Raw genomic sequence first — 1153433 nt, forward strand, 5'->3', positions numbered from 1 at the left:
ACAAAGCAGAAACCAGGAAAATATTTTTGTTTGTTTGTTTTTTGTTTCATTTTGTACTATTGTTATTGTTTATTTTTATCACTTTTTATTTATTTTTTCTTTTTTTAAAAAATTAATATATCTTTTATTTTTCTACTTTTATTTTAATTTCTTGTTCTGTGGTTTTTTTGTCTTTGTTTTATGTTTTGTATTATTTGTTTTTATCTTTTTTGTGTGTTTGTTTTATATTTTCTTTGCTTTTTTTAGTTTGCTTTCTGTTTTTGTTAGTTTTGTTTTTATTGTTTGTTTTTGTTTTGGGGTTCTTCTGTTTCTTTGGCTGTTTTCTTTTTTTTTTTGTTTTCCTTGGGGGTTTTCTTTGTGTGTTTTCTTTGTTGTTGTTTTTGTTTGGTTGGTTTTGTTTTTACCATTTATCTTGGGTTTTGTTTGTCTGTTTTCTTTTTTTGGTGTTGTTTGTTTTTCCTATTTGTTTTGGGTTTTGTTTCTCTGTTTGTTTTACTTTTTTTTTTTTTTTTTTTGGCTCACAGAGTCTCGGTTCCCAGCCAGGGGTCAGGCCTGAGCCCCCCAGGGTGGGAGCGCTGAATCCAGGATGCTGGACTTCCAGAGAATTCCTGGCCTCAGGGAATATTAATCTGCGTGAGCTCTCCTGGAGGTCTCCATCTCGACTCCAAGACACAGCTCCACCCAATAAACAGACAAACTAACAAAAATTAAATACAAAACAAAAATATTAAATGCAACAAGGAAAAAGCAACAAATAGTATACAAGGGAATCCCCATAAGGTTATCAGCTGATTTTTCAGCAGAAACTGTGCAGGCCAGAAGGGAATGGCAGGATATATTTCAAGTGATGAAGGGAAAAAACATACAACCAAGATTACTCTAGCCAGCAAGTCTCTCATTCAGAGTCGACCAGGAAATCAAAAACTTTACAGACAAGCAAAAGCCAAGAGAATTCAGCACCAACAAACAAGCTTTACAACAAATGCTAAAGGAACTTCTCTAAGCAGGAAACACAACAGAGGAAAATGACCTACACAAACAAACCCAAAACAATTAAGAAAATGGCAATAAGAACATACATATCAATAATTACCTTAAATGTAAATGGATTAAATGCTCCCACCAAAAGACACAGGCTGGCTGAATGGATACAAAAACAAGACCCATATATATGCTGTCTACAAGAGACCCACTTCAGACCTAGAGACACATACAGACTGAAAGTGAGGGGATGGAAAAAGATATTCCATGCAAATGGAAATCAAAAGAAAGCTGTAGTAGCAATACTCATATCAGACAAAATGGACTTTAAAATAAAGACTATTATAAGAGACAAGAAATGACACTACATAATGATCAAGGGATCAATCCAAGAAGAAGATATAACAATTGTAAGTATTTATGCACCCAAAATAGGTGCATCTCAATACATAAGGCAAATGTTAGCAGCCATAGAAGGGAAAATCAACAGTAACACCATAATAGTGGGGGACTTAAACACCTCACTTACACCAATGCACATATAATCCAGACAGAAAATAACTAAGGAAACACAAGCCTTAAATGACACATTAGACCAGATAGACTTAATTGATATTTATAGGACATTCCATCTGAAAGCAGCAGAATACACTTTCTTCTCAAGTGCACATGGAACATTCTCCAGGATGGATCACATCTTGAGTCACAAATCAAACCTCAATAAATTTTAAAAAATGGAAATCGTATCAAACATCTTTTCTGACCACATGCTATGAGATCAGAAATCTATTACAGGAAAAAAAATGTAAAGAACACAAACACATGAAGGCTAAAGAGTATATACCTAGAAACAAATGACAATGAAAACACTATGACCCAAAACCTATAGGATGAATCAAAAGCAGTTCTAAGAGGGAAGTTTATAGCAATACAATCCTACCTCAAGAAAGAAGAAAAGTCTCAAATAAACAACCTAACCTTACACCTAAAGAAACTAGAGAAAGAGGAACAAACAAAACCCAAAGTTAGTAAAAGGAAAGAAATCATAAATATCACAACAGAAATAAATGAAATAGAAATGAAGAAAACAATAGCAAAGATCAATGAAACTAAAAGCTGTTTTTTTTGAGAAGATAAACAAAATTGATAAACCTTTAGCCAGACTCATCAAGAAAAAGAGGGAGAGGACTCAAATCAATAAAATTAGAAATGAAAAAGGAGACATTATAACTGACACCACAGAAATACAAAGGATCATAAGAGACTACTACAAGCAACTATATGCCAGTAAAATGGACAACCTGGAAGAAATGGACAAGTTCTTAGAAAGGTACAACCTTCCAAGACTGAACCAGGAAGAAATAGAAAATATGGACAGACCAATCACAAGTAATGAAATTGAAACTATGATTAAAACTTCCAACAGACAAAAATCCAGGACCAGATGACTTCACAGGCAAATTCTATCAAACATTTAGAGTTAACATCCATCCCTCTCAAATTCTTCCAAAAATAATTGCAGAGAGAGGAACACTCCCAGGCTCATTCTACAAGGACAATATCACCCTGATACCAAAACCAGACAAAGATATCACAAAAAAAGTAAATTACTGGCCAATATCACTGATGACCATAGACCAAAAATCCTCAACAAAATACTAGCAAACAGAATCCAACAACACCTTAAAGGTTCATACACCATGATCAAGTGGGGTTTATCCCCGGGATGCAAGGATTCTTCAATATACACAAATCAATCAGTGTGATACACAATATTAACAAATTGAAGAACAAAAACCATATGATCACCTCAATAGATGTGGCAAAAGCTTTTGACAAATTTCTACACCAATTTATGATAAAAACTCTCCAGAAAGTGGGCATAGAGGGAACTACCATATGACCCAGCAATCCCACTACTAGGCATATACCCAGAGAAAACCATAATTCAAAAAGATACATGCACTCCAATGTTCATTGCCACACTATTTACAATAGAAAGGACATGGAAGCAACCTAAATGTCCATCAGCAGAGGAATGGATAAAGAAGATGTGGTACATATATACAATGGAATATTACTCAGCCATAAAAAGGAATGAAATTGTGCCATTTGCAGAGGTATGGATGGACTTAGAGATTGTGATACAGAGTGAAATAAGTTAGAAAGAGAAAAACAAATATTGTATAACATCACTTACATGTGGAATCTGGAAAAATGGTACAGATGAACTTATTTGCAAAGCAGAGATAGAGACACAGATATAGAGAACAAACCTATGGATACCAAAGGGGGAAGGGAGGAGTGGGATTGACATATACACACTATTATGTATAAAATAGATAACTAATGAGAACCTACTGTATAGCACAGGGAACTCTACTCAGTGCCCTGTGGTTACCTAAATGGGAAGGAAATCCATAAAAGAGGGGATATATGTATATATATATATATATAGCTGATTCACTTTGCTGCACAGCAGAAACTAACATAACATTGTAAAGCAATTAAGTTCCAATAAAAATTAATTTTTAAAAAGTACAATTGGAAAACTACAGAAAGCATGAAATATATAATGGCCAAAGTTATATTTCTACAATAAATTTTTTTCTTCTTCTTGGGGAAAAAAAAAAGATTTCTAACAAGGCTTATTCTGATTTCTGCTGACTATGAGCCTCTGAAGTGTTATTATGAAAAAGGTAAAGGAAGCTGAGAAATAAGGATTGGGTAAAGAACTAGGTGTAATATTGTATACTGACGTGTGTGTGTGTGTGTGTGTGTGTTTAAATTATATGCATGTATGCATTTATTTTAAGGCAAAAATAAAACACCTTAAGTTAAAGCTAGTATAAAATTATTTAAATGAATTTACAGTTCTTAGACACTGTTGACAAATTCAGAAAAATAATTTTCTAATTTTCCCTTTCTCTTTATTTCTGTCACACACAAGAAAAAATAAAATTTCTAAACATATGTATTAGAAAACAAACTCTGATTACAAAACTAAAAATCTATATCTATTTTCTCCCTGAATTAAAATTAAAACTAAATTTTGATTGATCCAAACCAGCTGACTAGGTTCATTAGAGTTTCAGATAAAGGAGTTTAAATGTCACCAAAGTATTCTTTGTTATTCTGAATAATACCACTGAATGTTGCAAAATCACAACTCAGGTATAATCCCAGAGTAATGGAACTGTTATAGAGTGCTTATATAATGTGAATTTCAAAACAAACTATCAAAGGCTCTTCCCATTCCCAAGTTTAATATATTTAGGGACGCAATCAAACAGAAAACATAAATTGTTAGTCACCATATTTATATAGCGTTTTTTTGTGTTCTAGACACCATATGAAATGAGGTCCATTATCATAAAAATGCACTGATTTAACCTATATATTTTCTTCCGAAATTGTATTGCATGAAGTAGCCACATTTTTTCATTTCGACATTTCTCTCAGGACATGTAAAAGACTAAACAAATATAGAGAATTTTAAATTTCTCCTTAATTCATTGATAATGCAATATTGTCAGTGCAATATTGTAGATTGTCACTTATTGGTTGTTGGCTACAGCAAGCGTGCACTGAAAATCATTTTTCAGCTAAGTTAAACAAAAATAAAAATTTAAAGATAAAGCAACTATTTCATATATGAGTCATATTATTTTAAATGATTTGAAAAAAGTTAGCTAAAGTAATCTAATCTGTTTCTCTCCAGTATGGAATATATTTTTTTTCCCAAATGTCTTCCTCTGGTGTTTAACAGACATATCCTGACCTCTTACTATTCGCAAAATGCCATACTACATATCTGGGAAAACTTCAATATGTATTTCCCAAAATTCTTCTTTCAGTCATATCTTCACTTCAGGAAGCTTCACTTTGCACATGATTCAAAATTGGTGCAGGTGAATCATCACAGAGAGATTGCTAAAGATTGTGATATTGCCTAAAGTTTATTGGTGTATTAGTTAGGAGTCAGGTGGCTAGTATCAGAAATAAAAGAAGAATAATGTAAACACTAAAGGGGAGGAGTTGTATACCTCATTCAATTTAAAAAATGGTCAGGTAGTCACAACTGAGGCCAAAGAAAGCTCAGACACACAATATATAAGTGCTCCTAAGACTATCGTTTTTCTTCTCTGTATTAATCATTTCCCAAGCTTTATACTCTCTAAAAGCAGAGAAGCTTTATTCACCTAATAGGCAACAGACCTGCCAATAATTGCTTTCTAACATTAGACCTTCATCTATCATAAAAAGAGTGAAATAATTTTACTCAAGATGATTCCTAGAGAATAATACAGGGGTACCAGTGCCACTCCAGGTCACCCACCAGGTAGGGAGGGGTGGGAGCTGTTTTGGAGGGGTATAGTGCCAGTCAGGGTTATTGCTAGGTGTGGCAGTGTGGGAACAACTTTGGAGGATCTAGCCTGGCAGGTGGGTTGGGCCGGACAGGCCCTTAGGGGAATGCCAAGGCAGAGTATACAGTGTTAGTTAGGTTGATGGAGAATAATAGACTAATGTCCACCAGCACTGGGCCAACTGGGTGAAAGGAGAGTGAAAAAAGGCACCTGCAAGTGCTTCCATCCATAAAGAAACTTTCACTAGATCCCTGCCCTTCCAGCACTTGCTCTAAAATTGGTCAGTGAATCTCTTCATGTGACCCAGGTTCTTTTCAAGCTGCTGCCTCTGTGCTGGGACTCAGAGTGAGTAAGTTTGCGCATTAGCCCTTCAAGAGCAGAGTCTCAGTTTCCCACAGCCCTCGGGCTCTTCCAGACATAATCCCTGCTGGTTTTCAAATATTTCAGACATTACGGGGACTGTCTTCCCAATGCAGGCCCTGCCTGGGGAGCTCAATGCGGGGCTTGGACCCTTCACTCCTCATGGGGGACCCCTATGGTTGTGATATCCCTCTCGCTTGTAGGTTGCCACACTGGGGAGTGTGGGCTCTGACTAGACCACTTCTCTGCCCCTCCTACCCATCTTGATGTGACCTTTCCTTTATATTCTTAGTTGTGGAAAAATCTGTTCTGTTCATCCTCAGGTTGTTATCAGAGTAGTTGTTTTATATGTGTTTATAGTTTTGGTGTGTCCATGGGAGGAGGTGAGCTCAGGATCTTTGTACAACTCCTCAGTTTCTCACTTTTGTAGGTGGGATATGGGGATGCAACTCAATTCCGTCCAACTAGACCCTGGAAATTTCTGGAAATGATTGTCTCCCTGACTGAAGGAGATGCATAGGGAGAAATGACCTTTCCCTTAGATCGTGCTGATTGAGAAAGGATGCCCAGGGCTGTATGAGACATCTTCTGAAAAGAGCCCATGTCAAACTGTAGACAAGCCAGCAGGGTAAATGTGGAAAAGAGAAAGACGGGGAAAAAAAATGTATCACTTTGATTCAGGCATCATATTAACTAATTCTGGAAATGCTTACCTACAAAAACAACTTCCAAAGTGAAGGATCTGGGACTAAAACTAATTCTGCTCCTGGAACCCAGGCCCACACAGCAGCATACTTGCAATAGTCATATCTGGACCTCACAGACATCTGAGCCAGGGACCAGCCCTTCACATCATTGTGCCCACAAAAGTCATGGTTGGACCTCTATGCCAGCCAGACTGGGGGCCAACCACCAACATACCCACAGCAGTCACAGCCAAGACTTATACACAACCAGGCTGCGTCAGTCTCTCACACCAATGTCCCCCCAGGAATCACAGCCCAACCACAGCAGGAGGTTGCACACAGCCTATACAGGGGTTGCACATAGAACACCTAGCTCCGATGACCAGACGGATTGTGTCTCTGGGCCCCACAGAACACTTTCTACATAAGACCACTCTTTGAAGACCAGGATATATAGATCATATATTCAATACAAGGAAGCAAACACAGAGAGTTAGGCCAAAGGAGGAGACAAAGGAATACCTTCCAAACAAACAAACTAAAAAAAAGACAAAACCTCAGAAAAAGAACTAAGTGAAATGGAGATAAGCAATTCAGATAAAGGGTTTAAACATGGGTAATCATAAACATGATTACCAAACTTAGGAGAAGAATAGTTGAAGTCAGTGAGAACATCAACAAATAGATAGAAAATATAAAATGAATCAGAACTGAAGAATATAAAAATTGAAATAAAAAATACACTAGAGGGAATAAACAGTCGAATACAGGATGCAGAAGAACAGATCAGCAATCTGGAAGACAAGGTAGTGAAAATCACCCAGTTGGAACAGAAAAAAGAAAAAAAAAAAAAAGAAAGAATAGTTTAAGGACATCTAGGGCAAAAGCAAGCATACTAACATTTGCATTATAAGGGTCCCAGAAGAAGACACAGAGAGAGAAAAGGATATAAAATCTATTTGAAGATATAATGGCTGGAACTTTCTTAACCTGGCAAAGGAAATAGATATCCAAGTCCAGGAAGAACAGACAGTCCCAAACAAGATGAACCCAAAGAGATCTACACCAAGATAATTCACAACTAAAATGTCAAAACTAAAGATAGAGAATCTTAAAAGCAGCAAGAGAAAAACAACTAGTTATGTACAAGGAAACTCTCATAAGACTATAAGCTGATTTTTCAAGAACTTTTTAGGCGAGAAAGGAGTGAAATGATATAGTCAAAGTGCTGACAGAAAAAACTTCCAACCAAAAATACTCTACCTGGCAAGATATTCATTGGTATGAAAGGGGAGTTGAAGAATTTCCCACCACTAAATCAACCCTGTTTAAATGGAAAAGAAATGGACAAAACTAAGAAAAAGAATATTATGAAAGAAAAAAATCTCACTGATAAAGGCAAACATATAGTAAAAATTGTGGGTCAATCATCTATAAAGCTAGGAGGAAGTTTAAAGACAAAGGTAGTAAAATCATCTCTACCTAAAATAATAACTTAAGCAGTATGCAAAATAAAAAGATGCAAAGGATGACATAAAAACCTAAAACGGGTGGGGGGAAATGTAGTGCTTTTAGAATACACTCAAACTTGACAATCAACTTAAAATAGATTGCTGTACACATAGTTATATATGAACTCCATGGTAACCAAAAATCAAAAACCTATTACAGATACACAAAAAATAAAATAAAGAGAAAGGAATACAAATATAACACTAAAGAAAGTCATCAAATCACAAGGGAAGAGAAGAAAGGAAAAGAGAACCAGAAAACAAACAGAAAACAATTAACAAAATGCCAGAAAGTACATGACTTTTAATAATTACTTTAAATGTAAAAGGACTAATTGCTCCAATCAAAGGACCTAGAACAGATGATTGGATTATATATATATATATATATATATATATATATATATATATATATATATATATATATATATATATATATATATATATATATATGCCACCTACAAGAGACTCACTTTGGATCCAAAGACACACAGACTGAAAGTGATGGGATGGAAAGAGATATTCCATTCAAACGGTAATGAAAAAAAAAAATCTAGGGTGGCAATAATTATATCAGATATATAGACTTTAAAACCAAGACTGTAACAGACAAAAAAGGAGTATGTAACGATAAAGTGATTAATGGAACAAGAGGAAAAAACACTTGTAAATATCTATGTACCCAACATAGGAACACCTAAATATAAGAAGGAAATATTAAGAGACCCAAAGGGATAAATTGACAATAATACAAAAATAATAGTTAATTTTAACACCTCATTTACATGAATGGATAGATCATCCAGACAGAAAAGCTATAAGGAAACATTGGCCCTAAACAACATGTTAAAATAGATGGACTTATTAGATAGATATAAAACATTCCACCCCAAAACAGCAGGTTACACATTCTTTTCAAATGTATATGGAACGTTCTCCCGGATGGATCACATGCTAGGCCAAAAAAAAAAAAAAAAACCTCAATAAATTTAAGAAGACTGAAATTATATTGAGCATCTTTTTCAACCACAGTGGAATGAAACTAGAAATCAATTGAAGAAAAAAACTAAAAATCAAACATGTGTAGACTAAAAACCATGCTTCTAAACAAGCAATGGGTCACTGAATAAATCAAAAGCAAAAACTGCCTGAAAACAAATGAAAATGGAAACACATGATCTTAATCTAATCTAATCTTACACGTAATGGAACTAGGAAAAATGAACAAACAAAACCTAAAATTAGTAGAAGAAGGAAATAATAAAGATCAGAGCAGAAATAAGTTAAATAAAGACTAAAAAAACAATAGAAAAGATCAATAAAACTAAGAGCTGGATCTTTGAAAAGAAACATCAAGTAAAAAAGCAGAAGTGGCAAGTAAAAAAAAAGGGGAGGGGGTCCAAATAAATAAAATTTCTAATGAAAAAGAAGTTATACCAACACCACAGAAATACAAAGAATGATAAGAGATTACTATGAACAGTTATATGCCAACAAATTGGACAACTGGGAAGAAATGGATAATTTCCTAGAAACATGTAATCTTCCAAGACTGAATCAGAAAGGAATAGAAAATCTGAACAGACTAATCATTTGCAATGAAATTGAATCTGTAATCAAAAACTCCCAACAAACAAAACTCCAGGAGCAGACTGCTTAACAAGTGAATTCTACAAAACATTTAAAGAGTTAATATGTATCCTTCTTAACTAGTGGAAAAAAAAAAAAAAATGAAAGAATGCTACAAACTAATTTTATTTGGCCAGAATTACCCTGGTACCAAAACCAGACAAAGACCCACAAAAATAGAAAATTACAGGCAAATAGCCCTGATGAACATAGATGCACAAATCCTCAACAAAATATTAGTAAACTGAATTCAAAATGCATTAAAAGGATCAAAAAATATCATCAAGTGGAATTTATTCCAGGGATGCAAGGATGGTTCAATAACCACAAAATCAGTCAATGTGATACAGCACAATAACAAAACTATGGATAAAAATCATATGATCTTCTCAATAGAGGCAGAAAAAAGCATTTGACAAAAACTCAACATCCATTTCTGAAAAACCTCTCCACACAGTATCTATAGAGGGAACATACCTCAACATAATAAAGGCCATATATTACAAACCTATAGTCAAAATTATACTCAATGGTGGAAAGCTGACAGCATTTTGTCAAAAAATCAGGAACAAGACAAGAATACCCACTACCAGCATTTTTATTCAACATAATATTGGAAGTCTTAGTCACAATGAGACAAGAAAAAGAAATTGTAAAAGTTCAAATTGGAAAGAAAGAAATAAAACTGTTTCTGTTTACAGATTACATGATACTAATAGAAAACCCTAAGACTCCATCAAAAAACCATTGAATTAATAAATGAATTCAATAAAGTAGCAGGATACAAAATCAACGTACAGAAATCAGTTACATTTCTACACACTAATAACTATCAGAAAGAGAAATTAAGGAAACAATTCCATTTATAACTGCATTAAAAATAATAAAATACCTAGGAGTAAATTTAACCAAATAGGTGAAAGATCTGTAGTCTGACAACTATAAGACAATGATGAAAGAAATTAAAGATGACACAAATGGAAAGATATCCTGTGTTCACAAATTGGAAGAATATTGTTAAAATATTCATACTACCCAAAGTTGTCTACAGATTCGATGCAATCCCTATCAAAATACCAACGGTATTTTTTCACAGACCTGGAACAAATAATAGTAAAATTTGTGTGTAAGCACAAAAGACTCCAAGTAGCCTAAACAATCTTAAAAAAGAAAACTAATGCTATAGGTATCATTCTACTTGATTTCAAAATATACTACAAAGCTATATTAATCAAAACAGTATGGTACTGGTACAAAAGCAGATACATAGATAAATGGAACAGAATAGGGAGCCAAGAAATAAACCTGCATTTACTTGGTGAATTAATTTATGACAACAGAGGCAAGAATATACAATGGGAAAAGACAGTCTCGTCAATATATGATGTTGGGAAAACTGAACAGATACATGCAAAAAAATAAAACTGGACCACTATCTTATAACATACACAAAAAATCAAAATGGATTAAAAACTTGAATATAAGACTCAAAACCATAAAACTCTTAGAAGAAAAAACAGGCAGTATCCTCTTTAACATCTACTTTAGCAATATTTGTTTTTGGCCATGACTCTTCAGGCAAGGGGATCAAAACAAAACTCAACAAATGGTACTACATCAAACTAAAAAGTTTTGCATAGCAAAGGAATCGTTAACTAACACAAAGCAACCTACTGAATGTGAGAAGATATTTACAAATCATATATTCAATAAGGGTTTAATTCCAAAAAATATAAAGCATGTATACAACTTAATATCAAAAAAAAACAACCTGATTATTAAATGGAAAGAGGACCTGGATAGACATTTTTCCAAAAAAATATACACAGATGTTAACAGGCACCTGAAAATTTGTTCAACATCACTAATCATCAGGGAAATACAAATCATAACCACAATGAGATATCACCTCACACTTGTCAGATAAATAATATCAGAAAAACAACAGTAACAAGTGTTGATGGATATGTGGAGAAAAGGGTACCCTCATGCACTCTTTTGGAAATGTCAATTGGTGAAATGAAACCACTATGGAGAAAAACTTTAATGTCTCCCAAAAAATTAAAAATAGAACTATCATATGATACAGCAAATCCATTTCTGGGTATTTTTTCTGAAGAAAACAAAAACATTAACTCAAAAAGATGTATGTACTTCTATGTTCATTGTAGCATTATTTACAGTTGCCAAGATATGAATGCAACCTAAGTATTCATTGATAAATGAATAGATAAAGAAGATATGGTGTATATATGATAGATTATTACTCATCCAAAAAAAAAAGAACAAAATCTTGGTTTCTGTGACAACATAGATGGACCTAGAGGGTATTACGCTAAGCGAAATAAGTCAGACAGAGAAAGACAAATATCATATGATTTCACTTACATTTTGAATCTAAACAACCAAATAAATGAACAAACAAAACTAAACATAGTGTTGTTTGGCTTGAGGCGTCCCAGCCCTGTTGCCTGCGGGCTGTTGGGTGGTGCCAGGTCTCAGAGCAAATGAGCCAAGGTATTAGCTTCCAGCAGCAGTGTTCCTGTGGCTGAATGTTCCTCAATGTATCTGCCACCAATGTTCACGTCCCCAGGGTGAGCCACAGCTGTGCGCCCCCATCCGCCACCCCCTCTGCTCTCCCGGAGACTCTCCAAGACCAGCAGATAGCCTCAACCACCAGAGGGCAGACAGCAGAAGCAAGAAAAACTACAATCCTGCAGCCTGTGGACCAAAAACCACAGTTACAGAAAGATAGACAAGATGAAAAGGCAGAGAGCTATGTACCAGATGAAGGAACAAGAAAAAACCCCAGAAAAACAACTAAATGAAGTGGAGATAGGCAACCTTCCAGAAAAAGAATTCAGAATAATGATAGTGAAGATGATCCAGGACCTCGGAATAAGAATGGAGGCAAAGATTGAGAAGATGCAAGAAATGATTAACAAAGACCTAGAAGAATTAAAGAACAAACAAACAGAGATGAACAATGCAATAACTGAAATGAAAACTACACTAGAAGGAATCAATAGCAGAATAACTGAGGCAGAAGAACGGATAAGTGACCTGGAAGACAGAATGGTGGAATTCACTGCTGTGGAACAGAATAAAGAAAAAAAAATGAAAAGAAATGAAGACAGCCTAAGAGACCTCTGGGACAACATTAAAGGCAACAACATTCGCATTATAGGGGTCCCAGAAGGAGAAGAGAGAGAGAAAGGACCAGAGAAAATATTTGAAGAGATTATAGTCGAAAACTTCCCTAACATGGGAAAGGAAATAGCCACCCAAGTCCAGGAAGTGCAGAGAGTCCCATACAGGATAAACCCAAGGAGAAACATGCCGAGACACGTAGTAATCAAAGTGGCAAAAATTAAAGACAAAGAAAAATTATTGAAAGCAGCAAGGGAAAAACAACAAATAACATACAAGGGAACTCCCATAAGGTTAACAGCTGATTTCTCAGCAGAAACTCTGCAAGCCAGAAGGCAGTGGCATGATATACTTAAAGTGATGAAAGGGAAGAACCTACAACCAAGATTACTGTACCCGGCAAGGATCTCATTTAGATTTGATGGCGAAATCAAAAGCTTTACAGACAAGCAAAAGCTAAGAGAATTCAGCACCACCAAACCAGCTCTACAACAAATGCTAAAGGAACTTCTCTAAGTGGGAAACACAAGAGAAAAAAAGGACCTACAAAAACAAACCCAAAACAATTAAGAAAATGGTCATAGGAACATACATATCAATAATTACCTTAAACGTGAATGGATTAAATGCCCCAACCAAAAGACATAGACTGGCTGAATGGATACAAAAACAATACCCATATATATGCCGTCTACAAGAGACCCACTTTAGAACTAGGGACACATACAGCCTGAAAGTGAGGGGATGGAAAAAGATATTCCATGCAAATGGAAATCAAAAGAAAGCTGGAGTAGCTATACTCATATCAGATAAAATAGACTTTAAAATAAAGAATGTTACAAGAGACAAGGACACTACATAATGATCAAGGGATCAATCCAAGAAGATATAACAATTATAAATATATATGCACCCAACAGAGGAGCACCTCAATACATAAGGCAACTGCTAACAGCTATAAAAGAGGAAATTGACAGTAACACAATCATAGTGGGGGACTTTAACACCTCACTTACTCCAACGGACAGATCATCCAAAATGAAAATAAATAAGGAAACAGAAGTTTTAAATGACACAATAGACCAGATAGATTTAATTGATATATATAGGACATTCCATCCAAAAACAGCAGATTACACGTTCTTCTCAAGTGCGCACGGAACATTCTCCAGGATAGATCACATCTTGGGTCACAAATCAAGCCTCAGTAAATTTAAGAAAATTGAAATCATATCAAGCATCTTTTCTGACCACAACACTATGAGATTAGAAATGAATTACAGGGAAAAAAACGTAAAAAGGACAAACACATGGAGGCTAAACAATACGTTACTAAATAACCAAGAGATCACTGAAGAAATCAAAGAGGAAATCAAAAAATACCTAGAGACAAATGACAATGAAAACACGAGGACCCAAAACCTATGGGATGCAGCGAAAACAGTTCTAAGAGGGAAGTTTATAGCTATACAAGCCTACCTAAAGAAACAAGAAAAATCTCAAGTAAACAATCTAAACTTACACCTAAAGAAACTAGAGAAAGAAGAACAAACAAAACCCAAAGTTAGCAGAAGGAAAGGATCATAAAGATCAGAGTGGAAATAAGTGAAATAGAAACAAAGAAAACAATAGCAAAGATCAATAAAACTAAAAGCTGGTTCTTTGAGAAGATAAACAAAATTGATAAGCCATTAGCCAGACTCATCAAGAAAAAGAGGGAGAGGACTCAAATCAATAAAATCAGAAATGAAACAGGAGAAGTTACAACAGACACCGCAGAAATACAAAGCATCCTAAGAGACTACTACAAGCAACTTTATGCCAATAAAATGGACAACCTGGAAAATGGACAAATTTTTAGAAAGGTACAACCTTCCAAGACTGAACCAGGAAGAAACAGAAAATATGAACAGACCAATCACAAGTAATGAAATTGAAACTGTGATTAAAAATCTTCCAACAAACAAAAGTCCAGGACCAGATGGCTTCACAAATGAATTCTATCAAATATTTAGAGAAGAGCTAACACCTATCCTTCTCAAACTCTTCCAAAAAATTGCAGAGGAAGGAACACTCCCAAACTCATCCTATGAGGCCACCATCACCCTGATACCAAAACCGGACAAAGACACTACAAAGAAAGAAAATTACAGACCGATATCACTGATGAATATAGATGCAAAAATCCTCAACAAAATACTGGCAAACAGAATCCAACAACACATTAAAAGGATCATACACCATGATCAAGTGGGATTTATCCCAGGGATGCAAGGATTCTTCAATATACGCAAATCAATCAATGTGATACACCATATTAACAAACTGAAGAAGAAAAACCATATGATCCTCTCAATAGATGCAGAAAAAGCTTTTGACAAAATTCAACACCCATTTATGATAAAAACTCTCCAGAAAGTGGGCATAGAGGGAACCTACCTCAACATAATAAAGGCCATATATGACAAACCCACAGCAAACATCATTCTCAATGGTGAAAAACTGAAAGCATTTCCTCTAAGATCAGGAACGAGACAAGGATGTCCACTCTCACCACTATTATTCAACATAGTTCTGGAAGTCTTAGCCACGGCAATGAGAGAAGAAAAAGAAATAAAAGGAATACAAATTGGAAAAGAAGAAGTAAAACTGTCACTGTTTGCGGATGACATGATATTATACATAGAGAATCCTAAAACTGCCACCAGAAAACTGCTAGAGCTAATTAATGAATATGGTAAAGTTGCAGGATACAAAATTAATGCACAGAAATCCCTTGCATTCCTATACACTAATGATGAAAAATCTGAAAGAGAAATTATGGAAACACTCCCATTTACCATTGCAACAAAAAGCATAAAATACCTAGGAATAAACCTACCTAGGGAGACAAAAGACCTGTATGCAGAAAACTATAAGACACTGATGAAAGAAATTAAAGATGATACCAACAGATGGAGAGATATACCATGTTCTTGGATTGGAAGAATCAACATTGTGAAAATGAGTATACTACCCAAAGCAATCTACAGATTCAATGCAATCCCTATCAAATTACCAATGGCATTTTTTACGGAGCTAGAACAAATCATCTTAAAATTTGTATGGAGACACAAAAGACCCCGAATAGCCAAAGCAGTCTTGAGGGAAAAAAATGGAGCTGGAGGAATCAGACTCCCTGACTTCAGACTATACTACAAAGCTACAGTAATCAAGACAATATGGTACTGGCACAAAAACAGAAACATAGATCAATGGAACAAGATAGAAAGCCCTGAGATTAACCCACACACCTATGGTCAACTAATCTATGACAAAGGAGGCAAAGATATACAATGGAGAAAAGACAGTCTCTTCAATAAGTGGTGCTGGGAAAACTGGACAGCTACATGTAAAAGAATGAAATTAGAATACTCCCTAACACCATACACAAAAATAAACTCAAAATGGATTAGAGACCTAAATATAAGACTGGACACTATAAAACTCTTAGAGGAAAACATAGGAAGAACACTCTTTGACATAAATCACAGCAAGATCTTTTTTGATCCACCTCCTAGAGTAATGGAAATAAAAACAAAAATAAACAAATGGGACCTAATGAAACTTCAAAGCTTTTGCACAGCAAAGGAAACCATAAACAAGACGAAAAGACAACCCTCAGAATGGGAGAAAATATTTGCAAACGAGTCAACGGACAAAGGATTAATCTCCAAAATATATAAACAGCTCATGCAGCTCAATATTAAAGAAACAAACACCCCATTCCAAAAATGGGCAGAAGACCTCAATAGACATTTCTCCAAAGAAGACATAGAGACGGCCGCGAAGCACATGAAAAGATGTTCAACATCACTAATTATTAGAGAAATGCAAATCAAAACTACAATGAGGTATCACCTCACACCAGTTAGAATGGGCATCATCAGAAAATCTACAAACAACAAATGCTGGAGAGGGTGTGGAGAAAAGGGAACCCTCTTGCACTGTTGGTGGGAATGTAAATTGATACAGCCACTATGGAGAACAATATGGAGGTTCCTTAAAAAAGTAAAAATAGAATTACCATATGACCCAGCAATCCCACTACTGGGCATATACCCAGAGAAAACCGTAATTCAAAAAGACACATGCACCCGAATGTTCATTGCAGCACTATTTACAATAGCCAGGTCATGGAAGCAACCTAAATGCCCATCAACAGACGAATGGATAAAGAAGCTGTGGTACATATATACAATGGAATATTACTCAGCCATAAAAAGGAACGAAATTGAGTCATTTGTTGAGAAGTGGATGGATCTAGAGACTGTCATACAGAGTGAAGTAAGTCAGAAAGAGAAAAGCAAATATCGTATATTAATGCATGTATGTGGAACCTAGAAAAATGGTACAGATGAGCCGGTTTGCAGGGCAGAAGTTGAGACACAGATGTAGAGAATGGACATATGGACACCAAGGGGGGAAAACTGTGGTGGGGTTGGGATGGTGGTGTGCTGAATTGGGCGATTGGGATTGACATGTATACACTGATGTGTATAAAATTGATGCCTAATAAGAACCTGCAGTATAAAAAAACAAACAAACAAAACAACTAATACTAAACTTTCATTGGGTTATTTGTATGGAAATATGTTAATATAAATGTTTCAGACATTACATGAAATTTCTAAAAATCTTAAAAAAAAAAAAAAACTAAACATAAACAGACTCATAGGTACAAAGAATAAACTGGAGGTCACCAGAGGGGAAGAGCACGGGGGTTAGGTGAATTGTCGAAGGAGATTAAGAGGTACAGACTTCCAGTTATAAAATGAGTAAATCATTGTGATGTAATGTATGCCATGAGGAATATAGTCAGTAATATTTTAGTAGCTTTGTATGGTGACAGAGAGTTAATAGACTTAACGTGGTGATCACTTTGTAATATATATAAAGGTTGAATCGCTATTTGGACACCTGAAACTACAATAATATTGTATGTCACTATAGTTAAATAAAAAAAGGAATAAAATTTTAATGTTGCTATAAACTTTTTTTAGTGAGAAAGGAGTTTTGTCATTTCTAGTCCTCCATAAGTGGAAGCAGTTTCTGCTAGTGAGCAATAAGGATGTTGAATATGTTTTAATAGGGAACAGTATATACTAACTCTTTTTGATTTCCAATTCCGACAAGAGAGAGCAGGCTTATGGTCACACTTGGACCTTTGGTGAGAGACGTGTATTTTGAGAAGAACATGGTAGCTCTCTAGGGATGGGATGCATTGGAGAACGGAAGTGTCCAGGAGAAAAGTTTGTCCATGCGTAGAGGTAATACCACAAATTTCTTTTACAGTTACCTCCTTGGCTTCTCAATATATTATTCCCGAATACACAATTTAAAAACGTCTCCCCTTTCCCCAGAATATATTTTAGGTATATTATTTTGGACATATCACATTAAATTGTGAATACCTTCACTCCTGTTACAATAGAAAATAAACCAAACTCATAACTAACAGCTTCATCCAGTTCCAGGTTTGGTACCTCTGGCTGTTATTCATTCCTTTCCGTCTTTGAATGTGGCTTTTAAAAAAAATAGATTTTATCTTTTTAGAGTAGTTTTGAGTTCACAGAAAAATTGAGCTGAAAGTAGAGAGAGTTTCCAAATGAATATAGTTTTTTATGGTCAAGCAATACATGGGGTAAATGATAAATGTATCATTCACCAACATATCTAATATGCTGAAATAGATATTAAAAATAAAAACTACCATCAGGATTAGAGAGGAAGGGGACTGACATGGGTTTCAACTGATCCTAGAGGTTCCATCTCATGGTTTTGAGTTTCAGGTTGTCCGTCCTCTCCCCAACTTCACATCCATCTTCTCTTGTACTCTACCTTTTCTGAGGCTTTCAGCTCCAACTTCATATGAGAAGATAAGTTCTTCACAAAGAATGCTTAACCAGTTCCCATAATTACACAAGTTCAAATCCCTGTAGCTATATATGTAATACACACACATGTATTATATGTGTGTGTATATAGATATTGTATAAAATATGCATACATATATATCTCCATCTTAGTTGTTCTGCTTCTCTGATGGAATCTTCTGGATACCAATAAATAGACAAATACACAATTGTAATTGTTGTTGGAATATTTAACACTCTTCTCAGCAATTTGTAGAATAAGTAGAAAATCAGTAAGAATGTAGAATATTTGAGCAGCACTATCAACCAACTTGACCAAACAAACAGTAGAATATACATGTTTTTCAAGGGCACATGGCACATTTATCAAGAAAAATAATAGGCTGGGCCATAAAAGAAGTCTCCATGAATTTAAAATGAATGAAATCAGTGTTAAATAAAAATCTTTAAATATTTAGAAACTAATACCCATGGATTAAAGAATAAATCACAAGAGAAATTACAAAATATTTTTATATGAAGGATAAGAAACATAAACCAAATCAAATTCTGTGTAGTAAATCCTAAGCAAGTTTTCAAGGCAAATGTAAGCTTCAAATATTTATATCTGAAAATCAAAAAGGCCTAAAATCAAAGATCTAAGATACCATTTTATGATTCTAGATGAAGAATAGTAAAATGAATCCAAAATAAGTAGAAGGTGGGAAATAATAAAAATAAAGAACTGAAATCAATGGAGTAGAAAACACAAACAATTCAAAAAATCAATGAAACCAAAACTGTTTTTCTAAAAAGATTGATAAAAGTGATAAATCTCTAGCTAGACTAACCCAGACAAAAAGAGAGAAGAAACAAATTGGCAATATCAGAAGTGAAAAATGATATATCCACAGAAAATACAGACAATAAAAACATAATAAATAAATATATTTTAAAACTATTTAAGCCAATATATTTAATTACTACGATTAAATGGACAATTTTTTTGAATCTCAAACGTTACCAAAGCCAAATGAAGGAAGAATATCAATATGAATAGCCCTATATCTGTAAAAGTAATTAAATTCTTAGTTAGGAACCTTCCCATGAAGAAAACTACAGACCAAGAAGTCTTCACTGGTGAATTCTATCACACAATTAAGAAAGCAATCAATCTTAATTAGCAAAAACCCTCTCAGAATAAGAGAGGATCAAATCCCAACTAATTTTGAAAGCTCCCTCCTCACCAAGACCCTAATAAGCAAAACCTTACAAAAACATTACAAAAATAAAATGAAATTACAGAATCCCACCAAAGATTCTGATCACAAGAAGACAAAACTGCAGAGTAATATGCCTTATGAATGTAGATACAAAAATCCCTAATGGAATACTGACAAAGCCAACCCTGCAATTTATATAAAGAATAATCCAGCACGACCAGGTATGTTATATCCTGGTAATTCAAGTTGGGTTAATATTTGACAATCAATATAATTCAACATATTCACAGAATAAGAGATAAAAGCCATTTTCAATTTGTGTAAAAAAAAAAAATGACAAGATGTACTATCCAATATGAATTAAAAAAAAAACAAAACTCTCAACAAACTAGTAATAGAAGAAAACTTTCCCAATGTGATAAAGGGAATCTATGGAAAATGTATAACTAATATTACGCTTGAGTAAAATATTGAATTCTTTCCTATTAAGGCTAGGACAACCACTACCATTACTTGTTATTAATTTAGTACTGAGGGTTCTAGCCAGTGCAATAATGTAGGTAAATGAATATAAATTATAGAGGGCTAAAAGGAAGAAAACACATGTGACATGTATAAGACAGGCACACAGAAAACTACAACACGATGAAAAAGTCTAAAGATCTCAGTAAATGGAGAGTTGTATCATGTTTGTAGATTGACAGGTTCAATATTCTTAAAATATTAACTTTTCTCAATAGTTCTATCCAAAACAATGAGAATTTAAATCTCTGGGGGCTTTTTATTAGAAATAGACAAAACTGATATGGAAATTCAAGGAGTCCAGAAGAGTTAACCCAAATTTGTAAAAGAAGAGCAAGAATTACTGTAAAGATAGAGTTATCAAGAGAGCGTGATAGAGCTTCCCTGGTTTTGCAGTGGTTGAGAATCTGCCTGCTAATGCAGGGGACACGGGTTCGAGCCCTGGTCTGGGAAGATCCCACATGCCGCGGAGCAACTAGGCCCGTGAGCCACAACTACTGAGCCTGCGCGTCTGGAGCTTGTGCTCCGCAACAAGAGAGGCCACGACAGTGAGAGGCCCGCACACCGCGATGAAGAGTGGCCCCCGCTTGCCGCAACTAGAGAAAGCCCTCGCACAGAAATGAAGACCCAACATAGTAATCAATCAATCAATCAATCAATAAATCTTTAAAAAAAAAAAGAAGACAGCGTGATACTTGCATTAGTATAGTGTACCTATATGTTCAAATAAACTGCAACAAAAGTAACCAAGAAATTCCATAGAAAAAGATAGTCTTATCAACAAATGATTGAACGTAATTGTCTATCCATGGAGGTGGGGGGAAAGGAACACAGCCCTTATCTTATAATATGCACAAATATTAATTCCAAATATATCACAAGCCTAAAAAAGAAAAATAAGACAGTAAACATTTTGAATAAAAGATAAGAAAATATCTTTGTGACCTTTGGTGAAGCAAAATTTCTTGGACATGAAACCAAAATCATAACCCATAAAAGAACACATTGATAAATTTGACTGTACCAGCATAAGGAACTCTGCTTCTTGAATAACACACTGTTGAGAGAATGAAAAAATAAGTCATACACGGAGAGAATTTATTTGCAAACTCATAATTTATTAAAGGATTATATCCAGAATACACAAAGAATTCCCAGAACTCAGCAAGGAAAACATTCAATAAGAATGATTAATTATGTGAACAATCTGAAAATAAAACTTTCAAAATACATTTTCAATAGTCATCATAAACAGTAATATAACTACACAAAATTTTAGCAAAGAAAGTACAATATTAGCACACTGAAAACCTCAAATTATTGATGAGAGACTATAAGAAGACCTAATTGAGAGATATAACATGCTTATGAATTAGAAGACAATAATTTGAGGAATTCCCAAATTAAGCTGTAGGTTCAAAGCAATCTCAACTATAATTCCAGGATGAATCTCAAACACATTAGCCTGTGCAAAGGAAGCTGGACTCAAAAGGTACCACATGATTCTATTTATGGAAAATTCTAGGACAGGCAAAAACTAATTAATAATGACAAAACAGGTCAGTTTTTCCCTGGGGCTAGGGCTAGTGGAATTTAACTACAAAGGACTGCAGGAAACTTTGGGGAATAATGGAAATATCCTATATCTTGATTGTTGTAGTGATGTGTATATCTGTCAAAATTCATTGAACTACACACTTAAATGGGCAAATTTGTAATATGTAAGTTATACCTCATAAAGTTGATATGAGAGAACTCTACACATTTGTGCTGATGTTCTACATAACTTTTCAGATGGTATTGTAAGTGGTTTCAATCTTTTAACCCTTTATTGAAGGCTACAACAACTCCCCATTTGTTGATATTTTCTCAGGTCTCCTGAAGCCAACTATTTCTTGAAGCTCCAGCCACATGCTCAGTATGTGATTTAACCAGGTACTTTGCTCCTTTATAACAAGGACTGCTGGCTTTGCAGTCCAGCTCATGGGGTACTCACTGCCCCTCCCAAACCCTGCCGCGCTCAGATACTTTTTATCAGATGCAAGTGACATAGACTCAAACAAAAGAGGAAACGTTTTGACTTATGAGACACTAAGAAGTTTAAATAAGGAAGCCCTGTGAAGGACAGAGATGCGCCCTGCACTTAGGAATGCATAGAACTAAGTTATATTTCTAGAACACTTTCCCCATCTCCTTTTTTTTTTTTTTTTTTTTGGCAGCGGGTGATTGATGTGTTGGTTAATTTTTTTCTATCTTTCTTTCTGAATTTGGAGTACATCCTCACACTGCAGACTGACTATTTCACTTTTTAAGACACATGGCTACTAAATTTGCCAAATTCTAAATCCCATGGCTTCTCTAACTGGTGAGAGTTAGTACTGATGCTCTCTTTAGTCCTAATTGCAAAAGCCCTAGGGACCTCTTCAACCTAGCTTAGTTCACATAACCACGCATTGACCAAGGCCAGGGAACCAGTGGATATGGGGTCATGACATATATGGCATCTCCAGTGACAGCTTTGAGGATGTCAATGTTGAAAAATTAAGAAGGACATGTTACAAAAGAAGTGTAAAATACTGGGAAAATAATTTCATATAGACTCATGGTAATAGGCACATTACCATGTATTAAACATTACTCCAACTATTTATTTGTCCAAGACACAAAGATGGGCCCTTTATTCATTTTTTTTTTTGCCAAAATAATATGTAAAATATTTCTAAATCATTTCTGAGAAACTGATAGGCCTAATAATGAAATAATATTTAAATATATTTTACATGTTTTATAAAAAATAAATATTTCTAAATAAAATTTTTAAATAAAAATGCATATTTTAGTCATCTTAGTGATGAATGAATGAACACTTTACAATAATATAAAATTAACAATGTGGGGAAGGAAAAATTTTATATAGGTAGAAGTAATTAAAGGAAATGTTCCAGTACGAACGTTGGACTCTGAATAATTAAGAGAATCAGGATCTAGTTTTAGTTCAACAATTGATTACTGGTTCTTCCATGCTATTAACCTCTGGCAATCAGCCTCATATCCCACAAAATAAAGAATTTGGAATGGATGACTTCCAGCATCTGTATCGTTGAGATGCTGTGGGCTATCCACCTGTCCCATCATCCTTTCCTCACATAATTAATGTTAGAAGGTAGAATGCACTCAGGGTCATTTCTAATGGCTCCTTCTAATGTGCTAAAAAAGGATGAAAACTTAGAATATAAAAGAATTATATATTCTCTGATAAACAGAAAGATGATGGAGATCACATTTCCATTCTAAAATACTGCTATTATTTTAAACATTGTCCCTGTCTTCAAAAAAGGGAAATATTAACAAAAGGGATTAAAAAGATACATTCTTGTCAGTTTTGATTTTTATTTGACTCCTTGAGGCATCTCTATAAAAACATAAATAATCCAAAGAAATTTAAAACGAGTGTATTTTTTAACAACAATATGCTTTTTTGAGGTATATTACATATTCATATTATTTTTGGAATGTAAGATGATGTGGTAAATATATGTTAACTATATAAAAATCATATATTTTGGCATTTATGGAAAAGTAACTTCTTTTCTAAATATATAATATACAAAATATTTTCTGATTCTAATGTAAACAATAGAATTCCCATAGTTTTAAATAACTGCCGTGGGCTTCCCTGGTGGCACAGTGGTTAAGGATCCGCCTGCCAATGCAGGGGGCACGGGTTAGAGCCCTGGTCCGGGAAGATCCCACATGCTGCGGAGCAACTAAGCCCGTGTGCCACAGCTACTGAGCCTGCACTCCAGAGCCCAGGAGCCACAACTCCTGAAACCCGGGAACCTAGAGCCCATACTCTGCAACAAGAGAAGACAGCGCAATGAAGAGTAACCCCCGCTCACCGCAACTAGAGAAAGCTCACACGCAGCAACGAAAGAACCAACGCAGCCAAAAACAAATAAATTAAATAAATAATTTTTTTTTAAAAATACCTTTAAGTAACTGCCGTGTGAGTCATTATTTCCATCATTCTTTCCAGTCTTGACCTACACCCACTAAAATAAAGTTTCAACTGTACTTTTAAAACATATTAAAGTATAATGTTCTAGGACTTTAAAATCTTGCATCAACTGCATGAATGAAAGTTCTATTTTGTATATCTAATTCTACATTAAATTCAGGTCAAGCAGAGAGCAAATTGTTAACTTTAATATTCATTAATTTATTCTCCTTCACCCCGAATTGGTTTTTATCCTTCATATATCTTTACCCAATCATTTCAAACAGAATTCTCCCAAGTTAAGCATTTTTACAAAGAAGTAATAACAATTTTAAAAATAATCAATATTGAAAATACTAGTAGTTCACACTTAACAGATCATTGTAGTAGATATCAATTTTTCAATATGCTTCCCCTAAATTCCCCCAGCATGACACAGTATTTTGAAAAATATTTCAGTGAAAAATGAATAGGTCAGCAACTTTTGTCCATGAACAACTCCCCAGTAAGAAATTCATAAACAGGAAAACACAATACCCTTTAAATGAATGACTGAAAGCAGTGTTTCTAACCTGTTTCAGTGCTACTTTGGGGCCAGACTCTTCCTAGTGCTACAAGTCAGCAAACATGACTCATTTCCTCACAGTTGAAAGGAAAACCCTTGAATTGTACAGCAAATTTCCTTGGCAACATTTTACACTGTTTATGGATGGTACTTTTAACATTTAATTTTAAATGTTCTGATTACCCAGAAATTACTACCACCTAGAAAAGACAAAGTACATCAAAATTCATGTAAAGAGTTAGACGCTTGGATCAGTGTTCTACAAGGCAGGGGTTTAGTGCACAGCTCCCTAGTGACAAACGTTAGTGTTGCAATCAGTGAAAATCCAGGACGCTTTCATCGTCCAATAAGCAATAATTTGCATAGAAATTTACATAGCTACATTGTGAAAATCTTCTTTGAGGTTGGTAACTATATACCTGGACAAAATTGTGTTTCCTTGTTTATTATACCCAATTTTACCAGTTAGAAATGACTGCATATAGTTAAAAAAAAAAAAAAGTACAGTAGTGAATTAAAGATAGTTTACCTCTCTCTTTTATATAAAGGAAACCTAGAAGGAGGAAGTCCAAGGAAGGCTCTATGGGACTATCAGTGACTAAGGTAATTATCTTTCTACTCCATTGCCAAGGGCATGCTTCATTCTAAAAATCACCACATAATCCAAGATGGATACTGAGGCTCCAGCCATCACATGAAAAGTCTGCAGGCCAGAAAAAAAGAGCAAAGATGCAAATGGCAATCTTCTCAGTTGAGTTAGCTCCTTAAGCAACTTTCCTGGAAATTTCCCATAACACTCCTTTAATCTCTGGTTTAAAATTGGCTGCTCTAGACTAAATTCTTCTCTTGTAGAACTTGGTTGAAGCCAGCAAAACGTTGCCCATATGTGATTAAATGATGACCTACAATATCCCTTAGTACCACAGAATTGATTCTCATATGTCTGGGGATTGTTTTCTTTGCAGTGATATAAAAAAACAACTTTTTAAGGTATCAAACATAACTTGACTCATTATCTTCTAATGTTTATATTACAGACTAAAATCTAAAGTCATTCCTTCCTTCATTGGTAAAATGTATTATTTTTCTGCCTGGTGATTTACCATTATAAAACAAATGTCCACAATATGACTAATTCTTAGCTGGCGTGTCATGAGTCATTTTGAGCTGTAATTTCAAGACTTCCTACAGTTCTCATATTTTGTTGTCTTTTGTAAATTATAATATGTAGTTTATGTTGTGTTTGTGTGTCTTACTTGGTCTTGATAAACAAAGATTGTTGATTTTGAACTTTCTTGAATCAGTGAAATTCAGTTCAATTTCTGTAGCATTGAATTCAGTTCAAGTGCAGAGCTTTCCATCTGTTTACCATCATCATTTCTATCATCTATAATTTCCATCTATTTCTGTCATCTACAGTACATTTATTGCTCCTCATAAGATCCATGATGCAATTCCGACAGAATTGTTTCTATTTACCTAACATGACACCATACTTCTCTTGTAAGAAAGAGAATTTCTAAAATTTCCCTCTTTACTATGCTTAAATTTTGTTCTATGTACCCTCAATTTGTCAGAAATCTGGAAATTTGGGCATTTAAATTGGGTTCTTTCTTTGTTTATGATGATATTACAGGGATTCTATTTTTATGTTTTAAAAGTCTTTTCAGATAGGATATCAAAGGGAGAAATTTAAACACTTGTGCTTAAGTTTTTATCATGTTGGAAAGGGTAAACCTGCATTTAGTACACATTTCATATAAAACAAGAGTGGATTTCCCTTAAGTTTTATTACACTGATATGTTTACTAACATAACCTCAAAATATGCAAAAACCTACACTACCTTGTTTTTACTTATTTTATTATGATATATGTGGGTCTATTTCTGGACTCTAATTACTCTTCAATTGATCTATTTTTCTATGCTTGTACAAAAAACCATACTTAAATTGACTACAATAGCTTTTAGTAAATCTTGACAAGTAATATAAATAATTAAAATTTTTTTATGTTTTTAAGTGTTTTGGCTATTCTAGATATTTTGCATTCTTATATAAATTTAAAAATTATCTTGTCAATTTCTATCAAAAAATCTTGCTAGGATTTTGATTATGATTATTTTATTATATCTATAGATCCTTTTAGGGATAATTAACAATGTAAAATATTAAACATCCCAATCTATGAACATGGTGTTTCTCTCCACTTAAGTGGGTTTTAAATTTTTCTTTGTGATATTTTCTATATTTCAACATAGCCTCTTGCCTATATTGATTAAATTTTTCTGTATGTATTATAGTTTGTATGCTTTTGTAAAGATATTATAATTTTATTTTTCCATTTGTTAAATTGCTAACATAAGAATAAAAAGTTGACATTTATATTAAATATGTATTTTTCAAAGGTGTTAAATTCATTTATTAATCATATTATTTAAAAATTCTTTATATACATATACTATGTTTTGTGTGAATAAAAAACAGTTTTAAGGTTTTCTTTTCAAATATTATTCATTCTGTTTGATTGTATTTCTTTCTCTTGCCTTATTGCACAGGCTAGGATCTGTAGTACAATGTTGAATAGAAAACATGAAAGCAGGCATTTTTGCCTTAGTCCTGATCTTGTGGGAAAGCAATCAATATATCAGCTTTAAGTACATGGTTACATGTGGGATTTTAGTACCCTTTATCAGATTGCAAAAATTCTCTTTTATATATATTTTTGAGAATATATTTTTTCAATAATGGGTGTTAAGTTTTGTAAAATGTTTACTTCTATGTCTATTAAGGTGGCTATGTGGTTTCCCTCATTATTTTAATGTGGTGAATTATATTGTTTGAGCAGCCTTTCATACATTGGATAAACCACACTTGGTTATGATGCTTTATTTTGTATGTATATTTCTGGAATCAGTTTGTTTATTTTATTAAGATGTTTATGTATATGCTCATGAGAAATATTTGCCACTTCATTCTTTTGTAATCTCCTTGTTAGTTTTGAGGAGCAAAATTATACAGGCATCATAAAATACTCAGAAAGTGTTCTCTTTTCCTCTATTTTTCAAAGTAAGATTGTTATTATATTGTTATTTTTCTTCTTTAAGTGTAAGACAGAATTTACCAATGAAACAGTCTGGTGCTGGAGTCTTCTCTGTGGAAGGAGATATGATATTAAATATTGAAATAATTATAAATTCACAAAAAGCAGCAAAAATAATAGAGAGGTCCCATGTACCCTTTACCCAATTTCCCCAATAAATAAATAACTAACAAAACTATAGTACAATATAAAAACCAGGAAAATGACATTGGCACAATGTAGGTGTTAAGTTCTGTGCCATTTTATCACATCTGTATATTTATATAATGCCCACCACAATCAAGACACAAACCTATTTCATTACCACAACAATCTTCCTCATGCTAATCCTTTGTTATTACACCCACTCAATTGCCCCCATACTATTCCTAACCTGAGAAGCCACTGATCTTTCTTCCATCTCTACAATTTTGTTATTTCAAGAGAGTTATATAAAGAGAATCATATAGCATGTGACCTTTTGAGATTGACTTTTTTTTTGATTCAGCATCATGCCCTTGAGATTCATCCAAATTATTGCATGTATCAATAGTTTGTTCTGTATGTTTTTGAGCAGTATTCCATTGAAGAGAATAAAACAAGGTGAGCCCTTGATTTCCCCAGATATTTCCCAGAGTCAAATTTCAAGCTGCAATGTAGAGAGTAGAAACCCAAACAGAGCCTGGAGTCTAAGTAGAGAATACATATATTGGATTTCAGAGAGTCTGAGGCGGCTAGAATTTTCAGAGAGTTCAAAATCAGCAGAGTCATGTCTACTCTCTGGGTGAATGATGTCTACTATAAGTCTGCATGCCTAGCTTAACACTCCCCATGTTTGATGAAGTAAATAGGCTAAAAAGTTCCAAGTGCTCACATATCTTTAAGAATACTTTGTCCCTTTAGATGGAATGGAGAGATGTCATGATAGAGGATAATACATTAAGTTCTAAAGGGCCACACCTTAGTAATGAGGCTAAATTAGATCCTGACCAATAGTCAATCTAGACTCAGAATAACAAGCAAACAAAGCTTAAAATCAAGCTTTAAAAAGAAAAAAAAACAATGATTCCCAAATAACTTAACTGCCTGCCAGAATAAAATCCAAACATCTTTAAGGGATACCCAAAAAAAAAAAAAAAATCCAGTTTTAAGCCATAAAAAATTAACAAAGTTAGAGGACTCAAGTAAATAAAGTTAGAAATGAAAGAGGAGACATTACAACTGATACCAGAGAAATATAAAGAATCATGAGACTACTACAAACAAATATATGCCAACAAATTTGAAAACCTAAAAGAAATAGATAAATTTTTAGAAACATAAAATCTACCAACACTGTATCATGAGAAAATAAAAAAATATGAAGAGACTGAATTCTAGTAAGGATATTGAAACAGTAATCAAAAACTTCCCAACAACCAAAAGTCCAGGGCCAAAGAGCTTCACTGGTGAAGTCTACCAAACATTCAAAGAAGAATAATATCAATCCTTCTTAAACTCTTCCAAAAAATAGAAAAGGAGGGAACACTTCTAAACTCATTTTTTAAGTTTAACATTATTCTGACCAAAACCTGACAAGAACACCACAAGAAAAGAAAAGCACAAACCAATATCCCTGATGAGCATAGATACAAAATTCCTCAACAAAATATAAGCAATACATTTAAAGGATCATACACCACGATCAAGTGGGATTTAATTTATTCCAGGGGTGGAAAGATTGTTCAATATCAGCAAACTAATCCATGTGATGCACCATATTAACACAATGAAGAAAAAAAAAATGATATGGTCATTTCAATAGATACAGAAAAAGATTTTGACATAATTCAACATTCATTTATGATTAAAAAAAAAAAAAAAACTCTCAACAAAGTGGGTATAGAGGGCACTTACCTCAACTTAAAAAAGGATATATATGACAAACCCATAGTCAACATCATACTCACTGGTGAAAAGCTGAAAACCTTCCTGAAAGCAGGAACAAGACAAAGATAACTACTCTTGCTACTTTTATTTGACAAAATATTGGAAGTCTTAGCCACGGCAATCTGACCAGAAAAGGAAATACAAGGAATCCAAATTGGAAAGGAAGGAGTAAAATTGTCATTGTTTGCAGATGACATGATATTATATGTATAGAGAGATAGAAAACCTTAAAGACACTACCAAAAAACTACTACCAATAATAAATAAATTCAGTCAAGTTGCAGGATGTAAAATTAACATACAGAAATCTGTTGCATTTCTATACACTAATAATGAACTATCAGAAAGAGAAATTAAGAAAACAATCCCATTTACAATTGTATCAAAAGAATAAAATACTTATGAATAAATCTAACCAAAGAGGCAAAATACTTGTACTATAAGACACTGATGAAAGAAATTGAAGATGACAAAAATAAATATGAAGACATACCATGTTTATGGATTGGGAGAATTAATGTTGTTGAAGTGACCATATTTCTCAAGGCAATCTACAGCAATCCCTATCAAAATAACAAAGGCATTTTTCACAGAACTGGAAAAAAATAATACTAAAATTTGTACGGAAACACAAAAGACCCCAAATACTTCAAGTAATATTGAGATAGAACAAAGCTGGAGGTATCATGCTTCCAGATTTCAAACTATACTACAAAACACTATGGGGGACTTCCCTGCTGGTCCAGTGGTTAAGATTCTGAGCTTCCACTGCAGGGGGCATGGGTTTGATCCCTGGTCAGGGAACTAAGATCCCGCCTGCTGTGCAGCATGACCAAAAATTTAAAAAAACAAACAAAAAAAGGAAACAAAACAGAACAAAAAACACTATGGTACTGGCACAAAAACAGGTACATATATCAATCATAATGCATAGATATAAGCCCACACTTATATGGTCAGGTGATCTTTGACAAAGGAGGCAAGAATATACAATAGAGAAAAAGACAGCCTCCTCAATAAATGATGTTGGGAAAACTAGACAGCTACATACAAAAGAATCAAACTGGACTACTGTCTTACACCATATTAAAAAATAAACACAAAATGGATTCAAGACTTGAATGTAAGACCTGAAACCATAAAACTCCTGGAAGAAAACAGACAGTACGCATTTTGATGTTGGTCTTAACAATACTTTTTTTGGATCTTTCTCAGGTGAGAGAAACGAAAGCAAAAAACAACAAGTGGGACTACATCAAGCTAAAATGTTTTTGCATGGTAAAGATAACAAAATGAAAAAGCAGCCTACCAAATGGGATAAGATGTTTGCAAATGATATATAAGGGTTAATATCCAAAATATACAAAAAGTTATATGACTCAACCTCAAAAAATACAACCTAATGAGAAAATAGGCAGAGGACCTGAATAGACATTTTTCCAAAGAAGACATACAGATGGCCAACAGACACATAAAAAGATGCTCAACATCACTAATGAGTAAGGAAGTGCAAATCAAAATCCAATGAGATACCACCTCAGAATGGCTATTATCAAAACAAACAAACAAAAAAAAGTGTTGGTGAAGACGTAGAGAAAGGGGAACACTTGTACACTCTTGGTGGGAATATAAATTGGTATAGCAACTATGGAAAACAGTATGGAGATTCCTCAAACAATTAAAAATAGAGCTACCATATGATCCAGCTTATCTACTTCTGGGTATTTACCCAAAGAAAACAAAACAGTAGTTCCAATGACAGATGAATGGATAAAAAACTGTGGTATATACATACAATGGAATATTACTCATCCATAAAAAATGACATCTTGCCATTTGCAACAATGGATGGATCTAGAGGGTATTATGATAAGTGAAATAAGTCAGACTTCGAAAGACAAATGCTGTATGATCTCACTTGTGTATGGAATCTAAAAAATACAAAACCAAACGAAAACAGACTAATAGGTAATGAGAACAAATGAAAGGATGCTTGAAGGTGGGGTGGGGAGGGGGCAAAATAGGTGAAGTGTATTAAGAGCTACAAACCTCCAGTTATAAAATAAATAAGCCAAGTGTATGTAATATACAGTATAAAGAATATGGTCAATAATATTGTAATAATTTTGTATGTGGACAGACTGATTGTGGTCATCATTTCATAATATATGCAAATGTCAAACTATGTAGTACACCTGAAACTAACATAATATTGTATGTCAACTGTATTTCAATTAAAAAAAGATTTTTTGCAAAAAAAGGAAAGTAGACATTTTAATTTTGTGGCTCTAGCAGCCACATGTGTCATCAAGGAATCCATGTTCCCTGTAGGTGAACTGATTCAAGTAAGCATATGCTTCTCTGAATAGCCCTGCCAGGGAAATCTGGGTCTGCTACTAAAATAGGATTGCAATTTAGAGCAGGTGGATTCTGCTATTGTTTTAGCCTCCTTCTTTCCTTCCCCAACACCTTTCAGGAATAAAAATTTAGGTGAGACCAATATACCTTCCTTATTCAGATGTCTCAATTCTTCCTTGATGGCCTTTGACCATGTAAGACAAAGCATCCTGATATGTGGTCATTTCCTCGACATAAGTTTCCTTAATCTGTGCATTCTTAAGGAACTGAAAACATCTGTTAAAATAACTAGCCACAGCTGAGCTAGAAACTGAACTAGAACCTTCACAGACAGAACACATCTTTAAACTCTATTTTTACTTTTAGAACAAACTTCCTCATTCTTTCTCAAGAAGATGTAGTAATGTAGATAACTAAGTAGAAAAGCTTTGGCTTTTTGTATAGTATTTGTCAGTGGCCCCTTTGTTGATCACTGTGGATTCATTCAGCCACATGGCTCCAGACAACCCCATTGATTTCAGGTGTTTTTGTTATATTGAGGACCAACTTCAGACAAAATTGTAAAGTGGAATATTTATTTTTAGCCCACGTGCACATCAGGGCTTCCCTCTTCACTTCAGTCATTCCTGAAGATTTCTCTATTCCTTTACTAGATAAGGCTTATGCTGTTATCCCTTTCAGAGTGCATTTGTTACTTTGTAACATGTAAGTAAAATACTTTTTAAGACTAAAGCATATTTCTTTCAAATGTCTAAAAGCAACATTTTCCATATAAAATTCTGAGGTTTGAGGAAACAATTTTGGCACAAGAACATTCTCAGTGTGCAGAAAACCAAGCGCCATATTTCATCTATTCAGAAGTCAAGTCCTAAATATAGACTTCTCTCTAGATCTCCAAACAGGATTTATACAGCTAAAGAACAAAAACCCCCAAATTCAGAGGATATGATATCTCCTAAATGATAAGCATCTTAGGAAATAGATATCTTTGTGGACAAATTATTTCCATGGCAAGGGCCAGGGATTTATATTCAGGAATATAGATCTCACATAACTTGGGCTAGAGGAGGAGATTAGGGAAACTCAGAGACTGAGATAACATAACTAGGTTCATGAGTTAATGCAAGAAGAATTGTTACCAGGAAGATGGCATACATCAGGAAAGTTTAAGAAGGCATATTGTTTTCAGAGCATTCTGGAAGGGGTTAGCAAGACTTACTGAGAGAAATGAAAAAAACATAGTCTAGCATCATGAGTAAGATCAAAAGCAGTACTCTTATCTCTGAAATATCTGGAATACCAATTAGGAACTCTGGCCTGAGGGAATATAAGTAAAAACTAGTTGAAGGATGAGGCAGGGGCTTGATCAAAGGAAATAAAGAAAAAGCGAAATAGTAAGAACTTTGGTCAGAATCAATATGTTCTGAATTTCCACTCCTAGTCATGATATAGTAGGCAACCAGATTTACATTTCAGGCTTAAGCAATAATAAACTGGCCAAAACATATGAAGCAACAGCTTTCAGATGTTGGACAAGTAGCACAGGAAAATGATCCTTGAGAGAAGGGAAACAAACAAGATGAGACTTATGGTTCCCCTAGCCTACCACTACCTGGAAAGAGTATGTCTTGATGTCTCAGGATTCACTCATCTCTATTTCTTTCTTTCTGTCTTTTTTATATTTGTCTTTTATTTTTAACAGTTTCTTGGTATGTTTCCAAACATAATTCTATTTATTTAAAATTCTAGAAAATTCAAAGTAATATATAATGACATAACGCAAATCATTGTTTAGTTTGAGCATTGTTTAGATAAGAGACAGATTACACAGGGGTACAACAAACTTTTCTAGGTGGTGCAAATATTTATTACCTTGATGGTGGTAATGTTTTCATTAATGTCAAAACTCATCAAACAGTACACAATATATAAACCATTTGTTATCTATCAGTTATACCTCCATAAAGATATAAACAATAAAAGAGGCAATGAATGCTCATTATTTGGCTCATGTCTATCTACATTCCTTCCCTTGGTGATTGTAGTGAACTGAATAACACCCACAAGATACCAGGTCCTGATCCTTGGAACCTGAGAACATTACCTTATTTGGAAAAAAAGGTCTCTGCAGATATGATTAAGTACCTTGACATGGGAAGTTTAGCCCGAATTACCCTTGTGGGTCCTAAATGCAATCACGTACACTCATAAATGAGGGAGACAAAGGGAGATTTGACAGAGAGAGAAGTGGATGAGGCAGTGTGGCCACGGAGGTCGAGATTAGAGAGACGGAGCTCAAGCCAAGAAATGAGAAGCTGAAGGAAGCAAGGAGCAACACACTACTATATCTAAGATAGATAACCAACAAGGACCTGCTGTAGAGCACAGGGAACTCTACTCAATACTCTGTGATGGCCTCAATTGATGACCTCAATACTCTGTGATGGGAAAAAAATCTAAAAAAGAATGAATATACGTATATGTATAACTGAATCACCGTGCTATACACCTGAAACTAACACCACATTGTAAATCAACTCTACTCCAATAAAATTAAAATAAAAAAAAAAAAAAAAAAAAGAAGCAAGGAGCAGAACATCCAGTAGCCTCCAAAGGGAGAGCAGCCTGACAACACCCTGGCTTCGTCTCAGAGAAACTGATTTTGGACTTCTGGTCTACAGAACAGTGAGAACGGTTTTCTGTAATTTTAAGCCATCAAGGCTGTGACCATTTGTTACAGCAGCCACAGGAAATGCATATAATTATCTTGTCCGTTCCCAAGGATTTAAATATACTTTATATTCAGAAATGATTTATCTGTTTCTGGTACTGTTATGTCAGTGCTGTTTTTAAATCCCCTTTCTAGTCCTCTCTTCTGAATTTAAATCATGAAATTCAGTTTTCAACTTGATATCTTCCCTTGGAAAATTACAATATTTCCAAAGTTGAACATCTTTTCCTCAAAACCTGCTCTCTGTCCAGCTTTTCCATCTCAGTTGATACCAAATTTGTTCCTTCCAATTGGCAAAAGTCTTATCGGCATCATAAACTCTTCTCTGCTCCCCACCGCAACACCCACTGTGTAGGAGAATTACGTGAGCTCTACCTTCAGAATATCCAGAATCTGACCACTTATTATTGCATCTACCATGACTATTAATTTGGTTCAAGTCACCACTATCTCTCACTAGGATTAGAGAACTATCCCACAGCTTTCCCCTTCTACTCTTGCTCTTCCCGTGTCACCGGTTAACACATGAATAAGATCAAGTCACTCATCTGCTTAGAATGACTCTCCAGTGAACTCAGAGTAAATGTAATGTGTCTAGATGGCCTACCTAGCAGGCCCTACTCCATCTGGCTCTCCCATCACTTTTCTAATATCCTCTCCACCTTTCTATCCCTCGCCCACTACATCCCAGTCACACTGGTATGACCTCAGATACACTGCCATGGAGTCTTTGCTCTAACTCTTTCTTTCACCTGGATGCTTTTCTCCTAGATGGAGTTCCAAGTCTGTGCTCAGATTTCAAGCTCAATGCAGTCTGTCCATGTGATTCTATTTAATAAAATAAACACCTCCACAGCTGTCATGCTTGGTTCCCTTTACCCTATTCCATTTTTTCTTTTTGCAAAACACTTATAACCTTTTAAAAAACTATATAATTTTACTTATTTATTATATTTATTTGTCTCACTGATACCAGAATATAAGCTCCTTGAATATAAAAATGTTTTTCTCTTTTTTCACTGATGTGTCCCAAGTGTACAGAACAATGCCTGCCCTTAACAAACACTTACTGAATGACTAACAATAAATAAATGAATTAACATTAAAGTTAATCCCTGTTCTCTCTAATTTATTCTCACTTGAATTAAGTAATATGACAAATGTAGCACTGGCAATGTTTTATTGCCTATGAACTTGTAAGAAATTAATATTGCTATTGTTCTGGTTAGCTTACATACAAAATACACTGCTCAACACAATGTCATTCATATGGAAGCCACCTCACATTGTGTAGGTAGAGGAAAATAAATTCACCTCTATGTTGTCCAATCATTTAGAGCCCAATTCTCTTTAAACTTTTCTTAAAAATTGCCACATTTTCAAAATGGTTAATTCTTTCAAGTTAAAGGAAGCAAGAACTTGCTAAACAGCAGTCTGAACACCTGGAAAACCAATAAACTTCCAAAATAGGTTTCATTAAGTTGAAGAAGTAGCCTAAAATATAAGAAAATTTGCTGACCTCTTAAACAATTGTATGAGCACTTAGTCCATACAAATACTCTGCTGAAGCCTATATTCCCTTAGCAAGAACTATTGGGAAATAAGTGTGTTTTCATGACAGTGAGAAATTGTTCTTTGTTCTGACAAGTACATTAGGAACCAAGAAAGACAGCAGAACAGAGTACAATTCCCCTAAAATTCTCTATTAGTTCAATATGAAATTATTAGACATCTATAAATATTGTTCTGCTTTTGAACACCAGACATAATTAAAAGTTGTAAGATTGAATGACATTCTGTTTTCCACTGTCTTTTCATAATTTAGGTTTTTTTATATGCAACTATTAAAATTGTTTTGTAAGTCAAAGGACTATGGAGGTATTACCATTCCTTCATAATTTAGGTTGGTATCACTGCAGATTCTAGGATACAGAAGTTTCCTCAAGGTTTTGGACTAGAAATAAAAACCATATTTGTACTTATCTCTGTACTGCATGGTACCTCCATGGAGCTATATACGTAGTTGATATTTAATAAATAGTTATTAAATAATGTTGGTATAATGATAGTTACCTTGAGATACACCTGAATTTCTTAATAATACCTCACATAAATACTTGAATAATTAGATTTTTTTCAAATATCTGCTTATAAGTACCTATTGCTTTAGGCTGTTCTTCTTCAGCTTCTATTCCCATCAGTGTACTGATTAATCCCATCAACACTTCTTCCATTTTTCTGCCCAAATTTTATTTCTGTTTTATCAAATATTTAAAGGAAATTTCAGTAAATGGCTCCATTCATTTATATCAGTAATTTTACATGCTGTTCAGCCCATATTGAATAAGGTACCACCTCAATATTATTTCAATAAATTTTAGTATACATAGACTTACTGTAACTTAAAACTTGAAGTGAAATTTCTTAACATTTAATCACATGGTCTTCAATTCAAGGTCTTTTTTCCAGTGATGAAAGTTATAAAAAGATGATAAACATTCTTAGTGTACTGGGTTGAATAGTATCCACACAAAAAAATTTATGTCTTTCCTAGAAACTCAGGATTAGACTTTATTTGAAAATAAAGTCATGGCAGCTGTAATTAATTCAGTTAATACAAGTTTATACTGGAGTAGGGTAGTTACCTAATACATTCTATAAGAAGAGAAGAAGAGAGAGACAGAGAGATACACAGGGAAGACGGGCCTGTGAAGCTGAAGACAGAGTTTGGAGTGATGAAGCTACAAGCCAAGGGAAGAGCAAGAATTGTCTGCAACCACCAGAAGCTAGGACAAGGCAAAACTCTGCCCCTTAAAGCCTCAGTGCAAGCATGGTCCTGCCAACACCGTCATTTCAGGCTTCCAGCATTCAGAACCAAGAGAGAATAAACGTCTATAGTTTTAAGCTACCCAGTTTGTGGCTCTTTGTTATGGCAGCCACAGGGAACTAATACACTTAGTTTTTGCTTAATCAATGTATGTGCAATATGAAAATCTATAATTTACATTGTCACCTCACCACCTTTCCCAACTCCCCTGAGTGAAAAACTGGATGTTTTAATAGCTTTCTGTTATGAGAAATATAACAAAAATTTTGGATATGACTATGGCTACATTTCAGTGATTGTGTCTAGTCATTTCAAATCTGAGACACTGAGGACATTTATTTTATTTAAAAAACATGCTTATATATAAACGATTGCATATATACATATTCATATGAAAATAGTTCTAATTCAAATTGAAAAGCAGAAATACTTGAAAATTAAACCCTTCCTTTTAAGGATTTATTACTCACAGAGACTGAGACTCTCTGAACGTGATCCATTAACAATAAAACAGCTTAAAAATGGGAAACTCTAATTTTGGATCTAGGGTTTTAATGCAGTGTTTTGCACAACAAATTGGTTTTCACATTAAGAAATTAACTTACTGTACACTATTTTCATATTTTTCAATGGTAATTTATTTCACCTTCCCAAATAATGCAATCTCCCCACATCTGAGTCTCCTCTCCCCATACACACCTAAAGCTCTATTTTCAGCCTAGAAAACTAACTTTAAAAAAGATGAGCAAAATATGTTGTAGACATATCTCGGCCATGCAAATGTCTTCTCTATACACTCACTCCACGAGAAATAATACAAGGAAAAGGAATTCTACTCTAATAAGATAAATGGATATATGTTTTGTTGTTTTTAAGAAACATTGAACAAAAGCATTTGTTCTCTGCTCTAAGAAGACCAGAAACATTGATTTTTCCATCACTCCATCCACAAGAGCACCCTGCTGGAGAATTTACAGGCCATGGAGGAGAAGCTGGATGATTACATCTATGGTTACTATTTGCATCATTTTATTAGCTGGTAATTACTAATTTCTTTCAAAGTTATCTCTAGTTATGCAGGACATAGTGTTTTGCTGTCCTTCCTTGTCCAATAACTAGATATTTTGAATTGCTCTGTGATTTATATACTAAACAGCATTTGTGTGTGTGAGTGTCTGTGTGTATCTTCACCTTAGCAGATTGCACATCTCTACGGCTTCTCTGAAGTCTGGAAAAAGAAGTGTTGGGATGGGATGTCCTAAAAAGTGTGATGAGAGAGTGAATTGGCTGAGACCTACTGGACTAAAGCACCTGGTAGGCGTAAAGAGGAAAGATATCAAGGCTGTAATTCTATATCATGATCATTTTTCTTTGTTATTTTCACCCATGGAGAGCATTCATTGAATATTCCAAAATGATTTTTTAACCTGTCAACACTATGATCCATTAGTTATATGAGCATCTTTTGTCCTTACCCTCATCATTTCTTAAGTGATTTTAAGATAAGTTGAATATCAAGGTGTATTTGGCCATGTCTTTTGTTGCCCGTATTTGACAGATTGACGTGTAATGACATGTAATGAAGAACTCACAGTCACATAATTCATGCTTTTCTGGTTTCCCTCTGATTATTTATAACTTTCTCTTTTCTTATATTTCTTTAAAAATAATCCTCAAATGAAACTAACACTGTGTACAATTCCTTCCCTTAGGATGTCTTCCAAAGCCAGAACAAAAAAAGATCACACTGAATTAAGCTTTTATTTCAGTTACAAATTTGAATATAGATATAAGTTAAATGAAGGCATATATGTGAAAGTGCATTGTGTACTCTAAGGTACTATTAAAAAAAAAGCTGGTTGTAATCATTACAAATAGTTATAAAGTATATTAAAACTGGGCTTTAAGAAAAAGAGTCTTTGTGACGTTACTTTATTATCAGTAATTTTAAGTATTTTGATGTTCATAACCATTAATTAATGAGTGAATTGACATACATTATGATTGTCAAATTAATTTAAAAACTGGTCTATTAAAATATGTGTGGGCTTTATTTTAGTTGATGCAAAGCATTTGATACTACCTTTGCTTGTTAAAGGTCTGAAGCAATTCTTTCTACAGAAATGTTTTTTGTTTTAAATCTTGAACCACTCTCTCTCTTATGCAATAGAATTTTAAGTCTTTAGGTAGTAGACAGGAAATTTGGAAAATTTTGGATATAACATTTTGTATTTTCAAACTCTTTTGCTATACGTAACTTACATTTGCCTTAAGTGTTCTTTTCTTTTATGCTGGAAGTATAGAATAAGTATCATAGGTTAAAGTTTTTATCTAGAGAAAATTACGTTTATCACAATATGATTGTCTTGCTATATATGTATATTGTGCATGTGTACATCAGTCTAGGAGTTTTAAAAATCTGTGACTTAGTGGCAATAAATATATGTATGGCAAATATTTATGTAACTATTTCCAGCTGCTCATAACTTCAGAATACAAAAGGATGTTTTTGAAGAAACATTCAACTATGTTGTATTGGAGGCCCTAAACACGTTATTTACTTACCCATGTGATGTTATTTTAAATGTAGTAAATATGCTTCAACCCGCTGTGTTCAGCACTTGAGTATCCTTGAGAAGTTTGAATATACCATTGTAAGTAAGGAACCACTAGTGGGTGTTTAAGGAGATAAAGTCTCTGTGTTTAGCCACTGAAGGAGATATGACCCCTGTTGGAAAGGATAACACATATAGTGCTTTGTAAGATGTACAATAAAATTTCTCTCCATTAAATAACTCCCTTTTTGCCCCAAGCAGCCCCTGGGTTAACTCTTCTAGAATACTCACCATGTTGATTTAGGTACAATAACAATTGATAGTTATTCTTTGGCAATGATAAACATATAGCAAGCAATTATTATAAAGTGAAAAATTCCAGGACATAGTTTTACAATTTTGAGAGAAATATACTCATATAAATTTGACTTCTAAAGAACATGCTTTAAATACATATAAATGTTTAATCGATATCATAGTATTTAGGACTTCATTAGTACATGATTGGATTTACCTTGAATTGCAGGCTTATTTGATGGAAACCATAGTGTTGTAAACTTTTTATATTTCACAAACTAGGAGAGATTTGGCTATTTTTTAAGAAGTTGGGATTCCTCCAAGGGAAAAGTAGTGTCTAGAACAAGCCCATTTTTATACATTAGTCTCTAGTCATTAATCTCTTACAAAGCTGACTTTAGCAGTTCTTGTTAGATTTCTTCCCTATTCAATGGATATGATGATTTGCAAAGGTTAAGTTAAATCAAAGGCCCTGGCTGACAGAGTCTCATCAGATTCTGCTCCTTTACTGTCATAACAGTGCCTTCCCCAACTAATTAGGTCTCTACTGTGCTTCCTATTTTTAAAGTGTGGATAATATCCAGCCTTGCCTTGGTGAGTTATACCTCTTTCCCTTGATCCATGTCTTCCCTCCTCCTTCTAGCTAGAGTTATATTACCTCCACTGGCTGACCCAGATTTGTCCCTGCTCCCCTGACCTCCTGGTGTCAACCCTGTTTAGACATAGAGATACTATACACTATAGTATACATGCTCTTACTCTATATTTTAAATGGCAGTACTTACACATCAATCTGAACTTGCATGCCATTGAGCTAATGACATCCCCACCTAATGTCTATTTACCAGGGCATGTCCAATTTAGTTCCATCATATGACCTGCAAAATCCTAAATCAGAGGCTATACCTAGAACTGACTATAAGTTGCTATAACTTTAAATTTAACTGCCATTAAAGTGTGGACCATACACCAACTCTACCTACTGTATCATAAACTTTGACTGGGAAACAACAGCTTTTTAATAATATTGTGTTCCCAGAAATGCCTACTACATGGATTACAAACTCTCACACCAACAAAATATACAAAGTGACTACTGTGTATTAGGTGTCTGGACAATTGTTCTATGGAGTGAGACTACTGGGTAAACAAGTGACTATTAAATTGTGAAGCTTCTTAATCACATATTGACAAGAAGCTATAGGGAATTATATAAGGTTTTTAAACAGATGAATAATGTGGCAGAATTTAGGATTTAGAAAGTTTCCATAGAGAATTGAATGAGAACAGAAGAATGGAGTAGGAGAAACTCTTGGAAAAGAGCCTGGAAAAATCTAGGAAGATGGACAAAAATAGATACCCACTTCTATGGGTGAGATAACACAGAGGGTTTAGTAGAAAATCTTAGGTAAAGGGATGATATGCCACCAGATCCCAGATTTGAGAGAGTAACTTACTTTGAACTTCCCAAATAGGTTTCTGAGGCTATTGACAGTTTCCTTGCCTTAATCAGAACTAGTTTACAAAGACGCATGTGGCAAAATCCACATCTGGAAGAAGCAGACAGTAGACCCAGGTCTAACAAGAGAGAGAGGCCTGGTTAGGGAAAAGGAAACAGGCAGAGGCTGCCAAATTTCATCATTAAATGCAGGAGGAATTAAAGGAGGAGCAGGTGTAAGTTGAGGAGTAAGGATGGGAGCAGGTCATCACAGAGTCATTTTGGGATTACGTTGAGTTTTAAGTATTGTGGGGCTTTCAGGTAAAGAGCTGGTGCAAAATTGATAACTAATATGCAAACCTGGAAAAAAGTGTGGATTAGAAGCAATGTGTTACTAAATGTAAGAGAGTAGAATATCAAGAAGAGAGAGGCAGCATTATCTCATGATTTGGAAAGGTTAAATAAAATGAATGCTGAAAATACACCACTGATTTAGCAATACATATTTTGATAATGTGATGGGGTAGATTGCATTGAATGTTGAGAAGTGAATGTAGTTGACTCATTCAAGTATTTTGGCAATGAATACAAAGAAAATAGTTTTCTAACTGGTTGCCCAAGAAGGAGAATTTACAGGTTTTTCTAAAACTTTCTTTTAGGCTTGGGAAACACAAGAAAGACGCCAATTAAAAAAATAAGTGGAAAGGCTGTCTGGTTTCACATGTAAGGAGCTCAGAAGTTGCCACTTCATCCTAAGAACAAGTCAAAAGCCAAACAGACTGAAAAACAAACAGCTTCTCGTGCATTCATAAGACAGGGGGTGGGGGTAGGGACAAGATTGGAGAGACAGACAGGCAAATACAGAAAGTCATAGCGTACCAAGGCAGAGACTCACGAGCAGAAACCGCTGTGGAAACCAGTGCTGGGGCAGGAAAACCAGAACTGTAATGGACAAATCCCAGTCATGGCATGGGGGTGGGGCGGTTTGGCCAAAAACTCGTGAGATTTACCTCCAGGAGCTCGGCCAGGTTTCCACAGTAAATATCAGAGAAATATCCCCTCCTACTTCCAGCAGGAGGAAGGAAATACCCAGAGCATTCTATTCTTCTTAACAAGGCTGCTGTCAGGGGAAACTAACTAACCGGAGCCTAGCCTGCTGGGGTACTATTGGAGCTTAACTAGGGAAGGGAAATACCCAACTTTAGCCAGCTCTAGCCTTCTTGTCCCACCTAAGAGGGGAGAAAAGAAACTGAGAAACACTTGTGAAGTTTACAGACTATTGATAAAAGGCTGATGCTGTAACACAGGACTAAAGAACACTTTACCTCCCCTCATATCTCACCACCACCTCACTAAAGGCCTATTTACAGCAGATCCTTTCACTTAGCATATCATGTCTGGCCATCAAGGAAAAATCCACAAGGCAAACCAAAAAAAAAAAAAAATATTAAAAAGACAGTACAAGCATTAGAACCAGACATGGCAGGGATTTTGGAATTATCATCCCAGGAATGTAAAACAGCTATGACTTATGGATAAGGTAGACAGCATGTGAGAACAGATGGTCAATGTAAGCAGAAAAAAAAAAAAATGCTAGAGATAAAAGAAAAAATGCTAGAGATAAAAAAACACTGTAACAGAAATGAAAATGCCTTTGATGGACTCATTAGACTGGACACAAATGAGGAAAGCACCTCTGAGCTAGAGAACATATCAATAGAATCCTTAAAAACCATAAAGCAAAGAGAACAAAGATTAAGAAATAAAAAAAAAAAACAAAACAGAACAGAATATCCATGGGCTGTGGGATAACAAAAGTTGTAACATGCATGTAATGGAAATGCCAGAGGAAAAGATAGAGAGAAAGGAACAGAAGAAATATTTGAAGCAATGATAACTGAGAATATCCCCCAAATTAATGTCAGACAACAAAACCCAGACTCAGGAAGAAAACCCCAGAACACCAAGCAGGATAAATAGAAAAACACTACACTTATGCACCTCATCTTCAAGCTACAGAAACTCAAAAATAAAGAAAAAATCCTGAAAGAAGCCAGAGGTTGGGGAAATACCTTAACTATAAAGGAACAAAGATAAGAATTACAGCTAACAGATCATTTTTTCAAAATGATAAAAATAAAATAAAAATGAAAAAAATTAAATCCTTCAAAATAATAACAACTTTTTAATTATGTATGCTTATGTGTGTATATTACATATAATTGAAATGAATGACCATGACCCAAGAGATAAAAGGAAGAAATTAGAATTATTTTGTAACTATAAGGTATTCACACTACAATGAAGTTATTTTAAAAAATGGACTTAGATCAGTTGTAAATGAATATTGAAAATTCTAGGGCAAACACTTTAAAAAGTTAAAAAAAAAGTAAAACGGATATGCGAACAATGCTAAGAAAGGAGAGAAGATGGAATTATAAAAAATGCTCAATTAAAACCACAAAAGGCAGAAAAATAGTGGAAGACAAAAATAGCAACAAAAAACAAAGGCAACAAATAGAAAACAGTAACAAATATGGTTTATATTAACCCAACTATATCAATAATCATTTTGAATGTCAATGGTCTAAATGCACGAATTAAGAGATTATAAGAGTGGATCAAAAATACCAAACCATGTGTTGCTTACAAGAAACCCACTTTAAATATAAAAACACATATAAATTAAAAGTAAATGGGTGGGGACTTCCCTGGTGACGCAGTGGTTAAGAATCCGCCTGCCAATGCATGGGACATGGGTTCGAGCCCTGGTCCAGGAACATCCCACATGCTGCAGAGCAACTAAGCCCGTGTGCCACAACTACTGAGCCTGTGTTCTAGAGCCTGCGAGCCACAACTACTAAAGCCCACCTGCCAAAACTACTGAAGCTCATGTGCCTAGAGATCGTGCTCTGCAACAAGAGAAGCCACAGCAATGAGAAGCTCACACACCACAATGAAGAATAGCCCCTGCTCACCACAGCTAGAGAAAGCCCGCGCTTAGCAACAAAGACCCAATGCAGCCAATAAATAAATAAATAAATAAATTCACTAATTATTTTTTAAAAGTAAATGGATGGAGAAAAATTATATTATACTAACACTAATCAAAGGGAAACAGGGAGTAGCTATATTAATTCCAGATAAAACAAGCTTCAAAGTAAGAAAAGATGTCAGGGATAAAGCAGGGCATTACAAAATTATAAAGGAGTGAATTCTCCAAGAAGATATAACAATTCTTAACATGTATATGCCTAACATCAGAGTGTCAAATTATGTGAAGCAAAAACTGATATAACTACAAAGAAAAATAGATGAATCCACTATCATAGTTGGAGACTTCAACACACCTCTGTCAGAACTGGACAGACTCAGCAGGCAAAAAATCAGTAAGGACATAACTGAACTCAACATCATCATCAATTAAATCAATATAATTGACATTTTTATAGACTACTTTATCAAACAACATCAGAATACACATTCTTCTCAAGTTTACATGAAATATTCACCAAAATAGCCCAAACTCTTGGCTATAAAACACTCCTTACCAAATTTAAAATAATAAAAATTATACAATGTCTGACCTCAGACCACAGTAGAATTAAACTAAGAATTGCTAACAGAAAGATAAATGAAAAATCCCCAATGAAGTGAACATTAAACAACATACTTCTAAATAACACATGGGTCAAAGAAGAAAACTCAAGAGAAATAAAATATTTTGAAAAAAATGAAAATGAAATCACAACATACTGAAATGTGTGGGATGCAGTAAATGCAGTGATTAGAGGTATATTTATACCATTGAATGCATATATTAGAAAAGAAAATCTAAAATCAATCATGTGGATTGGTTCAAGATGGAGGAATAGAAGGACATGTGCCCACTCCTTCTTGCAAGAACACCGGAATCACAACTAACTGCTGAACAATCATCAATAGGAAGACACTGGAACTCACTAAAAAAGATACATCCAAAGACAAAGGAGAAGCTGCAATTAGATGGTAAGAGGGGTGCAATCACAATAAAATCAAATCCCACAACCACTGGTAGGCAACTCACAAACTGGAGAACAATTATACCACAGAAGTTCACCCACTAGAGTGAAGGTTCTGAGCCCCATGTCAGGCTTCCCAACCTGGGGGTCTGGCAACAGGAGGAGGAATCCCCAGAGAATCAGGCTTTGAAGGCCAGTGGGATTTGATTGTAGGACTTAGGCAGGACTCAGGGAAACAGAGACTCCACTCATGGAGGGCACACACCAAGTCTTGTGCACACCAGGACCCAGGGGGAAGGAGAAGTGACCCCATAGGAGACTGACCAGACCTACCTACTAATGTTGGAGGGTGTCCTGCAGAGGCAGGGGGCAGCTATGGCTCACCATGGTGACAAGGACACTGGCAGCAGAAGTTCTGGGAAGTACTCATTGGCGTGAGCCCTCCTGGAGTCCACCATTAGCCCCACCAAAGAGACTGTAGGCTCCAATGCTGGGTCATCTCAAGCCAAACAACCAACAGGGAGGGAACACAACCCCACCTATCAGCAGACAAGCAGATTAAAGTTTTACTGAGCTCTGCCCACCAGAGCAACAGCCAGCTCTACACACCACCAGTCCCTCCCATCAGGAAGCTTGCACAGACCTCTTAGGTAGCCTCATCCACTAGAGGGCAGAGAGCAGAGCAAGAAGAACTACAATCCTGCAGCCTGCAGAATGAAAACGACAATCAAAGAAAGATAGACAAAATGAAAAGGCAGAGAATTATATCCCAGATGAAGGAACCAGATAAAACCCCAGAAAAACAACTAAATGAAGTGGAGATAGGAAACCTTCCACAAAAAGAATTCAGAATAATGATAGTGAAGATGATCCAGGACCTCAGAAAAAGAATGGAGGTGAGGATCGAGAGATACAAGAAATGTTTAACAGAGACCTAGAAGAAGTAAAGAACAAACAGAGATGAACAATAGAGTAACTGAAATGAAAAATACACTAGAAGGAATCAATAGCAGAATAACTGAGGCAGAAGAATGGAGAAGGGGCCTGGAAGACAGAATAGTGGAAATCACTGCCATGGAACAGAATAAAGAAAAAAGAATGAAAAGAAATGAAGACAGCCTAAGAGACCTCTGGGACAACATAAAATGCACCAACATTCGCATTATAGAGGTCCCAGAAGGAGAAGAGAGAGAGAAAGACCCGAGAAAATATTTGAATAGATTATAGTCGAAAACTTCCCTAACATGGGAAAGGAAATAGCCACCCAAGTCCAGGAAGTGCAGAGAGTCCCAGGCAGGATAAATCCAAGGAGAATCACACCAAGACACATAGTAATCAAATTGACAAAAATTAAAGACAAAGAAAAGTTATTAAAAGCAACAAGGGAAAAATGACAAATAACATACAAGGGAACTCCCATAAAGTTAAAAGCTGATTTCTCAGCAGAAACTCTGCAAGCCAGAAGGGAGTGGCATGATATATTTAAAGTGATGAAAGGGAAGAACCTACAACCAAGAATACTCTACCCAGCAAGGCTCTCATTCAGATTTGATGGAAAAATCAAAAGTTTTACAGAGAAGCAAAAGCTAAGCAAATTCAGCACCACTAGACCAGCTTTGCAACAAATGCTAAAGGAACTCCTCTAGGTGGGAAAGAGACTAGCAACTTAAAACAACCTGTACATATATAGACTGCTATATCAAAACCTCATGGGAACAGCAAACCAAAAAACTACAATAGATACACACACAAAAAAGAAAAACCAACCCAAACACAACACTAAAGATGGTCATCAAACCACAAGAGAAGAGAAGAAAAGAGGAAAGAAAGAAAAAAGACCTACAAAAACAAACCCAAAACAATTAAGAAAATGGCAATAGGAACACACATATCGATAATTACCATAAATGTAAATGGATTAAATGCTCCAACCAAAAGACATAGACTGGCTGAATGGATATGAAAACAAAACCCATATATATGCTGTCTACAAGAGACCCACCTCAGACCTAGGGACACGTACAAACTGAAAGTGATGGGATGGAAGAAGGTATTCCATGCAAATGAAAATCAAAAGAAAGCTCAAGTAACAATACTCTTATCAGACAAAATAGACTTAAAAATACTGTTATAAAAGACAGAGAAGGACACTACATAACAATCAAGGGAGCAATCCAAGAAGAAGATATAACCATTGCAAACATATATGCACTCATCATAGGAGCACCTCACTATATAAGGCAAATACTAATAGTCATAAAGGGAGAAATTGACAGTAAAACAATAATAGTGTGGGACTTTAACACCCCACTTTCATAAATGGACAGATCATCCAGACAGAAAATCAATAAAGAAACACAGACCTTAAATGACACATTAGAGTAGATGGACTTAATTGATATTTATACAGCACTCCATCCAAAAGCAGAAGAATACACCTTCTTCTCAAGTGCACACAGAATATTCTCCAAGATTGACTACATCTTGGGCCATGAAGTGAGCCTTGGTAAATTTAAGGAAATTGAAATCATACCAAGCATCTTTTCCAACCACAACACTATGAGATTAGAAATAAACTACAAACAAAAAACAAAAAACACAAACATGAGGAGGCTAAACAATATGCTACTAAACAACAAATGGATCACTGAAGAAATCAAAGAGGAAATCAAAAAATACCTAGAGACAAATGAAAATGAAAGCACAATGATCCAAAGCCTATGGGATGCAGCAAAAGCAATTCTAACAGGAAAGTTTATAGCAATACAATCTTACCTCACGAAACATGAAAAATCTCAAATAAGCTATCTAAACTTACACCTAAAGCCACTAGAGAAAGAAGAACAAACAAAACTGAAAGTTAGTAGAAGGAAAGAAATCATAAACATCTGAGCAGAAATAAACAAAATAGAGACAAATAAGACAATAGCAAAGATCAACGAAACTAAAAGCTTGTTCTTTGAAGGATAAACAAAATTGATAAACATTTAGCCAGACTCATTAAGAAAAAAAGGGAGAGGACTCAAATCAATAAAATTAGAAATGAAAAAGGAGAAGTTACAACTGACACCACAGAAGTACAAAGGATCATAAGAGACTACTATATGCAACTGTAGGCCAATAAAATGGACAACCTGGAAGAAATGGACAAATTCATAGAAAGGTATAGTCTCCTAAGACTAAACCAGGAAGAATTAGAAAATATGAACAGACCAGTCACAGGCACTGAAATTGAAACTGTAATTTAAAAACTCCCAACAAACAGAAGTCCAGGACCTGATGGTTTCATAGGCGAATTCTATCAAACATTTAGAGAAGAGCTAACACTTACCCTTCTGAAACTGTTCCAAAAAATTGCAGAGGAAGGAAAGCTTACAAACTCATTCTATGAAGCCAATATCACCCGGATACAAAACCAGACAAAGATACCACTAAAAAAGAAAATTACAGGCCAATAAAACTGATTATCATAGATGCAAAAATCCTCAACACAATATTAGCAATTTGAATCCAGCAATACATTAAAAAGATCATACACCATGATCAAGTGGGATTTATCCCAGGGATGCAAGGATTTTTCAATATCCACAAATTAATCAGTGTGATACACCGCATTGACAAATTGAAGAATAAAAACCATGTGATCATCTCAATAGATGCAGAAAAAGCTTTTGACAAAATTCAGCAAATGTTTATGATAAAAACTCTCCAGAAAGTGGGCATAGAGGGAACCTACCTCAATATAACAAAAGCCATATACGACAAACCTAGAGCTAGCATCATACTCAACAGTGAAAAGCTGAAAACATTTCCTCTAAGATCAGGAACAATACAAGGATGCCTACTCTCACCACTTTTATTCAACATAGTTTTGGAAGTCCTAACCACGGCCATCAGAGAAGAAAAAGAAATAAAAGGAATCCAGCCTGGAAAAGAAGAAGTTAAACTGTCACTGTTTGCAGATGACATGATACTATACATAGAAAATCCTAAAGACACTACCAGAAAACTACTAGAGCTCATCAGTGAATTTGGTAAAGTTGCAGGCTACAAAATTAATGCACAGAAATCTGTTGCATTTTATACACTAACAATGTAAGATCAGAAAGAGAAATTCAAGAAACAATCCATTTACCATTGCATTAAAAAGAATAACACAACTAGGAATACACCTACCTAAGGAGACAAAAGATCTATACTCCAGAAACTATAAGATGCTGATGAAAGAAACCAGACACAAAAAGGAAAGATATACTATGTTCTTGGATTGGAAGAATAAATATTGTCAAAATGACTATACTACCCAAGGCAATCTACAGATTCAGTGCAATTCTTATCAAATAACCAATGGCATTTTTCACAGAAGTAGAGCAAAAAATCTTAAAATTTGTATGGAGACACAGAAGACACTGAATTACCAAAGCAATCTTGAGAAAGAAAAATTGAGCTTGAGGAATCAGGCTCCCTGACATCAGACTATACTACAAAGCTATATTCATCAAAAATTATGGTACTGACATAAAAATAGAACAATAGATCAGTGGAACAGAATAGAAAGCCTAGAAATAAACCCACACACCTATGGTCAATTAATCTATGACAGAGGAGGCAAGACTATACAATGGTGGAAAGACAGTCTCTTCAACAAATGGTGCTGGGAAAACTGGACAGCTACATGTAAAAAAATATTAGATCATTCTTTAACACCATACACAAAAATAAGCTCCAAATGGATTAAAGACCTAAATGTGAGACCGGACACTGTAAAAACTCTTAGAGGAAAGCATAGGCAGAACACTCTCTGACATAAATTACAGCAATATCTTTTCTGATCTGTCTCCCAGAGTAATGGAAATAAAAACAAAAATAAACAAATGAGGCCTAATTAAACTCAAAAGCTTTTGCACAGCAAAGGAAACCATAAACAAAACAAAAAGACAACCCACAGATAGGGAGAAAATATTTGCAAATTATGTGACTGACAAGGGATTAGTCTACAAAATTTACACACAGCTTAATATCATCAAAACAAACAACCTGATCATAAAATGGGCATAAGACCTAAATAGACATTTTTCCAAGGAAGACATATGAATGGCCAAGAAGCACATGAAAAGATGTTCAACATCGCTAATGATTACAGAAATGCAAATCAAAACTACAATGAGATATCACCTCACACCAGTTAAAATGGCTATCATCAAAAAATCCACAAACAATAAATACTGGCGAGGGTGTGGAGAGAAGGGAACCCTCCTACACTGTTGGTGGGAATGTAAATTGGTACAGCCACTGTGGAGAACAGCACGGAGATTCCTTAAGAAACTAAAAATAGAGCTACCATATGACCCTACAATCCCACTCCTGGGCATATATCCGGGAAAAAACATGGTCAGAAAGGATACATGCACTCCAATGTTCATTGAAGCATTGTTTACAATAGCCAAGACATGGAATGTCCATCGACAGAGGAATGGATTAAGAAGATGTGGTACATATAAACAGTGCACTATACTCAACCGTAAAAAAGAATGAGATTATGCCACTTACAGCAACATGGATGGATCTAGAGATTGTCATACTGAGTGAAGTAAGTCAGACAGAAAAAGAGAAATATTGTATGATATCACTTATATGCTGAATCTAAAAAGAAATGATACAAATTAATGTATTTACAAAACAGAAACAGACTCACGGACTTAGCGAATGAGTTTATGGTTACCGGGGGGGAAGGATGGAGAGAAGGAATAGTTATGGATTTGGGGATTGACATGTACACACTGTTATGTTTTAAAAGGATAACCAACAAGGACCTACTGTATAGCACAAGGAACTCTGCTCAATGTTATATGGCAGTCTGGATGGGAGGTGAGTCTGGGGGAGAATGGATACATGTATATGTATGGCTGAGTCACTTTGCTGTGCATCTGAAACTATCACAACATTGTTAATCAGCTATACTCCAATATAAAATTTAAAAGTTTAAAAAAATAAAATAAAATCAATCATGTAAGTTACCACATTAGGAAACTAGAAAAAAGGGGCAAATTAGATCCAAAATGAGCAAAAAAAAAAAAAAAAAAAAAAAAAAATCATAAGAAATAGGACAGAAATCAATGAAACTGAAAATAGGAAATCAATTGAGAAAAATCAACAGAACCAAAAGCTGGTTCTTTGAAAAAAAATCAATAAAAAAAAGAGAGAGAGAGCAATGGCATAAATTAGTAATATCAGAAATGAAAGAGAAGACAACTACAGATTCCATGGAAATTAGGAGAATAATAAAGTAATACTATAAACAACTCTATGCCCACAAATTTGATAACCTAGATTAAATGGACCAATTTCTTTAAAGACAACCCTGCCATTTCACAGAAGAAGAAATAGATGATCTGAATAAGCCTATATCTACTAAACAAAATGAATCAATAGATAAGAACCTTCCAAAACAGAAAGTAGCATGCCCAGATGGATTCATTGGAGAACTCTACCAAACATTAAAGGAAGAAATTGTACCAATTATTTATAATCTCTATTGGAGGGTAGAAGCTGCGGGGATGCTTCTTAAGTCATTCTATGAGGCCAGCATTACCCTACTATCAAAACCAGAAAAAGACATTACAAGATTAAAAAAATAAAAGTATCTCTCATGATCATAGGTGCAAAAATTTCAACAAAACATTAGCATATCAAACCCAAAAATGTATAAAAACAATTATACACCACAACTAGGTGAGATTTACTGCAAGTATGTAAGACTAGTTTAATACTAAAAATAAATTAATGTAAATCATCAACAGACTAAAAAAGAAAAATCACATGATCATATCAATAAATGCAGAAATGGCATTGACAAAATCCAGTGCCCATTCATGATATTAAAAACAAAAACCTCTCAGGAAATAGGAATTGAAAGGAACTCTTTTCAATTTGGAAAGAATAGCTACAGAAGAAAAAAAAAAAAAAAAAAAGAAACCTACACCTAACATCACACTTAATGGTGAGAAACTTGAAGCTTTTGCAGTAAGATCAGGAAGAAGGCAAGAATGTCCCCTCGCACCATTCCTTTTCAACATCATACTGGAAGTCCTTGATCATGCAAGGAAGCAAGAAACATAAAGTATAAAATTGGGAAGAATGACATAAAACTGACTTTGTTCACAGATAACATGATTATCTATATAGAAATCTGAAAGAATAAAAAAAAAAAAAAAAACTCCTGGAACTAATAAGCAATTATAGCAAGATTTTAGGAAACAATGTTAATATACGAAAGTCAGTTGCAAAGGGAGGTGGTTCAAGATGACAGAGTAGGAAGAGCCTAAGCTTACCTCTTTCCATGGACACAACAAGTATGCAGCTGCATATGGATTAATTCCCTCTGAAAAGAACCTGAGAACTAGCTGTACATCTATTTCACAGCAAAGAATAAAAAGGACCACACTGAGATGATTAAGAGAGGCAGTGAGACAGTCTGGCCAAAAATCTCAGCCCTGGTGGGGTAAAACACAATAGGGAGAGATTTCACGTAGTAGGTGCTTCTCCAAGAGAGCACACACATCAGGCACCCTGTCCCTGGAACCTACACCAGAGAGGTGAGGTCCTAAAATGTCTGACTTAGAAAACCAATGAGGCTGACATCCAAGGGTCCCAAAGTGCTATAGGAAACAGAGACTGTCCTCTTCAAAGGTCCATGTGGGGTTTCCCTCACCACAAGACCTAGCAAAATAACAGCAGTTTGAAAAGTGCCAAGACTATAAGTGAAGGAGAGTCATTTACAAATCTAAAAGCATAGCTGGAGGAACAGGGAAGGGTTCAAATGTTCCCTGGAGATGAAGACACTGGTGGATGCCATTGTTCTAATCCCCACCTAACCTACTAACATAGGTGGGCAAGCTTAGATAAGGGAGCAAGCAATCATGACACTATCCCACTACCTGCTGAAGCTGGAGATGTCCAGTGGCTGCAGCACTCCCCTGCTCCTTGGTTGTGGCAGGTGAGCATGAAACTTTGCAGCATTCTGCACTCTAGCTAAAGTCTGCAAGCGCAGGTAGCTGTGACACTCCCCTGCCCCCTGGCTGGGGCTGGTGGGTGACAGTCACAGTATTTGCCCACTCCTGGCCTGTAGTTGATGCATGCACACAGAAAAGTCACTCCTTGTTGCACTGCTGAAACCGACAGGTGCATGTATCATGTCATTTTGCCTTTTTGAAGCAAGAGAGCAAGCCCTCTCCAGTTGCCTATCTAAAGCCAGTAGGTATGCACAATCCACACTGGAGATACCCTTTCATCACCAAGAGAGCTGGAGTTTCTGAACTTGGTGGGACTCTAACAATCAGAAAAACCGTTCTTATCACTGCACAGATGCCAACTGAACCACAACCCTAGTTTTCCTGTGAAAGGAACCTCTTTACTTAACCTGGAGCTTCACCCTGAGGGACAGGCTTCAGGCATAACACATTTCTAGAGGCTCAGGAGGAGCTCCCAGGGAACATAAGCAGGGGGATACCATTCCTACACACCTCTTTGGCTCATTACAGCTTGATTAGGCCTCTAAGAAAGGAGAATTTACACTCATCTGAAGGCGTGAATTCTACAACTGTGCTCTCCAGATCTCCTAGACTGGCAGTAGCTAGGTAGTATCATTGTTGCCCTATGAGACTGTATATATTTGCATACTTTAGCTGCAGCCTGAGAGTCTGGCTTCAATCAGGCTGAAACTAGGTGCTAAATGAGATTCCTCCACTTGGAACACTAACAGATCTTGACACACTCTCAACAAGAGGGGCATATTAAGAATAAACCAGAGGTATAGACAACCACAAAAATTCGAGACAACAAAGAGATAGGGCAGGGTTAAATGAGAAGGATCATCACCTACACAAGGCTACTCCTTCAAGACTGAGAGAGGCACTAGTTTTGCCTAATACATAGAAGCAAAAAATGAACAAACAAACAAACAAACAAACAAACACAGAGAGCCAAGAAAATGAGTAAACAGAGAAATACGTTCCAAACAAAAGAACAAGGGAAAACCTCAGAAAAAGACCCTACTGATATGGAGATAAGTAATCACCTGATAAAAAATTCAAAGGAATAGTAATAAAGTTGCTCAAGTAACATGATAGAAGAAAGAATGAACACAGTGAGAACTTCCACAATGAGTTACAAAATATAGTAAAGAACCAATCAGTGCTAACAAACACAATAACAAAGAAAAATACACTAGAGGGAACCAACACCAGATTGGGTGATATAGGAGAATGGATCGGTGATCTGGAAGACAGAGTACTAGAAATCATCCTATCAGAACAGCAAAAAGAAAAAAGAATCTTTAAAAATGAGACTAATTTAAGGAACCTCTGAGACAACATCAAGTATACTAACAAACATTTGCATTCTTAGGGCCCCATAAGGAGAAGAAAGAGAGAAAGGGGCAGAAAATCTATTTGAAGAAATAATAGGTGAAAACTTCCCTAACCTAGGGAAGGAAACAGATTTCCATGTGGAGGAAGCACAGAGAATCCTAAACAAGATGAACCCAAAGAGATCCACACGAAGACACATTATAATTAAAAAGTCAAAGATAAAGAGATAATTTTTAAGGCAGAAAGAGGAAAAAAAATTAGTTATGTATAAAGAAACCTACTTAAGACTATAAATGGATTTTTTGGCAGAAAATTCACAGGCCAAAAGGGAGTGTCATGCTATATTCAAAGTTCTGAAAAGAAAAACTTACAACCAAGAATACTCTACCCAGCAAGGTTATCATTCAGATATGAAGGAGAGATAAAGAATTTCCCAGACAAGAAAAAACTAAAGGAGTTCATAACCACTGAACTGGACTTACAAGAAATGTTTACATGGAAAAGAAAAAGGTTTTACTAGAAATAAGAAATAATATGAAAGAAAAGACTCATTGGTAAGAGCAAATATATAGGAAAGGTAGTGGATCAGCCACTTATAAAGCAACATGAAGATTAAAAGACAAAAGTACAATCACCTAGCACTACAATAAGTAGTTAAGGGATTCACAAAATAAAAAGATGTAAAATATGATGTAAAAATAAAACGTGGGGGAAGTAGTAAAAATGTAGTGCTTTTACAGTGTGTTTACACTTATGTGACTATCAACTTAAAATAGGCTGCTTTATATATCAATTGTTATATATAAACCTCATGGTAACCACAAACCAAAAACCTATTATAGATACAAAAAAATTAAAGAGAAACATATCCAAATATAACGCTAAAGAAAATCATCAGACCAGAAGAAAAAAGAACAAGAGAAGAAGAAGGGAACAGAGAAGAATTACAAAAATAACCTGGAAACAATGAACAAAATGAAATAAGTATGAACCTATCAATAACTGCTTTAAATGTAAATGGACTAATTGCTCCAATCAAAAGGCATAGGGTATTCTGAATGAATTAAAAAACCAAGGGACATATATATGCTGCCTACAAGGATTTGATTCAGATTGAAGACACACTTAGACTGAAAAGGAAGAGATGGAAAAAGATATTCCATAAAAATGGAAATGACAAGAAAACTGAGGTGGTAATACTTATATCAGATAAAATATAGTTAAAAACAAAGCTTGTAATAAAAGATAAAGAATATTACTTAATGTTAAAGGGGACAGTCCAATAATAGGATATAGCATTTGTAAATATTTATGCACCCAATATATGAGCACCTAAATATATGAAGTAAATATTAACAGACATAAAGGGAAAAATTGACAGTAATACAATAAGAGTTCAAGGCCTCACTTTACATCAATGGATACATCATCCAGAGAAAATCAATAAGGAAACACTGGCCTTAAACAACACATTAGACCAGATAGACTTAAGAGACATATATATAGAACATTCCATCCAAAATCAGCAGAACACACATTCTTTTCCAGTGCATATGGAATGTTCTCCAGGAAATCACATCTGAAACAAAAATACAAGTATCAAATGTAAGAAGATTGAAATCATATCAAGCATCTTTTCCTCAAAAAACTAAAAATAGAGTTGTCATATGATCCAGCAATCCCACTCCTGGGCATATATCTGGAGAAAACTACAATTGGAACATATACATACACCCCAATATTAATAGCAGCACTATTTACAATACCCAAGACATGGAAACAACCTAAATGTCCATGGATGGAAGGACATTTCATGTGATATATATATACAATGGAATATTACTCAGCCATAAAAAATAAATAATGCAGTTTGCAGCAACATGGATGGATGTAGAGATTATCATACTAAGTGAAGTAAGTCAGGAAGAGAAAGACAAATACCATATGATATTGCTTACATGTGGAATCTAAAATATGACGCAAAAAGAACTTATTTAAGAAACAGGAACAGATTCACAGACATAGAAAACAAACTTATGGTTACCAAAGAGGAAAGAGGGTGGGGGAGGAATAATTTAGGAGTCTGGGATTAGCAGATACACAATACTATGTATAAAATAGACAAACAAGGCTCTGCTGTACAGCACAGGGAACTATATTTAATATTCTATAATAAACCATAATGGAAAAGCATATAATATATATATTGTTATATATATAATATATTATAATGTATATAACATATTATAATGTATATAATATATATTATATAATATATACAATATAATATATAATTATATTATATATTAAATATATTATAATATAATAATATGTTATAAGATATAATATACATTATAACAATAATAATATTATATATTATTATAACATATTACTATAATAAAATATACTAGTATGTTGTAATACTATATAACAATATATATCTTATAGCATATTATTATATAATAATTATTATATTATAATTATATTATTATAATAATATTATATAACTATTATATAATATAACAACATGTAATAATACATAATATAATATATTATAATAGAAATATAAAATATACATTACATAATATATTATATAATATATAATTATATGCCATAATAATATATAATATACAATAATATATAATGATATGCTATAATAATATATAATTATATAATAAGATATAATTATATGTAATATATAATAATATATAATATATACTATAATATAATAATAAAACAAAACCTAATAATATAATACAATATGAAATATGTATAATTATATAATATATATTATATATTTATTATTATATAATGTATAAGATGTATGTTACATGATATATCATATATAATACATAAAACATATATAATTATATTTTATATTTATATAATATGATATATAATATATAATGCATATATTACAAATTACATAGTATATAAATATATACATATATTATAAAATAATATAATATAATAAAATAATAATAATATATAAATATATTGTACATTATATACATTCATATATATGTATATGATATATATAAATTAGTATGTTTATCACATACATAATATATATAATATATAATTCAAAATATTTATATTTATATTTTAATATAATATATTTATACTATTTATATTATATACTTATATATATTCATATTTATATATTTTTATATATTTACATATTTTTATATAGCTATAATATATAATAATATAGGATTTTATTATATTATATATAATATATATAATATTGCATATAATATATACAATACAATATATTCATATATGTATATATTTGAATTATATCATATATGATATATAGATAATATATAATACATATATTTTAATAATTTATAATATATTATTATACATAATATATGTTTTAGATAATATATATAATATATAAGATACATATTATTATAATATATGTATTGTATATTATCTATATTATATTATATATAATATATGTATTATATATTCATAAAATAATATATATTATATATACATATATAATATATATGTAATATATAATACATATATATCTATATGTATTATATATATTATATATTATCATAATATATAATATATAATATAATAATATATTATTTATATATGATATGAATATATAATATATATATCACTTTGCTTTACACCAGAAACTAAAACAACATTGTAAGTCAACTATACATCAATAAAAAAAATTAAAATTAAAATAATTCTCAGTTACATTAGAAAAATATAATACTTAGGACTAAATTTCACTAAGTAGGTGAAAGACCTATACTGTGAAAGCTATAAGACACTGATGAAAGAAACTGAAGAAGACACAAATAAATGGAAAGATAAACCATGCTAATGGATTAGAAGCATTAAAATTGTTAAAATGTCTATACAACCCAAAGCAACCTACAGATTCAATACAATCCCTATCAAAATATCAACGGAATTTTTCACAGAAGTAGAACAAAAATCCTAAAATGTGTATAGGACCATAAAAACCCCAAATAGCCAGAACAATCTTCAGAAAGAAGAAAAAATATGGACATTTATGACTCCTGATTTTACTACAAGCTATATTAATCAAAACAGTGGGATACTGGCATGAAAAGTGATGCATACATTAATGAAGCATAGTAGAGGGTCCAGAAATAAACCCACACACTTAAAACCAATTAATATATGACAAAGGAGGCAATAATATACAATGGAGAAAAGACTGTTTCTTCAATAAATGGTATTGGGAAACCTGGACAAATACTTGCAAATGAATGAAACTGTATCACTATTTTACACCATTTACAAAAATAAATACAAAATGGATTAAAGACTTGAATGTAAGACCTGAAACCATAAAACTCATAGAAAAAAACAAAGGCAATATCCTCTTTGACATTTTTGTTTTGGCCTTGCCTTCTCAGGAAAGGGCAATAAAAGCACATGACCAACAAATGGGACTACATGAAAACAAAAAGTTTTTGCACAGCAAAGGAAACCACTAACAAAACAAGACAGCAACCTACTTAATGTGAAAAGGTATTTGCAAATCATATTTTCAATAAGAGGTTAATATCCAAAATATACGAAGACACCTACAACTTAATAACAAAAAATGAATAAACAACCTGATTTTTAAAAATGGGCAGAGAACATGATAGATATTTTTCCAAAAATGGAGACAGCTGGCCAATAGGCACATGAAAACATGCTCAACATCACTAATCATCAGGGAAATGCAAATCAAAACCACAATGAGATATCACCTCACACCTGTCAGAATGGCTGTTATCAAAAAGACAGGAAATATCAAGTGTTGGCAAGAATGTGTAGATAAGGGAACAGTTGTTTACTGTTGGCGGGATCGTAAATTTCATAAATTGGTGCAGGCACTAGGGAAAACTTTATGAAGTTTCCTCAAAAAGTAAAAGTAGAAGTACCATATGACCCAGCATTTCCAGATATGGGTATTTATCTGAACAAAAAAAAAAAAAACACTAATGTGAAAAAATATATGCACTCCAATGTTCATTGTAGCTTTATTCACAATAGCTAAGGTACAGAAGCAACCTACAAGGAAGGATATTAATAGATGAATGGATAAAGAACATATGGTGTGTGTGTGTGTGTATATATATATATGTATATGTATATATGTATATATACATATACATATATATATGAAATGGAATATTATTCAGCCATAAAAAAGAATGAAATCCTGCCATTTGCAACAACATGGATGGACCTAGATTATATTATGATAAGTGAAATAAGTCAGACAGAGAAAGACAATTACAGAATAATTTCACTTATATGTGGAATCTATAAAACAAAACAAACAAAAAAAAAAGAGAAACAGACTCATAGATATAGAAAACAAACTGGTGGTTGCCAGAGGGAAGGGGTATTGGGGAGGTAGGTGAAATATGTGAAGAGGTTAAAGAGGTACAGACTTCCAGTTATAAAAATAAATGTCATGGGGAGGTAATATACAGTCCATGGGGAACATAGTCAATAATATTGTAGTAACTTTGTATGGTAACTGATGGTAACTAGACTTATTATGAGGAACATTTCAATTTTATATAAATATTGAATCACTGTGATGTACACCTGAAACAAATATGATATTGTATGTCAATTACATGTTAATAGAAAGAAAGAAAGAAGGAAGGAAGGAAGGAAGGAAGGAAGGAAGGAAGGAAGGAAGGAAGGAAGGAAGAAAGGAAGGAAGGAAAGAAGGAAGGAAAGGTAAGAATAGGAAAGAAAAGAAACATTTATTCAGAGAAAAGAAAATCTATGGTCCTTTGAGACTATAACTTCTGAAGAACTGTATGTACTTTGGCTCTGAGAGGGTTATGCTATAGAAGTGCTTTCTGTTTAAATCAGGAAAAGGGACTATAAGAGAGAATTTTTGCATATCCTTAGATATTGGGCAGCTTTATGGATGCCCTCTTAAACTTGTGTGTTTTCTCCTCTTTCTCCTCTTTTTGCCTCTTGTAATATTTCCCCACATTTGACAGGTTATGAGACGTGACTCTTTTAAGTCAGGTGAAAGGAGATTCAAAGTTTTATCAATATAGATTTAGCTGGCTTTAGGGGAAACTATGAATAACAGCATTTCTTACCACCAAATCACTGTGATGACTTCTCTGGGCAGAATTGCAAACATCACCATCTTTCATAAATTATTAAAATATAATCTTAGAAATATTCCCAATTGTATAATCTCTTTTACAGACTTTGAGTATATATCAGGCAAAATATTTAAAAACCATGTTTGAGTGACATTTGAAATAGTGGCAAATAAACAAATGTACAATTATTTTTTTATTACTATGTCAAAAGAAAAAAGTGACATTTAGAACTATCTTACCTGAATGCTTTTCCATTCTCTCTAAACAGAATTTGAAGTTTTCAATTTACTGTACCTGAATTCTGTCTAAAGAAAAATAATTCATTTTGCATCCAAGGAGATATTTTCAAATACCACATAATGAACCTCTTTAAAGGAAATAGATATGAGATGATATTTATTTTCTTCTTTGTCTTTTCCCACATTTTCCAAACTTTTTACAATAAATATGTGCAGCTTTTATATGAGAAAAATAATTTAATGGGATAACAGATAAAATTATACTAAGGCCAGGTCTCCTCCGGGACAAAATGAGTGTTGATGCACACCAAGGGAGTTTGGTGTGTATAGAAGCGGGTGTGGGAGGAACTACAGAATTTTCCCCATTCTCTTGCAACCCGTTAACCTGAATTATACTGCTAGTTGCATTTGTGTAAATCTCACTTAAGTATTAAAACATGTAACAAGATCTGAAAGACAGAATTATCACTCTTTCTGTGCTCTGACACCACTACAGTAAACTAAAAAGAAGAGTAACTCAGCATCCAGAAAATAATTTAAGGAATTGATTTTACTATCATCTTAGGTGGGCAAGAAGGGACAGGAACCTGTGGAGAAAGACTCTGACCGACTTTCCCCAGAAGTACAAAACCTACTTTTGCCCCAAGTGTAGTAGACAGAGTGATCCAAAATACATAAGAGGAGAGGAGCTTCAAGATGGTGGAAGAGTAAGATGCAGAGATCACCTTCCTCCCCACAAATACATCAGAAATACATCTACATGTGGAACAACTCCTACAGAACACCTACTGAATGCTGGCAGAAGACCTCAGACCTCCCAAAAGGCAAGAAACTCCCCACGTACCTGGGTGGGGCAAAAGAAAAAAGAAAAAAACAGAGACAAAAGAATAGGGACGGGACCTGCACCAGTGGGAGGGAGCTGTGAAGGAGGAAAGGTTTCCACACACTAGGAAGCCCCTTCACGGGCGGAGACTGCGGGTGGCAGAGGGGGGCAGCTTCGGAGCCACGGAGGAGAGCGCAGCAACAGGGGTGCGGAGGGTACAGCGGAGAGATTCCCGCACAGAGGATCAGTGCCGACCAGCATTCACCAGCCCAAGAGGCTTGTCTGCTCACCCGCCGGGGCGGGCGTGGCTGGGAGCTGAGGATCGGGCTTCAGTCAGATCCCAGGGAGAGGACTGGGGTTGGCGGTGTGAACACAGCCTGAAGGGGTTAGTGCACCACAGCTAGCCGGGAGGGAGTCCGGGAAAAACTCTGCAGCTGCCGAAGAGGCAAGAGACTTTTTCTTGCCTCTTTGTTTCCTGGTGCGTGAGGAGAGGGGATTCAGAGAGCCGCCTAAACGAGCTCCAGAGACGGGCGCGAGCAGCGGCTAACAGCACGGACCCCAGAGACAGGTGCGAGCCGTGGCTATCAGCGCGGGCCCCAGAGATGGGCGAGAGACGCTAAGGCTGCTGCTGCAGCACCAAGAAGCCTGTGTGTGAGCACAGGTCACTCTCCACACCGCCCCTCCCGGGAGCCTGTGCAGCCCGCCACGGCCAGGGTCCTGTGATCCGGGGACAACTTCCCCGGGAGAATGCACTGTGCGCCTCGGGCTGCTGTAACATCACACCGGCCTCTGCCGCCGCAGGCTCGCCCCGCCTCCTCCGTACCCCTCCCTCCCCCTGGCCTGAGTGAGCCAGAGCCCCCGAAGCAGCTGCTCCTTTAACCCCGTTCTGTCTGGGTGGGGAACAGACGCCCTCAGGCGACCTACACGCAGAGGCAGGGCCAAATCCAAAGCTGAACCCCGGGAGCTGTGCGAACAAAGAAGAGAAAGGGAAATTTCTCCCAGCAGCCTCAGGAGCAGCCGATTAAAGCTCCACAAACAACTTGATGTGCCTGCATCTGTTGAATACCTGAATAGACAACGATTCATCCCAAATTCAGGAGGTGGACATTGGGAGCAGGATATATTAATTTTTCTCCTTTTCCTTTTTTTGTGAGTGTATATGTGTATGCTTCTGGGTGAGATTTTGTCTGTATAGCTTTGATTTCACCATTTGCCCTAGGGTTCGGTCCATCCGTTTTTTTTTTTGTTTTTTTTCCTTTTTTTATACTTAAAAAAACTTTTTTTCTTATAAGTGTTTTCTTAATAATTTTTTCCTTATTTTCTATTTTTAAAAATTAAAAAAAAATTTCCAAGTTTTTTCATATTTTTTTATTTTAAAAAAGTAAAAATTTATTTTTCTTAATAATTTTTTTCATATTTTTATTATAAAAAATTAATAAATTTACTTTTAAAAATTAAAAAAAAATTTATTCTTAATAATTTTTTTTCTTATTTTTTATTATAATAGCTTTAATTTATTTTATTTTATTTTATTTTATTTTATTTTATTCTCTTTCTTTCTTTCTATTTTTTCTCCCTTGTATTCTGAGCCATGTGGATGAAAGGCTCTTGGTGCTCCAGCCAGGCATCAGGGCTCTGCCTCTGAGGAGGGAGAGCCAACTTCAGGACACTGGTCCACAAGAGACCTCCCAGCTCCACGTAATACCAAACGGTGAAAATCTCTCAGAGATCTCCATCTCAACATCAAGACCCAGCTTCACTCAACGACCAGCAAGCTACAGTGCTGGAAACCCTATGCCAAACAACTAGCAAGACAGGAACACAGCCCCATCCATTAGCAGAGAGGCTGCCTAAAATCATAATAAGGCCACAGACACCCCAAAACACACCACCAGACGTGGCCTGCCCACCAGAAAGACAAGATCCAGCCTCATCCACCAGAACACAGGCACTAGTCCCCTCCACCAGGAAGCCTACACAACCCAGTGAACCAACCTTAGCCACTGGGGACAGATACCAAAAACAACGGGAACTACGAACCTGCAGCCTGTGAAAAGGAGACCCCAAACACAGTAAGGTAAGCAAAATGAGAAGACAGAAAAACACACAGCAGATGAAGGAGCAGGGTCAAAACACACCAGACCTAACAAATGAAGAGGAAATAGGCAGTCTACCTGAAAAAGAATTCAGAATAATGATAGTAAAGATGATCCAAAATCTTGGAAATAGAATAGACAAAATGCAGTAAACATTTAACAAGGATGTAGAAGAACTAAAGAGGAATCAAGCAATGATGAAAAACACAAAAAATGAAATTAAAAATACTCTAGACGGGATCAATAGCAGAATAACTGAGGCAGAAGAAAGGATAAGTGACCTGGAAGATAAAATGGTGGAAATAACTACTACAGAGCAGGATAAAGAAAAAAGAATGAAAAGAACTGAGGACAGTCTCAGAGACCTCTGGAACAACATTAAACGCACCAACATTCAAATTATAGCGGTCCCAGAAGAAGAAGAGAAAAAGAAAGGGACTGAGAAAATATTTGAAGAGATTATAGTTGAAAACTTCCCTAATATGGGAAAGGAAATAGTTAATCAAGTCCTGGAAGCACAGAGAGTCCAATACAGGCTAAATCCAAGAAGAAACACGCCAAGACACATATTAATCAAACTATCAAAAATTAAATAAAAAGAAAACATATTAAAAGCAGCAAGGGAAAAACAAATAACACACAATGGAATCCCCATAAGGTTAACAGCTGATCTTTCAGCAGAAACTCTGCATGCCAGAAGGGAGTGGCAGGATATACTTAAAGTGATGAAGGAGAAAAACCTACAACCAAGATTATTCTACCCAGTAAGGATCTCATTCAGATGTGATGGAGAAATTAAAACCTTTACAGACAAGCAAAAGCTGAGAGAGTTCAGCACCACCAAACCAGCTTTACAATAAATGCTAAAGGAACTTCTCTAGGCAAGAAACACAAGAGAAGGAAAACACCTACAATAACAAACCCAAAACATTTAAGAAAATGGGAATAGGAACATACATATCCATAATTACCTTAAATGTAAATGGATTAAATGCTCCCACCAAAAGACACAGACTGGCTGAATGGATACAAAAACAAGACCCATATATATGCTGTCTACAAGAGACCCACTTCAGACTTAGAGACACATACAGACTGAAAGTGAAGGGATGGAAAAAGATATTCCATGCAAATGGAAGTCGAAAGAAAGCTGGAGTAGCAATTCTCATATCAGACAAAATAGACTTTAAAATAAAGACTATTACAAGAGACAAAGAAGGACACTATATAATGATCAAGGGATCGATCCTAGAGGAAGGTATAACAATTGTAAATATTTATGCATCCAACATGGGAGCACCTCAATACATAAGACAAATACTAACAGCTGTAAAAGGGGAAATTGACAGTAACACAATCATAGTAGGGGACTTTAACACCTCACTTTCACCAATGCACAGATCACCCAAAATGAAAATAAATAAGGAAACACAAGCTTTAAATGATACATTAAACAAGATGGACTTAATTGATATTTATAGCACATTCCACCCAAAAACAACAGAATACACATTTTTCTCAAGTGCTCATGGAACATTCTCCAGGATAGATCATATCTTGGGTCACAAATCAAGCCTTGCTAAATTTAAGAAAATTGAAATCATATCAAGTATCTTTTCCGACCACAACGCTATGAGACTAGATATCAATTACAGAAAAAGATCTGTAAGAAATACAAACACATGGAGGCTACACAATACACTACTTAATAACGAAGTGATCACTGAAGAAATCAAAGGAGAAATAAAAAAATACCTAGAAACAAATGACAATGGAGACACGACGACCCAAAACCTATGGCATGCAGCAAAAGCAGTTCTAAGAGGGAAGTTTATAGCAATACAAGCCTACCTCAAGAAACAGGAAACATCTCGAATAAACAACCTAACCTTGCAACTAAAGCAATTAGAGAAAGAAGAACAAAAAAACCCCAAAGCTAGCAGAAGGAAAGAAATCATAAAGATCAGATCAGAAATAAATGAAAAAGAAAAGAAGGAGACAATAGCAAAGATCAATAAAACTAAAAGCTGGTTCTTTGAGAAGATAAAAAAAATTGATAAACCATTAGCCAGACTCATCAAGAGAAAAAGGGAGAAGACTCAATTCAATAGAATTAGAAATGAAAAAGGAGAAGTAACCACTAACACTGCAGAAATACAAACGATCATGAGAGTTTACTACAAGCAACTCTATGCCAATAAAATGGACAACCTGGAAGAAATGGACAGATTCTTAGAAATGCACAACCTGCCGAGACTGAACCAGGAAGAAATAGACAATATGAACAGACCAATCACAAGCACTGAAATTGAAACTGTGATTAAAAACCTTCCAACAAACAAAAGCCCAGGACCAGATGGCTTCACAGGCGAATTCTATCAAACATTTAGAGAAGAGCTAACACCTATCCTTCTCAAACTCTTCCAAAATATTGCAGAGGGAGTAATACTCCCTAACTCATTCCACGAGGCCACCATCACCCTGATGCCAAAACTAGACAAAGATGTCACAAAAAAAGAAAACTACAGGCCAATATCACTGATGAACATAGATGAAAAAATCCTCAACAAAATACTAGCAAACAGAATCCAACAGCACATTAAAAGGATCATACACCATGATCAAGTGGGGTTTATTCCAGGAATGCAAGGATTCTTCATTATACGCAAATCAATCAACGTGATACATCATATTAACAAATTGAAGGAGAAAAACCATATGATCATCTCAATAGATGCAGAGAAAGCTTTTGACAAAATTCAACACCCATTTATGATAAAAGCCCTGCAGAAAGTAGGCATAGAGGGAACTTTCCTCAACATAACATAATAAAGGCCATAAATGACAAACCCACAGCCAACATTGTCCTCAATGGTGAAAAACTGAAACCATTTCCACTAATATCAGGAACAAGACAAGGTTGCCCACTCTCACCACTATTATTCAACATAGTTTCGGAAGTGTTAGCCACAGCAATCAGAGAAGAAAAAGAAATAAAAGAATCCAAATTGGAAAAGAAGAAGTAAAGCTGTCACTGTTTGCAGATGACATGATACTATACATAGAGAATCCTAAAGGTGCTACCAGAAAACTACTAGAGCTAATCAATGAATTTGGTAAACTTGCAGAATACAAAATTAATGCACAGAAATCTCTTGCATTCCTATACACTAATGATGAAAAATCTGAAAGTGAAATTAAGAAAACACTCCCGTTTACCATTGCAACAAAAAGAATAAAATATCTAGGAATAAACCTATCTAAGGAGACAAAAGACCTGTATGCAGAAAATTATAGGACACTGATGAAAGAAATTAAAGATGATACAAATAGATGGAGAGATATACCATGTTCTTGGATTGGAAGAATCAACATTGTGAAAATGACTCTACTACCCAAAGCAATCTACAGATTCAATGCAATCCCTATCAAACTACCACTGGCATTTTTCACAGAACTAGAACAAAAAAATTCACAATTTGTATGGAAACACAAAAGACCCCGAATAGCCAAAGCAATCTTGAGAACGAAAAATGGAGCTGGAGGAATCAGGCTCCCTGACTTCAGACTATATTACAAAGCTTCAGTAATCAAGACAGTTTGGTACTGGCACAAAAACAGAAATATAGATCAATGGAACAGGATAGAAAGCCCAGAGATAAACCCATGCACATATGGTCACCTTATCTTTGATAAAGGAGGCAAGCATATACAGTGGAGAAAAGACAGCCTCTTCAATAAGTGGTGCTGGGAAAACTGGACAGATACATGTAAAAGTATGAAATTAGAACACTCCCTGACACCATACACAAAAATAAACTCAAAATGGATTAAAGACCTAAGTGTAAGGCCAGACACCATCAAACTCTTAGAGGAAAACATAGGCAGAACACTCTATGACATAAATCACAGCAAGATCCTTTTTGACCCAGTTTCTAGAGAAATGGAAATAACACAAATAAACAAATGGGACCTAATGAAACTTAAAAGCTTTTGCACAGCAAGGGAAACCATAAAGAAGACCAAAAGACAACCCTCAGAATGGGAGAAAGTATTTGCAAATGAAGGAACTGACAAAGGATTAATCTCCAAGATTTACAAGCAGCTCATGCAGCTCAATAACAAAAAAACAAACAACCCAATCCAAAAATGGACAGAAGACCTAAATAGACATTTCTCGAAAGAAGATATACAGATGGCCAACAGACACATGAAAGAATGCTCAACATCTTTAATCATTAGAGAAATGCAAATCAAAACTACAATGAGATATCATCTCACACCGGTCAGAATGGCCATCATCAAAAAATCTAGAAACAATAAATGCTGGAGAGGGTGTGGAGAAAAGGGAACACTCTTGCACTGTTGGTGGGAATGTAAATTGATACAGCCACTATGGAGAACAGTATGGAGGTTCCTTAAAAAACTAAAAATAGAACTCCCTTACGACCCAGCAATCCCACTACTGGGCATATACCCTAAGAAAACCATAATTCAAAAAGAGTCATGTACCAAAATGTTCATTGCAGCTCTATTTACAATAGCCAGGACATGGAAGCAACCTAAGTGTGCATCATCGGATGAATGGATAAAGAAGATGTGGCACATATATACAATGGAATATTACTCAGCCATAAAAAGAAATGAAATGGAGGTATTTGTAGTGAGGTGGATGGAGTTAGAGTCTGTCATACAGATTGAAGTAAGTCAGAAAGAGAAAACAAATACAGTATGCTAACACATATATATGGAATCTAAGGGATAAAAAAAAAGGTCATGAGGAACCTAGTGGCAAGATGGGAATAAAGGCACAGACCTACTAGAGAATGGACTTGAGGATATGGGGAGGGGGAGGGGTAAGATGTGACAGGGTGAGAGAGTGGCATGGACATATATACACTACCAAATGTAAAATAGATAGCTAGTGGGAAGCAGCCGCATAGCACAGGGAGATCAGCTCCGTGCTTTGTGACCACCTAGAGGGGTGGGATTGGGAGGGTGGGACGGAGGGAGATGCAAGAGGGAAGAGATATGGGAACATATGTATATGTATAACTGATTCACTTTGTTATAAAGCAGAAACTAACACACCATTGTAAAGAAATTATACTCCAATAAAGATGTTTTTAAAAAAAAAAATACAAACCCCATTCTCCAAGAAAATATTTGCCAAAAACGCATCTAATAAAGGACTATTATTCAAAATATAAAAAGAACACTTAAAAGTCAGCAATAAGAAGACAAATGACCCAATTAAAAAATGACCCCCAAACCTTAACAGACACTTTACCAAAGACGACAAATAGATGGCAAATAAGTACATGAAAAGACGTTCTGCATCATTTTCATTGAGGGAAACACAAGCTAAAACAACGCAATACCTCTACACACTTAGTAGAACAGGCAAAATCCAGAATGGTGACAACACCAAATACTGGTGAGGATGCGGAGCAACAGGAATTCTCCTATATAGCTGGTGGAGATGCAAAATGGTGCACCCACTTTGGAAGACATTTTGGCTGTTTCTTACAAAATTAAACATACTCTTACCATAAAATCCAGGTCATGTTCCTTGGTATTTACCCAAAGGAGCTGAAAAATTATGTCCACACAGAAACCTGCCTGAGGATGTTTATAGCAGCTTTGTTCATAATTGCCAAAACTTGGAAGTAAACAACATGTCCTTCAGTAGATGAATGGATAAGTAGCACATCCAGACAATGGAATATTATTCAGAGCTATAAAGAAATGAGCTATCAAGCCATAAAAATACAGGTGGAAGCTTCGATTCATATTCTCAATTGAAAGAAGCCAATCTGACAAGGTTACATACTGTATGATTCCAACTATATGACATTCTGAAAAAGGTAAACCATAGAGACAGTAAGAAAATCAGTGGTTGCCCCGTTTTTAGGGCAGAGAAAATACTCTTTATGATAATATAACGATGGCTATATATCATTATACATTTGTACAAACCCATAGTATATGCAATACTAAGAGTGAACCCTAAGGAAAACTATGAACTTTGGGTGATTATGATGTGCAAAGGTAGGTTCATGTTTAAAATAAATGCACCATTGTGGTGAGTGATGCTGATAAAGCAGGGAGACTGCATGTGTGGTTGTAGACGGTATAGGGGAAATCCTTGTACCTCCCTCAGAATTTTCATGTAAGCCTAAAATCGCTCTTATAAATAAAGTCTTAAAATTAAAAAAAATAATAAGTGAAAAAGTAAGACTAAAGAAAAGAGAACTATGATAGGCAAGGTTTTAAAATGTACACAGAGAGAAAATCAATAGTGCAGAGGTACCTACACAGCATTGGTGGGAGTATAAATATGTGTAATTTTTCAAGGAAGAACTTGTCAATATTTTTAAGAAATAGAAATATGTTCTTATCCTATGTAGAAACAATTTAATTGATGTGGTTCTATACTAAATAACCTTCACATTATATAACCTCTGTGATTCTCTCCTAAATATATAATCAAATATGGTAAAAGAAATATATACAAGCATGTATCTATAATTAGTTTGTAAAGGTTAATAGATTGGAAACAACTTAAGGTTGTCATAGTTTAATAATTAAATAAGTATATATGAAGATTCTGCAATGTTATGGGACCATTAATCCTCTGCTTTGGGAAAATATGTACTAACATGGAATAAATTATCAGTACATAGTGGTATATTTAAAAGTAGGATATGAATTTCTTTAGAGGGTTATTTCTACAATTTTGTAAAATTGAAATACTTAGAATAATCATAATCATGCACATAATTTACAAATACAAAAATGAATGAAAAACAGTGTATCAGAATTATTACACTGGATCAGTCTGGGTGTGGTGAGTAAATAAGATGTGCTTTTTGATTTGAAAAGATTATTTTGGGTGCAGCCTAGATAGAGCTTAAGGAGTATAAAATTGCACACATAGAAAACAGTGAAGAAGCTATTACACAAATATTGGAGGCTGCTGGGACTAGCATGCTGGTCATGGCAATGGGGAAGAGTGGAAAGATTTTCAAAATATTTGGAAATTAAATCAGTAGGATTTGATGAAGTGGGGGTTGAGTGAGACAGGGCTGTCAATTATGACTCATAAGTTTCTTTCTCCCTTGAATAACAAGAAAGACATTGGAGCCAGTAGTGATTGCTTATTGCTATACCCAACAATTTTTTTCATGCTTCTTATACCTGAATTGTGTGCAATGCTCTCTTCTATTCTGTATTCTGTGCTATTTTATTTCATTTTTTTTTAAAATGAAGTTTTAGTCCTTCTAAATTTATTCATGACCCACAAAGAGATCTTTGCCCGTAATTTGAAATCACCATTTGAGTTGTTCTTATCTACTACAACGACTTCAGTATTATCTCTAAGGTAATAAAACACAAATTTTAAATCTTTGTAAAAATACATTTTCAAAATTCAAAACCATAAATTCTTCTATTTTTAGCTCCCTTAGAGCAAATTACAGACATTTCAAATTCAAAGTGACTGAACTTGGGCCTATGGTATTTCCCTCCAAAACTGCTTCCACCTCCAGAAATCCACATCTCTGCAAACACAGTGGCATCTACACATTTCACAAGCCAGGAATTGGTGTTCATTTTTGAAGCATCTTTCTCATTCTTCTCTAGGTCCAACGAATATCCAGGTCCTGTCTCTTCTATTTAATATTTCTTGATGGCATGCTCTTCTCTTGATCCCATTAATAACATATTTGACCCCTATAAATTTTCTCTGGGTTACTGCTAAAAATGATATCTCGGCTTCTGGACAAGATCAGAGCAATTTTTTTACCATACTGCATCCAGATGGTTTTTTGGAAAAACAAAATATTTGTAGTATTTTCCATCTTTAAAAGTCTTGAATAGTTCCATGTTGCTAGTAGTAGAAGTTCATTAATAGGATAATACTCTTCATGATCATATGTAGATTTGTTTCTCTTTCCAAAAATATTGGCACCTAAGTTTTTTTGCCCTTAGATTCTGCCTCCATCCATACAGAATTTTACAGATTTCAGTAACTCTCACTTGAGATGCTATTCCTCTCCAATCCTCAAATATTGATCCTTCAGGTTTAGGGTAAAGGCATCTCCTACAAGAAGACTTTCCCATTCCCTGTAGACAGGGTGAAATATCATTCCATATGGCCCCATTTTGGGGGCTTCCCTGGTGGCGCAGTGGTTAAAAATCCACCTGCCAATGCAGGGGACACGGGTTCAAGCCCTGGTCCAGGAAGATCCCACATGCCACAGAGCAACTAAGCCCGTGCACCACAACTACTGAGCCTGCGCTCTAGAGCCTGCGAGCCACAACTACTGAAGCCCGCCCGCCTAGAGCCCATGCTCCGCAACAAGAAGCCACCACAGCTAGAGAAAGCCCACGCGCAGTAACAAAGACCCAACGCAACCAAAAATAAATAAATAACTAAATAAAAATTTATAGAAAAAAAGGCCACATTTTGCATTAATTTCTAACATAAAACTACGCTGATTTTTAATTGTCTGTTTACTTAACCATTTCCCCTTCAGTACATATGCTCCTTGAGGGAAGGTATATTTTCTTGTTTATCACTGAAACTTCAGTATGTGACAATGAATTACTGGCACACAGAGAGGGAAACAATCTTTAAGAGTTAGATGATAGGATGAATTATCAAAAGTATCTCAAGTGATGTCATTCAAATTTAAGATGTAGATTCAATCAGTGCCTGTTTTTCCTTCAAATTTTTCATTAAAATACACATGAAGGATCTATTCATTATAAGGCCTAGCTGAAATCTTATTTACATGCCCACTGACACAATCGAAAGATGAGAGAAACAGGGACATATCTACACGTTAGGTATGGGAAGTGAGATGCATAGATAGGTAGATAGAAACATAGATAGATATAGACACATACATAATAAAGTCGATCAATTAATGTAAAATATAATGCGATGGTCTCAGTTGAAATGTATTTTTAAAAATAATAATAATAAACCACCTGGAGTCAACTCACAAAACACTGCATGTATGAGAATAAACCAGAATTTACCATAACCCCAGAACATTTACCAAACTGAAAGGGCATGTGTTGGAGAAAAGATCAAGGGTCCACATTAAAGATAACATGTTATCTCTTTTCTTAAGTTTGGTTATTGTATTTCTTGGTTATAGAATTTCTATTTGGTTTTTATTATACTTTCCAAGTATCTGCTGAAAATTTCGATGCTGCTTCTATTTTATTGTGCCTATTAAGCATGATTATTTTAATGTCATTTTCTGGCAACTCCATTATCTGGATCCCCCATGATTTGTTTCAGCTATCTATTGTTTGTCATGGTTTAGAATCACATTGTTTTATCTCCTGATGTGTCTGCTTAGTTTTGATTGAGTGGTGGATATTGTATATAAAAATCATAGAAATAATTTCAGGCCCAGGATAATGTTATTTTCCTCCACAGAGAATTTCCTTTGCATTTGCCAGGTGCCTGGGGAGAATCATTCTGAGAGAACTACAATCCGATTCAGGCATTGAGATCATCTGAAGCTAGCTACAGTCTCTGTTAGTTTATTTGTATCAATACTTCTGGCTCATTCTTATCCTAGGGTGCAGCCCCTCCATCTCAATTCATGCTCAGAAAGCATGGTCATTAGCTTATACCACTTGGCAAGTCCTTGATGTCACACATCCTTGATGATCTTTAGCCCTATGGGATTGTCAAAACTGCTCCCCAACTTCTCAGATCATCAATCCCCTTCAAGATAGACCAGGGTCTCCAGAGTAAAAAGAGACCCAAAGGCTGGCCTCTTGTCTCTGGAGCTCTAGCCTCTCCTAGATCTTGCCCCACCTTTCTTCACAATCTCGGTAACTCCCCACACCTTGGTGCAAGTTTATCTGCAGCATTATCCACCTAGGACTAGGTCTAGATCTATATTTATCCCACTTTCCCATTTGTTCTGGGCCAGAGGATTAGTCTGGTTAGCACAATTCACCAACACTGGAGGAAGAAATCCCTGAGTTAATCTTAAACAAAATTCCTCTGTGGAAATCCTCCAAGAATTGAGTAGACTCTGCTTTCCTTTAGAACATCTTCACATTTGCTTTTATCAGGTGCTTCTCAGCTTGGGGTGTAGTCTCATCTTAACTTCTCAACTTGTTGCTTTCTGGCCCACACAGAGAGCATGCATTTGAAATCCAAACATATTGGGGATTTAGGCTCTTGTTTACAAATTCACAGTTAAGATATTTTTTCTGACCTAGAGTCTAAATAGAAATATAGAAAAGTCTTGCTCTGTTGGCAGTGGTGGATGGAATCCTAGTGTTTCAGGGGTTTGGTTCCCTCCCATTACCTTTTGTAAATACATCCAAGCAAGGTCTTGTCTTGTCTCCCTAGGAAGTTGTTAATAACCAAGCCCCTTAGCTATCAACTGGAACCCCTCCAGGATGGCCTTAGAGTCAGTGCAGGCAGTTAGATTTTGGTTTCACCTTTATTTTAGATTCTTAGCTTTTTCCTTAGTTTCTTGAATGATCAAGTGGTCATTTAAAAATATATTTGATAAAACTTTATCCAGAATTTATCCATATTTTATAACAGCAGCTTTTTCAGATGAATTTGTCTGATACATTGCTAGAACTAGAAGTCTATTAAAAATGATGTATACTATTACTTTCAGAATAAAATAGCAGTTAATAGGAATAGCCATGAAAACTCACAAAAAGTCACAAAAATTATAACGGCAGTGAAATGCAACAGTATGAGTTAAAGTTTCAAAGAGAAATCCTATTGAGAAATTATCAGTGATCAATGGATGCTTTGATTGATATACTCAATTAACAGGTTCGAACACAAAGCCTGTTAGATTTAGATTGAACCCAGCTCTCTAAAGATTAGGTACTACAGAATCTCAGAGTTTATCAATTCAGAAACTTAATATTCATGCTTTACTCTGTGGGAATCTATCTCTGAGAGCAGTCTACTCTGCAACCCCTTCATCACACGCTGATTCTGCCACTTCTCACAACGACCCGATCATCATAGATACCTTTCTCCCTCCATCCATTTAGAGGCCAATGTTGTACTAAATCATCATCTAAGCCCAGGAGACCAGGGAGGTGTTCTTTTTCTTCTGTTTCTCAGAATCAAAAGCGGGTATTAGAAGTGAAATCTGAGAGGGTCCTGGGTACAGTTTACTTTAATTGTGTCTTTACATATTCCTTTCTGTCAAAAAAGTACAAATTGCCTTTTATTATACAGGAATACATTCTTCTCCACAGGGATAACTAATCAATAGGATCAAGAAACATTCCTTATTTAGGCATTAAAGCCATTTTAGGCAAATGCTACAAGGTCATGGGAATTTGTTGAGGGTGTGTATATGTCTAGACTATATACTTTGAAACCAAGAAGAAGGACTCTGTCCATGACCAGTGAACACTAATGTGTATGAAAAAGAATTCATGTCTTCTCTGTTGGCAAACTTCAGCCCAAACACAGGACTATCCTACTTTCACATGAGTAAATCATTAGCAACAGCAGAGAAAAGGAGAGAAAATTCTGCAATTAAGGCAAAGGGAGAGTTTCCCTAAAGCTTGATAAATTGTACATTTTTTAAATTTTTTTTTTTTTTTCTAGCAGACAAAATAAATATTTGGAAAGCATCTACTTTGCACAGCTGTAAAACCAATACAAGATGTGGCTACTGTGAAAGATGAGATTAAATATTAGGTTAAAAGACAATAGACTGAGTGGCTCAGGGAATCGAAATAAAAAGGGATTCAAAAAAGGATAGAACAAGAATGAAAAGTACCTAAAATGAAATATCGGAATTAAGTTCCCCAGGAAGAGTCCATTAAAAGGAGAATCAACACTGCAGAGAAATGACCGAGTGACAAAATGAAAAAGCTTCCTATGAATTCAGGGAAAATGAAATACAGATGAAAGTGAAATAGATGATAAATAAGGAGGGCAGAGAGTGGGGACCCAACCTATGAGTTATACGTGCTGCTGAAGAAAAAATGAGAACAAACAAAGTAGAAGGAATGATAAAAGTATAATCATTGTAATAAAAACTGTCCATGTGGAAGAAAATCTGTCTGTAGATCTTTCTGCTCATAATGCTATGTGAGAAGAAACAGAATTAACCCATGCCTATGTTTATATAGAAGTAGATATGCTTTCTTTTTAGCTTAACATAAACCACTAGTACATTTTTAATACATAGATGGATAGATAGATAGATAGATAGAATTCTCCCTCACAGAAAATATAAAGAAATCCTAGTTCATTAAAAAGGAAAATTAAAAGAAAACAAAAACATTGGTTAAGGTGTATATTCACTGAGGTGGCTCACCATTTTCTAAGCACTTAACATATCCTCTCAATTCTTATTAAAATTACATATAATCTGAATTCTCACAGGAACCCTAGGGTGTAGGTATCGCCAATCCCCTTACTGTGCAGAAGTGGATTAGCTGATTGTCCATCTTCACACAGCCAGGAAGTGTCCAAGACAGAATTTGACACTGGTCAAGATGTTTGCAGAAACTGTGCACTTAACCACTGTGGCATATCATCTAAAATCATTGTAAATACACTGAGAGATAGTTAAATAAACTATGATAAGATATTTATCAAAATATATTTGATTAAAAAGTAAATATAAAGTGATTTTAATTTCCCAATAATAAACAGACACTCAGATTGAGATAAAAAGTATACAATTGTATATTTCCATTGTAGTCAGGACTCTTGGCTTACAGTCACAGAAACCTAACTTGACGTATGCAATTTCTTGGCATATGTAATTGCAAAGCACAAGTGGCATGACTGGTTTCAGATGTGAGAGGATGCAGTGGTTCAAAAGCAGCTGCGACTCCATGGCTTTCCATCTTTGACCTTCATTTCCCGGTGTTAACTTCCTTCACGGGAAAACTCTCTCCATCTGGTGTAAACAAACCACAGCTACGGATTTAAACATTCCAAATCATGAGTGATTCACAGAGTAAGAAAAGCCTCTGATCAGCTCAACCAGGGCTACAAATCCTTTTCTGAGCCAACCACCATGGCCAGGTGTGTGGGACTCACAGAGCAAAGGTGGAGTACGTCATACCCCGCAAGCAGAGGATGAAGAAGCATTCACAGAAGGGAGAGATGAAGAGCAAACAGTGACAGACATCCACTACCACCGCTCACAAGTAGACCAACAAGATACAAAAATGTTTAAACAAAAATGATGCACAAGGGGACTTCCCTGGTGGCGCAGTGTTTAAGAACCCACCTGCTAATGCAGGGGACACGGGTTCGAGCCCTGGTCTGGGAAGATCCCATATGCAGTGGAGCAACTAAGCCCATGAGCCACAACTACTGAGCTCACGCACCACAACTACTGAAGCCCAAGTACCTAGAGCCCATGCTCCACAACAAGAGAAGCCACCATAATGAGAATCTCACACACCACAATGAAGAGTAGCCCCCGCTCGCCACAACTAGAGAAAGCCCGCGTGCAGCAACGAAGACCCAACACAGCCAAAAATAAATTAAAAATAAATAAATTTATTAAAGAAAACACGATGCACAAAGTTTACAAAGAATAAAAAGTAAAATTGGATTAGTCCATCAAGAAAAGAGTTCAAATAAAAAGCAGGTATGTAACAAATATTTATACTGATGAGAGCTCAATGAATAATGAACACATAAGATGGACTGACCTCTATTAATTGAATAATATAGCAAGAAAATATATTAGGAAACGGAAAAAATAATAAATTAAAACTTAATATAATATAATTAGTGTATGGAAACTAAAAACACAGTAATCATTCTATGACAGATCTAGTAGAAATATGAAGACAAGGAGGACGGTACAACATAACAAATAAGGAAAAATGTTGATATGTATATTTTGAACTTCTCAAATAGAAAATGTCTTTAATTTTCCCACAAAACTTTTTCAGAAATTGATTATAAACTGGAACACAAATTAAAAGTCTCAAATTTCCAAAACTTACATTATACTTTTTAGAATTAGACACTAAAAACAAATCTTTACAGTTTAAAAATTCAAACACTTGAAAATTTTAAAATCCTCCTGAATTATAGGGCTAAATAAGAAGATTCTTTTTAATTTCAAGTTTCTAGGGTTTGATGAGTTGAAAAATACTCACATGAGTATATTAAGTTAATGATCCCCATTTTTTAAAATAAATTTATTTATTTTTTATCTTATTTATTTTGGGCTGTGTTGGGTCTTCATTGCTGCGTGCAGGCTTTCTCTAGTTGCAGCGAGCTGGGGCTTCTCTTCATTGCAGTGCACGGGCTTCTCATTGCAGTGGCTTCTCTTGTTGTGGAGCATGGGCTCTAGGCACGCAGGCTTCAGCAGTTGTGGCGCACGGGCTTAGCTGTTCCGCAACATGTGGGGTGTTCCCAGACCACGGCTCTAACTCGTGTCCCCTGCGTTGGCACGTGGATTCTTAACCACTGCACCACCAGGGAAGCCCGTCATTATTTTTAAATTAAGTGAAAGCATTGTTTATTCATGTTTAAAATTAATGACCAATTCAATAAAGATGTTAAATACATATTTTGAACTTAATAAAATCTACTTTAATCAGCTTAATTGTGTATTTTTAAAGCCCCAACTCGTTTTATTCTATACCATATTTTCCAATACATGAAATAACCTATTTCTTCATATTTAACTCTTTTCAAAAAAGTGATATTAATTAGAGGGTATCACACGTGATGAAAAGGTGAATAAAGCTTGATGAAAAGGATGAAGCCAATAAGACTATATTCTAATTGAATTTTATATTAATGCTTACCTCACATGAAGACAGTAGAAAAAAATTATCTAGAGTTATCTCCAACTCTAACACATTTAATTTTTACTCAGATACCGATGTTATTTTTCTCTCAGATAGCTCTAAATTCCTACATACAATCAATTTCTTAAATGAACTTGGCAAGCCCTGTAACTACTAGAGGGCAGTAAAGTCTTGTTATGTGCCCAGGAGGATGGCCAGTACAATCAGTCCCTTGCAAAACCCACATGGGGTGACTGTATGATGCAACTTTCAGCTTTATTTCCTGCCAAGTAGTAAAGTGTGAGAGATCAGTGTGATTCTAATATTAGCACCTTAAACAAACCCAATCAGGTGATCCATCTCGATCAATAAACCCTAATTAGCAAGCCAACCTTTGTAATTAGTTTAGAAATCAGTTAAAGTGGTCTGTTCCTTTTAAGTATCAGATATTAACACTTTTCCTATAAGACTCTCTACTCAAATTGTTGTAGAACTTTCTTTTAAAATGGTCATTCTAAATTTAAACAATTGCCTCATTTAAGATATCATGACAAATATTTACTATAAAATCATGTATCGAGCCAACTTTTCAACATTTAATTATTCATTGGAAAGAAATAGCCAAAATAGAATTTTGGTGCTCTGAGGAATGTATGTAAAAATGATACAGTTGCCTAGCAACACCCCCCAAAAGAGATGAGAAGCATTGTATACTGTTTAGCCATTTTTTAAAAATGCTATTCCTGTCGTGCAGCGTATTAGATCAGCCTGCCTTGTGAACAGGATTTTAACAGTCTAGAGATGTGACTGTATTTAAGATTCTTTTCTCCAGTCACTAGTTCATTGTCAGCGGCAGCTACAGAGCAGCTTTATGTGCATTCAGAGACCGCCAGGAAATTAGTTCTGCATGACTGAGTCAGCACTGTAGCTCAGAGAACCAGGAACGCCCATTTCCTTACACAATTGTTTATTCCTTGTTGTGATAATAATATTAAATATTATAATTCTGGTGTACAAAATAGTCACGCCGTCCTATTTCATGTAAAAATTTAGCCACCACTAAAAGGGTGACCCACACTATAGACTTCACTCAAGTATAAATGTAACATGCTGAGCTTTTCTTTGCTTTCTGTTGCATTCCAAAGTACTGGATGGCTGTTGATAGCTGATTTAGTGTCTTCAGACCTTCTCCTAAACTCTGTGAGGCCGTGAAGTAAAATGTCAGTGAAATGAATTCAGGGAAAATGAACATGTAAAACTAGAGACGGCTAAAATTAAACTGATCTTTAAAATTAAGGCAAATGTTTTTGTTTCTATGGTTTTCAAGGAAAAAAATATCATGGCATTAAGATTTTCCTATCTGGACTAATTAGTCTGTAGGCTGCATCCCAAAGTAAATGTACACTGTTCCAATGTGCTACACAGCTGCCCATTCCTATCCATGTGATCCCTTGCAAGCCCATCATACAAATTACTCTTCATCTCTGTTCTTTCTGTAACAAAGCAATATAAAATATTCCTAGACCCACTCCTATAGATGTGGCACTATTTCCTAATTAAGTTCTAAGTTGTTTCTCTAAATAAGGCTTTAGCATATTCTTTAAGATTGAGAAGGAATTTTTTCACGATTACTATACACTATACATGCCTATGCCGGCCTGCAAGTAGTCTCTGTTATTTTTTGGTACATTTCCTAATCATATATCATTATATATGGTATATAATCTCAAAATATTATACACACCGACAGGCACACACACATTCACACAAAACTTTGAGTTTGGGCAAATTATCCTTGCCTGAAAGCACAGTATAACCCATTCAGAATTTTCTAGGTATTTTAAGGAAGGATTCCTATTTTATGTTCTTCATTGTACACTATATATATATATGTATATATATATATATATACATATATATATATATATATATATATATATATATATATATATATATATATATATACACACACCCCTCTTTTTAGGATTTCAATAAAATTACTAGCAGTCACTTTTTACACCTGGGAAACTGATATGAAACTATAATCTAGGACATGGAAAAGAAATTCAATTCAACAGAAATTTATTAGGCACTACTCTATAGCTTGAACTTTGCAATGGTGAATACAGAAGTACACAACACAGTTCTGATCTTCGTTCCTTTAACAACATGAAAGATACTAATTTACTCATCTGTCATAATTTTTGGTTGAAAATATAAGAACATGTCAAGTAAATTCAGTTTGTAGAATTTTGTAATAGTAAGAATAGAACAGAACTTTTTCATAATATTTATGCAAAATATGATATTTATCAATCTTTCAAATTGATCAAATTCCATTTTATGATGGAATGACAGGCTTGCTAACTCAGGAGAATCAAGAGATGTCATATGTTGATTCTACCTGGTCACCAGTACTAGCAAAATATGGGGAATCTGGTTTACTTGGAAATGTTTGCTCTGCTGTTAGAAATGGGGTAGTCTCAGGAATAAATGTTAACACATTATCCCAAGGAGGACAGAAAAGTATTTCATTAAAATCAGTTGTTTAATCTGAGCTTGATAAATGGCAAAGTAGCATGGAGCTATTCTGTAGCAATCATGAGACAAGTTGCAGCAAATACCAAACTAAGAAACTGAGAGAGACTAGTATGCAACAATCAAAATCAGACAAGGAGATCAGGGTGCAAGAAAAGAGTAAAATCAAAGCCAATAGGTTTTAGCAATGTGTGCTACTTTCTAAAGAGCTGATTCCTAATTTTTGGTTCTTGTTCTGAGAGTATCTTAAAGCCTCTCCCCCAAACCTCCAAGTGAAGTTAAATTTTGAAGAACTAAAGGGCATCACAATTCACTTAGAAAAAAATATGAAATTTGTTCAAAAATATTAGGGCTACCAGTCCACAAAAGAAAACAATTTAGAAAAATACCTGACAGGTTGAATTACTCAGGCTTGTGAGGATAGTGTTAGGCTGTGTAAAAAAGAAATGATTACCATCAATATCATTCCACATGTTACCTAGAATATCTGCAGGTGAATATAAAGCTGGAAAATGCAGGTAGAAGGGGACTAATTCTGATGTTCTTTAACTCCTAAGACATTCATAGGTGATCGACAAATATCATCAGGGATGCCTTCGACTGGTAAGCATTAACGTCCTGCCCAAGGACTAGTCTGAGAAAATGACTGTGGACTGAAGTCCACCCTCACTCTGCTCTTGAAGGCATTGGTCCTAGCCTGGGGCTGTGTTTGCCTGGGAAGGACACCTTTTTATACATATTTTGTTCAACTCTCTGATGAGTCAGTGGATGCACAAGCCTTTGTTCACACATGGAAAACATTCTCTGTTCATTTGTGTTTTCTTGACCCGTCCTGCCATTATGTAATAAAAAGATATCAGGACTTTGTCCTAAGAAATATTTTTACATGTGTTGCTGGCATTTATTATAAGAGGAGGAGGCATTGATACTTCATGGCAATCATAAGTTTTTGTCTTTTTATAATTTGTTTAGTTATTGTATTCTTTTCACACTGAAATTATTTTTTAAATTGTAAAGCAAAATTTTTAGTTATCTCAGCTCTAACACAAATTTAAAAAAAAAGAATTGTATCTTTCTAACAATAAAGAGTTGGTTCTATTTCATATCTTTTAATAGATATGAAAATATTTTACTTTGATCTTTGCCTCTTTTAAGATAATATTTTTACTTTGTAAAAAAAAAAAAAGCTGGTCAAGTTGTATGAATGAAGATATTCATATTAGCTACAAGGTTTTATTTTCTGGGTGAGAGTTACATAATTCTTGGAAAAAGGAAAGAAAAATATCAATTAATGCATGCAGTTAACATATCACCAGCCAGCTGATACACTGAACACAAAGCATTATGCTAAGAACTGTTCAAAATTTAAACCTTAAAGTAGCTCTAAGCCCATTAGACGCTGACAATCTGTCATCACAAGTAATCTCTACGAGGCAAATGTGTGACAAGACTTGCAAACATATATTGACTTTCTAAAAACATAATCCCAATTATAAGATTTTAGAGCTCTGCAGAGGATGTAAAGTTTCTAAGGATAAGAAGATGGGTATTTTATTGAGAGAAAGGAAAAAGAAATGGTACAGATAGTCTGCACAGCTGGGGGTAAATGATTAAGCTTTGGGATTCTTAAAGAGAGAAGAGAAAATAAAAGATGGAAAAATAAAGAAGAGAAAATTAATCTTCACCTACACGAGTAGACCAAAAAGAAAAAAAGAACTGTCCTCTTTCTCAGTTGATTGTCATTCTAACTTAATTGTGTGTCGTCTCCCATCATTCCTCTCCACGAACATCTGTTACAGGAAGGATCTGCAGGTAGGGCTGATTGCCAGTTTGCCCTGATCCTTTACTGTGCTTTGATTGAGGCTTGCACACAAACAGGACCAGGGCTCAGGGACTCATTCCTGTAACTCTTGTTTCTCTAGGAGCGAGAACAATCTATTGCTCGGTGTTATTTCCTGATTCCTTCCATGGTCATTCCAGCCTTCAGATGACTTTCTTCAGAGGGTAGGATCAGGAAGTCCACAAAAAGTTGTTCATGAAAACTCACAGTGACCAAACTCACATGGGCTGAGATCTCTAGGAAATTTACTATTTGTCAGAGCCTTGTCTCTTGGCTCAGAACCATTCCTCTGGACATTTGAGCCTGTTACAATATCGCACAATGCAGGATCCGCTATGTAGTACCATGATGCATATTTTACACCTTCCTTTACAACAAGGAAAACATACACAAAACACAAGTAGAAAATGAACACAATACTGAAACGCTATGAAAATAAAGAGATGCCTTGATCACTGCTAACTCAAAAAAAAACAAAAAAAAACTAGAGAGTATATCAATGTCACGTACTTATTCATAAAAGGAGTAACTAACTAAATGGACAACTGTCATTTGAGGTATGTTGAAAGTGTATGCAAGTGTCATTTGAATTTGGTCAAACAGGAATTAGAGGATTCAATTATAGAATTTACATGTCTATAAATTAAGCTTTTGATAGATAAGTTATGTATCTGTGCTTCATGGACAGATATTTACTTTCTTGATATAAATTTGTAAACGTCTACTATTACTTCAAATTGGAATTTTGGATTTATAGATCTATAACAACAGTAGAGGCCAATAAAATAATATTACAATATAAAGTGAGACTTGTAACAGATCTTCAAGTGTGTAAGACTCTTAAATGTTTTAGTAACATCTCCATCTTGACAGACCATAAATCATATAGTTTATTCATATTTCCTAGAACTAGAGACCCTAACAGTACCGTAAGTTACCCAGTTATTTTTTTTTCCCTCCTTTAGGTTTTCTAAATACCCAAAACTAAAACTTTGTTCTTTCCCCAGCAGAGCCTTGATATTCCATCTGGAAATTCCTGTGAGTTTTCATCCATTGCCTGAATGAACTGTGGAAATAATTCCTTGTTTTGTCTTTGGTAAGTGCACTAATGGACGTGTGATAGACTCATAACCCTTCAAGGTAATGGTGTGAAACTGCTCCAAATGGGCTAGAGAAATAGAGATCCCATTTCAGCCCTGATCTCTTGATGGTTGCAAATTATATACTTTTTCTATTAGAGAGTAAAACAGTCCCTCAAAGAATATTCCTTAGTTTTCACACAAAAGAAACAAAGAATTTTGAAATTTTATATTAAAAAAAACTTTTCAACCAAATAAATAAATACTTTATATGCAGAACTATTCAAATCTAAATGTCGGGTGATCATAAATAAATCAGTGTTTACTCCAGTCATAAAACTTTCAGATAATGATTATAATAGCACTAGTTTATCTAATACATAAAAAAGTCTTGCTAGCACTATGCAATATGTTTTATATATATATTTCAGTGCCCCCCAAACAAGCCAGCAAGGTTGGCGTCTCTATTGCATCTCTATTTTAGATATTGTATAAAATTAGGAGCATCTTGCTCCAGACTGAGTCAGAGTATGTGCCTCATCTTGATGAAATCTTATTTTGAATTGCATAATGACTTTTTTTTTTTTTTTTTTTTTTTTGCCTTCATTGTGATTTTATTCTACTTGAAGCAAGTCTGATCACTAGCATGGACTAATTCCTTATAGAACAATAAATTGCCACTTTTTAATATTACAAAATTCTTTGACTTATGCGTGTTGAATCATTTCTCCTGTATGAGAGGTTAGTTGAAGAGAACTTATATGACAAATTCCACAGTGGATGTTTTCCACTTATCCAGGGAATATCTGATTTCTTTCTCACCTTAGCAATTATAATTTAATTCTTTATTCTAAAATTACTGTATCCAATAACTGCTATATTTCTGCTTGTTTTCAAACAGCCACATATTGTTTTTAATCATTTCTTATCTAAGGGCTATGCAGGGAGTTATAATATCTGTGATCAAACTACTCTTTCACTCTCCCATGAGGTGGATTGAGGGAACACGTTGCATCTATCAAAAAACTTCAGACTAGTAGAAGAACACAACAGATAGTATTTCTTTATGATCCAGAACGATTCCAAGTGAGTGGGGATATTATAGTACAACTCTGTTTTCATAGAGCCCCTATCACTTATCCTCATAACACTAACTTTTGCAGAGATAAAAGAATAGAAAGGCATTGAAAAGGCTTGGAATAAATGATAAATGACCGGTTGAAAAATGAAAGCCCTTGGATGAAACAAAACCTTGTACTGTGACTTAGAAGAAAAAGAAAGAAGAAAGAATGAATTAAAACTGGGAGGGGAGGGAGTGAATAAGTCTACAGAAGAATAGGTGAAAGAAAAAAAGATAAAGACTTTGGAAAGTGGATAAATTATTAGCAGGAGCATTCATACTATATTCCCAACCCTACATCAAGATCCCCCCCCAAAAAAAAGTGTAGATAAAAAGTCATGAGAGTTTGTTGGAGTGTCTAAGGAGTCTTTGTATGAAGCCTGTATTTTTCAGCTATTAATTCTTGCTATGTCAAGAGAATAAGCAACTCAAATATTTGGATCAGAAATATTTGGAAAGTCAGTTATATAATAATGATAATCATGTATTTGAGTGGGACAAATCTGGGTTTGAAATGTTGATAACACTATCTCTTAAATTACTGAAGCTTTCTGAACCCAGTTTTCTTATCTTAAAATGGAGACGATAATATTCACCTCTAGAATGATGTTGTGGATTGAATAATTATATAGAAAATGTCAAGGAAAGTATAGAACAAGGAATAATGAAGTCAACCTAGGCTCCCTCACCATCTTGCTCCCTGTGACACAGCCAATCCATCCTCTGTTGAAGATTTTTCACCCTTGCTTACATCCCCTTTAATAAGACATCAACTTTGATTCACTCTGCCCTCTCATGGGAGTTTAGCCACTATCCACTCATCTGCATGAAATAAATAAGAGGAAGGAGTGGAGAGGTGTCAATAGTAAGTCTACCTGCTACACTTGAGTCACTGGAAGCTATTAGGGAGCCAGGGAGACCTCCGAACATGACTAAGTAATACGTGAGGATTATGCAACAGGTGACCAGGTGCAGTGCAGACGGTGATGCCAAGCAGGAGGTTTGAGATGCTGCACAGTGGACGACTTGGAGAAAAGTTGAAGATTAGGAGTATAGGCAGAACAGGAAGGATGGCCACAGGTAGCCTGGGCTCTTGGAAACAAAGTCAGGAATGAGTGTTTTATTGTTATTCTTAAATATGTAGCAACACTACAATTATAAAGTCATATGTAACACTACTCCCTCCAAAAATGGATATTGTTTCCTGTGGTGGACAAACATCCATCATTGCTCCCAGGCCAAAAGCCAAAACGTGTGCAGTAATGAACTATTTCTACACTGAAAACAAGGTCATCCATATCTATAGTTACCAGACACTAGAGCATAAAAAAAAAAAAAAAAAAAAAAAGACAAGAAAAGGCAGAAATGAAAAATGGATACAGGAGAATGCATTTTAAATGATCACTTTAAAGGAGAAAGCAAAAGTCAAAACGTAGAAATTCTGCTTTAAAACTAAAGTGATTATTTGCGAGGCTGAGTGACCCATTGTTTCTATAATATTTGAATAAAGATTAATTTTTTATCTCAGCAACACAACCTAGGAACTCTTTATCCTGTTTTAGCCTATGCAGAATTGTGAAGTAGCCAAAGAGACTTTCCTCTCAAATTTTTACTCTTAACCTTCATCTGAGCAATCGGTTCTCCTTTTTACTTCCAACCAAAGTTTGGTTTTATGATCAATAATAATAAGTTACTGAAAAACACCAAAAATGTCACTCCTTAAGTAGCTTTGAGTTAAATAACAGGGCTCAGGGTCTGTTTTAGGTCGAGTCCCTCGAAGGAGAGCCTGAGATTGAGATTGTTATGCCTACGATGGATGTATCAAGGGTGTGGCCTCAAGAGAAGCCTATGAGAGCCTGAATGAGGCTGCATCAGGAAAGGGGAGAAGGGAAGTGAGGGTGTGGTTTCAGGGACCCTGCTCAGCCCGATCCCCCCGTCGAGCTCTGGAGCATGCATTTCACTACAGAGACCATCTCCCTGAAGGAAGGGCCTTTGCAACCCAGCACAGTCAGGCATTGTCTGGCCTCCTAGTGAGTGAGGCAGCTCCAAAAGCCAAAAGGGAGAGGTCCAGGGAAGTTTTCAGAAAGTTGAGCCCTTAGCAGCCCCTGAAGCTGCAGTTAAAGGGGATCCTGGAGAATCTGGGTGAGACACCAACAGTGTCAGCGAGACCCATTATCAAAATCATCTAAAAATTACCAAAAGAGATTCTTATATAAATCTCTAAAAAATTAAAGTGAAATAAGTTTTGAGTGACTTGGAAAGTGGGGGAGGGCATGGGAGAGGGAGAAGAAGCATTTTTCCTGTATCCCTGTAGGCATTTTTTCCAGGTTTTAAACCTGATTCCTCAGTAATATGACTTAACAGTATTTGCTGAACACTTAGTGCTCCACACAAAAGGTCAACAGATGCATCTGCGTGGAGTACTTTTCAGTACATATCTGCAAGCAGGCACAGATAGTATATCTTAAAAAAACACGAGTATTATTCTTGAATCTTCTAATGATCCTGAGAAGTAAGTGGAGCAAGTATTTATTATCGTTTCATAAACAGGCAAACCAAGATCTAGAAAAAACACAGACTAATGCTGCTCACTCAACTCTTTTTTTTTTTTTTTCACTTGTAAACAAGGTTATATATTCACTGGTTGACAAAAATGTTGTGACCAGAGGCTCACAGGAAACCCCTAGGAACCGTGGTTCAGGATTCACTAATTTAGTATTCTCAGTGACTTTATAGAACACAACTACTTTGAACAACAAGAATCAACTGTACCTTCATACTCCCTTGTCCCTGGAAACAGCCAAGTGCTTCGTCATACTCTAAATATGACAAATGAACTTGATCAGATTTTGAATGAGGAAATGGGATGGAAAATAAAAGCAGATATACCTCCATTTTGACATGTCCCTAAACACATTCCAGTGCTAAATATGACCACCTCCATTATTTTGACCTTGAAAATCTTTGTGTTCCCCATTAATAAGAACTTTAGGATGATTTAAGAAAGTTTAGATTGTAGGTAGTAGTATTTATCATCTTAGAACTGAAAATTAAGTATTCTGGCTGACCACAAAATAGCTATTTTAACCTCAGGTGTTTTAGGTAGGTCCTCTGGTTATGATCCTTACATATTTTTTGTTAGACCAATAGCCATTTACCCTGAAATGTCATTTAAATATATCAGTGTATGAATTCTCGAGTCCTTAGTTATATTTTGATAACGGAGAGCTTTTCAGTTTCACTAATTGTGTTTTAACAAATGTGAAACTTGATTATGTAAAACAATAACCAATTAAAGTAGTTTATAAATGGTCAGTCTCTTTTAAGGGGTTAGCCAAATAAAATGTACATACTTTCTTGATTAAAAACAAGACTTGTATTCTCAAATCTTTATCATACTGTTACAGATTTAATGTATGAAATCTGAAACAATTCAGATTTATCACTGACAAAGTGATAAATACATACCTAGATCAATTTCTTAGGTTAAGTTGTGGCTAAATTCACTTTTAAGTTCAAGGTTCTAAGTGGTTGGGGGAGTCCTCTGTACCTTGAACAGCCGCCTGTCTTAATGAGATGAGCCCCTACTATAACAACCTGTGCTAATTCCATCATATTTATTACACTGTATTTTAATTATTTTCACATTGTATTTTAATTATCAGTTTATCAGTCTCCCATCAGACTGGGGATTCCTTCAGGGAGAGACTATCTTTTTCACCTTGTCTTGAAATAGGTACCAAATTATTTGACAAATGAGTAATGAACATTTCAAATGGCTTGCATTTATCCATAATTATTGAGTATTAACCTACAAATATTCTATAATCCGATTTTAAATCCTCAAATTTATACCAAGGCTTTCATTTAGCTTATGCTAATTTTTAAAATGTGTAGCTTTGAGGCATTTTATTATAAAAAGCTGGTAGTCATCTACATAAATGAGTAAGAACTTAAAATTCATCATACATTTACTTCATTTTTTAGCTTGACCTTCTAGTAAATCTTTAGCTTCATTGATTTTGACTGCTATATAAGGAGACCCTCCCTTTTCTGGGTGATTTAAAAGCATAATTCATCGATGAGCATCTCTTATTTTTTCCTTATTGGCAGTAGGGCTTACACCTAGTATTAATGCTGCTTCCCGTTTTGTCATTTTGGGTTCAAACCCACCTCTGTAATAGCCACCACTGAAGGCAGATTTTGGTAGACTTTGAAAAACTTGTTTTACTTGAGGCTCCATATGCTTCATGGCTTGCAAAGCGTAACGGCCTGCAAATCCTGCAGCAGCAATGGTGAGTCCAACTGCTACCACTGTACTGGCCATGGTTCCCGCTCTGCTCCTCTGCTTCCACTGGGAGCGTGGTTCATCCCACCCCACCAACTCTACGCCTCTACCACAAAGCGACTGCTCACTCAACTCTTAAGTGTTGTTTTCAAAACCTGACCCCACAATGCTGCAACTTCCATTTCAAAGCATGTTTCAACTTCCCAAACCATTTTTTAAAAAAAGTCCTCTTCTCTAAACATGTCAAAGTTCATCCTTCCAGATAACACTTTGCAATAACTCTAGTGAAATAAAGAGGCAAAGCACTTAGAATCAAAGGAACAATATTCAAGATCTATATCTGACACTTATTATCTGTATGACAATAGACAATTCATGCTGAACTTTAGTTTTTTCCACTGAGAAATTACAGGTAGAAATAATACCTTTGCCCCGAGTTTCGTTGGGCTTTAGCTCCAAGAGATACAATGTTTGAATATTGTAAAATACTGTAAGGTGTTATTATTATCATCAACATCATATGGAAAAGACCAGATAATCTCTTGTCGGGGACAATTATTTCCAGGTGACCATTACCCCAAGCCTTTACAGCTTCTATCATTCAGAAGGTTTTAAGATTCAAAAATAGTAGGACTCCAGACCTAGGTTTATATCAGACAATATCTTGCTCAACCTAATGATAGCAAAACTCTATTCTTTTTTTAATCTCCTGGGGCTTAATGTCACTTTAATGCCAGATACCCACTGAGGCCCAAAGCTTGTGCTGAACTTTCTTGATGATTTTTCCTCCCTCTTTTTGAGGTAAGTACATCATTTCCTGCCTAAGTAACGTCGTTTAGTGGTGCCATTTAACTCTATTTTTCTGAAGAAAATCTTCACATTCTACTGTTTCAATTTCTGGTGACCTCAATTAAAATTGCAAATGGAATTCATAGTCACAGGTTTTGTTCATAAAATATGGATACAGATAAGAGTTTTTCTTCGAAGGTAAAAGAATACAGTCTGAGGTTTCAGAATGAATAAAACTAGCATCTTTAGAGTGCATGCCTAGTATAAATTGCCTCATGACAATGAATTACAGACTTCAAAAACCAAATTAGATAGTGCAACAGTGCCCTGATTAATCTTTTCATCAGAAGATTAAATTCTAGTTATCTTGCAACTGAAAGTTTGTATCTTTTGACTATCTACATCCAATTCCCCATCCCCCCTACCCTGACCTCTGGTAACCACAGATATGATCTCTTTTTCTAGGAGTTTGTTTCTTGAAGTATAATTGACCTATAACATTGTGTTAGTTCCTGGTGCACGACATAGTGATTCTATATTTTTATACATTACAAAATGATCACCACAATAAGTCTAGTTACCGTCCGTCACCACAGAAAGATATTACATTATTATTGACTATATTCCCCACGATGTTGAAATTGTCACATTCATAAGATATTTGAATTCAAACACAGTGTTCTATTAAAAAGCAATCTAAAGCAATGTATCTCAATTATTTTGTCAAAGTAAAATGTATGTTTTGGCTTAAAGAAGTAACAAAAGTAGTCAAATATCTGAATATAATACAGCTGGTAGTAGAAGAAAATATTTTTCCCACACACGCATAGCAACTGGCACTTGAAGAACACGTAATTTCCTTATTGTTTCCCTGTTTGTCTGAATTGAACCCAGCAGTGGGTGGCTGTGTGATAATGCAAATGATGAAATATATCCTAAGTGCCTGCCATCTTATGTTTTATGGTTATGAGTCAAATTGCAGTACAACACACAACTCAGCTTTAATGAGAAAAGAAAGAAAGAAAGAAAGAAAGAAAGAAAGAAAGAAAGAAAGAAAGAAAGAAAGAAAGAAAGAAAGAAAGAAAGAAAGGAAGGAAGAAAGAAATTGATCAAGAGACAGAGAAAGAAAGAAAGAGGGAGGGAAGGAGGGAGGAAGGAAAGAGAGAGAGAGAGAAAGAAAGGGAGGAAGTGTGGGAGATTTTCAATAAGATCAAATAATCATTTTGTCACAACATTTTAATTGGTTGAATTCCCACTGGAGAAATGTCAAATATTGCAACAAACGGACTAATTCTGTGGAAGATAATAATTCTACAAAGACTTTAAAATATTTAAAGGCTGATATTACATTTTCAAAGAAAAGACTTTTCTAAATCAAGCATTTCTTAAAAATAAACAAACACGTATCTCTGATGGGAAGCACTTGTTTTACTAACTCTCAGAATTTAACTTTTTTCTGCTCTCCTCATCCATACTTGAGAGGGAAGATTTAAGAGTGCAGTTACATTCGTTTGTTAAATCCTAAGGACAGCACAAAGATACTCTGGTGATCTTAAAATCTCTTTTTCTGCTACTAGCTTTCCAGACCTCCATGTTCATCCTAGCTTGAGGGGAGAATAGCACTGCCCATCAGCCTAAACCCAGTCCTTTGGTTTAGTTTGAAATCAGCAAGCACAAAACAACAGGAATTCTGTATGAAATTGGGCTTATACTGGTATAGTAGTATTTTTTAAAGTATCATGTCCAACTATGAGATAGAAAAATAGTACATTAGGTCAAACAGAGAATATTCATCTCTGTGCAATTAGTTTCAGCACAGGTTCTTATCTACCTATGGACACAGACTTGGGTAATTACTCTTTTTTTTTTTTTTTTTTTTTTCTATCATGCTATGGTCACATTATTGAGTGTATTTTGGCCTTGCTAAAGTCCAAACTGACTCTTAATAAGGACAGTGTACTGGAACAACTGTTTAATGATGTAGTTTTTTGCATCACCAAGAGACATTTTAAACCTAAGAAATGTCTAATGGATGTTGCTAATTGGTTGGCAGTTCTGAAATAAATATCATTATATATCTGGATTATTTCCATAAATCAGTAGGAAAAAAGTTTCAAATGAGGTAACAACTATTAACTCCTTCAGTTGCCTGGATAAAACGACAAAAGTATGAATTGTTCTAAACTGAGTATAACAGCATCCATGGTGGAGTACCTAGACAAGAAGACACAAGCTTCTTGGTACTCTGTGGTGAAAGCTGGATGATTTTTTCTGTATCCAAGAAATTATTAATGACATTGGCCCTTCACGTTCTCTTTTAAACAGTACGCATTGCTGAAGAAAGGCAAATTCGCATATCTATTAGTGGATATTGCCTACCCGTGGAGGTCGCCCCCCCTTTACTTAAATAATAATACTGTCATTCATTCAAGTGGCACATGAAAATTTTTAAAGTATTTTACCTACAGAATGCTCAACATAGACGTATCAGTCCACTTGGGTCAGGCTTCTTTTGGGGGAAATATAATTTAATACTAATCACAAATCTGTGCTCTAACTTCCTATTAGAGACCAATTCAAAACCTACACTCAGTAACTATCTCTCAATTGGCTTCTTTGTAGTACATTCTCCAGCATATAAAGTTCAGAAATTTATGTTCCATATATGGGATTTTTAGTGATTTTAGAGCACAAAAACATAGATTACATGCAAATGTTTTTGACAGATTGTGGCTTGTTTAACAATTCTACCAAGCAGAATAATTCTTAATTCCCCATATTTTTAAAAGTCCTCATATTTAAAGACCCATTCTATTTTATAAAAGCTATCACATAGTCACCTATTCACAGACATTTAATTTAGGGATTGTGGTCATGCTACGTTTTGTTACTGTAACAACAAAGGAGCTATTTCTTATTTGGTGGTTGTGGATAAATCATTAAGGTTCAGTGTAGAGCACGCAGTTTGTATGCAGGGAGGGGGTGTGATTGTACCATCTTTCTTATTTGATTTGTTGATTCCCTTCTATCCCTTTCTCTTCCTCAACCTCTCTGCCTGAGCAACCATTTAATCTTATGTCTGCCTGTGATTTTTCAACATGTATATTATCATTTTGTATGCCTGTATTTTTAACTTTCATAAAGGCTTATATTGTATAGCTAAATCACTTTTTCAGCTTTTTCACTAAGAATTGTCACTTCAGATCTGCCCTTATTGTCATGTGGACTTCAAATCAGTTGCATCTAACTACAGTACAACATGGCGTGCATCAAGCACATTTTACTTATTTACTCCCTTGAAATGGAGATGCAAAATGCTTCCAACTGCTCACTTCCACAACCAACATGCTGCAAGGAATGTAGACATACACAATCCCCTATGGGACTGTATAAAAATTACACTGGGACTTATGTTCAGGAAGGTAATTGATAGTTAAGCAGTAGCACACTTTTCTCAAACACAGCCACACCAATCTACAACCTCACTAGAGAATTTCCAAGTCCAACACAGACATTGATGCTTTTCACTTTGGGTTAGGCTGAGAGAGCTATAGTGAAATCACAAGATTGTTTTAATTTGCATTTATATGATTACAATAACATTAAAATCTCTTCATATACTGGTGAAATTTGGGGTTTACTTTTCTGGTCATTGCTTTTTCATAATCATTTGCTCATTTTCTACTTTGGATGTTTTCTTCATTTTAGTACAGGAATCACTTGTACATTCAAGATATACAACACAGACATTCACAGAAAGATAGACAAGATGAAAAGGCAGAGGGCTATGTACCAGATGAAGGAACAAGATAAAACCACAGAAAAACAACTAAATGAAGTGGAGATAGGCAACCTTCCAGAAAAAGAATTCAGAATAATGATAGTGAAGATGATCCAGGACCTTGGAAAAAGAATGGAGGCAAAGATTGAGAAGATGCAAGAAATGTTTAACAAAGACCTAGAAGAATTAAAGAACAAACAAACAGAGATGAACAATACAGTAACTGAAATTAAAACTACACTAGAAGGAATCAATAGCAGAATAACTGAGGCAGAAGAATGGAAAAGTGACCTGGAAGACAGAATGGTGGAATTCACTGCTGCAGAACAGAATAAAGAAAAAAGAATGAAAAGAAATGAAGACAGCCTAAGAGACCTCTGGGACAACATTAAAGGCAACAACGTTCACATTATAGGGGTCACAGAGGAGAAAAGAGAGAGAAAGGACCCGAGAAAATATTTGAAGAGATTATAGTCGAAAACTTCCCTAACGTGGGAAAGGAAATAGCCACCCGAGTCCAGGAAGTGCAGAGAGTCCCATACAGGATACACCCAAGGAGAAACACACCAAGACACATAGTAATTAAATCAGCAAAAATTAAAGACAAAGAAAAATTATTGAAAGCAGCAAGGGAAAAATGAAAAATAACATACAAGGGAACTCCCGTAAGGTTAACAGCTGATTTCTCAGCAGAATCTCTACAAGCCAGAAAAGAGTGGCTAGATATACTTAAAGTGATGGAAGGGAACAACCTACAACCAAGATTACTCTACCTGGCAAGGATCTCATTGAGATTCGATGGAGAAATCAAATGCTTTACAGACAAGCAAAAGCTAAGAGAATTCAGCACCACCAAACCAGCTCTACAACTAATGTTAAAGGAACTTCTCTAAGTGGGAAACACAAGAGAAGAGAAGGACCTACAAAAAAAGAAACCCAAAACAATTAAGAAAAAGGTCATAGGAACATGCATATTGATAATTACCTTAAACGTGAATGGACTAAATGCTCCAACTAAAAGACACAGGCTTGCTGAATGGATACAAAAACAAGACCCATATATATGCTGTCTACAAGAGACCCACCTCAGGCCTAGGGACACAAACAGACTGAGAGTGAGGGGATGGAAAAATATATTCCATGCAAAAGGAAATCAAAAGAAAGCTGGAGTAGCAATACTCATATCAGATAAAATAGACTTTAAAATAAAGAATGTTACAAGAGACAAGGAAGGACACTACATAATGATCAAGGGATCGATACAAGAAGAAGATATAACAATTATAAACATATATGCAGCCAACAGAGGAGCACCTCAATACATAAGGCAACTGCTAACAGCTCTAAAAGAGGAAATCAACAATAACACAATAATAGTGGGAGACTTTAACACCTCACTTACACCAATGGACAGATCATCCAAAATGAAACTAAATAAGGAAACAGAAGCTTTAAATGACACAATAGACCAGATAGTTTTAATTGATATTTATAGGACATTCCATCCAAAAACAGCAGATTACACTTTCTTCTCAAGTGTGCACGGAATATTCTCCAGGACAGATCACATCTTGGGTCACAAATCAAGCCTCAGTAAATTTAAGAAAGTTGAAATCATATCAAGCATCTTTTCTGACCACAACACTATGAGATTAGAAATGAATTACCAGGGAAAAATGTAAAAAACACAAACACATGGAGACTAAACAATACGTTACTAAATACCCAAGAGATCACTGAAGAAATCAAAGAGGAAATCAAAAAATACCTAGAGACAAATGACAATGAAAACACGATGATCCAAAACCTATGGGATGCAGCAGAAGCAGTTCTAAGAAGGAAGTTTATAGCTATACAAGCCTACCTCAAGAAACAAGAAAAACCGCAAATAAACAATCTAACCTTACACCTAAATGAACTAGAGAAAGAAGAACAAACAAAACCCAAAGTTAGCGGAAGGAAAGAAATCATAAAGAACAAGCAGAAATAAATGAAATAGAAACAAAGAAAACAATAGCAAAGATCAATAAAACTAAAAGCTGCTTCTTTGAGAGGATAAACAAAATTGATAAACCATTAGCCAGACTCAGCAAGAAAAAGAGGGAGAGGACTCAAATCAATAAAATTAGAAATGAAAAAGAAGTTACAACAGACACTGCAGAAATACAAAACATCCTAAAAGACTACTACAAGCCACTCTATGCCACTAAAATGGACAACCTGGAAGAACCGGACAAATTCTTAGAAATGTATAACCTTCCAAGACTGAACCAGGGAGAAAGAGAAAATATGAACAGACCAATCACAAGTAATGAAATTGAAACTGTGATTAAAACTCTTCCAACAAACAAAAGTCCAGGACCAGATGGCTTCACAGGTGAATTCTATCAAACATTTAGAGAAGAGCAAACACCTATCCTTCTCAAACTCTTCCAAAAAATTGCAGAGAAAGGAGCACTCCCAAACTCATTCTATGAGGCCACCATCACCCTGATACCAAAACCAGACAAAGATACTAAAAAAAAGAAAATCACAGACCAATATCACTCATGAATATAGATGCAAAAATCCTCAACAAAATACTAGTAAACAGAATCCAACAGCACATTAAAAAGATCATACACCATGATCAAGGGGGATTTATCCCAGGAATGCAAGGATTCTTCAATAACGCAAATCAATCAATGTGATATACCATATTAACAAATTGAAGAATAAAAACCAGATGATCATCTCAATAGATGCAGAAAAAGCTTTTGACAAAATTCAACACCGATTTACGACAAAAACTCTCCAGAATGTGGGCATAGAGGGAACCTACCTCAACATAATAAAGGCCATATAAAGGAAACGCACAGCAAATATCATTCTCAATGGTGAAAAACTGAAAGCATTTCCTCTAAGATCAGGAATAAGACAAGGATGTCCACTCTCACCACTATTATTCAACAAAGCTTTGTAAGTCCTAGCCACTGCAATCAGAGAAGAAAAAGAAATAAAAGGAATACAAATTGGAAAAGAAGTAAAACTGACACTGTTTGCAGATGACATGATACTATACATAGAGTATCCTAAAGATGCCACCAGAAAACTACTAGAGCTAATCAATGAATTTGGTAAAGTTGCAGGATACAAAATTAATGCACAGAAATCTCTTGCTTTCCTATACACTAACGATGAAAACTCTGAAAGAGAAATTAAGGAAACACTCCCATTTAGCAGTGCAACAAAAAGAATAAAATACCTAGGAATAAACCTACCTAGGGAGACAAAAGAACTGTATGCAGAAAACTATAAGACACTGATGAAAGAAATCAAAGATGACACAAACAGATGGAGATATATACCATATTCTTGGATTGGAAGAATCAATATTGTGAAAACGACTATACTACCCAAAGCAATATACAGATTCAATGCAATCCCTATCAAATTACCAATGGCATTTTTTACGGAACTAGAACAAAAAATCTTAAAATTTGTATGAAGACACAGAAGACTCCGAATAGCCAAAGCAGTCTTGAGGGAAAAAAAATGGAGCTGGAGGAATCAGACTCCCTGACTTCAGACTATATTACAAAGCTACAGTAATCAAGACAATATGGTACTGGCACAAAAACATAAATACAGCTCAATGGAACAGGATAGAAAGTGCAGAGATAAACCCACACACCTATGGTCAACTAATCTATGACAAAGGAGGCAAGGATATACAATGGAGAAAAGGCAGTCTCTTCAATAAGTGGTGCTGGGAAAACTGGACAGCTACATGTAAAAGAATGAAATTAGAACACTCCCTAACATCATACACAAAAATAAACTCAAAATGGATTCGAGACCTAAATGTAAGACCGGACACTATAAAACTCTTAGAGGAAAATATAGGAAGAACACTCTTTGACATAAATCACAGCAAGATCTTTTTTGATCCACCTCCTAGAGGAATGGAAATAAAAACAAAAATAAACAAATGGGACCTAATGAAACTTAAAAGCTTTTGCACAGCAAAGGAAACCATAAACAAGACGAAAAGACAACCCTCAGAATGGGAGAAAATATTTGCAAACGAATCAACGGACAAAGGATTAATCTCCAAAATATATAAACAGCTCATGCAGCTCAATATTAAAAAAACAACCCAATTCAAAAATGGGCAGAAGACCTAAATAGACATTTCTCCAAAGAAGACATACAGATGGCCAAGAAGCACATGAAAAGATGCTCAATATCATTAATTATTAGAGAAAAGCAAATCAAAACTACAGTGAGTTGTCACATCACACCAGTTAGAATGGGCATCATCAGAAAATCTACAAACTACAAATACTGGAGAGGGTGTGGAGGAAAGGGAACACTCTTGCACTGCTGGTCGGAATATAAATTGATACAGCCACTATGGAGAACATTATGGATGTTCCTTGAAAAACTAAAAATAGAACTACCATATGATCCAGCAACCCCGCTACTGGGCATATACCCAGAGAAAACCCAATTCAAAAAGACACATGCACCCCAATGTTCATTGCGGCACTATTTGCAATAGCCAGCTCATGGAAGCAACTTAAATGCCCATCAACCGGTGAATGGATAAAGAAGATGTGGTGCATATATACAATGGAATATTACTCAGCCATAAAAAGGAAAGAAATTGGGTCATTTGTTGAGATGTGGATGGATCTAGAGACTGTCATACAGAGTGAAGTAAGTCAGAAGGAGAAAAACAAATATCGTATATTAACGCATATATGTGGGGCCTGGAAAAATGGTACAGATTAACCGGTTTGCAGGGCAGAAATTGAGACACAGGTGTAGAGAACAAACGTTTGGACAACAAGGGGGAAAGCTGTGGGGGGTGGGGGGTGGTGTGATGAATTGGGCGATTGGGATTGACATGTATACGCTGATGTGTATAAAACTGATGTGTATAAAATTGAACCTGCTGTATAAAAAAATAAATAAAGTTAAATTTAAAATTTTTAAAAAAGGTATACAACACAATGTTATGTTGTGTATAACAATAACGTTGTGTTTTGTTATGACAATGTCTTCTCCCCATTCTGTGATTTGTGGTCTCTTTCATGTCACAGAAATCCTCAATTTTTACATAATTCCAGTGGTCTAAAATTTTCCCTTATAATGTGTGCTTCTGAAGATTCTTTAATATTTCCGCATACACTGGCCACAAAGATATTGCACATATAGATCTTTAAACTATCTAGTCTTCCTTTCTATGAATAATTTTTTTTTCCTATAACGTAGAGTGCGTACAATTGTCTCAAAAGAGTGGACAGGTATAAAAGTGGGAATGCAACATTAAGAAAGTGACTGCCGGGGCTTCCCTGGTGGCTCTGCCTGCCAATGCAGGGGACACGGGTTCGAGCCCTGGTCTGGGAAGATCCCACATGCCGCGGAGCGGCTGGGCCCGTGAGGCACGACCGCTGAGCCTGCGCGTCTGGAGCCCGTGCTCCGCAACGAGAGAGGCCGCGACAGTGAGAGGCCCGCGCACCGCGATGAAGAGTGGCCCCCGCACGCCGCAACTAGAGAGAAAGCTCTCGCACAGAAACGAAGACCCAACGCAGCCATAAATAAATAAATAAGTAAATAAACCCAAAAGTTAAAAAAAAAAAAGAAAAAAAAAAAAAAAGAAAAAGAAAGTGACTGCCAAGAAAATATATTCATGATGGGAAAAACAAGCTGGTGAGAGAATTATTTTTAACAAATTCACCTTCTAAAGTAAGTTTATTTTCAGATTTTTGCAGATGTATTCTAAAACAAACACAAAGTTAAAGACACTTTGCAGAGAACTACATGTGAATTCGAACAGATTTCAACCGCTATCGTGGTGACAATACTCCACAGAAAGCTGACTCTTCATTAAAGTCACATGTATCTTTCTTGGTACGAACAAGGAACTCAAACTCTATGCTTTCCCCCTCCAGCAGGCTTTCCTACCTCACTTTTCACTGACACGCACACTTAGTATGAATGAGAAATTAATAATACTGTATATAATTCTCTTATGGCAATTTGCTTTCTAAGCATCCCTCCTAATAGTGAAATAAAATAGATTTTAAAGAAATGTTAAGCGTGTTGACCTGAAACAAAGAGACTGCCGGATATTTCTCCAGCAGAGATGGGTTTATTCAGGATCCATGGAGAATCACAATTCGGGGCCTGTCACCACGGTCAGCCACATGCCAGCCCCAGCAAAAATAGAGAAGAGAAGGCTTTTATAGAGGGGAAAGGAAGGTGGGAGGGCTGGAGTAAACAAAGAGTCCGTGGCTTTTCATTGGCTGAGTCCTTGCCAGGAAAGAAGAGGAGTCTTCTTCCTTCCTGCTGGGCTCTGATATCATCACAGGGTGTGAGAGAGCCCCCTGCTGGTCTCCCCACTCTAATTTAGGTTTCTGTTTATTACTTTTTATAAGTACCATCTCTAAGTCATTATTTAAGGCTTGAAATAATAGGTGAATATCAGTTTATCTTGACAGGCAATTACGTATTTCATCGTATCAAGCTTTCAACACTGATACCTATAAACAAGTTAAATTGCTTCAAAATAAAAGGATAGGGACTTCCCTGGTGGTGCAGTGGTTAAGAATCCGCCTGCCAATGCAGGGGACATGGGTTCAATCCCTGGTCCAGGAGGATCCCACATGCCGCGGAGTAACTGAGCCTGTGCACCACAACTACTGAGCCGGCGCTCTAGAGCCCGTGAGCCACAGCTGCTGCGCCTGTGTGCCACAGCTACTGAAGCCCGTGCTCTACAACAAGGGAAACCACAGAAATGAGAAGCCCCGGCACCACAACGAAGAGTAGCCTGCGCTCGCTGCATAGAGAAAGCTCGCATGAAGCAACGAAGACGCGATGCTGCAGAAAAATAAATAAATCAATAAATTAATTAATTAATTAAAATAAAAGGATGTATTATCAGGGAGTATTGCTACGTATACAACCACAAAATCTTGATGGCATACGAAAGCAGGCATTTATTTCTCATACATTTGAGGATCTATTTTAAGCTGTGATTCCAAATAAGTTGGCTCCTCACGGCTTACTGATGTCTCTTCCACTTAATATATTTTCATTCAGAGGCCTGGGATGAAGGGGGAGCAACTAGCCAGGGGTGCTCTTCTCATAGCAGTGGTGGAAAAACAAGATGCAGTCCCACTGTGAAACCACATTCCAAATATTGCTTGCATCATGACTACTATAATCCATTGGTCATAGCAAGTCATAAGGCCATACCCAGAGTCAAGGGGTACATTCAGCCCACCATGAGGCCAAAAAAGCTCACGGCCAAATCCAATACATACTGAGACAGGAAGTACATTCCACCCAAAGGAGGGGCCAGTATATTCTGAACAATAATCCAAACCATTACAGATATCTTTAAAGTATAGCTGATGTACTTTATGAGTAAACTTCATGAGTTTCATGTGTACAGCATAGTGATTCACGATTTTTAAAGGTTATATTCCATTTACAGTTACAACAAAATACTGGCTATATTCCGTGAGTTGTACGATACACACTTGTAGCTTATTTATTTTATAACTATTACAGATATTTTTGAAACAAGTACTCAGAGACATGATTCTTATGTATATTACTAAGGACAGGAAAAAGAAAGCACATATTTATTACTGGGAATATATAACATGCAACATGATTCTTTAACATAAGATAAAGAGCATGGTAATTATGCAAAAGGTCCTTGTTTTAATTTGCTCAGGCTGCCATGGAAAAATACCATAAACTGGGTGGCTTAAACAACAGAAATTCATTTTCTTGAAGTTCTCAAGGATGGAAGTCTGAGATTATAACCCAGCAGAGTCGGGTTCTGGTGAGAGCCCTCACCCTGGCTTGGGGATGGCTGCTTTCTCACTCTGTCCTCACATGAATGGGAGGAAGCAAGCTCTGGTCTCTTTCTCTTCTTGTAAGGACACTAATCCCATCATGACTTCGAAATCCCCAAGATCATGACTTCATCTAAACCTAATTACCTCCTAAAGGCCCCACCTCCAAATACCATCACTTTGGCTTTGGACTCGGAAATATCAAAATGAACACATGACTTTCCCAGCTCTGATCCCTGAAAGGGCCTCGAAGCAGTGATATCTCCATAGCAATACACATATCCAGTGCTCATATTTGCTTACTAAATGCCTCTCAGCAGAAAAGGGGGTGGGGAAGGATTACTGGAGAAATGGCAGATTCCAGGACTGAAGTGTAAACAGTGCAAGGTAAAATAATCCCAGAATATCTTGTTGCTATACTGAGAGTAAGAGGATATATCATAAGACAAAAGCCAGCTTGAAAGAGTTTCTATCGGGAATACTCTTGCGCATCACAAATTATAATGATGGTAACGAAGTATCACACATTGAATGTGTGTGTATGTCAACTGAGTCATTAGTGGTACTCAAAAATACAATGGAGAGAGTAAGGGAAGCTGTTTTTTGTTTTGTTTTGTTCTGTTTTTTTTTAACAGAAGAATGAAAAATCATTATTATAGAAGGGAAAACATTGAAAATTACCTTTAGAAACCACTAAAATAATAAATGATATAGAAACGAATCATCAGTTGATACTAAAACCATTAAGTGAATGACTGGGAATAGGATATTCACATACGCTCAAAGATTTCATATTAATACATTACTTATTAATTAGAAAGAGAAAAGGGCACCTCAGTAATGGAAAAACCTGTCAGGCACATCAATCGAGACTTCAAAATTAAAGACTTCCAATATGAAACACCCAGACCTTGTGTTCCTCTTGCTGTGATACACTGAGAAGGACACATTACCAATTTAATGTTATTTCCAAAACAATATTTAATCCAAATGCCATCATAAGGTACTAATCAGACAAATTCAAGTCGAGGGACATTCTATAAAACAACTAGCCTGAAATGTTTTGTTTTTTTTTTTTTTTTTGGAATGTCAACATCATGAAAGGCACAAAAAGAAGGGAATAGCTCTTCTAGATAAAAGGAGATTTTACAACTAAAGGCAATGCTTTCAATTTCATTGGATTCTGGGTATTTTTTGGGGGAGGGGGGTTATATTTGTTTTACTATGTAGTGTTAGTTTCTCCTGTAACACGAAGTGGAGTTGCCTGTGCTATACCACAGGTTCTCATTAGTTATCTATTTTATACATATGAGTGTATGTATGTCAATCTAAATATCCCAATTCATCTCAACCCCCCTTTCCCCCCTTGGTGTCCATACATTTGTTCTCTACATCTGTATCTCTATTTCTGCCTTGCAAACTGGTTCATCTGTACCATTTTTCTAGATTCCACACATATGCGTTAATATACAATATTTGCTGACTTACTCCACTCTGTATGACAGTCTCTACATCCATCCATGTCTCTACAAATGACCCAATTTCATTCCATTCTATGGCTGAGTAATACTCCATTGTATATATGTACCACATCTTCTTTATCCATTCATCTGTCGATTGGCATTTAGGTTGTTTCCATGACCTGGCTATTGTAAATAGTGCTACAATGAATATTGGGGTGCATGAGTCTTTTTGAATTATGATTTCCTCTGGATATATGCCCAGTAGGGATTGCTGGGTCACATATTAATTTTATTTTTAGATTTTTGAGGACCCTCAATACTGTTCTCCATAGTGGCTGTATCAATTTACATCCCCACCAACAGTGCAAGAGGGTTCCCTTTTCTCCACACCCTCTCCAGCATTTAATGTTTGTAGATTTTCTGATCATACCCGCTCTGATGGGTGTGAGGTGATACCTCATTGTAGTTTTGGTTTGCATTTCTCTAGTAATTGGTGATGTTGAGCAGATTTCATGTGCCTCTTCTTTGGAGAAATGGCCATCTGTATCTCTTCTTTGGAGAAATGTCTATTTAGGTCTTCCACCCATTTTTTGACAGGGTCGTTTATTTTTTTGCTATTGAGCTGCATGAGCTGTTTGTATATTTTGGAGATTAGTCCTTTGTCCATTGATTCATTTGCAAATATTTTCTCTCATTCTGAGGGTTGCCTTTTCGTATTGTTTATGGTTTCCTTTGCTGTGCAAAAGCTTTTAAGTTTCATTAGGTCCCATTTGTTTATTTTTGTTTTAATTTCCGTTACTCTAGGGGGTGGGTCAGTACAGATCTTGCTGTGATTTATGTCAAAGACTGTTCTTCCTATGTTTTCCTCTAAGAGTTTTATAGTGTCAGGCCTCACATTTAGGTCTTTAATCCATTTTGAGTTTATTTTTGTGTATGGTGTTAGGGAGTGTTCTAATTTCATTCTTTTACCTGTAACTGTCCAGTTTTTCCAGTGCCACTTATTGAAGAGACTGCCTTTTCTCCATGGTATATCCCTGCAACCTTGTCACACATTAGTTGACCATAGGTGCATGGGTTTATCTCTGGGCTTTCCATCCTGTTCCTTTGATCTATATTTCTGTTTTTGTGCCAGTACCATATTGTCTTGATTACTGTAGCTTTGTAGTATAGTCTGAAGTCAGGGAGTCTGATTCCTCCAGCTCTGTGTTTTGTTTGTTTGTTTGTCTTTTTCTCAAGATTGCTTTGGCTATTCGGGGTCATTTGTGTCTCCATACAAATTTTAAGATTTCTTGTTCCAGTTCTGTGAAAAATGCCATTGGTTATTTAATAGGGATTGTATTGAACCTGTAGATTGCTTTGGGTAGGATAGGCTTTTCCACAATATTGATTCTTCCAATCCAAGAACATGGTATATCTCTCCATCTGTTTGTGTCATCTTTGATTTCTTTCATCAGTGTCTTATAATTTTCTGAGTACAGGTCTTTTACCTCCCTAGGTAGGTTTATTCCTAGGTATTTTATTATTTTTGTTGCAATGGTGAATGGGATAGTTTCCTTAATTTCTCTTTCTGATCTTTTGTTTTTAGTCTATAGGAATGCAGGAGATTTCTGTGCATTAATTTTGTATCCTGCAACTTTACCAAATTCATTGAATAGCTCTGGGAGTTTCCTGGTGGTATCTTTAGGATTTCCTATGTAGAGTATCATGTCATCTGCAAACAGTGACAGTTTTACTTCTTCTTTCCCAATTCGTATTCCTCTTATTTTTTTTTTTTTTTCTTCTTCTCTGATTGCCATGGTTCGGACTTCCAAAACTATGTTGTATAATAGTGGCAACAGTGGACATCCTTGTCTTGTTCCTGATCTTAGAGGAAATGCTTTCAGGTTTTCCACCATTGACAATGCTGTTTGCTGTGGGTTTGTCATATATGGCCTTAATTAGGTTGATGTAGGTTCTCACTATGCCCACATTCTGGAGAGTTTTTATCATAAATGTGTGTTGAATTTTGTCAAAAGCTTTTTCTGCATCCATTGAGATGATCATATGGTTTTTATTCTTCAGTTTGTTAATATGGTGTATCACATTGATTGATTTGCATATATTGAAGAATCCTTGTATCCCTGGGATAAATCCCACTTGATCATGGTGTATGATGACTTTTAATGTGTTGTTGGATCCTGTTTGCTAGTATCTTGTTGAGGATTTTTGCATCTCTATTCAACTGTGATATTGGTCTGTAATCTTCCTTTTTTTTTGTAATATCTTTGTCTGGTTTTGGTATCAGGGTGAAGGTGGCCTGTTAGAATGCGTTTGGGAGTGTTCCTTCCTCTGCAATGTTTTGGAAGAATTTGAGAATGAGAGGTGTTAGCTCTTCTCTAAATGTTTGGTAGAATTCACCTGTGAAGCCCTCTGGTTCTGGACTTCTGTTTGTTGGAAGTTTTTTTTTTTTTTTTTTTTTTAACATCTTTATTGGAGTATAATTGCTTTACAGTGGTGTGTTAATTTCTGCTGTATAACAAAGTGTATCAGCTATACATATACATATATCCCCATATCTCCTCCCTCTTGCTTCTCCCTCCCACCCTCCTTATCCCACCCCTCTAGGCGGACACAAAGCACTGAGTTGATCTCCCTGTGCTATGTGACTGCTTCCCACGAGCTATATATTTTACATTTGGTAGTGTATATGTGTCCACGCCACTCTCTCACTTCGTACCAGCTTACCCCTCTCCCTCCCCGTGTCCTCAAGTCCATTCTCTACGCCTGCGTCTTTATTCCTGTCCTGCCCCTGGTTCTTCAGAACCATTCTTTTTTTCTTTTTAGATTCCATATATATGTGTTAGCATATGGTATTTGTTTTTCTCTTTCTGACTTACTTCACTCTGTATGACAGTCTCTAGGTCCATCCACCTGACTACAAATAACTCACTTTTGTTTCTTTTCATGGCTGAGTAATATTCCATTGTAAATATGTGCCACATCTTCTTTATAGTTGCAATTTCATTACTTGTGATTGGTCTATTCATATTTTCTATTTCTTCACCGTTCAGTCTTGGAAGGTTATACCTTTCTAAGAATTTGTCCATTTCTTCCAGATTGTCCATTTTATTGGCATAGAGTTGCTTGTAGTAGTCTTCTAGGATGCTTTGTATTTCTACGGTGTCTGTTGTAACTTTTCCTTTTTCATTTCTAATTTTATTGATTTGAGTCCTCTCCCTCTTTTTCTTGATGAGTCTGGCTAGTGGTTTATCAATTTTGTTTAGCTTCTCAAAGAACCAGCTTTTAGTTTTATTGATCTTTGCTATTGTTTTCTGGGTATTTTTTGAAGCTAAAAGTATATTGTTAGAAAAATGAAAGATTTTCAAAATTAATTTTATGTTAGATTACTGTGTCAATGTTAAATATTTCTTTTGGTTATTGTGGTGGTTATATGACTACAATTCCCATCATTACCAAAAATTGTATATTAAATATAATAAAAGGTTTATGAATTATAGACATCTTGGCAATTTCTGAATGTGATCAGTAAGAAGCATTTATTATAGCCTATTATATATGAAGTCAACAATTGCCACAAGGGGATTCAAAGGCATGTGACAATCTCTGTGCTTGACAGTTAAGAGATTAACTAGTTAAGGAACAATAAACAATAACATAGATGATATACCCCCCAAATATCAAATTGCATGGTATAATCCATTGCTTCTTAAATTTTTTATGTACCTATGAATTACCAAGGATTTTCTATTAGACAGCCTTTGATTTGATAAATCTGTTGTAGGGCCTGAGATTCTGCATTTCTAGTAAACTCTGGCCCTTGGATCACAATTTAAATTGTGGGTGTAGACTGTAAGAGCTATAGAAGGAAGGAATTATTAAGAATAAGGGTAAGTAAAGAAGGCTTTGGGGAGAAAATGCATCTTGATACCTTAACCCTTTTTCAAAAATGAAGGGGCAAAGGGAAAGGTAGAAAGGTGTTTATAATAGCTCTATTCATTTATTCATTCCTCATCTTGTACATCTTCTCAGTATCCAGCATGTAAAAGACTCTGTGTGCAGCAGTGAAGGCAGTATTTGAATTCATTTTAGCTTTTCTCAGAGTGTCTTATATAGAGGAGGAGCTCAGTGAATATATTTATCAAACTCAATTTAATTTATGGCTAGGAAATAACCGGAAAAAAGAATTGGAGAGAGAAATTATCATAATGCCGTTATGGGCTGGTAAAATAAATAGTCTGACTCAAGAGAAATAAAATTGTGCCTGGGAGCATAGGATGAAGAAGGATTATGAACAACTTAAAGGTGTAGCAGAGAAGTGTACATTTAATAGAGTTAAACTTTTTAAAATTGGGAAATAACATTCTAAAAATAATGCTTGAGAACAGTTTGGCAAGCAATGTTCTTGATTGGAGGGGGATATGATGGAGGTCAGTTGGAAGCTATTGCATAATCCAGAAAACCAACTCTCCTAATTTATCAATCTCCTCCTGGCCCCAAGCATTTCCTTTGTCATTTTCTCTTTTCTCTGTATCAGAGGTTGGGTGACTGAGTGACTGAGTTATTCAAATTCCAGGACACTAGGTCGCTGGTAAAGGTGAAACCCTGGTCAGCATTTCCTTTACCCATGTCAAAGTTCTAATATTCACAACTGATTTTTTCTTAACTTTTTACAAAAGTTTTTAAAGTTGCTTTTAAAGGAACTTGATATCAAAGATAAGGCACCATGCTAATCATTTTAATCAGGTTCTTTCTTGAATCATTGATAAAGTTCAATTAGCTAGGCAATTATTGATGTTAGCTTGTTAGTACAAATATGTAAAAGCCTCTCTATCTTACACTTACTTCTGTTAGTAAATACTATTCACATGTATATTGTGAATAATTTTTCCCTGTCCATGGCTTGCGTTTTCATTTTCTTAATGCTATCATTTGATAAACAAAATGTATTAATTATTAATAATAATTGCCAAGTGAGCAAGATGGCGGAGGAGTAAGAGGTGGAGATCACCTTGCTCCACACAAATACATCAAAAATACATCTACATATGGAACAACTCCTACAGAACACCGACTGAATGCTGGCAGAAGACCTCAAACTTCCAAAAAGGCAAGAAAAGCTCCACATAACTGGGGTCCTGTTGCTTTGGCCAGGGCTCAGGCCTAAGCCTCCGAGGTGGGAGAGCTGAGTCCAGGAGGTTGGACCACCAGAGAATTCCTAGCCCCATAGGATATTTTTTTTTTTTTAAACATCTTTATTGAAGTATAATTGCCTTACAATGGTGTGTTAAATTCTGCTTTATAACAAAGTGAATCAGTTATACATATACAATATGTTCCCATTTCTCTTCCCTCTTGCATCTCCCTCCCTCCCACCCTCCCCATCCCACCCCTCTAGGTGGTCACAAAGCACCGAGCTGATCTCCCTGTGCTATGCGGCTGCTTCCCACTAGTTATCTATTTTACATTTGGTAGTGTATATAGGTCCATGACACTCTCTTACCCTGTCACATCTCACCCCACCCCCTCCCCATATCCTCAAGTCCATTCTCTAGTAGGTCTGTGTCTTTATTCCCGTCTTGCCACTAGGTTCTTCATGGCCTTTTTTTTTTTTTTTCCCTTAGATTCCGTATATATGTGTTAGCATACTGTATTTGTTTTTCTCTTTCTGACTTACTTCACTCTGTATGACAGACTCTAACTCCATCCACCTCATTACAAATACCTCCATTTCATTTCTTTTTATGGCTGAGTAATATTCCATTGTATATATGTGCCACATCTTCTTTATCCATTCATCTGTCGATGGACATTTAGGTTGCTTCCATGTCCTGGCTATTGTAAATAGAGCTGCAATGAACATTTTGGTACATGACTCTTTTTGACCTATGGTTTTCTCAGGGTATATGCTCAGTATTGGGATTGCTGGGTCGTATGGTAGTTCTATTTGTAGTTTTTTCAGGAACCTCCATACTGTTCTCCATAGTGGCTGTATCAATTTGCATTCCCACCAGCAGTGCAAGAGTGTTCCCTTTCCTCCACACCCTCTCCAGCATTTATTGTTTGTAGATTTTTTGATGATGGCCATTCTGACCGGTGTGAGATGATATCTCATTGTAGTTTTGATTTGCATTTCTCTAATGATTAATGATGTTGAGCATTCTTTCATGTGTCTGTAGGCCATCTGTATATCTTCTTTGGAGAAATGTCTATTTAGGTCTTCTGCCCATTTTTGGATTGGGTTGTTGGTTTTTTTGTTATTGAGCTGCATGAGCTGCTTGTAAATCTTGGAGATTAATCCTTTGTCAGTTGCTTCATTTGCAAATATTTTCTCCCATTCTGATGGTTGTCTTTTGGTCTTGTTTATGGTTTCCTTTGCTGTGCAAAAGCTTTTAAGTTTCATTAGGTCCCATTTGTTTATTTGTGTTCTTATTTCCATTTCTCTGGGAGCTGGGTCAAAAAGAATCTTGCTGTGATGTATGTCATAGAGTGTTCTGCCTATGTTTTCCTCTAAGAGTTTGATAGTGTCTGCCCTTACACTTAGGTCTTTAATCCATTTTGAGTTTATTTTTGTGCATGGTGTCAGGGAGTGTTCTAATTTCATACTTTTACATGTACCTGTCCAATTTTCCCAGCACCACTTATTGAAGAGGCTGTCTTTTCTCCACTGTATATTCTTGCCACCTTTATCAAAGATAAGATGACCATATGTGTGTGGGTTTATCTCCGGGCTTTCTATCCTGTTCCATTGATCTATATTTCTGTTTTTGTGCCAGTACCAAACTGTCTTGATTACTGAAGCTTTGTAATAGAGTCTGAAGTCAGGGAGCCTGATTCCCCCAGCTCCATTTTTCGTTCTCAAGATTGCTTTGGCTATTCGGGGTCTTCTGTGTTTCCATACAAATTGTGAAATTTTTTGTTCTAGTTCTGTGAAAAATGCCAGTGGTAGTTTGATAGGGATTGCATTGAATCTGTAGATTGCTTTGGGTAGTAGAGTCATTTTCACAATGTTGATTCTTCCAATCCAGGAACATGGTATATCTCTCCATCTATTTGTATCATCTTTAATTTCTTTCATCAGTGTCTTATAATTTTCTGCATACAGGTCTTTTGTCTCCTTAGGCAGGTTTATTCCTAGATATTTTATTCTTTTTGTTGCAATGGTAAATGGGAGTGTTTTCTTAATTTCACTTTCAGATTTTTCGTCATTAGTGTATAGAAATGCAAGAGATTTCTGTGCATTTATTTTGTATCCTGCTACTTTACCAAATTCATTGATTAGCTCTAGGAGTTTTCTGGTAGCATCTTTAGGATTCTCTATGTATAGTATCATGTCATCTGCAAATAGTGACAGCTTTACTTCTTCTTTTCCGATTTGGATTCCTTTTATTTCTTTGTCTTCTCTGATTGCTGTGGCTAACACTTCCAAAACTATGTTGAATAATAGTGGTGAGAGTGGGCAACCTTGTCTTGTTCCTGATCTTAGTGGAAATGGTTTCAGTTTTTCACCATTGAGGACAATGTTGGCTGTGGGTTTGTCATATATGGCCTTTATTATGTTGAGGAAAGTTCCCTCTATGCCTACTTTCTGCAGGGCTTTTATCATAAATGGGTGTTGAATTTTGTCGAAAGCTTTCTCTGCATCTATTGAGATGATCATATGGTTTTTCTCCTTCAATTTGTTAATATGGTGTATCACATTGATTGATTTGCGTATGTTGAAGAATCCTTGCATTCCTGGGATAAACCCCACTTGATCATGGTGTATGATCCTTTTAATGTGCTGTTGGATTCTGTTTGCTAGTATTTTGTTGAGGATTTTTGCATCTATGTTCATCAGTGATATTGGCCTGTAGTTTTCTTTCTTTGTGACATCTTTGTCTGGTTTTGGTATCAGGGTGATGGTGGCCTCATAGAATGAGTTTGGGAGTGTTCCTCCCTCTGCAATATTTTGGAAGAGTTTGAGAAGGATAGGTGTTACCTCGTCTCTAAATGTTTCATAGAATTCACCTGTGAAACCATCTGGTCCTGGGCTTTTGTTTGTTGGAAGGTTTTTAATCACAGTTTCAATTTCAGTGCTTGTGATTGGTCTGTTCATATTTTCTATTTCTTCCTGGTTCAGTCTCGGCAGTTTGTGCATTTCTAAGAATCTGTCCATTTCTTCCAGGTTGTCCATTTTATTGGCATAGAGTTGCTTGTAGTAATCTCTCATGATCTTTTGTATTTCTGCAGTGTCAGTGGTTACTTCTCCTTTTTCATTTCTAATTCTATTGATCTGAGTCTTCTCCCTTTTTCTCTTGATGAGTCTGGCTAATGGTTTATCAATTTTGTTTATCTTCTCAAAGAACCAGCTTTTAGTTTCATTGATTTTTGCTATTGTTTCCTTCATTTCTTTTTCATTTATTTCTGACCTGATCTTTATAATTTCTTTCCTTCTGCTGGCTTTGGGGTTTTTTTGTTCTTCTTTCTCTAATTGCTTCAGGTGCAAGGTTAGGTTGTTTATTCGAGATGTTTCCTGTTTCTTGAGGTAGGCTTGTATTGCTATAAACTTCCCTCTTAGCACTGCTTTTGCTGCGTCCCATAGGTTTTGGGTCGTCGTATCTCCATTGTCGTTTGTTTCTAGGTATTTTTTGATTTCCCCTTTGATTTCTTCAGTAATCACTTCGTTATTAAGTAGTGTATTGTGTAGCCTCCATGTGTTTGTATTTTTTACAGATCTTTTCCTGTAATTGATATCTAGTCTCATAGCGTTGTGGTCGGAAAAGATACTTGATACGATTTCAATTTTCTTAAATTTACCAAGGCTTGATTTATGACCCAAGATATGATCTATCCTGGAGAATGTTCCATGAGCACTTGAGAAAAATGTGTATTCTGTTGTTTTTGGGTAGAATGTCCTATAAATATCAATTAAGTCCATCTTGTTTAATGTATCATTTAAAGCTTGTGTTTCCTTATTTATTTTCATTTTGGATGATCTGTCCATTGGTGAAAGTGGGGTGTTAAAGTCCCCTACTATGATTGTGTTGCTGTCGATTTCCCCTTTTATGGCTGTTAGTATTTGCCTTATGTATTGAGGTGCTCCTATGTTGGGTGCATAAATATTTACAATTGTTATAGCTTCCTCTTGGATCGATCCCTTGATCATTATATAGTGTCCTTCTTTGTCTCTTGTAATAGTCTTTATTTTAAAGTCTATTTTGTCTGATATGAGAATTGCTACTCCAGCTTTCTTTTGATTTCCATTTGCATGGAATATCTTTTTCCATCCCCTCACTTTCAGTCTGTATGTGTCTCTAGGTCTGAAGTGGGTCTCTTGTAGACAGCATATATATGGGTCTTGTTTTTGTATCCATTCAGCCAGCCTGTGTCTTTTGGTGGGAGCATTTAATCCATTTACTTTCAAGGTAATTATCGATATGTATGTTACTATTCCCATTTTCTTAAATGTTTTGGGTTTGTTATTGTAGGTGTTTTCCTTCTCTTGTGTTTCTTGCCTAGAGAAGTTCCTTTAGCATTTGTTGTAAAGCTGGTTTGGTGGTGCTGAACTCTCTCAGCTTTTGCTTGTCTGTAAAGGTTTTAATTTCTCCATCGAATCTGAATGAGATCCTTGCTGGGTAGAGTAATCTTGGTTGTAGGTTTTTCTCCTTCATCACTTTAAGTATATCCTGCCACTCCCTTCTGGCTTGCAGAGTTTCTGCTGAAAGATCAGATGTTAACCTTATGGGGATTCCCTTGTGTGTTATTTGTTTTTTTTCCCTTGCTGCCTTTAATATGTTTTCCTTATATTTAATTTTTGACAGTTTGATTAATATGTGTCTTGGCGTGTTTCTCCTTGGGTTTATCCTGTATGGGACTCTCTGTGCTTCCAGGACTTGATTAACTATTTCCTTTCCCATATTAGGGAAGTTTTCAACTATAATCTCTTCAAATATTTTCTCAGTCCCTTTCTTTTTCTCTTCTTCTTCTGGGACCCCTATAATTCGAATGTTGGTGCGTTTAATGTTGTCCCAGAGGTCTCTGAGACTGTCCTCAGTTCTTTTCATTCTTTTTTCTTTATCCTGCTCTGTAGTAGTTATTTCCACCATTTTATCTTCCAGGTCACTTATCCTTTCTTCTGCCTCAGTTATTCTGCTATTGATCCCATCTAGAGTATTTTTAATTTCATTTATTGTGTTTTTCATCATTGCTTGGTTCCTCTTTAGTTCTTCTACGTCCTTGTTAAATGTTTCTTGCATTTTGTCTATTCTATTTCCAAGATTTTGGATCATCCTTACTATCATTATTCTGAATTCTTTTTCAGGTAGACTACCTATTTCCTCTTCATTTGTTAAGTCTAGTGTGCTTTGACCCTGCTCCTTCATCTGCTGTGTGTTTTTCTGTCGTCTCATTTTGCTTATCTTACTGTGTTTGGGGTCTCCTTTTCACAGACTGCAGGTTTGTAGTTCCCGTTGTTTTTGGTATCTGTCCCCAGTGGCTAAGGTTGGTTCAGTGGGTTGTGTAGGCTTCCTGGTGTAGGGAACTAGTGCCTGAGCTCTGGTGGATGAGGCTGGATCTTGTCTTTCTGGTGGGCACATCCACGTCTGGTGGTGTATTTTGGGGTGTCTGTGGCCTTATTATGATTTTAGGCAGCCTCTCTGCTAATGGATGGGGCTGTGTTCCTGTCTTGCTAGTTGTTTGGCATAGGGTGTTCAGCACTGTAGCTTGCTGGTCATTGAGTGATGCTGGGTCTTGATGTTGAGATGGAGATCTCTGAGAGATTTTTACCGTTTGGTATTACGTGGAGCTGGGAGGTCTCTTGTGGACCAGTGTCCTGAAGTTGGCTGTCCCACCTCAGAGGCACGGCCCTGATGCCTGGCTGGAGCACCAAGAGCCTTTCGTCCACACGGCTCAGAGTAAAAGGGAGAAAAAATAGAAAGAAAGAAAGAAAGAAAGAAAGAAAGAAAGAAAGAAAGAAAGAAAGAAAGAAAGAAAGAAAGAAAGAAAGAAAGAAGGAAGGAAGGAAGGAAAGAAAGAAAGAAAGAAAGAAAGAAAGAAAGAAAGAAAGAAAGAAAGAAAGAAAGAAAGAGGCTATAGTATAGTAAGCAAAATAAAGCTATTGTAAAGCAAAGCTATACAGACAAAATCTCACCCAGAAGCATATACATATACACTCACAAAAAAAAAGGAACAGGGGAAAAATTAATATATCCTGCTCCCAAAGTCCACCTCCTGAATTTGGGATGATTCGTTGTCTATTCAGGTATTCAACAGATGCAGGCACATCAAGTTGTTTGTGGAGTTTTAATCCGCTGCTTCTGAGGCTGCTGGGAGAGATTTCCCCTTCTCCTCCCTGTTCACACAGCTCCTGGGGTTCAGCTTTGGATTTGGACCCGCCTCTGCGTGTAGGTCGCCTGAGGGCGTCTATTCCCCGCCCAGACAGAAAGGGGTTAAAGGAGCAGCTGCTTCGGGGGCGCTGGCTCACTCAGGCCGTGGGGAGGGAGGGGTACGGAGGAGGCGGGGCGAGCCTGTGGCAGCAGAGGCCGGCGTGACGTTGCACCAGCCTGACGTTGCACCAGCCGGCGTGACGTTGCACCAGACGGCGCACAGTGCGTTCTCCTGGGGAATTTGTCCGGGGATCACGGGACCCTGGCAGTGGCGGGCTGCACCGGCTCCCGGGAGGGGCGGTGTGGAGAGTGACCTGTGCTCACACACAGGCTTTTTGGAGGCGGCAGCAGCAGCCCCAGCGTCTCACGCCTGTCTCTGGGGTCCGCGCTGATCGCCGCGGCTCGCGCCTTTCTCTGGAGTTCGTTTAGGCGGCGCTCTGAATCCCCTCTCCTTGCGCGCAGTGAAACAAAGAGGCAAGAAAAAGCCTCTTGCCTCTTCGGCAGCTGCAGACCTTTTCCCGGTCTCCCTCCCAGTCAGCTGTGGTGCGCTAAGCCCTTCAGGCTGTGTTCACGCCGCCAGCCCCAGTCCTCTCCCTGTGATCCAACCGAAGCCCGAGCCTCAGCTCCCAGCCCCGCCCGCCCCGGCGGGGGAGCAGAGAAGCCTCTCGGGCTGGAGAGTGCTGGTCAGCACCGCTCCTCCGTGCGGGAACCTCTACGCTTTGCCCTCCGCACCCCTGTGGCTGCGCTCTCCTCCGTGGCTCCGAAGCTTCCCCCCTCTGCCACCCGCAGTCTCTGCCCGCGAAGGGGCTTCCTAGTGCGTGGAAATCTTTCCTCCTTCACAGCTCCCTCCCACTGGTGCAGGTGCCGTCCCTATTCTTTTGTCTCTGTTATTTCTTGTTTCTTTTGCCCTACCCAAGTACGGGGGGAGTTTCTTGCCTTTTTGGAGGTCGGACGTTTTCTGCCAGCGTTCAGTGGGTGTTCTGTAGGAGCAGTTCCACGTGTAGATGTATTTCTACTGTATCTTCATGATGTGATTCTGGTGTTTCGAAGGAAATAATCCTAGAAGTGGTGTGCAAGTGAATATTGTATAGAAGGGGAAAAAAATGGCTTGCATAATATTGTCACACCTAAATTTCTCTTCTTAAATCAGTTGGCTAGGCAGCAGGTAGCAGGAATCCAATGCAACTCAGAAGATCTGTCAGGTTTATTCCTTAACCAAATTGGAGTTTTCTGTAGTCTACTCCACCTCAAGGGCCGATAATATTCAGAGGTGGTGAGAATTCTAATTCTTCATATTCTCTTTTCTTCCTGTGGACTTCTTTTTTTTTCCTTTGTGTGTAGTCTAGCTTCACTTGCTCACAGGCTGCCGCGTTCACAGGCCTCACAACAGCCCTTCAGACCCGAGTTCCTAATCCCCATAGGATATTAATGAGTGCGAGCTCGCCGAGAGATCTCCATCTCAACACTACACCCAACTGCCAGCAAGCTCCACTGCTGGACGCCTCATGCCAAACAACTAGCAAGACAGGAACAACACCCCACCCATTAGCAGACAGGCTGCCTAAAGTCATACTAAGCTCACAGATAACCCAAAACACAGCACCGGAAGTGGCCTTGCCCAACAGAGGGACAAGATCCAGCTCCACCCACCAGAACACAGGCAACAGTCTCCCCCACCAGGAATCCTACACAAGCCACTGGGCCATCCTCACCAACTGGTGGCAGATACCAGAAGTAAGAGGAACTATGACTGAGCAGCATACAAATAGGAGACCCCAAACACAGTGAGTTAAACAAAATGAGGAGACAAAGAAATATGCAGCAGATAAAGGAGCAAGGTAAAAACCCAAAAGACTAAACAAATGAAGAGGAAATAGACAGTCTACCTGAAAAATAATTCAGAGTAATGTTACTAAAGATGACCCAAAATCTCAGAAATAGAATGGAGAAAATACAAGAAACGTTTAACAAGAACTTAGAAGAACTAAAGAGCAAACAAACAGTGATGAACAACATAATTACTGAAATTAAAAATACTTTAGAAGGAATCAATAGCAGAATAAATGAGGCAGAAGAACGGATAAGTGAGCTGGAAAATAGAATGGTGGAAGTAACTGCCACGGAGCAGAATAAAGAGAAAAGAATGAGAAGAATTGAGGACAGTCTCAGAGACCTCTGGACAACATTAAATGCACCAACATTCAAATTATAGAGGTCCCAGAAGAAGAAGAGAAAAAGAAAGGGTCTGAGAAAATATTTGAAGAGATTATAGTCGAAAATTTCCCCAACATGGGAAAGGAAATGCTCAATCAAGTACAGGAAGTGCAGAGAGTCCCATCCAGGGTAAACCCAAGGAGAAACCCGCCAAGACACATGTTATGCAAACTATCAAAAATTAAATACAAAGAAAAAATATTAAAAGCAGCAAGGGAAAAGCAACAAATAACATATAAAGGAATCCCCATAAGGTTACCAGCTCATTTTTCAGCAGAAACTCTGCAGGCCAAAAGGAAGTAGCAGGATATATTTACAATGATGAAAGGGAAAAACCTCTACCTAAGATTACTCTACCCAGCAAGGAACTCATCCAGATTTGATGGAGAAATCAAAAGGTTTACAGAAAAGCAAAAGCTAAGAGAATTCAGCACCACCAAACCAGCTCAAGAAATGCTAAAGGAACTTCTCTAAGTGGGAAACACAAGAGAAGAAAAGGACCTACAAAAACAAGCCCAAAACAATTAAGAAAATGGTAATAGGAACATACATATCGATAACTACCTTAAATGTGAATGGATTAAATCCTCCAACCAAAAGACACAGACTGAATGGATACAAAAACAAGACCCATATATATGCTGTCTACAAGAGACCCACTTCAGACCTAGGGACACAAACAGACTGAAAGTGAGGGGATGGAAAAAGATATTCCATGCAAATGGAAATCAAAAGAAAGCTGCAATAACGATACTCATAACAGATAAAATAGATTTTAAAATAAAGAATGTTACAAGAGACAAAGAAAGACAGTACATAATGATCAAGGGATCAATCCAAGAGGAGATGTAACAATTATAAATACATATGCACCTAACATAGGAGCACCTCAATACATAAGGCGAATGCTACACCTATAAAAGGAGAAATCAACAGTAACACAGTAATAATAGGGGAATTTAAAACCTCACTTACACCAGATCATCCAGACAGAAAATTAATAAGGAAACACAAGCTTTAAATGGCACAATAGACCAGATAGATGTAATTAATATTTATAGGACATTCCATCCAAAAACAGCAGATTACACTTTCTTCTCAAATGCACATGGAACATTCTCCAGGATAGATCACATCTTAGGTCACAAATCAAGCCTCAGTAAATTTAAGAAAGTTGAACTCGTATCAAGCATCATTTCCAGCCCTAACGCTATGAGATTAGAAATCAACTACAGGAAAAAAAAAACTGTAAAAAACACAAACACATGGAGGCTAAACAATATGCTACTAAATAACCAAGAGATCACTGAAGAAATCAAAGAGGAAATCAAAAAATACCTAGAGACACGGGACTTTCCTGGTGGTACAGTGGTTAAGAATCTGCCTGCCAATGCAGGGGGCACAGGTTTGAGCCCTGGTCCAGGAAGATACCACATGCCACGGAGCAACTAAGCCCATTTGCCACAACTGCTGAGTCTGCACTCTAGAGCCACAACTACTGAGCCCACGTGCCACTACTACTGAAGCCCACATACCTAAGGCTTGTTCTCCACAACAAAAGAAGCCATTGCAATAAGAAGCCTGCACACCACAACGAAGAGTAACCCCCACTCACCACAAATAGAGAAAGCCTGTGTGCAGCAATGAAGACCCAACGCAGCCAAAAATAAATAAATAAATAAATATATTAAAAAAAAAATAACTAGAGACAAATGACAATGCAAACACAATGACCCAAAACCTATTGGATGCAGCAAAAGCAATTCTAAGAAAGAAGTTTATAGCAATAAAATCGTACCTCAAGAAACAAGAAAAATCTCAAATACAATCTAACTTTACATCTAAAGGAACTAGAGAAAGAAGAACAAAAAAACCCCCAAAGATAGTAGAAGGAAAGATATCATAAAGATCAGAGCAGAAATAAATGAAACGGAAACAAAGAATACAATAGCAAAGATTGATAAAACTAAAAGCTGGTTCTTTGAGAAGATAAACAAAATTCATAAACCACTAGCCAGACTCATCAAGAAAAAGAGGGAGAGGACTCAAATCAATAAAATTAGAAATGAAAAAGGAGAAGTTACAACAGACACCGTAGAAATACAAAGCATCCTAGGAGACTACTACAAGCAACTCTATGCCAATAAAATGGACAACCTGGAAGAAATGGACAAATTCTTAGAAAGGTGTAACCTTCCAAGACTGAACGATGAAGAAATAGAAAATGTGAATAGACAAATCACAAGTAATGAAATTGAAACTATAAAGAAGATGTGGCACATATTTACAATGGAATATTACTCAGCCATAAAAAGAAACAAAGGTGAGTTATTTGTAGTCAGGTGGATGGACCTAGAGACTGTCATACAGAGTGAAGTAAGTCAGAAAGAGAAAAACAAATACCATATGCTAACACATATATATGGAATCTAAAAAGAAAAAAAGAATGGTTCTGAAGAACCAGGGGCAGGACAGGAATAAAGATGCAGGTGTAGAGAATGGACTTGAGGACACGGGGAGGGGGAAGGGTAAGCTGGTACGAAGTGAGAGAGTGGCATGGATACATATACACTACCAAATGTAAAATATATAGCTCGTGGGAAGCAGTCACATAGCACAGGGAGATCAGCTCAGTGCTTTGTGTCCACTTAGAGGGGTGGGATAAGGAGGGTGGGAGGGAGAAGCAAGAGGGAGGAGATATGGGGATATATGTATATGTATAGCTGATACACTTTGTTATACAGCAGAAATTAACACACCACTGTAAAGCAATTATACTCCAATAAAGATGTTAAAAAAGAAAAAAATTCCAACAAACAGAAGTCCAGGACCAGAGGGCTTCACAGGTGAATTCTACCAAACATTTAGAGAAGAGCTAACACCCTCATTCTCAAATTCTTCCAAAACATTGCAGAGGAAGGAACACTCCCAAACGCATTCTAACAGGCCACCTTCACCCTGATACCAAAACCAGACAAAGATATTACCAAAAAAAAAAAGAAAATTACAGACCAATATCACTGATGAGTAGAGATGCAAAAATCCTCCACAAGATACTAGCAAACAGGATACAACAACACGTTAAAAGTCAACATACACCATGATCAAGTGGGATATATCCCAGGGTTGCAAGGATTCTTCAATATATGCAAATCAATCAATGTGATACACCATATTAACAAACTGAAGAATAAAAACCATATGATCATCTCAATGGATGCAGACAAAGCTTTTGACAAAATTCAACACACGTTTATGATTAAAACTCTCAGAAAGTGGGCATAGTGGGAAGCTACATCAACCTAATTAAGGCCATATATGACAAACCCACAGCAAACATCACTGTCAGTGGTGGAAAACCTGAAAACATTTCCTCTAAGATCAGGAACAAGACAAGGATGTCCTCTGTTGCCACTATTATTCAACATAGTTTTGGAAGTCCGAACCATGGCAATCAGAGAAGAAGAAAAAAAAAAAAATAAGAGGAATACGAATTGGGAAAGAAGAAGTAAAACTGTCACTGTTTGCAGATGACATGATACTCTACATAGGAAATCCTAAAGATGCCACCAGGAAACTCCCAGAGCTATTCAATGAATTTGGTAAAGTTGAAGGATACAAAATTAATGCACAGAAATCTCCTGCATTCCTATAGACTAACAACAGAAGATCAGAAAGAGAAATCAAGGAAACTATCCCATTCACCATTGCAACAAAAATAAAAAATACCTAGGTGTAAACCTACCTAGGGAGGTAAAAGACCTGTACTCAGAAAATCATAAGACACTGATGAAAGAAATCAAAGACGACACAAACAGATGGAGAGATATACCATGATCTTGGATTGGAAGAATCAATATTGTGGAAATGCCTATCCTACCCAAAGCAATCTACAGGTTCAATACAATCCCTATTAAATAACCAATGGCATTTTTCACAGAACTGGAACAAGAAATCTTAAAATTTGTATGGAGACACAAATGACCCCGAATAGCCAAAGCAATCTTGAGAAAAAGACAAACAAACAAACAAAACACAGAGCTGGAGGAATCAGACTCCCTGACTTCAGACTATACTACAAAGCTACAGTAATCAAGACAATATGGTACTGGCACAAAAACAGAAATATAGATCAAAGGAACAGGATGGAAAGCCCAGAGATAAACCCATGCACCTATGGTCAACTAATGTGTGACAAGGTTGCAGGGATATACCATGGAGAAAAGGCAGTCTCTTCAATAAGTGGCACTGGAAAAACTGGACAGTTACAGGTAAAAGAATGAAATTAGAACACTCCCTAACACCATACACAAAAATAAACTCAAAATGGATTAAAGACCTAAATGTGAGGCCTGACACTATAAAACTCTTAGAGGAAAACATAGGAAGAACAGTCTTTGACATAAATCACAGCAAGATCTGTACTGACCCACCCCCTAGAGTAATGGAAATTAAAACAAAAATAAACAAATGGGACCTAATGAAACTTAAAAGCTTTTGCACAGCAAAGGAAACCATAAACAATACGAAAAGGCAACCCTCAGAATGAGAGAAAATATTTGCAAATGAATCAATGGACAAAGGACTAATCTCCAAAATATACAAACAGCTCATGCAGCTCAATAGCAAAAAAATAAACGACCCAATCAAAAAATGGGTGGAAGACCTAAATAGACATTTCTCCAAAGAAGAGATACAGATGGCCATTTCTCCAAAGAAGAGGCACATGAAAAGCTGCTCAACATTACCAATTACTAGAGAAATGCAAATCAAAACTACAATGAGGTATCACCTCACACCCGTTAGAGTGGGTATCATCAGAAAATCTACAAACAATAATTGCTGGAGAGGGTGTGGAGAAAAGGGAACCCTCTTGCACTGTTGGTAGGGATGTAAATTGATACAGCCACTATGGAGAACAGTATGGATGGTCCTTAAAAAACTAAAAATAATGTTACCATATGACCCAGCAATCCCACTACTGGGCATATACCCAGAGAAAACCGTATGGAACTTATAGAGACCCTAAATACCCAAAACAATCTTGAGAAAGAATGACAAAGCTGGAGGCATCACATGTAGTGATTTCAAATTATATTACAAAGCTATAGTAATCAAAACAGTATGGTACTAGGATAAAAACAGAATGATATACAGTTGACTCTTGAACAATGTGGGCATCAAATGTTATGGCCCTCTGTGCAGTTAAGAATCCAAGTATAATTTTTCATCAGCACTCCAAATACATAGTTTCTCCATATCCACAGATTTAACCAATTGTGAATCGTGTAGTATAGTATTTACTATTGAAAAAAATCACTGTATAAGTGAACTTACACAGTTCAAGTCCTTGTTCAAGGGCCAACTATAGTCAGATTTAACAAATGTTAAATCTTTGCAATATGTCCCACTGATTATTTTATAAAGAAATAAAACTTAGATACAGTTTTAAAACCCTCTTATCACTATCCTTTTCTTTCCCTCTTATCCAGAGTCAACCCTTATCTGGAAACTGTTATGTTTGTTTCCTGACTGTGTTGTTACCCTTATTATTTTGTGTGCCATATATAGATGATTTTGAAATTTTACACAAATGGCTTTATATTGTAATACTAGTTTTTCCACTTTACTTCTTTGAAATTTGAAAATTATAATATATGTCTTTACATCATTCACTTTATTAAGGTATTTCAAAATTATTTTTAATTAAAAATATGTTACAAAACATTATACACAGGATGACACAATTGTGCATACGTACTTAAATGTACTTATGCATAGGCAACAATGTAGATGATTATAAATAGAAATCTTACCATGTTTAGTTCTGAATATATTCTTCCTCAAACTGGTCACATTCTTAATGAACATATGTTCCTTATTAAATTATATATATTATTTGTATATGCAACTTTTAAGAATCACATCCATAACTCAGTTAACATATGCAAATTGAGGGACTTATTCATCTGTTAGTATTATGTGGCTGGGAGTGGGGCCCAAAACTTGTAGTTTTTGCAAAGGGTTTAATTTACAAGCCAAAATGATTTAACTGAAATCTGTATTGACATATATTAAATCCTAATTCACTTGGAGCAAAAAATTAAAAATAGAGCATATTATTCCACTAGAGAAATAGAGTTATAAAGAGAAAGAAAATATTTGAATATATATAAGGAAGCAATGGGCTAACATAAAGTGTAACCTATATTCAAGAAAAATGACTTTAAAAAAACCTAAGCTTTATTAATGTTAGTAAAATTGTTTGAAATTGTCAAGCCATGCACAGCGATTGGAATAAGAAAGTAAATGTGTTTAATCATCATGGTATTTGTTGAGATGAGAGTGAGTTCTATGGTAAAAACCCAGATAGCTATTATTAGTACAGTAAAATCTATCACAATAACCAGAGGAGAGCCTCCAGGAGCTCAAGGAGTCTAAAAAGCTGCTGTTACAGCAGATGGCACAGCAGTGCCCTGGAATCCAGGATATTTTTGTTTGTTTGTTTGGAACTTCAGCGTTGGTCCTCAGAGTTCCCTCTGACTTCATCTTCCATCAATAACCCCTCTCACTCAAGCTTCCTTCCGTTTGGGTACCACTTTCCTGAGTTTGGGCTTCTGCAAAGTTGCATCCCTCTATGGCAAAGATTGCATAGCCTCGTACTGCCGGCTCCTACGCACTGATACACCGGCTACGGAATGTGATTTCTGATGCCTCAGATTTCACCCCTCTCATCGTTTTTATTCCTTGTAGAGTCCAGATAATTAAGTAGTTGTACACTGAAGTGACATTTATGCAATCATATCAAATAAAAATGGATTGTTAGGTTTTTCACTGTTGAGACAGGAGTTTTTGGCTAATATTCATACTATATTAAGGTGAAAATAAACCTGGACTTGGATTCAGAAGAGTTGGATTTGCATTTGAGTGATTGCACATGTGCATTAGATTAGATATATAAATATGTAACATTAGTCAAACTTTGAATTTCATTTTAGGCACTTATAACAAAGTTGGACAAACTTTTTGTGTGATGGATCAGATAGTAAATATTTTAGGTTTTGTGGGTTATACTTCTCTGTCATGACTATTTAACTCCGCCTTTGTAGCTCCAAAGCAGCCATAAAAAATACGTACATGATTGAACATGGCTGTGATCCAATAAAACTTTTTTTACACAAACAAGTGGCTGGCCAGATTTAGCCCACAGACCACAGTATGGCAACTCCTGATGTATGAAATGGGAATAATAATGCCAGTCCCAGCTCTTTGACAGGGTTGATGTAAATGACAAAATACATAGGAATGGACTCCCGCATAAAATGTAAGTTTCTGTACCCTTGCATGATGTTATCGTTAATGATTTCATAAGCTTAGAATTCATTCTATGAGATACTTTTATGTTGAAACACCATAATATGATTCTTCAGTCTATAGCAAATCACTTTACTCACTTCCACAAAAAACTCGATTCTAAAATCTGCACTACAATATTGAAACACAAAAACCCTGGATTTTTAAATATATCTTTAAGTGTAAAATTTTGATGTTTCACCTATGAAGAGTATATGGCATAAACACGTGGCTGTATATTATTTGGTTGATGAACATCGACACAAATGGAGGATTAAGTTATAAAGGGGAATCAAATTGATAGCATAAAATTAAGGATCTATAATATAACCCACACTTTTACTGAGCTACCTTAAAGAGGATGTTCTGAAATGGATCTTGATCAGGGTAGTAAGAGGTAATGCTATCCATTTAAATGGATTTTAATTCATTCTAAATTATAATTGAAATACAAAGCACATGAGGTGACCACATTAAAGAGTCATTGTTGAGCAAGACGGAACTGGATGGTAGTTTTGCTGTCTGCTTGAGAATGAATGCTGAACAGAGACAATGGCACTTCTGCTAGGAAATCTGGGAGAGCACAATTTATGGACATCTCTGAGGAGCAATTAAACTAACCGAATTCAATTAAAAATTGGCTGGAAACCAGGAGGATATGAACTTAGCCAGGAGAATAGAGTTATGTGCTAAAATTTTTTTTTTTTCTTTTTAAACCCTAGACTTGGAGGAAAGAGGTGGAGCGTTGTATTGATTCTTTCGGGTGCTATCTAGAATGAGATTGTGTTATTGCTATAATAGCAAGTCATTTTAATAAGCAAGAAACTTTATGAATTATTTCTAGGTCTCTACTTCAAAAGCTAAACTAAGCAACTGAGTATGAACCTAGCCAAAGGATTTAGTTAGAAATCTCTTTTATACCACTTGAGTTATTCTCCTTCCTGATGACAATTTGTTTAACAGATGTTAGATGTGCCTGAATCTTCCTACGTGATACATTTAAAACCGCCTATACTTTCCTAAATTAATCATTTTGATCTAGTTTATTATCATGATTTATGTATTTTTTCTATTTTACTTCTCCCCTTATTACCCTTAACACATACATATACGTACATACATAAGAAATAGTAACCTATGAAGACTATACCCAGAATATTGTCATTCTACTATAAATATTTAAATGAGTAGATAATGAGGATCACAGATTATCTTTTATCTTAATGTGAAATTTACTACTAAATAATGGCTAGGACATTAAGGACTGTGAAATGGAGAGTCTGTATTTCTTCCTAGGTATTTTACATTGTCTATTAAATACATGCTAATGTTTGAGTTTGAATTTGTGGATCCAGTAGAATGACTTGCTTTTACGGTGGACAGTAATAAACTATCTAATTTAATATTATGTATAAAAGTATTATTAAAATAAGATAAGTAATGAACAGTTATTGTTATTAATTTCTGGGTATATGAAATTTATAGTGTGAATAGAAAAGTGACATTGAGTTATCACTAATAGCAATAGCAGTAAAATATATTGCTCACTACTGTACCCTGTGCTACTTACTGTGCTAAGTGTTTTAGTTGAAATTTTTTCATTCATACCTCACAATAACTTTATGAAGCAGGTACTATTATTATCTCCATTTTAGATTTGAGGAAACTGAGTACCTTTGATACACTGAGAATAGTAGTCAGTAGTTAATACTCCTTAGCATTAAACCTACAACAACTCTATAAGATGAGCATTAGTCTCCCCATGTTACTGTTGAAGAAATTGGGATTCAGGAGATGTTAAGAAACTCAAATAAGTGGTAGAACTACAAATTAGACCCAGTATTCTCTTTTTCAGAATTCACCCTCTTAGCCAGTACAATGTGCAAAATATAAATAGCAATATCAATACCAATGTTCATATTGACTTAACTGTATAGTATAAGATTGAAACTATCTTTATAGCTGGTACCACAACTTTACTCAGGGAGGAAATATATCTTTATTTGGAAAATTACATTGGTGAGCTGCTTGGAGGTAAGACTTGAATACAGGGGTACAGAGACATGATTGAGAATAAGAATTTTTTGGTCATTGTTTCTGCAGGGGAAGAAAAGAAAGATGGAAGAGGAGAGAAAAACAGCTATATAATTAAAGAGAATTTTAGGAATATGAATGTATAATGCGTAATGTCACATTGTGTGTTGGGTGGTTTGTGATATAGTCACTCCGCAGATGTGAAACTGGGATTGGGTTTTTAAAGCATTCTTTTAAGATCTCAGGAGACATAGAAGACTCCTAATGACAGCTGATTGATCTATCTAGCATCTGTCTATTTATCTATCTATCTGTCTATCATCTATCCATGTATCTATGTATCTATGTATAATTTATCACCTATCTCTCATCTATCTATCAATTTATGTATCCATCTATCTGGTAGAGGCTATGGTAACAAAACTCCAGCTAACTTACTTACCAGATTACCTAAGCTGACTTGCTCATTCTCATTACTAGGGGATTTATTCAAATATGTCCTTCTCATACATAGGTTTCAAATGCTCTTTTAACCTTATCTGGTAACTATATCTCTTATATAAATTTATAACTAAAACAAGTTGAGAAAAGGTGGAAATGAAATACCTGTGTTAAAAAGAAAGAATAAGTTAGGGGCTTCCCTGGTGGCGCAGTGGTTAAGAATCCGCCTGCCAATGCAGGGGACACGGGTTCGAGCCCTAGTCCAGGGAAATACCACATGCCGCGGAGCAACTAAACCCATGCACCACAACTACTGAGCCGGCCCTCTAGAGCCCGTGAGCCACAGCTGCTGAGCCTGTGTGCCACAACTACTGAAGCCTGTGTGCCTAGAGCCCATGCTCGCAACAAGAGAAGCCACCACAATGAGAAGCTCACACACGGCAAGGAAGAGTAGGTCCCACCGCAGTCAAAAAAAAAAAACCAAAACAAATCTTTAAAAAAAAAAAAGAAAGAATAAATTAAAATATTGAAAGTATCAAACAGATGTTATAGGAATTTGATCAAAATTGAGGTTTGTTCATCCTGAAATCTGGCTCCATTCCACATTCCACATTCCTAACAGACATGAGGAGATTATACAAAGAGGAATGAAATGTCTTCTTGTATAGTATACTAGATCCGAAATGCTGTTCAGATCTCAACATTCATTTTCTTTATGTAACAAGGGAGATAATTTGATTCTAAAATTCCTATTGAATTTCAATGGAATTCTGAAGTTTTATGAACTCCATGGGCAATGATGTACGAATCTGGTGTCTTGGTTACTAAGTGATTATTTCCGGAGATTTAAAAGAGAGTAAGAAGAATTTGTCTGACAATTTGTAAAAATTATTTTCAAAAGTTTCCATGAGTCTTTTTCTCTTTTTGTATTAAAATAATTGATACATTTAGCAATTTTTATAAAATGAAAATATTGGTGGTTGTATCAAATTGACTCTTATACCTAGCAATTGCTTGAAAAGAGTGTCACTATTTAGTAACACATAACAATGATCCCAGAACATCTAACACCATTTAACATCTTCTAAAAGTCATACCTAAAAAGAGCTAGAGTTTAATCTTAAATTCTAATTCATATTAACTAAATTTTCAACGATTATTAGAACCTACTTTTTACTGTAAGCACACTACAGAAAATTAATTTTCCAATTACTTGGGTTTTATTATGGAAGCACTCAATTATACTGCCAAAGTCATATTCTCTGAGTGTTTTTCAGGAGGTTATGAATAGTTTGACATTAGCTGGCAATGTTCATCTCAGAATAAAACTTTACATTCAAAGCCTCTTTCAGCAAACTTTTCAATAACATGGATTGAAAAAAACATGAAAATTGTTAGTTAGCATATGTCTTGAATTTATTCTTATGCAATCCTTGAAAATTAAGATTATCGCTATTAAATAATCAGAAATGAAAAGTAGGTTTAAAGATCCCAGTATCATTTTCTTACAAGTAGAAGAATTTTAATAGATATTTTGATATTTTATTTCTCTTATTTTCACAGAAATAAAACTAAATTTAAGTTTAAAACACTAATATTGTTTCTGAATCATAGACTCATTATTCATTACCCAAGTCTGATTATATAAAATTATTCAATATAAATAGGAATGTATCTGAATGCTGGTTTTATATACCACTAATAATAAATGCTGGGACTTCCCTGGTGGTGCAGTGGTTAAGAATCCACCTGCTAATGCAGGGGACAAAGGTTCAAGCCTTAGTCCGGGAAGATCCCACATGCCGTGAAGCAACTAAGCCTGTGTGTCACAACTACTGAGCCTGCGCTCTAGAGCCCGCGAGCCACAACTACTGAAGCCTACGTGCCACAACTACTGAAGCCTGTGGGCCTAGAGCCCGTGGTCTGTAACAGGAGAAGCCACCGCAAGGAGAAGCCCGTGCACTGCAACGAAGAGTAGCTCCCACCCGCCGAAACTAGAGAAAGCCCGCGCACAGCAACAAAGACCCAACGCAGCCAAAAATAAATAAATAAATAAATAAATTTACAAAAATAACAAATGCTATATCCACGTATGAAGACAGATTTATATTTAAGTATGTAAAACTATGAATACATAATTCATACCCTATCATACAAGTAACATTTTTTGAAAAGAAATTAAACATGTTTAGGCTTTACTGATAATCATTCAGATGCCAAAGTTTATGACCTGAATGTTACCATCTCTAGAAAACTAATTCAAATATTTTTTCTATATCTGGATTTTATTTTGCTTTTCAAGGAAAAAAATATATATAGCCAAATAAGCTTAAACAATTATATTTTAACAGTTAAACCATAACACAAAATGTGTATTATGTTAGCTCATTTTAACCGTCTCTGTCAAGTGCTTGGAATATTTGATACAACAAGCAGTCTCTAGTCTAAACTATATATGTAATATAAGTGGGCAAAGTTCCGGGTCTAACCTCTCCTTGACCTTGAAAACAGGAAACTCTTGTTCTCATCCTCATATCACCACTGCTTGACTCAGCATATGTGAGTCAATATATATGACTCAGAGTCAAACAATATGTTTGTAAATAGTGTTAACAGTTACCATTTATTATAATGGTAATTTATCATAATTATATAAGTCATAAGAGTTATGTATTTTTATAAATGAGGTCCTTTTCATTTCTTCCACCATATTTAGCACTTCCCATGTCATCCCTAATCTTCATGACAATGATGTGAAATAAGTTGTATTGCCTTAATAACTGATTTTTTAAAATACTGAGACTCAGATGTAAAGTGACTTGCCTGTGTCTACACAGTCACTAGGAAGCCAAGTCAGAATTCAAGCTTTAGTCTGCCTCAAAACCTATACTACATCACTAACACGTTTTGGTTATCTTTGCACTGTAGGCCATGATGATCTTTTTGAATTTTTTCAAATACAGTATGTGTATTGCAGAAACAAAGGCACAATAAACATTCTTCTTAAATGGATGCATTAATAAAAGTTTATTAGTTTTAAGAATAGCCCTCTTTTACTTCCATGGATTTCATCCACAATTTTAATTAATTAATTTCAAAGTGCACCCATCAAAGCTCTCAGTGGTTACAAGAAATTTAAGCAGCTCTCTCTCCAGGCCCGGTTAAGAGGGGTCACCAGATGACTTCCCATCATGTGAAGGTTGAGCAGCTATAATGCAGGTATATTGCAGGTCCCAGTGCAGAAAGATAAGCAATGCCTATGTCTTACCATCAAGTAAGAGAAAATAATTCAGTATATTTTTTGTTCAAATAAGCTCATATAATAATAAAAACATCTACTCAGGAGAACTGGACAAATAATCGTCTTTCAGGAATCGAGATAAAAACATCAAAATAGAAATGATTTTGGAAATGGGAAAGAGCAACAGGCCATGAAAACCTAGCTTCCCATCTCAGCTCTGTCATCACCCAGCTAGGCAATATTGGATGGTTCACTGCTGAAGCCTACGTCTCCTTTTCCTTATCTGTAAATGAGGACCTTGAGCTACACCGTTATTTCCCAAACTCATCTGATCATAAGAATCACTTAGGGTCAAGGTTAAAAATATTACTCTGGAAAGCCTAGAGAATCAGAATCCTTGAAGAAAGGTCTTGGGAATGTGTATTTTAATAAAGATCCTTGTTGACACTGATGATGGGGCAAGTTTCAGAAACACAGGAGTAAACTGCTTCTAGTATTGCTTACGGTTACGAAAATTCATAATCTATCTTATAACTCTGCAAACTTCTCTGTAGAAAAATGGAGAGTGGATAAACCGAATGATTTATCATTGCCAATACTTGCGCTTAATCTAGGTTTTTCTTTCCAGTTTGTAAGTTACTTCCTTGAAGAAAATAAAATTTAGCCTCCGTATATATTCTGCTGTTACTGGAGGTCCTGACACGAGGACAGCATGAAGAATGAAATTTTGAGTAAAACAAAATAGAGTTGCATGTGTGAAGCATGAAATTCTTTCTGTGTTTAACATGTTCAGTAATTCAGAAGGTAATATTTATTTGATAAGGAGACTTTCTTTTTAGTCTATTGGGAAACTGAATACGTTGATATGAATCTGCATTTTTATATGGCAGATTAACTTGAAGTTTTTACTAGTTCTAATTTTGTGTGATTCAAGAGAGGCACAGAGGGAAAAGATTAATAAAATCTATATTGAATCCCCTCCTCTTTCCTAAAAAGAAAATATGAGGATGCATCTTGATGACTGGCATCACATCAGCAGTTTGTCCTTCTTTTTTAAGTCACTGAATAATTTCTTTATGGTTAGTGCTCTATGGATTAGCATGTCTGCTGGGTGCTCTGCCTGCAATCTGGGCAGCAAACTCCGCAGCAGCCCTGAGCAGGCTCTGGGAGATACAGACATTCTTCCAGATGTTGACACCGAAGGCATCAGTTAGGGAGGTCAGGTGCCCTTCAAAAAGGGAACTTTGTAAGGAGTTGTTTACCAATGTTTCCCTTAGCAGAGCAGCTAAGACCATAGAGAGACAGTGTTGACACAGAAGTGGCAGGTTTGCCTGAGATTTCATCTCCAAAAGCAAAATCAAAAATAGCCTATTTATAGGTTATGCAACTTAGAGAGAAATGCCCTCTCTACAAGTTGGACTGTCAAATTCTCCATAGTATTAAAATTCAGGATATTTACAAGAGGTTTCAGTAAACAAATTTCCCTCCAAAAGACTCTGAAATTTTCGAGAGATCATTTTAAATTCAAGTAAAAATATCTTAAAAGTATTAAGAAAGTTCCAACAAGGACTTACTGTGTAGCACAGGGAACTCTACTCAATATTTTATAGTAACCTATAAGGGAAAAGAATCTGAAAAGGACTCTATGTATAACTGAACCACTGTGCTGTACACCTGAAACTAACATGATATTGTAAATCAAATATACTTCAATATAAAAAAGTATTAAGAAAATAAATCGCCTCAAATGGATAATCTACATAATTCCTGTTCAGTAAGGCCAAAATTACATGAGTAAGTCAGTTGCATCACTAGGGTAAAATAACTTTGAAAAAAATTTGTAAGAATATTAAAAAGAAAGATGACCACATAAAGAAAGATAAAAGAAACAAAAACGTTCAAATGTGTAATAATAACAGAAAGTCTGAAGAAGATCCTGCCTTCACAGCCCAGAATGTTTAATGACAATAGAAGACAGGAAAAGCAGCATTATTCAATTCCTACTTTGATTTTATCTTCCACTAAAAAGAGAATGATCTTTCACCTTGAAAGTATGGTCCAACAATGTCTGAGTGAAATGATACTCAAGAAGTCAAGAAAATATTAAATGGACCCTTAAATCCTTTATATTGATTCAAATGCCCTAGTCTAGAAAAACTGCATCACAGTATAAAGAAAGTATAAATGTTTTTATGAAAGCATTTTCAATGATGTTTGAAAAATCCTGGAATGTAAGTAGGCACAGGAAATATACGTCATTAAATGGTAGATATTGACTCTGTTTCAAAAGGGAGAGAGAACTAATTTCTAGAAAATCACAGTTTAACAAATTCAATATTGATCCCTGGAAAAATTACAGAATAAATTATTGAATAGGTAGTTTGTGAATATATAGATAGCAAAATGGTGACAAAGAGGAACCACCTTGGACATATTAAGAAACAATATTGTTGATCTAATGGTTACTTCTAGAGATGTTACAAGAGAGGAATGTTATAAGGATAATGCTTATGCTTCTGATTACAAGGTATTTAGCATAATCTGGCATATTCCTGGAGAAAGGAAAGAAAAGCATGGTCTGTTTGATTAAAATGCATTCTATAACAACTAAAAGAATGTCAGTTAGTGGGTTAGCCAACAAATATTCATCTGGTGAATGCCATGGCATAAGACAATATCCCTGCTTTCCAGCAATTTATATTCTAATGGAGAGAAGGTCCTAGTGGTATCTTATTGGACACTCTATTTGAACCTGATCTATTTAACATGGTCCATTGACTTGGATAAGCACATCAGATGTACAGATGCCATTGACTAAGGAATGTTTTGAATAATATTATCCACCAATAAGATGTCCATAAACAAAGTGGGCACCATGTATCACACATTCATTAACACTCCTTCCATGGAGAGGTGATTACATCAAGATGTCCCCCCCACTTCCACAGGTACCTTGAGTCTGGGCAGGCTTAGCGACTGCTCTGACTGGTAGAATAATGCTGGATGTGATGCTGTACCGACTTCCAGACATAGGCCTTCAGATACTGGCAGCCTTCTTTTCCTGACCCATGGGAGACAGCTGCAGTGCTGCGTGGAAAGTGGAGCAGCCCTGGGGAGGCCAATGGGAAGGGGCACTGACAAATTCTGCCAACAGCCAACACCAAATGCCAGTCACTGAGTGCGCCATCTTGGAAGCCGATTCTCGGATGCAGTCGAACAATCTATCCCAGCTGACATTGTAGGGCACAGAGGCAAACCTTTCTGCCAGCAGAGCCTTCCTTAGACTGCATATTTATGAGAAAAATAGATGATTGTTATTAAGCCACCATGTTCTTGGGATGTGGTTTCCCTCTTTCTCCCTCCCTCTCTCTCTCTCTCTCTCTCTCTCTCTCTCTCACACACACACACACACACACACAGGATAAAATACTCAATTGTATAAATAAATAAGTACATAAATACATTGATCAAAGTACTAAAACTGACTGTTACTTCAATATGAACCAGCAGAATGCAGATTCACTAACAGACGCCCTTATCTAAATCCAGTCATTCTTGCTATATGTAACCATTGACAAATTCTATTGATTTTACCTCCAAATGTCTCTTGAATACTCCTTCTTCTCTCCATCTCCACTGACACCACTGTGGTCACTTACACAGTAGCCTCCTAAGTTGTTTCTTCACGTCCATTCTTACCTCCCTCAAATCACTCTTCACACTGAAGTGAGAATGGACTGTTAAAAACATAAATCTCAATGAGTTACTTTTCTGTTCACGATCCTTCAATCACTATTGTTATTAGGATAAAGACCTATTGATTTTTATCCTAATCTTTATCAAAAACATCAATTGCCATGACCCCTTCGTTGTTTTTTTTCATTCCCCTCACCTTTATTTTCTTTTTCTAGGATGTGTTCTGCTCCCAGCTGCCTCAATCTCCTTGTGCTCTCTGTTCCCCTTGCCTGGGATGATTAGTAATCTCTTACTGTCCTTCGGATCTCTGATCAAATACCACTGCTTCAGGAAAATGTTCTTTGTCCTCCCGTACCTGGTCATACACACTCCTTCCCCCACCACATACACCTTTCAGAATGCCATAGCTTTGTCCTCTGAGACATTTGACACATTTGCAATTTATAACTAAGAAGTGGCTAGTTGTTCATTAGTTACCTCTGCCAACAGAGACAATCATCACGATGGCAGGGACTATTCCTAACACCTCCGTTTCCCAAACATCTTACAACATGCCTTATATGGAGTATGTGCTTAGTAATTATGTGTTAAATACATCAATGACTGGTTTATTTCAGGGGCTTTAAAGCCCTCTTCTCTGCAAATAGAAGACAATGAGATTTTCATCCTTGTAACTACAGAGTTTGGCTAAGTAGATGCTCAGTAAATGTTTATTCATTTAAACTGAATACACTAAATAGGATTATTTTACATACATGGGAAAGTTAAAAGAAGGAGTCATTTTAAAAATTAGGGCATCCAACAACTGTGACAAACAGAAATAAATTCAATTGAAAGCAGCCATAAAGGTGGAAAGTTTGGAGACAAGGCACATGAGAAATGACTAAAGGAAATAAAGTCCGGGGAAGAGAGAACTCTAGCTGAGCTGTGATACAAGTATATGTTATACAGATATTAAAACAGAAAATACCCCAGTGGGCCCAACTAATACCAATGTATGGAATTTATCATGTTGCAAATTCCAACCAACTCATTCACTTAATACCTAATAATCCCTTACTGTGTGCCTTGCACTGTGTTAGGGAAGAGTATATTATCATGGAGCTTGTAGGCTAAGGTGGAAAAGAAATAAAGAACAATTAAATAATTAAAAATTAGCAAATACTAAAAAACAGACACATAAGTATCTTGAAAAGAATATAAGGAGAGAGACCATAGATTGGGTGGTTTAAAAAAGCCTCTCTGAAGAGAGGATTTTCAAGGTGAAACCTGAGGGATGAGAAAAAGGCAGGCCAATGAAATTTATCCCAACAGCGAGAGAAGGGAAGTCCATTCCTTCTACAAGAAGGCTGTAAGGAAAGGAAACATTTTGGTGTCTTTGAGACACAGAAAGTTTAAGTAGCGTGGGCATCGTAAGTAAGCAGAAAAGCGGTGCAGGATGAAAGGGAAACAGGAGTCACATGATGTGAGGCCCTGTTGTCTGTGATTAAGGGTTTGGATTCATTATATGTGCCATGAGAAGTAACTAGGGTTAAAAAAAAGAAAAAAGATTCTCAATCTTTTTTTAAAAGAGCACATTTTTGTCTTGAGCATAATTGATTGAAGGTAGATTAATGAAGAATATTTGACACTAGGTAGAAGTTTACTACAGTTCACTTGGCACAAACTACATGCTTTGGAAAATAAAGATGTAAGTGAAAAGGGAAAGAATTAGTTAGATTTGAGATATGTGTGTTTGAGATGTGTTATGGGTTGAATAGTGTCCCCTCAAAGTTCATATGTTGAATCTCTAACCCTCAGTACCTCAGAATGTGACTGTATTTGGGGACAGGGTCTTTAAAGAGGTGATTAATTTAAGATAAGGTCACTAAGGTGGGCCCTCATCTAATCTGCCTGATGGCCTTATAAAAAAAGGATATTAGGACTTACAGACACCAGAGGAACCAAGCATAGAGGGACCATCCCGTGAAGAAACAGCAAGAGGGTGTCCATCTGCAAGCCAAGGAGAGAGACCTCAGAGGAAATCAACACTGTCAGCACCTTGATCTTGGACTCATAGCCTCCAGAGCCATGAGAAAATATATTTCTGTTGTTCAAGCCACCCAGTCTGTGATATTTTGTTGTGTAGCCCTAGCAAATGGATACAAAGTGGAACAGACAGCACTTATCAAGAGATTGGATTTGAGAGTGATAGAAAGTGAGGCCACAAGCATAATTCTGACGTTTGCAGGTTGAATCACTGGGTGCATAGTGGTGCCATTTCCTGAGATGGAAAGACTGAGGGAGAATACATTTCTTTGGGGAAACCAGGAGTTTTGTTTGGTTACTTAAGTCTGAGATGTCTGTGAGCCATCTTTAGTAGAGATATCAATTAGACAATTGACTATATAAAAATCTAGGACTCAGAAGAGAGTTCCTGGTTAAAGAAATATATATGTGTGTGCCTGTGCATTTGTATGTAAGTATGTGTGTATATATGTTTGTATGTACGTGTGCATACATTTTTACAGTGATATTTGATATCAGGGAATGTATTAGATCACCAAGGAAGACATGGTAGAGAAATGGAGGGAAGTAGACTCAAGATTTACCTCTAAGGAAGTGGCATTTCAAGGTCATGGAGAAGAAGAACCAGCAAAAGAGACACAATGCATTAGTTATCTATTGTTACATAACAAGTTATCCCCAAACTTAGCAATCAGAAACAGCAAACACTTGGTATCTTGTAGTTTCTGCAGGTCAGGAAACTGGGAACAACTTAGCTGAGTATTTCTGATTCAAGGTCTCTCACAAGGCTCCTACTGAGATGTTGGTATGGCTAGACTTGACTGGGGAAACGTTCCCTTCTGACTCACTCACATGGCTGAGGACAGGCCTCAGAAGATCTGCTCCTAGTCAAACACACACGAGACTCCCGACAGGGCTGTCTCTCACCTTGGCGACTGTCTGACCTCAGAGCCAGTAAAAAGAGAAAGAGCTCCTAAGATGGAAGACACAGCCATTCTATACCCCAACCTAGGAAGTGACATCCTATTACTACTGCCATATTCTATTCATCAGAAGCAAATTTCTAACTCTAGCCCACAGGCCAGGGGGGATGATTACACAAGGGCATGAATGACAGGAAGTAGAGATTATTGGGGGCCAGGTTAGGGGCTGTCTACCACAGGGTATAAGGAGGGAGAAGAAATTGGCGTGGTCAATGGATTAAAGATCTAAATTTTATGGAAGACTTGGTTCTATGTGGTTATTGAGCAGGTGAGTATACAAGTGTAGAAGGTTGTAATTAGAGACTGAAACATTAAATTTGAAATACTGAAGATGGTGCGGTCATTGGTTTATGACCTCTTTAGTTGAAGACCAGAGAAACATGTTGTTGAGTGTGTAGGAAGGAAAATACAGAAATGGAACTGAGAAGTTGTTGTGCCATACAAGCCATCGACAAGGATGTTGGAAGCATGAGAAGGAAGACTGGAACTTGGATGGAGAAGCTGTGAGCCAGCAGCTAAAGGACTGCATGAACAAAAAGCAAAACGTTGCAAGTCAGAAGATGATATAGCAAGGAGCAAGAGGTGAAGCTGGTGAAGGGGAAAGAGGTGTAAAAGGCAGATGAGGAGTGAAGATTTGAAACCAGCAATGGACAGCAAGGAAAATGATCCCATCTCCCCACAGACCCTAGTTAATCAGGATGTAGAAGAGGCACGCAAATAGGAGACGTCATTTCATCACGAAGGAGCAGTTTTCAGTCAACAGAGGGTACAGAGGTTACTGTCCTGCAAAAGATGTGTTGGCATCAAACAGCAAGGAGCTCTTAGAAGGCAACGTGGGAGAATCTGGCAGAAATCTGGCAGAAACAGGATGGGTGGTTCAGGATTGGTAAGGAACCAGGCTGGAAATGTACAAGAGTTCAGAAATAATGGGTGATTAATAGACCTCAATCTCTGGTGCTGATGAAGGTCAACAGACATGCTGGTCCTCACAGCTTTGGTTCTTGTCGTCATTACTGGTAGTGTGGGAACTCAATCTTAGGAAAGAAGTGATCACAGTGAGGGAAGAATAAGAAGGTAAAGGGCTGTCTTTACATTAGCAGGTGACGAATTAGCAAGGAAGAAAGGCCAAAGCTGGTAAAACTATGGAGGTTTTAAAAATTATGATAGAGGAGTTTCCAGTGCTTGAATGGAACAACTGTGATACTTCCTAGTCTATAACTTTGTTGCATTTTTCTCTCATTGCTGCCACTTCTTGTGAGATACCTTCTTTTAGTTAGAAGATATCAGGAAAAACCTTAAGAAATTATTTCCTCAAACTCTTTCCTGGGAAGAAGCTAAAGCCCAGAGAGTCCACAGCATTTCATCCATGACCAGGTATAAAAACAGTGTCAGGTTCAGGGATAAAAATGAAGAATCTTGATTTTTCGTCCATTTGAAATTCTGGGGATAAAATATAGTGGCATAAAAACTTTATACAAAAAAAGTAGACAAACAAAATAGCTGACAAGGGAAGGATTTTGGGGTGAATTCATATTTAACTGAAAACATATATTCTGAGCTTTTAAAGTCATTTCCCATGATGCTTTGACAACACACAAATGTGACATTATGTGTTACCTACCCATGGCATTTCCTGAGACTCAAATGAATTCTTGGGAATTGATGGCTAAAACTTTTTACCAGTTTAAATTCCGTACATGCGTCACTGTAGAGGGACACAAAGACAAAAATAGAAACATGATGTAGTTGGGCTTTTCCAACTAGAAGTAACTCTGGCTGTGTCTGGCATGGGGCAAGTTGGACTAACCAACCAGGATAACGACCATGTCACATAGTCCTTTACTCTATCCTTCTACTTTTTAGTACTTTTGTCATGTACTTTCTATTCTGGGATGTCTAAGTGAAAACAGCCAACTTGTTTTTAGAGACTGAAGAGGATCAGCTAAGTTCCTAAGAAACTTCAATATTTAACGATAATAAGGAAGAAGAAGGGGAGAAGGAGGAGGAGGAAGAGAAAGAGGAGTTGTTTAGGTTCATAGTAAATATGCTTATTTTAAGCATAAGGGAAGTACTCATAACAATTTAATCATGTAATATTTTGATCATCTTATTAACAGAACATATATAAGCATTAGTTGATTATAGTAAATAATAAGGTAGTTAAGGTTCATATCTCTGAAGTTATTACATTAATTCTTTTTTCAATTTATTTTTTATTGGAGTATAGTTGCTTTACAATGTTGTGTTAGTTTCCGCTGTAAAGCAAAGTGAATCAGTTACACATATACATATATCCACTCTTTTTTAGATTTCCTTCCCATTTAGGTCACCACAGAGCACTGAGTAGAGTTCCCTGTGCTATAAAGTAGGTTCTCATTAGTTATCTACTTTATACCAAAAAAGACTTTTGGCAACTACTATAACTTCATTGCATTAATTGTTTAAAAGGAGTTAGTAGTTTCCAAAAGTCCTTTTTGGTGTATACTGGAGACATTAAGTGTTGAAAAATTAGAGCATACTGAACAAGGAATACGCTACAAACTTATTTGTCCCTCTTAAAGCCTTACTGAAGAAAAGTTATAAAATTTAGAACATGGTAATATAGTAATACCAGAAAGACTATGAGAGAAAAGGGTGAGGAGAGAGAAAACACTTTCTAAAATTGAGTAAACATATTCAAAACACACTTTTTGAGTCTGAAAATTGTGTAGGTTATACTGAATTTTAAGCAATGATTTTAGAAGACGAGGTGATTTTCAAAGGCAGAAGGATCAGCCTTAGCAAGAAAAAAAAGGCAATAGAAGAAAAGGCAAGCGATAAATTACACAGAAATCTCATTTTTCTGTAGTAATCTTAATAAAACCATCAATAATAGGAGAAAGAAATTTGAAAGATTTTAACTTTACAAACCTGGGCCAATTTAAAATACAATACTATATTTTGATGTGTTAACACTGGTTTCCCAGTAGTCCTTTTGAAAGTTGGGAAAGGACACTTAAATGAAAATTAGTTTATACAATTAATCTGGCAGTGTAGGGGTTAGAGTAAATTACCAAAGAGAAATATACAACAATGCAGGGAAATCATCCTCCCAAACAAATACATGTGTAACAACTGAAACACATATGTACGTATCATATATTTATGTGTGTGTACACTTACGTATAACGTGTGCATATGTGCACACATGTATGTATCACACGTGTGTATGTAAAACATGTGTGTGCACATGTTTATGTACAGACACATACATGGACTTGTGAAAGAGGCCAAGGAGAGCTGATGATAATAATTTGAAACGGTGAATTTAAAACGCATGAAAGCATGAAACAGACCAATCTCAAAAGGGAGGAAAGGACACAGAGAGCCGACAGCATGTCAACTGTTGTGTTCCTTTTGGGGGGGAGGGTAAATGTGCCAGCAGTGCCTTCACGTGGAACACTGTAGACGGGGCAGGGTGATTCTCCCTCGGTGTGCCTCAGGAGCGTGCTGTCGCCAGGGGCCCGAGACCAGATTCTCCACGTAAGGGTCTTTTTGTGATTCTTGATTCTGACTCCCTGAGCAAGTCAGACCAGCCTGGGGGTACTGGAGCCCGCGTCTTGCCCTGCAGATTTATCAACCACAAATCATCTGCTATAAATATACCCCAGCCGGATGTATCATCAGGCCGGCTCCCTAGCCTGCAATTTATGAAGGTTATAGGAAACAGTGTGAAGGGTGAAGTGCTTTATTAAGGGTGGCTTTCTCCCTAACCCAGTCCTGCATTCCTCTTGAATATAAATGACCCTGAGAGTGAGTGCTCCTTTCCCTGCAGGATTAAGGCTTTTTAAATTGTCCCTTTTGGCTGTTATTCTTATGGCACTGTCATGAGACACACAAGATTTTTAAAGAAGCATCTAAATCAGTGTTCAAAGATAATGTGAGGAACCCCTAGATGCAAAGTAGAAGTATTTCTAAACCTCACACTCGTTCTTTTTTATGTACAAATCATGCAAACCATTCTCCTTTTCTCCATTTTTTTTTTTTTTGCATGTCATTAGTCTCTTTATTTTTGCTTCTGGCAAAAATAACAGAATTGACCAAAATGTCTTGCAAATATCATAATCACAATCTCTGTGGAAGTTGAAATAAATGAAATGTGTTTCTTCTTTCTGTTGCTGAATGTTGTTTGTTTGTTTTTTTTTTTTAAAAAAAGTGTTTGCTGAAGACACAATGTTTTGGATTATGCCCTGGACATAAACCTTATTTTCCTTTCGCATTCTCTTAAATGAATAAAAAATATTGTAATGAACCAAAAACGACACAAAACCAAAACGCCACCCAGGCGGCTCTCTCAGCAGTGAATTTTTCCTGCAACATGGTTAAAGCCTGCTGAATGGGGAATGCTTAACTGTTTCCCTTACAGAGTGTTATTCTGAACACCTGTCCCAGAAGAAAAAGACTTAAAGAGGGTCACCCTATTAATATGTATTGAGCAGTAAAGGGCCAATTTTAATATTTCAAACAACTCCTGTGAATAGATCACTGTAGAGCACCTCCCTGTTTGCACTACAATCCTCTTTTTAAACGATGTTCTTGGCTATCCCATCGCCCCAGGGGCGAGGAACAACAAGAAGAAGAAAAAAATGCAGAAAAAGTACGGAGAGAAAATGGTGGGAATTTGTTTTATTCAACTTCACCTGTCGCTCAAGCAACTCGCCCATAGGAAGACGCGACACTTTATATGAATTACCCAGTGTGGTCTCTTCCCACCACTTCAACGCACTATTTTAGCACCTGTTTTGCAAACCACCAACTGCGTTTACAAGTAGAGGCATAATCGGTAGGAGAATGACCTTTTGCAGCACGTACTGTAATCTAGTTCATCAAATACCTGTCAGCCAACTGTCCAGAAGGCAAGAATATCGAGGTGGGGAGTGGTGGAAATGTATCCCCCTTTCCCTGCTAAATCGAGAATCTGGTCATGTCTCCTCCTCCTTTCCCTCCTTCCTTCCCATCCGCGTCCCCAAACTGTTACTAGGGAAACTCGAAAAAGAATCGGAAACGTTAGGAAAACAAAAGTTTAGACCCCATAGCCACGATCCCATTGCCATGCAGAAAGCAACGCAGACGCCCACCCTCGGTCGCCGCTATCAGCCAGAGCAAGTAAGATGTTAATTGCAGCCTCGCTGAGAAAAACTAGGATTGTTCCACCCGGGAACGCGAGCAGTTCGGAGGCCGAGACCTGCCCCCTCCGCGGTGGGCAATCCATCCCTCCGAATCCCGATGCGGAAAAGAGAGCTGCGACAGGTCGGCGCTGAAAGAAAGAGAAAGACGATCAAGTGCGGCATTTACTCCCCAGCCCCGGGAGTCGCCTTTCCGTCCTCCGCACCCCCCCTGGCCTCGCCTCCCCGGGAGTTTCTCTGACGGCCGGTCGCCGCCGGCAGCTGCGCTGGGAACTGAGGAGGCACAGACCTCCCAGGCGCAGAAAGCGCCGCTCCCGGGACGCGCTGGGCTCGGAGCAGCCGTGACGTGCAGGCGCACCGCGGCCCGGCCTGGAGCCCCTCCCGCCGCCCTCCCGCGCCGCTCCCTCCGCGCCCCGCCAGGGCCCAGGCGGAGCTCCGCCAGGCGCCGCGTCCGCGCTGCGCTCGCGGACCCCGGGCGGCCGCCGGGCGCACCGCGCTGCACGCGCGCGCCCACGAGCACGCGGGGCCCGGCGCGCGCCTCGGGGCCGCGCGCCCCCTCCCTCGCGCGCCCGGGGAGAGCGAGCGCCGCGCGCCGCGCGCCGCGCGCACACCCGAGACAGAGCTTTACTATCTCGCTCCCTCCCGCACCTCCCTCCTCGCCCGGCGTTCAAACAGCTTTCCGACATCACCAGCCGCGGATTTTTTTCCCCCTCTCCTTAGTCGCCGTCAGTCCATCAGTACCTGCGGTGGGGGGCAGGGGGGAGGAGGAGGAGGAGGAGGCGGCGGGAGGAGAGCGGAAAGAGGAGAAAGCATGAGCTCCAGCCTCCCGAGGCGACCACGAACACTCCCGTAATAAACCCACCGCCCCCAACAAATCTGCCTTAGCAGCCGCCGCCGCTTCTCGTCTCAGCGCTTTCTCGGCTTCTTGGCTGACCGGTTTACTGGGGGGTAGATTTGGAAAAACAAATCCTCGCTCTTAAGCCACTTGCATTTTTTTTTTTTTTTTTTTTTGATTCCTTAGTGTCTGTCTTCGGGGGGCTCCCCCCGCCCCCGCCTGGGTTGGAGGTTGGATTCACTCGGCTACGGCTTAGGCTCCGGGGTCTTGGGGGCTTTTTTCTCCCACCCCTCCACTCTTTGATTTTTTCCTCCCCCCCGCCCCCCCCCCCCCATTCTTTTGCTTCTCTTATGAGTGCGTTAGAAAAAAATCAATCCTGATTTTTGAAGCTCAGCCGGGGAAAATGGGCAACGGTGCTTGGGACCGAAGGGGAGTCTCTCCGTCACTGTTGCTGGGACGCGTGCCTGTGCTGGTGTCTTAGAGCAAGAGCCTCCCTGAGCTTTCGGAGTGGAAGGTAAGGACGGGGGTCCAGGGGTCACCTTCCCTCTGCCGGGGGCGCCACCGAGGAGCTTTCCGCCGGGTGTTTGCGGAGGGAAGACCTGCAAAGGCCAGGCTGTTGCTGGCGGATGGAGAGGCTGCGAGCAAACCCGACTGTCTGCATTTACTTAAACGCCGCAGTTGAAAAGTTAGGGAAGTCTGGTTTTCCAGAGATGTGCTGGGTCGGAAGGAATCGGCAGGGAGACCTAGAAAACCTGACGGTTGTGTGTGATTAGGGTAATTTGATGGGGGGAAATTTCAGGTTAAAAAGAAGTTAAGATAAGGAGAGGCTGTGGGTCTTCTATTGAGGGAAAAAAAATCAGTGGAGTGATGGCGCCGTCTATGTTCGACTAAAAAGTGTCATCCAGAAAATCAGTTTTGAGGAGAGCAAAACTAAACGCCGCTTTGCCTCTCAGCAGGAAACAAGCAAATAAATAAATAAATGCCACATCCTTGAAACCTCGGGGGCCGGGCCCTTCAACACCCGCACCCTCGTCTTTCTTTCTTAAAGGGAGAAATGCAGCTGTTTGAAGTGGCCCTGCAGGCGGGGGCTGGCGAGGGCTGGGGGTGGTGGCAGCGACAGTTCAGTGATTCATTTGTGATTAGTTAGAATAAAAGGAGACTCCGTACACCAAGGCTGAATGATTAAAATAAAGAGCATTACGTTGAGGGGGCTTTCTTGAGCCGGCTTGAAAGTGAAATCAGAGCCATTTCCTCACTCTTTCTAATCCTTGTTGAGTACAGCAATGCAGACTTGCACCGTCAAATAGATGGAAGCAAAAGTACCGGATTTCATTAGGAAAAGAAATACGACCCCTTTTTGAGTTGGCGATTATAAAATGAAGCCCCCTTTCATGGATGGAATTCCTAATTTAGACACTTATTGTCACATTGGCTCTCAACGCCTACACTCTATCCTGAAGAACACTGCGCAGACCTGCATTGCCTGCAAAGTGCTACAGCAAAAAAAAAAAAAAAAAAAAGAAAGAAAAAAGAAAAGGAAAATTACTTCCAGAATTTCCTATAACTTTCCCTATTTTTTAACCTTTACATGCTCATTGGCTTTATTTTCTCAAGGAGAAAATGCATTATTCATTGAACTGTATGTTTGAATTAGGAAAACACTGTTTTGATAGTCCCCGCAATTCTGGTGTTATTTTAAACTGCTGCTATATGGAGATTTAGAGTTGGGGTTGTTTTTGCTTACATCAAAACTTAGAATTTGTATTATGATCTGGGGACTGCAGATCTGTCTTCAGGGACTTCAGTCACTGGATTTTGTGTGCATGCGTTGGTGTGTGTTATGCAACAGGAAGGAAGAGGGTTTATATCCTTTGGTTCAGAGAGGACCCAGGCAAAGACATGAAAACTCTTAATTATCTATATGTCTGTGTGTCTGTCTCTGTTTACAGAACAGTGGAAGAGACTGCAGCCTAAAGACTTTTAAAATTAACTTGGCATCACTTAGCTCAAAGGCTAAGCAAAAAAAAAAAAAAAAAAAAAAAAGCAGTGCCATTTATTCTAAGAAATAACTTCTTAAAGGTTACAGCTGAAAAATATTCAAGTTACTTTTGGATGACAACTTACAGAGGTAAATAAAACCAAGGATTACTGTATTATGCAAGGCCAGGTTAAAAAAATAGAGAAGAAAAGGAGCTTTGAAGCTGTTGTTGGAGAGGGAACAATTCAATAATTGAAATCGGCTAGGAAAGACAATGCTAATATCTTTTATGTACCATGTGTACATCTTAAATTACAGTAGATAACTCTAGATAAAATAGCTCTATTAAAAAAAAATAAAGCTGAAACCAGCTCAGTTACTGTGGTTCTGGGATTTTTCACTGACATCACCTTTGGATACAGATATTAATATAGTGGTCTACTTTATGTATCCCAAGAGGGCATGTCACATTGATATGACTGCCTTAAATCCTGGTTCTCAATGATAATGTCCAAAAGCAGTTCTTCCCTATGTATCTGCACTTTCTTGGATGCTGGTTTACAAATTCTGTTAATCCACACGAATACCTGTATTTTTGCACAGGAATTTCCCACCAGTTCACCCAGTGGCCCCTGCAAAGGCTAGCAGGAGCATTTGGGTGATGTTTCAGCTGCAACAAATTATCATTTGTGCTTTTAAAATTGAGGCTATCATTGATCATAATTGCTTTTCACATTTAAAAGAAAAGAAATATGACAACAGCTGTTCTCAGATTATCAGATTAGATTTTGTGTGATGTTGTTTACTGCAGGCAGAGGGCTGAGGGGGAGAAAAGGTTTGTAAAGGTTGCTTAAAAATATCTCAAAAATTAACATTTAGGCTGTTACATTTAAAAAGCAAAAATTTCCTCTTCTTTCAAGAGAATCACCATGCACTTGAAGGAAATCTTGGTAGATAAATTAAGAGCATTCCTATTAATAATCTATTGAATATTATTCTTAGATTGAATGTAGGGAATTTGGCCACTGTGAATGACCACGTGAGGGCGCTGTTCACACAGCAACAGATAATTTTCGTGCGTTATCAAATAAAAATTACCTGCCCTTCTTTTAAAAAGGGTTTTTTACTGAAATCTTGAAAACAGCTGGCTGTGATATTGAAAGGAGTTTCTTTTTTTCAATGCGCGTAGACTCCTACTTGCATTTTTCTTTCATTGCCATTTTTACAGGCCAAATGACATAGGATGAAGGCTGTTCGTAACCTGCTGATTTATATATTTTCCACCTATCTCCTGGTTATGTTTGGATTTAATGCTGCCCAAGACTTCTGGTGTTCAACTTTGGTGAAAGGAGTCATTTATGGATCGTATTCTGTAAGTGAAATGTTTCCCAAAAACTTTACAAACTGCACTTGGACGCTGGAAAATCCAGATCCAACCAAATATAGCATTTACCTGAAATTTTCCAAAAAGGACCTTAGCTGCTCTAACTTTTCCCTCCTGGCTTATCAGTTTGATCATTTTTCCCATGAAAAAATCAAGGATCTTTTAAGAAAGAATCATTCTATAATGCAACTCTGCGAATCCAAGAATGCTTTCGTTTTTCTACAGTATGATAAAAATTTTATTCAAATACGTCGGGTCTTTCCAACCGATTTCCCAGGATTACAGAAAAAAGGGGAAGAAGATCAGAAATCTTTTTTTGAGTTTTTGGTATTGAACAAGGTGAGCCCAAGCCAGTTTGGTTGCCACGTATTATGCACTTGGTTGGAGAGCTGCTTGAAATCAGAAAATGTGAGAACAGAGACCTGCGGGATCATGTATACAAAATGCACCTGCCCTCAACACTTGGGAGAGTGGGGAATCGACGACCAGTCGCTGGTTTTGTTAAATAACGTGGTGTTACCCCTGAATGAGCAGACCGAGGGCTGCCTGACCCAAGAGCTGCAGACCACCCAGGTCTGTAATCTTACCAGGGAGGCCAAGCGACCGCCCAAAGAAGGTAAGCGCCGGCCGAGAGGGGGAGCTGGGCGGGGAGTGGTACTGGGGGATGGAGTTAAAACGTGCTGTGTCACACACCGGCCCAACCCTTACCCCTTTCCTCTGTCACCTTTGGATTGATTTGACTTGTGATCTTCCTAAAGCTAGTTTTACGTTTCAAGATTTGAGAGATGGGATAGCGCTCAGCATACCTGACGCCCGGTGCGAGTGGCATGTTCAGGATAAATGAGATGCTAAAACGTGGAGCCGGTTTGCGCTGGAGGTCGGTGAGGAGGGAGGGGTGGGGGGGCGCTTTATTAGGCTGCGGCCCCTCCGGGAGACGGACGCACACACACGCACACACACCTGTGAATGGATCTGTAGACTTCTCCCTTCGCCTCCGGCCCACCCTCTCATCCATGACCCCTTTCCAGGTTGGAACTTGGGGCTTCGCGACCGAAAGGTGACACGAACTCAGTGGCAAGCCTGTGTGGACCAAATGACTTGGCGACACAGGAGGGCGAGGGTGCCCCTCCTCCCCAGGCCTGGGAAGGAGCCTGCGTGCCGGGTCTTTCGTCCAGGGAAGCCCATTGGGGGTGCAGACTCGGGTCTCCGGGCAGTGAAGTCACGTGGCAGGGGGAGGGGGCGGAATTAACACAGGCGGGTCCTGCAAGACCCGGTATCCCATTCGCGGGATTTTTTACTCTTAGCTTCTCGGTACCCTGTTGATACCCACGAGGAGCGGGAGCTTGTCAGGGCCGATGCAAAACAGTACAACGGAAATGCAGAGGAAGGAGAGAAAGTACAGGAGTGATTTATAGCTTTCACCCAGACGCTAGAGGGGGAGCTGCCCCGGGATCTGAGACAGTGGATTATGTTTAATAAGGCAAAAAAGCTGACACATTTTGAGAACAAATGACTCTCCGGTTTGGAAGGTTAGGGGATGCGTTCCGTTCGTTTGAGGGCACTGCTGGTACCTAGTCGCTCCTTCTCCCCAGCCCTGCACCCAGAGAGTGTGTTGAATTTTTATGCAGGAAGTGTTTTCCGATCGCCACAAAGATCCCTGTCTGTGGAAAGGCACAGCCAAGCTCCAGCCCCTCTTTCCTCCCCTCTCCCAACAGAAGTTGTCTTTGTGGCCAATGTAAAATTGACACGTTGTTGGAGAATTTTCTTTAAGGGTAGCCAAGGTTTTGTAAGGGGCGGGGGTGGGGAAAGAGAGAGAAAAGGGCTTAACCAGCGAAAAGCGATGACTTTTCTTCTGAAAGCATTTTGGGGGATGGGAGTTACGGAAGAGCCATGGCACAAGGGGCAAAGAAGCCTTAGAAAATAAATGCAGACTAATGGCACTGGGAAAGGGGTGAAAAACCTTTAAGATTTCTACAGGTCAGTGTCTCCCTAACAGCTGTGACTGAAGAAAGCAAAGTGGTTTTAAATTACAGGAGTTCTTTTCTCTAGTAAAAATCCCAGAGAAGCACTTGCAACTGCAGGGATGGTATTTAACACCATTTAAAACCAATTAATGTCCCCTAGAATAAGAAGCTACAGTACGCCAGGAAAGTGTGATGTTACAAGCTGGCTAATAAGACAATTAACACCAGAAACTAGTTTTTGCTCGTTTGTTTTATTGCTGTTCTAATAAAATTGAGAAAATCTGTATCTTCAGTAAAGTTTTATCATCAAATTGACTGCTGATGACAGTGGAAAGAGAATCCAGGTGTACAACCCTTTTTTGTGAATGGTGACAAGTGACAAAAAACAAAGTCGTGTGCACACTAAGCATGATTTTCAGAGATTTTCCTGGTCATGATCATGAGATATGGGTTAGGACAATGCTGGAATTTATAGAATTTGGACTAGATGGCCATTCGTTTTAGTGTAGGACGAAGAATAAGAGTGATTTTAGACACTAGATGTTTAAATCATCGGGGAGAATGTACATTTCTTTTGGCTAATTAGCTGGCGAAATGAGAACGAAATACCTCCACAGACCATTCAAAGATTGTATTAAAATTGTTAGCATGTTAATAGAACTGACAAGGAAAAGTTTATATAATAGGGGAAGAATATATGCTGTATCGGTAAAATTGCACAGCCTGTAGTCTCTAAATTTGTATTCTAAATTTGTGCTCTTGAATTGTTTAGGTGTTCTGAGTCAGAAAGGTAACGAACGATAAGTAATTCCTGATGACATAATTGTAGCGGATGCATTTGTAAGTAAGTTATAAAATATGTGTATAGCACTCCTTACCTCATTCAAAGAAGACTTTTTAGGCTAAGCTGCATTGTAGGAAAGGACTGTGAAAATCTGCAGATGCGTAATTTAGTCAAACTTATGCAAAGTACATTAAATCTTCAATAGTTGATATAAATGATATGTAAAATCTTATGAAAGAATTATTTAATACTATTTCAAGTAAACTACCATGTAATGATATTCACAGGGCTTGAGGGCTATATGTAATAATCACATATAGTTGTGCTACTCATATCTAATTTTATTCCAAAATGTCTTCACTTTATTTGGTTAACATGCGATCCCAACTTCTAAAATGGGGTTTTAAAAATTCCACTTATATTTTATATTACTTTATAATTTCTATTTTCTATGAAAAATAAACCATCCTGCAAATCATCAGGGGAATATATACAAGATTATTCTCCATGGTTTTTGACTCCCATTTTATTCACTGTAATAAGTACTGACTCAGAAGCCTTGAGTAGGAATATTTTGATGTTTATTATATCATAGAGGTGGCACAAATTTGACAGAAGGCTCTTTACACTCAGTAAATGCAGTTTCAGAATTTTTTTTATGTGATGCTGATAGTGATGGCAAAGGTATACTAAATACTGAATATTTTGGAATATGTGTCCACTGGAATTATCATATTTAGTTAGTATTAGAGGAAACTATGGGCTCCCAGCAATGGGATATTGATAGGATTTCTACTAAGATATTTGTTAATAATACATTCATGTACTTAAGAATTTCATAGCCAGAAAATAATAAGATGACTGTCACTGTTTGAAGTGACAACACCAACAATTACACATTTTATCTTGAATACATTATAAATTATTAAATGATCATTAAAGTGTGAGATTTTAGTGCATTTCAGTATCTTCCTATTTAAGATTGTATTTGACATATTTGAGGGTGCCATGTGATTACAGAAACTTTGTTGTCATTTCCCAATTTTTACGTGAAGTTTTGAAAACCAAGTAAATGAACAAAATGAAGCCTTTTAAAAATAATGTTGTCTTATTTCAGGCAGTTGTTTTAAAAAGCTGTCTACGTACAGTGTATATAACTATTTTTAAAAGAAAACTCCAATAACGTTGCTGTTTACCTGGTTTTCAGATATGAGTATGGGGCAAGACTGACATTGATTCATGAGGTCTTTAATATGTTTTATAGGACTCTTTTACCAAAGATGATTCTGGACTATATAGCTAAAATATAAAAGGTGGTGTATGATCTTATTTCTTACTCTTTCACTTGAAATAAGTAACTTAAACAGTTTGGAGAGAAAAATTCCACACCAGCGTATCTAAAGCACATAAGAAGCCTTAATGGAACCTTTGTTTCCTGCTTACATCAATGGAGCTACTTATGTGAAGGGAGATTGGGATCCCTGTATAGATTCCAGGAAATCTGAACACACACACTTATTTGTCTTTTCATTCTGCCTCTGCTAATCCTTGATAATCAACTGCCCAAGGGAAGTCTCACCATGTTCCCGTGTAAAATCTAGCCTGTGTTTGTGTGTGCATTTGCATGTCTAGAGCAATTTGTGTGTTTCATTTTAAGTGTTTTCATTTCTTTCTACCTTTTCTCTTTTTGCCCTCATTAGGGCTTCAGCCACCTTTCCCCTTCCTCTTTACACTCTTTTAATCTTACTTCCTTTGTAAATGCCGTGATCCCACACTCTATCAGAATGTAGAAGATTTGTAAATGCCGTGATCCCACACTCTATCAGAATGTAGAAGACCTACTGAGTATGTTGTACCTGACAGTTTGCCCTGCCCCTTGGCTGGACCCACAGCCCTTTGCACATACTGTACTTCTGTTCTAGCACATATTTCCATTTCTTTTTCCATCTTCCTCTACTAGTCTTGCGAGTTCTTCAAGTGTGCAGACTTGGTCTTCCAATAGTCTAGCACAGTCTAAACAGACCTTCAATAAATATTGGTTGAAATGAATGTTAAATGAACAAAACAAAACAACTCAATAGGAAAGATAGCAATAAATTGAGACAGCTGCCATTTATAGCATTTCCAGTTCCATTAATGTATTATTTATATAACAATACCTTATCTCAAGGTATTGTTTAATAACATTTTTAAAAGAACAAGAAGAATGGAGTCATTGAGAAATAGTCTTAATTCCATATGTGTTTATTTTAATAGATTAGATTAATGATAAATAAAACTTTCTATACACAGCTGTCTGCAAAAACAGGGGTAAGAAAATTTGCCAATTTCTATCTGTTTAATTGCCTTCATTTCTATCTACGTTTCTTTCTTCTGGCTCTAGCATTACTTCTCCAGACATGACATTTCCCAAATCTTTTCTTCCACAGTTTGAAGAGAAACGTATGCAAACTCTTTCCAAGAAAGAGGAAGAATATTTGCAGGTCAAGCTCAGTGCTTCTGTTACCTACTTCTTACTTATGTTGCAATCTATACATATAGTAATAGTATAATATTACTAAAATTGTAGGCCTGGCCAAGTAAGATGCCCTAATTTTTACTTTTGCCACCGTAGAATTTTGTCAAACAGTTTAGGAAGTGACTCAGATATATAATATTCATGAAAACTCCATCGTATGGCAACATTTTTTTCGTAGACAGTAAATTAAAATATTAACAAGAAAATGTTTGTGTATGCACGTGTGTCAGGCAGGTTTTGTTACTGAGTCCAAGCTCGCTCTGCTTGCCGCACGACAGGGCAATAAATCGGAGACGAGGTGTTGAGACAAGGAATACGACTTTATTCGGAAAGCCGGCAGACCCAGAAGATGGCAGACTAAAGTCTCAAAATAACCACCTTATTGGGGTTTGGATGCTAGTTTCTTTTATAGCAGAGACTGGGAGGAGATGAGGAAATAAAGTAAAAAGACCATAAGTTCTGCAAATATCACCTGGAATGGCCAACCTCAGGGAGGGGATGTGTTAATTTCTTCTTTCTTGCCACCATCCCCAGGTGGACAGGGTCAGGATGCTTCCCTGAACATAGGCACTTTGGTTTAACATTCAGGCAGAGGGGCAGGGTTCCCTGAGGCAGGCCATTGTATATAGATGGTATCCTTTTAGTGAACAAAAGCAGCGGAAAGCAAAGGTTAAAGTAAAAGGAACAGATCCAGCCTGTAGTCCGATTTGGCTCTTCCCTGATTACAGTTTTAGTGTTGGATGCAGATAAATATGCCGTAGATTGGTTTTCTTCAAAATTGATATGGGAGTTTTACTTTACTTAGAATCTAGCTTCATGCATTCCTATACTTCATTTCCTAATAGAAGTGATTTTATTGTTAAACGGAATACTTTTATAAAATATAGGTTTCTTTAGAGTCACTTTGATATATATTACCTGTAAAAGTCATCTGGCCCTTGGATCAGAAATCAACGTTTTTTCAAAAATCAGCCTTTCTTACTTTTTCAAAATACCGTGAGCTGGGTTTAAAGATTCTGAACAGAGAGAACCAGGTTTAAATCTGTACGTTCACCTCAGAACTGTGTTCTTCTGTGTCAACTACTTCCCTTCTTGGGTTGCTAGGAATGCTTATTCCTCAGGGTACAGGAGAACAGGTTATGACATTATGTAGTAAAAAAACAGAAAAAACAAAAAACGAATGAAATTAATGGCTTGGAATATTTTAGTTCCTGTCAGCCCTGTGGAAATTTCTTACTAATTCAGTTAACTAGTACAAATCAGAGAGGTGTTCAGTTTTTCTAACTGTGGTCACTTCATTGAAATGAAAGGTGTATTTTGGTGTAAGATGCACTTGGGCCCAGAGAGTGACCCAGCCACCTTGTAGCATCTTTGACAAGGGACTGTGCTTATTGAGCTTGACTCAGCAATCTATACTGTAGTGGCGTGTTGTATTAAACGAGATTGCACACGAAAGACACTTAGTCAAAGGCTCAAGTTATATTAGGCCCTCAATTCAGTTTTTGAAACCTCTTTTTTATTATCTTTTAGCTATAAATGATGGAGGATTGATAATATAATGAAGTAGGTTGCCATTTAATGATCTGAACTTGTTTAGGAATTTAGGGCATTTAACAAAGGGTCATTAAGCATCTTGAAGTTATGTCTGTTTCGTGTTATATAAAGAAAAGGTCCCATCTCAATACCTTTGTGCTGATGGTGGCATGACTAATACATCAAATAGATCAAGCTAGTGCTGTGAGTCATCCCAGGGCTGGGAAGCTGTCCTTTGAATATCATTGCTGATCCTTTGTAAAGTCTGTAAAATTTAAATGTAAATTAAACAGTTTCCAAGTATTTTACTCTGTTGCATTATGCAAAGTTAAGTTCATGTTTTGAGATCTGTTTTGAAAAGGAATTATCTTGAAACATTAAGTCTATATTAAATCATTTGGAAAAAAGTAGAAATTTTTTGGAATTTTTTTTTCACTGAATTATGATCAGTTATTATAGGCCAATGAGCCCTAAGAGTCCCCCAAAGACTTGCATATTCAGGTATTGAAAAGAAAATTTAAAAATTTTGTTACTACTCATTTGCAGCTTCTGATATTTTCTTAAAGCAGAATTACAGAATGCCATCTATAAGACTCCATAAAATGCTAACTGTTCTATGTTCGATTAAACGCTAAGTGCTCTATGTTCGATTATCTTTCTACTGTCATTCAGGAATTTTGCTCACATGCAGAGAATGACCAGCTACATATCTGTTAAAGGTTAATAATAATTAACCTTTATAATAATAAAGTAATATATTTATTATATTATTATTATAAATATATTTATAATAATATATTATAAATATAAAAGTAATATATTTATTATTTATTATATTATTATCTATTATTATAAATATATATTTATATTAAATAAATAAATAATAATAAGTAATATATTTCTAGTTTGCAAAGAAAGTGCAATTAAGTAACAAATGCATAGTAAATACATTAGTATGGAGCTATTTCTCTCAAAACTAATTCCCTGAATAGGTGTCTTTTCTGAAATCGGACATGTGTGCTGATGTCCATTTTCGCATTTTCCTCATAACCAGCCCCTTGCGACAGCGGTCCCCAACCTTGTTGGCACCAGGGACAGGTTTCCTGGCAGACAGTCTTTCCACGGTCGGGGCTGGGGGAAGGTATGGTTGAGGCAGTAATGCAAGCGATGCGGTTCGCTCGCTGGCCTGCCACTCACCTCCTGCCGTGCGGCCCGGTTCCTAACAGGCCTCTGACCGGCACCGGTCTTCGGTCCAGGGGTTGGGGACCCCTGCCTTACAACACATTCCTTATGATTGGAACATGTTGTAAAATACGAAGGCCAAATGGTTACTCTTTGGTTTCTGCCATGTTAAGTGAACTAATTTAGCTGCTAATTTAGTCTCGGCTATTATATTCTCAAGTTATTTCTTCTAGATAACCAGTTTCTTTGGAGACTGAGAGTTGTTTGGGAAAGCTGAGCAAATAGGTTCATGGAAAAGACGTTGGAACACTGATGGAACCAGATTACAATGTTGAGAATGCAATTTACACGCATTTAGACATAATCCAAAGCATTAAAACAGTTGTGGAATCAACCAGAGAAAGTTACCTTGGTGAATTACTTTTTAGCAATAAATATGTTAAGGTGATAGAAATGTCACAGAAATATTTGCTCTCCTGGGTAATTCATCTTGGGTGAATGGTTTTAGAGTATTTATTTCATGACATTTCTACTGGTGTTCCTCCATTTGAAAATAATGTTTAAAAATTTGATAAAATTTAAAAATTTATTAAAAAATTAATATCTATGCTTGCATATATAAATAAGGATAATTTTTCTCTAATAAACTATTTTTAAAGGGAAGCTTCATCTACATGTCACTCTTGAGAAAATAAAGATGTAAAGTGGTTTAGTAAACATTTTATAAATTAAAAGAATATAATGAAACCTGACGTTGAGAAAGTGCTTTCCAGTTTACAAAGGTCTGTGGCACAAATTGTTTTACTTGGGCAGTAACTGTGTGAGACACCTGTTATCAACATGGGCTGGTTATACCCTGAAGACCGACCATGGCTTTCCTTTCTTTAAAAATTTTAATACAAATTGGTTCAAATGAAAAACTACAGAATTTCAAAGCTGTGAGTTTTCTCACTGTTTCTGGAACACTTGAATCTGAATCACAAATTCTCAGATTCATAAGGGGCTTTAGGCATTAGCTTAGTCCAAATCTTACCTAATTAAAGGAATCCCAATCTGCAGATGTATCATGGGAATATTATTTCAGCTGAACGTTAAGTGTTCTTGGAGTTTATATTTAATGCCATTTCTATAATGTAAAAGAGACACAGTCATTTAGGATGGTGGGATAGTTCTAACTATTTTAAAAAAAAATTACCTGGTATCCAGCCAATAATAACAATAATCAGAGTATACTTTGCTAGACTACTGAATACAGACTAGTCTCTACAAATCAGAGCTTTCATTCATTAGATTTTTTTTATTTGTCCTGTATTATTTAAACAAATGCGATGCAGGTCTCAAAAAACTATTGATTTTCAGCCTAAGCTCATTAAATTTAAAGAGCAACGTGTTTCAAGTGCAGAGTCTGTCCAGATTTAGGAAAATGATTTATCAAGGTCTGTCTTGGATTTTCATTTCATTATTTCTCTAGGGCAATCTGTGTTTTAAAGAAATAACATGTCACATTTTTTAGTTATCCCATGGTGCACTGAGAAATACTGCTGTAGGTTGGGGCAGTGAGGTCAGGGTCCCCTCCCTGTACTGAAGGTCACGGCTCCTGTGGGGTGGCCTTCCCCTGGGCTTTCTGGAGACCCCTCTCTCCTCTCACTCCTGAGGCCTGCCGGCCCCCTGATTCTCACCCCAGGACTGTACTCTTGTCTCCTTGGTTTCTCCAGCCTCTATCCATGCCTTATGCTCTTCTCAAATTACTGAACTTGAGGACACCGTCTGTTTCTTACTAGGACCCTGACTGATACAGGGGTGTATGATTTTGGTGGTGAGGTGATTTCTAATTACTTTGGGATTGGTCTGAAATCCGCATTTTAAGTTTTGATCTTTTGATCCTTCCTTTTAAGGTGCTAAAGATCTTATGTAATGATTAGCCCTTTTGGAGATTGGCATATGGGCCAGCTCTATTAAATAAAGAAATAAATAATAATAATTTAAAGAATTGAGTTAATGAAAGTGAAAACCAGTTGGCCATTTCTTAAAGCTCAGTTGATGTGGTATTTTTTATACTTGGTCCTAACTCAGGATCAATATGTGTTCGTCTTCATAACTCCATTGAGTTTAGGCCCTCCTCCAAGAGTTTTTCTATATTTACCTGTTGGTTCGTTGATTACTTAGCTTGTTTTAAAATCACGTAACGTGTATACATTCATATACATCTTCCATACAATTTTTCAGTGTTGATGTGACTGCAGAACATTTAAACTGGCCTGGGTATTCAAAGAAAGTTTTGTAAGTTGGTAATTTCAAGGCTCGCATATAAAACGTAAAAAATCCTAACAGATTACTATTTAGTTCTAATTTTATATGATTATAATAATGGAAATATAAAATGAAAACAGAATTTCAGTTGCTAATATAAGTATCATTTTGCCTGTTGATTTCACTATACCTCTGAAAGCAAAGACAACAACAATGAAAAACCCAACAAGACTCACACAAAGCATTTTTTTCTTTCGTTTCATTGCAAAAAAGAAACCAAGGCAGTTAAGTTTGCCCTTATAATTTCATTAAGAAAATTACAGTTTTTAACTCTTAACTGTGTTGGTCTTGAGGTTGCCCTTCACATCAAGGAAGTGTCCTGAGAAAAGAAAAGAGAAAAGAGAAGAAAAGTAACTTCAAAAAAACAAAGGGGCTAACCCTTTGTTGTTTTTTTTTTTTTTTTCTGACCTTCTGTTTTCCGAATAGGTGGTACATAACAAATATTTATTATACAGTGGATGCTTTTGGAAATATTCCTTCTAATGTTGGCTCATAATAATTGTAATGTGGAAAAGAGGGCACCTTGGGAAGACAGAAATCTGTTTACTTTATATAATCTTTCCACATAAATATGGAAAATTTTCAAAGATCTGTTTCTGCACTGCAGGCTGAGAAATTCCAGTTTATTTTGGATTCCCAGAGAGGTCAGCTTCCTTTACAGAAATGTCAGCCTGTGGTCAGCTCTCTGACTGGCCTTGGTTTTTGTAACTTCAGAGGGCAAACAATATATATTTTTTAAGTGGTGCCTGAGAAATTAACCAAGTGCAGCTCTTCCATCTGAAGTAAATGCCACAAAGCACTATTGTTCAATTTGTACAGCATAGAACTTTAATGCCTTCCTTAGCTTGTAATATATTAACAATCCGTTTTCTTAAAAATAGGTGGCTTCTTTCTGTTTAGTGGTTTTCCTGGAATTTTCTGATGACCCTATTTTGGTGTTCGGTTGGTGATAAAGGGCATAAATGAGTTCTAGGCAATAATGAATGTTACATGTCCTTGCCACTGGTCTCTGCATCCTTAGGGCAGAGAAACCACAGAGGTGGAGCAGACTAGAAGTTAATCCACTAAGTGGCAAGAACTGATTAATGCAAAAGAAATAAGTACGTGTAGGATGTGAATTAATACAGCTTTTTTTTTTTTTCCTTAGCAGTGGAAACTCTTTTTCTAAATAAAAGACAGTATATAAAAAAAAAGATTTTTAAAAATAAAGCTGCTTTCGTTGAGGTGGACGGGAGGCTCAGAGCCTAGCCTCAAGCGTCTCCAGAGGTGAGACCACCCCCCACTCCCGCCTTCTCCTTTCTGTCCCACTTGTGGAATGAGAGACCTGCTCATGACCCATCCCTAGTGCCAGTCCTGTGAACACTTCCCTCATGGTCTCTCTGGAGTCAGTTCGTCCTGGGGCTGCATGTAGGATTTCAGGATGAACACCCCAGTTCTCCATCCTTCTGCCTCGTCATCTGTATTCCAAACTTCTCCCACCCGGAGTTCCCAAACCTGCAAATATGCTTATTCCAATCATACCTCTTGCTCACAGACTAGAGTTTGCCCAGATAAAAATGAATACTGTTTAAAATCCTTTTGGATCTTTAACTTTAGTTGATAAACAGTTAGAAGCCCTAACGTTAAATCTTTATAAATGTGCTATATCTTGGTGGTGTTCATTCTGGCTCTCTTCCTCAATGTTTTGTTAATCCCCAAACAGTTCAGTTGCAAATGGTCAAACTTCTTGGAATCAACTAAAGTTATTAGGGCATGAGATTTATTGAGTTCCTTTGATTGTTCGCACGTAATGGATATCCACAACTGAAGCAGGTTATTAAAACAACAACCGAAAGCGTATTAGCGTTGCCATTCCATAGACATGAGTGGATAGTTGAGGTGTTATTAATGCTCTTCCAGTAGTTCCAGCCTTCCACCATTCTGGGCACAGGTAGGGATTGTTTTCTGGATCAGTTGTGGTTGGATGGGGTCATGTGACTGGCTCTGGCCAATGAGTTGTGAACAGCAGTGGCACACCTCCCTTCTGAGCTGGGTCATTTCATTGCTGGAGTCAGACCACCGAGGTCTCTTGACCTCTGGCAGGGAGGCCTGTGCCAGAGAGAAGGGCCTCCTGTGTCAGCCTGCGTCCTTGAATGTGTAAAAGGAGAGGAGCCCCCTCCCCATGCCCTTGCTGATCTGTGATGGTCCTGAAGACTGAGCCAGGAAGGACCTTTTCTGTTTTGAGACACTGGGGATTTGGAGTTTGTCTTTGTTCCTGCAGCCTAACCTGGCATATTCTAGCTGATACAGTGTCTAGTTAGGGAGGATTGGGGCACAGTGGTGCTAATGAGGGTGCTGAAAGGTGATGAGTTACATTGGCGGTGTGTTCTGTAATTGAGCTGTGATGATGTGGTGACCAGACAGGTCTGTGATGTTTTGTGGGGAGGAACTCACCTACCTGCATTTTCTACAATGTACTCTGGGGTAGCTGAATTTGTACTTATTGTTAGCAACACTCTGGACCTCATTTTAGGTAGTATTTATCAGTATTTAATTGTTTTAGCCTAATGAAAATTAATACCAAATTAACTGCAATCACTGTATGTTTAGATTACAAGAGACCGTTCTTTTGACATATATTTAAAGTTATTGGGTTTTTCTGTATTTTCAACTCACCCAGATTAGAGAGGGTATCATGGTCTTCTGCCGAGTCATGATTGTCAAAGAACTAAGTAAGAAGCATTCATTTTGGCATGGCAGTTCTTGCTGGACGGTAAAAACATGTTCTGTTCCCTGTTCTTTATCCTTCCTTCTTTTCGTTATCTTAATTCTTCCTTCCCTCCCTCCCCCTCCTTCCCCTCTTCCTCTTCCTCCTTTCTTACTTGTTTTTTTTCAGATACATAGGCTATGATTTATATGTGTTCACCTAGATCTCATATTGCAATAATTTGCACAGAATCTGTTATCAATATACATGTAGGTGTTTGTGGTAAACAGTTATTTCTAGGGTAGTTCAAGGGGAGCTTATAATCACTGCTTCATTAATCTTAACAATTTTCTATAGCGAGGTTAATTATGTAGTAATAATTAACCTCCCGTATGAGTAGGTGGGCTTTTGCCACATTGAGAAGCCTTGTTCCTTTCCAGGAGAGGTGGGAGGGAACAGTGAGCTGCTGTGAACTTTGAACACGCCTCTGAGCGTTCCTTAGCAGGAGTGAATGTTGGTGGTACACGGGCAAGTTTTGTTACACTGGGCTGAGCCTTGTATTATTTCCCTGCCTCTCCTGTTCTCAAGTTTGGATTATAATATGCTCATTAATTATAAGAGACACACTTCAGGATTCCAACAGGGCTATACAGAACATTGAGCAACTGAGAAATTAAAACAAAAATGAACACAAACACTTTCTCTTTTTTTTTTTTCATTTTATATCATGTTCTGAAGAAAATCCAGGTATGCAATGAATTGTCAGTTTCCTTCCCACGTGTTTTATATCTGATCTGTGGAACACACACATACCCAGTCACTTATGCATGAATCTGTGGCATTAAATGCTCACGGGTATTACATGCAATATGATTTGAAAAGATGAACGTTTTTCAATAGTTTGAGAATATATTCCCCGCTAAACTGCATTAATTAACTAAATATTTACTAAATATAAATCTACCTAGAGTGATTTATGAGGAGATCACAGGAATGATGAAGAATAAAGATACCGTTTGCAAGGGAAGCTTTAACATTTATATTGATATGTTTAAAAATGCTCTTGGAGTCCTTTTAACAAATACATTCAGAACAGTATTCTGTGGATCTTCTTGGATATCAGAAATTAAAGTTTTACTTAGGATATAAGAGTAAATCATTTGCCAAGCAAGTTTCTAAAAGTTGAAAATAAATGTCAGTTCAAAAAAGTGAATAATTTAACTTTTCCATTTCTGAAAAATTCATATATATTATGTCATAACAAATTAACACTCTTTCAAATTCTTTTTGATCGTTGATTATTTTCTTCCTTTGGAACTTGTTACCTACTAGATCCCACACATCCCACAGCCATTAATCCAGTTTCAGACTTTAGATATTTCCTCATAGAACTTAATTTTAATGTAAAACAAAAATTGCTGCAAGAGTCAACATTTCATAATGGTTAGGAGTCAGGCCTCCTGGATTCAAATCTCATTTTCTCCACTTCTAACAGAGAATATTATGCATCTCTCTAAACCTCAGTTTCTTGTCAGGGAAGAGGTGATTATTGTAGTGAGGTAATTGAGAGATTGAATGAGGTCATTAATGTAAAAAGTTAACATGATTCTTGGACTGTGTAATACAGGCTCAATAAATGTCACCTTTCAGTAATTGGATGATTCTGGAACCCTTTACTGCATGAGATTTCTTTAGGCAACAAATAAAATTTTGATTTGTAATAAAAAAGTAATCAATTTATTTAATTGACCTCAAAGAAAGTAAACTGCCTCCTGGGTCGTGTAGTCTGGAGAAATGCACTGTATCTTTCATCCTTTCTTCCCTCTGAGTCCTCACATTCCTGAGAAAAACAGTCTGAGTTAAGGTGCCATATCTGTTCCCCTTTCCTCCTCATTTCAGAAGTGAATCACTCTATTCCCAGAATCATCGTTTTTCTCTTAAAACAGACTAACCAGTGATATTCACAGATGGTTTGACAAAGGGTGATTGCCCCAAATGATGTTCTCCCGAAGACCTGGGACCACTCTAATCAGAAAGTGTTGTTGATTGTATTTTGTCCACCTAATCAACTTCATCTTGTGGGTATTTTCCTGAAAATATTTATGTCCCTTTGGGCTAGTCGTTTCTCCATAACATTATGGTTTAAATGGATTCACATTTTATTGGTTAAGACAAGTTAAAATCTATATCCTGATTTCTTAGGATTGGTATGCATGTTAAAATGAAGCAAACTGTTAACTTACATCTTGGCCTGCAACGAATCCCTTTTTCCTTCTGAGCAGAGTCAGATCTCCTGGAAAAATATCTTGCTTGCTGCCTGCTTGGTAACATTTATTCTAAGGCTTACTGTAAGAAAATATCAATCAAATATAAATCCATACAATATTTTTCAAAAGATCATACTTTTTTACTTTGGCTTTTCTGAAACTTTTACTTTTGCCATTATAAACAAGAGAATTGGCAACATGGCTTTAGATTTTCTTTAACTCTCTAGAGTCCTTTGTATTTGGAAGAACACTTAGAAGACTGAATAGCTGCCTTCTGGATGAGATTTGCCATGACTTCAGGCAGGTCACATTATCTCTCAGAGAGAGTTTCAGTTAGCTCAGTTACAAAAATAAAATTGGGCATCTGACGCTCATAGGATTCTATGGCAAGTAAAACTGTATTATATATGAAAGCCATTAAGAAAATGAAGAGGGGCATCCAAATATGTTGTTATTATTGTCATTGACAATAGTAACTTGTAAATTTGGTTAAGTCTTTTAGTTTAGTTCATTGGCAAGTGTGTATGTGAAATAATGGTCCTGTCCTGGGTTCATAAATATCACAGATTGTTGGATGGATTGTTGGACTTGGTGTTTTTAGGTAAGACTGATCTGTCCCTAGGAAAACACTGTTCCCTTGGTTTTTTCTTTTTTCTTTTTCCTGCGTCAGCAGAAGCTGTGACAGTTTGAGGTGCACATTCAAACCTTTTAGTTGGATTCCTAGCCCTGCCTTCTGCCAACTTTGTGACCTTCGGCAATTTGCTTCATGTCTGTGAATCACATTTTCTTCGTCTGTAAAAGAGAGATCATCTCTATGCCATTGCTTTTTTTTTTTTTTTTAATGTAGTCTGTACAAAAAACAATATTAAGATTAATACATGAGAAATGCAGAAGTGGTCAGTCCTCTTAATGCAGTTTTTAAGTAATGGAACACTTTAAGTTTTTGGCTGCCCATAGTGAATTAAAGTATGACTTCAATTGTGTTCAACTCTAGCTTTCCTCATCTGTAGATGAAGACCAGAAGTACAATGAATCACTCCGTAATAAGCTTCCACTTCATGTCGGTCAGAGAAGCAGTTTGAAAATAAACACATCCTTTCTTCCCTTTTGTGTCTTGGGAAAGTCAAGACCTAGCATTGGAGGAGAATGAGTAGATGAACTCTTGCCCGAAAACTTATCCCAAGTGCCAAAAAACTGTGTGGGAGAAATTGTAATTTTACAGAACTACTTGTTTTCTCTAGGGGACAAAGGCTACATGTAAATAAGCAAGGGTTTCTGTACCCCATATCAAGTGATTAAAAATTTAATATATTAATCTTTAAGGAATACAAATTAGGTAAATTTTGCATCAGGGTAAATTTTGAAACAGACTAAAATATGGATACATGTGGATAGAGCTTCATAATTTCATGGAGTGTTTTTGTATCAGTCCTGAAAAGACTGCAGTTTGGAATCTGTTCTTCTCTATAGGTCATAGGTGGGAATATTTCCGAGGCCAAATGTGATGTAGTAGCCAGACATGTAGTTGTTCTGATGGGATTATCCATCAAATTTAGTAGATAAAATGCGTGTCCGTTACTTTCTACTTAAAATAATTAAAGAGTTTTGGCAAACCTAATACTTGGTAAACAGTTTTTAAAAACACTCAGTTTTGTGCTTTTGAACAAGTGTAGCAAACTTAATCGGTGAAGCTATATTCAGATTTTTAAAACAAACCTTCCATAATTCAGGTTTAAGCCTAAGTATTTTGACTTCCAGCTTCCTACACCTTGGCATTGTACAACTTAACCCCCTAACGTCGTAAACTTTTCTGTTAGCCTGACATCAGTGGGGAACGGATACTTTAGAGATCCATTAATAGAAATGTACCACGCATAATGGATATTTTGAAGAGAATCCAAATGGAACAAAACAGACTACCAAGCTTATACTTTTTAAATGTATTTTTTGTAAATGTGTTTATTTGTGTTTATTTTCTAATCACAGTACTAATGAATACCTAACTGTGTGTCAGGTACAATTTTATTTTATTTTATTTTATTTATTTATTTGTTTTTTAATTTTTGGCTGTGTTGGGTCTTCATTGCTGTGCGTGGGCTTTCTCTAGTTGCGGCGAGCGGGGGCTACTCTTCATTGCAGTGAGCGGACTTCTCATTGTCGTGGCTTCTCTTGTTGCAGAGCACTGGCTGTAGGCATGCAGGCTCAGTACTTGTGGCTCGCGGGCTTTAGAACGCAGGCTCAGTAGTTGTGGCATGCGGGCTCAGTAGTTGTGGCTTGCGGGCTCTAGAGCGCAGGTGTAGTAGTCGTGGCGCACAGGCTTAGTTGCTCCACAGCATGTGGGATCTTCCCGGACCAGGGCTCGAACCCGTGTCCCCTGCATTGGCAGGCAGATTCTTAACCACTGCGCCACCAGGGAAGCCCCAGGTACAATTTTAGATATCAACTCTTTTAATGTTGTAAGACTCCTCTGAGATGTTATTGTTATTATTTCCAGTTGAGGTGTCTCGGACACAGCAGGGCTGAGTGACCTGCCAGGATGACACTGAGAAGGGGCAGAACTGAAATTGAATTCTTCTCTTAATCCGTGCAGTATGCCTCTACTCTGTACACATGAATACTGTCTAATATTTTGAATAATTGCAAAGGTGCTTAACTCTTGCAATCCTGTGGAACTATAAGATGTTTTAAAAGAGTGTAGCGTTTTATTTTAATCCCTCCGAAGTCCATTTCCTCCTGTGTTTGTTGTAGCCTCTGATCTGTTAATGCTCCTTCAGCCTTCAGTCTTACCCAAGCTGTAGCCTGTGTTAGAGCCTCACTAATAAAGGATCTTTCTTCTTTAACCAAGTCCATTATTCATAGAACTCTTCAATCTCATCTCTCCCAGGAAACCTCAACTGATGAAAATAAGAGTATTGATTTTGACCTGCTCTGAGGCACGCAATGCTTATGAAGTCCTTTTTACTCTTACATATACATTTTTGAATTTTTATATTTGCAATTAATGTAAATGTTCATTGAGATATAAGTACAGTCTGTTTTAATAGTTTTCTATAAAATATGAATTTCTTAGGTTTCAAGAGTAAGGTTGGTAAAGGCTATGGTTTAATTGCTTGAACTTTACTTAGTACCATATTAACACAATGAGGTGCTTAATCTTTTCTATAATTATGATGGTAGAAGATCAAAATAAAATTAGAATGACAATTATCTTTTCTTGTATAAGTTAATGATTTTAAGTTGGGAAGATGCCATTTATATTAGACAAAAATAGGTTACAGTTAGATTAAGCGTCTTGAATACTAGAAAATACAGGATACTTATAAAAAGAAACAAAGTTGAAAAGTTCATTCCCTAGCTCAGAGAATATTTGATTTAATCCTTGTCTTTAAATTAATTTTGATGTTCTTTTTAAATTCTCAACTTTTATATGCTTGGGCATTGAAAATGAATATTGTCTTACTGGGAAAAAGAATAAATCATGATCCACTCTGAATAAAATCATTCTTTGTGGAATTTTCTTAACTGTGATAACATTCAAATACTGAAAATCAAGCTCATGCCAACTTTTCCTTCTGAATGATAGTGATTAAGTGTTTTGGGGCTGTAAGAGTTTCTTGAGAGGGAGTAATCAAAATAAAATTATTTTTCTTCATAAAAAGAACAGCTATTCCATTTATTCTAAGAAGGGGAATTCAGAGACTTTATGTAGGTAAATGTCATAAAGCAAAAAGAGGAAAAGATAACTGAAAAATAATTTTCTGAAAAGTTCAGGTACCTCAGAAGATTTAAGGTTTATTTCCATTTTCTCTTCATTTATTTTATGTTTTCTTGAATTTCTTTCACATTTATATGAGCTAGGAAAACATATTCCCCAATAACTTTTTATTCTGTGTTTCTTATTGAATTTTATAGATCTTACATTTTAATCAACATAAATATATCTTATATCCTGTCAGCCCCAATACTAATTATTTTTATACTTCATTATTTCAAAAGGTATTGTATTTGAATTACTCCCAAATTCTTATATCATGCTAATTTTGTAGCAGGACTTTAGGTACATGATTAAAAATATTCTAGCATTTGCATAATTTAGCAGATTAAGAAAAATAATTTAGAAAAACATTTCGGTAATTTACTTGTTTTGAACATCTGGTTAACAGCTGGAGTAATGAGAGTTAAGGCAGCAGTAACCATCTTTTACACTGATTCCCGATGCACTCCCAAACACTAGGAAGGATTAACTACTATTAATTCTTGCTTTCTCTTGCTATAGGGATTTACTTAAAAAGGGAAAAGAAGAATTGAGAATTCCAAACTGTAGAATGTCAGCTGAAATTTATATGAAAAATGGGAATAACACTGATTAAAATCAGATTCCAAATTCATTATCATAAACTGTAAAAACAAAGCTAACTCTTGATCGTCTATACAGATAGTTAAGATAGTTAGAATTTCCTTGCAATGCAAATCAGCATACTTTAGGCAATAAGCCACATTGCAGTAACAGCCCTGTCACATTTAGCAGAACCTTAATGTCGAATTGGTTCGTAGATAAGGATTGAGCACACACCTTTTAAGATGTTTAATATATTTGTTAGGTTATAAATGTTGTATGTACAATATGTGTAATATATAATAAGTACAGTATGTTTTAATACTGTAAGTTTTTACCTTTTCAAATAAATCTACTTTTGTATTAAAATCTATTTTCATTTAGTATGTTGATAACTTTGGGATGCTTTCAGTTAGAAATGTTAAACGATCTTGATCCCATGCTCAGATCCCAGTGAAAAATGGTTAATTTTCTGATTCAATTTAAAAAATAATCATTATACTCTTAGTTATTAGAAAACACCAGAAGTTGGTAGAATGAATTGTCCTTTAAATTTACTCAAAATCCCACAAACTGATACCCCTCCCTTTAAAAATTTTAATCCTGTATATCTAAATTTCTAGGCATAGTTAATAGAGTGAAAACAATTAGAGATAAAGTTGAAATTCTTATAAAGTAAACCGTAATGGATTTCTTTTAAAATGTCTCATCTCTAGCTAAATGCTTCAGTAGCACAGCAATAATTCCAGTTTTTGAGCTCTTGTCAAGGAATAGGATTTAGTTTTGCCATGTTCTTCCTCTCTTTAGCAAAAGGTTTATTTAGTTCATGCCATGTTACAATGGTTGTAAATGGCATATATATATATATATATATTTCATATGAGGTAAGCTGAATAGTTGACTGAAAGAAAATCACGATTCTTCGTGTTTTCCTTCCCTGAGACCATTTTTGAAAAATAAAATTATATGAAGTTTATATATATGATAGTTCAAAATATGTAATTACTGGCATATACATAGTATCTCAGGGTGATGTAGTCAGCTGAATTGAATTATCTTATATACAAAATATTTCTTTTGGAACTTTGCTTTCTAAGAAGTGTCTCTAGGTATGGTATCATCAGTGATGAACCAGTAATGGCAAACAGGTATTAATTGCATATATTATGTTCTTGGCCTTGAAATCAGAGCCATGTAATAGAAATAGGGAATGCATTTAATACATATCCCAAATGAGAAGAGTATTTAAGATTTTTGCCATTATTGAAAAGAAGCAAACACTATAGAAGGTCAAAAAGAAAAGATCAATATGGCTCATGGCCATTGAGAATTAGATTGGATGTTCAAAGATTGTCAAGAATGTAATTGAGGTGAAGGAAACCGCTTTAACAGAGATCACACCAGGAGATGTTTATGCACTACTCTTCAGTAGTGTAGGGATTGGATTATAAGAGGTATGGGCACAGATAGCCTTAGGTGGGGCAGGTCAGAGGGTTCTTTATTTAGGCTAGGCACCTAATCTGAAGGGATTTCATGATGAGTGTGTGGGAGGCTGGCAAGAAGGTAGAGATTGAATGCAGTCTAAACTAGCAGAGTTAGACTATCTGGGAAGGGATGTAGGGCATCAGACGCCTTGCGGGGACTAGTGACGGGGCTTCCGCAATAATCCAAACAAAGCGTGACTAAACAGTAATAATTGAAAAGCTGTGGTGAAGACCTATGTGATCCATTTGAGATGTTTAAAATGGCATGAGGTGACACATTTTTCAAATGAAGTACCAGAGGGAAAGAAAAGGTCTGAGTTTTGATGATTGTGGCATTTGGGACAGCTTAGCAACTTGCAAAGGGGAGCTGGTTCAAGTTCAGTCAAGTATGGTTCATAAATGATGAATCTGAGGTTTTGGCAGATAATTAAATTAGCTGTGTCCTGTGAAAAAGCAAACGGTCTTTCATATTATAGCTCTGTCACTTAATAGCTATGGGACTCACCACAGAAATCAATTAATCAATTAATCTAAGGCGCTTAGAGGAGTTCTTTGCATGTAATTGGTGCTTAATAATTTTGGTGAAAATAGTAAATAATTGGAGAAAGTACTCTAAGTTAATTTTCAGAGGAATAATTTTTTTCATATGATCAAAGTTGACAATAACGTAAGGTAGAGAATTGGGGTCAAGTCCGGAGTCTAGGGCGACATCATTGGGAGTCCTCAAGAGTAGCCAAGTGGTGAGAGGTAAAAACAGGATCCGAAGGCTTAAGTAAAGAATTTTTGGTGAGGATTTTAAAGCTGTTGTCATAGGACATGCATTTCAGGAGTTGTATTTTTTCCCAAAGCATTGTAAAGTCTAATGTTTAAAATCAAAATGGTGCTTGGCAAGGCAAAAAGAGAGCCGAGATTAGTCAAAATATAAAACTATTTCTTCTTTCAGTATTTCTTAAACACTGTCTTTTAGGGGTCATTGAGTTAAGTTAAAGGTTTTATTCTTGTGACTCTGTAGATAGAAATGGCAAAAGTACTTTTAAAATAATGTTAGAATATAAAATCCACTCATTATAGAAAGTTTATACCACAATGTGTCATATATAAAAATATCATTTTTAGTCTTGTTAAAAATCTCTTATGCATATACATTAATTTTATTACAAGGGAATCATGAAAATAGTGCTTGTTGCCTTTCTTCATCAGCACTATTTCACAAAATATAAAAATCACTAATCTATAGAAGTACTAGTCCCTTAAAGGGGAAAAATGAAAAGAGAAAATAACACCTGAGATTTTAAGAATTTATGTTATTTATCTCATGAAAAAAATGTTGCTATAAGTTCCTTCCCAGATATTATATAATCTGGTTTGTCAAATAAACAATAAATTTTTATTATATTCATTTTATCAGCTTTCAACAAGTTATTCAAAATAATAAGAATTAAAATAGGTAAGACAAAATTTTAAATAACTTATATTTTCTTTTCTCTGTTATTCGAATTCAGTTTTCTGAAGGTTCATAAATAAATATGAAGTAGACTATCTAGATTCTAAGAAAGAATTTTAATGGTATTTTGTATACAGTAAATTATAGTTTGTGTTCATTGTATAATTTCTACATAGAACTGTACCATTTCCCCATCAGTTCTATTTTGAAAGCTGTTGAAAGTAGTTCTTGACTTTGGAATAACATGTTTTTTCTCTTAGAATTAAAAAAAATGTATGATTACCAAAAACTTGTACAATAAATTATGCATAAACATATCACATTTTAGTATTTGAAAAAATCTTTATATAATATTTTAGGGATTTTCAATTTGAGATTAATAGGATTAAATTATTCATCCAAACCCATGCAGCCAATTTTATGCTTATTAAATTGCCTGTATTTGCTGAAATCTGCCATTAATATCTGTATGTGTTCTGTGTACAGTGCACTGTAGGAATTCAGAGTTACTCTGAAAGACACATTTTGCCTTTAAAGAAGATAGGATTCAGAGTTGCCGGCTTGAAATGTTCCCTGTCTTTCTTTGGAAGTTGTTAATAGCTTTGAATAAAAATAATTTTAAAATAGAAATTCCCAGCTATCAATGAGCACATTGCCTTGATTTCAACAGGAATTAAATACAAAGAGCTGAACAGAGTACTTGGCCTTCCAAGTACTACATAAGAGAAGGCCAAATGATTCAAGTATTTTAGTATACCACAGATTGCAATCTTTAGAGTTACATTATCTATAAATTACAAGTAGCCCAACTGAAACATCTGCAGTGTGGCACTTTCTGTGCAATTTAATTTTCACTAAAAGCATGAGAGTCAATAGGAAAATCACCCTGTCAGCAAAAGTTGAACATAGAAGTTCCATTCATGGGATAAAAGGATTATTTGTAAATGGAGCAAAATATGCTGAGTGATATTTGTCATTTTGTTAATGATCAATGTTCGCATTTGCCCTAATTTATTTTATCTCCTCTAGTGTGTTCTACATTTGTAAAATAGAATAAATAATCTTAATCACATTTTTTTCTATTTTACAATACTATCACTGCATAAACCTGCTGGGCCATCATCCTCAAAACTGTATTTTTTTTTGAGCAATGTGAAAATTTCCGAGATATGTTTGATGTTTAGGATGAAATATCTTGTCATCCTAGTGTGCTCATGTGCTCTGGCCCAGATGAGGAAGTTGAGGGCCGGGGGTTACGTGTAATTATTGCTGGAGGACTCACAGGGCAGGACGCTGGTCTGCACCGAGGCCGTCAGTCCCCAGAGCCCATGCCCTTCACCACCGCTCCGCGCTTCACTGCGCCCACATATTTGCTGAAAAATTACATAGGAGGGGGGCAAGTGAGCGAGTTTGGGGGGGGCGGAGAGAGTGCGGTTGCAAGTGAGTATGTTGGAGCGACTTCCGTTAGAGTTTATAGTCTTAAACATTCTTAGTAAATCTTTTTTTTTTTAAATTCCTTTTTGGTGGTTGGTTGAGGGCCTGTCTCTCAGTTTTCTGTGTTCAGATGCCTAGTGTGTGGATCAGATTAGGTCATTCAAGTCACAGGATCTCACCCCCTTCACCTTCACCAGGCATCAGCTTCAGCCCTCTGTACCCGGCAGGATGCTCTAGGGAACTCCGTATCGTGCTGGAGGGGTGAGGAGGGAGGTACCACTCTTCATCAACACTCCCCACTTCATGGTATTTGTAGGTTCTCTGTGGCTGGTGTTTGAAAGGTTAGGGTGGTTTCATTTCTTTAATGAAAATGAAGTCAGTCTTGCCCTCTATGTATGTTTCATTGGGCCCATTGGGTTGGAGAGTTTGTCTTTCTCTTTATGTTTGTTTTATTGTGCCTGTTGGGTTTCAGGGATTGAGAAGAGGTTTAGCAAGATACAGATCCTTTGCAGGCTTTAACTGTAGACCAAAATATTTTTCTCAGAAGAATTTTATCTAAATTAAAATTATAATATTTAGTACAACATGTATGCCTCTGGACGAAAAAAAAACTACAGTGGTAGCCAAGTATCATATACTGTAATAATTACACAGTAATGTTTAGCTGTCATCAACATCATCATCAGCATCATCATGGTTGGGGCTTTTGGGGGCTAATATATGTATGTTTTGTTTGGATTTCACTTTAAATTCTGAATTAATTCAAATCAGTGACTCTACAAATACTTTATTTTGAATGTAATAATTGATGAAATAAAATAATTTTGATAATTCTTTTGCGAAGTGGAATTTAATGTCAGTGGATACATGAAATGAGCTTTGACATTATTATAAGCTGCAGCCATACTGATGTAAATCTATATCACATAAGCATCAATATATTAGTGTCTAATTTCTGTATTCCCAAGTTTAGTGATTCAGTATGATCTCTTTAAATTTGTTTATCTAACATCAACTGATAAATAGATGTATTCTGAGGTTTAATATAGTATCTTTTAATTATTTATATGTGTATCCCAGCTAGAATATATTAATAGGCTTTATTTACCCTGACCTTACATGAGACACTTCTGTTCTGTGAGTCTCATGGTCTTTAGTATTGAAATATCTCATAGATGAGTTCTAGAATCATAGACTAGCAGACCTGAATCTGCCTGGAGAAATATTTTGATGTATCAGCACAGAGTTCAAAGCATTGTTTAATTTAAATGCCTCAGTCAGGGTCAAGTTCTTTTCAGACTCTACAGCTTATGTACCACTGCTTTATACACTCAGGTTAAGTGTGTGACCACGGATGGAATTGAGGTTTTGACTCCTGGACCTGTATCTAGGAGGTTGCTTCCCACTTAAAAGGTTTTGCATATCCATATGTCTGTTCCTCTCTGCTAGAGAGGTGAACACATTGGTCTTTATTTGCACCCACCTGCCCCATCCGTTAATGCCCTTTGGTGAATACGTGTAACTCTCATATTCTACTTGGGAAGAATGGCTATTTCTGTTTTGGTCGTGGGTCCCAGAAAATAATATATTACGATTTTTGTAAGTGCTCATTATTTTGCAGTCTATAAAAGTATTTCAAGGAGAAAATGTATTATTAATTCACTATAAAAATAGCAAATTTAGATTCTGTCTTAACATTAATCAATTTTGTCATTGGCTATTTTCATTTTTCTCTTAAAATAATGTTTGAAGACTTGTAAATGTCAAAACTGTAACTTATTTTGAATTCCATAAGCATAGTTAGATGACTACCCCCAAAAAAGTCATGGCAAATGACCTTGCTATAATAGTCATGGGATTTCAGTAGGCTAAAGGTCAAGATAATGAGGTAATTTAAAGGGAAGTGGTTTGTACCCTTTGAAAAAAAAGCTATCATATCCAAATTAATGATTATTTCTAGTATTTTATAAATATGAAGTTGACCCACTGCTGTCAGGAGTACTACCTGGAAAATTAAGAGTTTTCGTTCAGTGGTTCTAGCGGATTATTTTTATAGGCAAACTGCCTTATAACCAATGACAGTCTTCCATATAGAACTGATGGATTTTGTGTGTTTTTTTTTTTTTTTTTTTTTACTTTGGGGGAAATATAACTAAAATATGAATATCAAACTTGGTTTCGTTAGCTGAGATCAAGTTATAATTTGAGTTATAATTCTAAAGTGACTAAGAAGACATTACTTAAACGGGGGCTTTGATAAGGTTTTAAAATGATTATTTTCTCATAGTATGATGAAAATAAACATTTAATATTACAAATTTAAGCAGAACACATCAAACTGCTTGGTGGTTTCACACTTCCACTGAAACTGGATTTGAATGTGAAAATGCTAATTCATAGGTCCTTCTCTGCTCAAAGCCAGCAGTGGTACTCCTCTGTTTAACTTAAGGCAATAGACTCATAAAATAAGCTTTAGGAACTCTGACAGTATGAATTTTGTATCTATAGAACCTTAGAGAGCCAAACAATTCTTAGAATTAATATGTATTCCAAATAAATTTTTAAAAGAAATCAATATGATAAAGAGTCCATTCACAATAGCAGCAATAGCAAAATTTCATAACTGTAACTACAGACAACCTTAATAAAAGTTTATTGGGAATATTTGAAGAAAACGTACAACACTTTGGTAAAGAACATAATTTTAAAATGGAGAAATAGGGTATTTTCTTAGATGATAAATCTAAGAATTATGAAAATGTTAATTTTTCCAAAGTCAAATTATCACTCTAGTGGATTTTTCAAATGGAAAGTTTTGCAAATGTTATTCTAATAGCATTTTTTTTTTAATTGAAAGAGCTCTGAGGGGAACTCAATTATCAAGTAATTATGAAGTTGTAAGTAAAGAGTATCAGTATTTAGCCAACACTAACATATATCAGTGAGGTTATATAAAGCCCTAACAACCCTACTATAAATGAGAACTTAATATTCAGTAAGAGAAGCATCACTAACAAATACAAGTGGAATCAAGGATTCAACCCATAGCATTGGAGGGCTATTTGGAAAACTACAATTCAAGTTTAAAATCTCCCCTCAAATCTTATGCTGAAAGGTTAAAAATCTGGATGGGTTAAAAATCTTCACATCTGTGTTAAATGTAAGAATGTAGTTTCAAAATTTGAAAGAAAATATTGATACTTAACTAATCTCAGGGTATTTAACAGAAAAAAATGGAAGAAAATACAAAAGAAAATTTTGATAAAATTGACCATCAAAAAAAAAAAAAAAAAGGAAAAGAAAACTAATACATAGCAGAAAATGTTATAATCAAACTTAAAAGCCAAATTTCCAAATAGGCAAGATATTTAAAAAAATATTTCATATAATAGGTTGATGTCCTTACTGCATAAATAGCTCTTATAAATCAAATTTCTGCTTTCCACTGGGCTTGGAAAGCATTATTATTTTAAATTAATAAAGAAGCAGAAAATACTGTAATGAAAGAATAGAGGATATGAATGGAATAGACAAAAAAGTAAATCCAAATGTACAGTAAATATATTAGGATACCAAACATCACTAGTAATGAAACATGACTGAAACAGCAATTAGGATGCCATTTAGGATATCAATTTTTCAATCTATCAAATCAGAAAATGTTAAAGAAGATAATAGTGATAATAGTGAAATCATAGGTGCCTTTTCTTAGACTACTATTGATAAAAACTATATAAAAAGAAATTGGCAATATATACTAAGAGCTTTAAACCAGTAATTCTTCATTCTAAGAATATAACTGAATTTTCTGAGAAATCTTTATATGTTTTTGTGTAATTTTTATATTTGTAAGTAACTGGAAAAATTCATGTGCCCAATAATAAATAAATGATTAATTCAGTTATGATATATTTTTTATGATGAAATAATATGAGTATTCAAATTCATGGTTTTGAAAATATAATGACATAGAAAAATGACCATGATATAATGTTAAGTGAAAAAAGATAGAAAAGTTGTGATTATGAAGCCAAAGTTTGGTTTTAAATTACATCTATATGTATAGACTATATAGAAACACACCTAAATGTTAGTTGTCTTACTTCTAGTAGGATTATGGGTTGGTTTCATTTGCTTCTTCATGTTTCTAATTTCTTTTTGTCAAGTGAGTGCAAGGAGCATAGAAGGAAGTACTGAATAGTAATGTTAAAACTTGCCAATCCCAGAAGATACACTTTATTGCTGCAATACATATATATTATGATAAAAATTGCAGTAAGTTCAGTTAAATTACTCTAGCTATTTAAGCACAAAGGGCTTGAGAAGGTTAGATGTTTACACAGATAAAGGGAACAACAGCTCTCCTCTGATGTCCTGATGGGGCCGGAGTAGCTAAGGTGGCTTTACACACATCAGCTGGTATCTTGGCTCTCCCCCATGTCCTGAGTCTCTAGTAGATTAGATTGCATTTCTTCACAGCATGCTTCTCCGAGTCCTGAAAGGACAACAGCAGAAACTGAAGCCAAGTCCAGCCTCTCTACCTGGACACCAAGTTAAAACTCGGAGACAGAGTTTTGGGTGAAGGATTAGAAAAAAATCGTTTCATTGCTTTGCCAGCCAAAGGGGGCCACAGCGGGCTAGTGCCCTCAAAACTGTCCCAACCTGGAGTGGGTAGTGAGGAGTGTTATAGTAAAGGTCCAAAGAGGGCGTGGTCAGCTCGTGGACGTTCTTCTGATTGGTTGGTGAGGAGGTAAGTGGGAGTCAACACTGTCAACCTGATTCCAACCCGTCTGGGGTCTATGTGCTGTGCTTGTGGGCAGCATACAATTAACTTCTCCCACCTGATGGGGGTTTCGGAATCTGCAGAAGAGCTCAAAGTCATTGTTACGTGTATCCCTTGAGGGGGGACCAGGACCCTGCCCCAAGGCTGCTCTATTGTTTCCTGACTGCTCCTCCCTTGTCTCCACATCCCCTCCGTTCCCTGATTAGCATCTGTTTAAACCTGATTGTTGGAACTCAGGGAACCTCCTGGAGGCCAAATGAAGCCTATTTCCTGTAATCAAGAAATGGGGGACACAGAAAGGCTTGTGTGCCCAGGGCATCTTTGTGCCTAGGATTCCAAGCAGCACGTTGTTATTTCTACCACATTTTATTTGTCAAAATAAGTATCAGGGGCAGCCCAGATTCATGAGGTGAGGAAATAGATGTTGGATCGGAGAAGCTGCAAAATATGGTTGCCATTTTCAATCACCTGTACTGTGTGATTTGCTTTGGCCAATGGGGATTGAAAGATGCTTGCAATGAGAGCTAGCCTTCTGGAAAGTGAGAGACCACAGGAGAGAGGATCCAGCCATGCTAGGGATCCCATGTGTACCCAGCTGTCCCCGCCATCCCCACCATGGACACAGATGTGTGACCATCCAGCTGGAGCTGGGACTGCCTGAGGCTCAGAAGAACCACACATATGATCTGAATAATCTTGAGAAATGATAAATGTTTGTGGTTTTAAGCTGCTAAATACTGTACAGCATAAGCTAACTCATGATAATCCCCTTTGGTACGAGTCAGCGAACAGGAAGTTACCAGGTCAGATATTGGCTCAAAACTGTGCAGCAATTGCCAGAGCCATAGACTAAAGCCCGGGGTTGTCTTTCAGCAGCGGTCATTAAGGGACCACTGCCCTGAAGACAGATGCTTTCAAGGGCAACCTTATGGCAGAGAGCACCTCTCTTTCAAATAGTGTACAGTGCTGTCTAATAAGCTGCAACTTAATTAGGTCAAAAACCCTGCATACAGGAAAGTCTGAGAAATGCAGATTCTAGTACTCCAAAATCAATAGTGCAGGAAGTCATATCAGGAAGGTGTGATATTGTGATTTATAATAAGAAATATTTGTTTGTTCTTAGACTCAGTTCCTGGCACAGAGCTCCTAAAACCCTTAGAATGTCCTGTGATTAGAGCAATAAAGGTGTCTTTTGTTATGTTAATAAGGCGACTCTGAAGTAACCTAAGGCCGGGGGAGCTGGTTGGCAGGAGAAGGTGTGACTACAGGATTGGAAGTTCCAGTAGCCAGCCTCCCCCAACCCCCAGCCTCCTCCAGCAGGGGAGATGAATCTATCGCCAAAGGCAAGTGATTAATTAATCGTGACTCTGAAGCCTCCATAAAAACCGAAGAGGATCAGGGGTTTGGAGAAAATCTGGTTTGGTGGACATGTGGAAGTGCTGGGAGAGTGGGGCTCCTAGAGAGCCTGGAAGCCCGGAGCCCTTCCCCATACCTTGCCCTACACATCTCTTCATCTGGCTGTTCCCGAGTTACATCTGTTTTTTTTTTTTAATTAAAATAAAATTTTTTTTAATTTAAAAAAAATTTATTTTGGTGCATAGTTGATTAACAATGTTGTGTTAGTTTCAGGTGTACAGCAAAGTGATTCAGTTATACATATACATGTATGTATTCTTTTTCAAATTCTTTTCCCATTTAGATTGTTACATTTTATTGAGCAGAGTTCCCTGTGCTATACAGTAGGTCCTTGTTATATCTTTTTATACTAAATCGGTAACCCAGTTAGTAAAATGTTTCTCTGAGTTCTGTGAGCCACTCTAGCAAATTAATGGGATGCATGAAGGGGGTTGTTAGGAACCCTGATGTGTACCCTGTGCAAGGGGACAGAGATCCAATAACAGGAGGGGGAAGGGAACCACTTTCACTGGAGCCCAAGTGGAAGGAGTGGCTCGGGTGAGTCATTTCCCAGAGCGCCAGACCAGTTGAGAAAAGAAGCAACATTAAAAGTCAAGTGTTTCTAGGTCCAAATCTTCTATTTTTCTAAAACTGTCCTGGGCAAGCAGAGGAGCATTCTCGGGGTTCATAGATTAGTTAGGTTTTGCCTGGACAGAGGGTGTGGACTAAAGTAAGAGATATGATAGGAAAGTTAGTTTTAAGTTAAGATTTTGGACTCTGTTTCAGAGAATGCCCTCATTCTGGCTAACTCTGCAAATACTGGAATTTATTATATACCAGTCCTAACTTTAATGCAGTTTAGTTGTGCCAACTGGAAAAAAAAAAAAAAATGCACGTGAGAGTTGTGAGTTAAGTTTTATTGGGGTCAAGATGAGGACTCTAGCCCGGGAGACAGCCTCTCAGGTAGCTCTGAGGAACTGCTCCAGAGAGGTGGGGAAGGTCGGTGTATATGTGATTTGAGTGCAGTCAGACACACATTTTGGTAGAGGCTGGCTTCTAGTCACGAGGAACAGATGCCACTGTTAATGATTTTAGTGATATTCTAGATGTGAGAAGATGCAAGAAGTTGGGCTCATAATATCTTCTCTGGAAGAAGATACCTACCTATCTGAAGGCCTGTTCTGTCAGTTTGTCGCAGAGCACAGAGGGCCTCACTCCTGATCTCCACCCTGAACTCCTTTCAGGGGGTGTTGAAGGTCAGTGGCTGCAGTGGCCAGTGACTTTATTCCTCTAGAACCAGATGGTAAGCAACAGTTTTTAGTTGGCAGTCGTAAACAATTGGTATTGTCAGGGAAAATTTAACATTTTCTTCTGAACCCATGGTTAAAAGTGCAGGGTAGTTGGGAGTTAGATAACCTCCATTCTCCTTAGTCTGATATATTGACATTCTTCTAAGCTTGGCATCTTTCTGGTCGTCAGTTCAAAGAAGAGAAAATGAAGGGGGTAAATAATAAGTTATTGCTGTGACATTTAAATTCAGGCTTAAAACTAGTAACCAGAATAAAATGTAGTGAAAGAAACAGGTACACAGAAGATTTAAGATAGGAGATATAAAGGATCAAAAGCAAGGAGAAAAAGGAAAATGATTACGAATGGGCTTAAAATCTAAAAATAGTATTTAGACTGAGAAATAAATTTGAGTGAAAGAAATGTTAGAATAGAAAGAAAAATTGAAACCAAAGTGAAGTAAGAGGCTAAGACCTGCATATAAGGTGGAGAGAGTAAAAGCCCTGGGTGAGGGAGCCCCTCATCACCCAGGTGGGTTTCCCCATATCTCCCTCAAAGGGGAGCTTTTAGATAAGGTCCTCAATCACTTTTTTATTTGGAATCTTCTCTAATCACCCAAAGCCCACATAAGTAGTAATTGACACACCCGTTGTTTATAAATGTCAATTCTGCTCTTTGATGATTTTCTTTATTTTTATTTTTCTCTGATTAGATTTATCATAATTTAAAATTTTTATACAATTATAGAAAGGTCTGTTCTCTTTGCCAGCTCGCAATTTTGTTTTCCACTCACCCCAAAAATGCTTTATTTTCTTTGTCCCATTTTATCATTCATATAAAAAGAAATAGCTTGTACATATTTATTCAAAATGTTTTGACCTACATAGTATTCTCCTTTAAAATTGTCTGCCAACATTTTGTTGTTTGTTTCCTAAATGAAATTGTGTCATTTTTATGGATGGTGTTGTCTTTCTAGAATGCTAATGTAATAACGAAACTGTAATAAAGCTAACTCACAGCCAAAGAACGGCTGTTTAAGCACCTACCTATGATGTGAATCTTTTTCAAGCTGCATTATTAGGCACTTGCTTTCGTTTTCTAATATTTCTGTGGTCTTCTCTTTCCAGCCAGACTGTAAAATCCCCCAGGACAAGGACAGCATCTTACTGCTTTTATGTTCTCCTTAGCTCTTGGTATCGTGCTGAGTACAATGTGCTGTTTAATGTATGTTAGTTGAATTAATGATACAGTTCTTCTGTGCATATAAGGAGTCAGGTAACGTATCTATGTAACCAAGGATTTCCAGTCTAATAAACCTGCATTTAAATGGAAATAGCTTCCTTAAAAGGACATGTTTTAAAAAATTCTGAGACTCCCTAATTCAATTTGCAAAAAATTATGATGCAGTTATTCAGGACCCAGCCATTTCAGAATATTGTTTGTTCTAATTACATTTTGCTGTTTGATTCTAGAACTCTTAAATCCTATTTAGTGCTCATCTTGTCTTTTTTGGCAAAGAGTACACATAAAGAGTAAGTACTCCATATGTTAATTTTTGGCAAGAATATTTGCTTTATATGGCAAGTTTCTGTCCTTTCTTTTATTCAGACATTTGTATTTTTTAAAAGGCTCACAACAGACCAAAACAATATGTACATTGTGTAAAACTGAAAGTCTATTTTTTTGTGCTGCATATAGATTTCTTAAATAGTAAAAGATTTGCTGTCCTCAGTGCATTTCTACTGGCTTTGATTCAATACAAATATTTGATAACTCTCAGTTTTCTGAAGAATTATTTTCTTGAGTTATTTTCTTCTTGTCACTACAGATGCTATCTCAGAATTTTTTATGGGATGTCACTACTTTTCCCTTTTGTGTTTTTTTTTTTTTTTCCCCACCTGAATGTTTCAAGGGAACATTCAGAATTTATTGATATAAATGGAATCATAGGAATTTAAAATGTAATTTCAAGTAATAATAGAGGGGGCTACACAAAAAAATGCATCCAAATTTCTTTTTCTTTATTCACTTACATGAAAAAAAATGTGATGGCATCAGGTATAATCGTGAAAAAAATAACAGTATTGATAATCTATCATTAATAAAAGCATCATAGAAAATGCCATCTTGTCTCTTTAGGTCATGCTAAATCAAAAGAGAGGCCAAAGTATCATTGCTCCTGAATGCTCGTTGCTTTTCATTTTCTTCATCAATTTAGAATACACCCTCAGTTGTTCACAGATAGGTAGAATCTTTAGAACACAGGTCAGGGCTGTGTCCACCATGTATTTTGGTTGCTTCCCAGTGTCTCAGAAGTTAAGTTAATTTCACATGCAGCTCTGGATTGTTAATTTTTCTGAAAAAAATCAGAGGATTCAGAATCACTAGACTGACATGTCCACAAGGCATTGTTTGGAGCCTGGCATCTGCTCCCTGTAGAGGGGGCATTGCCTCCCCCATTTCCTCACAAGCTCACCACTGCCGAGGAAGTATAACCTGCAGGCCTGGGCCACGGCCCCATCCCCTTTAAGCTTTTCGATTTTTGATCTCTGCTGTAGAACAGATAAGTGACAGGTATATAGAATGAAAAACAGTGGTTTAAAAAAAAAAGGTTGAATTCTTTTGGAGTTGGAATGCTGGTGCGATCAGAGGAAAATTAAGTGGACTGAAAGATAAAATTGGAGAGTACATCCTGGTTCGGATCTTTATTTTCAGGATTCCTCCCTGTTGGGTCTAATAGCCAGTTTTGCATCTGTCACTTTTAGAATTTCTCATACTCATTAACTTTATTATAATTTTTAATATTCAAGTTTGTCAGTAGTATAAAAATCTTAACACTCCATTAATTCCAGGATTCATAAAGTCTAGGATATGTAAATTAAAATCTAATAACAAAATCAAAGGAACGTTATAATAATAATAAAAAAAATTCAAAAGGATATTATTTCAAGCTCTCCAGTGACTTACCTGACAGATGTTTTGGTGTTATGCACACAAATACAAGTGAATGGCTTTTCTTAACTCCTTTTCTTTTAAATTTTATCCCAATTTATTCATTGTTTAGGTTTTTACATTTTTTACATTTTTTTAATGAATCCTCTCTTGAACATTTATGATGGGACTTCAACCTTCAAATTGTATAGGAGGCACTTGCATAAAATTAAATAGTTGTTGATTACTATGAAAATATTCAAGACCAGACCCAAAAAAAAAAAAAAAAAAATCACTGAGATTTATAGTGTGATAGTATGTTAATTTGTAACAAGCTCCAAAATTTTAGTGGCTGAGTACAGTAGAATTTTATTTCTTGCTCATGTAACAGTTCAATGAAGGTGTTCCTGGTTTGTGGGCGGCTTTCCTTTATGGGGTGATAGTAGGATTCAGATTCTTTTTTTTTTTATATTTAATTATTTGGTTGCATTGGGTCTTAGCTGTAGCAGGTGGGCTCCTTAGTTGCAGCTCTCAGGCTCCTTAGTTGCCTCTTGCTGGCTCCTTAGTTGTAGCATGCTAACTCTTAGTTGCAGCATGCATGTGGGATCTAGTTCCTGGACCAGGGATCGAACCGGGACCTTCTGGATTGGGAGTGCGGTGTCTTAACCACTGCGCCACCAGGAATGTCCCAGGATTCAGATTCTTTGCTTGTGGCTCTTCACCCCTTAGGGACATGGAGATTCTTGTACCCAAGTAGAGAAAAGGGAAAGCTTGTAAACAAGGCACACCTGCTTCTTATGGACTAGAAGAGCCACTTCTGCTCACATTTTTATTGGCAAAAATTAGTCAATCCTACGTTCCATCATTAATGAATCCTACCATTTGAAACCTCATTCTATACTGATCACAGTGGCTTTGATGAGTAAAGAGGTCAGCATCATTTTCCAAGGAGAAACAAGTAAACAAAAAACAACTTGAGGACACATTCAAAAGAAAGATATCATCGAAAGAAAAAAAAAAAAACAAAAAACTGAGTTCAGTTATTTTTTCCTATAGAGAAAAAATTGAGAACAGTAAATGTAAATTTTTATTTTTCATAGTATACTGCTGTCAGATGATTATAGGAGGAGGAAAAAACGATGCAACAAAAGGAAAAATCTTTTCATATACTGATAGGCATTTGTCTGTTTTCTTTTTAGAAAAGTCTATTCTGGTCCTAAGCCCATTTTTTAATCAGGTTATTATAATTATTTTTTTTGCTATTGAGTTATCTGAGTTACGTATTTTGCTTATTGACTCCTTATCAGGTGTATAGTTTGCAACTATTTTCTCCCATTCCATAGGTTGCTTTCTCATTCTGTTGGTTGTTTCCTTTGCTGTGCAGAAGATTTTTAGTTTGATGCAATCCCACTTGTCTATTTTTGCTTTTGCTGCCTGTGCTTTTGCTGCCTGTCATAACTAAAAATATCATTGCCTGCTCCAACGTCAAGAAGCTTTTTCCCTATATTTTTTCTATTCGTTTTACAGTTACAGGTCTTATATATGTCTTATTCCATTATGAGTCGATTTTTGTATATGGTGTGAGATAAGGGTACAGTTTCACTCTTTTGTAGGTAGCTATGTAGTTTTCCCAACCCTAGTTATCGAAGAGACTGTTCTTTCCCCATTGTTTATTCTTGGCACCTGTCTAAGAACAGTTGACTGTAGATGTGTGTTATTATTTCTGGGCTCTGTATTCTGTTCCCTTTGTCTCTGGGTCTGTCTTTATGCCAGTACCATGCTGGTTTGATTACTGTAGCTTTGTAATATATTTTGTATCATGCCTCCAGCTCTGTTGTTCCTCAAGGTTGCTTTGGCTATTCTGGGTCTTTTGTGGTTCCATATGAATTTGAAGACCGTTTTTTTCTGTTTCTGTAAAGATTGTCATTGGGATTTTGATAACGGTTGCATTGAATCTTTAGACCACTATATGTAGTATGGACATTTTAACAGTATTAATTTTTCAATCCATGAACATGGAATGTCTTTACATTTATCTGTGACTTTAATTCTTTCATCCATGTTTTATAATTTTCAGTGTACTAGTCTTTCAACTCTTTGGCTAAGTTTATTCCTAAGTACTTTATACATTTTGTTAGCTACTATCAGGACTGTTTTTTAATCTCCTTTTTTAGATAGTTTGTTGGCAAGGATGCAGAGAAAAGGGAACCCTTTTACACTGTTAGTGGGAGTGTACATTGGTATAACCATTATGGAAAACAGTACAGAGGTTCCTCAAAAAGTTAAAAATGGAACTACCATATAATCCAGCAATCCCAATTCTGGGTATCTATCCAAAAGAAATGAAATTAGTGTCTTGAAGAGATATCTGCACCGGCATGTTAATTGCAGCAATGTTCACAATATCCAAGATATGGAAACCACCTAAATGTTTGTTGACAGATGAATAGATAAGAAAATGTGAGAGATATATATGTATATATTCAGCCTTAAAAAAGAAGGAAATCTGTAACAACATGGATGAACCTGGAGGACATTATGCTAAATGAAATAAGCTAGATAGAGAGAAGCAGATATTATACTTCATGATCTCACGTGTGAAATGCAATAACGTGGAACTTCTAAAAGCAGAGAGTGGAATGATGGTTGCCAGGTTGTGACAGGTGGGGGAGATGGGGAGATGTTGGGCAGGAGGTACAATGTTTTAGTTACGTAGTATGAATAAATTCTGAAGCTCTACTGTACAGCATTGTAGCTGCAGTTAATAATACCGTGTTATATACTTGAAATTTTCTAACAGACTTAATCTTATGTGTTCTCACCACACACAAAGAAACTCTAACCACGAGAGGCGAAGCATATGTTAGTTATCGTGACTGTGGCAATCATTTTGCAACGTATACATATATGAAACATGATGTTTCCCTTAAATATATACAATTTTTATTTATCAATTGTACCACAATAAAGCTGGAAAAAAAGCAAGAAACAATAAGCTAGGAAAAAGAAAAAAAAGAACAAAAGGGGAAAGGTAGAGGCAGTAAAAATTGACATATACAAACCAAGCAGAGAGGGAGACTGACAGTGGACATGGACTAAGAAGGGAAGTTTTGAAGTGTGTGCCTGAGACAGGCTCAGCTATGCACTTTAGTAACAGGCTGTGGAGCATTCTGGACTCTTAGTGTGTCTGAAATGTGACAGAGTGCTTCATCTACTTTAATCCTGAAGTCTTTAGGCTACTCTGAATGGAGTAACTGGAACAACCCAGCAACATAGAAATTAATTTCTAAGCCTAGGGATCAGGAACCAGAAGAACTAAACGGAATCAGTTGAAAGTGGTCTCATAGTTAGTTTACCCGTCCTTTGAGGTGTACATTCAGATACCTATTAAGAGGTTACTAACAACAATAAAATACGAGTATTTTTATATACATATAAATTATATATATTTTGTGTGAATTTATAAAATTCATATTTATAAAAATACAAATACATATAAATAAATAAAACTTGTAGGGACTTCCCTGGTGTTCCAGTGGTAAAGAATCCACCTTCCAATGCAGGGGATGCAGGTTCCATCCCTGGTCAGTGAACTAATATCCCACATGCCGCGGGGCAAGTAAGCCCGTGTGCATAACTGGAGAGAAGCCCGCATGCCACAACGAAGAGCCGGCATGCTGCAACTAAGACCTGATGCAGCCAAAAAAAAATAATGAAAAAAATAACTTGGAAATTAAACTATGTATTGCCAAATTTATTTTCTATTTCAGAATTGCGGGATTGTAGGGTTACCATCAGAAGACTCAGAGCTCTTATCCCATAAATTACATAGTATGTAGGAGATCAGTTTGTCAGTAATATGGGGACATAGCATAGAGGGTAAGGATGATTTCAACAGGATGCTTTAAAATCATCCAAAAAGGAAAGAGATTCTAGTTATAATGGGATAAATGCACCTGTCTTCTTATTCATTACCTTTGCATCTTTTCTTGCTTACCTGTAATACTTAAAATGAGTTACATAGACTTTGAAATCTCTAAACTATCCCATGGAATAATGCTATTTCAATCTCTATTACTTTCTTACTCTATTATCTAATTAAAGTTAACTTCTGCTCAAATTCTGTGACATTATTATTTTATCAGAAATTAAATGTACATTACCTGGGTGATGAAGTTGGAAACATATTAGGACATTTTTAAAGCTACACTTTTTTGTTTTGTTTTTTTCCTCTAAAACAAAATCTCTTTAGTGAATTGTGTCATTATTCTAAAACATCAAACTTTTCCAAAATCTGTTGAGATACAATAGAGTTAATATCTTTAATAAATTAGTTAAAATGAAATTAGTTAATAAAGTTAATATCTTTTAATGAGGTTGAATTTATAACCATTCAGCCCTTTTAATACCTGGATATTTAGATGAAGGAAACAAAGTTTCTGATCAGGCTGATATGATAGTCATAATGGTTGCTACTAAAGACTCCTCAGTTTATCAGAGGATATTTTCAAGATGTTTTGAGGATTGATTAACTTAATTTATAAAAATTCTAATAATATTGGTGATCTGAGATAATAAAAAACTGTGAGGCTAATAATGCCATGTAATGTGGCAGACATTGTCTATATAGTATCTAAAATGTTCTAATCACCCTACAGTTTAGGGCTAATTCTATTTTCATAATTCTGAAGGGAAAGTGAGCCATTCCTGAAGTGAGTGACTTCCTAAATCCCACAGGTGGATCTGGACTTAGAACCAAGAATTGTCTGCACCCAGAACCTAAACTCTTCTGATGACACCTTTCTATTCCCTAGTCTGAGAACAATGGTCACATTACAATTCAGTTCTTTACTAGGTGGGCAAAATGCTGACATGAAGTAAGTTAGAGATATCTATGATATAGTTGGTAGGCACAGTTTTAAAAATGAAGAAATGCATTTCCAAAGGACTTTGTGGAGAAAATATTTCAAGTTAAATGCAATCTGTTGACACTTAAATGAGAAAACTCCAATTTATTGGGACATTTATATCAATGAAAAAGCACATTTCATGACTGCTACATTTACATCAGCACAATCAAGGACTCTTTCAGAAAAACAATTATACATTTTCTTTCAGTATTTTTTTTTTAATTTTCATGTTGAGTTATTTTTTACTCTGTATTAGCATGGGTTCTCCAGAGAAACAGAACCATTAGTGTTTGTTCATTCATTCTATTATATCAGTGTATATTCATATATTCATTCATTCTGTTATATACATTAATTCATATATATATGGAATTGGCTCATGGGGTTTAGGAGGTTACGTCCCAGGACGAGCGGTCCACCAGCAGGATCAGCTGATGGTCTAAGTTCCAGTACCAGTCTGAGTCCTAGGGCAGGAGAAGACTGTTCCAGTTTGGAGACAGTCAGGCAGAGAGAAAAAAATTTCTTTTACTCTGCCTTTTTTTCTATGCAGGCTTTCAATGGATTGGGTGCAGCCCACCAACACTGGACAGGGCCTTGGCTTTACTGGGTCTGTCCATTCAGATGTTCCTCTCATCCAGAAACACCTTCACAGACACACCCAGAATGATGTTTAGCCAAATATCTGGGCACCCTGTGGCCTAGTCAAGGTCACATAAAATTAACCATCCGAAATTTCTAGGAAAATTTTCATCAATTTTTGAGTCCTTATTAATCTAACTATAGGACAGTATGAAGCACTCAACGTATAAATATACTTAACTACCTAGTTTTCAAAGAAAAGATGGATTGATGTATATCTCTCATGGCTTTTAATTAAAAATGACTTTCTTTCTCAAGATGTATTGTTTCTCTTTCTTTTTTACTTTTTAAATCTGAGATCAGAATATTCACTATAGAACTACGCTAGGTACACACTGGCCTCTAGGCAAGTAAATAATAATCATTATAACGAGAGCAATCAGGCTGTGGTCCTCGCGAACTAGGCACTAGGTTAGAGCGCTTAGAACTTATTTCCATTTAATCCAGGAGAGATTCTATAGCTATATAGGTCAAATTTCGATATTGGCAGGGACCGTATTCTTGAACTTGTCCTAGGAACCTCTGCATTTACTCTAGTGTGACGTTGGATTGAAGTGCTGGGTCAAGGTGAGGAGTAGACAAGGTCCAATAGTGTGAAGAAGAAGTGTTGGAGACAGGCAGGTCACGTGCAAGCAGGCACCTGGGAGATTCTGCCAGCCCAGCAAGGGCAGTTCCCTGATCAAGGCTGACCATGAAACCAAGGGTCCAAGGAAGAAACCACTGGGCACTGTGCTTGGGGAACCAGTGCAGATGGCTGTCCTTCTACTCAGCCCTTAACAGCTGAAGCTCTCCTGCCTGAACCCAGTTGTGGGTCAAGTATTCCCTACCGCCTTTTGACCATCTTTTACAAGAATCTCTTAAAAGTGGTACTTCAGGGGCTTCCCTGGTGGCTCACTGGTTAAGAATCTGCCTGCCAGTGCAGGGGACACAGATTTGAGCTCTGGTCCGGGAAGATCCCACATGCCGCGGAGCACCTAAGCTCGTGCTCCACAACTGCTGAGCCTGTGCTCAAGAGCCTGTGAGCCACAACTATTGAGCCTGCACGCCACAACTACTGAAGCCCACGTGCCTAGAGCCCGTGCTCCGCAACAAGAGAAGCCACTGCAATGAGAAGCCCGCACACCACACAAAGAGTAGCCCCCGCTCGCCGCAACTAGAGAAAGCCCGCATGCAGCAAAGAAGACCCAACGCAGCCAAAAAAAAAATTAATGCTGTTTTACTCAAAGTCATCTTATTTTGTTTTACCCCAAAATCGGGAATACCCTTGAAGACAAAACCTATTACATAAGTGAAGATAACAATCAGGGTAGCCCGAAGCTGGAAATTAAACCTAAGAAAATAAATTCAGAACAATAAATTACTTTAATATTTTTATTTACATTGATAACTTTCAATTGTGCGATGCACTCTAAATTTAATTGGCAGAAAAAAATGTTAGTTTAGAAACTCCCTGTCATATGGCCAACAGGCACGTGAAAAGCTGCTCAACATCACTAATTATTAGAGAAATGCAAATGAAAACTACAATGAGGTGTCACCTCACATCAGTTAGAATGGGCATCATCAGAAAATCTGCCAACAGCAAATGCTGGAGAGGGTGTGGAGAAAAGGGAACGCTCATGCACCGTTGGTGGGAATGTAAATTGATACAGCCACTACGGAGAACAGTATGGAGGGTCCTCAAAAAACTAAAAATAGAACTACCATATGACCCAGCAATCCTACTACTGGGCATATACCCTGAGAAAACCATAATTCAAAAAGACACATGCACCCCAATGTTCATTGCAGTAGTATTTACAATAACCAGGTCATGGAAGCAACCTAAATGCCCATCGACAGACGAATGGATAAAGAAGATGTGGTACATGTATACAATGGAGTATTAGCCCTAAAAAGGAATGAAACTGGGTCATTTGTAGAGACGTGGATGAACCTAGAGACTGTCATACAGAGTGAAGTAAGTCAGAAAGAGAAAAACAAATATCGTTTATTAACGCATACATGTGGAATCTAGAAAAATGGTACAGATGAACCGGTTTGCAAGGCAGAAACAGACACAGATGTAGAGAACAAACGTATGGACACCAGGGGCCGAAAGCGGGGGGCGGGTGGAGGGGGTATGATGAATTTGGTGACTGGGATTGACATGTATACACTAATATATATAGAATAGATAACTAATAAGAACCTGCTGTATAAAAAAAATAAATAAAACTTTAAAAAAATTTAAAAAAAGAAACTTCCCATCATACACCAAATAAGGTTTCAGAAATATTAATAAATTGTTTCAAAAAGAACAAATAAACAGTTGTAATTCTTAAAGAAATTTATTGACTATCTGGTCTTCATGGCAGTGGGAGATTTATCATAAGAAGGAAAGGAAGAAACCATTAACAAAATAGTTAAGTATATTTGACTCCTCAAGATAAAAAATTTTTGGCATATACCAACCACCATAAAGTAAATGACAAATGACACATGAGTAGTTGATTCAATGATTTCTAAAAACCAAATAAATATTTTAAAATAAAAATAACCAACACTGGTTAGATTAAGGCTTAAGATACACACTGCTAGAATCATGTAAGTTGGTTTACCTGTATAGTTTTAAATAAATTGGTTCATAACTCTTCTTCCCATTATTTATCTGCAAAAATAATCTGAGGTGTTAATAAATATATTTATGATGGTAGTATTTATAATCCAGTATATTAGAAACAAAGTACCCAAACATAACATGAGGTAATATGACACAGTCATAAAACAAAGATTATTTCAAAAATTTTTTATTGACATGGTAAATTTGTTTGCACAATTACTATTATTAAATTTTAACAAGCAAGTTAACAAAAAGATATGTGTATTAAAAACAAACATTGAAGTGACCTAAATGTGCATCGACAGAGGAATGCATAAGAAGATGTGGTACATATATGCAAAGGAATATTACTCAGCCATAAAAAGGAACAAAATAGTGCCATTTGCAGAGATGTGGGTGGACCTAGAGATGGTCATACAGAGTGAAGTAAGTCAGAAAGAGAAAAACAAATATCGGATAATATTGCTTATATGTGGAATCTAGAAAAACGGTACAGATGAACTTACTTGCAAAACAGAAATAGAGTCACTAATGTAGAGAACAAACTTATGGTTACCAAGGGGGGACTTTGGGCGGGGGGGTGGGATGAATTGGGAGATTGGCACTGACATATACACACTATTATGTATAAAATAGATAACTAATGAGAACCTACTGTGTAGCACAGGCAACTCTACTCAGTGCTCTGTGGTGACCTAAATTGAAAGGAAATCTAAAAAAGAGTGAATATATGTATACGTATAACTGATCCACTTTGCTGCACAGCAGAAACTAACACAACATTGTAAAGCAACTATACTCCAATAAAAATTAATTAAAATAAAACCCAGTAACATGATCTGTACATAGCAGCTGGAAAAAAAACCCCAAACAAACAGCATAGTGATTATTTTAGACTACGGAATTATGAGTATTTTTTTTTCTTTACGTATTTCATATTTTTAAAGTTTTCTATAATGAGTATGCATTTCTTTATATTAGGTAAATATTCACATTACAAATAATGGGTTGGTCGCTGGAATCATGATTAATTTTGTGGCCTGGCAGCTGGGGTTGTGTTGATATTGTAGGGCCTTTGGCTTCCATTTGGAGTGAGACATGGGACCCATGGAGGGTTGTGAGCAGAGGAGTGATATCAGCTGACTTAGGTTTATAAATACCTGCTAACACTTTCCTGCACTTAACCTTTAAGGTGCTGTTCTTCTGTCTGTACTAGTGCCTCATACAAGGCACAGCAAATGCAAGGGCATTTTTGTGCCAGGCAGGTACAGAGCTGGTTGAAGCATGTCAGGGGTGAGTACATAGGCAATGCCTGAGCTGTGTGAGTGGTGAGGACACCAGTAAACAGTCTGGAGGGGAACCTGCTTCCTAGCGCCAAGTGACGGCTGTCATTGGAAATGGGGGCAAGTGTAACTTGATCTAACATTATCAATAAGAATTGAAACTGTAGATTTTCATATGAATTTAAACTTTTACGATGTGAGGCAACACAGATGTGGGCTAAATCTAGCTCTGGAATGTTCGCTCGCAGGCTTTGTCTTGTTCTCATTCCTAGTGTCTTAGGATAATTTGTACCGTTCCAGTAGTTTCTTGAGAGCTCTCCTGACTGTCCTCCAGTTTTCTCCGTCACTCTGGATTTAATGTAGTTGGTTTATCTACCCATCTGTCTTCTTTATTAATCTGGTTTGTTCTTGAGCCTATGCAATGCCTTTCCTGGCCATTTTATTCTTCGTATTAATTCCACTGCATTGTACAGTTCATACTAAGTCAGTTAGGAAAAAAAAAAGCTCAGTCTGCTCTTTTTATAACAATCTTTTTAACTCAGGGACAAAAAAGGTACAAAAGATGTATTTTTTAGGCCCTCAACACTTAAGAAATGCAGAATATGGTCATTTCTTAAGATTTAATCCTACATTTTATAATGGGGTCATTGAAATCTGAATTGAGATGTCTGGCCTACTTTTAATGAGGCCCCACTCTTTTAATATAGCCTTTATTAAGAGGGACTTGATTTCCATTGGGAGGAAAATGAGAGCAATATGATATAAATTGCAATTATGAAAGATTCTAATATGAATATAGGGACAATTTTCCAGAAAAAAATTGAGGATGTGTTTATAAGAGACAGTAGACTAGCTACACATAAATAGATTATCTTTTGGAGTGGAACTAATGCCATATACCATAGCCACATATGGCTATAATTTAATTGTATGTTAATTTTTGTCATTAAAATCATCATAAAATGCTCTTTTTGAAAATAATCACTCTTTTAAAATAGGAACCTATGCTTTTGTGTATGTTAAAAATACACAAATATGGAACCAGAGAGTGTTTGGACTTGGCTCTCACAGTCATAGGGGGGTGGGGTGATGTGCTGGACAAAACGGGGGTGAAAATATGTCAAGAAAGAGACCATGCTTTACTCCCGTACTCCATGAGAGCCCAGATACTCAAACCCTTACAGCCTCCAGGGAAAGACTCAACAGAAACTGAACCAACTCAGACAAAAGACCTTCACACACTTGAACACTGACCCTCACCTTTTTCTGGTGGAAAAGCTCTATTTGCATCTGTGAACTCCCTTGATTGGACATAACCTGCAGTGACAGGCCACTTATTCAGTGCTTTACTCTTAAGTAAATTAAGGAAAACCTCTAATATTACGAATGCAAATAAAAAGGGTGAACAAGGAACACAGGAAATGAAGACTTTCAGAGAGCAAAAGAAAACTTCAAAAAAGCTATAAATTATTATCTTGAGAGAAATAGAATATATTGTATCTCTAAAACAAAATAAAAAAAGAAATCAACAAACATGAAAGAATCTCAGAAATTAAAAATATTAGAAGCAAAATAAAAATTCAGTATATGAGGTTGAAATATAAAATTAAGGATAATAGAAAGTAAAAGTACAAAGATGTGTAGTGAGAACTGAAAGAATTAAAAAGGAATAGAATCAGTCTATAAGACACAATGGCTGATAGGAATTCCAAAAATAGAAAAATATCATGGGCAGAAATTAAATAAGAATATGTAATTGATTATTAAGTTTTTCAGAAATAAAGAATAAAGGACATGGTATCCAGATTTGGGCCCAGTTTCCCAGGACAGTGATTTGGAGGGTATGGGTGCAGGCATAGCATTCGTTATTAATTTCTCAACATTGGGAATAAAGGCAAGATCTTTAAAGTTTCCAGAAAAGCAAAACAACAAAAACAAAACAGAGAAACAGGTGGCACAAAAACAGTAGAGATAATAGGGAGTTAAAATGTCATTTCATTTTTAGTTTTTTAAGATATGATCCAGCAATCCCACTTCTGAGCATATATCCAGAGAAAACCATAATTCGAAAAGATACATGCACCCCAGCGTTCATAGTAGCACTATTTACAATAGCCAAGACATGGGAGCAACCTAAATGTCAATCAACAGATGAATGGATAAAGAAGATGTGGTATTTATAGACAATGGAATATTGCTTAACCATAAAAAAAAAAAGAATGAAATAATGCCATTTACAGCAACGTGGATGGACCTAGAGATTATCATACTAAGTGAAGGAAGTCAGAGAAAGACAAATATCATATGAGATCACTTTATATGTGGAATCTAAAAAAAAAAAAAAAAAATGATACAAATGAACTTAACAGAAACAGATCCACAGACATAGAAAACAAACTTATGGTTACCAAAGGGGATGGGGCAGGGAGAGAGAAATCAAAAGTTTGGGATTAACATATACACACTACTATATATAAAGCAGAAAACCAACAAGGACCTACTAAATAACACAGGGAACTATACTCAATATTTTGTAATAACCTATAAGGCAAAAGAATCTGAAAAAAATAGAAATGTATGTATGTATAACGAATCACTTTGCTGTACACCTGAAATTAACAAAACATTGTAAATCAACTATATTTCAATAAAAAATAAGTAAATTTTTAAAAAAGATTTAAAGAAAAAATAAATTCAAACAAACAAAAAGTCTATGTTATCAAGTGAATAAAAAAAAGAATGTCATTTCATGGAGACATTCTAAACTAGATAATAAGATAAATTCCTTCAAATTTTTCAAGTAAAATGATTTTCCACCAAGAACTCTATACCTAACTAAATAATCAATCCAGCATAAAGGTTGACTATAGACACTCTAAGACCAAAAAATTGCAAAAAATTGCTTCCCAGTATTCTTTCTCAGGAAGCTTGGTATACAGCAAAATGATATGTAAACCAAGAAAGAGGAAGATATGGGATCCGTAAAACAGGAAATTCAGGGAGGGGTGAAGGGATTTTGCAGATTAATGACAAAGGGAAGTGCTCCCTGGTAATCTGTACACAAGCCCAGCAAGCAGCCAGTACAGAAGGTGGCTCACAGAGAAGAGGGTATCCTCAGATATGTGGACATACCTAAAACTGTGCAGAATTCCAACTTAAAATTTTAAGATGCAGCTCTGATTTCTCAGAAATCAGAGAGAAATCTGTGACAGAAGTCATCATGTAGGGCTGCGCCTACAGGACTGCTGGGCCACACCCAGCACAAACGCCCTGCTCCAGCCCCAGGGGCGCATGCTGGTAAACGGATGCCCTAAACTGGAGACAACTATCAGGCCCAACTGGTCCCTGTCCAGGAAGCCTTGGACCTGCCGTTTCCTTCCCACTACCAGCGCTTCAGCATTTCCACCTGCAGTCTCGTGGACTCAGTGACAAAGCAGGCACTCAAGGGACCGGCGTATCTGCACTGCAGTGCATCGGTCTGCCAGCCTGCTGGGGCCCATCCTGTACGATAGCCTGTCCTGCCAGACGAGAAGAAGCCCTGACATCCATTTTAAGAACAGCACTGCTAACATTTCTAGGCAGCGTCCCGTGATTCTACTCGAAGCCACTCAGGACTCTTCAGAAAAGCTCCGTAAGTGCTCAAGGTCTCCTGTAGACTCCCCGGCTCTGTGGGTGGCTGGCCTTTCTGGAACCTTAATCATCGGAGCCTTGTTAGTGCCCTACCTGTCTGTCAGGAAACGGAGATGCGTTCCTCAGACCAAATGTGTTAATAAAACCAGATTGGGGGCTTCCCTGGTGGCGCAGTGGTTGAGAATCTGCCTGCCAATGCAGGGGACACGGGTTCGAGCCCTGGTCTGGGAATGATCCCACATGCCGCGGAGCAGCTAGGCCCAGTGAGCCACAGTTGCTGAGCCTGCGCGTCTGGAGCCTGTGCTCTGCAACAAGAGAGGCCGCGATGGTGAGAGGCCCCGCGCACCGCGATGAAGAGTGGCCCCCGCTTGCCGCAACTAGAGAAAGCCCTCGCACAGAAACGAAGACCCAACACAGCCAAAAATAAATAAATAAATAAATAAATAAATAAATAAATAAATAAATAAATAAAAATAAGAAACAACAACAAAAAAACCCAGATTGCACTCCAAAAAAAAAAAAAAATTTTTCTTTCTGATTTCTCTCTGATTTTCTCCAATCCAGAAGCAGATTAATGATCCCTCATCATTTCCAAGTATTTACCAATTCATTCTTTGTTGCCTTTAGGGCACTCAGTGGCCTTAAGGTGCTTCTTGGCAGTGTATATCTAACCTACTAGCTTGCAAGCCCCTAGAGGCTTTATCTTATTGATGCATACACCTGCAGTGCCTCTTGGAGAGATCATGGCATGGTAGGGCTTTAAAATATGGCTACATGTGTTTGGAAAGTCTTTGGCTGTTACTTCAACTTCAGAAAAAATTTTGCTCTGGAACATTATTTTATGTTCATGAAACAAATTAGAATAGCAAACTCTATGTAATTATGGTATTGACTCAAAATTGAGAATGTTAATAGTTTTCATGTACCAATATAATATGTTCATTATATAGGGGTGTGTGTGTATAAAAGTTTCAAAAGAAAAATAATATGTAATGTGAAATTTAAATGTCTTTCTCCATGTAACACTAATAAGGGAATCTTGTTTTTCCCTGACTCAAGGCTGTTATTTAGGAATTTTTTTCCATATATTCAGACCATTAGAAATTTTGCCACACACAAAATGGATATTTTCCTGATAGAATGCAACTGTTGCCATGTATAAATATATATAACCCCAAACTACTAAAAATCACTAAATGCACCTAATGTTTCAGAAAGCATATATTTTTTAAAAATCACTTTTTAATTTATAGTGATCACTTTTTAGATGATCAAGTTATATCTTCCTGAGAATTAGACTTTTTTTAATGAGAGGATATAGTACCTGTAGTTCTTCTGCAAGCTACAACGAATTCATGAAAATTGGAACGGAATAAAGAAACTTAGAGTGTGCTAAGTGCAAGTTTATGGGTCACTTAGAGAGTAGAAGAATCCAGATGTAATTAAAGATAACAGTAGGGTTAGAGGAGGATAAGAGTAAAGCAGTTATTCGGATAGGTGAGAATCCTTGTGTACACGTGGAAATCTAACGTTTCTGTACCCAAAATCACAAAGATAAAGAATTTTTTAAAGACATTTTTGATGGAAAAGATTACTGTGGAAGATTGCACAATTGCTGTTTTTGCAGGTCTTTGAATATAACATACATTTTCAACCATCCATGTCTGTAAAAACACATATTGTATATTTATTATATACCACTGACCATGAATCTTAACCTTTCAGAGATGTTGAATATGTAACTTACACGAATAGTATACAACTAGCAATTTTGATAGGTTCTGTGAGAGAGTGCTATGAGAATGCAAATGTTCTTTAATATGCTTAATTTTCTTATGTAAAGTACCTGAAAGCCTCCAAGCATATTTTCCCCTGAAAACTAGCATTTATAAAGTGACCTTTCTGAGGTACATTATTCACTAAGGCACACTAAGTTTTAGTGTAAGAACAATGTACTTTTTCACCATTCCTGTCAAATACATTTAGAAAGACAGAATGATATTGTTATCTATATTTGGCCCTTGGGGAAGTTGATTCACAGGGAGATTGAGTAACTTGTCAAAGAAATTTAAGTCAGGAAAGCTGGGGCTCTTTAGATCCAGGCACCAGTCATAGGACCGAGTTGTCAGGCTTGGCTTGTTGTTAGAGAAAGGACCTAAGAAATTCAACTCCAGCCCCATCATTTTACACATGATAAAATTTAGGTCAAGGAACTTTCCTAGCGTCAGAAAAATGTGGGAGCTGAATAGGTATGCAGGTGACTTGATCTTAAGGCTTCTGTTCTCTTTCCTCCCTGACCTTATGCCATGATCAATGAGGTTAATTTTAGATTCCATCAAAGTTTCAAAGATTCTAATTTCTCTTTAAATTTAAATATTCCATTCTGTAAGAGATTATAATTTTCCCTTCACCTACTTATACTTAATTGGGTATGACACTTGGTATTCACCCGAGCCTGAAAGATTCAGTAAAGGTGCAATCCCTGAGATACCTAGTCTGAGTCATGATTTTATCTGTTTCCTCCTGCTGGAATTTCTGTTAGAAGGAGGGCACCAACCTCACTTATTCCGGTTTGTTCTTTCCCAAATCCTGGGCTATTTCATACTCACTTAGGTTCACAGCTTATATTGTTCTTTCCACTGATTTTTGTGCAATCACAGGCTTCACTGTAAGATTATAGAAATATGTCTTGTGCTTCTGTCTTGGTTTTCTATGAAAGGCCTGTCATAAATTTATGTCCCTACTAACTCCCAACAAACATAAACTATATGGTGAGTGTTAAATAGAAGGGGTACACCGAATATAAGCAATCCATGTTTAATTCTGTGGAATTTTTTAACTTCATTTTTCTCTCCTGGGTATTATATATTCATTCTTAAATTTTTTAAAACATAAACATTATTACTGATCTGAATTCTGCATTCCTTTATTAACAGACACTAGTGCAAGGAAATATGTACTTCCTCTTAATAAAAATACATGTAGATTTTAATATTAGGGATAATGTTTATCTAGTTGGTGATCTTTGCTTGACCATGTCAGGGAGAAACAAGAAACAAAGCAAAAGAGGTTTTGTGGTCTCTGCATCCTTAATCTATTTTGAAGTCTCTTTAAAGAAAGAATACAAAACTATAAGACAAGGAAACAAATTCATAAGAAAATGCAAATTTAAAAAACTGATAAATGCCACAAATGTCATGAAATTCAGAACAATACCTTAATAATTTCAGTAGTTAAGTGACTGAGATACCTTTTTAAAACATTTTTCCTAAATTTTTGACTGCCTACTTTTTTAATCTCCTCTTCATAAGACATTGATTTTATATTTGTTCCCCCTGAGAAAAATAGGAAGTTAATTCAGTCTTCCCCTAGCATGTATTTTATTATTGATAGCTGAAGTGAATAATACATGCAGCTTTGCACAACGGCCGACGTGCTGTTTATAGTACTACTCCAGGTTTGTGTTCTGAAAACCCAAGGGTCATGATAAATTCTATTTCATACAATTCCCATCCATAAGAGAGAAAGTATGGTTGTTTATAGAGAGAACTTCTATTTTGACTAGGCATTGATGAGAACCAAATTCTCCACTTAGAGTTTTATAGCCCTGATGATTGGAATAATTTTCTACTGAACTCACATCATGCTCTGTATATTTGCAAATCTTTTTTCTCTTCCGCTACCCACATACTTCCACTACTGGGCACAGTAGGAGATGCTTTTATTGTGATAAAACCTTCGTGTCACAATGCCTGGAAAGTAACCAGCCAGGAGGGTTCCAGGAATCCATTCCTCCCTTGGGAAGGACAGCAATGATACACTGATTACTCTGACTACGTACGTAGATCTCACAAGACCCAAACTAAATGGATCCTTTAGTTACCTTCACCGTAGCTGGATCTCAGATTGCCCGTGGCCATTGTATTATCACCCCGTGTGATAGAGGCAAAACTGTCTTAGAAAGAGACAATGGTCTTCACTGATTGCAATTGAAATATCTTATTTATGCAAATTTGACAAAATAAATTACCATATAAGCATATTGCTAGGTTCCCTCCCAGGGTCTTAAGAAGATCCCTGCAGGTCCCTGTTGTTTACCCGTTATATATATAGTAGTGTGTATATGTTAATCCCAAACTCCTAATTTACAATCAGGACCTGCTGTGTAGCACAGGGAACTATACTCAGTATCTTGTAATAACCTATAATGGAAAAGAATTTGAAAAAGAATAGATGTATCTCTCTCCTGTGTGTATATACATATATATGTAACTGAATCACTTCGCTGTACACTTGAAACTAACTCAGCATTGTAGATTAACTAGACTTCAATTTAAAAATAATGAAAAAAAAAAAGGATCCCTGCAAGCAAGGGGCCCTAAAGCTGAAGCTTCATTGAGTTCACAGGACATGAGCCTCTGGTCTCTGAAAGCTTGGAATCAGATTTGCAACCTACCTTGATCAATGAACTGTAGTACCTGATTGGAATATGTTTCTGAAGTCTAGGCTTTTCTCCGGGATTGTTTAATCCTTCCATGGATGATTTCCCATTGTTTTAACTGTTGCTATGTCATTGTCATATTGTGTACAGACACAAAAGTCACCCTCAGAGTTTTTCCCTGATGCAGTTTAAGGAAGGCCTGTTTACAGAGGTGTGGCTAGGGTTCACGTGAAGTGCCCAGAGACTGGCTCAGTGGGAAGTTGTCAGCAACTACCCCAGGCCTGGCAGGGCCAATGGCGGAAGTGCTAGCGCTGGAGCCTGGGAGGCCTGAGGCCCCTAGGGGGAGGGATGGCGGACTCAACTGGAATTAGAACCGGGGCTTTAGGCAGAGCACTCAGCAGCGGCCCCAGCCCGACCTCCTCAGTTCTCCTGCTGGTACCTCCCAACTGGCTGCTACCAGGGGTCCGCCAGAGGCTCAGGGACCCTGGGTGCTGCAGTTCATAGGGTACAAAGCAGAGCCGAGAAAGGCAGACAATGAATATGGTGGGGGAACAAACCAGAATTAACCAGCACAGGTCCCAAGTACCCTTGAAACAAAGCCTTGAATAATGCAGATTACTATTTGATTACCTGGGTACATGTCTATATGAATTTCTAGCATTACCACTAATTAAACTGTCTTTACCACTAACTGAAACTCCGTGAACAAGAAAGCAACACTGCTGTAGTTTTTGTTTGGTTTGTTTTGTTGCCTGTTCTGCTTTTTCGATGATAGAGGCTAAAAGAAACAAAACAATTCAAAAAAGTCCATAATGGGCTGTTGTTACCCCACCGAAACTGGGTCCACTTGCCCACGTGTGCAGTAAAGCTAATCTACTGACACCAGGTTGTGGTGAAGGGAAGTGCAGCATTTATTGTACTTCTGGTACCAGACAAGCAGAGTGGGGCAGCTAAAGCTCAAAAAACTCCAAACTCTTGGATGGATTTCAGGGAAGCATTTTTAAAGCCCAGGTGAGGGAGGGTGGTTGGAAGTTATATGATCAGCTCATGCACAGTTCTCTGATTGGTTGATGGTGAGGTAACAGGGTGGTGTCACAGGGGTTAACGTTATCAATCCTTAGGCTCCAGTAGGTCTGGGGGCTACATGCTCAAGGTCATCAAGTAGTTAACTTCTTCCATTGGGTGGTGGTCTTAGCATCTGTAAAACAACCCAGGAAATGTGCATCACATACTGTTATCTAGGTACTTCAGGGAGGAACTAAAGATTCTGTGACTGCCACCTGGCTGATTTCCTGTTTAAGTTGTTACCGTTTCTCCTGGTCCAGCTGCTGCTTTTGTCACTACATGTTCACATCCTTTCAATCATTCATTCTTGAGTCAGGCCTTTGTGACTCAGTGGGGGCGTGGGAGACTTCAGCTTTTCCACAAACAAGAGGCAGGCAGAGGACATGGGGGGAGGGTTCTGTCCCGGGAAAGCCCCATGGCATCCTGCTCGGTTACAGTGTGAAATCATAAAATCATGTAATACTGAGGGATTTATTGCTAAATATGTTTGTGAAGAGTACATATTATCAAAGGAGGGTGAGTTGTAGTTTAAGCACACAATACATTCCCCTGTGAACACAGAACAGCTTCCTGGCCCCTGACATCCGCCAGCCTGCCGACAGCATCTTGACTGTCTCTTCTCATGTCTTTTGCCGTTCCTGATCCTTATACGTACAGCTCCTGCACCAGCAACTTCCTAGAAAGCACTATGTCCCGAGTCTTCTGGGCACAATCCTTGTCCCGCGTGTGGGTGGTGACAGGCTTACGTGGGGGTGACAGTAAAGCCCTTCTCAGCCAGGGAGGGGCGGCCTTGCCTTTCCTCCCTGTCTGAGTTCCTGGGTCCTGAAATCCGAGAAGAAGCGAGTAATTGATGTGGGTGCAAATCTTAGCCTTTATATGCTACTGAGCTGCCAGGAACAACGTGTGGGGCTAACTGCAACTCTAGTGTGTGTGGGAGGTTTGTCCCCAAAAGATTTGAAAATATTATAATGCCCCTTTGTTACTTTGTGTGTTTTGAGGCATGGAAACACAGCTTAACATATATTTAGGGGCTACAAGTTTCCTCCTCTCAGAATTTAAATCTTGAAAGGAATAACTCCTTTTTGGGTGATATAATAATAGGTTTGCTGCCATCAGAATGAATGTTTCTGCCCACTGGTATGTTCTCCATTAACAGGATCAAATTCCTTTATATTTTAAATATATAGAAAAACTAAGAAGAAAAGTTTGCATTTCTAACCCCTGAATAATGTTAAATCATCAGTTCTCTTGGGGTAATGGATGAATGTAGATTTTTGATTTAGAAAAGCTTCAGTTTGATTCACTTTACTTGTTTTCTGAGATTGAGCTTGACTTCCAAGCCCAACTTTCATAATATGAGCTTGGATAACAGCTACCTTGTGTAAGGACTAAATATATTTACACAGGTTAAACTAATTCTATTTGGTTTCTAGCATATGGTCGGCACCCTGAATATAAGTTCCCTTTTTTTCATCTTTTCTCCATGCTTTGTTATTTTATGTCTGTTTTCCTATTCATTTCATAGAGAAGCCACTCTGGGTCATCCTTCCCTCCCCTCCCCTCCCCTCCCCTCCCCTCCCCTCCCCTCCCCTCCCCTCTCCTTCCCTCTCCTTTCCTTTCCTCTCCTCTCCTCTCCTTTCCTTTCCTCTCCTTTCTTCCTTCCTCCCCCTCCCCCTCCCTCCCCTGCCCCTCCCCCTCCCCTCCCCCTCCCCCCTCCCCCTCCCCTCCCCGGTTATGTGGTGATCTTTCTTGCAGCTTTGGTTGTATGAGATCCCCTGCCAGCACTCAGCGGGTATTCTGTGAGAATTGTCCACATGTATGAGTATTTTTGATGTATTTGTGGGAGGAGGTGAGCTGCATGTCCTTCTATTCCACCATCTTGGTCTCTGCCTCTGGGTTATACTTTTCTCAAGGAAAGGAATAAATTATTCAAAGAATTTAAAAAGAATACCAGTAATCATTTTATAAAATGACTATAATATTTTTTTCTAGACAACTGGGTGCTTTATCCAACAATGCCACCTTATTCTACATATTTTAAGGACTTGATAAATATTTGCCCAAAAGTCTTTTCACTGATTTTAATTCACTTGTTATTGCTGTAGACTTTAGGATGAAGTAGATTAAAATACCCATAGGTTTAGATGTAATCATGTGCCCATTTTAGTTGTAGGGGCACCAGTTGAGTTTTTGAATGGATCTTAACAAAATGGAATGTGTTGTATAGAGGACATGACTTTTTTTCTTAATTAAACGCCTGAATTGTAGTAGGCATTGGGATGGGTTTCTCATCATGTTTGTTCTCTTCTCGCTGAAAACAGCTGCTGACTTTGTAAGAGTCTAAGGCTCAGCTGCAGGAACCTTCCAGAGCCTTGGAACAAGGAACTTGCATTTGGTCAATTGATAGATGAATGTGCAGTATCTGAGTTTTATCCCTCTTGGGGAAATTTTAAAATTTATGTGTCTGTGACTTGCAGCAGCTTATATACACTGGTGGAAATTTCTTTATTGCCCAGTATCTCAGTAAGTGAACTCCCCAGACTGAAGACCATGTATTTAAATTTAATATATTTTATATATACACCCACCCAAGTGTAATGGATTTTAAATGCATTGGTTCTTTAATTGCCACTTTCTTCTTTTTTTTTGGCCGCATTACACGGCATTTGGGACCTTAGTTCCCTGACCAGGTATCAAACCCACACCCCCTGCATTGCAAGCACAGGGTCTTAACAACTGGACCGCCAGGGAGTTCCCCAATTGCCACTTTCTTACCCAACAATCTTAGGTATGATGGCAGTCACTGGAAAGACATTAATATAGTCGTCTTAAATTCATATTTCACATCATTAAAATAAATTCATAACTATCCATTTCAGATCACAGATTATTTCAGTACATAGATGGCTACAATAGAGGCTAATGTTGACCATGAAATAATAATAGTAAGCACTTATTAAAGTGCCAATTTCTATTTCTACTCTGCCTGAGACTGAGTACTATTCTAAGCCTTAATTAAAAGGACCACAATTTATAAATATCTAAGTAAAATTAGCCCCCATTTAAATATATATATATATCTGGATTGCTTATAAATTTCAAATGCATTATATTTTCCTAACAGATACTAATGAATTCAACGAAAGAAGCTAGATCTTAATTCACAAATAAATGCTAGCATATAAAGGATTGACAAAAGAATTGCCATATGTACACAATTACACAGCTGTGTACATACACATTCATATATACAAAATCTATGATGGATTAATTCCAATATTTAGACTACTGTATAATTATAAAAGGAGGATTTTAATATTTATTCCTAAAATAATTTTAAATATATTCCCTAGGAAACTTGAAATAGGGTAAACATTTTCTAATGTTTGAAGTAACTATGCAAAATCTCTTGAAATCAGTTTTTAGAGTCCATTAACTTTGATGTCATTTAAAATGCTGTTTACATATGGAATAACTACTTTGATTATTCCCTAGGAAGTTAATTTGGTGTTTAAAGTAATGAAATCTGCTTTCTTCCACATTTAAAATTACAGAGAAAAAAAAAGGTAAAGAATAGCAAGACTGTAAGCTAGGATACTGGAAAAATGTAATTCATGCTGTTCAAATTTTGTTTATGCTTCTAAGCTCCAAGGTTTTTTTTTTCTTTCTAATTTTAAGAAGTGAGGCATTACATTGAAATATTCCATGTTACACCATTTCTGCACCTTGGTTAGAAAAAACCTGAAGTATACCAGAGGTTACTTAAACCTATACTGTAGCTACCCAAAAACCCATGAAATACACATTCACCATCAATGGTCCTTAACTAATGCTGAAATCAAACCAGCAAGGGAAGCCTTAGGGATATTCTGAAGTGGTTGTTTGAGACCAGTATTGTCTATTGGAGGTTATCATACATTTCATGGATGTGTGTGTTACTAGAAGTTTGAAGCGGATAGAATTTCGAAACTCAATATTGTTTAAAAAAGTTTGCCTTTTGACTTTCACTCCTATTTTGAGATGTTGGAAAATGATTTTTCCTACTGCAGAGGGGGCTGTAAAGAGAAATGAAAGTGGTAGCTACTCGTGCAGACAGAGTTGCCTCCTTAAAAATGTCAACAATGAAATAATGTTTTCAAAAGGACTCTTAAGATCACACACTTAAAACCACATACTGAAAAAAAAAAAAAAACAACAAGTTGTTGCTTGGTGCTCATATGACTACTCAGCTCCATGGAATCAATTTAAGGAAATTTAGAAGCTTCAAACAGACAGCATGTTCAATTTTAAAGGTAACTGAATTTAAGGAAGGAAATAATAGTGGGAAATTGCTTGAGGTCAGATTTTTCTTGATAAAAATCTCCACTCTTTTGTGAGTTCAATGGGTGATATAGTTCATTGACCACATTTTTCCTCATACGTCCCTATAATTCCAACTCTGGGATTTAGGCTTATGAAAATGAATTGAACAACAAAGAGAGTAAATGAAATGAATTGCTAGTCTTGGGGTTTGGCCATCTATTGAAACATACCCAGTGTGAGAAGAGCATTGCAATATTTTAGAGATGGTCTTCAACATTTAAGAAATTTAAAATTATTAAAAAGATATTGCTAGAACCTTCCATATTTTATAATATAAATCAGTTAACTAGAATATGGCATATCATTTTCCCCTGATTCCTTAGGAACGGTTTTGGATTTGCTTAAAATTAAGTACTGCATGATACCATATACTCTTGTGTTTTTTTCCAATGATGTATATTGGTCTTTGATTTTCATGTATGTTTATGCCTATGAGTTAGCAAAATACGATATCAGCAGGAGTGGGTGTTCTATACTAATCGACAAATTAGGTGCACATTAATCACCGTGAACACATGGCATCTACCTTCAAATTTGGAAAGCACTCAAAAGTATCATTTGTGAATTTGGCACTGTTGACAAAATGGGCATTTTTTTTTTTTTTTTTTTGCACAAGGCATAATGCCAGGGGCCTGGTGAATTGATATATTGAACCCTATTTGTAAGAAAGCGTGAAGAATATGAGTATCATTTCTCAACTTGGGTGGTAAGGCATATAGACCCATTTGGAATCACCATCCATTAGGATGGCAGAAAGTTAATTTCAGTGAGTTTCTGAGCCGACCCTTCCCCCTCAGTTCCCTGAGATTTATCCAAGTTTGGGGTAACTGGTATCAAGGTATTGTCGTGGAAGTGGGGTGGAGGGAAGGTGCGGCGGTGGCTAATCCATCCGGTTTCCAGGTCCTCTGCCTACACACGCAGAGGTCTGCTGAGATGGCCGTCATCCCATATGGCCCTCAATTATTGTTCCTATAGGTTACCTCAGAGACATGCTGTGTTCCTGTCAGATCAACCTCTTAAGGTCTGGTGCCCTCTCACTTTCCAAAGTTGGCAACATTTGATTGTTTCCAGGCTATGTTAGGGAAAGGAAGTACGTACTCTGTGCTTTTCAAAAGCCCGGCAACTGCCTACTTCTGCTGCATCTCTGGATTCTATCCCATAATCACCACATCCTTGCTCCCCAGACCAGGGTTCCCATCTTTAGAGAAAGCTTCAGTCTCCTTAACCCCCTTCTCCTAAACATTGTGGGTATGCCTTGGACTTCTCTGTGTGTCCCTATGGGTTCAGGCTTTCAGAAATTAAAGTCAGGAGTACGCCTTTCTTCTCTGTGTTGGGCTATTTTGTATGTCCTGTTAGAAGGCAGCAGGCACAGTATAGTCTGCTGTCTGTGCTGTCCATAAAACTTGTGGTGATGATGGAAATATTCTTTATCAGAGCCATCCAGTATGGTAGCCAGTAGCTACATGTGGCTCTGAAACCTTGAAATGCGGCCAGTGTGACTGAGAAACTGAAGTTTTAAATTTATTGAGTTTTATTTGATTTACATTTTAATTGCCACATGTGGCTAGTGGCTGCTATGTTGGCTAGCACAGGTAACTGCTTGAATGTGGGGAAAGGACAAAGGGGAGACTTATGAGGCTTTTAAAGAAATGGCTATAATGACTAAATATCTGGCAGTCCTAAACTCACATCTGGGAAGTGCTATATAGCATGTTAAATACGAATTTGACTCATTGCAACTCAGATTGCCTGCAAGAAAAACTTGTCCCTCTTTCTGAATAGATTCTACTTGTGCTCCTCTGTCACCAATGGGTGCAGGTGAGTAGCAGGGAGAGCAGATGGGAAATCTAAACTTTCAGTGGAAGATCTCTTCTGACTAAATCCTCCATCTTTCATGAGAATTCTTTCCTTCACTTTCCAAGATGGCATCAGGATGTGAAATAAAGCCTATGGCTATGTCTTCTGGGGATGGGAAGGGGCCCCCTGGATTGCATGCCATTATCTAGGTCTCTTTCGGTCTCCTAAAGACTGGGGCTGGAGAGGTCTGGTGTCTGGGCATGGCTCACCCCCTGCTGCCAAAGTCCACAGCAGCTAGGACTCCTGGTCAGTTCTTGGTGGCTCTTGCTATTGGTCACCTCCACTAGTCCGACCAGTGTTGATGGGATCAGACTGCTGGCTCTCTAGGATAGCATAGGTGAAGGTCTCTGAAAGTCCAGACAGTTTCTGCATCATTTCCCAGTGTTTTGGATCCTACAGAGGCAAAAGAACAGCCTGTGTGACATTCAGTGTGGTGGGGAAGGACCTACATGCTCAGATGTTCTTCATCTGCACCTCTGGAATTTCTGTTGTGGATTCTCTCAGCCCCTACCCATATCTGGCTGAGGCCCAAGTGGTAGTTGCTTTACAGAGTCTGTTAACTGACCCCCCTCCTCTCCTCTGAAGGCTTTCCCTTCCTCTTCCTGCTTGGGCAGAACTTGTCTTACATCCTGTTATCAATGGTTAGTAGTAAGCTTTCACAAACTGAATTAGCCAAGCTTGAGTCTTTAATATTTAAAGGGAACTTTTAGAATTTCTCATTGTCTCTTTAGGCAAAGCCTGGCTTTTTCATAATTATTGTGTCACTGTGGAATCAATTGTCTCTTTTTGAAATTAAAAGTGAATATTGTTTTTTTTCCTGCATTAAAAATACAAAGGACCTATACAATGATATTAATAATGCAGTCTATGAATTGGGGGTTTTAAATTTTTTATACTTTGCAGTGTTTTTGAAAACTGACATTTGTCACTGTTGTATCCTAAAAAATAAAGAGAAAATCTAAAAGGGAAAATTATGAAATTTTGCACAGCCTCATTTAAAAGTAAAATACAAACCACAACTGAATTAATAAGACTGTTTCGATAAAGAAAGCCCCGGAATTTCATATCTTATTGTTTGGACGAAAAGCAAATCTCCTCCTCAGCTTCATTTTAAAATGTTTAACGAGAATCAGATGTTTCACATTATATGAAAAATTCTGAATCCTAAACACTTATGTAATTTTTGTCCTAATGATTATAAGTAATTAAGGGGCAGTTTCCAATCTGGCTCCAAAGAGTTGAACATTAAACGGTTTTAGAGATCATAAAGTATATACGTCCCTTAGTCAAGAAAAGTAGCCATTTATTTGTATATTATAGAATATCAATGTGGAGCAAATTTAGCAAAGTTGTAGTTAACTTTGCTCGAGCATTTGCTTTAAAGAACGTCTAGAAAGCCCCAGATTGTTTTGATTAATTAAAGGACAGTTCATTCTCCTGTAAATTGATGCCATCATAGTGTGGTGCTTCTTATTCCTGGAGAATTATCACCTGTTAGCTCAGTCAGTGGGAAAATAATAAAAAGACCTCAGGTGATGTAAAGGATCCTATGAAGGTATTCTCTGAGGGACTGAGTGTGGGATGGATCAAACCTGAGATCAAAATGTTTAGCCATGATTTTATGTTAAATACAGCTTTTAATACTTCTACCTAAAAATTAACACCATTCTTTTTGGTGGAACATCATTTTTACATTTATATTGACACAGGTAAATTTCATAAAATTGCTGTTTCATTTTAATTAACCAGTTGTTTCATGGTTCATTTCAGAATGAACCTCTGAAAATAAGGATTCTGTTATTTTTAAAGTTAGAAATTTTTTTTTACAGTCTGCTTTTGGCCATCTTTATTGATATTCTTGCTTATATTAGTCCAAGTGGCAAATGACTGACTTTTCCGCTCTGAGCTTGTAAACTAGTGTTTATTTACATTATTTGCTCTTATAAAAACACATGAAATACTTTTCTGTGCACGTATTCTTTTTTCACTCATTTATCTTTATTTTAGGAGGCTAAGTCCCTCATAATAACCTTCTTTGTTATTGACCCATCTGTTGTTGTTGTTTTTTTTTTCATTTTTTAAGACTTTTATTTTTAGAGCAGTTTTATGTTTACAACAAAATAGAGAGGTATGGAAATTTCCTATATCCCCACTGCCCTAATATACACATAACCCCCTTATCAGCATCCCACACCAGAGGGGCATATTGGTTACAATTGATGAGCCCTACTTTGACGCATCACATTCGCCCGAAGTCCATAGTTTACATTACAGTTCACTCATGGTGGTGTGCATTTTTGGGGTTTAAACAAATGTGTAATGACATGTATCTATCATTACGGTATCATAGAGATTATTTTTACTGCCCTCAAAATCCTCTGTGCTCTGCCTGTTCAAGCCTGCCCTGGCCAACCCTGGAAAGTGCTGTTTTTTTTTTTTTTTTTTTTACTGTCTCTGTAGTTTTTCCTTTTCCAGAGTGTCATATAGTTGGAATTATATAGTCTGTCGCCTTTTCTGATTGGCTTCCTTCACTTAGTGTGCATTTACGTTTCCTCCATGTCTTTTTCATGACTTGGTAGCTCATTTATTTTTAGCACTGGATAATATTCCAGTGTCTGGATGCACCACACTTTGTTTATCTGTTCATCTGCTGGAGGACATCTCGGGTGCTTCCAGGTTTTGGCAATTAAGAATAAAGCTGCCATAAACATCTGCGTGCAAGTCTTTGCGTGGGCATATGTGTTTAGCTCCTTTGGGTAAATACCAAGAAGCACGCTTGTTGGATAGCATGGTGAGAGTGTATTTAGTTTTGTAGGAAACAGGCAAACTGTCTTCCACAGTGGCTGCACCCTTTTGCATCGCCACCAGCAATGAATGAGAGTTCCTGTTGCTCCACATCCTCACCAGCATTTGGTGGTGTCAGTGTTCTGGATTTTGGCCATTCTAATAGGTGATGCTGATTATTTTATTAATAATTTCAATCATCCTAGTGGAATGACATAGCTACTTGTTTCGGAATAATGGTGATCCCTGTTTAGAAAGCAAGGATTCAGCCATCCTCTGCCTTCCTTGTCTTCTGTTCAGTGCAAAATACTGGACAAGCAGTGTTACTGCTGGTGGGTGACACAGTGCTGGTCACCTGTCATTTAATCATTAACGTTTGGTAAAACAAACACCTTTGAGCATTTTCCGTATTGCCCTGATTCCCAGACACATGACTAGTTCTTTGCTCTTGAATATTTTCAACTTCATATAATTTGTAATCAGAAGAACTTGAGGTTGAATTCTGGCTCCACCAATTAATATTCAGATAATATTGTGCATGTTATTTGTAAGATAAACTAGAGTTTCTTCATCTGTAAAATTGGAATAATACCTACTGTTTAGGGTTACTGTAAGCATCAAATGGATGTATAGATTGACAGATATATGTAGAAATTGATATAGATTACTAAGCACAAAATATTATAACTATTACAGTTACATTATAGTATAAGATAATGATTACATGATTATCATTTGTGTTGGATTTGTAACTAACCAATGGAATACTAATTATATTTTAATTTTCCTCAATTGCCTTCCAATTTAGAACAGTTTTGAATTGAACGCTTTTTATCTGGTTGGTGGTGAGCAAACCTAGGAAAGGTCATCAAAACAGAAAAAAGCAAGTCTTATACAAAGTATAAATGAGACAGTAATCATTTAAGAATGTGAATGATTATAACATAAAGGATAGATATTAATGAGGAAAGACCAAATTGTAAAGAACTTAAATTATACCATGGTGAATTGAAATGAATTTTCCACGATAAATAGAAAACTTTGATTCATAGATAATATTATCTATTAATTGCTCTATTTTGTTGGTTTATCTAATCATCTAAGATCACTTGTTTTGTTTATTTTATTCATTCTTTTCAGTCTTTATTTCAACTGATATCATTGAATATCTTACCATGTGATAGACAAAAAGCATCATTGTACCTTTCTGAGTGTTAGTGATGGGCATAGGGGCACTAAAACTGGTAATATGGAGAGAATATGGTTATTAATAATGGCATAAATTATGCTGGAGAGAGAGGGTGGTAGGAAAGCTAATAGCAGTGGTATTTATTCCAATCTGTGGGTTCGGGGAAGGTCCATGGAAGAGATCGTTTTGTGATCAGCCTTGTGACTTACAGGTAAAACAAAGCAAGAAGGACACAGATAACTGGCACAGTATAATAGCAGGACCTGTTGAGCTAAAATCTAGAATAGGTATATCTGGGCACATGTATTATTAGTGCAAAGCTTCCGAGGTAATTCCCATGTGATTCTGATGCCTATCTACTGCTCTTTTTATTTCAACATAGAAGTCTCTAACTTTTCTGTAGTTTTTTTCTCCAGAAAAACTAATTAACAAAATGCATATTAAAAATACCACTTTAAAAGGAAGGATTTATTTATGATGAAATCATTTCCTTGCACACTACATATTTTGGACCACAAATCCTGAAAAGTCGAGTTCCGTAATACGAATGGACATAAATTCTTCCCCATTTAACAGCAGCTGGGGAAACTTGTTCTTTGAATAAACACTGTACAATTTGCAGATACTTCAGGCTAATCTTAGATTGGTGTATCTATTTGTGTAAATTACTGCTATTGAGAAAAAAAAGCCACATAAATGAGGTAATTCTAAAGAGTAAATCCAACTAACGTCCCTAGAAATGTTCAGAGTTCAATATTTCAAAAACTTTTTTAAAACCAAAGAGATATTCTTGGGATGTAGTGGTTTATTTTGAATACTGGCAAAAGGGGACAAATCTTCACAGTTTGACTGATAAACATTTTAATATTTTAGGATAAATTTGGGTGAAATTGAAAATGTATCATGTGCAGCAGCTGGTGGTGTTAGATCGATCACATTTTCTTCTGTTCATACAGGCTCTTCCTTTAACGTTCCATAGTTTCCTTTGATTTAAGTGAGCATCTCTCATTTGGAGAACCAAATCAGACCTGCTAGCCTGGGCACACGGTCACACACAAAATACAGACCCTCAGAACTGTGTATTAGCTTGAAAAACAAGAGGCAGAAGGTGACTGTGTATCACCACCCAGAGCAGGTGAGCATATGAGAGATGTGCTCCTGGGACCCCCTGCCCCGTGCCCAGCTCTAAGTGGTCATCCCAGGGCTGGCGGACAAACAAGAGACACCTGAGTCCCAGGGGCAGTTAGTGATTCCAGCAGAGGACAGTCTTCAACACTTAACACTTGCCTACGTGTGGTCCCTCCTGTTCTCAAAGGCATCTCCACCCCCTACCCCTGTGACTCAGATCCTTCTTTCACCACTTAATGGTGAAGATGTCCACTAGCCATCATTAGGAAGTCTGTACAACACACAAATGCACACATACACTAAGAAACCAGAGACTAGAGGAGACAAAGGCATCAAAGAAAAAGTAAATGGACAAGGTTTGATCTTTAATGCAGAGTCAGATATTTACATAAATAATGCAGAAGCACGTACAGGTGTGTGGGTCAGGAAGCAGGGAGAAAGCCTGGTGCTGAATGAGGACTGTCATGTGGAGACAGGGCAAAAGGTCCAAATTCAGAAAGGTTGTACCCATAGCAGATTTTCAAGTAGGCATCTCATAAATACACCACCAAATATTTACACTCTTTAAAGTCATATAAAACACATTTTTGTTCAAAATAGATCTATTTTATTTTCAAAACATTTTTTTCACTTACTGCATTCACTACAAGAAGAGATTAAAAAGAAAATCTATGCTGAGTGAGTTGGATTCAATTTAGTATTTCCCAATCATAGGAGAGTATAAAAGGGATCTGGTGTTATTTTTCTCCTCTAACTCCTGCCATTAAAACAAATACAAACTATATGCAGTGTTACTTTATTTTTTTTTAGTGTGTTTTTTTTTTTTTTTTTTTTACCCATCCACCAACATCTAAACAGTTTGAGTATAAGAAAAACAGAAAACACTTTGATATATCAGTTGTTCGCTATCATGGGATTAAGGAACATTTGAGCCTTTTTCTTATTTGTAACTAGGATAAATAATTTATAACTTTTTTAGATTTAGTCCAGGAATTCTATAGAACACATGAAAGCCTTAAGATATCCTAATTGGTATCTTTGATACTATACTGAAACACCATGAAAAGCATTCTGAAATGATCTGAATAATCAATGAAACTTGACATTATGAAACTGTCATTTATTTTTGTCAGCAAGCAAATGGCCTCTGAAAAAATCATATAGTGTTGAAAAGGGTACAATATTAAAACCAAGAAATCAATTATATTACCTGGATATTTCATAGCCAACAACTATACAGTAATTTCAAATTAATGCTTGGGCCAAGGTTGACAAATAAACATGAATCTCTGCTAGCTCCCTCTCTCTTTCCAGCAGTAGCCATCAACCACTACTCAGGCATTCTTCCCACCCGGCGCAAATTAGGATGCACAGTCACACTGGAGAGAGGGGAGAGGGCCCCAGGCTGTCACTACCGGTTGATCAGAACTGGCACAAAAGATGAACCCTATTCACCCTCCCCATATTAGTGTGAATGTTATATATATATATATATATATATATATATATATATATATATATATATATATATATATATATATATATATATTTTTTAGACTGGGATAATGTTTTCATTAATGATAATATTCATACTGCATTTCTAAGATTTACATCCAAAAGAGCATATTGTATGTACATGCAATGGCCAGTCCAGGATAACAAATTCAGACCACAGCTCCATTAAGACTATGGCTTGTCCAAATTAAATTAAATACATAATACTCTTACCTCCTCCTTTCAACATGTACAATAAAAGTCCACTCTTCCTCCTTTTAAGGGATATAAAATTGCATTGGTAACTGCACGGATTAGAGGGAGAAAAATTCCCTCCTGGTGGTCCAGTGGCTAGGACTCTGTGATTCCACTGCGGGGCCACAGGTTCGATCCCTGCTCAGGGAACTAAGATCCTGCCAGCTGTGCTGTGCAGCCAAAATAAAAAAACAACATTCAAAGCTTGTTTTGCAAGGTGTTTGTGGCTATGATTATAGCTCTGCCTCATCTCAAATTAACAGAACGTCTTCTTGAAAACTTGCTTCTTTTATTTAATGATCTCTCTTTCTTTTTTTTAACCACGTCTTGGTTCAGGGTTCTTGATTGGCAGCTTGCAAAACAAAAAAGTCATTCTTCTCCTGTGCTTTGAAAGCCATTTAAATTGGCTGTTCATTATTTTGCTGCCTCACAAAAGGAAATCAGAAGTTTCCCAGATCAAACGCTGCAGACACATGAGGCCAGGAAAATCCTCCTTTTCCACATTCACCCGTTGTCCTAATCACTTTTTAAAGATGGAAATGGTGTTCATAAACACCTGAGGTTTTCAGTTTGTGTTAGTTTTTTCCCCAGACTAGGGGAAGCAAAAGAGACTGGGGATGGTTTATTCTGGTTTCGAAGGATTGATAAGTTGTCTTAGAATCTGCAAACTTTATATATAAATCTTTGAGTGCATTTATGCAATTCATCAAATTATTTTTTAACTCCTTAATGACTTGAGTGTCAGTGTACAGAGGCAGCCTGTTGGTGGGGGAGTCAATCCTTCCTGCCCACCCCCCCCAGAGTAGAGCAGGAGTGGGCTAGGGAAGAATCTGAGGCCAAAAGGGCACAACAGTGAACTCCTTTAGGGTTCAATGTTAGAGCCTCTTAATATTTCAGGCCCATTAATAACAATGTGTATGAAGCTGAGAGACTCTAATCAGCCAAGATAAAAGTATCATAAATTTCTCATGGTAAATTTTGGTTTTTTGGAACTACTCAGAGTGGTTTCTGTTTTCCTAATTGGAAACTGGCCAATGCACTTGGATGAAATATAAAATATGTAGGATTTACTCTTATTTTCTGGATACATTTATGTGTGGTTAGAAGTGGCATACCATTTGTGTCCCTTTTGACGATTATTTCACAGAGTATTTAAGATAGATCTATGATTTTTAAAAATATTTATTTTAAAATACATCAAAATGATATGGTTTGATGGTTGTCGGGAAAGACTAATAGTGGCTTGATATTAATAAAATAAGTATAGTAATAGTAGAGTCAAGGTAGTGGGTCCACAGCTGTTTATTGCAAAAATCTTTCAAATTTGCTGTATGTTTGAAAATATTCATAATAAAATTTTGGAAAAAAAATCAAATTTTGTAGATTCCAAAACGATTTCTTTTTTTGACACTCAGAATCAATGATTTACAGGAAATCCAAAAAAGAGGGGATATATGTACACTTACAGCTGATTCACTTTGCTGTACAGCAGAAACTAACACAACATTGTAAAACAACAATACTCCAATAAAAATTTATTTAAAAATTAAAAAAAAAGAATCAGTGATTTAGTTCATAATCAATATTTTTTGTTCTCCTAATTAGCTAAAAATTAATAAGAAAAGCATGCTTAAATACAATTTAAACAGTCTTTTTTATACACTACTACTATTTTGTTGGTCACCAAAGGACTTCGAAATTTTGGGAACATTGTCATATACTCATAAAGGCCAGACTCATAATTGAAATGTAAGAAATTAACATTGTTATTCATTTCACATAATTTCTAAGAGAAATTATGGTTAAAACTGAGGACCTTTCCTGTTTCAAGGATTTACTTGACACTTTTGCATAATGCCTAAAATATTAAATACAAGAAGCCTCACTGAAATTAATATATCACCCTATTGCATTTAAAGGAGGCCTTTGTATGAAGCTTATAAAAACAGTGTTGTTGATATGTAAGTCCCTAATACATGTTGATAACCTATTTGGTTATTTATATTTTACCATGAAGCACTGTCTGCATTTAATTTTTTAATTGAGATAATTCACATATAATATTGTGTAAATCTAAGGTGTACAACATATTGATTTGATACATTGTAGCATTAGCTAACACCTCTATTGGGTCACATAATTATCATTTTTTTCTAGTGATGGGAAAGATCTAGTCACTTAGCAAGTGTAATGTTTAAAACACAGTTTTGTTGTCTATAATCACTGTATTGTGTATTAGATCTCCAGGACTTATTTATCTACTGCTTGCACGTTTGTACCCTTAAACCACATCTCTACCATTCCCCTACCCCCGAGCCCATGGTGCCCACTACTCCATTTTCTATTTTTTTGAGTTATTTTTTTTTTTTTCATTCCACATGTAAGGGATATCCTACAGAATTTGTCTCTCTCTGTCTGACTTATTTCACTTAGCATAATGTCCTCAAGGCCCATCCTGTCATAAATGGCAGGATTTCCTTTTTTCTCATGGCTGAATAGTATTCCATCATATATATATATATATATATAAATACTATTAATCATATATAATATATATATTATATAAATAATCATATATAATATAGACTATATATATGATATATATATATACACACCTTATATTTTTATCCATTCATCTGTTGGTGGACACTTGGGTTGTTTCCATATCTTGGCTATTGTGAATGATGCTGTAATTAACATGGGGGTGCAGATATCTATCTTCAATATCCTGTTTCCATTTCCTTTGAATATACCCAGAAATGGGATTGCTGGATGATATGGTAGTTCTATTTTTTGTGTGTGTGGATTTTAAAGTTATTAACAAAAATCAATCTCCAATTTTCTACATGAAATGTTTTAAAATTGCTTGAGTTCTTGAAATATTTTACAATATGCATGTGATACATTTTACAATATATAAGTTTTGTAATCAGAGAAAGTTACGATAGTAAAAGTAAAAGTGATAAGCACATACTAGAGACAATTTAAAAATTAGAGGGGAAAAATGGTAGTTCTATTTTTAATTTTTTGAGGAATCGCCATACTGTTTTCCACATGTCTACATTTAATTTACAGGTAGTCCAAGTTTTTTTTTTTTTTTTTTTAATAAAGTATAAGAAAGAGAGCCTCTGGAATACTGAGGTAAGCATGGTATTATTGAAGCATCAAGGCTTATTAACCTCACGTATTATATATCTTTGTTGTTGTAAAAGTTTTGCTCTGTTTTTAGATTTGGGGCATTTAGGGAATAATGCCAACCTGATTAACATTCTCAAGTGAGCTTTCAAGAGTTCATTAAAAGTTAAGAAGAGGACAGCATGCTCTAGGAAGCAGCTATTTTTAACAGAACCAAATTTGAATTCACCTACTTTAAAGCTTTTCACTTTTTAGAAAATATTTCCGTCAATACTTTTTAGATTATAAGTCTGTTGAGGTTGCAGTTTATAGACCCATCTTGCAATGATCTGACATTTTTGCCTCTGAGAACCAAATTCTTTCACTTCAAGAGCAGTCCAAATAAAGAAGCAGAGGATACAGGTTTGCTTTAAAAAACAAAGAAGCAAACAACCAAAGTCTCAAAGTGTTCAGTTTAATTGGGAGTCCTCAAATATATATACGTGTGCTTTGATTTGATAAATGGCTGCAAAATATTTTGCCATATGGAGACCTCACTTTATGACAAAGGTCTCCTTTTAAAAGTGAGAATTTTAAATTCCGTTAAAAATAAAATCCTATAATGTGAGGTATACTTTTGTCTTGGATTTAAACAAAAAAATAAAAACCAGTCCTTGAAAGCTGTAACATCTTCTTAGTAATTTAGCTACATAATAAACAATATATTTCAAATGTACTTACAAGTATGTTAGTATAGAGTTATTTGAAGAAATACTAGAAAAATAGTTTTGAGATCACAAATGCATTTAGGAATAGTTACTGGACAAAGGAATGCTATATTTTTGAAATATCATGCCTGGAACAGATCGCAGATCTCTAGGCTATGGTTCCCTTTATCTGGAATGTGCGTGCTTCTCTTTCACTTGTTCAGCTACCCTTTGCTCTTTGGTACCAGCTTAGAGTTACTTTCTCTTGCTCTGTTTCCCTGTACCTGAAAACTGGCTCATCTATGTTGTTCTTTTCTCCCAAATATGGCACCCTGTAGTGCTTAATACTGTGTTGACTTGTGTATCTCCTCCCATAGGATCTAAGCTCAAATTGGGCAGGGATTGTTTTCTCCAGTGCCCATTTGTTGCTGCTTGTAGCCCCTCTGGAGCAAAGTAAGTGCTCAGTGAATTGGAACCTTTGACTTATCCTCTGAAGCCTGCCGTCTCTCAGGGCCATTCTAATGCCAATCAGCATTTCAGCGGTCTTGAAAGAGAGCAAAATGATTTCAGGGTCCTCCCTTTTCTTTCCCATAGTATGTGTGTTTCTTTGAATTGTCCTGGTAGAGTCAGTCTAGGTTGATGATTCTAGGTCTCTCTGGGTCAGTCAGTGGCCTCTAGGAAGCAGATGCATGGTTTCATTGAAGAAAGTTTAATGAAGGGCCATTTAGAGGTGTGGGCAGGCTTAAGTTGACCAACCCGAGATAGGAAGCACTCAAGGACTCGTGTTGAAGAAAAAAAAATTGGACAGGACTTGAAGCAGCAAAACCAGATTTTATTCAGGAACTGCTGAAATAGAGGAAGAGAGTCCTCGATACAAAACTGGACTTGATTCTGAATACAGCATGGACAGTGGAGATTTATAGCCCAGGAGCAGGGTTGGGTCAGTGGATGGAACTCTACTAAGTGGCGGAAGGGGGGTGTTTGTCTAAACCGATGCAACAAGATTCTTAAGAAGGTAGGCTAGTGTGATCAGGTGTCACCTGGGGGATCCAGAGGACCGTCGCCTTGGTCAGATATCAATGTGATCAGATATTGAGGGTGCGGGATTCTCTGTAAACTGACTTAGCAGAATTTTTGCTAAAATTGTGCTAAAATTGGGCAATGCAATGATGGACACAGAAGTTCAAAAGTCGAGGCATGGTTGAGAAGAGGGTTCAAAGGAGCCTGGCTAGAGGGAAGCTGTTACCACCTCTAGCCCTGTGGGGCAGAGGGAAAGACACTGCAGGAGCTGGGGCTTGCAGGAGGCCGCTGCTAAAATTCTGACCCAGTACAAAACGGAGCGGGGCGTGGGGAGGATTGGGGAGTGAAGAATAAATACCCCAGTTGGCCAACCCAACAGGGGGCCAGGCAGCAAGGGAGCTCATGTATAGAGGTCATTCTCCTGAGCAAAGAGCCAGGCAGAAGAGGGCACAAGAGACGGGAGGGGTCACCGGGGACTAATCACGCATACTCTCACTGGCTGGTGCCTTTAGACAAATTGTTCATTCCCTTGAAAGCTATTTTCTCATCAGTAAAATGTGAACAGTAAGACCTAATTTGTAATCATAAGATTGAAAGAAAGAAAAATATGTAAGTCACTTAGCATACATCAGTCCCTATAATTTCCTTGTTCTTGGTGTTCTGAGCATAGACACAATTTAAATCTCTCAGGTTCCTGACCTTTGAACTTTCTTCTGATTTGAGAGTTACCTTCTAAGTCGAATATATCAAGAATGGGCTGAGGAAACTAAAGATACAGCAATGTTATTAAAGCGGAAAAACAATTTAATTTGGTGAACGTAAATTTTGCCTTACCTAGCCTGTGAGAAAGTGAAGCTGGTTGTGAATAAGGAGGGGACTGTGTGTGTACAGCGCGGATGTACATCTGTGTGTCTGTGTGGCCGCGGTGTTTGAGCACACGCCCTGAGCCAAGCTGGCGGTGTTCATATCCTGGCTCCGCCACTTACTACCTCTGTGACCTTCAGCAAGTTACTGAATATCTCTGTGTGTTCATTTCCACATCTGTGTAAATGGGGATAACAGTTTTGTTGTGGAATAAGATGAGATATACAATTTGTGAGAACAAGTCCTGGGATGTATTAAAGATTTATTCGATATTAGTATTACTCCATGGATATGTAATAATTTTTAATGCATACATATTATTATATATCCATCCATAAGTAATTCAATTATAATTAAGTTTGTTTTGACTAAAGGATTTTGCTGACAATGACTCTACCAGTGACAAAAAGGTCTTCTTTTCGTTTTTGTATAGCCTATTTGAACTGATCATCTGATGGATTATATTGACATTGGCCTTGAAACAAAGCTGAAATAGAGTTTAAATCACATCTTCTTGGATTAATTGTGCTCTGTAGATATTTTCCTTCCTAACACCACATCTGCATTGTGTATCCAAATACCTTAAGAAACTCGTTTGGTTAAATATTTTCTGTTAAAGTGAGGTAAGATCATTTGTGTATTTATGCACGTGTGTGTGTATGTATGTGTGTGTGAAGAGACAGTTTTCAAGTATAAACAATTTATTATTATAAACAATCATACTCTGAAAAAAGACCAAATGGGTTTATTTTTACCCATGTGTCAGTTGTTTCTAGTTTACATGTTTACATGTTCAATTGCTATAATCCAAACAGATGGGCTAAAGATTAAAATATAATTTCATGTCAGTATGAGATGAAGTAATTACACTTATAAATTATTGAGAAATAATCTTTGTTCTTATTCAAAATAAATTCATCAAATCATTATAATCGCATTAACTGGTAAATGGAAGAGTGAAGTTGGGTGAGTTAGTTTTAGGAGGAAGTCTAGCAGTGTAGGGGCAGTAAGAGATTAATTATTCTGACCTGCACCTCCAGCCCCCCCCCCCCCCAGATCAGAGTGATACCAACCAGGATTCTCAACCTTCCCCAATCAAGAGAAATTGATCAGTGGCCAGACAAGAAATTCAGGCAAGGTTATACTGGGGCCCCTGCTGCAGCAGGGAGGAGCGAAAACAAGTAACAGGTTCCCTTGCTGGCTCCCCAAGGTGGGGCGAGCTGGTTCCATTATATGGCGTGAGGTTAGGGGTGTGTACAGGGGTCAGGCTAAGGGGTGGCTTAGGTGGTCTGCCCACCCCTTTGGTGGTGGTGAGTGCAGGGGGCATGCGCAGGACCCTGCTTTTGCCCATGACACTGTTTTTGTCCCTGCTCTTCATAAGTGACGGTCGGGTTTTTTTTTTTTTTTTGTACTTTTGGTATCTTCTTGTCCATAATTTGCTCCAACTGCGCATGCGTGCAGTTATTTTTAGTCCCTTGTGGTTTCTTTGTATCTGTGCCTTGAGGAGAGGTTTGTCCAGGTGCAGCAAAGGGTCCCAGGTCCCAGCTTGTCTCAAGAGCAGTGGCCTGCTGCCCTACCTAAGAAAAGGGCATTTCTCCACCAAGATTTCTGGAGGGCTCAGTTCACGGACACATACATTCCATAAAAATAGCAGAAGTTTGGATCATCGCACGTTAGATATTTAATACACAAAAACTAAAGATACTTCTAATGAAAGATGTCTACCTTTAGAAAGATCTTAACCACTGACATCTATCCTGAATATTTAAAAAAAACATTTTGAATTATTTCAGGAATACCTAGTTAAGAACAAGATAATGACTGACTCTTGATACATATCAGGTTTGAAGCTTCACTTGATTTCATTTTTAAAATAGTTTTATCTTACCAAAAAATTAAGCACATGTTTCATACTTGCAAATGGTGTCTTATGAACTTCTGAAAGTGAGCTTCTTTTTAAAGAGCTTGATTCACATCAATGCCTATTATCAACCTGTACCTAATATGATTTTCTTATTGAATAGCATTGAAATCAGAAAAAAACCTTTCTGCCTCACTCAGGGCCACAGACACTGGGGCTAGGATGGGAGGAAATGCATTTCCCAGGCACTCCTTCAGTGAGGATTCCTTTAAAATGTTGGTGGTTCTTCTTTAAAGCTCAATGCTCTGGACATTTTGAACCTTTGCGCATTCTTTCTAAAATACCTTTCAATTTAAAACAGGAGATAATTGTAATACCTTAAAGCAAATTAGATGCTATTGCAATAATTAAATCCAAAATGAGATGCAGATACATTAGCCTCACTGCTGTGTCCGCCTGTTAATAGTGACGTTCCCACTGGTCACACCGATTTCTTTCTTTTCCAGTTGAGGTGAAGTACTGCATAGTAATTGTATTCTAATGCCTTTTACAAGAGGTAAAATGTGCATTAAGCTCTATCACACCATTTTAAATTAATCTAACTTTGCAAAAATTATAATAATTATATGACGTTGCTTTCCTCCCATGCAAATATGTATCAGATTTAAGAAAATAATTTTACATAGCAATAACATTACTTGAATACTAAGTGCATGCTTTTCCACTAATGAATCTGTTAGTAGAATCAGGGGGCTTTTTCTTAGCTCTCTCAAGCTTCAGAAACTTTTCAGTGTTTAAAATGTGCCTCAGCGTTATAGCTGGGGGTGCAGAGCCTGTGGATTGGGAGGGTATACGGTTGGCTATGCCAAGAGGAGAAAGCATCTATTTTCTCCAAATAGTGTGATTTTTTTAGAGGGGGGCGGATATCATTTTCATCAAGGACACAGCTAGCTCCTATATTAAAATATTAAACTGGGGTACGTTATTTGTGTCACACTCCATAGGAGTGTTTCTGTTTATAGACTTGACCTAAATGTACGAATTCTCTTGAAGAACTACTTCAGGTCGATGTGTTTTTCTTTTGGTGTAGATTATTATGCTCTGGTTCCTAAGAAGCTGAAACGCACTATGTTTTTCCTGCTCCTCATTTTAATCCTTGCTTATCTCTTCCTTTTGTCTTAAATCTTATTGCTGTTTTCTTCCTTTTATCTTAATCTTACATTAATAAAAATACAAATAATAATAAAAAAAGAATAACTGACACATTAACACTTATTGTACACTTACTGGGTGATGGACTCTGGTTATTGCTTTGAAAGATTATCGCCCTTAATCCTCACAATAAACATATAAAATGGATGTTCTTACTATCTATATTTTATAAGCAAAAACTCCACTGGTGGTGGAATCATTTACCTGATGTCCTACAGCAAATGTCCCCATAAGTGGTCTGGCTCCAGGTTTCATCCTGTCAACTTCTCCATCATCCTGAGGTTACAGGGGCTTGTGGGTGGATGCTGGGAGGAGAGTAAAATCAAAGATGTAGGCTGTGTTGTTTTCAAAAGTGTTTCAAATATAACCTTTAACCTGTGCTCGTCTCAGAAGAATCAGCGAAACCTCATTCCCTGAAAGCCCCTTTCGTCCCCTGATTCTTTTTGTATGTTGTTAAATCCACTTCAGAGCTGGTGCTATGAGTTTCTGTTTTCTTGCCCCCTGGCTCACCGTGTCCAACCTGTTCTGCAGCAGCTTTTACCCTGGGTGGTTCTCAGTCTTCTGTTCCTGCTCTTGTTGCTAACATTTGTATTGAGTGTGGCATTTCTAGCAATTAGTGCCATCTGTTATTTGGGTTTATCTGGCTTCCAGTGGCAGATGCACTTTTGCTTTTGTTTAAAGAAGAACCAGCTTCCATTTCCTACATGTACGCCATTGTTAGGATGTTACTAGTTTAAGGCAGAACCTTCTCTCTTGCTGCCGCAAGGAAGTTGAGGGGATGGTCTGGGAACAGTGCTGGTGTACCACCCCAGCCCCTGAGGGTGCATCTCTACTGAGCTTGCTGCGGGCCATTCCTTTTGCAGAAGCCACTAATGATCAGAGGGCAGCCGCAACTTCTACCCTAGTTTCAGAGCCTTAGACTAGGGGATGGCTCTGCCCAGGGTTCCCATCATTCCCTTACTGTAGGTTCAGCTGGCTGGTCTTCATGGAAATTGAACTCCCCCCAGACGTGTGCATTGATATTTTTAAATCTCCCTGAGGGCTTCCCGCCCCCCTGCACAGTAGTTTTCTTTCTGGGACCCCTTGTCTTTTCTCCTTCCCTTCCATTTATTGAAATAAATGAAAGACTTTGGTGGGAAAGTTAACTACCCTAATTTCCACTCTCCCTTCTCACCCCTCAGACTGCTGTGAATTTAACCCCTGTGAGTCTCCATCTGTGTCTATACATCCTTTGTTTTCCACCCAGGCCAGGTCTCTTCATCCTTATGGAATGAGGACAACTGATGCTATCTTTATCTTTCTAGATCCCAGATCCATAATTTAAGACTTTATTTCTTTCCTCCTGCCAAGGCTGTGAACTGCTTGCATTTCTCTCTCTCTCACTTTTGCACCTCTTCTAACATTTTCTTTGTCTTGGACTCCTTTCCCCTCCAAAAGACTGGTAAACTGTTTATAATTTCGAATCCCTCTTTCACCATGCAGTTTTTATAAACAGCACATAAAATGATTTCTATTTTGTATGAGTTCTTATGGTTAGTTCATAGGAAAGCAAATGGAATTTACAAAATTAGCAAATAATGAGAATCATGGAAATGCAAACCCTCTGAAGGCTTAATTCAAATTGAAATAGGAACTAAGTGTGCTTTCTAATATTCCCCACAGCTGCCCCTTGACTTTCTGCACAGGTGCCCCCTGCCAGCCTCTGGTTTTTGTCTTGGGCTCAGCCTGCCCAGCAAAGCCAATGAGATTTTAGCTCCAGGAGAATGAGGCTGACCTGGCTGCTGGGTCAGCTGTTAGCCTGTCCTGTCCAGACTGCTTGCTGGCCCACTGCTGCTTCCATTCTCTGCAGCCACTCTGATTAATTCACCCCCATGACCACTGATCAACTTATGTCTGCACAGGGACTCATCACATCACCCAGAGAAACATGGTTCTTGCCCCTTAGTACATTAAACCTAATTAGCATGAACATTTTTTGTAAACTAAACACTGTGAAAATACCTTACTTAATGAGATAGGGTTGGAAGGAGTGGCTTTTAGGGGAACATGATTTGTTGGGAAGGCATATTTTGTTTGTTTTGGTTTTATTTTATTTTTTTTTAAGGAAGTATAGTTGACTTACAATGTTATATTAGTGTGGAAAGGCATAGTTTTTTATTTATTGGAGTATAGTTGATTTACAATGTGGTATTAGTTTCTGCTGTACAGCAAAGTGAATCAGTTATACATATATGTATATCCACTCTTTTTTAAATTCTTTTCCCATATAGGCCATTACAGAGTATTGAGTGGAGTTCCCTGTGCTATACAGTAGGTCCTTATTAGTTATCTGTTTTATATATGGTAGTGTGTGTATGTCAATCCTAATCTTCCAATTTATCCATACTTTTAATGTGACTATATCTTAAAGATTCTGTCTGTTCTTGGCTTGAAATATTATGCTATGGAGACAAAAGATAACTCTGGGATGAATGTCCTTGAAAAGTATGAATTAAAGTTCCAAAAATAATGACTGAGGCCAAAATATTATTAATACATTTATTGACTTCCAAAGTGCACTAAAATTTTTTATGGAATGGAAGTCGAGCAGAGGCTTAATTTATGTGTGGAACATCATTATTTTGCAACTTGTCTGAGTTCAGCAGAAATAAAAGACCTTTTATAAATAAAGAGGCAGGGCTTCCCTGGTGGTACAGTGGTTGGGAATCCACCTGCCAATGCAGGGGACACAGGTTCGAGCCCTGGTCTGGGAAGACCTCATGTGCCGTGGAGCAACTAAGCCCGTGCGCCACAACTACTGAGCCTGTGCTCTAGAGCCTGCGAGCCACAACTACTGAGCCCACGTGCCACAACTACTGAAGCCTGCACTCCTGGAGCCTGTGCTCAGCAACAAGAGAAGCCACCACAATGAGAAGCCCATGTACTGCAATGAAGAGCAGCCCCCGCTAGCCTCAACTAGAGAAAGCCCGCACGCAGCAACAAAGACCCAATGCAGCCAAAAATAAATAAATAAAATTAGTAAAGAGGCAGCAATTTCTGGTGACTATAACCGAGAGGGCAAAGAGTGTTACTGAACTGGACTTGGGTATGCTCGCCCGCAGTGCAGTAAAGCCCATCTACTGACACTGCATTGTGGTGAAGGAAAGTCCAGCATTTATTGCAGGTGCCAAGCAAGGAGAAGGGGCAGCCAATGCTCAAAAAACCTGAACTCTCCAATGGCTTTCAGGGAAGGGTTTTTAAAGGCAAGATTTGGGATGAGAGTTGCAGCTCATGGACTTTATTTTAAAAAAAATTTTTAAATTAAATTATAGTTAACTTACAATGTGTTAGTTTTAAGTGTACAGCAAAGTGATTCAATTATGTATACATATATATAAAATATATATTCTTTTCTAGATTCTTTTTCATTATAGGTGATTACAAGATGTTGAGTATAGTTCCCTGTGCTATACAGTAGGTCCTTGTTGTTTACCTATTTTATATATAGTAGTGTATATCTGTTAATTTATCCCAGACTCCTAATTTATCCCCCTCACCTCTGGCCGCTATCCCCTTTGGTAACAATAACTTGGTTGGTTGGTGGTGAGGTAATAGGGTGATGTTGTTTCTGGAATCTTAGTCATCAACCTTCTGGTTTCGGTCAGTCTGGGGTCTACGTGCCTGTGGTCAACATATAGCCACCATCCCCCACCTGGGTGAGGGTCTTGGTTTCTGCATAGTGGCGACTCAAAGATTTGTCATTGTCAAGGCCTCCCAGGGTCCTGCTGAGTTTCAAGGGCACAGCTATATTAGTGATTTTGGTCTTGACCTTCACCATAGGCATTTCAATAGCTACTATTTAAAATTCATTTTAAACTCCTATTTTTTGCATTTTAATAGCTTTGCTTCTAACACTAGAATGCCAAATGTGAATTTTTGCCTCTAGCGTATTTGATTCTTTACCTGGTCAAAATCACTAGGAATCTATATTCTTATACTAGTACCCTGCATGTCTCAGAAATCAGGAGGAGAAAGAATGTAGGGGTAAAAATGAGAGGGTATGAAAAGGAATGTTGTGAAAAGGAGGATGGATGGAGACAAAGAGGTAGAAATATAGGAGGAAGTATTAGGGGAAAAGGACACCTTGGACAGACAAGGAAAAACAGAGAAAAACATGAAAGAGAAGTTAGGTAAATTATGACTTTGGATGTTTAGACCAGTTGAATGGATTTTGCTTTTTCCTATCTACTTGGATAATAGCCATTCTCAACTTTTATCACTGTTATTTGGAATTGTCCGTCTATAATAGTTAAGAACACCCCTTTCTTCCTTGGAAGCAGCTTGCCAGCTTTAATTTTCAGGGTTCAAAGTTTTGATGTTTTTAAAATAAATCTTATTGAATACTGATGGTTTTGCTGAAGGATGAAAGAATTTTTTTTATAAATTTGTTTTGGGACTTACTGATTTTGGTTAGTTTATTGTATGGGCGTAAACACCTCAAACACTGGCAGAAAATCTTTTTTGTTTGTTTGTTTTTGTTTTTGGATTATTAAGGCTACCTTGTACCCAAAATAGCTGAAGGTTATATTTTGAATCAGCAGATATTTTGTACTGCTCAGCCGTTTCTTTCAAATCAAATTCAGCTTTATGGTCTAATTAGGGAAAACATATGGTGTGAACAATAACAAAATGACACCTTGATGGAAACGAAAAGGCTCAGAGGTAAATGGATTAGGCACTTTAACACAATTTTCAATTTTTGTGAGCACTCATTCAGAGAATGTTGTTCTGAGTCATAAAACCAGAGCCCCCGACATTTGACTACCTGCTCCCACTGCAAACACTCCGTGCACTCATACCTGGAAGATTCCAGTTCCCTTTCCACTGTACCCTGGAGTTATGTTTTAACTCTGAGGCATAATTTGTATGATAGCAAAATCATTCCCAGATCGACCACTGGAGGCATTTCACCCAGTGTCACTGCTCTGTTTCTGCATCTCTGTGTGTGCTGGGTCTCTGTCTCTGACCATCCATTGTTTTCTGAATTAAATGGAAATTTCTTAATTCTACCCTAACATCTGCTTTGCCAACTTAACTTCTACTTTTTTTTTTTTTTAATAAATTAATTTATTTATTTTTGGCTGGTTTGGGTGTTCATTGCTGCATACGGGCTTTCTCTAGTTGCGGCGAGCGGGGGCTACTCTTCATTGCAGTGTGCGGGCTTCTCATTGCAGTGGCTTCTCTTGTTGCGGAGCACGGGCCCTAGAGCATGTGGGCTTCAGTAGTTGTGGCTCACGGGCTCAGTAATTGTGGCTCATGGGCTCTAGAGCTCAGGCTCAGTAGTTGTGGTGCATGGGCTCAGTGACTCCACAGCATGTGGGATCTTCCCAGACCAGGGCTTGAACCCGTATCCCCTGCATTGGCAGGCAGATTCTTAACCACTGCACCACCAGGGAAGTCCCCTAACTTCTACTTTCGTGACCCGTTGTGGGTCTTCCGTTGCCACCCTTCTTGTTAACAGATTGTCTTCTTTTGACCCCTGTGCTATAACCTCCCATCAGGTATCATCTCTTTAGTTGGAACACTCCAAGGCTAACAAAGGGCAACTGCTTTCCTTTCAGGTATTCACACGTGTATCTTAAGTCCAAGTGAAAATTTTACTTTTACACCTAGAAAGTTGAATTTAATATCTCTTATCCCAAGATAATTCATCTATATCTATTTAATAAGTTAAAACACTTATTTTTTATATATGCATTTAAAATATAAATAACATTTTACATGGAAGGAACATTATGGAGTAATTTCTGTTCATTAGAAGGGCAGTAAATACTTGCTAACAGATGTTTTAAAAAAGTATTCTTTGGTTGCATACAGTCTAAACACTTTGTACCTATGTTCTTACCTATATACTGTAGACAGTTGTTTGGCAACTTCTGTAAAATATTTGGTGCCTTGCTGGTTTTAATCTGGACTTAAGGCTCTGATTTCTGAAATAGTCTTTTGAATTTGAAAAAATATTGTTAATCGTACATTATTTTCAAAACATTTTGAGCATTCATCAGTGTAGTCTAAGCAACTTTTTTTTTAATTCCCAAAGATAAGAAGATGTGAGAGGACATATCCAAAACAATAAGTAGATTTTCAGTTATGGAAAGAGCTTTTTGTCTAAAGGTTATTGCACACATGGTATTTTTCATTCTGTTCAAGTCACGTGACACTATTGTCAGTGTTTACACAAGTTTTATCACCATATGGTGGTAGTGAGATGGTGATGCACAGGTGTGCACAAGCAACACTTAGGTTCATGGATTTATTTTACCTGGTAGACAGTCTGGAAAATAATGATGAAAAATGCTGATCAGGTAGCAAAACACAGCTGGATGGAATGTTCTGTGTACCACAATATAATTGGCATGTTGAAATATTGTTTTGAGGGTGTTTTGATTTAAAATGTACAGGCAGTCAGGGTAAAGGTGAAAATACTGTGTTTTTTCCAATGACCACACCACCATTCTTCCATAAAAATGCCTTGGGAACACCTGGAGTTGATGTATTCATCTGCTTCCATTAAACTGTAGGGTAAATTTTCATTGCTCATTTTATATGAATATACTTATGTATACTCATATACATAAATATATTCATATGGACTATATGTGTAAGTACAATGTAGTTTAGTTGATTTGAAATATTATTATCCTACTTGATCAACTGCTTGAGCAACTTAGTATGTCCATGCTCATGAAAGAACCCTGGAAGTATTAAACATCTCCTAAAGTTGTGGACCCATGTTTTACTGGTCTTGTAATATGGACTCTATTTTCTATTTTTATTTGGACATGCTAAAATTTGTATCACAGCTTCATTTTGGTTTCTTTTCTAGAGGTGTAGTAGAGCCAACTCATACAAGCTCACAGAGCTGGCATTCCTTCCTCACTCCACATTCAGTGACCTCACATTGGTGGCTTGAAATTGCCCACTAGGAGTATTTCTACCACAGAAATTGGCAGACACTGCAAATCAGAGCTTCCTCCTTCCTCACATCCCAGGAAAACCAGTTGTTAAACTTTTTCAAGCTCATTACTGCTTTTAACTCTTCTGCTGGGAAGTCTGCTGAAGTATTTGGGAGGTTTGTGAAGAGTCTGCATCTAAGGAAAATAATTTACCCTCCTGTTCCCTAGAGATAAGCTCTGACTTTTGGAAGTGATTTATTTTCTCTGAGCCTGTAAACTTAAGATTCAAAGATTTTTCTTTATTGTAGGATTAATTTTCTCATGTTCTTTATTTCCATGAAAAGACCTGGTGATAGGCTTTCTTCACTTCTCACTTAGGTGCTTATCTCTCTACATGGGATATTCAGCAGTTTTCAAGTTCTACTCAAGAATGTTTTGTTTGAAAAGGGCCTTCTTTTTCAAAAAGTGCCACTATATTTTATAACATATTTGTAAGTAAATTGCTTCAATTTGCCTGAACCACCTTTCAATAAAGGACCATCATTAAGGGAAATTTTTATTTCTGCTATATCAACAGTTTTAAATGTTACGTATGCATAGCTCTTAAGAAGGTCCATATAGCAATAGATCTAAATATAATTTGCTGTATTTTATAATAATTCCAAATTTAGAGCTCCAGTTACAGATGTTAATTTCTCCAATTCAAATGAAAGCCTTGGCATTAAAAATGATAGATTTTAGAATGTCAAATCATAACAAATTCTGGTCTACAAATGTCTTAGGTGTTCAAAATAATGAAAATAAAAATTATTTTATAGAAAGTCTTCCTGAATGGGTAAGATAAAAATGAGTTTTAGTGTAGAAGAGTTCAAGGTAATGCTTTTAGGGAAAAGTGATTCTACTTGGAAGTCACTTGGGTCCAAGACAGCTCTTGTACCAAGAAAGGGCTGGAAACAGCCTTTCTTTTTTTAAGAATTTGATGGACTTTTATTTATTAGAGAGGTCTTCACATCACTAGCCATATTTAATGAGGATATAAAATTTACCTACATTTTTCTTATGATTTTGTGAATAAATAAAACATAGTGTGTTTCTGCCATGTTACATAAAATTCATTAGTATGTCTCAAGAATGTGTTATGGAGAAATTCCATTGGACAAATGATTTGATCAGGAAATTGTGAGGCAGGGGGTGTGAGTGAGAATCATTTTAAGGAGTTGTATATTTCAGTCCAGAAAACAGGCCTGGAAAAGGGAATAACTAAAGTATAAAAATTCATCAGTGGAATGATACGGTGAACACAGGCTCGTGCAGTGAATTGAAATGAGTTAGAATGAGGAGGAACTTCTTGAAACCACTTAAACAGTGAGGAGTAAATTAACTTTTACTTAGAGGGAGGATGAAGGATGGAAACGGGCTCAATAATAATTCTAAGACTGTTCAACCTTTATTCAATGTTTAGCTCGTTTTACATGTTCAAACTATTCAGTTTGTGTTAAATGATTAAGGAATTGTATTTAGAGATGTTTTAACTAACCATGTATGTCAGTGGTTCTCATGTGTTAAAAATGTGCCTCAGAATCACAGCAATGTTTGCTCAGAATGGACGTTTTCTAAGCACTACCACAAATCCACTGAATTGGAATTTCTGGGGGCTGGGGCCCATGACTCTAAACTTTAACAAACACCAGAGATGATGCAGCTGAGCCATGGACCACTTAGAGAGATCCTGCTTCCTGTTGATGTTAGGAAAGAACATCCTGGCATATTCTTAGAAAGCATGGTGCCCTCCTACTAATATGTCCAGGTGCCTATGTCAGCTCCAGTTACAGGGATCTGCCCCCAGCTCACTGAGCAAGTCCTATGCTGTTAAGCCTTTTGTCTTTCTTCAGGTTGTTTCCTGTCACTGAAATTCCCTTCTTTTCATATTTACTCACTGAGGTCATGTTTATCTTTCAAGACCCATTTCGTATCTCCCCTCCCCTGGGAAATCTCCAGTTCACTCAGTCAAAATCTATCTTTCAACTTTGTTTCCCTAAGATATTGAACATGCGATAGCATTTATCACAGTGTATCTTGCATATATATAGAATTCTTTACCTATTAGGTAAGTGCTTACCCATCAACTAGAGAAGGGGTTGGCAAATTGTGGTCTGTGGGCAATCGAGCCCATGCCTGTTTCGTAAATAATGTCTTACGGCAACACAGCCGTGCCCATTTGACAGCACATCATTTAAGACAGCAGCGTTGAGTAGTGTCAACAGGGACCAATGGTCCTCCAAGTCAGATATTTACCACCTGGGTCCTTAGAGTTTGCCAACCCAGAGCTGGAATATGTGCTGTATTATATACTAATTATGTATTAGTGTTTAATAGAATGTGTTGTAGAGATTTGGTACCCTGTAAGTTATATAAAATAATTGGTGAAAGAATGAAGAAATAGTTGGGAAATATGTTTATTATGTCAAAAAGGGAAATATAAACTTAAACTCTTTTCCCATTCCTGCCTCAGTTTGTTTTTGAGCCCTTGTCCTTGGTGTCATTCAGTGCTGCCATAGAACTTTCTGTGATGATGGATAGTGTTCTCTATCTGTGCTTCGAATTCACAGGCTCATGTGGCTTTTGAGTACTTGACACGTGATTAGTATAAATGAATAGCTGAATTTTAACTTAATTTAATTTAAATTAATATAAAATTAATATATGGTAGCTAGTCAAACCATATTGGACCATGCAGATAGAGGAAAAAACAGACGGGTTTATAAATAGTTCTACCTAAAGATGAACTGCATGCAGTGAGAGGGAGAGAGAGAGAAGAATTAATAAAGTCTACAAGATAGCTCTAATCCCTCTGTTGTGATCCCTTGTTGTATTTTGGCTAGTACTCTAAGGTTTGGATGTAAAACAAGAAACCAATTTCAAAAGTTAGGCCAAAACTCTTAGAGATATAAAGTCTTATTCCTAAGTTTCCATTTTTTTCTAGGGTCCTTCAGCATTTGCACTGATGAACTGGCATCTTTTCAAAGATGAAATATGCCAAGATAAACATGAAAGAAGGAAATTAGAAACACCTAAAGATTCACACATAGATTCTACGTGTGAGTGTGTGTGCTTGTGCTGAGGTTGGATGCCGAGTAACCATAGGGAAAGAGAAAAGCAGGGAGGGTGAGGCTGGCCCAGGGCTTGGATGCATTGTCATTGGTGGTAGAGAAAGGGGGCTCTTACGTTTCCCCAGCTTACTTGTGTAGTCATCATCTCTGCACTTGTGTTTACTGAAATTGAGTTAAACTTCCTTGTGCATGAACATAGTTGATGAGAATCCTATGGGTGTGGAAAAGTGCAAGTTCAAGGAGATGATTTTTTAAGCACAGACAACTGTTTAGGCACAGAGGCTAGAGCCCTATCTAGCACGTGATGAAAAGGAGCAGGGTGGAAGGGAGGCCGTTTCTGATGTCACCTTGCAGAGTAAGGAGAGCAGTCAAACATCCTTTGGATATTTTGTTTCACAGAATATTTTGTTTCTTAGAATTGTCCTGTCAATCAGTGTAGACAGAGCTCGGATTAGCAAGATAATAATGCTGCTTTCCTTTGTAGCCGTCATTTTCATGTCTTAAATAGTCATTATATTGATGATATGGTGTTCAAGCTTTCTGAGAACTTTCCATTCTTCAGAAAAGTGAGGCATCCACCTAAATTATCACCTCAGTCTCAGTAGGTATCTATAGATGTAGATACATCCATATATAGATATTTTATTTATGTATATATATTTATCTGTAGGTATCTATCACTATCATTTGATATGTATATTTAAATATATTTATGTATATATGTAAAATAAATTGCTCTGGTCTCCTCTAAATCGTCCAAGCAAAGCAGAAGAAGAGAAGGCCATACTTTAAATTGATCTATGAGCCCAAAGAGGTGGCAACCCGTAATATTAGGTAAATTCTCCTTTTCCATTGTGAGGATCTTTCAGAGAGGAGGACAAACTTAAATGAACTTTTACATGTAGATTAAGCATCTCTTTAGCTGATCATGTTTAATTTATTAATGTTAACTATGCAATAAAATTTTATTAAACATTTTTCACTCACATTTTATGAAATAATTTTCTTCATTCTTTTCATATGCATTTTGTACAGAGCTGTGTCTACATCATCACCAGGATTATTTTTTGAGTTATGTAATGCAGATTGACAATATCATTGCTTCCTACCAAATTATTTGAAATGCAGCACTTTTTAAATCCGTGTATAATTTTATTGCAAGCCATAAATATTTATTTGCATAATGTGAGGATTTAAAAAATTGATCCTGAGGTGTATGTTCATAGGTGCCACAGAATGCTTTTGCTATTAAAAGATGAAGTTATACTGCCTTGAATAATGACTTGTGTTAAACTTTTTCCCCTCTTGTTTTAGTTGCTTTTATCAGGTTCCTTCGGTATCTCAAACCATCATTGCTTGAGGTCATTTCAGGCTGATGTGCATTCCCACCAGTAGCACTTTATTTTGAAAAATAAAGTGATTAGAAATTGTTCCATAATATGAGACACTGTGTGAAGTCTCAAATATAAATCAACTCTTTCTTTCCTAAAAGATAATTTTAGGGAGTGACCCCATGTTATCTACATTTAATTATTGCATTTGGTGATGTTCATTTAGAAATAAGACCAAGAAAACAAGCAAACAAATGAAAAAGGCAAGGAAAAAATATCTTAGAAGTTCCAAGGAGGAAATTACAGGCCGCAAAAGGCCCCCGAGGGCACAGTGCTCTCGGAGGGCAACCCTGGGGTGTCCTGAGGGCTTTGTGTGGTGATATTCATTTGGTGAATTTTTGCCTGCGGACAAGGCTGTACGCAAATAACAGTGTTTGCAGATATTAAACGTTCTGTTATATAACCAACTTCTTTTGTTCTGATTTTATGCTCAACAAGGAAACTTCTGATGATTTGGCTTCCCTTGTAGTTTGCTTGTAAAAAGATGTGACTTGCAAAAGGTAACACGCTACATGGCCTCAGTCCCCGGATTGCCCAGACCCCATGTTTGCCTTCATGACTTTTTTTCCAGCTTGAGCAGCTCTCTCTTAACTGGCATCTTCCATCTTCAGATGTTAATACATTCAGTGAAGTTACAGCCAAGGTCTGCCAATCTTGGAGACATTTGACCCCTTTAAGATGACTTTTTATGACTTCTGTCTTATCTGCTAAGTGATGGTTTGACAGCTTAACTCTCAGAAGGCAGTGTTATTTCCCACTTGCACTATGAGCCTGTAATCTCTGAAGAGGAATGATGGTCAATTGTGTTCCCCTTCACATAGAATATTGTGCAACTTACTTACACATAGGGAAGTCACATGCTGTTGGTTTTGTACGTTTTCCCAGGAGTGGTGGGAGTTGCTGATCTTTCATCAGTACTTATGGACTGGATGTACCTTGGGACTAATACATATGTAATTGTAGGATTGCTGAGTTAGAGTATGGCATACAGTCTTAAATATAATTATCACTTATTAATTTATTCCAGGAAATATTTATTGAATACCTATTATGTGCTGGATGAGGTGCTATGTGGTGACTATATAAAGAAAGTATTAGCCATTTTGCTCGCCATCTAAAGCAATGATTCTCAACTGGAGAGTATTTTGCTGCCTAGGGGACATTTGGAGACATGTTTGGGCGTCACACCTGGGGGGCAGTACTGACATCTAGTGTCATCTAGTGCCACTGAGGGATGTGCTAACTACTGTACAATGCACAGGACAGTCCTCCACATCAAAGACATATCCAGCCCAGCAGTGCCAGGTTTGAGAAACCTTGACCTGATGTTAAAACAAGTGGAGATAAATTTCTCCATGACTTGGTAGTATATGTAAAGTATTAAGGAAATAGCCTCCGTGGAAATGTTGTTTTTATCCGGCTGTTTATTTTATAATTTGCTTATTATGTACTGGTCCAGGAAATGTTGAAGTCTTGACAGATAGTTTCAAGAATCATATAGATGTCATGGTATCACATTCAGAAGTTCAGATTTCAGACATTGATTCTTTTTAGCTTGTATTGCATGGATTCAAATTTCTAGTCCAAATTCCTGACTAGAAACAGATTTTAACTGCAAAATGGGGAATATGATATTAAATTAGAGGTTCAGTGGACTTTTATTGACTTTTGGGCATGGCCAAAATATCGGTCAACTGTAGGTCAGGTCTCTAAATCTCAATGGTTTATTGTCCTGGGAAGAAGTATTTAATTTAATAATTCTGGCTCATGGTGAAAACAAGCTTTTCTACTTCCTGGATACCAACATCTTTAAACACACACACACACACACACACAAACTCTCACAAAATTTTGTATTAGAGGTAAGCGAAATAAATACATAAATAACCATAAAATTTTAATTTGAACTCTTAGATGCCAAAAGAAGAGAACTGATTACTGACTTTGTGTGTCCCTTTGTTTTCTGGATTTATGATCCTGGCAGATCCAAGCTAGAGCATACAACAGACAAGCACAGATTTTAAAAAACTGAATTGTCTGTAAAAACTCACATTTCTTTATGAGTTCTTATGAAGAGTCTTTCCCATTCATCTCTATTTTTTTTTTTAATAAATTTATTTATTTATTTATTTTTGGCTGCCTTGGGTCTTCGTTGCTGAGCACGGGCTTTCATATTTTTTAGTTGCAGCGAGCGGGGTCTACTCTTTGTTGTGGTGTGCAAGCCTCTCATTGTGGTGGCTTCTCTTGTTGTGGAGCAGGGCTCTAGGTGCATGGGCTTCAGCAGTTGTGGCACACGGGCTCAGTAGTTGTGGAGCACGGGCTCTAGAGTGCAGGCTCAGTAGTTGTGGCACGTGGGCTCAGTAGTTGTGGAGCACGGGCTCTAGAGCGCAGGCTCAGTAGTTGTGGCACACGGGCTTAGTTGCTCCGCGGCATGTGGGATCTTCCCGTACCAGGGCTCGAACCTGTGTCCCCTGTACTGGCAGGCGGATTCTTAACCACTGCGCCACCAAGGAAGCCCATCATCTCTACTTTTTAACTTTTGTCATTGGGAAAAACTATCCAAGAACCATTTACTTTAATTCATGGAGGAGATGCATAAGCAGTTTGTTAGTCACTAGGAATATAAACCAGAGCAAGACATGGTCTGTGCTCTTGATAGAAATATAGTTACAACTGCTGTAACAAAGGCGTGTGTACGGCCACCATACATCCCAGTATTTCTAATGCTGTCTTAATGTTTAGTAATCTAACCTATAGTTTCCATGAATATATTTGTATTTGTCAGATCTCCTGGCTATGCTACCGGTAGTCAGAGAATTGTGCTGTCAGTTTCCTTGAGGAGCTTAAGAAAGCTTCATAGATTAGGAAGGGGTTGGGATTTCTGGGCAGAAGGGATGTGACGTTCAAGGGCACTGTAATAGAAGCTTGCATCACAAATTTCAAAAAGAGGAAACCTATGCCCCTCCACCCACTGGGGGAGCAGGAGAAGGCACAACAGTGGCTCAGTCTAGAATTTGAAGGATGATGTAGGATGCACTGAGAATTTTAGGATTTATTTCATGGAATTTAGATTCCTGAATTTTTAAGGCAGTGGGAAGGGCATGATTAGATTTTTGTTTTAGAAAGATAATTCAGGAGTTCAGCTGATAGATTAGACAGAAGGAAAACTAGAATGACAGAAGTTATTTAGGAGGTTGTGGTAGCCGTCCACATGCCAAAGATAGGAACGAAGCCAGAAGACAGTGCCCAGAAAGGGGTGTTTTTCAACAACGTTTTCATCACAAATTGAAAGGAATTGATGACCAATTAGATGCCAGAAGTAATAAACAACAACTTAAGAATGATGCCATAGTTTTAGCTTGGGTAACATGGAGGATGTGGACCAAAGACCTGTTTTGAGATGAAGGGTTTTTAGTTGGCTGTGCAGCGTTTAGGGAGCAGTTGGGAAGATCCCTTGGGAGAGAGGATGGAGTGAGAGATTAGGATTTGAGAATCATGAGTAACTACAGTTGGTAGTTCTGATGCCAAGGGGGGGTGAGTCTGTAACCGGCACAGAGTGAGAATGGGCATAGTTGACAGAAGTGTGAGGAGAGGGTTGACGAAAAGAAGCCAAGACTCTGAAACTAAATTCAATTAAGGAAATACAGGTTCAAGGAGTGTTGTCACAGTAATCAAGATGGAAATAGAGGAAAGCTGGAGGATGAACAACAGTGTCAAATGTTGCAGAAAGTCTAAGAAAGGTAAAGGCTACGACAGAGGCCTATGGATTTGGCAGCTAGGAAGCTATTACTGTTATTGACTATAAATTTTTCCATCATGTTTGTGGGTAAAAGCCAGAAATGTTGGAGGGGTGCTATCTAGATTAGATTAGTTTTGGTGAGGATTATTTGTCAAACATTATTTGCTGGAAATTTTTCTTCCGTGATTTTTTCTGTTATCATCTGAGTGAATGTTTTTCACCCAAAAGTATGTACACCCATGCAGAAATAACAGAGGGATACAGAAAAGGGCTTTATAGATTACCTTTTCCACCTACTCAATTTAGAGAAAAGGAAATTAGAATCAAAAAGGTTAAGTGTTTTGCCCAGTATGTGCACACAGTCAGTTGTAAAACCAAATCTCGGATTGGCCTCTTGATTCGTGGTCTGGTATATTATCCATTACTCCGTGAACAGAAAGATAGAGGTCATTTCTATGGAGAGAAAAACAAATGAGCTGTGTCATTGCAGAGATGTTCTGCATGGTTTGCTGCCATCTGTCTTGAAGCTCAGTCTGGACTCCTAGGAATTGAGACTGCTGAGCTGCATTTAGATGGACCATGTGAACAGGGCATGTAAAATCTTTTACTTGGGGGGTTTGGTTATTTCCAGATTTGGAATATGGAAGATGCAAAATATTTATGAGAAAATTCCTAGAGCTGTGGGGTTTTTGAGGACTGACTTTGATTTCCTGTTTTGTATGATTCCAGACCTCTGTGTCTTCTCATTAGACCTGCTGTATTTTGTACATGTTAAAATGTTAAAATGGAGCAGAATACATTGCTTTTAGAGGGAGAAAAGGGTGAAGTAGACAGAGCATTGGGGTGGAAATCAGGGAAATTAGATTCTGACCCCAAGTGTGCTACTTTGTGCTTTGGACACTTCGCACTCTATGGGCCTCAGTTTCCTTATTGGACTAGGCAAGGGTTCGAAACTGGAGGTCTTTTGAAGTCCATTGAAGGCTTGTTTGGTCGCGCTCACACAACTGTTGGAATTTTAATGTCTTCAACCTTTAATGTCTTTAATGTCTTCAAATGCTTTCCCTAGGATACCTTAGGTCCTCTTGTCAGGTATTCAGGTCATGGCCTCTGAAGGCACTGGGCTTGTGAATCCTGATGTCCAGTCCGCTTTCAGCTTGGGTATTCCATGATTCTACAATAGAAGGATTCAGAGTCAGTAGCTCTGTGGAGCCAAGTGTTCTAAGTATTAATTTACTATGTTGAAACTGTCAAAGCAAATGCACTTAAACTGTATCTATACAACAGAAAAACAAATATAAACCCAGAACTATAAATAATAAGTCCAGGCTTATTATTTGTTGCCCATAATGACATAGTTGCAAACTCCTGGAAAACTTATTTAAAACTAGAAATTAAAAATCCTGAAAAAGAATAGATACGTGTATACATGTATAACTGAATCAATTTGCTGTACACCTGAAAGTAACACAACATTATAAATCAACTATACTACAATATAAAATAAAAATTTTAAAAAAATCCTTTAGGTTAAAAAATATATATATCATTTAATGTAATCATTAAATATTATCAGAACATTAAAGGTTATCAGAAGAATTACACCAAGACATATTTAGTAGGATGCTCTTTCTTGGTTGATTGTTTTTAAACAGTCTTTCCAAATTGCTTTCAGTACTATTCCATAAAATTTGAGAAAAAACAAAAGAGGTATACACAGAAATCTGTGGTGGTACATTGTAATTTAACCCCCTTTTTCCAGAAGTCACTTTTTAGACTAAGGCATGGTTGTCATTGTAAGGAGTCACTACAATTCTATATTTTCTTTCATTGGGACTTTTTCAGTTTACTTTTAAAGGGTCATAAGATTTGTCTTACATTAGGACTTTACGTTCTATAGCCATTGCTTGGAAATCCAAATGTCACGTGAAAAACTAGAAAATTGATGCTAGGAATTGTTTGTGTGAATTCTCTTAAGCGTACTGCATCCAACTTGTTGACAGCATGTCCTTCTCGGTGATAAAATGGTTGTCATTTCAATCAGGTGACAAAAAACAATTCTCAGAGTCCAGCTGAACTTCTTCACCAAGAGGACTGTTGAACTTTTAATAGTTTCTGAGAATGAAATAATCAGGCATTTATTTGTCAGAAGCTTAATATAAATTTATTTTGTTTGATTTGATCTGGGCATTTTTATTGAATTTTACTTGATTTGATTTTTCCGACTCTTCTGTGAGAATGGCCTTTTGCTTGTAGTTTCACTCAAATTGACATTTTGATGGTTTAACACATTAATGAAATTTCTAGAAGATAGGCTGTGTTCTTTGAAAAATAAAATATTGACAGAGTACACCCAAGGGACATTTTAAGGTACATTTTGATTTCCTTTGCAGCTTGATGACATATTTGCTGCTGTTTGGTAGCTCCCCAAGCCATACTTTCCCCTCCAAGTCCAGATGATATTTGACAATGTTGCAGTACATCTTTCTGTATCTAGATTTATGTAAGCAAATTGAGTGCTTGGCAATCTATGAATACCACAAAACCCTTATCTCCCAGTCTAGGGATATGGAACCAGAAAACAAACAAACAAACAAAAAAACTTTCTGAAACCACGAAGAAATCTTTTTTTCCACAGTCACTGAATTTCCAGACCAGATAAAGGGTCTAATTTTCTTTACAAAATATTTTATTTTGCAAAAACACACAGATATATACATGTAAATGCTTTCATAGCAATGAGTGCCGGGCATTCTTCTAAATTATATATGTAATTCATGTCATTTGTTCTCGATAGCATCCCTATGATAGAAGAACTGTTGTTAGCCTGTTTCACAGGTGAGGAAACTGAGGCACAAGGTGAGACAGCCAGCAAGAGGCAGCAGAGCTGTGTTCAACAAGACAGCTTGATCCCTGGGTCCCTGAACCTACCCAATAAACAGTGCTGTGCAGCTCTGACTGAAAATACGACGTGGAGTGCAGCTCCCAGTGAGACGAAAGAACTATCAGAAGTTCTTCTTATGGCTGAGCAGTATTCCATTGTATATACATGCCACATCTTCTTTTTTTTTTTTATCTTTTTTTTATAAATTTATTTATTTATTTATTTTTGGCTGTGTTGGGTCTTCGTTTCTGTGCGAGGGCTTTCTCCAGTTGCGGCGAGCGGGGGCCACTCTTCATCGCTGTGCGCGGGCCTCTCACTATCGCGGCCTCTCTTGTTGCGGAGCACAGGCTCCAGACGCGCAGGCTCAGTAGCTGTGGCTCACGGGCCTAGTTGCTCCGCGGCATGTGGGATCTTCCCAGACCAGGGCTCGAACCCGTGTTCCCTGCATTGGAAGGCAGATTTCAACCACTGCGCCACCAGGGAAGCCCATGCCACATCTTCTTTATCCATTCCTCTGTCGATGGACATTTAGGTTGCTTTCATGTCTTGGCTATTGTGAATAGTGCCACTGTGAACATGGGGGTGCATGTATCTTTTCAAATTATGGTTTTCTCCGGATATATGCCCAGGAGTGGGATTGCAGGATCATATGGTAGCTCTATTTTTAATTTTTTAACATGGATGGACCTAGAGATTATCCTACTAAGTGAAAGACAAAGAAAGACAGAGAAAGACGAATATCATATGATCCCTCTTATATGTGGAATCTAAGAAAATGATACAAATGAACTTATTTACGAAACAGAAACAGACAGACTCACAGAGGTAGAAAACAAACTTACTGTTACCGAACGGGAAAGGGGGGTAAGGGAGAAAGGGGGTGGGAGAGTGATAGAGAAGGAGTATGGGATTAACATGTACATACTACTATATATAAAATAGATAACCAACAAGGACCTACTGTATAGCACAGGGAGAGCTCTACTCAATATTCTGTAATAATCTACAAGGAAAAAGAATCTGAAAAGGTATATATCTATATATTCATCTATCTATCTATCTATCTATCTATCTGACTTACTGTGCTGTATACCTGAAACTATACTACAGGATATTGTAAATCAACTATACTTCAAATAAAAGATTTTAAAAAAGAAGTTCTTACTCAAGCCAGAATTCTACACTGTACTATTTTTTTTTCCATTAAGAGACATTCATGAACCTTTTCACTTTCCTCTAGTGAGTAACAAACTCAAATAAGCCACTCTGATGTAGGCAAGAAGTTTTGAGGATGTAGGGGTAGAATAATCCAAACATTCAAAGAGTAAGTAAATTTTAGAAGAGTTTTGCTTTGTAATCAAGTTTTTCCAAACAGCATTAACAGGCAGTACTGGTGTACCCACAGGAATTCTTGTCCCTCTGCCCAGTTGCCCTGCTCTGGCAACTCCCTTGGATGGCAGAGCTGCCCTGAAAGCTCCCCTTGTTAGCCTTGTTGGTATTGCTGCTTCTCCTTCTAGAGGTCAGAACCCGGGGCTTTCTTGGATAAGTCATCAGGAAAATATAAAGTCCCTTTGGAAGGTGTAATCCTGGGATTAAAATCCTTTCTAAATGCTCAGTTCGCCATAAAAATCAGTATCGAGGTATCAGCAAGCCTCTCATGTGTTTTGTGAAGTCTCTGTTTATCTCAGTAAGCTTGATTATTTTAAGGAAATGCATGCCATCTGATTTCTCAACCAAGTAACCCCAAATTCAGAGTGCCCCATCTAGTGCTAGAGAGCGTGATGGACACTGCAGATCAAAGGCCGGAGCAGGACGATCTGAATGACCATCAGGGAGCAGAGCCTGGAGGGATGTCTCTGGTTCCTGGAGATCCAGAGCCTGGATTTTTGTGGGGCTCTTGTGCTCCAGGGCAGGCAGTGAAGGGCCCTGGGCCAGGCTGGGATCATAGAAGAATACCTGAGAATCTCTTTCCCACGCTAACTGTTATATTTACAGAATCAGGGCCAAAGTTTCAATTATTGCTCAATTGTAGTTTTTGCAACTAATGTTGCTGTTACAGTAGCACTTTTCAGAGCAGTTAACATCAGTGCTGTGCTGAGGGGAGCATAGTCCGATAATGGCTTTGCTCCTTGCTTTATTGATTCTCCATTTATAAATGCACACTTTTTTCCCTATATTCTTATAGTATGGCTCCCACTTCTAGAAGCCAGAAATCTACTGTGCCAAGCTATACACTGGTAAAAGCAGTCTCTTCAGCTCTGGGAACACAAAGATGAATAAGAAACCGACTTTACCTTAGAGAAGTTTACTATCTAGTAGCAAAAGGATGCTTGAAAAATAAGGCAGTTGGTATTTGGAAATAAGATGATATCCTATTCCATTTGTTTAGTTGTCTGCTTCTATGATTAAGCAGTGAAATTTTGGGAAAGAGGGTCAGTTTCTTATTTATCTTTATAAATGTCTGGCACTTAGAAATCTTTTCAAAGCTGAATCAGGTAAATACCTAAATTCTTATATTCAATTAAATGTGAAGTTATACTTAAACTTTTAGTAGCTTTTAGCCATAGAAAATGAATCACGTGATCTTGTACAAGTCCTTCCCACTCTAAACTTCTAGAATGACCCATCATAGAGTTTTGATGAAGCTTCTCAAGAGAAAATGAAATTAATCCCATAAGAGGAGTAACGTTTCATTTCTGTGTATATGTCTGCACTGCTGTGTAGAATGTAAACACCATAACATCTCTTTCCTTTAGCAGTTTGCATTTTAAGATGGAATTATGACACACATCTAGCAAACGTCCAACACAGATGATGACTCAGGCGCTGTGGAGCCAGAGGAAGAATTAGAAACGTGGGCACGTCCGTGTTGAAATGGCCCCCGTGGAGGAAAGCCGCACGCTGTTGTTGCCTCTTGGCTGTTGAAGGGCCGTGGCTGTAGAGTCCTCCCTCGTTCTCCCCAGTTTGCTCCCTGCTTTTGGTCATTATTGGGCTCTCACCCTTCTAGCAGGTGAGCTGGAAAGAAGGAGGTAACGCTCGAAGGTAGATTCCATAATTTTCAACAACTCGGTTACAAAGGGAAGTAGTAGTGGAAGATGTGAAAACTAATGGTTTAAATGGGGCTTTTTATTTTTTTTTAAGTTTATTTATTTATTTATTTTTGGCTACGTTGGGTCTTCGTTGCTGCGCGCAGGCTTTCTCTAGTTGCGGCAAGCGGGGGCTACCCTTCGTTGCGGTGCGCAGGCTTCTCATTGTGGTGGCTTCTCTTGTTGCGGAGCATGGGCTCTAGGTGCATGGGCTTCAGTAGTTGTGGCACGCGGGCTCAGTAGTTGTGGCTCGCGGGCTCTAGAGTGCAGACTCAGTAGTTGTGGCTCACGGGCTCAGTTGCTCCGCGGCATGTGGAATCTTCCCGGACCAGGTGTCTAACCTGTGTCCCTTGCATTGGCAGGCGGATTCTTAACCCCTGCGCCACCAGGGAAGTCCCAGGCTTTTTAATTATACGTAGCTTTCCTTGATGCATGAGTGTCCTTGTTTTCATTAGTCATGAGGCCGAGTTAGCTTTTGTTCCAGATGTTCATCTGCAGATTGAGACAGTGCACTGCTTTGATGTGAATCACAGACCTGCAGGGTAATGTTCAGAAAGGAAGAAGAAAAATCTTAATTATTCACAGAGGCAGGGAAAAAAAAAAAAAAAAAAAAAAAAACTTCTTTAGGGAGAAAACAAGAAGGAATTAATGAGTTGTCTGGATTACAGCCAAGCAACAAGGAAATCAAATGTGTAGTTTGAGCGAGTTGAAGAAAGTATTATAAGAAAGAGTCACAAAAGATGTATAAGCCCTTCCTTCCAAGTCTGCTGAAGATGAAAGAGACTTGAAAATAAAAGTGACAATGAGACAGATACGTAAATGAATATTTGATCAATAATCTCATGGATAATCTTTTTCTCTCAAAAGAGTATTTGCCCATAGATATCTTAATCCTCATGATACTGATTTACTATAGGTCAATTATATATATATTTTTTTTTTCAAAAAGAAAAAAAGAAACATAACTCCACTAGGGTTTGACTTAAGTTATTTCTATTTGAGTCTTTTACAAGGAATATGCATATCTTTGATGCAATAACATAAACTATATTTTACTTATAATTTAATGCATAGCTTAAGCTGCATTTCATGATGTCAAGATGAGTACAAACCAGTCACACAAAAAGAGCTACTGAAAAAAACAAAAGCCTGAAATTTCAACTATGACATGAAAATATGATCTACAATGCTGATTCTTTTATTAAAAAGCTTCAAGTTCAGAACCTAAATGTTTTTTTTTAAATGATATTCTTCAAATCTTTTGCACTTTCTAATAATATGATGTGTCACTGGTGATCAGACTCATAATTTGTATACACTTTTTGGATTGCTCAAGCTTTAGTCACAGGCATAGTTTATAGAATACACTGACATATGCCTAAATCAAATTATTTTCATTTATAGTAAAACAATAGTATAAGTTTAGTCACTTTTACAATGTAAAATTATATTTAATTTCAAGGATGAAAAAGAAATGAGATCTTTTTTAGATATTACTAATTTATAGACATGTGGATCACATTATCACTATATAGAAAAATTGATCACTGTTTATAAAAGTAATAGACTTGAATAAATAATAGTTATTAACAATTTAAAGATATATATCTTCATTTATGGGCATATATACAGATGTATCTGTTCCGTGCTTTCGGGTTGTTTTCTAAGATTTTATTGTTCCTTAATAGAGTGAAAAAGCATACAGTAATACCTTCGTGGGTATAGTTAGCTTATCTACTCATAAATGTATTTTTATAAATCAATTAACTTTAGTATTACTCCTTATAACAGTGAAATAATTCTTTATTACGTAGTTAGTGATTTAAAAATGTAATTTACTAGTTTAAAAATTTCGTTCAATTGTTTTAAACTATTTAAATATTGAACTATTTTTAAAGGAGAGTTATTTCTAGTTATAAAAGCTATAACAATTTGAAATTCAGACATGGATGAAGAAGATATGAGCCCATGCTGTCCTATCACAGGACCATTGCTCAGACTGTGGTGTGGACCTGGAGAGATGGTGGGTGACAGGGAGACTGGGAAGAGGTCTGGGGAACTGGGGGACAGAAAGTCCAGGATGATTTGCAGAGTGTTCCTCTGAGGACAGGAGTCGGATCGAAGTGCAGGAGATCTGTGCAGGGGGTGAAGGAAATATAGACTCCACCCTCACCGTGTATCAGAGTCTTGGTAAAACCTGGGGCTGCTGCCATATTGGGATTCGCATGGTCTGTGGTGAGTCCTAGGCAAGGGTCTTATTGAAAAGATCCCACGTAGTTTTAAAGTGCTGTCATGGTTAAGGAAAATTATTCATGGTTTTCAAACTTTGGAGAGTATCAAGATCACCTGGAGGGTTGTTAAAGCGCAAGTTACTGGACCCCAATCCAGTGTTTCTGATTCAGGTGGGCTGGGGCAGGACAGAATTTATATTTCTGATACCATCTCAGAAATACATGAATTGCTGTCAGCCTGGGACCATACTCTGAGAACCACTGCTTACCATCCTTATGAGAATTTTAGTTTGAAGATGCAAGAGTGCTAATCAATAATTAGAGAGGGGACTTTCTCAAATTCTTCATGGAAGAAATGGTATCACAAATAGATATATAAGCAGAAACTTGAAAATAAAGTGAGGTTCATAGAAATATTTGGTACTAGAAAATAAGTAAAATTGTAGGGTGTGCGGAAGTTTCTCATATGACTTGAGAAGGGAAGAACGATTAATGATGACATACATCAGAGGAATATAGACTACAGGTGGAAGGGAGTAAAGATATCTTCCCCTCTTCCCTCAGAGTGGCTTTGAACGTTTGATTTTTGAACATTTCTTTTCCATTTTTCCTTTCTGAGCTCTGTGAACCTATAGATTATCTTCTGTCAGGCTCTTACTACCTATTCATAGGTAGGCATTCTCACTGAAAAATGAACATCTTTCCCCTTTATCTTGACTGGAGATTATCCATGCTGGGGATACCTTTGGCAAAAGTAATTCTTAGAGGTACTTTTATCAAGAAGATTAAAGAGGCTAGTGAAATGGAGTTCTGAGGTTTTTGAAAATTCAGCGGGCGAAAGATCAAAATGTTCTGGTGAGTGACATGAAGTTCTGCCTGTTATCCTGAGGATGTGGTTGAAGTCTTGGGCATGTGCAGAAGGAATAAATACAAGAAGACACTGAAGTTGACATCATGAAACTTTGAAAGAGCCATTCCATATGGATATTTAAAGGTATATCCAGGGTGATGGTAATGTAGAAGAAAAACATGGATTCTGTAAGAACATTCTGTAAGAAAGTTGAGAAGTATCCCAGATGCTGGAGGATGGTAATGAAAATGGGAACAGGTGGATATGAACAGGATATGAAGGACATTCAAGGGCAAGGAGGCTACCTGGCAGTCCAACCAGGGGACGTATTTGCCACCGACAAAAAACAAGGAGGAATGAGGAGGATGCTGGATTGGCTTTTTTTTTTTTAACTTATTTATTTTTGGCTGTGTTGGGTCTTCGTTTCTGTGCGAGGGCTTTCTCTAGTTGCAGCGAGTGGGGGCCACTCTTCATCGTGGTGCGCAGGCCTCTCACTATCGCGGCCTCTCTTGTTGCGGAGCACAGACTCCAGACACGCAGGCTCAGTAGTTGTGGCTCACGGGCCCAGTTGCTCCGCGGCATGTGGGATCTTCCCAGACCAGGGCTCGAACCCGTGTCCCCTGCATTGGCAGGCAGATTCTCAACCACTGCGCCACCAGGGTGGATTCGCTTTTAATGAAACATTTGGAAGAATAGTCAACTATTTTATAGGAACATGGTATGGGAGGAGGGAGAGTCCAGGTTTTGGTTCAGATTAGGTCTGTTGGTCAGGCCACCTGAAAGGCCTCCTACTTCTTACCCTTTTGATAGAGTCTAACCTGGGCTTCTGGGAAGTCCATTACTTGAATGAGTAAAGTGAAATAGTAAATTACAGAGATCACACAAGGTCAGCAGTACCATGAAAATGACTAATACTGATGCAGAGGTTCAAGAAAAACTTCAAACATTGTGATCATTTTATCACTGCCCATGTCACTCCTAATTTACTCTTCTTAGTTTCCCATTGCAAGTAAAAACTAAAAATAAAAAAAGAATAATAAATCTGTACATCTCCATCCTCATTTTGTTCAGCTGTCTCCCCCGTTCAGTGTAATGTCCTCAAGCCATCTGGGACTCAATTCAGGTACTAAAAATTCACCTTGATCTTTTCTGCCTCATGGTCTTTGCTGTTCTCTCTGCTTTGAATACTGTTGACTTCACCTCCTCCTGAACTTAGTGTATCTAATAGGGTCTCTGGTTATGAGCTCCATAACCATCTTTATAACGCTCACCATACCTGGGAATATTTCCTCCATTTTTTTCCCTTCTAGCTTGCCATCTCCTGGAAACAATCTATTCTATCTGATTCACTGCTATTACGTGCCATGTTTAGTACATACATAGCATGTGATAAAAAATGTTATTTGAAATAATGAATAATCAAGTTCTAGAATCAAATTCTAGAATTATGGTTATTAATTAAACTATAAAATATAGATAACTGAATCTAAGTTATGAACCTGAATCTAAGATATGTCTGACATGAAAAAAAAAAAAAAAAAGGCTTACCCCAGTTTCTAAAAGCCTGTTTAGTGCTCAGAATATTTAACACATTTTTACTTTTCTATGATGGAGGACACAGTGATGACTTGTTAGCATCTAAGAATAATTAGACTGCATTACAATTATAGGCTGTGTAAATGTATATGATAGAGAAGAAAACAGGTGAACATAGTGTTACAAATTAAAGATAGAAATACATCTATTAATTTACTGGGCATTTATTTGGAAAGTACTAAGGAGGTTATGATGATTGAACAATATGATTTTGCCCATATTAAAATATATTGGAAACTAAAGTTTTGCCTAATTAAATTGATTACACATTTTGGAGCTTTTTAACATGCTTAGCTTTGGAATTATAACAAAATTAGGAGGGAAAAATTCCATCTTCAAACTTATTCTCTGGAAAGGCTTCTAACCTGGATACTGCGGGTTATCCTATCACCATGCCTTGCTTGAAACAGTTATTCAGTGAAGGCTTAAGGCATTAGACTGGATTTAATTTATAGAGGAAAAAACCCAGATATTGCATAATCCCATATTAGGGGCAAACTCTGGAAACCTATTTTTTCCCATCTGTCTTAAAATAGATGAATGCTTCAGTTTTGGTGAAAGGTTTTGAGTGAAAAGATTTTACAATTTTTATAACACAACAGCCACTGAATTCTCCTTTTCTCCTAAAGATATTTTATTATAATTATTGGCTTTGAATTATTCATTATGGGTGGAGAATTGTATGGCTTTATCAATGTTTTATGACAAAATGGAACTAATTAAATTTGAAATAATAATAATAATAATAATAATAATAATAATAATAATAATTACAAGAGTGATTATTGTCCTTATCAGAGTAACAGGAAGTTGAAAAATAATTCTTAAAAAAATTTACCATATAAATAATAATAATATTCATGGAATATCTCCATGAAAATAAAAAAACATATTAAACTGTATTCATTTGAACTCCACTTATCTGCAAACAAACAACAAGGTTTGTTTTCCCACAGTTTGAGTGTCTCTACCAATTGGTCTTAAATGCAGGTATATTGTTCTGTGTAAATGCTGATAGGGTTTAATTGAAGACTCTACGATAAAGACCTCTGGATGGATAAGTAACAGAGAGGGGTGGGGGTGGGGGGGAAGACTTGACAAGTCCTGGGGACTTAGAGTCCTTTAGAGGACTCGTGCACTTTTGACTGAAGGAGAATGAAGATTTAGTTTTGTGAAAATAAAAGGCTAGATATCAAATAATTTCTGTTGTTAAATTAATTCAACGTCTTTGAATTTATTCTACATTATCCTACAGTCCTAAAGGAAGTAGGCAAACTTTTAAAAAAATATATTTACTTTTTTTTTTTTTTTTTAATTAAGAAAAGTAGTCCCAACACCCAGAGTCACTCACTGCTAATAGTTGCTGTACTTTCTGTCATTCCATCTTTTTGTAACATACTTGAGTCATGCTTAGCATTTTAATGTCCCATACCTTTCAATAAGAATATTTCCCTCAGTAAGACATAATGAGCATTCTCCTGTGTAACAGGAAATATTGTATATGGTTATGATATACTCTAGTCTGTGAACACATCATAATTTTTTTAACTTATAAAAATTTGGTGATTTTTTCCAACATTTCTTTATAATGTGACAATGAGTATTTTTATGCTCAAATCTTCATGTGAACCTCAGGTTATTAATGTTCATAACTGGAATTACTGTATTAGGAGTTATGAATGAAGTAGAAGGGTTGTATCAAATAATCTTCCTTCAGCCAGGAGCCAGCTTCCCACATCTTTCATAGCACTGAGTATTTTGTAACTTGTTATTTACTAGGAAAAATGATATCAATACTATTTTCATCTATTTCATTACTAGTGATGTTGCACATTTTCCCCATCTTTAAAAGTCACTTGTATATTTTTTCATCAGAAAGAGAAAGTATAAAAAAAAAAATCCTACCTAAAATAACATTGAAAAAATGCCTAGGAATAAACTTAACCAAGGAGGTGAAAGACGTATACACTGAAAACTATAAAATATTGATGAAGGAAATTGAAGATGATTCAAAGAAATGGAAAGATAACCCATACTCTTTTATTGGAAGAATTAATATTGTTAAAATGGCCATACTACCCAAAGCAATTTACAGATTTAATGTGATCTCTATCAAAATACCCATGACATTTTTCACAGATCTAGAACAAATAATACTAAAATTTGTAACCACAAAAGACCCAGAATTGCCAAAGCAATCCTGAGAAAACAGAACAAAGCTGGAGGCATAACCCTCCTGGACTTCAGACAATACTACAAAGCTACAGTAATCAAAAGAGTGTGGCACAAAAACAGACAAATGGAGCAGTGGAACAGAATAGAGAACCCAGAAATAAACCCACACACCTATGGTCAATTAATCTTCAACAAAGGAGGCAAGAATATACAGTGGAGAAAAGACAGTCTCTTCAGCAAGTAGTGCTGGGAAAGCTGGTCAGCTACTTGTAAATAAATGAAGTTAAAACACTCCCTCACACCATACACAGAAGCAAACTCGAAATGGCCTAGAGACCTAAATAGAAGACATGAAACCATGAAACTTTTAGCAGAGAACATAGGCAAAACATTTCCAGACATACATTGTAGCAGTACTTTCTTAGCTCAGTCTCCCAAAGCAATAGAAATAAAAGCAAAAATAAACAAATGGGACCTAATCAAACTTAAAAGCTTTTGCACAGTAAAGGAAATTATAAACAAAATGAAAAGACAACCTGTGGACTGGGAGAAAATATTTTGCAAGCAATGGGATTGACAAGGGGTTCATATCCAAAATATGCAAACAGTTCATGCAACTCAATATCAAAAAACAAACAACCCAATCAAAAAAGTGGCAGAAGACCTAAATAGGCATTTTTTTCGAAGAAGACATACATATGGCCAACAGGCAAGTGAAAAGATGCTCAACATCATTTTTTGTTAGAGAAAAATAAAAACTAGGAGATATCACCTCATACTTGTCAGAATGGCCATCATCAAAATGTCTACAAATAATAAATGCTGGAGAGGGTGCAGAGAAAAGGGAACCCTTCTACACTTTTGGTGGGAATGTAAATTGGTGCAGCCACTATGGAAAGCAGTATGAAGGTTCCTTAAAAAACTAAAAATAGAGCTACCATATGATCCGGCAATTCCACTCCTGTGTATATATCTGGAAAAAATGAAAACACTAATTCAAAGAGATACATGTACCCCAATGTTCATTGCAGCACTATTTATAATAGCCAAGACATGGAAACAACCTAGATGCCCATCACAGATGATTGGTTCAAGAAGATGTGATACATATATATATATATATATATATATATATATATATATAGAGAGAGAGAGAGAGAGAGAGAGAGAGAAAGATAAATATTATATGACATCACTTATATGTGGAATCTAAAAAATAGTACAAATGAATCTATATACAAAACAGAAACAGACTCACAGACATAGAAAACAAACTTATAGTTTCCAAAAGGGAAAGGGGAGGGGAAGGGTTAAATTAGGATTATGGGTTTAACAGATACACACCACTATATATAAAAAAAGATAAGTAACAGGGATTTACTGTATAGTACAAGGGATTATATTTAATATCTTGTAATAACCTATAATTGGAAATAGTCTGAAAAAAAATTTATGTATAACTGAATCACTTTGCTGTACAGCTGAAACTAACACAGTATTGTAAATCAACTATACCCCAATTTAAAAAAAAATGTTTAAAGGAAAGGCTCGTATATTTTTCAATTTTTTGTTATTATGTGTTATTACTTTACTACTTTATAAATCTCCATTTAAAATATAAGGACATTGTTTTTAATAATAAGTCTTTTATCTCCTTAAGGCTGGCATCAGGATTTGAATTAGGGTATTCAGGCTCCAAAAATGCCAGTTTTTGCCACTTGCCCCATCTGCAATCAGGATGTTATTATCAGGCACTGGATGGAAGGCAGGACGTGGCAGGACTGTAGAGATATAAGCTAGGAAACTGAGGCCAGGGAACCTGAGGGCCCTGAAATAAAAGGGGGTTTTCCTGGGGGTTCCCTGGGTGTTCTAGCAATCACCTCATTCTCAGTGGCCAGAAATCAGCTCAGCTTCCTATACAAGACTGTTTCAAATTAAAGCCAAAAAAATGTGAAACTGCAAGTCACCGACAATAAATATTTATTAAAAGCTACCTATGAGCTAGGGGGGACTTTAGGGGCCAAGGGTAGAATAGTACAAATGTAGACAAGGCATATCTGCCTATGGGAGTTCATATTTTAGTGGAGAGGGCTTACAGTAAATACATTCAATTATAAATATATAATCTGCCAGGTGGTGATAGGGCTATGGAGAAAAATAAGAGAGAAAAGGAACAGCCTTGCTGGGGAGAGTGGAATACAAGTTTTAATAAGAAAGTGATCTGTGAGCAAAGATATGAAAGGAAGAAGGGGGTGAGCCATGCTGATATTTTGAGGTAAATGGTTATGAAACGGCAAATGTAGAGACATAAAACAAGAGCATTGCTAGCGATTTGGAGGATAGTCTGGATGTCCTCTGTGGCTTGTATGACCGGAGTAGGGGAGGGAGTTGTCGCAGATGGAGTCTGAGTGATGGGGAGAAGACAGGACTTGTATCATCTTGCAGGTCCTCACAACGGGCGGTGGGATGGGGAATCCTCAGAGGATTTTGTGTAGAGGAGTGACGTGATCTGACAAATGTTTTAAGTGCATCATGTTGGCCCCTGAGCTGAGAACAGTTGTGGGACCACAGTGGAAGCAGGGAGACCCATTAGGAGGCTATTCACATGAGCCAGGACAGAACATGACGATGGACTGAATGAGGGCAGTAACTGTGGTGATAGGGAGAAAGTGGTGGAGATGGTGGGAAATTATTCGAGTCTGGCTATACTTAGAGGGTTTCCTGGATGATGAGTATAGAACATGAAGTTAAGAGGGTCATCAGCGAGGATGGCCCTGAGGGTTTTGGTCTGAGCAGCTGTAAGAATGGAGCTGCTGTTTACCGAGATAAGGAAGCCCATGGGAGAAGCAAGTTTTGCAGGAAGATAACCAGTTTGGTTTAGGTCATGATAAACCTGAGAAACATTTCACATTCAGTAGAGACCATTATATATACTAACCTGGAGTTTCACAGAGCTCCAAGTAGAGATAAAAATATGGAAGTCGTCAGTGGATACTAAACAAATAAAATTTAAAATGAAATTTTATGATCTTAGCAAGAAAGTGACTCTAAATAGAGAAGAGGTGTGAGAACTATATCTGGCTCAATCCAACATTAATATTTGGAGACATGAAGAGGGTACAGCCAAGGAGACTGAGGGGTACTTGTCCTAAGATAGAAAACTAAGAGTGTAGTGTCTTGTACTCAAGTTGAGATGGGGGAAGGGGTGTAATGTACATTGTGATTAATACCATTAACGCTATGGTATGTTGTGTATGAAAGTTTTTAAGAGAGTAAATCCTAAGAGATCTCATCAGAAGGAGAAATATTCTTTTTTCTTTTTCTTTAGTTTTGTATATTTATGAGATGGTGGGTGTTCACTAAACTTATTGGGATAATCATTTCATGATATATTTAAGTCAAATCATTATGCACTACACCTTAAATTTATAGTGTTGTACTTCAATTATATCTTAATAAAACTAGAAGAAAAAAAATACTAAAAAAAATTACTTGAGCAGCATTAAACCCTCCATGGGTGCTATAGGTTCTGAGGAAATGGTGACGGACAAGACAGATAAATTATTGACAATAAACACACTGTGCCTCTGAGTGGGCGGGGGGAAGAGAAGAAAGAAAGGGGAATGGGCGTGAGGTAACGTTGCATGTTCGGCTGTTGGTCAGTAAACTGAGGACAGATCCCTGACTACTGACTTAGGAATATGGTGGTCAGTGATGACCACACTAAGAGTTCTTCACTTCTGTGCAGTTTTACCAGACAGAAATCTGCATAACCCAAGTGGATTAGGTTCAAGGGTGAATAGGAAGACAGTGGTCGGAAGCAACAAATAAAGCAACTCCTTCTGGGAACTTTGGTGGGAAGGGGCACAGAGCTGGATATTGGCAAGTTATGTGTAGTCAAGCAGAAGTTTTGTTGTGATTTGCTTTTTTAAGGTGGGAAAATGTTCAGGATGCTTTAATATGCTGATGAGAATTATTCTGAGGAGAACAATTTGATGACATAAGGAACTGAGAGGATGAAAACTTGCCCTTAAATAGGTGAGAGGGAGATGGATCCTGGTGCACAATTGGGGGGCGCTTCTTCAGATGGGAGCCTGGAGGAGACGAAAGAACCAGAGTCTGTAGGTACAGATGCAGGTGGATGGTAGATACGCAAGTGAGAGTCCTTGGAAACTCTTTTCTACTTGTTTATAATTTGTGATTATAAACTCAGCCGCAAGTGAGGATGGGAGGTGGTGAAAGTCTAGAAAGAAAAAAAATATTTGGAATAGTTGGCCGGGAAAGTGAATTGTCCTTTCTTAACTCTGACTTATTTTTCAAAAATCATAGTACTAAATACATTCCACGTGTTTACATATTCAAATTGTAGGTTAATTATTAATAGATCTCACGCCATCTCTTGTTATTTGTGGAGAGTTTAAACTATCAGTGGTCATTTTGTTTCATTATCTCATCTGCTTGGTTTTAAGTACAGTAAGTCCCCTACCTACGAACCTTCAAGTTGCGAACTTTCAAAGATGTGAATGTGCATTCACATGTTCAATCACGTAAGTTAGTTCATGTGTCTGGCGTACATTGTCTCGTGTGCATCCTCTACAAGTGGTTGTGCTTTTGTGTACTTAACTGTACAGTACTGTATAGAGTACAGTAGTAGAGTATTTTTATTTCAAGCCCAGGATGTCTGGAAGCAAGCATAAAAGCAGCAGTGATGTAGCTGGTACTGCTAAGTATTGCCAAGTGATAACGATGGAAACAAAAGTGAAAATAATCAAGAGAGTGGAGCGAGGCAAAAAGATGGTTGACATCTCTCATTCTTATAACATGAATCTTTCAACCATTGGCATGATTCTAAAGAACAAGGACAAGATTATGGAACATGTGAAGCCTGCTGTGCCGATGATGTCGGCAATAATATCGAAGAAGCATGGAAAAGTGATGGAGGAGATGGAGAAACTGCTCATTGTGTGGATGCAGGACCAGTATCAGCATCGAGTCCCACTCAGCTTAATGCTGATTCAAGAGAAAGCTAAAAGCCTTTATGAAGACTTGAAGAAGAAACACGGCTAAGAATCAGGGGGCACATCTTTTAATGTCAGCCATGGCTAGTTTCATCCTTTGAAGGCTAGAGCCAAACTTCACAACGTAAGAGTATGTGGTGAGGCAGCAACTGCAGATATGGTAGCTGCCTGGGAATTTCCTGAAATGCTTCGAGAAATTATTGATGAAGGCGTGTATTTACCTGAGCAGGTTTTTAATGTGGATGAGACAGGACTGTACTGGAAGAGGATGCCAGACCAAAGGTACATCAGTAAGGAGGAAAAGTTGATGCCAGGCTATAAAGCAGCAAAGAATAGGATAACTCTGTTGTTTGCTGGCAATGCTTTCAGAGAAACGAAGCTGAAGCCTCTCTTAGTTTATCATTCAGGGAACCCAAGAACCCTTAAAAACATAGCCAAAGGCTCTCTTCCTGTTGTGTGGAAGAGTAACCCCAAAGCCTGGGTTACACAAGCCATTTTCCAGGACCGGTTTTTCTACCACTTTATCCCGGAGGTAGAGAAATATTTCTTGGAGAAGGATGTCCCATTCAATATTCTTTTGCTGCTTGACAGTGCTCTGGGCCACCCCCCATTCAAGGACATCTTTCATCCCAACCTCAAAGTAGCACATCTGCCACCGAATACTACATCACACATCCAACCTATGGATCAGGGAGCTATAGCGACTTCCAAGAACTATTATTTATGTCACACTTTTCATCAGGCAGTAGAGGCGAGTGAGGAATCAGAAACAACCTTGCGACAATTTTGGAAGGACTATAACATCTACAAGGCCGTAGAAAACATTGTCTTTGCTTGGCGTGAGGTTACAGCCGTCACCATGAATGGGGGTTGGAAGAACCTTTGCCCACAGTTTGTTCATGATTTTCGTGGATTTGAGAAGGCGGATGAGGAGTCCAAAGAGGTCTTCAGCAACTTAGTGACCCTCAGTAAGAAGCTGGAGCTAGATCTGCAAGAGGACGACTTCATGGAACTCCTTGCTGTGCAACACGAGGAGCTTACTAATGAAGACCTGATGGAATTGGAGGCCCAGAGAAAGGATGAAGAGAGACAAGAGGAAGAAGTAGCTGAAGAACTGAAGAGATTCCTGACGCAGGAAATGGCAAGGGGATTTTCTTTATTTGAGGAGGCACTGTTAGTTTTTGAGGCAGAGAACCTGAATGGAGAACGGTACATGAAGGTTGCAGCAGCCGTTCAGAATGCAATCCAGTGCTACCGTGTCATCTGTGATGAGAAAAGAGCTACTACCCAGACATCACTGGATCATTTTTTCAAGAGGGTAGATAGAATTGAATGCAGCAAGGAAGCAGAGCCTGTGCCACCAACGTCAGGCGTGAGTGAAATTGCATCTTGCCCTCTGTCTCCTATTGTTGACGATCCTTCAGCTCTACCATCTCCCACCTCCTCTCCCTCCTCCAGTCAGTAACTCTTCTTGCCTGTTCACTCGATGCCAGCCCCTGTTTGCCAGCTGTTATACTGTACTACTGTACTTTTCAAGGGACTGTACTGTAAGATTAAAAATTTTTATTTTTTGTTTGTTTTTTATGTATTATTTGTGTGAAAAGTATTATGAACCTATTACAGTATAGTATTGTGTAGCCGATTGTGTTAGTTGGGTACCTAGGCTAACTTTGTTGGACTTATGAACAAATTAGACTTAGGAACACGCTCTCAGAATGGAACTCGTTTGTACGTAGGGGGCTTATGGTAATTTTCTTTGCTTTTATTCAACTTTCTGGACTACTGGTAGCAAAATTTTGTAGCTTGTTAAGGGAGACGTTGATTTAGCATTTTCGAGTGAACAACAATATTCATCAACACAGGTACAACCACAGGAGACTAATTCCAATTATTCAGAAGTAGGAGATCCTCACAAAGCTTGCTGGCATCTCCATTTTATCAGATATTGTACACTTGATTGGGCACATATAATGGTTTCTGCTTCTACTGCTTTCTGCTGATCGATAAAAAATTCCTTTCAAAACAAATCTCAGCATATATTTTAGTGAGTGGGAGTCTGTACTACTTATAATCATATACAGTGTTGTATGTTTGGCAAGCTTTTCAAAGAGTTCTTGTTACAAAAATCCATAAAGTGATAAGTGGAAAACAAATATCAACAACAAACAAACAAAAAACATTCTTATGATAGTTAGATAATTAAAACACCTTAAAAAATCAACTTGTATATATTAATCCCAAACTCCTAATATATACACACTATTATATATATAAACTAGGTAACCATGGAGGGCCTACTGTAGAACATAGGGAACTCTACTCAATGTTTTGTACAATAATAACCTATAAGGGAAAAGAATATGAAAAAAATTGATATATATGTATAACTGAATCACTTTGCTGTACACCTGAAACTAGTACATTAAAAATCAAGTATACTTCAATAAAAAAAAAGAACGAACAAACAAACAAAAACAAAAAAAAAGAGAAAATATCTTTTGAAGAAAGATGATCCAAGGTAAACTAAAGGTGACCTAAAATATAATAATAAAATCTATAAAAAAAATCAACTTGTATCATTAACCTCAGGTGAGAATATGGCAGAAGAGTAGGTTTAGAATTCACTACACTGTTTCAGAAACATTCAAGTTTGCTAGTGAGAGTGAACCATGGACTCTGTAGGAACCTTGGCCTTATATGGACCACAATGTCAGTGTTCATTTTTACATGAGCTTTTGTTTTAAAAACGTGTATGCAGTGTTGCATGTAAACATGTTGCAGCATTATCCGTTCTTCCTGTGTCAGTAAGACATAATAATTACTTGTATCCATACATTTGGAAAACTAGCTTCAGTGTATTTGTAGAAGGACAGCAGTAATATTTTTTTTTAATAAAATTTAAATTGGGACACACCTTGTGTTCCATTTGTCTTACACTCTTAACAAAGATTAAGTGAGTTTGTAGAAACTGAAGCATAGTTAGGGGGATGTTGGTAGGTGTCCTTCGTATGACCCAGCCCTGCCCCTATACTCTCATACAGACAGTGATCTGAAGGTTAGCTGAGGGAATTGGGGAGCTGAGCTGAATTGTCACCAAAAATGAACTATTTTGGCTATTTTTATCTACGTGATGCAGATTTTGAAACCGAGGTAGAGGAGATAAAGGAACCTTCCTAAGGTCACACAGCTAGCACGAGGTGGTGCTGGCATTTGACCACAAGCAGCCTGGCCTTCTTACCCACCAGATCATGTCACCTTTTCCATCCTACACAGAGAAGGGTGATCACAGCAAACTGGCTTCTTGAGGGAGCATTGTGGATTCGTGTTGTTAATTCCTTAGAGACTGAATATATTTGCTTCTGATGAAATTTTCTTTAAAATATCTTTCCCGTCTTTTTTACATTCTTTTTCTTACAATATTTTAGCTAAGTGTGTAAATTCTCTCATCGCCATTCACAAGTGACTATATTGCTTTGGAAAGAAGAGCAACCTGAAAAAGCTCATAAAGATTTTGAACAAATTCCTTTGTTGAAAGTTCAATGAAAGGGCTGAATATGCATGTATCGTGTATGAAGAATTTCACCTAAAAATGAAGAAAATAACACAGGGACACTTTCTCTGAAATAAGAGCTACGAGTCAGTGACGTCTTTCACTACTATTGCCTTGCAACTGACTTATGGAGAAATCCTAGAAAATAGGTTGCTTGTGTTTTTTTTTTTTTTTTTTTTCCCAGTCTTATCACAAATCATTGCTAATGAGTAGCTTCTTCATGATGTAGAACAGTTTCAAATTCAGTGTACATTGTGGATTCTCAAGTGTTAATTAAGCACACTGTTTATATAGTATATCTCAACATAAATGTCTGAATGAAGATTCAAGCCTTTCCAGTGACAGATGATGTACATTTAACAACGAATCTGACAGATTTCCTACTTCCTCTGGGACTTGACTCTGAGAGAGGGAGGAGAGAAAATAAAAACACTGTCTATAATCTTCATTCTCAGAAAAGGTTCATTGTTTGAAAATTGAGTTGGTATAATTGAAAGAGGATGGGAAAAGGGGAGCTGTGGTTTAATGGGTATAGAATTTCAGATCTGCAAGATGAAAAATTCTAGAGATATTTCACAACAATGTGAATATACTTAACACTACTGAACTGTACACTTAAAAACAGGATGGTAAATTTTGTGTTACGAGTTTCTTAACTACAATAAAGAAACTCTGCTCAATACTCTGTAATAACCTAAATGGGAAAAGAATTTGAAAAAGAATAGATACATGTATATGTATAACTGAATCACTTTGCTGTACACCTGAAACTAACACAATAGTGTTAATCAACTCTACTCCAATATAAAATAAAATTTTTAAAAAAGACATCTTGGTTGCTTCCAAGTTTTGGTGATTATGAATAAAGCTGTTATAAATATCAAAAAATAAATAAATAAAATATTTTTATAAACTTGAAAAAAAAAGAAAATTTAAAAATCAGTATGTATCCTTCCATCCTTCCACAGGATTTTTGTGAATCACATACATATATGTCATTTATGTGTACATGTATAAATGTATGTATACATTTATATACACACATATATATATCTATATATACACCTATACATTATGTCTTATACCTATATCTATATATATATTTAGAAATTAATTTAGAACATACCTATAAATATAATATAAATGTATATACATATATAAATATATATATATATATATATACACACATACATATATATAGTTACTGTTTTCTCCCAAGCAAGAGCTTATTATTTCTTTGGTGCTGCAGCTGGCCTTTGGCACTTGTCAGTATAACACAGCTGTCCTTCTGTGTCTGTTCAGTACAGTCTGTAAGGAAGATGCTGCTGATGATAATGATGTCACAGTTTTTGACAGCGCAACACTTGTCAGTCATTCTTCTATTGATGGGCATATTTATTGTAGAAAGTGCTGCAGTCAACCACTCTGTACAAATTTTCTTACAGATGCATTCCTATAAGGGGAATTCTCAATCAAGGATATTTATATTTACGCTTTTGTTCTTTTTTAAATTGGTACTGCAAATTAACCTCCACAAAAGTGAGAATGTCTGATATAACCTTGCCAATATTGGGTAATATCAATTTAAATAGTTTATCTAGAGACATAACAGTGTTTGCTAATGTAATTTTTAATGTACCACATGATTTGTTTGTTTTCTGGATACCTCTTGTTCATATCCTTAGCCAGCTTCTGCCTTTTTATTATGATTGTTGCTGTCTCCTTATTAATTTACAGGAACCCATTCTGCAACTTTGTTTAGAAAGAATCTCAATATAGAAATACTTATAGTCTTTATATAATCAACTAAATTGGAGTTTATTTAATAGGACATGCGATACTAAATTGTGATTAGAATCCTACTTCTCGTGTCTAAATAAAGCTCATCCCACAGGGCCTTGTGACATGGATGTTGTCTCAGTGGCCTTTTAGCCCTCTCTTTCTTTGGTTGTGAAAATGGTTTCCTTTTTCACCCTTTCTAGTAGAGCATTTTATTATTTATCCTTGGGCTTTCTTTCTTCTATTTTTTTCTTCTGTAGGTATTTCCAGACTCTCCAAAAACATTCATTTGATTTCTTAAGTAATTTTTTGACTCTCTCTAATCCTTTTAAACTAACATTTTAATTTTATTTAATACTCTTTGAAGATAATTTGGTTTTCACATCCTCTAATATTTCACTCTATGCTGTCAGTCCCATAGTCCGTTTGTTTTCCCCTGCGGATTGCTGGACTTGCTCTGTCATTGGGCTCTTGTGTCTTTTGGATAGAATCTATTGGTCATAAAAGCAGCACGGGGGACTTCCCTGGTGGCGCAGTTGTTAAGAGTCCACCTGCCAATGCAGGGGACACGGGTTCGATCCCTGGTCTGGGAAGATCCCACATGCTGCGGAGCAAGTAAGCCTGTGCGCCACAACTACTGAGCCCGTGTGCCACAACTACTGAAGCCTGCGCGCAGCAACGAAGACCCAATGCAGCCCAAAATAAATAAATAAATAATAATAATAATAAAAACAAATGGGCTCAGAGTCAGCTCATAGTTCCCATAAGTCACTACCTTGTTATGGCAGCGTGTACTAGGGTGTCTTACACAGGGCTCGCGTGGGCAGGGCAAGAGACAGGGAGGCCCATGGAAATAAGAACTTAAATTATCCAATGCCACGTAATGCATGAATTTATTTATGTATTAATATATATTTATATATCTGAAAAAATACTTTTGGTGTAACGTAGCCTATCTGAATGAAGAGTCTGGATATGTGGCCAGAAAAATAGGCTCCTGTGAATGTGAGCCTGTGTGTTGCTTCACAGGGCAATGAATCATCCACTCCTGCGTGGTGAGCAGCGAAAGTAGTGAAGTCACTCAAAGACAAACATTTCTGTAACATTCGTATTCAGGGCAGAGTTTGTGGTAATGGAGCAATTGATTAAGGACTCTTTTTTACAGTCTGATGACATGCTTTTTTAATCAATTATACTTTTTATCCATTTGAACCTATGCATTTTCAAGCAACAGAATGAATCTCCTAGAATCGACTTAGAAACTGATACACCATTGCCATACACTTTAATGTAATCCATCTAAGTACTGTACATGGAACCATTTCAGCCAATTGCATTTGCACATTTGGCACTAGTCATAGAGTAGGGAAGAAGGTTGATAAGAAAGTGCGAAATGGAAGAATCTTTGAATACTTCATGGGAGATTGTGAAACATAGAAATCGTCAGAATTATCTAGTTGAGAGATTTTTGGCAACAAAATGCCCACAGTATTCATACTGTCACTTGGTAAAAATTGTCGTTAGCAGTATTAGCATTTCACTGGCCATATTGCATGTAAATTAGTCTAGTATTGTAACGTTGAATAAAAGTGGTTTCAGATACCTACATCATGATTAAGTTTCATGTCTCTGTGAATCTGTCCAGTAACACTGTCTGTCAGGAAAAAAAAATGTTACAAAATTTCATAAGTCACCATGGTTGAATCACAGAAATTACCTAATCTAACATTTTGCAGCAGTAATCGCTGCATAGTTGCAGGATATGTAAAAAAGAATTCTGGCATTCTAAGTCAAGGATTGTGACTAAGGAAAAATGTCACAGTAGTCAAACTTAGGGTAAAGTCTTCGGTACCTGGTGTGAAGGCAGCATTTCTAAATATCTGTAAGGATATTGATAAACATATATGCCTCCATAGTAATACAAGCTCCTGAAGCACAGTCATTTTTTATAAAAAATGAAACTTTTTAAAAATTGAGGAATTGACTATTTTAGTGTGCTGTATTTCTGGGGTAATTGGTAACCCACGTAAAACATCGCTATGGTAACCAGAATATTTGACTGAGTTTCCATTTTATGCCATAGTGGATAATTGAAAAAAATTTACATTAAAATTTCAGCATCTGAATTATGAAACTGGTTTATTGAAATTCACCAGTTAACATTGCTGCTATAAACATCAGTATACAAATATTTTGTGATAAGAATAAAAAGTATTGTTCTAAAAGGAAGTAGGGAGTTTCAGAATACTTTATATTTAAGCTAGTATTAAATCAAGGGTCTTTCATTAAGCACTGAGTCTTGTTGTGATCACTGAATTGCCATAAAAGCTTTTATATGTTTCTGAACTATACAGTATTGAGTACACAGTTTCTGCCTATGTGACTGAGGGTAGGAGGAATGTGTGGAAGAGGGTCATTCAAAATAGGGCATATGTGTTATCTACTGCCACAAGAAGAGTGTTTTTGTATTTCCATTGTTTAGAGCCTATAAATAAATGAACGCATAGAGTACGTCGTTAGCCTTTATTTTTCCATGTTATCAAATGTAGTTCTTCTGTGTATTTGCACTGAAGCAAATATGTATGAACAAATAACTTGTCAATTAATCTTTAATTTTATCTTAAACTTTGTCCATGACATTTTTTTCTTTCTGGTATTTTACAAGTTTCTTTATTCTGCGACACTTCCATTCACCTCTGCCTTACTTTTAACAACCTGTTTTGCTGTTTTGTTTGGACCCATATTTAGAGAACTCTTGGAGTGTGCTTGCCTTGAAATATTTATAATGGATAATATTCAGATCCTGCTATCAGAGTGCTGTATGATATCTGTAACTAAATGAAGATAATGATTCATTCAATGTTTCTTTCAACATATTTTCTTACCTATCATTGACCAGGGGAGAGACTGGGGGTGTAGGAGCTGGCTGAGAGGAGGTACGGGTTGGTGGAAGATGTGTGTAATATAAGCCAGAAAAGTGTACAGTTTTAAAGCAATTAATTGCACGTTGCAGCCTTCAGCCTTTAATGCCCAAACCGCCATTGTCTAAATTGCAGCAGGCCTGGCTGCAGGAAGCCTGTCCTTTACCAGGCTCCTGTTCTCATGTGTTTCTGAGAGTCGAAACTCTTCGCTTTCTCACCCGTCTGCCCTGGGTTGACTGAGATCTTACCCACTCTTGCTGTCTTCTGCACCTCATGTGCAGTATCCCTCTCCCAGGATGGCTCTTCCTCTCCTGGACGGCTGTTCCTCTCCTGGACAGCTGTTCCAACAAGCCTGTCACTCAGAGCATAGCTGGGTCCAAGCTCTGCTCAGAGTATTTACAGAAAATGTCAGATGGGCAAGAATGACTCCGACTCCGTGCTAGATATAACTGCTCTCAGGCTGCACAGGACAAGACTTGGTCCCTCGCTGGGCGCTCACTACTTTGTCTTCTTCTGTGTTTTGGAGGCCAGTTCACCTCCCCTCCTTTACCAGCTCACCCCCAGTTTGTGCCCACCTACTCCCCTCCCCGCCGCACTGCCCTTCATCTGCTAAGGCTCAGCAGAGTTTCGAAAACAAGTCTCCACTTCCCCTCCCTTTGCCCAGTCACAGCTCAGCCTTCAAGTTAAATAAAATAAAATGGTAAAACGGCAGACATGTAAATTCATGGAGAAAGGAAGAAACCTGTTTAAAATATATTATTATGCAAAATGCTTGTCTCCTAGGTATTATAACACATTTACATAACCAAAAGGCTTATTAAAATTTTCCCCGTATCAAGGAAGCATTTTGCACTCAAATAATTTAAAATGCAACTTGCAGAGAACTAAGAAAAGCTGATGGTTTAAAAAGAAAAAGACAGATATATCCTGTCCTCACTCCTCCATCTGTTTGCAGCCGTTGTCAAAATTGGAGTCCATTCACAGCTAGAAAATTCTGTTTCATATGCAGAGAGAAGATAAATGGAGAAGACATATTGCAATTATTTTACTATTAAGTATATATTATATTTTATTATGAAGTATTATTAAGTATATACTAAGTATATTAAGTATATATTGTTAAGTATATATATATAAGTATATATTTATTGAGTACAAACTTTGTGTGTGACGCCACTGTAAATCCTCTGTCTATATAACATACAGGCCCTTAAGGATATGATGTAGTGATACGAATAATTGGGTACTAATTATGTATTTCCTGTAATTCTGTGTTAATTCAATTACCATTAGCTGACTATTCATCTCACACCAACCCATGCCAAATACTGTAGAAAATACAAGGACATTTACAACACAGGTTCTAGCTTTTAGGAACCTATGATGTAATTGGGTAAAAATGTGTGCGTGAAAAGTTGACGTGATTTGTAAGTAACATATAAGCAAATTGCAAGATAACACAGTATAAATATTAAAAGAAATTAAAGTTGGGATAGGGAATTAGCTTACTAAAGAAGTATAAGAATTGGCTTAGCTCAAAAAAGGTAATGGCTTTTCAGTTATAGTAGAATATTCCTGGAATATGAAGGTATCCTTGAACAAGTCTCAGAATATAGAGATTAAATAAACAGAAGTATGTGAAGCGAGAAGATGGGTCCAGTTGATGGGCACTCATGGGAGTCACACTGAGCTTCTGGGGTAACATTCAAGAGGCAGCATTGACGTTCTTGCCCCGGAGAATCAGGCACATACAGTACGTGTGTGATTAACTGGTTTCGATTGATAAAGTCATATTTTAATGAGTAGATCTGGTACAGACCTGCAAAATGTTTTAGTGATGGGAGAAATAGGAAGTAAGTTAACACCAAAGATTCAGGCAGGCCTTGGGCCATAAGAAAATGCAGTTAACTTTGAAAATCATTGAGAAGCTGCTGATGAGAAGTGAAGGCTGTGTTGTTTTCACAGAGATGGTGTTGGAAGAGGTACATGTGGAAGGTGTTAACAGCCTGAGGCTGAAGAGATGACAACACATCGTCAGCATTTTCATCAAGAATAAGGAGAGTTACTGTGGAAAAGGCACCACCCTAGGAGACAAGGATAGAGTGTGGTATTAATGCTCCATCCAGGATTTACGAGGAGAACAGAATTCATACACAAAATATATCAGTGACAACGTAAGGCTTCACCTGCCAGGAAAATGTCAAAATTGGGCATGTGTTCAACAAAGGGGATTGGTTAGAAAGTTCTTTGGACAGAATGAGACTTGAGCTGAGCCTTTCAGGAAGAGTAGGAGAGAAAATGGAAAAAAGGCATGAGAGGAAATCAGCCGAGTCTTCCCAGTGTCTGCAGGTTCAGTGATGGGCATCAGATCGGCAAGGTAGGCAAAGAGTAATTTGGAACTCATCTTTCCTTTCTGGCAAAGGATGCCCATGGAAGATTTTTAAATATAAGGCTGCTGCGAAAACATTTGTTTAGGGGAGTTATGAATAAGGATGCATTATTTGATCTGAGGGTAGAAGCGAAGGCTAGCAGAGCAGTTGCTGCTTAATTATAATAGTCCAGGTAAAGTCCTCCTCCATAGTGAGGGGAGAATACAGTAGGGCCCTCTGTATGCCTGGGTTGTACATCCGCGGATATGGAGGGCTCACTGTACTACTTCCTTTTGTATAAGGAACTTGGACATCCACGGATTTTGGTATCCGTGAAAGGTCTTGGAACCAATTCTTCAGAGATACTGAGGGCCAACTGTAATGGAAAAACAAAGAACAGGACCGATTAAGAAACATTGTAAACAATAATCTCAGTAACTGACTGAGAGTAGGAAAGTGAATGTAAAGAAAAGTCATTTTTCCTAACTTGGTGTGTTTCTAAGATGATATGTCATTTACAAAAGTAAAGCAGCCTGGCGCTGATTAGAGGGGCTGGTGTATCCCTAAGACAACGTGAAAAATTTGGTTTGAGATTTGGAAGAGTACCAAATTGGAAATTTTGGCTAGACTGTCAGAGATGTAATTTTTTAAAAACACCAGGTCATTTTAAAATGAGATTTAGAAATTAAATCACTTTCAATAGAAGGACTTTGGTATCCAGAGAAGGTATATTATTTGAGGTAACAGCTGAAAATATAAAATGAATATAAATCCAGAGGAGGTGTGAGTTCTGTAAAAGAGCAAGTCCCTGGGGGGAAAGTTTAGTGTCACACTGTGGTTTGGGTGACTTAGGAAGCAAGCTTTACTTTCCTCTGGAAGTCAGAGATTAAAACTAAGGATAAAACATTTACAAACTGCTTTCAAGTGCACTGCATATTTGATCTTCACGTCAATCATGAGTGAGGCAGAACAGACAGTGTTATCCCCATGTTGGATTAGGAAAGGCAGGCGTGTGTTCATCTCTCCTGCCAGCCCTCTGGTTAGAGGAAGAGAATCTTAAAGACCAAGAAGTCGCGGGGGAGGGCAGGGAGTCTGGATAAGAGTGATGATGGAGGGCGGCTCAGAACTGAGAAGGTAGGAGTGAGGGCTTCCCCTCCTGTTCCCTCTCATGGAAGGCTATGCACATGTCTGCTCTACCATCCCCGGTGCTGCATCCGTGCTGGGGGACTCACCAAGCATGCACTGTTTCATTTGTTTCATTTGTCTTCTCTTCTTGGCACTTGACATCGTACCAGATAGGTGGCCTCCAAATTTTTATTGAGGGCACACTATTGTTACCGAGTCCAAGCCTGTACTGCTCTCTGTACGACAGGCCAATAAATCAAGAGACAAGTTGTTGGGGCAAAGAATAGCAACTTTACTTGGAGACCAGCAGACCGAGAAGACGGTGGACTAGTGTCCCAAAGAACCATCTTGGGGTTTGGATAGGGTTTGGATGCTAGTTTCTTTTAGAGAACAAAGAGGGGGGAAGTGAAGAGGCAAATAAAATAAGGCAATAAGTTGTTGCAAATATCTCCTGGTTTCCACCAGACTCTGGAGGGGATGTGTTAATTTCTTCTTTCCTGTAGCCATTCACAGGTGGGCCTGGTCAGGATGTTTCCTGTGAGCTAAACAAAGGTATTTTAGCTTAACACTCATTGCATGGGAGGAGGGGTTCCTAGAGATGGGCAATTATGTATACTTTACACTATAGACAGCACCCCTTTAGTGATAAACTTGTAACAAAAGCAATAGAACACAAATGTTAAAACAAAAGGAACGGACCCAATATGGAGTCAGATTTGTTCTTCCCTATTACAATTTCTGCAAAGGGAATCGAGGAATAAGAAGTGTATAGAATAGGAAATATGGGTCCTGAGCTCCAGTAACTCATAAAGAAATCTAGATGAGACTCTCGTTTAAGAGAGAGCTTACCTGTGCAATGTTACGTGTTGTGTGCGCAGCATGAGGAGGGCAATTTGACAAACCACAACTTGGGAAGTTGCAGACGTGATCGCGGACACACTCACTGCGGGCGCAGAGGGCTTAGGAGCTGAGTAATGTTCCTGAGGGAAGGGCTGGGGGCAGGGGAGAGAGACGTGTGCTGACATCACGAGCAAGGACCGCCAGTCAAACAGATGAGGCATTGAAGGTGCCGGAGGACACAGGACAAGTTGATGTGACAGCGTCAAAGGGAGAGTCCCCAGAACAAGGGCTGTGCGTGTCAGCAGGATTCTGTGTGTGTGGTGTGACTGCAAGTGCTTGTGGTGGAGCCAGCCCTGTGAGCTCCTTTGCATCCGGCACAAAGGAGTGGGTGCAGAGCCGGTTTGCAGGCACTAATGAGAGTGGAACTAAGGGTCCTGAGTGGAGCTGAGGGCCATGTGAGTGAACAGCAGGGTCAAGCACATTGTGAGGGCGGAGGGTGAGCTTTCCTCAGGTTATTTGTGGATACAGTTATGTTTAAAGATGTACAAACAAACAAACAAAGATGTACAAACAAACATGGTTACCAAAGGGAAAGAAGGGGGCCAGAAGGGATAAATTAGGAGTTTGGCATTAACATATACACACTACTATATATAAAATAGATAACCAATGAGGACCTACTGTATAGTAGAGGAACTATACTCAATGTTTTGTAATAACCCATAAGGGAAAAGAATCTGAAAAAGAATATATATATGTATATATACATATACACATATACACACACACACTTGTATATATATATAACTGACTCATTTTGCTGTACACCTGAAACTAACACCAATTGTAAATCAACTATACTTCAATAAAATAAAATAAAAAGTAAATAGCTGCATATTATGAGAAAAAGATATAAAGGAAAGATAGCAAGACAATTAAGACAGCAGATATGCTGCCTTTGATGAGGTTGCCTGAAAAATCACCTGGGGAGGGAGGTGTGGGCTGGTTGTGTGGGCAGCTCGGGCCCCGCTAAGCAGGATGGGGTATCTTTCATTTTTGACCTTGGAGAGAAGGATGAGAGACATTAGGGTCACTGATTGAAGTGGAGGGAACTCTAGGCATGAGCTCATGATAGATGCAATGGTCTGTCTGGTCTTTCTTGGAGAATTAGATGGTAAGGTCACCTACCCACGATGGGGCTGACTTAGACCTGAAAGAGGAAAGAAAGGTCAGTAGGGAGCCCTGTGGGAGGGGATCAGTGGAAGATGAATAAAGATGGCGGGAGTTTGAAGGGAACAGAGATCAGCCCAGGGAAAACTGAGCACTCAGGATTTGAAGGAAGGAGGAAAGAAACCACAAGGGAGGAGAACGATTCAAAATATTAATGATAGAAGAGAGAAGAGTAGGAGCTGAGTTCTTTGGTTCCGGAAGAGGGAAGGTCGCAGACACAGAGGAAATAGTTTTCTGAAGCGTTAACTGAGGACATTTACTTTGGAACATTGCACCTAAGACATCCTATTTTCTGATACAGGGTGTTTTGTAGCTTTGTGTCAGCCTTCTGCTGTAGACATGGTCCCTTTGTTTAAATTTCCACTAAAATAAAATGCTTGTCCAACAGGAGCACATTAAAGGAAGGTCATTCTCAGGTAAAGTAAAAACCCCTCTGCTTGTTTCCAGGCCCTGTTAGAAAGAGCCTTTAGAAAACATTGATAGATGTGTCCTCTAAGTCTAGAATTCTGGTTGATGGACATGCTGGCTAACTTAGCTCTGGAAAATCTCTGCAGGTCAAATTAAGGGTAGAGGACAGAGTACCCCTGCCCCAGGAGACGGCTGTATATAACTTCCATTTAAATGCCACCAATAAAAAAATTGCCCTGGTATAATTTAAAGCGTTTGGTTAAGGAGAGAGTTACTTTATAATTAAATAATACTGCTTCCTTCCTATCTACCCCATGGCTTTGAGAGTTAAGAACTAAAACAATTTAATAAGGTAATATTTCAAGAGTGGACAGAGCACCTTCAATCCGAGGGGAATAGTGGGCACAGAGACAGCAGAGAAAGCTGGGCTTGCGGAAGCAGGCGATTGCTCAGCTACAAGCACAAAGAGGCGAATCAAAGCACCGGCTCCTTGTTTAGGAAATCCGTTTGCTAGGATGGCGGTGGGTTACATATTTACAAAACAGAAATAGACTCACAGACATAGGTTACCAAATGGGAAAGGGGGCAAGGAGGGATAAATCAGGAGTTTGGGATTAACAGATACACACTACTATATATAAAATAGATAAACAACAAGGACCTACTGTAGAGCACAGGGAACTCTACTCAATACCTTGTAATATCTATCATGGAAAATAATCTAAAAAAGAATATTATATATATTCATATATATATATATATATATATACATATATATATATATATATATATATATACATATATATATATATATATATATATAAAACTGAATCACTTTGCTGTACACCTGAAACTAACACAACGTTGTAAATCAACTATATTTCAATAAAATTTTTTAAAAACGCCTTTAAAAAAAAGGAAACCTGTTCGCTAGGATGGCGGTGGGCTGTTGTCCTGTGGTGCAGGTGTTTGCTTTCCTGCAGGCCATATTCAATACCAAAAAAGTCTCTCCGTGTCCATGCAGGGGACCAGATGAGAGCTCAGGGCCAGTTTGTTTCTCACATGTTTGTTTTTTTTATTTTTTAATTAATTAATTAATTAATTTATGGCTGTGTTGGGTCTTCGTTTCTGTGTGAGGGCTTTCTCCAGTTGCGGCGAGCGGGGGCCACTCTTCATCGCGGTGCGCGGGCCTCTCACTGTCGCGGCCTCTCTTGTTGTGGAGCACAGGCTCCAGACGCGCAGGCTCAGTAGTTGTGGCTCACACGGGCCTAGTTGCTCCGTGGCATGTGGGATCTTCCCGGACCAGGGCTCGAACCCGTGTCCCCTGCATTGGCAGGCAGATTCTCAACCACTGCGCCACTAGGGAAGCCCCCACATGTTTGTTTTTAATGTTGGAAGAAGGTGCCTCAAGGATCAGAGACTGTTTATTCCAAAACCCTCGGTCTTCTAATAGCTGCAGACACACTGCTTCTGCGCAGAGCACATTTTTACATTCAGGAGTGATTATAATTTGGGTACGGTGTTTCTCACAGTGTGGTAATGGACATTGAATCCCAGAACATGTGCTTTCCTTTTGTAAACTATTGTGAGGCGTTCGGCTGAGCTCGCCGTGCTGTCTTCAGCTCCATCTCTCACGTCTGAGGCTCTCGTTCTCTCCCCAGAACGGCTGCTACACACGTCCTGGCTCTTCTCATAGTGTCACACCTTCTTCTCCACACTCCCGGATCCCTGCTTCTCTGAGCAGTTAGAAACAGCAGTGTGTAGAGAATCACATCAGCTTCCCTCCAGTTTGGTCATAGATTACTGTATAGTCATCCTTCCCCGTCTTTCTGTTCTTTATCAGAAGGAGTGCACAGCCCCTTCCAGAGGAGAATCTCTCTTAACCAGGACCCCGAGATGAATTTAAGGGCCTATTTCTCCATCTGTGATGCCAAATCCGGCCTCTGTATCCCGGTACCAAATCAAATCTCGGAGACAGAGTTTTGGGTGAAGTAGAAAAGAGTAGCTTTATTGCTTTGCCAGGCAAAGGGGGCCACAGCAGGCTAATGCCCTCAAAACTGTATGTCCCAACCTGGAGGGGGTAGTGAGGAGTCTTATAGTAATGGTTCAAAGAGGGCGTGATCAGCTCGTGGACCTTCTTCTGATTGGTTGGTGGGGAGGTAAGTGGGAGTCAGCATCATCAACCTTCTGGCTCCAACCCCTCTGGGGTCTATGTGCTTGTGGTCAGCAGACAGTAAACTTCTCCCACCTGATGGGGGTTTCCGAATCCACAGAAGAGCTGAAAGTCATTGTTATGTGTATCCCTTGAGGGGGGTGACCAGGACCCTGCCCCGAGGCTGCACTATTGTTTCCTTACTGCTCCTCCCTTGTCTCTGCATCCCCTCCCTTTCCTGATTAGCATCTGTTTGAACCTGCTTGTTAGACCTCAGGGAAGGTCCTGGAGGCTGAAGCCTATTTCCTGTAATCAAGAAATGGGAATGGGAGACACAGAAAGGCTTTTGTGCCCAGAAGCCCCACAGGGTCCTGCTTGGTTTCACCTGTCCAGATGTGTGAGTATTATCTCTCCTGATTTCCCTTTCACTGTGGTCACCTCCCTCAACTTTATGTGCACTCTCCATCTGCCTGTACTTTGAAAAACAGATTTCATCCTTGGGCACTACCTTTTTGCTAAGCAGAAATCCTGATGTTAGTGCCTGAATCTGGGCAGTTTTCTTATCTCCATCTCATTGGTCTGACTGATGCTTAGTCTAAGATTTCTTCTCTACCTGGCCATTGATTTGAGAATAAAATGCCTGTAGGCTCTAAATCCTTGGCTTTGGCCAACTTATCTACCAGTGCTTTTAATCACATGCAGTTTCATTTCTCCAGTGCTGTGCCCCTTCATTTCCCCATACGCTCCTGAAATTTCCTCCTTGCCTTTTACAGCTCTTTTTCTGCAATCCCTAAAGATGCTTGAGAATTTCCTATTGCAATAAGCAAAACAACAACAAAAAAATAAATAACCTTCTTTTAGTCTTGCTTTCCTCCCTCAAAATAACAACCTATATCCTTATCTCCCTGAAAAACTACTGGAAGCTTACCACCATTTTAGTCATTTACAGTCGGTTTCCATGGTTACTACTTATGGAAATGTTCTCAAGCATTACCATGGACCTCTAAAATGACTGATTTTGGTATTTGTTTGCAATATTTATGCTACTTGTTGCTTGATTCCACTTGCAGCTTTGATGAGAAACTCCTCATTCCATCTTCTTGGTTTTTAGAATACGTGTCCTTTTCCTTTCACTGATGGGAAGCATCCTGGTGAAAGTCTACATATGTGGGCTGTGGAGCCTTACAGACCCGTCTTTTCATTCAGGTCTCTGATAATACATGTGAGCCCCTAAGAGAGCTGTTTACTTCTTCTTAGGCTCATGTATTCATCTGTGGGAGATAAATTGACCTTGCAGAATTTCTATTAAGTTTAGAGGTAATGGGTATTAACTTTTAGCAAGTTCTTGATACATATGAAGAACTCAGTAAGTGGTCCCTGCTATGTGGATTCCTAACATCACTAATTACAACCATCACCATCACCAGCATCATCCCAGCATCACTGCCATCACCATCACCATCATTATCCCAGTATCCCAGCATCACCATAACCACTATCATCACCATCAGCATTATCATCACCTTAGTTATTGGAGCACCAGGTTTCTATCTCGTGATGCTTTCATTCATTATCCCTTACTTGCTGATTTGCTTCCACTCACAGTAACACAACTGTAACACAGTATTGAAAAAGAGAGTTTCATTGTGTCACTTTTGTTGTAAAAAACTTCCAGTTGTAACCCATTTCCTCATAATATCATTTATGTCATCTATGATTTCGTCTTATAACGTGTTCTTCCATACATCTCGAGTTTGAACAACAGGGTTTCACATACTTTCCATTTCCTGCACCTTAGTGTTTGTTGTCTTATCAGCCAAAAAGGTTATTTACCTGTGCCTTTTTACACATACAGTCCAGCTGAATTAGCATCTCTTTCTTAAAGCAAATTTTACAGCCCCTAGTTGGAAATGAATGATTAAATATTCCTCCCATTATGTGTATTCAGAACTTTTTAGAGCTTTAAGGCATATATGTTATTTTGCTTGTAGTATAATGAGTTACTTATTTGTCTATTTGACCACCCTTCTCCTAATCCTAAAAGCTGCCTAGGATAACTACATGGATTCATTCCTTTTTGAGTTACAACCAGCTTTGTACCTCAACTGGGTGATTTCTGAGACTGACAGTTTTACATATACAGGCCTGCAAACGCACATTATTTCAAAGGTGTTTAAATATAGTAGGTACCCAGAATATGAAATTCTAGGCCATGAACTCTTGTGGCTTGAAAACCCAGAAAAATAATTCCATTGGAAGAGGCTACTCATGATACTGTATAAAACAAGCAAACTACCTTGTTTGCTTACCTGCTGAGAAAAGAATAGATTCCGAGCTACAGAAGATCTGGGTAATTTAAATATGTGTTTTTTTGATGGCTTGTGGCCTGTTTATTATTATTTATTATTATATAGAGTATATAGCTATTCAATAAAAAGCATTTATTTTTCCTTATATTGAGGCAAAATGAAAAGAAAATATAATCAATATATTCCAAAATATTTAAATTAATTTACTATTCATTTATGAGTAAAAAAGATTTATATATTACTCTGAACTGTTTATAGTTCTTTTATTCAGTTCTTAAAAGATAATTCACCTATTCTCACCTAACAAAATGTGTGCTCCTCATTAACTAACATTCTTGGCAAGTCCTTTTTTTCCGTTGTCTGTATTAATTCCAATCCCGGCTTCTTTTTATTTTTAATATAGTTACTGTGTGTGTAATATTTGGCCACTGCTTTCCTTATTCCAGAACTACCTTTACATTTACATTCTGACATGGCCTAATGTTATATAAAATGGTGCTCATGAAGTCTTTAGATCAAATTGATTCTTTTGTGTACAAGATATTCCCCAAATGTATATCCAATATTTCTTAAACTCAGATACAGTTTAAACGTAGATTAGTTCTTGTGTTAATGAAAATTTTCTCAATATGTGAAAAGTAACTTTTCTTTCCAGAAAAGCCAAAGAAACTAGGTCAATTGAGGTAAAAATTAAGGGCTATAGTTGAAGAAAATGGATGTTAATAGCACAAATCATTTCATTAGATCATCATATATTATAAAATTTAACCTAAGAAAATCCCATGCATTTTTGCTTATTAACTAAAGTAATGTCTTAATTGTTTGAAATTATTCCTTTTGCTGTACTGTATATGCCATTGGTTTCCTTTTAGTCAATGTCTTCTTAACTTGGAAAATTCTATTTAATTATGTAATGATTAGCTAGTTAGGTCCATTATTTTCTATTAAATCTTGATTAAAAGCATAAGATATAAACAGAAGCAAGCAATTCAGCTTATCTGAGCATCATGTAATTTATGTTATACTCAGTATTTCATAATAAAAGTCATTCATTAGTTGCAAATGATGCTGGCTCCATATGCCATCAAAGTTGAAGGGAAAAATTAGGCATTTTAGTTATTTCTGAGAATGACTGTCTCTCTGTCTCTCTCACTCTCTCTCTCTCTCACACCACACACGCGCGCGCACGCACACACACACACACACACCCTCAAGGACATTTCTCCCCTAGGGATGGTTGTCATATGCTTCAGTAATGGAGATTAAATTCCTAGTAGTTAGTTGGATAGATCTTTTCCTAACAGAGACGCTAAAATTCATTAAAAACTAATTAGGAATGTATAGGAGGTTAATTTTCCATCTTAAGCCTTATTAAAATGAGATAAGTAATTCATAAAATATCAAAGGATTGCTTTGGAGAGAACTAAATAAAATGACACTACCAAGTATGGTTTCCTAAAAAATAATAGAAACTATGAAAGCAAGTCAAGGCAAAAGTTCCAGTCCAACTCATCTTGCTTTGTGTCAGAAGGAAAACCACAAACATAATATGCCCACAACTCTATTAGATAGTGGCTGCTGGAGAAGAATCTGTGAAGTAGCAGGTGCCATGCAGGTGGGCAGTGACCCTTTTAGTATTCCAGATAGAGAAAACCCTGGCATTTGCCAGGATAGATTTCCCCTCAGCAAAACATAACTGGGGATGAAATCTATAGCTGGATTCGGTGTCCGATTGCTGAGCCTACTCTCGGACGCTATAAGTGCAGCACGTTCAGTTCTCTGAATAAATTTGCCAGCTGCAGTTTAGATATATGACATAGAGTGGAAGCAAGGGAAAATATTCAAATCCTATCATTTTTCTTTTTGCCAAACTTAGAATTTTAAAAATATATTAGCATCCTTTTGCACCTTGCCTTCTAGCTAAATAGCTTGGGTTGTTTCCATGTTGGGGAAAAAACAAAGTCGATTCCCTAGGTCTCCGTTCCAGCAACCTCCTCCAGTGGGTGTTCCGACTCATCCTCGGTGGTCCTAAGGGACAGGCTGCTCAGAGCAGCAAATACTGGTTTGATTCCTGCAGCCCAGCTCAGCCCCATGCCCTGTCAGGGCAAGGAGTTCCCCACTTCCCAGTCCCCAGAGGCAGCAGGGAGACAAGTAGAAGGTAGGCAGTACCCTAAATGGTCTCACACTAGCGTGCTTGGATTTATGGCTATATACAGATAGCCTAAACCTCCTTATTTGGTTCCCTCATTTGAATCAACCAGGTTTTAGTTGGTACTGGATGTGGTCAGGTTCTGTCTTGCCCCGTTAGTCTCTGGGGTGGGCTCCCTTGGGCCTGAATCAGGCTCTACCTCTACTGGTATATCTTACTATACACCCAGGGCAGCCTGGGCCATCCTTCAGTATCCTTGGCAGCCTCTTGGAGTACCTGTGTGGGCCTTGCTTGGTTTTCTTTTTTTGTTTCTTTTTCTAAATTTTTATTAGGGTATAGTTGATTTGCAATGTTGTGTTAGTTTCTGCTGTACAGCAAAGTGATTCAGTTATCCATATACATATATGCATTTGTTTTCAGATTCTTTTCCCATATAGGTTATTACAGAACGTTGAGTAGGTTTTCTTCAAGGAGTCCACAATGTTACTATGTTCCTATGATCCACATTGTGTATGATCCAACCATGTGTTTTCTATTTTCTGTTTTATCATATAGACTGTAGTTGATGTTAAGTGGCCTGTTTATTTTTTTCCTTATCTTTGTTTAGGTTCTGCTTTATGGGGGGTGGTCCAACTTGTTTTTCCTCAGATTAAGTCTAAGTTTTTTAAACATGAAACTGCTAATCTATTTTACTGTCAGATTTTCTCATCATTATACTTGCGTGTCTTCCAAAATAGTAATTGAAAAATAGAAAATGTTCTTATGAGACCAATTATATAATACGTAGGTCAAGTTTGGGCCTACTTGAGAGGTATTGTATATGAACGTTTTATTGCCTAATATTTTTGTATAAGAATGACAGATTTTATTTTTTTAATTTATTTTATTGAAGTATAGTTGATTTGCAATATTGTATAATTTCTACTGTACAGCAAAGTGACTCTTATACACATATATACATTCTTTTTCATATTCTTTTCCATTACGGTTTATCGCAGGATATTGAATATAGTTCCCTGTGCTAATCAGTAGGACCTTGTTGTTTATCCATTCTACATATAATAGCTTGCATCTGCTAATCCCAAACTCCCAATCCGTCCCTCCCCCACCTCATTTTGGCAACCACAAGTCTGTTCTCTATGTCTCTGAGTCTGTTTCTTTTTTTTTTTTTTTGGCCATGCCATGCTGTTTGTGGGATCTTAGTTCCCTGACCGGGGGTTGAATCTGGGCCTCCGACAGTGAAAGCCCAGAATCCTAACCACTGGACTGCCAGGGAATTCCCTGTGAGTCTGTGTCTGTTTCGTAGATAAGTTCATTTGTGTCATATTTTAGATTCCACATATAAGTGATATCGTATGGTATTTGAAGAATGACAGATTTTCATTCTCATCATTCATATAATGATTTAAGCCATGACCCCACATTTAAAGTCTACTTTGATCTAAAATGTCCACCTAGTAAGTATATAAATAGATTTAAATATCGTAGAGAGATTTACCATGTCCCTTGCTGGTCAAACTGAGTAATGTGCAAATATCACTGTTTTCCAAACTACGCTACGTATTACTGCAGCCTTTTTAGTCTTGCCCTCTTCCCCGTTCTCCCTCTTCTTTTTCTGCTCGACCTTCTCTTTTCTTTTTCCTCCTTCTACTTTTCCTCTTTTTTTCTGATCCATTTTTTTAAGGGCTTGTGAAAGTAATCCTGGAGTTTATATGGAAGAGTAAACAGGTGAGAAATACGTATATGTTTTGTTAAAAAAAATGAGTAATAATGAGCAGCTTGATTTCCATGCTAAACCTTACTGTAAACTCACAATAATTAAATTAGTATTGTATAGATAAAGCATAAGATTCAGCCAAAATAAATCCACCCCCTCGTAAGACCAAGTATGGATAAATATACAATGAGTAATAGATGTGACCCCCAAATTAATGAATCAAAGAATTGTTCAATAAGTAGGACTGGTAAATTAATTACCTGAAATGTAAAAGAAAGTAAAAAAGGAAAGATTGCATTCTAACCTTTCACCTAAACAAGAAAGCAATGAAATAAATCATAAACATATTTGCATAAATTTTAAATGCTATAATTAAAGTTAAATAATATTATCATATGATCACTGATAATTGGAACCCAAATACAATTATCAAAGAATATGACTTACAGATTTAAATAATAAAATAAGAATTATAGTAATAATAATACCACCTATCCTTCTTTGAAACCTTACATCGTGTCAGGAACTCTGATAAGTGGTTTACTTACAATACCATGTTTAATCCTCTGTGAATCTCACATTATAATCTCTGTGATCTTCAGGAGTGGAACACAGGTCTTAGATTTCAAGTAACTCACTAAACTCTGTCATAACTTAAACTGTAGTCTGACTTTTTATAATCACTTAAAACACTCCTGTGTGTAGTTATTTAGGTTGCTTTACTTTATTAATATTATAACACTCAGATGAACTTTTTGATGTACACACACATGTTGAAGAGAGAACTCTGCTTTTAACTGTTACATTTTAATGAATCAAAAGAATGGACTACTCATTTTATTCATTTATGTCATATTGGTGGACATTTATATTGCTTGTTGATGCTCCCTATTACAAATGAACATTTTCATGTACCCACCTTTTTGCACCTATTGAAGGATTTCTTCCTTCTACTAAAATTACTGGATGATGGGATGCACAGTTTAAATGTTAAGGAGAATTTGTTAGAAGTGTCAGCAGAGATTCATGTCTTATTTCTGATTTTAATGGAAATGCATCTGAGGATTGATCATTAAGGATTATTTCATGTTATTTGCTTGTTTTTGAAAAAAAGTTATTTTTCCTTAATTGTTTCTATTCCTTTTTTAAAAACAATATTTTTAGACACAAACAGGGATTGGGCTTTATAAAATTTTTGTGCACAATTGTTCTCTCAGTAAGTAGTAATGTTCTTGCAAAAGTAGTTACAATCAGCAGTTAATGTCCTTGCAAAAGTTTACTTGCAAAAAACCTTCTAGTTTTATTGAATAAAGTTCTAGAGCAAGTAAAAGTTAGAACATGTCAGAGTTTTAGAGAAAATCACGATTCAGTTAGAAAAAAGAGGTAAAGAATATGGTGACTGAGCTGTAACATCATAGGATACCAAACAGATTATGACCATGATTCAAAAGGAGAATGAAAACAATAAAGAAGTATATATGACTCCTGTCAGAACCAGAATCAGAAATGAAGGTGAGATTACCAAACTAAGAGGAACCAAAACAGCAGCACTGGATAAAGTAAATGTAATCTTGCACACTTCCTCAAGGAAGAGTTAAGAGGGAAGATGCTGGAGATGGAGTCCCTTTAAAAACGTCCTTTGAAATTATGTTCCATTCTTTGCTTTAATAACATTATCCTTGTATCAGAAAAAAATGTTCTCCAAATAATTCCTGGTGGAATTTTGATTAGAATTGAGTTCATTGATTAATTCATCTTTAAATATTTCAACATGTTACATTTATTTGTGTCTTCTTTTATGTTCTTCAATAATAATATATAATTTCATCTGTAAAACGTTTCACATTTTGGTAAACTTTATCCCATTGTATTTTAGAAAATTTTACTCCTCAACATTTTTCTACTAAAATTTCTATTTGGTGACTGCCGGTTTAATGGAATGTTACTAAATTTAGCATGTTGACCTGATATCCAGCAATTTTTTGACCTTTCTTATTAATTCTGAGAGTTTGTAGATTCTCTGGGCTTATATGAAGATCATAAATGTCCATTTTCTGCAGAATGTGTCAGTTTTGACTCTTGCTTTATGATTCTCATACCTTTCCTTTCACTATCATTTTGTCCTGGGGGGGCCTCTAGGACAATGTTGAACAGCAGAAGTAATACCAGATACTCATGCGTTGATTTTTATGGACTGCTTGTAAAGTTACACCAATCAGAGATGATATTTACTTTACATTTGTCTGAGGAAGAGGGATAACTATTTTTAATAGACTAAGGAAGTAACTTTCCCCGAGTTTTTCATGATGCTTTTAGTCATGAATAGACATTAAGGTTTATCAAATACATTTTCTGCATCTATTAAATTTGATCATATCCTTTATGTGATGAAATAACGTTGGTAGATTTTCTAAATGTGGAGCATCATTGAAAAAACCTTTCTTGTCTATTATATATAAATATTTTAAATAGCCAACTGCAGCAGAAGGTTGGGTTAATTATACTGCATAGTTCACAGTGTGTTATTATCGATTCCTGCAAGGTTCTCGTCTTTTTTAATTCTTCTTTATTTATAAGTTCGACAAGCTTATAATTTTCTTTACATATGATGCCTTAAGATCAAGGTTATACTAGTTTCGTAAAATTGGATGATTCTGGATTTTTTTCTGTACTATGCAACAATGTGTATAAGGATTATCTATTAGTTGAAATTTTAGAAAAAAATCTCTGCAAATGCTCCTGGATGAGACACCTATTTTTATTCTTTGGTCAATTTTGGTAACTTGTATATTTCTAAATATTAACAAATTTCTAGGAACATATTGTTTCACTTATGTTTTCAAATTTAGTGACATATTTTAATGATAAATTATGTATTTTAATATCACAAATTTATGTGAAGATATATCTATTTTACATTTTTTATATTATGTGAGCTATTATTTTATTTTTGTTTAATCTTGTCAGATATTTTTTGGGTTCTTTTTCAAAACACAGGAAATTATTTTTACTGACCATATCAACTGTGTTTTTTTGTTCTTAGTTTCTATTTTATTTAATTACTTTTTCCCTCAATTGTTTCTTTTCCTTACATTTCTTGTATTAATTCTGTCTTTCTTTTTTAGCTTATTCCACTGAATGCTCAGATTATTTATTTTCAGTTTTTCATATTTTCTATTAAATGAGTTTTTGGCTAAACATTTTCCTGGAGGTACTGTACTAGCTGCTTCCTATGTAGTAGGAACTTTTTAAAGTATTGACCATTGTTTTACAGTCTGTGCCAATTTATACACACAATAGCTCTACGTGTGAAAGTGCATTGTTTTTCAGAACCACGTTATTCCCAGATCTAGAATTATAGATCTTAAAGGCAATTTGCAACTTAATGAACAAAAATAACATATTATTTTTGCTTTAATGCAATTGCTGATGCTTCTTAGATAAGGCTATTTTGAACATAATTTTATATTTACTTGATTTATGTTTTCTTGATTGTTTTAATAAACCATTTACCTTACAGATTATTGTTAACAAGTCCATGAAAGGATCCAGTCAGTAGTCATTTTAAAAATGTTTTTATTATTTCTTGTCCAACTCCTCTTTAGACGCTTCACAACCACTACTCCCACTAGAACAATCTCCAAAAGAGATATATTCATAGAAGATTCTCTACAGAAAAAAAGTTATAGTTTATCCATGATGCAAGTATACAGTCTCTGTTAATGATAAATACATAAATCAACTCCTGATGCAGAGATCAACTTGGTGAAATCTGATTAAGGAGCAATAGTTCATTTGTAACACACAGGTTTGTAATCCATGGTTCCCAAGATAAATCGTATCAGCACACCCTTCTTAGGGTTTCTCATATACATTCTGATCCTACATAGTCATATTTACTAATGCCAGGTGAACTGCATTCTCTCTGTATTGTCTGTATTCTCTGTAACTCTAGACTTTCTTTAAAATAAAAGTGCTTTTTTAAAGGTTATTTATTTTTAGCTCCTTAATTGTATGTTTCTAGAGGCATAAATTATTTGTCTTAGCATCTCCACATCACTGATGTAGAAATGATCAGAGTATATTGGCCCATCTTTTAAGTTTTATAAATTAGAGTAAATAACATTACAATACTGATTTAACTACAATTTGGGAAGTTGTAGTTTAAAAGATTCCAGGGGCAAAGTTGTACATAATCTCTCCCTTTAAAATCATAGTGTAATATAACTCTTGGCTGAAAAAATCTGCAGTTCTTTAAACTTAAAAAAATTAAAGTTAAAAATTGGTACTAGCTGCATATATGATAAAAATCATGGCTGTTATATTTTATATGTCAAAATATTCTAGGTGTTGACAATAAAGAAAAGAAAATTGTAAAGGATTAGTAGATACAGCAGTTCCACCATGAAGGTTGTGTGTGTGTGAGTGTGTGTGTGTGTGTGTGTGTGTGTGTGTGTGTGTAGCAGATTTCCTCTATACTTCTGAGGTCCTTTCGCTGGTATAATAAACAGATTGACATAACATGGATTAACAGGAGAAAAACAAATTTAATTTTGTAAGTACGGAGGCCCCTATAGGGAACTAAGAAGTGACTGAAGCAGGTTGTTGATATACCTTTTTAGACAAAGAATCAAATATGTGTGAAGATTTGATGAAACAAAGGGGTTTTGCTTGGGGTAGCAGATTAATGAAGAAGTAGCACAGTTTGTTTAGACAGCTTTCTTGGCCTTGAATTCCCTGTCTCTGGCAATAGGATGCCCTCCATCCCCCTGCCATAAGGAGGATACCTCCCCATTGGAGCTTTGTTTCCTGCTTTCACGGGGACAGAGGAGGCCAGAGTTTTCTTTTTGTTCCAGCTGTCTCTCTATTAACTTTACTTTAAAATAATCAATATGCCACCTTGGCATATTTGGGGGCAGCCTGCCCTGAGCCACAGGACATGTAACATTGGACAGGAGAATCTGTATTAAACTATCATGCTTGTTATATTTTAGAATCTCTGCCTCACAGTAAAATTCCTTTTTCTAGAGATAAAACTGAATTTATTCTACAAGACAGGCAAACCCTGTTTCATTGCACTTTTCAGATAATATGTTTTTTACAAATTAAAGGTTTGTGGCAACCCCACTTGAAGCAAGTCTGTGGGCGCCATTTTTCCAATAACATTAGCTCACTTTGCGTCTTGGTTACATATTGGTAATTCTCATAGTACTTCGAATGTTTTCATTATTGTGTTTGTTACAGTGATCTGTGATTAGTGATCTTTGATGTTGCTGTGGTAATTGTTTTGGGGCACCAGGAACCATGCCCATATAAGATGGCAAACTTAATTGATAAATGCGTGTGTTCTGGCTGTTCCCTGTCTCTCTCCCTCTGCTTGGGACATAGCAATATTTTATTAGGACAATTAATGACCCTACAAGGAGACACAGCAGTATTTGTATTAGGACAATTCATCACCCTACAAGTGTTCAATTGAAAGTAAGAGTCACATGTCTCTCACTTTAAATCAAAAGCTAGAAATGATTAAGCTTAGTGAGGAAGGTATGTTGAAAGCCAAGACTGGGCAAAAAACTAGGCCTCTGTGCCAGACAGGTAGACAAGTTGTGAATCTTGAAGGAAATTAATAAAAGTGCTACCCTAGTGAACACATGAATGATAAGAAAGCAGAACAGCCTTATTGCTGATATGGAGATAGTTTTAGTGGTCTGAGTAGAATATCAAACCAGCCACAATGTACACTTAAGCCAAAGCCTAATCCAGAGGAAGGCGTCCACTCTCTTCAATTTTTTGAAGGCTGAGAGATGTGAAGAATCTGCAGAAGGAAAAGTTTGAAGTAGCAGAGGTTGGTTCATGAGGTTTAAGGAAAGAAGCCATCCTCGTAACATAAAAGTGCAAGGTGAAGCAGCAAGTGCTGATGTAGAAGCTGCAGCAAGTTATCCAGAAGATCTGGCTAAGATAATGAAGGCAGCTATACTAAACAATAGACTTTCAATGTAGTTGAAACAGCCTCAAATTGGAAGATGATACCATCTAGGACTTTCATAGCTAAAGAGGAGAAGTCAATGCCTGGCTTCAGATCTTCAAAGCTTCAAAGGACAGGCTGACTCTCTTGTTAGGGGCTAATGAAGCTGGTGACTTCAAGTTGAAGCCAGTGCTCATTTACCATCTGAAAATCCTAGGGCCTTTAAGAATTATGCTAAACCTACTCTGCCTGTGCTCTATTAATGTAACAACAGAGCCTGCACGACAGCATGTCTGTTTACAACACTGTTTACTGAATATTTTAAGCTCATTGCTGAGACCTACTGCTCAGAAAAAAAAAAAGATTCCTTTCAAAATATTACTGCTCATTTACAATGCACCTGGTCACCCAAGATCTCTGATGGAGATGGACAGTGGGATTCCTGTTGTTTTCATGCCTGGTAACACAACATCCATTCTGCAGCCCATGGATCAAGGAGTCATTTTGACTTTCAAATTTTATTAAATAAGAAATACATTTTGTAAGGCTATAGCTGCCTCAGATAGTGATTCCTCTGATGGATCTGGGCAAAGTCAACTGAAAACCTTCTGGAAAGGATTCATCAGTCTAGATGCCATTAAGAACATTTGTGATTCATGGGAAGAGGTCCAACTATCAACATTAAAAGGGAGTTTAGATCGATTTCAACCCTCGAGGGTGACTATGAGGAGTTCAAGACTTCAGTGGAGGAAGTCACTGCAGATGTGGTGGAAATAGCAAGAGAACTAGAATTAGAAGTGGAGCCTGAGATGTGACTGAATTGCTGCAATCTCATGGTAAAACTTGAATGGATGAGGAGTTGCTTCTGATGGATAAGCAGGGAAAGTGGTCTCTTGACATGGAACCTACCGTTGGTGAAGATGCCGTGAAGACTGTTGAAATGACAACAAAGGATTTAGAATATGACATCAATTTAGTTGACAAAGCAGGGACAGGGTTTGAGAGGATTGACTCCAATGTCAAAAAAGTTCTACTGTGGTTAAAATGCTGTCGAACAGCATTGCAGGCTACAGAGAAATCGCTCGTGAAAGGAAGAGATGCAGCAAACGTCACTGCTGTCTCATTTTGAGAAACTGCCGCAGTCACCCCAGCCTCAGCAGCCAGCACCCTGATCAGTCAGCAGTCACCAGCATTAGGGCAAGACCCTCCACCAGCACAACGATTGCAACTTGCTCAAGGCTCAGATAATGGTTAGAAGTTATTAGCAATAAAATATTTTAAAATTAGGGTATTGATACATTGTTTTTTCAACATAATGCTATTGCACCTGAATAGACTACACAGTATAGTGTAAGCATAATGTTTATATGTCCCGGGAAACCAAAAATTGCGTGTGACTTGCATTATTGCAATATTCACTTTATCGCAGTGGTCTGGAACCGAACTCACAATATCTCTGAGGTGTGCCTGTATAGAAGAATGAGTAAAACTTTACCAGGTAGACAAGAAAAGACAGACATTCCAAAAGAACTTGCTTTATTTTGATATTCACTTCATTGTTGTCAGGAACTGAACCTGCAATATCTCTGAGGTGTGCCTGTATTTCAGTTTCTTAGTGACAGTATGCAATCTCCTTTAGGTTAAAGAAGATGAAAAACAAAGACGTGTATTCATTGTCAAAACTTAAAAAACATTTATCTAATTCAACTAAAAAGATACACAAAACACAAATGCCAATTTTTTTCCCCATTCTTATTGCAAGCCTTTATTTGTAAAACAAATTCATTTGATATATGGCATAATTAAACTTATAGAAGACATTTCAATCTATATTAAGTACTCTAGCATAGTGGTTCATAATGCATTTGTAATATATTGATAGGAATTTTGGATCTAGCATAATCTCAGGATTATTGTTCTTGAAAATATTAAATATTCAAAATTAAGTTCTAAATTGTATGAAAACAAATGGGACATGTAACAATATTTTCTCTTGTGCTTAGGAAATGAAGTTCTGATAAAAATGTTTGAAATAATTTTTATTAAAGAAGTTTAAAAGTATAGCTATCAATCAGGTAAGAACTAATTTCTGAACGCTTTGTCCTCTTAGTCTAGACGGGGAAAGCTGAGAATTGACCCCTGAGAGAATGCCTTAAATTTTTAATGACTTCCTATTGAAATTAACTGAAGCTCAATCATTAAAAACATGACATGGCATATCTTTATTCATTCAGTGTTCCAGATTACTCTGGCTGTCTTCATTTTGAACTGACAAACACTGTCTTTATCATTCTAATAGAATGAGAGAAAGAAATCTGCATACTTTGTTTTCTGCTGTTTTATACACAAACCTCAGTAAATGGATTCTGAGACTTCATTCTCATTTTTGTGCCAGGGCTCTTATTGATTCTTTAGCCAGTAACACAGGCACTCTGGAAGGAATACATGAAGGGAACAACAACACTGTCTGATAAGTGGTTGCCAGAATCACTGATGTCGTAATTTTGGTAATGCACGTCTCTGTCTCAGGTTATAAGGTTGGAGATATATAGACCCTCTTTTCATCACTTTATGCATTATCTGTTGCCTTTTTTGCCTCTCATTAGCATCTGCTTGGTCCGTGAATGCTGAGTGAAAGTTCTTTTACACTGAACAAGTGAAGAGTGCAGCCATAAGTGGATCATAGTGAATTATCTTAATATTTAATTTCTACTTTTACTATGTAAACTTTTATCTTAATTATGGAAATGTTTCACTTTCCACATGTCAGATTTTTTTTTTTTTTATAAATTTATTTATTTATTTATTTATTTATTTATTTTTGGCTGTGTTGGGTCTTCGTTTCTGTGCGAGGGCTTTCTCTAGTTGTGGCGAGCGGGGGCCACTCTTCATCGCGGTGCGCGGGCCTCTCACGATCGCGGCCTCTCTTGTTGTGGAGCATAGGCTCCAGACGCGCAGGCTCAGTAGTTGTGGCTCCCGGGCCTAGTTGCTCCACGGCATGTGGGATCTTCCCAGACCAGGGCTCGAACCCATGTCTCCTGCATTGGCAGACAGATTCTCAACCACTGCGCCACCAGGGAAGCCCCACATGTCAGATTTTGGTGACTTCAAAAACAGAATGATTGGAACGTGTAAAGTTTCTGTTCCTTAAGAGGTTGAAAAGTGAGCAGTAATAAAAATCAAATACCCAAGGTATGCATATGATACGATTTGATTCACCACTTACTGAACACCTATAATGTGTCAAGACCATGCTGGGTGCTGAAAGGGATATAAACAAGAGCTGTGCCCATGCTCCTACGTAGATTACATTCTAATAGAAGAGGTTTAAATGTAGGCAGCTATTGTATTTTAATGCCTAATGTGATAACAGCCATATTCATCCATTCATCCAGTAAGTATTGTTTGAGTGCTCATTCTTGAGTCCAGGTTCCGAGGATACAACAGTGAATGAAACAAGGTCCCTGTGCTCAGGGAACTTACGTTCTCACAAGGAGAGACAGATAACGTACAAGCAAACAAGCAAGTTATTAATATCATGTAGTGTCAGGTGCCACGAAGAAAACTACAGCAGCATAAGGAGAGGGACAGTGGTGTGCTCTTGATGTGCTTGGCTGGATCAGATGTGTAGAGGAGAGTTCTCTGATCCCCTTGGCATCTGACTGGCAGGGGAGGGAGAGGTTGCAGCACAGAAAACATAAGTTGAACTTGAGGGAGAAGAGGTTGTTTTCCAGACACTGTGGATCGGAATGCATGGGGTCCTGCGTGAGTGCTTGGGGACGGAGTGTGGCCTCTTGAGGGCGTGGGAAACCTTTTAACAGCTCTGCTTATGCTTGCTTCTATTTATAAGCAGAGGACGCCTGTGAGGAGAGCTGCACTTAGAAGTGGAATAGAGTTCCACTTCACTTTGTGGGAGGAATTAGAACAGTAAGATCCCACTGAGGTGGATTAGTTAAGAAGGCGTAGGAACTCCCCAGGCCAGCGAGTAGTGGATGGTCATGGAGCGGACTGGCCTGAAGCACTGCAGATGCAGAGCTGAAAAGGCTTGCAGCTGGATGTGTGCAGTGGGGAGGGAGGAAGGATCGGGATATTGGAGGGGCTTCTGAAGGTTTCCTGAACCTGAGTCCAGGAAGGGATGGTGAAACCATGAAGGGAGTTATGGAAGATGGATACGGGAGCAGGTTTCTGGAGCTGTGACAGGTAATTTCCGATGGGGACTTTTGAGGTAATGATAGGGCTCTTGATTTGAGGTATCCAGGAATCTCATGCAACTATGGGCCGGATTTTGGAAGAAAGTGTGAAATTCAAGATGCATATTTGGAAGTAAAGATGTTCAGCATAAAAAAAGGAATAGCTGGGACATGCGATTAAAAAAAAAAAAAAAAGAACAAAACTGTCAGTAATGAATTACCATACCGGTAACCAATTTTGAGAGATGTTACTCTGTCAGTTACTCCAATGTGAAAAGTCAAGACATTTGAAATGGAATAAAACTAAGGCAGCTCGGGGTAGTGTAGGCAAAGATAGCCCTATATTAGTTAGGAATAGTAATTACAGACATGACACAAGTAGCTATTTATAGCTTGTTAAAAAATTTGCATACATTGTCTCATTCTTTCCACGACAACAACCTGTGGGTTCACTCTGACTATTCTGATTTAACAGAGAAGGAAGTTAAGGTTTAAAGAAACTGACCAATTTCCCAAAGTTGCCCAAGTCATATGTGGCAGAGTTAGGACTCAAGGCCAGCTCCTCATGCTGGAAAGAATACAGATTCCTTCTTCTGTCTTGTACTGTACTCACAGCACTGATATCATCCTAAACACTGCCAACTCCCTAAATTAGGACACATCAGTGAAACCAATACCAACCTGTTGTTCAGTTCACAGACCTTGATAGAACCCAGTTAAGTTAGTTCGTATTAGTGCATAGTGGTCATTTGTGTTCGTTCATTCAACACACATCTACTGATTTCTATGCGTTGGGCAGTGTCCTCACTTGAGAGGATTAAAAATGCATGAGGTAGAAATTAATCCAAAGGCACAGAGGAATAAACAGGCAGTTATAAGGACCGTGTGGTTAGCTCTGTCCCGGGAAGTGTGTGATGCCGTGACAACCCAGGAGTAACGTGGAGCCCAGATTCAGAGGGTCAGGGAAGACTTCGCATGGGAGGTGACACTGTTACAGAACCAAACTTGGGTCCTCTTGCCCGAGTGCTCAGTAAAGTCCATCTGCTGACACCCGGTTGTGGTGAAGGAAAGTGCAGCAGTTACTGCAGATGCCAAGCAAGGAGGACGGGCAGCTAGTGCTCAAAACACCCAAACTCCCCCATGGGTTTCAGGGAAGCATTTTTTTTTTTTTTAACATCTTTATTGGCGTATAATTGCTTTACAATGGTGTGTTAGTTTCTGCTTTATAACAAAGTGAATCAGTTATACATATACATATGTTCCCATATCTCCTCCCTCTTGCATCTCCCTCCCTCCCACCCTCCCTATCCCACCCCTCTAGGTGGGCACAAAGCACCGAGCTGATCTCCCTGTGCTATGTGGCTGCTTCCCACTAGCTGCAGCTGCTTCCCACTAGCTTCAGGGAAGCATTTTCACAGGCCAGGTGAGGGAGAAGCATCCCAGGGTGTGTGACCAGCTCGGTCACAGTTCTCTGGTTGGTTGATGGTGAGGTAACCAGGCGGTGTCACAGGGCTTAACGTCATCAGTCCTCAGGCTCCAGTAGGTCTGGGGGCTACATGCTCATGGTCATCAGATAGTTAACTTCTTCCATTGGTGGGCGTTTAGCATGTGTAATGCAGCTCAGGAATGTGTACCAGACACGATCATCTTGGTACCTCAGGGAGGGGCTAAAGCCGAAGATATGGGGGAGGGGTCCATCCCAGGAAGGCCCCATAGGGTCCTACTGGTTACAGTATCTAAGCTGAAACCAGAAGTGTGATGTGATGAGTTGGGTTTATTAAAGAGGCAGCAAGACGTGAAGATGAGAAGGCCTAAGCGGGAACGGTGTTGTTGGAGCATAGAGGGTCGGGTGGCGGGGCGTCCACATGCAAACTCGAAGAGGTAAGAGGCAGAAGGCAAAGTGGGGCCTTGACACCTAAATTACAAGTAAATTTGTAAAACTATATGTGACGGATTCTCTCTATAAAGAGGACAGAGTAATGTCTAATACATTTCAGGTTTCTATCAAGATTTTATTTTAAGTTTGTAATGCCTACTGTTAAATTTTAATTTTTCTGGGAAATGGCTTTGTGTGAACTAAGGTATCCCTGAATAAGTGAAGTATCCTTGTGATTCTTTATATTATTGTCTGTTAAGTCATTGGTCCTAAGAAAGAAGAGGGAGTTTAGGAAGCAGGACGAGAACTGGATTCAGAATTCTAATAATCTATTTTGTGCATTTTAATGCCTTTTTTAGACAGAATAATGCTGACTCTTCCACTTTGCCTCCTTTCCTTTTTGGGGGGGGTATGGAATCACTGAAGTTTTGATTGAACTTTCTTAGTATTGGTATCCTCAAGATCGCTTTCAGAAATATGTGAATTTAGCTCTAACAGACTCAGAATGAAACTAGATTAATTTCCCCCAATTTTGCTTTTGTAGTTACACAGGTTTTTAAATACTTTTAATTCCAGGAAAAGGATTATGGACACTGGGCATGCGGTGGCATGTGGCCTTCTTATGTTTATTGCTATTTTCTTTTCCAGTGATACTTCTGTTCAGGAAAAGGTCGTGCTTCAGGGATACATTTGTTTCTCAGAAACATTTCTGAAGATGCGAAATACAATAGGAGGCCTGGGACTCTATCCCAGTTGGCTCCCCAAATAGGTTATTTTGAAACATTGTTCACCCACGTGAAAGTTACAACAGTAACATTTTATCAACAAGTGTATTTATCATAGCAGTAAACACATTTCCAGCAAAAAACCTGTTCAGGATTCAACAAATATATTCCAGCCCCTAAGCAAAATCCTACTCTATAAATATGCCCATATCTTGTAAGGTTTTGGGAAGAGGAGTTCTGGAAGAGAGCATTTTCTTTTCTTTTTTTTTTTTTTTTCATAGGCAAGAGACATTTCAGTTTGTTAAGAGAGTAATTGGGCAGGAGACAGGGAGGTCTGGGGAATGGGGAGAGAAAGGCTCATGACTAATACAGCCTCACCTGTAAAGCAGGGATAAGAGCCTTTCTCGTGAGGATTAAATGAGATAAGTTCCACAAACCCTTACTTCCATGCCTCTCACAAGCTAATTGCTCAGAAAAAAAAAAAAAAAAAAAAAGTGTTCGTTTTCCTTCCTTCATCCATTTGAACCACAGTCTGCATTTCGTCGTGGCTCCTGGCATGGGGCAGGGATGGGGATGGGGAGTGAACAATAAGAGTCAAAAAGAGTGAGGCCCAGGCAGGGGAGTTAGTGCCTTTTTGCTTTTCTTTGACCTGAGGAGACACTGCCACTGGTCCAGGGGCACAGAACATGGCTGCCTCTGTACATGATGTAACGTTTATGGGCCCTTGGCTGCTGCAGTTCCCTGGAGACGGCCACAGGGAGTGCAGGCCAGACATTGCCTTCTTTAGGGAGAAGACAGTAAGATTAAGGCAGGAACTTCAATCCTCCGTGCAGACAGCAGCCGGAGGCCCCCAAGCCTCATTCTTAGCCTCGATGCCCAAGATTAAATGAGTTCATGTTTCTAAAGCACTCAGAGCAGTGGCTGCCAAAGCATGGAACTGTTTCAGATAAAATAAAAGTCAGCAACCAAGACTTCTCCCAGATTCCATACATGACAGATAAAGAGAGTAAGATTCCTTTTTGGGGCCTCTCGTCTCCTTTTATCCACTCTGGTCACAGATTTCTCTTCTTTAGCCACCACTAATTATGACCTAACCTTGGGAAGAAGCTTCCTTTTCTGTTCCTCAGTTCATTTTGAATCCGGGCAGCCTGGCTGCCCAAAGAATTTCTTTTTTTTTCTTTTTCTTTTCTTTCTTTCTCTTAAAATAAACACCTAGGGCTTCCCTGGTGGCGCAGTGGTTGAGAATCTGCCTGCCAATGCAGGGGACACGGGTTCGAGCCCTGGTCTGGGAAGATCCCACATGCCGCGGAGCAGCTAAGCCCGTGCACCACAACTAGTGAGCCTGCGCATCTGGAGCCTGTGCTCCGCAACAAGAGAGGCCACGACAGTGAGAGGCCCGCGCACCGCGATGAAGAGTGGCCCCCGCTCGCCGCAACTAGAGAAAGCCCTCGCACAGAAACGAAGACCCAACACAGCCATAAATAAATAAATAAACAAATACTTAAAATAAATAAATAAATAAATAAATAAAATGTCAACTCCAAACTTAGTGGTTCAAAACAACACCATTTAAAAAAAACAAGCAAACAAAAAACACCTAGCTGATTTATTATAAAAACATTTTATTCGTATAGCATTTATTCAGTAATAGACTTGACTTTTGTTGTTTTCAGTGGTGTGATAAATAAGGATTTGGAGGTCAAGGTTCCCACCTTGTGCTGTGTCACTCCAGCGTAGGTTAACGTGGCTAAGTATTTTCCTTACGTGCTGTAGTACCTAGAGAGCACATGTTCAGTCATGATCCAGAGGTTGGGACAAACACAGACTCTGTTACCTCGATAGCTTCTGCTTATCACACACCCCCCCCACTTAATGGCCATTTCACTGTTCATAGTACCTCAATTTTAATTGGATACAAAAAATAAGGAGGTAAGGGACTAAGAATGGACACTTTATTCCTGGTCAGAACATCTAATAAAAGCCTTAGTGCAAAAAAGTTGTGATATTAAAAAAAAAATGCTTTGGAAAATTAAGTCATTGCTGCTCTTCTTAACCCTCTACCATAGATAACTGAGAAGGGGTTACATGTAATGATCTTTAAAAGTAAGCTATAGTTTCACCTGCCCGGAGTGATGGACAAATAGATGCAGGACTGGAAAGCGGGCATGGATGGAGTGGTTGACCTCTCTGGCATCCTTCAAGTCCCCTGATTCCATGGTTTGAATGCATAATTTCACATGCATTTATTCAGAGTTATGTGCGCCCAGACTACTTTCTGCTAAATGCAGACTCCCACTCTTAAACATTGGAGACAGAAAGAAGAGCCTGTTAAACTGACATTTGCAATTTCAGGATGGCACCGTGTGGGAGAGGGAACTGCCAATCATTTCTGCCAACATCACTCTCCAGGGGAGTCTGAACGAAGCTGGCTTGGTCCAATTAAAAGAAGCAATTATGAGTAATGGAAAGTAAACAAATCTAAGAAAAATGATACTGCCAATTATAATGCCTCCTCACAGTGAAAGGCTGTAGTCTGTTGAGTATTACCTTTGTTTCTAAAGCTATTAATCTACTTTGATTCTATTGAAGATTTTCATAGGAAATAATCAAAACGAAATCATTAACCTTCATTTCATAAGTAAATAAAATTCACAGTAGTGGAAAAATTAAAATCTCTCTTTTTTTTTAAGATCTTTATTGGAGTATAATTGCTCTACAATGGTGTGTTAGTTTCTGCTTTATAACAAAGTGAATCAGCTTTATGTATACATATATCCCCATATCCCCTCCCTTTTGCGTCTCCCTCCCGCTCTCCCTATCCCACCCCTCTAAGTGGACAGAAAGCGCCAAGCTGATCTCCCTGGGCTGTTTGGCTGCTTCCCACTAGCTATCTATTTTACATTTGGTAGAGATTCACACAATTATTTTTCTAGACATTTTGTTAACAGTCTCCTGAATACCTTGAGAATCACCATTGATGAGATATTTTTTTTTTTTTTTGTCTCATAATAGGTTGCAAAATGTTTAAAGCCATTTTTACAGCCATTCTAATGTGTGTGATATAATTTATATTTAAATACTTACAGTTCATTCCTTTCTTTCATTGGTAAATATGATACTGGTGTTTCTTGTAATAATTATAAGAGCTATAATATAAAACATTTAAAAACAATGGTGAAACTCTAACTTTTTCTTTTAACATCTTTATTGCAGTATAATTGCTTTACAATGGTGTGTTAGTTTCTGCTGTATAACAAAGTGAATCAGCTATACATATACATATATCCCAATATCCTCTCCCTCTCGCGTCTCCCTCCCACCCTCCCTATCCCACCCCTCTAGGTGGTCACAAAGCACGGAGCTGAACTCCCTGTGCTATGCAGCTGCTTCCCACTAGCTATCTATTTTACATTTGGTAGTGTATATAAGTCCATGCCACTCTCTCACTTCATCCCAGCTTCCCCTTCCCCCTCCCTGTGTCCTCAAGTCCATTCTCTACTTCTGCGTGTTTATTCCTGTCCTGCGCCTAGGTTCTTCAGAACCATTTTTTTTTTTTTTTAGATTCCATATATATGTGTTAGCATATGGTATTTGTTTTTCTCTTTCTGACTTACTTCACTCCATATGACAGACTCTAGGTCCCTCCACCTCACTAAAAATAACTCAATTTCATTTGTTTTCATGGCTGAGTAATATTCCATTGTACATATGTGCCACATCTTCTTTATCCATTCATCTGTCGATGGACACTTAGGTTGCTTCCGTGTCCTGACTGTTGTAAATTGGGCGGCAATGAACATTGTGGTACATGACTCTTTTTGAATTATGGTTTTCTCAGGGTATAGAAAAAAGCACCTAGCAAGCACATTACTACCGGACACTCTTCTAGCCACGTAATTTCTCTTTGCAGGAAAATACCATTTGAACCGTGATGTCAGCTGAGAAGTACTTTAATTAGGTCAATTTTCTACAGGGCCTTTGGGTTAGGAAAAATATATAAAGTATTACATTGTGACCCATTTAGCTATTTGATTATAGAAAATATTGCAAAACAGCCTAGCAGACCTACTTTTTTTTTGCGGTTGAATCTATAATATGTGATAATTACTTTTGTGATGTAATGCAATTCAATTGCCGTAAAATGCAGACTTTTGACAAGCTCCATTTTTATGCCTTCCCTTATGTGCAGGGGAAATTGAACCATGCATTGTAATGGTACATAAGTGTGTATGTTATCTCCAAAAGCATAGTGGTATTTTTACCATTGCTGACAAACTTTGTGCTAAATTAATTGGTTTTAGTTCACTTGCACAATGATGCAATTAACACACATCTGTAGACATCAACATTTTGGTTGTAATACCTGAACAAAAAAATATGCCTGACCCAAAATTCTGGAAGTAATGTAGAAATTTTTTTTCCAAATAATTTTCCTTCTCTAAATCTCTCTATACTTGGATCATACAAGATAAATATATATTAGGTAAGCAAAGCACAAACTCATATTACCTACCAGTGATAATCAGAATAAGTAAGTAATCTGTGATAAAAGGCACAGGATCTAGGGGAAAAAATGTCTTTGGACACATGAAAAAAATGGTGGCAAATTCCTAAAAGAGAAACACAGCTTCTTTAATACTGGAAAACTGCTAATGGGACCAAAGGGCATAGCAATTAATCGATCTCTCCAGGAACTAAGAAAACTACTAAAGATAATCATGATATGCTAACATCTAGCCACAGAAAAGATTTTGAACCATCCGTCAAAGGGGTTTACAGATGACTTCCAACTAAGAGGAGATGAAGGTCCAGAAGACCCATGCACAGAAATGTACAACAGTTTGTTTCAAAAATACAAAATTGAAAGCTGAAGCTAAATGTTGATTTAGGTGATGTGCAGAGCATGCTAAAAAATGTTACCTTGATAAGCAAGGTAAAGCCAGATCATCCTGATCTAGTTAGCTTAGCACATCCTAAAAGCAACGCACCCACAAAGCAATAGAGGCCAACGTCACATTCAGTTTCTGTAGGTAAAAGGCTACAAGCATGAGTCTGCCCATTCTTATCTATGGAGCTTGCCCTTTAGCCCTTCACAGACATCACATCAGGCATCCTGAAGTAGATGCTATTTCATTAGCATCACTTACTGCCAGAGAATGACATGGTCTTGAAGTAGAGCCAAGCCACTGGCATGAAAGATGTGTTAGATTCCGGACTGGATTTCCCAGGAATGGTTGAGAGCTATCTAGCCTGGTCCTTGCTAAAGGCTGCTGTGAGAGAGAGAGACAGATAGAAAGGTTTCATACACCCCATGTTGCTGGGCAAAACTAGATTTTAAAAAAGCCCTTTATCACCACAGAAAGTCAATTCCTTGAAGCTTGCTCACTACATGTGCCCATGTTCTAACTTAGTTCTATGGCAATATGTCGTCAGGACATATTCACTTTCCAAATGAAAAAGTTGAGGCAATTTTTAACTTTGAAGCAGAGGTGTATTTAGAATACTAACCAAATCCAGATAGTGACTGTAACCACATACTTGAACACATTCTATGTTTTGTAAGTTTGTTTTCAACTCTCAGTGTCAGATAGCAGAAGCTTAGGTTAGTCATCAAAATATTTTTAATTTGTGCAGTTCCAATTGTTTGCTTTTGTATTTTTGCAGAACACTTGTGAGGAGTTTGTACAAAACACCTACACTTCGTTTCTTATGGAATCAACCTGTATATTTGTCAGTATTTCCCATCACAGAAAATACCAGCATTACATACTTCTATATCCAAAATATTACCACCAACTCCCTCCCACTCCCCTTTACTTTTCTGGTCCTGATGCGGGGCTGCCATCTGGTGGAACAGGGAAGGCACTTCTGGTTTGGACCTCATCAAAACTGGGTGACCAGGGTTTCTCAGGCTTCCAAAGCGTGAGTATAACAAATGGGAACCCACCAATGGAGATGAATCTACAGTGAAGAAAGAAGACAATGTTAAGAATCGCCGCAGCTGAGACCATCACTGAGGGCTGCACTGGTTATGATGGGGGTGAACTGGTGAGAAGAGATCGCTCTCCCAATTTTATCGTCAAGATATTTTTAAAAATTATATATATTTATTCACACACAATACATATACACACACACACACACGTTATATGTACGTGTGTGTGTGTGTGTGTGTGTGTGTGTGTGTTAGACAAGGTAAAGAACATCCCAGTGGAAACGAAGTGCATTTAAAGCTAGAGCAGATACAGCAAAGTTACCTCCCCACTTCCCCCTCCCCACAAACATACACCCCCCCCCCGCAAGGCCCCCTCCCTAGAGTCCCTAACAGGGTCCCAAAGTGGCCATATGATGCTGCCGGGGCAATATGGGGTCTGTGAAGCCCTGGAGGGTTCAGTTCTTGCTGTGCATCCTTGTGACCCTTAGGGATAACGTGGACATTGCAGAAGAATTGCACATTGTGGAGGACTAGAGGAGGGAATCTTCGTCAACACTTGGCGCCCCTGATCTTGAACTAAAATCAGTATCAGTCATCAGTGGGAAGAGAGCAGAGTCAGTGCCCAGCTATTTCAGAATAATAGGTCTACCTCTGACTTCCTAGCTTTCAGGAAGCAAAGAGCTTCTTGTGAGCCAAGCACTGTGCCAAATTCTTCCAAGCTAATCACAGACGTCAAACATGCGGTGGTACTTTATAGGAGGCACAGAAAGGCTAAGAACCTTCCCAGCCAGACAGCAGCATTGATACTGTATGTGGTGCACCCCTAGCAGCTCTTTACATCTGAGGGAGGGGATGAGAGGGAGCCTGCTGACTTCTTACTTTCCCTGCTTCTCGCCCGAGCTACACCTGTGTGTCGAAGTAACATTCTGGAAGGAGATAAAGCCCAAGGACAGATACTTTCATATCCTATAGAGCAGTTTCCCTAAGAGTATGTTTGTTTCTTTGAAAGTAACGTCTTTGAGGTTGAAGAATTCCATTGAGCCCAAGAAAAGGATGCCTGTATGTTTTTTCATCTGGAGGAAGGTCAGGATGGCTGTCAGAATTTACATAATCATGTTCCCTGTCAGTGCCGGGCTCGAGGCATCCTTCTGAGTAACTGCCGGCATCACTAGACTCTGGGAGGAACCCATCCCTAAGCGTCCATCCCCAAACATCTACATGGTTAAGAATGGAACTGTGCTATTTGTCCAGATGTTTTCCTAGTCCTCAAACAAGCCTTACATGTCAACCAAGAGGTAAATATCAATGGGAAGTGGTCAGAGCCTCACGTTTGATAGGAATGCGGTCTGTTTGAAATTTTGAAAAGTGAGTTGTGGGTATTTGGTGACCAGTTGTCCTTGAATGTTCCTGAGGAGTGAGTAAACTTCAAGCAGAGGAGTTTAAATTGCTTGAAACCCATGGCCAAGTGAAGGATGGTTCAGAAAAGACTGCAGAACATCTTCCAAATGGTAAAAGGCCTGAGGAGGAAAATGTGGTAACATATGAGTGCATAATGTCTTGATGGTGCATGTTTGTGGAGTGATTCAAAAATGCGTAAGTAGCTTGGTCATGTAGCAGAGCAAGAACTGCATTTCTAATTTCATCCAGACCTTTTTTTAAATTTATTTTTTTATTTTTGGCTGCATTGGGTCTTCGTTGCTGCATGCGGGCTTTCTCTAGTTGCGGCGAGCGGGGTCTACTCTTCATTGCAGTGCGAGGGCTTCTCGTTGCGGTGGCTTCTCTTGTTGCGGAGCACGGGCTGTAGGCCCACAGGCTTCAGTAGTTGTGGCACGCGGGTTCAATAGTTGTGGCGCACAGGCTTAGTTCTTCCGCGGCATGTGGAATCTTCCCAGACCAGGGATCGAACCCATGTCCGCTGCATTGGTAGGCAGATTCTTAACCACTGTGCCGCCAGGGAAGTCCCAGACAGTCCTTTTAAGAGAACAAAGTCTGCACTTCAAATTTTAATGGATTTTTTCCTGTATACATCCCCTTGGCATACGAAATACTGTCTTTTTTTTTAGCTTTTTATTTTGAATTAAATAGTTTTGGTTTTATAAGAAGATGCAAAAATAGTACAGAGTTCCTAGCTTCTCCAGTGATGACATCTTACATAACCAGAATATATTATCAAAACAAGGACATTGACATTTGTACACTACCACTAACTATAGAATTTATTTGAATTTCACAATTATGCATTTTAGAAAAAACACATTATTTATCATGTCTTAATGATTGTTTTTATTGTTTTAAAATTATTGTGTTTCAGATAGCTGCTTTGTAATATGTCTTAATTCATAACTCAAAAATTTACTTGAAAATTGGATTTCCTAAGCAAAGCTTTCCTATCTGCATTTATGTTTTGCTTTTGTTTTTGTGTTGTTCTCAAATAGGCAGATATTATAACCTGCCGTTGCATGAATTCTTGTGGAGTTTGATGTGATTGCTCATCTGCAAAATTAAGACTTGGAGAACGTCTAAGGTGGCTGTCTTCCAAGTGGTTCCTCGTCTTCCGTAAAATCATAATTTTCACTGTTTCTATCAGTGTCTTTTGACTTATGAGCTCATAGGAGTTCTGCAATGCCGAGCTCGGTTATCTCTTGGACTTTTATTCAACTGTGCAAATTACAGGCATGATGTCATTGGAAGACATCGGTATCATTTGGAACATTGCTGCCATAGATCAGTGAAGCTAAGTTGTTCCTTTGCAACTGAAAATGCTAAGAGCAAAATGTTACATTTGTGCAACCATTTATAGTTTCAGAATATTTTCATGGGCAGAATTTTCCTGGATCCCACACAACTACCCTGTGAAATAGGCAGAGCAAATGTTTTATTATCTCCACTTAAGCTTTGTGGGCCCCTGCGACTAAACATCAGACCCATTGAGAAAAAAGCTGGGTGAAGCCGGGAAGGCATATTTGTACCAGATAAATCAATAGAGGATATTTATTTATTTATTCATTTATAACATCTTTATTGGAGTATATTTGCTTTACAATGGTGTGTTAGTTTCTGCTGCATAACAAAGTGAATCAGCTATACATATACATATATCCCCATATCTCCTCCCTCTTGCGTCTCCCTGCTACCCTCCCTATCCCACCGCTCTAGGTGGTCACAAAGCACCAAGCTGATCTCCCTGTGCTATGCGGCTGCTTCCCACTAGCTATCTATTTTACATTTGGCAATGTATATATGTCCATGCCACTATCTCACTTTAATATGGAGCATTTAAAATAGGTTGGTTAGAGTTAGATGGAAGAGCTACAAGAATAACCATGGGAAAGTGAAGCAAGCAGGTTGACAAGTACCAGAAGCTGTCTGCCTTCGCTGGAGAAGCAAAGAGCAGAGATGGGGTGACTGGGTCCCAGGAAGCAGAGGTACCTTGTTAAACCAGTGCCACCCACCATCCAAACTTAGCCAAAGCCTAATGTCTGGGCAGGGGGGGAAACATAGTTTCACACCCACATGTATTCCAAGCAGAAGAAAGGAAGAGTGGGGAACGGATCTGAGAGCAAAAGTGCCAAATAGTGTTGGACCAGGTGTACTTCTCATTTTTAACAGAAATACCACCTGATGGCTTGTTGCTGAGCACAAAGGTCAGGGATGAAGTGCACATTATCTCTGCTGGGAAGAAATCAGTTTTGTAGGAAGAGGCCATCATATAAACAAGAACGACTATCCTTATTGCTGCTGCCAACTCGTATTTACTACCCAGTTACATTCATTGAGTGCTACGTAGGTGCCAGGAATGATAATAAATGATTTAAATGTAGTTCCTCATTTAACCCTTTGAGTTGTGTTTATTATTCCCATTTTACAGATGATGAAATCGAGGCTTTCAGGGGTCAGGTGTACTGCCGAGGGTCACAAGGCTGCATAGCCAAGATTCTGACCTAGACCATCTGAATCTAAAATCCATGCTCCTTGCCCTATGCTATACGGCCTCCCTACATATGATAAAGTGTTTGAGGTTCTAGGATGTTTTCTGTGTCCAGGGTATAGGGTAGGTACAAAAGAATAAGTGACCAGTTTGTCCCGGGGGCAGGGGAGACTTCAGAGGAGACAGTACAGTCAAGTTGAACTTGGAATAGGAGTGAGGGTTTCTCCAGGGGAACCAAAAGGCAGGGGCGGTCAGAGCAGATAACAGCAGTGTCAGCCCTGAATAACATTTCTGAGAGCCTGGAAAACTTGGCTACGAGCAGGTAACACAAGGCTGTTGGAGCCCAGCGTGGGAAGAGGACTCGTGGTAAGAGAAAAGGTGAGGAAGCCAGGAGCCACGTGAGAACCGTGTCATATTCAAGAGACACTTCATCCAGGAGAAAGTGGGAAACTGTTGATGATTGTATGCTGTGGAGAGTCCTGGCCAGTTTTGCTTTAGAAGATCTCCCCTGCTTGCAGTTAGGCGACAATTATGACATGTTCATATAATACTTAATTATTGTTCTGGGACTGGGTGGATGTCAGAAGATGTCCTGAAAAAAACAGACTGGAGCTTAAGTCTTATGCTAGTCAAGTAGAAATGCCACCAACTTCATCTGACCACTGACCGTTCTTTCTTAACTTCATCATTGTAAATCGATGTTATTGAAAAGAGGTTGGTGATATTTGAATAGGCTTCTGCTATAAGTGCTTGATTGAGCTCTTTATTAACTTGGTTCAAAATTATCTCTCATTATTCTGTTATAATTATGTCATGTATTTATTTAAAGAAATTAAATTTCCATATAATTCCCCCAATTTTTCTGTGAATTGTGTTTTCCTTTTGTATCCGCATGCACATTTATAACTTCTCAGTAATGGACTTGTGATGGATTTAATTTTATTTCCTTTGGCAATCGTCTACATCTCAGAAATGTCACTTGTCAAGGATATCAATTTCTTCAGTATATAGAAAGCTATTGAATGCTTTTATATGAGCTTTAAACTTAGCTTTACCTCGTTTCCATTATGTTGCAAGGTGCTTTAGAGGTAGAAATGCATTTTTGGTCTGCTCACTAGCAGGTGAGAAATGGTTTTCCTGCCTTCTTTGATTTATTTACTTTCTTTTAGGAACTCATTTGAGTTATACATCATCTGTGTTAAAATGGAGGTAGCTTTGTATCAGCAAAGCAGATTCAATCAGCAAAGAATTCTTAATATTGAAATAGTCCATGTTATTTTCTTATTTTCTTTTTCATCACAGAGTTTAATAGTGTTCATTTTATTTATTTGAATGTCAAAATTCTCTAGGGAGCTGCCACATGTTGTGTTTAAAGCAATTTAAGTGAGTGGAGAAGAGAAGTGGCTGGATTTACTTATGGTCAATAACCAGAGTATGAAGGGATGCAAGACATTCTGATTCTCGCAGACCTTGATCACCGCTACTTATTTAGAAAAATAATTCAGTATTAATGAGCCTATATTGGAATTGATTTATCTATACCTGGTAAAAGAAAAAAAATCTTAGATTTTTAAATGACAACTTATATCTCTGCTTTCTGAGTTTCCTTGGTAATATCGTCTTCTGACTTGTTAACAGGCATTACTCAGAGGAAAGATTTAAAATTGTCAGTGTCATGATTCTAAAATGAACATTCATTTATGTTTTTTCCACACTGTGCTCATGTGCACATATATTCACAGAGTGATTCATGACTGTGCAGGTGACAATTAGAAAGCATTGCTTTTAAAAAGAGTAAAAAAAAATTTGTGTGTATATAAATTATAAATATATGCAGTATAAGTATGATGAATATATACAATATAAAATACGGAGAAAATTAGATTATGATTTTTATTCCTTTTTTTACTCCTTTGTTTGATGTTGTATCTATGGAAATTGACTATCTAGGGGAATTCAGTTTCCTACTGGGAAAGACCGAATGCTGTGTAGCGTGTAGACACTGCAGATTCTCTGAGTTAGAGAACGAGCTGGCTGACTTTGAATGAGGAAACTGTACCTCGTTTTCCACATAAGCAACCTGAAATGGTTTTTTTGAAAATAAATATAATTTTTTTTATATTTAACAAATATGAGACTTTGATGAACAAAGTATTCAAATTACATTTTGGAAATGATTTTTAATGTTTCCATCAGGTCAATTAGAAGTCAGTTAAATGTGACAATACAAGCCAAGGGTATTATCATAATGTTTGTGGGTAAATCCAAGTTATGGTTTGGAAGCCCCAGAAAGACAAGTTCTAGGAATGAAATCAGAGTTCAAAATCTCTGGTCAATGCAGTTGGACAGGTGTTGCACTAGAGCAGGGATAGCATAACCTGTAGCTCGGCCAGAGGAAGAATCTTTGTTAAGAAAGAATTTGGTAGAAAGATGAGCATTGTTTTACTCGTTTACCGCTTCTAGGCACTAGAATCTTGATTAGAAGTGTTACAGGGGGTGTTCCGGAGTCAGGTATCCCTAAAGATTATTTTACTCAAAAAATGTTTTTGAGGTAAGCGTGTTTGTGAGAATAACGGACACCTGAGTGCAGGTAATTGGTTGTGAATCTGCCTTTCCTCCTCTCCTCCTTACGGGGGCGCCAGCATAGGCGCTACCTGACAGCAGGGAGTGGAATTTGGCTTCCTTCATAGCCCTTACAGTGGCCGGCGTGGCTCCTGTGCTGGGAGCTACGCTGCCCAGTCTTGTTTCAGGGCCCTTGTTGCTTAGTTACGGTACAGTGCTTAGTCTCTTGTTTGGTGGTCTTTGAATTCTGAGTAACGCCTTGCTTTTCCTCCTGTGTAAACGACCAAGTGACGCTGTCCGTGGTGCTGAAGCCCTCCATCTCTCCAACCTGAATTCTTCCGTGTCTGTATCTGTGATGTCCTGGCAGCTTCATGTGTTCTGCACAATCAACCTTTGCTCTCACTGTCAAGAGCCCTGGCATTTTAACCCCCTTGGCAGAAGCAGTTTGCTGTAGGTATGGCTCATGTTGAGCAGAAACAAGGCTAATCGGATGACACTTAGGCTATATTCTGTCAACAATAAAGTACCCCTCCTCCACACTCCCGCCCCTCACCCTGGCATAGCTGAGATGCGTCACAGGTGAAGCGTCTTTGCTCCCTGCTCTGCTATATGCCTCTTGTCATTTGGGACGACAGGTCGGATGGCCAAATGGGCTACACAAAGCTACAAGACCGCTAGTGCCAGGAGGAGGGAAGCTGACGGAAGAAATCTCACCATATAGTCCATTATGGGCACCCCCCTTATGCTTGGGCGACGCCTACCGTCCTGCTCCTGGTACAGTTTTCATTCATCGACCTTAATAGATAGAGTACTTAGCACCCCGACCGAAGTGTTTGCATTCAGATACCTGAGCAAACGCCTGGGCTTCCCCGCTGGATGAGTTCACTACCCACAAGCCAAGGAGACCCAGGAAAGGAGCCCTTGGCCAATGCAGCTGTTTATCTCCAGGGAACGCATTTCTGGTCATTTTAGGTAGTGGCTGCTTTTCTTTTGTTTTTATTTTAACATCTTTATTGGAGTATAATTGCTTTACAATGGTGTGTTAGTTTCTGCTGTATAACAAAGTGAATCAGCTATACCTATACATATATCCCCATAGCACCTCCCTCTTGCATCTCCCTCCCTCCCACCCTCCCTATCCCACCCCTCTAGGTGGACACAAAGCACTGAGCTGATCTCCCTGTGCTATGGGGCTGCTTCCCACTAGTTATCTATTTTACATGTGGTAGTGTATATATGTCCATGCCACTATCTCACTTCGTCTCAGCTTACCCTTCTCCCTCCCCGTGTCCTCAAGTCCATTCTCTACGTCTGCGTCTTTATTCCTGTCCTGCCCCTAGGTTCTTCAGAACCATTTTTTTCTCTTTTTTTTTTTTAGATTCCATATATATGTGTTAGCATATGGTATTTGTTTTTCTCTTTCTGACTTACTTCACTCTGTATGACAGTTTTTCCCCTCATTTCTCTTATCAAGCATTTGGAATTATTTGGAATTATTTCTGGTAACTTTTTCCATGAAAAGGATTTGGCTTTATGATTCAATTCAATTTAGGATCCTGGATAAACCTAAGAGAAGACTTCAGGGGCACACAGTTCTGACAGAGCAGAGGCAGGTGGCTGGGAGCCTGCCCAGTGGGTCTTCCAGGCTCTTAACCCCCTGCTGGCCTCCTACCCCTGTGGGAGGATAGCTGGGTGTTGATCTTTAAAATTTCCTGCTTGTTATTATAATTCCAGCAGCCCACAGTGTCTCACCAAGTGAAACTAGTCTGTATCTTTTGTATTCTTTGTGTGTGTGTAATTTATATACACTACAGGTGACCCCTGAACAGTGTGGGTTTGGACTACTTGGGTCCACTTATGAGTGGATTTGTTCAATAGCAGACACTGCAGTGCTACACGGGATTGGTTGAGAGCTGGCGTGTGTAACTGGGGATACGAAGGAGCCGCGTATATGGCGGGCTGACTATATTTATACTCAGATTCTCCACTGCATGGAGGATGGACATCACTAACCCCTGTGTTGCTCAAGGGTCAACTGTATTTACATCCAGAGGTTGTCCCTTAATCTACATAGTCCAGTGTGAATTGCTTTCTTAGTTCTATGCATGAATTTGTTCTTAGGGCAGTTATAATTTTCTTCAAATTTATACTCTGTCCTTTAAAATTTTAACTGGCTACAATTATCACCCTTTTTACCGACTAGTTTATATTAGTTACACTCTCGCTCAACATTGAAAACAATCCTTCATATTTAAATCTGGAAACTATATGCAGGTAGTGTGTTATTTACTACCCTTACATTCAGGACAGAGTGAATTCTTCCGCTGCTGCTTTCTCAAGATGCATGTAAACCTGTCTCATTAGAACTCTAAGTGTTAAAAATCGCCTGCACAGTTTGGGAATTGTATGTGAGAAGCAGTATTTCAGCTCAAATATCCTGTTTCTTTCTTTCTACAATATAACCAAACCGAGGCTGGAGCTCCTAGATGGTAAAATTGCTTATGTATATTAGCAAATTTTATGTATCATTTAAATATGGAAATGATTCAAAGTTCTAGCCAGAGCAAATAGGTGAATCAAAATATAGTCCCTTAAGGGAGAGCCGTGTGATATTAACCCATCTTATGTTTTGATACTGTATGTGTGTATTTATACTAATATATAAACATAGATCAATGAAATATAAGAACTATTAAAGCTGTGCAATCAGTTTGAAATGCAAGGATTTATGTGCTACTCTTCTGCAAAATGAGATGCTACCTGGGGAAGAAATCGATGCTATGACAATAGCTCCAGCGTATTGAGCACAGATCATGCACCACACTATATGCTCGTCTATTTAATATTCACAACAACCCTATAAAGCAAGTACCATGATTATTCCCACTTTACATATAAGGGTGAGCCCTAAAGAAATTAAGTAGTTTACCCAAGAGGCGGCAGTTAGCATATCTACAATCCGGTGGTCTATTTTAGTGGCTTTATTTACTTTGCAGTTTTGAAGGAAATGAGAGCTACAGTGATGAACCATATGCCTGTTAGGAATACAAGTCAGTAAGAGGCTGAGTCAGGGATTGGAAGTCCTTCCCCGATAGATAATCCTCCCTGAGAGGTCTGTGTGTAGAAAGGATCACAGGGGTGTTGGAGTCCCATCACTTAAATCCAGCTTAATCTTGTCCTGTACTTGACTGTTAAGTGTGCTCAGATAATTTAAAAGTTTAATACCAGGCACTGTTGGAGTCCTACGACGGCAGAATGTTATATATCTTCCTTCAGTTCACGTAGATCAACCAGAACGTTCTCAGTTGATTTCCTGGGGAAGGTCTATGAAAAATGTCATAAACTTTATTATTCTTAACCATCATTATTTTTTGCCAATTTTGAGATTATGTAAAATATTGACTAAAGCCAGAAATACCCAGGTGGAACCAAGTGATGGGGATTTTTAGTAACATTTCCGTGAACGTGAAAGTGAACATGTGTGTAGCATTTAGATCTTCAGCCCCTGGACCATCAGGTGAGTTCAGGGATGTTAGCTGTTACCTGGGCTTTCATGCATATGCCATTGGAAACTCATAATTTCAACAATCATACATCTTAAGACTTGTAATCAGCCCGTGGAATTTTTGAAAGAAGGGAGATAAAAACAAGAAGTTATTAAGGTTATCTTTGATAAACTACAGGTAAATTAAATAATCCTGAAGGAAAAAAATATATCTTGAAATAAAACAAAGTATATAGTATAGAAAGGCACAGAACTCTAAGACAAATGAGATATATTCTTTTAAAATAAAGATTGACACGACATTCAAGAAGCTGGAGGCTGCTCTGATAATACAGGAGCAGTTTTATATTTCTTCTTAAAATAATCAGATGCAAGTATACAGTGATAGAAATGCAAATCTTAAGGTGCTCTTAGCTAGCTAGAGGTTAAATCAATGTTTTTTTCTCAAATCAAAACGTCAGAATTTTTCCTCAGTCAAGTTTTAATTTTTAAAGGTTGAATATTTATGAGGAATCTAAAAGCTGAAATTGTTGGAAGTCCTTGGAAGAAGGTTAAGCTAAGTAATAAGTAAACACCAAACGGTCCTGAGTGAGCTTGAAGGTCTCCAAGAACACCTTGAATTAAAATGCAAAACATCCGAAGAGAAAGTCTGTATCTTTCATCAGATTTCCAAGAGTCCAAAAACTCTTAATATTTATTTCCTTAGAACAGTATTTTTTTTCTTTTTCTTTTTAACCTGTCCGTGAACTGGACTGGCTTGGAGACTTCACACCTAATGTGTGTTAATGGCTTTGTATAATGTTGTAGAATCATAGGCTCCTAGAATTCCAGGTTCCATCTCTGTGAATCTCTTCTGTTTTTGCTGCCAAGTGAAGACAAGCCTGTGCTTAAGAATCACTCCTGTGAAAGGAGAAAAAAGAAGCTTTTGATGAGCCAGGTAGAATTTGTGTTCAGAGCTTTCCCTGATACTTGGTCACATTTCATAAGTTTTAGAACCTCATCGTTCCTTACTTGTAATAATGGTGATTATGTAGCATAAGGTTGTAATGGATTAAATGAAAAAAAAAAATATATATATATATATTTGCATACCAGATAGAACTCCACTTTAGTCCAAGATACTCCATTCTGTGTTTCACCATTTTATTAGAATATTCTTTTATATACTCTACTGACTGGAATCTGCCAAGATGTAACTTTCCTCTAATTTTTTTTTTTTTTTTTTTGAAGCATTGCACTCATATATTACAAGTCTAAACCCTCTTCTGCCTGACAACTCCTCCAGTCTTTCCTACTACTCTGGGGTTACAAGTGTTCCTATTATCTTTACCCTTCTTTTGAAGTGTCATATGTTTATGTCAGAGTATCTGTAGTCATTCTGCCACCAGTCTTTCCAAGTGATTTCTGAGAATTTCCTGTTTTCTCCGAAAGCCTCAGTTAAGCACTTTCTGACTGCGGATCTTCTGGGAATATGCTTGGCCCGTCTTGGGGGTTCACTGCATCAGTCTCTGCTGTCTTGGTGACAGTCCTACTATTATGACCCAAATTCAGAGAACTGTGAAATGAAATGTTTGCTTCTATAACTTCTGATACAATCAGTCCAGGGAAGACCTTTGTCCACTTATAACAACTTAGGCACAATTCTTTCTGGAAATGAAATAAAATAGAACGGTTTTGCCAGACCACTGGGTGCAGTTTCTTAGGTGCTTATGTATAGGTAGCCTCTGTGGGGAAAAATAGTGTAGGAGAACAAAACATATATGTTTATGTATACTTGTATCTGTGCTTTGCATCCGCCTTTGGAAAATGAGAGAAAAGACTCTGACAGGTGATGATAAAAGCTATTTGAAAATATTTTCAGAGACATGAGGAGTATTTGTTTTCCTAATTTCTGAGGGTTTTTAGGGAAAATATGTCCACTTGTCCTCATCTGAAGGCCTGTCTGGCAGCTGAAGTGAGCCACTCCCAGAAACGAAGGAGCCATGATGATGGTCCCTTGTACCTGTCATTCCCGAATCCGTTCATTCCACACACGTGGGTTGGGTGTCTAGCATCTTCGAACGCTGAGAGATAAGCTTCTGGTTACAGGGAAGAGGAGGACAGTGAGAGGAGACAGACATGTAAACAAGCACATTGTGGAAAACAATGTAGGGAAACATTCCATCCTTCCTGAAGCTGTAAGGGGAAGCTTTCTGAAGATATTTTCCATTTGAGTCTCAGCAAGTGGAGAGCGGGACCATTTTCAGCAGAAGGATGGAAGGGATACTTGCACCCCTTGAAACCTGGAAGCCATCCACCCGCTGGAGGGAGGGCGCTGGGTCCCCCTGCAACACTCCTAGGAGTCACTTTTCCATTTGACAGAAGTGTGGGTAGAGTTTCTGAGTGGTTAAGGGCTTGGCCTGGAGGCTTCTGTTTACTGAGTTAAGTCATTGACCTTGAGCTGTAGGCTTCCAGCGAGGGCTGGTCAAGGATGCTCCTCACATTTGTATTTGGATTTCTCTTCAATCATGATATTTTCACCTCTGTTGGGCCGTAGGCCTTAAACAGAAAGCTGAAAGCATGTAATAACATTTGCTTTATTAGTAAACCACTGAAAAGCATCTTGGTTGGTTGGGTTGTAACCTGTCACCGATGGATGTACCTCTGTGCCTTTCTACCCTCAGGTTCCTTCCATCCCCTTGTCCTTTCTCAGTGTGACATTTCCATTATTCCCTTTCTAGTTGGAAGCAATTCTCTCTAAGATGCGCTTTTAAAATTAAAGAACTTCTTCCTGCTACCCCTTCCTCAGCAACAGACTTATTTTGCAAGTCAAGGGCTGAAAGTTTTAAATAAAATTGAAAATACACTCATTAAAATGGATGGTTTATTGAAAAACAACGAACCTATACATGACATCAATTTATGGAAGTGTATTTTAATTGAGTTTGGCAAATATGCATGTGTTCACAAGGCTTCTATTCTGGATTCTGTTCTCCATCTTCACGTGGAAGATTAGAAGATGAATAAAGCATTGGCCCCAGCCTCGAAGAGTTCTAAGACTGGTAGGGAAGCCAAATATTTAAGCTAATGAATTGGAACACTGACTACAGAGTGCAGCAGTGGGAGCACTTTTAAAATACAGAGAGGATGCTGATGAGAGGGTGACTCAGCCTGGAGAAGAAGGAGAAGCTTCCTGTAGAAAGGAACCTCAAATTGTGCTTTCAAAACAGCAAAGGAGTTTTCTAGGAGGAGCAAGTTATTGGGCGCAGGATCTTTCCAGTAGAAAGAATGTTCTGTGTGAAGATGTTGATGGGTGACGACAGAAGAATGGATAAAGAAGATGTGGTACGATGGAATACTACTCAGCCATAAAAAAGAATGAAATTTTGCTGTTTGCAGCAACATAGATGGACCTAGAGAATATCATACTAAGTGAAGTAAGTCAGACAGAGAAAGACAAATACCATATGATATCACTTATATGCAGAATCTTATATGTGGACCGATCAAAAATTAAAGTAAGAAATATATATTGGATATTTAAATTTTATAGACCATATTATTATGTATTGATCTGATACATAATGTAAGCTTTTTTAAAGGAGATAAATACAATAGGACTAATTAAACAGGTATCACCATGGATGGATCTAGAAAGTATCATACTGTGTCAGACAGAGAAAGACAAGTATTATATGATCTCACTTATAATATGTGGAATCTAAAAAATAATACAAATGAATCTATATACAAAACAGAAACAGACTCACAGACACAGAAACCAAACTTATAGTTATGAAAGGGGAAAGGGAGGGGGAAGGGATAAAGTAGGATATCTTAGGGGGAAATGGGATTAATAGATACAAATTACTATACATAAAATAGATAAGCACCAAGAATTTACTGTACAACACAGGAAATAACATTTAGTATCTTGTAATAACCTATATTGGGAAATAATCTGAAATATATATATATATATATATATAAATAAAACTGAATCATTTTGCCATACACCTGAAACTAACAAAACATTGTAAATCAACTATACTTCAATTAAAAAAAAAAAAAAAAAGATGTTGATGGGTGAAATGCCATGAATTGCTCAGGAATGGTTAAGTGCACCAGCCTTAAACTTCAAGTGTGGAAGGACAGCAGGAAGAGGTAGGGTCCCCGCAGGGCTGGGTGAAATGTCTTATATACCCACCTGACTGATTCGACTTTACCCTCTGGGCTGTGGGAAGACAGGAGGGTTTAAGGCAAGAAAGATAATTGAACAGACTTACATAATAGAAAAAATAAATACTTTTTCAGTTTAAAGAATATGTTGGTGGGTAAAAGAAGGTGAAAAGAGTACAAGTTTAGATAAGGGAGAGTAGTTAGGAAATGGTTACAAAATCCCAAAACAGATAATAAAATATCGAAACCCAAATACACATAAAGTCACAGCATAGCCACCATTCCAGTAAGGCAGTGCCACGGAGAAGGGAGGAGAAAGGTATTTAGGAGGGAGAATCCCCAGAAACTAGTGGCTCATTGGATTTAAATAGTGAGGAAGACAGAGCCCAAGATGACTTCCAGGTTTCAGGCCTTGGAGGAAGAACAGGAAGTGGTACCACCTACCTAGACAGGGGATGGGATGTTTTGGAGGGAGCAGTCATCCATTAATTTAACAAATATCATCAAGTGTTTGCTAGATGCCAGCATTGCTCTAAGTGCTGTACATATAAAAAACAAACCAGACAAATCTCCTGTTCTTAGCTCACAGTCTGTAGAGAGAACAGATAATGTGCAAAAAAGAGTATATAATAGAATTCCACGTGGTGGTTTGTGCTCTAGAGAAGACTAAAGCAGATAAGCCAGTAGGGGCAGTAGGCTGGGAAGCCTGTTAGAGACAAGACGGTTAGAAAATATCTAAATATCTTCTCTCTGAGAAGGTGACATTTAATTGGAGAAATGAATGAAGCAGACAACCACATGAAGATCTGGAAGAGAGAACAGGAAACAGGAGTAATTTTGGCATCGAGTGGGAGTGGAGAGAGCCAAGGTGGGAAATGGGGTAGGAAGTGAGTTTCAGAGAGAGAGGAAGTGGCCTTGCCTTAGAGAAGAGTTGGGATTTTATGGCAGAATAGTTTAGCCATCAGAGTGGCAAGATCCGATTTATGTCTTTAGAAGATCATGATGGCTGTGGAGCATAGAAAATTGATTGTCGGAAGGTAACATAGATGCAGAGAGATGAGTTAGAATGCGTTTTCAGCAGTTCAAGAGGATATCATGGCGTCTTGGACTAAGGAGATGGTGAGGATTTGAGGAGTGTTTAGGATCAATATGTATTGTGATATATGGCTGTATGGATGGATGAGTCCCAAGGTGAGGAAAAGGAACAGTCAGGGAGGAATGCTACGTGTTTGGCCTGAGCCGTTAAAGTGTGGAAAGAGCACAGTTTGGGGGGAATATGGAAGATGGGGAGATTAAGAGTGCAGTTTTGGACATTTTAAGCTTGGGATGCCTTTGGACATTCACGAAGAGATGTCGGGTCCATGGTTGGACCGTGATGTCAGGAGTTATGAGAGAGTTCCCGCTGGAGCTCTAAACTTGGGAGTCATAAGTGTGGATGTGAATGGGATCTTCTGGACTGGAGGACAGTGGATGAAAGAGGGCAGAGGGGCAGTGAGCCTGGAGACATGCAGAAATCAGGATGAGAAGGGCGCTGGCAAATAGGGTGAGAAGAAACACTGAGAGATTTGGGGCATCTTATCTATGAATTTTACTGATAAAAATATCACCAGAAGGAGAGTATGGATCAATTATGTCAATTGCTACTGACAGGTCAGATAATTAAACCTTGAGTTACTGCAGAGTTTTAAAAATTCACAGGATTCTGCCTTTGAATGATCTAGCTGAAAAATTAGGAATTAAGATAACATATACACACTACTATATATAAAATAGGTAAACAACAAGGACCTTCTGTATAGCACAGGGAACCATACCCAATGTCTTGTAATAGCCTATAATGAAAAAGAATCTAAAAAAGAATATATATATATATATATATATATATATATATATATATATATATATATATATATATATTCTGACTACTGTACACTTGAAACTAACACAACATTGTAAATTAACTATACTTGATAAGTTAATTTAAAAAAGAAGGAATTTGGCTCTTACCCAAGAATATTTGGGAGAGAAGTTCCCTTGCTTCCTGTGTGCTTACTAAAGACATTTTGTTTTTTGTTTTCCTTTTTCAGTTTAGAAGTTCCCTTATAAAAAATTATTACAGAAAATGTTAAAAATGAAAAAAAAATAGTAATTAAGACCAGTACATATAAAACTATTGTACAAAAAGGAGAGTATCATTGCTCAAGACAGGTACAAACAACTGTGGTGGGAGCACAGGGAAGAGGGAATCGTGTCTAAAACGCAGACGGCGGATGAGAAAGCACAAGCAGCCGACTGCAGAGCCCAGAGCACCTGGGACCAAGGAGGCCTGCTTCCTCCTGACAAACTGTTTCGTGCAGAAACTTGATTCTGAGACAGAAGGGAAAGGGACTCAGTGCTGCTGCTGAGATAATAACCAAATTTCCTTTCAGTTTTCTCCAGCTCCGTTGGCCTGTGTGTTTAGGCTTAATTAATACTTATTCATTTAATTATTTTACTTGCTTGTTGCCCATGTGCATGGTGGGAAATCTCAGTCTCCTTTGCCCTGTGTTATTTCTAGGAGTTTGCAGAACGTGGGTTCATCAGATGCTCTCTTCTTAACAGAAAGGTTTCTCTCCCCTGCTCAGCGTCATGATTTATTCCTCGAGGCTGTTCGTATCACTCTCCTCCAGTTTGGGGCTTCAGACAGGCTTCACACTCAACAGAAAGAGTGTCTCTATCCTGTCCTTATCGTGTTTGATCTCCCCAATACCTCTCAACCAAGAGCACAAAGCTTGCCCCTTCCTTCTTAAGCCAAGACAGATATTCACGTGGAGTGGATAAATGCACTCTTCTCCAGTCTGTCCCACTAGCCTGACAAATATGCCCAGACATGTCTGAACTACAGCAGAGGACATAGCCTAAGATTAAGCTGAACTCGGCTACATAGATTCTAGGATTTAGAAGAGATTGAAAGCACACAATAATGAAGCAGACATAAAAAATGAATCTTAGATCCTTAGGCAAGAAAAGGAAATAATCTAACTTTATTTTTCACTTGAAGAAATTGAAATCCAATAAATTTAACGGATGCATCTAAAGACACAAAACTGAATTTTGTAGAACTCAGACATGTACCCAAGTTTCCAAACCTTAGACTATTTCTTTTTCCAATAAGGTAAAAACGCACACATACACACAGAAATGCCACGGAACTGAATTTTCAATACAGTCTAATTCTTTCCATTGAGTAGGTGGATTAATTTTACTGTACTCCTGGAAACAAGAGAACTGTTTGGGAAAAAAACATGGTAATATGTGGATGCATCATACTACAGATGCAGAAAGAGAAGTACAGTAATGCTTGGCTAATTTCTCTTTGTGTTTCAAGCTTCAAATTGTATTCACTTGTAATGGAGAAGCAATAGTTTTGACTAGATCTGCTTAGAGGATGGGGAACTTAATAAATATTGACAAAGAGTATAAAATCTTAATACTTAATTTCTGAAGTTCATGAATCTTGTGTAAAATAGCAGACTATAACAAAATAATCATAGTGATGTGTGTTTACAGAAACAACTGGTCAGTTGAAATACAAATATAATTGAACTAATACTTGATTAGTGAATCAACTTAATCAGTTAAACCAATGGCCTTGTGTAGATAATGAATAAAAGTTTTTAAAATTTATTTGTGTAAATAGCTGGGAATTAGATTTTCCAGGTAGGTGGTTAGATAAATACAACTCCAGCAATCCAATCTGGGTTCCACATTCCTACCAGTGTTACCTTTTTAAAACCCTCCGTTTAATTCAATCCCCTTATTTAAAATCTTTTTCCCTGTTTCCATCAGAATGAATGTCAAACTTCTTTATATGGCAGTCAGGGTCCTCTCCATCTACCTTGACTTACCTTTCCAGTGGTGTCACTGGTCCCTGTTCCTCAATCTCTTTTCCAGCCAAACTCTTTTTTTTTTTCTTTCTTTCTTTTTAATTTTCTACTATATACCTTTTATTGAACAACTGCCTCCTAATTATTTTGCCTGTATACACCACACACTCACCTCTGGCCTCTATTTTTATCTGTCTTATTGGAATGCCCTTCTGATCCTTCTTTACTGGTTGAAAGCCTATGACTTCTTCAAAGACCCCCATCAAATGTCAACTTATTTCAGACTCCAATAACTGCTTCTGGACTCCGTTATAATTCGGAATCTCATATTCACAGGACCCTCCAGGCTACTCAGCTATCCCTTTCCCTACCCAGAGTTGCATTCTTTTTTCATTCTCCAGAATGGCCAGTTCAAATCTACCACTATTTTCAACTCTCCAGTCCTCCTGCCCTAACTGGTTATTCAGCTGACTCACTGAGAAACCAGCTGGTAGGTGTGAACTCGACCAAACTGTACCCTCAGCTTCCAGTAGATCCATCCATGCCTTCACTCTGGCTTCCCTGCCCCCCACGTAGCAGTGTGTCCCCTTCCAGATTGCCCACCTGTGCTCTCCGTTGTGGCCCTTCCCTTGTCTCGGATGATGACCTATTTCTTGTACCTTTGATATCTTCTTTTCCACTACCTCCTTTCTGTCAACCTACACTCTACTTGTTTTTAATTTTGTTCATTTTGGTTCATTTTAAACAACAGTGTTTTCCAGTATCTCTGCTTTTTTCTCCAGCATCTGCCACGTTGCTCATTGCTTGCTTTTTATTTGATGACAACTGTGTGGAAATGCTAGTGGACACCTACGACTTCACTTCAATTCTATTTATTCCTCAATTCCCTGCTCTCAGGTGTTAAGTCACCCTGCACTACTGACGTGGTTCTGAAGTCCAAATCCATGCTCTTTCCATCTTTGTTCTCATTCTCCAACATTCTTTCATGAAATACTGCCCACTTCTGGTTTGAAGAATATGGATTTTCCAGTATTTGCTCCTACTTTTCTGACTCTTTTCCTGTTAGTTAGGAGCTGAAAGCCTAGTTGGACATGTCTTTCCTCAACTATCATCAGTGGCTCCCCATTACCTACATAATAAACCTCCTGGCCTGTCACATTTTAATACAATCTAACTTTTGCACAACCTTTTAGAGCCACACCAGAAGGCCTCCAAAATATCATGCACACTCATACCTCCAGGCCTTGGGTAACACTGTTGCTCTCTGTCTAGAGCGCTCTTTCACACTTTTCAACTTGAGAGAGTCATGCTTATCTTGCAAATTTTCCACCAAATGTCACTCCCACTGGACCACCTGCTTTCTCTAATTATTACGTGGAGAATTAGCAACTGCCTCTGTTGCTTTCCCATGTTTTATGTGTATTACAAACTTTCAGTAATAGTTCATGTCATATATTGAAAGTATTTTTAAAACTTTCTCTTTCCCATTACACTATTTCCTCAGTTAGGTTAGGGTCTGTATTCATCTCTACATTCACAGTGCTTACCACAGTGTAAGTGGTCACTAAGTATTGATTTATTTGATAATAGTTTGTCCTCAATCAGAGCTCTTTGGTGAGGGCAATTCTATAATATTCCTCCATATCACATATCTCTATAAAATAAGTTGATGAAAGAGATTGAATAAAAAAATATCTTTTCTACAATTTAAATGGTGAATTTGCAGTCAGGGAGAAAGTGTTTGCTGTAATGGCTACAACAGATTTCAATATTTTATTTTATTTTTTTATAAATTTATTTATTTATTTTTGTCTAAGTTGGGTCTCCGTTGCTGCGCATGGGATTCCTCTAGTTGCGGCGAGCGGGGGCTACTTCAGTGCGTGGGCTGCTCATTGCGGTGGCTTCTCTTGTTGCAGAGCATGGGCTCTAGGCATGTGGGCTTCAGTAGTTGTGGCACGCAGGCTCAGTAATTGTGGCTCACGGGCTTAGTTGCTCCGTGGCATGTAGGATCTTCCCGGACCAGGGCTTGAACCCGTGTCCCTTGCATTGGCAGGCAGATTCTTAACCACTGCACCACCAGGGAAGTCCCCAGAGTTCAATATTTTAAATTAATATTTTAAAATATAATTTCTCAATTTTTTGTTTACATATCTGATCATTCAAATTCAATTAGATTAGTACTAACTGTAGCTCTTATTTTTCATCTTTCATGATTTCTTATCTCTGACTTTTCTCTGATTTCTCATGTTCTATTAAAATGTGTAGACTGTGGTTCTAAAAAAATGTCAGCTTAAAATGAGTTTATACTCTGACTGTGTACTCTACAGAACAGAATGTGAACATTTTACAAACTCTTAGTTAATCTCCCTCCAATATTGATCACTCACTTGATAGCTGTTTCTTTTCTCAGTCTAATTTTATTGGATTTACTTAATTGAACTCCGTCTTGCTAATGAGTATAATTGAATGGTTAAGAAAGCCTAATATGGGGCAAGTTCTGTCTTATTAAACCCATGAAAGAAAGAAACTCCCATCCTTCAGGGGACATTCTGGAATTGTTTTCATCCTCTGAAGGCCTTGAGACCAGAAATAAAAGTTCAGAATGGGACTTCCCTGGTGGCACAGTGGTTGGGAATCCGCCTGTCAGTGCAGGGGACACGGGTTCGATCCCCGGTCCGGGAAGATCCCACATGCTGCGGAGCAACTAAGCCCATGAGCCACAATTACTGAGCCCGCGTGCTGCAACTACTGAAACCCGCCTGCCTAGAGCTTGTGCTCTGCAACAAAGAGAAGCCACTGCAATGAGAAGCCCGTGCACCGCAACAAAGAGTAGCCCCCGCGCACTGCAGCTAGAGAAAGCCCATGTGCAGTAACAAAGACCCAATGCGACCAAAAAATAAAGAAAAAAAAAAAGTTCAGAGTATCTATAGCTCTTGAACTGTGGGAGGAGGTGTTTGGCACCTGCCTTCACCAACTGGCTCACATCTCAATTGCAGGAACCAAATCTTAGGTGACTGCATAAGGCACTTATGTGCCAGAGCTCAGCGAGGGGCTGTGATTACAGATGTGCATGAATGAATGACCATGGTAATTATTTTACACACTTAAATTCATTACATTATCTTTCCTGTGTAGTTTTAGGATTATAAGTGTTTGCAAAATCGATGTTCAAGATTTGACGAAATTAAAGTACTAAAGTTAAGATGGATTATTTTTTAACTCCTGGGGATTGGCTTTTGTCCTTTAAAAAAAATATACAGACATCATGGCATTGCCTGTAAGCATACTAGAGAATGGACTTGAGGATATGGGGAAGGGTAAGGGTAAGCTGGGACGAAGTGAGAGAGTGGCATGGACATATATACACTACCAAACGTAAAATAGATAGCTAGTGGGAAGCAGCAGCATAGCACAGGGAGATCAGCTCGGTGCTTTGTGTCCACCTAGAGGAGTGAGATAGGGAGGGTGGGAGGGAGACGCAAGAGGGAGGGGATATAGAGATATATGTATATGTATAACTGATTCACTTTGTTATAAAGCAGGAACTAACACACCATCGTAAAGCAATTATACTCCAATAAAGATGTTAAAAAATAAATTAAAAAAAATAAAATAAACTGTCCTTATGATTATACTTGTTAACTTTTTTTTTTAAGTTTTTTATTTACTTATTTATTTAATTTATTGATTTTTGGCTGCATTGGGTCTTCGTTGCTGCGCACGGGCTTTCTCTACTTGTGGTGAGCAGGGGCTACTCTTCGTTGTGGTGCACAGGCTTCTTATTGCGGTGTCTTCCCTTGTTGCAGAGCACGGGCTCTAAGCACGTGGGCTTCAGTAGTTGTGGCTTGTGGGCTCAGTAGTTGTGGCTTGTGGGCTCAGTAGTTGTGGCTCACGGGCTCTAGAGCGCAGGCTCCATAGTTGTGACGCATGGGCTTAGTTGCTCCGCGACATGTGGGATCTTCCCGGACCAGGGCTCGAACCCATGTCCCCTGCATTGGCCGGCAGATTCTTAACGACTGTACCACCAGGGAAGCCCTATACTTGTTAACTTTTAATATGAACACTTTGGTTTATATAATCACAGCCCACATTCTTCTTTTGCAGTCACTAAGGACCTTACCCAGTTACCAGAGGTTCAGAAATAAGTAGGTACTCAGAGTCTGAACTTCAGGATAGGTGCTTCATATTTGTAGATTACAACTTTGGATCTAAGCACCTGAGTTCAGATTTTTTTAAAAACTATAACACTATTAACATTTAAAATGTTAAAAAAAGAAAAAGCCCTCATAATTTCAGAACCTAGCAAATCATTGGCATTACCTTTCTGTGTTCCATTCCAGATAACTTTTATGACACTAAGTTGGAATCTTAGCATATATACAGTTTTGTGTTCTGTGTATTCACATATTGCCAAACAGAATTGTCTGTGTTGTTAAAATCTTTTATATTATTATTCTAATGGTTGCATAGTAGTCTAGAGATCTGATATTATAAAATTTACATAATACTCTCATTACTATTTACTTACAAAATATTCAAGTTTATTGTATAGACTTATTAAGTCAGCAAGCAGCCTGAATTAAAAAGAAAAAGTACTTATAATTTCACTTCCCAGAAACAATGACAATTAATATATTAGAATATATCTTGAATATTATAAATATCTAGCTATCTTCTTCAGTTTTTATATAAGCAGGCATATAAATATATATGTGTATATTTTAAAATGTGACCATATAATATATAATAAAAATATACAAATTATAATCAGAAATCTTATTAATAGCATATTATGACCAATTTTTACATTTATAAATCAGAGTTATCTGCATAGTATTTCCTTTCTGGAATATAGCATAATTCTAAAGTGGTCCATATTATTGCACATTTAGAATATACTTAATTTGTTGCAATGCTATGGAAAGCATCCATATCATTATGCAGTTGTCTTATTAGTTACTTAAAATAAATTCCTAATGTAGAGTTAAAGGTATGCACATTTTTAAGACTTTGTTACCTGTGCACTAGACAGCATCAAGAAAAGTTTATGTGAAGTTACATTCCTAACAGCAACGATGTAACACAACTTAGCCTTTTTGAACATTTAAAAATAACTCTCTTAACATGAATTGCTGAATTCGCATGTTACAAAATATCTCAAATAAAACCCAATTTTATTATAGATAAGGTGAGATAATGGTGACATTGGACTTGTTCTTTTCTTATCCCACCGAAATAGCTGTTAATTTCTGTTAACATGACAGTGATTAGTGATGTGTTCTCTGCTTGCCATTTGACCATAAATTCCAAAATAAAAATAGAGACAGTATGGTAATGATGCACAGACAGTAGCATCTCAATTATCAGTGGACTGTAGACAGAGTTCTTTGAAATTAATTTAAAAAATGTTTATGTGTATTTCACTTAAGCAAGGGCTCAGAAATCTGTGAAACCTTAAAAAAAAAAAACAACTAGATTTTTTTGTCTAGGATACTGTGTGGAACCACTTACAACAGCTCAGTTACTTAAATGTATCATTAGTTAATAGTTGAAAGAATTTCAGGGACCGAGAGTGAGGAAAACATTTAAGTATGCAAATTTTCATTTGCATTTCCTTTAATACCTAGTCACGATAACTTTGTTGTGCCTTAAGAAAGCTCTAAAATATTTGTAAAGTTAGTTCAATAAGCATATTTCAAGGTCAGATGGATCTGATTTCTTTTTTATCTCTGAAAAAATAAAGCCAAAATAAAATTAAATCAGGCTTCCAGGGATTCCAGTGTGGTAGTTTCTGACCTGGCATTTAGTGGTGTCAAAAGTCCAGTCAAAGGGAGGGGTGCTTGTTTTGGTGACATCATCCATCACCTTGTCAGCTGGACACCAAGTCCAGATTTGGCTTCTGTTTCAGATAATGTCTCTGGAACTGTTCTCAGTCCCACAGGCTTGCTATCTATATAAGTCTGGCAAAAATACCTAACTTCTCAAAACCTTTCTTTTGCTATCCTTAAGTATGCATTTGCTACACTTAAGATTTTTTTTTTTCAAATCTAATCCCTTTTCAATACTATGCAGATGGTATCTTTTTTTTTCCCCTCCCGAACAGTTCTTTTTGTCCCCAAAGTAATATATGCTAGGAATGGGTAAAGTGAATGCATCAAGTTAGACTCCAGATATAATACTTGTGTATTTCATAATACACCTCAGAATGTACTAACATCCATGAGATACTATAAAGATAACTCACAAAAAGTACATTTTGTATCCATTCAAGGGTGGATATCATCAGGAAGGAAGAGGAGACAGGAAAGGATGAAAAGGAGCAGAGGGAGAGGAGAGAAGGGGGAGAAAGGAATAAAATGAATGCCGAATGAATAAAAGAAGGTCCTTGCATAGGCAGCTGTCATCAGAGAATCAGCTACAGCAGTATTTTTCCAAGTGTGGTCAGAGGACCACCTGTAAAAGCATTAACATTGGACTTGTTAGAAGCAGAGCTTCCTGCGTGCGGCTCCATATCTGCTAAGTCAGATTCTCTTGGGACAGGACTCAGGGATCTGTATTTTTCAGGAGCACCGAAGATGATCTTATGCCCACTGAAGTTTGAAATCTACTGATTTCAAAGTGTAAAGTTAACTGAAAATTCTGACCCATAGCCTGATTTAAAAAGATTGTGTTGGCTTAGAAAATCTACTCATGTATTTTGACTTGTTCTCAAGCATTAAGAACAGTATAAGTGCACAGAACCCTATAAGAAAATAAACTTTCCATGGAGAACGCATTGGAAAGCAGAAACTGATGAGGACTTATTCACTTACCGCTCACTCCTGTTGGAAGTCTCGTCCTTGAAATGCAAGCAGGGACATATTAAGATAGAATGACTATTTACCTACAGAGTGTTTTTCTTTCATGAGAACCTAAATGATGAGTGTAATTAATGTTTAAGTAACACAATAATTAAGCTGTGTAGGTATAGCCTCTCTCTGAATTGCTGAAGCATACAAATTATTTTAAGAATTTGAATACCAAATGTTGTTTGTATGCCAACATATTTACTATAAATCTATTGATGTTGGAACATATTTTGCCCAGGCAAATAATATAAATACCACCTAAATAACAGATAATGGTAGTTGATCCTTGCTAATAAAAGGGGTTCTTTTTTTTTTTTTAATAAGAGTTTTGATGTACTTTAAAAAAATTTTTTTTTAATTTTATTATTTAATTTAATTTAATTTAATTTAATTTTATTTTATTTTATTTTATTTATTTATGGCTGTGTTGGATCTTCTGTGTGAGGGCCTTCTCTAGTTGCGGCGAGCGGGGGCCGCTCTTCATCGCGGTGCGCGGGGCCTCTCACCATCGCGGCCTCTCTTGTTGCGGAGCACAGGCTCCAGACGCGCAAGCTCAGCAATTGTGGCTCACGGGCCTAGTTGCTCCGCGGCATGTGGGATCTTCCCAGACCAGGGCTCGAACCCGTGTCCCCTGCATTGGCAGGCAGATTCTCAACCACTGCGCCACCAGGGAAGCCCCAAAGGGTTATTTTTAATTAAAAAAATACATTTGGGAGCATATTTATTATGACTTCTGAGAGTATAAGACTATTTCTCTATTTATATAATTCAAATAAATTTTCTCATCTGAGAAAAAAAAAAAAATAGCATAAAAAAACCAAGAAATGAATTCACAGCCCCAAAGGTCAAATGCTAATTTTGGATTTCCTTCATTTAAAAAAAAATTACCAATATCAGTGTCAAAACTATTGATTATTAATGAAAAATACATTTCCTGTGGCACTCTTTTTGACTTGTACATTTTAATCTCTGTTAAAAACATATTAATCTCTGCGTCTTTTCCCTCCAATGTTTGAAGTTGAATCACAACACAAGGATATGCAAATCAAGACATTTCTTTCCACAGCTCTGAAAATTTAATGTCAAAAAATACATATTTTAGCATACATTATTTAGTGAAAAGTTCATTTTTATTTTTTATGCAAAAATGCTCTGAGCTTTGTAGTAAGAGAATTTTGTGGGTTCCTGGTTTTACCACATGATTGAGGAGTTTTAACTTCCTCATGGGTGTCCAAAGATGTTAATATTTGACTTTTTTCTGGCATTGGACTAATTTCCTTTTCATTCTGTTTTTGTTGTTATTGTTATTATTACCTTATGTAGGAGCATAAATGGAAAATCATTCAAAGGATCAGTGACCGATGACAAACACATAACTCCTGGCCAATAATGTAGGCTGTGTTGGGCGGCTGTGATTCCGGGGAGGATTGGGGCATGTCAGGTCCTTAGGGTAGAATGGAGTAATGTTGTCTGTAACTCAAAATGTCCCATAAATGCTTCTGAAAACAGTCACGCTGTCAAAAACACCAGCCCATTGAGAATCACTGCCCTGGACACAACCTGCAATGACAACAACTTTAGTTGTTTATTTATATAATAATAATTAAGGATAAGAACATTTTAATTCCGAGGCACTTGCATTTTCTGTGTATTGGAAACTTGCTGAGTTTTCTACATCTATATATAAACAAACCAGTGTACCGAAGTTTATATATGGCATAAACCATATGGATCTGACTAGGATTTGTATTTCATGAGTTTTCTTTTTCTTTTTTTTTTTTTTTTTGATGACTTAGTGTTAGATCTCTCTATCATGCCAAATCAATTAATTTTTTTTACCAGTTACTTATAGAACATCAGAATGGACCAGGCACTTTTCAAGATGCCATGGGAGAAATGTGATATGCTAGAGATATAGAGACAGATGATGATGGCAGATAGACAGACATACACATACACAGAACTGATCTGCTGTTAAACATATGAATAGCTTTGAGTGACTGAGTCAGTGAATACTCTAAGAATTGAGGGAGGAAGAATTCATTTTCAGTTGTAGTAAAGAAATGATTGTAATGGCAAAATTAGAATTATTTGGCCACTGTCAAACCTGGGGTTTGAACAGGTGTCAAGAGGTGCAGAGGCCACAGCATGAAGAAAAATATGAGTCTGCAAAAGTCAAGTGGTTTTGGGAGACACAAATAGATTAGTAGACGGACCTGGCTATCGCAGGGACCTCATGTGAGGACTGGTATATGTGTTTGGGACCCACTTGTAAAGAGCCTTAAATGCCAGGCTAGTAGACTTTAAAATTTATCCTGTGGGCAGCAGAAAGCTTAGGGATAATAGAAATATTTACATGATTAAATTTGCTGAGGGTAGATTAATCTACCTTAATTCTTATTTCTGAATGACTGTACCAGTTAGTGGCCTGTGTAGGACATTAAGGCTTATTCTCATCACGAAGTGTCATTTATCAGATGCTTAACTGTGAATGTTTTTCCCACCGGCCATGTACAAAGATCGCTACTTAGAGGTTCTTCAAGAATTGAGTCCAGGGAATCTAAACGCCCTTAGCATCCTCAATACAACACACTACTTTTGTACCCACTGGGCTAAATTGTGCTTGGTAGTGTCAGCTAAATGTGTTAAGTAGTGACACTTACAAGCTGGCTTCCAAAAATACCAGATAGTGGACCTAATATTACCTTGTAGCAGGTATGTAGGCCCACATTAACTTAGCACAGGCAGTAACCAGCTGGTGAAAAGAGTTTGACTTTGCATGAATAATGTAATGCTTTGTTTCACACCCATTAGCCAATCCTTCAGAGAGCCCTTGCTCGGATGCTTTAAGTGTTCAATACGGAGTTTAAGTTAGAACTTACCTTTCAGTTCTTACTCTCTTCCTTTATTTATGGTCTTCACAAACTAAATACCGAGTCTCAAAAGACGGGCCTTATGTAGTTTGAATCTTTGTATAAGTTAATTATAGCATTGGCATTATTAGCCAACTGGCTAAATTTATCAGAGTCAACTGAAGTAGTCTAATTTTTATGAAAAAGTAAAACAACAGCATTCTGTCTAATGTTATTGAGTTAGGAGACCCTTCTTATTAACTTCCCAAAGGGAATATTTATTTTCTTAGTGTACTTTTTGTTGTTCCACAAATACTTTCAGTACTGAATATTCAACTTTCATGATACCCACATGACTGATTTGATTATCAAGAATATTTATGTATGTGTGAGAATATGTGTATGTGTCGTCCATGCCTCAGATAATAGTTCCCTGAAAACTCTTGCTGAATTATGAAACTCAGCCAAAGAAAAAAATCACTGGCCTTAAGCATATTTTGCATATATAATTGCACAAAATAGACATATGTTAAAGATACACAGCCAAAAATCCTTCCTCCACAGAACTTTAATATTTGCATTGCTTTACATATTTCCAAAAAGAATGTAATAATTTGGTTGGTATATGTTATGCTATATTTAATACTTCTTTAAAAAGTCATAATATTATACATATTTTTCATACTCACATTGATAGATTTATTTACCAGACTCAAAATCATTTAATATAGTTTCTTCTCACGCAATATTAAGCTTTCAGCTGCAAATTATTACCCTCCTCAGACTAAAGAAATTCTAAAATCTTTTGCAGTTTCTCTGAAATTTTAATGGCACAATATGTCGTAATTTTAGACTATAAAAATACTTTGGGACAAAAATATGTCAAAAATAAAATATGGTAACAGGAGACAATTGCCTTTGGACATTACAATTTATCTAAAAACGTTAGAAAACCTTTCAAATAGTATCTATTCATGGTATTTCAGCTTTCTTTCCTATTTGTTGGAGCGTATATGCTTTTGGTTTAAAACTGGTTGTGATAAAACTGTATATCTTGAAAGAAAACCGTCAATCGTGTAGGCAGACAGGGGGAAGGTGTCTTCCAACATCCTTTCTTCTATTTTTAGCTTTGAAAGTTCCTGAAGGACAAGGATCCGTCCCTGGAAGAAGAACAGAATAAAGTCAAAGACTGAATAAAATTAAATGCAGTGGGCAAAAGGTTCTATATGAAAGTATAAAAATTAGTTGATATAGGAAAATAAATGCTATTTAATTGATTTTAAATTAGCAAACTAAGTTAAATTGACTTTGAATAAGTAATTTAGGCACTCTTGATTATATTGAGATGTATTTAAATCTGAAATAAACCTAGAAGTATTTAGTTTGGAACAAGCAGCCAATGCTTATTGGAATAAAAGTTATGATTATTTATTACTGTGAAAATGATTAAGAATCTGTGCTGAGTTATGAGACTGTTAAATGGAGAGTTATTAGAAAACATAACAGAGAGTATTAATATCTAATTATATAAAATTGATTTGTATTTAGCTCTTCAGGAGTGCAGAAATAATTCCTGCAGTATTAATGACAATCAGATTAAAGAGGAAAGCTTTCTTCCCTCTTGTTGGTTTGCAAATTCTTATTGATGAAACAAATATATTATTTATTTTTCTCTAAATGCTTATGGCTCCCAACCTCCCTTTTCTACTGCATGAAAGTTTCAGTTGTTTCTGAATCACACAAAGGCTACAACAAATGAGAAAAAGAAAAGAAAAAAAAAAACCAAACAGACCCAACCCTAAACAAATTAATATTTGTAAATTATTTGTAGATGTTGTTGGCACGCCCTTTATTCCCTTCAATTATGTGTTTCAATCCCCTTCCATGTAAGCAGCCTTCAGGGGCTACATCAGCACCAGGTCCCCGTGCACGCAGCCAGCCCTCCTCAGCCCAGGCCTGGGCTTTGTTTTGTTTTTTTGAATAAATAAACAAATAATAGTTTATTTATACAATATAATACACCACACAACAAAGATAAATAATGAACTATTGCTACATACATGATGGATTCATATCAAAAACACAAGATTGATCAAAGAAGCCACCTACACAGGAAACATATACTGTGTGATTTCATTTAAATAGCGTTTGAAAACAAGCAAAACTAATCTATGGTGACAGAAGTAAGGATAGACGTTACATTTGAGGAGAAGGGAAGGAACAGATTGTCATGGGACATGACGGGGCTTTTAGGTTAGGGTAATATTCTATTTCTGGACCTGTGTAGTGGTTAACCGAGTGTGTGCACTTTGTGATATGATCTATTGAACTATACCCTGGAATCTGTGTGTTTTTTTCCATGTAAGTTGGACTTTGATAAAAGATGCCTATTAAAACAAAAAAGATGTTTAGGCCCAGGAGAGGGAATCCTGATAAAAGAAAAAGTCATTTTAAGTGTAGTATAATTATGGATGAAGTTTTTTTTTTTTAAATTTTTATTGGAGTATAGTTGCTTTACAATGTTGTGTTAGTTTCTGCTGTACAGCAAAGTGAATCAGCTATATGTATACATATATCTCCTCTTTCCCTCCTGTTTAGGTCACCACAGAGCACTGAGTTCCCTGTGCTATACAGTAGGTTCTCATTAGTTATCTATTTTATACATAGTAGTGTATATATGTTAATCCCAATCTCCCAATTCATCCCACCCCCCCTTTTGCCCCGCCCCCCAGTAGCCATACGACCATTCTCGATGTCTGTGGCACTATTTCATTCCTTTTTATAGCTGAGTGATATTCCACTGTATATATGTACCACATCTTCTTTATCCATTCCTCTGTTTAGGGGCATTTAGGTTGGCTTCTCATGACTCCCATTGCCCCATCAAAACTCAAAACTCTGTTGAATACCATCCCGTAGTGGCCTTCCAAATTTCTTGTTGGCAGCTCACTAGTCCAGTATGAATCCACCAATTGTTATTCTCTCAAATATTATTTGGGAAATACGTGGAGACTATCTCCTAACCCAAAGAGACTGGCTGAAATCTTCACAACGTATTTTTTGTGATATCTTTTATAAAATATACTTGTCTTCCATACATTTCTCCCCTGCTAGACTAAAATTTCTGAACAGTAAACACCTGTTTTACTCACCTCTCTGTTTCTCAGAGGCTAACACCACAGCAGCACCAGGCACTTGGCCACTATGGATATTTTGTAAATATTTGTTGGATAAATGAGTAGAAGAAAGACTCAGTACGTAGCTTGATGTAAATGCCAAAGATCGAGGGTTTATTTAATCAATTATGAGGTAATAAATGGTGAAAGTTTATTTATTCTTTCTACTTGTCCTTATATGTATAAAATCTGTGACTCTGTATTTCACATTTGTTCCCTTTAAGGCATTAGCTTTATTCTTCTAACTAGTTTTTTCTCCCTACGTCTGAATACTCTTTTCCAGCTGGTACCACTGTATAGTATAAAAAGGCTGTTGAATGTGGTATGCTGCTAGAATGCTAAGAGGACTGTTAAGTTAAAGCATACAAGTCCTGTGTATAGGAAAGAGCTAGCTAAACATTCAGCAACACACAAAATGCCTCTGTAAAATGGGTCTTCTAATAATCCTTAAGATGGTTGCAAGTTTTAGTAAAAATGTTTTTAAAAAGTATCTAGGATAGTGCCTGGCATCTGTGGTAAGCCTTCAATAAATTGTCACTATGGTCGTATTTCATGCTGATTTTCAAGCCAAATGCATTTGTGAGTAGCCGAGAGGCAATTAAAAAGAGCGGTTATGCTACTACACACGGGAAAGTTGTATGGTAGAACTCTGAGAAAAAAAGAATTAATGATCTGGTTTCACCATTTGTGTTGCCATCTACCTGCTCATTACCGTAAAATGACTGTTGTGCTTGTGCTTCAAGTGTTTAGTGTCACGTTTTGTATATTTGGCTGGAGGTGAAAGGAGTTAGGAAAGAAAGTAACTGAGTTACTCTCTCTTTCTCTCTTTTTTTTTTTAAAGGAGCCAAAGCCCAGGGAAGAGAGGAGCTTTTTGTTCTAGTAACTGGGACCCATTCCTTCTGCTTTGCTAAGTTAGGTGAGAAGCTCACAGACCAAAGGCTTCAGAGGAGGAAGAATGCAAATCACAGGCACGGTTCTCTGGGCCCTCAGCCTCTCCATCTGCACTGCTCCTGCAGTGTGAGTGGAAATCAGCACACATAGTTTACTGGCTTCACGCCTTTTATGTCACCACTCCGTCACGTATAATCGGAAGCCGGGTGCCCACCTCCACTGGTGAGGAGTGAAGGAGCATCCGGCATGGCACAGGGCAAGTCCTCAAGTTTTTCTCCCTCCTCTTTCCTCTTCCTGACCCTCCGCCCAAACAGTTGTGTTGTGTGAAAACAGTATTGGAGAAATGAAACAGCTTGGTTTGGTGGGGAAAGCTAAGAGAAGGAAATTTTGATTTATAGTCAGTTGTGTAACTAGCGTGAAACCTTTCTTGGAAAGGAGAAAAGGCTTTCTCCCACTAGCCGTATAATCTTGGTCCCTGGGAACGTTGAGGACCTCATTTTTCTCCCATACAATGTAGGTTTAGTTATTTATTACTTGCAGCTCGAATTATCTACGGTTCCAGAAAGAACTAGCAAGTCTTCTTATCCACAGACAGATGGACCCGAAGAAATGGTATGATATTTTGCCAATACAAAAATTTGAAAGATGGAAAATTCAAGGATGAGAAAGCCTCTCCATTCTTTATTTAATCTTCCAGACTTTCTCTCTTTCAAATTCTTAAAGAAAACCAACTCTATGAGGAAAGATAAATTTCAAAGAAATCAACAGTGTTTCTATAAAAGATTTATAAGTACACATTTCAGTGTATAAAACATTTGACTTAAAAGGAACAAAGCACATGGCAGATGCTTCTTTATTCTGAAATTTCACAGCTGTCATCTGTTACAGCAGTGATGGTTGAATGAGTGGAGTATTGTTTATTCCACTAAAGAAATTATCCAGCTTTCAGTATATCCAGCCTTCTTTCATTTTTCTCACCTTTCTATCTGAAAGCAATGGGACACACCTATCTTCATCTGTAACTAGCTGCTTATTGCCAATTACATGTGCATGTCCGTGACACTCACCCACCCCTTTAAAATCTGGCTTTCACCAGCTTCACTCCATTAAAACTGCTCATTCCCATTTCAACAACCCTCTAGCTGCCTGGATGCTTTTTCTCTCCTCCTCAATATCTCTGCCCTGCGTGGCCCCTTCTACCATACACGCTTTCTCCTCTGCCCCGCCGTGCATTTCCCCTCCATTCCTTGTCTCCTTTGTTAGCCTGCCTTCCTCCTGTCTGCAACCAGGTTGCATCCTCAGGTGACTGCTCTCTGTATAACTCTCCTTCTTGGTGTATTCGTTCACGCCCACAAGTTGAGTTTAGTTAGTACCTCTAGCGCCGTGACTCCCAAGTCTCTACATGTGGTCCTGACATCTCGCATGTATATCCCCCTGCTCCTGGGTATCTCTGCCAACAAGAGGCACCACTGGGCACCTCAACGCCCAAAGTCCCAAGGCAAAACTCACTGCTTCCCTCATGGGGATTTATTTCTCCTTCCTTTCTTACCCTGGTAGTACATATCAGCTTTGAAATTACAAAGAAAACTTAACTTTCTCATTCCCTGTCCCTTCTTGTTTGCTTTGTGCTATGGAATTTTCCTCCATAGTGGAAAGTGAGTAGCGACTTGGTTTCAAAGTCACTACTTCTTTTTCCCACCAGAATTACCATCCATCTTTTGTTACCTTCAGCCTGAGCTACTGTAATAAATACCCTTATAATTGGTTCCGCATCATCTCTTTTCCTATCCGGATCCATCCCACATCTCTGCTAGGCTAGACTTATTGATTGTACAAGTTTCCTTCAAAGTAGCTTCCATGGCCTTCTGCTTTGACTGGCATTCAAGGCCCTACACAGAAAGTTGATCTACCTTGTACCCAGTACTTGCCTTCATGTTAATTTAATTTAACCCGATTAGTTTTACTGTAGCTGTACATATCTCTCTACTTTGCTCATGTTTTCTCTTTTTAAAATACTCCCTCCAAGCACCTTAAAAAGAGGTTATAGTGAATGCTCTATAAATATTAATCAAACAAATAAATAATTGAAGCTCCTAGTTATTTGCTTTTACCTTGTCTTATAGCATTCGTATTACAGTGCTTTATGCTATGCTGATTTGTATATTTATTTTATCCTCCCTTCAGTCTGTAAGCACCAAAAAGGCAGGGGCTTCATTTTACTTATATTTCTAACCCTGCAATGGTTAGCCCAGTGTACCATACAGGTGTACTCTCAAATATTTATTAAATTGAATAAGCAATATTCATTCAAATCTATGTTAATTACTTAGATACTTAGATACAAATATTATTACTCATTACTTAGATACAAATATTAGTCAATACTGTGGTATTGGGAGTGGTCTCATTTTGCTGCTTGATAATATATTTTCAATGGCATGACTTAATGACCTCAACTGTTTATTTGTTTCTATAAAAATTGTAAGTGTTGATTGAAATGGACCATATATATAATCTGCCTCTTATATTTTAAATCTTGACAAAATCTAGTATAGTGTTGTATAAACTGAGAAAGCTTAGGAAAAGACTGATAATTTTAGTAAACTCAATTGATAGCAAAGCTGCCTTGTTTTATTTAAACTTTTGTTGCATTAGAGACATTATTTATAACTTTCCGACATGTATCTTATTAAGAAACAAAGTAATTTAGTTCCACGGTTCAATTGGATAATTGGAAAACTATCGATAATACTAGTTAAAATGAGGATTGTACTTAGTGTGTCTCACGCTCTTCCTAAGACAGATATTAACCCATTTAATATTTTACAACCACCAAAGAAGCTCAGCACTGTTATTATTCAGGTTTGCAGATGGAGAACATGAAGCACCCAGAGTTCATGTAAATTGTCCAGCAGTAGAAGGCTCGGGGATCAACAAAGCCTGACTTCAGATTCTGTGCCCTTAGGAATGTTGCTTTCCTGGCTCTCCCTAGGGATGTATGTGCCTGTGAGATGAGAAAAAGGAACACTGATGCCATAAAGGAAATAAAGAGCTGAGAGGCTGATCTCAAGTGTGTTCCTAATATATCCGGCACAATTTAACAGACAGCTTTTTATGTAACCAGTTCCATCATCTCCAAATTGATGAATAATAAATTTAAGGAGAAGGCACAAAAAGAGAAGTTAGGGGAAAAAGCAATAATTATTTGTAATTTGAGGCATACAATTCCAAAATTTATCAGAACACAGGGATCAGAAGCAGCCAGGTGAGATCTTTTTTTTTTTTTTTTTTAATTATTTTAAATTTATTTATTTTATTTTTGGCTGTGTTGGGTCTTCGTTTCTGTGCGAGGGCTTTCTCTAGTTGCGGCGAGCGGGGGTCACTCTTCATCGCGGTGCGCGGGCCTCTCACTATCGTGGCCTCTCTTGTTGCGGAGCACAGGCTCCAGACGCGCAGGCTTAGTAGTTGTGGCTCACGGGCCTAGTTGCTCCGCGGCATGTGGGATCTTCCCACACCAGGGCTCGAATCTGTGTCCCCTGCATTGTCAGGCAGATTCTCAACCGCTGCGCCACCAGGGAAGCCCAGAGATCTTTTTGATATTAGAGAATCTGTCTCCTTTTTGACTACTTCCTTCTTTTCCCACATTTTGTTCCGTTTGAAATACCTATTATTTGATATATTTGAGATGCATTGTCAAATAAGAATAGTTTAAAAGCTTTCTTCAGATAGAGTTATTGTGTCCTCTGAAAGCTAATGGTCCTATTGTTTAGCAGTGTTTCTTATTAAAATTCAAAAGCTGCCATTCAAGGTCCATCTGATCTTGATTTGAACTACCAGATCTCCAAAGGATGAACCAAAGGAAAAGCTCATCATGCAGATTAAAAAAAAAAAAAAAAAAAAATGTTTCCGTGTAAAGTTTCAGTTTTAGAGCCTTGGACTATACCTTGAGAAATTCTATAAGAGATCTTGAGAAATAGAAATGGTCATCCAAGCATTTTATGAGGCATTTCATTTTAGACTCTGAATTAAATGACTTTCTGGTCATTAGACATAGTGACAGTTTCTTAAAGAGGTTGTGTTGCCACTAAGTTAAGAATCTTTGGAAGCATCATTTCCTTTTACATCGACAAGAAAGCTGTATTGGTTCCCGAGCTAAAGAATAAGTCATTCCACTTCTAGGAATCTAACTGGAAGAAATAAACATAAAGCACAAAATGTTTTAGGCGCCAAGATGATGGCTACTCTCAGATAATTCACAGCAGCTGAAGAGGCTCTCACGGGGCAGAGGCAGGCAGGTTTCAAACCTTCGTCTGTTTGGTGGAATAGTATGGAGCCATTAAAAGGCGCTATTAATGTTCATTGAAATGTTTAGAGCACAAAATTCAATATGATCATGATTCTAAAAAATGGGGCATAAAGAAAAATGGAGGAAGTCAAGTATAGATACTTTTCATACTTCAGGTGTTTTTACACTTTGAATGAGAAATTATTACTTTTATGATGGAAAAAAATGAGTTTACCTCAAAAATGTTATAGCAAGTTCTCCTTACTCTTTATTCTATGATTTATTTAAACAGTGGGGATACTCACTAAGGTAATGCAGAAGAAAATATCTTTACCTTTCTATGTTCTTGTTCTTGGTTTTTTAAGATCTTCACAATAAATAATGAGGAACATTTTTTTTCCAGTCATGGATATTATTTCCAGTTGTTTATGGTATGATTTTTATAAGAACTACTCATATTTTGGTTAATAATCATGTCAGTGACCAGCAGTCTTCATGTAAAGACATTCATGCTTGATGTGCCCTGTTAGATGATGTGAGAAGTTTGAAAAGATGTTTTGACTATGGGGTCATGTCATAAAACAGGAAATGAAATTCAGTTGCTTTCCTACACTAAGTAATCATTGCTTCTTTCTATCATGTTAGAAGTTCCAAGTGAGTTTCTGTTACTGGTAAACTTTCTCGGGTTTTATATTTAAAAAGTCATAATAATTCCCGTATTCTTGTATGATAATTTAGTTGGCTATTTAATTTTGTTATTTTCTCTGAAAAATGAAGATTTTACTGCACTATCCTCTGATTTCTGTTGTTTCTTTCTTGTCTAATAGTTATTCCTTCATAGAAGTCTTTCTTTGACAGCTTGTAGTATTTTTCTCATTGTCCTACTGTGCTGAAGTTTTAGTGCTAGGTCCCTAGCTGTGGAATTCTTTATAATTGACTTGCTGTGGACTCTTCTTCCTACATTTGAGGTTTCATGTCTTTCAGCTTTTATGAGACTATTTTATCCATTTTCACTTTGATTTATGTCCCATCTTTCACTGTATTGTGAAAGTAATATTAGAGCCAGGAGAGACTTACCCTGTGCTCCACGTCTCCTAACCTCTCTTTATATTTCCATTTCTTTAGATTTCTATGAAGAATTCTGAGTCACATCTTTACCTTCATCTTCTAAGTCACTACTTTTCATATCATGAGTAACCTACTGCTAACACCATTCTCTGCATCTTTATTTCAATGACTATTTTCTCTTTCTGTAACTTTCTTCAAAATTACCTTTACTGAGGTATAATTTACATAAAATAAAATGAACTTTACTGATTTCAAGTGTATAACTGTATATTTATATGTGTGTGTATATAAATAGAATAATGGTGGAAAACTTTTTTTTTTTTAACATCTTTATTGGAGTATAATTGCTTTACAATGGTCTGTTAGTTTCTGCTTTATAACAAAGTGAATCAGCTATACATATACATATACCCCCATCTGTCCTCCCTCTTGCCTCTCCCTCCCACCCTCCCTATCCCACCCCTCTAGGTGGTCACAAAGCACTGAACTGATCTCCCTGTGCTATGCGGCTGCTTCCCACTAGCTATCTATTTTACATTTGGTAGTATATATAAGTCTATGCCACTCTCTCACTTCGTCCCAGCTTACCCTTCCCCCTCCCCGTGTCCTCAAGTCCATTCTCTATGTCTGTGTCTTTATTCCTGTCTTCCCCCTAGGTTCTTCATAACCATTTTCTTTTTAATTGCATATGTATGTGTTAGCATACGGTATTTGTTTTTCTATTTCTAACTTACTTCACTCTGTATGATAGACTCTAGGACCATCCACCTCACTAAAAATAACTCAATTTCGTTTCTTTTCATGGCTGAGTAATATTCCGTTGTATATACGTGCCACATCTTCTTTATCCATTCATCTCTCGATGGACACTTAGGTTGCTTCCATGTCCTGGCTGTTGTAAATAGAGCTGCAATGAACATTGTGGTACACAACACTTTTTGAATTATGCTTTTCTCAGGGTATATGCCCAGTAGTGGGATTGCTGAGTCGTATGGTAGTTCTGTTTTTAGTTTTTTAAGGAACCTCCATATTGTTCTCCATAGTGGCTGTATCAATTTACATTCCCACCAACAGTGCAAGAGGGTTCCATTTCTCCACACCCTCTCCAGCATTTATTGTTTGTAGATTTTTTGATGACGGCCATTCTGAACGTTGTGAGGTGATACCTCATTGTAGTTTTGATTTACATTTCTCTAATGATCAGTAATGTTGAGCATTCTTTCATGTGTTTGTTGGCAATCTGTTTATCTTCTTTAGAGAATTGTCTGTTTAGGTCTTCTGCCCATTTTTGGATTGGGTTATTTGCTGTTTTGATATTGAGCTGCATGAGCTGCTTGTAAATTTTGGAGATTAATCCTTTGTCAGTTGTTTCATTTGCAAATATTTTCTCCCATTCTGAGGGTTGTCTTTTTCTCTCGTTTATGGTTTCCTTTGCTGTGCAAAAGCTTTTAAGTTTCATTAGGTCCCATTTGTTTATTTTTGCTTTTATTTCCATTTCTGTAGGAGGTGGGTCAAAAAGGATCTTGCTGTGATGTATGTCATAGAGTGTCCTGCCAGTGTTTTCCTCTAAGAGTTTTATAGTGTCTGGTCTTACATTTAGGTCTTTAATCCATTTTGAGTTTATTTTTGTGTATGGTGTTAAGGAGTGTTCTAATTTCATTCTTTTACATGTAGCTGTCCAGTTTTCCCAGCACCACTTATTGAAGAGGCTGTCTTTTGTCCATTGTATATTCTTGCCTCCTTTATCAAAGATAAGGTGACCATATGTGTGTGGCTTTATCTCTGGGCTTTCTATCCTGTTCTATTGATCTATATTCCTGTTTTTGTGCCAGTACCATACTGTCTTGATTACTGTAGCTTTGTAGTATAGTCTGAAGTCAGGGAGCCTGATTCCTCCAGCTCCATTTTTCTTTCTCAAGATTGCTTTGGCTATTCAGGGTCTTTTGTGTTACCATACAAATTGTGAAATTTTTGTTCTAGTTCTGTGAAAAATGCCATTGGTAGTTTGATAGGGATTGCATTGAATCTGTAGATTGCTTTGGGTATTATAGTCATTTTCACAGTGTTAATTTTTCCAATCCAAGAACATGGTATATCTCTCCATCTGTTTGTATCATCTTTAAATTCTTTCATCAGTGTCTTATAGTTTTCTGCATACAGAAAAATTTTTGTTTTGTCTTTTGTCTCCTTACGTAGGTTTATTCCTAGGTATTTTATTCTTTTTGTTACAATGGTAAATGGAAGTGTTTCCTTAATTTCTCTTTCAGATTTTTCATCATTAGTATATAGGAATGCAAGAGATTTCTGTGCATTAATTTTGTATCCTGCTACTTCACCAAATTCATTGATTAGCTCTAGTAGTTTTCTGGTAGCATCTTTAGGATTCTCTATGTATAGTATCATGTCATCTGCAAACAGTGATAGCTTTACTTCTTTTCTGATGTGGATTCCTTCTATTTGTTTTCTTCTCTGATTGCTGTGGCTAAAACTTCCAGAACTATGTTGAATAATAGAGGTAAGAGGGGGCAACCTTGTCTTATTCCTGATCTTAGTGGAAATGGTTTCATTTTTTCACCATTGAGAATGATGTCAGCTGTGGGTTTGTCATATATGACCTTTATGATGTTGAGGTAAGTTCCCTCTATACCTACTTTCTGGAGGGTTTTTATCATAAATGGGTGTTGAATTTTGTCTAAAGCTTTTTCTGCATCTATCGAGATGATCATATGGTTTTTAATCTTCAATTTGTTAATATGGTGTATCACATTGATTGATTTGTGTATATTGAAAAATCCTTGCATTCCTGGGATAAACCCCACTTGACTGGCGTTAAGAATGAGTTTGGGAGTGTTCCTCCCTCTGCTATATTTTGGAAGAGTTTGAGAAGGATAGGTGTTAGCTCTTCTCTAAATGTTTGATAGAATTCACCTGTGAAGCCATCTGGTCCTTGGCTTTTGTTTGTTGAAGATTTTAAATCACAGTTTCAATTCCAGTGCTTGTGATTGGTCTGTTTATATTTTCTCTTTCTTCCGGGTTCAGGCCCGGATGGTTGTGCTTTTCTAAGAATTTGTCCATTTCTTCCAGGTTGTCGATTTTATTGGCATATAGTTGCTGATAGTAATCTCTCATGATCCTTTGTATTTCTGCAGTGTCAGTTGTTACTTCTTTTTCATCTCTATTTCTATTGATTTGAGTCTTCTCCCTTTTTTCTTGATGAGTCTGGCTAATGGTTTATCAATTTTGTTTATCTTCTCAAAGAACCGCCTTTTATTGATCTTTGCTATTGTTTCCTTCATTTCTTTTTCATTTATTTCTGATCTGATCTTTATGATTTGTTTCCTTCTGCTAACTTTGGGGTTTTGGGGTTTTTCTTTCTCTGATTGCTTTAGGTGTAAGGTTAGGTTGTTTATTTGAGATGTTTCTTGTTACTTGAGGTAGGATTGTATTGCTATAAACTTCCCTCTTAGAACTGCTTTTGCTGCATCCCATAGGTTTTGGATCGTTCTGTTTTCATTGTCATTTGTATCTGGGTATTTTTTGATTTCCTCTTTGATTTCTTCAGCGATCTCTTGCTTATTAAGTAGTGTATTGTTTAGCCTCTAACTGTATTTTTTTACAGATATTTTCCTGTAATTGACACCTAGTCTCATAGCATTGTGGTCGGAAAAGATGCTTGATACAATTTCAATTTTCTTAAATTTACCAAGGCTTGATTTGTGACCCAAGATATGATCTATCCTGGAGAATGTTCCATGAGCACTTGAGAAGAAAGTGTATTCTGTTGTTTTTGGATGGAATGTCCTGTAAATATTAATTAAGTCCATCTTGTTTAATGTATCATTTAAAGCTTGTGTTTCCTTATTTAGTTTCATTTTGGATGATCTGTCCATTGGTGAAAGTAGGGTGTTAAAATCCCCTACTATGATTGTGTTACTGTTGATTTCCCCTTTTATGACTGTTAGCATTTGCCTTATGTGTTGAGGTGCTCCTATGTTGGGTGCATAGATATTTACAATTGTTATATAATCTTCTTTGATTGATCCCTTGATCATTATGTAGTGTCCTTCTTTGTCTCTTGTAATAGTCTTTATTTTAAAGTCTACTTTGTCTTATATGAGAATTGCTACTCCAGCTTTCTTTTGATTTCCATTTGCATGGAATATCTTTTGCCATCCCCTCACTTTCAGTCTGTATGTGTTCCTAGGTCTCAAGTGGGTCTCTTTTGGCCAACATATATACGGGTCTTGTGTTTGTGTCCATTCAACCAGTCTATGTCTTTTGGTTGGAGCATTTAATCCATTTACATTTAAGGTAATTATTAATATGTATGTTCCTATTACCATTTTCTTAATTATTTTGTGTTTGTTATTGTAGGTCTTTTGCTTCTCTTTTGTTTCCTGCCTAGAGAAGTTCCTTTAGCATTTGTTGTAAAGCTGGTTTGGTGCTGCTGAATTCTCTTAGCTTTTGCTTGTCTGTAAAGATTTAAATTTCTCTGCCAAAGCTGAATGAGATCCTTGCTGGGTAGAGTAATCTTGGTTGTAGGTTTTTCTCTTTCATCACTTCAAATACGTCCTGCCACTCCCTTCTGGTTTGCAGAGTTTCTGCTGAAAGATCAGCTGTTAACCTTATGGGGATTCCCTTGTATGTTATTTGTTGTTTTTCCCTTGCTGCTTTTAATATTTTTTCTTTGTATTTAATTTTTGATAGTTTGATTAATATGTGTCTTGGTGTGTTTCTCCTTGGATTATTCTGTTTGGGACTCTCTGTGCTTCCTGAACTTGATTAACTATTTCCTTTCCCATATTAGGGAAGTTTTCAACTATAATCTCTTCAAGTATTTTCTCAGTCCCTTTCTTTTTCTCTTCTTCTTCTGGGACCCTTATAATTCGAATGTTGGTGCATTTAATGTTGTCCCAGAGGTCTCTGAGACTGTCCTCAATTCTTTTCATTCTTTTTTCTTTATTCTGCTCTGAAGTAGTTATTTCCACTATTTTATCTTTCAGGTCACTTTTCCGTTCTTCTGCCTCAGTTATTCTGTTATTGATTCCTTCTAGAGAATTTTTAATTTCATTCATTTTGTTCCTCATCATTGTTTGTTTGCTCTTTAGTTCTTCTAGATCTTTGTTAAACATTTCTTGTCTTTTCTCCATTCTATTTCCAAGATTTTGGATCATCTTTACTATCATTATTCTGAATTCTTTTTCAGGTAGACTGCCTATTTCCTCTTCATTTGTTAGGTCTGGTGGGTTTTTACCTTGCTGCTTCATCTGCTGTGTGTTTTTCTGTCTTCTCATTTTGCTTAACTTACTGTGTTTGGGGTCTCGTTTTCGCAGGCTGCATGTTCGTCATTCCCGTTGTTTTTGGCGTCTGTCCCCAGTGGCTAAGGTTGGTTCAGTGGGTTGTGTAGGCTTCCTGGTGGAGGAGACTGGTGCCTGTGTTTTGGTGGATGAGGCTGGATCTTGTCTTTCTGGTGGGCAGTACCACGTCTGGTGGTGTGTTTTGGGGTGTCTGTGAACTTAGTATGATTTTAGGCAGCCTCTCTGCTAATGGGTGGGGTTGTGTTCATGTCTTGCTAGTTGTTTGCCATAGGGTGTCCAGCACTGTAGCTTGCTCTTCGTTGAGTGAAGCTTGGTCTTAGCATTGAGATGGAGATCTCTGGGAGAGCTCTCACCGATTGATATTACATGGGACTGGGAGGTCTCTGGTAGACCAATGTCCTGAACTTGGCTCACCCACCTCCGAGGCTCAGGCCTGACATCCGGCTGGAGCACCAAAACCCTGTCAGCCACATGGCTCAGAAGAAAAGGGAGAAAGAAAGAATGAAAGAAAGAAAGAAAGAGAGAGAGAGAGAGGAGGGTTGGAGGGAGGGAGGAAGGAAAAAAGAAAGGAAAGAAAGAGAAAATAAAATAAAGTTATTAAAATAGAAAATAATTATTAAAAATAAAAATTTAAAAAGTAATAAAAAAGAGAAAGAAAGAAGACAGCAACCAAACCAAAAAACAAATCCACCAATGATAACAAGTGCTAAAAACTATACTAAATATATATATATACATATAGACAGAACCCTAGGACATATGTAAAAGCAAAGTTATACAGACAAAATCACACAAAGAAGCATACACATACACAATCACAAAAAGAGAAAAAGGAAAAATATATGTATATCTTTGCTCCCAAAGTCCAACGCCTGAGTTTTGGGCTGATTCATTATCTATTCGGGTATTCCACAGGTGCAGGTACATCAAGTTGATTGTGGAGATTTAATCCGCTGCTCCTGAGGCTGCTGGGAGAGATTTCCCTTTCTCTTCTTTGTTTGTACAGCTCCGGGGGGGGGGGGGTTAGCTTTGGAGTTTGCCCCGCCTCTGCATGTAGGTCACCTTAGGGCATCTGTTCTTTGCTCAGACAGGGCGGGGTTAAAGGAGCAGCTGCTTCGGGGCCTCTGGCTCACTCAGGACGGGGGGAGGGAAGGGTACGGATGTGGGGCGAGCCTGCGGCGGCAGAGGCAGCATGACGTTGCACCAGCCTGAGGCACGCCGTGCGTTCTCCCGGGGAAGTTGTCCCCGGATCACGGGACCCTGGCCGTGGCGGGCTGCACAGGCTCCCGGGAGGGGCGGTGCGGAGAGTGACCTGGGCTCGCACACAGGCTTCTTGGTGGTGGCACAGCAGCCTTAGTGTCTCATGCCTGTCTCTGGGGTCCGCGCTGATGGCCGTGGCTCACGCCCGTCTCTGGAGCTCGTTTAGGCGGCGCTCTGAATCCCCTCTCTTCACGCACCAGGAAACAAAGAGTCAAGAAAAAGTCTCTTGTCTCTTCGGCAGCTCCAGACTTTTTCCCGGACTCCCTCCCGGCTAGCTGTGGCACAGTAGCCCCTTCAGGCTGTGTTCACACCGCCAACCCCAGTCCTATCCCTGCGATCCGACTGAAGCCGGAGCCTCAGCTCCCAGCCCCTGCCCGCCCCGGCGGGTGAGCAGACAAGCCTCTTGGGCTGGTGAGTGCTGGTCGGAGCCGATCCTCTGTGCGGGAATCTCTCCGCTTTGCCCTCCGCACCCCTGTGGCTGCGCTCTCCTCCGCGGCTCTGAAGCTTCCCCCCTCCGCCACCTGCAGTCTCTGCCCGCGAAGGGGCTCCTAGTGTGTGGAAACCTTTCCTCCTTCACAGCTCCCTCCCACTGGTGCAGGTCCCATCCATATTCTTTTGTCTCTGTTTTTTCTTTTTTCTTTTGCCCTACCCAGGTACGTGGGGAGTTTCTTGCCTTTTGGGAAGTCTGAGGTCTTCTGCCAGCGTTCAGTAGGTGTTCTGTAGGAGTTGTTCCACATGTAGATGTATTTCTGATGTATTTGTGGGGAGGAAGGTGATCTCCGCCACTTACTCTTCTGCCATCTTGAAGGTCTCCCCAGAAGGCATTTATATTAGTTATTTTTCCTAACATTTCTCATATTTTTTGATAGTATCTTATTGCCTTCACATATTTTCATTCATTATTTGTGTCTTTAGCTTTTCAATGTGTTTGTTTTATGATGGGCATCCAGTTAGTTCTATAATTTGAATCTCTTATGGTCTAATTTTGGTCGGATTTTTGTTTCAGTTTGTTTTTGATGCATTATGCTCATGGTTGCTTTGCTCCTTGTGTGTTTTGTAAATGTGCCCTGTGAGCACATATTTTTGCACATTTTCATCTGACAGTTCTGCCTGACCTTTAATTTAGTGTGGAAATTCTCTTCAAGGGAGAATTTGCATTTGTTTCTTTCTAGGTGCTCCACAGGTATCCAAGATCACTTTAAACTTTTCATTGTGTAATACATCACATATAAACAGGCTTTTCATATATATAAGGGAATACATACGTAAGTAATATATATATATAAATCCATGTAAATAAAAAAGAATAATGAAATTAATACATTTTTCACTCCCCATGGACTAAGACGCAGAACTCTAAATGACCACCATTTACAGTAACTTTTCAGGACTAACCATCCACGCTGGTGTTCAGCTTCCTCCCTAGGTTTGTGCCAGGCGTTTTTCTCTTATATGGAATTCATTCACCTATTTATGTATTCAGCAGATAGTTACTGAATGTCCACTGTGTTTCAGATATGATTCTACTTGCTGCAAACACAGAAATGATCAAAACAGACAAAATCCTCTGCCTTTAGAGAGTTTATATTGTAGTTGGGATGAGGCAATACTTAGAATGAGTAAGTAACATACGGAGTATGTCCAATGGGATAAATGTTACAGAGGAGAGTATAGGAGAATAGTATAGAGAGAGTGTTCATGGGGGCAGAAATTAGACTTTGAAAGTTATAGTCAGGGAAGGAGAGCCTCGCTGAGAAGAGAGGCTTGAAGAGAGTGAGGGAGTGAGTAGGGAAGTTATGTGGGAGGATAGTTGAGACAAAGGGAACAGTAAAAATAACACAACAGCCCATAGGTGGTTTAGGACAAGGAAGAGTATGGGAGCTTGGCTGGAGCAGAGTGATTACAGAGAGGCTCAGTAGCTGATGAACTCAGAGCCAGAACAGGGCCAGACTGTGCAGACATTGGAAAAAGTTTGGCTTCAACTCCAGGTGTAGCTGGGAGCTTTTGGAGGGTTTTGAGGACAGAAATGGTGTCATCTGATTTGTTTGAAGGGATCTACCTGGTTGCCGTGTTGAGATACACTGGGATTGGTCAAAGATAAAGCAGGAAGATCTGCCAGGGGGCCATCTTAGGGGCCCAGATCGCAGATGGTGGTGGTTTTACCAGAGTGACAGCAGTGGAGGTGGTGAGAAGGGAGTCAGATTCTGGAGGTATTTATAAGGCACAGCCCTACAGGATTTGTCCATGGATTGGTTGTGGTGTGTGAAAGAGTAGAGTCCAGAGTGACCACATTGTTTTTGGTCTGAACAGCTATAAGGATGGATTCACCACCAGCAGAGATGGGGAAGGGAATAGGATACCTACCGTCTGGTGGGGAAGGTCAGCTTGGGAGGCGTTAGGTTGGCGATGCCAACTAAACATTCCAGTGGAGACTTCAAAGAGAACGGGAGTTCAGGGGACAGGGCAGGACCGGAGACATAAATTAGGAGGGCATCAATATATAGATTTGAAGCCCTGACACTGGATGAGCTCCCCAAAGTAGTAAGGATAGAAAAGAGGTGAATTCTAGGGCTTTAGTCTTGGGAGCTCTACGTTGTGAGGTCTGGAGTTGAAGAGAAACCAGAAAAGTGGATTGAAATTGAGCAGGCCCCATGTTAGAAGGGGGACCAGGAGTGTGGCGTCCTGGAAGTGAGGCCAGCAATACAGTGACAAGTGGGCGAGCAATGCTGACAGCGTGGAGAGGAGGACTGTGGTTTGACCTTAGCTTTGTAGTCTGGAGGGGAGGTTTCAGGCTGATTGGAGTGCGTTCAAGAGAGCATGAGAAGGAAGGAAATGATTCTTTCTTTTAACAAAGCAAGAAAATGGGGCCATAGCTGGAGAGGGAAGTGGGGCTGAAAGAGGGTATTATTTGGATGGTGAAAAGAACATGTTTGTAGAGGGAAAAAAATTGAAGAGAGAGAAAAATTGATGATGCAGGAGAGAGAAGGGAGACTCCTGGAACTTCGCTCTGGAATAGATGGGAAGGCATGGATGCAGCGCAGCATGAGTGGAGGCAAGGCCCGGGGTTTAAAAGGGTGTTTGTTCTAAGGTGTTTCATGGATGGGTTTTTTGCTCATATAATCTACAAGATTGTCAGAAATGGCCAGATAGTTTGACAGACGTAATGCATCCTCTTTTGTAGTGCAGCATCAAACATCCTGCGTACTCCAGTCTCTCTCTGTGGTCCAGCCACAATGACCTTCGGTCCCTGGAAGCTCCCTGCTCACCACAGAACCTTTGCATAGCAGTTACATCTGCCTCCAAGGGTACCTACCCGTGGCTTCATTCAGACCTTTGTAACACTTTCCAAGGATGTAACTCCATTCAATTATGGGATCATCTGCTGAAAGCCAGTCTTTACCACTAGGCTTTAATCACATGAGGCTGGACCACATCTCTTAAAATGTATAAAAAGCACAGAGTATACTGAGTAGCAAACAGTGACATTCACTATTGACTGATTGATTGGCAAGCATGGTATGAACGAGATACATTTTTGTTTTAAACAAAATGTACTTAATTTATAGTTTATATTTTTAATTTATAGGATACAAAGTACATAAGGCAGGTGCTTCCTGCTATTCAGTTTGGCTGCCTAGGTGGTATACAGATTAAGTAGATTACATTCATAATTGTAGTTAGTTCTCTGCTGCCTGGATAACATATTTTAACGAGTAAAATATAATCTCAATAAGCCAGCAGGTCGCTTTACATTGGAAGAAGATGTTTTGCCACTTTGTTCAAAAGAAGAAAATGCATGCACACAGCAAATGTTACTCAGATATCCAAAACTAAGCTTCAATTTAAGAACCTTTAATTTTGCTTCTACAATTTAGAGATAGCACTGCCTCAAATATGTAAAATATTTTCCTACTGAAATAAAGCATTCAGCGGTCTGGGAAAAGCATGTCTTTCGTGGAGCATGTTGAGGCTGAAGTGTGAGCAGGCCTATGGGAGCAGGGGGTTGGAAATCAAAATTTAAACAAAATAAAATTAAATCAGTGGCTCCATGTTGATTCAAATGATATACAGACAACAAAATGAGGAATAAAACAGTGTGGCTAAAATATCTTGCTGGTATCCAAAAATCAGGAGAATTTCAACAATATCTAAAACCTAGCAGGAGTCAAGTACAAGTAAGTCCCATAAATATGAACAAGGTCCATTGTGAGAGCGTGTTCATAAGTCCAACGAAGTTAGCCTAGGTACCCAACTAACACAATTGGCTATGTAGTACTGTACTGTAATATGTTTATAATACTTTTCACACAAATAATACATAAAAAACAAACATGAAAATAAAGAAAACATTTTTAATCTTACAGTACAGTCCCTGGAAAAGTACAATAGTCCAGTACACTAGCTGGCACACAGGGGCTGGCATCCAGTGAACAGGAAAGAAGAGTTACTGACTGCAGGAGGGAGAGGAGGTGGGAGATGGTAGAGCTGAAGGATCGCCAGCCATAGGAGATGGAAGTCAAGCTGCACTTTCCCTCACGCCTTACATGGATGGAACGCACGTGCGCATCTTTGAAAGTTCGCAGCGTGAAGGTTCGTTGGCAGGGGACTTACTGTAAAACAGTGCTTGGTCCTGATGCTTGCTGCTTTTGTGGTTATCAGGAGAGTGCTAGAGTGTACAGACCTAATTCCACACCTGAGGGGCAGGGGCCTCACTGTCCCTCTGCATGTGCCCGCTGTGTGACCAGAGTCTACAAGGTAGAAATGGCAGTTAACAGTATGCGTGCCACAGAAAGAGACTGCTGCATAATTAAAAGAAAAATAAAGGAAACCGTGGACAAACTGAAAAGACAACCTACTGAATGGGGGAAGATATTTGCAAATGATATGACTGGTAAGGGATTAATGTCCACCATATATAAACAGCTCAGACAACTCAATATCAAAAAAACCTCATAAACAATCCAATTAAAAAATGGGCAGAAGAACTGAATAGATACTTTTCCAAAGAGGAAATGCAGATGGCCAGCGGGCACATGAAAAGATGCTCAACATGGCTAATCATTAGGGAAATGGAAATCTTAACCACAGTGAGACATCACCTCACACCTGTCAGAATGACTATTATCAAAAAGAACACAAATAAAATGTTGGCTTTGTGGATGTGGAGAAAAAGGACCCCTATACACTGTTGGTGGGCATGTAAATTGGTGCAGGCACTGCGGAAGACAGTACATAGGTTTCTCAAAAAACTAAAAATAGAACTACCATATGACCTAGCAATCAATCCCACTCCTGGGCATATATCTGAATAAAAGAAATACACTAAGTTGAAAGATACATGCACCCCAATGTTCATAGTAGCACTATTTACAATTGTCAAGGTATGGAAACAGTCTAAGTTTCCATCAGCAGATGAATGCATAAAGAAGATGTGGTATATATAGAATGGTATGCTACTCAGCCATAAAAACGAATGGAACAACAACATGGATGGACTTGGAAGGCATTATGCTTAGTGAAATGAGTCAGACAGTGAAAGACAAATACTGTATGACATCATTTATATGTAGAATCTAAAAAACTACAACAAACTAGGGAATAAAACAAAAAAAGAAGCAGACTCACAGATATAAAGAACAAACTAGTGGTTACCAGTGGGGAGAGGGAAGAGAAGAGGGGGAATAGAGAGGTAAGGGATAAAAAAAAGAAAATGGTTATTATGGAATTATATGAAATAATGTGTGTGAAACTTTTGAAAATTGCAAAGCACTGCTTAATTTAAAGAATCTTTCATTCACTTTAAAAGAAGTGTTCCATCCCAAAAGTACAACCTCAAGGTCCATATTATCCCTTTAATTGATGTCTCATTTAGTCCATATCTCAGGTAGAACAGGCAAGGTTTAATCCGTGTACCTTTCAAATAACTGCTATAATGTCATAGCTGCAGTGCCAAAGCAAAAGTCAGTCCTAACAGTTCATGGCGTAAAAATGAGTAGAGAAATTTATGACACAAAGCCAAGGGAATGAAGGAATTAAGGTGGGGTGAGGTGTTATATAAAATTACTTGGATCTTTAGGGCAATACTCTGTATTATTTTAGCATTAATGGAGGCAGGGGAGGAAAAATTTGTAATCTCCTTAATATAGAATTAATTTAATCTTTTAGAAAGAATTCATCTTTTTTCAAAGATGTATTAACTTCGGTAAGTTGAGTGTTGTGGTGCGCATGCGCTGGTTTGATTCTTTGACTTGTGTTGATTCAAAGACACAGACCTACTAGAGAATGGACTTGAGGATATGGGGAGGGGCAAGGGTAAGCTGGGATAAAGTGAGAGAGTGGCATGGACATATATACACTACCAAACGTAAAATAGATAGCTAGTGGGAAGCAGCCACATAGCACAGGGAGATCAGCTTGGTGCTTTGTGACCACCTACAGGGGTGGGATAGGGAGGGTGGGAGGGAGGGAGATGCAAGAGGGAAGAGATATGGGAACATATGTATATGTATAACTGATTCACTTTGTTATAAAACAGAAACTAACACACCATTGTAAAGCAATTATACTCCAATAAAGATGTTAAAAACAAACAAACAAACAAAGTGAATAACGTTCCAAAATCACCATGCTTAGCAGCGCCTTCTTGTTAGAAGGAGTTAATAAGCTGTGATAAAGAGAAAATATTAATTATTCAGCATGCTTTTAATAGAACTGTTTTAACACCTAATGTCCTGTTTTTGATGAATATAAAACAGGAAACATTTTTATTGACAAATACATTAGGCACCTTCAGGTACTTCTTTCTTGGGATCTGCTTTTGAATTGAAATATAATCAAAAGAGCTCACTTAGAAGTCAGATTATTCAAGTTAATTGTTATTAATTTTCCCACATTCATATTTAAATGACTATCACAAAACAAGAGTACTGTTTTGCACGTTGAGTAAAATAGAATATGTTCTGAATGGAATTTACTATTATTAGAAGACGAAGTAAAATAATCTCGTATGAGATAGAACATAATGAAAAGAATGAGTATTTGAAATAGATAGCTACATCTGCTCTTCAGACATACTGAATTTACAAAATGATCATCAGCGAGTAGAATTATACCTTGTTTAAGAAGAGCAGTAAACAACTAAGATCTTACTGTCACAGCAGATGTAGTCCGAGCTGTCTAAACTTTCACCTTAGAGCAGAATAGTGATAGATGAGGCTGGTTTTAAGAAACATTTGGATTTCTTGTGACTCATAATCAGAGCCGGTTAACAGTCTCCATTAGAAAGTGTTATTTTTGACATTTTAAGATCTATGATGGTATCAAAACTGGAAATACCTTGCCCTTTACTGTCATATGGACAATAAAATGCTAGATAAAGGAGGGAAAAGGAGAAAATTCAAAGGAAGCAAAGGTTCATATTCAGATTTGGAATTTATAATGTCAAGCAACTTTTTCTGTCACCTACATCTCTCAATTCCAACCACAGATGCAGTGTTCAAAAGCAATATATAGAACTTGGAATTTCTGTCCGAGTTCTCACATCTACATGTTATTTGCTTGAAGAGACAACAATAACGTCTTTTCAGTTTAAATTAAACCAACTGTATATAAAAATTTAGAAAAGCAAAGTGAATTCCTTTCCTGAACTTAATTCATTGACAATTTTTGTACCTAGGTGGCCAGAAATTATATGCTTAAAAATACCATAGACCTGAAAATGTCAGTAATTGACTGCCCAAAAGAAAAGGAGTATAGAGAAGGGACACACTTGGAAAAGTTGTAGAGTCACAATAGGAACCTTGGTGATGAACCAGCTGTGAGTGTAAAAGAGCAAAGATGGCACAGTGTCCCCAAGGCTTCTTTTTCATTGAGGCAAATGATGAATGATAAAGTGGAGAAGATAGAAGGAAAGCCTCGTTTTAACGATTTTGGATGTGTTGATTTTTGTGGACTATTTAGGTGGAAGGTCATTCAGGAGTTGAGAAAATGAGGGTAGAACCCAAGAGAAAAGACTGAGTTGTATTTATCAGATTACTTAGAAGTGATTTCCTGTCTATGAGACACACCGGTCTATCTTGTTAAGGTTTCAGAGTCATTGAATAGGGTAGTGAATGAGATCTCCTGGAGAGAGCCTGTGGGCTGTGGGGAGAAGATGGTCAAGTGTGGATCCCTGGGAAAGCCATTAGCTGAGGAGGTCATCGGGAGGTGGGAAGAGGACCAGGAGAGAAAAAGGTCTGGGAAGTCAAGGGGGGATAGTGTTAAGAAGAGGGAAATGGTCAAAAGGATCAGATTCTGCAGAAAGTCAAATGAAATGACAAAATAAGTTGTGCTTCAAAGATTGGGGAAAACAGTTATCCTAATTATATCCTAAATTATGTCCCCTGCCCCAAAGGGTATTTCCAGCCAGCCATCATTAGAATGCCAAACCCTCTTGCAGATCACTTGACTGTTCTTACTATGATCTGAGCCCAGATGGACTTACAGAGTCAATGATGACATTGCTACCAGGATCATGGGCAGTGATTGAATTATGAACCTGGTGGCTACCTTTTCTTGTTGGTGTCCCAATATTAAGGAGTTTAAATCACAGCCTTTCATTTTAATTATCTATGTGTATTTTAAAGTGTATGTTCTAAATTGGACTTTGTATCCAAAGTATACAGAACCTAGTAGGATTGAATAGAATTAACATTAAGATCCTTAAGGTTATATGACATAACCATATTTGTAAAAACAGACTCAAGACATTCAGAAAGTATTTAACTCAATTATTAAAATAACTATTTATGCTTCTATGAATAAAGTGTAAATAAAGTATAATGCTGATTAAGTTACCATTTATTAAAACATCTATATCATTATAGTCTTAGAGATAAATCATTTTTTTAATCTTTGTTTTGTAATTATTTAGGTATTTCACCTCTTCAACTAAACTCTTAATTTCCCTGGTGAGAGGACTCTTCTGACTCATCTCTGAGTTTCCCACATTACTTTGCCTCCAGACCCAAAGTCTAAAATTAGAGATAAAGTGAAATGTTTCTCAATATATCAGCAAAATATCAACAAATATCATTTATCCGGTTTGATGAGATAAAATTTTGCTCCTGCCTCAATGAAAACAAATCACATTGTGTGTTTCACAGTTTTTCAAATTAGCTTCTTTAATTTTCTTGTTACAGCTTTGACTAGTGATTAGATTGGTTAGAGTGTGTTACTAATATGATCAACCTAGGGTTTGAGTTCTTTGTGGGGCTTTTAGCTCTTTTTCTCAGAGCCACAGATTCAGTCTTAACCTTGGCCACATTTGCAGCTGTGGAATATTGGTTAAAAATAAAGGGGCAGTGGGTAGACAGAAGTGGAAAAACTATTTACAAATCCATTTACATACCTGGAAAGTGAGTTCAAAGAACATATCTATTCGGTCTGGATCAGTAGCATGTTTGCTCTTAAGTCACAGCACATTTTTTTGTGTGCTGCCTGAGACCTGAATCCCCTGTATTGATGATCCTCCAATATTGACCTGTTAGCATCTGCTCGCTGTGTACCTTCCTGCATGCTGTTACCAGCAGGGTGCTCAGAAATACAGTCAGCCCACACTTAAGGAATATAAGGCTGTCTCATGTTTTAAACCATGACTTTTAAAAAGACATGTTTATTTCAAAGGCTTATGCCTTTAAACCAAAATAGTCATCTCCATTCTGTATGGGAAAGAGCATATATAGGCAATCTAAAAATCCAAGATACTGTAATGTTTCTTGATTCGGTTACAAATAACTTTTCATGCTCAATTATTTTAAGAAAATTATTTTATAAATGAAACAAATTAATAGGTAGAATGCAAAATTTTTTCATTAAAAATAATGTTAAGGTAGTGTATATAAACTAACTAAAAAATTGAATAAGTATGGGAATACAGAGATTGAACATATTATAGTTACTCAGTTTGTTATATTATTGGTACTATGAAGGCCTTTTACTATCAAAGGAAGACAATATATCAAGTCATTCAGGTTGTGGCTTTAGTCAAATCTAAAAGTTGAAATCTAACCACTGAACTAAAGTTTTATTGTATTTATATTTGCAAGTAGTTAGAAGAAAAAAAAAATAATTATTTTAACTAGTTAAGCATCCTTACTTTAAAGGATGAAAAATTATTTGAAGTCAGAATCTTTATTATCTTCCTATTTTCCTGAAATCAGTGTATCAACTTGCTAAATATTATTAAACTTACTAAAACAATAGAAGTTAATTAATATTACTGCAAATGTATTTAAAATGGAAAAAAAATAACTATTTTCTTGACAATTACTCTGCTAAAAAGGTTCATAACTTACACATGATTTAGTTCTAGTATTGCTGGAAAAACATTTGTAGTTATTACTTCAAAAAAATTAAAACAAACGTATTTTCTGGAATTAGAAAAGATAAAAAAAAGGGAAAAGAAAATGTTAATTTGTTTGATATTATAACCAGTCAAGAGGAAATCGTTTTCCTTTGCACTAGAGTGTAAGCTTCATGTCTGCTTTGATCTCTGCATTACCATCTGCACCAAGAGCAGTGCTTATGTACAAGTAATTAATAAGGATTGGTAAATGAATGAAAATGAATCTGATAATCTGGGAACAATATCGTATTTATAAATCAACATAATTGTGCCACACAAAGAAAAGGAACATGTAAACCGAGACTAATAAACTCTTTGACATTGTTCTGATCAGCTCTGGTCCCTTTTCCAGTCTGTACAATAACCAAAGCCGCGTGCCCTCACAGCACGGTCTTGAGGTCCCCATGCTCTCCTCCCTTTCATTGTTAATGTACAGGGGTCAAATTTCAACCAAGGGAAGGTGTGTGTAGATCAACACAAAGATAATAACCAACCGTGTATGAATAATTACTTGTAAGAATAATTACTTGAACTTCAAGTTCTCCTGAGTGTGAGAACAATATCCTTCGGGAACAATAAGATATTGTTAAAATAATAATGGGACTGTGCCTAAGATTTTGTATATATCTACGTATAAAGTTTACTTTTAAAAATCAAAAATATAAAAGGTTTAAGGTAGTCTGATGGTTCCATTCTGTAACTAGTTGATCTGAATTCAAAAGTTATAAAACAAAGCAACTTAAAAAATAGCCACCTTGTGTGGAGGACTAGAAATCAAGAAGACTGCAGCCAAGATGAACTCCTTCAGGAGAATACTTCAGCTGATGTTTCCGCAGTTTTTTATATTCTGAGTTAGATTTGCTGCATTTATTCATGGATACTCCATCTGTTCAGTGTGGAGGGAGCCTGGAAGAATATATTTATGGGTGGCCTCTCGCTCTGATCCGACAAGTCACTGAAGCAGGAAAATACTAAGATCCTGCCCAAATTCAGAAGGGCTTGTGAGATACTGTTTACAAAATCAAGTTCAAGATTCTGTTTTCAAGAACCTGGGTCAAGCCTTTAAGTTTTGGACAAATCAGGCATAAATATTTTTTTTTTTTCTCAAACTAAACATTATGACTTGGTTAGATGCAAAATATTTCAGTTGAGAAAACCAATATCTAGGCCATTTAAAAACTTTTAAAATGTATTTATTTATGTCATGTCAACCTTAAAATATTTGGCACACTGTATTAGGGGAAAATTTTAAAAGAAAGTTCAGGAGTTTTTGTCAACACTAGTTACAGAATGGAATCATCAGACCACCTTAATAAGTAGATATACATAAAATACTATGAGCTTATACAGTGGGACTTCAAGATAAGACGCTCGGCATTAGGTCTGCTAAAGTAAGGAGACATATTCGATGCTTTCCATGTACTCACCTGCTGCTTTCTGGGGGCAGGAGGGGTCTTGACAGGCGGCACAGAGGAGTTAGGTGGTCTGACTTGCCATCATTGCCGACACTAATTTTCTGATTCAGCTTGAATCGATATCACTGCAATCAATTTAAGTAGTTGTTCAGTGATTTGAAGTGATTGATCTTCCCATGGAGTTTATATTTAGACAAAATGTATGCAAATGATGTGTGGTGCTTCCTTGTTCTCTTATTTTCATAAGAAAGAAGTGTGTGTTATGTTTCTTTTTCAATTATCTTAGGAAAAAATAACTATCCTAAATGTAAATGAAAATTATCTAGATGAGTCATTAAGGAAACAAATTACATCCCACATAAACATGAGGCATAATTCTATTACCATTGTTTTTCTTTTTCATTTATATTCTGGCTCTTCCAGCTCAAATTTCATCTCCTGTTTTTGTTTTGTTTTTTACATTTTGAGCCCTTACATGCATTTAGAGAGTTCATGTATTAGAGAGGTCATAACTTCTGCAATTTCTTAGGTTTCAAGGAGCATTTTATAGTTTTTTGTCTATTTTACAGCATAGTTTTTCAGCTATAGATTCTTGATCTGCCTTTAGCTTTTCATGTCATTTTCTCTCTTTTTCTTGTGGCACTTTTTGGACTTGAGTTTGCTTAAAATTGGTTTTCTTCCAGAATCGTACTCACTGTTTAGTGGAGGTGATCACTTTTCCCTGGCCCAGCAGTTTTGTAATTTTGGCGTGGGGAGGTGAGCTTTTGGTGTATTAGCTGGTTTATGCTGGTGCTGCACCTCTCCAGCAGCCCCCCACTCCACCCTGCAGGGAGACCGCCTCTGCTCTTGGCTAGCAGGGCTGCGGGTAGGCTCCCAGCGATTCATTACATGTCATCAGTCCTGGGCATCGCACTTGCTTTACTCTAATACACCAAAGCACAGGCGCAGAGGTGATTTTTCTCCTCCATGTGACAAATCAAAAGCCTGCCTTGTGTTGGAGATGCCACAGATGTGTGTTTTCCCATCGGCTGCCCTGGGATGAGGAGCTCAGGGATTTCCTGCGTATCTGCCCTCACAGGTCCATCTCGTCTTTCTAGATGAGGGACACTGGCCTGGCACTGTGAGCCATTTGCTGCCTGAGAGCTGCAGGGCAGGGAGGCCCTCTATACTCCTTCCCTGGACCAGGACCAGTTTTTACTGCTCTTCGCTGCCCATCTTCCTAGATCCTTCGTCAGGATTGTGGCCATTTTCTAGTTTCACCAAGACAAGTTCTTGTTTCCCGTATTTGTATTCTTGTTGGTTAGTTTCAGAAAGAAGAACCAGACAAGGCAACCTTATTTCTGGATCTTTAACTGTTATTTTAAAGAATAACAATGCATAATTTCTTCTTTCATCTCCATGCACCTTATTTTAAGAGTAAAATGTCTGTGAAAGAGGATGTGTGGAGGGAGGGTGGAAACAACATGAAGGTACAGTGCTTATGACTTCAACATTCATTTTCATTTGATTGTGAACTCAGGGTGTTAAAAGTCCATATGTCTCAAAAAAAGGAAGCTCCCTTGTGAGGATCCTAATTTAGAGAAATTGAGGGCTTCCCTGGTGGCACAGTGGTTAAGAATCCTGCTGCCAATACAGGGGACACAGGTTTGATCCCTGGTCCGGGAAGATCCCACATGCCGCGGAGCAACTAGCCCGTGTTCCACAACTACTGAACCTACGCTCTAGAGCCCACGAACCACAACTACTGAGCCCACTTGCTGCAACTACTGAAGCTTGTGGACCTAGAGCCCTTGCTCTGCAACAAGAGAAGGCACCACAATGAGAAGCCCGCTCACCGCAATGAAGAGTAATCCCCGCTCACCGCAACTAGAGAAACCCACGTGCAGCAACGAAGACTCAACGCAGCCAAAAAAAAAAAAAAAGTTTAGAGAAATTGAAAAACTGTTTGGCTTTCCCCACTGCAGCCCTGCACTCACCAGTCCAACCACTGACCCTGCTGCTTCACCATCTCTTTCCTACTCAAACCCTTGGACAAGAAGAAATGCATTACTTCCTAGAATGATGCACACCAGAAACCAGGAACTCGATGAAAACACAACACAACTAAAGAGTTTTGTTCTATAACTAACTTGCTGGCTATGAAGCTTTCCTGAGGTGCAGGAATTAATTAACAATCTTGATTCGTAAGGCCAGTCCTTTTGTTACTTGTTACACCATAAGATGCATGACAATATAAGAATGAATACAGATGCTAATAATTCAAACTAGAAAAATAAGCACAAAATGTGTAAAAGTCTTACAGTTGATATATTTTTGCCTTAAATTAACTCTTATATAATATATTCACTTTATATAGAGCATAACTATGTTATTTGCTCAACTATTTAAATATTTTTATAAATAATATGGTAAAATTAATCTGTAATTTGTATAGTCTAAGGTAGATAAATGCAAGAATTTCTTTTAAGTGCATGTCCTTTAAACAAAAAGGGATATCAATAAAAAGTTTCATTTGCTCTTTCTGAAGACTTGAAATAGGCTAAAAACTGAGTTGTGTCGTTCAGGGATAGTTTATGGTCCTAGCCCAAAAAATAGATATGGGTTTAAAGAAACCTTCCAAGATGGGAGTATAGTCTTTATCATTTGAAAAATTGGTTTATTGACCTGGGGTCTCTTGCATGGCTTCTGAAGGCCAAGCTACGTCTGAGTGGATTTATCATTTAGAGCCACCCTTGTACTTGGACTCCCACTCACGCTCTTTAAGGAGGATGCTGCTGTCTGAGGGTTTAACCAGGTTCAAAATCTATTTGTAGTAGCAACCACCGAACAGTATCTCAAGCTGAGCTTTAGTATCTCCCATCAAGGTTAACTTCCATGCCTATTCTGATGGCCATTGCCTTCATTCCAGATCTTGAATTTTCAACTCCTACATTTTCACTTTCATGTGAAAAAAATAATCAGAGGGAAAAAGCAGAATTCAGAAAAAGAAAAAAATATGTATATAGGGAAATACCAGCCTGGAATATGATAGTTAAAGGGATGCCAGGAACTCTGCAGACTGTTACCAGGATGATGGCTTCAGAAACCAGTCAGTAGATGTTGCAGTAAACATAGCTTTCCAGAACCTTCATGTGTTACTGGGCCCATTTCTCAAAGTCTCTTCAAAACTGAGGAATTAACATTAGCTCTGTCATGATAATGTCCTGTCCGAACAATCAGCCTGCTCTAACACTGGTCCCCTTGCCCGCTGCAGCTCAACTGTTTACTACAACACTTGCAGAAATGTAGCTCCTGGAGCATAGGCAGCAATTTGCCTCACTTTGTTTTTTTGCTCTTAACAAAGTATTAATGGAAACAAACGATAACAACAACACACTTTTATTCCTGAACAGAACTGGATTTACTTCTTTGTCCTCTTTTCTTATTCCACAGTTACCTTATTTGCAAATACTACCAATCCAGATTGGATATAACAGCAAGCAACAGTATATTCCTTTTATTTGGTAGACTCTTCTGTTAGTAAAATTAAAATTTGTAACATAGCCAAATGAGATATTGAAAAGAACATTGGTTTAAATAGGACTCGGGTCCTAAGTTTAGAGTTCTAGATCTGTTACTTATATACTGACTTGGTTTATATAAATGGCTTCACCTCTCCACGCCTTATATGCTGATAAGCAAAGTGAACGAGATGCTTCAAATAATTTAAAGGGTTGTTTGATGACTATTTCATGTGTCTGTGTGTGTTTGATTTTTTAACTCCTCTTTATTCCAAAATCTGTTTGAAGTGGCTTAGAGAGACGTGTAGAATATGAGCAGATAACTGGAACGAAATTAAGTCAAGGCAAAGACTAGACCAAAAGTGGGACTAAAGCAGCTCTCGGTTCCTGGAAGTCAACACAGAAGGGAAGGTAAATGGGCACATGATCTGAGAGTCTCTCTCTCTCACTCCCTTGCTGAGTAGTCGTGAACAGAGTGGTACAAATTAGAAATATGATCTTCATTTACATCCTATGATAGAAATACAAGGACCTCTTCTGTCATTTTCTCATAGGAGTTTGTCACCATCTACCTTCTCAGGAAGGTCAGGTGAAGTTGTATATATTATTCTGCCATCATTCTACTCCAGCGTTGTAGCACATATAGTCAACTTTTATCTGAAACCATGAACTTCAGAATGTACAACTTCCTTTTTTTTTAATTAATTAATTTATTTATTTTTGGCTCTGGTGAGCGGGGGCTACTCTTTGTTGCGGTGCTTGGGCTTCTCATTGTGGTGGCTTCTCTTGTTGCAGAGCATGGGCTGTAGGTGCACGTGCTTCTGTAGTTGTGGCACGTGAGCTCAGTAGTTGTGGCTTGCAGGCTCTAGGGCGCAGGCTCAGTAGTTGTGACTCACGGGCTTAGTTGCTCTGTGGCACATGGGATCTTCCCAGATTAGGGCTTGAACCCATGTCCCCTGCATTGGGAGGCAGATTTGTAAGCACTGCACCACGAGGGAAGTCCCTGTACAGCTTCTTATATGATGATTTGATTATGTAGAATGTCAAAGACAGCACCATTCTAAAAGGTCAAGTTTACCATTTCTATGTGAACAGTACTTACTGTCCTGGGGATGTTTACTCTTCCATTTTTCCAAGTACCCAGGAATATGACTTTTTGATGAGCTAATTATAGACAGATGCTACCTGCTAGGAAGAAAGTTCGAACCTCCTGTTGGTGGTGTTGACTTTGTCTAGTCATAACCTTGCAATCCTGTTCCCCATTGGCCACTGTTAAGCGTATGAAATCAAAAGGCGTAACTAAAGTATAAAAGCCATGTTCAAAAGGAACCAGGAGAGGATGACATTTGCAAAAGAAAAGAATAAAGAAAAAAAAGAAAGAGGTATTAACAAAGTGAAAGTTTAAGAACTTGTATAATATGACTGAGAAATTAAGTCCAAAAAAGATATCAATGTAAAATACTTTTTAAAAACCTCAGAGACTTACTTAAATATGAGGAAGCACTAAAATTTATTAAGCATACTGTAAAAGTAAATAACAAGTTATTAAATAAAAATGAAAAAAGTTTATGAATTAAAAAGGACTAGAATATTTAAAACAGAGAACAACACAGTGGTAACTAATTAAAAAACAACATTTAAAAAAAAGCAATTAGGAGCTCTACAACAAATGCTAAAGGAACTTCTCTAAGTGGAAAACACAGGAGGAGAAAAGAACCTACAAAAACAAACCCAAAACAATTAAGAAAATGGTAATAGGAACATACATATCGATATTACCTTAAACATGAATGGATTAAATGCTCCAACCAGAAGACACAAGCTTGCTGAATGGATACAAAAACAAGACCCATATATATGCTGTCTACCAGAGACCCACTTCAGACCTAGGGACACATACAGACTGAAAGTGAGGGGATGGAAAAAGATATTCCATGCAAAAGGAAAGCAAAAGAAAGCTGGAGTAGCAATACTCATATCAGATAAAATAGACTTTAAAACAAAGAATGTTACAAAAGACAAGGAAGGACACTACATAATGATCAAGTGATCAATCCAAAAGAAGATATAAGAATTATAAATATATATGCACCCAACATAGGAGCACCTCAACACATAAGGCAAGTGCTAACAGCTATAAAAGAGGAAATCGACAGTAACACAATAATGGTGGGGGAATTTAAAACCTCACTTACACCAATGGACAGATCATCCAAACAGAAAATTACTAAGGAAACACAAGCTTTAAATGACACAATAGACCAGATAGATTTAATTGATGTTTATAGGACATTCCATCACAAAACAGCAGATTGCACTTTCTTCTCAAGTGCGCACGGAACATTCTCCAGGATAGATCGTATCTTGGGTGACAAATCAAGCCTCAGTGAATTTAAGAAATTTGAAATCATATCAAGCATGTTTTCTGACCACAACGCTATGAGATTAAAAATCAGTTACAGGGAAAAAAACGTAAACAACACAAACACATGGAGGCTACACAATACGTTACTAAATAACCAAGAGATCACTGAAGAAATCAAAGAGGAAATCAAAAAATACCTAGAGACAAATGACAATGAAAACACGGTGATCCAAAACCTATGGGATGCAGCAAAAGCAGTTCTAAGAGGGAAGTTTATAGCAATACAAGCCAACCTCAGGAAACCACAAACATCTCAAATAAACAACCTAACCTTACACCTAAAGGAACTAGAGAAAAAAGAACAAACAATACACAAAGTTAGTAGAAGGAAAAATCATAAAGATCAGAGCAGAAATAAATGAAATAGAAACAAAGAAGACAGTAGCAAAGATCAATAAAACTAAAAGCTGGTTCTTTGAGAAGCTAAACAAGATTAATAAACCATTAGCCAGACTCATCAAGAAAAAGAGAGAGAGGACTCAAATCAACAAAATTAGAAATGAAAAAGGAGAAGTTACAACAGACACCGCAGAAATACAAAGCATCCTAAGAGACTACTACAAGCAACTCTGTGGCAATAAAATGGACAACCTGGAAGAAATGGACAAATTCTTAGAAAGGTATAACCTTCCAAGACTGAACCAGGGAGAAATAGAAAATATGAACAGACCAATCACAAGTAATGAAATTGAAACTCTGATTAAAAATCTTCCAACAAACAAAAGTCCAGGACCAGATGGCTTCACAGGTGAATTCTATCAAACATTTAGAGAAGAGCTAACACCCATCCTTCTCAAACTCTTCCAAAAAACTGCAGAGGAAAGAACACTCCCAAACTCATTCTTTGAGGCCACCATCACCCTGATACCAAAACCAGACAAAGATACTACAAAAAAAGAAAATTACAAACCAATATCACTGATGAATAGATGCAAAAATCCTCAAAAAAATACTAGCAAACAGAATCCAACAACACATTAAAAGGATCATACACCATGATCAAGTGGGATTTATCCCAGGGATGCAAGGATTCTTCAATATATGCACATCAATGTGATACACCATATTAACAAACTGAAGAAGAAAAACCATATGATCATCTCAATAGGTTCAGAAAAATCTTTTGACAAAATTCAACACCCATTTATGATTAAAACTCTCCAGAAAGTGGTCATAGAGCGAACCTACCTCAATATAAAAAAGACCATATACAACAAACCCAGAGCAAACATCATTCTCAATGGTGAAAAATTGAAAGCATTTCCTCTAAGATCAGGAACAAGACAAGCATGTGCACTCTCACCCTTATTATTCAACATAGTTTTGGAAGTCCTAGCCACAGGAATCAGAGAAGAAAAAGAAATAAAAGGAATACAAATCGCAAAAGAAGAAGTAAAACTGTCACTGTTTGCAGATGACATGATACTATACATTGAGAATCCTAAAGATGCCACCAGAAAACTACTAGAGCTAATCAATGAATTTGGTAAAGTTGCAGGATACAAAATTAATGCACAGAAATCTCTTGCATTCCTATTCACTATTGATGAAAATTCTGAAAGAGAAATTAAGGAAACACTCCCATTTACCATTGCAACAGAAAGAATAAAATACCTAGGAATAAACCTGCCTAGGGAGACAAAAGACCTGTATGCAGAAAACTATAAGACACTGCTGAAAGAAATTAAAGATGATGCAAATAGATAGAGAGATATACCATGTTCTTGGATTGGAAGAATCAATATTGTGAAAATGACTATACTACCCAAAGGAATCTACAAATTCAATGCAATCCATATCAAATTACCAACAGCATTTTTTACAGAACTAGAACAAAAAATCTTAAAATTTGTATGGAGACACAAAAGACGCTGAATAGCCAAAGTGGTCTTGAGGGAAAAAAACGGAGCTGGAAGAATCAGATTCCCTGACTTCAGACTATACTACAAAACTACAGTAATCAAGAAAATATGGTACTGGCACAAAAACAGAAATATAGATCAATTGAACAGGATAGAAAACCCAGAGGTAAACCCACGCACCTATGGTCAACTAATGTACGACAAAGGAGGCGAGGATATATGATGGAGAAAAGACAGTCTCTTCAATAAGTTGTGCTGGGAAAACTGGACAGCTACATGTAAAAAAATGAAATTAGAACACTCCCTAACACCATACACAAAAATAAACTCAAAATGGACTAGAGACCTAAATGTAAGACCAGACACTATAAAACTCTAAGAGGAAAACATAGGAAGAACACTCTGACATAAATCACAGCAAGATCTTTTTTGATCCACCTCCTAGAGTAATGGAAATGAAAACAAAAATAAACAAACGGGACCTAATGAAACTTAAAAGCTTTTGCACAGCAAATGAAACTACAAACAAGACGTAAAGACAACCCTCAGAATGGGAGAAAATATTTGCAAACGAATCAACAAAGGATTAATCTCCAAAATATATAAACAGCTCATGCAGCTTAGTATTAAAAACACAAACAACCCAATCCAAAAACGGGCAGAAGACCTAAATAGAGATTTCTCAAAAGAAGACATACAGATGGCCAAGAAACACATGAAAATCTGCTCAACATCACTAATTGAGAAATGCATATCAAAGCTACAACGAGGTATCACCTCACACCAGTTAGAATGGGCATCATCAGAAAATCTACAAACAACAAATCCTGGAGAGGGTGTGGAGAAAAGGGAACCCTCTTGCAGTGTTGGTGGGAATGTAAATTAATACAGCCACTATGGAGAACAGTATGGAAGTTCCTTAAAAAACTAAAAATAGAATTACCATATGACCCAGCAATCCCACTACTGGGCATATACCCAGAGAAAAACATAATTCAAAAAGACACATGCACCCCAATGTTCATTGCAGCACTATTTACAATAGCCAGGACATGGAAACAACCTAAATGCCCATCGGCAGACGAATGGATAAAGAAGATGTGGTACATATATACAATGGAATATTACTCAGCTGTAAAAAGGAACGAAATTGAGTCATTTGTAGAGACGTGGATGGATCTAGAGACTGTCATACAGAGTGAAGTAAGTCAGAAAGAGAAAAACAAATATCGTATATTAATGCATATATGTGGAACCCAGAAAAATGGTACAGATGAACCGGTTTGTAGGGCAGAAATAGAGACACAGGTGTAGAGAACAAACGTATGGACACCAAGGGGGGAAGGTGGCGGGGGTGGTGGTGTGATGAATTGGGAGATTGGGATTGACATATATACACTAATATGTATAAAATAGATAACTAATAAGAACCTGCTGTGTAAAAAAATAAATAATTGTTTTTTGTTTTTTGTTTTTTTTTTTAAGTTTAAGAGAGGTGAAAGCAAAAGCATAAATCTTCCACATTGTATATTAAGTCCCAGGGTCTCTTTACTTCATCTTGCACTTTGGTAAATACTGTATAAATAAAAGACACTTTATTATTCCCATTGACAACAACAATAAAGACTTTCATCTAAAGAGCTGAAGGAAAAATGCTAATCTTCACTGTTAACAAATACTAACTAGGAATACAGGTGGAAACTCAAGTTTTGAATGTTTTCATTTAATATTAGGTTTTCCTATAAATATATTGACTCTTAAGAGTAAAAAATCATAGAAACAACATAATGGCTGTTGTTTTGCATTGATCTAAGGCACTAGCTGCCAAATATCCCATATATATATATATATATTTTTTTTAAATTGGGGTGTAATTGTTTTACAATGTTATGTTAGTTTCTACTGTACAGTGAAATGGAGTTCCCGGTGCTATACAGCAGGTTCTCATTACTTATCTATTTTATACATATTAGTGTGTATATTTGTCAATCCCAATCACCCAGTTCATCCTACCCCCCCACTTTCACCCCTTTTTGTCCATGTGTTTGTTCTCTACATCTGTGTGTCTATTTCTGCCTTGCAAACCGGTTCATCTGTACCAGTTTTCTAGATTCCATTTATATTTTTAAAAGGTCTTTTCTTTCTTAGACTCATAACATTTATTTCTACCATGTTTTACACAATTCTACTAAAATATGCTTATTGTATTTTTCTATATGGATTACAGACTCACAATTTCAAGATCAACAGGGAAAAGGAAAATTCTAACAGGTACAAAATAATGTAAAAGTGCTTTTGTTCATTTGTTTTGCTGAAATTTATTTCACCCTAGAAGTTATTATTCTTTCATTGATCAATGCTACCAAAATTTAATAAAACAATAATTATTACACATATACTAACATTAAAAATCTTTTTCTGAGGTGATATTAGCATTATGTGAATTGTCTGTTGAATTTTGGACGTTGACAGTTCAAAGACTAACCCAATTTTTGATGTTTCTTCCCAGTAAATAAGAAGGCCATAACCTCACTTAAATTTTTTAGAGGAAAGACAGAAGATTGCTCTCTAAGGCTGATTAACTTTTTTAAAAGTGTTAACACTCACTCACACTTGTGGTGAATGAAATATTTGAGTTGTTTATCAGGAAGCTTTGAAAAGGAATGATATTTGCTTTGATGTTTTTTAGGTGAAAAATGGTTCTTGAATCATGAAACACAGCTTTTGGAAAACATGAATGTCCTTAAAGTAAATCTTTCCCAGTGGAGGTACTTTATGACATATTTTTACTAATATCATTTTAGAATCTGTGTCTGGAGATTTTGCAGGAGAGTCTAAGGAAAGACCAGAATGCCGGCACTGTCATCTAAGTTGCGCAGTTAAGTTAAATTCAGATTTACAATTTTTAAAAAGGTTTGATAAAATTTAAAATGATCTCTTAAGAGAGGAAATATCGAGGGATGAGTAGCTAAACTGTATACACATTAAGTGTTAAATACCCAGAGTATCCAAATCAAACCTGTCATTAATCTTCCATTAGGAGTCAGCTACTGAAAATTTGAATAGTATGCCATTTTTACACATTTGCTTCCAGTTTTTAAAGAAAAAAATATTTCATTTTGGGAGGCATAATTATACATGCTTAAAGAATACAAGTAATACTGAAAATTAAAGATGAAAAATTAAATTCTACCACTCTAAAATAATAACTTTTAATGTGAGCTGGACACCAGCCCATCTTTCAATGCACCAGCTTCCTTCTCTCTGTGCAGAAATACAGCTAAATATCTGGGTGCATGGGTGGCTGGATGGATGAAAACACGGAAATAATTTATAATATGGGAACTGTAGTACAGACGTATCTTTAAGTAAAACCCTCAACTTTAGTTTCATCTGAATTTCATAGAAGAAAAATAAACTGATACGAAAATGAAAAATTTTAGTGTCAAACAAATGATTCTTCACTACAACTTAGTACTTCTTAAAATATGCCTCTAAGGTTAAAGAGACTGGCATAGAGAGTGGGGAAGAGGTCAGGAAAGGAGGAAAAAGGCAAAGGAAGACAGGAGAGGATGGAGAAGGAAGTATACATTTTTTAAAAGTAGAGTCATTTTCCCCAAACTATCTACTTCAATTTTAACTCTATCACCTCTCTGTTTAAAAAAGAATATATTATGACTCATTTGAACAAGGCATATTATTGTTTTTACATTTCCCATGTCCAATATGACATTCAGATTTTGTTCCATAACCCGAGAACCCGTGGGGTGTTATTAATATTTCTGTGTGTAAATGGATAAATGTGCCTAACCAGTACTTTTACCATAGGTTGTTAATTCCTCAGTGTTTATTTCCATTTATCTCTTAATTGGACATATTAATGGTCTACCTGTATTTGTTTGTTTCTTTTTTTCTCAGGAAGGGCTTCTGGGCATTGCATTATCTCATTTTTTTCCTGCTTAAGCATAGTATCCGCCTATTGCCTTTTTACATAAATAACATCTTGACTGGTTATAGAATTCTTGGGTTACACTTTTGTTACCCTAGAACGTTGTAGACATTGCTTTATTACCTCTTACATTGATAGTTGGAAATACCTGCTGCTAGCCTGATGTTTATTAAGGAATTTTTAAAGGGAGACTAGGGGACTCTGTAGAGTCAGTAGGTTGACCAGGCCATGCCTTGGCATTGACTATTCTGTATTAAATTTGTTTGAAACACAGTGTATTCTTTAATGCGTAGATTCAGTTCTTCATTGAGGGAGTTATATTAGAGATATAAAATGCATCTTCTTTTGTATTTGTGGGCATCTCTACTTCATGAACATAAATTATCTTTATGCTGGATTCCCTTTGTCTTGCTTCTATATTTGTTTTACTTTAATCATTTTAATCCCTTACATTAAAAAAAAATCAGCATTCACTATATAAACCTCAGTGTTTCCTCAAATCACTTATTTGATCTTTTTTTTAATTTGTTTTTTTAATTAGTTTTTATTGGAGTGTGGTTGCTTTACACTCTTATGTTAGCCTCCACTGCACAACAAAATGAATCAGCCATACACATACAGATATCCCCTCTTTTTTGGACTTCCCTCCCATTTAGGTTACCACAGTGCATTAGGTAGAGTTCCATGTACTATACAGTATGTTACCATTAGTTGTCTAGTTTATACATATTATCAATAATGTATATGTGTCAATCCCAGTCTCCCAATTCCTCCCACCCCACCCCTTTCCCCCTTGGTACCCATACATTTGCTCTCTATGTCTGTGTCTCTATTTCTACTATGCAAATAAGATAACCTATACCATTTTTCTAGATTCCACATATATGCATTATTATATGATATTTGCTTTTCTCTTTCTGACTTACTTCTCTGTATGACACTCTCTAGGTCTATCCACCTCTCTACAAATGACCCAGTTTCATTCCTTTTTATGGCTGAGTAATATTCCATTGTATATATGTGCCACATCTTCTTTATCCATTTATCTGTTGATGGACCCTTAGGTTGATTCCACGTCCCGGCTATTGTAAATAGTGCTGCAATGAACATTGGGGTGCATGTGTCTTTTTGAATTATGGTTTTCTCTGGGTATATGCCCAGTAGTGGGATTGTTGGGTCATATGGTAGTTGTTTTTTAGCTTTTTAAGGAACCTCCATACTGTTTTCCATAGTGGCTGTATCAATCTACATTCCCACCAGAAGTGTATGAGGGTTCCCTTTTTTCCACACCCTCTCCAGCATTTATTGTTTGTAGATCTTTTGATGAAGGCCATTCTAACTCGTGTGAGGTGATACCTCATTGTAGTTTTGATTTGCATTTCTCTAATAATTAGTGATATTGAGCATCTTTTCATGTGTTTGTTGGCCATCTGTATGTCTGCTTTGGAGAAATGTACATTTAGGTCTTCCTTCCATTTTTGATTGGGTTGTTTGTTTTTTTTTTGATACTGAGCTGTATGAGCTGCTTGTATATATTGGAGATTAATCCTTTGTCAGTTGCTTCATTTTCAAATATTTTCTCCCATTCTGAGGGTTGTGTTTTTGTCTTCTTTATGGTTTCCTTTGCTGTGCAAAAGCTTTTAAGTTTCATTAAGTCCCATTTGTTTATTTTTGTTTTAATTTTTCTTACTCCAGGAGGTGGGTCAAAAAAGATCTTGCTGTGATTTTTGTCAAAGAGTCTTCTTCCTATGTTTTCCTCTAAGAGTTTTATAGTGTCTGGCCTTACATTTAGGTCTTTAATCCATTTTGAGTTTATTTTTGTGTATGATGTTAGGGAGTGTTCTAATTTCATTCTTTTACATGTAGCTGTCCAGTTTTCCCAGCACCACTTATTGAAGAGGCTATCTTTTCTCCATTGTATATTTTTTCCCCTTTGTCATAGACTAGGTGACCATAGGTGTGTGGGTTAATCTCTGGGCTTTCTATCCTGTTCCATTGATCTATATTTCTGTTTTTGTGCCGGTACCATACTGTCTTGATTACTATAGCTTTGTAGTATAGTCTGAAGTCAGGGAACCTGATTCCTCCAGCTCCGTTTTTCTTTCTCAGGATTGCTTTGGCTGTTGGGGTCTTTTGTGTTTCCATACATATTGTAAAATTTTTTGTTCTAGTTCTGTGAAAAATGCCATTGGTAATTTGATAGGGATTGCATTGAATCTGTAGATTGCTTTGGGTAGTATAGTCATTTTCACAATATAGATTCTTCCAATCCAAGAGCATGGTATACCTCTCCATCTGTTTGTGTCATCTTTGATTTCTTTCAAGAGCGTCTTATAGTTTTCTGTGTACAGTTCTTTTGCCTCCTTAGGTAGGTTTATTCCTAGGTATTTTATTCTTTTTGTTGCAATGGTAAATGGGATTGTTTCCTTAATTTTTCTTTCTGCCCTTTCATTGTTAGTGTAGAGGAATGCAAGAGATTTCTGTGTATTAATTTTGTATCCTGCAACTTTACCAAATTCATTGATTAGCTCTAGTAGTTTTCTGGTGGCATCTTTAGGATTTTCTATGTATAGTATCATGTCATCTGCAAACAGTGACAGTTTTACGTCTTCTTTTCTGATTTGTATTCCTTTTATTTCTTTTTCTTCTCTGATTCCTGTGGCTAGGACTTCCAAAACTATGTTGAATGATAGTGGCAAGAGTGAACACCCTTGTCTTGTTCCTGATCTTAGAGGAAATGCTTTCAGTTTTTCACCATTGAGAATAATGTTTGCTGTGGGGTTGTCATATATGGACTTTATTATGTTGAGGTAGGTTCCCTCTATGCTCACTTTCTGGAAAGTTTTTATCATAAATGTGTGTTGAATTTTGTCTAAAGCTTCTTCTGCATCTATTGAGATGATTGTATGTTTTTTATTCTTTTGTTTATTAATATAGTGTACCACATTGATTGATTTGCATATATTGAAGAATCCTTGCATCCTGGAATAAATCCCACTTGATCATGGTGTATGATCCTTTTAATGTGCTGTTGGATTCTGTTTGCTAGTGTTTTATTGAGGATTTTTGTGTCTATGTTCATCAGTGATATTGGCCTGTAATTTTCTTTTTTGGTGATATCTTTGTCTGGTTTTGGTATCAGGGTGATGGTAGCCTTGTACAATGAGTTTGGGAGTGTTCTATTCTGTGCAATATTTTGGAAAAGTTTGAGAAGGATGGGTGTTAGCTCTTCTCTAAATGTTTGGTAGAATTCACCTGTAAAGTGATCTGGTCCTGGACTTTTGTTTGTTTGGAAGATTTTTAGTCACAGTTTCAGTTTCATTACTTGGATATCACTTATTTGATCTTTAATCAATTTTGTTTCTACTGTTTCTATATTATGTACTGTTATGTAATGTTGGAATTGTGATCCTTGATTTGTGTTCTCAAGTTTGTGATAACCATTTTATCTCATGTAGTCGTTTCAGCTCATCTTTGAGCTCATTTTTGCAGAATTCACATTCTCAATGTTATTTTATATCATGAAATAATTGTGAGGAGTTCCATTTTGTTCCATTAGTTATTTTTCTTCGATGTTAGAAACTTGGTATTTCTGCCTTTGGTTGCTCGTATTGGGAATTCTACAGAGATCTTATCTTTTCTGATAAAATATGGTTGACATGTTTACTCTCTTCCCACTATATCCAACACCAGTTAAATATTCTTTTGGAGCTTCAGATTGAGGGCTGTGCATTTGGTTTTCTTATCCTTTTTTTTTTTTTTTTTTTGGTTGAATGTATCTAAATTTATTTTAAAAATTTTATACAATTTTTAAGGTTACTTTCCTTGTACAGTTATTACAAAATATTAGCTATATTCCCTGTGTTGTACAGTTCATCCTTGAGCTCACCTTACACACAATAGCTTGTGCTTCCCACTCCCCCACTAATATACTGTGGTAACCACTGGTAATCCACTGGTAACCACTACTAGTTTGTTCTCTATATCTGTGAGTCTGCTTCTTTTTTATTTTATTCATTAGTTTGTTGTATTTTTTAGATTCCACATGTAAGTGATATCATACAGTGTTTGTCTTTCTCTGTCTGACTTATTTCTCTTAGCAAAATATCCTCCAAGTCCATCTATGTTGCTGCAAATGGCAATGTTTCATTCTTTCTTATTGCTGAGTATTCCCTTGTATATATATATATATATATATCACTTCTTCTTTATCCATTCATCTTTTGATGGACACTTAGGTTGTTTCCATACCTTCACAATTTTAAGTAATGCTGCTATGAACATCGGCGTGCATGTATTTTTTCAAATTAATGTTTTGGGGTTTTTTTGGGGGGTTTTTGGTGGGGGGTATATATAACCAGTAGTGGAATTGCTGGGTCATATTTTTATTTCCATTTTTAGCTTTTTGAGAAAACTCCATACTGTTTTCCCCAGTGGCTGCACTAATTTACATTCCCACCAATAATGTAGGAAAGTTCCCTTTTCTCCACATCCTTGCCAAGATTTGTTTTTTTTTTATGATAGCCATTCTGACAGGTGTGAGGTGATATTTCATTGTAGTTTTGATTTGCATTTCCCTGATGATTAGCAATGTTGAGTATCTCATGTGCCTGTTGGCCATCTTCACTTCCTGTTTGGAAAAATGTCTATTCAGTTCTTCTGCCCATTTTCTATGGGATTGTTTGGTTTTTTTGATGTTGAGTTGTGTGAGCTGTTTATAAATTTTGGATATCAACCCCTTATCAACCATATCATTTGCAAATATTTTCTCCCATCCAGTAGGTTGTCTTTTTGTTTCGTTGATGGTTTCCTTTGCTGTGCATAAGCTTTTAAGTTTAATTAGGTTTCGTTTTTTTACTTTTGCTTTTATTTCCTTTACTGTAGGAGACAGATCCAAAAAATTTTTGCTGTGATTTATGTCAAAGTGTGTTCTGCCTATGTTTTCCTTTAAGAGTTTTATAGTGTCTGGTGTTACATTTAGGCCTTTAATTCATTTTGAGTTTATTGTTGTATATGGTGTTAGAGAATATTCTAATTTCACTTCTACATGTAGCTGTCCAGTTTTCCCAGCACCACTTATTGAATCGACTGTCTTTTCTCCATTGTATATTTTTGCCTCCTTTGTCATAGGTTAATTTTTTTTAATTATTTTTTTTTAATTGCAATATTCTTGCTTTACAATGTTGTGTTAGTTTCTGCTGTAGAATGAAGTGACTCAGCTATATGTACACCTATATCCCCTCCCTCTTGGGCCTCGCTCCCACCCCCCCATCCCACCCATCTAGGTTGTCACAGAGCACCGAGCTGAGCTTGCTGTGCTTTATAGCATGACAGAGTGAGTGGAAGTAGGAGGGTGAGCTGAGGTGGTGCACAGTGTTTGTTAGAGTTTCTCTCCATCTGAAATTTTGTCAAATATTCAATTCTGGATTCACTTCATCTGATTTAGGAGTGAAGATATATATGATTTTCAAAGGGTTAAGCCTTGGACTTTGGATCAGCCCTCCAATTCATTTCATATCTTCCAGACTCTTCACTTCTACTGCACTTTACTAATAAGGACGCCCATTCAGATTTACTTCCCTACAGGTTAAGCACCCTTACTGAGGGTTATCAAGGGTGTGACTCAGTAGTATAGAGGCAGAGAAAGGTGCCAACAAGGGCTGACCTCAGCAGCCCCACCCCAGAGAGCATGTCCCTGGCTTGTCTTCCCCCTCTCTCTCTCTTCTCTCTTTTTCTCTCTTTCTTCCTCTTTTTCTTCATCTAAGTCTTCTCTCTCTCCCTGTCTTGCTTGCTAGTTTTTGAAGATCATTGAATTATGTTAGCCTAGTTTCTTGTCTGGATACTGTTGGTTATTTTGTGTGTGTGTGTGACCCTTTTTTGTTCATGATTAGGTATCAGTGGAGAAAATGCTAATACTCTGAAGATATTTTAGTCATCTTAACCCAGAAGTCCCTTTTTAATCTTAAAATTCTGCACATACATTGTCAAATGATTTTCCCAACACCACATATAATTTTTATGATCATTATATTTCTGAGACAATTATGCTACATGAACTGTGGCATTTAAAAATATCTTGCATTTTTAAAATAGCCCTTAGTTAACAACAGAAAGTTTATCATAATGTATGTGGATGGTCCTTAAATGTATCTCTGAATTTTTTTCCTCTGATTGGTAGGTAAAATGACTTTGAAGAGCTTCAGCATAGTAAATAGAAGCTGCATTAAACATATGATTTTCACAGAGCCAGTTTATCCTCTGATATTGTTGACTGATTTGTAAAAATATAAGCTATTTATTTGCACAATACAATGAGCACATTTTCTTTTCTTACATGCGCAAGGCACAAGCACATATTTAAAATCTCTATTGACTATTCATTTCAACATTGATTATTATAATCTATCATAGTAGATATTTAAGTCCTTATGCTTTAATCCAGTTGTTACTATTCTACTTTTTAAATAAACTGGTAATTTATATTTCTTCTTTTTTTAAAAAACGATATTAAAAATCATATATCAAAGACCAGGTACTTACAAATATGTTCTAATCATGAGTGTCTAGATTTATCAGCTATTTTGTAACAGCCTTGAATTTGAAGTTGAATTCAATTTGAATTTGAATTACAACCTCTGTATTTGAAAATTCATATTTGTACTTAATGCCTTTTATATTTAATTAGTAAGGTCTCCACAGATAAAAGCATCTTTGTAAAGGGTATAGGTGTCTTTAAAGCTAGGTTAGTATATGTTGGATACACTAAGTTAGCCTAATATAGAAAAATAAAAGAATTATGGTAATGGATCTCTGATTAAAATGCTCAAATTATTTTATACAATTAATAGAAAACTGTGTCAGTATATACCCAATAACTTGTGTATCTTTAAATACTGTGGATAAACACAAGTTATTGATAAAAAGCTCATAAAGGCCATCTGAAATTGTTTTGTTTCAGAGGTAAATAAATGCATTTTGGCATCATTAAACATTTTCACCTAAAACAAAGAAAAAAAAAGATCCACCTTTTAGGATTTATGTCAGCATCATTAGTGGCATCTTTTTAATGGTGTCTCTCTGCAAAAAATGCTACGTGAGCATAATCTGTGTCTTTTAAGTTCTAAACCTATTTTTTTTTTTTAAATAAAGCCCTGTTGCTTTCAATCCTACACACAGGGGCAACGCAGGCTGTCAAAGACAGGAGAACTAATTTAACTGGAAATGAATTAATACTATCCTCCTCTCACGTTAATTTTGTTAGAATTGTGTCTCAAGTAGAAAATGTTGGCTCTGAGTATGGAATAATGAGTTACTTCTTTAGGCTCAATTGAGTAAAATGCCACGAATGGAAACCGTGTCACCTTTGTGACTGGAATATTAAATGATAAGCTGTGTGTATCGTTCAGCAACAAAAATGTCCTCAGTGCAGATGGGATCAATTTGACCAGAATCAGTGTTTAAATTCATCCCTGAAATTATGTCTCGTTTGGTTTGAGTATATTCTAGAGACCAGACGTTTTTTTCTTCTGCAACTCTTATTCATTAGTGTATATAATTTATTTTTACCCATGGGTAAACTTTTAATCTTTTCTGCAATCATGACAAGCCAAAGCAGAACAAAGTATGATATATCTTTGTACAATAATATCTGACAGAAATCACCCAGAGTAAGTAAAAAGAAAAATGCATTTGGGAAAAAAGCAATTAACTTATGTTATAATTGAGTGGAGATTTCATAACCTGTATTGTTTTCAAAAGATTTTGAAGTCCCATATTTAATAACCATAAGTTTGAAAAAAACGAGTGGTTTCACTCAACTGTTGGCAAAACATTTAATAATGTTTTTCATTCTATAGTGATCCTAATCTTTCTAAGTAAAAATACAACCCAGATTTTGTTATTGGAAGAAATATGAAATCAAAAATGTTATTACACAGAGAAACAACATGTGGGCAGTGGGGAAAACAACTAAAATCTGAAATGTTTCTGTTAATATTTTGAGTAAAAAACATAATTAAACATAGCTCTGTGAAGGGTGCAGCACTGCTATCTGCTGCGTCTGGGAATATTCTCAATATCTGTGAACCTGGGATCTGTTTTATGTCTTCATTTAACACTAAGTGAAGAGGTTGTTCGAACTTGGACTTGCAAAATACAAGGTAAATGATGTGAGAATGACTGAGATCACACATGGAACATAATGTATACAGTTTATTAGAAAGTTCACTGAGACATGAATAAAAATAGCATAGATTACAAATACTGGAGCTGTGATGTTTACTTTCAGTCTTGCAGAACCAGGGAAGTGCTGGATTCCTTAACCACGCGTGTGCAAAGGGAATTTTCTTCAACCCTGTCCTCTACAGACCTTTTATTATTCATCTTGATTCTTAATTCTGCACCATCTGCTTGTTTCTTGCTGTGTTTGTTTTGTAGTGATCTGTATAAGGACTGCTGCTTCTTCCTATCAAGACTCATTCTAAAGGTTTTCTGTCTTGGCTTGATCAAAGATTCTGTGGGCCCAGACTCTATCAACTGTCCCTCTATAGCACTTATTGTTTCCTTCTCTTGGGCAGTCTCTGCAGATCTCTGCCCATGGCTGCTAGTTTTCTGGAAATAGTTTTTTCTCTATTTAGTTTGCATCTTTGCAAGTTCAAGAGTTCAGCTTTTAGAGATGGGCTGGGTGGTACAGAGAGGTGACCAGCCCATCAGGAATTTTCTCATCCTGGCAAAGTGTTTGGCTACGAAGAAAAATAATGTCCTGTCTGTGCCAAGGTTTCGCAGATATAGAGTCTCAACTGCCAGATGTTAACCACTGCGTATTCAACTTTGTTCTCTCCAACTCTGAAGCTAGGGCACATTCCTTTCTGATCTGAACTTGACCCAGTTTCTGCCCTCCACACTGTCCCCACGGCTGCAGACCCCAGGCTCTCCCCCATCTGTCTTCATTTCTCCTTCAGGGCAGGGTATCCATGGAGGGCATCCTGGCTCTTGCTGGACCTGCTCTGAGACCCCCTCCCTGTACCCTCCTCCTGCGTGTAGCTTCTCACTTCTCCTGTCTCTGCCTAAGGAGCTAGACCCAAGCAGGACAGCTTTGGTCAGGAAGGAGCCTGCTTCCAAACTTATTTTGACATAAAAGAGCTCCCCTTGAGCCCCATGTCTTTTGCTGTGTGCTGTATTATTATTTCCTTTATGAAAGTTCAGTTTTCTGTTTAACTCTTTGATGCCTGCCTCTTAGCAGATAATAAACTCTAAACATCTTCAAATATCTACAACCAAGGTGATTGTGAGCTAGGCTTTTTAAAGACAGCAAGAACTCTAATTTTAAATATTTGTAAATAGCAGATACAGCTTTACTTTATACTGTCTTCAAATAGTTTCATGTCTACTATCTGAATGAGAGTCTACTGGAACGTAAGCTTTGTGATTCATAAAATTAAAATTTCAATACTTAAGTAAAACAAAACAACAAAAACTCCTCAAAACTAAAAGCATCTGTAATTTCTAGTTCGAAACCTTTATGTTATTAGTGATTTCTTAAAATAAATATATTGTGCTAAAAGTGTATCTTTTTTTCCTCAGGTATTATAGATTTCTTTTCTATTTGAGATGATCAGACATTTGTATTCTCCAATATGCACCATTATTAAACAGAATAATTTTGAAACAGGGTGTTGGATGATGATAAACTTTACTCTGCAAAGAGCAATGGAAAAATGATAACATTATAGGCTTCATTGTTTTGCTAAATATTAAGAATGTACTGGATTAGTAACAATTCCACAATGTTTATGCAACTGAATAACATAGGCATTCAGAACTAGTACATTATTACATAGTAGAATGACTATTTTTTTTTAAGTTGCAATGAGAAATAAACTTTGAAAAGATTTTTTAAAAAACTATACCTATTACTGACCAAATTAAGGGACAAGGTATTTGTATTTATTGGGCCAATTTTTCTCAAGCATTTTACACTCAGAACTACTTTACATGCTTAAAAATTATTGAGGAGCTCCCCAAATTTTTGTTTATATGGGTTATATCTATTAATTGAAATTAAACTGGGAAAAATTTAAAGTATGTGTTAGTTCATTTAGAATAAAATAATAAATCTAGGGCATATTAGTAGCAATATAATCTTTTATGAAAAATAACTGTATTTTTCAAAGTAATGGGAAGAGTGGCATCATTTTATGTTTCTGCAAATATCTTTAACGTCTGGGTATATGGAAGACAGTTGGATTTTGGTATCTGCTTCTGCATTGAGTGTGTATGTTTTGCTCTTAGACTATGTATATGCTGATATGCTATTTTGACTATGTGTAAGAAGAAAATCAAGCCTCACACAGATAGGTGGTTCAGAAAGGGAGGATTCTTTAATATACTTTTCAAATAGCTATGGGTATTATTTGGTGCTACCCTAAAACTCAATAAGTGGTATTTTCTTTAAAGTTAGTTAAATGTAAACTTGGAAGCCATATCAATAATACACATTGCACACCCATTACATCAAAGTCTGTTGGTTTGTTGTGAACTTCAAGTGGATCTTTTACCTGTTCATGATTTTGACCTTGTGGACCCCAAAAGTGTCTTGGGTGCCCCAAGGGGTTCCTGGACCACACTTTGAGAACTACTGTGCTAGTCATTGCTTTTGAAAAACAAAAGACCATATGAAATAAATCCTATTACCCTCTGTTTGCAGGTTATGAATCTGACTCTAGTTGAGTGGACGATGCCTGGACTTTATATTCCAGCTGGCCTGGTTTGCAGTCCAGCTCCACCACTCACCAGCTGTCTAACTGGAACATTTTATGCACTCTTCAGTATACCACAGTTACGCAAACGTGCAAATGTGGCATATTTCATTGTCGAAGAGACCATGTCAAAATTAAGTCCCCTCAGTTTCTTTTTGGCAAGGTACTCAATTTTAGTTGAATCTCATCTTCAGTGATAATTAGCCTAGCATAATTTTTAGACACAAGGATTCTAGGAGCCAAATTTTTTCTGTTCAAACCCAGATTCCACCATTTTCTATCTATGGCAACTTCAGAGTCCTCATGCCCTTTAGGAAGCTGTAAGAATTAAATAAGGTGATACTGTACCTGTTAAGTGCTTAGTGTCTGGCATATTGTAAGGGCTAGATGAATGCATGCTGTTATTTACTACTACTACTGTTGTTATTCTTATCTTATGCTGCTGCCCTTGGCCACTCTTGCTTTCCCAGAAGTGAGTCAGGCACTGTCCTGCCCTGGCTCCCAACCACAGGGAACTTATTTCCAGATGTCCGACTTATCTTACAGAAATGCCCTCACTCTAGGGTTAAGAAGAAGAGCAGACCTAGACTCCAGCAACAATTTCTTATAGGAGGAGGGGATCTACTATGACTCTTTCCAAATAAATGTCTTCACAAACCCCTCGTCTTCACGTTCTGACCACCTTCGATATTCTTGATCCGCATCAAAAAAAAACAAACAACCCAATCGAAAAATGGTCAGAAGACCTAGATGGACATTTCTCTAAAGAAGACCTACAGATGGCCACCAGGCACATGAAAAGATATTCCACATTACTAATCATTAGAGACATGTAAAGCAAAACTACCATGAGGTATCACTTCACACCAGTAAGAATGGCCATCATCAAAAAATCTATAAATAATATATGCTGGAGAGGGTGTGGAGAAAAATAGAGTTACCGTATGATCCAGCAATCCCACTCCTGGGCATATATCCAGATAAAACTAATTCAAAAAGATACATGCACCCCAGTGTTCATTGCAGGACTGTTTACAATAGCCAAGACATGGAAGCAACCTAAATGTCCATCAAGAGATGAATGGATAAAGAAGATGTGGTATATATACACAATGGAATATTACTCAACTATAAAAAGGAAGGAAATAATGCCATTTTCAGCAATATGGATGGACATAGAGATTATCATACTAAGTGAAGTAAGTCAGACAAAGACAGATATCATATGATATCACTTATATGTGGAATCTAAAAAAAGGTGATACAGATGAATTTATTTACAAAACAGAAATAGACTCACAGACATAGAAAACAAACTTATGGTTACCAAAAGGGGAAAGTGGTGGGAGGAGATAAATTAAGAGTTTGGGATTAACATATAAACACAACTATGTACAAAATAGATAACAAACAGGGACCTACTGTATAGCACAGGGAACTAATACTCATTAATGTCTTGTAGTAACCAATAATGGAAAAGAATGCCCACTACTGGGCATATACCCTGAGAAAAATCATAATTCAAAGAGACACATGCACCCCAATGTTCACTGCAGCAATATTTACAATAGCCAGGACATGGAAGCAACCTAAATGTCCATCAACAGAAGAATGGATAAAAAAGATGTGGTACATATACACAATAGAATATTACTCAGCCATTTAAAGGAATGAAATGGGGTCATTTGTAGAGATGTGGCTGGACCTAGAGACTATTGTACAGAGAGCAGTAAGTCAGAAAGAGAAAAACAAATATAACTAGTGAGAACCTGCTGTATAGCACAGGGAACTCTACTAAGTGCTCTGTGGTGACCTAAATGGGAAGGGAATCCAAAAAAGAGGGGATATATGTATACATATAGCTGATTCACTTTGCTGTACAGCAGAAACTAGCACAACCTTGTGAAGCAACTATACTCCAATAAAAAAGAAAATAATATATAGGAATCACTTTGCCATACACCTGAAATCAACTATATTTCAATAAAAATTAAATTGTAAATCAACAACATTTCAATAAAAATTTTAAAAACTACAAAATTTATGACATTGGTTTTCAACTATTCCTTCCTTAAATTCTATGGGGTATGTCTCTCTCATTTTTGTGTCTGCTATTTAGCCTATAGACACCATGGATGAAATGGGAACAGTCAGTGTTCCATCCTAGTGTTTTTTTTTTTTGTTTTTTTTTTAACATCTTTATTGGAGTATAATTGCTTTACAATGGTGTGTTAGTTTATGCTTTATAACAAAGTGAATCAATTATACATATACATATGTCCCCATATCTCTTCCCTCTTGTATCTCCCTCCCTCCCACCCTCCCTATCGCACCCCTCTAGGTGGTCACAAAGCACCGAGCTGATCTCCCTGTGCTATGCGGCTGCTTCCCACTAGCTATCTGTTTTACATTTGGTAGTGTATATATGTCCATGCCACTCTCTCACTTTGTCACATCTTACCCTTCCCCCTCCCCATATCCTCAAGTCCATTCTCTAGTAGGTCTGTGTCTTTATTCCCGTCTTGCCACTAGGTTCTTCATGACCTCTTTTTTTTTTTCCTTAGACATCCTAGTGTTTTATTACACAATAATAACAACTCAGGAGAGAGCAGAAGGGGACTAAGCAAGACCCTGTGTACTTAACCATATGCGGTGTTAACTCTTTACCAACATAATCTTTAGTCTTTACGGTGATTCCGTGAAGAAGGTATTATCCTATTTTGCAGCAATGGGGTTAGGAGCACCCATGCTTAAGAGAGATTGAGTAACTTGCTGCAAATCACAGAAAGCATCAGCATGTGACAGTGTCTGCCCCAGCTGCCTTAGCCAAGCTTGCCTGGCTTCTATATACTAAATTTCCCTCCCCCCACTTTGTCTACTTTTGTTCTTACTTTTAGTTTAAAAGATCAAAAATATAAATAAAAGATTGTTCATAAAATAAGAATCCTTGTACTCTTCCTCTTACTGTTGAAGCCACCACTTCTTGGATGATCCATTCAGCGTTCACCTTCAAGTCTCGGCAGGATATGTTTGTACTGCTTCCTCTTGATTTGCAGTTTTAGAAATGATTTCTTAAATTTTCACTACAGAAGATCAGAATTGGTGGCTCTCTTTCTTTCCCTGCTCTGTCACACATGTGCACCCTTGAAAGATTCTTCATAGGACTGGGTCATAATTTTGGTGTAGATTAGTGTCAAATATTTACATTATTATGATGATATAGATGCTATTCACAGCTATGATTACTTTTCCTTTTATTCACTACTTTTTGTCTTCCCCGAAGTTAATAATTATCTTTTATTTTCATTTTATTACAATTTTCATATTGTAAGTTTTGTGCATACTTACCACCATTTTAATCCCCAAATGTTTGCCAGTTATCTGCATTTTCACAAGACATTCTATAAGGGACGTGCAAATAAAAGAGTCATTTCCTTTTCATTAATTGACACGTTCTATTTGCCACCTATTTGGATTTTCAGAGATATTTTAAATACTCATAAATCCAGTTTTATCCATACAGATGAGAAGAAATAGTCAGATGTATTCATCTAAGAGAAATATATTAATAGAAATTCTCATTTAATTTAGTATTAAAAGTTAATTATTAAAATTACCTTATATTTATAAAACAAGACAGTCTATAGTGTTTCTCATTGCACATTGACTGGGACAAGTTTAAGGTAATTTGGAATACTTTAGCAATTAGGACAAGTTATAATGTTGTTTTGGGGTAAAATGAATATATCTATTAGAATGATTATGGACCCTAGTTACTGATATTCAATAAAATTTATAATCCTCCTTATGTGTAATGCAATCAATTTACAATCTCACACATTTCAAAAATCTGTATGTCCAAAAACATAAAAGCTGTTTATCGACAAACACACTTAAGAATGCACACAGGGACACATTAAAGTGAAACTCTCAGATATCTGGCTTATATGGAGAATGGATTTTTCTGAATAACTGAGTCTTTGAAATGCCTGGTGATTATTGTCTGTAAGCACAGAAAACAGCTTAACTGAGCCACTCCAAAACTGCATTACATTCAACCCTGCCTTTCTTAAAAGAGCCCAGCCTTTTCTGAAAGCTCATAATGAACCTCGGTTATTATTCCAGGGATACTTGTAGGGTAAAATAATGAGTGAACGGTATATTCCTTATACTAAATATTCTAGATCTCTGTGCTGTTTGAGTTGTGTCTTTTTCTTAGTTACATTTGCTTTTGGGCTACCAGAGCTCATTATAATCTGGTATTTCTTCCTTTTTCATCTCCTGTCCTTTCTTATAACTGGTTGCTTCTCTTGAACTGTGGGCTTTGTACCATATAATCAAAATTATTTGATCAGGGTAAAAACTAATAGTGTGGATATAAGGGCTCTTGTGTGAATAAAGCTTAGTGCATGGGTTTGTAAATACTTATTTGGACTGTCCAGAATATACGATTAGTTAATTCCTAGATATGACTTTATCTATGTCTAGTTAAGCTTGTCGTAAAAGTGACATATGTGTTAGTAACTGCTGGTTGCTAGTTGGCCCCTATACACTCCTTCTACTGTAGTAGAACTTTCACCTTCAGTTGGGCCCCAGCAGCCAGGAAGGAGCAGCCTTGTGTCTTAGTTCTGGACAAAGAGATGGAGGGAAAGCGTACCATTTTCAGGACACAGCCTTAAAGGAAGCCGTGTGCTTTTCTGCCTCTCTCTATCCAACTGCTTAGAACTCACAGCCCTCCCTTGGTGAGGAGAGGATGAGAGTCACACCCTAAGGATGATGAAGTGGAAAGCTGAAAAAGAGACCCCCAAATTAAGGGCAAAGTAAATGACTTCTCTTTTATTTAAGCCACCATTATTTGGAGTCTTTTTGTGCTTCTGTTCATTAATCCTAATTAGTATAAATGAAGAGTTAACTCTGTGAAGACAGCGTCTTCTCTGCTCAAGATACTGGCCGGTTCATTTGCTCTTGGCTTCAGTTAAAAACCTCAGTAGATTTTATTTCAGTCTCGTCTACTCAGGCCCTGAGGTTTGAAACACTAGTTTTCTGGAGATAGTTTGTTGTTGTTAGGTTATTAATTCGCTAGATGATAAATAAAGCCAGTGCTGCCTGAATGAGGTGTTGATTAGAGCAGGACTATTTTTCTTAGTCTTCTTAGGCTCTGACTCCAATTGAAAAACTAAACAATATACCCTAAGTTTTTATTATCTTTGGCTTCTTGAAGGATTTGAAGGAATGATGAACTTGCCTGCCACCTATAAATCTTGGTCTGCAGAGTTATTTGTACCTCTAGTTTCAGCTACCTCTTCTCCAAATGTAGATTCAAAGAATAGAATAGAATAAAGACCAAAAGTAACCTGAGTCTTGCTGAAACCCCAGTTTATTGAGGTGTTTAACTCAGGGGGAAGTTTAATCTAAAATAGGTGTTTTTTTTTTTTTCTTTGATCTTACAATTGTCCTCGGACCCTTTCCTATCCCCTAACAACGTTTTGGATATTTTGCTAATTTTTCTTGGGAATTTGGTTATTAAAAGCCCAGTTCAGTTCTCAAACTTGCTTAATATTTCATTTTCTCTTCTTTTCCAAGCACAAACTTGGCCCTGGCTGAGGGGCCTGGAGTGGTAAGGGAAGAGAAGGGTCTGCCTTTTCTCACCCCATCTCACTCTTAGGGTTCACCTTCTCTGTGATGCTAGGACAAAATGCTGGTGTCTCGTGGGTGGGGGGGCGTCCTGCAGGGCCCTTCCTGCGGCTCAGTTCCCTAGTGTGGGAGTGGGGGATCCTTCTGGAACTGACCCTGCAGCCCTCTTAGCCCTCACCCCTCGTGGAGTACGGACACCCTCCAGCCGCAGGGGTCCCTTCATTGAGGGGATGAAGGCTCGTCCTGCGTGGGCTGCCAGCGGAAGGATTCAAGTCCTCGTCCTCCTCTGTGTCCCCACGGTCCGTGGACATCTTCCTCTACCAAAGGTGTATATGTGGCATGTAGGGGCCACTCCTTCCCCCTCCATCCACCCTCCCTGCTGTCTCTCTCCAGTTCTCTTTTGACCAAAGGGCCCGAGTCACGGGAGTACATCTGTTCCCCCAGCAGATGTCCGGCCAGGCAACAGCATGGGAGTCCTCCCCCTTTTCACCATGACCTCCTAGCGGTAACATCAAATTTTCACAAGATGTAACCACTTTCATGCCACCTGTGCTCTTCCCCCATCTATTTACTAGATAGGGATAAGGAGGGGTTCTGTAATCTCTTGATCCTTAGAGACCCACGGAGAAGAGATCTGGCTCCAACTGCCAGGCACCTCTCTTCAGAAAGAAGAGTTGCTTAAAAATTCTTTGTGTCCAATTTTGGCACTAGTCCCACTTTACATGCCGTTACGTCTAGGATGATGTCCCTGGTGGGGACCACGTATCATTTTATACAGAATGATCTAATTTGTAAATGAAAGCCACAAAATTTGGCTTAAGCAATTGTACAGTAGTTTCACAACGCACATGTAAAATAAACATTTATTTTCCCTTGCTCCCCAAATGCCTGTTTTTAAGTGAGTATCAAACGCTGCTATTTTTAGATTTATTTTGGAAAATCTAGTTAAGGAATTGTCATAACCTTGATAACTATTATTATCATTCTCTGAGATGTTTTGAATAAATATTATAATACACATTTGTGCAATATTTCTGTGTAGGCATATGCCAGATGTGTGATGGCATGCAGCTTTGCAATCCAATAATACAAACTCCTGGAAGACTAGTAACGAGAAGTATTTTATACACTGAATATAACTCTGGAGACAAGACTGGCAGATAGTGGTGTGTGTGTGTGTGTGTGTGTGTGTGTGTGTGTGTGTGTGTGAACTTCATCTCAGCATCCCATCCAGCTCTAAAACTTTATGCTTTGGTTTTGCTGATGCCTCTCAAGGCAAAATGAATCCTTTGCAGAAGATTCCAATGAAACTAATGTGTTTAACCTCAAACATTTTATCCTTCTCAGCAGTCAACTGGAAGCTAAAGTTCATCAGAGAGAAACTAATTACAAGATGCTTGCATTTCAGTTATTATGCATTTATCATTGCAATTACTAATTCCCTCTATCGTTCACTTGCTAAATAAACGAATAGGAAAAATAACCCCAAATTCATAGTCCTTTCAGAAATGTGAATAGCTTATAGTTGACATACATAGTTCTTTATATATTTATAATTTTAACTATGACTAAAACCACAGAGAGATTTCAGAGAGATTTTTCTGCAATAGAAAATTTAAGGAATATCTTTAGTTGTTTTGAGTATGCCATATGCATGCTTCAAATTTAGGTTGATAATTATATCTATAGAAGCTTAAATTTTCTAGACTGGAAACAAGGAGAGAAATCATGCAGGAAAATCAAAGATCAAATTGAGCGTTTATGATGCAAAGAATAAAAGCTGACAGTAAAACTTAGTAAACAATATTTGTATAGTCAAGTCAACTAGATCATTCCATTTATGAATACAATGTAAAAGCAAAAGTAATATTCCCAATATAAAGAAAATAAGGAAAAGTATCTAAGTTTTCAATTGATTTAGAGTTCTGAAATCACTCTCACATAAGGAAAATCATAAAGAGCTATTTTAAAATCCAACTTTATGTAAGGGACACACACACACACACACAGGGCTTTAAAAAGCAACAATATTCTTGTGCAGTGTAATACAAACTCATCTTTCTTGATGTAGTAGCCACAGGATTTTCAGTGTGTCCAAAACCAGTGACATCATTGCCTTGAGTTTCCCATTAGAAATCACCACTAAACACATTGCCATATGGGTATTGTCGGGGAGTTTTAGGGCACTGGCTCTGGAAAAAACCAACTGGTGACTCATAGGCAGCTTTCAACCACAGTTGTGCTTGGCGTCCTTAATATTTTAAATATTTGGAAATTTCACATTGACATCTTGATTCTCAGCTTGTTTTGAAAAATCGAAATCAGCTTGAAAATACACTGGGCTTGTCTGGCCATCAGATGAAGCTGAGTCTACACCTGGTCCCTGTAGAGGGGTGTGTCTCCTCCAGGTTTCCACAGACCCCCTCATCCCTGTGGCCTTGCAAACAGTACATTTCACAACTTAGTATCTGCATAACATCCAAAGATACTTGAGGTTTTGACCCCTGATCTAGCCCGTCTTTCACAGGTGAAAACATTGAGGTGTCATCCATGAAGGAAAAATTTTGTCTTCAACAGATATCTATTAGACATATGTCATACTCATCAAAATGTGGGACCCCCATTACCCTCTTGTCAAATTAAATTTGTTTTTATCACCCTAAAATCTACATAAAAAGCGAGAGAGAACATTTTTATGGAGTAAATTGTATTTCACTAGAGTTAATCTATTTCTTCTTTTGACAGGATCTTTGCCTTCCTAAGATCATCTCTGATGCTTAAACTTGTGCTAAGATTTTATATAACAAATTAAATTATTTTCAATGATTATAAATAATTTTATGATTTTAATTACATTTTATAAATTAATTTTCTGTTGTACTTTTCATATAAATAAAGGTGTATAAATAAAGGGAGATAAATTAGGAATTGGATATTAACATATACACACTACTATGTGTAAAATAGATTAACAATAAGGACCTACCATATAGCACAGGAAACTATATTCAATGTCTGGTAATAACCTATAATGGAAAAGAATCTGAAAAAGAATATATATATGTATATATATGTATATACATGTATATACATATATATACATATATATATATATATATATATATAACTGAATCACTGTGCTGTACACCTGAAACTAACACAACGTTGTAAATTAACTAGACTTCAATAAAACAGTGTTTTTTTTTTTAAAGGTATAAATATCCATATGTGTGAGGCTCTGACACTTGGACAGCTGTTAGAAAGCTTACTATAATTCAGTTAAGGCAATATTTACAGAATTTGTAGCAGCCAATGACTCCTGTCAGGTTGCAGGAAATGAGAGGCTCTTTGAAGATAAGTGTATACCAGCCTTAAACAGCATTTGTTTGCCTGTAGCGATACTGTGTGCTGACTTAGCAACCTGTTGTTTATTTTAAAAAATGCAATAGCTAAGTTGCTACCGATAGGAAAAAAGAAAGTAGGGAGAAGGTGAAAACAATTGTCAGGAAGGTATGATTTGAACAGAAGAAACAACTAGGAAAGGGATTTTTAAAAAAGAAATATATGAGAAGAGAAAGCAAGAAATAGAAGAACAACTCGTTGGATTGAAAGTCTGTGTCAAATTTTTTAAGCTTCATTTTTCTTTAATTCTCCTACATATAGAATTTTTAAAGTCTCTAGATTAGGCTTTGTCAGTGTTTACTATTTGGTATGTCATATACATCAAAAATATTGGTCAAATGCTTTTGAGAATGAGTTCTTTATTAATCCTGGGATTTATTTTACCTTATCATTGAATTAAGGATCTACTTCTTGCAATAACAAACCCATGAAAACTGTAATCAAGTTACAGTTTATGTTGCTATATTTGCTCATAAGTGTAACCTGGAATATAAGTTTAAAAGGGCTTCCTCGTGCTTAGCTGCTCTGAACAGAAAAGACACAGTGGTTCTGTATTGGTGACCCATTTGGAGGTACTTTGACAAGTTCTAGGACCATAGTTAGAATTTTAATGTATTTTATTGTTGGTTGAGGAAGCTCAAACATTCTAGGATCATTTCACACACATACACACACACAAAATATATGTAAATATAAATAAATACTTATAAATAAATATTAATTATATATATATTCCTAAAGAACAGGAGTTTGGAGAGAAATGTATTGAATATTTGGGTGTTTGGACTCATAAATGCACTTACCTAATGGCTACAGACTGATCCTTCTCCAGTTTCCACAAACCCTCAACTGCATGTGTTTCTCTATGGCCTTAGATCCTGGAAGACGTGCTGATTTTTGGAAAACGGCATTGCTAGAAATCAAAAGAACTGAGCTAGCCACTTATAAATGAAGAGTTTGCAATGACTAAAATTGTGACAAATCCTTCAAGATGTGTTAAAATATGTAGCATAAATATATAGTATGATTGGGACCTCCCTGGCTGTCCAGTGGTTAAGACTTCACCTTCCAATGCAGGGGGTGTGGGTTCGATCCCTGGTCGGGGAGCTAAGATCCCACATGCCTTGCGGCCAAAAAACCAAAAAAACATAAAACAGAAGCAATATTGTAACAAATTCAATAAAGGCTTTAAAAATGGTCTGCATCAAAAAGTCTTTAAAAAAAATGTAGTATGGTAAATGCAGTAGCTTTGTGTAATTCTGAATCAGTCTCAGCAAAGAAAATGGATGAAAATCATTTCTAAACAGCAGGTGAATCATTTCTGATCATTTCTGGTTTTAGGTTTGGCTACTCTTTGTAAGATTGTAGTTTGGATTACAGCTATATTTCATGTATTTTCCTCTCTGAAAGCTAATGAAAATCCTCTGGATGTAATGCCATTAATCCCTGGAGAAGAAATAACTGGGGCAACATTTAGGATAACAGATGTGGGTGCTGTAAGTGCCAGTGGTAAAACAGGAGCCATTGCATCAGCTGTAAGGATTAAATTGGGAAAGTTGAGAAAGGGGGGCAGGGGGACAAGGTTCTGTGTGCCCTGAGGGAAGTGTCGTGATATACCAATGCCTTCATTTGCTGTTTTCAATAACATTGAAGTAATAATGTGTAAGATTCAGCCTTAGATTATTGACTGAATTCCAACAGTGAAAAGTACAAGATCTTACAAGATCCAAGTTTCTTCACCAAAGAAGCAACATTAATAAAATACTCATTCTTAGTGAGGGGAGTATGAAGGAATGATAACTTCATTATACTCGGGAAGTGTATTAAATATTCAAAATGCTTACATTACATTTCTCTAAAGGTAATTCGGTATGTTTCGAAGGACATTTTTATTTTATAAAAATTTAGCGTATATTCTCTCTTCATTCCAAATTAGTTAACATAACTCAGAAAATCCTAATTACTAAATGAAAGCTCTAAAATTATATTGGTTGTTAAATAGTATAAATCTAATGATTCCAGACTGAAGATATCTAGATGCTATTATCCCACGCATCACAGTAGGTACCGACTCTGAGATTTGACTTTCAGAAATGCTGCCTGTGCATATTTTTTATGCCGTGTGACATTGTTGATAATGTTGGGGTTTTCTGATAGATGGGATAATATTCTCGATAATAAATGCTTCTGTTTTTAAAGGTGCTTTCGGCAAATATAAAAATGTATGAATTCACATAAGTATTGCTACTGTAACTGTTTTCTTAAAACATGACCTTCTGGGAAATAACATGTTGTACCTTCATAATTTATTATTACACTTCCAGGTAACACTCAAGTTTCGAAGCTTGACTCTTATGACTATAAATTTTTCAAAACTATGAATTATGAATAATGGATTATGAATTATTAACCATAAACTCTTAAATATACCTTTTAAAATTCCTACCTCAAGCAGCATTTAGTCTGGATTACACCCCAGCCTCTTAGAAAGTTAATAATAAATAAAAATTTCCCTATGCCCTGAATTAGCTTTCTATGCATCAGTATGTTAAGCTTCATATTTAGGCAAACTTGAAAATGCTCTTTATGTACCTTAAACAAAAACCATATGATTTTAGGAAAATTGAGAAGGCCAGTATTAATATTTTAGTAATTCATATGTATAGAGCCAGATCCTAGTGGAATTCCATACTTGAAATTCAAATAAAGTCACTGTCCATTAATTATTAACATTCATGACCATGTATTAAATAACTATTAGTGACTTTCATGGAATTTGCAATTAAATTGTTCAGTTAATCTGTCCATCCATGAATGTGTCTCATGACTTTGTGATCATGATACACATAGTACATTTGCTCTTCATAAATCTGATTTAAGGAGTCATGAGTAAAGTATGTTGATGACTGAATATTATATTAAGTGGAGCAAAGGTATATGCTGGGAGCAAGCTTGGTCCCACGATGCCTCATGTTGCAAGTGAAAGCCTGGGTGTTAACGGTAACTGGTCCTGATGCAGACAGCAGTGCCTTGATGACAACTCACCGCAAGCATCAGTGTGGGTACAAATGTTTTCTTTCCTTCTTTCTTTTTTCTCCAAAGCAAAACTGTAAAACAAAACAAAACAAAACATTGGGTCTTAGCTCTTTTTCTTATCAATACTTGCCTAAATCAGCTGACACTGTTGTTAGGGTTAAATGGGAAGCTTGAAAGCAAGCCATTGCGCATAAAACAAATGGTTTCCCCCAGCTGATGACATGGTCCTAGGACCACATCTAGCAACAAGGGCACATGTCCACTTAGAACTAGGGCACATGTCCACTTAGAACTATGAGAAAGAGCTCGAGTCAATTATCAGATGTTCTTCCTCTTCCTGATGCATGCCTATCATTTATTCAGATTTTCTTTTGTTTCATTATGCTGACACAACATTCCTATGTGTTTACAAGTATTATTATTGCCATTTTAAGGTTTAAGGAAATCGAGTATTTTGTTGAAGTAGCAGAAAGGTGGTGGGATTTGAGTCTCTGCTTTCTGAGTTCCAAAGTGTTAACATATTTTAAGTATTAACTCTGTTGATACTACTTTAATCACATTTAAAAATACAACCAAATTACCTTATTTCAAGTAAATGATTTTAGTGTTAATAAGTGAAAATTTTTCTGAGAATATTTTGTTAGACAAGCAGTTTTAATTTTTTTAAAAAATTTCAAATGGGAAGCTTACTAATGTGTACCATGTTTGCCCAAGAAAATTACAAGCACTCTTACTGTCCATACACTGTGTGTTGAAATTAATTTATCAACGTTTTCTATTCAGTGCTAATGCATAAGCTAGAATGAAGCTTCATTTTGGATATGAATTTGTAACATTTTATATTTGAAACTTATTTCCATTCATATCAGATTTAATAAACAACTGTATACATTTTAGTTTTAAATATAAACAATGCATTTATTCATTCAATCAGTAAATATGTATTGACTATCCCAGAGCTTAGAGGTCGAATGAACCAAATGGAGAGTCTCTGCCTTCAAGGACCTTCCTGTCTTGAGATGACTATACACAGACACACGATGAATCACAGCTAAAAAGACATCTGACAGAAAGGTGACCTGCTGTTTGTGTAGGACTCCCTCCATGAACTGTGTCTTTCTTGGTGGAGTCTGCAGAGCCTTCTTTGTGGCTTCTGAAGCCAAACTGTATCATTCTACCAGGAGATGATCAATCCTTGATAAATAGACCCGTCTTAACTAAATTCATAAGAGAGAGGTATAAAAGCCAAAGCAATATTTTATTGATTTCTAAAGGTGACACTATGTAATGCCTTCATAGCAAGTGCCTGGGACTTGAAAGTATTGAAGAAGATTTCGATAAATATATAATCATACCAAAGGGTTTTCGATGGTGTCAACAGGTGGATGATTTATTTTTCTTCCAGGGAATTATCTCCAATCTATTCCTAGAATACCTTTTTGCTGGCCAGAATTTTCCAGATAATGTTAATCTTTATGGGAAGTAATGAATAAACACTGCAAAATGTTTATTTTGCTTTGTTCTTTATTTTTTGTTTATGTTTAATATAATTGTAAATTTACATAATTTAATTTTTTCCAGCTTTTATCGAGATGTAATTGACATATAATATTGCGTAATTTTAAGAATACTGTGTTGTATTGTGTATTCTTCTTGTGGGTTACCAAAAGCACCATTATAAAATCATTAGGTAGGTTAACAGTTACATTTAAGTATTGTCTTTCCTGGATATACCGTAGTCATCTGGATTTGACCTGGGCATTTGCCTTCTGCAAAATATTTTCAGACCAAGTGTGTTCAGTATTTTTACGTATGGCCAAGGTTGCTTTTTATTGGTGGTTTTAACTAGTTTGCATGATGGATTTTACTGACCTTTTCTCAAAATTAGAAATATCAATTTATAACCAGCCAATAATGCATTGACAAAAATGGGTCTCATCTAGCTATATTGTAATCTTAAATGTTTAATCAGAAAAAATACTTCAAACATTTTAATTTGTAAAATGACCCATAAAACATCTTTTTAATTTTCAGTAGTAGTAGAAGTAGTAGTAGTAGTGTTTTGGTACATATTTAAGTCATTCTTGATTCTTTTACCTTTTTTATTTGGTAAGGTCATTGATAAAATATTCATTAAATATTTAATAGTTTACTTCTATATTTCTCTTCAAAACATTCAGGTAGATAAGTCTATATGTAAATTAACACTTGAATATAATGAGATGATTGGATTTCTGTGAATCTTCAGGTTCTGTACTTTTTTGGTTTCTAGACATTATTAGGCTGTGCCCAACTTTAAACTTTAGGTGGCAGCGTATGAGAACAGTTATACATACACATAGAAAGTTGCCACCATTTAGAAAAATATGGTGAAGAATAATACATAAGTTTAAAAGAAACGATTAGGGATTTATTATACTTTGTATTTAGATTCAAGACAATCCTTAAACAAACCATAGAACATTCTCATAATTTGGAATGATAAAAAAATATTTCCTGTCCACATAAGACTACTTTATCCCCATAAAAAGCCCATCATCTTTTTTTACTGATACTTCTTCACTTATCATGCTTTCATTGAAGTGGGGGGGAGGTCTTCCAAATGGATATTCCTAACGGGGCTTTGTTCCCAGCACATCCCCAATTTTAATGAGTCTTAGCTAATTAGACATATCCGAATATTCTTTCTGAAGTATTGAAGATTAGAAGATATTTCCTTCCTCGCAATTCATTTGTTAAAAAGTACTTTACATTGATGTATAGTAAGAGATGAAACAGGAAAATACAGTTTAAAAATAATGTATAGCAACACTTCTGGTTAGTAGACCATCTTAGTTGCTAACTAGAATAATCATCATAAAAGGTAAATTTTGTTGCAAAGTTGACAGCTCAATCTTGTTCCCTGTTTTAAAACTTGGGGTCAAGTAATTTTATTTCACTCTTCAAGTGCCTAATCAAGATCAGGCCATATATGACCAACTTCATTAGGAAATAAAGATATGACTAGAATCTATGATACTTAGCGGAATTTGAGTGTTTAATTTTCACATAGGATCATGTCAGCTTTTCCACAATGACTATAATTCTTGTTGCTATAACTTTTCATTATATTAAAGCTCAAAATTTCTCTCTTTTATTTTACTCCATTTAGATTTTAATATATTCAAGAAAATCTTTTAGAGTAACTTTTAAAATAATGGTTTATATTATTTGATCCTTGTGCTTATTGGAAAACATTCCATTATTTTTATCCTGATTTAAGTTCACAAGGTTTTAAGTGCTTATTCTGTTATTATAAGAGAGAGATAAAATTTCGAGGAACTTAATTAAAACCATGTTTATATATAGCTACCTGGTCCAGAAGATTGGTTTATTTTGCCTGTTTAAAAAATTTAATCATTTTGCTGAGGGTGAAGTGTTTGCAATAACTTCGATGGATTGTTGGCAAAATTGTAAAAAATAATTCTCATTACCCAGTAATCATCTAAAAAATTATAGACATAATCCAAACCATAGAAAACCCTTCACAATTTAGATGTTCATTTCTGTGCTGTTTATATTAATGAAAGTTTGGAAGGTACCTAAAGATCCAAATATGGGATAATGGATAATCCTTTAATTTCTCCAGCATACAAAAGTATGTGTATTCTGTGACCACTTCAGTTTTTGTCAGGATTCTTTCATTTGCATGAGTTATTTAAAATAGCTTAAGGAAGAGAAAGGATTTGTTTATTGACTGGACCCAGGTGCTCAGAAATCTGACTTCCATCTCTCCATCTCTCTTCTCTGCTTTCCTTTTGGTTGGTTTCATTCTCAGTGACTCTCTTCCAGTTGGTGGCAAAGCAGGTTTCCACCACTCCTGGCTGGCACCCCTGGCAGAAAAAGCCTAAGGGTGCATCTTTCCAGTGACATCAGTGGAAGTTCCAGGGGGGGCTTTCATTGTCTCAGCCTGAGTTACATCCCCACCCCTGAGCTTGTCATCACTAGGAAGTAGGCCCTGATGGATAGGCCCGGGTCTCAGGCCTCCATCCTCCTCACCCCAGCACCTTCCAGGAGGACAGAGCTAGCATCAGCCTTGTCCAAACCACATGTCGAAAGCAGAAGTAAATGTGGTTCCCCAGAGGAAATAGAATTTTCACTTGGAGAATAAGTATATAGGAGTAAATATATGCCAGAGAACCAAAATTATGGATGTGTACCATCGTACCTGTAAAATGAAATCATAGACTGTTTTATACTGAGAGAGAGAGAGAGAGAGGGAAAGATAGAGGGAGAGAGAGAGCACCAGAGAGAGAATGACAGAAATAAAAATGAATGGATTAACTGTTCTAAAGCTCATTATGATCACATAGCCAGTACATAAATCAAATATTGATGACTAAAGCCAGTTGCAAAAGCAAGCCAATTAACTTAAATCAAGCATAAGTAGAGTACAATGCATATTTTTGTATAAAATGCTATATTACTAAAAATTCTAAAGTTCTCCTATCCTTATAGTAGTCTTATGATGAGACCTTTGTAACAATTTTTAACTCTATATATTGGCATAATAAAAGTTCAGATTATTATTTTAAAAGCTGTATCATCTAAGAATTCTATGCAAGTATGATTGTTGTAAAAGGGACATGATTGCAGAGGCAAATATCCTCAAAATTGGGGCAATTTAAGGTCCAGTATTCAAATTTGCTCTCATCTACTTTAACTGTAATTGCTATAGAGCTACAATGTTTGGATTAAAACTCAGTTTCCTATTCAGCAAGATGGGATGCAATAATACAATAATGCATTAATAAGGATTAAATGAGTTCACAAAAACTTACACACTGACCATTGCCCTTAATGGAAGTGACAGACTTAACAGTTTTGTGATAAAGATTATTAAAAATTATTATTAAAGATTATTAAAATTATTAACTTCACCTTCTAATAGTTTAAATCACTTAAAAAACTAAATTATATATATGTATACACATATACTTAAGAAAAGTAAGTTACATCCAGATTTTGTGTACGCAGGTCTGTGATTATGATAATCCATTCATAATTGCTTGTGTGAAATCTATGAATCCTTTTTCATATACTATTGTATCCTCCTAAGTGTTGATAAACTAGATCTATTAACAATCTTTAATGTTCTCTTAAAGGTTATTTCACTTTGACTTAGAAATGTTACATTCCCATTAATTTCATAAATATTCCTCTAATGCTGTTTCTAAACCTGGGGCAGAATGTGGATCTTATTCTGCAGAAAATTATGGGTATTATCAGTAATTGCTCTATTACCACAAGGAAAAAATATATTTAGATTGTAGAGTCCTGATGTATTTCAAAAAAATCTTTTGAAGTAGTGATTCAATATTGGTAATGTGTGTAGTTTGCATGCAAATAATAGTTATTATTCTTTCACGTGTAACATTTAAGCCACAGGATATGAAGTTCTCATTTCCTGTTGGGAGTTTTCCATGTAAATGTAGTACTGGTCTTCCATTTGAAGAGCTATAGATTTCCATTTTATTGTATTAAACGTACAATAAAATGATGATGCTTTGTTGTGATGTTTAAAAAATAGATTATAGTCTTAAAGAATGCTATGCTTCCTTCACGTTGTATCACCTTATTCTATTTTATGATAATATCCTTTATATTCTCTCTCTGAATTGAATCTACTCTGTGGATGGGATCACCCCCTTTCTTTTTAATGGTCTGTAGGTGCCTCCCTTATCCTGTGACATAAGAAACCTCAACTATGCTAGTTTACACAAATTATGTGAGTTGTTTTCTGTGGCAATATAGATTTCCTCCTCTTCCCTGCTTTTACTATAGGCACCTTTATACACCATCTAAAAAGACTTTTTGAGATAATGTAATACCAAAGAGGCCCCTAATGTTCATTGCCCTGGAGGATCTGTTCCGTAAGAATACAGTTCCATTAGCTGCCACTTCCATAACTGGTTTTGTAATTCAGGTGTGAGGAACCAGCCTTCCGAGCAAGAAAATGTTCAGGATGGCAAATTTGTCTTTCTGAGATGCTCTGTGAAACTGTTCCTATAGAAAGGCATTTGAAAGGAATTAATTTTCTTAAGTATTTCATTACCCTTAATTCTTAACTGACCATGTTATAATGTTTATCTTTCTTTTAGGTAAATGATTAAAAGAAAGATCAAACCTCTTCTTCTCCAAGTACCAAAGTGATAAAAAAATTAGATATTTTATAGTCTGTTCTTCTGATAGGCTCCCCAAGCTGCTTTTGTGAAGAATCACCATACTATACAGATGGGAATACTGAGGCGAGATACCTTTAAAACTGTAGACATTTCATGTATTTGATTACAGTTAGAATTAATGAGGCTTGAAGTCAAACAAGAAGTTAAGCATACTGCTTAGATTGGTGTTCTGTCAATGGATATTTGTTCAGTGATATATTATGAATAAGAGTGGCAGAATTCAAAGAGAATTTGACTAGAAATCCACTTGCTGGGTTTGAGTCCCTGCCTCGTCTCTCACTAAATGTGGTTTTCATGATCTCCAAAGTTCATCTAAGTCCAAAATAGATTTAATTTTGGGAATCAAAATCGTCTTTGCTGTACTCTGAGTACTTCCCTCATGCTGGGCACCTTGCTGGGCAGAGGGATGAAGCAGTGACAGGCACAGCTTCTGTGCTGTGGGACCTGGGTCCAGGAGGAGACACACAGCACATCATCACAGAAATCAGTAGCCACCTAGAAATTGTGACCAGTGCAGCAAGGATGTCGTGGAGACAATAGCGGGATGAACCTGACCTAGAGTGGGAGTTGGGACTTTCTCTGACAGAGTGAGAGTGTTGAGCTGAAATCTGAGGAGTGAGACGTAGCAGCGGTGGAGTGAAGCAGAACTGGCTCCGGGCAGAGGCATGAAATCTCCCAGAGGTCCAGGACGGGGTCTGTGTCTGAGATGAGGCTGCAGAGAGAGGACAGAAAGTACATCATGGGAGGCTTGAGGCCAGCTTAGGGCTTTCATTAAATATGGGAACAGTCTGAAAGGGACAGAGATGGAAAGAGAGGTGGTTCGCATTATGAAGATGTGCCTTTTTTGAAAAGGCTGGGTTCTCAAGGAAATCATTTCAGGCCAGAGTCCATGTGGAATTTAAGCATCTGAAGATGTTCCTTCAAAGGCTTCATTTCCCTCCTGGGAGTACTCATACCCAACTTGAGTACCTCTGTGCCTCATCTCAGAGAGTTTGTAATCTCGTTGGATAGAAAAGACGTGAACTTAGGAAATGATAATTAATCATAACAAATTTAAATCATAGTTCAGGAAGAAATCAAAAAACTATAACCAGCAAGCCATGTATAATAGCTTAATCAGTTGAGCAGACAGTGACATGTCAGAGGTCCACAGTGGTCAGGGACTTCTTTTGGGAATCTTGAAAAGCTGAGAGTATTTGAATGACCTGAGAGGAGGGTTTATGACATCTCAGGACCAATAGTAGTAGAGATTATAGAAGGGGAAATCAGAAGATGTTTTGGGGTCACTATAATTTGGTGACATAATCAGAAGTCAGGAAGTTTGATTGCAAATCATACCGAACACCAGCCTTCAGAATGTGTATTTCATGATATGGGTCACAGAGACCCCCTGCAGACTTTGGAGCAGGGAAATGCTGGAATCAAATAGGTCAAAAGTATCCAGTGAAAGCCTTAACAAAGGGATTGGAAAGAAGAAATGGTCATCACATTTAGAAGCCTGGAGTCAGAATCCTGGCCTGAGTCAATAAAGAGTGGAGTGATGGATATGCAAATGGAAAGTAAGGAGTATTTTTGAGAGATCAAACAAAAGTAAGGAAACAAGATGAGACAAGACTCGGTAATTGTTTGGATATGGAACTCAAGGAAAAGTGAGGAGTCCTAGAAAGCAGAAATGTGTACCTCATACATTTGGGGAATAGTTTTTGTCACTATTTAATCAATTGGAATGTTGGATTCATTCTAATTCAGTAAATTAGTAACAGCAATATTTTCCAGTAAGATATACAGCTTACACATCAACTAGAAATGTGGTCTAGTCTCAGCCTACACTGTCACCTGCTTGTTAGGATAGTAGGTGAAAGCACTTGTATTGCTACTGCTGTCAAATCCTGGGGTTTAGACTTGCTAGTATTAACGGGCTGGTGTTTACCTATTTGACATTATTTACTTACCTCTCTCTAACTAATATTTTTCATAAACCGAAAGGACAATACTCATTACTTAGTGACTGTACTTTGTTTACATAACCCTCCGTGTGGCTTTCTTCTACCAGGCGTAGCTGGGGCAATGATGACCCTTAAGAGCTATAACTTTTCTCTTCCTGGAGAGTAAAAGTGGACCACTGGTCAGAAATATGGACTGTTTCACATATACTCCCTTTTTCTCCTTCTTCAAGAATAGCTTTCCAAAATCATTCTTGGACCTATCCACAGTTCCTTTCCAAACAATGAGTCATAACTCGTTGTTTAATAAACTTTCTCCAACCAAAATATCTTGTATATTTTTTAGACAAGTTTTCAAAATGCCTTCAAAGTTATTTTTAAAAATTCATCCAAATTAAGAAAACTGAACTAGAAAAAAGAAACAGAATTGAAATCAGCCATCATCATACCATCCAGAGATAACCACTGATTTATGTGAGCTTATTTCCTCTGCATACACGTAAAATATCTTTTATTACAGAAATGTGATCATATTTTATGTACTGAAAATGTGATCATTCTGTACCTACTGTTATGTGACCTATTTTTCTCAAATCATAATTAGCTGTGAATGTCTTTTCAGTGAATAATTATAAACAGCATCATCCCTATAACCTTTATTAAATTTTATTTCAGTAACTTTCTAGTAGGTTTAGATGGTTCCTAATATATTCTACTATAAATACTGTTATCATAAAATATTTGCCTACTCACACATATAGAGATATACACATATATACCTGCATGTATGTGCATGTGTGCATGTATTCACACATTTGTCTGATTATTTCTTTGGAGTAAATTTCTAAACACGATGTTAGTTCAAAGTTGTACAATTTTATGTCTTATCGTACATATTTTCAAATTGTCGTATAGAAGTGGATAACCCCCTAGGTAGAATATGTAAATAGTCATTTCCTCACTCTTTCAACAATAAAACAATGAGCAGTCTAGTAACTAGAAAATATATCTCAGGGTTTTAATTTGTGTTTGTGAGTTACTTGTAGGTGAACATTATATTCTTCCGTTCATAGGTCATTTGTATTTTTCCTTTTTGAACTATCTGTTCTTATTCTTTGCCCATTTCCCACAAGTGTTCAAACGAATTTCTTAAATATTTTTATGACCATCAACTAACACAACTAGCTTTAAAAGATTATTGAAATAATTAGATTTGTTATGTCTGTTCTTTTATTGCAAAACAATTTTTTGTGCTGTGGCAAAAAATCCACGTACTGAACACCTGGTATTCTTTAACATCAGTAGTGTTCATTTTACTAAACTCTTTATTCAATGTTTGTTTTAATGAAAATGAATAAAAGTGGTGACATTTACCAACATTATCTTATGTAATTTATTTTACCATTCTCTTATGGGGATTATCTTCATAAAAATACCTAAAATATGTCAAAAGAGATATTTCTTGTAAAAGTCAAAATTTTAGTGGTAACCCTGTACTGCCACTGAAGGCAAAACTTATATTCACCAGTATCTGAGCAGGCAGCATAACGTGGAAGATTTCTAAGTTAGTTAGCATGAGTTATCATAAAAATTGAAATCTCTGCTTGCATACCTGGTGGGTGACAAGAGCTGAGTTTTCACTCTTCTCACTGGCAGCCCTTTCCAAATGCTGTGCTTACTGCATGCCAAAACAATGCCTTTCAGTTTCTTACACAAAATCGTAGTTACTTAGAGAAAATGTATCCTTCTCAAAATTAGAAACTTAGGTGGAAATTTGTGGGTAGAGGAACAATTTGAGATTGACAGTGGGAAATCAGAATTTGATGGGGTTCAGGGACCAATCCGGTGAGAACAGAGGAGACAGGAGAGGGTAAGAAGAAAATGCTTCTGCAGAGTATGTGTAACCACCCTTCTCAAGTATTTACAGGAGATCAATAACAAAAGTGGGCTTATTAATGCAATTTAATAATTGTTTCCATGTATAAGAGATACGGTAATAGTACAAAACGATTTACTCCCTGAGTAAATCAAGTCTGAGGGAACAGCACATGGGGAGTCCCCGAAACAGGAGTGTGCTTGATTCTTAGCACATTCAGGGATTATTCTGGAAACTTTATACTACTTCCTCAATTTCTTATTGAATTACTGTTTCACGTTTAACTTCAAATCTATTAATTGGCCCAAATGAATAGAAAGTAGGGTATATAAAGTTTATGTTCATTAATGTATTTTCTTTTAGGCACACTTTTTTTTAAATGTTAGAAATGTCTAAAGACAGAGGCTGATAGAGGTAGATGTCAGGGGAAAGATAAGCTGAATTAGGGTAGGTAGGATAGTGGGACAAAAGTAGAATTTGTTAGTGTATAAATTTTAAACAAAAATGTTTTAGTGGGGCTTCCCTGGCGGGGCAGTTGTTGAGAATCCACCTACCAATGCAGGGGACACGGATTTGAGCCCTGGTCCAGGAAGATCCCACATACTGCGGAGCAACTAAGCCCGTGAGCCACAACTACTGAGCCTGTGCTCTAGAGCCCGTGAGCCACAACTACTGAAGCCTGCATGCCTAGAGCCCGTGCTCTGCAACAAGAGAAGCCACCTCAATGAGAAGCCCGCACACCACAGCAAAGAGTAGACCCCGCTCGCCGCAACTAGAGAAAAGCCTGTGCGCAGCAACGAAAACCCAATGCAGCCAAAAATAAATAAATAAATAAATAAATAAATTTATTAAAAAAAAAAAATGTTTTAGTGGTGTGACTAATGACCTCTAATGACTAAAGAATTCAACATTGTTCTTATCCAAATATTGAATTCGAGACTTCCTTTTAGCTCAGCATCTTGATTTCCATACATGATTTAAGTTATGGTAACAACAACAACAACAAAAAGTAGCATCTTAGGACAATGAGTCTTACAAAAGTTACATCAACTTTTGGGTCCTGGATTTTGATTGATGGCTAATTGACCTGAGACAATGAGTTTATCCAGCCGCACTAATGGAACCAGGTATATGATATCTATCTTTTAGGCTATCCTGTTTGGTGCTCCAGCTGACATCAAATAAATATCCCCGACATCTAAATGAGCAGCAGTTATGGCATTAATAGAGTTTGCAAGATTAATCCAACATTATGGAGTAAAATTTCCATATTCTTTTGAATCTATCTATCTATATATACCATTATATATAGGGCTATATGTAGATATAAATAATAAGTACTGTTGTAAAACTCTATACATGACCATCAAATAATTATGAATTTCAAAAAATTTCAAGTGATTTCTCCAAAGGAATATGCAAATAATAAAAATTCAATGATATTTTCTGTACATATTCTAATTTTTAAATGATAAAGATATTTTTTTCTTGAAATCTTTCTTTCTATAAAGTCCTAAGGGAACACTAAAGCACTTAGTTCATTAAGATGTCAGCATATCTGTCCTTCACAGTATGTGCCACCGATCGAGAAAACTGTGCTCAGTATCCAAGAGCAGATCATGACTTTTACATTCTCAGGAATTCAACTTGGGCTTAAGAATCTGAGAATTGATATCTTTGCAGAGGTTGACTTACAGGTAAGTACTATCACTTGAGAATTTCACATAGGATGTTCAATTTATCCTTAGCAAATACTTTTGCCCTGACAAAACAGAATATTGTATGCTTCTTTTCACAGGTAAGAGCAGTCCATCTAAAGTGATTCCAAAGTGATGGAAGACTTCAGTTCTCACTCCCAAACTTTTTAAACGTTGTTACACTATACTTGAGCAATCTTTACAAGGACATCAGACTTTTTTGATACATAGATAAATCTAAGCAGGGTATTCCTTGAGAGCTACAATGAAATCTGTAATGAATGTGGAGATGTTTGTATATTCTACTTAATTCAATTAAATAAATGTGTTAGATGCTGCCTTGGATATAAGTACATGCACACTATTTTTGATCTTAGAGATTATTAGGTATAAGAAATTAATAAACTCTGTACTGAACGGTGAAAAATTTTAAACTCAAGAAAAAAAAAAGACTTTAAAAACCTAAAAGTGGTCATGAAGAACCTAGGGGCAAGATGGGAATAATGACACAGACCTACTAGAGAATGGACTTGAGGATACGGGGAGGGGGAAGTGTAAGCTGGGACAAAGTGAGAGACTGGCATGGACATATATACACTACCAAATGTAAAGCAGGTAGCTAGTGGGAAGCAGCCACATAGACCAGGGAGATGTGCTTTGTGACCACCTAGAGAGGTGCGACAGGGAGGGTGGGAGGGAGGGAGATGCAAGAGGGAAGATATATGTGAACGTATGTATATGTATAACTGATTCACTTTGTTATAAAGCAGAAACTAACACACCATTGTAAAGCAATTATACTCCAATAAAGATGTTAAAAAAAAAAACCAAAAACAACTTTTACTGGGAATTAACAAGAGAAAATAGCAAGTTTTGAATCTAAAGAGCAAATTCAGAGAGCAAGTAGCATTTATGATGGATCATAAAGAGAGTTTGGATAGTCATAAGTGGATGCGAGATGTTTCGTGGATGGAAAGGGAATTGCATAAATAAAGTTTTAGGGTGAAATGCACAGGATAGGTTCCTGCAACAGCAAACAAGCTATGTAAAATCGGAAATCCAACATTATTTTCACAGCAGTACTGTACTGGGAAAAGAGTATATATCTTTGATCAGGAGTATCTTTGAAGACATGGGTTTAAACTTTAATTCAAGAAGATGTATCTACCAATGCTGATTTGGAATGAATTTTATTGGGGAAATTATAAAATTAGCCCAGGCAAGAATTAATTAGGTAACATTGGAAGTAAGAAGTATGTAAGAGACATTAAGAAAGTAGATTATGTATGATTGAATGGCTGCCTGGGAAAGGAGTGCAGGGCGCTTCCATCTGGTGACTAAGACATTGGTAGTGCCATTAATAAAAAATAGAGGGGTCAGGAGGAGTTCATGGTCACAGGGAAAAATAATACAATTATGGGCATCTTGAATTTACACTGCCATCGTAGTTGTTCTAGGAAGATGTGCAACAGGCTGCTGGAAAGCTGTGTCTAGAACAGAGAAAGGGGAAAGAAAAGTTTTGATAGGGCAGGAGGCATAGAAATGGGCATAAAAGTGGAAGAGCCAGGGAAAATGAGGAGTGAGGATGAGAAGCTGAGAGGGATCTTATAGCTGGCAGGTTCCGTGGGAAGGTGAGGAGGTAAGGATGGAGCCCAAGAAGATGTGGATGGTGTCCCAGAGCATCACTGCCTGTAGAAAGTCCTGCACTGATGGGAATGTTCTCCATCTTTGCGGTCCAGGTTGGTGGTCAGCAGCCGCATGGGACTAGTGAGGACCTGAGTTGTAAATCTTGTTTAATTTTAACTAGTTTCAACTTCAAATAGCCACATAGCTACTTCATTGATAAATGCGTTACAGAGAGGATTAACACAGTCTGTCTCACTGCGATCGCGTTTCCACTCAGCCACCAAGTGACACCCCTACAATATCAATTGGAACATGTCCTTTCCCTTCTTAAAATTCCCCAGTGGCTCTTCAGTGCCTGGAATAAGGTCCAAGCTACTGCATCACGGCTCTGAGGAGGCATCTCCAATCTCACCCTCTCAGCCAAAGCCCCGGCCACATCAGCCTTCCCGAGAAGGCCGATCCTTTCCAGGCCAGGCCTTCGTCCTCCTTTCTCTAATGTCCCTCCCTCATTTCCCCCTGCTCTTTCTAGTGTCCCTTCTTCTTAGTCTTTCAGGTTTCCGTGTAAGTATCCTTCCTCAGAGGGGTCTCCCTTTAGCCCTTTATCTAAAATAGCCAGATGGCCCTCGTATTCTCCAACTCTACAATTTATTTCTTTTATGCCATGGATCATAATTTGTACTCAATTATCTATATATTACCCTCAGCCTCCCTTACTGGACTATAAACTCCCTGAGGGCAGGGATCATGTGTGTCTTCTATTTCTCAAACCTCTCAGAGTGCCTGGTATATGGTGTGTGCTCAATAAATATTGGTTGAGTGTTGATCAAGTACCAACAAAGACTGCCTGACAAAGACTATGTAACTACAAACAAGTTTCCATAAATAATCTCTTGTTGCTGTGAAATGAGTCTGTTTTCAGCAAATAAATGCTCAGAGGAACTTATACAAACAGATTTGTAAAATATATACCTGGAAAAGTCTTTTAAAACAGAAGAAACTAAAATAATATGTGTTGAAAGACACAATTTGGGTAGTACTTCATGTGGAATAAAGTTGTGTAACTTTTGTACTTTGTAGAGCCTCAAGTCTGGAATTCCCAGCCTCTCTAGCTCCACTCAGCTTCTTCCTGCACCAGAGGAAGATTTTATTTCTTAGCTACCCCCCAGTGCCTATCTCTGATATATTCTTTAGGTTTCTACGACCCTTGAAAGCACTACAACACTTTTGCTCAGGGTATTTTCTGGAATTCTCAATAATAATGGAAGGTAGACACTACTATTATTACCATTCATTTTAATTTTAAAAATTTTATTTATTTATTTATTTTTATTTATTTATTTTTTTTGCTGTGTTGGTCTTTGTTGCTGCGCGAGGACTTTTTCTGGTTGCGGCGAGCGGGGGCTATTCTTTGTTGCGGTGCGCGGGCTTCTCGTTGAGGTGGCCTCTCTTTGTTGTGGAACATGGGCTCTAGGCGTGTGGGCTTCAGTAGTTGTGGCACGTGGGCTCAGTAGTTGTGGCTCGTGGGCTCTAGAGCACTGGCTCAGTAGTTGTGGCGCATGGGCTTAGTTGCTCTGCAGCATGTGGGATCTTCCCCGATCAGGGCTTCAACCCTTGTCCTCTGCATTGGCAGGTGTAGTCTTAACTACTGCACCACTAGGGAAGCCTCATTATTACCATTTAGAAAACAAAATAAAATAAAACATTTGGTTCTCATATTGACAGTGTATTACAGAAAGTGAAAGGATCTGTTTTCACTTGGAAATGCATGAGAAATTAGGACCAATTTAGCACTCAGAAAAATAGTTGTTTACTTTCATTATATGAGTGAAATAAAGCAGCTGGCCTGTTGAACTGCTTCCATTACTTAAGTAACCAGAGAATGATACTTTTAATAAAATTTTATTTCACTAGGAATGAAATTGATGGTGCATCATTTTTAAGTTTTTAAAAGACCTTTGTCTTTTAAAAGTTATGTATAAAGAAATTACATATATAAAGCCAGTGTTTTTCCTTAGTATTTAAAATGAGGATTCATATCTACTGATTAAAATGGTATCTCCAGGACAAGCAGCTCTTTCCCCTTGCCCCCAGTGTTATGCTTCCTGTTCCACTACTATGAATGTTTTAAAAATACAAAAGGAAAAGGACAGTGATGGAAGAAGGAAATAAAGGGAAAAAAAGAAATAAAGTATAACTGAATATGCTAGTATGAAGCAGGCACATTTTATCTCAAAAATATGAGTTTACTAAATTCTAATTTTATTTCCATATCTAAATTAAAAATAAATTCCATGTATTTAATTTTTTATGCTGATGTATAGTTTTTACCAAGGGTCTGGGAAATAAAGTTGGATTTAAAAAACAGCTTCTAATTCTAACTTTAACTCTATTCAAATACTTATATATCTTCCTTCATCTGAAATTTAGACCCATATCCAAATGGATGACTCCAGAAATCTGTTTGAAAAGCATAAACTTTCTTAGATGGGTATAGATTATATAAGTATAGATAACATATGTGATTTTTTTTGGGGGGGAGGGGCAATGAACATATGTGATTTTTAACAATATATTTTAGTAATATAAAATTAAGCCTTAAGTATAAAAAATAGTCCAATAAAGTTGTCCCCAAATTGAAGATAATCTTATGAATAATACTGTAAAATAACCTCTCTTTTGAAATCTTTTTCTAATTCCTTCATTTTCCTGTTGAATTTGATGTAGTTACTCCATGACCCATTACTTAGCACGTGGTGCCTATTAATTAGATAATCATGAAACTTCCCTACATGGGAATACAGTACAGTCGGCTAATGTCCTACATTAAAGACTGAAAGCAAAATGGGTCTCTGTTTTAGTATTCTGAATGATAACTTGGGACGTAAAAATGGGACATATTTTATGAGCTCTGTAAGGTTTTTCTGATATAACTGTTGAACTTCTAGAATGTCTATTCTGGAGAAGGAGTCTCTGTACTACGTGAGTTACAAATTTTGTATCATTAATTTGTTGCTGGACTATGCCTCCTTAGGTAGAGAATTTGAGAAAATAAAAGGCAGATGAGTCTCAAGTGGTGAAAATTACAACATGAGTCCTCGAAAGACTATGTCTTTCCTTTATCTTCCTCTGTTGCCCAAAGGAGCATGTTAGAAAGTAGATAATTACCTTGTGAGCTCATGTTGTATACACAGATGGATTGGTTAGTATGAAAACAAAATTGCAGATGAGGTAATTACTTAGATAGCTCTGTCAAAACACTAACTCATTCTGATCTCAAAAATTTAAATGAGTCTGAGGAACATGTGGTGTGCCCCAGTCATTTTGGCATACACATTTCACTTCAAATCATAAGAGTTAAGACACAAGCTAAATTTGTTACTTCAAATAACTATTAATCCAATTGCTATGTGAATTAACATATTTTTTTAATTTCAGTGTTCTAGTGTGTATATAATTAGATGGGATTCCATTGTCATTTGGTGATTCCTAATGGACTGCATTTTTAAGTTATCAAAAAGCATATTTTGAAAAAAAGAAAACACTGTTGTCAAAATCTAGATCTCATAGGTAAAGGGAGTGAGTGGGAAAAATAATTGAAGTGGTATTAAGTGCATTTTTTAAACACAAGAAACAAAAAGTCTAGAAGGCATTCCCCTCTGAAACAGAGCATAATTATTAACATAATAATCCTTTCCCAGACATAACTCTACTTTGGCATACCCTTTTTCCTTAATTCAGAAATATTCCATTGACTTCACAAGCTGATGATTCTTCTGAGACTGATTTTTTTTTTTTTCCTAAGTTCAATGTGTGCAGACTACACTTCCTGACTAAATGTTTGAAATAAGTCACACTGACTTGAAATACAATGTCTTTTGCACTCTCATTTTTCTTTTATTTTTGCAAGTCTTGTGGAATGTGTATTTAGGGTCCAGGATTTGCAAATTTTTGTGATGCTTAAGAGGGCATCTTTCTGGGTCTGGGGTTCTAGAATGTACCAAGAGGGTGGAATTAAACAAATCTGTCTGTATTCTATGCCATAGATCTGCCATGTGTTCTATAGGAGGGGAGGGGTATTTGTTGTATGCAAGCATTTAAGAGGATTAAACTGAATTTCTCATACATGAAAATATTCCATGTCTCAAAACATTAGTATATAAATGTTATGTCTTGCTGTCTCAAAATTTGACATTGGTAGAGGATGAATGTATTACACAGTATGTCAGTTATTCATATCAGTGTTTCCCAGTGTTTCCTGATGAGTAAAGTCACCAAGAAACTGGTTACAAACACAGAATATCCAAGGCCCACAGTAGGTAAATGAAATGTGAACATGTAGGGGGTGGGGAGGTGGCCAGGAATGTTAAGGGATGTCATTTCTTTGCTGAATGGTCATCAGTGTATATATTCTTGAAGAAACAGTTTATAACAAAAATGAACTACATTAGCAGACAAAAAAACTTTATAAAGAATCAAAGTAATAGTTTTTAAAAACAAACTATTTCATTTGTTATTAAAGGAAGTTATGGAGTTGAGGGCAAAAGTGAAATGAAAACAGTGGTAAATCTTTGTGTGAGCAACAATTTCGTGTGGGGAACTTAAAGTTCTGGAAAAGGACAAGAGTCAGAAACAAGGTTAGCACAGCCTTTCTTTGGATTGAAAAGATTAATGGAACTGGAAGCTTCTTTTAAGGGGAACATAAACACTTAATGATGGATAAGAGAAGGAGAAGGATAGGGATTCAGGTACAAGTAATCCCTGAAAGCTATAATTCCCTTGGAACTTGTTGACCTGGCAGCTAATAATCACATAGGGTTTTGAAAAATATATAAAAGAACTGGAGAATTTGTAATAGTTTCTTAAAGTACTTTATGTCCTGATACACACTTACATAGAGAGGAGACCAGATGAAAAATCCACATTACCTTGGAACCATGGTCAGAGATTGACATGATATGATACAGAAGATTTCTCTATTCAAAAGATAGTCCTGGGCGCTGTGCCTAGTGATACATCTGAAGGGTCAGGTGAATGTGCTGTAAAGAATCTTGGAGGAGGGATTGGTTCAAGATGGCAGGGTAGGAGGACGTGCTCTCACTCCCTCTTGCAAGAGCACTGGAAGCACAACTAACTGCTGAACAATCATCAACAGGAAGACACTGGAACTCACCAAAAGGATACCCCACATCCAAAGACAAAGGAGAAGCCACAATGTGATGGTAGCAGAGGCACAATCACAATAAAATCAAATCCCATAACTGCTGGGTGGGTGACTCACAAACTGGAGAACACTTATACCACAGAAGTCCACCCACCGGAGTGAAGGTTCTGAGCCTCATGTCAGGCTTCCCAACCTGGGGGTCCGGCAACGGGAGGAGGAATTCCTAGAGAATCTAGACTTTGAAGCCTAGCAGGATTTGATTGCAGGACTTTGACAGGAATGGGGGAAACAGAGACTCCACTCTTGGAGGGCACACACAAAGTAGTGTGCACATTGGAACCCAGGGGAAGGAGAAGTGACCCCATAGAAGACTGAACCAGACCTACCTGCTAGTGTTGGGGGATCTTCTGCAGAGGCAGGGGGTGGATCTGTCTCAATGTGAGGACAAGGACACTGGCAGCAGAAATTCTGGGAAGTACTCCTTGGCGTGAGCCATCCCAGAGTCTGCCATTAGCCCCACCAAAGAGCCTGGCTAGGCTCCAGTGTTGGGTTGCCTCAGGCCAAACAACCAACAGGGAGGGAACCCAGCCCCACCCATCAGCAGTCAGTGGATTAAAGTTTTACTGAGCTCTGCTCACCAGAGTAACAGCCAGCTCTACCCACCACCAGTCCCTCCCATCAGGAAACTTGCACAAGCCTCTTAGATAGCCTCACCCACCAGAGGGCAGACAGAAGAAGCAAGAAGAATTACAATCCTGCAGCCTGTGGAACAACAACCACATTCACAGAAAGAGAGACAAGTTGAAAAGGCAGAGGACTATGTACCAAATGAAAGAACAAGATAAAACCCCAGAAAAATAAGCAAACGAAGTGGAGCTAGGCAACCTTCCAGAAAAAGAATTCGGAATAATGATAGTGAAGATGATCCAGGACCTTGGGAAAAAAATGGAGGCAAAAATTGAGAAGATGCAAGAAATATTTAACAAAGACCTAGAAGAATTAATGAACAAACAGAGATGAACAATACAATAACTGAAATGAAAACTACACTAGAAGGAATCAATAGCAGAATAACTGAGGCAGAAGAACGGATAAGTGACCTGGAAGACAGAATGGTGGAATTCACTGCTGCAGAACAGAATAAAGAAAAAAGAATGAAAAGAAATGAAGACAGCCTAAGAGACCTCTGGAACAACATTAAACATAACAACATTCGCATTACAGGGGTCCCAGAAGGAGAAGAGAGAGAGAAAGGACTTGAGAAAATATTTGAAGAGATTATAGTCAAAAACTTTCCTAACATGGGAAAGGAAATAGCCACCCAAGTCCAGGAAGCACAGAGAGTCCCATACAGGATAAACCCAAGGAGAAACATGCCGAGACACATAGTAATCAAAATGGCAAAAATTAAAGACAAAGAAAAATTATTGAAAGCAGCAAGGGAAAAATGACAAATAACATACAAGGAAACTCCCATAAGGTTAACAGCTGATTTCTCAGCAGAAACTCTACAAGCCAGAAGGGAGTGGCATGACATATTTAAGGTGATGAAAGGGAAGAACCTACAACCATGATTACTCTACCCAACAAGAATCTCATTCATATTCGATGGAGAAATCAAAAGCTTTACAGACAAGCAAAAGCTAAGAGAATTCAGCACCAAAAAACCAGCTCTACAACAAATGCTAAAGGAACTTCTCTAAGCGGGAAACACAAGAGAAGAAAAGGACCTACAAAAACAAACCCAAAACAATTAAGAAAATGGTAATAGGAACATACATATCAATAATTACCTTAAATGTGAATGGATTAAATGCTCCAACCAAAAGACACAGGCTTGCTGAATGGATACAAAAACAAGACCCATATATATGCTGTCTACAAGAGACCCACTTCAGACCTAGGGACACATACAGAATGAAAGTGAGGGGATGTAAAAAGATATTCCATGCAAATGGAAATCAAAAGAAAGCTGGAGTACCAATACTCATATCAGAAAAAATAGACTTTAAAATAAAGAATGTTACAAAAGACAAGGAAGGACACTACATAATGATCAAGGGATCAATCCAAGAAGAAGATATAACAATTATAAATATATATGCTCCCAACATAGGAGAACCTCAAAACATAAGGCAACTGCTAACAGCTATAAAAGAGGAAATCGACAGTAACACAGTAATAGTGGGGGATTTTAACACCTCACTTACACCAATGGACAGATCATCCAAAATGAAAATTAATAAGGAAACACAAGCTTTAAATGACACAGTAGACCAGATAGATTTAATTGATATTTATAGGACATTCCATCCAAAAACAGCAGATTACACTTTCTTCTCAAGTGTGCATGGAACATTCTCCAGGATAGATCACATCTTGGTTCACAAATCAAGCCTCAGTAAATTTAAGAAAGTTGAAATCATAGCAAGCATCTTTTCTGACCACAACGCTATGAGATTAGAAATCAGTTACAGGGAAAAAAACGTAAATAACACAAACGCATGGAGGCTAAACAATATGTTACTAAATAACCAAGAGATCACTGAAGAAATCAAAGACGAAATCAAGAAGTACCTAGAGACAAATGACAATGAAAACAGGACGATCCAAAACCTATGGGATGCAACAAAAGCTGTTCTAAGAGGGAAGTTTATAGCCATACAAGCCTACCTCAAGAAACAAGAAAAATCTCAAATAAACAATCGAACCTTACACCTAAAGGAGAAAGAAGAGAAAGAAGAACAAACAAAACCCAAAATTAGTAGAAGGAAAGAAATCATAAAGATCAGAGCAGAAATAAATGAAATAGAAATGAAGAAAACAATAGTAAAGATCAATAAATTTAAAAGCTGGTTCTTTGAGAAGATAAACAAAATTGATAAACCATTAACCAGACTCATCAAGAAAAAGAGGGAGAGAACTCAAATCAATAAAATTAGAAATGAAAAAGGAGAAGTTACAACAGACACTGCAGAAATACAAAGCATCCTAAGACACTACTACAAGCAAATCTATGCTAATAAAATGGACAACCTGGAAGAAATGGACAAATTCTTAGAAAGGTATAACCTTCCAAGACTGAACCAGGAAGAAGTAGAAAATATGAACAGACCAATCACAAGTAATGAAATTGAAAGTGTGATTAAAAATCTTCCAACAAACGAAAGTCCAGGACCAGATGGCTTCACAGGTGAATTCTATCAAACATTCAGAAAGAGCTAACACCCATCCTTCTCAAACTCTTCCAAAAAATTGCAGAGGAAGAAACACTCCCAAACTCATTCTATGAGGCCACCATCATCCTGATACCAAAACCAGACAAAGATACTACAAAAAAAGAAAATTACAGACAAATATCACTGATGAATAAATGCAAAAATCCTCAACAAAATACTAGCAAACAGAATTCAACAACACATTAAAAGGATCATACACCATGATCAAGTGGGATTTATCCCAGGGATGCAAGGATTCTTCAGTATATGAAATTCAATCAATGTGATACACCATATTAACGAATTGAAGAATAAAAACCATATGATCATCTCAATAGATGCAGAAAAAGCTTTTGACAAAATTCAACACCCATTTATTATAAAAACTCCCCAGAAAGTGGGCATAGAGGGAACCTACCTCAACATAATAAAGGTCATATATGACAAACACACAGCAAACATCATTCTCAATGGTGAAAAACCGAAAGCATTTCCTGTGAGATTAGGAAAAAGATAAGGATGTCCACTCTCACCACTATTATTCAAATAGTTTTGGAAGTCCTAGCCATGGCAATCAGAGAAGAAAAAGAAGTAAAAGGAATACAAATTGGAAAAGAAGAAGTATAACTGTCACTGTTTGCAGATGATATGATACTATACAGAGAATCCTAAAGATGCCACCAGAAAACTACTAGAGCTAATCAATGAATTTGGTAAAGTAGCAGGATAAAAAATTAATGCACAGAAATCTCTTGCGTTCCGATACACTAATAATGAAAAATCTGAAAGAGAAATTAAGGAAACACTCCCATTTACCATTGCAACAAAAAGAATAAAATACCTAGGAATAAACCTACCTAGGGAGACAAAAGACCTGTATGCAGAAAAGTATAAGACACTGATTAAAGAAATTAAAGATGATAGAAACAGATAGAGAGATATACCATGTTCTTGGATTGGAAGAATCAACATTGTGATTCCATTGTGTACTACCCAAAGGAATCTACAGATTCAATGCAATCCGTATCAACTTATCAATGGCATTTCTTACAGAACTAGAACAAAAAATCTTAAGATTTGTATGGAGACACAAAAGACCCCGAATAGCCAAAGCAGTCTTGATGGAAAAAAATGGAGCTGGAGGAATCAGACTCCCTGACTTCAGACTATACTACAAAGCTACAGTAATCAAGACAATATGGTACCGGCACAAAAACAGGGATATAGATCAATGGATCAGGATAGAAAGCCCAGAGATAAACCCACGCACCTATGGTCAACTAATCTATGACAAAGGAGGCAAGGCTATACAATGGAGAAAAGACAGTCTCTTCAATAATTGGTGCTGGGAAAACTGGACAGCTTCATGTAAAAGAATGCATTTAGAACACTCCCTAACACCATACACAAAAATAAACTCAAAATGGATTAGAGACCTAAATGTAAGACCGGACACTATAAAACTCTTAGAGAAAACATAAGAAGAACCCTCTCTGACATAAATCACAGCAAGATCTTTTTTGATCCACCTCCTAGAGTAATGGAAATAAAAACAAAAATTAATGAATGGGACATAATGAAACTTAAAACCTTCTGCAAAGCAAAGGAAACTACAAACAAGATGAAAAGACAACCCTCAGAATGATAGAGAATATTTGCAAATGAATCAATGGACAAAGGATTAATTTCCAAAATATATAAACAGCTCATGCAGCTCAATATCAAAAAAACAACCCAATCCAATAATGGGCAGAAGACCTAAATAGAGATTTCTCGAAAGAAGGCATACAGATGGCCAAGAAGCACATGAAAAGCTGCTCAACATTACTAATTATTAGAGAAATGCAAATCAAAACTACAATGAGGTATAACCTCACACCAGTTAGAATGGGCATCATCAGAAAATCTACAAACAACAAATGCTGGAGAGGGTGTGGAGAAAAGGGAACCCTCTTGCAGTGTTGGTGGAATGTAAATTGATACAGCCACTATGGAGAACAATATGGAAGTTCCTTAAAAAAGTAAAAACAGAATTACTGTATGACCCAGCAATGCCATTACTGGTCATATACCCAGAGAAAACCATAATTCGAAAAGACACATGCACCCCAATGTTCATTGCAGCACTATTTACAATAGCCATGCCATGGAAGCAACCTAAATGTCCATCGACAGACGAATGGATAAAGAAGATGTGGTACATATATACAATGGAATATTAGCCATTAAAAACGAACGAAATTGGGTCATTTGTAGAGACGTGGATGAATCTAGAGACTGTCATACAGAGTGAAGTAAGTCAGAAAGAGAAAAACAAATATCGTATATTAACACATATATGTGGAACCTAGAAAAATGGTACAGATGAACCGGTTTGCAGGGCAGAAATTGAGACACAGATGTAGAGAACAAACGTATGGACACCAAAGGGGGAAAGTGGGGGGAGGGGTGGTGGTGGGATGAATTGGGAGATTGAGATTGACATATATACACTAATATGTATAAAATGGATAACTAATAAGAACCTGCTGTAGAAAACAATAAAATAAAATTAAAAAAAAATGATAGTCCTTAGCTCTTAGAGAGAAAGAGAGAGAGAAATTAATTTTTAAAGTTACAAGTCTAAAGTTATGGAGCAAGCAGAAAATTATGAGAAGAATTTTCCTTTAGTTCAGCACCAGTTTTTCTCTTTTTAATTGACTGTGACCTCTCCCAACTGTCACCTTCCTGCCTTAATTAATCCTACTAGAAAAAGGTAAAGTCTCGTAGGTGTGTAAGTTTCACAGAACACAAACCTATTTCTTGCTTGGGAAGAACAAGATATGTGGGGAAAGGAGAGAATCAGTAAAGGGAATGAGAATGGAGATGGGGATTGAACATCTGATGTTTCGTTAAGAATTTTAAAGAAAACTAATATTCTAAATTTTCACCTGATCCCACCCGATCATCAGAGATAAAAGTGCCTGTCTGCTGGGCTAGGCACCTTGATTCTCTTGCTTCCCCGGTAATAAGAAAGCTGGTTTCTAACACATGATTTGTAGAATCAGAGCCTATAGCTTTAAATAAACAAACAAACAAAGCAAAAAACTAATTCTCTTATCTGTAAGTCAATAAATCTCTTGGTCCTCTGACCACACCCAGCTGCCAGTCTAGGTACCTCACCTGGGTTACAAGATCAACCTTAGACTTAATTTTTTCTCCCGGCTTCACTGAGGTATTAGACTTTAACCTCAGCCGTGCATTTTCCAGGCTAGAACAGACTTAGCAATAAATCCACCAACTGATCTAAACTGGTGTATGTGTAGCTGGTGGGAGGGTGGTTAGATATTGAAAAAATAAAAGGATTGCAGAAGGAAGAGGAAATGAAGATAATTTTATTGTAAAACATCAACACTTCAGATTTAATATGTCTACTACAAGAAATGCAGACAAACACATTATATATAGCAAAGCTATAGAGTATTTGTTTTGAGAGAAAATTTACTTTTGACACTTATTTTTAAAAGAGTGGAGATAGAGCATGACACCCCAGCCCTTAGGTGTGGACGGCACACAGTGATTTTCTTTCAAAGACTGCGGTATGGAAAGAGGGGGGATAATAACTTCACAGTGGACATGAGAAACCAGTGAACACTACCCCAGCCAGGTGACCAAGGTGAGCATCAGTAGTGATCAGTCATCTTCATGGCATGTACCCTAGATATAATGTGATGAGAATGGTACCTTACCTCTGTGACCTTCCTCCCCAAGCCCCATAACTTCAGTCTAATCATAAGAAAAATATCAGGCAAATGCCAGTTGAGAAATATTCTATAAAATACCTGACCAGAATTCTTCAGAACTGTTAATGTTATCAAAAACCAGGAAAGTCTGGGAAGCTATCATAACCAAGAGGACCCTTAGGAGACTTGACAACTAAATCTAATGTGGTGTCCTGGCTGGGATCTTGGAACAGAAAAAAAGACATTAAAATCTAAGGAGATCTGAAAAATGTGGACTTTAGTTACTAAAAATGTAACAATATTGGTTTATGAGTAGTGACAAATGTACCATAGTAATGGAAGATTTTAACAATAGAGCAAACTCGGTATATGGTGGCAGGAACTCTGTGTACTATCTTCCAAACTTTTCTGTACATCTAAGACTAATCTAAAAGAGTTAATTTAAAAAATTAGTTTACAGCTACCTACAACTTAATATTAAAAGGCTTTTGGAAAAAAATTGTGTGCGATAAAACTATTCCTTAGATAAATGCTTCTGCCATTCTTACATCATTATGATAATATCTATATAACAAACTGTAAGCCAAATGGACTAAAATGTTAAATATAAAAAACTAAATATAGCAATAATAGGACCAAATATGTCTCAGAAAAGTATTTTTCTAAGGTTTAATGTGTTAGAAAGAAAGAGTTACAAAAGATTAGTATATACATATTTGTAAACCTCTGCCTAAACAATGTGAAGCATATATAACACTATTAAAAGTTTAAAATATACTATTTAAAGACTCCAGTAAATTAATATTTTTAAATTAAGTGTTCAACAGATGACTAAGAACAAAACGTGAACACTATGATGAGGGTAAACGCAAAATATGGAACTTGACATTTTTCCTTGAAGGTGATAAAATAAGACATTAAACACAGTGCCTGGCACACAGTAGTTAAATCACGAATTTAAAAAAATATATAATAATTAACAGTAAGATAGCAGTCAAATGAACATACTCTCATATTGTTTGGTAGCAGTGAAAAAATTTAATGGTAGTGGGAAAATAATAACTCAAAATCATTAAAATTACTATTACCTTTGATCCTGTACTCCCATTTCTAAGAATGTTCTTAAGTGTATTTGTTACCTACTGCTGCATAACCAGAAGTACAGGTCTACAGAGATTCACAGATCGTGGCTAAATGCTTGGATAGATTGTCAGGGATTCAGGAGGAACGTGCTTGGAAAATTGGTCACAAGGAAGTCTGGGGAGGAGGTACATGGATAGACCTCTCCAAGTAGGCAAACTAGTTTGAAGATATGTGTATCTCATTGGAAGGCTCACTAAAGGGTGACCTCAGCAGAGAAGAATTTTAATTAATAAGTAGATAAGATGACCCATTTTGCGAATTTCAGTCAATCTCCTTCCCCAGGCATTCTTCTCATCGCCTAAGGGGCTAGTGACCAAAGTGGCCGTGGTGACAAGGAAGGAGGTTGTGCACGGGCTCAGCAACACGGGCCTCCACATACCGACAGCAGTCCACTTCCAGTGTGCATGCCCAGGCTGCCAGCAGTGGAGACCAACACTGAGGCCATGATGTGCCAGGATTCCCCACGAGGTCAACCAGTGGGACCACTTCCATCATGGAAGGGGCAACATCTACTAAAACAGACACTCTTCTTCCCCCACACCGCTTCTGCCAGCACTGTCATCTGTGGGTTTATAGAAGGTCTTATCCACTGTTGTGACATTCCAAAGAGCAGCTCTTCTAACATAGGAATTCATTTCCCAGTAAATGAAACATGATGGTTTTCCCATGCTTGTGGCATTATTGTTCTTTCAATGTCCCCTACATCTGTTCCCCAAGTCTGTATTAGTAATATGTTTCTGGATAACATATTACCCTAAAGCTTAGCAACTTAAGGTAACAAACATTTATTATATCCCACTTTCTGTGAGTCTGGAATATGGCTCCCAGCTTAGCTGGGTGCCCTTGGCTTAAAGCCTCTCATGAAGTTGCTGTTGGCTAGAATGCAGCTCACCTGAAGATTCACCTGGTGATGGTTGTGGGGCTGGTGCTTCTGCTTCCAGACTCATTCCTGTGGTTATCTGCAGACCTCAGCTCATCACGTGCACCTCTCCACAAAGCCTCCCACGCTGGTAGCTGGCTTCCTCCAGGACAGTGATGCAGGAGAAAGTGAGGGCGCACTCCAGACAGAAGAATTCAGTCTTTTTATAACCCAGTCTTGGAAGTGATGTCCTATCACCTCTGCTGACCTGTGTTAGGTCTATGTGATCACTGAATCTAGGGGGACCACACGAGGGGGTGAATGCTAGGAGGTGGGGGTCATTAGGAGACATCTTACACACTGCTTACTGCACTAAGTAAATAAAAATGTTTTCAAGGAGTAAATCTCATGGTAAATGTTCTCATAACAATAAAAAATAACAAAAGAACAAAAAATAAAAAGTATGAAAATGTTCCTTTTATCACTACTTATAATACTATTGTGAAATTGTAACAACTTCCATCCCAAACAATAGGGAAAAACTCATATATGAAAATGCAAATAAAAAACACTTGAGATAGTTATGTATACTGCATTGTATAATGGAAAATTATTATAAAATAATCTGAAACAGAAAAGCAGAAAACAAAATTATCCAAATATACATATAAGTACAAAGCTTGGAAGGGAAGTAACAAAAAGCACAACAATGTCTTGAATTAGAGTGACAGTATTATGGTTAAAAAAATTCATTAAATATTCAAAAATATTAAATATTGTTAAAAATAGATCTATATTTTTTTAGAATGATAGAAATGGTACCGTATTGATGATATTTAATGTTAATTTATATGTCTTAACAGTAAGAAACATATTATTCTTTTTTTTTTTTATAAATTTATTTATTTATTTATTTTTGCTGTGTTGGGTCTTCGTTTCTGTGCGAGGACTTTCTCTAGTTGCGGCGAGCGGGGGCCACTCTTCATCGCGATGCACGGGCCTCTCACTATCGTGGCCTCTGTTGTTGCGGAGCACAGGCTCCAGACGCGCAGGCTCAGTAGTTGTGGCTCATGGGCCCAGTTGCTCCGTGGCATGTGGGATCCTCCCAGACCAGGGCTCGAACCCGTGTCCCCTGCATTGGCAGGCAGATTCTCAACCACTGTGCCACCAGGGAAGCCCCAAGAAACATATTATTCTTAATACATGAATTCAGCTTAAGAACTGTCATAAAGTGGACATGACTAAGAGTAGGGATGACTCCCTGCAAACCTTCTATCACTCATGGCATCAGGTTTTTAGTAACGTCATCCTGGTGTGTAGAGAATCCACAATTTTGTACCACGTGTTTTCTTATCTGTATTCTGAAACCAGTCTACAAGTAATTAGGATACTGTTAGTTGAGATTTCAACACCAAATTGTGATTAATATACTTGGTTGTATGTTATGTTGTATATATCATACATATATATATATATACATATATATGATAATCTTGAAAAAAAGCTATGAAAGAGTCTACAATCTTGTTTAGATAAGGTGTTGGAGGGACTAACTATATTATTTGCTATAAATGTGAAAAAATTTCATTTTCCAAATATAATCATATGCTCCTTTTCCCATTTGGCTGATAAACTGAAAAAAAGTCCTACCTAATGATCTTGGCACTAGAACTCTCAACTTAACCTCTGTGTGATGGAGTAGAATGAAGGACTTAGACAATGTGATTTCAAAGTCTCTCTAACCTCATGTAATAATATGCTTTTGATGTATTTTTAAATTGTTTTATATCAGGGAGTACCCCTTTGCAAGGTCTCTGCTGCCTGTGAAGGCTGAGTATGAAATATAGAAACAAATATCAATCCACATGTTCTGATATGTAAGAATGTATTTATGGGTATAGAATTTTTTAATTGGACTCCTCTAGAAATCTAGGACATATAATTTAATCTGGGACAAAGATTAAAAAACTAATTGGCCCATAAATTCCATTTCTGAATTGAGCTCACTATCAATAGGCCCAGTGATCTAACCATGAAAGAAGTCTTTTGTGAAAAGGAGATAAATTGTCTGGGGAGACAAGAGCAACTTTCTAAGTAATGGTCAATGATAAATGATGACAGTATATAATGGATTTGACAGTCTGAAGTTAAACAGCTTCAGGATAATAATAATGATGATGATGATGATGTTAAACAGTATTGTGTCTCTAAATCTCTTACTACTTAAAATCGAGAAGTAGCCAAAATGATCTATCTTGTAATGAAAAGCCACCATGAAAGTACTGAGTACATATCTCTTAATGATCGAACAAGATTACAAATTTGATGATGAGATTTCAAAAACATTATAACCTATCCAACACATATTTATTTGCTTCAGTATGTATTTATTATTCTAGGGATCAGACTTTTAATCATGAAAGAGCTAACCAGCCAATATCCTATTAGTGTTCTTTAATAGAAAGTCCTACCTAATTAGGATGCCTACAATTGAATTACTGCTATTTGAAACTTGATAAAATGACAATACTGCCTGTAATACTGATAACACTTGTAATACTTATAACACCCTACGAGCAATAACTAAATCTCACTCACTTACTCAATCTGAAGAAATTCTAGTCATCTCTAAAGGCCCTTTTGATGAATCAAACCAAATAATTTAGTTAGACCTTTCAGCACACAGTGGCATATATAAGGGGTCCTCTACCAAGTTCAGTCTGAAAGTCAGACATTAGGTTTGAGATATGAGATGGAATAGCCAGATTATATGTAGGTGTGAGAAATTCCAAAGTTTGGAGTTGTTAACAGGTAGAATTTTTAAAATTTATTTTATTGAAGTATAGTTGTTTTGCAATGTTGTGTTAATTTCTGCTTACAGCAAAGTGATTTATATATATATATATATGTGTATATATATATATATATATATATATATTTTTTTTTTTTTATATTCTTTTCCATTATGGTTTATCCCAGGATATTGAATATAGTTCCCTGTGCTATACAGTAGGGCTTTGTTTTTTATCCATCTTATATATAATAGTTTGAATCTGCTAATCCCAAATTCCCAATCCATCCCTCCCCCACTCCCTCCCCCTTGGCAACCACAAGTCCTAACAGGTAAAATTAATTACTGAAACTGGTAAGAAAGGTATTTAGGAACTCATGGAGATACGAGGGACTGGAGAAGGCCTATCTAGTCCAAAGAATTTTTTTCCATAGAAGAAGGCTGGCCTTAATTGCTAGATCTTCAGACATTTAAATAGAAGTCAGAAATATAGATTTCCTGTGAAATTCTTAAGGCATGTTTTAAGCCAAACCAAACATTTTTGTAGACAGTTTGTGGTGGTTGATAAATGTTTTTGAGGAGGGGTGATTATTAGGAAGTGAAGATGGACTGCAGAATCACCAGGTACTATTTACAAATCCCTGTTCCTGGGGCTCCCCACCATAAATTATGATTCAATGGGTCTGAATTAGGCACTGACATATATTTAAAAAACTATAACAGGTATTTCCTAGGCAATCTAAACTTTTTAAAACATGGTCTAAATTTATTTCTTCTAAAAATTTGAAAATGAAAGGAGATAGAGCAAAATTTAAGTGGCAGGACCTTTTAGGCAGGCTTGATGGGAGTATAACATTCTTCTGTGTGACCTCAGGTTTCTAGTTTAGTAATTTCAGCATCACATGCTCTCTGAGAAAGCACGCCTCAGCCTCGTCTAATTATTAGCATTAAGAAAAGTGCCAACAGGGAACTCTACTCAATACTCTGTAATGGCCTATACGGGAAAGAATCTAAAAAAGAGTGGATATATGTATACGTATAACTGATTCACTTTGCTGTATACCTGAAACTAACACAATATTGTAAATCAACTATACTTCAATAAAAATTTTTTAAAAAAGAGAAAAGTGCCTAAATAGGCATGAAAGTATTCATTTTGAGAATCATATTTCGAAAAGACTTGTGTGAGAATGTCCCTGCAAGTACAACTATGGTAGAAACAAAATAATGCAAACGACCGTGCCTGTGGAATTGACCCAGAGCTCAGTGGGATCTGCATTTCATTGCATTTTGACTGCAGAACTGAGTTAGTTGTGACTTGAAAGAGATACCCACATCATTGCCCAAACCAGGGGAGTGTCATAGTGATGAAGAGTGAATTTGCACTGTGGTCTCCTACTGAGAGAACCTCTCTCTTCAGTTACATTCCCTAAAGCTCAGCTTTTAGATAATGTTTCCTGCATGTGCCTGAAGTCCAGAGCCACCTCCAGCTTACAATTGCCTGTGAGGTATACAATCTCCTATTCATTTATGTAGATTTACAAGGATTAGGACCTTTCTGAGTTTTCGTGTACTTGACTTACTTGACTTTTTTTGGTAATCTGTAGGCTTTTAAGAAAACTGTTCAGTGCCAATTTTAAAATTATTATCCTAGTTAACATGAATATTAATATTTATTGTAAAATTTGTATTGTAATATTTATTGTAAAAACCCCAAACAGTACAAGAGTATACTGACCACATACCTTCATACTTCCCCATCTGACCTTGATACAAAGAGGTCACCGATGTTAACAGCTGGCGTGATTCTTTGGAGACATTTGTACATGCATGCAAGCACACACAGGAGCCCACTCATATTTTAGTGAAGGTCTGAATAAATGGAATCAGATGTAAGTTATGTGACACTTTATTCACTTCACAACGTACCTTTGGAGGTTCTTCCAAGTCTATACACACACGTCTGCTTCATCTTTCATTGCTTGCAAAATAGTCTGTATTTTTGGCTGTATCCTAATTTCATTCTTGCTTATTGATAGATATTTAGGATGTTTCCATGGACATACTTCCAACCATGGGCATCCAAGAACCCTCTGTTGTGACTTTCTGTTTTGCATGTTTCTCTCATGATCCTGTTTCAAATACTGAAACTAATCGCCAAAGCCATTTCTTCCCCAAACACCCAATCTAATGAAGCTCTATTGTGATTCAGTGATTTCAGTGATGTCAGGACCATTAAGAATGTAAATCTTCCTTTTCTTGTAATTTAAAGTAAGGCATGTTCATACAATTGATGCTGTTTCCTGAGAATTGAATTTTACTCCGCTTATAAAGAGGGACATGACCACTGTGTGTAGCTGCCAACTTTGGCTCATACTGGATGACATCATAATGAAGAAAATGTATGTTTAGGTTGATGGAGCTCTCTCCTTTGTATTACATTATCTGACCAGTGTATAGCATCATTATACCTTATAATCATATCTTTAGTAATAGTCCCAAATAATAGGTCCAAAACCATGTCGAGCTTTTAAAGCTCTATTCCTAAAGATGAACAACATATGATTTAGGATACATATATAAGAGCCCTCTAATTCATCCTCAGGTTTATGTTGTCAGTGCTACTCTTATCCTTTCTGCAGCTGACATAAACTCCACAAAGCCTCTTCCCGAGCCTCTGACATTAAGAATAACTAATAATAAGTTCATCCTGTTTCTTACTCTGTGAGATCTCATAATTTACTGTCCATAAGGATTGAGGAAAAACACTTCCTTTATTATGGACTAAAGCTGCAGGGCTACTTGGGAATAGATATATTTTGTAGCAAAATATGCAGTGATCTCTTTTAATCGCTAAGCAATGAGGCCTCTAGCAGGCTTCCCTTTCTGCTTCGTTGGCCAAGCAGATAATTACAGGTGTCCCACTTCAGAGACACCTGCTGCAGGCTGGTCCATGACCTCCATCCTCCGCCTCATCACTGCCCAGCACTGAGCACGGCGCCTTGCTTCACAGCAGTTCTTTGATTGTCTCCAAACTGTAAATGAGTTTTACAAATTAGATTAAAAAGTTTCCCAAGTTTTCAAACTCTTTTCTTCCCTCTAGCTGTTGTCCCAGTTTCCTCCTCTCTCTTCACAGTTACAGAACGGACGAACTTGACCACGGTCTCTATTTTCTCACCACCTACTCTCCTTAAATACATGAATTTAGTTTCCCTCCCTATATTCTAGAGGAACTGTGCTGAAAACAAATTTTTTCAAATGCTCCCGTCCTGACTTTTAGAAATAACGTATAATCATTGTGGATAACTTGGAAAAGACAACGAATTATAGAGACACACAAAAATTGTTTATGTCACAGAGGTAAATACTGTGGGCCTATATTTTGTCTTTTGGGTTTCTTTTTGAGTTGTTTGCTTGTTTGTTTGGTTGGTTTTTTTTTACTGTGCTTATAAATATAGCAAGAACATTTTCCTTTGCCATTAAAATTTCTTGGGAATGGTTTTTTTAAGTGCTGCATTCATCTCATTAATTCCTAGTTCCTTAGTTTCTGATTATTTGCTATTAGAAACTAACAAACATTTGATCATACATGTTTGACCATATCTCCAGTATTTTTAATCAGATATTAATATATTCAGGAAAGTAGAATTGCCCAGTCAATACACAATATTGACAGTTTTAAAGTTCCTGGTAAAAATCGCCCTGTTGCTAAAGACAAAGGTTGAGATAGTTTCGGATTCCAGGAACATTCTTTGAGCATTCACTTTGTGAAATGAGCTCTTAAAAGGATTGTCTCACTTTGAACTTTTGCTACTCTAATACATTAAAATAATTTTTTGTTCTTGCAGTTTATCGTATCTGCTTTGCTAGTGGAGTCAGCGTGTGTATTAGTTATCATTTTTGTCTGTGAATTGTGTATTCATGTAACAGTACCACAGGATCTTTGCCGGTTTGCTGTTAAACCTTAGCTTATATTTATGATGTTTCTGATAAACCAAATCTTTACTGTGTAGAGAAAGTCTTTGACAGTAAAATCTCTTATGTCTGTGACTATTAGCCTGTGTAATCGCCATTTTCTCTTTTTCCTCCCTTTTTCTTGCCCTCCTGTTCTCTTCCTCCTGCCACTTAACTGTGAGACATTAGGCAAGGCTACTCATCTTCATAAACCTCAAAACAACGTTATACATATACGAAGGGTAATTGTACGTCGTACTGTGAAGCACTGTGTCTGGCACACTCTATAATTCTGGCTGAGGTTTGTAGTTTTGCTTCAGAAAGCTTTTGCATATTTATTGCTAAATTAATACTTGTGTTATAATTTTAGTATACTTTAAGAAAATATTTATAATTTATTATTTTTGATTATAGTCAGGCTATTAATTTGGATATTTTATCACATATGCAGACATAATGACATCTTATTAATTCTACCGGTTTTTCAGTTGGTCTGTCTAGGTAAATAATTTTGTCTGCAAATAAAGACAATTGGTTTCTTTTCCCACTATGTGTGTTGTATAAATTCTTTGAGTCTAATTGTGTTGGTTCTACTTCCAAACCAATGTGAAGCAATCATTGTTATTATGAGCATCCTTGTTTTGTGCTTTTCACTTACGAGCATGTCTCTAGAGTTTTGTTTCTAAGTATGATAAGGCTATTGATTTGATACTTCTGTGGTTGTTTTCCCTAATCAGATTGAGGATTCTGAGTGCTGGTTGAAAAAGCAAAACAAAACAAAACCACACAGTGTGAGAGCTGTGAGTTTTAATTCTATTCAGGGACCTTACTGAGGAGGAGTAATCTAGCCCAGGAGACAGCCTGTCAGTAACTCTGAGGAACTACTCCTCTGAGGAGGTAAAGGGAGAGGCCAGTGTATGTATGATTTTGGCGAAGAGGGTGCATGCAGCCAAGCATATTTCTGGGTGAAAGATTACTGCTAGTCGTGAAGAATGGGCTCTCAGTTAATGGTTTCGGTGCTTTTCTATGTATGGGAAGATCCGAGAACATGGGCTCACTAAAGTTTTTTCCTGAGACATGCATCCTAACTATCTAAGGGGCCTGTTTTTCCAAAGTACAGAGCGCTTTATCCTGTTTTTCATCCTGAACTCCTTTCAGGTGCACTGTGTCAGTGACTGCAGTGGCTAATGACTTGACTCTTGTAGAACTGGAGGGTGGGCAACAGTTTTCGTTTTACACTAGTTTTTTTTTTTTTTTTTTTTTTTAACAATAGGGATATTTGTTCTTATTATTATTTTCTGATCTCTTGAGAGCTTAGTTCTTTTTTTTTTTTAAACTTTGTGTTTATTTATTTATTTATGTATGGCTGTGTTGGGTCTTCGTTTCTGTGCGAGGGCTTTCTCTAGTTGTGGCAAGTGGGGGCCACTCTTCATCGCGGTGCGCGGGCCTCTCACTGCCGCGGCCTCTCTTGTTGCGGAGCACAAGCTCCAGACACGCAGGCTCAGTAGTTGTGGCTCACGGGTCCAGCTGCGCCGCGGCACGTGGGATCCTCCCAGGCCAGGGCTCAAACCCGTGTCCCCTGCGTTGGCAGGCAGATTCTCAACCACTGTGCCACCAGGGAAGCCCTTACACTAGTTTTAAAAGAATTTTAATTAAGAAAAGTTGATGAATTTCAGGCTTTTCCAGATCTCTCTAAAGTATAATTTTTATCAAAGATTTCCCAATATTGATACATAATTCTGTGAACGGACCTTACCCAGTTGTGAGAGACCTTTTCCTCTCATGCACTATTAATTTCATGCTAGTATTTTATTTAGGATTTTCACATAAATTATTTTACTTTATGCTTTTTATTTTTAACCATTTTGTTTGTTATATTTTGCTATCTTTGATATCCTAATTTTATAAAACAAATTAGGTAGTTTTTCATCTTTTGCAAGTTCTATAACGTTTTGTATATATCAGGAAATAACTTTGTTATAAAAGTTTAAAAGTCAGCCTCTCCCAAGGTATATGAAACTGGTCCTTATTTGCATATAGTTCTTTAACAACATTTTCTGTCCTCTTTGTTTATTGGACAATTAAGTATTTTTCCTGCTTCTTGAATTACTATTGCTAATTTTTTCTGAAAATTATTAATTTCAATAAAATCTTAATATTTACAAATATAATATTCTCCTTAATATTAAAATCAATAAGTTATGTAGTTATCTCTTCCTCTTTTAATTTTATGCGTATTTTATTGCTTCATTGCGTTTCTTAGAATCTCAAAAAGACACATCTGTTGGCTTTATCAATGTTCAATTCTCATTTTTCTGTTTCTAATCAAGTTATTTCTCTTTCATCTTTTTGAAAATTATTTGATTCTTGAGGGTCACCATTGATTACCTAATCTCCAAATCCAGTAACCTTCTAAACTCCCTTTTATTCATTGAATGCTGGGCTTCCCTGGTGAAATACTCTCCTAGGTTTTCTGTCTGCTTTCACTATTTCTCTCAATCTTACTTCAGAGTTCCACTTTCCTCTTCCAATCCCAAATGTGAGCTTTCTCTCAAAGCAGCTTCTGTTCCTTCTTTGTTTTGTAGACCTCACCCAACCTTTATCACAGGAAAAAGTCAATAAGCTTTAAAATGAGGAAGCTTAAGAAACCAAGATGACTACTTTATTTTCTCTTTTTAAAGAATTAAATTAATAATGGTTTGCTCTTGGAGAGAGATCTTTGGGAAATTTTCAAATGCACTTTCTCGCCTGGGCAAGCTATTAACCAGAGAGGAAAGTCCTTTTTCACGCACATTCACCAATCTCTAATTTCTTTCCTCCGATGTCACCCTGTACTTTCCATGCCTCAGGCAAGTCTGGGTTATCTTCAACCAACTGATCAAGCCATAAGTATTTATTTGTTAAAAACTTAGTCTGTACCTAGCACTGTAAATAGAAAAAGAGTAACATCTCTATGTGAAAATATGTAGGGGTGAAAATTACTTACTGGAAATATATTGATCTGACTTTTTACAAAAACAAAACCCTTTTCCTTGGCCAGTTAAAAGTGCTTCCTGCAAAAAAAAAAAAAAAAAAAAAATATATATATATATACACATATATATGTGTATATATATATATATATATACACATATATATGTGTGTATATATATATATATATACACATATATATGTGTATATATATATCTCTCCTCATATTGACTTTCTTAGTCCATCTGCCTACATTTTCACTAAGAAGTTTCACTCTCATCTTAAACTGAAAGTGAAGTCATAAAATTCTCAAAAGTAATTCCATGTTGTGACTTCCTGATTGCCGATAGAAGGTATCACTTCCATTCCTTCAAAATCTTTTTATCTTTAAACCCTGAAGTTATCCAGATCCTCATCCCCCTCCCTCACCTGCAGAAACTAAGCCACTCTTGTATTTTTAGTTGACGTGGTCTCGTGGAAGCATCTCCCACTGGTGCTTTCTCCTCTTTATGTGACAACACACGGCTGACAAGCAAGTCTGATGATTTCAGTGAATGTCCAACCAGGAAATGTTTTCGTCTCCCCTAAATATATCAGTGATTCTCCAGAGACCTCTTTTTCTTCTTTTGGGAAAAACACCATCAATACCCTTACCTTGGGATGACTTTCAATGGTAAAAGCTGTTCTTGTGTCCATGGCAGATGCTGGAGATTTAATTCAGTAAATTTGTTCTCAACAGTGAAATCTTTGCACTATAATGTCACCCCTGTACAAGTTCTAAAGGAAACCTCATAACATCTTATGACATATGCCTCCCCCCAAAAGAAAGTTTAAAACTTGGAAGATAATGGTAGTAAGAAATTTTTGGCGGTACTAAGAAATTTTTGGAATAGGGATAACATAATATTTTTTTCTGGCATCTTTATTTTCCATAATGAACTTGAATTACTTTTACTCAGGGGATGGATGCTGTCCCTTTGTGCATTTACTTTAATATTGTAGAGCAATGAATGTAGGCCTTGAAAACAGACATACCTAATTTTGAATGTCAGCGCTTTAATGTATAGTATAAGTGACACTATTATTAGTAGGTTCTCATTAGTTATCTATTTTATACATAGTAGTGTATATATGTCAATCCCAATCTCCCAGTTCATCCCACCGCCCTTACCCCCTTGGTATCCATAAGTTTGTTCTCTACATCTGTGTCTCTATTTCTGCTTTGCAAATAAGTTCATCTGTACCATTTTTCTAGATTCCAAATATAAGCAATATTATACAATATTTGTTTTTCTCTTTCCGACTTACTTCACTCTGTATGATAGTCTCTAGGTCCATCCACGGCTCTGCAAAATGGCACTATTTCATTCCCTTTTATGGCTGAGTAATATTCCATTATATATATATGTACCACATCTTCTTTATCCATTCCTCTGTTGATGGACATTTAGGTTGCTTCCATGTCCTGGCTATTGTAAATAGTGCTGCAGTGAACACTGGGGTGCGTGTATCTTTTTGAATTATAGTTTTCTCCAGGTGTATGCATATAATCATTTTATGGTAACTTTGTTAACATATTTGCTGATATCACTTACTGGCTGGTCTCAGGGTAAAACCAAAATACTTCTAACCACCCTTTTCCAGACAACCTGCTCCAGGAAGACTGGAGATTGCTTTTTATAGAATCAGAGTGAGATTTCAAGGGCAAAACCTGAGGTCAAGGCAGCAAACCATGAACCTCCTTTAAATTTGCAAGTCACTAAATTCAGTGAGACTGTCTGGATACCAGCATAAGATGCTCTCCATCTTTAGAGGAGGCTGCAAGAGAAGGCAGTTTAGCAAAAAGAAAATGTTCATTCAGTAAAGTTACCAAAACCAATTCAGCAGTGCTACAAAAGTGACATGAGAATTGATGGAGCATTTCTTCTTAATCTGGGCATTTAACTTCACTAATTTTAGTGGTGTTTGCAAAAAAAAAAAAAAAAGGTTTATGGCTAGCAATTACTTTTTTAGCTGGTGATGTCTTTTCATTTGCAAATGTGTTTCTGGGAAAGTTTGAATGTTGGCTTTTTGGAAAATGACTTTATTTGCTGCACAAAGGTCATTCTTAAATGTCAAACATCATTTGGTATTTGTTCATGTTTCATGTTTTTAATGTCTGGAAGAATATTTTTTCCAGACTTGTTTTTGAGATCAAGCTAGCGTTTTGAGGTAGTGGGAAATTCTGATCCTCTAAAACCATAGGGTATGAGAAAAACAGAGCACTGTCACACAGAAAAATTAAGTTCTTGTGTGGCTCAGTTGTGACCTTTATGAATGATTAACGGATTGCTTGTCTGGTAAAGGAGTTCAGTTCTTTTTTGGCCATTTACTAAGAAGAATTGAGTACTGTTGTAAGATTTTATTCTTTTATTAAAATTGAAGTCAGAAAACCTTTACAGTCTGTATAGGACACCAAAATTAATGTCTTTTCAGTCTCAGTAACTTAAATATTGAATATATAAATTTCTCTGATTTTTTATGTGCCTCTTCCCGAATGAATGTAATGTGGCCTAGTACTCACACTTTTAAATTCTTTATTGAAAATATAAATGTATCTTCTTATTTATGCTCAGTAAAGAAAATTTTGGTAGAGGCAAGTTAAAAAGGCATCTATTGCCAAGGGTGAAAACATTAGGGAAGGAGCAGTATGATACATTACTCACCATTAAAATATTTCCATTATATTCAACCTCATGCTAATGACACTATAAGATTACACTTTTTTAGGGCATCTTAATATTAATTCACATTGTGAAACTCTTAATTTAGCATATTTGCCTTCCCATGGAGTATCACGGAAAACCTACAAAGCAATTGGAAGTGATCTGCAGCTGAGATTATTAAAAACTCTGAGCAAACACTAGCCTGATTATATATTCCATCATGATTAACACCATGAAACCACATATTCCAATGTAGGGAAATAAACCATGCAAAGTGCAAGGATATAAAATTAATTTTGAAGTTGAAAAGCGTTTTATTAATTATATGGCCTTATACTCGAAAGCCTGGCTTGGGCATCAATTATATGTGATCTTTTCGAATCCCAAGCCCAAAACACTGTATAATGATGGACAAGTAATGTAGCCTCTTGAAATGTCATCATCTCCATGTCTAAAATGGGAATAATAATAGAACCTAACTCATGATGAAGATAGCACTTAAACACAATACCTATCTTTTGGAAAGGATTCGAACAATATGGCAGAATGAGTGATGTGGGTGGACCCCAGCCCTGATAAAAACTCATAGAAATGCTGGATAAAATGTTAGGACAACAAAAGTGAGCCACACTGAAAATAAAAGGAGATTTATAGGTGTCCATAAAATACAACAGCAACAATAAAAAGACAAAAGACAAAGTATTAGTTGTAAGCTGGGGGCTTTTAAATGTTTTGGATAGTTATAAGCTGTAAATGGTTAAGAATTAGGATTTCATTGTTGCTATGTGGAGAGAAGAATGTCCTCAACCTGTGTAGGTTTGGAGAACTAAAATCAATTCAACTACGTAAAGCCTGGGGCCTCACAGAATTACCCTTTCTGTCAAAGGAAGTTTAGAGAAATTTTATTTGTTGGCCCCAGGAAACAGTGAGAAAGAAGCTCACCTTCTTTCAAGAGCCTTGGTGGGGAGAAAAAAGGCACCCCCCCAACAAAAGAAACAAATAGTAGCACATGCCATGCAGGTATATGATAGAAATTGATGCTTTTGTGATATAGCAACGTAGAGCCAAGAAATTTACTGCTGTGAAAGGATGTTTTTACAGTGAGGATTATAGGAGTTTCATAGGGGAGAAAATGCTGTGCAAGATGAACACTCAATAAAATAATACAAAATAAAACAAAATAAAATAAAATATAGGAGAAAACAAAAGCCATGCAGGGGAATCAACAGATGTAATGCAAGGAGCACACTCTGAAATAGAAAACAAACAAACAAAATCCTTAAATAAACCATAAAAGAGATATGTTTAAAGTGATTTTTAAAAAAGAATAGAAATAATAAAGAAATAATAAATACAGAACAACATAACAGAAAATAGATTTGGAAAAAATAGAACTACCAAAAATAAAACATATAGTCACTGAAGTTAAAAATTCAGTAGATGGGTTACATACTAATTTGACACTGTCAAGGGGAATGTTTGTGAATTAGAAGGTAGATCTGAGGAAGTCACCCAGAGTGCAGTAAGTAAGATTAAGATCATGATATTATTCAATAATAATAAAGTTCTTCCCCTTTTTTTCCTCTGTTTTTCCTCTCTCTCTCCATTCCAAAGTACTTTTCAGTCACTTACAAGGCACAAGATATGGTGATGGACAAGATAGACAAGACTCCTAGTCTTATGAAGCTCATATTTTAGTGTGTTGATGGATACAGTTATTAAACAAATACATAAAAACAAACACAACACAGATATTGATAAGTTCTGTAGAGAATTAAATTCAGGTCTTAGAGAATGACTGTATTTGTATTTGGTGGTCAGGGACCACCTCTGGAAGGAGTGAGATTTTAGCTTTGATAAGAATGACAAGAATGAATCAACCATGCTAAGATCAGAAGAGCTTTCCAGTGAAAGAAATCAATGTATGTTTAGGGAGCTAAAAGAAGGCCAGTGTGGCTGGAACACAGTTAGTCATGGGGAGAAGGATGTGAAATGGTTTTTGAAATGTAGGCTGGGCAGATTACACAGGGCTCTTAATAAGACCCAGAGTAAGGAGTTTAGATTTTATTCTAAGAGTTGGGAAGACATGAAAGGAATTTAAGAAGAAGATTTACAGTATCTGTCTTATCTTTTAAAAGGTCTGCCTTTCTGCTATGTGGATACTGGATTGTAAGCAGAAGTCATGGCAGGGGTGGGGGGCAGTTAGGAGGTCATTTCAATGATCCCAGTGCTGGGGGCTAGTGGGGTGTGGACCTGAGTGGTGGTGGTGGAGCTGAAGAGACCTTGACAGATTTGGAACATGCTTTGGATGGAGACATGACAGTGGAAAATTGATAGACTATGGGGTTGGGGGAACAGGAAGAATCACAGATTCTAGGAATCAGAGATACATCCATGTAGGAATTAGGGTTGGGGGACAGTTAGGAGGTCATTGCAATGATCCCAGTGCTGGAGGCTAGTGGGGTGTGGACCTGAGTGGTGGTGGTGGAGCTGAAGAGACCTTGACAGATTTGGGACATGCTTTGGATGGAGACATGACAGTGGAAAATTGATAGACTATGGGGTTGGGGGAACAGGAAGAATCACAGATTCTAGGAATCAGAGATACATCCATGTAGGAATTATTGCTACAATACTCATTAGGCGCACAGCCACTGCTTAAGTACTTCCACTGAGTAACAGCTTGGTATTTCATATGGCCACTCACTCTGTTTTATGGACCCCAAATTGTTAGAAATTTCTTCCTATGGATTTGACCCTTCCCCTTAGTTCTTTCTTAATAAACAACATAGTTAATTTATTTGTAATCCTTCTGCTACTTGAGGTTTCCAGATATCCAAAGAAAATTATCATTTCTTCCTGAGTTTTTTTCCAAGCTAAACATACCCAGTGTTTGATTCTAATAAGAATCTATTTTTGTGGTACTTATAGAGCTTATAATTCTAAACTGAGGTTTGATTCTTTAAGTTCTCCCTAGCTTTTCTACTAGATTCTTTTCCCTGAAGCGCTTATCCATTGGGCACTCAAAATTTACTCCCAAAATAAGCCTGATACTAAACTATAATTTTTGAGACAGCCCTCACTCCATTTCTCACTCTTTTACCATTCTGAGCACTATTCTTTCCACATATTTATCAATATTCCTCTGTAAAACACTAATGACCACAACTAAATGCTAAGTAGAACAAAAGTCCTGAATTCCACGCTTTAAAAAATGCAACTAAAGTATTTCTTAATCATCTTTTTTAAAAAAAATTATTTTATATTGGAGTAGGGTTGATTAACAATATTGTGTTATTTTCAGCAAAGTGATTCAGTTCTACATACACATGTACCTATTCTTTTTCAAATTATTTTCCCATTTAAGTTGTTACATAATATTGAGCAGAGTTCCCTGTGCTATACAGTAGGTCCTTGTTGGTTATCTGTTTTAAATATAGCAGTGCGTACATGCCAATCCCAAACTCAAAAGTTTCTATTGAGTTTTGGTACAGCTATTTTACAGTGTTGACTCATCAAACTTTAGTCATCAAAAACCCAATATATTCACTTTAAGATAACTTGTTATGCCAGGTATATCCCAGCCTAGAAGACATACCCTGACATATACTCTGGCAAAGGAATAATAATATACAGAATACATAGATTTGAAGAGATATTATAATTAAGGAAAACATTAAAAAATTAAAACTACAACACAAAGAAGACATTGTTTTTCCTTCAGAAAAGCAAAACTTTAATTACGTCTACCACTTAAGTCTTGGTGAAACAGTTCACAATGGTTGGGTAGTCAAAGCTAGTGTCTCCTGTGAAGGTTGGGGTGAGGGAAGAAGAAGAAGCCCTAAACCGAAATAGGGAAGGATTTAGCACATAAGAGATGTCATCTTTAACCCCCTCTGCCAATCCTTGGGCACTTGGCCACCAATCCTGTAGAACCCAGTTAGGTGATGACTAGTAAACAACTTAGGACTCCTTGGTAGATTAGGTTAGAGTTTGCATATGGTTCAGAAAGTACAAAATTAGCTGAGGGACCATGTTTAATATATATTACAGTATGAGCTACCCAGAGCCCAGTACAAGAATGTCCAGTTGTAACCCTACAGTTATCATTGATGTGCTCCCAAATTCTCCAGCCTTTGGAAGACTATCTTTACCTCAGTAGAATTTTTAAACAAACACTTGGCTTGATCTGCCACATAATTTAGAATGATAAATTCAATATACTCCCAATATCTCTAAGGATTTTTTGAGGGAGGAATTATGTGTTCCTGCCCATCCACTCTTACATGTATTTTAGCTATATCCTCAATCGTTGCTTTGTATTTTGTGTCTGGGGCTATTCTCTTTATTCTGTCCCTTGCCAACCTCAATGTGAAATCAATCTTTCTTTTCTTTAATCACCTCTTTGTAAATATTTCTAATACAGGGTATAGGCTTTTAATAGAAGTTGGTTGTAGTGTGGAGGGATTTTATTTCACCCCAGCACAGTATATATACATTTATACTTAAGTACCAGTGTTCTTAACATTGCTCCTGATGTTCCTTCCACATGGAATCTCACACTTTTCTCCTCTGGTCTCAACTTTCCACCATTTTTCTGGACGTTCTCTCCTTACTCCTTAAGCCTCTCCTTTTAACCTCACCTCCTTCCTCTATTTTCCCCAGGAAGCCTCACCTTGTCTCCCTGGCAGCCTCAGTAAATTTCAAATTACTACTCTGTTATTATGTAAAATAGTATCTCTCTATCACCTTCAGTTTTCCAGATTTAGTGCCAAGGCCCATCTTTACATAACCAAACTGGTCCATCAGGATATTTTTGATAAATCTAAGAAAATTTTCTGCATTATTTCTGGTTAACTTTTATTTTGCTCTTTATTCACAAACGATTTATCTTGAGCACCGTATGTTTATTAAAACTAAATTTGAAATGCACATCTAGGTCCAGCTCACGTAAAGGCAGTGATTAGCTTGTTTTCGTAGATACTAAGTTTGTGTCACAGTATCTAGGGGGCACTGTAGTGTAGGTGGTCTGGAGATAGTTCAGCCTAGAGAAGTGGGAGACTGATGGTTACTTGCCCAAGAGCGGTACCTGAGCCTGTAGGAATGGGTGGAATTTCTCAGGGAGAGAGTATTGAGATGAATCCCGAGGGGAAAACTTAGCTTTTAGAGAATGAAGAGCCACTAAAGCAATGGAAGAGACGGAAGGCAGTCAGGAAGAGGAAGAAAATCAAATCGTCAGCTTTGAAAACCAAGGGAGGTGAACATTTTAGGAAAAGTTGTGGGACGGGGGAGCGCGGGAGGGTGTCAAATGCTGAAGGAATCAGGATGAATGTGACAGTTTCTAAGAGGCAACTGACTTCCCAGAGAGCAGTTTCATTCCGGGAAGGAGGCTTGAAGTCAGATAGCCTGACATTATTGGGCGAGGGGAAAGTGAGCAATTAGAGGATATGCTTTTGAAAGGCTTATGTAAGTAGGAAAGAGAACTGTTCAGAGAACGCCATGGAAAGTCATATGGTTTGCACTTACCCTTTACTAGTCAGAAATCAGAGGTTGATTTTTCTCAGAGGAAGTTCTTAGTGGATGCAGAGGGGCTGGGATGGAAGCAGAGGGCAGCTTGCAGTAACTCCGAACCTCCACACCCCGATATGGAAGGAAACCAACAAAAGAGGAAGTTGGAGAAGAGCCCTCAGTGTGCTCAGCTAAAGGTTTGGTCTTTGTATGGAAAGGGAACAGAGTAGCAAGTAAGCTGAGTGAGAAAGACTGATGTCTAGACATCCATTGGTAAAATTTCCAAGGATGAAAGGAAAAATCCAAAAAAAGCCTTCCAGAAAGAAAAGCGGATTCTCTTACCAGAAGACATCTCACAGGCAACACTGGATACTGGCATTCAGGGTCCAAGTAATCATCAAAGTTCAGTATGAAAAAACAAACTTCTCGACCTTGGAAATTCCCTGGCGGTCCAGAGGTTAGGACTCGTTGCTTTCACTGCTGGGGTCCCAGGTTCAAACCCTGGTCAGGGAACTAAGATAAAACTTCTTGACCTTAAATTTCTAGGTCTAGCCAAACTAGCATTCAAGTGTGAAGGCAAGATGAGTCAATTTTAGACCCTTCTCTGTTAAAGAATGTACTTGAGCAAAATTAAACAAATCTAAGAAAGATCAACAGAGAAATTAATACTGATAGTTAGATTAATAGCTGAGACTAATAGTTAAGTCTAATTATTGCAGCACAATATACAATCATTTGGAAATGAATGATATGTGAGTATGAAGACAGTGAGACGTGGATAGCACACTCAAATTCTTGTCTTGGTTTGGGAAAGAGTACGGATACTGATTCACTATAGATATTGATAGATTTAAAAATTTACTTAAGTACATGTGATAAAATTAGTGTACAGCACTTGGAATAATTGAAGAAGGATAACTGGAGAAAAAAATGTAACCGAAAATTCCTATTGATCCAAAAAAATTGAAATAGGGGAAAAATGAAGAAACAGCAAGAAAATATGCTAAAGAGAAATCCTAATATAAGATAGAAGAAATAAGTCCAACCTTATAATAAATATAATGAATGTCAATGGATTTAATTTCCTACTAAAAGGAAGAGGATCAGATGGGATTTTTAAAATACAACTATACATGTTTTATGTAAGATATATGCTTAAAGCAAAATGACACTGAAGAGTAGAAGGCATATGGAAAAAAAATGTAGCAAAGGCGTTAACAAAGCAGCAATAACAGTATTAATATCAAGCAAAATTGGACAAGAAAAAGCACTAATTAGGATGAAGAGGGGTGTTGTACGTTGACAGAAAATAGACCAAAAAAATCTAACATTTTCCCTCCCTTCACTATTTGTTGTGAAGTATATTTGGAATGGGAGATGACATCACACTGAAAACCATTTCTAGGAATCTTTCCTCTGGAGGCAAACCTCTGAAGGCAACACAGATGTAAATATCTGGCCCCAGGAAAATAGAGAGGCATGGTATAATGAAAGCATATTTATGTCTTCTTGGGTAGTTTACAAAAATAAAAAGATATAAAAGATATAATATGACAATAGTGAATGGAATGAGAAAGAACAAACATTTTCTTATGGGGTATAAAGAGATTAGATCAGTGTATAACAAAATCAATTAAAATTGAAAGGAAAGAAAACTCTGAAGATAATAGAAGAGAAACCAATGAGACCACAGCATTGTTTTGGGTATGGTGACCTGGCTTTTGAGTCAACCGTTTTCATCTAAGTGGTCCTCTTAACCAATTTCTGTTGAATGATATGGATGAGACATGCAGTTAAATCAGTTTTATCTGAAGCAGTTTGTGAATGAAAGAATGAAATTAAAAGTTATTAATCTGACATATATATATTTGACTGCTTATAATGAAACTTTCCAAGGGCTGGCTAGTAAATTTAATATTTGTGAAAGATTTTATAAGCCTTGCCTATCAGACTAGGAATAACTATAAAATTTTCTCTCACAAAAACAAATTTTGGGGGCTTCCCTGGTGGCGCAGTGGTTGAGAATCTGCCTGCCAATGCAGGGGACATGGGTTCAAGCCCTAGACTGGGAAGATCCCACATGCCGCGGAGCAACTGGGCCCGTGAGCCACAATTACTGAGCCTGCGCATCTGGAGCCTGTGCTCCGCAACAAGAGAGGCCACGATAGCGAGAGGCCCGTGCGCCACGATGAAGAGTGGCCCCCGCTTGCCGCAACTGGAGAAAGCCCTCGTGCAGAAACGAAGACCCAACACAGCCATAAATAAACAAAATAAATAAAATAAATAAATAAATAAATAAAAATTAAAAAACAAAAAAAAAGAGAAAAAAACAAAAACAAACACAAATTTTTGTCAACTCTGTTCACGGCTATATCGCCAGTGCCTAGAATCCTGTCTGGAATATAGTAATTGCTCATTTAATGTTTGTTGAATGAATGGGCTCTATTCATGCTCAATGCCTTTGAAAGCATATTGTCTTCTAAAAAAAATCCCTCTCCAGCATGGATGCTGGCTAAGGTGTTTTAATAAGTACTGTGCAATCTTGAGACCTCCCATGCAAAGTAAACCTTGCTTTGGTGCTTAGACATGCATCCAGGGAACTGTTCCACACTGAGTGACTTAAGAAAAGGTTTGGAAGCAACTACAACTCTGTGTTTTACTTAGACTCGGGTGCCTCTGTGTCTCTGCACGCCCCAGTCAACCTTGGTCAGAGCCTCTAGGCCTCCAGGTCTGCTGAGAGACGGCCTGTGTGTTATGTTCACGTGCCAACTTCTGACCTGAGAAAATAATGCAATTTTAGAGCTTCAGAAGACCTCGGAGACCCTGTTCCCAGAATCCCCTTTTGCAACAGGAAGAAACAGGTTCAGAGAACTTCAGGTGTGATGCTCAAAACAGGAGATGCATATGCTGGTCTTCACTTTGTTTGTCCACCCTGACAATTCAGCTGTAGCTCACATCTTAGTTTAATGCTCTTCCTTGTCTCTAGGTATTTGAAACACTGCTTTGAAACGGCTAATCAATTTTAGTTCTCTCTATAGAATGCCCCTTGGGCTTCAATACTGATAATGATAAATGATGGAAACAAGTTTGAATATATGTTAATAGATTATAAGGATAATTTATAGACTAGAAAAATACTGAAACTATTATCCACATGTATTCATGTGTCCCTGAAAAATAAGTTACAGTATTGAGAAGATAGTTAAGATGGTATTATAGTTATTTTTAGAAATTGCTGTAAACACTATATGTATGTCTTAGTGGAATCATTTTCATTAAAAACTCAGTTTTGATATTTCTTTCAGTAAACATGTATACAATGATACTGCTGTAAACTAAAACATTATGTGATTAGACACAAAAAATATAGCAATAAATGGTAAAACATGAGTAGAACTATTTATTTTGATATTTATAGATTCTCTAAAAAAGAAATTCTGTGGGAACAAAATGGATGAGTTAAAAAGTGTAAATGACAGAGGAACTTCTCCTTTCTTACCTCTAGGTACAACCTTGAGATCATCTGAGTCATGTGAAGGTGGTTTAAGTGCAGTAAATATGTTTCAGAACTATCCAGATACCAGTGCCTTATGAAAAAACATGAAAAATCTACTTCATGGCTTACCCACTGTGTATATATGTTAAGATGTTTGGGTTAAACAAACATTTATCTAATCTTTTAACTTTCAGTTGGAGTGTAGAATGTACTAATTATTCTCACGAGGTATCTTGTTAAATTATTTCTTTCAGTAAATATGCGTTCAGTGATATTGCTTTAAGTTAAATTATTCTGAGCTGTACTGTTATAGGAAATGAGATTGAACTTCAGCAAGTGGAAAAGTCCCATATGGATATGAGCCTTAATTAAAAAATCATAGAGGAATCATTTTTCTTAAACATTCTAAATGAATGCATAATATAATGCATATAATACAATATGCATAATATAATATATATACAAAGGTAACATCTCTCAAAAATACCATACTAAAAGTGTCACTTTTTTCAAGTATAAGCTTTCTTATAAAACACTTCGCTGAGGATAGATCTCATGTTAATCATTTTACAAAAAAAAGAAAGAAGAAAAAGAGAAACATTTCCACAAATAATGAACACTTTGGAAGTGATAGATATGCTTAATATCTTGATTGTGGGGATGATATCATGGGTGTATGGTGTATGCTTATGTCCAAACTCATCAAGATGTATGCATTAAATGTGTGAATTTTTTTGGTATATCAATTACACCTCAATAAAGCCAAAATAAAAAAACAAAAAACAAAAAAACAAAAAACAACACTTCCCTGTAAACTTTTGGGGCACTGGCAATTGCTCTAGTTGCCAACAATTTGGACCCAATGGTCCAAAGATGTACTCAACCTGCAGTAAGCTGGGACTTCTGATTCTTATCTAATGGGGGTACCCCATCCATTTGCTCCCCCAGGCTTAAGAGTTGCTGGTGACCCATCCATCAAACCCGACCCCCTACCCAATCACAAATAGTTGTATATGGACAATTGCAGTAGCTCTCCATAGTTTATGTTGCCTCTAATTTTGTTCCCCTAGACTCTGCTCTCCATTCTTCAATTACAGTAATCTATCTACAATTCAAATCAAACCATGATTTCTCACTCATTGCCTCTTAAACCCCTACAAAAATTTCACATTTAATCGGATAGAGATACTTTCCAGGGTCCTTAATAAGGCCTAAAAGAAGATTTCTGTGGGCCTGATTCCCTCTGCATGTCACAGAGCTTGGCAGGAAAGCAAGCCAGCCCTGTTCTTGTTAGGAAAATATAGAAATGCTTCATCCAGGGACAACTCAGTTTACTTTCTTGTAATTCACATTCCCTAAGATCTTATTGGGCCACTTTAGCAATAAGATTATTCACGTCTTATAGTGTGAGGGTTTTAGTTCCCTACAAAAGGTGCTGGAACTCACAGCATCTTATTTTGCCACTGATGTACTAAAATGCTAAATTAAATTCTGATACAGGTCAACAAGAAAAGATGAATCCTACTAGTTTACTATTGGAAGTAGAATTGCTTTTATTATTTATGTGCTTCTACATTTATTTTACTTATCACCAACAGATAAAGTGTCTTTCAAGCAAACCATTACTGATAGTTTATAAAAATCCAAAAGTTATCTCAAAAAGAGATGAGATCATAAAATGCAATTGGATAATATATAAGAAATATTAACAAATAATTCCTACATGATTTCACACATTGATGATTTCTTACATGGAACGGTGCATCCAGTTTACTAACATTTCCCAGAAGTAAGACAGAGTAAGTGTAAAAATGATGATTTAAGGGTTTACACCCCAAATGTCCTGGAACCGGTTATTCTAGATAAGATGTTTTATAATATAATTTTTGAATACATGTTTGAAAAGATCTAAAAGAAATCTATCATTATATGTAATTATTTCAAAGCTTCTATTTGGAAATAAAATGAATTAGAATATATCATCATTGACTAAGAGTATAGACACTAAATATATTTGACAATCGCTTCTATAAAATATTTTGGGTTTCATAATTTAACAACTTAATTGAAAACAACTGATCATTTAAAATTTTTCTATAAACATACTAGCAGTATATCGTTTCATTATACTATGTTTTGTCCATTTTAGAACTGCCATAAAGTCACCAATTTACTTAACAGAGTCATGGCCAACTATCTAATAAAATCATTTCTGTGGGAGTATTTTGAAAAGCAAGATTCTGTTTTATTATTGTAATAAATAGCATCTTCATGCCTATAACCAGGTATCTAATTATGGCCATGGAACCAAGAAATAATTTGAAGGAAAGAATATCAATTAACCTTTCAAATTTTAATGATAGATTTCTCAAATTTCTAATATTTTTTAACATGTATTAATTTATTTTAAATATTTCTTAATATTAATTTTTGATTTTCTCAAAATTTATTTAAATATTTCCTGATATTTATTATATAATTGTCATTAATTTGAATTAATTCTTTGGAAATTGTCTTTCATCCACTTATTCTATTCCTGTTTGGTTCTTTGGGAAAATGAAATTAGTGTATGTATAATTAACAGTAAAAAGTATTTCTTAAACAGAGTTCTTCAGAATTTCAGCTAATGGTGTTTAATTTTAAAATTCCTTGTTTCCAATAGTTCATGCCAGTTCTAGAAATATCTTTGATGATGTAGACTCCAAAAGATAATAGTCTTTTTCCCAATCAGCTCTATCTTTTCATAAAGCACCTGACTATATAGGCACTCAACAAAGAGTTGTTGAGGGAGAGAAAACAATTTTTACGTCTAATCATATTGCAAAAAAATATTTTAAATAATCTCAGAAAACAGAATAATATCATAATAACTGATGATCTGGTCTCCTCTTCACTACCTAAATATCTCCAGGCCATCTTATGCACACAAAAAATCTGCATGCAAAATAATTGTGCCAACTCTGTTTCCAATAAGTGTAAAAATAAATGAACGAATTTAGTAACATACAAGTGCAGCTTAATGTTTTGATTAAGGTAAATAATTTTATGTATTTGAAAGGATCAGGCCATGTTTAGTGGGTTTTCTTGGGTGTGAGAATATCAGAGACTATTTTTTACTTATGTTTGTAATTTTAATACCTAAAACAGTGAGTAATTGATAAATGTTTATTGACAAAAATTAAGCATTGTTTTAGGGCATTAAGCTTTGCTTTGGGACAGTGAGATTTAAGTTCTAAATAAAGTAATATTTCAATTATTTAAATAATAATCAATATATTTATCGACACAATAGCAACAATAGTTAACTCTGTTGACAAAAGAAATGTTGACCATCATAATCATACATAATTAACTTTTAAGTACTTCACTAAGAATTTTATTTTTTCCCCATTGAACTGTTCACCAAACAAGTTAAAGAAATGGTTCTAGGCATCTAGAAATTTGCCTTTTGGAGAAGCAATTCTTAGCATGAAATTTATTTATAGAATAAATATTGAACCCCAGTTATATGAAAAGCAGGAGGTGCTTTTAAAACTCATAAGACATACTTCCTTTCCATATAAGTTTATAATCCAGTTCGGGGAATAAGGCACAATCTAATAAGTAAAAGTCCATTATTGATACAAAGCAGAACAGAAGTTAGGGCAGACAGAGGCTGATTCTGATTGGTTGGTTAGTTCATGGAGGTGGTGCCATTGGAGGTGGACTTGGAGAAGGCTTTATTGCAGGCATGGCTGGAGGAGCAGGTGTTTCAGGTGGAGGAAAATAAGAGAAAGGTGGTGTTGGCTTGACCATTTCCATGACAAAAAGTAGTGCAATTTGGCTGTAGATTAAAAGTAGGGCATAACTCTGAGAGTTTCTTGAGAAGCAACAGTGGGCTAGAATAGTTTCTGTAGAAATGCGAAGGAAAGCTAGCTAACAATGTGAAGTTAATATTTATATTGCAAGATAGTTTGCAGTAATAACTGTTATCAACTGATTTGCTGTTCTACTTGTCCATACATTGAAAAATAAACACATGGTAAAATAACAAATGGATATGTGTGTGTTTTAGCTTTTTGATGACTTCACATTATTATAACCCTTGATTTCCAGACAGAAACTTCATGACTGACAATTGACTACCAAGAGTCAGTTTTCAACTGTATTTGTTTCTTAACGATCTACTTCTAATATTTCTGGATGGGGGAAGAAAAGACATAAAACTATACCTAAAGCAACAGATTTTCAAAACCTTTTTTTCATGTGACTTTGATTGTATCGTACTTCCAGAGACTACTGCTTTTTATCGAGAAGCACAGTGAAAGAGTGTATATGAGAAAATGTGCCTAAACATGGAAAGCCATATGAGTTTTATATATGAATGCAGTTATTTATCCACCACTTCATCGATACCATCAACATAAAGATATAGGAAATAACCCTGTATTTTCATAAGCCATGTACCATATGTACATATACAATATTATGCTGTACATGACTTCATTTGATTTCATAACTTGCTTTTCATTGCTTTCACCAAAGCAGATCATCTTTTTATTTGGCTATGCTGTTTTTCTCGTGTAACTAATGTAGTATATGATCTTTGCCACCTCAGAATCATTTGAATATAAATCAACAACCATGAAGAACTTATATTATTCAGAAAGCATAACACACTAAAGGTTTACCTCAACCCATATTCACTAAATAAGAGAATAATAGCAAAAATAATCGCTTTTTCTCCCTAAGTTTAGATGATCCAATTGGCCTTTATATTCATGAGAAATCAAGAAGATGATATCATCTTGAAAGAGAGCACAAATATTTTGAAAGTATTCCCTTGTGAGAAATGGATGGAGCCATAGCATTTGTTGTTAAATTTTACCATTGATAACAACCCTTAAACAAAGAAGTTATTTTTCAAACACTTGGCACATAAATATTGGCAAAAGAAACTCACTTAATTAGATAAGAGTTTACGTGTTTCACTTACAAATTAGGATTGTTTTAGGTCTGAAACAATCCGTCTAGCACATTAAAAAAAATACTACCATAGTGTTGCTTTTCCATCTGAGAAAAAGAAGTAAATTGTTAGCATGTCTTCTATCTTATAGGGAATTTAGTTATATCAAGACCTCATATTATTGAATAGTTTTAATTTTTAAAGTAATTTTTAATATAAATTATATTGATAGCAATAATCAGAAAATTTATTTTAAACTTTCAATTATGTAAAACTAAAGTAATCAAGTCCACAGATGACTGAAGAATTTCTTAAATGCTGTGACCCATGATAAGGCATTAGCACTAATGCTAATATAACATTGATTATTAGTAAGTAGAAGGGACTAGAGTGAAGAGTATAGAAATTTAATTTGTAATATAAAATTTGTAATTTGTATTTGAGAAGCTTCAATTGCATTCCAGCTAATAATGTGAAATAGTTCACTGAAATACTAATGCCTATTTAAAAAAAAAAAATAGTACTTTACTCGTGTTTAAATTTCGGAAATCATTAAAAATTGAATATGACACTTTTAAAATGATCTCAGAGCCAACCTATATCCTTAGACCCCTAGATTTCAAGATCATAGTTCCTGTAAACTATTTTTCCTTAGAAAACAAATTGCAGGCTATTATCATGCTGCCACCGAGTTGAAGAATTGCGTTCTACTAGAACAGGTAATAAAGTTACCTTGTAGTTAGGAAGTTGTAGGCATGGGATACTTTCTTTGGTGTCCTTTGCTCTCCAGGTGCCAAAACTACCTTAGTGTAAGCATCAGAGCCCCCAGATTACTTATGTGAACATGTGCTCTGACTCAGATGCCCTAAATGATAGACACACACGTACACAATTTAAATGATAAATTCAAGAGGACAGAAGGTTAATCATACTGTTAATAAAAATTACTATTAAATTTCTTTTGCTATTTTCAGATCCAGAGAAATTTCATTTATATATAATATTTCAAAATATTGGATAGTGCAGGAGTCTAGATATAAATTTTCTACGTGGTCACTTTCCAAAATCATTAAATGATAGGTGATTAGATACTTCTCAGTAGCAGAATGAAGCATGGTTTAGGCAGCACATAACGTACACATAAATGAATGGAATGAAAGGATGTTGGCAGTAATAGAAAACAGTGATGGATTTTAGGAGATTAAACCAACTGACATTTTATGAAAATTTCCATTTCCTGCCTTGGATTTTATCTAAACTGACAGAAACAAACACACATTTAGATTTCTCAGATTTCTCATGGGATGTTCTCTTGGGTAGAATATCTGGAAAGAATTTCTGACAAATCAATCTGTCAGGAGCCATACTTTAATATTTATGAGGAAATCTGCCAGGCTGGACAAAAACACATGCTAGTCTTTTCTCCTTGCATAAAAGATCAGAGTTTGCATAAAAAATACACTGCTTAATCGTACAAGGTACATTGTAATATTTTAGCAGAAGATGATTTAAAGATGGATGGGAAACGCCAAAACAATAAGCTGGTGAAATTATCCATTCCCAAATGTTGACATTATTAGGTCTAGCAATCTATTTGCACTATCATTAGAACATATTTTACCCAGTCATGTGTGTCATGTATGAAAGACCTCGTGTTAAAGACCCAAAACTTTTCTTGGAACATTGAGCACCACTGACCCCTGCCCCTCAGCAATGCTCTTCCCCCACCTACAGTCCTGTGAGCCAGAACTAACCACTCCATTCATCAGGCTTTGGTTTTATTCAAATTATTTTACAGTAACAGTGAAATAAGCATGGAATGCTTACAGAGTTCTAAGCATATAGATTAAAAAATATATGCTATGTGGAATCTATTATTTTGTTCAGCTTATTTTTTCTCTCCTCCATCTGTCTCTGAGTTAGGCCCAGATTATTTTCCTTTCCTAGGAGGTATATGTTGAAAGGATTAAATAACAGAAACCTGGAGTCATTCTCTCTCTTAAACATAACTTTTACAAGAGAAAACACCCTCTTCCAAGTGGTTAGAAAAGGGATGAAGAATTATGTGGGCACAAGGCAGGAGAGAATGAGAGTTATCTAAGCCACCATTTTCTATAAGCTTTGGAGGACCCTAAGGGCAACTTTGTCTTTGGGAAAATAGTCCATCAAGTGAATGTTTGCCTTAGGTAAACTAGGTTACAGGATTACTCACTCCTTAAGGAAGTGCTGAAAAAACTTGTCGGGGTGATGATTCTTCAGCAAAGCAGCAGCTGGTTTGCATCAGGATTCTATCTCTGAAAAACAAGTTAGCTCTGTGGTTGTATTTTTGCTCATGTATTGCTTCAAAACACGATCAGAAAAGAGTACACTATTTCTGTTACTTCAGCTGGCTTAAAACCTGATGTGTCATTTCACTGGCTGTTATCATTGTTTCTTGAAACCTTGTTCTTGTTTATAGATTTTTTTTTTGACTTGAGTTTAGAAATGTTCCAAGCAGATCAGCCTAAAAAATTTAGAATCGTGGATTTAATCAGTAACTTCTAGGTCTGTGTAGGGACATATTGCATGAGACAGTGATGTAATTTGTGAGAAATGTCTACACACAAGCTTTCATATACCTTTATTCTGTCTTTAGAATTTGGAATGATGGGAGATCATACAATTAAAAGTCAGCGACCTCGATCTGTTCATGAAAAAAGGGTCCCTCAGGAACAAGCTGATGCTGCTAAATTTATGGCACAAACTGGTAATACGTTAGTTACATTTTTCTATTTATTGTTGTTAATTTAATGAAACCACTGCATGCTTTCATAATCTTTTGCTGCACATTTGTCAGTTTTTGGAGCTGATATTTTTTTAAGCCATTTTTTTTTTTGTCACCAGTTAAAGTCCATAAATGAAGTAGCTGTGAACTGAAAAGTGCACAAAAAATGTGTAAGATTTATTTTGCTTTCATTGTGGGACATTTAGGATTTACATATTATTATTTACTTATGTTAATTAACTACTTAAAATGTATCATTAAACTTCTAAAGAAACTCAGCAAACTTATTTCATCAATAATTGATTATTTTAGGACTTTTCAGAATTAATATTTTAAGTAGGACTTTAGATGATGAAATTTAATATTTAATATGTTGAATATTTTTTCAGTTGTCATGTATCATATAAATATTAATTGATTGTTAAAGTGTATAGCAATTAGTTAGAAACTTTTTTTAGAATTTAATATCTTTAATTTGAAAAGAGTTTTGTTATATAAGCTAAATAATAAAAAGTTGACAGTCTTTATTAGTAAGGTATAATACACTCCAAATAATTAACTATCAACAAAAATGATTTTTTGTTTTATAACATTTTTAATCCTAAATAAATTAGATTACTTTAAAATACATCACTCCAAATATATATATATAAACAAATAGATGCATTCCTCTTTGGGCTCATCATAATAAATGGGCTATAATTCCCCCTCTTTACTTTGAATGTAGAACGTTCTTAGATGAAAACATGATTAATCTGTGTTATAAACATTTTCATCTGTCAGTTTTATTGCAGGAAATTGCAAACTAACAGTTTTATCTATGTCTTCATAAAGTCTTATACATTCCAATCTAGATCATGTATTTTACTATTAATACAGAAGTTTCAAGTACATGACCAGCTTTTTGACATGACATTCAGACTGATTTTGATGAAATTCCCTTGAAGAATGAATATTTCCTTTAGTTCATGTGATCTTAGGATAATACTTATTCAGAACACTAGATTTGAATCTATAACTCAAAAATGCAAATATTCTTAATGAATTGTGCTCTTGGTAATGGGTGAATAGTAGACTTGAATACATTAGTGGCAAGTAGGTCAAAGAACTCTCAGAAAAGGAAGAACATTTAGAATAAATTCTACATTAAGGACATATTTTTAGCTTTTTAAAAATATATGGTGCAGCCAAATCCAGAAATGAAGAAAACTTGCTTATCTGGATTGCTTTTTGTGCACCTTCTTATTTAAGAAAAGGTGATTTATATTTTTACTATTTGATTGAACAAGTCCAAAAGTGCACGACCAGGTTCAGGCAAAATTTTAAATTTCTAAATGTATGTTTCTCCCTTACAAGGATCAAAAAGTCTCAACTACTGACCAGAGATTAGGGGATGATTGACTCTAAGTAAAGACACAGGGCATGGACTGACTACTCAGCCTCCTTCTTGTGCCATTTCATGGGGCATTTCTGTAAGATTAGAGGTGTCCTGACATTTTTCAAAAGAAGTGGCAGACATTGGTTTACTGAAATTCCTTAAAATTGGGGTCACCTATTAATGAAATGGTGAACCATAGTTTAAATTTCCAATAATGTAGCAAAATTAGTTTATGCATAAATATTATGCAATTTGGCCAGGAGTTTTTATATAAATTCAGTTTTTGGATTTGCCTGTGACACATACCAAGAAAATTCAGAGTTTTTAGCCAGAAACCTTTTTGCAAATTCAAATCACAAGGAACATTATATTTTCTTAGTGAGGAATTACTAGTTTCCATTTTAATTTACTCACTATTTTCCAGGCATTGTTTTGTATCTAATATATAGGGACACATGATTTGGTAAAATAAATGAAATGCTTATTAAATAGATCCATGAGGAGCTTTAAAACTATTTCCCCATGTTGTTATCAATAAGTCAGAAAAGTCAATGAACTTCAGAATTAAAGTCCTGAAAATATTGATTGCATGCTTTAACTAATGAATAACATATAGTTATTATTTCATTTTAAACCAAATATAGTATAGGTAAATATAAATACAGGTATAAGACATTTTAAATTTACATTTCTATGATACTGATTAAAGACTGGAAAACTGCATTATTTAACATCGTTTTTAAAATACATAATTTGACACAAGGCAATTGTAAAGCTGAAAACAGCAGGTTTTTTGTTTTTTTGTTTTTTCCCTTAAATATTTTCTGAGATTGTACTTTCTCCAGATGTTAAGGTAGTCTGAATAAATACAGCTCAGTATCACACAATAAAATTCTACAAAAGTTAAGTTTTATTTATACTTTTCTATTTGTCTTTCAAACCAAGAAATTTGTGTTGCATGTAAATAATGATGAGTAATTGCTAGCATTAATTTGAGAACAAAGAATAATGCAATAGGGGTAAAACTGAATAATAAAACACACTATATTTTTATGTTAGTCATGAGGAAAAACAAAGCAAGAGCTATCAGACCGTATAACTTAAGAATTACTTCTCAAAATGAGTAACCTGGCCTCTTCAGTCATTATGATCAGTCAACCCAATATTTAAAAACAAACTTTCTATAAAGTAATAATGTGACTGACAATGTTTCTAGAAGAATAATATTTAGTAAAGTCACATTACTTTATCAAAATAACTTGACCATTTTGGTCAGTTTGGTAACTGAGATAGGCTAGTTTGGACATAATTGTACAATGCTCAAATAGTCTAGGACACGGCTGTATTTATAGTCGATGGAAGTGAAATGCCATGATAAGATATAGATATTTAATATAGACATCTAAATTAAATACCAACAAGATGGCTTAAGACATCTTAATTACACATACTGATGCTTTTTAACATCATAGTTATCAAATGATCTTATAAACATGTTTAGGAAAGTAGTCTTTTATTCCAGTGGGGAAAATAGTATGTCACATGTTATCTAAAACAGAAAAATAAAATTGTGTGTTTCTAATTTCATGATTTTAACATACTAGCAACATTTTTTGTTAGTATTCTGTTTACAGTTTAAAATGCACTCCCATACCTTACCTCATTTAATCCTCACAAATAGGTTTTGAGGTAGATGTATTACTCATTTTATTGAGAGGTTCAGAGAAATAAAGTGACTTTCTCAAGGTCACAGAGCTAATATGCAGTAGCTTTCCATCAACGACAGATCTTCTGACTTTAATAGCAGTGCTTTTTCAGTTTCCTTTCATGTTTCGTGTCAGAATAAAGAGCCTTAATAGTACCTTAGATACTGAATCCTTCTACATAATGTGTAATATGCCTTAAGTTACAAGTTAAGGAACCAAATTAGTTTGTGCTATCTCCAAAGACATATATATTGAGAATAGTATACTTTGTGTTATCCTTTACTGTCTTAATGTCAGTGAATTTTTTACAGAATATCTTTGCTCTAAAGTATTTCTCACAAAGCCCCAATGTGCTTGACTAGAACAGCCTTCATGCCTTTTGGGATGAGGCTGTGGCAGCATGGAAATCATAACTATTTCATGGAAATGTCACTTGAAATTATAGATTGAGATATAATGGGGTCATTTTGGTAGGTGGGCCAGTATTTCAACGGCAAGATTTGATTCAGAATTTGAAAGCCCATATATATCTTATTCATTTATTTGTTTTGGTTTTGATCCACAAAACGAACCACCGGTTTGAGGGGGAGTGAATAATGCCAATTCTGAGCACTAATTATCAATCCCTCGTGACCCAGGCATCATTATCTAGCTTGTTCAACATCATTGTAGCTTCATACATTCAGAAGCAACCCAAAATTTTAAAAATTTTACAGAAATGCACATAAAAATAGTTCTTGATCCTGATTCATTGCTCAGTTTAATTAAACCTTCTTTTGCTGCCATCATAACAATGCAATGCTCTTGTGGAAAAATAGCACTAATTGTATTCATAACCTTTATCATTTTACTTATTATAGAATTCACAATGTTCAAGGTTTTCTGGCTTTTAATTAATCACATTCAACCATAGTATTTCTACTTCACTTAATCTCATCACAAACACAGGTTGAAATATCACAAGAAAAAAATTTGCATTAGATTTTCCCCAACGTTAAGCTTAAATTTTTTTCACTGCTAAATATATATGTGCATGTATACATATATGGGTAGATATTTTTTAACCATTGTCATATTATAGGGTTTCTAAAATAATTATTTTTAACCTTGATAGAGTATTCATTCATGTAAAAGAACAAACTATGAGGCACAGCTTTAAATATTATTCAAATGGTCATTGAATAACATTTTTATAGATTAGTTATATATAAATTGGTAAAGGCTAAAAATACTGAAATAATCAACGGTGACGTATAGAGCATGACCAGGACAAACTCTGATCACAACACTGAAAAGATGTCCTATTTAATATAATATGTCATCTCAGTTACCACTGTGCCCTTATGATATATATCCAGTTATAAATGCATTATATTATTTACACCTCTGGGTGCATACTGCAGACCAGTATAAGAGCAAATGCTTCCGAACAGTGCTACTCAAAGTGTGCTTGTCTGTGACCTAGTTGTCATGGGCCCTCGAGGAGGTAAGAAGCTTACACCAGAATGTCACTTGAACGACTTTATCAAACACATGCTTTATTTCATCTGACTCTGTTTTTTGGAAAAATAACTTCTCAGTGATCAGCAAGTTGAGTTACATTCTGGTCCAAACTTCATCTGTCCTAGAGTCCCAGCCCATGGACCAGATGCCTTGAGTTGCACTGCAAGTCATTTCTAAGTCATGTATTAACCTTTCCAAAAAAGGTGGAAAATGGATCATCATACTCTATCAGTTGAATTCTCTTCCAAAGGCAAATCAAATTCTAAACAGAATCTGTAAAATATAAATTGCTCCTTGATTTATATAATCAGTGATGGAGCATTTTCAGAAACATTTCACCAAGTGAAGCAAAAGTAGTCTTTTTCAACAAAGTCTAAATTTAATTTAACTAATTCCTGCCAGCAGGTAAATGGCCCAATTTTGTATTTGTAGAAAAGCAACTGCAAGTTTTCAAATTAGTGTTAAAAATCTATCCTGAACACCATTCTAGAATAAAATTAGAAGCCCGTTGAGATGGTCTTAGAAATTCTTGACTTTAAGTCTCCTTGGGACATGACTTTGGATCGTAATAGAACTGAGACGTAGTCTCAGGGTGATGCCTACTCCAAGAAAGTTAATGAATTCAGACATTCAGTGACTTTTAAAGCCCTATTTTTTTTAGTAAGTTTTAGTTCCAGATTAAATTAATAGAAATCATAGAGGAACTTTCCTTCATTTCAAGTAAAACTTACTTCTCTACTGTAGATCATCATGGGGAAAATTGTGAGTAGAATGTTTTTGAACAAATTATGACAAAATAAATGCTGTCATAGGATGAAAAAGTAGGAATTGCACAAAGAATAAATTATAAACAAGTGTGAGTGTTCAACACAATGAAAATTAGATATGCCCAAACTCCCAGAGCCCTACCTCATCCAGCATTAGAAAGGAGATTATGGAACAAACGACTGGGGAAGGATACATCAATATATTCCTACTCACCAAAGCCAGAGTACGTTTAGCAATACATTTTGTTTCCTCTTCCATCAAAGGACAAAGCTTTAGATTGGCTTGAAGAGAATCGCTCCAACAATCATTCTTGAAAAATGCTGACTTGTCCCTTCATAGCATCCATGGCCCAGTGGATTTGTGAAGTGGAGTCTTGCTAACAAGGTTATAGCTAACTTGGATCTTGCGTCAGTGTAATAGTATCTCTAAGTTTCTTTTTCTCTGAAATGTTTTTGTGTATCTTTGATGTACTGTCATGTTCTTACATTGAAATTATTCTTGCATGTCATAATGTCAGTTTGGTATAATGCTTACTAGATGAATATTCAATACAGTATTTCATGTTTATTTGTTGTCTTGCACACAGGTGAATCTGGCGTGGAAGAGTGGTCCCAGTGGAGCACATGCTCAGTTACTTGTGGTCAGGGGTCGCAGGTGCGAACCAGAACTTGTGTATCACCTTACGGGACACACTGCAGCGGCCCATTAAGAGAATCAAGGGTTTGCAATAACACTGCCCTCTGTCCAGGTAGTGTTAGCAGCAACTATAACTGTGGATGTTATTGAATTGTGTCATGTTACGCATTTGGAACGATGTGTTATTTTCATATGAACCTGGTAGAGGCATTTTAATTAGAGTGGATAAGTGTAATTTGTATTCAACTGTGAAATTTTATTATGTATATGATTCTTTCCGCTTTCAGAGCAGCCAAGAAATTACAAAAGTAACTCCCTACCCACTGCACCTATAAGCTTGAAATTCTGTATCTGTTTCTAATGGTATTTAAGGTTCCAAGTCTTTACTTATTTTAGATGGTGAAAATGTCCAGTTGAATGTTGGAGGAATAGTGAAATTTGCCAGCATCCTGGAAATGTGATCAGTACCCAGTGTTTAAGGCAGTGGTTGATACAGCCTTTAAGGCAGTCAGCTATTTTCCTACCACTTATTTGACCCCATCGGGGAGAATAGTGCCCTGGGCCAAAGGACTTTCTGTTAGTTTATTTCATTCAAGTGACTACCCTCATCAGAGCCATCCTCTGCCTGTAAACTTAAAGTCACTAATGAAAAAAAAAAAAAAAAAAAAAACATGTTAAATGGAGCATAACGTAATAGCTTACCCACTTAGGATCAGATTTTCCATGTTACATCAACATTTTTTTTTGTCCATCGGTGCATACATGCATATTATAAGCGTTTCTTCTTCTCAGACCACTGACTTTCATGTAAAAGTAAGTACTAAAAGGATTCTGGGCTTTCTTTCAAGAAGTCCGAAGCACGTAATCCTGTGAATCTCTAGGTCTGTGTTTCTGCTCAGCCATTTGGTGGATGGGTGATGCCGACTCAGACCACTGCAGTTGACAATGGACTTGCATTCACGCCCTTCCAGAGGCCTCTGGAGTGAGGTGGGCGCAAAGAAAGGGCCTGGCACTACAGCCGCCTTTCATCTGAAGTGTGCTTAAGTCTTCTGGCAAGCTCCGTTTCCAGAGAAGCCTAATTCTGCAGTTGCTAAAAGCAAGAGTACAGAGTGGGTGGCATGGGGGAGGGGCAGGGACAATGCCAATTTCCCAGAAGAACGGGCGAGGGCAACTCATTCAAAAACAATTTGGAGGTGGAGATGTTTAACAGGTACAGAGTTTGGATTTGCAGAATGAAAAATTTCTGGGGACCTGTTTCCCAACACCATGAATATACTTAACACTGCTGAACTGTACACTTAAAAAGGATTAGATGATAAAAGAAAAGGCAAGCTGGAAAAACTAAAAGGGGAAGGAAGTGGTGGGCAGTCGTGGAGGAGGAATGCTGCAGTGAGATGGGAGATCCCTTTGCTACGGGCTTGGGAGGCACAAAGCAGTAGACAAAAGTAGAATTAAAAGATAAATTGGGAAGAATAAAAAGAAAAAAATATATATATATATATACATACACACATAACGGAATCACTTTGATGTATACCTGAAACACTGTAGATCAACCATTCTTCAATTAAAAAAAAAAGATAAACAGGGCAGAAAGGTATGAGGGAGGGAAGACAGAATTAGTAGGAAAAGAGCAATGGTTCCACTGAAAATAAGAAAAGTCAGTGAGAATCAGAGGGAATCAGACTAGATGAGAAAGAACATCAAATGAAACATAAAAAGATAACAGAGGGGGGAAAATGCTTAAGGAGATCATGGGTGGGGAAGACAGTGAAAAAAAGATGACAATAGGGGTCACAGAGCAAACATACTCAAGTACATTAGGCAAGAGAAGGGAAACAAGAGCAGTAAGGAGATGGGCAATTTAGAAATTGTAATGTGTCTACATTTTATAGGTAAAAGGACCTCATGAGGAAATGCTAGTGGATTTTCAGGTGGGTGTGGGTTAAGTGCATTGTCTGGACGAGTACTTAAAGCTGGACCCTATTTACAGTATTTATGTTAAGGGTTCCACGATCAAGTGCCCTGTACTTGGCAATGAGAAAAGTGTCAACAGAGAGTTAAGCTGTACTTGATATATACATTTAGGTTGTCAGTATCCTTTTGAAGAGTCAAGATCCTTTTAACATACAGGGATAGACTCTAATGGCAAACAGATCCCCAAATGGAAGTCTGAGTGGGTGCTAAAGTGTTCTCCACAGTTCTCCATTCAGAGCTTACTTTCCAAACACTCGTTATGAACACTCACCTGGCTGACATATGGAAATCTCCATCCTTCTGCCCGAGGCTGCTGACCCATCCCCTCACTGGGCGTGGAGACCATGTATAGTGGGACCAGTGTGTACTCCCTTTCACTCTGCATCTCATGTCCAGAAAACTGAATAATATTCTATGATTATAAAGCTTTTCCTCAGTTTCTTAAACCTTCTACTATTATGCCTACTGAAGTACATACTAATTACTGGTTTCTCTTCACCTTCGTATATGTATAGGTTTACCTTTTAAATTTGCTTAAATAGTACTGATGATAAGAAATACGTATCTTTTAATCATTGTTATAGTTCAGATGTTGAATTAAAGACAATGAAAAGCATTTTGTTGATTTCTTTTTAATTTTCCAAACATGAAGAATAATTTAGCAACTTTATTATTTTAAAAATGTAAAATAAGTATCCCACTACAGGAAATTGTGATACCTTTCAGATGGTGATTGTGCTTGCTATGAAATATTTTGTGTTTGATATTTTGTTCAGTTATTTGTCATGCTGGTAAATATGTATGTTTTTACACAATATATAATGAAAACAGTGACAAGAAGTGAATTTAAAACCTAACATAGTACGCTGAACAGTGTAAATATCTTTCTGAAATACTTTATTCCCAAGAAGAAGATTATCTCAGAAATAACCTACTTGTCACACTGTGAATAAGCAAGGCTATTTGCTATTTAATTAATGAAAATGACACAAGGACAAACTGAATATTAATGTCACTTCACAGAATATGTGGGATGATAGAACTAGAGCTTATATTATTTGTACTCTTAAAGGCTAATGAATAGTATTATAAATTAGTAACCTTTCACCCACATTATTCACATTTAAAGAGTTTTAAATTGCATAATAATGTGTTATTTCTAATATGAATCCTAAGATATCCAGCCTTTTACAAAATTGTTGCTCTGACGTCATAGTGTCTTCAGCAACCCTTATTGCTCAGGGCAGAAAATGATCGGGATAAACAGAAAGTAAATTGAGAAAAAGAGAGAGCTACATGAAATTCTGTATTTACTGCCCTGGTTTCTGACTTACAGTTTCATGAACTCTTGCAGGGTTTCTCAACCTTGGTACCACTGGCATTTCGATATGGATAAATCTTTGTTGTGGGGCTGACCTGAGGATTTGGGGGTGTCTGGCAGCATCCCTGGCCTCTACTCATTAGATACCAGTAGCCCCATTTCTTCCCCTGAGCCGTGACAACCAAAAATGTCTCCGATGTTGCCAAATGTCCCCTGGGAAGGGGAGGTCATTATTGCCCCTGGTTGAGAACCACTAGTCTACTCTATATTCCAGTCTTTTAGAAAAAAGCTGATTTAGGCTAAGGAATGGTTTTGATTTTTTTTTTTTTTTTAATGTCACAGTTTTCACATCCATTTATTTCCCTAAGAAAAAAAGCTTTCACTTAAAGGACTTATTTTATACATCTCAATCTGAATCACAAGATACTTTGTATGCTTATTTCAGAAACCTGGTAGTAATATAATTTGTGTATTGTGTATTCCTCATTTCTTCTCTAGATAAATCAGAGACATGATATTATAGCTAGTGTCTAAAGAAGAAAACTATAAAAATGGATCAATCTGATTTTAGTTTCTAGGTACATTTTTCAAATGGACTAGATCATTTACAGATTTTCATACTTTACTGAAAATAAAGTAGTTTATACAACAAATTTCCATTAAAATAAAAATATTTAATCTTTATCATAAATCTTTATGAAAAGGATTCATAAAATTACAAGATTTGTACTACAATTTCCTACTAATTCAATAGTATCAAGTATCAAAAGTAACAAATTATTAATAATTGTATGTCTTTTTCAAATGAAAAAACATATTTTTGCTTTTTAAAATTGATGTGGAGAAGTCATGAAATTTCACCATGGAGCAATAAAGACTGTTAAGAAGTAGTGAGTAAGAACCTGCTGTGTAAAAAATAAGTAAATAAAATTTTAAAAAAATAAATTAAAAAAAAATATTAGTTTTCAGAGGATTCTAGCTCCATAGTTTAACTAAATCATCAAGATTAATGAACATTTCTTTGAGATTTTAGAGAAAAATCTGCCAATTTAGCAGCTTTTTCTTCTGGGATTGTTCACTGCATGTGCAACAATGTGATTTGATAGAAGACAACAGAACCAGAACAGAACAGAACCAGAAATAAAAATACTATATAGTCTATTAGCATTTTATACAGAAAATTGGGGAGAAAAGGTGGTTTTTAAGTGGAGAACATTTGGTAACTAGAAATAAATGCAAAAATTGCTTACAGGTGTACAGTTTACATAACAAAGTAGATTCATATATGTTACTTTTAAACTATTTTGCTGTAATTGATCATATATACCTATATGTAAATATAGGTATATGTGTAGTGTTTTCCTTAGACTTAAATACAGACTTACTATTTATTCTTATACCAAATTGGATACAAATTGTCTTTGGTGTTCCCAAACTTAAATGGGAAAAATGCAAACATCTTAATTTCTCTCACTTTTTCTATGTAGTATTTTTGAAATATACTTTCAAGCAAGTTTCACAGAATCTTAAAGAATTTTTCATGGAATATTACCTAAATTTGGCTAATTTTTCCAATATTTGAACATATTTTCACAAGTTGGGCAACTAAATAGTATAAATAGAAGAGAACGGGCTGCCTCATAATTAAGGATGTCATATCTGTGTTTTTAAAGTAACAACTTGGTCAGCAGATAACATGCAAAATATTCTAGATGTACTATATTTACTGGCATGTCTCCTCTGACACTTCTGCTTACCCCGACCAATGTTGAAGAGAAAATGAGCATCTTTGTCATGTTTTGTGATAAATTTCTACTCCCCCTACTCATGTCAGTGGGTGTTCTATCAAACATGTGCTGAGGAACTTTTAAGAGTAAGACAGAGGTTCAACATCAAGACAGGAATTTTGAACTGAAAAGCACATTTTGCCTGGCTTCTTTTGATTTGTATTATCCATGGAGTACAACTGCTTACTGTGTCCCAAATGTTAAGAATTGGGATGGGGTTGGTGATTTGACAGTGCAAGAAAGTGACCTAAACTTTGAACCTTAATGGACTTTCTGCAAAAGATGTCAACATTTATTTGCAGCGGTTATTATGGAGGAACACAAATTATGTTAATATTTCCGGTCAAGTGTGAATTCATCGTAATGGTGTATTTGAAGTACTGGTGTACTGATAGTTATATAAGACATAACTTAATTAGATCATATGTTTTTTCTAGAATTTTTATTAATTAGGAGGATTTCCAGTGCTATCCAGTCACTGGAAGAGGAGAGGTATCTTCTGTTTTTCTGGCTATTAGAAAGAGGTCTTCATATTTGCCCCTCATTTTAAAACTGGGGAGAGAGGAGGCTATTATGCAAGTAGATAGAGTTTTTGAAATTTCCCTCTTATTCAAAAGACAGTGACTTTAAACACCCACATTTTTTAAATGGCAAAAATATGTTTTCTAAAATGTGAGGTCAAAAAGCTGTTTAAAATATGTACCATCAATTTTCAGATTTTTTTCATTCTCTGACATCATAAAATTTATTAATCCTGAAACTTTGTAAATGTTGGAAGAATAAAATTGACCCTTATCTATTTAAATGCAATTTTAACTCCAGAAGATCACTCTAAGAAATTTAGTTGATGTTACTTTTACATAGAAGTAACTCATGACTATTTTACTATGAGGGAGAGAGGTGCATTTCCATTAAAAAAAAACAAAAAACTTTTAAAGTTTATAATATAATTGTTCAAATAAAAAAGAGGTACATGCAATTTTCCATTATTTAAATGATTGCTGACTTAACTTACATTTTGTGACAAATAAGAGTAATTCAATTGAATTTTTAAAATATCTTCATACTTGTCTATTTGATGAGTTTTTTTTCTTAATTATAAAGAAAAATAATCTTTGACTTCGCCTCTCTGATTCTGTTGTTGAAGCTTCTTTGCTTTATTACAGTCCATGGAGTCTGGGAGGAATGGTCTCCGTGGAGTTTGTGTTCATTCACGTGTGGTCGAGGCCAAAGAACAAGAACACGGGCATGCACTCCGCCCCAGTATGGGGGAAGGCCATGTGAAGGACCCGAGACTCATCATAAGCCTTGTAATATCGCTCTCTGCCCAGGTAAGCCTGTTCTGGATTTGGGGAGCTTGGCATTTATGTCCCTGTATATGGTCCCTAGGATACCTAGGAGATATTAAGAGTACAACCTTCATTCAGTCACACTGGAAAATGTGTCCTTTGCTTATTGATTCTTGCTTAAATAAAACTGGGTACCTTCCTTGATTCTATCATATGTAATTGTGTATAATATTTCCTTGAGTGAGTACCAATGAATGCTCACCTTTATTGGATTTCTATAAATAGGTATATTAATGATTCCCACTAAGATTTTATCTTTACTTGGATTTCCCTCCTGGAAAAATTATAAGCCATCCCAAAGACCTGAATTGACTGTTGCATCCACATTGTAACTAGAGAGACCAGTGTGGAGGCAATCCTTCTGATGTTATTCTCTCACACTCACTCAGCTAAGGAGTGGGAGCTAAGGAGCTAAGGAGCTAAGGAGCTCACACGTGTGAGCATGGTAGACATTTGCTAGGAAATCAGACTTTCTAGATTCACTGCTAGATGCATGAAATGGTTAGATCATAAATGACATACAGTATTTATGTGATTATGAAGACTGTATAGTCTGTTCTTAGAGTGTATTTATGTTATTTAAATTTTTTTTCCTTTAAAATATTTCAATTCTGTTTTACCCGACTTTGCTAATTCCACCCATTACTCCAGAGAGAAGTCTTCGTAATGCTTTTATTTAGGTTGCTGAAACATTCACACATAAAACAGATACCTACAAAATGAAAAAGACTCATCTCCAGCTTGAAGGGGCTTGCAATTTATGAGAGAAAATAAAAACAAACAAATGATAGAATCTCCCCAGGAAAAGCAAAGGCACTTCTAGGGGAAGACACAGACAGGAGTGGCAAATGGCAGAGGCTAACAAAAATGGCAATGGGACCATTATAAATAAGCATCATCTTCTCTTTGGGAGAGTTTCTCACCTGTCCATGCAGTCACATGTTCTACATGCAAGCAACAGAGCTGGGATGCCAGTAGTGAGCTCCAGACACATTATTCAACTCACACTGAGTCCCATTTGCCCTCTAAATTCCCCAAGTCAATATCCTATATTATAAGGCAGTGATTCAAAGTTCTTCTGGAAATTTTAAGAATCTAAAACATCTGAAGACTGAAAAACATCCAAAAATGTAGAGAAGCAACAGTCATCTAACAAGCTTAATCGTTCTCTTTAACTGGCTTGCTACACTTAGGAATATACATGTAAATATGTAGTAGTTGTATTGAGTAATATCATTAGTTTTAGAATGTTATGAATTCTACAAATGATGAATATAACTCGTATGATTCAGTATTCAAGTATTATGAATATTGGGGAGTCAATAATCATGATTCCTTATTTGCAAATCACTCTCAGAAAATCTATTTATGTTCTGTCTTATTTCTATCTCTCTGTAAACATACACATAGGCACACAGACGCACACATATATATTTATGCTCTGCCTTTTTTCCAAAGATTTGAGTAAATTTATACAAATTTTAGAATTTTTTTTAACTGCTGAGCTGTGATATTTACGGGGAGTCAGAGTTCACGCTTATTTTTCTGTGGAGTGTGAAAAAATAGATAACACTGGGAAATAAAAAAATCATAGCTAACTATAGACTCTCTTTTAATATATTAGTTTCTAATTAATTCTTTTACCTCAGTTGATCCGCATAAGTACAAAGATAAAATAGCACTGATCAGTAAAATGTTGTCAACCAGGTTTTTCATAGTACACTTTCCATGAATTTTTTCTAGCAGGAAAAGGCTTGGATGAGTGCACAGAGAGGCTGAGTTGTTACAATTTAGATAAGAGAACTCATTTCTAAGTTGATGTAGTTTTTGCTTTATCACTCAAGTAGTAACCATGTGTGTTTTACCTGTATTATACTATCACTGGAGCCACTCTAAGACCCTTAAATTTGGTTGGCTTTCTTTTGTTAGGTCTTTAATTTTGGGGAGTTACGATTATACTAATTGTAAATCTGGCCTAGCTCATATTTTCTCATAAAGTGAGCATTATGGATCTATCTTGAATACTTAATATTGTTTCTGTGTTGTTTCTGACTTCTGTTATTTCCATTCTTGGATTTAGTTACATCGTAAAAGATAAAATTCTTACCATATTTCATCCCAATTTCCTTGCTATCTGAAAGGGAATTCTTATAACTATGATTTAAAAAAATATATTTTTATACTCCGCTCAAAATTTTGGCATTATGTTTTTAAATTATATAAGATATGTTTGGTACAAATGTTTCAAATTCTTCCTAGATATTAAGAGAATTAGAACTAATTTCTTATAGCTAATCTCAGGCACCTTCACTGAATATAAAGCATTATTAAGTGTCAACTAGATGTAAGACACTACTGAGAAGAATACATAGTCCTTGATCTCAAGAAATTTGTAATATCTTCTGAGGATTTAGAAATAAGCATGTGAAAAATTAAATGCAATTCTGAAAAACATATACAAATACTCTAGTCTCAATGATATGTGGTAATTTGAATAGTAAGTGGTTTCAACCTCCATTTCTTGTAGCCATCCTACCTGAGAACCCTAAGACCACCTCTTAAGGGAAAACCTATAATGGGAAAATTGCCAGTGATGAAGAAGTGGGCAAAGACCCACACTTGGTTCTCCTTGGTTAGGCTGATTGTGGAGTGAAGAACAGAAGAGAGCAGATGAAACATTCAAAACAACAAACTGGGTCTCTGCTCACCACCTTTGCAAGATTTGACCATGCAGGTTGTGGTCATGGGCAGTGACGTTTTAGTGTGGGATCATGTCAGAGCAGCGTCCCAGCTTCTGCTTTTAGGAAGCACATATCACCCCCATAACAAAGTGGATACTATGTAGGGATGATGAATATTGCTCACATTAAATAATGAAATGGTTCTATTTATGCAAATTCTGATGTCTACTGCTAAGTAGATGGCATCCTATTTTTTATCTGATACTTTCCTTAGTCAATGTCCAACTTTCTCCCAACTTCTTTAGAGATGAAAGTAAACCACTTGCCTGAGATCCATATAAGGAGAGAAGAAAGGAAGGAAAGGGTAGATCTGATCTGATATTTCCTAGTTTGAGTTACTAGTTACCGACTTGTGTACTGTGTCTGAGAACAGTGACTGGTGTTGGTTGGGGGGAGATGGGCCAGAGGTATACAGAGCAACGAAAGGGTTTCACTGTGATTCATTCACTGGCTCATAAACGTGATGGGACTTCGTTTTCCTCCTTTTCTCATCTGTAGTAATAATTACGTGTGGTACTATGGAAGGATGTGTGTATGTATGTGTGTGTTCAGGGGTCTTTGGGATATGTTTCTCTTATCACCAAACTCAGAACTTCTGGCAGTCCAACCTATGTTTTCTGTTTTCTCTGAATTTTCATTGCAGTCACTAATTGAGCATCAAGTTCATAATTGATATATTTGAGGACAAGGAAATGCTTTTTTATTTCCTATTTATCTCTCCATGCAACTTTGTACCTGGTGATATGCACTAGATGACTATTGATTGGATTTTCTTGACATGTACGAATTTCTAATACTCATCCAAATTTTTCTAGGACACTTTCTGTGCCTACTTAATAATACATTAATGTGTTGTAGGGGAAAGATCTTGGACTTTTGCAAGAGAACACATATTTAAATTTAGATATCATCTTTTCATATCTATGTTGCCCCTCTGATCCTTAGTTTCTTCAGCTGTACAATGAGGACAATAAAGTAACACCCTCTTCATGAGAGGACCATGGTAGGTAGCAAACGAGCAAACACTCTCTAGTACTAGTATTATTATCATGTCAGTGTCCTCCAGTGAGAGAGTCCATCAGGATGACACTTGTAGTTGAACAAGTTGGGTTTGTTACTCTTGGCAGTGAGGGGAAATCAACATAGGGAATTGCAGGGCGTCTTAGTAAGGGGGTGTTAGGAAAGACTTATCAAGGGTTTGGGCTTGCGTTGGGTGATTTCACAGAAGGTTTAAAAAAGTGGGGCTTTGCTCCAGATTTGATGGTGTCAGGGAGGGGGGACAATGCTATGATTGGGTATCTTAGTAAATTATCTAGGACGAGGGAAGACCAGATGCAGTTGGTGAAGAAGTGAGTCACTCATCTTAGCTGAGAGAGGAGAATGCTTGGAACATTGTGGGTTCCACGGGGACCTTGTCTTTGTCTATGAAGTGACCTTGTTTTACCTCATTTTTATCACAGTCTCAGAGTGACCTTGTCTGGTTCTTAATGTGTTTTCTGATGATTTTAGGTCCAACAGGGGATAACACAGCCTCGCTGTGACACCAAGGAAGTAGCCAACAGTACTGAGGTCTGGCTAAGTGTCAGACCTGAGCCTGGGTGTCACCTTGGTGGTGACTCCTCCTCCAGGGTGATTTGATCACTTTATATGCTTCTGTTTTTAATGATTTTGATTTTGATTAATATTCAGCTGGAGAAAAGTGACAGACATATGGAATGTTTACATTTTCTAGGTAGGCCCTCCATTAAAATTATATAGATGTATATCTGCAAAAAAAAATTGATATTGTCTTTTCCAAAATTAAATTATTTTGGGAAAATGAAAGCTTAAGTTTTTAGTTCAAAGCCTCAAGCTCTATGGTAATTTTCTTCGTAGTATTTTACTTTATAGTAATAATTTTTTTTCCCTCTGTCAGTAGCTGAAGACTGGAAGAACCAATGATTTAAGTTTGGCCCTCTTTGTGTCAGTTTTGACAATTCTCTTTCTGATATATATTTATGAAGTAGAGTACAAGTAACATAGAGGATAGGTAGGGATAAATAAGTGAGTGACAGATTGAAGACTGAAATAAAGAACTATTGACAAGTTTTCATTTATATATGGGGCTATGTATAAATGCATATAATTATATGATTCAGTGGTCTGGAGTTCACAGACATGGATTAAGGTTTAGTTCCAATCCTTAATTTTATTTATTTATTTATGTATGTATGCATTTATTTATTTTCCAATCCTTAATTTTAAATATTTACTTAGGCAACTTCTTCCTCTTTTCTATTCCTCACTTCTTTCATTTTTAAAATAGAGCTGGTATTCATTACCCTTCTATATCATAGGAATGTTAATGTGATTAAAATTAGGTGGAAGAATCTTGAAAACTATAAAACAATATAAAGTCGAGGATCATGATTTATATGGGAATATTACTTTAAAAGCTAGGGATTTGGTGAAGTAAACTCAGGATATTATGACAGTTTCTGAGCTTTATTTCTTATGGACAGCCTTCATAAGACACTCAAAGGGATTCTTTGGCCAGGATTGTTCTAGGGAGAAGTAGCTGCATAAGGGCCCATTTCCGTCTGTGGGGCTGAGCAGTCCTGCGTTTGAGAAATTCATTCCTGAGAATCCAGAACCATTCCAGACAGATCCCATTAGGTTGTAGTTTCCAGATATATTTGCAGACTCATAAACTCTAAGAAGAAGGAAAGAACCACCCAACTATAGGTCCTGAGGAACACAGCTGGAACCAAACATCTGTTACCTAGAGCAAGAGGCTTCCGTCTCCTGTGGTCCTAGTATTTTGATCCTTCAGCATTTGTGAGAGGGTGACCTCCCCACAGTCCCTCTGCAGGGAGCATTCCTGTGAGGACAGAGAGTGGAAAGATCCTGAGCCTTTGCCCTACCTTGGTTCAAAGGTCCCTGATTGTCTCAACATGAGGATGTTATAATTTAAAACACAAATGCTGCCTCGTTAACCTGGTCTTTAATTAAAATTTGCATTTCATCATCTTAACCTTCTAGTCTATTATGTGGCAATTGTATTCATTTTGTGTCATTTCAGATTTTCAGCATTATTCTGGTGATCTTTCAGTGCTTAGTTTATGAGAGTTTTAAAAAATTGTGTCTTTCTTAATCCTGGCTTGCTCTCTTTTACTATTTAATATTTTTCTCATTTAAACTTTGTCTTAATTTACTTACCAACCTTTTTTTTTTAATCCTTCTTAGCCCTTACCACGATAACTTGCTTCTATTCTTAATTCTAATTTTTTTTTTTTTTTGGTTTTCTATATTTGTTTTATTTTCATCTATTTCATTTATTTCTGCTCTGACTTTATACGTTTCTATACTCTGTTTACTTTGGGTATTTACAAAATAGCTTCTATGATTCTCCCTAAGGTTTTTTTTTTTTTTTTTTAATATCTTTATTGAAGTATAATTGCCTTACAATGGTGTGTTAGCTTCTGCTTTATAACAAAGTGGATCAGTTATACATATACAATATGTTCTCATTTCTCTTCCCTCTTGCATCTCCCTCCCTCCCACCCTCCCCATCCCACCCCTCTAGGTGGTCACAAAGCACCAAGCTGATCTCCCTGTGCTATGCGGCTGCTTCCCACAAGTTATCTATTTTACATTTGGTAGTGTATATATGTCCATGACACTCTCTTACCCTGTCACATCTCACCCCACCCTCTCCCCATATCCTCAAGTCCATTCTCTAGTAGGTCTGTGTCTTTATTCCCGTCTTGCCACTAGGTTCTTCATGGCCTTTTTTTTTTTTTTTTCCCTTAGATTCCTTATATATGTGTTAGCATACTGTATTTGTTTTTCTCTTTCTGACTTACTTCACTCTGTATGACAGACTCTAACTCCATCCACCTCATTACAAATACCTCCATTTCATTTCTTTTTATGGCTGAGTAATATTCCATTGTATATATGTGCCACATCTTCTTTATCCATTCATCTGTCGATGGACATTTAGGTTGCTTCCATGTCCTGGCTATTGTAAATAGAGCTGCAATGAACATTTTGGTACATGACTCTTTTTGACCTATGGTTTTCTCAGGGTATATGCCCAGTAGTGGGATTGCTGGGTCGTATGGTAGTTCTATTTGTAGTTTTTTAAGGAACCTCCATACTGTTCTCCATAGTGGCTGTATCAATTTACATTCCCACCAACAGTGCAAGAGTGTTCCCTTTCCTCCACACCCTCTCCAGCATTTATTGTTTCTAGATTTTTTGATGAAGGCCATTCTGACCGGTGTGAGATGATATCTCATTGTAGTTTTGATTTGCATTTCTCTAATGATTAATGATGTTGAGCATTCTTTCATGTGTCTGTAGGCCATCTGTATATCTTCTTTGGAGAAATGTCTATTTAGGTCTTCTGCCCATTTTTGGATTGGGTTGTTGGTTTTTTTGTTATTGAGCTGCATGAGCTGCTTGTAAATCTTGGAGATTAATCCTTTGTCAGTTGCTTCATTTGCAAATACTTTCTCCCATTCTGATGGTTGTCTTTTGGTCTTGTTTATGGTTTCCTTTGCTGTGCAAAAGCTTTTAAGTTTCATTAGGTCCCATTTGTTTATTTGTGTTCTTATTTCCATTTCTCTGGGAGCTGGGTCAAAAAGAATCTTGCTGTGATGTATGTCATAGAGTGTTCTGCCTATGTTTTCCTCTAAGAGTTTGATAGTGTCTGCCCTTACACTTAGGTCTTTAATCCATTTTGAGTTTATTTTTGTGCATGGTGTCAGGGAGTGTTCTAATTTCATACTTTTACATGTAGCTGTCCAATTTTCCCAGCACCACTTATTGAAGAGGCTGTCTTTTCTCCACTGTATATGCTTGCCTCCTTTATCAAAGATAAGGTGACCATATGTGTGTGGCTTTATCTCTGGGCTTTCTATCCTGTTCCATTGATCTATATTTCTGTTTTTGTGCCAGTACCAAACTGTCTTGATTACTGAAGCTTTGTAATATAGTCTGAAGTCAGGGAGCCTGATTCCCCCAGCTCCATTTTTCGTTCTCAAGATTGCTTTGGCTGTTCGGGGTCTTTTGTGTTTCCATACAAATTGTGAAATTTTTTGTTCTAGTTCTGTGAAAAATGCCAGTGGTAGTTTGATAGGGATTGCATTGAATCTGTAGATTGCTTTGGGTAGTAGAGTCATTTTCACAATGTTGATTCTTCCAATCCAGGAACATGGTATATCTCTCCATCTATTTGTATCATCTTTAATTTCTTTCATCAGTGTCTTATAATTTTCTGCATACAGGTCTTTTGTCTCCTTAGGTAGGTTTATTCCTAGATATTTTATTCTTTTTGTTGCAATGGTAAATGGGAGTGTTTTCTTAATTTCACTTTCAGATTTTTCATCATTAGTCTATAGAAATGCAAGAGATTTCTGTGCATTTATTTTGTATCCTGCTACTTTACCAAATTCATTGATTAGCTCTAGGAGTTTTCTGGTAGCATCTTTAGGATTCTCTATGTATAGTATCATGTCATCTGCAAATAGTGACAGCTTTACTTCTTCTTTTCCGATTTGGATTCCTTTTATTTCTTTGTCTTCTCTGATTGCTGTGGCTAACACTTCCAAAACTATGTTGAATAATAGTGGTGAGAGTGGGCAACCTTGTCTTGTTCCTGATCTTAGTGGAAATGGTTTCAGTTTTTCACCATTGAGGACAATGTTGGCTGTGGGTTTGTCATATATGGCCTTTATTATGTTGAGGAAAGTTCCCTCTATGCCTACTTTCTGCAGGGCTTTTATCATAAATGGGTGTTGAATTTTGTCGAAAGTTTTCTCTGCATCTATTGAGATGATCATATGGTTTTTCTCCTTCAATTTGTTAATATGGTGTATCACATTGATTGATTTGCGTATATTGAAGAATCCTTGCATTCCTGGGATAAACCCCACTTGATCATGGTGTATGATCCTTTTAATGTGCTGTTGGATTCTGTTTGCTAGTATTTTGTTGAGGATTTTTGCATCTATGTTCATCAGTGATATTGGCCTGTAGTTTTCTTTCTTTGTGACATCTTTGTCTGGTTTTGGTATCAGGGTGATGGTGGCCTCGTAGAATGAGTTTGGGAGTGTTCCTCCCTCTGCAATATTTTGGAAGAGTTTGAGAAGGATAGGTGTTAGCTCGTCTCTAAATGTTTGATAGAATTCACCTGTGAAGCCATCTGGTCCTGGGCTTTTGTTTGTTGGAAGGTTTTTAATCACAGTTTCAATTTCAGGGCTTGTGATTGGTCTGTTCATATTTTCTATTTCTTCCTGGTTCAGTCTCAGCAGTTTGTGCATTTCTAAGAATCTGTCCATTTCTTCCAGGTTGTCCATTTTATTGGCATAGAGTTGCTTGTAGTAATCTCTCATGATCTTTTGTATTTCTGCAGTGTCAGTGGTTACTTCTCCTTTTTCATTTCTAATTCTATTGATCTGAGTCTTCTCCCTTTTTCTCTTATGAGTCTGGCTAATGGTTTATCAATTTTGTTTATCTTCTCAAAGAACCAGCTTTTAGTTTCATTGATTTTTGCTATTGTTTCCTTCATTTCTTTTTCATTTATTTCTGACCTGATCTTTATAATTTCTTTCCTTCTGCTGGCTTTGGGGTTTTTTTGTTCTTCTTTCTCTAATTGCTTCAGGTGCAAGGTTAGGTTGTTTATTCGAGATGTTTCCTGTTTCTTGAGGTAGGCTTGTATTGCTATAAACTTCCCTCTTAGCACTGCTTTTGCTGCGTCCCATAGGTTTTGGGTCGTCGTATCTCCATTGTCATTTGTTTCTAGGTATTTTTTGATTTCCCCTTTGATTTCTTCAGTAATCACTTCGTTATTAAGTAATGTATTGTGTAGACTCCATGTGTTTGTATTTTTTACAGATCTTTTCCTGTAATTGGTATCTAGTCTCATAGCGTTGTGGTCGGAAAAGATACTTGATACGATTTCAATTTTCTTAAATTTACCAAGGCTTGCTTTGTGACCCAAGATATGATCTATCCTGGAGAATGTTCCATGAGCACTTGAGAAAAATGTGTATTCTGTTGTTTTTGGGTGGAATGTCCTATAAATATCAATTAAGTCCATCTTGTTTAATGTATCATTTAAAGCTTGTGTTTCCTTATTTATTTTCATTTTGGATGATCTGTCCATTGGTGAAAGTGGGGTGTTAAAGTCCCCTACTATGATTGTGTTGTTGTAGCTTTCCCCTTTTATGGCTGTTAGTATTTGCCTTATGTATTGAGGTGCTCCTATGTTGGGTGCATAAATATTTACAATTGTTATAGCTTCCTCTTGGATCGATCCCTTGATCATTATATAGTGTCCTTCTTTGTCTCTTGTAATAGTCTTTATTTTAAAGTCTATTTTGTCTGATATGAGAATTGCTACTCCAGCTTTCTTTTGATTTCCATTTGCATGGAATATCTTTTTCCATCCCCTCACTTTCAGTCTGTATGTGTCCCTAGGTCTGAAGTGGGTCTCTTGTAGACAGCATATATATGGGTCCTGTTTTTGTATCCATTCAGCCAGCCTGTGTCTTTTGGTGGGAGCATTTAATCCATTTACATTCAAGGTAATTATCGATATGTATGTTCCTATTCCCATTTTCTTAAATGTTTTGGGTTTGTTATTGTAGGTGTTTTCCTTCTCTTGTGTTTCTGGCCTAGAGAAGTTCCTTTAGCATTTGTTGTAAAGCTGGTTTGGTGGTGCTGAACTCTCAGCTTTTGCTTGTCTGTAAAAGTTTTAATTTCTCCATCGAATCTGAATGAGATCCTTGCTGGGTAGAGTAATCTTGGTTGTAGGTTTTTCTCCTTCATCACTTTAAGTATATCCTGCCACTCCCTTCTGGCTTGCAGAGTTTCTGCTGAAAGATCAGATGTTAACCTTATGGGGATTCCCTTGTGTGTTATTTGTTTTTTTTCCCTTGCTGCCTTTAATATGTTTTCCTTATATTTAATTTTTGACAGTTTGATTAATATGTGTCTTGGCGTGTTTCTCCTTGGGTTTATCCTGTATGGGACTCTCTGTGCTTCCAGGACTTGGTTAACTATTTCCTTTCCCATATTAGGGAAGTTTTCAACTATAATCTCTTCAAATATTTTCTCAGTCCCTTTCTTTTTCTCTTCTTCTTCTGGGACCCCTATAATTCGAATGTTGGTGCGTTTAATGTTGTCCCAGAGGTCTCTGAGACTGTCCTCAGTTCTTTTCATTCTTTTTTCTTTATCCTGCTCTGTAGTAGTTATTTCCACCATTTTATCTTCCAGGTCACTTATCCTTTCTTCTGCCTCAGTTATTCTGCTATTGATCCCATCTAGAGTATTTTTAATTTCATTTATTGTGTTTTTCATCATTGCTTGGTTCCTCTTTAGTTCTTCTACGTCCTTGTTAAATGTTTCTTGCATATTGTCTATTCTATTTCCAAGATTTTGGATCATCCTTACTATCATTATTCTGATTTCTTTTTCAGGTAGACTACCTATTTCCTCTTCATTTGTTAATTCTGGTGTGCTTTGACCCTGCTCCTTCATCTGCTGTGTGTTTTTCTGTCGTCTCATTTTGCTTATCTTACTGTGTTTGGGGTCTCCTTTTCACAGACTGCAGGTTTGTAGTTCCCGTTGTTTTTGGTATCTGTCCCCAGTGGCTAAGGTTGGTTCAGTGGGTTGTGTAGGCTTCCTGGTGTAGGGAACTAGTGCCTGAGCTCTGGTGGATGAGGCTGGATCTTGTCTTTCTGGTGGGCTCATCCACGTCTGGTGGTGTATTTTGGGGTGTCTGTGGCCTTATTATGATTTTAGGCAGCCTCTCTGCTAATGGGTGGGGCTGTGTTCCTGTCTTGCTAGTTGTTTGGCATAGGGTGTTCAGCACTGTAGGTTGCCGGTCATTGAGTGATGCTGGTTCTTGATGTTGAGATGGAGATCTCTGAGAGATTTTTGCCGTTTGGTATTACGTGGAGCTGGGAGGTCTCTTGTGGACCAGTGTCCTGAAGTTGGCTCTCCCACCTCAGAGGCATGGCCCTGATGCCTGGCTGGAGCACCAAGAGCCTTTCGTCCACACGGCTCAGAGTAAAAGGGAAAAAAAATAGAAAGAAAGAAAGAAAGAAAGAGGCTATAATATAGTGAAGTAAAATAAAGCTATTGTAAAGCAAAGCTATACAGACAAAATCTCACCCAGAAGCATATACATGTACACTCACAAAAAAAAAAAAGGAAAAGGGGAAAAATTAATATATCCTGCTCCCAAAGTCCACCTCCTGAATTTGGGATGATTCGTTGTCTATTCAGTTATTCAACAGATGCAGGCACATCAAGTTGTTTGTGGAGTTTTAATCCGCTGCTTCTGAGGCTGCTGGGAGAGATTTCCCCTTCTCTTCCCTGTTCGCACAGCTCCTGGGGTTCAGCTTTGGATTTGGACCCGCCTCTGCGTGTAGGTCGCCTGAGGGCGTCTATTCCCCGCCCAGACAGAACGGGGTTAAAGGAGCCGCTGCTTCGGGGGCGCTGGCTCACTCAGGCCGCGGGGAGGGAGGGCTACAGAGGAGGCGGGGCGAGCCTGCGGCGTCAGAGGCCGGCGTGACGTTGCACCAGCCTGAGGCGCGCAGTGCGTTCTCCCGGGGAAGTTGTCCCCGGATCACGGGACCCTGGCAGTGGCGGGCTGCACAGGCTCCCGGGAGGGGCGGTGTGGAGAGTGACCTGTGCTCACACACAGGCTTTTTGGAGGCGGCAGCAGCAGCCCCAGCATCTCACGCCCGTCTCTGGGGTCCGCGCTGATCGCCGCGAGCGTTTAGGCGGCGCTCTGAATCCCCTCTCCTTGCGCGCAGCGAAACAAAGAGGCAAGAAAAAGTCTCTTGCCTCTTCGGCAGCTGCAGACTTTTTCCCGGTCTCCCTCCCAGCCAGCTGTGGTGCGCTAACCCCTTCAGGCTGTGTTCACGCCGCCAGCCCCCAGTCCTCTCCCTGCGATCCGACCGAAGCCCAAGGCTCAGCTCCCAGCCCCGCCCGCCCCGGCGGGGGAGCAGACAAGCCTCTCGGGCTGGTGAGCGCTGCTCGGCACCGAGCCTCTGTGCGGGAGTCTCTCCGCTTTTTCCTCTGCGCCCCTGTTGCTGTGGGATCCGCGCTGTTAGCTGCGGCTCGCGCCCGTCTCTGAAGTTCGTTTAGGCGGCGCTCTGAATCCCCTCTCCTCGCGCACCAGGAAACAAAGAGGGAAGAAAAAGTCTCTTGCCTCTTCGGCAGCTGCAGACTTTTTCCCGGACTCCCTCCCGGCTAGCTGTGGTGCACTAACCCCTTCAGGCTGTGTTCACGCCGCCAACCCCAGTCCTCTCCCTGCGATCCGACGGAAGCCCGAGCCTCAGCTCCCAGCCCCGCCCGCCCCGGGGGCGGGGAGCAGAGAAGCCTCTCGGGCTGGAGAGTGCTGGTCGGCACCGCTCCTCCGTGCGGGAACCTCTCCGCTTTGCCCTCCGCACCCCTGTGGCTGCGCTCTCCTCCATGGCTCCGAAGCTTCCCCCCTCTGCCACCCGCAGTCTCTGCCCGCGAAGGGGCTTCCTAGTGCGTGGAAATCTTTCCTCCTTCACAGCTCCCTCCCACTGGTGCAGGTGCCGTCCCTATTCTTTTGTCTCTGTTATTTCTTTTTTCTTTTGCCCTACCCAAGTATGGGGGGAGTTTCTTGCCTTTTTGGAGGTCGGACGTTTTCTGCCAGCGTTCAGTGGGTGTTCTGTAGGAGCAGTTCCACGTGTAGATGTATTTCTACTGTATCTGTGGGAAGCAAGGTGATCTCCGCGTCTTACTCTTCCGCCATCTTCTCTCCTCCCTTAATTCTAATTTTTAAAAATGATATTTCATTTTGATTTTCCTCTTTTGTCATTTATTTTAAAATGACAAATAGGAAACATAGGTTTTTGCTCTTCAGCATATGACTCTTCTACATTTCAGTCTTGTATCCCAAAGGAGTCTTTCCCATTCCCTGGGTAACTCCCAATTCAGTAAAAATCAGAGCTTTCCAACTTTGGCATACCTAAATCAGATAGCCTCAAAGTCAGGGGCCAGAACTCTTCTCCCCCGATTCCTCCCTACAGGTAACTTAATCAGTCATCAGCAATCAACCCAGAACAGTTTTTGAAATGATGGTTTTAGTGTTCAAAATATTCATGACTTTAACTTGTGGTTATTGTTATCCAACCTATACTATCGTGTCACCAGTTATTGGTCAAGATGAGAAAATAGACTGAAACATAGTATTTTCATTAAAATGTATCATAGTCACAGGGAACTATATTCAATATCCTTGGATAAACCATAATGGACAAGAATATAAAAACAAATGTATATATGTGTATAAATGAATCACTTTGCTATACAGAAGAAATTAACACAACATTGTAAATCAACTATAACATTTTTTTTTAAATAATAAAATAAGATAAAATGTATCGTAGGAATTGTTCCCTGCACATCGGAGACAGGTTTTTCTTCCAGGTGAACACAATTGCAGAAGGAAGTTTCTTTAACACAGCAAACCCCAGGAATCTAATGTTTTAGCCATTGCAATTTTAATTCTTCTGGGTCCAGAAAATCTGGTCATGTGTCACATTGCTGTAAAAAAACTTTGTGTCCCCAGAGTGACACTGTTGTATAAGGAAGCACATTACATGAAGGTAGGACAGACTGATCTCAGCATCCTCCCAGCTTCAAAATACAGCCTCGTGTTCTCTATTCTTAGTCACCTTTGTGGGATGGTTCGTTAAGAAATAGGCATTTGGAGTTTTTAAATTGAAAAATAGCACTGGAAAAATTCAACTGCAAATGCTTATGATGGAAATGAAAAGAAAGTAAAAAGCCTAAGAAAATGCTGATTCTTAACCTGGCTGCCTATCATGGAAGAAATTATGCCCTCTAATGCGATGTTTACCAAATGGTGTCCCATGAAAAGGAAGAAAAAGGGAAAGAAGGGAGGGAGGATTGATTTTTAAATAAACTTGGGAGATACAGCTTTAAACAAAGTCTATTCAGAGTAGGGCTCCCTGCATTAGGTCTACAATGGCATCACACATTCAACGCGTTCCAAATAGACATTCTTATTTCCGGACTGTGTATCCGCGGACCTGTTTGAAACCTACTCTAACCCAGTTCAGTAAAAGGGTCTACCATTTACCCATGTCTGGGCTACACTCTAGTCCCCAACATCTCCCATACCCACTGTTGTCTCTGTGCAATCCAATCTACACACAACCGCAAAATGAAGGGTTAAAACGTCACATCTCTTCCCTACTTTAAAGTCCTCTCGTGGTGCCTCACCTTGTTGGCCCCATGCCTGCCGGGCCCTCCAGGATCGGACATCTGCTCACCCTCCAAACCCACCTCCTGCCGCGTCCCCCTTTTCATGATCCCCACGAGCCCCAGGCTTGTCTCTTTCCCCGAATACACAAAGCTTTCTAGACCTCAAGACCTCCCTTGGGTAGAGCTTTCCACAGAGCTTTATGTTTCTGGCTTCTTTTAGTGATGGGGACTAAGCTCTCCTGTGGTCACACTGCTTTCAGAACACTTCCAGCTGTGACTCTCTTGTTCACTCATTTGTTCACTTGTTTATCATCATCTGTCTCCACCCCAGCCCCTCAGACCACACGTTCCAGGAGAGCAGAGCTTGGTGGGTCTTTATCAGCACAGTTTCCCCTGAGTCTAACAGAACAAGACTGGTCACAGTGCGGATGCTGTGTGCATCGTTTCTCAGGAGTACAGAGGAGCCAGTTTGGGAATGTTTACATTTCCCCAAATCATCGGGAACACTTTTCTGACAAAATGACAAGGTGCTAATTAGCCTTCAGTAGGAACACAGTTCTAGAAAGAAAGCTTTGAGGTGTTTTCAAGCTCGTGGTTTTGCAGTGAGTCTGGGGGTTCTCCCTGTAAGTGTGGAAGGCAGTCGTATATGGGTGGGTGGTAGGGTGGGGAGGGCCTTGGTGGTCTCTTGCCTCCGTACTCACCCAGGTGGAGAGCAAACCTGAATGCAGCTGAAGGAGAAGCAGCTTCTGCACCACTCTGGATCCCAGTTAAGCATCAGATAAAAAGAAAAAAGTCTCTTCATGTCTTGTGTGGTACCTAGACAAGAGGTTATGAAATAGAAATCTTAGGTGTATCATATGATAATTGGTTTTTATTTTTAAATATCTCAACATTTAATCCCTGAAGTATAATGCATATATCAGACTAGGAAATGCTTAAATGCCCATAACAGAACTCTTAATTTCCACCTCTCAAAAACCTCTACTTTTTCCTATTCAGTAAAATGACACTACCATTTCCTGAAAGATCTTTTTAATTTTTTTTTGGTTTAGGTGATTTCAGTGATATTGTGGTATTGTTTTTTATTTTAATTTTTTTATTGACATATAGTTGGTTTACAGTGTTGTGTTAGTTTCAGGTGTACAGCAAAGTAATTCAATTATATATGCATATATATCTTTTTTTTCAGATTATTTTCCCTTTTAAGTTATTACAAGATACTGAGTATAGTTCCCAGTGCTATACAGTAGGTCCTTGTTGTTTACCTATTTTATATATATTAGTGTATATATATTAATCTCAAACTCCTAATTTATCCCTCCCCCCCAGAACATAATTAATGATTTTTTTTGTTTTAAATTCTAGGATGAGAAACAAACAAAAAACCTAAAATAAAACAACGTTCCACATTTGGCACTAAAGAAACTCTTTCATGTACATATAAGTCAGTTGTCTAATCTTTTAAATTAAATTCACATACCCCTCTCTTTCTAACCTCTCAATTTTCCATTTTCACAGTGGAAATGGAACTTTGCCTTACCACACTCTATAACACACTAAAGGAATATTGGGTTTTTGCTCTTTTTTAAAAATATCCGATCAGTTACTTTGTCAAGTCCATTCTTTCATACTGGTGCAGTGAATGTTCAGGAAAAGAAACTTCTAGTTCTCAGTGTAAAATAAGAAGTCAAAAACATCCACTTGATACATCTTCAATTTCATTGTTATTTATTTTCTGTAACTGATTTATAAACAAAACTGTTCATATCTAAAATATATGTTTTGTTGATGTTTATGGTGGTGTTGAACCTCAAAAGTTCCCTCAAATGTCTAATTTAACTCATTCTTGAACTTTAGCCAAAACAGAACATGTGTACTTTGGCAGAAAGGACTGAACTAATATTACAAATGTATGGATTTAAAATGTTTAAAAAATTTTAACAATGGTGATGCAAAGTCTTCTTTCAAAAAAAGCCCTCTGAGCAAAACACTTCACAAATATTTTTCCTAATCTCTCTTAGGTAAGGTCTTTCCTCATTCCTCGTCCATAATACAGCCCCCTGCCCAATTATCTTCTCTGATTCCACCTCTGACTCAGTCATTACCACGTGCACATCTTCCTAGCCGGAGACACTAATCCTCTGTTCTTTGCAGTGAGTGTGTAGCTATTACATTCATTAACAAAAAAAAAGCTAAAAATTTACCTCAAACCAGAATTCTTAAGGACAAGAGATATTCTTTTATTCTACTCACTGAGCACTAAACTGATTGGCATCTCTTAATTCGTCTTTGTTTATGTGTTGCTTTCTGAATGTTCTCAAAAATTTGAATACCTGTATATTCTTTTGCCAAATAGATGGTACATATGCTGCAGGCATGAATGTTTTTTTTTAACCATTCTTCTTGAAAGCAAACTTAATAAGTGTTATCTTTGAAAAGCAAAATTCTGACATGAAAATAGTTTATATCAGCCTATTGATTCACTAGACTTTTTAGTCTGGGAAATGGATTACGTAGCTAATAAGATTGTGTCAGATACTTTTAATAAAGTGAGATGCTAAAATTACATGAATGGGATGATTAAATTGGCATTTTGTGATTTTTCATCTCACAAAGTGTTTATTAAATACAGCTAGACACATATTAAACAGGCTTCTTTTTAACAGCTACCAGCAAGACCTGAAATTAGGTTGAAAGTACTCACTCTTATTCTGCCAGGCTTTCTCGTTTAGGTGGGTTTTCACAGCAGCATTAGTTTATGTTGGAACTTTGGATTTATGGTGAACTCTCTTTTGCTGTAATGAAATCGACCAAGACCCATGGAATGATATTGGAAAAAGTAGAGAGTCATATCCTAGTGCATTTATAACACTTATATGTTAGTTTATGCCTTCTAAATTAGGTAAATATTTTTGCCTGATTCCTTTGCTCCCTTGTAGTTTGTGGCCTGTGGGATTATACCTTCATGAATGCTGTCTCCTTTGTCTAAATTATCCAAATCATAATTACCCCCCAAGTAGGTGTGATCTGTTCTCTGAAAGTCTTCATTGCTGTGTTAAGATGTATTGCTCTTAATTTTTCATTTACTTATTTGTATGTGTAGAGTACTTCTTTTACTGTTATCATATTTTTGAGGTTGGAATTTAAAATCTTGTATTTCTTGTTAATACCTACCACAGAGTCTGATGACTAAGAGATTCTTAACAGTCATTCGAATGAGTGAATAAATAAATGCATCTCAATTTGAACTTCCAAAGACAAATTCAATCATCCATATTCCATTCCGGTCACCAGACACCTGGACGTCGTTTTGGTCCTCTCTCCACTCACGGTCCTTCCCGTGTGGCCCTGATCTCCCAGGATGCACAATTGGTACCTTCTCCTCATCCCAGTTCAGACCCTTCTCACCGTCTCCCGTGATTCTTTCTCTTCCCTGCACTACATATGATCAGAGAATCCTATTGAAATTCTTCAATGGCTTCTTTTTTTTTTTTTCCTATTTTTCCTTTTCTTTTTTTTTCCTTCTTTTTCTTTGTTTTCTTCTTCTTTTTTTCTTTATTCTTTTTTCCAATGGCTTCTTAATGATCTGTGAAAATAGGCAAAATCCATAACACAGTTGACAAAAAGTTTGCAAAATCTGCCCTCTATCTTCTTCACGAACTCCTCTGCGTAGTTATTCACCTGGCTTTCTGGATGCTGTTCACAATGCCTTCCATTCAGTCCTGCCCAGGATCTTTGTGTATCTTCAGGGAACATGCCCTTTCCCAAGGGATTTCCTATTATCGTGCAAGCATACTTGAAACCTCACTTTGTCCGGGAAGACTCCCCAGGCTCTGTAAACTCTTATCTCACAGTGTCTTGAAATCATCCTTTGCAGCAATGCTATAGAATTAATTTATTTAGCATGGAATTAATTAGTTAACTCATTCTAGGGGTTCCTTTTCTAAAATATGAGCTCTGTGAGTTACTGGTCATTACTTATTGTATTAATTGGTCCCTGTACCCATCTCCAAGATCAATGTCTTGGCTTGTTGAGTGATCAATAAATACTTTTGAAGAAATAAGTCAATAAGAAGAGATACCAGACACATAAAGTAAATAGAAGTGCAGAATGAGGTAATAGTTGTTTGGGGGTTAATAAAATCTAACTGCATTCATTTAGAGTCTCTTGGTCGGGACTCATCTTCAAGGTTAGTTTTACCTTGTACAGGCACCTCAGAGATATCACAGGTTCAGTTCCAGATCACCTCAATAAGGTGAATATCACAGTAAAGTGAGTCACACCAATTTTTGGATCCTCAGTACATATAAAAATTCTGTTTACATTAGACTGTAGTCTCTTAAGAGTGCAATAGCATTGTGTCTTTAAAACAACCTACAAACCTTAACTTTAAAATATGTATTGCTAAAACATGCTGACCATCATCTGAGCCTTCCGCAAGTTGTAATCTTTTTGCTGGTGGAGCGTTTTCCTCCATGCTGGTGGCTGCTGACCGATCAGGGTGATGGCTGCTGAAGGTTGGGGCAGCTGGGGCAGTTTCTAAAATAAGACCACAGTGACGTTTCCCACATGGATTGACTCTTTCTTTCATGAACGATTTCTCTGTAGCATGCAGTGCCGTTTGATAGCATTTTACCCACAGCAGAACTACTTTCAAAATTGGAGTCAGTCCTCTCAAATGTTTGTGCTGCTTTATCAACTAAGTTTATGTCATATTCTAAGTCCTTTGCTGTCATTTCAACAATCCTCACAGCATCTTCACCAGGAGTAGATTCCACCTCAAGAAACCACATTCTCTGCTCGTCCATAAGAGGCAACTCCTTATCCCTTCAAGTTTTATCATGAGATTGCAGCAATTCAGTCACATTTTCAGGCTCCACTTCTTTTTTTTTTTTTTTTTCATGTTCCCTTATTTTTTATTATTTTTAATTAATTAATTAATTAATTAATTTTTGGCTGTGTTGGGTCTTCGTTTCTGTGTGAGGGCTTTCTCTAGTTGTGGCGAGCGGGGGCCACTCTTCATCGTGGTGTGCGGGCCTCTCACTATCACGGCCTCTCTTGTTGCGGAGCACAGGCTCCAGACGCGCAGGCTTAGTAGTTGTGGCTCACGGGCCCAGTTGCTCCGTGGCATGTGGGATCCTCCCAGACCAGGGCTGGAACCCGTGTCCCCTGCGTCGGCAGGCACACTCTCAACCACTGCGCCACCAGGGAAGCCCCCTTATTTTTTTTTAATGTTACTTTTTTTTTTAAATTTATTTATTTATTTAGGCTGTAACGGGTCTTAGTTTCAGCATGCGGGATCTTTAGTTGTGGCATGTGAACTCTTAGTTGTGGCATGCATGCAGGATCTAGTTCCCCAATCGGGGATCAAGCCTGGGCCCCCTGCATTGGGAGCACGGAGTCTTACCCACTGGACTGCCAGGGAAGTCCCGATGTTCCCTTACTTTTATTTTTACTTAATTTTTACTTTTTATTTTGTATTGGAGTCTAGTTGATTAACAATGTTGTGTTAGTTTCAGGTGTACAACAAAGTGATTCAGTTATGCATATACATGTATCTATTCTTTTTCAAATTCCTTTCCCATATAGGCTGTTACATAATATTAAGAAGAGTTCCCCAAGCTTCACTTCTAATTCTAGTTTTCTTGCTATATCCACCACATCTGCAGTCACTTCCTTCACTGAAGTCTTGATCCCCTCAAAGTCATCCATGGGGGTTGGAATCAGTTTCTTCTAAATTTCTATTAATGTTGCTATTTGGACCTCTTCCCATGAATCATGAATGTTCTTAATGACATCTAGAATGCTGAATCCTTTCCAGAAGGTTTACTATTGACTTTGTCCAGGTCCATCAGAGGAATCACTATCTATGGTGGCTATAGCCTTACAAAATGTATTTCTTAATAAGACTTGAAAGTCAAAATGACTAGCAGGCATGAAAAACAACATTAATCTCATTGTCCATCTCCATCAGCGCTCTTGGGGGACCAGGTACCTTGTTGATGAACAGTTATATTTTGAAAGGAATCTTTTTTTCTGAGTAGTAGGTCTCAGCAGTGGGCTTAAAATATTGAGTAAACCACGTTGTAAACAGATGTGCGTCATGGCTGCTTCTTTGTTGTTCCATTCATAGAGCAGAGGCAAAGGAGATTCAGCATAATTTTTAAAGGCCCTTGGATTTTCAGATGATAAATGAGCATTGGCTTCAACTTAAAGTCACCAGTTGCGTTAACCCCTAGGAAGAGAGTCATCCTGTCCTTTGAAGCTTTGAAGCCAGGCATTGACTTCTCTCCAGCTATGAAAGTCCTAGGTGGTGTCCTCTTCCAATAGAAGGCTGTTTTGTCTGCATTGAAAATCTGTTGTTTAGAGTAGTCACCTTCATGAATTATCTTACCACTACAGCTTTCTTCATATTAGCAATAACGCTGTTTCACTTTCTTCATTCGTGTGTTCACTGGAGCAGCACTTTTAATTTCCTTCAGGAACTTGTTCTTTGCTTTCACAACTTGGCTACCTGTTTGGCACAAGAAACCCAGCTGTTGGGCTATCTCAGCTTTCAACATGACTTCCTCACTAAAGCTTAACCATTTCTGGCTTTTGATTTAAAGTGAGAGACGCATGACTCTTCCTTTCCCATGAACACTTAGAGGCCATTGTACGGTTATTAATTGGCCTCATTTCATTATTGTTGTGTCAGGGAGGCCTGAGGAGAGCGAAGGAGATGGGAGAACAGCCAATGGGTGGGGCAGTCAGAGCACACACAGCATTTCTCTGTTAAGTTCCCTGTCTTATATGTGCCTGGTTCCCCAAGGCAATGACAATATTAACCTCAAAGATCACTGATCACAGATCACCAAAACAAATATAATAAGCAAGAGAAATTTCGAATTATTGCCAGAATTACCAAAATGTGACGCAAAGACTCAAAGTGAACAAATGCTGTTGGAAAAATGACACCTGTAGGCTTGCTCCAGGCAGGTCACCACAGAACTTCAATTTGTAAAAAATGCATTATCTGTACAGTGCAGTAAAGGCATGCGTGTACTCTGCGTACAGCCTTCTCTCCTAGAAGACCTCCTCACGCTGTCTCTGCTTCTGCTTTGGCAGTTGATGGACAGTGGCAGGAGTGGAGCTTCTGGAGCCGGTGCTCCGTGACCTGCTCGAACGGGACCCAGCAGAGGAGTCGGCAGTGTACTGCAGCCGCCCATGGGGGCTCCGAATGCAGAGGGCCCTGGGCAGAAAGCAGAGAGTGCTACAACCCCGAGTGCACAGGTGAGGCCTGATGACCGCATTCGAAGGATGCCTGCACTTTAGATAATGTGACAGGATCATGCCAGACGGTCGTGGAATCGTCAGGTAATTATACATTTCTAGTCAATGAAGCCAGTTGTACCAGAGCTCATCCTACTGTATGTTACATGAATAAAGCAACAAGATTCAATAGATTCTTAAATTAGATGAAATTAATGAGATTAGATTAAATTTTGATGAAATTGATGAAGTCTAGCATGGAGCTCGTGTTCTTTACAAGTAAAGGTCAATGTCCATTTGCAGCTTCTGACAAACTTACGGAAACTTCTGTTCATCACAATGCTCTACATTTGACCAGCAAGTTAAATATTTGTGTTCATTTAATTCATGGTGGCAGATTAATAAAAATTGAACAGACAGTCATGGGCCTCAGATTTTCGAATCCCTAAAGCAGTGTGCACTGGACGACTGCCATTGACCTTGACGTATTTCTTTCAGCCAATGGTCAGTGGAATCAGTGGGGTCATTGGAGTGGGTGCTCCAAGTCCTGTGACGGCGGCTGGGAGAGGCGAATGAGGACCTGCCAGGGTGTGGCAGTGACCGGGCAGCCGTGTGAAGGGACAGGTGAGGAAGTGAGAAGATGCAGCGAGCAGCGATGTCCTGGTGAGTGAGCTCAGATCGTCCCCAGGGAAACACTTTGGTACCTGGGGAAAAAAAGGATTAAAAACATTGTCATTGGTTAAAGGACGTATTTCCTCAATGGAAGTATTGCTAATAATAAGTGGCAATTTACTTCTTTCCATAATGTATGAGGTTTTGTCTGTTTATGTGTCATAGGCTGTGCCTTCTATACATTTTTCAATTATTTGCTGAAAAATGACATTGAAAAATGTAATAACACCAAAGTAGGCATATTGAACAATAACACGGCTAGAAATTTTTGAAATTAAGTTAGGGTACTGTTTTTTTTTTTACTCTCTTTATGAAATATTTGTTTACTGAGAACACAAAACAAGTTGCCTTAGATTATTTTACTAGAAATATAGAGACAGCAGTGTGAGGTAGATTAGTAAGGAAATAAAGAGACGAGGTTGAAACTCAGAAACTTGTAAATTCTGCTGTTAATCCATCCTGATGTGTGACCTTGGACACCCCAGTTTACTAGCCCTTGCCCCATTCCCACTGTGAAAGGAAATTCCTGTGAGGAACTCACTTTAAAATAACAGCATCACGCCTTAATTCATAGTGAAAAAATGGAAGTATTGTTACATTGGAGGATTTTACATATGAGCATAGAAAAAGAGAAGGTCAGAAATTGCCCAGATTATAAATCATATTATATTATAGGTCATATATTTTAAAAGCTCATTTAGAACAAAGACTCCTTCCTAAGTGTGTGTACATTTCATAAAATACTATCGGCACACTCAAGATTCAATAAATAAGTGAAAATTCAAATTTTAGAATGATACCATTGGCAAAGTTTTATAAACATGCTGGAAAAGCTAATAGCATGGAATTTAAAAACTTCATAGCTGGGTATAAAGTTCTGAACTTAGAGAATTTGAAGACCCAGTTAGAGCCCTTGCTGCCACAAGTAACTCTTGTGGGCAAGCTCGCAGATCTTGGGCTATCTAGTCCTAGTGGGTGTGGTGACTTCAGCTGTTTGAGATTCCTTTTCAGTTCAGGGAACTATGGATTTCTGTCTCTATGTAACATGACTACTGGGATTTAGAAAAACCAAGGAATTCTAAGAGCTATCCAGGGATCAAAACTTTTTATTTCTCCATATTTAGAATTCTAAAGACTTTTCATGGTTCAATATTAATAGCAACAGAAACTGGACTCTAAGGGTAACAGTATATCAGTAGTATTTTTTTAGTTCTTAAAAAAGATCTAAAATTAGTTTTGTTAATTCTTAAGGCCATATGAATCCAGAATGATAAGAAGTAACCAGCACGCAGGACTCTGTTTAGAAGGATACCTATACAGATTAGCATCATGAAATTTCTGCTGTGCTGCATAAGAATTAAGAAGCATTAAACAAAAACATTTCTTTTGCCCAGGGAGAAATTTCACTGGAACAGTAGGCATGACTAAATAAGACCCTTTTCATATCTAAAGTTATCTGAACTAGTCTGAGCGTGCCAAGGTTCTTAACTGGTCCTTTAAAACTGACTTTTATCTGCATATATAGCGGTAAGATGGTGGTGCTTGCAATCAGCTTTATAAAGATTGCCACCTGCTGTTTGGAAAACATTTTACATCTCTATTTACAAAAAAGATATTATACATTATTTGCTAGGTTTATTTGCTGGCTTTCGTGCTTTCAGGGAGACTGAAAAATTATCATATAAAACTGTAAGCACTTTTTAGATTATATAATATATATAATTATTTTGGTATTAACCGTAACATTTTCATTTTTCTCTTTTCAAAAATATGATTTGAAATCCCCTCAAGTATGTAAATAACATTTTTGAATTAAAATGAATTATTGAATCAGCTAAACAATTCACAAATTAGTGCTTATACAGGGGTAAAAAAATAAATATATGTACCAAGCTTTTGAAAATATATCCTAATCTTGCACCTTCATACAAATCACATTATCCATTAAAAATTATATGTGACTATTAATTTCAACAATGCTTTCTGCCTCTGTATAGAAATTTTATCAAAATAAAGGAGGTTTTTTTACTTTTAATATTTATCCTTTAACTTTTCAATGCACAGCCACGTCATCCCCAGATTATTTTATCAAGAAAGCGGGATTTATAAATAACTCAGTTTTCCACGGTGGACTTGATTTATATATTGGCTTTTCAACTCTGCACAATTGTTTCTCTGTAGTTAATGTATATTCCTTTATGATTAGAGCATACGTTTCCTAATTTCTGCCATTAGATTGCTCCAAATTTACACATTGACAATATAAATTGAGAAAACTTTCAAAGTATCTTAACAGTTGCTAAGGCATTTTTTCTCGTTTTGTCAGTGATAAAGCCTGAACAAATGTCTCTTTTGAAACAATGTTTTTTTCAGGTATTATTTTTAGTACTGTTCTCTCTTAATTTTTCTTCCTCTTGCTGGAAGCAAATAAACTAGTATTTATTTTTATGCTTCACTTAATTTGGATACAAAACAAATTAATCAAGTTTTCCAAGAGACCCTCAGTTGTCAGGAAGGAGAAATGTAATATATGCAGATGTTTGTCTGGATAATTAATAAAAATAATGATTAATCATCTGGGTTTAATCAAAAGCTGTTATGACATCTACTAAAAATGGAAAATAAAAAATATTTTCCCATCAAGATTAGGATATTTCTTTCCTGGTAAATAGATAAAATGAAAGTATTAAAAAGGGCATCAATGATGCCCCTGTCTTCATAAGAAAAGAGAATTAGAGGGATTAAAAAATTATATTATTAGTTTTTAAAAATACTGCTAGTTAAGGAATAGAGTAGCTACAAGGGAGATAATTAAGTTGCCCAATTTTTAAATTGGTCAACCTCACCAAATAATGATTTCATTGATCTCAATCTTATTGTACACCCAGACTTTGAGGGTTAAAATAGTAGAAAGTTAATAGCTCCCCTAATTATGTTATGTTGCTACAGTGTGAAAAAATACTATTTTTAATCTTTCGTTTGGTTGGTTTTTTCCCCCAATATTCCCCTGGTTAATATCATTCAGAAAGCAGAGTTACTGGTGATTGGCCTACATTAGCCCAGGCTTCCCAGGGCCTCCCTGCTCTGCTCCCAGGGCAGGGCTTGCTCTTTCCAGAGCCCAATTGTAGGATGTATGACTCTTTAGTCATTAGTTGCTAAATTGGAACCTGCCATTCACAGGGAGACATTACACTTAATTTATACATAAAATGTCCTTTTTGGAGTCACCATTGCTTTGTCTGCAAGTGGTAAGTGAAGCCTGCAGGTTAAATGTTCTGAGAAAAACTTTGAAGTAAGGGTGCCATACCATAAATGTGCATGGTAACAGCAACTTAGACCAGAGATGGAGCAATTACTGGGATACTGAACTCTAGATATTCATCCCAAGGGAAGTCAGCAGTGACGCTGTGGGCTCAGACTTGTCTTGCACATTGTGATGCATTTGTGTTGGAACTTGGCCCCCTGTAATGTGCTGACTATAAGCCCTCAACAGCCCCCCACCCCTCTGGAGTGACTGTCTCTGCAAGATTGCTCCGCAACAGAATTTATGTCTTCTTTGGAGACCAAGAGAGTCATTCATTTCGTTTCTGAGTAATTTTCCTTCAGTAGGAAGAAAGCATCACCATGCTTGCTTCCTTTGGGCTCCTACCTTCTCTGAGTGCCTCTCTGCATTGCCCAAGCTGTGCTTCTCAAACTTTAGTGGACGAATCCCTTTTAAAATCGCATCAAAAAAAAAAAAAAATGTTTAGGAATAAACCTGACCAAGGAGGTGACTTATATGCTGAAAACCATAAAACATTAATAAAGGAAATTGAAGATGATTCAAAGAAATGGAAAGATATCCCATGCTCTTGGATTGGAAGAATCAATATTGGTAAAATGGCCATACTACCCAAAGCAATCTACAGTTTAATGCAATCCCTGTCAAATTACCCATGACATTTTTCACAGAACTAGAACAAATAATCCTAAAATTCATATGGGACCATAAAAGACCCACACTTGCCAAAGCAATCCTGCGGAAGAAGAACAAAGCAGGAGGCATAACCCTCCCAGATGTCAGACAATACTACTATAGTCAGACAAAACCTACTATAATCAAAATAGCGTGGTATTGGCACAAAAACAGACATATGGATCAATGGAACAGAATAGAGAGTCCAGAAATAAACCTGCACACCTACAGTCAATTAATCTACAATGAAGGAGGCAAGAATACACAATGGAGAAAAGACAATCTCTTCAACAAGTGGTGTTGGGAAAGCTGGACAGCTGACTGTAAATCAGTGAAGTTAGAACACACCCTCACACCATACACAAAAATAAACTCAAAATGGCTTAAAGACTTATTATAAGACATGACACCATAAAACTCCTAGAAGACAACATAGGCAAAACATTCTCTGATATAAGTCATACCAGTGTTTTCTTAGGTCTGTCTCCCAAGGCAATAGAAATAAAAGCAGAAATAAACAAATGGGACCTAATCAAACTTACAAGCTTTTTCATAGCAAACCATAAACAAAACAAAAAGACAACCTGCAGACTGGGAGAAAATATTTGTTAATGATGAGACCAACAAGGGCTTAATTTCCAAAATATTCAAACAGCTCATACAACTCAATAACAACAACAAAAAAATACAACCCAATTGAAAAATGGGCAGAAGACCTAAATAAACATTTCTCCAAAGAAGACATACAGATGGCCAATAGGCACATGAAAATATGCTCAACATCTCTAATTATTAAAGAAATGCAAATCAAAACTACAGTGAGGTACCACCTCACACCAGTCAGAATGGGCATCATCAGAAAATCTACAGACAGCAAACGCTGGAGAGGGTGTGGAGAAAAGGGAACCCTCTTACACTGTTGGTGGAAATGTCGATTGGTGCAGCCACTATGGAGAACAGTATGGAGTTTCCTTAAAAAACTAAAAATAGAGCTACCATATGATTCAGCAACCCCACTCCTGGGCATATATCCAGACAAATCTATAATTCAAAAAGATACATGCACCCCAAACTTTAGAGGACAAAAGAGTCACCCAGAGGGCTTGTTTCTTTTTTTTGTTATTTTTTAATATTTATTTTACTTATTTATTTGGCTGCACCTGCTCTTAGTTGCGGCATGCGGGATCTAGTTCCCCGACTAGGGATCAAACCCGGGCCCCCTGCATTGGGAGCGTGGAGCCTTAACCACTGGACCACCAGGGATGCCCCCAGAGGACTTGTTAAGATGGAGATTCGTGAGCCAACGTCCTCTGCCCCAAGGTTCTGATTCAGTAGGTCTGGTCCAGGCCTGGGAATCTGCATTCTAACAAGCTCCCAGATGATGGCGATGATGCTGCAGATTACCTCTTGGGTTGCACCAGCCTCGAGTATAAGTAAGTAAGTAACTAACTAACTAAATAAATATCAGTGATAAAACTCACAAAGAGTGGAAAACAGTTCTCCACCTCAGCTCCACTGTTGAAAGTTGAGATATCACCTGAATAAGGCTGCAGAATTTTGTCTTACCCACACTTCTTCATAAATAAGGAGGGATTGTTTCTGGAATCAGTTCATAATGAAAATACAGACAATGCATGTCAAGTCTCCCTACCCAACTCTTGTTTCAACCCAAATAAAACAGAAAAATAGGGCAATTAACTAGCCGCGGTAGACGAAGTAGGATGGTTTAGGCAGAGCTGCTCGGTTGTACAGCGCTAGTGTTCCTGTTTTGTGGGCAGCAGGAGGGGTGTCACTGGGACCTGTCTGATGTGAGGCTCTGCCCCACCAGGACACAGATCTTCTGTAGCAGGAGTGAGCTTTCACTGCTCCGTCCCCCAAGGCTCTGAGCTACTATACACACACAGGTGGATAATATCTGGGCTGGGTGTCAGGGAGGAGGATGGGGTCTGAGCTCACATCGACTTAAAGTTCTCCTCAGTTCCCAGTTGGAGGAGTGGGGAATTAATTAATCACTATCAATTCAAATATTTTGTCTCTGTTAGAGACAACTTAAAAAGTTAGACTTCTAAATTGTGTGGACCAAGGTATTTTAGGGTTAAACGTCATCATTCTTGGAAACCCAAATATGTAAGTGTAAAATTTACATATTTTAAAGAGAAAAAAAAGCATACTTGGCTTTCCTGGTGGCACAGTGGTTAAGAATCTGCCTGCCAGCGCAGGGGACACGTGTTTGAGCCCTAGTCCGGGAAGATCCCACATGCCGCGTAGCAACTAATCCCGTGTGCCACGACTACTGAGCCTGCACTCTAGAGCCCGCGAGCCACAACTGCTGAGCCTGTGTGCCACAACTGCTGAAGCCCGAGCTCCTAGAGCCTGTGCTCTGCAACTAAGAGAAGCCACCGCAATGAGATGCCCGTGTACCACCACAAAGAGTAGCCCCCGCTCAGCACAACTAGAGAAAGCCTGCGCGCAGCAACAAAGACACAGCACGGCCATAAATAAATCAATAAATTTATTTTTTCAAAAAACACACAGTATACTAGTCTCTATTGAAATTTTCACATACAAGTTGGCACCTGCTTTACCTTTTTGATTCCAGACCACAAGACTAACACTACTAGTGCTTTAAAAAAGCTCCTATTTCATTAGAATTGCTATTATTTTTGCTGTTGGATGTTATGTGTATACCCTGTAAGGAACTATATTATTACCTGTTCAGTTTCAAAAGGTTAAGGCAAGTGTTTCACTGCATATTTTTGGACATGGCAAGTAATGTCACACCCACACAGTTCATACCAGCCGTTCACCTGAAACCAACCACTGAGTCCAGTGGTGGCAGTACGTGGCACTAGGGACTGACTTTTCTCCTCTGCAGTGTCCTATCTTTTCTTGCTAAGTCACCTCAGATACATTCTAAAAAGTAGGGAAATAAATTAGAACTTGAAGGTACCCCATAGGGAGAGAAGGTACCCCACCTGGTGTTTAACCAATCTCCAGGGAAGCGTCCCGTCCTCCCGAAAAGCTGGGGTTTCCTGACCTGCTGCAGTCCGAGACTCTACGGCAAATCAATTCAGCGTTAGAGGCAGAATTAAGGGAGAACCACTGGGCTCTGACATAATCAGTATATATGCCAGATAGTACTCTAGGCCTGCTAGTCAAACCCTTTGCTATGGAAATAATTATTATCATAATTCGCCTTATCAGATTGCTCATCAGATGAAGCTTGGAGAAAACTCGCACAGCTTCTGCACAGCAGAAACTTAACACGCAGTTTGTTGTAATCCTGTATGACTCTACCTTGACCAGTTTAGAAATATTTGGCTACATGCTGATCATTCGCAAATGGAAACAGAAAATTTAAGCAGCACGTTTTACCTTTTTTATTTCTTCCTTTCAGTCCACATTGTTTTGAGAGTAAAAATAAGCATATTTTAAGAGCCACTTAATGTGTTGTTGTTTTTTTTTTTTTAATTTTATTTATGGCTGTGTTGGGTCTTCGTTTCTCTGCGAGGGCTTTCTCTAGTTGTGGCAAGCGGGGGCCACTCCTCATCGCGTTGCGCGGGCCTCTCACTATGGCGGCCTCTCTTGTTGCGGAGCACAGGCTCCAGACGCGCAGGCTCAGTAATTGTGGCTCACGGGCCCAGCCGCTCCGCGGCATGTGGGATCTTCCCAGACCAGGGCTCGAACCCCCATCCCCTGCACTGGCAGGCAGATTCTCAACCACTGCGCCACCAGGGAAGCCCCCCACTTAATGTTTTTTAGTGAATAAAACGAACATTAATGCAATTCGTAAACTTCTTTTTGGGTTTAAGGTTTCCCAAGACACTAAACCTGAACGTTAGCCCTTGGCATTTCTCATCCCCACTTATTTTCCTCCCCTCACACATCCTGACCCATGAATGGCCCTGAGATCCTGCCCCTGGGCTTTGGTTGCTTCCTGTCTCTCTCCAGCTGTCACCTGAGTGAGAACTGTCACCTAACAGACCTTTCCAACTGGGGTATCAAATCAGACCCTTATGCCCCCAGGGGAGCTTTTCTGTCTGAAGTTCTCCCTCCTTCTTTCCAACCTCTTTCCTAGTGGGGAAGTCCACCTGGGTCAAGTCTCTCCTCCTGGGGCCCTGCTTTCTCCTGCCCCGGCCACTGCCTTCCAGCGGAAAGAGTCTGGGGAGTGTGGTCAAACCAAGGTTGGCTTGGGCCTCATTGTCCTGATACATTAAATGGGATAATGATACAGGCCCAGGGGATTGTTTCAAGGATGCAGTGATAGAACACTCTAGACTAGAGTGATTAAAGTGCAGTCCAGGTCTTCTATGTCCATTACCCATATCATGACATCAACCCCACTTTCTAATCTCTTCCACACAGGTTCTTATCTGATGATTCTCCCCTATTCATGGCCTTAAGTCATGTGACTCGCTCATTAAAAAACTTCCGTGGCTTCTGGTTCCCTGCCCGATTCCGTGCATACTGAGATCCCGGGAATAGTAGTGTCCCCATCAGTGGCTCATTTATACATACGGCAAATCTCTGTATGTAAAGCAACCAAGCAGAGGCAGTCTCTGGTTCCTGGATCGAGAGGCACGTATTCTGTCCTTTCTCTGTTTCTTGCCCTCCTATTCACCTGTACTCCCCTAAGTGTCCTGGGCCCTCATCTTCACCTACTGAAATAGGAGCATCTTGGGAGCCCAAGCCATTAGAAGCTGTCTTCTCACTTAAGCATTCTTTCTCCCACAACTTCATGGGTGCTCTTTCTTTTTTGAACGCTTATAAACTTGATTTCTGCTTCCCTCATGATATATTGCTATTATATTTTATTTTATATATATATATATTTATATACCTCTTAGCTAGAATTCCAGCTTATTGCAAATGAGCTATATATTTTCACCTTCCAGATCCCCTTCTCTGCATTGACTGTAGCAGATCCTTAGATATATGCCCTTTTGAATGTATTTATTCCATATCATAAAATCTATAACTGGACTAATGAAATCATCTGTGTAAAAGCATGTGAATACACTTCAAAATGACTATAATAGTAATACATTTTATAATCTTACTTTACTCTTTCAAAATGCTGTTAGATTACTTAATTAGAATTTGAATGGACATTTTTAGTGCATCTACTATTTTTATTTTGTAGTTAGAATTTGTGGCACGATCCTTCCTTCTTTAGAAATAAATCATCGAGATGTTGGGGGCAAAAAAAAAAAAAATATGTAAGTTTCTATAACAAGTTACTCAGTTTCCCCAAATCTCAGCCCAGCTTATTCTTTTAGGCCAGAGCTCCTCAAGGTGGTCTCGGAGCCATTCTGTCGGGCTAGCATGGGTCCCAAGTTTACCCAAATAGGGATTCTTAAGGCCTTAGGGCAGCTCACAAGACAGGAGGCCGTGGCCCGCGGCCTTGAGCCTGAAGCAGCCTTGCCCATCACCCTAATGTGCCTCCAAATGTTATCACTTGCTCCATCTGCCGTGACCTGGGGAAGGCTGTGGAGTGCTGTTATCTTCAGCAGTTCCTAAAATGATGTAAGAAGGCAAGTAAGCACAGCACAGACCTCACAGGTACTCCAGTATAAAACTTTGTCTCATGAAAAGATAGTTACTTAAGAGCTATTCCCCACAGTTAAAGTTATCTATCTTTTTAATTATTATTTAACTTTGCTAACAAGTTGGAAGTAGGGTGACCTTGTCTAAGTTGAAATATAGAATTTAAAAAATACTAATTCAGAATTTTGGGGTGTGTGTTATGTATAACACATTGTCAGACCAAGTACTCAAACAGGCAACCTGAAATGCACACTGTTCGCTAGGGAATTCAGAGTTCGTGGTTTGCTGACTTCCAGACTTGGAAACACATTTTTGCAAAATACTTATGTACTTATTTTAGGGCAACAAATGCTTAGAGATGGTGTAACATTCTCTGAAAATGGGCTGAGAGAGCTGTTTGATGGACTGAGGTCCACCACCTCCTCACTGAGTGATTTCTGTCTGCCTTGTTTTGCCCATGTTTACAGGGATGACAATAATTGCATCCACTTTAAAGGTTATGACAATTATTTGAATGAAAATATTTAATGTGCTTAGAAGATTGCCTAATTCACAGTATGTGTAAATACTGCTGTTGTAATGGTGTACCAACCTGAGACTAATAACGATCATTCTCTATAGAAGGAAGGCTATTATGAAACACATCTGATAAACACCCCTCTTTTTCCCTTCAGCCTTATTAGTAGCACCATGAAGTCTTCACATGTGTAGGGTCCACTGCTGAATTAGAGCTGTAAACTGTGTGAGCACAGAGGCTGAATCTGTCTTATTTACCTCTGTACCCCCCAGCACAGGGGGTTCCCAAAACATAAGAATTAATGAATTGCCAGCAAGTGAAATTTGAAATACGGGGTCATGCATCGTGCATATTTTTTTCTTTTCTTTTTCTGCCTGCAGCTCTACAGTTTAGAATTAATTTCTCTTTAATGCTGAAATTCTAGCATAAGTGGTAAAAACTAATTTTCCACATCAAATTAATTTAAGCCCTGTATAATTTTTGCTATTTTTAAGAGACAGAAAATCAGTTTGAATAGACAGATTAACAGCTAATCACTAGGTAATTGCCACCTTGTTTTAAGGGTGCATGCTAACTACGTACTTGTGCCTTCAACTACAGTTGTATCTTACAGATGGGTTTTTATAACTTTGCACTAGTGAGAGCGAACCGTGGGATCTTTCCGCTGATGAACAGCGTCGTGGTTCCATTTTGCTGAGGCATAAAAAAGCAAGTGCTTCATATTGCTACACAATAATATGTTTTTACTTTGAGCACAGCCGCGTGGCCTGAGCTAATCATACATTTTCTAATTTACAAAGTGCACGCAGGTAGCATTAAACAGAAAACAAAACAAAACAAAACAACACAAAACAACATTAACACAAATCTCTATCTCCAGCTTTTGCTTCTCTCCTGCACTTTCGTGCCATACACCAGCCAGCTTTTTGCTACCAGGATGCGCTCAGATAGCTCACACTAAGAACTGTTTTCAGCATCTTCTCTCCCAAGTCATATCCTCCCCGTGTGCTGTCGCTCAGGGTAGAGCACACCAGACTCTCTCCCTGGATACCTGAATTTCATCTTTACTCCCTCTCTCGTCCTCACCGCCTACACCTGCCCTGGAGCTGAGCCCATCCCTCCTCCTAAACACATTTGGAATCCACCCACTTCCTGCAGCCACTTCCTGTGATTCCACAGCCCTTCTTCCCCAGTTACACCCTTTCGATTGTCACAGGCCTCCTTGACGTCAGTCTCACTCGCCTGCAACCCACTCTCCAAACTGCCGGGACAGCATTCAAAACATGACATCTATTTCCCTCGCCCTTAAGTTCACACCTCTAGTTTACATCGTCATCCTCACCCCCTCCTCCTCCTGCAGTGACCCACCTCTGTCCGGCCTCAGCTCTCCCAGGGGAGATGTTCCCAGTGCCTTGGATGGATCAGGCTCTCCTTGCCCCGGGTCTTGCCACGTGTGGTTCCCGAGGCACAGTTGCCCATCCTTGTCGGTTGACTCCTCCTTGTCCTTCAGTCTCAACTTGGACATCCTTCTGGAAATCCTCTGCTGGCCTGATCGCCCCTAAAGTACCCCTAGAGCAACCGGGACTCCTCTGGTCATAGTGGGAGCCTGACGGCACTGTAATGTCTCTACTTCTGTGGCCCTCGACATCTTGGAGTTGAGAGGCTCTGTCTATTCCTTTTTTGTGCAGTACTTCCCAAGGAGACTGGGACATGATAGGTGCCCAAGTATTTGTAGAATGAATGAGTTCCATTCCTGCCACTGAGAAGACCCCAGGAAGCTTCTCACCCCTGGGGACTTCATAAACCTAAGATGGAAGAAAATAAATTGTCATTTTAATATCTAGGCTGTTTTGCTTTGGGTATGAGCAGAAATAGACCTATTTTCTGAACTAAATTTTTTTTTTAAGATTTAATCTTCAAAGATGCCAAATCACCTTTGATGAAATATTTAAAGCAGCTGCAGGATTTGATATTCCTTCTAAAAAGCTGAAAATCCTGAACCGATTTGCAACTTTGAATCTCTGATTCCTCTGTCATCTTCCCTTCTTATCATTTGTGTACTGAGTTTCTATCTACAAGAAGCACGATGAATCCAAAGTTTCATGCATTTACAGAGGAGAAAACAAAGTTTGCTGACTTCTCTAGGTTTAAAACAATTACTGTGATTTTTTTTTTTTTTTTTTTGGTCTGGTTAAAGTACCTCACATTGATTGTCACCAGGTAAATGGGAATTAATACTTACTTGAGTGGTGTGGTTGGAAGAGTAACTGCTGAATCAGCTTCTTCCTTGACCGGTCAGGATGTATGCAGTTCATACCAGGGGCTTCTGAACAGGGTCTCCTGGACCCTTACCAAGTCAGGCACAGCCCTACAAGGTCAACTTTTGTAAATATCCAGTACCATGGAAACCCATTTTGGCTAATTTTTAGGAAACCTATGGTAGCTAACTTCTCTCTCTTATTGCCCTTAAATGAAAATGACTACCTACTGCTGGCCTATTTCACACACACACACACACACACACACTCACACACACACACACACACACGAGTCCTCAGTACTTTGCAAAATCATCCTCATTCTCTGTCATCTTAAGCACTGGAGTCCTGGAAAAATAGATCTTCTGAACGTATTTGGTAGTTTTGGGTTAAAAGCACATGTGTGTCTATAGTTCCCACTGTCATTTACCAGGACCTGTAAGTGCTATGTGCCGTTACGAACGAAGCAAAACAGAAAAAGCCCTATCTTCCTGGCGCTCACATTCTAGCAGGAGCAGGCTAATAATAATACGACTAATAAATAAGGAAGGACACCGGGTAGCAGTGTACGGTGAGGGGTGTCTTGGAGAGCAGCTGGGGCAGAGGAAGGGCTGGGGTGAGAAGGCGGGATTCCAGAAGAGCCTGAGGGCAGCGGAGAGGAGCCGTGAGGAGGTGTAGGGAGGGAAGGGGGAGGCGTGTCCTGGGCAGAAAGAACAGGTGCACAGGCTGTGGGGTGAGGGTCCTCCTGGAGTGGGAGAAGCCCCTGGGGGGCAGTGAGAGTGGACTGGGGGAGCTGAGGAAGGGGCCGGACTGAGGGGCCTTGTAACTGACGCTCCTTTCACGGCTCAGCGTTGTACTTACACGGAAAGAAGAACCCTCCCCCCGACGTGGTACACCCTTAAAAAACAGTGGAGCGCTCACCCCTATCCTGCCTTGATTTTGAACCTTGAAATCAGTTTCAGGTGGGGTCCTGGTAAACTGCTCGCCCTGTTGGCTCACCCGTGCCATCTAGTGGTGAACGCTTGCAATTACCAGATTTTCTGACCCTAAGGTGGGCGGGGGCAGGGTGCTCTTGTGGGAATAACAGTACGTGTCCAAGGGGGAGGGGGGTGATGAATTGGGAGACTGGGATCGCCATGTATACGCTAATATGTATAAAATGGATAACTAATAAGAACCCGCTGTATAAAAAAATAAATAAAATAAAATTCAAAAATTCAAAAAAAAAAAAGAATTCAAAAAAACCCCACAAAAACAGATGAATGGATAAAGAAAAAAAACCAAAACAATACGTGTGGAAAGCTTTCTGAAAACATACAGGGAAATGAAGACCTCCGGGTGCAAATTTCTCCTTCATTGGCTTATGTCAAGCCTGAATCAGAAAAAAAAAACCCTGAAAGCTATAGCAACAAGTTTTACGAAATGTACTTCAACATCAGTGGAACTGAAGAAATTGTTTGAAAACAGAAAAAAAAGTACAAGTGAAGTGAAAGATTACAAAGGAAGAGTGAATGAGGAAAACATTGAGCAGAAGTTGGATATAGATAAACAAAAAGAATACTCGTGTGATAGTAATATCAGGTTAATTAATTAATTCTATAGAATGATATCAAATTAATTAATTTTATAGAATTCAACTATAGAATAAACTACGCATGATGCATTTTGTGAGTTTTAACATGTATTATAAGTTTCCTTTTCATATTCTGTAGTAATTTTGGTTGGCATTTACAGAAACACAATTATCATCTGTTCCAGTGTTGTCCAGTGGGGTAGCTTTTAAAATTTAAACTTACATTAATTCAAATAGATATATTTAAAACTCAGTTCTCAGTCTTGCTTGCCACATTTCAAGTGCTCGATAGCCACATTGACTAGATGTCACCGTACTGGACAGTGAAATTCCCACTTCCATCACTGCAGAAAGTTCTACTGGATGGGCTAGTCTATTATATTGTTTCCTCAGTAAAACTGATGTACTCAACAAACATGTTCCGAACACCTACTATGTGCTAGACAGCTTAGCAGTTCCTTACAACAGATTAAAGAGAAATAAAGTAAAGCATAATTAGTCTCCTAAAGGGCAAAATTTAGGAATTGAGGAGTTTCACACTGTAACCAGATGCTTTCCATCCATTGTGAGAAGAGATATAATACTTGTATATTCAATGACTGAGGTACCGAGGAAGGCCCCCCAGAGAACACACCATTTAAGATGTGTTTTAAAGATATACAGGAATATTACCAAAAACAAACAAACAAACAAACAGAAAAACAAGGAGGGGAGAGAGTATCTTAAGTAGCGGATATAGCTTTTGCAAAGTTAGGGAAGTGTAAATTGGTGTGGGGTATCTGGAGGGTGACAGTTAATTCTGTGTGGCTGGTCCATGGGACAATAAATGTGAATCATAATTGGAGGGCGAGGTTAGAGCTTGCTGGAAGGGCCCTTTCATCGCAGCAAGCACAGTCCTCTTTAACCCGTCAGATAACTGGAGAACCATGGAAATTTTTATGCAGCAAGTTATCGGATTACTCTTCATTTTAGAGATTACTTTTTTGATGTGGCATAAAAGAAGGAAGTTGCTGGAGAACTGTAGCACTTTACACCCTGCATCCCACATGTAATTAAAAAATATATATTTGGAATCCGAAAAAAAATATCAATTCACCTCTCTGTGCCTGCCTGTTTTCCCTTTTGATAAATGGGGCTAATAGTGTCTGGCTTATAAAGTTGTTGGGGAAAATTAGATGAGCCCATTCATGTAAGACTGTTAATAAGGGCTCAATGCTATTACTGTTATTAAGGGTTTGAAATTATCTAAGGAAAGCATTTAACATAAGGAAAAGGTAAGGGGTGGATGATTCTGCAAAGGATGCGGGGAATGAGACAGGGAGAAAGAATGGTCCAAGTGCTTGGTGGAGGCCTGAGAGAGAAGAGCTTTCTAAGACCCTAAAGAAAGGATTTCCAAGGAGGAGAGGGAAGTCAATATAAAAAGTACTGCAGGGAAGGTTTAGTGAGTGATGACCGAGGTGAGCGTATTGGGTTTGGCCAGTAGGAGATCACTGGTGGGTGAGGAGGGGACATTTATGAAGACGGGCCTGGTGAAGGTTGGATCAACTGCTAATCCACCCACTGAGCAAAGATTCCATGACTCGGAGACAGGAGCCTATGGGTTTTACTGAGAACCTAGATTTATATCCATATATAAATGTAAACTCAGCGTGAGGGAGATTATCTTGAAGAATCCAAGGTAGCAAAGAGGGTGTGCAGGAGTCAGGGTTCTAGAATCCAGTTCTGCTGATACCTCCACCAGCTCCATTGCCTTAGACGAGCCTATTCTTTGGGGGCCCTGGTGCCCCCATCTGTAAAGAAGAAGTAAGTGGATTAGGTGATCTTCAGTGCCACTCTCAGTTCTGAATGCCCACGAGTTTCAACCACTCATCTTATTTCAGGTAATTATAAAGTGAATATTATTTCAAGATGGCAATGTCTCAAGCTGCATTCTTCACCTACTAACAACTGTAATGGGTCCTAATGAGGTCATACATTCTGAAGTAGAATTAGTATCGGTAGAATTAGATTAGCATGGGTTCAATAGTATATTGTTCCCAAAGGAAGAAATTGCTCCCTGGACATCACACTCCTGTATATATTAGATACTTGTTATTTTGTAGGTCCTTGTTTACTTACTAAAGGTATTTCTATAGCCATATCGTCATTCATGTATTCACTCAACTTTGAACAACTTCTGTGTGCCAGACACACCTTTAAGTGCAAGATACAGAGATGAGAGGACCCAACTTATCCCAGGCAAGTTGTGAGGACAAATATCAGAACATATAAACGGCAATTCTGTGTGAAAGCACAGCAGGAGTTCTGTCTGGAGAAAGGACTGATGTGTTCTTTCAGGTTTAATACAACATAGACAGACCTTCTTCTTTCACAAATTCTTTGGCTTTCCATGAACATATTTCTGGTGTGCATCTGTTATTCTTGAAATTCCCTTTAACTTGCTTACCTCAGTAACCAAATGGAGCTTTTGAAAAGCATAAGGCTAAAAGATAAAATCTGTTAATTTTTATATAATGTAGTATGATTGGCATCATATTTATATGAAGAAATAAAAAGTTACGTGTTTTTGCCCTTTATGTTTATTTACTCGTATCACCTACAGTTAATAATTCTGATATGGCTTTCAGTTTATTAGAAATCACTTTATTGTATGACATCCCCAAACTTTATGAATATAGGTGAATACTGGAAAGATTTTTATGTATATGCTTGAATATAATGTTCAATTTATAGGCAAATCCAAATGACCTTTTTAAAAAGCCTGCACAGTAAACACTTTCCAAAGAAAGTACATTTCTGTGAGGATTTTGTAGATAATGAAATGAAAGCTAGTGGTGTTTTGTTTCTGAAGACATCTCTGACATTTCAGTAAACAACACACTTTTAAGAAATGAAAGCTCTCTGCAGTCACAGAGGTGCGTTTCAGAATTGCTTATTGCCAACATTTAAAAAATAAACACCACCGGCATTCAAGTCCCTCTGTTCTAAATTGCAGCACCTTATGAAATATGCCCAGAGGATTATCTGATGTCTATGGTGTGGAAAAGGACCCCAGCAGGAGACTTGGCCTTCAATCAATGCCCACTGAATGCCACAGGTAATGTAGGCTGACCCTCCAAAGTTGACCACACACTAATAACAACATGCTGTGTTCCTCACCATGCTTTGTCCTATGTCCAAAAATAAATCTGTCCAATAAGCAGTTAATAAAACAATTTTAGTAAAGGGCTTCCTAAGTGGAGCCAATGAAGAGACCTGGAAAATCTTGATGATGCAGTGGTTTCTCAGTGTGACTAATATGCATTGTAAAAATAATCAAAGTAACAATTTCACATGCATGTTTGTTAAAAGCGCGAAAATGTACGAACCCAGGTTTTCAGCCTGCCTCCCAGTTCTGTGTCACCTCCCAGCCTCCCTGTCATAAAGCTCTCTGTTTTTGTGACTCGCAGGCACCGCTAGCAGACGCTGCTCGCTCAGTCTTCACGGAGTGGCCTTCTGGGAACAGCCGAGCTTTGCAAGATGCATATCAAATGAGTACAGACACTTGCAGCATTCAGTAGGTGCAAAAGCCAGCTTTAGTACTTGCTCTGTTTATTTTTTGCTAATGATCGCTGTGTGAGAATTTAATCTTCTGCTATACAATCAAATCAGTAAAATCTCTGAAAAAAAAATGCCTGAAGGAAAAAAGTCTGTGCTAGAAAGCTAATTTTTATGTCAGTGCTAAACTGTTTTGTTCCTAGGGTTTGGGTTTTTATGGATCCTGCTTGGATCCTGCTATTTAAATGAATGGATTCCTTGTCCAATGAGGGAAAGGCGTGAATAAAATCTGCTACTCAGGCTTATCTATAAGAGTTAAACTATGTATTATGATTGGCACAAATCTGTGTTACATAGTACATAAGACTTATTTCAAAATACCGTACATTTTAAAATTAAATTCTTTAGTACTTTAGTGGATGGGAAATGATAAAGCTGTGTCATGTAGGTATCAAATTTCTCACTGCATTTTGACATTAAGACACCAAAAAAAAAAAAAAAAAAAGACAGCGTTATTGTATCAGAGAAAATTAGCTGTTTGCAAAAGATTATATGGGACAAATTTTCAAAAATAGCCCCTCTTCTCCCACACATCATTGAATTATTCACAGAGTATGCTGTATGAATATTTTGAGCACAGTTAAGTGTCACTTGGTATTTTACGAGTGCAAGTCATTGTCATTTTCGGAGACTGTTGTCATTCATCCTGACAGTCCAAAGAGCTTCCTGCGTGAACAAACATCGCGGGGCTCAGAGCAAAATACGAGCCGGAGCCGCTGGAGAGGCCAACGTTGGCAGGGACGCTGTTCAGTTAAGAGCCTTGAAGTTTTGTTGTGCTTATGTTTTCTTTCCATCTTCTTACAGTTGCTCACAAATAAGCCTTATTCTTAAAAAAAAAAATCCTAAAGAACATTCTTGTTTGTGGATGGAGAAGTAGCTTGTACAATAAGAACGCTTCTTAGTGAAGTAAATGTATTTGATTATCAGAAAAACAAAAAGCACATTTTAAAAACATCTGAAAACCAAATGCTGTCTAATATGCTTACTGACCAAATCAGTCAGTAAACTGATGATTATTTGGCTACACAGACCCTTATTTCTATTGTTGTGTGTATGTACATTCATATATATACATACATGTTATTGTATATATATATATATATATATACATAAATACTGATTACACACAAATACATATGTTTAATAATATATATTTACGTGCATATCAGTATTTGGTGATATTTGGCTTCACTGAGTCTTATTTCTGTCAAAATTGAAATATTTCAGAATTAAGTATATATATATATATATATAGAACCAAGACTTTCTTATGAATTTAATTTTTAATGAATTTTATTTTCCCCTAATTTTAGACATTCGACTCTGTTTACTTAATCTTAATAATATGCATATTTAGTTCTTGTTTATTCATGGTAATAAATATGAGAATAATTGCATGGATTAAGTAAACCATAGGTCAATTCTTACAAATTTGTTAAGCATGAATAATATCACTTGTTAGCAGAAAATTTTTCCTTCCTAAATTCAGTGTTTTGCACAGTAGTGTTTAAATGAGTCTGCGTTCTGCGAGTACAGGTCATCTGATAATGGAGAGAAACAGAAACGCTCAGTGAAACAGGAGAGATGGTCTCGGATTGTGAGTCGCATAGAAATCACGCAGTCAGTGCTAGGATAGCCGATGTGTCCTTGCCCGTGCTGACTTGCAGACAGAAATCAAGTGCGTGATTTTGTAGAAAAAGGAGCAGCCTCAGGGCATTCAGCTTCCACAGAGGACCAAGCACTCAGCTGGGCACTTTCACAAATTAACTTCAGTCCCCACCACAACCTGTAAGTGGGCATCCCTGCCCCAGGTTGAAGCTCTGCTGGGGAGCAGTCCAGTTACCTGCGGCAAGGGTGAAATCTGCATCCCAGGTACAACTGTTCCAAAACGTAACCTCCTTTCTGGAGGCCTTACTCCCTCCTGAGCCTTTGATTTGAAATCCTCTGCCCTAGATTCTGGTGCTGGGGACACCTTCTTCTGGTGGTGTGTCCTTCGGAAAAGTCATGTGATCTCACTCAAGTCTTGGCTTGCTATTTGCAACTGAAATCGGTAGCCTCATCTTAGCATCTCTGGAGGTTTTGAGGAAAAGTAGATGAGATACCGTATGTGAGATGTTTGCAAAGCAAAGAGGTTTGTAACTCTGAGGTATTAATATCTACAGGTAAAGAAAATGGGTTGTGTTAAAAATTATCTCCATAAGAGTCAAATTTTAGAACTCAACAAGTTATTAACTTGAACTCTTCATGTGGAAAAATACAGATAGATATAGAAGAATGGATAGATAGGTAGGTAGGCAGGTGGATAATTGAATGGATGGATGGATGGATGGATGGATAGGATTGATGTCACATGTATTTTTTTTTTTAAATCAAGTGAGGTTTTTAAAAAATAAATTTGTTTATTTATTTATTTATTTTGGCTGTGTTGGGTCTTCATTGTTGGGTCTTCATTGCTGCGTGCAGGCTTTCTCTAGTTGCGGTGAACGGGGGCTACTCTTCACTGAGGTGTGTGGGCTTCTCCTTGCGGTGACTTCTCTTATTGTGGAGCACAGGCTCTAGGGCCTGCAGGCTTCAGTAGTTGTGGCATGTGGGCTCAGCAGTCGTGACTCACAGGCTCTAGAGCGCAGGCTCAGTAGTTGTGGAGCACTGGCTTAGTTGCTCCGCGGCATGTGAGATCTTCCCAGACCAGGGCTCGAACCCGTGTCCCCTGCATTGGCAGGTGATTCTTAACCACTGCACCACCAGGGAAGTCCCAAATGTCACATGTATTTTTGCTCATGAATTCTGTTTATATACACATATAGAAATATATACATACTTATACATCCATACATACATGCCTCTAGTACTTGCCTAGGGACCATGGTCTTCTCTTTTACAAGTTCAGAGAAGTATAGGACTAATTTATGCCTTAAAGAATGGTTATCTAGTACATCGAGCTCATCATGTGTACTCTGAAAAGTCAGTTGGAGGTGGAAATTAAATCCCCGTCCTTGCATGCTTGTACTCTTGTGGCTTTACATACTTTGCCTGAGTAACAAAGCTAGGTAGTGCTTACGATGTAGAGTAGTTCTGTCTCCCACAAATTCTTAAATTACCTTGAAGACTGCCTCTTCTCTAGTAGAGTTTGTCATTTCACAATTTAATATTCTATTTTCTTTGGGGGATTCCATTTCTTGCCACTCTATATTCACAAAACTCATTAAATGTTAATTGTCACCCACTGCAGATAATTATTTAAAATAAGTAGATCTGTGTTTTCCACATAGATTACAATATATGTACATACCCACATAGATTACAATATTTTGTATGCCCATTTTATAAAATTATATGAAGACTAAGTTTGAAATGACATTTTATCATCAACAAACATTAGTTGAGTGTGTCCTATGAACTCTCATACTTATAAACCAATTGAGATAGACAGAAAGGTGTCATTAATCAGTTTAATATATAAAATCACTAATCTGTCATATTGAACATTTATTGAATTCCTTGAGGACAGAAACCATTTCTTTTAATCTTCATTTCTCTAGTGCCCAGCACAATGCTAAGCATATTCTAGATATTCCATAGATGCTTGTGTAAAGAATGACTCTGCCACTTTTCGTATCAGGAGGGGGATGCTGGCAGCTGGAGAGTTCTAAGAAGGTTAGGTACCAGACTTAATGTTCGTGAATTTTAACCACATGAAATTAATAAGTATTATCCCTCACGTGCAATTTTCCTAACCCAAAAATATCAAGAAATGTGGAGTGATTTATGACGTTACTTCATGAACTTACTTGGCCATTGAAGAAGAATTTCAGTAAGCTAAAATTCATGAAGTCTCTTGGAAACTTTGTAAGATACAAAATTAAACACTATGATCCAACTGCTGTTTATAAAAAAAAAAAGTCACAAATAAATGCACACAGTTTAAAAAAGTGAGGCTAGAGGAATAAAGTGATTAATGTAGTGGGATTCTTGGAGATTTCATGTGTTTTTTCCATATGTTAATATTTCATTTCATATTCTGGGATATTTTTTGAATTTTGTACCAAGCAAGGTAGAAATAATTTCTGAACCTATGGAGAAATAGGCACAGAGTTCAGGCACATTAAGAATAGTGTCTCTTTTACTTATAAAAATATTTGGAGAAAATGGGTGAATATTGTGGACCAAGGGGGCCAGTCCCACCCCTCCCCAAATTAAACAAACAGACTGCTTTGTCTCTGGTGCACCTGGACAATCAGGGTACCTCTCTCTCTCTCTCTTCCCCCCCCCCCACCCTGTCCTCTCTCTCACTCATTCTCTCCCTCTCTCTCTCTCTCTTTTATTCACATACAAATACATGCCTACACACACACACCGGAAGTGACAGATGACATAGAACTAGCAGAACGGATGCCCTCTGCAGGTAGACAGTTTCAGAACAAGGTCACAGATATTCCCCTAGCAGAAGTCCCTCCACATGGAAATTTGAAGAATTGGTATAAATGTTTCCTTTGAGGTCACTGTCCTTTATAACCTCTGTTTCTATTTTTGAAGACGTCATTTAACAAATGAATAGATACAGAAGTTGGAGCAATGATCTGTCTAGTCATGGAAAGGTTGATTTTGTGGGAAGGGATGTCAAGGAGCTTGAATTGTGGTTTAAGGACTTGTTTCTCCAGTTTTCCTCTACTTTTATGAGTGTTAATTAGAGAGAGAGAGAGAACGATAGAGAGAGATGGGGTGGAAGGTTAGGGTGAGTGAGAGAGAGACAGAGACAGAGAGAGGCTGGGGTGGAGAATGCACTTGCTGCTCCTTGCAGGGCCCAGCGGGAGGGCAGGTGACAATCAAAGGATTGGAGGTACACCACAGAGTGAGTGAATCACTCAGCTTATTACACACAATAAGCACTCAACACAGAGTTGTGAAAATAGAAGAGGGAGTAACAAACCCTTCCTGGAAAAGTCCAGGAAGGAGGCAGTGATCTCTGGTCTGGCAACAGGTCTTGGACAAGCGTGAGTGGGGAGTTGCCATCCACTCCAATGGGAACGGCTCTCAGCTGCGTGGTGTCGGGTCCTCCAGGGAAGAGTCTTCACGTCACTCAGCTTAGTGGTCTCTTTTTAAGGAGTAACAGTTATCCCAGGAAAGGGGGTCTTGACTTTACTCATTCTCCCTCTGTTCCAGTGAAGTACATCGCCCATCAACGTTCTTGTCTAAAGTAACACTCTTAGTTTATCTCTCCAAAACACTCATAGTTCTACAGGGGATGTTTCAAAACAACTAGCGTGGAAGTTCATACTGGCCACTGTGACTCATTTTGAGCTATTCATCGTGTCTTAAGGTAGCTTGAATCCTGTAGGGTTCACACTAGTTGAGTAGGAATCATAATACCAAAGAAATCACATCATAGCATATGCTTTATATTAACCCATATTCCCTACCTTCCAGGTGAATTTTGCTCCATTGCAACAAAACTTCTCACACATCACACTTTGTTGGCCACCACCTCGTTGCACAAATGCCAAACACATTGCCTAAAAGAGGCTAATACATTTGATGACTGCAGCTTATTTAGAGGAAAGGAAGAAAACAATGGCCACCATAGTTTTGTTTACACCAAATATATTTTGAGCCAGAAAAGTGGACAAGTCTTACTGTTTTTTAATGAGTAATTGCAACACAAAGAACTGAGTGCTATGGTCCAGCCAACCAGGGGAACTAGCAGATGATTTTAATATTTGAATATTCATCACTTAAGTAAAGGTAAGTGAGCCTGAGAGAACAAGAGTTATTTGTTCTGCCCATTTTTTGCAGTATAATGTGAGTGTTTATTAGGAGAGAGAGAGAGAGAGAGAACAGTAGAACGTTGGAACACAGCAAGTGAGAGGGAAATCGGGAAGAAGAAACTAGATCAGTAGATTTTTAATCCTGGCTGAACATAATAACCGTGTGGGAGTTCTTTAAAAAATACCAATTTGGGAAGTTCACCCAAGGCCAGTTAAGTGGAGTTGTTACTAGCCTATAGTGCACATTCAATAAATGTGAACTATTATTGTTATTAATTACAACATTAATTTGGCATTCATATACATGTATTTCTACTTACTTGGCCCTCTCATGGAAGAATGTGGACATCCTCCTTTTAAGTACTCAAGGCACAGCACGTGGCTGCCTTCTTATTTCTGTTGCCAAGTTTCAGGTTTGTCAGAGTCCTCACTCCCAGAGCTCAAATAATTTTTGCAGAATCCAACAATGCCAAGGAAACGTTGAAAAACATTACTTCCTTTAAAATGGACAGAAGGCTCTTAATTTATTCAAGGCCACGTGTTAAGGTTTTGGCGTGTGAGTTCAACTTCACAGTCCCAAAGTTTCCAACGTGAGGTCCTGAATAAAATGACGAGCTTACTGAGTGTTCATATAGCTCACATTATTGAATGCTATCTACCCTGAAGGAGCTGATTGAAAAAAAATTTGGAAGGAAGATGTTAATTAAATCTTGATATTTTAAGCAATTCATATGTCAAAGTTTACAATGTATTTCAAGGACAAGATAGAGAATATTTTAGACTTTATATTCCATATGGTGTCTGTTCTAAATACTCAACTCTGGTGTTGTAACACAAGAGGAACTATAGACAATTAGTGAACATGGCTGTGTTCCCATAAAACTTTTACAAAAACAGGCAATGGGCTGAATTTGGCCCACGGGCTGTAGTTCACTAACTCCTGGTCTATAGTATACATTTTATTTTAAGTTGGTTTCTTTTTTTTAACATTTCAACTCTATTAGAATTCTCCATCAGAGAATGGACAAATTTTATTTTGTTCTTCTCTTCTCTGTTTTCTTGAACATTTTAACCAGTCATTTAAAATTTCTTTTCAAGAAAATCTAAGATGGATAATCTGTGAAGGGCTTGTTTTGTTTTCTTTCATCAGTCACATCATCTGACATATGTAGTAAATTTTTTAAAATAAATTTATTTATTTATTTTTGGCTGTGTTGGGTCTTTGTTGCTGCACGCGGGCTTTCTCTAGTTGCGGCGAGCAGGGGCTACTCTTCGTTGCGGTGCGCAGGATTCACATTGCAGTGGATTCTCTTGTGGAGCACGGGCTCTAGGTGTGTGGGCTGCAGTAGTTGTGGCATGCAGGCTCAGTAGTTGTGGTTCGCGGACTCTAGAGCACAGGCTTATTAGTTGTGGTGTATGGGCTTAGCTGCTCTGCGGCATGTGGGATCTTCCCGGACCAGGGCTCGAACCTGTGACTGCTGCATTGGCAGGCAGATTCTTAACCACTGCTCCACCAGGGAAGCCCTAGTAATTTTTAATTAAATCTCAGTCATTGTGTAAAACAAATGTAGGATTTTGGGACAGTGTTGATATCCACCAAAAAGCCTTCCCACTTTTCAGACATAATGAGGAGCAGAAACTTTAAAGCAGCCAAGGATTCACCTGGGTCAAGATGTTTTGCAGTTTTCATCAGACTACCACATCCCCTTAGTCTCCCTTTCTCCACCGTGTGTCTTATACGCTTTGGATAGAGAACTCATGTGTGCCCATCCTATCAGCCCTGAGAAACTGTAGAAGATTCAGCTCTGCCCTTCAGAGGGTCCAGGCTTTCTGCCCAGGCAACTTCAAATACATCAAATGTCTTGAGTGGGAGACAGCTGGTTACTTAAAGCTGGACTCCTCCCTCACTAGGCGTTTGTTTCTAAATGCCTACTTACAAGGGTGGAGAAAACTGCACTCTGCTTTTTACAAGTGTTTATCCTAACTCTTCAGCTTCCTACACATTCCAAAAATCCAGCAAATGTCTCATGGAGAAATATCCCAGTAAGATATTTAGGGACCCTACAATTTCCATTATAGTTCTTCAGCCCTGAGCAACCAAAGAACATTAGTTTCTCTTTCTACCCTAGAAGTCCTCTGCCTTAGCCACACCTTCCCCTCACTTTTTGCCAAAATTTAGCAAACATTCCTAAGGGGAAAAAAAACAACTGGCTGAAATTGTTTGCCTATCTCAGAAAGGATCTCTTCTTTCTGGAAACTTAGTTCATCTCATCCGTAGCTCACTGAAGCTCTAAAGAATATGATTTTCGTAATTTATATGTTTTTTTCTAGTTGTAGTGGCAAACACATGGGCCTTACAGGAATTACTACACTTTACTAAACTGATAAATTTTCACTGTATTATAAAATATAAAAAAATCTTTAGGCACATATGACAGTGTTTCCCAGGGAATTTTAAGGGAGTCTATTACAAAGCTGTATAATGAAATACTTCTAAAATTATACTTTATTTCCTCTTTTTTAAAAATGCACAGCATATTACTGATTATATCTATAAATCCCAGAAGATTTTTAAGCTTCTCCCTTATTATGGATTTATTGTGTCTTGGTGAAGAAATGTTAGAATTAGTTTTAGGCATTGAAATCCACTGACTTGAAACTTATTCATGGGATGATTTAATGGAATATACTTGTACAGATAATTATGTTTAGGCTAATGCCAAAGGAAAAATATTATAAAGCAAAGTGTACTCTATTATTTAATCATTCATCCATCCATTCAACTACCCATTGGTTATTCTACAAATATCTGCTGGGCTTTAACTAGGTGCAACACAGTGTAAGGACCCAAGGATGCAACTTGAATATGACACACACAACAAATACAAAATAAAGTAGACAGGAAAAGAGACAAAATAATTCCAAACTGTGATATGTTGGAGGAGCTTAACAAAGTGCCAACATAGGGAATAAAGTTTGGGGACTACTTTACATAAGAAAGTCAGTGAGATATCGAAGAGGAAATGACATTATAAGAGTGGCCTGAAAGATGAGATAGATGTAGACATGCAAAGAGTGGAGAGAATGAGTTTTTCAGGGCATGAGTGTACATTCTACTGGGGAGAATAGCGTGTGAGAAAACCATGAGGTGTTTAAACCATGAGGTGTTTAATCATGAGGTGATCCAGTGGTCAGAGGTATTGAGCAAGAAGAGAGTGTCATGAGATGTAGTTGGAGAACTAGGTAGGGAAAATATTATTCTGTGCCTTAAAGACCTTTGCTAAGAGTTTGGATTTTATTCTAAGGGGAATGGGAAGCCATTGACAGTAAGGAGTGATATGATTCAATATAATGAAAGAGGGTCAGAGGGCTGTTCTATAGGGAATAGACTGTAGGGGGCAGGATGGGAAGCTGTGGAGCACACTGCAGAATCCAGAGGAGAGATGATGGAACCCTTTATTAAGGTTGAGCGAGAACATGCGGCTGATGTGATATTATTTTCTGAAGTGAGAAGGCAAGACGATGAAGATTAACTTGAAGCAGGTGGCTTAGGGGTTGCCAAAGGTTGCATGGTATAAAAGTGTGACATAAAGAACTTAGAGTAGAACTAGCCAGTGTAGATGTGACTTGTCTCCAGGAAAGTTGAGCTACTTGGATGCAGGTGCAGAGAATGCATTTGGTAGAGCCAAGATGTTTTCTGAAGACCAAAAGTAGAAGCAGCACCTGGGAGCTTGTTAGAAATATAGAACCTGTCCCAGACCTGCACTTTGAAAAGTAACATTTGTGATTCATATACATATTACAATTTAAGAAGTACTGTGGTAGAGTTTCTCTAGGGTTGAAGTTTTGCTGAATGAATGCAAAGAATTTAAATGAGTGCTGGCCAGTTCCGTACCATTGAAAGGCATAGTATGTTAAATGATACCTAGTTTCTCTCTCCTAGCAAATGGGAGGATCGTGCTTCTTCACCCCTTGAAGTTCCAGCCAATTGTTTGTGTATGGAAGTTACCTTTCTTATTTCAGGCTTGGGAATGTCCTTGCCAGTGCAAAATCCTTCATACTCTGTCATCCCAAGCCCCTGAGTGAACATGAACTAGCATGAACCCAGCCTCCCTGACGACCTGGGTTGCATATGTAAAGTGAGTGAGAGATACATCTTTTGTTTTTAGGTACTGAGATTTGGGAATTGTTTGTTGTCACAGCATAACCTATCCCATTCTGACTGATGCGGTATCTCTAGAACTAGGAAACCAAGTAACAGAAACAGAATTGAAAAAGCCTCAGAGAAGGAGGGTTGCTTACTGCTCTGCCTCCCATTGGGCAGGTGCCTGAAAATTTGGGTCCTGATCTGGAACCACCATACTACTTTGAGCTCATGCATATGCTCTAGTGCTGTCCTCTGGGTCAGAATATTAATAATCATTCTAGATTTGTTTGGTGTTAAGAAAAGAAATTCCACCTACCTATGGCCTGTGCTTGGGAATTGTACTTTTTAATTTTGACTAGAAATTAAAGCTATTTCTAGTTTTTTTGCGGGGAGGTACGTTTACTGTGCTCTCATTCTTAGTTTGGAACTTTCCAGGTTTTACAAGGAAATATGCACAGTGTATACCTGGCTCAGTTTTCTTCATGACTCAGTTTATTCTCATAACAATACCTTGCAATCCTCAAATCCATGGCGTCTTCTCTCTCACTTCAGGAATTCCTGGGGCAAGAAATTGGGATACTCAATGCGCCTATGGCCAAATGCTTTTCATCCTGGGTCCTGGGCAATAATATATAATTTATGCAGGGGAATATTTAACTAAATCTCCCTATCACATTGTCTCTAGACAAGAATTGTCTTTTCATATTTGAAGTCCTAGCCCTAAGATGAATGTATGTTTTTTTTTAATATCAAATATAGGGAAAATTGAGAAGTATTCATGTACTAGAACAAAAGATATACTTTCTTTTTCATAAAGAATGATATCTGTCTTTCCTGGAGACACCAGATAAACCTGTAAATAACTTAAAACCATCATCTAGTGAGTGACTTTTGTCTTAGAAAATGACAGTTATTAACTGAAGCAAAAGATGTATATTTAGATCATTGCTTTATGAAAAGAAGTTTCTTGTATAATTATCTTTTAATTGAAGCCACTTAGAGCTGTGAGAACCTTTAATATACCTTACAGATGGACTGTAGGAGTTGAAGCTGAAAATAATATATGAATATACGATGTTCAAAGGGTGTCATTTGCACAGAGTGACTACGATAAAACTTTTTTTAGGATTCACACAATAGAGGCAACTGTGGCTGGCAGTGGGAGGCATAAAGTGAAAAAAGTAAGGTTATTTCAGAAACACACCTACTCTTTAAACCATGACCCTAACCACATCTCTCTATATAAAGAGCAAGGAGGCTTAATCCAGAAGTATAAAAAGCAACTATTTTTAGACTTCTTTTTTTTTTTTTTTTTTTTGCCTTTCACTGTTGATCTTGTCAACAGTATTAAATGTGAATGACACAGAAACTTTTAAAGCTTGTCCTTTGGAGAAAAAATGCTCACAGAGTACAACAATGTGAGCAGATATAATCACTGACAATTATAATTTTACAGGAAATATTAAAATTATAAATCTTTCTGAACTACTTCAGTGACTAAAATAAAAGAATTAAAAAAATAAAGCCCAAGGGAAACAGAAACCTTGATGTATCCATGGGGGCTTTTCTCTCCACTTAAATAAAGCTACCTACAAAATCTTTTATAGATATTGGTAAATGGCTTTCGGAACATTTCCGCATTGTGTTAAAAAATACCGACCACTACTCAAATAATTGACAGCACCTCAACAGCCTGGAAAGTTGCCCTTCAAGCCTCTTGATTTTTATATTCTTTCTACATATGAAAAAGATTTAGTGTCTCTTTAAAACAAACGTGGTTGAGGATGACTTCTAAATATTTAAACATTTTGATAGTTTCTAACAACAGTGCTGTATAAAACTTGAGTTAAGTGTGTGGTGTTAAGAGCATGGACCCTGGAATCCAACTGCCTGAGCTCAAATCTTGGTACAATTTAGGAGCTAGGCAATCCTGGGGAACTCATGTCACCACACTGTGTCTCTACATCTTCATCTGTTAAATGTGGATAATTATGGCACCTCCAATGGTCGTTTTAAAACTCAGATGAGATAATTCACGTAAAAAATAGTCCCATGCTTGCCATAAAATAGGCATTTAATAAATGCTATATTTTGTTGTAATTGTCATTATTTTTTAAAAGGTAGCAATTCTGTAACTATAACTGTAGAAATTTAAAATTTCTGAAATCATTTGCCTATTTATATTAATTGGATATCAGTTAAAAGGCAATTCTGTCAGGGAATGTAAATGTTCTCTAATTATTACATACTTCTTTGTTTTGAATAATTGTGGACAGCTATGTTTTTACCTTGTTGACTGTTGAGGATTATAGTTACAGAAGGAAAAAGAAAATTCTTCTGTGGTTTCAGTTTAATTTAACAAGCACTTTGAGAAGATACCTCTGTGTGTCAGACAATGTGCTGGATATTACAGGGTAAACAAATTGAAAAAAGAAACTACAGGCCCTTTAGGAGTTTATGGTCTAATAGAATGGATAAGATAAGAACACAAACACTATAATAATATAAGATAGAGCAAGATTACTTATATGAGGTTTGAAAGTAGAGATCATATCATGATTGCAGTTATCTGAAAAGAATTCAGGAAGGAGAAAAGAAAACAATTTAACAAAAGGATTTGTGGAAAGCATTTAAAGTTATAGAAGTGCATAAGTCAGGAAGTAAGAACAAGATCCATGGGCTTTCTTTGGGAAATGGTGAGTAGTTCATTCTGGCTGGTATTAGGGACCTGCAGCAGGAGAGGAACAGTGGGATGGACCAAGCTAGTACTTCACAGATCATACTGAGGTTCTGCATAAACTACAGCAAGAATATATTTTCAAATAGTATGTTATAGCTGAGCTCAAAAGAAAGACAGAGAAATACTTAGACAGAGAAATACATCAGAAATGAGGGGAAAAAAGTGAAAACCAGAGTGATAGGGGAAAGCTGATGCTTCAGCAGCCTGGGAGAGTTTCAGATTATATGTGAGTCCTAGGTACTGGATGCTGAGATTCTAAAACTGTCTTGCGTTTGCTGACAAGAGCCCTTTCCACACAAGTCGTGATACTATACCTAGCTCCCTGCAACAAGCTGGCACTATCTTGATTGCTCTGGCTTCATGGGCAAGAAAAACTCTGTAGGTCTAGGATATGTCGAAGAAATTTAAATTTATACAAGGTTTTGGGAGGAAGAGGAAAGAAATGACCTCTCAGAAACTGAAACTCTTAGCTGAACCATAAACAGAAGGAATTAACATGGAAATTAATGTAAAATGATCCAGTATCATTGAACTGCCTGAGGCCCTCATCCTCAGAGAAACACACTCAAAGCTAGTCTTTAAGAACTCTTTCACAGAACAACAACATGCGGGTCCCAAAGGATAAACACACCTTAATGAATATGAGTTGGCAATAATTACAAATATCATGAGGGAGAATTATCAAACGCAAGAATCAAGAAAATTAGCAATGCAAGAAGTAGAAATATTAGAAAATATGAAAGAAATTATAACATTTGTTTAAAATAATTTGAGCGATAAAAGAAAGAACAGAAAGCACAGTTAAGAAATGAAAGACTGTGAAAAAGATGAACTAGAACTTCTATAAGTGGAAAATATCGTCATTGAAATTAATGAACAGAATAAAGAGCCAATTAGACACAATTGAAGAAGGAATTAGTGATCAGAAGTTAGGTTGGGAAAAAGATCACTCAGAAGCCAGAATAGATAAAGAAATGAAAATCATAAAAGAGAACTTAGAAAATGAAGAGTAAAAAGAGAAAGGTTAGTATATAGTTAATAGAAATGTATATAATATAATGGAAATGTATTCCAGAAAGAGACTACATAGAGATTGTAGGAGAAGCAACATTCTATGAGTTAGTGCTTAAGAATTTTCCAGAGTGAAGACAGATAATATATTCAGATTAAAAAGAATCATGAATAAATACATGAAAATCCACATAAACTTAATCCTCATTGTACTAAAAACACAAAGAAAAACACTAAAAGCTACCACAAAGAAAAGACTGGTAATTTACAGAATATCAGCTGTCTACTTTGCAACAATAGAGGCACTAAGTCATATTATGAAAATGCAAAGGGAAAAATAAACACTCCCATGAAAAAGATCAACTGAAAGTGAGCATAACTTTAAAAAAAGTAAGTCAAAGACTGAAAGAGTTACCATTCACAGAACCTTACTAAAACAACTACTAAAAGGTTAGAAGAAAGGAAACTATGCTCGGAAAGAAGAAGAGAATGTAAGAAGCAGTGGTTGAAAAGCAATAGTGAATAAATAGATTGGATTAAAATTATTACAACTGACCAAGCTGAGGTGTCGGCACAGCCATTTCTCACTAGGCACTCTGATCTGAAGTGCAGGGTGCGAGGCCTCTGCATGAAGCACCCTGTGAACAAGTGAAATTAAATGAAGCACAAAGGAAAAGAAAAAAAAAGCAAGCTGCAAACCCTCTGAAAATATGCTTCTGCACCTCTAGCTCTTGCAGAGGTTGGCATCATCAGTGGAGTCTACTATTGCAGGGGGACCGTCAAGATGGTGGAGGAGTAAGATGTCGAGATCACCTTCCTTCCCACAGATACATCAAAAATACATCTACATGTAGAACAACTCCTACAGAACACCTACTGAACGCTAGCAGAAGACCTCAGACTTCTCAAAAGGCGAGAAAATCCCCACATACCTGGCCATGTCACTGACAGGGTCTTGTTGATCTGGCCTGGTGTCAGGCCTGAGCCTCTGAGGTGGGAGAGCTGAGTTCAGGACATCGGACCATGAGAGACCTCCCGGCCCCACATAAAGTCAGTTGGCGAAATCTCACCCAGAGATCTCTGTCTCAATGCTAAGACCCAGCTACACCCAATGGCTAGCAAGCTCCAGTGCTGGACGCCCCATGCCAAACAACTAGAAAGACAGGAACACAACCGCACCCATTAGCAGAGAGGCTGCCTAAAATCATACTATGTTCACAGACACCACAAAACACACTGCCAGACACAACACTGCCCACAAGAAAGACAAGATCCAGCCTCATCCACCAGAACACAGGCACCAGTCCCCTCCACCAGGAAGCCTACACAAGCCACTGAACCAACCTCACCCACTGGGGGCAGACAACAAAAACAACAGAAACTACGAACCTGCAGCCTGCAAAAAGGAGACTCCAAACACAGTAAGTTAAACAAAATGAGAAGACAGAAAAATATGCAGCAGATGAAGGAGCAAGGTAAAAACCCAATAGACCAAACTAATGAAAAGGAAATAGGCAGTCTACCTGAAAAAGAATTCAGAGAAATGATAGTAAAGATGATCCAAAATCTTGGCAATAGAATGGAGAAAATACAAGAAACATTTAACAAGGACCTAGAAGAACTAAAGGGCAGTAACACAATAATACTAGGGGACTTTAACAGCCCAATTACACCAATGGACAGATCATCAAAACAGAAAATAAATAAGGAAACACAAGCTTTAAATGACACAATAGACCAGATACATTTAACTGATATTTATAGAACATTCCACCCGAAAGTGGCAGAATACACTTTCTTCTCAAGTGCTCATGGAACATTCTGCAGGATAGATCATATCTTGGGTCACAAATCAAGCCTTGGTAAATTTAAGAAAATTGAAATCATATCAAATATCTTTTCCAACCACAACGTTATGAGAGTAGATATCAATTACAGGAAAAATACTGTAAAAAGTACAAACACATGGAGGCTAAACAATACACTACTTAATAACCAAGAGATCACTGAAGAAATCAAAGAGGAAATTAAAAAGTACCTAAAAATGAATGACAATGAAAACACGATGACCCAAAACCTATGAGATGCAGCAAAAACAGTTCTAAGAGGGAAGTTTATAGCCATACAATCCTACCTCAAGAAAAAAGAAAAATCTCAAATGAACAACCTAACCTTACACCTAAAGCAATTAGAGAAAGAACAACAGAAAAACACCCAAGTTAGCAGAAGGAAAGAAATCATAAAGATCAGATCAGAAATAAATGAAAAAGAAATGAAGGAAACAATTGCAAAGATCAATGCAACTAAAAGCTGGTTCTTTGAGAAGATAAACAAAATTGATAAGCCATTAGCCAGACTCATCAAGAAAAAAAGGGAGAAAACTCAAATCAATAGAATTAGAAGTGAAAAAGGAGAAGTAACAACTGACACTGCAGATATACGAAGGATCATGAGAGATTACTACAAGCAACTATATGCCAATAAAATGGACAAATGGGAAGAAATGGACAGATTCTAAGAAAAGCACAACCTTCCAAGACTGAACCAGGAAGAAATAGAAAATATAAACAGACCAATCACAAGCACTGAAATTGAAACTTTGATTAAAACTCTTTCAAAAAACAGAAGCCCAAGACCAGATGGCTTCACAGGTGAATTCTATCAAACATTTAGAGAAAAGCTAACACCTATCCTTCTCAAACTCTTCTAAAATATAGCAGAGGGAGGAACACTCCCAAACTCATTCTACGAGGCCAGCATCACCCTGATACCAAAACCAGACAAAGATGTCACAAAAAAAGAAAACTACAGGCCAATATCACTGATGAACATGGATGCAAAAATCCTCAACAAAATACTAGCAAAGAGAATCCAACAGCACATTAAAATGATCATACACTGTGATCAAGTGGGATTTTTCCCAGGAATGCAAGAATTCTTCATTATACGCAAATCAATCAATGTGATTAAACCATATTAACAAATTGAAGGATAAAAACCATATGATCATCTCAATAGATGCAGAAAAAGCTTTTGAAAAAATTCAACACCCAATTATGATAAAAACTCTCCAGAAAGTGAGCATAGAGAGAACCTACCTCAACATAGTAAAGGCCATATCTGACAACCCCACAGCCAACATCATTCTCCATGGTGAAAAACTGAAACCATTTCCTCTAAGATCAGGAAGAAGACAAGGTTGACCACTATTACCACTATTATTCAACATAGTTTTGGAAGTTTTAGCCACAGCAATCAGAGAAGAAAAAGAAATAACAGGAAGCCAAATCAGAAAAGAAGAAGTAAAGCCGTCACTGTTTGCAGATGACATGATACTATACATAGAGAATCCTAAAGATGCTACCAGAAAATTACTAGAGCTAATCAATGAATTTGGTAAAGTAGCAGGATACAAAATTAATGCACAGAAATCTCTTGCATTCCTGTACACTAAAGATGAAAAATCTGAAAGAGAAATTAAGGAAACACTCCCATTTACCTTTGCAACAAAAAGAATAAAATACCTAGGAATAAACCTACGTAAGGAGACAAAAGACCTGTATGCAGAAAACTATCAGACACTGATGAAAGAAATTAAAAATGATACAAATAGATGGAGAGATATACCATGTTCTTAGATTCGAAGAATCAACATTGTGAAAATGACTATACTACCCAAAGCAATCTACAGATTCAATGCAATCCCTATCAAACTAGCAATGGCATTTTTCACAGAAGTAGAACAAAAAATTTCACAATGTGTATGGAAACACAAAAGATCCTGAATAGCCAAAGCAATCTTGAGAAAGAAAAATGGAGGTGGAGGAATCAGGCTCCCTGACGTCAGACTATACTACAAAGCTACAGTAATCTAGACAGTATGGTACTGGCACAAAAACAGAAATATAGATCAAAGGAACAGGATAGAAAGCCCAGAGATAAACCCACATACATATGGTCACTTTATCTTTGATAAAGGAGGCAAGAATATACATTAGAGAAAAGACAGGCTCTTCAATAGGTGGTGCTGGGAAAACTGGACAGCTACATGTAAAAGAATGAAATTAGAACACTTCCTAACACCATACACAAAAATAAACTCAAAATGGATTGAAGACCTAAATGTAAGGCCAGACACTATAAAACTCTTAGAGGAAAACATAGGCAGAACACTCTATGACATAAATCACAAGGTCCTTTCTGATTCACCTCCTAGAGAAATGGAAATAAAAACAAACAAATGAGACCTATTGAAACTTAAAAGCTTTTGCACAGCAGAGGAAACCATAAACAAGGTGAAAAGACAACCCTCAGAATGGGAGAAAATATTTGCAAGCGAAGCAACTGACAAAGGCTTAATCTCCCAAATACGCAAGCAGCTCATGCAGCTCAATATCAAAAACAAAAAACAAAAAACAACCCAATCCAAAAATGAGCAGAAGACCTAAACAGACATTTTTCCAAAGAAGACATACAGATTTCCAACAAACACATGAGAGGATGCTCAACATCAATAATCATTAGAGAAATGCAAATCAAAACTACAATGAGGTGTCACCTCACACCTGTCAAAATGGCCATCATCAAAAAATCTACAAACAATAAATGCTGGAGAGGGTGTGGAGAAAAGGGAACCCTCATGCACTGGTGGTGGGGATGTAAATTGACACAGCCACTATGGAGAACAGTATGGAGGTTACTTAAAAAACTAAAACTAGATCTACCATATGACCCAGCAATCCCACTACTGGGCATAGACCATGAGAAAACCATAATTCAAAAAGAGACATATACCACAATATTCATTACAGCAATATTTACAATAGCCAGGACAAGACATGGAAGAAACCTACATGTCCATCGACAGATGAATGGATAAAGAAGATGTGGCACATATATACAATGGAATATTACTCAGCCATGAAAAGAAACGAAATTGAATTATTTGTAGTGAGGTGGATGGACCTAGAGTCTGTCATACAGAGTGAAGTAAGTCAGAAAGAGAACAACAAATACCATATGCTAATACATATATATGGAATTAAAAAAAAAAAAAAAGTTCTGATGAACCTAGGGGCAAGACAGGAATAAAGACACAGACATAGTAAATGGACTTGAGGACACAGATAGGGGGAAGGTAAGCTGGGACAAAGAGGGAGAGTAGCTTTGACATATATACACTACCAAATATAAAATAGAAAGCTAGTGGGAAGCAGCTGCATAGCACAGGGAGATTAGCTTGGTGCTTTATGACCACATAGAGGGGTGGGATAAGGAGGGTGGGAGGGATATGCAAGAGGGAGGGGATGGGGGATATATGTATGCATATAGCTGATTCACTTTGTTATACAGCAGAAACTAACACAATTTTAAAGCAATTATACTCCAAAAAAAGATGTTAAAAAAATTATTACCATTTATTGTAGTTTATTTCTAATCTCATAGTGCTGTGGTCAGAAAAGATGGTTGATATGATTTCAATATTCTTAAATTTACCAAGGCTAGCTTTGTGGCCCAGGATGTGGTCAATCCTGGAGAATGTTCCATGTGCACTTGAGAAGAATGTGTATTCTTCTGCTTTTGGATTGAGTGCTCTATAAATGTTAGTTAAGTCCATCTGGTCTAATGTGTCATTTAAAGCTTGCATTTCCTTACTGATTTTCTGTCTGGATGATCTGCCCATTGATCAAAGTGGGATGTTAAAGTTCCCCACTATTATTGTGTTACTTTCGATTTCTCCCCTTATGGCTCTTAGTATTTGCCTTATATATTGAGGTCCTCCTATTTTGGGTGCATATATGTTTACAATTGTTATATCTTCTTTTTGGTTTGATCCCTTGGTTGTTATGTAAGTGTCCTTCTTTGTCTCTTATGGCAGTCTTTATTTTTAAGACTATTTTGCCTGATATGAGTATTGCTACTCCAGCTTTCTTTTGATTTCCATTTGCATGGAATACTTTCTTCCATCCCATCACTTTCAGTCTGTATGTATTCCTAGGTCTGAGGTGGGTCTCTTGTAGACAGCATATATACAGGTCTTGTTTTCATATCCATTCAGCCAGTCTGTGTCTTTTGGTTGGCACATTTAATCCATTTACATTTAAGGTAATTATTGTTATGTGTGTTCCTATTGCCATTTTCTTAATTGTTTTGGGTTTGTTTTTGTAGGTCTTTTTTCTTTCCTTCCTCTTTTGTTCTCTTCTCTTGTGGTTTGATGACCATCTCTGGTGTTGTCTTTGGGTTGATTTTTCTTTTTTGTGTGTGTATGTACTGTAGTTTTGGGGTTTGCTGTTACCTTGAGGTTTCGATATAGCAGTCTATATATGTACAAGGCTGTTTTAAGTTGCTAGTCTCTTTCCCACCTAGAGGAGTTCCTTTAGCATTTGTTGCAAAGCTGTTCTGGTGGTGCTGAATTCTCTTAGCTTTTGCTTGTCTGTAAAGCTTTTGATTTCTCCGTCAAATCTGAATGAGAGCCTTGCTGGGTAGAGTATTCTTGGTTGTAGGTTCTTCCCTTTCATCTCTTTAAGTATATTATGCCACTCCCTTCTGGCTTGCAGAGTTTCTGCTGAGAAATCAGCTGTTAACGTTTTGGGATTTCCCTTGTATGTTATTTGTCGTTTATCCCTTGTTGATTTTCATAAGTTTTCTTTGTCTTTAATTTTTGTCAGTTTGATTACAATGTGTCTCAGCATGTTTCTCCTTGGTTTTATCCTAACTGGGACTCTCTGTGCTTCCTGGACTTGGGTGGCTATTTCCTTTCCCATGTTAGGGAAGTTTTGGACTATAATCTCTTGAAATATTTTCTCGGGTCCTTTCTCTCTCTCTCCTCCTTCTGGGACTCCTATAATGTGATTACTGGTGCATTTAGTGTTGTCCCAAAGGTCTCTTAGGCTGTCTTCATTTCTTTTCATTCTTTTTTCATTATTCTGTTCTGTGGCAGTGATTTCCACTATTCTGTCTTCCAGGCACTTATCCATTCTTCTGCCTCAGTTATTCTGCTATTGACTCCTTCTAGTGTATTTTTCATTTCAGTTATTGTATTGTTCATCTCTGTTTGTTCTTTAATTCTTCTAGGTCTTTGTTAAACATTTCTTGCATCTTCTCGATCTTTGCCTCCATTCTTTTTCCAAAATCCTTGATCATCTTCACTATCATTATTCTGAATTCTTTTTCTGGAAGATTGCCTATCTCCACTTCATTTAGTTGTTTTTCTATGGTTTTACCTGATTCCTTCATCTGGGACATAATCCTCTGCCTTTTCATTTTTTCTCTCTTTCTGTGACTGTGGTTTTCATTCCACAGGCTGCAGGATTGTAGTTCTTCTTGCTTCTGCTCTCTTCCCTCTGGTGGATGAGGCTATCTAAGAGGCTTTGCAAGCTTCCTGATGGGAGGGACTGCTGGTGGGTAGAGCTGGGTGTTGCTCTGGTGGACAGAGCTCAGTTAAACTTTAATCCACTTGTCTGTTGATGGGTGGGGCTGGGTTCCCTCCCTGTTTGTTGTTTGGCCTGAGGTGACTGAGTGCTGGAGCCTACAGGCTCTTTGGTGAGGCTAAGGGCTCACACCATTGAGTCCTTCCCAGAACTTCTGCTGCCAGTGTCCTTATCCCCACAGTGAGCCACAGCCACCCACTGCCTCTGCTGGAGACCCCCCAACAGTAGCAGGTAGTTCTGGTTCAATCTCCTGTGGGGTCCCTACTCCTTCCCCCATGTCCTGGTGCACACAAGACTTTGTGTGTGCTCTCCAAAGTGGAGTCCCTGTTTCCCCCAGTCCTTTCGAAATCCTGCAATCAAATCCCACTGGCCTTCAATGTCTGATTCTCTGGGGATTCCTCCTCCTATTGCCAGACCCACAGGTTGGGAAGCCTGACGTGGGGCTTAGAACCTTCACTCCAGTGGGTGGACTTCTGTGGTATAATTGTTCTCCAGTTTGTGAGTTGCCCACCCAGCGGTTATAGGGTTTGATTTTATTGTGATTGTGCCCCTGCTACTGTCTTATTGCAGCTTCTCCTTTGTCTTTGGATGTGGGGTATCTTTTTTGGTGAGCTCCAGTGTCTTCCTGTTGATGATTGTTCAGCAGTTAGTTGTGATTCTAGTGCTCTCGTAAGAAGGAGTGAGCACACATCTTTCTACTCCACCATCTTGAACCAATCTCCTATTACCAGTTTGAAAAATCCAAAAATAATAATAGTAAAGACTACTGTGAGGAATTCAGAAGCAAAGCGATTGAATTATTAAGTAGCCATAAAGATGGAAATGTAGTACTGAAATAATCACTAACAGAATAGAAATAATGGGAGAATAGGGTTGGGTGGATAAAATGAGATAGAGAAAAGATTGGAATTGTTGGTTAAGGTTATATTTGTTTTGGCCTCATGAGTCAAACAATGGAGGGTATATTTGATTTAATATGAAAATGGATGGATTTTATGATGGACTTTTTTTCTTTTCTTTTTTTTTTAGCAGAGAAGTGATATGTTCAGACATGTGAAAGGTAGGATAGTTTAGCTTGGGGAAAGACTCAGTAGAACCAGTTAGGAGACTATTTAAAAGAGTGTGATGATAGGTATTGAAGACCTGCTCCAGGCTCCATCTTGCCCAGAGGTAAAAAGGATAGATATGAGCAACATTACATAGCTAGTATTTAGAGGAACTGGAAATTGAAGATGAAAAGATAAGGAGGGGAAACAGTCACTGTGTCCACTTTTAATCTCTATCTTTGCAGTAACCCATCATAGCAACATTCTAATGATATTTGCTATTTTTTACAGACAAATCAAATGATTCTAGGAAAGATCTTTCCAGTGTTCCTAAGTAATAAATATTAGAACTACATTTAAATCCAGGTTTTATGTCTCCAACTGTTCTTTAAACATAATATACTATTAAGATTTCCAGAGAGAATGCTTAGTAGGTAATTACTGAGTTTAATTTGCAACGTAAAGGGTTGTGGGTTTCAAATCAGATTTCGTACCTCAGATTTTGATTTTGAAGAGAAACAAAGAAGACTAGTTGAAAGGAAATAGCAACATGAGGTGTTGGTATTTAAATAAGATACCCAACTTCAGGTCATATTTTTGAGAGAGGGAAAGATTGAAGAAGAATGAAGATTGAAGAAGAGGTGGGATTCAAAATCATAGAGGTTAACCATAGGGTTAAATCATGGAGATGAAAATTAAGGATGCAAATAAAGGAACAGTATGAAAATAGAGAAAGATGAGGTGAGCAAACCCAATCTGAACTCTATTTCTTCATGATCCATAAAAATCCAGCAGATAAACATGGATTTGTCATTCTAGAAAAAGGTAGCAAAAGGGTAGGCACAAGTTAAGGACTCTTCTGATATGGGAGGAAGATCAAGAGACTGGAATTGTTTTCCACCTGAATATGTTCTGTATCTGTCTTATCTGAACACCCTTTATATCCTTCATAAATGCTACCAGTAGCCTATGCTAGTGTGTACGAACATTACAAAGTATTGTTATGCCTTGGCTGGGTGCCTTCCACTGACAATGCCAGGAAGGATGCTAATTAGTGCCAATTGTGAGAGCTGGTGTTGTGATCTGGGCACATCTGTCTCCAAAAAGCAGTACTGAGAACAGTTCATTCCAGCTGTCAGATGGCAGTGATGTTTATTAATTTACTACTGACTGGGCCACATTTGGTGCTGACCCAGACGTGAAAGACTGCCTTTCCTAGCTCTGATTAGCTGAGCCATCCAAAGCCTTCTGTGCTATTTTTACTGCAAACAGAAAACATGTCTGAATGTTGTATTCCTCAAGGTTCAAGTCAATGTTGTGATGCTTTTGTTTGTGGGGAAAGATGAATTTTGTCTACGTGAGTTAGACCCTCACAGACATAGGTAGGTGTTGCCAAAATAACAGGTAGGGAGCTGAGTTGAGTAGTCAGACAAAGTTTACCTTGGCGACCGTTGCTGCACCACACCCCTAGTGGAGAAACGTCTAAGTACTCTTTGGTTTTGAGCATCTCAGCTGTGGTTTGCATTGCCAGCACCAAACTGAACACTGAATTCTATGACATTTTTTAAGGTAGACCTTATTAATTTCATTTCTCTTCAACATTTCACACTCCACCTGCTGAAGCAGACACTTCTGAGCCCAGGAGCTGCACTGTCTCTGTAGGTCAGGTAGTTGATTTATCTCATGCTGTTTGATACCAGTGTTTTCTATGGACTATATTGATGAACAGTTTAGGGCGACTTCCAAGTGTGCCTAACTTAATCCCATGACCTTACATGGGCTTAGAAGGACTCATTCAATCATTCGTTCATTAATTCTTTTGTCCAAAATATTGAGTAAGTCTTCTAGGTACTGGAATGTAACAGTAAATAAAATACACAGAATCTCTTCTTTCACAAGTTCTAATGGGGGAAGCAGAAAAACAAATAAGCCAAAAGATAGATGCACAATGGTAGGTAAGGTTGAGCACTAAGAAGAAAGGTGAGATATTTTTTTAAAAAGGTGAGATACATAAATTAATACCTAAATAAATAGAAGGGTAAGATCATTGAGAATGACAAGGATACCATTTTAGATAAGAAGTCAGATAAGACCTCTCTGAGGAAATGACAAAAAGCATTTGGATCTCTGTGGGAAGACTGTTCCAGGCAAAAGGAAAAGCACATGCAAAGGCCCTGAGACAGGCCTGTACAAAATGTTGTTGAGGAAGATCAAAAAGACCAGAGTGACCAGAGCACAGTGAATCAGGGGGAAAGTGTTAGCAGTCTCCAGGAACCAGATCATGTAGGGCACACAGACCATGATGAAGCAGGGAGCTTTCCCATGTGCAGTAGCTGTGCTGACTATGGTAGGCTTGTGTGAGTTCATTTGAATTTTTTTAAATGATTTTAAAAACTTTTAACCATATAGGCATATTTTTCAAGGCTTAGAAGATACATGAAAAAATGAGTCTCTGATGGCTTTAATTACATAAATAATAAGTTGAAAAGTTTAAATAAAAACCTAGGCAGGCCTGGCTCCAAAGCCCATTCCATCATATTCTGTCATAAAGCTCTAGTTAGAATATCGTAACTGAATTCACCCTACCAAACTTTTACAGTGCTGTGTTCTAAGGCTGTGAGGAAGGCAAGGAACCTACCCTCAAGGTTCGGAAAGACCACCCACAGAAGACATATAAGCAAATGATTATATTTAATTCAGTGTGATAGAGTGGTTGATGTATATATGAATTAAGAGACAGCACAGACAGGAGGTGATTAACTCTGTTTAGATATTTAGAAGAACCAGGACTATTTGAGTGGTGTATAAACATGAGACAACGTAAGGGAGGAGGTTAGCATATCCAGTGCAAAAATAGGATGTTATGGCACACATGACCTGAACAGGAAATTGCAAAGAGTTATCACTAGATTAGAGGCAGGACTGAAGGTCAACCTGGTAGCACACATCATCGTGGTACACTAGCTGGCATCTACTGGAGGTCAGCATCCTTTCTGATTGGCCAACACAGTGTCTGCATCTTGATTAAGATGAGCATTGAGACCACAGACATAAGCAAGAATTAGATCACTGAAGTCTCACCCATCCTCTGGCTTTAGTCAGGGCTTGATGGCTGCCACTGAGGGGAGACAGGAGAGAAATGAAATAAGAAAATGGCAAGAAACAAACTCCCTATATATGTTATGTTTTTTTAACGTAACACGATGGGAACAGAGAAAGTCTCTGAAGATTTTTATTTTCCCAAAATATTTTTAGACAGAGCTTTAGAGACTAGAGAAAACTTAAATATCTGAAGTGTCAAGATAGCCCTTTTTAAAATCCATTTTAAAGAAAATTCCTAACTTTAGGATTCGCTCAGATTGACTGCCATACTTCAAAGGATTTGCTGGCACTTTTCTTAATGGGAAATTGATGATTATATTTATTACACTTTAACCTTTCTAGTCCAGTCTTTCTCTGGTGTGTTAGTTCTTGGATATTTCATGATCCTTTGATAAGTCGTTGTTATCATAAATTTAACAATGCGATGACAAAGACTAACCTTCTAGTAAACAAGTAAACATTTAACAGATCCGTGCTATCACTTTACCTTCTCTTTCCTTAACATTCTTCCACATGATAAGTTGCTTTACTTCCCTTGGGCTGGAGGATAAGCAAATATGAAAACTGACAGCATGTTTCCCTGGCCATCAAACTAATTTAAGCTTGCATCTCAATAGTTCATTCTGCTGCTGAAGACCTAGCTGAGAGGTTTTTGTTTTTGTTGTTGTTGTTGTTTTTAAATAAAGCCAAAATAATCTAGCTTTCAGTCATGTCTGTCATAGTAGTCCTTTAAAGTTTAACTAAATGTCTTTCTTAAGCTAAATGTCCTCGTGAAAACTCTTTTTTATTTTTGCTGCTGTATAAAGATGTCTTTATTTTAAGAGGTAAGGCAAAAATTATTAACCTCAGCTTGTTAATATAAAAGGATACTTTGAAGTGTTTATAATCTCCCATCTCTGCTCACACCTCACTGAACAATCTCCCCTGTTTACCACGTGCAAAACTTTTTTATTTTTATTTCAATTAAAAACATAAATTAACACATGCTTTCTGCGAAGTGTTAAATTATGTTTTCTGGAAACTAGAAAAGGCAAGTCCGTCAAGTCAGCCAAAGTGTGGACATGGGTGCAGAGGTCTATCCATGTGAGTTTGGGGTACACACAACTTAGTTCTGAAATCCTCCCAGGTCTTTCAGTGCTATCGGAATGTTGTCCCTGCAGTTTTCAATACATTCGTTTGATGAAGATATGTGAAGAAACAGTAATGAAGATTCTGATGTTTATTCCATTCTTCTGACCATCACAGATCAAAGAACACCTTGCGAAAGGGCAGAGAATGCTGGCAGGTGATGGGATGTCCCAGGTCACCAAGACACTGCTGGATTTAACTCAGAGGAAAAACTTCTACGCAGGTGATCTTCTGATGTCCGTGGACATCCTCAGGAATGTGACAGACACGTTTAAAAGGGCAAGTTACATCCCTGCATCTGATGGCGTCCAGGTAAGGGAGGTGATTCCATGAAGGAAAAGCAAGTGAGCTTGGGATCCGTTGTGGTCCTGAGAAGCCAGTGCAGCCACCATGGGGGCTCCCTGGCCTGGAGGGGAGGTTGCTCACTCCTGCTGGGGAAGGCATCCAGGCCGTGCTCAGCTGAGCTCTGGAAATGACCTCAGCTCCTTAGTCATTCTATATACCTCGGTGTCATCAACCGTAAAACGCACGTAATGCACCTCCAGGAGATAGGGAGTGAGAATGTGTGTGAAGTGATTTGAGTCCTCAGCAGAAGGGCACTATAGCAAATTCCAGGTCGTAGCGTGGCTATTTTATTCCCACATTTAATATCACCATCTTGCCATAGGAAACTATTAAAAGTACATTAAGCATAATGAAGGCACATTGACTATAGCATGCAGAGAAGACACAGTTTAAGTTTTGTTTGGGGTTTTGCTATTAGAAGGGGGAAGGCCATGTTTAATTCTGTGGAACCATTGCCTGAAAATATCAGGCGAGTAGAGAACTGTTCTGGGTAGGAAAATAAGGAATTCAGTAACTCCTCACAGCATATTTTTTCTTGTCATGGAAGACTTCTAGAACAGCATCATTTATTTCCATAGTAAAGTTTAAGTACTCATCCAGTTTTAGAATTGCCTTTACCATTAAGACAAAGCTTGTTGAATGGCAAAAAAAGCATATTTAATACAACTCTAGTTTGCATTTCAGATAAACTCTTCTTGCGCCTAGGCTGAAATGTACGCCTGCCAAGAACGTTGAGTTGGCTTTTGCATTTCCAGCATAATGTTCTTCCTGTATCTTGGCATGAAGTTCATTAAATAAAGTTTTGGCAAAACTCCCACATCAGGTAGTCTTCTTTCAGCCCACTCTTCCTTTGGGAGTTATATTTGCATTTCACTTGGAGAATTCAGAGGGTGGGTTTTTTGTTTTGTTCTTTGTTTTTCTTTTGTTTTGATCAGGGAAAGAGGAATAGAAGGCTTTTTGGAACCATGGAATTATTCATAAATAATATTAAATGCCCTCATTTCTATAGAGGTGCATATGGTATTTAAATTATATGCATATACTGCTGAAAGTAGCTGCAATGAGAGTTAGTGGACTGAATTCTATATTATATCACCAGCGTCCAGGAATACATTTTTAATTGTAAAACTACATTGTAGGGAGGGGAGGTGGAAAATTACTGTCATTTGAGCATTTCAGAGATGTATTTGTGAGGTTTTTTTGTTTTCATTTATTTATTTTTGGCCACACTGCATGGCTTGCCGGATCTTAGTTCCCCGACCAGGGATGGAACCGGGCCCCTGACAGTGAAACAGCCAAGTCCTAACCACTTGACCACCAGGGAATCCCGAAGATGCTTTTGTTTCTTTACAAACAATGAAAGAGTTTTCCAGTTTTAAAAATGTACTAAGTAAGCCAAGTACAACCTTTCCCTGTAGTTCTGAGATACTTCTATCCATTGGCATTTACATTGAAAAATAGCATCTGAAGCCCTTGACATAAAATACAAGCTGTAATTTTGAAAAGCCTCAGATCCTTGTGTTCACGGTTGAAACATCAGGCAGAAGCGTGCACACAGTGAGCTCTCAGGCCTCTTCGAACCCTCATGAGTGTAGGGCTTTAAGATTTTTAGGTGCTGAAATTCAGGAAACTAAGATTCCCAGGTTGTATTGGGGACATATTATGATTGAGCTTCTCATTGTAGTGCATGGACTCCATGAACAATTAGTGTAACCACAGGCTTCGGCATGGACATCAGCTGGCTTGACTTAAATAGAGTAACGTGGCTGATGGTGGTGGTGTCCTTGTGGCACGGTCAGAAATACCTTCCTCCGTTTCTGTCCTACTCTCTCATTAGTCCTCCACATGCGCACAGAATTCTCAGCAGGCTGGCGTCCTAGTCATTCACAAACGGGAGCTGTGTTTTTCTCTTTCACTGTCTTTATTAGTGTCTTTGCGGGCACCTGGAAACCTTCCTCTTCTGGAAGTCCTTCTTCCGTCTCTGCCCGTCAAACTCCTGGCACAGCTCCAGCAAGTCTTTCTGATTGCCAGACCTGCAAGCCCCAAACTCCATCTGAAAATGACCTTTCTCGTCTCTGAAATTCTGGAGGACTTTGTACCACTTTTATTCTACTTTCCATAAAAAATTTTATACAAATCTTTTGGATGTATTTGTTGTCTCTGCTTGATTACAGCCTTACTGCGACTTCAGTCCTCCACTTTCAAGGGCTCTGGGCACTTCTGATCGGCTAGCACCTCAGGCTTCATATGGAGTAAGCTAAACTCATCTCGAGTGCCACGTTTTCTTTTATTTTCTACTTTGCCTTGTAGAATTAGTGGTCCGTAGGCTGGAACTGTAATGTCATCTTGACTTTTCCTTTCTCATCCTTTCCTGTTGGGTCAACCTACACGGTGCCTCTTCCATCCGTCTTTCCTCTCTCTTCCCACTGCTGTTTCCCTCTCTTGGCCTCCAGTTACCGCAGCCTCCATTATTTCCATGGCCTCTTTCCTTTCGTCCTCCCTCAGATCCTTACCAACATCCCTACTCATCTTGTACACCATGGTCCTATTGGCTGCCCTAGGACAGCCCTGATCCTGTCACTCCTCAGTTAGAAATCTTCAGTGGGGCTCCAAGGCCTCCTCAAAGACAACCCGAAGCCTGTGTCTTGGTTTCTAGTACGCCCGCTGTAAGTAGATCACCTGCCTTTCCAGTTGTGCGCAGGGACTATTCTTTCCCTTCACAGACTTGGAGCCAAGTGAACTACTTCCTGCTTCCTGGATGCACTGTGTGTTCTTAGCTCCGGGCCTTTGCTTCCTCTATGCTTTCAGACTGGCTTGTCTGTCTCCATCTCCTAAATCAGTCTCTTGGTACAGACTCTGGGCCTCTGAATTCCAGCAGCACTTTTCCTCCTGCATCTCTTTATGTCTTGAGTTATTAGTACTTATCTGCAAATCTTTGAAAAAGAAGAACTATCCCTGATCCATCTTTGGATACTAGCCGAGCTCCAGGTCCTCCTGCCCCCAAACAGGAGTCTTGACTATAGAAGCTGCTCAACAAATATTTGTTGAATTAATTAACAACAAAATTCATAACTACATAGATACCACTGAGCTTTATTTATCCTTTTTTTTTTTTTTAAACTGGGAAAAGAGCAAAGACCAAAGAGAGATTAAGGAAAACTATTTAAAGAGAATACATTCTTTTAAATGTAGTTATGTGCAAGACATTTTATGTAAAATGCCTGGTGATGCTGGATTCAGTAAACAGTTGACTTGATACATTGATGACAGTGAGATAGTATAGCTACAACCTGTTAAAATTGGGGGAAAAAATAAAGTGTACTTTTATGTCTTGGAAGGATAAAACATAGTAATAGTTTTATTTTGGGAAACTGGTAGAAAATTACTCCAAAAGTCCCTTCCCTTCAGGCATATTCTTTCCAAACCTTGGGGCTTGGTCTTATGTCCAAACCTCTGCTCGTATTGGTCCTCTATGTAATTAATTCTTCCCATTTCCAATCTGATGCAAAAGTCCTTCAAGATCCAGCTCAAAAATTATTCCTACTCAAAAGTCTTCTCTTCAGGTCTCAGGCAGAATTCAGTGTTTTCCTAATTGTCTGGTCTTTTTGAAACCTTGTAAATATCCCTACTAGAGCAGGTCTCTCACATAACATTGCAGTTATTTGTTTTCAGGCCTCCCTTCAGCAGCAAATGTTAAGCTTGTGGAGAGACAATTAGGTCCCTGGGGCTTAGCTTGGCACTTGGAACATAGTAGACATGAAAATATTTGTTCAAGTAATTAGTGAATATGAGTAATGTAGTAATATTTGAGGAATTTACTTCACAAAAAACTAAGAAAAGTACTCTGAAAATCCAATTAAGAGAAAGGAAGAAAAGGAGAGGAAAACTTGTCTTTTTTTCCACCCCTGGGAAAATTCATACTGAGGCTCATTCTATCAGCGGAGGATGAACTCACAACACCCACATGAGGAAATTGACAAAGTTGAATCAGACATGCAAGTTGAAATTCCAGTTTGTCCAATAAGTATCTTGATGTCTTCAGACACATTACTTAATCTTTCTCTACCTTATTTCTTCATATCTAAAGAAGAAATAGTAGTACAGTCTATTCTCTTTAGTCACGGTAGTTATATTCTATAAAATGAAAGAATACTGAATCATTTACTCATAGGGAAACTACAGGATGGGTTCCTTCAAGAATCTGTCATATAATTTTCATCGACCAATTAATAGATGACCTGTTTTATGTGTGTTTCCATTATTGTTATACATATAACAATATATATGTTATTATTATATATACATTGTATATATATATATATATATATATATAACTCATGCCTGAACAAACCTTATCTAACGCACATATTTTCTCTATAAGGCATAACACAGCCTTCTTGGGTTTAGGAATACTAGATGGACCTCCAGCATTATGATGATGGCCGTTCTCAACAGTGAAATTACCAACAAAAACTATGGGAAGAAACCTGGGCATTAAATAGACCATGAAAAGGGCATGTTTACAGTATATGAGCTGAAACCAAAACTCAGAGCATGGCTATGTGACCTGAGCTGGGTGCTTGTGCATGGGGTGACTCAAATTCACCACTGTGCGTGTCCTTGAAGCTAGGAGCTTTGATTTGGGGGTTACAAATAAATTTTAGTGAGGAGTTGAATTTGCAAATACGGAATCCATGAGTAATGAAGTTCGATGGTAACTAGTTTCCAGTGTTGTTGTGAGGCTTAGAAGTAATTCAGGTTAAATACGTAACAACCCATACATGATGGTATTTGTGAGTCGTCCAGCAGAGAGTAGGTGCTCTGTAATGCCCTTAGTTCTGGCGTTGTAACTCTTAACATAAAAGTAAAAGATGGGCCTTGCTCTCAAGCTGCTTACAACGTCATTGAAGGAAAAGATAACTCATGAATGAGGCTAGACCGGTAATGAGGAAGAGAGATATGAGTTCAGTGTCTCACTTCCAGGAAGTCTCAAAACATAGAATCTGAACTGCAGCAATAAGAAAAGAATTCATGGGAGCCTTAGGCCTTGAGATAGAATTTGGAGAAACAAGCTGGGTGCAGAAACAATAATCAAACTCCAGTCAAAGCCACAGAAATGGTATGAGTGTGGCACATTCAAAAGACCACAGTTGGTAAAAAATGGGATTCACGCTGGAAAATGTCGATCGTGAAGGCAGGAGAATCAAAGCTAGAGGAGAGTTTGGATGCTATTCTCTATAAGCAAAGTTACTAACTGTGAGTGCTGTTTTTGGAAAGATGGTCTGGCCGAGGTGGATAAGGGCGATTAGTGAGTAACGGAAGACTGGGGGAAAGAAACCCATGAAAAGGCTACAGCAATGACCTAGAGGTTGGAAAAAAGAAAGCATGTTTCAGTGACAGTGGACCAGAAAAGCAGGCATGATCCACTTAATGGAATGAAAGACAGGCCCCTGAGACAGCTTATATTTGGGGGTAAAGAAAGAAAAATTGGAAAGAATACATACATGGAGTATCCACAGAGACTCCTTGTTTAAAGTTGCCCTCAAACTTCCTGGATGCAAGGATTTGTCTCTTTTCAGGCATCCTTTTGTTCCCTGACAAAACTTCTGTTGGTCTAACTCAGTGTTTTCCTAATGTTTTTAATTATGACCCACAGTAAGGCACACAGTTTACGTCAACATATAATTGAAAACTAGACTTTTACAAAATAATATTTCCCTCTTCTGTGGGTAATGCACTCTTGTATTTTCTAGGCGTTCCTATTTGGTTATGAAAAGTCGATCATGACCCTCAAACAGGTCGCCACTCAATGTTTGAAAATCACTTGTTTGTCTAATATGTTCTCTAGGCTTGAAAATTCATTTCCCAATGATTAAGATTAAATAGGAAGCTCAAAACTCAGCTTCCAATTTCTTTCTTAAAGGCAAACTACATTCTAAATAAAATTCTCAGAGTTAGGTGATCAAGAAATTAAACCGAAAGCAGAGTTGGTGATTTCGGATAAGCCAAGCATCTTCTTTGCTAAAACACTTGACGGGCAAGCATGTATGTTGGATCTTTCTCATGCTACACATCAAGCACTAGGTGAGGATCCTTGAGTATTATTTCTCTGATGCTTTCAGTGAGAGATGCTTTTACGCTTTGTATACAAAAGAGTGGTCTGATAAATGGGGACGCAATTATGGCTATGACAGTCCAAAGCCATCATGTAATGCTGAAACTAATTCTCTTGACTAAGTAAGATCTAGTACGGGCCCTTTAGGTTTGGAATTGTAGTATAACTCTAGCCTACAAGACAGTACCTTATGGCTTGAGATCCTCTGCTTAAAGAACATTGTGCAGCAGAAGATTAATAATTTCCTGGAACATAAGTAGGAGAGGTAGGGAAGGAAAGCGTGATGACTCAGAGTGCCTGCTCATGGTCAAAATCCCGAGCTTCTGGTCAGGGCTCTGCTACTTGTTAACTATCTGATGCTGGCCAGGTGACCGGACCTCCCTGTGTTGCCATTTCTCTTCCACTGTATTGGATGCTGGTACCCATGCACTGTGCTGACGTGAGGGTTGAGTTACTGTGTAAAACTTATACAGCACATGGCACACAGTAAAAGCTCAAGGAACATGGTGACGACCCTTATGATCTGGGAAGGTGAGATTCTGGTGGAGCAAACACCTGAAGCATCTCCGGACCACAGGTGTCTGCTGCCAGGGCAGACGTGTATTTTGCTATCGCTCCTGGGAACAAAGGAAGGTCAAATATTCTTCATGGCACCACCTATGCAAGAATGGGCCACTGCTTTTTTCCCACTCTTTTTTTCCCCCACTCTTAGTAGAGGAGAAGGGCAAGGAATGTATCAAGGAGAATGGAAGTCAGAAAAGAAGTGTTAGTCCTTAAGGCCAGTACCACAAAGCCATTTCAAAGTTAGCCAGCAAGTGGATGAGAGGATGGCTTGAATCAATAGCCAGCATTCCTGGATCTGTGGGAACCAAGTTGAGCCCAGGATGGCAACTCCCAGCTGACAATCGCTCCAAGTCACAAACGGCAGCCATTTCAATGCTTCCAGCCTGAGACGGTTCCCTATTCTTTCTCTGTGGTAGAGAGAACGTGTACAACTAAAAGCTCTTTCTAGGTAGTGTTGAGAATGTGCCCTTATTATAAGATGGAAAGAAGAAATTCAACACCAAATACCTGCCTTAAATGGGTGAGATATTAATAAACACATTTTGCTTCACCCACCAACGTGAGTAAATCCTACCATGAACAAAATTTGGAAGATGGCTGCAGGCTGAGAGGAACAGAATGTCCGTAGGTAAATACAGAGTATTCACAAAGATGGGGGAAAAAAGAAGGGCGACTAAGAAGGTTAGGTGTTTGTGGAATGAAGCCTATCAACTGGTACATGCCATGTGATGTACATGAATGACTTGGGTGGAGCTTAAGAAAAATATGATAAAGTGTCTGATAGGTAGTTTTGCCGTTTCAGAATCCCTCATTATTTCCATCAGAGTCAAGAAAATGTTAAGATTTGCACGTGCACAGTGTACAGGTCGTCTTCTATTGTGATTCCATTTATTATTAAATTTTTCTTTTAAAAAATTAGGGGGAAATGTATCAGTTTGCAGGGCTGCCATAATAAATACCACAGACTGGGTGGTTTAAACAACAGAAGTGTACTGTCTCCCAGTTCTGGAGGCTGGAGGTCCAAAATCAAGGCGTGGGCAGGTCTGCAGGCAGCTGCCTTCTCCCTGTGGCCTCACATGGCCCTTTTCTCTGTGTGTGTCACCCTGATGATTTTGTGTGTCCAAAATGCCTCTTCTTACAGGAACACCTGTCAAATTGGATTAGGACCCAGCCTCATTTTAACTTAATTACCTCTTCAAAGGCCCTGTCTTCAAATACAATCACATTCTGAGGTACTGAGGGTTAAGGGCTTCCGCATATGGATCAGGGGCAGACACAATTCAGCACACAATAGGGGATCTTGAAGGAACTGTGAGAATTTCCCTTTAGCCAAGGAAGGTATGTGCCAGGCATCTTCCCAGGGACAGGACCGCTATGGCTCTGCTTTCAGCATCCCAGGGGTGAACCTGTGATGTGTGTGTGTTTCCTGCCCAGGTGGCCCTTCGGTGTATCAGCCAGGCCTGCCCAAATGTGGTGATCCCTTCTTACCTCATGCCTTGTCTGGATTTGAGGAAGATTTTGCCACACTTGTTATGATGTTTTTATGATTAGCTGCTCTGCAGGGCTCCCTCTTGGGAATAATTGATGATCATATTTAATCATATTAGCATCACTAACTGTTTTACCCTTCATCTGTAAAGCAGCACCAAGCTTGGACCCCTAAGCGCTGACAATAGACGCTGCTTCTCTCCACTCCCCCATCCCAGTTGTCACCTGCACCTCAAAGCAGACCCACTCTCTGCTTGCTCTCTCTGGAGCCCTCCATCTTACACTTGCCCTGGAAAGACTCGTAGCATTGTGTAGAAAGTTGCCCATCCAAGCAGCTCCAAAACTCCACAGGTGGAGCTGTCTTCCATCTCGGCAGAGCAGTGAGATTAGTGGGAAAGGCAGCCTGAGATTCCTGGACCCCTGTTCCATGTTGTTTCCAAAATGAGTCAGAGCTTCTGTGATATCTGTGACTAAAACGAGAAGAAAAAACAAAGATGTCCTTAAAGACTCTGGGTTTTTTTCTCCTAAACTAGTGAACGTTAGGGAATATATGCTTCAATAATCTGCTCTCACACCCTCTGGATCTGGCCTATGACACTGGTCTGTCTGGGACAGCCCCGCCCTGCTGGCAGGAGCCCTCGGACCACAGCCTTCCAGGCTGGTGACCCAGCCTGCTGGGGACCCCATGGCTGACCTTCTGACCCTGATACCCCAATCCCTTTGTCCCCCCATTGATCCTCTGGTTTTCCAGTGCATCAGCTTCTTGTCTCTGAATCATATTCTCCATATATCTTGGTCTCTGATGCCTTCCAGGGGACGTCCTTAACTATCACCTGCTGCTTCCTGAATCCTTGAGGGTTTCTCATTGCCAATGGCCAGTTGATGTGCTTCTAGGATAGGTATTCTAGACAAAAGATTAAACCAGAGTGACGTGACTTTTTGTCCTGATCCGTTGAGAGACCACCTATTAAAAAAAATAGGCAAAGCACTCTTTAGGGATTATTTAGCTTTAAAAAATACAGTAGAACAAGCCTAAGATTATTTGTGTAATAATATTCCTCTTACTCAATTTTATTTCTGTACACTTTCTTGACTGGGAGGCTAAGAAGTAGAGTCATAGGCCAATCACAGGGATCGGACATCAGTCATCCAGGCCCTAATCTGTAACCTGGGTGTGTTCCTGGTTTTGCATATCTCACGTGCAAGTGTCATCACCCAAATGCATGGAGGCTAAAAAAATACAGGAGACCAAGGCATTGTATCTTGGACTCTCTTTGGGTTTTCACCTTGCTGCGGACTTGGTCCATCTCATCTGACTTAACCTCCCCACTTCAGAGTCCTTCCGCCCCGCTTCCTACTTCCTTATCCCTAAGCCCTCATCTCCCTCACCTGGCCCTCTTCCTGTCTATTTTATCACCAGTGTTTTAACTTTGAGTTCATCCCATTCAGCTCTGTTCCTGGTCATTTTAGTTTTCCCCCCAAAGGCTCCAGGTTTCAACTAGGATTAAGGATTCACAAGTTTTGACCTTTTGAGCTTCAGGCTTGTAGGGACAGCGGCAGCGGGGCGTCTGCTCTCAGCTCTATCCCAGGCCCCTCACGCTCGGCCGGAACAGAGCTGAGCCCACCGTGCCTGGGCACACGCGGCTCTGCTGTGTCTTCTGCGTGTTCAGCAGAGTTGTGTGTCCTCTAGGAACCAGGACCTGGTCCCGGTTCTGCCCTCTCCCTCCATCACCACGACACCTTGTTCCCTAATCAAGCCAGCAGACAACACGGGCTCCTTTCTGACCTCCCCATTTTCACTCTCACTCTCCTGTACTCTGTTTTCCACTCAGCAGCCAACGTTAGATTTTTATTTTTCCTGAAACTCGTGTCACATAACTATGGTGGGATCCAGGCCCCTCTCCATCTGAGCCCCTGCCCTCTTTTTCATCCTGTATTAATATTCTCCCCCGCCCCCTCTCTAGCCCCCTGCTCAAGGCCATGCCAGCTGCATTGCTTCCTCTCTGTTTGTGTTCCTTCACCCCACTGTTGTTCTGGGGCTCTCTTCCTCGGGCCTGCACATGACTGCCGCCTTCATCACTCTGTCCTCAGCTCAGATGTCACCTCCTCAGAAAGGTCTTTCCTGCTGACTGTTCCTCCTGAAGCAGCCTTGTGCACACACACACACGCACATACACACACCCACATGCACACGTCCACATAGTCACACACACACACGTGCACAATTACACATACAAACACACATACACATATATACACATAAACACATACACACAAACACACATACACACATCCACACAGATACCCACATATACACATACACACGCACATACACACATACACACACCCACATGCACACGTCCACACAGTTACACACACACACACACATATACACATACAAATGCATACACACATATACACACGTGCACAATTACACATACAAACACGCATACACATATATACACATACACACGTCCACACAGATACCCACATATGCACATACACACGCACATACACACACCCACATGCACACGTCCACACAGATACCCACATATACACACACACAAACACATACACACACATACACATATACACATGTGCATACATACACATACAAACACACATACACATATATACACGTAAACACATACAAACACACATACACATGTCCACACAGATACCCACATATACATACACACACCCACATACACATGCCCACACAGGTGCACACACACACACACAGCCCTCCCCTGCCCCGTCCCTCCTGGCCCCATACACTATTTTATTTTTGATTCATCACCTTAAGTCATGTTTTAAATTATTACTTATTATTAAATGTCCTTTCTTTACACACCACAGTGTAAGCTCCGTGAGGGCAGGAACCCTCGTGTGTCTTGCTCACTGTTGCGTTCCCTGCACTCAGAAAAGGGCCAAGTACACAGTAGGTGCTCAGGAAATATTCCTGAAGGAGTGAGTGCCTTTCTGCCTCTCAAGTATCCCCTGGGTCTTTCCTCACCTCCACCCTCACGCCCACTTCTGTCCTCACTGTCTCTCACTCGGGCTCTTGGTGAACTCTCCCCGGGATGTTCCCTTCCCCAGCCTTCTTCCTCCCCAAAGCCCCCAGCTTTGCTGCCTGGAGTGTATTTTTCTCTCTCCCCCGATGCCCTCTGCTGCTGAACAAGGTAGCCCTCGCTCCATCAGGGATGGGGTCCACTGTGTTTGGCAAAGAACGAGCTGTGTGTGGAAGAGGAGATCCCTTCCTTGGGAGAGGACCAGGGCCTAACATCCTCCACTGTGTCCTCTACTTGTGAGGCCCTACAGTTTCTCAAAAGTGGGTGTCTGGGACCAGGATGGCCTTGAGACTTCAAAATGCCATTCAAATAGGGAGAGTTCGATCCCGTATTTAATCAGGATAACCAGCTTTCTGATCTGTAAAAATAAGCACCCTATCTCCTTCCCTGGACCTACAAGAACCCTGGCTATAGAGCAGAGGAAGGTGTTGAAAGGAGGCCACACGTTAGGTGGGGACCGTGTATCCATGATTTTTAATTCCCACAGTGCTTATCCCATGGTCTTCTACACAGTAGGCATGCAGTCAGTCAACTTGAAATATTTGAGTATTTACATTTTCCTATGCCTCGTGCTGTACCCTGGGGGCATGGGAGTGAACAAAATGGAAACAATCCCAACTAAATTATAAGCTGGTAGAAAAAAAGCCCTAAACTGATCATCATACAAACACATTGTAATTAGGAATTGTGATATACTTCAAAAGAAATCTACACAGTGCAACTGCAACTCCGCATGTTTGCTGCCCTGTGAGTGGCTCCCTTACAGTTGGCTGCTGCCTGCATTACATTAGGGTGAAGGAGCACTTATTCGTCCTTGGATGAGTGCACAGTAGTTTTGCTGGATTGCTCATGCATGGATGTAGAGGCCGGGAGAGTCAGAGACCATCGTACTAATAATTCCCCAGGTACTGGGGAAAGCTGACTCTCAGAACAGAGAACAAGGGTCCCTTCTGGTCAATAGAACTTCTTCCTTCATGTCTTATTCTTTTAGGTGATTACTTCCAGGAATGGGCTGTTTCTTTTTTCCATGGATTTTTGGCAAAGCATGAATGATGACAGTATTGGTAAATGAAAAATAAAAATTTTCACTACTCAAAATCAGAAACATAAAGAGACTGTGCAGACTTTGTATACTTACAGGGTGGCGATGTGAGAGAGCCTTTCTGGGGAAATGGCATGTAAATCTAGATGTGGAGGACAAAAAAAGGGTTATTCAAGTGAAGAACAGGAAGTAAAGCGGTTGAAGAAAGGGAGCAGCATTATATAGGTCTGGAGACTGGGCAAAAACAGGTTTGGGACGCATGGAGAAGTCTGCTGAGCCTGGAGTAGAGAGAGTGGGAGACAGGATCACTCAAGAGAGAGTGGAGAGACAGGAAGGGGCTGGATCACGCTTGACCTGCAGCCGTCAACTGCTCTCTTGATTGGGGATGCATGACTGTCCTGGGCTGTGCCATTTTAATCCTAATGGTGTGTCCCTGCTTCCTTGCTTAGCCTTTAAGCCTCTCTTATGATCCCTCTATATTTCAAGTCGGGACCACCACCATTCCTGAAAGCTTTCAGTTCTCCTTATTAACTCTGTTCCTTGGGGCCTGTCTTTGCCTCTCGGTGCCCAGGCATTTGCTGCTGGGTTAGGAGGAGGAGAACACGTTTCTTGTGGCTTAGATATCTCAGATCATGAGCCTAATCTACAATTCTCTTTCAATGAGGAATTCAGCAAAAGTACATGCTAAGATGTGCTTCAATATATTTATAGAAAATTGTATACAGTCCTTGAGAAATTTGTCAAGTGGAAGCCAACCAGATATAGAACGAAGAGCTACATACTTACTGCTTTTCATAAAATTGAGTGTCCTGACTGGTGTGAGGTGATACCTCATTGTAGTTTTGATTTGCATTTCTCTAATGATTAGTGATGTTGAGCATTTCTTCATGTGCCTCTTGGCCATCTGTATGTCTTCTTTGGAGAAATGTCTATTTCGGTCTTCCGCCCATTTTTTGATTGGGTTGTGTGGTGTTTTTGTTTTTTTTTTTTTTTTTTGATATTGAGCTCCATGAGCTGTTTGTATATTTTGGAGATTAATCCTTTGTCCATTGCTTCATTTGTAAATATTTTCTCCCATTCTGAGGGTTGTCTTTTGTCTTGTTTATGGTTTCCTTTGCTGTGCAAAAACTTTTAAGTTTAATTAGGTCCCATTTGTTTATTTTTGTTTTTATTTTCATTACTCTAGGAGATCTGTCATACAGAGTGAAGTAAGTCAGAAAGAGAAAAACAAATATTGTATATTAACACATGTATGTGGAATCTAGAAAAACGGTACAGATGAACCTATTTCCAGGGCAGGAATAGAGACGTAGACGTAGAGAACAGACTTGTATAGACATATATACACTACCAGGTGTAAAATAGCTAGCTAGTGGGAACCTGCTGTATAGCACAGGGAGCTCAGCTCCATGCTTGGTGATGACCTAGAGGGGTGGGAGGGTGGGAGGGAGGTCCAAGAGGGAGAGGATATATGTACACATATAGCTGATTCACTTCGTTCTACAGCAGAAACTAACACAACATCGTAAAGCAATTATACTCCAATAAGAAAGAAAATCGAGTGTCCTTTTAGTCTCACGTGGCCAAATCTAGGACTTGCACTTTGAATGGGGCAGAGGCAGCGATGTTTCTCTTTACGACATGCATTCGCTGTGCTGATTTTCATAATACTTCCTGCCGAGGAAAACCAGAGTCCTGCTTCCTGCCCGTGGTGTCCCACAGCCGTTTGCCCAGGGTCTCCCACGTGGTGACTGTCTCATCATCACAACACTGAAACCCCTCCCAGCAGAGGACGTTCTTAGGAAGGAGAGCTTTCTGCTGAACAAATCACAGGCCATAATGTGGCTATAAATACAAATCATGCAGCCAGTCGTGAAAAGATAACACAAAGGGAATAAAATCATAAAGCTGCCATATATTGAGCACTTAGCGTGTGTCGGATACTGTGCTGAAAATTAGCTCTGAGCTTCACAGCTGCTCTGCCCTGCAGGTGTTAACATCTCTGCCTTACAGGCTAGATAGAGAACGTAGGCGGAGGTGGGCAACGTTAGCCCCAGTACCACACAGGTTATAAATGTCGGGGGAATTTTTAAAGCAGGTCTGCCTAGTTCAAGCTCCAAACTCAGACTCTGCCAAGGACACTCAATTTTTCAAATCAGTCTAGGCCGTAGAGATCAGGACTTGATCAAAACAAAACAGAAACCTGTCAGATGCAATTCAGGGGCTAAGGGGCTTGATCCACAAATCATCAAAAGAGAGATCTGACCATAGGTAGCAGAGCTCTTGAAAAACTCTAGAAGTTGTGCATCTGCTGCCGTGGAAGTTGCTTTATACTTTTCTCAAAAATTCAGTCAAATGGCCTGAAAGGTTATGAGTCCCCTCTTCAAAATGCTGTTCTGTTTGGTTCTGCTTTGTTCCGTCTGTCAGTCTGATATTTGAGCAAATGTATAAGTGAATCGATATATCGAAGTACATTTTTTTCAATGTGTGTGAGACAGATTAGAGCAGGGTCAACTCAGAGGAATGATGCTTGAGTCTTGTTGGAGAAACCGAGGTGTACTGGCTTTGTGATTTCATTGTTTCCTTTAAGTTAGGACTTTATTAACCACCTGCTGTGGGCAAGGCATTGCATGCGATGAGGATACACTGAGGAACAAGCAAAGCTCGGTATCCCCGAAAATGCCCCTCCCCCTCCCCCATCTGGGACGTTGAGGCTTAGCCCCTGTCCCCCTACACGAACCCACAACTGACCATTTCCAAATTCAATCCACAGCGAGACAGAAGGAGAGCTTTATTCTGTGCGGCGTTCCCATGCTCATTTAGTCAAGTATGATTTATTGGCCTTGGAAAATAGTACAATCGCCTTTCTTAGACTCTCTGCTTACTAGAATGTATATTTTAATCATATGTGGTTTTTTATGTATGCCCTCTGGTGATTTTGAAATACCGAACTCTGAATTTATCGTTTTGATCAAGGAATCGCGTGTGCTCACTGGCCTTGACGTACAGCGCAGAGCTGCTGACCCGCTGTCAGTAAAACACGCTTTGTGCAATGTTTTCCCAGAAAAGGCGATGCATTGGCACAAATTGCTTCCCATTCTTGCGGTACCCTTGTTAGGAGCAGCATGCATTTTGCATGAGAGCAGGCAGGGGCTAGGACGCAGGCGCGGTTGTGGACCTCAGCAAGGCTGACGGCGTGAAAGGGGATGAAATCTGCTACTTTTCTCTCACTAGCACCACGTCCCCTACTGAGTTCACCAGCCACAGGCAATCGGAGAACTCTGAAGGTTAATTCTTTCTGCCCATACGTAGAGTTACGGCTCAGTGGACAAAGCCCTTGAAATGTTATCACCCCAGCCAGGACATTTTAAGTGGAAAAAATGGCTGGTAGTACAAAAAGGTTAAACGAATTAGAAAACGGGTCTCAAACAGATTTGCCGGTTGTTTTTTTTTTTCAAGAGTTGCCTAAAATATTCTGTAACTTTTATAGAGGTTGTGACTCGAAACATGTTTCAGCTGTATGATTGCTGGGAACTATTAAAATGAATAGCACAAATAGGGCAATTAAATATAGATGCGAACAGATTCAAACCCCAAGAGAAAATGAAGCTGCTTTGGTTTTTCTTCTAAAAACACGCAGGTGGATTTCTTTGGAATTGGAGTAAAGGCCTATTTTGAAAAGCTGGCTGGATAGGGAAGAAGGCTGAGGAGGCTAAACAGTTGTGACTACCTGGGCCTCAACTCCTGAAGGGAGACCTGTCCTAAGCGAAGGTATCAGCATAAGGCGGTGCTTCCGCTCATAACATACAGACCAGCTAGAAGAGATGGGCTCTGAGGATAAAAGCAAGGGACCGCCATCCGTGTAGCTTCAGACAGATGCCAAGGCTTCACTTTACACTTCTTAGGTCTCCTGTGACCCCATGTCCCTGGCACCCTGGTTTTCCTCTCCTGGCTCACAGCGAGTGTGAGAGGATAGGAAGGTCTCTCTTTGGTGCAGATCCCTCGTGTGTGAAGTGCGTACTAACACAGACGACACGGATGTGTGGGAAACAAAAAGCGGACATTGAGAGGTGCCTGTCTGCCTGGAAAGGGAAAACCGAAACTCATCGCAGGCACTGCTGGAACATGTTAAAGCCGATGTGTTTCCGACAGTTAGTTAGGGGCAAGGGGGATGACAAGGATTTGGACATCCCTGCATTTTGGCTTGCTGCAAAAGGCAGGGGAATTAAGAATGATAATTTGAAAATAGCCAAGACTTATGGAGCACTTACTATGCAGGGACTTGAAAAATTTCATGTCGTCTTTACAATAAGTAGTGGTAAATGTTAAAGTAAAAGATCCAGGAAGGGCAGAGCCAGGATCCAACAGAGGAAGCCTTCACTGGCCTCAGCTTTGCCCGTGGCCTGTGCCTTCACTGTGATGCCCTTCGACCCAGCAGTGTGAGTAGCAATCATTCCTCACAGGGAACTGGACGACTTTAATAAGACAAACACAGGGCACTTTCTTACAGGAGCTTACAAAGAGAGTTTCTTTGTAAGGAATAATTATACGGTGGCGTGACAGAGTAGAATGCAGAGCATATAACTGTGATGGAAAGTAACTGTTGTGCCTATTTATTCTGATGTCTTCTGAATATGTGACGTTCTCTAGAAATCCCAGAATCATGTTGCTGAGAGAGGGTCCTCAGAGATCTTCTAGAATAGCATGTTAGGGTCATCAAGCAGTATTGCAGAGTGTTTATACCTTCAGCACAGGATCAGTTCAAACAGATGTTGTTGGAAAGGATATTCCCTCATGTAACATTAAACCTTTTATCTAATTTAATTTACAGAACTTCTTTCAAATAGTTAGCAACCTTCTAGATGAAGACAACAAGGAAAAATGGGAAGATGCACAACAGGTAAAGCTGGAGTTATTTCAGAACTTAAAATGAAGTTGGTTAAATAAGGTTTCATAATATGTGAAAAAAGTAATGGCTTGCTATTCCAAGAACATAAAAGGAAAAATTTTAAAGTCATTCTAGGTTATCTCATACTAATTTTAGAGAAAACAAGTGACCTCCTTTATCATAACAATCTATGGAATCCATGATATTTAAAATGTGAAAAAACAGAGCAGGTTTAAGTAATGTTTACCTTTAAGGTATTAATACATAATGACTCTATGCCTTACCCATCGTTTTCTTTCCAGTCTACAGACTGTAGGAAAAACAGCTAATCTAAAAGGACACATTGCAAACTAAACTGTGGGAGTACTAACTAGTAAAATCATTTGTATTTACTCTGTTATGTGTAATCTGAATTATGTATACAGATGTGCATTTTGATTCAAAGCCAAGAGTTGTAAAAATGAGTTCTCATTAAAAGAAATGTATTCTGCTTTTTTTCTCTTTCTGCTAAGCATGGTAACTGTAGCAAGTAGCCTTATTGGTTTAGTTATTGTTTTAAAAATGCCTGGCCTTGCCATTTGTGCTAAACTCACTGACACATGGTTAATACTATTTTTTTCTAAATCACAGAAAAAGTGAGTTAGAAGTTAAGAAAGGGAGAATAAGCATGTTTTTAAAAATCCTGTGGAAATTTAATTTAAAAGTTTTCTACTTGACCCTTGTTAAAAATTCCGCGAGAACAATGCAATATTGAAAATGAATATTTATTGAGGTTCAAGTGGACCCTCTGTCTCCCTTTCCCTTTTTAATCATATTCTGGGCCTTCAGGAGTAAAGCATGCCCTTTATTTCTATTATCATAGGAACTCTATGGATAGACTCTAAAAATAGTCCAGTGTGGGACCACCTCATTATCAGGTACAAGTGCTGTGCTTCTGGCCATAGCAAGAAAAAAAAAAGAATCACTCCTTAGGTTAAGACACTGAATCTATCTTTTCCTACTAGTTTGAGTTATGTATTTGCCCTTGGCTTCATTCTAGAGGAGAACTGCCTCCACTCACTGTGAGAAAATGGTGTCTTTCCTTAGAATACACTGCAGAGGCTAAGTAGATGTTTGTAGAGTGCTGGAGACTATTAATTATGGATATATTTAGGACAAATGTATAATACCCTATTTAAAACAAGACTGCAATCCATTAGATGGTGTTATTTACTGCAAGGTCCCAACTTGAGCAAATAATGAACAGTGGCAGCAGAACTTTTTGTCACTGGAAAATCCTGAATCCATAATCCACCTATTTACTTGTGATTTTGAGTTAACTATATTCTTATCTTTTAAATATGTTTCAGTAGTGATGATCCTTAATGCTTCTTTGAAGTAACTATTTGAAATAAAAGCAACTATTCTGTAGTGGTGTTTTCATAAATGCAGCCACGTGGTAAACGAGTCTCCAAGTTTTTGGCACAAAGGGTGAACTCTTCAGAAATAAGAGCTGTTTAAAATCTACCAAAGATAATCCTTTGTCTATTTTAGAGGAATAGTCTCAACAAAATATAATATAAAGCATAGCTCTGTGTGCATTTGGAAGACTAGCTGAGTAAAATGGTGAATATTGACGTCGGAAGGGTTTTGCCATAAGAACGCACACTTTTGGACAATAAACAGTGTCATTTCATAGTTTGTTCACTACATATAAACCCCAGTTATGAAGGATGAAACTATGTTTAGCTAAAGCATCCTACTAAAAACACAGTGTACTAAAGTGAAAAAAAAAAGGCTGCATTCTATATAGCACTGTTTTATACACCATCATTGTAGTTGGAATGGACGGTCCCTTTCAATCATGATAATTGTGATCATCAGTATCTCCTTTTTATACTGAACGCTCCTGTGTCTCTCCAGGAGTGCATGAATTGTGTGGCCACTGAGCCAGATCCAGGCTGGCACCTGTTTTGTAAATAAAGTTTGGGATCATAGCCACAGTACCTATGGCTGCTATGGTACAGCAAGGACACAGCTGAGTTGTTCAGCAGAGACCCCGTGACCCAGAAAGCCACTCTCTGACCCGTTACAGAAAAAAAAAAAAAAAAAAAAATCAGCCCCAGCTCTATGACATTTGAAAACTGTTGGGAACATATAACTACAAACAAAATCTGCTGCCGCCCTAGAAAACCTCTCCCCAAAGTAAACAGGAAAGAAAATAGTTTCATTATTGAATAGGCATTAAGCCAGAATGTGATGTGCATCACAGGCAGTTCACTAAGAGATGCAAAGACAGAGAAATCTCACCCTTTGATACAGACAAGCGGATGTTCAACTCATTACACACGTGTTCTCGAGGTAAACAGTAGCTAGTTCTCAAGTAAATGGACTTTAGGTAGTTGATCCTAAATGCACTGGGTCATTGGGGTGACCACCTTGTTAGTTCATTGGCTTTATCCAAAGGAAAAATGAGCTCTGATACCTTAATGACTGCGGGCAGTTTTGCAACTCAGAGCGAGGCACCTGCTTAAATCAGGGTCTAACCCTCACACTGCCCCTCCCACTGCACAGCAGTCTGGATGATTACTTTCCACGGAGAGACATCCCTGGGTCTTTAAGCTGGGAAGAGGCTATTTAACTTTCAAAAAGGTTTACATGCATTTCAAAGAGACAGAGAAATAATTTAACCATTACAAGTTTTCTAAAGTAAATGCTCTTAAGGGAGGGGAGCAAGGCTTTAGGGAGGGAGTCTCTTCTTTAGTTTCAACAGGGAAGATTAAGCCTCTTCTTTTTAAGTGTATTTACCCACACACTACACATACTCATAGACACACACACCTACGCAAAAATAGAAGAAAAAATACAGTAGCAGCAGGAAGTTCGGAGCTGATGGAAATTTCACACACATTTTTGGAATGGGGAGGAAACCTCACACACATTTTGGGAATGGAATAGGCAAGCAATAGCATTTGTCCCCAAATCTTCCTGAAATTTAAAAAAAAAATTACAACTATCTATGCCATACGTTTCTAACTGTAATAACCATTGTTCATGTCTTCAACCATATGTGAGTAAGTATATGATGCATTCGAGGTGTCTGATTTTTGGATGGGTGCGGCCACAAGCTCCTGTAAAATATACACACTGTGCCTGCTGGCCACCCTGCCCGACGTGTCTTTCCGCTAATCAGAGTGTCTCTCCCCCTTCTGCACAAGCCTTTGCAAATACAAAGCCATTAAAATTCTCTAATCCACTTAAATTTTTCATGGCTTGAAGCTGCAGTGGTGCTGAATGGCTAAAAGCAATGAACGTAACTTCAAAAGACTTTCTGCTTTAATCTGGTTATATAATGCAGGCTGACTTTGTCAACATGATGGGTTACACATGCTAAAATTCATCTGTCTTTTCAAATGGATCTCACATTCCAGTCACTATTAGCTATTGCCAGAATCAGGTCATCTTTAAGCAAACACTCATCTGTTTGCAGTGTATGAGGCGGATGGTGCTGGGCGTGTCTTACATGTGTACATGTGAAACACCTATACTAGAGCTGTTTTATGATCCTGCAAGTATTGCCAATGCTATTATTCATATAGCAGCTATTACAATTATTAGAAATAAATGTCTCTCCCAAGATAGTTATTTTGCAGTGAACTTAATAGTCTGTAAATATTCATGATGGCAATAATAATTATTTTTTCTCCCAGTGTTCATCGTACAGATGCTAAGTAAAAAAAAATGTAAAAAGCCCCCAAATTTCAGTGTTTGTTCTATGTTATATTTAAGTGAGGAAAGGAACCCATCAAATATAAAGACATGCTACTTCTAAGTGTACAATCTGTTACATATTTTGAGTTTTCTTGGATTTATGAAGGATTAATCACGGCATGATATCACCTCCAGAGTTCTTGCTGTCTGACATTTGATGTCATTCTCAACTGTTAGTTCAAAAAATATACAACTGTTAGATGGGTTAAAAAATAAATTAATAAATAAAAATTTAAAAATAAAATAAAATGATTAAAAATAATTTTAAAAAGTAAAAAAGAAAATATACTGCTGCTGCTAGTTGGAGAAATGTCTTCAAATAAATCAGAGCTCATTTATGGTCTCATTGTGTCTTTTTAAAATTCCAGTTATATATTCTATTATATAGATTTTTAAAATTCCATCTAACCTTTGCTTATTTTTGTAGATTTATCCTGGCTCAATAGAGTTAATGCAGGTGATTGAAGATTTTATACACATTGTTGGAATGGGGATGATGGACTTTCAGAATTCATACTTAATGACTGGAAATGTAGGTAAGAAATAGGATGTTTTCCCAAAATCTGACTGAATTTTTAAAAAAATTTGCAAGTATCTGAGTCATACATTTCTAAGTGTGGTACCCATTGTTCATATCTTTGAGTCTACATGAGTAATGTATTGTGGATATTTGGTGTCTGATTTTTCAATGGGCCAACCACATATGCACTATAGACACATACCTACACACACACATTCGCATGCATCTGAGTGTATTTGTATACATTTATTTAAGCATACTTGTATTTATCTGCACACGTATATAGCAAATGTTTATTGCTATCCAATCTCATGTTGAAAATATATAGTATATACTATGTGATTATATAAAAAAAATAAGTCTTCGTGGTCTCGCAAACACTGTTCATGAAGATGCCGAGTCACTTTCTTGCTAGGGGTCCCAAAGAACTGCTGAATCTCCATAAGGGTGGGATGCTTCAGAGACCTTTAGGGGTCATTGTCACAATGCTGCTGCTGCTGAAGTTTTCTTGAGTGACTTCCAGGACACGGTGCGTCTCTCGAGTCTCTGTAGTGGATTCTGTAATGTTAGCACACGTAAAGTGAAAACATCCTTCTTCCTTTAGCTGCCTATAACATTGTCTCTTATAGGGAGGAATTACACAGAGAAGCAAAATCCACACGGCCTCATACAGTGCTACAATTATTGTACATTCAGCCAACAGCAATTATGTGAACCAAATGGCACATTTCTTTTTGTAGTTAAAAAAACTGCAAGAACAAAGAAATATTCTTCCTAAATTGTATATGCATTGAGTTGATACAGGTTTACAGTTTTATTTCTTTACAGCTTCCTCTTGTGATGTTACTATGACTCAGATTTTCTTTCATTGTCATGTTTCAGCAATCTTCACATAAAGACTAATAACTGTAGATAAAGATGTGTTTAAATCAATATCTTACCTCACATTCTTATTCAAAGGATGTTTAAGTTTTAGTTTCTAGATCAGGAAGAGACCTAACTTTGTGGAGGGATTAACTAGGGGAGTTCACATGGTATAAAACGTAACATTTTTATGATTACAGCTTTGGTGGTTCGTTTTATACTTGATTTCTTCGGAAGGTCCTTTAGTCCTATAGCGACTCATTTGACTCTGAGATATATTCCGCCAGGGTGACCTCAACTTGTAACTGGTAATAGCTAACTACCGGTAATATTCTTCAGTTGAAGAGAACCTGTGTAATGGAGACCTCAACGGTCTGCAGACGGTTCCATGCCCACATGCCATCTTCATGCAGCTTGAGGCCTTACGAGTTAGAGTTATGCCTTAATCCACTTTCCAGAGGTGGTGGAGGGCCCAAACTTTTCCCAAGAGTAGATGTCCAGCAGCTTGCACTGGTTCAGGAATGAAGGGAGCTGTCCTTGCTATGGGCAATGAGAAGAAAAAGTGACTGAAAATAGTATCTTTATTGAAGGATGAATTCAGAAATCAGGGAAAATCCAAATTAAATGTCCATTCCAAATGTGGCTGGGCAAAGAGAGGAAAGGTAAAATCCATGGAAAAAGGGGGTAGCATGTTGGGCTATGAGTTTGGGGCACATGGAAGGAAAACCCTAGAGAGATTCTGGGGACACTGGTCATTCAGGATGGAACCACTCTTCTAAGGGCCTATGACTTTTTTTGGGAGGAAGGAACCAGGAAGGCTGCTATGCCAGATTGGACAATAGTAATTTACAAGAAAAACAGAGGGGGAAAAAGCAAAGAGCTATTGTTTTCTTGATTTTTGTTAATGTTAACACCTAATTCTAAAACACATGGCTAATTAAAAGTATTATCAGATCAAAACATGGCACTTGTTCAGAATGTGTTTGGAAAAAAACTTTAAAAACCAAAACAAATCTCAGAGTCTAGTAACTTAAATTTGAACTTAAAGTAGGCTGTTTGAGTAACAGCATACCAAATGCCCTGTAGTACTAGTATTATTTACGACAAAAATTCCATAAATATCCATAAATTGCAAATCTTTATTCCTCTTTACCTTTCTTTTGACTTACCAAAATTGTATTTTTGAAAAATTTGTGGTTTTTTTGTGTTAAAATTATGCTTTGCCTAGGTTTGCCTACTTCCTTTATCATCACTAAACTTTAAGAAGTATATTAAGCATAGTGACAAAGCAATTTAATGCTGCAAATAAAACCAATATTGTCCTATATTGTCTTCAGTCTTGTGTAAGGACAGTGTGATTGTTTGGCCCTCCAATCGCTTCACTGGTTATCCATATAGGAAAAGATTATATTCTGTGAATAAGTATCCCAAACATTATTACACCACCCAAAAGAGATTTTATTTATTTTGGTTTCTCCAAATACTAGCCCAGGGACTGACTTACTGTTGTTTGATGACCAGAAGAAGGTTATTCTCAATAATATTTAAGAATTTTCCAAAGTATATCCATATATTAGTCAGAATTCTCCAGAGAAACAGAACCAATAGGATATCTGTAGGTACATAGAAATCAATTTATTTTGGGAGATTGGTTCATGCAATTTCAGCAGCTGAGAAGTTCCAAGATCCGTTCTGTGCAAGCTGGAGGCCCAGAAAGCTGATGGTGTCATTCTAGTCCAAACCCGAAGGCTTGAGAACCAGGAAAGCCGATGGTGTTAAGTCCCACTTTGAATTCAAAGACCTAAGAATCAGGAGTGCTTGTGTCCAAGGGCAGGAGAAGATGGATGTCCAGCATAAGCAGAGAGCATATGCACCCTTCCTCTGACGTTTTGTTCTATTCAGGCTCTCAATGGATGGGACAATGCCCACCTGCATTGGTGAGCGAGAGCTTTACTCAGTCTACTGATTCAAATGCTGGTCTCTTCCAGAAATACCCTCACAGATACACCCAGAAATGTTGTTTAACCAGCCATCTGGGCATCCCTCTCCCAGTCAAGTTGACGCATAAAATTAACCATCGCAATCCACTCGTACCAAATTGGGTAATATAAATAATAATCACTTACTATTCACATTCTTCATGTTATCCAATTTGATTCTAGTATATGTAAAGCATGACTACAGTGTTGTGTCAGATATGTCCAATGTTTTTGGACAAGGACACACAGAGAGAATAATTTGCAGTGACAACTTGTAAACTGTGTGAGTTGGCATTTGTTTTATGTCCTAAGTCCAAATATTAATTATCCAACATCGAGCTTACACACACACACACACACACACACACACACACACACATACACACACATGCTTGCAGGCTCGCAGACACACATACACAAGCATGTTAGTGATAAATAGAGACTAGGTAACTAAGAAAGTTTGTTTATTGCTTATGCCCATTTTTTTTTTCCAGTGGGTTGGAATAAGACTCCTTAACGACGGGGGTGGGTGGTGGTGCGATGAATTGGGGGATTGGGATTGACATGTATACACTAATATGTATAAAATAGATAACTCATAAGAACCTGCTGTATAAAATAAATAAATAAAATTAAATTTAAAAAAAAAGACTCCTTAAAGAACTTCAAAAAATCATCATGTCTTGTAGAGACTACGAATTTTTTTTATAAAGCCTGTATGCCCAGCACCTCACTTTTCCTGAATATATATAAGCTCTTGAAGAAAGAGACAGAGTTGAATAACCACAAATAAAAGAAAGACCATACAATTTAATAAGAGAGTCTCAGAACCTTGCAGATAGCTTATTTTATTTCAACTTTAAATAGTTTTGGGCTTTCTGTTTTCTGGTTCCTGGTTTTGATAGAAAGGGTTGGGAGCAGAGATGGTGCTGGTAGAATCACATACATAGCAGATAGAATACCTGAAACAATAGAGAAAAAGAAGTTCTGAAAGAATCTGGCAGATTGGAGCCCATATGTTGGGAACAGCATTATTCATCAAGATAAAAGTTTCTGTAATCTGATTAAGATGGCAGGACAATGAGTGACATGTCTTGGAAAGATTTTCTTCCAAAATAATTCAAATGAAAAGTTTTGAAGCTTCTTTTATCTGAAAATCTGAAAAGTGTCCCTACCTGTATCAGCTTTTTTTTTTTTTTTAGAGATTAGAGTTTATTTATTTATTTATTTATTTATTTATTTATTTATTTATTTATTTATTTATTTATTTTTGGTTGTGTTGGGTCTTCATATCTGTGCGAAGGCTTTCTCTAGTTGCAGCAAGCGGGGGCCACTCTTCATCGCGGTGCACGGGCCTCTCACTATCACGGCCTCTCTTGTTGCGGAGCACAGGCTCCAGACGCGCAGGCTCAGTAGTTGTGGCTCAGGGGCCTAGTTGCTCCATGGCATGTGGGATCTTTCCAGACCAGGGATCGAACCCGTGTCCCCTGCATTGGCAAGCAGATTCTCAACCACTGCGCCACCAGGGAAGCCCTGTATCAGCTTTTTTTTTTTTTTTTGGTATTTATTTATTTGGTTGTTCCAGGTCTTAGTTGCAGCAGGCAGGCTCCTTAGTTGCAGCATGCATGTGGGATCTAGTTCCCTGGCCAGGGATCGAACCCGGGCCCCCTGCATTGGGAGCGCAGAGTCTTAACCACTGTGCCACCAGGGAAGTCCCCTTGTATCAGCTTTTGATAACTGAAATGCTCTTATATGCTAACTATGAGCAGGTTGGTATAAATGTGAGCATGTTCATTGTGGGAGGGAACAGGTCCATAGCTTTGATCAATTTCTCAAACGACATATGACCTCAAAAATTTATTAACACAAGCCTTGGAAAAAAGTATTCTATGATCAAAGAAAGATGTTAAACAAGCCAATGCATTTATAAAGTAATTGAATATTTTTCATATCACATATGAATATGACATTCAAAATAGACACATGATAAATTACAATGAATAAAATTTAGTGAGCACTTAGTAAACACTACTAAATAGCTTATATAATTACTTAATAAATGAATGAATATGAAAAATTGATGTGCTACAGAGAGATTTAAATTTTCAGTATGCCTCAGTTTATCATAGAGTTGTATTCTACATGCTCTAAATATGCTGTACAGGCAAGTGATCGTCTTCAGTGAAAAATGTGAATTTTTCAATATATTTTTAAAATATTTATTATCGATTATGTCAGGGGGACTATATCTTAATATTATTTAATGTGAGTTCAAGTTATTTTTCTTCAACAAGAATATTTCTTGAAGAGTGTTTAAACTGACTTTCTACCCTTTCTCTCCAAACATTTTCTCTTCAGTTCTTTTCAGCCCCATTCTTCTCTCATCACTTTCCTGAAATTCCCCTCAGAAAAGCCTTCTGGAAACTCCCAATTGCCAAATTAAACCCACACTGCCTCTTGAAACTGTCCATTCTTTTAACATTTGTGTATGTATTATATTATAAAATAGAATTAAGGGATAAAAATTACTCATGACTCAGAGATATTTAGAATTTTTGGAGGCAGTAACGTAAAACAAAGCAGAGTATGCACTGAAGGGGAGACAAGCACATTGTTTGAGGCCCAGCTGTTTGCAGTTCCCAAGACAGAACAGGATGTATGCGACCTCACCTGATCGGAGTGACAGGGCAAGTGCATGGATGACAGCTGCTCTAGAGCATTTGTCTAAAGTTGTGGCAGAGTGTTTTATAGTTTTTTATTATGATTTTAGTCATCTATTTTCCATAATCACTTCAAGTTGTGTATTGTGTTTGCTTTATTTATTGGTAAGAATAGCCTATTCTTTAGAAATTAAGTGTTTTAGTTTTGGACTTAAAACCTGAATTGTGTTCACCAAACTGAATTCAAGGAGGATATGTCATGTGATGAATGTTGCAGCCCACTGACTGTGTTCAATTAAAAACAAAAAGAATTTATTTCTTACTATAAGCAAAGCCTTTCCTTAGTGATTCAGGCCATTAAACGAATAAGCTTCTCATCTACAAAGAGTTTGTAATCCAGTTGTGGGCATAAAACAACTACGTAGATGAATAAAATACCAAACGCACTTTGGTGTGTGTCATGGAAACCAAATGTTAGAGATTCATTCCGAGAGATGTTGTTCCATGTAAGGAACTAGAAAATGTTCTTAAAGAAAGAATCATCTACAATCAGTGTAGATGTTGAAGGATGGCTGGATTGTTGACAGTCCAACCTGAGGCACAGTGAGTGGCAAGGAGATGGTGACATTCCAGAACATTATGTCACTAATGTTTCTAATGTTTGTCACTAATGTTTCTTTTAGCAAAAACAGTATAGAGTTGTCCAAGTTGAGATAGTGCTTAGGGGATACGTGGTCTATTTTGATAAAGACACCTATGTATGGAAGTAAAGGAAATGAAATAAACTTGGAGAGGCATGCTGAGACATGGTGTAACATGATTCCTGATTCCAAAGACAGTAGGGAGCTCCTGAGGCTTCATGGATGGGTGAGAGCTGTGCCTTGGAAAGACACAGGTTACAGCAGAGATAAAATTTGTTGAGATTGAAACATATTTTAAACACAGAGACCAGAAGGCTTTTTATAATAAACCTTGCAGGAGATAATGAAGACTTGAGTTAGCGGTAGTAAGAATAGAAACCAAAATGTAGTTATCAGTTTGAGACTCTGAGGGTAGAAATGATGGCATTCTGTAACTGAATGTGGTGTCAGAGAGAAGGGAGGAATTGGGATTATATTTATTCAATGAACATTGAGAGTGTCTTTCACATATTAATGTTTAGATGCAAATGTACCTCTCAAGTGGAAAAATAAAATGTGGTCTTGGGTTTTGGTAGAGAAGTCAAATTGATGATATACCCTTGGTAGTCAACTGCATACAAGTGATGGTTGAAGCCAGAAAAGCTTTTTCAATTATCAGGACAGTAATAAGAGGGGTAAGATGGAAGATGATGCCTATATTTAAAATGAAAAAAATCCTGACTATGTGTGGTGATGGATGTTAACCAGACTTATTGTGGCCATCGTTTCACTATATATAAAAATATTGAATCATTATGTTGTACATCTGAAACTAATGTTATATGTCAATTATATCTGTATATATGACTATGGAGAGGTCTCTAGGATATATTATTACCTGAAAAAGTATGTATAGTAATAAACCAAGTTAAGAAATATATTTTGTTTGCAAATAAAATTTACACATTATACTAGGAAGAGGTCATGTACGTTATAGAATAGAAATCAATGTTGAGGGAAAAAAAAAAACAACAACAACAACAAAGAATCGTTACAGGTATCAGAATAAGAATAGTCAGAGGTAGTAGGTATAAGGAGTTCCAGAACAGGGCAGTAGAAAATCAGTGGCATGTAATTAATAGGAGAGAGAGAACATTTCAGAACAAATACTGTAGTTAATATCAATTGCTAATAAAGTTCAGAGTAGTGGAGTTAAGAAAAATCTTATGTGATTGCTGGTGGTAAAACATAAAAGTTCTCCAGGAAAAGTGCAGACACAATGAACAAGATCTAAATTTCCAAGCTCTTTAGGTGGTTTCAATGGATTTACCCATAACATTTTGATACAATTATCTCTAAGGATTTAGTTTGCACAGATCAGTGTTGCTACATCCACTTAACACTATCTCACAACAGTTCCTTAGGAGCTCTTCAAAGTTGACAATATCAAATAAAAAAGGAATATTGTTAGGCTAAGAAAGTCTCAAGATACAGAATATTAAAGTTATTGGCTGTAAGGAATTTCAGAAGTCACCCCTATATACACCCTTAGAGATAGAATATTCTGGAAAGTATAGTTTCAGTTTTTCTCTAGTAATCCAATAAGGCCAGTGCCTTGAAAACATTAATGTTAAGACATTTTTCTCTGCCAAGCTAAATATCACTGTCTTCTTGGTTTAGAAATATGAAATGCTGGGCTTTTCAGAATGAACATTCACACTTGGTGTTTTCTGAAATCGAATCCAAATTCAATCTTAACACTTGTTTAACTTCCTTTCTTTGGAAAAAAGATGCCTGTAGTGAGTTGACACCGAGCCTGAAAAATACACCATTTAACATCTTTTTGTTGTTTATCTGTAGCACCTGACGTTGCTTCAGTCAGCTAGACTTGAGTCTGGAAGTGTCAGATTCTACCTCCTCTGCCTGGCTCGCTACACTTTTTCTTGCTAGACTTGTGAAGCAAATGGTGTGTATTTCTGTAGGTCAGAAAGAACAAACTAAAAATACCTGTGTGTGTGTGTGTGTGTGTGTGTGTGTGTGTGTTTTAATGATACTAACATACTGGTTCCCTTGAGAAAATAAATAGTTCAAGCAGCATTTTAAAACTATGGCTTGGAATAATATGCGGCATTGAGTTCTTTGATTATTTCTCACTTAATAGGAATTATCTCATTGCATTTTCTATGATACAGTTATTCCAAATGGTTGGGGTGAAGCACTCTGGGGAGGCTGCTGAGAAAGGGCCATACCAGACTCTTCTAGTGGTAGGAAAGACATAGTCCTTATGGGGATATGATGGGCTCCCTTCCACCCAACTGAGAACCCCATTTAGATGCTCCCTGGTGTTGGTGTAATAGTTTGGTAATAACTCATGGATTTAATTGGCTTTAAGAGGGTGCCAGGTTCTGTTTTAGGTTCTGGGGATTTCTCAGTGAACAAATCGAATGAAGCTCTTGCTCTCATGGAACTTGTGCTTTGTGGCAGGGACAGATGTCAGTCAAGCACCCTCTAACATGCCCAATGGTTCTAAGTGATGTGAAGACAAGTCATCAAGAAGGGGGACAGAGAGGGGAGAGTGGAGGGGAGGGATGGTCGGGAATAAGTGCTAGTTGAGTATATACCTGGATGCCTTGAGACCATGAGGCACGGTGACATGTGGGGACAGACTATCTCCATCAGAAGGAACCAGCGCAAAGGCCATGATGCGTCCACGAGCTTGGCATCGTAGAGGCCTGGAGGAGGCCGCTGATGGTGGAGTGGCTGACAGAGAGGCTGTGAGAGGTGGAAGGGGAGTAAGAACCAGACTGTGGAGGGCGTTTGACTGTAGGTCTCTGAACGAGATGCAAAACCACTCAAGGATTTGAGCAGAAAATCAACCGGATCTGGTATATGTCCTGAAAGGACCATTCTGACTATGGACTGTCGGGGGTATGAGTGCATACAGGGCGACGGGAGGGTAATTATGGCAATAGGCCAGGCGAGAGAGCTCTGTGCTTTGGACCAGATTCCAGGGGAAATAGTGGGAAGAGGCCAGATGCTGGAGGTATTTTAATGGTACGTCTGACTGGGTTTACTGATGGCTAGAAATAGGGTGTGCAAGAAAGAGATTGTCAAGGGAATGTTTCCACTACATCTCCAAGAACCCAACTACAAAAACAAGAGAGGTTAATTTCCAAATCTCTATACTATAAACAAATGTCATAAACCTCCTTTGGTGGCCGTTTAAATGTCTCTAAAATTTAGGATCCAAAGCAATCTCTTTGGTTTATTTTTTCCTTAAAGTATTTTCATCGAGATATAATTGACATATAACATTGTATCAGTTTTAGGTATACAACATAATGATTTGATATATGTATATATTGTGAAATGATTAACATAATCACTTTAGTTAACGTTCATCACCACACATAGGTACAATTTTTTTTCTTGGGTGAGAATTTTTAATATCTGCTCTCTTAGCAACTTTCAAATATATAATAGACAGTTGTTGATTATAGTCACCATGCTGTTTCTTTTTTATGTAGTCTTGTTCCTGAGTCCAACACAAATACTTGCTCTTGCAGTTTAAGCAATTCTATCCTTTGAAGCCATGAGCATTCTGTCATCATTACACCCTCTGAATCCTTGGTCAAAAGCTAGAATGAAATTGTTCATTAAAATGACTTTTTTAAAGCTGACAGATTGAGCTGCCAGTTAACACATGAAATAAATTCTACCTTTCCTACCATTTTTGTATTTTTTCTTCTATTTATAAAGTCCTGGGACCTCAAGAATGGAAGAACACTATGGATCAACTAAGTCCAGCCATAAACTTGTCAGCTTCATCTTACTTAAACTATTTTGTATTTTTTTAGTTTTTTTTGGAAAATAAATAATAAATAAAAGTTTATTATCCAAGTTGCAAAGGTCTTTGCAAAGGTCTTTGCAAACCTTTATCTCTCCAATTTAAAAAAATGTTATTTCTACTAGTAATACTTACATAATTACAACCCTGGACCTCAACATAGAAAACCCTCATCATGTCACAGTGTTTTAAATTAACAGTAGGTCTGTGTTCTTTTAGAAGGTAACTGGGGTAAAAATAGTTACAATATAGTTACATATAATAATGGTTACATAGTTACGTAATTGTTACATAGTTACATAGTTCCAGGTTTATCTATCTAATCTGCTTTATACAGCCATACTCAAGGACACAATTATTCATGGAGTCATTATTAAATAGTACTTCTTGTCCCTGAAAAAACTTGAACTAGAAAACATTGTTACTAGCTGTTCTTTCTCATTTTGAGTAACCTAGATGCCCTAAACTTTCCCTCTAGTGCCCCTGTACTCTGCCAACTGCTAGCTCTAATCCTAACTACTGCTCTGCTGTGAATCTCTCACATGGTCTCTGGATCTTGAATAGTTTTTACTTCTTTACCCTGGTTTAATTTACTGTTAAGAAAGAATAGAGTCTTTTCCATTATGGTTTATTACAGGAGGTTGAATATAATTCCCTGTGCTATACAGTAGGACCTTGTTGTTTATTCATTCTATATATGCTAGTTTACATCTGCTAATCCCAAACTCCCAATCCATCCCTCCCCTGCCCCCCAAAAATATGAAAAAGAATATATATTAAAAAAGAAATAATAGAGAGTCTACATGTTGCTACTTGGCATGCCTCCTTTCTTATAGTACCTTATGTGTACATCATCTGAGTATCCATTTAATGAAAATTCCTTAGAATCAGACAGTGACTGTTATTCTAAGAAACCCTTTTCAGAAGTGCCATTTGAGTACAATGCATAGGAAAATGTTTTTATTTGTTTGTTTCTACTTTTATTCCTCAGGCTTTCCAAGAAAAGCTTTGGTAAAGCATCCCTTGTATTATAGAGTGTTTCCCAAATTAACGCTTTCACAAATACTCAAGATACAACCTTGCTGCCAGAGCGTTAAGGACACCCACGCGATGTGTTCTCATCAGTGCTTTCCATTCAGAGTGGACGCATTTTTATCCCTTTGCATCTTAGTAATTGAAAGTTAAAGATTTGTTTCATTATCTTGCTCAGCCAACCACACGCTAACCTACTTCTGTCATATAAAGAACTTCACTGTAGCTTTTGATATGACTCTAGGGAAATCTTACTCATGTATTCTGTATTTCTGCATCAAAGTAAAATGAGGGTTAACCTTTAGATGCCTGAATGATGCTTTTTTCTGAATCTTTTATAACATATCTTGGCCAGTGAAAATTTTGTGAACTTATTTGTCATTCATTCGTTCTCCATCCCTTCAGTAACTGTCTGGGGGAGAATGCCTAGGTAAAGACCAAATCTTTGGCCTAGGCCCATCATTTCTGTTGGATTTTATATTTACAGGGAAAATGCTCATGGTCTGAAGTAACCTAATGAGGTCACACAAACCTCAGTAGGAAATGTACAACATACACTGTCACAATGATGCTCAACAGCGTAGAAGCAGGAACAGGAAAAGCAGAGGCCAAGCTGGCTTCTAGCATAGCTGTGCATATCTAAGGAGGAAGAGTTTAAAGCCTAAAGGATGACATGTGTGTTACAGAGACGGTGAAGAGGTATGTCTTAGGGCTACATCTTGGTGTATGGGACATGAATTGTGGAAGCTGTCCTGAGATAGAAAATCACAATTTCAAAAATTAAGATTTCTGGTGAGAATGCAGACAGAGGTCTTGGGTTTCACACGCGTTGACACCTAGACCTAACCACAAACATTTTGGATTTGAGTTTTAACTATTCTCAAAAACATGAGTTTCTGCAGAGAAGTTACCGTGACTTTTGTGCCCTCAGGAAGCTGTGAAGAGCTTTGCCTAAAGGAATCAGTGCTTTGCCTCAGTCCATCAGCTGGGGATCAAGAGGAGGATTCCAATCAGGGAAAGGCTTTCAGAGGTGGGATTAACACAGGGCCATGTTGGAAAGTGGATGGCTTCCTAGTTCCCTGCAGACACTGCCTCTAAAAGATGCTGGAAGGATAGGTCTTCCCAATCTGACTTCATTCTTCTGTTTGAATCAGTTCCTTCGGAATCTAATAGACTCACACTTATAGGCTAGAATAGAAACATAAAACCTAAAGCCAACTAAACACAACATTTGAATGTTATAAAATAACATGTCTGGTCTCTATTGGTTTATGCCATAAGGATTTGTAATCACTAAAATTGTCACACAGCAGGCCATCTTTCTGATTTTGCTGTTCAGCTGTATTAGAAGGATGTTGCCGTGAGTTTGTGTGAATATGAAATACAGTCCCATTTTAACTGTCTCTATGGCAATAATTGCTTATCTCTATGGCAATAGCAGTTTGCCTCTACAACAATAACCAGTGAAGAGAAAAGAAGTACTGATTCCCTTTTAACAATTTTTTCTTTTTATAGTTTCACCTTTTCAAATGTCTTATTTTATTTGGTTAGACCAAGAATTCTGTGCTAAATTGTTCCTCTTCTCCATTGTTTCCTTCACTGAATTCCAAAAAAAAAAAAAAAAAAAAAAGGTTCTCATCTGAATTTGACAGAAAACTCTGACCCAGATTAAAGTTAAAGACTGATACTCTTTTACACAGTGGAAGCGGGGATGCTGTTTTGTATCCAAGAAAACACGCTGGCTTTCGAGCCCAACTGGCTGCAAACCTTGGCTATATCACAACTAACTGACCTTCTGCAGATTATTTCATCTCTAAATCCCTCAGTGTGCTCCTTTCTAAAGTAGAGGTAATGATATCTTTCCTGAAGAGTTATTGTAAAGAGTAAAGATATACACATCATCTGGCATGTAATAGGCCCTCAGTAATTGGTAGTGGACAAATGTAGGGCCAGATGTGGGCTCTGCTACTGATAGGGTATGTGACTTTGGTCATGTCACTCCATCCCCATATTCACAGCCTGCTCCTCCAGGGAGCTTCCAAAGTTGCTACCTAAATTTAAGACCCTAAGCTTTTGGTTGTTGTCGTTATTTTTAATCTCAATAGTACACTTACTATTTATTTAACAAAGCATCCAGGATCCCAGACTTCTAGGTAGTTACTGTAACTAAATCTGGAAAACCACTGGTGCCATGCCTGTCTGTTTGGAGATAGTTTGTTATGCAGTTGTCTTCTGTAGTGTAATGACACTAATGGCCCACAAACATTTCATTGGTACTTGTACTTTGCTATCTTAAGAAGCTCCTCTCTTCCATGTATTTATTTGTCATTAGTCAAATCCTAGCTCTCCTGAATGATTTATACGGAAGAATTTTTTCGGCTTTAATTTTATAATTTCTGCCCCTTAACACGTAATCCATCACCTGCAAAATTGTACCAACTGTCTCTATAGATGCATTAAATAATTCTGTAGTGCTAAATCCTCCTGAATTCATAAATGAATTAGTTCTCTTTTGTCCTTAAATAATGTCTTTTGCATAGTCCAGAATATTTGTCTGCGTTTGTTGCCCACGTAAATTTTTCATGTGAAGAACTTTAACTTTAGAAATGTAACTAATGACTTATGTGGTTAGTTTAATGTGTTTTCTTTAATTTTATTTTCTGTTTTGGTCGGTGGCATATGAATACGAGAGAGCAGGTGTGAATGAGTGTGCCCTTGTGTATATGTCCTAAAATATTTATCAACCGAAATGCAGTTCTTTTAGATACCATTAAAATTCATACTATGGGCTTAGGGGAAAATTCGTGTTTTTTCCTTTAAAGTTACATCAGAGAATGAAGATACTTTTTAATAAAAGTTAAACTGAATTGAAAACCCAATAATAAAAGGCTGTAAAGGCCACATAACCTTATATGCTGGACAGTAATTTTATTCAAGTTGCAGCTGATAACTACAAAATAGGATGTTATAGTCGTAGCGACTGAACAGTTCTTACAGGAATGATTTACATTGGATAAAAGTTCATGTATCCAAATAAATATTCTGATATCAAATAAAGCTTGATACACTGAAATTATTAAATGGGCTCTAAAGTGCAGTAGGGATACAGGGGGATATAGTTGGGACGAAGATACTGAAACGTTTCCTTTGCCACTACAAAACGTTTTAATGGTCAACTTCAATATCCATTTGGGCTACTTTATTACTTTTTGAAGTATTAACCTTCCTCCTTTTGAAGAATCTTGTCTTCATTATTTGAGAGCCTTAATTGCCCTCTCCTTTTTTCTAGGAAGTCTCCTTTTGCTTTCCCCAAACTCATTGCCTGATTAATTCTCTTTTAACTTTCCCTAACTCCTTCAATTTTTTCTTTGCCTTCCCTAAAATGTAATAACGTTTTTACTAAAGGGGATAACCTCTATCATCTTTAAAATTTATTCCAAGAATCCATAATATTTCAAAAATATCCTAGTAGATTAGAAATATGTAATGTTTACTTCTAAAATATCAATTTCTTAAGAGCAAAGTAAGTATATTCTTGAGCAGTACAATTTAGACTACATAGGCAAAGCAAAATTGTAATTGGTTTGTGTGCCCTTTTTAATGACATATAAATTTTTGTAGTGAAATAGAGCACTCAGTCTTAGAGTGTGTGTTTTTATGTGTTTGTGCGTGCATGTGTGTAGTGAGGAAGAGTAATTGTTATTTGGGGATTATTTGGGGTTTTTTGGTTTTATGATCCAGAGACCAAAACTGTTTTCTGAGCTTGAGGGGAAAGAAATGACGTTCACAAACATAGAGCTCCTGTATTCATTTTCCTCCCAACAGTCATTCTTTTTGTTGTTGTTGGTTAGCTATCTTATGTAGAGTCGTGTGTGTGTGTTCACCCCAAGCTCATGATTTATCCCTCCCCCCCATGTTTCCACTTTGGTAACCATAAGTTTGTTTTCAATATCTGCAAGTCTGTTTCTGTTTTGTTAATAAGTTCATTTGTATCGTTTTTTAGATTCCATGTATGAGTGACATCCTACGATATTTGTCTGTCTGACTTACTTCACCGAGTACTATAATCTCTAGGTCTATCCATGTTGCTGCAAATAACATTATTTCATTCTTTTTTATGGCTGAGTAGTATTCCATTGTATAGATGTACCACATCTTCTTTATCCATTCCTCTGTCGATGGATATTTAGATTGCTTCCACGTCTTGGTGGACTCTTGGGTGGCCATCAAGGAGGAGATAAGGAGCCAAGTTTAAGTTATGTTTTGGAAGAGAAACAGTGAGCACAGTGATGAATGAGCTTCTGGCAGGTGAATATGGAGGATATCTTACTATTTAGTGTCCTGAGAAAAGGGTAGGTGGAGGTACCCTCTTAGAGATGGAAAAGGCTGCTAAGGGAAAGAATATTTTGATGAAGAGTGGGTGGAAATCAAGAGTTAAGCTCCAGAGATGCTACACTGGAGATGCCTGGAGACATACCATTGAAGAGTTGAAGTAGGCAGGTTTGGAGTTCAGAAGAAGAGTTCTTATACCCATTCGGCCCATACTGAAGATATTTGTGTTAAACAGGTGTCTCACCAGGTTGTAGTTTCTTTCTATGTAAGGATTTTTTTCTTTTTAAATTTTGGATCTTCCATGGTGTTTTATACAAGGCAGAGAATGGTTGAGGTGGCGGATAAAAGGAAATTGGCATATGTCATGTCCTACTGTGTATAAGAAATGAGCTGTTTTTGGCTTAATCCTCATGAAAGGCTATTGACATTTTACAGATGGTCAAAGTAAAACGCAATTAAATGACTTGCCAAAGATCACAAAGTAATTGGAAAACCAAGTGTCTTTGTCTTCAGACCCCAAAGATATCACATTAAACCCCAGTGCTTGCTAGTGAGCCTTTGGAAAACCTCATTCATTACAAAAAGTTACAGGGAGCTGTGTCAAACCTACTAGATGTTAGGACCCTAGTACATATCAGTAAATAGGGAAAATTCCTTTCCTTTTGGAGCTTATAGTGCAGTGTGTGAGGCTGATAATAAATCAACATAAAGCTGGCTAATATTTACCTATGAATATAGAGCCATAAAGAAAATAAACAGGTGATATAATAGAGAGGAATGAGGGAGCTGAACTTCTTTAGATTGGGCGGTTCAGACAGACCAAGCTAAGGAAAACACAATTTAGCAGACACTCGAGGATAAGAGTAGAAAAGAATATTCTAGTTGGAGAGGAAGAGCCCTATGGTGGAGAGGAAAGACCAGGGGCAGTGAGCAGGACAGTGGTTTGGCCGTGACCCACAAACAGGCAGGCGCCAGCCATGCGGAGCCTGGACGGCCCTCGTGTGGATCTGGATTTTACTCTAAAAGCACTGATGGGCCACTGAATTATTTCAAGTGAGAGAACAACATGGTGTGATTTACATTTTTAAAAGTTAACTCTGGTTTCTGAGAGAAGGACTTGAAGGAACAAGAGTGGAATCAAGGAAGCCCGTCAGGCGGCCCTTGAATTAGCTCAGGTGAGAGACATTGGAGGCTTCCAGAGGGATCTGGAAAGGAGACAGAGGGAAGAAGCATGGTGTTGACGGATGGCTGTAGGAAATTCAGGAAAACCAGGACAGCCCTTGCGTTTTTGGTTCAAACATCTGAGTCCCTGGTGGCACCTTCTAGGAAGATGGAGGAGACATGCTTTGGTGGCAGGAAATCAAGAGTTTTGCCCCCAAAAACGTTTGTTGAACTAGAGAACCACAATATTGGTCACATCAGATAATTGTTCTTCTATGATTAAATACCACATTTTCTTGCATGACCATTCAGTTATGAATTGCCTGGGGTGGCTTCCAGGTCCTCCTAGCAGACTCGGTGGCCCTCAAAGCTGAAAATATTTACTTTTTGACCCTTTATAGGAAGTTTACCAACTCTGCAGTAGAGCATGGCCAGAACCTAATTTTAGAGTATGGTTTTCCTTTTTCTAAACCAGTGGCCCTTTTCCATAATCTTTATAAAGCCTTTGACTTCTTGTAAAGCCACGCTGGCATTATTAAAATACATCTTTCTGTTTCACAGTTAGTTTACTATTGTGGTTTATCTTTTTCTCTCTCCATTTATTTTTGGTGTCTTTCCCTGATTATTTCTCTTTATCCTGTAAAAGTGAATCTCTCCTAAACTACACTTCTCAGCCCCTTTTCTGTCATCTTCTTGATGTCTGCGCAGCTCACTGTGTCTCTTCTGCAGGTGTCTGCACGGAGGCCAGCCGACCAAAGAAGCTTCCACTATTTAGTCAAGGTCCCCGACCCCACTCACCGTTCTCTAGCAGATCATTTACTGTTACTGACATTTGATCTAGCTCTGTTTGTTTGTCCCCTGTCTCTCCCCAGATACCATGCTGGTCCCATGAGGGCAGGGACTTTAACTGTTTTGTTCACTGGTGTATTTCCAGTGCCCACACCTGTGCTTGGCATGTGATAGGTACTCAATTGATATTTGTTGAATGAATGAATCTGTCCATTGTATTCTCTCTTTTGGGGGGAACTTATCCATGTCCACATTATCAACTATTACTTCTTTTTTAAAAAAATGATTTTATTCATGTATAATTGATTTACAATGTTGTGTTAATTTCTGCTGTACAGACACGTGACTCAGTGTATGTATACAACTTCTTCCATATTCTTTTCCATTGTGGTTTATCCCAGGATACTGAATATAGTTCTCTGTGCTCTACAGTAGGACCTCATTGTTTACATTGCTTCTAACTAGAAGACAACCAGTTTACATCTGTAAGTTATAAATTTAATCATGCTCCAGATCTCAGATCACTTAGCCTAAGGTGTCATTTCCAGCCCTTTGTTTGACTGCTTCTCTACCTAAACCTTCATGCTCTATTAAAAACGTTACTCTTTTTCTAGGGTGCAGTAAGTTCCCTCACCTCATACCCAGACACTGCTATTCTGATACTTCTGGAACATCACAGCCCTTTTCCAGGCTCTGGGTCTGCACAAGCTCTTTCTTCTTCCCCTAACTTATACTCAGCCGTCAAACCACAGCCCACATTCTCCCTCTTCAGAGAGGCCTTCCTTGGCCGACTGATCATGTGCCATCTCATCAGTTATTTCTTTCATGCCACCTGTCACAACCTTGAATCATCTGAATTGTTTCTTCGCTAACGAACTATGTGCATTCCCCCACTAGACTGCGAGCTCGTTAAGGGCAAAGACTTTGTGTCTCTTGCTCACTTGCTAGGTCCTCAGTGGTAAGACCCTGCTTGCAACACTCTCAGGGCTCAATAGAAGTTTGCTGGATGAGTGAATTTCCAGACAGAACTCTTGAGTCTACAGTGATCGTTCTCTTGTCAAGTCGTAGCACTTGGCATTGCTAGTACTCTTCTGGGGATGGATGATCACTATCTCGGGAAGCCCTGGGATTGTTGACTTCGGTTGTTGTTTCCTGACTACATGGGTGCTTGACTTCTCACAGGTTCCTGCCTCACTCCCCTGGTAAGGTTTGAATACCCATAGATATCAAAACAATACATCACACACACACCACACACACAGTGCTGCATACACAAACGCTCTCATTTGTTTTTACTTGGTTTATTATCATCTAAAGGTCCTTGCTCTAGGAAGGAAGGACAGGAATACTGTTCTTCATTTCACTGGTTGGGAGAAGAGGGAGAATTTACTTCCTAAAGCATTTTCTTTATTGATTTGGTTTTACCATTCAGGTATACATGCAAAATTGATTTGCATATAATTTTGTTTTGTATTTGTGTGAGGAATGAAATCATGAACTACTTGTGTAGAGAAGATGAAAATTTATAAGTGACATACCCTTTTTAAAACCTGAAAGAAAATTGGTATAATCAGGTTAAATTTCCCTCATTAAATTTTACATACCATAGAAAGAAAAAGGCCATCAGAAAGAACATGGAATAGTTAACAGAAAAAGTGCAGAAAATAAGATATTTTAGAATGTATTTCTCTTTAAAGAAAGATTGTAATATTTAAAAATACTTTCTCCGATATATGTCTGCAACATGGGTAGGCAAACCTTTTCTGTAAAGGACCAGATAGTAAATATTTCAGGGTTTGTGGACCGTACAGTCTCTGCTGTAACTGTTAAACTCTGCTCTTGTTGCCTAAAAGCAGCCCTAGGCTTCATGTGAATGAATGGTGTGTCTGTGTTCCAATAAAGCTTTATTTGCGGACACTGAGATTTGAATTTTATTTAATTTTCACATGCCAAGAAATACAATTCTTCTTTTGATGTTTTTCAACCACTTAAAAATGTGAAAACCACTTTTAGCTTGCAGACCATCCACAAACAGCTGGTAGGACAGATCTGGACCGTAGGTTGTAGTTTGCCTGTCCCTGGTTGAGAGAGTTCAGCTTGAACAAGGGTGGTGTGTCTGCCTGGGGATGTACCATGTAATCATGTAAACATGTGTGTCAGCAGGATGACATGTTGGGGAATAGGAGTGACCTGAGAAGAAGCCAAGGAGATCCTCCGTAGAGAGCACTGAAGTCTGGCCAAAAGGCCAAGAGCAGAAATAAGAAACATGCCTTGTGCTGCAGAGGCTCCCAGGCTTTGAAACAGGCTCATGGATAAAAAAACAGAATCTGAAGCTGATAATTCACAAATAATTCACAAGTTTTTCGATTTTGACGCCAGAAAGGAATACACAAAATGGTTAATTATTTAAAGTTTCACTATGTATAATATGTCATTGGAAACTAGCAAGTTGAAAAAAATCTTTGACTTGCCACATGGTTACTTTCTTGACTGCCTATCAAGTTTGTCTACTTTTTTTTTTTAAATTATTAATTATTTATTTATTTATTTTTGGCTGTGTTGCGTCTTCGTTTCTATGCGAGGGCTTTCTCTAGTTGCGGCAAGCGGGGGCCACTCTTCATCGCAGTGCACGGGCCTCTCACTATCGTGGCCTCTCTTGTTGCGGGGCACAGGCTCCAATCGCGCAGGCTCAGTAGTTGTGGCTCATGGGCCTAGTCGCTCCGCGGCATGTGGGATCTTCCCAGACCAGGGCTCGAACCCGTGTCCCCTGCATTGGCAGGCAGATTCTCAACCACTGCGCCACCAGGGAAGCCTGGTGCCTAGTTTTGATCTTCTGTTGGGCAAGAAAGATAGTTTTATTTCCTCTGATTGAGTCACTATGTCCGTCTTTTATATTTAGTGCAAAAATATTACAGTAAGGCAAAGTAAATTTGCTGTTTATGTGTTAGGCATAATCAAACTGCATCCCACAGTACAAAATCCTATACTTCTGAGTAGGCAACTGAGATTTGAATCACAATGCCACCATTTAAGTGTCCTCTTCCTCATTTAAGAAAGGAAGGTACAGATAATAACAATGAGGATACTGACAATACCAATACCTCCTAGGCTTGTTTTAAATATTAATTAAGGTATCATGTTTAAGGCATCTGGCCAAGTGCTGTGCTAGAAACAGGGCCTAGCACAGAGGAACCACATGATAAATATGTGCTGAATCAGTTAAGGAATCAGTTAATGACAGTGCCAAGGCCATGGCAAGTGTGCAATAAAATCAGCTGTGCTTCCCTTCCCTCCCAAATACCCTCAGTAGTTTACAAGCCACTCAGCATTGCCATAGGAAAACAATGGCTTCTTAAGCTGCTAAGTGCCAGGGGGGTCACACTACATAGAGGCTCTGCTCAACCCCCATGTGCTTGATATGGGTTCAAGAGCAGAACTGAGTTCCCTTTTGTTTTTTTCTTAATTATTTTATTGAGGTAGAGTTGATTTACAATGTTGTGTTAATTTCTGCTGTACAGCAAAGTGATTCCGTTATACATAGACATACATTCTTTTTCATATTCTTTTCTATTATGTTTGAGTCGCTTTCTAACACACTGATGCAATGCATCATTTCCTTCCTCCCAAGTTTTACTTACAGGATTTTGAAACTGTGCAGGTGACCATCTAGTAATATCGAGTGATGTTTTCCACAAGCAATTCCATTTTGATAACTGGCCAATTTTCTAATATTGGTGAGTCAGGACCCCGTTTGTAAGTTGTTCCCTCTGAATCGACATGAGAAATGATGCAAACCTTAAATATATGGGAAACATCAATAGAAGGAAGCAATGAGAAGGACTGCTTTTAGGGCATCCCGTAAACAGCTTCTTCTTCATCTGCCCCCGACCATGAAGGGCCTATGATTATTAGGTGTCCTCCCTTGGGAGTTCCCTCCACTCATTATAGAATGTAAGTCACTGCATTAAGCACTTAGGTCGGTGCTTACAAGTAGTGCTTTTGAAGTTCTCTGTGCAGTCTGTGGCCGTGGCTGCAACGGAAGTATTGAATTTGTCATTCACGATGCAGCCAATAGATTTTTAACCTGACTGACCTTGGATAGCCAAATAACCAGAGAAGGCACCCTCTTGCCTCTGGCAGAAGCTATCAGAGAAAAGGAAGGAAAGGAGGGAGGGGGGAGGGAGAGAGGGAAGGGATAAGTAAAAAGGAAGGCTTATTCACTCCCTAGTAGTGCATTAAAGTACTAAAGGATGATCTCTATTTATTTTAAGTGCAATTCCTGCCTTTGATCATCTGAATATAGTCAACATAAAGTTTTGACTATGTAATCCCATGCCTAAGGTCACTGAAGGACAACCAAAACAGAATGTTTATTGTAAAAGTCAAATACTTTATCATACTATGGACATACAATGAGGTAGTTCCTAAGTTCCCTTGGAAGTGATTATGAGAAAACCTACTGGAATAGCCAACACTTCCATAGGGCCACCCATGCTCCAGGTCCTAGTTAGGCACCCAACTCCCGCGTCTTGGCCTATAGTTACTTATTTCATCCTCCAGCATCCTAGTGAGGTAGATAATATTATTATTCCCATGGTACAGAGGAGGAAATTGAGACACAGAGAGGTTAGGCAATTTGCCCAGTGTCACACAACATATAAAATGAACTTGGAATTTATCTTCTAAAATGAGACTTTTGAGAGTGAAAGGGGATGCTAATTATGATTGTACAAAATATCAGAGGTGAACTGGCACCGGCCCTAAAAAACTAGGACATCATAGTTAGCCTAAACTACCAAGGACTTGAATCCAGGGCCCAGATCCAGAGTCCACACTTACCCTACTCTGGTAAACTGCCACCTACCTCTGCTGGCCCTCATTTGCCCATTCTGCTGTTTCCTACACCATTTACCTTACACTTTCACTCTGTAGCATTTTCCTTCCAGATGCCTTATTTTTTGTCATTATATCTTTTTTTAATTGAAGTATAGTTCATTTCAATGTTGTGTTAGTTTCAGGTGTACAGCAAAGTGATTCAGTGATATATATACTTATATATTCTTTTTCAGATTCTTTTCCCTTATAGGTTATTACAAAATATTGAGTAGAGTTCCCTGTGGTCCTTGTTGATTATCTATTTTTTTATATATAGCAATGTGTATATGTTAATCCCAAACTCCTAATTTATCCCTTATTTTCTTGTTCATGATGCAACTGATTCAACTGTAGTGGGCCATTCACATTACAAGGATGAAAAGGACAAGAGTCCCCATCATCCAGGACCTCAATTAATAGGGACAAAGGGCTGAAACCTCATGATTTTCCTCAGGAACAGGTTAGAAGCACCACCTGCTTTGATGAACCAAAGGAGAGCTCAGTGATTACAAAAAACAAAAGCAGAAGAACAGCTCATGTGCTTTTAGGCCCATTTGCAAAAATTCCCTTATGCTTTCTGATGAGCAAAAATCTATACCGAACATCAATCCTTTGAGAGCTTGGCCAATAACAGACACGATGCTGTCAGAGGATTTTATGCTGTATATCCAAATGCAAAATGAAAGCATTAAAAATGCAAACTGAAAGTCAGCTGGGTTTGTTCCAAGGTTTATCCATGATGAGTCACCTATTTTTATTGCATAAGAAATCAAATCTAGAGTTGTAATTAAAACACGATACAGTGAATTTAGGGTAGTTCTTGGAGCATTCAAGATGTGCCTATTTGTTCAGGGACATTGTGTGCTTTGAGATTTTTTTTTAACCACTTTAATCTTCTGTAAGAAAGACGTTTTCTCAATTTTTGAGGAAAGACGCTCTATCATCTAAACACCCACAATGATTGGTTTTAATGCAACAATTGTCACAGAAGCAAAGTACGTAGATTGTGCCCTCATACTTTGCACTGATGTCCTTTGGCAGCACTAGACACATATGTACTCTAGACATACTTTAAGGCATTCTTTTTTTTTTATTGAAGTATAGTTGATTTATAATGTATTTTTTCAGATTCTTTTCCTTATAGGTTGTTACAATATATTGAGTTTAGTTCCCTGTGCTATATAGTAGGTCCTTGTTAGTTACTATTTTATATGTAGTAGTGTGTATATGTTAATCCCAACTTCCTAGTTTATCCCTCCCCCACCCCTTCCTCTTTGGTAACCATCAGTTTGTTTTCTATGTCTGTGAATCTATTTCTGTTTTGTAAATAAGTTCATTTGTATCACTTTTTTAGATTCCACATAGAAATGATATCATAAGCTATTTTTCTTTCTCTGTCTGACTTACTTCACTTAGTATGATAATCTCTAGGTCCATCCATGTTGCTGCAAATGACATTATTTCATTCCTTTTTTATGGCTGAGTAATATTCCATTGTATATATGTACCACATCTTCTTTACCCGTTCATCTGTTGATGGACATTTAGGTTGCTTCCATGTCTTGGCTATTGTGAATAGTGCTGCTATGAACATTGGGGTGCATGTATCTTTTTGAATTATGGCTTTCTCTGGATATATGTAAGGTATTCATTTTCAATCTTACCTCTTTTGAGCTCCCTAGTTCCCTAAAGACTAACTGCATTTAAATTTTGCCTGAGGATTTTGGAGAACTTCAGTGAAGAAGGGAAGGAATTCAGGATTGGATTGGTCCAAGTGTCTGGTACAGGGACTGAAAGAAGGAGAAAATAAAAGTCATCTTTAAATCATTTTTGCTGTATGGAAATAGTTTTTCATGTTAATTAATCACTGCAGGGTCATGAAGAACCGCAGTGTCACCTTAGGCATCTTCCTAAGTAGGTTTAAGGTAAAGATGTACAATTTTAAATACTGCATATTTTAAAGAACATGTATACTGATAATTTGAAGGCTAGATTTGAAGCTTATCAGTCTGTGAAGTCATATCCCTTTTCATAATGTATTTATTGAAAATACCATCTTACTTTATGGACTACATATCTACTGAAATTAATGAATACATGTTTGTTTTTATATCCTTCTGATGCTCAATACTATGCAACTTAAAGGACTTCTTGCAGAAGTTAGTGATCCTAATTGATTTTTATATTCCTTTAGTCTAGACTCAAAGGTCGATCTAATCTATATAGTCATCATTTAATACCCAGTATACCTCCAACTGAAAAATGAATGCATTTCGTAATGTGAGATACATGCATGTATAATTATCTCATTTTTATATTTTTAAGAATAAGATATTAGACCAGCATTTATTCAGAATAAAGTGATATATAATTGATACAGAATAAGCTTCCTCCATATGTTATTTATTCCTTTTGCTTATTTATTTTTGTTTTCTATCCAATATATATAGAAACAGAGGAATTATTAGACCTCAAGATCCAACAGTTTATCTCTTGTTTGTTTTCCTTTATAATAGAAACCAGAAATCAGAAAAACCTTCATTTCTTTTCATCAGTTTTTAGAGCAGAGAGGTGAAATAAATTTCCTCTAAACACCAAGACAACCAAAGTTAGAGTCAAGGAATTTGGAAGTAGATGAACTTAGTTTTGCATATTGGATAAAGCTTGTAGGGCCCTTAAGAAAAAGCATGCTACTAATGTGCTGATCTGTCCATCTGTATGCACTGAAGGCTTTGGACCCTTTAGGACACATGAACTGGGTTATTTCTGGACAACCAAGACTATATTGTTTGAATTATTAAAGAAACTAAAAGAATTAGAGATGTTGTCCAAAAACAGCCTTTCACATCCATAATAATTTATGAGTTACCCAGCACCCTCTTTCCTTCAACATTTAGTTACAAAATCCTTTTTTAAGCTTATTATGTCAAATTACAGGCCAAATGAAATTCTATCCTATGCTGAAAATGGATGTGTATAATTGCCTGAAAGAGCTTTAATAAAATATAGTAATACATAACCAGTGTAATTTGCAACTAAGCCAGTGGTATGGTAATAGATTTATACAACTAATATTGTTAAATTCTTAATTTTCATCCTCTCTTGTTTTAATTACAAGTTTCTTTTGAATGAAATCCACTTATGAGGTGTCTAATGGTTTCTTACTTCACCTTTCTTATTGGGATAGCTTTTAGAGTTTCCTCATCATATTTCCATTTAAATCTTCCAGGGAACACCTGAAACTTTAATGTGGAACAAGTATGGACCTATGTAAAAGCTCTACAGATTACATTTCTTAATTGAAACTGTGTGCACTCAATAAGTGCTTGAGTGTTTACTATCATAGTTTGGTTATATGTAGTTACGTATAGATGTGTATGTGTGTATATATATAATATATATAATAAAATATATATTCAGGCATTACCAAACATATTATTCATTAATTTTCTCAATATATATTAAAATACTTACTGTGAGTAAAGACAGAATGCTCCATTCACATATACACATTTATTATTTTCAATTGTGGGTGTGTATTTTAAGAATCGTTTGTTATTACTGTCCTATTCGTTACACACTTCTGCATATTATATTGGCTCTGTGGTTATGGCATTTTTAGTGCTTCATTATTTGAATCCTGACAGTCTGCCTCCCAGAGCAATGTGTTTGTTTTTCATGTCTTCGTGGTATCCCATCTCATCCAGGAAATATTTGTTCCAAAGACAGTGTTCAGAGGTAGGCGCAGAAAACTTGCTCTGAAGACAAAGTTCAGAGTTAAATGAAAATGTCAGTCTGTGAATCAGGTGTGTTAATCAAAATATTTAACAAAAATACAGTAGGGGATTCTAACAATGGGAATGGAGGCCAATCATGAACAACCGGGATGGCCGCACCTGTCCGTGCTCGTGAGAATGTCCACCCAGCCACTGACCATCACTGTATGATGCCTGCTGAAAGCAACAGAAACCAAATTAATAAGGAAAAGTCAGCAGCCTAATGAATATCCTCTAATTTGAAGGAATCAGCATGTTTTATAGCTCTGATAAATACAATTAGGACTGGAAATTTTATTTTTAATATACTGCAAGGTTTAATTTGATCAATTTTGATAACACTGAAAGATTTTAGTTGACATCATTACTTCTTTCTTCACAGTGGCTAGCATTCAGAAGCTTCCCGCAGCCTCTGTTCTAACAGACATCAACTTCCCAATGAAAGGACGGAAGGGCATGGTTGACTGGGCAAGAAACTCAGAAGACAGGGTGGTCATTCCAAAGAGCATCTTTACCCCCGTATCATCAAAAGGTAAATATGTGAAATAATTTAAGCCTCGAACAAAAAATTTATAAGTTCAATTTAATAATACACTTGGCATAAATTCCCATGTATTAAGCAATTCAGGAAACAGTCTGCAATCACGACTCTAAGCTCATTTTGTAACTATAGAAAACCTAATTTGGGCTTTAAATCTGAATTTACTTGAGGAAAGGATCTATTAAAATAAAAAAATAAAAAAAAAAATACAAGTGCAAATTATAGACCCGAGCTTGTAGGGGTCAAATTTCAGTGCTGGCAGTCTCATCCCAGTGTAAAGCACTTGGCCTAAGATTTTAAGTTTAGGTATTGAAATGTGTTGGATTTTCCATTCCATGCAAAATAATTGTTTCTGCCTCACTTTTTTAAAAAAAAGTTGGTATCTAAAAACAAATCTAACAAAAAATTAAGTTTTAAGCACATCTTCAGTAGCCTCTAAAATTTAATGGCCCTTTTCAAGAGTGACATTGTGGTCTTAATTCTTACGTTGGAAATTTTGACATTTTAACTGAGAGCTCCAAAAGAGAATTGGCTCTCCCCCATATCATTGGGAATTTAAACTCCTTAGCCGTAACTACAGCCGCTTCTTGTCTCAGCCTGCAGGAAAGTTACTTCATGACACAAAACCACTGAAAGTACATCTTCTGGAGCTACAATTAATGCATGCAGTGTGTGGGCTCACTTGCCCGGCACGGTTAAGAAGGCATTTCTTATACTTGGCTTTGCATCAGCAGATACTGGAATCCCCTTGTAATTAGGAGATTAAGGTTTTATAAGACAGTATTTTTCTTGCTGTTTTGCTAATATTTTTAAATTTTATTCTTTCTAGAATTAGATGAATCATCGGTCTTTGTTCTTGGAGCAGTCCTGTACAAAAACTTAGATCTAATTTTGCCCACTCTGAGGTAAGCTACAAAGTAATAAGCTGTTGTAATCTCTGAAAATTATTCCAAATATATGAGTCTAGCTCATTCTATGAAAATAGTCAAAGTTTGGTAATACAAAGGGCTTTTTTTTCTTAAATGAAATAGAAAATACCCATTTAATGAACAGCTTATTAGCATATTGTGCATTGCAAAACAACTAGGAAAGACAATTTTGGTTCCTGATTATAGCCGTGTAATTCTTTTGTAACTAATCATGACTTGCCTTAAGACCAAGGGAAAAAAAGTAAGAAAAAGAAAACCTCAAGGCTCTATAATAGAATGGATCATTTTAAAATGAATCTGTCTTCTCCCTTTATTTGTACTTACTTGTACTGTTCATCAGCATTACATGAAATTAAAGGAGTGTCATGATGGCGGGGAGTACTTGGTTTTGTTCATCTGCACAAGATCTCAATTTGCCTCTAGATAAATATTCAATTACAGTTACATTAAGAAAAATGTTGTTGTTCAATTAGAGGATGAATTTTGGAAGAAATCCATTGATTTCTTTCCTCCCAGACATTAAAAAGAAACAATTACAGATAGTAATTCTACCGACATTAATTTATTTGCTCTGCCGTCTTAACTATTTGACCAGATTGTACAGAAAACATGATACGCATCTCTCTGGATGGTGCTGTTCTCACTCTTGGTGACCTGTTTCCTCCACCCCACCTCACTGTGGAGGACTGAGACAAAGTTGTATTTTAGTTAAATACAGCCACACGGCCGTGAGCACGTACCCACAGCCTCATGAATAAAGCTTTAAGTTTTTCAAGAGGAGAGACTGCGAATGATGTGTACAGTTATACCAGGGGCCTAACAAATGGTCTAATAAATAAAAACAATTAGAGTTCAGCCCAGCAGGAAAAGGTCTCCCAAGGAAGCAATAACAGCTGCAGTTAGTCACGATTATTTGGAGAAAATCTATGTGCGGCGAATTATTATTATAGTCTGTGAATCATCCAGAGGGATGTTTTGACCACAGAGACAACTCTGGGAAATCTAACTTTCTTTAACACCCTTCCTCTCTGGATGGAATTTGGGTTTCCTGAATTTGAATAGGTTTGTGTTTGGTTTTGTTCTACTAACAGATTTTCAAAGCTAATATATTTACTCTGAACTTTGCCATAGATTTTATTAAAACACATTGGTCTGTACGAATACTCACAGCTAAAATTGATTTATAGTTACACCAACTCTATTGCTGTGTATGTTTATTTGAGGGGAAATGTGCTAAAGTTAAAAGTATCCAGATAAGGACTTCGCTGGTGGCACAGTTGGTTAAGAATCCGCCTGCCAATGCAGGGGACACGGGTTCCATCCTTGGTCCAGGAAGATCCCACATGCCGCAGGGCAACTAAACCTGTGCACCACAACTACTGAGCCCATGTGCCACAGCTACTGAAGCCAGCGCACCTAGAGCCCATGCTCCGCAACAAGAGAAGCCACCGCGATGAGAAGCCCACGCACCGCAATGAAGAGTAGCCCCTGCTCACTGCAACTAGAGAAAGCCTGCATGCAGCAACGAAGACCCAACACGACCATAAATAAATAAATAAATAAATAAATAAATAAATAAATAAATAAATAAATAAATAATTTAAAAAATAAAAAGTACCCAGATACTCAAAGTCAGACCCTTATTTCCACTGGGAGTTCATTTGCGTAAAGCTAATCTTGCAGGAATTCTACACTAGGCACTAACTCACAATCTGATGACTTGGGTTTTAATTTCAATTTAACATAACAAGAAATTTATAAACTTGTTCAGTCACTCAGTCATCATCTGCCTTCAGTTCAACTTCAAAATAGAATCACCTTTTTATGCAACATTCATTCTGTTCACTGCAGAGGGACATAGTGAATACAAATAAAATATTCAACATGAAATGTTGTAGATTGTGAATTAGTTTCCCTGCTACATGTTTAACAGAGTTTCATTATGACTAATCTTATTTTGAATAACACTGTAGAACTCACTCACCTACACAAAGTTAGATTATTCCAAGTTTCATAAATCTATATAGTCAAGGGAATTGGAAATTTATCTAGGGATATCAGCCTTTTTGTAAAAAAAAAAGTGTTTCAACATTTTTGAAATTATTGCGGAGGTAGTGGTCACTTGTGGGTGGACTAATGACAACATTGTAGGTGGTTGAATGGGTAAACTGGGAAAAGTCCAGAACTGCACCCCCTAGTACTACCTGGGACACAGGCAGATGCAGATTAGCCTTTGGGCAAGTCACTGACTTTATAAATCGTGGGGTTGGACTGAAAGGTTCTTTTTAACTTCAAAATTTCCCTGCCTTTATTTCAGTAAAATTGTAGGGTTGTGGCATTCTGACATATTTTTTTAGCTTGAAGTTCTTAATAACCTTTGTATAAGAATTATGAATATGTATACCCACTCACACTTTCTAAGTATAATTAGGTAAATGACTATAGGAAAACAAACAACACCTTTGGATTCATTAGAAATAATGACAATAGAATGCTCAGGATGAAAAGTTTGTTTAAGCACTATTTGAAAAGTGAAATATTAGCGTTTACTTATCATTTTTTTTTATTTCATACTGTAAAATAAGGTAACCACTAAGCAATCTCGCCTTGTTTTTTTGTATTTTTTTCCTTTTCAAAAAATTGTTCCAGAAAGTTTAGTGAGTAGAATAAGCCTTTCAAAAGACAAGGGTGATGTCTTTGTTTTATAGTCACTTAACAAACATTTACTAAGCAACAACCCTCCTCACCGAACTGTCTTAATGCTTTTAAATCTCCTCTACTGTCAAAACTCCCAGAACAGTGCTTAATAAATAATACAGGTCCAAGAAATGTTTACTGGAATAACTGTCTTAACTGATAAAATATTCTATATAAGCCATTTTTTTAAATGAGATACACAGAAGTTTAGTGTTTACACTATTCAAATATTTTAGGAACAAAGAAATAAAATACATATATTCTATTGTTTTACTGTAAAATTCGACTGTGTGAATTGAACCCAATAGAAAAGGAAATATCTTCTTATTCAACATGAAAAAATATACAAATTTGCTCTATATGTTTACTTATTATTACTAAATTTTCGTGACACATTTTCTTCTGTGATCATTTTACTAATAATTATCTGTTGAATATTTTGGAGCCAAGTTTCCCAGACACAGAATAATGTTAGGCTTGCTGTTAAGTCACCAGAAATCTTATATTTTGATACAATATTTTAAAACAATACTTTGCATAATTCCCCTCATGGTGACCCAGAAGGAGAACTTGACATAATGTTTTGAATAGATATAATTTAGAAAGTTTCCTTCCTACAAAGACAGAAGTAACTTTTCATGTTGACTTTCATTTCGATATTTCTTTTTCTTCTCTTGCCCTAATATGCATTCGACTATTCTTTAATCTGCAATTTCAATTTTACTGCTGGATTGTCTTTCCTTTTACAATTAAGTGGATTCAAATTATGCCTTCGTCTGAAGGAAATGTGCTCTACTCAAGTCCAAACTAAATAAGGGCTATTCTCAGCCTCCCAACTGTATTCTTCAGAATAATGTCTTAGAGTAAAAAGCATAGAGCCAGTGTACATTAGTGCTGCAAGCCCTTTAAAGGTTATGCCGTCCAGAACTCTGATTCTACAGACAAGAGAACCTTATTGCCTCACTGACTGGCCAAAGATGATATGTCCAGTAGGTGGGTTGGTTCTAATGCATCTCAAGTCTTTGGTCCTCCAAAACCAGGACACTTCCACTGTCTTGCTGCCTCTGTGATGCTCATATCTATTCCTTTACGCAGTACAAATTTCTACATTCCTTTGAATACACATATATCTTCCACAGAAAATCTTGAAAGGCCCAGGGGGAAGTAGCTGTGTGTGGGCAGCTCAAGGTGCTTGGGGTCAACTTGGTGGCCCTAACACAGCCTATGGGCAACAAGGCCTGGACTCTTCCCACCCTTCATGATCACTTTTGGGGCTGATAGCTAAAAGCTGGCCAGCCAAGGGCAAGGGGTCCTTTGGGGGGAGCTGAGACCACCCACACAGGCCCCATTCACATTAGGGAACTGATGACTACCCACAGCATGGTGTGTTCTTACTCTGCTGGTGAGGATTTTAACTGTAGTACCTTTTAGTAGGACAATTTGGTAACTCCAGGAGGCTTTAAAAATACATTTTCATTGATCCAGCAATGCCACTTGTAAGAATGTACCTGACAGAAATTATCTCTAAGGAAAAAGAAGTATATCCAATCATACATTCAAGCCAAGGACTTCAAGAAACAGTTGTAATCAACCCATTTTCTGATTCATTTAATAAAGCCAAGTTCCAGTTCTATAGGAAGATCACGATACTTTTGAGTATGGGATCAATGTGTACTTTTCCTGGTAGGATGTATGGAAAATATAGTCCTGTTTTAAGAAAAAACAAAGAAAGAAAGAAAGAAAAAGAAACAGAAAAAAGACACATTAATGTAGCTATTAACACTCAAGATATTGTAAAGGATCTAATTAAAATTATATGCAAATTACAGTATAGTATTATAGTGCCAGGAAAAATACAGATGAACCCCCCAAAAAAGAAACCAAAAAATAAACAACAAAAAAAACCCTCAACGTTCTCATAAGCCTCTAACATGAAAACTATCTTTTAAAAAGGAAAAAAAAAGTCAATAATGCAAAATCACATAAATTGCTGTCAAGTGCACCAACCTAATAAAAGATAAATGATGCTAATTCTTTTCACATTTAGGAAATGAAACCCATTTGAGTTCCTAATATTATAGGAATTAAAGGCAAACAGGAAAAACAGTTGAACTAGAAAATATTGGAAATAATACAAAAACGAAAACATAATGACTTTTTAAAGAAATTTTTACTGGAGTATAGTTGCTGTACAATGTTGTGTTAAGTTTCTGCTGTATAGCAAAGTGAATCAGCTATATGTATACATATATCCCCTCTTTTTTGGATTTCCTTCCTCTTTAGGTCACCACAGAGCACTGAGTAGAGTTCCCTGTGCTGTACAGTAGGTTCTCAGTAGTTATCTATTTTATACACAGTAGCATATCCCCGCTTGGTGTCCATACGTTTGTTCTCTATGTTTCTATTTCTGCTTTGCAAATAGGTTAATCTGTATCATTTTTCTAGATTCTACATATATGTGATATTATTAATATAAGATTAATTAACTAATATGATTAATTAATGTGATTAAGTAATAAAACTATTAATATATGATATTTGTTTTTCTCTTTCTGACTTACTTCCCTCTGTATGACAGTCTCTAGTTAAATCACTTTTATACCAATTCATCCTTAAGGCACTGGACCTGAAGTACTGATTTCCCTCAAGAGCACCTTTTCTTCAGTTTGAGGACCAGACACTAAACCTTCCCACTTCATTCTGAATTTACAGTGAAATACTGTAGTTTTGTGATACTCTGTATCTTTTTATAATGCCCTACATTGAGAACATTAGAAATTAAAATTATCCATCGGGATAACAAATTGGCATGACTAATACTATAAAATATTGTAATATTGCCTAGTCAGTGCATTCTTTACAAAAATCTGAGTTTAATTGGGCCATACTATTTGAAAGTGTATTTAAATCCCTGATCACTTGGCTTCATTGTGGGTCTAGGTGGTGCCTCCCTCAGCAAACTTAACTTGAAATTCTCGTTAGTTTTTTTTTTATCTTTTATCTTTTTTTTTTAAGCATCTTTATTGGAGTATAATTGCTTTACAATGGTGTGTTAGTTTCTGATGTATAACAAAGTGAATCAGCTATACGTATACATATACCCCCATATCTCCTCCCTCTTGCGTCTCCCTCCCACCCTCCCTATCCCACCCTTCTAGGTGGTCACAAAGCACCGAGCTGATCTCCCTGTGCCATGCGGCTGCTTCCCACTAGCTATCTATTTTACCTTTGGTAGTGTATATATGACCATGTCACTCTCTCACTTTGTCCCGGCTTACCCTTCCGCCTCCCCATGTCCTCAAGTGCATTCTCTACGTCTGCGTCTTTATTCCTGTCTGGCCCCTAGGCCGTTTTTTTTGTTTTTTTTTTTAGATTCCATATATATGTGTCAGCATACCATATTTTTTTTTCTCTTTCTGACTTAGTTCACTCTGTATGACAGACTCTAGGTCCATCCACCTCACTACAAATAACTCAATTTTGTTTCTTTTTTATGGCTGAGTAATATTCCATTGTATATATGTGCCACATCTTCTTTATCCATTCTTCTGTTGATGGACACTTAGGTTGCTTCCATGTCCTGGCTATTGTAAATAGTGCTGCAATGAACATTGTGGTACATGACTCTTTTTTTGAATTATGGTTTTCTCAGGGTATATGCCCAGTAGTGGGATTGCTGGGTTGTATGGTAGTTCTATCTTTAGTTTTTTAAGGAACCTCCATACTGTTCTCCATAGTGGCTCTATCAATTTACATTCTCACCAACAGTGCAAGAGGGTTCTCTCTTCTTCCCACCTCCTCTGGCATTTCTTGTTTGTAGATTTTTTTATGATGGCCATTCTGACATGTGTGAGGTGATACCTCATCGTAGTTTTGATTTGCATTTCTCTACTGATTAGTGATGTTGAGCATCCTTTCCTTTGTATATCTTCTTGGGGGAAATGCCTGTTTAGGTCTTCTGCCCATTTTTGGATTCGGTTGTTTGTTTTTTTTGATATTGACCTACATGAGCTGCTTGTATATTTTGGTGATTAATCCTTTGTCAGTTACTTCGTTAGAAAATGTTCTCTCCCATTCTGTGGGTTGTCTTTTCATCTTGTTTATGGTTTCCTTTGCTGTGCAAAAGCTTTTAAGTTTCATTAGGTCCCATTTGTTTATTTTTGCTTCTTTTTCCATTATTCTAGGAGGTGGGTCAAAAAGGATCTTGCTGTGATTTATGTCATAGAGTGTTCTGCCTATGTTTTCCTCTAAGAGTTTTATAGTGTCTGGCCTTATATTTAGGTCTTTAATCCATTTTGAGTTTATTTTTATGTATGGTGTTAGGAAGTGTTCTAATTTAATTCTTTTACACGCAGCTGTCCAGTTTCCCCAGCACCACTTATTGAAGAGGCTGTCTTTTCTCCACTGTATATTCTTGCCTCCTTTTCAAAGATAAGGTGCCCATATATGCATGGGTTTACCTCTGGGCTTTCTATCCTGTTCCATTTATCTATATTTCTGTTTTTGTGCCAATACCATACTGTCTGGATTACTGTAGCTTTGTAATACAGTCTGAAGTCTGGGAGCCTGATTCCTCCAGCTCAGTCTTTCTTTCTCAAGAGTGCTTTGGCTATTCAAGATCTTTTCTGTTTCCATACAAATTGTGAAATTTTTTGTTCTATTTCTGTGAAAAATGCCATTGGTAGTTTGATAGGGATTGCATTGAATCTGTACATTGCTTTGGGTTGTATAATCATTTTCACAATGTTGATTTTTCCAATCCAAGAACATGGTATATCTCTCCATCTGTTTGTATCATCTTTAATTTCTTTCATCATTGTCTTATAGTTTTCTGCATACAGGTCTTTTGTCTCCTTAGGTAGGTTTATTCCTAGGTATTGTATTCTTTTTGTTGCAATGCTAAATGGGAGTGTTTCCTTAATTTCTTTTACAGATTTTTCATCATTAGTGTATAGGAGTGCAAGAGGTTTCTGTGCATTAATTTTGTATCCTGCTACTTTACCAAATTCATTGATTAGCTCTAGTTGTTTTCTGGCAGCATCTTTAGGATTCTCTATGTATAATATCGTGTCATCTGCGAACAGTGACAGTTTTACTTCTTTTCCAATTTTGATTACTTTTATTTCTTTTTCTTCTCTGATTGCTGTGGCTAACACTTCCAAAACTATGTTGAATACTAGTGGTGAGAGTGGGCAACCTTGTCTTGTTCCTGATCTTAGTGGAAATGGTTTCAGTTTTTCACCATTGAGGACAATGTTGGCTGTGGGTTTGTCATATATGGCCTTTATTATGTTGAGGAAAGTTCCCTCTATGCCTACTTTCTGCAGGGCTTTTATCATAAATGGGTGTTGAATTTTGTCGAAAGCTTTCTCTGCATCTATTGAGATGATCATATGGTTTTTCTCCTTCAATTTGTTAATATGGTGTATCACATTGATTGATTTGCGTATATTGAAGAATCCTTGCATTCCTGGGATAAACCCCACTCGATCATGGTGTATGATCCTTTTAATGTGCTGTTGAATTCTGTTTGCTAGTATTTTGTCGAGGATTTTTGCATCTATGTTCATCAGTGATATTGGCCTGTAGTTTTCTTTTTTGGGGACATCTTTGTTTGGTTTTGGTATCACGGTGATGGTGGCCTCATAGAATGAGGTTGGGAGTGTTCCTCCCTCTGCTATATTTTGGAAGAGTTTGAGAAGGATAGGTGTTAGCTCTTCTCTAAATGTTTGATAGAATTCGCCTGTGAAGCCACCTGGTCCTGCGCTTTTGTTTTTGGAAGATTTTTAATCATAGTTTCAATTTCAATGCTTGTGATTGGTCTCTTTATATTTTCTATTTCTTCCTGGTTCAGTCTGGGAAGGTTGTGCTTTTCTAAGAATCCATCGATTTCTTTCATATTGTCCATTTTATTGGCATATAGTTGCTTGTAGTAATCTCTCATGATCCTTTGTATTTCTGCAGTGTCAGTTGTTACTTCTCCTTTTTCATTTCTAATTCTGTTGATTTGAGTCTTCTCCCTTTTTTTTCTTGATGAGTCTGACTAGTGGTTTATCAATTTTGTTTATCTTCTCAAAGAACCAGCTTTTAGTTTTATTGATCTTTGCTATAGTTTCCTTCATTTCTTTTTCATTTATTTCTGATCTGATCTTTATGATTTCTTTCCTTCTGGTAACTTTGGGTGATTTTTGTTCTTCTTTCTCTAATTGCTTTAGGTGTAAGGTTAGGTTGTTTATTTGAGATGTTTCTTGTTTCTTGAGGTAGGATTGTATTGCTGTAAACTTCCCTCTTAGAACTGCTTTTGCTGCTCCCATAGGTTTTGGGTTGTTGTGTTTTCATTGTCATTTGTTTCTAGGTGTTTTTTGATTTCCTCTTTGATTTCTTCAGTGATCTCTTGGTTATTTAGTAGTGTATTGTTTAGCCTTCATGTGTTTGTATTTTTTACAGATTTTTCCCTGTAATTGATATCTAGTCTCATAGCATTGTGGTTGGAAAAAATACTTGATACAATTTCCATTTTCTTAAATTTACCAAGGTTTGATTTGTGACCCAAGATATGATCTGTCCTGGAGAATATTCCATGAGCACTTGTGAAGAAAGTGTATTCTGTTGTTTTTGGATGGAATGTCCTATAAATATCAATTAAGTCCATCTTGTTTAATTTAAAGCTTGTGTTTCCTTATTTATTTTCATTTTGGATGTTCTGTCCATTGGTGAAAGTGGGGTGTTAAAGTCCCCTACTATGATTGTGTTCCTGTCAGTTTCCCGTTTTTTGGCTGTTAGCATTTGCCTTATATATTGAAGTGCTCCTATGTTTTGGGCATAAATGTTTACAATTGTTATATCTTCTTCTTGGATTGATCCCTTGATCCTTATGTAGTGTCCTTCTTTGTCTCTTTAGTAGTCTTTATTTTAAAGCCTATTTTGTCTGATATGAGAATTGCTACTCCAGCTTTCTTTTGATTTCCGTTTGCATGGAATATCTTTTTCCTACCCCTCACTTTCAGTCTGTATGTGTCCCTAGGTCTGAAGTGGGTCTCTTGTAGACAGCATATATATAGGTCTTGTTTTTGTATCCATTCAACCAGTCTATGTCTTTTGGTTGGCGCATTTAATCCATTTACATTTAAGGTAGTTATCCATATGTATGTTCCTATTACCATTTTCTTAATTGTTTTGAGTTTTTTATTGTAGGTATTTTCCTTCTCTTGTCTTTCCTGCCTAGAGAAGTTCCTTGAGCATTTGTTGTAAAACTGGTTTGGTGGTGCTGAATTCTCTTAACTTTTGCTTGTCTCTAAAAGTTTAAATTTCTCCACTGAATCTGAATGAGATCCTTGCTGGGTAGAGTAATATTGGTTGTAGGTTTTTCCCTTTCATCACTTTAAATATGTCCTGCCACTCCCTTTTGGCTTGCAGAGTTTCTGCTGAAAGTTCAGCTGTTAACCTTATGGGGCTTCCATTTTATGTTATTTGTTGCTTTTCCCTTGCTGCTTTTAATATATTTTCTTTTTATTTAACTTTTTATAGTTTTATTAATATGTGTCTTGGCATGTTTCTCCTTGGATTTATCCTGTATGGGACTCTCTGCCCTTCCTGGACTTGTTTGACTATTTCCTTCCCCATGTTAGGGAAGTTTTCAACTATAATCTCTTCAAATATTTTCTCAGATCCTTTCTTTTTCTCTCCTCCTTCTGGGACCCCTATAATTCGAATGTTGGTGAGTTTAATGTTGTCCCAAAGTTCTCTGAGACTGTCCTCAATTCTTTTCATTCTTTTTTTCTTTATTCTGCTCTGCAGTAGTTATTTCCACTCTTTTATCTTCCAGGTCACTTATCCGGTCTTCTGCCTCAGCTATTCTGCTATTCATTCCTTCTAGAGAATTTTTTATTTCATTTATTGTGTTGTTCATAATTGTTTGTTTGCTCTTTATTTCTTCTAGGTCCTTGGTACACGTTTCTTGTCTTTTCTCCATTCTATTACCAAGATTTTGGATCATCTTTACTAACATTACTCTGAATTCTCTTTCAGGTAGACTGCCTATTTCCTCTTCATTTGTTTGGTCTGGTGGGTTTTTACCTTACTCCTTCATCTGCTGTGTATTTCTCTGTCTTCTCATTTTGCTTAACTTACTGTGTTTGGGGTCTCCATTTCACAGGCTGCAGATTCATAGTTCCTGTTGTTTTTGGTGTCTGCCCCCAGTGCGTAACGTTGGTTCAGTGGGTTGTGTAGGCCTCCTGGGGCAGGGGACTGGTGCCTCTGTTCTAGTGAGTGAGGCTGGATCTTGTCTTTCTGGTGGGCAGGACCACTTCTGGTGGTGTGTTTTGGGGTGTCTGTGAACTTCTTATGATTTTAGGCAGCCTCTCTGCTAATGGGTGGGGTTGTGTTCCGGTCTTGCTTGTTGTTTGGCATGGGGTGTCCAGCACTGTAGCTTGCTGGTCATTGAGTGGAGCTATGTCTTAGAATTGAGACAGAGATCTCTGGGAGACCTCTCTCCGATTGATATTACGTGGGGCCAGGTGGTCTCTGGTTGTCCAATATCCTGAACTCAGCTCTGCCACTTCAGAGGCTCAGGCCTGATGCCCTGCCAGAGCACCAAGTCCCTGTCAGCCCCACGGCTGTATTAGTCCAAGAATAAGCTTTCTTACAGGTAATTCCATTTTGCTGGCCATTGGAAAAAGAGGGCAAGGACTTTGGTGATTTTTGCCTGTGTCTGGGGAGCACCTCTGCTCTGTGTCTTTGTCACTGAAGGTCCGTGTTTTCAGCTGTGCTGTTGTCCCTGAGTCGTTCTGCAGTCAAATCTTCCTCGCTGTCTGCCGCCAGGCCACTCTCACGGAGGTGCTCAAGGCCCCCTCCTCCAAGCTCTCTGCACTTCCCCTGCCCACGCAGGAGGGACTACAGCACTCTGGGCCGCAGTGGTTGAAATTCTTGTTAGTTTTCAAAGTTCTAAGTTAGCCCAACCTTACTTGTAGCAGCCATCGGCTAATTTTAGTTTTAAAAGTAAATGTATTTAGCTCAGTGACATTGATGAAGTCCTCAGTTCAGTTTTTTTTAAGTAAATTTATTTATTTATTTATTTATTTATTTATTTATTTATTTATTTATTTATTGGCTGCATTAGGTCTTCGTTGCTGCGTGTGGGCTTTCTCTAGTTGCAGCGAGTGGGGGCTGCTCTTCGTTGCGGTGTGCAGGCTTCTCATTTCGGTGGCTTCTCTTTGTTGTGAAGCATGGGTTCTAGGCATGTGGACTTCAATAGTTGTGGCACATGGGCTCTAGAGCGCAGGCTCAGTAGTTGTGGAGCTCGGATGTAGTTGTTCCGTGACATATGGCATCTTCCCGTACTGGGGCCGAATCCGTGTCCCTTACATTAGGCAGGCAGATTCTTAACCACTGTGCCACCAGGGAAGTCCCCTCAGTTCAATTTTTTAGCATATATACCTAGGAGTGGGATTTCTAGATCATATGGTAACTATATTTTTGATTTTTTGAAGACTCTGCCTACTGTTTTCCATAGCAACTTCACCATTTTATATTCCCACCACAGTGCAGAAGCCTTCTGATATCTCCACAACATTGTCAGCACGTTATTTTCTGGTTTTTTTGATCCTGGCCATCCTAAGGGATGTGAAGGAATATTTCCTTGTGATTTTGACCTGCATTTCCATGATGATTCGTGATGTCGAGCGTTTTCTCATGTATTATTGGCCTTTTGTATATAATCTTCAGAGAGATATCTAAGTCTCTTGTCTCTTTTTTAATCTTTTAAAAATTTATCTTTAATCTTTTTAATTTGTTTGGTTTTATTGTTGAATTTTAGTATTTCTTTATATATTCTTAATATTAACCCTTTATCATATATATGGCTTATAAATATTCTGTCTTATTACGTAGATTGCCTTTTCACTCTGTCAGTTGTTTTCTTTACTGTTTTTAAGTTTGATGTTGTACCATATGTCTATTTTACCTTTTGTTGCCTGTACTTTTGGTGTCATATCAAAGAAATCATTGCTAAATTCAATGTCATGAAGCTCTTCTCTTATGTTTTATTCTAAGAGTTTTATTGTTTCAAATCTTATGTTTAGATCTTTAACCCACGTTAAGTTAATTTTGGTATATGGTGCAATGTAAATGTCCAACTTCATTCTTTTGCATGTGGATACTGAAAACATGGGATGTTTTCCCAGCAGCATGTTTTGAAGAGATTATCCTTTCCTCACTGGGTAGCCTTGGCAACCCTGTGAAAGATCATTTGACCATATATGTGAGGGTTCATTTCTGGGCTCTCTATTCTATTCCATCAGTCTCTGTCTTTATGCCAGTACCATACGGTTTTGACTTACTGTAGTTTTGTAACATGTTTTGAAATCAGGAAGTATGAGACCTCCAGCTTTCGTATTCTTTTTAAAGATCGTTTTGGCTCTTCAGTGTCCTTTCAGATTCCATATGAATTTTAGGATCTTTTTTGTCTATTCCTGGAAAAAAGTCATTAGTATTTTGATATGGATTGCATTGATCTGTAGATTGCTTTGGATATTATGGAAATTTGAACAATATTAAGTCTTCCAGTTCGTGAAGATAGGATGTCTTTCCTTTTGTTTGTGTCTTCTTTGATTTCTTTCAACAATATTTTCAGGTTTTCAGTGTGCAGTTCTTCACTTCCTTAGTTAAGTTTATTCCTAAGTATTTTATTCTCTTTAATGCTGTTGTAAGTAGAATTGTTTCCTTAATTTCCTTTTTGGATTATTCATTGTTAGTATATAGAAATGAAACTGATTTTTGTGTGTCAATGTTGTATATTGTAACTTTTCCACATTGTTTATTGGTTCTGAAAGGGTTTTTGTGGAATCTTTAGGGTTTTCTACATGTAAGATCATTCCATCTACTAAAAGAGATGATTTTGGTTTTTGCTTTCCAATTTGGTTGCCTTTTATTTCTCTCTTTTGCCTGATTGTTAGGCTACTAGGCATCCCCTAATTGTTAAGAATTCCAGGTCTATGTTGAATAGAAGTGGCAATAGATGACATCCTTGCTTTCTTCCTCATTGTACAGTAAACGCTTTCAGTTTTTCACCATTGAGTATGATGTTAGCTGTGGGTTTTTCATAGATGGCCTTTATTACATTGAGGTACATTCCTTCTATACCTAACTGTTTGAAAATTTTTATCATGAGAGAATGTTGAAAATTTTCAGATGCTTTTTCTGCATCAATTGAAATAATCATGTGGTTTTTGTTCTTCATTCTGTTAATAATGGTGTTTTACACTGATTGATTTTCTTATGTTGAATCAACCATACATCCCAGAGATAAATTCCTCTTGATCATGTATTTGATCTTTTTAATGTGTTGTTGAATTTGGTTTTGTATTTTGTTTAGAATTTTTGCATCAATATTCAATATCAATATTACACTGTGTTTTCATTTCTTGAGGCATCTTTGTCTGATACGTTTGAAAATATTCTCTCCTCTAATGTTTTGGAAGAGTTTGAGAAGAATTGGTGTTAATTCTTCTTTAAATGTTCAGTGGAATTATTCAGTGAAGCCATCTGGTCCTGGGCTTTTTTTTTTTTTTTTTTTTGTCAAGAGGTTTTTGATTACTGATTTAATGTCCTTCCTAGTTCTAGGTCTGCTTAGATTTTTAAACTTCTTCATGAATCAGTCTTGGTAGGTTGGGTGTTTATAGGAATGTATCTGCTTCTTCTAAGTTATTCAGTTTGTTGTCATATAATCGTTCATAGTAGTCTCTAATGATCCTTTTATTTCTGTGGCATCAGTTGCAATGTCCCATCTTGATTTCTGGTTTTTGTTGAGTTTTCCTTCTTATTTTAGTAGTTACTCTAGCTAAGAGTTTGTCATCTTTTTTTTTCTCAAACAACTCTTAGTTGGGTGATGTTTTCTATGTTTTCCTGTTCTCTATTTCATTTATCTCTGCTTTGATCTTTATTATTTTCTTCCTTCAGCAAACTTTGGGTTCAGTTTGTTTTTATTCTAGTTCTGTGAGGTGTAAAGTTAAGTCATTGATTTGAGATCTTTCTTATCTTTAAAAGGAGGCATTTACCCCTATATATTTTTGTTTCAGTACTGCTTTTGCTGCATCCCATAAGTTTTGTCTCAATATATTTTCTAATTTCCCTTGTGATCTATTTTTTAACCCACTAATTGTTCAAGAGTGTGTTGTTTAATTTTCACATATTTGTGAGTTTTCCAGTTTTCCTTTTGCCTTTGATTTCTAGTTTTATTCTGCTGTGTTCAGAAAAGTTACTTGGTATGATTCCAGTTGTCTTAAATTCGTTAGGACTTTTTTTTGTGCCTCACCTGTGATCTATTCTGGAAAATTCTCTGTATCCACTTGAGAAGAATGTATATTCAGCTACTGTTGCATGGAGTGTTCTGTATATCTCTGTTAGGTACAATTGGTCTATAGTGTTGTTCAAGTCCTCTGTTTCCTTATGGATCTACTATCTGATTGATCTATCCATTATTAAAGCAGGGTATTGTATTGAAATAGTTTACTATTGTTGTGTTACTGTCTATTTCTCCCTTCAGTTCTGCCAGTGTTTGCTTCATATTTTTGGGTGTTCTGCTGTTAGCTACATATATTTATAATTGTTATATCTTCCTGGTGAATTGACCCTTTTATCATTATATAATGTTTCTCTTTATCTTTTATTACAGTTTTTACTTAAAGTCTATTTTGTCTGATACAAATATGTCCATCCCTGCTCTCTTTTGGTTACCATTTGTATGGAGTATCATTTTAGATCTTTCACTTTCAGCCTATGAATGGCCCTATACCTAAAGTGAGTCTCTTGTAAACAGTTGCATTGCATTTTATAGTCACTTTTTTACTCTCTTTAAGATATGATTCATGTACCCTAAGCACCTTAAGCCTTTGTAAAAATTGTGAAGAATAACTTGAGCCTTCTTTGAATAAAGAACTCTACACATTTTAAAATGTTTTAGATACTGACTAGTGCAAATCTCAGGGACAAGAAAGATCTTTATTACTTTAGTCATGAAATCTATTTGGCTGTAAGATCTGCTTTTCTAGCAGTGAATACAAATGTGAACCCAGCCAGGAAGCATTAGTAGATCACAAAGCCTGACATGGCACATGAGGAGCCAGCTATTCACTTATGCAAATTAGAATAAATTGATGGAATAAATTAAAGAAATTTTGTACACTGTACACTTTTTTAAAAGGGAGCCACTGCATAATGTAAATTTGTTTATTTTTCCTTCATTAAATATTTGGATACTGTGATACTGACATTATATTTTAAATCACATTGGCAAAAAGTTTTATATTTTTGTTTATTACGTGGTATTTAATAAGTCATTCAAATATGTGTTAGCCCTAAAATGTGCCACGCATAATGTAAATGAGGATACATAAATGCCATATACAAATCTTGCCCTCCTTGAACTATAATCTTGTGGAAGGAGACATATATAGCATTAATGGGTGTGGGGTAGAGCTAGTACATGGTAGTAACTCAAGGTGGGAGGGGACTCACGTAATGTGATAAGCACATCCATATGCATAAATATATTGACACACATCCCTTCTCAAATGTAGTCTAAATGAGTTAACACACATACACACACATGCCCTCTCCCCCCACTCCCCACACACATACTTAGCAAAAGCCATAAGGCAGATTTCATCTTCTAGGGACCTTCTCCACCAGGCTGATTAAGTAGCTGGTGAACCCGCCACAGAGTAAATACAGAAGGCTGCTTATCTTAGCCATTGGCTCTCCACCGTCCAGTTTCCTAGGGCTAAAATATCTACAAGCCCAAACACACAAGGAGAACTTCATAAATATCTTGACAAGTTATAAATTCCTGTTTGGAATACCCACATCTGTATTTTCCAGTAAATCAGCCACCTATACAACTTCTAAAATAATACAAAATATCTGTATACTATCAAATTTAACTAAAATTTGTTAAAATTAGCAGTTTATAAATTAGCATTTGGTTTTATTTATAGCAGGGAAATGGGATTATAAACAGGACCAGAATAAGGGGGCAGATTGGGTTTGTGTGACATGTAAATATTTTTGTTTCAGATAACCAACCTGAACTCAAATGTATTCATCCCTGAAAAAGGAACTTGCGTCTGTGTCCCAGGACTGTTCTCTGGGAGAAACCTCCATAAATTTTTTGGTGGTGGCAGATTAATTTTGTCCCCAACTCCAAGTTATATATATATATATATATATATATATATATATATATATATATATATATATATATATATTTTATATTATATATATATATATATATATATATATATACACACACATAGTGTGTGTGTATATATGACAAGATAATATATATATATATCTTGTCATTTTCTGGGAATCCTGTCAGATCTGTTAACATAATTAATCAACCGGTATCACCTCACAGTTAATCACATCTATTCTTACTTGATCCCCTGATCACTTTTGCTCACAGAGAAACAGGGAAGAGTGAGTTTGCAAAGGAAACTTGGCATTTAGAGCTTACTTACATATCCTTCTCAATGCCCCTTACCTTCTGTTGACTCATTTAGTATTTTCTTTAATAAATTTATTTATTTTATTTATTTATTTTTGGCTGCATTGGGTCTTCATTGCTGGGCGCGTGCTTTCTTTAGCTGCAGCAAGCAGGAGCTACTCTTTGTTATGGTGTGCAGGCTTCTCACTGTGGTGGCTTCTCTTGTTGTGGAGCATGGGCTCTAGGTGCACGGGATCTGGTAGTTGTGGCTTGCGGGATCTAGAGAGCAGGCTCAGTAGTTGTGATGCACGGGCTTAGTTGCTCTGCAGCAATGTGGGATCTTCCCTGACCAGGGCTCGAACCTGTGTCCCCTGCACTGGCAGGCAGATTCTTAACCACTGTGCCACCAGGGAAGCCCAACTCATTTAGTATTAAATGAAATAAATAACAGTCAACCAACTTTCTCTGTTTACAACCACCTTCCTCCTCAGGAATACTGAAAACAAATTTATACTTTGTTGTTTTTTACTATCTTTCTGTTAGGCTGGGTACCATGAAACTTCCTGAGTGTTCTAGAATTTGTTATTTGACATTACTAAATATATGGGTTAAAAAATGTTATCCCACTCAGAATATGTTTATAGTTCCTCTGCTACTAAATATTCCTCCAAGTGTGGCATAGTTGGCATTTTTTTCTGGTGAAATTTTGTGGCAAAGATCAGCCCATTAGGGAAAACATTTTCACAGAGAATGTGAGGTTCAACATTATTCTATGATATTAGAATTATATGACTTTGATGATACAGCCATTTTAGAAAACTGTATGGCAGTAACTTATAAAATTAAACATGCTTTTACCACATGAGCAAGCAATTCCACTCATAGTTATTTACTCAAGACATGAAAATATATGTCCATCCAGAAAGTATATATACCAGTTATTCATAATAGGCAAATATGAATAGCTGCTAAAAATCATAAAAGCTAAAAATCAGAAGCAACCTAAAGGTTGCTCACTTAACTGATGAATAGATCACAAATTCAATGTCATGAAATACTACTCAGCTATAAAGAGAAACAGGACTGATAAATCTCAAAAACATTATGCTGAGTGAATTAAGTCAAACACAAAAGTCTATGTAGTGTATGATTCTATATAATGAAATTCTACAAAGACATAATTATAGTGACATCATGCCCATGGTTTCCTGGAACCATGGGGAGGGGTGTGGGGATCAAGTGCAAAGGGGCTCAAGGAAACTGTGGAGGGTTGTCTGTCTGGATTTGGTGGTGCTTGCGTTGTAGCATACAGTTACCAAAAGCTTTAAACTGTCCACTTAAAGTTGATGAATTTTATTACCTATAAATAACACCTTAAACAACAAAAAAGAGGAAAAAAATTAAGTGACTTTGTCTTGCTACCTGTTATAAATTCCCCAGAATAGTAAAAAGGAAGGATGAATATATATATATGTGTATATATATATATTTCTTCAAGTAACTAAAGTACAATAAAATCTTTAAATATCTATATTATAGGAGGTGTGTAGCATTTTATATATGTTGGATGAAAACCTGTATATGCAAGAAAGAGCTGGTTCCATTTTACATGTTTATATTTAGGGATAATTTTTTTTGTAGCTTGTAAATATTGTTATATTTAAAACTTCTTTGTGAATGAACAATACTGGTGAGATATTTCCAAATGCAAATGTGTTCCTTACATCTAGCATTTTGAGATAAAGAAGTGGCCTGTAGATCTCTATTGTTGAAATGAATGATGGTCAGTAATTAGCAACAAAGATTATTGATATTTAAATTCTACTTGTTTTCATTCTACACCACTTTCCAATCATTCATCTTAACGAATTTTGAGATAGTCTAAAAAACACCAAGACAGCTCTTTGCAAGAAGAATAATTGGTCTCTTGGAGAACCAAACTGTTAGGTCCACCTTGAGATGAATGGATTATATTCATTTAAAGGTTGCCTGGATCTTTTGAAGGTTTGAATTCATGATCCACCTGTCTCGCAGGTAAATCAGATTTAACTAATTGTTAGCGCTATTGCTTTTCCATCTTTCCTACCTTTAAAATGGTAACAGTCAGCAATAGCTTTCTCCCCCTAAAGTTTTCTAGCTACAGATCGGGTATATTTATAACAAAAAATCAACTATATCTTTCCATGAATAGTAGTTCAGTATCATGTTTTAAATCTATTTGAGCGATGTTTCTATGTCTTTGCTTAGGATACATTTATTAAAAATGCCATCACAACATGTATTGAACAGTAGGAATTAATATTCATCATCAATCTTGTCTCCTTTTAATCATAATTATTCTGTTTCAGAAATTATACTGTCGTTAATTCCAAAATCATTGTGGTCACCATAAGGCCTGAACCCAAGACAACTGATTCATTCCTGGAGATAGAACTAGCTCATTTGGCTAATGTAAGTATCATCCACTTGGCATTGAGTTGCTTGTAGAATTTACCTTTTAAAGAAGGTTAACAATCCTTCTTTTGACTGATAAGACCAGAACACATTTTCTAAACTCTTTAGAGTTGCAAACGAATTAATTTGTTATGAAGATATGTATTATATAAAAACAAAATGACACATTATCCTATGCTTTGGTTCATGATAGAACTCTCTTCAATTTCTCCAGGGTAATAGTTAATAGTTTGTCAGTGCCCACATCTTTATTGGGCTCTAAGCTAAGAAGTGGGGGAGATCAAGATGAAAGAACCAGTCTTGTCACATGGTGAGGAAGACTGCCATGTAAACACACAGATTTAAGATGCATGCAGCAACAGAAGCTACAGACATAAAGCAAAGGGCAGTGATATCCTCCAGGGTACCCCAGGGTAGGAGAGTCAGTGGAACAGACTTTTAAAGTGCTACACCCAGGTGCTACACCCAGGATCAGTGGAGGCTCCTTGTAACTGTTTGGGTGCTCCAGTGATTCAAATCCAACTCTTCCATCCAGAATGACAAGAACCCTTTGTTAAATGCATCCACCTGCAACTGAAATTCTTTAGACCTTGTTCAGGCCTTATGTAGAAATTTAAAATATCTACTTATCCTTTATACATCCACCTTAAATACCTAAATCATTGATTTAAGGGTCAAGGAAAGTGATTCCTATTGAGACTTTCTTAATTATGCTTTTACAATTCCTGTGTTAAACTGTCTCATATGTTGCATATACATAGTTTTTTTTTTAATCCCTTGCAAAGTTTCTATGAACTTGACTTTTGCATACAATTAATGAAAGCACAAAAAGATTGTGATTTTCCCAAGTTCATATAGTTAGTGAATGACATGATGAAATTGATTCTCACATCCTTTAGTTTACAAAACCTGTACATTTCTGGTATTTTATAATTTCTGATTTTTAAAAACTCCATTTTATAAAAAAAATGACAATTATCTTCCCTATAAACCACTTTTTACAAAAGTGTTCCAGCTTCCTAGATTGTCTAATGAAAATCTCAAATCTCTCAGCAGTAACTTTTAAACATCATGATTGCTACTTAAACTATTAGGTCTTTTCCCAGTTTTGCAAAAATGTGACCATACTGGTTCTATCTACCTTTGACAATGTATTTTATTTCTGTTATATCTACCTCCTCATACCTTTAATGACCCTAATCTAATCACTGCACTGAAAGCTAGGAGATACTTTTAACATAATTTTTGAATAAGGAACTTTGTACCTTCAACATGTATTATAAAATATTTATTTACATATTTGTTTGTATATATTGTTTATCATGGTAATGTCTATCCAGTTATAAGCATTGATGAAACATAGTAAGAGATAATAATTCCCTGAATTGCTTACTGAAAAAGCAATGCAATGTCAGAATGTATATCCTGTTTCTTATGGAGTAAACAGTTCTGTAAATGAACATTCACACAACTTTCCTAAATAAAGATAAAATCACTATTGAGAATTTAAAGAACATGGTAATTAAATGGCATTTTTTTTCATAAGCTGAAGAAAGAGTAACCTTAAAAATGGTGTTGATAAAACAATCTCATTATTTCAATTCAAGAGAACTATTTGAAATGAACAGATTTAAGCTTTGAGTCAAACATTTCTGGGGGCATATGTTGTCAGCCCAATTTCAAAAGAGATAAATCAGGTACAAAAATTTTATTTTCTACATACGGAAACCAGAGTGTATGGTCAATAAATTTTATGAAGCACCAGCTACACTCTGGAGTGGCAATGAAAGTCAGAATGTAAGAATGGTGAGATGATTACCGCAAGTCACTTAGAATTAATTCTTTCAGTACTTTGAGTGAGTGAGTTGACCAGATTGCTAAAACAATACTCTACTCTGAAAGGCCTAGGTTTAAGAGAATATAGACAAATCTGTTACATAAAGGGTCTGAGGGAGAAGAAGAAAAGTTTAGTAGGGAGAAGAAAACGCCTCGAGGGGTTCCCACCCACGTCCGTCCTGTGTCAGGAGAAGCGTCCACCTGTGCCTGTCCTCAGAGGCCACCCTGATTCCCAGCCACATGGTGGCGATTCTCTGGGCTGCTCCATCCCTCATTTCTTTCTTCCACTTTGCTTTTTAAAGTTTTTATTGGATTTGTTACAATATTGCTTCTGTTTTATGTTTTGATGTTTTGGCTGCGAGGCATGTGGGATCTTAGCTCCCCGACCAGGGATAGAACCCGCAGCCCCTGCATTGGAAGGCGGAGTCTTAACCACTGGACCGCCAGAGAGTCCCTTCCCTCCACTTTATAGATACCTCCCACACTGTTGTCTTACCACACCTACAGTCCTTCATGTTCTGCTGTTTAAAATTTCCAGTGCTTGTTGTATTGTTATTTATACTTACCATGCAGATTAGATTTTGTTAAGGACTTTAATGTACACTGAGGGAAGGAATATATGACTGGTTTATTGAGTGTCTTGTAAAGTATGCTCTGATTTTAGTTTATTTTCATTGAAGAGATAGCCAAAAGAGCCTATGCTGACATATAATAGTCTTCACTAAAATGTGAAGAAAAGATGTATCTTAAACATGAAAATTAAAATTGATTAGAACAAGCTGAAATTTCATTATAACTATATAGATACAGATGTATTATCATTGGTATTACCTTCAAAGTTGAGCTATTTTAGATATGACATCTTGCTTATATCAAGACTGTCTACTTTCACCTATTTTCTTATAGCAAATGTATCTGCTGCATTTTTCTAAGCTCAGAAGAGATTAATGACTTGCAAATTATATCTGTTGTATACACCATGTGCAAAAGAAATGAAGAAAAGAAATTAATAGTTATAATGAGTCTAGGGAAAAGCCTGTTAACATTATTTAAACAAAACATGTTCTTTTTAAAAAAGCTTTTAAATAAATAACATTTAAAGTATGTTAAGTGTAATAAGTCCCTTGGGAACTGGTAGGAATAGGTAATAGAACATGAAAACTTGAAATTTCAAACTGTATTCAGCAAAGCCATTTGCAGTTTTAACCAGTTCATAAGTCATTGAAGAGTAAGATACTATTCTTAGTTCAGTTTTCTAGGCTCGTGGCTTTATTGTTATAATCTGTAGAGTCTGAGTTTGTGGTCCTTAGTGCTTGGGCATAGCAATTGCTTGATTATAGGAAATACCAAATTTGCTTTTCTGAGAAGAAGAATTTTGTTTTTCATATTATTTAAGGTTTCTTCAGTGTGACATTTATACTTATCAATATTGTTAGGTTCCATAATGTGCAAGGAAAGTTAACACATTTATTGAAAGTCGTTATTGGGACCTAAATAAGTGCAGCAGAATGGATCTATAAGTGCACACATAAGCAAACACGCATGCACACATGCTCACATCCACCATTAGGATGCCTTGGTCCTGACAGATCTGAGCCTGCTGTGAATTTCCAAGATATATAACATCCTTAGCGTTAAAAGGTGAGTTAGAAGAATAAGAAAATAAATGCATTTTAGTTATCTCGTGCTCTATCAATTTTGCAAGCCTGAAAGTGCACTTTTTTCAAATAAAAAGTCTTAAATGTAGTTCCATTTCTGGTGTAAGGACACATTGGACTACCCTGGCCTTCAGCCTCTGCAGTCAATTTTCTCCTTTCTTTTTATTCCTTACTCTAAGCAACAACTCTCATGGTCTAGGTAGGGCCAACCTGCCATCTTTCAGGATTGAGGAAAATCCACTGGGTTTTTTTGTAGTTCTCAAATTGGTCATAGTCACAAACGATCTCATGGGAATTGGGGCTTGTGGTTTTATTTTCCTTGCTGTATTTGCTGGCATACTAACAGGATCTAGCTAACAAATTAAGGAGTTTGTTTCATGTGTATAAACTAAAATGAATCATGAGCCATGGCCTTTGTAAATCATAGTGGAAAACACAATGGAAAACTCTGATGAATATGCTTTTTACCATTAGCATGAGAAACAATGAAAAGAAACTCCAACATTCATCAGTGGGTATTTTCATGAATAGCAAAGGCTGATAACAACCCAACGAATTAAAAATCACTTGGCAAAGCTTAAAGAAGTTCATTCTATACATCTATAATTTCTACAAAGGGGCGTTTTTATCCCTTTACTTTTAAAATTACTTTTCTACCCTAGCTTGCGTCCATTTGGAAAAGATTTCTGATGTTTTGCCTGCTTAAACCCCTTGGTAGTTTTTATGGGAGAGTCTTGAAATGCTAACTAGACAAGTAGATTGATGGTGCTGCCAACGGCTGAAATTGAGATAGAAATTATTCTCTGGCTACAGTGTTTTTTTTTTTTTTTTTGGTTTTATCCTGAATTCCTAAACTTGAGTAAGCATTCTTCCCACTTACATTTCACATTCAGTTTATTCTTATTCATAATACAACATTGATATTCTTCAAAAAGATTTTAGGCTAATTATGTTATTGTTGGAGTAAGGGTCACCAAACATTTTCAGTTGAGTCAGGTTAGACATATGAGCTATAATGGTCTTTGTCACATCTACTCAGCTATGCTATTGTAGTGTGACAGCGACCAGAGACAGTATATAAAAATGGATGTGGCTCTGTTACAACAAAATATCATTTACAAAGTAGGTAGCAAGCCAGATTTGGCCCCTGGACTGCATAAATTTTTACCCCCTGTATGGTAAAGAGAATGTGGCCCCCCAGAGATGCCCATATCCTAACCCCCATAAATCGTGAATATATTATATTACATGTCAGAAGGGACTTTGCAGTTGGGATTAAGGGTAAGAACCTTGAGATGGGTCATTTATCCTGGATTATGTGAGCAGATCCAGTTTAATCACATGAGCCATTAAAGTTGGAAAGCCTTTCCCGGCTATGGTCAGAGAGATGCAAGGTAAGAAGGACTCACCCTGCCATGGCTGACTTTGAAGATGAAGGATAAGGGCCACAAGCCAAGGAATATGGGCAGCCTCTAAAAGCTGAAAACAACCCCTGGTTATCAACCAGGAAGGAAATGTGGATCTCAGTCCTACAACTACAAGGAACTGAATCCTGCTGAGACCCGAACGGACCTAGATGTGGATTCATCCCCATATCCAGAAAGGACTACATTCCTGTTATTCTGATACCAGCTTTGTGAATTTCTTGAGCAGAAACCCAGCTAAGCTCACCAGACTCCTGACACACAGAAACCGTGAGATAATAAATCTGTGTTTTTCTATGCTGCTAAGTATGTGGTAATTTGTTACAGCAGCAATAGAAAGCTAATAACCCTGCATTGGAGCATTGCAAAATTAATTTTTTGATTATGAAAATAATATATATGCATACAGTAACAGTGCCATTTTGAATCAGATAAACTACAATAATGATAATATATTACTCAATGAAAGTCAGTTAGCAACTAGAGATTACATTTTGCCATGCTGATTTCATGCCAACACTTTAGGAATCTGATTAAAGGAATCACCACACAATGAGAATGGCCATTGTAAAGTGGTGGTGGGATATTAGGGAAAACTGGAAGTTGCCAGGAGCAACTCTGACATTTGTAGATGCGTTGTGCTCTTGAAGCAATTTAGCAAAACTTCTCTGCTGGCAGCCGATAGATTGGAACTGTGCAGAACAGACTGGCCAGCCCTTGTCTCTGCTACAACCCCATAAAAGCACTACTAGGACACATTGTTACAACCTCTTGGATATAAAAGGAAAAGACAAGCTGTATGCTATATCTATATGGAATCTAGTTATCTGAGTGTTTGTTTATTAAAGTTATTTGCCACTTCAACCTTGGAGAGTTTTTACCAACAGATAAACCATTTGTTTTTTGGGAGGTGCACCCAGACTTGTGCAGCCATTGTTGGAAATGATGCAGTCACATATGGGGAAGACACTCTAAGACATATATGTGGAGGCAATGATTTTCTTTGAAGGATACACATATAAATAATTTCTGATAGTGGTTCTAATTTTACTACTTCCCACATGTCAAATAGAAAGTATTTGTCAGGAAATAATGTACATTCAGTGACTAGTGATATATCTAAGAAATTAGAGAAGCAAGCTGTTATCACATCCACAAAAATAGTGTCATATGGTTAATGTGGGCTACTGAGTAACCAGATAGCAGAAGCTGGATTACACACGTGCCCTCCCCTTGTGTTCTAACTGAATGGCTGCCAAGTCCTGGAAGACATGACTTGTCCTGATAGAACCGTACTCTGCCTTCCTCACTTCAGTGGCCTCTATGCTCTTCTGCTTTAGCTAAAGACAACTATTCCTTTTCCATCTTCTTGATTTAACTGGTTCTCAATGAGGTGCTTTCTGTAGAACTCATGTAAATAAATTGAAAAATTCCATACCTCCATCTCCTTTTAAGTAAGAACAGAGTATTGCATTCTCAATGAGGCTCTTTGGACTTCAGGTATATGTCAGCTACCTTGTAAAAAAAATGAGAGTTAGACCCAGATTTAACTCTTTTTAAGTATCACTTAGAAATGCTAAAATACTCTCAAAACCTTGAGAAGAGGTATGGAGAACGTTCAACAGACTGTCTTCGTTGTAGAGTTGCATGTGATATGATACCTCTTCGACTGCATCATCCCCTTGGGTGGTGTATTACATTTGCAGGGATTATGAAGATGTTTGTATGTTAGAAGACATAATCCAGAAAGGGCTCCCTCTCACATTGATCAGCTTTCGTGACCTGTCAGAGATTTGACTGTGGAAAAATTTACATCTACGAGAATCTTACTTCCCTTAGAATGCATTCCTGAGCTTTTTAAAATGTGGCTTTTCTCAAGTAGTATTAGAATTATAGGCAGGATATATATTAGTCTTTTGTGGGTCAGGTCAGGTATTTTGGAAATGTTCTTAGGAATTCCCAAAATGTGTTTTTGCAGTTATATAATAAATACAATTAACAGTGGGGATAGAAAAAGGGTAAGCTTAGCAAAATCCAGATATTATTAATGGAATGCCTTTATATATAAAGTTTTGGAAATGAAGAGAGACTTTGGAGTCTCAGTTGAACAGTCTTTCTCCTGTCCACGTACAAGAACTCAATGTGCAATTCACTGGAAGATGTGACACAAGGACTCGCCCTGGAACATCTTTCTCAGAGCACTGGAAATGTTGAAAGAGTGACAAAGAGGTCACTGGCCTTCTCCAAGTCCTTAGAAGCTTTGTCTATGAGCTTGCTTTACCTCTACAGACAAGAGGAAATTTTTTGTTTCAAGAGGACTATGAAAGGTACAAGAAAGTTAAGAGGTTTCCAGATTAGGAATTTACTATGGCATATGAGGACTAAGCATTTGAAAATGTAAAGAAAAGCAGAGTGAAGTAACCATGTTATTTCTGTTGTGTGTCTATGCTTCTACAAATGTGACGTAGATTAAAAATTATAAGGAGTGGAGGGAGTCATTAGAATGTATGTTCCTAAGTTAAGCCCCAATCTCAAAATTCCTGGAGCCAAGGAACCTACATTTTTCATCAGCATCCCAGGTGATTCTAGAGTAGGTCCAGAGAAAACACCTTGAAAACATGAAGATAGCAAGAGTGTAATTAAGATAGCATGTGAATTGAATTTATTCAGAACTTAAAAGCACCAAGGAAAAATTAAAGTAACTTGGTACAGCATTCATGTTTATTGTGCCTTTCATCTTTTCTGTAAATGACTTCCTTCAGGCATTTGTTCAGATATCATCTTATTGGTGAAGCCTTCTCGATATACAAAATTGCAATCCATTCAACTTCCCAGCCTTTCCTACTCATGTGGTTTACTTTTCATCATAACACATATTACCACCTAGCATATTATATATTTACTTCTTTATGTTTTTTGTCTCTCTCCCTGCCCCCTTCACTATAGCTAAGTATATGAGGCAAGGATTTTGTTTTGTTCAATGCTGTAGCCCCAGTGCCCCCAAGGTGTCTGGAATGTTACAGGTGTTTGCTAAGTGACTTTTGCATGAATGGAGGAGTTTGTTTTGATCATCTTCCTGGCTCACTCTTCTTCTTCTCTTTATACCATAGTGAGATGTATTGAAAATATTCCATAGGGGAAAAAAGGACTTGGAAGAGAGTTTTGTAAAAGAAAAGGAATTCATTTATAAATGTCATTCTAGAATCATTAAGGGCTAGGGCTAGTAAAGATGTCTAAATTCCCTATTCTACAAACAAGAAAATAGAAAAGTTATGAAGATCAGAGGAAAAGAGAGAACCACCTATAAAAATACATGGACAAAGCCAGTGATGTATTGTATTGTTAAATAGATACACAGACAGTCACCAGTTTACGATTTTTTGACTTTATGATGGTGGGAATGCGATACACATTCAGTGGAAACCATACTTAGAATTTTGAACTTTGATCTTTTTCTGGGCTAGAGATATGCAGTAAGGTACTCTCATATGATGCTGGGCAGTGGTCCACAGCTCCCAGTCAGCCACACAATCACAAGGGTGCACAATCGATATACTTATGACCATTCTGTACCCATACAACCATTCTGTTTTTCACTTCCAGTACAGTATTCAATAAATTACATGATATATTCAACCCTTTTTATAAAAAAGGCCTTATGTTAGATGACTTTGCCCAGATGTAGGCTCATATAAGTGTTCCGAGCACATTTAAAGTAGGCTAGGCTAAGCGATGATGTCCTGTAGGTTAGGTGTATGAAGTGCATTGTCAACGTATGATATTTTCAACTTGCAGTGGGTTTATCAGAATGTAATCCCATCACCAGTCAAGGATGATCAGTAATGGTTTGCTTGATGTTGAGACAGAGGAGAGAAGTAAAAGAAAATATCAAAGACTGTTAAAGGCACTAAAAGTGCTGTGTAGAACATCTATGGTAATTAGGAAACTTGGGTCATGGTACGTTTTTAAACGCTTAAAAGTGGGTGAGTTCAAATGTTTAACTCAAGTTCAACTATACTGTTTTCAGTGGAGTCAAGAGACAGTTTTTTGGCCAAAAATATGTTTTTCAAGAGCAGCGTATTCTTTCCAAAAGTTTTCAAATACATTCAGTTTTAATATTTTAAGTGTGAATTATATTGACAGCTCTATAAATTAATCTTCTCTAGCTGGTTTGGCTCATTTACCTGACAGCTTTTGGTTTCTTAGTTTCATGCTTTTCTTAAATCCACTTCTGTGAGTTGGTTCACAGCCTGCCTATTTTCCTCTTGCTTCTGTCATTACGTTTTGTTCCTGCTCTCTGTCGGGCTTGCCATTTCCTGTTATTGATTTTCTGTAAATTCCTCATAACAGACCTTGCAGCAGAGTACCTTTGAGAAAAGTATCTGAAAATTATAACAAATATTTTACAAGTGGTTTCTTTTAGCCAGGTTTTTTGGGTTTTATTTCATGTATAGAATTCATTCATCATTGGGTTTTGCTTTCTTTACCATCTCACATTCTTATTCTCTAAGTGACTGGTCTATCCAGGTACTAAGATTCCTCTAGTTTGTTTGTTCTGCTTATTTTTGTAAACTTCAGATGTTTCCATAACTGACCTCAGCTCATAGGCCCACGTATGGGTGACTGTTCTGGAATGAATGTTCACAGAGGGGTGCCTGTCTTTTGTGTAGGTCCGGAATGTACAGTGAAATGCAAGATTGAGTGGTGCGTTTGGAACCTGTAATTCTCATGTGGATTGTTTCTAAATTTTCACAAGGACAGAAAGAGAGAGAATCATGAGATCTAAGGGGTAAGGGGTGAGGAAGGTAGTGGGTGAAACTGAGGGTTGACAGAGGCATGGATGAGAGTAGAAGAGGCATTTCTCACCTTTATACTTTCACTCTAAAGTGGAAATTAGTGTCTTTAGAGGGGTAAAATGGATGGCGATATCTAAACAATTAAGTTCATATTCTATTTCTTTTCTAATATTATTTTCTTTTGTCATAACCTGTTATGAGCTCTAATTATGAAATATTAATCCTATAATCAGTATCCTGCTTTGGTTTATATAAAGATTGAACTTAATCTCACTCATACATTACTGAAGAAGTGAACTCGATGTAGAGGACCTGTAATCTCAAGGTCCTCACCTACGCATACAGTCTATATCCATGATGTGTATACTCCCATGCCCTTCATTGTCATACTCCAGGGATAATTTACTTTCTAGAAAGTGCTCTGAGCTCTTTTGAACAGAACCCTAGATAAATATAGCATAACTTTATTATACGACATTGTAGCTCTGCTGAGGATTTCTTAGGAAGTCACAAGCTGTATCAGGATTTCAGGTAAGACCAGACAGGGTCTCATAGGACAGAGAAAGAAACCAATTTGAAACAGTATCCCCCTCCCCATCTCTTGAACATCCATATCTATGCCTCCTGTGAGAACTAGAAAAGGACCCATTTCTTCCATGGAACTCTCTCTGACACAGGCCATGATGCTCTGTCCATCATTTGTCCTTTAAAAAGTAAATTATCAACTAGTGACATTGATATGAGCATGTCTCTTTTTTTGTTATTTGAACATTCCATGTGTATTCCTCTTCAATCTCTGTAAGGCTATAACCCATTTCAGGGAAAGGAATGGCTTTTTTTATGTTCTAAGAGCATAGTTTGTAGGTATGAGCATCTGATGAGAAGGATGCCTTAGAGATGTGGTCTTTGAGGGATTTTGGAGAATGGCAATGGTGCTAAAATATGGGAGTTAGTCAATGTCCCAATTAAAATGAATAATGAAAGTTGGGGTAGATTTCACCAATTTTTGGAATAATGAGCTTAAGTTTCTTCTTCCTAGTGGAATTCTAGAATGGACTCAGTGAACAGCACTTAGAAAGGCAGTGTTTCACAAAGAACTTGCCTAGACTTTTAAAGATGTTGCTTTGCCAGATACATGCCAGTGATTATCTACTTGGAAACAAGACCAAGGGCAGGTTCTCTGAGTGAGCATGTCCCCCTGCGGGAAGGAGCCAGTAGGCTGTTTCAGGACTGTAGCTTTCACCTGCTTTGGCCTATTCATCAATTTTATCACTGACTTGTTGGATGAGCCCATAGATATCATGTTTGTTTCTTAATCCTGCAGTGACACAAAGTTAAAGAGTGAATATATGTGATGTCAAAATCAGGATTCAAAAAGCTCCTGAGAGACCTCAGTGGGTAATAATACCTGTCAAGCTCAAGGGAAGATTACCAAAATATCCCATACACTGTTGGAATGCATTATTAGGCATATGGCACCTACATTGCAGAGGCAATAGTACCGCTTTGTCCTGTGCAGGTAGGACACAGGTGGATGTGTTCCCTAAACACACTTTAAAGTGTGTGCTCCAGGAGATGAATGTCGTGGAAGATGAGAGAACTTGAAAGCTACAGAGTGTGTTTAATAAAAAAGAGAAGAGGATCTGTGAATAGCTCACAATATCAGAGAAGAAGAATTACTAGGTTAGTTTCAACGGGAAAAATAGGGCCCAATGAATGTGACAGAAAGAAAAACATGCCAACAATTAGTCTCTTCAAAACAGAAGGTACTTGGTGGATAATCCAATGTGGAAAACTCATTGTGTCATGCTGAAGGTCATTGTGGTTACTCATTACATAATGATTAAACTGAATAAACATTTAGCATGTTTTTCCCATAGTTTTATTAGATGTGATTTTATAAGAATATGATCTGTTGATTAAGAAAATATTGCAAGTCTACAGACTCTCTAGAAATAGACAATTAATGCAGCCATGTCTTGCCTTTTGGAAGCTGCACCACTGGAGGCTGAAGAGGAAATGGCAGGTGTGCCTAATGCAGAAAGTTTCACTGTGATTGAATTATTATAAATATTAGATATTGAAAATACTTTGGTTTCTTAAAAGAAATAACCCAGCAGTTACTATTTTAGGGGGAAAAAATGAAATAGAAATCATCAAAGTATGGACCTTGTCGTTTATGAGGCCTTCACTTATAATTTAAAAAAAAAACAACTATGGGTTATGATGTTTGGAATAAATATAAAGTTTTCATGAATAAAATTTCATAAAATGGGCCATTAAACCTATGAGTAAGGACATGCAAATTTTTAACGCAAAAAAATAGAGGTGGAAACCTTAAAGAATCTTACTGCAGGATAAGAAATGTGCCATTCTTTTTGCATTTCACATAATCCTTCAGTTTTTTATGTATGTACTCAAGATACATTTATTCTTTCTCTGCTTATTTTTAGGGCACTTTGAATCCTTATTGTGTTTTATGGGATGACTCAAAAACGTAAGTGACAGATGTTTTCTTACATGACTTTGGACTAAACATTCAAAGCACATTAAGTTATTTCAGCTGCTTTCTAGTCAACAGGAATATGATAAGTTAGTGGGATGTGAGTTACACTAGGAGAGAAAGCAGTCTCCTTTTTGAATCTGTAGGACAGCATGATGATTGTGTTTGTGTGTGATGATGCCATCAGGTTACATCCCAAGGTAGGATCGCATTACCTGATGTGTAAGGCACATTGCAATGCGAATTCCATGAGGATTTTTAAAAGCTCTAATATTTTAAAATTATAGGAGCTCAGATGCTATTTCAACATTTTGCCCTAGTAATTCAGCTTAGAATCGCAGAATAAAATAGCAATCTCTATGGTCATTTAGCCAATACGTTACTTGCATGGCCTTGAATCTATTATCAGAGTAATGAGATATTTATATGGCCCTTCCAAATTGTTTTGTTATAAAAACATTGAGTGACATTTAATTTTCTTATTCATATAGTAAGGATGAATCATTCTTCCATGTATTGCTTTGTTTGTAACAAGTAATTGCAATATATCTGGTCAAAATCATCTTAATCTCATTGGTAATGCTATGAGATTCTAAGGTCTCAAAGAGCAGAAAAATCCATGATTAAGGCTTAATTAGACTCCCATACTTTAAGTACTTCTGTGGGTTTATTTCAGTGTAGTAGCCAGGTTATACAATCTTGGTTTGTTTTGTTTTGCATGGAGGGGAGATAAATGTCAATCAATCTCAAAAGCTAATACCACCATGTATATGCTGTCAGTTAACGCACCACATTGTTGGGTTCTATGTATTCTAAGATTTCCCCCCATGTTCTTCACCCTAAATCGGATCTACATGTAAGGTTTTATGATGTTACTTGTCTCTCATCAGTAGTTACTGGAGAGTCTAGAAGAGGGACATTCTTAGACTTTCTAGGTAAAGAGCAAACCTACAGGAAATGTGCTAATTCTTAGGATACTGATGTAATTTAAACTAGTATTTATGTGGGTGAAAAATCAATGATATTAAGCATGTTTTTTGCTATAGATTCTGATATTCTAGGGATCCTCTTCTCCTAGGAACCTTAGTGCATATGGAGAATCCCAACTTGTCCTGGTGATAACATGAGCTGGATGTTTCTCACTGATGTCATTATTTTTTTTTTTTTTTCATTTTAAAACCGCATAGAGAAATCCGTGGTCATAGAATTTTTGCAAGATTTCCTCTTTACCAATAGCCAGAGAAGATGCTGGTAGTATATTCTAAGGCACTGTTTAGTATGTTGTACAGACAAGGGAAAAATAAAAGGCCACAAAAATCAAATTGAACGTTTTCTACTCAAGAAAAACATGCCATCTTAAGCACCTGATTACAGATACTTGCATATCTCCATGAATAATAACCAACTTTTATTTAGTTTTATTACCTTTTTAGTGGGTAGAATGTGCTTCTATGTTGATCCAAAAAGGGGAACGTGTTGGTTATTCCAAAAGACCTTTGGGACTTACAGGGATATTACAGAAGAAACAATATTCCCTTATTGTGTGCCTCTCTGGGTTTGCTTTCACAGTTTTTCTAAGGTTTTAAGTTTAATTTATAAAACTGTTGGAGCTTGAGGTCAGTGTTAAGTTTAGGAATCAATCACTCTCTGCTTTCTCTAACATCTGCTGACTCTTATCCATCACAAAGAACATGTCTTAGCTTTACAAACTTCAGCTTTTTAGTTGTCCTTGAAGAAAACAGTTCAGCGAGAGGAGGTGTGCTTAGCTGCCTTTCAGATCAGATTATCTCCAGAGATCAGTGCAGTTCATGTTTCCTTGATGTATCTGAAAAGTGATCAGAAAGGTTTCCACTGTGACAGAACTTCCGTCCCATCACACGTTTTACCAGACTCTTTCATCGTTAAATTGTTTTTCTGGGTGAGTTTTAAACAATGAAGGTTAAGACAACTTTGTTTTCTTTCTTCACATCTGTTCCTCTGTTTTGATCATGTTCACATACACAATAGTTTTATCGATGCAATGATGTTAACTTTGAGTATAAGACCTCTAAGAATAGTTAATGAAGAGATACGGCTATTCCTTTTTACACAGAAAAGCGTTGATCTAAATGGTGTTTTCAAGATTGCAGTAACAAAGTTGAAATTAGAAGTTGTCTTTTAATTTTGGTTTACGTAATCAAATTGCCTTAATTTTTTATTGAGGTATATTTGACATATAATATTATATTAGTTTCAGGTGTGAAATATGATTCAATATTTGTATACACTGCTAAATGATCACCACAATAAGTCTAGTTACCATCTGTCACCATACATAGTTACAAATTCTTTTTCTTTAAGAACTTTTAAGATTTACTCTCAGCAATTTTCAAGTTTGCAATCTGATATTATTAACTATGGTCATCCCCTGTATACTGTACATTACATCACCAGGTTTGATTCATTTTATAACTGGAGGGTTTGACCCTCCCCCTTTACCCATTTCACCCACCCCCATCTCCCATCCCCTCTGGCAATATCAAGTTGCCTTACTTGTAAATATTTAAAATTAAATTTTAATTACAAAAATAATGCATGAGTATCTTTTACTTGTAAAACTATAAAACATAACTGCTAAGGCACAAGACCCCATTAATCATTAATACCTTGGGTCTCCACATCCACCACCTCTCCAAGGTCACTCCTACTTATATTTTGTTATGTATAATTTCAGGCATCTACTTATGCATTGACACACATGTGTAGCCATAGAAATTAACACTATTTTAACATAAATATTGTCATACTGTATGTAACACTTGTCATCTTAAATGTTTAATTCAATGATTATTGTGTAAGTTTTAAAATTTCACTACATATGTTTTATCCCTTGTACCTGCTGCATTGTATAGATATATCATAATTTATCTAGTATTCCCAATATTGGTGGCATTGAAGTGGTTTTCAATTTATTTTATTCTACAAACTGTTCTTCTGCGTACCTCCTTGTACATCCCTCCTTGAGGTGCTCTTTCACAGTCCAACTTGCTACCCTGTTGTTCTCTTAATATAACATTATTTTACATTCTTCACAGCATTCATTGCTACTTTTTATTTATTTTTCTTGCTTACTCTCTGTCTCCCCCACTAGAGAGTAAATACCACAAGAGAGAGACTTTACCTTTCTTATTCACTAACTGCACTAATGCCTGATACACCTGCACATAGTATGAATTCAACAAATACTTATTGGTTAGCTTTCTATAAGAATAAATGTTTGAATATTTCTAAGGTATCTTTTTTTTTAACATCTTTATTGGAGTATAATTGCTTTACAATGGTGTGTTAGTTTCTGCTTTATAACAAAGTGAATCAGTTATACATATACATATGTTCCAATGTCTCTTCCCTCTTGCGTCTCCCTCCCTCCCACCCTCCCTATCCCACCCCTCTAGGTGGTCACAAAGCACCAAGTTGATCTCCCTGTGCTATGCGGCTGCTTCCCACTAGCTATCTATTTTACATTTGGTAGTGTATATATGTCCACGCCACTCTCTCACCCGGTCACATCTTACCCTTCCCCCTCCCCATATCCTCAAGTCCCTTCTCTAGTAGGTCTGTGTCTTTATTCCCGTCTTCCCACTAGCTTCTTCATGACCTTTTTTTTTTTTCCTTAGATTCCATATATATGTGTTAGCATACTGTATTTGTTTTTCTCTTTCTGACTTATTTCACTCTGTATGACAGACTCTTAACTCCATCCACCTCACTACAGATACCTCCATTTCGTTTCTTTTTTTGGCTGAGTAATATTCCATTGTATATATGTGCCACATCTTCTTTATCCATTCATCCGATGATGGACACTTAGGTTGCTTCCATGTCCTGGCGATTGTAAATACAGCTGCAATGAACATTTTGGTACATGACTCTTTTTGAATTATGGTTTTCCCAGGGTATATGCCCAGCAATGGAATTGCTGGGTCGTATGGTAGTTCTCTTTTTAGTTTTTTAAGGAACCTCCATACTGTTCTCCATAGTGGCTCTATCAATTTACATTCCCACCAACAGTACAAGAGTGTTCCCTTTTATCCACACCCTCTCCAGCATTCATTGTTTCTAGATTTTTTGATGATGCCCATTCTGACCAGTGTGAGATGATATCTCATTGTAGTTTTGATTTGCATTTCTCTAATGATTAATGATGTTGAGCATTCTTTCATGTGTTTGTTGGCAATCTGTATATCTTCTTTGGAGAAATGTCTATTTAGGTCTTCTGCCCATTTTTGGATTGGGTTGTTTGTTTTTTTGTTATTGAGCTGCATGAGCTGCTTGTAAATCTTGGAGATTAATCCTTTGTCAGTTGCTTCATTTGCAAATATTTTCTCCCATTCTGAGGGTTGTCTTTTGTTCTTGTTTATGGTTTCCTTTGCTGTGCAAAAGCTTTTTAGTTTCATTAGGTCCCATTTGTTTATTTTTGTTTTTATTTCCATTTCTCTAGGAACTGGGTCAAAAAAAGATCTTGCTGTGATTTATGTCATAGAATGTTCTGCCTATGGTTTCCTCTAAGAGTTTGATAGTGTCTGGCCTTATATTTAGGTCTTTAATCCATTTTGAGTTTATTTTTGTGTATGGTGTTAGGGAGTGTTCTAATTTCATACTTTTACATGCACCTGTCCAGTTTTCCTAGCACCACTTATTGAAGAGGCTGTCTTTTCTCCACTGTATATGCTTGCCTCCTTTATCAAAGATAAGGTGACCATATGTGCGTGGGTTTATCTCTGGGCTTTATATCCTGTTCCATTGATCTATGTTTTTGTTTTTGTGCCAGTACCAAACTGTCTTGATTACTGTAGTTTTGTAATATAGTCTGAAGTCAGGGAGCCTGATTCCTCCAGCTCCATTTTTCATTCTCAAGATTTCTTTGGCTATTCGGGGTCTTTTGTGTTGCCATACAAATTGTGAAATTTTTTGTTCTAGTTCTGTGAAAAAACCCGGTGGTAGTTTGATAGGGATTGCATTGAATCTGTAGATTGCTTCGGGTAGTAGAGTCATTTTCACAATGTTGATTCTTCCAATCCAAGAACATGGTATATCTCTCCATCTATTTCTTTCATCTTTAATTTCTTTCATCAGTGTCTTATAATTTTCTGCATACAGGTCTTTTGTCTCCTTAGGTAGGTTTATTCCTAGATATTTTATTCTTTTTGTTGCAATGGTAAACGGGAGTGTTTTCTTAATTTCACTTTCAGATTTTTCATCATTAGTGTATAGGAATGCAAGAGATTTCTGTGCATTAATTTTGTATCCTGCTACTTTACCAAATTCATTGATTAGCTCTAGTAGTTTTCTGGTAGCATCTTTAGGATTCTCTATGTATAGTATCATGTCATCTGCAAACAGTGACAGCTTTACTTCTTCTTTTCCAATTTGGATTTCTTTTATTTCTGTCTCTTCTCTGCTGTGGCTAACACTTCCAAAACTATGTTGTATAATAGTGGTGAGAGTGCACAACCTTGTCTTGTTCCTGATCTTAGTGGAAATGGTTTCAGTTTTTCACCACTGAGGACAATGTTGGCTGTGAGTTTCTCATATATGGCCTTTATTATGTTGAGGAAAGTTCCCTCTATGCCTACTTTCTGCAGGGCTTTTATCATAAATGGGTGTTGAATTTTGTCGAAAGCTTTCTCTGCATCTATTGAGATGATCATATGGTTTTTCTCCTTCAATTTGTTAATATGGTATATCACGTTGATTGATTTGCGTATATTGAAGAATCCTTGCATTCCTAGAATAAGCCCCACTTGATCATGTTGTATGATCCTCTTAATGTGCTGTTGGATTCTGTTTGCTAGTATTTTGTTGAGGATTTTTGCATCTATGTTCATCAGTGATATTGGCCTGTAGTTTTCTTTCTTTGTGACATCTTTGTCTGGTTTTGGTATCAGGGGGATGGTGGCCTCGTAGAATGTGTTGGGGAGTGTTCCTCCCTCTGCAATATTTTGGAAAAGTTTGAGAAGGACAGGTGTTAGCTCTTCTCTAAATGTTTGATAGAATTCGCCTGTGAAGCCATCTGGTCCTGGGCTTTTGTTTGTTGGAAGATTTTTAATCACAGTTTCAATTTCAGTGCTTGTGATTGGTCTGTTCATATTTTCTATTTCTTCCTGGTTCAGTCTCGGCAGGTTGTTCATTTCTAAGAATTTGTCCATTTCTTCCAGGTTGTCCATTTTATTGGCATATAGTTGGTTGTAGTAATCTCTCATGATCGTTTGTATTTCTGCAGTGTCAGTTGTTACTTCTCCTTTTTCATTTCTAATTCTATTGATTTGAGTCTTCTCCCTTTTTCTCTTGATGAGTCTGGCTAATGGTTTATCAATTTTGCTTATCTTCTCAAAGAACCAGCTTTTAGTTTTATTGATCTTTGCTATTGTTTCCTTCATTTCTTTTTCATTTATTTCTGATCTGATCTTTATGATTTCTTTCCCTCTGCTATCTTTGGCGGTTTTTTGTTCTTCTTTCTCTAATTGCTTTAGGTGCAAGGTTAGGTTGTTTATTCGAGATGTTTCCTGTTTCTTGAGGTAGGCTTGTATTGCTATAAACTTCCCTCTTAGCACTGCTTTTGCTGCATCCCATAGGTTTTGGGTCGTCGTATCTCCATTGTCATTTGTTTCTAGGTATTTTTTGATTTCCCCTTTGATTTCTTCAGTGATCACTTAGTTATTAAGCAGTGTATTGTGTAGCCTCCATGTGTTTGTATTTTTTACTGATCTTTTCCTGTAATTGATATCTAGTCTCATAGCGTTGTGGTCGGAAAAGATACTTGATACGATTTCAATTTTCTTAAATTTACCATGGCTTGATTTGTGACCCAGGATATGATCTATCCTGGAGAATGTTCCATGAGCACTTGAGAAAAATGTGTATTCTGTTGTTTTTGGTTGGAATGTCCTATAAATATCAATTAAGTCCATCTTGTTTAATGTATCATTTAAAGCTTGTGTTTCCTTATTTACTTTCATTTTGGATGATCTGTCCATTGGTGAAAGTGGGGTGTTAAAGTCCCCTACTATGATTGTGTTGCTGTCGATTTCCCCTTTTATGGCTGTTAGTATTTGCCTTATGTATTGAGGTGCTCCTATGTTGGGTGCATAAATATTTACAATTGTTATACTTTCCTCTTGGAACGATCCCTTGATCATTATATAGCGTCCTTCTTTGTCTCTTGTAATAGTCTTTATTTTAAAGTCTATTTTGTCTGATATGAGAATTGCTACTCCAGCTTTCTTTTGATTTCCATTTGCATGGAATATCTTTTTCCATCCCTTCACTTTCAGTCTGTATGTGTCCCTAGGTCTGAAGTGGGTCTCTTGTAGACAGCATATATATGGGTCTTGTTTTTGTATCCATTCAGCCAGTCTGTGTCTTTTGGTGGGATCATTTAATCCATTTACATTTAAGGTAATTATCGATATGTATGTTCCTATTCCCATTTTCTTAAATGTTTTGGGTTTGTTATTGTAGGTCTTTTCCTTCTCTTGTGTTTCTTACCTAGAGAAGTTCCTTTAGCATTTGCTGTAAAGCTGGTTTGGTGGTGCTGAACTTTCTCAGCTTTTCCTTGTCTGTAAAGGTTTTAATTTCTCCATCAAATCTGAATGAGATCCTTGCTGGGTAGAGTAATCTTGGTTGTAGGTTTTTCTCCTTCATCACTTTAAGTATATCCTGCCACTCCCTTCTGGCTTGCAGAGTTTCTGCTGAAAGATCAGATGTTAACCTTATGGGGATTCCCTTGTGTGTTATTTGTTGTTTTTCTCTTGCTGCTTTTAATATGTTTTCTTTATATTTAATTTTTGATAGTTTGAGTAATATGTGTCTTGGCATGTTTCTCCTTGGATTTATCCTGTATGGGACTCTCTGTGCTTCCAGGACTTGATTAACTATTTCCTTTTCCATATTAGGGAAGTTTTCAACTATATTCTCTTCAAATATTTTTCAGTCCCTTTCTTTTTCTCTTCTTCTTCTGGGACCCCTATAATTTGAATGTTGGTGCGTTTAATGTTGTCCCAGAGGTCTCTGAGAGTGTCCTCAGTTCTTTTCATTCTTTTTTCTTTATTCTGCTCTGCAGTAGTTATTTCCACTATTTTTTCTTCCAGGTCACTTTTCCGTTCTTCTGCCTCAGTTATTCTGCTATTGATCCCTTCTAGAGTATTTTTAATTTCATTTATTGTGTTTTTCATCACTGCTCAGTTCCTCTTTAGTTCTTCTACGTCCTTGTTAAATGTTTCTTGCATTTTGTCTATTCTATTTCCAAGATTTTGGAGCATCTTTACTATCATTATTCTGAATTCTTTTTCAGGTACACTGCCTGTTTCCTCTTCATTTGTTAGGTCTGGTGTGTTTTGACCCTGCTCCTTCATCTGCTGTGTGTTTTTCTGTTGTCTCATTTTGCTTATCTTAGTGTGTTTGGGGTCTCCTTTTCACAGGCTGCAGGTTCGTAGTTCCTGTTGTTTTTGGTGTCTGTCCCCAGTGGCTAAGGTTGGTTCAGTGGGTTGTGTAGGTTTCCTGGTGGAGGGGACTAGTGCCTGAGTTCTGGTGGATGAGGCTGAATCTTGTCTTTCTGGTGGGCATGTCCACGTCTGGTGGTGTGATTTGGGGTGTTTTTGGCCTTATTATGATTTTAGGCAGCCTCTCTGCTAATGGATGGGGCTATGTTCCTGTCTTGCTAGTTGTTTGGCATAGGGTTTCCAGCACTGTAGCTTGCTGGTCGTTGAGTGAAGCTGGGTCTTGATGTTGAGATGGAGATCTCTGATAGATTTTCGCCGTTTGGTATTATGTGGAGCTGGGAGGTCTCTTGTGGACCAGTGTCCTGAAGTTGGCTCTCCCACCTCAGAGGCACAGCCCTGATGCCTGGCTGGAGCACCAAGAGCCTTTCATCCATACGGCTCAGAATAAAAGGGAGAAAAAATAGAAAGAAAGAAAGAAAGAGGATAAAATCAAGTAAAATAAAATAAAATAAAGCTATTTTAATAAAAAATAAGAAAAAATTTTAAGAAAAAATTTTTTTTTTAATTTTTTAAAATAATTTTTTTAATTTTTATAAAAAATAAGAAAAAAATTATTAAGAAAAAATTTATTAAGAAAAATTTTTTTAAAGTTTTTAAAATAAAAAATAAGAAAAAAATTAAGAAAAATTTTATTAAGAAAAAAATTTTTTTAATTTTTTAAAATAAAAAAATTATTAAGAAAAAAATTTTTTAATTTTTTAAAATAAAAAATAAGGAAAAATTATCAAGAAAAAAAAATTTTTAAGTTAAAAAAAACAGAAACAAAAAAAAATGGACTGACCGAACCCTAGGACAAATGGTGAAAGCAAAGATATACAGACAAAATCTCACCCAGAAGCATACACATATACACTCACAAAAAGAGGAAAAGGGGAAGAATTAATATATCCTGCTCCCAAAGTCCACCTCCTGAATTTGGGAAGATTCGTTGTCTATTCAGGTATTCAACAGATGCAGGTACATCAAGTTGTTTGCGGAGCTTTAATCCGCTGCTTCTGAGGTTGCTGGGAGAAATTTCCCTTTCTCTTCTTTGTTCGCACAGCTCCTGGGGTTCAGCTTTGGATTTAGACCCGCCTCTGCGTGTAGGTCGCCTGAGGGCGTCTGTTGTTTGCTCACACAGGACGGGGTTAAAGGAGCAGCTGCTTCGGGGGCTCTGGCTCACTCAGGCCGGCGGGAGGGAGGGAGGGGTACGGATGCGGGGCGAGCCTGCAGCGGCAGAGGCGTCGTGATGTTGCAGCAGCCTGAGGCGCGCTGTGCGTTCTCCCGGGGAAGTTGTCCCTGGATCACGGGAGCCTGGCCGTGGCGGGCTGCACAGGCTCCCGGGAGGGGCGGTGTGGAGAGTGACCTGTGCTCGCACACAGGCTTCTTGGTGGCGGCAGCAGCATCCTTAGCGTCTCCTGCCCGTCTCTGGGGTCCGCGCTGATAGCCACGGCTCGCGCCCGTCTCTGGAGCTTGTTTAGGCGGTGCTCTGAATCCCCTCTCCTCGCGCACCAGGAAACAAAGAGGCAAGAAAAAGTCTCTTGCCTCTTCGGCAGCTCCAGACCTTTCCCCGGACTCCCTCCGGGCTAGCTGTGGCGCACTAGCCCCTTCAGGCTGTGTTCACGCCGCCAACCCCAGTCCTCTCCCTGCGATCCGACCGAAGCCCAAGCCTCATCTCCCAGCCCCGCCCGCCCCGGCGGGTGAGCAGACAAGCCCCTCAGGCTGATGAGTGCTGGTCGGCACCGATCCTCTGTGCGGGAATCTCTCCACTTTGCCCTCCGCACCCCTGTGGCTGCGCTCTCCTCCGTGGCTCCGAAGCTTCCCCCCTCTGCCACCTGCAGTCTCTGCCCGCGAAGGGCCTTCCTAGTGTGTGGAAACCTTTCCTCCTTCACAGCTCCCTCCCACTGGTGCAGGTCTCGTCTCTATTCTTTTGTCTCTGTTATTTCTTTTTTCTTTTGCCCTACCCAAGTACTTGGGGTGTTTCTTGCCTTTTGGGAGGTCTGACGTCTTCTGCCAGCGTTCAGTGGGTGTTCTGTAGGAGCAGTTCCACATGTAGATGTATTTCTGATGTATCTGTGGGGAGGAACGTGATCTCCGCGTCTTACTCTTCTGCCATCTTGCCTAGACCCCCCCCCCCAAGGTATTTTTTTTACTTAAGAATTATTTTCATTTATGTTTCATTTTATTAGTGACATATACTTCTAGCAATCATTAGATTGGAAGATTGAAGGGAGAATGCCTCAGTGTGTTACAGTACTAAGTTCCATCATAAACAATTAACTTTATCTCTAGTGATAATCTACTACCCTGATAATCCCAGACAAAGCCATTTTATTTTACTCTGTTTAGGCTCAACAGTTTTAGACAATTATAAAAGACATTTTTATTCTGCTTTGAGTAACTGATTAACAGGATGAAGAAAATGCTTCATCATGGATGACCCATGAAGTAAACTGAAAGTACTTTCCTCACTTCAGAAAAAGGCTTATTTTAGTAACAAAAAGTGGGGTTTTTTTGTGTTTTTTGTTTTTTTATTATACTTGTGTGATTGATAATTTGCACATTCTTTGGGCTACTCCAAATTTGGATTTTGGGTATTGGATCATGTGTGTTGACTACACACATGGGTTTTCACTGGAAAACCCATAATCCTTCCTTTATGTGAACCTGCGGTGTTTCTCCATGGGTGTCAGTAGCACCATCTGATTCTAACAGGTCTGTGAAATATCATGTTTATTCTCAGAAAATGTTTCGGAGTTTTTTTTTTTTTTTCTTTTTTTATTGAAGTATAGTTGATTACAATATTATATTAGTTTCTGGAGTACAACATAGTGATTCAACATTTTAATAGATTGTACTCTGTTAAAAGTTATTACAAAATAATCGCTATATTCCCATGTGCTGTACAATATATCCTTGTTGCTTATTCATTTTATACACAGTAGTTTGTATCTCTTAATCCCATACCCCAAGCTTGTGATCCATCCCCGTCCCTCTCCTCACTGGTAACCACTAGTTTGTTCTCTATATCCGTGAATCTGTTTCTGTTTTGTTATATGCATTCATTTTATTTATTTTTTATCTTCCACATATAAAAGAAAACACAGAGATTTTTTTCTTTCTCTAATTTCACTAAGCATAATACCTTCTGGGTTCATCCACATTTTTGCAAATGGCAGAATTTCATTCTTTTTTATGGCTGAGTAGTATATATATTATATATATATCACTGAGTAATATATATATATATCTATATATCTATATATATGTCACTTCTTTATCCATTCATCTGTTAATGGACACTTAGGTTGCTTCCATATCTTGGCTATTATAAATAGTGCTGCTATGAACTTTGGAGTGCATATATCTTTTCAAATTAGTGTTTTTGGTTTTCTTCAGATATATACCCACGAGTGGAATTGTTCGATCATGTAGTAGTTCTATTTTTAGATTTTGGAGGAACTTCCGTATTGTTTTTCATAGTGTCTGCACCAACTTACATTCTGAGCAGCAGTGTACTAGGGTTCCATTTTCTTTACGTCCTCACCAATATTTGATATTTGTAGACTTTTGATGATAGCCATTTTGAGAGGTGTGAGGTGGTATCTTATTGTGGTTTTGATTTTCATTTCTCTGATGATTAGCGATGTTGAGCATTTTTTCATATGCCGATTGGCCATCTGTATGTCTTCTTTGGAAAACTGTCTATTCAGGTCTTCTGCCCATTTTTAAATTGGGTTGTATGGATTTTTAATATAGAGTTGTATGAGCTATTTATGTATTTTAGAAAGTAACACCTTCTCAGTCATATTATTAGCAAATATTTTCTCCCATTCCATAGGTTGTGTTTTGTTTTGTCAGTGGTTTCCATTGATGTGCAAAAACATTTACATTTAATTAGACCACATTTGTTTATATTTTATTTTGTTTCTTTTGCCTTAGAAGACAGATCCAAAAAAATATTGCTACAATTTATCTCAGAGTGTTATGCCTGTGTTCTTTTGTAGGAGTTCTATTGCTTCAGGCCTTACATTTAGATCCTTAACCCATTTTGAGTTTATTTTTGTATGTGGTGTGATAAAATGTTCTGGTTTCATATTTTTACACTTAGCTGTCCAATTTTCAAAGCAGCACTTATTAAAGAGACTGTCTTTTCTCCCAGAGGTTCATGGGTTTATTTCTGGGCTCTCTATTCTGTTCCATTGATCTATGTGTCTGTTTTTGTGTCAGTATCATGCTGTTTTGAATACTGTAGCTTTGTAGTATAGTCTGAAGTCAGGGACCAAGGTACCTCCAGCTTTGTTCTTTTTTCTCCAGATTGCTTTGTCAATTCAGGGTCTTTTGTGGTTCCATATGAATTTTAGGATTATTTGTTCTAGTTCTGTGAAAAGTGTCATTTTCATAGGGATTGCATTAGATCTGTAGCTTTCTTTGGGTATTATGGCCATTTTAACAATATTAATACTTCCAATCCAAGAGCATGAGGTATATTTCCATTTCTTTGTATCATCTTCAATTTCCTTTTTCAATGTATTATAGTTTTCAGAGTATAGGTGTGTCACCTCCTTGGTTAAGTTTTTTCTAGGTATTTTATTCTTTTTGATACAAATTTAAATTGGATTGTTTTATTGCTTTCTCTTTTTAATAGTTCACTATTAGTGTATAGAAAAGCAACAGATTTCTGTATATTAATCTTGTATCCTGCAACTTTACTGAGTTCATTTATTAGTTCTAATAGATTTTTGGTGTAGACTTTAGGGTTTTCTATGTATATTACCATATCTTCAACAAACAGTGACAGTTGTACTTCTTCTCTTCCAATTTAGATGTCTTTATTTCTTTTTCTTGTCTCATACTGTGATCAGGACTTCCAGTACTATGTTAAATAGAAGTGGTGAAAGTAGACATCCTTGTCTTGTTCCTAATTTTAGGGGAAAGGCTTTCAGCTTTTCACCAGTGAGTATGTTAGCTGTGGGTTTGCCATAAATTGCCTTTATTATGTTGAGATATGTTCCCTCTATATCCCCTTTGGTGAGTTTTTATCATGAATGGATGTTGAATTTTGTCAAATGCTTTTTCTGCGTCTATTGAGATGATCATGTGATTTTATCGTTCCTTTTGTTGTTGTGGTGAATCACACTGATTTGTGAATGTTGAAGCAGCCTTGTATCCCTGGAATAAATCCAATTTGATCGTGGTGTATGATCCTTTTTATATATTGTTGAATTTGGTTTACTAATATTTTGTTGAGAATTTTTGCATCTATATTCATCAAATATATTGGCCTGTAAATGTCTGTTTTTGTTGTATCTTTGTCTGGTTTTGGTATCAGGGTAATCGTGGCCTCATAGAAAGAATTTGGGAGTGTTGTGTTCTCTAATTTTTGGAAGTTTGAGAAGGATAGTTATTAGTTCTTCTTTATATGTTTAGTAGAATTCACCTATGAAGCTGTCCAGTTCTGGACTTGTGTTTGCTTGAGGTTTTTAATTGCAAATTCAATTTCACTACTGGTAATTGATCTGTTCAAATTGTCTGTTTATCCTTGTTTCATTCTTGGCAGGTGTTGGTCACCAGAAATTTGCCCATTTTTTCTATGTTGTCCAATTTGTTGGCATATAACTGTTCATACTGTTCTCATGATTTTTTGAATCTCTCTGGTGTTCGTTGTTATTTCTCCTCTTTCACTTCGTATTTTGTCTATTTGAGTCCTCATTATTTCTTGGTGGGAGAGCTAAAGGTTTATCATTTTTTTTGTCCTTTCAAAAAACCAGCTCTTGGTTTCATTGAGTTTATTTTTTTTTTTCTTTTTGTGGTCTCTGTTTTATTTATTTCCTCTCTGATCTTTATTATTTTCTTCCTTCTGCTGACTTTGGGCTTTGTTTATTCTTCTTTCTCTAATTCCTTTAGGTAGCAGGTTAGGTTGTTTATTTGAGGGTTTTTTTATATCTTTAGGAAGACCTGTATCACTGTAAACTTCCCTCTTAGTACTGCTTTTGATACATGCCATAAATTTTGAAAAGTTGTGTTTCTATTTTCATTTGTCTTGGCATATTTTCTGATTTCCCCTTTGATTTCTTCATCAAACCATTGTTTTTTTTTTTTGGTACCATGTTGTTTGGTCTCCATGTGTTATTTTCCTATTCTTCTTTCTGTAGTTGACTTCTAGTTTCATACCATTTTGTTTGGGGGGAAAAAAAACACTTTATATATCATAATTTCTATCCACTCAAATTTGTTGAGACTTGTTTTGTGGCCTAGCATGTGATCTATCCTGGAGAATGTTCCATATGCACTTGAGAATAATGTGTATTCTGCTGGTTTTGGATGTAAAGTCCTGTACATATGTATTAAGTCTGACTGGTCTATTGTGTCATTTAAGACCACTGTTGCCTTCTTGATTTTCTGTTTGGATGACCATCCAATGATGTCAGTGGGGTGTTAAAGTCCCCAACTGTAATTGTACTATTATAAATTTCTCCCTGTATGTCTGTTAACATTTGCTTTTTATATTTAGGTGTTCCTGTATTGCATACATATATGTTAATGAGTGTAATATCCTCTTCTCTTGTTGATCCCTTTATCCTCATACAATGGCCTTCTTTGCTGTGAAAGAGTTTCTTATAAAGTCTATTTTGTCTGATATGAGTACTGCTACCCTTCTTTCGACATTTCCATTTGCATCCTCTCACTTGCATTGTGTATATTTCTTTACCTCTGATGTGAGTCTCTTGTAAGCAGCATATAGATGGTCTTTTTTTTTTTTTTTCTCAAATCAGCCACCCAATGTCTTTTGATTAGAGCAATTAGTCTGTTGAAATTTAAATAATTATTGATAAATATATACTTATTACAATTTTACAACTTGTTTTCTGGTTGTGTTTGTAGGTATTCTCTTCTTTTTAGATTCCTCCTTTGTGGGTTAATGATTTTCTTTAATGGTATGCTTGTGTTATTTCCTCTATGGTTTTTGTGTATCTATTGTAGGTTTTTGATTTGTGGTTACCATGAGGTTCATATATAATGTCTTATGACTGTATTTACTTGTTTCAAACAGGTAGTCTTTTTTTTTTAGATTTTTTTAACCTCTTTATTGCAGTATAATTGCTTTACGATGTTGTGTTAGTTTCTGCTTTATAACAAAGTGAATCAGCTATATGTATACATATATCCCCACATCTCCTCCCTCTTGCGTCTCCCTTCCAACCTCCCTATCCCACCCCTCTAGGTGGTCACAAAGCACTGAACTGATCTCCCTGTGCTATGAAGCTGCTTCCCACTAGCTATCTATTTTACATTTGGTAGTGTATGTATGTTAATGCTACTCTCTCACTTCACCCCAGCTTGTGCTTCCCCCTCCCCATGTATCAAGTCCATTCTCTACATATGCATCTTTATTCCTGTCCTGGTCCTAGGTTCTACAGAACCTTTTTTTTTTTTTCTTTTAGATTCCATATATATGTGTGAGCGTATGGTATTTGTTTTTCTCTTTCTGACTTACTTCACTCTGTATGACAGACTCTAGGGCCATCTACCTCACTACAAATAGTTCAATTTCATTTCTTTTTTGAAATGGCTGAGTAATAGTCCATTGTATATATGTGCCACATCTTCTTTATCCATTCATCTGTCGATGGACACTTAAGCTGCTTCCATGCCATGCCCTGGCTATTGAAAATACTGCTGCAATGAACATTGTGGTACATGTCTCTTTTTGAATTATGGTTTTCTCATGGTATATACCCAGTAGTGGGATTGTTGGGTCATATGGTAGTTCTATTTTTAGTTTTTTAAGGAACCCCTATACTGTTCTCTATAGTGGCTGTATCAATATGCATTCCCACCAACAGTGCAACATGGTTCCCTTTTCTCCACACCCTCTCCAGCATTTATGTTTTGTAGATGTTTTTATGATGCCTATTCTGACTGGTGTGAGGTGAGACCTCATTGTAGTTTTGATTCGCATTTCTCTAATGATTAGTGATGTTGAGCATCCTTTCATGCATTTGTTGGCAATCTGTATATCTTCTTTGCAGAAATGTCTGTTTAGGTCTTCTGCCCATTTTTGGATTGGGTTGTTTGTTTTTTTTGATATTGAGCTGCATGTGTTGCTTGTATATTTGGGAGATTAATCCTTTGTCAGTTGCTTAATTTGCAAATATTTTCTTCCATTCTGAGGGTTGTCTTTTATTCTTGTTTATGGTTTCCTGTGTGGTGCAAAAGCTTTTAATGTTCATTAGTTCCCATTTGTTTATTTTTGTGTTTATTTCCTCTTCTCTAGGAGATGGGTCAAAAAGGATCTTGCTGTGATTTATATCATAGTATGTTCTGCCTATGTTTTCCTCTAATAGTTTTATAGTATCTGGATTTAGGTCTTTAATCCATTTTGAGTATATTTTTGTGTATGGTGGTAGAAAGTGTTCTAATTTCATTCTTTTACATGTAGCTGTCCAGTTTTCCCAGCACCACTTATTGAAGAGTCTGTCTTTTCTCCATTGTATATTCTTGCCTGCTTTGTCATAAATTAGGTGCCCGTATGTGCGTGGGTATATCTCTGGGCATTCTATCCTGTACTATTGATCTATACTTCTGTTTTTGTGTCAGTACCATACTGTCTTGATTACTGTAGCTTTGTAGTATAGTCTGAAGTCAGGGAGCCTGATTCCTCCAGCTCCATCTTTCTTTCTTAAGATTGCACTGGCTATTCGGAGTCTTTTGTGTTTCCACACAAATTGTGAAATTTTTTGTACTAATTCTGTGAAAAATGCCATTGCTAGTTTGAAAGGGATTGCATTGAATCTGTAGATTGCTTTGGGTAGTATAGTCATTTTCATAATGTTGATTTTTCCAATCCAAGGACATGGTATATCTCTCCATCTGTTTGTATCGTCTTTAATTTCTTTCATCAGTGCCTTATAGTTTTCTGCATACAGGTCTTTTGTCTCCTTAGGTAGGTTTATTCCTAAGTATTTTATTATTTTTGTTGCAATGGTAAATGGGAGTGTTTCCTTAATTTCTTTTACAGATTTTTCATCATTAGTGTATAGGAGTGCAAGAGATTTCTGTGCATTAATTTTGTATCCTGCTACCTTTCCAAATATATTGATTAGTTCCAGTTGTTTTCTGGTAGTATCTTTAGGATTCTCTATGTGTAGTATCATGTCAACTGCAAAGAGTAACAGTTTTACTTCTTCTTTTCTGATTTGAATTCCTTTTGTTTCTTTTTCTTCTTTGATTGCTGTGGCTAAAACTTTGAAAACTATGTTGAATACTAGTGGTGAGAGTGGGCAACCTTGTCTTGTTCCTGATCTTAGTGGAAATGGTTTCAGTTTTTCACCATTAAGAGTGACGTCTGTGGGTTTGTCATATATGGCCTTTATTATGTTGAGGTAGCTTCCCTCTATGCCTACATTCTGGGCAGTTTTTAACATAAATGGATGTTGAATTTTGTCAAAAGCTTTTTCTGTATCTATTGAGATGATCATATGGCTTTTATCCTTCAGTTTGTTAATATGGGCTATCACATTGATTGAATTGTGTGTATTGAAGAATCCTTACATTCCTGGGTTAAACCCCACTTGATCATGGTGTATGATCCTTTTAATGTGCTGTTGGATTCTGTTTGCTAGTATTTTGTTGAGGAATTTTGCATCTATGTTCATCAGTGATAATGGCCTGTATTTTTCTTTTTTTGTGACATCTTTGTCTGGTTTGGGTATCAGGGTGATGGTGGCCTCGCAGAAAGAGATTGGGAGTGTTTCTCCCTCTTCTATATTTTGGAAGAGTTTGAGAAGGATAGGTTTTAGCTCGTCTCTAAATGTTTGATAGAATTCGCCTGTGAAGCCATCTGGTCCTGGGCTTTTGTTTGTTGGAAGACTTTTTTTTTTTTTTTTTTAAATTGAGAAATCTAACTTTTTTTTTTTTTGTTGTTAAAGAAATTCACGTTCTTTTATTTATTTCTTTATTTATTTATGACTGTGTTGAGTCTTCGTTTCTGTGTGAGGGCTTTCTCTAGTTGCGGCAAGTGGGGACCACTCTTCATCGCGGTGCGCGGGCCTCTCACCATCGCGGCCTCTCTTGTTGCGGAGCACAGGCTCCAGACGCGCAGGCTCAGTAATTGTGGCTCACGGGCCCAGTTGCTCCGTGGCATGTGGGATCTTCCCAGACCAGGGCTCGAACCCGTGTCCCCTGCATTGGCAGGCAGATTCTTAACCACTGCGCCACCAGGGAAGCCCTGCTGGAAGACTTTTAATCACAGTTTCAATTTCGGTGCTTGTGCTTTGTCTCTTTATATTTTCCATTTCTTTCTGGTTCAGTCTTGGAAGGTTGTGCTTTTCTTAGAATTTGTCCATTTCTTTGTGGTTGTCCATTTTATTGGCATATAGTTGCTTGTAGTAATCTCTCATGTTTCTTTGTATTTCAGCAGTGTCAGTTCTTACTTCTCTTTTTTCATTTCTAATTCTGTTGATTTGAGTCTTTTCCCATTTTTTCTTGATGAGTCTGGCTAATGGCTTATCAATATTGTTTACCTTCTCAAAGAACCAGCTTTTAGTTTTATTGATCTTTGCTATTGTTTCCTTCATTTCTTTTTCACTTATTTCTGATCTGATCTTTATGATTTCGTTCCTCTGCTAACTTTGGGATTTTTTGTTCTTCTTTCTCTGATCACTTTATGTGTAAGTTTAGATTGTTTATTTCAGATTTTTCTTCTTTCTTGAAGGAGGATTATACTGCTATAAACTTTCCTCTAAGAACTGAGTTTGCTGCATCTGATAGCTTTTGGATCGTCGTGTTTTCATTGTCATTTTTCTCTAGGTATTTTTTTATTTCCTTTGTGATTTCAGCAGTGATCTCTTTGTTATTTAGTAACATAATGTTTAGCCTCCATGTGTTTGTATTTTTTACAGTTTTTTTTTTCCTGTAATTGATATATAGTCCCATAGCATTGTGGTTTGAAAAGATACTTGATACAATTTCAATTTTCTTAAATTTACCAAGGCTTGATTTGTGGCCCAAGATATGATCTATCCTGGAGAATGTTCCATGAGCACTTGAGAAGAAAGTGTACTCTGTTGTTTTTGGATGGAATGTTCTATAAATATCAATTAAGTCCATCTTGTCTAATGTGTCATTTAAATCTTGTGTTTTCTTATTTATTTTTATTTTGGATGATCTGTCCATTGGGAAAATGAGGTGTTAAAGTCCCCTACTATTATTGTGTTACTGTCGATTTCCCATTTTATGGCTGTTAGAATTTGCCTTATGTACTGAGGTGCTCCTACGTTGGGTGCATAAGTATTTACAATTGTTGTATCTCCTTCTAGGTTTGATCCCTTGATCATTATGTAGTGTCTTTCTTTGTCTCTTATAATAGTCTTTATTTTAAAGTCTATTTTGTCTCATATGAGAATTGCTACTCCATCTTTCTTTTGATATCCATTTACAAGGAATATCTTTTTTCATCCCCTCACTTTCAGTCTGTATGTGTCCCCAGGTCTGAAGTGGGTCTCTTGTATACAGCGTATATACGGGTCTTGTTTTTGTATCCATTCAGCCAGTCTGTGTCTTTTGGTTGGAGCATTTAATTCATTTACATTTAAGGTAATTATCGATATGTATGTTTCTATTACGATTTTCTTAATTGTTTTGTGTTTGTTTTTGTAGTTCTTCTCCTTCTCTTGTATTCCCTGCCTAGAGAAGTTCCTTGAGCATTTGTTGTAAAGCTGGTTTGGTGATTCTGAATTCTCTTAACTTTTTCTTCTCTGTAGAATTTTAAATTTCTTCATCAAATCTGAATGAGATCCTTGCTGGGTAGAGTAATCTTGGTTGTAGTTTTCTCCCTTTCATCACTTTAAATATGCCCTGCCACTCCCTTCTGGCTTGCAGAGTTTCTGCCGAAAGTTCAGCTGTTAACCTTATGGGGCTTCCATTGTATGTTATTTGTTGCTTTTCCCTTGCTGCTTTTAATATTTTTTCTTTGTATTTAATTTTTGATAGTTTGATTAATATGTGCCTTGGTGTATTTCTCCTTGGATTTATCCTGTATGGGACTCTCTGTGCTTCTTGAACTTGATTGACTATTTCTTTTCCCATGTTAGGGAAATTTTCAACTATAATATCTTAAAATATTTTCTCAGACCCTTTCTTTTTCTCTTCTTCTTCTGGCACCCCTATAATTTTAATGTTGGTGCGTTTAATGTTGTCCCAAAGGTGTTTGAGACTGTCCTCAATTTTCATTCTTTTTTCTTTATTGTGCTTTGCAGCTGTTATTTCCACTATTTTATCTTCCAGGTCACTTATCTGTTCTTTTGCCATAGTTATTCTGCTATTGATTCCTTCTAGAGAATTTTTAATTTCATTTATTTTGTTTTTCATCTTTGTTTGTTTGCTCTTTATTTCTTGTAGGTCCTTGTTAAACGTTTCTTGTATTTTCTCCATTCTATTTCCAAGATTTTGGATCATCATTACTCTCATTTCTCTGAATTCTTTTTCAGGTAGTCTGCCTACTTCCTCTTCATTTGTTTGGTCTGGTGGGTTTTTACCTTGCTCCTTCATCTGCTGCATATTTCTCTGTCTTCTCATTTTGTTTAACTGTGTTTGGGTCCTCTTTGCACAGTTTACAAGTTCATAGTTCCCATTGTTTTTGGTGTCTGCCCCCAGTGGGTGACATTGGTTCAGTGGCTTGTGTAGGCTTCCTGGTGGAGGGGACTGGTGCCTGTGTTCTGGTCGGTGGGGCTGTATCTTGTCTTTCTGGTTGGCAGGACTGTGTCTTGTGTTGTGTTTTGGGGTGTCTGTGAACTTATCATTTTAGGCAGCCTCTCTCCTAATGGGTGGGGCTGTGTCTTGCTAGCTGTTCAGCATGGGGCATACAGCATTGTAGCTTGCTGGCCGTTAGGTGTCGTTGGGTCTTAACAATGAGATGGAGGTCTCTGGGAGAGCTCTTGATGATTGATATTATATGGGGCCGGTAGATCTCTGATGCTCCAATGTCCTGAACTTAGCTCTCCCACCTCAGAGGCTCTGACCTGACACCAGGCTCGAGCACCAAGACCCTGTCAGCCACATGTCTCAGAAGAAAAGGGAGGGAAAAAAAGAAAGAAAATAATAATAATAAATAAAAAATATTAAAAATTATTAAAATAAATTTTTTTTAATTATTAAAATTAAATAAATAAATAATAATTTAAAAAGAACACAGCAAGCATACCAGTAAGCAAATCCACCAATGATAACAAGTGCTAAAAACTATACTAAGATAAACAGAAAAATCAGAAACAATTCAGTCGCACACAGCAAACCCCACATCTACAGTTGTTCCCAAAGTCTACCGCCTCAATTTTGGGATGATTTGTTGTCTATTCAGATATTCCACAGATGCCGGGTACATCAAGTTGATTGTGGGGATTTAATCTGCTGCTCCTGAGTCTGTACGGAGAAATTTCCCTTTCTCTTCTTTGTACGCACAGCTCCTGGGATTCAGCTTTGATTTTGCCCCAGCCTCTGCATGTAGGTCACCCTCTAGCATCTGTTCTTTGCCCCAACAGGAGGGAGTTAAAGGAGCAGCTGATTAGCGGGCTCTGGCTCACTCTGGCTGGCGAGAGGAAGGGGTATGGTAATCACATTGGAATGGGGGGCGAGCCTGAGGCAGCAGAGGCCGGCGTGGCATTGCAACAACCTGAGGTGCGCCATGTGTTCTCCCGGGGAAGTTGTCCCTGGATCACAGGACCCTGGCAGTGGTGGGCTGCACAGGCTTCTGGGAGGGGAGGTGTGGATAGTGACCTGTGCTTGCACACAGGCTTCTTGTTGGCTGTAGCATTAGCATTAGCATTTCATGCCTGTCTCTGGGGTCTGTGCTGATAGCTGTGGCTCGTGCCCGTCTCTGAAGCTTATTTAGGCAGTGTTCTGAATCTCCTATCCTCGCACACCCCAAAATAATTGTCTCTTGCCTCTTGGGAAGGTCCAGAGCTTTTCCCGGACTCTCTCCCATCTGGCTGTGATGCACTAGCCCCCTTCAGGCTGTGTTCACGCAGCCAACCCCAGTCCTCTCCCTGGGATCTGACCTCTGAAGCCTGAGCCTCAGCTCCCAGCCCCCACCTGCCCCAGTGGGTGAACAGACAAGCCTCGCAGGCTGGTGAGTCCTGGTTGGCACCGATCCTCTGTGCGGAAATCTCTCCACTTTGCCCTCCTCACCCCTGTTGCTGTGCTTTCCTCTGTGGCTCCAAGGCTTTCCCCCCGCTTCCACCCCCATCTCCGCCAGTGAAGGGGCTTCCTAGTGTGTGGAAACTTTTCCTCCTTCATAGCTCCCTCCCAGAGGTGCAAGTCCCGTCCCTATTCTTTTGTCTCTGTTATTTCTTTTTTCTTTTGCTCTACCCAGGTACGTGGGGAGTTTCTTGCCTTTTGGGAAGTCTGAGGTCTTCTGCCAGCATTCAGTAGGTGTTCTGTAGGAGTTGTTCCACATGTGGTTGTATTTTTGATGTATTTGTGGGGAGGAAGGTGATCTCCACGACTTACTCCTTGCCATCTTGAAGGTCCCCCTGATCCCCTTCTCTTTCTTCTCCTTCTGGGACCCCTGTAATGCAAATGTTGGTATGCTGAATGTTGTCTCAGAGGTCCCTTAAACTGTTCTCGTTTTTTAAAAAATTTCTTTTTGCTGTTCTGATTGGGTGATTTCCATTATTCTATCTTCCAGTTCACTGAAGTGTGCTTCTATATACCTTAGTTTGGTAATTCCTTCTAGTGTGTTTTTCATTTTAGTTATTGTATTCTTCAATTCTGATAAGTTCTTTTTCATATTTTCTAGTTCCTTGTTAAAATTCCCACTGTGTTTATCTATTCTTTTCCCTAATTCAGTTAGCATTCCTAACGATTTGCACTCTTATCTGGTCAATTTTAAATTTCTGTTTTATTATTTTTTCAGAGGTTTTCTCCTTATCTTCCAATGGAGAGTAGTTCCTCTGCCTTTTCATTTTGCTTAACTTTCTCTGTCCCTATGAATTTAGGGAAAGTGTTTTTATGAAAGTGTTTTTATGAAAGTGTTACCTAATGCAGTGGTAAATGGGTGTTCTTATGTAGGAGCTTTCCTATATAGTCTGCACGTGCCCAGTGGTTTTGGTGGGAGAGTTGAATTTGATGTGAACAAAAGTCACATTTTTCCTTGGTGTGTGCTGACAGCTATTACCTTGGTATGAGATGGGCCTGGATATGGAGGGAAGAGAGCCAGAGCAAAGTGTGAAGCAGGGCTTCTCCTGTGCTCAGTGACAATCAACAACCTATCAGGGGCAGGGTTGAGTCCCAAGTTACTGGAGCAAAAGCCTGGAGGGTCAGATCCAAGCTGGCTTTGTTCCCTCTAGATGTATCCTCTCCCCTCTCCCAGCACTGGAACTGTCACCCCAGAGGTCCAGCAGCAAGAGGGGCTGGTGTGGGTGTTTGGTGTGGATCTGGACATGGGCTGTGGTGGCCCTGGCCATAGTCAGTGCCCCAGACTGCTTCTGATATGTAGCCTGTGTGAGCGCTGGTAATGGCTACCCCCACCCTGCTCAGGTGCTTCTTCAGGTCTCAGCCAACTTTGTGCCTTATGCCGGGTTCTCTCCTTGGCCACAGCAGTCCTTCCCCACTGTGGAGCTGCATCAGGAAGCAAGGGGGTCCAGAGTGGTTTCTCAGCTACTTCTGGGGCACATGTCAGGGTGGTCATGGGAAACCGGCCAGCTATCCACACCATTTCAATCCACCCTCTCTTCCCTGTTTTGGGAGTAAGCAAACATTTCCACATCCCTCACGAGCAGAGTCCCGGCTCCCCACAGCCCTCCTGTTAGTCCCACCAGCCCTCCAAGCAGTCTAGTGGACTCATCTTCTCAGAGTTGGACTCCATGCCTGGGGCGCCCAATACGTGGCTCAAATTGCTCACTCCCAAGGGAGGATCTCCATCTGTGTAACCTCCCTTTTCCTCTGAGTTCCCTCCCAGGAGCACAGGTCCCCAACTGATCTATTCTCTTCCCATCCTACCTGATTACATGGGAATATTTCTTGCAGCCTTGGTTATGCAGGAGTCTTTCTGCTAGATGCATTGAGAATTGCTCCATATGTAGATGTATTTTTGATGTGTTTGCGGGGGGAGGTGAGCTCCATGTTTTCCTACTCTGCCATCTCAGTCACTCTGTCGAGAGATTTTTCTTTTTAATAGATCTTTATTGGAGTATAATTGCTTCACAATACCATGCTAATTTCTCTTGCACAACAAAGCGAATCAGCCATATGTATACACATGTCCCCATATCCCCTCCCTCTTGAGCCTCCCTATCCCACCCCTCTCAGTCATCACAAGGCACAAGACGATCTCCCTGTGCTATGCTGCTGATTCCCACAAGCCAACTATTTTACATTCAGTAGTGTATGTATGTCGATGCTACTCTCACTTCGCCCCAGCTTTGCCCTCCCACCCCATGTCATCAAGTCCATTCTCTCTGTCTACCTCTTTATTCCTGCCCTGCAACTACGTTCATCAGTACCCCCCCTTTTTTTCTTTATTTAGATTCCATGTATATGTGTTAGCATACAGTATTTATTTTTCTCTTTCTGACTTACTTCACTCTGTATGACAGACTCTATGTCCATCCACCTCAGTACAAATAACTCAATTTCGTTTCTTTTTATGGCTGAGTAATACTCCATTGTATATATGTGCCACATCTTCTTTATCCATTCATCTGTCGATGGACATTTAGGTTGGTTCCACGTCCTGGCTATTGTAAATAGTGTTGCAATGAACATTGTGGTGCATGTCTCTTTTTGAATTATGGTTTTCTCAGGGTATAGGCCCAGTAGTGGGATTGCTGAGTCATACGGTAGTTCTAGGTTTAGTTTTTTAAGGAACCTCCATACTGTTTTCCATAGTGGTTGTATCAATTTACATTCCCACCAACAATGTAGGAAGGTTCCCTTTTCACCATACCCTTTCCAGCATTGATTGTTTCTAGCTTTTTTGATAATGGCCATTCTGACTGGCGTGAGGTGATACCTCATTGTAGTTTTGATTTGCATTTCTCTAATAATTAGTGATGTTGAGCATCTTTTCATGTACCTCTTGGCCATCTGTATGTCTTCCTTGGTGAAATGTTTATTTAGGTCTTCTGCCCATTTTTTAACTGGATTGTTTGTTGTTTGATATTGAGCTCCATGAGCTGTTTGTGTATTTTGGAGATTAATCCTTTGTCTGTTGTTTCTTTTGCAAATATTTTCTCCCATTCTGAGGGTTGTCTTTTTGTCTTGTTTTTGGTTTCCTTTGCTGTGCAAAAACTTTTAAGTTTAATTAAGTCCCATTTGTTTATTTTCATTTTCATTTCTGTTACTCTAGGAGGTGGGTCAAAAAAGATATTGCTGTAGTTTATGTCAAAGAGTGTTTCTCCTATGTTTTCCTCTAAAAGTTTTATAATGTCTGGTCTTATATTTAAGTCTCCAATCCATTTGGAGTTTTTTGTGTGTTTGGTGTTAGGTAGTGTTCTAATTTCATTCTTTTACATGTAGCTGTCCAGTTTTCCCAGCACCACTTATTGAAGAGGCTGTCTTTTCTCCATTGTATGTTCTTGACTCCTTTGTTGTAAATTAGGTGCCCATATTTGCGTGGGTTTATCTCTGGACATTCTATCCGGTACTATTGATGTATATTTTAGTTTTTGTGCCAGTACCATACTGTCTTGATTACTGTAGCTTTGTGGCATAGTTTGAAATCAGGGAGCCTGATTTCTCCAACTCTGTTTTTCTTTCTGAAGATTGCTTTGGCTATTCGGGGTCTTTTGTATTTCCATACGAATTGTAAGATTTTTTTTTCTAATTCTGTGAAGAATGCCATTGGTAGTTTGATAAGGATTGCATTGAATCTGTAGATTGCTTTGGGTAGTATAGGCATTTCCACACTATTGATTCTTCCAATCCAAGAACGTGGTATATTTCTCCACCTGTTTATGTGATCTTTGATGTCTTTCATCAGTGTTTTATAGTTTGCTGAGTGCAAGTCTTTTGCCTCCTTAGACAGGTTTATTCCTACATATTTTATTCTTTTTGTTGCAGTGGTAAATGGGAGTGTTGCCTTAATTTCTCTTTCTGATTTTTCGTTGTTGGTGTATAGGAATGCCAGGCATTTCTGTCCATTAATTTTGGATCCTGCAACATTACCAAATTCATTGATTAGTTCTAGTAATTTTCTGATGGCATTTTTAGGATTTTCTATTTATAGTATCATGTCATCAGCAAATAGTGGCAGTTTGACTTCTTCTCCAATTCGTATTCCTTTTATTTCTTTTTCTTCTCTGATTGCTGTGGCTAGGACTTCCAAAACTATGTTGAATAAGAGTGGCTAGAGTGGACATCCTTGTCTTGTTCCTGATCCTAGTGAATGCTTTCAGTTTTTCACCATTGAGTATGATGCTTGCTGTGGGTTTGTTATATATGGCCTTTATTATGTTGAGGTAGGTTCCCTCTATGCCCATTTTCTGGAGAGTTTTTATCATAAAGCGATGTTGAATTTTGTCAAAAGCTTTTTCTGCATCTATTGAGATTACATCTGGTTTTTATTCCTTAATTTGTTAATGTGGTGTATCTCACATTGATTGATTTGTGTATATTGAAGAATCCTTGCATCCCTGGGATAAATTCCACTTGGTCATGGTGTATGATCCTTTTAATGTGCTGTTGGATTCTGTCTGCTAGTATTTTGTTCAGGATTTTTGCATCTATGCTCATCAGTGATTATGATCTAAAATTTTCTTTTTTTGTGATATCTTTTTCTGGTTTTGGTATCAGCGTGAGGGTGGCTTCATAGAAAGAATTTGGGAGTGTTTCTACCTCTGCAATTTTTTGGAAGAATTTGATATGGATTAGTTAGCTCTTCTCTAAATGTTTGATAGAATTCACCTGTGAAATCATCTGGTCCTGTATTTTGTTTGTTGGAAGATTTTTAATTATGATTTCAATTTCATTACTTGTGATAGGTCTGTTTATATTTCCTAATTCTTCCTGGTTCAGTCTTGGAAAATTGTACTTTTACAAGAATTTGTCCATTTCTTTGTGGTTGTCCATTTTATTGGCATATAGTTGTTTGTAGTAGTCTCATATAATCCTTTGTATTTCTGTGGTGTCAGTTGTGATTTCTCCTTTTTCATTTCTAATTTTATTGATTTGCATCCTTTCCCTTTTTTTTCTTGATGAGTCTGGCTAAGGGTTTATCAAATTTTTTATCTTCTCAAAGAACTAGCTTTCAGTTTTATTGAACTTTGCTATTGTTTTCTTCATTTCTATTTATTTATTTCTGCTCTGATCTTTATGATTTCTTTCATTCTACTGACTTTGGGTTCTCTTTGTTCTTCTTTCTCTAGTTGTTTTAAGTATAGGGTTAGATTGTTTGTTTGAGATCTTTCTTGCTTCTTGAGGTGAGATTTACTTGCTATAAACTTCCTTCTTAGAACTGTTTTTGCTGTGTCCCGTAGGTTTTGGGTCATCGTGTTTTTCTTGTCATTTGTTTCTACATATTTTTAAATTTCTTCTTTGACTTCTTCAGTGATCTCTTGGTTATTTAGTAGCACACTGTTTAGCCTCCATATATTTGTGTTTTTTACAGTTTTTTTTTCCTGTAATTGATATTCAATCTCATAGCATTGTGGTCAGAAAAGAGTCTTGATACGAGTTCAATTTTCTTAAATTTTCTGCAGCTTGATTTGTGACCCAAGATGTGATCTATCCTGGAGAATGTTCCACGTACACTTGAGAAGAAAGTGTATTCTGCCACTTTTGGGTAGAATGTTCTGTAAATATCTATTAGATGTGTCTGGTCTATTGTGTCATTTAAAGCTTGTGTTTCCTTATTTATTTTCTGTTTAGATGAACTGTCCATTGCTGTAGGTGGGCTGTTAAAGTCCCCTACTATTATTGTGTTACTGTCAATTTCTCCTTTCATGGTTGTTAGCATTTGCATTATGTATTGAGGTGTTCCTATGTTGGGTGCATAAACATTTATAATTGTTATATCTTCTTCTTGTTGATCCTTTGATCATTATGTAGTGTTCCTCCTTGTCTCTTGTAACAGTTTATTTTAAAGTCTATTTTATCTGATACTCCAGATTTCTTTTGATTTCCATTTGCATGGAATATCTTTTTACATCCCTTCACTTTCAGTCTGTATGTGTCCCTAGGTCTGAAGTGGGTCTCTTTAAGACAGCATATATATGAGCTTTGTTTTTGTAACCATTCAGCCAGTCTGTGTCTTTTGGTTGGGGCATTTAATCCATTTACATTCAAGGTTATTCTCAATATGTATGTTCGTATTACCATTTTCTTCATTGTTTTGGGTTTGTTTTTGTGGGTCTTTTTCTTTTCTTGTGTTTCCCACTTAGAGAAGTTTCTTTAGCATTTATTGTAAAGCTGGTTTGGTGGTGCTGAATTCTCTTAGCTTTTGTTTGTCTGAACAGCTTTTGACTTCTCCATCAAATCTGAATGAGATCCTTGCTGGACAGAGTAATCTTGGTTGTAGGTTTTTCTCTTTCATAACTTTAAGTATATCCTGCCACTCCCTTCTGGCCTGCAGAGTTTCCACTGAAAAATCAGCCAATAACCTTATGGGGATTCCTTTGTATGTTATTTTTTTTTTTCCCTTGCAACTTTTAATATTTTTTCTTTGATTTTAATTTTTATTAGTTTGATTAATATGTGTCTTTGTGTGTTTTTCCTAGGGTTTATCCTGTATGGGAGTCTCTTTGCTTCCTGGACTTGGGTGACTATTTCCTTTCCCATGTTAGGGAAGTTTTCCACTATAATCTCTTCAAATATTTTCTCAGACCCTTTCTTTTTCTCTTCTTCTTCTGGAACCCCTATAATTCGAAAGTTGGTGCATTTAGTGTTGTCCCAGAGGTCTCTGCATTTGTCTTCAATTCTTTTCATTGTTTTTTCTTTATTCTGCTCCCTGGAAGTTATTTCCATCATTTTGTCTTCCAGCTCACTTATTCGTTCTTCTGCCTCCGTTTTTCTGTTATTGATTCCTTCTAGTGTATTTTTGCATTTCAGTTATTATGTTGTTCATCTCTGTTTGTTTGTTGTTTAGTTCTTCTAGATCTTTGTTAAACAATTCTTGTATTTTCTCAATCTGTGCTTCCATTCTATTTCTGAGATTCTGGATCATCTTTACTATCATTACTCTGAATTCTTTTTCAGGTAGATTGCCTATTTCCTCTTAATTTATTTGGTCTTATAGCTGTTACCTTGCTCCTTCATCTGTGACATATTTTTTTGCTGTCTTTTTTTTTTTTTTATGCATGGGATTATGTTCCTGTTTTACTGGTTGTTTGGCCTGAGGCTTCCAACACTAGAGTTTGTAAGCTATTGGGTAGAGCTGGGTCTTTGTGCTGGGATGCGGACCTCTGTGATACCTCACTCTGATGAATATTTCCTGGGGTCTGAGGTTCTCTGTTAGTCCAGTGGTTTGGACTTGGAGCTCCCACTGCAGGAGCTTCTGTCTGACCCTGTGCTTGCAATTCAAGATTCCACAAGCCACGTGGGGTGGCAAAAAAAAAAGAGAACAATAACAAAGTAAAAAATAAAATTAGACTAGCAAACTAACAGTTATGTTAGAGAGAATGTAAAAATAAAAATATAGATGAATCAACAACCATAAGGTATGTCAGTACAACAGCAGTAAAAAAGCGGAAGAAGAAAAAAAGAAAAAAGGAGGCGGGGAAAAGCCTTGGCTGTGAGAGCAGGGCCTAAGCAAGGGCAAGTTTTGGGTGGTGGGTGGGGCCAATGCTCAGGACTCACAGGGCTGGAAAAGGCTCTGGGGGCTGTGGGGGGAGGGGCTTAGGCTCAAGGAATAGAAGGGGCCCAGGTGTGCTCCCCACCCCTGGTCTCAGAGGACAGGGGACCTCACCTGGGAGCCCAGCAGGCTTCTTGGGTTCGAGTGGGCAGGGCAAATGCCTTCCTCTCCTCTCCTGCTCCTCTGGTCTGGAGTCTGGGAGGACCCCTCCCACCTGCCTCGAGAGTTTTAATTGCATGAATTTTCATTGTAACTTCTTAACTATTGCTAAACAGTTTTATCAATCCATTTATAACTTATTTGCCTACCTTATAGTTAACCAAAAACTTTTACAAACTAGACTTTCCATTTCTCTACATTTCAGATGGATTTATTGGAGTGGGAAGTAGGAATAATCACATCTTGACTGAGACTGACACTGGCTTGTTTTATCTCAAAGTTATGTAATTGAATTTAAGTGATTCCTCTTCTTTGCTTTTGCTATCTTTATTCCTTCATACCCAGAACATCGTCCTCTTTTTATTACTCATATTGGAAGTCATCATTTCATTGACCTCACGGTATGATTCCTAGAAAATATAAAACTAACTCTCTAGCCTCATCCCATCACTCCAGAGTGCTTGTTATCACCGTCCTTGCTCTTTAGGTGACCGACATACCTGTGTCATTAGGGAAAAATATGTTATACTGTTAAGAACATACACTTTAAGAAAGACCTGTTAGCTCTTAGAAGTTCAGAGCAATTAAACAAAACATTGCTACTATTGCATAACCAACCTATATCCTCCAAATAATAACCAAATAATAAAGCTCCTTTATAGACTGTATTCAAACTGCTCTCCTTAAACTGCTAGACTTGGGGCAAACTGATAAGGACAGAAGTTAATAATCTCAATAACTTACAGTTATTATAGGAGAACAAAAACAACAAGGAAGAGCTCTTGTTGGAGACAATTTATAAAATAGTTAAGAAAGGAAAGAGACCAATTATGCTTCAAAAACCAACCAATAGACAAACAAATTATAGAAAAAAGCATCAGATTTGTGGTTACCAGAGGTAGAAGTGAGGAGAAGGTGAATTGGATGAAGGTGGTCAAAAGGTACACACTTCCAGTTTATAAGATAAATGAGTTCTAGGGATGTAATGTCCAACAGGACAAATATAATTAACACAGTTGGATGTTATATGTGAAAGTTGTTAAGAGTGCAAATCTCATCACAAGGGAAAACTTTTTTCTATTTATTTAATTTTGTGTCTATATGAGATGGTGGATGTTCACTAAACTTATGGTCATCATTTCATGATGTATGAAAGCAACATCATTATGCTGTACACCTTAAACTTATACAGTGCCGTATGTCAATTATATCTCAAAAAAACTGGAAGAAAAAGAAAAGAAAATAGGCCAAGAACAGCTATGTAAAACAGTAATAGGTTGGTCATATTGTTATAGGGGGGAAAATGGAAACATCCTTTACAGACCTGAAGTTACCTGACTGAAAACTTTTCTTGAGAAGCAATGAAAATCTATATTCAAAATATTCAGCATACTTACAGTCATGATTCCAGTAGATCACTGGAATTTTTGTTGGTACAATTAACCAGAGACAGGATTTTAAAACTATTTAGCTTCAAAAAGCGTTATTATTTTTATTGCATAGATTGGTCTTTTAAAATATTAAAATTTAACTGAGTGTCTCATATAAGTAATACTCTGGAAAGAAATTACATGACTATATGACAATCTTACGACACTCAAGCTTCCAAATTGACATTGTTATGTGCATTTTCTAATATGTTCAATATATGTTTTAGGTGTCGGTATGTTAAATTTTACTGGATAGTCTCTGAGGTCATGCCTGCTTTTCTGTAGTTAGAGTGGTAAGAAATAACTAGTTCTGAATGGCACTTGATGTAATTCTGCCTCAGTGGGTATATTCAGAGCCCATATGGATCCAACTGCAGAAGCAGTTAAGTTAAATTTATGGTGTTTTTGTCTAAGATGTCAGGATTCCATGGAATTTGCCATTATCCATTCAGATTCAATGATCAATTCTCTAATAATATAAAACTGTTGTACTTTTTATCCCCTTGATTATACACATGTTAACAGAAGTAAGAATATTAGATGCTTGCATTATCAAAACATGAGTCCTTGTAAATTAAAATTTGCCCAGTTTCTAACAAATTAAATATTTTATCATGGTCAAAATTAATCATGCCCAAAATCATAATAGTTACTGGTGTTCAGATTTGTAATTGGTAAAATTTTTGCTTCTGTTCATAAAACAACTGTACTCTTCTAAAAGTACTGCAAAAAGCATTAGAAAAACCTTAATTTTCTGAGAAACTACCAATATAATTAAAGATTCATTGGTAAGAAACTAAATGAAGCTTTCTTTACTTTTGCTTTCCTGTTTTAGACTGTACATTACTTTTTGAAGTTTTCATATATCCACAATTGTGTGTTTTCTCATAAATCCATTATAATTTAAAATGACCTTGTTTCAGCTTTCTTCAGGAGTTTTTTTTTTCATCCTTTAAAATGTTTGAAAAAAATTTTAGAATGTTTTAAACTACATCATAGATTCTATGCAATTTAATCTAGTTCCTAAAGTTTAACTGATAAAGTTCCTAAACTTTAACTGATAGAGTTTATACAAGTGCCTCTAATATTATTAACAACCCATTATGTCCATTATTGTGAGCTATAAAGTTCAAGAAATATTGCATTATGCCTTTAACGTGCATTCTGAGGACTAATATTGGGAGTAAAATGGCACCACATATTTTTTATTGTAACCCTTCATCCTCTAAAATGGGAGTTGGCAAAGTGTAGCCTAGAGCCTGTGGGACAAATCCAGACTGATACCTGTTTCAGTAAATAAAGTTTTATTGGAACACAGCCATGCCTATTTCTTTACATATTGTTTATGGCTGCTTTTGTCCTGCAACTGTTGCATTGAGTCACTTTAACAGAAACCATATGGCCCACAAGTCCTAAAATATTTACTATTTGGTCCTTTACAGAAAGAAATTGGCAACTCCTGCCCAAAAAAGTGTTTTCCAGCATTTTTCATGTCTTGGCACACGTAGAAAATAATTATACAGCACATTGGGATAAATGAATGAAATGTTTGCAAGCTGAGTCAGGTTAGGGTGCCCAAGGGTGGAGAGGACCATTAACCTATTAGTTATGGAGAATTTGCAATCATTATTTTTTCAAATACATATTCACCTATAGTGTTTCATCATTATCTAGAACTCTAAAGAATATTGTTTCCTATGTTCCTTGTATCATAACCTCTCTTCCTGTTTTTCTGCTCTGTTTTGTTTTTTTTTTTCTCTCAGTAATATATTTTGGAAAAAAATTTAACCTAACAATTCAGTTTACCATTCTTCTCTTCACTTCTGTCTAATCTGTTGTTTAATTATCCAAAGAGTTTTGATTTTAAGTTATTATCATTTTTTCACTCCTAGAGTTTCCATTTGGTAATTTTTTAATCTATTAGATTACCTTTTAGACTTTTCTAGTTTATGCAGGTATTTTTAAACTTATGTTTTATTTATTTTACCTTAGTAAGTGAAGTTTTATAAACAATGGTTAATAATTTCTGTATTTGAATTTTTGTGGGTCTGTTCTGCTGTCTTTTGTTTCTCTTAATTCTCACTCATAGGACCTTATTTCCAAGTGTGCCAGATTACATCATCCAAACTGTCCTTAAAATATTATTTGTGAGGATTCTTTGAGGCCTATTATTAAGGTATAATCTTCCAAAGATGATTTGTTTTTGCCTTTTCTGAGCATTTGGTGATACTACTACCCAGGATTCCAATTCAGTCTTGAGGTTACCTGGGCCATCCAGGTGATGTCAACCCAAGCTGCAAATCTACATGAGGACTGCATCATTGTCCCATTTTTTCCTCATGTGTTCCAGCATTTCTATCAGTAGTCACATAGGAGGACTGATCTGAAAAATAACTTATTGCTGGAAATCGGAAATCTAAGTCAATATCTTATCACACCTCTAATTCTTGAACTGCTCACCTTATTTGTTGGAAGCACTGCCCTAAAGTACTTTATGTCTATCCTTTATAACCCTATATTTTCTGCCTTGTATTATAGCAATTTGATATTTTCTTGTAGAGCTGAGTACTTAGGGGACTGGAAGTGTGTCTCATTCACCTTTGTAAATTCTATGCTTAGCAAAGAGATTTGCAAGTAGTTAGTGTGCTGAGTAAATTCATTAATTCATATGACAAATATCTCTTGAGAACCTATTATTTGTTCTGATATTCAAGGTGCCTGACACATATATTAGTGAACAGACAAAAATACCTGACTTATGGAGCTTATATGGGAGGATGGGGGAAGTAAGAGTGATAAGAACATAAATATAATAGATAAATAAATTATATAGTTTGTTAAAAGGCAAAAAATGTCATGGTGGATTTGATCAAGATAGGAGAGTAGAGAGTGCTATTTAAGTGAGTTGATTTATTTTTATTCATTTGATTGAATAAGATGCCACCATTTATTATACAATATTTATTTAATAATAAATATTCCCAGTGGGCAAGGTATCACTTCAGGATCCATCTCTGGTTCCTCAGGTTTGACCAGGTGCTTTCCTAGGCTACATAACTAGCTGTTACATTTGGTGGTGAAGTTCCCGGTCCTTTCCAGTTACCTTTCATTAAATGTCTGGCTTTCCATCTTCATTTATACTCTGCAGTCTAAGTGTCTGTCCCTCTGGTCCCACAGTTATCTCAACTATGAAACTAAATTGTGTAATTTCTGAGAAGTGGTAGACATAAACTATGAAAGTTAAATATTTTCTGAAATTGAAACAGCTGAAAATTAAAAAAAAAACAACTAAATAGGCAGAGTCGATTCATTTTCTCCTTGCCATTAAAATTCAGAAAGGAAAACTCTCTGACCTTATCCATAGGCATTTCTAAAACCAAAATATTACAAATGATATCTAGATTTATAGTTTTCTACAGTCAATTATTTACTATATGAATAATTATCTGGAAAGTGCAATTTTTGAAGGAATAATATTGCACAAATTCCTCTTCAAAGTTCAGTGAAAATACTATAGGAAATAGGGGCTCTCAATTTGTCCGTAAGGGTTCCTACGTGCTTGAGGATATGAAACTGAAAATTAGCTTCAACTTTTTACTCAGTAATATAGAAAAAATATGATAATAAAAGTAACTCTAACATATCTAAATACTCTAAAATTCAGATTCCTAAAAAGTAAAAATGGGCATAGTAGTGCCTATTGCATAGGGAGGTCATGAAGATCAGCAGAGAATCTGCTCAGACATGCTTGGTCCAGTGACTGGAACATGGCAGAAGTTCAATAAAGCTTTGTGGGGGGATGGGTGAGCTGTCTGGGCCATTGGTTACTTGCTGGGATATTCTAACAGGGAAGGATAGATACCCATATTCCCTTGTCTGAACAATGAGCCTAATATATCTGGAAAAGTAATTTTTTAAGATGTCAGATACCTTGAGTAGTATTATAGGATGCAATGGGAAAAAATAACCTGGACAAAGGAAAGCCAAGCAATGCTGCCGAAGAGACTCGTCCATGCCGTGGAAACTCTCATCAGTGTTTGCACCTGCTCTGTCCCTTACCCACGGGCCCTCCTTCTCCCAGCCATCCTCACAGTCACTGAAGTCAGTTTTCAAAGTATTTACTTAAACTGAAGGTTTTAAAAAGCAGTGATAGCAAAATTGGGAATTCATCCAACATTTCTCTCCAATTTATACTGTTCTTAGGAGCCCTGGGCTGATTCCAGGAAACACTTTTGACGGGATTTTTAAAATTAGGTTGTTAAAATATTACTGGATATGGTATTAATGGGAAGAAACAGGAGCTGGCTGGTAAGGACAGGTCCCTGGTGAACCTCTCTTAATTTGCCAGTGTCTGTTGTTCTATTTCTGAAAAGATCCAGGTTTAAATTGCAGAGAATTTATGTTAGATAATTTTAGATCTCCATTTTTTCAGCTGTTTGAATGACTTAGGCTAAAAATTTCCCCTACTTATATATCCTATAAACAACAGACTGGACATTTTTCTTAATATTTAATTTGCTATTGACTTTTTTAAATTTTAAACCTCAGAACTGTTCACTTGTACCATGGTTAATAATCATTTGACAGCTTCTGTGTTAAATACATTCAATAATTAAAGATAGGTAATGTCATCTCTCCTTAGACCTCATTAACCAAGAAATTCACTATATATTTGTAAATATCTCTTACAATTTTAATAATATTCTCTTCCAAATTATCTAAAATGTGAATGAACATTAGGAAATGTGAGACCAATGTTTTTTAAAGTTTGGTAATAAATCCACAGGTTATAGATTTAACTTTGGGGACCATTGAGGAAAAGCAATAGCGTAAGAGTGTATGTAGTAGTCATGATTTTCATTAAAAAAGTTAAACTTACTATTTAATCATTTTCATTTGTACTTGAGAGCTATGAATCAAGTAACAACTATAACCACAATATCTTAAAATTTTTATTTGGAGTCAAATTGAGTTCTTATTTCAGATGCAATATTTTGAAAAGATTGAAAACAAAAGAAGTCTTTTAAAATATGTATAAATATGGTCTAGGGACTTCCCTGGTGGTGCAATGGTTAAGAATCAGCCTGCCAATGCAGGGGACATGGGTTCGAGCCCTGGTCTGGGAAGATCCCACATGCCGCGGAGCAACTAAGCCCATGTGCCGCGACTACTGAGCCTGCGCTCTAGAGCCCGCGAGCCACAACTACTGAGCCCATGAACTGCAAGCCCGGGTGCTCTAGAGGCTGTGCTCCGCTACAAGAGAAGCCACCGCAATGAGAAGCCCGTGCACCACAACGAAGAGTAACCCCGCTCGCCGCAACTAGAGAAAACCATGCACAACAACAAAGACCCAACACAGCCAAAAAATAAATTAATTAATTTAAAAAAAGAAAGCAAATTGTTTTAATTTGGTTTTAAAAAATATGGTCTATAAAAAGGAAAGTAATTTGGAAATCTATATTGAAACATCAGACTAAAACACTATGTTGTCAATACATAACACACAAAAGATTGTCTAGCTACTCTCTGTGCTTTCTATAAGCAGCTCTTTTCGTATGTCCTGTTGTTGTTATGTGACTACTTTTTAATGCTATTTTAGAACTGGGCTTTGGCAAGAACTAGGCAAGTTTCATTGCCCTGAATTTTCACCAGCTTCATAAGCCAGCACTGTTCTAAGATGGGTTACTCAGTAGGCTAACTCAGAGTGGGTGGCATTGTTCCCTCTCACTAGTAGATGTAGTTGTGATCTTTAAAAGTGTCGTTCAGTTTACTAGGTTTTATGAAACTGTATTTGAGAATATGGTTAAATACCTGAAACCTGGTGCCAGGTTTTTGTTTGTTTTTTATGGAGAAGGGGAAGAGGGGAAATAGGAGTAGCATTGAAAGAAGTCTTCCAGTAGAGTATTTTAAGCCACTTCCAGCATCACAGTGGCAGGCACCTGGGAATTGCTATGTGTGGATGCCTGTGTGTTTGAAATATACATTTAACTAAGCAGATTCTGAAGTTTTATTAACTCAGCAAGGCACGCCCCCTCCCCCCCTGCCACACACACACAAAAGTGTTCTAGTAACAAGGAAAACTTTGCACACTGCCTAAGCTCTTTTATTAGAAACATAATTGTAATAATGTACCATGTAGTCTCAATAAAAGTACTACTTACCAAAGTCCACAGCCAGTCAGCTCCTTTTTTGGGAATCATACACATATATGGATGCTTTAAACTTTGAAAATTGAGCCTACACTGAAACTGAAGTCAGAGAAGAGGCCTAGTCTGCCTCTATATCTGCTGCCTACAGAGGGAATCTCGTTTATTTTCTTTAATCTTTGTCAACTTCAAGTCTCAGGACAAGATAGCTGAGACTTAGAAGGTAGAATTTAACATCACTGTCCTAACTAAATCCATTACCATCCACCTTCTTAAGTCAGAAATGTGGAAAGTAGAATATCTGGTTTCCATACAGCTGTTACATACTGAACTGATGCTGGGAACATAAAAGAAACTATGTAAAAGGTATAGGTAGGGAGAATTGGAAAACAGCTTATAGACAACTAGCTTGTGTTTCAGCTAAAATAAATATAACACCTTTGGAATGACCTCAGACCGTCCATGGGTCTAGGTCACAAGTGAGCAGCTGTCCTTTGAAAAATCACTGTAATTAAAAGGCATTTATGCCTCAGCTTAACGTAGGTCCTATGCTGACAGATCTTTTTGGCTGGCTCTGTGTACAGATCACACGTTGCTGAAGTGTAAGATACCTTTCAAAACTAAGGACACGAAAGTACATTTTCTACAGTTTCAGGCACTCAAAACTTATTAGATGGTGTTGCATGCCATTGGCTTTCTTAAGAGGCCTCCCCAGGTTTCTGTGAATCCCCTCGCTGTATCACTCCATTTCTGCTTTTTCAGCACCTAGAACAGTTCCTAGGCAGAGTAGGCATTGAATAAATATTTACCAAGTTGAACCTGAAGTGTTCAATTTTATAGTAAATTTGTGTAGGTTATTGCCTTGTCCATATAGATATGTTACACAAAAATGGTAAGTTTTATGACATATATAAAGAATAAAATACTGTTTCAGAGTTGATAGATCATCTAGCTCAGTATAGCAATCTATGTGTTCCTGAAAGTTAAAATGTTCTTGTTCTTCTTTTTCCTTCAAGAGAAAAATAAGTTTTTTGCCACAGAAAACACAAAGTGATTCAGTGTTCATGGGAGGAATTCATAATTCAGCCTCTTATTTTCACACTGCCTTTCAACAACACCTACGCCACCCAGAATAATAATGTGCTAAGCTGCCATGGCTGCAAAGTATTTCAATAAAAGAAGGAAATTATTTTCATAATTACTGATAAGTTCTTAATTTGTTCTACTAAATGGTAAATCAACCACAGCTGGTGAAAGTAACAATTCTTATGTTTTGATATTACAGGTTTAGAAAAGGAGGCTTACAGTTGTCTTGAAATGCCCGGGAGTGATCATTTCATTTTAAGGAGATAAAGGGTTAATTAGGAAATTCTTTGAAGCCCTAAAGATCAAGTGTTGTATTGCTCTCTGATATTTAAAATGCTCAGTAAAGTCATTTGCATATTTCTACTATGATTGAAAGTACAGAATAGTATTTTTTTTTCATGAATAGTATTATGTCAGCAGGGTAGAAATCAATTCAAACTGTAATTAAACGTGTCAAAAAATATTAACACAGAATATTTATTGAGACATTGAGACGTACCTTGAACTTAGGCATAATCATTAGCTTTATAAAGAAAGTAGACTATTTCCGTTTTGTCGGATATATGTCAATTAGGTACTCAATAATTGCACATCAAAAGGAATTTTTGTTGAATGAATCAATGAATGAACAGTTACATCATTTTTTTTTTTTTTTCTGAACTAGTATCTCTCTTGCAGTATACCTGGGAATATCAGGAACTTTTCCGAGCCTCTATTGTGCGTGTTACATAAATTAGTGATTTGCTGACACCTCATTTATCCAGCATTGTTGGAGAATGAGTGCTCCTGGTTAAAGAATTTACAGTTAAGTGAAGAACCGTCTTACAGCCCTACTCATTTAAGCTATACCTTTCTAACGTGTACCTTCCCCTCTCCAGTCTGCTTAGGGGTGTGGTCCAGGCTGAGGTAGGGCTGCAACCCTAGAGCACTTCCTCCATCTCCATCAACCAGCAGCTTCTCTCCACCTTGGACTATGGGATGTTTAGCAGCGTCCCGGCCTCTACCCACTAGAGACCGGTAGCGCTCCACTCCCCGTTACTTGTGACAAACAAACATATCTCCAGATGTTTCCAAGTGTCTCCGATGATAATGGGGAGGGGCAGAATCATTTCCGGTTGAGAACCACTGATATCGGGGAACTTCGTTAGAAACACAGATTTTGCCCCAGCTCAGATCTACTGAATCATGAAGCCTTCCCTCAAGAAGCTACAATTAGTGTAGTGGTAAAAACAGAAAAGTGAACATATGGAGACGGTTGATAAACAAAAGAGTGCATATCGAAACTGTCAGATTAGGAGACCCAGGAACGGTCTCTCAGAAGGAGTGATGCCTGAATTATTAAATATTCAGGGGAGTGCTGGATGGGTGGGTTGGGAGCAGAGGAAGGAAGTTTTATAAACAGAGTCAGCAGCATGTGTAAGGGTGTGGAGAATAGTGTTGGAGCCCCTAGCTTGCTGGGGATGCTTGGAGCCTAAGTACAGGGGGTGGGCAGCCCCAAGAACTACGGGTAGTCAGAGCCAGAGGGGCGAGAGCTGGGTTTGCCTTGCTAGAGAGTTCGGACTTTTTCTTCCAAGTTATGGAAAGCCACACAAATTATTGAAACCAGAGAAATTTACAAGGAAACGTATATTTTTTTAAACTTAGATAGTGATGGAGAAAGAAACTGAACCAGAGAGATCAAGACAACAGGCAGGAAACTTCTTCAGAGGCCCCATAGGAAGCCAGGCCAGACAGAAGGGAGTTTGGACAGTGGAAGGGGATGAAGAAGTGTGGACAGGTCAGAGGGGTGTCTGTGACTGAAAACAACAGAACTTGGTGACCAGCTGGACACAGGGCAGAGGGAGGGAGAACAGTGGAGGACAACTCTGAGGGCTGAAGCAGAGGGTCTATGCCTCACCTTCTCTCTGTGGACCCTTATTCTATTGCGGAGGGAAACGTAATTGATTTATTTTACCTAGACATCAAAAGTGATGATTCTCTCATGCTCTGACCTAATAATTATTGAAATGATTAAAGATGAAAATTCTTCTTTTCAAAACTATTCCCTTATTAGTTGCTACTGTGTTTACTAACAGACATGCTGTTACTGATGTTTATTAGGTCAGACTACTTCTGATTGAGCACGAACGGTAGACTAACCCACAAATGCTAATTAATGTTGACAGTTTGGATGCATACATCCAAGTTCAATTGGCACCCAGAACAGGAGAGATTGAATTATTCAGCAGATGTTGAAAGCCATGTGTCATTCTGTGTTTATAATGTGGTCGTCAGATGTTGGCTTTCATTATTCCATCAAATATACTTTTTTTCTGATATATCATTCAGATATTCATGGTTGACTATCTGTATAGAACATAAGATTAAAGATTCTTTTTAATTGAATGGCTTATGTACATTGAAAAAAATCTAAATTTCTAGTCAGATAATATGGCTTGGATACCTGCCCACTTGCAGAGAGACCACCATGCCTAGATCACTCCTATGTGAGGCAGAAAACTTATTTAGAGAACTTCAAGATGTACACGTCAGCACACTTTTAGGAGCACTAACGATAATGCAGATCACAAGCTACCTCTGACTTGAGCTACACGAAGCTAACCAAAGCTACAGGTCTCTTAGAAGGCATCAGCGCAGCCTTTATGCTTCAGGCCTTTGTTAAGCACAGGGATGTTTCATAACTCACTCCCTCTTGACTGTGTATGCCTTTGTTCTATTTAGCCCAAGTCAGAAGAAATAAACCCCGTGTTTTTGAATGGCCTGTGATTTTTGTTTTGTTTTATTTTGTTTTGTTTTTTAATTCTTTTTTTTTTAATTAATTAATTAATTTATTTACTTTTGGCTGTGTTCGGTCTTCGTTTCTGTGCGAGGGCTTTCTCTAGTTGCAGCAAGCAGGGGCCACTCTTCATCACAGTGCACGGGCCTCTCACTATCACGGCCTGTCTTGTTGCGGAGCATAGGCTCCAGACGCGCAGGCTCAGTAGTTGTGGCTCACGGGCCCAGTTGCTCCGCAGCATGTGGGATCTTCCCAGACCAGGGCTCGAACCCGTGTCCCCTGCATTGGAAGGCGGATTCTCAACCACTGCACCACCAGGGAAGCCTGCCTGTGATTTTCTGCAGGCTACTTTTCACATATGGCACTCACCGTGTTCTAGCAGTCAAGAAAATCCGTATTAAATGCCAAGAACAAGCAGAAGAACAGTAGATTTACTGGATTGGTTTTGCAATTTCTAATTTGAAAAAATAGCCAGAAGAATGGGAAATTTTGATCATAGAAGGCTTTCAGCAAAGAGTTCTGAAGTAGATTTTGTGAAGTTTGAGTGCGGCCTTTCAGAAGCACAGGGGACAGGTCCTTGGGAGGCATGGTTGACAGCAGCTTAGACATAGAGGGGGTGGCTAGTAAATTTGTTCAAAGGCACAACCAACATATTTAGTTAGTGAAAATAATGATAATTAGGATGATAAGGTAGGGGAGACTGGTGAGTAAATTTAAAGTCCAGGCTAAGAAAACTGAGTTTAACAGTAAGATTTTTGGTTTACCTAAATGTTTTAATAGCTTTGACTGGCAGAAAGTACCATGCTTTAGTATTGTTTTTACTTTTTAGTTCATGTATTCTGGCCATATGAAAGACATTTATTTATCTTGCAAAGTAATCACAAAGTGATTCCTAGAACCTGGCAAACAGAGATGCCTACTGCAATTTATTACTTCAGTATTTCAAAAACCTGGGGTGGTACACACACACACACACACACTTGTTTGTACTGTTACATTGCATATTGGTTTGTTTTTTTTTTCTTTTCTATATGTCCCACATGACCTTAGTTCAGATGATATCTTTTTTAATATTGAGTAGACATAGAGCAGATATAAATAATGAACAATAATCTAAAATAAAGATCGGGGCACATAGAACACCTCTAACGACAATTAAAAATCAACACTTGTATTCATTGTTTTGTCTCAGATTTTTCTGTGATTGACTTTGCACTTTTTAGTGGAGTTTTCCATTTCTTTCTGGAACTTTTTAAAGACTCCATTTGAAATATTTCTAATATGACAAAGTCTGGAAAGTCCCTTTAGGTCATAAATGAATATTTTAGCCTTCCTAGTATTTCACTGCAAACTGCTATCGTCAGAAGTTTAAATTTTAAGTTATCATTTTTATGTGCTGATGCCTTGCATCAGGATGTAAAACCAAGTCAAGTCCCAAAGCTCTGTGAGCTTGCTTTAATTGAAGATGATTGTCTCCTGCTCAAGAAAGAGGAGGATTTCTTCTTCTCCTTGGTCATCACCCATTAAATCATCATCTATTCTGTGCATCTATATGCATACCCAGATTTCCCCTGAGAGTAAGAGGAGCATTCACAATTATGTTAACTATTTGATGCTGCTAAAATACTTGTAAGTTTTTATTTAAAAAACTCTGAATGTTAGCTCTCCCACTGTCTTAAGTACTTAAACTCTCAGCTTTTTAACTTAAAATCTGATATTTTCCTAAACCCAAGCCATATAATATTGCTTATTGTTTGTGATTTTTTCTTTGTAAAAACCTTGCTCTGGTCACTTCTACACATATGACTGTGCTCTCATAGCTGCTACCCAGTTTTAAAAGTCACTGGTACACTCTGTTCAAACACATTAAGTCTCATCTTCGCCATAGAAAAGAACAATACCTTTCTGATCTCCGTAAGAGCCTCATTTCATCTTAGGGAGCCGGTCAGGGACCCAGAGGTTCTGTTCTGTGTTTTAACCATGCTACACACTGCATTTCAAGTGACATGTTTAGTGAAATGCAAGGTCTCTCAGGAGTCCAAATGGAATTTGCATTGCATCTGAAAGAAAGAGAAATCTCATTCTCTCTGTGAGTTAGCCGTTTGATTTTTTGCCGTATATAAATACTAGAAGGGGACCCTGATGTCCCCTAATATTAGACTAAAAGAGGACACTAAGAAAGCGATTTCACTTTAAAAGCTATAGCTAGTAAAGAGAGGTAAATATTATATTCTGTTTCCTTTTATCTTTGAGAACGTTCAATAATTTTTAAAGGTAGGTCATGTGGATGCCACTTACCACATCATGAGATTAGAATATCTATGATTCAAATTAAGCTCTACAGGGTGGCCAGATTAATAAGAATAATACAGATGACTCTATGGATTTAAACATTTCAAATGAATGACAATATTACTCAATGAACAGCTTTAGATTAAATGATTTTACTTAAAGAATGTATTTTTTTAAATAACTGCTAGATCATGGATGAATCTTTTGCTGAAAACACATTGCATTTTTTGTAATCCCTGGAATTGTTCAATGAGAAGCATTTCCTGCAGAGCCCAGTGTAATATTCCTAACTGGTCATGTCTATGTGCTTGAAACAGTTTGTCTCTGAGGTATAAGTATGTATCTCATGGGCTGCTGCAGATACTGGAAAAATCTAGATATACCAAGCACTTTGGAAGTGTTTCCCAGAATAATACACATATATATTCACCATAGCTAAAAATTATAGTCTTCCCTCCAAAGATCCTAGGGAACAGATAAAAACCTTTAAACATTAATGAGTTATCTCATTCAATAAATGAAATAGTTGTAGTAATCAATATGAAAAGAAAAAGTAAAACTATAATTATGTTAGCATTAAAACTAGATATTCTGTGGCCTCATTTACACAGTTGGATTTAGATCATTTAGGTAAAATAGGTTATTTTCTTGAATTATCCATTGAATGATTTCTGACTTGAATAAACTGCCTCCACTTTATCAGTTCTTTTCTCCCACTCCTTTATTGTATTTTCTGTTCTTTACACACATGCACACACAAGTAAAACTTTAATTGAAGAAGGAGGGCATCTTATCTGAGTTTTACTACTTTGAGTACTGGAATCATGACTAAAATGAACTACCAAGTTCAAGTGTTACTAACTTGGGACTCTAGGAAAACAACACAAGAATCTTTTGAGAATGAGTGAAGCACACCATGAGATACATACTCATACTTACTAGGTATTAACTTGGCATGTTATTGGTTCCCAAGAAATGACTATTAACTTATTTCACTAGAATAAAATCCTAATAAAACTCTATGTTATTATGATAAGAACATTAAGAAAGGATATTTTTTTCACATAAAACGATAACTTTAAAATGTTAGTGGAAAAAAAGAAGTACATTTACTTAGGACAAAAAGTCACTATGTTGTCCTATATTTTTCTCATTTTATCTCATTTCAATGAAAACTTTATTAGTACCAGTGCACTCTCTGAGCACCAATTTTGGGGGAATCTTTAATTAACTTAATTTTAAATTCCTACATCTATAAAAATATGGTGTGCAGTTTTGATATCATCATCATGTTCCTTCCGGGGGTTCACAGCTGAGGGTGACCATCCGCAGCAGACGTCCAGTGATGTCACACAGGGATGGGGGGTCCACTGGCATCTAGTGGGTAGAGGACAGGAATGCTGTTAAATACCCTGCAATTCACAGGATAGTCCCCTACAATGAAGAGTTATCTAGTCCAAAATGCAACAATGATGGGGCTCCAAACCCTTGTTACAGTTTAACCCAAGGTACTGATGATATGATATAGTCGAATTGCCTAAGAGAGTGACAGCTTCTGTTCTGGCTGAGCCTAAATTTCTTTGCTTTCAGATTCTACTAAAACCTACATCTAGTGTTGTTTTCCTTACATATGGCAACTATGTGTTTCAGGAACGCCTGCCGTATTACTGTTAGCAGAAAGTCTCTCTTTTTTGCGTATGCATTAGTGCAAAGTTTGTAAGTAAAACTTTCATCCTTAGTATCCAAGGGAAGGCCCTGCTTCCAATCTGTTTCCCAAAAGGGTGGCCTTCCTCACTTTTCACTTTGCTATACTTTCTACCACCTAGGTGCCCATTCATTAATTCTCCCCCAAATATATACACTCTGAACACATTTGTGTTTACCAGATGGGGATCTGAGATGAAAATAGATTTCCTTCATTCCCACAAGGCAGAAATGTGGTCTTCATCACCATTCAATGCAAGGCCATACATTGGGTGAGACCGTCCCAGGGCCAATTCTGCTTAAGCATTCCTCTCCCAGTATCATGCAAGCTGAACTAAGTAAATCATCACCCACAGAGATCTATCTACACATGGAATATGGAATATTTTTCAGTCCTTTGTTTCTTTGTGTGAATATTTGTGGCTCTTGCATTACTATACATAAAGAACAAGATAGGAAAATGTGGAGTCATTCCAAATGTAGAAAATACTTTTAAAGTCAATTTTATAAACCTTATTATTAGATTTAGACCCATAAGTCATTTATACATGAACAAATTAAGAAAGAGTATTTCCTATAAAAAAATAAACAACTACTAGCCTCCCTCTAGATATTATTTTAACTTTTATTAGAAATACCCATTTGCAGAGGAATATGTGTGAAAGAATTTCCCTCCCCTGTGATGCAGAATTCTCTGTAAATCATTCTGTTTACATCTATAATTCTTAAATGTATCTCATATGTTAACTTTTTCCTTCAGTCTTCCTTACTGTTTGGTTTTGATTGCTTTTGTCCTTTGTATTCTGTGAAAAACACATACTATTCATTATTCACCTGGAGGGCTGTAACTAGATGTAGAATAACTGAAAAATAAAAACCAAAAAAGTAAATTTGTTCCAATCCATAAAATGTTCACCAAGAAAGTAGTGTCTTCAGAATCAATCCTAAAAAGTTATTTGTATACTGAGGCACGGATAACCTCCAACAAATACTGTGTGTTTTATGCTTCTGCTTATTATGTCGTACAATTGAGAGGTATATCCAATTTACTGCAGTGTATATCATGTTCTTTATACTCAGAGTGATAACCAGAGAAACAATGTTATTCACAGCTATGAATTTCAGCATCTAGCATAACAGATGAAAAATGCCTGCTTCTCTAAACTAATATTTTTTGTGTGTGACTTAGATCCCTAAGAAAAGTTGCTTTTGTTTTAAGAAAGAGAGAAAGAAAAGCAAAAACTAAATTCTCCCATTTTTTAATAACTGGGGAGCTTTTACTCAAGTAAAACAGTTGCCTTTCCCCTAAATTAAATGCTTTGGGGCATATGGGCCAGTGGGGACATAAACAGACTTTTCCTTGATCACACATTGTCTTCTAGTTTCAAATAAGATAAGACCCTGATACTATTCCAGCTGCTAGAACTTTTTCAAAAGATAACTTAAAAATGGGTATCATAATTTCAGAAAGACAATTACTGTTAAATTTTGGCCTTTTAAAACAAGACTTTAAGGTCAATTTCCTTCTCAGAAAAAAAGTGTAGATTTAATGAAAGAAAGGGAAGAAAAAGAAGGGAGGGAGAGAGGGAAGGAGAAAGAAGCTGGTGAAGTCCCAGCTGCAGATCTGGACAAGCATCCCCAGACACAAGGAAAGATCAGGACAGGAGATAAAGCATTTTCTAACTTTAAAAATGAGATTTCATGCTCTACATTGTTCCCCAGATTAAGGGCAGCTTGGATCTGATCACTATTGACAACTCCCCTCAAGGGATCTAAAATGCTTACTCGGTGAAGAATAGCTTCAATGAATAGTTTGGTTCCCTGTGGGTTAATAACAGGAGTATAGATTGTTGATCTTTAAAGCTCTACAATACAGCAAAATTAAATTTTGTGTAGAATATTTCTTAAAACAATTTTATTTCCTTGTTTTGACTCAGAAGTTTTGAGAGAGCGGAAGATCATTAGGGCTATAAATGCAAATATCAGATAGTCAGTATCATGTACGTGTGCTACAGAACAAAGGGCTGAAGAGTAAAATACAGGAATCAGAGATGAATTGGCACTGAACTGTTGGGGTTTTCACACTGTTTATATCTTTCTTACACAAGTAGACTATGAAAGAATAGACTTGAACTTCCATTTACCATTCTTATGAGAAACATTTATATGGTACTTCCTAGGTGCAGGGTACTGTTCCAAATTTTTTTAATATACAAATATGTTTAATCTCATGAAGCCATATTAGATTTTATACAAGAGAAAGTGAAGCACAGAGAATTTAAAAATGTGTCCAATATCACTAAGCTAGTGAGGGTAAAATCAGATTTGAACCTAGACAGTCTACTCCAGTGTGAATACTATATTTTCTCCTGATATAATATGTTAAGACTCTCCATCTTAAAAACACTTAAGTACAAAATTTGCATAGTCAGTCAGCTTGAAGCTGTCACATTAGAATCATTTAATATGCTGTAGTGAACTATATAAAGTGATCCCAAACAGCAGAGATGCATCTGTCCTCAAATTCTTATAAATAGGGTTAAGTCAGTATGGTGAGTAACTTAGAATAAGCCTGCAAAGATATTTCAAATATGTGTGTTTTTGTACATGTAATGTTTTTCACATACATCTGAAATTCCTGGCAAGAAACACAAACTTGTGTCTATAATGTGTTTTAGCCTTTATTTTTCTTTAATTCATTCATTCATTCATTCATTCATTCATTTTTGGCTGCATTGGGTCTCCGTTGCTGCGTTCAGGCTTTCTCTAGTTGCAGCAAACGTTGTGGTGTGCAGGCCTCCTATTGCAGTGGCTTCTCTTGTTGCGGAGCATGGGCTCTAGGCACGCGGGCTCAGTAGTTGTGGCGCACGGGCTTAGTTGCTCTGCAGCATGCGGGATCTTCCCAGACCAGGGCTCGAACCCATGTGTCCTGCGTTGGCAGGCGGATTCTTAAACACTGCGCCACCTGGGGAGTCCCTGTTTCAGCCTTTAAGAGGCAGCCATCTAAATACATGGCGTTAGGGATCAGAGATCTCTGGCTCTGTGATTGAGGCCGCGTTCCCTGGGCTAACAGGAGCCAAGGCGCACATGTCACCATGAGTATAAGGTGGTGTTAAGGTACGGATCAGTGAACAGTGGGGCGACAAAAGTCGCCTGGGGGAGCCCAAATGGAAAAGAGAGCTTCAGTAATTTTGCACTGATTATTTGGTAGAAAAGAGGCTACCTGGTGCCACATCTGATTTATGGAACAGATTGGACTTGTAATGAGAGTCCAGATACAGCTGACCTCTTTCAAAGAAACTTGTAACCTTTTTTTTTTGGTATACTTCATGTGTGGGCTCTTGAATAAATTATCACTCTGCAGTTTTTCATTTTATGCTGAAGCTCATTCTTATGTTTAGATTTATTCAGATTTCTCCATAAGAAGAGACAACCATAGAATCCAAAGTGTATTCATTTCATTCTTTGATTGTTCTTTACCCCCGGTATATTTTGTTTTTTAAAAAAAGACATTGTGTTATATTGTGTATTCGTTCTCATGACAACAATTCCAACAAGAAAAATATGCTTGGAATGAATTCATTTCCATGGTATTCTCAAAATGAATATTATAAAGTGCTCAGATGTTGTCCTCAAAACAACTAACAAGTAAGAAAAGCTGCTGACCTCTGTAAGGAAGGTGGCATAATCCATATTGGGGCACGTACAGATGAAATTCAGCTATATTGATCTTTAGAAGAGTCCAAATGTTTCTGGTATACTGAAATTATGTTTCATTCAGTTGAAAGAAATAAGTCAAAACTATGAAATTGTTACATTATTTACTGGAATGAAATTTACACCATGCTGATGTTTCAAGAGAAGCTAATTTTCGTTAAGCAAAGTAGGCATCAAAAAAACTATTTTCTATAGCTCTGCTTAGATGGCTACATTAAGCAGGTTATGTTCATAGATTTAATTATACATGTCATAACTAGAGTGTGCCAGTTGTCAATCAAGTAAAATGTCCTTACCTTCTGTCTCCACAATCATTTTTTCTTAATACATTGGTTAAGGAAAAAAAAGTCTCATTTAGCAATGAACCTTTGGATATTTATTAATTATGACAAACCTATGACATTTATCCAACTCTTAAAAATCTTTTATGAGCTCCTAAACTTGATTAAAGATGTTTAATTCTTTCCTATAGCTGCCATCCATAGTTCCATCCTGTAATGAATTGTGAAAATAATGAAGAAGGGTAATTGCATGGATTCTCTTACACTTGCACTCAGAAAAGTTCTCTTTGTCATCTATATATCCAAGTGAACTTCTGCAAAATACATTTATAATTATAAAGCAGCATCTATTAAGGCAGAAGCATTTGTGTTTAACAATTACCAGGTGGTAACAGTGGGAGAACTTGTATGCAAACTAAATAACAATTGGAACCTATCTCAAAGCTTTCCTGGATCCTGTCATTAATATTTAAATTACACATGAATATGCCAGGCTCTGGACAATAATATGAAGTTGAAATTTTTGTTTGTGTTCTAGATTCCCTGAAATTTTATATTTTAATTTGTTAAAGGTCTAGGACAGGACACAAATTTCGCTTGTTAATCTAGTTTGTGATTTTTTGTTTTTATAAGATTTCTTGCAGCCTTTGATATAAAAATCTATAAACATAATAAAATTATTGTGCAAAGAATATTCTGCCCTTTTGTATAATATCATAAAGAAAACATGTGGAAACTCCTAAACAACTACATTTGTGGTAAGGAACCAAGGGATAATATTGAAAACTTATTTGTTTCAATAAAAACTTCCCCAGTAGCTCAATAATTCTATATATTGTTTTCTTTAATCCACACGTTTTCTGGTGATTTACTTTTCTGGAAATTTCTAAGAAAAATTCATATTTAAGCAAGTTATTTGTTGCCTGCCTCAAAGAAGTTTAAGCAAATAAGTATATTCTGTTTCATTATTCTTCCATTTTTATCTAAAAGATATCTTTCTTTTAAAATACCTTTTTCTCGGGAGAAGCCAAATATCACAACATATGAATTTGCTATGGTTCTGATAACATTTGGAAAATGAACTCGCTTTAGTGCTGTGGTTTATATCAAATGACTTAAGAATTGATCCTTAAGTAAGTGAAGTAGGAAGCTAGTCAATACTAATAGTAGTGGTAAATGGAATGGATGTATAGTGGGTATAACTTGTGCACCGCCAACTCTAGACTGCAAGAAATGTCTCATCTAAAGCTCGGATCTAAGTGTATGTTCCACACCACAGCTGCTAAAATAATCTGAGGTTGACTTTACCATCCGTCAGCCTATTGCCATGAACTAGTTCTCCTTGCCACATGGCAGATTGGTTTGCAGAAAACCGTGTACTTTATATACGTTTTTCTCCTTGACTAAAAAGTTGATTTTTTTCCCTAGTTGCTAAAAATACTATGAAATCAATTAATAAATACAGAATGAAGTAAACTTCAGTTAGAGAACGTGGAAATAGTCATATTAAAAACAAAACACAGATCACTGTGATCCCATTAAGAAATAGACTTCCAAGAAGGCTTCTTATTAACCAGGCTATCTGAACCAAACACAGCTGTAAAAGTTAAATTTTGTGTCAAAAATAGTAATAACCTAAGGACATTATTTTATAACAATGATCAAACCCGATAATAATTTTGTTACTTTTTTTAATGTTTGTTAACATCATTTACGTTTTACGTTTTGACATTTTTTACATTATTTTGCCAATGTCACCATCATCACCTGGCTGAGGTGCGCCTGCCTCGCCACGCACTTTCAGGCGTATGGTAGTAAAGAGGTATAAATTGCATTTAACTGGATGGTGGTGTGCAGAGCCCCACAGGCCAAGGTTGAAGCCATACTTCTGCCACCTATTACTTTTATCAGGCCTTATTTTTCCTGTCCCTACAGCACTAAAAATGTGAGAAAGTGCATTTGTGTTCCCCCATCCCTCCCAAGAGAAAGTAAATCACCTTTTGAAAAGTATCTAAGTCAGTAAAAGCTTTTGTTCTTCAGTCAACTTATTTCAGTTATATCATCACTGGTCAAATCCCCTTGTTCACCTGGAGAATTCAGTGGATTCAGCAGTTTTCCAGAGGCTTTAATAGTCTTCTATACTGTAAAGCCAGAAAAGGCACTTTGCTCAAGGGACTTCTGTTGTAAAGGGTAGTGCTTCTGGGAAAGCACTCATTGTGAGTTATCCATTCATACCTGCAGTACGTGAGAGTATAAACATGACCAGTGTGCTAGTGGCTGTGGAAGAGAGGAACAGAGTATCTACACAGCTGAAGGAAGTCATGTCAGGATTTAAATGTGCTTAGAGTTCCCCACTAGGGGAGCTGTATGGTGTAGCTGTGGACCCTGCACATGGCCAGGATAAAAACCTTCCTATCAGAAAAAAACAAGATGGAAGCAGTTTTGATCCAAGCACATTAACTCATGCAAACATACATCTGGCCCAACTCTCCAGTCTCTCAAAACTCATATTACTTCATCAAGGATCTTCGTGCTACTATTATACATAAATCTGTTCAATAATTATCTTCATCAGAGGATGTCTAAATAAATCCTTGATGTTCTTCGTAAATAGCAAAACAATAAACTATGACTAATCTTTGTTAACCTTCTACAAGAAAATTACACAGTGTGTCTGTGTGCTTTCTTATTAATTAGGCTCTTTTAAGTAGCAAAAACCTTAGATACATTTCTGCTTATGTAGATGAGCAGAAGAGTTTTTAAAATCCAGCTTTCCTAAAACTGATGTTTCTTTTTTTAAGTACACTGAATGTATATAAAAAGATCACTTTCAAACCTTTATTATTTTAATCTATGACATTAAATATACATTAGAACCCTTGAAAATTATTCATTTAACAAATATTTATTGTGTCTAATACGTGCCAAGCATTATGCAGGGTTCTAGGAATAAAAGAGTTTTGCTTCTTATTTAAAACCCTTCTTAGACTGTAGCTTTCTCATCATGAGAAGTGAACCAAGAGTGTGTGGGTTACTAGCAGTCACAAAACACACTATTAAAAAAAAAAATTATATATATATATATATATATATATATATATATATATATTTCACTGAGCTAAACAGCGGGAGCCAAAGAAGAAGGCACCGTCTCGATTGTGTAGACCAAGAAGCAAGTCAGTGGAAAGCACTAGGAATCTTAGCTCCAGGTCACAGAGGCTGTTAGGCCTCCTCCTTTGAGGAGAGACTGTCACTGCCAAAATTGGCCAAGAGATTCCCTGGCATTGCAGTTCCTATGCCCTGGAGATTGAGTACAGCTAGTGTTGGAAAACTCAGTGTGTACCTAGGCTGTGAGATCAGCCTGGTAATGTATGTGTGGGAAGTGAAGTCAAGTGGACTGGAGTTCTAAGGTCAGCTCCATCTGTAACTGGCGAGAGAGATGGGAGATTGGGATAAGGGCAGGGATAGCAAAGACAAGATCCCAGGAAAGATGAGAATGGAGTGGAGGTCAGAATTCAGTTTAGGGAAATCCAAGGCCTTTTTGAGGACGGAAAATCAAACTGAGGTCTGATGACAGATAAGAGTCATCCGGGGGAGAGATCTGGAGGAGTGCTGGGAAGCCTTCAGGCGGGGAAAGGGTTTGGTGCCCTCGGGGATCTGAAATGCTAGTGATCTTGTGGGGATGGGGCAGGTGGGCGGGGAAGAAACTAGGCCTCATTTGGAGGTAGTCACGTAACTTACATATTGTGAGCTGGGAAACTCAGTAAAGAGCAAAGGTGATGGGAGGGGGCAGTGTTGGTCATTACGAAGCAACAGAGAGTGTCTCGGGCGCCTCCTGTTTGGCCATGTTCAAGGGCAATGGAAAGCCACTGGAGGGCATTCAATTAGAGGGTGACCTTATCCCATCTATGCTTTTGTAAAAACTACCCACCATAGTGGCCTGTAAGATTCTGGGATTCTGTTTCTCTTAGCATAAACAAAGTGAGAGCCAGTTTGATGACATGTTTTAGCCAAGGTTGGATTTCTTCTGAAACTGTATCTCATTAGTGAAATAAATGGGGAAGAAGAAGTGTCCTTTTGTACTTTAAAGAGGGATGTAGAAGTTCTTTTCCTGCTGCCTACTGTTTGGATATGCTTCCAAGATCAGTGGCGAAGGGCCAGTGAGAGGTTCAGAATCGATATTGTCTCCCAGCCCCACCCATCCCAGACCCTCGCATTCCTTTGTGCTTCATTATCTGGTTCTGCTAGACATCATGTAACTCAATAAAAGTGATGAATAAAAATAGTAATAATAGTAATAGGTAATGTTGATTACCGGAAAGCATGCTACGGGGCTTCCCATTCACTATCTAACTCAAATTGTGAGGTAGGTGTTATTAGCCTTATTTAACAGAAGAGAAAATGGAGCTTTCCAGGGGTTAGGTGACTTGTCCAACTAGCAAGGGAAGAGTTGGGCTCCATCGCAGATTGTCTGACGGCAGAGCCCCTGCTCCAACTCCCTGTATTGGAGGTGGTGGGTCAGAAACTGTCAGAGCTCTGTTTTGGTGACTCAGAGGGGTGAGAAGGTGATAAGATTAACTACTGTTTGCTGGGTTTAGTGTAGCAAGTCTAGTTTCTAAGGCCAATTCCCTCCCTGTGCAAACGGTGTTGAGTGATTTCTGCTGTTTTAAGGTGTCATTGTCACTGTTGTTTATAACTAATAACCATGATACTTTCAAATTGGAAATGGCACAGTGATACTATGATTGCCTTCTTTTTTTTTTTTTTTTTTTTTTATTATATGAACTGTTGCTCCTGTTTTTAGGCTGTGATGTTAACTCTGGAATAACTCCCATGTTAACAATGAGATTAAAACATGCCATGTATTGAGTTAAAAATGGAATAAGACCATATTTTGGACATAATATCCCTAACAGTAGTGAACAATTTATGATTGCCAAGTCACTCTGTGTTGAAAATGGGAAAAAAATGTCATCATTATTTTCTTTAATTTTATTGACGTACAGCTGATTTACAATGTTGTGTTAATTTCTGCTGTACAGCAAAGTGACTCAGTTATATATATACATACGTACACACACACACACACACACACATTTTCCTCTTCTATATTCTTTTCTATTATGGTTTGTTATAGAATATTGAATATAGTTCCCTGTGCTACACGGTAAGTAGGACCTTGTTGTTAAGTCATCATACTTTAGATAGGAAATTGCTATAGAAAGACAGAACTTACTATAAAGAAGTTTAAAAGCATCTTGTATCGATGAAATCTCATTGATAGTTGTAGAATTTATTTTAATAATGCATATGTAATCAAGTCCCAAACTTTTCCCTTGAAACCAGTTTCATCCTTATCTTTTTCCCTTTTTCTTATTAAAGTGGTAGAAGATAAGTTGCTTTAAAATTAACAATAATTTTTAAATCCCATTTATTTTGTAGAATAATACAAAGCTTATCTAAAGTGGTAAATGATAAACACTTAGTACCTAATTTTCAGGCTGTTGATAGTACCAGGGGTGTAGAAAGACAGCAGGAAAGTTAACAACTTCCTAATGTTGATATTTTTTATCTTCAGTTTACATACAGTGAACATTTTGAAATCTTGCTCTCCATCTTCTCTGTGGAATATGCATGATTAAACTTTCCATTTGTGGGAACATTCAACCTCACAAAAATAGAATACATCTAGGAAATTTTTCTTGAAAATGTATTATGTTTTTTATCATTATTCAAAATATCAAATGGATTTGGTTTCTTCTTGATGCTTTAGTTTTTCATGAAATAATATTGTAGTATAATGAGACTTTTATCGACAAATAGGATGCTCCCCACACAAACATTATTAGAATCATATCTCACTTAAGCACATTACAGTCACTTAGGGACCTTCCAGATACATTGGGGTTGAAATATATTAAGTGCTCTTTTGCTGCCCAGCATGTAATCCCATTCCTTCTGGGAAGAATATCACAGTTGTCCTTAGGAGAACCACTCATTCCTCCATATAAAACCATAGGTTTTGTGTAAGTTTGACCTTATCCCTAACCAAAGCAATGGCATCAAACTAAATCAAGGCCACCTGATGGATGTGGGGTGGGCACCTGACCTAGGGCTGTCCATAAAAACCACAGCTCATGGCTTTTTCTGCAACAACTGTCTCCCTTTTCTGTGGCCTGAATGAGACAGTATGAAGCCCTGCAACCATCTTGTGACCTTAGGGAATCAACATTAGGATAAAACTGTCCAGTGGGGAAACAACATGGAAAAAAGGAAGGAATATGAGTATATCCTTGGTGACATCATGGGGCTTCTGACTCAAGCCATACCTGAACTTCACACTAACACTGGATTCTTCAGCTAAATAACTCAACATGTTTGTCTAATTGTTTACTCAGTTTGGGTTGGGTTTTCTGTGACATGAACCAAGATAATTGTGACTGCCGCAATGAAATATTTTTAATGAAAATGTCATTTCACTTCAGACTTGTGAAAAGCAGAAGAAACAGAACCATTGAGCACATATGAGCCAACAGGTTCAAAGACCTGTCTGTGATACCTTTGATAGAAAGAATGAAAGAGTTCTTTTCCAGCTGGGTAGCCTATTGGGCATGTGTTGGCATCTGGGTCACTTTCAGTGGCCATGAAGTAATCAGTTATAGACCCCAGTGGTTTGAGATCCTCTCACAGGCAGAGGTGATCTCATCATTTGGGCACTGGCATTCCTGATTACAAATGGGCTCTGTGATATTTAAGACATAGAGTAACTTACTACAACAAACAGACCTAAAAATGCAGGGGTTCAAACAAGGAAGAAGTTACCCTGTCTGTTCATAAGAGTCCATAGGTGGGCAGGCAGGCCAGCCAGAGAAGGGAGGTGTCTCAGTCCACAAGTTCACCTGAGGACCACCCCCTTCCCTGTTGGTACTACTTTGTCGTCCTCTGCTTGGCTTCTATCTCTGGATCAAGGGCAGAGGCTCCATTGAACCCAGCAGAATAGCAGAAAGGGACAAGAAAAGGGGTAGAGGGTGAACACTTTCCTTTATAGAATGTGATGTGGTAGCTGGTCACATTGCTTCCACTCACGTCCCATTGACCAACACTTATTCAAAACTATGTGTCCCACCAGGTAGCAATAAAGGCTGAGAAGTGTAGTCTCTGGCTAAAAATTTCTAGGACTCTAATACTATAGAGATGAGAGTACTGGAAACAATTTAAGTATGCACCTCATGCACATTTTTCCATGTACCTAAAACATAAATACCATAAAATATTCATCTTATACATATGCATATCTATATACCCATATCTATATGTATTTTATGTGTATTATGCACATAAATTTCACACACACACACACACACACACACACACCCCTCCAGTTACTCCCCAGAGAAATACTTTTTCTAATTCTTACGTGATTTTACATATTAACAGAAATTCAAGTTCTAAAAAAACTAAAATAAAAGAAAGTTATAATTAGTAACCACAATAGAATGCCTAATTCCAGTTTCTTTTTAACTCTGAGTAAATTAAATGAGAAAGCAAATTTTTACTTCAGTATATTGTAAATATTTATACAAAATGACTAAATATGTTTACATATTACCTAGTTCTGAAGTTTATATTATTTGTTGCAACGTTTCCTGGCATGAAAATGAGAGGATAAACTTACATGATTGAGGCCATTAGTCAATTATTTTGCTTCAGCTAAGTGATGTATTCAAAGACTTTTGTGAGGTGCAGTGGGTATAATTTTTATCTTTATGACTTTTCCTAATAATGCTTTGCAGTACCAAATAATTGAATGACAATTACTTTAGGTCTGATTTAGACAGACATTAATCATGTCCCCTGAGTCAGCCTGGGTATTAGAATTTACAGAGCAAGGAAGCTCTCTTTCAAGTGCATCTTAAAACAGAGATTTGCATTACTTGCTCCCTTATGTCCCCAGTGTAATATTAGCATTTCTGCGGAATTTCTGGTGCCTAGGACAATGAAGGACCCAAACAATGACATTTTGGGAGAAAAAAATGGAGCATACCCATAGCATCTCAACATGGCTTTCATATTTTTTTTTCTTTAAGCCACTACCCCTGAGTACTCACCCTGTCCCAGGCACTGTCCTAAGTGCTTCACTTTTAATGCTTACAAGAACCCTTAGGTGAGTACTATTATCATCATTTTACCGATAAAGAATCCGAGGCCTGGAAAAGTGATGGACTCGTTCAAGACAAGACCAAGGTTTCCCCCTCCTTTCTCTGGCTCCAAAATCCTTGAATATTACCCAACTCTTATTACATCTAAGTCAAAGTGGATGTAGGCATGTCAGTCAGGATTCTCCAGAAAAACAGAACATATATATATATATATATATATATATATATATATATATATATATATATATATATATATATATCCTATCGAGAGATATACTGAGAGGGAGAGAGAGAGACTTCAGGTGTTGGGGGGAATAAGGGCAGGCCCTGATGGAGGGGCAGGGAGAGGACTGACTGGCCAGGGCTAAGTGTTTTCTTTGATGAGACCCATGTAAGCTGTAGGAGGGATCAGGAAAAATCGGGGATTGTGGATGCTTAGTTTCACTGATTACAATGAAAACTGAAGGCAATTTTTTGTCCCGGGTGGTATGAAGAAGGTGGAGATTCTGAAAGTTATAGTATCCAACAACAGCTGTGTCTTCTTTAAGGGTAACACAGCTAGAGTGAGATAAAGGTATAATGCCATTTGCAACGACATGGGTGGACCTAGAGATTGTCACACTGAGTGAAGTAAGTCAGACAGGGACAGGCAAATACGGTATGATATCACTTATATGTGGAATCTAAAAAAATGATACAAATGAACTTATTTACAAAATAGAAATAGAGTCAAAGATGTAGAAAAGAAACTTATGGTTACCAGGGGTAACAGGGTGGGGAGGGATAAATTGGGAGATTGGGATTGACATATACATACTACTATATATAAAATAGATAATAAGGACCTACTGTATAGCACAGGGAATCTCACTCAATACTCTGTAATGACCTATATGGGAAAAAATCTAAAAAAGAGGGGTTATATGTATATGCATAACTGATTCACTTTGCTAAATAGCAGAAACTAACACAACATTGTAAATCAACTATACTCCAATAAAATAAACAAACAAACTTCATTGCCAGAGCAAAAAAAAAAAAATATATATATATATATATATATATATGGTTTTCAGAAGACAACTTTCAATAACAAATGGACCATCCTCAGGCAGGTGGCTCATGGCCTGGGACAGAACTCTGAGAGCACATTACGACAGCGGGCATGCCAGGCGTGCTAATGTGTCTGGCTGATGCGCGGTCTTCATTAGTGCTGCAAGGGGCACAGAACTGCTGTCCTGGACCTTGGCCAGTGGTCTGCTTGCTGGATGCCCCTTTCCTCCAGTTGCGCTGTGCTGACTTCATAAGTCAAAGCATTTGGGATACTTCCTCTACTATTATTTTATTACAAAAGCCAATATATAGTGTCTGAAAGAAACTGGAAAAAAGTATAGACAAAAAAAGTACCTGTAATCCCATCATCTCTGTTGGTACACATTCTTAAACCTTTTTTAATTTAGCCAGGATGTTAATATAGATCTGGCTCTGGATATAATGAGAATATAGTTGCAAAAATGGGTTTATGCTTTATATACAGTTTTATGCCCTGCTTTTTCATTTACTGTTTCATTAATATAGTTCCATGTCAATAAATATATTTCTACAACTGTTGGTAGGGCTGCATAGAACTCCGTTATATTTATATTCTCTATTACTGTTGAAATGTATAATCCCCCGATAAAGTACAAAGTATGTTATTCCACCAGAATACACATTCCTGAGGTTTTTGTGATTCTCAGGCCACCAGGCATAAATTAATTTTTTTTTCTGTTTTTGAAAGGCAGGAAGAGAAAAAGATATACTTGTGTCATCTAAATCATCACCCCTTAATAAGTAATATCACAGCCATATTACAGTAAGCCAGACTCCTGCAGGCAATAGGTAATATTTCAGGAGTAAACATTAATTTAAAATGTAATTATCTCAAAAAGTTCAGAAATAAGGGTGATGAATCAAGGACAGTTTGTTTTTAAATTTTATATTATCTTGAGCGTTAAGGCAGAAGTTTTCAAACCCAAGACAAATTTTCACTGCCCTGTAACTATCGTCTTGTCTTCTTGTGTCTGAGTATGATGTGTTTTATTGAATTAGGTTAAAATTAAGTTTGGGAGCTTATTATGCAATGGCCTCCAAAGAGTATCCTTTCCCTTCACTACTGCCTGTTTTAGGAATTGCTGATGTCCTCAGTTCAAAGCTGTATCATCCATTTCTAGAATGACTTTCTTGAAACGTGAAGATAACAGCATTGTCTGATTGCAGCATCCAGATATTCCTTTCCTGTTTCCTGACTCTTTTACCAATACATGCGTTTTACAAAGTCACAGAAGTAACAGTGTAATGAACACTTAGGCCCAAGTCTACGTGATTATAGCAAGAATTACTTTGAACAGGTAGTCAGGGGCACCTGACATCTAGCTGTGGCTCTATCATCAATCAAATTGGGAAAGCAGTTGGCTCCCAGTTTCATTACCCATAAAATGAAACGGCTAAACTACATGAGCCTTGAGATCCCTCCAGATATGGTGTAATTCTGGTATCGTTCACCCTTTTGGAGACCAGAAGCTTGTTCTAACTCATGCATTGATGACTGGGTACGAGACCTGGGATTCTGTTCTGGTCAAACTACCAGGAAACAATGCGCTTTTCCAAGGTTAGCATGTGGTATTAAATGGCTTACTGAATCCACTGGGCTCAGTTTCCAGAAGAGACCCTCAAAGCCTCAACACAGAGCTTAGCCAGCCACCTGGATCAGTGACACTCCTACTATCATCAAGAAGCTGCCTACAGGAAAGAAAGTCTGCACCGCAGGATGCATGCCTGGCACCTGCTGCTCTTCTTGTTCAGCTCAGTTCTAACTTCAGCCCTCATGTGAGTGCATGTGGTTGATGAAAACTAAGTGACATTCAGCCCTGGCTGCAGGGCCTCTAGGACACGTTCCATTTCAGATTCCCAGCCTCTGCAGCAGAAGTTGTCACACCAGACTGGAGGTTGGAATAGTTTTTTAGGGAGTCAAACCACAGTCCCAGATGTTCTCAATATCTGATTGGTACCAGAAACCCATAAATAGGCCACTGTTTTATCAAAAAAATATGCCTTAGTATGTACATATACTTATTTTAAATGGGAATGTATTACCATATAAAGTTTTGAAAGTGGTTAATTAGTAATTAATAACCAAATTTATGTTTGGTCTATCTATAAGAAAACTGTATTTTTGGTGACAATATTCTAAATATTGTTTTTCCCTTGAAATGAAGAGTATATGATAAATATGCCCTAAAAGAATATGAGTTAAACTCTAATTTGTTCATATTTTATTCTACTCAAAAAGAATTAGAGCTGCCGTTGTAATGGACATATCCCGATACTCTAGATCACAGATTTCTCAAAGCTGGCATTTGTTATTAACAGTATTTTGAGTTCACATGCCACCATATAAATGCCTTTTTGCCAGTTAATCACTGTCATAGAAAACGACTGACTTACATAGAAGTCAGAAATTATTGATAATTTTAATTTCTGTGTCTTGCTGAGCTAAAAAGTTATTTCAGAGAGAATTATTGATGAGTGGCTGATTCTAGAGCAGATTGTTAGCATGGAATTTATCAGTCTGATGAAATGTAAAGTGAATAGGAGTAATTATTCACTCATTCATTCAACAATATTTATTTGTGCCTGCTGTGTGTGAGACCGTAGTAGGGATTTGGAACACAGAAGTAAGCAAAACACACGAAGGTTTCTGTCCTCTCAGAGCATCTATTCTAACATGGGTAGACAGGCTATAAACAAGAAACATAATACATAAGCAAATCATGTTATAGAAGGTAATACGTGCTATGGGAAAAATAAAATGTAGAGCAAAAGGATGTGGGTGGGGATTGGTGGAGGGGTGTGGCCAGCCTAGCCCTCCTGGAGATGGGAGATTGGAGCAAAGACAAAGGAAGTGAGAAAATGTATTCCCGTGACCCTCTGGAGACAGAGCATGCCAGCCAGAGGGGGCAGCTGGGTAGGTAAAAGGCATGAAATAGAAGAGTGCCAGGCTTGCCCAAGGAACAGCAAGGAGTCTGGGGCGTTTGGAGTGCTGTGAGGGGAGAGACTAACCAGAGGTGACTTTGGGAAGCTCTGAAGGCCACATGATGCAGGGCCTTCCGGGCCATTACAAGGACTTGGGATTTGGCTCTAAGGACAGGAGTCATGCCAGGGTTTGAGCAGAAGAATGATATAAAGTTACATTTTAAATGTATCTTATGTTTACCCCAGGCTGTAGGTGAGGGAGCATATAAGCAGGAAGGTCAAATGTGAGTCTGTTTCAGTGATCTGGGTGAGAGATGCTGGCATCTCTTTCAGGATGGTCGCAGTAGAGGCCGTAAGATGTTTGAAAGATTGGATTCACAGTATGCAGGCTGTAGGGGATTCAAGAAAGACTTCAGAGACATTGGTCTGAGCTGCGGAGGAATGGAGTTGCCATTAAGTGAGATGGAGGAAACGACTCACGGACAAGGTTTGTGGGAAGGGAACAGGAGTTCTGAATCCAAAAGATTGGAGGGTATGTATTTGTATACTGCAGTGCTTCTCAAAGTGTGGTCCCCGGACCAGCAGGATCAGCATCACCTGGGAACATGTTAGAGATGTATACCCTTGGGCCCCATGCTAGACCTTCTCCATAGGAAACTCTAGCCATGGGGCCCAGGAGTCTGTGCTTTAGCCAGACCTCCAGGTGATTCTGATTCTCACTCAAGTTTGAGAAACGTTGTGTGTCATCGACAGGGACCATGGACTGCTGTTACAGAATGGGAGTACTATGGGTTCTGAAGTTAGAAGACCTGGATTCAAATCCTGCCTGACTGGGGCAAGATGATCCCTCCACCTGAGCCTTAATTTCTATACCTTTAAAAGGTGGACACTGATACCTGTGCCGCCAGATTGATGTGAGGAACTAGATAAAACAGGTAAAACCTGTGCACTTTGTAAGAATTAGGAAGAGGAGACAGGAGGCTGGGGATGGGGAGGTATAATACTTTTTTCTAATGTCCTTTTGCTTTCAAGAAGAAGTAATAAACGTTACATGGAAGATCAGAGTTTTTCTTGAAGTTTTGCTAGACCTTTAACATGCAGGTAAAGATGACTGCTAAGCAAATGTGAGATTGATAATGCTACTTTTGTGACTTGGTAGAGGAATAATTGTTTGAATTAAATAATTTCTTTACCTCCCTTGGATACAGAAAGAAAAGAGAAGTCTGTATTTTTACTACAAAATAGAAAAACCTGTTTCGATATGAATTTGCTTCTCTATGTGTATGCGGTTATCTTTTAGCATCTGTTTAAATTTGGTTTGCAATCTTTAGGTTCATTTTTCTACTTTTCTAGAAAATGTAGAGTATGATGTCTCTGAGTTTACAGAAGTCTGCAAGTAAGCTAAAAATAAGGGGAGATGTAGTCTTGGAACCATTTTTCCAGGAAAACTCATTATTCTTTCATTTTGTTATAAGAAAAAAATACTCAAGCTATTAGTTAAAACCAAGTCTATGTGGTGGCAAATAATGTTTTAAGGTTTAAAGAACTTGTTACACAGCATGAGTTTTTATATTCGAAGTCACTAACATATTTTTACCACGGCAATGTTTTAGCAAAAATATATATGTATGTTTGAAACCAGCTTAGTTCTGCCATTTTGATTTCCAAGTGTCACCTAACAGTTAGTCATGGTAGTCTTCATTATTCTAGGTTTCTGATTGAGCTATTATGTCTACATAGAAATGAACACATTTTCAGAGCATAGACGAACATCACTAGGCTGGGAAATTAAAAATTAACTACCATTTTGTATTTTTTTACATTCAGTAGAGAGTGAAGGTAATATAATAGGATTAAATAATAAAGTAGATTTTTAAAGTCTTGTCTCATATAAGTACAATTTAAGTCAATACTCATCTGCCTGTTTTGGAAACTTTTATTTCCTACCTCTGAAATTCTCTAATCGTATTCTTGCAGAGTGTTCAACATTCATTCACCAAAAATATGTTGAAGATCTCCTGTGTGTCTGGTACTGTTCTGGATGCCTGAGATACAACGGTGCACTAAATAGACACACATCTGGAAGTTATATTCCAGTGGACGGAGGCAAACAATAAATACAATCAGCAAATTACAGAATATGTTACACATGCTATGTCATAAACACTATGAAGAAAGATAAAACAGGGAGAAGGATATTGATAATGGGGAGGTGAGGGGAAGGGAATTCTACATAGAGTTCCTAAGGAAGGAGTTCCTGAGGTGACAGTTGAGTCTAAACCTCATGGGTGTGAAGGAGCAAGCCGGGTGGATATTTGGGGAAGAGATTCGTCAGAAGAGGGACTGCAAAGGCCTGGAGTTGGAGCACATCTAGGAGGAGCAAGGTTGCCAGTATGACCAGAGAGGAGTGACAGCAATTTCAGAGATGGAGACAACAAGATGCAAAATATAGAGAGCCTTGTGGGCCTTTGTCAGGACTGAATTACTTGGCGTGAAATAGAAACTGGAGAGTTGGGGCAGAGGACTTACGTGATCTGGCTTCCATCCAAAAATCTCTTCCTTTTGCATTTTCATTTGATTGAGAGCTTGCCTAGAAATAAGCTTCTGGGATTAAGTCATCCTCCCTATAAACTTTGGAGTCACCACTGACCCCCACCATGCAGCATTGCATGGGACTCTGGTTTGCGTTTTTTCGTAGATGATAGCTTAAACTCTCCATAATGTTTAGCATTTCTAATCATCTTTGTATTTTACATAGAGTTTGTGTCCAAGTGGGTATTTTGTTTCTTTTTTTCCAAAAGTTGTTTTCATGTAGCTTAAGATTCTAATCTTTCTTCAACACCATGAAAATTTCTTCTATTATTTCTTAGATTATTTCCTCATCCTTTCTAACATTCCTATAAGAAGGATGATGGATTTTCTAGATCTTCCCACATCTCTTAACTTTTCTTCCTTTAATTTCCATATATTTATCTTTTTCTACACTACAGACTGCCACAGTTGGAATTTTGTCCTTGCCACTTACTTGCTGTATGACCTTTGGCTAATTACTTAATCTCTGTGTTGTCTGTGATTCTCCATCTATAAAATGAGGGTAATAACAATGGTACCTACCTTGTAGGAATGTTATATGGGGAAAATGAGTTCATAGCAAATGAAAAACTAATGTTAGCTCTTTATCTTCCAGGTCACTAATTCAGCGTTCAGTATCTTCACTCTATCATTGAGTAGTTCTTTTGATTTTTTTTTTTAAATTTAGGGCAATTGTAATTTCAATTTCCAAGGATGTTTTCTCACTTTTTGACTCATTCTTTCTACAGAGCAGCCTATTCTTTGTCCATGTATACAATATGCTATCAAATCTCCCTGAGGGTAACAATTAGAAAAATGTGAAATTATTTTCTTCTCCTAATTGTTTCTATTTCCTCTAGAGTCTGCCATTCTCTATCTACTTCCTGGTATTTTTCTTTTTGCCATTGGTTTTCTTCAGAAGCCTTGAGGTGCTCAGTTGTCAGTCCATATTAGTGGATGAAAGACATGGTTTGTTTGTGTTTTGTTTGTATCTATACATCTGACATGGGAGAATCCCATGGATAGTCTCCCCTTGGCTGCAACGACTCCTTGCAGGGTCTGCATTACCAGGCAGAGGTCTGTAGGAGGCAGGCTTCCTCTGAGGGCACATGGGCAGGGAACAAGCAGGCAGACCAAGCAATTCCCAGCTTAACATCCCTCTTGGACAGTGCTGCCTTCCCTTGTGTGAGCCCTTCTTCTGTATCATTTGTGGGAGTCTAGATTCCCCCTATCCTCCACTCTGATTCTTTCTTCAGCTCCCAAACCGAGATTTGGAGCCCTCCCCAGACAGATCAGGCACTTTCTTTGGAGACTTCTCAAGCTTTAACTCAATTAGTCTATGTGCATCTAAACAGGAGGAGGGCACCTGACTAGCCCCTCTTCATTTAATTCCTTTAGTGACTCTGAAAGTTCTCCAGTGCTTCTTTGAAAACAACAACGCTCACCTCTCACCTTGAAGGCAGTTGGCTCTACTCTGGTTTCTCTTCCAGTCTCATTCCGTCTGCATCCATGGTCTCAAAATTTCTGCTTGGACCTTGGGACTTATCTTAAGAATATATTTGATGTCATTTCAGTGAATTGGGGAAGCAGCAAAGTGATGAAAAGCTTGTGCTCTGTCCCACATTTGGGAACACAAGTCAAGTCCACATCTTTTAGTTTGCACTCCCCAGCTCATATTTCTGACTATGGATTGTGAGTGGCTTAGGTCTAAGGTCTAACATAGTAGTTTGTAACACGGGAAGGTCATATCATCAAGAACTTCCCTTCCTTCTCTTCCTTTAGAGTTTGACCCTTTCAACCCTAAGATGAGTTTGCTGGATTACGTAGTGGGATCTCCAAGCTGAGAACCATAGTGGTTAACTCTTCAGCTCCTAAATTAAAGAACATTAATACCCTCGGACCAGACTCTCTTCTTCCCCAGGTAAGCATGAGGCCAAGTGGATTCACTGGAGTTTGCCTTCAGGAAGATACTAGGGACGAGTATAGCAAGGTGAGATTCAGTCAGAGGCTGGAGGGAGGAGAGGAACTTTTGAGAACAGTGTGTGGGGAGGAGAAGCAAGGTCATTCGTCTTCCCTGTTCCCACCTGTGGATGTGTCTCCCTCCCACATTTCAGGATTTCAACTCACAAGGGGAATTAGCACCCAGTTTCCTGGCTAGGATGTACCTCATCTCTTATTACTCCACTCTCCAACACCATCAAAGGACTGTAGAGAGATTAGAGAGTTGTAAAATAAATTAGGTGATACAACCACTATGGAGAACAGTATGGAGATTCCTTAAAAAACTAAAAATAGAATTACCATATGACCCAGCAATCCCACTACTGGGCATATACCCTGAGAAAACCATAATTCAAAAAGATACATGCACCCCAATGTTCATTGCAGCACTATTTAGAATAGCCAGGATATGGAAGCAACCTAAATGTCCATCGACAGATGAATGGATAAAGAAGATATGGCACATATATACAATGGAATATTACTCAGCCATAAAAAGAAACGAAATTGAGTTTTTTGTAGTGAGGTGGATGGACCTAGAGTCTGTCATACAGAGTAAAGTAAGTCAGAAACAGAAAACAAATACCATATGCTAACGCATATATATGATATCTAAAAAAAAAAAAAAAAAATGGTACTGACAAACCTAGTTGCAGGGTAGGAATAAAGAGGTAGATCTAGAGAATGGACTTGAGGACATGGGCTGGGAGGGTGAAGCTGGGGCGAAGTGAGAGTAGCATCGACGTATATACACTACCGAAGGTAAAATAGTTGGCTGGTGGGAAGCAGCCGCATAGCACAGGGAGATCTTCTCCGTGCTTTGCGATGACCTGGAGGGGTGGGGTAGGGAGGATGGGAGGGAGGCTCAAGAGGGAGGGGATATGGGGACATGTGTATGCATATGGCTGATTGGCTTTGTTGTGCAACAGAAACTAACACAGTACTGTGAAGCAATTATACTCCAATAAATATCTATTAACAAATTAATTAATTAATTAAAGGAAAGGTCAAAAATCACTCTTCACTCAGGTTCCTGCGAAGTCAAAATGAACAGGATGGGAATTCTGTAATTTTTAATGGGCCTGGAGATGACCAAGGAAGGGACTCCCACGTCCCACCTAGTGAGGCAGAGCACCTGTGAAGGCAGGGGGATAGACTGTGCATTAGAGGTGGCCATTTTTCAGGGAGATGCATGAGGTCAGGAGACCGTAGATGGTCACTTAGCTGGATGCCCCCAAACCATCAAACAGGCCACGCATGGAGTCAGAAGCTGGATGTGTTCATTGGACAGACGACGTGAGGACTGACCAACAGAGAAGTGAACCAAACCAGACTCACAGCCTGTCACCAATTTGTTCACAGGCTCCTTTTGTGCAAATATTCTTTGGTCCTTTCTGACACAGATTTAAATCAGGTTTGAGAGTAGGAGGAAAGGGAGTTTGGGAAGAGTGTTCAAAGGGAAAGAGATCATGGAAATGTTTGAATATGACTGTATTCACCCAAAAGACACTAAGTTTTAATCTGGAAGTTACTGAGAAAACTGTAGGGCTGCAGAACATATATCAAATCACTACTGATTGAGACTGGGACCATGTTGAAGAAAACCAAGAACAATTCCAAAATAAATACATAAAGGAGTTTCATGTTCACCCATAGCTGAATGTTGACTGTATAATTTTGAGCTCTTCATACCCAGTAATGTACATTATAGTAGGGTGCTTTACAAACATTGTCTAATAAAAATACCTAACTTATCACTAATTAGATAGTAATTGTGTTTCCGTGCTAAGAGATAAAATGTTCAAATGTGTCTCCCTCTGCAATTGGGTTTAGGCACCATAATGGCCGTTCATTAATGTTCCTGCAATCTCTGACGTCCAAATGTAGTTATCACACGGAATCATCCAAAGTCACTCATGGTATGCCCCAAACCATCTGCCTCATACCTTTACAAACTGAAAAGGAGGTTAGAAACTGAGATGCCTCTTCCCAATCTCAATCCTGAAGACTGAAGCTTAGAAATGGCATTAAAACATTTACTACAAGCCCACTAAGGCACATTTTGTTTATTATTATTTCTACTTAGACTTTGCACCAGGTTCTGCCTTAACATATTTTACACAGTCAGTAAACATGACTTGATTCAGCACTGAAGGGAAAAGGATAACACCATATTTCTGGGATCATTTCCTTCTTGACATCCTCATATTAATGACTGTTTGCTTATGTCTTGGCTGACATGAATTTGAAACAAACCAAACTTTATAATTTGTGCCTTCAAATTTGAGTTATTTGTCAGTGAAGATGGTATTCCTAAATTGCAATTTCCAAACTGGATTTTTCACCATGTTTTATGAAAAGTGCATAGCAGTCTGCAAATCTCTGGTTCAAAATTACATGTTTCTCTCTATCATGACAGTGCCTAAGCTATGTTCTGTCCCTTTATAAGTCTATTTCTGATCTCTGACTCCTGTCAAAATTGATCCTGTACAGGTCAGTCTGACCCATAAACTACACGAAATTGTTTTTGAGGTTTGAGGCCTTAATATCAGTCAACGTCTAAATCTGCCATTAAATTTTGCTATGTGCTTTTTGTTCCACGGTAATTACCACCTTCGTCATCATGTTCAAGTCTTGATAGGCAATGTTGCTTTGAAACTACTAAGAGAAAACATATTTTTTAAACCACATAGTGTATTTCTTTTGGAAATTAAGTACTGATATTTATACATAACTGGAGACTTCCATAATTTTTGTTTTCTTCTTTATCCTAAAAGAAATGACTGCTGTTGTAATTCATGTTTCTTACGTGTGGTTTCCTGGCTTCTCATTCTTGAACATGAGTAGGCTATGCTGTGTTAGAAAATTTCCCTGATATCTTCAGATACACGAAGTCAGTCATTGCGATTCTTTCTGTAACCATCAAGTGAGTGTGGGGTGGTCTGGTTATTTCTAGGTTTGAAACTACAAATGTAGCTTCTAATCCAGTTTCTACTTAATCACGAGGTGACTTGGGACATATCACTTAACCCTTTGTGTCTTACTTTCCCTCTGTTATAAAAATGAGGATGTAATAAAAACGACTCAAAGAGTATTAAATCCAATGTGTAAAAAACAGCTGAATCATGGTTAGTATTCGAAAAACTTAACCTTTCTTCCTTTCTTTGTTCGCACTACAGGACATATTTTATTCCAGAATATATCAACCTCATATATTAGGTGTGATTTCTTTTTCCAAAAATTCTTGATACTGTGAACACCTTGGTATCAGCTTCTACCAACTTCCAAATGTTAAAATTTTGCTCCAGGAGTGCCCCAGTGCCCAGGAATTTGTGTGAGGCAAGGGCCCACACAGCAAGGTTACAACCAAGGTAACTGTTTCTTCTGGCATGGCATTTGCACACAAGTGCCTTTGAAAGTCTCCTTCATATGCACCCCCTAAAGAGAAACTAGAGCTGTCTCCCTATAGAGAAAGGAAATCAAATGTTAAGAGTCAGAACAATGTGTTCACATATGGACACATTCTCCATTAAAAAAAAATCCAGTTACTCTATTTCCAGTGAGACATTGTAGCAGGGCTGCACCCAGTCTATGAAAAGTGCAAGCCCCTGTGAACACTGTGTGTGCTTATCATCAGTATTTAAGACATGTCTGCTTATCCTCACTGTCACCTGTCTGTTCACAAGAAAAAGTATCTAAGAGCTCTCCCTTTATTTGAAAGTCAAATGTATTTCGGTATCTTTGCCACATCAATTTTACTTAAAGACTTAATTCCCCAAAGCCAAAATGACAAAATCCACAGCTTAGAGTCATTTATTAAAATTTAAATCCTCCGTTTAAATGAAGAAAGCTGTTAGGGGATCCTGTAGTCCATGAGTTGAAGACAATTATTTATTCTACAGGGATAATACTGATAATTTTAAATGTTCCTTCTTGGCCTTTAATGGATAGTAACCGGAATCATAGAATTTCTTCCAAAGTCTTTTTCTGCTCTTTGGCGAATCACATAGCAGATATAAACCCACCTCTTCCCCAAAGGAAAAAAGAAAAAAAAAAAGCTCCAAGAATCATTGATCCAGGCTTGAAGCCAAGCAATCTATATTTAGTGCTTTCTCAACAAGCCACACAGTAAAAATGTAAATGGAATGGTGCTACTTTCTCCTCTCACCTTTTTTCAGTGTCTAAGTTTGATGCTGTTTAAATTGTTTATTTTCAGACTATCTTCAAAGAACTTAGTTACTCCCGTGTAGGGGCCTTACTATCCCAATTTCACATTAATCATAATTCCATGATTCTTATTGCTTTACAATACTTGACTTTCATAAAAATGTAAGGATAAACCTGAGGTATCCTCCTACTCTGGGTTGCTGAATTTGCACAGAGTCAATGGGTCTCATCTAAGTCTTTTCCCCCCCAGTTTATTGAGATATATCTGACATATAAGGTCATGTAAGTTGAAGGTGTACAGTGTGTTGATTTGATACACATACACTGCAATATGATTACCACTGTAGTGTTAGCTAACATCTCCATCACATCATATAATTACCTTTTTGTTGTTGTAAGAACATTTCAGATCTAATCTTTCAGTGACTTTCAAGTATGTAGTACACTATTGTTATCTTTAATCATAATGCTGTCCATAGATCCCCAGAAGGAATTCATCTTCTATTTGGAAGTTTGTACCCTTTGACCAGCATCTCTTCATTTTTCCTGCCTTCCACCCCTGGTAACCACCATTGTACTCTCTATTTCCATGAGCTCGGCTTTTCTAGATTCCATATGTAAGTGATATCATATAGTATTTGTCTTTCTCTGCTTGACTTATTTCACTTAGTATTGTGCACTCAAGAGCCATTCACGTTGTCACAAATGACAGGATTTTGTTATTTCTCGTGATTGAATAATACTCCATATCTTCTTTTTTTAATTTATTTTTTATTTAACATCTTTCTTGGAGTATAATTGTTTTACAATGGTGTGTTAGCTTCTGCTGTATAACAAAGTGAATCAGCTATATGTATACATGTATCCCCATATCTCCTCCCTCTTGCAGCTCCCTACCACCCTCCCTATCCCACACCTCTAGGTGGTCACAAAGCACCGAGCTGATTGCCCTGTGCTATGCGGCTGCTTCCCACTAGCTATCTATTCTACATTTGGTAGTGTATATATGTCCAAGTCATTCTCTCACTTTGCCCCAGCTTCCCCTTCCCCCTCCCCATGTCCTCAAGTCTATTCTCTACATCTGTGTCTTTATTCCTGTCCTGCCTCTAGGTTCTTCTTTTTTTTTAGATTCCATATATATGTGTTAGCATACGGTATTTGTTTTTTCTCTTTCTGATTTAATTCACTCTGTATGACAGTCTCTAGGTCCATCCACCTCACTACAAATAACTCAACTTTGTTTCTTTTTATGACTGAGTAATATTCCATTGTATGTGTGTGCCACATCTTCTTTATCCATTCATCTGTCAATGGACACTTAGGTTGCTTCCATGTCCTGGCTATTGTAAATAGTGCTGCAGTGAACATTGTGGTACATGTCTATTTTTGAATTATGGTTTTCTCAGGGTTTATACCCAGTAGTGGGATTGCTGGGTCATATGGTAGTTCTATTTTTAGTTTTTTAAGAAACCTCCATACTGTCCTCCATAGTGGCTGTATCAATTTACATTCCCACTAACAGTGCAAGAGGGTTCCCTTTTCTCCACACCCTTTCCAGGATTTACTGTTTGTAGATTTTTTGATGATGCCCATTCTGACCGGTGTGAGGTGGTACCTCATTGTAGTTCTGATTTGCATTTCTCTAATGATTAGTGATGCTGAGCATTCTTTCATGTGTTTGTTGGCCATCTGTACATCTTCTTTGGAGAAAAGTCTATTTAGGTCTTCTGCCCATTTTTGGATTGGGTTGTTTGGTTTTTTCATATTGAGCTGCAAGAGCTGCTTATAAACTTTGGAGATTAATCCTTTGTCAGTTGCTTCATTTGCAAATATTTTCTCCCATTTTGAAGGTTGTCTTTTCATCTTGTTAAATTTTCCTTTGCTGTGCAAAAGCTTTTAAGTTTCATTAGATCCCATTTTTTAATTTTTTTTTTAATTTCCATTTCTCTAGGAGGTGGGTCAAAAAGGATCTTGCTGTGATTTATGTCATAGAGTGTTCTTCCTATGTTTTCCTCTGAGAGATTCATAGTGTCCAGTCTTACCTTTAGGTCTTTAATCCATCTTGAGTTTATTTTTGTGTATGGTGTTAGAGAATGTTCTAATTTCATTCTTTTATATGTAGCTGTCCAGTTTTCCCAGCACCACTTATTGAAGAGGCTGTCTTTTTTGCCATTGTATATTCTTGCCTCCTTTATCAACAATAAGGTGACCATATGTGTGTGTGTTTATCTCTGGGCTTTCTATCCTGTTCCATTCATCTAGATTTCTGTTTTTGTGCCAGTACCATACTGTCTTGATTACTGTAGCTTTGTAGTATAGTCTGAAGTCAGGGAGCCTGATTCCTCCAGCTCCATTTTTCTTTCTCAAGATTGCTTTTTGCTATTCGGATCTTTTGTGTTTCCATACAAATTGTGAAATTTTTTGTTCTAGTTCTGTGAAAAATGTCATTGGTAGTTAGATAGGGATTGTATTGAATCTGTAGATTGCTTTGGGTAGTATAGTCATTTTCACAATGTTGATTCTTCCAACCCAAGAACATGGTATATCTCTCCATCTATTTGTATCATCTTTAATTTCTTTCATCAGTGTCTTATAGTTTTCTGCATACAGGTCTTTTGTCTCCTTAGGTAGGTTTATTCCAAGGTATTTTATTCTTTTTGTTGCAATAGCAGATGGGAGTGTTTCCTTAATTTCTCTTTCAGATTTTTCATCATTAGTGTATAGAAATGCAAGAGATTTCTGTGCATTAATTTTGTATCCTGCTACTTTACCAAATTCATTGATTAGCTCTAGTTGTTTTCTGGTAGCATCTTTAGGATTCTCTATGTATAGTATCATGTCACCTGCAAACAGTGACAGTTTTACTTCTTTTCTGATTTGGATTCCTTTTATTGCTTTTTTTCTCTGATTGTTGTGACTAAAATTTCCAAAACTGTGTTAAATAAAAGTTGTGAGAGTGGGCATCCTTGTCTTGTTCCTGATTTTAGACGAAATGGTTTTAGTTTTTCACCATTGAGAATGATGTTGGCTGTGGGTTTGTCATATATGGCCTTTATTATGTTGAGGTAAGCTCCATCTGTGCCTACTTTCTGGAGGGTTTTTATCATAAATCGGTGTTGAATTTTGTCAAAAGCTTTTCCTGCATCTATTGAGATTATCATATGGTTTTTGTCCTTCAGTTTGTTAATATGGTGTATCACATTGATTGATTTGCATATATTGAAGAATCCTTGCATTCCTGTGATAAACCTCACTTGATCACGTGGTATGATCCTTTTAATGTGCTGTTGGATTCTGTTTGCTTGTATTTTGTTGAGGATTTTTGCAGCTATGTTCATCAGTGATATTGGCCTGTAGTCTTCTTTTTTTGTGACATCTTTGTCTGCTTTTGGTATCAGGGTGTTGGTGGCCTCATAGAATGAGTTTGGGAGTGTTCCTCCCTCTGCTATATTTTGGAAGAGTTTGAGAAGGATAGGTGTTAGCTCTTCTCTAAATGTTTGATAGAATTCACCTGTGAAGCCATCTGGTCCTGCGCTTTTGGTTTTGGGAAGATTTTTAATCATAGTTTCAATTTCAATGCTTGTGATTGGTCTCTTTATATTTTCTATTTCTTCCTGGTTCAGTCTGGGAAGGTTGTGCTTTTCTGAGAATTTCACGATTTCTTTCATATTGTCCATTTTATTGGCATATAGTTGCTTGTAGTAATCTCTCATGATTCTTTGTATTTCTGCAGTGTCAGCTGTTACTTCTCCTTTTTCATTTCTAATACCTTTGATTTGAGTCTTCTCCCTTTTTTTCTTGATGAGTCTGACTAGTGGTTTATCAATTTTGTTTATCTTCTCAATGAACCAGCTTTTAGCTTTACTGATCTTTGCTATTGTTTCCTTCATTTCCTTTTCATTTATTTCTGATCTGATCTTTATGATTTCTTTCCTTCTGGTAACTTCGGGGGATTTTTGTTCTTCTTTCTCTGACTGCTTTAGGTGTAAGGTTAGGTTGTTTATTTGAGATGTTTCTTGTTTCTTGAGGTAGGATTGTATTGCTGTAAACTTCCCTCTTAGAACTGCTTTTGCTGCTCCCATAGGTTTTGGGTTGTCATGTTTTCATTGTCATTTGTTTCTAGGTGTTTTTTGATTTCCTCTTTGATTTCCTCAGTGATCTCTTGGTTATTTAGTAGTGTATTGTTTAACGTCCATGTGTTTGTATTTTTTACAGATTTTTTCCTGTAATTAATGTCTAGTCTCATAGTGTTGTGTTCGGAAAAGATACTTGATACAATTTCAATTTTCTTAATTTACCAAGGCTTGATTTGTGACCCAAGATATGATCTATTCTTGAGAATGTTCCATGAGCACTTGAGAAGAAAGTGTATTCTGTTGTTTTTGGATGGAATGTCCTATAAATATCAATTAAGTCCATTTTGTTTAACGTGTCATAAAAATATGGAATGCTTCACAAGTTTGCGTGTCATCCTTGCACAGGGGCCATGCTAATCTCTTCTGTATCATTCCAGTTTTAGTATATGTGCTGCCGAAGCAAGCACTCCATATCTTCTTTATCCATTCTTCCATTGATGGACACTTCGGTTTCTTCCCTATGTTGGCTATTGTGACTAATGATGCAGTGAACGTGCAAGACCAGTTCTTTATAGTTTATGAATTCTTTCTCCATGTAGAGCATGTTTCAGGCAGCCTCTTCCTAGGGTAGATAATTTACTTTTCTGGAACACCACTAGATCATAAATTCCTTGTGAACATGGATCTATCTTTGAACCATCCATCTTCCTAGAGACTAACACAGTGCATAAAGCATAATGATAGATAGCATTTATAAAATGCTGACTGTATGTCAGGAACTGTTTTACACTCTTTACATGCATTAATTTATTTAATCTTCAGAACTTGATGAAATGGGTATTACTATTGTCTTTACTTTACAGTTGAGTTAACCTGAAGTTAATCTGAAATACAGATGGTGATTTGTCCAAACCCATACAACAAGTATGTAAGGTAACAAAAATCTGAACCTAGGCAACTCTTGAGTTCTACCTTATAGTGTCAACTAGTGGAGTTCAGAATTCAGTGCATGTGTGTAGAATTAAATAAACTCCTCTGGAACCTAATATAATTTCTTTAAAAAATGTAGATAATGCAGATGGGATGAAAACAAAAGTGAAAGAGAAATGTGTAGAATAAGGAAGTTGGAGAGTAGCATCAAAAATAGGTGATAAGAAACAGTGAAGAAGGAAATTAGCCCAAGTGCAGGATTTCATGGTGCAAATAGGAGAAAAGAATTAAAAGAACCTGCTTGAGGTGAGGGGGGAAGGAATATTGGAAGAAGAGAATATTGAACAGAAAAAGCCTACGAAAACATTATTGGTGGGCTGGGAAAAGTATCACACTTTGAAAATTTTAAATAAAAAAGTTTTATTTTTAAATAGCTATGCACTTGTGGTAAGATTATTTCTTCCTGTGTTACATTCACCATAATCTCTCAGACTCCCAATCGTGGTCCCATGTGAATCAATACCAGACACCTGTTCAGGTGAGATGCTAGGAGAATTATTTCACTGGACTACAGCTGTTGATGCTTTTTACTATCCACTGAGTCTTTATATTGTACAAAATCAGAAAAGGAAATGTTCACTAAGGATCCTTTTTGGTGCAGAAATACACTGTCAATCCTCTCCTTGAATACCTTTCCCAGACTCTGTCTCATTACCAGTTTTCCCTTCCCAGTAAATAATCTACCTTAATTATTTCTAACCAGTTTTTGTAGAGATTAGTTGGCCTGAAAGATGGTGGGAAAGCCCTGGTTATCATTCTTGTTGTGTGTTGTCTTGGCTACCTGAACATGCCCAGTTTACAACTCATATTCAATCAACACATATTTGCCCTCTTACATGCTTGTATCACCCACTGACACTAACACCCTTCCAAGGGAGGGGAGAGTGCTATTCTAAATTGACTAAAGTAGATTTGGAAGTGTCCCACCGCACCCCTGACTTCTTTTTCTCCTCTGTTTCTTTCTTTTAGATGATTTGAGGCTTTGTGATGCCTTTTTCCCCTTCTCTGGTTTTAGAAGTTATATATTCTGTTTCATTTCACCTAATGGTTGTCTATTATTTTTAACTTATAAACTTGATTTAACAGAGTTTAATGTGGATCAGTATCTCAGCCCTTTTCCAGAACAGTACAAAGATTTGGAACTCTTTAACTCCTGTCGTACCCTCCTGACATTCATTATTTTTTTCCAGGCTTTGATATCTACCTTATGTTTATACTTTCCAATTTTGTGCATTGTTATTTTTGTTTTAAAAGGCGTACCTGTTAAGTTTTACCTGCATATGATTAGCAAATGCTTTTCCCATTATTTCCTTCTAAATTCAGTCCTGCTTATTGTATCAATTTTCATCTGCTTGAGATACATCCTTTAGTAGTTCTTCCACCAAGCAAATCCTATCAGAGACCTCTCTCAGTCTGTTTCTAAACATGTTTTTAATCTTTGTTTAATACCAAATGATATAAGACATAGTTATTTGCTAGTTTTCCCCCAATTTATAATTATATTTTTTGTGAAAATCTCCAGATGAAAATTAAGAACCAATAAAACAGAATGATATTCTGAAAAGAAGCCATGAATTTCAAGTGTTGGAAGAAAGCCATTATTTCAAGGTTAAAACCTAATATAAATTATCTTAAAATTAGAAAAAAGAAGAGTGTTTATCTCAATAGCCTTTCAAAATAAGGCATTTAATTAGAAATCATGGCATTATCATGGAGGTCAAACAGTAGAGTACTGAAAGTTAATATTGAAAATTATATTTAAAGCAGAAGAGAGAGATGACACTGAATATTCTCATTATGTCTAGTACCAAATGTTGTTGAAAAAAGTAGATTGAAGTTTGAATACAAGTCCATAGTTTGTAATAGCAACAAGTACAGTGTCCATGTGGTGGTTTGCAGCTGAAGCACACAAATTTAAATGGGACTATTTGAAAAAGCATTCACGCATAAGCTTTATTTTTTTAACTTTTATTTTATATTGAGATAGAGTTGATTTACAATGTTGTGGTAGTTTCAGGTGTACAGCAAAGTGATTCAGTTTTACATATACTTATATGTGTTCTTACATATAGATACATATATCTATTCTTTTTCATATTCTTTTCCCAGCTAGGTTATTACAGAATAATGAGTAGAATTCCCTGTGCTACACAGTCGGTCCTTGTTGTTTACCTATTTTATTTTGAGTGGTGTGTGAGTGTTAATCCCAAACTCCTCATTTATCCCTCCTCCCACACCTTTCCCCTTTGGTAACCATAAGTTTGTTTTCTGTATCTGTGAGTCTGTTTCTGTTTTGTAAATATGTTCATTTGTATCTTTTTTAGATTTCATGTATAAGTGATATCATATAATATTTGTCTTTCTCTGTTTGACTTCACTTAGTATGATAATCTCTAGGTTCATCCATGTTGCTGCAAATAGCATTATTTCATTATTTTTTATGGTTGAGTAATATTCCATTGCATATATACACCACATCTTTATCCATTCATCTCTCAATGGACATTGAGGTTGTTTCAATGTCTTCACTATTGTAAATAGTGCTGCAATGAACATTGGGGTACATGTATATTTTTGAATTATGGTTTTCTCTGGAGTGGGATTGCTGGGTCATATGGTAGTTCTATTATTAGATTTTTAAGGAACCTCCATACTGTTCTCCATAGTGGTTGCACCAATTTGCATTCCCACCAACAGTGCAAGAGGGTTCCCTTTTCTCCACACCCTCTCCAGCATTTACTGTTTGTAAACTTTTTGATGATGGCCGTTCTGACCAGTGTGAGGTGATACTTCATTGTAATTTTGATTTGCATTTTTCTAGTAATTAGTGATGTTGAGCATATTTTTATATGCCTTTTGGACCTCTGTATGTCTTCTTTGGAAAAATGTCTACTTATATCTTCTGCCCATTTTTGATTGGGATGTTTGTTTTTGTGATATTGAGCTGCATGACTTGTTTGTGTATTTTGGAGATTAATCCCTTGTCAATCACAACATTTGCAAATACTTTCTCCCATCCTGTAGGTTGTCTTTTTGTTTTGTTTATGGCTTCCTTTGCTGTGCAAAAGCTTTTAAGTTTAATTAGGTCCCATTTGTTTATTTTTGTTTTTATTTTCATTACTCTAAGAGGTGGATCCAAAAAGATGTTGCTGTGATTTATGTCAAACAGTGTTCTGCCTATGTTTTCCTCTAAGAGTTTGATGGTGTCTGCCCTTACATTTAGGTCTTTAATCCATTTTGAGTTTATTTCTGAGTATGGTGTTAGAGAATGTTCTATATCACTCTTTTACATGTAGCTGTCCAGTTTTCCCAGCACCACTATTGAAGTGACTGTCTTTTCTCTATTGTATATTCTTGCCTCCTTTGTTATAGATTAATTGACCATAGGTGTGTGGGTTTATTTCTGCGCTTTCCTGTTCCGTTGATCTATACGTCTGTCTTTGTGCCAGTACCACACTCTTGTGATTACTGTAGCTTTATAGTGAAGTCTGAAGTCCGGGGGTTTGATTCCTCCAGCTCTGTTTTGCTTTCTCCAGATTGCTTTGCTATTCGGGGTCTTTTGTGTTTCCATACAAATTTTGATTTTTGTTCTAGATCTGCAAAAATTGCCATTGGTAATTTGATAGGATTTGCATTGAATCTGTAGATTGCCTTGGGTAGTATAGTCATTCTGACAATATTGATTCTTCCAATCCAAGGACATAGTATATTTTTCCACCTCTTTGTGTCATCTTTGATTTTTTTCATCACCATCTTACAGTTTTTGGACTACAGGTCTTTTGCTTCCTTAGGTATGTTTATTCCTAAGTATTTAATGTTTTTTGATACGATGGTAAATGGGATTGTTTCCTTAATTTCTCCTTATGATCTTTTTTTGATAGTGTATAGAAATGCAACAGATTACTGTGTATAAATTTTGTATTCTGCAACTTTACAAATTCATTGATGAGCTCTAGCAGTTTTCTGGTAGCATCTTTAGAATTTTCTAGAATTTTATGTATAGTATCATGTCATCTGCAAACAGTGACACTTTTACTTGCACTTTTCCAATTGGATTCCTTTTATTTCTTTTACTTCTCTGATTGCCATCACTAGGACTTTCAAAACTATGTTGAATAAAAGTGGTGAGAGTGGACATCCTTGTCTTTTTCCTGATCTTAGAGGAAATGCTTTCAGCTTTTCACTGTACAGAATGATGTTGGCTGTGGGTTTGTCATATATGGCCTTTATTATGTTGAGGTAGGTTCCCTCTATGCCCACTTTCTGAAGATTTTTTATCATTAATTGGTGTTGAATTTTGTCAAAAGTTTTTCTGCATCTACTGAGATGATCATACAGTTTTTATTCTTCAATTTGTTAATGTGTTGTATCACACTGATTGATTTGCAGATATTAAAAAATCCTTGCATCCCTGGGATAAATCCCTCTTGATCATGGTGTATGATCCTTTTAATGTATTGTTAGATTTGGTTTGCTAGTATTTTGTTGAGAATTTTTGTGTCTATGTTCATCAGTGATACTGGTCTGTAATTTTCTTTTTTTGTGGTATCTTTGTGTGGTTTTGATATCAGGGTGATGGTGGCCTCATCAAATGAGTATGAGAGTGTTTCTTCCTCTGCAGTTTTCTGGAATAGCTTCAGAGTATATATCTTTACTCTTCTCTAAATCTTTGAATGAATTCACCTGTGAAGCCAACTGCTTCTGGCCTTTTGTTTCTTTGAAGTTTTTAAATCACAGTTTCAATTTAAGTATTTTTCATTGGTCTGTTTATATTTTCTATTTCTTACTGGTTCAGTCTTGGGACATTGTACTTTTCTAATAATTTGTCCACTTCTTCCAGGTTGTCCATTTTATTGGCATATAGTTCCTTGTAGTAGTCTCTTATGATCCTTTGTATTTCTGTGGTGTTAGTTGTAACTTCTTTTTCATTTCTGATTTTATTGATTTGAGCCCACTCCCTTTCTTTCTTGATGAGTCTGGCTAAAGGTTTATCAATTTTGTTTATCTTCTCAAAGAACCAGCTTTTAGTTTCATTGATCTTTTCTATTGTTTCTTTGTTTGTTACTCTTTCATTTATTTCTGCTCTGATCTTTATGATTTCTTTCCTTCTACTAACTTTGTGTTTTGTTAGTTCTTCTTTTTTTAATTGCCTTAGGTGTAAGTTTAGGTCGCTTATTTGAGATTTTTCTTGTTTCCTGAGGTAAGATAGTATTGCTATAAACTTCCCTCTTAGAACTGCTTTTGCTGCATCCCATAGGTTTTGGATCGTCATGCTTTTGTTTTCATTTGTCTCTAGGTATTTTTTTATTTCACCTTTGATTTCTTCAGTGATCCGTTGGATGTTTAGTAGCATATTGTTTACCTCCACGTGTTTGTGTGTTTTACAGTTTTCTTCTTGTAGTTGACTTCTAATATCATAGTGTTGTGGTTGGAAAAGATGGTTGATATGATTTCAATTTTCTTAATTTTCTGAGGCTCGCTTTGCGTCCCAGCATGTGATAGACCTGGAAAATTTTCCATTTGCACTTGAAAAGAATGTGTATTCTGCTGCTTTTGGATGGAATGCTCCATAAATATCAATTAAGTCTATTTGGTCTCATGTGTCATTTAAGGCCTGCTTTTCCTTATTAATTTTCTGTCTGGATGATCTGTCCATGGATTACAGGGGTATTACAGGGGCATTACAGTCCCCCACTATTAATGTGTTACAGTTGATTTTTCCTTTTATGGCTGTTAGCATTTGTCTTACATATTGAGGTGTTCCTGTATTGGGTAATATATATTTACAATTTTTGTATCTTCTTTTTTGGATTGATCACTTGATCATTATGTTGTGTCCTTCTTTGTCTCTTGTAACAGTCTTTATTTTAGAGTCTCTTTTGTCTGATATGAGTAGTGCTACTTCAGCTTTCTTTTGAATTCCATTTGCATGGAATACCTTTTTCCATCCCCTTACTTTCAGTCTGTATTTGTCCCTAAATCTGAAGTGGATCTCTTGTAGACAACATATATACGGGTCTTGTTTTTGTATCCATTCAGCCAGTCTGTGTCTTATGGATGGACCATTTAATCCATTTACATTTAAGGTAATTATCAATATGTATGTTCTTATTGCCATTTTGTTAATTGTTTTGAATTTGTGTTTGTAGGTCTTTGTAGGTCTTTTTTCTCCCCTTCCTTTGTTGTTCTTTTGTCTTGCAATTTGATGAATATCTTTAGTGTTGTGTTTGGATTCCTTTTGTGTGTGTGTGTGTGTGTATCTATTGTAGATTTTTGGTTTGCTGTTACTATGAGGTTTTGATATAGCAGTCCATATATATATATATATATGATTGTTTTAAGTTGCTGGTCTCTTAATTTCAAATGCCTTTCCAATATCCTGCATTTGTACTCTCCTCACGATTGCTGGTTTTGATATCATATTTGTGTGTGGATGATTTGCTACCTTTACTGTATGTTTGCCTTTACTGGTGAGCTTTCCCATTTGTAAGTTTCTTGTTTCTAGTCATGGGCTTTTCTTTTCCACCTAGAGACATTCCTTTAGCATTTGTTGTAAAGCTGGTTTGGTGGTGCTGAATTCTCTTAGCATATGCTCCATCGAATCTGAATGAGAGCCTTGCTGGGTAGAGTATTCTTGGTTGTAGGTATTTCCCTTTCATCACATTAAAAATATTGTGCCACTCCCTTCTGGCCTACAGAGTTTCTGCTGAAAAATCCGCTGATAACCTTATGGGGGGGGATTCCCTTGTATGTTATTTGTTGCTTTTCCCTTGTTGCTTTTAATATTTTTTCTTTGTCCTTAATTTTTCTCAATTTGATTACTATGTGTCCCCATGTGTTCCTCCTTGTGTTTATCCTGCCTGGGACTCTCTGCACTTCCTGGACTTGGGTGACTGTTTCCTTTCCCATGTTAGGGAAGTTTTCAACTATTATCTCTTTGAATATTTTCTCAGGAGCTGTCTCTCTCTCTGTTCCTTCTGGGACTCCTATAATGTGAATGTTGGCACATTTAATGTTTCAGAGGTCTTTTAAAATGTCTTCATTTCTTTTCATTTTTTTTTTTTTATTCTCTTCTGCAGCAGTGATTTCCACCCTTCTGTCTTCTAGCTCAGTTATTCTTTCTTCTGCCTCATTTATTCTGTTATTCCTTCTAGTGTATTTTTCATTTCACTTATGGTATTGTTCAATTCTGTTTGTTCTTTACATCTTTTGTTTGTTAAACATTTCTTGTATCTTCTCAGTCTGTGCCTCCATTCTTTTTCTGAGATCTTGGATCATCTTTACTATCATTACTCTGAATTATTTTTCAGGTAGATTGCCTATCTCCACTTCACTTAGTTGTTCTTCTGGGATTTTATCTTGTTCCTTTGTTGGGAGCATATTCCTCTACCATCTCATTTTGTCTAACTTTCTGTGTTTGTGGTCTGTGTTCTGCAGGCTGCAGGACTGTAGTTTCTATTGCTTCTGGTGTCTGACCACCCCCGCCCCGGTAGGTGAGGCTCATCTAGAGGCTTGTGCAGGCTTCCTGGTGGGAGGGACTGGTGCCTGCCCACTGGTGGGTGGAGATGGGTCTTGTCCCTCTGGTGGGCACGACCATGTTAAGGAGTATGTTTAGAGGCAGCTGTGGACTCAGGAAGCCTTTAGGCAGCCTGTCTGCTGAGAGATGGGCATGTTCCCATCCTGTTGGTTATTTGGCCTGAGGAGTCCCAGCACTGGAGCTTATAAGCTGTTGGGTGGGGCCAGGTCTTGGGGTCAAAATGGCAGCCTCCAGGAGGGCTCATACCAACGAGTACACCCCAGTACCTCCACCACCAGTGTCCTTGTCCCCACAGTGAGCCACAGCCGCCCCCCTGAACCTCCCCAGGAAACCCTCCAAGACCAGCAGGTAGGTCTGGCCCAGGTTCCTATGAAGTCACTGCTTTTTCCCTTGGTCTTGATGTTCACAAGACCTTTTGTCCTCCCTCCAAGAGTGGAGTTTCTGTTTCCCCCAGTCCTGTGGAATTCCTGCGATCAAGCCCTGCTGGCCTTCTAAGCCAAATGCTCTGGGGGCTTCTTCTGATGCCAGCCCCCAAGGCTGAGATGCCTGACGTGGGACTTAGAACTCTCACTCCTGTTGGAGATCCTCATAATTATTTTCCAGTTTGTGGGTAACCCACCTAGTGGGTATGGGATTTGATTATATCACATATGCACTCCTCCTACCATCTCGTGTGGCTTCTTCTTTGTCTTTGGCTGTAGGGTATCTTTTTTTAGTAGGTTCCAGTCTTTTTTGTCAATAGTTCTTTGGCAGTTAGTTGTGATTTTGGTGTTTTCATGAGAGGAGGTGAGCTCAAGTCCTTCTACTCTGTAATCTTGTCTTCAACCCATGCATCTGCTTTAAATAAACATTCAACCTACAGAACATTCACTCCCTTCTCCCTTTGTTGTCACCATTTATGTTCTCTACTCTTTTCTACATATTCAACTCCTACTTTCCATTGAGGGCTCAAGTCCCACTTTCTCTTGAAAACTTTTCCTCATCAACGTAAAGTTCTGTATCTTTTAGAGCACTGATTATGTATTCTGGCCACCAAATACTACATTGTTGACAGATAGCTTTCTGAGTCTTACTTTGCCAACTGAATTTTGAGAACACACTTGAGATTAGAGGCCATGCCCTTTGTTTCTCTGTAACTATCATGGGACTTCCTGTGTCACATCACACATGTGATTCTTATTGCATTTTTAAAAGTACAGTAGTAAACACTAGCCACTTTGGAAAAAGGAGGACAGAAGGATACAAGTTGATCAGAAGGACATTTTCTGCCCTCATGAACCTAGCAAAGTGGGTTCTCCACTGGAGGGGGCATATATACATACATACCTAATATAAGTGGAGAATAATTAATTTTAAGACCATACATGAGCAATTGGACCGTAAGAAAATACAAGCTAGTTATCAAAATAATTTGAAGAGTAACATTCCCATAGAATACATTCAGTCAGAAGTTGATCACATAGGTTTTTTTTTTTAAGATTTTTTTAAAATTAATTAATTTTATTTATTTATTTTTGGCTGTGTTGGGTCTTCGTTGCTGCGTGCAGGCTTTCTCTAGTTGTGGTGAGCAGGGGCTACTCTTCGTTGAGATGCACGAGCTTCTTATTGCAGTAGCTTCTCTCATTGCAGAACATGGGCTCCAAGTGCGTGGACTTCGGTAGTTGCAGCACGCAGGCTCAGTAGTTTTGGCACATGGGCTTAGTTGCTCCGCAGCATGTGGGATCTTCCCGGACCAGGGCTCGAACCCATGACCCCTGCATTGGCAGGCAGATTCTTAACCACTGCGCCACCAGGGAAGCTCGATTACATAGGTTTTAACGTGTATGTTTTCTAAAGGTAAACTGGACCTTTCGCATACAAGCAATCCCTGTTGATAGTGTTGTTTTTGGTTTTCTGGAAGGATCATCTTTTTCCACAGTGTATTCTGAGGGGTATAAATTTAAATACATTGAGAATTTTATTTAAGAGGAGCCCCAAAGTACTCCCTTGAGAAAGGAAGGACCATCAAACAGACGTTAAAATAGGAAGGAGCTTTGTAAATTCCAAATAAGTAGCAGAACTGTTTATGCTAAGTAAGTGACCTTTTTTGTCCATTATAGACTTATCTTCTGGTTTCTTCCAGAAGTAGCCTAACAGATATAAGTACTATTCAGCAAAAATAACAACTACATTTTATGTGGAAAGGATTTGATGCATTAAATCAGACCTCTTTAAGTATTTTCAGATTTTTACCTGGTGACATTGATTTCAATAAGGTCCATAAAAATGTCCTCTATAGGCTAGTTTAATGCCAACAAAAGTGTAGTTATCTTTTTAAAAAAATGTTCTCTTTACTCAACAGAATAAATGTTCTGTCATAGCAGGAGAAAGGCTATACATGAGTTAATTTCTACATATAAATTTTGTAAGTACAGATAACATAGCATTTACACTTTCTATGTCATTATTTTAAAAAATTCTTGTCCTGGCACAAAAAAATCTAGGAAATTAAAGCATGTTTATTACTAGGAATTTGCAGTGTCTTGTGTCTAAACAATACCAAAGGACCCATTTCTAATCTGACTTGGAAAATTCAGCAACTCCTGATTTTTGACTTAAGATTTTCAAAAATCTGCGTGGGGATAAAAAGGTCCATAATAACCAGGAAAAGAAACTACAGGGACAATTAAGAGAAGAAGAAAAAGTGCCAAGTGTTGAATTTGGTAAAGTCATAACAGGTTAGTCTGTGGCAATAAACAATGTAAAACAGAAATTGTTCCCTCTCCAAGAGATTTCCTGTGTAATTGAAATGAAATACAAGGAAATGTACCAAGACATAACTTTGATTTATCCTTCACTGAAGAAGGAAGAAAATCGCAGGGATCAAAATTAAATAACTGTGATATCTCTTTCCTAGCATATTCTCTAATGAAAAGAAATAATTTCAGAAATATGCCCTTAGTTAGCATGACTATACATATGTGTGTATATATACAGATTTAAATGTTTATGTATGTATCCATGTGTGCGTGTGTGTCTGTGTACAAGTGTGTGTGTGCATATACAAATATATGAATATAGTTGTAAATAAGATGCAAACTACTGTGGCTATAAAAAAATTAAACATAAGAAATGTCATCATGAGTGAAAGATTGTATTTTTCCCCTTCCCATATTCTATAAGTACCACTAGTATCATAAAATAATTTCTGGGGAAAAACAATTATAATCCATGATTAGGTTTATATATCTAAAATCCCCCCCCCCCCAATTAGAAATATATATCTGACATCTATTTTTCTCTATGAATGTATCAATTACAAATGCGAATATGTAGTGGCCTGCCCACACAAAATACTACCAATGCTTTTTGCTACAGAATATACATCATACTATATTGAAAAGTAATTGCCTATTTTATTTAATATTAAATTTTCTGTCTACTCCTCTAGGTCAATAAATTTAGAATTCCACAAACAAATCAATTTTCTTTTAAAAATTCCCTTCATGATTGTATTCCTTTTGGTTATTCCCTATCTACTACCCTTTTCCATCTTCAAAATGAAGAATTCTTCAGTCTTTGATTATTTTTGATTATTTGGTTCCTCTTTGAACTGTCTTTATTTCCTTTAATAGCCAGACTATATTTAGAACCCAGAGCTTCAAGTAACAGCCTATTTTATTTATATGTACACCTAGAGGAGAATATTTATCTTTCTACTTTGAATAATGTCCAGCTCTTTGTGGCATTTTCTGGTTGTATATTAAACATATTACCTACTATGAATAGATAATATCTTCTATAGGGCCAGTGATTTTATTGAGTAAAGAACAGATTTCAATTCCTCACTGTTAATTTCCTTCTTTAAAAAAATATATATTTTCTAGTAAAAAATATTTTTTCTCTCTTTACCCCACAAATGCAGTAGTGTTTCTTTTTTGTAAGGTCTTTTTGGGGCCTGAAATGTGAAATTAAAACAGACAACCCATGTTGTCCCTCATAACTCCTGCATTCTGTGTGTGTCATGTGTAGACTCGTGTAAAAGTTCATAAACCTCTAAAGTCCTTTCCCCTTGTCTCTATACAGACTTGTTTTTCTCTCAACTATGTTATTCTTTGCCCAATAGGTTATATTCAGTAGTTTTATCCTTTGCTACAGACCTTGCCAATTCGTAAAATGATAAAGTGAACCTATATTTCCTGTGCTTACTTGGCTAGTTTAGATGAATCAGTTTATACTATGGTAAATTAAAACAAACAAGCAAATAAATAAATATCAGTGGTTTGAAACATCAGCTTCTCAAATTGTAGTATTCTCCATATTAGGTACAGTATGCTAGCTGCTGTAGGAAAGGGCTCCTTAATTTACCATGGCTCAAACACAATAGATACTTTCCTCTTCCTGTTGAGAGGTCATGAGGTGAAGGAGATAAAGAGGTTGGCAGGGTGACCTTCCAACCTATCATGCAGGAACCCAGTGGGAGGATATGTTTCCATTGGCAACATATCTGCAGAGGCTGCTTTGGGATCAGGTCCACTCCATACAAGAGAAAGTCGAAAATAACAGGGAAGAACAAGGATGGGAGTTTTTAATGATCCAGTCCTAGAAATGGTACCTACCACTTCTAGGTACATTTTATTGGTGAAAACTGTATCATACCTAAATAAAAACAAACACACAGATACAATTATAAATATAACAACATAACATAAAATATAATGTAATATAATACAATACAGTACAATATAATACAATGTAATATATAATAACAACATAATGACCATACCTAATGACAGGGAAGAAGCCAGGAATGTATGGTGTACTGCGTTTCTGTTACCGAACCAAACTCAGGACCACTTGCCCGAGTGCATTAAAGCCAATCTGCTGACACCGGGTCGTGGTGAAGGACCGTGCAGTGTTTACTGCAGGTGCCAAGCAAGGAGTCCAGGCAGCTAGTGCTCAAAAAGGCGTGAGCTCCCCGATGGCTTTCAGAAAGGGGTTTTAAAGCACCCGATGACTTTCAGGAAGGGGGGTTGTGGGGTGTGTGATCAGCTCATGGACATTCTTCTGATTGGCTGGTGGGAAGGTAATTGGGAGTCAACATCATCAACCTTCTGGTTCCAACCTGTCTGGGGTCTATGTGTTTGTGGGCAGCATGCAGTTAACTTCTCCCACCTGGTGGGGTTTTAGCATCTGCAAAACAGCTCAAGGACATGGCTCAGAATATTATCTATAGCCCTTGAGTAGAAACTAAAGGTCCTTGACATTGTTTAATGGCTAAACAATTATTATTTTGTCTTGCTTGACTGTTTTCCTTTCTTTCTTCATCTTCTCACTTCTCTGGTTAAACTTACTCTTTGACTAAAGGTTTTCTATAGACTGAAGGCTGGCAGAGGACATGGTGGGGGGGTGGGTCTGTCCTGGGAAGGCCTCATAGGGTCCTGCTCAATTACATTCCCAGGAAGGTGAAAAAAAAAACCTTTTTGTAGGATAGCTGGCAGTCTCTGTCCCATCTATTTTACTCAGCAACATTGTCCCAGCATCAGGAAAGGTGTAGTTGGAAGACACTAGCTACAGGCAGTTTATGGGTAACTATTTCAGGGTCTGCCATGTGCCTGAATATATTCAGCTGCTAGCTTCCAGAGCTGTTTGGGGCTCAAGTATAGCTGTGTAATGGTTCTGACCTGGTGCCATCATGGTGTCATCACAGTTTACTGATAAACTTATTTGATGGTAGTCAAGTGTTCACAGCATAAATGTGCCAAAGTGAGACTGAGAGTTAAAACTATCCTTAATGACCCCTGACCTCCACATTCCCATCAACAACTTACTTGATTTTTCCATAAGTCCTTTTCTTGGAGAAAGGAGGCTGGCCCAGTATCAGGCTCTTTGGTGGTTAAAGTGAATTATTGGATATGATGAATTCTTTTTTTACTGGGGGTTGCTATTTTTTTTCTTCCTTGAGCTCCAAATTAATGAGATTTATAACATTAAGTTTATAAAATGCTAAGTTAATGAATTATAATGAGGAATAAGAATATTCCATTGTAAAGCTGCCATTAAGACTGAAAGGGAGAGCTCTATGATGAAATTCATGTCATAATTCAAGTGACTAAGGAAAGCAGAGGTTATAAGAGGAAAAATGTTCATGGGAGAAAACTTGCTTTATGCCCATTAGAAGACTCTAGAAGAAAATATTATTTTACTTTGAAATTAGCTCATGGCTCTATTCAGAACAAGCAGATCTTGATTTGTGAGTTTACTCTAAGCCCAAGAATTTCTATTTGAAAACTGAGCAGTACTGAAAAAATGGCTCGACATGAGATAACTGCCACTAGTGTCTATGTGTGGTTATGAAAGCAGGTGCCTTACCAAGTTCTGCCTCTCAGAACATGGTGATCCTCCTAATTTTGGAGCTTTTCAACCCAATTTTCATGCTTCTTCACCTCAGCCTGTCCCTAAACCAGATACCTGGTTTCACCTGGCAGCCGGGCTTTCTCAAGGGAGTGTTTTAGCAGCCCCCTCTACTCTCCCACGCAACCTCTGCTGTCACTACTTCTCTGCCTGGTAGCAGTGCACCCCCTGCTGTCACTACTTCTCTGCCTGGTAGCAGTGCCACAAAGACTTGTTCCTGCAGGCAGTCAAATGCCAAAAAATGGCAGCGTGATCTACTGACATTAGGACTGCTTCTTCTGTGCCCTGTTAGTGTGAAAAGTAACTGCTGACACAGGAATTTCCAGCATTCTGCTTTCAGCGTGAGATTTTATTGTGGGTGTATCTTCCCTGTCCCTTGATTATGACATATATCTGTTGGATAAGGTTGCCTTTATGTGAAGAACTGTGTTGATTTGTACATTACTAATATAATGAAATGACTTATATCCATGAACTATATGTAGAAATGTGTGGGAAAAAGAGTTAATAATAGCTACCATTGTTTACTTTTATGTGCCATTCAATTATTGAAGTATATGTTACCTAAGTTAATCCTCCCAAAAATGGTTTCTGGATTTTTATACTTTTTATACTTGTTTTACAAATGAGAAAACAAGATAGATAACAAGAAGATAATTTTTCAAATTTGTGCAAGTTGCACAAGCTCACCCAGTAACTCCTAATTAGGAGACAAGCTTAGATCACAGGTCTGTCCAGGGCCGACGCCCATTGTGTTAATAACAACTAGTCTATCTTTTTTATTTTATTGAAGTACAGTTGATTTATAATGTGTTAATTTCTGCTGTACAGCAGAGTGATTCAGATATATATATACATATATATATATATATACATATATATATATATTTCCCTTTTCATATTCTCTTCCATTATGGTTTATCACAAGGTATTGAAAATAGTTCCCTGTGCTATACAGTAGGACTTTGTTGTTTATCCATTCTATATATACTAGTCTGCTTCTGCTAATCCCAATCTCTCAACCCTTCCCTCCCCTTCCACCTCCCCCTTGGCAAACACAGTCTGTTCTCTAGTCTGTGAGTCTGTTTTTGTTTTGCACATATGTTCATTTATGTAGTATTTTAGATTCCACATATAAGCGATGTCATTTGATACTTGTCTTTCTCTGTCTGACTTACTTAGTTTGATATTTTCTAGGTCCATCCACATTGCTGCAAATGACATTATTTCATTCTTTTTTATGGCTGAGTAATATTCCATTGTATATATGTACCGCATCTTCTTTATCCATTCATCTGTTGATGGACATTTAGGTTGCTTCTGTGTCTTGGCTATTGTAAATAGTGCCGCAATGAACCCTGGGGTACATGTATCTTTTTGAATTAGAGTTTTCTCCAGATACATGCCCAGGAGTGGGATTGCTGGGTCATATGGCAACTCTATTTTTAGTTTTCTAAGGAACCTCTGTACTGTTCTCCATAGTGGCTGCACCAATTTACAGTCCCACCAGCAGTGCAAGAGGGTTCCCTTTTCTCCACAGCCTCTCCAGCGTTTATTGTTTGTAGACTTTTTAATGTTGGCCATTCTGACTGGTGTGAGGTGGTACCTCCGTGTAGTTTTGATTTGCATTTCTCTAATAATTAGCGATGTTGAGCATCTTTTCATGTGCCTCTTGACCACCTGTATGCCTAATTTGGAGAAATGTCTCTTTAGGTCTTTGCCCATTTTTTGATTGGGTTGTTTGTTTGTTATTGAGTTGTATGAGCTGTTTCTATATTTTGGAAAGTAAGCCCTTGTCGGTCTCATAATTTGCAAATATTTTCTCTCAGTCAGTAGGTTGTCTTTTTGTGTCATTTTCAACTAGTCTATCTTGACTTCAAATACATATTTTCACGTTGACTCTCAACATGAAGTGAGCAAACTAGAAACATTTTATATTTTGAAGGAAATTTAGAGATCCCTTTATCTAAAGCAGTTATTTTATGGAGACCCAGAGAAATGAAATGCCCCTATTTCAGGGTAAATTACTTGGTCAGCAGCACAGCACAGACAAGAACTAGAGTGAATATTCTTGCCGCTATGACATGTAGCCTCGATGACTCACTGAACTCTTTCAAACCTGGTCCTTTCAGCATCTTAGTGGAAAGACTCTAAGCTTAATAGCAACATACTAATTGGTAATATTATATCATTAAGTTTATGCTCTGAATTCAAGAGCCTCATAAATAAGGTTAAATAAGACAATTCATGAAAATAGTAACCGGACTCAGACTTTCAAGAAGAGCATAGAGGAAAAACAAACAAAATGCACTCTTCCTTGATCACATCCCAGATTAGAGCGTGTTCATACTCCCACACAGAGAGACCCACTGAGAAAGACACTCTCAGCAGAGGCCCCCGCACTCGAGAAGAGACATCCACACTGAGAAACAGCATTGCTGCTCATGTAGTCTTTGTTGTCATGAGCTGGGGAACTAACCACCTTATTCCAACTCAAGACTGATCACCGTGGGCTTTAAGAGGATGCTGCATGCCACCATTAGCATGGCACGTGCTCTGAGCAATTTTTTTTCCATCCACGGTGATTGACTAGTGTGGTTCTGTCCTTCTGACCAAGGGCATGCATTTTCAAGACAGCTGGCCAGGGTTTGGGATGCATTCTGCAGCTGTGACAGGGCCAAGGTACATGCCCACATGGGGAAGACCTCATGCTCTCAGCTTAATTAGCTTCAAGCCTCACACACTAAGCCAAATGGACATAGAGCGCTCCCATGAAGCCCTGCGCATCTATGCACATCACTCATACTCAACTATAGACAAGACAGATGCCCTTTGCATATGCAAACCACCGTTATATGTCCTATAAAGAGTTTTTGAGACCACTCCGAGTTAACCCCTGAAGAGAAAATGTAGGGACAGATCAATCCAACCAAATCTTCTTCATGGAACATGATCAGATTAAAAACATTCAATAAATGAAATACTTGCCAAAAGCAAGATCAAAGCATAATTTTAGAGAATTCCTTTTCCCACCAATATTTTGTTAATGTGATTGTTCAGCTTAGGGTCACTGATTCTAAACTCGTCAATACTAATCTCCTAGTCTCCAGCTTCCTTGAAGCTAAGACACATTCCTTCCTGAACCTGTCTGTGAGACTTTGAGACAGCATATGTGATTGAGTTAGAACTCAGCCTTTGACTAGCTACATGTAGGCAAATCCCAGCTGCTCTGTGCTTTGATTTCATCAGCTTAAAATGGAAGACTCAGGCTTGCTCATAGCTCAGATACCCCAATTTCTCAATGTCTCAGACTTTACAACCTACTTTTTCCATTACTGTGCTATCAGTAGACAAAGCTCCTCCCAGACTATTCAACCAAAGAATAAACCTATGTCTGTACTATGACCTTCAAGGCTGTGCATGAACTACCTGCTCCCTGATTACCTCTCCATCTTGGTTTCATACTTCTCTCCTCCTTGTTCTCCGCGTCTCTCTGGCCTCCTTGTTTTCCCTCCTGCACACCAGGCACCCTCCAGAACCATCTTCGCACTGATTGGAATGCTGTCCCTCTAGATGCCCATGGGACTTGCCCTCTCGTTTCTGTTAGAAGTTTCTCCCTCATCACCTTCTCGGGGGGCATTCTCTGCCACCCTTCGGAGGAAATATTAATCCTTTCCCCCACACTGACTCCCCATCTCCCTTCTCCCACTTTCTTTATTCTCCTTAACATTTACTGCCCAAACACTGTATTATTTTTCCTAACTATCATGATTATTACATGCTCCTGTCCCCCATGCAAACTCTGTTAGGGGAGGGATTTGTGTCTGTTTCATTTACTGCTACATCTATTCCAATGCCTGGCATAGAGCAAGTAGTCATTAAATGTTTGTTGAATGAATGAATGAAGCTAATGTCTTGTTAACAATCCTGTCTAGGGGCCCTTGTCCATATATTTCTGTTACCTTAAATGGTTTGGCTACTTGGTTATATTTCATATTTGAAAGGGCCCAACCAAAGCAAACGCATTTTATTTTTGTTTTTTAAAGCTGGTCTTTGGGAGTGAGGAAAGAGTAATCATACTTCTTTTCAAGCTCATCTTATTCTTATTTGTCAAAAAGACATGCATTATTCCACACTTGATACTCCAAAATGGATTTATCTGATGGAGGCATTGCTTCTTGTAGCTTCCACACCTACCACCAGAGAGAAATCTTGGAGAGATAGTGTTTAAATTCAGGTCCCAATTGTGACTCTCCTGAATGCAAATTGAGTGTGAATTTATTAGAAACCATCAGTGGGATAAATGTTCTCCTATTATGTAAATCTGTATCTTTAATCTGAAGTGTGGAAAGTGAATCGCTTTCCAGAATACCTAATCTGTGATTCTGTAATTAGGTGAGCAGGTGATTAATTACAGGTGCAGTTAGTGACTTGCCCCTCATCACAAGAACACAAACAGCTAATTCCGTGTATCCCAAGTCACTCAGAGGGGCAGTTGTGTTGGCTACATAGTTTTTAAACCTACAAGTGTGTTAAGTGCCTGAATTCATAAGCAGAACTGGGTATGTGTTTTTGTCTTATAAATATCGAAGTTGACCCTTCACAACTGAGACACATTTAAGGTATTTTCAGTGACACATTTATATTGATTTTATATAGTATTCTCTGCTTGAATATCTAGACAGCTGGTGGAGCAGGTAGAGAAATTGGGTTTATATCTATATTTTAATACTATACTGTGATACTATATGAAAAGTCTAAGTAGATTATAAAGGGGGTCATTTATATCTCTCTGGCTAAACTGAGGGTCCTGGAGCTGCACTGAGGCACTTAATTTATGATCTCACTTATTTTCTAATATATATTTAAGCCATAGTTTTAAGGAAAAGATGATAAAACAAATTCAGGTGCTGAGTTTGGAGTCATAACCAACAATATATAGCCCTAGAAGTGAATTCTGGGTGAAGTATACTCCCAGATATTGAAAAAACTATCACTAAAATGTAGGAACCCAAGAAAACAGCACAAAGTTGGATTTTCAATTATAAACTCTGTGAAAAAGTAGAAGATGTTTACAGAAGCCAGAAAGTGTAGCATGGAGACAGAGAGAAGAATATTATAAAGTTGTCCTTCAAGACTCACCCTTCCTCCTGCTTCTAAACACGTAGCCTTGTGGTCCAGGGAATTGTACAGGGTATTTTGTCAAGGTTGATAACCCTAAAGACTTAAAGACACACAAATAGATGGAGTAATATGGGGAAAGGGAGGTTGGGAGAATATTTTTTAAAGGCCAAGAAGGATTATAGAAAAATAGGACGAAAAGTAAATGGAGGGAACAATGAAAGAGAGAGAAGTTGGCACTTTGCATACAAATGTGATTGTGTTTCATAGAAAGGGAAAGCTCTTTTCAGTGATGTAGAACACCATAGCCTTATCCTAAAGAAGAATTAGTAAAGTTTAAGAAAATAGGGACATTTTAAGTGGAATACATCAGACAAAGATCATTTGACTTATCTCGGACCACCACCCCCAGAAAAGTGCAACCTTAGAATTCAGTAGGAATAACTTAAACTACCTTAGAGACGTCGTAAAAGCCAAACTCTTTGCGTATTCATTGTCTCCCTAACAGGTCAATGCTGGGGTTTAACGTCAACTCCTACTTTTCATGTGATGGTGAGAGACCTGCACTTATAATCAACAGTTACAGTAGGAGATGTGATTCGACCCCTGGTCTTTGGTTTTTGAATCCGTCTTCCATTTTTCTACCAGAATATTTTCTCTTTCTTTTGGTTCCCCACTTGCCCCTTAGGTAAAGTGCAGGTTCCTCAGCGTGGTTTAGGAGGCTCCATCGTCCAGCCCAGTCTCCATCACGCTCTCTCCTCCTCCTGAACCTGCCCTATTGTCCCAGCAGTCAGCCGGCTATTGTTTCCCAACACACCACACTGACACACCTTGCTTCCTGCTGCTCTGTTTACCTCCAGTGAGTCTCTCCATACTTTCGTCTTTTTTTTTTTTTTAACATCTTTATTGGAGTATAATTGCTTTACAATGGTGTGTTAGTTTCTGCTTTATAACAAAGTGAATCAGTTATACATATGTTCCCATATCTCTTCCATCTTGCATCTCCCTCCCTCCCACCCTCCCCATCCCACCCCTCCAAGTGGTCACAAAGCACCGAGCTGATCTCCCTGTGCTATGCGGTTTCTTCCCACTAGCTATCTATTTTACGTTTGGTAGTGGGCCCGGTAAATTCAGGTCACAACTTCAGCCCCTCCCTCTGTTTGCTCAGAGCACCTCATACCGACCACTTATTTAGCACACAGTGTGTGATAACGAGCTTCTATGTTATGGTCAGTCTCCGCCCTAGAGGGCAGGGCTAAAGGTCAAAGACCTGCACTTCAACTCGATTTCCCCAGTGGCCAGCACAGCGCCTGGCTCACATTAGATGTCCACTGTCTGTTGAGCTGGACTGAACAGTGTATGTGAGTTGGCCACAGTCTTCATCCGTCCATCCATCCACTCCTTCAGACAACAGGTATTGGATTTCATGGCACTTATAAGACCCTTGCTCCTTGCTGAGATAGCATATTCTCATAAGTAAAGAATGACCAGCTTAAAGGTTTTAAAATTGTAGTAGCTTTGACAGTTTCAAAGTGATAAACTGAACAGAGAACATTGAAAATGCATTTTGCATGCATCTGGTTATTTAAGTAGCACTGAAACTCTTGATAGTCTTTACAAGTGTTCTGAAATCTAACAGCTGATTTTTTAAGTTGCATTTGAGAGCTAATTCTCATGTAGCTAATAACCTAATGTGACAAATTGCCCTCCTGTGGAAGGATGTGTCCAGTATATATAAGAAGGGAGAAAGGAATAAACTGAATATTTCACACCTTGGCAAAGTTGTCCTTCTAGACACATCTCCCAAAATCCCGCCTCTATTAACTTTCAGACAAGATAAACATCTGCATTTTGGTGTTGGCCACCAAGTAGGTGGTGTGGGCTCTTTCCATCTGCCAAAATAGAAATAACCGTTCACTATGTTTTGTTTAACTACAATAAATCAAGTTTTCAACTTCCAAGAAAATATGAAGTTTGACAATAGGCCATCATGTACCTCAATGTATAAAACCTTTTGCCCTTTGTCAAGGTACATTATAAATTCTGTATTATTACAAAATTTAAGCTGATAGTATTTTTAAAGGATTATTAGATGCAGAAATAAATTGAATCATCACAGCGTAGGGAGTTAAGAGCAGCTCCCACCATCCATCCCAAAGTCTACTGCTGTCACCTCACATGGGAGCTGTTTCTAAAGCAGAGGCTAAGTACGAATAATCCCTATCTGTTAAAAAATTTTTCATAGGACAATCTGTTTCTAAAAACTGCAACAATTTCAACTGCTTCTGAGAGGAGGAAGACATAGTTAAGTAAAATGGAGGAAGCTTTGTTTCTTCATTTGGAAGCTGCAAATGAGAGAAATCACATGACAGTAATTATTTGAATGCTGATATTTGGCCAAAACCTGAAGGAAAATTAGTCCTTTTCACTGATTTGGCAATATGACACTGTCTATATAGGTCCTTATATTTCTTATATATATATTTAATGAAAGTCAAAAAATATAACTGTAATTGGGAGACATTAGTATTGTTTTATATATGCTGATTGATTTAATTTAAAAATATTTAAGTAAGACTTACTGTCAATTAAACCCCAAAATATTGTACTTGTCTTTCACAGAAATGGTAAGCTCCTTTTCAACAAGTTATTATTATTTGAGGTGTTGGTTAAAAAAATGGGCATTGTCTGTGCCCTCAAATTAATGAACAAGATGATTTCAGAATATGGAAAGCTTCTGTGAAGGAAAGAAAGCAGGATAGTGTGATAAAGAACAGTTGGGTTAGCAGAGAGGCTAGGGGAAGGGGGCGGGGGGTGAGACAGCAGCTCAGGACAAGCCACTGTGAGGAGGGATTTATTAGGTGAGAAGACAGAGTTTTCTCTGGCATCAGATCACACAGAGTCTTTAGGACATTGTAAGGAGTTTGGTTATTTTCTAAAAGCAACGAGGGGCTTCCCTGGTGGCGCAGTGGTTAAGAATCCTCCTGCCAATGCAAGGGACACAGGTTCGAGCCCTGGTCCGGGAAGATCCCACATGCCGCGGAGCAACTAAGCCCATGCGCCACAACTATGGAGCCTGTGCTCTAGAACCCACGAGCCACAACTGCTGAGGCCCTCGTGCCTGGACCCCGTGCTCTGCAATGAGAGAAGCCACCAGAATGAGAAGCCCATGCACCGCAACAAAGAGTGGCCCCCGCTCACTGCAACTAGAGAAAGCCTGTGGGCAGCAATGAAGACCCAACGCAGCCAAAAATAAATATATAAAACAAATAAATAAATAAATAAATTTATATTAAAAAAATTAAAAGCAATGAGAAGTCATACGGGGCCCTTTAGCTAAAGGAACAACATGATTGGTTTAAATTTTTTTTCTTTTAAGGTTCTTCTGTGTGTGTGTGTGTATGTGTGTGTGCATTCTTTTTATTATTATTGAGGTATAGTTGATTTACAAGTTTCAGGTGTACAACAGTGATTCACAATTTTTAAAGGTTATACTCCATTTATAGTTATTGTAAAATATTGGCTATATATCCCCGTGCTGTACAATATATCCTTGTAGCTTATTTATATTAGACATAATAGTTTGTATCTCTTAATCCCATACCCCTATCTTGCCCCTCCTCCTTTCCCTCTCCCCACTGGTAACCACTAGTTTTTTCTCTATATCTATGAATCTATTGTTTTTTGTTATATTCATTAGTTTGTTTTATATTTTAGTTTCTCTATATAAGTGATATCATACAGTATTTGTCTTTCTCTGTCTGACTTATTTCACTTAGCATAACACCCTCCAAGTCCATCCATGTTGTTGCAAATGGCAACATTTCATTCTTTTTTATGGCTGAGTAATATTTCATTTTATATATATATATCACATCTTCTTTGCCCATTCATCTGTTGATGGACACTTAGGTTGTTTCCATATCTTGACTATTACAAATAGTGCTGCTATGAATACTGGGGTGCATGTATTTTTTCAAATTAATGTTTTCATTTTCTTCAGATACATACCCAGGGGAGGGATTGCTTAGTTTTCTGAGGAACCTCCATACTGTTCTCCATAGTGGCTGCACCAATTTACATTCCCACCAAGAGTGTACAAGGGTTCCCTTTTCTCCACATCCTCACCAACAGGGGTTCTTTAGCTAAAGAAACAACATGATTTGTTTAATTTTTAAAAAATCCCTCAGGTTGCTGTGTGGACAATGGATTGTAAAGAGACAAAAGTGGAAATAGGAAGAGCAGTGTTGCTAAGAAAATATGAGGCTAATTTTCAACTTTTGTCAAAGCTACTCCAGAGAGAAATCCTCCCGAGAAGTTCCCCTTTTCCCATCCATGATTTTGGATATTTCTATGTGAGGAATTGATGGTTGGAGTGGTGACAGCCACCCTGTGACCGTGAGGAAACCCCAAGTGTATCACAGAATAACTGGAGTCCGGCAATCACTGAGATGCTGAATTCTCCAACCAGAGAACTACCTATATCTGGAGTTCTTTTAAAGTATACTTTATTAACAAATTTCTCTTGTCTGGGCCTCTTTGGCCTGGTGCTTTGTTACTTGGAGTAGAATCATCCTGTCTGAAATACTCTCCCAGATCATTCATTTTTTTCAACAAATAGTAATTGGATCTCTTTAATGCCATCTTCTGCTTAATCTTATCATACAAGTAAAATAGGTATGAACCCTAAAAGCATTTATGATGCTTTTCTTATTCACTATTTATTTCTATGATTCCTCCTTACTATTAGGTTGGCAAAAAAGTTTGTCCAGGTTTTTCCATAAAATAACAGAAAAAACCCGAACAAACTTTTTGGCCAACCCAATATATTGTAAATAATTTGAAGACAGGGATTGTTTTTTATTTCTTTCTCCCCTTACCCCTCCATAATACCTAATAAAGTTCCTTGGGTACCAAATGAAATTGACGAATGTTCATTGAATTGTTAAAATAGCTTTGGATAATTGAATCTGCCTTCTCCCATCTCTCATATCTCTAATTCCATGTAACCTAAGATGATTAAACATAGACTGAAAAACACACATTACATTAAGTATTAATTTTCTCACCCTCAGCTAAAGTTCAGTCAAAGAAAGCAATACAAACAAGGCTTGAGCAGTTGCAGGTAAATGTAATAGATGGGTGTTGCTCTAATTCAAAGACATTCCAGCTAAGAATTATGCTTCATTTGAATTAAATACAGCCTCATAAAAATAGGAAAAGAAAAATAAAATTTATTTTGAATTAACATTGCTAATAAACTTTTCTTATTGATACTACTCATTGGAGGATCTTATGGGGAAAGAAGTATCCCTGTCTATAAGTCTTCCAGCATTACTAAAGTATTGTGACAGCTTTCTCTGAAAACTGCTTGAAGACATCATTTTTTTTTTTTTCATTTGCTTCCACTCAGCTTTTTCTCATCTGCTTCAAAGTGAACATAAGAGCACTTTCCAGAGTGAGCTGGTTTTCTCCCAACTCCAAAGTAAAGAATACCTTAATGCAGACTATAATATCATTTGATTATCACAATTTTTCAATCTTTTTGAAGATTCAAATAAGGCAGAACTGAACTCCTAACTCCAGTTTTCTTGCAACATTGTTCATCTTCTCTCATTTCTATCGGGTTCCAAGCCCCTTCCTCTCTGCTATGTCTTGTGAAATTATTCTCCAGTTTCAAGTGAGGGAAACTGAGAAAGCATGGCTTTAGTCTAATGTCTGAAGTTCCAAAATGTCCTTTGGATTTCTATAGCACATCTGAAAAGTAGACACTCATAAGTGACTAGACCTCAGCTCCCTCTAATGCATCTCCTTTCATTGTTCCTGAAATTTTTTCCATAACTTTCTAACCCACTTTTAATTTCCATGTCCTAATAAAAGTCTCTCATCATTTAGTAGAATTTAGAGGTTCTAAAGTAAAATGAACAGCCTTCCCTTACATGCCATCAGCATTTTAACCATGGTCATGATTATTATGGACAGACTATAATTGTTTTTTAAAAATATTTTTGTGTTTTAGTTTCTTACCTCAAGTCCTAGTAGAGTTGATTATAGTTAACAACTTGTTCAAAAAACATGGATTAAAAACTTGTTATATGCCAGGTACCTGGAATGGAAAGGTAAATATAAATGAGTCCTGGCTCAATGGGTTCTTGCTGTAGTTGGGGAGGGGGAGAGAAATGAACAAGCAGACCAACCAGGTCCAGCTGGTTGCCAAGCAGATAGTAAATATTTATTATGTAAATATTTAGGAAGGACAGGAATGAGTGAGAAAGGGCTATGTTTGAGTAGACAGATTTGTTCAAAGAGTCCCAGGGATTCTATCTCTATTCATTCTCTTAATAATCTCAACCAGTCTTGTGGTTTTGAATATTGTGTATTAACTGATGACTTCCAGATTTGTACCTCCAGTGTCAAGTGCTCCTCTGAATGTCTCTGTATATCTGATTTCCACTTGGACATCTCCACTTTGATAGCTTTTCTGCTTTACAAACTTAACAATACAAACCCACAATTTTGACCTTTTCCCTCAAACCTACAATTTACACATTCTCCTCATCTCGGTAAAAGACAACTCTATTGTTCAAGTTGCTCAGACCAGAAATGTTGACTCCTTTTCTTTCCCACTCTATATCAGATCCTTTAGAAATACTGTCAGCCCTGTCTTTAAACAGAGACTTATGAATCCCACTGCTGTCATCATGGCCCAAGCTTCCATGATCAGTGGTCTAGACCCCAGATTATTGAGATGGGTTTCTAACTACTCCAAATGGGCTTCTTGCTTCCACCCTGGCCTGTGTAGTCTATTCTCAACACATCAGCCTAAGTGATCTACTGAACTGTAAGTTAAACCATGCCATTCCCTCTGCTCAACACCCTTCCACTGCCTCCCATCCCAAGCAGAGAAACCCCCAAATTCCTTGCAGTATGTTACGTGGCCCTTCTTGATATTTGCCCTCCTTTTTCTCTCTGGCCTCCTCTCCTGCTACCTGTTCCTTAAGTCAGTCTACTCCAGCTGTTCAGGTCTCATTGACGTTGCCTCAACATGGCAGACATCTCCTACCTCAGGACCTTTGCACTTGACTTGCTTATTTCCAATCATGGCATTCTCCTACCCAAACCAGAAACCACCTCCCTTTCCTGCATCAGGAATCTGCTCCAATGTTATCTTTCAGTGCCAGCCTCCCTAATTGTTGTATTTAATATCATAACACCCTCCCTTTTCCACCACCAGGTTCTTTATACACTTTTCCTGATTTATGGTATGCTATTTTGAATAATCATCTAGAATAACTCTTTGTTTTCAAGTGTTTCCTTTTAGGCTGTCTCCTCCAATCCCCAACTAGAATGTAAGCTCCAAAGCAGTACTCTTTGTCTGTTGGTTTGTTTACTTTTTCTTCCACTGCTATATTTATAATGCCTGGAATATTTCCAGGCATATAATAAGCTTTCAGTAAACATGAATGAGTGAGCAAGTATCTATGCCAGAGAGAGGGAAGAGGCCTCGGGACTTGAGAGAACATAGGAACTGCTCAAGGAACTGTAAATGCGTGTTCTGGCTGTGTGACCACTGGCTCGATGTGCAAAGGCTATAGTCAGACTCATGCCAAATCGTGACTCTAAAAGTTATCCACGTGATCTTAGGCAACTTACTTTATCTCTATGAAACTTATTTTCCTCAGTTTTAAAATAGGGATAATAACACTATAGATTTCACAGGGTTTGGTTAGGAGATTCTCATGTGATATGACCTAGAGAGTGACCAGATATGTAGTCTGAATTCAAGTGGTATCTATCATGACTTTAGTAATTATTAATTAATGAAATAATGTATACAATTTACTTAGCATAGTTTGTATCAGCTAATAAGACAGTCAGTGGCTTCTAAAACTTCTTCGGCTTCAGGTGCTGCTGCCGAAATTCTATGGGGAGGAGAATTCTTAGGGATGAATGACATAGGATGAGAGAACAAAGGTTAAAAAAAAAAAAAAACCATAGAAAGGGTGTTGTGGGCTTACCTAAGGATTTTAGACTTTCTCCTATAAAGCAGTGGTTCTAAATTTGAAAGTGCATCAGGGGACTTCCCTGGTGGTCCAGTGGTTAAGACTTCGCCTTCCAGTGCAGGGGCTGCGGGTTCAATTCCTGGTCGGGGAGCTAAGGTCCCACATGCCTCGGGGCCAAAAAACCAAAACATAAAACAGAAACAATACGGTAACAAATTCAATAAAGACTTTTCAAATGGTACACATCAAAAAAAAAAAAAGAAAGTGCATCAGGATCACTTGGAGGACTTGTTATAAACACTGATTGCTGGCCTCCACCCCCAAAGTTTCTGCTTCAGTAGGTCTGGAATAGATCCTCGAATTTGCTAAGCAACAAACATTTATTCAGTTTTTGTAGGTCAGGAATCCAGGTGAGGATTGCACTCAAGTGTCAGCTAGGGCTGTGGTCTTACTGGAAAGCTTGACTGAAGGAGAAACTGCTTCTTTTTTTCCAAGGCTTCCTTCCCATTTTTCTCAGTTGAAGTACAGTTGATTTACAGTGTTATATTAGCTTCAGGTGTACAATGTAGTGATGCAGTATTTTTGCAGATTATACTCCATTATAGGTTATTACAAGATAATGGGTATAATTCCCTGTGTTATACAATATATCCTTGCTGCTTGCCTATTTTATACATAGTAGTTTGTATCTGTTAATCCCATACCCCTAATTTGCCCCTCCTTCTCTCACTCTCCCCTTTGGTAACCACAAGTTTGTTTTCTCTATCTGTGAATCTCTTTCTGTTTTGCGTATATATACATTCATTTGTATTATTTTTATGTTCTACATATAAGTGATATCATACAGTATTTGTCTTTCTCTGTCTGAGTTATTTCACTAAGCATAAGACACTGTAGGTCTATCCGCATTGTTGCAGATGGCAGAATTTCATTCTTTTTATGGCTGAGTAATACTCCATTGTTCATTTCTTAATCCATTTGTCTGTTGATGGGCAATTAGGTAGCTTCCTTGTCTTGACTGTTGTCAATAATGCTGCTATGAACATTGGGGTGCATGTATCTTTTCAAATTAGTGTTTTCATTTTGGGGAGGATATATATACCCAGGAGTGGGATTGCTGGATCATATGGTAGTTCTGTTTTTGTTTTTTTGAGGAAACTTAATAATGTTTTCCATAGTGGCTGCACCAAATTACATTCTCACCAAGAGTATACAAGTGTTCCCTTTTCTCCACATCTTCTCCAACATTTGTTATTTGTAGACTCTTTGATGATGGTCATTTCAACATGTGTGAGGTGATATCTCGTTGTTCTGATTTGCATTTCTCTAATAATTAGCAATGCTGAGTGTCTTTTCATGTGCCTGTTAGCCATCTGTATATCTTCTTTGGAAAAATATCTGTTCAGGTCTTCAGCCCATTTTTTGATTGGGTTATTTTTTAGCTGAAGAGCTTCCTCCATTCTTTGCCATGTAGACTCTTCACGGGGCAACTCACAACATGGCAACTGGCTTTCCTCAGAGACAGCAAGCAGGAGAGCAAGAGAGAAGCCCCAAGATAAAAGCCACAATCTTTCTGTAACCTAATCTTGGAGGTGGCATCCCATTATATCCGCCATATTCTGTTTGGTAGAAATAAGTCACTAAATCCAGCCATACTCAATGGAAGGGTGTGAATACCAGGAGGTGGGAGTCTTTGGTGGCCAAGGTGATTACGATGGCGATGGTCTGGAGACCATAGTCTGAGAACCATTGCTGTAGATAATTTTAAGCAAGTGAGTGACAGGGAGGGATGCAGCATGGAGAGGAGGTGAAAATGGAGGTGAGACTTTTGAAAGCTATTGCAGTAATCTACAGGATAAGTTTTATGTTTATATCATTAATATTCTTTTATGTTTTGAAAATTAACTCTTTTTAAATCAACGTATTTAACAATTATGCCTCCAATTTTTGGTCTAAACTTCCTCTATAAATGAGATATTTGAAAATAACTTTCAAGGTTATATAAAAAGATCTGTGTGGAGTTAAATTCCATTAAGGGTTTCAGTACAATTTTGTCCCCTTATTTACCACTAAGCATGTATTTAAATTGAGAGAGGGTTCAGGCTGGACTATTGGAAAAGGTACTTTAGGCTTAGCCACTAAGAACATTCTAAGATAAAGGCAATTGACGGTTCTAAATACGTAAGTACAGACATTCAACACATCTTTCTCTCTGAAAACTTAGACTAGGCTGCAAATTAATAATATATTCAAGGACACAATAGCTGTTAAAGTTGCTAAGAAAATGAACATAAAAAATAGAGCAACATTTCATAAAATGAAAGGACAATGATTTTAATTTAAAGGTAGAAACAAATGGCTTTAAAAGTGTGGGAGATTCATAAGTAGACAGCCTGCCTCACCCCATCAGCTGTTCCCATCCCATCTCCCGGAGTCATGGACATCCAGTCTCAACAGCAATTTCCATATTCTTTTGCTGCAGCAGCAGGGGGCAGCTTAGCCCCTCTGGCTGAGGGTTCTGTTTCCTTGGCTTGCTTATTTGTCTGAAATCAATTCACTTGCCTCAGTCTGCTCTCACTTCCTGGTCACTGATTTTGGCTGCCATTTAGTTCAACATGTTATCCATTTTCTTAATCATCTCCAAAAGAGAGATGGGGACAGAGATGCCCGAACCATTACCCATCACGTCAGCCCATGACAGCTTCAGGTCATGGGTTCCATGGACAGCGGCCCAAGTGTAGGTGTTTTCCTTGGCACTACTTCAGCCATAGCGACAATAATGGAAAAGTTAGTGCGTGCATCGAGAAGTATATCAAAGCCCTGATTCTTTATCTTAATCAAGCAATGGCTTTCTGCATGCACTGCAACCAGGTGCCCCCCATATTGCCACGAGATAAATAAATAATGCTCGACAAAGTACAAATATACGCAATTTTGAAAAGGTTCCCTAAGACCCAGAAAATCAGCAAGTGAAACCACGCAAATCATATGAAAAGAAATTAAAAGAGGCAGAGACAAGACACATTTTTAGTTTGGCCTTACAAATGCTGAACAATTCACTTCGGGAATGGTAGGTGGAACCACTGCTTTGAAGCGACCCGAAGCCCAGGTGAAATAGATGCCCATCACCTAGATTGCCTGAGGATAGATTAAGGGGGTGGTTGAATGGGTAAATATTGCATAACACTTTCAGTAAGAGTGAGAAAGTATGGCATTATTTGAGTGAGTAAGTAAGTTTAAGAGCAAATATTGCATTATTTGAACCGTTTCTAGTTTCAACCCTGACTTCTTCTAATTCCTCCTAAATTCTAGAGCAGTTTTCCTAATTGCCTAAGGAGACAACTTACAGGTATGACTCTGTTCCTCCTTCAGTATTACCTGCCTCTCTTAAAGGCCGAATCATCCATGTGGTTGTGAGATCTTTGAAGGTGCAAGTTATGTCTGATTTAGCTCTGTATCTCTAGTATTTTTTTCCCAAAGTAGAAAGGAGGCAATCAGATGTAATCACATATCCAGACATTGAAATGATTACAGGAACTACCTGAAGAAATGAATTCATTATTTTGTAACTTGCAAACTTTAGGTTAGGGTAAGATTCGTCTCTCAAAGCAAAACCTTGTCATTAAAGGATGAGAAAGCACCAGCTCGGATGCCTGTATAGATGTGTTTATTGTCAGGTCAGGTAACCACTCAGAACAGGTCACCATGCAACAGGTCACCACTCAAGGGATAAATCAAGATATTTATTCCATGAAACAGGCATTAATCAAGAACTTCTTGTGGACAAGTCACTGTTAGAAGATAGACGAATAAGGCACAGTCCCTGAACTCTGGAAATTTCTATTTAATGTGGAGGCATAGCACCTATCACAATTATAATTAGATAATTTTCCATTTTCTGTTTCTTCTTTTAGTTTCAAAGCTCTGTGAGCAACTAGGACTTTCTATCAATATTATCTAGCAGTTAGCACAGTGCCTGGAATATATAAGGCATCCACAGGTACTTGTAGAATGAATGAGTCCTTCTAATACCAAGTGGAAAGTGGTCATCCTCCCCAGTCCATGTCCATCGTCCTCCTCCCTCAGGCCCTTATCTCTGCCTGGACCCTTGAGAGTCTCCTCTCTCATCAATCAAATCTCCTGCAAGCCTTCTTTCTCACTGCCACTAGAGGGACCTTTCTAAAACCACACCTGATCCTGCTTAAAATCCTGAATGTCATCTCCAGCAGATAACAGTGGTCCTTCATTTTGGTCATGGAGATTCTTTTGAGGCTCTGATGAAAGCCATGGGTCATTTTCCCACTTAAAATGACCTACAACACAAGATTCTGTACCGAGTTTCTAGGTGTCTGTGATCTTCCTGAGGCCCATTTCTTAAGCCTGATAGAGGCCTAGGAACTCTACCTTAAGAATCCCAAGATTAAATGCAAACTGTTTAGTAGGACACAAGCTATCTGTCACTTCTGTGTCATCTTCTGGCCCTACCCTCTCCCCCAGCAGTCATACCCCCAACCTCACTTTGCCCACCAGCCATACCATGCTCTCCTGGACTCCATGTATCTTCCTGGAGTTGGTGCTGTCATCTCGTAACCCTGTCCCTTGCCTGCTTGGTGAACTTTAATCACCCTTCAAAAACAAGCTCACCTTTCACCTGTTCTGGGGAGTCTCCTTCAATAGGCCCTAATAAAAATCATCCTTTATTTCCTTGGGTTACCTCTGGTTCTTTCACATACCTCTGAGGTTGTTTGTCTTATTATATTATAAGCATCATTACTTACATGTCACTCCTCTTAATTCTAGAAGTATTACTAATACTACTACTAATAATGGCTACTATTTAATCCAAGCTTATAATTGCATAAGGCCCTGTTCTAACCATTTTATATATATATAATTTTTAAAATTTATTTAAAAAAATTTTTTAGCACCTTGATGCTTTATTTTAAACAGAGTTGAAATGAAATATATATTACATCCCCTACTTCCCTAAGGAGCAGCCATTAGGTTTATTTTTATTTTTTATTTTTTATTTTCTTATTGGCGTATAGTTGATTTACAATGTTGTGTTAGTTTCTGCTCTATGGCAAAGTGAATCAGCCATACATACACATATATCCACTCTCTTCTAGACTCCATTTCCATGTAGGTCATTACAGAACTCCGAATAGAGTTCCCTGTGCTATACAGTAGGTTCTTATTAGTTACCTTTTATATATAGTAGTGCGTTATATAACATAATTTAAATCTCACAAAAGTCTATGAAGTAGGTATTATTTTTATCTATATTTTACAGTTGAAAAAGCCAAGGCATAGAGAAGTTAAATTTTAATTCCTTGAGTCAAGAAGTTCATCTGAAAACATGCTTATTAAAATGAATTGACTCAAAACGCAGTATTAAAAACATCAGCAAATTACTGAAACGATACTTATAATAGCTGCCATTTGCTGAACACTGACTACTCTCACTGCACTTGGAAATTTATGTTATCAGTAATAGTAATCATCCTTCAGCAAGGCACATTTTAGTTTCCCCCTTTAACAGTAGGGGGAGAGTTAACCCCTTGACAGAGTGTTTCCTATGAAATCTGAATACAGAATACAGAACAAGTGAGCCTTGGGAAGACTTCTAGGAGGGCTGGTCTGTGGGTGAGGATGATGAAAACAGAAGTTTTGGTGGATTCTGTAGCTTGGAGAAAGGATGTTAAATAGGGAAGATCACTTGGCCTCTCAGATTCTCAAAGTGAGGAGGACCCTGGTGCGGTCACATAGTCTCACCCTCTAAGATCACATAGTCTCACCCTCTAAGATCACATAGTTAGTCTCACCCTCTAAGATCACATAGTCTCACACTCTAAGGTCACATAGTCTCACCCTCTAAGGTCACATAGTCTTACTCTGAGCTTTGTAGATTCACAACCTTGAGTATTAGTGCTTCTAAGGGTCATCAGTTTTTAGATTTATTTGACTTAAAATCATCAGAAGCCAATATATAAAAATTAAAGTGATACTTTATTAATTCATCATCCATTCCCTGATAAGTACATTCATGCCTTGTTGTCATATCTGCATGAGAAGTTACATCATAACTAAAAGATTGCCAGGAGCACAGAGATTAGAGCTCTGGCAGTTGGTGAGACAATTTTCCAACAAATATTGAGTACCTCTATATTCCACTCACTGCACTGAGGAATACAACAGTGATCAAAAAGGGACAAAGATCCTATGCTCACAGATATTAAATACCAGGGTTGCATCATTAGGTCCTATATGCCTATTGTTCCATCTGCGTTATAGAGACAACCCCATCATGTGCTGATAGTGATGGCAAGGAACCCTCTTGTGAGCAGTACAGTCAGCTCTCGGTCAGTGTTTGCTCCCTGACTCCCTTCTCTACCAAGGCTCTATCACTGACCACAAGTTCACTTTATATTTAAGAAATTCTTTCTTGTCAGTTAACCTATGACAAAGGAGGCAAGAATACACAATGGAGAAAAAGACAATCTCTTCAATAAGTGGTGCTGGGAAAACTGGACAGCTACAGGTAAAAGAATGACATTAGAACACTCCCTAACACCATACACAAAAATAAACTCAAAATGGATTAAAGCCCTAAATGTAAGACTGGATATCATAAAACTCCTAGAAGAAAACCTAGGCAGAACACTCTTTGACATAAATCACAGCAATATTTTTTTTTTGGATCTGTCTCCTAAAGCAAAGGACATAAAAGGAAACATAAACAAATGGGACCCAATTAAACTTAAAGGCTTTTGCACAGCAAAGGAAACCATGTATAAAACGAAAAGATAACCTACTGAATGGGAGAAAATATTTGCAAATAATATGACCGATAAGGGATTAATATCCAAAATATATGAACAGCTCCTACAACTCAACATCAAAAAAAAACAAACTGATTAGAAAATGGACAGAAGACCTGAATAGACATTTTTTCCAAAGAGGACATGCAGATGGCCAATAGGCACAGGAAAAGATGATCAACATCACTAATCATCAGGGAAATTCAAATCAAAACCACAGTGAGATATCACCTCACGCGTGTCAGAATAGCTGTCGTCAAAAAGAAGACAAATAACAAATGTGGGCGAGGATGTGGAGAAAAGGGAACACTTGTACACTGTTGGTGGGAATGTAAATTGATGCAGCCACAGTAGAAAACAGTATGGAGGTTCCTCAAAAAACAAAAAATTGGACTACCATAGGATCCAGCAGTTCTACTCCAGTGTATGTATCCGAAAAAACCCCAAAACACTAATTCGAAAAGATACATACAACCCAATGTTCATAGCAGCATTATTTACAATAGACAAGATATGGAAGCAACCTACATGTCCATCAACAGACGAATGGATAAAGAGGATGTGGTTTATATACACAATGGAAAACTACTCAGCTGTAAAAAGAATGAAAATTTTGCCATTCGCAACAACATGGATGGACTTGGAGGGTGTTATGCTAAGTGAAGTAAGTCAGACAGAGAAAGACAAATACTGCATGACATCACTTATATGTGGAATCTAAAAAATACAGCAAGCTAGTGAATAAAACAAAAAAGAAGCAGGCTCACATATTTAGAGAACAAACTAGTGGCTACCCGTGGGGAGAGGGAAGGAGGGAGGGGCAACATAGGAGCAGGGGATTAAGAGTTACAAACAATTATGTATAAAATAAGCTACAAGGATATATTGTACAACATGGGGAATATAGCTAATATTTTTAATAACTACAAAAGGAGCATCACCTTTAAAAATTGTGCATCACTATATTGTATACCTGTAAGTTACGTAATATTGTATATCAGCTATACTTCAATAAAAATATATATGTTAAAAAAGAAATTCTTGAGTGTTGTTTATTCTAACAATTAGAGTATACTGAAGTCTTAGTCCATTGACATTCCCTCTTTTTTTTTTGGCATATCTTTTCTGTTCTGTTGCATGTTTATTTAGAGTTTCACTCTCAGAGAGGAGGTTTCTGGTCCTGTGCATCACTTACAGAGAGCAGCTTGAGTAGAACTGTGCTTCTGTACATGTCTGCACATTGGCAAATAGATAATTGTGTCTATAGCTTATAATACAAAGAGGACGGGTTGAAAATGTAGCTTGGGGCCAAATCAGGAGGATTTTGAGGACCAGTACGTGGAGTAGGAACTTTATTCTGTATTTGGTAGAAAGTCATTACAGGTTTTAGAACAAGAAGTGACATACTCAGATATGAATTTTTAGAAGGTACACATTTTAAGGACAAAGCTTCAGAAAAAGAAATAAACTTTCTTTTTCCAAAGCTCATCCTCATTTTCATTCCATGCCTCTATCCTTCCAGTGCATACAAGTTAATCCCAATTGGTTTAGGATTGTCCACTCTTTCTTCCTGGATTTCCTTGCCAAACAGCTAAATTTAGTAATTTGGGTTTTTCTGGTTGTTTTCTCCAATTTTAAGTAATGTCTTCCCTGGCTAGGAGGATAATGCATTTCCCAGATATGTTTGTGAATTTTAGAACAGAAGGGACATGTGCGTATTCCTGAAGAGAGCCCAATACAATAACCAGACCCCAGAGGTCTTCTGCCCCCCAGCAAGTACAGAAGCTGCACCATGGAAATGGCTGGGCAGCCTGTCCTGGAGCCGGGCAGAGGGTCTAAGTCAATCTCCAGAGTTCTTAGTTGCCAGTGCAAGGGGCAGGGGAGCCTAGCACTGAGATGGTTAAAGTTCTTAGGCAACCTCAATGAGGTTCCCACAGTAATGGAACTTTTTCTTTGTGTTCAGGAAGGGATCTGAGGAATAACTGGGTAGGAGTTGGATTTAGAGCGACCTTGCAGTCCAGAGTGGGGGACGATGCACGACCTGCTCATATTAAAGATTATTTACATCCCTGGAGCATGGATGCAGAATCAAGGCTCGTATTACAAATTAATTTTTAGAAAATTAAAGAAAGCTGACATCCTCTATACCTACGTGGCCTGAAATTCTGACTTGCCGCATAGTTTACAATTGAGTAAACTACAACCCAGTGACTACGAAGGAGAATTGTTTAATCAATGGAAAGTTAGAGTATGCCACCCAGTAAATGAGAACAGGGCAATGGCCAAGTTCGTTTTCACCAGTTAAAAAGCAGTTTCAGGCAAATGTGGCTGTAGTTATCTGAATTATTAAATGTGGAGCTAAAAGCAGAATTCTAGCACGGGTGAACAAAATCTATGGAGAAGCAACAAAGAAACTTAAAATACTAGTTAATGTTGGGGTATACAAATTACCCAAATATTCACTATCTGAGTACCCAAGTTTTGATGATGATGATGATGGAGAACCAAAGGTCGCTTGAAGGAAAACACTCTCCAATGAAGTAATATTCTATAAAACTAGTCCCCATTAAAACAACCTACCCAATTCACAGTAGCATTTATGCACGCCAGTTCAATCAAAGCCTTTTATTAGTCAGTCTCTCACTGACTATGACTCACATTAAATGTCCAACTTAAAATTTCATTTTGATGCAAATCAATTGCAGACTGAAATTCCAAATTTTGCAAGATCTGATTTCATGAAGTTTCTGTAAGTAAATTTGTAGAATTACTCATATCATACCAGAATTATTGGCAGAATGCCACTTTGCTCTATCTTAGTTTTCTGTTGGAAAAAATCAGCATTTGATTCAGTCTACAGTGGTTATAAGAACTGATGCCTAGTTGAATAAACTAAATTTATTAAAATAAGCACATCATAAATTAATCTTTTACTCTAAGATAACATCTCAATTTAACTTGTTGTTATTGTTTCTGTTTTGTAATATTTACCATAAAAATTTGATATGTTTCAAAGGGATTCACTTTCAGTGGCTTTTTCTAGTACTGTAATTTGTACCTGCTGTACTAAATAAAGCAGATGGAACTTTGTGCCGGCAAAAAGACAGTTCCTCTGTAGCCATTCTGTCTAGGGGACAAATATACATTAAAAGGAAGCAAATGGTGTTGGGGGGAAATGAGATTACATGGGTAGATTGGGAAAAAAGTACCCACTTACCATAAATCCTCATTATACAATTTTACAACTGACTACTAGAAATGGAGCTTATTTTGAGATACATCGACCACATTTAGCAAGTATCTAGGTTTTCTTGGCATGTACAATGTGCTCAATGTAACGTCTACTAGAGTTTACTAAGCCTTATTTTCTTTGCCTATTTCTCTTATTTATTTTAAATTTATGTTGTACAATGCTGTAACCTATCGCAAAACACAAGTGTGCTATAAATAAAATAAATCAAATACAATAGGTATTAAGGACCTTGCAAGTTGAATCTGCTGCCTATGATTGTTTTGACCTTAAATATAAAGATTTGGGGAATATATAAAGAAGGATAATATTCTGTAACTACTGGTTTCCAGTTTAAAGCTCTGGAAGATTTAACCTTGTCTAATGCAGTGGCTCATGAACTTTTTCCTGGCAGCTATGGCCTGGTAAGATGATAGTTTACAGCCTGACCTTGGGCTAGATTATCCTGCACAGCCTCTGTTCTGTCTTAGCAGCCCTGGGGTCCTTGGCTGGCTAAGTGCAGAAAAACTTAGAATTGACTAGAAGGCTCTCTGGTGCACTCCTGAAACCTAATAATTCCACCAGGATGTCAGCTCAAGGAGACCATTCAGGCTTCAGGGAGCACGGCAATTTCTAAGTGCCAATGATGAGGGGAAGTTGACCCAAAGGAGAAGCTTTGGATGGATTTTCCTTACCCTGCTCTTAAGGGATCCCAGAACATTTTACTAGGATTTTAGACTGAATTGCTTTGAGACACTCAAAAGTAATTTTCCAAATTTTTATAATAAGGCCAAGTCTATAACTTTTTCCCTTGAACCATTTTCAGTTCAAGTGTATGTAGAAAATAAAGCATTTTGCTGAAAAGCCCCTAGATCTAAATTATTTGTATGATGTGGATTCTTACCTGCATACTTTTAGCTTTCATAGGAAGTGTTTTTTTCTTTATGACCCCTAACTGGTATTTCATCACTTTCAAAGTCCCTTGGGGCCCTTGCTTTTCCTTTAGCACTCACTTTTGAATTTCTCAGCCTTTCTTCAAGAGTAGGCCTATCAGTCCCCCCCTTTTTTCCCCCCTACAGCAGCACTTATTTATTCTCTCATCCTCAGATATTTTGTTAAAGTCCTACAGCAGCCAAGGAATTAAGGGGAGACAGAAAGATTTAGAAGCAAAACTTCTTCCCAGAAAAGAAGGCATGAAGTCTGTAAAGGTGCTAAACCATGTAAACAATCCATTGTAATACATAGCAAATGGTGTTCTCTGCCATAAACCTGAACAGGTAAAGTCGTATTCAGAGACGGGGGAAGAAAGTTAGAAAGGTATCATGGTACCGCTTTATGGAAGACATGGCCTTTTGGCACAAGAGCTTGAAAAGTGAGTAGGGAGTGGGATTTGGGTACAAAATTAGAGCATGTCAGCTGCAAGTTGTTCAGGTTTGCTTGAAGGTAGAGGAAGTCCAGGTGGAGAGCTTGAGTAAGGCGGTGTCTTAGAAGACAATCTAAAACCTTTTTGATGAGTGTCGTCTAACTGAAATATAATATGAGCCTCCTATGTAATTTGTAATTTTCTAGTAGCAACATTCAAAAGTAAAAAAAAAAAAAAATTAATTTTAATCATATCTTTCATTTAACCCAGTAGATCTAAAATATTAACATTTAATATGCAATCGATATAAAATTTATTGAGGCGATATTTACATTCTCTTTTACATACTAAGTCTTTGAAATCCAGTGTGTGTTTTACACTCACAGCCCATGTCAGTCCCTACGAGCTAACTCTCAAAAGCTGCATAATCCCATGCAGTTGGTGGCTCCCTTATTGGACCGTGCAGTTCTTAACTTGAGCTGATTTTAGTTAATGAGGACAAGAACTAAAGAAATAAAGAAACTGAAGAAAACGAGGAGATACCATGCATTTTGCTCTACATGTATTTGTATGATTTGGGCTGAGAAACATGTGCAGCCCCCAAAATGACCTGCCCACTTTCTCCTCCTCCTGCTCTGGGTAACTATTCTCCTTGTTCATCTGGGATCCATAGCTCCTAGCCACAGTCCCTTTGCTTGGGGCCACGACAGCTCAACTTCTGGTTCTAGAAAGGTGCATATGACTTAGCCCCAGGCTAATGCGTTCAATTCCTTTCCCTGGACGTAGCTGTTGGTTGTGACCAATGAAGTCGGAGGAGACACTTTCTGGGCTGTATAGGAAAGGTGCTTCCTCTCTCTATTGAGAAAGCAACCTGAGGTGCATCTCCCTCTCTCTCTGTTTCTCTCTCTCTCTCTCTCTCTGGATGTGAACAAAGGAATGCTAAGCAGTATCTTGTAACTACTCGGGAGCAACGCTGAAGAAAAAGTAGAGAGAACCCCATGTTACATCAAGAAGCCTGCTCTAACTCTGTATCCCATGGGAGAGGTTGCTACCCTGTATCCATTTTCTTCTTTCTCCTCAGTAATGGACCTCGATGTTTGATTCTGGCACATTGCCATGCAGAATTAACACTCCATTTCCTGGCCCCCTTTGAAGAGAGGTGTGACCATGTGACTCAATCTGGCCAGTGAGATGCAAGCAGAAGTGTTCTGTATGACTTGCTGGAGGTCTCATACTTCATGGCTTGAGTTATTAGCTGCTTTCGCGACCATGCTGTGACCTTGAGGTTGGAGATTGCGTGCTGAGGATTAGCAGGGGGCAGATTGGAGCTTGAGTTCCTAGTAAGATCGTGGGGCTTCCATATAATTTTTAACCACATTCCTTTTACATGAGAGAGGGGTACATGTCTATTTTCCTTCAACCACTGATATTTTGAGTCATTTATATTATAGAACAGCTACATCTCTATTTAATCATGCCCTTCCCCTGGTGAGCAGCAGTGACCTACACAGACAAGATCCACTAAGGGGGAAGGAAAGGTAATAAACAAGTAAACAAGCAGAAGAGAGACTTTCCAGGAGAGAAGGGCTGCTCCGTGCAGTCAGGGAGGTCTCCTTGGGGAGCTGTGGCCTGCAGGACAGCACAAGAGGCCCGAGATGGAAACAGGAAGAATGGCAGTGCACCTGGAGTGCACAGAGGATGTACAGAAACAGGAGTCCACAGGCAGGGCCAGACCAGATCGGGCCCCCTAGGCCAGGAGAGCAATTCACATTCTTTCCTAAGGGAACTGGGAAGCCAGTAAGTAAGTTTTTAAACAGGAGACTAAATAGCCTAGTTTTGTAACTAGCTTTTTGTTTATTTATAATTTACATTTTGATGGATCACTCAGTGTATAAGACAAGAGTAAGAAAACTATTTGCAGTTGAAAGTGAAGACTGGTGATGGCTTAGACTAAGGTGGTAGCAGTGGAGATGAAGATGGACACGTGTATTTTCTTTTTTGGGGGGTATTTATTTATATATATATATATAGTTTTATTTTTTTATTGAAGTATAGTTGATTTACAATGTTGTGTTAATTTCAGATGTACAGCAAAATGATTCAGTTATACATATATATGTGTGTATATATATATATATATATATATATATATATATATATATATATATATATATATATATATTCTTTCTCAGATTCTTTTCCTTTATAGGTTATTACAAAATATTGAATAGAGTTCTCTGTGCTATATAGTAGGTCCTTGTTGTTTATCTATTTTATACATAGTAGTGTGTATATGTTAATCCCAAACTCCTAATTTATCCCTCCCCTGCCCACCTTTCCCCTTTGGTAACCATAAGTTTGTGGACACGTGTATTTTCATACAATGAAAGCATTAGGGAAACAGAAGAGATATTCCAATAGTTCATTAATGTTGTAGCACTGATTTTTTTTTCTACGTGATTTAAGTCATTACTACTCTTTGTCGTTACCCAGCAGAAAGTAGGACCTGGAAGGAGTGGGAGAAATACTGAATAGATAATGGCCAGTGGATAAAGAAGGTCAGGGAATGGAAGAGTGTGTGAATCCACACTGCTAACAGAAATATAGGGAAAATGAAATGATGCTGGGAGTACCCAAAGGGTTTTGTGACCAGGAGGGAAAAAGAGGATAATGCAGAAAGTAAGGGTGGACATGGGAAAATGGGAATTTGTTCACTTCCAAGTTTTATCTAAGCCCTTCTTTCAGAAAATACTTTAGCTGACAGGCTGAAGATTCCAGAGAACTGGAGAAAGGGACACAGTAAGAACCTGTGCCACCTGCATTGGCAGGCAGGTTCTTAACCACTGCACCACCTGGGAAGCCCCTACAATGTTGTGTTAGTTTCTGCTCTGCAACAAAGTGAATCAGTTATATGTATACATATATCCACTCTTTTTTAGATTTCCTTCCCATTTAAGTCACCACAGAGCCCTGAGTAGAGTTCCCTGTGCTATACAATAGGTTCTCATTAGCTATCTATTTTATACATAGTAGTGTATATATGTTAATCCTTATCTCCCAGTTCATCCCACCCCTCCTTCCCCCCCTTGGTAACCATAAGTTTGTTCTCTACATCTGTGACCCTATTTGTGCTTTGCAAACAAGTTCATCTGTACCATTTTTCTAGATTCTGCACATAAGCAATATATGATATTTGTTTTTCTCTTTCTGACATACTTCACTCTGTATGACAATCTCTAGGTCCATCCATGTTGCTGCAAATGGCATTATTCATTTCTTTTTAATGGCTGAGTAATATTCCATTGCATATATGTACCACTTCTTCTTTATCCATTCCTTTGTCGATGGACATTTAGGTTGCTTCCATGTCCTGGCTATTGGAAACAGTCCTACAATGAACATCAGGGTGCATGCATACTTTCGAATTCTGTTTTTCTCCAGATATATGCCTAGGAATGGGATTGCTGGGTCATATGGTAGCTCTATTTTTAGTGTTTTAAGGAACCTCCATACTGTTCTCCATAATGGCTGTACGAATTTACATTCCCACCAGCAGTGTAGGAGTGTTCCCTTTTCTCCCCACCCTCTTCAGCATTTATTGTTTGTAGATTTTTTGATCATGGACATTCTGACAGGTGTGAGGTGGTACCTCATTGTAGTTTTGATTTGCATTTCTCTAATAATTCGTGATGTTGAGTACCTTTTCATGTTTGTTGGCCATCTGTATATATTCTTTGGAGAAATGTCTATTTAGGTCTTCCACCCATTTTTGATTGGGTTGTTTGTTTTTTTGATATTGAGCTGAATGAGCTGCCTTGGATTCTGAACCACAGACCTTTGAGTTATTTCCATGATGCTCTTGATTCTTCACTATTTGGTTCTGTTTGTCCCAGTTGGCCTGGGACTCTTCTCTTGGGTACGATTTGTTTCCCCCTTATTCTTCCCATAACCACCATTATCCTTTCCCTTATTTGAGGCAATCTGAGTGATCACTGCCCCTTTCAATTGAAAGAGCCTAGCATAGCAATGAATTAGATGTAATGCACCAATAGTATGTTGGCAAATGTCTAACAACTAACTCTCCAGAGGAAAAAAGAACTAATTTGTAGCCTTTGTCAGTTTCCATGATGTAAATACTGCTACCGTGACTTATTTCAAGCTACCAACATAATGTTACATAACAGTAGAGAACGAGGACGAGGTGCGTGATCAACTCTCGTGAGCCTGGAGGAACTGACCCCAGCATAGCACTGGATCAAACATTCGACAATACAGATATTGTTCTTTTTCTAATCCTTCCTTATAAAATTCAGTAACTACTTTCTCTGTTATCCCTTTAAAGATCTGATGTTACCCCCATTCCCACTATTTTATGCCAATTAATTTATAGGGCAATTTAACTTCCTTTTGTATTTCAAAGGATACACTTTATGTTTATATTTTTCTATAACCATGTGCACTCTACTTTTGTCATAGTTTTGGTTCCGTTTGAAATCACTTAGTGCATTTTGAATTGTTCCATTATAAAAGCTGCTTGACTTACTTTCAAATTGAAAGTCTTCAAATGAAATGGGAAAACCTACAAGTACTTCAGTCTTAAAATTGTCCTACACTATACATGGTGATTTGAAATGATTGTGGTACTTTCCTTTTTGTTTTAAGTGTCTCTTTATAAGCTGTAGGGACTCTGAACTTACGAAGCGGAAAATAATTTAAAATTACTGGAGTGCTGTGGGTCTTTAGGGGACCTTCATTCTTTCAAATTGGAACTCCAATTTGTGAAGTGCTCCAGAAAGTTTAAATTGCTGAATGCGCTAGACTCAAGATTCTGGTACAGAGCTCCTTACCAAAGTATGTATTATACATTAAAAATCCTTGAGCTACTTCTAAGAGGACATGGCCAGATTATTAGGTTCTTTTTTTCCTCAATCTGCAATTAAGAACTTACATGATATGTGTGAAGAATGAAAGCAGATCCATATTTTAATCTCAAATGTTAACTCATCCTTAAATTCTGATCCTCCGAGATATAGAGGTTTATATTAGACAATCTGAAATACTATAGACTTGAAGAGATATGATTGAAAATAAAAATGTCATAGTTCTGAACAAACTCATTTTTATGGAAAAAAACACCCTAATATTATTTCTTGTGCCCTATGAATATGGACAATGTAAAAATTCTGAACAAACTCATTTTTATGGAAAAAAACACCCTAATATTATTTCTTGTGCCCTATGAATATGGACAATGTAAAAAAAAATTATATTTCCTTAATCTTCCGTGTCATTATGCTAACAGTTATTATTATGAAAAATTAATTAATGCATTTTGTTTGAATTGGAATAAAAATAAATTCACCAAAGCTAGTGTAATAACTCTAGAAAATGTAAGGGTGTGTAGGCAAAAGAGAGTAATGCTTTTTTAATCTTCATAAATCAAATAACAGCTGAGGCTGGTGGCCATGACAGTTTATGTTTTTCCATAAAGAAATGGATTCAACAGTTTCAAAGCACTCCTGTGTCCTAATAAACTTAACAAATCATGTTTGAAACCAGTGACTCTGTGTGGGTCCATCCATTATAAAGAAATGGGTTCCCATCCATCGGATTCCAGTGCCATGTCCATCGCTTGGTACATATATGTCCTAAGTGCTATAAGAAACAGGAAAATGAACGTGACTTTTCTCATGTGACTTGGGGAAAAATGCAAATGTAATCTTTCTTTCCTCCAACCCAAATAAAAGTGACTGTTGCCATCATAGCTTCCACCACCATCAACAAAAATAGTAACAAATTAAAAATGATGTAAAAGAAAAAAAACCTATACAGAATACATCATTAATCTGTGGGTGTACATTAGTTGTATGTGCAGTTTTGTAATTTTCTGTCACGTATAGAACTTACCATCGTAAAACATCTGTAAAGTCCAAAATCAGCATTATTTTTATTTTAAAATTATAAACTGGCCTGACATTATTGCCTTACTGGAAGAATTTGACTTTTCAAAATATATTTCTATCTTATTGGTTTCTTTTAAAAAAAAGCATACATGGATCTGTGGAAAGGATAAAAGATACTTTCATATGAACCCAGAAGAACAACTGCTAAGAGAAGAGAAAACAATGTAAATGAAAATGTTTTGAAAAATATCCTTGTTATTCTAAATTCATAATTTGCATGCGACATATTTGTTGGGGCAGAAATAATGTGCCCTAAACCTTACTTGAAGGTTACTTGAGAATTCATTTTTTAAATGTCTGATTTGGAAGTTTTAAATTATTTTCTTCATATGCAGTGGAGAGAGAAGGTTGTTCTCTGAATGACAGTGATTCTTTTAAATTAAGCACAAAGAGCCATCCATGCATTACACACACGTAGACTTGTCAAACATCCTCAATTCATTTTTTTTATTTTTTAATATAAATTATTTTATTATTTTCTAAACTGGGATTAGCCTTCCAATGCTACTTTAGAGGAAAATAACATATATGGAAGAACAGGGCAGTAAATATACCTTCTTTTGTATAGCCATTTTGAATGTTGGGTTTAATGAAAACTCAAGAACCTATCATTGTACTGTACATATAACCTGCTTCATCCAACTCTAATATTGACAAAATGCAGAACAGAGAATAATATAGCATGAAAACTCTTCTTATGGTTTTACAGACTTTTATTCACTGATGTATTGTTTAAAAGTTTTGACTGTAACTCTTCTTGGCCATAGGACTGGTAAGAGAGTGTATAAACCCTTACACATCATTCATGAAAGAAAAACTACTATGTAACTGAGGCACCAGATTAGACCAGATACAGGAACATTTTCAGTGCAGCACAGAACAGAACATGGCATAATGGTACAAGGACCAGTGTCGTCTTTCTTGGAATTTCTCCCTTCGTTTTCTCTCTCACTATTCACACTATATTCCCTCTGAATAGTGAAGTGCTTTCTAAACTCTTAAAGGACCTCACTCATTCTTATCACTTCTTTTACAAGAAGCATATGTTGATCTTATTTCATGAGGTTCTATTTAGGTCTCTATGCATGTAACTGAAAGAAATAAAATATGTGTTATGTGCCTTATCTTTCAAAGGCAGATTCTACTTATCATTGACTTTTAGGATGCAAAGAATACAGATGACTTCTGTATGCTCTGAGAAGCAATTAGCATATTGTGAACTCCCAAATGATAAATGACAGCCTTATATAAGAATCTGGCATCTGATACATTTATATTTCCAATAAAATATCTTTGTGTAAGAAGTCTCTTTTTTAGTAGCAAACACATCAAGACAGAATAGGCCAAAAGGACCAAAGTGATCAAGCAGAGTAAAAGAAGGGAAATCAGAATTCTAGATTTTGAAATACACATGGTGTATGTGTACACACACACACACACACACACACACACACACACACACACACACATACGTATCGGTAGGGGGAGAGGGTAATCACTTAGCCTTGTTGGAGATTTCTTCTACAGAGGGAGTTGGGTAAAGCCTGCTCAGAGGGGTGAAAGAGGCCGGGTATGATTCTCCATTGGGCATTCAAGTCATTCTTCAAATGAGCCACCGAATAAAACAGCAACAAAACAATTGTCGACTGGCCCTCAACCCTTTACTGAGCAAATGAAACTTTGGTTATCTTTGTCCTTGGCCACAGCTAGACAAATAGGCCCCATGCTTCTTATGTTAAGAGTAATAGATCTAAACACATTTTATTCATCTTTTTCATAGAAGCAAATGGCAGCATTGATTTACTTGCACTTAGAAATTTAGAATCAGTGGTGAAGATGGACAAAATCTTACTTGAATAGAAGCTCTGTTGCTCCCATCATCACCAATTCCATTTATTTTATACCCAGTGTAGAATGAGAATAAAGAAAAAATTGCTTGGAATGTAGTAAAAGCTCAGTCACTATTTTTAATACAGATTTAATAAGTAAATCGTTAAGCAGAATAAACTAGAATCTCCAACTTATTGTATTAATCTTGGACTAAAACTCTTATTTCCTCAAATCTGCTGTTTGGGCCAATACCAGAACCAAACTGAATTTCAGTCTGTAAGAGTAGGAAAAGCCAGAGCCAGTGCTCATATATGTCTGAGTTTGTGTGTGTGTACAGACATTTTTTTTAAACAAAGTTGTGTTATTACCAGTTGCTTGGGTCTCTAATCCCATGTATACTCATAGCAAGGTTATTTTTAAGTAGGTACACAGCTGAATCGATTTTTCAATGTGCAGATTCAGCTATGAGATAACAATAATTAGAATGGTAATTAGGATGGTAAAGGTAACATTTGAAATATGATTTTTTTTCTATCTGATTTTCCCTCATTCCTTCCTGAAATTATAAAGGTGGAATCAAAAGCAATGTGTATACTCCTTCGTGGTTTTTATATTTCTTTGTGTTTGTATATATGAGGGGTGGGGTAGGGGTTAGGGAGTAAGACTGAGAGAGAACGATATCATTTTTGCTTTAAAAATTTTTCCAGGCAATTCATTTAAGTAACAACTTTAAAACTAAAAAAATTAGGATATTTACCTATAATGTTAAATCTGAAGCCTTAAGGGCCAGAGATAAGATTTTTACCTGATATAAGGCTTAGAGCAATGACAGCTGCTAACAGTTATTATGAGGCTACCTGGGGATGTAGTAAAACTACAAGGGAACATCTGTATAATGATGGTTTCTGACAGGACTAGTAGACAGTAGCCTGTATTAAATCAGGTCTTTACTGAATGATATTTTTATCTTGAAAGTGAAATTATATGACTCGTGTAATATTGAAGTTTAGGCAGTAATGTACCAGCAGTAATACTTTCACGTCGGATTATTCATATTGTGACTTCACATCCCCTTTGAAGTTGTTACCTGGTGAGTTTTGTTTCCTGGAGCTTAGCCAATTTAAGAGCAGAATGCAAATCAGTTTTAACACAAATCAAAGAAGGACGTTGTCTAGGTAGATGTTCTACACATAGGAACTTTCCAAAGCCCACTTTTCTATGAAGCTTCCACAGTTTGGACAAAGCAGGCTCTTGAGAGGAGAGCGCAGAGGATGTGAAAGGAAAAAGCTGCTAGAGATACAGAATGAGCCAGCACTGGCTGGTCACCAAGCTCTGCGTGCCCAGGGAGTCCTGACATCAGCAAAAAGCAAGGAGGACCTGAAGGCTGTCAAGTGCCTTTAATTTGGGGTCATTCAGAAAACGAATTATTCTACAGCTTGTCCAAGTGATAACTAAAGTGCTGGTAAACCAAAAGAACTCATACTGGTTCCTTTCAGCAATCACACTGAGGTGTGGTTTCTTTTGTAAGAGTCTTCTTTCTCAAGCGTCTGTTCTCAGGAAGGTGTTACGTGATCAGTATTGCCTTGTTCCGGATGTGTTCGGAGAAGGGAGTGAGGTCCAGAGTCAGCGAACTATCATTTTAATAAAACTGTACGGTCGTTTTCTTGTTTTTTTGCTTCTTACCCTGATAGAAAATGGAGTATTCTCCATGAAATGTCTTCTGCTCTGTGAATTACTACCCAAGAAATATTTTAAGGCCATTTTCACTTATGTCTCCCTCCTGGAGTCTCTTTTTGCTAGGTTTATGATTCATGACTTTTCACAACAGATACATTTTTGGGGTGCCATTGTGTGTTCAAGTCATAATATTGAAAACAAAAAATATAAAACTCATTTAAAAATACCTGTGTGTCTGGGATTAAACTTTTTTAAATTTTTTAAAATTATAACAGACAAATTTGCTTGGATGTGCATATCTGGATAAACCATTTGCCTCCATTTAGCGTTATTGGACTGCACAAATAACTGAAATTTAATTATAAATACTTCTTCATATGTAATAAAATTAAGTATATACAGTAAGATAAAATAAATATAATATCACAAATGCTCTCTGGCATTTTATGGTAAAAGGTAAATTTTTGAATTTAATGGAACAGGAAGCAGTTCTGTGTTCCTCTTCCACAGTCACTTGTGAAATCATGCCCACTGATATTAACATCATTTCTTCTGGAGCACTGTGGGTACGTTAGGAACACTTAGAAATGGAAGAAAAACTACAGTCCCACAACTGGAGATAATGCATGGATGTCAGAATTTATTATAACATCTTTTCTCTCATGGAGTCAGAAATGAGACTTGAATGGTTCATTATTGACCCCCCAAAGAGTCAGTTCCTTTGGGAAATATTCACCTAAAAATTATTATTGGTTCAACTATGTTTTGATATTTGCATTTACACCAGCTCTTTTCATGCTTAGAATTCTTTCTACTATTTGTCTACAGTGGTGCTCTTTCATATTAAAGATTTTACATCAGCAATGAAAGATTTCAGGATTCACTATTGACTCAGCACAAAAAAAGGCATAAACATCTTTTATTATTGCTTTGTTAGGAATGTTATGAAATTATTAATGTGACTGTAACCAGAGTAGCACATATTAATATTCACATTCATTTCTGTGGAAAAGAAGTCTGTCTGGTAAAAATACCATTTAGCTCAATATGATTCTCCTTAGGGAATCTCTCAGAATTATAAATAGGCACATCTATTATAACTTAAGCCAATTTCTGCTAAAATGAGTCAGCAGTTGACCTTAGACTGCTCATCAATAAAATTCTATTCTCTTTACTTTGTAAGATACATACAGCATATTGAATCTTATTTACCAATGGCATCTAATCTTATTTTAAGATAGAGAGGTGCTTTTCAGAATATAACCATAATAATGTTTTATATTTGTATGGTGCTTTTGAGTTTACAGAATGCTTTCATATACTTGATTGCATGTCACTCTCTCAACAAGTATTGCTACCCCCTTGAAGTGAAATACCACTAGCCTCCAAATATTAAGAATCTTACTTGAGATTACAGTCAGTAGTGGTGAAACTAAGAATGGAACCCATGTCTTCCTACTCCTAGTTAAATGTTTTCTCCACTGCACCTTGCTGCCTGGAAAGTAAGCTACATGCGCTTCTGGGACCACTGTGAGTGAATGTTTTCTTATCTAAGTCTAGAGCAGGGAATTTAAAACTAGGTTATGGGGAGCAAGGGAAGGGCAACTTGGCAAGCAAGGTTCTAGCAATCTAATAATCCTTAGCTTTAATCTTAGCCTCAGGAATTCCAGCCCATAAGTTCTCTCTCGTCGAGAGTATAAAATGGTAAAATGGTTCTAAAACTTGGAGTCTTTCAATGATTTGTTTTTCTTATTTCAAAGAAGACCAAGCTGTGTTATCCATTTCTTTGTGTGTAGACTGTGCTGATCTCTTCTTATGAGATCTTGCTTATATTTTGAAAAATGTATCTGTTTCATTCGTGGGTGCTTATTCATTTTTATTCATTAAAGAGACATTTTCCAGGGCCCATTATATTCTACAGTAAAGTCGTTGGGAGTGAAACAACGATAAACAAGGCAGACACATCCCCAACTCCGAGCTTTTACCTACAGATATTTATCATAGTTTTTCACTGCTGACTGCAACATTTTGCTGCAAATTCAGTTAGTTTGGGGAGGAAACATATACTTGGCTAAGCACTTATTTCCTGAGAACTTATATGGGGGAATTGATGTTCTTTTTGTTATGTTTCAATATCATGAGTCCAAACAAACCATCAAGTTAAGTTACCTTAAACTAGATTTCTTTTTGCTCTTAAATGAAGACTTCAATTGTCTCTTCAAGATTCTTTTTTTTTTAATTAATTTTTATTGGAGTATAGTCACTTTATAATGTTGTGTTAGTTTCTACTGTACAGCAAAATGGATCAGCTATACGTACACATATATCTCCTCTTCTTTTTTTTTTTTTTTTTATTTTCTTCCCATTTAGGTCACCACAGATCATTGAGTGGAATTCCCTGTGCTAGACAGCAGGTTGTCCTTAGTTATCTATTTTATACATAGTATCAGCTGTGTATATATATGTCAATCCCAATCTCCCTATTCTTGTGTGAATTACTCTCTGCTAGTTTTTCCGGACTGCCTGCCCCTACCTGCCACGTTCATCCCACCTCCCATTTCACTCTCTACACCTGTCCCGTCTCCCCCTGACTCAGCAGCCCCACTTCTGCGGCTCCCTCTTCTCCCAGAGGAGGCTGGAGCAGTGTGAGGTGGCCTGATGATGAGATGGCAGGTACTTGCCAGGAAGAAAACATACCTGAAACACAGTGTTCTGTGACTTTATGAGCCTTTGCATTCATTGTCTTCATGAGGAGAATTGTATGAAGGAAATAGCCTCTATTGATGGACACAGGTGTGCTTCAGTGTCTGTACTTTTTCTCAATCTTCTCTTCTTAGCTCAGTCTCATACAAAATCAGGAGAGAGAGAGAGACAAAGAGAGACAGAGACAGTTGGAGACATCGAGATGCTAGTTCCCCTTTCCTGACACTGTGACACCACATTGAAGAGCACCCTGCTGAGGGAGCGTCCTGCAGGAGAAAAAACACTGAGCTTGTAGGTGGGATACCTGGGCTCTGCCACAGACCAGCTGTGTGACCTTTGCAAAACTACTTAACCCTTCAGATCTTAGTTTTCTCACCTAGAAAGTAAGATAATAACCTACTTTGAGTATGTCATAGGATTGTTCTGTGAATTAAGGGACAAGAAGGGCTATGTGAACTATCAAATAGAGCATAAATTAAGATGACATTATTTTAGAACGTGACCCATGGGAAACTTGGGTCAGCTCTGATAGAGCCAGGAAAAGAGATAAGGCTGTAGTTTGTTCTGTTTCTTGACCCGTGGTGCTCATTTTCCTTCCTCCAGCTAATGGTCCATCCCTTACCTGTCTTCTCCATCCACTGTGTTCATTTCACTTTCATGATGTTTTCTTCTTCCCGTCCTTCTCATCCCTCTCACTTCTCTCTATAAATCTCCAAATCAATGAGTTCCATTTTGGAATTTCTCTCCTTCTTATTTCTCCATTTACCTCTGGAGCTGCTGTAAAGGTCTACAACAAAAGAAATGTGTATTCATTTTTAATTCTTTGAAATGTAAGTTATATGACAGATGGTGAAGGAAATAGGAAGGAAGCTTCCTCAAAATCAAAGAGCAGTGGGAAAGAGTATTACCACACAGACCTGCACTGAGAGAGTGTGGGGTTGCACGCAACTGGACTTACACAGCACTTGGTGCCATGTTCTGTCCCCCAGAGGGAGGCATACACAGCGGGTGATGGGGATGCTGCCTGGGCTGTACCGTTGCTGGGGAGGCCTTTATCTTCGGGCCTGGATGCTATAACTACATCCTCTCCAGGTGTTCCAGAAAGATGGGCAGAATTTCTTAGTACCTCTCTGGTTCCTTCTTGATAAGGGCACGGTTTGGCAGCTTAAGACAAAGAGGTGGATTAGCATTGAGTTCCATTCTCTGTTGCCCAAAACAGCTTTTGATTGTGTGAGAAGGAGCCTGGATGTGAGATGTATTGGCTTCCAGACCTGGTTCCACTATTGATGAGTCACTTGATGGTGATCAACTCTCTTAACCCCTAGTTAGGGTAACCTCTTAATCATACTAGAGGGATCTTGCTGCCCAAGATCCCATAGGATCTTGTTAGTCTTTGAGCCCACAGAGCTTGATATTTAGGAGTGGAGCCTCTGGGCTTACACTACCTGAGTTTGAGACCAACTCTGTGCTGATTGGCTGTGTGGCCTTGGACACTTAGTTTCTCTCACCTCAGTACAGTGAATTGTAATAATTGTACATAATAATAATGTACTAATGATTGTAATAATGTCCTAAAGGATTATGAGACTTCAGTATGCTGCGACATATAAAGTACTGAGAGCACTGCCTGGCACATAGCTGTTGATGTTAAATGTTAGCTGTTAATGTTTTTCGCTTATCAAGTGGACAAATGCCTGGATTCCATTGTCGGAGATGGGTGTTTGCTTATAGAGGAGAAGTCCGAGCTGGCAGGCACATTGGCCCCACTATGCTTAAGCAGTAGTGGAACTGGAGAGAGACACCCAGATGTCCTAGGAATTGAGGGACAAGCCTCCCCACTTATACCTACTTTTCACTGGGTCCTTGGAAACCTCAGACTTGAACTTTTTCAGTTTCCAGAGTTTCGTTCATGGAACTGTTTCAAAGCTATACAAATGGCAGACACTAGTTTCCAAAGTTTAAAAGACTGGCTGATCTTCGTAGAGCAAGAAGCAGTTCAAAAGCCCAGATTTCATCCATTATTCTCCCATTCTTCTTCCCACACCTTCTCCTTGCTTCCTGTCTGGGAGGTCAGGTTTTCATCGATTGGTTCTACATTTGGAGAAACCAATACACAAAGAAGTTTTCTATACACAAGGCCAGACAAGGCCACACTGTACCAGTTCTGGCTGTAATCACAGCCCCTGTCTCTCTCCCTGGCCTCTACTGTCTTTCTAAACACCATTTTAAACAAACTCCCTTTTCTATGCTTCACCAAAGTATAAATATGTCACAAAGCCTTATTTATCTTTAGAAATTTGGAGTTTAAGAAACAACTATTGATTTCAAAGGAGAAATGAATATTCTTCTGATAAAAGTTGTATACCACTCAGAGAACCTTAAATCACTTCTAAACAGAGGTTTCCCTTCCTCTTATGATGTGTATAATGTAATGCACCAGTGCATAAACTCATAAACTTTTGCATAGCAAAGATCTTCTCCCTTGCTAATGTCATGGGAATTAAAGCCCTAACTCAAGTACCAGGTAATAATAGATCTGTCATGTCAACCTTCATAAAATGTCAAACAAGTCAACTTTATTGCATGTGTTTGTTAGGGCTGCCATAACAAAATACCACAGGGTGGGTGGCTGAAGCAGCAGACATTTGTTTTCTCAAAGTTCTGGAGGCTAGAGACCCAAGATCAAGGTGTAAGCAGATCTGGTTTCTCCTGAGACCTCTCTCCTTGGCTAGTAAACATCCCTCTCTCACTGTGTCTTCACGTGGCCTTTTCTTTTTGCATGTCCCTCCACCCCTGCCCCATGTCCCTTTCTCCTCCTATAAGGGCACCAGTCCTATTGGCCTCATTTTAACTTAGTCACCTCTTTAAAGGCTTTGTCTCCAAATAGGGTTACACTCTGAGGTACTGGGCTTTGGGACTTCAACATATGAATCTGGGGAGGACAATACTCAGTCCATAACATTTACATAATGAAAGAGCAGAGCAAATAAGTTCCCTGTGGTACACTTGTTTTTGTTTAAAAAGAGACTTCAGATTTATTGTGGTGATCATTTTGCAACATATACAAGTATTGAGTCATTATGTTGTATCTCTGAAACCAATATAAATGTCATACGTCAATAATACGTCAATAAAAACAAATTAATACATAGTTAAATTAATTAGTTAAAATGAGAGTGTTTACAGAAGGTAGGCATACTATTTTATATTTAGATGGATAGATTCCCTAGAGGGAAAAAAAAGTAACATGCATAAGAGAAAAAGAGTTCTTCTAGTGAATAGTTAAAATACAATATGAAAGATTTGTTTATTTATTTGTTTAATTCTTACACAGCTTTATGTGCTGAGTTCTGTTCTAAGTACCTCACAAACACTAACTCCTGCAGTCCTTCCCTGATACAGATGTACGAGGTGACGCTACTGATCAATAACAACTCTCTAGATACGATAAAATCCAAACTTTTTATTTTGGCATGTAAGAAAGATTCTTCACTGCCTGCACACCAGTCATGGGGAATTCTTTGCCACAAACGAAATGCTTCATACGTATTTGCCTTTACACAAGCTATCCCTTCTGCCCTTTACTCTTTAAAAAAAAAAAAAAAAAAGGAGAAATCCTTGGTTTTTCATGAAGCGTTATTTTTCATCTAATGAAAGGCAATGAGGCAGAGTGGAAGAGGCACAGACTCTAGGTTCAGATAGACCTGAATTTGAATGCATTATTTCAGGCAAGTAATTTACCTTTCAGAACTTCAATATTACAGCTGCAACAAAGATACTACTACTACTGCCCTGCTAGGTTGTTGTGAGAATTAGAAATAATAGCACTGGGAAATACCTGGCAGTCCAGTGGTTAGGACTCCGAGCTTTCACTGCCGAAGGCACGGGTTCCATCCCTGGTTGGGAAACTAAGATCCCACAAGCTGCGCAGCGTGGCCAAAAATAAATAAATAAATAAACACTTAGATTGTAAAGAAAAAAAGAAATAATAACACTTTGCACTCTGCCAACCATACCTGCACATGTTTATGTGTGTACCTAATAGCTCTTATTGTTATATTGTTAATATTAATACTGTGTACACTGGGATCCCTTGAATGCAAGACAGAAGGTGAGATAAAAATTCTGCTAGTAGGTTTTGGTCTAAATTGAACTTTTACTGGTCAACTTAATATTCTCTGTTTTCATATTCAGTAGTGCTAATATTCAACCAGTATATTTGCCATTTTCTCAAATCAAAAATATTTTAGCATTTTTATTTTTTAAATATATGTATGTGATTACATATGGTAATTGTTTTTAATGTTGCATGTATATGTATATTATATTGAGTAACTATATTTAGCTTCTGTCTAAATTTCAAAAGCAATGTGCTTCATTTTTTTAAACCACTTTATTGAGGTATGATTGACATACAAAAATAACTGCACATATTTAATGTAGACAACTTGATGATTTTGGAGATATGTGTAAACCTATAAAACCATCACCGTAATTCATGCCATAAAAATATCCATCACCTCCAAAAGTTCCTACCAACATATTATTTTTGTGTGTATGGTAAGAGCATTTAACAGAAGATCTTCCTTCTTATCATTATTCTAAGGATTTTTTTTACACTGGTGGATTTTTCAGTTACCCACTTACACACTTAAATGAAAACCTCGAATTCAGGACTTCAAAATAAGAAAATGTGCAGAAACACATGTATCCTTGAACATGCTATTTCATGGAAAAGGAATAACTATGGTATATCAGATGCTCAGCTTAAATCTCCACTGATTTTTACAAATTTACGTTTCCACTCACCTGTTCTAAATGTAGGATTCCTGGTCCCCTTCTCTCATCTAATTCAGGATCTGCAGGTGAGGCACTGAAAAAGTTTGGAGTCGGGTATAAATTAAACCTTCACATTACAGTGGTATCAAGTGTAGGTGTTCTATCGATGTGGGTATAATGTCAACCAAAGGCGAGAGGCTAGACAATTGAAAGGCTGGGAGGAAATAAGAGAACCTGAAATAAAGAAGGATTCAGAAAGCACTTTGGAAAAAATGAATCTCATGTGCACGGAGCCTTTCCTCCCTTTGTTCACATCTACTCACCCCGTCTTCCCTTACCTAATTCAAAACTTACCTCCTCTGATTCCTTACCATCTTTACTCTTCCCTAATCATTGCTTTGTCTTTTCATTCTCTTTTATTCTATTTATATGAATAATTGTAAATTTGTCAGATAGCATGATGTTTTCTACTTCTGTGTTTCTGAACCTCTTAACAGTGGTATGTACTGTAGGTATACAAGTTATTAATTCATTACCATCTGACATGATAAATCATTATTTTTAAATCAGTCTTCCCCATCAGAGTATAAGCTCTGTGAGAACAGGACTTTGTCAATCTTGTTCATTGCTGTATCCAGAATCTAGAGAAGTGCCTGGAAAAAAACTAGGCACTCAAGCACCTGCAGGGAACCAAGTACTGTTCAGGGTGCTGGTAACATAGATGGATGACAAGCCTCTACTCCCCTGAGTTTATACTCTAGTGTAGAAAAATGGGAATGAACACACACACACACACGCACACACGTGCTGTCATCGCTTAGGATAAGTGGTAGAAAGGAAAAGCACTGTGAAGGGATAGGACTGGGAGGGTGGGTGGTGTTTAGATAAGGTGATGAGGGAGGACTCTGGACTCTGGGAAAAAGTGACTTTTGAGCACATTCCCGAATCAAGTGAGAATCTGAGGATTGGGGAGATCAAGTCATTCTGACAAAGGCAGCAGCAACTACAAAGGCTCTGGAACAGGAATAAATTTGGCTTATTTAAGAGAAAAAAAATGCAAATAAGGGAGCACTGGGGAAAGTTGTAAGAGACAAGTCTGGCGTGATTAACAGGGTCAGATCACATAGTGCCGCAGAGTCAACCAGAAGGAGTTTAGATTTTATTTCGCAAGTACTGTGAATCCACTGAATGAATGAATAAATGAAAAAGTGGGTCAGTGGTGCCCAAATACAGTGTGATCCAAGTACATTTGCTTCAGAGCAATTAATTGATTAATTGCCAAAATGTCATTTTATGCCTGCTAATCACACCCTCTATCAAAACACAAAAGAAGTCCGATCATTTTATGTGAATCTAGCTCAAGGGCTGGGCTCATTGGAGCAAATGATGAGAACCTTAGAGCAACTGGGTATGTAACTACAGCAGATCCATTATTGCTGCTGCCAGAGCAGCAAGGGTACCCACGGAGATGAAGCAGAAATGCCCCAACAGCGACGGGTGTGCCAGTAAATCTCTGTAGTGGTGAGACTTACACCAAAAACTTTATTCCTCTCACTTTTCTTTTCCATTGCTGAGCACATCTCTGCCAACACTTCCTTAGGTGTTACATTACTATTCTGGAGAACAAGCTTTCTTGGTAAACAAACTGCTTTCCAAGTATTTTAGCTGAAAGGGAATATAAACAGATGTTAACCTCACAGGTTCTGGAATCAGTGTTTATTAAGCCAACTGGGTGCTCTTGGGCAAGTTAAATTGTCAGTGCCACAGTTTCTGCATCAGTAGATGGGGATAGTAATAATCCTCACAATGTTATTGTGAGGATGAAATTAGATAATTCATTTAAAGCCCTTAATAGAGTTCCTGGTATGAGATCATTGTTCCAGAAACATTAACTATTCTTATTATAACCAGGAAAAGATAATTTTTTTTTCCTGACATTCAGTCTTACCAAGGTAAATCATCTAAGTTTCTAAAAGCTAAGTTTGGATCTGCCTCTTTCTAGGAGAGGAAGGCCCATCCTATTCTCATGTTCAGTGGTTTGGGACAAAGCATTACTGTGATAGAAGCCATGAACATTCTCAGAAACTGAACAGATGGCTTGGAGGGAATGTGGAATTATAGAAAGATCTTGAGGTTGGAACCCAAAAGCCGTGTACTTGGTCCTTATTGGTGACCTGCTTTACAGGTGATCTTGTGGAGGTTATCTGAGCTTTCTATTCTTCATGACCTTGGCTGCAGAATGAGGGAAATAATAATATCTCTCTTGCAAGGTTTTCATATGAAGTAAAAGTGATCATTTTCATAAATGTCCTTTGAAATCTTTATAACCCTATTCAAATGTTAGTTATTTTGTTATTAAAAGTTTTGAGCCTTTCGATGTTGATTAGAAGATAGTTTCCTGAGATGAAAAGGGATAAGGTCAGTTCTGGCATTTGCTCTCTTTTTTATTGACATATAATAAACTTACAATATTATACTAGTTTCAGGTATGCAACATATCAATTCAATATTTTCACACTTTACAGGTGAATATCACAGTAAGTCTAGCTACCATATGTCATTACACAAAGTTAGTACAATTTTACTGACAATATTCCCTATGCTGTACATTATATCCCTGTGACTTATTTATTTTATAACTGGAAGTTTGTACCTCTTAATCCCCTTCACCTATTTCACTCATCGTCCCCACGCCCCTCCCCTCTGGCAACCATCAGTTTGTTCTCTGTATCTATGTGTCTGTTTCTGTTTTGTTTGTTCATTTGTTTTGTTTTTTAGATTCCACATAAAAGTGAAATCATGAGGTAATTGTCTTTCTCTGTCTGACTTACTCCACTTAATGTAAGTAAAATCATACTGTCACAAATGGCAAGATTTCATTTTTTTTTATGGCTGAGTAATATTCTGTTGTATATAAATTACCACATCTCCATTATCCAATCATTTATCAATGGACACTATCTTGTTTCCACATCTTGGCTATTGTAAATAATGCTGCAGTTAACATAGGGCTGCATATATCTTTTTGAATTAGTGTTTTTGTTTTCTTTGGAAAAATACTCAGAAGTGGAACTGCTGGATCATATGGCAGTTCTATTTTTAATTTTTTGAGGACACTTCATACTGTTTTCCATAGTAGCTGTCCCAATTTGCATTCCCACCAACAGTACCCAAGGGTTCCCTTTTCTCTACATCCTCACCAGTGCTTGTGATTTATTGTCTTTTTGATGATGGCCATTCTGACAGGTGTGAGGTAATATCTCACTGTGGTTTTGTTTTGCATTTCCCTGATGATTAGCTATATTGAGCATCTTTTCATGGACCTTTGGCCATTATGTCTTCTTCGTGAAAATGTCTAAGTCAGGTCCTATGCCCATTTTTAACAGAGTAGTTTGTGTTTTTGTTGTCGAGTTGTATGAATTCTTTGTATATGTTGCATGTTAACCCCTTATTGACATATTGTTTACAAATATCCTCTCCCATTTACTAAGCAGCTTTTTTTTTAATTTTTTGATTAGTTTCTTTCACTGTGCAAAAGTTTTTTTTTTTTTTTTAATTTGATGTAGTATCATTTGTTGATTTTTGCTTTTGTTTCCCTTGCCTGAGGAAACAAATCCAAAAAACATTGCTTAAGATTGATGTCAGAGACCATACTGCCTATTTTTTCTTCTAGGAGTTATATGATTTCAGTTCTTATGTCTAAGTCTTAAATACATTTTTAATTTATTGTTGTGCATGGTGTGAGAAAGTAGTCCAATTTGACTCTTTTACATGTAGCTGTCCAGTTTTCCCAACACCATTTACTAAAGAGGTTGTCTTTTCCTCAATGTATATTCTTGCCTCCTTTGTTGTACATTAATTGACCTGTAACGGTGGGCCTACTTCTGGGATTTCTGTTCTGTTCCATTCCATTGATCTATGCATCTGTTTTTATGCCTGTTTGGATTACTATAGCTTTGTAGTATAGTTTGAAATCAGGGAGTGTGGTACCTCCAGCTTTGTTCTTCTTTCTCAAGATCCTTGGGCTATACAGGATCTTTTGTTTTTCCATAAAAATTTTAGGATTATCTCTTCTAATTCTGTGAAAAATGGCATTGATGGGGATTGCATTGAATCTGTAAATTGCCTTAAATAGTATGTTCGCTAACAATATTAATTCTTCCAATCCTTGAACATTGTTTCTCTTCCCATTTGTGTCATCTTCAGTTTGTTCTTATAGTTTTCTGGGTACAGGTCTTGTACCTCTTTGGTTGGATTTATTCCTAGGTGTTTTATTCATTTTGATGCAACTGCAAATGGGATTGTTTCCTCAATTTCTCTTTCTAATAGTTTATTATTATTGTATAGAAATACAACAGATTTCTATATATTAAATTTGTATCCTGAAACATTACTGAATTCATTTATTAGTATTAATAGTTTTTTGGTAGAATCTTTAGGATTTTCTATATATAGTATCATGTCATCTGCAAACAGTGACAGTTTTACATGTTCCTTTCCAATTTAGATTACTTTTATTTACTTATGTTTACTGTTGGATTGCTGTGTCTAGGACTTCCAATGTTATGTTGTATAAAAGTAGTAAGAGTGGGCATTCTTATCTGTTCCTGATCTTAGAGAAAATGCTTTCAGCTTTTCACCATTGAGTATGAGGTTGGCTATGGATTTGTCATATATAGCCTTTATTATATTGAGGTATGTTTCCTCTACACCCACTTTCTAGAGAGTTTTTATCATAAACTGATGTTGAATTTTGTCAAAAACTTTTTCTGCATCTACTGAAGTGATCATATGATTTTTTTCCCTTCAATTTGTTAAAATGGTGTATCACATTTATGGATTTGTGGATATTGAACCATTCTTACATCCCTGGGATAAATTCCACTTGATCTTGGTGTGTGATCATTTAATGTATTGTTGAATTCAGTTTGCTAATATATTGTTGAGGATTTTTGCATCCATGTTCATCAGTGATATTGGCCTGTAATTTTGCTTTTTTGTAGTGTCTTTGGTTTTGGTATCAGGGTGATACTGGCCTCATATAATGTGTTTGGAAGCATTCCTTCCTCTGTAAGGTTTTGGAATACTTTGAGAAGGATAGGTGTTAACTCTTCTATAAATGTTTGGTAGAATTCACATGTCAGGGTCTCTGGTCCTGGACTTTTGTTTGTTGAGAGTTTTTAAATTACGGATTCAATTTTATTACTGGTAATTGGTTTGGTCATGTTTCTTATTTTTTCCTGATTCAGTCTTGGGAGATTGTAAATTTCTAGGATTTATTTATTTGTTCTGGGCTGTTCATTTTATTGGTACATAATTGTTCATAGTAATCTCTTAAGATCCTTTGTATTTCTGTGATGTCAGTTGTAACTTCTCCTCTTTCATTTCTGATTTTGTTTATTTGGGTCCTCTTTTTTTCTTGATGAATCTGGCTAAAGGCTTATCAATTTTGTTTATTTTTTCAAAGAATCAGCTCTTGGTTTTATTGATCTTTTCTATTGTTATTGTATCTCTATTTCATTTATTTCCACTCTGATCTTTATTATTTCTTTCCTTCTGCTAACATTGGGTTTTGTTTGTTCTTCTTTCTCTGGTTCCATTAGGTGTAAGGTTAGATTTTTCAGGGGGGAGGTTTTTCTTGTTTCCTGGGGTAAACTTGTATCACTATAAACTTCCCTCTTAACACCTGCTTTGGCTGTGTCCTATAGTTTTTTGATCATTGTGTTTTCATTTTCATTTGTCTCCAGTTATTTTTTGATTTCCACTTTGGTTTCTTCAATGACCCCTTAGTTGTTTAGCAGCATATGTTTTTAGACGATTTTTAGTCTCATGACATTGTGGTTGGAAAAGATACTTGATATGATTTCAGTCTTTTTAAATGTACTGAGCCTTGCTCTGTGGCCTAGGATGTGATCTGTTCTGGAGAATGTTCTGTGTGCACTTAAAAAGAATGTGTGCTCTGCTGCTTTTAGATTAAGTGTTCTGTATATATAACCACTAAGTTCATCTAGTCTAATGTGTCCTTTAAGACCAGGGTTTTCTTATTGATATTCTGTCTGGATTATCTGTTTATGAATATCAGTGGTGTGTTAAAATCCCCTGCTATTATTGTGTTACTATAAATTTCTCACTTTATGTCTGTTAATATTTGCTTTATGCATTTAGGTGTTCCTATGTTGGGTGCATATATATTTATAATTGTTATATCTTCTTGTTTGATTGAACCCTTTATCATTATGCAATGTTCTTCTTTGTTTTTTGTTACAGTCTTTGTTTTAAAGTCTATTTTGTCTGACATAAATATTGCTACCCCACCTTTCTTTTTGTCTCCACTTGCATGGAATAACTTTTTTCATCCCCTCACGTTCAAGTCTGTGTGTGTCTTTAGATCTAAAGTGAGTGACTTGTAAGCAGCATATAGATGAGTCTTGTTTCTTTATCCATTCAGCCACTCTATGTCTTTTGACTGAAGCATTTAGTCCAGTTACATTTAAAGTAATTATTGGTAGGTATGTATTTATTGCCCTTTTGTCCATTTTTTCTGGTTGTTATTACAATTTTCTTTGTTGTTGTTCCTTTCTTCTTCTTTTGCTCTTTCTTCTCGTGATTTGATGACTTTCTTTAGTGTTAGTATTTTATATCTTTTGTTTTGTGAATACCTTTACTACCTATTGTAGATACAGATGATTTTACTAGTTTTGTCTTTTAACCTTCCTACTAGCTTTATAAGTGATCTATTACCTTTACTGTAATTTGCCTTTAGCAATGAGAGTTTTCTATTTATAATTTTTATATTTCTAGTTGTTATTTTTTTTTTCTGCTTAGAGAAATCCCTTTAACATTTTTGGTAATGATGGTTTAGTGATGTTGAATTCTTTTAGCTTCCACTTCTCTGTACAACTCTTTATGTCTCCTTCACATCTGACTGATAGCCTCGCCAGGTAGAGTATTCTTGATTGTAGATTTTTCCCTTTCATCACTTTAAATATATCCTGTCACTCCCTTCTGTCCTGCAAAGTTTCTGCTGAAAAGTCAGCTGATAGCTTTAAGGGAGTCCCCTTGTATGTAACTAGTCCCTTTTCTCTTGTTACTCTTAAGATTCTCTTTTTATCTTTAATATGTTTCATTTTTAATTGACTATAATTTTAAATTCATAATTAATTATAATGTTTCTTGATGTGAACCTGTTTGGATTTATCTTGTTTGGGACTTTCTGTACTTCATGTACCTGGTGTGTTTCTTTTCCCAGGTTAGGAAATTTTTCAGCTATTATTTTATTAAATAAATTACCTGCCCCTTTCTCTCTCTCATCTCCTTCTGGGACCCCTATAATGCAAATGTTAGTGTGCTTGATATTGTCCCAGTAGTCTCTTAAACTGTCCTCAATTTTTCATTCTTTTTTCTTTTCTCAATTTATTTTGGGTGATTTCCATTACTCTGTCTTCCGGTTAACTCATTCATTCCTCTGTATCATCTAATCTACTGTTGATTCCTTCTAGTGTATTTTTTTATTTCAGTTATCGTATTCTTCAGTCTCTGTTTGGTTCTTCTTTATATTTTCTAACTCTTTGTTAAAAATTCTCACTGTAGTTTTGATTTGCATTTCTCTAATGATTAGTGATGTTGAGCATCCTTTCACATGTTTGTTGGCAATCTGTATATCTTCTTTGGAGTAATGTCTATTTAGGTCTTCTGCACATTTTTGGATTGGGTTGAATGAGGTATCACCTCACACTGGTCAGAATGGCCATCATCAAAAAATCTACAAACAATAAATGCTGGAGAGGGTGTGGAGAAAATGGAACCCTCTTGTGCTGTTGGTGGGAATGTAAATTGATGGAACCACTATGGAGAACAGTAGGGAGGTTCGTTAAAAAAATAAAAATAGAACTACCATATGACCCAGCAATCCTACTACTGGGCATATACCCTGAGAAAACCATAATTCAAGAAGAGTCATGTACCACAATGTTCATTGCATCACTATTTACAGTAGCCAGAACATGGAAGGAACCTAAGTGTCCATCAACAGAGGAATGGATAAAGAAGATGTGGCACATGTATACAGTGCAATATTACTCAGCCATAAGAAGAAACAAAATTGAGTTATTTGTAGTGCAGTGGATGGACCTAGAGTCTGTCATACAGAGTGAAGTAAGTCAGAAAGAGAAAAACAAATACCATATGCTAACACATAAATATGGAATCAAAAAAAAAAAAAAAAAAGGTTCTGAAAAACCTAGGGGCAGGACAGGAATAAAGATGCAGATGTAGAGAATGGACTTGCGGACACAGGGAGGGGGAAGGGTAAGCTGGGAAGAAGTGAGAGAGTGGCATTTACATATATACACTACCAAATGTAAAATAGATAGCTAGTGGGAAGCAGCTGCATAGCACAGGGAGATCAGCTCGGTGCTTTGTGACCACCTAGAGGGGTGGGATAGGAAGGGTGGGAGGGAGACACAAGAGGGAGGAGATATAGGGATATATGTATACATATAGCTGATTCACTTTGTTATACAACAGCAACTAACACAACAATGTAAAGCAATTATACTCCAATAAAGATGTTAAAAAAGAAAATTCTCACTGTATTCATTCATTCTTCTCCTGAGTTTGTTGAGCTTCTTTATGGTCATTACCTGAATCTTTATCATGTAGATTGCTTATCTCCACTTCACTTAGGTCTTCTTCTGGAGTTTTGTCTTGTTCTTTCCTTCAGAACATATTCCTCTTTCTCCTCATTTTGCCTAATTTTCTGTGCTAATTTCTATGTATTAGGTAGGTCAGTTACATTTCTCAATCTTAGAGAAGTGGCTTTATGTAGGAGACATCTTATGGGGCCTGGTAGCACCCTCCCGTCTGGTTACCAGATCTACATGCTCTAAGGATGTCCCTTATGTGGGCTGCAGGGGCCCTTCTGTTGTGGTTGTGCTGACTACTGTGGGTATGCTGGTAGCCTGGATTGGCCCCTGGCCCAGTTGGTGGCCAGGCCATCTTGTGCAGTAGCTGCCAGCCCACTGGTAGATGGGTTTGGTTCCCAGGGAAGTGGGCTACAGACCCGGGGATCCTGGAGATGGTGGGAAAACTAATAGGCTAGTGGGAGGACTGCAAAATGGCACTTTCCAGCATCAGTGTCTTCATAGTGAATGAGCTCCCAGAAATGACTACCACCAGCATCTTTGTTCTGAAGAGGAGTCCCAGTTGCCTCCTGCCTCTCCAGAAGGCTCTCCAGGATCAGCAAATGGGTCTGACCCAGGCGGCTTTCAAATTACTGCCTCTGCACTGGGACTTGGAGTGTGTGAGATTTTGCATGTGCCCTTTATGAGTAGCGTCTCTGTTTCCTACAACTCTCTGGCTCTCCCATACACAAGCCCCACTGGCCTTCAAAGCCTGACATTCTTGGGGCTTATCTTCCTGGTGTAAGACCTCTGGGCTGGAGAGCCCAGTGTAAGCCTTGGGCCCCCTCACTCCTTGGGGTTCTGCATTGTGATTATCTTCCCATTTGTGGGTCACCAACCAGGGGCATGAGTCTTGCCAACACCATGTCTCTGCCCCTTATACCAGTCTTGTGTTGTTCGCGCTTATATCTTTAGTTGTGAAGAATCTTTTCTCCTAGTCTTCAGGTCCTTCTCATAGGTAGTTGCCTTTTCAATAGTTGGGTATTTTGGTGTGCCCATGGGAGGAGCTGAGCTCAGGGTCTTTCTACTCTACCATCTTGGCTTCACCCCCTGGTATTTGCTTTCTGAAGTAGAAGTAAAGTGTTGTTTTTAATACTTAAATTGCTAGAACTTTATGTTAACGGTTTTCTGCTCTATGTATACTTTTTTCTTTTTTAAACCAGAAATAAAATTTTAATCAGAAAAATTTAAAGAGAATACTCTATTGGGTCTGGTATTCTCATGTTCAAGGTATTGATTTCCAATATGAAGTTTAAAGAAACTGGGAAGGAGTAAGAGTGTGCCTGCATTTCATAAAAACAACTATTTTGGTAGTGATAAGTTGAAGACAATTTCTAGATACCCTATCCTTGACATTAGTTTGGCAAGCATATAGCACAGATGTGGCAGAGAGAACATTATGGCTAATTTTATAACTTCAATCTGTTGTCATCAGTATACAAATGAAATTAAATCCATGTTGACTGATCAAATTACTAAAGAGAGACGTGTGGTTTAGAAAGGAGCAGAGGCCTGAGAGCAGAAACCCTGATGACACCTGAAAAAAAATGCTTAGTGTCAGAGTCCCAGCCCCCAACAAGGTGTTGTCTACATGCAATTTTTATTCAACTGAGGGCTCTAACCAAAGATAGAATATTTCTGTTCAAAACGGAAATCTAAGCAGCTGTAGAAAAGCTAGTGGCCATTATGATCCGAGAAAAGCAGCTGGGAGATCTGTGGTTGCCTCTGCAAGGCTCCTTTGCTGCATCTCCTTGGAGACCCACAGGCTTTGCTATAGACTAAAACAGAAATCTGCAAGCAGGTGGCTTTGGAGAAACTAGAAGAAGCCAATTCCTAGATCCCCAAGGTGGAATTTTGAAAGCAGTCGGAAATAGAAGTGGAAGAGAAGTTTTTCTAAGCCAAAGCTAGAACCCATTCCCTATGCGGTTTCCAAAGGACTGAGAGCATGCTTTCCTATGGCTATTGATTTGTTAAAGAAATGCAAAAAATACACTCGTTTAAGTAACGTAGATGAAAAAATGCTTCACAGAACATATGACTTTGTAGTTTTAACACAGAAATCACTGCTGCTGTTCCATTGTCACAAGGCCTTGCCCCATAAATCACTCTATTTCTTCACACACTTCCATCCACATTCTTTCCCAATGAAGAAATAAACTAACAACAACAAATAACACCCTTATTATTTCTCCCTTATCTTAAAATATTTCCCTGGTTCCTCTTGAACTAACACCCATTTCTTAAAGTGCTTTACTGAACAATCTTCATGGGAGGATCTACACCTGCTGCCTCTGCACTCTTCCCCACCTTGGCTGGATCTCACATCCTCCTCTGACTCCTTAGTATTTCCAGCTCCCAGGGCCTTGTCTCAGCTGTTTCTTTCTGAAACTCTCTCTGGGACACTTAGCACTATTGACTACCTACTTGATTTTGAAATTCTCTGCTGGTTTTTCCCAACCTCCTTTGTGTCTGTATCTGTGTCTGTATCTTGCCTTATTCGTAGTATTTTCTCTCTGACCCCCTCCATCCTTCTCATTTTCTCTGATTCCTCCAACTTTTTGTTTCCTAACTCCTAAAAGAGACCATTTCCTAGAGTTCTGGTTTTGGCTCCATTCTCTTCTATACATCTATACTTTATTGATTTAAAATAGCATAAGTAGACCATTTTACATTCTTTATATGCCTGTGTTCTTAACTTCATCATTATCAGCATTACCACTCTCTTGTCCATTCTAGAATTATAACTACATGGATATTATCATCAGGTCCATCCTACACTTTATCTCTCTTTCCATGAGACTTCTTGTTTACAGAGTTCCCACTTGGACTCTACTCTTTCTCTGAACAGACTGCTTCAACCACCTTCAGAATATTCCCACCACTCTCCAATTCAGCCTGTCATTTCACCAAATACCAATATATCTTCTTTTGTCTCCTTGTGATTTAAAATTACACAAATAAGGTGTCCAAAAATATGGCATCACCATCACAATTAAAATATCTTAGCCAGGTAAAAAGCTGAGTTCTATTATACGGCTCTCAGTATTTTGAACTCTGTTTAAAGTGTGCCAGCAGGACATGATGACATTCCTACATGTCAGCTTGGTCCACCAGGGAGATTTGCAATCCTTCATGTGGGTTCTACATTCAGAAGTTGAACTTGGGCTTGTCTTGAGGATATATTGCTTCTGTTAACTCACAGATGTTAATCTACTGAGGCCATGTTTTAGTTATAAATATTCTAATGTTGATAGGCAAGTTGTCTCTGAAATTGATGTTTTAGGTTCCCCTTCTGCTTTTCAATATTAAGAATTCTGAGATTGAACTAATGTCTAATTGCAAAGTTTTCTATGGTATCTATGACAGATCCCAAGAACCTCTATATTTTTTCTATATCCTGAAGTGGATTCTGACTCTTTTTTTCTTTGCACCTACGACATGGACACTTAACCAGTTGCATTATTCCACTTGTACTAAATTCTAAAACATTCCAATCCATACTTTCCATTCCATTTATTTACATAGATAGATAGATAAATTCTTTCTCTGCTTGTCTCAAAATCCTATAAGCCAAAACTTACACTTGCAATATCAATAGACCTTTTATTACCTAGAGTTGAAAGTATTCTTCTATATACTGAAATAATACAGTGAAGATTATTCCTAGTTGAGATTTCAAATAATATTTAGAACCAAGCTAGTCTCCAACCAATAGTTAAAGGTTGAGGGCACAGATAGCTGAATTTTTATAAACACCATTTCTTACAACTAACTGAATCAAGAAAAAGCTGCATTATGAGAACAGAGGCATTTGAGAAATCAAATACTTTATTGGCAGCCACCAGAAATAAGTACCTACTTGCTTCAACTTTGCTGGTTGAAGAAATGATAAATTCCACAGGAACCTGAGGAGTTCCAGAAGGAAGCCATTCTCTGGCAGAGGCTGCAGAATGTGATAAAATGTTTTAACAGAACGTTGGAGTTACATGACCTTCAATGATAATAGCCAAGTAATAAATTAGTCTTCCCAGCTGCTAGTGCCTAATCATAACAACAAACAGTACGTGAAAACTAACACCATGACAGATAGTAATCATGTAACGTAACATGTTTATCCCAGGCACTGAAGGATAAGAGTGCAGAGACCCGAGAGGAGCTCAGTTAAGAATACATGTATTTCATCAAAAACTCCATGTGAAATTAACACTGCATTATTCAAAGACATTGTGAAAACAGTTTTAAATCACACTCTAATCTGGGAAAGTACAAGGGCATTGTCTGATATGCAGATCATCATTGCCATAGTTTTACTGTTATTATCACTGAGTAGGTTTTGAACAACTATACTTTGTGAAACATCATTCATCAGCAAAAAGAGGCATTGTCAGGATTGAGTGGAGACCTTGGTTTTAGGGTCAAAATATTGCAGAGCCCTTTCTCTTGTCCTTACTTCTTTTACTTCTTCTAATTTTCTTTTTTCATCCTTCCCTTTATTTCACCCATGATTATTTATACTAGGATTGCACACACGCTGGGAATTATAGGAGAAATTGGAGCTGGTGGAAGACATGTCCTTCTCCTTTGAAATCTCTCAGACCTATCATCTACAAGGTGAAGGCCAGCCTTGGAAATGTGGCCCTTAAGTTCCTTCAGTCACTAGCCCCTGGTCACTCCTCCAGCCACAGTGCTTTCTACTTCCCGCTCTTGCATTGTTCTCTGCAACCCCTACCTACCCTTATCTCTCATACATCTTTCTTCTAACCTAGCAATCATATCGGTATCGTCACACATAACTCCACACAACTGAACATAATATGTCATTCCAAAGAACTGGAAATCTCTGTAAATCTCTTTTGATGGGATGCATCATTTGCAATCTCATGGTTTAATTTTCTTCAGCTCACTACCAAAATTTGTGTATGAGTAATTCCAGTGATCCCTCTGGTCTTATGTACAGAGGCCAAGAGGGTTGCCACTAGCTTTGTATATATGTCACCTCCAGCTTTTCATCTGAGAAGTTTCTCAGTTATCTTTATGGTAATTAACTGTTTGATATGAGAAACAGAACTACCACATATATTTTAACGTTCCCAAAGCTGTGCCCTGAACACATTCAGTTTTTAGTAAATGGTGTTGACTGACTGGCTGGCTGACCAGTGGTGCACTAAGAATAAGCTTAACCTTTTTCCTGGATGCATTAACTTGAACTTTCAGAGCCTCTCTGCGACTTAGCTTGGCTTTCAAGCTAAGTTATTTCACACATATTCTGTGTGAAATATAAAAGCCCAGAGCCCTCAAAATAATTTTCCCTTTTCCATGAGGCAAAAGTGTTTTCATTGAACATTATATTTTTTAGTTGACACAAATCATATTTCTTTTTTCCATAATACTAATGAAAATGGTTAACTTCTTACTTATGAAAAGTCCAAAGTATTTAAAGATCTGAACAAACTATTCATACAAAATTGAAGTATACAATTCATACAAACTATTCATACATATATTCATTCAAACTATTCATACAAACTATTCATGCACACATATATATATATGATAACTGGATGTCTTGTGTGCTCTCTGCTCTTGAATTAAGTTGTCTAGAGATGGTGATAAGACCTGGGTGTATAAAATTCATATGCTTGCTGCTTTTATTCTCTAGTTTATAGTTTTTTTTTTTACAAAACAACACATCTAACAATTAGAAGACTCACCTTCCAGTTGCCATCATTAGTTGTTTTTTCCTTGAGCAAGTCCTTTAACCTCCCTGACCTAGTTTCCAAGACTGTAAAATTATGGAATTGTTGTAAATTATCACCAATTTCTTTTATAGCTCCAGTACTAATGGACAAAGTTAAGGACACCTAAAAGTAGAAAGTAGGTTTTGTATACTTTATAGAATTTTCAATTTCTAAAAATTATGGTGTGCTTGTTAACATGTTCCTAATGTAATATTCAGCAAAATCTAGTATAATAAAGCTGGATTTATTTTATATTATGTTAGAAATATCTTATATGCTCACATATTTCCTTCATTTAAAACATCACCCAAGTTAACACTAAATAATTTGTGTAATTTTTAACATAAAGTAAACCCAGCTAGAAATAAGCCTTATTAAAACAGTATTGTGTAATGGATTATTGCTTAGTGCTCTTATTATCAAAATATTGACTTAAATAATTAGCTAAAGTCCACTCCATCCAAGAAAGCTTTATTTAACCCACACCATCTGGACTTCTCACTATTACAGCATTTCTCTACCCTCGAAGATGTTAAGTTTTAAAACTTAGCCCAGAGGAAGAGGTTCTTCATGCCTGGGTTCTTAGTAAAGAAATATTTTCAATAATACTGGCCCCATGTGTCTGAGATTGCGACTGTCACCATTGTTCTCCCCTTTTTCTACAATAAAAACTCCTTTCCTTTTGAGCTGGAACATAGGGGCTTCCCTGGTGGCACAGTGGTTAAGAATCCACCTGCCAATGCAGGAGACACGGATTCGAGCCCTGGTCCCGGAAGATCCCACATGCCTCGGAACAACTAAGCCCGTGTGCCACAACTACTGAAGCCTGTGCAACTAGAGCCCATGCTCCACAATAAAGAGAAGCCACCGCAATGAGAAGCCTGTGCACCACAGCAAAGAGTAGCCCCTGCTCACTGCAACTAGAGAAAGCCCGTGTGCAGCAATGAAGACCCAATGCAGCCAAAAATAAATAAATAAATTTAAAAAACAAAACAAAACAAACAACAATTCCACATGTCCCAGCCTCCCTTTCACTTAAATCTGGCCAAGTTCTGGTCAATGAGACACAAGCAGAAGTGGTATATGTGACTCTAAGGAAGTATCCTTAGGGAAAGGGAGAAAGTTCTCTTTCCATTTATTTTTTCATGCTGGCTGCAATGGAGATGGTCTGCCTGGAGCAGAATCAGTCATCTTTGTGCTTGAACTGGAGGTCACGCATGATGAATTAATAAAAGAGAAGGAATCAGGGTCCCTGACACAGCCCGGGGTGACCTTCCTTCAGTTTCTATGTGTAAGAGAATATCATCTGGGGTTTTCTGGCAAACCTAATACTGTGAGTCTATAATATACGTATATATATTTTAGTGCATCTAAGTGCCAGGTACTGCCGAAGTATTTTCCCTGCATTATATTATTTAAGGTGTTACAACAGCTCTGTGAGGTAAGCATTATCATAAAAGATGTAAAAACTGAGCTTAAAGAGGCCAACTCGCCCACATAGAAGCCCTGGACTCTCTCTGTCATTGACTATGCCCCTACCCTGCTCTGGTTTACATTCTATTAAATATTTATTGGTTTATATTATCATCTTCTTCCCACTCAAATGTATGAGCAGGAATGTTGCTTTGCTTGTTTCCATATCCCCAGAATCTACAGCTGAGCCTGGAACAAGATTAGTTGAATATATATGAGTAGATGACTCAAAATCCCATTCACTTAGCCACCAAATTATATTGCTCTCCCACGTGTAATCTTGTAAGGCCAATTCTGTGTGAGTTACAACTAGGCTACATGTGTTTTACATACCTCAGCATTTTTTGATTTTGGGAAACATGCTCAGAAATTACATAATCTGGAGAGATGTTATCAAGAGAAGAAGAGAGAAACCCAAGACTACACTTTTTAATTCTATTTAGTGGAATTATTTTTATTCTTAAATATAAAAGAAGTTTAATATTATCTGGCCTCTATAAATTCTGATGTAGCAGTACAATTAAGTTCCAATATTGACATAGTAAATTTGCAGAAAATCAAATAAGTTTGCAGTAACACATATTGCAACAACCTATTGCAACAAATAAGGTTGCAATAAAACATCAGAAAAAAAAAATCAAAACTCATTCTACTTGTCACTTATTTGCCTGTGAAATGGGCTTGATGATGGCCTTTTCCAATATTGCCCTCCAATTATTTTGCTGAATTGCTGAAAACGTAAATCATATGCAGCTACATTTAAAAAATTAAAGTGGGTGCATGAGTTCCTTCAGCCTGAAATGGAAGAAATGCAAGACTTTGTATTTAAGAGTAATTCAGACCACACTATTTTGAGTTCCCACTTTATGTGGGGCATTGAATTTTTCAAAAGACGACCTAACAACAGACAGCTAATTTACAACTCTTTCCAAATGAATTTAAAGTTAAAGGTGATTATCTGTTTTATATTTTCCATAAAAATTTTATTTGAAAAGGGGGGAAAAAAGAAGACTCCCCAGTAGAAACTGAAATAAGCCCTTTTCTTTTATTCCTCCAGATTAATGAACATTCATAACATTGCACTCCTTGACTGCACTTCTCTTTTCTTGATTTGGTAGGCGGAATATTTGAAATATTTAATTGGCTAGTTTTCCATATTTCAAATCCCATTACAGACCATGAAAGCACTGGTTTGATAAGAAAACTTAATGTACTGGAAAAGAAGAATGGGTAGTGTTTGACTGAGGGTCTTTGCAAGTAACCTTTATCAGCAAGTCTGAACCAGTTTTTCAACTTGCTGATTTTAGAAATTTCTCATTGATCTGTGGGCCTGAGATGCCTCTTTGCAGCAGTAGATAGCTAATGGGAGGTAGCAGACATTATTTTAGTTTTAAATTTATAAAGGAGAGGAAAAAATGATATTATCTTGTGTAACAAAGTTGATGCATAGCTTGACCAAAGTGTTCCAGTAGTGTGATCAAATAATGTTTCACTTTAACCCACTGATCTAAGGAGATACCTGAGTAGGTACAAGTTATAAATAAAGCATTCATTTCACAGAGAAGTCACTTTATGTTGTGATGAATGTGAACAGTTAGCACAAGATTAAAGTGAACACACATAAACAAATTCAGCTATTTGTTCATATCTCACTCCCCCATTTCCCCTTAGAAAGCTTTCAAATGCACACAATTTTCTTCCCTATATACTAATTCTAGGAATGAGATAAGTCCAACAATCAGGAGAGTCATTTTGCTCTTAACCCTCTTATTGAATTTACTTATGGGTAGCATACCTATGCCTGGTTTCTAAGGAAGCTTTGTTCCAAGTTCATCAACGTGAATGGGAAGCAAGTGTATGGATTGTTTCAACAAACCTTTACTGGCAATTACTAAAGACTTCTGCATGAATTCAGGATTATTCTTGTGTTTTGCTTTTAGAAGTTAATACTTACTGTATATTGGCTTTAGGATAAAGAAATTGTTTACCTAAAATAAATAGACTGCCAGATACTTCTCCAGAAAAGATGAGTTTATTTGGAATCAGCAGAGAATTGCAATTCAGGGTCTTCAACCATGGTGAGCCACTTGCAAGTTCGCTCACGGCAAAAGAAAGAACCCTTTTACAGAGGGGAATGGAAGGTGGGAGGGCTGTAAACCAAGAGTCCATGGCTTTTCATTGGCTGAGTCCTTCCAGGAAAGTAGAGGAGTTTTTATTCTTCCTGCTGGGCTCTGCCATCATCACAGGAAGTGAGAGGTCCACTTCTGGTTCCCTCCGCCCCCCGTTTAAGTGAGGTTTCAGTTTATTAATTTTTTACAGAATCATCAAACGGAACATTCTGTGGCTACACAGCATTGTTCCTTAGGTTTCATGACATTTTTGGAACTATTTTTTTCATATTTATCATAAGACTTAGTTTAAAACAGACCCCATTCCTAGCAAAAGTATAGGATATTATAAAATATATTTCGCTGGATACACTCCTGGCCCCTTCTTCTCACCCCTACTTTTTCATATCTTTTCTTGTTTAGTATTATTATTTTTATCTTTCACTGTATATATTTAAATGTCACCTTAAATCTTTCTGTAACCAGAAGGGTAAAGCTAGAGGAGATAGATAGATGGGTCGATAAGTAGATACTTAGAAAGACAATGAAATAGCATTTACTGTTTCAATGTTTTTGAAGTTTGTAGTTAATTTCTCAGTATTTACCACCTGATATGTTCAAAGCTATATATTGTGGTTCCAAGTAGAATGATATAGTCTCTGATACTGAGGACCTGAAAACTGAGTATGGGTGAAAGAGACCAAGGTAAACAACCACTGTACAGTATTGGATTTGCTACAAATGCTATCTGGACATGGAGAATCCTGGCAGCCCTGAGGTGGAGGTCAAGGATGCTTTCATAGAGGAGATGGCATTTGACCTGGGCTAAGGAAGGAAGGGCGTTGATACAAACAGGAGGAGAAGAACAGTCTTAACAAAGGCACAGAGACGCGGATGTGCACGATGGATTTGAAAATCTTTAATTCCCTTTTTGTTCCAGTTGTCAGTTGGGGCTAGTATTGCATTGGAGTGTCAGCTTGATAATAAATGACCACGTTTGGTACCTGATCTGGCTTCTCAGCAGCCCTTGCATACCTCTGTCAGTCTGCTTGACTAGGTACTGAGTTAAAGCATCCTCCATTCCTGCTGATTCAGATCCATTTTATTTTTCTGCTAGTCCAAAGAGACTGCCTTTATATTGTTGGGCCATGCATTCTATTCAGGAACTACACTGTATTTGTGGAAGGAAATTCTGGCAATGATCAACCTAAGAAGTGACTAAAACCACAGCCAAGCTGGTGATATTAGCTGTACAGACTTGACTCCCCAATTCTGCTGAGGTTTAAAATTAAGAGGAGCACTGCCCAGTGAGCCATGGGGATGACTGTAGAGCATGTTAGGTGTTAATAAGGAAATAAGCTTCCTGTCCCTATAAAAGGTGCCCCAGAATCACCCCTGTGATAATTTCAAAAAAGAGGGCATAGATATCTCCCCCCAAAATATTTCTTAATTACAAATGGGAAAAGTGGGGAAATCTGGTAGATGCAACCTAAATCAAGTGATTGGAGTTAACTTCACCAGGAATAGGACCTATGTGTGTCTTATTATCACATCACTTCTGTGATATTCCTGCCAAAAATGCACAACCTCAATCTACTTTTAAGAAAGGGCACACACATCTAAATTGAGGGAGGTTCTACAAAATAAGTGGGCAGTAGTCTTCACAGTGGTCAAGATCATGAAAGACAAAGAATGAGAACTACCCCAGATTAGAGATTAGGGAGACAGGATAACTAAATGCAGTGCAGGATCCCGGATGGGATGGTGCATCACAGAAGGGACAGTAGAGGTACAAGGGCTGAATTTTGAATAAGGTTTGCAGACCAGTTAAGAGCATGTTCTTTTTTTACTTTATGGTCGCACCGTGTGGCATGTGGGATCTTAGTTCCCCGACCAGGGATCGAACCCAAGCCCCCAACAGTGGAAACTCAGAGTCCTAACCATTGGGCTGCCAGGGAAGTCCTAATAGTATGTTCTAAGGTTAATTTAGTGACTTAGATTAATTGCACTGTGGTTGTGTCAGATTAACATATAAGGGAAAGCTGGGTGAAGGATATACAGGAATTCTGTGTACTATTTTGCAACATTTTTATGTCTAAAACTATTCCAAAATAAAATGTTAAAAAAAAGAGAGAACCTATAAATTATGATTCTTCCCATTTCCTTTTGTTCTTAGTCCTAGCTTCAAAAAAAGGGTGACAGAGTAAACATAAACATAATTATATGTGTGTGTGTGTGTGTGTGTGTGTGTGCACGTGCATGTATATATATGTATATATGTATAAATGCTGAAGAGGGTGTGGAGAAAAGGGAACCCTCTTGCACTGTTGGTGGGAATGTAAATTGATACAGCCACTGTGGAGAACAGTATGGAGGTTCCTTAAAAAACTCAAAATAGAACTACCATATGACCCAGCAATCCCACTACTGGGCATATACCCTGAGAAAACCATAATTCAAAAAGAGTCATGTACCACAATGTTCACTGCAGCACTATTTACAATAGCCAGGACATGGAAGCAACCTAAGTGTCCATCGACAGACAAATGGATAAAGAAGATGTGGCACATATATACAAAGGAATAGTACTCAGCCATAAAAAGAAACGAAACAGAGTTATTTGCAGTGAGGTGCATGGACTTAGAGTCTGTCATACAGAGTGAAGTAAGTCAGAAAGAGAAAAACAAATACCATATGCTAACACATACATATGGAATCTAAAAAAAAAAAAAAATGTGGTTCTGAAGAACCTAGGGACAGGACAGGAATAAAGACGCAGACGTAGAGAATGGACTTGAGGACACGGGAGGGGGAAGAGTAAGCTGGGACGAAGTGAGAGAGTGGCATGGACATATATACACTACCAAATGCAAAATAGATAGCTAGTGGGAAGCAGCTGCATAGCACAGGGAGATCAGCTCGGTGCTTTGTGACCACCTAGAGGGGTGGGATAGGAAGGGTGGGAGGGAGACGCAAGAGGGAGGATATAAGGGGATATATGTATATGTATAGCTGATTCACTTTGTTATACAGCAGAAACTAACACAGCATTGTAAAGCAATTATACTCCAATAAAGATGTTAAAAAAAAATCTTTGAACAAAATTCACCAATTACAACAACAACAAAAAAATGTCAATTGCTTTCAAAAGTTAGGGCATTTTCTTTTCAGGAAAATATTTACTAAACTCAAGCTTTTTTGCTGTAACAAAGAATTATAAGACCTACAAGAGACCTAATGTAACCTCTCCCCACAATTCTCATTAGAGACATTTTAAAGACTTAGGGAGAAAAACAAAAAATAAAAAACAAACAAACAAATAAGCATAACAGAGCTTATTAGTGGTGGTCTTGTCCATTCTCTCATAATAATATTCTTGATGATTTAAAGACCTTCTCCCACAGTTAAAACAAAATTTCTGTCATTTATTGTTAGAGGGGGAGAAGTGGGGTGGCTGTCTTTTACACAATGAAATACATTTCTTAGGTCCTGATAATCCTCAAGCAGAATGTTGCTAACTCATTCATTCTTCTTCACAGTTGACCTAGATTGTTAAAATAAGTTTACATCTCCTGAACCGATTTATCTATCTTGACTTTCTAGAATGCAAGATTATTTTCAAAATATTCTACTGGCAAAGGAGATTACAATAGAAATAAATGTGTATTCTGCCCATCATGTTTTTAAGTTGTTACTAAATATTGACCTTATTTTAAGGATGATAATGGTTTTGGTGACAGAGTATCTTTTTCATCTTCTCCAAAGTCTAGTAAATGCCTGACAATAGTAGACACTTTGTTTAAGTGGATGGATGAATGGGAGGCCTTGGGCCAAAGAATTTGCTTGATTGAGAGGCGCTAATGGGTCTAAACAGAACTGTTTTACATCCCCAAAGACTACTGCCTGGGAACATTTGCATTTGAATAACCAGAATTATTGAGAAAAATTGCTTAAGTCTATTTCAAGATCAAGGTTCCTATCAAGTAGCTTAGTGATTTGAAGGGCTTTTAACACTTTGTGAAGGGAAGAGTCACTGCAGGGCTTTGTTGGGGTCATGGTGGGCACTGATGCCCCCGCCCAGACAAAGGAGAGCTCAGAGGTAAGTGAGACTGTGTCAATAGTCTGTGCAATGCCTGTGGGTAAGACCAGGGCTGTGTAAATGTCCTCAACCACAGGCCCCACTGTGAGAGACCAGAGGAAAGAGAAAACCCTGGGATATAGAGTCCTCTGAGGAGAGCAATTTCAAGAACATGTAAAAAGAAGCCCCATGTGTGTCCATTCTGCAGAAACAGAAAAACAGCCTAGAAAGCCCTAGAAGGGTCCATGGAGTCCCAAAGTATACAAAATCTATTTGGACCGAATAACTGGAAAGAGCCCGCCCATTGGTCCTGAAAGCAACTGTGTTTAGATTTCAGGGGCAGGGGATCCCAGTGGCTTTGAACTTAATGGTCTTCAGGGAGATGATGAAATCAGCTGTCAATCAACAGAGGAACTGCAGACCTTCGGGTTTAGAGTTGTGACAGCACAGTGCGGCCAGCCTTACGTGCACCTGCAGCCTATCTTGTCCTGAAGCCAGGAAGGGGCTTATTGAGGAAAGGGAAAAAGACACTCAAGGGCATGATCCTTCTTCCTGGAACAAAAGGGGTGTATAAATCATCACACCTCCTTTCAGCCACTCTGGATCCAGTCCAGCCAATGACTGACAAGAGGGAACCCTCAGCTTCTCTGAGTCCTGAGTGGGTGGTGCAGATGCCTCATCCAGAAGGGGTCCCACCAGAGACGTGGTCCTCATAAGCACAGACAAACCTTCTGAGGCTTTGCCTGAGTCCTGGCAGCAATCACTGAGAAGGGAGGGGACTTATCAGTACCGCACTGAAGGCGAGTCTGAGGCAATGGCTGGCCTCCTTACCTCAAGTCTCTAAGAGCCATCTGCACAGTGATTGCAATTAAAACTTACGGGGAAAAAGTTTTTATGAAGCAATAGGAAGCACACAGAATAAAATTGGTAAAACCCAGCCTTGAGCATCTGTTTTTCCCGTCCCTTATTCCTGAGTGTAGCAGTCCTAAATTATCTATAGTTGGTAACATGGCTGATAAGCAGGGCTGTGTGACACAGCAGGAATGCAGCGGTTTGTTCAAGGTGGCTTAGCTGCAAGGCAAAGGAAGCAGTGTGTCACCCAGCATCCCATCTGGGCTGCAGCAGATCTCAACGCTGGTCCCGCATGGCCTTCGATTTGGCTGAAAGAGACCGTGGGAGATGGATGATTTGGTGTTAGCATGTTTTCTCCTTTGTACTGCTAGGATGATTCAAAACCCTGACTCACTTCTCTTCGCAGACCCTTTGGCTGTCAGGTGGGAGAGTCCTCTGTCCTTGAGTCCTTCCTGAGGTATATCTGGAAGTAAGATTTGAACCTAGCAGAATTAAGAGTAATGTAAATATATCCTTTTCCCCTTCCACCCCACCCCTTTGGAGCTAGATAGGTATTTAGTTTTAAAAATGCAAAGGTATGAAAGAAGTAATGGAGAATTGGGCTCAGAGTATCTGACTCTTGCATAGGGATTCAAGGCCTCTGATATCTAGGAGATTCTCTTGAGACACTTCTTTTTGCACTTAACATTAATACCTTTGGGTGTGCGTGTAAAAACCTTATCTCCGTCTGAAAAAAAGATCAAGGTCTTTCAAGCATTATATTGCAAATGAAGCAGCCATTGTTATATCAATATGAACACTTCTGTCCAGAGTGGTTCATAAGTCCTTGTTGTTGAATATTTGAACCCATTAATGTCAAGACTGAGTCTTGTACAAATGGGATCTACTCGTATTTTAAATAACAGTCCAATCTTAGAATCCATTAGTAATATTCTTCCACCTATGAAGCTCTATTTGTGTCAGCTTTCTGTATAAACTGCAGCCCTGGGTGTTTGGTGTCCTGGTGTAGATATACAAACCAAGAATCTCTTTGGTTCTGGGAAGAGACTCTTGGTAACAGTGAACAGTTACACGTAAGATATAAAAGAAAACAAACTCACAAGGATATGAATAAATGTTACCATAAGGACCTCTGTACTCAGAACCTAAAAGAAATCCTACTGAACTCCGGGGCTAGAGACAGGGGACCCCAGAAGCAAGTTCTCCCTCTTCTTCCTCTTCTTTTGTGCTTGACTTTCCATTGAGAATCTGTCGCCTTTAGAGGAGGCTTTGTTTGGCAAGCCTGGTAGCAAAAGAAGCCTAATTAGGTGAAGACAGTTCAGGAAGGGGGGAGAGTAGCACTCATCGGACAAAGGTGGAGCCAGTGGAAATTTACAGTGTCGCTCACAACAGATTTTCTGTACATCTACAGGGTTCTTAAATATCTTCCCAAACCAGTTCATGAAATACCATCACTCTTACTTGGAGGTGATGTGGATTTCTATCCACATTTGTCTCATGTGTTAAAAGTCCAGAAGCCACCCTAGTAATATAAAACCACTGCTCCAGAACGTCATTATTACACTTCCCAGGGCTGTGTTTGATCCTGTGTCTGTCGCTCCAAATGGCTACAGTGAAACTCTAGGACATTGAAGATACATCTAATGGCCTGAGTTAGAGAAGTTTTAACATAAGTAATTTGTTTCTTTGTCTTAAAATTGCAATGTTGGAAATTGTACAAAATGAATTTTCTGTGCCATTCTGAGGATAAACAGTCTTCATACCAGCCTTCCCAAATGCATCCTCAACAGGAATATTTCTGATTTCCTGGGATCTTCTATATATCCTAGATCGTTGGCTACAAAGATAGGTAGTTTATATTGTGGAGCATTATGTTGATGTCTGATTCTCTTTGGAGAATTTGGAGTCTTCTTCTCCAGATGACATTCACTTCAGTGGCAGACACCATGTGACAACTATTCTTCATAAAAATCAATCAACTAAATATGGCAGACATTTCTATATTTTAAGTTTTTTAAAAAATATCCTTGATTATGGTTAAGAGGAAAACAGGAATGCTGAAGGACACAATGAACACAACTGGAGTCTTCAACTTTGCTAAAAGATTATGTAACTCATAGGTAAATGTTCATGCTGTCCTTGGTTTTATGACTGAATCAGTAAGCAAAATTTAAAGTCGTGGTTGAACTACTTCAATATCTATGTGCATTATTAATGTTCACTTCTTTAGAGATAACTAGAACTATGCTTTCTTGTCACTAAGAAATAAAAGTCAAAATTCCCTGAGATTCTGTAGCCTTTACCTAATAAGAATAATAATATAACAAATATTGTGCTATATGTGTAACATACATTATAGTAATGGGTCTGCAGTAGTCAGAAATGAGATATGAAGAAGGGAGAAGCAACCCGAGTTTTATATTAGTGATGTTATATTAAGACGGAGAAGGCTTTCCTATTATAAGCCTCGTTTTTAAGATGTTTGAAACTTTCCCATAGGAATTTTTCTCATGACAGTTTTTTATTTTGCCTAGTAATGAAAATAGGAGATTGTTTTTTAGTGTTTTTTGAAAGATGTTATCTAGGAGTAAAAGTGTTTTTCTAAACATTAGAACATTTTTAAGGTACTTTTTGTTCTGAAACCTCAAAACAAATAAATAGCTTTTTAATGACCTTCAAACTTGTCTCCAGTGAAGAAGTTTAGTGCCTCTGGTGTATGAGGCAATGTTTGATTTGCAAATAATTAAATAACAAGCATTATCCAATGCTTCCTCTTCAAGTTATCGCATTCCCAAATAGCAGTTAGCCCATTGCACCTTGCAAATGAGGGGAACCTGCAATTAGCCACTCCCAGAATGTGAGTGTTGTGGGTACAGTTTTTGTGCCTGTTAAAAAAGAAGCCAGAGCTGAAAACTAGTTGTTGGACTCTGATATGGCACCTTCGAACATAAGGGAGCTCTGCTAATGAAGGAGAGAGCAGTATCAAGCTGAAACAGTGGCCTGTGTGATCTACATTTGTTTAAAATCTCACTAAGACAGAATCACCCCATTCTCTGAGTTCAACAGATTGAGGTCCACTCAGACGACAAACAGTTGAGATCCAAAACACAAAAGGTCCTGACTTCTTATTAAAATGTTAATTGTGCCATGGAGGGTTCAGGGCTGTCCTTCAAACATGAATTTTCACAGCTCGACTTTTTAATGTACAGAGAAGCCATAGTACCAGTGGAACCACAGCATGATAGGAAGATAGAACACATTTATTTAAGCACATGAAACACGTATTTCTTTAAATGCCAAACTTTTGAGAAATGGATTCACACACTTCTTTCCCTTTGTCAGCAGATCACTAGCCACACTCTTACAGTCTCTAATTGAGTTATAGGGTTTGAAATTTTCTTAATTGGGAGTGGAGATGGCCAAGCTGCGTATTTGTCTTCACATTATACTATGTGTATCTTCCAGTCTTTGAAATCTCTATAACCTATACTATGCAGAGCATAAAAAAGGCATTAAAACATTTTATATAAATTTACAAATAAATGAGGTTAAAGGAAAATTTCATGTTCTCTAAATGATGAAAGTCAGTATTTTATGGTGTCTAAATCAGCACCTAAAAAGCCTTAATTTCACCTACTCATGAATTCAGAGAATACCATTCTTTCAACTTTTATGTCAGAATCTAAAAATCAACTTAAACATTAAGCGCTGTTAAGCACTGAACTTAAAAAAGCCACATTACATAATTCACGTTAAGTCACTCCTGCTTCTTTATCATCCTTTCTGCTTCTGCTGTCACTCCTGCTTCTTTATCATCCTTTCTGCTTCTGCTGTCATTGAGGAATTAAGCACAGGCTTCCATTGCTTCTCTCTGGTCAAGTTGACATGTAGTCAAGAGTGGTTAGCTTAGCAAATGCCTGGCCAGGTGGGTGATCCAAGATGTTCTAGAGTCTGGGAACAATGCTTTCTCTGTGAACTCTCATCAGCAGTGAGGTCCTCTATCCTCACTTACCTAACATCTTTTTGATCTATCTTCAAGTTTCCTCAAAGCCAGAATTTTGTAGAAATTACTACATTTTTGTAATTTCACACGTTGTTCTTCTTGACCATACTTCTAAGGGCATTTGTTTTAAATATTCATGATTTCCAGAGAGAGCACTTTGAATGGGAGGTTTCCACTGATAATTTCTTGGCAGTGTTTAGGAGATAGAAAGATCCCATCCTTTGTATTTCATTTCAGGATATGACATGGATCTTTCCCCTGGTAGTGTGTACATTTTCTCTTGATAGTTCGCTAGCCACCCATGACTTAAAAACAATATGTGATGTAGCTGTTGGCTGTGTGATTCTGTGATCACAAAGAGATTTGCTAATTCAGGGTTCTGTTTTCAATTCTTTAGGTCTTTATAGTTACAAAAAAAATTCATGGTGAAAAATCAATTCATACCCTCTTTTTCCTTCTTCATGGAGGATATTAATTACTTTATTTCTTTTGATTTTGGGTCTTCCAAACCCGGACTCTTAAACCTGGAAATGTTATGATGCAATGGTAAGAGAGAGAATCTTTGATGGATAGTCTTGCCCATGTCACTTGACTCCTCTGACATGGTTTTCTTGTCGATAAAATGGTAGATGTGATCATCGTGATAATATATTGCATTTATATAGAACTTTTAACTTTCTTTAGAGAAAGTATTTTCATTCCCATTAATAATGCTTGGGCCATATAGCAACTAAATAAATAATTGGTAAGGATGTCTATTATCTTGAGTTTTTTCACCACAAATCCCAAAAAGGTAGCTAGAACATGCAATTGTCAAATTTTATCAATGAGGATACTGAGTCCCAGGTTAGGCTAAGGATTTCCTCCAGATAACAGTACTGTGGTGGTGCTGAAACCAGAAACTGTGTTTCCTGTTGCCACGTCTGTGACTTTAAAAAACAAAGATGACACAATTATGCAGGACAAGGATATTTGTTTTCTCATAAATTCTATAGATGATATAAAAGGGAGGAAAATTGGAAAGGTCTTTTGAAACTAGTTGCAAGTAAATTCAAAGCATAATTTTAATTAGAAGGAAAAAAAACAGATGAAAAGAATATTTACTGACGCCATTATTACAAAGTTTGATTTGGTGTAAGAACTTATCTCTGTCATCAAGTAGGTGCAAAACGTTTGCAGCGTGGCTTTTATTGAATGAGCTTTTTCACTTTCAACACTGCAATGCTGGGATATTGATTCGTTTATAAAGAATTCAGTAGTTGCAGATGAGTGATATTGGGGGCTGGTACAAAATTAGTGTGTTAGTTGAATAAATATACGACCAGGAACCACTTGGTTGAGGTGAACAGATTATTTTCTTAGCTTATATTTTAATTGAATTCAGTTTTTCATAGACTATCTTATTTCACGTCCACGTGTTTGTATGCAGTAATACTTTGTTCTGCCACTACAATCATTTCCATTTCCTCTCTGTGAATATCTACGTTCCCAAATTTGCACATAATACACTGAGGAAGTGAGCAGAGAAACAGTCCCCTAATACTCAGGGCTCCCTTTTTCAGAGTTCTAAGAATATCGTGCCACCCAGATAGTCATTTAGACTATATATATATGTCCAATGAATCCTCATTTTTTCAGTTTCTGTGTAGGCAATGATGAATCATAATTTTTGAAGTATGATTAACCCAAGATTTAAAATTTCTGTTTCTTGAAAATAATAATTCTGATATTAAAAAACAGACTTTTAGCTTTATCCCAGAAATAATGCATCAGAATTTTGAGTGAATTAAGCTTCCACCCCTAAGTGATGCCTCAGTTTCATGTCTCAACAGTAAATTGTTGAGAACTATTCTTCCAGTTTAGGTTAACATTGCAGGCATGTGCTCCAGTTTTTAACTTGGAAAACAGCTGACCCATGACCCAGTGCCAAAAGTATGACTAGACCAGTTTACAGCCAAACCACGTCATAATTATAATCGCAAATGGAATAGGGGAAAAAAAGGTTCTATAATACAAATAGCTGCCTTAGACGCTTACTCAGTGATTCTGTGTTGAAATTTTTTGTGCCAGGATTTCTGCCTATAGAAAACTGTTGTGAATCATAGTTGTACATTTTACAATGTTTTATGAAGTATTTTTGGTTGATAATTTTCAACAGTTTGGTGATTTGACCTCAAGGTGCTAGGAACTCTGTAAGAATTCACAACACTTATCATCTTGTCCCAAAATATGTAGCATAAATTTCCAGGATAAACAGCTGACCTTCCCTTGTGGGTCCAAGACTATATATTCTCTTATAAGTTGTCTTTTTTACTGGGTCTTCTGCAAAATAGTGGCTAAAGCTTAAAGATGACCATTGTAAGTCAGTGGTTAAATGTCAGTTTGCAAAGTCTGCTTTATCACTATAAATCTGGGTAGATTATTTATATAACTTTAGCAAAAGATTACATAAGATTATACCTCCCTTGGTAAATAGTGGAAAGTAATAAAATTAAACATCAGTTTATGACCCCAACCATTATTAATTCAATTCAGTGTGCCATAATGCTACTGTAGTTTAAGAGAAAATATTTATATGCTACAAAATGACTTTTGATATCCAATAATAAAAGACTTGGAGGATCCATTTAAAATTGGAACTCTCTTATATTCCTGAATCACATATAAATGTATGTACAGTTTTAAAGCTATATATAGATTTTCCGTAAAGTTATCCCTTTAGTTTTCTGGTAAGGGGACTATTGTGGTGCAAATTATGAAAGTACTTATGAAGAAATATTCATTTTCTACAAATAAAGACTATGAAAGAATTAATCTTCTGATAATCATATATTAGCTTGATATTATTTCATATAATTTTATTTTTGAATCACAAAACAATTTTTTTATTATAGAGGTAATATAGTCATCTGGGAAAAATATAAAGAAGCAAAAAAATACTTATAATTCAATACCCTGAAGCAACTACTGTAATTAATTTGTCAAATATATTTTCATCTCTTTTATATGTGTATTTTACACATTTGGAATTAACACTGTACAAAAAGAAACAAAAGCCATTAGAATCAGGAAATGAGCAAGTGAATTTTTAATTGGACAGATCTTGGATACACATTGTTGTTTTATAAATTTACAATGGTCTAACCATATCTCAGGACTGCTCTGTGTCCATATTATCTGAGAACTAGAGTGGAAAGTAGCATATGTTTACATGTGCTCTATTTTATTTCAATAATCCTGCTTTTCTAGGGCTGTGCATCTCAGCTGTTGCAGATTATATCAGACTAGAAACTGGGTACTAGCCCAGATAAACAGTTTTTTTACAGGGAGGAAAATATCCAATTGGAATGAATTATTTTGTGATTTTGAGATTAACTAACACTCAGTGTTCAAGAAATTTGAAAGTGTTTTAAAAAGAAATGAGAGGAAAAATAACTTTTAGGAGCTTCCCTTACCTACACCCAAGAATGACTGGAAATCTTTCTTAATCTAGTTATAGATAGAAGTAAAGTGTATTTTTGCCACTTTAGTAGATATACCATACATAATTCATCAATAAATTAAAATATATTATAGCAGTTCCCTCCAGTTCCATTCAAAATTTTATCTCCGTATCCTGCAAACCATCTCTTTTTTTTTTTTTTTTTTCTGTCCATTGATTCTGCTCTTTTTTTCTTTTAAATTTGTCTAAACAAATATGGGGGACATTTCTGAGGACAAAAAAGGCTTAAAATGATATAAATGAAATTTTTTTTTAAATTTTTATTGGAGTATGGTTGCTTTCCAATGTTGTGTTAACCTCCACTGCACAACAAAATGAATCAGCCATACACAGAGTGAAACTTTATTCTTGAATTTTCTTTCATTTTACTGACACCAATAACACTTTCTCATACTAACACTGAATCAAACTGTGGGACTTCTGCCTCACCATTGCTACATCCTATCAGAATCTCTTCTCAGTGGACCGTTAAGGTCTGCATTGGAAGGCATTAGGAGATTTATTCTTACTTCAAAGTAAAAACATAATTGATAAAATGTTATGTTTCTGTGTTGACTTGCAATCAGTCTTTTTTCTTCTATTGCTAACCTCTTCGATATCACAGGGTTCCTTTTTTCAATCTTCCAGAAGCCTAGTCTTCATCTGAGACCTCTATGAAAATCGTTCTCTCAAATGTTCTTAATGCCTTCTGTGCCCACAGTGACAATTATCAAGCCACATCTTTTTATTCTCTTAAGTATTTGCCCTTTCCAATCACCTTTTTATGAGATCCTCCCCACGTATTTTCTGTGAGATTTTTTTAAATTAAATTTTATTGGAATATAGTTGATTTGCACTGTTGTGTTAGTTTCAGGTGTACAGCAGAGTGAATCAGTTACACATATACATATATCCACTCTTTTTGAGATTATTTTCTCATATAGGTCATTACAGAATATTGAGTAGGGTTCCCTGTGCCATTGAGCAGGTTCTTACTAGTTATCTACTTTGTATATAGTAGTATGTATATGTCAATCCCAATCTCCCAATCTATCCCTCCCCCAACTTATCCCCTTGGTAACCATAAGTTTGTTTTCTACATCTGTGACTCTATTTCTGTTTTGCAGATAAGTTCATCTGAACCATTTTTATAGATTCCACGTATAAGCGATATTATATGATATTTGTCTTTCTCTTTCTAACTTACTTCACTCTGTATGACAATCTGTCAGGTTTTAATTCCCAAAACCGTGACCTTTCTGGGTGCTCTCCTTGTGCATTCCTAGCTCAGACTGTGCCGTCTCCTATCTCCTCATCGCTGAGAGAGCAGAGGGATGGGAATCTGCTCTGAAGTCACACAGACTCGGGCTCAGTTCCTGGCATAGCCCTGTACCAGTTGAATGGCTTTAGGAAAGTCACCATTTCTGTATTTTAAACATATAATAATAAAGCCAAAGGTAGGCGTCCAGGGGTTACATGGATCTTATACAGATGGAGATATCCAGGTACCTTCCAACTCCAGGCTCTTTTGTTTCCAGGGTCCTCACGATCCCAGATGGAGGCATTAGGTCTATTTGTCAGTACTATCCAACTTTGATATTTCATTTTAGGATTTTTTCATAAATGTATTTAAAGTATCTACCACAGCACGTAACTTTGAGTAGACACTCTGTAAATGTTAGCTGTTATTTTCATTAGCATGATTATTTTTATTTGCCTATTGACTAATTAATGATGGCAGCTAGCATATTTTAACCTTTAATTATTAATAAATCATGGTGAAGATATTTATACATATTTATAAGCCAGTAGATTGGTTCCCTTAATGTTATTACTTCCCATACTCCTTTCTACTCTCACATTTCCAGTTTAAAAAAAAAAAAAAAGATAATATTTTGCCCATTTTTAATTTTTTTTGTGTGTGTGTGATTGAGTTATAAGAGTTCCTTATATATGTTAGATATTAACCCCTGATCATTTATATGGTTTAAGGGTATTTCCTCCCATTCTGTGGGTTGCCATTTCACTCATGTTTGCTTCCTTCGCTGTGCAGAAGCTTTTTAGCTTATAGAGGCCACTTATCTTTTTTTTGCTTTTATTGCCTATACTTCTGAAATCATGGTTGCCAGGGGCTGGGGGAGGATGAAATGGAGAGTTTCTGTTCTACAGGGGCAAAGTTTCAATTATCCAAGATGAATAATTTCCAGAGATCTGCTGTACAACACTGTGCCTGTAGTCAACTGTATATACTGTAGGTCTCATGTTAAGTGTTCTTACCACAGTTTTAAACGTAAATAAGTAAATAAATAAATAATATTACTGGAAATAAAACTGGTGCTACCATTCTTGTAAATGTTACTCAGTGACCCTCAAGAGTAACATATTATTGGTTTTAATGTGTATTTTATGACAAAGTGGCAATGACACTACACCTGTAAGATAATTTCCACTGAAGCTCTCAAGCTCCAAAAGGCAAAGTGGAAATTTATATGTTCACAAAATAACCTAGCACAGTGTCTGAATCTATTTGATGATGAATAAGTATTTGTTAAGACAAACAAACAAATGAAGTAATGTGGTCAGAAAGTCCAACTACACTAGGACAAAATCTGTACCAGGTAGTCATTCAACAAATACTTACTGAGCACCTAAGTGTCCAGCACTGTTTTAGGATCTGGGAAGACTGAAATGAATGTAACAATATCACTGTTCTCAGGAAGTTTACATTCTAGTAAGCAAAGACAGGCAAAAAGTGAATTTAAAAATATATACATAAATATATCAGATGTAATAAGTGCTGTGGGCAACAATAGATCAGAGTAAGGTCAAGGGCATGTGGGAAAGCCTTGGATAGTGTATCACTTCCTGTGTAACAAATCACCTCAGATCTTAGTGGCTTAGAGAAAGAATCATGTTATTGCTCATGATTCCATGGTTCAAAGCTCTTTGACTGAGTTCAGCTGGTTGGTTCTTCTGCTGGTCTCCTCTGGTGTCATTCACGAGGCTACAGTCACCTGACTGCTCAGCCTAGGGATGGATGATCTAATACTGCCTCACTCACATGGCTGGTAGTTGGTGCTGGTTTCTTGTCCTCACATGAAAGCAGAATTTCAGGATGATGAGACTGGAAACTGTAAGACCTTTTGAGGCCTCCAGGCAAAGTCACACATCATTTTTACTGCATTTTTCTGACCAGATCAAGTCACAGGCTTATCAAGATTCAAAGGAAGAGGAAGGAAACTCCACCTGTTGATGAGAAGAATTATTAGAATTTGAGCCCATTTTAACTAACTACAGATGCGGAGTTACTACTTTAAGTTGGATAGTCAGTGACATCTCTGGGAGAATGACATAAGGGCAGAGACCTACGTGATTTGAGGGAATAGCAACGTTACTATCTTTGAGGAATACATTCTTGGCCATGATAATTGCCAGCGCAAAATGCCAAGCTGAGAAAACAAAGAGCTCAGTGTGGTTGGAAACGATGGGCAAAGGCATTGTGTTAGGAGAGGAAGGTAAAGACGTAATAACAGGGGCTTTCCTTGTGGTGCAGTGGTTAGTGCCTGCCAATGCAAGGGACACGGGTTCGAGCCCTGGGCCGGGAAGTTCCCACATGCCATGGAGCAAGTAAGCCCATGCACCACAACTACTGAGCCTGCGCTCTAGAGCCCTCAAGCCACAACTACTGAAGCCTTCATGCCTAGAGCCCGTGCTCTGCAACAAGAGAAGCCATTGCAATGAGAAGCCTGCACACCATGACAAAGAGTAGTCCCCGCTAGCTGCAACTAGAGAAAGCCTGTGCACAGCAATGAAGACCCAATGCAGCCAAAAATAAATAAATAAATTAATTAATGTTTTAAAAAAGAGATAATGATAGACCAGCTGGTAGAGGTCCTTGTAGGTTATTTTAACTGCTTTGTCATTTACTCCAAGTGAGATGGGAAGAACCATGGATAGAGTTTTGAACAGAGTGACGTGAGTTCACATATGTGTCAGCAGGATCTCTGGCTTCTGTGTTGAAATTGAACTTGAGGATAGATAGCAAGGAAGGAACAAGGAGCCCAGTGATGATATTTATCTAGAGGGGAGATGATAGTGGCTTAAAATAGAAGGGCCGTATCAACAGCATTTTCTGGAATAATTTGTAAAACTAATAAGATAGAAAACATTCTTGGATTATATAGTCTTCCAACCAGATTGTCAACTTTTCTAAGAAAGAAACTGTTAGTTTTCTTTTTGTATGTGTCTTCTACTTTGGCATTTGAAAAGCACTCACTAAATACTTATTGACTGCTTAGTAAAGACTCAGGCCTCACTGCTGGAGTGAACATAATCACTGCAGGATGCTGAGTCTTTCAGAGTTCATCATCAAATGATGTTTGAAGACCAAAAGCAAATAGATAAGCCTATTAAGATTCATTGATACTCTTCAGATTGCATTTCTGCTATATGCTGACGGACAGCAAATGAATTGGATCTAAGACAATCTGTCTGGCTCCAACAGCATTAGAAGCCATCCCTTGAAATGTAAATAATTATTAAATTAACTGAACAAACATTTAAGTCCCTACTAAGTGAAAAGCGGTATGTCAGAGATTCAAATCTGAACAAGATACAATTGTCAAAAGCACTAATATTCTAGGGTGGCATGGAGAGTGTTAATTTTATAAATAAAGAAAGTGAGGTGAATTTATCAACTAATATTCTAGTGTTGGACACAAAACATGAATAGGCACAGAGGAGTGTTGGAAAGATCTAAGTGTAGCATGTTCCTAGAACTAGTTCATTTCTAGGCAAAGAATTGGAAATCTGGTGTTAATTATGGTCTGGAGGGGTCACTATTAATTCCAGGTTCAGCCTAGTGGATGATAAGTGTTCTTCCTGCTGGTAGCAAAGTACTCACTTCTAAATTTCACCACAGTGAATGAACTATAAATGCTTTATGTTGGTATTATTCTTTTTAAATTAAAAAAAATTATATATGTGTTTGTGTATACTAGTGTATAATACTATATGCAGACATTATGATAATTGATATAAAAATCCTCTATTGTATCTAAATAGAGGATATTTTTAGAAGGAAAAAAGAGCGTATAACTTTTACTCAATATCATGTTTTCAGAATTTGTAATTTCAACTTTTATATCACCTCAAACTATAAATGATCTCACTAGAGATAAGAGATGCTTTATGTCATGAAAAATTGGTATAAATCAATGTTTTTTTTTTACATGTCATAGGATATATCACTTAAAAAACAGGATGAACACCAGAGCATGACAATCTGTCCTTAGCTAACTTCATCCACTGATAACTCGTACTTTGCTAAAACCATTACATGAGGGCCACATTGTTTGCAAGTGTAAATAGGCATGATATTCAGATCTTTTTATAGGACAGTTCATTACATTCTGCTTTAAAACGGACTACAACTAAAAGTATTAAAAAGAATCTCTAATCTGGAAATGAGAAACCCAACTTCATGTCTCACTCTGTGCCTTAAAATAAGCTTCCTGAATTCCCTGCACTTCACTTTCCTCCTCTGTAAAACTAGGTAGTTGGGATAGATCAGTCGTTCTCAGCCTTGGCTGCACACTAGAATCATCTGGGGAATATTAGAAAAGTAATAATGCCCAGACCCCACCTCAGGATTTAAGTTTTAAAGGTCTCCAGGTGACTTTAATATACAGCAAGTGTTGAAAACCAACGGGCTAGGTGATCACTAAGGTTACTTTTAGCAAAACTTCCTAATTTCATGTTTCACTGTATTTTAACATAGTAATGGTTGCCAGAGATAACAAAGTTCTCAGTATTTCCAATGTCCTGGAAAGTAGAAATTACCCTTAAAGACTACTTTTTACTCAAAATTGAGAACATTTTTTATCTGTACTCCAAAATTTTCTGTATTATGAGAATAATTTATACAAAGAAACAATACGCATTATTCATTTTTGTATGACATATACATTAAAAGTGATATAGATTCACCTAATTCTTAGAAGTTAATGACTGTTATGATTGGGAAATAATTACTTTCTTTCAGTGCACATACGTTGCAAGAGCAGTGTACTCAGAAGCTGTGTGTAATTTTTTAAAGAATTTCTGTTGTAGCTATTTTGGTTTTGAATAAATTGACCATTAAAACCCTGAGATAGGAGAGACCTTCAAGATGGTGGAGGAGTAAGACATGGAGATCACCTTCTTCCCCACAAATACATCAGAAATACAACTACATCTGGAACAACTCCTACAGAACACCTACTGAACGCTGGCAGAAGGCCTCAGACTTCCCAAAAGGCAAGAAACTCCCCCACGTACCTGGCCATGTGGCTGACAGGGTCCTCGTGCTCTGGCTGGGTGTCAGGCTTGTGCCTCTGAGGTGGGAGAGCTGAGTTCAGGACACTGGTCCACCAGAGACCTCCCAGCTCCACGTAATATCAAAGGGTGAAAGCTCTCCCAGAGATCTCCATCTCAACACCAAGACCCAGCTTCACTCAACAACCAGCAAGCTACAGTGCTGGATACCTTATGCCAAACAACTAGCAAGACAGGAACACAACCCCATAATTAGGAGAGAGGCTGCCTAAAATCATAGTAAGTTCACAGACACCCCAAAACACACCACCAGACGCGGTCCTGCCCACCAGGAACACAAGATCCAGCCTCATCCACCAGAACACAGGCACAAGTCCCCTCCACCAGGAAGCCTACACAACCCACTGAACCAACCTTAGCCACTGGGGGCAGACACCAAAAACAATGGGAACTACAAACCTGCAGGCTGCAAAAAGGAGACCCCAAACACAGTAAGTTAAGCAAAATGAGAAGACAGAGAAACACAGAGCAGATGAAGGAGCAAGGTAAAAACACACCAGAACAAACAAACGAAGAGGAAATAGGCAGTCTACCTGAAAAAGAATTCAGAATAATGGCAGTAAAGGTGATCCAAAATCTTGGAAATAGAATGGAGAAAATACAAGAAACGTTTAACAAGGACCTAGAAGAACTAAAGAGGAAACAAACAAAGATGAACAACACAATATATTAAATTTAAAATTCTCTAGAAGGAATCAATAGCAGAATGACTGAGACAGAAGAACAGATGAGTGACCTGGAAGATAAAATAGTGGAAATAACTACTGCAGAGCAGAATAAAGAAAAAAGAATAAAAAGAATTGAGGACAGTCTCAGAGACCTCTGGGACAACATTAAACACAACAACATTTGAATTATAGGGGTCCAGAAGAAGAAGAGAAAAAGAAAGGGACTGAGAAAATATTTGAAGAGATTATAGTTGAAAACTTCCCTAATATGGAAAAGGAAATAGTCAATCAAGTCCAGGAAGCGCAGAGAGTCCCATACAGGATAAATCCAAGGAGAAACATGCCAAGAGAAATATTAATCAAACTATCAAAGTTAAATACAAAGAAAAAATATTAAAAGCAGCAAGGGAAAAGCAACAAATAACATACAAGGGAAGCCCCATAAGGTTAACAGCTGATCTTTCAGCAGAAACTCTGCAAGCCAGACGGGAGAGGCAGGACATATTTAAAGTGATGAAAGGGAAAAACCTACAAACAATATTACTCTACCCAGCAAGGATCTCATTCAGATTTGACAGAGAAATTAAAACCTTTACAGACAAGTAAAAGCTAAGAGAATTCAGCACCACCAATCCGGCTTTACAACAAATGCTAAATGAACTTCTCTAGGCAGGAAACACAAGAGAAGGAAGAGATCTACAATAACAAGCGAAAACAATTAAGAAAATGGTAATAGGAACATACATATTGATAACTACCCTAAATGTAAATGGATTAAATGCTCCAACCAAAAGACAAAGACTGCCTGAATGGATACAAAAACAAGACCCGTATATATGCTGTCTACAAGAGACCCACTTCAGACCTAGGGACACATACAGACTGAAAGTGAGGGGATGGAAAAAGATATTCCATGCAAATGGAAATCAAAAGAAAGCTGGAGTAGCAATTCTCATATCAGACAAAACAGAATTTAAAATAAAGACTATTATAAGAGACAAAGAAGGACACTACATAACGATCAAGGGATCAATCCAAGAAGAAGATATAACAATTGTAAGTATTTATGCACCCAACATAGGAGCACCTCAATACATAAGGCAAATGCTAACAGCCATAAAAGGGGAAATCGACAGTAACACAATCATAGTAGGGGACTTTAACACCCTACTTTCACCAATGGACAGATCATCCAAAATGAAAATAAATAAAGAAACACAAGCTTTAAATGATACATTAAACAAGATGGACTTAATTGATATTTATAGGACATTCCATCCAAAAACAACACAGTACACTTTCTTCTCAAGTGCTCATGGAACATTCTCCAGGATAGATTATATCTTGGGTCACAAATCAAGCCTTCGTAAGATTAAGAAAATTTAAATCATATCAAGTATCATTTCCAACCACAATGCTATGAGACTAGATATCAACTGCAGGGAAAAATGTGTAAAAAATACAAACACATGGAGGCTAAAAAATACACTACTAAATAACCAAGAGATCACTGAAGAAATCAAAGAGGAAATCCAAAAATGCCTAGAGACAAATGAGAATGAAAACACAATGACCCAAAACCTATGGGGTGCAGCGAAAGCAGTTCTAAGAGGGAAGTTTATAGCAATACAATCTGACCTCAAGAAACAAGAAACATCTCAAATAAACAACCTAACCTTACACATAAAGCAATTAGAGAAAGAAGAACAAAAAAAAAACCCAAAGTTAGCAGAAGGAAAGAAATCATAAAGATCAGATCAGAAATAAATGAAAAAGAAATGAAGGAAACAATAGCATAGATCAATAAAACTAAAAGCTGGTTCTTTGAGAAGATAAACAAAATTGATAAACCATTAGCCAGACTCATCAAGAAAATAAAGGGAGAAGACTCAAATCAATAGAATTAGAAATGAAAAGGAGAAGTAACAACTGACACTGCAGAAATACAAAGGATTATGAGAGATGACTACAAGCAATGATATGCCAATAAAATGGACAACCTGGAAGAAATGGACAGATTCTTAAAAAGCACAACTTTCCGTGACTGAACAAGGAAGAAATAGAAAATATAAACAGACCAGTCACAAGCACTGAAATTGAGACTGTCATTAAACATCTTCCAACAAACAGAAGCCCAGGACCAGATGGCTTCACAGGCAAATTCTATCAAACATTTAGAGAACAGCTAACCCCTATCCTTCTCAAACTCTTCCAAAATATAACAGAGGGAGGAACACTCCCAAACTCATTCTATGAGACCACCATCACCCTGATACCAAAACCAGACAAAGATGTCACAAAGAACGAAAACTACAGGCCAATATCACTGATGAACACACATGCAAAAATCTTCAACAAAATACTAGCAAACAGAATCCAACAGCACATTAAAAGGATCATACACCATGATCAAGTGGGGTTTATCCCAGGAATGCAAGGATTCTTCAATATATGCAAATCAATCAGTGTGATAAACCATATTAACAAATTGAAGGAGAAAAACCATATGATCATCTCAATAGATGCAGAAAAAGCTTTTGACAAAATTCAACACCCATTTATGATAAAAGTCCTCCAGAAAGTAGGCATAGATGGAACCTACCTCAACATAATAAAGGCCATATATGCAAACCCACAGCCAGCATTGTCCTCAATGTTGCAAAACTGAAACCATTTCCTCTAAGATCAGGAAGAAGACAAGGTTGTCCACTATTACCACTATTATTCAACATAGTTTTGGAAGTTTTAGCCACAGCAATCAGAGAAGAAAAAGAAATAAAAGGAATCCAAATCGGAAAAGAAGAAGTAAAGCTGTCGCTGTTTGCAAATGACATAATACTATACACAGAGAATCCTAAAGATGCTACCAGGAAACTACTAGAGCTAATCAAGGAATTTGGTAAAGTAGCAGGATACAAAATTAATGCACAGAACTCTCTTGCATTCCTCTATACTAATGATGAAAAATCTGAAAGAGAAATTAAGGAAACACTCCCATTAACCATTACAACAAAAAGAATACAATACCTAGGAATAACCTACCTAAGGAGGCAAAAGACCTGTATGCAGAAAACTATAAGACACGGATGAAAGAAACTAAAGATGATACAAACAGATGGAAAGATATACCATGTTCTTGGATTGGAAGAATCAACATCGTGAAAATGACTATACTACCCAAAGCAATCTACAGATTCAGTGCAATCCCTATCAAACTACTAATGGCATTTTTCACAGTACTAGAACAAAAAATTTCACAATTTGTATTTGAACACAAAAGACCCCGAATAGCCAAAGCAATCTTGAGAAAGAAAAACAGATCTGGAGGAATTAGGCTCCCAGACATCAGACTATACTACAAAGGTACAGTAATCAAGGCAGTATGGTACTGGCACAAAAACAGAAATATAGATCAATGGAACAGGATAGAAAGCCCAGAGATAAAGCCACACACATATGGCCACCTTATTTTTGATAAAGGAGGCAAGAATATACAATGGACAAAAGACAGCCTCTTCAATAAGTAGTGCTGGGAAAACTGGACAGCTATATGTAAAGGAATGAAATTAAAACACTCCCTGACACCATACACAAAAACAAACTCAAAATGGATTAAGACCTAAATGTAAGGCCAGACATTATAAAACTCTTAGAAGAAAACATAGGCAGAACACTCTATGACATAAATCACAGCAAGATCCTTTTTGACCCACCTCCTAGAGAAATGGAAATAAAAACAAAAATAAACAAATGGGACCTAATGAAACTTAAAAGCTTTTGCACAGCAAAGGAGACCATAAACAAGATGAAAAGACAACCCTCAGAATGGGAGAAAATATTTGCAAATGAAGCAACTGACAAGGGATTAATCTCCAAAATATACAAGCAGCTCATGCACCTCAATATCAAAAAAAACAAACAACCCAATCCAAAAATGCACAGAAGATCTAAATAGACATTTCTCCAAAGAAGACATACAGATTGCCAACAAACACATGAAAGAATGCTCAACATCACTAATCAGTAGAGAAATACAAATCAAAACTACAATGAGGTATCACCTCACACCAGTCAGAATGGCCATCATCAAAAAATCTACAAAAAATAAATGCTGGATAGGGTGTGGAGAAAAGGGAACCCTCTTGCACTGTTAGTGGGAATGTAAATTGATACAGCCACTATGGAGAACAGTATTGAGGTTCCCTAAAAAACTAAAAATAGAACTACCATATGACCCAGCAATACCACTACTGGGCATATACCCTGAGAAAACCATATTTCAGAAAGAGTCATGTACCACAATGTTCATTGCAGCTGTATTTACAATCGCCCGAACATGGAAGCAACCTAAGTGTCCAGCAACAGAGGAATGGATAAAGAAGATGTGGCACATATATACAATGGAATATTACTCAGCCATAAAAAGAAACGAAATTGAGTTATTTGTAGTGAGGTGGATGGACCTAGAGTCTGTCATACAGAATGAAGTAAGTCAGAAAGAGAAAAACAAATACCGTATGCTAACACATATATATGGAATCTAAAAAAAATGGTTCTGAGGAACCTAGGGGCAGGACAAGAATAAAGAGGCAGACGTAGAGAATGGACTTGAGGACACGGGAAGGGGGAAGTGTAAGCTGGGACAAAGCGAGAGAGTGGCATGGACATATATACACTACCACATGTAAAATAGATAGCTAGTGGGAAGCAGCCGCATAGCACAGGGAGATCAGCTCCGTGCTTTGTGACCACCTAGAGGGGAGAGATAGGGAGGGTGGGAGTGAGACGCAAGAGGGAGGATATAAGGGGATATATGTATATGTATAGCTGATTCACTTTGTTATAAAGCAGAAACTAAGACACCATTATAAAGCAATTATACTCCAATAAAGATGTTAAAAATTTTTTTAAGTTAAAAAAATTTTAAAAAATAAATAAAAAGAAAAAAAAAAGAAAATCAACTATACTTTAAAATGAAATAAAAATTAAATTAAAAATAGACCCTGAGATAATAAACCTGCTAAAGTTTATAACTTATTCATGATAAATACTTTACACACTGATGTATTATGAAGCAAAATAGATGGTTTTATAAAAGACGGATTTATGTGGAATATTTAGTTGTTTGGGTATTTCAAAAGGTAAAAGTTTGATTTCTTGAAACAGTTTTGAAATGTGTCACTCTAAGTTTTTGCTATCAGTTTTTTCCTAAACAACTTTTCATTGGAATGAATGGATAATCTTTTTCTTTAATCTTAAATGCTAGAGAATGTAGTCACATGCTATATTATTTAACTCTCCCATGAAATCCAGACCCCAACAATGAACTCAGATCCAAAGAGGAATCATGTAGAGTCTTAGGAAATTGGGGAAAGGCCTCAAATAAGTATTAAGGTGAGAAATAATAAATTTTGTGTTATATATTTTCACAGAATTCTGTCCTTGTGGGTATGTACTTTCAAATACTTGGGACAGGCAGACTCTTTTCTTCTTTTAGTCAGCCTAATAATAGGAAGAAAGAGAAGAGGTACAGATGACAGCTAACAGCTAACATGGGTGAATGTAGGTGTAACCAACAAAGAATGTGCTGGTTATATGAAATTTCTGCAGGCCTAGTTATTTTTGAAAACTATTTGAAAAAAAAATTTAATGCCCAGAAAAGACACTATGAAAAAGGAATATGTGATTTTTCAGTAAAACGTGTGTATCATCATTTTGTGTTTGCTTCTGACATCCTCAGTCTGTTATTCTTATTATATCTTTAATGTTCATACATATTTCATTGTATTTGCTTGCCCCATTGATGACAAGCTAGACTTAATAACTAAGAATAATTCACAGATATACCATTAATCGTGGCATGCAAATCTATGACATTAGAAGAATAATGTGACTGGTGGAATAGTCCACGTGCTTTAAAACCTTGTTCTGTGCAGACTGGGGAAGCTGTTTTGCTCCACATTAGCTCTACCACACATCAGTTTGCTTTACAAGGTCTCCCTGAAATCAATCAGACACATGTACCGTGCTTTCGAAGAATTTTGTACAGTAAGAATAGCTATGGAATGTGTGAAAATACAGGTGACACATACTATAGTTTTTGTAATAGTAGTGACATGTATGCTAGTGATTTTAAAAACTAATTTATAAGAGTTTTATCTGGTTTTAAAATATCAAGAGGTTTTATGAAACAATTTAAAATTTAGCTTCAGATGGCATCACACTTATTACTCAGCTCTTGCAAGCAACCAAATATAGAAGTTGGTAGTTACCTCCTCACCTTTCAAAATTTTCACTCCTACTCATCTGATCATATTCTGGTGTTCTGCTACCAGATGCATTATTTTGTGTTTTATAACTTGTATTAAACTGGGGAGAGCACATCAAGCTGTACTCAGTCACTCATAATATTTTCCATTAGTTTCATCAGATAAAGTCAACAAAGGGATAATAATTCCTAAGAAAGGTAAGGAGAAAAGTTATGTAGCCTCAGGAAGGTACCCATCAAAAGGGGCCCAGTGAGATTAGAAACATTTCATGCTTGGGGGGAAATGAAAGATTGAAACATGGAGACCAGTGTCACTTACTTCCCAGTTTTGCCTGGGGCTGGGCCAGGTCAGTACTGCCATCATTGTACAGAGCAGAGTAAATTGACCTACTTTTCTGAAGATGTCATATAAAATTTACATGATCTTCAGAGTCTAGCAACATTATATTGAACATAGACTTTACATCTGACAGCCAAAGGTTAGTAATACTAACATTTTCTTGAGTAAACAAACTTTCATTACCTAGGTATAAATATATCACTTTGTCTCATGAGGTCTTATTTGCAGTAAAGTTTTTTCCTGGTAAGACTTTGAATTGGTTTATTGGTCATAGCCACATAATGTGAAAAGTGTAGGTATTGGACTCCATCTTGAAAGCACAAATACTGCATTAAAGTAAAGATGCCATACAGGATTAATAATGCAATGTTGTGTTTTAAAACATGTCAGATTCTCTTAAATGTATCTTTCTTCTTTAAACTTTAATCAGCTGAGATAAATGCTTTTTATTTGGCCTTAACTGTTTGTCACAAGACAATAAGAGACAGTCAGCCAATGAAATAAATTGAAGTGCTGCTCTGGTTAAGTAGAATTGGAATTTAATGCTGTTACAGTTGGTTTAGAGATAACTGAAATATATATATATATATATATATATAAAATGTTGCATGGTTGTATGACATCATGAGAAAGAAAAGAGACCTACCAAATTTTTAATTGGCTAATACTTAGAAGTATTTGGGTGAACTTAGGTATAAAGTTTTTGTACCTCTCCCCAAATATAGTCTATTCCTTTTTAAAAGAAGTTGTAATTAAGAGTATTTTGAGTCATGCATATTAGTGATATCAAGTCAATATTTAAATCAAATTAATGAATATTAAAAAGATATTGCATCTAAATCCCAAAAAGGGATAATGTGAATTATATTCTACAGCTCAACTTGGAAGTCCAGCTGTCACAGTGAAACCTCTGTCATTGAAATAGCTCAGAAATAGACTGCATTCATACTTAACCCAATAGCTTTAGGCATTCAGAGATATGGAGTAGATGAAATAAAAAGTACCATATCAAAATTAACATCAAGCCATGTGTTATCCTTCTGGAGTTTTAGAATCATTTTTAACATAGATAGTAACTTGGTTTGAAATTTAAGCACACACATACACAGAGGTTTGCTACTTGGAGAGTTCCGTGCCTGGGGGAGGGGAGGTGACAATTGGTGCATTCAGTATATAACACGTGTAATGATAATAAAGTTGATTGGTTGAACTCTGTAGCTTTTTTTTTTTTTCTTCCTCTTCCTGTAGAGTAGTTCAACCGGGGGTGGAAGGATTCTCCCCCATCTTCACCCCCCACCAAGAAGGCGTAGGTTGATACCATTTTTATTGTTCTGCTGGGGTGGGAAAGAAACCATATGCTTTAGAATTTTGAATGGCTACACCAAAGGGAAGATTGAAGCAGGCCCTCTTTCCCCCTTCCTACCGGACTTTGAGGTGGGGTTATTCTTCTAAATGTTCTGGCAGACTCGGGGTTAGCTTAATGCTTCCACCCTGGGGCAGAGAGGTGGGTGAGGGGAAGAAACGTCAAGGGCTTCAGAGGCACTTGGGCTGAGTGAAGTGTGGAGTGGGAAGCTGGTGTCTGAAACCCACCCCTCCCCTGGATGCCAGGCAAAGGCAATGAGAGTCGGAGCCAGCTGATGCCGCCGCTGCTGCTTCCCATTTCCAGGGTGAAATTTTCACAGCAGCTAATTCTAAAGGGAGGAAAAATCCCTAGCCAGCAGAGAAGATTCTATATCACCCAACACAAGCTATCTAACCTTTTAGGCAGGCTTTTCAGAGAAATCCTCGGTTTAAAAGCCAGCGTTCACGATCCAAAAATACGGGACGGGAATCAGAGCTGGTATGCAATGTGAAAAGCCTCCTTACACTCTCTGAGTGTTTGAAACGATCCGATGAGCATAGGAAGTGGCTGCCAGCGCTCTGGCGGCTGCTCGTGCCGCCGCCGCCGCCGTTCCTCGCAGAGGGCTGGACAGAGCCAGTCCCGGTTTCAGCACCTCCGGCGCTGGACAGCTCTCTGCACGCCGCACCGCCGCCCGCCTGCTTTCTCCAAACACCCTCGCTTTGCATTACTGGAGATGCATCTAAATTACGTCCTGTTCAACAACAAGTAGATTTTTTTTTTCCCCCCCTGTACGGGAATTACAGTAGACGATTCTCTCAATTAAATTGCATTTTCTTCATTACGGATTTGGCAGTCAGGCGTATTTATCCCGATCTCCCCCCCACCCCCCCACCCTTTGCAGGAACGAGTCTTTGGGAACCTGGTCCACCCAGGGATGTAAAACTGTGCTTACCGATGCATCCCATACGAAATGCTTATGTGATCGTCTCTCTACCTTCGCCATTTTGGCTCAGCAACCTAGAGAAATAGTAAGTAACAAAGGGAAAACACGGCTTTAATGCAAAGGCAGGGACATTTTAAATGGGGAAATGGAAAATGTTGCAGGGTGGCAAAATTGGGTTCGTCTCCTCCTTAGCTACAGTAGCTTGGTGAAATGAATTCTAGTTGGTGTGCTATAACTAAATTCTACTCAATTTTATGTCTTCTAACTTGAAATTTCTGCAGTATAGTTTTGAGGATGTGCTCCAATCATATTGCTGATATGCTGCAAACTTTCAAATAAAAATACTTGTCAGCTTAACCTTTATTTTAGAACTCTAAAGCTGTTCTGGGGAATTTGTGAGGTTACTGTTGGTAGTAGAATGAAGACCCCAGACACTATAGCCAAACACATTGCATATCTGCGTTGGATATTTTCAGTACAGGTTTTCTGGGCTGTCCTTGGATATTTATTTTTTTAAAATTAAATGAAATTTTTATGAAAGCAGAGACTGTCAGAAACTGTAAAACCATTCCTTAGAAGTATATAGGTTTGTAAAACTAGTTTCTGAAACAGACAGTTGTATAAACTGTCTGAAAGAAAAAATAATATTCTCATCAAATGTACTTTGAAAAATTATTTCAGAAATTGAAGTGCTGAAGAATAATTATTAAGAAAAATGTGACTTTCTGTCTAAATCTGGCCTAAATATGCATCACTCTTTTTACTTATTTTGATAACCAAAAATGCCTATAAAATTGATTGTGCATATCTAAGATTTGGAACACACTTGATCTTAAAGTGCATTTCTTTAAACTTCCAATACTGAAAATATGAAAAACAGATTTTATTAGTTAGTACCATGTTAGTCTCTAAAGAAAGAAATCTCTTTGATCTTTATATATGTTTTAAAAGATATAAGGCTTATTTTTCAAGGTCAAGTATTTAGAGACTAATATTGACATTGTGAAGATTATCTCTATATATTTTGTTCACAGAAAAAAAATCACAAATATATTCTAAGGTCTTACACTTGAAACTTGATTTTCTTCTATATTCTTAGAGGCCAAGCTAGTGAAATTAAATGAGAGAATACTTGACTTAGAACAAAGTTGTCAGAAGTCAGAAAGTTTGAAAAATTTTCAATATCTAGGTACCAGATTTGGATAACATAATGGGAGGATCAAAGTAAATTTCACCAAAATACATTTTGTGAAATAACTGAACTGTAGTTACTTGAAGAAAAATAAATACTGCTTCAAATTTCAACTAGATAAAATGTAACATGTTAATGTTGACCAAGTTGTAGCTTCAGTTATTTATTTTAGAAAGCCGTAAGTGGGTATATGCCACAATCAAGCATTGAAAACTCTTAAGGCCTTCATTACTTCACAGTGGGAGAGAGGGAGTAGCTAGAATTAGTCATTTTAGAGGTTGAGAATATGTGAACAGAGTGGTTACTGGGTAATTATCTGGTTACTATAACAACTATATTGGCTATTTTTGAGTGTTAGGATAGTTTTGTTGAGTTTAGAAGTTATTTTAATTTATTTTAAAAATTCTCTCTCTCTTTTTTTTTTTTTTTTGCTTCTTTTGTTTAATTTACAGATCATGGAATCCTCTAGTACACCTTCAGTTACCCTAATTGTAGGCAGTGGCCTTTCTTGCTTGGCCTTGATCACCCTAGCAGTTGTCTATGCAGCATTATGGAGGTATGTAATCAATTAATACACAGAAATGGAATGTTCGGTTATTCAGAGTTAAATCAAGGAATATAATAACTATTATAAGTCTCATGTTTTCTTAATTTACTGAAAGAAGTACTTTGAAAACAGAATTATAATTGCCGTGATTGAGCTATAATAAATAAGCTCAATAACACTAAATAAGTGTTTACTTAATTTTCTTGTCTGTATTTCCCTATAATGGGAAAGTAAACAAAACACACACACACACTTTTCTTCCCAATTCAAATGATAGTAGCCATCAACAAGTTGCTTACCCCCAAGCATGGTATTCTTAATACCCCAAGTTCAGTCTATGTGTTGTTTATATTTATCCCAACTGCTATTGAGCTTGAGAGTTTAATGGTAAAGTCAAATTAATTTCTCTGTTATAGAAATACGGCCTCCAAATGCTTAAGTTTTAAACACATTATTTCAGTGTGTCCCAATATGTAAAGTCTTCTATAATATGAATGCATTAATACAATACCATAAAGCTTTAGAAAAGACTTCTCAGCTGAATGTTTCCAATAAGTCAGATTTTGACAAACTGATTTTAAAAAGTCATAAAAATACATAAACAAGGGGAAATGATTGAAAAATACTGTTCTATAATATGTGAAATTACATCTGTTTGACATTGTATGAAAATTTAGTAGTTCTCTAAGATTTGTTCTTGTTCTGTTAATGAGAATTAGACTTGTGAAGTTTATTATGTCTACTGACATATTGATAACTAGTATATAACTAAACTTCCCAATAAATTTTCAAATGTTAAACATTTTTATATCCATTTTGATTACTTTAAAATGTTCTAAAAACAGTTACCATATTAGCAAATAAATAATTATGTATTATTTCCTGAATATTTGAAATATTAAAATTGCAGTGGTAGCTGGGCCTAGTATTTTACTTATCTTTTACTTAAGATAAAAAACAATTTCATTGAAAAATTAATTACAATTTAATAAGGAAAGATCATTTGATTTAACATCCTATTTTTGAAAAAAAATCAATGTTCTCCATTATAATTTTTACTCTTTTGAGGACAAAAATTAATTGTCCAGGATATTATATTGTCAAAGATATTAAGATTTTCATGCTTCATACAAAAATAAAATATGTACACATTCTTAGTCCATTGGTACAGATACATAATAGAGGTCCTGCCTTCCCATGCAGGGTAGTGAAATACCAAATGAGGGAATCTGATAATATATGGCCAGGCTCATGAAATGAAAGAAATGCTTGTTCTAGGCATAGCATTGTAGACAGTAGAATCCAGGGTTCAGGGCTCAGTCAAGCAGGCATTGTCCTGGTAATACAAGAGCAAGATAGACAAAGGCTGGGAAGAAGACTTTCTCTCCCACAATTGCCTGAATGGTATTTCTCAAGAAATGAGGCAGTGTTCATGGGCCAGGATACTAGGTAATAGTATCACAATTCATCAATGGCATCATAAGTCATACTCACTGAAGTATTCAGAACCAAGTTCCATTTCTCAGTACTTAGGGTTCAGCCACCAATTACACCTTCTCTTCACACCTCAATACATATGGCTAACGCTAGCACAAACACTGCTAGTATAAATGATATATAAAATTTATCAAAGAATTACAGGATTATTTAGTCCGTAGGGAAGTTTGCTCTAATCCAGAAAATCCAGGAAAATCACCTATTGCAATAGCTTTCTAGGAATTACCACCTGAAAGGATCTATCCAAACTTGACATGAAACTGAGAAGTTTAGAAGACAGTACTAAGAAACAATATAAATTTGAATTCCTAACCGTTAGTGGCCATCAACTCATTGTCTACAGGTAGAAGAATTGAAGTAATATTAATAATTTGATAGAAGTTTCAAGATTCATAAACTATTAAGTGAATCTTGTAGCATGACGAATTCAATGCATTTTGTAAACATTAAATTTACCTAGTAACATTCCTGTATGATAATACTCATGTCAGGATCTTACTGCCTTTTTTTTCTAATTAAAAGGTTTAGTTTTTTTTGCTTTTCTAATGATGTGTAAAATGTGTGAACATCAGAATTATTTTGTATATAATATACCACTGTGAACTTTGCTGATGTCTTATGTAGCTCATTAGAAATATTCATCAAAAAATGAATCCATTGTTACATTCTCTCCATCTACAGAATGTTCTGTAGAATTACGTTATTACATCACAGAGCAACTGAGCATGCCCTTTTAATCCATGTATTGAAATGATGCATTCACAAATTTTGTTTAAAACATAAAGCACATTTATAAAAAGTTTTGAAAGTTGAGACATTTTATAGCAATTTTTAAGGCAATAATGTCACAATGTTAATGAAAATGAAAACATCTAAAGACTCTTCAAGGTGGTCAGTCTAGGTCTTCATTACCATGATTTTTCTATTTACTGAGCAAGTAATACCAATGAAAGCCTTTCAGTAATGTCATCTGTGTACTTGTGCTGTCATGGAAGCCTTTAATATCACATAAAGGGTCAACTGTGTGCAGCCCTTAAACGTTTTAATGATACATCCCCCACCCACAAAAAAAGAAACAACTTAATATTTGATGATGTTTTCAGCATCCCAGTGTGTGGTTTATTATATTTTTAGATACTGATGATGCAAGGACAAGATTAAGCTACTCTTGAGGCCATTTTTTATTGACGGTCCATCTAGGTTCATTCTGTTTGTTCTGTGAAGAAAGAAAGATTCTTTTATATTAAAAAATTTCTTTGTATATTTTATTATTACTCTTGTTTTTGTTTTGCTTTCTTTTCTGAAACATGTGATGGAATGTAGGACCTCTGCCTAAGTATTCCTCACAAACAGAGAGAAAGAACTTTGATAGATTTTTACCTTCCAAAGAGTGCTTCCAGATCTCTGGCACCCCCATGTAACACTGCACAGGGAAGCCCACGCTGTGGGCTGTAGACAGTGATTTCATGTTCTAACACAAATTGAACAGTCTCAAATACACAGCAAGAACAAATATGTCTTTTTGTTACTGTCGCTCAGTGATTTACCACAGAGTACAGTAAAGCAAGATAGCTGCTACCTTTTTAGGGTAAACAGCTGGTAGAACATTTGATTCTGAGCAGTTTTCTCCATGGCTTACATTCTTGATGTGCTTAAAAATTATATGACAGACTGTATATAAACACTTCTTCATATGGGTAAAATATGGCAGGCTCCAACTAATTTTCCAGCCTAATGATGAATTATCATTTGTGGATTGGATTAGATTTTAGCAGTAAAGATTCATTTTCTTTTTTCTTGTTTTGGAACAATTATTCAGAAAAAGAAAAACATAAAGAGTAACAGCCTAACTATATAAAAATACTTGAGCGAGTGAAGAGGTGGATGAAAATTGTTCATGGTTTCATGAAAGTAAAGGCATCTTCCTAGTAAATAAGGGGGATATTTTAGAATCTGTGTGGGGTTTTTCTTTTTGGTTTTCAGTTTCTACTGGTTGATGTAAATGATAATAATTAGCATATTACATATACACAAATAGGAAGGTAATGATACTAATTGATATCGTTCTATGAAATTTTATACTTCTAGTAAAAAAAGTTATGGTGATAACAGGTGTGCAATTTAGCTTCTGTCAGAAGTGCCATGTTGTCCACACTAATGTTTAAAGAAAAATAAATTTAAGGTCTCTTGGACATTATATGTCACTATAAAATTGGTTCTCTAAGAATAATCTTCCTTAAAAACAACTTTTTAAATATTTTTTCTCATGTAAAGGCTTCATGTTAGTGTCTTTTTCTGGATGAATTCCACCAATTTGCATAAAATAGAATTTCTCATCTTTCCGTTGAATTTTAAAGTTGGACACTTTCTCTCTCTGGCTAGGTACATACGCTCTGAGAGGTCCATAATTCTGATTAACTTCTGCCTGTCTATCATCTCATCCAACATCCTCATCCTGGTTGGACAGACTCAGACACATAATAAGGTATGACTGGTGATTATTCTGCTTCTCTTTCTGCATTTATGTTGTGACATAAAGTTGGCTATTGATAATCTAAACGTTTATTCTTGATAAAATAGGGAACTTCTGATGAAATTATTTTTAAAAATAAAAATATTTTATTTGTTTCTGAATAAAAGTATTGGTTATTCCAGTCCAGAAATATATTCCCTTGGCTTAATTTCTTGGGGATTGAGAGGCTGTTTATAACAGTAAACATAAGTGTTTATTACACATTATGTCAAAGATCTATGAGTTCAAAGCCTTGGAACATCAAAAGCACAAATTTTAATTCATTACCCTAATTGTAATAGAATTTCCTGTGTTTTGATCTAATTTATTAACATACTGATTCCTAAAATTCAACTATAAATTGCTAACTAGTGTAACATAGCGGTTGAAAAATCCACCAAAAAACTTATTTTAGACAGTAACTGAAGACAGTATTAGGAGGAAGTGACTCTAGATTTTATGCCTTTCAAAAAGTTTTATGAGGCAAAATGTATTTTGATACTTAAACAGTTTTGTAGTTCTTTAACTGTGTAATCACTTTCAGCAGAATGTAAAATATATGACTTGAGTTGAATGACCATGTTTTTTGAGAAATGACTGTCAATCTTTTTGCTAAATGACTCTGAAATACATTCCAAGAAACCCATAATAGAAATCTTAAATTAACTTACCCCAACCTCAAAGGAATTCTGTTAAAAAATGCTTTGATAATATTTGCTGGTCAGTTTGGGCCTGTTCTTTTCTTAATTTTTTTCCAAATACTAAAGTCAATAATTGAACTTTTCCCCTATAAGCTATCATTTTTAGGACATCCAACGCACTTTTCAGTAGGTACTTTGATATATTAGATATTTGTAGGACATGCATCAACATCAAAGATTATGGATAGTTTGTTTATTTTGCTAACTTACACTCCTACGAATCTGATTCCTACCCAAAGAATACAATTTTGGGTCTAGAGAGGCCTGGGAAAGTGCTTAGGTGATTCTGATGAAGATTTTGTCTTGACCCATATTACCCTAGGACTGTGGGGAGGGGGTGGAGGGAGGATAAGCGGAAGGTCACTAACCATGAAGGACAAAAGCAAAAAAGAGAAAACAGTAAGAGCCCAATAAGGAGCCTTGTAGAAGTAAAAAGCACTTTCACCTTTCACGTATCTGAATGTTTAGTTCTTTTCCCATTTCTTTCCTGTGTCTTCTTAAAAAAAGGTGAGACAATGTAAAGTCTATTAAAATATATTTCAGGGCCACCTTCTGACTATTTAACCTAAATTTAACAAGAAATTCATGGGAAAAGGAAAGTCAGAGGAAGAAAGGAGAAAGACCACAGTGAGGGAGATGCAGTTGGAATTGGGAGGTGAAAAAGAAGTGTGCAGAGTAACCAGCAGAGGGGAAATGGATGGGGGTAGGCGCAAGCAAGCTGGGAAGGGAAGGAAAGGGTTGGGGATGAAGGAGAGGAGACACCCCATGAGCCCTGAGCAGTGAAGAATCCCTCTTCTCACCCCGTCCTCGTTGTTCACCAGGCAGGACCTCAGATCCTTTAGGAATGCTCCTTCACTTGTTCATACCTGGTCACAATTCTTTAACTGTTTGTCCTTGAACCTCCATGCAAAGAAGGAGAGCTTTCCTCTGAAGTAGAAATCACTTACTGGGTCTGGGAACCAGAAAAAATCGAGCTAGAGTTAGCTTGAGCTGGTAGTTTGTTTTGTTTTGTTTTTTCCAGCAAAGTCTCCCTGTCATTTTTTACCCTCCAAACACTCTTGAGTTATGTCCCTCATTAGAATATGGAAAACATCATTGTCTTCAGTAGGAAATATGCTTTTACAACTGCTTTAGGCTGTCTGGCAAAGTTTTTACAAGTTCTGAGCCAAATGGTCAAATAGTAGAATTTTCCACAAGGTTTACCACATATTTTAGTGGTTGTTGTGTATTTCTGTTGGATCATTGCTGTTCGATAGAAATACACTGTAGGCCACAAATGCAAGCTATGTATGTAATAGTGATATTTTAGTAGCCACATTAAAATAAGTAAAAATAAACAAGCAAAATCATTTTAATAATATATTTAACTCAGTATATCCAAAAGATGACCATTTTAACATATAAGTAATATTTTTAAATGTTAATACAATGTTTTAATTTTTTTTTTAAATAAAGTCTTCAGAATCTGTTGTGTGTTTTATACTTATAATACATCACAGTTTGGGCCAAGTGCATTTCACGTGCTCAATGGCTACATGTACCAAGTGACTACCATGTTGTGTAGGTCTAAATGGTAATGATACTTAGAGACTAAAGCAGTCTTGAGAAATTACATTCTGCTTGCCCATTTTGGCTTTTCCAGGTTCTCAATGTCCTGTTTTGTTGTTTTTTTTTTAAATTAAAATGTCTGCTAGATATCTATGAATATTATGAACATCAAAGGCAAGAAAAGACAAGTCTAGTTTTACGTTTCATTTCTAATTATGAAGCATGGCCAGCATGGGCTTGGTTTAAAAAAATAAAAGGTCAGTTTAGTTTTGTTTCTGCAGAATAGATTCTATATGGTTTTGGGATCCTAATGGTTCTGTTCCAGATAGACTGTGCTGATTTCTGCTGCTACACTGTTGATGCTTGTGGGGAGGAGTGGGGGATAGGTGGTGGTGATGATAAAGAAAATGAAAAATTATTGTTTTTCTCTCATGCTATGTTAATTTTGCTTTACTAGCTCTGAGTAGATGATCTTGCAAGCCTAGGACAATCCACTATGGAGTGACTAGGAGAGAAAAATATAACACACTAGGATTTTATTCTTAGTCACTCTCAACAATATCAGGTTTCCAGGGGAAATAATCATATATTTTATTATGATACATGTGCTGAATTCAATTAAATTGACCTCACTTCATTTTAAATATATGTGAAATAGCAGTATGTGAAAAGCCATACCTGCTTCACTGTTTGGAGGATTAATGATGTCTCAAAAAAAAAAAAAAAAAGAGAAAAAATACCAAAATGTATTATCCGTACAAACTCATGATCTGTATAAGCTCCAGGACAGTATTTTAAAAAGGTAAAATATTATCAGTGGGTACAGTATATTTTTTAGGGTGTGTGTAGGATCCCATCGCGGCTGTGGGCATTTTGTAATTGATCAAATTCCTATCTTTGATTTCCCTGGTAAAGTTTGATTGATGCTTTACCATTCCCCACTTGGAAAAATGGCAACATCTGAGAGGGCTTCTTGATGAACAGGTTCTTTGGTACTGCCTCTGAGTGTTGTCATGGCTAGTTTGTGTGAAAACTGGTATTTGATACTGAGGTCCAGAATGGTTTTGAAGTGTCAGACTGGGATCTTTCTCCAAATTGCTTGTTGAAATATAATTGATTCAATTATCTCACTACTGAGTATCTCTGCTTTCTTTTGAAACAAGCTGAAATGATCCATTGTTTAAAATATGATGTATTCAAATCTTTGAACTATAGATTCAATTGCTGGCAGCAGAGAAAGGAATCAAATGTATTTCTTCTATCTCTTCTTAAAATGCAGTTATAAAATGTAATTATAACTGACTTCATTATATTTCAAGTTATCTTATAAAATGTCATTGCCCTTTGATTTCTCTGTGTATTTTAAATTTCAACCAGGATGTTCCTTTATCACTTGAATATTGTTTATTTTTAGAATTTCCTTTGTACCTTAAAGTATGCAAATGCTTTTGTTGAGCCATGTAGACTATTTTAGACCTACTATTTTGCAGAAGGTGAAGGTTATTTTGGAAACAGATATATTCAGAGAATAGTTTTCTTAATCACAAAAATATATATTTACCTTCTAAAACACTTTGAGATGATTTATCATATTAACCATTTTATAGCATTCTTTTTAACTGATAGAAGTCAAATTTGGTAAAACAGTTGGGTATTCTTTTTTTTTTTTTGGTTAGATAATGGTGGACACCCAAGAAGATTCTGAGAGAGAACTTCTCCCTACAACCTCACTACCAGGTTATAATGAAAGGAAGCCAAGTCTAGATTCAATCAGACAGTGTGATATTTATTAGATAAACATTTATTAGCAAATCAAGAGCAAAACCTGTTCTGTAAACTCAATGAAACTATAGGTCTATGTCATTTTAGATATTTTGACCATGACCACACCGTGTATGCAACATTCACTTCAGGTGGACATAGCAATACTCTAGAGACAGGCTTCTGTGCCTTCAATCAGCATCTTTCAATCAGAAATCCTCCTAATCAAGTGTCTGAGTACAGAATGATTGGGGATAAAACTATGGGCCTCATCTCTATGAAGTACAGGATATAAGCTTCAATGGAATCTTCCATGCAGTCTATTTAGACTAAGAAGTGTTTAACTATATTAGCTCATCTACATATCTTTCAATGCCTTTGTTTTCACCAAGGGAACCCATTGATACATCTACCATAATAATTGACTAGGCACTAGTTCATCAATAAAGACCAATCTCCTGTAGTCAGTTTGATAATAATTGAAGTGTTGATTGTGGATACATCTACCTAAATCCAAAGGACTTGCGGTTGACTCTGCAAGACTCTGGGGTATGACCCTTTCAAATACAATTCCAGCTGACTGCCTTGTTCTGTGCATTCCTGGACAGCTCCTAGGATTAAAGGTTAAACTAACTGACACATATATATCAATAGTATCATACTGAGAATACCAAAGTGTTATAAAATAAATTATAGACATCCTGAATAGACATCCTTATTTTGAAAAATAATAACTAAATGTGAGAGGGCAAAGTTAGACCCTAACTTTAGTCCCAGGAGACCTACAAGACCTAGCAAAAGTCTTCATTGACAGATCAAGGAAGCTTCCCAAATTATTTCAGATGTGCAGACATTTCCTTATCACTCTTCAGAAAGAATTTCTCTCATAGTTCTTTATGTATGGACCACTGAATTACATAATAGGCCTGTGTCTTTTCATTCAGTCTTGCAAAAAATATAAAAACTCTGTGTTGGAGCACTTTTTAAAAGTCACATGATCTACAAAGTTTCCTTACTACATCCGGTGCTTATTTATCCTTTATCAAGTGTTGTTATGTTTTTGTTATGTAGTTGCCTAGAGATAATTAGTAAAGATAGGCCAAACTAGAAGGCTGTGGTTATTTTAATGGAAGATGTTTTTGTGTTGTCAGAATTGTGGTGTTTTTTTTTTTTTTTAAATAAAATCTTGCATTTTAATACTTTAATTAGGTGAAGGACTTTCTAATTCACTTATTTCTCCCATGACTCTCTTTTGCGAGAGACCGAGATTCTCCACACATTTACCAATACCTCCATGCCTGGCCTCTGAATCTATGTGTTCAGTTTCTGAGGTGGAATATTGAGTATGTGTTTTCAGCCACCATTCTGTCCATCCTGATACTGCCTGAAAGAGTCTGCTCTTCTCTTGAGGGTTAGGTTCTCTAGGCTTCCCTGGAGACATCCATCTCTCGGTGGTGAAGGTGAAGAGCAGGCATTTTAAGCCAGAGAGACCCAAGCATCCTACATCTCCTGCTTCCTAGTTGTGTGATCTTGAGCGTGATACTCAGCCTCCCTGGACCTCAGCTTCCTCTCAGTATCTCCCTTACAGTGTTGCTGTCAAGGTTACATGAGAGTACATATGAAGCACTTTGTAAGCACTCCTTAAACAGTTCTTGTGATCATGGTGATGGTGATGATGGTGATGACTCACGGATATACATCTGATTCTGAATTTCTCATATGAGCTTCAGATTTCCTCGTGTCCAGTTTTCTGCTCACCACTAAATTTCCCATTTATGTCCCTGCCCCACACTCAAACACATTATATATAAATTGCGTGTACTTTCTGTAGTCTCCAACCCAATTACATAAGCTGGAACTCTGAGCATTATCCTTGATACCTCCTTCTCCCTCACGTAGTAAATCTAATAAATCAGCCCCCTGTGCCATGTGTACCCTCACATATTTCTCACCTCCAGCTTTTTGCCTCAGTCAGGTATGAATTACCTTCACTAATCTTCCAGCATCATTAACCCCATTCTCTACCTTGTAGCTCAAGTGATGGAGCTAAAATTCAAATATGACCACTCCACTCCCCTCAGCAAACATGTATTGTTGTCTGACCTCCTACAGAAGTGATTTTCAAACTGTGCTCAGACACAAGTGGTGAGAATGTGAGGGTTCCTATTCTCTGATTTCCTTGCATTAATATATTGGGGCTCAGGAATAAATTGTATTGAGAAGGAGTTCTATAGCTTATCAAGCTTGAGAAACTTTAAACATGACCTGCACTGACCTCTCCATTTTCGGTCTGTTTTACTGACTTTTTTTTTTTTTTTCAGTCTCACCAGCAATACCAAGCTGCTTACAGTTCATCAAAATCATGGTGATTGCTTGTTCCTCACTCCCCTCCAGCCTGGAGCGCTGTCACTCCCCTGCACCCCACCTGATTTCCCAGACATCTTCATCTGGCTCGTGCTTATCCTTGACACTCTTCCTCCTTTGTGAGCCCCTCTCCCATCCTCCACATTTAGGTACCCCAGCTCTGAGGCTCCATGATTCCTAGTGCAAAACTACCGTCTTGTATTTTGTTACCTGTTTCCAACAAGGCTATACACTTCTTAGGGAAGGGCTAGGTTACATTCATTCTTAAATTCATTGCCAACATAGAATCTGAGTACAGTAAATATATAATAAATCTTTATTGAATGAATAAGTAAATTAATTTATCTGAATTCATCATTTAAGCTTATAGCTATGGAGCTAACACCTGTGGTTAGTTTTACAGGGATTAGGGTCCCCCATTCTAGACAGATTTTAAGCCAACGTAGTGATAAAGACTATTTTCCTGGGGCCTGGTTTAAGCTCTAAGTGATCGATGGCACGCTTTAAAGGAAATCTGGTTCTTGGGTTTTAGTTAGAGACTCTGAAATCCAACAGATGTGAATATTCCCTCTTGATAAGTCATGTAAAATAATGTTCTTAACCTTCAAAAGGAATGTGCTTATTCATAACTTCTCTCATAGAAGTCACTTCCTGCCAATAACATCCCAAATCCATGTCTATTTTGTCTCAAATGTGTTTGTGATCCCAATGGCTGAAGCTAAAGCTTCCTATTTAGATTTATTAAAATCTCATTTACTGACTTGCTGTGATGTTTGTAAAAGGATTTGGATATAATAAGCTTAGGTGTGATTCATTTGAGTCTGTTTTGAGGCTTCTTACTAACTTTCCCAGGGTTCTTCTAGGTTCCTGAAAACCTTCATCAAACCACGGAACAGAATGGTAGGTTAGTTTCCTGATTTCCCCAGGCTCCCGGCAGCGAGGATTATTGTGCCTTGTTGGTATGGGGCTCACAGACTGAGAGGCATGGGATTGGAGGGACTCTCTTGGCCCACTTTAGCCTTCTTGTCCCCTGACCATACATTTCCAGTTATGTGTGGTAGGAGCCAAGGATCACGTTATCAAAGTCAACTTCAAATTAGGGCAAAAGATCAATATGAAGAATGGGTTTGAAACAAGCGAAGGAGATGGAAGGGGCATTAACTTGACAACAAGGAGTGACTGGAATGGTTACAGTAACAGGAGGCAAATAAGCTTGAGGGACAAGGAAGCCCATTTGGACATTCAGTGTGTGTTCTTAGGTCAGTCTCCAGAGCTGGACAGAACTCCTGGAGAGAGAGCATTCCTTCAGCAGGGGAGAGTTTTGTGCTGGTAGTTGCTTTGGAGGGTGTCAGACCTACTCTGACTGCCTCTGTTCATTCACCCACAAGCAATCGTGCAGAAATGTTCTACAGGCAACGTAGAGACTCCTCCATTTGGCCAATCCCTAGTGTCTATCCCAGCCGCCCGACTTTAGACCTGGCCTTCATGATTTCTCACTGGAGGAGCATAACATTCTTCCAACTTCTGTCTTGCTCTCTTAGCCTTTGTTTACATTAGCATATTACTGTGCAAAAGATCCTAAATTTAAAGGAAAACAAGCACCCGCCTGTTTAAGTCATTCTCCTGCTTCCAGCTCTACAGTGGGTCTGTAGAGCTCATGAGATTAACCCCACGTTCTGAACATCACCCACATTCAGGGCTGCCTCTAGTACATAAACTGACTTTGTGGGACACAGAAAGGGCACTCCTTTTGGACAGATGAGTTATAAAAATACTCCTGTCTCTCCAGGCTGAGGTGGCCTCCAGCAGAGCTTCTCATCTCCCACCATTGCTCCCTGCCGGGGGGCCCATCTCTATGCTTCCCAGTGCATCCTAGCCCGTGTGTGCTGGGCCCACCCTTGCCTCTGTCCCTCTGTACTTCGCCTGATAAACACCTACCACCCTTTGGAAGTTGGCTTATGTAAATCATCCTCGTGAAGCCCTTCAACACCTCCATAGCATGTGGTATATACCTCTATTTTTAACACCAACATTATCCAATAACTTTCATTCACTGATCAACCTTGCCCACTTACTGTGGTTCTCAAGGGTGGTTTTTTTTCTGCTTTTAGGCTTTAAAACCACTACTGTTAATACTTGTTTAAACATGATATGAAATCAATAAATGTTGAATGAATGAAGCTGTGGCTCTATCGATTAAATGAGGGATAATGTAACAGCAGTAAAAGCACTTGTACATTGGGGGCTTTATTTGGGATAATTGCAACCAAGGTCAATTATTGTTGTTGTTTTGTTATGAGAAAAAGTAGTTGAGAAAAACACCTAAGACTTGTTCTGAGACCTTTCTTTGATGAGAGATGATTAGTTAAAACAGATTTTATCTTTTTTTTTCAATTTTGAATTTGTTTTTAATGAGTTTTGGGGGTTTGGGGATGGGGGAGGTATATCATGGCTGGTAGTACTGGGTTGTATATTTTTTTGATATACCAGCCTTGCATAGATGAAAATTCTTCCTATTGGTCATAAATAATTTGGGGATTCCCTAACATTCTGAGTCTAGTCTGTTTTTTTGGTTTAAACGCCATATGATTTACAATAAGCAATGACAAATTTTCCAGTGATTAGAGCATGGCAGGACAGTAGGAAGAGATCGTGATTAGGTCTCAGTAAATCTTAGAAATGACTTGGTTTCACATTCTTACAGTGTCCTCTCTTCAAAGAGACCTAAAATATTTTGCAAAATACTGGGGCAGCTTATAGTGCTGTGCCTGATGATGTCACTCTTTTTCTTGTTTGTTTTGGTGTTTACTTGGAAATTTTTTAAATTAAGGTATAGTTGATATAGAATATTATAAAAGTCTCAGGTGTACAACATAGTGATTCACAATTTTTGAAGGTTATCCTCCATTTATAGTTATTATAAAATATTGGCTATATTCCCTGTGTTGAATAATATATCCTTGTAGCTTATTTTATACATTGTAGTTTGTACCTTTAAATCCCCAACCCCTATTCTTCCCCTCCCCCCTTCCCTCTCTCCATGGTAACCACTAGTTTGTTTTCTACATCTGTGAATCTGTTTCTATTTTGTTAGAGTCATTTGTTTGTTTTATTTTTTAGATTCCACATATAAGTGATATCACATAGTATTTGTCTTTCTCTGTCTGACTTATTTCACTAAGCATAATATCCTCCAAGTCCATCCATGTTGCTGTAAATGACATTTTTCATTCTTTTTTATGGCTGGGTAGTATTCCATTCCGTGTGTGTGTGTGTGTGCATGCACGCACGCTTGTGTGTGTGTATTTATATATACACATACCACCTCTTCTTTTTTTTTTTTTTTTGTTTTTGGTTTTTTAATTAATTAATTAATTTTGTCTGTGTTGGGTCTTCGTTTCTGTGCGAGGGCTTTCTCTAGTTGCGGCGAGCGGGGGCCACTCTTCATCGCGATGCATGGGCCTCTCACTATCGCGGCCTCTCTTGTTGCGGAGCACAGGCTCCAGACGCGCAGGCTCAGTAGTTGTGGCTCACGGGCCTGGTTGCTCCGCGGCATGTGGGATCTTCCCAGACCAGGGCTCGAACCCGCGTCCCCTGCATTGGCAGGCAGATTCTCAACCACTGCGCCACCAGGGAAGCCTCCACCTCTTCTTAAGCCAGTCATCTGCTGATGAGCACTTGGGTTGCTTCCATTATCTTGGCTATTGTAAATAGTGCTACTATGAACATTGGGATGCATGTATCTTTTCAAATTAGTGTTTTTGTTTTCTTTGGATATATGCCCATAAGTGAGATTGCTGGATCATGTGGTAACTCTATTTTTAGTTTTCTGAGGAACCTCCATGTGGTTTTGCATAGTGGCTGCACCAATTTACATTCCCACCAACTCTGTACAAGAGTTCCCTTTTCTCCCATCCTTGCCAACATTTGTTATTTGTGGTCTTTTTGAAGGTCACCAAAAGTCAGATTTTATTTTGATGCAGGGATATCTGAGAGAGAATTTGAGAAGTCGAATGATTCTCCAGGAGTATGACAGAAAGGTTGAAGATTGTTTTTCTCTCCTAGAATCAAACCAGTAGAGATATTACAAATTTCTCCCTATGTATGATTTTTTAACTTTCTCTATTCTCAGTACCTAATATGAAATGGTCAGAAATTTGTCTAATGTCAACAAGGGAACCATGTTGTATAATTATAACTTATAATGTTATGAGAATTCTGAATACACTCTAAAGTACTAAAGTGCTAAAAAAAAACACCACATAAAGTGAACTGTTTTAAATCATATTCTCACAAAAGTGAAAGTCCCTTGAGATAAGATGATAATAGAGTTTTCAGTAGTCCATTATGTTAACTTTGTGGCCAAAGAGAACTCTTTTCATAAATACTTCAGAATCTAATTCAAGGGTTGGTAAGGTTGGAGGGTAAAGGGCCATATAATAAATATTTGGGACTTTGTGGGCTATAGCATAACTGTTGTAGTTCAAAAGCTGCATCAGCATGGATATTAAGACATGGATGTGGTTGGATTTGACATGAAGTCACTGTTTGCCAACCGTGAGCAATTTTGAGTTTTCTAGAAACATCTACTGTACATGTAAATGGAAGAACTACAATGTCAGCTGAGGCCAGCCCATTTTTAGGCTGATGCTTTTATGTAAAAATAACCTTCAGTTCTGAAATCTCCACCCAAGGTTTTGTCTCTATAGCCTGCAGAACTAGAACAGGAGACCTTTGGCAATTTCTGAAAAGGCCTCTGCAGAGATAAGAAGGAGGGAAATGCACTTTGAATTCCTTCTTTGGAGCAAGAACTAAACACAGAGGTTCTTCATATGGTGACTATTGGTTACCAGTATATACAAAATTAGAAAAAACATGAATCCAATCACTCTCGGCCAAGTAAGACCTTTTATGAATTGAAGAAGCTAAAAGCAGCTAACAAATGCCCAGTGCATGAGACAACAAAGCTGGCTCTTTGTAGAAGAAAACTTCTTAAAGTACAGCAATAAATGGTGAAGCCCCTATTAGAGAAAGTCTCTCTCACCTGACAGCCTTGGGCAGAAAAGTAACATCTGACACAGAAAAGAAGGATGGCAGAGTCCAGCTAATTCCCCACTGAATTCAACCATAGACAGAGTCTTTTTTTCATGTCTCAGCCTCCGGTCCTCACTCTAGCCTAAAAATTGTATTATTATTATTATGTATGTTAGAACATAAGCACTGCTATAGCAAACCTCAGAACTAAAGCACAAACACTAATGCCTATTGCCAGAAAAAAATGAGCATGTTTGAAGATTAAACTTAACTCTTTAGTTCTTTTGTGATGCTAGTCAGTTCATTTTAAATCTTAAGCCTCAAAAAAATGAAGTAGGCATATGATTGAGTTGAGTTTAAGTCTTATCTATGAAATTTAAGATTTATGAAATTCAAAGTGTGTAAATTAAAATATTTATAGTTATCTAGGCTGCTAGCGAACTGAATCAAAGACTAAAGTTTCAATTGTAAAGAAGAAATCATTAGCTTAAACAGTAGAAATGTATGATAGAATGATCATTTTTAATTATATATAATTTAAATTATATATTAAATTAAATTTTAATTCACAAATATTCATGATAAGGACCTGGATACATGTTCTATGTCAAACTACAATACACATAGTTTTTACATATCTCTATAGATGTGTCTGTGGTAGATGATACATCAGTATATACACACAACTAGGACTACAAAGGATTTTGAATGAATCTTATCTGTGTCTATTTTACATTCTTATTGTTAATTAAATTCTATTTGTATTTTAAAGTGATTTCTCCTAATGGACAAGAATAGTGTATATTACTTTTAATATAAATTATTATATTTATATATAAATATATATATATATAAATATATACATTATATTTATATTAACTAATATAAATTAGTTCTGGTTTTCTGGGGTTTTTTTCTCATACAGATAACTTACTTTTGTTTCTTTTTGTTAAAGATAAGAGAATCTGTTTCTCTGTTTAGAAACTTTTGTTATATATTTTCCTAATTTCCAAAAGAAAGTTACAAAGTGAATCCTGTATACCTAAGGAAGAACACCTTTTATAGAAACAAAACGGGTAATCAGTTGCTGCGAAACAAATTCCCTCCAACTTAATGGCCCTAAAAATAAATAAATTATGTGCGGTGCTCCCAGTTTCTGAGTCAGGAGTGTGTGTGTGATCTAGGTGGGCAGCTCTGCTCAGCACCTCTCCTGGGGCTGCTATCAGATGTGGGAGAGCCGCGGTCATGTGGAGGCTGGTCGGGGGCGGAGGATGTACTGTTAGGTGTGTCATCACTCAGGTGGAGTGGAGGCTTCCCTTACCCTCACTTGAAGGCTCTTTAAGCTCTACCACCCGCTGGCTACGTGCCTTTTGTCAAGTTACTTATCCATTCTCCACACGCCAGCCTAGTGATCTTTTTAAATTGTAAATCAGATTGTCTGCTTTAAACCCTTCAGTCAGAAGAAATGAAGCTTCTGTTACAGCTGGAATGAAATCCAGACCCCATAACACAGCCCACAAGCTCCTACATGACCTAACCCAAAGTCCTTCTCCCCCTCACCACTCATATTCATTCCTTCCCCTCCTTCCCTGCATTCCTGTCTCACTGGCCTTCCTTCCAAAACACCATGGAGGGTACCCAGCGAGCCAGCGGCCAGGTGACCTCACACCTGGTCTGTGCCCGTTGTCCCGGTCCAAAGACCAGCAGGCCACTCACGCATGTCCCCCTTTGTATGCTGGGCCTGGCCACGCTTTGTCCCCACCTCAGGCCTTTGTCCCCCATCCCCTCTCTCTGCCTTCATTCCAAGACTAGCCTCTTTTTTTTTTTTTTTTTAACATCTTTATTGGAGTATAATTGCTTTACAATGGTGTGTTAGTTTCTGCTTTATAACAAAGTGAATCAGTTATACATATACATATATCCCCATATCTCTTCCCTCTTGCATCTCCCTCCCTCCCACCCTCCCTATCCCACCCCTCTAGGTGGTCACAAAGCACCGAGCTGATCTCCCTGTGCTATGCGGCTGCTTCCCACTAGCTATCTATTTTACATTTGGTAGTGTATATATGTCCACGTGGCAGCAGCTCAAATCTAATCTGCTCAGAGAGACCTTCCCTAAAACGCCACTCCCCCAAACCAAAACACTCATAGTTTTCTCATTGCTCTTTTCAAAGAACCCATTCTTTTTCTTCATAACCATCACTGTAACTCGTCATCTTACTTTTAGATACGAGTGGAGGGGACCTTGTCTGCCTTATTCACACTGTGTACCCCCAGCCCAGCCCAGCACCTGGCACATAACAGCCCGCACTCCTCAAATGTCCTTCTACAGATGCAGGAGATGTCTAACTCTCAGTTGTTGAAGTTGCCGTTGTTTTCAAATCCAGAAGTGGGGAGGGGATGTTATGGGGATCAAATAAAATTACACCTAAGAAAGTGTCCAGCACACGATAAGCTTTTAATAGAGATAAAATGTACACACAGGGAGACGTACAGAGAATAAGGCAATGAGTGCTGACCAACCTGCACCAGGTAACCAACACCACAATCTAGACAGGGAACATTCCCACCACATAAAAAGTTCTCTGTCCTCTTCCAGCCACCCCTCCCGAGAGACCGCCATCCTTCCGATTTCTATCATCATACCTCAGTTTTGTCTGTTTTGGAATTTCATACAAGTGGAATCTAATAATGAGTACCTTTTCGTTCAGGGCTTTTTTACTCATCATAGTGTCTCCGAGCTGCATGTTTTGTGTATCAGTAGTTAGTTCTTTTATGTCGCTGAGTGTTATTCCATTGTGTGAATACACCACAATTTTTTAATCCATTCTCCAATTGAGAGACAGTTGGATTATTTACAGGGTTTTTTGTTATTATGAATAAAGCTGCTTTAAATTTCCTATAAAATTTTGGGACAGACACGTATTTTCATTTCTCTAGGTTAAATACCTAGGAGTAGAATTGCTGGGTTAAAAAGAAGTTAGAGTATTTTTTAAATTTTATTGGAGTACAGTTGATTTACAATGCTGTGTTAGTTTCAGGTGTACAGCAAAGTGATTCAGTTATACATATGCCTATATTCATTCTTTTTCAGATTCTTTTCTCATGTAGGTTATCACAGAATATTGAGAGGTTAGAGTATTTCTAACAAAACAAAACTGCTGAGCACTTTTCCAAAATTGTTGTACCATTTCATATTTGTACCAGCAATCTATGATATTTCCAGCGTTCTACACCCTTGCGAACATTTAAATTTACATTTTCCTAATAAGTAATAGGGTTTAGCTCTTTTTCATGTGCTTATTGGCCATTTTATAGCCACCTCTGTGAAGTCTCTGTAAAGTCCTTTCCTCCCTTTTTAAATTGGATTGTTTCTCTTTTTATTATTGCTTTGTAAGAGGTTTTTAAACTAATGTATTCTAAATGCAGCTCTTTTGTTTTGTATATAATGTTTATATACCTTTCATATATATGATATATATATGTACATATTATTTTATCCCAGTCTGTGGCTTACCTTTGTACTTTATTAATGGCATTGTTTGCTGAGTAGAAGTTTTTTTAAATTTTTTTTTAAATCTAGCTTATCATATTTTTCTTTCATAGTTTGTGTTTTGTGAGTATTCTATAAGAGATCTTTGCTCACTCCTCCAGGTCACGAAGATATTCTTCTAAATTATCTTCCAGAAGCCTTATAGTTTTAGCTTTTATGTAGATCTATGGTACATCAAAATCATTTTTGTATATGATCTGATGTAGGGATCGGAGTTCAGTTTTATTCCATATGGATACCCTATTGTCCAGCACTGTCTGTTGAAAGGACTTTCCTTTCCCCTTTGGTAACTTTGTAAAAAATTACTTTGGTAACTTTGTAAAAAATTAAATTATAGTAAGTCTGGAAATCAGAGTTTGAGTTCTCTAATTTCATTCTTCTTTTTCAAGATTATTTTATCTAATCTAGATCCTTTGTCTAGATTTGCGTGATCTAGATTCTTTGGGTATCCAAATGAATTTTAGAATCAACCTGTCAATTTCTGCAAAAAAATCTGTTGCGATTTTGTTGGCATTGTGCTTCTGGTTAATGTAGGGAAGAACTGATATCTACTTTCAATAACTATTCTTATTAAATTAGTAGCAGTGGTTATGGATTGGCTTCATGAAGTAGAATCGTTAAGATTTTGTGACCAATTGGTAAGGATACTGAGAAAGAAAGGAGTGTCATAAACTGCAATGTTGTTTTGGCTGTGGTATAATGTTCATGTTTAAACTCAAGAAATAGCTGAGGGGAATCAGTGTCCTGTGTCACTGATGGGGGGATCTGTGTCCTGCTCTAGGGAAAGTATTCTGCTCCAAGCAATTTTTCCCTTGTTCTTTAATCCTTCGCTCTTTTGGGACTTTTCACTTGATTACTTCCTACATACGTTTTCTCTAAAATGTGGAGCGCTTTCCTTCCAAAATGGTGTCTATTTTCATCAAAACATACGCAATTACGGACTGAATTCATCTCTTGAAATTTCTTGAGCTTGTTAATTACCAGCTGAGGCAAAATTGTGTCTAAGATCAAAAGTGCACGGACCACTTTCTCTTTAGGCACGTAGGCCTGTCTCTTGATGTCTTTCACGACTAGGCACAAAGAAAGTGTTTTTAGAGAACTAGAGATTGAGCAGTTATGCATGCTCCCCTCCAGCAAGTCGGAGGCACACTTTTTACATGGGAGCAAAGCAGTTCTCAAATTAAAGGGAAGAAAGGAGCATAAGGGACAGAATCTATGCCAAGCAGACCACTTCTGACTTCATCTCCAATGAGTGAGAACAAATTAAAAAACCCATTAGTGAATATTCGGTCTGGAAACCATTTATGTTTTAAATTTCACTGACTAGGTTTTTCTTTTTTTAAAGTATAGGTAGTATTCTGTTATCTGGCTTCCTTTAAATTGCTCAGCATCCAAATATCTGAAAATAGCCACTCTTTTGCCTATTAATGCAAACACAATGAATGTTGTTATTCAAAAGGTAAAATAAGACATTTATCCATGTGTCATTAGTAGAACCTGGTCCTTTTTTCCTAATAAAGTAATACCATGAGTGTCCCTATTTTTTCCCAAATACTGGAAAGGATGTTGTTGACTATAAAGTGTGTTTTACTATTGGAAAGGCTTTTCTATTTTTCCCTGTGAGGCTGTTTCAGGAATAGGGAAACAGGAGTGTATAGCATAACCATTTCTATATTTTTTTCCTTTTACTTTCTATACTGTCAAGAAAAAGTGATGCATTTTCTTTGATGAGTAAATCCTAAAGCTATATATCTTATAGTTATTTCCCAGATTTACCTTGTTGATGCTTTTCATATTCAACAAGGACCGATTTTTTTTTTCCCTGAAATGTGTTTATATTCCATCCCGCACCCATTTGCATCCCTGGCAACCCTGCAAACAGCAGTCCTCTCATTTGCGTTTATTAACTGCGGGTTGTAAATAAAAAAAGAAATGCCATCTGAAGTAAACAAAATACTGTTTACTTAGTTCCATGGCTCACAAGCAGTGATAAACTCAGTTGAAAACAAATGACAAAAATGCATTCCACAGATGGGGGAAAAGTTAATTATTTTCCATTTTGTCTGCTGATCAGGTTCAAGATTGAGTTGACTGATCTGCATCAGTGTCTCCAAGGGGGATAGTGTGAGTTTTGTGAGCAAAGTGCATCTTCAGCTACATTCTCCCCTGGTTGCCCACTTGTAATTTCTTTTGGTGATAACAGAGCTCAGCTATGCACATCAAGGAGAAACACAGTTCTTTGGGGAATCATGCAGAGTGGCTCACACAGTGTCCTTAATGCTTGTTGGCAGATCTATCTATTTGTAGAGATGGGGTTGTTAGTCTACGGTGGAGGTGGCTGGAGTGTGGTTATGCATCTTCCCCAGCCTCATGCCCAGGCATGAAGAAGATCCTTGTTAAGCCTCCAGAGCCCATTTGTTGGAAAAGAGGGGAATTTGAATGAAATCGCCACAGCTAGCAACATAAAGAAAATGCTTAAGCTCCATTTTCAGAAATGGAATTGTATTCACAGAGAAGGATAAAAAAAGAGACAACTATTTCTGTGGGGAGAATTCTAAGATCAATAAAGGAATTCTTGAGGATTAGAGAAAAACTACCAAGTTTCAGAATTGGAAATATTGTTGATGGAGAAGAGCTGCTTTTTTATATTTTTAAATATAAAAAAATAATCCCATGCAGCCATGATTCTTTCTTTTTTTATTATTTTTTATTGGAGTATAGTTGCTTTACAATGTTTGTGTTTGTAGTTTCTGCTGTACAGCAGAGTGAATCAGCTATACATATACATATGTCCCCTCCTTTTTGGATTTCCTTCCCATTTATGTCACCACAGAGCACTGAGTAGAGTTCTCTGTGCTATACAGTAGGTTCTCATTAGTTATCTATTTTATACATAGTAGTGTATGTATGTCAATTCCAATCTCCCAGTCATCCCACCTGATTATTTCTTAGTCTTGTAACTTTAAGGGAACATGAGTAAAGTATAATATTAGGGTACTTTTCATAGAATACTGGTAAAAGGGACAACTTGTTGACATAAGAAATGTCTGCATATTGAATCCATGTGTATATGGGAGTGATGAAAGTTGGGAATTGTGCTGAGTATGAAAATATTAAATACTACAGTTAATGCATTCAATAAAGTGAATATTACAAAGTCAATAAAGAAATAAATTACCTTTTTGTGTCAAAAATGTTAGATCTCACAACCATTTTTCTAAAGACTAAGCAGTGTAGTCCAGGATCCCAAAGTAGGAATTGTTAAATTATTATAATGGGATGATAATCATTTAAAAGATGATTTATAAAGGGAAATACATTTAAGAACCAAAGTGCTCATATTGGGAAACTACTGAGACAATAGTGTTTGTCAATTAGGGTAAAGGAGCCAGGGCATTTAGAACCACATGGAGAGTTTTCAACCCTCCTTCCCTGCGTCCTCCCCAAACTTTGCCCTCGGGAATGGTGGAAACAGATTGAAAATACCCTGCAGGTGGTTATGATTGGCATTCTGGTTCAGAATCACTGGTCTCGGAGCTTGTGCCAGAAAATGAATAAGTGGGTAAAGAATACAAGACTGAAGTTCGCCCATCAATACTTCTCCTGTTTCGGTCTATTCCGTGTAATCTTCTACTTACCTTAGCTTTACTGTGTGTCAAATAAGGATAAGAATATGCCACAGCAATGTTATGAAGATTAATATTAACTCTTTGACCTTCTTGGAGAAAAGCACAAGATATTAAGAGAAAGGAATCTGGCAAAGCCAAAAATATCATACCATTTCAAATTTGCTTAATAAGAAAGTGAGTCAGTACTTTTGCAGAAAATGAATACAAGCTCTCAGCTCCAAGCAGATGAGACTCAACAATAGCTGGGCCTACACGGGGAATAATTTTAAGTCTTTTTAAAGTCTTCAATGACTAACCTTGTTGCAGCCAACTTTGTCAGCCCTCTGACTGCATTTATTTAATGTATCCCCTGTGCCTGTGTTCAGGAACATATGTTTAGTTTCACCTTGAAAAGTTTAACAAGAATACGTTTAAAGATTTCCTCCCTACTTATCTATTTTCAATAATGTCCTAGAGTATAATCCAGCAAATATTATATATACCTATAAATATTATATATACATATAAATATTACATATACTAATGGAATCAGATATAAGAAGGCATTGAATACATCAGAGAATAAAAATAAGTACTGGAGTTCTTTAAGCTGGGTAAGTTTTCCCTTTTGGTTATAGCAATCCATAGTTCCCTGGCTATAAAATTGCAGTTGGCAACTGGAGAAAGTTAACTAGAAGTTTAAAAAAGTTAATCTTACTTAACTCAAATTCTCAAGATCAGAAACCATCTCTTCCTTAGGGATGCCTTGTATAACATCTATTTTTTTAATAAACCAAATCATATTCATGCATGTATGTGTGTGTGTGTGACGTGCTTTGTGCTGAGTTACAGGGGTTTTTTGGTACTTCTCTACGTTATGGAGGGAGAGAGGATGTATGGGAGGGGAGTATTGAAAGTCAAACTTAAAATAAATTTTAAATTATCTTGTCATTTTAATACATAGTAGACCAGACTGGATGAGTACAGATTTGGGGGGAAATAGTTTGTGTCTATGTCTTTATATAGTGAGGCTATAGACTTCCACATGTCTCACCAGGCTTTAGCATTCTTCCTTCCAGAAGTCTCTAATTTAGGCACACATAAATAATAGGCCCTCTGCTACAGTGTATTTACCTTTCTTTAAGGAGTGACATTCCTCATTGGTAGAAGAAATAAGTCTATTCGCTTTGTCTGTCTTAGGACCTCCTTCTAGACACCATTGCAGAGTCAACTTGGCATTAGTACAAAGGGGTCCTTGTCTCAGACCCTAACCCTGTAACTTATCCAGAGATGATCTTAGGCAAGTCTAGCCTGTCTCAACGGCAGTTTTCTTAACAGCAGAATGGAAATATGTGTGTATATGTTTAGTGGAGGTTGGATGGGCAGGGTGGAGTAAGGGCAGCGTCGGACTCTGCTTGGAGGGGTTCAATGGAAACTGCCTTTAAATTCCTTACACCTCTAAGAGCCTAGGTTCTTACCTAGAAGAAAAAAGGATTTTTTGTCCAGTATTTTTGTCCAGTTGTGATTTCCATAAACTCCATCTTAGACCAGCATGTTCCATTCATATATTCTCATTTCCCTGTGTCCTGGTATCAAAATGTGGACATTAGCAGTTGCTATTGTAGTTTTTCCCCAACAATTTAGTGATGATGCATCAATATACCAAAGATGCAAATTATTTTGTTTATTATACATCTGAACCAGTCTAAATTTTATTTAGGAACATTATCTACCTGCAAATGGATGAAATCTGCCCTCAGTCTCTTAAAAATATTTCCTAATGGTAATTGTCGGTAAATACAGTGAAGGACAAAGTTGTGTCTAAAGTCACACCAGTTCACTTGCTTTTGGTGTTTTTGCATCACCCCCACATTCTTTTACAACAGGCTTTTGTATTTGAATAATTATATGCAGATGCACTACTGAATAGGAAAGTGTCTCCAAAAAAATACTTTAAAAGGAAAATGGTAGCAGCAAAGCTAATCTATAGCTGTGGCCTTTCTTAATGAATGCTGCTGGGAAGCTTTTCAGAAACCTGCAGGGAATTGCATGTTTTTGTAAGAGAAAGGTCTCAAGCTGTTAGAACTGATAGAATTTCAGAAATGCCATAAGTTCAGCTTGCAATATTTTTAGGTTTTATTAGGAGACTGAAAAAACTAAGATATTCCTTTTTTTTTTTTTTTTTTCACGTCTTTACTGGAGTATAATTGCTTTACAATGGTGTGTTAGTTTCTGCTGTATAACAAAGTGAATCAGCCATACATAAACATATAACCCCATATCTCCTCCCTCTTGTGTCTCCCTCCCACCTTCCCTATCCCACCCCTCTAGGTGGTCACAAAGCACCAAGCTGATCTCCCTGTGCTATGCGGCTGCTTCCCACTAGCTATCAGTTTTACATTTGGTAGTGTATATATGTCCATGCCACTCTCTCACTTCATCCCAGCTTACCGTTCCCCCTCCCCGTGTCCTCAAGTCCATTCTCTATGTCTGAGTCTTTATTCCTGTCCTGCCCCTAGGTTCTTCAGAGCCTTTTTTTTTTTTTTTTTTTTAGATTCCATATATATGTGTTAGCATACGGTATTTGTTTTTCTCTTTCTGACTTACTTCACTCTGTATGACAGACTCTAGATCCATCCACCTCACTACAAATAACTCAGTTTCGTTTCTTTTTATGGCTGAGTAATATTCCATTGTATATATGTGCCACATCTTCTTTATCCATTCCTCTGTCGATGGACACTTAGGTTGCTTCCATGTCCTGGCTATTGTAAACAGAGCTGCAATGAACATTGTGGTACATGACTAAGATATTCCTTTGAAATCAAAGTTCATCTAGACTGAAGAACTGTCAGTTGTATTGAACTGAAAATAAGTTTGACCTCAAAATACAGATTCAGTGACTGCTGAATGTAGTAGAATTGTTATATAAATAGGCCAATTTCTATATGTTTATTTCATCTATCAGAAAATTGTAGAGTCTCAGTAAAATCATTCAAGTGTTTTATTCAACAACCTGTTTATACTTTTATTCAGGTGCCATGTAAAATGACAAACCCCTAAAAAAATAAACACATGAGTATATATGAATCCATGTTTCATGTGATGGAATGATTTTCCAAGTCAATATATAATAATGTCTAATATTTGGTAATTAGTGGTAAGTCTTTGGTTTAGGTTATGTAGCATTTATTTGAACCAATCAAATTGAAAATTACGAATGAAGGCCAAAGCATTTTCACACTTTTTTCTTTTTTTGTCTTTTTTTTTTTTAATCAGTCCTCAATTTTATACACATCAGTGTATACATGTCAATCCCAACTGCGCAATTCAGCACACCACCATCCCACCCCACCGTGAGTTTCCCCCCTTGGTGTCCATACGTTTCTTCTCTACATCTGTGTCTCAACTTCTGCCCTGCAAACCGGTTCATCTGTACCATTTTTCTGGGTTCCACATACATGCGTTAGTATACGATATTTGTTTTTCTCTTTCTGACTTACGTCACTCTGTATGACAGTCTCTAGATCCACCCACGTCTCAACAAATGACTCAATTTCGTTTCTTTTTATGGCTGAGTAATATTCCATTGTATATATGTACCACATCTTCTTTATCCATTCATCTGTCGATGGGCATTTAGGTTGCTTCCATGACCTGGCTATTGTAAATAGTGCTGCAATGAACATTGGGGTGCATGTGTCTTTTTGAATTAAGGTTTTCTCTGGGTATATGCCCAGTAGTGGGATTGCTGGATCATATGGTAAATCTATTTTTAGGTTTTAAGGAACCTCCATACTGTTTTCCATAGTGGCTCTATCAATTTGCATTCCCACCAACAGTGCAAGAGTGTTCCCTTTTCTCCACACCCTCTCCAGCATTTGTTGTTTGTAGATTTTCTGATGATGCCCATTCTAACTGGTGTGAGGTGATACCTCATTGTAGTTTTGATTGCATGTCTCTAATAATTAGTGATGTTGAGCATCTTTTCATGTGCTTTGTGGCCATCTGTATGTCTTCTTTGGAGAAATGTCTATTTAGGTCTTCTGCCCATTTTTGGATTGGGTTGTTTGTTTTTTTAATGTTGAGCTGCATGAGCTGTTTATATATTTTGGAGATTAATCCTTTGTCTGTTGATTCATTTGCAAATATTTTCTCCCATTCTGAGGGTTGTCTTTTTGTATTGTTTATAGTTTCCTTTGCTGTGCAAAAGCTTTTAAGTTTCATTAGGTCCCATTTGTTTATTTTTGTTTTTATTTCCATTACTCTAGGAGGTGGATCAAAAAAGATCTTGCTGTGAGTTATGTCAAAGAGGGTTCTTCCTATGTTTTCCTCTAAGAGTTTTATAGTGTCCGGTCTTACATTTAGGTCTCTAATCCATTTTGAGTTTATTTTTGTGTATGGTGTTAGGGAGTATTCTAATTTCATTCTTTTACATGTAGCTGTCCAGTTTTCCCAGCACCACTTATTGAAGAGACTGTCTTTTCTCCATTGTATATCTTTGCCTCCTTTGTCATAGATTAGTTGACCATAGGTGCATGGGTTTATCTCTGGGCTTTCTATCTTGTTCCATTCATTTATGTTTCTGTTTTTGTGCCAGTACCATATTGTCTTGATTACTGTAGCTTTGTAGTATAGTCTGAAGTCAGGGAGTCTGATTCCTCCAGCTCCGTTTTTTTCCCTCAAGACTGCTTTGGCTATTCGGGGTCTTTTGTGTCTCCATACAAATTTTAAGATGATTTGTTCTAGTTCCATAAAAAAATGCTATTGGTAATTTGATAGGGATTGTGTTGAATCTGTAGATTGCTTTGGGTAGTAGAGTCATTTTCACAATGTTGATTCTTCCAATCCAAGAACATGGTATATCTCTCCATCTATTTGTATCATCTTTAATTTCTTTCATCAGTGTCTTATAATTTTCTGCATACAGGTCTTTTGTCTCCTTAGGTAGGTTTATTCCTAGATATTTTATTATTTTTGTTGCAATGGTAAACGGGAGTGTTTTCTTAATTTCACTTTCAGATTTTTCATCATTAGTGTACAGGAGTGCAAGAGATTTCTGTGCATTAATTTTGTATCCTGCAACTTTATCAAATTCATTGATTAGCTCTAGTAGCTTTCTGGTGGCATTTTTAGGATTGTCTATGTATAGTATCATGTCATCTGCAAACAGTGACAGTTTTACTTCTTCTTTTCCAATTTGTATTCCTTTTATTTCTTTTTCTTCTCTGATTGCCGTGGCTAGGACTTCCAAAACTATGTTGAATAATAGTGGTGAGAGTGGACATCCTTGTCTCATTCCTGATCTTAGAGGAAATGCTTTCAAGTTTTCACCATTGAGAATGATGTTTGCTGTGGTTTTGTCATATATGGCCTTTATTATGTTGAGGTAGGTTCCCTCTATGCCCACTTTCTGGAGAGTTTTTATCATAAATGGGTGTTGAATTTTGTCAAAAGCTTTTTCTGCATCTATTGAGATGATCATATGGTTTTTATTATTTGTTAATATGGTGTATCACATTGATTGATTTGTGTATATTGAAGAAACCTTGCCTCCCTGGGATAAATCCCACTTTGTCGTGGTGTATGATACTTTTAATGTCTTGTTGGATTCTGTTTGCTAGTATTTTGTTGAGGATTTTTGCATCTATATTCATCAGTGATATTGGTCTGTAATTTTCTTTTTTTGTAATATCATTGTCTGGTTTTGGTATCAGGGTGATGGTGGCCTCATAGAATGAGTTTGGGTGTGTTCCTTCCTCTGCAATTTTTTGGAACAGTTTGATAAGGATGGGTGTTAGCTCTTCTCTAAATGTTTGATAAAATTCAGCTCTGAAGCCATCTGGTCCTGGGCTTTTGTTTGTTGGAAGATTTTTAATCACACTTTCAATTTCATTACTTGTTGGTCTGTTCATATTTTCTATTTCTTCCTGGTTCAGTCTTGGAAGGTTATACCTTTCTAAGAATTTGTCCATTTCTTCCAGGTTGTCCATTTTATTGGCATAGAGTTGCTTGTAGTAGTCTCTTAGGATGCTTTGTATTTGTGCAGTGTCTGTTGTAACTTTTCCTTTTTCATTTCTAATTTTATTGATTTGAGTCCTCTCCTTCTTTTTTTGATGAGTTTGGCTAATGGTTTATCAATTTTCTTTATCTTCTCAACGAAACAGCTTTTAGTTTTATTGATCTTTGCTATTGTTTTCTTTGTTTCTATTTCACTTATTTCCACTCTGATCTTTATGATCCTTTCCTTCTGCTAACTTTGTGTTTTGTTTGTTCTTCTTTCTCTAGTTCCTTTAGGTGTAAGGTTAGATTGTTTACTTGAGATTTTTCTTGTTTCTTTAGGTAGGCTTGTACAGCTATAAACTTCCCTCTTAGAACTGCTTTTGCTGCATCCCATAGGTTTTGGATCATCGTGTTTTCATTGTCATTTGTCTCTAGGCATTTTTGGATTTCCTCTTTGATTTCTTCAGTGATCTCTTGGTTATTTAGTAACGTATTGTTTAGTCTCCCTGTGTTTGTGCTTTTCATGTTTTTTTCCCCTGTAATTCATTTCTAATCTCATAGCGTTGTGGTCAGAAAAGATGCTTGATACGATTTCAGTTTTCTTTAATTTACTGAGGCTTGATTTGTGACCCAAGATGTGATCTGTCCTGGAGAATGTTCCATGTGCATGGGAGAAGAAAGTGTAATCTGCTGTTTTTGGATGGAATGTCCTATAAATATCAATTAAATCTATCTGGTCTATTGTGTCATTTAAAGCTTCTGTTTCCTTATTTATTTTCATTTTGGATGATCTGTCCATTGGTGTAAGTGAGGTGTTAAAGTCCCCCACTGTTATTGTGTTACTGTCAATTTCCTCTTTTATAGCTGTTAGCAGTTGCCTTATGTATTGAGGTGCTCCTATGTTGGGTGCATAAATATTTATAATTGTTATATCTTCTTCTTGGACTGATCCCCTGATCATTATGTAGTTTCCTTCCTTGTCTCTTGTAACATTCTTTATTTTAAAGTCTATCTTATCTGATATGAGTATAGCTACTCCAGCTTTCTTTTGATTTCCATTTGCATGGAATATCTTTTTCCATCCCCTCACTTTCAGTCTGTATGTGTCTCTAGGTCTGAAGTGGGTCTCTTGTAGACAGCATATACATGGGTCTTGTTTTTGTATCCATTCAGCAAGCCTGTGTCTTTTGGTTGGAGCATTTAATCCATTCACGTCTAAGGTAATTATCGATATGTATGTTCCTATGACCATTTTCATAATTGTTTTGGGTTTGTTTTTCTAGGTCCTTTTTTTCTCTTGTGTTTCCCACTTAGAGAAGTTCCTTTAGCATTTGTTGTAGAGCTGGTTTGGTGGTGCTGAATTCTCGTAGCTTTTGCTTGTTTGTAAAGCCTTTGATTTCTCCATCAAATCTGAATGAGGTCCTTGCCGGGTAGAGTAATCTTGGTTGTAGGTTCTTCCCTTTCATCACTTTAAGTATATCATGCCACTCCCTTCTGGCTTGTAAAGTTTCTGCTGAGAAATCAGCTGTTACCCTTATGGGAGTTCCCTTGTATGTTATTTGTCATTTTTCCCTTGCTACTTTCAAAAATTTTTCTTTGTCTTTAATTTTTGCCAATTTGCTTACTATGTGTCTCAGTGTGTTTCTCCTTGGGTTTATCCTGTATGGGACTCTCTGCGCTTCCTGGACTTGGGTGGCTATTTCCTTTCCCATGTTAGGGAAGTTTTAGACTATAATCTCTTCAAATATTTTTTCTGGTCCTTTCTCTCTCTCTTCTCCTTCTGGGACCCCTATAATGCGAATGTTGTTGCATTTAATGTTGTCCCAGAGGTCTCTTTTTTTTTATTTTATTTTTTTATAAATTTATTTATTTATGGCTGTGTTGGGTCTTCGTTTCTGTGTGAGGGCTTCCCCTAGCCGTGGCAAGCGGGGGCCACTCTTCATCGCGGTGCGTGGGACTCTCACTATCGCGGCCTCTCTTGTTGCGGAGCACAGGCTCCAGACGCGCAGGCTCAGCAGTTGTGGCTCACGGGCCCAGTCGCTCCGCGGCATGTGGGATCCTCCCAGACCAGGGCTCGAACCCGTGTGCCCTGCATTGGCAGGCAGATTCTCAACCACTGCGCCACCAGGGAAGCCCCCAGAGGTCTCTTAGGCTGTCTTTATTTCTTTTCATTCTTTTTTCTTTAGTCTTTTCTGCAGCAGTGAATTCCACCTTTCTGTCTTCCAGGTCACTTATCCGTTCTTCTGTCTCAGTTATTCTGCTATTGATTCCTTCTAGTGTAGTTTTCATTTCAGTTATTGTATTGTTCATCTCTGTTTGTTTGTTCTTTAATTCTTCTAGGTCTTTGTTAAACATTTCTTGCATCTTCTCGATCTTTGCCTCCATTCTTACTCTGAGGTCCTGGATCATCTTCACTATCATTATTCTGAATTCTTTTTCTGGAAGGTTGCCTATCTCCACTTCATTTAGTTGTTTTTCTGGGGTTTTATCTTGTTCCTTCATCTGGTATATAGCCCTCTGCCTTTTCATGTTGTCTGTCTTTCTGTGAATGTTGTTTTTGTTCCACAGGCTGCAGGATTGTAATTTTTCTTCATTTTCACACTTTTGAATAAAGGAAAATTTTATAGTATATAGTCAAGTATGACCAGAATTGCAAGAACCTAAGATTAGTTAAGAATTCCATATTCACACTGGTATTTCTTTCTTAGTGCTGAAAAAAAAAATAGCATTATTGAATGTTTATGAAACAATTGAGATTAAATTAGAGGGTTAATATTAACAGATTATAAGTATTTATAGTCAATATTAGCATGCCTTGCCTTCAAAGGCATTCTGTATCTCCTATGAATACATAGGGAGAAAAGTAGCTTTTTTAGAGGAAAAGGTAACATACTGTGCCACAAAGGGCCAGAAATAACCAACCCTTTCTTGTCTTTAAGTCAACACACTTTGAATGGGGTCCAAGATACAGTGGTCTTGTATCAAATTCTGGTGTGTGCCATAGAAAACAGTGCTGTTGTTAGAGTTTCACTGTGGGTCATAGAGATCCTACCTTAAAGAAAAAAGGATAATTTTATTTGCCAGCTAATTCTTGACTATTTTATTTCATTTTTTTCCTAGACATATATAAATTTTTGGTACCTTAGAAACTAGAAGTCTTCAGTAGAAAAGATAGCAGAGTTGAAAGCATGTGAAAGATGAGTATCTTTGAGGAGGAGTTTTATTTTTTTTTCCATCCTCATCCTCCTTGGTCTTATTAGTACCAGTTCTTTACTTACACAAATGATTTTCTCTGTGGGTGGTTAGGACCTTAGTGTGACATGTTATTTTTAACTGCTTCCAACTGTCTTTCCAAAAAATCTATCATTTATTGGCAGGTCCTCAATTTTTCTCATCAATCTCATATGAAAATTCCAACAAATGTTTTAAATATAATAGTGCATCTGAGACTTTACACAAAACATTTTCTAAAAACAGATGTCAAATTTCTCCCAAAGGGAGCCATTTTGGATTTGGTTGACTGAAAATTTTCAGGAATCTATTTATTAAAAAGTAAAGGCTAAAGTTAGAGTTAATTGTAAGTATCATTTATCTTCAGTAAAAAAAAATAGCTCTCAGGAGGTGTTAAAGGAAGCAACAAACATCACTTTGCTATGGCTTTCTTCAGTTAGCTGTTTGTAAGGCAAGGGAGGGAAACAGCTCTGTCTTTATACACTAACGGGAGCAGAACCATCACTGATTCAATGAATGTTCTTCCTCTGCTATATTTAAGATAAGTAATTGATTATGCTTCAGAAAAATTTCATTTTTCTTTCAAGGATCATGATGATGAGAAGGGAGATTTTTGCATGGTGGCCCCTAAAGGACTTCTGCATTTTGACACAAGGAATTTGGATGACCCATGAGTGGAACCACAGTTTCTCCTAAGCAGCATTCATAGGTCCTCACAACTTGGAGGCCACAACAATGTAGCAGAGACACGTGTGTTCTATTCGCCTTATGTGTCAGTCTTGTGTATGTTACATTTATGTTTAGCAATCAAGTCTAAATTCAAGAACTGCAGCCCTCAAAGTTCCAAACTCATGTTAAAATGTGGGCAGTTCACTTGTCTGCTTTTTGATTAATTTGAGGAGGCTTCATGGACAAGTGAGTTTTCAGGCAGATTGAATGGTAAGAGAGGTAGATGTGATGTCTCATAGGAATATGTATACAGCTGATCCTGCATGACACGTGTTTGAACTGCACCAGTCCACTTATACACCTATTTTTTTCAGTAGTAAATTCTGTAGTACTACTCCATCCACGGTCGGATGAACCTATGGACGAATAACCCTGATATGGAGGGACCGTGCTTTCAGAGGGCTGACTGTAAGTTATACGCAGGTTTTGGACAGTAAGGAAGGTTGGTGCCCCTCACCCCACGTTGTCAAGGGTCAACTGTAATGTCTTAATGATTGCTTCATTCAAAACCTCTCACTTTACAAATGAGGAAACAGCGAAGTAATTGTTGATCAAAGCAAATAATCAGCAACAGAATCGGATTCCTCCATGTATATGCTGCCCAGGTGAACCTCACTTAGATATCTTTTGTGTAAATAAAACGTTCCTCCCACTCCGTTTATTTCTTTATGTTTCCTAGCAGCCAGTTTAACTCTGGAGTCAAAACTGTAGAGGCTACAAGGAAAATGTCCTTGGACACAGAAATGCACTCATCCAGAGATGACATAAATTGCTATCTTTATTCATTGCTTCTCCCCATTTTTTAAATCAAATCTAAGACAAACATTATGCAAAAACTATATCCAATTAAAATTTCTTGGAAAAGCCAATTTACAAAGTGAGGAGGAATCTCTCTAGGGAAATTTATTTTACTTGCAGTACAGAAGTTAAATACAAGTAAGGTATCTGTGATCTATAGACTAAGGAGACGTATACCTAGAAACAACCATGGCTATTTCAAGCCCAGCAGGGCTGTGCTAAAAACTCTAGTGTGAGATGATATCTCATTGTAGTTTTGATTTGCATTTCTCTAACGATTAGTGATGTTGAGAATTCTTTCATGTGTTTGTTGGCAATTTGTATACCTTCTTTGGAGAAGTGTCTATTTAGGTCTTCTGCCCATTTTTGGATTGCGTTGTTTGTTTTTTTGATATTGAGCTGCATAAGCTGCTTGTAAATTTTGGAGATTAATCCTTTGTCAGTTGCTTCATTTGCAAATATTTTCTCCCATTCTGAGGGTTGTCTTTTCATCTTGTTTATGGTTTCCTTTGCTGTGCAAAAGCTCTTAAGTTTCATTAGGTCCCATTTGTTTATATGGCCATCATCAAAAAATCTAGAAACAATAAATGCTGGAGAGGGTGTGGAGAAAAGGGAACCCTCTTGCACTGTGAGTGGGAATGTAAATTGATACAGCCACTATGGAGAACAGTATGGAGGTTCCTTAAAAAACTAAAAATAGAGCTACCATACGACCCAGCAATCCCACTACTGGGTATATACCCTGAGAAAACCATAATTCAAAAAGAGTCATGTACCACAATGTTCATTGCAGCTCTATTTACAATAGCCAGGACATGCAAGCAACCTAAGTGTGCATCAACAGATGAATGGATAAAGAAGATGTGGCACACATATACAATGGAATATTACTCAGACATAAAAAGAAAAGAAATTGAGTTATTTCTAGTGAGGTGGATGGACCTAGAGTCTGTCATACAGAGTGAAGTAAGTCAGAAAGAGAAAAACAAATACCATATGCTAACACATATATATGGAATCTAAAAAAAAAAAAAAAATGGTCATGAAGAACCTAGGGGCAAGACGGGATTAAAGACACAAACCTACTAGAGAATGGACTTGAGGGCACGGGGAGGGGGAAGGGTAAGCTGGGACAAAGTGAGAGAGTGGCATGGACTTATATACACTACCAAATGTAAAATAGATAGCTAGTGGGAAGCAGCCACATAGCACAGGGAGATCAGCTCAGTGCTTTGTGACCACCTAGAGGGGTGGGAAAGGGAGGGTGGGAGGGAGGGAGATGCAAGAGGGAAGAGATATGGGGATATATGTATATGTATAACTGATTCACTTTGTTATAAAGCAGAAACTAACACACCATTGTAAAGCAATTATACTCCAATAAAGATGAGTATAGTCATCTTTATATTCAAGTATAACTTGAGTATTTTACTACAAAAACCCACGTAGTGCTACATCTGCTGTCTCAGATTCCTGCGTGAACTCTTACTTGCATTCTTTCCCTAAGTCTTGTCTCAGATGCGCCTGTTAACGGCACACATCCCAGCTCGCCTCAAACACTCACCAAGATTTCCCGTAGGATACAAAATCACAGCAATGGATTGTGCTGAGAGTTCTTTTCAACATTAAAAAGAAACATCTTTTCATAGTTGCCAGAAAAGTATCTACTTGTTTTTATATTAGAGGTCCAAAGATATTCTCAACTGTCTTGTTCATTGTATTCTATTGATGCATTAAATTTCTGGAAAGTCAATTGTGAATTCCAAGAAACATGGTTCCTTTCGTTTCTCTCTTAGTAAGATCACTATCCAAAATATAATTAGCCTCCTTACTCTCTCTCCTTCTTTCTAGCTCTTGCTGAAGTCCAAATAATAGCCTTTCAGCAGAAACAAATAAACTGGAACATTGCCTTAGACAGTGGTTCTCAACCCTGGTTGCTCATCAGAGTTACCCAGTGAGCTTTCTAAAGCTGAGGGTCCTGGGACTGGACCATGAAATTGTCTGAATTAGAACCTCTGAGGGCTGAGGTCAGGGAACGAGGGTCATACAGAGCATCACAAGTGATGCTTCTCTGCAGCCAGGGCACACAGTTTATAATAGACCCTGTAAGGTGACAAGCATGGTTGACACAAGTGGGATAGTCCGTTATCCATAGAGCAGAAGGTAAACATCCGTACACTTCATCCCTCACCACCTAGCCCCACCTACGTAAGGACAGTCTTCATGAGCATGACTGAAGTTTCTCTCCATGTGATTCTTCCAACAGCACCCATCTTCCAGGTGGAGAAACTGCTTAGCATTTTGTATTTCTTAAAAAGAAAATCTGTAAATTTGATTAAAATTTAACTTCATTATGAAAACGTCTCTAAATTTAACCTGATTTAGATGAGTGTTACCAAATTACATGTTCCAAAAATAAGAAATAATTTTAACCCAACATTTAAAAAAATCCAAAATATGACCTTCTGTATTCCAAGAGTTCAGAAACCGGAGCTTATTGGCTAATTTTAAAAATAGAAATTTCTCCTGGTCACTTCCTTTCTTTCTATTTTCCCTGAGTGATGTCTCCACATGTGTCCTGAAGGACATTTTCAATTAGCTTAACCCAAATCTATGATGGACTGAGATAAGAGAATCACCTTCCCTTGTGGAAATAACCTGCTCCTATACAGAAGACAAATGACTCCTTCAAGGCAAATGCAGTTTGTTCACCTCAGCCCTGCTTCATTCCATGGCCCATTATTTACATGCTTAATAACTGAAAAAAATTACAGAAATACTTCAAATTACTTGAGTCCTTTCAGAAAATACTTGAAGATAAAGGAGAGTTTGCAGAAGCTTTCTTAGTTTTTTGAAAGAGCAGTGCTTTTATGTCAGTAAGTTTTCTGTTTATATTTTCTGCCTGATAATTTCAAAAAGAGAGGAAATTGAAAAGGAAAATATGGTTCAGAGCTACTGACTGACATGAAATATTTACTGGATAGATAAAGGTAATAATCAGATATTTCTGTGTGTTATCAAAGGACGGTGCAGGGTGTTCATGGTTTCTTGTTGACAGTAACGGATAAAAAACAAAATCTGAATGTGTTTGTATGTTTCTTTGTTTTTAATTCAAGGGTATTTATTTTAGTTTTTCAGTGCTTATATGCACTTTGCAACAGTGGAGGACTTTGCAAAGTCTCTGGAAGCATTACTTACTTAAATATAGATAGACATTCCCCCTTGAGGGCCAATGCACATTTCTTTCTGTGGAGATCTTGGCACAAAAGGCTAATCTCAGTCTACAAAAGCTGTAGTATGACAGAAAGAACATAAAAGTCATTTGTACATGTCCAGGTATTAATCTGTTCACCAGTTTCAGTGTTACATTTTAGTAAAATACCCAATAATCTTTTCTATTAAATTATTTTTAAAAGCTACATTTATTTATTTATATAAATTATATATAAATATAATTAATATAATTTGAAATATCAAATAAAATGCTTCTTTTATGTAGAAGCCACTGCAGACTTAAAAACTATTGCTGTAATAAGGTAAATGTTATTTAAAACAATTGAAAAAATTGATTTTAGTTCCATTTAATTTTCATGAGATTTAAATCAAGCAATTTTAACTAAGCTTGGGACTCATGTCATCCTGCAATAAGCATCTGATGTTCACTGGTCACTGGGCAGTAAATCCCTTGTCAGGGTTGCCATCACTCTGACAATGGTAAAATCTTGAGTGCAGCCCTGAAAATCATGGCATGAAGGTAATGATGTTACTTTTGTATAATGGTTGGTTCATCAGTAAATAATTTCTGATTCAATATAGTTGTCAGTTTCTGATTTACATTAAACTACTCAAGAATGTATAATATTTATTTACAAACCAGGAAGCATACTCAACTCAAAAATATTTCTATTCACAACTTGTAAAATATGAAGATTTGAAGATTCCTTTTTTTTTGACTAAACGACCTTGGAAAACATTTAGAATGATTTTTTTAGATTTATGTATCATTGTATTATTTTTTCAACTTTTTGAATCTTATTAAAAATCAGACAATAAGGATTTTAACAGTACAGTGACAGTATTTGGATAAGTAACTATGAAGACTTATGATATAGTTTTTATAATGTGAAATTCTATTTTTATGTTTTTATAATATCCAATTATAATTTTTAAATCCAAGTTCATAACAGAATTATTTGAAAGCAAATGTAATGACTATATCTTATTTTCTTGAGCATTGAACTGAGCACTGACAGTCCCTGACTTAGAATGTTTCGAATTTCAATTTTTCCATTTTAAGATGGTGTGAAAGCCATATGCATTCAGTAGAAACCATACTTTCATTTTTGAATTTTGATCTTTTTCTGGGCTCGTGCTATGCAGTCCGATCTTCTCCTGTGATGTTGGGCAGGGGCAGAGATCCACAGCTCCCAGTCAGCCCCGTGATCACGAGGGTGAACCACCTATACACTGACAACAATTCTGTACCCAGACAGCCATTCTGTTTTTCACTTTCAGCACAGTATTCCATAAATTACATGAGATATTCAACACTTTACTATAAAATAGGCTTCGTGTTAGATGATTTTGCCCAACTGTAGGCTGATGTAAGTATCTGAGCACCTTTAAGCTAGGCTGGGCTAAGCTATGATGGTCAGTAGGTTAGGTGTATTAAATGCATTTCTACTTACAATATTTTCAAATTATGATGGGTTTATCAGGAGGTAACCCCCTCATAAATCAAGGAAGATCTGTACACTCAAAGAGCCTGCTTCTTTTTGGCTAGGTAGGAAGTCAAAGTCAGACCCAGTATTACATTAAACGGTTATGACATTATATCCAGTTGAATTTATTGCTGTTCCTGTTAGACTTCTCTCTAAGCCATCGCCATTTTGACAAGATGACCCCGCTAGCATTTTAAGGTGGCCCGAAGGGCTGGTTTGCTCTCAGACTCCCAGGGCATTGTGGGCGTCCACAGCAACTATTGGCACATCCTGTCCTTGGGGGGGAGCCGTGCCCTTTATTTCTCAGGCTTTGTGACCCCTTGTTCTCAGCTCAGAAGCAGCTCTTTAGGTAGAAACTTCCTATTGATTTTTCTGAGCAATCGATACAGTGATTTAACTTTGCTCTTCTGTCATGCATGATTTCTCTCTGTTCATTAGAGGAAAATCTCTAGTCACCTTAATTTTAGGCTACTTTCCTTGCGTTACCCACTCCTAAAAAGGGCTGGCAGGGAGTCGGGTTGGTTAGTTAACAGAGTGCTTTACAGAGCACGAGAGGGCTGACACAATGGGGATGTCACTGAAGCTGTCTGGACCTTGACGTTTTCTTTTCTAAAATGAGATGAACAGATGGTCATGAGGTTCTCTTGGTTCACATATTTCGCATGTGCCGTTGGTCTACTATGCCTGCTACTTATAATCATCATCACCATAAGTATTGTTAGTACACCTAACATGTATTCAGTATTTACCTTCTGTGACATATTACGCTAAAAATTTTATATAAATCATCACATTTTCTCCTCCAACAATCCATTCAAATAGGTTCTTTTATCAACCCCCTTTAAAATGAGTATGCTCAAACCTACAAATGTTAACTATCTTTTCCAAGGTCACACAGCTGTTCAGACAGAACCAAGTGTTGAACTTAGGCTTGTCTAACTCCAGAAAGTGTTCTAAGCTACAACAGAATACAGAGGTGTTTATTAGAATATAAAGAAAAATGAAGTATTAAAAATTGTCTTCATTGACTACAGGTGTTCCTTGAGATTTCCTTTGAAGAGGATAAAAAATATTAAAAGGAACCATCATGTAAAAATGTTTTAAATGTAAAGAATTCATCTTAAAGTGATAGTTGTTCCTGTAATTTGAGATAAAAGCTGATGTGTGCATTTTGACAAAGTAGTTTATGCTTACAATTGTTCATTCAAAATGTTATATTTCAAGTGGTTCTCCTTTATTAGAATTTGAATTGCATAAATGCATAGCTATCAAATAATTTTTATATTTCATTAGCATTAGCTTTGAGATTTCTAAAATAGTCAATACTAGCATTAAATCATTTATACCTCCAATCAAATCAAGAAATATCATGATTGCTGTGCGTACAGGAATAATCATTTTGTAGTATCGTATGATTTTACAGGAAAGGACTAAGAAATGGTCCAAGAAGTAAAATTTATATCATTACAACGTTTCATTTAGTTAGTATATCATGTTCTTGGTGCTTTAGGCTTATTACATAGTACTGCATATATACTAACTTCCTTTCGAAATTTAAAAACAACTGAAGTGTTTTAGAAACTACATTATACTTCACTGTCTTATAGAATCCTTATTTCACTAAATATGAGAAAAAGCATGTGTAGTATTAACACACTGATAAAGACTGTAAAATTAAAATTTGAGAGCAATTTTCTTAATTAAGGGACAGTATTCTAGAACACAAAGGTATAAAGTGCAATGTTTCTCATTTGTATACCTTGGCTCACCAGAGTTGTATGTGTGATTATGGCAGTTTGGGGAGTTTGCGATGGGTCTTTTACTCTTAATGAGCATGGTTCCTCCACTGTGGCTGACATTTTGATGTTAAACTTACAGCAGTGAATTCTTGTCAAAGTTGGGTTTTAGATCACTAGGCTTTTCATGACTAGAGCTTTGGGTACATAATGTCAAGTACATTCATCAGTTAAATGAATTAATTATAGACGAGCATACTGTTGGTCACACAGCAACAAGAAGAAAGGCTGTAACAGCGATAAGTCTTGGGATGTGGAATACGCCCTTTCCTCTTTGTAAACATCAACCTGATTTGGCCAGTGTCTCTCACGTGAACTTCAGACACTTAGTGTCAAGAGTAGGCTTATGGGCATGATTAAAATGAAATATAAATATTTTTAACAATAAGATGTACCAGTTTACAAGACTTCAATATTGAGAAGAAAAACAACGTGTCTACTATTTTGAAAGAATCTTTAAGAGTAATCAAATTGTCCTTTTAAGGGAAGTAGAGCTGATTATGTACATTTTACTGAGGAGGAACTTAAAGCATGAGGAGACTGAGGAAAACTCCAAATCTGTTTGTGATTTAATTGACAGTCAAATTTTAATACCAGTTTGAACTGTAAGCCTTAATGATATTGCAAATCATTGGGATCTCAAATTCAACTATCTGCCCCACTGTTTGGTTAAAAATGGCACTTTCTCACATTCGTTCAATATAGCACATAGATTATTGCAGTGATGTCTACAAATTTAAGTTGATTTTCTAAATATTATCATTTTTGTTTCATACTGTTTTATTACAGTAGATGAGACTAATAATATTTTAAATGGAAAAATTTACATGAGCTAGGCATTTTTCAGGCAATCCAGTAAATTGGTAGTGTGACAGTTTTCCCTTCATTGGCTTTGGATCAGTTGACAACATTTGCCTTCAAATGATCAGTTACCATAAAGACATGCATAATTTGCATTGAATCGGGAAAGCTAAAAATTGTGTCATTAATGGAAGAATTCTCCAGTACTGTTGTAGTAAACACTAGTAAGAACTAGACTAAAGACTTCCTTTCCCCAGAGGAGGGATTCAGTGTGAGAATGTGTAAATATGAAATAAAACTGAATAATAAGGAAAGGGCAACCTCAGTTAACAGGTGTTTAGAGTTGGTCACCATAGGTTAAGAATCGAGGGAGTTGGTTGGCAAAGGACCAGATGGCTGTATAAAAACTATTTTCAAGGGTCTATCTTTTGTGTTGCATGGCTGGGCCATGAGTATGTGTTACATTATTAATACATCCACGAATGAATGGATCAGTGAATGAAAAAAGAGCCATGCAGAGAACAGTGATAAGACTGTTTCGTAGACCAGAGATTAAGGTTAATCCAATATTGCAGACCTGAAGTCCAAAAAGTTAAAGAAAATTTTTAAAAACACATTCATCCAGATTCCTTTTCTGTTCATCAATACTATTTTGGGTAATATGTAAACCAACAAGACAGCATCAAACTTCCCTTAATTATGTAGCATTATGGCATTTTATTCTGAATTTTAGTTTCCTATTCAAAGCCAAAACATCATGGAAAACATATTATTGAACTCATTTCAGGTCAGAAATGATGTAAATCAATCTCTCCCACCCTCCATCTCTCTTACTCTCTCCCTCTGTCGCCCCCACCCCCGCCACCCCTGCTCTTTACTATGGGTCTGTATCTCACTTGCATTTTCTTGACTTAGCAGAGCCTATTAAGATCTGAATCTCTCCTTGCTTATTAGCAAAATTGCAGTGCACAAAGGCATCATTTCTTATTGTTGCAGATACCACACATCTCTTCTTATCTGAAAGGTGAAAAGTGACTCATAAAACATATTTCCGAACAAATTAAGAAAAATAATTAAGAATAAAAAAGTAAAGAAAAAAATGACATAAATGAAAAGCAAACACGCGCGCCCACATACATACACACACACACTCACACACACACACACACACACACACGAGTCCTGGCCAATAGATACGTGTAGGAAAACTTGGTCCCAATAGTTGTAGAGATTCCCATCTGAACTTGGAATACGTGCTGAGATTTATTGTTTTAGCTCTCCTTTCTCCCAGGTGCTAGGGGTCCAGAGACAAGTGGTTTTCATTCCTGCCCTGGAGGAGATGGGCAGGTCAGCAGATAATTAATTAGGACACAGTGTGGCTGTTCTCTAGCTCAGAAGAGAATACAGGAAATCAATCCGCACATCACAAGTGGGAGTGAGGAGGAGACGTTAGGGAAAGCTCCACGGGGGACATGGAACTGGCAAAGCAGTTGACGTATCAATGGGAATTTGCCCAACAAGAAAGACAGACAGAGTGGGGTAAGCAGTACCCAGCATCGCAGTGCAGTCAGGGCCTGGAGTGTGTACTGAACAGAAGGGGGGAAGCTGGGTTGAGATGGGCCCCTAGTGCCATGGTACAGATGTGGGGAGAGAAGTGAACTTGAGAGAAATGATGCCGGCCGCAGTGTACGGGAGGGGCTGGAGCAAGGAGAGACCAGAGATGAGGAAGCAAAGGGCAGCCGATTCCACAGACAAGTGAGAGCTGAGCCCCAGGCAGAGCACCCACAGGGGTGTGGGACTTGGGGGCAGAGGAGGGGACGGGAAGGATTTGCCATCAACCCAGGACTCTCACCCGTTCCCCGATCTGGTATCATCTGGGCACACGATAAATACTTCTCAGTCATTCCATGAGTCTTAGGTTTCCCCTCTATGTTATATCCCTGGTAACTCTTTGCTTTACTACCATTTTAAAAATAATTATTTTCCATCCAAATCCACCTCTGTGCCTCTGAGGTCTGGTCAGGTTCCGCTAGTCCAAGTTCAGGTTTGCCTGTGGGAACGTGTGTAAATCACGTTCACCACGTTCAATTCTCTCAAAAAGAAAAGGAGACCGCTTAGAATCGTAATTTGATTGATTACATCCAGCATGGTAAAGAAGAGTAAATGCATGCAGTCTAGAAAAACAGAAAATTTAGTTTTATGTAGGTTGTATTATGCACCCAGAAATCCTTAGTGTTGGCTGTTTACGTTACCCAAGATTTTGAAGACTCAGGCCAGCAGCTGGGGTCAGTGTGTTGAAAACGGAATTGGGCAGTGAGCAGGGGTCAGGAGGGGTCAGCATCAGAAGTGCTTTCTTCCCTTGGTTTTGGTCATTTTCTTTGGAGGCCTATTATGGGAATGTTTGCATGTTAAACACAGAACAATGCGACGGCTTTCAAGTTTTTTTTGTGTGACTCTAAGAGACCACTAGTGCTGAGGAAAAGCAAGAAGACAGCCTTGGGTAGCTGTGGAAGGGTTACAGAGACTTCAGGTGTGATGTGGCTCTGTTTCTGCTGCAGAAGGCTGTGCTCCAGGGGCCTTTATCTCCATACGGGCTGAGCGGAGAGCAGTTTGTTCCTGGGGCAAACTTGCATCGCTCAGCAGCTACCCGACGAAACAGATGATGCATTGAATTAGGATACAAAGGGCGTTCTCTATGTCTGTGTCTTTACTCCTGCCCTGCCCCTAGGTTCTTCAGAGCCATTTGTTTGTTTTTTTTAGATTCCATATATATGTGTAAGCATACGGCATTTGTTTTTCTCTTTCTGACTTACTTCACTCTGTATGACAGACTCTAGGTCCACCCACCTCACTACAAATAACTGTTTCATTTCTTTTTATGGCTGAGTAATGTTCCATTGTATATATGTGCCACATCTTCTTTATCCATTCATCTGTTGATGGACATGTAGGTTGCTTCCATGTCCTGGCTATTATAAACAGAGCTGCAATGAACATTGTGGAACATGACTCTTTTTGAATTATGGTTTTCTCAGGCATGGGAAGGGGGAAGGGGAAGCTGGGACAAAGTGAGAGAGCGGCATGGACATATATACACTACCACATGTAAAATAGATAGTGGGGAGCAGCCGCATAGCACAGGGAGATCAGCTCAGTGCTTTGTGACCACCTAGAGGGGTGGGATAGGGAGGGTGGGAGGGAGATGCCAGAGGGAGGAGATATGAGAATATATGTATATGTATAGCTGATTCACTTTGTTATACAGCAGAAACTAACATACAATTGTAAAGCAATTATACTCCAATAAAGATGTTAAAAAAAAAAAAAAAAGAAAGAAGCTGGGACCCAGTGGTCATGGAAATATCTTGTCCACTTGGATTATCTGTATTTACGTACATTTACATGGGGGAGAAGTAATTTCTACCCATTTTTTAAATTTTATTATTACCTTGATGTTTCTGCCATTTTCTGTGAAACCTAATTTTAACTGATATGGTTTCTAAACTTACAAGGAGACCAACTGGTTCAAAATCTCTTGGTTTTAAGGCTCAGGCAGCTTGCCAGTCTTTTAAATTTCCTAAAATGCTTTCTTTGCCTGAAAACTGTGAAAATAGAGGGACATTAAAAAATTAGAATTGCAATTAATTAATTAATTTTAAAAAATAATAGAAAGGGCAGCTCTGGATGGTAGCTGTGTGGGAGTCCTGTGGAGGCATGCTGCTGGTGGATCTCTTCAGAAATTGGCATAAATACGTGAATAGAGACATCCCAAGTCAACAAATCTCTACTGAAATCTACAAGGAGCTGAAATGGGCATTCTGAGCAAAACAATGTCTGGGAGATGAAAAGAATATCCATACACTGAAGTGTTCACAATGCCAAGTTGCACTTCAAAATGTCTGAGAAGAAAGAAACAAACATCAATGTTTGCGATGCTGGTACACAAACCTTTCGTCTCTGGGAAAACTCTTTGGGTTCGAAGCCAAACCAATTTTGTGAGTTTTACCCTTCCATCCCCAGGTCACACACAGCTAAACATTTTCACCTGACTTGCAGTGTTCATGCCAAGAAGCAAAGGACCGTGGAGTTCATTACAGAGCAGCGTGTGCAGTGTGGGAAGCGTGTGCTGAGGAGAAGATTGTCTTTCATGATGGTAGTTGCATTTCCTTTTTTTATTCTAGCCAAATAGAAAGTTAAATCCAACTAGACAGATGAGGCTGCGCTCTGAAAGAAGTCAATCAGGCAACAGAAAGGGCTTAAAATCCTTCATACATCCCCTTACCGAGGAGGGTCTGGACCGAGCAGCAATAAAACATCAATGGGACCCTTGGCCGAGGAGCGAAACCAAGTCTTAGAAATGTACCAACGCACTGCTTCTCTCCCCATCCCACTCCCTCCCCACTTAGGTTCTGCATTCGGTGGACTGCATAATTAGCTCCTACCCAGTCAGTCCTTGTAGGTTTGGAGGAGAATCGTTCTTGACAAGAGAAAGCGAACGCTTTGGGGGCTGTCGTGGATTTACAGAGACTGACCATTCTGTGCTTCTACTAGGCGCCCCAATGCTGCCATGTAGGCCTGGGATGCCCAGGACATTGAGATCTCACTGTTACTGCCTCTTTCCAGAACCCCACTGACCACGACATGGAGTAGATTGAATTCCTTGTGCAGAAGCTCAGAAGTGCTCCAAGAGCTTGAGTTGTCATTAACTTTATAGTTTCCTCATTCATCTTTACTTCAACTGCAATTCTTTAGGAAAAAATGCTCACGAGACTAAAACTTGAGTGAAAAATAGAAAGGGAGGGAGAGAGGGAGGAAGACATATTGCTGTATTAGTATTGATAATTCTGCATTGGACTAGAAATCCCAACAGTAGCCTCTATGTAAGGCGTTTTTTAAACTTTACTTTCTTGGGGGGGGGGCGGGGAAGGGGAGGGCAGGACCTGAGATTATGTTCTGTATGATCCAGATACCACTGTGAAACACAGTCAGGAAAGCTTTCCCTGTAAAATTCATGAAATGACCCACCCCTGCATTAATTGTTGATATATTTTGGATAAAGAAGACCCTTAAGATCAAAAAATGATAATTGTAAGTCAAATAGTGCCCAGGGCTAGGTGTAAGTGCAAAATTCAGCAGACATGCAGATATTTTCTCAGCACATGCGATTGTATAAAAATAATTATTTATAGTGATCTCTGAGTATTTTGAGGTTAATGGAATGATTTCTCCTGAGTTTCAATGGTCAATACTTTCTGGAGGAAAGAAGAATACAAAAAAATAAGAAAAACATTGTATTCAAATATATATGCTATAAGGTTTCTCTCAATATCGTTCCACCAAATGCAAGTTAAGTCCTAGCCATTCTTCCTTTTTACTTGAATCGCAACATTTCCATGGTAACCAAGCATTAATTGTGGTTCTTTGCATGGTGTTAAATTGTATTAAATAAGAAAATATCCCTTCATTCAAATTTGGCATTAACACTGGTTGTTCCCATAAGGTAAAAAATGCAGACAGAACTGTGGAAAAAAATAATGAGAAATTAAAAGAGGATTCTCCTACATTTCTAGAGCATCTGGTATTTACCAAATTTCTGTAAAATATCTTTATTTATACTTAGGAAGAGGGAGAGGGCACCATCAGGAAGAGAAAAATTGCAACCATTTTAATTACATTCACAAATAACACTAAATATCTAGATATTAGCAAAGGACCAAATGGAGGAGAAGAAATTGAAATAAGCAATCTTATGAAATCAGAGCTGTGGTCAGGGGGCATTCAAATGAGTTTTTAAAAAGAAGCAAATAACCTATCAAGCATAAGTCAGTCCACATCTGAATTAATCTAAAATAAAAAGACCCCAGGGCAGGTGGGGAGGAAGGGAGTCCCTGTAAAAGAGGAAGATGGATGAATTCCTGCCAAAGTTTTGGGTTATTTTTTTTCAATTTTATTGAAGTATAGTTGATTTCCAATGTTGTGTTAATTTCTTCTGTACAGCAAAGTGACTCAGTTATATATACACATTCTTTTTCATATTTTTTCCATTATGGTTTATCACAGGATATTGAATATAGTTCTCTGTGCTGTACAGTAGGACCTTGTTGTTTATCCATTCTATATATACTGGTTTGCATCTGCTAATCCCAAACTCTCAGTCCTTCCCTCCCTTAGCCCCTCCCCCTTGGCAACCACAAGTCTGTTCTCTATGTCTGTGAGTCTGTTTCTGTTTTGTAAATAAGTTCATTTGTATCATTTCTTTTTAGATTCCGCATATAAGTGATATCATATGATATTTCTCTGTCTTACTTCGCTTAGTATGATAAACTCTAGGTCCATCCATGTTGCTGCAAATGGCATTATTTCTTTCTTTTTGATGGCTGAATAAACTTCCATATATATATATTTAGAATGGAAGTCTTCTTTATCCATTCCTCTGTCAATGGACATTTAGGTTGCTTCCATGTCTTGGCTATTGTAAATAGTGCTGCAGTGAACACTGGGGTGCATGTATCTTTTCAAATTATGGTTTTGTCTGGATATATGCCCAGTAGTGGGATTGCTGGGTCATATGGTAGTTCTATTTTTAGTTTTTTAAGGAACCTCCATACTGTTCTCCATAGTGACTGTACCAATTTACACTCCCACCAGCAGTGTAGGAGGGTTCCCTTTTCTCCACACCCTCTCCAGCATTTGTTATTTGTAGACTTTTTAATGATGGCCAAAGTTTTGGTTTTTTAACGTACATCATATTATGAGAAGGGTTTAACCCTGCTCCTTCCAGGGCCCAGAGAGGACTTTCCAAGGTCTTCTCATCAGCCACTAGTGGGGAAAAAGCAGCTCTTCTGGGGATGGATTCATTGACAAGATGTAGATGGTATGAATTAGCTCACCTCGCTGCTTTCCCCTCATAGCCTGTCAGCCTAAGGACCTTCCAGCCTTGTGGCGCCTTCTGATTGATAGGGTGCTTTAAGAGCACAAAATCATCACTACAGTCTTAAACCCCTTCTCCGTCCATTCACCCAAAAATGGATGTCGGAGCACTGTTCTCTACCGGTTACCACTGTTCCTCTTGTGAGCAGAGTGTCCCATTGTCCTGCATGTCAAGTATCAGCATAGACACATTGGATGCACTGGTGGAGACAGGACGCCAGATCTCGTGGAGTGATCATGGAGCTAGCACAGTTCAAGCGGGAGCTATGGATTTGTAGAATAAGCATCTCCAAGGGAATTCAAAGGGGTTTGCAGCTGTCATCTCAGAAACTGCCACAATGTGAGCTTTCAGGTAGGACAGTAGCCGCACTTTAGACTTGTGGTCTGCTACTGATGACTTCTAGAGGGCTGTGTTCCCCTCACCTCCAATCACCACCATCATCGCCCCATTGCTGTCATTAGCAAACAGAAGAAACGACGGTTGAGAACACAAGCCAGGGGTCTGGTTCCCTGGCTGCACCTCCTGCTCTGAGACCTTGGGAAAGTTATTTAGTCACTCTTGCTTTAGCTTCAGAATCTGTAAAAGGGAAGTGGTCTTAGCACTCAGCTCATAGTATTGTTGTAAGTATTAAATGAGATAATGCAAGTGAAGTGCTTAGAACAGTATCTGACATATAACAGGAGTTTGATGGATGTTAACTACTGGGTTGGCCAAAAAGTTCGTTCGGGATTTTCCGTAAGATATTACAGAAAAAGCTGAATGAACTTTTTGACCAACCCAATATTACTGTTACTGCTATTTAATTATTGTATCATGTACCAAGAATAAAGTTCTATCTTTGGAGACATTTGTGCTACTTTTTACTAATATCCTCCTCTGCACACACCATGTCTTTTTTCTCATTGATGCTTGATAAACATGTTTTTGACAGAAAACAAGATGTTTCTTAAAAGAATAGGGTTTTGAGGACTTCCCTGGTGGCACAGTGGTTAAAAATCTGCCTGCCAAGGCAGGGGACCAAGGGTTCAATCTCTGGTCCGGGAAGATCCCACATGCCACGGAGCAACCAAGCCTGTGTGCCACAACTACTGAGCCTGCACTCTAGAGCCTGTGAGCCACAACTACCGAGCCCAGGCACTGCAACTACTGAAGCCTGCACGCCTAGAGCCTGTGCTCCACAACAAGAGAAGCCACCGCAATGAGAAGCCCTTGAACCGCAACGGAGAGTAGCCCCCGCTTGCCACAACTAGAGAAAGCCCACGCGCAGTAACGAAGACCCAACGCAGCCAAAAATAAATAAAATTAAAAAACGAAAACAACAACAACAACAAAAAAGAATAGGGTTTTGAGATACAAAATTCATAACCACTTTCACAGAATTCCAATGTCAATGTACCATACAGACACTGTGAAAAAAAATGGCTGGTGTGTAGCATTTTCCTATCATGTGGCATCCTGGAAAGACAATTTTTATATATTCATACATGAAAATTATTCAGACATTATGATCAGTTGCTTTTATGAGAAAGCAAGAAACCCTTTGCTATAACTTCTTCCTCATTTCAAGGCATTAGAAAAGGGTTAATCATCATAGATTTGAATTTAGTGAAATTTGATAAAATCTTCACGGTGTATAGTGGTAGTATATTAGTGATTAATTAATTTGGTATAACAGTTGGTGTATTAGAATTCCTCTATTATCTCATGAATTATTTTCTACCTATTGTTTGATGCCTTGTACTGCTCTTCACTTCACCTAATCTGTTTTTTTGTAGAATAACATTGACAGCTAATCAAAAGCATAAATTGAACAAATTCTATATTAACCCTCCTGCATCTATAACTCTTTTGGACTACATACATGGCAACTGGGTTTTCAAAAAATTAGTAAACATTTGTTCACAGTCAGCTACAAGAAATAAATCAGCGTTCTGCTAAACAGTGTGAGTTCCTGGTTCAAATTCCTATGTCTTTGCTTTCCTGCTCTGATTTGGCCTTGATTTGTTCATCTGTAAAATGGGAGTAATAATACTGTCTGTCTTAGATAGACAGTTATTTGATGATTAAAGATAGTAAACTTAGCAGTCCCTAGCATAGAGAAAAGTACTCACTATATTTAAACTCTAATTAATAGCACATTTAGATATGATCCAGAAATAAGGAACTTCATGGAATTCTTGGGAAAGAAAATGAAAGCTTTTTTTTTTCAATGTCCTGATTTTCACAGTCCTATAACAAGAATTCTCTTCCAAGAATTCACTTCTCACTTCCCTTCCTTGATTCCTCGATACCTCAGATAGCACTTTAAATATATGTGTATATTTATCTAGCTGTTTCTTAAATGATACCTCCTTTCCTACATTTAAAATTTGACTCTGATTCTGAACTATTGGATATCAGTTATATATTTCTGTATATCCCAGAGGAACTGATTTTGAAATTTTTGATAAATAGGCTTCATCCTGACATGACCAATGTCAAGGTTAATACCTGCTAGCTTAACCAATTCATTTAAAATGTGGACCGCTTTTGGCCACATAGTAAAATTGCGATGTCTATAGAATCCAGTCCTCTTAAGGAAAGATGCTAAGTTTTTCTTTTGCCTAGAAATTAAAGGGCAACATGGGAGCTTGGGAAGGATCTGTTCACTTGCATTAAACTGGAACTATCTTTGCGTTTCATCTTCTTACACTTGGCAGCTGGTACCCCCTCTTTGTATCTTGCCTCTCCAACAAAACCTCCAAGAAGGCAAAAAAATACATTAGAGAAAAGCCTCTTGCTGCTTTAGTCAGCAGCCTCCCACGGTTGTGGGGTGTCTGTGCCCCTGGTTCCTGGCCAGGCTCCCCAGTGACGGGCAGGAGATGCTTTCCTCAGAGGAGATCTGACAGCCAGAGAAGGAGGGATGGCAAGACATGGGACTTTTAAAAATAAACGTTCCTGGTTTTCACTTTGGCTCTCTATTCTGCTGTATGCAGAACAATATTCTTCCTTATAAAAGAAGGCTGAGGCCAGATCGCCTGTATATCTCAATGGGCAAAGCTACAAAATACTTCACATTCATGGCTCACAAATCTTAAAGCTTTTCCAGACCTCACCAGGTAGAACCGACCTGTCAGCTCCTGTTTGGGGCACCACCCCACGTGGAACCAATGTCAGTGTCGTACAGATATTTGTTTCTCTGTGTCTTCCTGAGAAGCAGTATTGCATTATGGTTAAAATTGAGGACTCTGGCCTCCAACTGCTGGGTTTTGGATCCTGGCTCCATCACCTCTGGCTATGTGACCTTGGGCATGTGTTTTCACCTCTCTGTGTCCAATTACCTTATCTATCTATCTATCTATCTACCTATCTATGTCTAATGGGAATAATATCTACCTTATGTTAATACTGTGAAGGTTAAATGAGTTAACATGTGAAAAGCACTTAGCAGAGTGCCTGGCACACAGTAAGTGCCAGCCAAGTGTCTGTGTTACTTTCTTGGAAAGTAACAGATTTTAATCAATTTCTCTCATCCCAAGAACCCAGCATAATGACTGGCACACAATGAGTATCTAACATGATTCTCAAAGACAAAGTTATCTGTGGGCTCCAAAGGGCAAATACCCCAGCAGGCTTTAATGGCAAAAGAAAATTGTATGTTTCTGTGACTACCAAAAAAGAAAAAAAAAAAAAAAAGAAAAGAAAGAAAGCAAGAAAAGAAAAGAAAAAACCAAAATGTATAAGAAACATATTGGATGGGAGGGAGGGAGACGCAAGAGGGAAGAGATATGGGAACATATGTATAGGCATAACTGATTCACTTTGTTATAAAGCAGAAACTAACACACCATTGTAAAGTAATTATAATCCAATAAAGATGTTAAAAAAAAAAAAAGAAACATATTGGAAAAAAAAAAAAGGAAAGTAAAAAAAAAAACAAGTTCTTTGTAACAAGAAACAGAATCTCAGTGGGATCTCCTTTCTTTCAAACTAAAATGTCCTAGTAACCAGCCTTTCCGAATCCCCTCCTGAAATACAGCAGCAGGCCAATTAATTAATATGAAGCTCAGTGGAAAGGACAATGCTACCTGGAGAACTAAGCAGTTCAGTCAGCCTGGCAGCATTTAATTGAGCCACAGACCAAGGAACAGCGTTGTTGGTAATTTAGAGCATTCCGGGGCCACCGCAGCCTGTGTGCCCAGGCAGGTCTTCTTCAGCTGCTTTTCCGCTGGCTGGTCCAGCGCACTCCGAGATAGACAGGAAGCAGAGCGCTCCGCCCACAGGGCAGGCCCAACAGCATCTAGCACCAGGCTCTGGCACATATTTATTAGGGGATGTGAACCTATTTTCAGACACATATACCGATTCCCAGAACCTGAGCGCTTTGACTCACTTTCCAGGAAACATGGAATAGAACAAGGGGGGACTGGAGGAGGAAACTGTGGTGCGAGAGCGCCGTCAACAGCCTGGTATCCACAGCTAGTGTGTTGCTCCCGTGGGCGCCTCACGTAGAAGAGCTGCACCCAGTGTGGAGCTGTCACCCCTCTAGAGACCCCGGAGGCCCAGCTCAGGTGGGGGAGGGATGGTTCAAGCCCCCGTAGAGCGCTCTCAGCACACGTGCGCTGCCCAGCTCTAGGCTCCCCAGCATGTGAACACCCCCAGGGGAGGCAGAATGCTCTGAAAGAGAGACCAGGGTCCAGGCTGAGCCAGATGAGGAAGGCCATTGAGAAGGGCTCATTTTGGGAGAATCAACTCTTTTTTTATTGAAGTATAATTAATTTACAATGTTCTGCTCGTTTCAAGTGTACAGCAAAGTAATTCAGTTACACACACACACACACACATATATATATATGTATATATATATATATATATATATATCTTTTTTCAGATTATTTTCTGTTGTAGGTTATTATGAGATACTGAGTATTGTTCCCTGTGCTTTACAGTAGGTCTTTGTTGGTTATCTATTTTATATATAGTAGTGTGTGTCTGTTAATCTCAAATGCCTAATTTATCCCCCCCCCCCACCACTTCCCTCTGGTAACCACAAGTTTGTTTTCTATGTCTGTGAGTCTATTTCTGTTTCACAAATAAGTTCATTTGTATCATTTTTTTTAGATTCCACATATAAGTGATATCATATGGTATTCATCTTTATCTGACTTACTTCACTTAGTGTGATAATCTCTAGGTCCATCCATGTTGCTGCAAATGGCATTATTTCATTTTTTATGGCTGAGTAGTATTCCACTGTGTATATGTACCACATCTTCTTTTCCATTCACCTGTCAGTGAACATGTAGGTTATTTCCATGTCTTGGCTACTGTAAATAGTGCTGCAATGAACATTGGGGAGCATGTATCTTTTCAAATTAGAGTTTTCTCCAGATATATGCCCAGGAGTGGGATTGCTGGGTCATATGGTAGCTCTATTTTTAGTTTTTTAAGGAACCTCCATACTGTTTCCACAGTGGCTGCACCAATTTACATTCCCACCAACAGTGTACTAGAGTTCCCTTTTGGGGTAATCTACTCTTTTAGGCAAATACAAAAGCCTTGTCCTGTGTTGGGTGCCAAATGAAGCTACATGATGGAGGGCTATGACAATGAATACAATCTACTACATTCTGCATGACAGATCATATTCCTGGAGCAAAAAGTAAATTCCCCGGTGGCGAGGCTAAGCTAGCTTCCTTAAGAATTTATTGGTGTCCTGATCCAGGCATGTTCTTGGGAAAAAGGATGAGCAAAGCTCAGTAGAGGGGGATCCCTCCAGCTTATGAGGCTCACAAGGAGTAAAGGGTGGTTCACAGTGAGCGTCCATCAAGGCCCTCCCTGGGTACCCAGAGCTTAGAGGCTTAAGATGGCAGTCTGTCTCTCCCAATCCTCCAAGGGGTCTTGCTTCCACTTCCCACTGAGTTTTCTCAAGAAAAAGGGCACTAAATGAGAATCTAAAAGAGCAGTTAAAAAGTCCCAACAAACATATAGTCACACATTCACAAAACTAAATTTTTAAAAAACATAAATTTAAAGAAGGCGGTGAAGAGTCTGAATTACTTTCATAAAAAGTGAATTGAAATGCACTTAGGTCACTCCATATAAGTAATATGACTCTTAAGAATTGATTTTTTTAAAATCTCAATTTCATAACGTACTTAAAGAGCTTAAGTCAGAGTTACGATAAAGAGTTTGTATTTGGGTTTTTCTCATAAAGGACAGGTGGGAGGGTGGAAAATATGTAAAAGGATTAATAATGGGATTATTGAGGTTTAAACTACCCAATATTTATCAGGTGACCATAAACTGCATAAACTAAATCTGACTTTATGGGGTGGGAGCTTAGCAAGTAATTATATTAATACTTCTTGATCACTAGGTTAGGGTCATGTAAGAGGAATAAAAAGAACATAGCACAATTCCTGCCTTTAAGTAGCTTAAAATATAGAAGCAAATTCATCTTACCATTCAAAGCATTTTAAGATACGTGGAAGCTGGGAGGTTCAGGTAGAATTCTATGAGCCAGCAAAGAAAGGATGGACAGAAAATGAATAGCTAGAGGTGGACTAATGAGGAAAACGTGCAAAGGAGAAAATCAAGGCAAGAATAGAACAATGGTTAGCAGTCTGGGGGCTGCTGCAAACACAGGGTGTCGGAAGTGGGATAAAGGGGGATGCACCTGGGAAAATGATTGAAACTCTATTCTCTTGGAGATTGCCAGGGGGACTGGGAGATATATTAAAAGATATATCTTTTTGCTTTTGTTTGGTAACATGGTAGTGACACAATTAGAAAATGCTTTGAGCAAGAGATTAGATTGTAATGAAAATCAAGTAAGACTGATCTACCAATGATACTGCACAGAGCTGGCAAGCCCAGGGGCTGCAGACAATGCATGCTTCACCCTTCTCTTCAGGGTTTGGAGAATGAGCATCCTGCCACCCAGCTGATTGTGTAACAGCCACCATGTTTGGGCAGGGTCCTCCCATTCAGTGCAGTGGGAGGCTGGGCTTCTCCATCCCACGAGGGAAGACCTGCCAAAGAAGCTGGACATTGTTTTGGTTTCTTGTGGTGGAACCTATATTCAGACGGTGGCTGTGTGAACTTGGGCAGGTTACTGAGCTCTTCACCCATCAGTTTTGTTCTCCTGTGAAGAACGTTTAGCACATTGGTTGGGATATGGGAGAAAGGCAATAGCTAGCAGCTATGACTACAAACAGGAACTGTAGACCATATATTTACTTTGAGTCCATGAATACTCTTCAGTAAACTTATGTGTACTCTCCTTCATTAACTATACATTCAAAGAGATTCACAGATATCCCAAAGAAGTCTCAGCACAAGTGGGTAAGGCATTCACATTTTCAATTGTGACATTACTAGACCAAGCAAGTGTGTTCAGGCAGGGTGGTGTCAACTGACAGCTGAGCTTCACGCATATTCCCCTACTAAAATCTAGAGCATGAAACACTTCCTAGAGTCTGTAAGCCCTTCCCTGAAGAGAAAAATAATGACAGTGACTCATGGGCTACTGGCTTGTTCCACAAAAGGGGCTCTGGAATGATGCTTCTTTTACCCCAAACTACTTTTACTACTGTTATTTGTAGGTGACAAAGAAGCTCTAAGTCCTGTTGTTCTTAAGATTTCTATTTGGAGGCTTGTCCAGCAGAGTAGAACTGAAGGTCTATCACCCCTCACCTTGCCTGGCAGTGCTGGCCTGACGAGCGTCCTGAGATTTCCTCGGCTACCCCCCATCTTCCTCCCACTTTCCATCTCTTCTCTCCAGCTGCTGCCTTTATGCATTTACTTTGTGCAGAGTCATCATATTTTCCCACTACATGTGTAGTCCAGCTTTCCTCTGGACGTTATTGGGCAATGAAAATAATTGATCCCTGCTGTGTTCTTGGTAAAGGTCAGAGAATAGAATCATATCAGCTGACTTGATCTGCTTGTCTAGCAGCATCTTGGTTCCTACACTGGCAACTGGAGAGGGCTGCAAACTGTCAGAATGAAGACTAAGCCTGGCCAGGCATCACATGAAATTGGGCCAGGAACCCTGGTTATTGCTTTTCAACATCTGAACTTTTCTCTGAATCTTTCTAAAAGGAACAGAAATGCAAATTGAAGTGGGACTTTCTTTCTCTTGGCATTGTGTATCTTGCTTTCAAAAATAACTTGGGTTTACTTAGATTTACTCGAACATTGCCACTTAACCTGACAATTGACTAAAGGGGCTTCCTGAAATGTCTAGTCATGGGTATGTACCAATTTTTTGTGTGCATTGATTTACCCTTCTTCATTAAAAACATTGAGAGAAGAAAAAATAATGTTTGCTCTCATGGCTTTGTTGGTGCAGAAAACCATCAAGGAGAATTGAGAATTGTAAGAAAAACACTAAGGAAATAGAAAGTTAGATTTACCAAATGAAATTGTCAAGAAATTGCAGAGAAAAAGCATTAAGAATACAGTTACTCATTGAAAATAAAGAAATGATTAAAGTTGACAATAAAAAATGTAACACCTTTGGGGAGTAATAAGGTACTCACAGAAAGCTATAGAATTTATGGGTTCTTCCTTTAGAAGAATTTATGGGTTTGCCCAAGAGGCATAAATGTTTAAATAATCCATGGGGATTGAGATAGTAGTACCTTTTCCCAATATTAAGGAGTCTAAATACTTCTATTTCCTGCCAGAGGAGATAGAAATGACTTTGCTTCTAGAGAGTGAATGGTTAGGGAAGAGATCATGAACTTCCTCTGATAAATTCATTTGTAGTCTGGCTCCTTTACCTCTGTCTCCACAAACCCACCTTCCTCCAGTAGCGTCACAGTAGCCCCTGCTTCCAAACTATCCTCCACCCCATTCACATCCTAATCTCTTTTTAATTGAAGTAGAGTTGATTTACAGTGTTGTGTGTTTCAGGTGTACAGAAAAGTGATTCAGTTATACATATAGATATTTATAAAAGTTTTATATATAATATATATAATATTGATTTTTTATATTTAATATATTTTATATATATACTATATAATATACTATATATAATATACATATTCTTTTTCAGATTCTTTTCCCTTATAGATTATTAAATAATATTGACCATAGTTCTCTGTGCTATACAGTAGGTCCTTGTTGGTTATCTATTAATATTTTATATATAGTAGTGTGTATATGTTAATCCAAAACTCCTAATTTATCTCTCCCCCCGCTTTCCCCTTTGGTAACCATAAGTTTGTTTTTTATGTCTATGAGTCTATTTCTGTTTCATGAATAAGTTCATTTGTATCACTTTTTTAGATTCTACATATAAGCGATATCATGTGATATTTGTCTTTCTCTTTCTGACTTACTTCACTTAGTATGATAATCTTTAGGTCCATCCATGTTGCTGCAAATGGCATTATTTCATTCTTTTTTATGGCTGAGTAATATTCCATTGTATATAAGTACCACATCTTCTTTATTCATTCCTGTGTCGATGGACACTTAGGTTGTTAAAGTGGTGCTTTCATGTGACAGTCTCCTACCCCAGAACTACTTGCAGCAGCATATTCAAGCCTCTCTCTGTATTTTGAGGTTCTACAGCACCTGTCCACACCCTCCCCATCCAGCCTCTTCCCCACACGGACCTCCTGGAGTCGGGCCTCTCTGCTTACCTCTTCTCTGTAGGCAGATGCCAGCCTAGTTCTACCACCAGCAGACAGATCAAGAGCTTTCCTTTAGTTAAATACCTCCCTAATGAAAGAAGGCAAAGGAATCACGGACTGCTTCCCTGCTTGGCTTCTCCCCAAACTTGGTTTCTCGCTTCTGAAATGTGGGCCTTCCTGTTACCCTGGCCCACTCTTGTTCCACTTGTGCATCTACAAAGCAGGTTTCTGGAAAAAAAAAAAAAAAAAAAAGATGAACAAAAAAAAAATGACTTCCTAGGGAAAGGCTGCCATTGGCTAAATTTTCCTGACAGTCTTTGTTCTTAATCATGCTGTTTTTTTCTTCTGGCTCAAGACAGAAATATATCCTTCATTTCTAAACCGTATATTTTCCCATCTCTCTTTAACATTTGCTTGATCTCACTGTCCCTCATCTGATTTGCCCCTATCTTCCTTTCTCTTAATCCTTTGCTTTCATAGTCTCCTCACCTAATTATCCATCCTGATTCCTCCCTCATTAATGCTGGGCCTCTTCCGTCTTCCTTTCAAGGGCTCATTTCTGACAGCAGTGTGGGAGCCCCACGTTGCAAAGGAGATGCTGTTGACTGTCCCTTTTTAACTGTTGTCACCAAGGCTGTGTGTGCCAGAAACCCCAGGTGCAGGGGGCTGGGCTGTCAGGTAGGTAGAATGATCCAGAGAAGGACCTGCCAGAAAGTGCCCCTGGATCCAAGTGGAGGGGGCCATTGCCGACACAAATATTAAACCAAGAGAAATTGCGTCGGAGTCTTTTCAAAACTGAAATGTGCATAAATGCTGTGTTTAAAAAGCCCCCATATTTAAATCCACCATGGAATCCATCTAACTCTTAGTTTGGGAGCAACTTATTATAAGGAAAGGGAATCAGAATTCTAACTCAAAAAAAAAGGAGGTAGAATCAAATTCTGTAAAATCTTCACATTCTTCTCAGGTATTAAATTACTACGTAATACCTGTGCTGTTAAATACATAGTGTGCTGGTGACCAACTAGGTCAGCCTCTCTGATGAGAGTAAAGTTAGCATGACTAACATGCTGCTGATTTTCTTTAACCTAACATTTATCAAGCCCACATAATGCAAAAGTTCTATGGAGTTTATTCAGCCATCGCATGTGAGCAGCCATTTCAAAGTTTGTGGCTCTGGATCCCATACTCACATCATATAATGTTTTGTTCATATGAACATAAGGTGCTCTCAAAGAAAACTGGACACAGTTTGAAGGCTGTAGTTTTTGAGCATGTGTGTGTGTAGGGCGTGTATGTTGTGTGTGTGTGGTGTGTGTGTGTGCGTGCTTCACCTCTTCCTTCAAGGTCATGCTGTGTCCGTCACTGAGGACACTATGTCTGCTCTTTGACACTCTCTGCAGAGTGGACAGGACGCTAGGTGAGAAGGGACCTCAAACGCCTCTACTCCCCAAATGGACTAAGATTTCCTCGGGGTGGAGAGGATGATGGGAAAACTTTTAACATGTGGATTCTGTTTAAAAGATGAAATAACTTGCATCAGTGTTCACCACCATTTCTCATGGAAGAAACTATTCCAGTAGGAAAGAAAAATGAGCCGATTGTATGGCGGGCATCAAGCCAGGTACCTTCACAAATGTTGATTTATTGAAACTTCACAACAACCCAGTGGCCGTGTAATTGTCCCCATTTTTTCACTGTGGAGGAGACTGGGGCCCATGAAGACCAAGGTCACACAGATAATATATGACAGAGTCCAAGCTGCCCTAGACTGCGATCCCACCCTCTCTTCCATTGTACACTCCTCTCTGAATATGAACTTGCCTCAGTTTCTCCTCTAATAAACCAAATTGATCTTGTGGATGAAAGTGATCCGTATGATTGCCTGAATTTCTACTTGAATCTTTTCTATATTTGAGAAACCCCGAAGTATTGATATAACTCCAGAAGTCTCAGTGCAATCATTTTGTTTTCTAAGGTCCAGGGAAAGTTACTTTAAAACACATGGCAACTTTCAAGAAACCTGCCTTTAAAAAAAAAAATGGAGATTTGAATTCTCAGCGTGTTCTGTTATTGGGGCAGCTGAAACTTGCAGTAGCAATAAAACGTGGTTCCTGAGAGTACCTTTTACACTGCGATTGAAACCGTTTGCTTTCCTTCAAGTTCATCGCTTTCCATTCTCTAGCAACTGAAATGAAGTTTCACTCCGAACTTCTTCCATTGTTACATCTTGATGGATTGGCTTAAGGTTCAACAGTCTAATGGCAATTCTTGCAGATCTGTACTCCCCGAGGGAGTCGTTGGCTTAAACGCTGGTGTACTTTCTGAGCAAGTTTGTGGTTTCGCTTCCCCCCACCCCCGCCCCGCTGTGGTTGTTTATTCATTTGTTTTTGTTTCTAACATCTTTATTGGTGTATAATTGCTTTACAATGGTGCGTTAGTTTCTGCTTTATAACAAAGTGAATCAGCTATACGTATACATATATCCCCATATCTCCTCTTTCTTGCGTCTCCCTCCCTCCCACCCTCCCTATCCCACCCCTCCAGGTGTTCACAAAGCACCAAGCTGATCTCCCTGTGCTATGCGGCTGCTTCCCACTAGCTATCTATTTGACATTTGGTAGTGTATATATGTCCATGCCACTCTCTCGCTTCGTCCCAGCTTACCCTTCCCCCTCCCCGTGTGCCCAAGTCTATTCTCTACGTCTACGTCTTTATTCCTGTCCTGCCCCTAGGTTCTTCATAACCATTTTTAAAATTTATTTGTTTTAAATTAAAGACCTGCTGCACAATTTCTGTTGACAATGATGACACCTCTATGCGTGGGATGATAGAAAAAAATGTTTTCTATCAAGTTAGATTTGTTAGCATGTCAAGGCACCATGATTGGTACAAGCAGAGCCATCTCTCCTTCAAAGGAGTCAAGTTCCTGTTTGTCCTCCTCCATCTCTATGGCCTTCCACCCCTACCCCCAAAGCAAACCGTCTCCATCATGCGTTCATTTCTTTTTGGCCTATTTGCACCTCCCCCCCAAACAACCAACCACCAAAGAAAAAGGCAGGTAGCTGATGAAATACTAAAATAAGTGTTGAGAAGGGTGTCTGTCCCATGGCTCCCTGAGTAACACAAGGACATCTCAGAGGGGACCTCCTGAGACAGAGCCCAGTTTTCTGCCCAAGAGTGCAGCACGAATGGGGTGAATTTTAAACCAATCGCCAAGGAGGTAGGTGGCCTGGCAGGGAATAAAGAGATGATGCTGAGCGGTAGAGCCTCAGCCGCCTCGCCCGTCACAGCCTGCGAAAGTCACCTGAATGTACCTCCACACACCGGAGGTCCCAACCCAGCTGCCACGACTGGGACACGTGTGGACCTCAGTCAAGGCCCAGGTTGTCACAACCACCGGAATCCCTTCTTAGCACTTTTATAGATCTCTGACCAAAAGAAAACAGAACAAAACAAAAAAAAGAGGGGGAGTTATTTTTCACTGCTGGTCCCCCTTCCTAATTCAGTAAGAATGGATTTATTTCAGGTTTTGTAGCTCTGCCTCAGCCTTTTCTTTTCAGTTGCATCCCCCAGCCACCTGGTTATATGGCCTGTTTGTGACTCACAGACACTTGCGTGCACGTGGCACCAAAAAGAGCTTCCACCATGTGTGCATGGACTTGACCTCCCCCAGGCCCAGGCACCTGATCTGCTGTAGATGCATGTGTGCCTTTCCGTCCCATAACCCCAGCCCTGGCTGTGCAGATTTGGCTCCGCTGCAAATATGGCCGGGCAGCCCAAGCCGGGAGCAGTGTCTGGCCTTCAGGTGTGTTTCTGTCTGTAACTAATTGCCCTGCATCCTGTGCACCCCGTTTGCAGACAGTCAGCGGCTGGGTGATCCACGACTGTATGAGGTACAGCCATTGGAGAATCACCTCATCTTCTTGGTTAACAGGAAGGAAGCCTGTTAAAACCCCACGTAAACACTGAATTTTCTTAGTGAGCGCTTTAATTGTCACCGGTTACTGATGCCCACACACCTCAGGACCGGAATTGTGGAGGATCCGGCCGCGAGTAAACGATTCGGCTCCAGTTGCTAAACTCCCAGGATGAATTGTGCAGAAGATCATCAGAGTGGAAAGGGGGTGATGGGGCCGGATCATTAATATAACTAAGTGATTACAGACCCTTTCTCAGGAGAAAATCAGACAGGAACAGGCCATTGAAATAGAAAATAGAATCACGGAGGAGACTGGCATGAGATCTGTGCTTTGTAGCTAAGAATAGCAAGGTTAATTACAGAAGGGAGGGACAGAAATGGGAAAGCAGCAATCTCACCCAGCAGAAGTTGCTGCAGCGTTAGTTCTAAAATAATTAGTGACAAGGTTGATGGTGGAGTCGTCAAAACATTAACCCTTGAGGGTGGGAGGTGGCAGAGGAAAAAGGAGAGATGAGAGACACAGGTAGGTCACTGGTGGCTTCAATTCACATTTTCCTTGTCCTGCCATGATGGATGGTAACTACTTAATGCCCTGAGCCACGTTCTAAGTCTTTAATTCTATTTGTCAGTATACGACTAAAGCTCCTTAAATTCAAAATGTGTGACGTTCAAACACACTCATGCAACTCTATCTCCTTTTGACTCTCTGACAAGCATTAAATGCTATAATAAAAAGCAGAGTCTTTATTTCAAACAAATAAGTAAATACATCTCATAGCAAAAGTCTAAACAAACTCTAGTTAAGGAATTTTCTAGTCATTATGAGTCTACCATATATAATAGTGCCCCAGGCAAAATTGTGTGAAACTCCTTAAGGAAATAATATAATAACTTTTTAAAACATACATTAAAGTTAACATCAGACTATCTAAAACAAGCTCATAACAAGGCTGACCTTTACTCAAAATACATTTTCTAAACATCTAGTATTTTTTCCCTTAGGATAATTCTAAGCCAAAGTTTATCATCTTTACCAGAATGATACCCTTTCTGTTCAGCTTTCGCTTTAGTTGTAGCTGATTGCATAGACAGAAAAAGTTTGGCTCAAACATTAAGATTAGCAATGAGGAATAAATATTAAACACTGGAAATGAATTTCTAAAGGAAGCTTTGTCATCCTCTTCTTAATGTTTCTCACATCAATTTTTGTGAGAATGTCTTCATTTGCTTTTCTGGAAAATAGAAATGAGGGCTATTTTAGCCTGTGGGCATGTGTCGTCCTTGTGATAAGCCTCAGAATTCCATCAACGCTCTCTTTATTGTTACTGTGATTAGTATCATCAGAGCTATTAATAAGCATCACTTGAGTGTCTGCTACATAACAGACATGTGCTAGAGTATTTACACACTTGGATTATAACTTGTCACTAAATAGGTGGATATTATCCCTGTTTGAAGGAGGAGAGAACAATGGCTAAAGGAGCTTCAGCATTTCACTGAAAGGTATACAATATCCATTGATAAGCAGCAAAACTAGGATTCAAATGTAGAAATCCATAGTTTTCCCAAAATACCTTGTTACTTCTTATTTAAAATTTTCTTAATTATTATTATGAATTCCAACTTCCTTACTACCATTAGCATTAAATAACTGCATTTATTTTTAGTATTCAGAATGGAGTTACTCATCACAATATTTTCCATATTTTTTACCCTGAAGCCCAGTTTACAGAAGCTGCCCAAACTTCAGTAAGGTAAGCCTGTAGCAACCCCTAACCTCAGGGCAAACATTCTCTAGAGATAGTGGGAGTGGAATGGAAAATTCTTATTAAGAAATACAATGAGGGGTTGCAAATTGTCCCCCAGGTCACCCCAATTCTCCTTCCCTTATTTAGAAAGCAAATGATATATAAGACCAAGAAAGGCATAGTATGTATGTGTATATATATATATGTGTATATATATATATATATATATATATATATATATATATATATATATTATTTTTTGGATGCACAGTTCTTTTTGGTTGTTGAAGCATAGTTGATTTACAATATTAAATCAGTTTCAGGTCTACAGTATAGTGGTTCAGTATTTTTACAGGTTATACTCCATTAAATTATTACAAGATAATGGCTATAACTTCCTGTGCTATACAATATAACCTTCTTGCTTATCTATTTTATGCAGAGTACTTGCTAGTTTGTATCTCCTAATCCATACCCCTATCTTGCCCCTCCTCACTCTATCCCCCACTGGTAACCACTAGTTTGTTTTCTATTTCTATGAGTCTGTTTCTGTTTTGCTCTATACATTTGTTTTATTTTTTAGATACCACATATAAGTGATTTCCTCTTTGATTTCTTCATTAATCCATTGTTTTTTAGTAGCATGTTTAGTCTGCAAATGTTTGTTCTTTCCCCCTTATTTTTCTGTAATTGATTTCAGGTTTCATACCATTGTGGTAAAAAAAAAAAAAAATGGTTGATATAATTTCCATCCTCTCAAATTTGTTGAGACTTGTTTTGTGGCCTAGCATATGATTTATCCTGGAGAATGTTCCATGTTCACTTGAAAGGAGTGTGTACATAGTATACATTTTTGCTCTTGGAGAATGTCTGGACCAGGTCAAGGAGTCTACAACAGACTGCATTAGTTTACTTGTTTTGTGGGACATCCTTTGTCTGTCTGCTGTCACTTCCATTCCCTGCCCTTTGCACTGCTCTGCTCTGTTCCAGATCCTAGGGAACCAAACTTGTCACACTCCATTGCCTCCTGGCTCCTGGTCAGGATGACCCATGGGAAGCTCTGGAGGAGGATTAGAGAGAGGAGGTGGTGAGAAGACAGGGTCTTTCTCTACTTACAGTGGCTGCACCTCCTCTGTGATTCTGGTTTGCGTTGGGCTGTCCCATTTCCCACCCATCAGTCCCCACATGAGTCCAGCCTCCACTGGAAGGCTCCAGCAGGGGGCTTTGGCCAGCCTTGTCTCAGCATGTGCAGAACCCGGGGTGAGGATACAAAAGGAGGCCCACAAATATGTCCAGTATTTAAAAGTTATAAATCAAATACGACTCAAAGTATTTCCCTTTTTTTTTGTGGCAAATACAATTTCATAATGACAAATTTAAAAATAAAGTCACTTGCTTGGGAATCCACAAGATAAATATCCCTTTTCTCTTGCTCATTAGGGCGGGGGCTTTACTTCCCACACAGAAAACTTGACTGTGTGTCCTTCCTCTTCCCCACGTCTAGGAGCCATGAGAATCCTGTGAGTGGGGATGCCAGGCATTTTGCTTTACTCCAGCCAGTCCAAGCCAAGAGTTCTCTGCCCACAGGTGTCCCCTAATCCCCCAGTCTAGTTGGTGTTGAGCCTTTAAGTTCCTCATAGGAACCTGGAGCTGGAAGGCCAGGTTCAAGTTCAGAACTCTCAGGCCTCGGGCTTGCTACCCACCCCCTTCCCTTCCTCTCTTGGCTCCTGTCCACACTGTAAGGAGCTTTAAGTGCACCTACATGGACACTGCAGACCCCAGCCAAACTCTGTCCACCACTACCACCCACTCCTCTCTTGAAAATAACTGCCTCCTCTTGGCCACCTCTTGGCTCCAGGGATCTGTGCTGTCCGAGAGAGAACAGACCCAGGTAAAAGGCCTCTTCAGGCCCTGGAGACAAGCTTTATCCTTTTGGGTGGGAAGATCAGGACTTGTTTACCTTGAACATGGTCTAGAAGGGGACAGGGCATGAGATCTAGGAATGTATGTCCTCTTGACTTAGAGGTATTTTTTCTCTCTGGAAGGAAAGTTCTTCCCAGCCAGGAAGGAACATGGCTGGGGAGGAACAGAGAGAGGCCTTCCTAAGTGAGGAGCCCAGAGCAGCTTCCACCTTGCCCAGTTCTAAGGCTTTGAGGAATCCCCCGAGGATGGTGGTGATGGCATCTTTCCACTAATGTCACATCTGGGTTACATCACTGTCCTCTGTTTTTCTCCTTAGCTCTTCTCTCCCCTGTTTAACCAATCTCCTGCATTAAATTCCCTCTACTTGAAATACCTAGAAAGTTTTCTGTTTTCCTGACTGTACTCTGATTGATATAGTTCACTGAAAAGCTTTTTTAAAAGTGTTAGATTGCAGTGATCTTTTCAGTGTGCAGTTGGTCATTCTGTGCATTTATCAGAACTAAAGAAAACAGGTCCCATTACAGAGATAGATTCAGAGGTATAAAATGTTTTCTGAAAATTGAAATCTTTTCCTAACATATGCACATTTCATAAGTCATATTTCAAAAGGCTTTATATATTTAGCTGTACCTAAATTTGCATGTGGAGTTACAAGGTAAATAGGACAGATGGAGAAAAATAGAAGGGGAATATTTCAACATGCCAGGCAGAGGGGCAGAAAAGTGATAGTGATTCAACTAAATGCTGCCTCATACCTAATATAGAGTCTTTGTTGGTGAGCTGCAGCCTTTGGGTTCTCTGCAATCCGCTCTGACACTTCCCACGTTGGATCTCTTTCACGTGTCATTCTACTAGGGCAGTGCACTGCTAGCTCTTAAAATAAGAGTTACACATATGGTACTTATATAATGGAGAGAAAACCTGTGCAGTGGGCCTGGATATGTTCACATTTGTTCTCTTGATAACGCTTTAGGAGAGATGCTGCCTGGGTTATATAACTATTCAGTTCCTAGGTTTGTTGTTCTTTGTTTTTTCCTGGAAGGCACAAGAATTTGACATATATCTGACTTCTGACCTTTGCTCCTTTTTACTAAAGAATAAGATTTTTTATTTTTAAAAATCCTAATTTGGGTGCTAAAACTTCTATTCTGTATGCTATATCACCTTGTCCAAATCATCACTGGAAACATAATTACTGAGAAAAATCAAGGATCTGTTTTTCATGTGCTGTTGCTCCTGCTTCTGTGCCTTGGCTTGTAAACCTCTCTCACTGCAGCAAGCCTGCTCTGTCTGACCTGGCAGACACTGCCAAGCTTTTACAATAGAGGGAAAAGCAAAGAAATCAACTTGACTGCTTGATGTTACTAAAAACTACAGCCAATTTTCGATTATCCATGTCAGAAGGTGCAAGGACCTTTGGAATCAAGATCTAATCTATAAATAACAAACAACAACAGAAACAAAACAACAGAGCTGCATGTGATCAAGAGTTGCAGACCTTTCCTGTATTTTTTAGTCAGGATTTCTGAAGTAGTCATCATAGCCTCACGGTTGAGAAACAAATCAAGCCTTGCTTGGGTCAGGATTGTGGCAGTAGAGCTGGATTGAGGAACTTGGCCTTCGTTTTTTGGTAACTGGTCATCCTGCTCCTCCACCATCTCCAAACTGACCTTCCTCTCCTGGACACACAGGAAGATCAGAGGGAGAGCCTGAGGCTTCTCACCAGAGGGCTGGGCAATTTAGAATATGGAGGGGAGATTGCGGAGGCTGTTCCCAAGGCTGAGAGAGGCCATACCACCTGGGAAGAATAATGTTCAACCCCTTAAACCACCCAGCAGAGAGAGGAGAGAGAGGTGACTGCAGGCATCACTGGTTCCTCTCCCATCCTGGGAGAAGATGCTCCCTCATGCAAACACCAGGGCAGGGAACAGAGTTCCCTAACACTCGCACCTGAACCATTAATAATGTGCAATATTCTACCTTCACGGTTGACAGTACTAGACCATTCTTAATGGAGTCAAAGAAGGAAAGTCAATAACCTGTAAACCATATAATCAACTGCCGAGCCATGAAGCACTGATTGTTCATATTTATTGCCTCCGGTTGTCTGTTCTGTTCCAAATGTTAGCACAGCCCTCACTCACATGGGAAGGCTAGACTAGGATGTGTCTGTGAGTCAGGAGATCACGTGGCCATCTTGGAGGAAATCTGAGACGGGTTTTCCCATTTGATGGAGTAGAAGCATCATGTTTGCATATGTAGAGTGTTAGTGATGTCTTCCAGCTAGTCTGAGTAGTTGTGTTACCCTCATTGCTTCTGTTGGCATTTAAGCTAAACAAATAAATTGTGCTTTGTTGGTGACTCCCGCCAAACGAGGAACTTTCTGTCAAAATATTCATGTTACCTAAGTTGATGAATGTCCAAAGTGAGATGGGTTTATTGTTGTTAATAGCTGTAATGAGTACAATCGACAGAATTGCACTACAAATTTCAAGGAATTAAATGGACTCATGATGATTAATCAAGTTAAATAACCAACAGGGATGGTTATTTCTTATAATAATAAGCTACAAACAAGAGACTCAGCAGTGTTTCCAATCTCATCATTATTTACTTATTTTATTTTTGCTTGCTTACGCCACTTCTCCCATCTCCCAAAGGCAAGTTTTGGGACATGGCAATAATTTTCAAGCATTAATAGGACTTGATGCCTTCCTTAAAAATAATCCAAGCCCTCAACATGTCAGAGAATTATGAGACAGAGACTCTTTCAGCTCAAGTAACATTCCAGCACAGGAGGTGATGAAAACCTTATTATCTGAAAATTACGCCCTATAAAGCGAATGGTCATGTTCTCACTTGAATTCTTCAGAAACAGATGGCCACTCTCATAGTAATAAAAATAATTCTCCTTACTTACCAAGCTTTAATTTCAAAATGTATTCACTGGAATCATGTGGCGTTATCCTCGTACCTGTCCTATGGGGGAGATGAGACCAAGACATGATACTTGATGGCACCCTCAGCAGAAAAGTCTGAACCCACCTTGGGACTTGTCATCACTTTCACGGGACCTCATGGCTCATTAGACTCTATGTTAGGATTATGATTGACCCAGTCATAGACATTCTTTGTGAAAATTTGCAGCTGCCTTTTGAAAAGATGTTCAGAGGATATCAAGTGCATGTCCACAGGGTAAAATCTGGGTTTCGTTATATCATAGGCTTAAATTATGGTCTTGCCACGTTGAAACAGCATTTGGCCCAACTCCCATCTTTCTTAGACCTTCACTCAGGGGTAAACGCAGCCTAATTGATGCACAGCCAAATCAACCATGGAAGCTGCACGTTTGGTCGGCAACGCTTGGTACTCTGAGTTTTGTGGTGATGACAGTGGAGGTCATGGTTGTTTCCAATGGAAGTTGTTCATCAACATCTGAACTTGACAGAACCGATATATTCCAGCCCAATAAATACAAAGGAAGTTTTACTCTGTAAATTCCTTTCTGCTTTTTGTTAGTAAAATACCATAGACCACTTAGGAAAGCTTACGGAAACTGCTACGTCAAGAAAACCTGGCTTGAGGATGCTTTTTGAGGTTAAGCTACTTAGAGTACATTCATTTCCTATCACTAGGGCGTGAGGAAGGCAAAGGAGAAGCTCTGAAGTTTTCCCCGTCAGCAGTCAGGTGGCTAAAGCTGGTGTGGAGTAGGGGAGGATGTTGGTTTTGGCCTTAAATGAGAGGAGAACAAAACAGTTCCAAAAGATGGTTCATGAAGTGTTCAAGATGAACTCAGAGAGAAGGGCACCAGCTGGTACTTGGGGGAAGGAGCCAAGTGAAGGAACATGAAAGGTACTTTCTGAGTTGTCTTGAAATAGATATTTTAGTTCTGTTTGTTTATGATGCTGTTTTTATTTTTTATTTTTTATAAATTTATTTATTTATTTATTTTTGGCTGCTTTGTGTCTTCGTTGCTGCGCACAGGCTTTCCCCAGTCGCGGCGAGCAGGGGCTGCTCCTCGTTGCGATGTGCGGGCTTCTCATCACAGTGGCTTCTCTTGTTGCTCTAGGCGTGCGGGCTTCAGTAGTTGTGGTGCACAGGCTCAGTAGTTGTGGCACATGGGCTCAGTAGTTGTGGCTCTCTGGCTCTAGAGCGCAGGCTCAGTAGTTGTGGTGCACGGGCTTAGTTGCTCCACGGCATGTGGGATGTTCCCAGACCAGGGATCAAACCCGTGTCCCCTTCACTGGCAGGCAGATTCTTAACCACTGTGCCACCAGGGAAGTCCCTATGATGCTGTTTTTAATAAGAAAGATACATTCAAATAAATTTCTGTCAAATTACTCTTTTAACATCTATCCTTTCTGCCGTTAGTTTTGGCCTTCCACAGAGAGAGCTCATGGTTTGAATCCCTGTTCTTCCACTTAAACTAAGTGTGTTCACTTTTGTTACTTGGCCTCTGGGAGTTTATATGAGTTCAGGCCACTCGGGAGTTACTGTGAGTCATATGGAACCATACACTAGGCAGTCCATGACACTCGTTAAAAATGGCATGGAAGGCTTTTTATTGAAATAGAGGAGAAAGACAGTTGCAACAGGGCAACGAGATCGATTCAACTCTGCTGAAACAAAAGGCGAGAGGATTATTAAACACTGGAATCAGCGACTGGAAAAGCACTGGGGGTTGATGGGGAAGGTTAGTGACCCTTCCCGCAGAGATTGGGAGGGGCACCACCTTCCTGACAGTTCCATTTCAAAGGGGTGGCTCCCAGGTCCTTGAGAAAGACATTCCTGGGTGGCAGAAGATTTGCATCTCCAAGGGGCAGAGAAAGAGTTACAATTCTAAGTTTCCTAAAGTGAATGCCCTAAGAAAAGGGAGGTGGGGCCTGCAGTCAGAGGAAGCCTGTCTGACATTTAGTCCAGGAGGGGATGGGAAGGCCTTGGTCACCCTTCTCACCAGATGTGTCCTCACACTCAGCATTTTTCCATCTCACAAAGTTTTGGCCTTTATTCACTTCCTCTCACATCATCTGGTATCTGATCCTTTTGGAGTCCATTTCTTCTTAAGCTTTTCTTGTTTTTGTTTTGTTGTTGTTGTTGTTTTTGTTTTTCGTTTTGTTTTGTTTTGTTTTGCTGATATTCATTCTAGGTCTTCTCTCCTACACAATAAAAGACATTATTTTAAAAATGACCCATAAAACTGACCTATCTCTAGAGGACCTTTTGTTTAATGGGAGGCCTGGGAAAAGCAGCTTTTAGTTTTTGAGTTTGGGGTTTGGTTCAGTTGTATACAAGGACCCCATCATTAGCTTGATTATAATCTCCCATGAATCCTGATTCTTCCTTGAAGGACATTTTCCTTCACCTCAGCACGCTTTCCTCAGTCTGTAATTGCTCTCAAGGCTCAGGCTCTGTTATGGCCTCACTGTAGACTTTTATCTTTTATCTGCTTTGACGTTCATTTCTGGTTTTTTTTTTTTTCTTCTTTCAATAATATTCTTCTAAGCAAAAATTTTAAACAAATCATAAGTTTAAAGAGAAGGAGTTCATATGCTTATTTTTAAATTTCCAAGTTGAACCGCATTTTTACCACTCTTTATAACTGAATGGCAAAGCAAGTCGAACTTTTTAATCCTTGAGTTATTAATGTTGTAGGTTTTCTCCTCAAAATTATATTGAGTGCATAATTCGATCATGATGGAAAACCCCATTTGTTTTCTCCAGGCTTTGAATCAAAACAAAAATATAACATCCACATGGCTTGAACATATTCAATAAGTTCAATCCCCTGATTTTAGGATTTCAAAGACTTGTTTAAAGAAAATTTAAATGTTCTCTCTTCTCCTCTCTGGGACAATGTGTTTCTTAGACTCTTTTCCTACTAGCAGTGGGAGTATAGTGAAAATACAGCTACTGGATCTTTAAATGAAATTAGATCTCTTAGATGCTGCAACTGTCTTCCTTATGTTTCAACTACAGGTCTTCCTTGACTTACAGTGGGGTTATGTCCTGATAAACCCATCATACGTTGAAAATATTGTAAGTCGAAAATACACTTAATACACCTAACCTACTGACCATCATAGCTTAGCCTAGCCTACCTTAAAGGTGCTCAGTCACTTACATCAGCCTACGGTTGGGCAAAATCATCTAACACAAAGCCTGTTTTATAATAAGCAGTTGAATATCTCATGCAATTTATGGAATACTGTACTGAAAGTGAAAAACAGAATGGCTGTCTGGGTACAGAATCGTTGTCAGTCTATCAGTTGTTCACGATCGTGATCTTGGGGCTGACGGGGGGCTGTGGATCACTGCCCCTGCCCAGCATCATGAGGGACCATGTATCACTAGCCCGGGAAAAGACCAAAATTCAAAATTTCAAGTAGGGTTTCTACTGACTGCTGTCACTTTCACACCATCATAAAGTTTAAAAATTGTAAATTGAACCACTGTAAGTCAGGGACCAGCTGTCCATTGATTTGAACTCATTAAACTCAAGTGAATGTTATTTTTTGCTTCTTTGGTAGTTATATTTTGTCAGTCTTTGTGTGTCAAAGCTTTGGAGGTGTAATATTTCTTTATTTTTCTCAGTTTATCTGCCTCTAGAATAAGGGTAGCACTCTCTATCAGCATTGTCAGTTTTGGAGGCATGTACTAGTCTATTCTCTAAAATGGTGTAGTTAATAGAATATTTTGGTGTCCAAATCTGTTGTGTACCATACATGAATCTGTAATTTTCCAATATTTAAGAGGAAGTACAGAGTCATTTAAGAGCACAGGCTGAGGAGTTCTGTGAGTCTGGATCTGAATCTTAACATGACTCATTACATTTTATTGGACTTTGAGTGTGTTGCTTAATCTGTCTGATCCTCACTTTCCTCATCTGTATATAGTAATAATAATAAGTGATAATATTCCCTGGAATGACTATCATAAAGTCTAGAAATAATGCAGCTAAAACACTTAGCACAGTGCCTAGCACATAGCAACCACTCAAAACAAAGCAAAATCAATCAAACAAACAACAACCAAAAAAAAAAAAAACAGAACCTTTAATGGTCATCGAATATACAATTTTCCTAAATTATACTTATCCTAAATATATTTGCTCCTAAGACAAGGGAACATCTTTCAATCTTTCTCTGATTATTAATGTCAAGATATTCACATTGTGACAGCTGCACAATCTACTTTTCTGGTTAATAGAGATGGCTGATTGATAGAGGATGAATTACTTCTCTGTTTGAATTATCAGGTCATCTTTTGATTTTCTTAAGTTGTTGCCCTTCTGCTATAAAGGAGAGGCTCCTGGGTCACTTTAATCCTCTTTCTAGAACTAAGGTTAGATTTATACTTTTCTACACATAAGTTCCTTCACAGTTCCTCTGGGGCTCATTAAGGTTAGTGTGTCAGGGTGTAGGAGAAAGAACAGGGTGAAACCAACCAGCCCACAGAGGAACCAGACCTAGGGCCATGGTCACTTTGTGGAGCTGCAGGTAAACACTCCACCTGACCACAGGCTCATGTAAGTAATCTATACCGGCTGTTTCTTGACCACAGAGCTTTCTCGACTTTTCAAGCCCTCATATGGTCTGTTATCATTGATTCTAAATACATGTTGGTTTTGGACTGGGAATTAGTAAATCCCCAGGGAATTTTCTTTTATACCATAGAAATCAGGAGTGTGTCATTGAGTCATCCAGCACCATCATGATATTATCTACATAAGTTCAATGATGTCTTGATGTATGGTCATCCGACATATAGTTTCTTTGTAAAAGCAAGACCAGTAACACTTATCTTTTATTTTGCTTTTATCCAAGTCTCCAGTCTTTGTCATACATAGAATATAAGGTGCTACCTCTTCTCATTTATGGGAAAAATAAGAACATCTTCTCATTCGTGGCTCAGTAACAAATAAAGGAGTGGACTGGAGATAGAACTGCTTCTGGAGGCTTGCATTCAGGGAGATAAGCCAGACAAATCAGTAACTAGAAACAGAGCAATGCAAAGACAGAAAGTGTTCATTCATCCAGTGATTCACTCAGTCAATCACTCATTCATTTAGCAACTGAGAGTTTTTTTATTTCTTAACACAGGTCAGGCTTGATTCTACATTTATAACGATGAACAGCAACAAAGTTATAGCAAACCGAAGCTTCCTCTTTGGTCCTTTTATCTGAACGTGTGCATGACAGTGTGGAGTGGGAGTAGATAGACAATTAAACGAGCTGTGATAATACAGTGGTGCTTATCCAAGAGGATAGGGCCCAAGAACATAGGAGGCACATGGCAGACTTTGGAGATCCAGCAAGATTTCCCAGAGTGTTCCACCTTATTCATTCCTACTCACCACAACATCATAGCTTATTACTGTAGCCTCTGTCGCATTGCAGGGCAATGCTACCCCCTCATTCTCCTTACTCTGTGCTTTGTTCTTAAGATATTGTATTGGTTATATTTGTAAAAATAACTCTTTTTTTTTTTTTGCCACCACCAACTTTCTTGCTTTCCCAACTGTGCCCATACTCTAGTTTCAAACTACAGTTCTAAGTCCAGCTGCATTGCATTCTCAGTAATTACTCCTTTTCATTGATGTGTATTTGATTCTAAAAATCTCTTAATGTCATTATCTTCATAAAGTTATGATATTAAAGAGCCAATTGTATTGCAACTGATTAAAAATATAGTTAATTTTTTTATGGATTTCAGAGTCACACTTGTGTTAAGTGCTTCATTTTAAACAAATCTAAAAGATATCACCATGCTTGAGTAATTCACATTAAAAATAAGTCAGGTTAACAATGTTCACTGCAGCACTATTTACAATAGCCAAGACATGGAAGCAACCTAAGTGTCCATCAACAGATGAATGGATAAAGAAGATGTGGCACATATATACAATGGAATATTACTCAGCCATAAAAAGAAACGAAATTGAATTATTTGTAGTGAGGTGGATGGACCTAGAGTCTGTCATACAGACTGAAGTAAGTCAGAAAGAGAAAAACAAATACCGTATGCTAACACATATATATGGAATCTAAAAAAAAAAAAAAACAGGTTCTGAAGAACCTAGGGGCAGGACAGGAATAAAGACGTAGATGTAGAGAATAGACTTGGGGACACGGGGAGGGGGAAGGGTAAGCTGGGATGAAGTGAGAGAGTGGCATGGACGTATATACACTACCAAATGTAAAATAGATAGCTAGTGGGAAGCAGCCGCATAGCACAGGGAGATCAGCTCGGTGCTTTGTGACCACCTAGAGGGGTGGGATATGGAGGGTGGGAGGGAGGGAGATGCAAGAGGGAAGAGATATGGGGACATATGTATATGTATAACTGATTCACTTTGTTATAAAGCAGAAACTAACACACCATTGTAAAGCAATTATACTCCAATAAAGATGTTAAAAAATAAATAAATAAAAATAAAATGGATTGTCAAAAAAAAAAAAAGTCAGGTTATAAAAAGTGAAGTATCATAATCTCTGTTTTTTGAATAATTTGAACACTGATACATTTTGAGTTCCTGCAACATCCTATTTAAACTAATAGTCAAAGGGAGCTTACATTGTACCCACATCTCCTGGATGGCTCTTCTTCACCTTTCCCTGACACTTTTGGAAATTCTCTGCTTGACCTGGTTCTGCCTTTATTTGCTGAAGCAAGTCGGAACTTTTTTCCTCAAAAGAAAGAACACTCCCAAGTTCTAGGTTCAAGATCTGTACTTAAAGATCCCAGAAGGATCGCATTCCTAGCTGTTCTAATTCACTACAATAGCCCAAGCCAACTGGTCATCCCAGTGGAAGAACTCGGGGAACTGGTCTTGCTGATGGGGGAATAGTCGGGGTATGTGGCTGGCACAAATGTTACTCTCTCTTTGCTACAGAGCCCCCAGCCTCAAATACGTTGGTGAGGTGTGCATCCCAACTTACGAATTAAATTTGAAACTGAAGTGTACATTCTGGTGTCAGTATCACACTAGGAAAAATATGAAGCCACGAATCTTGACTTCCATCTGCTAGAAAGGCAGGGAGGAGCAAGGTGAGAATTTTGTTTAGTGAGAAGTTTTAGATGTCTAGGATCTGCTCCAGTTTAATAATTTTAGGTGATATTGGTCATTTCCAATTCAAACAGATCCACTAATAACATTCAGTGTGAAGGAAAGCAAATGAGACCTGGAATAAATCAAAAGCCATGACTTTGGGTCCTTGCTCTGCCCCTACTGTGTGACTTTGGGAAAGCCACCTACCTCACTTCACAAATATCGTTTATTGCTAAGTGAAGGGGCATTTAGTGGAGACGAGGAAGATATGGTTCAGAGTATATTAAATGGAGTGTAAATATTTGGATTTACTTCAGAGCTTGGCAGAGTAGTAAAATTTATTCCTATCGGTCCACAGACTGCATTTACTCTAGCACAATATATAATATTTTATCAATTAAGAGCATGATAATACATGTCTGTCTTTTATACATTGATACCAAATATAATATTTAGGTTTAACTTTGGCTCTGAGTTATGGGAAAATCCAAAACAAGAGTGATGTAAAAGATATAAAAGTTTATTCCGTACTTAATATAAATATAGGCAGCTCCCTGTCATTAGGGACCCAGTTCCTTCGGACTTTTTTCTGCCATACTAAATTTGCAACTTCCACTCAGTGTCCAAGTTGGCTGCTCAAGCTCCAGCCATCATGTAAACCTTCCATCTTACAACAAAAAGGAAAAGGGAAAGAAAAGGATACTTTCCAAAGTTCCCATAATATTTTTGTTTATCTTCCATTGGCAAGAATCTAATCATATGACCTTAAAAGAAAGGATGGAAAAATTCAGTTTTTATTCTGGAGACTTATGTGCCCAGGTATTATCTTTTAACATTCTGTTATGAGGTCAAGGAGTGAACAGATATCGAAGGAAGCTAGTCATCTCTACAACAATAATGATGGATAACTCCTCACACTTAATCACCATCAAGTAACAGCATGTATATTCAGGCCAAAATCTCCTTTGAATTTATTAATAACAGAGCTACTTTCTTAATTTTTTCATAGGACAACTATTTACTGGATAAAATCTATGGGCCAGGTATACCACTGAACATAAAAAAAGAAAACAAATTCCTGATCCTTAAAAGCTATAATCTTTGAAATAAGCATAAAAATAGGAGTTTCCAACAGATACTGTGATAATACAAGAGATAATGATTTTGAATTCATGGAAGAAAAAAAAAAGGTGTTGTGTTATTCTGAGATACAATCATTGTTTGCTATAGTCATGCATTAAATGGGATCCTAGAAACCTGAAAGGATGTGTATTCCTCTCAAAGTGCTTCAATTACTACAAGAGAGTGTTTCATGCATTGAGAGCCTGTAATTGAGAACTGAATATGAATCATAATCTGATTTCTCTTAGAAACATACACTTGGCATATACATATTGAATTGAATAAGATAAATAAGTAGATACTTAGAAAAAGACAGATATGATTTATATAATATTAGCTTGATCTGAACTGATTCAGTTATTTGTATAGTGTTTGGTTCATTGGAATCGAGTTGATTCTGCAGCAAAGTTCTCTTCCTTGTGGAATCCTGGCATTAGGACATTGTGGTCAAAGTAGGAGGACAGGTTGCTGGATGTAACTGAATTCTCTTTCTTCTCTCTTTTCTGTTCCAACACTAACTTTGACTATGCCACACCTCTCCTCAGAAGGCAAAAATGTATGGAGAAGAATAGAAGGAGGCAAGGCTGGAGGTGGGGCGAGAGGAACGGGTTTCACCCTCCTAAAATGAGGGGAATGAAATTATAGCTCTCTAGAGACAACCGGGAACACCTTTCAACTCCTCCCCAATTCTCACCCTCTCCCCCTCAACCTTGAGCCCAGATCTCTCTTGCTTGTACTCTTGCTTGTGTGTAAAAAAGGAGGGAGTTTCTCAGCTCAGCCACATGACTTTAAACTGTATAATTAAAAGTCATGATATAAGAACAAAAGACTACACTTAAAATATTTAGTGAGATCTATTTTTGACTTAATGGCTTTCTGGATTTCGCTTCTCTTTTCCTGTTGACACATTTTTGCTGTTTTGGGTTTAAATAAAAATTTACAATATGATAAAAGGAAACGGTATAAGGCATGACATGTCACATTGAAACCAAAGGAGCTTAATAATAAAGTTTTGGCCAACCCAGAAACATTGTGATCCAGCCGTCAACATTTCTAAACAAAGTATGAGGTTATTATGTACTATACTGCTAATGTTTTAATGTTCTGAAAATAACGTAAAATAATGTTTTTACTTCCTTTTTGCTAGTGTCACTTAAGCTCCAAATTTAAAAGTGAATTGTCCTCATAAAATTTAGCTAATATTCTGTACTGATAAAAGAAATTAAGTAATGTTAAGAATGTGTTTTATACACACACCAAAAATCCAGCAACTTAAGTTCAGAATTTGAAGTGTCCTTATCCTCTTGACCTTATTCCTTTCAGTAATCTGTACTAAACACATGCATATGTCATAACTGCTTGCAGATGTGTTTTATACTTAAATAATTTATAGTTTTATGTTCTTGTGTAAAATGTTTATATTGTAACTTGCCTAATACAGGATTTTCCATACACTGGATACTCAAGAAATATTTTGACCCTGAATTCCTTGACGGCAAAACCTATTAAGACATGATAAAGAAAAAGATTATCTAGGGTTTGTCTGGGCTGAACTATTCTTTCCCAATAAATGAATGTCTTCCAAAAAGGTATTTATAGTTATTACTTATAAAAGTAATGATACTGGAAATAGTTTGTTTTGTGATCTATTATTTTTGTCCAATCTGGACCACAGCACTCTGACCATAGTTGTCTGTCCCACATGCTGAGAAACTGAGAACCTAGCCTGACAGGGTTCCAAACTTTCAGAAGTCATTGTTTATTAAAAGATAAGAAGCAGCTTGAGACACATCTTCAATCTTGCTTCAACATAAGGGTTTTGAGGCAATGTGATTTCAGTATATCCCAACCAATGTGCTGAAATCTTGATTTGTTCCTGGCAATAGTTTGTATTGTTTCCAGGGAGCTGGTTTCTGTCTTCTGAGAGCACAGCAGCAAGGGGAGTGTAATAAGAAGTCAAAGCGGGGAGAAAATGGAACCATGTGTGTACTGGATGGTCCATTGCAAATGGAACCCAGGAAAACACCCAAACAGAAAAACAGCAGAACCAGTATTTCTCGACTTTTGCAGGAGACTGGAATCCTTGACTTCAGAGTTGGATGGGGGCCTATGCTCTAGGTCTTTGGTTTTCCAGTGGTGATCAGCTGATACATGCATGATCACTCAGCTGGATAGAGGCTTCAAAGCTGCCTAGCAATTCCACGTCATCTGGCCCTCCAGTTCTCAACAAAGAGAATTTCCAGTCCCTCCGTATGTACTCAAACCTCTGATCTCCCTCCTACTTCTATAACTTTAGCAACTGTCTCAATCCTACTCCAGAAAGAATCTGCCAGCCATCACAGAGAAGAATGATCTTACTTTCCCACCACAAATATGCCACCTCATCTACACTTCACCCCGTCGTTCTTCTTCCCTACCTGTTTTAAATTGGGACCTTCTCAAAGGTTCGTTCTTCTCATGTGCTTTAGATTTCATTTCTGTCAGAATTTTCCTGAACTTGATGCAGTCAGTTTTTTCTCATTCCTGATTCACAGTTTCTCTCTCTATTTGATTCTTCACTTAACATTTAAACATACTTTAGTATTTCTCATTGTGAAAATAAATCTCGTACCCATATCCCCTTCTAATAATTATAAAAATACAGATAATGACACCACATATTTATTTAGCACTTAGTATATACCAGACATATTAAAAGACCTTTCCTTTTTTTTTTTAACATCTTTGTTAGAGTATAATTGCTTTACAATGGTATGTTAGTTTCTGCTTTATAACAAACTGAATCAGTTATACATATACATATGTCCCCATATCTCTTCCCTCTTGCATCTCCCTCCCTCCCACCCTCCCTATCCCACCCCTCTAGGTAGTCACAAAGCACCGAGCTGATCTCCCTGTGCTATGCGGTTGCTTCCCACTAGCTATCTATTTTACGTTTGGTAGTGCATATATATCCATGCCACTCTCTCACTTTGTCCCAGCTTACCCTTCCCCCTCCCTGTATCCTCAAGTCCATTCTCTAGTAGATCTGCATCTTTATTCCCATCTTGCCCCTCGGTTCTTCTGACCTTTTTTTTTTCTTTTCTTTTTTTAGATTCCATATATATGTGTTAACATATGGTATTTGTTTTTCTCTTTCTGACTTACTTCACTCTGTATGACAGCCTCTAGGTCCATCCACCTCACTACAAATAACTCAGTTTTGTTCCCTTTTATGGCTGAGTAATATTCCATTGTATATATGTGCCACATCTTCTTTATCCATTCATCTGTTGATGGACACTTAAGTTGCTTCCATGTCCTGGCTATTGTAAATAGAGCTGCGATGAACATTTTGGTACATGGCTCTTTTTGAATTATCAAAGACCTTTCCTTGATTAACTTGTTGATGGGAGGGGCAGGGACATCTTGCTGTGCTTACTCTGGAGCCTGCTAAAGGAGCTGGAGATGGGGCCAGCAGAAGGGTGGTCTCTGCACCGAAATCTCACTCTGTCACTAAGAGTTCAGGAGAGAGCACATGACGGCCCCATCTAAGGTTGTGGAAATGGAAAGGTCAGTGGAGTCGATATATCATTATTAAATATACTCAGATAGGAAGGGGTAATGGATTGGTTGTGGGGGAATTACAAGGCTGACATCTAGGTTTCATTCATTCATGAGAATGAGGGTGTTCTTTCAATAATAGCAAACAGAAAAAGAGGAGCTAGCTAAAGAGGAAGGGTGAAGAGTTTATTTTTAGACATATTGGACTGGAAATATCTGGGGTTGGATGGCTCAGAGATAAGGAAGTAGAGATTTGAAAGGTGAGCACAAATGGAACCACCCAATCTCAGGGTTGAAACTGGTTCTTTGGAGAAGTTCTTTGAGATTTCTATAAGTCACTTCTTCTTTGCATTATGCTGTTTTGGCTTGTTTTTTTCCACACCTTTCATTGTTAGCTACTTGATTCTCTTTTCATAGGGGGTTCTATAAAGAAGTATATCAGTTCTATTGGCATTATAAATTAAAATATGAATGCATAGCAGAGGGGTCCATTTTTGTTATTCTTTCCAGGGACCGACTACGACTAGATAAGTTACTATAATGGGTTGAGAATTTGCGTGGATAGTCATTATTGCTAATCCTTTTTAGAACCCACCAAGAGCTAAGCACTTTACATCAATTGTATGTAATTTTAAGGTGACCCTATGTAGTGGATATTTTCACTTCGATCTGACAAATGAAAGATTGAAGCTGTGAGAAATTGAATAATGTATGCAAGGTCACACGTCTGGAGTTATTGACTGTCTATGTTGGATACACATTGGAATCATAAGTGGAGCCTTGACAATTCTAAAATGGCCAGGCTACACACCAGACTGATTGCATCAAAGTCTTAGGGGATCACACTAATAGGTGAGTATTTTTTAGAGCTCCCTAGGTTATAATCCTGTCCAGCCAAAGTTGAGAAATACTAGCCTGCCTCTGAAACCTAGGACCTTTTCACACCATGTGGTCTCTAAATCAAAAGTTGTTTTCACTCCACATTGAAATAGTCTTGTGATACCAAGTGGACAGTTGATTAAACTTGATAAACAGTAAATAAATAAATGTCTTCTTGATATAAAAATGTCTTCTTCTTGTTATCTTCCTCTGCCTTCCAAGTCATCAAAGAAATATTTTCAAAGCCTAGAAACCCCAGCAACAAGGCTACAGAGTTTTATTTTATTTGCTCTGCTGTTACAAGCTGAAGGCAACTTTATACACGAGTTACTATTATCCCTTTTGAGTGACTGTATATGGTGCTGGCTTAAACCAGAGGATATACACTCACTGAGGAATGATCTCCTCTACAAATACAGATCACAATGTAAGTCAGTTTTTAGAAGTATCTTAGAGCTTATAACACATTTCAAAGATTCCAAGTTATTAGTGAAGCTTTAGATGAACTCTTGGCCTTATTTAGCAGTGGCTTAATTTAATTTCATTTTGAATAAAATTGTTATTTCCTAAGTCTGGAGATAACAGTATATAATGAAGCATCTGCTGTGTGTGATGTACAAATGTTTGGATTCCCAAAGGACATATTTCAAAGAACCAGATTTCCCCATTATATGTGACAAACTTTCCAAGGTCTGCAAATTAGGAACATGTTTTTGCAAGATACATATTTTTGACATCTGTGGAACAGATTTTTATCTCTATTGACATCTATCTAGCATTTATTTTCTTTTTAATAGTGCTGCTTTATTTTAATATGAAATTATAAAAATCTAGCAAATAAGAGTTATTACTGTTTGAGGTATTCATATTTACCAACCATTGATATTGTTCCTTTACTCATTAACTATTTCATATCGTACATGACTATTTAGAAATGTCTTGTATTGTTCAATTTTTTTCAAAAAAGATGAATCAGAGAGATAATAATATAATAACATTTCCTCATCAAAGTTTTGTGCCACTGATTTTAAGCGAGTATTAGAACTTTTAATGGTGAGCCAAGAGTTTTCAAGAGAGAACTAAAGTCCATTACATCTCTTCTCTTGATATTTTCCTTTACATCCAAGGGGAACAATGCACAAGCTAAGTATCTGGGTCTATGAGAGATGTTTGTCAGTTTTCTGCAAATGACATTGCTGTTGATGTAGCATGTCACAGCAGCTATGGAATGAGGGAGGCTGAAGAAGTGACATTAACAGAAAGATTCTGATTGAATCCTTAATACCATAAAGTTTTCATTTAATTTTGTGAAATGATGATGCTTAAAGCCACAACACTTACTGGTTTTAATGATTCATTCCATTTGGCATTTGCATATGTGTTGGTGGAATCTATATAACCAGAGCTGTACTTTTTTAAAAACAGCTTTATTAAGGTATAATTTATATACAAAGAACTGCACATACTTAATGTGCGCAATTTGATGAGTTTAAACATACACAAACACTCACTATACCATCACCACAATCAAGGTAGTAGATACCTCCAACACTTTCCAAAGTTGCCCTGTGTCCCTTTCTTGTTTGTTGTTGTTTTTGTTTTTAATAGAACACTTAACATGAAACCTACTGTCTCAACAATTTTTTTTCTTTTTTTAATTAAAGATAGTTGATTTACAATATTATATTAGTTTCAGGTGTACAACATAGTGATTCAATATTTTTGTAGATTATACTCCATTTTAAAAAATATTGACTATATTCCCAGTGCTGTATAAATATATCCTTGTAGCTTACCTATTTTATACATAATAGTTTGTACCTCTTAACCTCCAGCCCCTATCTTGCCCCCCCCCCCGTCCCTCTCCCCAATGGCAATCACTAGATGGTTCTCTATATCTGTGAGTCTGTTTCTGTTTTGTTTTACTCATCCATTTATTTTATTTTTTAGATTCCACATATAAATGATAACATACAGCATTGGTCTTTGTCTGATTTATTTCACTAAGCATAATACCTTTCAGGTTCATCCATGTTGTAGCAAATGGCAAATTTCATTCTTTTTTATGGCTGAGTAGATTTATCCATTCATCTGCTGATTGACACTTAGGTTGCTTCCATATCTTGGCTATTGTAGATAATGCTGCTATGAACATTGGGGTGCATGTATCTTTTAGAACTAGTGTTTTCATTTTCTTTGGATATATACTGAGGAGTGGAATTGCTGGATCATATGGCAACTCTATTTTTAGTTTTTTAAGAAAACTTCATACTGTTTTCCATAGAGGCTGCACCAATTTACATTCCCACCAACAGTGTACTAGGGTTCCCTTTTCTCCACATCCTCACCAACATTTATTATTTGTTGTAAAGCTATACTTTTAAATGGTACATTTTTCTGTTTTATTTGGTGATGATTTGGACAATAAGGACAAATCATTTAATATCCTTTTTGTTTGTTTATAATAACATCTATTTATTTAAAAGCTATACACTTTTATTTCAAAAAGAATTTTTGGTGGCTTGAAAAGATATAGTATAACCACATAAATATGAGTATTAGCAAAATCGGGTCCTTCACGGCACAGACAGCATATTGTAGTGAAAGGAGCATATGCTTCTTCATTTGCTACCTGTACAACTTCAGACACGACTTCACTGAGTTTCATTTCCTCATTTATAAATATTGACCTTGTAACATTGCTGTGAAATTAGTGTTTAAGACAGAGGATGTGCTTGACAACTTAGTTTTCTCCTCATCTTTTAAAATGTAGTAAAATATCTTTAAATAAGTTTGTTTTGCCAAATGAAAATAATTCATGTATTTGATTAAGCTTTTAATTATGATCTATTATTAACATCTATCATTTATTGTGCACTTACTGTATGTGAAGTTATGTACTACATTTGTGTGAAGCCCTTTTTATCCATTATCTTATTTCACCCTCACAACAATTCATTTTTAGTCTGTAAGAACTACCGTTTTCTGAATATTACAAATAGGAAATTATTAGTGTAGCCTTTAAAGGACTGTCTTTGAAAATCACAATGGTGGTGAGCCATAATTTTTTCCCATAGCAACATTCATATGTAAAGAGTTATGGATGCATCCCAAAATTATGCTGTATGTGCCTTGTATTGAATACATGTTTTATTCCATGTGAATAGCAAGGGATACACATTTATAATTCATTTATTATGGACAAATCAGTATGTGAATACAGGAAAGTATTAAAATAATTCAAATAAGAATTCGTTCATATTAAGGAATTATTTCAGTTTGTCTAAGATTGTTAAAATGTTGTGATAACTGCAATAATTCTTGATTTCTCTGTAAATGCTGAAATTAAAGTATATGGATAAAGTATATGGATACTGTTTTATAGTTTATAAATATTTTCCTGCTTCATCTCAATATTCTGTTTTTCATATTTTTAACAAAATCAGGTTTCTCTGCATTCTATATGTTCCATGGAGGTTTTATTATATCATGTATCTCTCATCAAAAGCATTTTCTCTTTTGCTTTTTTGAAATATTTACAAAATAGTTATCTAAGATTACTTATTTTTAAATGTTAACCCCCTTCTCTCTGATTTATTTGAATGTTGGAAATAAGGTAAACACTGTGTTTTATTCTTAGAATTCTTGAAAATCTGCCAAATGAAAAGAGTAAATAATTATATTTCACACTTTGAAAAATTCTTCACCGTAATAATGTAAAATATTTTTCAAGTTGGAATTAAAGAATCATTAAGGTTTGAAATAAACTAGTAAAATAGACATCTTTGGTAAACCTAATAAGAAGTAAGAAATATAGATAAGCAATCTTAGAAATGAACAAATGGTATTTCTTAAAACTTATGAGAACATTATAGTATACAACCAGATACTAAGACATTGGAAAATATAAATGAAAAGGATAATTTCCTGGGAAAACATAAATTTCCAAAATTAATTAATTAAAAATTAAATTAATTCAAGAAGAAGTGAATATCCTGATGAGGTCTTTAATTAGAGAGTATTCATGATATTGTAGAATTTTAGAGCTAGGGAAGCCTTTAAAGATCACATAGTAAAGATCTCATGATGCGTGAGAATGTTGAGGTCCAAAGTTTGTGCGGCAACTAAAAAAATTCCATTCATGAGCTCTGGAAATTAGGAAGTCATGGGTTATTCTTGTGGGAGGGCAATTCACAGGAGATGCTTTATGGCAAGAAGAAAATATGTGAGCTGGTAGTAACGAAGTGGATGAACAGCTTAACCTTTCAAGAATTTTGACAATTGGAAAGAGAGAAAGCAACTGGATGAGAAACAAAGGAAAAAAAGGCAATAAAAAGGAGGTTGATTAGTTGGTTTGATGGTTGAGGATAGATATTTTAACAGATTTGTAGGCTAGGAGATTATGTATATAAACATATAGGAGCTAACTAAATGGGGAGAGTATAGAGCTGACCAAATGTAGGGTCCGGAGTAGTTACTATGTATCAAGCTCTTTACATAGATCATGCCATTTAACCTTTACAAAAGTCCTACAAAGTAGGTGCTGTCAGCATCCTCATTTTTACAGCAGATGAAGCAGTGTGTGAACCTGCCTCTTAGCTTTATTACACCAGCTCCTGGAAGGGTGAGGGTCTGCTCTGGAAAGGAGGCAGAGGTAGATGAAGCTAAGCGTTCCAGGGAATATGAGATTAACAATACTTTTGATGGTCCGTACCTCATCAGTATTGTTGAAGGCAAGCTCATCTGATATAAGAGTAAGGGGGGAAGTTGGGGCCTGAAAAAGATGAAAAAGATTGTGAGGCTTAGGCTATTAATGAGCAAAAAAAATTGTCAAAATGTAGTGTAGTTACGTAGTTAAGGAAGTGCACAAGCTCTGGGGTCAGAGACAATGTCTTAATTGCTCCTCCTCATTCAGTAACCATGAAACATGGGCCAAGTTACTTAGTGTCTCCAAACCCTCATGTGCCAAATGGGGATGGTGATCCTCTGACTACATGTTATTCTCTTTTATGCCATTAGGAAAACCTCTATCCTGCTTTATTCTTCTTTTGAGACTTCCTGGAGGATTCTTTGTATTTGGTTTGCTCCATGACTTAGAATTGGCCTGTCAAACTTAAAAAAAAAAAAAATTTTGAGGAGAATTGCATTGAATATATTCATCAATTTGGAGAATATTGACACTTACATGACACTGAGCCTCCCAATTCATGTACATAATATATTTCCCATCTACTCATGTCTTGTTTTGTGTACTTTAATTAAATGTTAGAATTTTCTACATGAAGCTCCTGCGCATTTTTGTTAAATGTATTTGAGGTGTTTTATAATTTTGGTTGTTATTGTGAATAGGACCTTTTCTTTCATCTGATAATCTTTCCCTAGTGATTTTGTTTTATAGGTGCAATGTCTTTTCTCAGTTTCTGAAGGACTTAATCTGTTTTAGAAGTTTTAATTTTTCTGTTACCTCTATTATCTCTCCTCCCGCCTCACTTTTTTTTTTCTTCACTTGGCTTTTTTTCGTTCTTCCACGTTGGAAGATTTTTTCAATTATCTAATTATCTTTGGCTGTGTAACCATATATAAAAGTAAGGGCCTAAAAAGTGACTTGAAGCTCTCTACTAGGGTAGATGGACTTATTGAAAGGTAATCTATATGTTAATCAAGGATGAGCCAGTGTATGAAGATTTTTCCCCTTTGGGGGAGAATTTTAACCTCTGACCTGCTGGCATTTGGGGAGTAGAAGTGAGGGGGAAAGAGAGGGAGGGCCCTATGGTTTAATACATACATTTGTATCTGCCTTGTACACTTAACCACGAGACTGGTGTCTGAGTTCAGAACCCAACCCACTGAATTTTCCAAAGACTAAACCTCCCTGTGACAGTGCTAGGCTGCATTGAGCTGGGAAGAAATAGTTTCAGCTACTCTGTATGTAGAGTTTTCAACCAACCTGGCTCTTTTTCAGTCCCATGCAAACCTGGGTCTTCCTTCCAATTCTGGCCCCTACTGTTTCCACGTGTTAAACCCTCTGAAGGTCTGCAGAGTGAATTTGTGTACACGAAATATAATATTTGTATGTTGATCTTATTTCCAGCCACTTTGTTGATTCTTCTTATTATTTCCAATTGTTTAAAAAATTGATCCTTTTGGGTTTTCTAGTAAGGAGATATATTTCTGCAATGATGAAAATATTGTCTCTTCCTTTCCTATTGCTTTTTCTTGTATTGTTTTGGTGAGGACCTCCTATACAATTTAGAATAGTAGAGGTGACGGTGGGCATGCTTTTATTCATGATGGGAATGCTTCTAATATTTCACTATTAGATATGATTTTCAATCATAAGTTTGGAGAGATCACCCTTATTAAGTAAGAATGTTCTCCTCTATTTGTAATATGTAATGAAGATATCTTAAATGATCATTGGATTTTGAATTTTATCAAATTCTTTCACATTTATTGATATGATCACATGGTTTCTTTAATCTGTTAATATAATAAATTATATTGAGGTCACTTTAAATGTTGAAATCATCCTGCGTTAGTGGGCACACTTATTTGATAGTGATTTATTATCTTTTTTTCTGTATTTCTGGATTTGATCTTTAATTTAATACTTTCACATTTATGTAGATAAGTGAAAGTGGCTCATAGTTTTCATGTTCATTTTGATGTCAATGTTATTCTAGCCTTGTAAAACGAATCAGATGCTTCTAATCTTTTTCTTTGGCCTGAAAATATTTTATAAAATGGGACTTATAGTACATTAAGTTTGTTAGAATTTGACGGTAAATTTTTCTGAAACTTCTGTCACTTCTGTTTTGAAGATTTCTTTTATTACCTTTTACTACCTTTCCATTTTAGCTAAGATTAAATTCTATCTCTCAGGCCAATTTTGATCATTTATGTTTTTCTTGAAGAATGTCCATCTTATGTAGATTTTCAATTTTATATATATATTACCTGCTATTCTTTTATTATACTTTTAATAACTTTTTTTATTCCTAATGTTATTTATTTTTCTTTCTCCTCCACCCTTTAAAAAATCACAATAGCCAAAAGTGTAGCTCTTTTATTAGCCTCTTGAATCAGCTTGGGTTTTATAAATCAATTTGACTGTTCTAAAATTTTTTCATTTGTAATTTCTGCTTTTGTCTTTATAAAACTCCTTCTTCTGATTTCTTTAAGTGGCCCATTTATTTTCATTTCCTCTTGTTTTCTATCTAAGGCTTTAACTATCCTGAGTACTGTCATAGCAAAATTGCACAAGTTTTGATACTGTTTTTCAGTTCTAAATAGTTTATAATTTGGATTTTAATTTCTCTTTAATTCATTAATTATTTAAAAGTTTTCCCCCCAAGAGGTACAGAATTTTAATTTTGACTTCTAAATTCATTACATTGTAGTTTGTGAAAATGTCCTGTATGTTATCAAATTACTTAAGTTTATTTTATTCTATTTTCTGTCCTAGGACTAGTTACTGCTGTAAATATTCTATTTGTATTTTAAAGAACTGCACATGTTGTTTCTTATGTATAATATTGCAAAGAAAGATGATTAATCACTTTTACTGATTGTTATAGTATTCCATATTACTATTTTCCTCCAATTTTCTGTGACTTTCTGAGAGCTATAGGTTGTCTTTTATTGTAAACTTAGTTTGACAGTTTGTCCTTGTAGTTTTCTCAGGTTTTGTTTCATATACTTTGGAAACTTGTGATGAGTTTCATAGAAATGTGTTACTTTGGAAACTTCTTTATGGCCTCCTCCTTTTATCAGTATGAAAAGTCCTTCATCTCTTTTAATGCTCTTTTCAATATTAACATTGTGACATCTGATTTTTGCTTATTAGCATTTGCTTAATATAGCTCTTTCATCTCTTTATCCTCAGTCTTCCTGTGTCATTGTGTTTGAGGTCTCTTATAAATTCATTACTGGATTTTTTTTTTTTTTTATCCAGGATAAAAGTTCTTAACTTTTAACTAGTGAATCTAAAGCATTCCCATTTATTGTAATTCCTGTAGTTTGGAATTATTCTTATTCTCATTTAATTTTTCTATGTATTATATTTTCTAGTTGTACTTTTGCCTACCTTTAATTGGACTGATAGATTTTTCTTAGTTCAATTTTTCTACTATTTTAAAAATATATTATTTGTTTCCACCTTTTTTTGGTTACCTTAACATTGTTAACATAAATGTTCAAACATGTTTTTCTAACATCTAGAGTTGATCAGTATCTGAAATATTCCTGCAGACAAAAAAAGAGGCTTCAACATACTTTTAAATTCCCCTGCTCCCTTGCAACTTTTATCTCTCACCTTTTAGCCCTCATTGATAGTATTTTGAATTATATATCCAAGTGGCTATATAATGAATATGTATTTTTAATTTTTAATAAGCATTTATTTAGATTTAACATATTTTAATATTGATATTTCATGAGACTTCTTTTGTCTCATTCCTTTCTTCTGGATTTTTTATTATTATTGGTTTTTATTGTCTAGCAATTCTTTCAGAGAGAATCTTAAGGTAATAAACTTCAAAGTTCATTTCCATTCTAAAAATGTCTTTATTTCTGCCTCTACTTGAATAACAGTTTTGTTGGGTGTAGAATTCTGCAAAGTTATTTTCCCTTAGAATGTTGAAGATAGCCTATTGTCTTCTTATATCCTGGGTTGCTCACAAGGAATCTGATGTCAATGAGATTCTTATTCCTTTGTAAGTAATCTTCCTTTCGACTCTGACAGCTTTTAAGATTTTCTCTTTATTCTTGATATTCACAGATTTCATCACAGTACATATTGGTGTGTGTGTGTGTGTGTGTGTGTGTATCTGTCTTTCAGCTAGTGGATCTTTAATGTTCTGAGAAATTTCCCCATAATATTTCTTTAAAGGCTTCCTCCTCCCCAAATTTTCTCTCTTTTTTTTATTCCAAAAATACTTTTAAACAGATGTAGGAACCTCTGTATCATCCATATATCTTAAATCGCCTACTTTCCATGTCTTAATCTCTGCTCCTAATGGGTAGCTTTGGTCTTGGTATTCTTCATTCCTCCCTCGTCGGCTTTCTGTTTTTCAGGCATTTCTCACAGTACCTAGTCTACCACAGTTTACATATCTTTTCTTTCCAGTTATTTTATGCAACATTTTCTGTTGTCCCTATGGATTTGTGATAAAGAGTGTACGTGAAGGTTATAGGTATAAACTGTCCTCAGTTTACCAAGTTAAATACCTTTCCAAGTTTTGTAATATTTGTCAACAACACTCTTCATACACAAGCAGGACCAAATTGTGGTCTGACAGGGAAGGACGAGCCGAAGAAGTGGATGAGGAGCTTGGGGAGTTAGTGAGTCTTGTGCTTGTAGTGGCAAAAGCTGTGAAGACCCAGCTATGGTGGAGTTGAGAGCAGACACACACAGGCTGAATAAAGACAGGGTGTGAGAGTGTGGAGGTCATCACAGAGGGTCCAGTGGCAGGAAGAATTGAGCAAGTGACAAGACATGAACGTTGACAGAAAAGGAAAATCCGAGTTTTGAGTTTATAAGTGGAAAAGTCCCCAGTCCTGTGGGGATCCAAGGATGGGTGATCTCTGGATGGGTGATTTAGGTTCTGTGGAAGAAGAATCAGAGAATCCTGAGCCTCAGACTTAGAGTGGCCACCTTCTGGAAACTGATGGGACAAATGTGAAAATAACAGACTTTATTTGAAAATTGCTATTTATAAAAGTTGTACTTTGAAAGACAGCTTAGCAAATATAACACATCAGTAGAAAAATCAGTGTGTGTTTCATGAAATGCATATCTGAGTATACCGATCCTTCACATGATAATGAAGCAAAAGGTAGCTCCCTTTCAGCATCATAGGATTTTGCTGTACCCTTTGTACAAGATTAGTTTCATAACTTTAGACCTCTTTAGTCCACAGATATACCTTTCTTACATTGAGACAGCTTAATTCCATACTTGGAGCACTTTCTAGTTGTATATGAATTTCATCTGATCATAGTAGAATGCCACCACCCATAGAAATGGGTCTTAATTCTCTCGTTACTGTATATTTCCCCACACATATTGTGGCCATATTATTGTCCCGAGAGACATGAATTCTCGTGACAATTCCCGAGAATTTTGGGGTTACTGGCCCCAAATTATTTGTATTATGTGTATTTCAATTTACATAAGAATTAAAGGGAGTCTCAGAAATCCCAAAGTAACAAGCATAATATAGCGAGAGCAAATTAAGTCACTGTAGTGAGACCTTGAGCATTTTATTACTTCTTACAAAATTTCAGTGCCTCTAGCACTTATCATTTAAACATTTCAACATTTTTGCATTGTTTCATATAACCCTGTACTGTTAGTTTATAAATCAATAAACACATACAACTGAGAGGAGACAACCAGTTGGAAGGAAATGACAGGTGAGTTAGAAAGTGTAACTAGTCCAGGAATTGAATAGAAGGGTTATCTTTGAAATTCAAATCGGGATCAGGGACCACAGATCAAGAAGGAGCAAAGTAATCAGCCTGCAGATGTTTAAACTTCAATATGGAAAAATGTCTGTGTCTCAAGTACAGGAGGAATCACAGTTGGTTATGGCTGAAACAGGAGTAAAGGGATGAGGAAGAAGGTGCTGGAAAGCCATGACTTTCTCAGACTGAAAGTTATCAATTTCTTTATGGATTGCTTTTTTTTTTACTTTTTATTTTATATTAGAGTTGATTAACAATGTTGTGATTGTTTCAAGTATACAGCAAAGTGATTCAGTTATACATATACATCTATCTATTCTTTTAAAAATTATTTTCCCATTTGGGTTGTTACATAATATTGACCAGAGTTCCCTGTGCTATACAGTAGGTCCTTGTTGGTTATCCATTTTTAATACAACAGTGTGTACATGTCAGTCCCAAACTCCTATCAATTTTGTAAGAATAAACTTAAGTACCAAGTAGATTTAAGTACCACATGAAATAAGGAATCCCGTGCTGAAAAATGGTAATAGCATTTTTAGTACTACTTAAAATAATGATGATTATACTCATAATCGGTTAAGCAGTTGCCATCTGCCTAAAACAGTCGTACTCAACGTCTGTACATTATCCCTCCTCATTAAAACAACCTGGTGAGATAAACATGGTAAAGTTTTTTTTTATATATGATTAAAAGAACTGAAAAGCTAAATTAACATCTGGTGAATTTCCAAAGAATAAACAAATAATTTGAAAATTTTGGGTTAAATTTTTTTAAAGATATTCTGCTATGGTGGATCGGATTGGAGATGGGAGGATGGGGATTGTAGTTTTATTTCTTTGTTATGAGTTTTTAGTGATTTTTTTTGTAGCTCTATAAGTTTTGCTTTTTTTCAATTTTTGGAAACAGCAAGACTGAAACTGAGAAAAGAAGAAATTAGTTTGGTTACTGGGACTGGTTTATAAGGACTGGCATTTTAACAAGATTTACACAAAGAAATTATACCAGTAGTGAAGTAAGTAGCAGCCTTTACCAAAATGAAGCTGCTCATCTTTGCAGACGAGTCACAAGTAACTAATGGTGGCACATTTAAGTGATTAAGTTGCACAAAGAAAAAGATCTCTGAAATCATGGCTGTGTACTGCCAGTGACTTGGTTAGCTTTTCAAAATGATTTGATTAGGATACACATTATAGTGTAATAACACAGAGCAATGTATTAAGTACTTTGAAATACGTATGCTATTTTTTTCTAGGCTATTAGCCAGACCTCATTTTGTACTTTGCTCTTACACCTTGAATATCACACTTGTATAAAAAAGCATAGTATTTTTTTTTCTTTTGAAAGGCTGTGGCGATATAATCTTAACATCAACAGATAATACAACAAAGCATTATTGGTTAAAAAGGAAGGATAAAGAATGTACCAAAAAGAATTATGCAAGATGTCTGTAACTTAAATTAACCCAAAGAAAGGATCATTCCCATAATTATGTTTCAAGAAAAAAATTCAAGTAAAGTAGTAATTTAAATCTCCCTTGAGTTTAAATTTACATTCAGGCTTCACCTCATAAAAAATTGAACACACAAGTGGAATTAGGACATTTTTTTCTATCATAGATAATGCACAGCATAAAGACTCCAGGGTTTCTAATTTCTGTAAATAATTACTCTGTCACAAAGCAGAGGTAGATATTTGAAGTAAAAGCAATGAGTTGGAGATTAACAACCTTCTGAAGGACACGTGATGCCTGCATATTAAGTGTGAGTCTTTTCTGTTTCCACAGAGCATCTGTACAACCACCACTGCATTTTTGCACTTTTTCTTCCTGGCTTCATTCTGTTGGGTTTTGACTGAGGCGTGGCAATCATATATGGCTGTAACTGGAAAAATTAGGACGCGGCTTATAAGGAAACGCTTTTTGTGCCTTGGATGGGGTAAGCATATTAATATTCTCTTTTGTGCTCTTGTTAAAATGACCTTGAACACTTCTGTAATGAATGAAGATGGAGAGTGTGATTATCCCCAGGCTACTTTGTCTAATTTGATATGTGGAAGTGGAAATATAGGAAGCTGGTCATATTTGAACATTATTTGAGTGTTTGGAACTTTAAAAAGGAATGAATATTAGATGATCACGTAGCTGGTCGGTTGATAATCAATAGTGCCCACGTGGTAGGAAATGAGACCTGAGGTATCTACAGGCAGGACATCAAAGTGTTCTCTACTAATAGGTTCTGGAAACACAAAATGTCTAAAGATGTTCAGGGCTCAAAGCATGACGTTCTAGTCATGTACACTAACCATGTACTGTATTCCCCACAAGAAAACTCTGAGGAGTCCATTTCAATAGAGCTATGCGCGTCACAGGAGAAAGCTGTTCAAACTGTGAATGAAACCTCATGGCTAATCTGTGGGGTCCTCAAAGGAAACACAGAATTGCTGACGGGCTGAGGATGAATTAATTCTTCTTTAGGAAAAGTTTCTCTCACATTGACTTATGAAATGGACATCTGGAGGACCTATGCATTTCAAGGGACCAATTCTAATGTTTAATTGGAATTAATAAATTGGTTTAATTATAATTAATTAACTAATTAGTTTAATTCACTTAAGAAACTAGTTTTAGGGAAAAAAAACCAGGATTTTTTTCTTATTTGCCTTTGAGTTTCAAAAGACCTGCACTAAAAAAACCGGGGAATTTTGGACCAAATATGTAACAAATACCTAATGTACCAGAGACTGGAGAATAGGATGCTAGAGGGACCCTGAAAAATTACAAATAAGTGGACATATTACCATACCAGAATAATTCATGCTGGAAAAAATAGGACCAAGAACACGAAGATTATCCATCAGTTTTCAGCTAGGGGATGTCATGTCTGCACAGGGAAATGGGAAAACCATTAAGAAGAGATTGGAGAATGTAATGTACTTACAGTTTCTTAAAATTCTTGTCTGGATTTCATGTTAAAGACCTTCTAAAGTTGAATCAGGAATTGATTAGGTCCAAGAACTATAGTATGCAGGGAAATGAAGACTTTCCTTGAAGTATAAAGAGTAGCAATTTTCAGGAAGATAACTACCTTATTTAACATCATTACCAAAGATGATATTGAGGAGAAGGGTACACAGCTGGTCTCCAGGGTGACAGCTAATATTAAACTACTCTGGGTAACAAAAAAGCTAAACCAATGGTTCTAGACTGTCAGGAGGTCTGGGAGTGGGCAGAATAGTGGCATATGAGTTTCATGATGGCAAAGTGCAACATAATAATTTAGAAAAATTTTTAATCTAAATTGTATGGAATGAAGACTATTAGCTCTTCAGCTAGGACCCAGAAGAGAATTTTTTTCTAACAAACTCGGTCTGGTCGATCAAAAAAGTCAACTATATGAAAAAGGAAGAAAAGAAGGAGAAGAAGGAGGACAAGAAAGGGGGAGGAAGAGACATTATATATATAATTATAGACATACATATATTTACAAATATATGTGTGTACGTATATATATGTGTATATACACATATATATATATACAGAGAGAGATATACATATACACATACATATAATATCATATATATGCAGAGAGAGAGAGAGACCAGCATTTGTTTAAAAAAACATGATGTGTCCCTCAGAGGTGGTCTTTACAGTTCCCATCATTTAAACCTCGTGAAGGAACGTGATGTCATTTGAAGATTCCCGGAAGAGAATAAGGAAAAATGATAGGAAGAAAGAAGATGGATGGAGGGGACACAGGAAGATGATTAGATGATGGATTTTTCAACCTGAAAACACAAACATGGACTTCCTGAAAAAAAGGCATGACCGGATAAACCATTAGGTTAGACTGAACCCCATTCACCAAACACAGGGAGTTTCCATTGAACTTGAGCAAGGTAAGCGTGATTCATAGAAACATAAACTAAAAGATGTCAGGTCGGAATTGGTGCAGGAATGCAGGCACTTGAATGCCAAGAGGGACAAAGTATTGCCCGGAGTGATACCTACCTTCTTTTTTTTTCATGAAGAAAAACTGGCATAAATTCCCTGAACTTTGTTCAGGATTGTTAAAGGAGGATGAGCAGGAAGCCTAAATATCAATTCCTCGGGCCTTTAACCCTGTTCCTACATTCTTGTTATTATAAGTAAATCATAAAGAATTAAGTGATTTATTCTTTCTATCTTATTATAAGTACAACTTGATGTGAATCAATATGAGGCCAACTGAATGTTCCATTTCTGTGATATTCCATCACACCAGAACATCCAGTTTTTGCCTTTCTGATTTTATAAATATAAATTTCCTTTATAAGAGTGTAAACCCCTAGGGGAAAAAACAATAGATATACTAAATCTCTGTTATGAGTTTCCTTTAGACCCATGTCAAATGCGATGGTAACCTAGCAACATCAGAGAAATGCGCTGACATAAAAACCCAGCTGTCGTACTCATGTTTTTGTACTTGGAAGAAATTTTGTAATGGAAACATACTTTATGAAGTGATTCATCTGAAGGTAGTTCCTCTGATTTCAGCACTCCAAGTTTGTTCTGGCTTTGCTTGAGCCAGTGTGCACAGTGGTTGTAGCTGAATGTGAAGTGTGACAATGCTTTTCTTGCAGGTTTACCAGCATTAGTGGTGGCTACATCAGTAGGCTTCACCAGGACAAAAGGATATGGCACTGATCACTAGTAAGTCTGTCCACGGTGATAAATCTTGTTTATAATTAAGTAAATCATCAAATAGGCTTCATTAGTCTTGGCTGGCACTGCTGATGGCTTGCACTTTATCACTGAGTCATTAACAGTGGTATAAGTCACATTACTGAGGAATGATGTAAGTGGCTTAAATGCACAAAAGTTAGACATTAAATGCTGCAGGACTATTCAGAATTCTTGTTTCAGTCTCCCATTTCTTTGTAAGACCAGTGTCCTTAATTTCTAAAATATTTCAATATTTACTTTGCATGTTCAATCTCAGATACCTTTTTTAAAGAACTGGATAAACCTTGACATGTTTACATTTTAGAACATGATTCCAATCTGAGCTTCTGATTCACAGATGATGGTATATACTGGTAGCCACCAAATTATGTCACGTTAGTTCAAGTTTTGTTGCTATGTTAGGGTAATGCATATTGGAACCTGTAGGTCAGGGACTCAATAGACTCCACACTAGAAAATTCCTGGGCTATGGAAGAAATTAGAAGGGAGAAAAAGAGATGTGGCATCAGCCCACCCTAATCAGAGCTGGAATACTGATAACATTCTATGAGAGAATTTATAAGTCAAGACTACATTTAATATTTCAAATGTAAAACAATGCACTTTCATATTTTACTTCATCTGCTCTTTCAAGTTGAGGAGACAGTAGAGAAATGAGGAAAGAGATGTGCATCTTATTAGAGGCCTACGTCTTAAAGGGAGATGTCCTGTTTAACTGTGCTCAGGTTTGAGATAGGAATCGTTGCTAATGAAGCCCTCCAGTGGGTACATCCAACTGGAGAGTGTGCCAAAAGACACCACTTCACCTGTCACCCAAAAGAAACCTCCAAAGAACTGCAAGAACTCATGTCATCAGAGCACTTGCTTTTCTTATGCAGTCTACAGTACGGAAAATCTCCCTGGTAGCATATGCTGTAGAGCAGTCCTAGGACAGCACCATTACCTTTAAGCTATTGCTTTTCACAGTAGCATACCTCTTTTTGAAAGGCACCATGTTGGGGACATGGAAAGAAGTAGGATTATAGATGGAACAGTTCCAACTTTCAAGGAGTGTATGATTAACAATTAATACAATACGATGAGGAATGTATCAGTTTGGAGATGAATTTACACAAAAATACAGTAGAAATTGAGTGGCAGTCTCAGAGACACCAAACTGAAGCATTCTATCAGACTAAGGGCTTTTTCTCCAGGTATTTTGTTTTTAAAATAGATGTTAAATCGTTGACCTCAAAGTGGGAAAGTAGAATTTTATCTATCTGCTGTTATGGCCAAGGAGCAATAACTAGATGCAGACTTTGAATCCACACACACACACACACACGCATGCACGCACTGATTTACATAGTAACATTCACCTTATTAAGTGTATATAATTCTGTGAGTTTTAACAAATGCGTAAGTCATGTAACCACCACCACAACCAATATAGAAAAGTTCTTAGAAGAGAGAGAGAACAGTTATTGTTAATTGTTGATTGTTGGTCATTTTAGAGGCAGTCTGCTGATTCTGGGGACTGAGAAATAATATGGAAAAGGTCAGAGGTCAAAGGCAGGTGCGTGAAATGGTGGGCGTGGCTGCATCAAGAGGACCTCTTGACGGCCCTCTGCTCTGAGAGAATGAGTCTTTTTACCTAAGCGGTTACCATGTCTCTATCAATGCAAACCTGCATCTCCTGGTGAATCTAGTAATTGAAACAAACACAGCTGTATTTCTTTTTATTCAAAAGCTTATCTTCAGTGATTTTTTTAGTAGTCTAGGAAAAAGTAAAATTAGAAGAAAAAAAAAGCATGCAAAATGTAGATTATCCGTTCTTTGCAATGATGGTTTTTAAACCAATGTCTCCCACTATCTCAATGGCCTCAAAGAAGAACAGGTAAATGGCACGTATAAGACTCTAAAAACACGCTGTTCTTGCTTCAAAGTATATTTGAAAAATTCCATAATGGATGTAAAGCAGCATTTTACAAAACTTAATCATCAACTTTGTACTGAAAGTCAGTATAAAAATCTCACTGCAAGAGTAATTTGTCTAGAATGTTTTAACTGCCCGACAGTAAGACCTTATAATCGAAGCGTCTTTTCTGTGAGAGGTATATAGTATTTCTTACTCATGAAATGCTCTAATTTTAGCTTTTTTCCACATCTTCTGTGCTTTTTTTTTTTTTTGAAACTACAAACCTTTGAAATATGCCAAAATTCCGAGTTATTTGTATCACACTTTAGTGGTTTAACCCTTATCACTAATTTTTGTTAGTTTTTATCTGATGTTATTTTCAGCTGCTGGCTCTCCCTTGAAGGAGGACTTCTCTACGCTTTTGTGGGACCCGCAGCTGCTGTTGTCCTGGTAAACACCGAAATCAACTTAGTTTGTTTTCTTAGCAAAGGAAGGCTACCTCGTTTCCATTAGAGCGACACTTCCGTATTGTGTAGAAATTTTAAAGTTCAACAAATCGTTGCTTAAATTTGAATGTTGACTGCTATTCAGTCCTTTATTATGCTAAAATATTCTTATTTTGAAGGCTGAAGAATATCAAACGTGGGGGTGTGGGATTTCTCTTACAGGAATTTCACATTTGTGACAAAGTTTAAGTTTCGGTAAATTCTTCCTCATTAATGTATAGAATTTCATCATTATTATTTCAGCTTCACACTACTCTGTATGAGCTACATAGTTATTAAGATCTCTTAATAATAACTGTGGCTGATACTAAATAGCAACAAGAAAATATATGTTCGTGGGTCAAAGTTTCTTAGCCTCCGTGCTGCAGACATTTTGAGCTGGACATTTCTTTGTTGTGAGGCTGTCCTGTGTATTTATCAGCACCCTTGGCATCTACCTACTAAATACCAATAATACCCTTCAGTTGTTAACAATCAGAAAATGTCTCCAGACATTTCTCAATGTTCTCTGGGGGCAACATATCCATATGTTATGCATAAGGTTTACAAATTTTTCTTTTCTGAATCAGAAAATAATTCCTTTACATGTTTGTTTATAGGAACATGAAAATTTCCCACTACCTGCCTTTCTTTCTTTCTCTCTGAATTTATTGATTACAAATCTTTCTTGCCTAATAAATCTTTGAAAAATGTTAGAGAGAAAAGAAACAATCTGAATTAAGTACAAAGATCCATTTCGCTGTACAATTAGATTTCTAATTGAAAAGTTACCCTTTGGTTTCTTGAACGATTCATTCAATAAATTGGAAGCTAGCGATATCTTTCTTAATAACTCTGCATGACTTTTCTTCCTTTAAAGCTTGTTCTTCCACCTCTAAATTATAAGAGAGCAGGAACTGTTTGTGATTCACAAGAAAAAGAAAATCTAGGCATGAGGGTTAGAAGAACATAGGGAAAATGAAACTATTGCACACATTTTTGTCTGCTGCATTAAATTCTTATTTAATTAATTGAATTATTTCCCTAGGCTACTAGGTTAACATACCTATAACCGTAAAATGAAGAAAAAAAAGTATGTGTATAATTGAAAGATAAAAGGTCTTTGGAGTGGTGATGAATTCCCTCATGATTAAATTGTAGATTAATAGAATCCATGGAATACACTTTTTTTTTTTAGTTCAGATAATAGACGTACAAAGATGAGTAACTCTTTCTCTTGATCAAATGGTATCTTGTAAGGAAGCTATGAAGAGTGACACCTAAGTTCTTACCTAATGGGTGCTTTGGATCTTCCTTACACCAGTAATTCAGTAGATTTCAGCTTTATGTTCCGTCTGCCCAAAGCATATTGGAGAAGTGGAAGTTTCTTTTTTTATTAACTGGTCATCCTGCTTCATTTAAAACAGAAGTTTTGTGAACTACTAGTTTCAGTGTAAAGGCTTCACCATTTGCATTGGGGATCGCACCAAGATTCTTTTGACCATGGAGGGTGAGGGGCAGGAAGGCAAAAAGGAGAAAATATTTTTCCTTGATTATCTATCTTGGTTCCAGCATTGTACTGGATTCCTTTATCAGGAAGCGCTGGTAGGTTGGAGAACCGGGGGCACTTAGAATAAAGCTGCTACATATAGACCACAGTGGGGCTTCCCTGTTGGTCCAGTGCTAAAGAATCCACCTTACAATGCAGGGGACGTGGGTTCGATCCCTGGTCAGGGAGCTAAGATTCCACATGCCGCGGGGCAACTAAGCCCGTGTGCCACAGCTACTGAGCTCTCGCGCCTCAACAAGAGAGCCCGCGTGCCACAACTACAGAGCCCACGCAACCTGGAGCCTGCGTGCCACAACTAGAGAGAGAAAACCTGCACGCGGCAACGAAAGATCCCGCATGCCTCGTGGAAGATCCCGTAAGATCCTGCATGCCGCAACTAAGACCCGACGCAGCCAAAAATAAATTAAATAAATAAATAAATAAATAATAAATCTTTTTTATAAAAATAGACCACAGCAATCTCTACAGCTTTTTACAGTTTGACTTGAGAAAGACAAATATGTGTGATTTCATTTCAGCTGTAGTATGCAAAAGACCTTTTGAGTGGATGAGAGAGTCTTAGAAAATGCTGAGAAGTGTTCAGTAGGGCACATTGTAAAAATTAGTGTTAGTGTACATCTTAAAGGATGCTGCTGAGTTGAATAGCCTTTCTCCTTTGTCTCCTTTGTCTAGAAAAGCATGGTGCATTAAAATGCTCCCCACCTCATGGGAGAAATAGCTGCACACTGTGCAGAATTGAGGCGTTCTGTTCTCCTAGCTGGGAGCAACGACAAATCCTTAGCACCTTTGGATGCCAGGGCTCACCCTAGCCATACACTGTGAGACAAAGTCTTTTGATTCCCAGGCATAGGGTAAAACTCATTGACTAATTTATTTTATTCAAGGATGACTCAGAGAGAAGAACGCCAGCTTGGCATAGTATGGCAATTTAAAAGTTCGGCAGTTGAATGTTAATTTCCTCAGTGTTAGCTGCAAAGCATAGAAATTAAATGTGCTTAATGCACTTTAAAACATTAAAGTCACACACCTTTCCAACTCATGAGAATCCTTTAAGAGACAGACACTAACACCACTGTTAAAGTGTCCCGTTTTCCTTTACACACTTGTAAAATATTTGAGAAGTGCTTCCTATCACTACCATTGTGAGTATATAATTCTGCCGAGGTTGTGAATGGATAAAAGTGGGTTTTCAGGAAAAATCAGGGACCTGATTCCCTTCAATATCATTGAAAGGCCAACCTTTGTTTCTATTTGACAGGTCAACATGGTGATTGGCATTTTGGTATTTAATAAACTTGTTTCAAGAGATGGGATCCTAGATAGAAAGCTGAAACACAGAGCCGGGTAAGCTGCAACTGGTAGATTTTGAAGGGTCTTTACCAGTGCATCCCACACTCCAATCCCAGGTCACCGACTGCATTTGACTGTGCCTTGAATTTTGTTCTTGACAAACTGGTGTGTATGGTAGATTCTGCCATTCAAGTTTCCAATGGGCTATTCCTAAAGAGGTGTGACCAAAATCTGAAAATAATTTAAAAGACCATTAAGAAAATCTGGATTTGTTTGTGCATATTGCCTGTTTGTAAGATAAGAAGATTAAATATTAAGGCTAGCCTTGAAATGCTTGTCCTTGGGTGAGGGTTTCCAAAGACCTCCTAGTTTTAGTCACAAAGGACAGGAGGGTAGATTGAACATAATTTCAGTATGGGACACAAGAGAATCAGGACAAGCAAACCTTAGGAGGGCAAAATATTACATTTTCTTTGATTCATTGTATATATCTGAAAAAGTCTTCACTTGAAATAATCACTGCTGAAACACTATTCTTATCATATGTATTCATTTTTATGACATGTTCACTATAACTTGCTACAAAGAGTTACTCATAATTGTCACTTGCACATTTTAACCACTTATAAAATTTTGAAAAGCATCTCCTTTAATTTTACTGTCATTGTAATATCACCATATCTAATGACTTAATAACATTTCATGAGCAGGTTGATAGCAGCTTTTTAAGGTTATATTGTTAGCTCATATAAACTTGTAAAAACTTGAATGAAATATTAATGCCTTTGAATTTCCCTTTGTATCATTTTTTTATAAAAAGTTTATAGCTTTCTCCTTTCTGTTTGACTGTACTTTCATTCAAAACGTAACCCTTAATTGTTCTCATTTCATTAATAATTTATGTATTATTTAATAGGCATAGTATTTTATCACTGACTGGTGGGAATTTCAAGTCCTTTGTGTATTTATAATCTATGTAATGATTTATAAGACAAGATAGTCCAGGCATTTTTTTTTCCTAGTAAAAGACTAGGTTTAATGGCTTTCAGTATAAAGTTGGATATCATTCATATCAAGCATTAGAACTTACAGTGATGAATATAAACATCATTGTAGGCTCCTTTCTGAGGGGGAATCACTTCCTATCTAGAGACTGTCTTCACTTCAGATGAATCTCTAAAGCAACTTGAAATAGGCAGACTTGAACTTGTACAGACACTGAGCTTTCTATACCATGTGCACTTGAAACTGTCACACTATTACTCATTAGTCTGACGTATGGTTAGAATTGGAGCAATAGCTACTTCAGTTATTTCTTGCGTAGATTAATCATGTTAGAATAAATTGTTCATATTGGTTACTGGATATAGAAACTCAGTTCTGCCACTAGTGGTGCAGACTTGTATAATTATTGTTTTTAATTGGGGGATGGAGTGGGTTAGTGGTTAGGATAAAGCTTTAAAATAAAAGAGAAAGCCACACTCAGTATTTAGCTCTTCAGTTTCCTAGCTGTGTGTGTCTTTGGGCATGTTATTTCATCTTTCTGCAGCTCAGTCTTCTCAACTGTAAAATGGGGATAATAACTCTCGCCTCATAATAGAGTCTATGAAATACAATGTGTATAAAACTTTCATTAGAATTTCTAGAAAATAGCAAGCACTCACTCAGCAGTTGGTGGCTATTGTTATGATGGGTGAAATGAAGAAACCAAGCTGGACAGTTTGCTTGCAAAGGACCCTGAACTTCTGGCAATCAAGCATCCATCATTCCACCATTCATGACACTGAAGTCAGAAAAAGAGACGAGATTATCAGAATGAGCTTAATGCTAAGGATTTAGTAAACTCAGTCAGAATTTTTTTCTCATTTGATTATTTTATACGTAACATCCAGTTTGATTCACAGAGCTCTTTGTAAGAGATAACATAGGTTTAGGAGAAATGACAACATTGTCATATTATGAATTTAGAAATTATCCATTTCAATCTACATATTAATTTTTAAACCTTTATTTCTAAAAATATCATTAGAAGTTACACCTGTTTTAATGGAAAAATTGAGTCAAACAGTTTTTGGGTTTTTTTTTTTTTTTTTTTTTTTTTTTTTTTTTCTGGTACAAAGGCCACTCCTGGAGAAATAGAAATGATGTTAATACAAGTTGTAAAAGCAGAATGCTTGTTACTGTTCAAAGCAGAAAAACACTATTAACAAATTAATGACTCTAGGCTTAAAATTTTTTTTCTATAATAGCAAACATTATTTTAGCTTAAAGATTGAAATTTGCTCTCTATTCCAAAGTGTGATTGAATATCTTTTTTTAGAAGATATGAGTATTTGCAGCTAATTTTTAGTTCACAGAGAAGCAGTGGGGCCAGTGATAAAGACTTCAGGGAAGAACAAATAATCAGAATTATCTAAAGAAACATTGGGCAGGAAGCTAATTGATTAACTTAACAATTGATCTCCCTAATTGTAAATATTGACCATTTCAGTTTGTGTATATATACATATATATATATATATAAAACAAGTGTTTCTTTTGAAACATTATTATTTAATTAGAATCAAATATGGTACCAAGATGTTCCTCCTCCCATTTTATCTACTTCTTCTATTTCCTTTCTTCTTTTTATCATCAATTATTAGAAACTGCCAAGCATATAGTTTATGCTCAATAAAGATTTATAAAAGAATGAGTGAATGAATATTTAAATAATAGTACAATAGTTTGATAAGTTTTGTAATACCCAAACTAGATTAACTTTTTCTAATACATAAAGTGTATTTACCAAGGGGGAACTTATTACAAATATCAACACATATAAAATGATAGTTGGAAAGAATGAAAACAAGATACAATGACATGTGTCTATTTAGAACATCTCAAGTAAAGTATTTCATTTTCTCTTTTTTTTTTTTTTTTCTGCAATGGAACTTTCTCATCTACCATTTTAAAGTATATATTGTGGAGACGACTGGTCTAGGCCTTCTCCTGGGAGCAGTTTCACACACATCGGCCATTGGGGCATTCATGAACCAAACTGGGTAGACTATTATTACTTCTTATTTGGAAAAGTCTGGACACCTGTGGCTAGTACATATGCCCTGGGTTGAAACAGTAAAATGAACGGTTTAGGATCATTCTCCACCCCCATATCTAACTCTGAGAGCTTTGATTTTTCTCACGGGATCTATGGATCAATTTACTTAATAGCTTCCAGATTTATCATCTCATCCAAGTGCAATTCACCAGTGAAGGCACCTCTTTGAAAGAAACCAGACTTTCTGAATTAGGAGCCCCTTATGACTTTCTCTGTTCTGCCATTTTTATTTTACACATGGTAATACAGGCCCACCACAATATTATTTTTATGAAAAACCTACTGGGCAAACCTATATTTTAGGCATAAACATCACATGGGAATGGACAAGAGACCACAGAAAATTATTTCAAAGTGTTTTGAAATTTGATTCAAGTAATTCTTTTTTGTTTTTTCCTAAAACGATAGGTTTCTAAAAACCAGTCATTTTCAAAGGACTTTTTTCTAAAGAAAAATGTGTCAAGTTTTTCTACATAGTGTGACTTTGCTTCTATGAGATAGTAGATTGAATCTGAATTTACCTGCAATATCCTCTAGACTTGAATAGATCATTTAAAAACTATTAGGTTGGAGTCTATGACAAAATGTGCAGAAAGAATATTTTGAACTTGGTGACTATGTTAAATGTGTTTTATTAAAGCAGAAAACTATCACTCTTTTTATTACCAACTAATATTTCATCAAATTTCATCAGCCCCTATATTCAGATCATCCTAAAATATAGACAGTACATTGATGCTATAAGAAATTTCCAAATATGAATATGTTGAGATAAAAGCTACATCTTCCACAAATGACTAAAAGCCTAAAATACATAGCTCCCTATACTGGACTTCTGAGATACATGTGTACATTTCAGAAGGGTTTAATTGATATTATGTGTTTTCTGTAAGTGACATTGAAAATCTTTGAAGCTAGGAATCCTTACCTGTTTGATTATCAAGGGTCTGAATAAAGGGTTTTCACTGTATGTCCACACAAACACATGCTTTGGTTTAACTCAGTGTATTGGGCAACTTTGATCTGTAGACACAAGGGCCATTTATGGTGTAAATGATGGAAATATGCTTTGCATGTAACAAAGGCCCATATTATTAAGCGGTGAATGTTACAAAAATAATGTGTAGTGTAAATGCATCTTTAACACGACCGAGAGCGTTCTTCTTTGATAAATATACTTTTCTGCATGAAATCGTATTTAAAAGCTAACTTGCAGTGGCAACTTTTTTTTTGGTGACAATTCAATATTTTGTTCTTTTTGTGGGTGTTCTGTTTGTTTGCAGTCAGATGAGTGAGCCTCATAGCGGTTTGACGCTCAAATGTGCCAAGTGTGGAGTAGTTTCAACAACAGCTTTGTCAGCCACCACCGCCAGTAACGCCATGTTAGTCCCAATCATTTACATCTTCTTGTGACAAATCTTTTACCGTGCATGTGAGAAAATGCTACGATGGAAAAAAAAAAAAATCGTGTTTGCTAATATTAGAGCTAAGAGCATACTTAAATATTTATAGTTTGCAACGGCTTTTGTAACTATTGTGAGATTGTTTACCAAAACCTAAATAAAACTATCGAATGTTATCTGCTTTGTGGTTTCCAAGTTAATGTCTTGGTGCCACCTACAAGAATGCTTTGTTGAACTGGGGTATGGTTATCGCCTGGGGCATACGTACGTGCAGCTACGTAATGTCGCTTCCTCTGTGTTCCAACAGGGCGTCTCTTTGGAGCTCCTGTGTGGTGTTGCCCCTTCTGGCTCTGACGTGGATGTCTGCAGTTCTGGCCATGACAGACAAACGCTCCATCTTGTTTCAAATACTTTTTGCCGTGTTTGATTCATTGCAAGGCTTTGTGATCGTCATGGTCCATTGCATTCTTCGGAGAGAGGTGAGAAAGATCATTCTGCAAGAGAGAAGAATGATACTTAGAGGAGTATTTTCCATGTTAACAAATAGGATCTTTTCTTTTAATAACTTGATCTTCAGGTTAAAGCTGGTCTCCTCTAAAGACAATCGTTTGGGAGTCAACGCTAAAGAGAAATGCTAAGGCAAAGTTCAAGGGGGCTCCTTGGACTCTGAAAGTGACATATTAAAACAGATGGGGTGATGCAAGGGAAAATGCAACCAGAGGTACCAAGAGCCAGGGACAGTGGGTTCAAGAGAGGCTATTATGAAATCATAGGTGTAGATAAGAGGGTGGGCAGCGTACCTGTAAAATGTAATTGTGATGGTATTTCTTAAACCTGTTCCTTAACTCATGCTTCTACACACAGCATAACCCCATTCCTCATACTTAACAGACTTTGGTTTAGAAAGAAAATGTTGAAAATGAACGAGGGGTTCTTTTGTCTCTGTACTAAGGTGCGGTTAAGGTTACTCAAAGGGGATGATTTTGATATGGATGTCAATGCTCAGAAAATACAAAAAATGGACACAGCGGAGCGTGATTGGGCAGCAATTGTCCCCAAGGACTGTAGGTCTATAATCACAGTGTTTCTCCAGGTCCTGGTGAGGTTTGTTGGCAGCAGTGAAGGAAAGAAGTCATCCTTCATGAGACACTAACCTGCACCAAATCCATCCAGATCAGTGATGGAGTTCAGACTTGAGTTGTTTAGGGATAAAATATTGTTTTCCAACTGGTGCAACGATTATTCTGAGTGCTTGCAAGCACCAATACAGTGTTTACAAGGTTTATGAGTCATTTGAGCATTTACTCTGGGGACGGTGGTGACTAAAACACACAGTGACACAGTGCCATGCTAGTAATTTTGAGAAGATGGTCTCCACTGTCATTTTGCATTATCTAGCTTGTTTGACAACTTTATTATGATGTGCACATTGAAAAAAGACACATGAGCATCTGAGTATACATCCCATAGCTTTCACAGTGATGAGTGAAGGTAAGCACAGGTTTTTACCTCATTTACCAGATGAGGAGAACAGTATTTCTGAGCTACTTTAGTATAATACAGATGTCAGCAATAAACCCACATGTGTATTCCAAGAACATCGTATGATGAAAAACAATGAAAACAGAAGAATGACTTCACATTGCAAGGGGAAGGGGGGATTTCATCATTTAAAAAATCTGATCTAGCTCTTCATTACCAAGACATCACAAATTTCTACCTAGAATATCAGCATTAAAAATCTTCCAAGTGTTGAATTTTCTATAGACCAAAGTTGCTTAAAAGTTAAAAAAGAAATTGAGCTATGTTCTTCTCCAACCATAACTATCCTGAGAGTCTGCTGTGCTAATGTTATCTCTAATATGTTAATGTTATCTCTAATATGTTTATGTAACAAAATTGTTCAAAGTGTGTAGACACATAGTACATTTTTGATTGATGATTAAGGATGAATAGTGTGGGCTGTAAGCAAGATCCATGATTTATCTGCATGAGATTTTCAGAAGATATTAATACTTTAGGTGTTAAAGAGGAAAAAAATGTCCCAAATCTAAATAAGCCTCTCTTTTTCTTCAGAAATAAGCTCTCTAAAAAGCCTTGGGCTATGATAAAAATATTCAGGTTTTAAAGTGACAGATATTTTGTTGGCTGATTATCAAAGTTGTGCTGCTTACATGAAGAAAAATATTTGGCACAAAAATTCAATTCCATCAGAACTTTCCCATACTTGCTAATTGGACTAATAATTATCAAAAACATGATTTAAGGGTAATTAAATCATATAATAAATGCTTCTGTTAAATAGGTGTCTGTAAATATATATTTTCTGTATTAATTGGGAATAAGAATATGGATATTGGTCCCGTTATTATTGCATTTTCAATGATTAGTTCAAATTAAATAATTTTATAGCTGATAAATTAATAGCAGAGTGTCATGTCTCTCATTCCAACACTGAAATGGAAACTTGCATATCTAGTATTTTTTCATTGACCCTTAAAAATACCCTGTAACAGTGCTATAAATACACAGAGCAGATTTCAGTTATAGGCAAGTCTCTTTCAGAATTCCTCAGTGGAAATTGTTACTGAAAAACCAAAAGAACCCTGTTTAAATTTTGCAAATCCCAAAGACCACATCATAAGGATGTCTCGCTGAATTCATAGAAATTCTTTCTGACCTTCTAAATGTGTGTTGCCCGACACCAGCAATGGGTCTATCTCATATTACCTGTGATCACACTGCCCTAGCATTAACCACAGTTCAGGAGAATAAGGCATCTTTCCATATCCTTGCTATCTCCTGTGAACAAACATTTCATAAAAATAGACCAAAGCAAATAAACTCAATAGCTACCTGTAAAATACTGTATAATGACTCAAATCTAGTAATCTACTTGATAATCCCATAGGAGATGCTAGGAATACAGTTTTATCTCTACTGCTTTCTTCACTTTAAAATATTTTCATCACAATAATTCAAGATAATTTGTATGGATTTTTCTTTCTTTCTTTCTTTTTTATTTGTTTAATATTTTTGGTGTTCTTGCTGTATGCCAGCACCTAAGCTAAATGTTTATTTTTTTAATATTTATTTATTTATTTGCCTGTGCCACACGGCTTGTGGGATCTTATTTCCCCAACCAGGGATTGAACCTGGGCCCTCGGCAGTGAACGCACAGAGTCCTAACCACTAGACTGCCAAGGAATTCCCTGGTCTGTTTCTTTCTTAAAAGTATATAAACAATGTAAGGAATATTTCCTTCAATTTAGAAAGGGACTGGGTACAGATAAGCATATTTCTGTTTCTGTGTATTTTTGATACATATTAACATAATATGGTTGTTTGTAGTCTTTAATGATTCATCCAATATGAATTCAAAAGGCTTTGGAAGCAATCTAAGTGTCCATCTACAGAGAAATGGATAAAGAAGCTGTGGCACATATATGCAATGGAATATTCCTCAGCCACAAAAAGAAACGAAATTGAGTTATTTATAGTGAGGTGGATGGACCTAGATTCTGTCATACAGAGTGAAGGAAGTCAGAAAGAGAAAAACAAATACCGTATGCTAACACATATACATGGAATCTAAAAAAAAAAAAAATGGTTCTGAGGAACCTAGGGACAGTACAGAAATAAAGATGCAGATGTAGAGAATGGACCTGAGGACACGGGAAGGGGGAAGGGTAAGCTGGGATGAAGTGAGAGAGTGGCATGGACATATATCCACTACCAAATGTAAAATAGATAGCTAGTGGGAAGCAGCCGCATAGCACAGGGAGATCAGCTCAGTGCTTTGAGACCACCTAGAGGGGTGGGATAGGGAGGGTGGGAGGGATGGAGATGCAAGAGGGAAGAGATATAGGGATATATGTATATGTATAGCTGATTCACTTTGTTATACAGCAGAAACTAACACACCACTGTCAAGCAATTATACTCCAATAAAGATGTTAAAAAAAAAAAAAAGTCAAAGATAAAACAACAAAAAAAGGCTTTACCCATATTGACTTTTACAGTCTTCTGTGAAGCAGGTGGGTGTGCACAGAGGGGAAGAGAGCCTTGCAGTTTAAGGAGAAAAGAAATGAAACATTGTAACTGTGGCATTTTGAATGTGATGTGTGCGGGGCTTCATCCATTTTAAGAGTGGCTTTGCTTTCAGTGGGTCGAATTAGAAAACCTTAATTATTTCACGTCAGGAGGGGAAGGAGAAAGGATCACCCTACTACCATCTCAACTCAATTATATTTCACTTTTTTTCTAAAAAAGCAAATTGATTCTTTGACCAGCAGTTTGTTGTGACCTCCAGAGCTGATATCTTAATATTTCAGTTTCATAAAATGTGTGTTCTTGAAGTACAGGGTCTTCTTCTGAAGCCCCTTTCTCTTTTGAATTGCTTTAGCAGATGTCACTGACAGAAGTGAAAACACCAAGAGGGAATAAGAATATTTTAAAAAATTAAACCATCATCTGATTTATCACAACACCTTACTTTCAGCAACAAACCTAGATCTTGGAAACTAATACGTGTCATACGTAATGAGACAGGATCTAACAGAACAAATATAGGTGCTTCCTTCATTTAGCCATCATTTCTTGAGAAGAATTCATTTGCAACAGGCACATGGCGACATAGCCACTATTTACTATTCTCCACATTGCTATGGAAATTCTAACTGCACAAGAGTTATGAAAGCTTTGAAATAGTTCCTGTTGCTAGGAAACCACTTTCCTGGTGCCTGTACATTCTTCTCATCTCTCCTGTCTCTGGCTGTGCCTGGCTCTAAGACAGTCAGACAGCTTGATGTCGGAGGGGTAAAATAATAACATGGTAGCACAAAATAGGCTACAATAAAACCCCTTCACTGAGAGGAAGGGAAAAAGGAAAGTACTTAGATGGATAATTTTGTTGTATCGGTATATGAGGATGCATCAGTCACAGGGGCCAAGCTCATCTTTTCTCTTTCCCCAGCACTGACAGGAGAGCCAGGCTCCGCCAGAGGAGGTCCCAGAAGTTTCATCCAAACCTGGGAAGTGATTTTGTAGCAAATGCTTAAAATAAACATGAACAGTTTTTTCTTTCTTTCTGTTTCTCCCACTCCCTTCCACCATTTTTTTTTTCTGTCAATGTCCCATTTCGTCTTATTGTTTTCATAAAAATACAGATAAACAAAATTATTTCCAAACACATGCCAGTGACTATATGAAGCAGACAAGCCTCCTTAGCTATCTCATCTAAAACCAATATTCTCCCCAAATCATTTTAAAAAATAAATGAGGCCCGTAGTGGTGAAATAACTAGAGAGCAATTTGAAAAGAGGTCGTATCGCATACAAAAAAGTTCAGATGGAGAGTTGCATGAATCTCCCAGCTTGATCTACAGGGAATTTAGGTAGGACTCGTGACCACGGAAGAAGGTACATTGTACAGCCCCCTGAGGAGCAGGAGCTTCAGTGGGTTTTGAAGATGGGGGAGTGGGTGATAGGAGACTTCAGAACTTAACGGGGTTCTGCTTAAGAAAGCGAAAGTTTCAAGTTGAGGAAAATGGAGAGAGGGTACCGGGCATACGACTTCCAAGAAATGAAGCCTGTGGTGAGTGGTAGAGAGTTGACTCTCCTCTGAGACCACCTGGGGCATGTGGGGGCATAAAACAAGTGGAGAGATTTTTTTTTTAGTGGCTCTGACTGCAGCACCAAGAGAAAGACAGAACTGACGACATTTAAGGGCAGAGCACTAAGTTATGTTTTAGAGCTTTCTCCTTGGGGTGTGCCGCGGCCTTGGTGAGAGGCCACAGTGTGCCATGAAGAATAGACTTTAGAGAGTGAGTGAGTTGCCCAGGGTGGGGAGCGTTAGGGTTTTGTCCTTGCTCGGAGGGAAGTTGGGTTAAAGGGAGAGTGAGGTGGGTTGCTAAGAGCTTTATCTTGGTTGGGCTGAATTGAAGCTTTCAAAAGAAATACATTTAAAGATTTTGTTTGTTTGTTTTGTTTTTAATAAGATAGAATGTGTGTCTGGAAGTGGGAGGATGGCTAAAGCTACTGCAATAAAGCTGGATTTTAATCGGAACAGAGGGTAGGAAGCACAGAGAGTGCCTTTAAATAGGAGCGTGGACAGGACCCAAGGAAGGACCATATAAAGCCCTCTATACTTTTCCCCAGAAATCACCAGCCTCCCTTCACTCAATAGTCATCTCATCTCTTAGGCAGTAAAATATGTCTTATATCTCACTCCAGATCAGGTTTTCCTGATTGGAGCATAATTGCAATTATGTCATGAATATTACTATCCATCTTAATCTGCATGTGTGGTTCTCCAACTCCATACAGGAGGTTAACAAAAGCATGAAATCAGATTAGTACAATGGCGTCAGTGAACAAATGAAGACACAGAGAGCTCATGGCAGAGATTGGCAAACTCTGGCATGTCTGCCAGGTAGCACCCAGCCATGGCTTACTGTTACCCAAAATTCTTCGGAGTGCCTTGGCTGCATGGAAAGGCAAATCTCACCTCTCTCTTTTTGCAGACCCCAGGGTCCCAGCTTGCAACAGTGTTAAACTGGTGACAGGAAGTTGAGTATGTTTGGGATAAAGGTTTAAAATTAATATAAGTAATAAGAGGTCATGAGTTAAGTTTTTATTTTCTGCCTTGACATGGATGGCACGAGGCTAAGATGAAGTATCTTCAGTGAAGGCATGGGTGGAGGCATCTGGTGTATGACTTCCCTTTCTTTCTTTTCTCTTCTGCATGCAGAAGAAATAGTGTTACATTTTTTCAGATCATGTATGTGAAATGCTGTCTGGGGCAGCTTATGGGACCCCCAAATCTGATACAAAAAAGAGTAAAAGCTGTGACAATTTTGAGACTAAGTGAAAGATCCTTTAGGTGTTAGAGAATTCCGATAGAAAATCATTAGGACTGAAATTTGGGACCGAAGTTCATATTTTCTCTTCAACATATAGCAAATGACAAACCATTTTTGTTCATTTCCTTTGCTATCAGAGGGGTCAAATAATATTTTAATAGTGTGTAGTCATTCATGGTGCTTCTGTGAATTGGTATTATACACATGAAATTGACAACACTCTTGTTCATTTAATGGTGAAATTATATGAAATTTCATGTAATTAAAAACCATTTGTACAGATGTGAATCAATAGAAACAATAGTCGATATTAGATTCAGAAAATAACCAGAACATTTAAGAAACTCCTCTCCTCCCAAGCTAACAGTCTCAAAAAATTACAAGAATGTGACTTTATTTCTTTTCTTTGCTTAAAATGATCTTCTGGAATTGGGAAGTCAGGAAGCAAAACTGGAGATAAAGCTGTCTTCTTAAAAGGTGAAGCTTTGGGGTCTGTAGCTGAATACAGAGCCTGTTTCAAACAGTGCAGGTCTCTCCTGAAGCTTCCTCTAAATTGCAACAGTGCCAAGCAATGCTCCATGCTCTTCCCCAGCAATCTCTAGATCTGGCACCGACTTTCACAGTGGCATTGCCAGCTGTCTTCGGAGCGGGGGCCAGCAGAGAAGCTCTCACTGGCTGCTGCTGAGATGAAACGAATCACTGTCCCTAGGGGAGGGACAGGAGAGAGACACGCCCTGTGGACCTCTTTGAACTCTGGTCTCATCCAGGAATCTGTCCACAGGAAAAGGGTTGATAGCTTTTTCAGGAGATTTTAGAGCAGCCCCAGCAGGATCTGGTCGGGATAATGTTGGTGGTGCCTGGCAGGATCCTTTCAGAAGACAACCTGTTAGCTTATTGTGGTCACCTCACCTTATTTTGGGAGATGTTTCTTGCCACTCTTTTTTATTTCACAACATGATACCAGGTTTCCTTAAAGTCTCCTAAATATTCCAGGGCTATTCACATATCAATTCTTTGCTACACCCCCGATACTTTTTAACCCTCTGTCTGACCGTCAAGGTGAAAGATCTATGGCAGAGTATTATAAAAAAAAAAAGGACATTTTGAAATCTAGATTTTAACTGTGCCAAAATTGGTATTAAATATTTAATTATTCTAGACGGGTTTGTTTAAAAATTGTATTTACTGGTCCTACATAAGTTTAAAACATGATTGATATTGGACGAACTCAGGTATAATGATTTTAATATCTAAAAAGAAATTTTAAATTAAATTGGTACCTCAAATAAGTGACTTGTTCTCCACAGTCAGTCAGCTTAAGGAGCTTAAATAGTAAATATCTGAATCTTCTAACAGTTATTTTTCTTCAGTCTTAATCACAAGGCAAGAAAGACACCAAGACTATTATTGGCCAGTGTTGTAAATGCTACTTTTGGCACAGAAAATTTTAATTTCAGCATGCAATAGCCATGATCGAGATTCTGTCTTTTGTTTGTTTTTATGCTTTCTCCTTGTTCGGAATTAAGGTCCTTGTAGACTAGCTTTTTTAAAACTTCTAGTTGTTCTCCAGAAGTACAATACACATTAGTTCACCAAAGGTAAAAGTCTCTTTGTTTACCTGATAGAACATTCATTTAGTTATCAAAATGTTTTCAAATAGCTGCAGATGCATTTTCCAGGTACTGTCCTGCCTGAAACACCCTTTTCTGTGATAACAGTACACAGTACAAAATCTAGTCTAATCATGCTTCCCTGTCAGTGTTGGATAAATATTTAAGGTTAGTTCAGCTAGATTGCCTGAATGCATGTTTAAGATTTTTTTTTAATCAAACAGAGGAATTTCTCCTGCAAATCTTTCTGAATTAGAAGGAACAGAGGCACTAAAAGTGTCAGAGAATCCAACACTTAAATCATGGCATTTATATGACCATTAAAATGACCTTGAATTTACTGTAGAGTTTTTATCCTTTTCCGTTTTATATTTCTTGTGACTAGCATTGACTGATTCATGTAGCTGACATCATTCTCCAGTATGGAAATGCCCTTAATCCATTGTCATATTTGGGAGTTTGGTAGTTTATGGTTATCGATTTCGTATGTGTGTGTTATGAAAAAGAGATTTCTTTTATATCTCCTTCAAGCAATCAGATAGTGGATTTTGAAGAGAAACTTACAGGAGTTGCTTTTCCGTATTTCATTGTCAGACAAAAATATCCTTGACAACTGCACTCCGAAGGTCTGAAAGTAGAGTGGCTGGTGAGCAAGAATTAATGTTTCGTTTTACCAAGGGCCACCTTTCATATTTTATAGATGCTGGTGTTCAGAAGCATATTTGAAACAAATTCATGCGACAAGCTCCTGGAAGGCAACATTTCTAACATATTATTTATCTTCCTTTATAAAGTGCATGCTCCTTTAACAGTTGCCTCGGGGCACAAACGGAAAATTGGCAAGTACCTATTTTTCTGACATTAGTTCTTAGAATTTTTTTTCTGAAACAGATATACTTTCTTAGTGTTTTCCCCCAAATGCAAATTTCTGTGTAACAGAAACAAGAGATCATCTGGCAAACAGGAGACGCATTACCCTAGTGTATAATGATCTTCTGATTATTAATTGTATCGCTTTATGACTCATAGCTATGACTTCTTAATCTAAGAAGCATTCGCTTCTAAAGAGTCTAGTTTGTCCATGCCATGTCTCCTCCAAGGGAGAAGCTGGTTGAATTAGTTCCAAATGTACATCCAGTTCTTCAGGAAAAGATCATCAGACTAAATTTCACTGAGCCTGAACTTTTACTGATGTGTCTGAAAGAGGAAGTAAGAAATTACCTCACCCGGTTGTATCAGACAACTCCTTGTTCTTTTTTTCCAGAAAGTTCCAGATTTAGAAATATTAGAATATACACACTACTATATATAAAATAGATGAACAACAAGGACCTACTGTATAGCACAGGGAACTCAATATCTTGTAATGACCTATAACAGAAAAGAATCTGAAAAAGGAGATATATATAGATATATAGATATATAGATATATAGATATATAGATATATATGTATGTATAACTGAATCACCTGCTGTACACCTGAGACTAACACAGCATTGTAAGTTAACTGTACTTCAATTTAAAAATGGTTAAAAAAAGAAATATTAGAATTGGAAAATGGAAGGGTCAGAGGATATGGAGCCCATCCCCCCGCTTAATTCACAGCCATAGTGGTCACATCACCAGGATCAGAACCTGAGGGGAGAAATCCACCACGTGGGCAGAGGTCTCATGACGGAACTGCAGCCAGGGCTCAGTGGTGGTAACTAAACTTCATGTCACTTGCCACATCTTGCCGTTTGGGAAAGAGGCTGCTAACGAATTTTTGAAATGGATGAGAGGAGCTGAAAACAGCTTAATAGGCTCAGGGTTTTTTTATGGCCAGTACATAAACTACGCACATCTCACAACCAAACAGTGATAGGATATTTTATATCCATGCTTTGCAAAACTGGACATCATTATGTTTCCCTTGGTGGCCCCTAACATGGTGCTTCAGGAAAATAGAAGGAATGCCACGTCATCTGTGCTTTGTTTGGTAACCCAATAAGACAGATTATAATAAACAAGGAGGGGAGTAACAATAATGTGAAGTCGGAAACGCCAAATACTAGTAAAATGACGTTGCCATTGACTTGACTTACGGTGATGCCCACCGGCAAGCTTGTTAGGGGCCTAATGAGCTGCAGGAGGTGGAGAGACCAGCTGACACAGAGGTACCATGACATCAGAGTAGCTGTCGGTTGACTTGTGTGTTTGTTATTCATCTATTCAGGTTTATCCACGTGCTGTTTAACAAAGGATTTAACATTCTTTGAATTTCCTTGTGATGTGTTTGTTCGTTGCTCAGAATCCAGTTGTGAATGTATATTAAGGAAGTTTGGCTTTGCTAAGTGGCCTTTTTTTATTCCACGAGAATCAACCAGAAACAGAGTAGTTTTTGTTATCTTTTTGTTTCATTGTGTGTGGGTTTTTTGTTTTGTTTTGTTTTGTTTTTTTGCACATAAGGGCACATAGTACTTGAAGCAAGGCAAGAAATGGTCTCCCCAATATGCATTACATAAGACATAAAAGGAAAATCCCAGATCAATTTTGGTCGACAGATCATAGAGTCATCTCATTTTTCCCAATGTTTAAAGCTGTTATGAAGATTATGCCATACCGAATAGTAAATCCCCCTTGAAAGACAGGCATATTGTTTGTAGCAGTGGAAATAATCCTGCCCTCTGGCAAGAATGATTAGTATTGAGCCAGACACAGGCATCGGGACAGCTGAGGAGTTCCCAGCACCTCCCTCTACAGATGATGGCAAATGATGAATTCCCTGGACATGGACCAAAGTCCAGGTGCACCAAGTAAACAAAACGGGTATTGGATCATAAAAACAGTGATAATGGTTTTCTCAGTCAATTGCCAATATAGACAGTACCTGGTCATTACCAAGAGAGAAGAAAATGAATGTTTGTCTTTTTTTCACAGGTTCAAGATGCATTTAGATGCCGATTGAGAAACTGTCAGGACCCAATCAATGCCGATTCTTCCAGTTCTTTTCCTAACGGGCATGCTCAAATCATGGTGAGCTTTTAATTCCCCTCTGAGTCTTGATTCAGTCATGATTTCTCAAGGGAATAAGCAAATATTCTTAGTCTTAAAATAGTATCAAAATTCCGTTCTGAACGACCTTGACTGTAGTTCCGTCACAGGCTTGGAACTCTGATACCAGATGACGGTTCTGTCTGGACTGGTTAGGAGCCCTGGATCTGTTATTGGACCCTTGATGTGTTGAGTGTGGGGTTTCTGGGTGACACCGGGGGGTATGTTCATCCTCACACAGAGTTAGGGTTACAGTGTGTCCATAGGATCATGTTTGTTTACAGATCAGAATAGGATGGTACCTGCACATCTGGTCTTAAAGCGAGACCTGCAGTGGTTCTCGCCTTGCTTCCCATTCAGACTCCCCAGAGGAGCCGCACTCCAGACCAAGGAAACCAGCATCCTGGGATAGAACCCAGGCATTGGTGGCTCCAGGGGGCAGCCCAAGACGAGAGCCACTGCCCTAAAGCGTGAGGGGCAGACACACTCCCAATAGAAGGCCAACCATTGTACATGAGTTCTGACTGTTGTTGGGATAAGGGGTACTTTACACATAACCACTTCCGTATATTTTAGAAATGAAGTAAGGTTTAAACTGTGTCATTAACATCATGGCTTAAATAGAGTTTTCTTAATAATATGCTTGATTTATTATCGATGTGTTTGGATTAGGCAACACAAAAACAGTCTAAATGATATACTAGTAACTAAGACAGGAGAAGGAATAATTAATTCCTTATTAAAAACAAAGAGATAAATACTGATATCTTGAATCTGAATATTGATTAAGATGGGCTAATTTAATTTCACCATAAAAAAATAAACTAATTTGTTTACAGTAAAAGTTTGGGGAAAATACGAGGATGGAACTAAACTCTAAACAGGTTCTAGGCCAGATTAGTATTGTTTAATCTTCAACTTTAATTCCTAAGCCTGAAAGTCTTTTGTCACATTTGCATGAAAATGGATCTTCAGGAGAGCCTAGTTTGACTATTAAGGATTTGACAAAGCTGTATTATAAGAAATTCAATTACAGACAATATATTCAAAATGAATGCATAAAAATATAAATAACAAAGACATTTATTTAAGTATCTTCATAATATTTCACATTCCAATCTTTTTATCGTGGTTTAAGGAATTGCCTTGAAATTCTGTTTTTTTACATCTGGTGTTAGATGATCATGGGTATAGTTTTGCCTTGTTAAAATCATACACCATGTTTCCATTGATTTTATCCAACATGTGATCTCTAGAAAATACTCTTGAAAACAATTTGATTATTCCTTGATAAACTTCCTTTGCACAAAACAATATCCTGGTATCTCCTAGTCAGATATTTGTTAACTTCAGATAATTTGGTCATTAAAAGTCACTTGAGGTCTTCATTAAATCATGATTCTATGTTATTATTTCTTGTTACAGACAGACTTTGAAAAGGATGTAGACATTGCTTGTCGATCAGGTAAGAATATTTGAATTTTGAAAATATAATCATTAGATGTTGAATCATTTTTATGATTTTTGATTTTAAAGAAAATGCTGTGGTTTACCCATCACATATTCCTGTAAATGTGTAAATTGAGTCTTTCAACCGGAAGCATTGTAATAGCAGATGTAGGAGAGGTGGGAGGGAGTGAGAGAGAGGGAGAATATGAATGGGGAATGCGAGGAAGTGAAGATGGTTGATTGGGAGCACTGTGACTGCAGGAAAGCATTGACCTGGAGACAGAAGCCTTCCATCCACCTATTACTGGTTGTCAGGTGTAAGGCCAGTCAAGTTGATGTCTCTCTGTGCCTCAGTTTCATCGTCCATGCTGGAAGGATGAAATACCATTGTGTGTGTGTGTGTGTTTGTGTGTGTGTGTGTGTGTGTGTGTATCACAGCTTTGTTGCTGTATTTTCAGAGCATGTGCACACCGTCTTAGAGAGCTGGATCCCAGGGACAGTGTCCCCAACATCTGTTCTCCAGTCTGTGGACACCCACCAAGAGTAGATGAATAATGTTCCTTTATATTGGGACAAAATATACCTTATTTAACCTTCTATTCGTTGGTCTTCGTGGTGCCTTTGAGAATAAGAGTGAATATCCACTTAAACTAACTATGCAAATAGTTGAAAGCAAATACTGCTTAGCCCAATCTAGGTCTTTTTTTTTTTTTTCCAGACTAAACAAACCATGTTTCTTCACTCATTCCTCAGAGCATCCTCCCAGGCAGACATGGTGCCCCAGGTGTCAATCATTTGAAATTATGGTGCCCAAGTTCTAACTATGCTGCCCACACTTAGCCAGCATTTATCACAGTTGGCTCTTTCCTTGTATTAATGCTATCTACCTTTGCATCTGATTTCATAGCAGCTGGTACAGTACTAGTGTCCACTGGCTATCATTTAAAATCCCCAAGACTTTTTGTAGTAGCTGTCAGGGATTTCCCAGTCTACGATATGTAAAGGTTCTGGGGTTTTTTTGGTTTTTTTTTTGGTTTTTTGTCCTTGATGAAAAATCTAGCCTTTGCATTTATCTCTATTTGCTACTATCTTACTGGTTTTAGGTTACCATTCTGTCCATTTGAAATTGTTTGGCCTTTGAAAGTTTGATAAGAATGCCTTCTGAATCTTCATCCAAACTTTACAGATAAAGGAGTTATATTCATCTTGTTCTCTTTTGTTAAAATACCCATTTTTCCCAGATTCATTGTATTCTGAGATTTAGTATTCTTAATATTAGGCCAGTATCATTGCTTCATTAGAAAAAAATTCTTTTAATTTTTCATTTTCTGTCTGTGCCCTTTTTTAGCTGAGCTTATCAGGAACTTGACCCTGTGTTTTTCTAAAGATTTCCTTCCATGTTGAGGTATATTCAGTGTTAAAGTCTCAATTCCTGGTATCTGAATAATCTTTCTCTAAGTTTTGTTGAAATTCACTTTCCCAAAGGGTGGAGTGTATATCTGATTATGCAAAATATTCAGGTGCTTTTTGCTTTGTCTTGGTTTTATTTGCATTTTGCCTTTCATAACTTGATTAATTTCTCTCAAAAGTCCCATCACTTCACCATCACGTTTGTATGTGTAGGTGGTGTCTATTTGTTTATGTTTTAGATTCAAAATTTGGATATCCATTTTAAGTAAGTCAAAGAAACAGTTAAATTTCTCATATAGAGTCAACACTACTTAATAAGAAGAATTATATTTCCCCAAATATTTAAGATATACAAATTTTCAGCAAAGATAGCTGTATCATTGATAAAAGTGTGCTACTATAACTGCAAATCATATTACATTTGTACAAACTAAATGTATTTTATACAAATGCAGATTATGAAATCAATATTCAGTACCAAGGTTTACTTTATAGTTTACAAAATACTCATAAAAGTATAAAATTATATGTCCTTAATAAAATGTAATAGGTTCCCATAACTAGCCTTTAAATTGTATTGCTATAAATTTTGGATTAATTTTTGCCTACAGTTAAGGATTAAAAATATTCTTCCCTGAATTTGGAGATATTTTAAGGTATTTTATTTGGAATATTACTAAATCTATTAATTTAACATACTTTATCTCTGAATATTTTCAAGTAAATTGTTCCTGGCAACCACAATTCATTACCTATCTATTATTTTAAGAGGTTTGGAAATAACTTTTTTAAACTGAATTATTCTACTTTTTAAACATTATAGTTAAATATAAAAAGTCACACCAAATTGTGGATTAATAAAAAATACACGATGTAGATTTAACATCTTTTGTTTGTTTGTTTTGTTTTTTTGGGTTTTTTTCTGCTCTTTTCAAAAAATTTTTATTGGAGTATAGGTGAATAACATCTTGAATATCTAAGAAGAAAGAGACCTAATACAATGATTAAATACAGTATCTCTAAAGATAAAAGATATTACATGAATGATGCATGTCTTGAATTAATTTGAAAGCTTCTCTTCTTTGTAATAGGGAAAGACATTCAGAATCTTCTATTTTGCAAACTCTGCTTTAATGCATAATAATTAGGATGCTATTTGAGAACTGGATAATAATGGGTAAAATTGAATATGTCTGAGACTTTTCATGAGGAGATAATAAACCAAATACTTTATAGCTACCTATGCCTAACGAAACATTCAATGGCAATGGCTCTGCTTGTTGATAGGGCAGCACTGGGAGCCCGTGTTGAACCAGCTTGCACACAGTGCTGTTCTGTGTGCTTTCAGCACCACGATGACCAAGAACACGTCTTCAGGATTTCATTCTCTCTGACCTCAAAACCGACAGCTGTCCACAACTAAGCAGGCTTCAAGTCATTCTGCCTCCATTACACATAAAATATGATTTTCTTCTTTCTAGAGAGGCAAAAAAGAGAAAAAACTAAACTATATTTTAATAAAGAATTCTGAACTCTTCTGTTGATTGGTTTTTCCTTGGTGTGGTTTATGTTTTTATTTTGTTCTCTTTCTTACTACAAGTTATCATGCATTTTTAAGTTTCCTAAGTCATTATTTTGCAGGCTTAAAATGGAATGGAGGTTTTAGAGGCTCATACAGGTTTTTTCTGCTATCATACAGGTTTTTTTTAGAGGCTCATACAGCTTTTTTCTGCTTAAAGTCAGTTGGCACTTTTAATACCCCCTCAAGGGCATTGGAGCTTATGGATTGAGCTTGTTAAAAAATGCCTTACTTTTCCTGCATGGAACTGAAGATGATAAATACTTTTGAACCCTGTATCTACTTGACCATATGGACTTCACAGATAAATGCTCATTAGTTTTCAATGGGCATAATTTTTGAAGGGATTTCTGATGTAGTAGGATGAAATTCTCATTGATTACCTCTCTCAATAAGTATTTTAATGAGTAGAACTTGTAGAATACTTTAGGGGAAAACCCTTTAAGAAAAAGTCAAACTCTTGTGAATATATCCATAATTTTATAAAGCCCTTTGCAGTAGATTGATGGAGAAAATTTCTCTGGTAATCTGCCTTTCCCCTGAAAAGTTAGGCTGAGTTATTTAGGGTTAGGGCACTGAGATTTTTGAAAGTCTGTTAATCAGTTTTCCCATATGTTTTATCTGTGGGCTACCTGAGAACTATCAGAGCATATCAGAATCAACACAAAGTGATTGGGTAATTTGGACCATGTGCAAAAAATAGATATGTAATTTTTAATAATTTTTATTTTATTAAGGAAAATGTTTAGTAAAATGAGGGACAACAGAATACAATAGTAATCGATAAGTGTGCATTAACTTTCTTTTATTTACTTTTATGTTCTAATTCACAGTTCTTCACAAGGATATTGGTCCTTGCCGAGCAGCAACAATAACAGGCACCCTCTCCAGGATTTCTCTAAATGATGATGAAGAAGAAAAGGGAACAAACCCTGAAGGGCTAAGCTATTCAACATTACCTGGAAACGTCATTTCCAAAGTCATTATTCAGCAACCCACAGGTCTGCACATGCCCATGAGTATGAATGAGCTGGGCAATCAATGTTTGAAAAAAGAGAACAGTGAATTGCGGAGAACTGTGTACTTATGTACGGATGATAATTTGAGAGGGGCGGATATGGACATCGTCCATCCTCAAGAAAGAATGATGGAGAGTGACTATATTGTGATGCCCAGAAGTTCTGTTAATACCCAGCCATCAATGAAAGAAGAAAGCAAAATGAATATTGGCATGGAAACCCTGCCCCACGAAAGGCTATTGCACTACAAAGTGAATCCTGAATTCAACATGAATCCTCCTGTCATGGACCAGTTCAATATGAACTTAGAGCAACATCTCGCACCCCAGGAACATATGCAGAATTTGCCCTTTGAGCCTCGCACAGCTGTGAAGAACTTCATGGCCTCTGAGTTGGATGAAAATGCGGGATTATCGAGAAGTGAAACTGGATCAACGATATCAATGAGTTCTTTAGAAGTAAGCAATGGAACAAGCCTTCCCTTGATATTTGAAAGATAGACAGATGATGATAGACTGATAGATAGACTGATTGATTAATAGATAAGAGATAGATAGATAGATAGATAGATTCATGGGGCACTGCACTGGGGGAGAAGAGTCACATTAGCTTTTGCAGTTATGTATTGTCCAAGAATTTGGGGTATGTTGTGATTAAGATTCTGGACATATGCTTTTTCCAGTAGAGCATCAGAATCCCCTTTCTCGAGGTCATATTTTTGAAAAGGAACCCTCTATAATTAAAACGATACCTATCTGTCATAATGGGAACCAAGTAGAGCACTCCTAAACAAACAGAAGATCCTCCTGATGTTTCTTGGGTACCAGAAGTCTTTTGGTGGTTAAAGTAGTTTCTGGATGGCACTGCAAACTTTAACCAAGGTCTGGGTTTTCTGTGTGAGGGCAGCTGTTAAAATAACAAAATTGGAATGTTTCAATGAGATCTACCATTACACTGATTATAGACTTTATTATTACCTTAGACTGATATCTTTCAGAGGAAATGTTTTTTTCTTAGCTCTTACAGAATTATGACCCTAAATGTTTTGGTCTTAAATTGTGAACTCTTGGGAGGGATGTAAATCAAGTAGATCAAGAGTCAGGACTCTGAGGTCAAACCACATGGCTTTTGTGAAAAAGCAAGCTCCCCTCAGCTTCTTCTCTACCCACAAAATGATGTAAAGAGTAGTCAACAGGTATCAATATCACTCATATTGTATTACAATTAATCAAGTAAGATCTAAGTCAAGTAAGACAAGTAATTCTTTTGACATACATCCTGTTACTGTTTTGTATGTGGCTTTCATATCCTCTGTCTTGAAGTTTTGCTGTAAACCCACTGCTGATATATTGCATATGTTCAGTATACAATGCAATATATGCATTTTTAAATATGTATTGCCAATTGTCTTAATATAACAGATTATTTCATAAGACACTATAATTGCTTGCCTACTCTTTCCATCAGAAGTTTGCTGATAATGTTCTAATGTTCAAAAGTGCCCAGAGGCAATTGCCCCTTCTTTCTTCCCATAAGGCTGTGCCTTCTATGAGGCCAAGATGAAGAGACACCCTGAAAGGCTGGAGTGACTTGATGTGCAGTGTAATTTTGAGGGTTTTCCCAACTGTGTTGAGGAAATTCTACCCTAGATGGGAATCTAGAATAAATCCTGAAATTCTATCAGTAGATCAGTCTTAAACAGAATAGGGTTTCTGAGGAGAATCATTCCTTGGAACCAAAGGCATAGGGGAAGTAAGTCCAAGTTCACTCCTGAGTGGCTGGAGTTCCCTGTAGACAAGAACATCCAATCATTCTGAATTAGCAGAATAGCCACTGTTTCCATCTCTAACTTGCATATCCCAGAGACTAGCAGGTCTACTAAAATAATGACCACGTAAGCACAAACTACATAACATTTATGCAAAATCACAGAAGTTTTTACAAGAATTTTCAGTGAGTGTGAATATAATAACATAACACTGTAAATAATCTTAAAGACCATATGGAGTCTTCTACATAGAATGGCTCTTTAAAATGTGCTAGAGGGGTTAGAATGGAATTGCATTAAAATATTTTTCTTGTTATAAAAATGCTTTATGTCTAAAAGGCTTAAAACCTTGCTGGGTTTGATATTGTACAGGTTGTATGTGCTTGAACAATAGACTGAATTTCTGAGTGCTGCTTTGTTCAGTGGTAATTTTTCCAAATCTCCATATCCTTATTATTATGAATAAGCATCATATATAAATGTGATTCAGCCAAAAGATCTGCATTTAAATGACTTAGAAATCACAAGGCTTACATCTTGAAGAGGAAGAAAATTCAGGATTCAGAATGAAATTTCAGTTCCTCATTTTCATTCTTTCAAAGAGTTTAATAGTTAGTAATTGCTTAGGGTGACCATTTTAGGAGACAGCTGAATATATAGGTGTGGGAATGAATAATAAAAATTAGCATTTATATAGCATCTTTCATTAGCAGATCCTCAAATCACCTTAAAAACGTGAATTAATTCATCTTTGCGACACCTCTGGACAATAGATAAATTGCTCTACTCCTTGAAGTAAAGTCATTTGTTCAAAGTCACAGAGTAAGTGCACAGCAAATCTAGGACCGGAATCTTTCTGTCCTGATCAATTTTACGCTGACTCAAAGAGACAGTCATGTGCCTGAACGTTAGCATGAGTAACTTTATAAAGTTCATTTAACCCTGGACAGACACTTGGTCTTATGGAATAAAGACGTGAAATAGATGAAGTGTAGATGTATACAGCTAGCAGATTTTGGAGATAAGACTGTGGCCATGAAGATAAAGTCTGGTGTGGCTTCCTTTGTGGGCGGAGTGAGCCACACTCTCTCTGCAGTCAACCAGCAGGCAAGCTGATATTCTGACGATAGAGGAAAAGCAGAAAGATGACTAGAGTATCTACATGGAGTGTGGGGGCAACAGTAGCCAGGAGGTGTCTTGAGACCTAGAAGACAATACAAAGATGAAAGTGAGTGACTATGTGGCAGCCATGGGACCATAGAACAATCTGAGTCTTCTCTGAGTGAGAAGGGAGGTTCCAGCCACAGGGGCATCCTGCCTGGGAAACTGGGATGGCAGAGGACGGCCAGATGCCTCGGGGACTTTTCAGGGATGTAATAAAAAGATGTTCCTAGTAATTCAGGAAGTTGCCTCCAGAGGAGTGGGTGTTCACAACTTGACAAAGTGGGAAGTGGTGGGGGAAGAAAAAGAAGAGGGTAAAACCTGTCAGTTGCAGCCCAGAATGCAGTATTGGTGAGCAAAAGTGCAGGCGAGGAAAAACAAGAGTCAAAGGAGAAAGAAACAAAGCCAAAGAGTGGGTGGAAGTATTTATTCAAATAAGCAGGAGGCAACAAAGCAAGAGGGAGGCTCCCCAACCCTGAAGGCAGTGCCAGCAGAAAAGGCTCCAACCTCCAGGAGAGCTTGTTCAGCTAACCCCCAATTATTCAGCATAGAAAGTTTAATAAATGCATCAAGTTTTTTGGCATAAAAGCATTTCCAGCTTCTCTCCTGTCTTAATATTATCTTGTGTCTTTCTTTCATGTAATATGTTATCTGCCATTCTTCAAACTGTATCCATTCCCAGAATGGACAAGTTAAGCAATTCTGAAAATTTTAGATTTCCACAATTAAGGATTCATTGCAATATGCACATGGTAGAATGTCTCACAATGGCTTCAGTCCTAGATGTCCTCTAATTGCTTAACATTGTCATCAGCATTTAAGTCATTCACCTTCAATTAATGAGCAAAATGTGTTGAGTGCATGGTATGTATATAAAGTAAAAAACTACGAGGTACTGTGAAGCAAGTGGGGAAAAAAGAGGTATTGGTGTTCTCAAGCCATTGAGGACTATGAGATATATCAATAATTTAAACCTTGGGCTGTGGTTCTATTTACTTTTTGAAAAATTATAGATATATCAGTGTAAGAAGATAGGTCAATATTTGTCTTGACTTATTGGAACATTCGATGGCTTGTAGCTGGTAAATCTAAATAGGACACAATTCCTTACTCAAAGCCTTCCCAACTTGTGTGCAGGTCCAGGGTCCACCTTCACCCTTTTTTCCCCTGTGTCTTTCGGGGTTGATACAGGTTCCTACCTGGGTGAGAAGATTGGCCACTAGGAAACATTGTGAGAGATTGGAGGTTGGGGAAAAGAATGAATCCAGGGTGTTTTTCCCCCTCTTTCTGCTTTGGGCAGTACCTCATGTCTCCTTAGCTGTTCTGTAGGGCCTCCAGCTTCTGCCAGGTGCCTCAGCCCCCAGGCTTAGGTCGCTGTGTCATCTCCCTTTGTCCATCCAGCCTGGCGGGCAGTGGTGGGCAGTAGCTCCTTCTCCTGTGAATCCCTGGGTTCCCTCGTGGTCCATTTTGTGGCTTCTCAGTTCCTCCATCACTGGAATTCCTGTGAAACACTTTGCTCCAATGTAAGCACATTAAGTGCTTAGCTTAGCTTTTGCCTTAGCTTTTCTCATAACTAAACAGAGTTAGATAGTAAATTGCACAATTTCTTTTTTAAACAAAGTTCTGCTACTCCAGGTTTTCTGAACATTCAGATATAACTTAACAATGTATCTCAAAACATACTCAGATAAATCTCTCTCAATGTATAAATGGGTAAAAAGGGACACCATTCTAGGCTAACTTTTTATACACCATTTTTCCTCTGGACATGAATTATAGAGCTCTCAGCATAATGGTTTTGAAAGGTAAAACATTTTAGCTATAGTGGCACATCGCAGGTGTTTCCCTTATGGCTGTTGTGAACATCAAATTGGATAATGTATGTGAAAAACCTTTTGAACATTGTAAGGAGCACTTCAGATGTAAGGTCGTGTGATTATTATTTCATTACCATTATATCTTGAATATCGGTAAAGAAACTCGATTGCTGTACTAGGTCAGTATTCAGGAAATTAGACAAAATGTTATGGCCATACTTCTGTCACTAACAGAAACCATTGTAGGACTGACCATTGGGCAGAGCATCTTTTTCTTTCTGAAAATTTTTTTCCTCATGTAGCTGTGGTGAAAGAAAGGCTTGCCCTTCTTCAGTGTTTTGTTTTTGCTCCTGGATTAGGAAATTTTGTCTTTTATGCAGGCGTACAAGCAAAATTAGCTCAAATAACTCATTTTTCAAAATTAATGATTCTCGAGTTTCATTTACACAGATATTTTGAATGGATTTGACATCAAAGCTTTCTCCTTGAGTGGGTTCATTGCTCAGTCTGTAATGGAAACTCTTAATGGCAGTCACATTGGCATTTATTAGTCCATGGAATTTATTCCCCACTGTGAATCTTCTAGTATCTTGTCCAACTTAATTTGCAAAGGCTCAAACAATTAAGTATTCCCTTTGAGAAATTATTCATCATTCTACAAGGCTTCACTATGGACAGATGCCATTATACACATCCTTGTTAAGTATTCCTCTGAGTAGCCTCATACTGGTGTGCATTTTCTTACTCTGAAATCATCCTAAAGAATTTTCCCCTCTGTTAGTGGTAGGCCTGCATTCTTCTAAATGGTCTCAATCCTCTTGGCTGTCAATAGATCTATTCAAAATGGTTGTCTTTGTGTATATAGCCCACATGCTTATCCAAATTCTCCTGGAGTATTCCTGAGAAAAAGAACAAAACACAAGCAAAATACAAGTCATTATTTTGGATTTATTTGGCTTTCATATTGTAGCTCCTTCAATCTTTCATCAATAATTTTGTGAATGTCTACTATTATGCCAGGCCCTCTGATAGATGCCAGGGATATAAAAGTGGCCAAGACAGATGTGGATCCTGCCCCTGTGGTGAATAAACACTATGGAAGAGACAGATGATGAACTGTTAACAAATGAATAATCTAAAAGAGTGTGCTGTGCTGGGAAATAACCATGGAGTGTGAGAGACAGGCCTCTTTAGATGAGGGGGTCTGGGAGGCCTTCTGAAGCTCCACAGGGTGAACAACGAAGTTAAGGAGGAACATGGCTTGTGAGGCACCGAAGGATCGGGGGTGTTTCAGACAAAGGAAACTGCAGGTGAAGAGGTCCTGAGGCAGGAAAGAGCTTGGAATATTCTCATAGGATTAGAAGACACGTGTAGCAAGGGGCAAGCTTCTTAAGACCGAGTTGGAATAGGAAGAAGAGACCAGATTTTGCAGAACCTTGTAAAATGAAAGAAAAAATTGAGGACAGTTAGGCAACTGTCATGATCATTTCTCCGTCCATCCATCCATCACTTTGATGGTTTGGAATAGAAAAGATTAGGATCCAGTGGTAGTGGGAGAGGTATAGAAGTGGAGCAGAAAGCTGGAGGACCGTTAGGAGACCATTGAGGTCATCCACACAAAAGATAAGGATGTCTTTGACTGTGGAGGGCAGATCAAGATGTGTTTTGGATATAGAACAGATGACACCGCTGGTGGATTTGATGTGCAGGGTGAGAGGCAGGGAGGGCTGAAGGCTGACTCCTAAATGCCTGGCTTCACCAACTAGATATGCAACATTTCCTGTGACGGGAAAGAAAAGGGTGTTTGCAACTTAAAAGATGGTATTGAAAACCCTGGGAATGAATGATTTCATCCAAGATAGAATATAAGAAAAAAGAAAACTATGGAACTCAACATTTAGAAGGCAGGGAGATGAGAAAGAGCGAGAAAAGGAGACTTGGCAGAACTACAGCAAATAAGAAGGAGGAAAAGAAAACAAAAGGAAAAGCTGAGAGAGATGAGGAAGGGATTGTTAACCTTCAAAAGCTTCCGAGAGTCCGTTAAGATGAGAAGAGAAAATTGACCTTAGAAACCGTCCAGATGGAGCTCACCTGAGACCTTGACAACAAGAATTTTAATGGAATGTTGAGGACAGAACAGAAGTTGGGGTGAGTTCTAAGTGGGAAATTAAGAAAAGGAAAGAGCATAAAAGAAACGTCACCTACTATGACAAACAGGATGATTTGTATCAAGTTATTTGGGAACTGGGGGATGTACAGAGAAAGGGACTTATATCTTCCTAAAGTATGTCAACACCATCCTGGCTTATTTTAAATTTATATGTAGCATTTCTTCAATTAACAACTTATCATAAAAATCATTATGACTTGATCACTTTTCTTCATTGATTCTCATCTTTTAAACATATAACCATTCTTTCTAACCACTTTCCTACCTTACAATAACATTCCAGAGAGCTCAGAGGGACATTTGAATGAGCACGTAAGCCAGTCACAGTTTCCACGGACTTCAGTGCTTTGAAAGACTCTCCAGCACATTGCAAAACAGACTGAGAGATAATGAGTGTTATAATGAGGAAGCGATAAACAGAAGTTAACATTCTGGTCCTTCCATTCATCACAGATTTCCCAATGCAGATACTTCTTTAAGATAAAGTAGATTTTGCGATGGGAGACCCATCATGAAAGTGAAGTCGGCCACTGTGTTGCATCATGGCTCATAAACTATCTCATGTTAGAATGATTTTAAGTAATTTTATTTGACACAAATTTATTGTAAATTTCCATCAGATTTTTCTCTCAAATAAGTAGCATATCGATGCTTTTTTTCTCCTTTAAAATATAATTGACAAGAAAAAGTTCATCTGCCTGACGCTGCTTTATGCTTGCAGAGCGTCTCGGTCCCACTGCTGTCAGCCTGGGATTGACTGGATCCCGTAATGTTATTCTTGCTGAGTTCTAGGGACAATCAGCAAACTATTTTGGCTATGAACCATCACCCCTTATACCACTGAGCACTTACTGAGCAACAGTGGAGAAAACACAGTGTTTGCAGGCAGAAGACCTGAGTGGGAATCCCAGCCCATGTGATAACTACCCAGGTGAAGTAGGCAAGTTATTTGAACTCCTCTGGTCCTCAGTTTTCTGTCCTCATTCATAAATGGGGATAATGCAGAGTACTTTCCTAACCATCCCACAGGGCAGTTAGCATGTTCAAACGTGAAAGCACTTTATAAAAGGTCTGAACACTTGGTCAGGATTGTGCGGTTATGAATAATGTGCACATTTTATCTCCCTGGGACTCTCAAAGTCCGCCACATGTTTTTCCGCTCTCTGATGTTTAAGTCTTCACTGCTGTATTCTCCAGCCCACCTCCTCTCCTTACCCCCAACTATCTTTCGGCTGTTTTGATTGAAATCTGCTTCACGTGTTCATTTCCTAGTCTAATCCTTCAAGGTTGCTAGTTCCGCTATACCCTTAGGTTAGCATGTGATTTTAATAAAGTGAATAGACGAGAGAGAGACTTATTGATGGGAGCACATCCGCTTTCTTTTCCGTGTTTCACATCCGCATAGGTGGCGTCTGCTCTCATAGGGAGAATCTATCTCTGCTGCTCCTCTGGGTTCCTATCTTTTGTTCTTGCTCCTGAAATCGGGAGCCTTCAGCAATATGCATCTATCCACATTTCCAGTTCTTCGGCAACACAGCTTTGCATTCAACGAAGAAGGTAGCACATGGCTGTTAGGACCTTTGCAACAGAGAAGCCCTCAACACTTGCAGTGGATGGGCCTCTTTGCTGGCTAACTGAACCTTTTTCATTAGGTTTCACTATTTAATTTTCAAATGGAACGCAAGGCGTGTGACTCATGTTCTGTTACTAATTGCTTAACACTGTTTCCATGCTTGGATTTTGCTGTATTAGGAAAGAATTTTGCTTAACGTATACTTACAGAAGTGTCCTGCTGAGTCACAGTGCCAAGAAGGCAAAGCGTCTGAGAGTAGAAGGGAAACCCTGACATTTGGTCTAACATCTCACAGCAAAGCGGGCTGCAGTGCGCTGGAGCCTGGCTCTTACACAGCACAGTCAGACAACAGCAGTGGCAGGGAGATGGCAAAGGAGTGCTGGGTTAAACAGCTTCCCACGCGCGTCTCTTCTTGCAGGATGTCACCAGGGCTGGCCTAGGGTATGCTGGCCACAGGGAGCAAAGTGAGCTCAGGCTGACTTTCCCTTGAATAAAGCAGCGCCCTTCTCAGCGCTCTCCACAACAGCACTGAAAGACGCGGTTCTCAGTCTTTAAGCAGCCCCACCAAAATCAAATGATTTCAGAACTTCTAAACTTTTGATTAAACAAAATCTCTCTTTGGGTATGTTGCTTTCTGTTTACTGCAACATGCTTTGTGGGGTTGGTTACCTAGGAAGGTTTCAGGTCTATAGTGACGATTTTAACTCTCACTGGAGAAATTTAGTCATATTTTCCAGTAAACTGCATTAGTTCCTTTCTTTCTCCCCTGATACTCAACAGTTACAAGAATCTCTCACCTGTCTTGGATATGATTCCCTCGTAGGTTATTGAACTTTATGCTATAGCTATTGGGATGGGAGAAGAGGAAAAAATAAAAGAGAAGAAGTTTGTCCAAAGGTTTATATATTTTCCCAACTTCCTGGATATTACATGTTGTTTAATATTTATTAATTCCCCCTGTATTTCATTCCCACGTCTTCAAAAAAAAAAAAAGAAAAGAAAAGAGAAAAAAAGCCTGTATGGAAACTTTTGATCTCCAACAATTTGGTGCACTCTTTCTATATTTATCAGCTATCTCCTTCTACAGCTAATCATTCTAAGAATCCAGTGACTGCTTAGAGCAGATGTTTAGAACACCTTCCCTGCACTAATATTATATAATCACATTAATTTCATTTTAATCATGTTTCCTGATTTTATCAAGGCATATTTATCTGTAACTAGGTTCGAGAACTGTTTAACTGAGTCAGAGGTATAGTGAGGTATTTACATCTATATCCATGTCCTGCTGAGGTGTAGACTGTTTGTTATTCATTTTACTAAATTAGAACAAATACTTCAGTTCCTAATGCCTAGCACTGAGAGGGACTTTCCTGTCCTGGAGGACTACCAAATACCAAGAAATTTATGGGTGAGACCTATATAGAACTTTGGAATATAGACAGAGGGTGGGATAGAATTTGGTAGAAATGAAGATTGCAGGGGCATGGTGCAAGGTCTTGAGAGCTAGATGATTTTCCCACACAGCTTTGAACCCTTTGTGTCTATAAAGTAGTTTTGCTGTAGTCCTAAAGTCTCCCACAAGATTGAATGTTTTGTGTGAATTTTCACTTAATTTTTTTTCCTTATTGAAAAAATTAGAGTTAAGAGGCCAAGAGAAATATGTTGTATATTTGTATTCTTCAATTTTAAAGGAAGTCCAAAGTGAAATGTGAGTGGAATAGTTTGAAATCATAAAAATGTTCACAGATTCTTATGTGCAGGAAATACTTATAACACAATGAAGCAGGATTATCTTATTGAAAGCAGTAATTCTTGTATTATTTGAATGACTGAACATAACTTTATTGTTTTTTCTTCTTTTTACAAAATATCTAACAGAGAAGAAAATCACGATATTCAGACCTCGACTTTGAGGTAAGTGTCTAAGGATTATTTTTTTAATTTTAATTGCTTGAATTCAAAGTTGGTGTATAATTACTTAAACATGTTACCCTGTGCATCTGTGTAGGAGTTCTACTTTTTTTTTAATTAAATGAGAAGTCAAACATTTTTAATTAAAATCCCTACTGTATAACTAGTTGTAGAAAAAATATTTAAGTTCTAACTGCTTTAAATGTATGCTAAGACTGAGATTTTCCAGACAAGTAAAGAATCAATTTCATAAATGCTAAGATAAGCAGGCAATTTATGTTGAGAGTTGAACTTGGTCAATTTTTTTACCTCCCTCAGTTTGTTGGGAGGTAGGAATTTCGGTTTCTTGATTTTTCATATTTAAAACAATCGTGTTTGTTTTACTTCAGTGAGGACGTGAAGAGAGCCGTGTGAGGGGCTTTGGCTGGGTAGCTAGGCTTCCTCAGGACTGACTTGCCTTGAGTCAGTGGTACCATAGGCTCCCTGTGGTACCTTCCAGACTCTTTTTTCCAATAGCAAGTGTTGGTTCAACGTGCTCCTGTGTTTGGTAAATGCTTTTTCACAGATATAAACAAGACGAAGATGTTCATTTTCCAATTTACATTGAATTTATAATGCTGCCGTAATACTGATGCTAGAAATTACTGAAATCATACTGTTTGAGCAGCTTGTGCTAAGCACAAAATTAATGATGTTGGAGCGTCACATAAAATGCACTTATGCATCTTGTTAATTGGATATGATTCATAGCCTGCTGACATAATTGGATATAATACATTATCAATTTCTCCAGCATATTTGTGCTGTTGTGATACTTACATAGAGCTTAACACTCTTAGCTGATATTCCTAAAATTACAGAAGCCTCCCAGAACATGGAAACTCATAATTCCATCATTTCATTTATGTAGATGAGTGTTGTAGCTCAGTAATGCACATCAGGTATCAAAAGGGAGACAATTGTTTTTATTTACTGCAATGGTGAGCAAGTCCTGATTTTACCTTGAATAGAGTCTAAGGAGAATTGGTCTTTTTTATGCATATTTCAGGAGTATTTGTACAAGATACAAAGTAATGATAATGAATCTGACCTCAATGATTACGTGGCACATTTTAGTACTGATGTGGCTCAACTGTAGTAACCTGGCACAGAGCCAATATTTCATTATATTCTAAATTGTTAAGATAAAAGTATCAAGACTATAAATTCAAAGAGAAAATAAGCAAAAGTCTTCACTTTTAGATTCTTTAGTGCCTTTTAATGGACAGATATTTGGGGGTTTTTTCTATTAATTCTTCAGGTAGCCAAAAAAGAGGATCATCCGGTGTGTGTGTGTGTGTGTGTGTGTGTGTGTGTGTGTGTGTGTGTGTGTGTGTGTCTATATATTCCTGAAAACAATCAGTTGTTGTAGTACAAAGGGATGGAGGTGGGAATTAACCCACTAGGCATCAGTGATAAAATATAGTAAAAATCTAGATCTAAAATTAAGCCTCAGGGCAACCAACTAAAGTTATGTAATTGCCAGCACTGAAAAGTAATCTAATCATACAGTGTCCTTTGGAGCATTAGAAAAATTGTTATTTTTCTTTTGTATTTGTATTTGTATTTTTCGCCATGGCAACTGGTAGCAGACTCCCTAAGCAGATCCTGCTTCCTGTGCTTAGGATTCCAACATACAACCAGGATATTATCGAAACATCTGCTGATAACGAAAGGAAGTGGCAACACTGCAACCTTGGATATTTTCTTGTGCTCTTTAATTGCTTTAGTTATTACGTGATTTCTATAGGTGTCAAATCTTGCCAGAAAAATTCTTTGAGGTATTACTTCTCTTTTAAGCAACCGTTTAGTAGTCCCCTTCGTCCCCTTTGTCTATGTGCAACTACGTTTATGTAGCAGATGTCTCATAGATTGTGTTCAGAAAAATTATGGCTGCATTGAAACGTTTAACACAATCTATCTATCCTTTATGGATGGTCCTTGAAGAAGAGTTCAAGTTGTCCTCTCCCCGTTTTAATTCAGGCTGGATAAATTAAGTATGTTTATGTCCATCTTTCTGATAACCCTCACCCAACCCCAGCAAGCTTTACCACACAATGGCCAACTCAGGCATTCTGTCACTGCCAGACAAACTTTGCCTCCTGGACTCCTGAAAGCATCTTCCTTTCACACACTCCCTAGAATCTACACATGATAACAATATTCTCTTAACTCACATATCCATAAAACCCTGTGGGTAAGTGTCATACATGGGAAAAGCACTTTCATGGAGCTGATCTCCAAGACAATATTGAGCAAAGAAAGCAAAAGGTTGACTGGTCATAAAATGGTGGAACATGGATTCTTACTTTCTGGAAAATACACAGAAAATACTGTAGTGATGACCCTATGTTCTGTGACCAAACCTTTTATTGGATTTGTATTCCCAACTCCAAGCAGAGACTTGGTATATCGTAAGCACCCAATAAGGCTTTGTTGAGTGAGTGATGAAAAATTGAATTTTTAATCTGGTTTGCTTTAATACAAAATGATCAAGCACTATATCTGAGTTGGGGCAGAGAGCAGTGTAGAAAATGGACCACTAGGGAGGTAACACCTCAAAGATAGCCACATAGGACTTCAAAGCTACCCACATCAAATATAACTCAAGGAGCTAGAAACGGCAGGTAGAAATTCCCAGAGGAGGAAAAAGCATAGAGGTTGGTTGAGTGTGGCATGTGCAAGAAACAAGAGGCAAGTCAAAATTCACCATAACATGGGGTCTGTGGAAGAAAAACACAGACAGAGGGGGTAATTTAGAAACCATAGAGTGAAGGGCTTGTGACCATGGAAACAATTACCTGATTTGTTACTAAAAGCTGCTAAGTCTTTTCTGTTGTATTTTGTTTTGTTTATTTTTAGTGAGGAATATTTTGAGGTCTAATCTGGGCTACGGAGAGATGAATATGGCAGTAATAGGAAGGAGAGATTATAGTATGGTGAACGAGGAAGTTGAAATATAAATTAGGAAGTGACTAGTCGAAGAAAGAAGAAATGAAGGTTCAGAGGTGGTAGGAAAGGAAATGGATAAAGGGACACTGCAGAGTCAAGATCAGATCCTTAACTGAGCATAGGGTCAAAGGGCAGGGGAGCAGAAGAAAGATAGCTCTATGGGTCTGAGCCTGGGTTCCTACTAGTACCACAAACAGATCCAGGGAAGCCAAGGAGACATCTAGCTAGGATGAGTTGCATTTTAATACTTTGGAGATTAAGGTGCCTAATATGATGTAAAATCAAAAATATTTGGCAGGTAGTTTAAGTTGTCTGTCTTGGATTGAGGACTAAGCTCAAGGAATTCTTAGGAATGTTATTACAAGCCTCCACTCTGAAACCGTAATAGACATTGTTATCCTTTCCAGTGTTAAAAATGCATGGAGAGAGTTATCTATTTTGTATCTTCTCTTTCAAAACCATGGGGATAAACCTTGTCACATTCTTCCATGGGAACCATGCAGCCTCTTAAACACACCTGATAATGTTCCTTTGACTTTTCTAGTGAGTCCTCCATTCCCAGTAAACCCATGCTTCTCACTCTGGGCAATGGTGGTGGGCAGCAGGCGCAAGACAGCACCGATCCAGGGTGATCACGAACTATCTTTGTGGGGACTTAATTTTATTGGAAGATTTGGGAGAACATAGTCAAGTAAGATAAAATATTATTTTATACTGATTTTATATCCTGTGAACACAGCTAAGCTATGACATAGAAGATAAAATTTAAATTAATTTCTAAATATCAATAGAAAGCATACAATTTCTTAGAAATGTCCTTTTCATAAAAGGCCCCTTCCTGCTTTGTCCACGACCCCCAGCAGTGGGTACATTTTGTTAGGCAATCTGCACATTTTGGGAGGAAAATTTTGAGCACTGCAAACTTGGCTATATCCATCTCTTGTAGCTTCCTAAATTTAAACTGTTGCAAAATTATTTATTTGTAGCCAAGTATACTCTTGAGTGACAGTGACTGTATATATATATATATATATATGTACACACACCTTATTCAGTCTTTTCAGACCTTTTGTCTGGTTTCTTTTAAGCCCTGAGTACATATTTATTCAAATAGAAACATGTTTGAAATGTAAATAGACACTGTAATGTCAGAGAGTTCAAATGGCTACAGGTTCTGTCTTATGGATACATTGGGACTCTGGCCAAAGAAAAGTACATAAATCATCCCCTTCCCACAATGTGGCTTTGATTTGATAGTCAACCTTAATTCCTGCAGTGTCTCTTGCTTCCTTGACATGGGTTTTCACATCACTGCAGACTAGTATTCAACAGCCCACTCTGGATTGAAGACTGTAAAGCAGTGAGACGAGGAGAGATAAACCTAGTTTTATATGAGTAAATATGGACATTGGCAGCATAGCTATATAAACGCCTAACACTGAAAAGGTAATTCCGGCCAAGTGGTTTCTAATTCCTAACAGCACATGATTTCCCAGCCCCATAATCTAAAGTTTATAGTCGGGAGATTCTCCAATTTTTTCTAGCAATTTCTTTCCATTTCTAAAAGTTTATATATAGTAAAGTCTATCTTATCTGTAATTCAGACTTAAAGAGATTCCAACTCTATGATTCAAGACTCTGAATTTGGAAGAGAAAACCTTCAGTTTGTTTCAAACCACCTGCAGGCCCTTTATAAGGCACTTGTACGGGAAATAAGGGAGCACAAGGGGACCAGAACAGGGAGGGAGGCTTTTTGTCTGGGGCCAATAAAATGAGTCTTCCCTCCAGTGGGGAGACCTCTTGAATAGAAGGAGAGGGGGCAAGATTGATGATGGCCTTCCAAGGCCTATGTATCTATGTATCTATGACATCTCATTCATTTAATTTATTCCATACCCATCTGTCGAGCACCTGCCAAACACTGTGCTAGGTGTCAGGGATGCAAAGTCACTGCCTACGAGGTGTTCAGAGACAAAATAAGGAGACCAGAATTGCAGTACTATGGGACCATTGCAGGGTGATCAATATCCACAGAGTTTATGGGCTCTCTACAGAAGGCCCCTCACCCACCCTGGACTGTTTCGTCTCCTTTTCCATCAGAAAAAATGAGATGGCATAATCACAGACTTGAATGGTCTGATAAAGGATGCTCCCTGAATCTGCGGGGTCCATCTAAGACAGCAAGCAACGTGCAGAGAGAATTCACTTGGATTCAGAATGGATTCCAACCTCCCACCACCTGTGTGAGCTGGGAGCTTTACCGGCCTCTCAAGCTAAGTCTCCTAATCAGTCAACTGAGATAGGGACCACCACCTCCCAGGGTTATTGTGAGGATTGGGAAAGATAATAATGGCTACTCTGGCTCTTACCTGTGTGCTCCAGTGATGTGATTTATAGCCCATTTTAAGTCTTCAAAACAATCTTACTAGGTTATTCTGACTACTGAAACTGTGGCTAAAGGGAGGTTGAGTTTTGGGCCTCTTACCACACAACTTGAAAGCCATGGAAGTAAGATCGAAATCCAAGTTTGTCCAGACCTAGAGCTGTTAGATTTGATACGTCCCAAGTATTTAATCAAGGAGATTGTCTGGGATGTAATAGGAGCTCAAGACATGAAGTTTATTCGCATCCTAATTTTTCTCAAGTATCTGAAATTTCATGAAAGTGCTTTACAGTGTATCACTTTTTCTCTAATTTCAACAATTAAAAGGCTGCCAAGACTGCCTCCCTTGAATTACAAAGATATAAAATAAAAGATAAGAGTCCTATGAAAAGAGCTATTCAGGAGACACTACTTTTGTGCAGTTAGGTGGCTGGTCTTCTTGGGATGGAGCTTCAATACAGCTTTGAAAAAGGCTGAGTGATAATAATCTGAGTGCAAGGGAGCATTGCCAAGCATTTATCTTTATTGCAAAAGATGCCTGTAATATTTGAAAGGTGTTATAACTGAAGGAACCTGAATTTTATATGTATTGCCAATTAGAATATATTTGCTTGCTTAAGTAGAAAATCCACGTGAGTTACAGTTTTGTCGCAGAAGTCAATTTCTTTGAGACACAGGATGTTTAGGTCACAAAAGAAAGAAAAAGGTAAACAGATAAACACTAAGGTCTGTAAAAATCCAAAAAGAGCCATCAAAATGAACCAGTAAGATTTATAAGCATGAAAACTTCTTATTAGGTGAGCAAGATGATCAAAGGCATGACTGCTTCAAATAAGTAATTATTTAGGCAAGTAAATAAATCAAGGGAAACCCTTATTATTTGTGACAACTAAAACTGCAGCTTAAGTTTTTATCCCAGAACATTACTGGGATAGAAACCATCCAATATTTACTGTGATGCTGGCTTTCTTGTCAATGGAACCTTCCCCACTAAGAAAAGCAGAAAGATGTACTTGAGTTTATGAACAAGACAGAATCATGCATGGAAGGTCAAACTGGGCCCATGACAGATATGTGAGCTGTCCCTTGGCAACCCTAATGTGACATTCCTCTCAGAACCAGCAGGCCATCATTGCTATGGTGCTTTCTGGCTGTGCTAAGATGGCAGTTTCAAATTAGAATGATTATCTGGCATGAGGATGTTTCTAGATAGGAAGGGCCCTGAATTTTAGCATCTAAATTTTTCATTTGTCTTTATATTCATTTCAGGGTCCTTGAGCTTTATTGTTCAGAGTAGCTTTCATGAACTTACAGAGAACACTGCAAACTGCTTGTTGGTTATATCATAGTGGTATCCACCATATACATTTCTGAGAATGTCTTAACAATCCAACTCCTCAAAATAAAATCCAGTTGGTTCAGAATCAGGCACTGCCCATTCAATCAGGATATGATTTAAAAACTCCTATCAGTTAATGTATCCTCATTTCCATGGGATATATTTGACACTTTGTTTGCTTCATTAAACATGCTTTACCCATCAGAGATATTTGGTTACAAGAGACAGAGAGTAACTTTGACTGACAGACAAAAGAGAACTTTGTTGGAAGGATATGGAAAAACTCACCTCTTGGCAGGGGACGGTAAAGACCTTGATGGACAGTTCCCCAGTGCAAAGTCGGGACCCTCTGATGAAATAAAAGAAAAGTGGAAGACGACACAGCAAACTCACCACAGGGCCACCTTAGAGCAGGCGTGCTATGCCAGTAGTATCAACCATCTTAGAAGAAAATAAGTCCATCTCTTTGGAAAGGAATGATCTCCTTGAGGAAAGGGGATTTGGGCATAAGATTAGAAATTGTACTAGGAATTCTCTGCATTTTATAAAATGGAAGAAAGAGAACAAACACGATGCAGGAATAACTGATTTGAGAATATGCAACTTAAAAATGAATATGTAAAGATTGGGGAACTGACCTCACTTGGATTTCTCTTAGCAAATTTCCCTGTCACTTACTGCTATAACAGCACCACTTGTTTTCCTTACCACAGTCTAATTTAACTTGCATTTGAGTTATTATGTGATTAACACCTAGGTCCTCCATTACACCTCAAACTATAAAAGGGCAGGGACTCTACCAGATTTTGCACGCCATTGTTACTCCCCCGTTTAGCTCAATATGTGATGTCATGAATACGTATTAACTGACAGAATGAAATATCGTTAGAGAAATGTCAGTACTATGACATCACTCCTACTGCACCCTAGCACAAAGTAACTGTGTGGTTAGACTCGTTATCATGAAAAACACTATTTGTAAGTTAGAGCCAGAGTCAATATTCGGATGACTATAGTTTTGTTTTGTTTTTTTTTTTAAAAGCATTTCTCCCCCTCCCCGCCCTAAGTTCCCTGAAAGTCATCAGACCCGCCCATCGCCACCCCGCTGTCAGAGTCTGGCTCCTGCCAAAAAAAAAAAAAAAAAAGCATTCCTTGTAACACAAATTCATATTTTAGTCAGTGTCTTAGGACCTGGTGCTGCTGGAGATATTTGCCTCCCTAAGGACAGAATGTACTGCATTGTTTGCCAGCTACTTGGTCCTCAATATCCTTCCATCGCGTTGCTTATGCAAATCTCCCTCTCATCAGTCCCCATCAGCTATCACTAGTCAAGTTACGTTTGCCTGGTGTTTCTCTGTAAACCCTGCAAATCTGTTTCTTGTACTCTCCCCAGAACTGCAGGGAAGTTAATCACTCTGTAGCCGGGTGCTGTGTTTCATGCTCCTGTCACCACTGATGGTGCCATGTTCCCACCCTCCCCACCTGATTCATCAACAGCGAACTCCTAGAGCTCAGAGGAGCCAGGGTGGAAATAATCCAGTAGAGCAAGACTTAAAATGGCAGAATTCTCTCTTATGAAAGTAGGCTAGTGAAAATAGAAGAATTAGCTAAACAAAGTATTGCCTAAACACAGATTCATTAAATACAGGAAATTAAAGTTGGCATAAGAGAGAAGAAGCCTTTTTAAAATATGTTAAAAATGCCATTTGCATTTTTCTTTTGCTGTTTTTGTTCTCAAGGAGATAGTGTTCTGCGCATATGTCTTTTGAGAAGAAAATTGGGCATTATAGATCTTCCTCCAAAGATATATTTCTTTTTTCAAAACAAATACTGACTTCTGAAAATATTTGTAATTAAAACAATAGACCAAATGTTCAAATCCTAGCTTAGGCATGAATATAGTATACCCATGCAATCCACAAGAGCAAATGGTGAGTTATGAATCACATGCTTAAAAAAACTATAAAATCTTACACAAACATGAAGGCATAATCTTGGAGAAGCACCAAAACATTGAAATTTTTAACTTTTAAAAATCACAGTAGAGGAAGGTATTTTGTCCTTTACACTTGTAAATACAGGGAATTTATTATCTAACTCTTCTTTGTTAGTGCTCTTTTAAATGCTCTGTAACAGAAAAAGATTCAGCTCATGATATTATACCTACCCCAAGGTCATTTTTTATTTCTGACTCTATTTGTTGAGTTATGATGAAGTTGGAAGAAGTATATCACCAGGGATGAAGAATATCAATATATTTGTATCTGTGGTTGTAGAAGCTCATCAACCACACAATTTATGCTCTGAATTCTAAGTGTTAAGATTCTGTACCATTTTGTAAACAAATATGTGAAACCTATGGGTCAGATTTTCCTTCTGCGAAGCTCGATCACTATTCACGGTGAAAGTGTAAGATTTTAGATCTCACATTATATTTCAGACACTTTAGTGCTTTGAGTCAGCCTTAAATGGCAGGGCCTGGGATTTTGCTTCCCCTTTAGTACAGCCAGCTAAGATTTTAGTGTTTATAGAAATCAAACATAAAAATGTAATATCTCCCATGACAAACACTGAGAGACTGTGGTGCTTTACAAGTCAAAAATTTTTAACTTTTTTTTTTATATTGTAACAATTTTTGTAAAACAGCTTTAACTTTGAATGATGAAAATCTTACACAGGAATGACTGCTATATTTTTAATGCACCCACAGGAGAAAACTGTTTTTTGGTAATCTTGTAAATGGAAGAAATAGCCAATTCTTCATGTTCCAGAAGTGCTGACCATAAGACAAGGATTTGGTGCAAACCATTTGCATTTGTGGCATCTCCTGGGACCTTCTAGTTCCTGCAAAACTTGATTTCCCTTATTAGCATAGCAAAATACTAAATCTCTTCTTTTAATGCATAAATCAGATTAGAAACGAGAGCCATCTTACTGTCTTTTGCAGAAGGTCATGCATACAAGGAAGAGGCATATGGAACTGTTTCAGGAACTCAATCAGAAATTTCAAACTTTGGACAGGTTTCGGGATATACCAAATACAAGCAGTCTGGTGAGTATGCTTTACTTCATCGGTGCCTGATGCCACAATAAAGATGCATCATGTCAGCTGTCACCCCTGCCTTCGGGAAGCTCCCAGTTGTCTTGGGAACACAAGAGTGGCAAACTGAAAACTAAGTAATAAGCCCCCGAAGGTGCTTTGAAATGTACTAAGAGGCAAATTGGGAATGACAGAGTCTTTAAGTTTTTTATTCATATTTCAAATGTTCTCAATTATAAGGTCTAATTGGAATTAGTTATATATCAAAAATGTGCTGGATTCACCTGGACCTTTTATCATCAGAGTTAAAAGTCAGTTAATTCAAATTTCCAAGTAGTTGACTAAATATTTTCATTTGAATGCCTGGCATTTTAAGGTCATTAAATGTAATATATATAGCCTATATAATATAGATAGATAATATATATTATAAATATATAATATATAAATAACATATCTCTCTCTCTCTCTCTCTCTCTCTCTATATATATATATATATATATATATAGAGAGAGAGAGAGAGAGAGAGAGAGAGGGAGAAAGAGAGAGAGAGAATTGCTACCTAAAACTAGAGTGGTGGGTTTTGTCTACCAGAGTTTCAGGATACACATCAGCACTGGGGGCTTTGATTGTTGATTGCAGCCATTCTCTTCACTCATTCCCACTACTATAATGCTAGCATAGGATGTAATCAAATAAAATGATGTTTTGCAGCTACTATGTGCATGGCACAATCAAAGCTCCAGAGAAAGCTATATCATTATTCGTGAGAGCACTGGAGCAGGCGTCCAGAAATCAGTATGATGCTTCGACAAGATATTTCAGTTTTATGATGGTGCAAAAGCAATATGCATTCAGTAGAAGTCGTACTTTGAATTTTGAATTTTGATCTTTTCCCAGGCTAGTGAGATGTGGTCCAGTACTCTCTCGTGATGCTGGACAGGGGCAGAGATCCACAACCCCCACTCAGCCCCGAGATCACGAGGGTGAACAACCGATACGCTGACAACCGTTCTGTACCCAGACAACCATTCTGTTTTTCACTTTCAGTGCAGTATTCCATAAATAATGTGAGATATTCAACACTTTATTATAAAACAGGCTTTGTGTTAGATGATTTTGTCCAACTATAGGCTGATGTAAGTGCCTGAGCACCTTTAAGGTGGGCTGGGCTAAGCTATGATGGTCAGTAGGTTAGGTGTATTGAATGCATTTCAACTTACGATATTTTCAACTTATGATGGGTTTAATGGGACGTAACCCCGTCATAAGTTGAGGAAGATCTGTAGAAGAAAACTCAAGCAAGAGCTATCTGCTTGAGCTTTCTAGCAGATAGTTAGCTTCTGCTAAGAACTCGAGAGCTCAAGAACGATCTTGAGCAAGTTACAAAGCTCAATTTCTGAACCTCAATTTTCTCCTTCTAATTTGGGCATAGAAAAACAGTCATTAGTAATACGCTTCCTTCGATCCTCGCACTTTCCAAAGCGGGTGGGACCCTGAGATGCTACAAGCTGAGACTCAGCTCTGAGAGCTGGAGCTGGGACAGCCGTCTGACTCCACGCTTCTCCTCTCCAAGCGTGGCACTCCTTCTTTGCCTCACACTTTTGCAGGCCCTGGCTGGACCTACTCCTCCCAACCTCTGGCGTTCTGAAATACATGTCACTCTAAGGTATTTTGGGTCACTTTCTAATGCTAGTGATTCTTTCATACGTGTATGGGTCTTAATCCTGGCTTCCTGATTAGTATCATTAGCTTATCAACAGCAAGAATTTATGTGTCTTTGTGTTTTTCTTGTATTCTTCTCAGTACTAAGTATGATGCTGGTCATGCACGGTAAGTTACCAGTAAACGACCGCTCTTGATTTCTTGCAGGTCTAATAGTTTAATCTGCATTTGTTAAATGAAGGTTATCAGAAATATATACACTTTAACTCTTCATTGGTCTCTAAAGAGTTTGTGTATATCAGTCTATTTTCCTCCATACAGCAGGAATCATATGTTATGTGGAATCATCAACACAACACTAAGCATAGAGAAAACACTTATATGTAGTGAGTGATTCTTTCTCATCTATGCCCCCCCCCACCCCAAATATTAGGCTGTCAATTTTTAGTTAGCAGGAAAATGAAAATTGCACCATTGAGATTAGACCTAAACTTAGTAGCTGCTCATTTTGAAATGTTGAAAGCTAACATTGAAATAAATTGAAGAAACTTCATTTTGTTTTTTGTTTTTTCTAAGAGAAGGTTATGTTTACCAATCCAGAAGCCTTAGGCAACAGATGCAGCTGGCTGACTGCTATAATATGACTATAATTTCCCCTTGTATGGTCTGGGTATTAAATCATTAATGGCACAAATATCTGTATCTCAGTTTCCTGACAACCAAAATAGTCTACTAATTACAGCACATCTCTGCAGCAGGCGCCTGCCTTTTCTAGAAAGGATTTATAAATATTTATCATTTGGGAGGTTAGGAGTGGGGAGGCTAGTTGTCATTGCTGCTTCAGTGTTGTCCTAAATACATGAGAACAGAGAAAAAAATCCGTATCCAGTTCTGATTAATAAGGAACGTGTGAGTGAGTTCACTATCCTTAATTCAGTCATATAATTCATAGTGGCACGTTGCTAATGGAACTGCATAATTGGGTGGAGAAAGACATTTTCAAAACACACACCTCAATAAAGTCTGTTTCATCTTTTTTTCCGGCTCCTAACTCACAGCACCTGCCTGGCACCTGCAAATGATGGTAATTATGTAGAATGTGGGGAATCAAAGGGAAACCAAAAGACCATTAAGTCCGTCTCCCTGCTCCAGCCCGGACAGCACCTGCATCCCTACAACGGGTAGACATTGTTAACAACCCCTCCCTGTGAGTGTCTCCATCAGGATCTCACCCCCGCAAGGAGCAGCTCCAAATTCTCCCTCTTTTAGAATGTAAAATAAACACATTCTCTTTCAATTTGTCCCCGCGATCGCGATCGGTAGACTGGAAGATGGAAGGAAAGAAAGAAGAGAGGGAGGGAAGAAAAGGTGAAGGGAAGGAGGGAAAGAGGAAAGGATGGAGGCGGGAGGGACTTACCAGTCTGCCCGACCCTCAACTCTGGCTGGACACTGAGGGAAACACGCAGGCAGCCCAGGCCATGTTTCCAGTGGCTCTGAATTCTCATATTCCATTAATGTTCTCTATTTATACAGCTTAAGACCACATTCGCATTTTTGGAAGCCTCACGCATGTTGGCTTATACTAAGTTTATAATTGATTAGGCCTTTATCACACATGCTTCAGTTTAAGTACATCGCCTCTGTTCTATACTTGAGCTCAAAAAGCAAACCAACCAACGTAAAACAGTTACATCAAGTCAGGAACTTGTACCAACTCTGATTGAATTTTATACCAGCATTTAGGCCTCCACTGAAAGCTTTCCTGGCCTGGGTGGCTCTCCCTGTGGAATTCAGTGACCCCCATGGGCTGTTCCAAGGTTGATCGTTCCTTGGACCGTTGAACAGTTTACACTTTCCACGTGAGAATCCATCCACCCCAAGCACAGAGGAAGATGGGTGGCCCGTGGGCACCAGCCCCCTCACTCCCTGGGGCTCCTGTTCCCACCCTGATTGCTGGGTGTGGTGGTTCTTCTCCACTCAACGGTGTCCACACACTTGGGAACAGTGGTCAGAACTACAGCTCAGCAGGGAGTACCATGGGATGCCAGAGGAGATGAACCACATTAACTAATCTATTACCCACTAATAGAAGCTCTTGGAAATTCGATCAGTCCCGTACTGGCAATAATACTCTTTGAAATTAGAATCTAGACATCCTGACAGAGTTTAAAATGGGCCTTTTTAATTCCTGTATCCATGGTGCTTGATCTTTAAAATATAAAAGGAAAATCACACTTGTTCCAAACATAATGAAACCTTTATTTTTAAAGCCAGTGAACTAACACTTTACATATCTTGAATCCTTTTAGGATTGAACTTATTCAACTTTCTGTCAAACCTAGGATTCCCAGAAAGCTCCTTGAGACAGCCTTCCTCCAAGATGGATAAATCCACCCCATGGCTTTCCATCGACGACTGATGGCTCAGATACCTGTAGTGCCACCTAAGGTCCAACCATTCTTCATTGCCTACAAAATAAATTCCAAATTGGGAAGTAGCCTGGCAGGCGAAGCCCCTTATGATCTGGCTTTCAATTCACCTTTGCCTGTTTTTTTCTGATATTCTTTTTCACTCCAGCTAAAATGAATTGGCACTGTTCTGAGATGTCCCATCTCCACGCTCTCTGGATTTGTACTTCTTGGTACACGTGCCTTTCCAGCCACCCGATCTCCAGCTACACATATGTCTTAATGACAAAGCTCATTCTTCTATGCCAGCCTTAATGTCGCTTTTCTCAGAAAGTTCTCTGTGCTCCACAAAGGGAAGCCATATTTCCACCCTCCGAACTCCCTCAGCACTTTTTCCGGATCGTAGATGTGGATATAACTGTATATTTTATACCTTCATTTAACTATAGACACCTTTATGATATGTATGATTACTATCTAGTGAGCATTTATTAAAATCAGGCATCATACTAAGCCCCTCCATGTTTTTTATCTTTGCAGCCTCACAAAGTAGGTAATGAGCTGCACCTTTGGCCAACTCCTTTGGCCCAAAAGACAAAGCATATCTCTCTTTTGCAAATAATAAAGTTGAGATTCAGAGAAATGGTATAAATTGTTCAAGGTCACATTCATATGGAATGGAGTAACTGGAATTTGGACCTGTGTGTATTGGGCTTTAAATCTATGCTCCCTGGTGGACCATGTGCTTTTCACCAACTGATTTATCACCTTACTCTCCCTAGCACCTAATATGATGCCAGCACAGAGCAGCTGATAAATAAACATGGGTTGAAGGGAAGCAAGGAAGGAGAGAGGGAAAGAAAAGAGGGAGAGAGAGAAAAGGGGAGAGTTACAAGACTATATAGTTCATGAGACTTTAAGGTATTAGACTAAATCAGAATTAATCCACTGTACCTATCCCCAAAGTTAACTTTTTATTAAATCTTTACCTATTAGCTATTTTTTTTCTTGTGTGTCATCATGACTAAGGCTAATAAGTGCTGAAAACATCTAATGTGTTGAGAATTTTAATAACGTAATTTCTAGTTATAAGTATTGCTGTAAGTCGCCTCTTTTGCCTATCCCAACCAGAGAATGATTTTTAATATACTGAATGGAATCCAAATAATTATTCAAGTACCTGTTTTATGTTCCCCCTGCTAATAGATTGTAGTCAGTTGAAGGCCAGAATTTGTGGGGGGATGAGGCGGGGAAGGGAGAGGGAGTAAAGGACACATTTAACAACCATAGTTGTTTTAGCTTAAGTTTTTTCTAAGGAGATTTCAGTCATGGTTTCCTTCTTGTTCTTTGATGTTATTCAGGTTAGTGTATCCTATTCAAAGCCCCTCATTTTACAGAAATCTTTAAATCACACTTCTTTAAAATAGAGAAATTTTACTGCTAACTTTCAGCAAATACCAGACTATAAAAACCACAAATGATGTCTGCTCATGCAGTCATCGAGCACCTATAACATGGAAGGTCTCGGTGGTGGCATAATTAGGCAGATCTTAAATCTTAGGTAATTAGAGGGTGTGGACTATGAAACTTAAGAAGAAATGACTTGTAGACATTTTTTTTAAATGCTTATATTGCTGGATATGTTTTCCGAAAAAGGTGTGCTCTTTGAAAGGATTTGTGCTAGTGTGCCACCCAAGTATATAGAAAATTGTGGGGAATATACATCAGATAAAAAAATAGATTACACAAGCAGCATTTTCATATTCTAAAAAGGATAATTTCTTGCAGAAAAACTAAACAAATACAGTGATCTAAAATTTCATTTTATGAAATATGGCTAGTTTGGTTTACAGTTTTTAATGTTACATAACATGCCCTATGACATAGCCTCAATTTTTTTTATCCCTCCAAGGATTCTGACAAAATACTTAAATTTTCTACATGTAATCTTAGCAGTAACTTAACGCTCCTTCCTACCTGAACATGTAGCCATCCTGACCCTTCACAAGATGCCGCAAAACAAAACATCATCTACCTTGCCTTCTATAATACTATTCACTTCCTTTGATTGCTGGAAAATTTTAGGGTAACTCAAAAAAGGTGTTCATCAATTTGTTCCATGAAAGAAAACTGAAATCAAAACCATTTCCTGCAGCTGGCCACAATTTCAAATCATCTCTGAATCACATAAACTGGATTAAGCTTAGGAACAGGCTCTCTTCCTGGAAATTTCAACAAGCAGCAATCCTAGTCATCACATAAATGACTCTCTTCCCCTCTCTTCTCGACAGGAAAACCCAGCACCAAACAAGAATCCATGGGACACTTTCAAAAACCCCAGTGAATACCAACATTACACCACAATCAATGTCTTAGATACAGAGGCAAAGGACACCTTGGAACTAAGGCCAGCAGAGTGGGAGAAATGTCTGAATTTGCCTCTGGATGTGCAGGAGGGGGACTTTCAAACAGAAGTTTAACAAAATCAAAATGGACTGAGGTGGAGACAAAATGTATTGCACTGACACTTAAGACTTGGGAAGCCTGACATTTCTATCCGGACAGTGTGACTCTCATGTCAGCACCTCCACATGCCAAATGTCAGTGGTGTTTGCTTTGGTAACTTCTCCCTAGTCAGGCGAGTGGAGAGAAGCCCAGGTGTACAGTCCTGACCACCCTGTGTTGTAAGTACCCGTGGAATGGATTTGTAGGGTAAACTTTATAGATAAACCTCAAGCAACGATTCATGTTGTAACCGCTTCATATGGTTTAGTTTTCAAAAAACTTCACCATGAAGCACAATGTATATATTTATGCAGTTTTTAAAGTTTATAACAGTCTGTTTGGCCATTACTACACTTTTTACTTTATAATATAAAAGCAAAGTTTTTGTCATTAAATGAATGTTTGTTGAGCTACATTCTTCATTGCTTTAAATGCAATAAAGTAATAATCTCACTTTTATATGAATAATATATTTCACATCTTTATTATTGCAGTTTTCTCTAGAAAGCTCTGAGTAGCTTTCTCTGCTGCAGCTGTGTATAAAATATTTAAAATGTTGTATGGTGTAAATAAACTTTTGTCTACATATCAGTTTTTTAGTGCATTTTATTTTGGATTTGTTGAACGGAAATTTACATATTTATAAAGTTTTGTTTCACTACAGATACTGAAAATGTATTCATGGTTTTAATAGCATACCGTTATTACTCCTCTGAGGCTAATGATTTCTCCAATGTAATAGTAGTAATAGTGCTTCTGTATTTTCTACTCACACACCCTTTGGAACAATGTACCATGTGAATGGGGCTTGTCAGAAATCTGCTGCCATCATACTCTTACATAAATATTACGTTTTTTCTCTCTCATGGCCAAAAAAGATAACTTCTAGTAGGAAACAGTAAGTTACCATACAAAAAATAATACAGGGACAATGTTTATTATAAGTAATGAAGTTCACTGCATGTTTCACAGAAGAAACTACTTGTACTACCGTTCTTCATAGCATATGGGGAAAATGAACTTATTCGGGATTTTTTTAAAAACTGTATCTGTACATTCTCTAGCAGAAGGAGAGGGGAGTGAATGTATTGGCAGATGATTTATCTGTGATTTGAGGAGTCTGACATGAGCCTACTGCAGCAGGCTCCCTGGTGTCCTGTCTGGTGTTAGAGCCACACAGTAATGTAACCCCCCCTTCAGGGTGACACCAGAGGAACCCGGGGGCCAGGGGGGCAGGTTGGGAAGAGGACTTCAGCAATTTCCTCATCCTTTCGGGGATGATGAGATTGTGCTTTTCAGTCTGAAGGAAGTAAAGGGAGTGGGGAGGAGATTGGGGGCTTCGAAATTTCTAAGATGTTTATTTAGTTTGCTGGTTAAGCCTGGGCTGCACAGTCTTCTGTGGTCTGGCCGAGACTCAGTTGGGCTCCTGCTGCCAGTGACCGAGGGGAACCCCGGCCCACAGGCCACGAGGCAGACACCAAGGTGCTTCAACCTCAAGGGCGCCTCTGAGCTCGAGCCTTAAAACCCAACTCCTGTCAGATACCCTTCCTGTGCTCCATGTAAAGACGTGAGAAGTCTACTTTTAATCAGATTTTAAAAATAAAAGTGACATCATTATGCAAAAAAGAGTACAACATAACGAAGGACTGGTTTTTCAATAAAAATAAACTTGATGCTAATGATAATGTAATTGTAATATTTAATGCCTATTAAATTGATCAGATGACTTTCCGGTGGCAGGAATAATGTTTAGTAAATTTCTCTCACTTTCTCTCTCTCTCTATTATATATAAACACACATATATATGCATGTGTGTGTATGTATACATATACATACACACACATATACATATGCACATATATGTATATAAAATCCATAACGCTCAGCTCCAGCTCAATACCCTGTAGATGGAATGAAAATCATATATACAGTTCCCCATTTCAAACTGTAAAATCTTGATGAAAAAGAAAAAAAAAAACTCAATAAGCGTATGTTTGAAAACAAATTCTATATGTTTAAAGACATAAATTCAATATATTATAGTAATATTTCTTCTAAAACCATAATATTCATGGCCATAAAACGAAAACTTATACTTTTTGCCATTTTTCTCTAGTTCTAATAACTCTAAATATTAGATTAATATATGAAAGCTAACCAAAAGTTGCATACTTAAAAATGTTAGTGTAAATTTACTCTAAGAAGGATGCCGAGTTGTAGTGGTGCTTTCTGTTTTTAAATCTGTAAGAAAAAATATGCAGGTCAGTAAGTATCAAGGAATCATCATTTTAAGGCAGCCCTCTTCTAGTACACGCCTTTGAAGTTTCCACTGCACTTACACATGTACTCTGCCAAAGTGGGTGCAGCTGTCACCTAGATAGTGCTGGGCACATCCCTCTGAGCCAACTCAGGGCCTGCCAGGGTCCTTGTGCCCTTGAACTGGAAGGTCTCCCCTTCTACATGACCGGATTTTCCTTATGCTTCAGGATAACGTCATATTTCTTCTTCACGAAGTTATCCATGATTTTCCAAGCTAGAAAATAATTTCTCCTGTGAACTCTTACAGCACTGCTTCTGTACCTCTCCTAGGATTTTTGAAATCTTCTTTCTTGTTACTTATACACATTTCTGATATCCTCTGATGGGCTGTAAGTGCCTGGAGGGCAGGATTCACATCTGATCCATTTTTGTATCTGTAAGGGACCTACCACAATAACGTGCACACAATAAGTATTTGTTGAATTATTTGTGGAATTTATTTTAGAATTGCTTACAGTCATATATATCGTCACACATCCAAAAGAGTTTACTGAACAATTATTATGTGTTTACTTCTATAAGCCCTCTGTTTTAGGTAGCTCACAATATACTGAAGATATGAGATACATATGTGAAACAAGTATTAATATTATTTAAATATTAAGAAGCTCTTATTACCCTATATTGTCTTTTTGTCCTTAAGATTACCACATGGGGCAGTAATTAATTACCCTAAAGATGGGGCTTAGAAGAGGCTAAGTGAGCTACCTAAGATCACCATAAGTAAATGACAGACCCACTATTAGAGCCCAGGTCTTCTGACTTCTACTTTGGGACCATTCTCCTGATGCCACGGTATTTCCACTTGTTCCTTCTACGTTATTAAATCCCCAAATCAAATAACAACAAGTTCCATGGAAACGTTTTTCAGGTGAATCATAGAGGCAGAAAACTGAAAACATGCATTAGCTGTCATGGGGGTGCTGAGGCTGGAGCTGATTGTAGCAGAAAAGCATGGCTTATCCAAAATAACAGGTGATTTTAAACAGATTTGGATCTAGAGTCCATTGTGTGGTTCTATTTGCACCTGCTTTACTTCTCAAACCCACTTGAAATGTACTTAATTTTTCCCTAGTTTTGTTATTACCTGCACACATGCAGCTGGAGAGGGAAGAGAGAAACCAACCTGAATTTTCAGGTTGGATTCAGACACCTGGTAAAAATATATAGCTGCAAGAACTTCTTTTAAATAGGCATAATCCAAAACCCACTGCTTCAAAAAATTCAGCTTGTAATTTTTGAATCACTCTTAGCTTCTTAGGAAAACTTTATTAGTTTTAGTTTTCCAGAGTTATTGTCAAAATCAATTCATGAAATCCTACAATGTTGTAGCACTTCATTGAAGAATATGAGACAAACATGTTTCCAGCATGTCAATCTACCCAGAGTTTCACATGATGAAAAAATCATCTTGCCCCTGAGATGTTTCTGTAGTTATCTGTAACTGGGATATTACAACAGAAAAGAGGTTTAATAAGAACAGAGAACCAGAAGAACATAGAGACTGAAGAAATTTTGGTGACCAATGAAAATGGCTATCATCTTTTAAGTGTCAAAAAACAAATCCAGACTTAGGTAAGGAGAACCTTTATTTGAAAAGACTATTGCAATAGGGCAGAGGGGCTGTTGCAGTAGGGAGAACACTCCAACTGTGAGATCCAGAACATCCCAGATGGCAGGTAGGAAGGGGAGAGTCAACAAGACATGAAGGAACTGCGTGGGAGAGTAGGATGAGTGGACAGTGGGACCAAGTAACACTGGGAATGTCTTTCTCGGTGGCTAGACAGTTCTGGGACAGACAGGCAGGAGAGGTGGTTCCATTTTCCCTGCTTGGTTAATCTCCTGATAGTTGTTTAAACTCAGGGATGGTCCAAAGTTCAGGAGCCTGGGAAAAGGAAGATGCCCAATTGAAGTTTGGTCAAGTTAACAAGTATTTTGTTCAGATTGGTCCATGGGCACAAACAGTTCTGCTAGTAATCTCGAGACAAAGCATAGGAATTTGGACAGTCTGTTTCTGACTTTTGTCATAAGTAGACAAGATGTTCATCTGAGAGTCTTGTCTAAGTAATATCAGCAGGGTGGTTCTTTGCATTTTGTAAGACATTTTTTTTTGCAACACAAAAGGGTGGGGGATTTCTTAACCACTGCCATTTCCCAAAGTCATAGGGCTCAGGTAAAGTTCAACACTGTCACAGTGAAAGAAACTAAGCCCACTGGAATGAGAAGAATTATTCAAAAATAGTCCATGTGCAGCCAGCAGTGATTAAAGAAACAATTTTTCTCATGTTAGACAATAGTCATGGCTCTTTCTGTTTTGCAGATGACATGATACTAAACATAGAAAATCCTAAAGATGTCACCAGAAAACTTCTAGAACTAATCAATGAATTTAGTAAGGTTGCAGGATACAAAATTAATGCACAGAAATCTCTGGCATTCCTATACACTAACAACAAAAAATCAGAAAGAGAAATCAAGGAAACAGTCCCATTTACCATCGCAACAAAAAGAATAAAATACCTAGGAATAAACCTACCTAAGGAGGCAAAAGACTTGTACTTAAAAAACTACAAAACACTGATGAAAGAAATCAAAGATGACATAAACAGATGGAAAAATATATGATGTTCTTGGATTGGGAGAATCAATACTGTGAGAATGACTATATTACACAAAACAATCTACAGATTCAATGCAATCCCTATCAAATTACCAATGACATTCTTCACAGAATTAGAACAAAAAATTTTACAAATTGTATGGAAACACAAAAGACCCCGAATAGCCAGAGCAATCTTGAGAAAGAAAAGTGTAGCTGGAGGAATCAGGCTACCTGACTTCAAACTATACTACAAAGCTACAGTAATCAAGACAGTTTGGTACTGGCACAAAAACAGAAATATAGATCAATGGAACAGGACAGAAAGCCCAGAGATAAACCCATGCACATATGGTCACCTAATCTATGACAAAGGAGGCAAGAACATACAATGGAGAAAAGACAGCCTCTTCAATAAGTGGTGCTGGGAGAACTGGACAGCTATATGTAAAAGAATGAAATTAGAACACTATCTAACACCATACACAAAAAATAAACTCCCAATTGATTAAAGAGCTAAATGTAAGACAGGACACTATAAAACTTTTAGAGGAAAACATAGGAAAAACACTTTTTGACATAAACCAGAGCAAGATCTTTTTTGACCCACCTCCTAGAGAAATGGAAATAAAAATAAACAAATGGGACCTAATTAAACTTAAAAGATTTTGCACAGCAAAGAAAACCATAAACAAGATGAAAAGACAACCCTCAGAATGGGAGAAAATATTTGCAAATGAAGCGACGGACAAAGGATTAATCTCCAAAATATACAAACAGCCCATGGAGCTCAATATCAAAAAAAAACAAAAAACCCAATTAAAAAATGGATGGGAGACCTAAAGAGATATTTCACCAAAGAAGACATACAGATGGCCAAGAGACACATGAAAAGATGCTCAACATCACTATTAGAGAAATGCAAATCAAACTACAGTGAGGTATCCCCTCACACCAGTCAGAATGGCCATCATCAAAAAATCTACAAACAATAAATGCTGGAAAGGGTGTGGAGAAAAGGGAACCCTCTTTCACTGTTGGTGGGAATGTAAATTGATACAGCCACTATGGAGAACAGTATGGAGGTTCCTTAAAAAACTAAAAATAGAAGTACCATACGACACAGCAATCCCACTACTGGGCATATACCCTGAGAAAACCATAATTCAAATAGTGTCATCTACCACAATGTTCATTACAGCTCTATTTACAATAGCCAGGACATGGAAGCAACCTAAGTGTCCATCAACAGATGAATGGATAAAGAAGATGTGGCACATATATACAATGGAATATTACTCAGCCATAAAAAGAAACGAAATTGGGTTATTTGTACTGAGGTGGATGGACATAGAGTCTGTCATACAGAGTGAAGTAAGTCAGAAAGAGAAAAACAAATACCGTATGCTAACACATATATATGGAATCTAAAAAAAAAAAAAAAAAAAGAAAAAGTTTCTAAGGAACCTAGGGGCAGGACAGGAATAAAGACACAGACGTAGAGAATGGACTTGAGGACACAGGGAAGGGGGAAAGGTAAGCTGGGACAAAGTGAGAGAGTGGCATGGACATATATACACTACCAAATGTAGAATAGATAGCTAGTGGGAAGCAGCTGCATAGCACAGGGAGATCAGCTTGGTGCTTTGTGACCACCTAGATGGGTGGGATAGGGAGGGTGGGAGGGAGACACAAGAGGGAGGAGATATGGGGATATATGTACATGTATAGCTGATTCACTTTGTTATACAGCAGAAACTAACACACCATTGTAAAGCAATTATACTCCAATAAAGGTATTAGAAAAAAAATCTACAAACAATAAATGCTGGAGAGGGTGTGGAGAAAAGGGAACCCTTTTGCACTGTTGATGGGAATGTAAATTGATACAGCCACTATGGAGAACAGTATGGAGTTTCCTTAAAAAACTAAAAATAGAACTACTGTATGACCCAGCAATTCCACTACTGGGAATATACCCTGAGAAAACCATAACTCAAAAGGACACATGCATCCCCATGTTCATTGCAGCATTATTTACAATAGCCAGGACATGTAAGCAACCTAAATGTCCAATGATTGATGAATGGTTGAAGAAGATGTGGTACATATATACAATGGAATATTACTCAGCCATAAAAAGGAGTGAAATTGGGTCATTTGTAGAGATGTGGATGGACGTAGAGTCTGTCATACAGAATGAAGTAAGCCAGAAAGAGAAAAACAAATATTGTATATTAATGCATATATGTGGAACCTAGAAAAATGGTACAGTTGAACCTATTTGTAGGGCAGGAATAGAGTCGTAGATGTAGAGAATGGACATATGGACACGGCAGGGAAAGGGAGGGTGGGATGAATTGGGAGATTAGGTTTGACATAAATACACTACCATGCGTAAAATAGAGAGCTAGTGGGAACCTGCTGTACAGCACAGGGAGCTCAGCTCGGTGCTCTGTGATGACCTAGATGGGGGGGGAGAGGAAGGAGGGAGGGAGGTCCAAGAGGGAGGGGATATAGGTATACATGTAGCTGATTCACTTTATTGTATGGCAGAAACTAACACAACATTGGAAAACAATTTTCCCCCAATTAAAAAAAAAAATAGCTGTCCATGTTCAGCCAGCAGTGATTAAAGAAAAGATTTTTCTCATATTGACAATAGTCATGACTCTTTAAACAAAAAGTATTCCAAAGTGAAAGTGTTAAATATTCCAAACTAGGTGAGAACACCTAATTTTCTTTAATTCTGAGCTCACCAATCATCTCTTCATTTGGACTCCTTGTATCTTTACACCACACAATGTGCTGGTTCGGAAATACTGATCTTTCTGAAATGTAAAAAATGGCACTTTGGTTTGTAATTCAGATAGAGCTGGGATGTGGGTGCAGATTGCTGTTTGGCCTTACCCAAAAGAAATGCAAACTTGCCCCTCTCTTTATGAGGAGGTAACTTTCCACTCGAAGCAAGGCTTCTGCTGAAGTTAGGCTCTTGCCCTGCCTTCTTTGAAGATCACATTTCAAAGACTTGGTCCAGGTGCTTGAGAAAGACATTCCTGTACTGTAAAACCTTCGAGAAGCTTTTAAAAAGACCTACATCTCACAGAGGCAGGTAGAGAACTTAACGATTCCAAGTTCTCTAAAGTAAAAGCTCCAAGAAGAGACAGGTCAGGGGCCTAGAGTCAAGGAGAATCCTGTGTGAAGTTTGGTCAAGCGAGGGGGTTGTTAAGATCTTCCTGGTCACAGGTAAATTCATCCACTGACACCTAAAAACCAACTAAACTGTAAGACATCTACGAGCTTAATCCACTAGAGTTCAGTCCCCTCAAAGCATCAACCACTTCTCACCCTTACAAAAGACAGCAATTCATCAAGAAAACGATTCTTCTGGAAGCACCCACCGATGTCAGAGACCTCGGAACCTCTTGAGAAGTGTTCAATTACAGCTTCCTCCTCACCAAAACCACTAAACTCCAAGAACAGGAGCCAGCTTGCTTTTAATAAGCAATTTTCAACTGAAGAGGAGAGTCAGAAAGATCAGAAGTGAAGGTCAGCATGTCAATTCCTGTTCTTTTGTTTAATCAGCTCAGAGGTTGTGTCAACTTTTCAGACGAATGCCTAGCATCATCTAGTATCTCTCCCTTTTTCTCTCTCTCAAATCTAGATATGCATTTCTAAAATGCATAGAGAATTTTATATGTAGACTGGAAGATAATTTTATGTAGTAATTAAGTTGTGCTTCACTCTGAGGTGAACTTGAGGTGATTTATAAAAAATATATACATTAAAATGTTTATTCAACAAATATTTAGATACTGTGGTAGGAGGTGATGATTCAACAGTGAAGAAAGCATGGTCCTCGTTTTCAAGAGACTTAGTATCTTTGGGAACAGACAGACCAACAAAGAGTATTATAGTAATTTAATGGACTTATGCTCTAGGAAAAGACACTGATACATAAATAAAAAACAGGAGGAAGGACAATCAAGGTGACATAGAAGCTAACTTAACACCTAAAATGTATACCTCAAGGTTCTAGACTCTTCTCTGGATCTACACCAAGTGATGGCTCTGAGCTTCCTAGTAACCAGTGCAAATATAGAACCTGCAGGAAATTCCCTGGTGGTCCAGTGGTTAGGACTCTGTGCTTTCACTGCTGAAGGTGTGGGTTCAATCCCTGGTTGGGGAACTAAGATCCCACAAACCAGCTGCACGGTGCAACTTGTGGAATCATATATATATATATATATATATATATATATATATATATATATATATATATATATATATATATATATATATATACTGCAATTAGTTATGTAGTTCACAGTGTCCCTAAGACCCTTAGATAAAGCCAACATCTCCTCTGTAGACACAAAAGGCCAAGAGGTGCTTTTCATGAACCCTCATGCTGCATTACATGGTGAATTCCGTACCAGTAGCCTCCTCAATTCCCTGAGTTTTACAGACATAATTCTCATGTCTCTCTCTCTCTCTTTTTTTACACAAAGCCTGTAATATTTTTAATATACCACATATAGGAGATCATAAAAATACTTCTGATTATTTTTTGTACAATTTTTAAAGGTTACACCTCATTTACGGTTATTAAAAAACATTGGCTATATTCCCCGTGCTGTATACAACACAACCTTGTAGGCTGTCTTACACCCAGTAGTTTGTACCTCCCACTTCCCCATCCCAATGTTGTCTCTCCCCTTCCCTCTCCACACTGGTAACCACTAGTTTGTTCTCTATATCTGTGAGTCTGCTTCTTTTTTTTATACTCACTAGTTTGTTGTATTTTTTAGATTCCACATATAAGTGATATCATACAGTTTTTGTCTTTCTCTGTCTGATGTATGTCTCTCCTTGAAGGGTAATATGATGGTTAATTTATGTCTCAACTTGACTAGACCACAGTATTTGGTCAAACACCAGTCTATATATCATGGTGAATGTATTTTTTGGAAGAGATTAACATTCAAATTAGTAAGACTTTGAGTAAAGTAGATTACCCTCCATAATATGGGTAGGACTTATGAAATCAGTGGAAGGCCTTAAGGACTCCCCAAGGGAAAGGAAGTTCTTTCCCCAGATGGCCTTCGGACTAAAGCTGTAGCGTCAACTCTTCTATGGGTCTCCAGCTGCTGGTCTGCCCTGCAGATTCAGACTCACTAGCCTCCACAATCGCATGAATCAATTTCTTAAAATAAATCTCTCTCTGTAAAACATTTACACACACACACACACACACACACACACTCTATTGGTTCTCTTTCTTTAGAGAATCCTAATACAAATAAATACTTAACAACACCCAAGTACAGTCACCAAAACCAGTTTTTCACAGTCAAAACATTGTGCTACAAATACAAAGCTCCCCGAAGATCTGGCTGAATCCAAAAAGAGGAGAACATCATTCTACTTCAAGAAATCACCCATGAAGATGACTTTCCAAAACAGAGGTTTTGGTAATAATCTTAAACTCTTTCTGCGTGCTTGCGAATACTTTATGTGTAAATATTAGTTTAATCCACAAAATAAGCCTAGGAGGCAAGTTCTATCATTATTTCCATTTTACAAATAAAGACACTGGGATGCATCACTCCTCCAACATGACACGAGGCAGAGCCAGGACGCATCCTCACAGCTTGGCCCCAGAATCTAAGCTCGCAGTTATTCTGCTGAAAACTGAATAGTGCTCAGGGGGTAGAAAGTTGAAGGGTAAACTCACTGACAAGTGTTTGGGATGAATGAAGGACAGATCTGCAGAATCAAGCAGAGAGACATGGGTATCCAGAAGACCACTCCCCTTCCATACAGAAGGATGCTGAGGCAGAATTGCCAAGAGCTTCCCCGGAGCACAAGACTAGGTTTGGTTCAACACAAGGGCACATGACAGAATGAGATCCCAGGGTTGACATCAAAGTACGTTTTGCTTAGAGAATATTATCAGGTTACTAAAGCATGCCATGTTCATATATATACAGAGAGAGAAAGAGAGAGAGAGAGCGCTGACCACCCGATGCCTTTAATGGGAACATGCCCAGGGATTCTCACATCTGAGCCTGAGGAGGTGGGAGATGGGGATGGTCCACGGATTCCACGTGGCTGCTCCTTGCTGACTCTCCTCTTCACAGGAGGAGAGGGAAACTGAGCACCAGAAGCGACTGGTTGGCCCCTCTTTTGCCGCCTAACCTCCCCAGTGACCCGAGGATCAGGAAAGCAGAATAAAGAACCAAGCGAACTCATGGCAAGGCATCTTCATCCCGGGGTCCAGCCATCTCATCACCTCAGCAGACAGACTTGCCTGAAAAAGAGAGATGTTCCCACAGATCACTCTGAGCAAATGGCCTCCACCACGTGGCCATTGTGAGGAGGACTTTTCTTTATTCTTGTTTCAGGATCTTGGAGTACAGCCAGCTTTTGGGTACCATTCCTTTTCCTTTTCCTTTCCAGAATTCCTTAGACCCAACTTGCAGACAGATCAGCCATATCAAACGGCCCAATCCGTGAGAGATCTTGGACAAAGCCCTTTCTTTGCACAATTTCATTCTCGGGCATTTATCATAGAGGTGAGAACTGGACCTACTTTTCTTCATGGAGCCTGGTGGAAATATAATGCACATACTTTTTGTGCTTTGAATTGAGGCTCTCCCATCCCTATCATGGTTCCCCAGTTTCACCAGTCTGTGTCCTCATTTGCTGGGAAGCCCATCTGCTAGATGCCTATGAGACTGTCCGGGCCTGGCTGCCGTAGTCCGACCATGCCTGGGGTGAAGCGGCAGCCTCAGTGAGGGCCAGGTTCTCTCTTCTTGCCATGGAAAGGCCTGGAGGACGAGTCCACAAGCACCTCTGTCCCTGCCAAGTTCGGCAGCAAATTACAGACAACTTCACAGAAATCTATCCTGTGACCTACTGGACAAGTCCCAGGCGTTTGTCCTCAGCACAGCTCCTTTGACTGAGCAGATCACTTATCTGATGAAAAAACTGTATTAGAATCTTAAAAATACTTGAATTGTAAGCAGGGTTGTGCAGTTTTTTAAAATATTTTTTATGATGGTATCAAAAGACCAGCATATCCTAGAGATTGTTTGGTATATTTCTTTTTAAGGGCAATTGTGTAAGCGCTATTTTGGAGCAGCCAAGAAAATGTTAGTAAGCACATGGCATCCAGGTTTCTCAGGAGACCAAGCAGAGACCCTCTGCCCCAGTGTTTCCCCTACACATTTTCTGGGATGTGGCAGAGCACATCTTCCCGTTGACACCAACATCGTGACAACCATGTGTTTACATAGCAAGATGCTAGACCTTGTCCGTAATTTCCAATGCTTCACTTCACTGCAGCTGTGCAGAGACCTTCCTCACCCCATCTGAATTAGTGTAATTAACTTCCAATGTTATAATTCTAGCATAATAGGTGTTTTTTCAGAATTTATCATTTGACACTCAATTAGAGAATTCTCTAAAAATTATTTCATCATTAAAAGAAATCATCTTGCTTCCTTTAACTATGCATCCAAGAAAAGCCTGTAGGCATTCCCAGGCATCTGCCTAGTTGCACATCATCATCTTGCAAAATTGTATAGTCAGGTGAGGGCCGCCCTGAAAATACTTGCTATGTTCAGGGTGAAAGAGGTTAAACAAACTATTCTACTTCCTGTTCACAGCCACAAATGCAGGAATATAGGTCACTTAGAAATGACTCCTTTTCTCCTAAGTTGCAAGTTATACAAGCCCAGATGTTTCAAATTTTTGTATATCAAAGTCTTTCTGCTGTTCAAAAATTTATAAAAAGCCTTTTCCAGAAGGCTTCAAAAATGTAAATTAGAGAATAAATATCGATTTGCCACTTTGCATCGTGACCTGTGTTTTCCAGCAACACACGATTAACACCACGACCATTATTTTTAGGGGCTGGTGGATGAGGAGGGGGAAAAAGAAAGAGAAGCAGAGGGAAGTAGGAAGACAGGGAGAGAGAGGCGATCAGGATGAGAATTGAGAGCTAGGTTGAGAGCAAGAGAAAAGGCATATGTAGAAAGCACTTCGGGAAAAGAAAACAAACGTATGCTTCTCTGCTGGCCAAAAGCATGAAGACTTATGGAGATCACAAAGCATCTAGTCCTTGGCAAAAACACTGCGCCAAAAAAAAGGCCAAGAAGCCGGGCAGAGGGCGGGAGGGGAGGAAGGTAGGCAGGTGATGAGGCTGCAGAGGACACACCGAGATACTGACCGGGATTTTAAGCTGTGGGGTCCTTTGTCAAGACTGGTGTCCAGGGAAATTCCATCTGTGGGCCAGATGTTGCTATGAACAAGGAATAAAGCTTCTATTTTTTTTTTTTTAAACATCTTTATTGAAGTATAATTGCTTCACAATGGTGTGTTAGTTTCTGCTTTATAACAAAGTGAATCAGCTACACATATACACACGTTCCCATATCTCTTCCCTCTTGCATCTGACTCCCTTCCACCCTCCCTATCCTACCCCTCTAGTTGGTCACAAAGCACTGAGCTGATCTCCCTGTGCTATGCGGCTGCTTCCCACTAGCTAACTATTTTACATTTGGTAGTGTATATATGTCCATGACACTCTCTCACCCTGTCACATCTCACCCCTCCCCCTCCCCATATCCTCAAGTCCATTCTTTAGTAGGTCTGTGCCTTTATTCCCATCTTGCCACTAGGTTCTTCAAGACCTTTTTTTTTTTTTTTTTTCCTTAGATTCCATATATATGTGTTAGCATACTGTATTTGTTTTTCTCTTTCTGACTTACTTCACTCTGTATGACAGACTCTAACTCCATCCACCTCATTACAAATACCTCCATTTCATTTCTTTTTATGGCTGAGTAATATTCCATTGTATATATGTGCCACACCTTCTTTATCCATTCATCCGATGATGGACACTTAGGTTGCTTCCATGTCCTGGCTATTGTAAATAGAGCTGCAATGAACATTTTGGTACATGACTCTTTTTGAATTATGGTTTTCTCAGGGTATATGCCCAGTAGTGGGAATGCTGGGTCGTATGGTAGTTTTATTTTTAGTTTTTTAAGGAGCGTCCATACTGTTCTCCATAGTGGCTGTATCAATTTACATTCCCACCAACAGTGCAAGAGGGTTCCCTTTTCTCCACACCCTCTCCAGCATTTATTGTTTGTAGATTTTTTGATGATGGCCATTCTGACCGGTGTGAGGTGATACCTCATTGTAGTTTTGATTTGCATTTCTCTAATGATTAATGATGTTGAGCATTCTTTCATGTGTCTGTAGGCCATCTGTATATCTTCTTTGGAGAAATGTCTATTTAGGTCTTCTGCCCATTTTTGGATTGGGTTGTTTGTATTTTTGTTATTGAGCTGCATGAGCTGCTTGTAAATCTTGGAGATTAATCCTTTGTCATTGCTTCATTTGCAAATATTATCTCCCATTCTGAGGGTTGTCTTTTGGTCTTGTTTATGGTTTCCTTTGCTGTGCAAAAGCTTTGAAGTTTCATTAGGTCCCATTTGTTTATTTGTGTTTTTATCTCCATTTCTCTAGGAGCTGGGCCAAAAAGGATCTTGCTGTGATTTATGTCATAGAGTGTTCTGCCTATGTTTTCCTCTAAGAGTTTGATAGTGTCTGGCTTTACACTTAGGTCTTTAATCCATTTTGAGTTTATTTTTGTGTATGGTGTCAGGGAGTGTTCTAATTTGATACTTTTACATGTACCTGTCCAATTTTCCCAGCACCACTTATTGAAGAGGCTGTCTTTTCTCCACTGTATATGCTTGCCTCCTTTATCAAAGATAAGGTGACCATATGTGTGTGGGTTTATCTCTGGGCTTTCTATCCTGTTCCATTGATCTATATTTCTGTTTTTGTGCCAGTACCAAACTGTCTTGATTACTGTAGCTTTGTAATATAGTCTGAAGTCAGGGAGCCTGATTCCTCCAGCTCCATTTTTTGTTCTCAAGTTTGCTTTGGCTATTCGGGGTCTTTTGTGTTGCCATACAAATTGTGAAATTTTTTGTTCTAGTTCTGTGAAAAATGCCAGTGGTAGTTTGATAGGGATTGCATTGAATCTGTAGATTGCTTTGGGTAGTAGGGTCATTTTCACAATGTTGACTCTTCCAATCCAAGAACATGGTATATCTCTCCATCTATTTGTATCATCTTTAATTTCTTTCATCAGTGCCTTATAATTTTCTGCATACAGGTCTTTTGTCTCCTTAGGTAGGTTTATTCCTAGATATTTTATTCTTTTTGTTGCAATGGTAAACGGGAGTGTTTTCTTAATTTCACTTTCAGATTTTTCATCGTTAGTGTATAGGAATGCAAGAGATTTCTGTGCATTAATTTTGTATCCTGCTACTTTACCAAATTCATTGATTAGCTTTAGTAGTTTTCTGGTGGCAGTTTTAGGATTCTCTATGTATAGTATCATGTCATCTGCAAACAGTGACAGCTTTACTTCTTCTTTTCCGATTTGGATTCCTTTTATTTCTTTTTCTTCTCTGATTGCTGTGGCTGACACTTCCAAAACTATGTTGAATAATAGTGGTGAGAGTGGGCAACCTTGTCTTGTTCCTGATCTTAGTGGAAATGGTTTCAGTTTTTCACCATTGAGGACAATGTTGGCTGTGGGTCTGTCATAGATGGCCTTTATTATGTTGAGGAAAGTTCCCTCTATGCCTACTTTCTGCAGGTATTTTATCATAAATGGGTGTTGAATTTTGTCGAAAGCTTTCTCTGCATCTATTGAGATGATCATATGGTTTTTCTCCTTCAGTTTGTTAATATGATGTATCACGTTGATTGATTTGCGTATATTGAAGAATCCTTGCATTCCTGGAAAAAACCCCACTTGATCATGGTGTATAATCCTTTTAATGTGCTATTGGATTCTGTTTGCTAGAATTTTGTTGAGAATTTTTGCGTCTATGTTCATCAGTGAAATTGGCCTGGAGTTTTCTTTCTTTGTGACATCTTTGTCTGGTTTTGGTATCAGGGTGATGGTGGCCTCGTAGAATGAGTTGGGGAGTGTTCCTCCCTCTGCAATATTTTGGAAGAGTTTGAGAAGGATAGGTGTTAGCTCTTCTCTAAATGTTTGATAGAATTCGCCTGTGAAGCCATCTGGTCCTGGGCTTTTGTTTGTTGGAAGATTTTTAATCACAGTTTCAATTTCAGTGCTTGTGATTGGTCTGTTCATATTTTCTATTTCTTCCTGGTTCAGTCTCGGTAGGTTGTGCATTTCTAAGAATCTGTCCATTTCTTCCAGGTTGTCCATTTTATTGGCATAGAGTTGCTTGTAGTAATCTCTCATGATCGTTTGTATTTCTGCAGTGTCAGTGGTTACTTCTCCTTTTTCATTTCTAATTCTATTGATTTGAGTCTTCTCCCTTTTTCTCTTGATGAGTCTGGCTAATGGTTTATCAATTTTGTTTATCTTCTCGAAGAACCAGCTTTTAGTTTCATTGATTTTTGCTGTTGTTTCCTTCATTTCTTTTTCATTTATTTCTGATCTGATCTTTATGATTTCTTTCCTTCTGCTAGCTTTGGGGCTTTTTTGCTCTTCTTTCTCTAATTGCTTTAGGTGCAAGTTAAGGTTGTTTATTCGAGATGTTTCCTGTTTCGTGAGGTAGGATTGTATTGCTATAAACTTCCCTCTTAGCACTGCTTTTGCTGTGTCCCATAGGTTTTGGGTCGTCATATTTCCATTGTCATTTGTTTCTAGGTATTTTTTGATTTCCCCTTTGATTTCTTCAGTGATCACTTCGTTATTAAGTAGTGTATTGTGTAGCCTCCATGTGTTTGTATTTTTTACAGATCTTTTCCTGTAATTGATATCTAGTCTCATAGCGTTGTGGTCGGAAAAGATACTTGATACGATTTCAATTTTCTTAAATTTACCAAGGCTTGATTTGTGACCCAAGATATGATCTATCCTGGAGAATGTTCCATGAGCACTTGAGAAAAATGTGTATTCTGTTGTTTTTGGGTGGAATGTCCTATAAATATCAATTAAGTCCATCTTGTTTAATGTATCATTTAAAGCTTGTGTTTCCTTATTTATTTTCATTTTGGATGATCTGTCCATTGGTGAAAGTGGGGTGTTAAAGTCCCCTACTATGATTGTGTTACTGTCGATTTCCCCTTTTATGGCTGTTAGTATTTGCCTTATGTATTGAGGTGCTCCTATGTTGGGTGCATAAATATTTACAATTGTTATACTTTCCTCTTGGATCGATCCCTTGATCATTATATAGTGTCCTTCTTTGTCTCTTGTAATAGTCTTTATTTTAAAGTCTATTTTGTCTGATATGAGAATTGCTACTCCAGCTTTCTTTTGATTTCCATTTGCATGGAATAGCTTTTTCCATCCCCTCACTTTCAGTCTGTATGTGTCTCTAGGTCTGAAGTGGGTCTCTTGTAGACAGCATATATATGGATCTTGCTTTTGTATCCATTCAGCCAGTCTGTGTCTTTTGGTGGGAGCATTTAATCAATTTACATTTAAGGTAATTATCGATATGTATGTTCCTATTCCCATTTTCTTAGATATTTTGTGTTTGTTATTGTAGGTGTTTTCTGTCTCTTGTGTTTCTTGCCTAGAGAAGTTCCTTTAGCATTTGTTGTAAAGCTGGTTTGGTGGTGCTGAACTCTCTCAGCTTTTGCTTGTCTGTAAAGGTTTTAATTTCTCCATCACATCTGAATGAGATCCTTGCTGGGTAGAGTAACCTTGGTTATAGGTTTTTCTCCTTCATGACTTTAAGTATATCCTGCCACTCCCTTCTGGCTTGCAGAGTTTCTGCTGAAAGATCAGCTGTTAACCTTATGGGGATTCCCTTGTGTGTTATTTGTTGTTTTTCCCTTGCTGCTTTTAATATGTTTTCTTTATATTTAATTTTTGATAGTTTGATTAATATGTGTCTTGGCGTGTTTCTCCTTGGGTTTATCCTGTATGGGACTCTCTCTGCTTCCAGGACTTGATTAACTATTTCCTTTCCCATATTAGGGAAGTTTTCAACTATAATCTCTTCAAATATTTTCTCAGTCCCTTTCTTTTTCTCTTCTTCTTCTGGGACCCCTATAATTCGAATGTTGGTGTGTTTAATGTTGTCCCAGAGGTCTCTGAGACTGTCCTCAGTTCTTTTCATTCTTTTTTCTTTATTCTGCTCTGCAGTAGTTATTTCCACTATTTTATCTTCCAGGTCACTTATCCATTCTTCTCCCTCAGTTATTCTGCTATTGATCCCGTCTAGAGTATTCTTAATTTCATTTATTGCGTTTTTCATCGTTGCTTGGTTCCTCTTTATTTCTTCTACATCCTTGTTAAATGTTTCTTGCATTTTGTCTATTCTATTTCCAAGATTTTGGATCATCTTTACTATCATTATTCTGAATTCTTTTTTAGGTAGACTGTCTATTTCCTCTTCATTTGTTAGGTCTGGTGTGTTTTGACCCTGCTCCTTCACCTGCTGTGTGGTTTTTTGTGTTCTCATTTTGCTTATCTTACTGTGTTTGGGGTCTCCTTTTCACAGGCTGCAGGTTCGTAGTTCCCGTTGTTTTTGGTATCTGTCCCCAGTGGCTAAGGTTGGTTCAGTGGGTTGTGTAGGCTTCCTGGTGGAGGGGAGTAGTGCCTGTGTTCTGGTGGATGAGGTTGGATCTTGTCTTTCTGGTGGGCACGTCCACATCTGGTGGTGTGTTTTGGGGTGTCTGTGGCCTTATTATGATTTTAGGCAGCCTCTCTGCTAATGGATGGGGCTGTGTTCCTGTTTTGCTAGTTGTTTGGCATAGGGTGTCCAGCACTGTAGCTTGCTGGTCGTTGAGTGAAGCTGGGTCTTGATGTTGAGATGGAGATCTCTGAGAGATTTTTGCCGTTCGGTATTACGTGGAGCTGGGAGGTCTCTTGTGGACCAGTGTCCTGAAGTTGGCTCTCCCACCTCAGAGGCACAGCCCTGATGCCTGGCTGGAGCACCAAGAGCCTTTCGTCCACACGGCTCAGAGTAAAAGGGAGAAAAAAATAGAAAGAAAGAAAGAAAGGAAGAGGATAAAATAAAATAAAATAAAGCTATTATAATAAAAAATAAGAAAAAAATTATTAAGAATAAATGTATTCAGAAAAATTTTTTTTTAATTTTTAAAAATAGATTTATTAATTTTTATAGTAAAAAATAAGAGAAAAATTATTAAGAAAAAAATTTATTAAGAAAAAATTTTTTTTAATTTTTTAAAATAAAAAATATGAAAAAACTTATTAAAAATTTTTTTTAATTTCTAAAAATAGAAAATAAGGAAAAAATTATTAAGAAAACATTTATTAGGAAAAATAAATTTTTAGGTTAAAAAAAAAAAAAAAGAAAAAAACACGGAGAGACCTAACCCTAGGACTAATGGTGAAAGCAAAGCTATACAGACAAAATCTCACCCAGAAGCATACACCTATATACTCACAAAAAAAGGAAAAGGGGAAAAATTAATATATCCTGCTCCCAAAGTCCACCTCTTGAATTTGGGATGATTCGTTGTCTATTCAGGTATTCAACCGATGCAGGCACATCAAGTTGTTTGTGGAGCTTTAATCCGCTGCTTCTGAGGCTGCTGGGAGAGATTTCCTTTTCTCTTCTTTGTTCATACAGCTCCCGGGGTTCAGCTTTGGATTTGGACCCACCTCTGCATTTAGGTCGCCTGAGGGCCTCCGTTCCCCGCCCAGACAGAACGGGGTTAAAGGAGCAGCTGCTTCGGGGGCTCTGGCTCACTCAGGCGGGGGGAGGGAGCGGTACGGAGGAGGCGGGGCGAGCCTGCGGCGGCAGAGGCCAGCGTGACGTTGCAGCAGCCCGAGGCGTGCCGTGCATTCTCCCGGGGAAGTAGTCCCTGGATCACGGGAGCCTGGCAGTGGCGGGAGGCACAGGCTCCCGGGAGGGGCGGTGTGGAGAGTGACCTGTGCTCGCACACAGGCTTCTTGGTGGCAGCAGCAGCAGCCCCAGCGTCGCCTGCCCATCTCTGGGGTCCGCGCTGATAACCGCGGCTCGCCCCTGTCTCTGGGGTCCGCGCTGATAGCCGCAGCTCACGCCCGTTTCTGAAGTTCATTTAGGCGGCGCTCTGAATCCCCTCTCCTTTCGCGCCGCGAAACAAAGGGGCAAGAAAAAGTCTCTTGCCTCTTCGGCAGCTGCAGACTTTTTCCGGACTCCCTCCCGGCTAGCACCGAAGCCCGAGCCTCAGCTCCCAGCCCCCGCCCGCCCCGGCGGCTGAGCAGACAAGCCTCTCGGGCTGGTGAGCGCTGCTCGGCGCCGAGCCTCTGTGCGGGAATCTCTCTATTTTTCCCTCTGCGCCCCTGTTGCTGTGGGATCCGCACTGATAGCCGCGGCTCGCGCCCGTCTCTGGAGTTTGTTTAGGCGGCGCTCTGAATCCCCTCTCCTTGCGCGCCGCGAAACAAAGGGGCAAGAAAAAGTCTCTTGCCTCTTTGGCAGCTGCAGACTTTTTCCCGGACTCCCTCCCGGCTAGCACCGAAGCCCGAGCCTCAGCTCCCAGCCCCGCCCGCCCCGGCGGGGGAGCAGACAAGCCTCTCGGGCTGGTGAGTGCTGCTCGGCGCCGAGCCTCCGTGTGGGAATCTCTCTGCTTTGCCCTCCGCACCCCTGTGGCTGCGCTCTCCTCCGTGGTTCCGAAGCTCCCCCCTCCGCCACCCGCAGTCTCCGCCCGCGAAGGGGCTTCCTAGTGTGTGGAAACCTTTCCTGCTTCACTGCTCCCTCCCACTGGTGCAGGTCCCGTCCCTCTTCTTTTGTCTCTGTTATTTCTTTTTTCTTTTGCCCTACCCAAGTACGTGGGGATTTTCTTGCCTTTTGGGAGGTCGGACGTCTTCTGCCAGCGTTCAGTGGGTGTTCTGTAGGAGCAGTTCCACGTGTAGATGTATTTCTACTGTATCTGTGGGAAGGAAGGTGATCTCCGTGTCTTATTCTTCCGCCATCTTGCCCCTCCCTCCCAGGAATAAAGCTTCTTAAGTGCTTTTCCAATACAGATATTTTACCTATGTATCTAGAGAAAATAGGTTCTCTAGTAAATGGTATAAACTCACTGGGGAAACATATTTATGGCACCACAGAAATACTGTATCTAGAGAAACGATGTTTTCCATCTGCTTGAAGTCCATTCTTATATTTTGCTAAAGTACTGATCAAGATTAAGAATAAGATTTTTTACCTTCAAGAGTTCATTCAGCCTCAACTATTGACTGGTTACAAAAGCAAACACTACTATTCCCTGTGGCCCAAAGGAACAAATGTTCTGGTTACTTATGTGTAGGAGATGAAAAGAATCTGCTGGACAGGAAAAAAGGTGGCAGAGGAGAAAAAGAAGAAGAACAGGAAAACAGGAGGAGTCATGGGTACATGGACATAATTGCTTTCTAGTTATGTAGAAAGTGGGACAGCAAAGTACATCTAATAATAGCTGTACTACCTGAGGCAGGGTGCGTTGAATCTGTTCTCACTTGGAGAGTCTATAATTCCGATGAAGGATTTTGACCCATAAAATTCATATATCAAAATACATAAAATCATATAGAGGAAATGAATGTCATTAAAGAGGCCATGTGATTTTTTATTCCATGGCAGAAGTTTCTGAAATATAAATCTTCTCCATGGAATGCCATCTCATTACCAGCCCATGGTTTATAAGTCATATAAAAGTGTCCCTTGCTTCTGTCTCAGGGGAGAAGTTCATAGTACATGCCTCATTTACAATTTGACAAAGCCCTTGAAAATTTATAGCTTTTTTTCTTTTACTAAATTTTTGTTTTTAATGAAAGTGAAACTATGAATGCTCCTACACTCTAATGAAAGAAAAGAGAAGAAAGTTAGCACTTCATGATCACCATCACACACTATCACATTACAGGAGACAGCACTGAGTCCATTGCTGTTTTTGTAACATAATCTGGTTACATAATCTTACAGGAGATGTGACATGAAAATGCCTTCTTTCTTTGAAGAGAGTAAGAGGCTATTGAAATATATGATAAGACTGACCTGGCCCAGTGTAAATACCCAGTAGCAGCAAGGATTTACTCCTTTTTCTGAGAATAAAGAAATCTTTTTCTTTTCTGACTAGGATAACAAATACAGTTAAGAACTAAGTTATTGAAAAGTAGATTATCAGGTAGCCAACTCATTTCCTGATGTGATCAGCAAAGCTGAAAGGGTACTTGGGGACATTGGTGAGGAAGGATTGGAAGTGACAGAAAGCCACAACTCACCAATACTGCTTGGTGACAGGGAGCACAGACCCTTGTGAGGTGTGCTCATTTATTTCCTCTGCCTTATCTCCAAAAGGTCTGTTCCCCGTTTGATTACAAGCTGAATCTGGCTTCTCAAATCAATTCTTCTAACATAAAGTGATGGTGTTCAGTTAAGTGACTGTTTTTACCTAGTCGGTTCCTGGTGAGCTGAGCCCCGCGTGACTGCTTCTCCTCTGGAGAGCTCTAAGGCTCAAAGGGTCACAGCAGCCATCGTCAAATCTTCCCTGACCCCGAATCTCACCTTATCTACCATACCAAGTCTGGGAACATTCTAGAAAAGCTTCTCCAGCGCAGTGACTGACTCCAGGTTCCCCACACACAATGGAACATTTGCAAACTATGCAGCAATCATCCCTGTTTTGTTGACCTCAGAGTTTGATTTATTATTTCCAAAAGCAACACAAGGATCTCTTATTTTTTAGAAAAAGAACATTGTACAAAAAGAAAAAATCTGCCAATGTTTGTTTGAAATTACATCCATAGGTAGGTTTATTGGACCTTGAACTGCTCAAGTAATGCAGAGAATTCCCTTCAGCTGCTTACTGTCCCAAAATGAGAGCTAGTGATGACCTTTAAAAATGTTATCTAACCACATAATAATAAAAGTTATTGAAATAACATCAGTATTTCTCCTACCTGCAGTATAGGTCTTTCTGGAACACTTCCAAAGATTTTCAGAGAATAGAATTTATTTACCAAAAAGTATGTTCTAAGTTTTTCTTTTATGTAAAGACAGGCATTTGAATTATTTAAATTGTTAAGATTACTTAGAGCAAGGCTTGTGTTCAGATATAACGTCAGCCTATAACGTCTCTGCCAACAGCACTAAGTACATAAGTAGATAATCACTGTCACAAAGCAATTTAGGTCTCCAGCAAAACATTGAAGAAGATGTGCCCATCACAGACTTGTCTTCTTTTGGCAAATTGCTTCCAATCAAATGGTTGAAGTTAGAGTTTCTTTTTTGTGAGTGTGGTTTCTATTTTTTTTTTAATTTTTATTGGAGTATAATTGCTTTACAATGTTGTGTTAGTTTCTACTGTACAGCAAAGTGAATCAACGCTATGTATACATATATCCTCTCCTCCTTGGATTTCCTTCCCATTTAGGTCACCACAGAGCACTGAGTAGAGTTCCCTGTGCTGTACAGTAGGTTCTCATTAGTTATCCACTTATACATAGTATCAATAGTGTCATAATATGAGCATTATGTCAGTCCCCATCTCCCAATTCATCCCACACCCCCCTTTCCCCCTTGGTGTCCATACGTTTTTTCTCTACGTCTGTGTCTCTATGTCTGATTTGTAAATAAGATCATCTATACCAATTTTTTTCAGATTCTACATATATGCATTAATATACAACACTTGTTTTTCTCTTTCTGACTTACTTCACTCTGTATGACAGTCTCTGGTTCCATCCACATCATAGAGATGGTTTCACCACCATTTTGGGATCAGTGTAGCCCCCAACTGAATTCTCCAATTTCCAAAAGAAAATAAAATATGTTCATTAAAAACTCAAAATACTAGCTGCACAACTTACTGCAGAACAAAAACTTCCCATAGCAGCACACCCCACACTCCCCCCTCATCATCACCCAAGTATTGCAAAACATAAAACAAGAAGGAAACATGATGACAAGGTAACTGCCTCTCAAGTATCACCTACTACAGAGGGAAAGATATTTAAGAAAACAATTAAGGTTACAAAACGTTTCTGACAAACTGGTTCCGATTCCTGCTTTTCTTTAGCCGTGGAGCGGATGCTCGCCTGTCCTCTGGGAGTTTGACCCACCTGCAGCCATACAGACCCCAGAGCTGTGGCTGCCAGAGCGATGGGGCTTGTGTCATGCTTCTGCCATGTACAGAAATCATTTTCAGGTTTTTTTTTTTTTAAATCACAAAGTTCCTCTTATGCCTAAAGGACCTCAAAGTACCCGTTTCTTTGTGCATCGTCAGAGGAGAGCTGGCATGCCTTGCAGAGTTCTCGGAGGCAGGAGGACAAGGCTGCAGGGCTGTGAAGAGTGAACAGTCAGCCCCAGGGGTCTTGCACGCACACTGGTTCCCCAGTTCTTCTTGTGCTCAAAACCTCTTAAGAATTCTTGACTATCTCCCAAATAGTTTTTATTAAAATATCTGAAATATACATATTAGAAATCTAAATTGCTTATTTTAATTTTTACTTATTTAAAAATAACAATAGTAAATCCATAACCTGTTAGCATAAATCACATATTTTAGGAATAATTTACTTTCCAAAACCGAATAATATTTAATGAGAAGAATAGCAGTATTTTACACTTTTTGCAGATCTTTTGAATGCCTGGCTGAATAGAAGAGAGCTGGATTCTCAGATCCATTCTGCATTCCTTCAACGTACCCCTTCAGTGTGTTCTGACATGTTGTTTTGGTTGAAGTAGATGAAGAAAATCAGGTTCCACACAGATGTGTGATTGGAAAGGGAAGAAGTCATTAAATAATCTTTTTAGATACTTCTGGATAGTCTTCTTTGACACTATACCAAAACTCAGCAGCAAGAGTATCTTAAAAGTTAGTTGCAAGACTATACTACAAAGCTACAGTAATCAAGACAATATGGTACTGGCACAAAAACTGAAATATAGATCAATGGAACAAGATAGAAAGCCCAGAGATAAACCCATGCACCTATGGTCAACTAATCTATGACAAAGGAGGCAAGAATATACAATGGAGAAAAGATAGTCTCTTCAGCAAGTTGTGTTGGGAAAGCTGGACAGCTCCATGTAAAAGAATGAAATTAGAACACTCCCTAATACCATACACAAAAGTAAACTCAAAATGGATTAAAGACCTAAATGTAAGGCCAGACATTATAAAACTCTTAGAAGAAAACATAGGCAGAACACTCTATGACATAAATCACAGCAAGATCTTTTTGACCCACTTCCCAGAGAAATGGAAATAAAAACAAAAATAAACAAATGGGACCTAATGAAACTTAAAAGCTTTTGCACAGCAAAGGAGACCATAAACAAGACAAAAAGTCAACCCTCAGAATGGGAGAAATATTTGCAAATGAAGAAACTGACAAAGGATTAATCTCCAAAATTTACAAGCAGCTCATGCAGCTCAATATCAAAAAAACAAACAACCCAATCCAAAAATGGGCAGAAGATCTAAACAGACATTTCTCCAAAGAAGATATACAGATTGCCAACAAACACATGAAAGAATGCTCAACATCACTAATCATTTGTTTTGCAAATCAAAACTACAACGAGGTATCACCTGACACCAGTTAGAATGGGCATCATCAGAAAATCTACAAACAACAAATGCTGGAGAGGGTGTGGAGAAAAGGGAACCCTCTTGCACTGTTGGTGGGAATGTAAATTGATACAGCCACTATGGAGAACAATATGGAGGTTCCTTAAAAAACTAAAAATAGAATTACCATATGACCCAGCAATCCCACCACTGGGCATATACCCAGAGAAAACCATAATTCAAAAAGACACATGCACCCCAATGTTCATTGCAGCACTATTTACAACAGCCAGGTCATGGAAGCAACCTAAGTGTCCATCGACAGATGAATGGATAAAGAAGATGTGGCACATATATACAATGGAATATTACTCAGCCATAAAAAGGAATGAAATCGGGACATTTGTAGAGATGTGGATGGATCTAGAGACTGCCATACAGAGTGAAGTAAGTCAGAAAGAGAAAAACAAATGTCGTACATTAATGCATATATGTGGAATCTAGAAAAATGGTTCAGATGAACCGGTTTGCAGGGCAGAAATAGAGACACAGATGTAGAGAACAAACGTATGGACACCAAGGGGGGAAAGTGGCAGGGGAGGGGTGGTGTGATGAATTGGGAGATTGGGATTGACACGTATACACTAATATGTATAAAATAGATAGCTAATAAGAACCTGCTGTATAAAAAAATAAATAAAATGAAATTCAAATATTCAAAAAAAAAGTTAGTTGCAATGCCAAATCTGAAATCATTGTTATAAAATTTTCATGTTCGCTTACATTAAAATGTATTGGTCTGTCTTGTACTTTGAATGTGTCCTGTACTCTGAACGATTTTGTAATATCATACATTGATCATTTAGAAAATATTGGACAAGTTATGCAGCTCTTCCTAGTGTTAAAACACTTCATTTATGTACTATCAAAAGATCACATTTATTCATATCACCACCAGTCTCATCGAATAAGTCTCTAAGTGTAGGGAAGCTATAAAGTTTGCGGTGGCAGACCTGAGTTTTCCAAAATTCTAGTTTTCACTTGAATGCTAAAATTTTATCATTGGCAACAAATACTGTCAGTCAGTTTCCTGGAAGTGGCAGGTTTGCTTTGTTCAGTTTCAAGAAAATGTCTCCCAAATACTTAAGGGGGTACTTATTTATAATTCATTCTTTCAAGTAAACATGTCACTTCCTGAATCAAGTAGCTCATTCAGTTTGTAACTCAGCTGCAAAGTGAGTTACAGGTTGGTAGTATTCTACCCTACACGATACTAAAAGGACACGTGCTCAGGGTCAAGATGTAGCACAATTTTTACAGATTCATTAATACCATTCTTATGTGAAATTGGCTTTGTGCTCCGTTTTGCTTTTATTCATTTTTGTTTTGTTTTTCTACTGAGAATGCCTTGCAGTGAAGAACAATAGAATGACTTGTAGTAACGTTTGGTGCCACTGATTTTATTTGCACTAAAAATCACCAGAAGTTTTACCACTGTTGCGTTTACACCATTAATGTGCAAATATCACCACAGTGGGAAAGGCAACTAATGTCTTGGTGTCACTGTGAGAGCATCAGTCCTAAAAGATGTGTTCTTGTCATTATGAAGGATTTACTAGAGCCATCCATTCATTCAGCAAGTAGGTATTGAATGTCCCCTATGAGCTGGGAACTCTTCTGAGAACTGAGGACCCAACAGCAAAAACAAATATGGTCCCAGACATTGTGGAGCTTGTAGTCTTGTGGTGGAGACTGCTGTTAATCAGGAATTCCTAAAATAAATAAATTTCATGAAGAAGAGAAGTGTTAGGACACAGTGCCCTGAGAGCACAGAAGAGGAGAATTTGACCTGGTTGCAAACTTCAGGAGCATGTCCATAAATAGTGGTGATGGAGCAGCAACGTGATGGTGAAGAGCTGTCCCATGTGACCTGAGTGGATGCAGGGGGTAGAGAGAATGGCATGTGCAAAGGCCCTGTGGTCGATGGTAAGATGGAGAATGAAGTGTCCAAAGAAGGGCGTGTGCACATTTGAGGCTCCACCAAATGGAGCATGGTAGGTAATGGTATGCAACTCTTTTATCCCAAGAGAAAACGGGGGAAGCTTTGAAGTATTTTAAACATGAGAGTGATCGTGTTCTGATCTGTCTTTTGAAAACATTACTCTGGACATGATGTAGAGATGGGCTGGGTGGGGGTGGATGGGAAAGGCACGTTAGGAGGTGGCAGAGTAAGTGAAAGGTGAGAGTCACCTAGCTGAAAAGATGGAGAGAAGAGACTGGATTTAAGGGAGTAAAGTCGACAGAACTTAGGTTGGGTGGGATTGTGTAGGGAGGAAGAGGAAGGTGCAAAGACGCCACCTGATGTCTAGATTCTGCAACAAGATGGATGGCGGTGGCAATCAACGAAGAGACGATACCTGAAGAAGGTCTCCAGGAAGAGGGGTAAGTGAGGGGCTAGAGAGCATGGGTTTAATTGGGGGCTTAATTAATTTTAGATGTCTTTGGAGACCGTCAACAGACGAGGGGGACTCAGTCTACAACCCAGAGGAAAGGCTTGCACTGGAGAAACACATGTGTGAACAGTCAGCCATGGAGGTCCTTGAACCTGTGGAGTAGATGTTGCCCCTAGAGAGGAATCAGGGGACATGAGAGCCCAGGAAACCGTGACCTCTAACACAACAGTGAGGAGGGAGAGGGAAGGGAGACCTGAGAGGGTCACAGACGGAACAGCCGAAGGGCGGGGAGGAAACAGTCGGATGCCGGGAAGTGCATTCCACACAGCAACTTTATGTCAGGGGGAGAAACGGCCAGCATACGTTTCCACGTTTCCACGTAGGGATGCTCTAGAGTTCCCTGGAGACACAGGTGAACCTATAAGTGAGATTGAAAGTTGCTCTTCTCTAATGGCTTGTTCTCCAGTGTTTATCAAATCCAAGCAGGAGCTTACCCATCGCAGACAGCCCATCGTGAAAACCTTAATATAAAGGTCAAGTGACTCTCACTCACCCCCAATGTCCCTAACTCCTGTGAGGAACTGTGAGAAGAGTTGAGAGTGACACATCCAAAGACATTCTACGATGTGCTAAGATGCAGTCGTAAAGCTGGGTGTCTTATGGAAAGAAGAATAAGACTGTAAAAAAAATAATAAATTACACTCAAGTTCAAGAGGGCAAGGGTGTTTAAAGTTAATCCCCAGTAAATGATATTTTTGATAAGTATAATGCGAATTCAGGAATAACAATATGGCAAAGATAGCCGGTTGCCTGACAGAAATTCCTTTTCCTTTTCTTTCTTTAACAAAGCCTAGATTTTTAGTTGGTCACAGTGTTACCCCAGCCTCTTTGCGGGTGTGTGTGGCCATGGGATGTGAGAAGATACTGTATTACATGGGGCTTCTAGAAAGTCTCATTGAAAGGAAAGGTTGCCCTTCCTGGCTCCTTCCGGCTGGCTGAAATGCAAATGTGAAGGCTGTCATGAAAACAAATACTAAGCATAAAAGGAGAAGAAAGAGAGGAGGCACCTGGGTCCCTGACAACCTGAGCCCCCATAAGAGTTCTTGCTGCCACTGGACTTCTTTCACTTGTCTGGAAGAGAAATGTCCAGACAGTTTAAGCATTGTTTTGTTGGGCTTCGAGTATATGCATTTAGACCTGGTCCTAACGAGCTTAAGGTTGTGACCTGAGAAGAAATTACAGCAGATGTAAAATCCAGGTGAGACTTTAAGGGTGAGGAGGGGTGATCAGAAACTGATAGTTTAACAGAATAATGTTCCAAAAGAACATTAAGTACAATAGATGCAAAGAAGGCCTCCATTCTCTAAAATTAATCGACTCTGGAGTATTAAATTTAATATAAGTAAATCGAATAACTTTTGCATTCCATGTTTTTTATTTGTTTTCCATAAGGTTTAAGATCTTCTCATTCTCCCCCAACATCTTCCGTTTCATAGCATAGAGTTAAAAGATAGCTTCTAAGATTAATAGGAAAATTCAGAATTTAGATTTCATAAGAGAGGCAAGAAGATGGTGATAGAGCACCAAGCCCTCTACAGGGACACAAGCTTTGGGGAACAGTGAATGGTGCAGAGACACGCTGAACTCGGAGCCTCTGAGAGTGTTCACTGAGGGATAACAGAGCCTGGGAGATGTGCCCGGCGAGATGGGCAAGCGTCCCAGGAATTCCAGAAACTATACATCAGTGAGCTTAGCATCGGTCTCCAGCAGAATGCTGGAATGGGTGATTAAATGAATGGCTTAGAATTTTAGAGAAAAAGAAGGAGTGGAACTGATGATCCCCATGTACCAGGGTAGAACGCTGCACACTCCTTCTTCTGTGTGTGTTGTTGTTTACCAGGACCCCCTCACGCCTCCCTCTGCCGCCTATGCAGTCTCCTCACCAGGAGATCTCACGTGCATTCTTGCTTTTAACTACAACAATTCAAGGGTAGCCAACAAGACAGTGAAACCCCACACGTACAAGAGACAGTAAAATGTTTTAATACAATCACGCAGGCAGCATTACAATGTGTAAATGTCAGGCCAGTTCTGTCTGTGGAAAAAGGGAGGAATACTTTCTTGATTCTCTATTCAGTATTCCTTAGCTCTTTCTTCCTCCCCTTGGAAATGAATACCAAGTTCACAAGGGCAAAATAAAGAGCAAATAGTCAAGATGGAAGGGTGGGGAGAGCAGACCAGTCGTGTGGGAAAGGAAGCAGTACCAGGGATAACAACTGAAAGCATATATTTAGTGTAAGGCATTTGACATAAAGAACCTCTGCATGCAATTATGGCTTTGTTCTGACTAAAATCTGAGCAATTACTGATGAATTCATGGGTGGCGAGCACTTTCTGGTGTGGCACAAAAGCAGCACGGAATAAAGAATAGGACCAGTAGCACCTGGAGGAAAAGAAAGAATTATCTGCACCCCATCTGACTGTACAGTTTCACCAGTTTCATAATGAAAAACGTCTAGACTTGGATGTGGTTATTTAGAGATTCCCCATCACTGGGTTGAACTTAAGCGTATTTAGTTCTAATTTCCTAGCGTGAGGTCTGCTATTTTCAACTCCTTCTTCTATTCTCTTCTTAAAATCCTGAAGAAAGAAGCCACCCCCTCCCCGAAGGTGTTGTTACAGGTGAAGACATCTGGATAAGTAAAGACTTTGCTGCCAAGAGTTAGCAAGGCAGGGAAGCTGTACGGCTTCCAGACGCTGCCCTCAAGACTCATGAGACCCGTGCTGGTCACTAGGAATCCACGGATGGATGACACGATGGATACATTCTGAACTCCTGTCTGCCTTTGCTGACGCAGACTCACAAGGCAACGGGATTGCACACCTTGTCTTTCCCAGCACTGTCCGCTGCCTCAGTGGTCTCTTCATCCAGCCCGTCTAATCAAGCTGGATGCCCTGGAGCGAGCCAGCACCCCTCTCTGCCCACACCTCTCCCCCATCCCACTTCCATCAGCCACCGCGTCCTATCGATACCACCTTTAAAACTCTTATCAGTCAATTCCATTATCTCCTCTCCCTCTGCCACCACCCCGGTTCAGTCTTCTATCCATTTCTGTCTGCAGTTATCTTTCTAAAACAAAAATCTAATTATTTCACAGCCGTACTTTAGCAAACCTTCCACTGTGCCATTCTGCCCACAGGACGAAGGCCAGCTCTTTAGCAAGGCTCTTAAAGCTATGAAGAATTAAGTTCTGCTTTTCCAGCCTCATCTCTCACCCGATCTCTCCCTCCCTCTTTTCACACACACACGCACACACACACACACACACACACACACACACACTCCCTTCTTATCCGCTAATGACCTAAGGCAAATTTTCTGAATATAAGCAACAAATGTTTACCCTCAGAGCCCCAGCACAAGGCTTTCCCTGTGGGTCTGAAGGTACTGTGCTGTTGTCTATATAAACACCACCAACACCAGGAATAACACTCCTGATTCCCAGGCCCAGCTCTAACATCACCACCACCAAGAAGTCCTCCCTGACTGCTGAAGGTCATATCAATAGATACCTCCTTTGTCTTCCCATAGCACTTTGCAATGCTGGCTTGGTTGTTTTCTGAGTGCCTGCAATGGACAAGGACTGTTCAGAGCCTCAGGGATTCAGAACTGGAATGAATAATGCAGGTCTGAGGCCAGGCCATGGGGTGAGAGTATTGGTAGTTGTACAGGACACTCTAGGAGGGTCACTCAGAGGGTGAGGAGGAGCGTGGGGCTGACAGGGAGGGAGAAAGAAAGAAAGAGTTTCCAGTAGCTTGGTTCTTTGGCCTGTGTTCCATTATCAGTGGCTTTGACAAAGACGGAGAAGGCACAGCAAAGAACTCAGCAGATGATACAAAACAGCAGAAATGCCTGAGATAGCAAAACACAGAATAAGAATAAAACACATACCAGTAGGTTTGATCTCCAAGCTAACACAGTGGAATATGCACGGGTAATTTGAAGGTATGCACTTTATATTCAAAACGCTGCACAAGGACAGGTGTTCTGGGAGGAGTGGGGGCTGATTTAACAGTAATTTACATAAATTGGATTTAGTTGACTAGCTGATATCTACTGACTATAGATTTTGTTCCAAGTGCAGCACTAAGTACTTTATATGCAGTGTCACAGCCGTACTATCACCAGCCTCATTTTACAGCTGAGGAAACTGAGGGGCAGACTGTTTAGTCTAAGGTCATATAAGTAGAAACGATGGCTCTAAGATGTGAAACCAAGCCTTCTGACTCTGGGTCCTCACAAGCAATCACTAGGCAAGGCCCTCTGGCATGAGTAGTGCTAAGCCAGTTGTAGGATGTGCTTAATTTAAATAGCAAATGCAATATTGGGTTGTATTAATAGAAATATATTGTTCAGATCAAAGGAGGTAATTTTCAGCTGTAGCTGATATCTTCCTAATCAACTCAAGTGTGGATGCTGAGCTTAGTTTTGGAACTGAATTTTTTTTTAATTAAATTTATTTATTTTTGGCTACATTGCTGCGAGCGGGCTTTCTCTAGTTGCGGCGAGTGGTGGCTTCTCTTGTTGCGGAGCACAGGCTCTAGGCAGGGGGGCTTCAGCAGTTGTGGCACCCAGGCTCAGTAGTTGTGGCTCGTGGGCTCTAGAGTGCAGGCTCAGTAGTTGCGGCACACAGGCTTAGTTGCTCCGCGGCATGTAGGATCTTCTCGGACCAGGGCTCAAACCTGTGTCCCCTGCATTGGCAGGTGGATTCTTAACCACTGCACCACCAGGGAAGCCCCTGGAACTGCATTTTAAAAAGAACATGGACAAAAGCAGAAAGCACTCAGTGGAGGACGATTAGGAACATATATGTCCTGAAATTCAGATATTTAACTGAAAGTTTGAAGCTCTGAAGATAGCTAGCCTGGAGAAAAGAAAACTCACAGGAAATATATTAGCTTTCTGCAGCTGTTTAAAAAGAACCAGTCACATAGGTGAGGACTATATTTGCATTGCTATAATAGGCAAAATTAGGACCAAAGATTAAAATGAAAACACATCTTTTTACTCATTGTAATGAAAACAATTATAGTATTTAGAGTTGTGTAGAACAGTTCTCCTCATAAATGAGTAAGCTTCCTGTGACAGAAGGATTCAATGGAAATCTAGTTGAGAACAGGGAGGGTGGTGTAGACAGGGTTTCTGTATTACATGGAAGGTTAACCAAATGGCCCCTAAATTCCGATCTCTTCTACCTACTCTAAGGTTTGTTTTTCAGAGTCTAATTTGAAAATACTACAGTTAAGTAGAGTTGCTGCATAGCAGGTTTTTATACAGGGCTGGCAAAGAGCAGAGGCTCCATAATTATGCCTTCAGTGATCTGGTTGTGGATGATACTTGTTTATGTTAAGAGACTTTCCATGGCCAACAAAATGTGTTGATGTGTTTCTGTAAATGAGAACGTGGTCATTTTTAAAATGTCCATTGACAGATGAATGGATAAAGAAGATGTGGTACATATATATAATGGAATATTACTCAGCCACGAAAAGAAATGAAACTGAGCCATTTGTAGAAATGTGGATGGACCTAAAGTCTACCATACAGAGTGAAGTAAGTCAGAAAGAGAAAAACATATATCGTATATTAACGCATACATGTAGAATCTGGAAAGATGGTACAGATGAACCAATTTGCAGGGCAGGAATAGAAATGCAGACATAGAGAACAGGCATGTGGACACAGAAGGGGAAGGGGAGGGTAGGACGAACTGGAAGATTAGGTTTGACATAAAAACACTACCATGTGTAAAATAGCTAGCTAGTTGGAACCTGTGGTATAGCATAGAGAGCTCAGCTCGGTGCTCTGTGATGACCTAGAGGGGTGGGATGGGCTCGGGGGAGGGAGGTCCAAGAGGGAAGGGATATATGTACACATATAGCTGATTCACTTCATTGTACAGCAGAAACTAACACAACACTGTAAAGCAAATATACTCCAATAAAACAAAACAAAACACTGTCTCCCAAAATCCTGTGCTATTCCTCCGACCCAGAGGTGGGGTCTGCATCCCTAGCCCCAGAATCTGTGCAGGCTAGTGGCTGCCTCAACCAATAGTGTTCAGTGGAGGTGACACAGTGTGACATCTGAGGCAGGGCTGTAAAGGGGCTGTGAGTGTCTGCCTGTTTGCTTGGATGCTTGCAAACATCCCAAGCGTCCACATGAGATGGACTGCCCTGTGGCCGCCATGCTGTGAAGAAGCCATGCCACATGGAGAGACCATATTGTCAACACACTGTGGCTGGTGTGGGTCTTTGTCCCCCAGCCCAGAAGTGTGAGTGAAAGAGCCTCCAGGCAAGTCAATGCACAGCCCCCAACCCTTGAGTCCTCCCAGCTGAAGTTCCAGGCAGGGAGCAGAGACAAGCCATCCCTGCTGTGCCCTGTCCAAGTTCCTGACCCCCAGACTCTCTGACCATCATCAGATGATGATGGTTTCAGACCACTAAGTTTTGAGTTGTTTGTTACACAGCAATAACGACTGAGACAGAATAACATTTCACATTCATAAGCAACATTTCTGGATCTATGTGGAGGGAAAATCAATTACTACAGTAAGCATGCCACGAATAAAGGTAGTCAAGAGGTGCTGATGGTGTATGGGAGGGGGCATTCTACATTGGCGTTTGGCTTAATACAGACCTTTTTATACTCAAGAAAACCCATTTTGAAGTAATCCCCAGTTGGAGGATAGTAAGGGATATTTAAACTATATTACTCATTCATTCATTCATTTTACATTGATTGACACTGATTTTACACGGGGTAACCGGGATATTATGAAGGAATGTGAGATAGTTTGTGCAAATTCTTAAATAGCTCAGGCTTCTCTGCTAGAACCCTTCCACGGATTGGCTACGACATCCACTTTAGGGTCCTCTGTATTTTAACTTTCCTTTCAGAAAACCTTTGGTAACCAGAAGTCAGATGCTCTTGCTGTAATAAAAAAAAACCCAAACTGATTGTATTTGAACCATCTCATCTTAGACCAGAGTTAGGAAACCATCAAAACATCAGACCATTCTCATAAACTGTCAGATTCCCAGCACCTAAGTCATTCATGGCTTTTCTCTAATAAACACATGAGCTGTGTTTCTGTAGGAGCGTTCAGAAGGGTGATACCATCCGAGGTGGACACGGTTTCCTCCCAATTAGAATATTGACTCTACAGATCCTTGAATAATCGCTCTTTGCATAAGAGATGATCAAGGCTCCAGAGCCACTTCACTGCTACTTGCTTCATTATTTTACCGGGGGATGAAATAGACTTAATAGAAGATAATTATATTTGGCTTTGGGGCTCCAAAGAAAGAAAGAGATCAGTATTACATTTGTTCCTTCCTAACCCCCTAACTCTTCTCAAGACTTCAAAAGATAATTGCCTGTAATTCAGAAAGTTCATGAGTTAATTTACTTAAGACCCTAGAAACACGCATAAGACCCAAGGAAGACCTCAAGACACCCTCTATGATCTTTTCCCTAACAGGATTATTGAAGACAAGATTATTTTAAAGATGCTGTGCTAAAATGATATGAAAAAAATTTTTTTCGGTTTGCATATGTCTACACAAAGCAGAAATGAAACAATGTATTTTATACTGTCGGTGCTAAGTAATATGTGTTTTAGCATTTTTTTATTATAAAAGTAATACATGTGTGTGATTCTTTTTTAAAAGGCAAAAGTGTTTATGGTAAACAGCAAAAAACCTTCCTTACTCACCGGCCAGTGTACCCTAAAAATTTCTCCAGAAACAACTGCTGTAAAGGCTTGTATCACATATAAACATTTATGTATTCTGTGGTTTTCTTTATATTGTCTTCTTCAAATTGTGTCTGAACAATGTATTTTGAATATATTTCCTGCAAAAAATGTACATCCCTAGTATGTATGTACGTGTATATGTATACATGTATGTATGTACATGTATGTATGTATGTGTATATGTATACACATACATATATATACATACATATACATATATATAATATATAATAGATTCTTAGGACTCCATTTTATGGCTATACAATAATTTATGTCACTAGTACCCTATTAATGGACAATTATGTTATCAGATTTTTGCTCTTGTTATCAATACTTTATTGAGGGTCCTTTAACCTATATGTTTTCATACATCAGGAGCACATTCTAAGATAAATTCCAGCTAGGTCAGAAGGTATATTTATTTTTAAAATATTCTAGCTGGGCCATGTGCTTTATATCCATGAGGATAAAAATATTAATTCCTAGATGAAATTTACAGCAAAACATGAATTTAATTTTATTTGAAATGGGACAGAACTTATAATCAATGATTTACCTCCAAAATATGGAGGATCTTAAAATGAATTCTTTCATTTCCCTTAAAACAAAAGAGGTTTCAATTCCTTGCTTGAACATTTTACAAAAGGATTGTCATGCACAATAAATAAACCCTGAATCTATTTCAAAAAGATACATTTTGAATGGTGCTTCGTGTTTACATATTTCACAAACTGCAGAAAATAAATGCTGTCTGTGAAACAGTGTAGAAAAGAAGTCCTTCATAGGAGTTAATTATTTGGACCACAACAAAAAATAAAATCTCATTCCCAGTGGAAGAAAATGTGCACTGCTAAGTCTGACCGTTGGTACTCCTGGACAATTGGAGCAAACACATCATAAGTATGATTGCATATAAAACAGTGCCGTGAACATGGACCTCCACGTGCTCAGATATTCAAAAGTCATTTCATGGTTGCTATAGTCTAAGATAAATTTTCTTGGGCTTACCCAGTCATGCATGCATCAGGTAAGGCTCTCAGCCAAAACAAACTGCACTTCAATATAAGACGGGAAACCAAAGCCCGCAGTAGGTCCCTTTTCCATCTTGTTCTTTTTCAAATCTTAATTTTCCTGCTTCCTCCATTCTCTTGATTTCCTCTCTCACTCTCTCAATTAATATAGGAATTTCTCTAAGAAAAGTTTCTAACTATATTATAGCCAGTATATTTTGTATATACAAGATATATCTATATTTCCTTCTTTAAATGTGAATATTTAATCACCTCCTTTCCTCCTTTGGGAGCTTTTGTCTCACTGTCAGAATTGCTAAATAGGAAGGTACAGGCAGCCTGTGATGGCTCCCTTGTCAATCTCAGTGGGCATGAGCAGTCACTGGAGCTTGCAGCACCAGTTGCTAGGCAACCTGTTCATCTTCTGAACCTGATATTTCAATTCAGCAGCAGTAAACGTCTGCTATGTTATGGCCTTTCAGAACTACCTTCATTACATAATATCTACCATTCTAATAAAGGAGTTCCAAGTGTTGAGGGGTGTGAAGGTAGCAAGGAAAATCAGTGCAGCTATGGCACTGAGATAATGTCAAATGAGACTTTCTGCACATAAAAAGTATAAAATGATGACATATTTAACACTCAGTCCTTCCTGGCAGAGCATTAAGGAAGCATCATGCAAGAGCCATTTCCTTGATGATATCAAATCAACTCTTGTTATCAATCTAGAAAAGTTTCTAACTGCCACTCTAATGAAGGTGAAACAGCAATGGCCTAGAGAAATAGGAAGAATGTTAACGTTCATATATAATAAATGATGCTAGTGTGTCTAGCCAAGTATTTGTCCAAAGGACAATTCTTGGGAACAGACTTTATGGAACTACATTGAAGTCTGCCAAGCAGCAGCTATGCAAGCTTTTCAAGTTGCCAATCTTGCTGGAACATTTCCCTAAATAAATATCTGATATTTTATGCTCCTCACTGGAAATGATTTCAAATAGTACACTTTATCCTTGAGTTTATTTTAGAAGAAACAAATAATTATTTTAATAAGATGGCTCAAAGCAGTTTTGTTTACTTAGCCACTCTGTGTCCAAGTTTTCCTTATTTATAAAATAGAAGGGTATTAATTAGAATATAGGTTTGGATACAGTAACAACAATAAAATCCCCAAGTAACAGTATCTTAAAGAAGACAGAAAGTTATTTTTCTCCCACATAACAGTTTGCTAGGAAAGTCTCAGGCTGAGACAGTGTCTTCTGTTTTTTGTCTTCCCGTCTTCAACTTGCAGCTTCTGTCTCCTGGTCTAAGATGCTAAATGATAGTACCTTACACGCCTTCCCTCAAGGCACTCCTAGGATCTACTTCTGTCTACACTCCATTGGACAGAACCCACTCACACCCAACCACAAGGGAAACTGGGAAACCTGGCTGTCAATTAAGAGGACGTGTGTCTGTCCAGCTACAATGCAGGGTGGCTTTTATTAAGGAAAAGGGAAAGTGTGGATAGTGGGGGACAACCAGCTCTTCTCTGCCATATGAAGAAACAAAAACAATCCTCAACAGTGTCACAGAGAAGAAGTAATAAAGTTATCTTAAACTGTAAAAATAACATTTCTCTTACAAGTTTTAATTATACCCCAGGAATGGAATAGGCAGAGAGAATAACTAAAACAAAATGAATTCACCCTTTTACCTCACTTCTTTCAGAAATGGTTCAGTACCCTGAAGAAAATGAGCCAAAAGCAATTTGGGGTGACAGGTATGTTAATTCTCTTGAGTATGCTGATGGTCTCACCTGTGAATACAGATATCGAACTTAACCAATTGTACACCTTAAATATGTGCAGTTTGTTGTATGCCAATTATCCCACAATAAAGTGGTTTTTCTTAAAAAATCATAAAATATGAACAAAAATGCATTTAAATAAATGCCATGGCTTTTCTTAGGGAAATAACTGCAAAGAGAGTTAAACTCAAGGTGATGCTCTCATCAATTAAGTTCTCCAGTGATGCAGAAAAACCAAAAATGTGACCTATTGCTAACACAACAGTACAAAGTATATGGAAAAAACCAGGAGGAGGAAATGGATCACTGAGAACCCTTGAGCAAAACGAGATTTATTCCGTAATTCAGTGTGTGTGTGTGTTCATGATCTCTCCTGAGTCACCAACGTGAGAATCTACTGCATTCAGATCAGGGTCAAGGTAATCGTGATGAAGTGTAGGAAAAACACTCCTTATAGGGAAAAAAACAAAAACAAAAACAGGAGAACGTACTTTCTTTTGGAACAGGAGTCAGAAACTTCAGGCGGCAGACAATTGGCAAAAACAAGAGTGAAGCAAATGAGCTTTATTTTTCTATAAAGATAGATAGTAGAAGGAGGAAGACCAGGGGACCAAAGCCTTCCTGTTTACAGTGAAAAGGTATATTTGTAAAGGTTGGTGAACTGACTGGTCCCTTTGCCTGTCACTTTTCTTAGTCTCAATTTTTCTTATTAATTCTCATCTTTATGTATTTTGTATTCATTCATTCATTCATTCAAACATTTCTGAGCACCAACTTTTCGTGTGCCAAACACTTTGCTAAGTGCTGGGGATAAAATTAAATAAATAAATGCAACCCTGAGGAAGCCCACAATGTGGAAAAAGAGAGAGGTAAGCATAAAATCTCTCCAGCTCAGCTTACCCATTTATTTCTGAATCTTTGCGATGCCATTGTAAAAAATATATATTTACTATATATTTTAAGCAAGCCCAGAGAAGTAAGTGGTAGAAAAGTAGAAGACTGTCTTCTGCCCCAGAACCAAAATTCCTCTTGTCTGCATATCATAGGGAGTTATTTTTTCTCTGTATTTTAGAATATCAAATTGGGTGGACTTGGCCTCTGCATATCTTTGGCGTCTTTTCATTCCATGATATGGTAATATAAATAGAAGAAGACAGATTGAAGAGCAGTAAGGCATGCATACATTTCAAACATAAAATAAAATAAAAGCTAAAACCCTTATATTAGAGCCAGGAGAATGGTGAGATTTTATGTTAAGGGATGATCCTTAGCAAAACAAATGTTTTATTTTACACCTCACGTTATTGTTTTCTGTGTTGCTTTATCCTTCATCTTCTATTAATAAACAGATCTGAAATAGGATTTACTATATTAGATGACCTGTCCATAATGGTACCACATCATTTCAAATATAAACCTATCTTTTTTTCAGAGGGGCTAAGAAATCTGTCCTCAGAAGGGGATGAGCTCAGGGTTGACATTCTTTGCTTCTTAGTTGGGCGGCACGTTTTGGATCCTTTACATTTGGATGAGACATGAACGTGTGGGCTTGTGAAGTGTGGTAGAGACAAGCTGATCACAAGGAGGACGTCTAAATGGCAATGGTGACAACACCTTAGGTGAAAATAGTCTTACATCAGTGCAGCAAATCTACAACAAGCCCAAGATTTTATAACGTTAATTAGCTAAAGTAATTGATGTAGAAAGGGCGATTCATTATTTATTTATTTATTTATTTATTTATTTAATTTTTGGCTGCGTTGGGTCTTTGTTGCTGCGTGCGGGCTTTCTCTAGTTGCGGCGAGTGGGGGCTACTCTTCATGGCGGTGCACAGGCTTCTCATTGCGGTGGCTTCTCTTGTTGTGGAGCACGGGCTCTGGGCACGCAGGCTCAGTAGTTGTGGCTCACAGGCTCTAGCGTGCAGGCTCAGTAGTTGTGACGCACGGGCTTAGTTGCTCCACTGCATGTGGGATCTTCCCAGACCAGGGCTCAAACCTGTGTCCCCTGCATTGGCAAGTGGATTCTTAACCACTGCACCACCAGAGAAGTCTGTGATTCATCATTTTAATTTTGTATACCTCCTTACCCTTTCTTTTCCATGTCATCAAATTTTCCATGTAATTAACATTTTTCTAAACTCTTTGTAAGCCATCATCCACTTGGTGCTTTGCAACCCCTTTATAACTTGTTGGTTATAACATTTTCATTTTAAAACTTCCATTGACTCATCAGTATGTATTTAAAATAGTTTGACCTTGCAGAGCATTCACTGTAGGCTGGAGGAGATTCTTCCACGCATTGCACTTTTCTGATTAAGGAAGACAATTGATTATAGATTAAAGTAGTGACTGTGCTTCCACAAGCAGATGGGAACATCTGACGTTCACAGGTGCTGCCTTTTGTCCTTTGTAACCCAAAACATAACTTGCATGCTCCCAACTTTCTCCAAATTATCAACACTGCCATGAGAAATTTGAGTTCCCGAGGAGTAAACACATTTTTCAAAGGCAAAAACAAGTTTTCACCCAATCCATCAAAACCTATCTTCACTACTGAAATAGTTTTCAAGGAAGTTAAATAGAAAAGCTAATAACACGAACTCCAATGCAGAACTGGTCCTGCTGCACATAATTTTTCGAAAAACTGATGATTATCTTAATTTGAAATAAGAGCTAAATCCTCCTCCTCCCCTTGATCCATGGTTGTTATCCCCCAAAACAGCTGTGGATTCATAAAAGAGAAAATAATGCCTACGGTTGCTATTTTGCAAGTTGTAAAATCTTGACTAAGTTACATATTGATTAATGTGGAGTCTTTCCCCACAAAGCTGCAGGTTTTCAGGTATTTTGGAACCTATGTGGAAATGCTACCATGGGCCTTTGTGGGGCAAACTGGAGGCAGACAGTGCAGGGGACACTGCTGCAGCCCTATCTCAGGTTCCCTAGGGAGCTCATCTCAGCCATGGGGCTTATTAACAGTCCAGAGTTTATTTGCATTTTAATAGGGGACCCTTGAAGAAAGTCCTTCAGTTCAGAAGAAATAAACTAAAATGGTAGATTAGGGTTTATGTTTTATGAATGCTTGCTAGATATACATCAATTAAATCACAGAGATGCTCGCTAAATCTCTAAAATACAGAAGAAACTATGTTAACTGAAATTATATATGCCAACAGGGTGGTCAAATAATTCCCCAGAGTATAGGTCATATTTTGGCAGCTTCTATGTTTCAATGTTGCTGACATCCTGCACGTTACCAACCCACATAAATTTCTAAAAATGTTACTTGCTGTATTCAACAAATAACCACTGTGTCATGAGCTGTGCAAAGTGTTGGGACTTCAACAGAGAACAAGGCAGGTGTGGTCTTCCAGGCAATTCTAGCAATGATCTGAAGGCTAGTGGGAAGGGACATAGATGTCTCGGTGGAAAGTGGTCCAAAAGAGGCCTGAACAAGTGGGGCCGGAAGGAAATGTGGGTTAATTCATCAAATAAAATTAAGTTGGTAATTACTGGTTACCCCAAGATAAGGCAAGCTTCTCCCTGAATCTCTCCCACTCTGTCCCTGACCCCAATTTTTCACATACGTGTGTGTGAGTTTTAAATAACATAATAGATGTTTCTTAAAGCACAAAGACTGTGTCTTATGAAATAGCAATACTAGTGGAGCTCAATCAAGGTTAAATAATAATAAACAGTAACAACAAATCCAGAGCTGTTAATCTCCTGCACCAACATTTGTCAAGCAAAACGATTACATGTTTTATGACCTGGACTAGTAAAAGTGTCACTTTTATGAAGCATTACAAATTATATCATAAAAATTAGAAACTGAATGGCCTTTATAAGTCACAGTGTCTTGCCCCTCTGTCCTGGGGTGGCAGCCTAGAGAATTGTGCAATGTGCTCAATTACCCAGTAGAGGCGCTGTAGGGAGCTCTTACACAGTTCACTCTTAACTTACAGGCCCCCAAGATCTCAAAATTCAAACCTGTACTTTAGCCTTTTTTGAAGCTGATAAAGCAAGAAAGATTGGTCTTTTTTTGGAGAGAACATCTCCTTCCTTGTAGAACTGGGGATGAGGCTGTCAAAATATCAAGGATTCCCTGCTGACAGTTTTGTCTAGCTCTACAAACTACGCAAGTCAAAACTGGAGTCTCATATGTATCCCCGGAGTCAATCAGCTTTTTCTGAAGCTCGAGGGTCTTGCTAGGTGGCACCGGATGGCTGTTTAAAGCCTCAGACCTCCCCAGCAGGAAAAAGGGATCTGGAGAACGCTGTTCTGATGGGCACAGGGCTTAACTTGATGCCTGTTGTCCTGGCATAATTATTATTTTTGCCTCCTTTTACTTTCCAAGGTCTCCTAGTTTGGAAAATGAATTATATATAGTTCCCATATAAATAGAAGGAAGAAGGCTGTTGACCTCACCCCCTGTGACCAGGCCTCAGTATGTTGGCAAAACAGGTATTCAGGGGCAAATGCATACCCAAAGGGTCTTGATTCTGCTGTAAAATTTGCTGAGTGACGCCTGCTTTTGCAATTCCATTTGGACGATGCAACTTTCTCATGCATGTAAAAAGATGGTGGTCGTCTTCACAAGCATCGTCTACAAACATGAAGACCAGCCATATCGTGGATTCTCAATATATTGCTGTCCACTAGAGAATGTAAGCTCCTTGAGGGCAGGGACTTTGTTTGTTTTGCTTAGCACTGTATCGCTAGTACCTAGAATAGCCCGTGGCATAGGGCAGGTGCTCAACAAAAACTTCCGGAATAGATGATTCAAGAAATCAATGCTGTCCTTCACAACTTTCCAGTGGACCATGTTACATGTGAATATAATATCAAAAGAAACCACGTTTCTTTTGCATAGTTATTACTCTTTCATTGTAACACTCCACTGGCCACATTAAACATCCATTGCCATTTTAACGTCAAGAAATCAAGCATCTTTTCTTCTGGTCCCCTTTTCCTTTCTCTCTGGTAAGTCTGTCTAGAAACCCTGAGACTTCACAAATAGAGGTTACCTAGAACAAATAGAGGTTGCCTAGAACTAAATATGAAGACCGTGGCTTGTCCCTTCCCCTACGTTGAGTCACTTGTTAGAGCTAACACCAAGGATCTTTTTCCAGATGGGGGAGAAATCTGGTAACAAAATAAGACCTGTTAGTGATGTTCATTCATTTATATTTACTAAGACTAGAGTTTATTACCTCTGCAAATTGCAGAGCTGTGACCTAAATGTATGTGTGTTTCTTTAGGAAAAAAAAAATGGAAATTCCAATCAGAACATAATTTATTGAGCTAGATGTTGGTATCTTCTTCTTCTTTTCAAAAGTTTATATACCATTTACTTTCCCACCATGTTCACCCCGTGCAAATCCTCTAAGGGTGGTGCATATCAACAAAAGTCATTTTTCATTTAGAATATTTTTCCAGAATTAGAAAATGTCTGGAGGATCACAGAAAGATCTAGTATAGGTCTTATCTATGCATAACGAACCAAAACTACACATCTTGATCGAAGTCAGCAGGGTCTGTCTTTGAAGTACATCCTCGTCTACAGTTCTCCAGCCAGAAACATGGGTCATCTTCTTTCTAAAGGTCTGGTCCCAAAGACTGAGATGCAGACCAGCAGGAGAAAGTGAATGAGTATATCAGTTTGGAATATTTCATTTCCATGTGACAGAAACCCAGCTGGAGCTTAGCAAATAAGATAAACTAATGAATTCTCAGAATCTAAGGAACAGCTGAACAAACTCCTGCACCGGCAGAGAGACCTCAGGACACCAACTCCTTGTCTAACCCCACTTTTCTGCTTATTGGCTTTGCTCTTCTTTCTCACTATCAGGCTTTCTCAATGTGGAGAGGAAACATGACGTCTTTTTCAGGGAAATGGGTCACTGTGACTGGATCCAGGTAATTCACACACACACACACACACACACACACACACATACACACACACACACTGTGATTGAGTATCTCAATAAATCTTATATACAAGGCTGGCAAACAAGAATAAAATTCTATACATAGATAACTTTATATAGATAAACTAAAGCTGCATTTGGTAAAGAAGTCGCGGTCACAGGATGTTTGTTATTTTGTATGTTGCACGGTGGACTTGTTTTTGTCCCACTTATGATGGTCTTAGAGCGACTTTTTCTGATGTTGATATTCTCTGACATTGTTTATGTCCAACAAGAGAGCAATATGGCCTTGCTGTGAGACTCAGACCAGCTTACAAGAAAGGCCCCTCCGTGAGTGTTTTTGGATCTCAGGGGCTACGCTTTTTTTCTTTCTCAAAGCTTTGATAACTAGGCAATCAATAGAGATGTCACTAATGGTTGGGAAATAGCCAGACTGCCGAGGACAGAGTTTTGCATAACTAGTGAGGAAATGAACATACACAAACTTAGAGAAAAAGGGCCTTGAAGGAAAAAGTGGGAAAACTAGTGGCTTGAAAATATCCATAGGCAGATGGATAGGAGCCGATGAAATAGGATTTAATAAATGCACAAGGTGCCTGAGGGGGTGAGAGGGAATGGAATAAAGAATTCACTTCATGTTCTGGGGTGGAAGCGAAGAATATGATGAATAAAAGCAGAAAGTTTGATATGGAAAAGAAAATTTGTAAATAACTTATGTAGTGGACCTGTCTTGATATGCAATCATCTACAAAGTGTAAAGAGGATAAGAATGGAATTGGAATTGGAGGACAATAGAAATACACCATGCTCACGGTACCACGAGCAGTGCATCCAATGATCATTTAAAGGTGAAGAAAGGGTTACTGAACGCAGGTGTGGGTCCCGCTAAAGTCAAGTCATATGAATTGGTGGTGGGACTGGCTGTGTCCTGACTCTAATTGGTGATGATGTTGACATTATCATAGCACCGTACTGGGTAACGGTAATTTATCCGTAGGCTTAAGACTAAGAGATAGTATTGGTATTCAAATATTTGAAATATCTAGACAAGGTTGATTCCTTTTATTGTTTCTTCTGAAATTGTGCCTGAACTAATTACATTTGAGGAGCAAATTCTATCCCTTTTTTGTCCTAGTGTGCCAAATATCCTACTATGCTACTATTTCCATGTTTTGATCTATAAGATGTTCATGTGATAGTACAAAGTTAATGAGATCCAGAGAATTGTAGAAATGTTCAAATATATAAGTACCCCAATTCCAAAGAACTTCATATTAATCCATCATATCAGCTTATATGATTAAGTGTTATTCAGTGTTCTCAAACATAGGCTAGGAAAGAAGAAATAGATGAAGATTATAATAACAGGACTTGACATGGACCCACTTAATTGCCATTAAGTCAGGTTTTTTAAATCCTTTATCAAATTACCAGTATGCTTATGCTAACATGCAAAAGGAGATGTTAAATAAAGCAGATTTTCTGTTTTGCTAATGGCTAGAGAAATATATCAGGTCTTAAATCACACATACATTAAGTTGATTTGTTTTCCTTTCTTTTCCACCTCTAAACTATGTAGTATGGTAGATGTTGTATGATAAATGACGTTATTCAAATATAAAAGTCTAGTGTTTATTACTGAGGATTCAGCCCAGTAGATACTTTAAAACTTGCTTGACTCCATAAATTCTAAGTTCTGAGTCCCATTTTGCTTTTTAAATCTCTAGATCTGGTAAGTGGGCTGTCCTCGGTAGAAATGGAGCTTTTAAAATTTGAACCAAATGTTTAGACTTTGAAAGATAAGGTCTAAATTTCCTCAGCAATCCAAAGAGTTTTCTTAATTCAAGTTTTGAAAACCTGGACCTACCTAACATCAAAGAATAAGTTGGTTCTTGTAGTTTTAACTGTGGCATCTTCTATTTGTATCTCATAGTAAAGTTGATCATTAAATAAAGTAATAATGGCCAATTACTATGGTTTATGAAAAAATATTAAAAATCAGTTATAACTTCAAATTGTCCTCATCAGAAATCTAAAACTTCCAAATGAAGATGTAGTGTGACTAATAGTTCCTAGACAGGACTATAAGGCCTTATTTGAAGATCATGGACCGGGTGAGTTTTACTTTATTCCGTATGGATCCCAGGACACAACCAAGTCAAGGGATTAGGATGACTTTTACCCTGACTTAGCCTCTAAATAAAAATAGTTTTCCCACACTGCCAAAATCTACGGCAATCTCATGCATTTAAAACTGTTGTGATCTTTCCTTGAAGTTTTCTTCCTTGAAATTCTTACTTACTTTAATGTTAGTTGTGTTAATTTAAGCTAGCTGGATTAAACTGGAGTCTGAGAGGGGTGATTTTTAATTAACTGCTCCAAGGAAAGGAACTATGACTCCGTGGAGATTTCTGCAGGACTCACTTGGGCCATTGTCTCAGCACACAGCAGCTGAGATGGAGGATTAATTGCCCTGCTTTCAGAGCAATGGTTTAAAAAATTACATTAGTTGAATAGAATATTGCTTTGAAAGGCACAGCTGTATGTTTAAAAAAACCACAAACCGGGACTTAGGTTAGGGAGAGACTTTATTCGGAAGGATTATGGCAAGATGGGGGGGTGCTTCCCTGGTGGCGCAGTGGTTGAGAATCCGCCTGCCAATGCAGGGGACACGGGTTCGAGCCCTGGTCTGAGAAGATCCCACATGCCGCGGAGCAGCTGGGCCCGTGAGCCACAACTACTGAGCCTGCGCGTCTGGAGCCTGTGCCCCGCAACAAGAGAGGCCGCGATAGTGAGAGGCCCGCGCACCGCGATGAAGAGTGGCCCCCGCTCGCCGCCACTAGGGAAAGCCCTCGCACAGAAACGAAGACCCAACGCAGCTATAAATAAATAAATAAATTTTTTAAAAACAAAAAAAAGAGGGGGTACTAAGAACTACGGCCATGGGGGAGATGATCTGACTGTCAGATCTGGAAACCAGAGGGCGCCTGCTGTAGGGCAGTGGACGGATGTGAATGTGGGGTGGACATGGCAGTGACAAGACAGTACGTCAGAGAATGCACCACTCAGGGTCAGCCGACTCTTAGGAGGGGCTGACGCAGGCTGAGGGTGGACCAAAGTTCAGGGGTCTGGGGGAAGGAGAGAAGCTTAACTAAAGTTCAATCATATCAGATTCATGCGTATTTTGCTGCAATTGATTAGTAGAGACAAAGCAGTTTAGCTAATCATTTACGAGGCAGAGTGGGAATTTGGAGGGTCCTTGTCTGGCCTCATCAGAGGTAAACAAGGCGGGTAGCCCTGAGCTCAGTCATACAGGGAAGAGTGGGTCTTTCCATTTAGCAGTTTTCCCAAACACAAAAGGGTGGGTGGATTTCTTAACCATAGCTGTTTTCCAGGGTCCCAGGGTTTGGGGAAAGTTCGACTTTATCAGTGCACAGATGTAATATTCATGTTTTTTTTCCCTCTATTGAATGTGAGGCAACACAAATTTCACAGAAGCTTCTCTTACTCTGTGGTAGGCAGAATTCTAAGCTGGTCCCCAAGATCCCTGCCTTTCTGTGCAAACACTCTATATCATCCCCTCCCCTTGAGAATGGGCAGGACCGTTAATGTAGCAGAATCTCATTCCCAGGATTATGTTACTTTATTTGGTAAAAGAGACTTTACAGATGTCATTAAGGTCCATAATCAGCTTGCCTCTTCCCTCCATCATAAAGAATGCAGGAAACCTTCCTGTCAATCATATTTTAGCATAAATATCCCCACTAAGCTTTCCTATCATTTGCCTGCTCTGCAGGGCCTGGGCAGCTCAGTATAAACACTCATCTGGTGCTGTAGGAGATTAAATTGGAACTAGAAGGTTGAAAACAGAATGAACACTTTGCTTCACCCAGCAGTGAAGAGTCCCACTCTGAACTGCCACTGGGCCTTTTGCATCATTGAACTTCTTTCTTAAAATGAGTGAGATATGTTTCTTTTTTAAGTTCTTAAGCATGGAGTTACCAAAAATGAGAAATAAATGGAGCTAGCTGACTGGGAACAGCTGGTTGAGTGTGGGTCCTTCAACACCTTTTTTTCAGACTGTGTGTCTCTGGGCAAGTTCTGAACTTCTCTGTGCCTCCCGTTCCTTGTCTGCAAAGTAGGAACAATGATACTGTATTCTCATGAGGTTATAAGAATAAATGAGATAATCTGTTTCTTTGTATACTATCTATATGGCTTAACTAGGAGAATAACTGCTAGTTGAAATTATATAAAAAAGCATTCATAAATAAGCAATAAAGGATTTTTGTTTTTGTGGTTTGTGTTAAATTTTCTCCCTTGATTTGAATGTGCCCTTAGTTTAAAATTCCTGATGTTTTGTCATTGTTTTTGTTGTTGTTGTTGTTGATTGTTGGTATTGGTTACCCTGGGATTTAGTTTTGTTTTACTTTTTTGCTTTCATTTTTGTTTTTTAATTCCAATAGAGGTGTAAAGGTAAAGATTTGAGAGAGAGCTTTCATACCATTTTGCTCATAAAATGCTAAGTTTATTCAAGAAAAAAGAAGGGCACGGTGTGTTTAGAGGCAACAATGAGACAACGAAAGAATCTTACAGGCTGCCGAGGGGACTTATAGGTCTGAGGTTAAAAGATAGAACAAGTCTTACATTAGAACAGAATGGATTTGAGTGGATTTGAAGGCCTTGGCTGTTAGGGCAAAGTTGATGGAATTGCTCTTATAACTGTGATCTTAATTGACTTAAGAGCAGAAAGGTAAAAAAATAAAATTTGAAGAAAATTTTTTCCATAGAGACTAGAAAAATATTCAGCCTTAATTCAGTTTGCTGCTCTTTTTTCCTCGGAGGGCAGTAACCTAGGAAGCCTTCACAAGTGAATTTATGGGTTCCAGTTTGCTTTTCATTGGCTACATTAGATTTGCTGCTCAATTAAGAATGTTATCCACCCATTCAACTTTCCAAATGAACACAGGAACAACTGTATAAATGTTAAATGCTAGAAAAATTTTTGGAATTTGTATTTGATATTAAATAAAAACTCCTACCAGCTGGTTCTTGCTTGGCCAACCAAAAGCTTCAGAAAAACGCTCTTATTAAAAGACAGATCTATAGTCTTAAAGTATACACTGAAATCCATTTATCACTGAAGGTTCTCCCTTAATCAATCAGAGAATTGAAAAATGTAATGAAAAGTAATTTAGAGATTAAAAATGGCCAGTATCATATATATTCTTTGGATATCCAGATGTATGAGGGGGGAAAAAAAGGCAGAGGGACACAGAAGGGGGAAGCAAGATGCAAGGAGCAATTCCTCGGGAGCTTGCCAGCTGTAGCTCCTCCTGTAAAGGACACCTCCTTCAGGGTTCAACCTGACGGGGTGATCGTTGCCTCAGACCTGCCATCTGCCTTAGGATGAAGCTACGTTCTGTCCTACATCTGTGATTATAAAAGGCAGTCCAGGGTTATTTCATAACCAATGGAAATATTTATGGGCTTTGTTGCCAAAGACAATTTGTATGTGTGTGTGACAGTATGTATGATGATCTGGCGACAGAAACCCCAATCCAGGCATTTCATCCTGGCCTTTTCTTGCTACAGATGAGATACGGGTGTAGGCGGGCAGAATAATTCATTGCCAATGACAAAACCCTGATCACAACGTATAATGCCCAAGTTGATTGTCTGTGCAGGCAACTTTAGTTATTATTATGCCATTTCAGAGCACTTTATAGTTAAGTTTCAGATCAAAATCCTTGCGGAAATGATTCACTAGCTTTCTATTTTGTTTTTCTTTTCTTTCCTTTTTCTCACTGCAGTTCTTCAATTTCCCCTACCTGTATTTTATGACATTCCCCACTGCTATAAACTAATGCTCCTAGTTCATTTTTCAGCCTTTCCATTAATTTGGTATTTACTCCTTACTCAGATTCCCTAATAAAAGTGCTAATTATGATCATATCTAATAGTGACTAGGGAGGCACCCCACCAGCTCTTTCCTACCTCCAGCTGGACCCACTCACATCCATCATCAGGGTTTGGTTTGTCAGCCAGATTGCAATATTCCCAGCTGCCCTTCTCCAAGCCTGCTAAACCCAGTTTGGGAAATAAATCCAATTCACAAGACACTCTATCAATTATTCCAGCAAACCTCAGACGCAGAGCCACATTCTGTGTATTTACTAACATAATACCGTTGGGAAAGAATCAAAGCTGAAGATGAAATCGAATTTATTCTTACCTGTTTTCATAATTATTTTACTTATTGCTCCTATATGTACAGATTTTTCTACAATCACTTGGCCTAATATTAAGTTCATGTGTTTACCTATCTTTCATGAAGCTGGAAATAACAGTTCTAGGCTGCATGGAATTCTTGCCTTTTATGAGCTCCAAAATTGATTCACAAGATGCGTCAAAACAAAGATTGATCTCTTGACCCTATTTTAATGTTCTTGAGCATGCTGATTATTTTCCTGAAAGCTATTTTGACAAATTCTTTCCTACTCTAAAATAATTTTAAATATTTTTGCTAATTGATTTAATGAGCACAACCCACATACTTTTAAAAAATCTTCTTGTTCACTGTACAATGTTTGCCTTATTTATTAGAAACTTTTCTTCTTTCAAATTTTATTTTAGTTATCCAGACACTACGTTAGCCATTTAATTTTTTTTAAAATATATTCTGTTTTGGTGTGATATTAAGACCCTGGAAAAACAATTCACTGTACCACAGAGGAAAGACAAGAAGAAAATATTAATGTAATTAGCTTCCTTCAATAACCAGGGGCCCCCGTGGGAAATTCTTGCCTTGTTGAAATCAGAGTATCTCTACTTTACTTATGATGTCTAGAACCACTCCATGTTTTTTCCAACTTTCCTCATTTCCTTCTGATTACACAGAGATGAACAGCTCTTTTCTATCCCTACAATTCTGTCAACAGGCTTACTCCAAATGTCAGTTTTGGTTCACATCAGCTGTACCCCACGTATGTGTCAGCTCTATTCACACAACTGAGTCTTTAGGGTTGTGTTGCCATCAAAGTGATTTGTTGTTCAATCCACAGCTTCCAATACAACAGTTTGGAAGAGTTGTGCCCCTAGAAGTTCAGAAGCACCTCCAGTTTTCCCCACAGAACTGTGTCTCCTCTCACCTAAGTTTTGAGGATGTAATTCTGATCCAGTACTGGCTGTCCTCACTTTGCAAGAACTCTAGTCGCCACAGCTTAGTTTAAAAGGCAGCAGACCCCAACCACACAGTTCAAATTTCAGTTACCATGTGGTCATCACCGTGAGCAGTTGCATAAAGTACACACTTCACTGCGAGCCGCTGTCCGCAAATCACCAGGTAAATAACAGACGCGCTTCACGATCATGACCAAACACCTGGCTTCTTTCAAAGTCTGTCACTGCAGATCCCATTTGGTTCACAGGTAGGAAAGCACGTGCTTGTGTTGCCTCCTTGTCTGTCATTCTAGGTTATTAGTCGTAGGTTCCACTACTGAGACTTCTCGTTTGGATATAAATGGTTCTCAAATTATGAAGATTATTAGCGTTTCTGCTGTTAAGGAGATTAATGAGCCTATAGATGAAATGATATTTCATGCTGTATATGCATCAGGGTAGTAACATCATGGCACCCCTTTTATTCTCCCGGTGGTGCCTCCAGGTGGTTCCTGAAGACATCTGGTTCCTTCCAAGTGACTTGTTCCAAAAATGGATAATCAAAGAGGGAAGTGGCCAACAAAGATGAAAGTGCTGACTTGAGGACACAGGGGGGAAGGGGAAGCTGGGATGAAGTAAGAGTAGAACTGACATGTATACAGTACCAAATGTAAAATGGATGGCTAGTGGGAAGCAGCCGCATAGCACAGGGAGATCATCTTGATGCTTTGTGACCCCCTAGAGGGGTGGGATAGGGAGGGTGGGAAGGAGGCTCAAGAGGGAGGGGATATAGGGATATATGTATATGTATAGCTGATTCACTTTGTTATACAGCAGAAACAGACACACCATTGTAAAGCAATTATACTCCAATAAAGAAGTGAAGAAAAAAAATGCAAGTGCAGCAAAGAAATGAGGGGTGATTACACTGGGAGAGATATTTCACTGGAACTTGCATGGAGTCACAGCTGACTGTGGGGACACTGGCACAGCCACCATTGGGGAGGCTCTAGACCTACAGCTGGAGGGCCTAGTGGAGGTGAGGCTGTGGACAGACAGGTGTGGACAGACAGGAAGAAGACGATGGTGAGGAAAAGGAGGACGATGTCTTAGAGGAAGTGACGCTGGCAAAAATGTCTCACTAAAGAAATTCTTGGAGATATTTCACAACATTGAAAGGGAAAAGGATACAACATGGGAAGCTAATCCAGATTTATGGAGGAATGTGATAATCGGCCAAGGAGGTTAGTTATGTGACAACAATAAGGGCATCACTGTTCAAGCTACCCTTGGTAAGTTTTTTACAAATAAATGAAACTTTCATTATTAATGTTTCTAATTTTTTTTTGATGTGGACCATTTTTAAACTCTTTATTGAATTTGTTACAATATTGCTTCTGTTTTATGTTTTTGGTTTTTTGGCCGCGAGGCATGTGGGATCTTAACTCCCCGACCAGGGATCGAACCTGCACCCCTTTCATTGGAAGGCAGGGTCTTAACCACTGGACTGCCAGGGAAGTTCCCTCTGATATTTTAAATAGCAGTATGTTAAATAAGTATTAGTTTTAGTATTTAAAAACATCTCCCTATATACTTAAAACCAACGATAAGAGAGTTTTAAGTGTTTTGATGACAGTTTCTAACAGCACAGAACGATCATAAATTTTCCCAATTATGATTCAGATCTCCATGCTTGGTGTCAGCTGGCACAGCCATTTAATGTTCCTTCACAACTGTGCAAAGTAAGGACAACCTGTAATAATTTAAAAACTTTCAACACCAATAGCTAAAAGGAACCTATGGTTTTCCGAACTAGGGAGACAGGAAACATGTTTATTTATTCATTGGGCTTTGTCTACACTGTCCTTATGGACATTCAATTTTACTATTTCAGCATGAAATAGCATATTGCCAATGTAATTCCCCACATTTTTTCCCCAAAGCTTAATCTAAATGCGGCACAAGTTCTGATTTTCTTCCTTCCTGTTACAGAACACAAGCAGCTTACACTCCTGGTAACAAAGTTGTATATTGCTCTCACATGAGTGCAGTTGTCTGCATAACCTAGGAAACAGAAGATGAGATTCTAAAAGGAGCTCTCATGGCTTACGATGGACTGAGTTCCACAGGATGCTTGCACTGAACCGCACCAAGAGAGCTCCATGTACACAAGTTTGAGCCCAACCACAGTGGGAAGAGCTTTAGCCAACTTGAGGGGAAAGAAAGCTCAGAGACAGTGGATGGAATCTTTTCCTCAAATTTTCGGATTGTCTAAATTAAACTTGCCACTCAAAGTATGAACACAGATTGTCTCTTGTTTATTCAGAGACTCACAATGACCCAAAGAGCAAGTGGTTGCCAAAGGGACAGAGTGACTAGAAAAGAACAAGAAGTTCTTATCTTGCAATATTTTTTATTCCTAAGAATGTTATTTGGAACCCCAGATTCATTTTCTCCTACTGTCAGCATTATACACAGTGAACACGCCAGCCCACAGAAACCTATTTAACCCAAAGTGCCCCTCAAAAGAGACGCTAACTATTACACGGCAGTAACCCGTCATTTTTCTAAAGATTATTTTACTCAATAAGCTGATGACAAGGAATATAGCCAGAACACAGGAGGGGTATAAAAAGTCTACAGAAACTGTATTTATTTATTTATTTTTAATTAATTAAATTTTGGTTGCACTGGGTCTTCATTGCTGTGTGTGGGCTTTCTCTAGTTGTGGTGAGCTGGGGCTACTCTTTGCTGCGGTGTGTGGGCTTCTCATTGATGTGGCTTGTCTTGTTGCAGACCATGGGCTCTAGGCACATGGGCTTCAGTAGTTGCGGCACGTGGGCTCAATAGTTGTGGCTCATGGGCTCTAGAGTGCAGGCTCAGTAGTTGTGGCGCACAGGCTTAGTTGCTCCACGGCATGTGGGATCCTCCCAGACCAGGGTTCGAACCCATGTCCCCTGCATTGGCAGGCTGATTCTTAACCACTGCACCACCAGAGAAGTCCCCAGAAACTGTCTTTAACTTGTATTATTTTGCTTAGGAAACCCAGATGAACAATAAAAATATCACTTGTAATTTGACCACCCACAGATAACCATGCTTAATATTTTGATGCTTATTATCTGAGACTTATTTCTATACACATGTGTATGAATGTGTGTAATGTTAATTTCTAACAAAGGTATGATCATACTATGAATTTTACTTTGAAACCTGCTTTTCCTCACTTATATTACAGATATCATAGTGAGAAACATGTATCTACATGATAATTATTAAAGGCTTTACATATTCTATCAGTGAAGCACAACTTGGCAAAGGACCTTCTCATTAACAGCAGACTAGGTGATACAGAAGAACGCATACATGATCTGGAAGATAGAATAATGGAAATCACTCAATCAGAACAGCAAAAAGAAAAACAAAATTTTAAAAATGAGAACAGTTTAAAGCACCTCCGAGACAACAACAAGCATACCAACATTTGCATTATAGAGGCCGCAGAAGGAGAAGACAGGAAGGGATCAAAAATGTATTTGAGGAAATTATGGCTGAAATGCTCCGAACCTGAAGAAGGAAACATATATCCAGGTACAGGGAGCACAGAGAGCCCCAAACAAGATAAACCTAAACAGATGCACACCAAGACATATCATAGTTAAAATGGCAAAACTTAAAGATAAAGAGAGAATTCTAAAGGCAACAAGAGAAAAACAAAGAGAACAAGGGAACCCTCATAAGGCTATTAGCTGATTTTTCTACAGAAATGTTGCAGGCCTGAAGGAGTGGTGTATTCAAAGTGCTGAAAGGGAAACACCTGCAACCTAGGACACTCTACCCAGCAAGATTATCTTTCAGAATTGAAAGAGAGATGAAGAACTTCTCAGACAAGCAAAAGCTAAAAATGTTCAACTCTACTAAACCTACCCTAAAAGAAATGTTAAAGGGTCTTCTCTAAGTGGAAAAGAAAATGTTACAACAAGAAGTAAGAAGTTATAGGAAAGGGAAAATCCCCTACTAAACGAAAATATATAGTGAAGGCTATGGATAAACCACTTAAATAAGATAGTACAGAGATTAAAAGACAAAAATTGTAAAATCAAGTACAGTTGTATAACTACAATAAACAGATAAGGGATAAACATGATGGTATAAAATATAAAATAAAAAACACAAAACTTGGGGGAAATTGGTTCAAGATAGCAGAGTAGAAGGATGTGTGCTCACTCCCTCTTGCGAGAGCACCAGAATCACAACTAACTGCTGAACAATCATTGACAGGACGACACTGGAACTCACAAAAAAAGATACCTCACATCCAAAGACAGAGGAGAAACTGCAATGAGATGGTAAGAGGGGTGCAATCACAAAAAAATCAAATCCCATAACCACTGGGTGGGTGATTCACAAAATGGAGAACAATTATACCACAGAAGTCCACCCACTGGAGTGAAGGTTCTGAGCCTCACGTCACTCTTCCCAACCTGGGGGTCCAACAGTGGGAGGAGGAATTCCAAGAGAATCAGACTTCGAAGGCTAGTAGACTTGACTACAGGACTTTGACAGGACTAGGGGAAACAGAGACTCCACTCTTGAAGGGCACAAACAAAGTAGTGAGCGCAACAGGACCCAAGGGGAAGGAGCAGTGACCGTATAGGGGACAAGGACACTGGTAGCAGAAGCTCTGGGAAGTACTCCTGGACATGAGCCCTCCCAGAGTCTGTCATTAGCCCCACCAAAGAGCCTGTAGCCTCCAGTGCTGAGTCACCTCAGGCCAAACAACCAACATGGAAAGAACTCAGCCACACCCATCAGCAGACAAGTGGATTAAAGTTTTTCTGAGCTTTGCCCACCAGAGTAACACCAAGATCTACCCACCACCAGTCCCTCCCATCAGGAAACTTACACAAGCCTCTTAGATAGCCTCATCCACCAGAGGGCAGACAGCAGAAGCAAGAACCACAATCCTGCAGCCTGTGGAACAAAAACCACATTCACAGAAAGAAAGACAAAATGAAAAGGCAGAGGACTTTGTACCAGATGAAGGAACAAGATAAAACCCCAGAAAAACAACTAAATGAAGTGGAGATAGGCAACCTTCCAGAAAAAGAAACCAGAATAATGATAGTGAAGATTATCCAGAACCTTGGAAAAAGAATGGAGGCAAAGAACAAGAAGATGCAAGAAATGTTTAACAAAGACCTAGAAGAATTAAAGAACAAACATGTAGAAGAATTAAAGAACAAACAAACAGAGATGAACAATACAATAACTGAAATGAAAAATACACCAGAAGGAATCAGTAGCAGAATAACTGAGGCAGAAGAACAGATAAGTGACCTGGAAGACAAAATGGTGGAATTCACTGTCATGGAACAGAATAAAGAAAAAAGAATGAAAAGAGATGAAGACAGCCTAAGAGACCTCTGGGACAACATTAAACGCAACAACACTCGCATTATAGGGGTCCCAGAAGGAGAAGAGAGAGAGAAAGGACCTGAGAAAATATTTGAAGAGATTATAGTCGAAAACTTCCCTAAAATGGGAAAGGAAATAGCCACCCAAATCCAGGAAGTGCAGAGAGTCCCAGGCAGGATAAACCCAAGGAGAAACACACTGAGACACATAGTAATCAAATTGGCAAAAATTAAAGACAAAGAAAAATTATTTAAAGCAACAAGGGAAAAACAACAAATAACACACAAGGGAACTCCCATAAGGTTAACAGCTGATTTCTCAGCAGAAACTCTACAAGCCAGAAAGGCATGGCATGATATATTTAAAGTGATGAAAGGGAAGAACCTACAACCAAGATTACTCTACCCAGCAAGGATCTCATTTAGATTTGATGGAGAAATCAAAAGCTTTACAGACAAGCAAAAGCTAAGAGAATTCAGCACCACCAAACCAGCTTTACAACAAATGCTAAAGGAACTTCTATAGGCAGGAAACACAAGAGAAGGAAAAGACCTACAATAACAACCCAAAACAATTGAGAAAATGGTAATAGGAACATACATATCAATAACTACCTTAAATGTAAATGGATTAAATGCTCCAACCAAAAAGCATAGACTGGCTGAACCAATACCAAAACAAGACCCATATATTTTCTGTCTACCAGAGACCCACTTTGGGGGCTTCCCTGGTGGCGCAGTGGCTGAGAATCTGCCTGCCAATGCAGGGGACACGGGTTCAAGCCCTGGTTTGGGAAGATCCCACATGCCACGGAGCAACTAGGCCCGTGAGCCACAACTACTGAGTCTGTGCGCCTGGAGCCTGTGCTCCACAACGAGAGGCTGCGATAGTGAGAGGCCTGTGCACCGCGATGAAGAGTGGCCCCTGCTTGCCGCAACTAGAGAAAGCCCTCACACAGAAACGAAGACCCAACACAGCCAAAAATAAATAAATAAATACATAAATTAAAAAAAACAAAAAAGAGACCCACTTCAGACCTAGAGACACATACAGACTGAAAGTGAGGGGATGGAAAAAGATATTCCATGCAAATGGAAATCAAAAGAACACTGGAGTAACAATACTTATATCAGATAAAATAGACTTTAAAACAAAGAATGTTAGAAGAGACAAGGAAGGACACTACATAATGATCAAGGGTTCAATCCAAGAAGAAGATATAACAATTATAAATATATATGCACCCAACATCAGAGCACCACAATACATAAAAAAAATGCTAACAGCTATAAAAGAGGAAATCAACAGTAACACAAAAATAGTGAGGGACTTTAACACCACACTTACCCCAATGGACAGATATCCAGAGAGAAAATTAATAAGGAAACATAAGCTTTAAATGACACAATAGACCCGATAGATTTAATTGATATTTATAGGACATTCCATCTGAAAACAGCAGATTACACTTTCTTCTCACATGCACATGGAATATTCTCCAGGATAGGTCACATCTTGGGTCACAACTCAAGCCCTGGTAAATTTAAGGAAATTGAAATCATATCAAGCATCTTTTCCAACCACAATGCTATGAGATTAGAAATCAATTACAGGGAAAGAAATGTAAAAAACACAAACACATGGAGACTAAACAACACGGTGCTAAATAATCAAGAGATCACTAAAGAAATCAAAGAGGAAATCAAAAATTACCTAGAGACAAAGGAATGAAAACACAAAGATCCAAAACCTATGGGATGCAGCAAAAGCAGTTCTAAGAGGGAAGTTTATAGCAATACAATCCTACCTCAAGAAACAAGAAGAGTCTCAAATAAACAATCTAACCTTGCGCCTAAAGGAAACAGGGAAAGAAGAACAAACAAAATCCAAAGTTAGTAGAAGGAAAGAAATCATAAAGATCAGAGCAGAAATAAATGAAATAGAAACAAAGAAAACAACAGCAAAGATAAGAGCAAAACTATTAGCAAACAATAGCAAATCAATAGCTGGTTCTTTGAGAAGATAAACAAAATTGATAAACCATTAGCCACACTCATCAAGGAAAAGAGGGAGAGGACTCAAATCAATAAAATTAGAAATGAAAAAGGAGAAGCTACAACAGACACCTCAGAAATACAAAGCATCCTAACAGACTACTACAAGCAACTCTATGCCAATAAAATGGACAACCTGGAAGGAATGGACAAATTCTTAGAAAGGTATAACCTTCCAAGACTGAACCAGGAAAAAATAGAAAATATGAACAGACCAATCACAAGCACTGAAATTGAAACTGTGATTAAAAATCTTCCAAAAGATAAAAGCCCAGGACCAGACGGCTTCACAGGCAAATTCTTTTTTTTTTTTTCAATCAGCCATCAATTTTATACACATCATTGTATACATGTCAATCCCAATCATCACAGGCGAATTCTATCAAACATTTAGAGAAGAGCTAAGACTCATCCTTCTCAAACTCTTCCTAAATATAGCAGAGGGAGGAACACTCCCAAACTCATTCTACTAGGCAACCATCACCCTGATACCAAAACAAGACAAAGATACTACAGAAAAAGAATATTACAGAACAATATCACTTATGAATATAAATGCAAAAAACTTCAACAAAATACTAGCAAACAGAATCCAACAACACATTAAAAGGATCATACACCATGATCAAGTGGGGTTTATCCCAGGGATGCAAGGATTCTTCAATATACGCAAATCAATCAATGTGATACACCATATTAACAAATTGAAGAAGAAAAACCACATGATCATCTCAATAGATGCAGAAAAAACTTTTGACAAAATTCAACACCCATTTATGATAAAAACTCTCCAGAAAGTGGGCATAGAGGGAACCTACCTCAACATAATAAAGGCCATATACGACAAACCCACAGCAAATATTCTCAATGGTGAAAAACTGAAAGCATCTGGAAGTCCTAGCCACGGCAATCAGAGAAGGAAAAGAAATAAAGGGAATCCAAATTGGAAAAGAAGTAAAACTGTCACTGTTTGCAGATGACATGATACTATACATAGTGAATCCTAAAGATGTCACCTAACTACTAGAGCTAATCAATGAATTTGGTAAAGTTGCAGGATAAAACATTAATGCACAGAAATCTCTTGCATTCCTATACACTAACAATGAAATATCAGAAAGAGAAATTAAGGAAACAATCCCATTCACCATTGCAACGAAAAGAATAAATACCTAGTAATAAACCTACCTAAGGAGGTAAAAGACCTATACTCAGAAAACTATAAGACACTCACTGATGAAAGAAATCAAAGATGACACAAACAGATGGAGAGATATAACATGTTCTTGGATTGGAAGAATCAATACTGTGAAAATGACTGTACTACCCAATGCAATCCCTATCAAATTACCAACGGCTTTTTTTACAGAACTAGAACAAAAAAATTCTTAAAATTTGTATAGAGACACAAAAGATCCCAAATAGCCAAAGCAATCTTGAGGGAAATAAATGGATCTGGAGGAATCAGACTCCTTGACTTCCGACTATACTACAAAGCTACAATAATGAAGACAATATGGTACTGGCACAAAAACCGAAATGTAGATCAATGGAAAAGGATAGAAAGCCCAGAGATAAACCCACACACCTATGACAACTATTCTATGACAAAGGAGGCAAGAATATACAATGGAGAAAAGACAGCCTCTTCAATAAGTGGTGCTGGGAAAACTGGACAGCTACATGTAAAAGAATGAAATTAGATCACTCTGTAACACCATACACAAAAGTAAACTTAAAATGGGTTAAAGACCTAAATGTAAGACTGGACACTATAAAATTCTTAGAGGAAAACATAGGAAGAACACTCTTTGACATGAATCACAGCAAGACCTCTTCTGACCCACCTCCTAGAGTAATGAAAATAAAAACAAAAATAAACAAATGGGACCTAATGAAACTTAAAAGTTTTTGCACAGCAAAAGAAACTATAAACAATACAAAAAGACAACCCTCAGAATGGGAGAAAATATTTGCAAATGAATCAACAGACAAAGGATTAATCTCCAAAATATATAAACAGCTCATGCAGCTCAACATTAAAAAAACAAACAACCCAATCCAAAAACGGGCAGAAGACCTAAATAGACATTTCTCCAAAGAACACATACAGATGGCCAAGACGCACATGAAAAGATGCTCAACATCACTAACTATTAGAGAAATGCAAATCAAAACTACAATGAGGTATCACCTCATACTGGTTAGAATGGGCATCATCAGAAAATCTACAAACAATAAATGCTGGAGAGGGTGTGGAGAAAAGGGAACCCTCTTGCACTGTTGGTGGGAATGTAAATTGATACAGCCACTATGGTGAACAGTATGGAGGTTCCTTAAAAAACTAAAAATAGAATTACCATATGACCCAGCAATCCCACTACTGGACATACACCCAAAGAAAACCATAATTCAAAAAGACACATGTTGGGCTTCCCTGGTGGCGCAGTGGTTGAGAGTCTGCCTGCCAATGCAGGGGACATGGGTTCGAGCCCTGGTCTGGGAAGATCCCACATGCCGTGGAGCAACTGGGCCCGTGAGCCACAATTACTGAGCCTGCGCTTCTGGAGCCTGTGCTCTGCAACAAGAGAGGCCGCGAGAGTGAGAGGCCCGCGCACCGCGATGAAGAGTGGCCCCCGCTTGCCACAACTAGAGAAAGCCCTCGCACAGAAACGAAGACCCAACACAGCCATAAATAAATAAATAAATAAATAATTCCCATTTAAAAAAAAAAAAAAAAAAGACACATGCATCACAATAGTCATTGCAGCACTATTTACAATAGCCAGGTCTTGGAAGCAAACTAAATGCCCATCAACAGATGAATGGATAAAGAAGATGTGGTACATATATACAATGGAATATTACTCAGCCATAAAAAGAAACGAAATTGGGTCATTTGTAGAGATGTGGATGGACCTAGAGACTGTCATACAGAGCGAAGTAAGTCAGCAAGAGAAAAACAAATATCGTACATCAACGCATATATGTGGAACCTAGAAAAATGGTACAGATGAACTGGTTTGCAGGGCAGAAATAGAGACACAGATGTAGAGAACAAATGTATGGACACGCAGGAGGGAAAGTGGGGAGGGGGGGCTGGTGGTGGGATGAATTGGGAGATTGGGATTGACATATATACACTAATATGTATAAAATAGATAACTAATAAAAACCTGCTGTATTAAAAAAATAATAAAATTAAATTTAAAAAAGAAAAAGAAAAACGTGGGAAATGAGAATAAAAAACGTAGATCTGCAGAATGTGTTTGAACTTAAATGAATATTAGTTTAAAACAAGTAGATATAGTTATAAGATAACATGTAGGGACCCCATGGTAACCACAAATCAAAAACCTACAAATAGACATACAAAAACTAGAGAGAAAGGAGCACAAACATACCACTAAAGGAAATCATCAAACCACAAGGAATGAAACAGAAAGAAGAAAAGAACAGAAAATAACTAGGAAAACAAGTAACAAAATGGCAATAAGTATACACCTGTCAATAACCACTTTAAATGTCAACAGACCAGAATGTTTATTTTTTATTATAAACATACACGTATGTATATCATTGAATATCTGTCTTCACATATTTCTTTCCTCTGGATAGATTTTTTAGAATTAAAATGTTATGTCCAAGTATGCTGTAGTTATACAATCTATTAATATCATACAATTAAGTTTTTATTTCAGATATTGTAATTTTTTAGTTCTAGGATTTCCATTTGATTCTTTTTACTGAAATTTCTTAATTTCTTCCCATTGTTTCCATATGTTTCTGTAGATTTGTTAACATATTAAACATGCTAATTTTATCATCTGGGTGATCTGCTATTCCGTTTCTGTTAACCATATTTTCCTCTTGACTATGAATTACATTTTCTGTTTTATCATATACTTAGAAATTTTTTTAATTGTATACTAAGTCTTGTAGATGGTACATTGTGGAGGTTTTTAAGCAAGAGTTATCTGAGGGTTCCATTTTGTTTTCTTTTTGTTCTCAATTAAATGCAATTGAACCTAGTACTACCTAATACATTATGTTTATCTGGGTTTGTTTCTGAGCTATTCCATCCTACTGATCTATTTGTGCACTTGGCTTCCAGTAAAAAACTGAGTTAACTTCCTCTGAAAAGTATTGAGTTTTGTTCCTGCAAATAATTAAACTGTTGGCAGATCACATTGAGAGTGTGGAGGTGTGGTTTCAGGCTTTGTTAACTAAAGCTGGTGCATTTCAGTTCTGCCTTTTCTCCTGAGACATGGGTCTCATTCCTAAACCATGGCCTTCTGGATTCCATGGAAAGCCTGGGGTGTTTCCCAAACATTGGTGGGAATCAAACTCCAAACTCTATCTCTCCAGCATCAGGGGAGCTGCTAAAATCTCTGTACCGCTTCTTTTTTTCAGCCTTCCAGCTGCTGTTTTCCCCTGGGGCATCCTGGCATCTTCCACACATGTGGAAGGATTTGAGAAGTTAGTACACAGATTTGGGGGCTCCCCCTTGTGTCTCTTTCTTTTCTGGAATTTCTTCCCCTCGCTTCCTGGAGCCATGGCCACAGCTACTTGCCAGGAAGCATGGGAAATGTAGTCTCTGTTTCTGGTGCTATGCATTCACATTTTTTTTTTTAAACATCTTTATTGGAGTATAATTGCTTTACAATGGTGTGTTAGTTTCTGCTTTATAACAAAGTGAATCAGTTATACATATACATATGTTCCCATATCTCTTCCCTCTTGCATCTCCCTCTCTCCCATCCTCCCTATCCCACCCCTCTAGGTGGTCACAAAGCACCGAGCTGATCTCCCTGTGCTATATGCATTCACATTTTAATTACATTTTAACATATATTCGTCTATCAAGGTAAAAAATAAACTACGTTTATTGATAGCCACACATAACATGAAAGGTTAGTATATTTCTACCTCCTCTTCTTCCCATCGCCAAGTTTTTACTGAAATAATCTGTCTCTAAAAAAAGAAAAATCCAACAATGAGAAGAATAGAGCATCACTTCTCTATTATTTCAGCAAATAAAATCATAACCTGGTTATACACAAGAGGAAATATCAAACAGAAATTTAGAAAGTTTCTACAGAATAACTGACCTTCAAAAATGTCAAGGTCATTAAAGTCAATTAGACTGAGGAATTCTTCTAGACTGAAGGAAGCCAGGGAGATATAACAATTGGGTACAATGTGTGGTCCTGAATTAGACCTTTTGTTATGAGGGCATTGACAATGGGCAAAACTTGAATTTGGGACAAGGATATTCAGGAATTTGTCATGTTATTCATGCAACACTTGAGAGTTGGAAATTATTTGAAAATAAAATGTTTTTTAAAAAATAAATAAAAAGAAACATCCAGATTATCATGATTATTATTTTTCTTTTCAGATAGTACGTATATTCTAATTCAATACATTATGTTTTTGGCATTTTAAGCTATGTTAACAATTTTAGACTTACACTTTTTCCATTTCTAATTTATGATTAACATTCCTCTATGTGCAATAACTTCAGGAGAGGTAAGCAAATAAAGCATTTTTTGAGCTGTTGTTTATCTGCAAATGTCTTTCCTGCTACTGCAGTGAACAATGCCTTTCAGGCAGTATAGCTTTTATGCCACAACTGCTGACATTTCTTCCTCCTCTTTTAGTGTTGAGTCTCATAGAAGTATGACAAAACGGATTTTTTGCCTTCTATAAGATTTTCTGACTAGATATTTGAACGATTTCCCCTTTGTTTCTGAAATTCAATTTAGTAGACTATGTCTCATCATTAATTTTATTTGGATTTTATGACCCCTTTATTATGAAGACCAAATCTTTTTAAAACTCCTGGAAATAATATTATATCTATGAATATTTTAAATTTTTTGGCTTGTTTGTCTGGGTACTTTTTCTTCATTTGCGGCAGTGTTTTCCCAAATTTTCATATCATTAAAATCACTCCATGTTCATATTTTGAAAAATAGGTAAACCTCAGTCAAATCCCCAACATACTCAACTAGCATCTCTGAGGATGGGGCTCAGGACGCAGCATTTTAAATGTGTCCAGGTGGCTATCACACTCATAAACATTAGGGAAACATTTTTGTATTTTTCTTTATGCCTATATTTGACTTTTCTGCATCTATCCTCTGTGTCCTTTGTACCTTAGTCCTTTATTTTTTTTTCCTTTATCTTCTCTGAGACTTTCTTGAGCTGCTTTCCTAGTTCACTGATCCAGTTTTCTGTGGTATCTACTCTGCTGTTCAATGACTGATTTTTCAAATTCAGTACTCACAAGTCACCTGAAATAAAACTGTCCCAGTTTCTGATTCTTCTGTTTATATAAATGCAAGAGCACTTGTGTCCTGTCGAGTAGACACATTAGATTTTTTTAAAACTTGGTCCTTTTTCTTGAAGAAGTCAGTTCCTCAGGGGCCATTTTGTCTGCCTTGACTTCTCCTTTTGAACTAGTGAATCATTTCCTATGTACCGTGTATATATTGTGATTTTGTTGTACTTACAACCCATGGAGGGATGGACTTATCCACTTTTAGGGATGATATGCCCATGTGTTTATGCAGACCAAAAGGGGAAAGAGAAACTGATGTTTCTATAGTTTTTTTGTCTGCATAGTATTTATTCAGTGAAACAACGATCAAGAGTACACTTCATTTGGTTTCGCTTGGGATGGATCTTGCTTTGAGAAGGACGGCTGTATCCCCAGAGAGCTTAGAGATTCTCAATAAATAGTATCAAGAAAATAAATAAATGTTTCTTCACAGCTCTTCCTTATTGGAGATGGAGGAAAACAGGGGTGGTAGCAAAACTTCTCTGTGTATATATTTTTATATTATTTTTATTTTTGAAACATATGAAAGTATTATTCATTCAAAACCTAAATAAAGTTAAGGTAAAAAATAGTATAAAAAATTTAAAGGAAGGTGGTAGGAATGGTGTGAACAGCCCTAGGGAAAGTACTAGATTTTTTTAAACAAGAAAAATTATTTTCTTTAACAAGAGAACCAAGTGGTCACTCAATTCTAGTTTGTTTAGATTTTTGAAAGATCAGCTTTTAAATACAGGTTTCTGAAAATTCCTTTGGGATTTTCTCTAATGTGTTAGCTCTTTATTAAACTATGCCCCATTTCTATTTGCACTGCTCTATTAAGAAGCCCATTCCTGTTTCAGATAAGCAACAAGGTTAGGCAGAGGAAAATCAGAGAACTTAACCAATACACTTAGAACATAACAAGTGTACCAATTTCTGGCCCCGTGTTTCCTAAAGAAAGACCTTTAATATATATATTTTATTATCGGGCGTGCCAAGTCTCACACATCATGTTGGAATTTTCAAATAGTTGCGTATGTTCTTAAAAAACAACCTCCCCTGGATGGTAGAGTGAAATTCTGAGACATAAAGTCCTATCCTGGCTCCAAACTGTATAAATTAAAGGAATATTGATCTTAAAATACCAGTACAGTAAATAATTGAAGCGTTAGCCTGCACTGCCAGTGGTATTGTTAGTTTTGTCTTCATAATGCTCTCCCAGGCAAGCACTTAAACAGCCAAACCCATTAGCTCTTTATAGAGATCAACTCTGTCCGCTTAGACAGATTTCTTTAAGCATATAGATCTCTTTCTCGAGTCTGATTACTTGCTCTGGCGTAGTGATGACAAAATTCACCATATTATCTGAACACCCATTTAAAGTAGCTATAAACACCTGCCTCCAAGATGAATACAGGTGCAAGAGAGGCACAGTTTTCTTACTGCCTCTTATTTTTCTGTTATGCACACTAGTCTGAAGTCAAAAACAGAGTATTCATTGGAGAAATGGCAGGACATGAATTCAGTGCCATTAATTGCCTTACCACCAAAAACACCAACACTTTTCTCCTTTGACTAACAAATTGAAAATAGTCTTCATTTTATAAGATTCTTTCAGAAGATGATATTTTAAACAACAACAACAAAATATTGGAACATGGGCAATTACAATTCTGCAGGAGAAATGGCTATAGCTCCTCCTTGTGAAAATAATTGCAGATTTAAGTTGAAATCACTTATTAGTGAAAATAATGGGAGGATATTGATCAACACAAGATGTGACCATTATTTCACATTATTTAGTCTAAAAACAATAGTCCTTTTGGTGATGCAGCTTTCTTGAGATGATGTTATTTGGTTGGGGGGGGGGGGGAGCAAAAAGCAGAGGGCTGGAAATAAAGAGGCTGAAACAAACCACCCAGCAGGGTGTCTGGCACATAGCAACTTAGTGAGTGTTCATTGAATCAAAATCAGAATTGGGGGTCGGGACCTGTCAATCACCACTTGTGATCTTGGATGTTTTGCTCTCTAACACACAGCTTTCTCATTCACAGTGGTGTATGCCTCTCAGAATAACATGTTACAGTGTATACGAACATTTGAATTGCTTAAAGGGAACATACATTTTACAATCTGCTTCACTTAGAAATTATTCTTATTCTGAGATATCAGAGACGGTGTTGGAACAAGCCCAGTGTTCAACTATTTGCTTAAATTTACACGCTTGTGTGGACAAAACATTAATGCAATGGATAGGATTCCACCATTACGTAGATAGACCAAAAATAAACTGAATTCTGCAATTTTCTGTTTGTTTCAACAGGATTCTCAAGCTCCAGGCAACAAAGGGCTTCCATGTGTCAGTTCAGCCCTCCTAGCACCTGAACAGCCTGTTAGAAGTGGGATAGGAGCCAGGGTTTCTGCTAGGATCTAGCTGTCCCTGGGATGGGGTCTGTGCATCCCGTGCACCCAAGGGGTTCTCCCCATCCCGTACACAAGATGCTGTGCTTCCTCAACGTTTGCCTTGATTTTCAGAGTGTTTCCCAGATCCTACCCCCTGCTGCAGTCAGTACCTCTTCTGAGCCCCAAGTTTTCTTGAATTGGGCCCGGATGCCCTGCGCCACTTCCTGCCTAGTTTCCTCCTAACAAAGTTCAGACTCCATTCTCTTACTCACCTCCCCCTACTCTCCATCCAGCCATGCCAAGGCACTGGGCAAAGATGTGATTAACCCTGAATTAACCTGGGAGTGACACATCACCACTCACCTGACTACTCATTAATAGACCCAATAATCATCTCGAGCTCACGTGCAGCTGTTACCCTTGAGTCCTCTTTCACTGATAAAATTGAAGCAACTAGAAGAGAACTTCCAGACCCCTACCTGCATCTCCACCTACATGCTCTGCCTTCTTATTTGTAACTAAGAGTGAACTACCGCTGCATCTGTCTGAAACCAGGCCATCCACATAAACATAGGACCCCATCTCTTCTTTCCTCCTTAAGGGCATTGTTCTAGCAATTCTCTTCTACCTCTCCCACATCAACACATTTATTTTCTCTGCTAGTCTATTACCACGAAAATGCACTGTTATTTCTCCGGTACTATAAAAAACAAAAACAAAAAACAAAAAAAACAAACAAGCTTTCCTTTGTCTCTCTGCTGCCAGGTAGCACTATATTGCTTTGCTTTCCTAGAGCAAAATTCTTTGAAAGCACTATCTACACTGTTTCCAACTGCCCTCCTATTCTCTCTTAATACATTCCAATGTGTCTTTTATGCCCAGCTTCTCCAAAATCACTCTTGTCTCGGTCACCTATAACAACAACATTACCAGTTTTCATTTCTCAATCCTCCCCCTCCTCAGTCTATGGGCAGCATTTGATGTGGGTGAGTGCGCCCCCTCCTGGATACACTTGGCAACTCCACTCTCCAGTGGAAGAGTCATCTGTCACCTGGGATGAGAAAACCCAGGAAACCCCTAGGCATTCTTTCAGAATACACCCAGGATCTGACTGTTCGTCCCACCTCCACTGCTGACACCCAACTGGAGCCACCATCACCTCCCTCTTGGATGTTTGTGATGACCTCCTAACTGGTCGTTCTGTTTCCACCCCTGCAGCATTACAATCTCTTTTCAACATCAGCCAGAGCACTCCCTTTAAACCGAAGTCAGATGATGTCTCTCTGTTCAGGCTCTTCCAGTTGTTTCCAATCTCGCTCAATTGTTAAACCAAAGGCTTTAAAATCTCTTACAAGGACCTGCAGGATGTGATCGCCAATTCTGTTCCCTGAGACACTCCCCTCAGCTGTTCTGCTCCAGCATACGGGCCTTACAGTTTTTCTCAAACGTATTCCCGGAAGAACCCCTCTCTCTCTGTGGTGCCACCCCCTTCTGATCACTCATTTCTGCCTCCAGTTTTCTGTGGATGTATCTGCTTGGAGGCACCCAAAGACGTGCAGAACCCCAGCTGCAAGGGAGTCTCCAGGTGTGATTTGTAGCCAGCTCTTTTCTGTAGTATAGCAGGGGATGGAATGGTACTGTGTACCAATCCGGTTAATGTGCCACAGGAATGCAATAATAACTAGGGGTTAGTGGAGAGAAAAGGTAGTGGAAATTAGTCATAATTTAGGCTACATCAGTGCAAGAAAATAGAGAGGTTGCCTTTGGGCACAAAATCAATAAAGTAGCATACTTACATTAAAAACAATAACATTAATTACACATGATAATTTGAATAGTATCATAGATAAATCTTACATGAACTATGCAAACAGAGTGCTAGACTTAACAGGTCCTTTATAAAATATATATGCTATCTCACCATTTACAGAAGTGATATATAAAATTTCCATTTCAAAATCTCACAGAATTTTAAGAACCTTCTCTGGTGAGATTTTTTAATGGGCTTACTTCCAGGTGGGAAACAAAGATTCATAATGACTGTCTCAATGTCACGTGCCCGGCCAGAGATAAATTCCAAGAACTTGGTGTCTCTATTCATAAGACAATATTTGATTCTGCTCTAAGTGAAGAGATTGTGATTGTTCAAAATAAAGCACAAGGAGAACATATTAAATGAAAGTGGGCAATATATATTAGTCATTTCTTCATGGCAGGCTTAATAATTCAGTAATTCTAGGATCTAACAGTAACATCAAAGTACTGACTTGCTATTACTTTCTGCTATGGTTGCATTTCTTCCACACCACCACACAGGTTCTTTCAGATTCCACTCAGTCACTGATGGAACTTCCAACCCAGCTCAAAAATGCCTTACTACTGGATTATTTCCAGGATTCTCATGGCACTTTCCTTGAAAGTAGGTTTGTGGCTCTGTTCAATATTTTCTACACCTTCCAAACCATCATCAATCACAATGCTCTATCTCAAATGTATTTCATACATTCTTTTTCCTGGGACCAGCAAAAATAATTTAACTTAAATTTCTCCATTGATTTCTAAGGGATAGGATGGCAGAAGCTACTGCTGTACTTTCTTCCTAAAAAGCTATTTTATTTTTATAACACTTATAATTTCTTCTGCATAGTTGAATGAATACATATTGGTGTTAATAATGGGGAAATTGAAGAAACTTGCTTTGATGGCTTTACTGAAGGAGATAAATGAAAATGATAAGTTCTCAGCCTAACAAGTAATGCTTCAAGGAGCTTTTGCTACATTTTCACTTGTTGACAACAGCTGCTGACGATTGTTTTAAAAAACCAATTGATAAACATTTATTACACATTTACTAAATAAGAAGAACATTTTGGATAAGGAAATGCAAATAATAGTAATATTTTGTTGTAAATTTTAAATATAAAGAAGATAACATTGCACCTTAATATCTTAGTGCTAACTAACCACTAGGGGATAGGGATCAATCCCGGCTGGGGCACTGATTTGGGATATAGGAAGCATTCCTGCCTTTGGAGGATCTGAAATGTATAGATCTGGAAGAAGAGGATTCTAAGTCAATGGAATGTGGTGACCAGAGACTTGTCTGGAAGTTAGGGTGAAAGTTGTTCCGGAGTTAATAAGCAGAGAGACCATTTTTTTAATATAAATTTATTTATTTATTTATTTACTTTATTTATTTGGGTGCATTGGGTCTTCGTAGCTGTGCGTGGGCTTCCTCTAGTTGCAGAGAGCGAGGGCTTCTCTTGCTGGGAAGCACAGGCTCTAGGCGCATGGGCTTCAGTAGTTGTGGCACGAGGGCTCTAGATTGCAGGCTCAGTAGTTGTGGCGCATGGGCTTAGTTGCTCCGCGACATGTAGGATCTTCCCGGAACAGGGCTCGAACCCGTGTCCCGTGCATTGGCAGGCGGATTCTTTTTTTTTTTTTTAACATCTTCATTGGAGTATAATTGTTTTACAATGGTGTGTTGGTTTCTGCTTTATAACAAAGTGAATCAGCTATACATATACATATATCCCCATATCTCCTCTCTCTTGCATCTCCCTCACACCCTCCCTGTCGCACCCCTCTAGGTGGTCACAAAGCACCGTGCTGATCTCCCTGGGCTATGAGGCTGCTTCCCACTAGCTATCTATTTTACATTTGGTAGTGTATATATGTCCATGCCACTCTCACTTTGTCGCAGCTTACCCTTCCCCCTCACCGTATCCTCAAGTCCATTCTCTAGTAGGTCTGTGTCTTTATTCCCGTCTTGCCACTAAGTTCTTCATGACCTTTTTTTTTTTTTAATTCCATATATATGTGTTAGCATACGGTATTTGTTTTTCTCTTTCTGACTTACTTCACTCTGTATGACAGTCTCTAACTCCAACCACCTCACTACAAACAACTCAATTTCGTTTCTTTTTATGGCTGAGTAATATTCCATTGTATATATGTGCCACATCTTCTTTATCCATTCATCTGTTGATGGACACTTAGGTTGCTTCCATGTCCTGGCTATTGTAAATAGAGCTGCAATGAAAATTGTGGTACATGACTGTTTTTGAATTACGGTTTTCTCAGGTTATATGCCCAGTAGTGGGATTGCTGGGTCATATGGTAGTTCTATTTTTCGTTTTTTAAGGGACCTCCGTACTGTTCTCCATAGTGGCTGTATCAATTTACATTCCCACCAACAGTGCAAGAGGGTTCCCTTTTCTCCATACCCTCTCCAGCATTTATTGTTTGTAGATTTTTTGATGATGGACATTCTGACCAGTGTGAGATGATATCTTATTGTAGTTTTGATTTGCTTTGCTCTAATGATTACTGATGTTGAGCATCCTTTCATGTGTTTGTTGGCAATCTGTATATCTTCTTTGGAGAAATGTCTATTTAGGTGTTCTGCCCATTTTTGGATGGGGTTGTTTGGTTTTTTGATATTGAGCTGTATGAGCTGCTTGTAAATTTTAGAGATTAATCGTTTGTTAGTTGCTTAATTGGCAAATATTTTCTCCCATTCTGAGGGTTGTCTTTTCATCTTGTTTATGGTTTCCTTTGCTGTGCAAAAGCTTTTAAGTTTCATTAGGTCCCATTTGTTTATTTTTGTTTTTATTTCCATTTCTGTAGGAGGTGGGTCAAAAAGGATCTTGCTGTGTTTTATGTCATAGAGTGTTCTGCCTATGTTTTCCTCTAAGAGTTTTATAGTGTCTGGCCTTACATTTAGGTCTTTAATCCATTTTGAGCTTATTTTTGTGTATGGTGTTAGGGAGTGTTCTAATTTCATTCTTTTGCATGTAGCTGTCCAGTTTTCCCAGCACCACTATCAAAGAGGACGTCTTTTCTCCACTGTATATTCTTGCCTTCTTTATCAAAGATAAGGTGACCATATGTGTGTGGGTTTATCTCTGGGCTTTCTATCCTGTTCCATGGATCTATATTTCTGTTTTTGTGCCAGTACCATACTCTCTTGATTACTGTAGCTTTGTAGTATAGTCTGAAGTCCAGGAACCTGATTCCTCCAGCTCCGTTTTTCCTTCCCAATATTGCTTTGACTATTCAGGGTCTTTTGTGTTTCCATACAAATTGTGAAATTTTTTATTCTAGTTCTGTGAAAAATGCGAGTGGTAGTTTGATAGGGATTGCATTGAAACTGTAGATTGCTTCGGGTACTAGAGTCATTTTCACAATGTTGATTCTTCCAATCCAAGAACATGGTATATCTCTCCATCTATTTGTATCACCTTTAATTTCTTTCATCAGTGTCTTAAAATTTTCTGCATACAGGTCTTTTGTCTCCTTAGGTAGGTTTATTCCTAAATATTTTATTCTTTTTGTTCCAGTGGTAAATGGGAGTGTTTTCTTAATTTCACTTTCAGATTTTTCATCATTAGTGTATAGGAATGCAAGAGATTTCTGTGCATTAATTTTGTATCCTGCTACTTTACCAAATTCATTGATTAGCTCTAGTAGTTTTCTGGTAGCATCTTTAGGATTCTCTTTGTATAGTATCATGTCATCTGCAAACAGTGACAGTTTTACTTCTTCTTTTCCAATTTGGATTCCTTTTATTTCTTTTTCTTCTCTGATTGCAGTGGCTAAATCTTCCAAAACTATGTTAAATAATAGTGGTGAGAGTGGGCCACATTGTCTTCTTCCTGATCTTAGTGGAAATGGTTTCAGTTTTTCACCATTGAGGACAATGTCGGCTGTGGGTTTGTCATATATGGCTTTTATTATGTTGGATAAAGTTCCCTCTATGCCTACTATCTGGAGGGTTTTTATCATAAATGGGTGTTGTATTTTGTCAAAAGCTTTCTCTGCATCTATTGAGAAGATCATATGGTTTTCCTCTTTCGATTTGTTAACATGGTGTATCACATTGATTGATTTGCGTATATTGAAGAATCCTTGCACTCCTAGGATAAACCCCACTTGATCATGGTGTATGATCCTTTTAATGTGCTGTTGGATTCTGTTTGCTAGTATTTTTTGAGGATTTTTGCATCTATGTTCATCAGTGATATTGGCCCGTAGTTTTCTTTCTTTGTGACATCTTTGTCTGGTTTTGGTATCAGGGTGATAGTGGCCTCGTAGAATGAGTTTGGGAGTGTTCCTCCCTCTGCTATATTTTGGAAGAGTTTGAGAAGGATAGATTTAGCTTTTCTCTAAATGTTTGATAGAATTTGCCTGTGAAGCCATCTGGTCCTGGGCTTTTGTTTGTTGGAAGATTTTTAATCACAGTTTCAATTTCAGTGCTTGTGATTGGTCTGTTCATATTTTCTATTTCTTCCTGGTTCAGTCTCAGAAGGTTGTACATTTCTAAGAATTTGTCCATTTCTTCCATGTTGGCCATTTTATTGGCAAAGAGTTGCTTGTAGTAATCTCTCATGTTCCTTTGTATTTCTGCAGTGTCAGTTGTTACTTCTCCTTTTTCATTTCTAATTCTATTGATTTGAGTCTTCTCCCTTTTTTCTTGATGAGTCTGGCTAATGGTTTATCAATTTTGTTTATCTTCTCAAAGAACCAGGTTTAGTTTTATTGATCTTTGCTATAGTTTCCTTTATTTCTTTTTCATTTATTTCTGATCTTATCTTTATGATTTCTTTCCTTCTGCTAACTTTGGGGGTTTTTGTTCTTTCTCTAATTGCTTTACGTGTAAGGTTAGCTTGTTATTTGAGATGTTTCTTGTTTCTTAAGGCATGATTGTATTGCTATAAAATTCCCTCTTAGAACTGCTTTTACTGCATCCCATAGGTTTTGGGTCATCGTGTTTTCATTGTCTTTTGTTTCTAGGTATTTTTTTATTTCCTCTTTGATTTCTTCAGTGATTTCTTGGTTATTATGTACCGTATTGTTTCGTCTCCATGTGTTTGTGTTTTTAAAGTTTATTTCCCTGTAATTTATTTCTAATCTCATAGCATTGTGGTTGGAAAAGATGCTTGATATGATTTCAATTTCCTTAAATTTACCAAGGCTTGATTTGTGACCCAAGATGTGATCTGTCCTGGAGAGTGTTCCATGTACATGGGAGAAGAAAGTGTAACCTGTTGTTTTTGGATGGAATGTCCTATAAATATCAATTAAATCTATCTGGTGTATTGTGTCATTTAAAGCTTGTGTTTCCTTATTAATTTTCTCTCTGGATATCTGTCCATTGGTGTAAGTGCGGGGTTAAAGTCTCCCACTATTTTTGTGTTACTGTCGATTTCCTCTTTTATAGCTGTTAGCATATTTTTTATGTATTGTGGTGCTCTGATGTTGGGTGCATATATATTTATAATTGTTATATCTTCTTCTTGGATTGAGCCTTTGATCATTATGTAGTGTCCTTCCTTGTCTCTTGTAACATTCTTTATTTTAAAGTCTATTTTATCTGATATGAGTATTGCTACTCCAGTGTTCTTTTGATTTCCATTTGCATGGAATATCTTTTTCCATCCCCTCACTTTCAGTCTGTATGTGTCCCTAGGTCTGAAGTGGGTCTCTTATAGAGAGCATATATACGGGTCTTGTTTTTGTTTCCATTCAGCCAGTCTATGTGTATTGGTTGGAGCAATTAATCTATTTACATTTAAGGTAGTTATCGATATGTATGTTCCTATTACCATTTTCTTAACTGTTTTGGGTTGTTATTTTAGGTCTTTTCCTTTTCTTGTGTTTCCTGCCTACAGAATTTCCTTTAGCATTTGTCGTAAAGCTGGTTTGGTGGTGTTCAATTCTCTTAGCTTTTGCTTGTCTGTAAAAGTTTTAATTTCTCCGTCAAATCTGAATGAGATCCTTGCTGGGTAGAGTAATCTTGGTTGTAGCTTTTTCCCTTTCATCGCTTTAAATATGTCCTGCCACTCCCTTCTGGCTTGTAGAGTTTCTGCTGAAAGATCAGCTTTTAACCTTATGGTGATTCCCTTGTGTGTTATTTGTTGTTTTTCCCTTGCTGCTTTTAATATTTGTTCTTTGTATTTAGTTTTTGATAGTTTGATTAATATGTGTCTTGGCGTGTTTCTCCTTGGATTTATCCTGTAGGGGACTCTCTGTGCTTCCTGGACTTGATTAACTATTTCCTTTCCCATATTAGGGAAGTTTTCAACTATAATATCTTCAAATATTTTCTCAGTCCCTTTCTCTCTCTCTTCTCCTTCTGGGACCCCTATAATGCGAGTGTTGGTGCGTTTAATGTTGTCCCAGAGGTCTCTGAGACTGTCCTCAGTTCTTTTCATTCTTTTTTCTTTATTCTGCTCTGCAGTAGTTATTTCCACTATTTTATCTTCCAGGTCACTTACCCGTTCTTCTGCCTCAGTTATTCTCCTATTGATCCCTTCTAGAGAACTTTTAATTTCATTTATTGTGTTGTTCATCACTGTTTGTTTGTTCTTTAGTTCTTTTAGGTCCTTGTTAAACGTTTCTTGTATTTTCTCCACTCTATTTCCAAGATTTTGGGTTATCTTTACTCTCATTATTCTGAATTATTTTTCAGGTAGACTACCTATTTCCTCTTCATTTGTTAGGTCTGGTGGGTTTTTGCCTTGCTGCTTCATCTGCTGTGTGTTTCTCTGTCTTCTCATTTTGCTTAACTTACTGTGTTTGGGTTCTCCTTTTTGCAGGCTGCTGGTTCGTAGTTCCCGGTGTTTTTGTTGTCTGTCTCCAGTGGCTAAGGCTGGTTCAGTGGGTTGTGTAGGCTTCCTGGTGGAGGGGACGAGTGCCTGTGTTCTGGTGAATGAGGCTGGATCTTGTCTTTCTGGTGGGCAGATCCACATCTGGTGGTGTGTTCCGGGGTGTCTGTGGCCTTTTTATGATTTTAGGCAGCCTCTCTGCCAATGGATGGGGTTGTGTTCCTGTCTTTCTAGTTGTTTGGCATAGGGTGTCCAGCACTGTAGCTTGCTGCTCATTGAGTGGAGCTGGGTCTTGGCTTTGAGATGGAGATCTCTGGGAGATTTTCTCCGTTTGATATTACCTGGAGCTGGGAGGTCTCTTGTGGACCAGTGTCCTGAACTTGGCTCTCCCACCTCAGAGACACAGCCCTGACACCTGGCTGGAGCACCAATAGCATGTCATCCACACGGGTGGCACAAGGTGGCCATCCCTGGTTTCACATCAACAGGATCTTCAGGCACAAACCTCCTTGTTTTTCCATTTTGTCTTTAAGTTACTTGTTGAAACAACTGGCCCGCGGTCCCCAGGACTGTTGCAGCTTCGGCTGCTGGGGCCCCTCCAGAGCCAGCAGCCTCAGTGAGGCCGCCCTCCCCTCGGGCTCCGGGGCAGTTCAGTGACGGCAGAGGGAAGAGACTGGCAGGCAGATTCTTAACCAGTGCACCACCAGGGAAGCCCAGAGAGGCCATTTTTGACTAAAACTGTGACTGATGTAATAGTTGAACAGATTAGAACTGGAAACTCAGGTGAAATCCAAATCTGAGTCCTGAGTACAAAGCTAAGGAATTTAGACATCATATTTAGATACTTATAAATCAAGGTCATAAACTGGTGGTCCATGGGCTTTAACAGCAGCAAATGTTTTCCACTTGACCTCACCTGATGGCTTTTGGGTTTGCGAATCCTGCTCTGAAGAGCAGAGCACCATTTAAAGCATGTTCATAAAAGAGCAACATATGGGAATAGTACTTTCAGAAGAGGAGTCTGGCTGCAGTGTTCAATAAGAACCAGAACATAGATAAACTGAAATGAAGGAAATCTACTAGCAGGTGACAATAGCAATTTAAGGATGGAATGATAAAGGTCTGAACCAGCATGGTAATGGTGAGAAAGGACAGGGGAATTCCTGAGGGCAGTCAATTTAGTTACTTACAAATATTTTTGGAATATCAAATATGGTGGTCAAAAGTCTTTGCCCTAAGAGAGCTTATAATTTATAGTGGGAGACAGACTGTAATCAAATAATAACACAAATGATTACAAAATTGTAAATACTATAAGTACTTCAAAGGGTAGAACATGCTGGGAGCCTTGACAGAGTAAGATTAGTGAGAGAAATTTCAATTAAACCTTGAGCGTAGATCTGGAGGATCAGCTGGAATTAATCAGATAGACAGGGCTGGTAAGAGAGTTCTAGGTAGAAGATACAGGCAATGAAAAGTCCTGTGATGGGAAAAGCACAGCAAGCAGTAAACACTGAGGTGAGGTCAGTGTGACTCAGTGCAGAGAGGGGGTGTGCACGTGGAGGAGCCAGACCATGCAAGCTCTTGTGAAGGAGATTGGGCTTAATCATAAGAAAAACTGGAATATCATTTGACTTTTTGGATGCAGCTGGGTGATAGTTGCATTTTAAAAGAACATGCTGGCTGTAGCAAGGGGAAATGAATTGCAGGAAGGCATGGGGAGGGGTTTAAATCCAAATACTGCTGGCAACGTTAAGTTTTAAACAGGAGGAACACGTGGGTGAAATAAGATATTTAAGCACTTCCTAAAATATATTTCATAAAACACCAATGCAAAATGTCCTAAGGGGAAACTGTTCCATGATCCAGGAACTTTGGGAAGTGTTGCATATTATATCCCCCTCTTAGAAATCTGCAGTGAATATAGCATATTAAAGACTAGTGCTGTGAAAGAATCCAGCTAGAAAAAAAAAAAAAGGCATGTTTAACTTTGCAAAACCCAGAATATCACAATTGTATCTAACATTGAAACTTATTGCACACAGAATACCTCTTGGGAAATACAGATATGGGCTGATTTCTTGTAGACACAGAACTGGATTTTAGTTGATGGCTCTGACTAGTTTTTCATATTGCTATTATAGAGAAATATTTTTCTACTTCAGTTTTTAAGAATAATATTGAAGAGAGAAAAAGAAGAATATTTAGTCCATTAGGCTATTGCAATGATATAAAAATGAAATAATTGTAGAAGTATAAGAAAATTGAATAATAATGATGAGTTTGCTTCTAAGGACCAGTTGTTGGGGGGAAGTAATAAAATCAATTATTACATATTTCTAAAAATAAGAAATGGAAGTTTGAGCAGCAGCAAGCCTCCAAGACATCCTAAGGAGCCATACCTTTCGCTATTTATGCTCCACTCAGCACCCTCCCATGATGAATCACACTACTGGTGACCATTAACACACAGCGGGAGTGGCTGTAAATTTCAAGGTGAGGTTATAATAAACACCGCAACTTCCACCTTGGACGTTTGGGTTCTCAGATGGTTGCTTACTCTGGGGGAAGCCAGTGGTTGTGCAGTGAGGACACTCAAGCTACCCACTGGAGAGACCTGGGTGCCAGGAGCCAGCATTAAACTGCCAGCTAAGTGAGCCACCTTACAGCAGGGGCCCCAGCCCCAGGCATACTTTGATGATGCTGTAGCTTCTGCTGACATCTGACGGCAACTGCTTGAGACCCTCCAGAGAGGACCTGCCCCGGCAAGCCCTTCCCAAACCACTGACCTACAAAAACAATGAAAGATAAACAATTACATAATAGGGAAGAATCTTTGTGTTCTATTACAAGTTCATCACTGAAGGAAAGTTGCCTATAACCTTAAGGTGTACACAATGGCCCATCTCTGAGAACCCTGCCCCACAGGTGATGAGCATTCAGCTAAAATACATTTGTTTAGCCCACAGGAAACATCCTGACCAGGCCCACCTGTGAATGGCTGCAGGAAGGAAGATATTAACACATCCCCTCTGGAGTCTGACAGGAACTAAGAAATGTTTGACTTTACTCCCTCCCCTTTCAGTATAAAAGAAACCCGAATTCTAACTCAGGCAAGATGTTTCTTTGGGGCACGGGTCCACCATCTTCTCCGTTTGCTGGTTTTCTGAATAAAGTCTCTATTCCTTGTCCCGACAACTCGTCTCTCGATTTATTGGCCTGTCGTGCGGCGATCAGTATGAGCTTGGGCTTGGTAACAATTATTGTCATTTTATGTTACTAAATTTTGGGGTGTTTTTGAAAGTAGCAATAAGAAACTAACTTCTAAATACAAGTCATAGGGCTATACTTTGCCAATTAAGCGTTAATGCTTGTAGAAGCATTTTATTTGCCTTCCAACATAGTTTATACTATGCTCTTCAGAAATAAAGCTCCAAGGATGTCACCTGATCATCTGCAGGAAAAAATTTAAAGACCTCATGATATAACTCATAGGAACTGACAGATCACATCACAAATGCTAATGTATAACCCTTCTTCTTTGGTGGAGGCATATTGTCACAGAAGTGGGTCTTTAGAAGACTGTCAAATCTTGAATAGGATAACCTTCTCTGATGATGAAAATGATTTAAAGGCTTTGAAAACTCTGCTAGCCACTGTGAACGGAGTGAAAAATTTTACAAGGTGAAGAGGATGAATCTCATACTTTGCAAGGTCTTCCCTTAATAACATTCACCAAACTCTTTCCAGTCCTATATTCTATATTATCTACTCAATTAGGTATAATAACGCAGGTCTGGGGTAGAGTCTAACTCATTTCCACGATCCTGACACTTCACCTTATCTATTAGTCTCAATCTCATCCCTCACTTCTTACCCTGATGTTTCTAACAGAGAAAAAATGGTCTTGGATTTTTTCCTTCCTCTTTTTTCCCCACTCCCAACCACTTTAGGAAGTCTTATTTGAGTAAGAGCATTGCTCCAAATCAGAGACGCTTGGGGGAAATGTGAGAAGGCATAGCTACTGACAATCTGTAAGTACAACCAGCCTTTGGATAACTGAGATTTGACTACTTTAATTTTAAGTATATTCAATTTTATTTATTTTAAAATTATCTTAACTAAGAAACTCTGTGAAAATTTTATATTGGTCCTACGGTTGAAAAAAATACAAAGTTTCATATATTTTTATTTATAAAAAAGATATTCAACTTCCAGTTTCAGCTCTGACATGTAAAGAGCTTGGAAGTTGTTGCTCTGATTCTTACAAGAAAAAAAAGTCAAACAAACTGAAAATCTGACTTTTCTTGGACCCATTAGAGACTTGAGGTCACAGGGCAAACCACCACCTCAAGATCTGGAGAGATAAGGTGGTGAGATATCTCTGGAGAGATAAGAGAATACAGAGAATCACAGAGGAGACCAGTTTACTTGGAACAGAAGCAGCTGGAGCCATAAACTGGTAGAAGCAGTTAAATGGTCATTTTGGTGAATTGCTGGAGGCTGAGTGTGGACTAACTTGAGAAGGAGGATACCTGACACATTTTCATGAACTTTACTTCCAGGAACCCCACCAGGTTCTCACAGGGAAGATTCCAGGAAAAACCCCTTACATTTCTGGGAGGGGGAGGAGGAGAGTAACCATTCTGAAATACATTCTGAGTTTTTCCCTATAATGAAGGGCTACTCTCCAAGAAAAAGACTTTATAAGCTCCTTATCCTACTTGGGAGAAGGACAACTACCCAACTCCAGCCTCCTCTACTCTCCTGTCTCACTTAAGGGGAGAAAAAAAGGCTCAAGAACACTTGTGAAAGTCACAGTTCAGGGTCGTGAGCCCAGTGAAAGACTGAGGTTTAATCGCAACATTATAGACCCTCTCCCCTCTCCCACACCTACCACCACGGCAGAGCTCCAGCAAACAGTGGACCACAGCTGAAAGTGCTGCTAGCAACAGACTCTATTTAAGAGAATTTCTTAGGGAAACAGACAAAAGAGGGAGGGGGAGCAGCAAAAACAAGGACACTAGAGGAAACCGAAGACTTTGGCACCTACAACTATAGCAAATATTAAACAAAGCCCCAGGTAACATAAAACCTCATAGTAAGTTACCTGATACATCATATTTGACTGTCAGCAAAAAATTACAAGGCATGCTAAAAGGCAAAAAAAAAAAAAAAAAAAAAAAAAAATCCACAGTCTGAAGAGACAAAGATCAGAACCAAACTCAAATATGACAGATTTTGGGATATCAGATAAGTTATTTAAAGTCTGGATAATTACTATATTAAGGGCTCTACTAGAAAAAAAATAGAAAATATGCAAGAACACACAGGCAATATAAGCAGGGAGATGGAAACTCTAAGAATTTATCAAAAGGAAATACCAAAAATCAGAAGCTCTGTAATAGGAATGAAGAATGCTTTTAATGGACTCATCAGTAGATTGTATACGGCAGAGGAAAGAATCTGTGAGCTTGAAAATATGTCAATAGAAACTTCCAAAACTGAAATACAAAGAAAAAAGAATAAAAAAACAGAACAGAATATTCAAGAACTGTGGGACAATTTCAAAAGGTGTAACATACACTAACTTGGAATACCAGAAGGAAAAGAAAGAAGCAGAGGAAATATTTAAGGTACCAATAGCTGAGAATTTTCCAAAATTAATAACAAACACCAAACCACACATCCAGCAAGCTCAGAGAACATGAAACAAAGTAAAATAAACAAACATAGATTTATCATATTCAAACTGCAGGAAACCAAAGACAAAGAGAAAATCTTGAAACAAGTCAAAAGTCAGGATGTTGGGTGAAATACTTAACCATAGTGAAGCAAGGATATGAATTATATTGAACTTCTTATCAGAAAATATGCAAGCAAGAGGAAAGTAGAATGAAATATTTACAGGGTTGAAGGAAGAAAATCACTAACCTAGAATTGTGTACCAGTGAATTTATCCCTAAAAAGTGAAAGAGAAATAAAGCTTTTCTGAAACAAATAAAAACTGCCTGTGAAAAATGTTAAAAGAAGTTCTTCCTGGATGAAGAAAATGATATAGGTCAGAAATAGGGATCTACATAAAGAAAGGAAGAGCATCAAAGATGGTAAGAATCTTTTAGATTTTTTATTTTTCTTATTCTTAATTGATCTAATAGGTAACTGTTCAAAATAATAGTATTGGGTGATGATAGCATATGGGTAAGTGAAATGGACAACAATGTAATATGGGGTGGGAGGGAGAAGTTGGGAATATTCTGTTATAAAGTACCTGTGCTAATTGAGGTGATAGTTTTATTTGAGAGTTGACTTAGATTAGTTGTATATGTATATTGCAAACTGTAGGGCAACCAATAAATTTAAAAAAAAAAAGAAATGTAATTGATGTGGTAAGAGAGGAGAAAAATGGAATCATATAAAATGCTCAATCCAAACCAGATAAGGCAGAAAAGAAGGAAAGAAAGAAAGAAAGAAAGAAAGAAAGAAAGAAAGAAAGAAAGAAAGAAAGAAAACTAGTATAACAAATAGAAAACAGTTACAAATATGGTAAATATTGATTTAATTATACCAATAATCAAAGTGTGATCTGTCTAAATATAAAATGTGAATAGTCTAAATATACCAATTAAAAGACAGAGACTGGCAGAGCAGACCTTTTAAAAATGACCCAACTATATGTTGTCTACAAGAAAACCACTTATATAAAGCAATAGGTTGAAAGTAAAGTAATAGATAAACCATGCTAACACTAGTCAAAAGAAAGCTTGAGTAGCTATGTTAACTTCAGACTAAGCAAACATCAGACAAGGAAAATTATCAGGAATATAGAGGGGCATAACATAATAATAAGGGGGTTAATTTTTAGGAAGACCTAATGATCCTAAATGTGGATGAACCTAACAACAGAGCATCAAAATACATGAGAAAATACCTAATAGAACTTCAAGGAAAAATAGACAAATCAACTATTACAATTGGAGATTTCAGTAATCAATAGATCAAGCAGGCAAAAAATCAGTAGGGATATAGTTGAACTGAATAGCACTTTCTATCTATAGACGTAATTGACATTTATAGAATACTCCATCCAACAAGAATATACATTCTTCTCAAGCTGACATGAAATATGGCCCAAGACAGATGATGTTCTGGGCCATAAAAATACCTTAAGAAATTTAAAAGAATAGAAATCATACAGATATGTTCTCAGACCTCAATGTAATTAAATTAGAAATCAATAATAGAAAGGCAGCTTAAAAATGTTTGTAGATTAAATAATACACTTATAAATAACATATAGGTCAAAGAAAAGTCTCAAAAGAAATTTTAAAATATTTTGAACTTAAATGACAAAATACAACCTCAAAATTTGTGAAATGCAGCAAAAGAGTGTTTAGAGGAAAATTTAATGTAATAAATGTAAATATTAGAAAAGAAGAATGATCTAAAAATTTATAATCTTAGGAAACTTGGGTGAGAGAGAGAGAGAAGAAGAACTTAAACCAAAAACATGCAGAAGAAAAGAAATAATTAGAGTAGAAATTGGTAAAACTTAAAGCAGAAAAATTAGTTTTCAAAATCAAAATCAAAAGCTGGTTCTCTGGAAACGCAATAAAATTAATAAGCCTCTAGCCAGGGTAGCCAAGAAGAGAAAGAGAAAAAACATAAATTACTAATAATATAAATAAAAAAGGTTCATCACTACTGATCTCATGGACATTGAAGTGATAATAAAATATTATGAACAACACCATGCCCCTAAATTTGATAACTCAGATGAAATAGACCAATTCCTTGAAAGATACAAATTAGCAGAACACATAAGGAGAAAGAGAAAAACCTCAATAGTTCCATATCTATTAAAGAAGTTGTATCAAATACCAGACCCAGATGGTTTCACTGATAAATTTTATAAACATTTAAGGAAGAAATAATACTAATTCACCACAGTCTCTTCCAGAAAATAGAAGCAGAAGAAATGTTTCCTAACTCATTCTATAAGGCCAGCATTACTCTAAAACCAAAACCAGATAGTCATTAAAAGAAAGGAAAACTGCAAACCAGTATCTTCCATGAACATAGATGCAAAAATCCAAAACAAAACATTAGCAAATAACATCCAACAATGTATAAAAAGAATTATACACCGTGGACCAAGTGAGATTTATTCCAGGCAGGCATGACTGGTTCAACATTCAAACATCAATCGATATAATCTACCACATGAACAGGTTAAGGAAGAAAAAGCATAAGATCATATCAACTGAAGCAAAAATGCATATGACAAAATCCAACACTCAGTCACAATAGAAACTCTCGACAAACTAAGAATAGAGGGGAATTTCTTCAACTCAAATTAAAAACGCCTACCAAAAAACCCTACAGGTAACATCGTTACTTACAGTGAGAAATTGGATGCCATCTCCCTAAACTGGGGAGAAGGAAAGGATGTCCTCTCTCACCATTCCTATTCAACACTGTGCTGAAAGTCCTAGCCAATGAATAAGACAAGACAAGGAAATACAATGTATACAGACCAGGAAGGGAGAAAAACACTGCCTTTTTTTCAAATGACATGATTGTCTATGTAGAAAATCCCAAAGAATTGAAAACAGAACCCTTGGAACTAATATATGTAATTATAGAAAGGTTGCTGGATACAAGATTTTTCAATGAAAGTCGATTGCTTTCCTATATATCAGACATGAACAATTGTAATTTGAAATTAAAAATACAATACTACCATTTACAATAGCACCCAAAAAAATGAAGTACATAAGACTAAATCTAGCAAAACAGAATTTGTATATTGTCAGAGAAATGCAAATCAAAACTACAATGAGGTATCACCTCACACTGGTTAGAATGGTCAGCATCAAAAAATCCACAAATAATTGATGCTGGAAAGGGTGTGGAGAAAAGAAAACCTTCCTACACTGTTGGTGGGAATGTAAACTGGTGCAGCCACTATGGAGAACAGTAGGGAGGTTCCTTAAAAAACTAAAAATAGAGTTGTCATATGATCCAGCAATCCCACTCCTGGGCATATATCCAGAAAAGAAGAAAACAAATTCAAAATTATACACGCTCCCCAATGTTCATAGCAGTACTATTTACAATAGTTAAGACATGGAAGCAACCTAAGTGTCCATCGACAGATGAATGGATAAAGAAGATGTGGTCTATATATACAATGGAATATTATTCAGCCATAAAAACGAATGAAATAATGCCATTTGCAACAGTATGGATGGACTCAGAGGTTATCATACTAAGTGAAGTATGGCAGACAAAGACAAATATCATATGATATCATTTATATGTGAAATCTAAAAAAATGATACAAATAAACTTATGTACAAAACAGAAACAGACTCACAGACATAGAAAACTTATGATTACCAAAGAGGAAGGGGACAGGGGATAAATTTGGAGTTTCAGATTAACAGATACACACTACTATATATAAAATAGATAGGGACTTCCCTGGTGGTCTAGTGGGTAAGGCTCCATGCTCCCAATGCAGGGATCCGGGGTTTGATCCCTTGTTGGGGAACTTGATCCCACATGCATACCACAACTAAGAGTCCACATGCCACAGCTAAGAAGTCCGCATGCTGCAGCTAAAAATATCCCGCATGCGGCAACGAAGATATTGTGTGCTGCCACTAAGACCCAGCAAAACCAAAATAAATTTTAAAATTTTAACATTTTAAATAAAATAAAATAAAATAGACAAACCTACTGTATAGCAGAGGGAACTATATTCAATATCTTGTAATAACCTATAATGGAAAAGAATTTGAAAAAGAATATATATAACTTTTATATATATATAGATATATAACTAAATTACTTTGCTATACACCTGAAACTAACACAACATTGTAAATCAACTATACTTCAATAAAAAAATAAGATAAAATAAAAGGAATATCTAAATAAATGAAGAGGTATTTCATAGTCATTGATTGGAAAACTCAATATTGTTAAGATGTTAATTCTTCCCAACTTGACCTATAGATTCAAAGTAATCCTCATCAATATCCCAGCTAGCTATTTTATGTATAACTGATTTGATTCTAATGTTTATATGGAAATGCAAAAGACCTGGAGTAACCAATATACCACTGAAGAAGAATAAAGTTGAAGGTCTGACACTATCTGATTCAAGACATATAATCTACAGTAATCAGAACAGTGTAGTTATTGGTGAAAGAATGTAGATCAATGGAATAGAATAGGGGGCCCAGAAATATACCTACACAGATATAGTCAAATGATCTTTGACAAAGGAGTAAAGGCAATTCAATGGAGAAAGGAGAGTCTTTTCAACAAATCGTACTGGAACAACTAGACATCCACATTTGAAAAAATGCATCTAGACACAGTCTTTGTACCTTTCACAAAAATCATACTAAAAGGGATCATAGACCTAAATGTAAAGTGCAAAACTATAAGAATTCTAGAAGGAAACAGAGAAGAAAATCTAGGCGTTCTTGTGTTTGACAAGAATTTTTAAATGCAGTACAAAAGCACATCCATGAAAGAAAAATGTTGGACTCTATTAAAATTTAAAACTTCTGCTCTGTGGAAGACACTACTAAGAGAATGAAAAGACAAGCTGCAGACTGGGTGATAATACTGGCAAAACACATGTCTGCTAAAGGACTGGTATCTACAATATACAAAGAACTCTTAAAACTCAACAATAAGAACACAAACAACCCATTTGGAAAATGGGCAAAAGATCTGGACACCTCACTAAAGGAGATATACAGATGACAAATAAGCATATGAAAACATGCTCAACATCATTTGTTATTAGAAAATTGCAAATTAAAACAACAGTGATATATCACTACTATTAGAATGGATAAAATCCAAAAACCTGACAATAGCAAATGCACAAAGTTACATATTTAGATTTAAGAAACTATAGACAAATTTCTTACAATTGCCCTGTTCAAACGAGTGAATCATTAAGAAGGGGCTGAAGAAAGTGCTTGGTGATAAAGTCCATTTTCCTCTGAAGGCTTTCGAAAATCCTTTGTATCTTGGGAACAAAAGCAGATATGGAATGTACTTAGTTATAGTGTCGGGTAGAGAACACACATACACAGAGTTTCTGCATGTCTGAATGTCTGATGTGGAAAGTGGGGATTAGGTGATATTTTTTGAGCCAAAAATAGCAAATAGATACTGCTGAGCCACAAAACAAGCCAAAATTCTCAGGCTTGCTAACACCAAAGCTGTCAGACAGCAACAGGGCCAGCCATTCAGAGCATAAGATGTGACAACATGAATTACATGGTTGTGTGAAATGTACAAAGTAGCAAAACTCATCTTCCCTGTTCCCTTCCCTCCTAAGGCGTCATCTTTGTTCAGAATTCCCTGGTTCTTTATTTCCCAAATTAGTACTGATAGGCAGAGAAAACGGGAAGGTCATTAGCAGGTGGCTTTACATTTTAAAAAGACATGGAAAACTGGATAATAAAATTAAGAATTTCTGTTCATCAAAAAACACTAATAAGAGAGTATAAAGGCAGCACATGCAGTGGAAAAAGATATTCATAACACGTATATCTCAAGAAATCTATCCTGAATGTACAAAGAACTCCTACATTTCAATAGGGAAAGAACACACAAACCCAATCGAAAATGGACAAAAATTCCCAAACAAATATTTTACAAAAGGGTATATCCAAAAAGCCAACGAATGTATGAAAAGGTGTTCAACTTCTTCAGCCATCACAGAAACACAAGTTAAAACCACAAATAGATTTCACCACACACCTACAATGATGATGAAAAGGAAAATAAACAAGCAAATGATAGTGGAAAATAAGCATTGGTGGGGAAGTAGAGAAACCGGAATGTTCGGACAATACTGTTGCAAGTGTAAATTTGTATAACCACTTTGTCAATCACGTTGGCATTCTCTATTAAAACTGCCCGTGCTGGGAGGAGGGAGTTAAAGCAACTGGGTTTTGATCCATTCACTGCCCTTACCAAGGGGAGCTCTTGGGAGAAAGGCTCTTGGGGTCATCCAGTGTAATCTGCTCTATAACTAGACCTCCAGATAAATAGACTAATGATATTTGGGAGAAGTGACCTTAAATCTGAAATGCCCTTGGCAGGATGTCCTAGTTAAGGATTACCCATAGAAAAAGAACCCAGGATACGTGAGAAATGACCCTCTGGCGAACCTCACCTAAGCTACACAGCTCCGTGGCTTCACATATTTAAATGCTCCTGACTTGTGAGGTGACCCCGCAAATGTAATAGAGATCTCATCTATTATTCTGGGCCAGCAGGACATGTTGGGCAAGGAAAGACAAGACCGGGGAAGCCACCCTTGATGCCCTGAACCCTCTCTGCTCTTTCTGAAATTGTCAATCGCCTTCAAATTGAAATTATTTGGTAAAGCTTGCTGAGGGATAAGATCTCTGTGGCTCATGTGAGTCTGATTTGATAATTCCTTCCTGTGTGTTAATTTATACAATCAGACACGATAAATACACTCATAGATGAATGCCAAACAGAAGTCATTCAGATGTTCAGCTAAGGCCCAGGGGTGTTATATTCATATTAGGACTATTCTTAATCCAAAATGCCTATAAAATATCCAAATGCCTATACAGAAAAATGGAAAAACTGTGGTATGTTCACACAATGAAATGTTATTCAGCAACTAATAAATTCAACTACATGAGTTAGTATGGATGGATCTCAGAAAAGTGACGTTGACTGAATTAAACAAGAGTTCTGTGTGTTTCTAAAAGCACAACAGGCAAAATTAATGTAAGATGTTAAGGGTCAGGTCATGCTACCCTGTTGGAGGCTTGCAGTACCTCAGGAGAGCATGAGGGGATTTCCTGGTAAGGTTTTATGTCTTGATCCAAGTGCTGGTGAGTTCAGTTTGTAAGAATTTATTGAGCTGTATGCTTATGACATGTGAACCACAGGAAGAAAGGATCACTGGTGAGAGCAACACCCATAAATGGGTCTTTGAGGGTTAAGATGGTTAAGAAAAAATTTTAGGAAGTCTCACTGGATATCGTTCATAGAATTCTCTCACTGCTGCCCCTTCAAGAAGCTTCTGTCCTCTTGGGACCAGTGAGTGAGTCCTGATCTCAGGGCAACTTCCGGTTTTCCTAGATGGATTACTGTGTCTCATATGAACGTGGAGCATCTAGTCTCCGCTTAGAAATACACAGTGCGAATTTCTAAGATAAATACACACTGTGCATTTATCTTAGAAATAAATAATGGCTCGTGGTATTCAGATTAAATACTTTGTCGGTAGCTGTCTTATAAAAGAAGGTGGCAAAGAATGTATTGTGGAGTTTGAGTGATGAATCATAAACTCAAAGTTTAGTGAACAAAGAGAAGGCTTCCTGTGGAGTAAAAATGGTTCTGGGAAAACAGTACATTCTCAGGCTGTGAGCTTTAAAAATAGGGATAAGTGCCTAGAGGGCTATGGCAAACTGTAAACCTCAGAGTGGAGAGTGCACCTACTGATGAGGTGAGGTGGGAGTCTGTACCTCAGTGTTCTGATGATTTAATGCACATAATCCACAAAAATATTGTAGTGTTGAATAAATACATGCTTCAGATACATCCCCCCCCCAAAAAAGAAGCTTCTGAAGAGATTTATATGAATTTCAGTGGTTTTTAAAGCCAAATTATTTATCTATTCAATGTGACAACATGTGGAAATGAGTGATGAGATGGGAACAACATAGCATTATAATTGAAAAGAAAGAAAACTTTTCCAAAAGATATAAATGAAAAAAACTTTAGAGATAGCAAGGCACCTAATTATTGACATTTCTAAGCCCCTGCATTTTGGTTTTAAGAAAATATCCCAATTGATACTGTCATATTTTATTCCATATTGTTAGTGAATATTCAACTTTTAGTCTATTTTTTAGTAGCTCCTAAGAAGCTTCAAACATTATTGCTAAATTAATAATTCCAAATACATATTCCTGCCTTCTGAAATGGTGACAATGATGATGGTGGTAGTAACTGTAACAACAACAAATATACCTTAAACCCCTAATCTATAAGATACTGTGCTAGAACCTTCTAATACAAGGGTTCTTGAGTAAAAATCCAATAAAATCCAGGGATCCATAAATTTGAACGGGAAAAAATACATCTTAATTTTCCCTAGCCTTTAACATAAATTTAGCACTTCTTTCAACAGAAATTTAGCATTTCTTTCAATAGAAATCACAAATATTTTCATCACACGTTACACTTACGACAGACACCTTGAAATACTTGTTTATGCTTATTACTACATTGAAATTATGAGTTATTTGACTTGTCCTCAGATCTTATTATTTCATGTGTAAAGAACCATGTATACTAGTGTGGCACACAATTTTTAATATTTTGATAACTGTATTTCAAAATGATTTGTTTTCTTTTAATTCTATGTATTTTATTTTATGAATTGAAAAATGTTATCTTCAATTACACCAAAGGGTTCCATGGCACCTAAAAGGTTAAGGACCCCTAAAATGTCTCATTTAATTCTTATAACCTTATGACATTGATAATATTATCATCTTCATTTTAGAACTAAGGAAAATGAAAGTCAAATGACTTTCCCAAGTTCACAAGACTAATAAATCTCAGGGCTAAAATTAGAGCCTAAATTCATCTGTCTTCAGAACCTGTCCTCTTGACCACTGGTCTACGTAGGCTGTTAGAAATTTAAACCCTAGTACAGTGGCTTTCAAACCACGTCTACAGATCCCTGGGATGAAGCGGTAGAGACCAAACATCAGGCAGAACAGTGCTTTGCTGATAGCTTGAAGTTCCATTTAAATTTTTGCTTTTAAAACTTATGTCCTGTAATATTAAAAAAAAGTTCTCAACCATGGCCCTAAAAGTAACATAAAAATATTCAAATATTAGTCACAAGTGAAGGTTTTTAAAAAATCAGTTTTTAGACAGATATTTTTGTTATCAACCAATTCGCTCAGCCAAGGCCCCAAATAAATCATTTTGCTGAGTAATTTGATCCCTCAAAATCTTAATCTGAGAACCAATTGTGTCTTTACAGTTCTGATGGAACATCTCCAGCCTTGACCCCTCAAAGCCAACGATAGAACAAGGAAAGAATCCTGTACTTCCCAAGACTGCACCCACTCCATCCAACCCCAAGCCCAAGACCTTAAGTTTATTGCAATTTTTGTTTTTTTACAAAAGTTTCAGAGCTGGTAGACTTGGCCATGCTGAAAATATCTGATGATTGACAGCAGGCTAGACTTTGCTGTAGTATATGTTTAATATACAGTCACTCAACTGCATTTTTATTTTATTTTCGTTGTTAAATTAAACTGCTTGGCTTGATTACTTCCTGTGAGATTTCTGTGAGTTCCATGGAACAATTTCAAGATTATAGATAAGGCAGAGTTAACTTTATGAAGACATGTTGTATATTTGGAAATGGTACCATATTCAATCAGGAGGGCTTACATTGAGGCAAGAAAGATACACATACATAAAAACATTGGATTTTTCCTTTTAGGATATTATTCAGGTTCAGAATGAGTGGAGATTGATTAGGAAAAACAGAGAAGCCTTTTTGAGATTTATCCCTTTTGTGATGGGTCAGTAGGAAGTACAGGGGCTGACTAGGTCAGAATTGAGCAAAAACTCTGACCCAGTATTATTGTCTCTGCCATTAAACATACCTGAGTGACCAACAGAGATGCCATTCAGCACTATTAACTATCCCATTAAGTATTAAGTGTATCTTTTAACATTGTATCCCAGTGCTCTAGGGTATAAAGAAATGAATGAAAAATAATTTGGGAAACAGACGCTGTTGGATGAGGGAATGAATATGATAAGATCGGAGGATGATAGACCATAGTTTACCCAAAAATCTTATGAGTAAAACAGAGCATCTCTGCGCAGGCTTTTCGCTGATCCTGGGTTTCTTATAACTGCAACAAGAAGAAAAGTCCTCTTTACTCCTTGACTTGCCAGAAGCTTAAGTACATATCTGCTTTCAGATGAATCTCTCATTACCTTGTAGTCTCTCCTCTCCATCCCCATTCCCTACAAAACAAGAGAATACAAATGATCTACATGTAGTCCTGGGCGCTTTACTGGGCACTTTAAGCACAGATTAATCTTTATAAACTAGTCAGATGGTTATTATACAAACAAAAACAGCATAGAAAGTGGATTTGATTATCTTAGCCTCTCCTTTCTTTTATAGATTAATCAGTAATTACCAGCCTTAAGAATGGTGTCCTCTCTCTCTGTCCCACATGAAAATATCAGACAAATATCAGAGGAGAGACACAATTTAGCAAACATCTGAGTCAGTGAGAAGTCCAGCAAGTGCCATGTCATGAGAGATGGACAGGGACCCAGGCAAGGGCTGGGGGGGAACTGCAGCAACAAGACAGGGAAGCAGAAGCCACGCTGCAAAGGGAGCCCGGGCAGCAGTTATGACTCAGGAGGGCGACCCTCAGGCATCCCTGCAACATCATCAACATCTCCACTTCCTATACGATCCGTCTCAGCATCTTGTCAACAAACATTTCCCAGCCGCTTCTTTCCACGTTCATATTTCACCAGCATGTTCTCAACCCCAAATTGCCACAGAGTGAGATAACAAAACCCCCTTCTTTGAAAGGGATACCCTTTATGTGCTCTGGTAGCCCCAGAACCTACAACAGTGCTAGCGCACAGTGGATTCTCAATATGTGTGTTAAAATAATGAATGATTTGCAAATCACTCAAAATAACTTGCTCTTCCTGAGCATTCATAGGGTATATGCACCCTGCAGTCAATCAGATGCAAATATGGATTAAATGGAGGTATGTTTGGGGCAGTTTGTGTGCATGGCAATGTTAACATGAAACTTTTGGGCAGGGACTTAACATCCTCGATGGGGGAAGGATAATCCAAAACAAGATAAGCCATGCAACTCAGCATGTGTTATTTGATGAAATGAATTTTATATATATATATATGTGTGTGTGTGTGTGTGTGTGTGTGTATGTATATATATGTATGTATATATATATTTAATATATTTTCTATATATTTTTTAAAGATTTTTTTGAGGTGGACTATTTTTAAAGTCTTTATTGAATTTGTTACAATATTGTTTCTGTTTTATGTTTTGGTTTTGTGTCCGCGAGGCATGTGGGATCTTAGCTCCCCGACCAGGGATTGAACCCGCACCCCCTGCATTGGAAGGCAAAGTCCTAACCACTGGACTGCCAGGGAAGTCCCTATTTTCTATATTTACCTGAGGAAACCATCACAGGTAGGTAAATCCAAGAAGGAAAGCTTCATGATAAGAATGACAATAACAATTCAGTTTTTAAGCAAGTGCTTTATGTATATTATTGATTCAAATAATTTCTCACTCCCTTATAAAGTATGTGCACTTATTATCTCCATTATACAGGTGAGGAAGCTGAGGGTCAGGTGGTGAAGGACCTTTCCTCGGAACACACAGCTAGCAAATGTGGACCCAGTTCTAGAGCCCAGACTCTTAACTACTGGGTTCCATATAAAGGAGTGTAGACATAGATTTATTATTATTAATACTATTGTTGTTCACTAATGTAATAATTATTAATAATACTACTGATGATAGCTTCTAATATAGATTGAGTGCCTCCTGTGTGCCAGGCACTGCACTAAATGCTTTACATATTTTATTTAGTCCATACAACAATTTTACCAGGTCAGTCAGTCATGAATCCCACTTGACAGAGGACGACACTGAGACCCAGCTTCAGCAATCTGCTCATGTTTCATGGGCAGTGATGACGTACAGGGTGAGCTGGACTAACTCAAGAGCCTACCCACCTAAGCCCTACGACAGAGACCAGTCCTTCCCAGTGGGCATCTTCAGAGACTAAACCAAGCAATGACAGAAAGAAGGGCACCATGTGAGCATTTCCATCCAACTGTATTTTCCACACTGTCTAAAGCAATGTGAACTCTCTGAAGCTTCTATTGAATGGAGACTGTCCCCTGCAGTTGAAAGAAAGTGATTTGGGGCTGTTAAACAGAGCAGCTCTCTTCAATATGTAATTCATTGTTGTACAGAAATTGTCACCATCGAGGTCTGAAATCCGGGCCGGGGCAGTAACCAGAAGTCCCTTCACAGAGCAGTATGGATGGCCTTGAAGCAGGTACATGTCGGCTGGAGACATGGGTATTCCTCTCATGACATGTACCTGTGCAGTCATGTCAAAAATAAGATATTACAGTGAGGAGATCAAATGATGCTGTCCAGTCATCATGAAAAGATTTTTTTTCTTATGTTGTGTGTTGTGTCTTTTATTGTTGTTAAAATCACTAAATTTTTACAAAGCTTCTGTGTGCCTTGGTTGCCTCATCTGTCAAGGGAGATAATAGTACCTACTCCTCAGGGTTGATGTAAGGATTTAAATGAGATAATGAGATAACATTTCATAGGTCCTTTGTACAGTGCCTCGCACAGAGTAAACACCTAGTAAATTTTATGTACATCTATGTATACTTACTATAATCCAGCCCAATAATTAGTAATAATAATTACATCATCGATTATCATGTGCACCACAGAACCATAAGGACCTGCCAGTTGAGAGAAGGAAACCAGGAAGAAAATGATTTTGTGGGAGTGGAGGGAATCCCAGGCCGTGTAAAGAATTCAGAGAGTAAAAGAATGGGATTCTGAAGAAAAACAATCACAAGTTAAAAACAAGTATGAGTTTTGACCCATGGAGGGTAAATATCCCCCTTCTGAAAAATTATTAGGAAACAATGTTCAATGAAACACCTAGGCACTAGCTGGAGTGTTTCATTGCCACTCCTGGAAGGAAGAGCAAAATCAAGGTAGTTAGAAACTCTCTTGAGGGGTAACTATGAAGTGTGCCATCTTCCTGGGACATCATCTTGGAGGAAGCAAAGTGACTCCTGTTTACCTCAAATGGCTGTGTATGGACCAATGTCTTGACTCCTCCTAGACTGTTATGGATGTGAATATTGGCAAAAGGAGAGGCTACTTGCAGTGAAGTCTCAAACCGTCCCCCTGATGCTCAACAACGCCCATGGATGGCAGTCTCCTTCACAGAATTGGGAAGATTCATTGGCTAATTGTAGACTCAAAGTTCAGTGGAAAACTTACCTGGCAGTGAGGGAGCGCCCTGGGACCATACATGAGGAACCTCGCTGCTCACGAGGGTGGCTGTCTTACTGTTCTTGGAGAGTGGCACGTTTTTGTATTTAAAAAAATATGAAATCAGGGAACTGCTGATGGGGGAGGCTGTGCATGTGTGGGGACAGGGGGCAAAGGTACTTTATGCTCAGTTTTGCTGTGAACTGAAAGCTACTCTAAAAAATAAATCTATATTTTTAAAAAGGGCATGTGGAAATTATAACGAAGGTATTCAGATGTTATGCAAACTTTACTGGAGGATACACATAGATTTTTAAAAATCAAATGGTCAGGAGGTTCCATAAAACTCAGGGTGGAGAACAAAACGTGAGTTAAAATCTTTCTATTGTTCCTTTTCCTACCAACTACGTAGTCTAAAAATAATTTGTGTCTTATTCTCTGTATTTTATGGAATTTTATGCCTTTCAGACTTTGCAAGTGTTCTTTTGAAGTCTATTCTTGTAGGTCTTCCCACCCACCTTGGTAACCTCACACACTGATGCTTCAACCTCTCAAAACAATAGGGACAAAGGATTGCTATGTTATACCACAGTAGCCTCAGTGCTCAGGGTCTCTCCCATTCCTTACATGGTTTTCTATGTAGGGTGGTCTGAGCTCCTAGAAAAGTTTCTCCCAGACGCCTCTTCTCCCTATTAAAAGAATGAACCCAAACTGTCCCGGAGTTTGACAAAACTCATAAAGCTCATCTCTTGGTTCATCAGCCTCATCTCTTTTCAGATTTCTGTATCGGCAAAGAATTTTTGGTTCCTTAAGGCAATAAAATTGTACCTTCATGAATCAATAGAAATGATTCATGATATGGGCTTCATGAGTCTTGTCAAACTCTCTGGGACAGCTTGGGTTCATTTTCATAATGAGGAAATGGGAAAATCTTGGAAGGGACATAGAACATAATTCTCAAGACTTCAAAGACATGAGTGGCAAACAACAATTGGGGGCACAAATAAGATTTTTCAAGTCTTCTTCCAGTTGATGGTGATGATAGTAAATGAGATGGTTAATTTTATGCGTCAACTTGTCTGGGCCATGGTGCCCAAATATTTGGCCAAATATTATACTGGATATTTCTGTGAGGATGTATTTTAGGTAAGATTAACATTTAAATTGGTGGATGGACTTTGACTAAAACAGATTGCCCTCCATAATGTAGGTGGAGTTTATCCAATCAGTTGAAGGCCTGAATACAACAAAAACTGACCTCCCCTGGACAAAGAATTCTGCAAGCGTACAGCCTTTGGACTTGAACTGCAACAATGGCTCTTCCTTGGGTCTCTAACCTGCCAGACTACTTTGCAGATTTTGGGCTTGCCAGCCTCCATAATCCTGTGAGGCAATTCCTTAAAAAAAAAAAAACTCTATATATATTCAAATCCTATTCACTCTATTCCTCTGGGGAGAGCCCTGACTAATACAGTAAAAAAAAAATATATATATATATATATATATATATATATATTATAATGAAGTAAAAATAGAATACAGTTGACCCTCAGACAATGCAGGGGTTAGGGGTGCCAACACTTTGCATACAACTTTAGAGTCAGCCCTCTGTTTCCGTGGTTCCACATCCTTGGATTCAACCAACTGCAGATTGTGTAGTACTGTGGTATGTAATTATTGAAAAAAATTCCATGGTTATGTGGACCTTGCACATTTCAAACTCCTGTTGCTCAAGGATCAACTGTATGTGTGTCTTTCATAAAAATATATGACATCAGAATGATGGATTGTCAAGGGATGGATTGTATCACATAAAGTACAGTTAATACATGATCCACAGGAAATTTATTGGCCTCAATTAGAGAACTCTAAATGGATAAAAGAGAAGAGGGAATATATATATAATATATATGATATATACACACATTCACACAAATACATTTTTATTGGTTTTCTTAATTAGCACTTTATTGAATTTTCTAATGGCCCTGTCTGGTTTATGATTTTTATTAATAATCTGTAAGATATAGAAGGAAGGAAAGACAGAGTATTAATCCAGCTTTAACTGCTCATTTCATTCAAGCTCCTGATTTCAGCTTATAGATAACTATTTTTCAATCCTCTCTACCCATATTCTTTTTCTTCTTTCTGTATTACCATTCTAGAGCTATCAATACCTTTTTAAATAAGCATATTGACACCTTGTGACACTTCAACTGTTCAATTTTTCATACCTCATATCCCAAGTTCAGTGGCAGAATTACTGTGAAATTAATGATGCTTAACTTTCAGAGGTGCTCACTCCCATAGGTCATTTTCAAAGCCTTTGGAGGAACCCTAGCATTGATTTTGTGAAATTAGGAAAACTAATGTATTTTAGCGTTCTTTTTCTTTAAAAAGAATTCCTAGAATTATATTAAGCTTCAGGATCCCCAAACCAGGATGTGCTTCAGCCCCACATGCATGCTAGCTTAATAAATCCATAGATAAATTGAAACTGGGTAGGCTATTTAATTTACAGTATGATGGAATCAGGAATTTTTAAATCTTCAGCCTCTAAAAGAATGAGTCAACATCCCAAGATTAATTTATCAGAATTAAGGTAATGTCCTGGTATTAACTACAAATAATCAATTGCTTGGATGCAGAATGGAAAAGGAAAGAGATATGAAAACCTCTAAGATGGTGGCATAAACACACTAGGAGTCCACAAGAATGACACAACCACTGTAAACCTAATGCAAATTCATATTATAGAAATATTATGTCCTGATAAAAAAGGATTAAATAGCCTCACTCTTCTGTATGCTGGGCAGATATTAAAGGATCAGATTCAATTCTAGTTTCCTGACCTGAATAGCTTGGCTACCAAACAGGAATCCCAGGATAGTGGGCTGGACAACCCAAGGAAAATGCTGAGGAGAGGAGGTCTGTTTCCACTGGATGATACTCAGGAGAGGGAAAGACACAGGCAGTGCATTTAACTCATTGAATTAAAGTTATACAGAATAGGGAGTAGGTGCTTTCTTCATTGCAGAGGACAAGAGCAGAATCAACGGATGAAAACCAGATGAGTAGACACATTCAGCTGTTGAAATGGGCTGCCTCAAGAAATAGTAAGTCTCAGTGGTTTTACATGGCTGCTTTAAGGACTGTAGACTGTCTTATTTTTTCAAGTTTTTGCTTCCTGAAAGATTATTTATCCCTGTTCACTGCCATGTGACCTGCAGTATCTTCTTGTGGGTGTGCACTTCCCTGATCCACGTTGAGGTTTTGTCAATGATTGTGAGGAGGTGTGATGTACCCCAGTATTTCTCACACTTTAATGTGTCTAAAACTAGGTGAAGATCCTGTCAAAATGAAGGTTCATATTCAGTAGGTCTAGAGGGGTTCTGAGATACTGTATTTCTAACAAACTCCCAAGTGACGTCACAGCTGCTGGTGGTCAGACCAAACTTTGAGTAGCAAGGCTTTATGCAGCACCTAAGCTTGAAGAGGCATTATGAGTTTCCTGTGTCTCTCTTGCTTTTTCCCCTTGGCCACAAAGCCAGCATGTCCTGAATTTGGGAACTTTTTCAGCCTCAGTCCTGCAATGAGAAGACATGTACAGTAGAGCCAGAGCCACCAACATCAAAATGAATATGAAACATATGTTTTGGGATTATCACTACAGAAACACTGACTAATGCAAGATTCATCTATGAAGGATCACATAGAGGGCATTCCTGAAAAGAGGGTGAGTCTGGACTTAATTCCAAGTGTCTTTACAAATCTGTATTCTAATCATCCATAAACTACAGTTTGAACATGTTCATGTGCACCAGTAATCAGCAAATTAGTAAAATGCTAGGGTTGATTGACACTTCTGCTTATCTCCTTGCTCCCATATTCAGGTGATGAATCTGACATTTGAAGGCCTCTAAGCCTTCAGGTCAAAAAAGAGAAGTTCCCCTCCTGCACTGTTGATGAAAATGTAAATTTGTGCAGCTACTATGGAGAACAGTATGAAGGTTCCTTACAAAACTAAAAATAGAGCTACTATATGATCCAGCAATCCCACTCCTGGGCATATACCCTGAGAAAACCATAATTCAAAAAGAGACATGCACCCCAATGTTCATTGCAGCACTATTTAGAATAGCCAGGACATGGAAGCAACCTAGGTGTCTATCAATGGATGAATGGATAAAGAAGATGTGGTACATATATATATATATAGATATATATGTAGTATATCTATATTATTTATTTTTATATATGTATTTATTTATATATATATATATATATATATATATATATATATATATATATATATATATATACAATGGAATACTAGTCAGCCATAAAAAAGAATGAAACAATGCCATTTGCAGCAACATGAATGGACTTAGAGATTATCATACTAAGTGACATAAGTCAGACAGAGAAAGATAAATATTATACGATATCACTTATATGAGGAATCTAAAAAATAATACAAATGAATCTATTTATAAAACAGAAACAGACTCACAGTTATAGAAAACAAACTTATGGTTATCAAAGGAGAAAGGGAAAGGAAGGGATAAGTTAGGAGTTTGGGGCTAACATATACACATTACTATATATAAAATAGATAAACAACCAGGACCTGCTGTATAACACAGGGAACTATATTCAGTACGCTGTAATAACCTATAATGGAAAAGAATCTGAAAAAAATTACATATATATATAACTGAATCACAATTCTGTATACCTGAAGCTAACACAATATTGTAAATCAACTATATTTCCATTTTAAAAAATGAGAAGTTCCCCATCCTGTGGCAAAATCATGAAACGTTCATTGTCACATTGTCACATGAGTCTAGATTTTAGATAAGCTTCGTAGGTATGAGGTTGAGAGGGTGACTATGGGATTTTACTGGTCCCAAGAAGCTTAGAAGTGCCTTGAATAACCATGAAAATGACCTGAACAAGAGAAAAGTGCACTTTCCTCAAGGAGGTCTGAAAGGAGAACTCCCCACATTCAGCTCTTCTAAACAAGCAGGCACACTCATGAGATTACGACATTGGCAGCACGGAGGAAAAGCTGTTGCCAACCTCATAGTCAAACCATTGAATTAATGTTGTCTTATCTTAATTAAACTTATTATTATAACCCTGCACTAAGTATTGCTGTCTTGTCTTTCCAGTATTCCCAGGAGTGCTGGGGGAACATGCCAGCCCAGCAATATTCCATGAAATCAATTACATAGGGAAATTTGCTAAAGTATGCTCTAATGTGAATGCTTTTCCTATACTTACTCTTTGGATTTTATGGTTAGTTTTTAAATTAGTTGGAGCAATAGTAATACCTTTTTAAGAAAGCAAATTCCTGAATGAAGCCTCTAAACAGAATCTACTGATTTAATATTTAATACATTAATAAACAATTCATCTGGTTCATGAACATTAATGCGTGATCACCATTTGTCAGAGCCTTGTGGAATATCCCATCACCAACCAAAAATGTGTTGTTAATATTTCCCTTGTTCTGTATTACCAACTCTGGAATTTTGCAATGTATCAATTACATATCTGGCTAAGTAACAACACTGTTGAGTGATTATTGACCATATATCATAGAACCTGAAAACAATTATCCTTTCATCCTGAAATATAAGGATATGAATTTTTAAATGCTCTAGAAGATCATATCTTTCAAGTGTTTATGTAAATTGTTAAATTCCCTCATGAAGAATGGTTTTCACTTTACTGTGAACATAACTGTACACGTGCTCTTAATGAGCAATTTATTTACATTGGTAGATGTAATTACCTGTTTCATCACCTAAAATAAATGTCAAATTTCTAGAGCAAGTTTCCCCCCCAAAGCTAAAGATGTTTCTCATGTATCATGTCATAAACTGAGAATGCCTGTGAGGTACTTCACAGTAACCATCAACATCAAACTACACTCAGGGAAGTCAAAGCTAGAGGTATAGGACAATGGTGGTTAAACTAGAGGAACACCCTTATGATTAAGTAAGTACTTTATTCCAAAATTAATGTTATAGTTAGTTCTAGACTTCATTTGTCTTTTTGTTTGTTTGTTTCTTGTTGGTCTGTTTCCTTAATTAGCACTTAGAGACTTAGTCGTACAGTAGCTCCTCAAGGGAAGAGGAAAGAGAACCTTGAGTTTTCTGTGCATCCTGGGTAATGACTCACTGTTTGACTTTGAACTAAGGTTCATGCTAATGCAATCTTCTACTCTGTCAAGATTACTGCTCCATAGGAAAACTTATATTTATTTACTTCTCTAGAGAGCTACAAATTTTAATTAATACTTCTAAAGAGCATTTGACCTCCTTGAACATGTGCTAGCGTTTGTATAATGGTCTCTATTTTTGGTTTGGTCATATTTTTTAAATTACTTTTAAAATTACTTCCATGGCAGATAATACAATAAGATGTTAGGTAGGTTCAAATTACAACAAGACTACTCATTTCTAATGTTAGACTACATTACACTGCACATAAGTTAAGGATGTTCCATGACCTTCAACAAAGATGTAATAGAAACCTAAAAGCTCCAACCACTTGAAAAGGGGCTATGACTGTCTCCTTGGCATTTCTGTAAAGCACTGCTCTCTGTGACATGAATTTCATCATTACCAAACCAACAGCAGAAACAACTGCATTCCAAAATATTTTTAAATGCAAACAGCTACCACTGTTAAATAAAATCTGTCATGATTTTTACACTGTAATTCAAATATTACTGATTCCCCATAAGGATTTAAGAACAGGAACAAATTTCTTATCCCCCAATGCACGATATGGGTATTGTTTATGAAGATAATGCCTCAAATTTAAACCCATAATTTTAAAAGGTTGCTTTCTCTGATATTATGCCTTATTCATCTTTTTTCATCACAAGGGCAAAATCTGCCTCAAATAATTTTCTCTGTTATCTCTAGACCTCATTCTTATCTTCTTCATGTTTGTTTTCTTAACAAGACTACTTAAGTAGTTTTTCCCTTATCTCTTCCTAAATATTATAGAAAACAACTACCAACTAATATTAACAATGAGACATACTTTCAGCTTTAATTCTAAATATTTATATAAATAATACAAAAATTACTAGAAAAATAATTCTCAGTTGCCTATTTCAACTAGATTATACCTGCAATATATCAGTCCCAATCTGCTGGTTATGTATGCCAATGGTTTTCATTATACTTTCTACAAGTTATGTTTAATTATAAAATATATATTAAATATGCAGAAAATACAGGGTACAGTAAGGGAGCTATATCATGTACTCATTTCCCAAGGCTAGAAAATATTAACATTCTACCATAATCTACAAATCTGATTTTATTACTCCCTTCTGAGAAGTAGCCACCATTGTGAAGTTGTTATGTAGCCTTCCCATCCATACTTTCACATGCATACATTTCTATAGACAATATAGAGCAGAGGTATGCAAACTATAGTCTGTGTATCAAATCCAGTCATGGCCTGTTCTGTATGGCCATGAGTTAGAATAGTTTTTATATCTTTAAAAGTTTAGGAAAAAAAAAGCATATATGCAGCAGAGACTATATGTGGCTCACAAAGCCTAAAATATTTACTATTTGGCCCTTTACAGAAAATTTTACTAGTCCCTAATATCGAGTATTAGTTTGCATTTTTAAAATGGATATACATGATGTCATGTTAAAGAGGTCTTCTGAAACTTCCTTTTTTAAACTCACACTGTTTTTGAAAATTATCAATGTGGATATCTATAGATATATTTCATATTTTCAAATTGCTGCAGAGTTAAAATACCAATGAAAATGCCACAATTTATTGTGTAATACCCCTACAGACAGACATTTGTGTTCTGCTCAATTTTTGGTCATTAAACATATATCTGAAATATATACTATCATACACATCTCCTTGTACACATGTAGGAGGTTTCCTGTGCTGTGTGTTCCTGGAAGTAGCATTGCAGGTGATGAGGTCTGCACATCTTCAACTTTGCCTAAGATTGACAATTACTATTTAAACTGGCTTCATTGAAGGAAACAATCCCATTTACCATCGCATCAAAGAGAATAAAATACTTAGGAATAAACCTACCTAAGGAGGTAAAAGACCTGTACTCAGAAAACTATGAGATGCTGATGAAAGAAATTGAAGAGAATTCCCTGGTGGTCCAGTGGTTAGGACTCCATGTTTCCACTGCCAGGGGCCCGGGTTTGATCCCTGGTTGGGGAACTAAGATCCTGCAAGCCTCGAGGCACAGCCAAAAAAAAAAAAAAAAAAAGAAATTGAAGATGACACAAACAGATGGAAAGATATACTGTGTTTTTGGATTGGAAGAACCAATATTGTTAAAATGACCATACTACCCAAGGCAATCTACAGGTTCAATGAAATCCCTATCAAATTACCAACGGCATTTTTCATAGAACTATTACAAAAAATTTTTAAATGTGTATGGGAACACACAAGACCTCGAATTACCGAAACAATCTTGAGAAAGAAGAACAGAGCTGGAGGAATCATGCTCTCTGACTTCAGACTATACTACAAAGCTACAGTAATCAAAACAGTATGATACTGGCACAAAAACAGACACATAGATCAGTAGAACAGGATAGAAAACCCAGAGATAAACCCAGACACTTATGGTCAATTAATCTATGACAAAGGAGGCAAGAATATACAATGGAGAAAAGACAATCGTTTTAATAAGTGGTGCTGGGAAAGCTGGACAGTTATATATAAAAGAATGAAATTAGAGCATTCTCTAACACCATATATAAAGATAAACTCAATATGGTTTAAAGACCTAAATATAAGACCAGAAATCATAAAACTCCTAGAGGAAAACATAGGCAGCACACTCTTTGACATAAACTGCAGCAATATTTTTTTTGGAGCCATCTTCTAAAGCAAAGGAAACGAAAGCAAAAATAAACAAATGAGACCTAATTAAACCTAACAGCTTTTGCACAACAAAGGAAACCATTGACAAAATGAAAAGACAACCTACTGAATGGGAGAACATATTTGCAAATGATATGACTGATAAGGGGTTAATATCCAACATATATAAACAGTTCATACAACTCAACAACAAAAAATCAAACAAACAACCTGATTTAAAAATAGGCAGAAGAACTGAGTAGACATTTTTCCAAAGAGGAAATGCAGATGGCCAACAGGCACATCAAAAAATGCTCAACATCACTAATCGTCGGGGAAATGCATATCAAAACCACAATGAGATAGCATCTCACATCTGTCAGAATGGCTATCAATAAAAAGAACACAAATAACAAATATTGATGAGAATGTGGAGAAAAGGGAACCCTCCTACACTGTTGGTGGGAATGTAAATTGGTTCAGCCACTGTGGAAAACAATATGGAGGTTTAAAAAAACTAAAAGGAGAACTGCTGTATGACCCAGCAATCCCACTCCTGGATATTTACCTGAAAAAAAACAGGAACACTAATTCAAAAAGATACATACACCCCAGTGTTTGTAGCAGCATTATTTACAATTGACAAGGTATGGAAGCAACCTAGGTGTTCATCAACAGTTGAATGGATAAAGAAGATATGGTATAGTGTATATATATGTATATATATAATATATATATATATAATATATATATATATATTATATATATACACACACACACATAATGTAATATTACTCAGCCATAAAAAAGAATCATATTTGCAGCAACATGGATGGACTTGGAAGGGTATTATGCAGACAGAGAAAGACAAATACTATATAATATTTATATGTGGAATCTAAAAAATACAACAAACTAGTGAATAAAACAAAAAAGAAGCAGACTCACAGATATAAAGAACAAACTAGTGGTTACCAGTGGAGAGAGGAAAGAGGGGAGGGGCAATATAAGGGTATGAGATTATTTTTAAAGGGTTATTATGGGATTATATGAAATCTGTGAAACTTTTGAAAATTGTAAAGTACTACAGAATTTAAGGAATCTTTTCTTCAATAAAAAATAAATTTTAAAAATCTTTGTTGATTACATTCTCAGCAGCAAGGTGTGATTGCTATCATTTCAATACTTGGTATTATCACACCTGTTTAAGTTTTGTCAGTGGTAACCCTTTGTTTTACATGCACTTTATTGATTACCAGTGCACCAGTTTTCAACTTACTGACTCTCAGCTTTAAACCCATCCTTTTTGTCCTGCTCTGTGATACTGGAGCTGTACCCTCTAAACTTTCATCCTTTTATGGCTCCATCAATAGAGGTCACTGAAGGGAGTATAAAGCCACAGCAAGAGGAAGGGGTGTCCCTCCCTCAATCCAGTGTGCTTTTCTAGTCTAGCACAGCAGCCAGCAAATTGGTACACAAGAGGTCTGGTGGTGTGTACTCACTTCAGTGGCCTGCGTGGTCCGACTCCAGCTTACCCATGCCCTTAGGCAAGCTTCTTAGCCAGCTGACTAGCCCATGTCCTCCAGCAAGTTTCTTCCCATTGGCAGCTTTAGAGAGAAGAGAGACAGAGTCATCTAAGCTCTTCATTCCTTTCTTGTTCATTCTCCCTCAGCTTAGAGGTGGTAGCTGCTTTCCTCATTTGTAACTTCTGTACCCTTAGAGTCATTTTTAGCTTCTATTATCAGTTAACCACTTTTTGAGAGCTAGTTGTTTGTATTAAAATCTCCCTGTTCAAATGATTGGTATGATTAATGTCTCCTGAGTGGATCCTGACTGTACAATGAGTGAGGATGAACATATTTTCAACCCTCAGTTATTGGTCCTTCAATTTTCTTCTCTGAATCATGGGTATGTAGGTAGACAGACAGATAAATAGGTAGAAGGAAGGAAAGAAAGAAAGAAAGAAAGAAAGAAAGAAAGAAAGAAAGAAAGAAAGAAAGAAAGAAAGAAAGAAAGAAAGAAAGAAAGAAAGAAAGAAAGAAAGAAAAGAAGGAAGGAAGGAAGGAAGGAAGGAAGGAAGGAAGGAAGGAAGGAAGGAAGGAAGGAAGGAAGGAAGAAAGAAAGAAAGAAGAAAGAAAGAAAGAAAGAAAGAAAGAAAGAAAGAAAGAAAGAAAGAAAGAAAGAAAGAAAGAAAGAAAGAAAGAGAAAGAAAGAAAAAAAAGAAAGGAAGGAAAGAAGAAAGAGAGAGGGAAGGAGAGAGGAAGGAAGGAGAGAGATGTGCTTCTTTTCTTGGGGGAAGGTAGATGTCCTTTATGTATTTGGGATACTAATCTTTTATCAGATCTATGGTTTACAAATATTTTCACCAAAGCTATAACTTATCTTCACATTCAGTGATGTCTTTTGATATAGAGAAATTGATCAATATTTTCATTTGTGATTTGTGCATATTGTGTTTTATTTTAAAAACTTCATTATCCTTATGTCATAAAGATTGTCTCCTATTTTTCTCATGGAAGTTTTAGAATTTCCTTTTTTTATATTTAAGTCTTTAATATACCTGCAATTTTGGGGTAAGCAAAGTATAAGTTGAGAGTACTATTTTACCTTTTTACATAGAGATAGTGATTTTTGTCTCAGCACCATATGGAGAAAGAACATATTGAATAGTTATTCTTTCTCTACTTATGTATAGTGCAACCTCAGCATTTAACAAGTTATTATAAACATGAGCTTATTCCTAGATTTCAAAATTCTGTTCATTTTGACCTATTTACCTAATCTAGTATCAATATCCACAGTTTTAATTATGATGACTTTATAAGTTTTTTAATCTGATAGAATAAATAAACACTCCTCCATCTCCTCTTATTTCTTCTCCTTTAAAATTGTCTTGGCTAAAGATATGGAAGCAACCTAAATGTATATTGATAGATGAATGTATAAAGAAGATGTGGTATGTATACAATGGACTATTACTCAGCCACAAAGAGAATAAAAGCTTGCCATTTGCTACAACATGCATGTACCTAGAGGTATTACACTAAGTGAAATAAGTCAGATAAAGAATTACCGTAGGACTTCACCTATATGTTGAACCTAAAAAACAAAACAAACAAACAAACATAACAGAACAGAAACAGATTCATAGATACAGAGGACACTCTGTGGTCGCCAGAGGGGAAAACAATGTGAGGAATGAGTGAAATAGGTCAGGGAGATTCAGAGGTACAAACTTCCAGGTATACAAGAAATAAGCCACAGGGATGTCATGTATCGCATAAGGAATACAGTTAATATTAGTATAATTACTGTATGGTGACAGATGTTAACTAGACTTATCACGATGATCATTTTGTATTGTACAAAAATATTGAATCACTTTGTTGTACACCTGAAACTAATATGATATTGTAAGTCAATTGTATTTCAATTTAAAAACACATTAATTAATCAGTTAAATTATCTTGGCTATTCTTTGCCCTTCAATCTTCCATCCAAATTTAGGATAATCTTATCAAGTTCCAAGAAAAGTATTTTGGGGATTTATATGAATAGTATTGAATTTATTAATTAATTCAGGCAAAACAGAAACAGTTACAATGTTGAGTCTTTCCACACCCAGCATGGTATTTCTCTCCACTTATTAAGGTCTACCTTCAGTAAAGGTTTAAGATTTTTTCCATAATAAACCTGAATGATTTTTGTTATATTTATTCCTAGATACAGTGAAAGTAATTAAACAAGGAGGCTGTTAGAATGAGGTAGCCCCAATGCCTTGGTAGTTACATAAGCAATCAAAACCTAAGAGTCAACACACTGGAATTTGAGAAAATGAAACTTAAGAACAATCAGTCACAAACAGCCAACCAGCCTTTCCCAAATAAGGTAACTGCTTATGCTATAGCCAATCAAACAATTTGCTGGCTTGGCTTCCATATCTTCTCTATAAAAATCTCTCCCCTAGCTCCTGGTGGTGGAACACTCCTAACCACTTCTGGTTTGGCGCTGCCTAGTTCAAATTGATGTATGCTCAAATAAACTCTTGAAAATTTTAATGTGCTTCAGTTCATCTTTCAATGATACCATACAGAGTTTTGGGTTTTTTTGGTTTTTTGGTTTTTTTGCTATATCAAAATAGTTTTAAAAATCACACATTCTAATTGGTTTTGATGATATATAGAAATGAGATTATTTTTTGGTGGTGATTTCTGTATTCAGCAAACTTGTTTGTCTCATTTCTCAGTTGTAACACTTTGTCTGTAGATTCTCTTGGATTTTCTAGGCAGTTAATCACACCATCTGTAACATTTTGCTTTACTTTTTATTTCACATGAAATAGTGGAACATTCCTGAAGACCGAAGTATTTAATCATCAAATGGGATTCACTAACTATTAAGCATCTTCTCTAAAAAGAAAAGTTTCCTCCAGAAATGAAGTTTAGCAGCATTGAGAGCCCTCGTGTGGACACAAGTCAAGTAAATCTCACTTATATTTTGTTTTTTAAACCAGATCATTTCAGGTATTAACTGATTTAATCACCCTTGTCAGTTGTTAGTTAAGCTGAAAACTTCTGAAACTTAATTTACCTGTGCTTTAACAAAGTAGCAGGTGGCTGTGGCACTCTCTGTGTGCCCTTAATCAAATATATAGAAGAAGAATTACTTCCTTTATCTTTTCTCAGTTATCAGTCTCTCTAAATTTATGTCTAAAGGAAACTAAATAAAGCTTTCAAGGGTGACCATCCAGACCAAAATAATAATAATAAAATAATAATAATAACTAGAAATAATCAATAAACATAAAAATCAGCTTTGCTAGTAATAAAAATGGAAATTAAAATATTGCTTTTACCCATATAAAATTGTTACAATTTTGGTTTTGGTGTTGGTATGGATTTTTAAGGAGTAAAGAAGGGTAAGAGGGTTTTGCATATTGTTTGGTTTCAGGGAAAAGGCAGTCTCATGGATTTCCCATGGAGGTATATGCTGGTGAGCAACCGGGCAACATTTACAAAAAGAGTTTAAAATCGTAAATGCAATTGGATTCAAGAATTTCCCCTCTTTATCTTTATTTTAAAGAAAGAGTCAGATCTGTGGTAAAGATGGAGATAAAAGGAGGCGGATTGTGGTGTTATTTATAACGACAAAAATGACATATCTAACAAGAAAGAATTTGTTAAATAAATTGTGGTACATTCGTAGGACAAAATACTATCTACCCATTTTAAATCATATCATAAAAGGCTATTTCATGAACTAGAAGTAATTTTCCTAATATACTGCTAATGTCTTAAAAATCATATGTATAATATCATATCAGTTTGAATCAGACTCTATGTACGTAGGAATAATAGCTTTTACTTATAATGGGCCAGGCATATGTGTGTATAAATCTATTTAATCTTCACCACAGTCTTATGAAAATGCTTTATTATCATCATTTTACAGATGCAGAAGCCAAAATACAGGGAGATTCAGTTATTTGCTTAAGATTAGACAGTAAGAGGCAAAGCTGGACACACACACACACACACACACACACACACACACACACGCCAGAACATAACACATAGTTCTCTCTAAGCAGTGGGAGTGTGCATCGTTTTTGTTTTCCTATTTGTGCATGTTTTATATACTCCAAATTTCCCAAAATGAGCAGTTATTAGTAAATCCCATAAATTATATAACTATAAAGATGAATATTATTGTTTCTTGTGAGAGCTGAAGGAAAAAAAGCCTCCTTAGTCATAGGTAATGCAAAAGCATATCTCTCTTCACATATATTTTTGGTACCAAATTCTGGAAACTTAGTGCAGCCTCTGTATTGATTTATATTTTCCTGTGCATATTGTTTCTATGAAAGCAAAAACAAAAATTTGTAAGCCATTCCCATGCAGCAGCTTTATTCCCCCATCAGTCACAGTTGATGTTGGGGGGGAATTTCCCACCCCTCACACCCTGAAAATAACTGAAGTCAGGCTACAGCTCTGCCTGTGTTCACTCATTACCCTTAGCCAGAAAGCAATAAGTTCTGTAAGGAAAAATATTGCCCCATTAAACAAAGTGTCACCATTGAAGAGCAATCATTCTTTTTTATTTTCCCCATGAGGTTATCTTAATAACTCACTCATAACAGTTATCTCCCAGGAAACATCTAGTTCATAGAGTAATACTGTTAAACAATATGAATCTGGTACAAATAGCACAGGATGAATGTTTCCAACCGTAAAGGGTCCATACTTATTAAAAATATACACAAGGCAAAGACCACTGCAAGCTACTGCCAACTGTTGGTGGAAAACTAATTTATTCTTGCCTTTTCAGGGCTTTTCACTCCTCCATATGAGTGAACTTGTTATGTTACAAGCTATCTTTCATCACACCAAAGGAAACAAAGTAAACCTAACTGACAAACCCACACTTGATTTGTGAGACTAAAGATTTGTGAGAAGTAGTGACTAATTGGCATTTTATTCAATCATCATTTTAATATCACTGGACCATTATTCCCTAATGAAGGGAGTGAATTCATTTGACTGCTTTTCCTCCAACATGGGGTTGGTGGGAGAATTTCCAAAGAGAGTTACAATGACATCTTTGCAAAATAAAAATTCTTGTTCCTCTGGGGACTCTACACTCATACGCGTGCATTGGTGCCCACAGGATGGATCATTTGCTCAAATGACCTAAGCCCCATACCACCTACATTCTTGTTTTTACATTTATTGCTTTCCCCTCAACTGGCATTTGTTTATGCTATAGACTTACTGACAGAATTATCATTGAGGTCAAAATAAATTTGTGTCATTCACTGTAGAGCAAAAAGAAAAGAAAGTGCCACTGAAAACATTTACCAAACCTTGGCACCTGACAAAGTTTGAAATAACTCACACTGAAAACCAGTGCTTTTAAACTCAGTATATTTTGTTTCTTCAATCCAATACTAGTTTTTCACCGATGAACTCTTTTTAAGAGAGGAATGAAGGTCATGAAAAGGAAAATAAATATCTAGTTGCATACCAATCACCTGATTTGGGGTGATTATTGTATTTTCCAAAGCAGGGTTGTATTTCATTTCCTTGTAGATGTTAGAATTAAGATTTGCTGTAGTCATCACAGTGTATTAATTATTACTCCAACATTTTGTGGCTTCAAACAACAAAATTTATTATCTCAGTTTCTGTAGATCAGGGAACTAGATGAACATCCCCTGCTTCAGGGTCTCTCACAGGCTGTAATAAAGCTGGTGGCCAGGCTGCCCAACTAGGGAAGAATCCACCTGCGAGCTCATTCGTGTAGTTGATGGCAGGAATTAATTCCTTGTGGGTTTTGGACTGAGGGCCCTTCCGATAGCCAGAGGCCACCCTTGGCTTCTTGCCACATGAGCCTCCTCAACACAGTAGCTTGTTTCCTCAAAGCGAGAAACCTGAGAATGCAACAGAGAACCTTCTAGCAGGAAAGAGCATCTCACCAAGATGGAAGGCAGAGTCTTTGGTCTCATAATCATGGAAGTGACATCCTATCACTTTAATGTGCTCTGCTTTTTAGAAACAAGTCCCTAGGTCCAGTCCATACTCAAAAGAGGGGATTACACAAAGGCATGAACACTATCTTGGAAGTCTGCTCACCAGACACAACTATAAGTTGTGAATTAAAACATGCTCAGATTGAGAAGTATTACAAGCAGGAGAAGAATATATGAGCCCAAAATATGCCACGTTGGCATGTGGGTTATTTTAAGCTGATGGCAATCAAGGCCTAACAAACTCATGAAGAGTTGGGTTTTTGTTTGTTTGTTTGTTTTTTTAACCTCTTCCTTAACTGCCTAGAAGAGTTTGTACAGGGGGCCTGGACCAGGAAAAGAGCTATTACCAGAGATAACTTTTTACATACGAAAGCCATCTGAAGGCAAACATTTGTTTAACTGTTGTTTGCTCTTCCTCTTCCTGTGAGCTGTCTTCCTCCTTTTTGAAGCCGCATACCCCTATCCCCTTCTCCTGAGCTCAGGATGGTATATAAACCTCAATTAACTGTCTGAGCACCTCATATCCTTGGAGTTCCCATATTTACAAAATTAAATTTGTTTTTTCCTCCCATTAATTTGTCTTATGTCAATTTAATTTTTAGACCAACCAAAGAGCCTAGAAGAGTAGAAGGGAAAAGTTTTCCTCACCTACAGTTACAGACACATCTCATTTTACTGCATTTCACTTTATGGTGCTTTACAGATATTGCATTTTTCACAAGTTGAAAGTCTGTGGCAACTCTGCATGGAGCAAGTCTATTGGTGCCATTTTCCCAACAGCATTTGCTCACTAGTGTCTCTGTCATATTTTTGTAATTTTGGAATATTTCAAACTTTCTCATTATTATTATATTTGCTACGGTGATATGTGATCAATGATCTTTGATGTTACCAGGATAATTGTTTTGCGACACCATGAACGGTGCCCATATGAGATGGCAAATTTAATCAATAAATGTTTTTGTGTTCTGGCTGCTCTACCCACCAGCCATTCTCCCATCTCTTTCCTCCTTGGGCCTCCCTATTCCCTGAGACACAACAATATTGAAATGAGGCCAATTTAAAAAGCCCACAATGGCCTCCAAGTGTTCAAGTGAAAAGAAGAGTCACACATCTCTCACTTTAAATCAAATGCTAGAAATGATTAAGTTTAGTGAGGAAGGCACATCCAAAGCCAAGATAGACTGAAAGTTAAGCCTCTTGTGCCAAACAAGTAACTGAGTTGTGGATGCAAATGAAAAGTTCTTGAAGGAAATTAAAAATGCTACCCCAGTGAACACACAAATGATAAGAAAGTGAAACAGCCTTATTGCTGGTATGGAGATAGCAATCTCCTAGTGTCTGGATAGAAGATCAAACAAGCCACAACATCTCCTTAAGCCAAAGCCTGATCCAGAGCCAGATCCTAATTAACTCCCTTCAATTCTCTGAAGGCTGAGAGAGGTTAGGAAACTATAGAAGAAAAATTTGAAGTTGCAGAGGTTGGTTAGTGAGGTTTAAAGAAAGTACAAGGTGAAGCAGCAAGTGCTGATATAGAAGCTGCAGCAAGTTATCCAAAAGATCTAGCTAAGATAATTAATAAAGGTGGCTACACAAGCAACAGATTTTCAATGTAGATGAAACAATCTTCTATTGGAAGAAGATGCTATCTAGGACTTTCATAGCTAGAGAGGAGAAGTCAGTGCTTGGCTTCAAAACTTCAAAGGACAGGCTGACTCTCTTGTTAGAGGTTATTGCAGCTGGTGACTTAACTTGAGGCCAGTGCTCATTCACCATTTTGAAAATCCCAGGGCCCTTAAGAATTATTCTAATTCTACTCTGCCTGTGCTCTATAAATGGAACAACAAAGCCTGGATGACAGCACATCTGTTTACAACATGGTTTACTGAATATTTTAAGCCCACTGTACCGCTCAGAAAAGAAGATTTCTTTCAAAATATTACTGTTCATTAATAATGCACCTGGTCACCCAAGAGCTCTGATGGAAATGTACAATGAGATTCATGTTGTTTTTATGCCTGCTAACACAACATCCATTTGTCAGCCCATGGATCAAGGAGTGATTTTGACTTTCAAGTCTCATGATTTAATAAATGTATTTTGTAAGGCTATAACTGCCACAGATAGAGATTCTTCTGATGGATCTGGGAAAAGTAAATTGAAAACTTTCTGGAAAGGATTCACCATTCTAGATGACATTAAGAACATTCATGATTCATGGGAAGAGGTCAAAATATCAATATTAACAGGAGTTTGGAAGAAGTTGATTCCAACCCTCAGGGATGACTTGAAGGGGTTCAGACTTCAGTGGGGGAAGTAACTGCAGATGTGGTGGAAACAGCAAGAGAACTAGAATTAGAAGTGGAGCCTGAAGGTGTGACTGAATTGCTGCAATCTCATGATAAAACTTGAATGGATGAGGAGTTACTTTCTATGGATGAGCACAGAAAACGTTTTCTTGAGATGGAATCTACTCCTGGTGAAGATTGTTGAAATGACAACACAGGATTTAGAATATGACATAAACTTAGTTGATAAAGCAGTGGCAGGGTTTGAAAGGATTGACTCCAATTTTGAAAGAAGTTCTCCTGTGGGTAAAATATTATCAAACGGCATTGCGTGCTACAGAGAAATCATTAATGAAAGAAAGAGTCAATCGATGTGTCAAACGTCACTGCTGTCCTGTTTTAAGAAATTGCCCCGGCTGCCCCAACCTTCAGAAGCGACCACCTTGATCAGTCAGCAGCCACCAACATCGGGGCAAGACCCTCCACCAGCAAAAAGGTTCAGACTCTCTGAAGACTCAGATGATGGTTAGAGTTTTTTCGCAATAAAGTATTTTTTAATTAAGGGATGTTCATTGTTTTTTTAGACATAATGCTATTGCACACTTAATAGACTACAGTATAGTGTAAACATAAGTTTTATATGCCCTGGGAAACCAAAAAATGTGTGTGAGCAACTTTATTGCAATATTCACTTTATAGTGGTGGTCTGGAAATGAACCTGCAATATCTCAGAGGTATGTTTGTATAAACCAAATCCTTATTTCTTTTTATTTCCATTTTAAAGGTAAGTTTCATCAAAAGTATACAATCATTCCAAGGTATTAAACACACACATGCTCATGCGCACACACACACAGAAGACAGAGGGAGATCAACGTGGAATTTAGAGTTCCAAGATAGGAGCAAATAAAGCATGGCGTTTCTTAAAAATGTTTTTTACGTGATGCTTAGGGCAGAGATAGAAGCCACCTGACTTTCATAACTGCTTCCCTCTGCCCAGCTATGTGGATTTATCACCTGATTCAGGGCGTGTAATCACACTGGGCTTGATCCCCACCATTCCTCCATCATAATTGTTCCCGAATTCTGCAACACTTTACACCCCCGAGTACAGGAGACAACTGCATGATGAGGCTGAGGTGAGAGAGAGTTTGTGGGTCAGTCTCTTTACCACTTCTTTAGGTTTTGCTGAAAGCATAAGTCTCATTTCTTTATTTAGACAGAATTTATGGCACAAACCCTTCTCTACTCACCTTCCAATGTGTACTTCCTGAATCACCTAGGTGTCCAGCATTCCACCAAGCCTTGTGAGTGGTTAAAAACTATAGATATGGCCCTTGCCCTTTAAACTAGTTTGGGGAATAAGCCATGTACACCTGCGACCAGGGGAAAATAATTTAAGACCAATTTAAAATTAAATCCAGAACACTGGATTATAAACCAGCGGGTCATCTACAAAAATGTGGTTAAAATACTAGAGCATTGCAATCCATTGTTAGTTTCATTCACAGTAAACGCCATTGTGACGGGTCGTATATTCCAAAGAAGGCTGCAGCAATACCTCCTACACCACATCCTCTTCTAGACCCTTGCTACTCTCTGTCAAGAGGCTGCATTTATGCTCCCTTCCTTTGGACCTAAGTAGGCTTCTGAGACTGCCTCAACCAACAGAGAAGGGAAGATAGACATCAGTGACTTCTAAGCCAAGGTCATAGCAGTGCCCTGTGCTCTCCCCTTGTTTTCTTGGGATGTTTGCTGTTGGAAATCAGTTATCACTTGTGAGAAAGCCCAAGCAGCCCACGGGGAGGCCTACATGGAAAGGAAGCCAGGCCTTGGTCTCCCTGCTCTGGCTGATCTTCCCGTCAGCTGCCAGCACCAATTTCACATCCATGTTCCATCCGTGAGCCATCTTGGACGTGACCCTATGGCCCCTCACTGAGTCACCTCTAGTGACACAAAGTGGACCCATCCCACCATCCATGCCCAATTGTAGATTTGTGAGCAAAATTAATATTGTTGTTTTAAGCCACTAAATTTTGGCTGGTTTTTTTCTCAGCAGTAGGCACATGGAATACCACATAGTACCACACTTCACTTTCACTTGTATTCAGCTAGGCTTCCTTCAGTAGAAAAAGGGATGGAGTTACATTAAAGCCCTGGAGAATGAACATAAGTCACAATCTGTCTTGATTAGGCCCAATCACACAAATAGCAACTGTTACCAGTGTGCCATTTATAGTTACTCAATATGTATTAAACCATTTTATAAATACTATGCAACAAAATAAATGTGCAGATCTAGGAAATACTCTTCTATAGTTTTGTCAAGACCAGTGTATGCCCAGTGTGGGTAGGTCTTAAATGTTAAAAACATCCATCTTCCTGAAAAACGGGAATAGATTTTTTGATCTGTAAGAATTTAGAGAAGGGGGAAATGAATCAGGGTTGGAATAGTCAGGGAATACATCCTAAAGGAAGTGGAACTTGGGCTTTGTGTTGAAGAGAGGGTTGCATTTGGACAGGCCACACGGAATGTGTACTGAGTAGGGGAAATACCATGCACAGATGCCACAGAGTGGGATACAGGCCCAGGGTCTCTTCTAGACCAACTTGTCTAGAAGAGCAGAAAAACCTTAAGAAGGGGTGAATGAAAAAAAGGAGAGACCAGATTGCTTACAAAGCTGAAATGTAAACTCCTTTAGCACTGGTTTTAAATCTGGGTAACAGTTCCAGTAATTGCTGTCAATTTGCCTGTTGTATTTAGATGCATTAATTAGGAATCCAAATAAATCTCTTTTTAATGGATTTTCTCCCTCTCTGCTTCTGAGACGTGCAACAGCATGCTTTTTATCAAAAGGGAGTTAACTCTTTTTTTTCTCAAGCAGCTCCTTAAAATTTAAAAAACGTATATTGGTTATGTTTCTGTCTCTAAAGTCAAGCCCATATTTCGGTAACAGGAAGGGCTCAGTGGTTTAAATTAAGTTCTCTGTTGTACCAGGCTTTCTTATCAGTCCTAATAGCTTGAGTCAAAACCATTGACAACAGCGAGTATCGGCTGATGGGCAGTTTCTGAGCTGAAGGAAGATAACCCCAGTTTTGTTACAGTCAACTTACCTCTGGCCCCTACCCCCATTTCAGAATCCTATTCCTAGTATCAAGGTGGACCTTCCCACGCTTTTGTGTTTACACATCCAGTCATTTACCCATTAACTCCTATGTCCTAGACACTAGCCCAGTCACCACTGTCTGTGGCCAAGTCTCTGAAGCAATGGTTTTTTGGCCTCTGGGAACGCGTGCCAACTTCCAAGGTCTTTGAGGTCACCTGATAAATAGCTCTCTCTTACTGTTCAAATTCTGAACCCAATACGATCAATTCGTGGCAGGTCAGAATGTCACTCAGGTAAACCTGGATTGGAGGTTGCAGTCTATATCTGAGGACAAAAGAATTTCTCGGAAATAAACAGAGGTACCTTGTCTTGACCAGAGAAGTTTCATTCATTATGTCTTGTATTACATCCCCAATTTGATGGGAGCAGAATGGAGTGTAGCCCTAGCTTCCAAGACTAAAGGGAACAGAAAGGCTAGAACTACAAATGTCCAGTTTCTCTCCACAGACTTCCAAAAATAGATTGTTGTGAAAGATCAGAAATCTAGAGAATTGCTTGCACATAGGCTAGGAGTCAGCAAATTATGGCCCATGGGCCCAAATTTGTCCCATCACATGTTTTTGTACAGCCTGCAAGCTGAAAATAGGTTGTACATTTTTTTAATGATGGAAGAAAATCAAAAGAAGGATAATATTTTTTGACCCAGGAACACTACAGGAAGCTTACATTTCAGTGTTCATAAATAAAATTTTATCGGAGCACAACCGTGCCCTTTTGTTTACAGATTGTGTGTGGCTGCCGTCACCGTACAGTGGCAGAGTTGAGTGTTTGTGACAGACTGTGTGGCACATAAAGCCTAAAATATTTGCTCTTTGACCCTTCACAGAAAAAGTTTGCTGACCCTTGACAAAGAAGGAAAAATCTGAGTGGAGAAGAATCATTCTCCCTGGAATTTTTACTGAAGATGGATCCCCTTCTATGTTTCTGTCTGTGATGTGGGATCAACATTCTCTCAGCCCCACTGCTCAAAACCTTCCAGGCATTTTATGACTTTCCTTAACTACCTTATCTATCTAACCACCACTTGTTTTCTGTTTATTTTCCTTTTAAATTGTCTTTGAAATTTTCTTTCCATTTTTCCTGCTAGTTCCCTAGCGTCACCATTTCACACCAGGATCCCTGCAACAGTTTTCCAATTAGACGTCTTAAGTCCACTATCTCCACAGTCTTTCTGAATTGAAAATAACATTAGAGACTTTCTATTCAACCCCCTCATTAGCAAAATGAGGACACTCTTACTCTGTGAGGCAAAATGACTTCCTCAAATTTGCAAATCTAACTTGTGATAGAGCAGGACGGGGCCCCAGGTCTCCAAACAACAGTTCAGTGATCCTCCTACCACGGCATGCTCACTCCTCACATTGCCCTGCACATGAAATTTCCAAGTCAAGTTTATAATCTAGACCAGGAATCAAAAATTATAGTCTGTGGGCCAAATTGTGCTCTCCACCTGCTTTTTGGAAATTAGGTTTTATTGGAGCACAGCCATGATCATTTGCTTACTTATTGTCTATGGCTGCTTTTTCACTACTGTCTGTGGTAGAGTTGAGTAAGTTATACCAAAGACTGTATAGCTCACAAAGCCTAAAATATTTACTATCTAGTCCTTCAGAGAAAATATTTGCAGAGTCCTGATCTAGACTCACTCTAAGGGCTCCACCTTATTTCTCATCACTCTCTGTGGCACTGATGACTTTCTGTTCCCTATATTTATTCTCACCTTCTCTAATTTTTTTAAGCTAAGCACATGACAGCCTGAAATGAAGACTACACTTCTCAGCTTCCCTTGCGTCTTGTGGCCAATGAAATTCGTGAGAATTCAGTGGACTTGTGCATGCAATTTCCAGGAATTGTCCTCAAAGGAAGGAAGTGTCTTTAAAGGACAAAAGTGTGCCCTTTTCTTCCAGCTGGAGTGATGCCCAGATGACTGGAAAAGCCAGCATGCACAATCAAATGATTTTGACAGGGAGCTAGTATATGGCAGAGCCACACGATGGAAAGATCCTGGGTTCTTGGCATCAGAGTGTTTCTATCGTCCTCAGATCATATAGCTCAGGGGTTTTACATGAGTGGGAAATGCAATTCTTTGTTAAACAAATTTCTCTTGCAGACAAGCTGATATTTTTAGAACCTGTTGAATCAGTTATGCTCATTCCCACACCTCCATTCTTTTGCTCATGCTGGACTGGCCCCTTGTCCTCTCCATCTGACCACATTTTATGAACTAGTCAAAGCAGTTGATGCTGTATCTACATCCTGCAGTATTTTTCTTCTCTTTTCCTATTTAAAAGTAAGTGCAATGGATTTGGACAACTGAGATTACACACTGTGTTACATTCTTTGAGTCATGTGTTTTGATCTTTTATGCTCAATGAGAATGTAGACTTTTAAAGGACTGGGATAATTTCTTTTGTTTTATCTTTATTTCCAGGGTCTCCATACTATAGGTAACCTCAAATTATTTGATGGATTTATTCGAATAAATTTTGGCAAAAGTGAGCCATACGTACTCATGAGCTCATAAGCTCTCATTCTTTAAACACAGAATGTCTTCCAAAACCTGAGTCATGATGTACAAACCAGCCAAAGGAAGATCTGTCCCAGGATAGGTCATTCGAAAATGCATATGATGGACGTTTAGGCAAAGAGTTACGTGCTGCCTAGTAAAGGCATCTTGAGACAACGCACATCACCTTTAGGTATGGTAGATTGGACAGATGTGCCACGCTCTCACAGAAGTGAGTGAGTCAATTCTATGTTCAAATTCTTCCTTTATGATTTATGAGATGCTCTGAGGCCCTGGAAGCTACACAGCCATACCTTCTGCCTAAGTGATGACACGTTAGACAAATACATTTAAACACTGGAACAAAAAGCTACTCGGATACTGTTTATACTCGTCCCAGTTCAGGAAGCAAACAGAAATGCACTGGCTTGTCAAGGGCTCAAACGTCACAGCTCAAACGTTTCCTGAGCCAACATGCAGGCAGTTTGCCCCCTGTGGAGCTGCAGAAGGTAGATTAACCCTTGTTTATCTACAAGGTATAGGGCCATTTATGCAAACCCAGCCTGCAGTTCATACATGGTGATGCACAGTCTGTATCTGCACACTAGTTGGAAACAGAGATCCTAGAACATTCTTACAAATGAATCGATTCCAGTACCCATCAAAAGCCTATCTACAGGTAAGTGCCAGGAGCTGCTGAAGGGAGAAGTGAGTGAAAACCACATAAGCACTGATCTGAGCGGATGCATGTTGCTTGCTCCCAGTTTTCTGCACTCACCATTTACGGCCAGGCTCCCCTGGGGAGGCAGACAGTTGCCTATCTGCAGAGGGAGTGAGATTATGGAAGAAGCAGAAGCTTGTCAGGTGGCATGGGAACAGAGGGGCTCACAAGTCTTCTGTTTGTTGTAGTAAATTTTTTCCTGTCCATATCCCCAAAGGTTTATTCTCCCAGTTTCACAGAACATTTTGTTCAAATCTTCTTGATTTCTTCATTAGTCATTGTTACTTTTTTGAAGTTCTTGTCAGAAAATTTCTTTTTCTTAACGAGAATATGTCATTAAGTTATGACTGTATCATTTCCACCAACCTTGGTTTGAGAAAGAAACCTTATTCCTTCACCTGGCTTCTCATCTTCAGCCCAGACCTGCCTGCTTTAGAAAATTAGAAAATCCAAAGCCCACAGATCATTCTGAGACCTCAGCCCCAATGGAAAGAGGAACAAAAGGCACTCATTGCCTTCTATTTTAAGGTAGCAGTTCTTCTTAGATGTCTTAGGTCACCTGTACATTTCTGCCCCATCTACCCCTAGATATCCTATTACAGTCCACTCCCCATATTTCTCCTCCCCATCTTCATCAGGGACTTCTCCAACAGTTAAATTTATCTTATTCACTGTAAACACTTTTCCTTCCTTCATGAGCCTTCCCTTCACTGATTATGTTAGGAAAATATAATTAAAAACAAAATATTCCCTAGTGGCACAGTGGTTAAGAATCCGCCTGCCAATGCAGGGGACATGGGTTTGATCCCTGGTCTGGGAAGATCCCATGTGCCGTGGAGCAACTAAGCCCGGGCCCCACAACTACTGAGCCTGCACTCTAGAGCCCACATGCCACAACTACTGAAGCCTGCGTGCTCTAGAGTCCACGTGCCACAACTACTGAGTCCATGTGCGCAACTACTGAAGCCCATGCACCTAGAGCCCGTGCTCTGCAATGAGAGAAGCCACCGCAATAAGAAGCCCATGCACTGCAACGAAGAGTAGCCCCCGCTTGCCTCAACTAGAGAAAGCCCACACACAACAACGAAGACTCAACACAGACAAAAAAAAAAAAAAAAAAAAAAAAAAAAACTTCTCCCAACGCAGAAAACCTTCCCACAAAGGGAGAGGAGAAAGAAAACAGTTTCATTACGGAATAAGCATTAAACCAGAATGTGATGTGCATCACAGGCAGTCCACTAATAGATACAAAGACAGAGAAATCTCACCCTTTATACAGCTGAGCAGATACAGCCCATTCCATATGTTTGCAAGATAATAACTAGTGCTTACATAAGAGGACTCGACAGCACCATTTGTTACACAGAGTTCATCCTGACTGTACCTGGTTACTGGGGTGACCATCTGTGTTAGATAATTGGCTTTTTCCAGGGGAAAAACAATCTCATCTTTTTGTGACAGGAGGCTGTTTTGCAACTTGTAGCCAGGCACCCCCAAAGTTAGGCTCTAGCCCTCCCACAGAGATGGAGAGACTGGACAGTATTGCTCTTGATATTTACATTCCAAAGGATGGGTCCCAGGTCCTTGAGAAAGTCAGTCCTGGTTCATAAAGCTAACAAAAGTCCTATCTAGTACTCAAAAGTATTTATAAAATTTTAAAGAAAGAAGAAAGAGCTTACTAAAGTAAATGCTCTAAAAACTAGAGGGGGGAAAGTTTCTTCCCTTATTTTCTACAGAGGGAATTGGGTCTCTTATTTTAAATTTGTATTTGTCCTCACAATTATACCTTAACTTTAATCTCCTTGTTCTAACTAATGCAATCATGTGTGATGAGGGAGGAGAGATTTGAAGGCCAGTGATGGAAAAGCTCCAAAAAGGAGATTGTAGAGAGAACCAGGGAGAAAAGAGGCATAGACCTTACTCTGAGGCAGGAGGAAAATATAGTACTTGAAAGTGGTTCAGAAACACTCACTGGCTGTCACTCATAGGTGAAGTGTTAGGTGGGATTCTTGGGTCCCACCCTAGACATTTGCATTCAGTAAGTTTTGGAAACTTAGGTTTAGACTCCAAAACATAGAATTAAAGAAAGAAAATGCTTTCCCAGAGAGATCACAATGGCAGAGTAGGAGGACATGGAACTCACCTCCCTCCTCAAACACATCATAAATATATCTACATCTACATTTCTCACTGAAAATAACCTGGGGACTGGCAGAAAGAGTCCTGTACTACCAAGGTTGTAAGAAAGATTCACACAGAATCAGGTAGGAAGGGAGGAGAAGCTATCAGGTCAGGACCTGGGCCCCTGGGAGGGGACTCAGAGGAAAAGGGAGATTCACAGCTGGAGAACCACCCTGGGGAGTGAGTGGCTTGAGCCACACATTGGGCACCAGCCCTGGGGTCCAACACCAGAAAAGAGGAGTCCACATAGCTGGTTAGAAAACCAATGGGACTGACATGGGGCTGTAAGAAACCTACACTCCTCTCATGAAGAAAACACTCAAGTAGCAAAATGGCAAGAAGTACATACCTATCAATATCATTTTAAATGTCAGTGGAGTAAGTGCTCCAAACAAAAGACATAGGGTGGATGATTTGTTTTAAAAAGGGAAATTTATATGCTGCTTACAAGAGACTCACTTCAGAGCTAAAGACACACACAAACTGAATTTGAGGGGAAGGAAAAAGATATTTCATGCAAATGGAAAAGACAATAAAGCAGGGATAGCAATACTCATATCTGACCAAGTAGACTTTAAAAGAAAGTCTATAACAAAAGACAAAGAAGGGTATTATACAATGATAAAGGGATCAAGACAAGAAGAGACTATTACACTCAACATATATGCACCCAATACTGGAGCATCTAAATATATAAAGCAAATAGTAACAGACACAAAGAGAAAAATGTACAATAATATATACAATAATAGTCTGGGACTTTAACACTCACTAACATCAATGGACAGATCATCCAGACAGAAAATCAATGAAGAAACAGTGGTCTTAAATGACACAACAGACCAATTTGACTTAGATATCTACAGGACATTCCATCTAAAAGCAGCAGGATACACATTCTTTTCATGCACACATGAAACATTCTCTAGGATAGATCACATGTTAGGCCACAAAACAAGTCTCAACAAATTTAAGAAGATATGAATTATATTAGATTTTTTTTCTGACCACGACAGTTTGAAACTAGAAATTAATTACAGGAAGAAAAATGGGAAAGACATAAACACATGGAGACTAAGCAACATTCTACTAAGAAACCAAATGGTCAATGAAGAAATCAAAGAGGAAATCAGAAAATACCTTGAGCCAAATGAAAATGGAAACACCTCTTTCCAAAATCTGTGGAATGCAACAAAAGCTTCTAACAGAGAAGTTTATAGCAATACATGCCTACCTCAAGAAATAGGAAAAATCTCAAATAAACAATCTAACCTACCATTTAAAGGAATTAGAAAGTGAAGAACAAAAAAGCCCAAAGTAAGCAGAAGGAAGGGAGTAATAAAAATTAGAGAGGAAATAAATAAAATAGTGACAAAAAATAGAAAAGATCAGTGAAACCAAGAGGTGGTTTTTTTGAAAAGAAAAACAAAATTGATAAACCTTAACCAGGATCACCAGAAAAAAAGAGAGAGGCTCCAAATAAATGAAATAAGAAATGAAAGAGGACAAATAACAACTGATATCACAGAGGTACAAAAAAAAAAAACATAAAAGAATACTATGAATGGTTATATGCCAACAAACTGTACAACATAGAAGAAATGGACAAACTTCTAGAAACATACAAGGTTCCAAGACTGAATCAGGAGGAAATAGGTAATCTGAACAGACCCATCACTAGTGGTAGTATTGAAATCATAACCAAAAAACTTCCAGAAAACAAAAGTCCAGGACTGGACAGCTTCACAGGGGAATTCTACAAAATATATAAAGAAAAGCTAATACCTAGCCTCCTTAAATTATTCCAATAAAATGAAGAGAATAAAACACTTCCTAATTCATTCTATGCAGCCATTACCCTGATACCAAAACCAGACAAAGACATTACAAAAAAAGAAAATTACAGGTCAATATCCCTACTGACTGTAGGTGCAAAACTCCTCAGCAAAATATTAGCTAACCAAATTCAACAATATATAAAAGGGATCATACACCATGATAAGTGGGATTTATCCTAGGGATGCAAGGATGGTTCAATATCTGCAAATCAATCAATATGATACACCACATTAACAAAAGCAAGGATAAAAATCACATGATCAACTCAATAGATGCAGAAGAAGTATTTGACAAAAAGTTACTATCCATTCATGATAAAAACTCTCATCAAAATTGGTGTAGAGGGAACATATATTATATTTCAATATAATAAATGCTATTTATGACGAACATGCAGCTAACATTATACTCAATGATGGAAAGCTGAAATCGTTTCCTCTAAAGTCAGGAACAAGAAAAGGATACCCATTCTCATCACTTCTATTTAACATAATATTGGAAGTCCCAGACATAGCAATTAGACAAGAAAAAGAAATAAAATGCATCCAAGTCGGAAGAGAAGAAGTAAAACTGTCACTATTTGCAGATGACATGATATAGATATAGATCTAGAAAACTCTAAAGTCTCCACCAAAAAATAATTAGAACTAATAAATGAATTCAGTAAAGTTGCAGAGTACAAGATTAATATACAGAAATCTGTTGCTTTTCTATACACTAATAGTGAACTATCAGAAAAAGAAAGCAAAAAAACAATCCTACATAAAATCACATCAAAAAGAATAAAATACATAGGAATAAACTTAACCAAGTAGGTAAAAGACCTGTACACTGAAAACTATAAAACATTGATGAAGGAAATTGAAGATGACACAAAGAAATGTAAAGATAGCTTGTGTTTATGGATTTGAAGAATTTGAAGAATTAATATTATTAAACTTTCCATACTACCAAAGCAATACACTAGTTTAATGCAATCCCCATCAAAATACTTATGATATTTTTCACAGAACTAGACAAATATTCCTAAAATTTATATAGAACCACAAAAGTCCCTGAATTGCCAATGTAACTTGAGAAAAAAAGCACAAAGCTGGAGGTATCATGATCTCTGATTTCAGACTACACTACGAAGCTACAGTAATCAAAACAGCATGGTACTGCTATAAAAACAGCCACATAGATCGATGGAACAGAATAGAGAGCCCAGAAATAAACCCATGCACTTATGGTCAATTAATCTATGATAATGGAGGCCATAATACACAATGGAGAAAAAACTGTCTCTCCAATAAATAGTGCTAAGAAACCTGGACAGCTGCATGTAAGATAATGAAATTAGACAATTTTCTTACACTATATACTCAAAATGGATTAATGACCTAAATGTAAGACCAGAAACCATAAAACTCCTATAAAAGAACATAGGCAGAATGCTCTTTGATATAAATCATAGCAATATTTTTTTCAATCTCCTAAGGCAGATGAAACAAAAGCAAAAATAAATAAATGGGACCTAATTAAACTTAAAAGCTTTTGCACAGCAAAGGAAACCTTTGAAAAAACAAAAAGACAACCTCTGAATGGGAGAAAACATTTATAAATAATAAGGGGTTAATATCCAAAATATAAAAAACAGTTTGTATAACTCAACATCAAAAAAATAAACAACCTGATTAAAAAATGGGCAGAAGATGTTTAATAGACATTTTTCCAAAGAAGATATACAGATGACTAACTGGCATATGAAAAGATGTTCAAAATCACTAATCATAAGGGAAATGCAAATCAAAACAACAATGAAATATCACCTCACACCTGTCAGAATGGCCATAATCAAAAAGAACACAAATAACCAATGTTGGTGAGGGTGTGGAGAAAAGGGAACCCTCCTACACTGTTGGTGGGAGTGTAAATTGCTGCAACCACTGTGGAAAACAGTATGTAGGTTTCTCAAAAAACTAAAAATAGAAGTACCGTATAACCCAGCAAACTCACTGCTGGGTATTTATCTGAAAAAAAAACCAAACAAAAAAATACTAACCCCAACGTTCATAGCAGCATAATTTACAATACCCAGGATACAGAAGCAACCTAAGCATCCATCAACAGATGAATGAATAAAAAAGGTGTGTTATATATTTGCACAATGTAATATTACTCAGGATAAAAAGAAATAAAATTTTGCCATTTGCAACAGCATGTATGGACCTAGAGAGTATCGTGCGAAATAAGTCAGACAGAGAAAAAAAAACCACTGCATGTTATCATTTATATGTAGAAGCTAAGAAATAAGACAAATGAATGAATATAATAAAAGAGGAACAGACTCAGATATAGAGAACAAACTAGTGGTTACCAGTTGGGAGAGGGAAGGGGACTAGGGCAAGACAGGTGTAGGAGATTAAGAGATACTAACTACTATGGACAAAATAAATAAGTAACAATTATATATTGTACAGCACAGGGAAATATAGCCATTAATTTGTAATAACTTTATATGGAGTGTAATCATTAAAATAGTGAATCATTATGTCTCACACCTGAAACTAATATTATAAATCAACTATATGTCTATAAATATAATTAATTAAAGAGAAAAAGGTTTTCCAAATGATTTTGATGTACAGCCAGATATAAGAACAGCTGACTTGGGGTATAATAATGTGAGCATTGCTCTCATTTTTCCCTTGGGTCAGTCCTACAGAGTTTGTCCTAAGATCTTGGAGAAATGGAGAGAGAAATAAATAAAATACATAATACTAGTAGTGTGTTAAAAAATAAATAAATAAGCAAAGGCCATTCCATTTGAAAATTTTAAAAATGGAATTTAAAAAATCTTTTTTTCCCACCACAGAAAATACAACCTCATTTTTAGATTCCACATTCAAGTGACATCATACTGTATTTGTAGAAACAGAGAGCAGAATGGTAGTTACCAGGGACTGGGGATGGAGGAATTGGGAAAATATTGGTCAAAGGGCATGAACTTGCAGTTAGAAGATGAATACATTCTGGAGACTTAGTGCACAGCACTGTGATAGTAGCTAACAATACTGTATTATACACGTCAAAGTTGCTAAGAAACTAAATCTTAAGTGTTCTTATCACAAAAAAGAAATGATAATGGTGGGACATGTTGGAGGTGTTAGCTAATGCTACAGTGGTAATTATATTGTGATAGATAAATGTATCAATTCCACACATTGTACAGCATAAACTTATACAATGTTGTATATCAATTATATCTCAATAAAAAATTATAAAGAGAGAGCTGCTCTTGCAGATGGTTTCTACTTCCCTCCCACCTATGTCATGGGGTTTGAGGGGTGGACATCAGCAAGGCCCCAGGGCTTCAGAGGCGGCTGACAGAGATAACAACCACAGAGTTCTGTAAGAGTCACAAGGAAAGAACACTTCCAGGAGACGGGAAAGACTTGAGTGGGAAGGGGACATCCAGGGATCTCTAGGTGGAGGCTCAGATCAGCTACCATTATCCTTACCCTCATCCTCTTGATTGTCTTCATCCAGACTTTTTTTTTTTTAATGTAGATCTTTTTTTAAATTTTATTTTTATTTATTTTTAATTTTTTTTTGGCCTCGCAGCATGCGGTACCTTAGTTCCCCAACCAGGGATTGAACCCGCACCCCCTGCTGTGGAAGCCCAGAGTCCCAACCACTGGACCGCCAGGGCAGTCCCCAGACTTTTGATTTATGGTGAAAAGCTAAAGATGAAGGCACCATTTCTGCTGACAAATGACTGACAGCAACAATTAATCACAAAGCTCAGTTGAAGGCTGCATTTTCTGGGTACCATTTGGACCCTAGGAGGTTGATAAAATATGAATTTCCTAGCATCTGTAGATAGACTACAAAGCCTACGAAAGATGTTTTCAAGATTTCCTGGTAGGGTGGCCAGCAGCACTGTTCACTACCATGTTCTGTCTAAAAAATAGATGGTCTAAGAGTAGTGTCTTGATCACAGTGGGATGGGTGGAGAGGTGCAAGGGCAAGATAAGAGTGCATGGGGATACTATCATAAAGTAATAGGATTTAATAAACAGCACAGAGGAAAAGCAAAAGGATGTGACATCCAGTAAAAGGATTTAAATGCAAGATGGTCTGGGATCAGAGAGAAACCACAAATGCTTTTTGGAGCCTACTATAGGTAATATGAATCTTTTATAACCCTATCCACCAACCAGAAATATATCCATCCAAAATCACAAAATTGGAGTAAATACTAGTTCACATCAGTGTAGTAATGAAAATAAAACAAAAGAAATGGTAGTGACTCCTATTCTCAAATGAAATTCAGCCTTTTCTGGTAATTAGTAGGATATCCAGTTTCTCCAGCAATAACATCACACTGAGCAAACGGGCTACTGAAAATGTACCTGTAAAGATGCTGTGAGAACAACTGCCATAGGTTGAGCACCTATAGTGTGCCAGGTGGGAGACTAAGTATGCTACACAGGTTATCTCAGAAACGCTCAGAGTAATTCTAAGAATTAGGTGTTATTTACATTTTACACATATCGAGTCTAAATTTCTGAGAAATAAATTGCCCAGAATTGTACAACTAGGGATGGTGGAGGCAGAATTGAAGGTGAGGGCTTCTGGACACAAATCCCTTTGCATTTTCACCCTGCTTTCTAGTATCGATTCTGTGGATTATGCATCCTCTAGGCTTCTACTCTATAATTTGATTCTAAATGGTCATGAGATAGAGGAACTGTCTGATTAGTCCTTTTCTCATTTGACATGCAATCCCTAATGACTTTAATTACCCAATATCTTCAAAAGGGCAATCTTACATTCTTATTTCCAGTGGTCTCTGAGCTTAATGTTCCCCTATCTGTATAAGTTTTTGAAGGACTCATATATTAATATATTGCATATATTATAACACTTGTGCCAAGATAAAATCATTTTACAATGAGATTAAATAAATATTTTCCATATAACACTTTCAGTATTTTTAAGTTTTATTTATCCACTCTGCCCAAATATATTGAGTACAATGAGATGAAATATGTTGCCTTACTTTTGAAAACCTTGGTTTAATATTTTGTTATACATTAATTAGATTCCAGGTCAGTTTTGAAATTCAGTTTATTTTGATATTTATGTGAGACATTTTTTATTTGGCCATGGCAGTCATTAAAAGCAAATATTCAACTGGTAAATATGCTTTTTCTCTGATTTCATCCTACTGTCCTTGAAAACTCATTAGACAGTGTTACTTGTTTATATTTTTCACAAGTGGTTTCAAATACCAAATAACATGAAATATTTTTAAATTGTCTAGAAAATTCTGTTTCCAATTTTCTTAAATGTGTGTAGAGGGTGTGTGTGTGTGTATAAGTTTGTATATATATTTATATCAGTGGCACATATTGCTAAATGGTGAAAAGATATCCAGATGTTTATTTTCAATATATTTTCTCTATAGTACAAAAGGCAGTTATTTTCTCACTTACTGTTATTACAAAACTTACATGTGGATAATGTGAAAGTATCTGGTGGACCTTGTTAGACCTAAGCAAATGGTCGCTGTTTCTAACCATGGAGTGAGGCTGACAAAGAGCTCCTACCGCAAGTGTCACTCTGACAGTTTCTTGTGTGCACAGATGCTTATATTATTGATATCATTTTCAAGCTATAACCTCCGTATTAATATTTAAACCTCTTTTCTGTTTCTTGAGGTATATTTATTAAAACTCAGTAATAAGCTCTGTAAATCCATTTATCCAGTAATGTTACTGTGTGGCAGGGCCCTGATTAGACATGTGAGCGACCTCTGTCAGCCCAATTCTCAGGGCAAAACTAAAATCTCTGTGCAGCAAATCTTACTTACTGTGTATAACCCATCATGGTGCAAAATGTAGGGACCACTCAGGGCAGCCTGAGTGGCACCCATCCATACGTGACACTTCGTAAAGCTTAATTCCTTATAAAAAATTGAAAATAAACACAAGTAGATGTTCTAATATTTTCTCCATACAGCATAAGTGGTGCCCATACACCTTCCCAGAGACTGCTGTGTGGTCAACTCCCACTTAGATGCCCAATCAACACCCCAAAACAACCTATCCAAAGCAGAATGCCTCTTTTTTATATTCTGCCACAAACCAAAAGGTACCCCTTTCCTGTGTTCCTACCTTTAAATATTAAAGGAAAAATGCCCCAAATCAAGAAACATGTGTCAGCACTTACTAGGTGCCAGCATTATGCCAGACAACACAATGCAAGTTCAACCCAAAATGTCAATATCCTTAATCTGCAATGTACTTTTATAAACTGATAAGAAAAACTGATAATTTCCAAGAAATGTATGAAAAAGATTTGATTTCATTAGTCATTAAATAAGTACATCTTCTTAAAAAAGAGAGGCCACTTTTTATCCATCAAGTTACACAAGATATTTTAAATGGCAGTACTCTATATTAGTGATGAAGAGAATGTTCTTTGTATAATACCATTTGACAAAGTTTGTCAAGGATTTTAGAAACGTTTGTGCCATTTTAAACCATGGTTAACAATGTCATTTTCATAAATTTATTCTAAAGAAATACTCATAAAATTATGGAAAGATTGATTTAAAAATTAGTCTAGCAAAATGTTAGAGACAATTTAAATATCCAACAATTGGAGATTAGGTAAATCAACTGCAGTGGATCCAAAAGATGGACAAGTATGTGATTATTAAAATCAGATTCTGAAAGAATATTTAATGATATGATATAATTGTAAGTGAAAAAAGACAGGATATAAAAGGATATAAAGTAAATAAAGGAAGATCTCAACTTTGTAGAAAAAAAAATCTCAAAAAATAAGAATAGAAGGAAACACATTTTTAACAATGTATGTCTCTGTGTAATAAAGTTACAAGTGGTTTCTACTTAAATTTTTTATGCCCTTTCATATTCTAACAAATTTCTACAATGAATATATATGTATGTACACATATGTATATATACACACATATATGCATATATATTATATATATATTATATTATATATATATACACACACACATTCTATTCACTATAGACATTTAAAAATTTTGAAATGCTTTTGGATATTCTCCGATATGCACCCAAATCAAATCCTGTATTATGTGTACATGTGTATATACAGGATTTAATTTTGCAGCATACCATAGAAAATCCCAGTACATGGCCTAAGCAAGACAAAGATTTATTTCTCTCACTTGACTGAGGTCTGGAGGAGGGGAATCTGGAGTCTGGCATGTCCAGGGTTACCAGTGGCTGAGGCTTCTCATACCTTTCGGTTCCACCAGTAGAACATGGCTTCCTTGCTCAGGGTCACCTTACCGTCCATTCCATCTGCATTCCTGGCAGGAAGAGGGATGAAAGGGGGTGGCAAAGGGCACACCTCCTACCAAGTCAGGCCCTGTGAGGAGCCTTTTGGGAATCCCTACCCAGTAACATCTCATGGCCACCATATCTGCAAGCTGTGACCTGGAGACCTTATGTAGACATACGTCACTGCTTGGAGTAAATTCTGGGTTTTCTTCTAAGGAAGTAGGAAAGAATGGCATTTGCATAGGCAATCTGTGGGTTGTACTACACTGAGGATAATAAAACTGCCTTTTAAATTTTTCTGTAAAGCCTGATGGTGGCAGAACAACAAAAAGAATCTATGTGAGGAAAAAAAGAATGGAGGAGAAAAGAGGAGATGCAGATAAAAATAAAGAGTCGCAGAAATGAAGGATTATTCTGATGCTCATTAGAAGGGAAAGAGAGGGCTCAACAATGGCTTAACTCCCAACCATGCTAAATTTCTTATACACCCTATACCACTTTCCAAAAATAAATTCAAAGGAAATGAATTGAAAAGGAGAGAAAAATCTGAAAGACAATGGCATTCAGTCTTCCTTGTCACTTTCCAGGATTCCCAGGAATTAAAGTAAATCTTGGGAACACAGTGCATATGGCTAAATTAGAGTCTGGTTCTTCTGTTTCTCCCTATGTAAAACAGAGAAGGCTAGAATTCCCGTAATGTGTAATTTGTATCTTAAAAATATCAGTGCAATCCAGTCTCCTACTCCATGGGATTAATATCTCTATACAATATTTGCTATTAAACACATTTCTTGCTTTTCATATGAGTTTGCTATATAAATATGAATAATATTTAAATGTATATGCAATTTTAAATGGATATACATTTATATAGAAATATGTAGAAAATTACATATAAAGATATATATTATAAATATATATATATGTATTTTTCTAGCCATGTGAGCCATTTTTCAAAATAATCTCAAGGGCATATTATGAATTATCAAAGAAAAGTATTTTGAATTCATTTTGAAGTTAAAAGTTAAACTTTAAATCAGGCATATGATTCTAGAAAACTTGGAGCACAGAGAGTAACAGAAAGCCTTAAAACTAAATAAACACAAAAGATTACCCCAGTTTATCCAGTTATATAGCTGAAGAAGTGACAAGAAAATTAAAGAACTTCCTATATAAATTGTAGATTAGCTAACTGAAAAACATTAGCATTTCTGAGTAAACAAGATGGTCAAAAAATCCAAAGAGAATTTGATGCCTGGGTCTAAAATGGAACCACAATGCTTATTCTAGAGAGAACAATTAGAAGATGCTCAAAATTAAAACATGGAGGTCTTCTATTTCTTCAGAAATGAAGTTGAGTATATGACAGTGACATTCCCTTCCATGCCATCCCACTGTTCTGTGTTATTTTCCTTTTTTTTTTTTTAATTTGAGAAGTGTGAGATTGTGTATATATTGGCAGAGAGCCTAGTTTGCAGAGGAAACACAGGAATAAAAATATCTATGGGGCTTCCCTGGTGGCGCAGTGGTTGAGAATCTGCCTGCCAATGCAGGGGACACGGGTTCGAGCCCTGGTCTGGGAAGATCCCACATGCCGCGGAGCAACTAGGCCCGTGAGCCACAACTACTGAGCCTGCGCGTCTGGAGCCTGTGCTCAGGCCCAGACAGTGAGAGGCCCGCGCTCCGCGATGAAGAGTGGCCCCTGCTCGCCACAACTAGAGAAAGCCCTCGCACAGAAACGAAGACCCAACACAGCCATAAATAAATAAATAAGTAAATATTTTTTTTTAAAAATCTATGAACACCTGCTGACATTTCCACGATCAACAGAGCATTTCCATGATGCTCCCCTAAAAGTGACAGCCCTCCCTGTTCTAAGGTTTAAGGTCTGTGATCAGAAACCCACTCCTACCAAACAGGGAGCTGCCCTTTTGAAGCTAAGCAATAGGATGTTGATGATCACAGGAATTTAATTTCCCCACTTAATGTCAGTAGTAAATTTGCTTAAGGCAGGACAACACCATTATCAAAGAACAGCTAGCAGATCATTGAAAAGCTACTAAATTATGCCATGGAATCTTTGAATTTATTATCACTTTACATTCTACTGACTCATTCATCTATAGCACCAGAAAGCTCCTAAATTCTGAATCCTTCTTACCTGATCATTCAGAATCAAGCAATCAAACAGCATTTATCAGAAGCCTTCTGGCACATTGTGCAATACTGGGAATTTTACCAACAGACTTCTCTATAAATATGATCCCTGATCTCTGAAAACTTTCCTTGTGAAAATAAAGCCTTGTGAAAACGTTAAAAAGAATTTTAACAGCTGTCTGTTGTTGTATATCGTTCCTTGTCACACATTGTCCTAAATGCGTCACAAAAATCCAACAAAGTCGGCACAATTATCATCTTCATTAGGTAAAGTGACTGGCCCAAGATTACAAAACTGATAATAAGTGATACCAGTTTCAAATACAACTCAAATAACACTGCCCTGGACCCACATAGAGCATAAAGGTCCAAAGTATCTAAATTGTGTATCAGTGTAGCACAACCACTGTACATTTGTTCTAAAACATGATGTTTATGTGTATTTGCAACATAAATATATTTTATAAATACAATATATGCAACAACCAAACAAAAGCACAAAAAACCTTAAACTGAAACAAGTCCACATTGATTAACTTCATTTAATCAACTAGGTTAAGACAAAATTTTCCTAGTCAGTGCTCAATAAATAGCTTCCATTATTATTATTAATAATAACAATATTATTATTATTATTATTTTTAAACTTCTTTATTGAAGTATAATTGCCTTACAATGGTGTGTTAGCTTCTGCTTTATAACAAAGTGAATCAGTTATACACATACAATATGTTCCCATATCTCTTCCCTCTTGCATCTCCCTCCCTCCCACCCTCCCCATCCCACCCCTCTAGGTGGTCACAAAGCACCGAGCTGATCTCCCTGTGCTATGCGGCTGCTTCCCACTAGTTATCTATTTTACATTTGGTAGTGTATATATGTCCATTACACTCTCTTACCCTGTCACATCTCACCCCACCCCCTCCCCATATCCTCAAGTCCATTCTCTGGTAGGTCTGTGTCTTTATTCCCGTCTTGCCACTAGGTTCTTCATGGCTTTTTTTTTTTTTTCCCTTAGATTCCGTATATATGTGTTAGCATACTGTATTTGTTTTTCTCTTTCTAACTTACTTCACTCTGTATGACAGACTGTAACTCCATCCACCTCATTACAAATACCTCCATTTCATTTCTTTTTATGGCTGAGTAATATTCCATTGTATATATGTGCCACATCTTCTTTATCCATTCATCTGTCGATGGACATTTAGGTTGCTTCCATGTCCTGGCTATTGTAAATAGAGCTGCAATGAACATTTTGGTACATGACTCTTTTTCACCTATGGTTTTCTCAGGGTATATGCCCAGTAGTGGGATTGCTGGGTCATATGGTAGTTCTATTTTTCGTTTTTTAAGGGACCTCCGTACTGTTCTCCATAGTGGCTGTATCAATTTACATTCCCACCAACAGTGCAAGAGTGTTCCCTTTCCTCCACACCCTCTCCAGCATTTATTGTTTCTAGATTTTTTGATGATGGCCATTCTGACCGGTGTGAGATGATATCTCATTGTAGTTTTGATTTGCATTTCTCTAATGATTAATGATGTTGAGCATTCTTTCATGTGTCTGTTGGCAATCTGTATATCTTCTTTGGAGAAATGTCTATTTAGGTCTTCTGCCCATTTTTGGATTGGGTTGTTCGTTTTTTTGTTATTGAGCTGCATGAGCTGCTTGTAAATCTTGGAGATTAATCCTTTGTCAGTTGCTTCATTTGCAAATATTTTCTCCCATTCTGAGGGTTGTCTTTGGGTCTTGTTTATGGTTTCCTTTGCTGTGCAAAAGCTTTTAAGTTTCATTAGGTCCCATTTGTTTATTTGTGTTCTTATTTCCATTTCTCTGGGAGCTGGGTCAAAAAGAATCTTGCTGTGATGTATGTCATAGAGTGTTCTGCCTATGTTTTCCTCTAAGAGTTTGATAGTGTCTGCCCTTACACTTAGGTCTTTAATCCATTTTGAGTTTATTTTTGTGCGTGGTGTCAGGGAGTGTTCTAATTTCATACTTTTACATGTATCTGTCCAATTTTCCCAGCACCACTTATTGAACAGGCTGTCTTTTCTCCACTGTATATGCTTGCCTCCTTTATCAAAGATAAGGTGACCATATGTGTGTGGGTTTATCTCTGGGCTTTCTATCCTGTTCCATTGATCTATATTTCTGTTTTTGTGCCACTACCATACTCTCTTGCTTACTGTAGCTTTGTAGTATAGTCTGAAGTCAGGGAGCCTGATTCCTCCTGCTCTGTTTTTCTTTCTCAAGATTGCTTTGGCTATTCGGGGTCTTCTGTGTTTCCATACAAATTGTGAAATTTTTTGTTCTAGTTCTGTGAAAAATGCCAGTGGTAGTTTGATAGGGATTGCATTGAATCTGTAGATTGCTTTGGGTAGTAGAGTCATTTTCACAATGTTGACTCTTCCAATCCAAGAACATGGTATATCTCTCCATCTATTTGTATCATCTTTAATTTCTTTCATCAGTGCCTTATAATTTTCTGCATACAGGTCTTTTGGCTCCTCAGGTAGGTTTATTCCTAGATATTTTATTCTTTTTGTTGCAATGGTAAATGGGAGTGTTTTCTTAATTTCACTTGCAGATTTTTCGTCATTAGTGTATAGAAATGCAAGAGATTTCTGTGCATTAATTTTGTATCCTGCTACTTTACCAAATTCATTGATTAGCTCTAGGAGTTTTCTGGTAGCATCTTTAGGATTCTCTATGTATAGTATCATGTCATCTGCAAATAGTGACAGCTTTACTTCTTCTTTTCCGATTTGGATTCCTTTTATTTCTTTGTCTTCTCTGATTGCTGTGGCTAACACTTCCAAAACTATGTTGAATAATAATGGTGAGAGTGGGCAACCTTGTCTTGTTCCTGATCTTAGTGGAAATGGTTTCAGTTTTTCACCATTGAGGACAATGTTGGCTGTGGGTTTGTCATATATGGCCTTTATTATGTTGAGGAAAGTTCCCTCTATGCCTACTTTCTGCAGGGCTTTTATCATAAATGGGTGTTGAATTTTGTCGAAAGCTTTCTCTGCATCTATTGAGATGATCATATGGTTTTTCTCCTTCAATTTGTTAATATGGTGTATCACATTGATTGATTTGCGTATGTTGAAGAATCCTTGCATTCCTGGGATAAACCCCACTTGATCATGGTGTATGATCCTTTTAATGTGCTGTTGGATTCTGTTTGCTAGTATTTTGTTGAGGATTTTTGCATCTATGTTCATCAGTGTTATTGGCCTGTAGTTTTCTTTCTTTGTGACATCTTTGTCTGGTTTCGGTATCAGGGTGATGGTGGCCTCGTAGAATGAGTTGGGGAGTGTTCCTCCCTCTGCAATATTTTGGAAGAGTTTGAGAAGGATAGGTGTTAGCTCGTCTCTAAATGTTTGATAGAATTCACCTGTGAAGCCATCTGGTCCTGGGCTTTTGTTTGTTGGAAGGTTTTTAATCACAGTTTCAATTTCAGTGCTTGTGATTGGTCTATTCATATTTTCTATTTCTTCCTGGTTCAGTCTTGGCAGTTTGTGCATTTCTAAGAATCTGTCCATTTCTTCCAGGTTGTCCATTTTATTGGCATAGAGTTGCTTGTAGTAATCTCTCATGATCTTTTGTATTTCTGCAGTGTCAGTGGTTACTTCTCCTTTTTCATTTCTAATTCTATTGATCTGAGTCTTCTCCCTTTTTCTCTTGATGAGTCTGGCTAATGGTTTATCAATTTTGTTTATCTTCTCAAAGAACCAGCTTTTAGTTCCATTGATTTTTGCTATTGTTTCCTTCATTTCTTTTTCATTTATTTCTGACCTGATCTTTATAATTTCTTTCCTTCTGCTGGCTTTGGGGTTTTTTTGTTCTTCTTTCTCTAATTGCTTTAGGTGCAAGGTTAGGTTGTTTACTCGAGATGTTTCCTGTTTCTTGAGGTAGGCTTGTATTGCTATAAACTTCCCTCTTAGCACTGCTTTTGCTGCATCCCATAGGTTTTGGGTCGTCGTATCGCCATTGTCATTTGTTTCTAGGTATTTTTTGATTTCCCCTTTGATTTCTTCAGTGATCACTTCGTTATTAAGCAGTGTAGTGTGTAGCCTCCATGTGTTTGTATTTTTTACAGATCTTCTCCTGTAATTGATATCTAGTCTCATAGCGTTGTGGTCGGAAAAGATACTTGATACGATTTCAATTTTCTTAAATTTACCAAGGCTTGATTTGTGACCCAAGATATGATCTATCCTGGAGAATGTTCCATGAGCACTTGAGAAAAATGTGTATTCTGTTGTTTTTGGGTGGAATGTCCTATAAATATCAATTAAGTCCATCTTGTTTAATGTATCATTTAAAGCTTGTGTTTCCTTATTTATTTTCATTTTGGATGATCTGTCCGTTGGTGAAAGTGGGGTGTTAAAGTCCTCTACTATGATTGTGTTGCTGTCGATTTCCCCTTTTATGGCTGTTAGTATTTGCCTTATGTATTGAGGTGCTCCTATGTTGGGTGCATAAATATTTACAATTGTAATACCTTCCTCTTGGATCGATCCCTTGATCATTATATAGTGTCCTCCTTTGTCTCTTGTAATAGTCTTTGTTTTAAAGTCTATTTTGTCTGATATGAGAATTGCTACTCCAGCTTTCTTTTGATTTCCATTTGCATGGAATATCTTTTTCCATCCCCTCACTTTCAGTCTATATGTGTCTCTAGGTCTGAAGTGGGTCTCTTGTAGACAGCATATATATGGGTCTTGTTTTTGTATCCATGCAGCCAGCCTGTGTCTTTTGGTGGGAGCATTTAATCCATTTACATTCAAGGTAATTATCGATATGTATGTTCCTATTCCCGTTTTCTTAAATGTTTTGGGTTTGTTATTGTAGGTGTTTTCCTTCTCTTGTGTTTCTTGCCTAGAGAAGTTCCCTTAGCATTTGTTGTAAAGCTGGTTTGGTGGTGCTGAACTCTCTCAGCTTTTGCTTGTCTGTAAAGGTTTTAATTTCTCCATCACATCTGAATGAGATCCTTGCTGGGTAGAGTAATCTTGGTTGTAGGTTTTTCTCCTTCATCACTTTAAGTATATCCTGCCACTCCCTTCTGGCTTGCAGAGTTTCTGCTGAAAGATCAGATGTTAACCTTATGGGGATTCCCTTGTGTGTTATTTGTTTTTTTTTTCCCTTGCTGCCTTTAATATGTTTTCCTTATATTTAATTTTTGACAGTTTGATTAATATGTGTCTTGGCGTGTTTCTCCTTGGGTTTATCCTGTATGGGACTCTCTGTGCTTCCAGGACTTGGTTAACTATTTCCTTTCCCATATTAGGGAAGTTTTCAACTATAATCTCTTCAAATATTTTCTCAGTCCCTTTCTTTTTCTCTTCTTCTTCTGGGACCCCTATAATTCGAATGTTGGTGTGTTTAATGTTGTCCCAGAGGTCTCTGAGACTGTCCTCAGTTCTTTTCATTCTTTTTTCTTTATCCTGCTCTGCAGTAGTTATTTCCACCATTTTATCTTCCAGGTCACTTATCCTTTCTTCTGCCTCAGTTATTCTGCTATTGATCCCATCTAGAGTATTTTTAATTTCATTTATTGTGTTTTTCATCATTGCTTGGTTCCTCTTTAGTTCTTCTACGTCCTTGTTAAATGTTTCTTGCATTTTGTCTATTCTGTTTCCAAGATTTTGGATCATCCTTACTATCATTATTCTGAATTCTTTTTCAGGTAGACTACCTATTTCCTCTTCATTTGTTAAATCTGGCGTGTTTTGACCCTGCTCCTTCATCTGCTGTGTGTTTTTCTGTCGTCTCATTTTGCTTATCTTACTGTGTTTGGGGTCTCCTTTTCACAGGCTGCAGGTTCGTAGTTCCTGTTGTTTTTGGTATCTGTCCCCAGTGGCTAAGGTTGGTTCAGTGGGTTGTGTAGGCTTCCTGGTGGAGGGAACTAGTGCCTGAGTTCTGGTGGATGAGTCTGGATCTTGTCTTTCTGGTGGGCACGTCCACGTCTGGTGGTGTATTTTGGGGTGTCTGTGGCCTTATTATGATTTTAGGCAGCCTCTCTGCTAATGGATGGGGCTGTGTTCCTGTCTTGCTAGTTGTTTGGCATAGGGTGTCCAGCACTGTAGCTTGCTGGTCGTTGAGTGAAGCTGGGTCTTGATGTTGGGATGGAGATCTCTGAGAGATTTTCGCCATTTGGTATTACGTGGAGCTGGGAGGTCTCTTGTGGACCAGTGTCCTGAAGTTGGCTCTCCCACCTCAGAGGCACGGCCCTGATGCCTGGCTGGAGCACCAAGAGCCTTTCGTCCACACGGCTCAGAGTAAAAGGGAGAAAAAATAGAAAGAAAGAAAGAAAGAAAGAGGCTATAATATAGTGAAGTAAAATAAAGCAATTATAAAGCAGAGCTATACAGACAAAATCTCACCCAGAAGCATACACATATACACTCACAAAAAAAAGGAAAAGGGGAAAAATTAATATATCCTGCTCCGAAAGTCCACCTCCTGAATTTGGGATGATTCGTTGTCTATTCAGGTATTCAACAGATGCAGGCACATCAAGTTGTTTGTGGAGTTTTAATCCGCTGCTTCTGAGGCTGCTGGGAGAGATTTCCCCTTCTCTTCTCTGTTCGCACAGCTCCTGGGGATCAGCTTTGGATTTGGACCCGCCTCTGCGTGTAGGTCACCTGAGGGCGTCTGTTCCCCGCCCAGACAGGACGGGGTTAAAGGAGCAGCTGCTTCGGGGGCGCTGGCTCACTCAGGCCGTGGGGAGGGAGGGGTACGGAGGAGGCGGGGCGAGCCTGCGGCGTCAGAGTCCGGCGTGACGTTGCAGCAGCCTGAGGTGCGCCGTGTGTTCTCCCGGGGAACTTGTCCCCGGATCACGCGAGCCTGGCGGTGGCGCGCTGCACAGGCTCCCGGGAGGGGCGGTGTGGAGAGTGACCTGGGCTCACACACAGGCTTTTTGGAGGCGGCAGCAGCAGCCCCAGCGTCTCACGCCCGTCTCTGGGGCCCGCGCTGATCGCTGCGGCTCGCGCCCGTCTGTGGAGCTTGTTTAGGCGGCGCTCTGAATCCCCTCTCCCTGCGCGCCGTGAAACAAAGAGGCAAGAAAAAGTCTCTTGCCTCTTCGGCAGCTGCAGACTTTTTCCCGGACTCCCTCCCGGCTAGCTGTGGTGCACTAACCCCTTCAGGCTGTGTTTACGCCGCCAACCCCAGTCCTCTCCCTGCCATCCGACCTAAGCCCAAGCCTCAGTTCCCAGCCCCGCCCGCCCCGGCGGGGGAGCAGACAAGCCTCTCGGGCTGGTGAGTGCTGCTCTTTGCCGAGCCTCTGTGCAGGAATCTCTCCGCTTTGCCCTCCGCACCCCTGTGGCTGCACTCTCTTCCGTGGCTCCGAAGCTTCCCCCCTCTGCCACCCACAGTCTCTGCCCGGGAAGGGGCTTCCTAGTGCGTGGAAATCTTTCCTCCTTCACAGCTCCCTCCCACTGGTGCAGGTGCCGTCCCTATTCTTTTGTCTCTGTTCTTTCTTTTTTCTTTTGCCCTACCCAAGTACGGGGGGAGTTTCTTGCCTTTTGGGAGGTCTGACGTTTTCTGCCAGCGTTCAGTGGGTGTTCTGTAGGAGCAGTTCCACGTGTAGATGTATTTCTACTGTATCTGTGGGAAGGAAGGTGATCTCCGCGTCTTACTCTTCCGCCATCTTCTCTCCTCCTCCTATTATTATTATTATTATTAAAGTAGTGTGCTTTCAGGGGTTGAATAATATGGGAAGTGGGGGGTTTCCTGATTGGATATCACCCCTAGTCTCAGATCCAAAATAAATGCCCGTTCCTTCCCAGCAGATACAACTAGACATCTAGAAGTAATCCAACCCAGAATACCACCCCAAAATGTGTAAAAATTAAAATTAATTTCCTTTCTTTACTGTGAGACAGGCAGATACTACAATGCCAGCTGATAATGCAAGAAGGCCTTTGCTTCCTTCAGTCTATCTAATAATGGACTAATTTTCCCAAACCTAGGAATATGTCCCCAGCCCAGCTAACTCTGGACCCCTGGATCTCCCTGGCTGTCTCATCTGTAATGTACCAAGTCTGCATGGCTGAGGACTTAAGAGTAATCATAGATGAAGTGTCAAGGAGGATACACAAGAGCATAGATGTCAGGTCACATGGGATTAACTCTATTCTTCTGGATCTGAGAGCAGCTTTATCCAACATAACAATCTTCAGGATACAAAATTAAGCCACTAAACTATACTCTGTATTTTCAAGTTGTAAAATTCATCACTAATGTAAAAAAAATAGTTTAAATTTGTCCATAAATCACCCTCAGTAACAATTTCCAAAACAAAAACAAAAGGTAAAATATACTCTCTAGTCTGAATTTATGGTTTGTCTGCGTCATAAGACAAAAATGTATCCTGACGAGTTCTCTGAATTGTCAGTTTATTGTACTACTGAGCTTTCAAGTGATTTATCTTCTGGATATAAGGCGAATACTTGCATCTTGACTCATTTTTATAGCTACGTTACTCAATTGTTATGACCCAGAATTTAGCATTCTGGTATACGCACAGTAAACTCTTGGAATCTTGTAAACATTTTATTTCTGTTCCTTCACAACAACTAAAAGGTGCTAATTCTACAAACTTTCTTTGTATAGTTGGGGTCACACATACGGAATTAGAAGTCAAAGTAGATGAAACATTTTGGAGTATAGGTATCAGAAATGGTAAAATACTATATTGACCATGTTTACATAATTTGTTCATTATATTATTAGTTTTTTAAAGGGGAAAAATTAATATTTATGTTTAGACAAACACAAAAAGTCAACTTGCAGTTCTCAGCCTGCACCAAAAGATGATGATTTAAGCTAAAAAAAAGCTAATTTTATAATTTTTGGATTCAACTATTTCTATTTTAAAATATTTAATAGCTATTGTCTCATTAATATACAAAAAGAACTTTAAGTATGAATATAAAATAAATTTTCTTTTCTTAGATTTAATAATAAATATTCAATTTCCTAATGTATATTTACTAATTCTTTCACTAAAACCTAACTCTAAATACTTCAGTGCCAACAGTATGGGAATTGAAATAGTTTCTTTAATTTTTTAATGGTTTTGGAGGCAATTTATTGGAACAAAGGAACAAGACATGGATTTTAGATTTAAACAGACCTTGAGGAAGCGAGGGAGAAAGATACATACATACATACATACATAGTACATACATACATATATCATACATACATAAAATATTTTGTCTTGGTTTTATGGATTCTATTTCATTTAGCTCTTTGATAAAACCTCTATTTATCCTTTTGGTTTTAAACACAGTTATTTTAACATTTTTTTCATATTGCTCTATTGTTCCCTGTTCTTGGGATTAAATTCTTTCTCTCCTGGTGGTGGACTTTGTTGTGTACTTTGTGATGTTTTTCTGTGAGCTCCTCTTTGACAGAAAGCACTTTCCAGATTATAAGGCTTCCCGAAGACCAATTTTATTTTTAAGCTGAGGTACAATTTATATATATTAAAATACACAAATCTTGAGTATTCAGCTTAGTTAGTTTTTGCATATGTAATATATACCTAAACTATTACACAAGTAAAGACATAGAATGTTTCCTGCATCCTTGTGGTCCCTATTCATCAATATTCACTGAAAGGTAACTACTATAAGTCTTGATATGGTAGTTAGCTATACATGATATAGGTAACTAATATGCTAGTATAAGTATTTCTTCTTAGGAAAGAAGTATGTTAGGAGGTGTCTAGTTTTATTCTTCTTTTTATAGCTTCTTTCCTTATTCTAGGTCCTTTGAATTTCTACCTATTTAGAATCAGCTTGTCAATTTCCATCAAAAAACCTTGTTAGAATTGTGACTGTGATTGAATTGAATATACAGATCAGTTTATGGAGAATTGACATATAATCAATATTAAATTTTCTAATCCATGAACATGGTAAATCATTGTTTCTTTGGCCTTCCTTAATTTCTTTCAGCAATATCATATAGTTTTTCGTGCCCTTTTACTAGATTTATTTGTATCTATATGATTTTTGGTGCTATTGTAAATGATATTGCTTTTAATTTAATTTTAATTGTTTGTTTGTTGTTAACACAATAGATTGACCTATACCTTGCAACCTAACTTACTTATTTCTAATATTGCTATTTTGTTTACGGGTTTTTTTAAATTTCTGTGAATATAATCGTGTCATTGTGAATAATAGCAGTTTTCCTTCTTCCTTTCTAGCTATTATACCTTTTCTTTTCTTGCTTTACTGCACTTCTAATACAAATGTTAAATAGAAGTGGTGAGAATGGACATCTTTTTCTTGTTCCCAATCTCAGGAGGAAGCTTCCAATATTTCACTACTAAGTATGTTTTCTGTAGATTTTTTAATAGATAGCCTTTGTAAGATTTAGAAATTCCTAGTTTTCTAGACATATGTTGAATTTTAACAAATATTTATCTGCATTTATTGAGATAATAAAATTATTTTTATCCTTTAATCTATTGATGTGGTGAATTCTATTTATTAATTTTTTAAAATTATAAAATCATACTCACATTTCTGGAATAAATCCATATTGCAAATTTTTAAATTAGCCATGTTCATGGCTCTATGGAGTTCACTATCTCCAGGCAATTTTTTATATTACTGTCTGAGTTTGGGCTTGTGGTACCATGAGGATAATCCAAATGACAATCTATACTTAGTAATCTATAATCATTTTGTATGTGGATACATGAGTATGTATAATATGATACATACTTGTGTATGTATGCATGATAAATATGATGGATTTCTATTATTCTGATTATAACTCACTTCTCTAAACAGAGCTTAAAGGAGCTTAATAAAAAACAAACTTTAAAAAGTAGAAAAAAATTTACATTTTTAAAAAATTTGTTGATTTTTACCCAGTAGGGTTCCTTGGGCATTGACTTGGGCATGAGACTGATGAGAGATAAGTAAATGAAGGAGAATTTAGGAAAAGAGTTACAGGCATGAGTAGGAAGCAAAGTATGGAAAGCAGATAATGGCAAGAGTACCACCATCCTTTGCTCTCTCATGGAGAAACCAGAAGAAAACCTTCCACAGCTCCTGGGAAGTGGGCCTCATATTACTGTAGTACCGTGCAATAGTGAATGTTTATAGTGATAATCCTAAGTCATCTAGAAAATATTAAATTATGTTTAGTTTGTTCTGATTACGAAGATGTAACGTTCTCTTCCAAATATTTTATGTGAAATGGTTGACATTCCAAGTCTGAAAAAGAGGCAAACTTTTCGTATATATATAGTTATATATAAAATTATATCTTTATATATCATATATAAAGGTATATATAGTTATGTACAATATAAATAATGTTATAAAGGTTTAAGTTAATATATAGTTATATATAATTTTATATATGTAGATGTTTATATATGTAGTTATTTACTTACATAATTATGTAGACTAGAGTTCAGCTATTTAGGATTCAGTCTCAGTTTTTAGAATAACTGAATTTACCTTTCTTATAGCCATGAGCTCATTCTTTGTCACTCTGTTCTTTTAAAAGTAAATACATTGTACTCACTAGCTAAGAGATTTCACCTAGCAATTTCAGTGATGGTTTGAATAAACAACAGCTGTCAAAATGGTATCGATTTACCTGCTCTCCCATCCTTACAACCATAAAAGCATTTCCTTTTACACAAGAGTGTACTGAGGAATAATTAGTAAGTGTTTTTAAAAACAATTTGAAGGTATGAAAGATTACTCCAAAATGCTAATTTTGATTATTATCGTAACAGCTAAAAGGCAAGAAGAAGAATATAATGCAGTGATCCTCATTGTTGGCTTAATACAGATGTCCTCAACCATCTGTGAAAGGGATAAAGAAAAATATCTATTGGGCCCAATAGCAAAAGCAAGGTAACAATTGTAAAAGTGAGGAGGACTAGAGTTTTGCATTAGAGAATCCTAATTGGATTCTTCACCATTTGCCTGGCAGAGCATAGTCTTCAAAACAAATAAGCCTTCCATCTTCAAATGTATCCTGAATTTTCCACAAAATTCTATTAGGCTCTAAAGCCCATCCTAGAGTAAAATCCAAAGTTTATAGGACCTGAGATATCAAAGATGGCAAATGTAACTTTGTGGTAGCATATACCTGTTTATGTACCCTGGATATTTCGCATCCACAGAATAGGTGTATGTCCATATGAATGTTTCCTCTACCACCTACAAGGTGATAACTTCCAAATGTGTATCTGTAACTCAGACATCTCCTCTGAGCTGCAGACTCACGTGTTTATTGTGATATCAAACAGACAGCTGTTGATATCTCCAACTGAATGTCTTACAGGCATCTCAAATTTCATGTATCTCAAATACAGTGCCTACAATACTCAACCCCCCAGTTTTTCTCCTGTGTGTCCCCCATATTCCCATAGATGGTACCACCATTCACCGGGTGCTCAAACCCGAGGGCTGTTTTTAATCCCTCTTTCCTTCTCATCCCTAGTGTCTAATCTACCTCCAAGCCCTATCAACTCAACGACAAAAATATCTTGAGTCTCCTCCTCTCAGCTGCCACTGCTTCAATGACTCTTGTTCAAGTTATTACAATATCTGTGTATAATTCTGCCAACTTTGCTACAGCTATTTTCAATACAATAGCCAGAGCAATCTTTCAAAAAAATAAATCTGACCATGTCACACTCCTGTTAAAAGCATTCCAATTATTCCCATTTCACTTTGAACAAAATAAAATAATTTAACATGACCTACAAGACTGCGATCGGGCCCAGCCCCATCTCTCCTGCTCCTATTCTTGAACTCCTGTTCCAGCCACACTGGTCTTCTTTAGATTCTCAAACACATTAAGCTCTTTCCTTCCTCAAGGTCGTCACAAAGGCTGTTCCTTCTACCTGAAACACTGTTTCCTCTGACCTCCGACTTCTCTGATCTTATGACTAATCTACAATATCACCTCCTCAGGGAAGCTTCTATTAACCCTATGCTGTCTAAAATAGTTTTCTCACCCCCCATAACATTTCCCAGTAGTCTCTCTTATTGCACGCTTTTATTTCCTCTTCACAGCATCTAGTACAATTTGTAAGGTATTTACTTGTTTGCTTACTTATTTTCTTATCCCTCCCCAAAAAAACAAGTTCCATGAGGATTGGGATTAGCACTCTTTTGCCCACCTTTGTGATTACAGTGCTGTGGACTTGAGACATGCCTGTGTGGGAGTGCTGAAGGATGTGTGTTTATGGAAGATAGAGACTCTTCAGTTAAACCTGCTTCTCACTGCACTCAGTTCAGAGGCTGACTCTTAGAAGGGGATGTTGATGGTGGGAAGTTAGAGAGGGCAGCTGGAACTCTTTCTAGGGGTTGAATGTTCACCATATGCTAAGTCTCCTCTTTTTACTTTCCGTATCCTATCTCTTCTCACTTAGCAAATAGCTGGTTCTTCTTCCTTTGCTGCTGCAAAAATTATCTTCTCCTCAGAGGCTCTCCATGGTGCTTTATCCTGCATTGCCAATCAGTCGGGGTGTCCGTGTCACTCTCCCCAGCCCGCCTACCTGTAACACCTCCATCATTTCCCCCACCTGTTTCCAACACACTAATCAAGAAATACCACTCACTTCCCCTTCTGTCTGTCTCTTTCTATAGATGCTTTATAGGACAGTTTATGCTATTTCGAAAACCTAGAACAAGCTCCCATCTGCCATCTGTTAAACCATCATTCCTCCTTCATTAAAAATCTTTCTTAAATTCAAGCTCATTTCAGAAAAAGTATGAGTCTAAGAAGGAGTGAGTCTCACATTTAGATTCATATGTCTGACACTGTTCTGTATTATCTACCTGGGTCTACTTAACAGGAAAAAAATAAAAAATAAATTCCAAAATAGAAAAGCAGAATTATAGCATGTATATATTTTAAATACATGTGACCGTATTTATACAGACACATATTCTGTTTGCGACATGCTGCAGTTTTGCAAAGTTATTTTTTTCCAAAATTCTGCAAAGACTAGAACTATGTTTTCCTTCTGCACACTGCCTAGCACACTGAGGATACACAATAAACATACGTGTGTGTTATAAATATGCTAATGTACAAATTGCAGATAAATGCATATGAAGTTTGAGAAGAGTTTCAGATTGGCAATTTTTCTCAAACATAACCACTGGCTTACTTCTACTGATTGAGAAGGTATCTCTACACAACAATGTCAAGTTGGCTGACAAGTAGCTCTCCTCCTGAAGTACTTAAAACATTTCATGTTCTTAATGAGACTATATTCACCAAAGTAGGATAAAGAATTCTGACAGTTCCACAATGGGGGTACAATACATCATTAATGTCAGACTAGAAAAAGGGGAAGATTTCACCATGTATCTCCCAGTCCTTTAAGTCCCAAACCAAACACTATCCTAATTGTGGAAATCACTGGCTAGACATCAGGACCACATTTTTTAAATGTGGGAACTGATAACAGACCATGAGTTTATTATGAGTCAGCACTGAGTTCTTTAAAAATTCATACTTGGAGGAGTTGGCCAGATGAGAGTAGGCACTGATTCCCGTTTACTTGTACAGGCTTAAGGTTGATCTCCATATTTTAAGAGCAGTTTAGAGAATTTGAAAAAGATGCTGGAAAAGGCAGACCAAAATTATGGGTGGGATGATTAAAGCCTATTAAGAAAGAATAAAGCATTTGGGTTGTTTAATCTTCAAAAAAGAAGGTAATGGGATGACGGCTACTTTAAAAAGTAGAAAATTTTTATATAAAGGGTACTTCCTAGTATTTCCATACTATGAGGGCTATATAAGGTGGGAAGTGGATTTAAATTGTGATTGAGAAGAGATTTACACTAGAGATAAGAGAGTTTTGTTGATAGAGATTAAAACGTTCAAAAAGAGGCTTCTGCAGACATTAGTACAATCTCCATCCTCAGAAAGCCTTGGAGCAGGATGCATGGTAATCTATCTCAGGTTGCTTTGATATCAGAGACAACTGTCCTAGCAGTTTGCACTTAAGAATTGGTATTCTTTGATTCTACTTTCAGTGACTCTGGGAAACTTTTTCCTTAAAAATAACAACTTTTTATTTAAATAGTGTATGGACTACTGACTATTTTAAAACACTAGTACTTAGTATTAGAAATCTCTGCGATGTGAAGAAAGAACAAGATGTGAAAATGAGGCAATGAAGAAGGGGCAGTAACTTTTCTATGATTACAGGTTAATTGTAAAGAAAGCACATCTCTTTCTTATTCTTCTTTTCCCTGTAATTCTGAATGTCAATTCTGATGCAGTATGAATCCTGAGAGTGAGGAGGTAGGAACAGTTATCACTAAATTTAATCTCTGGAAAAGTTTACAGATGGAAAACTTCATAATTGAACTTGTCACAAATATTGTACTTTGAAGAACTGGCATTAACTAGACACAGAGGCATCCTCATTCCCAATCTGTAGGACCATTCAAGAGTGATGGGGTCACCCCTATATCATGGATAGAAATTCCACTGTCCTCCATCTGGTTCTGACATTTCCTTCCACATAAAGTGTGTGCTGGCTCAGTGCCAGTCTGAACTTTAGCTTTCCCTGTAATGAAAACTCCCCAGTCATATCTGCAACAGCAACAGGAAGTTCCTGAGCTTGACCTTTACCTGGCACAGGAAGGACGTGTGTTACAACAGTACTCTGTACAGATGTTACACTTGTGAAGAGATGAACTACTCATTCACAAAGACAATGTTTCAGGCTAAGTCATTAAGAATTATAAAGAGCTCTTAAAATCTAAATGAAGACTGTCAGCAGTAAATATGTACACTTACACCAAGTTACCAAAAATTTCACCCTATTTATGGCAGATATTTTACAATTATAATCAGACTGGGTAAAATAAACACACGTGCATTTATCTAGTTAAGTTTTTCAATTTTGCTGATCTTCAGTTTTTCCATTTGGGAATTTATATTACAGCTGATTTCTGAGAACTTTCCAATTAAAAAATTTTAAAAGGCTCAATTCAGTGACTTCCTTTTGATTAATATGGTGAATCCAGAGACCACAAAATGCCTTCTATATTAGCTCCTTTAAGTACAGTTTCTGCTTGCTCTTAGCCAGAAATTTCACTCAGGAAACTAATCTGTACAAACATTGTGACAATCCAAGCAAAACATCCCACACAGGCCTCATCACCATGGCCAGCTCTCAGAATCAAGGTACTCACCATGGAGAAAGAGAAGGGGGAGCAAAAAATGTGAAGCAACAAAAGGATTTCTCTAGTTGGCTTAAAATTTCTAGCAATGATAGGAGAAATGAAAGAATAATTGAGAAGGGAAATGTTGGAAAAATACAGTCACACACATTATGTGACATATATCTAAATTTTGAAAAAGAAAAAGATCAATTATTTGACTATTTACACATTCTAGAAATATGATTTTATTTCTAAAAAGATACAAATAATTGACTGAATTAAGTTGTTCTTTAAATGCATCCACGAGGTCAATGACTTAAAGGTAACCTCAGCTCTTGCTAACATTTCAAGTTGTTTGCAAGAATTAAAACATACTTCTTTTCTCTTTTATGAAGCTTGACTAATTATCACCTAGATTTCCAGACAGTTAAAATATCCTAAGGATAGAAAAAAGATAAGTGTTGGTGAGGGGGTGGAGAAAAGGGAACCCTTGTATACAGTTGGTGGGAATGTAAATTGGTGCAGCCACTATGGAGAACAGTATGGAGGTTCCTTAAAAAGCTAAAAATAAAGCTATACTGTGATCCAGCAATGTGTCTTCTGACGATATAGCCAAAGAAAATGAAATCAGTATCTTGAAAATATATCTGCACTCCCAGGTTCTTTGTAGCATTATTCATTATAGCCAAGATATAAGTGTCCATCAACGGATGGATGAAGAAGAAATTGTGGCTATATACACACACATATATATGTGTGTGTGTGTGTGTGTGTGTGTGTGTGTGTGTATAGCCACAGCCTTAAAGAAGGAGATTCTGCCATTTGCAACAATATGGATGAACCTGGAGACTGTTATGTTGTACAGCTGTTAGCATAACTAACACCATCTTGGGCCCTTCAGCTCTTCCTGGTTCTTCCTCTGACTACCTGGGACTTTACTGTGTAGTAAATCTCTTCTCTGTTGTCAAGGGCTTTGTAGTTAATAGATACTGTTTAATGTTCATTAGGTAGCCCATATGCTCTGTTAGTCTTTGAACAATAAGATTTTTCGCTTACATGTTCCCAGCACTCATGAGTCTAGTTACCCATCATAGAACAGATGCAGTCTTGACTGAGGAATGCATGCCCTGTCTCTGAGCACATACCCTCATGCCTAAGTTTGACTATAAAGTTGTCCCAGTGGCCCCTTGGTGGTGCAGAGAATTGCTGGGTAGCAGAGGAATCACTGTCTGCCTGATTCCACACTGTATGTAAGTTACTCAATAATAAACTGATCCATTGATTATAGGGAGCTGGCTCCTTCATTTTTCAGCTTCAAGACACCTTCTCAGTTTGGTGGGCACGTTTCATTCTCTCCATCCTTGGATCTATGCTAAGAGAAATAAGCCAGACAGAAAGAAGAAAACTGCATGATCCCATTTACATGGAATCTAAAAATGTCAAATACATAGAAGCAGAGAATAGAACAGTGATTACCAGAGGCAGGGAGGTGGGAAAAATGGGGAAAGGTTGGTCAAAGGGCACAGTTGCATTGATGTAGGACGAATGAGTCTAGAGATCTAGTGTACAGCGTGATGACTGTAGTTAGGAAGACTGTACTGAATATGGAAATGTGCTAAGAGGATAGATTTCAGGTGCTCTCACTACACACATGAAAATGGTAACTATGGGGGAAGATATGTTAATTAACTTGACTGTGGCAATCATTTCACTATGTGTATGTATATCAAATCGTCACCTTAAACATATACAATTTTTTTAAAAAATATATAAATAAATAACAGAGCAGGAGAGGGATGAATTAGGAGTTTGGGATTAACATTTACACACTACCATATATAAAATAGATAACCAACAAGGACCTACTGTATAGCACAGGGAACTATACTTCATACTTTGTAATAACCTATAAGGGAAAAGAACATGAAAAAGAACATATATATATATGTATATATATATATATGTATATATATATACATATACATATATACATATACATATATATATAGAGAGAGAGAGAGAAAGCTGAATCACTTTGCTCTACACCTGAAACTAACACAACATTGTAAATCAACTATACTTCAATCAGTCAACATAAATAACATAAATAATAAATTAAGTAAATATCCTAAAAAAACAAAATTCAAAAGAACATCCTAATATTCACCTCTATTTCATGCCATATCAACACTCAAATACTCCCAAATAAGATAACATATTAGTTTGTTTCCAAAACTGTTTATACAGGTTTTTTGAATGTGAATTTTTGTAAAAGAGAGCTATGGATTCCTGAAGTTGGTGGTATAAACAAGTCAGGGACAAAGAAGAAAGTGGATGGAGAATGGAGATAAGGCTCAGTGACTCAGACTCTTGGTGGCAGATGGCAGAAGCCAGATCAAACTAGCCAAAGCATGAGAGGTATATTGGCATGGATAACTAAGAAATCCTTGACCTATTTCAAGCATGATATCATCCCATACATGAGGCTGTGTCTTTTTACCCTCTGATTTCCTCTGTGTTTGCTTTATTCCAGAAAGATTCAATCATGCGGTAGCAAAGATGATCCCCAGCAGCTCCAGGGTTAGAGCTAAGAAATCCACGAAAAAGAAAGACACACTCTATCCCCCAGTATCCCTGTCAATCTGTATCAATGATGTGTCCATCCTTGAGCCAATCACTTTGTCCAGAATTATGAGGGAACACTGGTCAGCCTGGGGTTGTATGCTTCCATGTCAATGAAAGTGAGGCTGGGTGTTGAATTCTCACTATAATGACAAGAATTTGGGGATTTTAGCTCCAAAGAGGAAAAAGGTAAAGGATAGATCATCCCTTCCTCTCCACCCCCAATACTCTCATAACACACAAAAATAGCTGATGTATTGTGCAGGGCTAAAGCACTTATTATTCTATTATTTGCCTGTAGTCTCTCTGCCTCCTCTTAACTCTTCTTTCTTCCTTTCTTACTCTCTCTCCTTTTCTCCCTCCTGCCCTCACCCTTTCATCCCTCCCTCTTTTCCTCCATCCCTCCTTCCTTTCTTGCTTTGTTCCCTTTTTCCCTTCCTTCCTCAAAATAACGTGCGTATATATTTTAGAAGTCAAATACTATTATTGTAAGGCTTACAGCAAAAAACACCAGTGTCCTGCCCTATCCTTCCTCACAATTTACTTCCACCACCAAAAGATAATCATTTTAAACTATATTATCTTTTTATTCTATTGTTTTATTTCCCATTTCTAAACAGCAGGCTTATAAATAGTATATCATTATTTTTTAGATATTGTCGATTGGCACCCTACACAGAAGTACATTTTTTAAATCTCTTATATGACCAAATACATATACATCTTACCCCATTCTCACAATGTGGTTATATCATAATTTTTATTAAGTCAATATTCATTTTTAACAAAATTGTGATTACGTATCCATTGTTACAGCTCATTCACATAGTACATATATGATTATATTTTCTTTCTTTCTAACATTTGCTCTTCATTTACTTTTTTCTAGTGTTTCTATTTGACTGGGGTGTTTTTGTTTGTTTGTTACTGTTGCTTATTCGTTTGCTTGGTCTTGTTTGCTTGCTTAGTCTTCTGTGCATTCATCACAAATTTATATATTTTAAAAATCTCCTAACAAACTCTCAGATTCATCTCAGTACAAACCCATCAGGTATGTCACCAGTTCATGTTGGTCTCTTGGGGGGACTTCCGTGTAGTGGCCCCTTGTCCTCCTACTCTAGCCCATGCTTGTCCAGCTGAAGCCCTGACACTTCCTTCCACCCGCATGCTTGGAATTCCCTTCGCCCACTCCCTTTGTTAGAACCCTCTGTCCTTCGACCCCACGTCTCTCCCATATTGTTTACCCTCTGGTTTTGGTGGAGTGCTTCCTCTGCCAACTTCCAGAAAATATACAGAAGATAACTTTGTGAGACCCCACATGTATAAAGAGCCTTTGTTCTGCCCTCACATTTGACTGGTGGGTTTGAGTGTGAATTAGGCGGACCCTTCACTTGGAAAGCTGTATAGCAGGTCCATCGATGATCTCTTCTGTCCCATTACTTTGGTTTCCCTGACTAGAGCCCTTACCTGTCAAATATTAGACCTCCTGAATGGATCCTCTGCTTTTTAAACATATATTCTCCTATTTTCCATCACTTGTGTTCCTACTTATCCTCTGTTCCTACTTTCTGAAAAATGTCTTCAATTTTTTTTTTTTTTTTTTTTTTTTTTTTTTTTTGGCTGTGTTGGGTCTTCGTTGCTGCATGCAGGCTTTCTCTAGTTGCAGCGAGCGGGGGCTTCTCTTCATTGTGGTGCGTGGGCTTCTCATTGCGGTGGCTTCTCTTGCTGCGGAGCACGGGCTCTAGGCGCACGGCCTTCAGTAGTTATGGCATGTGGGCTCAGTAGTTGTGGCTCATGGGCTCTAGAGCGCAGGCTCAGTAGCTGTGGTGCACGGGCTTAGAAACCACCCTTTCACTTGCTTTCACCTCCAAATGATCTCCAGCCATCATTGATCTCTACTACTAGTGTTATTTTTCTTTCTTCTCCATCTTCTCTCTTCCTCCTCTTCTCATTCTTTTTTCCTCTTCTTCCCTTTTTTCCTTCTTTACATTTTTTGTCTGATTCCTCCCATGAGAAAATAAGCTCCGTGAGGACAGGGTTTTGCTCTGTTTTGTTCTCAACATACTACCTAATTCCTAGAACAACACCTGACAAAAAGCCAGTATGTACTTGCTGGGAAAAAATGACAACATACTAGAAAAAATAGAAAATTTAAGTAAACAGAAACAAAAATAATTTATTTGCAAAGATCACAAATAATCTCTCTATCCAAAGCTAATAATTATTAACACTTGAGTGATATCCTTTTCTTTGCAGATATATACCATATATTCTTCCAGAAGAATATAGTCCTTCACAGTCCTTCTAAGGAGACAGAAATATAAATTACAATACAACACACCAAGTACTATGACTGAACAAAATGCTAAGAAGCAGAAAAGATAAATAATTAATTCTGCCTGGCAGAGTTAGGAGGTATAATAAACGCTGAACTTAAAATATAAGTAGAACTTGTCAGATTTCTATGGGATATTTTAAAGAAAATCCCAAACCTCCTATCACCCTGCTATATAATTATTTTCCTCTTATTACAATAAATAATATTAATAAGTATATGGCCACTGTTCTGAAACAGGGCATGTCAAAGATTACTGCACCCATTTCTTTTCTGTGAGATGTTTGCATGTTTTCACTAAGGAAGGAAGACTAGTACATCCAAATTTCTATTGTACATAGAATGTTGAGAAAATACAGATAAAATATCATTTAGTATTATATATCTGGTTGCTTAGCATTATTGGATGAGTCAAAAGGGACCTTCCACAAAAACTGAGGGGAAATGTTTCAACTGCAAAATAAAAAATTATCAATCATGATCTCTTTTAGAAAATTATAATGTAGCATCAGTTACATCTTCAAAGGAATTTGTAAACATATATATATTTTTAAATCCTGGCATTCGTTTAGATTTTATTCCCTGTCATCATTTAGCCCTTATCACAGAGCCCTCAAATAGCAGACTACAAATGGGGTCACCCGAATATATTCTATTTTAGTGCAGCAGGAAGAGGCAGAGATGTCCCAGTTTAGTCAATCCTGTTTTTGGTTTTGCAAGTCACACACCAGCCCTTCAGTTCATGAAGTTTCTCTCTATGTCTGGAATAAAGGCCTCCTTTTCCTGTAGAGTACTTCAACGATGTCAACCCAGAGAAGAGAAAACTGATGGGACTGATTTCCTCTGCTGGATGTTGTGAGCAAGACAGTGTTAAACTGACAAGCTTAAGGATTCAAATGAAATATCCCAATTAAAGTGCAGCTGAAATGTGAAGACTAGTACCCCTAGCAATATATATGCAAACAAAAGAAAGGAAGAAAAGAGCATAAGTGTGACCAATGTAACACAAGAAAGAGCATGGGGGAGAAACTTCAAATGAGGAGTTTTCAAACTCTAAAGGGAGGTCATAGACAACAGAATGGAGATGAGAGATAACATAGTCATACAATAGACTTAACGCACTCCCCTAACGAGACAGAGCCCCGCAGTATTTCAGCCCAAAGAACCTCTTAAAGAGGGTAAGAGGCAAGGAACAGCTTCTTTATAAGATTGCCTGGTTCATCTCAGAATATAACGTTTTCATTTTCCTGAAGTCATCTTCAAAAGCCTATTTCAGTGTAGAGGTGACCCCTGAACAACATTCGTTTGAACTGCATGGGTGTATTTATATGTGGATTTTTTTTCAATAGATATATGTCCTTCCATTGCCCACAGTCTCCCTCCTTCAATTGTGCCTATTTGTCCTTTTAAATCACTTGCAAGAAAGTGAGAAGAAGAGAGTGAACAAGCCCAACTTAATAATGTAGAAATCAGAGTGTGATAAATGGCCCATAGAAAGATCCAGAAGAGGCAGCCGTGGTGAGCAAAGCCAGGAGTACCTGGAAGATGTCAATGAGCAAGGAATCCTAAAAGCCTGAAGTCAAAAACTGAATGTGCACTGCTGTGTTCAGTGTGCAGATATTTTGTCTTTTGCCTGCGTTTTGTTGACTCACACACTATTTAAAATTTAATTGAGTTAGTTACCACCATTAACAGATCTAGAGATTTTACATAAAAATACAACTTTCTGATTCACCTGGGACTCTGTAGATCTAATCCTGGCTGCCCTGACTGAATGATCTGTGCAAAGTCACCCTCTCCGTGCCTGAATTTCTTCATCTACAAATTGAGGGTAATAATATACTTCACTTTATAGAATTTTTGTGAAGATTAAATGACAATGAACAGAAAGTACTTGGAACAGTACTTAGCACAGTGTAGTGATAGTACTTGCTTTATATTTGACAAAGTGAGGCTTGGAATCTTGAGGTGAGCATTAAAAAGGACACAGGAAAATGACAAATTGATCAGCAAGGCATATTTTGTGAACTAGATAAACAACTGAGTTATACAGACTTTCAACACAATGATTTGCTTTAAGAATGAATTGCATGTGCTCAAGGAAATGAAGAATCCCTTTTGAAGCATCTTCCGTTTCAAAATTCTATACACATTGAAATAACAGCATAAGGAAGCAGAAATTTCATCTTGCAGGTAACTAAAGAAGCATACTTCAAAATATGTCAGTCTTATTCAAGTGAACTTTTTGGTGGGGGGGGAATTGAGGTAACACTGGCTTATAACAGTGTATAAGTTTCACATGTACAACATTACGTTTCTGCTTCTATATACATGACAGGGTGCTCACCACCTAAAGTTTGGTTTCCAACCATTACCATACAGTTAACCCCCTTTACCCGTTACACCCTCTTCCCACCCCTGTCCCCTTTGGCAACCATTATTCTCCTCTCTGTGTGTCTATGTGTTTGTTTTTGTTTGGTTTGTTCATTTTATTTATTTTTTTAATTCCATATAGGAGTGAGATCACACGGTCTTTGTCTTTCCCTGTCTGACTTATTTCACTTAACATAAAGCCCTCAAGGTCCATCTGTGTTGTCATAAATGGCAAGGTTTCATCTTTTTTATGGCTGAATATTATTCAGGTGATATATATATATATATACACCACATCTTCTTTATCCTTTCGTCCATAGATGGGCGCTTAGGTTTTTTCCATATCTAAGTTACTGTAAACAATGTTGCAATAAACATAGGGGTGCATATATTTTTTCTAATTAGCATTTTCATATCCTTCAAATAAATACTCAGAAGTGAAATAGCTGGATAATATGGTAGTTCTACTCATAATTTTTTGAGGAACCTCCATACTGTTCTCCACAATGGCTGTATCAAGTTACATTCCCACCAACAGTTTATGAGGGTTCTCTTTCCTCCACACTCTCTCCAGCACTTGTTATTTCTGACCTTTTTGATAATAGCCATTCTGATGGATGTGAGGTGATATCTCATAGTGGTTTTGACTTGCATTTCCCTAATAATTAATAATGTTGAGCATCTTGTCATGTGCCTATGAGCCATTTTTCTTCTTGGAAAAATGCCAGTTCAGATCCTCTGCCCATTTCTTAATCAGCTTGGGTTTTTCTGTTGTTGTTGTTCTTGAGTTGTGTAAGTTCTTTGCATATTTTGGATATTAATCCCTCATTGAATATATGATTTGCAAATAATCTTCTCCCATTTGGTAGGCTGTCTTTTCATTTTGTTGATGGTGTCTTTTTCTGTGCAGAAGCTTTTTTTTTTTTATGCAGTCCCATTTATTTATTTTTGTTTGTTTCCCTTGCCTGAAAAGACAAATCCAGAAAGATACTGCTAAGACAAACTACAAAGAATGTATTGCCTATGTTTTCTTCTAAGAGTTTTATGGTTTCGGGTCTTACATTCAAGTCTTTAATGTATTCTGAGTTAATTTTTGTGTGTGGTGTAAGGTAGTAATTTAGTTTCTTTCTTTTGATGTGTGGCAGTCCTGTTTTCCCAACATTGTTTACTGAAGAGACTATCTTTCTCCATTGTATATTCTTTGCTCCTTTGTTGTAAATTAGTTGTTGGTATCTATATGGGTTTATTTCTGAGCTCTCTATTCTGTTCCATTGATCTGTGTGTCTGTTTTCTGCCAATATCATGCTGTTTTGGTTAATACAGCTTTGCAGTATAATTTAAAATCAGAGCGTGTGATACCTCTAGCTTTGTTCTTTTTCCTCAGGATTGCTTTGGCTATTTGCTGTCTTTTGTGATTCTACACAGATTTTAAGTTTTCTGTTCTATTTCTGTGAAAAATATCACTGGGATTTTAATAGGGATTGCATTGATCTGTAGATTGCTGTAAGTAATGTGGACATTTTAACAATTTAATCCTTCCAATCCATGAGCACAGAATATTTTTCCATTTCTTTCTGTCTTCTTCAATTTCTTTCAACAATATCTTATCGTTCTTAGTGTACAATTTTCAGTGTTTAAATTTATTCCTGGTATTTTATTATTTTTTTGAGTTTGTAAATGAGAATTTTTTTTTTATTGAAGTATAGTTGATTTACAATGTTGTGCTAGTTTCAGGTGTATGACACAGTGATTTAGATATACATATATATACATGTTTGTATATTATCTGTATTCAGATTTATATATATGTGTATAAAGAATATATATATTCTTCTTCAGATTCTTTTTCACTATAGGTTATTACAAGATATTGAATATAGTTCCCTGTGCTAGACAGTAGGTCCTTGTTGTTTATTTATTTTATATATAGTAATGTGTATCTGTTAATCCCAAACTCCTAATTTATTCTCCCCACCCCTTTCTTCTTTGGTAACCATGTGTTTGTTTCTGTGTCTGTGAATCTGTTTCTGTTTTGTAAATAAGTTCATTTGTATCATTTTTTTTAGATTCCACATATAAGTGATATCATGTGATATTTGTCTTTCTCTGTCTGACTTACTTAGTGTCATTATCTCTAGGTTGCTTCAAATAGCATTATTTCATTCTTTTTTTATGGCTGAGTAATATTCTATTGTATATATAGACTGCATCTCTTTAACCATTCCTCTGTTGATGAACACTTAGGTTGTTTCCATGTCTTGGCTATTGTAAATAGTGCTGCAATGAACATTGGGGTGCATGTATCTTTTAGAATTATAGTTTTGTCTGAGTATATGCCCAGGAGTGGGATTGCTGGATCATATGGTAGTTCTATTTTTAGTCTTTTAAGGAACCTCCATACTGTTCTCCATAGTGGCTGCACCAACTTACATTCCCACCAACGGTGTAGGAGGGTTCCTTTTCTCCACACCCTCTCCAGCATTTATTATTTGTAGACTTCTTGATGATGGCCATTCTGACTGGTGTGAGGTGGTACCTCATTGTAGTTTTGATTTGCATTTCTTTAATAATTAATGATGTCGAGCATCTTTTCATTTGTCTGTTGGCCATCTGTATGCCAAAGAAATCCTGAGGAAAAAGAACAAAGCTGAAGGCACAACCTTCCCAGACTTTAGACACTACTACAAAGTTACAATAATCAAAACAGTATGGTATTGGCACAAAACAGACATATGGATCAATGGAATGGAATAAAGAGCCCAGAAGTAAACCCACACACCTACAGTCAATTAATCTTCAACAAAGGAGGCAACCAACAAGGACCTACTGTCATAGCAGAGGGAACTCTGCTCAATGCTATGTGGCAGCCTAGAAGGGAGAGGAGTTTGTGGAGAATGGATACATGTATATGTATGGCTGAGTCACCTTGCTGTTCACCTGAAACTATCACAACATTGTTAATCAGCTATACTCCAATATAAAATAGTTTTTAAAAAAAAGAATATACAATGGGGAAAAGATAATCTCTTCAGCAAGAGGTGTTGGGAAAGCTGGACAGCTGAATGTAAATCAGTGAAGTTAGAACACACCCTCACACCATACACAAAAATAAACTCAAAATGGCTTCAAGACGTTAATATAAACATGACACATAAAACTCCTAAAAGATAACATAGACAAAACATTCTCTGACATAAATCCTAGCAATACTTTCTTAGATCAGTCTCCCGAGGCAAAGGAAATAAAAGCAAAAATAAACAAGTGGAACCTAGTCAAACTTACAAGCTTTTGCACAGAAAAGGACACCATAAAGAAAATGAAAAGACAACCTACAGAATGGGAGAAAATATTTGCAAATGTTGCAACCAACAAGGGCATAATTTCCAAAATATACAACAGCTCATACAGCTCAATATCAAAAAACAAACAACTCAATCAAAAACTGGGCAGAAGACCAAAATAGACATTTCTCCAAAGAAGACATAGAGATTCTTTTCTTAATTTTTCATTCTGCTAGTTTGTTATTAGTGCATAGAAATTCAACAGATTTTCACATTGATTTTCTACCCTGGAACTTTACAGTATTCATTTAACATTTCTAATGGTTCTTTTGGTGGCGTCTTTAGGGTTTTATACATATAAAATCATGTTATCTGAAAATGATGACATTTTTTCTTCCTGCCCAGTTTGGATGCCTTTCTTTTCCCTTGCCTAATTGCTGTGGCTAAGACTATGTTGAACAAGAGTGGCAAGAGTGAGCGTCCTTGTCTTGTTCCAGATCTTAGAGAGATACCTTTCAGTTATTCACCATTGAGTATGACGTTAAATGTGGATTTCTTGTATATGGCCTTTTTTATGTTGGGGTACTTTCCTTATATACTCACCTTGTTGAGAGTTTTTATCATAAATGGGTATTGAATCTCATCAAATGCTTTTTCTGCATCTATTGAGATGATCATTTGATTTTTATACTTCATTTTGTTAATGTGGCGTGTCATGTTAATTAATTTGCAGATCTGAACCATCCTACATCCCTGGAATAAATCCCTCTTGATCATGGTGTATGATCCTATAATGTATTTTATTTGGTTTGCTAATATTATGTGGAGATATCTGCATCTATGCTCATCAGAGATATTGACCTGTAATTTTTTTTGTGTGTGGTGTCCTTGTCTGGTATTGATATCAGGGTGTTGTTAACCATGCAAAGTGAGTTAGGAAACATTCCCTCTTCTTCAATTTTTTTGGAAGAATTTGAAAAGAATAGGTATTAAATCTTCTTTGAATGTTTGGTAGAATTCACCTGGAAGGTACCCAGTCCTGGATATTTGTTTTTTGAGAGGCTTTTTAAATTACCATCTCAATCTCCTTACTAGTGATTGTTTCTACTTAGATTTTCTATTTCTTTATGATTCAGTCTTGAAAGGTTGTATGAGTCTAAGGATTTATTGATTTCTTCCACGGTGACCAATTTGTTGGTGGATAGCTATTCATAGTATTCTCTTGTAATCCTTTGTATTTCTGTGGTATCTGTTGTAATTTCTCCTCTTTCATTTCTGATTTTATTTATCTGAGTTTTCTCTCTTTTTATCTTTGTGAGTCTAGCTAAAGGTTTGTCCATTTTGTTTATCTTTCCAAAGAACCAACTCATAGTTTCATTGATCTTTCATGTGTGTTTTTTTTTTTTTTTTTGGTCTCCATTTTATTTATTTCTGCTCTGATCTTTATTAATTCCTTCCTTATACTGACTTTGGGCTCTGTTTTTTAATTCTTTACCTACTTCCTTTAGGTGTAATGTTAGATTGTTTGAGTTTCATAGGCCTGAACTGCTATAAAATTCCCTCTCAGTATCACTTTTGCTGCATTCTATAGAATATTGATATATTGTATTTTCATTTTCATTTTTCTTTAGTCATTTTTTTACTTCTCTTTTCATTTCTCATTAACCCAGTAGTTTTTCTGTAGCATGTTGTTCAGTCTCCACATATTTGTGATTTTCCCAGCTTTCTTCTTGCAGTTGATTTCTAGTTTTATACCACTGAAGACAGAAAGGATGTTGGATATGCTCTCAATCTTCTTAAATTTACTGAGACTTGTTTTGTGTCCAACATATGTTCTATCCTTGAGAATGTTCCATGCACATTTGAGAAGAATGTGTATTCTGCTGCATTTGGATGGAGTGTTGTATATAAATCTATTAAGTCTATCTGGTCTAATCTTTCATTTAAGGCTGCTGTTTCCTTGTTGACTTTCTGTGCAGATGATCTATCCATTGATATAAGTGGGGTGTTAAAGTCCCCCAGTATTATTGTGTGGTGTCCATTTCTTCCTTTAGGTCTGGCCATAATTGCTTTATATATTTTGATGTTCCTATGTTAGGTGCATATATATTAATAACTGTTATACTTTCTTGATGCATTATCCCCTTTATCATAAAGTGTCCATCTTTGTCTCTTGTTACTTCTTTTGGCTTGAAGTCTAATTTGTCTGATATGAGAATGGTTATACCTGGTTTCTTTTGGCTGCCATCTGCTTCTAGTATCATCTTCCATCCCTTCTTTTTTGAGCCTCTCTTTGTCTTTAGAGTTGAGGTGTGTTTCCTGGAGGAGGTATATACTTGGATCTTGTTTTTTAATCCACCCAGCCACTCTGTGTCTTCTGACTGGTGAATGAAATCCATTTACAATTCAGATGATTATTGATAGATGAGGACTTAGTTGTGCCATTTTGTCTTTTGTGTTCTGGTTGCTCTGTATCTCCATTTTTTCTTTGTCCTTGTGTTCCTGTTTGCCATTTTAGTTTGGTGGTTTTCTATAATTTTTTTCAGGTTCCCCTCTTTTCTATGTTTCCTGTCTCTGCTCTAGATTTGTGTTTTGTGGTTACCATGAGGTTTGTATAAAATAGTCCTTTTATATAAAAAATAGTCCTTTTATGCAAAAAAAAAATCATAGATAAAAATAGTCCTTTTTCTGCTGATAAAAATTTATCTTTATTTGCCTATACAAGTTCCATCCATTTTCTCTTCCTCTTTTATGTTTTTATTGTCTCAAATAATCTCTTTTTATGTTGGGAGTTTGTTATCAAATTGAAGTAACTATTGTTATTTTTACTTCTTTTTCTCCCTTTAATCTATATGCTATAATTAACTGTTTAACAACCTCTTCTGATATAGAGTTGCAATTTTCTGATTCTGTCTCTCTATTTATCACCTTACTTAAAGTTTTCTGTACTTTTGCCCTTTCATTTAAAGGAGAAGAGCTCCTTTCAAATACCCTGTAAGGCAGGTCTGGTGATGATGAACTCCCTCAGCTTTTGTTTGCCTGGGAAAGCCTTTATTTCTCCTTCATATCTAAAGGATAACTTTCCTGGATAGAGTATTCTTGGTTGACCATTTTTACTTTCAATATTTTGAGTATGTCATTCCACTCTCTCCTGGTCTATAGAGTTTCTGCTGAGAAAGCCATCATTTGTTCCCTGGCTGCTTTAAAATTCTTTCTTTGTCATTGACTTTTGACAGTTTTAATATAATGTGTCTTAGAAATGCTCTTTGTGCATTGTGGTAATTAGGTGTTCTCTTAGCTTCCTGGACTTGCATACCCAGTTCCTTCCCAGGTTTGGGAAGTTCTCAGCTATTATTTCTTTAAATAAATTCTCTGCTCCCTTCTCCCTCTGGGATACCCATTATCTTTATGCTGAACTTCCCAATGAAGTTGGATAGTTCTCATAGAATTTCTTCATTTTTTAAGATCTTAGTTCTATCTCCTTTTCTCCTGTATCATTTCTATCATTGAGTTCACTAATTCTCTCTTTCATATGATCTGCTCTGTTTCCAGTGCTTTCTAATGCATTCTTTATCTCATTTATTGAGCTCTTCAGCTCCAGAATTTTTGTTTGGTTCTTTTTAGTGTTTCCATCTCTTTGGTAAGTACTCCTTCTGTTCATTAACTTTATTCCTGAGCTCACTAAACTTTCTTTCTGACTTTTCTTATAGCTCATTGAATCTCTTCATGACAGCTATTTTGAATTCTCTATCAGTTAGATCACAATATTCTGTAAATTTAAGTTTGGCTTCTGGAGAATTATCATTTTCTTTTTGCGATACTGTGATACCATGTTTTATCATGTGCTTGATAAGTTGTTCCTCTTTTGGTGCATTTGAAGTAGTGAACACCTTTCTTCCTTATTCAGAGGGGTTTGTTTTGTTTTGTTTTGGTTTTGGTTTTTTTCACTTGGTTCTAACAATTCAACAGCTTGATAACTAGATGTCTTTATTTTTCAGTAGGTGGCGCTATAGCACAAGTTTTTGGTTTCTCTTACTTAGGCTTCCTCATCTGCACTTTCTACCCTCCATCGCCTCTGCCAGAAATGTCACCTGGTGCCCTTGTTGTACCTGAGCTTCCACGGTTGCTGGTGCCTTGTTGCTGCCAGTATCACTGCTGTCACTGGTGTCACCACCTGGGGCACCAGGACAGTGGGTGCCTCTGCTGTGTCTAGGGTTACCTGGGTTGTGGGCTCTCCTCAGCTGTTCCTCCTCCATATATTCCAATCCACCCACCTTCAGAAGTATGGATGTGTGGAATTCTCTGGTGGCCTAGTGTGTTGGACAGAGGAACCTTTGTTGAGTTATGGATGTTTTACTGTTTGTAAATTGAAGGGAATAAGACAGCATCTCACACCACCATGATGCTGATGTCACTCCTCCTGTAAGTGAGTTCTTAATAAAAGAAAGCATCTGGAGCAACATTACAGAGGCAAAATGTCCTTAACACTCAACACAAGGTTAGAAGGGTAGAACTTCTAAAACTTACACTAAAATTTTAACAAAGAGACTTATAATTACACTATTTTTAAAACAAATTTCAAAACAATATGCCACAGTAAATGAATGTCTTTTATAGTCAAATTGTTATCTAAAATCTAAAAAGAAATAATGCATATTTATAGGCATTTATTTATATTTATATAAACATTTATCTTTTATAGGCATTTATATGTAAGAGAGAAAAATGGTAAAATGATATGTAAAAATTAAGTATATGATATATATATTAAGTAAAAAATGGTAAAATGATATGTAAAAATTAAGTATATGATATACACATATTAAGTATATGATATACATATATTTTAACAGAACCCAGGAGAACATTTGGATTGTTGAATAATCAGTACACTAGATGACAGTTAAAGGATTAATAACCTTAATATATAATGAGCACTTATAAATCAATAATAAGAAGTCAAACACCATAAAATTTTGAAATTATTTAAGTACATAATCATTTCTAAAAGCATAAAAACAATAAGCAAAAACATTTTGGCCTCACTAGCAATTTAAAAAAAAACAAATTACACAATTAATAGAATTTTATATTTTGCCTACAAATTGGCAGAGATTTTTAAAATTTAACAAGGGCTCTAGTAAAGGGAACTCTCATCCATTGTTGGTACCAATTTCTACAAATTATGGAGGATAGTATATGAATAGGTGTCAAAGGCCTTAAGAATATCCCTATTCTTGGGTCTAAAATTCCACTTTTAGTAACTTGCCCAAAGAAAAGAAGTCACCAAATGGGAGAAAATGAGAGCTTATATCTTATGACCTGTGGGTTGGCAGTTCACCAGCAAGCAGTCCTTATCTAGGGAGGAAGACACTAAGCTCATTCTCATGACAGATGGACATGACGATGATTGCCTTGCTCTGACTCCATTACTTTAATCTTCTGGTGGCATGCCTTAAAACCCATTAAATTGGGCTGGATCACCATCAGAACGTGAACATCTTATTCCTAACCCTTAATTCTCCTGAGTTCATTCCTGAATAGCACCCAGAAAATGTAGGGAACAACAGATGTGACCTACTACCAAGACCATGACACAAAAGAGAAGTCAAAACCCAGAAGTCACAGAAAGAAATATTGGTTAACTTGACACACAGAGCAACTTTAGATTTCTACACCTCAAAAAAATTCATAAACTATGGGAGACAAGTGAAGAGATGGAAGAGATATATTTGCCACATACATGTCAAAGACCAAATATTCTTAATATTCCAAAAGTTCTTATAGATCAATATAAAAAAGAGCAAAACTCTAATTTTAAAAATGGGCAAAAGACATGTATTCACTGCTCAAATAAAAATAAATATAATTTTTAAAGCATATCAGAGGAAATCAACCTTAATCATAGTTAAACAAATGCAAATTAAAACCATGAGACAACATTTTTCACCTCTCACACTAACAAAGACCAAGTTTGATAATCTTTTGTGTTAGTAATACAGTATTGACACAGAATCTATCACACATCACCGATGTCTGCACAAGTTAATATAATATCTATGGAGGTCAAATCAAAAAGATTTATTACTATTTAATATGAACATACACTTTGATCCACAATTTTACCTCTATGAATTGATCAACAAATATACTTACACATGTGCTTAAGATGAAATCATTCATTGCCACACTGTTCACAGTAGCAAAAGACTGGAAGCAATCGAAATATTCATTAGCAATAGATTTTTAAAATAAAAAAATATATTTATACAATAATATATTATGAAATAATTAAAAAGAAAAGATAGGTATATATGTATTATATATATATATATAATACATATATACTGATAGAGAATGAGCTCCATGATCTATTAAATTTTTTAAAAAAAGAAGTGCAGAAGAATGTACACATTTTGCTTCCATTTGTTTGTGTAAAGTGATAAAGCACGTTTCATCAGCAGAGACTATCTCTAGAAGGATTTACAAGAAACGTTGCTACTGATAAAAACAGCTAAGTTTTACAGAGCACTTACAATAGGCCAGGCATTGTTCTAAACAATTTAGTTATATAATTTGATCGTCAAAGAAGTTCAATGTGTTAGGTACAATTATTATCCCCATTTTCCAGGTGAGGAAACTGAGGCAGAGAGATTAAGTAACATGTCTAAGTTCTTACACACAGCAACTGCAAGGGGAAGAAAATGTAGGAGTCAGGGTTGGTAAGAATATCTACTCTCTGCTCTATTGCTTGTGCAGCTACTACATTTTCAAAATATAAAAATTAAAATTATAAAAACATTACACAAAGTCTACAACACATCTGGAAAAACAGGAGGAAAAAAGCCCAAAGTTCTGATAATGTCTAATGAAGGAAGACTGACCATACCAGATGGTAATGCCTGCTATAAACAGAAAAATTTAAGCAGTGAAGAATTAACAGAGAGACCAGTGTAACAGGGGGAAAAAAATAATAATAATAAAGCTTAGAAGTCAATCCTAGCAAAATAAGAACTTAATGTATTATTTTAAATACATGAAGATGTGGGAAGATTTTTGCCTTTGGGTAAATTGACTAATTGTTTGGAAGAACATTCATTCAAGTTGTCATCTGGCATCATATGCTAAATATATTATAAATAAATTGAAGAAATAAATGTTAAAGTGAAGCATAAAAACAAGAAATACATATACAGTCGGCTCTCCTTATCTGTGGATACAGAATCAGCAGATAAGGTAACTATGGGACTTGAGCATCCATGGATTTTGGTACCCATGGGTGGGTCCTGACATCCCCTGTGAATACTGAGGGATGACCGTGTGTGTGTGTGTATGAACTCCACGGGTCCACTTATACACAGATTTCTTTGATAAATACGTACGATAGTACTACATGATCTGAGGTTGGTCGACGTCCCTTACCCTGGCGTTGTTCAAAGATCAACTGTTTGTATATCTAGGAGGACCTGATCTCTAGGTAAGGAAAGACTTTCTTACTGTAAAGCACAATGGAAGAAATAATCTAGAGAGGACAAGGCAATTTTGCCAACAGCAAAATTCTAAACCTGCACATTTAAAATATCGTAAACAAAATGCAAGGCTATGAATTGGGAATGATTGTTCACCACAAATATAATAATAAGTTATTAGCATTATATACAAAACATGATTATCAATAAGTAAAACAATAAGATGTTAGACAAAAAGCCAAGAAAGGAAACTAACTGACCACAGAAGAAAAATACTCATCACACACAATTCATTTAATTCTATCTTTGATGTAGGTATAATTACTTTCCCCATTTTACAAATGAAAACTGACACTCAGATTAAGAAGTTCTGCCAAAGTCCTATAGCCAATAACTGGCGAGCTGAGATCTGACGTCAAAACTTACTTTACTCCAAAGCCCATGCTTTTAATCCTAAAGCCCCACTCTCTGGACGTCGATGTGTTTCACTATATAGATACACAGTATAGCAGTAAGAGTGTGTCACTATCAAAAGCAAAGCTGAAAAAGATGGTTTCATGCATGTACTTAATAAATTGATACAATGTTTCTCTATGTCTAGTGTCAAAATAAGGTCATTATACCTAATCAGTACAAGGACATATACTTACCAGTTTCCTAGTGAAATAATTCAAAAAAATCCATGTGAGAGTTTATGTTTTGGAAGCAAAAATGGAAAAACAAATGTAGATATATCCATGGGAAAGGACTAAATGCATTTCTGGTTGAATATTGCTCTGTCCTATGCAGCACAGTTTTTTAGGAAGCCAGAGGCCAAGTAGCAAAAGCACCACTAGGCATGTATTATTACCAAGAAGAAACTGAAATTATAATAACATTTGCAATATCTAATTTGAATTTTTCATTTGTTTGCATTATTTAAAACAATTTTATAACCACATAAAACCTAAGGGTGTTTCTGTTTAAACGTTAATATCTTTATTCTGAGTTAAATCAGCTTCTCTGCCAGATTGTTGGTCCAAAGTGCTGGTGTTATTGAAGTTAACTGATTGCTGGACAAAGAAAGGTAATGTCAACTTTGGTAGCAGAGGTTATCTCTGAAGCTTTTACGAATTCTTGCCAAACCCAAGATCTATTTCCATTTTAAGACATCTGCTACTCTGCAAATGGACTCTCTCCTCCTTCCCCCTCATCTTTTCCAGAATCATCAGTTTCTTTCAACCAAGAATTCTCATCATTCCTGATACTGCTGCTTTATGTTGTGGAGCCTCACTCCATAGGGGGAAATCTTAATCTATATATAGATATACACATAGAGATAGCCAGCCAGATAGATAGATAAAACATTTTCTATTCCAAAATTCACAGGCAGCATTGGAAGGGATAATCATCTTTACTGCAGATTCTACCAGGATCACTTTGTGTCTGAGAGAAAGAAAAACTCTGTGGATGGTTGAATTGTTTAAACCTATCCACTTAGCTCAGGTAAATTTATTGGTGGATGAATGGATAAGTGGTAGGGATAAGAAGGAGGGTATTAAGTGACAAATTTAAGCTTCAACAATAGCTTTTTGCTGCCAACTGGCATGACTCCAAATATCCCCTCACCGAACAGATGGTATGCAAGCTGTACCCGTGGAAAATATGACACCTTTTAAAATGCATACAATGAATTAGATATTATGGAGTTGAACCTGAAAGTTTAAACTGTTTTAATCTTATTATTATACCTCTACTAATAAAACTTCATAGAATATTGAATATTATTAGTGCACCCACTTAGCCAATATGTGTCAAGAAATTTAGGTCAAGTCCTTGAAATATACTATGGATATGACAACATATATTTTTTATTGATCAAGTATGCTAATATCTAAATGAGGGCTCAAAGGGAAAAATAGAGAGGCATGTTGGGTTTATTTCATTCTGGGTACTAGAAAAATTCAAAGAACATGGAAAAATATAGATTATAGGAAGCACAGATGTTTAAACTATTAAACAAATGCACAGATAAGCATTCTATTAAAAGTTATCTAATTATTTTCCTTTCTCTTGGGTTCTTTAGAAGATTATGGTCCAAGTGTTGTTCTTGACGCTGTAGGCCACAGTGTCTTTTTAAATACCAGTATATTGCATCAGACTTTTTCATCTGTTTCATAAATATAAAATACAATTATGTTCATCAAATACATTCATAGAAATGCCTTGATAAGAAGTGGACAGTACCAAGGGTTTAGTCGTAGCAAATGATAATCCTGGGTGTCACAAAATAGTCAATTTCAGAAGCACTGATGAGTTATGACAGCAATCAAGTCCTCATCACTGGGGATATTTTTATTTGTGCACATTTGGTGTTATGCTTTAAATACCTGCCGTTTGTAGAAACACTTACAAGTGATCGTATTCAATACAAAATAATAAAACAGATGCTGCTCTCTCTCGAACATGCCAAAACACACTTGGTCCAAGTGACAAGGGCCAAATTTCACCCTTGGAAAGTCATGTGCTGCTGGGTCCCCAGTATTTCAGGATTCATCAAGGCTAATTATTCATCTCAATTCCACATTCTCCCAAATGGGGAATTCTGAGAGTCTATTATTTTCATCACGCCAAGGCTAGGGTAAAAAGAGCAAACGAAGCTTAAATAAACTCAGAAAATGGATCAAAGATCAGCATGTAGAAGATGTTTTTCAGTTTTAATTTACTGATTTTTTTTTTTTTTAAATGCAAGATTCAAAATGTCCAGAAGATAATAGGAAAGTAGCCTTCCCTGTCCTCCAGGTTCTTTTGCCAAAGGCATCAGTTTCTTGTGGCTCTTTCCACAGGTGTTTCTATGCCTAAGCAAACAAACATGTAATATTCCCTTTCTTTTTAACCAAATGGGGTTTACTATATGCATTACCCTCCACCTTGCTTTTTTAAATTAATTTTTTTCAGAGATTGTTTCATGTCAGTACATAAAGAAAACTTTCTTTTTTCATTACATGATAGTCAATTGTATAAATATCCAATTAATTGTTAAAATTCCCTATTGATGAATGTTTAGATTATGTCTCATCTTGTACAACTATGAACAAAGGAAGTGCTCTCTCTATATATATATTACTTACAGCTTAGGAATCCACCTAGATCCTAAACCTTATAAGTGTTTAATATTTGGTTGCATTCTTAGCACAGACACAAATTTTCCTACTTTAAACAATTTCATCAGGTGATTTTACCTTTTACAATCCTTTCCAACTCTAACTGCCAAGTATAACAATAGGCTCTCAGTGAACATTACTTAAGAGTGATGTGGCCAATCCAAAAATGGGCAGAAGACCTAAATAGACATTTCTCCAGAGAAGACATCCAGATGGCCAAGAAGCACATGAAAGGACGCTCAACATCACTAATCATTAGAGAAATGCAAATCAAAACCACAATGAGGTATCACCTCACATTGGTCAGAATGGCCATCATCAAAAAATCTACAAACAATAAATGCTGGAGAGGGTGTGGAGAAAAGGGAACCCTCTTGCACTGTTGGTGGGAATGTAAACTGATACAGCCACTATGGAGAACAGTATGGAGATTCCTTAAAAAACTAAAAATGAACTTCATATGACCCAGCAATCCCAGTACTGAGCATATCCCATGAGAAAACCATAATTCAAAAAGATACGTGTACCCCAATGTTCATTGCAGCCCTATATACAATAGCCAGGACATGGAAGCGACCTAAATGTCCATTGACAGACGAATGGATAAAGAAGATGTGGCACATATATACAATGGAATATTACTTAGCCATAAAAAGAAACGAAATTAAGTTATTTGTAATGAGGTGGATGGATCTAGAGTCTGTCATACAGAATGAAGTAAGTCAGAAAGAGAAAAACAAATAGGTGTGAGGTTGAACCTAGTGGCAGAGCAGGAATAAAGATGCAGTTTTAGAGAACGGACTTGAGAACGCAGGGTGGAAGGGGAAGCTGGGACGAAGTGAGAGAGAAGCACTGACATATATACACTACCAAATGTAAAATGGATGGCTAGTGGGAAGCAGCTGCATCACACAGGGAGATCAGCTTGATGCTTTGTGACCACCTAGAGGGATGGTATAGGGAGGGTGGGAGGGAGGCTCAAGAGGGAGGGGATATGGGGATATATGTATACATATAGCTGATTTACTTTGTTGTACAGCAGACACTGACACAACATTGTAAAGCAATTATACTCCAATAAAGATATTTAAAAAAAGTGGCTTAGCAAAATGAAAAGACAACAATGAATGGGAGAAGATATTTGTAAATGATATGACTGATAAAGGGTTAATATCCAGCATATATAAACAGCTCATACAACTCAACATCAAAAAAACAAACAACCTGATTTAAAAATGGGCAGAAGAACTGAATAGATATCTTGCCAAAGAGGAAATGCAGATGGCCAGCAGGCACATGAAAAGATGCTCAACGTTGATAATCAGCAGAGAAATGCAAATCAAAACCACAATGAGATATCAACCTCACACCTTCAAAATGGCTATCATCAAAAAGAACACAAATAACAAATGTTAGTGAGGATGTGGAGAAAAGGGAACCCTCCTACACTGTTGGTGGGAATGTAAGTTGGTGCAGTCACTGAGGAAAACAGTATGGAGATTTTTCAAAAAACTAAAAATAGAATCACCATATGGTCCAGGAATCCCACTCCTGGGCATATATCCAGAAAAGATGAAAACTCTAATTCAAAAAGATACATGCACCCCAATGTTCATAGCAGTGTTATTTACAATTGCCAAGGTATGGAAACAACCTAAGTGTCCATCAACAGATGAATGGATAAAGAAGATATATATATATAATGGAATACTACTCAGCCATAGAAAGAATGAAATTTTGTCATCTGCAGCAACATGGATGGATTTGGAAGGTATTATGCTAAGTGAAATAAGTCAGACAGAGAAAGACAAATACTGTATAATGTCACTTATATGTGGCATCTAAAAAATACTACAAACTAGTGAATAAAACAAAAAGGAAGCAGACTAACAGATATAGAGAACTAGTGGTTACTAGTGGAGAGAGAGAAGGGGGAGGGGGAAGACAGGAGTGGGAGATTTAAAAAAAGGGGTTATTACGGGATTATATGAAATCATTTGTGTGAAACTTTTGAAAATTGTAAAGAACTATAAAATTTAAAGAATCTTTCATTCAATAAAAAAAGGTGTTCAGGAAAAAAAAAAGAGTGATATGGCATATTAAACTTCATTAAAATTCTAAATGACATCACCAATACTCAGAATACTGCTTCATTGGAGGATCTGTTTGACCCAAATTAGTGAAAATCAACTTGACTTTCTTTGTATTTCCTGGCAGAAAAAAAGGGAAAGGGAGTAAACCACATTAATTGTGGATTTGTGACCCGAGTTACAGCTGACCTTCCCCATGTGCGAACTCTTGCAGCATCGGTATCAGGTGGGTTAACATTTAACTCTTCCACATAGGGCATAATTCAGAGACCTTTTCAAGCTACTCTGGTTCCACTCTGGTTCACTTAAGCTGCAAAATAATTTGCCGGAAGGATAGTGAGCGCTTATAGAACTGTCTAAAAGACAAAGCTTGGAAAACGGAAACTAATGCAACTCCAAGAGCTCAGAAAACAGAAGAACAATATCTGCACAAGACGCCACCTCAGGTAATCCAGATGGCATGTCTGTGGGCCACTGTGGCCACTGCCCTCTGGGGCCCCTCAGCAGCCACCAGTGAATCCCCACCGTCCCTCAGCAGTGGTTTTCAATCTTTCTTATCTGCGTCCACATGAAGGGATATATTTCTTATAGTGTTCTATTATGGCCATACATATAAATGAAACCTGTTTCATTAAAACAAGACTCTTCCAATGTGCAAGGCATTCCAATATCATATATTCCCCTCTACTTCATTTTTTAAACTCTGGTTACAACCCACTAAATTAATTTCAAGACCCTGTATAGGTCAGTTTGAAAAGCACTGCTCTAGAGAGATTGATTTAGATAACAGTATCACTATGGATAATAAAATGAACAAGCTTGTGGATGAGGAGAGAAGTAAAGAAAGTCAAAGACCATTTTGCATCCGGAAGGGGACAGGGTAGAAAGAATGGAAAATGATCTTACACTCACATCCTTCATCAGCAAAGTGAAACTAACCCGACTCTAATTTAATACCATACCAAAGATAAACCCACACCCATCACTGCATAGCACTGAAGCAGTAAAAATCATGGCTTGTCTGACAAGGAAGGAAGGAAGAAAGGAGGGAAGGAAGGAAGGAAGAGAGAAAGAAACAAAAGCAGAGAAAGAGAAAAGAGAAGGAGGACAGAAGAGAGAAGGAAGGAAGGAAGGAAGGAAGGAAGGAAGGAAGGAAGGAAGGAAGGAAGGAAGGAAGGAAGGAAGGAAGGGTGGGAGGGAGGGAGGGAGGGAGGAAGGAAGGAAGGAAGGAAGGAAGGAAGGAAGGAAGGAAGGAAGGAAGGGAGGGAAGGCAATGTTTTAAGTGTTCTTTGTTGGAGTAATCCAGCAGCTGAAATTCCATATAACTGCCCTGAAAAGTCCTCATTTATTTCAGAGGTAACACTAGCTTTCCTCATGCCCTTTTCACCTCCGCTTTGCAAGCTCTTTCACCCACCATTGCTTAGGCTGCAGTCTGCTTGTCTGACGTGAGCTGTCAACATACTCAGTCATAAAATTAAAAAGAGTATTCTTGTAGGATCCAGCTGTTTCCAAACACATCCACCTAGATCCTAGACTAACTTCTTGCCACACCGCATGCCAAGAAATAAATCTAAACTCAAGGTAGACGTCATGTGCTGAGGCCCACGACATACCTAACCTCGGGCTCAAGTTCGTGCTCTGTCTCTGGTAGATGACATTTTCCTCAGTCTCTCCCCCTTGTTCTCATCAAGCGGCAGCCACCTGTCTTCTGGGAACAGTCAGCCTTCCTGCAAGGTTTCAGCCTTGGCATTTATCCCCTCCACAGTTCTAAAGTTAGTGGAGAAATAGAAATATTTCATTGTCTTGACTATGCCTCCACTTTTTCAAATTACTCCCAGGAAATGTCAATACCAGGAGAAATATTTTGGAGACTGACTGCATTAAGATTGTGCAAAAGAGTGGCCTTTCCTAATGAAATTATCCGGGACACCCACATAGGCCGTGAGTCCTCCTCGCTCAAGGAAAGCACTGCATCACAGGCCTTCCTGCTCAGAGGAAATCACAGCCTCCAGTCTGTCGGGTGCCCTCAGTGGTCCAGGAAGGGCTGGCAGGGGTCTCCACGCTGGTCACCATGCTCTGTGTAGCAGGTGCTACTCACGGTGATTCTTTTTCAACTTTGGAGCAAAACCCTTGCACTCTACTTCTATGTTCAGTCACATTTGTAATAATGGAAGGAAAAATAAGTGACTTTTTGAACTCCTGTTACACGTCAGTCAGGGAGAGCAAATATAGCTCCCTCTGACAGCTACGAAGTTAGACTAAAGAATTTCTCAGCAGTTCAGGGGTGTGAATTTGCACATTCTTTAAGCTGGTTATTTCCTGGGTGTACTGTCTCTGCAGATAAAACGTGAAACACGACGTGGAAGCATACTTGGCATTCACAGGTGACAACCAGATTCCTGTAAGTCTAATTATAGCATAAAGGATTATCGGCGAAGGGCTGGGTTCCTAAATGTAACAGGTGGTGAGGCTGCATCTTCACCGTGTCACTTTCCTCTCACTTGTCCTCAGCCCCAGTGACATAACCTCAGCCCACAATGCAGGCTGGAGGGACAGTATGTTACCAAACACAAAAAATATCAGACTTTGGGATCAGAAAGAAAGCATGAGACGTAGAAAAAGTGTGTTTCCCTAACAGAAAAAAAAACAAAACAAGCAAAGTGAATAAATGCAAATTGCTTCTAAATGTTAATTCTGATTCTTCTTCAAATCCATAAATAAAATGTTAAACCTATGGTTTCCTGATTTGACTTTGTTTTTTCTATTATTCTTTCATTTTGTCTTGATAATCTGATTTTACAAAATATCAGTTCTCCTATTTTACTTCAGCAAATTATTTTGAATGAAATGATTCAATGGGCAGCGTTTTCAAATAATAATTAATAGCTGATAACAAAGACTTCCATTTCATGTCAGAGAATATCTATTTTGTAAAGATGATTTCAAATTACTTCTGTTGTACCTGCTTAGTGCTCAGTGTTTGAGAGTATGTATGATACTTGTATGATTTTGTTCACAAATGTGTGAGGTCGACATTTGTCCCGTGTTATCAAAAGTCAGTTTCATTTTCAAGTTCTCGATCTCATTTATCACTATCTTTCTTTACGCCCAGTAAGTTAAATACATGATTTTCTCATTTTAAAGACATTCAGATGCAAAGGTAAGCTTCATTCAGTTTCCCCACCTCCAAAAAAAAAAAATTGGAATTAATCCTCTACTTTATGTCCTTGTTGGCCTCAGTGCCAGACGTTCGGGTTATCTTTTATAACCTGGAATCATCATACACAGCTCTGTAGATCCCCTAATCCTATCCACGCTCTAACCCCTCTGAGACCTTCTAAGCTGGGAATTCTGTAACTTACAGCTTAATATCAGCAAAATATCCTTCACCCTCAAACTCACAACAGAGCCTTTGCTTTACTCTCTGCTGGAACTGAAATCTGACCCCACCCTGAGGACTATGCCAGTAGCTGCTCCAGTAGGACCTTTTTCCTCCAATGTTGCATACACTTCAGGGTCTGGAGGTAGGGTGGGTTCTCCTTGTTCCCTGTGGACACCTTCAGACAATTTTCTTGCCTCTTTTCTCATAAATCTCTACCCCGTTGAAGCACATGTCACCTGTGGGAGCTGTCTACTGAGACTCTAGTCAACCCTCTTCCAGGTGTTAGCACCTTGTTTGTGACTTTCCTAGTTGTTACTGAAAGTTGGGTCAGCTGCTTGCTGCTTGAAAGCCAATACTCAAGAGGCAAGGTTAGTGGAAAAGAAAGCTTGTTTTATTTCAGAGGCCGGCAACCGGGGGAGAGGGCAGACTTATATCCAAAGGCCGACCTCCCCCTGCCAGTCAGAGGGCAAGAGATTTTATTTCATTTTATTTTTTAAATTTTTGTTTAAATTAATTTTTATTGGAGTATAGTTGATTTACAATGTTGTGTTGTTTTCTACTGTGAAGCAAAGCAAATCTGTTATACATATATCGACTTTTTTTAGATTCTTTTCCCATATAGGTCACTACAGAGTACTGAGTAGAGTTTTCTGTACTATACAGTAGGTCCTTATTAGTTATCTTATATATAGTAGTGTGTATATGTCAGTCCCAATCTCCCAGTTTATCCCTCCCCCCTCCCCTTTCCCCCTTTGGTAAGTGTAAGTCTGTTTTCTACATCTGTGACTCCATTTTTTGTTTTGTAAATAAGTTCATTCGTACCAATTTTTTAGATTCCGCATGTAAGTGATATAATATGATATTTGTGTTTCTCTGTCTGACTTATTCCACTCAGTACTGCAATCTCTGGATCCATCCATGTCGCTGCAAATGGACAAGAGCTTTTAAAGGGGAGTTTCAGGGGTGCACAGGCAGAGGCAGCTATGACAGTCATCTTGAAATTGGTCATGCCCTGGTCAGGTCAGTGTCATCTTGATTGTTTTAAATACAGTTAGTTTTCAGTTCCAGGGTCGATTTGTTCCCATTTCCTTGAGGCCAGTTCTCCGAACTGTGGCAGCTTATGTCATGGTTATAGTCTGGTCATCATGCACTTAACTTCTTCCACCTGGTGAAGGTTTCAGTATCTACAAAAGAGCTCAAAATACATGGCTCAGAATATTGTCTATAACCCTTGAGGAGGAATTAAATGTCCTTGACTTTGATTAATGACTATATTATTATTTGGTCTTATTTGACTGCTTTCCTTTGCTTCTGCATTTTCTCATTTCTCTGATTAAACTTATTCTTTGGCTAAAGTTTTTCTACAGACAAAAGGCAGGGGGAGGACCTGGGGGGGAAGGACCATAGGGTCCTGCTACATTTCACTGTTACCACTACTCCTATGGTGACTCTTCATTATTTCAATATCAACGTGAATGGTCCCATCCAAACACTGACCTCTCAATTTCCTTATTGTGTCTCCTCCAGTGGTCTTGTTGCATGGTCCACTCCACCACACATCCCGTGGTCAAACGTCAACACTGACAACATCAGCAGCAGTTCCTGACTGCCCATCGCAGGGATCTGCCTTTCCGATCACCACCATTCATCTCTCCAGCCAACTTCCTTGGACTCTCTCCCTCTGTCCTGTCTATTTAGCCTACCACTTTCCCACTGTTCATCTCCCCCCTCACCTGCTTATCAAGTTAGATTCCATGATCATTTCAATCCTCCTCTTGCATTTACTCACAACTTCCTGGACTTCATCATGTAGGTCGGCAAAATCTGAACTTGATTAAACTCAGTTCTCTCTTTACTCCAGGCTTGTTCTTGAGCTGTAGACATTGGCTTACAAAAAACACACATGTGTACAGATTAGATCCACTTTATTCCTCCAAACCTTAAGCAGGCCCTCAAGGATACCTCATAATCCTACTATATTCTTGTAATCAGTTTACTCTCTGATAATGCATCTCCTTTTTCCTCAAAACTCTAACTATTTCTTTCATTTCCATGAGCTCAGCTGAACTTGACATCATTTGTTAGTTTATTAGCAAATAAAAGCCATCAAAAGGGAAATCAAATATGAATTAGAATAAAGGAAGATGAGAAAAAACTTTATGGAATTTCAGGTATTGGTATGAAGTGATTCCTTAAAAACTTTTTTTCCTGGCTCTGTTTTCTGAAAGGGTATAGAAACAATGACACCTCAGGAGCAATGTGCATCCATGTGCCCCAGTAAGAGGAACATGGGTTCCTTGGAGAAACGGCCAGTTCCAGGTGTGAAGTAGGAAGGCAATAGGAGGTGGAGTAGGAAAGAACACCTTGTGCCAGAAAATAAGAAGTCAGCCTGAAGGAGGTGACACTGGCTGGATCTGGGACATTTTGATCATCCAAAAGAATAATGGCAGTAAAAAGTACTACACATTGGATTAAGATAAATTATCCAGGAGATCATGCTGAATAAATAGATAAATAAATAGATAAGATAAATAAATAAATAGAAGATTGCCAGTTACTAAAAGTAGAAGGAATGATACAGTTATAAATCACCATTTGCAAACCACCTTGTCAGTAACTGTTTCAAGGAAGAAACATCAATGAATGTATTTTTTTAATTTAATTTAATTTTATTTTTTTATACAGCAAGTTCTTATTAGTTATCTATTTTATACATATTAGTGTATATATGTCAATCCCAATCTCCCAATTCATCCCACCACCACCCTCCACCCCTGCTTTCCCCCCTTGGTGTCCATACGTTTATTCTCTACATCTGTGTCTCTCTTCCTGCCCTGCAAATTGGTTCATCTGTACCATTTTTCTAGATTCCACATATATGTGTTAATATATGATATTTGTTTTTCTCTTTCTGACTTACTTCACTCTGTATGACAGTCTCTAGGTCCATCCACATCTCTGCAAATGACCCAGTTTCATTCCTTTTTATGGCTGAGTAATTAATATTCCATTGTATATATGTACCACATCTTCTTTATCCATTTGTCTGTAGATCGGCACTTAGGTTGCTTCCGTGACCTGGCTATTGTAAATAGTGCTGCAATGAACACTGGGGTGCATGTGTCTTTTTGAATTATGGTTTTCTCTGGGTATATGCCCAGTAGTGGGATCGCTGGGTCATATGGTACAATGAATGTTAATGAAACAAATCTTTAGGGAAAGTTTGTTGAGTAATAAGATATCTACACAACCTCAAAGTATCTCCTGAAATATTCTGTTGATTACAAAGGGAGATAAAACTTCCTTTAAAATAAAATGGAGAACTCTTGCAGACAGAACCTTAACTAAGTAGTTTTATTAACTTGCTCGTGTTGCTATAATGGAATACCACAGACTGCGTGGCTTGAGAAACAGGCATTTATTTTCTCACATTTCTGGAGGCTGGAGGTCCCAGATCAAAGTGCCAGCAGGGTTGGTTTATAGTGAGGTCTCTCTTCTTGGCTTGCAGACAACCACCTTCTTGCTGTGTCCTCACGTGGCCTTCCCTCTGTGCACACATGCTCCTGGTGTCCCTTCCTCCTCTTATAAGGACATCAGTCCTATAGAGTCAGGGCCCCACTCTTCTGACTTCATTTAACCTTAATTACCTCCATATAAAGGCCCAATCTTCCAATGCAGTCTTATTGGGGGTTAAAGGCTCAACATATGAGTTGGGGAGGGACATGATTCAGTCTGTAAATGTGGTGAAATTTAACATCACCAATGATGGGAGAAATTGACAACATGTGACTCCTGATGTGACAACTAGAAGGACACAGCATCACTTAGTAGCATTCTCGCCAGAAATGTTAACCAGAATTGATCATGAGGAGTCAGTCAGATAGATAAAAATGAGGAACATTGTACAAACAACTGACTGGTACTCTTCAAAACTGTCAATGTCATGAAAATTGAAGAAAGGCTGAGGAAGCTTTTCAAATGAAAGGAACTGTTCCACATCAAGGAGACCAAAGCAACAGAACGACTAGATGCAGTGTAAGAACCCAAGTTGCTGTAGAGACACTGCTGGGAACACTTGCAAAGTCTGAATGCAGGCTGCCTTTTAGATAAAATATTGCATCAGTGTTGCAACAGTGCCAAATTTCCTGAATATTTTCATTGTGTTATGACTAGGTAAGAAAACATCCTGCTTTTAGGAAATAGTTGCTGAAGCTTTTAGGAATAAAGGATCATGACATCTGCAATCTATTCTCCAGTTGTTTATAAAAGTAATAATAATACATCAAAGATATGTAGAGAGATAAAGCAAGCGTGGTAAAAATGTTAACAATTGATACATCTAAGGGAAATGTTCTTGAAACTTTCCATAGACTTGAAATTTTTTTAATGTAAAAACTTAAAAAAAAAAGAAGACATCCAAACATATGGAAGTAAATAATGCAGGTAGCTTCATTAGCTGCCACAAAATTCCACTAAAAGTGACTTTTAAACAGTATAAATCCACAAGGACAAAGAGACGAGCAGGAGTAGCAGACCTTGGGAAACAGGGAAGCAGATGAATGAGTAGTAATTAACTTAACAGATCCAAAGAGCTGAATCTGAAGCCAGTGGTGGGTACAGCCAGCCAGTTTACCCTACAGAATCCCTCCAAAGACTCAGCCATTGGCAGTACCAGCTGCCTCTGAGGATGAGATTAAAAACAAAAGAATCCCTTCCCCAATTGCAGCCCACCAACTGCTTCTCTCCCACCTCGCAGAAGACCAGAGGTTTATCCCCCTAGAGATGGTAATGCAGAGTGTGTCTGGGCTGGCAGACTCCAGGGACTTTGAGAGCAGGAAGATGTTACTGAAAACAAGTGATTTAGAAAAGTTTACTTGCATACAGGTCCTGTCTTCTTCAAGCTGTGTACCCAGGACAGTTCATCATATTCTGATTGGGCATACTTCTTTTTTTTTTTTTAATTATTATTTATTTATTTATTTTTGGCTGTGTTGGGTCTTCGTTGCTGTGCGAGGGCTTTCTCTAGTTGCAGCAAGCAGGGGCCACTCTTCATCACGGTGCGCGGGCCTCTCACTGTCACGGCCTCTCTTGTTGCGGAGCACAAGCTCCAGACGCGCAGGCTCAGTAGTTGTGGCTCACGGGCCCAGTTGCTCCACGGCATGTGGGATCTTCCCAGACCAGAGCTCGAACCCGTGTCCCCTGCATTGGCAGGCAGATTCTCAACCACTGCACCACCAGGGAAGCCCAGGCATACTTCTTAAATTCATCCAAAACTTTAAAAATATTGGAAGAAATCACTAGCCAGAGAGAAGCCAATTTAAAACGTTACTGGCAACCTTATAAAAGTCCCTAGGTCCACAGAATTTGCTAGTAAGTTTTGTTAAATTTTAATAACTGTCATGCTACATAAACTGTTCCAGAATGTTTATTAAAAAATGAGCAAAAACCTTGAATAAAAATTTCTCCAAAGAAGACATACAAATGGCCAAGACGTAGCTAAAAAGATGCTCAACTTTACTAATCATCAAGGAAATGCAAATCAAAACCACAGTGAGATACCACCTCACACCTATCAGGATGACTGTCCTAAAAAAATAAAAAAGGTAAGTGTTGGGGAGGACATGGAGAACCCTCGTACACTGTTTGTGGGAACGTAAAATGGCACAGCTGATATGGATGTTTCCCAGAAAACTAAAAATAGAGCCACCACATGATCCAGCAATCCATTTTCTGGGTATTTATCCCAAAGAATTGAAATCAGGATCTTGAAGAGAGATTTGCACCCCCATGTTCACTGCAGCTCTCTTCACAATAGCCAAGACATGGAAACAACCAAAGTGTCCACTGATGGATGAATGAATGAATCAAATGTGGTATATACACAAAATGGAATACTATTTAGCCTTTAAAAAAAAAGAAAATCCTGTCATATATGACAAGACGGATGAAACTGGACACTATGCTAAATGAAATGAGCCAGTCACAGAAGGACAAGTGGACGAACACTGCATGATTCCACTTATATGAACTCTCTAAAATAGGCAAACTCAGAGAAGCAGAGAACGGTATTTGCCAGGGGTTGGGGGCAGGGAGAAGTCGGGGTTTCTATCCAATGGGTATAAAGTTTCAGTTACGTAAAACGAAGAAGTTCTAGAGATCCGCTGTATGACGTCATCCCTATAGTTAACAATACTGTATTGTTCACTTCAAATTTTATTAAGAAGTTAGATCTAGTGTTAAATGTTCTTACCACCACAACAGAAAGCATGCAGTCACCTGAGTTTATGTTACCAAACTGGTAAAAACGTAATAACAACACCTAAAAAAAGATAAAACTAAAACTACAGTTCATCATCATCATGAATATAGTTTTAAAAATAATAAACAAAATGCTATTATATCAAACTCAACACTGTATAAAAAATTGATACCCCATGGCAAGTAGGACTTATTCCATGAAAGCGAAGATGGTTTAACATTAGGGACTTATTCATATAACATTTCCTATTCATAGATCAAAAAGAAAAGCGCAGACTAACAAATTGTGTTGACAGATATCTAAAGCCATTTGCTAAATTTCAGCAAACACTTATTTTTAAACAACTAACTCCCTAATAAGATAGGAATAGCAGAATACTTCCTTAACATGACATAGAAAGTGTATATTAACCCAGTAGCCAACCCCAGGTATAACTGAGAAACATTCAAGGAATTACTTTAAAGTGAGGAACGATGCCCAGATAAGATGCACACAGCTGCTCCTAGGGCTTGACACTATCTAAAATTTCTGACTGACACAATGAAAACCTTAAATCAGAAGTATAATATTTTAAAAGATTCTCTACCTAGAAAACCCAAATGAATCAACTGAGGAATAACTAAAGTATTAAGAGAAGACACAAAAGTAACCTGTTAGAAAAATAATAGCTTTTTTTAAAAACCAAGAACATCCATTTAGAAAATGTAATGGATGAAAGTTTATTAGCGCAAGAGAATTTGATTTATGTAGGAATAAATATTTGAAAATGTGTGCAGGATCTATACTGCATAAACTACTGAATATTTCTCAGAAACATAACAGAATCTGACTCAATGGAAAGAAAACATGGTAGATTTCAATCCCTTTCAAATAATTGTTCCAATGAATTTCAACTTAAATCCTGATTAATTTTTTTAAAAATGAAAAAGTGATTCAAAAGTTCATTCAGTTGAAAGAATAAACAGGATAGAAGATGTAAAAAAAATTATAAAAAAGTATTGAGGGGATTTTGTTCATCAATTAAAACTGAGTACGAATTTAGTGGATAACCTGAGAACAGACATAATGAGTGAACTATCACAGAAGTCAGAAGCAGACACTCATGTGAACTAGAATTTAGCAGGTGATAACAGTGGAATTGTGAATCAGTGGGGAAAGATTGTCCCATCAGTAAGGCCGGATAATTGCCTGTCTAGATATTTTAAACTAGTTCCTCACTTTACAGCCTCATTCAAAATATAGTCCAGATGAATTAAAGAAATAACAGTAATAAATGAATACAAAAATAAATAAGTATATTATAAAAGAGCCAAGTGAAAATACATGTGAATTGCACAAAGCACAAGGGAAAACAGGGTTTCCTAAGTAAAATTTAATTGAAGGAAGGAATCCTAAATAAAAATTTCACTGTAGTGGCAGATTTCACTACAAAACAATCCAAACCTCCTATATAACAAAAGCCATTGTAAATAACATGAAAGACAGATGACTCGAAGGGAAATACATCTATTGGGAAATTTGTAGACATCTTTAATTTATAAAGAACTCAACAAACAAAATGGCAAATAAAGAGAGTAAAAACACTAAAAAAAGGATAATGGACACAAAAGAAGAAAGGCAAATGAACAGTAAATGTAAGAAATTTTCTTTTCTACATTGAAATACTAATCTAGCCTACCAAATTTGTGACTGTATATATATATATATATATATATATATATATATACCTGTCCATCTACCTGTTTATATCCAAGATGGGCAGGAATGCAAGGAAACTTATACTTTTTATAATCTACTATGTAGAGAGGGGATTGTAAATCTTTTCTGTAACAGGCCCGATAGTAAATATTTCCAGCTTTGTGGATCACGTGGTCTCTGTTTGCTCTGCTATCACAAGTGCAACCATAGACAAATGGACATGGATGTGTTCTGATAAAACTTTATTTGCAAATACAGGCATTGGGCCAGATCTGGTAAGAAAGACCTCTATTTTAGAGGAAGAAGTTGCAACAATTCTTAGAACACTTTGTTCAATATATATTGAAAGCCTTAAAATTTGCATATCATTTGACCCAGCAATTTCCTTCTAGGAACGCATTCTGTAGAGACCATTATACTTATGAGTACTGATATTCGTTAGAGAATGTCTCTAATGTCTAATGATGTGTTTTTAAATAAACAAATCCTGCTTTACAATGGATAACTATGCCATAACCCAAAATTATGTCATAGAAAAATATTAATGACATCGGAAATATTTATAACCAATTGAAAAACAGGTTTCCACAGAGTATATACAATATGACCGTAAATGTTTTGTACATATGTGTGTGTGCACACACACACACACCATAGAGATTGAAGAACAGAAATGCAAATCACAGCATCTGAGTTAAAATTCAGGTTCCACAATTATCTGTATGAATTCAGTCAAGTCATTTAGTCTCTTTAAGCCTCATTTTCCTCATCTGTGAAATGGAAAGAGTAATTGTACTTAACTCACTGAGGTATCATGAAAATTAAATGACAAAATACATTCGAATACTTAGTATAACTCAATATATGCATATATGCACATAGATACGTGTGTATATGTATATCCAGAAATCCAGCATATTTATCTTGACTCTTGTTATCCTCTCAGCTCTTTGATGTATTTTCTGACTTTCATACAATATGTATATATTATTTTGTAATTATATGAAAATGTTAAATTTTTGCATGTGAGAATTTCATAAGCTACTTTCAATATCATAGCAAAGTGAAATTGTCCATTAAGAAATATTCTTTTCAAGAATTCAGTAAATTTTGAGGAGCACTGAGTTTGCCCAATGAGCAAAACCTATATCTGATTTTCAAGAAGCAATTTCACAGACTGCTGATGCCCTTTTCCCTGAGAGGAAGAAAGTTAAAGACGCTTTTATCTCAAGTGAGGCAGATGTGGACCTTAGGCTGGTAGCACATGTCTCACTGGTAGCTGACAGTCAGCGTGGCCTGACCTAAGGTGAGGATGTGAAATATTCTTCACCCAGTGTCAAGAGCTCGTGTCCTGGCAGGAAACACCCATGAGACCAGATCTCTGTGACCCTTGCTTCTTATTTGAATAAATCAGTAGAACCAAACATGTTTTCTCTAGGATATGAGTCCAAAAGTGGCCTCCCTGCATGGCAGACTCTTCCTCTATCCCCAACTATATTTTTATGTAAAATCATATTGTGATGTTCATCAGTATGGGTTCATCAATGGGGAGGATGTTGATAATGGGGGAAGCTATGCATTTTGGGGTGCAGGCATATCACAAATCTCTGCGCCTTCCTCTCCATTTTGCTGTGAACCTAAAACTGCTCTACAAAAGTCTCTGCAAAAATTCCAGTGACCTGCCAGGATCCTACCATTTATCCAACACTAAGTTACCCACTGCCAGGTCAGGGTGCCTTGCACTAGGTTCTGAAGATATAAATGCGAATAAAGATGGTCCCTGTAAATAGTAGACATGAACAAAAAAAGACATAAAAAAATCATAAGGATAATTAATTATATATGAGATTCTGTCTTCAAATAACCCTGTAAGGTAAATACTGTTACCTGCATATTACAGATGAGCCTTACAGAAGTTGAGGGACTTGCCTGCAATCGCAAAGCTAATTAGTGGCCAAGATAGGGTTTCAGTACAAATCTGATCACAGAGCCCGAGCTCTGAGACACTGCACAGCATCGAATTGTGTAGAAGTCCGTTCGCTCATTCAGCGAACAGTTATAGACACGACTGCCAGGCCTTAGATGGGGATCTTGATAATAGTTTAACTCAGAAAAATAGGAAGGGAGGGGAAAAAAAGGCAGGACAAGTGATTAGAGGCAGAAGCGAGAACTTGACTGAAGACAGGCACAGGTCTATGTCCCGAATAAACACACGGCATTCATGGAATCAAATAGGTCCATCGCCTGCCCCTGAGCTCCAGACATTCTGCGTGGCATCGAGGAGGGGCGGAGATCCAGTCCCTGCCAGGGTCTGCCCTACCACTCGCTGCTGTGACCTCAGCAGCAAAAGCTTGTGCGAGAGGAAGGGAAAGCGATTTCTGAGCTAATACCACGTGATAAGTTTACAGGTGTGAAATGAATCAGTTCTGTGCAGGGGGCATCAGAATGGGAAGTGGGAGGTCAGAAACACTCCATGGAAAAAAGTGACTGAGCCTGGAAGAATGAGTATGGTTTTATAAGGAGCTGTTTTGGATCAATCTGCCCCAGTTACCCCGCTTGAATTTCTTGTACACACAACCCTGTAATCCAGGGGTTTCTTACCGCTCTGAATCTGTGAATGCAGGTGAATCGATGTCAGGGTGAAGGCTGCGAGATAAACCTTTCAAAACTAGAAAGCCTTATGTGTGTCTTTCCATATTGCTTTAGTCTCTACATAAAGTGCTTGTTATATATGGCCTCATTACATGAAGCTTCAGAGTGTGTGTGTGTGTGTGTGTGTGTGTGTGTGTGTGTGTGTGTGTGTGTGTGCATATACGTACATATATAAAATCATCCCAACCTCAGCATTTTTTTTTTTAAGGTATACAATCCGATTTTATTTTCCCCACTAGGGTATCCATGTATTAAGGGATTACCAGTTTACAGCAGACTAAAGCTTTTTTGCAAGGGTCACATAGTGGGGGGAGGTAACCCTGGAAATGGTTTTTATTTTTATTTTTTATTTTTTTTATTTATTTAACATCTTTATTGGAGTATAATTGCTTTACAATGTTGTGTTAGTTTCTGCTTTATAACAAAGTGAATCAGCTATACATATGCATATGTTCCCATATCTCCTCCCTCTTATGTCTCCCTCCCACCCTCCCTATCCCACCCCTCTAGGTGGTCACAGAGCACCGAGCTGATCTCCCTGTGCTATGCAGCTGCTTCCCACTAGCTATCTATTTTACATTTGGTAGTATATATAAGTCCATGCCACTCTCTCACTTCATCCCAGCTTACCAATCATCCCAACCTCAGCATTTTTGCAAAATGTCATAGGCATTGATAATATCAGGATTAGTACTAAATGTAGACCCTCGTAACAGTCAAGCTGTCCCTCCTGGTCTCCTTCCCGCCTTGGTGCCCTGACACAGGCTGCATCCACTGCTACCTTGTAGCCTCTATGCCCTGCTCACTTTCCTCTCTTTTCAACCAAATCTTTATAGAAAACGATTCCAATAAGCTGGTGACTTAGAAGCCACAGTAACAGATGAGTTTTCACACACACATGTACAGAAATAGTTTTCATATTTCCTTGGGAAAATACATACTGGATATATTTTTCAAAGAACTTGAAGAACTTCCACAGTTATCTCATCATAACATTCTGAGGAAGACTATCATGGCAGCCCACCCACTTCCATTTCACAGATGAAGAACCAGACAGAGGAAGGTTACAACGATGGCCCAAAACTGTGCCTAATATCAGAAACTGGACATGGAACACTTGTTTCCCAAATCTTAGATTTTTCCTTTTTCTCTCTGTCATCTAACCTTAACTTTCAAGGTTGCTATATACATAGATAAGAAAAACAACATTTTGTTCCTAAATGTATGTTCTATTTTACAGACAAGTGTTGTCAAACATGCTTGGCATACTTTGCGTTTGATACAAGAAGCTATTAGAATTAGTAAAAGCTTAGTGCTGAGTATTTTCCCTATTCTAAACTTTTATATTGATGTAAAGGACCAATAAGTCGATTTTGTTAACTTCAGAAAACCCATTGCCTTGATTGTTCATGAAACTATGGTAGTTCTTTGAAAATAATTTTTGTGGTCTTAACACATTTTTATGACAAGCAATCAAATATTTCTCAGAATTTGGCCCATCTCAAATCAATGAGTCATGTGCTTATCTTAGGTGCTGTCACCTCCATGTGGGGCTTCAGGGTAACTGATGAATATAGGATCGTATCGGCAGACTTGATCTGGAAAAGGTTTAGAGATGACATCAGATTGCTGAACACCTTGGTTGTGTCAGAAAAATTTTGCCATCGAGGTCGAAATTACAACTAGATTGACACAAGCCTGTGGGACAGGTTACCCCGTCATTCTTTAACTATAATGAGAGCTGGTCTGGGAATAGTTTCTATATCACCTAGTGTATTGGTTTGCTAGGGCTGCCATAACAAAGTACCGCAAACTGAGTAGCTTACAGAACAGAAATGTATAGTCTCACAGTTCTGGAGGCTAGAAGTCCAAGATCAAGGTGTTGGAAGTGTTGGTTCCTTCTAAGGGCAGTGAGGAAAGATCTGTTCCAGGCCTCTCTCCTAGCTTTTGGTGGTTTTCTGACATGTTTGGTGTTCTTTGGCTTTTGCTGCATCACCCCAATATCTGCCTTTATTTCCACATGGCATTCTCCCTGTGTGTGTATATCGGTGTCTAAATTTTCCCTATTTATTGATATAAGGATACCAGTAAAATTGGACTGTGGGGTTCTACCCTACTCCAGCATGATCTCATTTTAATTTATTACCACTGCCATGACCCTAATCCAGAAAAGGTGATAGGGGTTTAGGGCTTCAGCATATGAATTTTTGAGGGACACAATTCAGCCTATAATCTCTGGGAATAGAACTCATGGTCCAAACAAAATGCCCAGTGGATGGGACTTAGGCGCTGGCTGTGTTTTTTCCTACTCTTACAAAGGAGGCTGGGATCTTTGGTTCATTGCCGTGGGGTCAATTAGAGTCACACAAAAGAAAAAAAAAGACCACAGAGTCCCTATGGTGAGACGTGTGTGGCCCTGGCCAGTGTAGGTAGGTGAAATAGCATGTAGGCATCTTGGCAGACAACATCATCACTATTGGAATCACCCAAATGCACAACCTCTTGAAGTGACTCAAACTCCTTTTATTTACCAGGTAAAGCAATGTTACTGCTGCTTAGAGAGTAGTAGAATTCCCTTCAATTTAGAAGCTATTTAGAATCCCCTGGAGCCATGTGTTTTTTGACAATGATGAATGGAGATTGTTATCACTCTCTCATCTCAGTGTCCAGTGAGGCCAAGAATGTGGTAAATAAAAATTTCACATATTCTCTTTAGAATTATTAGACTTAAATGTACAGATCTGTGTTGGTTTTCTAACGTTGCATAACAAATTATCACATAGTTAGCATATTAAAACAGTACTCACTTATTATCTCACAGTTCTGTAGGCCAAAAGTCCAGCACAGTGTGATGGGATTCTCTGTCCAGGGTCTCACCAGACTGGAACCAAGGTACCAGGCAGGGCTGCAGTTCTCACCTGGGGCTCAGCATCTTAACCCAAGCTCACTAGTGGTTGGCAGAATTCCTCTCTGGCCTCCTCCTCCTTCAAGCCAGCAACAAAATATGGAATCAACATGCTTTGAATTCCTCTGGCTTTTTCTTTTCTATTTCCTCTCCAGCTTTCAAAGGGCTCGTGTGTCACAATGGGTTCACTCAGAAAATCCAAGATAATCTCCCTATTTTAAAGTCAACTGATTAGTAACCGTAATTACAACTGCAGAGTCTCTGTCCAGCAGTATGTAGACAACTATTTGATGGGATAACTAGGGAATGGGAATCATAGGAGACAGCTTTGGAATTTTTCCTCCCACAAGGTCTAGAAAACTCAAGCTAAAGGCATTAATGTTGGCTAATTGATATTCAAACTTGTTCTTTTAAGCAAATATGGAGAGAGGGTGAAACATAAAAAGACAGAGAGAGGAAAGTAAAATAATAAACAAACATAACTGCTAACCATATTGAATTTTTTGCCTTGATTCTGGTTTTAAAAATAAAACCCTGAGTGATAGACTGAAAGCAAGTTGGGAAGAAAGTTTAGGTCTGGAAACTCTTAGCTCTACATATAGTGGTGGTATTGGCGTAGGTAATTTAATCTCTGAGACAGTTTTCCCTTCAGATAAAAGTGAATATTATTAATATTTTATGGGATTGTTATGAGAATCAAATGAGATAATTTCCAGAAAGTATTTTTTAATTGTAAAGCCAGAAGCAAATGTGAGTTGTTGATATTATCACAGAAAGTGTAAGCCTACTTCAGAGAGAATCAGAGTACCCAGCCCCTCTTTCCCTTAACTGAATAATTGCCCTGGAGGATAAGTGAATTCTGACAAAAAAGAAATCCAAACTTTAGTTGAAACTTGTCCAGCATTCATGCCAAGGGATATTCCTGTGAGTGCATGAGTGGGTGAGCACATGTTTCGGGGCGATACACCATGTTAAAATTGTACTCTTCTAATTCAGTAAGCAAGATAATAAGGCTAGGGAACATTCTGATGAAAACAATTTAACAAAAAGGCCTTAAAGAAAATCCGAAAGCCTCTCCTAGAACCAAGCAAGGAGGGGTGAAGCCCTAACAAAGGAAAGAAGAGCAAAGAATTTTCAGCACTCAAGCAACCCATCTCTTGTCCTTGTCTGCTCAGAAGACCTCTGCAGACCTGTCTGAATGGTTTCGGTCAACTTCGTTTGCTAAGAAACAAACAGAAGTCATCACACAAATGAACGTTTAGGTGCCTGTTACCCTCCTATTACACCTCTGGTGACCTACCTCATGCCACACTATCACTAACACTTATTTCTACCCTAAACAATTGCATCCTAAAAATTCTCTTATTTATGCACTTAACTAACTCTGATATAACATGCATTATGAACAAGGCACTGTTCTAAATTCTTTATTAATATTAACTCATAATGATAAGTCATTTTGATAACAACCCTATAACGTTGAAAATATTATTATCCCTATTTATAGAAAAACAAAATATAGTTATTTATTTCAAAATTTTTTTCTTCATACAAAAAGGAGAGCTTTTTTCCCCAAGTAGTTTTCTCTTTTCTTTCTATCAATTCTACAGTTTATATCAAGAAAGAATTTGAAATGCAGTTGCTTAAGGATTTATCCTAGTAAAAATGACAAAACAAAGTCAGACTGATTTCAGTAAAATCTGTGAAGCGAACAGGTTAGACCCATACAGATACACCGTGATTAGAGGTGGTATTGTGATTTTCTAAATAGTGTCAGTTTTAGCGAAGGTAAGTTTCCTCCCCACACAATAAAATGTGCCAAGTTGTCTTTTTTTGATTTACTATGTCTCTTGACCAGTACGGCTCTTTCTACATTTTAAAAGCACATGCAGTTCAAATGCTTTGATTTTATTCTTCCTTCTTTCTGATAAACATGATGGAAATCTGCCATTTCCATTTCTAAGCACACTCTTGGTATATTTTCTCATATTTTATTTTCCCAGCAAAATTTTCTAAAATTTCTCTCCATTTATTGTGCTATTTCAAGGTTAGGGAAAAAAGAAAAAAGAAAAAAATCCAAAGTGATCCATTGTTCTGCCTTACTCTCCCCTTAGACACACAACTGACTTGAGTGTGATGCTGTCTAGTAAATATGCCTGGTGTCAGCTGAGGCTGCATAACAAATACCATAAGCTGAATGGCTTATTGACAACAGAAATTCATTTCTCACTGTTCTGGCTGCTGGAAATCCCAGATCAGGGTGCCCCAAGGTCGTGTTCTGGTGAGGACCCTCTTGTGAGCTGCAGATAGCTGACTTCTCATTGTATCCTCAGAAGCAAGCCCACCTAATACTAATTACCTCCCAAAGACTCCACCTCTTTATACCATTAATTGGGGGGTAGGTTTTCAACTGTGAATTTTGGAGGGGACACAAGCATTCAGTGTATGACAATGGGTTTATTCTGAAAGCTCACAGGTGCAAGTAACAGAGATAGCAAATGGCCAGGAGCAGGGCTGATACTCCTCATTTAAACAGAAAGGTAGTTTTGAGAAGAGTTTTGGTAAATTTAAATTTTATTTTGAAATTTTATATTTCAAGTTCCAGATTTGTGCCAATTACTTGAAATCCATATAACATCATTATCAACCTTAACCAGTGGGTAAAAATGTATTGCATGTAAGGGCACATGACATTTGAGATCAAATCTCCTTCTTTGAAAAGTTAATGTACCTGGCACTAAAATTAGATAAATTTTCTTTAAGAGTTCAGGGGAAAGTGTATTCATTAAGAGCCAAGCTGTCAAAAAATATGAACATTTTATGACCATTTTATTTGCCTCTCACACAAATGTATTTGAGGTTGTTCTTATGACAATAGTTAACAAGCAACCACCACACGGTTGGCATTAAGTGCTGCTGCCTCCAGGCCAGCCTGAAAACTGTGTGCGACAGGGTCCCACATAAAGATAGCCCTTTATGCTAAATTTGAGAATTCATTCATTGGGCCCATTCTGACCCAGGCTCCAAGCTTTCCAATAACATACGCAGAGTATTTTACAAATGTGAATCACCTTCTGAGTGTAAGGTGATACAACTACAGAAATAATAATAACAGCTAATGTTTATTTCATGCTTACTATGTTCCAGACACTCTTATAAACACTTTACAACTATTAATCCTTATCTTTCTTTTAAAAATGAGCAGATTGAATCCTGAGAGGTTAAGTTGCCCAGGGTCACAAAGCTAGTAAGTGGGAATCAGCATTGGAATCCTGGCAGTCCGTTCACAAGTCCATAATCCTAACGACACAATTCTGAATCAAAATTCTATCTCTTACAATGAAGAGGCAATGACACCTCCACTCCTCAAAAGTTACACCTAAACCTCCTGCATACTATCTAGAACAGTCCTTAATGAAAAAACTCACTCCTGAATATTTATGTGTTAGTTATATATTGCTGTTTAACAAGCTACCTCAAAATGTGCCACCTTAAAACACCAAGAACGTATTATCACACGGTTTCTGAGGGTCAGGAATACGAGAGCGGCTCAGCTGGGAGTTCTGGCTCAGGGTCTCCATGTGTCCTCAAGCAGTCATCTGAGCATTCCACCAGGGCCGAGGACCTGCTTCACGATGGTTCACTCACATGGCTGTTGGCCTCAGTTTCTTACCTCATATGTCTTCATGAGTCTACCTGAGTGTCCTCATGACACTACAGCTGGCTTCCCCCAGAGAAAGTGATCCAAAAAGAGAGAGGAAGGCAGAGGCCATGAATCTTGTAACCTAGCCACGGAGGTCATGTTCCATTACTTCTTTTTTAGCCCATCATTAGACCTAAATCACTAAGCCCAACCCAAACTCAAAGGGAAGAGAATTAGGCTCCCCCTTTGAAGGGAATATCGAGGAATTTTGCACATATTTTGAACCCACCACTTATATCTATCTCATTGCAAATATTCTAAATGATTCTGGCTCTGGGTCATGTTTTCTTCCTGCTATCTTGACTTTATTGCAATGTGCCCACAAATGCTGAGCTCATCAGCACTGGATGCTCCCCTCAACCTAGCCCAGGTCACCATTTGTACCTTTTGGGAGGGTCTCCATCAGAAGAAACATGACAGCAAGCCCTTCTCTACAGCCATGTGATTCCCTGAATATCCTGTTCCTATTGCCTTGACCAAGTTGACAAATAAGCAAAACTTGTTTCAGACCCCAATTGCCAGAAATTCTCCCTGGATCACAGGATCCTCCTCCTACCTGCCCTGGTCCAGACTCCTCCGCTCAGGTATGCCAGGTAGTCAGCTTGACTTTCCACCCACTCATCCTCTAGCACCATCTCCTCAAAGCCTCACTCTCAGCTGGCACTGAAGCGTAGACCCTCTCAATATGATCCAGAGCTTCTCAGCCTTGGCACTATTAACATCTGATCCTGAGTAATGCTCGTGTGTGTGTGTGGAGGGCCATCGTGTGTCCTGTAGGATGTTCAGCTGCATCTCTGGCCTCTACCCATGAGCAGCAACCCCCAGATGTGATAAAAGTGTCTCCAGACATTGCCAACTATTCCCTGGGAGAAAAAAGTGCCCTTGGTTGAGAATCACTGATCCTAGCTATTATGACTGAAATTGACTGAGTAAAATATGGGAGCTTTATCAGATAAAATATGTGCAGTAATGTTGACCTAAAACAAATATACTGCCAGATATTCCTCTAGCAAAACTGGTTTTATTCGGGATCAGCAGAGAATTGCAGTTTGGGCTCTGCAACCATGGCGAGTGACCGTCCAAGTCCCCAGCAAAAATAGAGGTCTTTCATAGAGGGGAAAGGAAGCTGGAAGCGCTGGAGTAAACAAAGCATCTACAGCTTTCATTGGCTGAGTCCTTGACAGGAAAGAAGAGGAGTCTTTCTTCTCCCCACTGGGCTCTGCCATCATCACAGGGTGTGAGAGCACCCCCTGCTGGCGTCCTGACTCTAGTTAGTTTTTTACAAGTGATATCCCATTCTTCACTTATAAGAAGTAACCAATGAAATTTGGAGTTAAGCAAGAAAGATTTCAATACAAATTTAGTTTAGGTGGTTGTCTCTTCAGCTGCTACTTGACCTTCCTTCTACTAGCTGGTTTCTGGAAGAGAGGAGGATCTCTACACAGAGGTCATGTTATGTTTTCTCAAGGTTACAAATACTTAAGAAATCTGGAACAAGATGGAGGAAAAGTAGAATAAGGATAGTAGAAAAAGCAAACTTGTTTTTCCATGATAAAATTATTTTAGGGTATCTATTGAATGCTCATCCTTCTGTTTAAGGGAACTTTTACTGCGTGGTAACCATGTACAAGTTGGTTGGCTAACCATTTTGCTCAAAATAGGAACTCATTTAATTCTTTTAACAACACATGCAGTAGACACTATCATCCTCCTTGTGGCACATGAAGAAGCTGAGGCAGAGATATTATCTTGCTTAATAGCTAGTTTTTAAAAATGCTTTAAAGATCTCTCTTCTGCTCTCTCTTCCGTCAGGGCTTTGTTTTTGTTCACTAGCACTTTTCACTTTTCTCTACAGTGATTCATGCTAAGCACTGAAAACTTAAAAAAGAAAAAAAAAAAAAGAATCACAGAAGTTCATGGGTACACCTAGCTCTCCATTATCTGAAGGGAAAAAATAGAACCTAGAATCAGTAAGAAAAGGAAAGTGACCCGACCAGAGATGCCAGCACAGGAGTGAACAGGGAAGTGACTTTGCCTTCAAGGGGATGGGGGGACTGATGAGCAAGGCTGGGAGGAGACCAAGATGGGACGGTGAAGACAAGGTAAAGAGAAGCACTTCTGCCAAAGGAAGAGGACAGATATACTTAAAACACAACCTGGATTTAGTAGAAACTCGACCCATTGCCTTGAACGGAAAGAGGAATTTATCTAAGAAAACTGCTGTTGGCATTAGAATGTTCCTAAGAAAATGTAATGCATTGGATGACTCCATAAACAATTGAGTGTCTACTTTTTGTGTCCAATCATGCCCTGTATCCTCGCTTGCCCTTCTCAAAGGCCTTCAGCAGCGCTCTACTGCCTCCTTAGCCCAGTAATAAAGGTCTTCTATAATCTGACCCCATCCTACTTTCTCAGCCCAATCTTTGCTCAGGATGCACAGAGTTGAGACACTTCCATTTTCCATGAAATGCCTTCTCCACCTCTAAATGCCTAGTTTCCTCTGCTTAAAATGCCCTTTTCCCAGGATCTGCTCTGTTAAAATTTTAACGCCCTTCAAGGCCCAGGTCAGACGTCTCCTCCTCCACAACTCAATCTCTGGTTAACTCCGGTTGGAAGTGCCCACTGGCTCTGACAACTACAGTGATCACCTTATACCTCTTTGAGGAACTTTTGGGATTTTCCGTGTATTATAAGGAGCTGTGCATCTGTCTATCCAGGCACTAAACAGTAAACCTCTTAAGGGGATGAACAAGTTTTATTCATTTTTGTTTACAAACTTTGAAAATCATATATACTCAATAAATGTTTGTTGAATTAAATTGAAATTTGAGGGTTTGACACCTTCATTTTAAAGATTAAGCAGAACCTAAAAGTCAGCAGAAAAATTTCCATTTTCTGAAATGCTGCCAAGTGCCTTAATAATCTTGGCATTTGTAGAACATTTTTCATTTCTGAAGTGCTTTATAAATAATCTCTACTTAACCCTTCAGTGGTCCCAGCCTTGGTGTATCACGTAATAGGATGACGATTTCATACCCCTTGGGATAATGCTGGGAAGACATCCCACAAAGGGTGAAGTTAGGTGCTTTCCAGAGCACAGGGAAGCAAGAAGCCAGCAGGTTCCACATGAAGTAGCTGTCAGTCACCACACAGGTGCCAAAGGTGGTGGCAATAAGCACAATGAAAGGCAAAGCTTCCTCTTCTGTTTCCCTTTCTTCCTTCTTACTATAGATGACATCATCTTTCTATGTCTAAGAGCTCATTTTTATAAATTCAAGAAAATAATTCAAGTTCTCTTTAGTCTAACAATCTATTGTTGTACAAAGTCAATGGGCCAAATCTGAAAATATGAATTAGTGTGTATGGTTGTGTTAGAGAGAGAGAGGAAAAAAAAATATTACATTCAGTGAAGAGCATGATATCACAGCTGTCAGCCAATTTTAAATCAAACTTTATGTAAACATTTAGATGTTTGGAACAAATATTTTAGAAAACAAATTATTCCTTTCAACACAATGAATTACCATGCTTGTTCTCTCCACAATAACCATTAATTCACAAAAAATTAGATTCTACATAATTTTCAGGAGTATATCTACTAACTAAATTAGAGCACAATAAGTAAATCAGTAGTAAAAATTAGAAACACCTTACATATCCAATAATATAAAATTGTTTATTAAATGTAACAATAAAGTATGCTTTGTTCTTACACTAGAACACTATGCAGCCATCAAAAATTGTGTTATAAAAATTAGTGTGTTGTGAAAAAATATTCACAGCATATTATTAAGCAAAAAAAATGAACACTTGTGAATTTTGATAAATAATTCATTTGATTATGATTATGAATCCTAATATTTTTGAGGTTGTTTTAATGACAATATTTTATAGGTAACCACCACTATGATCCTAAGACAGTTGGGCTTAATGCTTGATTTCAGAAGTGATTCATTGGGCCATTACCAACTAGGTCCCTGATAATGTACAAAAGGTTGTTTGTCAACCTAAATCAGGACGTTAAACAGAAGAAAAAAGAGGAAGAAAGAAAGAAGTACAGAAGGAAGGAAGGAAGGGGAGAAAGAAGGAAAGAAAGAAAGGAGGGGGAGGGCGGGAGGGAGGAAGGAAGGGAAGAAGAAAAAGAGAAAGTTAAAATTCAAAAAGGTAGAAGGGAGGACTTAAGAAAGAAAAAAAAGCAGAAATAAATAAAATATAAAACAAAAAGTTAGGAATTTTTAAAAGCCAAAAATTGATTCTTGGAAAAGCTAATCAAATCAATAAATCTCTGGAAAAATTGATCAAGATGAAAAAGAGAGAAGACATAAATTGCCAATTTTAAGAAGTAAACAAAGGACTTCACTAGAGATCCTACAGATATTAAAAAGATAATTAGATTGAATGAGCAAAATCCTTTAAAAATCCAATTTGCCAAAACTGGCACAATAAAAAACAAAATCTAAATGTTCCTACAGCTATAATCTACTATAGTCTATAATTTAAAAGCTTTTCACAAAGAAATCGCCAGAACCAGATGACTTCATTAGTGAATTCTTACAAATATTTAACACCAAGCTTTTGCAAACTCTTCCAGAGATTTATAGAAGAGTGTACACTTTCTAAGTATTTTGTGAGGTTGGCATAGCCTTGATATCAATACTTGGCAAGAATATTACAAGAAAGGAATATTGCAGTGAGATTTCTCCTACAACACAGATGTGAAACACCTACAAAAGTTAGTAAATCAACTCTGTAATATATAAATATTGTGATCAAGTTGGATTTAATCCATGAATGTAAGTTTTTTAAATATTAAATTAATCAATGTAATTAACCATATTAACAAAATAAGGAGAAAAACCAACAGAAAAACATTTGATAAAAATGTAAAACTCATTATAAGTGTAGATACAAAAAATATATATATAATTTTATTAAATTAGGAATGAAAAGGAAACTTCTTGTTACTTATTACTTATCATTGATTAGTATAATGTAATCAATGATATTACCTAAAAAAAGACTACACAGCAAATGTCTTACTTAAAGTTGAAAGAGTGTAAGTTTTACCCTCTGACATAGAGAATAAAATAAGAAAGCCTGCTATCATGACTTTATTCAACAACATAAGAGAAGTCCTCATTACCGCAAAAAGAAAAACAAAGAAAAGTTACAAGGACTGGAAAGGAAGAAATATGACTGTCATTATTCATAGATAATAAGATTATGTACATGGAAAAATTTAAAGGATCTATGAAAAACTATTAGACTTAAGTTAAATTAACAAGGTAACTAACTATAAGGACAATATAAAAATTAATTGTTATCCTATGTACTAGACAAAAACAAATAGAAAATTAACTTTAAAAATAATTTACAATAAGTCAAAAATATCAACTACCTGGGAATTAATTTACTGAGAGAGATGTAAAACCACTACAGAAAAAACTAAAAACAAATTTAAGAAGGCCAAAATAAATGGAGGGATATACCATATTCATGGATTGGAAGAGTCAATATTTTTAAGATATTAATTTTTCTCCATTTTCTCTATAGATTCAATGCAATCCCATTCAAAATTTCAGCAGACATTTTTGTGAAAATTGTTGAACTGATTCTAAATTTTTTACAGAAATTGAAAGGAGCAAGGATAGAGAAGACCATCTTGATGAAAAATAAAATTAAAAGACTTCTACTACTAAATATTAAGACATTACATTACCAAATATCAAGACCTATTGTAAAGATTTAGTAATTAAACACTGTGATGTTGATACAAGGATAAACAAATAGACCATTGGAACAAAATTAAGAGTCTAGAAAGAGTCTAAATAAATCATCACCTAATTTTCAATAAAGGTGCCAATGCAATGCAGTAGGGAAAGGAAGGACTTTTCAGCAAGTGGTGCTAAATCGGTTGGAAATCCACATGGGGAAAAAAAATGAATCTTAATTCCACCTCTACCACACATAAAAATCAATCTCAGATGGATCATAGATCAAAATGTGAATGCTAAAACAACAAAGTTGTTAGATAAGAACATAGAAAAATGGCTTCACAAACTTGGAAAAACAAAGATTTCTTAAGCGAGAAGGAAAAAGTAATACCCAAAAAAGGTAAAAATTCAGACTTCATTAAAAAGCATCTCAATTCATCAAAAGACATCATTAAGAGTGTAAAAAATCAAACCAAAACTCCAACATATAAAGGGCTTGGAAGTCATCATCTCCACCCTTACACAAGAAAAACATAAACAAACTGAATATAAACAAGTTTGCTTAATCCATCGGAGGAATGGGATTGCAGGGCAAACAGTGACTTCAAAATGTGAAGAATGTGTGTGATGAATTGGGACATCGGGATTGACATATATACACTAATATGTATAAAATGGATAACTAATAAGAACCTGCTGTATAAAAATTAAATAAAATAAAATTCAACAATTCAAAAAAAAAAACATAATGTGAAGAAACAGGCACACGCTGAACAATATAGTGACTGAGATCAGCTTACCCTGAGCAGAAGTCACTGGAGCCATAAACTTGCAGCAACACTTAAATAGTGATTTTAGCAAATTGATGGAATGTAGAGTGTGACAAAGCAATCTAACTGTATTACATATTTATGAAACAACCTCAATGAAGGAGGTGGGTGTTAAACTAAATAACTTTGCAAATGAGTTTCATCTTTATAAGACTAAAGGCAAAAGAAACTGTACTCTATATAAAGTTGAGTCATGGATGAACAATTCTGATACCACTATCCTTGTGTACCAGAACTGAACAATTAAATGGATGGATGGTGGGAGGTGGGATCCAGGTTTCTTACTGTTGGAGTCGGAGGTTATTGAGAAGCAAGTGGAAGAGGCTGGAATGATCCATGTGGTGATGGATTAGACACTGTGTATAAACTCATTTAACTGAGCATGAACTCATCAGTAATGAACTCATTTAGCTAATGCAGATAGCAATGTTTACACACAGAAACATTTATAAATGTGTGCATATACACACGTTAGTATATGCACATATACAGCCTTGCTCTATCAGCTGAAAGGGCGTAGAAGCAGTGACTCTCCAGTAGCAATGATCCCACCTAGTGCCCTCCCTCTAATAAAAGGAATCAGGGATCCTTGAAGAAATGGCTGATTCTAGAACTTGAACAGAAAATACATAAGATGACACCTGAGCATCTCTGCAGAGCCAGAAAATAAGGAAGTGCTCCCAAAAAAATAGCCCACAATATTGGGGGTACATCAAAGGGACACAGGAGCCAATTGAAAGAGCTCCCAATGGCCAGAGCGGGAACAATTTGAGCAACAAAATAAAATGGTGTTAGATTATAACCCAAAATATAAAACAAATATCTTTGAGTTCATATTGATATAAATGAAGTAAGTTAATAAATGGAGGAGAAGAGACAAATCTCCCATGCGGAAGATTTCTAGATAATTTCTGTAGATACTCCGCTCTCAAGGATAAGGAGCATAGCAACTTAACTTCCCAATCCTGAAGGGTGGGCTGCACACAGTGACTTCCCCCCAAAAGGAGAAAACACTTAACTGAGGAGGAACCTAGTGAACACCACCTCAGCCAGCTGATCAGGTTATCACCGCCAGCAATAAGTCATGCATTCTTGATATGATGTGATGAAAAGGCCACTTTACCTCTCTGATCTTCCTCCGCAAAGCCCATGGTGCCAGTTTAATCTGTTAATCCCAAACTCCTAATTTATCCCTCCCCACCCTTCCCCTTTGGTAAACATAAGATGTTTTCCATGTCTGTGAATGTGTTTCTGTTTTGTAAATTGACTGTATCTTCTTCTATGTATACCCTTAAGTACAAAATGCAAAATAAGAAAAACATCGGACACACTCCAGTAGAGGGGTATTATACAATTTATCTGACCAGTACTCTTCAGGACTCTCAAGGAAATCAAAAACAAGGAAAAGTCTAACAAACTGTCACAACCAAGAGGAACCTAAGGAGACATGACAACTAAACGTAGTGTGATAACCCAGATGGGATCCTGGAACAGAAAAAGGATGTTAGTAAAAAACTAAGTAAATCTGAATAAAATATGAAATTTAGTTAATATTTATGTATCAATATTGGTGCATTAATTTTAACAAATGAACCATACTAATGTAGGATTTAATAATAGAGGGAACTGGGTATGGGATATACAGGAATTCTGGTTACTATCTTCACGATTTTTCTGTCAATCTAAAACTGTTCTAAAATAAAATTCACCTTTAAAGTAATTTGCACCATAGAATGGGACAAATATTTGTAATACTTATATTCAGGAAAGGACTGACATATAGAAAACATGAAGAACAAACTTGTATACAGAATATATAAAGAAAAAGGCAAATTGATGAGGAAAAATAAAAATGGTCAAGTAAATTGAGTAGGTATTTCACAAAATAGAATATGCAAATTGCCAGTAAGTATATAAAAATGTGCTCAACATCATTAGTCATCAAGAGAAGGTAAATTAAGACTATAATAAGAAACCACCTCACACACATCTGCATGGTTATAATTTTAAAAACTAACAGCACTAAGTGTTGGTGGGACGTGTACCAAAGAAATTGTAATCACAGCTGCTGGGGAGGTTACTGGCACAGCTACTTTGGAAAATTAATTGCTGTCTATTAAAGCTGAATATAGTTATTCTGTAGCACCAAACTAGAAACAACCCAAATGCCATCAATAAATAGAATGAATAAATAAATGTTGGTATGTTTACATAACGGGATGTTATACAACGAAAGAGGGTATTTTATTGCTGTATAAGCATATGGATGAATCTCACAGAAATGAACAAAATGAGCCAGACACAGAAGACTAAGATATCATTTATATAAAGTTCAAAAAATAGGCCCACAGAATCTGGGGTGATAGAAGTCAGATGAGTGTCACCTTAGGGGGAGAATGACTGAAGGGGGCTTGCGACAGGTTTCTGGGTTAATGGCAGCTTTCTGTCTTGGTTTGGACAGTGAATATATGTGCTTGTTCACTCTGAAGAAATTAATGGAGCCCTTACTTTACATTTGTGTGCTTTACTGCATGCATATCATACTTCAACAAGATAAGTTACAGAAACAACTACACTGAGACATCATATCTCACCCACCAGTTTGTTAGAAATTCAAAAGATGCACAATGTACTCTGATGGTGAGGTTGTGAAGGAAAGGACTCTCCAGGCAGTGCTCATGGGAATGCTACATGTCATCACCCCACGGAGGAGACTTTGATGCTGTTATGGGCTGAACTGTAGCCTCTCAAAATTCACATGCTAGAGCTCCAAGCCCCAGTACCTCAGAACATAACTGTGTTTAGAAATAGAGCCTTCAAAAGGATGACTAAGTTAAAATGAGGCCATTAGAGTGCACCCTAATCTAATCTGACTGATGCCCTTAAAAGAAGAGGAAATTTGGACACAGAAAAGTAGCTGCACAGAAGAGAGACCGTGTGAGAACACAGCTGGAAGGCGGCCACCTGCAAGCCAAGGAGAGAGGCCTCAGGAGAAACCGAACCTGCAGACACCTTGATCTTGGAGTTTCAGCTTCCAAACTGTGAGAAAATAAATTTCTACTGTTTAAACCAACCAATCTGTGAAAATTTGCTATGGCAAACCTAGCAAACTAACACACTATCTAACAGCATTGTAAGGGTATCCCAAAAGCCTTAGAGCATTTTTAAGCTTTATTAACTTAGGAACAATAAATGCTATAGCCTACAAAAAGTAATTTGAATGTTTATTTATATTCTTATATACTCACTTACTGTTGTGAATTTTAAGTAATAATTTTTATTTACTTTTCAGGCTCTCTCATAGATGACGCAAACATTGATTGAAAAATTAAAATTAGAAAATTATTTTTCCAACTGACAAGATTAAGTATGTAAATGAAATTTAAATAATTGAGCCATCAAGTGATAAGTTTTTGTAAGTTTTTAACATTTATATTTCTGACATTGTTAAACCTTAAAACACACTGAGCTTGTGGAGCACTTTGTGTATGCATCTACCCTTTGATCCAGGGTTCCCACTTCTGTCTGTCCCAAAGTTAGACTGGCCAAAATATGTAAAGATAAATCCACAGGGGTTTATATTTTAGTACTATTTGTCATGGAGGAACCAGGAATAGAAGCTAGACATCTCTGAATTTATCTTGTTTCATATATTTTATTTTGAAGCCTTGCAAATACTTTATATATTTAGAAGTTCAAGTTAAATTTAAAACAGCAATTCCTAAAAACTGAAAGTAACATAAAAAATATATTGTGTATCCAGTTGATGTAATAACCATACAAAGGCAACTAATTCAAATGACTTTAAGGCATAGAAATTTGACTGTATTTTCTTTTTTTAATTTTTTTTAAATTGAAGTATAGTTAATTTTACAACGTTTTGTTGTCAGGTATACAGCAAAATGATTCAGTTAAATATATATATTCTTTTTCAGATTCTTTTCCATTATAGGTTATTACAAGATATTGAATATAGCTCCCTCTGAATATAGTTCCCAGTAGGTCCTTGTGTTTATCTATTTTATATATAGTAGTACGTATCTGTTAATCCCAAACTCCTAATTTATCCCTCCCCTCCTTTCCCCTTTGGTAACCATAAGATTGTTTTCCATGTCTATGATTCTGTTTCTGTTCTGTAAATTGACTGTATATTCTTGTATATATACCCGTAAGAACAAAATGCAAAAAAAATTTAACTGTTATAGGAATCATATTATTTATATTTTCAGTGCTAGTGTTGGTATTTTTATTCTGAGTATTATTTCCTTGAGTTAGACAAGGAAAATGGATAATTATGTTGGTGTTCATGAGAACTGGGATATGGGGCATGTGGTAAAGAAAATACAAATGTAACATCAACAGATCCTTATTGTCCCAAATTTGAATTGGAAATGTCTAAATGGATTCATTGTTTCATTTCAAACGTCCACTGAAAACACCTGTTAGGATACAATAATCCATGGATGTCTCACAGTTCTGCACATCTTATGAGCAGAGCTACTGACTGCCCTTTGTTTCCAACTATCATTTCAAGGATGTTTCTATAGAGAACAGCTTTGGAAGATGGAAACAGAGTTTTCCTCCAGAGCACAGGGCAAAAATTCTTATTGCCCTTGAGAAAATATCCAGGTTTCCTAAACTCAGCACAATACACTCAGCTCCTGTGCAGTATCACCTGGCCCACTGTGTGGGAAATGGGGAAATGGTAGATACTGAAGTAAAAATGCTGATACTCTAGCTACTTCTGCTGAATTGAGTAATAAACTTTTCTTCATCTTTGACCCAGGAATCTCTTGTCTTCCACTAATATTCATGAAATTTTGGGAGGCAAATTTCATAAATTACAAATAGGTAAAAATCTCAAAACCTTCATAGTTCTTAAAACGCCTAGAAACAGGATCCTGCATGGTAGCAAAGAATAACTCTAACACCTGGATTGTTGTGTCTAAATACCATTTCCCACTAAAAGGAACCAGGGCTCCTTGGAGAAGTGGCTTCTTCCGGGTCTGGGCAAGAAGTATGTTAGAATGATCCTGGAGCATCTTGGTATTCCAGAAAACAAAACAAAACAAAATGAGGTTACCAAAGACTACTAGGGTCATGTCAGAAGTACTCAAGAGTCAATTTGAATAGGCTCCTACAGAACAATTTGAGCATCAAAAAGGATACTAACGGCAGTAGATTAAAACATATAAAATATGTTTAAGTCTATGAGTACATAATGATAAATTTTTTTAAAAATCCCATTGATCACCTTTGTAGTATACAAGAAACCAAAGCATAATTTTGAAAACTGGTAAATAAAGTGAAAGAATCTAGCATTTTTCTGCTTCCTCTATATGTACTATGCTTCAGCATAAGCAAATAGTTAATGAGGGGAAGTGTCTCCTTATATAACTATTCCAGCTATTAAATGAATTTTCACAGCACTGTTCTACAGATGTCATGGCAGAAACATAAACAACCAGACTTTATGGACCTCCTGATGGAAGTACACACCACCACCTATGAAGTAATTTTGCCAAAAAAATGAAATAGAATGCCGATGAAACCTCAAGCTCTAAATACCAATTTATAGTAAATAAGGGACGGAAGAACATGGTAAAGGAATGCAATCAGCAATTTTTACAGGACAAATACCTAGTTTATTAACAACAAAAAATCAGCAAGAAAAAAAAAAAGAATGAGACACCTATAGATGAAACAAGACCTTGTTTTGATACCAAGTCAAACAAAGAAACAAAAACAAAATTAATATTTACAGAACAATAGGTAGAGAATGACCATTAGATAGGTGACATTAAAGAATTACTGTTTATTTGGGGGGAACGTGTAATGATAATACAGTGACTATATTTTAAAAGGGAAGTCCTTGCCATTCAGATACATTCCGAAATATACACAAGTGAGAGATGATGTCTGGGATTTACTTCCAAGTAATCCCACGTGGAGAGAAGAAATGAAGAGAAAGAGTGAACATTGTGCTGATGGGCTCTGGGTACCTGAGAGTTCATTATAATATTCTCTGCTTTTGTGATTGTTTGATATTTTTCATACTAAGGAGTTGTTATAAACAGGAGTAAATTTTTTTCAGTAAAAATAATGATGGTGAAATAACAAACAAAAGAATTCATAAGGGGAAATCCATCTTAAAGTATGGATTTCTAAATTGAGTGTTCAACTCTGTCATTTACCACAGACCAAACTTTCCCATCTTTAGAAGATGCAAAATATGGTACTCTGAAATGAATTAGACTCTAACAGTTTGCTTGCAGCATTTAATTTTATATATATATATATAAAAAAAAACTGCTGATGTGAAACACTGCTCTGGCATAATTCACTTTACAACTACCCAGGAGCACTTCAAAGCCTAAGCTAATTTCATAGGAATAAGTTACCCAAGGAATTAATTACCAACCAATTTATGACTTCTTCATATCGTCTAAGCTGCTGAAGAAACTGGTTACCTGGAAAATTATGTAATTTTGGAATACTTGTCAAATTTAATTTAGGTTGAGTTGTAAGGCAGAATTAACAAGCATTTTCCTACTTCTTGTGCCTAAAGAGCCACAGGTATGTCTTCTACAGGACAGTTGATTGTAATATGTTGGAGGAATCCTACTCTCTGCAGCTGTGCAGTCAAGGCTACCAGAATTTAACATCTCAAAGGATATAGCTGCAGAAATCTCTACTGAACTTAGCAGCTGTCAAGAGCTAATTGCCTGGTAGCATACCTGGTTTTCTCACATCATAGCAATTGATCTGAGATTTGGACTGGTGCTTGATGTGTTACATCAAGGGTATACTCATTCTTAAAAGCAAGACCCAGATTAATGCAAAATCAAAGTCTTTTCCATTTGCTTTCTTCACCAATTTGGTAGGAATAAATTTGGCTGTCCTGATACCAAGAGAGTGATCTCTGGAGGCTCAAAGGGTGCCTTTATGTTTTATGTCAAAATATAAACATTGATATTCAAATACTGTCTTCTGATTCCCCATTAATTTGCCTCTTTCAAGTTTTGCCCTCCCTATGGCTGCCAGACTTAGCAAATAAAAATATAAGACACTCAGTTAAATTTGAACTTTGGATAAACAACTTTTTTTTTAGTATAATCATGTCCCATGAATATTTAATATAAGTATGTCTCATGCAATATTTGGGACACACTTATGTTGAAAAGGCATTTCTTGTTCATCTGATTTTCAAATTTAACTGGGTGTCCTGTATTTTATCTGGCAACCCTGGCCCTCCCCATCATCAGCAATAAAGTTTCTGAAACTTTCAAAGGAGATGAGAATTTCTACATTATTTTGGTTGGTCCTATTCTTGCTGAATGGAAAATTGCAAGAGTCTGGTGCAATGCCTCAAGGGCATCATTGTTAAGAGATAGTCAACTGCATACATTCTTTCGAACTCAATCTCAAGAACCAATTTTCACCTGAGAAGCAAAATCCTCAGAGCAGCTTTGTTGGTTTCATAGTAGATTCACTTGGAAAGAGTTAAATCCATTGTTGGGTAACTTGCCGTCCTATACAAAGTGTGTTACTAACGTTCCTCTGTATCTTGGGGCAACCACAATCTTCCTAGGGAATTCCCTGGCAGTCCAGTGGTTAGGACTCCATGATCTCACTGCCAAGGGCCCGGGTTCAATCCCTGGTCAGGGAACTAAGATCCCACAAGCCAAGCAGCCAAAACAAACAAACAAACAAAAACGAATGGACAAACAATCTTGCTAAAGAAATAAATCTTTCTTCAGAGAAAGAGTTGCTTCTCAAATGTTGAGTACACAGATCACCTGGGAATCTTGTTAAAACGCAGATTCTGGTTCAATAGGGATGAATTCTGCAGTTCTAACAGATCCAATGTTGCTGGTCTATATACCACTATTTAAGAAGCAAGGGACTAGAGTAAAGCAATCCACGTAAGAGATGTTGTGCAAGGCTTGATACCAAGAGAAGCTGCTAAATGCCAGTGACCCAGCTCTCAGAAGGATCTTGAGAATCAGGGTAAGTGAATCATGCCTAAAGCCGGGAATATAGCCAAAATTTAATTAAATAGTGATGGAGAATGTACTGAAGTCATCTCTAATTATATATAACCCTTGCTTGAGATAAGTAACGGAAATAAGTAATAGAAACCTGGGTCAGAGAACTGATACTAATGGAAAATATTTTGAAAGATAAGCAGTCCACACTTATCTGGATCAGGGGTTCTTACCTTGAGGTCCACAGTGTCTGAGTGGCTCAGGAATATATCTGGGGAGAGCTCAGGAACCTCCTGACATGTTGTACAAAATTGGGTGCTAATAATGCAGGGCTGACATTTAAAATATTTAAGAACCAGTGTGGTTCAGGCACCACTGATAGGGGTACATCCTTGACCAAACAGTTGCCAGCCAGTATGTGGTCACAGTGTAGCCCATCTGAATAGCCACTCTGTTTATATGTTTTCTCTGTTTATAAGTTTATCTGTTTATATATTGATTGTTTCTGTAACTTTCCTCAGATTCTCAAAGGAGTCAGTGATCCAGAGAAGGTCCTAAACCACTGCTGTCAATGAATTGTATCCAATAATGGAAAGGAATACACATCAGTAGCTGAACATATTAAGTGATTGATGAATGTTAGTATATGGTTATTTATCAGTATAATTTTTATTATTTTATTATTTTTTTATTGAGGTATAGTTGCTTTACAATGTTGTGATAGTTTCTGCTGTACAGCAAAGTGAATCAGCTATATGTATACATATATCCGCTCTGTTTTGGATTTCCTTCCCATTTAGGTCACCACAGAGCACTGAGTAGAGTTCCCTGTGCTATAGAGCAGGATCTCATTAGTTATCTATTTTATATATAGTAGTGTGTATATGTCAATCCTAATCTCCCAATTCTTCCTACCCCCCTTTTCCCCTCTTTGGTGTCCATACGTTTGTTCTCTAGGTCTGTGTCTCTATTTCTGCTTTGCAAACAGGTTCACCGGTATCATTTTTCTAGATTCCACATATATGCACTAATGGAGAAAAGTCTCTTCAGTAAGTGGGGCTGGGAAAACTGGACAGCTACATGTAAAAGAATGAAATTAGGACACTCCCTAACACCATACACAAAAATAAACTCAAAATGGATAAAGACCTAAATGTAAGACCAGACACTATAAAACTTTTAGAGGAAAATGTAGGAAGAACACTCTTTGACATAAATCACAGCAAGATCCTTTTTGACCCACCTCCTAGAGCAATGGAAAGAAAAACAAAAATAAACAAATGGGACCTAATGAAACTTAAAAGCTTTTGCACAGCAAAGGAAACAATAAACAAGACAAAAAGACAACCCTCAGAATGGGAGAAAATATTTGCCAATGAAGCAACTGACAAGGGATTAATCTCCAAAATATACAAACAGCTCATTCAGCTCAATATCAAAAAAACAAACAACCCAATCCAAAAATGGGCAGAAGACCTAAATAGATATTTCTCCAAAGAAGATATACAGAGTGCCAACAAACACATGAAAAGATGCTCAACATCATTAATCATTAGAGAAATGCAAATCAAAACTGCAATGAGGTATCACCTCACACCAGTCAGAATGACCATCATTTAAAAAATCTACAAACAATAAATGCTGGAGAGGGTGTAGAGAAATGGGAACCCTCCCACACTGTTGGTGGGAATGTAAATTGATACAGCCGCTATGGAGAACAATATGGAGTTTCCTTAAAAAACTAAAAATAGAACTACCATCTCAGTATAATTTCTAAATCGCTTTCACTGAGTCAGATTTTAGAGTTAAATTGTCAGCTTTCACTTAGGAATAACATAAGAAAGACTCTCATGAATCATTTGCTGGGTTTTCCTAAAGTCCGTAGCTACTACACCTCACTGTCTGGCTCACATGAAGCAGTTGTAAATTAATTCACTGAAAGTCAACTCAGGGAAGGTCTAGTCTGCAAGGTTGCTTTTTTTTAACTGTTGCATTTTTATTAACTACTACTCTTTTTGTTTTTACAACATCATTATAAGGACTTTTTCAGTTGTCTTCACCCTAGCTCCCCACTGTTGTAGAGGGTTGGGGGGTCAAAGAGAAGAGACACTCGAGTTCTAGGCATCTATCCAGAGCACGCCTCAAATAGGTGTGGTCCTGGTCTTCCATTTGATTTTTCTCTTACTCCCATCTTTTCTGTCCCTCTTTTCTCTTTCCTACCCTCACAACCTAGCTCTGAGACTTTTTTAAAATTAATTTTTATTGGAGTAGAGTTGATTTACAATGCTGTTAGTTTCAGGTGTACAGCAAAGTTATACATACACATATATCAACTCTTTTTATAGATTCTTTTCCATACAGGCCATTACAGAGTATTGAGAAGAGTTCCCTGTGCTATACAGTAGGTCCTTATTAGTTATCTATTTTTTATATAATAGCGTGTAGCTCTGAGTCTTGATAGGTATCTACCAGGTTTCACTGTGTACCAGACCCACACTGTTCTTTTTTAACATAAATATTATCATGTTTAAAAACTGCATGAAGAGACGACGCCTTCAAGATGGTGGAGGAGTAAGATGCGGAGATCACCTTCCTCCCCACAAATACATCAGAAATACATCTACATGTGGAACAACTCCTACAGAACACCTACTGAACGCTGGCAGAAGACCTCAGACCTCCCAAAAGGCAAGAAACTCCCCACGTACTTGGGTAGGGCAAAAGAAAAAAGAAACAACAGAGACAAAAGAATAGGGACGGGACCTGCGCCAGTGGGAGGGAGCTGTGAAGGAGGAAAGGTGTCCACACACTAGGAAGCCCCTTCGCGGGCGGAGACTGCAGGTGGTGGAGGGGGAAGCTTCAGAGCCACGGAGGAGAGCGCAGCCACAGGGGTGCGGAGGGCAAAGCGGAGAGAGTCCCGCACGGAGGCTCGGCGCCGAGCAGCGCTCACCAGTCCGAGAGGCTTGTCTGCTCAACCGCCGGGGCGGGTGGGGCTGGGAGCTGAGGCTCGGGCTTCGGTCGGATCGCAGGGAGAGGACTGGGGTTGGCGGCGTGAACACAGCCTGAAGGGGTTAGTGCGCCACGGCTAGCCGGGAGGGAGTCCGGGAAAACGTCTGCAGCTGCCGAACAGGCAAGAAACCATTGTTTCACGGTGTGCGAGGAGAGGGGATTCAGAGCGCCGCCTAAACGAGCTCCAGAGACTGGCGCGAGCCGCGGCCATCAGCCCCAGAGGCGGGCAGGAGACGCTAAGGCTGCTGCTGCCGCCACCAAGAAGCCTGTGTGCGAGCACAGGTCACTCTCCACAGCTCCCCTCCCGGGAGCCTGTGCAGCCCGCCACTGCCAGGGTCCCGTGATCCAGGGACAACTTCCCCGGGAGAACGCACGGCGCGCCTCAGGCTGGTGCAACGTCACGCCGCCTCTGACGCTGCAGGCTCGCCCCGCCTCCTCTGTACCCCTCCCTCCCCGCGGCCTGGGTGAGCCAGAGCCCCCGAATAAGCTGCTCCTTTAACCCCGTCCTGTCTGAGCTAAGAACAGAAGCCCTCAGGCGACCTACACGCAGAGGTGGGGCCACATCCAAAGCTGAACCCCGGGAGCTGTGCGAACAAAGAAGAGAAAGGGAAATCTCTCCCAGCAGCCTCAGGAGCAGCGGATTAAATCTCCACAATCAACTTGATGTACCCTGCATCTGTGGAATACCTGAATAGGCAACAAACAGTATGGTACTGGCACAAAAACAGAAATATAGATCAATGGAACAGGATAGAAAGCCCAGAGATAAACCCAAGCATATATGGTCACCTTATCTTTGATAAAGGAGGCAAGCATATACAATGGAGAAAAGACAGCCTCTTCAATAAGTGGTGCTGGGAAAACTGGACAGCTACATGTAAAAGAATGAAATTAGAACACTCCCTAACACCATACACAAAAATAAACTCAAAATGGATTAAGACCTAAATGTAAGGCCAGACACTATAAAACTCTTAGAGGAACACATAGGCAGAACACTCTATGACATAAATCACAGCAAGATCCTTTTTGACCCACCTCCTAGAGAAATGGAAAGAAAAACAAAAACAAATGGGACCTAATGAAACTTAAAAGCTTTTGCACAGCAAAGGAAACCATAAACAAGACAAAAAGACAACCCTCAGAATGGGAGAAAATATTTGCAAATGAAGCAGCTGACAAAGGATTAATCTCCAAAATATACAAGCAGCTCTTGCAGCTCAATATCAAAAAAACAAACAGCCCAATCCAAAAATGGGCAGAAGACCTAAATAGACACTTCTCCAAAGAAGATATACAGATTGCCAACAAACACATGAAACAATGCTCAACATCATTAATCATTAGAGAAATGCAAATCAAAACTACAATGAGATATCATCTCACACCAGTCAGAATGGGCATCATCGGAAAATCTACAAACAACTGTTGGAAAGGGTGTGGAGAAAAGGGAACCCTCCTACGCTGTTGGTGGAAATGTAAATTGATACAGCCACTGTGCAGAACAGTATGGAGGTTTCTTAAAAAACTAAAACTAGAACTACCATGCGACCCAGCAATCCCACTACTGGGCATATACCCTGAGAAAACCATAATTCAAAAGGAGTCATGTACCAAAATCCTCATTCCAGCTCTATTTTCACTAGCCAGGACATGGAAACAACCTATGTGTCCATTGACAGATGAATGGATAAAGAACATGTGGCACATATATACAATGGAATATTACTCTGCCACAAAAAGAAACGAAATTGAGTTATTTGTAGTGAGGTGGATGGACATAGAGTCTGTCATACAGAGTGAAGTAAGTCAGAAAGAGAAAAACAAATACCGTATGCTAACACATGTATATGGTATCTAAAAAAAAAAAAAAAAAAAGAGTGGTTCTGAAGAACCTAGGGGCAGGACAGGAATAAAGACGTAGAGAATGGACTTGAGGACACAGGGAGGGGGAAGGGTAAGCTGGGACTAAGTGAGAGAGTGGCATGGACATATATACACTACCAAATGTAAAATAGCTAGCTAGTGGGAAGCAGCCGCATAGCACAAGGGGATCAGCTTGGTGCTCTGTGACCACCTAGAGGGGTGGGATAGGGAGGGTGGGAGGGAGACGCAAGAGGGAGGAGATATGGGGATATATGTATATGTACAGCTGATTCACTTTGTCATACAGCAGAAACTAACACACCATTGTAAAGCAATTATACTCCAGTAAAGATGTTAAAAAAAAATTACTATAAATAAATAAATAAATAAATAAATAAATAAATAAATAAATAACTGCATGAAGATTGGACTTCTACTTCTGGGAAGAAGGAGTAAATAAACTTTTCCCTGTTCCCCCTCTAAGTATAACTAAAAACCCCTGTATGTCATATATAAAACAAGGGTAAGATCTTTTCTGGTAGGTTCCAGTTTCTGACACATAATGGGGCACATCTTTAAATCTGATGCTAAATTAGTTTTCCTAATTAAAACTTTTTATCCTCTTTAAAATGATTTCACTAAGAGTTTTACATTTTTTAATCTATTGGTAACATATATATATGACTCTCTGGAGGTGGAATGATATGGTATAGGTAAAAATCTTGTAGAGATATGTGATGGTTTGTTATAAAGGGGAAATATTTAAAAAGCATTGTCGCTCATAATTAAACATACTGTTTGGCCCTCTTAGCAAAGAAGAGTCTATTTTCAGTTAATATAATAGGTTCAGGCCTTTGATTCTTCAGTGTTTTAATGACCAGAAGTTGAAGCCAAAATATTTTGGCATACTTCATCAAGATGATCAAAAGACACAGATGACAGCATTCACAATCTAAATGTTCTCCAGGTTTTATTCAACCTCTGAGAAGTCCTCTAACTGCAGGAATATGATAACTCCAATCTACAGACCTATCCTTTTGGCTTTTTGTCAGGGTTTCCCTTTTGCAAAATTAAATGGGTTAAACTGGCTAGCTGTTCAGCCATTCTTCTTCCTGGGCACTCAGCTGGACTATAATTTCCAGACTCCCTTGCCCTTAGGCATGTCATGTGACTGAGTTCTAGCCAATGGAATTGGAAGCAAGAGCTGTGTGACACCCCTAGGCCTGGACCAGTTTACCACTTGATCCCTTAGGTTCTTGTCTCCTCTAGCTTCATGTACAGTCACTTAGAAGCCACACATGAAAGATGGTAGAGTCACAGAATGGAAGGAATCTGGATCCTGGAATCGTAGCTTAGGAAAACAGCTGCTTGCCAATCAGAAACACTTGTTTTAGACTTCCTATGAACAAGAAATAAACCTCTCTTGGATTTAGCGACTGAAATTTGTGGGTTTATCAGTTATAGCAGTTACCACTATGCTAAATAATGCAGAAGGTTTTACCTTCCATACCTGCCCCCCTACCCATCCCCCGCTTTGTTCATGCTTCCCCTCTTCAACACCCTCCTTCTTTCCTTTATTCCCACACAGGTCCACCACCCAGTCTCCAGCTCCTGGGCCTGGACAGGCTTGAGGGCAATGCCCCTTCAGGCCCCAGAGAGCTCTCCTTTTCCAATGTTGCACATGAGGCATCTTTGGAAGGAAGAGGGTTGATTGAGTCCTTGCTGAGGAAGAATTCACGCCCAGCCTGAGCTCCTGGGAGCAGAAAGAAGGCCGGAAATGAGAAAGGTGGAGCCCTGGGTCCCACACAAACCCTGAGGGCTGGAGGCAATTCTGCACACCTTTGTGGCCGCAGTTCATGCCTGCAGGCAGAGGCTTGCCAGACATTCATGAAAGAGAAGCCTAACCCCTGGGCTCTGGTGGGGTGCACTTCTTCAGGCAGGGTTGTTATTATCTGGGCCTTGGGCGTATGACTGCTGAGATTTCCTCTTCTTTTTCTTTCCAGGGAACCACCTTGTCGACCTCCTATTGTGAACCTATGAAAAGAAAAACACAAAACAAACAAAACTAAAAACCACACCTCTCTGCTACAGGGGAAGCTAGTCAACCTTTAAATTAGAAAGCCCGAGTTGCTGATACTCTGCCTCTGACTATTCTGCATGAGCCTGGCTCCCTGCCATTAGGAGTGATTCAGGAACTCTGTCTTAAGAAAGAAGGGTCTGGAACAAAAAGAGACAAGGGAGACAGAGAAAACACAGCGGACCATGAAAAGAAGCCAGGATGAAAAAAGAGGAAAGATGCAGTCTTACTTTTGTCACTGCTGGAGACACAGGAGAGAAATGAGCTTTGAAATGACCTGACTGTTTTTAGTTGTGCGTGTGTAGATGACAAATGTCAGGTGAAATGCAGTTTTTCAGTAATAGTTTTGAGAATAAAGGTGATGGGTTCTTTTTTAAAGAGTAGCCGATACATAGTAGGTGCTTAATACATTGTAAATAAAGGAATATCAAAAAGAAACCAAAGCAATTTTTTTTTAACAAACAAAAAATGGAAAATTGCTACTTCTCATATGACTTCAAGATATTCTTTAAACTCCTCGGAGGGTGATACCAATAATATCTTTTTATATCGAGAAATCTCATTAACAATGTTTGATATGGGCAAATTCATTTTAGTACCATTTTGTTCATAAATCAGAGGCTGGATTGGCATAGAAGGTGATTCAAAATTCATAATTTAAGCAGATTTGGCCAGTTATCACGTAGACTGAATAATCTTCCTTTCCTCATGGAGCTAAAATAAAACCCTTTTGGTTTAGTTTCTGTCATTTTTTTTTTTTTGGTGCTTTGATTGGAACCTACTATTATTTCTTCTGTTCTTCTGCTTTGTTATAGTTTCTTACCTCGCCTCAACCTCTTATATTGAAATATAAACCCATTTCAATCTAAAAGAAGAAGAAGAAATACAACTTTACCCAGTCAAGAGGCAGAGGAGACTTACTTTAAGTAAATAACACAACATTCCAGTGCATGGTCAATATTACACCACAGCAGATACACTAGTACCAGAATAAGTATTGCAGACCAAGGACAAGCCTAGGCAAAACCAAAGCAGATGGCTTCTATCGTAACCCATCGAGAAGAACCATGAAGTATGACGTATTGGCCTTGAATACTAATCCTAAATGTAATGATAATTAAATAGCTGCATGGCCCTGGGTTAGTCTGCTCTCAGCACGTCATTTCCTCACCTGTAAAATGAGAAGTTTTGAAAGGTTCCAAGTCCCCTCCAGTGAAGGGGTTGACTCAACCCAGTTTGTACCTTCGGAATCTTTGCCTAAAACAGAAATATTGCTTCCAGCTTTGACCTAGGAAGCACTTCATTTGTTTGCACAAGATACAACCAGATTTGGGGTGTCCAGAGAATGAGTCATTAAAAAGAGATTTGTGAAAAACCATACAATGTAAGAAGCAAAACATGTGCGTTTTCTCTGCTTTGTGACTGTCTAAATTGACAGCATTGGGAAGGTCATGTTAAATACGTTTCTGTGAACATAATGTTAATATGTTCATGTGTAACGTATGTTATGTCATATAGCACTCTAGTTAGCTTTCTCCCTTGCCTGTCCATCCTGCCTTCCTCCTTAGTATAAATCATTATTCTCCCTATTATGCACTGTGGACGAGACCAAAAATGATTTAGACAAAGGCTTACCTTTCAGATGCTTATAGCTGAGAAGGTTTATGTGTGTGTGAGTATACATTGTCCATTTATATATGTAAATATATTTTTACTTGGCATTTTATATATATATATATATTTGATATAGTTACCTGATGTGTGTGTGTGTATAAATCTTCTCAACTATAAGCATCTTATATAAGCAAATATATAAAAGAGAGAGAGAGAGAAAAGGTAGGAAGTTATTTCCAGGTAAGGGATGAAAATGATCCTAACTTAGCCTGATGACTGTAGCAGTGGGGATGGGTCAGCAGGTATGAGGACTGACTCTACAGTGTTTGACAACCTGGCACAAAGGTGAGTAATTGCGGGGAAAGGACCGCTATTGAGCCCCAGGGCTCGGGAGGATGATGGAGTCCCCACCAGCGTTCTGTTTAGAAGGATGTGTGATGAGGTGAGGTCAGGGCGGAGTACACTCGAGGAACACACACAATCAACAGAAGCACAGACAGAGTCGCTTGGGATGGAGAGACCTGAGCACTTCATTCCCCCCCCACCTCCATGTTCTGGAATATTACAAAATGGAAAAATACCAAAACAGAGTATATGTAAAAGTTTTCTGTATGAAAAATTAATGCTTTTAATAAACACATATAAATCAGAACTACTTTTTGTATGACCATGAAGATAATGTCAAAAATCCTACATTTGCAGTGGAAGAGGAAGCCCTTAGTCAATTCTAAAGGTGGCCAAGAAGGAAAGCCAGTGCATGACGGTGGCTGGGGCTCTCGGAAGCAAGGAGGAATTGGCTAGTGACTTGGTAAAGCAATGTTAATGATTTAAGTGGCTGTTCTTTAAGTATTTAAAACAATTGGGAATTGGCTTAAGAAAGTTGACATTATTGCCAAATTTATTACTTGTATTTTTTAATTAACTTGCTTTTGTTTTATTTATGTGAAATTACTTTTATTGACTGAAGTATAGTTGATTTACAATGTTATCTTAGTTTTAGGTGTACAGCAAAGTGATTCAGTTATATATATATTCTTTTTCAGACTTTTTCCATTATAGTTTATTACAAGATATTGAATATAGATCTCTGTGCTATACAGTAGGACGTTGCTGGTTACCTATTTTATGTATAGTACTGTGTATCTGTTAATCGGAAACTCCTAATTTATACCCCCCCCCCTTTTCCCTTTGGTAACCAAAGTGTTTTCTATTGCCTGTGAGTCTGTTTTGTAAATAAGTTCATTTGGATAAATTTTTTAGATTCCACATATAAGGGATATCATATGAAATTGTCTTTCTCTGTCTGACTTACCTCACTTACTATGTTAGTCTCTAGGTCCACCCGTGTTGATTCAAATGGCATTATTTCATTCTTTTTTATGGCTGAGTAATATTCCATTGTGTGTGTGTGTGTGTGTGTGTGTGTGTGTGTGTGTGTGTATTCCATATATGTATATATATATTCCATTCATCTGTCAATGGGCATTTAGATTTCTTCCATGTCTTGGCTATTGTAAACAGTGCTGCCATGAACATTGAGGTGCATGTATCTTTTTGAATTAGTTTTCATCTTTTCTGGATATATGCTCAGGAGTGGGGTTGCTGGATCATATGGTAATTCTATTTTTAGTTCTTTAAGGAACATCCATACTGTTCTCCATAGTGCATGCACCAATTTATATTCCCACCAACAGCATAAGAGGGTTCCCTTTTCTCCACACCCTCTCCAGCATTTATTATTTGTAGACTTTTTGATGAAGGCCTTTCTGAGAGGTATGAGGTGTTACCTCATTATATGTTTGATTTGCATTTCTCTAATAATTAGCAATGTTGAGCATCTTTTCATGTGCCTGTTATTCACTATATGTCTTCTTTAGAGAAATCTCTACTTTGATCTTCTGCCCATTTTTTGATAGGTTGATTTTTTTTTTGATATTGAACTGTATGAGCTCTTTGTATATTTTGGAAATTAATTCCTTGTCGGTAGCATTGTTTACAAATATTTTCTCCCATTCTGTAGGTTGCTTTTTCATTTTGTTGATGGTTTCCTTTGCTGTGCAAAGCTTTTAAGTTTAATTAGGTCCCATTTGTTTATTTTTGTTTTTGTTTCCATTACTGTAGGAGGTGGATCCAAAAAGATATTGCTGTGATTTACATCAAAGAGTGTTCTGCCTAGGTTTTCCTCTAGGAATTTTACAGTATCTGGTCTTACATTTAGGTCTTTAATCCATTTGAGTTTACTTTTGTATATGGTGTTAGAGAATGCCCTAGTTTATTCTTTTATATGTAGGTGTCCAGTTTTCCCAGCACCACTTATTGAAGAGATTTTCTTTTCTCCATTGTATAATCTTGACTCCTTTGTCATAGATTATTTGACCATAAGTGCATGGGTATATTTCTGGGCTTTCTATCCTGTTCCATTGATCTATGTGTCTGTTTTTGTGCCACTACCATACTCTCTTTATTACTCTAGCTTTGGAATAGTATAGTCTGAAGTCAGGGAACCTGATTCCTCCAGCTCCATTCTTCTTTCTCAAGATTGTTTTGGTGATTTAGAGTCTTTTGTGTTTCCATACAAATTTTAAAATTATTTGTTCTAGTGAAGAATGCCATTGGTAATTTGACAGGGATTGCATTGAATCTGTAGATTGCCTTGGGTAGTATGTTCATTTTAATAATATTGATTCTTCCAATCCAAGAAAATGGTATATCTTTCCATCTCTTCATGTTGTCTTCAATTTCGTTCATCAGCATCTTATAGTTTTTGGATTACAGGTCTTTTGCCTCCTTAGGTAGGTTTATTCCTAGGGATTTTATTCTTTTCGATGCAATAGTAAATGGGGTTGTTTCCTTTATTTCTCTTTCTGATAGTTCATTGTTAGTTTATACAAATGCAACAGTTTTCTGTATATTTTGTATCCTGCAATTTTACCAAATTCATTGAGCTCTAACAGTTTTTTGGTGGTGACTTTAGGATTTTCTATGTATAGTATCATGTCATCTGCAGAGAGTGACGGTTTTACTTCTTCCTTTCATATATGGATTACTTTTATTTCATTTTCTTCTCTGATTGCCGTGGCTAGGACTTCCAAAACTATGTTGAATAATAGTGGTGAGAGCGGACATCCTTGTCTTATTCCTGATCTTAGAGGAAATGCTTTCAGCTTTTCACTGCTGAGTATGATGTTAGCTATGGGTTTGTCATATATGGCCTTAATTTTGTTGAGGTATGTTTCCTCTATGCCCACTTTCTAGAGAGTTCTTATCATAAATGGATGTTGGATATTGTCAAAAGCTTTTTCTGCATCTATCGAGCTGATCATATGGCTTTAATTCTTCAGTTTGCTAACTTGGTGAATCATATTGATTGATTGCAGATATCAAAAAATCCTTGCATCCCTGGGATAAATCCCACTTGATCATGGTCTATGATCCTTTTAATATATTGTTGGATTCAGTTTGCTAGTATTTGGTTGAGGATTTTTGTATCTATGTTCACCAGTGATATTTGGCCTGTAATTTTCTTTTCTTGTGATATCTCTTCCTGGTTTTGGTATCAGGGTGATGCTGGCTTCATGAAAATGAGTTCAGAAGTGTTTTGTCCTCCACAAATTTTTAGAATAGTTTCAGAAGGTTAAGTGTTAACTCTTCTCTAAATGTTTAGTAGAATTCACCTGTGAAGCAACTGATCCTGGACCTTTGTTTGGTGGGAGTGTTTTTTATTACTGATTCAATTTCAATATTGGTAATTGGTCTGTTCATATTTTCTTTCTTTCTGGTTCAGTCTTGGAAGGTTATACCTTTCTAAGAATTTGTCCATTTCTTCTAGTTTGTCCATTTTTTTGGCATATACTTGCTCACAGTAGTCTCTTATGATCCTTTGTATTTCTGTGGTGTTGGTTGTAACTTCTTTTTCATTTCTAATTTATTGATTTGGCCCCTCTCCCTTTTTTTTCTTGATGAGTCTGGCTAAAGGTTTATCAATTTTGTTTATCTTTTCAAAGAACCAGCTTTTAGCTTTGTTGATCTTTTCTATTGTTTTTTTAAGTCGCTATTTCATTTATTTCTGCTCTGATCTTTATGATTTCTTTCCTTCTGCTAACTTTGGATTTTGTTTGTTCTTCTTTCTTTAGTTCCTTTAGGCATAAGCATAGATTGTCTATTTGAGATTTTTCTTGTTTCCTGAAGTAAACTTGTATCACTATAAACATCCCTCTTAAAACTGCTTTTGCCACATACCATAGGTTTTGGCTCATTGTGTTTTTGCTTTCATTTGCCTCTCGTATTTTCTATTTCCTCTTTGATTTCTTCAGTAATCCATTGGCTGTTTAGTAACACATTGTTTTGTCTCCACATATTTGTGTGTGTGTGTGTGTGTTTTGACATCTTTATTGGAGTATAACTGCTTTACAATGGTGTGTTAGTTTCTGCTTTATAACAAAGTGAATCAGTTATACATATACATATATCCCCATATCTCTTCCCTCTTGCATCTGACTCCCTTCCACCCTCCCTATCCTACCCCTCTAGTTGGTCACAAAGCACTGAGCTGATCTCCCTGTGCTATGCGGCTGCTTCCCACTAGATAACTATTTTACATTTGGTAGTGTATATATGTCCATGCCACTCTCTCTCTTTGTCCCATCTTACCCTTCCCCCTACCCATATCCTCAAGTCCATTCTCTAGTAGGTCTGTATCTTTATTCCCATCTTGCT

General features: G+C 37.5%; 1 protein-coding gene, 1 non-coding gene and 1 pseudogene across 2 annotated transcripts; 1 reads left to right on the forward strand and 2 right to left on the reverse strand.

Moving 5' to 3' along the window:
* Nucleotides 1-90110: 90110 nt before the first annotated feature.
* LOC137769376 (mitochondrial import inner membrane translocase subunit TIM14 pseudogene) lies at nt 90111-90537 on the reverse strand (annotated as a pseudogene).
* A 56327-nt stretch (nt 90538-146864) lies between these two features.
* ADGRB3 (adhesion G protein-coupled receptor B3) lies at nt 146865-931290 on the forward strand. The gene is made up of 30 exons (XM_068550879.1): nt 146865-147621; nt 442567-442677; nt 448637-448798; nt 454938-455102; nt 477231-477395; nt 477873-478037; nt 494892-494993; nt 495346-495452; nt 521977-522171; nt 539316-539384; nt 543550-543658; nt 569960-570109; nt 570948-571023; nt 590575-590677; nt 602848-602891; nt 780500-780626; nt 782186-782289; nt 786160-786262; nt 874937-875087; nt 877771-877840; nt 880154-880220; nt 883084-883169; nt 887499-887597; nt 887926-888097; nt 899011-899106; nt 900550-900589; nt 904396-905039; nt 914952-914987; nt 924645-924749; nt 931102-931290. Exons 1-30 carry the CDS (start codon nt 146865-146867, stop codon nt 931288-931290), a joined length of 4569 nt encoding a protein of 1522 aa, XP_068406980.1.
* Nucleotides 678143-678249, reverse strand: LOC137769742 (U6 spliceosomal RNA). The gene has a single exon (XR_011075059.1). It is a non-coding gene; the product is annotated as a U6 spliceosomal RNA (small nuclear RNA).
* Nucleotides 931291-1153433: the final 222143 nt, after the last annotated feature.

The sequence above is a fragment of the Eschrichtius robustus genome, chromosome 9, assembly GCF_028021215.1.
Source record: "Eschrichtius robustus isolate mEscRob2 chromosome 9, mEscRob2.pri, whole genome shotgun sequence".
NCBI classification, from domain to species: Eukaryota; Metazoa; Chordata; class Mammalia; order Artiodactyla; family Eschrichtiidae; genus Eschrichtius; species Eschrichtius robustus.

Coding starts and splice junctions, on each gene's coding strand:
- ADGRB3 (XM_068550879.1), top strand. CDS start 146,865: ATGAAGGCTGTTCGTAACCTGCTGATTTATATATTTTCCACCTATCTC. Junction 590,678..602,847: donor AACTAGCTCATTTGGCTAAT/GTAAGTATCATC, acceptor GCTTATTTTTAG/GGCACTTTGAATCCTTATTG. Junction 880,221..883,083: donor CCGCAGCTGCTGTTGTCCTG/GTAAACACCGAA, acceptor TCTATTTGACAG/GTCAACATGGTGATTGGCAT.